Consider the following 1,153,433-nt stretch of genomic DNA (forward strand, 5'->3'; position numbering starts at 1 on the left):
TGTACAGATACATTTAAAATTGATAAAAGGTTCATGAAAGGGAATAAAAAGGACGACGAACCCAGAGAAATGTAAGCAAGCAAGTGCATATCAATTAATAGGGTGCCAATTCATAAAAGTGGTACAGTTGTACAATGTAACAAACTAGCCAGTACTTAATTCAACGAGCTTAGTTCGTATTCGCCACGCTATCCCCAAGTATTTAGCAACCCCACAAATTGCCGACAGGGATGTAGTATCCGTTGTTAGGATACGTAGGGCCACTAAGTATTGCCTAGTTCCCAGATTTCTACATGCTGGGCTTAGCCATCTTTTCCTTGGCCCCTTGTATGCCTTACAGGCAAACAGGAAGTGGCCCAGTGATTCGGATGGATTAGAACACCCCGGGCAAGCTGTTTGGTGGGATTTAAAATGTTTCCAGCTGTTTGTAAAATCATTCAGGGGTAGCGTGCTTAACCTCAATTTAAGGAACAATGTTCTGTCTCTTGGAGTAGAGATAAAATCAAGAAACGGTTCCAGCTTCGGTACTGGCTTATGACTCAAAAATATGTCAGTTAAAGTACCCAGCTTTGGATTTCTCAAATCCATTGCTTCTATACTTGCCCAATATAATTTCTTGATGGTATCTTTTGGCGGGGGCTGTTGTAATAACCATTCTTCTTTTAACCCCAGATTAATTACCAGGTCCCTTAGATTTTTCAACCACGAAATCACCCCAAAACCATTCAAAGCAATGAGTTCATCAAGGACTGCAGCATAATTGCTAAGTTCCGGGGTCCTTCTAAGGCGAACCCAGAAAAGTAAAGGGCGGAGCCCAACAATATCTTTAATTGAGCGACGTCCCAAATCATAGAGTAGTGGTTTAATGGGGGTAGAGACAGGGAGACCCACTAGCTCTCTCATAAATTTGTGTTCCGCTATGACTAAATCAGTAACTCTTTCTGATCCCCATAATTCAGAGCCATAGGTTGCGGCAGACAGTGCCTTGCCCTCATAAACTATCAAAGCAGGGCTGATAGGCTTGCTAGAGGTCAGACGATAATCTCTAACAATTGCTCCTGTCACTCTCTTAAAGTTTAGTAACATTTTAGCGATATGAAAATCCCATTTCATTTTAGAGTTTATCCTGACCCCTAGATAGTCAAATGCATCCACTTCCTCTAATAAAGTGCCATTTAGTGTAATATTAATTTTCTTGAATTTTTTATTTCTGGACAATACCATCAGTTTGGTCTTAGTAGTATTGACAGTAAGGCCACGATTATTGCAAAAGTCGCTGAACCTATCTAGCAGTTTCTGGAGACCAGAAGGTGTTTTAGACATAAGGAGAGTGTCATCTGCAAAAAGGAGCGTCGGTATTTTTCCCCCCGCCAGGGCGGGGGCATCCGCTGAGTCCTCCCTCAAATGGTCTGCCACCCCATTTATAAAGAGGGAGAACAGAGTCGGAGCCATCACACATCCCTGGCGGACCCCCCTCTGTACAGGTATTCTATCAGTCAGTTGGCCTTCACTCCCCCATCTGATTCTTGCATACGTGCCATCGTGCAATCTTTTGATAAGTTCCAAAAGATATCGTGGCAGTCCCATATCGTGTAGTACCTGCCACAATTTGACCCGGGGAACAAGGTCAAAAGCAGTTATAAGGTCGATGAAGGCCAAGTACAAAGATCCCTTGCCAATCAGAACAGTCTTCCAATAAGTAGCTGTGAATCTGAATACTTGGTCCATAGTACCTACTTTCTTTCTAAAACCTGCTTGTAAATGTGTTAGAAGGTTTCCCTCCTCTAGCCAGGACCCCATTCGTGAAGTGAGTACCCTAGCAACCACCTTTTAGATGACATCAATTAGACTTATCGGTCTGTAATTGGCAGGGTCCTCTCTCACCTCCTTCTTATAAACTGTGACTACCTCTGCACCCTTCCAGGAATCTGGAACTGCATGGCCCCGTAACAATAAATTCATCAGATTAAAAATAAGGTTTGCCCATACTATGGGGTCATGAAGAATCAAATCACCTGGCAGCCCATCCGGACCTGCCGCCTTCCCGGGTGCGATGCTTTGAATAGCTGTCTGTACCTCCACAAGTGTAAAAAAATCTATTGGTTCTGGCTGAGGTGGCACTGGCTCAGGGTCGGGATTGACAGTCAAGGAAGGATCAAACTCTACCTCGCTGGTGTAAAGGTTTGAAAAGTGCAAAAACCACTGTTGCTCAGATATGTTGTTGGGAATGGGGTCGGAGCCTCTTTTAGTTAATTGGGTTATTAAAGCCCAAAAAGTGCAAGAATCTTTTAGAAAAGCTGCCTTCTTTAGTTCTTGCCAGTGATCCTCCTCCCAAGCCCGTTTGGCAGCTTCTATAGATTTTTGTAATCTTGTCTGGCCAACCTTACAGCTACGGGGTCTCTTTTCTGTAGGGCTAGTGAAATGGCCTTTCTCCGGGCTCTACATTCAGTAGTAAACCATGGATTACCTTGCTTAACTGCGGGATTTGTCCCACCCTTTGACCCCCTTATTTTAAAATGAGAGCCTATGCCTTCTATGAATACTTTATAAGAGTTGCTAAGCTCTGAACAATTCATCTCCGCCAACGTAGAATTAAGGAGGGCAAATTCCGCTGCCTTCGAGGCCACTTGTAGAGCTATGGCAGATAAGATATTCCCATGATAGGCCACTTTTTTCCATTTGAGTCTTCTATTGCAATTGGTAGGGATTACTGCTTTTAAGGCTAAATTCGTATTTGCAGTACTTTCCCTAACATGCCATTTGACCGCTGCACAGAGACGGTTGTGATCACTATCTGGCATCTGTTCTACCTTCATGTCGACCACATACCCCCAAGATTTAGTATCTAGAATAATGTAATCAATACGAGATGGTCCATTTAGTCTATTAAAGGTCATAGCCCCATGAGAGTCGGAGGGGGTTCTTCCATTTAGTGGTAAATATTTCATTACCGGTACTATTTTTATGCGGTAAAGTCTATTAAGAATAACTCAGTAAATATAAGAGGCAGAATCCGTGGTATTAGAGGTTTTAAAAGGCTTTATTCCTATACAAAGGAATACAATTCGAATTGTAGGCTTTCTATTCCATCACCACGAAAGTTCAGGAAGGAAGGGCATACATTATTGACAGATAATTGGTTTTATAGAAAATGCATTACAGTGGAACAGATGCAAGAGGCGTAACAGCTGATAATACAGATAAACTGTGCATACGTAACTAATAAAGGCGGTCATATGGGCGTAATTTAATAAACGTCATTATACATGATGTCACAAGTGGGTGGATCCATAAAAGAATCCTGCAATGTCAGCAGAAATATTTGGCAGAGATGCGCGCGCAGCCGTATGACGTGTGATTGACGTGCAACTAGAGGGTGAAGGGGACTTGACATTTAGCTCTACATGTGGAGACAAAAGTCTGGGGGTTATGTCAACCTAATCCCAAATCATATCTAATATCCTATGTTTAAAGAACTGTGTTATCCAAAAGGAAAGGTCTCTAGGATAGAATCTATTCTATACTGACTGTTAGTGCGTGTACAAGCGTCTAAGTGTCTACATGAGATGCGAGGGGGTAGGAATATTCCATGGTAACGGGGCCTATGAATTACTTGCATGAGGACAGTGAGGCCTGGCCCTTTGCACGGTAGCTGGAGGAATGTTTACCTAAACTGCTAGACAGGAATGCATCGGATGAGGAGCGGAGTAGATAATCTTGAAGGTGAAATACAGTTTTTGGCAGGCAATATGCTGGATCAGGCACCGTTAGCCGCGCAGGGAGTAGGACAAAGTTCATGGATACAGATGCAGGCTCAGACTGGAGCTTTCAGAGGCAGAAGGCAGGAAAAGGCTTGATGACAGAATTCAGGGCCTACTCGCCTGAATCTGTAAAATGTGGAAAGTGAACCACATAAAGTCGCTGGCCTTTCATACTTAGGAATGGAATATCTGACCCATTCATGGCGGATCTGAAAGAGGACATGTTGACGGTGGACGCACATATATTTGCGTCTTCAAAACTGGAGCAGGAGGGAACATACATGTACTTATAGCATGCACATGGAGCCGTTGGGGTCTACGATAGGGGACATAACTGGTCACAAAATTCATATTTCCTCATTCCCTCCTTGTCCCCTACGGACCCTCAGGAGATATCGATCTTCATCAATCCATCGATCTGTTCATATAGCATCATTTGTTCTTCTTTTTTCTTCCGAGATCTTGAACGAAAACTTGGATGTGGGATACACGATGTGGCACACAGACCACAAATCGCTGGCCCACATTGTAGACATAAGCAGCAACTGAATAGTATGAGAAAACCAATACCTAGGAAGGATAGGATTCTCCATCCCCAGGCTGACAACACGCCCCAGAACCAACCGGACCAAGTCCAGGTGCCTGGACTCTGGTGTATCTGGCTTATAATCTTATGAAGGCGGGTTATGGCTTTATATACTGACGGCGAATTTTCTGGTATGAAAATGCAGCAACTTGATCCGATGACCCTACAAGCTCCGCCCCTATCGGCCAGGATGACGTCAAGGACAAGACGATTTTGAAGCACAACAATCCGCATAGCAGACTGCTCTTCTGTTAAATTGCCTAAGGCGGAAATAGTTTCGTTCACTACTGCTTCAAGGGTTCTGGTTAATCTACGTATCAGCTTACTATTAGTAACTGTACCTATATAGGGAAAGAAACCTTTATTGAAATCTGTGTATTTTTCCCATGCTGTTTCAGTGTAATCGACAATTGGGAGATCTCTCTGCTGTCTATTGTGTACTAAATGGGTATTTCGATGATAATCAGGAGGAGCTAGGAAAACAGGTGGCAGAAGGAATGCTAGGTAACAGGTACCATCCCAATCTAAAGGTAGACATATATATGCGGTCTGGCCACATATGAAGTAGGAATGATGGAAAGCTCTAAATGTAGACTTGCCTTGATCACTGAATTTTATTACAGTGGTGCATTTACTATGGCCCATGTGTATGGAACCATTCTTTCTTATACATAATTCCCCTTTTACTGGGAATACTGACATGGCGGGCAAGATTGGTGTAGCTTCAGATTCAACGTTCAGGATCATGAGGTTAAGTGTAAAATTACCTAATCCATATACTTCATTTTCTAGATCAGTTCCTGTTCTTTTGGGAAGTCCCTCCTTGTTAGGGTAGCAGACTTTAAGCAAAACTAGGTTCAGGTTTCCCCATACCCAGTTGTCTTGATAAACTGCGGAATTTGAATCTAGGGAATTAATCAAACTAAACCATGCTCCACAGGAGCCATTGTGTGTGAACGGATAGGGAAAGAGGGGCAAAACTCCCTTATAGTTCTGATAGGGAGGGAGTCGGCCACATATCCAACAATTTGTGGCATTGCTGGTCTGATGGGAATGATGTAACATACTGATAAATGTGTTGTTGCGCAGCGCAAATCTATAGGACAACTCATGCGGAGGTAATTCGCTAAAAGAATGTTCTGCAGTTATATTGTAAGCACGCTTAGGAATAGGGTAATACATGTGCAGTAGTATGCTGGAAAAGATAATCAGAAGACTTAGAAAAAACAAAATTAATAATGTTACTGTGCAGTGACTACGAAGTGATTTACAATACGCATGCTTCTTAAGCTGCATCTGTTGATTTCTTTCTCTATTCCGGTCTAGAGGATACATGTCAGAGACAAATTCAACCGATTCACCTTGGAGAGGACTTAAACAATCAAATTGTCTGACTTGCTAGACCTCAATTTTAGTTTGTACAGTTCTGGTTTTGACTGCTCAACCAAGGGGAGCTTTGAGTCTGTCTGTGAGGGAATACAGGGTTGAGTATTCACACTGGATGGTAGTCCATAAAATTTCTTGATATGACTCGAGTGCAACCACCCTTTCCGTCCCTCGATCTTCACGGCTGTCCTTGTAGTTAGTAGAACTAGCTTCGGTGACTTCCACCTAGGCTCCAGTTGGGTCTTCCGGTCGAAATTCCTGACCAAAACCAGGTCACCAGGAACCACGTCATGGGGCTTCACCTCAGTATTATCGGGAAAAGCTGCGGCTACCTGTGAACGACAAGATTGTAGTGCAGACATCAAGGAAGCCAGGTAATCTGTCAGCATATTACAGTCAACATCAGTGATTTTGCGAGGTATAGGCGTCCCCCACATATTTGGTGGTCTACCGAAGATCACCTCGTACGGGGATAGCCCTGTTCGAGAATGTGTTACCATTCTCATGTAAAAGAGCGCAACTGGTAAGGCTACTATCCAATCGACACCTTTTTCCCTACATATTTTGGACAATCTAATTTTCAGAGTTTGATTATGGCGTTCCACGAGACCTGCTGCCTCGGGATGCCGGACACAGTGGAATTTCCATTGGTAGCCTAACAAAAGGGAAACGTGTTTCATTAGTTCGGATGAGAACGGCTGGCCGTTATCTGAGTAGACAACACGTGGTAAACCGTACCGTGGGAAGAATTCTCGAACTAACTGTTTGGCAGTAGTCGGGGCAGTGTAATCTGAAACCGGGTAGGCTTCTGTCCAACGGGAAAGAGTACAGACAACTACGAGAACATATTTGAATCCTCGACATCGTTCCATCTGGATATAATCCATCTGGAGGACTTCAAAAGCGTGATCGGGAGGTTGAAATCCACCCTGCTCTACGGGGATGCTTTTACCTGGATTAAACTGACAACATATCATACAGGTACGAACTTTTTGTTTAGCTGCTGCTCGCAAGTGTTTGTTGAACCAAATGTGTTGAATGCTGTCTAGCATAGCTTTTTCTCCTAGGTGCGCTGGACTATGTATTGTGTTAATGATAACTTGAACCATGGAGTCGGGAAGAAACCATATAGATTTTTCCTTCGTCATCCATCCTTGATCCGTTTGGATCCCTCCTAATTCAGTCCATTTCTTTATTTCTTCTGGTGTAGCATGTGTCTGTATGTCAATTACATCAAGGGCGGGATCCTTAACTGTCATGCAATGTGTTGGTGTCGGAACTATTGTCTTTGTCATGTCAGTTGTGTGAGTCTGATTCTGAGCAGTCTGTTTAGCTATTCTGTCAGCTAGGTCATTACCCTGAGAAATGATGTCGGTAACTTTTGTGTGGGCCTTGCATTTCATAATTGATATTGCAGTAGGTAGATGAATCGCGTCTAATAGGGCTCGAATGAGGGGTCCGTGTTGGATGTGGGCACCGTGAGAAGGTAAATAACCTCTCTCTCGCCACAGTACGCCGAAGTCATGGACGACTCCGAATGCATAACGTGAATCCGTGTATATGTTGACTTTCTTATTTTTGGCTTGAATACAGGCTTGTGTCAGAGCGATGAGCTCTGCTGCTTGAGCTGACAAAGTGTTAATGCAATTTGTTTCAATGACTTCAGTGTCTGTTGTGACTGCGTAAGCGGCCACTAACTCTCCTGTACTTGTTCTCATACATGACCCATCTACATACAATGTCAAGTCTGGATCTGACAAAGGGATATCTGTCAAGTCTTGTCTGGGTTTAGTCGTGATAGTAATGACTTCGACACAATCATGTGCCAATGGATCTGGTCCGCCCACTGGTAACAGTGTGGCAGGATTTAACGTATTACAACGTCTGATTTCTATGTGTGGCTGAAACAATGTCAATTCGTAACCGGTGAGTCTCGCTATAGTCAAGTGTTGTGTTTGTGTGCGGTTCAAAAGAACCTCTACTGCGTGTGGTACTTGTACTGTCAATTGATGTCCTAACACTATGGCATCGCTTTGTCTGATTGCTAAAGCTGTTGCTGCCACCGATTTCAGGCACGCAGGAAGAGCCTGAGCTACTGGATCTAATGTACTAGAGAAATAAGCACATGGTTTGTGTGATCCTGCTTGTTCCTGAGTGAGTACTGACAAGGCAGTACCTTCGCGTTCTGTAACAAAGAGTGTAAACTGTTTATTGTAACATGGTGTTGCTAAAACAGGTGCTTGGCATAAAGCTTTCTTTAAGCTTTCAAAGGCGTGTGTATGTTCTTGAGTCCAAGGGAGGACAGTCGATGTGGCTGCCTCCTGTGTTGTCAACTGGATGAGTGGTTTTGCTAGAAATGCATATTGAGGGATCCACTGCCTACAGTATGAAGTGAGGCCTATAAAAGCCCGCACCTCCTTTTGTGTTTTGGGTGCTGACATGTTAGCAATTAACTGGATGCGGTCGGGTGTAAGCTGCCTTCCCTCCTTGGACAGCGAGTGCCCAAGGTAAACAACTCGCTGGACACAGAATTGCAGCTTAGAAGGGGACACCTTGTGCCCCTTGTCGGCCAGAAATTTCAAAACCGTCAGTGACGCTGTCTCACATTCAGGTTCGCTTCGGGCGGTGATCAGCAGATCATCGACATATTGAAGCAAGGCAGTGTTAACTGGCATGCGGATACTGTCAAGTTCTCGTTTCAGTGCTTGGCTATAGATGCTGGGGCTTTCTGTAAACCCTTGAGGTGCGCGTGTGAATTTAAAACTTCGTCCATTTAAAGTGAATCCGAACAGATATTGACTTTCCGGATCGATTGGGACACTAAAGAAAGCATTCTTGAGATCAATTACAGTGAAGAACGTTGCTTCTGAGTCAATAGCTGTGAGTAATGAAGAGATATCTGGGACCACAGGGTATTGTGTTACAATACATTTGTTTAATTCGCGCAGATCAATAACTAATCGATATACTGGTGGTGCTTTTGGATCCGTTCTTTTAAGAATCGGAATTATCGGGGAATTACATACATTGGAGTCGGTTTCGACAACCACTCCTTGTGCAATGAGCTCGTCAATAATTTGCAGTAAAGCCACTACAGCATCTGGTGGTAACTTGTATTGTCGCATTCGTGGTAGTACTATTCCTGTTTTCAGTGTAACTCGATATGGTGTAATGTTCATGCAACCAACATCAGTGGGGCCTTGTGCCCATAAATGTGTAGGTAAATTCTGCAGTCGGTGATCCATGTCTCTGGACACGTAGTGACCTTTAAAGTCACGTAAAAATAATCGTACTCCTTCCGGAGAACAACATATTATAGCTCCTAGAGCTTTCAATGTTTTTATACCTAACAAGTTTTCTGGACATGATTTAGTAAGCAATAAATCTGTAGTACGTGTCAATGGACCAATCGTGAGTGGAAGAGGTTGTGTTACGTCATTAATTATGGGTTTTCCTGAGAATCCAAGGGAAATATTCTGTGAGCCTGAGAGGGGTGCCCCTGGAACTTCACTGCGTCTTATAGTTGTTCTGCTTGCCCCTGTATCAAGTAAAAACTTTCTGTCTTCCCCTAATAGTTCACTATGCACATAAGGTCCCTCTTGATCGACAGGAACCTCGATAAGGGGTAAGCCAACTTCCCTCTCTAGGCTATTTCATGTATATCGCTGATAATCGGGATAATCTGCTTGTGCATACTGATACATCTGTTGCGTTGTTGCTTGTGTTGCAGCAATAGGCTGCGCCTGTGGCGGTGCTACGGTCTGTTGTGGAGCTGCCTGTTGCGGAGTTAGTTGTTGCGGAGCTAACCTAGGTTGTGCATGCTGAGGGATTTGTTGTTGATTCTGATCCTGTCTAGGTGGACGTGGTCTCTCCTGGGTTCTACCTGTAGCAATATTATGTTTCAGGACTGGACAATCGTGTATATAATGACCTTGTTGTTTACAATAGTTGCATGTCCCTTTCGTAGGACCTGCGGAATCACCCTTTTGATGACCATCAGCTGGAACTGACTGTGCAACAAGCATTTTCATTTTTGTATCTTTCATACGTCTTTGTTCGTGTTCTTGTTCTTCTCTAATTCTATTGTGGTGATATTGTAACATCTGTAACATCTGTGATGGGGTATTACCTTGCCAGGTACTTTCGAATTTCAATACTCTATTCTTGACTTGCAGCAGAGAATTTTCAACTAATTTTGTCACAAACAGATGTGGATATGACTCACTACTTGCTTTTATGCCACTATTTATACCAAAACATTTTTCAAATCGGGAATAGAAATCACTAGTGTCTTCATCTGGCTTTTGTTTACAGGCTGATATTGCACCCCAGTCTTCCTTTTTCGTAGTTAATAAACGTGGCAGTACCTGCACTAGTAGTCCTGCTAGTGCTGTAGTCTTTTCCCCAAGTCCTGCTCCTGCAGCTCGGGCCCTTTCTTCGTTTTCTAATGCTGTCCAATCTATCTTTTGGTCTCCCACCTCCCATTCCTTTTCTTTGAGTTTCTCATAAACACCGGCGGATAATAGGACTTTTAATATTTTCATAATGTCGGGGTAGGTATACTCTCCCATGAGTAACATGTCCTTTATTTCACGGTGGAAACCTGCTGGGTCCTTGTCATGGCTGGGTACTACTTTCTTCATTTCTAATAATTCCAGTTTAGTTATAGGCGTGTACACAAACACGCGTGTAAAGTTATTACCGTCACCTCTGATTGGGTGTACTTCGCGTAACGGGTTCTGTCTGTCTATGTGATACATTTTTCTTCCCATGATGGGGACTGGAACGTGTTCTGGGCATACGAAATTTAAATATTGGTTTCGGGATTCTAGAATTTCCCTAATCAAATCAGTACCTGACCCTCTCCATATGTTCGTGAGTAGTTCTGTCAATATGTCAGGTAAGGGTCCTGGATCGGAGTGTTGGCTTTTATATAATATAAGGAGGTGTTGAATCATGTATATACTAGCTAAACGCTGTTCGTATGGGTCAAGATTCAGAAACGTGTGTGCAAGTACATCATCATTGTATTCGCTGGGACTATCAGCCCATTGTACTGCGGACCTGGCTAATTCTTGTTCGTCCATGGAATCGAGCATATGGTACCCCCTTCGATCTCGGAGTAATTTATCAGCGGCTTGGAATAGGTGTTCAGGGGATCTTGTATTTAACATAGGGTTTGGAAAATGTCTATTATGTTCTGGACGTATCGGGCGTATCGGGTCATTAAAGCCTCTAGTATTATTATGGGGTCTTCCTCTACCTACATAAGCTATCGTTTCTAATTGTTCTGATTCTTGCTCCTCCTCTTCTTCTGATTCTACTCTGTCTGTTTCTCGTCTTTCTTTATGTATTCGTTCTACTTCCTTGCGGATCTTTCGACACATGGCGATTATACACGCCTGTCTATCATGTTTCTCTTCTGATATGTTCTGACCCCATTTGACAAGTCTTTGCATGGTATCGTGATCTGCCCCAGGCCTGTCTTGATTCCTAATTACACAATTTATGAAAAAACGTAGTAGTTGTCTTTGGACATCCACTTTCTGGTATTCCATAGCTTCGTTAATACTTTCTGGACCTCGCCCTGTTTGGACAAAGCGATATATTTCGTCCAGGTGTTCACCCATTCCTGGTATCGTCATTAAATATAATGTAGCTCGTCTTATATGTAGTGATGATATGAGCAATTTATCCTGTCTACCTGGTACTGGGTCGTATCTACAATCCACAAGCTGTTCTTTAAACATGTCGGATGTCGCTAGTTGGGGTGTACGTTGGAGTGCTAAATCTCTAAGGGTCTGTTTATTTCGCGGCGGGGTGGCAACATGTCTGTCGTACCTCCTGTAGCACCGTCTGAGGTGCTAGGCACGAAAGGATTCGTTGGGCGTAGGATAGAAATCGTAGATGCGGGAAAAACTGTAGAAACGGACGGACCTGTTGGGACTTGCGTAGGAGTTTGTGGTTGCGGGGGTACAGACGGATGCTCTTGGTGTTGAACACCATCGGCAAGCGGTATGTGTGGTATGGCATTAGCATACTCGGGAGCTACGTCATCTAAATAGGAGGAAAGGAAAACGTCCTTTGCTGTTTTGGGATGTGTTTTTATCGGGAGCAATGGAGGAGTTAAGTCTTTTGGTATTTCCGGGATAGCCTTAGGTAACCCTTCGGCCAAAAGAGGATACATACCATTCATAAGAGTGTTTCTTTGTCTATCTATTTGTTCTGAGTTTACTCGGTTACCTTCCTCAAGTAATAGATTTTCTCGGGTTTTATTTGAATTCTCTCTACCTTTCTCTTCCTGTCTGAGTGCTTTTTCTGTACGTCTATATGATTCTTTACGCCATAATTCAATGGCATCTTTCTGTGACTGTCTGGCTTTCTTTTTCCATAATTCTTCTTCTACTCTCATGATGCAATCTGCATCCCAGGTCCCCGCTGCGGGCCATCTCTGACTCTCTGGTAATTCTTTGGTGTAGTCCACCCATAAATCAAGAAATAATACGGCATCTAGGCCATGCTTATGATACATAAAGTATCCTGGAGTGTCCCTAGGTGGAATGGGAACAGCTTCTTCGAGTACCCCTTTTCTGGTTTTGATCTGTCTTAGTTTCGAAAAGAGCGGCATTTTTAGACCTTATTACTAGAACACACTTTATACAATGAACACAATAATGAACAGACATTCACACCACAATATATAGAACGTATTAAAATATTTAACACTTAACAGTTTTTCGAACAATGATAACTAATAGAAAACTAGTTACTGACATAATACTGACACTAGATAGTACTTATTTATATGCAAGACATACTATATATACTGCTAAACAGTACAGATACACTGCTAAAACAGTGCAGACCGGACTTGTGTACCCAAACCCGTCTTGACCGGCACAGACTATGTGCACGTTAAATGCCTCCCCGGTAATGGTACTCACCGGGTAGCTCGGAACGGAAGGCCTCGGAACGGAACTGAAACTGAACCGGACTGGACTGGACTCGACTGGACTCGGAACTTCGGAACCTGGTGGGCCTCTGTATACCTCGGATCTTGCTCTCTCAGCTAGGCTCTGGTCGGGATACTTCGCACTTCTCACCGCCTCGTCTGGGTGTTGATCGCAGCCTCAGTCGTCCCCGCTTGGCCGGAGGGAGATACAGGAAATCCTGCGGTACGCGTTTTTGTCCGTTCAGCTGTGGCAGGAGACCGGGCCTGCAATGCACCGCCGGCGCGTGAGATGAGAAAGTGTCCCTATTCGGGCGCCAATTTATGTGGTAAATATTTCATTACCGGTACTATTTTTATGCGGTAAAGTCTATTAAGAATAACTCAGTAAATATAAGAGGCAGAATCCGTGGTATTAGAGGTTTTAAAAGGCTTTATTCCTATACAAAGGAATACAATTCGAATTGTAGGCTTTCTATTCCATCACCACGAAAGTTCAGGAAGGAAGGGCATACATTATTGACAGATAATTGGTTTTATAGAAAATGCATTACAGTGGAACAGATGCAAGAGGCGTAACAGCTGATAATACAGATAAACTGTGCATACGTAACTAATAAAGGCGGTCATATGGGCGTAATTTAATAAACGTCATTATACATGATGTCACAAGTGGGTGGATCCATAAAAGAATCCTGCAATGTCAGCAGAAATATTTGGCAGAGATGCGCGCGCAGCCGTATGACGTGTGATTGACGTGCAACTAGAGGGTGAAGGGGACTTGACATTTAGCTCTACATGTGGAGACAAAAGTCTGGGGGTTATGTCAACCTAATCCCAAATCATATCTAATATCCTATGTTTAAAGAACTGTGTTATCCAAAAGGAAAGGTCTCTAGGATAGAATCTATTCTATACTGACTGTTAGTGCGTGTACAAGCGTCTAAGTGTCTACATGAGATGCGAGGGGGTAGGAATATTCCATGGTAACGGGGCCTATGAATTACTTGCATGAGGACAGTGAGGCCTGGCCCTTTGCACGGTAGCTGGAGGAATGTTTACCTAAACTGCTAGACAGGAATGCATCGGATGAGGAGCGGAGTAGATAATCTTGAAGGTGAAATACAGTTTTTGGCAGGCAATATGCTGGATCAGGCACCGTTAGCCGTGCAGGGAGTAGGACAAAGTTCATGGATACAGATGCAGGCTCAGACTGGAGCTTTCAGAGGCAGAAGGCAGGAAAAGGCTTGATGACAGAATTCAGGGCCTACTCGCCTGAATCTGTAAAATGTGGAAAGTGAACCACATAAAGTCGGTGGCCTTTCATACTTAGGAATGGAATATCTGACCCATTCATGGTGGATCTGAAAGAGGACATGTTGACGGTGGACGCACATATATTTGCGTCTTCAAAACTGGAGCAGGAGGGAACATACATGTACTTATAGCATGCACATGGAGCCGTTGGGGTCTACGATAGGGGACATAACTGGTCACAAAATTCATATTTCCTCAGAAGGTTAAATTCCATGGTAAGACCAGTGATCTGTAATGCCCTCGCTGTCCATCTCTTAATGGGACTCAGGTTTAAAGACGGGATGACATTTTTAGTATCATCCTCACTGGTCCCTAGGAGATCTTTATCAGTTAGCGGTTCATATGTACAGTTTAAATCACCTCCTAAAATGATATTGGAAAGTGGAGGGATTCCTGCTAAAACATTTTCCAGGGAAGAAATAGTGACAGAATTTTGATTAGGGGGGCCACCTCTTGCGTACACATTAATGAGGTCAACTCTGGTACCCTTCCATGGCCCTTTAAAAGATAAATGAAGAATGTCTAATGATTTATCATTATGGACTTTGATGTCCAGGTTCAGTGCTACCTTGATCCAGATGTGAAGACCCCCCGAAGGGCGGCCCGCACCCTGTGTCACAGCCGGTATATGAAAGGTAGAATAGCCGGACATATAGAGGGGATCCAGACTCCAAGTCTCCTGGAAAAAGCAGACCTCATATTTATTAACGAAGTCATGCCAATCCGGATTTAACAGATGTTTCTTGAGGCCTGCAATGTTCCAGGAGAGTATATGGATTAATCCCGAATTCCCCCCCCCAACATCTGTTTCAGCGTTATTCGGTAGAAGAGAACAGTGATCACTAATTTCTTGTACCTTCGTTGGGCCACCAGAAGGGCGTCTAGTATGGATTCCTGGTGAAAGTCAGTCGACTTCCTCTAATCCTCTTAATGGGGAGAAACGGTTAAAAGTGGATAAATTAAAATTATAATTGAGAGGCCCTACTTGGGACCGTGAATACATGTTGGGCTGTGTTAAATTCCTGATTAGTGTCTGTGGATAAAAATAAGTTAGGTCAAAGGTTCCAATGGTACTATGATGTTGACCTTGGAACCAATTAATTATGTGTCTAGTTGCCCTATGGTCTCTAAAGTTAACAATAATTACATCACCTTCAATGTCCTTTCGCCGTGAACCCACCCAACCAAGCCTGCGGACATTCAAAATTTCGCCATTTATATTAAGAGGTAGGGGCCTGTTCTTCCCTAACCAGTGCATTACCTTATTTTTTAGGTCATAATAGCCCTCTTTTTTTCCTGCCTCTAGTACTGGGACTCCTGTCATGATTACAGCATAAGGGGCTGCCTCCGGGGGCAGATCTATGTGATGATAATTAGCTCCGTGTGTTTCACTTGAAAAAATGACAGCAGATGTTTTACGTATAGGTAGATCAGATCCACCAGAACTAGAAATGGCGGTTGTCTGGCCATGGTTTGGCTCTGTATTATTCTTTCGATTCAGTGACAAATTGCCTAGATTTAGTGAAGATGGTAAAGTTTTAGTTTTGGTAACCTCAGAACTAATTTGCCTGCTATCTAGGTCTAAAGATGGGTTAGGGTAAGAGGTACTATTTGATGGTACCGCAACATTAGGCGATAGCTCTTTTACATGATCAATATTTTTTGAGATCAACTTCTCCATTAGCCCAAGTTGTTTTGACATGCCCTTTATTCTTTCTATCAATGGGAGAAGGAGTGATTTAACAAGTGTCTCCAATCGACCCACAATTTCATTTGTTAATAGGTCATAATTGTGAGAATCCGACACTATTCCTGGGCCTAATGATTGTTTAACAACTGAAGGAGGACAGATCACAGTATTTACCACTTGGTTACACTTGTCGTTACCAGGTTGAGTCGTTTTATTATATTTCTTTCCTCCCTTCTTTCTTTTTTTCAAAGGAGGAGGACCTACATTATTACTTATCCTTTCCTTCTTATGTGGACTAGCAATGTTAGCAATAGGAGTAACCCTAGGGACTTGCGAGTTCGATGATATACAATCAGAAGAATAATTAACATGAGGATTCGAAGCGGACGGTATTACATGTATATTAGGTTGAGCCACTATATTACAAACACGAGTGGGCGAAGAGGATCTAGAAACAGTCTGAGAAGTATTTATTAAACAAGAAGTGGATGGAACCGACACCGGCACCGGTGAAACGACCGTCTGAATATGGCAGAGCGATGAGCGTTTAGTTTGTAGATGTTCGGCCGATAGACGTCGCTCCACCATGGCAATCTCCTTCTCGAGAACTGAGGCTGCCCTTGTGATAAAATTGTCCAGCGTGCCTCTGACTGAGCCTCCCGGCAAGGAAGTTCTACGTATAGGTGTACGTGTTGACATAATGTTAGATAGATGAGGCAACTGTACAGGGTGATCGAATTAACAATGACACAGAGCAAATTATGCAGAGCACACAATCAGGACCAAAAGTCAATACAGTTGTGTCAATTGGAATACACAGTAATACCGACTGTACCTTTGGTGGTCTTATGCAGATTTCAGGGAGTAGGCCCAGCCCTGCCGCCTCCTGCCCCGGACGGCCACAGACGGCCCGCCCTTTGCCCGGGCTTAGCCCGGCGCCCGCCCGCAGCCGTCCCACGAAGCGGGAGGCGCGAGGAGTTTTTTACTGTGCCCCGGTGTCAGGGGGCGTGTCCTCAAGTGCCGTCGTGACCCGCTGCCTCCTGGGTCAGGTAGTGTGTGCCTTCAGCCTGCGCACGTCCCCGTTGCAAAAACGAAGCGTCTCCCGCGAAGCGGGAGGCGCGAGGAGTTTTTTGCTGTGCCCCGGTGTCAGGGGGCGTGTCCTCAGGTGCCGTCGTGACCCGCTGCCTCCTGGGTCAGGTAGTGTGTGCCTTCAGCCTGCGCACGGTCCCCGCTGCAAAAACGAAGCGTCTCCCGCGAAGCGGGAGGCGCGAGGAGTTTTTTACTGTGCCCCGGTGTCAGGGGGCGTGTCCTCAAGTGCCGTCGTGACCCACTGCCTCCTGGGTCAGGTAGTGTGTGCCTTCAGCCTGCGCACGGTCCCCGCTGAAAAAACGAAGCGTCTCCCCATTTACTCTTTCTTGAAGACCTCTACCAATACTTTACTGTCACCAGCAAGGTCCAGATGAGAAACAGAGTGTGAACGCACGTTCACAGACAAAGAGTGGACAGACATTCTGCACCGGGCACGAACATCGGCATGCAGCACAGGGTGGAAAGAGACACTTCTCAATCTAGTGCTCTATTGGTACTACACGCCCGCCTATCCAAATGGAAACGGATGCAGCGATAAATGCTGGCACCACTGTGGCGACTCAGGTACATTAGCACATCGATTTTGGCACTGGCCTAAACTGCATCGTTACTGGGAAGAAATATTGGTAGATATTATGCAAATATTTGGAACCAAATTACCACGCGTCCTTAGCTACATCCTCTTTGGGCTCCCCAATGCTTTGAAGTACCCACTTCAATCCCCTAGGGGAAGGGCCATTACTCTGGCATTGTGCCAGCGAAACAGGTTTTATTAGCTAGATGGGGACCTGGCTCCATAGCCACACACCTGGCTGCACAAACTTTGGGATCTACTGAGCATGGAGAAGCTGACAGCAGTCATAGGCCAAACACTCCCGTAGTTTGAGAAAACATTTGGCCCCTGCCTAAAATACCTATCTAGCAACTTCCGAGAACTCACTTGCCTGTTATATCTACGAATACTGCTCATTACCGTTGACACACAACCTGACACATGAGTCACTTTGTGGTGGAACACGGACATTAAGACAGAACACGTGGGCATAGTTTCAACATTTATTATTGATTATAAAGGTAATTCATTTGTTATTATGCTAATTTTTCTACCTTTCTTCGCTGGCCTTGAGTTGTAGGCGAATGATCTGTATCTTCCCTTTCAAAAACAATAAAAATTGATACAATCCTAAACAACAATTACTTTCTGTTTGACAACCAACTGTATCGGCAGACACAGGACACCACAATGGGCACCTGCTTCACCCCCAGGTCCGTGAGCTTGTTCATGGGCTAGTGGGAGGAGCAGGTGATGCTATGGATCAGGTTTATAGATGAGGAGTTTGTCAATAGGAGAGGGGATGAAAGTTGTTTCAAAGATTCTTTTACTGTCTCAAACAATAACAATCTCAACTTGCATTTCACTGGACAAACAAGTTAAGCAAAGATTGGGTTTCTTGATGTTGAAGTAGCTGTACAGTATGGAAAACTACATACCAGACTCTTTTGCAGACAAACTGCAGGCAACAGACTTTTATTTACTAGCAATGAACTGCATGCTAGTTTAATTTACAACATCTCTTATGGGGACTTTTACGAGCCAAAAGGAACTGTAGTACGCCTAAAGTTTTTGAAACAGAAAGGGAGATCATGAAGCACAGTTTCAGGAAAAGGGGTTACTGTAGTAAGGTTATCTAACAGGCTAATGAAAGAGTAAACCAAGTACCCAGAATGAATCTGCTACACCCCAGTGTCAGGCAAAATGAAGATCAGACTGAGAATGAAATATTTATCACAACATTTTCAAATCAAGCTGACAACATCAGACAAATATTCAATAGGCAGTGGCATGTACTAGAGATGGATGAAATAATAAACAAATACATACATACAACACAGCTGACTTTCAGGAATAGTCGCTCTTTAAGAGACAATCTTAGCCACACTTTGGTTACAGAACACACTCCCAAGAGCAACCCAAGATAGGGGGGTGGTTTCTTTTTCTATATGAAGTGTAAGGCCTGTAGTAGTAGTTAAAATTGCCCCAGACCCATGACCCCTAGTACTTCCAGTGAATACAAAATCAGAAAAGATCTAACATGTAATACAGAGTACCGTGTATATTGTTTAGTATGTCCTTGTGGCAAAATGTATATTGGAATTACCATACACAAGGCTGAAAAATGGGTCTTGGAGCACTTGAGAGCTATACGCCACAATGACAAGCCATACCCTGGCGAGGCACTTCACTGAAATGTATTTTCAGAATGACAAACTACTGCATATTGTAGTAGAAGATGCTATTAAGCCTGATATTCGAGGGGCAGTAGGGAGAAGAAATAGCACATTCTTGAACCAAAATTCATCCTTGATTTTGACACTTTGCACCTACTGGCCTAAACTTGGGGGAAAGAAATGTCAGTACATTTGAGACAAGATGTATTCATGATATGTATTAACGTTTTTTCTGACTTCTTGAAGGTAGTATATTTTAACTTGGTTTTAATGAATATTTATCTTTTCTTTTCACTCAAGGATCCACACTTTGCAGAATTGAGAGTAGACAAATGTGAGAAGTTGGCCTGGTATATGATGTCCACTAGTTAAAGTGGGCACCTTGCACCAGTCCAAACAACCCTTATGGTGATTTAAGAGGTCAAAGATAACCTTAGAAAGTGGTAACTGTGGAGAGCAGCCTTCAGGCTTAGTCTTGAAGGAATGTTAAGCAGGTTGCTTTACCAGAATGCAATCTTATTGTGTTGGTTAAATGAAAGGAGAACCACAAAGTAGTTTTAAGAATATAGATTTTGTATTATAAAACACCTTAAATACCTCACAAGATCTGCTACACGCAGATAAACACAAAGCACACAATACTGTAGCACAGAAACAATCGTAAGTAGCACTAATACACAGTGGGCTGCCGGGGGAGACCAAACCATATACTAAAATAGTGGTATAAGAACCACGACTCGAGTCAAGAAAGTGTCTAGAGGATGTAGAATTGCTGAGACCCCCAAGGAACCACCCACGGTGAGTAAGTAGGGACCCCACGGGTGCAGTGTGAGAACACAACCGCATGCTATGTACAATTCAATGGGAGAGTCGCGGTTGCAGTTTTACAGTTTGAGGACCCTTCCCAGTGGATTGCGAGGAAACCCTTTGGAACATAGAAGGTTAGAGAGCCAACCCACCCGTGGATACTGAAGCACCAGAGTTACCTATCCCGGGGAAGCAGGGGGCATAGGGCTGAAGTGGTGTCGGAAACCACTGTTATTTTCAATGGGAGTCTTCAAAGAAATGCCACTGATGGAAAGAAGAAAAGTGTCCGGTGGAACCCACAGGTGGATTCTTGGTGGAAGGAACCTGAAAGCAGAGGGGACAGAGTCTGGGTCACTCAGGAGTGACCAGAGGCTCAGCAGATGAATGCCCACCGATGTCGGGTGCTTCAGGTGTGAAGAAGGAGACCTTGACTCTACAACTGCAGGGACCAGGAGATATCGAGAACAACCAGGAGCTGCATATGAGCTGTCCCACGAAAGATGTCCAGTGCTGTGGGGTCGGTGTCCGGCGGGAACACCAGCAACCCACAAAGAAGATCAAGGAAGGTTACGGTCTGGCCCAGCAAAGACCAGTGGACTCACCACAGAAAGGGAAGTCAGGGCAGGCCTTCAGGGACCAGGGGAGCCCAACAAAAGCAGTGTTGTCCCTCAAATAGACCCACAGGCCAAAGGCACAGGAGTCGCGAGGGGACCTCTAGCAGTTTCACAAAGTCACAGCTTGCAGGGCACAGAGTGTGAGGAGGCTGGAGTCCCTTGTACGAAATGTGCGCAGAGGTTGGGACTATCGCTAGCCCAATGCACTTAGATGGGGCACACCAACAAGCATATGCACTTGTAAAAGTACGCGGTGCACAGGGGTTTGGGTTATGCGGTCCCCACAAGGGATACTGGCCTCAAACTCAGTGAGACGACAGGTCAACCTCAAGGAACGTTGAAAACTACCTCCTGTGTTGCTTGAGCATTCAGAGTCTGCAGGAGCTCAGGATCAGCAGACTGGTCAGTTGCGCTACGGTGCCTGCAAATGCAGGGGAGTGACTCCTTCACTCCAAGGGAGATACTTCAGCTGTCCTTGATGCTCCACAGGTCCTACATAGAGCCTTTATGGTGCACGGGCACAGACAATGCTTTGGACAGAGATGGAGACGAAGTCGGGCCGAGTCGAAGTCCAGCAAAGTCCATGGTGGTCAGACGGTCGAAGGTCAGTGGTTTCTTGTTCAGAATCTTGCCCACATCGATTCTAGGGTCCTACAGCCGGGTAAGCCCTTTTCACCCCACGGGATATGTTTGGACAGATTCAGGGGACCCTCCCAGGGGAGGGTCAGGACAGTTACTTCCATGTCCTTTGTCAGTTTCGTCCCAGAGCAGGAGCCAAAGGCTCTCAGAACTGGTTTGAATTGGAATATGCACAGGGATACCAATTATGCCCCCTGTGCAGACTATCAGGCACTTTGGAAGTGCACCCACCCAGCCCCAATACACTAAATCATGTCTGGGAGGTGGTCACACCTCCCTGTGACAAGATGCCTATTGTGCTGCCGTCCTCTGCTAGCTTGCTTCTTAGGGGGGGAATCATACCTCCCACACTGGTTACCAGTCTGGAGGTATGATTTCAAGGTGTTTGATACCAAACATGACATGGTTTGTTGCCGCCGTTTTCGAGATAGCATTTTACAGGACCACATAATGCACCTCTACCTATATGTCAAGCTGTGTCACCGACAACCTGAGAGAATGGTCTCCGAAGGCTGTAGGGGTGGCCTGCTCATGCAGTGGCACCCTCTCACGTAAAACCCAGCACCCTGCCTTCAGGATTATCAAGGCCTGCTATAGGGGTGACTTATAGGTTTTAAGTGAAGTGATCTATAGATATAGTAAACCTAAATCTAAAGTAAGTGGTGCATGCACCATCTTACACAGGTTGCAATGGCAGGCCTGTAGTTCAATTTTGCAATGGCCTCTCATGGGTGGCATAATACATGCTTCAGCCCATTGGAGGCCTCTGGGGTACCTATGCCCTGGCTACATCTGTACCATATACTAGGGACTTAAAAGGGTACCCCGGTATCCAAACTGGAGTGTACCTAAGTACATGACATAACAGTTTAGGGAGAAAGCAGATATACAGGGGTCCTGATTAGAAGAATCCCAGTCAGACTAGTCAAAAACAGTGTAACAGCAAGTAAAAAGTAGAGGTAACCATAAGAAGCAGATCCTACTTTCCTACAACAACTGTGCATGTTTTTCAACCTTTCTTCAAGAGTAATTCATCAATATGTCTTGGAATGAACTGTAAGAGATTCGCCACACTTGGGCATAATTGGTGGACTTTTATTGAATATGAGGAACTCATCTGGGCATGTACATCTGGTGAACTGTGTGGCTCCAAGTTGGGGGGGTGTTTGTTTATTTTTTATTATTATTTCTTATAATTAGTACTCATTGAGATTTTCCTTAGTTATGGTAATATGCATTTTGGATGTATTCAGAACATGCCATACACACTCTAGGTAGAACTACGCAGTCACCACAAAGCGCTTCCACAGTGTCAGTGGTGAGCGTGGCCTTGTGATGCACGGATGCCTTGCCAACATACATATTTATGTTTAGCATACTGTTCTGTTAATGCTGCAACTAGCATTGTGAATTGCCATGATATACCATGCCCAATAGTGAAACATATGATGGGAAGTACCATTGTTGATTTATTAAGACTGTCAACCTGGGCAGATTTTTTGTATTTTGTGATATTATTTTTTTGCATTTGCATGATTATGATATGAACCATTATGCATTAATTTCAATCTATGCCATAGGAATAGGAATGTACACTGCGGCACAATATGGATAGGTACGTTACCGTAATATGTACAAGCAATTGTGAAGTGAATATCGTACGATTAATAGTTTCATTATTTTCACATTGTGTGCATATGAGATCGATAGAAGTTGTGAGCAGTAACTCTAGAATGCATTTACAATGCCATATTGAATGTTTATGCTGACTCCAAAATGGCGCTTCTTCTAACTCTAGTATTTGGATCTCTGAAGTGAATAGTCCCTTTTCACTGGATAACCATTTCCATGCACTATTCATAATTTATGAGTGTGCTTCACACTTGACCATGACGTAGGCTAGGGCCGAAACACATCGGGGAAAGCTGTTTTCATCAAACAGTTTTCCCAGCAAAGTGTCTGGGTGTTCCTTGTTTTATGAGTGTTACCTTTATGTCCAAGGCCACAGAGGGCCGACTCGGACCACTGCAATTCAGGAATTCCAGGCCCTTTTGGACTAGTAGGCGATTATATATATACATGTATATTTTTTTTAAAGTGCAAAGGAGCATCGTGGGATGTTATTGGCGCGGTAGCTGCATACTGTGCACCACCTGCGGTTAGGCGCTGATCGGCAGACCGCAATTCAAGGAGAAGGTGAAGTAGCACACCGATTAGCCCTCGTACCCTGCACAGTTGACTTACCTAAAAGAAATGATTCAAGGGTGCTCGCCACGGCAGTGTGAGGACGTCTACTCACCAGCGACATGTGCAGGCACCTTTTACTGGAACCAAGTTCCTGGAAGAAAACGGAGAACCATCAGTGCTGTTGATGAACTTTATTAAAGCAAGCGCGTTAGTGTCTGCACTACTAGAGCATTTCACATCCCTCACCTGGCTGGCTGAGAAGTCATCGTCTACTAGGACGACAGTTTGTCCCTAATACTTACGGAGAGTGCGGTTTTCATTTTGACACAAATGAAAGATGGACTGGGTTATTTTTAACTAATGTGCTTTTAAACCAGATTGAAAAAGGCAAAAGGCTGAAACGCGTCTCTGGGCTAACAACAGCAGTTAATAAAAGTTTTTCAGCCCCACCCTCTCTTGAGAGACAGGACTCTTTTTTTAAAAGTGCAATGGAGCATCGAGGGATGTTATTGGCGCGTCAGCGGTAGCGTCATACTGTGCACCACCTGCGGTTAGACGCTGATCGGCAGACCCTAATTCAAGGAGAAGGCGAAGTAGCACACCGATTAGCCCCCGTACATTGCACAGCTGGCTTGCCTAAAAGAAATGATTAAAAGGTGCTCGCCACGGCAGTGTGAGGACGTCTATGTGGAGGTCTGCTACGGCCTTGATTATCTTAGCCTGCGTGTCTTGGGGGAAATGAGTACACACACACTCATGGGCTGTGGTATGGGCCGGAAGTCCCGTGCGACCTCCGCCCATTTATTTTAAGCTCTCTGGCCACGCCTGGCATACAATGTATGGATGCCCTTCTGGGCGATGGAGGCAGTCTTTGAGAATAACAACTAGACTGCTACATCCCATCCCAAATCAGTGTTCTACGGAGATGTCAACGACGAATCAACATGCAAAGTCTGCCAGTCTCTGGCTCGGCCTAGGGTTCGGCCTTAAGCTGTACCGGCATTGCGCATCTCGTTGACTTCTCATTGTGCTGGCGGCTGGCGGTGTTTCCATGACATTGGATTGTCCACCATCCGTGGCTGGAGTTACAGCTTCAGGAACTGGGCCTTGAGTGCTGTTGGATTGTGGTGGCAGACTGCCGCTTGGAGGGTCTTCATCCTCTAGTCTGCCTGGGTGTTCAAAATCGGTATCGTCCGGTTGTACTTGTTTAAACCAGGAGATGTTCTGGGTGATGATCTCTCCTCCTTTTTTAGCAGTGAGGGCTGTTCCATTGAGGTTTAGTACTGTCAACAATCCAGGCTCATATGCTGTGCAGAACTTCCCTCTGCTGCGATGGTGACGCACTAGGACGGTGCACCTGGGCACTAAGACTCTCGGCCGTGCTCTTCTCCGGCTGCTTGCTTTGTTGTTAGTGGCTCTTCGTCGAATTTGTGTCTCGACAGGATTGTATGGCTCCGGTGTCCAGTTATCGGCCACTGGAATGGTATCTCCCCGGGGACTGGCTAGCATTAGTGCCCACGGCGACTGTCGTGTAGTGCAGTGTGGGGTACTGCGATATTCTCTCAAAAATCTGTGAAGCGCCATTTCAGGGTCAGATTGTTCGGCTACCGATATACAAAGGATTTTATTTAGTGTTCGCATTAAGCGTTCTGCTTCACCATTGGCTTGAGGCCATTGCGCAGTGATGCAGTGATGTTTGATTCCTAGTTGCGTTAACAGCTCTTTAAACTCTCCTCCTCGGAACGGAGGTCCATTGTCAGTTTTTACGACTTGAGGCAGTCCGAAGAGAGCAAACGCTTTCTCGAGCACTGGCTGCAGATGGTTGAATGTTGTGGACTGTATAACCTCTACAATACGATACTTTGTGTAACTGTCGACTAGGACAGCAGTGACTCTTCTGTCTGGGAAGCTCCCGAAGTCTAGGCTCACCCACGACCACGGGGATGGAGCTGGATCCTCTGTTATTACCGGTGCTGGTATTTCTGGGTTGCTGGTGAGCTGGCAGGCCCGGCAATTCCTCACAACAGTGTCCACAGCTGCTTCTAGGCCAGGGAACCACACCTTCTCTCGCATTCGTGACTTCATTCTCACTGTACCTTGGTGGCCTTTGTGCGCTAGAACTGCTGCTCGTTCCTGGAAACCTACCGGGATGACGATCCGTGACCCTCATAATACAACACCACTGTCGGAAGTGCTCAGTTCATCGTGGACTCGCCACATCTTCCCCAGACAGATTCGGTCTGGTTCGTTCCATCCGGTGATACCTTGGAGGAAACCTTCCCATGACCCACTGTGTATGGTTTCTAGCACTTTTTGAAGTACAGCGTCATTGTCTGTTTCCATCTTTATCTCTTCTACTGTGAGGGCTCGTGGACAGGCCCATTGAGACAGCATGCATACATATTCTTCGGTATGTAGTTCTTGTCGGGTACTTCCTGGGAGTACGTCTAACGGGTGCCTAGACAGGAAGTCAGCAGGGTTTTTGGCTCCGGGTCTGTACTCTATGTCCATTTAATAATGTTGTAGCTGTATTGCCCACCTTTCGATCCTGGGTGGTGGATGCGGAGCGGTGCCTCTGAAAGTGGTTACAAGCCCACTTAATGGCTAGCGCCTCTTGTTCAATTTGGGAGTAATGAGCTTCGGTTGGTGTGAGCGCTTTACTTGCGAAGGCTAAGGGAACCCACTTCCCTGGCTCTACTTCTTGGGCGAGGAGTGCTCCTAATCCCACGGGGCTGGCCTCCTCTACTACTTCCGTACGTCGTGTCGTGTCAAAGTAGGCCATGGTGGTTTTGCTCAGCAGGGTCGACTTGACCTTTTGGAATGCTTCTTCCTCTTCTTTTCCCCATTGCCACGCTGCATCCTTCTTAGTGAGGGCTCTTAAAGGTTCCGCCACCGTAGCCAGGTTCGGTATGAACCGTCCACAGTATGTGGCCATGCCCAAAAAGCTCCAAACTTCTGATGCTGAGCTGGGTGCTGGTGCTTGCTGAATAGCTTGCGACTTCCTGGGGTCCTCTTGCACTCCATCTTGGCTGAATACGTAACCAAAGAACTCAATGGACTTTTGGAAGAATTGACATTTGTCCCAGTGGAGTGTTACGCCATGGTCAACTAAGCGTTGCAAAGTGGCTCTGAGATGACGATGGTGCTCTTCGAGAGTTGCTGAGTGAATTAGTACATCATCACTGACGTTGAGGACGCCCTGGAGCCCAGATAGCATTTCCCGGACTGCATTTTGAAAGATTTCTGCTGCCGAAGATAGGCCGAAATGTAGCCTTTTATAGCGGCGTAACCCCAGGTGAGTTGAGAAGGTCGTGATATACCTGCTTTCCTCCACCAGCTTCAGCTGGTGGTACCCCGCGTTGAGGTCGAGCTTGGAAAACCATCGAGAACCATTGAGATCTGCCAGTATGTCGTTGACCGTTGGGGTAAGGTGTCTCCCCCTGCTTTATTGCTTGATTTAGGCATGCGCATGTCGATGCAGAGACGTATCTTCCCTGGCTGTTTCGGTTTCTTGGCTATGACCATGGGTGACACCCAGGGCGTCGGCCCCATGACCTTTTCGATCACTCCCTGCTGCTCTAGGTTCTGTAGCTCTTGCTCGAAGAGTGGTCTGAGATGAAAAGGTATGCAACGGTGTTGTAGGGCAACTGGTTTTACAGCCTTGTCAATGTGTAGCTTCACAGGGTTTCTTTTCATGCATCCAAGGCCTTTGAAGGAACAGCTCGAGTATATCGTCGGCCTGTAGGGTCTTGACTGCGTTGGCAAATGTCACCAGTCCTAGATCTTCTACCGTGTGGCTGCTCACTAGGATGTCTGATTCTCGGTCTATGACGTGGAACATCGTGGTGACCTCGTGAGTGTCCGACTTAACTTGCACCATCATCTTCCCTTTGACGGGTAGTGGTTTCTGGCTTCCGTACGTCAGGATCTTTACGTTCTACGGGGTTAATGCAGGACTCGGCTTTAGCCATAACTGGTGTTCCTGCAATTTCGATGGCGCACGTCGGTTGTGGTCTCCGTCTTCTTTTTAGATCACTAGCAAAGGATACCATGTACGCTTCAGCCTCGTCATTTGTGGATGAGTCTTCTAGGTACTGCCTCCGGTTGGCTGGAGATTTCATCCCTTTAGATTTGTCCGCTTCATCAAGCGACAACTGTCGTACTGTCTTGTACGGCGGTCGTCTTTCTCTAGCTCCTCTGCTTTGGGCCCCTCCTCTGCAGACGCTGGCATAATGATTGGGGATTGGGGATGCCATATTTAGAGCACGTCCGGCCTTGTGCAGGGCATTCCTCGGGTGGATGTTCTTCATTCCCGCAGACAGTAGCCACAGCATGACCCTCGCGGGCTTCTGGTCGGCCATCGTCCTCTGGCGCCTCTGGATGGGGTTCGTATGGCATCCGCACGTTCAGTCTTTATTGTTAGTGGCTTTTCCGCTTGCTGGGCAAGCGCGGCGTCCATGACTGTAGCTCAGGCATCAGAAAGTTTGTGCGACCTTTCTAGGATAAGAATGTCTTCCAGGGTGATTCCTGGTTGTTGCAGTATGAGGGTCCAAAGGTGTTTGTTGCGGCACCCTTGAATTGCTTGGGCTCTTACTTCTTTATTCTGGTCGTCGTCCGTGCAGGTACTGGCCAATTCTCGCAGCTGAGCGTGGAAAGCGTCCATGGTCTCACCCTCTCTCTGACGCACTTGACGAAGTTTGAAACGCTCGTAATCTGGGTTAAGTTGTGGGTCAAAATGGGCATTTAGTGCCCTGACTGCTGCGTCATAATCGGTAGGAGCACCGGTGTCTGGGAGGTGTGCAAACAATTTATATATTTCTTCCCCTCCAAAATGAAGCAACAGCGACCTTTTTACTGCGCCGTCCATCTCACGAGTGGTGGTAAATGGTTTTAGTGAGCCTGCCAATCCAAACTGTCCACCTCGGTGATGCTGTCGCAGGATCAATGGCAGTGCTGTAATCTGCGCATGTTGCAATGTGGGCTGTGCCACTTGCTGTGCAGGAGGCGCGTTTTGTTGGGCCGCAGGCATGGCTGCTGCTGCGGGGCCAGACATGGTAATGCCTCAGTGTTGTTACTGCAGCAGAACTTTCTGCAGGGACCGATGACTTCCTCTCTAGTCAAAAGGCGTTGTACGTTGGGCTTCGCAAGCTTCCTCAGAGGCCCCTACTCTGTTCAGATTTGGATGACGTCAGGGTGCTGCAGCAAATCAGGATATTTCCCCCCTCACAGGCTTGGAAAAGAGTCAGGGTGATAATCTGTGCCTTGACTAACCCAGGAGACTCTGCCTTCACTGACACCAGGGAGTGTTAGGCAGAGATGAGTGGACAAGGAAAACTCAATTTGGACACGGGCACATGTAATCCTTGCCCCACGTTACAGCAAAAGTTCTCAGCGTGTTAGTAGCATGCAGTACCTTACTGCCGCCAGCAGGTGGCGAGGCGTCGTTCCCTGGAGAAGAACGGGAGGGCCAGAGTAATGCGCAGGACGATGCGCGAGTGTGCGCGATAGCAATGTAGCGCTGTGCACGAGCATGAACACGCTCTGGCAACACGCGCGGGTGATTCTTTACCAGGCAGCTGGGCGATACCGTAGGCGGAGTTGCAGATGCTAGATGCGGCCAGCACTCTTCGCCGCTCGCACGCGGCTCCAAATGCGCTGCGGGATGCAGGGGGACCATGGCAACCTCCAGCTTGGAGACTCTGCACCTTGATGATATCGCCGGTCGGCTGCTCACAGAAGTAGGCGGGCAGCATGCGACGGACAGGGGCACCCACCCTCGTCGCCAGTGTGGAGGTCTGCTACGGCCTTGATTATCTTAGCCTGCGTGTCTTGGGGGAAATGAGTACACACACACTCATGGGCTGTGGTATGGGCCGGAAGTCCTGTGCGGCCTCCGCCCGTTTATTTTAAGCTCTCTGGCCACGCCTGGCCAGAGAGTGTTACAATGTATGGATGCCCTTCCGGGCGATGGAGGCAGTCTTTGAGAATAACAACTAGACTGCTACAGTCTACTCGCCAGCGAGATGTGCAGGCACCTTTTAGTGGAACCAGGTTTCTGATCGGGCCCGCGAGTGTGAGGACTTCGGAGAAAGGCACTGTTTGGATACAGTGAAGAAAAGGGTGATTGGCGAGCCAAAGTTGGAAGAAAACAGAGAACCGTCAGTGCTGTTGATGAACTTTATTAAAGCAAGCGCGTTAGTGTCTGCACTACTAGAATATTTCACATCACTCACCTGGCTGGCTGAGAAGTCATTGTTTACTAGGACTCCAGTTTTTCCCTAATACAGCGTACTCTTGTACCTTTTTGCTACTAGTTCAAAAAACTTTGTGACCTGACAGTTTAGTTTAGTTTTAGTTGGATTAAAACACAGTTTAACTGATGCCTGAATGTTCGAACACCGTGAAGTTTGAAGGATGGATGTAGTAAGTTGTACCTCAAGTCCTTTAGCTTAAGGCAGATGCAAATAACATGAACAATGTCTTCCTTGCCAGCTCTGCACAAGCGGCACTCCTGCGGACAGTTTTTTCTTCCCCAAGGCAGTAAGTGAGGGGCAACTGGAATTACTCCAAGACGTAATTTTAAAAACGTTTCTTTCGTCTTTAGTTTCATTCCAATATTAAGGTATGCTTGAGGTTGCAATGTTCTGTAATCACTAAGCGTGATCCAGCCATGCGTTCTTTTGGTTAATGCCTCCTTATCCTCAATGGACGAAATGATTTGTGCTGACTTTTTCGCAATTTTTTTAAAAGACGAGAGGTCAGTGGAGGTGCCCCAACGGTCTGACAGTCCCAAGGTTTGGAGCAAATGAAATAAATAATCACTGGCTGAGGATTTTCGATGCCGGAGCAACTCTTCCTATAAATTGGAGTTTAAAGAACCAACCTCGGAGCTGCGAATCTTTTCCAGCTGGTAACATACGCGCTCAGTCTTTCCAGTGTTTGTTTTAAAAGGCCAAATTCTAACCGAATTTGCACTGGAGAAACGAATCTTGGCAGGTTAAAGATTGCACTATACGAATTAGCTATCACTATGTCCAATAGTGCAGCATCCTAACCTTGAAGGGGTTCACTCCCGTATATGAGAGTCGGCTGTAGCTTTGCACGCAGAACCTGAATCCAGGGGTTGAGCGTTAGGTCGGGAAGTGTGACCTTTAAAGATTTTATCGTCAGATAAGTCACAGTTCCCTTCCCTCACAAGGACTCCAATTGGGGTTTAAACAAGTTCTTATGGTCCATAATTACTCCCAGATAATCGTAGGTGGTTCCAACAGACTGTTCTGGAGTAGTTCCTTGGTTTCGATTTGGGAAAAAGGGGGTGGTGATGGACAGAGTTTCTGAATGATGCAGAATACTCTTACCAAGTCAAGAGATCATGGTTTTAATCCATCACCGTTTTTTAGCTCACTGCACCATCCCAGCTCAGAACCTGGCTACATGCAAATTAGTCTGTACCTGTCCCAGTGCATGATGGGAACAGGGCAAACCAAACTACCAAGCCAATTCTTATACTGGGAAGGAAACAAGCTTCCGGGGACCGGTTTCTGGCATCACAGCCTTCGTCGGCCCGGCTTGCCTGAATCCTGATGGTGCAATGAGCAAGGGACTCACGTCTGAGCATACCCTCCCACACTGAGTGTGGATAAAATCGATTTGAGAAAAAGGGGGTGGTGATGGACAGAGTTTCTGAATGATGCAGAATACTCTTACCAAGTCAAGAGATCATGGTTTTAATCCATCACCGTTTTTTAGCTCACTGCACCATCCCAGCTCAGAACCTGGCTACATGCAAATTAGTCTGTACCTGTCCCAGTGCATGATGGGAACAGGGCAAACCAAACTACCAAGCCAATTCTTATACTGGGAAGGAAACAAGCTTCCGGGGACCGGTTTCTGGCATCACAGCCTTCGTCGGCCCAGCTTGCCTGAATCCTGATGGTGCAATGAGCAAGGGACTCACGTCTGAGCATACCCTCCCACACTGAGTGTGGATAAAATCGATTTGGGAAAAAGGGGGTGGTGATGGACAGAGTTTCTGAATGATGCAGAATACTCTTACCAAGTCAAGAGATCATGGTTTTAATCCATCACCGTTTTTTAGCTCACTGCACCATCCTAGCTCAGAACCTGGCTACATGCAAATTAGTCTGTACCTGTCCCAGTGCATGATGGGAACAGGGCAAACCAAACTACCAAGCCAATTCTTATACTGGGAAGGAACCAAGCTTCTGGGGACCGGTTTCTGGCATCACAGCCTTCGTCGGCCCGGCTTGCCTGAATCCTGATGGTGCAATGAGCAAGGGACTCACGTCTGAGCATACCCTCCCACACTGAGTGTGGATAAAATCGATTTGGGAAAAAGGGGGTGGTGATGGACAGAGTTTCTGAATGATGCAGAATACTCTTACCAAGTCAAGAGATCATGGTTTTAATCCATCACCGTTTTTTAGCTCACTGCACCATCCCAGCTCAGAACCTGGTTACATGCAAATTAGTCTGTACCTGTCCCAGTGCATGATGGGAACAGGGCAAACCAAACTACCAAGCCAATTCTTATACTGGGAAGGAAACAAGCTTCCGAGGACCGGTTTCTGGCATCACAGCCTTCGTCGGCCCGGCTTGCCTGAATCCTGATGGTGCAATGAGCAAGGGACTCACATCTGAGCATACCCTCCCACACTGAGTGTGGATAAAATCGATTTGGGAAAAAGGGGGTGGTGATGGACAGAGTTTCTGAATGATGCAGAATACTCTTACCAAGTCAAGAGATCATGGTTTTAATCCATCACCGTTTTTTTAGCTCACTGCACCATCCCAGCTCAGAACCTGGCTACATGCAAATTAGTCTGTACCTGTCCCAGTGCATGATGGGAACAGGGCAAACCAAACTACCAAGCCAATTCTTATACTGGGAAGGAAACAAGCTTCCGGGGACCGGTTTCTGGCATCACAGCCTTCGTCGGCCCGGCTTGCCTGAATCCTGATGGTGCAATGAGCAAGGGACTCACGTCTGAGCATACCCTCCCACACTGAGTGTGGATAAAATCGATTTGGGAAAAAGGGGGTGGTGATGGACAGAGTTTCTGAATGATGCAGAATACTCTTACCAAGTCAAGAGATCATGGTTTTAATCCATCAACTACCAAGCCGAATTGGCTTGGTAGTTTGGTTTGCCCTGTTCCCATCATGCACTGGGACAGGTACAGACTAATTTGCATGTAGCCAGGTTCTGAGCTGGGATGGTGCAGTGAGCTAAAAAACGGTGATGGATTAAAACCATGATCTCTTGACTTGGTAAGAGTATTCTGCATCATTCAGAAACTCTGTCCATCACCACCCCCTTTTTCCCAAATCGATTTTATCCACACTCAGTGTGGGAGGGTATGCTCAGACGTGAGTCCCTTGCTCATTGCACCATCAGGATTCAGGCAAGCCGGGCCGACGAAGGCTGTGATGCCAGAAACCGGTCCCCGGAAGCTTGTTTCCTTCCCAGTATAAGAATTGGCTTGGTAGTTTGGTTTGCCCTGTTCCCATCATGCACTGGGACAGGTACAGACTAATTTGCATGTAGCCAGGTTCTGAGCTGGGATGGTGCAGTGAGCTAAAAAACGGTGATGGATTAAAACCATGATCTCTTGACTTGGTAAGAGTATTCTGCATCATTCAGAAACTCTGTCCATCACCACCCCCTTTTTCCCAAATCGATTTTATCCACACTCAGTGTGGGAGGGTATGCTCAGACGTGAGTCCCTTGCTCATTGCACCATCAGGATTCAGGCAAGCCGGGCCGACGAAGGCTGTGATGCCAGAAACCGGTCCCCGGAAGCTTGTTTCCTTCCCAGTATAAGAATTGGCTTGTAGTTGGTAGTTTGGTTTGCCCTGTTCCCATCATGCACTGGGACAGGTACAGACTAATTTGCATGTAGCCAGGTTCTGAGCTGGGATGGTGCAGTGAGCTAAAAAACGGTGATGGATTAAAACCATGATCTCTTGACTTGGTAAGAGTATTCTGCATCATTCAGAAACTCTGTCCATCACCACCCCCTTTTTCCCAAATCGTAGTTCCTTGGTTTCTGCAGGAAAAAGAGGAACAATGTAAACAGCATTAAATAAATGCTTGCGTGGATCCCCCAACGTTTCCTTACCCAGAATCCCCTGCAAACCTCAATTTTAGCTGAAAAAAGCACTTTTTGTGTGGAAAAGTTGTGGCATCACCGGCTCACTCAAAATTCCCACCACCCAGCGTTCCCCCAGGTCTCCCGGTAAAAATGGTGCCTCACTTGTGTGGGAGGCCCAAGTACCCGCGACAGGCAAGGGCCCCAAGAATTTTTTGGATAGGCAATGTTGATGTCGCATCACTATGTTTTGGGCCCTTGCCTGTCGCGGGTACTTGGGCCTCCCACACAAGTGAGGCACCATTTTTACCGGGAGACCTGGGGGAACGCTGGGTGGTGGGAAATTTGAGTGAGCCCGGTGATGCCACAACTTTCCCACGCAAAAATGAGTGAAAAATGTGATTTTTTCAGCTAAAAGTGAGGTTTGCAGGGGATTCTGGGTAAGGAAACGTTGGGGGATCCATGCAAGCCATACCTCCCTGGAAGCCCCCACGTGTCTAGTTTTTAGAACTGTATGGGTTTGGTAGGTTTCCCTTGATGGCCGCCGAGCACCGGGCCAAAAACCCAAGTGACCCCCCTTGCAAAACCAGGTGGTTTTGAGATGGGCAATTTTGATGTCGCCTCACTACGTTTTGGGCCCTTGCCTGTCGCGGGTACTTGGGCCTCCCACACAAATGAGGCACCATTTTTACCGGGAGACCCAGGGGAATGCTTGGAGGTGGGAAATTTGAGTGAGCCCGTGATGCCACAACTTTCCCACACAAAAATGAGTGAAAAATGTGATTTTTTCAGCTAAAATTGAGGTTTGCAGGGGATTCTGGGTAAGGAAACGTTGGGGGATCCACGCAAGCCATACCTCCCTGGAAGCCCCCGGGTGTCTACTTTTCAGAACTGTATGGGTTTGGTAGGTTTCCCCATATGGCCGCCGAGCAGCGGGCCAAAAACCCAAGTGAACCCCCTTGCAAAACCAGGTGGTTTTGAGATGGGCAATTTTGATGTCGCCTCACTATGTTTTGGGCCCTTGCCTGTCGTGGGTACTTGGGCCTCCCACACAAGTGAGGCACCATTTTTACCGGGAGACCCGGGGGAACGCTGGGTGGTGGGAAATTTGAGTGAGCCCGGTGATGCCACAACTTTCCCACACAAAAATGAGTGAAAAATGTGATTTTTTCAGCTAAAAGTGAGGTTTGCAGGGGATTCTGGGTAAGGAAACGTTGGGGGATCCATGCAAGCCATACCTCCCTGGAAGCCCCCGGGTGTCTAGTTTTCAGAACTGTATGGGTTTGGTAGGTTACCCTTGATGGCCGCCGAGCACCGGGCCAAAAACCCAAGTGACCCCCCTTGCAAAACCAGGTGGTTTTGAGATGGGCAATTTTGATGTCGCCTCACTACGTTTTGGGCCCTTGCCTGTCGCGGGTACTTGGGCCTCCCACACAAATGAGGCACCATTTTTACCGGGAGACCCAGGGGAATGCTTGGAGGTGGGAAATTTGAGTGAGCCCGTGATGCCACAACTTTCCCACACAAAAATGAGTGAAAAATGTGATTTTTTCAGCTAAAATTGAGGTTTGCAGGGGATTCTGGGTAAGGAAACGTTGGGGGATCCACGCAAGCCATACCTCCCTGGAAGCCCCCGGGTGTCTACTTTTCAGAACTGTATGGGTTTGGTAGGTTTCCCCATATGGCCGCCGAGCAGCGGGCCAAAAACCCAAGTGAACCCCCTTGCAAAACCAGGTGGTTTTGAGATGGGCAATTTTGATGCCGCCTCACTATGTTTTGGGCCCTTGCCTGTCGTGGGTACTTGGGCCTCCCACACAAGTGAGGCACCATTTTTACCGGGAGACCCGGGGGAACGCTGGGTGGTGGGAAATTTGAGTGAGCCCGGTGATGCCACAACTTTCCCACACAAAAATGAGTGAAAAATGTGATTTTTTCAGCTAAAATTGAGGTTTGCAGGAGATTCTGGGTAAGGAAACGTTGGGGGATCCACGCAAGCCATACCTCCCTGGAAGCCCCCGGGTGTCTACTTTTCAGAACTGTATGAGTTTTGTAGGTTTCCCTAGATGGCCACCGAACACCGGGCCAAAAACCCAAGTGACCCACCTTGCAAAACCAGGTGGTTTTGAGATGGGCAATTTTGATGTCGCCTAACTACGTTTTGGGCCCTTGCCTGTCGCGGGTACTTGGGCCTCCCACACAAGTGAGGCACCATTTTTACCGGGAGACCCGGGGGAACGATGGGTGGTGGGAAATTTGAGTGAGCCCGGTGATGCCACAACTTTCCCACACAAAAATGAGTGAAAAATTAGATTTTTTCAGCTAAAATTGAGGTTTGCAGGGGATTCTGGGTAAGGAAACTTTGGGGGATCCACGCAAGCCATACCTCCCTGGAAGCCCCCGGGTGTCTAGTTTTCAGAAATGTATGGGTTTGGTAGGTTTCCCTTGAAGGCCGCCGAGCACCGGGCCAAAAACCCAAGTGACCCCCCTTGCAAAACCAGGTGGTTTTGAGATAGGCAATTTTGATGTTACCTCACTACGTTTTGCGCCGTTTCCTGTCGCGGGCACTAGGTCAACCCACACAAGTGAGGTACCATTTTTCTTGTAAGACTTTGGGGAACGCGGGGTGGGTGGAAATTTGTGGATCCACGCAGACTCCGGAACTTTCCACCACAGAAATGTGGGGAAAATGTGTTTTTTTTGACAATTTTTTAGGTTTGCAAGGGATTCTGGGTAACAGTCATAGGCATTTGTATCAATCATAGGCATTTGTATAGCGCACTGCTCACCCGGAGGGTCTCAAGTTGCTGGGGGGGGGGAACGCTACTGCTCGAACAGCCAGGTCTTGAGTTGCTTCCTGAAGGCGAGATGGTCTTGCGTTGTCCGGAGGTGGATGGGGAGGGAGTTCCATGTCTTGGCTGCCAGGTAGGAGAAGGATCTTCCTCCGGCGGTGGCTCTGCGGATGCGGGGGACGGTGGGGAGAGCGAGGCTGGCTGAGCGGAGCTGGCGGGTGGGCTTGTGGAGGGTCAGGCGGCTGTTGAGGAACTTGGGGCCCAGGTCGTGGAGGGCCTTGTGTGCGTGGGTGAGGAGTCGGAACGTGATTCTTTTGTTGACGGGGAGCCAGTGCAGGTCTCTCAGGTGTCCAGAGATGTGGCTGTGTCGGGGGATGTCCAGGATGAGTCATGCTGAGGCGTTCTGGATCCGTTGGAGTTTCCTCTGGAGTTTGGCGGCGGTGCCGGCGTAGAGGGCGTTCCCGTAGTCCAGCCGACTGGTGACGAGGGCCTGGGTGACCGTCTTCCTGGTCTCGGTGGGGATCCACCGGAAGATCTTTCGAAGCATGCGCAGGGTGTTGAAGCATGAAGACGAGACGGCGTTGACTTGTCTGGTCATCGAGAGGGAGGAGTCCAGGATGAAGCCTAGGTTGCGTGCGTGGTCCGTTGGCTTGGGGGTGGCTCCCAGGGCGGGGGGCCACCAGGAGTCGTCCCAGGCCGAGGGTGATGATCCCAGGATGAGGACCTACGTCTTGTCTGAGTTCAGTTTCAGGCGGCTGTTCTTCATCCATTCGGCGACGTCTTTCATCCCTTTGTGTAGGCTGGCTCTGGCGGCGTCCGGGTCGCTGGTGAGGGAGAGGATCAGCTGGGTGTCGTCGGCGTAGGTGATGATCTTGAGGTTGTGTTGACGTGCGATGGTTGCGAGGGGGCTCATGTAGACGTTGAAGAGGGTGGGGCTGAGCGATGACCCTTGTGGAACGCCGCAGATGACTTCGGTGGCCGCTGACCGGAACGGGGGGAGGCGGACTCTCTGGGTTCTTCCGGCGAGGAATGAGGTGATCCACTCCAGGGCCTTCTCCTGGATGCCGGTGTTGTTCAGGCGCTGTACCAGGGTGCGGTGGCAGACAGTGTCGAACGCTGCGGAGAGGTCCAGGAGGATGAGGGCCGCAGTTTCCCCGTTGTCCATTAGGGATCTGATGTCGTCTGTGGCTGCGATGAGGGCAGTCTCCGTGCTGTGGTTGGCTCGGAAGCCGGATTGCGAGTGGTCGAGGGATCCGTTGGTCTCGAGGAAGGCGGCTAGCTGTCTGTTGACGCTCTTCTCGATGACTTTGGCAGGAAACGGGAGGAGCGAGATGGGGCGGTAGTTCTTGAGGTCGGAGGGGTCTGCAGTTGGTTTCTTCAGCAGGGCACTGATCTCGGCGTGTTTCCAGCACTCCGGGAAGGTGGCGGTGTTGAAGGAGGCGTTGATGATGTCGCGGAGGTGGGGTGCGATGATGTGGTCGGCCGTGTTGAAGATGTGGTGTGGGCAGGGGTCCGTAGGGGATCCGGAGTGGATGGTGTTCATTGTACGTGTTGTGTCTTCGGTGCTGGCTGGGGTCCAGGTGCGGAGGGTGGCGGTGGGGGGCATCGGTTCGGTGGTGGGGTTCGTGGTTGGTGGGCCGAAGCTGTTGTGAATGTTGGCGATCTTGTTGTGGAAGAAGGCTGCGAGGGAGTCGCAGAGATCTTGCGAGGGAGTGATGTCATTGTTTCCGGCGTCGGGGTTGGAGAGCCTTTTGACGATGTTGAAGAGTTCCTTGCTGTTGTGGGTGTTGTTGTCCAGTTGTTCCTTGAAGGCTGTCTTCTTTGTGGCGTGGATCAGTTGGTGGTGTTTGCGGGTGGCGTGTTTGAGGGCCGTCATGTTGTCTGTGGTCTGGTTGGTGCGCCAGGTGTTCTCCAGGGAGTGGCAGTTCTTCTTGGAGGTGATGAGCTCGTCGGTGAACCAGGAGGCTTTCTTGCTGCCGCGTCTGCTGAGGGGGTTCTTCTTCAGTGGTGCGAGGGCGTCTGCGCAGTTGGTGATCCACTGTGTGAGGTTGTTGGCGGCTTTGTTGGGGTCCGTTGAGCTGGTGGGGGGGTTCTGGCTGAGGAAGGTGGTGAGCTGGTCGCCGGTGATCTTGTTCCAGCTCCTGCGGGGGGCTTGTTGAGGGTGGTGGTGGGTCGTCGTTTTACTGAAGCTGAAGTGGACGCAGCTGTGGTCAGTCCACTGGAGATTGGTGGAGTGGCTGAAGGTGACGTATTTGCTGGATGAGAAGACTGGGTCAAGCGTGTGGCCGGCGTAGTGGGTGGGGGTGGTTACCAGTTGCTTGAGTCCGAGGTTGGCCAGGTTGTCCAGCAGAGCAGTGGTGTTGCGGTCCTTGTTGTCCTCCAGGTGGAAGTTGAGGTCCCCCAGGAGGAAGTAGTCGGTGGAATTGATGGCGTGCGGGCTGACGAAGTCTGTGATGTCTTCGCTGAACTGTGTGCGTGGTCCCGGTGGTCTGTAGACGAGGGTGCCTCTGAGCGTGGTCTTGGGGTCGGTGTGTATCTGGAAGTGGAGGTGTTCGGCGGAGGTGAAGGTGTCATCGGAGTTGGTCGTGATGCGGATGGTGTTCTTGTGGATGATGGCGATGCCTCCTCCTGTCTGGTTGACGCGGTCCTTCCTGGTGATTTTGTAGCCTTCCGAGACGGCGATTGCGACGTCGGGCGCTGAGGAGGCGTTCATCCAGGTTTCCGTCAGGAAGGCGATGTCTGGTGCTGTCGAGTCGAGGAGGTTCTAGAGTTCGACGGCATGCCTGTGAACGGAGCGGGTGTTGAGCAGGATGCACATCAGGTGTTTGTTGCTGGGGCTCGGTTTAGCAGGTGCGGTGTTGGGTCGGAGGCCGGTGAAGTGGCAGGTCAGGCAGGTGAAGGGTCCGTGGGTGCATCTCTGGGTGGCTCGGTAGCAGGCGGTGTTTCGGCCGGCGTTGAGTGCGTGGAGGGTTTTGGCGTCGTAGATGTGCAGGGTGTGCTGGCGAGGGCGAGGACCAGGGGGTCTGGTGCTGGGCGCGGTCCAGGCGCGGACGGGCGCAGACGGGCTTACCTTTGGCGCACCTTCGGCGCTCAATCGGCGCTCCCGCTGCGCGCGTCCGCTGCGCGGTCGCTCTGGGGGCATCATAAGTAAGGAGCCGGGAGGGAGGAGCAGCTGGGTGGCGGGAGCGGGGCGGCGAATGGAATCACAGTGGGGCGGGGCCGCAGGGAGGTAGCGGCGGGAAATTCCAAGAAGGAGCGGGCAGCGGGAAATTCCCAGGAGCAGCGGGAAATTCCCAGGAGCAGCGGGCAGCGAGCGAAGGAATCTGCAGGCAGGAGGCGGCAAAGGCAGGCAGGAGCGGCAGCAGTGAGTGGGGCGACCAAGCCCTGTGGAGGGCTGAGCGGTCACACTCTGTGGTCCCCTACGGTCCCCTTAAGTAAGGAGCCGGGAGGGAGGAGCAGCTGGGTGGCGGGAGCGGGGCGGCAAATGGAATCACAGGGGGGCGGGGCCGCAGGGAGGCAGCAGCGGGAAATTCCAAGAAGCAGCGGGCAGCGGGAAATTCCCAGGAGCAGCGGGAAATTCCCAGGAGCAGCGGGCAGCGAGCGAAGGAATCTGCAGGCAGGAGGCGGCAAAGGCAGGCAGGAGCGGCAGCAGTGAGTGGGGCGACCAAGCCCTGTGGAGGGCTGAGCGGTCACACTCTGTGGTCCCCTACGGTCCCCTTAAGTAAGGAGCCGGGAGGGAGGAGCAGCTGGGTGGCGGGAGCGGGGCGGCAAATGGAATCACAGGGGGGCGGGGCCGCAGGGAGGCAGCAGCGGGAAATTCCAAGAAGCAGCGGGCAGCGGGAAATTCCCAGGAGCAGCGGGAAATTCCCAGGAGCAGCGGGAAATTCCCAGGAGCAGCGGGCAGCGAGCGAAGGAATCTGCAGGCAGGAGGCGGCAAAGGCAGGCAGGAGCGGCAGCAGTGGGTGGGGCGACCAAGCCCTGTGGAGGGCTGAGCGGTCACACTCTGTGGTCCCCCACGGTCCCCTTAAGTAAGGAGCCGGGAGGGAGGAGCAGCTGGGTGGCGGGAGCGGGGCGGCAAATGGAATCACAGGGGGGCGGGGCCGCAGGGAGGCAGCAGCGGGAAATTCCAAGAAGCAGCGGGCAGCGGGAAATTCCCAGGAGCAGCGGGCAGCGAGCGAAGGAATCTGCAGGCAGGAGGCGGCAAAGGCAGGCAGGAGCAGCAGCAGTGAGTGGGGCGACCAAGCCCTGTGGAGGGCTGAGCGGTCACACTCTGTGGTCCCCTACGGTCCCCTTAAGTAAGGAGCCGGGAGGGAGGAGCAGCTGGGTGGCGGGAGCGGGGCAGCAAATGGAATCACAGGGGGGCGGGGCCGCAGGGAGGCAGCAGCGGGAAATTCCAAGAAGCAGCGGGCAGCGGGAAATTCCCAGGAGCAGCGGGAAATTCCCAGGAGCAGCGGGAAATTTCCAGGAGCAGCGGGCAGCCAGCGAAGGAATCTGCAGGCAGGAGGCGGCAAAGGCAGGCAGGAGCGGCAGCAGTGAGTGGGGCGACCAAGCCCTGGTGAGAGGCAGTCAAGTCACCCCATCCTGGATTCCCCTGGGTGTCTAGTTTTCAAAAATGTATAGGTTTGCTAAGTTTCCCAAAGGTGCCTGCAGAGCTAGGGTTCAAAAACTACAGCTACACATTTTGCCAAAAAAGGCTCATTTTTCACTGCGAAATTGAGGTGTGACCACGTTGCGTTTTGCGCCGTTTCCTGTCGCGGGCACTAGGCCGACCCACACAAGTGAGGTACCGTTTTTCTCATAAGACTTTGGGGAACGCTGGGTGGGTGGAAATTTGTGGATCCACACAGATTCCGGAACTTACCACCACAGAAATGTGGGGAAAATGTCTTTTTTTTGACAATTCTTTAGGTTTGCAAGGGATTCTGGGTAACAGACCCTGGTAGGTGGCAGTCAAGTCACCCCATACTGGATTCCCCTGGGTGTCTAGTTTTCAAAAATGTATAGGTTTGCTAGGTTTCCCAAGGTGCCCGCCGAGCTAGGGTTCAAAAACTACAGCTAGACATTTTGCCAAAAAAGGGTCATTATTCACTGCGAAATTGAGGTGTGACCACGTTGTGTTTTGCGCCGTTTCCTGTCGCGGGCACTAGGCCGACCCACACAAGTGAGGTACCGTTTTTCTCGTAAGACTTTGTAGAACGCGGGGTGGGTGGAAATTTGTAGATCCAGGCAGATTCCGGAACTTTCCACGACAGAAATGTGGGGAAAATGTGGTTTTTTGGACAATTTTTTAGGTTTGCAAGGGATTCTGGGTAACAGACCCTGGTGGGAGGCAGTCAAGTCACCCCATCCTGGATTCCCCTGGGTGTCTAGTTTTCAGAAATGTATAGGTTTGCTAGGTTTCCCAAGGTGCCCGCAGAGCTAGGGTTCAAAAACTACAGCTAGACATTTTGCCAAAAAAGGGTCATTTTTCACTGCGAAATTGAGGTGTGACCACGTTGCGTTTTGCGCCGTTTCCTGTCGTGGGCACTAGGCCGATCCACACAAGTGAGGTACCGTTTTTCTCGTAAGACTTTGGGGAACGCGGAGTGGGTGGAAATTTGTGGATTCAGGCAGATTCCGGAACTTTCTGCGACAGAAATGTGTTTTTGTTTTACAATTATTTAGGTTTGCAAGGGATTCTGGGTAACAGACCCTGGTGGGAGGCAGTCAAGTCACCCCATCCTGGATTCCCCTGGGTATCTAGTTTTCAAAAATGTATAAGTTTGCTAGGTTTCCCAAGGTGCCCGCAGAGCTAGGGTTCAAAAACTAGAGCTAGGCACTTTGCCAAAAAAGGGTAATTTTTCACAGCGATATTGAGTTGTGACCACGTTGCGTTTTGCGCCGTTTCCTGTCGCGGGCACTATGCCTACCCACACAAGTGAGGTACCATTTTTATCGGGAGACTTAGGGTAATTCAGATTTGTAAAGGAACTGTTATTATCTATTGACTTTCGATGCATTTCTGCCTTCCAAATGAAAGATATTGTGTAAAAAATAAGTCATTCTAAAAAATGACTGATAATTCTCATGCTAGTATGAGAATTCCCAATTTCAGAAATGTGCAAATATCTACTGTTTCTAAACTCTATATTTTGTTCCCATTTCAGAAATACATATGTGTCTTTCATACCGATTTTTCCATGTACACATTTTTACAGAATAATTACTATATACCCGGTACATAATAAAAAACCATTGCAAGTTGCTGCTCAGTTTTTGGCTCTGGGTTCGTCGAGTTCTTGGTGAACCTACAAGTCCTATATATCCCCAAAACCAGTAATGTCCAGCAGAAATAATAGTATATTGCTTTCAAAGAGCTGTCATAATTAGAAGAAGTTACAGGTGAAAACGTTGACACAAAAGGCTGTTTTTTTCAACAAATTTTCAATTTATCCTATATTTAACTGTTAGTTTCTATAAAGAAACCTTGATGGATCTACACAAATGACCCCTTGCTGAATTCAGAATTTTGTCTACGTCTCTAAAATGTATAGCTTTCCAGGATCCATTATTGCTTTTGTACCCATTTCTACCATTAACTGGAAGGAGGTCAAAAGCACAAAAAATAGCAAAAATAGGCTATGTCCCAGAAAAATGCCAAAACTGTGTAAAAAATGTTGGGTTTCTGACAAAAGTCTGGTATCCCCGAAAAGCTGGGGAAATGGTGATTTCAACCCCACAAACCCTTTTTTGATAACATTTGCAGGGAAAAACCCAGATGCTCACATTTGCAGCCCGTTTTTCCGAAAAAAAAAGAAAATTTGCTGTATTTTGGCTCATTTCTGTGACCCCTCCAGGGGAATCCACAAACCCTGAGTACCTTTAAAATCCCCATGATGTTGGAAGAAAAGGACGCAAATTTGGCGTGGATACCTAATGTGGTCAAAAAGTTACAGGGGCCTAAGCGAGCACTACCCCAAATAGCCAAAAAAAGGCTTGGCACAGGAGGGGGAAAAGGCCAGGCAGCGAAGGGGTTAATGAGCATCAAAGAGCGGCCAGTAGCCCTGGCAGGGATCAGCAACTGCCACCGTTCCAAAGCAAACATTCGAATACCACTTTTCTAATTCATAAACGTTCTAACATTCTATTCCTCTGGCATTAAGAACCCAGCACCTTGGATGGTAGGGCACGAGAAGCGGCAGCCGGAAGGTGTTGGAGCAGCTGGCAGATCAGTGAATGGTCTGATCAGAGGAGTGGCTTCCCTCCCCTGCCCTGGACCTGGGCTGCTGATCCTTTCCTTGCCTCTCAGGAGCCAGGCAGGGTCAGATTGGGATCACAATTTGGCCCGGGCACTGTCAAAACAAGCATTTGCAATGCAATAGGTCTCACATTTACGCAGGTCTAAGCTATTGGCATTGTAAATGACAATGCCTTTTATTTATGTTTTGAAAACCAAAACATAAATAAAGGGCATTCTCATTTACAATAGCTCAAACTGCATAAATGCGAGACCTATTGCATTGCAAATGCTTGTTGGTGTCTTTAGTGGATAATATAAGACTCCCATGTACTTACTCTTTAGTGCATCTCAATAGCAGCTTTAGTTCACCTGCCTCATTCTAGCGTGTGACAATAGCTGAAGGCCCCGGGTCATTTTAGTGAATTCTATAATAATAACGCATGAGGTCCCGTGTCAACACAGAAGTTCTCACCAATGATGGATGGAGTGCCTCTTTCTTCTCCACAGCTGAAAAGCGCATTTTCTTCTCTTTGTTTTCATTAGTTCAGGGCGAAATCAGTTTCAGTGTCGGACAGTAGCATGAGGGCGCTCTTCTGTAATCCATGACAGCATCCCTTGGGGAGTTCCGTTCCCTTCTTGAGTTGAGGGAAGTCATTTGTTTATTTCCTTAATAATATCAATGACCTGCTCTCTGGTATGGTCAGGCCCATTGGACTCTTGTAGTGATGGAGGAAGAAATTATGTGTAATTGTTGACTAAATGATGGGGTCAGAAGAAAACAAGAATCTGAAGCATGTAATTCATCACAGTCCGCGGCACTATGACTTCACCATCTGCCATTTTAACCTGCAGAACTGTCTGGGCTCAAGCACCCCATTAACAGCAGCTTACCCATAATTATGCAGGAAGCACAGTGGCTGCAAACCCGCATCATTTCAGTAGCCCTGGGTATGGTGGATGCATTGCATTCTGGCTCCCTGTTTCCCCATATGGACGTCGAAAGTTCTTTAACCTCGTTGCAGGATTAGGGCAGAGAGAATGTAACTGAGCGATCGCAGGGCAGAATTTCCTGAACTGCCTGCACAAAAACACAACAAGCGTTCTGGTTCTAAGTCGCACGTCTTCACGAGCCGCCTCTGTGAGCTAATGTAGCAACCTCGTGCCCCAGTGGCATGCTTAACACTCACAGATTTGACTTTTTATCCAACAATTTGCTCTTTCTCAAAATTATGCATTTTGCGTAACTTTTTGAAACAGCTGTGCACCTTGCATGAAACATCTCGAGGGATGCTTGGGGAGACTTTTTCGCAGAAAACTGTTGCAAAGAAAACATTTCTGTTCAAACCCGCTCTTGTGTTGTAATCTTGTGTGAATTTTTCATGCAAATTACACGCCCAGTCAAAAATACAAGAGATACACAAGAAACCCAACCCACATTTCGATCTGAAAGTTTAATTTCACAACATTTTAATGAAACTATGTTACAGTTCGCCAAAAAATGCAGTCTTGTATTGGAGAAAAAGCCGAGGTTGGCTATAGGTGTCACGCATGGCAGGGCGCTCCTTACCACGTATACAAAGACATTTTCCTACCACTAAACCTCAGGCATATCTTCTTGTGCGAGATTTGATCTTTTTTGATGAAAATTTGCTTTATTGAATTTTATTTCCCAGGTATGAAGTATTATGACAGCATTTGATTGCGGTGAGACTGGCCTCCAAGGTGTGAGGCTCACCTGATCAGCCAGACTGTGCTCACACTGAGTCTGAGTGTGCTCACACTTAACTACACAAAACTTACTGAGTATTTGGCAATGCCAATGATCTTGTTGTAATAGTAGGAAAAGAGACAAGAGTGATTGTCATGATTCTCATGGAAGCAAATTTGATTTAATACTCGTTTATTAATGTGCCTTATACTGACATTATCACAAACAGCGCTTTAATCGTCACTGACCTTCTTTGATTTCTTTCTTGAATGAACAATTCTTGAGTGTTGTATGGATTATAGTTGACGAATAACCCCAGGTAGCACTTTCCAGGCTGGGAAATGTAATTCACAGTGTTGCAGCGTTGTAGCAATTTAAATGTAAAGACCAGGTGTTACAAGCTCTGTGGTACTCATTCATTTGTATGTCAGCAGGAGTATCTTAAACTTCAGATGACGTAGAGAGAACAGAACCATGTTTCCAGATTGCAGTTGAATCCAAATTACAAAAGCCACATTGTGATGGTCAAGCCTTGGTAACGCTGCTTAAATGGTAATAGGTTTAATCCCATCTTTGCCCATTATAGGTGGTTCCACTCCCTGTGTCACAATCCTGGACAGTAAGGAGTACTTGATTCTCAAATGATGAAATTTGGGGGTGATATCAGACAGAGAAAGAACAACACTTGCTTTAGAAGTGGTGGCTGGTGACATTTCAAAGTGGTAGGGAGTAAAAGGCGAAGATGAGTTTTACATAGCGAGCAAGGAAAGCGAGTGAACCTGACTGACATAAGGAGGGTTGGGGGGAGTTTGCCACCGCCTGGAGAACAGTTATTTTTTAAAAAGAGTGTAAAAATGTGCATTTTAAAGCAAATTTGAATACAAAGTTAAGTGAGAAAGCAAGAAGATTTGTGAAGCAAACAAAATGGTTCTGCTCCACTCATTCAAAATCTTAGTGCCCCGCCCCCTCAAAAGCAGCCGTCTACTTAGGCCCCTGTAGAGGACCCCTTTCTCATCTCGCACTCATAATATGCAGTGTGGCTGAACATCACCCCAGAGCTGTCACCTGCATGTGCCACCAAAGGCATTCTGTCACTTTAGCTTTCAGACATGAAAACTCCTACATTTCAGCTTGGCACTTGTAACAAAAGCAAACTTCTGCCAAACTCAACCATCCACATGGCCAGTCATCTCACACCATGCATGCCACCTGCCAGGGCCTGCCCTAGCTGGCCATTAGACCACCCTCCTGATGTTAGGGTGTACCTGTCAGTTTGTTACCCCAACTCTACAAGGCCATATGCACCAGTTTATTCTCACTCTCTTCATAACAACAAATACACCAGTGACCTAGTCAATACATTCAATCACCCAGATCTTAAAATCATATACACGTGTGCACTGCAGCAGCAATGGGAATGTCCAATTATTTACGCTACTTATTTTGGCTAAATTAAAAAAAATATCTTTCTTTTTTAAATGTTCCTTCTAAGCTGAGGGAAATACCATTTCTTTAGTTTGGGAGAGTAACATCAGGGCAGTCGTTTACAGATGTGAGAAAAATTATCTTAATTATAAACATCATCATCCAGTCATAGCTTGAGTACACATGGCTCTGCTTCCTTCAAGCTGCATTTCTGTAATGCAAACACCATATTTATATATATATGAACATGCATAGACTGTAGCCTTAAGTGCTGCTTGCTCTGATCGCATGCTCTAAACTGAATGCAAACAGCTGATCCCTTAGAAGTCAATATTTATGTTTTGTTTTTTAAAGTAATGGTAACACACTGAATAAAACAATGGGCATGTAGTGCTTTCAAACAGACGGTAAAGGCCTGAATCCACAAATAACACAGATCATTACTTCATCAGGCTTTCACCATCTTACTACACTGTGTAACGTCTGTAGGGCTGGGCCTCATAGAGCTAACTGAATGCAACACAACAATGTTCTGATAATATAGGATAATAGAATTTTTTTTAGGTCTTGTGCCTAGCGTTATAGTGCGCAACCCTGCTCGCGCAGCGCGAGACCTCTTGTACGGGGTTCTGAAAGCTGACCACACGCTCGTGAGTGTGATCAGGCTTTCCCCGGTGCCATTGGGTTTCGCGTGTTTTTTTAACAAAAATAAGGCACGCAATTGGGCAAAGGCGGGCGCATGTCCCGCCTTTGCTCTGCCCATTCCCGTCCGTGTCTAGCAAGCGCAGCAGCGCGCGTTCGCCTCGCTGCCATTGCCGCGCTCCCTCGCCCCCCGCTCTTCTGTGGTGCACGCACACCACTGGTTTCGATTCCTGGCCCTGCTCCTCTGTGGTGCGCATGCACCACTAGTTCTTTTACCAATTACACTGACAGTCTGACACCATCAGCCGGACCGGGCTTTTTAGGCATGAGCACTTTCCATTCGGGGAAGTCGAACATTATTGATGTCATTTCTAAACATTAAAATGCCAAAAGGGGGCATTTTGTACAATTATCTAATTACCATAACTACTTAATTTTTTCTTGCAACAAACTGTCACTCAATGCCTTAAATGTGACGCATAAGAAAATGTCAGACAAAAGTAAGATGAAATCTTGGCAGTTATGAACAGATCTGCCAGGAACTTCAACGATCTTGGTGGTATCAATGTTCAACTTCAACCCCTGGGCATAAGAAAATAATCTGAGTGACGAGGCTTGAATTATGGACTGCTGGGTTGTCAAGTGAGGCACAGGCCACGCGGTGCTAGAAACAACTCTGATGCTCCGCTCCAGCTATGTACTATCGGGAGTGAGGGCACGTGCGCCCGGCTCCCTTTCATTGGAAGGAGCATCTGACTGGGAACGTCGACACGGGCGAAGGATGAGTCAGGGGTGGGCAAACTGCAGCATGCAGCCATCTGTGGGATGGGCTCTACTGTGACATGTTTTCATGGACGCTACAATCACGGTACAAAGGTTATATATCTTGTAAATTTAGCGCAGTCGTAGCTGTCATTCTACATTTCATGGATCGAAAAACAGTAAGACCATGACTGCTCATCAAAAAAGACTATTAATATAACACACGTTTTGTTCAATAATGCAGAACCGTTTTTCATTACAAAGTACGCAAAATAAAATAAGTTCAGTGGTGCAACACTGCCGCCAAGTGATGAATATATAAATCTTCCAAATGTTCAATTTCTTAAGACAATTCCATGTTTTTAATGTGCATGTTTGCTATTTCTATATCCTATACGTAACACCTTGAGCGACAGTTTATTGCAAATCTTGAAGACGGATATGGCACTAAATAATATACGAGTCAACCAAGGAAACATTTGAATGTAATAAATGACGAATCACAGCTTTCTCGACTGTTGAGCATAATTGCCTGAGAGAACACATAGAAACACACATTGCTAGATTTGTTTGTTTATTACTCTCAGTACTGTCAAATTTGTATTGTTTTCTTATCATGCTAACCTTGGTTCACGAGTGTCTGTGATTAAAGCCAGAGTTTTATAAAAGTATTTTTTAATAGCAAGGGTATTGCAGAGGTTTTTCTTTAAGTACGTAACTAAAAGATTGCTATTTAAGGACGCTTTAACAGCCAGAACCTACCTCCACTATAAATATCTTTGACGAAAACAGCATGTCAAAATGATGGAAGATGCCAGTAACAAACCAGGATGGCCGGAATTCTTGAAGCTGACAGGCGGCCTGTTAGCAGTGGTCCCAGTCGCCCCACTGCCAGGAGCAGCAATGAAAGGACAAACATTTACAATGCAATAGGTCTCGCATTTACGCAAGTGTAAGTTATTGGCATTGTAAATAACAATGCCTTTTATTTATTTTTTAAACAACGGAAACAAAAATAAAAGGCATTGTCATTTGCAATGTCAATAGCTCAAACTCACATAAATGCGAGACCTATTGCATTGCAAATGCTTGTTCTTTTCTTCTGTCCGGAAGGATAAGAAGTCTGGTACTTGCTGTCATGCTTGAAGGGGGCCATGATTTGTACGGATCCAGTAAAGCTGTACATTCAGGAAGGCGGTTGCAGGCAGTGTGGAGGGGGGGGGGGGGGGGGGGTTCTCTTTAAATGCCCCAAATGCAATTGCTATTTCGTGTAACCCACTACTTCAGCTCTTCCTGGTTTGAACTGTAATTCCACTTCTAAATTAAAGACCGGTGTACTACTAGTGGAATATGTTGTGATTCTATAAGGGGGTAATGTAGTTATTCTAGCTAGTATCACTATAAGTGCTTGCAATAAATACATGTAAAAGTGCAGATGCCCACTATATCATAGTACCTGTTTGCTAATGAGACATGCCACACTCTCCGAGTGTAAGAGCTATATTCCTGCTGTGAAGCACGGGTATTCTCCCTTTCAAATTAAAAAAAAGTGCAGGTACTCAGTAGTTGACAGTACCTGCCCATTTAAAGCACTTCTCACAATCTTTTATACAAATCAGCTAGTTGTCAACGACTGCATTGGGTCTTCATTTAGCTTTACTATGAACTTTACTATTGAATTAAGGCTAGACCTGGTATGTATCTTGCAGCTGAAACCTCCCACAGTTGCTGTTGGTATTAGCTTGGTATGTTGGTATCTCAGTTGAACGCACATTATTAGTCTGTAAAGAACAGTCAGAAGAAGTTTGTTATCCAACTACCACAAGCACAGTTTGTAAAGGAGCATACTGAGGGGCGGGGAGGAGTCAGTAATTCAAAGATGTAGAATGTTGTTTGCTACTGGAGTGTGCAAGAACACGTTTGGTAGAAGACTAGGAAGCCGTTTTCTGGATGGTTTAGATATTCCATACATTAAATGCTATAATATTGAATCTTGGTGCACCATGACATTGACTGTATGAGTGGTGAGCCAGGTGTCTATAACAAAAACTACATTAAAGCAGCATTGAGATTCTTTTTGGGGGGGGGTCGGGGGGATTCTTTTTATTTTGAGCACAAGGCAAAAATAGTGCATGAAACAATAGATACGTGTGTTGATGCTATGCTTCTTATTCATGGGTAAGATACAGATAGCGACTACGGTGGGGGTTTGATATACGCAATCAAGAATACAAAAGCCTCAGACTTCTGAACACTTTTTGCAGTATCTGTCAAAACATTCCTATGATCCACTTTAATTCCTACGCCTGCCCTCCCACAGGCATTCGCCCCGATATACACACTTTGTCCCATTTGTTAGTGCAGCCTCTGCTTTGGTAGACTAGCCGTTCCGCCCTTTGGCATCAGTAAAGATCCATTTTCCATGCCGCCAGTTAAGGAGAAACCCCGACACCTAGCCGCACGCTATGTTGCGCTTAGCCACTATCTCCGCGGTTGCCAACCAGATCCTCTGGTACCTGGACCTCACCTCTTCCCCAGAGACATTCACAAGGATGAACTTAGCGTACGCGCGGATCTCCTGTCCCAGAACCTCAGTCATAGTTTGATGAAGTTGAAAAGTTAGGGTCCAACACAGAGTTTCTATTGCAACATCAAATTAATGTAGAGTTAATTTAAAAAGCAAATTTAAATAATTCGATTTTTCAGATTCTTCCTGAAAAACTTGTTATTGTGATCAGATCCCAGGGTAGGGCTGGAGGTATTACATAGTATGGCGTTTTCTACTCTTAAAGTTCTGCAGCTGTGTTTCATCCCCTCGAATGACCTTTAATGGATCATGTGTACAGATGATGAACAAAGGTGTATGGCTTGCTTGTAATGTGGGACCAGATTATGAGGGTCATTTGGCCCTTTCCATCAAGGCTTTATGTACGATGCAGACCTGCAGTAGGAAACTTGGTTATGGAACATAGAACTCTAAGCCAATGGAATATCAATAATAATGAACTTTAGTTTATTAAACCCCTCCCCCCCCCCCCCAAAAAAAAAGATTTACTTTACACTAGCTACCCCAAGACCACTGTAAATTTGGTTCTTGCTTTTACAGGAATCCAGTGGAGTATGTTCAGTGTTCAAGATGGGTTTCTGTTTGCGGAGATTTAGGCCCAGTCTGCCTAGCTGATTGCAGTGCCTTGGGAGCCCGGTACTCAGCTTCTTAGCAAAGTGGGTGCACTTGGTATTACACTTGTCCAAGTGTGACTTGACATGGGCTCTTTTGAATTCCATCCTGTGGTTGTATTAAAACTGCATGGAAAGCGGGAAACGGTTACCCTTAGCTACTACTTGGTTAGCAAATGAGGGTTTAGCATCAAAGTCTATTCGGAGGTGGCCAGCCGTTATGGTGGTTGATTTAGTGACTCAAAACCTAGGGGCAAACTCTCATTCATCCACTAGAGCCCATTTCCCAAGCAAAAGGTAACATCAATAGAATGATCAGGGCTGATGTCTGGCCGGACATTGATATGTATATCATTGGCATACATTGGGCCACTAGTGTATCTGTGCCAGGGGGCATATATAGATAAAAACAACAAACAAAAGAAGGATGAACAATGGAAGATACTGCAGAACACCTGGGTGTAGATGATTTAGCTGAAGTAACCCTGATTATTTGGCACTGAGAAATGATCGGGTGCCAAATGTACGACCAGTGTAAATTGCGACTCGGAATTTGCTCTCAATTGTGAGTCAAAAATTGCGACTCGCAATTTACCAATATACAACAGTGTCAGAGATACTGATTACGATTCCCAATGGGGTTGCAAAATGCGAGGCTCATCAATATTAATGAGGCACTCGCAATTTGCGAGCCCATTGGGAATGGCTGGCCCTCCCAGGTATGTTGGCCTGCTGAGCTCAGCAGACCTCCATGTTTGGGACTGCTTGTCAATAAAGCAGTTTTTTTTTAATTCAGCCCATTTTCCTTAAAGAAAAACAGGATGCATTTAAAAAACTAATAAATAAAGCTATTTTGTTTATTTTTTTAAGGGCAGGCAGTGTTCCCTTGGACCACTGCCTGCCCTTAAAAAATATTTCAGAGCCAGTCACAAAGGGTAAGTGGTCCCCTGGGGGTCCCTTCCCTTTTGCGACTGCATTACCACCCTCTTGAAGCTGGTGGGAATTTCCGAGTGTTTTCTGACTGCAACTGCGGTCGCAAAACATTGCGGTCGCTATTAGGAAGGGAACGCCCCTTCCTAATAGCAAGTCGCTAAACACTATTTTGCGAGTCGCAATTTATTTACGACTCCCAAAATAGTGTTTGTACATTAGCCACAGGTTTTCAGCATGCGCAAATGGGTCGCAAACCCGTTTGCGCATGCTATATACCGTCGTACATCTGGCCCCGGATCTTTGGTACAGCAAGATCAGATATTCCTGCCTATTTTTACAATCTTTCCAGAAACAGTGTGTGGTCGACAATGTCATAATAAAACATATATATATTGAGGAGTATAAGGAATATTTTATTTCAGTCATTCATAGAAAGCAGAGGTTTTTCCCAAATGTTAACTAAGGCTGCTTCTGTGCCTCTCAAAGCTCTACATTCAGACTGTTCATTGTGGAGAAGGTTTTTCAGTGTTATGTTCTCTCGAAGTTGTCTTATCACCTCCCTTTCATTGATCTTTCTGGAGAATAGAAGGATGGACATCAACCAATAGTTTCCTAGGATCTCTGGATTGTTGGTATGTTTCTCAAAAGGGAAATGATGATGGACCGCTTTAAAGTATTGGGACCAGCTCTACATTGTAGTTTATTGTGCTTGTGGTATCTTTTGCCATAGAGGAGAGGACTTATTTAAAGCAGCAATGGAGCAAGGGAGTGAGCATGGGTCCAAAGGAGAGATGAACACTTTAATTTGGTGGTCAGGTTTAGCATCTCAGCAGTCTCCAAAGTTTTAAATGAAGTGAGGTAATGGTGGCGACAAAGTAGGTCAGTTGAGTCATTGACTTGGTGTGTTCAAAATAGATTTGAGGTTTTTGGCAATTATGGATTTGGATAACTGAAGTCGGTCTTCAAAGTGTTTTTTAGAGCGTGAGGATAAGACAGTTTTTGGACAATGTTCAAGATTTGCTTCACTGATTTGGATGCCTCATTGATCCTAAATTGGATGGTTTTGGCTCTCTTGTTGGCTCTGTAGGTTTCATATGATCTTGCAGCCAGTTTTGTCCCCTTAAGTGTTAAACGTGTTATATTGCTATTCTAGGTTATGATTAGCATGTTCCCGTTCAGGTAGTTCTCTTTTGATTCACCATTTGTTGGTTGCTTTGATGATGTATTTAGATTTTGAGGACCTGGTTTAAGGTGGGATATCTAGGGTGGATGATCCGTCCAGGTGGAAGAAGGCTAGCACGGTTACTGGATCTGAAAGGTTTCGAAAAATTATTTTTACAGCACTATATATTGATTCAAAATGCTAACTGAAAATTTGTATTATGTTCCTGTAACAGTTTGGAAGGGTGTTGTTTTTTGTGGAATTAACAGGTGTGTATATTAGAATGGCCAATAGAGAACAGGCAGAACTCTAGCTCTAGTCACCAGAGGAGGATTATTCAAAGAATTGGAAGGACTAGACCAGTCAAGAGCGGGTGGAGTTTGGCTCCCAGCGTTCAATACTGGGGTGCGACTGGCCATCATCTGGGTCTTGTAAGTGACAATAAAGGGTGGATGGATGATAAAGGCATTACCAGTTTGTGTGGTTCTTCAATCAGAGAAACTCCAACTCCCTTTATAAGTCTTTGTACAGTCTCAAAAAGCTTAGCAGGAGCCAGTGAAAACCTTACAAAGAACCAACTTGTGTGGATTAGCCCTGTTGTCAATAGGCACTAACGACTATTGATGGACACACAGTCACCCTGCAAGTTGTGGACAGTCAAAATGGCAAGGGAGTGCAGGGTAAGAGGGTGGTGTGATGTGGAGGACATTGAAGGACTTCTGCAGAAAATACTCCATGTGAGGTGACCACCAGGGTTAGACTGAGGGCAAATCCAGTGTTCTACAACTAACTACGGAGAAGGTAGCAGCACCAGGGATTTTGGAAGGCATGAAGAAATTTTCACATGAATTTCTGGGAGGTTAGGAGACCCCAGAAGACTGCCTGCTGGATGGTACCTGCTACCAGGGGACAAAAATACAACAAACTACATCAAAATTCATGCAGCGATAGACTGCGCTTTGCCGATATTACTCCAACAATGACCAGCCTCTTACACTAGAAACTCATGACCATCTCCTTAGGGAGGCTTGGTTAAAGATTCTATTCTTTAAAGTACTGCATTATTGGTACTTGACTCACAACAGACTAGAGTGGGACTGCTCCTCCATTTGGACTGCTCACACTATACCCAGGCGTAATTTGACCTGATGCTTCTTTTGCGGCATTGACCGAAGCTGGATCATTACTGTCAAAGTATTTGGGCCACAATAGCATCAGAAAAATAGGCACCCAAGCCTCATTCAGCACAACTTGGCATCCCAAATGAAATGTCAGACCTGATATCTAAATGGCTGGCAACTTCATAAACTATGTATCCTTCACAACTCGAGGAAACATACCGCCCTGACAATACAATATTATTATTATTAATATTTGTACAGCTCATGGCTACCCATCCAATGGTTTCCCAGTGCTACACCACAGAAGAGTTATCCAGTGACAGCACAGGGGCGGCTCACGATCTCAAAGTTTAAAACAACCAGGTTTTTAGCTTCCTGCGGATGACTGAAAGCAAGCCGCCCGCTCTTAAGTCAAGGGGAAGAGTGTACCACAGCGATGGACCTAAAAAGAAAAAGGCTCGGCCTCCTTTTCTGGATCTCCAAACTCTAGGAACTACAGCGAGATCCAAATTACTTGAGCGCACAGACCGGCTAGGTGTGTATGACAACACCAACGATAAGTTAGGAGGGGCCGAAGTTTGAAAGGCATATGTGAATATAGCACAGTGCCTTGAATTGAATGCGACGTCCAACTGGGAGTGGGCTGGAACTTGAGGGGATGCAGAAGGAGTCTTGCAGCTGCATTCTGCACTATCTGGAGCTGCCTGAAAAGGTGCTTCATGATCCCTAGATAAAGAAGGTTTCCGTAGTCAAGCCTCGAGATCTCCCAAGCATGGATGACTGTTCGCTGGGCCGAGGACAGGAGACATCCTAGAATCCTAGACACATATGAATGTCAGAACTGCTGCACTTTGGGTGCTGTGAGCAAGTGATCTATAAAATGAATGACCACCGAGTCATTTTTTATCAAATCTTGTGTTCTTTCGAGAGGGTCATGAATGAGCCTGCTGACCCTCCCCTTAGGCCCACACACACAATATCATTTTGATTCATCTTACTCTAATGCTATTGGGGTATTTTAATCTAACATGGATCTAAAACACCGCCCGTCACTCTGTACCCTGCTCTTCTGCCCAGCTGGTCTATCATGAGCTAATATTGGACATGATGCATGCATTATCTACTCTCTAGAGGTGAGGGTGAATTTTCCCTCTTCTTTCCTCCCTTTATATACTATGTGGGGCGTTTGTATGTATTGTTGATACTTGTCCTTCTAAGAGCCCCAAGATCCTATTGTTACTATTTCATCTGTCATATAGTCTATGTGCTATTGATTAAAAAAAACAGCTAAGAATTATTGCAAAAAGAAACCCACCGAATGAGGCTTGAGATGTCATAAAGAGCATGATAAGTTGCATTCTGCTAGAGAAGCGCTAGAGCCAGAGGCTGCCATATCACAAGGACAGCCCAAGCACAGAGGCTCTAGAGTGTCTGGAGCGGCTATGAGGAGGTGGGATCAATGTATAGTTCTCTTAGAAACATAAGGATTAGAGGTCAGTGTGAGACATATTAGCCCGGGAATGGCCACGTGGAACATGTCTCACCTCGTGGAGATGACCACGGGTAATCCTACCAGAACTCTATTAGTTGTCAATCTTTGCTGGCCGGAAGGCGACAACAACCCCAAAGAGTTAGTCTCGCAGCAAGCTGAAGGCAGAGTCCCACAGCACTGAATGGCAGGAGAAGGGACAGGGGATGAACACTGATCACAACAGAGCTGTCACCTGCTGGCTCTCCTGGGAGGCTGTTATCCTCACACTGTTGGACATCCTCATCTCAAGCGTGTGGCGTTAAGCAGCATCTCCGGGCAGTAATCCCTCAGTGAAGCCGCAGAGCCGAATTGATTAGAGCTGCAGTTTCGCTGAACTGCAGCGGCGCTGGGGTCGGCAGCACAGACCCCCCTATGCCCCAGAGGGAGGGGAAGGCCTATCTCCTGTTGCTCTGTCGTCAATGAGCCTCCATCTTATCATTAGCTCGAAGCAAGGCTGGCTTGGCAGTTCTTCAGCAGGTATGCTGAGTGGAATAGTGCTTAGTATAAGGGTGGAGAGTGTGACCGAACCGAAATGTTGTTTGAGGCGGAAAACTTGCACGTAATTGGTCATTACAGCTGCACACTGACTGCATCATCTATGCGACGCGCTTGGAGTTGTAATTGAGAGAATTACGTGTTTCTTCGTCAGAGCTAATTACTATCAAGTGAGCTTGTCAGAGACGCTGTAAAAGTGTTTTTGCCGGAAGAGTATAAAAACAAGCATTGGCAAAACGAAGTCTTACCTTTATAACACGTTTGCTAACCTATTGGCTTTGCACCATTAGTAAAAGTAAAATATGGAGTAAAGAATGTAAAAATACTGGAGAAAAGCAAGGACATATCTTAAGGTATCTCAGCACTGTACAGTGAATTCAAAGTGTTAAATGCTGATAAATGGCATTGTTCATTGTATTAATTGATCTATGCGTATATGTTTCAAACTGTAACTTGCTGATTTTCTATACTTAAGTAGCTGTAGCAAGATTGAGTCTTTGAATGTGTGTGAATAAAGATGTGTGCACCCATTAATGTTTGATAGTTAACAGTATGTATGTAGTATGTGTGTTGTAAAATGTACGTGTTAAAAAGATTAAATATAGAGTTATGATTGCTTTATTTATTTTGTATGGGAATATGTGGGAATGGTAAGTTTGCGCGCAGTGGAAAGAAAGGGAAATATAAAATGATAATGACTTTAAGTTATTATCATTTTATCTTTCCTTTACGGCCGGGTCTGTGGGCGGGGCTGCTCTGCTCACGGAGCAGGGCAGGGTGGAGTGGTTTGCCCACTCCTAAGTGCACTCCTCTCGGGCCGCGCAAACCAGTCATGCGCACTTTCCACGTTCTCCATGTGGGCTGCATTACAGCCTGCCTTGAGAACAAGCCCAGGCCCCCATTCCATGGTTGAGCGTCGAACCAGAACGCTCAAAACCAATCACAACGCTGCTTTGCAGTGTTGTGATTGGTGAGGGGAGTTTGGGTGCCTACCAATCACAACACTGCAATGCAGCATTGTGATTGGTCAGTGGGGCTTGGCTGTGCTTCCATCTAAGACCGAGAAGAGCAGGAGCCAAGACACGAGATTTTTTTAAATATGGCGATGCCCGCTCGCGCCCCCCTGCGCAACCTGCCACCCACCTGCCCCGCCACCCGTGAGCCATACCGGCCGCCACTGTTTGCATGACAGCGAGATGGAAATGCTTCTAATTATGTGAAGCAGGGATTAGAGGCCAAAAAAATTATGGTGGACTACTGCTGCGTCTGTGGCTTTTCGGAGGCCTGAATACCTGAGAACTGCAATATTTTGTGGGGGCCAGCAGACCCCAGGGCACAGCAGACGGCTTGAAGAGTCTTTCACCTGGGTCTATTTCCTCTCGTGCTTCTGGATGCTGCTCCTTCTCTCTACAATTCCAAAATGACAGTCACCTGCCTGAGGGTTTTCAGCTGCCTTTTAAAAGTGCCTCCTAAGTTAGTCCACTGTAGGTTTTGTTGTCTTTTCTTACACCTTTCCCTCTTCGCTCTTCCTTTTTTGTTTTTTTCATGACTTCCCCAATACATTATGTGTTCTGTCATCTGGTGTTTGATGTCATTTCCTTTTCCTGTTCTTTCATTATCTAAAGGTCTCAGTCTGGTTGGAGGATGCATGTAAACAAAACTGTGCTCATTTGCTTATTTCTTTGCAACCTCCTCTTGCTGATCCTAACGTTTTTGCTGCTGGGACTTCCTCACCTGGATTTCTGACTCATGGCTTTCTCCAACCCTGTGAAGACTTCGTCAGCAATGAGGTTTTTTTACGCCTTTGGCTTTTTCCTCCTGAAAAGGTGGCAGCTTTTCGTAGGAACTTGACTACCATCAATTCCAAAGTGCAGTGACATTGTGGCCTCTGATAGAGCGAATTTACTCATTTTGCAAATTAAACACATCTAACTGAAAAGTGCAAATTTCAATTCTGAATAACACACAAATAGTAGTTAATCATATATATTTAGGCACTAAAAGCACACACATGAAATAACATAATGTATTGACTGAAGTTAGCCTAACTACTGATGCCATATTATATGTTGACTCTACGCATTTCAGGATAGGAGGCCTGTTATTCTGTTTTAACAATTTTTTTGCGCAAGATCTGTTTTCTAGTAAATAGGCATTTGTTTTGTATTAGTCAACTTATAGTGAGGTTCTAACCGGTAGGAGAGGAAATGGCAGGAAACGTGAGATATGGGAAGAATTGTCTGAACCATAAGATAGGTTCAAAGTAACAAACCAAGGACCTGATTCCATACTTCATTGTGAAGGCTGAGAAACTGCAGAGTACACCTGCTCCCAGAGTTTGCTAGAGATTGATTGGTTCACGGGAGTGGGGAATGTGAAATCTGTTGCCATTAATGTTTTTAGTAGAATGATATTAGTGTGTGTTCCTTAGATTCGATAGCCTCCTTCTTTCGAGAGCTCCCCTTTCACTCACTGAGGCTAGAGCTAGCTGCAGACTATAAGAGGCAGACCTTAGAGATGCCTACTAACTTAAAGCTAAGAATATTTTTCAGCTTCTGCCAATTTCCACTCTTTGAGCGTTAAGGCTTCATTGCCTACGCTTTTTAATTTTTTTTATTATTCTCTCATCAAAGCCCTTCATTTGGTTTCTGAAACTGACACCTTACCTTGCTTGCTGAAATTAAATGTCCTTTATATCCAATTTTTAATAATTTAGATTAGGGATTTTCCTTTATGAAACACACTTGCTGCATTTTCACTATATTATTTGTAATTCTTCCTAATGTTGCAATTGATCTCATCTTGAAATATCGACTTATGGATTATTTAAATCTTTAACAATGATGACTACATTTAATACTTACTAAATGAATAATTCCTTTTAATTAATTTATTAATAAAACTCTTTAGGTTCACACCAAATCTCTTTGTCAACTCCTGTGCAGACCCAATTAGACTTTACTGTTCATGGTAATTGTTGTAAATAATAGCTCCTTATCATCTGTCCTTGTCGACTCAAAAAGGCCCATACGACCAGCGGCAGGGGTTATTTGATGATTTTACTTGATGATTAAGATACAAGACTCCCCGCTCTGGCACCTCAGACAGCAGCAGAATGGATTGCAGCAAAGCATTCAGCCCTGAACAATTGCATTGCAAAGAACACAAAAGTGCCAAAGGGAAGCAATGTAATCAATATTACCAGAGGCACAGGCCCTGGGCAAACAAGATAAACAGAAGCAACAGAGACAGACAATACAATTTAACATAAGAACCCTGAAAAAAGATTTTTAATTGATGTATTCAAACAAAGCTGTTTTCATGAAATGTTGCAATGCTCGGTATGAAAGGTCTGACTTGAAATAAACGTAAACATTTGGGCACAGTCATGGACTTCAGCAGGAAATGCATGACTTCTGTGGGATGTGTGGAGGTTACGGGGGGATTGTACAAAACAAAGAGCCAAACCATAACTTTGCAGACTCAATGCTGCCCAACAGCATGGAGAACAAGCATTTGCAATGCAATAGGTCTCGCATTTATAAGAGTTTGAGCTATTGGCATTGTAAAATTACAATGCCTTTTATTTATGTTTTGGTTTTAAAACAAATAAAAGGCATTGTCATTTACAATGTCAGTAGCATAAACTCGCATAAAAGCAGTGTGTGGAGTGCAGCAGTGTGCGGTGTGCAGCAGTGTGTGACGTGCAGCAGTGTGTGGCGTGCAGCAGTGTGCGGCGTGCAGCAGTGTGTGGCGTGCAGCAGTGTTTCGTGTAGCAGTGTGAGGCATGCAGCACTGTGTGGCGTGCAGCGGCGTGCAGCAGTGTGCGGCGTGCAGCAGTGTGCGGCGTGCAGCTGTGTGTGGCGTGCAGCAGTGTGCTGCGTTCAGCAGTGTGCTGCGTGCAGCAGTGTCGTGCAGCATGCAGCAGTGAGTAGTGCAGCAGTGTGTGGCGTGCAGCAGTGTGCGGAGTGCAGCAGTGTGTGCCGTGCAGCAGTGTGTAGCGTGCAGCAGTGTTTTGTGTAGCATTGTGCGGCGTGCAGCAGTGTGTGGCATGCAGCAGTGTGTGGCGTGCAGCAGTGTTTCGTGTAGCAGTGTGCGGCGTGCAGCAGTGTGCTGCGTGCAGCAGTGTGTGGCGTGCAGCAGTGTGTGGCGTGCAGCGGCATGCAGCAGTGTGTGGCGTGCAGCAGTGTGGTGGAGTTCGTGCTATATAAATATGCATTAAAAAAAAGCTATGTGCTAAACTCATGAAGCAGATCCAAGAAATCTGACTGAAAAGGTTGCAGAAAAGTGTTCTGGCTGCTGCTCGTCATAAAAGAAAGGAGCCAGTTACACACATCACTGCCAATCCCAGGGGTTCGACAGGCAGTCCCATAGTATGGCATGAGACTGCCAGATACCGCAGACAGGTCTAAAAGAATGAGTGGCAGAAGAATTAGGGGCATATTATCAAGAAACGGCGTTAAAATTATCACCGCTTTAGCGGCAGAAAACTGCCGCTAAAGCGGCGATAATGGGCTTGATAATATGCGGCAGAGAATTCCAATAGAAGCCCATGTTCCGGTGTCAACATGGGCTTCCATTGGAATTCTCTGCGGCATATTATCAAGCCCATTATCGCCGCTTTAGCGGTAGTTTTCTGCCTCTAAAGCGGCGATAATTTTAACGCCTGGCTTGATAATATGCCCCAAAGTGTTCAAAACGGAGTGAATGGCTGTGTGGCCCAGAGAAGAGTTTTTTCATACTAAAGTTCTGGCAGACTGAGTGTCATTTTGCAAAACATCAATTTACAGCTAGCTAAAAAGTTGCCGGGATTTTAGTGGGCAAAAGGAACAGCGAGATGGGTCTATAGTTAGATAATGTATAACGCTGTTGAGCGTTTCTTCAAAAGCTGACTGACATAAGCGGTTTTCCAAATCCGTGGGACACAGGACGTGCTGACAGACAGATTAAGAAGTTGTCTTAGCGATGGGCCGATGGGGGCAAGCCCCTTAGCAAAAATGAAGCAGGCCACAGATCCATGGGGGGGGGCAGCTTTACAATTTCTGAGCCCATTCCTGATGCTCTCCTCAGATATGGGCATAAAGTTAGGCAGAGAGGCACTACCCGCCCCTTCGTTATGGGAGCTAAGTGTCACAAATGAATGAGGATGGGGTGGGGGAAGAAAATCCTTGTAGAGAGAGGAAATTTTAATTTGGAACAAACTAACCAGATTGTCACAAAGGTCTTGAGAAGGTATGATCTTCTGACTACGAGTTGGGAGAGATAAAAACAGAAATAACCACTGCAAAAAATCTCTCTTAAAGCATTGCATGCAGAGAAAATGATCTTGACAAAGTTGAAACTCGTTTTTCGTACCTGCTTACATTTACTTTTCGGGCACACTCATAGATTGCTTTAGTGCTGGCTCTTAATGCCAAGTGTTTACAGTTGCTTTTTTCTTTCTCTAAGCTTTCATTGAACCAAGGAGAAGCAGGAGAAGACTGTTTCAGTTTGCGATTTATAAGCTGGGATATATGCATCTATGGACTCTACACCTGGCTCTGGAAAGCCTGGATGGAACCTTTGGAGGAGGGTTAGCAGAGGCAGGCTGAAACTGAAAGGGGATGGATGCATGGTTTGTCTACAGGAGGGGTAGCTTGGGAAGAGTGAACTGGTGGGGTTTATGCTGTGAATTGCTGAATGGGTGCGTTGAGTAATAGATGAGTTGAGATTTGATATCCCAACGGCATCATCACGGCGTAGAGAGATTGGGATGGGCTGAGGCTTTGTGCATCAAAAAGCCTCTTTTGGAAGAAAACACCAACTTAGCACAAAAACTCCAGATGGTGCATAATAATCTGGAGCAAGAAACCGTGATACAGGAGGAACAGAGTCAGGAGTAGGACATGAATCAAGATGGAACTACAGCACTGGAACCAGGGCTCAGAAAGTAGCTAGGAAGTGAAGAACTCTCAACAGGACTGACAAAGCATTGCAATGCGAGGGCAAGGACGTTCTGACCTCTATATATATAGAAAAAGAGAAAGTCATGATAGATTGGGAAAATACAATTGAGTGACTATGGTCAGCCGCCATATTTGATTGGTAAGTATATATCCCTCACTAGGAATTCTGGGAGGAAGATACACTGCGAAAATGGAGGTACACAAGGTATCTTCTAGCAGTAAGTCCTCTAAAGTCGGAGGGAAGGCGCCAAAGACAACACCGTTGGACTGGTCGCTGTGAGTTAGGTGCTGAGCCTCCATCAATGTCTTTGCTGGAGATGCACCACTTGCCCTTCCCATCTGTGCCCGTATCAAGAACCTGGGATGGGCGTGGTGCCACCACAAGTACCCAGGTCTACTTCCCATCCCTTTGACCCAGGTTTTTGGCATGTGTGTGCTGATGGTTATTATTTTGTACAGCACGAAGATCAAGTATTTTTCATGTTCTTCTCCCCTTGCCCATGTCTGAAACCCTGGAAGTTCTCATATTGCCCCTAACTTTGAGAGAGCTTCCATGCCTTTTATTTGCATTCTATTCAGCTCAGCTTGTATTCTGATGTGGATTCAACAAGTCTGGAGTATGTTAGTTGATCCTAGAGATAAACCCTCGCACCGAGAACCTCCAGTCCACATTAACAAAAACCCCCATATAAAATACATCATCAATCAACTATCATAGGGAATACAAGATGTGCTAGAAGTGGTAAAGCACAAGGTTCTCTATGAAAGATCGCCTAAGCGAGATGGCCCTAGCCAACAGGTTAGACCATTGTGGCAATATGTCCCCTGCATGTGCAGGAAATTGTATTTCTAATTTCTCAGCATGCTTACTGCACACGGAACACGCCACCAGGCCATGCCCTGTTTCCACAGCCTCCACTACCCCAACCCTCAGCGAATTCTTCTCACAGTAACAGGTCTCTGTTAGTAGTGGCCACACGTAACCTAGCACAGTGCTGTAAATGAAGCTGAATCCCAACTCTCTACAGGACCTCGGGTGTCTGCCTTGTCGTCATAAGCATGGTGTTTGTGTTGGAGCCGTCCTGCCACTTTGGCTCATTCAATCTCACTTGCTGATGGAATGATGTATCTCCTTTTCCCCTTTACCTGTGTTCAGCACTGCATCTGTTGTCCAGGCTGACCTCAGCCCTCGACCTTCGGTTGTTCAACTCAAAGATGAGATGAAAGGGGTGACCCCCATTTATAGGTGAGGTAGAGATGTAGTAGCCGGTCAGTAATGAGCTGGAAATTCCTCTTTCGCTTAAGATTTTAAGGCTCCTGGTATTGGAATAGTTGCAAGTTATGTCTTTTAAAAGTGATGAGTAGCAATGCAGGTAAATGCCATAATTTCTTCTTTTTCTCATAATAATATCCACCAGTGCGTTGAGGTCCCCATCACCACAATCCCGTGAATTCTGTCTAAGCTTATCAATGGGGCATCTAATTTGCATCTACTTTGGTGAAGGAGGCATGTACATAGGTGTCGCGTCGCTTCGCTGCAAGGATCACCACACAGCCAGGTCAGTTTCTATTACTTTATTATATATATCGTTTGCAGCCAGCATGCTGCACGTCTTGTCTCGGTCCCTGCTTCCTGTGTTCTGCCCCTCGCCCTCTCTGACCGGAACTGGTGTCCGGTGACCTCTCCTGCCCTCTGCCCTCGTCTGGGTCCTAGTGCCCTATCTCTCAGGACACTACATCTCCCCCCTTTGTCACAAAAGCATTACGACAGTAGCATGAGTTAGTAATCAAAATGGGACAGTTTCTTTTTTATAGTCTGTTGCAAGATGTGAAAGTGTCGATGGATGTGACCCGTGAGATGCTGCCAAGAGCGGCATCTCACATTTCTTCTATTAGTCTCTTTTGTCTCACAATGTCTCTTCTTGGCCTCTCCACAGGTCCTTGGCCCTCCTTTGGCCTGGTGGCTTCTGCTGCACCTGCTCCGTTGCACTCGCTTGTTGTTGTTGTCCCTTCGATGCCTGTCACGTGCTCTTCATCCTTTTCTTCTTTCAAGCCTTTGAAATGTGAGCTGTGTTTCGCCTGCTGTCGGATTCTGCTGTTATCATTGTTCCTTTCACTTGTGTTATCTTCAACGGGTCTTGGGCGAATAGACTGTCCGACTTCCGTTGTTGTCTCTGTCGTACTATTACAGTATCTCCTTCATGGAGGTGTGATTTGATGGCATTGAAGAACCAGAACCTTTTGGACCTGGCGGCGCAGGGTACGCCCTAAGTCTCCGGAGTTCACCTGCTTCGCTACACAGAGACACGGGACACTCTGTCGGCGTTAGAAGATCAGATTTATTTAGCTGCAGCTAGTACAGTTATCCTAGAAGTACACAAAGTAGGTTCTCAGGAGACTGCCACTTCACTCTGTGGCGCATCAGATTAAATACTATACAATACACAATAATTAACGAGACACACTCCCAAAGCATATAAGAAAGAGCCAATAAGGAAAGTTAGAAAACAGAGCGGAACCAATAGGAAAGGTTCGAAAACAGAAATATCAGATGACTCGAAGAGACCTCTCCTCCAATGGTGTTTGTCACCCCACCCTCAAGCTGATAGATTAACAGATTCGTAACTAACTTACAGGTGGAGAGATACGTTTGTGTGTATTGGAGGACAGTCGTGAAACAAGTGAATGCTAGCAGGAGACAGTGAAGGCCAGTCGATAAGATAAAGTCAGGAAAGAATAGTGTGAGCCAACAGATAGTTGAAACAGGGATTAGAAAAGCCAGACAGGGATTAGTGTACTCGGCTAGTTCTAACACCAGCTTTGCAAATAGAGGCCGAGGACGTATTTTGACACCAGACTACAGAAAAAGCAGAATAGACTTTGTTCGCCGTGCTGCCTGAGTGATGGCAACACAAAATGGCGGCGGGTCACAAAATGGCGGGTCGATTCGATCGTGATAAAAAATCGAAGTTCCTCAGACCCTCCTTTTGCCAGAACTCAGGCAAGATAGACTCATGTTAATCTGAGTCCACATCAATAGCCATGAGGTCATCGAGCTGTTGCTGTAACATCATTCTTATATTTTCTGTTACTTGCGGCTTAGGTTTTGGGATGCACATGGTGGCACAAAGATCACAGATAGCGGGACCACAGTGCATGCAAAGGCAACAGGAAAATATAATGGTCAGAATTATACCAAGGAACGTCAATGCTTTCCAACCCCATTTGGACAGTAGTCCCCAAAACCATTCCGTTGAAGACCAATCTCCCTCGTTTTGATGAATAGACTCGGAGATTATGTGCAACTTGGAGATAGCTAGGTAAACTGTCATTAGGAATAAAAATACAGCAACTTGACCCGATCAATTTGCATACTCCACCACGATCGGCGAGAACAAAGTCTAAGGCAACTCGATTTTGCAAGGTCATAAGACGATCAGCCTGTAGTTCTGCCGTGATATTACTTAAGGCTCCTACAGTGATGTCTATTGTAGTCTCTACGACACGGACCAATTGCCTTATATTTCTGCTGTTAGCCATTGGACCCCAGAAGGGAAGAAAACCTTTAAGGAAATCTCCTCCTTCTTGTCCTGCTGTGTCCTTTGAATCAATAATCCCTCTGTTGTATCGGGTTTGGTGATGGTTTGCGGAAGCTGTGTAAGTAGGGGGAAGAAGAAAAGCTATATAACAAGTGCAAGAGAAACCCGTTGGTAACCAAGTATAAGCTCTGTTGTAGCAGATGAAATAGGTGCCTTGAGAGGGCACTAAAGGAGGCGAGTTCTGAGAGGAATAAACGTACGTGTAAGAGCAGTTATTCTTTGGTGTAGTGTCAGAAGTGCGATCGTTTATCTGTAAGCAGAAGTTACCCTGATGTGGTATAGTCCAGATTGGTGAAGACTGTCTCTTTCCTACCTTAGTACTGAGACTAGACATGTATTGTGTGATGTTCCAATTAGTGTATGCCTTTCTTGCGTCGATGGAGATTTTGCTGTTCTCCATGATTTTAGCCATAACTACCATACCCTTAAACAAAGAACTATGACTAAAATCTGGATAACTAATTTGTGTACTAATTGGTCGTCTGAATTTGCTTTGATAAGCGTTAGAGAAGATAACAAAGTAAGCCCAAGCAGAACCTTCGTAAGAGAAAGGAAGAACTAAGTAGGGCATTCCTTTCTCTGTGGTATGTGGCATAAGACCACACACCCAACAATCAGTTGTGTTGACCACTAATTGATGCTGATGTAATAGCTGGACAAAGGAATTGTTGTAATACTCAATTCTTCTGATGAGTTCATGTGAAGGAAGAGTATAGAAGAGGTGTGGAGAGGTAGTAGAAGAAGACAAAGAAGAAGAAGAAGAAGAAAAAGGGGAGGTATTTTTTGGCTGCACAGCATAAATTATCCAACATATAATCGCCAAAACAATACATAATGATATAGAAACACATAAAGTTATGCTAAAACGACTGTACATTATTTTACAAGATGCTTTCTTCATTTCATCTCTTCTTTCTTTATTACTCAGTGTAGTTTCCATCTCACTAGTGGATGCTCACGGCAATCTTCCTCAATCACTAAAATCACGATGCTCTACCGTCCTATGTAAACTGAAGATCCTGCAGACCTATTGTCACAACTCAGGTCGTGACCTAGACTCCTACCGTGACCCTGCAACCGAAACAGAATACTACACAAAAGAGGAGAAAGTCTTAGGTGTTCTTGGGTCTGGGCCTGAGATTGTATTGTCTTTTCCCCGGAACACTCTGGTCTTGAAACAATGTTTGTGGTTCAGTCGTATCCAAGCGACGATGCAATGGAATTGCTTCCTGTAAAATGTCGTCGTCCTCTTTCTCAGACAATGTCCCATTCAGGTGTGCATCGCTAAAAGGCACGAATCATGGAGTCTTTTCGATTTCACAGTCGCCAACACCTCTGCGAACCCACTGATCAAAGGGCAAAGGCAAAGGCACTTTCTTACAATGCACACCGTGAATCCAATTTTTCTTTCCTTCGATTTTGACTGCTGTTCTTGTGGTTAATAACACCATACGAGGCTCCTGCCACCTGGGCTGTAGATTACTGGACCTCTGAAAATTCTTCACGCAGACCCAGTCGCCTGGTCGGATGGAATGACCTGGGTCTGCGGAGGCCTCTGGCAGAGCACTCTGAACCTGTTGATGAAGAACACGCAATTTAGTCATAAGGTCATGCAAATAATCAATCAACATTGGATATGGCAAGTCTGAGAATTTCTTAGGACGAGGTATTCCCCATACGTTGGCCGGACGGCCAAATACCACTTCATAAGGGCTAAGTCCCAAACGAGAGTGTACTGCAGTTCTGGTGGATAGCAGAGCTAACGGCAAAGCATCAGGCCAATTGAGTCCTGTACTTGCTTGAACCTTCGCTAATTTCAACTTCAGGGTCCCATTGTAACACTCTACTAAACCCGCTGACTGTGGGTGATTTGCCGCGTGGAACTTTTGCTTGATGCCAAGACCTGCACAAACTTTCTGCATAACTTGGCCAACAAATTTGCTCCCATTGTCACTCCAGACAATGCGCGGTAAACCAAACCTAGGGAAGAACTCTTTCAGAAGAATTTTAGCCGTGGATAAAGCAGTGTTGTCTTTTAGAGGATATGCTTCTATCCATCTCGAAAAGGCGCATACTACCACCAGAACATATTTGAGGTTGTTGCATCGCTCCATATGAATATAATCAATTTGCAACACCTCAAATGGATATGTCGGAGGAGCAAAGTGACCTGCTGGAGTTGGGGTTCCCTTTCCCGGGTTGTACATTAAACAAACAATACAGTGCTTTACTACATTTTCTGCACATTTTGGGATGTTCCCATTTTGCCACACTGGAGCTAGAAGTTTACAGATGCCTTTTGCACTTAAATGGGCTGGACCATGAGCCATAGTAACCACTGGGAGAACATAGGCATCTGGTAACAGCCAACGTTGATGTTCAGATAATTCCACCCAACAACCCATCTCATCTAACATTCCCGTACTTTCTTTCCACTTTCTCGTCTCGCTCTCTGAAGCCTCTTTCTGAATAGCTTTTACGCTTTCCACTGTTTTCTCACACATTCCTCTCTCTCTGACCCAATTCGCAGGACCTGCCACAAACATTCGACTCGTTGAATCTCTTGCTGTCTTCTTTGCTATTTCGTCTGCAAATGCATTTCCTCGTCCAACATCATCTGTAATCTTCTTGTGTGCACTGTATTTCACTATCGCTATTTGGGTGGGTAAGACAAGTGACTCAAGAAGATCAGTCACTAGCTGACCATGTTGTATTTTGGTGCCATGGGAAGTGAGGAAACCCCTCTCCCTCCAGAGACGCCCAAAATTGAACGCCACACCAAAGGCGTATTGACTGTCAGTGTATACATTCACTCTTTTACCTCTTGATAATACACAAGCTCTCGTCAGTGCTATCAATTCTGCTGCTTGCGCTGAATTGTGTCTAATGCGTGCAGTTTCAACAATCGTATGTAAGGTAGTTACAGCATAGGCTGAAACCGTATCCATTAAGCATCTTAAAACAAGAACCGTCTACCCATAGAGTCCCATCCGGATTCTCTAGCGGTGTATCTCTCAGGTCAATTCTCCCTTTTGTCTCTTCCTCAGTACGGAAGAAACAATCATGCTGATCTTCAACACTCTCCTCATTTGGAAGGGGCAACAAAGTAGCTGGATTCAGAGTATTACATCGTTTGATGTGTATATGACTAGCTAGGAGGGTCAGCTCGTAACCAGTTAAACGAGCACTCGTAAGATGCTGCGTTTTTGTTCTATTTAGAAAAGTATCCACTGCATGTGGCACCATGACAATGAGAGTGTTATCCAACACTATTCCAGCAGACTGTCGGATAGAAATTGCTGCTGCCGCTGTCGCTTTGAGACAGCTGGGCAATGCTTTAGCTACAGGATCCAGCGTAGCCGAAAAATAAGCACATGGCCGCTGTTTGTCTCCAAATTTCTGCGCCAAAACTGACAATGCGCAACCTTCTCTCTCATGAACATAGAGCGTAAAAGACTTAGTGTAATCTGGAGTGCCTAGTACAGGAGCAGAACAGAAAGCAGTACGTAAGTCAGTAAAACTCTTTTGGCACTTATCAGTCCATGGAAGGGGCTGAGGCGTATCTTTTAAAGTGAGTGCCAACAAAGGTTTGGCTATTAGAGAGAAGTTAGGGATCCACTGTCTACAATAAGAAGTGATACCCAGAAAGGCACGTATTTCCCTTAGTGTGGACGGTACAGACATTCGTGCAATCGCCTGAATTCGTTCTGGTGTCAATCGTCGTCCCTCCTTTGATAGGAGATGACCCAAGTAGGTAACCTCTCGACAAACATACTGTAGTTTGAAAGGTGAAACCTTGTGATTCAGTTTAAACAAATGATGTAACAATGCAACAGTGACATCTTTACAGATATCTTCTGAATCAGCGGCGACTAACAAGTCGTCCATGTATTGGATAAGGGCAGCACCAGACGGCAAGTGAAAAGTATCAAGATGACATTTTAAAGCTTGGCTGTAAATGGAGGGACTTTCACAATAGCCTTGGGGTGCGCGCTTAAACCGGAAGCTTCGGCCTCCAAGAGAGAAACCAAAAATGTCCCTACTCTCTTCTGCAATGAGAATACTGAAGAAGGCATTCTTCAGATCAAAAACAGAAAACCAAGTCGCTGTGGAAGGTATCATTGTCAACAAAGCAGTGATATCTGGAACAACAGGAAATTGTGGGACAACAATTTTGTTTACTTCCCGCAGGTCAATTACGAAACGATATACAGGAGGCTGAGAAGGATCAGTGCGTTTAAGAACAGGAAGAATAGGACTATTGCATGTGTTACCTCTTGTTTCTTCAACCACACCCTTCCGAATCAGATCATGAATGAATTCCAAAAGCGCTTTCTCACCTTCAGTAGAAATTCTATACTGTGGGATGCGCGGTAATTCAACATTAGGCTTGAGAGTGACAACATAAGGTGGAATCTCAAGACAACCCACGTCGTTCGGACCCGTGGCCCAAAGTGCTGTCGAAAGAGAAAGCAATTCAGGAGGAAACTGATCTTTGAAAAACTATATTGGGGAGACTAATTTCTGTTTTAGAGTAAGATGTACGCCAGAAGGAGAACAATATATTGTAGCATGCATTCTTTTCAATAGGTCTAGACCCAACAGATTCTCACCGCATCCATTCGGTAACAGAAGTGGAGCTTCCAAATCATAAGGACCAACCGAAATAGGCAAAGGACAAGAAACCGGATTACGAACAGGGGTGCCAGAAAATCCTACAGAATCATTCGTTAAGCCAGACAAAGGTGCCCCAGGGAGTTTAGAATGAATGATAGAACTTCTCATTGCTCCAGTATCCAGAAGAAATGGCTCTGAAACACCCATTGTAGTGACGTTAACATAAGGACCATTTTGATCTACTGGGATTGGCACAACTCCCTTACTTTGTTCATGGCTGTCCTAGTTAGCATGAAGACTCTCATTCTTGCCTTCAACATAATGATCTTCATTATAATACTGAGTAGACCTCACAGTTTGCTGATCAAAGTAGTTCATGGAATTGGGAGAAGGTAGGGCACGCTGTTCTTGAGTCAACATACCCCGACCTCTACCTCTGTTTGCTGACTGAAGGCCAGCACGACCTCGTGGAGCAGATAATGCTCCATTGCGCTGCAATAAAACCGGACAACTATTCTTAAAATGACCTTCCTCTCTACAATAGGCACATTGATTAGGACCTAAAAAAGGTCGCGGAATGTATGGCTCAGGCTTTTGATACAACCTCTGAAACTGCGGAGGCTGCTGAATTTGAGGCTGAACATAACGAGCTGGATAGGCTTGTTGCAAGAGAACCTTCGTTTTTAAATCTTTCGTCTTTTTCTCTTGCTTTTCTTTTTCTTCTTTATCCCTATTCTCATAATATTGTGCAGTAGCCAATATCTGGGCAGAAGAAGAAACAGCCCATGAACTTTCTGAATCTTTTAATTTATGTGACAGCTCGGGAAGCAAATTGAATACAAATTTGTCCACAAATAATCGCTGTCCACCCTCGGTAGCCATGTCCTGACCACTGTGGTCGATAAATGTCTCCTCGAAACGAGTAAAGAAATCAGAGACACTTTCATCTTTCTTTTGCTTACATGCTGCTAATTTATTCCAGTTAACTCTCACTGCAGGCATCATAGTTTTCATTAACGTGATGATTCTACCAGGAAGTTCCGAGATCAGAGCGTCTGGCTTTGTGCCACCCACTTGGTCTCTATCTGTATTAGTTATAACATCCCAAGTAGCACCTAATTCTTGTGCATGATCCTCTCTACGAATCTTAGCCCATATTGTCTGTGGGACTACATTACCCATTAGCATATCAATATCTGCTAGATTCATAATACAAGCATCAATTGTCTGCGATAATTCTTTGTAACAGCCTGCAGGTTTCTTACGTGGATCTGGTAGAGTCTGTTTAAGGGCCAAAACTTCAGATCTCTTCCAAGGAACATGTACCCATATACGTTGAAAATGAGCAGGAATAGGCGCATTACCGCCTATAGCCGCAACTGCCTCCTTCCATACTGGAGGAACCTCTCTCATAGGGTAATTTTTCGACGTCAGTTTAACCGACGGATCGGAATCAAGAAAAATCTGAGAAAACAATAAGGTTCTATAAGAGATAAGCGTCCTTACAGCTTCCTCAACTTTGGAACCTACAATAAGTCCTTTCTCAAAGTCTGCTTGAGTATTTAATAGATCTTGTGAGACCGGACTCGAACTCACATCCTCCCATTCTTTAATGAGAATGTTGCACATTACATTGAAAACATATCTTTGCGTAGGCGCATTCCATTGCAAAAAGGTAGGCATAATGTCAAGCACACTATATTGTGGACCCTTCTTGATCCATCTTCGTGCAAGAGAGTCTAGCTTCTCTCGTTCCTCAAAATCTGGAAACTGACTGCGAGATTGTCTTCGAGCAAAAGCCGGAGACATATTCAAAGCTTCAAAGAAAGGAGTTAGAATACCAGTGACAGAGTCTGTGAGACGCTTACGCACAGACGGTGAATTAGACATTATCACTGGAGACAGAGTATTAGGGGAACTAACAGGAGAAGAACTGGAAATTGCAGGAGGAGCAGAAGGCAAAGGAGAGCTAAGATCAGGGGATGAAGGCAAAGAAGTTGAGACTAACGGTAAAATCGGCAAGGGCGGTAATACTGGAGGAGGCAAATGCTGAAGAGCCGGAACTGGCGGAGGTACCACTGGCAGCTGAACAGGCTGTAACAGCTGAGGTACATTGGCATTTTGCGCATAAGGCGGAGGCAACCTCAATAAATGGGACATTAGGGGATCTTCTTCTATATCTTTCTTATTATCAGAAGGAGAAACAGGCAACACCGGATAGCATTTATCTATCGCCATACGATGTTGTCTTTCTGAAATTTCAGTCGCGTTATCAATTTCATCATTTTTGAACTGTTGGGCAGCCTGTATAATTGTCATACCCTGTGCTTTCCTATCTCGTTTTGCTTGTTTAATTTCTTTCTGTTTGGCTGTTTGGCTTCCTTAGGAAAGAGTCAAACATTGCCGGCCAGGCTTTTCTTTTGAACAAAACTGTTTCCAAATTATCTAGCACATCTGGATCAAAACTACTGTTTTCTGGCCATTTGAGAACACCATCTTTCTTCGTGTATCGAGTCCATGTCTTATTAAAGGCAAGGGGGCCGATACCATGTTTCGAATAGAGCTCATATGTGGGAGTTCCAACCGAAAGAATCGGACAAGAGTCCTCAAGTCGGGAGTCCCTATTACAACCAAGACAACAAATTCTTCCAAACTTAGTCAGACCAGGCATCTCTAGATATTTCCTGTCTGTTAACAAACTTCAAGGGAGTAAAACTCAGTTTACGCAGCACAAATGCACTTACCCTCGGCTTTGTCTTTTGCAAAAAACAAATCTAAGGTACCTAAGGACATAAAACAAAGAACCAAATTGTGGGCGCAACCCACGAAGATACTTAACTAAGGACGTCTTCTTCCACCAACAGAGGCCCGTCTATCGTCTCGCCTTACCATACATCATCAAAGAATGGGCCAAAGCAGGGCGGCAGTCAGGGCAGCGGTCGTCAGTAGCCGTCAGGAAGGAGTAACCGCGCTGCAAAAGACATTCGGACCACTTTCGACATACAGGGGTCGCTTAGTGTGGCTCGCGAACCCTCCGGAATTTTCTGAACCCGCCCGACGTTGGGCGCCAGTTGAAGAACCAGAACCTTTTGGACCTGGCGGCGCAGGGTACGCCCTAAATCTCCGGAGTTCACCTGCTTCGCTACACAGAGACACGGGACACTCTGTCGGCATTAGAAGATCAGATTTATTTAGCTGCAGCTAGTACAGTTATCCTAGAAGTACACAAAGTAGGTTCTCAGGAGACTGCCACTTCACTCTGTGGCGCATCAGATTAAATACTATACAATACACAATAATTAACGAGACACACTCCCAAAGCATATAAGAAAGAGCCAATAAGGAAAGTTACAAAACTGAGCGAAACCAATAGGAAAGGTTCGAAAACAGAAATATCAGATGACTCGAAGAGACCTCTCCTCCAATGGTGTTTGTCACCCCACCCTCAAGCTGATAGATTAACAGATTTGTAACTAATTTACAGGTGGAGAGATACGTTTGTGTGTATTGGAGGACAGTCGTGAAACAAGAGAATGCTAGCAGAAGACAGTGAAGGCCAGTCGATAAGATAAAGTCAGGAAAGAATAGTGTGAGCCAACAGATAGTTGAAACAGGGATTAGAAAAGCCAGACAGGGATTAGTGTACTCGGCTAGTTCTAACACCAGCTTTGCAAATAGAGGCCGAGGACGTATTTTGACACCAGACTACAGAAAAAGCAGAAAAGACTTTGTTCGCCGTGCTGCCTGAGTGATGGCAACACAAAATGGCGGCGGGTCACAAAATAGCGGGTCGATTCGATCGTGATCGAAAATCGAAGTTCCTCAGCATGTCGTCTTCCGTCAGCATATTCTTTAATTTTTTTCTTGGCCGCCTCATCTTTGGCTGCCACGCTCTTGTGCCCTGGCGCGGCCAGTCCTTCTACCTGCGGCAGCCTCGTTCTGCTTGTCCTCCCTAGTACTAGCTCCGCCAGGCATTTCCCTGTAGACCCATGAGGCGTGTTTCTGTAGTCCCTCAGTATTTGGCACAGTGCTTGGCCTAGGGAAATCTGTGACAGTTTCGCCCTCTGAACTGCCTTCTTGATGTTTCCCATGAACCTTTCGACCATACCGTTTGCTTGTGGCCATAGTGGTGTTACCTTTCTGTGCTGTATTCCGAGGTAGGCCATGAACCTTCGGAATTCCTCTCCTGAGAACGGAGGACCATTATCAGTTTTCAATGTCTCTGGCGAGCCCCAGGCTGCAAATATGTCGTCCAGAACAGGTAACGTTGCGGCTGCTGATGTTGAGGAGACTGATCTCACAATGGGGAATCTAGAGTATTCATCTATTATGACCAGTAGGTAAGTTCCCGTGTCTAGAGGTCCAAAGAAGTCGGCAGCCATTGTTGTCCATTGGCAGTTCCGACATTTGTAGTGGTTCTTGTCTTGCAGGCGGACCTGTCGTTTGACAGAGGTGACAGGCCGCAATCGTATCTTCGACTAGACGATCTAACCCCGGGAACCAGACCTTTTATCTCAGCAGCTTTTTTGTCGCCACAATGCCCCTGTGTGACTCGTGTGCAATGCTGACCACTTGGCGTCGTAGTGAGCTTGGAATGACTATCCTGGTGCCCCTCATTACAATTCCACTATTTGTCTCAGAGAGCTCCCGCTTATTTTCTGTAGAGCCAGCATCTCCTCCTTGTTTACTCCTCCCTTCCATGTGCAGTTGTTGTTTACATGTCTCCATCTTTGCTGTCTCGTCGTTTCTCTGGCTGCTCGGAGAGTGTCATCTTTTTCCGTTTCTCTCTCTATTTCTGTTAGAGTTACTGGTGCAGGCGTGCTTTGCTTTAACACGAAGTTTAAGTATTTTTCTGCCATTGAGGCCTTTTTTTCTGCATGCGGTAGCGGATGCCGTGACATGTAGTTGTCACGTTTTTCTCTTGTTCCGCTGAGTCGAGTGAAGCACAAGGGGTCCACCTCCCGACGTCCCCGGCTCTGAATAGGGAACAGAGTACCAGGGCAATCAGGCGAGGGAAAGGGAATTAGGATGGGAACAGCAGGGATAGGGATACCTGTAACATAACATAAATCTTAACACACGTTACGGTACACATAAGGCAACCTACTCTCATTCGGTCTCACTAAGTATGCCTACACAGTGTGTCTCTCCAAAACATACTCAGGCCACCATAACCATGCCTTTAAACCAATGTGACTTAACAGAAGATCGCTCCCCAGGACCGTGCTACTTGACAGTCCCCCCACCTATGTTCCCTTCAAAGAAAAAGGTGAAAACACAGGGACTTCTCTCGCCAACCGAACCTGAATCTACTCTGTTCTCAGGTCCTCGAGAGTAGGCCCCAACTGATAATGAAGAGCGCGGGGAGTAAGGATACAGTCACGCTCTCCCCTTGAACCCTACACTCGTGGTGTCTTCCAACCACTGACTATTGTCCCGCAAAGTGCAGCCCCTCCTTTCTGCTGAGCTACCTGAACGTTGCGGCGGCAGTGTCTCCGGTGATCTCTCCTCACCGGTCTGTAATCCGAATGGGGAGCGTCCGCTCCTACTTCGTCTTTGGTCCAGGATTTTAACAACGCGGCCACGCTCGTCCAGCGTTCCGCGAGTATGGATAAGTTCACACCCAGAACCTTTAAACGCGGTGACGCTTACGTCAGCGTCCCGCAAATCAAGTTGTGTGGAAACCGAAACTCGGCCTCTCGTACCTCCCCGACGAATTCTCAGTCAAGCGGGGCACTCGGCTGTTTCTCTCGTGTTCGTGCGAGCTCCGGCGTTTCCTTCCTCGCCGCTTCCAGCCTTCACCATAACAAATCCAACCAGGCAGTATTACGCGCACCGATTGGTCCTCGGTGCCCGTACTTAACAGTTGTGACCACGCCTTCCTCCCGCCGAGATGTCTGGGAAATGTAGTCCAACTGTACTTCGGTAGGCGCCTTGCTCAGCGCCTGACAGTATGCCCCCCGCCCAAGCGCCTCCTAGGACCAGGCTTGGCCGGGAAGCGGGCGTGAAATACTCTCACGGCAGCAGGAGCATGCAGATCCGAGGACGGAACCCAAGAATCCTCCTCCGCCGTGTACCCCTTCCAAGCAATGAGGTACCACAAACGACCCCTCCGAAACTGCGAATCCACCACCTTCCGGACTTCGTATTCCTCCTGGCCCTCCCTGATCACCGGAGGAGCGGCCACCCTCCGAGCCCCCCGCGCCGGCTTCAGGAGGCTGCAGTGGAACACCGGATGAATCCGCAGCGAGGCCGGCAAGGCCAACCTGTACGCCACTGCTCCCACTCGTCTCACCACGGGATACGGACCAATGAAACGAGGATGGAAGACGCTGCGCAACTTAAAACGGAGATTCTTCGTGGACAACCATACTCGGTCGCCCGGTTGATACACGGGCCCGTCCTGACGATGGCGGTCCGCCCAGGTCTTGTACAAGATTTTGGCCCTCCTCAGGTTTGCTTTCAGACGTTGGTGTATGTCCCCCAAGGCTTGCAACTGAGCTGCAAGAGCAGGCTGGTTGCGTGTCTCGACTGGGAATGATAAAGGGAGCGTTTTGGCATGATAACCGTAGTTAGCCCGAAAAGGGGTTTCTTTGATGGAGCTGTGCCACGCGTTGTTGTAGGAGAGTTCGGCCAACCACAGGAGGGACACCCACGACGTACCGGCTTCTTTTGCGTAGCAACGGAGATACGTCTTGAGAGTTTGATTAAGACGTTCGGTCTGGCCATCCGTCTGGGGGTGGAAGCTGGTGGACGTGGCTACCACCACCTGCAAGGCTTTACACCAAGTCCTCCAAAACCGAACAATAAACTGAGGACCCCTGTCAGATACTATCACTCCTGGCAACCCATGCTGTCGCACCACGTGAGATAACAACAACTGGGCGGTTTGACTGGCCGAGGGTAAGTTCTTGCACGGAACGAAATGACCCATTTTGGTGAGGCCATCTACCACTACCATGATGGCATCATATCCCTGGTCCAGCGGTAGACCCACCACAAAGTCCATGCTTATGTTGTGCCAGGGCCCTGCGGGAGTCGGTAACGGGACTAACTTGCCTTTAGCCTTGGAATGGTCTCCTTTTGCCCTAGCGCAGACATCGCACTGCTGGATCCATCGCCGCACATCCTTGTCCATAGAAGCCCACCAAAAGTGTCGTCTCATAAGGTGCAGTGTCTTGGTCCGTCCTGGATGTCCGGCTACCAGTGATTCATGGCACCAAACGAAGACCTGGCGCTGCAGCTCCTCCAAAGGCACGAACAGACGATCTCGATAAAAGGGTAACCCCTCTTTTATGTGCCTGTCCGTCTCCTGCTCCTCCCATTGAAGCCATTGCACCAATGTGCGGTGCCCTCTTATAGAGTTCAGAAATGTGTCAGCCCGAACCACACATACCACTTTCTCCGGGGGAATGAGGGCCTTGATCACCTCTGACCGATGTACGTGTCCCCCCTCTTGTCGCGATAGTGAATCCGCTTTCTGATTCTCTGACCCAGGTCGAAACGTAATGACAAAGTCAAAGCCTGCAAAAAACAGCATCCAACGCATTTGCCGTTGCGTGAGATGCCTAGCCGTTTTCAAGTACTGCAAGTTTCTGTGATCGGTATAAACCGTTATGGTGTGCTTAGCCCCCCACAGGTAGTGTCTCCATTCCTGGAACGCCTTGTGAACAGCCAGTAGTTCTTTTTCGGCAATCGTGTAGTTTGCTTCGGCTGCTGTTAACTTCCGGGACAGGAAGGCTACTGGATGTAATTGCCCGGTCAGAGCCTCTCTCTGCGATAGCACGGCTCCCACTGCGATGTCAGAAGCGTCCGCCTCTACCACGAAAGGTACTTCGGAATGCGGATGTTGCAGAATGGGAGCGGTGGTAAAAGCCTGTTGTAACTCGCGGAATGCCTGCATGGCCTCCGGAGTCCAGGAAAACGGATGACCCTTGCGTAGCAAACGAGTGAGAGGTGAGACAAGCTGGGAAAAATGCGAGATGAACCTCCTATAATAATTTGAAAAGCCCAGAAAACACTGCACATCTCTCACAGTTTTAGGTATGGGCCACTCCTGTACTGCTGCCACCTTTCGTTCAGCCATACTCAACCCTGAAGGACTCAGGACCACCCCCAGGAATTCTACCCTTTCTACGTGGAATTCGCATTTGCTCAACTTGCAAAACAAATTGTTCGCTCCTAACTTGTGTAACACTTGTGAGACGTGCGTGACGTGTTCCCTGGGATCTGTGGAATATATCAGGATGTCATCGATATACACCACTACTGTTCTATCAATAAGCTCTTTGAGGACGTCATCGAGAAAATACTGGAACGCTGCCGGGGCGTTACACAGCCCAAAGGGCATTACCCTATACTCAAACAGCCCGTACCGCGTCTTAAAGGCCGTCTTCCACTCATCCCCCTCCCTTATCCGGACCAGGTGATATGCCCCTCTCAGATCCAACCGAGAGTATACGGTCGCCTCCTTCACCTGATCCAGCAAGACAGGGATGAGAGGAAGAGGGTAGCGGTTGCGGACGGTGTTTTTATTTAATGCCCTATAATCGATGCACGTTCGCAAGTCGCCATTGGCTTTCTTGATGAAGAAAAGGGGCGAAGCAGCAGGCGAACGGGAAGGCCGGATAAACCCTATCTCAGCGTAGTGCTCTAGGTATTTTCGCAGATGTTCGGTTTCTGGCTCAGACAAAGCATAGACTCGACAAGACGGCAGGATTGCCCCTGGGATTAAGTCTATTTGGCAGTCGTAACTGCGATGCGGTGGCAGGAGTTCAGCCTTACTTTCGCTGAACACCTCTCGGTAAGCGTCGTAGGCGGCTGGGAGGACCGTCTCTTTCTCTGCTGCGGTACTGAGGTGATACCCTTGAGTGAGGGCCAGAAGGTGAGTCCGATGCGCGTTGACACACGCCTCTTTACAGTACTCCGCGTCAAACTCCACCGTTTTTTGCTTCCAGTTAATGGAGGGGTTATGAGTCGCCAACCAAGGCATGCCGAGGATCACTTCATATTGTGGAGCCTCAATAATGTTTAAAGCTACCTGTTCTACATGATCCCACAAGGGCCCTGGTTTGGTCAGGGTTAGGGATTCCGTAACCTCGGTGATGGGTCCTGATTTAAGAGGCTTTCCATCCACCGCCCAGACTACCTCGGGGGTTGATCTCGGGATGCGCCTTAACCCAAGGCGCTGTACTAACCCACTATCAACGAAATTTCCGGTGGCACCGGAGTCTATCATCACTCCTATCTCGTGCTCTCTAGTTCCCACCGTTACTCGCATGTGTAACACCACGTGTGATTCGGATGCAACCGACTCTACAACGGCTAAAGAAGGCAATTGCAAGACCCTAGAAGCGTGTGTTTCATCCGGAGTGGCTGAGGCCCGTTCTTCCGAAGGTGATGCCTGTACAGTGGCTACTGCCACTTTCTTCGTACCTGCGTATCCCCCTCTTTTGGGTTTGACGGGACAGTCACGAACATAATGGCCTTTCTTGCCACAATACATACAGAGACCGGCTAGTCTGCGGTTCTCTCTCTCGACCCGTGATAACGGGGCTCTGATTGCACCCACCTCCATAGGTTCTGCATGAGAGTCCGAGGATGCCCCTGCGGGTCCGGGTCCTCTCTCGGCTTTCTCGACGTGGGTATAAACCCTCTCTCCCTTCCGCTCTGCCAGTCTATGGTCTAACCTAAGCGTAAGGTTCATCAAGCTGGTGTACGTGGTGGGCTGCGGATCAATTTGCGCCAGTACATCCTTCATGTCCTCCCTCAGGCCCTGGTAATAGAGAGACATACGTTTTTCCTCAGGCCACTCTGTTTCCGCTACGAGACGATTGAACTGGGTCAAATACGTTACCAGATCATGTTTGCCCTGTCGGAGTGCTAACAATTCTCTATCTGCTGATAAGGTGGTGGCCCTCCTGTCAAACACCCGCTCAAACTCGCTTCTAAAGGAGTTCCAATCTGACAGCAGAGGATCGTCGTATTTGACCAAGGGGACTGCCCAATTGGCCGCGTCCCCCGTCATATACGATATAGCAAACGCCACTCGTGAATGGTTATTCGGAAACAAAGCGGGTTTGCAGGAAAAATGCAATGCTATTTGTGTGAGGAAGGTTTGGATTTTGAGGTGGTCACCCGAGAACCTCTCTGGGCTTGCCAGGGGTATGGGTGGTGAAACGTTTACATGTATAGGATTCGATGACTGTGAGGCGTCAAATGGGTTGCGCCCTTGCCTTTCTACCCTGTCTTTTAGGGCTGCGGTTTCTAACTTAGATGCGGCCAATTCCTGTTGTACCAACATGAGGGCTTGTAACACCTCATCTAGAGAGGCCATACTTGTGCTTGACTCGACCCACACAGAACTATTTCTTGGGCGCGTAATTCTGTCACGTTTTTCTCTTGTTCCGCTGAGTCGAGTGAAGCACAAGGGGTCCACCTCCCGACGTCCCCGGCTCTGAATAGGGAACAGAGTACCAGGGCAATCAGGCGAGGGAAAGGGAATTAGGATGGGAACAGCAGGGATAGGGATACCTGTAACATAACATAAATCTTAACACACGTTACGGTACACATAAGGCAACCTACTCTCATTCGGTCTCACTAAGTATGCCTACACAGTGTGTCTCTCCAAAACATACTCAGGCCACCATAACCATGCCTTTAAACCAATGTGACTTAACAGAAGATCGCTCCCCAGGACCGTGCTACTTGACAGTCCCCCCACCTATGTTCCCTTCAAAGAAAAAGGTGAAAACACAGGGACTTCTCTCGCCAACCGAACCTGAATCTACTCTGTTCTCAGGTCCTCGAGAGTAGGCCCCAACTGATAATGAAGAGCGCGGGGAGTAAGGATACAGTCACGCTCTCCCCTTGAACCCTACACTCGTGGTGTCTTCCAACCACTGACTATTGTCCCGCAAAGTGCAGCCCCTCCTTTCTGCTGAGCTACCTGAACGTTGCGGCGGCAGTGTCTCCGGTGATCTCACCTCACCGGTCTGTAATCCGAATGGGGAGCGTCCGCTCCTACTTCGTCTTTGGTCCAGGATTTTAACAACGCGGCCACGCTCGTCCAGCGTTCCGCGAGTATGGATAAGTTCACACCCAGAACCTTTAAACGCGGTGACGCTTACGTCAGCGTCCCGCAAATCAAGTTGTGTGGAAACCGAAACTCGGCCTCTCGTACCTCCCCGACGAATTCTCAGTCAAGCGGGGCACTCGGCTGTTTCTCTCGTGTTCGTGCGAGCTCCGGCGTTTCCTTCCTCACCGCTTCCAGCCTTCACCATAACAAATCCAACCAGGCAGTATTACGCGCACCGATTGGTCCTCGGTGCCCGTACTTAACAGTTGTGACCACGCCTTCCTCCCGCCGAGATGTCTGGGAAATGTAGTCCAATTGTACTTCGGTAGGCGCCTTGCTCAGCGCCTGACAGTAGTCTGCTGGATTATGCTCTTTCCCAGGTTTGTGGACAATTTTGAAGTCGTAATCCGTTAGTCTGATGCCCCAGAGCTCGATGCGGGGCGGCATCTTTGCTGCTGGGTTGCCGTAAATTGTTACTAGTGCTTGGTGATCTGTGATGATGGTGAACGGCTTCCCGTACACAAACATGTGGTAATGCTCGCATGCCCATACCACCGCCAAGCTTTCTTTCTCCGTCTGGGAGTACGCCTTCTCAATGTCTGTCAGGCTTTTGCTGGCGTATGAGACAATCTTCCTTGGTGACTCCTTTCCCGGCAGGTGTTGTGCTAATATTGCACCTAACCCCACTGGGCTGGCATCGACTGTCAGCTCGGTGCAGAGCAGAGGGTCGAAGTATGCGAGGTGCTCCACAGTCATCACGGCCTTCCTGATCTCTTCGAACGATTCATTGCATTGTTGAGACCAGACAAATTTCTGGCCTTGTTTCGTTAGTTCTCTCAGTGGCGTGCTCACCGTGGCAAAGTCTTGTATGTATCTGGCACAGTAGCTTGCCAGGCCTAGGAATGATCTTATTTCTGCCACATCTGACGGTGGCTTTGTATTCTTCAGCGTCTCCACTTTGCTGGGATCAGGCCTCATCCCTTTTTCCGAGAATATGTGCCCGAAGTAGATCAGTTCTCTTCTCCCTAGCTCGCACTTTTCTCCATTTAGTGTTAGTCCAGCCTGCTTTAGTTGTTTGCACACTTGCCTTAGGGCGCTATCATGTTCTCCGTCCGAATTCCCAAACACTAGGATGTCGTCACTGTAATTGAAACTGTTGTGCATTGGTCTTATTGTCTCCTGAAATATTTCGGCCGCTGACGAGATACCAAAACTGAGCCGTTTGTATCAGAATAGTCCTAGGTGCGTGGAGAATGTCGTTATGTACCTTGACTGTGGGTCCAGCTCTAGTTGGTGATACCCTTTGCACAGATCTAGCTTTGAGAATCGGCACGCCCCTGTCAGCTGGCTGATCATGTCGTTCAGATGAGGTCCTGGATGACGTTCCCTCGATATTGCAGTGTTCGGTATTCTCATGTCCACACAGATCCGTATTTTGGACGTATTTTTCTTCGGGACTGCCACAATCGGTGATACCCACGGCCCGTCTGCGGGCTCAATTATGTCTTGCTGCAGTAGGTTGTTTATTTCTTCTTCCACTTGCGGTTGTAGGTGAATCGGCACTCTCCTGTGATGCTGTGCCACTGGTCTCGCCGCTTCGTTTATGTGTAGGGTAACCTGTTTGTCTTTTAGCTTCCCCAGTCCCTGCAGTATTTCTTGATATTCTTGCAGTATGTTCTCTTTTTCTGTCATGTGATATGTCATAGCCAACAGCCCCATGACTTGTGCCATGACGTTGCTCAGCAGGCAGGGTGCTGGGATGTCCCCTTTCAGCATGTGTATCTCTTCTTGACATGTCATGTCCTGATATGTTAAAGTTTCAGTGAACTTGCCCATGTTTTCGACGGGTGTCTTTGATCCCCACGTGAACACATCTACTTTTGATGGCGATAACGTTGGCTTTATTCTCATCTTCATGTACTCTGACATGCACATTATGTTGCATGTGGCACCACTGTCTAACACAAATTTTGTTCTGTGGCGCCCGACGTCGATGTCTACTGTGGCCGTCTTTTTTATTTGCTGTTTCTCCACCAGCTGGATGTGTTCCTGCTGTCTTCCTTCTTTTGGTGTGTCGGACATGAGGTATAGCCGTGCTTCTCTCCCAGCCGTCGTCTGTTCGTCCGACTCTTCCGACGAGCCTCTCTCTGCTGTCTCCATGTGTCTGGCGTGTCTGGTGCCTGTTGTCCTTGGTCTGGCTGTTCGTCCCCTCTCGTTCCTGAATTGCCGGCTCATGCAGGTGCTTGCGAAGTGGTTGTCCCTGTTGCATTTTCTGCATTTCTGGCCCATTGCTGGGCAGGTGCCAACGTGTGGGAAATCAAGGCCACATCTGTAGCATGTGACCGCTTGTTTCCTGGGATGTTGTTGCTCCCTGTTGTCGTTCCTTTTGAAATTTTCCGTCATCCGATGTGCCATCGCTGTTCCTTTTTCTTTCCCTATTTGTATTTGTTTGGCATGTTCCGTGGCCCGTGCTTCTGTGCGGGCCATCGTCAGTATTTTCTCAAGTGTTGTTGGTTCTTTGAGGATGCGTGCTCTGAACTCTACTGACAAACACCCTACGATGAGGCGCGTTCGTATTGCTTCTTCATTGTCAAATTTATCGAATTCGCAGTATGTCACCAACTTCCGCAACCTTGTCGCGAAGTCATCCATGCTCTCTTCTAGTTGCTGGCATGCTGTGTGGAACGTGTATCTTTCGAAATCAATGTTGCGTTGGGGGTCGAATTTCTCCGTGAGGCACGCTTTCGCGCCTTTGTAATCTGCCATTTTTTCACTCGGTAGTGTCATCATTAAGTCTTCTATTTCGTCTCCCGCAAGGTTGACCAGCAGATCTAGTTGTTTGCTCTCTACGACGTCCGTTGCGCGCATGTATCGTTCAAATTGTCGTAGCCATCTCTCCCATCTGATGCCTGCTTGCGGTTCCGATATGTTAAATGGCAGTGGCCTGCGGAACACAGCTTGTGTGCTCCTTGTCTCTTCGTCACCCATATGCTTCCTTTCTTTTACTTTATTTATTTATTTATTTGTTTCTTTCCTCTTCCTTCTTGTTCCTCTGGTGCTATTTTCTTTCTTTGGCACCTTTTCCTTGTCGTTTTCCTTTTATTTAGACCTTTTTTGGTCTATTTTCCTTTTTGCCTGACTTTAAAATGGCTTCCTGGCCTTCCTGTGCTGCTATTGGCCCAATTTGCCTGACTCCAAGATGGCCGCCGCACTCTCGCGCAATTTCACGCTGTTCGGGACTTTGCCTGACCCTTTAAAATGGCCGCTGTCTATCTTGGATGCCGATTGGCTCAATTCGCCCGACTTTAAAATGGCCGCCTCCTCTCGCGAGAGTTCGTTGAAACTCACGCGCGGGAGGGATTTTAATCATTCCTTCGGTTGCCTCATCAGTTTCAGTATCGCGCTGCTCTTACTTCTGTTAGCAGCGCCGTGGTGGGCTCCCGCAACGATGTACTTTTTCCTGCTGGGCACTTCGGACCAGGGTTGGCTCCTGGCTCCGATTTTCTTTCCGCGACCGGGTGGGCTCCGACCGTCGCCGCGACGCGTGGATTTCGATCCCGCCTCGCGCCAGTTGTCGCGTCGCTTCGCTGCAAGGATCACCACACAGCCAGGTCAGTTTCTATTACTTTATTATATATATCGTTTGCAGCCAGCATGCTGCACGTTTTGTCTCGGTCCCTGCTTCCTGTGTTCTGCCCCTCGCCCTCTCTGACCAGAACTGGTGTCCGGTGACCTCTCCTGCCCTCTGCCCTCGTCTGGGTCCTAGTGCCCTATCTCTCAGGACACTACAATAGGCCTGAATGTTCTGTCCTATGGCGCTCTCCAGATCCTGATGTTGATGCATCTTAACCTGTTTTCTAAGTCCTCTTTTTAAGCACGAGATGTGATATCATTCCTCTAGGGTCAAAATCTTTTTGGACAGGAAGTGTTGTGCTTCAAAGTGATTATCCAATGCCCTTTGCAGGCTGTCTATTCTCACTACCAGTTCCGTTATTCTTGTGTGATAACAGCAGGGGCAGTTTTCTCTGGCGACATCATGGGCCAGTATGGTGGAGAGTCCAGATGTTCATTGTTTTTCTCAGCTCTTGCACTTCTTATGGTCAACATATATTTAATGGAGGTGTCCATGTGCCCTCTGTTCGCCGCAATGGTGTAGGGTGCGGTACAAGCCTCAATGAGAGAGGACACTGTTGAAGTGGAGTCTTAGGGCCTGATTACGAGGCGCCATGCTCACGTTGGAGGTGCAGTGGCGGTCGGGGTCGGCTGCACCTGTGGTCCGAATTTCCGAATTATGAGTTCAGCAGTCGGACCACCATGGGACCACTGCAGGAATCCCTGGTGGTTGCGGAGCGGTCAGAGGAAGCAATATGCTTGGAGGTGCCTCTGTGGCATTGGCAAGCATATTACGACTGTCCCCATCACCAGCCTTTTCATGGTGGGGAGCCTGCCATGAAAAGTGCGGCAGTGGAGAAAGAAAGGGCCCTACAGAGCCCCTGTTGCCCCTGTGCATTGGCATACATGCAGGGGGAAACATGTGTGCTCCCCTGATTTCATGCACCCCTCACTACCTGCACGACATTAACTGCACAGTCCATACCGTGTAGGTACGAGCTGTGGTACACCCATTGCGGTGCCTTTTGAAAGGTACTGCCGTGCTGACCATCCGTCAGACTACAAAACAACTTGTAATCTGGCGGGCAGAGGGCGATCAACTTTGGCGGTCTGGGAGCGGGGCACTGGCATGGTGGCTTACCCCCAAACTGCCAAAGTTGTAATCAGGCCCTAAGTACTTTTGCTCATTGCTTGGAGAGTTGGTGTGAGTAGTTGCTGATCGTCATGCCCCAAACATATCAGTCATATGTGGCTTCTTAGATTGCTTGCAGTTTCAGTGGGCAAGTGCTATCCGAATTTGCTCTGGGGGAGCTGGAGCTCCAGGTGGGTGGCCTTTTTAACTCCCCAGCTCAAGCCGATAGTTGGTGTGGTGCCCATCCTCATTTTTGGGCCCTGTCACACCTCGTATGTGCCCAAGATTGATTTTTGCCAGTTACTTATGATATCAAGAAAGGATTTGCCTCCAGTCTTCACTGGGCAGACTGCCTTCCATGTCGCAGTTTTCTAGGGCAGCACTTGTAGCAGCCTTGCCTGTTCTATCACTAGGCTGTGCTATCTTGATACTGGGTCGCGATCCCCAGGCTGCCCACCCCACAAATTGGAAATCAGCACCATTCAACCCAAGCCCATCAAGTTAGTGCTGTCCAGGCATACCCTCTTCTGTGTTGTGCACCTGGGTTGTATTTTCAAAATGGAAGTCTTCACTCTACAGTGATCAGCGCCACAGGGCAAGCCCCTGATTCCTCACTGCCACACAGCACTCCAATTGTGTATACTTACCTCTGGGCTTTCCTGATCTTCATCCCCAGTGAGCTTGTGAGTGGCGGTTGACTCGAGAGTGCTAGGGAAGGCTATTGTCAAAAAGACAGTAGTAGAGCTCTGAATTCTCACATCTTCGTGTTTCTGGCAGGCCAAGCCCTTACATTTGCTATTTTTACAATGTTTGATTCTGTCTAACTTATGAAACCTTTTACTATTTTGTGAAGAAGTTGTATGACAGAATATCAAGAACAATATTGTGACACAAGAATAGTGTCACATATCTTAAGTTTTACTTATTTTGTAATTAAACTACCAAAATATTCCGTCAAATTTACTGTGGGACAGAATATCATCAAAAAACAGGTAAGAATATTGAGAAATTAGTGTATAGCATTTCAACTAATTTATTTAAAATATAAACTAAAACATAATAATATATTTTAAAATAAATAGTTTCAATAATTAATATAAATCATATACAATATTGTATTCTTAAAATATATGAATTATTGAAAAAAATAAAAGATATGTTTATATAAATATTGTTTCATATTATAATATCGAATTATATTATATGTGAAAGCATATATTTAAAAATATGATAACAATATTTAATCAATATGAAACAAATTCTATTATAAATATTAACAATAACTTACATTTTTTATGCAAAAATATATTAAGAAAACATAGTTCACACTTAAAAAATTAAATTAATGAAGAAACAATATTAATAATAAAAAAATACTTAAAAAAAATAACATAAACATCAAATAGAAAAGTACAAGTAATTTAAAAAATATGCAAACAATAGCAAAAGTATGGGGCTTCAAAGGAGTCACATTAACTAACGTAATTCCAACTTAAGCAAAAGTAGAAGGGGGCGCTAGGTGGCGCTAAACCAAGATGGCCGCACTATAGTGAGGCTCCTGCCCGACCGGGCATCATCATCATCCTTAATGCAATCCTGACCAGATTATTCCACCTGTAACCCTCACCGCTGACTGTCTGAAAGCCTGCCGCGTCCAACGGGACAAAAATCGGAGCGCTCGCACCCTGGCGAGCCGAGATAGCTGTGAGGGTATCTGGGAGCGGAGGAGGGCCCTCGCGAGGGGCAGGCCATGATCGGCAGCGGCCCGCTGGGAGACCCCGGGGATTCAGGGCCTGCTGCGAGCCGCGGAGACGGAGCCCCGCTTGGGACGCTGCGGCGCTACAGTGGATGACCTGGGCTACCTGCGGCGCTGACGCCCGACTGCTGCCCGCTCGAGGGAGGCTGTGGAGCGGAAGACGCTGTGGGTCTTTTACCGGCCGCGAACTGCCGCACTGGACCGTTGGTGGGGGTCCCCCCTCCCCGGAGGTACTTTCTTGGGACACAGGACACCGCTGACCGCTACCCGGCCTACAGTCACTCCGAGTGGGCTCACCTGCTGCCGGACATCCTGCGGGCTGGCGGGGGGAGCCCTGGGCCGTTTGCTGCCTGACGCTGGCTGGTTGGAGCGGATGAAAGGCGCGCTAGACGCTGGTGCTACGTTCGCGCCCCCTCCGCCATTTTAAATACAGGGCTCCTCCGCCGCGGCGCCCTGCCGCTCCCTGACATCGCCCTCCGGGCTGGCTGGGGCTTCGCTGCCTTCACCTCGCTGCACGCCTTGCGGCCTCCGCTGCTCCCCCCCCCCCAGGACGTGGAAGGTGCACCCTCCTTTGCTGACGGCTGGCGGAGCGTGGCCCAGGCCTGGAAGGAGACCCCTACGGGGCGTCCACATCGCAGGGGTTGCTGTGGCTGCTGCATGGCAACCCTTTTGGGCTCAAATCCCCCCTGGCCTACATTGCTGACGAGGGTGCCCCCCTGCCTGCGGTACGGCGGGAGTGGAGGGGACGTGGCTGCCTGCCCCTGGACCATCTGAACTCTCTACCTGGTTGGTGCCCTGGCGGTGCTGTGGACTCCTGGCTGGACCAGTGACGACTCACGTAGTCCTATCCCGCTGCCCTCACCCACGTGGCTGTCTTGGAACTGGGCTTGATCGACGGTAGGACTGCTGCGGACGGTGGCCTTCCCCCCCCCCCTCCAGTCTCCGAACAACCCTCCCCCCCGGTGGGGTAACAGTCTAGCGGAGGGGTCGGAGCATTGTCGCGCCATGGGCCGCAGTGAGGCGCGCCAGTCCAAACTGCCCTATGAGGCCAAGAGAAACCCACCTCCGCCGGAGGGGGCGGAAAAGGGGCCCCCACTCACCGAGACCCCGGACGAAGACTGGAAGTCCCTCTTGCTAGGCAGGAAACAAAGCCTATCCTCCATCGATTCCAAAATCGACACTATACAAGCCCGTCTGGATGGGGTCGTGGCTAAACTGGATCAGCATGATGCCCGCATCCAGGAGACTGAGGAGCGCATCTCTTCCCTGGAGGACGGCGCTGCTTCCTCGGGCAAACAGCTGACACAGATGGACAGGCTCCTCAAAGTTATTGCGGACAAGAACGAGGATCTGGAGGCCCGCTCCAGACGCAACAACGTTCGCATTTTGGGCCTGGCGGAGTCCACCAATACGGGGAAGGTTGAAACCTTCGTGGAAAACCTGGTGATCGAGCTCTTTGGCAGGGACTCCTTTTCCCCGCACCTCATCGTGGAGAGGGCACACAGGTCCCTGGCGGCCCGCCCGCCACCTGGCTCCTCTCCGAGGCCCGTCATTGCCCGCTTCCTTAACTACAGGGACAGAGATGCCGTGCTCCGCAGGGCGCGAGAAATGGGCGCCGTGCGCTACGGTAATGAAACTTTATCCTTCTTCCCTGATTTTACCGCCACTGTCCAAGAGTCGCGATGCAAATTTGCTGCAGTCAAGAAGAAATTGCAAGCGCAGGGGATACCATACGCCATGCTGTATCCGGCGAAATTGAAAATAACGCATAATGGCAAACAACTCTTCTTCCAGCAACCCCAGCAGGTGGAAGACTTCCTTAAACGCCACAAGACAGACAATGCTCGAGACAGAGATGGCCAACAACACGATAGAACACCCTCTCCGATGGCGCAGCAGGATTAACTCATATTGCTGTAGAGACACGGACACTCTTATGTGCCGCTGCTGCATATATCTGCTCGAGATTCTGCACCCACCGGTGAGGTAACCCTCTCCTGTTATGACTGTTTGATCTGGTCACTACTGATGCCTTTGCCTGGTTACCCGTCTCCGTCCCACATTGAGAGACTGGACTAGCCGTCTGGTCCTCGTGGGTGCAAGTAGGGAGATGGGAGGCTGGTTGGGCGCCCCCTGGGCATCATCCCCCCGATGGGCGATCCCCACTGCACCCCCCCCCATACGGGGGAGGTGTTGCTGCTCTACAGCTTTTTCTAGTTGGGGTAGGGTTGGTTGAGATAGGGTGGGTGGGGTGGGGTCTTTATTCCCGGCCAGTTGGGGTTGCCGGAGTGGGTGGGCATGTGTTCCGTTTGCGATTTTCTGCCACTGACTCCCTTGTTACGAAGGGGTGGGGTTGGGTATTTGAGGATGCCCTTAGTACTGTCTTCTCATATTGTTACCACGTATGTTATGATTTATCTCATACTGTGTCTACCGGTCATGTGTTACTAGGCCTGGATCCATGGGGAGCGTAGAGAACATAGCGCCAGTACAGCAGGTTCAGATTGTCTCCTGGAACGTGCGCGGGCTGGGCGACCCGAGAAAGCGCCGCCAGGTCCTGGGGTACCTAGATAGGCATAACGTATCTGTTGCCATGATTCAGGAGACGCACTTGCGGCCGGGAGGGAACCCTCCCTTTGCATCACGGTGGGCTGCATGCAGGGTCTTTTCCTCTTATTCGACCTACGCGAGGGGTGTAACCATATTGGTTGGGCGTGGGGTGGGCTTTATTCCAGCGGGTACCGAGCTGGGGTCCTGTGGTAGATATTGCATGATATGGGGACCACTACACTCACACACAATTCTGTTTGCATGTTATTACGGCCCCAACGTAGACGACCCGACAACACTTCTGAACACGTGGGGTAAGATACACACGTTAGGTATCTCCCATGTCATTCTAGGGGGAGACTTCAACACCGCACTCAGACCCGTAATGGACAGATCGCACCCGCAACCGTCCCACTACTCGCGCACCCAGCGCCATTTGCTACACTTAACTGATGAACATCAGCTGGTTGATGCTTGGCGACACCTTCATCCGACACTCCGACAAGGCACACATCACTCTGCTGTTCACTCGACATGGGCCCGACTTGACTATCTTTTTCTCTCCGCAGGCATTGCCCCGTGGCTGATCGGGGCGCGTCACCTAGCCCGGACTTTCTCCGATCACTCCCCTGTCTTGCTGTCGCTCCGCGTTCCGCTGGATACCTCCCCATACCTGAGCTGGCGTCTCAACCCCGCGCACCTCACGGACTCTGCCTTTATGGCGGAACTGGAGGATGACATAACAGACTTCTTTGACCGCAATGCTGCCTCAGTCTCCCAGTTCACCACGGTGTGGGAGGCTTTCAAAGTTACCGTGCGGGGATGGTGTCTGGCGAGGGGCGGGGGGGTTCTTAAGGTTCTCCGTGGTGATGTGCGCAAACGCGAGTCTGAACTGCTTCATTTGGAACGGGAGGTGGCACAGTCCCCACACGATCGCACACTCGCGGCGAGCCTCAGGGACAAGGTGACTGAATACACTGACGCGGCAGCCAAAGAATGTAAGTTTCTGGGGAAACCATACTTGGCGCGGATACATGGGGAGGGAGACAGACCCGGCAGGGCTTTAGCCGTCGCGGTACGCCCCCCCCAGATACCGTAATTATGTATCCACCCTACTCGATGGCCAGGGTGTCCCACAGAGAGACCTTTCGGCCCAACTTCAAGTCCTTACAGACCATTATGTAGGTCTCTACACCTCTCGCAGAACTACTCCAATAGTCCTGCAGGAATACCTTGAGGACACCGCGATAGCGTGGCTAGGCCCCTCCCAGCAGAAATTCCTACACCACGAACTAGAACTTGATGAGATAAAGGAGGCGATAATGTCTATGAAGTCTGGCAAGGCACCCGGATCGGACGGCCTGCCGATAGAATTCTATAAGGCCTTCCTCCATGTTCTCGCCCCTATACTGAAGAGAGTGTACTACTCCGCCCTAGAAGAGGGCAGCCTACCGGGAACGATGCGCGAAGCCCTCATAACATCCCTGCTGAAACCGGGCAAGCCCCCGGAACATTGCGACTCTTATCGACCCCTCTCCCTTTTGAACACGGACAGCAAGATCCTAGCGAAGGTGCTCGCTACGCGCCTAAATCTTCTGATGGAGCGCCTGGTCCTCCCCGACCAGGCCGGGTTCGTCCCCAACCGAGCGACATCCCACAATCTTCGCACCCTGCAAGCGGTGATGCAGGATATTGATCCCAGATGCGAAGCTGCGGCGGTTTTCCTAGACGCCACCAAGGCGTTCGACACCCTGGAGTGGGATTATCTCCTAGCCTTGTTGGAGCGGATGGGAGTGCCCTTCAATTTCCTAGACTGGATCCGGCTGTTATACCGACATCCTCAGGCCACGGTTCTACTGAATGGGTCTCGCTCTGCTCCCTTCCCTATCCACAGAGGCACCCGGCAGGGATGCCCCCTCTCCCCCGTCTTGTTCGCCATTGCTATAGAGCCGCTGGCGGCCAAACTCCGACAACACCACAAACACCGATCTCTGATTTACCCGGAGCGCCAACTCCTTATCGCGTTATACGCGGACGACATGACCCTGTTTGTCCACAAACCGCGAGACAACCTTAACCCATTATTGCGTGAGGTGACTAAGTTCGGAGCCATAGCGGGCATACAAATTAATTGGGCAAAGTCTGCTCTGTTTCCCCTGACAGATAGTACTACGCGGTTCCCGTTGGATTATCCCTTGGTGTGGGAAGCGGACGAGCTCACTTATCTGGGAGTGCGGGTAAATCGGAACAGGGAGGCCATGATCAGAGCTAACTACGGAACTGTCCTGGACAAACTCACTGAGCAAATCACACAATGGATCCACCTCCCGCTGTCCATGGCGGGGCGTATCTCCCTGATCAAGATGGTGGTGCTTCCCAAACTGTTATACCTCTTTACTAACATCCCCTATAGCCCGGGGGCATTTTTTTTCAAGACCCTGAACTCCCAGATCTCTCGGCTAATCTGGGGTGGGAAGCAGGCCCGGATCGGACTGCGGACACTCATGTTCCCCTATCATCAGGGAGGGCTCGATGTCCCAAACTTTCAGAAATATTATGACTGCGCCCAAGGTCACTTCGCGGTCTACTGGCTCCATCCCCACCCCTTCATGGCCCACCTTGCGGTCGAGGATGGGTTCATGAGGCCTGCACAACCATCGGGGTACCTGTACACGGAGGTTCCACCGGGGGCTCGCGACCCCACCACGGTCGATTGCACAGTGAGAGCCTGGAAGCGTTTGGCGAACTACATGGATGTCAAATTCCTATACTCTCCCCGAATGGTCCTGGCGCACGATCCCAGACTGAGTGTTACTTGCGAAGATCTTGGACGCCGGATGCTTACGCGGCTGGCGATACATACGTGGGGAGATCTATACCACCAGGGGAGCTTTCGAACGGCGACACACTTTTTTGGGGACGTTACCCCATCTACAATGGATACATTTTTCTACGTTCACCTTCGGCAAAATATCAGGGCTGTTACGCCACACTTCCCGGATGAGCCGGAGACTGTGGCACCGTTGCACGCTCTGCTCCAGACGCCCGCCCCGGCGCACGTAGTCTCGCTGTTATATACACATGTGCGGGAAGCTCCCACCCCCCCCTCGCTCAGGGCGCGGAGAGACTGGGACAATGACCTGGGGGATCCCATGTCGGATGACCAATGGGAGGAAAGTTGCTCCCACCTTACTGCAGTGACTGGTAATGCACGACTACGCTTGGTGCATTATAAATTTTTGCATCGCCTTTATTTCACCCCAGCCAAATTGTACCGCTTTGGCCTCCGGGATGGCGATCGCTGTCGGCGGTGCCGGGAGCCGGGTGCAGATTTTATGCACCTGGCTTGGTCCTGCCGTGCAGTGGCTATGTATTGGACTGAGGTGTTTGCTGCCCTCTCCGTTATGGTCGGGCTGGACATAGCGCCCTGCCCTGCTATTGCTCTCCTGGGTCGCTCCTGTCCTGCGCTTAAGACACATCGTAGGTTACTCGCGCTGGGGCTTTTGCTGGCTAAGCGCCTTGTGGCGTGCAGATGGGGACGAGGGCGAGCGCCCAAATTCAAGACTTGGCTGGCGACAATGTCGACCTGGCAGGAACAACTTCACAATTACGCAGACCTGTTGCCACGCAAGTCCCGTCCCAAAGACTTATGGGGGCCCCTCAGGGCCTATCTCCTACGCCCTCAGGACGCGACTGAGACGGGAGGGAGCCCGCGCGGAACGTCGGGGGGGGATTGCCCGCCCATTGCGAACTGACTTACGCCTAGCCCCGGATAACGCCCCCCCTCCCCCCTGCTGCTGCATCACCTCACCCTGCTTGCCCCCCGCCCCTCCTGGTGCGCGACTCATGCGGCGCTTCTTGCGGCGCTCGGATCAGCTACGGGCTCTCCAGGGTACTTACATATCACATGTCGAGGCCCGGGTGGGATGAGAAGGCACTCTGCGGATCCCCTGGCTCCGAGGTCCTGGAACCCTGGTTCCCTACTGTGGTAGATGGCATAGCATCCTAGATGGTAACACCACTTTCCAAGATTCCTGATCGGTCTATACCGACCCCCCCCTCCCAGAGCAACGGTTCTGCGAGCCGGGGCTGCGCTGCGCCACGTCAAGCTCCTACTTATGTCTGTGGTGCACTGCTAGGTGCCGCAGCCCCGCGCTGTACGATACAGTACTCCACATACTATGTATGGTGGACACACCCTGGGAGGAGGCTAATGTTGTGTTTTATTTTTGAGTTTGTTAATACAAATAACCGAAACCTTGACTACAGCCTGTTTGACCTCTTATGGCATCACGACTATGCATTCGCTTTTCACATTCGTAGCCTTTTGCACTTATCCTGCTGCCGGCCCTTAAGGGTTGTAGGCGTATAAGCTGTGTTAACTGGCTGGTATTTATTCTGTGTTGCATATCATTCTTGATACCGAGTTATCGCTACCGGCCTGCATTAATGCAGGATGTAGGTGCAAAGCTGTGTAAAATTTGACTTTGACAATAAAGGTTTTCAAAAAAAAAAAAAAAAAGTAGAAAAAGTGTTGGACTTTGGAGGGATTACATTTACTATTCCCACTCCAAGGTTGCAAAAGCTGGGAAAATATTGGATTATGGAGGTGTTAGGTTTACTATTCCCACTCCAACATAAGCAAAAGCAGAGAAAGTGTTGGACTCCGGAGTGGTTAGATTTACTAATCCCCCTGGAATGTAAGCAAAAACAGTGCAAGTGTTGAACTTTGGAGGTGTTAGATTTACTATTCTCACTGTAATCTAATCAAAAGCAGAGACAATTTTGGACAATGAAAACAGATTTTATTGTGTTAATAGTTGTTCAAAAATGGGTAAGACAAGGCTTCAGCATAGGAGTGACATTGTACAGTGTGACATGTAGGATATAAGCATTGATTTGATCCCATCTTTACAAAAACAAACATATCAACTTTAAACTGTTGTGCAATGTTAACATTAGTGTCACCTATGAGGTCATCCCCTGGCATTTTACTGGATCTTTTGCGACAATATATCTTGGAAAAGTCTCCCACCGCCCTTCCACCCCTATAGCTTGGCATCCTGTATTGAAGGAGGAAGGGGCTCCAAATACAGTAGGTTTTGGACTTTGGAAGAGATAGATTTACTGTTACCACTCCAACGTCAACAAAAGTAGAGAAAATGTTGGACTTTAGAGGGGTTAGATTTAGTATTCCCACTCCAATCTAAGCAACTGTAGGGAACGTGCTGGACTTTGTAAGGGGTAAGATTTACTCTCCCATTCCAATCTAAGTACAGCAGGGAAGTGTTCTAATTTGGGGGAGTTCGATTTTTTATGTTATGTGAATTTATAAAGTGCACTATCACCAGCGAGGGTATCCCGATGCTGAGGAGGTGTGTGTCCCTGGCCTTTTTGGTAGGTTGGTTAATTGAAAAGCCAGATCTTCAGCTTCTTGCAGAATTCCTGAAGAGAGGAGGAGGCTCTGATGTGGCGAGGGAGGTCGTATCACGCTATAGGAGTGATGCAATAGAATGCTCATCCTCCTGATCTGGCTCTGTGTATGTGTGGGATGTTGGCGCGTAGGAGTCCTGCGGAGCGGAGGTATCTGGATGGTTAGTGGAAGGAGAGGTGTCTGTTCAGGTAGGTGTGCCTGAGTTGTGGAGTGCCTTGAATGTTTGTGAGGATTTTGAACTGACAAAATCTACCCAGTGATGTTTTAAGGATTTTTGGTGCCCCGGGTAAAACATATTATGGGGGCCCCTTATTCATGTGAGTTTCTGCCAAGTGAAACTCACATGATGCCAAACCCACTTTAAAAACTGGGGTTCATGGATAAACAGTTGAAATATGTCTTTCCAGGACCCCAAAACCCTCAATTTGCACTGGGCAAAGTGACAGAGACTTACAAGTAAAGTTTGGCAGAAAGGAGAGAGGCCGACATATAGAAATAGACTGAGACAAACTAGATAAATAGAAAGTTTACTTTCCCAAGGGGAGCCTTGGAAGATGGGTGCCCTGAGCAATTGCCCACTTTGCCCAAGCTAAAAAACGTCTCTGAATCTAACCCTTCTGAAGTTCAGTATGTTCCTTGATTTTGCTTACATTAGAGGGGGAACAGCAAATACATATATTTGAGTCCCGTAATCCAATATTACAACAAAGAGATTGCTGATGCCCAATCTCAAAGAGGCTCCAATGTGTGTGCAGCAATCTGAATTTTAAGATTGGGGCAGCCAAACTGAAAACACATTTTAAAAAGCGCTTTGAACTATGCTACATGGCTGTACTAATGAGGGCACTTGAGGTATAGGTGTTTTATTTGACGGTGGTCTCCCAAGTGGTTTTGGACATTGTCCATTTGGAAAGCACATGTTATTGAGGCTAAAAATGTAATTAGTAACCTCATATTGATTTGTGAGAGCAGTGCAGGTGCATCAAACATAGTATAGGATGGACGATAAGTGGCTTCAATTTAATTTAGAAATCTCGAACCTTTCTATTAAAATGTTGATTCTTAAACAAATTTATATGGCTTTGCAAAATAAATAAAATGGGTCATCATTTGTGTATTTTTTTGATGAATGCTTTTTCCTGCATTTTGGTGTATTCTTTTGCTGTTCAAATCATCGACAATGCTTATGCCGGGGTCCCTGGCTTCCAGCAATGACTCGGTGGGGATCCCCTGATTCCAATAATGATTCAGAGGGGGTCCCCAGGTTCCAGTAATAATTAAGTGGGGGTCCCCAGAAGTCAAAATGTTGAGAACCACCGGTCTATAGTATTAAAGCTGTATGAATATTTAAATTAGGTTACATATATGATTTGGTTATATCTATGTTTGCAAATTTTTACTTTTGAGTATTTATAAATATAGAATTTCCATTTCTTCTTAGAAATATTTATTTTTAATAATATTATTATTTTGTAATTCAATATTTAAAAAAATTACTTATAATGCTACATATATTAATATTCCGATATACACTTACATTTCTTCTCAATACTGTGTTCCACCATCTTTTGGAAAACATATTTTGGTAGTTTACATTGAAAGAATGTAAACTCGAAATTTTTGTAGATTATATTTTTGACACAATATTCCTGTATGTTTTCTCGATATTCTGTGGGACAACCCCCTACGAATGTGCTGTACTAAGATACTGTGTCAATGACATACTTCATATCTAATCTCCACTAGATGGCACAATGCAATGGCCATTGCACAGTAACAACCACCTTTCTCTGGAATTGTTCATTCTTCCTGGTGCTTCTCTGATTGAGTTTACAGTGCTGTAATATGTTGTAGGAATTGATTTTATAAATGTAGCATCTCAAACATACCTTTACTAATAGGTTATCGTACTTTTCCCGCAAGAGTACGCTCCTTCTTGGTCGTAGCAGCTCTCTAAAGCCTCCCTAAAGCCTTTATGGATAGATAGATTAAGTGGAGATGTATTGTAATTGATTTCCTCTTTTTCTTTCGTTTTATAAGCATGGTCTTGTGTCTTTTTAGTGTGCTCTCTTGCCTCTGTCTGGTGCTCTTTCTTTGTCTGTGCTCTGTTTTGTTCTCATGTTGTTAATCCCATTATCCTTGTTCTGTCAGAATTTTTCTTTTTGTGCTTCCCTTTCCTGGGGGTTCTATGTTTGGGGAACCATTGTAAGTGGAGCTGGCACCAATTGTACTGCTCTGGGGCTCGTTATAAAGAAACTACTAGTTGTACCTACTATCTCTTCCGCTTCTTTCTCCATTTTGGTGATGATTCTGCTGATCTGGAACTTTGTGAGCGCCCAGCACCTTTGTTCTCCTCTGAGTATGGTGCTTGTTTTGTTGTGCTGTCAATGATCCCTTCTTCCTCTGGATGCAGGTTTCCAACGCTGGCCTTGACGGTATCCACAAATACTCCATTGCAATCCCACCTTCGGTAGATGAGGGTGCGCTGCCTGACCCAGCCTCCGTAGGCCACACCAACAGAACAGCCGAGTCACGGCTGATGCTTTAGGGCACTGCTTATGCTGCACCAGCAAGCTCTCCTTCTCATTCCTCTGAGAGCATTTTGGACTTCCAAATATCCCATAGGCAATCATTACTAAGGTGTATTTAAGTGTGGGAATGGGGGGGGGGGTGGCTAAACAGCATGAGCCTCCAAGCTCCCCAGCCAGCCTGCCCATACATCCTGCTAAATCCTGTCAATAAGATCCTCCTCCGTACATGGAATATTCCCGGAGTGACCCAGTGGCGACTGGATCCCACAATACTGTTTTGTTTGCTCGGCGTGGGTGAAGGAGGAAGAGACCTGTCTGTTGCTTCAGGGGCCGGGCCATGGCCCAGATGGAAGGCCGCAGCTGCGGGGCTCATCTCGCTAGACCTGGATGTTGTGTCTGCTCTTTTGGACCCGCATCAACAGCAACCATGGTTAGCTTTCGTGGCTCAAAGAAGGCCAGTGTGGTCTTGTCGGATAGCACCTCCTTGATGTCTTGGAAGGCTTTCTTGTGGTCTTGACTCCATGTCCAGGGGACCGATCCATTCATGAGTTCTCGAAGCGGCTGGGTTAGGGTGGTGAGGTCTCGGATGAACCGGCCACAATAGTTAACCATGCGGAGAAAACTTCGGACTTCAGTAACTTTGGTGGGGGTAGGTGCTGTCTTGATGTCCCGCACCTTATCTGGATCTGGGTGTACGCCTGAGGCTTAAAAGACATAGCCAAAGAATTGGAGTAGCATTTTGAGGAATTCGCACTTGTCTCGGTGCAAAGTTAGGCCGGACTCCTGGATCTTCTGAAGTACTCGGGTTAGCCTGGCATTGTGTTTGGCGATGGTTTTGGCGTATATTAAAATATCATCGCTTACATTCACTACTCCAGGAATGTCCATCAGAAGTATGTGAATCACATTATGGAACACCTCTTCTGCACTAGACGTCCCAAAGGTCAGGCGGGTGTACCTCCTCAGGCCCACATGCGTAGAGAAAGTTGTGACATATCGTGATTCTTCATCTAGTACCAGTTGATGATAACCGTAGCGAATGTCCAGTTTCGAGAACCAGCACGCTCCAGCCAGTTCCCCAATGAGATCATCAATCGTGGGTGTGAGGTGTCTTTCTATTTTTATGGCAGCATTGGGCAGTTTCAAATCAACACCTATCCTCACCTCGCCGGGTTGCTTTGGTTTCAGCGTGACAACAATGGGGGACACCCACAGAGTGGGCCCCGTCACCGTCTCAATTATTCCGGCGGCTTCCAACTTGGCTAACTCTCTTCCAACCAGTGGCCTCAGGTGAAATGCTATGCACTTGTGGTGTAGCACTACTGGCTGTACAGTAGGGTCTATGTGCAGGTGTACTTCTTTTCCTTTTAGTTTCCCGATTCCATCAAAGACAGACGGAAATCCCGCTAAGATGTGTTGAATGGACTCCTGGTGAATCCCAAAAGCGAAGGTTACAACTTCCAGATCTTCCGCCGCTCGACATCCTAGCTGCATGCCTTGGCCATCCTCTGCCACATATATTTGTGAGGTTATGGAGTTGGATCCATATGAGATATTCGTCTTAAACTTTTCTTGCATCACAAGAGGCTGGTCTTGTCCAGAGGCGAAGTCCTTCATGGCCGTGGCGCCCAGAGGTGGAGTTGGCTTCAATTCTCCTTAGAGTTCGGCTGACATGATAGTGATGGTTGCCCCCATATCTATGACCGTGGTGACATCCTGCTGGCCCACTCGCACCAGGCACTGCAGAAGCAGGCATGAGTTCTGAGTGAGCCCCTATCATGTATGCTGTGTGGATCATTTGTTCTTCTCCGTCGTCATCGTCCATTTCGCTATTTTCACCTCGCACTTCCGGGATCAGGTTGACTGCTGGTTTGGGTCTCCGGTTTCATCGCGAGCGGCATACTCTTTCGGAATGGTTCATCTTTCCACACCCAGCACATCGTTTGCCTCGCACTGGACAGTCTGCTGCGCCATGTGGGGTTCCCCCGCAGTAACCGCAGCTCCGGGCACTTTCTGGTTCCTTCCGGCTGAATTTGGTCGACGGTCGGGTCACTACCGCTTTAACCGGCTCTACCTTGATGGGTGTCTGTAGGGCTACCTCCATGTGGGCCACCCATGCTCGTGACAATTCTTTGGTCTGCCCTAGAGTTAGGATGTCGGCCAGGGGCTTCCCTGATTCTTCCAGGATCCTATCTCTGAACTTGGCAGACGCACAACCTTGTATAATTGGAGCCCTGATCTCTTCCATCTCATCCTGGAAGCCACAGGTGCTCTCCAAATCCTGAAGGCGGGCGTGGAATGTGTCAATAGATTCGTCTACGTGTTGGAGTGCCTGGCAGAATACAAAGCGTTCATAGTCTTGATTCACCATTGGTTCGAAATGCCCTGTGAGTGTGTTGATTAACTTGAGATGTGTTTTCGGGGTCGCTTCCTGTATTGACTTGGCGCTCTTATAGATGTCTTTTCCCCCTAAGTGGAGGAGCATTGCCTGCTTCTGGTCATTGTGCACCTTTCTGGCCTCAAAGGACAGCAGTAGCCGCTCAACCCATTCTTTCCATTTGGGTGCCTGGGCCGATGATGGCCCCTCCACTAGGAACGGCTCGATGGGGGAATTATGGCCATGGCGTGGAGTGGCTGTTTGTGACTTGCTGATGCTTGGACCGACCAGTGTGTGGCCCCTTCTTGTGCTTTGGTTTCCCCTTCGGCACCCTAATAGCTCCTAGTAGGGTGCCACCACCCTCCTGTGCTGTGTTGGTGAACTTGGGCGTGCTACTGGTGGTCACAGGGGCTGTATCTTTTCGTGTGCAGACTGTTACCCCTCATGTGTTCCAGCTCACCTCCAGCCAGGAGTTTTCTTTTGCCGCTTTCCTCCAGAGGATGGCACTGCCAGGGGGGCGCACCGCCGCTGCAATGCCGGTCTCAGTCATCGGAGGGGTCCATGACTCGTAGCCGTGTAGTCCGTGGCACGAGCACCACGCGTTGATTCACACGTCACGCCTGCCCTCGTCGCCATTGTTGTGTCTGCTAGCACTATGTGCAGGGTGGGGCGATAGTGCGTTAAGCAGCTCTTGTGGCCTGACGCCCTCGTGCGCAGATAGCAGAAAATGCTGAGCCGTGATTATTGGAAACGGGGCTCCAGCGTCCATGCGCCTCTGGCGTCATGCCGTCTTTATTTACCCAGGTCACATGACCCAGGGACATCACCATTGAGCTTTCAGGCCCAAGGGTCTCACTCAATACTCTCCGTGCCTACGCATCACAATAGGACCACCTTGGTTGCGCTCATTGCATCATAGGCGCAACACAACACTGGACTGGTTGTGACCCAGGGGCCCGGTGGAAGGAACTGTGGGCCCGGGGATGCTGGACTGACGAGACAGAAATGACTATGCCAGCAGCGAGGGACTGGCGCATGGCAGTGGTCTCGAAGCTGGAAGATACCTGGGTGGGACTGGTCCGCGGCCTGTGTTCCCACGCCGCAGACCCTGCTGGAGCGAGTGGCATCCTTGCTCCGGTGGCGGATCGACGGTGGGCCTGGATGTTCCATGCAGGCCCTGGCCAAACCATAGAGAGCTGCCATCTGTGAGCGGCCGTGGGGAGCCCCCCTGCCAGGCCAGAGATGAAGGCAGTTACATGAATGGCCCTGCCTCAGTGGGATTATGCCCATGATCAACGATCTTGATATCAGCCTGCTGTTGAAGACCGGTGAGAGGCTCCCCGCCTGATCGGAAACGCGCACTGTGAGGTGGGAGTCCTTGACGCAGCGGGACCGGACTCACGCTCTGTGGCCTTGGGTGGCGGACAGTGTGTGTTACCAAAGAACGCCACAGCCGCAGGAGACAAGGTATTGTACCCCCCCTCCTCGGTGCACTGATCTGACTAGGCGCTTGGGCGGAGACCCGGCCCATGGTGGACTACCTGACTGTATCCTGGTTGGATCTTTGGCGATCTGTGGAAGGACCTTGCTGGCGGGTGCTCGAGCAGGTGGCCACTGCCTCCCTGGAGCGGGTGCGGTGCCAGTCACGGCATTCTATGTGTGACTCATCCACATCCCAATACACTGGCCAAGGTACCTAAGATAGTGGTGGTGCCCACTCTGGAGACAGTGAAGATCGTCTGGGGACACAGGAACAGCGAATCATAATGGGGAACGGGGATCTGCTTCCACAGCAGTTCAAGTGATCCCCTGCCCTTGGGCAGTCAGAACTAGAGGCACAGCGGGGGTCTGAACGGTGGTGAGCTCCGTGGGAGAGATAGATGAAGAAGAGCCTGTTGATACAGCATAAGGGGAGATCCCTTCAACTGGTGTGGTGAGAAAACTGGGGGTGTGCAAAGAGGGAGGACCCCTGGGGACCAGTGAAATGGGCAAGGATAAGGCAGCACAGTCGACAGGCCACACCGACAGCCAACACCATAATGCAGTACACCATGCCGCAGCACTCTCCCCCAGCGAATGATAAGGCACACTGGTGGTGGAGAAGGGGGAATAGAGGACGACGAGGGTGATCCCTCCCGTGCTGAATTATTGGCATCTAACCTGGGGTCTAGGAAGGCCCTTGAAAATCGAATTGAAACAGTCTCCATAGATGTTGATCTCTTGAGAGCAGACCTACGGCAGGTGACGGAGAAAGTGACAGCAGCTGATGGGGATATAGTGGACCTCAAACGGGAGGTAGCGACCCTCAAGAAGCACGTAGCCCAGATGTCTACGACTAATGAAGCTCTGAAGTGTCAAGCTGAGGACACAGAAGGGCGTTCTCGTTGCAGCAACATCCGAGTTTTGGGGTTCCGTGCGCGTGGAGACAGGGTCCACGGAACACTTTCTGGAACAATAGATACACACCCAATTGTCTGAACTTTTTGCAATAGAAAGGGCACACAAAGCCATGGTCCCGCACCCTACCCTGGGAGCACCAAAGTACTGAATTACCTCGACTGGGACTGTATCCTGAGAGCCACTAGAGAACATCAGAATGTCACTTTTGAGAACAATAACATTTCCATTTACCTGGATTACACGAAACAGGTGCAAGACCAAAGAAAAACCTTCCTGGGGGTTAAATGCAAGCTACGGGACTTACAAATTCAGTATATGCTCTTATACCCGGTGAAACTAAAAGTACTGATGCAAGGCAAAGCTCACTTTTTTTCAAATCCCCGGACAAGGCGTGGGAGTAGTTTGAGGTGCGGAGGGATGCACTCCCCCCACAGGAGCAGGGCAACTGCAAGCGAACATGGGATACCTGCCCTGGAAAGGGGCAACAGTGAAGAGAAAGAGAGACAGAGCTCATCGGGACGAATACTCAAACGGAACATAAAATCACTGTGGGCGAAGATGGCAACATGCAGATGGGGGCACTGAACGGGTGGACCCTGATGTCACCAGATGTACCACCGACCACGACATCGAATGAACAATCAAAAACTTTGGGCCCGGCAGAGGAGGTTGTTCCAGGAACGCTCATGGAAGCTTCAGCGTCAGTGGAAGGAAATTGAGAAACGTTCCGGATAGACTCAGTCAGAGATATCTGGAGCCATTGATTAAGCATACTGAGCTTTGTGGAATACCTGTGATGCACATGAGAGCTGAGCAGGAGTGACTGTGGGTGTTTAAAGTTCACTAAGGATTCTGCGGGCTCGGTTGATGCGATTGAGGGTGTGGAAGGACAACAGGACCTAGAGGAGGGTGCGGGAATTTCTAGGATGACTCCAACAATGAGAAATAGGCTTTACTGGGAACACAACCATTAGATTCTCCTTAGGATTTAGCGTGGTCGAGATACTGGGCGGGGTGGTTCATTACTAGGGGATTGTTTTTGGCCCCAGTTGGGCAATAGGGATCCAGAGTACGTCCTGGCACTAACTTGGGCTGGGCTCTGTGCAGTGCGCGGTTGCACCTTCATTTCCGGGGGGTGGGTGTTAGAGAGTTGAAATGCTATGTTGTGTTGCTGTTTCTGTTGAAAGTGTGCAGTGCTTAGCGGCTTTGAGGTATAGACAGTGTAGAGCAAGATGTATAATGGTTCAGCTGTGTTATAATGGCATCAGATGTAAGATTATTGAGAATCCACTCCATTCTGAAGAGGCACCACATATTTATTACCTTCTTCCAAGAGATTTACCTGGGCGACATGGGGACCGACGGTATACCAAAGAAGTGGTGAGGCCGTTTACCCTTGCATACTTGAAAGCCGATGTATCCCTAGATGATTGGGATATCTTCGTATTGAATATATATGCCCCAAACATGGATGACCCTCTGTTCTTTCAAGTTATACAAGACTTAATCACTACTGAATTAGACATGCCCCTGCTGTGGACGGGGGACTTCAATTGTGTACTGAACCCAGACCTACGTACGCACCCCCCCAAACAGGGAACTAAACTACAGATGACTCGGACGCTCAGAGAGATTATGAGGAAACTGGACATAAGAGATGTCTGGCGAGAAAGGTATCCGGCCCAGAAAATATTTAGTTGCTTCTCTCCTACTCACAACACACATAGCATGTTGGATAGGGTATTGATGTCATCAGCACCCGCCTTCCCGGAAGCGGAAGTGACACACTTGGCCACATGCCCTGGTGAGGTGGAATACCCCCACACAGGGTCCCAGATGATGGAGATTTACTTCATGGCCAGGTGGGAAGGGAGACCTTTTCTGGGGCACTGATAGACTACATGGCAGTCAACTGGGGTAGGCCGAATAGCAGAGCTACAGAATGGGAAGCTTTAAAGGCGGTGGTCCGCGGAGTGGAAATCGGCTTGACATATGGGGCCCGCAGCCAGCTGCTGATGGAGTTGACGGAAGAGGAGATCGCCCTGTCAGATGTACAAGCAGGGAACCCAGCATGCCCAGACATCGGAGAGCGATTGTTAAGTACACGAATAAAAGACATGTGGGACAAGTTAGACAAATATATGCTGCGCCAATACCGCCAACGACTAAATGCTGAGGGAGATAAATCTGGGCGGGTAGTGGCTTGGATAGTAAGGAAGGAGCAGTCAATACCCACAATGACGTGCCTAATAGACACGTGGGGGGGCATGGCACGCACCAGGGAGGAAATAGTGGGAGTCTCAAAATAGCACATGCAGACAGTGTACACCGCAGATTTGACAGTCCATTTGGACAAATATGTGCCATTTTTACCGAGATTGGAATTGAAGCGGCTCTCACCTACGGGACTGAAAGAACTCTACGCCCAGGTGATGGTCGAAGAAATCTGTGAGGCATTGGGGGTGCTGCCCAGAACCAAGGCGGTGGAAATGGATGGATTTCCGAATTTTACCAGTCATATTCGGGAAAACTGGTGCAGCCTCTGCTCCAGGTATTTGAAGAGGTGTACAAGCGGGGTCTATTGCCCCTAACCATGCAGGAGGGTGAAATAGGTATGAATTTGAAGCCGGGGGAGACAGCTGAGACCCGGCAGCCTATCATCTGATAACTATAATCAACTCTGATATCAAGATACTCTGTAAAGTTTTGGCGAAACCTTTAGCCCCTCATATGCCAACCTTGATTAACGAGGATCAATGTAGGTTTATACCTGATCATAACACTGTTATGAACATATGACGCTTAACTCATGTTCTGCATGACATACGACATAGAGACGAGGAGCAGGCCCTGGTATCCATTGATCTCGAGAAAACTTTTGATACGATCGATTGGGGGTATCTTCTGGAGGTATTTAGAGTGACAGGGTTTGGCCTGCGATTTAGCCGGTGGGTAAAACTCCTATCTACAGCGCCAAGCGTAAGGGACCAAGTGGGCCAGAATCGCTCTGAGGAGTGGACGCTGCAGGGTGATACAAGACAGGGCTGCCAGCTCTCACCACTATTATTCGCGCTGGCCATTGAACCTCTGGAACTATAGGCGCGCACGGATCTAGAACAGTGGGGTATTCAGATTGGAGAATTGATCCAAGTGATCTCTCTTTATGCGGATGGTGCCCTTTTTTATGTCGCCTCGCCTCGTGAAGCGATGCCGAGGTTATTACAGATTATGGAAGACTTTGGAGTGTACTCGGGCTGCACCTTAATAAACTGAAATCTTTGAGTTTCCTGTTGGCCCGCGGTTGCGATGGGAGGTGGAGCATTTCCGTTATCTGGGATATTTGGCTGTTCAGGTGGCCCATGTAGATTCACAGATATTGAGCCTTAATATGTATGGGATGGTCAATGGACTAAAAAAGTCTGTAGTCTTTTGGAATAAACTACCGCTCACTTTAATGGGTAGACTGGCAGTGGCTAAGATGTTTGCATGACTGCGCTGCCTGTATATCCTCCAAAACATGCTTTGTCCCGTCCCCATGTCGCTATTTGGGCAGGTGAACTCTATATTGGTGTCTCTTTACTGGGCCAGCCATCGTAGTAGGGTGGCCCTGGCCACTCTGAACCCACAGTTTTTTGGAGGGGGGCCTTAGGCCCTTAGAATGGCACTTTATTACTATCTGACCCACTTAAAATATGCGGCCCGGTGGCAGGATGAAGGAGATAACTGGGAGAAGAAACTACAGAACAGACGCATTACGCCAGACAATCACCCAGCGGCACTGATGAAAGGGGCGGTGATTACAGAGGACATGCCACATATAATCAAACAAACCGCAAATATTTTGCAGAAATTTGTGGAGCGTGTCTTACCACATGCTCTATTCCATCAAGAGCTCCCAGTATGGATACTTGCCCCAGTGCGCAGCATGATGGAGAATATGTCCTTTCATGTGTGGAGGGAGGGAGGCTGAGAACAGGTGGCAGACCTATACCCAGCCGAGAAATGTATCTCCTACAAAGAGGCATGTGAGGTCTTTGGGTTGGGCCAAGGTCATTACCTCCACTACGCTGAACTGTCTGATTTATTCAAAGTAACTTGGACCATATATCCCGCCATCCCCCGAACGACCCTGACACTTAATATAATGTTCACATGTGGAACAGGAAGTAAACTTGTCGCGCCACAGGGCGCGTTTGCACACTTGTCACAACAGGCCACACCCCCTCCCTGCACCACTGTGCAAACGCGCCCCCTGGAGCGTTCTAAATTGGGGGATTAAATCCCCCTGAGTCCTGAGGATCCGTAGGGGCCAACTAGCCCACCAGCTACCTCCAGTAAGAGCCACAGAGCTGCATTGCAGAGAGGTGTAACAAGGGGCGTGGCCTCTCAACTCCTCTCTGCAACGCAGCTCCCTGGCGCATACTGGAAGTACCTGGTGGGCTAGTTCGCCCCCAGGGACCCTCAGGATTGAAGGGGACTTAATCCCCCAATTTACAATGTGCCGGGGGGGTGTTTGCACACTTGGTATGTCAGGCCCCGCCCCCTCCCTTCACCACTGTGCAAATGTGCCTCCGGGCGCATTTTAAGTTGGGGGATTAATTCCCCTTGAGTCCTGATGGTCCCTGGGGGCCAACTAGCCCACCAGGTACCTCCAGTAAGCGCCACAGGGCTGTGTTGCAGAGAGGTGTAAAAAGGGGAGTGGCACCTCTCTGCAACGCAGCACCCTGGCACATACTGGAGGTACCTGGTGGGCTACTTGGTCCCCAGGGACCCTCAGGATTCAAGGGGACTTAATCCCCCAACTTTAAACACAAAACAGGGCGTGTTTGCACACTTGTCACATCAGGACAAGCCCCCTCCAAGCAACCACTGTGCAAACGCACCCCCTGGTGCATTGTAAATTGGAGGATTAAGTCCCCTTGAGTCCTGAGGGTCCCTAGGGGCCAACTAGCCCACCAGCTACCTCCAGTAAGCGCCACAGAGCTGTGTTGCAGAGTGGTGTAAAAAGGGGGCATGGCTTTGGACCACCTCTCTGCAACGCAGCTCCCTGGCACTTACTGGAGGTACCTGGTGGGCTAGTTGGCCCCCAGGGACCCTCAGGATTCAAGAGGACTTAATCCCCCAACTTAAAACACGCCACAGGGCGCGTTTGCACTCTTGTCACATCAGGCCACGCCCCCTCCCTGCACCACTGTGAAAACGCGCCCCCAGAAGCGTTGTAAATTGGGGGATTACATCCCCTTGAGTCCTGAGGGTCCCTGGGGCCAACTAGCCCACGAGCTACCTCCAGTAAGCGCCACAGAGCTGCGTTGCAGAGAGGTGTAAAAAGGGGCGTGGCCTCTCAACACCTCTCTGCAGCGGCTCCCGGGCGCATACTGGAGGTACCTGATGGGCTAGTTCACCCCCAGGGACTCTCATGATTGAAGGGGACTTAATCCCCCAATTTACAATGTAATGGGGGTGGGTCTGCACACTTGCTATGTCAGGCCCTGCCCCCTCCCTTCACCATTGTGCAAACGCATCCCCTGGTGCGTTGTAAATTGGGGTATTCAGTCCCCTTGAGTCCTGATGGTCCCTGGGGGTCAACTAGCCCACTAGGTACCTCCAGTAAGCCCCACAGAGCTGCATTGCAGAGTGGTGTAAAAAGGGGGCGTGGCTTTGGACCACCTCTCTGCAACGCAGCTCCCTGGTGCTTACTGGAGGTACCTGGTGGTCTAGTTGGCCCCCAGGGACCCTCAGGATTCAAGGGGACTTAATCCCCCAACTTAAAACGCGCCACAGGGCACGTTTGCACACTTGTCACATCATGCCATGCCCCCCCTGGAGCATTGTAAATTGGGGGATTGCATCCGCTTGAGTCCTAAGGGTCCTTGGGGGCCAACTAGCCCACCAGCTACCTCCAGTAAGCGCCACAGAGCTGCGTTGAAGAGAGGTGTAAAAAGGGGCATGGCCTCTCAACACCTCTCTGCAAAACAGCTCCCTGGCACATACTGGAGGTAACTGGTGGGCTAGTTCGCCCCCAGGGAGCCTCAGGATTGAAGGGGACTTAATCCCACAATTTACAATGTGCTTTGGGGTGCGTTTGCACACTTGCTATGTTAGGCCCGCCCCCTCCCTGCATTACTGTGCCCCCTGACCCCCTGGCCTAGGGGGTCAGGGGGTTTCTACCTTGCCCCCTTCTCTTGTTTTATACCTCTGTTTCTCTGTTTTCTGGTGACTCGCTTCTACCGAGCCACAAGTTGGCTGCCAACACTTCCTGGTTTGGAGTGTTGACAGCCAATCCCAGTGAAGCTCGTACACGGGATTTAGGCTCCGCCCAGATATCAAAACTTTTATTTTTCTAATTTCTCAGCAACTACTGAACGGATTTACACCATTTAAAAAAAGGTTGCTTTCTGATCCAAGCACTACCTTTTTGCTAAATTTGGGGTTATTCCGTTCAGTAGTTTCGGCTGTTGCCTTGCACAACATTTCCTATGGGAAATTGATTTTTTGACTCTTATTTTTTTAATTTCTCAAAAACTACTGAACGGATTTACATCATTTAAAAAAAAAAGGTCGCTTTCTGATCCAAGCTCTACCTTTCTGCCAAATGTGGGGTAATTCCGTTCAACAGTTCGGGCTGTAGCTCGTCGCAAAATTTCCTATGGAAATGAACATGGGGAAAACGCGCTTTGGGATCCCCCTTTTTTCTCAGCCCCCGCTTGACGAATCACCCCAAAACTTTCTAGATAGGAGCTGACCTATAAAAAAGGGCAACTTTTTGGAACATTTCATAAAGATTCGTTAAACGATGCCAAAGTTATAAGCAAATCAAAAAATGCTTTTCCTATGGAAACTAGGTTGTAACTATAACTACCTACTGATGACCTCCAGTAGGTAATATATGCAAGCAATAAGAACACACTTATAAGTAGGCAAATGCAATTGTTGAATGCATGGAATAATAATATGAAATTTAAGCAGATAATACTTGGATATTAAAGGCAAGCAGATAATACTGGACATCTGTTCCAAAAAATCAGAAAGATATATACACTAAATACATCAGAAGATTACAACCACCGAAGACTTGAATGTGCTCACAGACACTCACACATCACAATGAAAACACCTCAGATGATTATAACCACTGGAGACTTGGATGTACACACAAACTCACTCACACATCACAAAGTCAATACTCAAAAACAAAACACCTCACCGGCTGGAAACACTGCATCTTCGCCCACTCCAGACTGGGGGATTCACAGCTGGGGTTATGAGCCTCAGCATACTGGGTTCTGCTGCACTGAAGTAGATGCGTCCGTTCCCATTCAGACCCCAAAACAAATCCCAGTTTCTAAGTCAACAAACCCCAGCTTTATAATCTCAAAACACACTAGAAGGTTCCCGAGAGGCCCTCCGCTGCTCCCATGGAAACTTATTGGAATTGGCCACTTTCCATGCAAGCATTCCAAAGGGAAAAGAGTTCTCACTTTCCTTCTGCACTCTCACGTGTTCCAGCCTTTATCTTAATGAAGCTTATGAAAGTCTCCACCATAACAGAAAACAAAACAACCTTGAACGTGAATAGCCTAAACAACTTGAGTAATCTGGGGGCCTGCCTGTGTGCACAAATGCTCAAGCTAGCTGACAGAGTCAGAATTCAAGATGGCATGAGGGCATGTCAAAGCCAATTGTAAGAACTTCATAATACTTTCCAATGTACAAAACAGTGCACATTTGTGCACCACTGCCTATAGCATAACATACTTCATCTCCCAATTTACAACACAATGCACATTTGAGCACCACTGCTTATAACACTGCACTTCAAGACCAAGAAGTATATTCCACACCTCTCTCTCTCTCTCTCTCTCTCTCTCTCCCTCTCTCTCTCTCTCTCTCTCTCTCTCTCATGAATTCAAATGCACATCCCACACATTCTGTTCCTGGCAAGGCTATTCTACTATGTGAAATCTCTCCCACTTTAAAGCTACAAAGAGACACAAAAGAAATCTTCAAAGAAACGTGCACATGCAGGACATTCAAGCTAGGATAAAATAAAACACCAAATGTCAATTAAGACGATGGTAGTCAAAGGTCATCATATGGTTTCAAAACATGGGAGTGCCTACATTGCACAACATTGTTATAATAAAAAATACAGACAAGTTTAGAATCCTACTCTAAATGAGACAATTGTTATGTAAAGAGTGTTATAAATATATTTGTGTTTTGTCTTACGAACGTCAAAATGCAGGAAAACCTCAGAAGACATTTTGTCAGACAAAAACATTTTCCTGAAAAAAATTGATAAAAAGAGAAAAGACATCTATAAACATTGTGTGTCTACAAACTTACTGTGAAAATGGTACAGGTGTGGTTCATACTGACATGCAGAGAATTCAACAGACTGTCCAGCTGAATGTAAAGAATGCTTAAAATGCAAGAAAATTGGGCCTTTTGCAACAGCTTGTAACAGTTCCTTAAAATAAATTCATGTAATTCAGGACATAGAAAAATTATTTACTAGATTCAAGGTTAACATGATCCTCCAGATTGTTGAAAAGAATGGATCTGTTCAAGTTGAAGAAGAACAAGACATTCAAGAGCTATGTAAGGGAATCTCCACAATTAAATGTGATCACAATGTTTTAAAGTACATTGAGACAGAATCCCTTGTACTTTCGCTCTGTGATTTTGTTATTGAAGGCATTCATACTAGAGACCTAGCTGATTCTGGATCAACATGCACTATCATTTCTGAAGAATTTTATTAATAAAATATGGAAGATAAAATAGACCTTGTTTGAATCAGATGTAAAGATCTTTTTACTGTGGCAACTTTATTGATATAATGGGGTCAGGTCAAGAATACTTTATTCGACAACTTAATGCCATAAAAGTGATCATATCAAGCAGCAATACAATTCATTGACACCATAGTCTTTAAACACATGTGAGATCTCATAAACAATAAAACCATACATAAAAGGATCACATAAACAGATAAAACCACCTGATTCCTTAGAACTAATTTAGCTTAATACTTTGTTAAAAGGGGACCAGTGACTACCTTCTTCCTTGGTAGCATCCATATTTTCAATATTAAATACGCGGTTAAATAATTAAAATAACCTTAAAAGTTATTAGTCGGCGGTATCTTTGATACTCTCATTAAAAGGGATTCATTTTCCACATCCTTTCTCTTTAGCAGCGGTTGATTAAAACCGATGAGTCTATAACTGTTATTTAAGCTTTGTTGCTTATATACTTGGAATAAGGGTTTTTAAGCATAAATAAAATTTCTACCCTTGCTTAAGTTTATCCTATACAAAACGCTGTATACCTTTCATGTAACTTCCTAGTGCAATAGCAATGTCAAGACTTGTCATTTCTGTCAGTAACACAATGGCTTGGGCTCGTGACCTTATTCCATATTTTAAAAATACTGGGCGTAAAAACAATTTTCTCAATTCTAAAACTGTGAGGCAATCCAGCAATATATGCAGGATTCCAGATTTGGCCCCAAGGCCGCATTTGCATGTTCCATCTGAGTGTAACATCTCTGACTTTATTCTTCCCTCCATTGACCATGGGTTAATGCCAATTCGTATCCTTAGGATTTCGCGCCTAAGCCCATGGTTTGGCAGATTTTCTAGGTATGGATACCATGCAGCATTTACCCAGGAGTTTATTATACATTGGACCGATTTTTTCTTCCTCAGGTACTCTAAGTCATTATTCCTTGACTGCTCCATGCCTTGGTACTTGAGAGACGTCTTTGTAAATTCTACGTCCAGGGAGTGTTGTATAGTGCTCACATTTAAACTCCCTATTATTACGTGAATTTTCCTTCTCGCTTCCTTTGCCCAATTTAAATTACTATGCTGGATCTCTTTGCTACACCAGTGTGAGATTTTCTGCACTCCCCCTGGTTTCTGGCGTTTCCAGAATCTTACCAAAGACATTTGGACCTGGCTGTTCCATGCTATTGTTCCTAACTCCATCCTAATTGCCTGGACCATTGCAGAGCTTGGTAGGGACAATAGCATTTTTAGGGCCTTACCCTCCTCCCGATCCCACCCTCCTTTACCACTTAAAAGGAGGACTTCTGCCCCATACAGTACTTGGGGTGGGATCATAGCTTCAAAAGCTTTTAACATAGGTTTGTGCGACATATCCCCATAGTCCTTATTAAATTTTTTCAACCCGCAGATGGATGAAAAAGCTTTTATTTTTTGGGCTTCTAGGTGAGTACACCATTTTAGGGAGCTGTTGAACCAAAGGCCCAGGTATTTATATTCTTTCCCTATTTCCAGTTTTGCTTGTCCTAAATACCAACTAAATTTTTTCTCTCTCTTGCCAAAACATAAAATCTTCGTTTTATCCATATTTACAACTAAAAACTTTGCCTCACAGTATTCTTTAAAAGCATTTAATTTCCGTTGAAGCCCAAGTTCCGTTTGATCAATGATTACAAGATCATCGGCATATAAAAGACTTGCTACTTTCCTTCCGTTCATTCTGGGGCTTGCACTTCTTTCTACTTCCAGCGCTGCAGGTAGGTCGGCTAGGAATATTGCAAAAAGCAGGGGGGCCAGGACACAACCCTGTCTTAGCCCATTTCCTATGGCTATTTTCTTTGTTAGTGACCCTTGAGTGTCCTTTATTACTGGGGTAATTGCAGCACAAATCCAGCTTAAAAAGAGTATTCGATTGGCGTGTGCGTAGGGTCATCATTTGTAGACACTGGGGCAGATTGGAAATGGCCCTTAAAAAAGGTATGAAAATTCTGAATTTTTGTTTATCTAAAGATTTTTGCTTTAAGTAATTTTTAAAACAATGCAAGCAAGTAATTCATGATGTCCTAGAAGAGGCTAAAAGATATTTTCTTGTGATTAAGCATGTTGACAAATCAATGAAACATACATTGAATAATTGCAAAGATCTTTCCGTGCTCTTAGAGAAGATGTGCAGGGAATGTCTAAGACATAATGGGCTTGATAATATGCTCTATGGAATTCCAATTGAAGCCCATGTTAGATGTGAAGGACATCTAACCTGAGCTTCAATTGGAATTCCATAGAGCATATTATCAAGCCCATTATCGTCGTTTTAGCGGCAGTGTTCTGCCGCTAAAGCGGCGATAATTTTATCGCCTGTCTTGATAATATGCCCATTAGAGAGCACAACAATCTATCGCCTCTAGGAGCACGCTTGATGAAGTAACACCGGGTGTGAAAGAGGCGCATCTTCATGTGTAGTGGCACCGATTTGAAAGTGGCCGCCTCCTCACAGCACTCAAGACTGTCAACTGCTTAAAAGGAGAGAAGAACTGCGTGAAAAAAAGCCTTAAGTCATTCGATGTTTGGGGCGAGTCTAGCGAACTGTGTTAAGTTGCCCACACAATGCCCGGTCTGTGGAAAAAAACTTTTAACAAACCGATTCTCACAGAATTTGCTGCATTTCTGATGGTTAACAACGATTTTTAGAAGGACGACCTCAACTTTCAGCATCTGCTAGTGACGTGATAAGTCCACTTGTGTGGAATGTGTTGCGCTTTATCAGACTTTATTCAAAGGTTTTGGGAGTTAATTGCAAGAAGATGGATGAGTTCTTCGAGCTGTGCGTCACCTAAGTATATGATCATGCAGTTGGCTCGCGCAGAATCACTTGATTGTACCTTCTAGTGGGCCTATCTTTTCTGTGTGCAGAGAAGTTACGAAGCAAGCATTATGGAACCCGTGCCCCGGTCCTGCTCTGGCTTCTGCAAGGTCTTACGGTTTGATTTGTAACAGGGTGAATGTAGAATGGACTGAAAGCCTCTCAACTGGTGCAACAAGTTGCTTTTTTTCCAGATTTACACCTGTCATTTCCACCTGGAGCGTGGCACAGGGGAGCAGCCTAGAATACATGGGTATGTGTTTTAATTCACTAGATTATAGAACCTTTTGTTGGGTATTATTCTTGTCACCCAAATGAGCAATGATTGACGAACAACAAGTCTTTTTTCGTCCAATCCCATACCTAGTATCGGCCAGGGATGTAATGTCTCATTTTGTATGAAGCATCTTCTCTACAAGGATTAGCAGGACTCCTCAGTCCTAGTTGCCTCACACACAAACTATGGGATTGTGTTTCTATCCCCCAGTAGATCTATCACTCTCTGTACTTGGAAGATAAGATACTACTTGGGCTCAACTGTACCCTTCTCTATTGAGCCTTCTGTTATACTTTTGTACATCTTGGGCTTTCCAAATTCAGTAGCGTATTTGGCTCTGTTTCTGCTGAAAGAGTGTCCCATACTAGGGCAACCCTATCTGGGAACAAAAGTTAGTGGTTTGTCAATGCGCCAAAAACGAAAGGAGCAGAAGTAGGATAGAAGAAATGTATAGTAGTGACATCACTGTGGCTCCAGCCTGTTACTAGCTATAGGTGAGGGACCTCTGAGGTATGTTGGAGAGACCGAAGAACATATTACCCCATTGAGCACCCCATCCAGTGAAGAACTTGCAAGACTCACTAATGTTGGATATGAGAATCAAATTCTAAGGTAAGATTTATTTACAAACAAGATTAAAACAGTCATTGAATTCTAAGGTTCTAAACATTTTATACATCAGTTAGTGAAAGAAAAGCTAGAAATGTGATCTTGTAAATCGCAGATTCCCCAAAGCTGACCACCTAGGTTGCCCTTCGAATATCAACCTTTTGGCTTAAGGCCCTTTTCGCCACTACTCGGACCCCTGTTGGATTTCTCACAGGACCAACTCACCTGCCTCCTAGTACAGCGGGAGCCCAGGTCAACTTATAAGCAGAGTCCCGATATAGAATTATGCCAAACTCCCTCCTAAGGAGGTATTTTCCCTCTCATCCTTCGGAAGATGGTGCTTGTGGTAGGGGAATAAATAATGGTCCAGTTGCCCATGCCCAACTTCCCCCACTTGCTGCGGGTAGCACCATAGAGTACACATCAAAGGTTGGGGACAGTCACTGTAGCGCCCACCCTCAACCACTACTGTGCACTGCAGTACCTTGCTCGCTGTAAAATGTAAGTAAGATTTCGCCTAACTTTTTAATATCTGATGCCAAGGTGTCTGCCTTCTTTGTGGCCAACTATAAGCCTACCCTACCACAGGCGCATGGTTTACTGACCATCGTCTCCCTCCCTCTCCATCCCGAGGTTTCCCTTTCAAGATGGAGAAACGTTTGCCAAGGGTATGGGTTCAGCTGCTGGTCATCGGGCAGAGAAAAGAGGGCAATGTCCAGCCCTTACAGTTTAAATGTTGACCACCTGCTTCCCAGCAGTCACCCCCCACCAACCACTGAAAAAAAACACCATTCAGTCATGTTGGGAGCCAGGCTGCCCGAGTCACACAAAAATTGAAAAATTGCCACAGACAATTGCCACTGAGCGTCCTCCACCCAGTTGGTCCTCTCCTGTTTGTCAGGGGCTACCATTTTGGGTGCCCCATTTTCCGATATCTGTAATCAGTGCTTTAAATGGGAAAAAATAAGTGCAGGTACTCATTAATATGAGCTAGAGGCTTGGTGAGTGGGCGGGGCTAGGGGCGGGGCTTAGGGCAAAATATGACGATACATAATGACTTCTATATCAGTTGCAGCAACTATGAAAAACAAATGAGAAATGTGTTTATGTAACCAAAACAGGTTAACTCATTACACAAAATGAAACCCAAAAAGGATGATATGTTAACAGTTTATCGTTCTGTAATATTTGCTGCTTCTTAATGCCATGCTGTTATGTGGCACAATACTATATGCTCTCAAGCGTGCACACACACGCACACGCTCTATCTCTCCACATTCCCTCTAAAATCTACTGTGTCCTGATTCTCTCCCTTTTATCTCCACTTGCCTCTAATCTTCACCCACCCTATAAACTTCTCACTAGTTCTGCTCCTCTTTTGCTTACTCCCCACAAGTCTTACATTTTCTCCCTGGTTTTTCCGTACTTGTCTCCTGTTCACCCCTCCATGCTCCCCCTAAATTTGCCGTCTGGAAAATTAAAGTTAAGAAATGCACCAGATTTGACTTTACAGAAATGTGTGTTAAAATACAATTTCTGAGAGGATTCATGATTTCAAAACTCAACCACCTCACGTCTTTACATTCATCCCTACTCCTTCCGTCCACAAAGAGAGGCAGCTCCTGTCCTGAACAAAAAGATGAAAAGAAAACCGGCTTTGGCGAAGGCAGAGGATTTTGTTGGGCTGTCACTGCTTTAGAATGGCCAGTGCAATCAATATCCTGACTGACTGCCCGTCCTAACCCATTTACACACCTGATGGAGAGGGGCGGGGTGAGGCTAAAGCACTTTCAGCAGAATAGTCCTCGGGCACATGATCGACAGTGAAGGGTCTGTCTAGACACTGCACTGTTAGTCACAGCGTGACGCACGGTAAGCCCTCTGCCCCCTGCAGGCTCAGGCCATTCACATGGGCGCTGCTGGAATCTCCAGCAGGGACTCAGCATGAGGCTTGGCGTTCTTACAAGCTCCTGAGAAGCAGAGCGGCATCTGCCCTGTGCTAGAGGAGATAAATAACCGGAGCCTGCAGTGCCATCTACTAGGGTACCGGTACTCTCCCTGGCGAATGAGAAGTGCCGGTACTGAGGGCCAGAAAATTCAGAAGTGCCGGTACTCAGTACCTGTGAGTACCGGCCCATTTAAAGCACTGTCTGTAATAGAGTTTTATTGGCATGTAAGCTGGTTTCTTATTGGCATGGGCCCTGTTCGGCTATATTGGTCTGCAGTGGCACCACTAGCGGGATCTGCTGCAAAACCCAGGTTGTGTGTGCATCTTTTTTCGTTCTGGCATTGCATCGCTTCTAAAGTATTATATAATTCTGAGCAGTCCTCTTCCTTGTTTGAGGGCAGTTACAAAGTCATTGTTGCCTGACTCGGCACATGCTTTTGGAGATGAGCACAATTACGTTTTATTTTACCATTAAATAGTTTTCAGGCTGTGGTTCATCCTCTGCCTCCAGCTCCTAATATCTTATATGTAAGTAGGTAGCCGGATATGGGCCACATCCCATGATAATGATATTCAGGCAACAGGCCATAGCCCATTTATAGTCGGCACTTTTGGATCTGACAGCCAAGCGCATGGCTGTATGTTGTTTTATTATTACTTTTCAACATGATGCACATTAGCCACAATGCTCTACAACATAGCTTAATGACATTGGCAAAGCCAATAGCTCTGGCTAAACACTTATAAGGTCTCAACAGCGAGACCTACTGGCTATGCCAAGGCTTGTTTTTCATGTTTACCGTGACAGCCAGTTGCTGAAAACTAGTCAGCCTGTAGTAGCTTTGACCTGTTGTGGGATCAGACTCTTCACACCCCGTAGTACACCACTAATGGGAAGAAAAAAGTATTGCATGATATAACCCTTCATTTTACTCAGAAAGGAAATGTTGAGGATATGTTTTATCAGCAGTGCACTCCGGAACCATCTTCATGAGCTACATCTAATCAGAGCTTGAACCCAGAGCATTCTTCACTGCCCCAGTAGCAGCACTGGTACAAAAGGTAAAACTAACCTCGTCTAACCTGAAGTTTGCAGGGCCATGAAGCTTCTATTCAGTCACATAGGGGCAGATTTATGTTCCCTGGCGCATCCCTGCAAATCAGCATGGATGCGCCAGGGAAGATGCGTCACGCAAGTTTGCCCTTGCACCACCGCAGGTGCGCCGCATTTATAATGCGGTGCATCGTGGCGCAAGGACAAGCAGATACGTGACGCATCTGCCGGCGTAAGGTTGGCGCAGTGCTGAAGTTGCGTCACAAGCTCGACACAACTCCAGCACTGTTCCAACCTACCCTATCCCTAACATGGTGCGTCAAGCGTCACGCCTGCTTCAAGCAGACGCAGGGTTTTGACGCATCAGCGTTGGGAAAGTGAATCCGTGAAATCTTATAGATTTCACTGAGTCACTTTTCAGGGGTGTTCCTGCGATGGAACGCCCCCCCTGAGTAGAAACGCCCACATGAAACCTGACGCAGGTTTCATGTGGCGCAGGGCTTTACACCGTAACGCATCTCCATAGATGCGTCACGATGTAAATGGGGCGCAACATGGCGCAGGGTTTACGCCGCCGCTGCGTCACAAAAGTGACGCAACGGCGGCGTAAAAGTGGCGCAAGTCTGGTATAAATCTGCCCCATAGTGCTTATAGTACAAGATGCAATGTTATTTGGGCAGCATGATTTATTATCGAGACTTCATTTTCTTTAAATGTAATCATTTTGACTTTTGTTTGTGTTCTATTTTTACATACTGTGGGGCATATTTACAATAACTGGCGCATCCCTGCATATCAGCAGGGATGCGCCAGTTATTGTGCGCCACAGCTCCGCCACCATGGATGCGCCGCATTTACAATGCGGCGCACAATGGGGCAAAAACGGCACAGATGCGTGACGCATCTGTGCCGTAAAAGTGGCGCATTGCTGGAGTTGCGTCGCAAGCGCGACGCAGCTCCAGCAATGCTCTGGGGGGCCCAATCTTGCTAATGCTGTGTCAATCCTTACGCCTGCTTCAGGCAAGCGCAGGGTTTTGACGCAGCATGGGTCTAAAAGTGACTGAGTGAAATCTTGTAGATTTCAGTCAGCCACTTTTAGGAGGCGTTCCTGCGCTGGAACGCCCCCCCCTGCGCAGGAACGCCTACATGTGGCACAGGGCTTTACAACGTGATGCATCTCCCAGATGCGTGACGTTGTAAGTACCCCGCACCATGGCGCAGGATTTGCGCCGCCGCTGCATCACAAAAGTGACGCAACGGCGGCGTAAATGAGGCGCAAGGGGCTTGTAAATCTGCCCCTGTATGTTTAAATCCTCACCTCTCCACTCAGATATTTGCTTGGAGATCCCTACTCTTTCCAAAGCTCCGGTCCTACTCTCCACAGAGATCCTGCACCATGCCTGCTGCTCCCAAAGGTTTCAAAGGCTCCAGAGCCAAGCATTCGCAATGCGTCTGAGCCTGTAGTCACGCAGTCACATAAAACCAGCCTTGAAAGCATTTTGCTGGTGCCCAGAAGATGTAAGAATAAGATTCCCTGTCATTGCTTACAGAAGAATGGGGTTTTGTGGAGTGGGCTGAATGACCTGTCCCCCCAAACCTGGAATTTTCGGGCGGGTGGTAGGGTCGAGGGCAGGGTTTTCTCAAGGGTCAAAGGACATGTGAGTTAGATCCAGGGTGCCATTTTAGTTGTGGAGGTACGCTCTGCGTGACAGCAAAGAGACGGTCGGCGGCAGGCGCGCAACACCCATTGGGCTCACGGGCTTCAGCCCCCCCACCCCTGTCATGTGTGTCAGCCCGGGCTGAGACAGCTTTGCGAGCTGGCAACCCTCCAATTGCAGCCGCACCCAAGTACTTCACAGGTCTTTAAAAGACCATTTACGTGTTAATGAGGCTTTTGATGTGCTTTCAACCCTTCTTAGAGCCACTCTGTCTATGGCTGGAAGAATTTGCCCCACCCAAATCTTTTTCAGCCCCCCCCCCCCGAAATTTGGCTCTAGTTGCCTGCCTGGTCGGTGGGCAGAGTGGTAGCGGCTGCGATAGCATGCGCCTCCCCTCCTCGTAAGCACACCAAGGAAGGGGTGAGTGGTCTAAGCTCTCAGACAGCATGGCGGGCTGGACGTTGCAGGTCGAGCTGCCACGTTGAGCTGTGTGGCAGGCTAGTGAACAGTGGGCACCCCATGATGTACGTGGGGTGTCTTGAGGAAAGGAAGGAGGGGGGAGCGGCACGGGCCAGGAGAGGAGGGTTTAGCCTGGGAGCGAGGGCCGATACTGCTACAACCGCTATCCCTCCACCAGGGCAGAGACGGCATGTGTTGCCTAGAGGCGCGCACCCAACACTGCGGCCCTTTCTGTTATGGGCCTGAGAGCTGGGGGAAGACAGGGGTTTCCCCGATGCGGCCCTTTCTGTTATGGGCCTGAGTGCTGGGGGAAGACAGGGGTTTCCCCGATGCGGCCCTTTCTGTTATGAGCCTGAGTGCTGGGGGAAGACGGGGTATAATCCCAGATGCGTACGCCGACAAGCTCCATGGTGTCACAGCTACAGGGGACGGACCAAGAGTGCGGTGACACCTCCCAGCCGCAGGGGTGTGCTTCATGAAGAGGCAGTGGGAGGGGCCAGTGAAGTGCAGGGCCTGGCCCTTGATCTGTATCGCCCGCGTAGGCAGGCCCTGTCTGCAGTTCAGGAAGGGGTGGTGGTGCTGGAGTATGTGCCTACAGAACATGTTGTTTCCGAGCAATTGGTGCCAGTGGAGTCAGATTTGAGGTAGGAGGCAGCAGAAAGGGGGGCAAGTGCCAAGGATGCCATTGAAGTGGGGCACAATGCTACGATGCTACGATGTAGGGGGGACCTGGGATAGACAGTTTGTGGTGTGTGAAACACAGGTTACTCAGGTGACAACCTCCCAAGTGTCAGTTGGGCCTAAATAGACTGTTCCCATGGGAAACAGGGTCAAGGCTGATTTGCAAATGGCTGGGTCTAAACTGGAATGGCGTGGCGTGCAAAAAACGATGGATTTAACCCAGATCTGTGACTGGGGGTGAATGTTTGATTAATTCAGCATTCCTTCCATTATCTGTTCTTTTTGCATTAGTCACTGGGCTGGGGCAGGAGAGTGAGGGAGGGTCAGCGGCGGACTGAATCCTATGGGAAAAAAGGCATACGTCAGTTAAGGTGCACAGGAGGAGGTAGTGGCTTCATTTGTTGGGCTCTGAGCAGAAGATGGCTTTGTTGTTGCCTGGATTTCTGTTGGAGTTTTATCTGTGCTATGGTGGTCCCAGTGTGTGGCAATGGGCGGACAATTTAAATCAGTGAAAGGGCATGAGGACCTTGTATGGAGCAAATTGATGAAGGATGTGCAAGAAGGAAGGATGGATGGCCCCTTTTCTCATTGGTCTCTGGAGCTATTGCGGGTGTCTCCGGTTGGTGTTGTCTCCCAGAAGTACCCCAGTGAGTTTTACTTGATACAATGGCAGGAACAGAGGCTCAGATTATGCTTCTCCATTTCTTTCCTACTCAAACAGCAGCCAATGAGAAAAAAGTAAACATTATAATAAACTACATAACCCATGAGGCTTTGAACCACACCTCCTTCATCAACCAATAGTAACATAGGTTAGCATACAAAATAACAAGGCAACATCTTGACTACCTCTTTATTTGCAAAAAGCAGTTCTTTAAGTGTCCGAAAAACAAAACAATGGTCCTGGCTCTCAACGGAGATAAACAACAGCAGATCAGGCTCCCAATAGAGAGCAACTCTCAAAAGGTTTTGGACGAGACAGCCATATGCCCTTAACAACGTCTAGAAAATAAAATATATAGTGGCAGAGGGTAAGACACTATTTCCTTGAGGTTTCTTTTGGATCAAAGGGAACCTCTACGGAACAAAACTAGTATATGATATGTAAGCAAATACCCTTCAGCTATCCATCCACCTCTGATGGAGTACCTATGAACGCGACCTGCTGGAAAGCACTTTGGGACTTCGGTAAAAAGTAGGAAAGTGCTATTGAGATGTTACAATAAATACAAGAAAAGTGCCACAGAAACGCTATCATACAATGCAATAAGGTAGACATTTGGTATCAACAGTATTGGTAAAGGCACTGTATATCTTTCCAGTGTATATAGTTTCCAGTCTGTCATGAGCAGCTAGAGAATGAAACTGACTGTTCGACTCTAGCTGCCCTGATCTGTTCTCATTCCAGCTACCTTGGTTCTGAGGTGTTCTCTGTTGTTAGTTCTATTTCAGGAATTGCATTTGTTTGTTTTTATTACTTCTAAACACATCACTTTGAGATGTTGGTGTATGCCCCTGAAATTACTTAAGTGCAAACTCACTAGAAAAAGCAGCACCTCTATCTGTTTTACTTTGAATAGATGGACTAAAAACAACTAACAGATATCAGCACACCTTAAATTAAACATAATTCCAATGTGACCCTCAACAAATATAACCATAGGTGTTAACCATCTGCCCCACACTCATGACCTTCTAACCTTAACCATAACCTTATAACACACCCTCAAGACCCTTAACCATTTATATTTAACAAATCTACAACAAACCGCAAAATCTTTGAACATATCGCCTTAAATCTATACCCAAAATCTAAACCCCAGTCCCTAACTCCATACTCTTAACGTCTATACCCTTTGCCCTATACCCTTAACCACATACTGCTGACCTTTAGTCATATACAGGCTAACATTTAAACCATAACACCTATACCCTGTACCCCAAACACCCAACCCGATAGACACATACCCTAACCCATGTTCCTTTACCCTAGTCCTTTAACTTTATATCCCTATCCCCATACCCTTATCCCTTATATCCTTGACGCTAACCTTTAACTCTGTGCCCCAAACCCTATACCCCAAAGAGTTAATTAACAGTTAAGTCCTAACAATGTACATAAAACTCATAACACTATACTCTATATTGCCATACCTGTAACCCTAAACGTCTATACCCTATGCACTCAACCCTAATCCTTATCCTCAACCATATTGCGCAAGCCCTTAGCCCTATACCTTTATTCCTATATCCCTAACACCATACCTTTAACCCATAAACCCTTATTCCATAACCCGTAACCTCTTCCCCATTTCGCACTGTCCTTACTTAAATATGTCCTGTGCACAAACACTTTGATCAGTGTGCCGTTTTGGAAGTATTTATTTGTAAAAACTGATAATTGGGAAGTGTTCTTTTTGGAAGGTGTATTTTCAAAGTTTTGCGGCAATAAAAGGAGGGAAAAGTCTCTTGACCCTGCCTGGCTGCAGACGTCCATGGCGTCCTTCAGCATTGGCTGCAGCTTAGTTTTAATTGATGCCTTTGAAGATTGTTGCAAATGTGCTGCTGACCGCCTCTGTGTTTTTTCCTGATAGATTTCGCCAGCACAGCCGTCCATATTTCACTCTTCGAGTGATGCAGCCCGCTACAGGGGCAGCCAGCAGTTATTTGTGTTTATAGGTCAGAGCCTGACAAATTTATCCTGGACCAATGGTCCGGAAAGTTAATCGTTAATTCACTGATGTTGCCTGCGAAGTGCATTATCGATGACACCAGGCATATTTATATCTCTTTAAATCGCATGCAACCGAAGGTCAGCAACAAGGCATTCTAGCAATGTCAGCCATTTAATGCATAGTTAAGGGCCAAAAGTCTCACTGAAGACTCCAGTTCTTAATTTATTAAAAAGAAGTTGAGAGGTGTCAGAATTCTTCGTAGGAGTCCACCCTTAGAACTGCCAAATGCAAAAACTGCTTTTGTCTTGAATCCAACTCCTGTCTCTTTTTTTCATAACCCTACTCGACCTGTCTCTTTTTCTCATTCTTACAGGTTCCTTTTCATCTCTGCCTTTTCCCTTCCTCACTATTTTCCAACTTTTCTCTTCCTCCTTCTTTCTCCTTTTTCTGCCTTTCTCGCTCTTGTTCTTAGTTAAATGTCTAAAAATTCAAAATAAGTCCCATTCCCCAAAAATGAGTGCCGATGCACACCACCTGCAGCCACAAGCACAAATTAAACACTGGAAAAAACCACTGGTAGGAGAAGCTCCCACTGGCTTGCTCTTGGTACCTTCGACACTGGTAATTTCCTGGAGGTGTGGAAGAGGAACAAAAAGTAAGCAGAGATCCAAGTATTTTCCGCCACTTCCTCTTCACAGGCAATAGGATGCTGATGAGTGGCACTGAGGGGGGCATCTGCTGATGCCATCCAGGTCAAATAGTGTAGGGTGTCACTTCCGCCACCCATCCTATTTTGATGAATCAATGCCCATGGCTAGAGTTGCATATACACTTTCTCTTGTGCTGAAGTCTAGCGGGTGTCCCATTTGTGAGACAAAGGGTCTTTGTACCTAAAACTATGGAGCATACCTCTGTCACTGATAACACGGCAGTCATGAGCAGCATGTCGGGAAAAGTAGACCAGTATTAAAAGATGTGTTTGGAAGATACAATAAAGCCCATGGTAACCTATCCAGACACTTTTTAAGGTATGGGCAAAGTGGACAATTGCCCAGGGCCTCCATCTTCCAAGGGTCTCCCTGAGAAAGCGATTTTTCTTTTAATATCACCTTTATATTTAACTCTAAACCCTTTCTACTCTTTTTGTATGACCCGTTTTAGATAATTGAACATTTAATTCAATGTTGTTTTGAATATGGCAGACTTAAATTAGCAGAAAACAGAAAATGAAATTCAAAGTTGCTCTGAACAGGGGATTTAGGATTAAAATGAAGCTATTACTGCCATAGGTGAGTCCATAGTACCCACTTTAGTAGCGACTTACTTTCCACTAAGGGGCCGATTATGATGTCGGTCGAAAAGACTCCGGAAGGGATTCGGATTCTCCAAATCCAATTTGGAACCTATGTTTCCAACCAAATCAGATACATTTCAGAATGACCGATTGCAGTGCAAGTAAACCGTTCCAGCTGTCCGATTGGGTTCCAATCGGCATCGGACAGCCTGAGTCATTCAGAGCCGAATCGTACAGCTCTATGGACACGGTTTCTGACCAAGCGATTATGATGTCCGATTCTGACAGTTGTTCCGAATCGGTCTGCCCGAAACGAAACGGCTGTCGGAATCTGACTTTGGGGGCCCCTTAGCAGGCCCCCTATAGGAGAGTAGGATCTGCTTCTTATGGTTACCCTCACTATTGCTGATGTGATGCTGTTTTTGACTAGTCTGACTGGGATCCTGCTCATCAGGACCTCAGTCTATCTGCTTTTTCCCTAAACTGTTGTGTTAAGTGCCTATGTACATCTCAGATTGGATAATGTGGTATCCTTGTCAGTCCCTAGTATATGGTACCCATAAACCCAGGGCATGGGTACCCCAGAGGTCTCCCATGGGCTGAAGCATGCATTATGCCACCCATGAGAGACCATACAAAATGGCACTACAGGACTGCCATTGCAGCCTGTGTATGCTGGTGCAGGCACCACTTACTAAAGATATAGGTTTACGATATCTAAGGGTCATTGCACTTAAAACCTATAATTCACCCCTCTAGCAGGCCTTTACAATCCTGAGGGCAGGGTGCTTGGTTTTAAGTGAGAGGGTGCCCCTGCATGAGCAGGAGACCCCTTTAGCCTACGGAGTCCATTCTGCCGGATTGTCAGTGAAGCAGCCATATACTATATAGCAGTGCATCGCGTGACCGCACGATGACCATCTTGAAAACGACTGCAACTAATCCTATCATGTATGGTATCAAACATGTCTGAATCATACCCCCACAGTGTAAACGATGTGGGAGGTATGATTCCCAGCACCAGGAGAGCCCTCCGTTAGGCTCTCAGTATTACCGGTACCAGCCTACTAGTCCCAGACAGCACAAAATGATTGCTGCCGACCAGAGACACATTTCTGCCCTCCTGCTGCTGAGCCAAGCTCAAGCAGGGGAAGGTATAACAATAGGCATCCTGTCACAGGGAGGTGTGACCATCTCCCAGACAGGATTTAGTGTATTAGGGCTGGGTGGGTGCATTTGCCAGCGCCTGAAAGTCTGCATGAGGGGCACATTTGGTGTCCCTGTGCATAGCCCAGTTCAAACCAGTCCTGGGAGCCATTGTTTCCCACTCTGGTGCGAAACTGAACAAAGGACATGGAAGTAACCTCCCCCTGTCCAGACCCTCCCCTGGGAGGGTTCCCTGAATCTTCCTAACCCTTTCCCTAGGTGTAGGTCCCTAGATTCGTCGTGGACAAGATTCATAATCGAAACCACTGCACTTCTACCATCTGGGCACGCTGGACTTTGTTTGGGCCTGACTTCATCTCCCTTTCAGTCGGCTGCATCGTCTGTACCTGTGCACCATACAGGATCGGAGCAGGACCTGTGGAGCATCCAAGACACTTGAAGATAATCTCCATTGAAGTGAAGGAGTCACCTCCCTGCATTTGCAGGCACCTCAACACTGCTGACCAGTCTGCTGATCCCAAGCTCCTGTGGACTCCGAATGGTTCAACAGCACAAGTGGTGGTTATCTATATCTCTACAGGCCCAAGCTGTCCTCTCCCTGACTTTGAGATCAGATTCCCTCGGCGGGGCTGCATTAACCAAACCCCTATGCACCTTGTGCTTTTGCAAGTGCATATGCTTGTTGGCAACTTTGTGACAAGTGCATTGGGCTCCAAGTAGCCCTAACATCCGGCAACTTCTTCCATCAAGATCTTCAGCCACACCGCTTCGTGGGCACCGTGGCCTGCTCCTATTCGTGAGCTGCTGGAGGTCTTCGCACGACTCCTGCACCTCCAGCCTGTGGGTCCATTTGAGGGTCACCTTTGTTTTCCTTGGGCTCCCCTGATTGCTCGGGCCTGCCCTGACTTCCCTGCTTGTGGTGAGTCTCTTGGACCTTGCTGGTCCCAACTGTGCACCTTATTGACTTCCTGCATGGGTTGCATTTGTCAAGGCTTGTTGGTGCTCCCGCCGGACACCAACCCCTTAGCACTCAACATCCTGCGTTGGACAGCTTGTCTCCAGGTCCTGGTCCTCCTCAGCATCACCTGGTCCTCGCAGCTGCAGAGTCAAGGTCACTGTCATCTTTCCTGAAGCATCCACCATCGGAGGGCATCCGGCTTCCAAGTCTCTTGGACATTCCCGAGTGACATAGACACTGTCCCTTCTGCTTTCAGGGACTCCTCTTCAAGAATCCACATTTGGATTCCTCCGGACACTATCTCCTCTTCCAGCAGCGGCACCTTCCTGAAGTCCTCCAGTGGGTTCGATGGCTGTTTCCGACACCACTTCGCACCTATGCACCTGGCTTCCCTGGGATAAGTAACTTGGGTACCACGGTATCGACGGGTGGGGTAGCTCTCCAACCTTTTGTCTTCCACAGGGTTTCTTCAGGGTCCATTGGGAAGGGTCCCTAATCTTTAAAATTCCAACCGCGACTTGCACATAGACTTGTACGGAGCACGAGGTCATGTTCCCACACTGCACACATTCTCCGTGGGGTCCCTATCTACTTACCTTGGGTGGTTCTGTGGGTCCACACCAATTCTACGTCCTCTCAACATTGTCCTGACTCAAGTCGTGGTTCTTATACAACTTTCTTAGTATATGGTTTGGTCCCCCATCAGTCCTACCGTGTATTAGTGCTATTTACTGTGATTTCTTTGCTATAGTATTGTGTGCTTTGTGTCTATCTCCATGTAGGAGATACTGTAACATACTAGAGAGTGTTATATAATAAATACATATATTTATACATACTTTGTGTGGTTCCTTTTCATTTAATCTATTCTTTAAGATTGTATTCTGGTAAAACAAGCTGCTTTACACTCCTTTAAGACTAAGCCTGAAGGCTGCTCTCCACAGCTACCACTTGGATAGCATTCTAAATTTGTCTGAGACCTCTTAAATCACCATAAGGGTTGTCTGGACTGGTGCAAGGTGCCCACTTACATTAGTGGACATCATATGCCAGGCCAGCTTCTCACATTGGTGTGCAGTGTTTGGAATTCAAGCCTGCATTGTTTTATCAGATAACTCTTTGTATTGATTAACTGAAAAAACACAAATACTAGGTACATATAAATACAAGCTTAGAATAGTAAGTTGTACTGAACTTGGAGTTGGGTAAGTTAAGGGTCTAGCACATCCTCTCTCCAACCTAAGAGAGTTTTGCTCCCACTAGGTTAGTATGTCACTAAGTGAGTATGACATACCACACCTCACTTAGTATGTCTACTAAAGGTGATGCCTGTGGCTCTCTGCCTAATTGATACAGTGAACTTTCGTTCCAAGCACTGAAAGCACTGTGTGCATCTAGAAAGCGGAAGACAGGAACAAGTGCCAACACCCAACGCCTTGTAGAGGTGTTACTGTTGGATGACCTGAGGAAAAAAAGCCTCTGGGCCAGATGAACAGGACAGAGTGGGTGGGCCAGGGAATGAAGATAGGGCTGGAGGGGAACCCTTCTTTGATCTGGAATCAAACTCTGACCAAGTGGAGCCTGATGGCTCCCACCCGGGCAATTCAGAACTCCCAGAGGAGTCACACCAACATTCCGTCACCATCTGTCACTCTGGCTGAGCAGCTAGGAGGACCTAGGCTGATTACAATTCAATGTAATACTCAGGATATAACAAGATCCTTAACATTTGCCAAAATCAGCTATTGCATCAGTACCTGGTAGACTTAGATCTGACTTCTCCCCAAGAATTGGGAAAGAAGGCAGATAAATAGGTCAGAAACAGGGTGAAGCAGAAAATCCAGAACCATGGTGGTGACCGGAAGAAGCAAGATTCTTCAAAAGCTCAAGATAAGGGTGGGAACAAGGGTAAAGACAAAGAGTCTTCATCAGGGCCCCAAAAATCTGCATCTGGGGGAGTCACAATCCAACAAGGGAAAAGGTAAAAAGAAACCTTGATGCTATCTTTGTAGCAGAAGACCCATTGACAAGAGATGCTGATTGTCTAAAGGCCAAGAAACCTACTCCTACCAGCACTGCCCCTAAGGCAACTGCTCTCCCTAGTACAAGTACAAGTGGTGGCACAGGGAACAGGGGATTAATGGGGTTAACCTTGGGATCTGAGGTGGGCTCTAGCTTAGTCAGAACTCCAGCTCAGGCTGTTCTAGTCTGTGATCGTGGCATGGATATTGCCACCTTACTTGTCAGTCCCAGTACCTGGGCAAGTACAGACAACAGCCTTTGATAAATGGAACAGAGGAAATGGCCTACAGGGACAGAAGGGCGAGTTTCACCATGGTGACAGAAAAACGTGTATCTCCTGGACAAATCATACTTGGTGAAATGAACCAATTGACCAATGCAAACAATGTCAGGACTGGCAATTCCTTGGCAGTTGTTAATTTCAACTGGGGAGGGGTAACTGGCCCTAGGAAGGTTGTTGTAAGTTCAGACCTACCAGTGGATGGTTTGTTGGGCAATGATTTGGAAACTTCAGCCTGGGCTGAAGTTGAATTTAGGACACATGAAACAATGTTGGGCATCTCTGCAGATGTGTTTTCTGTGACTAGGTCACGAGCCAAACTGACATCCAATGAACAGGCCCTGGATCCTTGAACAATGGCCCAGGTGCCTTCCAAAGGAAGGAGCAGGAGGGGTAAGGTTGTGTCTTCCCCCCAGACTCAGAGTGAGGATCAGTCTCTTGAGGGAGATAATCTCAGTCCCTGTGAAGGAACTGTCCCAGATGATCTTGAGCCTGATCAGGTTGAGTTCTTGGGGACAGGGGGCTCTTCCAGGGCAGACTTGAGTTTGGAACAGCAAACCTGTCCCTCTCTTGAACCACTCAGCCAGCAAGCTGCAGCTGAGGCTGCTGGGAATGTCAGTGGGCCCCACAGGATCTACTGGGATGAGGTACTCCTTTATTCAGAGGTTAGAGACCCCAAGCCTGGTGCTACCAGGAGGTTGGTTAGGGGCTTCCTACTCATCCTCGCACATGACATTCCCCTGGCAGGACACCTAGGCCAAAGTAAGACTTGGGACAGGCTTGTCCCTCACTTTCACTGGCCTCATATGTCTGAAGACACCAAGGAGTTTTGTCGCTCCCTTGCCACTTACCAAGCCAGTGGTAAGGCAGGTGGTACCACAAAGGCCCCCCTGATGCCACTTCCAGTAGTGGGGGTTCCCTTTGAGACAGTTGGGATTGCCATAAATAGTCCCATGAACCCTCCTACAGCCTCTGGGCCCAGTTACATTCTAGCGGTGGTGGACTATGCTACTAGGTACTCAGAAGCCATTCCCCTTAGAACCATTACAGCTCCAGTGGTGGCAAGGGCCCTCTTGAGAATTTTTTCCAGGGTGGGCTTCCCTAAGGAGGTTATAACTGACAGAGGTACAAACTTCATGTCAACTTATATTACTGCCATGTGGAAAGAGTGTGATGTGAATTACACATTCACCACACCCTATCATCCTCAATGCAATGGGATGGTTGAAAGGTTCGACAAAACCATCAAGGGCATGATCATGGGCCTCCCAGAAAACCTTCGGTGAAAATAGGATGTCCTTCTGCCCTGCCTTCCCTTTGCCTACAGATAGGTCCCTCAGAAGGGAGTTGGCTACAGCCCTTTTGAACTTCTGTTCCGGCATCCAGTTAGGGATCCCTTGTGTTTGGTGAAGGAGGGATGGGAGTTACCTCTCAAATCTCCCAAACAAGACATAGTGAACTATGTACTTGGCCTCCGCTCCAGGATTGCTGAGTACATGAAGAAGGCAAGCAAAAACCTGGAGGCCAGTCAAGAATTGCAAAAAGCTTGGCATAACCAAAAGGCTGTCCTGACTGCTTACCAGCCAGGCCAGAACATGTGGATGTTGGAACCTATGCCTCCAGCAGCTCTCCAAAATAAATGGAGTGGACCCCACACTATCATTGAGCAAAAAGGTGAGGTCACCTATATGGTGGATCTTGGCACTCCCAGGAGCCCCCACAGGGTGCTCCATGTGAACAGGCTCAAAACCTTTTGTAGACAGGGCTGACGTGGGCTTGCTCATGGCAACTGATGAGGGACAGGAGGAAAAGAGTGACCTTCTCCCTGATCTCCTCTCACAAAACCCTGATGATGGGTCAGTTGATGGTGTAGCCTTGGCAGGCAGCCTAACTGACCAACAGCAGGTTGATTGAAGGAGGGTCCTCAATCTGTACAGGCATATCTTTTCTTTGACACCCAGTCAAACCACCTGGTGTACCCATGAAGTGGACACAGGTGAGAGTGTACCTTCTCACACCCCCCTACACCCGTAGGCTTCCGGGTGAGGCCCGTGGGGGTACTCAAGGGATCCCTCTTTCCAACCATGCACAGTGTGGCAGGCACCATGAGGTGCCCACCACAGGGTGCAAGGTTTTCCCCAACCACCAATTTTTGGTGCCTGTGTGCTTGTTCGAAACACAGGCTCCCTTTGAAGTCAATGCGGGTCCGACCGAACGATGTTCAGAAGCATCGTAATCGGTCGGTTGGACTCACAGAACTCGATTCGGTCAGAAACGATTACGAAACTGATTCATATTTCTCCACAAGCTGGCTCTCAAAATCAATGTTCCTTTCTCTGTTTTTCTCTCAAGTTAACTTTAAAACTCTTCAGGGTTTGAGCCTGGATGAATTACGGCAAACTGTTTTTGACTCAAACCAATTTAAAGGTGCTAGACTTCCAATTTTAACATGTAAAATGCATGCAGAAAACTTTGCAGTCAAGGGGTAGCAATCAAAGTATACTGGAGAAATACAGGAAAGTCACACGAAAAACAAGCATTGACAAAAGAAATGCTTTTGGACAATGCCGCACAGCACAAAAAACGAAATGAAAAAAAACAACACAAATACATGTCTGTGAGTATGCAAGCATGTATGTCATGATAGTGCTCCAGGTGATGACATATGGAAGGGCACCACACATGCACATACATTATGCATGAGAGGCTGGCATTTTATTTTCCTTTTCCAAGGTGGTGGTCTTTTCTATAAAGGACTGTGATGGGGGAACACGGCTGGGTGAGCAACGAGGAGTGGCCGGTGAAGCAATGCAGGAGATGGAAATGAAAAATATTGAAAGCCATGTTGGGGTAAGCAAAGGATGAGCTGGGATGGGGAGGAGGAAGCAACATGGACTGCATGGGCGAGCAGAGAGGGTATTTGCCACGCCGGCTTTAGTGCTGGTAGTGCCCAGTGAAACAATCTTTTTGGGTGACACCCTAATTACCTCCTTCTCCACGAATTCCATCACTACCACCCTTCAGCAGTGCCGCTCATTTCCCCATAGCCCCTCTCTCACACGCATTTTATTTGCTTTGTAGCGCTTGCACCCTTGCTTCTAGTAGGGGGGGAAAGGGATACACACTTTAGATAAACTCTGCTCACCCCCTGGGTAGCTTGGCACGAGCAGACAGGCCTATCCCTAAGGCAATGTGTAAAGTATTTGTACTTGAAAAAAACAGCAATACAGTGATAACACCACAAATGGACACCACACCAATTTAGAAAAATAAAGTATCTTTATCTTAACTCAACAAGACCAAAACAACAAAAATCCAACATGCAAGTATTACTAAAATGACTTTAAAAAGGTTTTAAGCAACTGGGTTCATAGAAAACTATGGATGCATGATTTCCCTGAAAGTACTTGTTGTGATAAAATTCACAAGGCCAAACAATCGCAGCGATGGGAGGTGTCGAAAAGCAAAGAGATGCGTTGTTTCCTGAGACCTTGAGGATGCGATGCAATGGTTTTACTGCACGCAGGAGAGCGGGTCTGGTCTGTAAGGGAAAAGGGATGCGTCGATTCGGAGGCGACTCTGATCCACAGGTGATGCTTCAGTAAAACTTGCCGCACAGGTACGATACTTGGAAATCCGGGATGCGGTGGCGATCGATGCGGAGGCGATTGATGCAGCAGCGTCGTGCGCACTGCGTCAGTTTCTTCAGCCGAGACACCAGGATGCGTTGGTCCTTGCACCAGCGACAGGCGCTGTGTTGGTTTCTGCTGCTTTTCCAGCTCCCAACAGTAGAAACAACTTCCAGGGGCCCAAGACAGTCACAGGCCCCTCCTGGCAGGTCAGAGCTCCCAGCAAGGAAGTTCAGGGGAACTGGGGGTGAAGTCTTTGTTTCCCTGAGATTTCACAACAGGAAGCAAGCTCTACTCAAGCTCTTTGAGGTCTTCTACAAGTAGGGGACACAGCACACAGCAAAGTCCTTCTCCTTTCCTTGGCAGAAACATCTACTGCAGGCCAGCCCCAGACACACAGCAAAGGGGCAGTGCTCCTCATCAGTTTCTCTAGCTCTTCTCCTTTGTAAAGGTTCCTTTTGTTTCCAAAAGTAGTCTATAGTTCAGGGGTTTTAGGTGTAATACATATACCCCAAGTGTCTTTTTCTTCTTTGTGCAAGGGTCTCTGAACCCCGTCCAAACCAGTTCTGTCCTCACTGGTGCAGTATGACCACAGGGGGTGGAGACAGCAATGTGCAAGGGAAACACGCCCTATTCAGGTGCAAGGAAATCTCCTCCCACTACTCTAAATTCAGGCAGGGTCTATTCAACCCAACTCTGAATCATCCAGGAGAAGCCAGGCACACCTCCACCCCCCAGTGGCAGTCTACAGTGAATGCACAGCCCCTGTCACTCCAAAACAAGGCGGTCAATACACAAACAGGCAAAGGTACACAGAAAAAGTGGCATTTTTAAACACACAATTTAAAAACCATCTTTACTAAAAGATGTGTTATTTAATTCTGAGTTCAGAGAACCTAAACTTTTTTCTCTATCTTGTTCCAATGGGAAGTTATATTTAAAGGCTGTTATAAATAAACTCAGAATCGTATGTGCATATTATGAATCATGCACTCATACAATACCTAATTGGTAAATCCCTAAATTAATAACTTAATATTTTTGGAGCCACGGCTAGGCATTGCTTGGGTGAGGGAGCAGCTTTGACGACTGTTTGACTACAAGCGTACCTCCCCTCCTGTGAAAAAGCTCTTGTGGCTATAGTTGGGCTAAGATAAGATAAGATAAGATTCGAACATTGATCAGGCAGACCACATTGATTTCTTGTAGACTGGTGTAGGGATCAACCGCTTTGGTCCTGAAGAGAAGCCAAGGGGAAGGCTTTGAAACATGTAGACCAGGGAGGTAACAGCTCATTATAGAATATAGTCTCATCTCCCCCTTTTTACTAATACCAGCTACAGGGAATATTAAAATTTAGTTTTCACACAGCCAGGTATTTTTTACTTCACTACATTTTTTCAGACCCTTCCACTCTCACACCAACACATAGCATCACCCCACTAATAAGTGCTCCCATGTCTTCGTCAGGTCGTAGCACGCCCCGTCACGCAGCGGGGCTGGAAGAACCCGATGATAAAGCATGCCACCAAGGGACCTTTTGGTATGTGAGTGTTATTTTAACAAAACATTCTGTTTTCCTATACATCCTTAGGAAAATCTACAGTATTCTAAATACTCACTTTAGAACCAATCTTAGAAAGTTAACAACTGTGTACAGGCACTGCAGTGGCAGGCCTGAGTTACCTTTTCAGAGTTACTCATGTGGGTGGCACAATCAGTGCTGCAGGCCGACTAGTAACACTTGATTTAAAGGCCCTGTCACACTTCAGTGCACTTTACTAGGGACTTATACGTAAATCAAATATGCCAATCAGGGACAACCAATTGTAACAACAATTTACACAGGGAGCACTTGCACTTTCACACTGATCAGCAGTGGCAGAGTGCCCAAAGCATCTAAGCTAGCAAAAAAGAAATGCAGCTCTGCATCAAAAATACAGGAGGTAGAGGTAAAAGCTGAGGGGAAACCATGCCAAAGATGCCAAGTCTAACACACATTATCCAGAGACAATGAATCAAGCGTCTGTAAATCAGTTTATAGGAAATGTTACATAAGACAATGAGAATTACAAGGTGTAGGAATCACATGCCATTCACACTAGTAGACAGTATTTTTTAAGAGTGTTTGTTCTGCAAAAGCATAAACTCAGGATTGGGGTTGACTTTACTAATAAGAATGTCTTTATACCCAAGAAAACCCTTTTTAGCAACATTCGGATAATGGAAAACTGAGGGAAAAAAACATAACATTCTAACCTATGCCTTGCAGTTTGTGTGCAGCTCTTTATGACGATTCATAGGTCACTCTGCTACATTAGGATTGTAACTTATGATATGCAAGTAACAAACGGATCTCTGTGACAAAAGCAGGAACCCACTAAGCTATCCACATAAAATACAGTTCTGTGATCTGCTTGGTGCACTTTCTTTGTAGCAGGCATACTAAAGCTCAGTGCTACTTTATCATGAGTGAAAACTGCCACTAGACAAAACTCTGATCTCTCTCCAGCAAGAGCATTAATCATCTAAGTTATTTAGACATTTGTATTCTTGTCTGAAAACTGCTAGACTCACAAGGAACTCTGCAGCAGGTGCTTTTAAACCAACTCCCCTGCCCTCAGCGCCATGTGTGGCTGCACTGGTCACAATGCACTAAGTCGGTCCTGGGCATTTGTGTGGTGAAGCAGCACATGCGGGAGAGAGCAAGAAAACATGTACTCTTTGTGTGCTGAATGGAGAAGGAAAATGATTTTCCTCCATGTGCGCAGTGGAAGGATACAAGTTATCCAATCAAAAGAATGGTTTGAAGCTGTGTTTCAGGGGAGAGACTAACAGAAGAGGACGCTGAGCAATCAAGTAAGATGGCTAAAAGCTGTATATAGACCAGACCTAAAGATGCATAACTTTACACCCCCTGCTTCCAGCACAGCTGGAAATCTTGACTGCCCATGAAAAAGAACTGTTGCCATATCAACAGAATAAACCTCTAATGCACTCAAATACAATTGACGCAAAACCTAAATATAGAATATGGTTCTTTAATGTAATGTAACACATTCAATACAGTGAATCAACCTGACGAATCTTTTGTGCTTCAGCAGTTTGCATAGAAAATAATGCCCATAACAACTATGGAGCAGGCTTGCAAAACAAATCCAGAACCTCACAAACACACAATGTAGCACTAAAGCCTTAAAGGTGGCAAAGAAAATGCAACCACTCTTCTTACAATCTGAATTTGCAGAATAAAAAACACACTAAAGAGACATTCACTCAATAGACTATACAACACTAACATCATGTTAATGATAAAGTGATACTGCCCAGCAGGACAACACTTTGTTCGTATGTACCAATTCTCAAACGTACAGAAGCACACAGCAGACGTCCAACTCAGTCCCACCATGAACACATCACAACCCCAAGCCAGATAGTCAACAACAGGATACCGTCCAAAATAACACAAAGTCATCACACATAAATGCTCAGATACGAAAGAAAGCTTTAGAAACTCCACATCCAAAAAGCACACAACATGTGACAGCGAGGAAATAGTGGGCTTCGGGATGCTCCTTACTGTACAATAAATGTCTTTGGCATTTCAGCACTCAGGTACAACAGAATGAACTAGACAGTCCTCGCAAACTCTTGAGCACACATCACAGCACCAACGGCTGACACAATATACCCCCTAACAAGACACAAAGGCATATTTACAGGGAATTAACACCACCAGAACGTCAGTTTATGCATCGTTCTGGTCGCGTTATCTACTTTGCCTTATTTACAAGGTGGCTTTAAGCCACTTAGTGAGGCTTAACAATGCCTTGTGAATAATGCCCCCATTCATACAGCACGTACCGTGAAAGGGGTAGGTAATGGGTGTTGCAGTGGGCATTTTACTGCAACACCCATTGATTTTTGATGCTGCCCCATATTTACAAGGTATGGGGTAGTGCCAAACATAAGACCAGAAAATACCTGGTCTTAAACAGGCGATACGAGGATAAATGTTTTATTTCTCCTCGTATACTGCTCTTTTCACATGTGCTGCATTCTGCAACACACATGGATAGAGCAAATTGCCTGTTAAGATTGTTTGTGTGCAGTAGGGCGTCCCTGCACATAAACAATCCCCCCTGAAGTGCAGTCACCCTAGCAAAATGGCGCTAAGGTGTCTGCACTGGCGCTAGACAGCTTCTTTAGCGCCAGTGCTAGGGGAAACGCAGGGGTGGGCCGTATTTTTGTAAATACGGCACATCCTTGCATTTTGAAACTAACAGAGCGCGGCGTTACCAATTTTGGGGTAACACCGTGCTCTGCCGGTTTCTAGTACATATGCCCCACAGTTTCCACAAGACAGTGAAAAACCAGCCTCTCTAGTTGAACGGCAGTGTTCTGTTACTCATATACCACATTAAAAAGCACAAATGGTAAGTCTAGGTGCAAACTAGGACCACGCCATAACCCTCCATTAAATCAGAACCATAGTTAAGTACTACCTGAATACACCTATTGTTACACAGACAAGCTGGGGTGCAGCCCAGTCAATAATGTTAGAGGTGGGAGTTTGAGATTTGCCAACAAGCAGCATGGTTTTCTCTACTGAAAAGGATAGGGTTGGCTGGGACCGCTGGACAGGGAAATAGACAAGCCTGGGAACATTGGTTTGCAGTTATTTGGAAAAGTATGAGCAGTTACTCCATGGCCTCAGTGAGCTACCCTGGACTATATTGTCCACTCCAGTTCACGTCCTCTACACAGCAGTGTATGGCAGGAACGCCAAGTAGAGCAGGCCTAGCACCATCCCAGACCTTGTATCAGCAAAGCAGGCTCAAAGAGGGCGGTAATCGAGAGGAATCAGGGAGAAGAGGCTGAGTGGAGGCTGTGAAATATAAGGAATTGCTGTGGAAAGACACGTTGAATGAAATAAGACAGCCAAATCCCACGCATCCAGAACACCTCCGCACGCCTGATCCTCGACATCCCTCGCCGCAGCCACATCACACCCCACCTGGGAGACCTGCACTGGCTCCCCGTCAACAAGAGGATAACCTTCAAACTTCTCACCCACACACACGAGGCACTCCACAACACTGGACCAGCGTACCTCAACAGCCGACTCAGCTTCTACACCCCCACCCGCCAGCTCCACTCTGCAGACCGCGCCCTCGCCACCGTCCCCCGCATCCGAAGAGTGACCGCCAGTGGCAGATCATTCTCCCACCTCGCCGCCAAGACATGGAACACCCTCCCCATCCGCCTATGGCAGACCGAAGGCCTTCTGACCTTCAGAAGACTTCTCAAGACCTGGCTCTTCGAACAGTAGCAGCTTCCCCTCCCTAGCGCCTTGAGACCCTCACGGGTATATAGTGCGCTTTACAAATGCTATGATTGATTGATTAAAATCCCAGGAAAGGAAAGTGTGAAGCAACATAGATCATAAACTCATTGTTCACTGCAGAGAGGTAAACAACGAGACAGTCCAGTGGTGCCTCTTAATTTCTCCCTTTCAAACAGGGCCTGACTGGGCACCACAAGCAGCCAGTACAAACGTTGTGTTACTATCCCATATCCACGTAGTGAGTGAGCGAAGCAGGCCACTTCAAGAAGGGTTATGAAGAGTACCCCAAGAACGTTTTTAAAAACAATGAAACAATTGTGCTTTTTGCAGTACTTTGTTCACAATATAATCAAATGCATTAACTTTTAAAGTGTAATAAATAATGCGCTATGCACAACCAAGACCAATGGACTTTCCCAACTAATCCAAGGCCAATGATCTTCACCAGCTAGTGCACGGCAGGCATGGCCCTGAAGCTTAAGCCGTCAGTCATTCACAGAGAAAAGGAGACTTCCCAGACAGGGTGCACTAATGTGGATCTCTTTTAGAAGTTCATGGTGCATTGAAAAACCCTTAAATGTAGGGCAAGTAGAGAGCAGTGGAAAATTTCCTTGTGCACTATTTATCGATGAATGTATGAGGTTTTTCCACATGCATTTACAACATATGCCTTTACAATGCGGTCAATAGAATGACCGCGTTGTTACCACGTGTTACATTACAACGCAAGTCATTAAAAACAACTTGCTTTAGGGAAGCGCTGGAGTTTGGAATAGTACATTTTACTATTCTAACTCCAGTCTGTGCAACAGTAGGGAGGGTGTTGGATTTAAAATCCAACACCTAAAGTTCCCTAAAGCAAGTCGTTGTAATGACTTGCATTGTAATGGAACGTGTGGTAACAATGCTGTCATTGTACTGACTGTGTTGCAATGGCACCACGTTGTTCTGACAGCGTTATAAACGCTGTTTCCCTTTATCGACTGCACCGTCGATGGGATGACGAATAACTGAATGACCATTGAATGAACAAATGGAACAATGGGTGAATGCAGCCATGAAGGCTTGAAAAAATCAATAAAAAAATGGATTGGCAAACAGATAACTAGATGGGTGAATGTGATGGTTTAATGGTCACATGTATGGAGACATTAAAGCAGGAATGGATAAAAGAATGGATGAATAGATGGGCAGCTGAATGGATGTAACCATGAATGCGTTCATCAATCAATGAATGGATGGATGGAGATTGGAAGACATGCTTACATTACTGAACAAATGAATAGTTGGATGGGCAAGGAGTGAGTAGCTCAATTAATTCAAGAATGTATGACAATAAATACATGCATTTAGCTGCTCGGAGCAAACAGTCTCAATGCTCTAGTGACCAGTAATGGTTGCTCTGGTTTTCATTTTTGCTTCCTTATTAAAACACTACTTTTCCAAACACTACCACCTCCAATCCTTGTAAAATATGCCTATCCCAGATGCAACCTTCTGAGGTGCATGTTTACTCCCTCACACACTGCAGACAGTGAAGAAGTTAGGGCAAGAGCACCTAGACTGCCCACAAGCATTAGGGGCCACACCAGTGGCTGACACGCATTATGCGCATACCAGGTAGGTACATTTACATTGCGCGTTTTGTCGTTTGCCGTGCTGAGCATAGCTTCTCCTTTTCTCACCTCCTGCATATTTTTCCTCTCTTGCACCTGTCCAGTTCTGCAAGTTTCTGAAGGAACATTGGCGAGACTAGAACCTGGTTCCCCAGCTCCAAAGTCGGCAGCTCTGTCCGTTACCCCACAACCTCTCCTACAGTTTGACTGGGCTCACTTTAAAATCCTTTGTTTTAAAATTCTTTTGGTTTAAAGCTCCAAAGGGCAAAAGGACAGGATGCACTGGTCACTGTCTATTGCACCACAGCCACAGGTCTTCCAGCAGAACTTCCAGGCACCACTGTAGTTGGTGAGAAAATGAAGGCCTGGGTCAGAACAGTGCCCGGCCCCTTACAGCAAAATGGGCACCTACCTAACCACCCTCTTGGATAAATGGCCGATGCCCAAGAGTGTCAATCCAGGTTTGCTTTTTTTTAAAAATTAGAAATTGTATCACAAATTCAAAGATAGGAAGGTATGTGCTTCAAATTGTGTCAGAGGACATTGCAGTTTGTTTTGTTCTCCTGGGGGTGTACAGTTGTCGTTGCTCAGGTTCTAGGGTTGTTATGTTTTAAGCCGCAAATTTTATTTCTGAGGCTATGATGCCATTCTATGTGTTTGTGGTTGTGGAAGGTTTAATTTAACCTTTTCATCATGATATGTAGATTAATGATACAATATCATGTGTCAGTATAACTTGAAAAGACTTACTACTGAGGGAGCAGCAAACGATTAGCCAAAAGTATGGCTTTGATCCTTACTTTGCATATGTTGGTGGCAGGGTTTGTGTCGAATGTGTACTGTTATACGGTGACCTGAAGGTGCTGTTATTGTAGCAAACCTTTAACCAACTGCATGACTTAGAGCTGTTTGTATACATGATGGTGTTAAAAGTTGTGCCTGATGTGTACTACTGATGTTGTTGGGTGCACTGTTAGCATGGCTAATCTGCTTGTGTTATTGAGCAAGCACTGAGCCGGATGGATGGCTTGTATCTTGATGTCCCTGATAGGCCTGTGAGTTGTGTCTCCTCATACTCTAGCGAAGGAGCGGGTGTGTGACAAAAAAACCCCAATAATACAATCATAAGAGCATGACTTGAAGGGAGCTAGCGATAGAAAGGGTAGATGGAACCGGGCTGAGGCAGGAAGAAGATAGGAGACATTGAGTCAACATCTCTCACTACAACCACCCCATGTGCAGCAAATGACAAGGGGCCCTTAGGAAGATGCAAAAGAAAAAGGAATGTGGAGGCAAAGGTTGCGTAAGGGTATCTGTAACAAACGCATCAACCCACTGACCTATTTTACTTTAAATTCAAATGTGAGATTAAGCATTACCAGGCACATGCATCAAGCATTTTACCGGTCGCAAACGGGCCGATTCTGCGAATTGGCCCGTTTGCGGCTGGTAAAATGCCATTTCCGATGCATCAAACCCAAAACCCATTCGCAATATAGGGAATCACGAATTTTGCGATGACCTAAATTGCGAATGCTTTTAGGAAATTGCAAATTGTGATTCCCTATTTGGGATGCATCAAAGCCTTTCCTAAATGTGACTTCGCATTTAGGAAACGCTGATTACCATCAACTGCAAGTTGATGGTAATTTGCTAAAACCTTGAAAAATGCACAAAAGTGCATTTTTCAAAGTGCCATATGGGCCCATAGGAATGAAGGGGAAGCCATTCCTTATTTGCGACTGGCAATTTGTGAGTTACAAATAAGGAATATGTAGGAATTGCTATTTTTATAGCGATTCCTACATGCATAGGATTTTGCGAGTCCTTAATTGCGATTCCTTAATAATTGCAATTAAGGACTTGCAAAATCCGACCTTGATGCATGTGCCTATACATACCTTACAATCTTCAAATATGCTAATATGCTAATGGCCTCTCTGCCCAGATATCGCCTGAAAAGGAGAGGTGGCAGGTCTTTGGCATATCTGGCAGCAGTGGCTTGGAATGCTCTTCTGTATGTTTTACGGAGCTTGCAGAATCCCATTGAGTTTAGGAAAAAGCTTAAAACTTTTCTTTTTAACTGAATTTTTCTCTGTCTCTTTCCATTTTTACTTGGGCTTGCGCCGGGACACTCTTTGAGTAGCTGTGCGTGTTATAAAACTTGCTAACATAACATAGCATATTTCATAAGGATTGACACTGTGACCAGTTATTGGTCTGGTTATTTTCCTGCCAATTCAGGTGAATAAAATCAGGAAAATTTATCACAGTCAGGTATGCTTACCAATTAGGGGAATCCAACGTAAATTACCAACTACAAGATCAAAATACATGAAAGGAATTTAGCACTATCTAGACTATTCTCAAGTGATTATAATTAAAACAGATGAAGAATTGTTATGTTAAAAAAGACTACACAGGATCCTCACCAACTGTTATAGAAATACCATCTCACTGTCCTTCTGTAACTGCAAAGTTACAATGTCCAGCGCTGTTATCTGAGAAAAGCGACAACCCTTCCTGCAGGTCTTCAAAGAAGACAAGGAGAGCCTTTGCATCACAGAAGATAAGGAGAGCCCCTGCGTCACAGAAGACAAGGAGAGCCCCTGCATGCTTGCAATCAAGGTTAGATGCTATGGCGAGGTGTACTCCCAGGGCACAAAAGGACAGGTACACCAGAGTGTGTGTGATTAATGCTTCTGAGATCTGAGAGGGGCAGTTTCAGAGCAAGTTTCCTAGGTACAGCGCACAGTTAGCAGTGGAAACCTCACACGCAGAACAAGCTCAGGTCGGCATTAGCAGTTGGCATTAGCAGTGCAAGTTTTCATCCCTCACAGAACAATGCTACATGTGTATCTTTTGTTCAAGCTCCCCATTTTTCTGCAGCAGGGTCTTGGGGTCTTAGTTGTGAGTGGCCCACCACTGACCTACCTGAGCTCCTTTCTCACAGACAGGCTCCGATCTGTGTGGGTGGCTCCATTCACCTTCGAACCAAAGCCACTGAGCTTTGGGGTACCTCAAGGATCAGCCTTTAGTCCTACACTCTTTAGTGTTTATATGGCTCCTTTGATGTTCCTTGTTGAAACGTTCTGCATACGAATAGTTTCCTATGCCACTGATGCTCAATTGCTCCTCACACTTGATTAAAAAAAAAGCATTGAGCAGTTTTAAGACTTTCATAGTGGCTGGGTTTTACTGGATGTACAATAGCAACTTACAGTGCAATGTCAGCAAGACCAAAGTACTGCTTTTTGGGATCCCTTCACCGTGATGGGATAATAACATCTGGCTCAATGAGGTTCCGCCTCCACCCGCCCCTGCCTTGGTGGGACGTAACCTGGGAGTGAAGTTTGACAGTGCAGCCACCTTTGCCCCCCAGATAGCGAGTGCTGTTGGCTTCTGTTTCGAAATTTTAAAGAACCTGAGGTAGTTCCTCCATCCTTTTCCCATCTCGCGGCAGAACACAGTGATTTAAGCACTGTTAACTTCTAGGCTGAATTATACTAATTCTCCTTATTTAGGGTTACCGGTCTATCTTCTGAGAAGAGTGCAGCTGGTGCAGAATGCTGCCGCTTGTCTTCTGTTAAAGCTGCCCAGAAGGATGCACACCCAACTGCACTTGAGAGAACTGAATTGGCTCCCTATCAAAGTGAAGGTGAGGTCCCCCATACGTAGCTAAGAGGACGATTGCCTATCTTCAGCCCAGATCCCTCCGCTCTTCTAATTCTCTTCTGGTGATCATCTCCAACGTCAGAAAGAAACAAAGGGGTGGTAGCTCCTATTCTCACCTTGCTGCCAAAGACTGGAACACTGGGCATGGTTGGTGTGTGCCTGTTGTCCTAGCTACTTGGGAGGCTGAGGCTGGTGGATTGCTTGAGTCCAGGGGTTCTGCGCTGCACTCAGCTGTGTTGATCAGGTGTCCATTCTAGGTTGGGCATCAATATGGTTTTCTGGAGGGAGCTCTAGAATTTCAGGTTGTGTGGTGAGAGTTGCACCGACCCAGGCCTGAAACAGAGCAGACTGGAACACTTTCCCACAGCAGTCATGGCCTGAGAAGGATATTAATCACAGCTTGGATATTCAGTACTGCGTTTTTACTCAGCAACTTCAAGGATCTGTGCCTACTATAGTGCCATTTGTGTGATCTGCACAAGTTTGGTAGTGTGCGGTTACATTTAAGAATATCCAAGCAGTGGTTGGGGTATTGCTTACTCACTCTATCTACTGCTGAAATCAGTGTAACTTAAATTTTTATGGTCTACGCCTACTTATTGGCCTCTGTAGGTGTAATTGTTTTTTTTTTTAGTCGTCATTATTTATTCCTCTTTATTAAGAAGAAAAAACAGACCATTCTTCCTCTTTGTACATCCTCTGTAGGTGTATTGTGCACTTGTTGTGCTCTCTGTAATTGGCTTGTATTTCTAATTGTTTTTTTTTTGCAACATTTCGTCCTGATGATGACCCTGGTCCATTCTATCGCTGGGCCGAAACAACGACTTCTATCTAAATTATATTGACTGCCTTATGCTGTGTTTGATTTCAGGATCTAAAAAATGTTGTATTGTGTTCTTCTTTTGGTCTATTTGTCAATATGTATGGAATGATATATTTATATGTGTATATATATATGTGTGTATATATATATATATATATATACACACACATATATATATATATATATATATATATATATATATATATATATATATATATTATCTACTGGCGGTCGCCAGTAGATAGTTATAGTTAGGACCGTGTTTCCATAGGAAATCCGCAACATTCTATTTGGAATAACTTTGGCGCCGGTTGACGAATCCTCACGAAATTTTCAAAATAGGTGGGGCGCTCTGCTCCGCTCCTACCCTGAAAGTCTCGGGGGGATTCGTCAAGCGGGGGCTGAGAAAAAAGGGGGGTCCCAAAATGCGTTTTCCCCATGCATTTTCCCATAGGACCTTTAGTCCGAGCTACAGCCCGAACGGCTGAACAGAATTACTTGAAATTTGGCAGAGAGGTAGTCCTCAGGTCAGAGATGTGCCTTTTGCAGGTCTGGTGTAAATCTGTTCAGTAGGTCCTGAGAAAATAGCATTTAAATCAATATATATATCTGTAAGCGCGCTCCGTGCAGGGTGTGCGCACGGTGAAAAACCAGAAAAAAAAATAAAAAATAAATACATAACTTAGCATTTAAAAAACCGTACAAATTCACTGAAAAAACCATAGGTTTCACACACGTTATAGTTAGGAATTAGCATTTAAAAAACCTTGCAAATTCACTTAAAAAACCATAGGTTTCACACATGTTATAGTTAGCTGTACATTTCGCTCGTAAAAAACCAATGAAATTCCACGTTATAGTTAGATCAGGTAACTATAACTTGCGCGACCGCAATCCACAATGTGTCATTTCAGATGTCATCATTGATGTGAAGAGTGATGTCACTGACCATGTCATGAGTGATGTAATATGTGACGTCATCAGCAGTTTATTGTGGGCGCGCAAGTTATAGTTACCTGATCTAACTATAACGTGGAATTTCATTAGTTTTTTACGAGTGAAATGTACAGCTAACTATAACATGTGTGAAACCTATGGTTTTTTAAGTGAATATATATATATATATATATATATATATATATATATATATATATACATATATATATATATATATATATATATATATATGCACAAATGGCAGCCTATTACACTGTATAGGTTCTGTCAGCTCTTTTGTGTTGCTTAAATAATATCTGTTTCTATAATGAAAAGATTGATGTTTTGATCTACAAAAACTGTTGGTAATTGAAAATTTCAATTCTACAATTAGTTGGTTTGCTTTAGGGTTTATATATTTTATGTTTATTCTAATTACCTTTCCTTGTTAAGAATCATTCTTCCCATTACGATTAAGGTAAACGGAAATGGCGTTGCAAGTATATTGTGATCTGATACGTCTTAAAGAACACAGCACATCAATGTATAGTACCAAATTGTTAGGATGTACATGATAAAGTTATATGATGTAACGTGAAACAGCGCTATCCACAAAAAACTGTTTACAAATATTACAAATCATTTGCTTGCAGACATCTAAATTGGGAAAAAATAAATGGTTTGATAAGAATCATTCTTCCCTTATTTGGTGTTCCATTTCTGTGCTAACATTTGTTGTTTATAGTTTAAATCTAAGTTAGTTGAAACTATCCCAAGCGAACCTAGCTGTTGCGTCTATAAACCCCCTAAATATTAACATAAAGAACAAGTACACCACAACAGCTTCAGTGCAAGCTTCTCTCTCTCACAGAACAGATACAGCACGGCAGCAACAGTGTAAGCCTCTACTTCTCACTATAGGTACTGCACAGTACCACCAGTGCAAGCTTCTCTCTCACACAACAAGTAAAGTACTCCAACTGAGCTGTAAGCAACCCTCAGAGAACAAGTACAGATGGGCATCAGCAGTGCAGGTCCCATTTCTCATGGAACAGGCACAGTGTTGGCGGCAGTGCAAGCTTCCCTGACTCCTAGAACAGGTACAGCATGATACAGAAGATCTATATTATTACAACAGAGGTACAAACACATGTGCCTAATTGATGTATACATTTCACTATGATGGTGTTGTTTGGTAAGCGTATAGTTAAGTATGAATGGTTGAGTGGAGAGGTGAATGGCTGTACTAATAGGTACATGAGTGGATGGAGAGTGGATGGGAGGATGGTGGTGTGAGTTGGAGGACATTTGGGTGAGTCGGAGGCTGAATGGCTCTTGAATTTATGTTTTGAAGAATGTTGAATTTTTATGAAGGGACAGATGCATGAGTAGATGAATTAAGAATGTTTGCGGAGAGAGAATTCATGTAAAAGGATAATGTCTGGCATTGATGGGTATTTGTGCAAGGATGAAAGATGATCAGTTTGAGAGTGTATGGGTGACTTAATGGGATTTTGTATATGTGCTATACGTGTATGTCTGTGGTATGTTGATGTGTGTATATGTGTGTGGATGGATCATGTTTGTGTGTGTGTTCACAGGTGGATGTATATTTGAATGGACACTTTTATGCTTGGAGTTGCTGTCTTTCAGCACATGCTGAGCTGAGAAAAGGAGCTGATGACTTGCAAGACATGTACCTCTACCTGCTGGACAAGAGGTGCTGTAAATCACTGTGATGGGGAAGCAACGTCACTGAATCCCATTGAAAATACTGATATTGCACAATGACTGGGGTTTGGCTTCTGAGCATGTAAGTGTCATTCCCTACTAATAGAAAACTCTAAACCAATTAACTTAATCTCTTTGATATGACACTGTGACTTAAGAAAATAGCAGTGATCCGTCTTAGAATACAATATAACATTTCAGTTTAATTTGAAAGTAGTTTAGTATTCCAGTTCCTATTCTATAAATACAGTTATAATAGTGAATTTTTGTTGGCTTTGTTTATGTGTTTTTTCTGTAAGTTAGCTACTCAGGCTGTTTGCAGTTTTTTAATGCTTCTTCTCTTTTTTTGTTTATCCTCATTATAAGTCTAGCTCTATCTGTATCTATGTCTCTGTGTTTCTGTTCCATATTTTTTTTGTTAGGTGCAGCAATGTCATCAGTGACGTCAATAGTGATATCATAAATGATGTCATAAATGATATAATGTGTGATGTCACACGTAGCACAAGGGAGTAGTGTGAGCTATGGTTTGTGCCACAAACCATAACTGGTGAACTTTAGTGGTTTGACGCATTTGACCCAGAACCATAACTCTGTTTCCAACTGTTTTTTTCAGTGAATTTCATGGATTTTTTTATAATGCAATAATGTCCTAACTCCATGTCATGCTTACATCCCTAGTGGGAGGTTGCCCACACAGTCTACAGTCACCAGCTGTAAATGGCCAACCCTGCTGTGAACTGCCTTTTGCAGTGTACTACAGGGTTTGACTGCCAGCAGACCATTAGGTGTATCACTGCGGTTGGCCAACTCCCACTGCACATGGCCTTTGGCCCTGCATTGCAAGAGTTGGATAGTATAGGGGTAAAAATTACTATTCTTACTCCAGGGGGTGCAACAGTAGGGTAAGTGTTGGATAGTATAGGGGTAAAAATTACTATTCTAACTCCAGGGGGTGCAACATTAGGGTAAGTGTTGGATAGTGTAGTGTAATATTATGCTAGTGTAGTGTAATATTATGCGTTGTAATGGTATGCGTTGTAAAGGTAGTATGCGATGTAATGGAATGCGTTGTAAAGGTAGTTTTTAAAAATGCGTTGTAGTGTCATGCGATGTAATGGAATGCGTTGTGGTGGATGTTGCGTTGTAAAAATTGCGTTGTAAGTGTAGTGCGTTGTAATAGTTGCGTTGTAAAGGTTGTTCCCCTTGGCCGATTGTTCTGCTCTTCTTGACAAATATATATACAACCTCGTTCTCTTCTTTTTCCTGTGCACAATGTGGTGGTTGACTGCTGCAGTTGGCACTCTGTCCATTTTGGCTGCTAAGTGGCTTAAAAATATTTATATGACTGTTTCCATTTTGTTTGTTTGTTTGTTTTGACTCTTTTAGAAATCTAACTTGAACAATGGGAAAAAACTGGGGTAAAAAAGTCCCCCCAAAATCTTTTTGCAGATGTTCTAATGGAGAAACACTTGGTTTTTTCATGCTCTTCCTCTTTGCTCTTTGCAATGAGGATTGTGCCAAACAAGAAGTAATGCGCTCCCACTATTGCAAAACATGGATCAGTTTTGTCTTGCAACTCCTGTGGGATATCTTCAGGCAAAGTCTCTCCAGGAGGGAAGCCATGTTGCAGCAATGAAGAAGATGTACTCACCTCCTGTATGTCTCGCTTCCTCCTCTCAACATTTAGCTTCTGTTCAAGCCAAGCGTTATAATGCTTGTACATGACTGAGATTTCATTGCTGTTATTTCCCCAAGTTGCTAAAAAAGTGAGCGGGAGAGTGCGTGAAAGTGAGGAAATAAGTGAAAGGGAATAAGTGGGTGTGAAGGTGAGAGAGAGAGAGAGAGAGAGAGAGAGAGAGAGAGAGACTGTTGGGGAGGGACTGAAGGTGAAGAAAGGTGTGAAGGAGAAGGAGTGAGTGAAACACTGGGTGAGTGAGAAAGGGAGAGACTGAGTTAGAGGGAGTGTACAGCAGCCATTGGGCAGTGCGGTCTACCTGCAACATTGCAGCCCTCCTCTAGCAGCCAATACCTACTTTGCTTATTTTTAAATTTGCAGGTTTTCTTGAATCTGTTCCCAAAATCCCCTGTGAATAAAATGGCCAAGATGTACAAAAGTGTTAACCTTTTAAAGCCCACTCTGAACTTTTAAAAATATTAATATCTCAAAAACTGCTGAGAAGATTTACACTAAATCATCAAATGCATGCTTTCTGAGTAAAGTTCTACTTTCATACCAAGAAATCTGTTCAGGGTTCTTTTTCCTAGCTGGTAACTTATACAACTTTGAGTCTACTGATTTCCTTTTGAGCCTAGTAGCAGATATTGTCATTGGTGTTGATTCAGAGCTATCTTATCATAATCCTGTGATGATACAGCGTGGCCAGGTCCTGAGAATAGATAGATAGGTGGTGGTTTCTCTGGAGATTGTCCAGAAACCATGATGCATTTGGCTTCTCTGGTCAACAATCTCCCTTTGTAAAATTGCAATCTGTAAATGGTGTTCCTGAAATTGCTTTGTGGTTTTTTTCCTGAAACCTCTGAATTTGTTTTTTGAGTAGTTTGGCAAGAGTGGCCAATTTGATGGCTGTTATCTTTATTTGTATGCCCTATTGGTACCACATCTGCACTTGAATGTGTATGCATCGTATACACTGTCTGCTTTTTTTTCTGAGAATATTCTCACTTTTTGGGAAGTTAATCAAATAAGGTTAGAACTTTCTGGAACATGGCTTCTGCTGGAAACCAGGGACAACCTGAGCAACCTCAGGATAAGGTACATAAGCAGAGGACCTCTCCCAAGGCAATTGTATTGGAGTTTTTCTCCATACTCTCCATACCATCTGGATAAAAAAAGGTGTCTGCCAAATAGGTCACCTGTATCCTGTGCCATAAGGAGTTTAGCTGTAGCATAGGTAAAAAGTACCCTTTCAGCATTTCCAGAATGCATAAGCATTCAATGAGTTGCATAAACGCCAATTTAATGCTAGGAAATACAGAAGACAAGAAGAGCATGGAACATCAACTTCTTCTGAAGTCGTCCAGCAGGAGCAACCCGGAGATACACATTTTTTATTTATTTATTATTTTTTAGAGTTTTATATAGCACGGACCAGACCCGAAGATATCGGTTATCAGAGCGCTTTACATAGCACCAGTTTCGTTACACAAGGACACATTCCCTAGATATCCCTGCTGCCCACCAACACGACTTTGACTCTTGGTATTTCCTAATTAGGTTTCATTGCCTTGACTTTGGTAAGGTAATTTCTGTGGGAATACTGATTGTCACAGTTTACAAAAACCAGATAAGAGCCCATTAAGCAACCTGCAAAACATATTTTTTGCACCAAAGTTCTTACACCGTATTTTGTTGTTATTTTTAGTTCAGTATATAAAAAAGAAAAATTCCAGACAAATTATATATAAATTGTTGAAAAATAGAGAAAAAAGGTTCTTGTTAGAATCACCTCTAATGTTTTAAAAATAAGAACAATATGTGTTGTTTGCCATATTTTTACATTACTATCAAAGTACGTCACTATGGACCTTGTTCCATGAGACTTGCAAAAAGGATCGCAAAATGAGCACATTTTTTTGCAACTCCAATGAAACTTTGCTAGTTCACCCATGTACTAACAGATTTTTTCACATAATACTGGATTATAATGGGTCTCAATTTTACCTACCTCATCAATATTAAAATATTCATGAGACAGGTGGCAAATTGAAATCTGCTACAAATGGCTGCCATCACACATATGGTGACATGCAGGGGTCAGCAGACCACTATGTATTTGATCACTTTGCCATGGACAAGCCCTCCACCCAACCCCTGAGGGGTAGCATTGCATAGCAGGTGTTGGCTGTAAAGCCTTGCCTGCCCACAGGGCCAACCCCCAGACCATGCCCCCAACCACTTGGAGGGCAGGATTTAGCATAGTGGGGGGTTGGCCAAAAGGAATGGCTTGAGTGTAGCACTATGTTCAATCCACTGCATAGCTGGTTACCCCCACCGCAACTGCATGGCAGTTACGCCCCCTTTGTGCAGAACCTTCAGCCGAGCACAGCTGGGGTTAGCTGTAGAACCTGACCATTGCCTAACCCTCTGCCAATGGCCAACCCTGCTGTGCACTTCCTTCAGTCACGATGGTTAGCCACAAGGCCTGGCCTGTAGCCAGGCTCAGCTTCCACACCTTACACCCACTGGGGCACAGCCAGTCCCCTCTTACACATGGCCTTTGTCCCTGTGCACAACACATAACGGGATGCCCAAACCACTTTTTTAAATTATTTTGGGTACATCACCATACAAAGGCAGTACCTAGGTAGTATCACCTACTGGTGACAAAACAATATATATATTTATTTTATTTAAAACACTGGGAAGGAGTCCCATTGTGATGTGTGCTCCCCTTCCCATGAAAATTATGCTGGGCCTCGAGGGATGGGATTCCTGAGGCCGAAATCGGCCTGGGGAGGAGGGCTGCTTGCCCCCCCCTTTCAAAAGAACACTGGGTCGCCGGGATGGGGTCACTGAGGCCAAAATCAGTCCAAGGAAGAAGGCTGCATGCCCCTTCACCTTGCAAACTATACCGGGCATAGGGTCTCTGAAGACAAAATGGCCCAGGGAGGAGGGACCACGTGCACCACCCATCTGTGCTTTGGGATGGGGTCCCCAGAGCCTAAAGAGGCGACAGGAGGGGTCCAAGTGGCCCCCTCCCCTTTGTTGTTAGAAATGGTCATGGGGATGGGGGTCCCAGGGCCAGGCCCTATGCCCAATCCCCCAAAGTGTGGGGTTGGCTGTATGGAGGTGGGATTGACTGCAGGACCTACAGCCAACCATCAGCTGTGTGGGGGTCGCATTACATATGGTAATTAAGTATTACTTTACTTTTTTTAAAACCCTAGAAATTCACTGAAAAAACAAAGGTTAAAGTAATGTTATAGTTAGTTGAATTTGTCAGTGACAACATTAATGTTTTGAAGTAAAATATCCACAGAAATTCACCAGTTATAACTTGCGCCCCTGCCATGACTGTTTATGACCTCACATATGACATCAGTCGTACCATGTTCTATGGCATCATTTATGACATCACCGATGACATCACAATGCTGACATTCACTCGGAGTTTGCTACTTGTACTATTAAACTGGATGGTAGTGCTAACATCTGTTTTTACAGCACTGTGCAACAACAAAGCAGGTGTAATAAGCACCATCTAAATTTTTTTTGTCATTATTGTTTAATTTTAAATCGAATAAAATGTTGAAGAATGGAGGAACATATCCGAGCACCTAACATTTATCGTGAGATGCTGAAATGTTAGGTCTGCGTTGGAGAGTTTTGCCGAGCTATGACCTCAGATTTAGGGTAATCTTAAACATTCTGAAAATATTTTTACACTCTTATAATTGTCCATGGACGGCTGTGGTGACCATTTCAGGTAGATACTGAGCCTAAGAGATTGATTGGTAACAGGTCAGGAATGATCCTCAAAATTCAGAAAAATTCAAGTTGCTTTTACAGGAACTGGGTGGGGCATGCGATACTGAGTACATTATTTGCTCAGAATAGATGAGGGTTACCTCCTAATACTCAACGGTGAGGGAATAGGGGCGTAGGCAGTGGCCTCAGGCATACAATATACCCCTACAGCCAGTGCCGGCTTTAGCTCTGTTCGCGCCGGGTGCGACAATCATCTTTGGCACCCCCCTGGACCTCCTTCTTGGATTCCCTCATGACAAACGTGCAAAAGTGTCCCTCATCTCTTCTTAGACACTCTCTCACATACATTTAATTTGTTTTAAAGCACTGGTAAAGGATGACTTTACTAATAAGAATGTATAACTACCAAACAAATTCTTTTCAGTAACATTAGGAATAGATAATAAAAGACTGGGGGAAAAACGTAATGTAGTAGCCTATTCTATGCAGTTTGCATGCAGCTCTTTGATTACAGTCCGTAACAGTGACTGTTCTATATTAGGGTTGTATCTTATGAACTGTGGCGACAAAAGCATCTCTGTGACAAAAGCAGTAATCCACTCAGCTATCCACATAAACTACAGATCTGTGATTTGCATGCTAAGAGTTCTTTGCAGCAGGCATACTAATCCTCTGCGCTACTTTATGGCAAGTGAAAACGGCCACTTGACAAAACTCTGATCTCTCTCTCTAGCAGGAACATTATCACAAGAGTTATCTTGACATTTTTAATGCTGCCTGAAAACTGGATGTACAAGTCTGCAGCAGCTGTTTTTAAATCATTAGTTATTGCTAAACAGCGCTCCCCTCCCCAGGTCAGCTCCCATTGCGGCCGCACCAGTCGCACTGCCCTAAAGCCGGACCTGTCGACCTGTCTGCAGTCCCCGCACACCAGATCCCGGCCCTTAAAGGAGATCTACTTAGCTGTACCTCCCTAGGGCTAGAAAGTCTGCTGCTGCCAGAAACACAGCTGTCACTAAAATTGAATGACGGTGTGAATTAAACTCAGGGATTTTTATTATGGCCTAGGAGGTGTGAGCAAGCTAGTAGAGGCACTGTTATAACAAGATGGCAGGAATTTCAGGAGCATCGCAACAATTTTGCATTGAGGAGCCATCGTTTTGCTGACGCCACTGACTAGCTTAGTCGGGAAATGGTATTCACAACATGCCAGTGTCTTTGAGAGGTCAGTTGGACGGGGGCAGAGGCAATCATCCTAGTGAAAATGCCAATCGACCAGTTACAAATGGTTTATACTCATTACATTTGGTAGGAGAGTGGTTTTGGATATAGAAATTAATTGCAATAAGGAACATTTCAATTGACTCTTCTGCTGGCCCTGGCCGCCTGTGCGCTGGGTGAATTCAAATACAGAATTACACCATGATAACCTTTCCATTTTCATGTTTGAAAGCTTTTTTAAAAACCTGCAGAATATTTGTACAGCAATTAGTAAACATTGGTCTGTCCCGGCCGAGCTGTGTCCCGGGGAGTATTGCATCGGTTTGTGTTACTTTCCTAATGCAAAACCGAAGCAAAGTGTTAACGTAGAATGTAAATTTTCCTAGTAATTAGGAAGGAAAGTCTTAGATTTATTAAAGACACGGAGGCGAGCATTATGCTTTGTAAACTTGCTTTAATTTAAATAGCAACAGTCAAGCACAATAAGATAGATGGAGATCATTAGCGTCGGGACACTCGGGTCCTACAAGTCCCATCAGAGCTAATAGAAGCAAAGCAGTAGTATCTAACATTAGGCAATCAGGTCCACAGAACCCCTGCAATACCAATCTTGACTATGAACAGTTCTCTTTCCTTGAGCGAGAAGCCTTGAAGGAATATGTAAAGCAGGCAAAATCACAAAAACAATAGCAATAGCTAAAATAAATGATTTCTTGGTAAATGTTCAAAATTCTGGATACTGAGTCATACAGAGGAATATTTGAATTGAGAGCAATGGTGAAAGTAGAAGTGGAGGCAGCTGAGATGTTGATTTTAAGAAAATGTGCAGGATTGTTATGTAGAAAATGATGTCGCCGGAGTAGATACTGTAAGGGTGGGAAAACACATGTTCAATATAAATGTTGTGGTGGGATAATACTCGCCTCTGTGTTTTTTAATAAAATTAAGACTTTCCTTCATACTTACTTGGCTAGACCAGAGGCCTATGTTATGCTTGTTCAAAGCATACTTATTACGACAGAAGAAGCATTATGAACAGGTTTGCAATAGAAAGTACGGAAAGTGGTATAATTTGACCAGTCAGCCGATCTTAGTAAGGCCGATAGAAGTGAACCCAACCAAAAGACTTTAGAAGCCATGGGCTACCCTAGAGGAATGAGCCCAAAATATGGAGGTTTCTATACTGGCAAAGGCCATAACCCATCTGATCCAATAGGCAATGTTACGGAAAGATACTGACTTGTGAGGTTTTACGATGGAAATAAGAAGTTGCGTATCTGAGGACATTCTGAGACGGTTGTTTTTTTGTTTGCATGTTTTCAAAAATGTACATATACACAATTTCAGTTGATTTTGAAAATAAGGGTAAAAAATTGTAGTAAGATTTGTTTTTGTATGTTTCCTAATATGAAAGAACACACCTGAAGGTGAGGCAATATCTAGAGCTTTTACATCAGACAACCGCTTAATTGAAATTAAATATAATAACATTGTCAACTTAGCTGAAAGCATTTTGAGAGAGAGAGAAAATCAGGCCAGGAAATAAACATTTGTAATACTAAATTAACATCCCACAAATAATGTACTTGGGAAGAGGAGGATTTTAAAATCTTACTCCCTATAAAAGACAACAAACCAAAGGGTACTCTCTGACTGGTTTTCTGTTAACAACAGGATAATTGGCTCAGATAGCAGAATGGTACAGGCTAACTGTGCAATAAGTCTTACCTTCACTAGCTCGAGAAGCTAAAAGAATTACTTGAAGAATTACATCTGATGAAAAGGGATCAAGAGGTTTTCCCACACACCAGACTGACCGAAGAGACCAGGCTGATTTGCAGGCCTTGGTAGCAACAGGAGCCCAGGATTTGTTGAATTATCGTGCAGCTTCCGACAAAATGCTTGTATTAGGTTGGACTGACGTGCCACCTTCCAATCGGAAAGAGTGAGAAAATTGTCTTGTACGAGATTATGTCTGTGTCCCTGCGGAGCCAAAAGGAGATTGGGAAATAGAGGAAATAGAATTTGATAATCCACAACGAGTTCCAGAAGAGGAATATACCATACCTGTGGTTGACAAAATTGGATCACTATGACCACAAATGCTTTCCATCCTGACTTGGGCTAACACTCTGTTGATCATAAGGAAAGGAGGGAAAGTGTAGTTGATTTCTGGAGTCCAATCTTGAAGGAAATCATCTGTTGCAAGAGCTAAGAGTCTATTTGGAAAGGGCTCCATATGTTCCACAAATTGTTTAAGATACAAGGATGGAGTCTCCAGTCGCTTGAAACGTGAAGATAACGAGAATGCCAACATGCAACTTAATTGAGAACCCCTGGAAGATATTCAGCACAGACTGAGATATTGTGATCAAGACATAATTCCCAAAAACGTTTTGCCAGTTCCACAACAGGCTTGGATCTCGTCCCCCCTAGGTGATTGATGTACCTTACTACTGTGAGGGTGTCCATCCAAAGAAGAACAGAATACTTTACCTTGTGTTTTGTAAAACTCTGGATTGCAAAGGAGCCTGCAAGCATCTCTAAACAGTTTATGTGCAATTTTATCTCCGGTAAAGACCATGTGTCTCCAGTAGAGCTCTTACCACACCGAGCGCTCCAGCCTGTCAGGCTTGCATCTGATTCTAATACAAAATCTGGGGCTGAAGCGAAAACTGTTCTGCTGTGCCAGGTATCTAAATGGTCTATCCACCATTGAAGCTCTAGATGAGACTTGTGATCTAAGTTTATGAGATTGGAGTAAGCTAAGCCTTACGAAGATGGCGAATTGTGAGTCGTTGCAGAGCCCGATAGTGAAGAGGTCTTGGAAAGATGGCCTGTATGGAATAGGAACGGAAGACCACAATCCTTGTCAGAGACCTGAGAGAGGTGGAAGACTTCTGAAGGGTTTGGGTAATTTCTGATTTGATTGATTTTACTTTGGAAAAGGGAAGATGTAGAGTGACACTCTACACATTGATAAAGAACCCCAGGAATTCCATTTGTTTTGGTGGAAGAAGAATAGATTTCTCCTTATCAATGAGCAAATCTAGATCTTAAAGAAGAGAACAAGTAATCTGAATTTGAGACTGAAGAGACTGGAAATTTTGACCCATTGAAAGGATTTCATCTAGATAAATGATTTATTTGATACCTTGAGATTAGAGATGTGCCACTACCGGTTTCATAATTTTCTGCAAGCACCAAGGTGCTGAGAATAGGCCGAAAGGTAGGGAGGAAGGCTGAGATGTTTTTTCCTCCCACTGGAATTGGAGACTTTTTCTGAAGTGGTGGTGAATGGAGATTGTTAAATACGCATCCTGTATCAATCAATCAATCAATCAATCAATCAATCAATGCATTTATAAAGCGCACTACTCACCCATGCGGATCTCAAGGTGCTGGGGGGTAGGGTGCTGTACATCTAATTGCACCATCCAATTATTTTGTAATAGCGAGTCTCTGAGATGGATAATAGTTTCCATCTTGAATTGATGATAAACAACAAACTGGTTGAAATCCCTTAGGTTTATGGCAGGTCTCATCTTTTTATTTTTCTGTTGAACTAAGAACAACAAGCTAAGGAAGCCTGAAGGGTGAAGAAGAGTTTCTTGATTTGCTTGTTTGTGTAGGAGCAAGGAAATCTCATGGGAGACCAAAGAATACATTTTGCTTGCAAATCTTAATGGAGCTGGAAGATGAACCTGAAAGAAAGTGCATAAAGTTCTAGAAAATAACCTTGAACTGCGTTTAATACACAAAGGTCTGTTGTTATGGTATGCCATTTGTTGAGGAAAAATATTACACTTCCCCCTACAAAAATTGTCCAAAAGTGAAACTTACCTGCTGGGTTTTCACCTCTGAACTACTTGGTCTGCAACCATGGAAACCTCTGCCTCTTTGGGGGTAGAATTGTGGCCTGACGTTTTGGTAATTGTAGTAGTTGGAGCCTCTGAAAGATACATTTTTGAAGGGAGGGTCAGCAAAGCAAATACCCTGTTGAGAAAAGACCTTCTTTAAAGGCAGTTGGGCCTTGTCCAGAGAAGCGAAAGTTGTGACATATTTACTTAATTCTTCAATAAAAGAGTCTCCAAACAGTAAACCTTCTGCCTTGACCCCAGGATCTATAGTTGCCAAATTTGCCAATTTTGAGACTAGGTTTAAGAGAAGTCCCCTCCTTCTCTCATGAATAATGGTTGAATTGGCATTACTCAATAAACAGAAGGCTCTTTATGGCCACATGGACATTTCATCTGCATCAATTGACGAAGTATTTAATCTGGCTGACTCCACTAGGTCTAGTATACAGGGTAGAGGACCAACAGTATCCAGCATTTTGTCCTGGCAGGCGGACCAAGCTTTATCTCCACCCTTTCTTGGATCTCTGCCAAATTTCGAGAAGAAAATAAACATATTAGGATTGATAGAGTGGGTCAAAGTTATATTGGAAGGTAACAATGGTCTGGGGCATTCTGATTTTAATTCAGCTCTTGTCTGTTTATCCAGTGGTTAGCATGACCTACTGGAAATGTTTTACCCAACATGGTCAGAAGGAAGTCATTCCATAGAATTAGGGAGATGTATTAATTTAGGATCAAATCTGGGCTGACCTTCTGGGTCAAAAATTGTTTTTGAATTAAAAGGATCACTTTGAGAAGAGGATGCTTTTCTTTCCTTCTCCTTTGGACCCAGCCAAAAATCCAAATCCACCACATCATCATCTTCAGACTCTGGATAAAAAGAATCCTCATCACGATCCAGAATATCTGAAGTAATAATCTTTTTATTTTTAGTTGTGTTACACAGTAACCCCTCCATAGTTGGAGGCCTTGGAGGAACGCTGTCCTCAATCACCTATGAGGAAAGCTCACCAACGAATAGTGCATCTTAAAAATGTTTAATAGGCTTCTCTTCCTCTTTCAAAGCTAAATAGTCTTTTGTAACCAAAGATGTCTTTATTGTGGCAGCTTTGCGCTTTCTGCCTTCTCCCACAGACTGGGACATATTCTTGACATAATATCAACCACAGTATTTTCTATATAATAATATATGATAATATTTATTGTCATCTTGGAAATAGAAGAGGAAACAGCCTGTTCCCCAGACAGCTGGATAAACCTGTTTAAGTTACTGTAAAACTCCTCACCATCATCATCATTTTCGGAAAATATGGTCGTGTTACCTAATTCCATTACAGAAAGAATCATCTGCGGTCAAATATGCTGGTAATAATCTGGGCACCTGAGGGTTAATCTGTGAAAGACATAGTAAAAATGCTTCTCCTATTCAGATCAAAAGATGTCCCCTATATGGAAAAAGTGGGAGGGAAGGCGAGGAGATTCTGAGTCAAGCCACAACCCAAGCATCACCCAAATGCCAACCGGAGCTGAGCGATAAAGAAAAAGAAGGATGCTGGGGAGACTACGAAGCTGAAAAGTGCTCGGGCAAGGAGCTCTTTACCGCCTGAATAATTTTGAAACTTCTCAGCAATTCGCTCAACCGTTGCCGCCTTCAACGTTGAGGACAACAAGTAAGTAAACACCGTCAACAGTCAAACGCAGCAGGGAAACTCCTCACACACATGCTGCGCTTAATGTAAGCAATAAGGGAATAAAACAGAATAATAACAAAGGGCCAATACAAAAGTGTCACCAAAAGTTGAATAACCAATGTGGTATATCCTCACTGTTTTATTTAATACTGCCAAACCTAGCTGTCTCCTGCTGCTCATCCAGAGTGAGAGATGGTAGCGGAATGTTGGTGTGACTGTGATGCGTGGAATGCCTGGGTGCCTGTGTGGATGAGTGGTGACAGTTGGAGATGGGCTGAGCAGCAAGAGAGCCGGCCAAACTGACACACATACTTTGGAGGGTCCATCTCGATCCTCCAGTCCTCTATGCTGCCACTCGGCAGCAGAGGAGGGAACGCCTCCATTAATCCAGGCTGAAGGCTGCTGCTTGCTAAACGTGAAAAATAAAATGGCAATTAAATCCTTTCATTGCCATTTCCGTTTTCATGTTTAGCGCTGTGGCAGTGGGCTGTGGGTGATGCCCCCGCGCCCTCACAAATAGCAACTGCTCCTGGGTTTTGACGCAAAGCTCTATCTACTAAGAATTGTAGTCAGGGATCTTACCTCTCCTTGAGGCAGACACAACAGTGAGACATATTTTCATTTCTCTTCCTTTTTAGGTCTCGGGACCATCCGGTCGGCAGACCGGAAGTCCGGAGATTTAATGACTTGGGAGAAGAGGGGCTTGAACCCGCCCCTCTTCTGCCCTGTTCTCCATTGGCTGGCCTCGTAAATGCTGGCCAGCCATTGGAGAAGAGGTCCCGTCACTCCAATCATGCCCCGTCCTTTTCGGATCGGGGGGCGTGTTTTTTGCGAAAAGTCTCAAGGAGGAGACAACAGCAAAACACGCCCCCGAATCCGAAAAGGACCCTGCGTTTCTCCGAGGCATTTCTGTTTTGCCTGCCTCGGAGAAAGGCGGTGGTGTGCCTTTTGCTCTGCCTTGTTTCAGATATTATTTTGTGAGCTCGCGCTTCTGTTCCTGGCAAGGAGCGGAGGCAGTCTTGCCCGATGCGTGTGTGGAATGAAGAACTGATGGAACGCAGCTCTCCCCCGCCCTGTCCGGCTCCTTCGACGGGGCGTTTCCGTGCTGAATTGCTGCTCGGAGTGGATCTAAGGAGGCTGGTGCTGGTTCTTGCCTGTGCCCCACACAGGCACTCGTCCTGTAGTCCAGCGTCCACCATTCCCCGCCGCTGCTTTTGTTAAGGGACTGGCAGGCTCTCGACAATAAATAAATCTTGCATCTTGTTACTGAAACTCCTTGCAAGCGATGTGTTTTTTTACTAGAGACTTTTTTAAAGCTCTCCCCCGCCCTGTCCGGCTCCTTCGACGGGGCGTTTCCGTGCTGAATTGCTGCTCGGAGCGGATCTAAGGAGGCTGGTGCTGGTTCTTGCTTGTGCCCCACACAGGCACTCGTCCTGTAGTCCAGCGTCCACCATTCCCCGCCGCTGCTTTTGTTAAGGGACTGGTTTTTCAGGGACTGGATGACCAGTACGTGTTTAGATTTCAGAGCCCTGCAATGCCCCACGCTGTGCAGGCTGCTGTCATACCTACTTGACAAGGTTAGTGTGTGCAGGCGCACAGGGCCAAAGTGCGGTCCCTGTTAAGAATGCACGATATTCATTCTGTATGCGGCGTGGCCGCTGACTGGCAGTTATGCTGTACTCTGGTGGAGGATGGTGCCCGTGGGTCGCGACGATCCTTAATTGTTTGTGTGGCATGATCAGTTTTTAGTCAGGATGAAGTACGGACCTGTTGTCCTGAGGCGATGAGCGGCGGATTATGGATTGAAATGTTCATGCATTTGGAGTGTACTAAACACGGTTCTTTAATTGGTTGCGGGGTGTGCTGCACTTGTAGCATGGGCCAGTGCTTTAAATGGTGCGGTACTGTCCGGTACGGAGTACCGGCATTTTTTTATTTTGAGGGAGAGTAATGGCACTTCTCAGAAACAAGCAGGTACTCTGATACCGAGTACCTGCACTTCTATTTTCCCATTCAAGCACTGAGCATGGCGTCAGGTTGGTGGAATAGAAATACTTTACAGTTGATGTGGTTAAGGTTTGTGCGACACACACCTCATACTGTCGCTGTAGTTTGTGAGGCTGGGATACAAACGTGTTGTCCTTAAACCATGAGTTGGAGGAGCTGTACATGACTTGAGTTTAGGACTTCACACCTATTTGTGAGGTTGACTTAAAGGCATTCGTGCTTTTTGGTGTGGTTTGTGGGTTTGGGATGCGGTTGTTATACAATCTTATGCATCAGTTCTTCTGCCCGGGCGTGTCACAGCGTTCGAGGAGGCCAAAGACCCGATTCTGTGGGACTGGACGTGCTCTGACAGGCCTATGGATCCTATGGAATGTGGGACTGGGTACTGCTGCATCCCTTTACGTGGGTCTCGGTGCTGCAACGTGTTTTTGCATTATTTGGTATTCGGCTCTTCCTGTCTCTTGTGCCTTCAGGCCACAGTTTTAGATACTTCCACACTCGAGCTGATAATCCAGATCTGCTCACCAAAGAGCTTGTCCTGGAGAGGGGTTAATTCCTGCGATGGGCAGCTGGTGAGGGCCCGGCTGCCGTGAGGCTCCTACACTGCAGTCTTCGCTCTGCCTTTCTTGGCTGGGGAAGCTGGTCTCCTCTGCGTCCCTCCATGCTGCTGTCAGCAGAGCCAGTGGCAGGTAAGACCTCGCTGTGCTGGATTCCCTGCTGTAATGGGTTCCCTGCTAATCAGACCAAAGACAGGTGGTGCAGGGCATCATCTTTCTTCTAGTCCTAGCACATGTAATGGCAGGGTCCCTACCGTGTTCGTGTCCCTGGGCAGATAAAATAGCAGAGGGCAGGCATTGCAGACCCCCTGCTTTGTGGCTCATGGCTGAATACTGCATAATATGCTGTGCTTCTGTCTATAGGCAGTCTTTCGTCCTGCCCCCTGGTCCACACGCGGTATTATACAGTGTTCGCGGTACTCTGTCCAGTGGCAGGCATCATGCGGCTTCCCTTGTCCTCCGTTTCATTGACAGGAATCGCATAGCCCCTAACATGCTTCGGTCCATGGGCTGTTATTAAAGGGTCTGATCTCACCGATCCACATGCATGCCTCTTACTGTCCCCTGCTTACCAATACATAGGTGGGTGTTAATGAGCCTTGATGTGCTTCAATCATGGGAAAAACACTGGCGAGGCCCAGCTTTGCTACAGCTGACCTGTGGTTGCTTGTGTTTCCATTCAGAGGGGTTGTGGTCCGGCAGTTGTTGCTGGACAGCTCAGATTGGAGCAGAACGAAGGCTGGTTTGCTTAGACCTAATCCCTATCAACAGTGGCACAATAAGCAAAAACCGTGGTCTGGAATGCGTCGGAGAGTAAGGTATAGTGAATACCATTAAATTGAGCATTTCAGCCATCATATATTTTCACTTTATATAGCTTGCCAGTTTGGGAGATACAAGCCTGGTAGTGTGTTCCACGATCAGACTGCCTTCTTGCTGTATTTTTGTCAGTTTCCTCTTCAGGATCCTGATATTTTCTGTGAGGCAAATTTAAACAAACCTTGGCAAAGCCAATAGCGATTGCTTTTTGTTAGGCAAAGTGTTTGCTAATGGTCAAACTGGTTTTGTCTGTTGCCCCCACCAGGCCTATAGAGAGAATCCCATTCGGGAGGGCCACAGGCAACCAGGGGTTACTGGGTGTCAGTTGTGGAGGCTGGGATAATTTGCCTCGGATGACTTGGGGTCTATCCACCATGAGTCTGAAGAACTAGGCCTAGTACAATCGCTTCAGCGCTTGACTATCCATTCTGAGATGGGTATTGTGGTGGGATGCAAGCTCAGAACTCAACAATTGCCCAGCTGCACAATAACTGATTGTCCAATCTGGTGTTTTACTTTAGTAAAAGAAAATTACTACACATTTAAAATCTAATACTCTCATAACAATTTAGTGGATACAAATAACACACCAGTACCAGATCTACTGTGCCATAGATTCTGCCCCACCTCACCCCTTTTCCTGGGTGCCCCCTCCCTCTCAGCCTTCCTTCCTCCCTCTCTCCTTTGGTAATTCCAGCCTTGTCTCCTCGAGGGGTTTCGAATTTGAATTGGGCATGTGTCAAGGCTACCGTGCAGGTTACCTTTTAAATCCGTATGTCGATCTGTTATTCAAAAGTCCCCTTTCAGCAGTGTCACCACAGCACGAACATCGGAGTTCTTTCCTGGCAATACACAACTCTTCGTTCCTGCTTTTTGGAGAAGACGTGCAGACTAAAGTTAAAGCCTGTGATCCAGTGGAGGGAAGTATTAGAACAAGAACAGGGGCCAGTCTCTGACAGACAGGCATGGACACTAGATGATGCATCCGTCTCCAGCGAGCAGTGAACTCTCTTCTGAGTCTCAGGTGAGGTGCAGCAGATGGGCTGCCAAGAGTCAGGGATCACAGCAGTATGAGCACAGTTGTGGCAGGGTCTTTGTTTCCTGCTGCAGGGTTCACCTGGGGCCTAGTCCTTGCTCACAGTGCACAATCCACCTTGGACACAGTTCTTGATGGTGGCAGTACAGTCCGTCTTGGACATAGTTTCTGGGTGGTGGCACGGTCTGCCTCTAGCACAAATCTTGGGTTCGGTGGCAGTCTGCCTTGGGCAAGGCTCTTGTCTACAGACTCAATTACTGCTGTTCGTGATTCCCATATGAAACTGCTACAATGAAGAGACAGTGCCCACAATTCTCAGAACATGTAGATGGATCACTCTCCACAATTTTCCTTCTTGTGGCAGACTCATACTCCACCCAGGGCAACCTACTTCTGCTACTCCCTGTACAGTCAAACCTCCTGCAGGATTGGCAGGCTCCTTCCCCGTAGCACTAGGATCTGGGTTCGCACACAGAAGCAGAAAGTGAAATGAATGGGGCAGTAGACACTCACTCCAGTGACATGGATAAACAAGCATTTACAATGCAACGGTCTCGGCATTGTTAAAGTTAGAGCTATTGGAATTGCTCATGACATTATTTTTGTTTATGTTTTTAAAACATGTAAAGAAACTGCATTGTTATTTACAATGTCAATAGCTTAATCTGTGTGTGGGTGCAAATGCACTAGGTTTCGCATTGGAGCGTGATTAAGCTATTGACATTGTAAATAACAATGCCGTTTCTTGAAATGTTTTAAAAACAAAAACATAAACAAAAATAATGTCATGAGCAATGCCAATAGCTCTAACTTTACCAATGCCGAGACCATTGCATTGTAAATGCCTGTTCCTAGTTTGCAGTTGCTGCACCGTACAGCTCACATAGAACATGGGAACCGCTTTAAACCATAGGGACACTTTCCAGCACAAGCCTATGTTTTAGAAAACGCAGACACTCTTGCACTACGGCGCGAGGATGTCTGCGTTGCAGCATCGCTGCCAAAAGCATGCCCGCGCAGGGAGAGAGAACACTTTAGTGGAGATAGCGCTGTTCTGCTCTACACCTTTCACCCAATGCAGCGCTGCAACCCATTGGTGTTGACGGGGTGCTTTACTGTCCTTGTAATCTAATGCTTCATTGATACTTTTAATCCCAATGTAATGTTACTCCATCTGTATGGTGTTAACTATGCTGCATTCCTCAGCCCGTGCGGCTCGGTCTGCCCTGTTTACATGCGGGTAACAATAAATAAAAGCAACATTATTCCAGTCACATCTTGGACCTGGAGGTTTGTATTGCTCGTTTTCAGTGGGTGATATTTTAAACGCGTTCTTCTTTCCTATTTATCTGCCAGGAAGGCATGGTCTAATGCCTAGAACTCATATGCTGCAATTAGTTCTGGTAGAACCCATTTGGAACTGGTCATCCGGAATTAAGGGCAAAGGTATATACAACCTTAGAGGCCTCGTAGTGATGCTGGCGTCCCAGGACGTCTCCCACTTCTCTGTGGGCCATCAGAGGTGAAGGAGGTGGCGGCTGCTGGCCTGGCTGTGACAGAGGAATCCACCGAGGCTCGTGTTTATCTGAGCGCGAGCTCAGCTGCCTGCCGTCTGCAACCGCACAAAGAACACTGTTATTAGCAAACCATAGCTGTATGCCATCCGCGCGTCGCATGTGTGTGAAAACACATGTACATCAGCCTGCCGCGCGCACAACCCTCTATTGTCTGCTGCTTGATTATACCGTATTAAAGGTTAGCCTTTTATCTAAGCAAGAAAGGAATCCAAACAAACAAGCCCTGAGTAAACTGCCTGCTCAGGAGGGGGAATTACTGCTCTCGAAATATCCCCACGTTTTACTTCTCAGTCCTAAAATATTCGCAGCTCCAGTGGAAGTCGCCTTCAAACTACAATTATATCTCATCAGGATATGACATCTCTGTCATGATTTTCTTAAATACTTTAAGGTATCATGGATTCGAATATTTTCTCGTGCTGTGGTTTTCTGATGCCAAACATGCACTGCGTTGACCCCAGCCCACTCTCCTGTCTTTTTACCAGCAGCCGAGGGAGGGGCACATCCAATCATGGGTATTGTTATCCTATGCACAAGTGGGACGGAGTCAATGAAGGTGAGGCCCAGGTCAAAACATGGCCATAAAGAACAAACCATTATTTGGTTGTTGCCAGGCGGATGCTGCTGGCCTCAGCTGTGCGGGTTGAAGTGTTTGCTGCTGGTGTCCTGGAGGCTGTCCTACGATGGCTATGCAAAAGGGGCCAAGAGCAACCTTTTCTTCTGGACTCCATTCTCAGGGTAGTGAGGGTGAGCGGTCATAGGCGTCTGGGATGTGTGGGGGTGCTCGAGCTCAGCACTCAACAATCAATCAACAGACAATATCCCCAGTGCCTGTCTGTACAAGAAAGAAGGGGCTTTCAGCACACAGTTGCACTAAATGCCACACAATACTCAGTGATCTTGCAAGTCAGTGTGCCTGGATGCAATTTCCTGGAAACGCTTTCACTGACCTGCTACCATTCCCTCCCCCAAGGTCTGGGTCCACCCACGCCTTCTGGTCAAATCGGAAATAGCATAACTTAAGCTACGGTGCAGTTTTCTATGTCTACAGTTAAATGTGGTTACTTTGTTGTGGTCTTACACTCTCTACGGAATGGGTGATACGTCTTCAGATCTTGTTTTGTGGCCTTGTATCTGTGGCATCCCTCCCCCATACCCAACAGGGATCCCAGTAAGCCTGTAAATCCACTGGAGTGTGTCAAATGTCAAGCTTGGGTCATATTTTGATGCACACATCGCCCAGCTTCAGTCGCAGTACTGAGGCCTGTGCAGATGCAGGCTCTGCCGCGGCAGTCTTCTTCTAGTGTGGTGAATAGGCCTTGCCTGGCCCTAAGTAGATGCACCCGGGGGATAGGCTGAGCTCCTGATGGCAGTTACCATCATGACTGTATCAAATGTAAATGTCTGGAATGACGGTGTCGCAAATCTAAATACATGATTGATAAAATTAACTTCAGGACCAGACTTAACAGCTATCTTATAATGATTTGTCTGGCTTGTAGATCTTACTTTGCCATAAAGATTGAAGAAAATAAGAATTCTTCCTGTACAAATTTCAAACTAGTGAAGGGTCTAGCCCATCCCTTTGCATGTGAGCAACCTAGTCCTGATTCTTCCATCTGATGCTCTTATGTAGCAGCCTACTTTAAAGACAAAATGGAAAATATTTACACCACCTTTGTCTTTCAATCAAGTATTGAATATTTTTGGGGGGCGTGGCGCGTGGCGAGATGGCTACGCGATAGTGCAGCTCCGCCAGCTGACTTGCGAAAATCCTGCAGTATCCTGCTCTACAGCCGCCATCCTCGATAAAAATCAGGTGGCACTCTACGCTACAACTGCGGAGCACTCAGCTGCGGCATCACTGAGGGTGATCGATGCCCTTAAGCTACTCCAATCCTGCTGGCTGTATGGCGTGGCCGAAAGAACATGGCGGCTACAGAGGAGACCTGACGCCCGGAGATTGACTGTGTAGGCGTCTCTGATTCACTGCCCACAGCTGCTGATGTTAGCGGTGCTCACAGAGGACCACGTCCCCATGCTGCGGCTCCCGTGAGATGATCGGAGCCATCAAGAAGTTGGCAGCGAGGCTCCCAGCTGAAATTTGCAGCCCGACCTTCATGTGTGTTAAGCGATGCGGAGCCCCCGCCTGTGGACCTGCTGAGGTGCCGTGAATGCTGTGTGCGACTTGATTAATGAGCGCAAACAGGGGGCTGCATGTGTGACCTTTGTAACCTGCCCTAGGACAATCGTGGCCCCTGGATGCCGGCGTGTGCACAGCCGACCAGTGATCTAATATGGCGGCCTAACAGCGGTCGAACTGACACTACCTTGGTGGTGGGACGACGGGCGACAGGTGTAGCTGCTCTGCTCAACGTCTGGGGATTGAAGTGCCTCCCGTGTTCTCCGCTGACTCCTGTGACCTGTTGCGACCCGCTCCTGTGTGAGGCGAGGTGGACGGAGCCCAATGGCTGAGTGAGGCCTAGCTGATCCGCTGCGGACCCCGCGGGCCCCCTCTACAATTTCTACATGCAATTGAGGTGGTGGCCTCATGTTCCACCGTATCCCTTCCTGAGGCCTGGAGGAGTGCTGCACATCCGTGGCGGGAGCACCTGAAGCCAAGAGCTGGGCGGTGTGTGGCTGCACGGTGTGTGTTGCAACCGCAGCCTACTGGGCCCTCGAGAGACTGCACTCATTTAACAATGCGGCCTTGCGCCCGCATTGCTGAGCTGTGGTATTGTTAGCGGTTACCTGGTGCCAGGTCTCCCTCCCCATCCCCCCATCTTCTTCTGACTGTCTCATTCTTTAGGATTGTATGTCTCGTCGCTCAAGCTGCACCGCAGTGTTTTCCTTGTTGGGTGGTCGTGCTATCTCTGGCCGCTGGCGCTGGCTTCAACCTGCCCAGCTAGAGTCCACAGTATTCCACGTGGGGTGTGAGGTAGGCAAGAACTAGCCACGCTGACACATTTTGTTTTACCATCTCATCACTGGCCGCCTGGAGTGGGTGTCACCTATGCGGTGGGGGCACTTGGTTAATCGACCGCTGCTGCGTTTGCGGCCTGTGCTACTTTCATTTCGACTGAACCACCACTGAACTTCTAAGATGGGGAAAACTGATAAAACTCAACCACGCCTCACATTTGAGCAATGGAAACCTAACAGGCCGGCACGTGGGGCCACATCGGACTCAAAATTAGACACTCCTGCCTCAACCTCACTGGAAATGACACTATCGGCGATCCAAGCCAGTCTTCAGTCTATAGATGGGAAGATTGAAGCCCTGAGAGTTCGCATGGACCACATACCAGCCAAATTAGATAAGCAAACCATAAGAATCGGTGAAGCCGATCAGCGTATATTGGATACGGAGGACGGCTTCCAACAGGTGGCCTCCAAAGCACTTGATATGGAAAAGGTTCTGGCCATCATCCAGGCCAAAAATGAAGATCTTGAAGCTAGATCCCGCCGTAACAATCTACGCATAACGGGCCTGCCGGAATCAACAAATGTGGGCTGACTGGAGAAGTATGTCGAAAACATGCTTCGAGATGTTTGCAGGGTCGAGAATCTCTCCCAACTACTTATTGTAGAAAGGACGCATCGCTCCCTGTCGGTCCGACCCCCCCCAAGGGCTCCACCTAGGCCGATAATTGCGAGGTTGCTGAATTTCAGAGACCGTGACTTAGACTACGTATCTCCCGCCAGAAAGGCACCATCACATATCAAGGTAACATGCTGGCATTCTATCCTGATTTTATGGCTGCAGTTCAGGCGGCTAGAAAGGAATATCAATTGGTGAAAAAGATCTTGATTTAAGAAAACATACCATACGCTATGTTATACCCAGCGCGGCTGCGCTTCGGTACGGACGACAAAGCTAAGATCTTCACAAACTCGAAACAGGCACTGGACTATGCCAAATCTCTCAGCCATAAGAAAAGGACTGCATCTGATGTGTCGGATGATGAAAGCTAAGGTCTACCAAAGGAGGCATTATGCCTCCCCTACCTGTCTTTCCAGCTGTAATTGTTGATCTCTGCAGTATTGCTTGAAGTGTTTTTGTTTTTGTAACGAATACGGGTGGCTCCCAAAATTCGGTGCTCACTTTGCTGTATTCTTTATATAATGTGCATATGATGTTTTTTCACGACAATGCGGATGATACGCTGCAAATATATTATTGTTTAACGATGGCTGGCTATGGAAGCACATGTCGTAGTAGTCGGCCACCTCCCTTGTCCTCTAGGGAGTAGGAAGCACCACAGCGTTCCCAAATCGGTGTTCCCCATATCACTCTTTTCATTGGGGTATGTGTTAGTTTAAGAGATGGCTTTGAAAAGTTGGGTATGCTAAAGTGGGTTGGGGTGGGGGTTTCTATTGATACACGAGGTGGTTTGTAAAATAAAATAAATAAATAAATAAATAAAAAAGTATTGAATATTTTTTGGCAGAGCGGGCAGTGCCTCAGCCCTTCATGAATTCCATTTTGATTTTGATTTGTAGAGCGCAACAGTTACCCAAAGTCATCAATGCACTATAGCCTGCCATCCAGAGCTGAAACCTAACTGGAAACCCACCTGAAAACAACTGTCTATAAAGCATAAAGCCAGGTTTTAAGTGCTTTCCTGAAAGGGGACAACTGTGGAATAACCCTTAGTTTTTGCGGAAACCTTTACTGCCCTAGTGACTTTCATGATAGAAGGAGCTATAGCCAAGGTCAAGACATGATCTCCAGAAAATCTTTGCCCACACCATGTCGCTGTATCAAATGCCAGTCTGTTCAGACCCTGGATTACGGATCTATTTGACAGCTCCCTTGACGCTACCCAGTTCCCTGATGACTGGAAACATGCTCTGGTTCTTCCACTATTAAAGAAACCCGAGGTAAATCCACTAGATTTGACTGATTATCGCCCAATTCCCATACTCCCCTATTTGGCCAAAGTTTTTGAGAAGCTTAATAACACCAGGCTCGCACAATATCTAGAAGGCAACAATTTACTTTGATATTTTACAAGCTGGGATTAGAGTGAACCACATCATGGAAAACCACCTTACTAGCAGTAACGGATAGCATCAGGTTTGGACTGGATGAGGGAAAAATCAGCTGTCCTCATCCTTCTTGACCTCTCTGCAGCGTTTGGCAGTGTATTACATACAATTCTAATCAAATTGCTGCACGACATTGGTTTCTATTATTCTTAAGTGGTTTCAATCCTTCCTATCTGGCCAAAAATAATCTATCCACATAGAATTGACCTCGCTCCTGTAAACTGTGGTGTCCTGCAGGCCTCATCTTTGAGCCTGGGGCTTTTCAGGACCTATATGACAGCACTGGCAGCTATTGTAAGAGTCAAAGGCTTCGATATTGTCACTTAGGCTGATGACACTCAGCTAATTGTGTCGATAGCAGAAAATGTCAAACCCAATAGATGTGATCTAGTTGAATGTCTGTCTGAGGTGGTCGCCTGGATGTGTGATCCCTGTCTGAAACTGAACTGTGAGCAGACCAAGGCGATTCTGTTTGGAAAAGCTGATTCTATCTGTTTGGACATGTGTTTGCCTACCTCACTCGGTCTGGCCCCCACTCATAAGAACTCAGCTAGAAACTTAGGAAGCATTGCACATAACAAGAATTCTCCACAAAAAAGACCAGGTCTGTGGAATTTGTTATTCCATCCTAAGCCTTATGTGCAGGATCTAAAGCTAGTTGCTAATGCACTATTGCTGCACCATTGTCCAAGCATTCATCATGAGTCACCTGGGCTATAGGAATGCTTTGTATGTAGGAATGGCTGACTTTTTCTCATCTACAAACCATTGAACATTTTATCTCCAATCTTCCCAACAGATCACCTTCAACCACTGCAGTAAAATATTTGCATTGGTTACCAGTGCTTAAGATGGCCATCTTCAACCTGCTATGGCATGTTCATCGAGCCCTCTACACCACTGGCCCTGTTTATTTGCAAAATAAAATTCAACTATATCAACCCTTGAGATCTATAGGATCAACACTTTTTTACTCATCTTGCGGCCGTTTGATTGGATTGCTCTACCATTGCACCTTAAACTGATTACTAATCTTCTGCCATTCAGGAAGTCCATCAAAACTTGACTTTTCCAGGACTAACTACTTTTTTTGCCACCTTTTGTGTCTGTTATGACTTCTCGTCCGCTCTGTATTGGACTGCGAAAGGATATCCTATGTAAAAAAAACATTTACACTTTGTAACATTTTATTGTTTAGTTAATTAAACCCATAACAATCATTCAACTGTCAGATACTCCAAGAAGTACATTGTGGATTTAAAATCAACTGTTGACCATAAATACACTCTAAAAATCACGGACACAATGCCTGTACTCTACTTTTTTCTCCATAGAATACAAAAATGAACAGACATTTAACAGCTGATAAAGGTTAGACTCTTCGGTACCAGCAGTAAGTCATTATGATTAAGAGTAGTAGTCTCTGCGTCCAAGTAGTCCAGACCACCTGCTCCCTCCTTGTGATATCGTCCTCAGGAAAGATGTTCAAAAGGATCAGTTATTGCAGACGTTAGGCCTTCTGTGAGTGAACCCTCTCGTTACTGTAGTGACTTTGTTGCCTTGAAATGTATGCGCAGGAACTTAACCAATTTACAGTTCATCTGAGGGTCAGATGAATCAAGCCCTTTAATTATAGCCGCCCGGCATGATCGTATTCCTCTGTCCAAAAAAGCTTTTCTTAGTAAGGTAACTTATGCTGGGTGAAGTTTCTTACAAATGCATATTAAGTGGATAAGATCTTCTGTAGGACTTCCACACAGGCGACACCTTTTTACTTACATATTTTTCCACTTTGGGGCATCTGCCAATGAAGGATATTTACCAAAACGCAAAGCCATTAACTGTGTTTTTTAGGTGGACCGGAAATGTTAGATCTAAGTAAGCTGCTGGTTTGAGAACCTTGTAGCTGATGAGGACAGTCCAGGCGTGGGATCTCTGCCTCAAAATACTTTTGTCCAGCAAAAGCGAATGCAGTTTTGCAGCTTTATTAAATGTGGACTTAAATGTTACATAAGACAGATTTTTGTTCCAAAGATCCAAGGTGCAAGTTAGGTAGGTAGGTATAGCTTTATTCGATAAAAATATCATAAAAGCACAACATACAATAAAAGTTAAAAAGGATCAACTATTATGATTATGGCTAAAATACACTACATCACATGATATAATAACATACTATATACAATAAAAACAGTAAATTCATTATAAGAAGATTGGTAGAAGAAGGATAAAAAGGGTTGTGCAGCCGAGCCTCGACAACATTTCAGTGCACAAGTGTGGCGAGTTTGTTTTCCCCTCAACAGCCAAGCACATCCCAGGTACTTTGCCAGTCCACATACCACAAAAAGAGATGATGTATCTGTTTTTAAAATACGTAACACAGTTGCATAATCTCTAGAGCCCAGGATTCTACAAATTGGTCTCAGCCACTTGGATCTCGCTCTTCCATAGGTATGACAGGCAAAGAGAAAGTGAGGAATGGACTCCTTCGGGGATGCACAACTTGGACAACCAGTTAATGTGTGTATGTGACCCTTCCAACCAGCCGTAACGGAGTTAAGTGGTAAGGTTCCTAGTCTGAATCTTATATACAATGACCTATCTAGTGGAATCTGGATAAAATCAAGGTATGGTTCCAATTTACAAAGTTTCTTGTGCTCAAAATAAGACTCAGTCAGCTTCCCCACTTAGGATTCCTTAACTCTCTCTCTTTGACCCATCTCCAATAGACCTTCTTAAGATCCAATTTTGGGGGAGGTAACTGGGATTCCCAACAGTCTGCATATCCTATTTCTCTCAACAATTGTCTTACATTAGTGATCCATTTTATCTTGTTCCCAGTATCAGCTAATGTAAGTTCACTTAGGGCAGCATACTTAGCGAGCTCCGGTGTCCTTCGTAGTCTTGCCCAGAATAGTAAAGGGCGAAGTCGTACGATGTCTTGGATAGAATGTCTACCCAAATCATAGAACAATGGTTTTAATGGGGTTGATGTGGGAAGAGAGATAAGGTCCCTCATAAACTTATTCTCAGACTTAACTAGCTCAGGGATGTTTTCATAGCCCCAAATTTCAGCTCCATACATTGAGCAAGATAGTGCTTTTGCCTCATATACCACAAGGGCCGGGGCCACTGGTCTACTCGTAGAGAGATGTTGTTCTCTAATGATGGCACCAGAAGCCCTCTTGTGGCATAAGAGCATCTTAGTTAAGTGAGAGCTCCATTTCATCCCCTTCGCAATCCGGACACCCAAATAATCAAAGGAGTCCACAATATCTAGCGGGTTGCCATCCAAATTAAAAATATTTCTAAAACGTCTTGTAGGGTTAATTACCATTAATTTGCTTTTCTCAGTATTTATAATCAAGCCATAAGACCTACAAAAAGTGCTAAACCTATTTAAGATCTTTTGCAGGCCACCTGGGGATTTTGAGATCAGAAGAGTGTCATCGGCGAACAGGAGGGTAGGGATTTTTTCACCAGCCAGGGCTGGAGCATCAGCTGGGTCCTCTCTAAGAAGATCCACCACCCCATTGATGTATAAAGAAAACAGGGTGGGGGCTAATACACAGCCCTGGCGGACCTCCCTGTTCACCGTGACACTTTCTGTGAGCTGTCCCTGAACACCCCATCTAATCTTGGCGTGATTATCCTCATGTAAAAGCATTAAAAAAGCGAGAATCTCTGGGGGAACACCTAATTCAGATAAAACCTGCCATAGCCTTTGGCGCGGGATCAGGTCAAACGCAGACTTAAGATCTAAAAAAGCCAAATATAAAGTGCCTTTTCCTAAAACTACCACTTTCCAATAAATCATATAAAATCTAAAAACTTGATCCATTGTGCCTACCTTTTGTCTAAAACCTGCTTGAAGATGGGATAAAATATTCATGTTCTCAATCCACAGCTTCAATCTCATGAGAAGGACCCTGCCAACCACCTTCTGGATCACATCTATTAGAATAATAGGTCTGTAGTTGGCAGGGTCCTCTTTGTTGCCCTTTTTATATATTGGAATCACTACTGCGGCTTTCCAGGACTCTGGTACTGTGGAACCCCTAACTATAGCATTAATTGTGGCGGAAATAAATGATGCCCAGGGTGATGGATCATGCAAAAGCAAATCTCCTGGAAGGCCGTCTGGGCCCGCCGCTTTGCTCGGTGCAATACTTTTTATTGCAAAAGTCACTTCCTGGATCTCAAAAGTAACATCAGGTGGAAAGATTACGGCAGGAGTCAAATTATGCTCTTGCTCAGAGGCTGGGGAGGCATCCTCTCCCGCGTATATAACAGAGAAATGGTCTTGCCATTGCCGCTCTGTTATATGATTGGGGATGGTTTCCGTTTTCCCCCTCTTTGCTCTATTTAAGAGGTCCCAGAATAAAGTGGAATCTCTTTTCAGTGATGCCTCTTTAAGCTCCTGCCAATATATTTCCTCCCATTCCCGTTTAGCGACTAGCAAGGATCTAGTGTATTCCTGTCTTGCTCTTTTAATCATACTACTATCTTGTTTCTTTAAAGCTTTTGATAATACCACTCGTTTTTCTCTACAGGCTTTGGAATACCATAGATTCGATCCTTTCATTGGGGCCCCTTTGCAGGGTAGTTTCCCTTCTAGAGTAAAGAATTTTCCTATCTTTCTTATAGTATCTCGGTAGAGTGAGGATACAAATTGAAGGTCTCACACTTTGTTTTGAACCTCAGCAAGCTCCTCATTTTTCCCCACCAGTATTTCCTTAATACTTTCCAGCTTGCTCTCATGTTGTGAAACCCCATGCCATTTAAGGCGTCTATTACAACCTGCCAGCATTACCACTTTAGTTGACATCAGGGGTGGTTAGTTGATCTCACACTCCGGGGTCGACCAGACATCATTAATTTGCAAACAGAGTGGATTATGGTCGCTGTCCATAGTATTTTTCGAGATCATATCCACAACGTTCCCCCAGAAGTGAATATCAATAAGAATATAATCAATACGGGACGGGGTAGTTAACCTATTATATGTGTATGCTCCACCCATATCAGATGTAGACCTGCCATTCACTGCTCTCAAATTGAATTCCTGAGTAAGAGCATTCATTTGAATTGCCCTTTGCGACCATTTCTTAATGGGAGGCAACTCGAGAGGCGGAATGCCCCATCTAAGATCTTCCTCAGTGGTTCCCATTAGATCTTCAGAACATAGGGGTTCGAATGTGCAGTTAAGATCCCCGCATACAATGATGTTAGAATGGGGGTCAATATGGGATATTTCACATTCCAGGTCAGATACTGTCTGGGATGTCTGTCCACCCACAGTCCCTCTGGTATAGATGTTAAATAGCTCTAGGGTTGGTCCCCCTGATGGACCTTTAATAGTTAGATGTAAAAGATCAGGGGAGCCACCAGTGTGGGCTTTCACTGTCCAATTGTGTGTTGTATTAACCCACACTAGTAGCCCCCCTGATGGTCGGCCCTTCCCTATTCTTATAGCTGGTCTGTAATAGGTGGCGTAGCCTGTTTTGTAAAGGGGGTTAAGCTCCATGTTTCCTGGAATAGGCAGACATCAAAAGTACCAATAAATTCCTGCCATTCTGGAATTAAAAGTTTTTTGGGAGCCCTGCGATATTCCAAGAGACAATATTTAAAGTTGCTGGGGAAGGAGGGGAATTTGTGCTCGCCTGATACCCAAGGTCTTCCAAGGAATTAGGGCAGTTAGTTGGAGATATCTCTCGAGGAACTAAAGACTCTAGAGGGGATAAAGACTCAGGAGGGGTTGATATAGGCGCTTTGATAGGGTCAGAATGGGTTAAGCCTATATCTCTAGTGCGTCCCTGTGGCAATTCTTGATCCAGTTCTTGATCCACCCTGTTTAGGTTTGACTCTTCTCTCTGGGTCCCTACTCTGCCCTGAGGCTCCCGCCCTGGGAAAGGCCAGAGCGGTGAGCGCCTGATCTGTATGGAAGAATAATCTGGTGAGGATGTACGGAATTCCAAAACCAACAGATTCTCAGCTAATTTTGTGTTAGTGAATAGGAGCTCAATACAATCAAATTGGCTGGTATGGAACGAGAGTCTTCTTGCTCTAATAATATCTTCTCGTATTATTGACCTACATCCTCTGACGTGCCTTATCCAGTGTATGGCTTTATTCTTTAAGGATTCTCCATTTTCATGGCCTTGGGTTTTGGAAAGTTTAGGGACTTTAACCATGTAAACTGTTTCCGCATTATACAGTGGGCGGCCAGGGGTTGTATTGGATGCAGTATTGGCTTGGGAATAAGCATGGACCTCCTGATAACTTAATCTCGGAGGACCAGCAGAATTTAAAGTGTTGAGAATATTAGGGTGATCTTTTGAGATTTTTGAGCTTTTGACAATGTCCGTGTATAGACCTCTACTACCACTGGCAGAAGCCAGTAACTTTTGTGTTGGCTCATTCCTATTACAAACTGAATGGGTCCCCCCATATGGTGTTAACAATAAATTATGCTGGACTGCTATCAAGGGGGCTAGTGGTGTTGCGTTTGCAGGATGACATAACGGGTCAATGGGCATAGATGTTAATGGAACCCTCTTGTTTAGTTCCACCACTATTTTTTTCAAGGATTCTACCTCTTTTAATAATTGGTCAATTTTCCGTTCAAGAATCTCTCCCTGCATATTGTATGTCTGTACTGCTTTGTTATCAACCAAACCATTTTTTCCACATTCCAAGGATGCAGGTGATAATGCCTCCTCGTCTAGACCCTCCAGAATCGCGAATCTATTTGAACATAGAAGTTCGGGGGTAACTGAACCTATAGACGAATGGATTTCAATGGCGGGTAATGTTTTCGAGGGATTCAGATTTACTTCCGTACAGAGCTCAGACTGCCCAATTGGATTAGTACGGGAAATGGCTTTGGAAGTTACTTGTTTAACACTTCTAAACATTGTTGGGATCTTATGATTTTGGCTGCTACCTATGGGTTCACCCGCTAATGCTAATGCTGCATCTGGTCGTACCCTGGATTCCTCCAGCATCTCTTGGCAATCATTTACTATTGTTTCAATCCTTTCCAATACACAATTGCTAGCTGCATGATTAACTTTCTTAATCTTTTTCCCCTTTTTATTTGGACTGCCCACGCCACCCTCCATAGACTTTCTTTTAGACATTAAATTATAATGCAAGAGGGTAGCAAAATAGACTGCTAAATATACTTTCGGCACTTTTGCTAATAAGTTCTTTGTCCTGTTGTAATTTAGAGCAGTCACTACTTGTTCGCCGCTGGAGCCACAACGATACTTTCTATATTGTAGTAGTGGGGTCACAGTACCTTCATGATGTGGGTGAAATGTTGGGGGGGATGCCCGGCCTGGCCTCTACCAGCCCCCTGACGGCCACACGACGGCCCGCCCTTTTCCCGGGCTTAGCCCGGCGCGTCCCGCGCACGTCCTCGTGGGACGAGGGACCGGACGGGGCTTTATGCGCCTCCTGGCGCGCTCTGTAGCATCACCTGGGCCAAGGGGATCCTGGGTAACGTAGTCTAGGACCGGCGGAGCCAAGCCCGGCCGGACAGTCAGCTGGCTGGTAGTCCACCGAAGCAGTGCGGAGCGAAGCCCAACAAAGACCGGCAGTCCCACAGGGCGTCACCCGGCAGTCAGGAGGTAAGGGACACACTGGACTCGGCCCCGGACGGGGCTTTATGCGCCTCCTGGCGCTCTCTGTAGAAGTCACCTGGGCCAAGGGGATCCTGGGTAACGTAGTCTAGGACCGGCGGAGCCAAGCCCGGCCGGTCAGTCAGCTGGCTGGTAGTCCACCGAAGCAGTGCGGAGCGAAGCCCAACAAAGACCGGCAGTCCCACAGGACGTCACCCGGCAGTCAGGAGGTAAGGGACACACTGGACTCGGCCCCGGACGGGGCTTTATGCGCCTCCTGGCGCGCTCTGTAGCAGTCACCTGGGCCAAGGGGATCCTGGGTAATGTAGTCTAGGACCGGCGGAGCCAAGCCCGGCCGGTCAGTCAGCTGGTTGGTAGTCCACCGAAGCAGTGCGGAGCGAAGCCCAACAAAGACCGGCTGTCCCACAGGGCGTCACCCGGCAGTCAGGAGGTAAGGGACACACTGGACTCGGCCCCGGACGGGGCTTTATGCGCCTCCTGGCGCGCTCTGTAGCAGTCACCTGGGCCAAGGGGATCCTGGGTAACGTAGTCTAGGACCGGCGGAGCCAAGCCCGGCCGGACAGTCAGCTGGCTGGTAGTCCACCGAAGCAGTGCGGAGCGAAGCCCAACAAAGACCGGCAGTCCCACAGGGCGTCACCCGGCAGTCAGGAGGTAAGGGACACACTGGACTCGGCCCCGGACGGGGCTTTATGCGCCTCCTGGCGCTCTCTGTAGAAGTCACCTGGGCCAAGGGGATCCTGGGTAACGTAGTCTAGGACCGGCGGAGCCAAGCCCGGCCGGTCAGTCAGCTGGCTGGTAGTCCACCGAAGCAGTGCGGAGCGAAGCCCAACAAAGACCGGCAGTCCCACAGGACGTCACCCGGCAGTCAGGAGGTAAGGGACACACTGGACTCGGCCCCGGACGGGGATTTATGCGCCTCCTGGCGCGCTCTGTAGCAGTCACCTGGGCCAAGGGGATCCTGGGTAATGTAGTCTAGGACCGGCGGAGCCAAGCCCGGCCGGTCAGTCAGCTGGTTGGTAGTCCACCGAAGCAGTGCGGAGCGAAGCCCAACAAAGACCGGCTGTCCCACAGGGCGTCACCCGGCAGTCAGGATGTAAGGGACACACTGGACTCGGCCCCGGACGGGGCTTTATGCGCCTCCTGGCGCGCTCTGTAGCAGTCACCTGGGCCAAGGGGATCCTGGGTAACGTAGTCTAGGACCGGCGGAGCCAAGCCCGGCCGGTCAGTCAGCTGGCTGGTAGTCCACCGAAGCAGTGCGGAGCGAAGCCCAACAAAGACCGGCAGTCCCAAAGGGCGTCACTGCCTATTTACCAGATTATCCTGAGATTACCTTAAAACACTGTCGTCCTCGCCCTGTGGACCTGTTTGATCTTCGTCCCGAGGACAAACACCCGATGGACAATTATAGTCTAAGGATACCATCCCTTCCGGAAGTCCTTGTTACTGCCCTGAGGGGCCACTAACTTCCTTTGGCCATCCGTAAAGAACTCTACCATCAGGTCTTTCTGTTCCACACTACTGGTGCATCCTCGCCCTGATGAAGGTGTAGCCCCGGCTGGGGAAGTACACCGAAACGCGTGTCGGCGCTATCTAAGGCTACTGTGGTAGCTGGAACCCCACTACCCTTACACTTTGGATGCTAACTGCCTTTTTGTTACCCTAATTAATATGTGGCAGATTCATCATATTGAGGCCTTTTTTACTTTTTGAATATAATTGTGTGTCTTGACATATCAGATTATGTTGTTGTGGAGTGTATGAAAGTATGATTGTTGTTTCCTGGATGAGAGTTTTGGGACAGAAATTTGATATCTTTTTGAACTGTGGATTGATGCATTGTAAGATATATCTGTACATATAACAAAATGGTATTTAAAAATATAGAAAAATAAATGTAATTGATTTGCTTTATCAAAATCTAACGTGGTTGCAATTGTGTTCTTTTTCTCCTGACTTCTGTGTTCATCTGCCACGAGGGCTTGTCATTATCATTAGGACCCTTATTAGGGCCTTTCTTGAATTAATTCTGGCAGGTACCACATTTTCTGGTTGTTCTTCATTTCCCCTGATATACCTGCCTATATCCCTCACCAGGGGTCCCCCTTCTCAGAAGATCCTCAAGTTAACCTACGAGGCGTCTGCCTGCATTCCTATATCTCATACCACCAATCTTTCATCGCAACAGCTGCGTTGCAAGAAAACCTAATAAGATAAAAACAACATTACAGTGACCTCAAGCTCCTCTAAACCTTCCGTCCAACCAGTCGGGGTTCCCCCTCACTCAAATGGTTTGTGAACTGGGCTACGTGTAGCAGGTGCTTGACCCGCACTGCAACAAACCAAGCGGGATAACATAATCTACAGGAGTCGCAGAGGGTTTCCTAATCACTTTATGGGCCATGACTGCGGTCCCGGCGGTGCTCGGTTCGAGTCTCGTTCATCGTCAAAAGTTCCCTCTCTCTGACTAGATGCACAGGGCAACTACACACGCTCAAGGCGTCACGTGACAGCGTGCGGTCATGCCTCTAACGAAAATTAGGTGGTATAGTAAACAAAGCGACGTCTCAGGAGGAGGGACGGGAGATCTCGTATAGGGGACTAGGCAAGGTGTGTGATACGGGAGAAAAGCCAGGGATTCTGCTTTATGAGAGCGAAACACAGGGGGATACGGTACCACAGAGACCCACTGGATCTGAAATAATTGATGGCCTCAGAGACCTGGTAATGAGTTAAACCTGGATCTCCGATCTGGTGTAAGACATCTGGTAAGATACTGCTGAATTCCTGAGAAGCTGATGCATGAGAGGCAGCAGATTGTCAGCTACAGGAGACCCACCACGTTTTCTGGGAATACCATGGCTATTGTACAGGAAAGTCCAGGTGATTCAGGGGACTCTACATAGGAGTGGTGTGAACATCTGGACTAGGAGTGATATAGGAAAGTACTGCTCAAGAGACATGATTAAATACAGACAATCTCTTCAGAGTAAACAGAGCGCCATATGAGGCTAGAAAATGTTGTAAAGCAGTGAAATGTTATATCTGAGAATATATCTGGTGGACACTGAAGATGCCATGAATGAGGAATAAAGACCCTTTGAAGAGGGTGACAGAACTTGGTTAACTCTAGTTATCAGCCAGGCAGAAGAAGCTAGATCAGAAATCTTGTTGAGTTACACCAGGAACCTATTGAGAGTAAAGCCCTCCGTATCTAGTTAAGAGCCTGTAGGATGGATCTGGTTGGGAAGGTAATCATGAGTAATGTTAACCATTGGTGATTTGGTTGAGCATGTGGTATTGTGATGTAGACAGGCTGAGATATGTAACATGGAAAAGACCATCTGGGAACGGATGTAGAATAGAGATAGGGTTGTGTAAAAGGTCCACATTTGAAGGGTGTAAATGGCGATGACAAAGCTGCTGAAGAAAGAAACATGATCTTGTGTAAGAGTGATCTGCTAAAGAATAGAGCACAATGGGATTCTGGTTGAGAAGAGCATTCTTGAGGCTATTGGTAAACGAGCAAGGTTTAGATTATTGGCTCATGATACATCAATGGATAGATTTATGCAAAATAAAACTCATCATTTTGCCTCAGTGAATGGTGTATGCTATTAATTGCGGCTGCTGTCTATGATAGTACAGTTTCGTGCCAATGGAATGGCACTTATCTTGCTTGCCCTATCCCTTTCACTGTTAAATCACTGCCTCGTAGTGCTTAAGTATGGATAGGCTTTATATAAAACCTGACCTTTTTTGGGTTAGTCTGCAGTATAGTCTTATGTACTAATTGCATTAAGTTGGCTAAGGTGATACAGATCAAATACTGAAGATCCCCTGATGATCTTTTCTGCCCCCACTCGCTTTGGGTGTATACACCAAGGACACTGATTTGTTCAGTGTCTGAGTTGCATGAGTTAGCTTTTTGTGGCATAGTGGATATATGTTTTCTCTATTTTCTTGAGCGTTCTCCATTTGATACTGTCTTTAGTGTAAATCAGTTCATGCAGATCCGTTTAGACTTTGCATGTGGTGACAATTGTATAGAGCTAACCTAGCTGAGAAGCAACAAAGCACTGCCCACATGATGCCCGTGAGGATATGCTATTTATTTAACAAGTGCGCCTAAGTTGTTTATGATTCCATCTTCCATTGTCCATCTAACTCCAGAATCTGGGACCTCTGTTGGGGCACACAATGTCTTTCCATAATTTGCTTCTTTGATGTGTGCTCAAACAATCTGTGTCCACAGAAGTTAACAAAACTAAAATGTTCTGCAAGTGTGGCAACCAAGCTGTCCGCTCAGATAGTGCACCAAGCTGTCGGGTCAGATAGTGCACCAAGCTGTCCGGTCAGATTGTCCGCTCAGATAGTGCATCAAGCTGTCCACTCAGATAGTGCACCAAGCTATCTGGTCAGATAGTGCATCAAGCTGTCCGCTCAGATAGTGCATCAAGCTGTCCGCTCAGATAGTGCACCAAGCTGTCCGCTCAGATAGTGCATCAAGCTATTCTGTTTCACCATTGTTGTCCCAGATTGACATACCAAAGTTCACACTCAACCCCATCTTCAGAAATTGTCCAATTCATTAACTAATCACCTACATAAATAAGAAATATTAACAGTATTTTTCTCCATCGATAATGCTGTTCAGAATGTCGAAAAAGATTATAAGCTTTGCGGACAGACAAAATAAATCAACTAACATCGTCTCCAAAAGGGCAGTCGTTTTATCAGCTCACACATCATAAATCAAGCTATTCTTTGTCATTATTATTGAAACTCTTGACACCCTAGAGCACACTCAAAGCTATGTTTTTTAAAGGTCCAATTCTTATCAGTTATGTATATATTTTTTAAGACTGGCACAAAGGGGTCGTATATGACTCGTCTGATTGATATCCCCGTTATACAATGCCCTATCCTGTTATTTGTGATTTTCTCAATGACGGAATGTCGTCTTGGTCCTTGGATTTAATATCTGTATCCAATAAGGTCGGTTCGCTCAAAGTTTATTATTTACTAGTTTTGTTAAGATTAGCTTGCTTATCCTCTCGTGTGGTAGTATTTCAGGTGATGCCATTTCTCACTAGAAATCCTTGCTGTTCATCACTTATTTCAGCCTGTGGTCTGTGCTGGAGCTGTCTCTGTTCATCCTTCTGTCACTAAAAAGCAATTAATAAACTGTACTGAAGTATAAGTGCCAACCCACTAACAGTCGTTTACAAAATGTCACATCTTTTTGCTGCTATACCACAATTCGGTAATGGCGGTACAACATCCAGTAGCTATGACTTAATAGCAGCTTTAGATATACATGTGTAAGCCTTGAGGAGTCTGTCCAAGCGTGCAGTAATACAGTGGCGGACAAGCTCCTTGGGGCCAATCAGGAGGCACTACATTTGGGAATCCTGCTGCGCTCCATGAGAGAAGCTTCAATATTAAATTTGCTGGAACCAGGAAAGGACGCAGCTGATTTCAGGACGTTCTGCTCACCGTCTATGCTCAATGTGGACAATTTAATACTGAGCATGCAATCATGAATCCAGAACAATGCAGGTTTACCCCTGGAAGGCGCACAGCACCCACTAACAGGGAAGGTAAAAGGTAGACAGGAACCGCTGGCAGTCGTGTTGTTGGACGCAGAAAAAGCTTTTGACACGCTGTCCTGGAATAGTCTGTGGTGGGGGCCATTCATTTTGTCCCCGAATTTATACATATGGCCTTACTCCTACTCAAAACCCTCGGCTAGAGTGAAAATGAATAAAATGATTTCCGAAGAATGGGAACTAGCAAGGGGTATGAGACAATTTTTGTTTGCTTTAGTCGTTAAACTATTGGCATGCCAACTTAGATCTGACCTTTCATGCTGGGCTATAGAAACAAATGGCGTAAATCATATGGTCCCACTATATGCTGATGATCTACTTTTATATATTAAAAAAACCCAACTGAAGCTATGACATATTGTAGGGGTTTAAGCTTGCCATCTGGCCTGCATGTGAATAATCAAAAATCACTTGTTTCCACTGGGGAGCTTGGCAGGCTTGCATTTGCAAACACTTCAAAAACTAGAGATACCGTGAGAAATACTCTCGTTCCAGTATCGGGGAATCACGATGACTCGCATGAGGCAGAAATGGCATGAACTGAGTGTAAAGAAGTAAGATGAACTTATAAAGGTAAGTCTAAGAGAGACTTTATTCCGCAACCCTTTCCATCGTCGAACTGGGTCAACTGACAAATCCAGAACTCTACAAAGTCCTGGTTCCACACTAGAACATGGAACGTGGAACCAGGCCATATCACACTTCTTCCCTCTTACATTTGAAACCCATTTTTTACAAGAAGATATCAGCAAGAAACTAAACTTTCCCCTAAAATACACACACACAAAACAAGCATTGAAAATGTAAAATGTTTCGCCTTTGATTAAGTTAAAGCCATTTGCTTTGCTAATGGTATTGTATAGCAAAGCAAATGGCTTTAACTTAATGAAAGGCGAGACCTATTGCATTTTTAATGCTTGTTTGGTAAGTCCTGTTGGTTCCGGGTACGTTCCCCCGGTCTGTTTGCTTAAATCCGTTTGAGAGAAGAGCAGAGTGGCGGGTGATGGGGAAGAAGTTCACTTTTCTGTACGTTTTGTTTCTTGTAGCATGTAGAAGATCGGGTATAATTTGGTTATATTGTCCGTCTTGAACTCCCTAGTTTTATTTCTTGCTTTTCTTTCTCTCTTATTTTGTCTTCTGGATTAAAATGATGATTTGTGTTGACTCAAAACTGCCTTTGGGTACAAGATTTGATCTGCTTCTGTATTCTCAACCTTTTCTGTAGTGGATGACTAACTGGATATGTTAATTTTTGACCCGTTGATTAGTGCTGTTGTTAAAAGCTGTTTTTTTTTGTAATTGATCCGGGTTGGTTTTTGTGCGTGGGTGAGCTAATCAAGCATTTATTGAGGCAGAGAATCTGTTCCAGCAAGTTTTGTAAAAGGCTTAGTTTATCTAATATGGGGTCGCATGCACTTGCAGATACGCCTGGAGTATATGTGGATTGAGCTCCTGTTATTAAATTGGTTAAATTATACATTTCTGAGTTTATACCGGCGATGTAGGAGGCCATGACATTCATTAGGTTAAATTAAATGTTCACTTTGTCTGACTGCAGAATCAGTGTATTTGTTGATGCTTGAATCCCAGTCAGCATTGGGGCATAAAGTTCCATCGGGGTCAATGTACTTTCGCTAGCCCCATTAACTGTTGGACCGAGCAGCCTTGACTTTTCCTTAATTTTGGGCAAGGTCGTTTCACTGGCCCCGTTCCCTCTTGGACTAGTGGTTCTGTCCTTTTCCTGTACCTCAAGCCTGTTTGCTGACAAACCAGTAGACCTGTAATTTTCCTTATTTTTAGGGGAGGGATTTGCTTCAGGGGCCGATATTTCAGTGGTCCCTGGGTGAGGGTAGAACTGATGGTTACTTTTTTGGTGCGGCGTTGTTTTTGTGCTTTGCCGTTTATTTCTATTTTGATAACGGTGCAGGTCATCCTTGATATCCCTTATAGACACCTCATTTGACTCCTTTTCCTAGTTTGTTTTAGAGTTACTGGTGATTCGATGTTCTTTTTCTGTTTGTGATTGCCATAGGTTTAGCCATGAGAAGTCAGAGTCTTCATCACTCCGGGGTGGCATTGGTGTGTTGGATATGTATCCTTGGCCGGAGCTTAGTCCAGGGGTCGATAGGGGTTTGTCAGGAGTCTTGTCTTTAGGCTCGCTCTCTTGGTTTGGTGGGAGATGTGTGGCGCCGCGGCCAGGGCGACTGACACTGGACGCTGAGGATCACGGCAGGCCCAGCACCATGCGACTCTGGGCAATAGCTCGCTTAATCTTCCCAACAGACCCCAGCGCCGATATACCCCTTCGGTGGTGATTCGTGTGCTATACAAGTACTGGATTTACATTTACATTTTACCTAGGGTGGCAGTTGAACCAGCAAAATGGGTTTTGTCCATCCGGGAGCACCCACAAGGAAGGCAAGAAGAGGTGTGAAGTTTCTGCACATGCCTGTCGTCAGCCCGACTGAAGAAGTGATCAGGGGCAGACAGAAGGGCAGGCATGCCTAGAAACTTCCTCACTTCTCACAATAGAGCCTGCAGACCCCCCCTCACCCCTACCATCCATAAAATAACAGTGGTCAGAAAGACTACTAAACAGCTCCTTACTGATCAAAAGGCCTCATTGAATTTATAAAAGTAGCCCTGTATCCATCTTCCATGCTACAGGAATGCAGTCAATACACTTCCACTGTCATCTGGAGCACAATCATCACCTTCTATCTTGTGAAAGGCCGGGCGAGCGGTGTCCAAAATAGGTCTCACTGACATCCATTAGTCTGGTTTACTCATACACCATACAAGTGTCATGCTCACTACACACACATTCACATGCATACATACACACAGACATGTACACATGATGTCAGTGCAAGGGTCTGGACATACATTACACATATAATTTTAATCAGGCTGTATAGAAGCCCAGTATTGGTAAAACTCTTACAGCATCTCTCAGCAAATTACTCTTTGTCACCGTGAAGAATCAAACGCCGACTTCAATTAAAGCATACACTCACTGCCAACCAGCCTTCAGATATGCTGATTAACCAATTTCACAAATTTGCATTTCTTTCAGATAGCCGGAACCCAAGAGAGAAGGTGGTAATTTAAGAGATTTTGTAGACGACTCTGATGCGAAGAGAAGAGGACGCAGTGGTAAAGGTTGAAGTGGAGTTTATTCAGGGAGTAAAAAGAGCCGTCCCAGCTGGCACAGCCAAGGCACACAGACAGCAACTGCCACTGAAGGAACACTCAGAGCAGAATGCTTACCAACACTCTAGGTGACATCATGGAATGCTCATGAGGCTCTGCCAGCAACACATCACCACACCTCTCCCCTTTATAACTGAGCAACTAAGCAACACAAGATTAACCAGGGAAGGATACAGAAATGAAGAGGGAGCAAAAGAACAAACAGTAAAAATGTACATGGTTTCATGAACTTTGTGAAAAAACACGGACTAAACATAGTCTCGTAGACATCGTGGTCTGGCATGAACTCTGGTGCTCTTCCTGACGCCATCCCCTCCCAAAACTTTGTTGTTAATCTTAACAGTTTCAGATGGAATACACGGATCTTTGGCGACACGAGAAGTGCTCCACCAGTTTCCATTTGATAATTTGACAGCATTTTTACAACTATCTACAATTTGCTGTGAATCCTAAAATTTAGAGAGACTTTTTCTTACAGAAACAGGATTTTTGATTCTAACCCAGTCTCCAATACTGTGGGATACTTTCCTGGTGGGTGTCTCACAATTTTTAGAACATGCCTCAGTAGATTTTTTGTTGGCAGACTCCCACATGCACCTCATATCACAATTTTGATGGAACGATTTCACCATACAGAAAGGGTAAACTTGTGATGAAGCTTTTCTCCCTCTCATAAATTCGAAGGGACTGAAATTAGTAGTGACATAAGGTGAAGTGCGGTATGACCAAATTAAATCCTTAACAGCTTGAAAAACACAAGATTTTGTTCTGAAAGCTGCTTGCACACACTCCACCACAACTCTATTAAATCTTTCTGCCTTGCCATTACTTTGTGGATGATAAAGTGGAGTTCTAGTGTGCTTAATACCACAGGAGCGTAGAAAATAATTAATTTCCTCGGAAACAAACTGTACCCCGTTGTCAGTAAGAATTTCCTCAGGATAACCTTCCCTGAGAAAAATTGTATTCAGACAGTTGATAACACTCTTAGAGTTAGGTGTATTAATGGGCTCAACCTCAAGCCATCTGGACAGATGATGTATGAGAACAAGAACATATTTTGAGTTGGAAGGAAGAACATGGAAGGGTCCCAAAAAATCCATCCCCAACCTTTGCCAGGCCCTCTCAGGAGGGCGAACAGAAGACTCAGTAACACCTTCAAGGACTAGAACTTTGTCAGTGGCATTGCAGCGTGAACATTGTCTTACTAAGTCATCAATTTGAGTATCCATTCTGTGCCACCAGAAATCTGTTCTAACTTTCCTCTTGGTGATGATGGCACCAAGATGACCTGAGTGTGCAGCTAAGACAATTTCTTCTCAATAACATATAGGAGGAACGAGTTTGTTGCCTCCAACCACCTTTCCACCCTCACTGACCTACCAGAACATCTGCAGATCAGGTGAAAGACATTTTTCTTTGGGCCAGCCTTTCTTGATTAAAGAAACAACTTCTTTGAGTACTAAATCTTTATCAACCTCTGTTACCCAGTCATCTTCTGCAAAAGATAAACAGTCTTGACTGATATGTGCCACAAAACACTCCTCCACTTCAGTCTCCTATTCTAGCTCCTCAGTGTCAGGGATAGGGAGTCTAGATAAACAGTCCGCTCTCGTGTTCTTCCCACCGGGAATATACTCTACGCTGAATGTATATTCTAAACGTTTGGTAGACAACCTTGCTAAACGAGCAGTGGTACTTTGGCATTTTTTCCAGACAAGATGTCAACCAAAGGGCGATGGTCAGTCTTAAGAATAAATGATCTGCCCCACAAGTATGGCTTGAAATTCTCAACACTCCAGACACAGGCTAAAAGCTCTTTTTCAATGACAGAATATTTTCGCTTAACAGGACGAAGCGTCCTGGAAGCGAAACCTACTGTGTGCTCTCTTCCTTCAGAATATTGTGACAAGACAGTACCTAGTCCATACTCACAGGCATCAACTGTGACAACAGTTTGCCTTCCCTCGATAAAACTTGCAGGGCAGGAGCTTTGACAATGTGGTCCTTGATAGACTGAAATCCTTTCTCACACTCCTCAGACCATGAGTAAGTAGCTCCTTTCTTCAGCAGAGCTCTGAAACACTCTGTGGTTTTAGCGAAGTCCTTCATGAATTTCGCATAAAACTCACAAAGCCCGAGGAAAGACATAAGCTGTTCTTTGTTTTGAGGAGCAGGCGCCTCTATGATACTTTTGATTAGACCTGGTCTGGGTTTAATGCCCTCTTTGGAGATGACGTGACCTAGATATTCCATCTCTTTTAATTTAAAGGTGCACTTGCTCTTCTGTAAAGTAACTCCTCTGCTCTCTAGAATACTAAAAATGTGATCAATAGCAGAGTCATGATCAACTTCAGTCTTGGTAAAGATGAGTATATCATCCTGAAAAACTACCACGTGAGGGTTGTGATGAAATATTTCTGTCATGTGTTTCTGAAATACAGAGGCCAGACCAAAGGGAAGCCGGCAGAACTGAAAAATACCATCTGGGGTGACAAAAGCAATGAGATGTCGGGACTGAGGGGGAAGCTCGACCTGATGGTAGGCGGCCTAAAGATCCAGTTTGGTAAACCATGAAGAGGACCCTACTTTTGCAATAATATCTTCAATACGAGGGAGAGGAAAACCATCAACCCAGATGGCTTCATTAAGACTCCTCAAGTCCGCACACATCCTTAAGTCCCCAGACCTCTTCTTGGCCAAAACAATGGGTGAAAGCCAGAGAGTGGACTCGACCTTTTCAATAATACCTTGGTCACATAATGTTTTTAAGTGTTTGGAAAGATCACTTCTAATGCTTAATGGGACATTACGTAATCTGTGTTTGACAGGACTAGCATTTTCTTTAACTTTAATGAAATGTTGGAAATTTGTGATCTTGCCAAGACGGTCCTCAAATATTTTGCCAAACTTGTGTTCCCAAACATTGGTCATATGAGTACTAGACAGTGAATTGATGTCCTTCATGGGAGTGATAGAGCTCTGACGACTTGCTTCTTTGTCAATTAAAACAGGATTAGCTAGACCAGGTGTTGTATTTACATTTGCAATGCTTGTTTAGTTTAACCCATGTAATGTATCTGCACCATGGCATCATATGAATAACATTCCTGTTCCATATAGAACCTTGGAGACACTGTTAGGTACTGAGGGCAGTTGCACTGTTCCTGTCGTACTGACCAGTTGTGTCTTGGTTGCTGTGCTGCTTTCCAATAAATTACTTATTAATTTTTACTGGATTTTTATCATCCTTTGCAACAATGGCGACGACCTATGGAGAAGAACACCTTACCAACCATATTTCAGCAGCACAGGTGTTGTGTGTTCTGTGACCCTAATTCTTAAGACGGATCCATCTACAGCCTTCTTGAAGTGAGCCATTCACAGATTGTGCCATCCCGTGAAAATCGGATTTTTGAAGACATTTTGTGACGTGAGTTATTGAATTTTACATACTTTATACTATTGTCCCTTGGGAACACATACAGCGCAAGAGACTTTTAAAAATAAATACATTTACTGACGCGCTGGCGCGTGATCCTGCTGTGGAGACCAACTGTCGAAGTTTTCCATTCTCTTTGGAAGAGTGTATGCTGAATTCCTTCCTGGAATCTTCGATCGCAGCTTATGCGCGTCACCCCGCTACACCGTAATGCGCAACGTCAAAGCAACGTACTACATTACGGACGGTTCTTTTCCTTGTTTACTCGTAGCAACTGTTCAGTTCCCAGTAGTAACGGCCCGCAACAAGGAGACTCTCTGGCCGATGAAAGCTATTCAGTTTTTCCTGAGAGCAGATTCCTAGAGCACTTTGTTATTAATAAAGTAAGTGCATTTTCACTCGTTTTTTTTTTCTCATCGATATTTTTTTGTTTACAAAGACTGTATTTGACTGCACACACGCTAAGGGTGACACTACAAGTGGATTGTGATACTAAAAGTGGATTATACCCAAATATTTTGAACTCTGCAACAATAAAGTTCATAAGCTCTAGTCACCCCAACTATTCACATCTATTATACTTCTATTATCTGTACCTGGAGGATTTTTTTTTGTTTGACAGGAATTTAACTACTTTCCAACTTTCTTATCACACAACTGTGAAAATATTACAACCTCAACGTTCAGATACATATATTTATTTATTTTTTTGTAAAAAAAAATATTAATATATATATATATATCTACAGCTAATTGTGTGACACGTACTTTGCAACTCTGCGTGCTTTACTTATTCAAACAAACAATATGCAATTTGACCCAATTGACAAGTTTGTTCAGAACAAAGGTGATCCACCAATACATTGGACACGTTGGAAAGAAGAATTTCTAAATTATATGAAAGCTATTGATGGAGAACGTATGGGAGCAGAAAGAAAAAAAACGTATTTTTTTGCATTGTCTGGGATCAGAAGGTCAAATGGTGTTCAGAGCTTTACATCAAGTCCCTCCCTTGGAGGGAGAAGGAGAAGGATTTAATGTGTATAGGGAAGCCTTACAACGAATAAAACAGAGATTTAAACCTGTCACAAACATTGCGCTAAACAGGTACAAATTTTACACCAGGATACAACATGAAAATGAATCATTTGACGATTTCCTAACTGCCTTTATTTATTTATTTATTTATTTATTTTTACAATTTATTAAGCGCAACGTTTGCCCTTAGGCGTCTTGGTGCTAAGACTTCAGAAAAATCAAGGGGATGAGTAAGACTTCAGCAGTAGTCAAAAGGATGAAATATAGCAAAGACAGTGGGCATCGTTATTGGTTAAATAGCCAAGTTTTCAATAATTTCCTGAACTGAAGAAGAGTTTGACTTAGTTTGATGTGTAGTGGTAACATATTCCACAGTCTAGCTGCTGATACCACAAAACGTCTGTCTCCCCAAGATACAGTTTTTGTGCACGGGACACTGATTTGTAAACTCATCATCGATCTCAGGGATCTGGTGGGTTGATATAAGGTTAATTGATTTTGAAGAACTTGTGGACCTTGCTTGTTTAGGGCTTTAAAGGTAAGACATAAGGTCTTAAATGTGATCCTATTCCTGATTGTAAGCCAGTGAAAATCCCTAATGGTTTGACTGATAGAATCAAATTTAGGGGTTTTAGAATGCAGTCTTGCCGCCGCATTCTGGATTGACTGCATTTTCGCTATCACCCGAATTTGAGCATTTGCGAAAAGGCCATTGCAGTAGTCTAAAGATGAGAGAACTAATGTGCTCACTACTGTTTTAGCCGCGTTGTCAGATAAGAACGGAATGACTTTTTTAACAATCCTTAATTTCTGAAATGCAGTTGAGGCCGTCTGATTTGCATGAGAGGCGAAATTAAGTTTATCATCGAAGATGATAGTTAGGTTCCTAACTTTAGATACCGGAGTCGGCAGCGTTCCCATAGATGGAGGCCACCAGACGGATGACCACCCTGGGGAAAGTTTTCCAAAGATGATCACCTCAGTCTTCTCAGAGTTTAATTTCAGGCAATTTGCTGCCATCCAGTCTCTGATTGCCAGCATACCATCCTGGAACCTTACCGCTACCTCCTCCCCATCGTTCTTAATGGCAAGCACAAGCTGGGTATCATCCGCATAAGAGGTCAGGCTCATCCGGTGTTGTTTAATAACCCTAGCTAAGTCCGACACATAGATATTGAATAGTGTCGGGCTTAGGGATGAGCCCTGCGGAACCCCACAAGGCAACACCAGGCTAGCAGATTTAAAAGGGCCTAGCGTTACCGCCTGTGTTCTGCCTGACAAGAAGGAGGCAAGCAGGTCCCTGGCTTTTGCTTGAATGCCTAGATTTCCGACACTGTCAATCAAGATGGAATGATTGACCGCGTCGAAAGCCGCCGAGAGGTCGAGCAGTATTAATACTGCTGTCCCCCCTTGGTCTTTGATGACTCTGATGTCATCTGCGGCTTTAATCAAGGCCGTCTCCGTGCCATGCAGCTTCCGGAAGCCGAATTGTGTATCATCGAGCAATTTATGTTGTTCTATATATTCTGCCAGTTGGAAATTCATAGCCTTCTCAAGCACTTTTGCCAAGAATGGTAGTCCTGCAATAGAGCTTTAAGTCTTCACTGTAATTTTGGCGCAATGTGTGACGAGATGATTAGAGACCAAATCATCGTACATGTCAAGAATAAAAAAACTCAAGAACGTTAATGTGAAATTGGTGACCCTAAATTAGCAAAAGCGATTTCTACAGCAAAAGCGTTAGGACAATCTGAAAAATGGATGCTAGCCATAAAAAACACCACTATCAAAACAGAAGTATCCGATGAAATATGTGTAGTCAAGCGCCCAGAAACACAACAAAGTGAGCATTCCCTTCCCAGAACAAAACAAAGTGAGCACTCTCTTCCAGGACTAAATTCATCTTGCACTCCTAATTATGCCAGCCAAAAGAAATTTGAAAGAAATGATAGAACAGGAACTTGCTACAGGTGTGGTAGTAGATTACACTTAGCCAATTATGGAGGTTGCCCAGCAATTAACAAAGAGTGTAGGAAATGTGGGAGAATAGGTCATTCTGCTTCCGCGTGTAGGGATATAAGGAGGAACAATATCTCTGTACAAGGTAAAGTATCTTCTATGTCTGAAGCAAATGACACTCTGCATAAATGTGGTTCTTGTGGATGTACAGAACAAAACAAAGGTTTTGTTGTCTTGATATAAGAAGGTGTCTCTATCATAAGTAATTCTGATGCCAAACGATGTAAGAGACCCCCTATGTGTGTTGTTGAGATTTCTGGCGTATTGGATCTCATGGCTGATTCCGGATCTCCGTGGACTATTATTTCAAATGACTATTTCCTTGAAAAACTTAGTAATGTACTGCTGCCTTCTAATTTGTTACCATCTGACATTATTGCACACAGTTATGATGGATCCAGAATAGATATGCTTGGATACTTTAAAGTGAATCTCTCTTTTAAAACTAGGAAAACATGCATTAAATTATATATTGCTTTCAAAGGAATTAATGTTTTAGGATGGAGGGACCAATGGAAGTTGGGTATCATCCTGAATCCTCGCTCTATCGAACCTGTATTACTTGATGAGGAGGTGCATTTGAATAACATTTGTACAGTTTCTCCGCAAGAGAAGGAAATTACGATTAAAAAAAACTTCAGTGATGTGTTTTCAGATACTCTGGGTAAATTAAAAGATTTTCTCATAAAATAAAACTTTAAAAAGATGTCACACCTGTGAAACAAAAATTAAGAGGTGTACCTATAAATGTCAGAGAAGAGCTTAAAAATATGTTAGACGACTTAGTGTCAGAAAGTATTATTGAACCCATAGATTCAGCTGAATGGGTTTCTCCCATTGTTTTGGTAAGAAAACCAGACAAAAAATTGAGGGTATGTGTTGACCTTAGGGCACTTAACGCTGGAATTGTCATTGATTGTCATCCTCTTCCTAACATAAATGAGGTTGTCTCCATGTTGGAGGGTGCTAAAGTTTTTTCCACCTTAGATCTCAGGTCTGCCTACCATCAAATTGCCCTCACTGAAGATTCCAATCCTCTTACAGCCTTTATCACTCCCCAAGGTTTGTATCAGTTCACCAGAATGCCGTTTGGGTTGGCCTCAGCAGCATCTGTATTTCAAAAAGTCATGTTTAACATTTTGGATGTTGACAAATTTGTAAAATGTTTCCAGGATAACATTTTGATTTTTTCAATAAATGAGGAAGAACATTTCAGACATCTAACCGAAGTTTGTGAAAGGTTAAGAAGTAGTGGATTAACCCTTAAGGCTAATAAATGTAAAATGTTTAAAGCTTCGGTCGAATTCTTAGGCCACACTCTATCTAGTGATGGGGTGGTACCCAAGAAGTCAAATGTAGAAGGTATTGTTAATGCTCCTCCTCCCACGAACAAAGAACAGTTACTATCTTTCACTGGAATGTGTGAATACTATAGCAAGTTTGTTGACAATTTTGCATCCAAAATGGAACCACTAAGGAAATTATTAAGACTTAAGGCTGTGTTTGAATGGAGGTTTGAGCAGCAACAAACTTTTGAACTCATCAAGGCTGAAATTCTTAAAGCTCCCACACTTAAACCTTATTGCATGAATAAAGAATGCATTATTACAGTTGATGCAATCTTGTGTGGGATTGGAGGAATTTTATCCCAAAGATGTGGGAAGGATGAATGGAATGTTTGTTTTGCCTCCCGCACCTTAAATGATACTAAACGTAAATATGCAGTGATAGAAAAAGAATTGTTAGCTTGTGTTTGGGCTATTGAGCATTACCGAAATTACATATGGGGAAGCAAGTTTGTTTTAAGAACTGATCACAAGCTGCTAGTTAACATACTTTCTCCTGGTGGTGGCTGGAATTCCACAGCTCGCATTGCTAGACTTACTTCAAGGTTGCAGGAATATTGTTTCAAACTAGAGTTCGTTCCTAGAAAAAAAAATGTCATGGCAGATTTTATGTCCAGACTTCCTTGTCAGGTTTCTGGTAGTAGTAAGGGCGATGATTCTGAAGTAATCACCACCATTCAGGATGTCGTGGCTGGCACATTTGAGGATATTTCTGAAAAGAGTTTGAAGTGTTGCGAGAAGGAAGATCTCACCTGGCAAACTGTCAAAGAGTACATTTTGAAAGGGTGGCCGGATAAAAAAGAGTTGGCAGAAGAATTTATGCCAATGTATAGAGTTTCTGACGTCTTAGAACTAGAAGGTGAACTCATGTTTAAAAGTGGTAAATGTGTACCCCCGTTTGGTATCCAAAACATTATTCTGGAGTTGGCGCACAAATCTCATCCTGGCATGTCAGCAATGAAACGTTTGGTCAGAAATTACTTTTGGTGGCCTGAGTTAGACTGCATGGTGGATCGCATTGTCAGAGAGTGTGAAGTGTGTATGGGAAGTGAGAAAATGATGAAAGTGAACATTCCTCCATTAAAGAGTACTGAATGGCCTACTGAGCCATGGAAGAAAATTGCTTTTGACATCTCTGGTCCTTTCATGTGCTTACCACATGATTCTCGTTATGCGTTTGTTTTGGTGGACTATCACTCCAAATGGCCTGAAGTGAAGTTTTCATCAAGTGCTTCTACCAGTTTAGTTATTGAGTTTTTTAAAGAAGTTTTTTACAGAGAAGGGTGTCCTGCCGAACTTGTAACCGATAATGGAGTACAACTCACTTCAAATGAAATGGAGAGTTTTTTAAAACTTCACAACATCAAACATTATACTGTCTCTGTTTATGAACCACATGAGAATGGTCTGGTGGAACGTTTTAATAGAGCGTTAAAGGGTTATGTTTCAGATGGTGTTAAAATGGGTGGAAATTGGAGAAATTTTGTGAGAGAAAAATTATGGTTGTACCGCATTACGCCCCACACTACTACAGAAGTCAGCCCTTTCCGTCTTTTTAAAAGGCAGGGATCCTGCATCTGAGATATGTCCATGGTGGTTTAAATAAAAGTGCAGATACAAGTCATTTTCTGACTCCATGGTAATTGGAGTTAAAGAAAGGGTTGGATCCAAACAAATTAAGACAAAAATCTAGATATGATAGCAAGTGGAAAACTAAGTCTCATAATTTCAATATGGGTGATTGGGTCAGAGTTAAAAAGCTTGGTTTCACCATGAAGTGTTCTGATAGTTTTGGTAAGCTCATGAAAATTGTAAGAGTTTTTGACAACAGTGTCATAACCCAAGATGGTAGGTTATGGAATGTCAAACGTGTTGCAAAATGTTCTAACATACCCAGACAAGCAAATAATCTTCCGCCGGTACATTTTAATGATACGGTGGCTTCAAGAGTCAAAGTATTTGATCGTGTTAGATTTCCCCCCAAAAGATTTTATGATGAATAACTTATTGTTTCTCATCTTATGTTTAATTGTATCTCGCTCTTTTCGTTTGACAAAAGGGAGATATGTTGTATTTACATTTGCAATGCTTGTTTAGTTTAACCCATGTAATGTATCTGCACCATGGCATCATATGAATAACATTCCTGTTCCATATAGAACCTTGGAGACACTGTTAGGTACTGAGGGCAGTTGCACTGTTCCTGCCGTACTGACCAGTTGTGTCTTGGTTGCTGTGCTGTTTTCCAATAAATTACTTATTAATTTTTACTGGACTTTTATCATCCTTTGCATCACCAGGTTTGATGGTCAAGCCAAACTCGGCCTGATGAAGAAGACCGAGAACATTAATACTACTTTTGGCCACATATACTTTACCTTTGATAGCTACTCCAAGAACAGAGATGCTAGCCCAGAAATAACCTAACAATTCAATTCTGCTGCCCTCAAAGGCTACAGTAAGTACATCAGGTGGTAATAAGCTCTTTTCATCCCAAAACTTGAGATACTTTTCTTGGGAAACCATAGTGATGCGTGCCCCTGTATCGACAAGAAGTTGAATGTGATTAGTTTCGATAAGAACATCAACTTCAGGGTCAGGGACATGCATCCTATTCTGCTCATCAGTACAATGCTTGACCACTACCACATATTCTTGACTCGTGACATCGTCATCATAGGATTCATCAGTTTCATTGAGGACACACCTCACACGTTTTCTTCTATCTCTCATACAATTTTTTGCAAAATGCCCCATTTTGCCACATTGACCACACTGCTGGTTAATAGCTGGACAGTTTTTGAAAGAAGAAACATGTAGGAATGAACCCATCTATAGCAAAAGATTATAGATTTGTGTTGTCTGTTTCGCATAAAGTTTCTTCCACCTCTAGGCATGCATGGTCTTCTGATATATTCACGAGTGGCATTGTCGCATGTGAGAGTGGGGGGCTTGGAGGTAGGGCCTGGATGCTTGGAGGAGACAGCACCTGAAATGGTGGAGTTAGATAGGGCAGTTTCAAGCTGTTTAGCATCATCCATTGAACTTTCGATACTTTTAGCAATGTCAACTGCTTTATCTAGAGTAGGATCCTTGCAGGTGAGTAGTCTTTCTTGTATCTTTTTACAGTAGCATCGTGCAACAAGTTGATCTCTCACCAGTTGAAAGGTAAAATTGTCAAACTCACATTTTGAAGCTAAAACTTTTAAAGCTGTGAAAAAAGTGTCTATGCTTTCATCAGGTTTTTGCATTCTTGTAAAAAAATGCTGGCACAGCCAAGGCACACAGACAGCAACTGCCACTGAAGGAACACTCAGAGCAGGATGCTTACCAACACTCTATGTGACATCATAGAATACTCATGAGGTTCTGCCAGCAACACATCACCACAGACGCTTAATATTCCTTATGTTACCATCATTTGTGTAGCTTACTGTCTGACAGCTGTATGGTTTTCCAGCACTTAGATAGTCTAGCTATAATATTTCAAATGATTCCAAGGTTTCCACCACAGCCAGGAGTCTGACTCATGATGTGTTTTGGCCTCTCGATCTAGTGGTCATGTCTTAGTCATTGAGCGATGAGTGTATGTTGTTCTAACTTGACACAAATGCTCATTTTCCAATAGATGGCAGTAATCTGAACTTGTTTTTACTGGGTATGTAACATGTCTGGGGTAAGCTACATTTTTGATTCTATGTAAATTATATATTTTGAAAATACGTTTCAGTGAAGTTGTCTGTCTAATGTGCTGTGCTGTATTTTTGCTTGTGCCTTTCTTTGTGGCAGGAACTGTCAGACCCATTGCCAGCAGACTAAATTTATTTATGCATTTTTATATAGCACATACTTTACCCGAAGGTGTCAGAGCACTTTACAAGAGAACCAGTTACATTACATAAGGACATCAGAGTACATGGATTACATATGAGATGTGAAACAGATAAATGCGTCTAAACACAATATATGTGGATAGAATCTGCCAATATTGGCGCGGAGTGAGCACGAGAAGTATTGGCTGGGAGTGAGCGCAAAGAATATAGAAATGGCATAATGATATTATATAGCATAGCATTATGATATACAGCGGTAACAGTACATACAGAGAGTAGACAAAGGGCAGTATATGAAACGATATACGATGGAAGTCTACGATGATCCATTTTGAATACAGATGGTGGAACTATATACATGACTGTTCTTTTGTCTGCAGCCATCAGGTACTATGCCTCGCACACTCAAGATTATTCAGGGTGAGTCAAACACACATTACAATAGACCCTCAAGTAGAACTTCAGCAGTTTTTGTGCCCTTATTGGAAGGGAGAGCCTACAAAATGGCTGTATGTTGCAGGATAGATGGTGCGTAGTCTTACCCCAGTTTCTCCCAGTTGGGGTATGTCCAGGCTGGAGGGGGCAGGGAGGGGGAAAGATGGTGTGAACAAACATTGTCGACACCATCCAGTGTTGCAGTCCACTTTCGCTTTCAGTGATGGCAAATTCTCTGGTAAACAGTGTAGGGGGCTGAGACCCCCGTCCCCTGTGGTGCAGGAGTGGCAAAGGCGCCTTTGTGCAGGGGCACCCCGAACTGACCCCTAGATCCATCAGCAAAGAGGCAGGGGTGTCCGGTGTCACCGAGCTCCCTAGCAGCCACAGGACCGACTGGGGGCTGTGGATGTCGGAGCAGTTGGGACCAGCATGCTATTGCCGTCTGGAGCAACCTCGAGGCAGGGGGATTTGCTGGATTAGCCCTAAATCACAGTATGGTGGGGAGCAGCTCCAGATCAAGAGGAGCCCAGCATGGCAACACCACTGTGGTTTCCTCCATCCAGGAACCCCTCTCGCAGTAGCACTGCAGAGTTCCTGGATGCGCTTGTGGCAATAAAGCAGGATGCGGGCCTCCCCTGAAGGTTGGTCAGCTCTATGGAGCGAGGGTAGAGATCTGTGGCGTCGCCTGGCAGGGGAGGGAGGTGGCGGACTAGATGTAATGTTGGTGCCACCTCACAGTCACATTGGACTCAGAAAGATCTCAATTCCCCCTTAGCCACCGCGATCCCCACGAGGACCTTAGTTGACCCCAGCTGCTGCAGTCGTTGTTGAGACGGGCCCCAGATTGCCACAGGTTACAAGGCTCGGCTGCAAATACCGATCCCATGGAGGGCACACTCTGGAAACAAACACCCTTCATCCGGTACCCCCCTCACAAGCTTGGGCAGAGGCATGGTGGCAGGGCATCACAGGGACACATGCCAGAAGTGATCCCCTGCCCTGGGAGCGCCCCTTGCCCCAGGAGCGCCTTTTGCCCCAGAAGTGCCACGAAGCTTTGCAAGTCTGGTCTGCAATGAATGTATGTTTGTTGTTCTGTTGGATGTTCTTTTTTTGTTGTTAAATGTTTTTTACTGAATGTGTAAAAAACATAGACAAGCAATAACATTGTATAATAAAATATATAATAGTACTTACTATACAAAATATATGAAAAGAAAAGAGGAGAGAGATAGAGAGAGAGAGAAAAGTATGGTAAAGAAGAACAAAAGAGGAAAGGAGAGAAAACAAAAGAAAACAAAAAAGATAAGAAGAAAGGAAATAAAATCAAAAGAAAAGAAAATTCATATATAGTTAAGATACAGGTCAGTGAGAAGAGAGATAAGTGTGAAAAGTAACCAGTATAAATCCGATTTAATTTTCTGAAAAAACGGTAATGAAAAGACAGTGGCTATTCTATGCTCATCACAAATAAAGTTCCACCATATTGATATAGACAAGTTAGAAGCATCTTTCCAACATGAAAGTATCACCTTAAAAGCAAGAGCCATTAAAAGGTCAAATAACCTAGATTCAGGTGAAAGGTGATCGAAGTCAGGAGCCATAGTCCCAAAGAAAATATTTTGAATTGATAACTGAATATTACATTGAAAAACCTTTAAACATTTCAACTATATTTCCTACCAAAATACAAACCTCATAAGAACAATAATAGAGTGAATGAATTAAAATACCTGCAGATACAGAAACATACCAACATAATGGAGAAAGGTTAAAGCAAAGTTAGAAATACATTCATGGGTAATAACTGCGCTATTGTAAACAAAAAGTAGAGATTGTGTAATACGTGCAGCTTAAGATATTGTAAATATTTTCAGTCAAATTTTATCCAAAATGTGGGTAGGAAATGACATCGAGAGGTCAGTTTACCATAGTGATTCAACAGAATGTTTGGGTCTTCTAGTAATAGGGGATAAGAGCACATTGTATATACAAGTAGCTATGGGTATGGAATCATGGGAAATATCATGTTATAGTGTCAAGGGTGTAAGTGATAAAGTGTCAAAAGGAAATTTTGGGTTGATAGAAAAGCTTGAAGAGTAGACGATATTAGATTGTATTCTTGTAAAAAGAAACTTGGTAAATTATATTATGTTTGCAAATGAGGAAAAGGAATAACAGAATTATGTTTTACAAATTGGTGAACAAACATAATACCCTTCTTCCTCCAGTGCTTAAAATAGAATGACTTGTGTCGAAATTTTATTAATTTGTTATACCAAATAGAGGTTGCAAGGAACCATTAATTTAAATAAAAACCTGTAGAATATGTGGTATGTAACAGATATTTGGAGTGTGTCAAAATAGGATTGGTAGAAATAAAAGTGCAATTAATCATATAAATTACATCAGTAAATGAGAAATCCTTCAATAAAGAACATTCAAAAACAATCTTCATGACAAGTAGACATCCTGAAAATCATAAGTTAAAACATAAAATTGTCGAATTAGAAATGCAGAATGATACAATTTAAAATCAGGAAAATGAACACCACCTTCATTCCTCAGATGTTTACATTTTGCTAAGGCAATACGTGAATGCTTGTTATTCCAAAGACATTTAGTGAAAATAGAAATAATGTGAGAAAAATATGAAGCAAGTATTTTAAAAGGTAGCATGGACAAAATTTAAAGAACACTTAGTACAATCATCATCTTAATGGTATCTAACCTACCCCACCAAGATAGGTGTAAAGGAGACTGATGAAATTAATTTCTGGATTTTAACTTTTAGAGTATTAAATGTAAAACAAATTGTTTTTGGAATAGTAGAAGAAAACCATATAACAAGATACTTTATTTTAGAAGGGCACCAGGTAAAATTAGTTTCAGCAAACATGTACTGGTAACAGGAGAAGTTTAATGGTAGAATTTCAGTTTTAGAAAAATTTAGTTTTAACCAGGGACATTAGAATATTATTTGATTTCCTGTAAAAAAGGATTTAAAGAGGAGAGAGGGTTAGTCATATTTATTAGAGTATCATCGGCATATGCTGATAACTTAGTTTTAAATGAAGTATGTTTATAACCTGATATGTTACAGAAAATACGTTCAAGAAAAGATTCTAGACAGAGAATAAAAAGCAAAGGAAAGAGGGGGCAACCTTGTCTAGTAGCTCTATGCAAATGAAAGTAATAGGAAAAATGTCCATTAATAAAAATACTAGCATGAGGATCATAGTATAATAATTCTATAAATGAAATAATATTAGGGCCGAAACCAAACCAATGTAAAGTGGTAAACATAAATTGCCAATTAGTGCGGTCGGAAGCCTTTTCGGCATCTAGAGACAATGCCGCGAGGAGAGAATGATGTGTCTTACCAAAAAATATTCAAAAACATCCTAGTATTATCTGCAGCAAGTTCACCTTTAACAAAACCTGATTGGGCAGATTGGACAAGTAAGGGAACAATATTCTCAAGGCAGGACACCAAAACTTTAGCAAACATTTTGCAATCGCAATTAATTGGTGAGATAGGATGATAGTTTTTACAAAGGTTTTGGTCTTTGCTGGGTTTAGGAATATTAACAATTACTGCTTCTAGAAAAGAGCCAGTGCCCTTCGAGTTCAAAAGAAAAGAGTTACAAAGTTCAAATAATATAGGTGCGTAAATAGAAGAAAAAGAAGAAAGCAGCTCAATAGAAAAACCATCTTGGCCAGAGGCTTTAGCTTTCTTAAGGGAATGAATGGCGTCAATAATTTCCTGAAGAGTTATATCAGCCTCTATAATTCAAAGCTGTCAGGTAGGGAGGGTGGCTTAGGGAGACCATTAAAAAAGATTATGTGTGAGAAGCCGGGTCAGTATATGGTTCTCACTTATGTAAGTGTAGCACCTTGCACTAACCCAGGTGACCCTTATGGTGATTCTAGGAGTTTAGATAACCGTAGAAAGCTCTCTAAGTGGTAGCTGTGGAGAGCAGCCCTCAGGCTTAATCTAGGTGGAGTGCAAAGCAGCTCGGTTTACCAGTATCTAATCTATTAGTGTAGGTTAAATGAAAAAGAACCACACAGTGTACCTATAAAAATAGATATTTATTATAATCACTCATTAACACATTACAATATCTCCTACCTGGAGATATAATCACAATGCACACAATACATTGGACCCAGAATAGCAAGTAGCACCAATACACAGTGGTCCTCGGGGAAGAGACCAGACCATATTTCAATGGCAAACGCCCCCACCCCGGCCTAATACACTAAGTCCTATTTGGGAGGTGGTCTCATCTCCCTGTGACATGAAACCTATTGTCTTACCTTCCCCTGCTCAGGCTTGGCCCAGCAAACGGAGGGCAGAATCGTGTGCGTGTTCTGCAGCAGCCCTAGGTTACTGTCAGGCTCTGTAAGATCGGTCCCGGAGCATAGAGGGCTCCCCCGAGGGGTCTACCATGGATAAAATCATACCTCCAACACCAGATACGGTGTTGGTGTATGATTCCATCATGTTTGATACCAAACATGCCCAGGTTCATTCCAGACACTTTAGAGATGGTCATTGCGTAATGACGCATGGCCCTTCTGTATCGTAACGGCTGATTCACTTACAAAGCCTGGAGAATGGACTTGTAAGTCTTGGTTTGTAGGGGTGGTCTGCTCATGCAGAGCCACCCTCACACTCGGAACCGAGCACCCTGCCTTCAGGACTGAAGGCCTGCTAGAGGAGTGACTTATAGGTTTCAAGTGTAGTGGTATTAGATATAAGGAGACATATCTTTTGTGAGAAGTGCGTACACCAACTCAGACAGGCTGATATGGCCTGTAGTCATAGTTTGGAGGGTCCCTTAAGGGTGGAATAACACATGCTGCAGCCTATGGGGGACCCCTGGTGTACCTAGGCCCTAGGTACCTTAGTGGCATATACTAGGGACTTAATGGGGTACACCAGCAGCCAACTGGGGATGTACCAATGAACTGGGGATGTACCAATGTACTTACCATAGCCAATTTAGGGAGAAAGCACAGTGACTGGGGTCCTGATAGGCAGGATCCCAGTCAGACTAGTCAGAAAAACAGTATAACACCAGCAAAAAGTGGGGATAACCATGCAGAAGGATCCCATCTTTCTACAGTATGCATATCATGTTCCAAATGATTACTGTCACCTGAATATAATGATTTGTTATACTCTTGGAACATTTTAGAAATATCAGCATCTAAGGATACAAGTTTGTTATGGAGTTAATAACGAATGGGTCTAATATTTTTATGTTCAGATTTAATTTTTAAATAATTAGCCCACATCTTGCCTGCTTTATTTTCACCTCCATGATATTTTGATTTGAATTTCAGAAGGATATTGCAAGCTTCAATAGTGGCAAACTTAGCTTTAATAAATTTGTGTAAAACAGAAGATTTGGAGGAAAAATAGGTATGTTCTAATGTTTTAATTTGCAGCAATAATATAGTATATTTGGCATTAGTAACTTCTTTCTTTTTAGCTGATTAATGATGAAAGCACAGAAAGTGGCTTTAACAGCAACCCAATTGTTAGGAATCGATGTTTCGAGGGGTTGGTTAAATGTAAAGAACTCATTGATGAAAGCAGTAGCTTCTGTAACGAAATTATTGTTCAATAAAAGAAAATTGTTGAATTTCCAAAAAACAATTTTGGAATGATGTAAAAACAAATAAAAAGAAGATAAAACAGGGGCATGGTCCGAAATAAAAATGGAGCCAAATTCAGAGGATTGGGTGGAGGGAAATAGAGGTTTAGTAACCAAAATATAATCTATTCTAGACATGGTTTGATGAACATTTGAAAAAAATGTAAATTCACAGGTATCAGGATTACAAGTTTTACAGACATCAAATAATGGACGTGTGGTGGTGGCAGATTGAAATGCTTTATGGGCTTTATCAGGATTGAATTTTCATTTGAATTTCCTGTCAGTAAACTGATCTAACCACTAATTAATCCTGCTACAATAATGTTAGGATTATTAATGGACGCCAATATTTTTCTAATGCTTTTTTTTTCATTATAACTAACATTCATAATTCTGTCGTAATAACCCTGTAATGTCACTGGTTCTAAGCCTTACATGCAATACCACCCCCTCCGCTGACCCAATATGGCTGCCACACTTCCCTTCACCTTCTCGGCGGTTGCACCAATTGAACGCACCTAATGTGCATGATCATGTGACCTTTTTGGCAAAATTGTCTCTGCAACCCGGAGTTGCCGTAATTCGAAATTATTGCATATTGTGCCTTCCAAAATTCCTTGATATGCTGCTCCAAATGTTTTTCTTTTTAACTAACATTCGTATTTCTGTCGTATACAACTCTGTAATGTCACTGGTTCTAAGCCTTACACTATGCGATATCTACCCCTCCACTGACCTAACATGGCCGCCACACTTTCCATCACTCTGTTGGCGGTTGCACTAATTGAACGCACCGAACGTGCATAATCACGTGTCCAAACACCGCCTCCTTAACTTGAGCACTCGCGGGCTTTCTACACCAGTGACCGAGCTCGTCACCTATACGAAGGTAAGAATATGCCTTGCTCCGTTAGGGAGCTCTCCTCATAGGAAATTAACACCATTCCTGACCTCTCCTCTCCCATTCTAGGCTACCCTTGTGATCGGCAAGCAGCCTTAATTCAACGCGGACGCCTAGATCCTTATGCACCGGCGCCGTTAATCCCTAATCACTTCTACTCAACAGAATTGCAGTTGGGCTTTCACCTTGTTTGCTCTGACTGGTGAGTATTTTTACCTTGCGTTCCGGGCCTCTGTCCTCATGTCCTCATCCCGCCCTCTAACCCGAATCCTTCCTTCCCTAGAAGCCCTCAACTCCGGCAATCCCTCCGTCTTCCTTCCGCGGCTAATTGGTCCCGGTGAGTTTCTCCCAACGCATGTACAGATTCAGCTGCGCACTCGTTTACGGGGAATTCCTGCGTCGATTCAATCAGCACCCACTCCGGCACTTCCTTATTGGCACAAACACCTTTCCACCCCTTCACCAAGCGTCCAATATCTCTTAACATCCTCTGGCATCTATCTCGCGCCACGTTGTTTTTCCTACCGTCTCTCACTCTGGCTCACTTAATTCTCGTATGAGAATGCACCATGTCACTTTAACAGGATTGAAATAAATTGTAAACCCTCTATTCCATTCTGGTCTTTACATTGTCATGTTGATTGAACTAAGGAGACACTGCCTGACACCTACTTTTTGCATAGATTCGAACTGAAAGATCTTTCTGATATAACTTGTATAAACTGACTTTGGTCCTCTGAGTACAAATTGTGCTACATTGTTCCCCTATCTCTGCTGAGATTTTAATGTTCTCCTTCCTTCCTCCCTCCCCGTTCTTTCCATTTCCTTACAGGCATTACGCTCTCAGGCTTTTCATTTAATTAGTCCTGATGATGATCTATATATCTTGTAATAGATCGAAACGTCGTCGACTTGCTGAACAGCATGCATGTTAAACACATAAGTTAAAAGTTGTGCATGACTGTTTACCTTCTAAATAGCTTGCCCCTTTATTTTCTATCGGCGTTAAGCTTGGTTGTTTAGCCTGAAAAAAGTCTCCAAAAACTGTGACTGTCTTTTGAATGTTTTAAATGTTTTGTCTGTTGAAGGACACAGGACTGTGTCCAACTCTATTCTGTTTTTTTATACCCAATTTATTACGTTGAATATTAAATCTATATGTCCGGCTGGACATTTCTAATCAATATAGTACTGATTCTGGTTTATATTTATTGTTCTTACACCAAAGTGATTTTGAAGGACCAATTGTTTTTCGAAATAGTAAGCACCCTAGGTCCTTCTCATCTGACGGGTTTCCCCTTGTTTATAATTAACACGTTCCAAAAATCAGGATCAGGTTTAACACGACCATAAATATTAAATAAAGGTATCTGTCTATCATGAATTTCAACCGTAACTAATATCCACCGTCCATTAGTATCACACTGAGTCGATATAATCTGTGCATGTAATGCTTTATAGAAAAAGATGGCGATGCCACGTTTACGATTAATATGTTACAATTACAAAGTAGCCCCTGACAGGAGAGATTCACACAGAAAACAATGAATATAGGCCTGAAATCAGTGCTATATTAAAGCTGTCCAGCCGGACAGAAATATTTAATAATGTATCAAATCAAATAGAGCACAAGAATAAAGTGTGACACAATCCTGCGTCCAATGCAACATATATAACAAATTACACCAATGAACAGAAATTCACAAATTCAGAAAAAGGCTCAGTCAGGGCAAGAAATGCTTGTAAATTGTGTAAAGAATTGCAACAAGCAAACAATATGTAGTGACACCCTTACACATCAGTAATTAATTCAATTGCGTTATGGTGCATATAAGGTTGACGACGTTTCGATCCCGTAGAAACAATATTGGGATCATCATCAGGACGTAAAAATTACATGCCTGTGGGTATTTTGGCCTGAAAGACAATAGTGAGAGGTTGAAGGGGACAAAAGAAAAGTAAGTAGATAAAAAGGACTTTAGAAAAAATGGTCTATAACATAATGCTAGGGAGAGACAACGATGGTACAACTCATCCATCCAGACGTCGTGTACTAAGTGTTGATAGGATACACATGCTGGGTGAAAATTGATAAGAAACAACAATCTCAAAGTGCTACAATAGAGCAAGACCTTAAATTGTTATGGCATGAATGCTACGGGTGAAATGGCAGCCTTGCATACAAGTGCTATAGCGGCGTAGGTTTGCGCAGCTTACCAAGCATAATAGCAGGGGGCACGCAATAAGGCAGTTGCAATAATGCCAAGAAAGGATTACTGCAGATGCACGGAGGCACGTTAGATCAATATAGCGTCTGGTTGCTGGTGAAAAGAGACGTAAATCAGGAATAGCCACCAATTGTATGGTCTAAAACCATTACGAGCATGCGTTTAGCTCTTACCAAAGTAGAGGTGGTATTGGAGCAATTCCAATTAAAGGTAGTTGTGTGGAGAAGCGCCGTAACCTTGTAAGAAAAGAGATGGCGCACAGACAGTGAGAGTGCTGCGGGGGGGGCACGTGAAGGATAAAAGCGCTAGCCGCTGAGGGGGATGTATGACGTTACAACGCACACTATTACAACGCATGCACTTACAACGCATTTTTTACAACGCATAATCCATTACAACGCATGACATTACAACGCATGACACTACAACGCATTTTTAAAAAATACCTTTACAACGCACTACCATTACAACGCATACTACCTTTACAACGCATACCATTACAACGCATAATATTAAATTACATTTAAGGTAAGTATTAGATAGTATAGGGGTAAAAATTACTATTCTAACTCCAGGGGGTGCAACAGTAGGGTAAGTGTTGGATAGTGTAGGGGTAAAAATTACTATTCTAACTCCAGGGGGTGCAACAGTAGGGTAAGTGTTGGATAGTGTAGGGGTAAAAATTACTATTCTAACTCCAGGGGGTGCAACAGTAGGGTAAGTGTTGGATAGTGTAGGGGTAAAAATTACTATTCTAACTCCAGGGGGTGCAACAGTAGGGAAAGTGTTGGATAGTATAGGGGTAAAAATTACTATTCTAACTCCAGGGGGTGCATCAGTAGGGTAAGTGTTGGATAGTATAGGGGTAAAAATTACTATTCTAACTCCAGGGGGTGCATCAGTAGGGTAAGTGTTGGATAGTATAGGGGTAAAAATTACTATTCTAACTCCAGGGGGTGCATCAGTAGGGTAAGTGTTGGATAGTATAGGGGTAAAAATTACTATTCTAACTCCAGGGGGTGCATCAGTAGGGTAAGTGTTGGATAGTATAGGGGTAAAAATTACTATTCTAACTCCAGGGGGTGCATCAGTAGGGTAAGTGTTGGATAGTATAGGGGTAAAAATTACTATTCTAACTCCAGGGGGTGCATCAGTAGGGTAAGTGTTGGATAGTATAGGGGTAAAAATTACTATTCTAACTCCAGGGGGTGCATCAGTAGGGTAAGTGTTGGATAGTATAGTGTAATATTATGCGTTGTAATGGTATGCGTTGTAATGGTAGTATGCGTTGTAATGGAATGCGTTGTAATGGTAGTTTTTAAAAATGCGTTGTAGTGTCATGCGTTGTAATATCATGCGTTGTAATGGATTATGCGTTGTAAAAAATGCGTTGTAATGGTAGTGCGTTGTAAAAGTTGCGTTGTAAAGGTTGTTCCCCGCTGAGGGGCTTACCTAATTACACGAATAGCGGCAACCAATCTACTTTGGAAATATACGAAAAGTGCTGTGAGTTACGCAACAATGATTCGAGTACTCCTGAACCGGTACAATGGCCTGTGCAAGGAGATAACAATGTGTCAAGAGCGTGAGAAAGGATATCTATGCAAGTAGGGTCTTGCCGGTGACGGGGCTTACCTGTATGTCCTTCGATATTCCTGTGTGCTCTGGGAATGAGCGGGCCTGGAGGAGGATAATTAAGGAAGTGCAGGGATTAATGGCAGGAGAATAAATAACCTGGGTTACCCACAGGCGATTAAACTTAAGTGGTTCAACATCAGTACAATGAGTTTCCTGCAAAAAAGCAACATGCAAATTAACTTTAGACAGGTGAGAGAGTACCTTTGGTGTTTTGACAGGGTGTCCCAGACCACGGACGTTCCACAAGACAATGTTACACATATTGGGGATTAGTAGAAGGGAGATAGGAACATGAATTACAAGCTGCAGAAATGTAAATGGAGATAAAAAGACACCATATTAACAATTACATAACTGGTAGGCAATACAAATATAATAACAGTCAAAGAGAAAAAAGCACTCACCAAAAAACAAGGAAGAGAGTGAAATAATAGAGGGAGGAAATGGGAAAAGAATATTGAGATCGAGAAACAGATCAAGGAAATAAATCCAGATCTGAAACAAAGAACATGAGATGTGAGCATGGGACGTGACAGCACCAAGAACAAGATAGAAGAGCAGCAGGGAGATATAAAATAGAATATAGAAAAGAGAGCCATACAGTTTCAGGAGAACAATAGAGAAGAAGAAAAGAAACATATAAGTAGACAGAATTTTCAAGAGTTTTGAAGAGTAGCATCCATAGAGTGAGATGAAATACATTGGATAAATAATTTCAGTTTGACAGGATCTTCAAAAGATTGTGTGATGCCTGTGTAAGTAATTTTACATAGGCACGGATGTAAAATGCCAAAACGAATGTTCAACTGTTGCGTTTGAGGCCGCGGAGCAAGAACATCTTTCCTCTTAGCGTTAGTAGGATTGTAGAGTTCTTGAGATATATAGATATTGTGGCCAAACGAGGCGACAGTTTTCTTTTACTGCCCTCACAACAGTCATCAGGTCTGTGAATTCTAAAAATAACATTATAATGCCTCTAAGACTTGTAGAGTGAGGTTCAAGTCGACCAAGGCAGTGTCACCGTTGGAGGTTCCAAGGCCGAACTTGTGGCAGGTCTAAGATTTCGGGCAGGAATTTCTTCAAGAAGGCAAGAAGGTCGGAACCTTTTAAATTCTCTGGCAGACCATATAAAGAAAGGTTATTGCGACTGTGGCTGTTTTCGAGGTCCTCTGTATATCATTTCAGTTTGTGGATCTCCTGCTCCAACAGAGGAATCTTAGTAGCAGCGTCCTGGAGATAACTTATGCATTGTTCCATATCAACCAGCTTAGTTTCCAAAGTAAAGTGCCCAAAACAGGGCTATGAGTTGACATAATGGGTGATGTAGGATCATATTTTGCCCTTTTTAATTTCGTGCCAGAAGAAATGGGTTTAGAGGTTGCAAGAGGATCAATGTCCATCTTAGCGTAAGGTATAGGGCAATGTGTGATCTTTTGGAGTGAACTAAGTTTGCCCATACACTATACCAAAGTATACAGGTGAGTAAAGTGAAAAACAATAGTCTACAAAGCGACAACAGCCAATGAAGCTATCAGATCCACAATATATTTTGAACAACAGGAGCAGAAAAAAAAGTCACTGAACCAATTAATCCAGCATGTGGAAGTGATAGGAATGCTGGAAAAACATAGAATTTTTTTTTTTTAAAGAGCAACATTTATAATGAAATGTTGTGATGAGCAAAGTAGACACCATTACTAAGAGAGATGAAGAAGATGCAAAAAAGAAAAAGAAAAGTGAAAAGCAGCCCACATAGTGTATTAACAAAAGGGCTGCTATAACGTTATTCAGCATTTTTTCAATGTTGTAAGCAGATGTATTAATGGTGAACACATCCATGCACACCAGCAGTAAGACTAACAATGCGAGCGGCACGCTAACGAAATGGTGGCTGCCTGAGTCTGAGGAAGACTCCCCACAGCAGCCGGCGATGCCAAAACGCACAAACAGAGCTGTAAAAAACAACTAAAAACACTCCAAGGATGTTGCGAGGCATTTTGAAAAGCCTTGGAAGAGTTGAACATGTGGAGGAAGGCAGGAATAATAATAAAAAGCACAGTGCCGAAACGGAGCTCAACAGGTTGCTGCCATCTTGACTGGCTTGCAAACTGCAAACTGCACCCCCCTCCACTCCTGTTGGATGTTATTTACATAGACGTCATTTAGGGGTTGCCATGTGTTGCAACTACGACCCCTGGCTTGCCCTTTGTGAACTCTGGCACTGTCTTTGCAACCCCTGTCATCAGAGGTGGCAAAATCAGTGCAGAAACACAGTGGTCGCTTGTCCTTATGGACATCTGTTGGGACTCCACTCTCTTTGTTTGCTCTCAGTTTTTTCATTACACTAATAGTGAGTAATCTTTCATTATTCACTATTAGTGTAATAGCAAATGGAGTAAAATTAGCTGGAAGATGACCTTCCCTGGCAGCTGAGGTAAGTAGAAAAATGCTTTTAAATGTATGCTGTGTGGGTTCTGGCAGGTTAGTGTGTGTTTATGTGAGAGAAAGAGTGTGTGCAATCGTGAATGTGTGAGTATGTGTAAGCATATGTGTGCGACTGAAATATAAGGTCGAAGGGCTTGTGATGTCAATTCAGCTACCCCTGGCATTTCGATGAATTGACGTTCTTTTGTGATATATAATGGTTAGAAGAACTGCTGTGAGCACAGTAATAGCAAAGTATATGTCATATCACTGTTGCATACTGGCAGGCTGGTCTGGCTAGTGCTGGGGTTGCAATTTGGCCTGCCCTGGGGTCATTGCCGGAACCCTATGTGCAGATACCTAACTGCAGTGGTGAGGCAGCTTTGGATTGCCTGCACACAAGAGTGGGTACGGCCCCAGGGACTGGCAAGCCATCTCCTCTCGAGTCGCCATGGGTAGCGGTTACAGGGGCCTCTAGGGGTATTTATGGACTGGTGGACGTGCCTGTTACTCCTGTTACTCATGGAGCCAAGGGGGTGGAGGGTTTGTGGGCTGGGATCTGCGCTGCTTTGATTAAATCCTCTACTGCAGATTTCCACTAATACCTGCACGTTGTGACGGGGGTGCTGGACACACGAGATTGTGATCTTGCAACGTAATACTTGTTGGCCTCCCTTGGTGTGCTCCTTTGCCGAGAGCTGTGCGCCTCCCGGGCTGCAGGTCTAGGACATTGTGTTGGCACCCCCTGATTGTCAGATGAGGGAAGTGGGCTGACCAATGGACTGGGGCAGACTGGACCCAATATTCAGCTGTCGCTCCTGGTGATGGGGCCTCCCGACTGGGGTGGAGTGGTCCTCCTTGAGAGCCGGTGCTGCAGCGTGGGGCCCTGGGGCAGACAGGGTCTGCAGTGCTACACGGACTGGTCTGGGCCCTGTGATTTAGGTCTGGGGAAATTTTTGGTGGTCTGCTGTGCCCACTCGCCCTATAATTGAGTCAAAACCCTGAGACCCCCGGACTCACTTGGCTGGAGGGCAGTGGAAGGAGTCTAACCGGGAGCCTCTGGTAAGCAACGAGCCACCACTGATATAGGGCCTACCGGTAGGACACTACTGGTTCATCTGAGCTGGTGGGACTGTATGTGAGTGCCTGCACATATCATCTACGGGGTGCTGGTGAGGACCATGTCCCTGCACGAGGCATCCCTGCCTGGGGTGGCTCTTGTCGATCTTCTCATGAGGAAGGGGAGACCACCTGCGCCCTCTCAGGGGAACAAAATAGAACAATATGCCACCCTCATGCCTGCTACCCAGCGACAAAGGTGTCATGGAAGATCTTGCAGTGACAGAGGGGATCACCTCAGAGGATCCCTCCCAGGCTGATCTCATGGCAGGTATCCTGGGCTCCCGGGTGGCCTTGGAGGAGAAAATCGAGGCAGTCTCCATTGATGTAAACCTCCTGCGCACTGACCTGCGAGAGGTGTCTGATAAGGTTAATGCTGCGGAGGGATCCATTGTTGATCAGCAGGCTGAGGTAGCAGCTCTCAAGAAACAGGTGGCCACTCTTACATTAAAAACAGGAACTCTGGAGGCAAGGGCTGTCCCATAGAAAAATCCGCCTCCTGGGTTTTCCCAAGCGTGCAGAGGGGGTAAAATGGGTAGGTTCATAGAAACGTGGATCCAGGATGTTCTGAAGTGCACAGGATTGTTCCTGCAATGTGCAATTGAAAGATCTCACCGTGCTCATACGGTCCCCATAGGCCGGGGGCCCCACCACCCGCTATCATAGTGAGCATTCTAAATTATGGGGACAGGGACTGCCTCCTTCGGGTAGCCCGGGATGCCAACGATCTCCTGTTTGAGAACCTCAAAATCTCCATCTACCCTGATTATACACAAAAAAAGTGAAAGGTCAATGCATTTCTTTTCTGGAGGCAAGGAGGCAACTGAGGGTCATGGGTCTTCGATATATGCTCTTATATCCCACCCGCTTGAGAGTCATTTCGGGGTGCAAGTCACACTTCTTTAACAAGGCAGAAGATGTTTTGAGATGGCAGGAGAAATGGAACAAAGTGACAGTGGAACAGTGTGGATCCTGAATGGCAAAGACGCGAAGTGACTCCCCAACGATCGGATTGGAAGACCAGGGACGATTCTGGGGTCATTGTTGCTGACAGAGGCTTGTTTCTAGCCCCAAGTTCCTATGGGGGTTTGTTTGTTGATTCTAGTGCATGTACAGTTACAACTTTGGCGTAACCCTGCAATGGGTACCCAATCTTCTATTTGGGAGACTGCTGGGCGGTACTGGGGGGGAGACACCTACACCCAATGGATGACAGCACTAATATCGTTACCTGGAATGTCAGAGGTCTGAGAAGTTACACAAAATGATACAGAGTTCATTCATTACTTCAGTGCCTCTGGGTCCAGATAGTCTGGTTACAGAAGATAAATTTAATGGGAGATGAGGTCCACAAATGAAAGAAAAAATGGAGGGGTCAACGCTTCACAGCAATGTACTCATTTTATGCAAGGAGGGTGGGGTTCTGGTTGGCTCCTGGGGTCCCTTTCAGACATGTATACAGTGAGGCAGTAGTGGGGGGACACTATCTGCTCCTTCATTGTACACTACATGGCAAGGACATCACCATTCAAAACACTTATGGCCCAAACATTGATGATGGGCATATTTATGGAGCCATGCAAACACTGCTGGAGGGCATCGCTGGGGCCCCCATAATCTGGCAAGAGATTTTAATTGCATACTAGACGGAGACAGAGGTTGGCACCCGCCGCGACTGGATGACGGACTCCCTCTGCCCGATCATAGATATCTTTGACCTAAAAGATAGCCGAAATACACTATACCCACGATCGGCAGACTTCACATGACAGTCACTAACACACATCACATAATGTTGTGTGTCAATAGCCTGTTAATTTCATTGGTGTGGGCCGGGAGGTGCAGCGAGTTTCTCTGCCGGTACTCAAGAGGGACATGGAGGAGGGGGAATTGGCATTGCCGGATATGCAACTCTAGTATTTTGCAGCACACCTCCAACATGCGGCTCGATGGCTGACAGACACAGATAATTGGGAAAAGCGGCTGTTGCGGGGTATGTTTGGCGAGGACACCTTGCTATGATTATTAATGAGAGGTGGACGCATCAGCGATCAATTACCCTGTTTGGTGCAGCATACAGCTCGGGTGTGGGAGATGGATGTGAAAAAGGTATTATACAGGGCCCCCTTTGACAGAGAGCTACAGATTTGGGACCTTGAACCCTTTCAGTCCATAGATCATAATATTTCAATGGAACAATGGAGGGATGGGGAATGCCTTTCAGCGGGGCATCTCTTACCAGGGGAGACTTTCCTTACATTTCAGGATGCACAAGACACCTTTGACGTGGAACAGGGTTGCTATCTCCACTACGCCAAGCTACAGAACTCAGCTAGGGAGATATGGCGCACCCACCCAGCGGCTTCACCACCTTCTCATACCCTGGGAGGTTAGATCAGATGGGGCGAGGGCAGACACCTTTAAAGTTTTCTTTATATCTTTCAAGGAGGATACTGTAATAATCTCTTACTGAAGTAGGACGGCTTGGAAGGTAGCCCTGGGCACCCCGATTGACGACCCGTATTGGGATCTTGCATGTGGCCTGGTGCGACAGGTCTTGTAATCACAGATTCAAACTGCTGCACTTCAATTTTTTACACCGTACGTATATGACGCCTGCGGGGCTTCACAGAATAGACAATACCAGGGCAGCAAAATGTGCTTGCTGCGGGGAGGAAAGACAACACCTTTTTAGGTCTCGCCTAGCGTTGCAACGCAAATGCGCTGCATGGCTTTGCGAGGCATGCAGTATACACTATAGTGTGGAAGGTTTGTGGAAGCTCCGCCCACTCTCCGGCCCATCTTCTTCAGTGGCTTAGGTTACAAATGCTGCCTTCTGATTCACTTTAAGCTTGTTAGTCCCTCCCAATGACAGCCATGTCAGTCATTTGTATCCTCCATGGCTACTGGCACCTTCACTGCACAGACTACGTTCTTCCCATCCCTCCCTAACACTTCTTCCCATCCCTCCCTAACATTCCTACCGCAGTCTTATGCCTTTTCGCCGCCCCCTCGTGCCTCATCACCCCCATGCATTGCCATTTGTCAATTCAATAGGTCTCGAGTAAATGCGAGTCCTATACGCATGACCATGGACCTAGGAACTACACTTCCCATGGTCCTTTGAGCCACGCCACGATAGGCGGGCTTACCGCGTCATTTTGAGCGCCCTCCTCTTGATCCGCAGCGTCCCGGGGTCGGCAGTGCTTTACCTTCTGCCTGGACCTCCACATCCTGCGGGACACAGGCTGCTGCGCAGGTCAGCTGAACAGCAGTCTTAGCGCTCCGCTTGCATGACCATACGACTAGATCTGTGAGGATCGTTGTTTTTGAGAGTGCTGAAGAACTACAGTTAAGGTTTACTTTTTCAATTAAAGGGTTACATTGTATGAGTGCTTGAGGTTTATTGTTTTGGGGAGTGGTTTAAGCTCCTGCGTTTCCAGAGTAGTTGAAGCCTGTGGTTTTTTTTGGGTTGAAGACTGACATTCCGAGTTCTACGAGAGCGGCTGAGATTCAGTGTTTGCGAACGAAGGTACATGCGAAAATTAGGTGGTGCTTGTTTAGAGGACTGGCAATGACTCACTGAGTTCAATAGAAGGCGGCATCGGATTATTCCTATTGTGATAAGTATATGCAACACCTTGAGATTTCAACGGATATAGCGAGATCATGGTACAGGAAAAGGAGTCCAAAACTCCTAACTAGATAGAGTTTTGCTTTTCATTCATGATGGCAATCACCAATACCTGCAAACATATTTCGATCCATTATTCTGTAGATTGCCGCCACAGACAATAATATATATTTTGTGAGAAAAAGGGAACTCCTATGCATCAATCTCTGGAGTCCAACCGTACGAGATTTGGTAAAATATTCAATGGACTTGGACCATAGTTATCCTACTCTTAGATCAGACAAAATGAGGATATTACAGAATAAAAATGAACGGGGGAGGGGTGTTATTACAGAATTAATATGGACCAGTGTTTTGGAAAGGTGATGCTGTACAGTGGCAGCTCAAAAGAAAGTGCAGGCACATTCTGAATGTTGTTCTTATTTCACATTTGATGCACCTGGGCAACAAAGGGGCTGTTGGTTAACAAGCTGTCAGGCTACAGTGGCTAACTTGAATTCTCCTGAGATAGGTAAGGAGATATTGATCCAAAGCATGAAGGAATGAACATTGTTATAAAATATCATTTGAATACAATCACTGTGCATGGGAAACCGCAGAAGAACTCCATATGCATATCTGCCGCACTGATGAGAGGGCTCCAGAAGCAATAGAGGCCCCGAGGCAGCTGTTAGATGAGTTCAATACATATGAAGCTCGCACTCAGACTCTGGCCAGGGTCAACAGATTGGTTATTTTTGTAAATCGGTACATTGATGCCCTCTGATTAGGTCACCTAGTGTGAGCGTATACAATGCATACATTAATTTGGCTTTGACACGTGGTGTACACAAGGATGTTGTATGTACTGCGTCAAGGGTACAGGGAGGCGGTGGTTGAAAGCACTGACCGCGCAGTTGATGTGCACTGAATGTCATGTTTACTGTTTTGTGAACAACGAAAATGAAAATAAACGGGTTTTTTTTAAATGCAGATTATGCAGCAGATGATGGGTGATGTGGCAAGCACAACAAATCAATAACTATGCCCAAAAAAATCTGCGGCAGTGGAATTGCATAATTCCAGTGGCCATGCCGTTTACCCAGAGTGAGACCATTTTGCTTTCCAGTCTCGGGAGTGAACGTTGTTGAGTGAGTGGCCAGGCTGTGGCTTTGGGAGTGTTTCAGCGGCATTCCTTATAGACATGGAGGGCGTGAGGGCGGAGAGAGGAACTATCACCCTAAAATTCCAGCACTAACACCTGCAACCTAAATCAGGGCTGCACAAACACAGAGGCACTCTGCAGCATTTACTTTGGAAGTGTCACCTACCTCTCCAGACGGAGATTTGGTGCTATTATTCCCGGGCGTTTTGTAGGGAACGCACCGTGGGGTGATCCTACGCCGCAGACTTTATTGGCACCTTCAATTGGAAAACGTTGCTAAGGCCCATGCATCAAAACACTTTGATACAAATTAAAATATGTTATTATAACACATACATACATTGGGCCTGACTTTGATTTGTGTGGAGCGGAATTTACTTGTGGAATCTGCTCCGCACATTTATACGTTTCCCTTTGTTCCCTCTCCAAAATGTCATGGTTGGGGAAAAATCAGGCCTGATTTTACTCGCCAGAAATCCGACCGGTAGATTCACAATGGGAAAGGGCTGCATAGTAGCCCACACACATTCACTCCCCAACCCTCAACCCCCTGCAAAGGAGCAAACTCTCATTCTTCCTTCCCCCTCTCCCCCCTGATGCAGGAGTCCGTGCCGACATCAACCATCTTCTGAGAGCAGGTGATAAACACCTGACTGCTGAGAGTACGTGGTAAATGTCTGTGTTTACCAACCCCACCCCAAAATCGTTAAAACCGTGCAGAATTCCACCTGGAAAATCCAGGCCGCGCAGTTATTGGCTTGCAGAGGATCACCCGTGAGTCTTAACTGCACCAAATTTCGGGACATGTCTACAAGGACGGCAATAAATAGACGCAAAGCGCGCTTAGCACTTTTCTATTTATCGCCGTCTATCACTTGATTATATCGCCCTGTTAGCGTGTTATTTACAACGCGTTTCCTCAGGGCGATATAATTACCAGCGATAGCAGGGAGATTGCCGTTTTGCAGGGAACATCGCTGGTTTTCCAGCGATGTTCCCTGGAAAACAGCGATAACCTTGGTCGTATCAGCACAATCCACCCCCATAATAGGCATGCCTAAGTCTGCATTTTAGCAGACGTTAGGTTCCGGCGAAAACAGCGGTTTTCGCCCACAACTAATGTCTGCTAAAATGCATTGGCAGCCTTGTAAATATCGCGATGTGCACATCATCACATATTTACAAGGTTGTCCTGCTCAGTTACGCCCACTTTGCATCTCATTAGAGATGCAAAGGGAGGCTTTGGGTACCAGGGTGCATGTTAGCACCCTCTTGTTAATAGGGCGATATTTTTATCTCCGTTTTTTTGGCTTTAAAAGCCAAAAAAGCGGAGATAAAAGCCCTTGTAAATATGCCCCTTCATGCGGAGATTCTGGCCGGTATCAAAATTTCAGCTGCAAGGCACCTCCTCTTGGAATTACTCCCAACAAATAACCGCCCAAATTGTGACAATTTACCCAAATATGAACTGTTATTAAGAAGGGGTATTATTACGTACCTGAGTGTAAGTCATTGAATCAGTTGCTACTAGGGTTCAAACTCGTACCTAGGATGCAAATAGATGAATGCATTAGGGACATGAACCCACCGAACTAGCGAGAAAGGCAGAGTTAAATAAGGGAAACGCCGGGTTGGAAAGATAATAGTATGTGATTGAAGTAAAACTACTTACGAGGAAAAGGAAATAAAGCCAACATGAAACAAACAACAATTGAACGGAAAAAACCCGCGGCGCAGCTGTTGCATACATCTGCATATGTTTTGTTCCCAGAGACAATAATGTACTTGCTGTGAGCCAAAATTATAGGAAACTGGATTGTGAACAATCCCATCTGGATGTCAGTCACTCTGAACATCAGAACAGTAAACAGTGGCATAAAGGACACTATTTAAGAAGGGGGACACCAGCATAACTTGCAGAAGGGGCTTTATTTAAGATAGGAGCAGCAAACCCCCAGCAGCCGGTCTCCTCTTCTGTCTCCTAGATTGCACAGCCTGGATTCTACTAGTACAAGCTTGCTGTTGCCATGAGCCGGTTGCCAGGTAGCATGGAACATAACATATGATACATAGAACATAACCTATATCCTATTGCATTAAAATAAACAACAAGCAAATAGTGCACATTAATAAAATGCGTACCAGTTAATTACAGATATAATCTTGAACCTTTTTGGGTTGCACCCTTGAACGAGTGCTGAAATCTCTTCAAGAATATTTACACAAATCCTCTTTTACAACAGGTTTAGATTTTACCACTCTCGAACTTCCATGTCGCTGCACATGAAAGCGCGTTTGGTATTCCACCATCTTCCATCAGAAAGTTTAAGTAAGTTACCCTTGACCACCAGAATATTCTTGAGATCAGACAACTTGGAATAACCATTGCCAGGGGCAGTTCCTATATGCACCCTCACAAACATCCCTTCCTTAAACACTCTTGATTTCCAGACCAACTTGTCATTATGTCTCTGCTCATAGGATAGTTGATAGTTTTCCACTTTATTTCAAGTCAAGTCAGAGAATCTTGTATAGCGCACATATCACCGGTAGGTCTGGTCGCGCTTGCGGAGATTCCAAAGACTGAAGGTCATGTCCAATTGCGTTATTTCTGGTCAAACAGCCACATTTTCAATTCTTTGAGGAAACACAGGTTGTCCGCAATAGAGAGAAGATGAAACGGCCGCTTGTTCCATAGATGATGGGCAAGAAAAGAAAAGGATCGTCACCCATTGCGTACAGTGCGGACTCGCAGTGGGGTAAGAAGAGATTTTGAACTGGACCTTGATGTTCTTTCTGGCTGGCATCTTTTACGTTTTTTCGCTAATTAACCAGGCCCAGTGCCATAGATGCTTTTATGGGCTGGGCACAGGATTTTAAAGTGACCTCTTTTCCTAACTGGGAGCCAGTGGAGTGACCTCAGACTTGGGACTGAAGGGGAACTTGTGGGTAGACTTAATATCAGTCTGGCCGCATTATTCTGCAGAATTTGCAGTTTAGACAAGAGGTCTTTCGACAAGAGGTCTTCATTTAGGGAGGCTAACAGAGCATTCCCATAATCCATACGGCTTACAATTAAGCCCTAGACCAAAGGCTTCCTGGCTTATATAGGTAGCCATTTAAAGATCTTGCGCAGCTTCCGCAGGATCCCGTAACAGGTACCCAGCACAAGATTGACATGATTTTTCATGGATAACTTGTTGTCAATCATTATTCCAAGGTTGCGGACTACTTGTTTTGGGGAGGGGATGGGCCCAATGCTTGGGGCCACCAGCTGCTAGACCAGTACTCTTCGGCCCTGCCGAACAGAATGATCTCGATTTTACAGCAGTTAAGCTGTAATTTGTTGTTGCCCATCCAGTTGTTGATGTGGGTCAGACAGTTTTTAAACCAGATCATTGTGTCTGTAGGGTCAGAACCAAATGAGATCAACAGCTGAGTGTCATCAGCATATGACACAACCTCAAACCCATAAGACCTGATTATCGGGGGACCCGAGGGGCATTGTAGCGCCGGCCCAACGAGGAGCAAAACGTCCGATGATGAAGCATGACATCCCTCGGGTGTGTGAGGGCATCAAGAGACAAGACTTGCTCTTCCCTCTCACTAGTGGGTCTTTATAAAACCTAGGTCTAATTTCCTCTCCCTTTCTCTTGTTTTCCTTACCCCCTTTTCTTTGCATTGAGTGGGCGACGACTTGCACCCTCAAACTGGAACAGTGCCTCATGTAGAAGTTCCATCAGCCTATGTCTCATACTGGCTGGGACTACCAATTTGTCACTCCTTCTCAAAATGCCCTTTACACCGATAGTTCACTCCAAACTTCCTTGTATTGCAACATGTCGTCGTGTATTTTCCACCCACTAATTTTTGGCAAATTTTCCACAACTGTTTTTAGTTTTTCATCATCCAAAATAGCTTCTTTCCACTCAGACTCCTCTATGGCTTGTCACACGTCAACTAAATCTGCAACCCACTCATCATCATCAGTTTTGAGCTCATTGCTATCCAATTTATCATCAGGCAGACGGGACAAACAGTCAGCATTTATATTTCTCACACCAGGTACATACTTTAGAGTAATGTTGAATTCTTGTAGTTGATATAGCCACTTAGCTATGCGCGGTGTGGCTCTACCTGCACCTGCTGTAGAAAATATATCAATGGGGGGTTTGTGGTCTGTGTGCAGTTCAAAATTGTTGCCCCACACAAAAGTACAAAAATGTTGTACTCCCCACCAGCATGCTAATGCTTCCTTTTTGATCGCGGAGTATGTGCCTTCAGCACCCTTGAGTGTGCGTGATGCAAAAGCCACCACTCTTTCTCTCCCTTCATGTAATTGCATCAAAACCGCCCTGTGAGGAAGACACACCCCGGACTGAGGCAAATTGGACACCTTACCGTTTCGACGATGATAACCCATCCCTCCAGGAATTAAAAACAGGCTTCTTCCTTCCGCAGGACGCGTACCGTGACCCGGAAGAGGAAACCCTGGGAGGGGGCGGACCAGAGGTGACGAGCGACCAATCCACAACGAAGGATCGAGGTCACGAACGGCAGAAAAGCGGGATCCTGACCAGCGAAGGTGTGTCAGCCCGGAAGAGGAATCCAGAAGCAGGAGACTCGGAGTACGGGAAGGACGCCAAGACTCCACGAGACGCCGCCGAGAACACAGAGGACGGGACCGCTGAAGAGGAATACCACGAGGCTCCTGAAACCTGGTCGGAAGACTGGTGGATCCCGGAGGACGCACAAGCCGCCACAACTCAGGAGAGTTGTGGCCTGTAGCGGTACGTGGCGGAACAAAGGTGGGAGGGTGGATCAAGTATAGAGGGAGAAGGAAACCGTAGCAGAAACGTTCTGTGTTTGATTGTTTCTCCACTTCAGTTTTGACTCTTTTGTCTCTAGGCCCTGGGACTTACTCCCTCTCTTAGTCCTGAAAGTGCCCTCCCAAACGTCAGGGTAGATAGTGCATGTTCTGTGCCGTGAACAGAAACCTGATAGAGAGAAACAGTGACCAGTTAATAGTTATTATTTTTTTTTTGTTAAAGAAAGACCACCAATTGTGTGTAGCCCCACGTATACACTGGGTGTGGTGACGGTAGATTAAAGTGTCACAACAAGACATTGACCGCCTCTCATTTGTTTTCTTTTTCGAGAGTACCCCGGGACAACCTCCTCCGCCAGGGCCCAACATCTGAACCATAATGAAGAACCACCTCAAAGGACGTTCAGGAAGTTCCCTGTACCAGAAGAACCCCTATTTGAACTGTTTCAAGACCATCCTCGGCTCAACCATTTCTTGCTCAACCCTTTCTTCCTTTCGCAACCCGAACAATAAAAAAAAACAATATTCACCCTATTCGGCCTCCTCGCTTCTGTTTCCGACCGTCCCTCCGACACGCCCCCAAACCATATCCACTGGCATCTGTTACAATTATGCTCTTATTTTTGGGATTAAAAGGTTTTAAGGCTGTAGCTTTTGCGACTTCTTTCTTTACTTCCTCGAAAGTGCGCTGACCGTCATCTGTCCACACAAAATATACATTCCTTTTAAATTAATTTGTGCAAGGGGAACACGTGGTCAGAAAAATCAAGACTAAACCTAGAGTAATACTCGGCTAGTCCCAGGAATGACCTTAACTGGTCTTTATCTTGCGGAATAGGGGTTTTCTCTAAATCTTCCACCAGTTTAAGTTTGGGCCTGATTCCGTCTTGAGACAAGGTGTGACCCAAATAATCCACCTCATTTTTTTTTTGTTTAATAATATTTATTACGTTTTCTGCGAAAGAACACAAAAGAGAAAACATTATCAAGCAAATGAACACATTGCAAATATGATACAACGGGTAATGTATAAGAAGAGAACATGGACAAATAATTTAACAAGAGAGAAAAAAGAAGAAAAAAAGAAAAGAAAGAAAAAGAAAAAGAAGAAGAAAAAAGTATAACATATAAAATGAGTATATAAAAGGGGGAAGAAACATTTTTTTAAGAAAAGATAACAATTAGGATGCAGGTGCAGATATAGAAAGATAAGAAGTAAAGGGCAACCACAATAGATCAGATTTGATTTTCTGTGATAAGGAAAGAGAAGAGACATTAGCAATTCTGTGTTCATCACAAATATAGTTCCACCAAGTTAACAATGCTAATTTAGAATTATCTTTCCAACAGGACAAAATCACTTTCAATGCAAGAGCAATATAAAGATCAAACAACAAAGAAATAGGAGAAGTAACATCAAAAGCAGGTGAGGCGGAACCCAAAATACATTTTGCATTGATAATGGAATATTACATTGAAATATTTTCATACATTTATACCAAATAGATTGCCAGAACTTCAATACAATAGAACATTCATATAATTGATGAGTTAAAGTCCCAGTGGACGCAGAACATGACCAACAAAGTGAAGAGGCGGAAGGGGAAAACTTGGATATATATGCAGGAGTAATAAGAGCTCTATTATAAATAAAGTATAAGGATTGAGTAATGCATGCGGCACCAGAAGTTTTAAATAACTTGAGCCAGAATTTATCCCATGAAGGAATAGGAAGCGACGAAGATAAGTCCGCTTCCCAAAGCAACTCGGTATGAGATTTAGAACGCTCAATAACAGGCAATAACAACATCTTATATATAGAAGCGGGGAACAACCTTTACAACGCAACTTTTACAACGCACTACCATTACAACGCATTTTTTACAACGCATAATCCATTACAACGCATGACATTACAACGCATGACACTACAACGCATTTTTAAAAAATACCTTTACAACGCACTACCATTACAACGCATACTACCTTTACAACGCATACCATTACAACGCATAATATTACATTATACTTTCCAACACTTACACTACTGATGCACCCCCTGGAGTTAGAATAGTAATTTTTACCCCTATACTATCCAACACTTACACTACTGATGCACCCCCTGGAGTTAGAATAGTAATTTTTACCCCTATACTATCCAACACTTACACTACTGATGCACCCCCTGGAGTTAGAATAGTAATTTTTACCCCTATACTATCCAACACTTACCCTACTGATGCACCCCCTGGAGTTAGAATAGTAATTTTTACCCCTATACTATCCAACACTTACCCTACTGATGCACCCCCTGGAGTTAGAATAGTAATTTTTACCCCTATACTATCCAACACTTACCCTAATGATGCACCCCCTGGAGTTAGAATAGTAATTTTTACCCCTATACTATCCAACACTTACCCTACTGATGCACCCCCTGGAGTTAGAATAGTAATTTTTACCCCTATACTATCCAACACTTACCCTACTGATGCACCCCCTGGAGTTAGAATAGTAATTTTTACCCCTATACTATCCAACACTTACCCTACTGATGCACCCCCTGGAGTTAGAATAGTAATTTTTACCCCTATACTATCCAACACTTTTCCTACTGTTGCACCCCCTGGAGTTAGAATAGTAATTTTTACCCCTACACTATCCAACACTTACCCTACTGTTGCACCCCCTGGAGTTAGAATAGTAATTTTTACCCCTACACTATCCAACACTTACCCTACTGTTGCACCCCCTGGAGTTAGAATAGTAATTTTTACCCCTACACTATCCAACACTTACCCTACTGTTGCACCCCCTGGAGTTAGAATAGTAATTTTTACCCCTACACTATCCAACACTTACCCTACTGTTGCACCCCCTGGAGTTAGAATAGTAATTTTTACCCCTATACTATCTAATACTTACCTTAAATGTAATTTAATATTATGCGTTGTAATGGTATGCGTTGTAAAGGTAGTATGCGTTGTAATGGTAGTGCGTTGTAAAGGTATTTTTAAAAAATGCGTTGTAGTGTCATGCGTTGTAATGTCATGCGTTGTAATGGATTATGCGTTGTAAAAAATGCGTTGTAAGTGCATGCGTTGTAATAGTGTGCGTTGTAACGTCATACATCCATAGAAGCAGCCTTAGGCCTAAGGTCATGAGAAATACCGTATATCTGTGTGGCAGGAATAAGTGAGGGAGAAGCCAAAGGAAAATTATTAGCTGTTAAATATGATTGTAAAGCAGCTGATATTAAGAGGTACTCATGAAGAAATGAATTAGGCAGATTATACTGTGACTGCAACTTGGAGAAGGGAATAACAGAATTACGAAGGACCAACTGATGAATAAATATAATTCCCTTCTCTATCCAGTGTTTGTAATAAAATGATTTATGTCTAAATTTATTATACCAAATAGTAGAGGACAAAAAAGATTGATATGGATCAAGACCATCTAATAAAATATTATATAATAATTGTTGGGAATATTTTAAAATAGGATTACTTGTTATGAAAGTACAGTTAGACATATATATTTGGAAGGAAAAATCCTTCAATAGAGAGCGTTCAAATACAATCCAACGAGGAATAGGGTTATCAGCAAAGTCCTAAGATAAAGCAAAAAACGGACAAATTAAAAATGCAGAATGATATAATTTAAAATCAGGAAAACGCACACGACCTTCAGTTTTGGGACGCTTAAGTTTCGCAAGACCAATACGGGGATGTTTATTATTCCATAAAAATTTGATAAAAATTGAGTTAATTTGGGAAAAATATGAAACGGGAATCCGAAAAGGTAACATGGATAATGTATAAAGGACATGAGGAACAATCATCATTCTAAAAGTATCCAGTCTACCTCACCATGACAAATGAAGAGGCGACCAAGAAAGAAGTAGTGTTTATAACTTGGCAATTAGTGTATTAAATGTGTAACTGATTGTGCTAGATAGAGTAGAAGAAAACCAAATACCAAGATATTTTATTTTTGTAGGACACAAGGTAGAGTTATTGTTAGTAAACATATATTGATAGCAAAGGGAGTTCAAGGGTGATACCTCTGTTTTGGAGAAGTTCAGCTTATATCCAGGAATACTAGAATACAGCTGAACTTCATGCAAAAAGGGAGGAAGAGAGGCAATAGGATTAGACATGTAAACCAGAATGACATAGGCGTACGCTGATATTTTGGTTTCTGTGGAGTTATGTACAAATCCTGAAATAAGACTATTAACACGGATGCGCTCAAGGAAGGGTTCTAAACACAAAAAAATAACAAGGGTGAAAGTGGACATCCCTGACGGGTACCTCTATACAAAGGAAATATTTTAAAAAAAATGGTTATTCACAAAAATACTGGCACGAGGGGCAGAATATAACAGTTTAACATAAGAGACAAACTTCGGTCCAAAACCATACCATTGAAAAGTATTAAACTTGAATTGCAAGTTAATACGATCAAAAGCCTTTTCGGCATCTAAGGACAATGCTGCAAGAGGAGACTTGTATTTTTTCCCAAAGGAGATGACATTAGAAAACATACGAGCATAGTCCGCAGCCAATCTGCCCTTAATAAAACCAGATTGATCAGTTTTGACCAATAGTGGGATAATATTCTCAAGAGGAGAGGCAAGGATTTTAGCAAATATCTTGAAGTCATGATTAATTAATGAGATAGGGCGATAATTTTTACAAAGGGAGTGTTCTTTATCAGGTTTAGGAATAAGGACACTCAAAGCCTCCATAAAGGAACCCGAAGCAATAGAATCTTCGAGGAAGGAGTTAAAAAGAGCAAGACGTTTAGGAGCAAAAATGGAAGAAAAAAATTCAGCAGAGAGACCATCAGGACCAGGTGCTTTAGATTTTTTTAAAGAATTGATGGCATCTGTTATTTCTTGGAGAGTGACCTCTGCTTCTAATACATCGAATTCATTAGACAGGGATGGGGGTTTAGGAAAACCCGTAAGAAAGGTATGTACATTTTGACTAGAGGGGTTTGTATCATCAGAATACCATAACTGGTAGTAATCATGAAAAGTAGTGGAAATATCTTCATCGGAAGACACCAATTTCTTAGTGAATTCATTCAGGATAGGACCAATATTTTTACGTTCAGATTTAATTTTTAAAATATTGGCCAACATTTTGCCAGCTTTATTTTGGCCCCCATGGTATTTGGATTTAATTTTAAGAAGGACATTGCAAGCATCGACTGTGGCAAATTTGTTAAGAGCAGACTTGGCTTTAATTAATTAATGGAGAGTCAAGGGGGATCTAGAAGTAAAATAAGTATGTTCCAGCGATTTGAGCTGTTGTAGTAAAGTTATATACTTGGCCTTAGTGGTTTTCTTCTTTCTTGCTGAATATGCAATAGTAAAGACACGAAAAGAGGCCTTAAATGCATCCCAAGTATTAGGTTATTATTATTTAAAAACTCATTGATAATGGCAGTAGCTTTAGAGATGAAAACAGTATCTGACAACAAAAATTTTTTACATTTCCAACAACCAAATTTTGGAATACTCAGGGAGAGGTCAAATACGGAGAGGACAGGAGCATGATCAGAAATAAAAATAGATCTAATCTCGGAAGATTGAATAGATGGGAGTAAGGGTTTACTAACCAAAACATAATCAATTCTAGAACGAGTGTGATGAACATTAGACAAAAAAAATAATTCAAAGGAATCAGGGTTACAAGTTTTCCAAACATCAAATAATGGACGCGAGGTAATGGCAGATTGAATTGATCAATGGGATTTATCAGGATTAAATTAGCATTTGGACTGTCTATCAGAAAATGGATCTAACCATTAGTTAAAATCACCAGCAACAATAATGTTTGGATTATCAATGGAGGAGAGTAAGATCTTAATATTATTCCAAAAGTCAAGATCTCGTTTAACTGGCCCATAAATATTCAATAAAACAGGTGCTTTATTGTGAATAACAACCGTAGCCATCACCCAACATCCATCAGTATCACATTGTGTAGATAAAATTTGTACATGTAATGAAATATAATGGCAACACCACCCTTACGATTAGAGGCTGGAGAATAAACAACTTAGCCCACCCACTGTCTCTTTAATTTAAGCGATTCTGCATCATTACAATGAGTTTCTTGTATGAATGAGAATTCAGTTTAGACAAATGAGAAAGTACCTTTTGTCTTTTAATGGGGTGTCCAAGACCACAAACGTTCCACGTGACAACATTACACATATTGGAAGGAGGGGTAGGTTATACATGAATGGAGATGATACACTTCAGGAGAACAGCTGGAAACAGAAAAACACCACTTATTAAATAAATACGGAAAACAACCTGCACAACTACAAATGACGACAAAAAGCACATGCATCATACAGAATATTGTCCAAAAATGGACAAAGAATGAAGAATAGATAAAGGAAAGAAAAGAAGAAGAAAAAAAAGTAGATCAAGGAAAGAGATACAGATCTAAGAGAAAGAGTGATCAAAGTGAGCATGGGGCGCAACAACACTGAAAACAGACGGAACAGCAGAGGAAGAAATATTAAGAAATAGGAAAATGAACAGCCATACAAAATCAATTAGAAAGACAGAAAAGAAAAGAGTTAGAGACGTTGGATAGAACTATCCACAGAAATCGGTGAGATACTTTGGAGGAAAGACCCCAATTTAACAGGATCATCAAATGAGCTTAAAGAATCGTTATGAGTAATTTTACACAGGCAATCTTATCTGATATCGAAGGTCCAGAAATTCCTTACTTCTGGCATTAGTAGCGTTGGAGAGATCATGAGAAAGATAAACTGTTTGACCAGACCATACAAGGCAACGCTTTACTTTTGCTGCTTGAAGCACACGCATAAGATCCGTAAACTCCAGAAATAACATTATAATTCCTCTAGGTCTAATAGAGTTTGGTTGAATATGTCCAAGGCGATGAGCACGTTGGATATTTAGTGAAGGCTCAGTTGGAAGATCAAGGAGCTCAGGCAGGAACCTCTTAAGAAAAAGGAGGAGGTCTGGACCCTCCAAATTTTCTGATAAGCCATATAGATGAAGATAATTACGTCTATTGCGGTTTGGAAGATCCTCAGTGTGAAGCTTAAGACGCTGAATTTCCTGTTCCCGTATAGGAATTTTTGTAGACACGTCATGTAAATCACTGATGCGCTGTTCCATGTCAAATGCCTTCGCTTCCATAGTAATCCACCTATCTTCAATTTGTTTAGTAGTGGACATAAAAGAGTTCAAACCCCTCACCTCACCAAAAATAGTATCAAGGACAGGGCTAATTAATGACAAAATGGGTGAAGGGGGGCATTTTTAACTCTCTTAGGTCTTGTACCAGAAGATGAAGCTCTGACAGGAGGAGAAATATCAGCTGGGTACTTCTCAACAACCGCTCAGTCCACAAGCATGCAGTCGAACTCGTGGACCTGCTCGACTCCTCCGCCCCGGACGTCGCCTTCCTGACAGAGACCTGGATGAACACCTCCTCGGCGCCCGACATAGCCATCCCGGACTGCTACATGATCACCCGCAGGGATCGAAACAACAACAGACCAGGAGGAGGAATAGCCATCGTCCACAGGAACACCATCAGGATCACAACCAACACCAAAGACTCCCTCAGCACGGCCGAACGCCTACACTTCCAGATCGATGTCGATCACAACACCACCCTCAGAGGAACACTCGTCTACAGACCTCCGGGACCCCGACCACAGTTCAGCGAATCCATCACCGACCTCATCAGCACACATTCCCTCGCCTCCACAGACTACACCCTCCTCGGAGACCTGAACTTCCACCTTGAAAACACCAACGACAGCAACTCCACAACGTTGATCGACAAACTCGTCAGCCTTGGACTCAAACAACTCGTCACAACACCGACCCACGCCGCCGGTCACACGCTCAACCCTATCTTCTATACCAGCGACCACGTCACCTTCAGCCACACCACCAAACTCCACTGGACTAACCACCTATGCATCCATTTCTCCTTCGAGAAGCACAGCGCACACAACCAACTGCAAAGTATCCCACACCGCAGCTGGAAAAAAGTCACCGAAGACCAGCTCACCACTACACTCGCCCAAGCTCCTCCACCCAAGCCCTCCGATCCCAACGCAGCAGCCAACAACTTCAGACAATGGATCGACGACTGCGCCAACACCCTCGCCCCAATAAGGAAACCCTCCAACAGGCGCACCGACACAAGAGCCATCTGGTTCAACGCCGACCTCCAAAACTCCAAGCACACCTGTAGAAGACTCGAGAAACATTGGCGCAGTTACCAGACACCAGACAACCACGCAGCCCTCCTGAACGCCAGATGCAAACACCACCAACACATCCGTTCCACCAAAAGAATATCCTTCAAAGAACGCACCGACAAAGCACACAACAGCAAAGAGCTCTTCAACATCGTGAAAGAACTCGCAACCCCCAGCTCCTGCTCCCATGACATCCCGCCATCACAAGAACTCTGCGGCTCCCTGGCCACCTTCTTCCACTGCAAGATCGCAGACATCCACAACAGCTTCGACACCCAGATACCGACGACAGGTGCCATCGCCCCCACCTCTACACCCACAAAGCACATCAACCCTCTACTCTCCTGGCACAACGTCAACGACGAAGACACCATCGAAATCATCAACACCATCCACTCCAGCTCACCTTCCGACCCCTGCTCCAACCACATCTTCAACAAGGCAAGCCCCATCATCGCACCCCAACTCAGGAAGATCATCAAAAGCTCCTTCGAGACCGCCACCTTCCCAGAAAGCTGGAAACACGCCGAGATCAATGCCCTTCTCACGAAACCCACGGCGGACCCAAAGGACCTCAAGAACTTCTGACCTATCTCCTTGCTCCCGTTCTCGGCGAAAGTCATTGGGAAGACTGCCAACAGACAACTGACCCACTTCCTGGAGGAGAACAACATCCTGGACTCCTCCCAATCCGGCTTCAGCAGCAACCACAGCACCAAAACCGCCCTCTTCGCCGCCACTGACGACATCAGGACCATACTGGACAACGGCAAAACTGCGGCCCTCATCCTCCTGGACCTCTCATCCGCCTTCGACACCGTCTACCACCACACCCTGCGCACATGCCTCCATGACGCAGGGATCCGAGACAAAGCCCTGGACTGGATCACCTCCTTCCTAACCGGCAGAATGCAGAAAGTCCGCCTCCTCCCCTTCAGGTCCGAAGCCACCACAATCACTTGCGGCGTACCCCAAGGATCATCCCTCAGCCTGACCTTTTTTAACATCTACATGGCACCGCTCGCCAACATTGTCTGAGCACACCACCTCAACATCGTCTTATACGCTGACGACACCTTGCTGATCCTCTCCCTCACCAAAGACCCAGTCACCGCCAAATCCAACCTCCATGAGGGAATCAAGGCCGTTGCAGAGTGGATGAAGACTAGCCAGCTGAAACTGAACTCAGACAAGACGGAGGTCCTTATCCTGGGCTCCACCCCCTCCGGTTGGGACGACTCCTGGTGGCCGGCCACGCTGGGTGCTGTCCCGACTCCCACCAACCACGCACGCAACCTGGTATTCATTCTGGACTCAACGCTCTCTATGACCCAGCAAGTCAACATGGTTTCCTCCTCCTGCTTCAACACCTTCCTCATGCTCCGCAAGATCTACAGATGGATCCCCACCAAAACCAGAAGAACGGTCACCCAAGCACTCGTCAGCAGCAGGCTGGACTATGGCAACGCCCTCTATGCAGGAACAGCAGCCACACTCCAGAAGAGCCGCAAGCCTCATCCTTGGACCCCCTTGCCACAGCCACATCACCACCCACCTGAGTTGATCTGCACTGGCTCCCGGTCAACAAGAGGATCACCTTCAAGCTCCTCACCCACGCTCACAAAGCGCTCCACAACACCGGACCAGCATACCTCAACGAATGACTGTCTTTCTACACCCCGAACCGCCAGCTTCGCTCCGCCGACCTCGCACTCGCCACCATCCCACGCATCCGCCGAACGACCGCTGGCGGAAGATCTTTCTCCCACCTCACAACCAAGTCATGGAACACCCTCCCCATCCACCTGCATCAGACCCAGGACCTGCTGACCCTCAGGAGACGTCTCAAGACCTGGCTGTTCGACCTGTAGCTACTCCCCCGTCCCCTCAGTGCCTTGAGACCCTCATGGGTGAGTAGCGCGCTCTACAAAGGTTTGGTTGATTGATTGATTGATTGATTGATTGATTATCACTGCTATTCTTGTTTTCTTCAATACGCCCACCTTTTTGTTGCTACTAACATCACAAACTTTCGGTGTATTTAAATCGACAGTAGCCTCTACCCTTGCCAATTCTTTCACATACTGTGAGGTATTCTCAATGCGCTTGGCAACCTCTATGGATTTACCTAAAGCGGGATCCTTTAAATCTAATAGCTTTTCTTGAACCTTCGTGTTGTTTGTCGCATTTATCAATTGGTCCCTGATGATCTCATCTCTAAGATCCCTGAATCTGCATGTAATGGCTAACCTCCTTAAAGCTGCTACATATTGTTCAATCTTTTCCCCTTGTAATTATTTGCGGGGAAAAAACTTGTGTCGCTCCACAACAATGCTTAACTTCTTTCCATAGTTCTCTTCCAACATAGCCATGGCAATCTCGTATACATCTTCTTCGTCATCATCAGATTCAACGTCCGCATTCCGTTAGTTGGTTAAAGGTTTGTGTAGTGTGCTCAATACTCTTCTGCCCTCCACAACTAAATGAAGTTTTATGATAGCCAATTTTCTTTTTGCAATGTACACATCACCACCAATAGCATCGAGATAGGTGGTGAAAGACTCTTTCCAGTCCTCCCAGTCCATGCAAGTAGGACCAGGCTCCTGTAAGAACATAGGAGGCGGAGAAACTGATTGTGTTGTCATTGTCACTGTGGTGTGTTGTACTAGGAGGTTGCAGACAGACAAAAGAATAGTTACTTTTCAAACCAATTATGAACGTAGTTCTCACAGAGGAAATAAATATCCAGTAGCAAATAATCTTACCTCTTTGTGACAGGCGGTGAGCCTATCACCGATGCTTTCCGATGCCGGTCTTCTTTGAAAGACAGAGCTCTTGATGATTAGTGGTGTACTTGTCACCACAGTCTTGTCACCGAAGTCTGCGGTTTTATTGCTTCACAAGCTGATCGACTGTGTGCGATAGCCAAATCCTCCATGGGAAAGTGTCAGAATTGTACTACGGTGGCTTCAAAGTCAGGAAGTGTGGCCGGTTTATCAATCTTTAAATGATGCAACCAAGATGGCGGCACGCACAACGTGACCCCGTTAAGTGTAAGGTCACGCCACGTCTGGACGCATCAGAACAACCGGAGCAGAGAAACGTTCCACATCAATACGCAGGACATTAGTACGCCTCGTGTCGAACAAAGGATGAAGAAGAACTCACTGGCACCTTCACGGTGATCACCACCCAGCTGTGATGATTCGATTAACAGCAGGAGCACCGCACTCGCACGCATGAAACTGTTGCGTAGGTTCACATGCAAGTTACTTACTTACATAACTTTAAAGGCCAGCAAAATCGTCGCAGTTTCAGTAATCCACCAGCGCTGACACATAGACTGCTAGGGTTTTGTTTTCTTTGACGTACCATGATTATAGTTAAATCCAGATGAGATCAGCAACAACCGTACATCATAGACGCATCAGGAAACTGTCCTCCACTTCTTCTTCATGAGGGACATCCCATCCTCGTCGCCATTTTTAAGAAGGGGGACACCAGCATAACTAGCAGATGAGGCTTTATTTAAGATAGGTACAAAAGGGGGTAGTGTTGACTGGGGGTGAGTGTTTGATTTGCTCAACCGCTCCGTCCATCATCCCCTTTGGTATCGCTTTGTTCACCCTAAGTTGGCTGGGAATGCTCAGACATGGGTCCCTTGCTCACTTTACCACTGGATTCAAGATAGCCTGGCTGACGAGGGTTATGAACCCGAAACCGGTCCCAGGATGCTTGCTTCCGGTCCAGGGAAGATATGGCTTGGCAGTTCGGGCTGGACTGTTCCCATGAGGCACAGGGTCAGACAGATTTGCATATGGCCATGTCTGAACTGGGGTGGTGGAGTGAGCTAAAGAATGATGATGGATTAAACCCAGATCAGTTGACTGGGGGTGAGTGTTTGATTTGCTCAACCGCTCCGTCCATCATCCCCTTTGGTATCGCTTTGTTCGCCCTAAATTGGCAGGGTATGCCCAGACGTGGGTCCCTTGCTCACTTTACCACTGGATTCAAGATAGCCTGGCTGACGAGGGTTATGAACCCGAAACCGGTCCCAGGATGCTTGTTTCCGGTCCAGGGAAGACATGGCTTGGCAGTTCGGGCTGGACTGTTCCCATGAGGCACAGGGTCAGACTGATTTGCATATGGCCATGTCTGAACTGGGGTGGTGGAGTGAGCTATAGAATGATGATGGATTAAACCCAGATCAGTTGACTGGGGGTGAGTGTTTGATTTGCTCAACCGCTCCGTCCATCATCCCCTTTGGTATCGCTTTGTTCGCCCTAAGTTGGCAGGGTATGCCCAGACGTGGGTCCCTTGCTCACTTTACCACTGGATTCAAGATAGCCTGGCTGACGAGGGTTATGAACCCGAAACCGGTCCCAGGATGCTTGTTTCCGGTCCAGGGAAGACATGGCTTGGCAGTTCGGGCTGGACTGTTCCCATGAGGCACAGGGTCAGACTGATTTGCATATGGTCATGTCTGAACTGGGGTGGTGGAGTGAGCTAAAGAATGATGATGGATTAAACCCAGATCAGTTGACTGGGGGTGAGTGTTTGATTTGCTCAACCGCTCCGTCCATCATCCCCTGTGGTATCGCTTTGTTCGCTCTAAGTTGGCAGGGAATGCCCAGACATGGGTCCCTTGCTCACTTTACCACTGGATTCAAGATAGCCTGGCTGACGAGGGTTATGAACCCGAAACCGGTCCCAGGATGCTTGTTTCCGGTCCAGGGAAGACATGGCTTGGCAGTTCGGGCTGGACTGTTCCCATGAGGCACAGGGTCAGATTGATTTGCATATGGCCATGTCTGAACTGGGGTGGTGGTTTGAGCTAAAGAATTATGATGGATTAAACCCAGATCAGTTGACTGGGGGTGAGTGTTTGATTTGCTCAACCGCTCCGTCCATCATCCCCTTTGGTATTGCTTTGTTCGCCCTAAGTTGGCAGGGTATGCCCAGACATGGGTCCCTTGCTCATTTTACCACTGGATTCAAGATAGCCTGGCTGACGAGGGTTATGAAACCGAAACCGGTCCCAGGATGCTTGTTTCCGGTCCATGGAAGACATGGCTTGGCAGTTCGGGCTGGACTGTTCCCATGAGGCACAGGGTCAGATTGATTTGCATATGGCCATGTCTGAACTGGGGTGGTGGAGTGAGCTAAAGAATGATGATGGATTAAACCCAGATCAGTTGACTGGGGGTGAGTGTTTGATTTGCTCAACCGCTCCGTCCATCATCCCCTTTGGTATCGCTTTGTTCGCCCAAAATTGGCAGGGTATGCCCAGACGTGGGTCTCTTGCTCACTTTACCACTGGATTCAAGATAGCCTGGCTGACGAGGGTTATGAACCCGAAACCGGTCCCAGGATGCTTGTTTCCGGTCCAGGGAAGACATGGCTTGGCAGTTTGGGCTGGACTGTTCCCATGAGGCACAGGGTCAGACTGATTTGCATATGGCCATGTCTGAACTGGGGTGGTGGAGTGAGCTATAGAATGATGATGGATTAAACCCAGATCAGTTGACTGGGGGTGAGTGTTTGATTTGCTCAACCGCTCCGTCCATCATCCCCTTTGGTATCGCTTTGTTCGCCCTAAGTTGGCAGGGTATGCCCAGACGTGGGTCCCTTGCTCACTTTACCACTGGATTCAAGATAGCCTGGCTGACGAGGGTTATGAACCCGAAACCGGTCCCAGGATGCTTGTTTCCGGTCCAGGGAAGACATGGCTTGGCAGTTCGGGCTGGACTGTTCCCATGAGGCACAGGGTCAGACTGATTTGCATATGGTCATGTCTGAACTGGGGTGGTGGAGTGAGCTAAAGAATGATGATGGATTAAACCCAGATCAGTTGACTGGAGGTGAGTGTTTGATTTGCTCAACCGCTCCGTCCATCATCCCCTGTGGTAACGCTTTGTTCGCTCTAAGTTGGCAGGGAATGCCCAGACAATTGTCCCTTGCTCACTTTACCACTGGATTCAAGATAGCCTGGCTGACGAGGGTTATGAACCCGAAACCGGTCCCAGGATGCTTGTTTCCGGTCCAGGGAAGACATGGCTTGGCAGTTCGGGCTGGACTGTTCCCATGAGGCACAGGGTCAGATTGATTTGCATATGGCCATGTCTGAACTGGGGTGGTGGTTTGAGCTAAAGAATGATGATGGATTAAACCCAGATCAGTTGACTGGGGGTGAGTGTTTGATTTGCTCAACCGCTCCGTCCATCATCCCCTTTGGTATTGCTTTGTTCGCTCTAAGTTGGCAGGGTATGCCCAGACGTGGGTCCCTTGCTCATTTTACCACTGGATTCAAGATAGCCTGGCTGACGAGGGTTATGAAACCGAAACCGGTCCCAGGATGCTTGTTTCCGGTCCAGGGAAGACATGGCTTGGCAGTTCGGGCTGGACTGTTCCCATGAGGCACAGGGTCAGATTGATTTGCATATGGCCATGTCTGAACTGGGGTGGTGGAGTGAGCTAAAGAATGATGATGGATTAAACCCAGATCAGTTGAATGGGGGCGAGTGTTTGATTTGCTCAACCGCTCCGTCCATCATCCCCTTTGGTATCGCTTTGTTCGCCCTAAGTTGGCAGGGTATGCCCAGACGTGGGTCCCTTGCTCACTTTTCCACTGGATTCAAGATAGCCTGGCTGACGAGGGTTATGAACCCGAAACCGGTCCCAGGATGCTTGTTTGCGGTCCAGGGAAGACATAGCTTGGCAGTTCGGGCTGGACTGTTCCCATGAGGCACAGGGTCAGACTGATTTGCATATGGCCATGTCTGAACTGGGGTCGTGGAGTGAGCTAAAGAATGATGATGGATTAAACCCAGATCAGTTGACTGGGGGTGAGTGTTTGATTTGCTCAACCGCTCCGTCCATCATCTCCTTTGGTATCGCTTTGTTCACCCTAAGTTGGCAGGGTATGCCCAGACGTGGGTCCCTTGCTCACATTACCACTGGATTTAAGATAGCATGGCTGACGAGGGTTATGAACCCGAAACCAGTCCCAGGATGCTTGTTTCCGGTCCAGGGAAGACATGGCTTGGCAGTTCGGGTTGGACTGTTCCCATGAGGCACAGGGTCAGACTGATTTGCATATGGCCATGTCTGAACTGGGGTGGTGGAGTGAGCTAAAGAATGATGATGGATTAAACCCAGATCAGTTGACTGGGGGTGAGTGTTTGATTTGCTCAACCGCTCTGCCCATTAGCCCCTTTGGTATCGCTTTGTTCGCCGTAAGTTGGCAGGGTATGCCCAGACGTGGGTCCCTTGCTCACTTTACCACTGGATTCAAGATAGCCTGGCTGACGAGGGTTATGAACCCGAAACCGGTCCCAGGATGCTTTTTTCCGGTCCAGGATAGACATGGCTTGGCAGTTCGGGCTGGACTGTTCCCATGAGGCACAGGGTCAGACTGATTTGCATATGGCCATGTCTGAACTGGGGTCGTGGAGTGAGCTAAAGAATGATGATGGATTAAACCCAGATCAGTTGACTGGGGGTGAGTGTTTGATTTGCTCAACCGCTCCGTCCATCATCCCCTTTGGTATCGCTTTATTTAAGATAGGAGCAGCAACCCACAGAAGCTGGTCCTCCTGCAGCAACGTCCACTTCTGTCTCCTAGATTCCACAGCCTGGATTCTAGTAGTAGAAGCTTGCTGTTGCCATGAGCCGGTTGGAAGGTAGCATGGAACATCACATTTGATACTTAGAACATAACAACACTGAAGCCATCATTGTGGTTCAATCTAATGGTAATGACCTACCAGAGGTCAGGGTTTTACACATGGGTGACAGTTCTTGATCTTATGAATGCATCCAACATAGGATTCCTCGTATCAGATTTGCAGTACTATAGCTGCTCATTAGTAAAAGAAGAGAAGTGATAGATATTGTCTGTCCTTTCATTCATTATGTTGTCACTGTTAATTTAGGAAAGTTCTTGTTTATGTTTACGCACTCTGTGGCCTATAAGGGATGTGTAGGGTTAAACAACAAATTAGAGAGCTGTGGACACTGCATTGTGTAATATATGGGCTTAAGTACACCCTGCTGTACACTACAAGGATATTGCCAGTGACAGAGGCGTTCTGTGAACATTCAGAGGAAAGAGGACAAAGGCGATTTCGTTTATAAGGTCATAGAACTCCGAGGTGACTTGCAATATCCTTTCATAAAGCAGAATGAGTATTCTTGTTTTTAATACATGATCATACCATCACCTTTCCCACAAACAGCGTAAATCTGTAGTGTCATATGAAAGACATAGTATGTTCACAGTTATGAAGAATAAAAGTATTATCTGTAATATGAAATTATACACACCAAAAAGCAAGTACTAATTTATTGCAGAAAGATATTAGAATCAGTGTAATGTAAATCCGATTAGAAAGTGCTGTACTTCAGAATACGTAGAAACATGGGCAGAGATTCCACATTTCCCTTTAATTACTTATTGCGTGCAAAAAAATAAACATGGTGCCATAGATATCTCCTTTCTGCTATTCGCAATTGATTTTAGAAGAACCAGATCAGAAGGAGAAAATACTCGTTCTTGCTTTCATTGTTTAAAGTGTAGCTGCACAAATGCTCAATGACCTGCCTTTGGCCTTGGCTCCTGACTCTGGTAGCAGGCATTATGACATCATAACTCAACTGAAATAACGTATTACAGTTCAACAGCTATATCATTTTGGTATTACAGGTGACTGTTTATTATTACAGTTGGGCAGCCACGTCACAGAGTTGTCACAAACCCAATTAGAGACAGGCTTTTCTATAGAGAATACAGACTTCGATGCATTTTAAGTGAGTTCAATCTAAATTGACGTGAATGGAATTTAGCCATTTATAATATAAATGTAGATCTACTCCTTCCTTTTCTATAGAATTACATACGGGGACCAGGCTCATCTCATTTATTTAACGTGGACCAGTATTTATCGCAACTTTAATGTTTTCATTCTTCAGATTGTCAGAACTGCTACTGTGTTGCATTGTTACAGAAATTAAGGAAATGTAATCCGAGTCTATAATTTACGACTACTATCATACCTCGAAAGAGGCATGAATGCATTTCTAAATATTGTCTCTGAATGAAAATATAAGTAAATTTGTGTAGATTCAATATCACGACTGGTTCAAATGTATATTGCAAAAAGATTTAAGATTGCAATCCTTCATTAAAGTATGACATGTTTGAAAATTGGGCCAAAAATGATGAAAGTGAAGAAATGTTCTCAACCTGTTAAATATATGGAACTAAAATCCTCTAGAACAGAGTAACAAACACAAATGACGTCCTAAGTTTATATGGAAGTGTCAATTACTAACAGGTAATCTTCTTTGCCCCTCAGCCCTTTCTCGTCCTAGTCCATAGTACATGAGGCAATACCACAGCAGTAATTCATTTCTATGATCACCCAACCAGCACATAACACCACTAAAGTGCAAAGTAATATGCCCCACAAGGAAGGGGCACATCAGCCTAGAAGGAATTGAGCTGGACAGAAGGCAACAGGAATATGGAAGCAACAGGCTTAGACCACCCCCTCCCCCCCATCCAAACACAACACGGGCGAAGGACCCACAAATTAGCAAATAAGTGCTGGGACAAAGAATTGAGGAGATAATTCTCTTACCTTTTTCAGATCAGGCTTGGCAGCTAACATAGCTCCTCGCAGAAGAAAGTCAAAAAAATATAAGTGATTGAGTCCATCCTGGCCCTTGCTTCTTTGAGGAATTGAATAAACAAGAGATATTAATTACAACATCGGGATGAGGGACAACCTAAAAACAATAGGAGGATCACAAGTTGCTGCTACAACCATATCAAAACATAAAAACACACATCCATGCACCACATTATCCATTGAGCATCTTTGTGTCTTTTGAACACCAGGCACGACCAGCACAGGTAAGAGCTGTGGTGCTGTAGAGTGGGATAAGGGCGGGGCGGAGTGTGGGGGGGGCAAGTTGGCAGGTGACAGGATAAATAAAATTAAATAAAAAATAAATAAAACATCTTAACTTGCGCTCAACGCATCGCTGAATCAGCGATACAGCGAGCACAAGGTAAGTGGCTTTATATATTTTTTAATTTAATTTTACCTATCTCGTTGTCTGTCGACTTGTCCACCCCACCCCGCCTCACCGATCTTACCTCTGCCGGCCACGCCTGTTGAACACTAGTTTTATAATCACCCCTCTGAGACCCGTTATAATAATACCTTAAAATATCAGATTTGACCTTCCAATGCCAAACCGGTCACCCAAATTATAAGTGTCATATAGCTACCAAAATATCTCTAATTTACGTTCTTTGTGTTACTTATTTGGCATAAGATGTCTTGTTCATTGGATCATGCCATCTTCTTTGTTCCTCCATCCCTCAATTTGCTGCTAAATTAAAAATGTTTGCAGCACTAGGCTTTGACTTTAGAAGCTAATACCTTTTGAGAAATTGCATGACATTTGCTTTGAAATCATCGTAATAGTTGACATTATATATATTGATTTACTGCCATTTTGTTTTACAGGGTGGTGTTCATGGTATATACCCTCTGCGCTGCTCTCTGACTACTGACGCAAGAAGCCTCATTCTCACGCCTGACACTACTAAGCGAGGATTCACAAATGACCAGTTCAGCATCTGGAAGTCTGCACTTCTTGTAGGGCTTTACAAGGGTATTTCGCACTCATCTCATGGGAAGGATGGGCACCTGCTATCTGAATTTCAGTTTCTGTCAAGTGTGCTCTCTTTCGAAGCAATGTATGAAGAAAACGTATAAACATCTTGTAGATTGGGAAGAGGGTTAACTTTAGGTTCTCTCTGACATAGAGGGGCTACTGCTTTGCTTAGTAATATTGCACTTTGATTGTTTCGCTAAATAAACTTGTGCAGAGTTCAAACAGCTTAAGAGCCTTTTCTCTTATGTCTGACCCAAGGCTGGACTGAGAACGCAGACCAGCCCTGGCAATTAAGTCGGACCGGTCCCGGGAGTTGGGGATTATGCTGGTGGGAAACACTGATGCTCCTTTTGTTACAGGGGTCCGATATTGCAGCACTGCTGGAAAACCGGCCAACAGTAACAAAAACGGCCCCCACTGATTCAAAACTGGCCCCCTCCTTTCAGGCCCACTAGGAAAACACCCAGTGCCCGCTACAGCCAGTCCGGCCCTGCTCCGACCCTTTGGATAGTTGTAGTTTCTGTTCATTTCAATATATGTTGCCTAGCGCTAACCTATCACCTTGTGGTCACTTCAGAGCACTAGAAAACCAGGGCAGGGACGTTGTCAGCAGGGTCCTCCAAGGGGTTACTGGCCGATGGCCAAAGGGCCATACGAGGTATGGGGATGTCTGTGTGCCGAGCCTGTCTCTCATCTGCCCTAGCTCTAAAAGCCACAAGAGTTTAGAAGCAGGAGTAACTGCCACATTAGGCGCTAGAAAGAAATGGAGCATGTTTACTTTGGACATGACCTGATCTCAGGTCTCTTACTCCTATGTGGAGCACTAGGTGGTTTTACAGCCTGAGAAGTATAAGTTATTTGGCCCAAGCCTTTCCACAAGCTTAAAATATGCTCTCAGGGGAGATCTGGAATGCCTAGAAACAGGCAATTGGCACTTGGAGTTCCTGACACCCAAAGCACCACTGGACTTGGAACACCCACTGGCAAATTTACTACGTGTTCACACAACACAGTGCAGTAACAAAAGTTGTGCACTTCGTTGCTTGAAAGGAGAAAAGCAGAAGTAAGCTATGGTGCTTTTTCTTACTCCCCCCTTACACTGGCACAGTTTAGGCTGACTTGTGCCAAAGCACACACCCTTTCCCATAGTTAAAGGTTTTTGCAGCACACATGCAAACTCGAAAAACGTTTTGAGAAAAACAAAACTTACTCAAACTTTACACATTGATAGGAAATCTTGGGAGTCCCCAGACCACGGGGTCAGATTTTTAACCTTCTGATGCAAGAACTCAGATAAATTCACGAACATTGAATTCGAAAGCCAGATGCACTCCAGCCCTAACAAAAGCCCTTGAAGTGGCCGTGCGCAGGCAGTGCCTTCTATTTCCCATCAGTCCCAGTAGATGAGTTCAGGGAGACAGTGGCAATCCAAACAGTCTTTTGTTTATGAATAACACTCTCAAACATAGCACTAAGAAAGGATGACGTAAATTGAAATGTATATTGTATAATTCTCAGTCTCGTGCATAAAGCATGTACAGTAACCACACAGAATGCAAAAACAAATTAGAGTCTATGCTTGAAATAGTTAAAGTAAAAGAGTGGAATCTAGCTTTGCACCCTGGAATTAATATTTTTAAGAAAAAGCAACAGCTGGCTGGAGTGTGAAGATGATTTTGGCATATGTTTCTTTTCTACGTGGCTTCAAAATTAATCTTTCTCTCGCTTTACCCAGTGGTCACAATGTTGCCAGTGCGCCTAGATGGCACACATGCCGCGTAGTTCACGTTCAGCCAGTGCATGTGTTGTAGCCCGCACCATTAGTTTCAGTCAGTGCACACACTGAAGGCCACGCCATCTCTTTCAGTCAGCACATTCGTAGTAGGCCATATCAGTTTGCACAATGGGATAGACTTCAAGACCCAACTTTAAGGTAGAGAATAGCTGAGTCTTTAAGGATTTTCTGAACTTGACAAAGTAATTCTCAAGTCTCAGGTGAAGTGGCAGGGAGTTCCGTGGGGAGGAGCCCTGAGCGCCAAACGTTTTGCTTTTCAAACCTTGTACCTTGTAAGGCAGGCAGTCAAAAGACATCTGTTCCCAGACCTAAGTACGATAGGCATGGTACAGTTTTGTGAAACTATTCAGGAATTGAACTTGAAGTGTGTTTTACGCACTAGACGAGCCGGTGGAGGGATTTTAGGGTGATGTTAAGCCTACCACGAGCCAGTGGAAGGATGTCAGGGCGATGTTAAGCATACCACAAGCCTGTGGAAGGATTTTAGGGTGATGTTAAGAATACCACGAGCCAGTGGAGGGATTTCAGGGCGATGTTAAGCATACCACGAGCCTGTGGAAGGATTTCCGGGGGATGTTAAGCATACCACGAGCCTGTGGAAGGATTTTAGGGTGATGTTAAGCATACCACGAGCCTGTGTAAGGATTTCAGGGAGATGTTAAGCATACCACGAGCCGGTGGAGGGATTTCAGGGTGATATTAAGCATACCACGAGCCTGTGGAGGGATTTCAGGGCGATGTTAAGCATACCACGAGCCTGTGGAGGGATTTCAGGGCGATGTTAAGCATACCACGAGCCGATGGAGGGATTTCAGGGCGATGTTAAGCATACCATGAGCCTGTGGAGGGATTTCAGGGCAACGTTAAGAATACCACGAGCCAGTGGAGGGATTTCAGGGCGATGTTAAGCATACCACGAGCCTGTGGAAGGATTTCCGGGGGATGTTAAGCATACCACGAGCCTGTGGAAGGATTTTAGGGTGATGTTAAGCATACCACGAGCCTGTGTAAGGATTTCAGGGGGATGTTAAGCATACCACGAGCCGGTGGAGGGATTTCAGGGTGATGTTAAGCATACCACGAGCCTGTGGAGGGATTTCAGGGCGATGTTAAGCATACCACGAGCCTGTGGAGGGATTTCAGGGCGATGTTAAGCATACCACGAGCCGATGGAGGGATTTCAGGGCGATGTTAAGCATACCACAAGCTTGTGGAGGGATTTCAGGGCAACGTTAAGCATACCACGAGCCGATGGAGGGATTTCAGGGCGATGTTAAGCATACCATGAGCCTGTGGAGGGATTTCAGGGCAACGTTAAGCATACCACGAGCCTGTGGAGGGATTTCAGGGCGATGTTAAGCATACCACGAGCCGGTGGAGGGATTTCAGGATGATGTTAAGCATACCATGAGCCGGTGGCAGGATTTTAGGGTGATGTTATATAGTCATGGCATTTCAATCCAAACAACAAGGTGGCCACGCCATTTTTAACTGTCTGAAGTTTTAATAGAAAAGCATTAAAAAAGCCAGTGTATAAACGGTTCCAATAATCCAGGTGGGACATGACGACAGCGAGAATCTGAGAGCAGTTGAGAAAAGGCAGAATCTCTTTTAACAGGTGTGAATTGAATGCAGTTTTAGAGAACACATTTTATTGGGGTCAAGGGGGTAGTGATAAATCACTTTTAAAGAGTACATCCATGTTTGGAACTTTGTCCATGGCTTTGTACTTCGAATCTAGCAGTCCTATTACTTCAAAAAAAAATTCATTGTCTGTTTTTGGTTAATCTGCGAGTATCAACATATAATGCAGTTTCAATATTTTGTTTACACACAGTAGTACAAGAGATTTACTTACAACGTCACTGCTGTGTTTAATACATTGAAGCGCAGTGGGCACTTGCATAGTTAGGGCCAGATTTATCAATATTTCACACATCACAGCATGACAACTTGCTGTGCTGTGTGACAGGGAGGAGACTTGAATGTGCCAAATTTACCAATATATGGTGCTTTCCTGCCCTCTGCCTGCGCTGGTGCTCATTCTGCTGCCTAGCGCCAATGCAGTCGCCCTTGAAGATATTGTGACAAAGGGAAACTTGTTACCTAACATTAAGAAATGTGGAAAATAGGTAAATTCACCGACTGCGTTTTCATGCTGTTTTTTCATCGTTTTTGTAATAACTTGAAAAACATTAATATACAGTCTCGTCATCATGTTCACCAATTTCTCATGTTTCTAACACCAATTTTTTACTGATGAAATTGGAAAGATTTCTGGAGATTATCAATTTTTTTGTAGATCTGCTCTATCTCTACCCATGACAAGCAGCCAGTGGAAGGCACAGTACATAACTTACAGGCACGGGTTGGAATCCTCTGGGTCTGATGTATGCCGTTACACGTTACAATTTGTTTTTGGGGGGGGGGGATGAGCAATGCATTTTACAGCATAATTTACCAAATCTACTTGGCTGTAAAGCAGAACACACTGGGCCCGATTCACAGAACTAACTTAAGACAAAATCCTAAACTTACTACCATTTTGGTATTCATAGAAGGCACTTACTCATTTTGGTATTCACAGAAGGCACTTACTCATTGCGGTATTCACAGAAGTTAGGAGTCCTAACTTTAGGACTCCTAAATGCCTTCTGTGAACACTGAAAGTCTTAAAATTAGGATTTTTCTCAGTTTAGTAGTAGTATAGTTAGGACTCCTAACTTTAGGACTCCTAAATGCCTTCTGTGAATACCGAAAGTCTTAAAATTAGGATTTTTCTCAATTTAGTAGTCCTAATAAATTTAGGACTACTAAACTGAGAAAAATCCTAATTTTAAGACTTTCGGTATTCACAGAAGGCATTTAGGAGTCCTAAAGTTAGGACTCCTAACTTCTGTGAATACCGCAATGAGTAAGTGCCTTCTGTGAATACCAAAATGGTAGTAAGTTTAGGATTTTGTCTTAAGTTAGTTCTGTGAATCGGGCCCTACATAAGTAGCTCTGAAGCTCAACTAATGAAATACTCCAATACTCCTGTTTGTACTATATCCAGGCAAAATCAACATCACTCCAGCACTTTAAGTGCCATGGACCGTTTTTCATGTTGCCCCAGTTCGTAAAACATTATTGTCAGAGCATTTTATATAATGTTCCAATAAGCAAAGCACAATAATTACACTAGTATGCCCAAGAATCTTTAGATATAAAGCACCATAGACAGCTTCTACGAAGCATAGTGTGTGCAGCACCACAGTTTCCACATTGCCCCGTACGTAAAATACTAAAGTCAGGTGTGTTTTTCCAACTCCCAGCATCTACAGCACAGAAACAAAGACAGCATTTCCCCAGTATGTAAAGCACCATATCAGTGCACCTATAGGTAAAGTATCATTGCAAGGTCAGTGTCTACAATGTGTCGGTTTGTAAAGATACATTAGCAAAGCCAATATTGGTACATCATGCAACACACTGCATCCAGGCCATTAGCCACGGTTCCTTCACCTTCTAACGGGCACTACTCATAATTCACCAGTGTGCAAACTACCTTCCTTGGCCAGTGTCCACAATGCCTGTTATTTAAACTCCTTCCGAGATAATTGAGGAAGCATGAGTGAAAGCTCAGATTTTATTAGCTGCCTGATATATTTTACTCCGAAGGCCCCATTTTGAGTTCAAGGTGGTTACTGAAGACTTGGAGCCTTATTATGAGTTTGGGGGTGCGGGACGGCCCGCTCCCGCACTGCCAAACCTATGGAGAAACCGCCCACCAGATCAGGAGTTTTCTCCGGTCTCGTGGCCCGTTCTTTGTCGTTCTCAGGGCAGTGCCACCACAATGGGAACGTCAAGGGCAGTACCTGCATGGCATGGACTGCTGTACTCCATGCTGTGCCGGTACTGGTGTGCATGGACACAGGGGGCTCATGTTGTGCCCCCCTGTGGGCTTCATGTGGTGTGGAGCACTCCTTTGTTTCCTCTCCTCCACACTTTTCATGGCGGTCCCACCACCATGAAAAGTGCGACAGTGAGGAAACCGCAGCACCACACCAAGCATATTGCAGCCTCTGTACCGCCACGCAACCGCAGGCGGTTTCGGTGGTCCCAGGGCAGCAAGACCGCCCAAGTCGTAAAAGGGTGGCCGGGAGACAGCCATCGTAAGTCTGGCGGTCCGTGGACCGCCTTAGTCATAAGAAGGCCCTTAGCCATCCACTTCCAGTGTTGGATGCTGCCATGAGAACATCCTCTATTTAAATCTGCAAAGGAGAGAGAGGACAGAAACCCGCCTGGATAGACCTTATTACAGTCATCCTTCTAGGAGGCTGTTTTCAGTCTTAATGCAATAATTGCAATCAATTAGGGCATCCAGTTTTAAATATGGCAAGGGATGCAGTAATGGCCTCCAGTGATGGACCATGTTAAAGTCTGCGAAGAATGCAGCCATATGTGGCAGACTTCTTCATGCATTGGCTGTATGTCCTCTTGGGATAGCGTGGCATTGCTTTATGTGTTGGTGGTGGTTGCCTGTCAGTAACAGTGGGTCATAGGTGCAATCAACACTGCTCTAGTTTGTCCACAAGCACCTGTTTATTGGCGTACACAGCCCTGGAAACACAAATAAACTGGTGCATGTAGACAATCTGAGGGGTGTTGATTGCACACATGGTTCTTTCTTGAAACAATGCCTATATGAGAGCCACAAGCAACATAAACGCGATCTTGGATTGACAGTATGAAGAAATTATACTTTCTCTGTGACTATATACATATGTGACATTACAGTAACCCTAAAGAAGTTCCTCCAGAACGAGAACGAAACTCGTTGCATGAAGCTGATGAAATAAAGATCAAGAAGCTTGGAAATGATTAAATATTGATGTTCCTGTTTTTTGCGACTCCATTTTCAAGTGCATTCTGGTATCTAAAATCTCTGCCTGTGGCGCTGCAGTCTTTTTTGCTGCTGAGAATTGATTGGGTTGCTCCAAACTATAGACAATTGGACTGACAGCGATTGTGATGTCATTCTTACCACTGTTGCTTTTGTAAATAGTTCAGTTAAAAAAATGTGTTTCCTGTACTGAGAGTGCTGTTCATCCAATAAACTTTTAATACTAGGAAGATGCTAGTCTTTACAGTAGCATCATCTGCTGAGAGTATCCTTGAGAGTTTGCTTATAAGACTGTGGGCCTTTCCTTTGAGTAGCTCTGTGGCTGATGCAAAGTATCTAGGAGTTACCTAGCCAGTGGCAGCAAGAAAAGTGCATGATCATTTTAGATTCGTTGTTGTTTTCATAGTAAGACGCAGGGAATGCCTAATTACATCCAATTTGCATAATCTACATGTGATATTACGGGGGTGAGAATGCTATGTAGTTCCTGACAGCAACCTAGCTGAAGAAAGATGCATTTTAGTGTCTGCATTGGAATAAAAGATAGGTTTGAGACCATGATCACTCAGTGGTTTCTTTTCCTCTATTCGTGTGGCTGGTGGTGTCTCTAATTCTGTGTGGCATAATGTTGTAGGTTGGTAGTTGTTCCATTTTTGAAAGGTTATGATCTCATGTTTGGCACAAGTGAGTTTAAGATGGGTTGTTCATGCTCTACTAATCTACTAATTGCTGGGAAGTACTCATCAAGTCTACATGGTTTTGTCTCAGGTTTTCCAGTTTTCTGTATGTCTTTACAAGTTGTAACATTTGAGGTTAAAAGATTCGATCAGTTCCAGTAATGGGGGGGGGAGGGGGGTGGAGGTTGAACAGAAGCTGAAGTGAAAAGTGGCATTGTTACTAGGCTTTCTCTGTCTCTGAGATATGAAGAAAACCATTTTAGGATATTTCCTAATATAGCAAGCCTTTCTAGTCTGAGTAGTAGCATCTATAGATGGACAGGTCAAAGGCTGCTGATTGGTCCAAAAGCAGCAGTGTTTCAACTTTGTTTTTGTCTACTGTTAATTTCAGGTTATCCCAGATGGATATCAATAATTTATCTGTGTCCATGCCTGAGTGGAACCCTGATTGCTGGAATACGAGTAAATCATTCTCCTAAGCAAAGCTGAAGATTTGTCAGTAAATCACTCTTTCAATCAACTTTCTCATGAATGCACCATTGGATATTGGTCTGTAGTTGACAGGATTGAATGGGTTGAGGTTTGGTTAATGATAAACTTGTGTCCAGTTGAGTTCTGTTGCAAGGCTGAGACCAAAATGCAGTCTGCAGTCCCCCAAAAGCAAAAACAAGAGTGCAAGAGGAGAACCATAATGACCAATAGGATTTCCCCAATACCTAAGTACTCACTGCACACACATGACTCTCTGCTATGATTTACTGCACCAACCACTCTTCCGTCAGCACAAATTGCATGCAAATTGCGCATGTGATACTCCTTTGGTCTCCCCTATAATTTACTGATGATATTGAGTTGAACTCAGAACACTTACCTTGCAATGTACATCAGCTAAACTATAACCCTGAAGAGCTCAATGGCGATAATACATAATGGCTAGATTGCTTGCAGTTATGATGGAAGCAGGTTAAAGAAGAGATTGACCTTAACACAACCTGACTATATCACAGTACTTGTGTTACTGGGTGCTCAGAGGAGGATTTTCTGTGTTTGGACTTTATCTATTTCAGGATTGATTGGGTAGCCACTTTTCCCCTGAGGAATATAAGAACATCCAACTTGCGGACAGTGTGAAAGTGTGCACCTGCCAATATCTAGCCATCACTTATATAAGTTCTACTTGCCATTGTAACCATGGGCGGGTATCTAACTTGTATGGGTGATGGGTTTTGTGTCAGGGCTGAAGGGAGAACCCAAACCTTAAGATCCAGAGAGCCACAAGCATCATGATTCCACCACAGCCTCCTCAATTGGTGCTGGTGCTAGCTCTTGCTGCTTATTGCACCAGGTGGCATTGTCATTTACCGCATACAAGTTGTCAGAGCCAGTGTGAGATTATTGTTCCTTGTGCTCTTTGTTTAGCTGATCTCCCCTGCCTGAGAACTCAAGCACTGCCTTCACATTCAACAAAATGACAAACAACAGAAAGATACTGTGTAAATGTCACGGTCCCCTTGGGTTCTCTCCTCAGGATGACGTCGATGCTATGTGTGGGTCCCCCGCCCATCCGTCCCCGGTCCGGTGTACGTGTAATACCCTCGGACGCGAAGATAGGTGGATGAGGGAAGGAAAGGAAGGAACAGCGGGGAGAGAGACCTGCAAAACAGAAGGAGAAGGATTTAGCCACGGCTCTCCCCTTTTCCCTAGAGCCCAACCTCGACTCGCCGTCCCCCTTCCCCCTACCTGGTACTCCTTCCTTCCCAGGTTGGGGGTGTCCTCTATGGTCCTCGAAAGCGTATGTGGAGCCTGGGTATTCTCCACTAGTTCAAGCCCTGTTCAGGCACGGGGAGAAGACCCGGGTGTTTGGGCGCCCTCTTCCGCGTCTTCCTCGTTGCTCCACGGGAAGCGACAGCGGAGAGGGAGCTCTGATACCCCAGCGGAGCTGGTGGTCACTGATGCAGGCGTGCCGGGGACACAGCAGGGACCGGAGGCGCTGCTACTCAACGCCAGTACTCTCAGGGCGGAGGAGCGCTGACGATACTGCAGGGACTGGAAGCGCTGCTACTCAACGCCGGTATTCTCAGGGCGGAAGAGCGCTGACGATATTGCAGGGACTGGAGGCGCTGCTACTCAACGCCGGTACTCTCAGGGCGGAGGAGCGCTGACGATATTGCAGGGACTGGAGGCGCTGCTACTCACGCCAGAAACTCCCAGGGCGGAGGAGCGCGGATGAGACTGACGGGCGCAGCTACTCACGCCGGATCTCCAGGGGCGGAGGAGCGCCCGTCAAGCCGTTAAGCTTACTGGTCGTCTGGATGGGGCTGGAACTGGCGGTATGCACCGCCGCGTGAAGCGCGGACAATGCAAGGGGTAGCAACGGGGGTCTGCAGGCGTGCCGGGTTCTCCCGGGGCGGAGGTTCGCTCACCTTCTCTCCTCGTTGGTTCTTCGGTGGGTCCGCACTGGCGGGAAACAAGAATGCGGCAAAAAGGTTCAAGGGTCTGTTCTCGGGGGCCGTTGAATCGGGACTGATCGCTGGAATCATTGGCCCCGCCTTCCGGGTCTACGCGCCCTTTATGCGCGTCCCGAGTTACGTAAGTCTTCTCCTGGTGGGAATTGCCGGGGGGGCTTCTGGGATTTGGAGTCCGCCGCCCTCGGAGCAGCGACGCCGCCCCCGAATCATGACAGCACACCCCTCTTCACCCCGAGCACCGGGCCGCCGGAGCCCCCGGGTTTGGAAGGCGAGCGACGGTGGAAGTCCGCCACCAGGCGGGCAGCGTGTACCGCCGAGGCTGGTTCCCATGAGTCCTCCTCAGGTCCGTACCCCTTCCAGGCCAGAAGGTACCACAGCTTGCCCCTCACCAGCTTGGAATCCAAGACCCGGCGGAAGACGTACTCCCGGTCTTGGAGTACCCAAACCGGGGATGGGGCCTTCTTCACTGGGCACAAAGAGGGTTTGAGCAGTGACACGTGAAACACCGGATGGATACGCAGCCGCGGGGGCAAGCGCAGCTGCACCGCCACGGGGTTTACATGCCGCACAACAGGGTAGGGTCCGATGAACTTAGGGTGGAAGATGCTGGGTTTACGGAACCTGATGTGTTTCGTGGACAGCCACACCTTCTCCCCAGTCCGGTAGACCGGTGCGGGTCTCCGTCTCTTGTCCGCCTGTGCCTTGTAACGCACCTTCGCAGCCAGGAGGCAGGCCCTGGCTCGTGTAAGTGCGGAGCGTATGGAGCGGAGTCGCGTCTGTATGTCTGGGAGAGACACGGTCTCACGTGGGAGAAGAAAGGGAACAAAGCGCGGGTGGAACCCAGAGGCCAGAAAGAAGGGAGTGTGGTGTGTGGAGGAGTGTTGTGAGTTGGTGTAGGCTATCTCAGCTATCCAGAGCAAGTCAACCCAAGAGTTCGCGGCCCTGTCAGCGTAACAACGCAGATATTGTTTCAGGGTCTGGTTGAGTCGCTCTGTCTGCCCATCCGTCTGAGGATGGAAGCTCGTGGAGAGAGAGGAGCGAATGCCAAGCTGATCACACCACACCTTCCAGAAACGTGCGGTGAATTGCGACCCTCTGTCCGACACGATCCCCCTTGGGAGGCCATGAAGACGCACCACGTGTCGTAACAGAAGCGCCGCCAAGACCCCCGCCGTGGGGACCTGTTTGCAGGCTATAAAGTGGCCCATTTTGGTGAGGTAGTCAACGACTACGATGATGGCCGTGCATCCCTGGTCCTTCGGCAGCCCCACCACGAAGTCGATTGAAATCATTTCCCAAGGATTCATCGGGGTGGGAAGCGGCATCAACAGTCCTTGTTGTCGTTGATGGTCCGGCTTCATCTGAGCGCACACTGCGCATTTTTTCACCCACAGTAGGACGTCCGGTCGAACGGAAGGCCACCAGAACTGCCTCAGCACTGCTTCCAATGTTTTGGTCCCTCCCATATGACCCGCACAGGGTAGATCATGACACCACGAGAAGACAAGTTTCCGGAGCCGCAGCGTGGGGACTAAAACCCGAGAGCCACACAGAGGTAGACCGTGGTGTAGTCGCCACTCTTTGTGGTGTCGGAGCCAGGATGCCCAGGTGAACGTTCGGATCCCCTTCTTCACCCCCTGTAGAAAGGAGTCGGTTTGTAGCCCGCCGATGACTTGGTCTGGACTAATGATGGGCTGCTTGGGAGACACCTCAGGGAGACATGAGGGACTTTGGCGTGACAGGGCGTCTGCTTTTCGGTTCTGTGTTCCGGGGCGAAACGTCACCAGGAAATGGTACTCCGCAAAAAAGAGCATCCACCTCTTTTGTCTGGGTGACAAGTGGCGAGCTGACCGTAGGAATTGGAGATTCCGGTGGTCCGTGAACACGGTCACTTGATGACGAGCCCCCATCAGCCAATGCCGCCATTCCAGGAACGCCTCTCGTATGGCCAGCAGCTCCTTCTCGGATATTGTATAGTTGAGTTCGGCCGGGCTCAGCTTTTTCGACATGTAAGCCACCGGATGGAGCAGCCCGGTGTCCGGGTGGCGCTGGGAGAGTATGGCCCCCACCGCCTCGTCGGAAGCGTCGGCTTCTACGATGAATGGTAGTTCGGGCTGGGCATGTCGCAGTACCGGAGCAGACGTGAAGGCGCTTTTGAGTTGGTCGAAGGCGGTCTGGGCTTCCGGAGACCATAAGAAGGGGACCCCCTTGCGTGTTAACTTGGTAAGTGGCATGACCATCTGGGAGAAATGGTGAATGAACCTTCTATAAAAGTTCGAAAAGCCCAGGAAGCTCTGTATTTCCTTCACCGATGTTGGTTTGGGCCATTTGGCTACGGCTTGCACCTTCCTGTCGGTCATGATCTGTCCTTCGGGGGTGAGTAGGACGCCAAGGAACTCCACGGTGGTAACGTGGAACTCACATTTCGTGAGCTTGCAGAACAGGTGGTTTCGTTCAAGGGCCCTCAACACCAATCGAACGTGTCCGATATGTTCCTGGGGATTGGACGAAAAGATCAATATGTCGTCAATATATACCACGACGTATTTATCCAGGTAGTCCCTCAGTACTTCGTTGAGGAAGTATTGGAATGCCGCCGGGGCGTTGCAGAGCCCGAACGGCATTACCAAGTACTCGTACAAGCCGAATCGTGTCTTGAATGCTGTTTTCCACTCATCCCCCTCGCGAATGCGAACCAAATGGTACGCCCCTCGGAGGTCCAGTTTTGTGTAAATCCGGGCTTCTCGGACTTGCTCCAATAAGACAGGAATGAGCGGCAAGGGATATTGATTCTTGACGGTCATGGCGTTTAGGGCGCGGTAGTCAATACAGCAGCGCAGCTCCCCGTTGGTCTTTGGTATAAAAAAGAGGGGGGATGCCGCTGGAGAGCTGGAGGGTCGAATAAACCCCAAGCGTAGGTATTTCTCGAGGTATTCTTTCAGGTGGCTGGTTTCGGGACCCGTGAGGGCATACACCCGGCTGCACGGGACAGTGGCTCCTGGGATCAGATCGATGCGGCAGTCAAACTCGCGATGAGGCGGCAGTTCTTCGGCCTGTCGCTTATCAAAGACGCCCTGGAACGGGGTGTACCAGTTGGGAAGGACCACATCCTTCTCAGCGGCGGTAGCCACATGGTGCGACATCACGTCTTCCTTTTTTGGGGGGGTCACGCTGTGGAAACAATGAGTCTGGCAGAAGGAAGAGTTAAACGTGACCGTGCACATTGACCACTGTATGTAGGGCTCATGTCGCCGTAGCCACGGCAACCCAAGGATGAGCTTGCATCGAGGGGCTTGTATTATGTTCAGGGTGAGCCATTCTCCGTGTTATTTGCCGATGGTAACCCATAGAGGTGGAGTGACCTGCCGAATAGGACCGGATTCCAACTCCTTGCCGTCAACAGCATATACCTGTTCGGGTATTTCTTTGCGATGGAGGGGGATCTGCAACCTCTCCGCCTCTTCGCGGTCCATAAAGCAACCCGTGGCTCCTGAGTCAATCATGGCTCTGACGTCACGGGGGCCGTTGTCAAGCAGCACCTGCGCGGTGACAAACAGATGATCGGGTTCTTTGGTGACGTTGGCCTCCAGAGAAGGGATGAAATGACAGCTTGAAGGATTCCCTTCCCGTTCCTTCAAGCGCGAGGGTTTTCCGTCAATCCCTCGCCGAGGCTGGCCGCTGTCTGACCCGACCGGGGTCGATTGGTCTTCGGGCGTACCGGGCATTCGCGTAGGTAGTGGCCCTTCTTCCCGCAATATAAACAGAGGCCCTGTTTTCGTCGGTGGTCCCGTTCTGTAAGGGTCAAGGACGCCCTCACCGCCCCTATCTCCATGGGGACCGTCCGGGGGGGCGTTGGTTCCGACAAGCGGGGAAGCTCGTATGGTGACGATGTTTTGTCTTTCCGTTTATGATCGCCTTTGCGTTCCCTGAGACGATATTCGAGCCTGGAGGCCAGTTCTATCATGGCCGTGCAAGTGGGAGGCTGCGGGTCTATTTGGGCTATGACGTCTTTCAGCTCGTCTGTCAGCCCCTGATAAAAGATCGCAGCTTGCTTCGTCTCGGGCCAATCTGTTTCGGCCACCAACCTCCGAAAACTGTTGACATATCCCAGAAAATCGGCGGGGTTGTGGCGAAAATCCAGCGGATCTCGATCAGCTGAGAAGGTATCCGCACGGCGGTCGAACGTTTTCTCAAACTCCCGGCGGAATGAATCCCAGTCGTATAGGAGGGCATCGTCTCTTCTCACTATGGGGACGGCCCATTGAGTGGCTTCGCCAGTCAAGTAGGAAATCAAAAACGCCACTCTAGCTTGATTCATGAGGAAGAGTTTTGATTTGCAATGAAAGTGCAGTTGCACTTGCGTTAGGAACACTTGCACTTTCTGGATGTCCCCGTGAAACCTCTCGGGGGGGGGGGAAGGGGATATGGGCCGGCATTTCGACCACCACCTGTGGTGTGGGCGGCGAGGGAGAAATCCCGGCGTCAAAGGGATTACGTTGCAGCCAGTACAGGCGAGAGTGCAGGGCGGCGGAGTCCGCTCTGGACGCCGCCAATTCTAACTGAACTTGGGCCAATACAGCCATTACATCGTCCAAGGAAGCCATGTTTTTGCGTCGACGTGATCAGGAGGAGGTATATTCGTGGGCCAATGATTCTGTCACGGTCCCCTTGGGTTCTCTCCTCAGGATGACGTCGATGCTATGTGTGGGTCCCCCGCCCATCCGTCCCCGGTCCGGTGTACGTGTAATACCCTCGGACGCGAAGATAGGTGGATGAGGGAAGGAAAGGAAGGAACAGCGGGGAGAGAGACCTGCAAAACAGAAGGAGTAGGATTTAGCCACGGCTCTCCCCTTTTCCCTAGAGCCCAACCTCGACTCGCCGTCCCCCTTCCCCCTACCTGGTACTCCTTCCTTCCCAGGTTGGGGGTGTCCTCTATGGTCCTCGAAAGCGTGCGTAGAGCCTGGGTATTCTCCACTAGTTCAAGCCCTGTTCAGGCACGGGGAGAAGACCCGGGTGTTTGGGCGCCCTCTTCCGCGTCTTCCTCGTTGCTCCACGGGAAGCGACAGCGGAGAGGGAGCTCTAATACCCCAGCGGAGCTGGTGGTCACTGATGCAGGCGTGCCGGGGACACAGCAGGGACCGGAGGCGCTGCTACTCAACGCCAGTACTCTCAGGGCGGAGGAGCGCTGACGATACTGCAGGGACTGGAAGCGCTGCTACTCAACGCCGGTATTCTCAGGGCGGAGGAGCGCTGACGATATTGCAGGGACTGGAGGCGCTGCTACTCAACGCCGGTACTCTCAGGGCGGAGGAGCGCTGACGATATTGCAGGGACTGGAGGCGCTGCTACTCACGCCAGAAACTCCCAGGGCGGAGGAGCGCGGATGAGACTGACGGGCGCTGCTACTCACGCCGGAACTCCAGGGGCGGAGGAGCGCCCGTCAAGCCGTTAAGCTTACTGGTCGTCTGGATGGGGCTGGAACTGGCGGTATGCACCGCCGCGTGAAGCGTGGACAATGCAAGGGGAAGCAACGGGGGTCTGCAGGCGTGCCGGGTTCTCCCAGGGCGGAGGTTCGCTCACCTTCTCTCCTCGTTGGTTCTTCGGTGGGTCCGCACCGGCGGGAAACAAGAATGCGGCAAAAAGGTTCAAGGGTCTGTTCTCGGGGGCCGTTGAATCGGGACTGATCGCTGGAATCATTGGCCCCGCCTTCCGGGTCGACGCGCCCTTTATGCGCGTCCCGAGTTGCGTAAGTCTTCTCCTGGCGGGAATTGCCGGGGGGGCTTCTGGGATTTGGAGTCCGCCGCCCTCGGAGCAGCGACGCCGCCCCCGAATCATGACAGTAAACCGGGATGAACCCACGGGGGGAGGGGAATTTGCTAATGGAAATGGAACATCATGAAGGACTAGCCCAATACCAGGTCAGAGACTTCCTGATTATCCACCTCACTCCATGTCATCACCCACATTGTGTAGATTCATGAGCTTTTCTCCTACAAATCATTGCTTTCAGGTGTGTCAGTCTAAGTATATCATTGAAAGTAAACCAAGATTATTACTTCCCAGAATGTATTAGGTTGTCACATGAAAACTTGTGACTGAAAACAGTGTCTGTGATAGTGTAACACACCACTCGCACAAATACACAAAAACCAGCCACCTGTTCATGTTCACACAGACCAAACACTACCCACACAACACGTCACACTCATGTGCATGCTCCACAACATCGTCTCACCCACAAAACACACCATGGAGATATGGGCCCAAGTGCACGACAATGCTCCGGACCTGTTCTTCCTCACAGAAACATGCTAAACCCAACCTCTGTACAGGACATCACTTCAGCCATCTCTGCTAGCTACAAGATCACCAAGCAAGACCATCAGCACAAGCCCGGAGGTGGAGTTGCCATCAGCTGCATCACCTACACAGACACCCCCACCAGCTACATGGAACACCTCATATTCAAGATATGCATCAAGCCAACTTCTCATGGGCAGAACACTCATATATAGACCACCAGGACCATGCACCAATTTCACCAGCAACATCACAAACCCCTTGTCATCAACACCAGCACCTTCATCCTCCTAGGAGAACTTAACTTTCAGCTAGAAGACCACATTGACCCATACTCTATGACCCTGCTAGTAAACCTCAGAAACCTTGGTCTCACCCAGGACATTACCGAACCCTTCCACACTGCTAGACACCTATTGGGATTGTTTTTCCCCTCAATCAGCAACATCACAGTCGACAAGCCAACAACTATGATCTGGACAGACCACACCCTCATCAGTTTCAGCATACCCATCCTACACCACCACAGACCTACCACAGAACTGCCGCCACAACTGGAAAAGCATCACAGAAGAAGAGTGGGATTCTACTCTCCCTGCGCACCGGCCTGAGCACACTAGCAAGTTGCTGAAAGTCATCAAGAACCTGAACAGCTGGATCACCACATGGGCCCACACCCTGGCTCCCCTTAAGCGCAACCCAACAGCAAGGGCCCAGTCACAGGCCAGCTGGTACACAGAGGAACTCAGCCTGACGAAACACTACTGCAAGCTACTGGAGTGCAAATGGAGAACAAGTCAAGATATCTTCAAGTAATGCCACAGACGCTACCACCAGCAGATACGGAACACCAAGTGCTCTGCTCTTGCAGTAGGCATCAATGCAGGCACTAACAGCAGCAAGGGAACCTTTGCCATCACCAAAGATTTCACATGCCTCCTGCAGCAACATCACCTCCTCACAAGACCTTTGCAACAATCTCTATAGATTCTTCTGTAACACAATCACCTCCATATATGGCATTTTTGACCCTCAACTGGACCCTTTTGCAACTAAACTTCCCATCACATCTGAAAAACAAACCCTGACCTCGTGGACCGCTGTCACCACCATTGAAATTGCTTCTACAATGAAGAGCATTCACTCAGACGCCTCATCTGACACTTGCACCCGCCACTCCTTCACCAAAGGACTCCTACCGATCGGTGAAGCACTAACATCCATGCTCAACACCTTCAACACCTTAGCTGCATTTCTGGACTCCTGGAAACATTCCACAATCCTGCATAAGAAACCATTTGCTGACCCAGTCACGCTTTCCAACTACAAAACCATCTCCCTTCTACCCTCCCCTGCAAAGTTCTTAGAGAATCTAAACAAATGATGCCTCACTGACCACCTCAGCAACCACCAGCTCCTCAACGCCACACAGTCCGGATTCAGACCCAACCACAGTACAGAAACAACACTCAAATTGTCACAGATGACATTAGCATGTTCCTTGACAGATGAGACAAAGCATCCTTCATTCTCCTAGATCTCTCTGCAGCATTTGACAGAGTCTCACTCCACATCCTTATTAGGCAGCTGCACGGGATTGGCATCCAAGGACCTCTTCACCAATGGATCTGCTCCTTCTTATTGGATATAACATAAGCAGACAGCCTGGCACCTTCCTGCTCGGAAACCCACAAACTCATCTGTAGAGTGCCTCAAAGTTCATCGCTCAGCCCCACCCTCTTGAATGCTTACATGATCCCTCTGGCCAACGTCATCCATGCAGACAACATCATATCTTTTCTTATGCAGACGACACCCAACTCATACTCTCCTTCTCGGCTGCGAACCCCCAACACAAAACGCAAATTCATGACCAAAGTCACTTATTGAATGAAAGCGACTGTCTCAAGCTCAACACCGACAAGACAGAAGTAGTGATCTTCAGCAAGAATACATTAACATGGGAGTCTAACTGATGGCCAGAAAACTCAGAACCACACCCAGAACACATGCCTGGAACCTCAGAATAATAATCAACAGCAAACTGGACATTACCACACAAATCGACACCTTCACTGCACCCTGTTTTCACACCCTGCAGATGCTGAAAAACATCTTGAAATTACTCCCAAGCAACACTAGAAAAACTATAATTCATGCCCTAGCAGTCAGTGATTTGGGCTATGGGAACACCCTCTACATCAGGATTGCCAAGCAACTCACTAGAAGACTGCAAACCATCAAGAACTCAGCAGTCAGACTCATCCTCAACCTCCCACACAGACCTCACACCACACCACACCCTGTGGATCCTGTTTCACAAACGCACACATTTCAAACTCCTCACACACATGTTCAAGGCACTACATACCTTAGGCCCCACTTGTCTGAACAGTAGCATCTTCTTCCACCAACCAACCAGAAACCTCCGTTCCACAGGACTCCTACTTGCGCACATCCCACACATACACAAAACGAGATCCGGAGGATAAGCGTTCTTTTACATCGATCCTAAAGCGTGGAACAGGCTCTCACTCCCAACATCAGAGCCCCCTCTCTTCTTGAATTCCGCATGAATCTGAAGAGGTCTTCAATTAACCAGCCTACCATATGCAGGGCTAGGAACGCACATGTCTGCTCAGAGCCAGCCCAGGATACCCTGACATATAATAGCGTGCTTTACAAATACACATAACATAACATGGATTGAAGAAGCCACCCTAACAGGAGGCCCCCAACACCTGATTATATTAACTATTGCAAAAGAAATACCCAGGTTGTTCTCCCAGCAAATGGTGAAATGTATCGTTATCCCTAGGATAATTTGTACTGTGTTATGTGTGTTGTGAGAAAAGTGCTTCTTCTGTTAAAGACTAAGCACTGGCTGGATATTGAGTTATTGACTTTCATTAGCTGATTTATTAGGTTACCCTGTCTGCCCCTGGACTCCTGAAAAAGCACCTACAACGAGAGCTTCAGGAACGCACTGCTGAGAATATTTGTAGGTAAAGCATTCACTCAAACCACAGATCAAAGGAGATCACTTATGTCAACAATGTTCTGTAGAAAAAATACTTTAAAAAAACAAATGTTTTTCGCATTTTAAAAATAACTTTAAGGCTGTCACCCGCCTCAACCCTTATTCTGTTTATTTCATTCAAATGCATCATGTTTGGCAGATCGAAGCTGAAGTATGTACTACTGTCTAATGATGTTAATACTGTGCTGTGAACTCACTCTCTTCCAATGATCGATTCTTTTTATTTTTCTCTGTACATATTGAATTTTAACGTGTATGACTGTGAGGCGCTCTGGCGCCCTCTGGACAAATATTACTGCTTATATAAACATTTCCAAATAAATAAAATAAAATGTATTAACACTGAATGATTACTACGGCCGTGCTACAGAAAGACACATTACTTTGAGCACACTGGAGAAATGTCTAGTATCCAGCTGCATTATCCCACCTCATTCAGACCCAGGGGCACAACCCTTCCCAGCCTCTCCCACCCCTTGCAGCGAGTGGGACCCCCCAAAACAGGGTACATATCACCTGTCTCAGTGAAAGACCTGAACAACAAGGCCCTAATTTTGACATCAGTAGGGTAATAAATCGTGCTAAGTGTACAATGGCTGCATCTCTCCACATGTAACTTGATTTTGCAGTGGAAAGTATAATGGTATTATAGCATTAAATAGTGGAAATACCATATTATTAGACTACCTGTTACCAGCAAAATACTGGTAGTACCAGCACAGCTTCGAATGCAGAAAAATATAAGGAGTTTCTGTTTCTGCATCTTATTCCCTATTTAATATTAAAATGGTGGTAATATCACAGTTGCATGGGGTATTGAAGTTCCCAATCTTTGGTTATTGCTAAGAAAAATCTGATTAATTCCAGATTAATAGAACACAGTATTATATCCTTCAACCAGTCAATATGCACTTTAGTATCAAGTCTTTTTATACCTGGTTTCATTGTACATGCACCGCGCCTACATCCATCAGCCTACGAGGAGGGATCGGGGTGCAGCAACCCTACATGTCACATTCAAGTATGAACCACTTTAACAATCCATACAACATCCAGATGCGCAGCCCTTCAAGAGATCACCCTTACCAGCCCATTGTGAAAAGAAGGTAACAAACTCAAGTGGCCCATGTTTAGTAGGACTTGCGGATGGCCTAAATATCTCTCTGGCTTCACTTCTTACAGTGGGTAGGACCACTGTAATAGCTGAGCAGTTTCAGCTCTGGTTCACATCCTCCTTAGCAGCCTTTCTGTACTCCAGACTGACTACATTGCTCACTGCGTAGGAAAGCTGAATGAGTGACACTTGCATTAAAATCTCTAAAACAAGTAAAGAACTTTGGAAAGACTCTGGCAGAAAATGTACAACCATAATAACAAACTGTCGCTCCAGCGCCATTCCTGAATCCTTAAGGCCAAGGCCGAAAAGGCTGAAAGGCATCATCGAACGTTGGCGCGTCTGCACCCTGTCGATCAAAGGAACATCACAATATGAATACTGTAGCCTGGAATGCTCTTTCTCCACTGGGATATGACATTATTGAATTGTTATTCATTTGCAAAGCACAAAACTAACAACGCCTGTTGCTCTCAAATCACTACTTTCTTCAATTGAGGATCTAACTCTTTCACGTCCCCTGATTTTTAGTTATTAACAATTACATGTTTCTTCCTGTGATTCTCCAATGTATTTATCTTCCAGTCCAGCCCCACATATCTTAGTGAGAAGTCCATTATAGAGCCGCATAATTATAGCTCTCATGAGGCTCTCAGCTGATGATCCTCCTACCAATTTCAGTCAAAAGTGATCAGTTTCTTGATATGACTCTAAAATGATCTAATACAAAACTGGGCATCAATGTCAGGAGAAGATGATCCCAAGTACAACATTGACAGCGTTGGGACAGCAGGGAATTGGCCAGTCTTTAAGACCTACTCTAGTTTTTGGAGCAGGCATACATCTGAAGCGAGCAGTGAGAAGACTTTACCTATTCTTTACAAACCCATTATTCCCCCAATGATATGTTGGAAAACACCAAGTAACAAATGGTCACAACATCCTCTATTAGGGGTTTAGATAAGAAAACGCCTCCCTGGTTCTGATACCTTCCAGGTGGACTTACCTTGCAGAATGGTTATGACTCATGCTCAAAGTATACTGATTCTGTTTTGCTAAAAAGTTAAATGGGGCTTAAGAGCCTTGTCTCAGATTAAGAAATTCTTTTGAGACTTATTCTAACTTATTGAAACCCGGATTATCGACCTTTTAGTTATATAATGGCAAAAAAGGGCAAAACATGTGCCCCCGTCCCTTAATTTCATAGTAGAGTCACATTTTGTTAATGATACTGTATTTGCATAAGCTTTCCTAAATGTTGTTTGTATATGAAGAAATATTATCCTGAACATAGCCAATAGTTCTGAAAAACAAGAGAAATGACTGGTTTGTCCACTCAATATTAGTGCAGCCCTCTCTGATAAGTGGCCTGAATATTAAAAGAAACACCAGCTTCCATATATTTCCATAGCATTCAGGACTGGTAGTGTTATTCTGTAATGTAGAGGTGGCGTACGATTGCATTGTGGTCGTCATGAGCCGATTGACAGGTCTATGGCATGCAGACCACCTTATGATTGATTTGGATGTTTGTGCTGCACTGTATAGAATACGCACACACATGCATACATGTGTTGCTATTTAAGGAACATTGGGAGTATTTATGAATAATCCTTTCATATCTAGGTATTTTCAAACACCATTATAGATAAAAGATTTTCAAATGGATATAAGAGACCTTACTTATAATGCAACGCGTATCAATGTCGGGTTAATCATATAATACATTTTCTGTAAAAGGTTTGTTCTTATCTTCAAAGCAAAATGATGTAATCTTACTACTTTCAGATCCAAAACACCTGATTATGTGTCCCAGTAAATTAAGATGCCTGGGCAAATGACCTTATGCCCAGGTATCACGATTATAAGTGGTAATTACTGAGTGGGACAAAGTCCACACCCCTGCTTAGACATTGGCTGGGCAATCCTACCAATTCGAAAGAATGAAAATGATCTAGAAATACCAGGATGTGCAAATTTATGGTGAGGTAAATCTGCCTGTAATGGCCCATTTTCATGTCAAAACTATGGATGGGTGCTTATCGTCCAACACAAAAAGTTCTGATTAGCTGTGTGTTGGATTTTTCCAGATACGTCAATTATCCCATTCAACCCAAGGGCACTCATAAACAGGCCCTTAGAAATACCTTTGCTTCTTGAATCACTTCATTCATACAAAATAAGTATTAAAACTGGTATATATTTTGGTACTTTATTCAATCAACAATGTAAAAGAGAAAAAATAGGTCCAAGCCTAGATGAAGCCTAAAAAACGTTTATTATGCAAATAAATTGCAAAAATAAGCACAAATAGTAATTTTGCTGCCTAGTGAGACAGAACTTCACCTCAGCAAGCAGTTGAGCATCCGATCGGGGAGGCGGGACTTTGCCCACGATCCACCTCAAATGACTAAGGGGCACACGAGCGCACTGAGAGACTCATAGGATATTGCCGGTGTGTCCGCGTGTGATGTGTGTCTGAGCGCTGCTTTTTAAAAGTTTTAAACTCATTCTTGTACTGTAATATTTGTGCACTGACCTGCTATTTGTACAGTTCACCATTTTACCCGCCCCGGTCCATCCCGGCTGAGTACCGTTGCGTGGAGGGCGTGGCTAGGCTGCACAGGCTGTCACTTCCGGTCGGGAAGGCGGGACTTCGCCCACGATCCACCTCATAAGACAGATGGGCACGTGACCGCGCCAGCGGCGCGCCAAAGGCGTGCCAAAGGCAAGCCCGTCTGTGCCCGAAAGGGCCCAGGGGCCAGAAGCCCTGGCTCTGTAGAACCACTAGGGATCATTAGATACTCAGCAGAGGAAATACGAAGACTATCGAAGCCGATCGACATACTATGCAAACATACTATACATGTAGATAGAAATGAAATGAAATGCAATCACTTTAACATGAGCATAACTTTTAAAATAAATCATAGCGGGGAGAGGAAACTACACCTAGCAGCATTAAATTGTAGGTCACTAGCTAAACATAAATACGAGATCCACGACCTCCTCAGGGAGCAAGCACTGGATTCTCTTTTCCTGACCGAGACCTGGCTCAATGAGTGTTCCACCCCAGATGTATAAGTCTACACTGAATTGTAAGATAATAGGAATGGATTTAGTAGACTGCGAGGCCTTTTTATTTACACTAGCAGATACGGAAGATAACACCATAGCAGGCCTTCTAATTTACCGCCCTCCAGGTCCATCAGCTAAGTTTATTACAAGCCTAAAAGAAATGATAGTACACCCAGCTCTCCGATATAAAAACTTTCTGATACTAGGTGACCTGAACATACATTTTGAAGATAAACAGAACAAAGGTGCTAATACTATATGTAAGGATCTTCTGACTTTTAACTTAGAACAAAAAGTGAAGATACCTACGCACCAAGGGGGGCACACTCTGGATCCCATTTTCTCCAATATCATGGAGATAGAGGTTGATATACCCTGGCCAATTCCATGGTCCGACCACTAACTTGTCCAGTTTACAATACCCTCCCACAGAAGGAGGCAGAAACAGCAGAACTAGGAGATCACTACTAGAAAATGGAATAATTTTAATACTACATCCTTCACCCAGGCGTTGTTGGGAGAAAAACCTATGCTAGATACAGACATCAATCAAGCCAACACTAATATGGAAACTTGGATCACAGAGGCACTTGATAGGACAGCACCATGGAGCACTAGAACCCCTAAGAGACAAAAGGAAATGGCACCTTGGTTCAATGATGAACTGAAAATGGCAAAAAAAAGGAGTATTGCAGTAGGGCGAAAGAAGATTACAAAAAGGAACTAAAACAATATCACGCACTTATTAAAAAATCCAGAAGTACTTTCTATACTGAAAGAATTGAAGGCGCCAGTAACTCCTCCAAAGAAATGTTTACCATACTTAAGTCCCTCAGAACACACATAGCTAGAGACAACTCGATCGCCTCTACTGAGAGCTGTAACAAGGTAGCCGAGTTCTTTGCGAGCAAAGTGACAAAAATATACGATACATTCCCGGTAGAAGCACGACAGGGTATAGGCCTGACACACGGAAGCCAGGAAATTTTTGCAGGGGTGACGCTGGACACCTTTGATATTCTGGAAATAGATGAACTTACAGCCTTAGCCAAAGGTATAAAATCCGGTTCCCCGCTTGATCCAGCCCAACCTAAAATAATATGGAGGGAGCCAGTGTAATTATGCCGTACATATCGGACCTTATCCAGCGCTCCTTCCAAACCGGCATTGTCCCTACAAAATGGAAGCAGGCCATTGTCAAGCCACTAAAGAAGAAGCCTTTATTAGATCTAAACATATTGGATAATCTCCGCCCTATCTCACTATTGCCATTCGTGGCTAAAATTGCAGAGAAGGTAGCAAACAAACATCTGGTAGAGTACATGAATAGGAATGACCTATTGCACCCCTCACAATCAGTCTTCAGGAGAGCTCATTCCACCGAGTCTGCGCTACTCATGGCCTCTGAAACTCTGAGAAAATATGCAGATGAAGGGCCAACGGCCGCACTGATCCTGCTAGATCTCAGCGCGGCGTTTGACACTGTCTCCCACAAACTGCTCCTACATAGGCTAGAGACGTGTGGTATCAGGCACAGTGCGCTGAACTGGCTAGCATCGTTCCTCTCGTCAAGGAGCTTTCAGGTTACACAACAATCACATCGCTCCAAGAGCATTCCCCTGTTGCAGGGTGTACCACAAGGCTCAATTTTGAGCCCCACTCTTTTCAATGTTTACGTGGGACCACTAGCTGAGAAAGTGGAGAAGTACGAGGTAGCAATTGTCTCTTACGCAGATGATACGCAGCTTATTGTTCTGCTTTCTCAAAACAAGGACCAGGCAGCTGTACGTTTCTCTGAATGTTTAAAAGAAGTAGCACACTGGATAGAAAATTAGTGCCTCAAATTAAATGGCAGCAAGACGGAGGTACTGATCGTAGGTAAGATGCCATCCATATGGTCAAGCGCATGGTGGCCTGACTCTCTAGGCCAAATACCGACCCCAAAGGCTGAAGTAAAAAACCTTGGAGTGTGGTTCGACTCAGAATTGGCATTCGAGAGCCAAATCAGGAAGGTAGCGGGAAAATGTTATGGCGCGATGAAAACTCTGCAGAAAATTCTGGATTTCTTACCTTCTAATGCCAGGAAGACCATTGTTCATTCAGTGGTGACTTCCCAACTGGACTATGGAAATGTATTATATCTTGGAGCCACTAAGAGGGATCTGGCCAGACTACAGAGGGTACAGAATGCGGCAGCTCGTTTGGTACTGGGGCTGCCAAGAATAGCCAACGCTAAAAAATCCCTGACAGCTCTCCACTGGCTGCCAGTGGAGAAGCGAGTAGTGTTTAAGGCAATGTGCCACTGCCATCGAATTCTTCTAAAGAAAGGACCAAGGTACCTGCAACCTTTAATCACTAAATACATACCAGGGCGCTGTTTAAGATCACTGGATAAGGACTTGGTGACCGTACCAAGAACTTTTAGAGCCAGAATGGGCGAACGCTCTTTCAGGTACAGAGCCACAAAACTATGGAATAGCCTACCTGCTAACTTAAGAAGACAGCCATGCAAAATAAAATTTTGTAGGCAACTAAAAACCTGGCTATTTGTACATCCACTTCAAGGATAATCCTCATCTCCTTTAACTCTCTCGAAGCGCGGGGACACACCGGTGGTGTAACCAGGCGCTCTATAAATGAATAAATAAATAAATAAACCTCTTAGTGCATCAGATGCTAACCTTTGCCAAAATTTCCCAACTTTAATACTTTTTCTACACATAGGCAACAGTAGGAAGGTTCACGTGACACAAACCATAACTTTTAAATAATGCTAGTAACAGGTGCAGGGCATTCTCATTAGAAGAGTGCAAAAAGACCGTGAAAATAAGATGCACGCAGGGAACTTTCTTCCTGAGCTAACCAGATTCTCAGTAAACGCTTTTGAGTGCCAAGTAGGCAGACGAGGCTGGTGCACATCAGAAGCGAGAAGGCGTGAACAGTCAGGCAGGTAAAACACAGGCTTTAAAGGCCCTGGGGGTAACCAACATGGCAGCTGCGATTGCACTGTTAAATCATTATAAAACAGGAAAAAAACGTAACAGCAAAATGATTTCACAACAAGCAGTGTGAACTCTGCTTGTCTTAATTATACTGGACTGACTCGTTAATAACATCAATAACAACCCAAGAATGAATCCTGCCTTTTATACCTTGCTAATCACAACCACATATGTCTCAGCACAAATATAAAGGAAATTCGCTAATCATTTGTGGCCTGGTTGTATAAACTAAAATAAAGACAGAGTGATTTTTATGATTCTTTAAATTCTTGTAAATAAAGGGTCACTTAGTGAAAATGCAAACAATTTATGGTAAATGTGTCGAAATGCTGTATAAATGCTCATTAAAAATAATACTTTAATATTGTGCTCTATCTAACACTTTAATTGTAATTTGGGAGCTGAATTTTGATTAAGTGACCAGTTATCAGTGAGCGGACCTGAGAGTGAATGAGGCTAATTGTTTTGTTAATGCAGGCAGTGAGATGCTTTGTGACAAACATATATGCAAGTAAAGGTAAAATAAGTAAAAATAATTTAAGTGCAGATGATGACATGAAGTTCAGTGTAGGAGAAGGGATGATAGATTATGGAGGGCCCCACATACGTTCTATTCTATTACGGTAAACGTCTCAGTGACTTGCTTGAGGCACTCTTCTGTATCTTCATCTTCAGGTGGCCGTACAGGGACGAGAGGGGTTCCAATAATCCAATTACAATTTGGTATCTCAACCTGGCTACCATGCTACTGCGTTACAAATCGCTCAGTGGCTCTTTTTCTCGTCTGGTCTCTCCTTGAGCCTCGCCACATAATTATTAGATCTTTTTGTGTACTCACCAGTGTGTGTGTGTGTGTGTGTGTATGTGTGTGTTTCTTTTTTTAGAATATATATAAGGTTTTTACAGGTAGCCTTCACCTCAATCGGTGTCTTATTGTGTGTTGGACCTGGCCCCTTTTGCAGAGCTATCCCAAACGTTTTGCATTCTTCCTCCGATCTGACCTTTTTTTGTTTTGTTTTTAGGATGCTATACAGTGCTAAAGTGCATGGTATGATTGTTTACACCTGTTTGACATACTTAATTACTTGTACGTTCTGTGTAAAGTGGTATACCATATACCCAGGGCCTCTAAATTAAATACTACTAGAGGGCCTGCAGCACTGCTTGTGCCACCCACTGACGCAGCCTTTCAAACCTGTCTCAGGCCTGACACTGCAGTGCCTGTGTGCCCAGTTTACTGCCACATTGACTTGGCCTCTAAAACTACTTGCCAAGTCTAAAACACCCCTTTTACTACATATAGGTCACCCCTAAGGTAGGCCCTGGGTAGCCCTATGTGCAGGGTGCTGTGTAAGTAAAAGGTAGGACATGTGCCTTTATTGTGTGGCATATCCTGGTAGTGGCAACCAGCCTATTTTGTTTCTCACTACTGTGAGGCCTACTCCTCTCATAGGCTAGCATTGAGAAATTCCCTTATATGTGTTCAAATGGTAATTCCCGATCTGAAAGGAGTAGCTTTGTTACGTTTGGTATGTTTGGAATAGTGGTAATAAATCCTGCTTACAGGTGTAGTTGGATTTTTTAATTACTATTTTAGAAATGCCACATTTAGAAAGCGCGAAAAGACAAATGAAGGACAAAATGTAGAACAATGTCATACATTCACCCCAGTACAGAGATCTGGGCCTAAATCCATCATTTGTTTGCTCCTCATGCACTTTGAACCCAGCCATATGCAAATCCGTCTTGACCCTGCGCCCAATGGGAACAGTCCAGCCCGAACTGCCCGGCCAGGTCCTCCCTGGACTGGAAACAAGCATCCTAGGACCGGTTTCAAGGTTTCACCCCTCATCAGCCAGGATAGCATGAGGCCAGTGTCATGGAGAGCACGGGACCCACGTCTGGGCATACCCTTCCCACTCGGGGTGACATATGCAAAAAGACAAATGATGGACAGAATGCAGAACAATGTCATACATTCACCCCAGTACAGAGATCTGGGCCTAAATCCACCGTTTTTGTTGCTCCCCATGCAATTCCAGTTTGAACCCAGCCATATGCAAATCAGTCTTGATCCTGCGCCCAAGGGGAACATGTTGTCCAGCTTGAACTGCCAGGTCAGGTCCTCCCTGGACTGGAAACAAGCATCCTAGGACCTGGCTTGGCAGTTCAGGCAGGACTGTTTTTAAAATACATTAAGAATAATGTTAAACTTTTAAAAAACAAGGTTTAAGTAAATTAAATAACTTACCTGAACTGTGGCGTCCCGGGGCTCCCTCTTCCTCCTCTCGCCGATGACTTCCTCACAAATGCGCATGTGCGGCCGCCCGCGCATACACATTTGTCGCAACAAATGCACATTTGTGAGGAAGTCGTCGGCGAGAGAAGGAAGAGGGAGCCCCGGGACGCTGCAGCTCAGGTAAGATATTTAGTTTACTTAAACCTTGTTTTTTAAAAGTTTAACATTATTCTTAATGTATTTTAAAAGCGGGCGGCAGGGAGGCGGGTGGCGGGTAACTCGCTCCGCCGTGGGTGTGCGTAGCTTGCATGCCCTACGCCTACTTCGCGGATCGCGAAGTAGGCAAAGCTACGTACACTCCACGGCCGGAGCGTAGCACTGCGCCCAGGGTTAGTCAAGACTGATTTGCATATGGCTGGGCCTAAACTGGGGTGGTGAGGTGAGCAAAAGAATGATGGATTAAACCCAGATCCTTGTGACTGGGGTTGAATGTTTGTATTGTTCAGCAGTCCGTCCATCAATTGTTTCTTTTGCATATGTCGCCTTAATTGGGAAGGGTATGCCCAGACGTGGGTCCCGTGCTCACTACACCACTGGATTCAAGCTAGCCTGACTGATAAAGGGTATTGCCCTGAAACCGGTCCCAGGATGCTTGTTTGCGGTCCAGGGAGGACCTGGCTTGGCAGTTCAGGCTGGACTGTTCCCATAAGGAACAGGTTCCAGACTTATTTGCATATGGCTAGGTCCAAACTGGGGTGGTGTGGTGAGAAAAAGAATGATGGATGAAACCCAGATCCTTGTGACTGGGAGTGAATTTTTACATTGTCCAGCATTCCGTCCATAAATTATTTATTTTGCATATGTCGACACTGGGTCTTGTGATTACTACACCACTGGATTCAAGCTAGCCTGGCTGATGAAGGGTGATGCCCTGAAACCGGTCCCTGGATGCTTGTTTCTGGTCCAGGGAGGACCTGGCTTGGCAGTTCGGACTAGACTTTTCCCATAAGGAACATGGTCAAGACTGATTTGCATATGGCTGGGTCCAAACTGGGGTGGTGTGGTGACCAAAAGGATGATGGATTAAACCCGGATCCTTGTGACTGGGAGTGAATTTTTACATTGTCCAGCATTCTGTCCATAAATTATTTATTTTGCATATGTCGCCCTAAGTTTGGAAGGGTATGCCCAGACGTGGGTCCCGTACTCACTACACCACTGGATTCAAGCTAGCCTGGCTGATGAAGGGTGGTGCCCTGAAACCGGTCCCCGGATGCTTGTTTCCGGTCGAGGGAGGACCTGGCTGGGGAGTTCTGGCTGGACTGTTCCCATAAGGAACAGGGTCAAGACTTATTTGCATATGGCTGGGTCCAAACTGGGGTGGTGTGGTGATCAAAAGAATGATGGATTAAACCCAGATCCTTGTGACTGGGGGTGAATGTTTGCATTGTCCAGCATTCCGTCCATCAATTTTTTCTTTTGCACATTTAGAAAGTGGGCATTTATCTGGGCTTATTTGGGCTTTGCCACCTTACTCCAATCCTCGTGTGGGCCTGGTTTACAGCTACACTTTGTGTATTTTTTCCAGACATCTACCACACAGAAAGGGTTGGGTGTAACAGGGTTACCTCCGCATTCATCTGAATACTGATGGTCTTCCTGGGCTAGGAGAGAGGGAGGTGGGGCAAACTTACATTTGTATAAGATGTGTCCTGACCTGTGCTGATTTACCCCCTGCTTATGTCTGGAGACAGGGCTGGGGTTGAGAGGGAGTGTTGTGCACTTCTAAGTTTCCTTTTAAAGTGCCCCCTTAAAAACATTTTGGAGTACAAGTACAGGGGCTCAGACCACATGTTTTAGTTCACTTTGGGGTCCTGAGGATACTCTGCAATTAAGAGGAGCTATGCTGCCAGGAGGGACTGCCACTTTGCCGCTGCTACAAGCTGATTGCTGTGTTGCCAGGAGGGATTGCCACTTTGCAATGTGCTCTGCTGTGTTGACCTGCTGCCTCTGCAGTGAGGTCAGATCGCTACAGTGGGTACCCCCCACTTCATGGTTGGACATACCTGTGGGCATTGGATCTTGTTGTTGGGGACTTTGGATCAGTGTGTAGGATGGGGTGAAACCTCGACGGAGGCCCCCGCTTCTTGGTATAAGGAATTCCCTGGAATTACAGAAATTCATGGAGTAGGTGTGCAGGCACTCCTGTAACCTATGAGTTGGTGCTAATTACCGTATGATGTTTAGTAGGAGCACAGGAAGGCTGTGCCCTATACTTTCATAATGATTGATGTGCTTTATGCATGACCCGTTGCATTATGTGCACAGTATTGAAGATTCCTGTGATTTATCCTACTAAGTCTGCATTACCTCCAAGGTGCTTTTGATCTTCTGGTAATTTATGTACTTTGTCTCCAAATAAGGTTATGATACTTACACTAATATGGTGATTTATGCACCTATTTCTACTCTGCTGCATTTCATGCTCTCGTGTTTCCTAAGGTATGTTGTTTTGATTCTTGCACTGTCAGGATAACAAGTATTAATTCAGGATTTGCATAACAAGCACAAAATGTATGATTCATGTAATTTACGACTATGTTTTATGTACAATATATAATATATTTTTATATAATACTGCGTGGAGTCCTTTTTGTGGTGTATTCATTGTGTTTCTGGTGTGAGTGTGTTGCAGAAATGCCTTACACATTGCCTCTAATTATAAGCCTTCCTGCTCTGCGCCAAGCTACTAGAGGGTGAGCACAGGCTATCTTTGGTGTGTAACTGACTTGCCCTGACTAGAGTGGCGGGTTCTTCCTGGCTTAGGTGCCTACCCTAGCCAACCAGAAACCCCATTTCTAACACTGTGATTGACTTCAAAAGGGAAATCATATTGTACTGAGATTTGTACATCCTTTAAAGACAAATTAGGAGTTTGAATTACCTTGCTATGATGATGAATGTTATAGTTTGAGCCACATTTCAAAATGTGTGGCATCTCCTCATATGAATACTAAGATTGGTTCTTTTATAAGAGCCCGGCCAAAATTGGGTGAATATGCACTTATGAGTTTGGATGCTCGTAGTTCCTTTCCACGCATTTAACATTCGGGACATTTTCATTGGAAGTGGATCCACTCGTACCATACAAGCAAAACTCTCCAATCAAGCTCTCTGTCCTTTTATGGAATCTTCATATTTGCCTGCAGCTTTAGGGTACAGCACGTTTTAAAACAATATTCTGCTATTTGTAAGCTGTAAGCCATGAAGACATTTAACAGGAAAAGGGCTCAATTTCAGGTCTCCAGCCAGGTGAAGCAGCTCGTTATTACCTTGCCTTCTATCTTTTAGGGTACAGCTTTTCCATCTATCAGATGGTACCCCCTTGTGCTACTCCCTATCACATGCAAGAGCATCTGGCACTCCCTGTGTTTTCCTGAACAGCGCCTCACGACTGTTGCAAGGCCCTTACCAGAATGCTCTACATCACTTGAGGGATAACCTGTCAGTTATTGTGAGTGAAATGCTATTTATCTGACTCACTCCTGCTGCTGCAAAAGGGCAGTCAAATTTGCTCTGAATTACTTTCTACATTTAGAATTCTGTTTTTTGAAGTTCTTCACATTTGATAAGAATCCATTATTGGGCGTCTATATATATGTTTATGTTTGCTCTGCATGTTTAACACAGTAGGGAATGTGTACGCTACATATAAGATCAGGGTGAGGTAACTCTACATCTCTGCAACTTGCAGTCATGCTTGAGTATGAAATGCACAAACAACAAGGCAATGGATGGAATGCTTGAATTAATCTCAGCCACTGGCAATCGCTCCGGCCGCATCCCAGGCCATCACAGTGGTGTAGCAAGGGGAGTTTTGGGGGCGGCGTCCTCCCCGCTCTTATCTGCGGCCGCCGTGGGAATCAGCATCAACCCCCCGGCCCTACCTGCGGTCATCGCAGGACTCGCCAGCACCCCCCCACTCTTACATGCCGCACATGGACTAGTCACGGGTGGCTCACAGTCTAGCTACGCCACGGAGTCATCATTTTTCACCCACCATGCCACCTCAGTTTGGACCCATCCATATACAAATCAGTCTTGACCCTGTTCCTTATGGGAGCCGATCAGCCCGAATTGCCAGGCCAGGTTCTCCCTGAACAAGAGCACAAGCAACTCAGAACAGGTTTCACCCTTGTGACAAACTGAGGTGACACGGAGTGCAAAATAACAATGGATTGGGATTCGGCCCCGTGCACACTGCGTCACTGGAACCAAGCTGTAACCGGCTGATGAGCCCATAACTAGGGCGAAACCTATCCTGGGTTGCTTGTTTCTGGCTCAGGGAGGACTTGGCTTGGGAGTTCAGGCTTAACTGTTACGAATGGAACAAGGTCAAGACTGATTTGCATATAGCTGGGTCCAAACGGAGGTGATATGATATGCAAAAGAACAATGGATTGTGATGCGGCTCTGAGTGGTCCCCAGTGGCTGAGATCAACTCAAGCATTCCATCCACGACTTGTTCCTGTACTTTAGAGTTTGAAATGTACCAGGACCATGGATGTAGTGGACCCTGTGTAGTGTGGCAAGATTTGAGTATTGCACTTTTTGAAACAACTCACTTGCACATCTCAAAGGGCCTGTTTGGGTATGTCTTTTAGGTTTCTGGTTGTCTGTGATTAAACGAAAGTCTTAGGCAGGTGTGGAAACACACAAACACACTTGTTCATTCAGCGGTATGTCTCGCATCCATAGAACCCACTATAACACAGGTCTCCAAAGTGTGGGGAAGGGGGCATGAATTGATATCAGAGAGAAAGTGCCAGGCTCTGGCCACGAGGAACATTTAGAATGCCCCTGGAGTACCCAACAATATGTTGGTAACAGTGACGTGTTTGTAGTGGCAGGGACCTGCTCTTTGATGAGCCACCAGTAATGTTGTTTATCACTCATGTCCTGCATGTGTCATAGTGTGGCTCGGGGTGACGGGGGATCAAATAACCCTGAAACTCCTGCACACCCCTGACACTTTTGCACTTTCAGGGAGACCAGGTTGCTAATACCATGTCGGCAATCATATATTTGGGTGCATTTGTAAAATAGATAACTGAAATATCTGCAATGTTTGAATTGGTATGTATGCTCAGAGCCGCAAGTATTATAGATTTATTGTGAGAAAATATATTTGTTAATCTGGGTCGCTTTTCTGTTTTTTTACACCGGGTTGGGGGTGGCATTATAAGGTTTGCACTAGATTGTCAGAGCAGCAAGACTATGTAGTAGGCTGGCTCCCAGCACCAGCATGAAGCCTCTGGAGGCGGTGGGCACCCCAGACATGAAGCACAACGCCAAGATGTAGAGAGGCGTGGCCGGACCATCACCGACAAGACCGTGGAGCATCGCAGCACCCTGTGAAGTCCCCACCCAGGACCTATGCATGTGGCTATGGAATCATTAGGGGCTACCGAGCTGGCCCCCCCTGGGGCCAGAGGGATTGTGTAGCATTACTGATGAAATGTCACTATCGTCCATAAACAGCATCGTTTTTTAAGAGTAACTTAGAAATATTCATCAATATGCGCTGGATGCTGGATCTAAGTATAGGGTATGATTAACATTTGTACGAATAATGAATCACAGCATTCTACCCGTTGTAAGGTCATCTCAACAGAGTTCCCGTCCGAATGTGGAAACGTTTATGGACAAATACAGAAAAGTCGTTTTTACATCATAAACGCTAAATCTTGATACATTCCACAAAGCTCCACAAATGGCCAAGGCTTCGAACACAGTAAGATAAGTCGCTGGTGTATTCATGCTTGTCCAGTGTGTGAAGCAGGTATCATAATATTGACTGTCCAACCCCTTTATTACAGTATAAATTGAAATGTTTGTTTTAGTGCCTGTGTGTATATATATTCATATGTATGTTTGTATGTTGGTGTGTGTGTGTGTGTGTGTGTGTGTACATCTTTGTGTGCACACGGGTCTGTGCATATGTTCTTGCACGCCTCGGGTTCCACGACATCCCGACTTGCGTCCCTAATTCCTCAAACTGACCACATACCGCGGGCTGCTGGTGAACCAACGTGGACGGGTAGGAATGCCCTAACAAGTATCTCATTGGGTAGATATGACACAAACTAGGTTTCTGGACAACATCCCTACCATAGGATTCATTGTGTGTGACAAAGATGTGATAACACAAAAGAATATACTTCTAATGTTGTCAGTTTCTACATTATAGCTGTATATTAAACAATTAATGAATATAGGCAAAATGACAGAATAGTAATTGCCAGAAAGCCTGCACCTAAAATGAGGACTAGCACCAAGCAGTAGGCAAAGACTACTCCTAACATTATCTATCTCATCCAAACTCTATGACACTTTAACACAATTGTCAAATAAACATTCAGTCACAAGAGTAGAAATCATTTGTCAAACCCAACTTACCTGTATGTCTTTCCCTTGCTAGCGGAAACATTCGATGTCTTGATCAGGAACTCAGCATAGCGTGTTCAGCACTTCTCTTGGCTCCCTGCCCCCTAGCTCCCAAAACACTGTGGGGCAGATTTATGTTTCCTGGCGCATCCCTGCAAATCAGCAGGGATGCGCCAGGAAAGATGCGTCACGCAAGTTTACCCTTGCGCCACCACCGATGCGCCGCATTTACAATGCAGCGCATCATGGCGCAAGGAGAAACAGATGCGTGACGCATCTGATGGCATAAGGGCGGCGCATTGCTGGAGTCGTGTCACAAGCACGGCGCAACTCCAGCAATGCTCAGGGGCTGCCCATACCGAACATGCTGCATCATGCCTTCAAGCAGGCGCAGGGTTTTGACGCAGCAGCAAATCTTGTAGATTTCACTGCGTCACTTTTCCGAGGCTTTTTCCGACGGAACGCCCATCCTGCATAAATAAAACCTGACGCAGGTTTAATGTAGCGCAGGGCTTTACAACGTGACGCATCTCCCTAGATGCGTCACGTTGTAAATAAGGCGCAACATGGCGCATAGTTTACGCCGCCGCTGCGTCACAGAAGTGACGCAACGGCGGCGTAAATGTCTAGCAAGGGGCTTGTAAATCTGCCCCTGTGTTCCCACAGGTATGGAAGCGGTGCATTAAAGGGCACTAACTCAAAGTTGTATTCATATATTTTTGAGACCTCGTTAGTTGCAACTGTGAAACAGATGTAGCAAATCAGATTTGCAAGAAAGAAAACTCACATTTCATTGGTTACCACTTAGAAATAAATATTGAGTAAGAAATAGAAAATAAATTGTATTTCATTGGTTGCAAGAGATACATATGTGTATCCAATCAGGACTATAGTTGGGCCACGGAAATAGTATTGGCTTGAAGGGAGGTAATGATGTACTCCAAAGAGACTAGTAATGAAGCAACTAAAATAATATTGGTTACAATCGTACCTGGATGAATCCAATTAGTACTGAGGGTGAAACTGAAATAGTATTAGCTGGATAACATACATAGAGGTATCCAATAAGAACTGTAGAGGAAAGCTGAAAAAGTATTTGATGTAATGCATAGATTGATGTATCCAGTCAGAATTGCAGAGGAACCTAAAATAGTGTTGGCTGTCTTAAGTACATAGATTCATCCAATAGAAATTGTACTAAATGTTATTGTATGGTAGCACTTATAGAGCTCTTCCTTAATTGAGGACCCAAAGTACTTTCTGGAACACAGAGAAAAAATTATTATTTTGAATTAATAGGCAGTGATCTTTGCATGTGTGTGAGCGCATTCCTCTGTAGAAGTATTAGTGTGCTTGTGTCAAATATGTGTACATTTGTACATCTGTGCATTAGTTCAGCCATACATATGTTTCAATGTGCATTTATGCATATGTGTGTTTTGTGTGTACATGTGAGCTTCCGTAAATGTCCGGCTTTGGGTATGTATGTGTACTTGTGTAGCTATGTGTTTGCATGCATGCCTGTGTGTGTGAGCGTAGACTTTACATGTGTGTATCAGTATTTGTGAGGGTTTGTATGATTATTGGCATGTTTGCGTTGACGTGTCAGTGTGTAAATATGTATTTGTGTGTCTACAAGTGTGTATGTTATTGCGAGCTATGTATTTGAGTGTATGTTTGTGTTTTTTGTATGTATATGTCTATCTGTGTAGACATGCTTTTCAGTGCCGGTGTGTATGCGTGTATAGTTTATCACTGGCCCAAAAAAGGTAAACTACGTAACAAAATATGTACTTTGTGTAAGATTGTTATCATTCTCTGATGCTCTTATAATGAGCACATTCATAACAGGTTAGAAAGAAATAAGTTAATGCAGAGCTACAAAAATGTTCAGACATAGTGTCAAATTATGTGGGTGTCCCTGAGAATATAGCTGGCATTGCTTCAATCGTCCTTAAAAAATACTCAGAGGAACTGGGCATTGTAAAGAAAAAGAAGAGCATATTTGAAAATGTAATCTATATAGGCGATCAAAGATGTTCGATCTGTAGTATAGATAATGTGATCGAGTGTAGCATGACATTCCAGCAACTAATAAAACATGCATAGTTTATTATGAAAAGGGTAAATATTTAATATTGTTCGAAACAACGATAAAATAATGTTTACTTGACATAATAGGCAGTGCCAAAGTACTCCTTTTTAGGTCTCGCCTGACCCAGCGCATGTGCTGGTCTGGCGACACTTTTAGTAAGGGCTTCAAAAAATGCTACCACGGCCGGCCGACAGCTTGCGTGCATGTGTGCAGGCGCACGCTTACGAGCAGAGGCGCCATATGACTTTCCTCGTCATGCTCATAAAGCACGTCGCTTGCCGCACTTGATCGCATCACTTTTACTTTCGCGGCCGCGAGGCCGCTTTGCTGCTCTCAGTGAGCCAGTATTTTCACGGCAGCGTTACTTTTACGGCCAATGCTTGTTGAAGTCTTCGTCCGCTTCCTTCATTCCTGGAGCTACTAAACTAGGTCTTTTGGCGAGTGCATGTTTATTTTGCAGCTGTGCTCATCCACTGTTTTTACCCCGCCCCCCCTTACTCCCCCTGGGTATCTGTTGTTTCAACCACCGCCCCCTCCTCCCGCTCAGCGTTTTTTCATGCACCCCCCATTTCAACCACTTTCCCCGCTGTTGTTTTGAACCCACCCCCTCATGCTCTTTGTTGTTTTTAAACCTACTCACCCTCCATTGTCCTTAAAATCAACTCCCGCTCTCCTCCTGCCTGCGCTGTGCCATTGACACTCCCCCATCGTTCAGAATGAGGAGGACACTGGAAGCCCGACTGCTTTTGTGTGAAGTTTGAGGTTTACTTTGACAAATACTGTTTGCTTGTGCACTTTTTATGACCATTGTTTCAAGAATGCTGCAGTAAAACTTTATATTTCTTTGTCAAGCTGCATCTGTGTGATATGCATACACCACTGCACCATGGGATGCGCTCTTACTGCGGAGACCGGATATAGGTAGTTTTGCGCCTTTTCCTGGCCGAGATTCCTTTCTTTCAATAGCAGTGCAGTGTGTGTCACAATACCAATTAACCTATGTCAGCACAGACCAAGTTAGGGTAATACACTCAGTACAGTCTAAGCATGTCACACGAATGCGGCTTTACAAAGAAATATAAAGATTCACCGCAGTCCCCCTCTCCCCCCCTTCACCCCACTCATGTTTCCCCTACCACCTCACTGCCCTCCACTGTTTTTATCCAACCACTGCTGTTGTTTATTCTCCCACTCTCTGATGTGTTTAGGCACCTCTTGCTGCTCTCCGATGTGTTTATCGTGTTGCTTGACCCCCGCAGGCCCCCTTCTCTGTTAAATGTTGCACAGCAGCGTGGCCATGACTTAATGGGGGGAAAAGCGCTATGATGCAGCCAGCATTGACCTCATCATAGTGCTTTTTAAAACATTTTTTTACTTTAAGCCATGTTACTGCAAAATAACATTGACAGAGCCAGTAGATGTTGCATAGGCAAAACCTATTGGCTTTGCCAATGTTTGTTAGACTTGTTGTTAGACTTGGGGTCTCTAGTTGGCACAGGTATGCACTTATGACAAATAGGGACCCTCGCCTCTAGTCAGGGTAAGGGGGTACACTCCTAAAATAACCCCTGCTCACCCCCTTGGTAGCTTGGCACGAGCAGACAGGCTTATCTCAGAGGCAGTGTGTAAAGCATTTGTGAACACATACAGTAATCAAGTGACAACACTACAAATGGACACCACACAGGTTTTATATCAAAAAGAAGTATTCTTTATATAGATTTACCACAAGACCATTAAACGACAAAAATACACAATACTGTTACTTTAGATGGTAGAATTTTGCTTAGTCCTCTTAAGTTCTTAGATGCGACACTTTAAGTCAATGTACCTTTTAGATACGACACGCAGGGCAGCGAAATTTTTGCAACGATGTTGATGCGATGAAGTTTTTGGTGCAAAGAAATAAAGACGTGAAGATCTTCCAGATGTGGTACGCTTCTCCGATGTTGCGAGAAGACTCGACTCGATGCTTCAGCTGCAGCGACGACACCCTTTACACGAAGCGACGACTGCGGCCTTGGCAGCGGCACTCTTCTCCGACATTTGCGAGACGCTTCCGATCGATGCGATGTTGCAGCGGCGACACCCCTTTACGCGATGCGACGACAGCAGCTCTGACGGCGGCACGCTTCTCCGTGGATGCGAGGCGCTTTTCTTGATGCGGTGCAATGCGACAACTATGATGGCTGCGATGGCGACACGCTTCTTCCTCGATGTGAGAGTCTTCTCTTGATGCGGTGCAATGCGTCAGCTACGATGGCTGCAATGGCGACACGCTTCTTCGGCGTTGCGAGACACTTCCTGGATGATGCGAGACGCTTCCGCTCGATGCGATGCTGCAGCGGCGACACACTTTACGAGATGCGACGACAACAGCTCCGACGGCAGCACGCTTCTCCTTCTTGAGTCGCGCTTCTAGCTCCTTGCGACACGCAGTCCCTCAGAAGGCCCAACACAGCAGCAGGCACTGCCAAAGAACTCTGGGGAACTGGGGGGTGAAGTCTGTTGTTCCTGACACTTCAGCAGGAGGCAAGCTCTATTCCAAGCCCTTGGAGATCCTTCACAAGTTGAGCAAAAGTACACACAAAGTTCCTTTCACCTCTCTTTGGCAGTAAGGCAACCACTGCAGGCCAATCACCCAGGTTCAGGGAGAGTTTCCTCCTCAGCTTCTTCTGGTTCCTCCCTCAGCAGAGGTTCTTCTTGTTTTCCCAAAGTGATCTAAATTCTTGGGATCAGGGTCCCAATACTTATACCCCAAAATCCTTTGTCCTCTGAGGGCAGAGGGGCCTTTGCCCAGTCCAAACCAGTTCCTGAGCACTCTGTTTACCAGACTTCTCCTTTCCTTTTACAGTGTAGGGCAGAAACATTAGATGCCCCACAGGAGGTGGAGCCAGCATTGTGGAAGGCAAGTACAGCCCTGGAGCACTTTGTTGACAGGATTCCTTCTCTTCATTCACTGTGCAGGGCAGAGACATCAGCCGCTCCCCAGGAGATGGAGCCAGCATTGTGGAAGGCAGGCACAGCCCTATTCAGGTCCCAGGTGCAACTCCTCCCACTCATCTAGATGCAGATCTCTCTATTCACCACTGGGACACCTCACCCTGTCTCCTGGAATTCCCCAGCCCTGTCACTCAAAGAAACCAGACAAAGGAATACACAGCCTACCAGAGGCAGGTTTGAATGGTTAGACAAGAAAATGCCTACTTTCTAAAAGTGGCATTTTCAAACACAGAATGTTAAAATCAACTTCACTAAAAGATGTATTTTATCATTCTGAGTTCAGGCATACAAAATTTGAATTTCTACCATGTTCCCTGAGTCAGTTAAGATTATAAGATGTAATAACCAAACTGCCCATTCTGGCCTATGGAGAACAGGTAGCCTTGCAATAGTGAAAAACGAAATGGCTGTAATTCACTATTAGAACATGCCACACACACCCACCAGGGCATGTCCTACCTTATACTTACAATGCACCCTGCCCTTGGGCCTACCATAGGGGTTTCTGATATGAAGAAAAGGGAAGGTTTAGGGACTGGCAAGTGGGTGCACTTGCCCAGTCAGCATGATAGTACCAGACTGCACGCAGGCTCTGCAATGGCAGACCTTAGACACATATTTACAGGCTGCTTCTGTGGGTGGCACAACCAGTGCTGCAAGCCCACCAGCAGTATTTGGATTTACAAGCCCTGGGCACTCCTGGTGCACTGTACTAGGGTCTGACAGGTAAACCAAACCAACCAATCATGGAATCACAAATCATACATTAATTTACAATAGGGAGCACTTGCATTGTGGCACTGGACAGCAGTGGCACAGTGCCCTGAGCAACTAACACCAGCAAAAACATATGAGGCAACAGCAAAAAATGGAAGGGAGACCCACGCCAAGGTGCCAGGTCTAACACTTGTCATAAACATTATTTGACTTATTATATTTTTGTTACATTGTGTTACCTGGTTACAGTATGGAAAGTGTGTTCGTCAACCTCCTTGGGATATTGTTCTCTGATAGAGATTGATTAATAGCTGTGAAATATTAAATGTAGGCCTCCCATTGGGTAAACAAGACTCCTTTATAGTTGGAAAACGTTAGTGCTTTAGTATAATTAAGAAATGACACACAGTTGATGTGGGCAACATTGCCCTCTTTGCAGTTGGGTAATACTAATGCTCGTCAGTTGGGAAACACTTTTAGCAATTTCTAACTTGGAAATCTTGCCTGGTCACAGTTGGGCATTATAATTGCCCCTTTAGATTTGGAAACTGCTACCTGTTTACAGTTGGAAAACCTTGAAAAGTTGATAAACATTAACAACGGTTTACAGTTTTGATACATTGCTTAGGTACACTTGTGAGAATAGTGATACCTGTGCACAGCTTGGGTGGCTGAACTGCCAGGAAGTCTATTCACAAGGCTAAGGTAGAATCTGTCAGGGCTATGTGTTTAATGTTCTTTGAAAAACCCTCTTTTAAGATGAGAACTGCACCATTTCAAGTATTCAATAGCATATTTGTCTATGTAACTCGTGTAAGGGGTCATGAATGTATTTATATGCAGCTTCACCTCTTGAGAAAATCAGGGAGAATCCTCAATTGATTCTTCAGTAAGCATGTGGGTAAGGACTAGATAAACAATAAATAAGGTTGGAATAATAAAAGGAAGAATGAATGGACCCTGGAAAGTGGGAGAAAAATCATTAGCTGTCTTCTGTGAAGCAGTTGCATCAATTGCACTCAAAATTTGACCCTTCTATTGTACATTCTACTGTAAACAAGCATTTGCAGTGCAATAGGTCTCGCAGTTGTGAGAGTCTGAGCTATTGGCATTGTAAATGGCAATGCCTTTTATTTGTGTGTTGGTTTTCAAAACATAAATAAAAGGCATTGTCATTTACAATGCCAATAGATTAAACTCTCGCAAATGCGAGACCTATTGCATTGCAAATGCTTTTTTTTCTTTTGATTGGCACGAGAGATTAAGTGATTTGCCCAGAATCACAGGATGTTCAGCTTCATTGCCGAGACTCGAACACAATTACACAGATTCAAGGTCGACCGCCCTAGCCGTTAGGCCAACTCCTCTCCACCTGGGGTGGTAGTGGAAGGAATCTCAATTTCTAAGCCTGGTATTTTTTCAGAACAGAGTGTAAATCAAGACTTCTTCAGGAGTGTTGGAATGATGCCTTCCCTAAATGAGCTCATTACGATTTCTATTACAAAAGTGGACAGCTGCTTCAGCATTGTTCGACAACCCTAAGTATTACAAGTAGCGTTTCATCAAAATAAAAGCCTCTATAGAGGAAAGTAGTTAAGTGTTGTCCCCTACGTCCTGGACTCACTAATGCCTCTTGCTTCAGTTCTGTGGCTGGAATCCCACTTTTGATTTGTTTGGTTCCATCCTTGAAGTGTCCTTGGATGGTATAACACCAGTTAGGAGTACATTTTGTGGGCTTACTCTTTGCTGTGGGGCTCACTTTTTCTTCAGAGACTGAAATAGAGCTTTTGTAGAGGTAGCTGCTCACCTAAACTTCTCAGCAAAACATTTTTTAGGACCTTGTATTGACAATTCAGCAGGTTTTTGTTGTGTGTTAAATTTACTGTTAGTCTTGATAAACATCTGAGGCAATATTATACATGTGCTTCAGGGGTTTAACAGGCGTGTGTCTGCTTTTTGTGCATATGGGACACTTTGGTATTAAAGAAGGGACTACAAATGCTTTTGCTGCCCCTTCTGTAGCACAGATTGTGCCAACCCACATGTAGCCAAGCATGATCTGAAGGAGGTGTGGCTCCATGCAAATGAGTGCAAAAACAATGGATGGACAGAAGGCTGAACAATGTCATATATTCACCCCTGTACAGAGATCTGGGCTAAATCCATCGTTTATTTGCTCACCATGCCATTCCAGTTTAGACCGAGCCGTATACAAATCAGTCTTGACCCTGTTCCCCATGGGAGTAGTCCAGCCCAAACTGCCAGGCCAGGTCCTCACTGCACTGGAAACAAGCATCCTAGGACCGGTTTCAGGGTATAATCCCTCATCAGCTAGACTACCTTGACTCCAGTGGCATGGAGAGCGCGGGACCCAAGTCTGGGCATACCCGTCCCACTCTGGGTGACAAATGCGAAACAAGCATTGGCATAGCCAATAGGTCTCGCCTTTGGGACCTTATAAGTGTTTAGCTATGCAACAGTTTATGTTGTTGCACCAAGGATATTGTGCTGCATAACTAAATACTTATAAGGTCCCAAAAGCGAGACCTATTGGCTATGCCAATGCTTGTTAGGTTTGGCTAGACAGTCCAGCCCTCTTTACGACCAATGGTTACTAATAGTTTAAAATAAGCATACAAAGGGCGTTTTGTCCACCTGGAGAAATATTATTCTCTTACCATATACTATTGGTGTATCATTCTGCTTCCTGTGGAGTACATCCATTCAATGCATTAGGGACTATTTTACCTCTCAGTAGTAGAATTAATCATCAAATTAAATCTTTATCTTATTGATGAATTTTATACAGAATGCAAACATTTCTGTTTTCAATGCAGCAGTTATAAAAAAAATAGTTTAGCTAGGACTCAAAATGGAAGGAACTTTGCCGAGGCTTATTGTTGTCAGTAGCGTAGCTAGGGGGGGGGGGGAGGTCCACCCCAGGCGGCACTATTTTTGGAGCGGACAAAGGCATTCAGATAGGGCTCGGCTTGCTTTTGGGGACGGGCAGAGAAGGAATAGGGCTCGGGCAATGTCCTCTTCTTTTTTGTGCTGGCAGCTGTCCCCCCCCCATCTTCCTATTATTCCCTCTCTTTCTGTCCTGCTCCTCACTTACTGAAAACCGTAACTTGAAGAAACGGTTCACAACCTCTCTTTCCTTCTTTCATTTAGTTGCTTTCCTGTCAAATGGATCCTAAAAAGAAAAACACTCTTGCGGGAAATGCCCTTTTTCTGACATTTTTCTAATCCAAAGTGCAGCGGGATGGAGAGAAATAGAAGGTTTTAAATATGAAAAATAAATACATAAATAAAGCAAGACAGAGTGGATGCAAAGTGGCCAGATTGGTTTTATTCACATCCAAATACATCAGCCTCACTTTACAGAGTTTGCCAGTGAAGCACTACTTTTTTTTTCTAGTCTTTCTTTGAACAGCATTGTTGTCCCCAGGTGGGAAAGTGTACCATTCCTGGAGGGACTGCAATACCTGGTTGATGGGTGGATTGGAAAACAAAATGTGTACCATGGCTCTGTGTTTATGGATGTGGTCTTTTTAAACCATACTGCTTACGTTTTGTAAGGATATAAGCAATGGACATTGAAACGGTTCCCTTCAGGGCCCTGTAGTCATGTCCTTAACTTTTCAGGTAAAACGACTCCCTGATTTCTGAATAGTGAGTAAGAGATCGTTAAGGTAACCATGTTGTTTCTTCTTACATTTCACATGCTTTACTTCATCTTGCATTCCCTATGAGTGTTTGCTTTTACTTTTTTTTTTTAGGCACCATATTACTCTTATCAAGTGCATAATTTGAATTGAGCCACATCCAAGTGTTTGCAGCGGGCACAATTAGGTTGTAGCTGAAGGCAGTGCGTGTTTCTCTCAGTGGGGGAGAGGATGTGGCACTATGTCCAGATCTGTCGAATTTGGAACAGGGGAACTGGGTTCAGCCTTCATGACCAGTCCTCCAGACCACTCTACTGAGGGAGCATATTCCCATGCTAGACCTTACAAGGCCCCACTAGACCTTAGAAGGCTTGATGTCTTAGCACAAGCAGGTGTACCCTAGTGGTGTCAATTGTGAGTTAACCTTGAAGGCCTGTCCACCACAATCCATACTGAAGTTCCTCTCCAGTCTTGCGGGCAGGCCTACGAAGCAGCACACCCTAGAGCAACAGTGATCCAGTCACTGTGACTCTGTCACTGAGGTCACATGAACCTTGAGCAGGTTAGGGCGGCGCGAACGGTGTGACTGCACTGGGTACCTATTTCGGGTGGGTGCGTAGAGTTTGCAAGTATATTATGGTTTAAAAAAAACTTGCTGCCTCCTTCCTGGCCTCCAGCAATTTTCAGAAACAATAATATATGTCATGATAACTTCGGTGATTAATGTTCTTCCTAGAGAGAGATACGAGTTTTGTCTAGTGGAAGGGTTGACTCCTGGAAAGGTAGCACAGAGGGCTAATGTGCCTGCTGCAAAGAACATGTACCATGCAGATCAAACAGTGCACTGCTTTAATGGGGGGACCATGATGAATGGTCATTTAATGTCAGCTGTACATGATGGATCCCTGAACAGTGTCATGTATGTGCATGTTTGCATTGTGCTGAGGGGATTACCAGGTAATTGTTCACGCAGCTCTCTGATGGATGTCATGCGGTTTTTCTGAGTCCCCAGATAGATCATGCAGTCTGTGTGTTCTCTTTTGTACTGCCAGTCACTGGTGTATTGAACTGTGTATCCTTGGACCGTGTCATGTATGTGCATGTAACTTGCATGATTGAGGTAACTATTAGCGGCGATACTACGTGTCTCTCGGTCCTCTTTCAAGTGTGTGCCGTCCTTTTTCCCCAGCAACCCCCCACCCCCCCAGGGGCGGCAACCTGGGGGATAGCCCCAGGCGCCACAAGCTCTTGCTGCGCCTCTGATTGTTATACGTGCAAAATATAAACGTTTTTGTAGCAACCTGCTTACGTTCTATTCATTTCTGAAATGTCATGTTACATTGACGATGCAGATAAAAATCCCAATAAATAAGGTTGAAACAATGAGAGTCCGTACACGCTGATGCATAAGATCAGAAGCTGGTTTCGGGCTCGTCCCACTTGCAACTGCTACTTGTTTGACGTTGTTTACCCATTCGGCATCGTTTCTGGGCAGGGATTGTGTCAGGTTTATTTTCACGGGCGCTCGCTCTTATTCTGCAACAGGCGCTGCAGTCTCTGGCAGCTCTCCTGCTTAGATTTTAGCTCACGGAGCGGCGCCGCGCTGGTGGCTGTGCATGGCTGGCTCAGGGGGGAGTGATGTCTGTCTGGTGTATGTACCGCGCGGAGAGCGCGGAGGCCACTATTCCACGGTACTGGAGCACCATCGGGATCCGATGAGGGGGCAGCACGGAGACCTCGAACCCCAACCCCGAGTGAGTGACCTCTGACCCCGCCAGGGAAGCTACCAATGCCTGTTGCAAGGAAACGGCTTCTTGCGGCAGATGTGAGGGGTCTGTGCAAACGATAGGGTTCCATGCTAAGGATATAACACTGTGGCAAAAGGTGGTGTGTTCCAGAGATAATAGTTCTCTGCTTAGGGGCTCCTGTGCCAGGGAAAGGGTATGGACGAAATATAGGGTTCAAAGGTGCCCAATGTACCGCCATATGGCAAGGACAAGGGCTAGTGACAGGACCTAGGTTAGGTGTCTCACCTGAGTGCGTGCTCGTGGTGCAGCCATAGATGGACGTCATGGAGCCCCATGACACCTGATGATGGGTCTCTGTCGCTGGAGGTGGTGATCCAGATGTGGGAATCTTTGAAAACGACGTTGGTATTTTCCAGAACTCTGTACCAATGTATAGGCCTTGGCTGTGACAGAATAGAATAGCGTGGTGAGCCCTGAGCCAAGGTTATGGTATGTGCATTTATTTTATGTCACTTACTTACCGAAAGAATTCTTGGCGCTAGATGCAATAGCGCTTGACTGCACCTGGGATAGCATCCTCCATTATCTTTGGTTCTGTAGTACTGTGATGTGTTATCCACCTAAGGGTCCGTGTATTGGACCGTCCTCTGTCGCTGATCTGGCTCTGTGCCATGGTAGGGGTCAAAGGATATGTTTAGGTTGCTAACTGTAATTAATATGTGCTCAAGATATTGTGCTGTGCCAGGGATAACATTCTCTGCCTGAGATGGAGATTGCAATAACATTGTTAGGTTTGTCTTAATCGATACCACTTACAGATTTCTGATATATTTTCATAGCTAGAGGATGATATACATATAAGGGACTTGGGTTTGTTTGTGAAGTTGTAAGCTTTGATTGCAGCAGCAAGTGCGGTAGTCGGATGTGCATGATGAGCGGTGTTTAGTATTTACATCCTGCTAAAGTGTCATGTACGGTTTCCATCGGAGTCACTGTTAAAAAAGACATTTCGTCTTCTCAGAGACCACTTGGGATACTGGCATTTGCTGTGTTCATGTGAGTTTACATGTGTACCAGATTAATCGTAGTCACCATTGTCCTGGGCTTTCACTTAACAAAGTTGTGCATGGTAGGGGTTGTGGTCTTGGTTTACTTCTGTTAGAATATTATAATAATACCATCTCTTGAAACTGGTTTCTTATAGAAAGCTCAGGTCTGAAAAAGTTGTGTTCCTGTGAGATGGAAACTTCTAGTCACAATATTTGTGTGTTTTTCATTGTATTGACTCGCTGATACTAAGTGCTTTGGAGGCTCTTTATAAAGCAGGAAAACAAAAATAAGTGAAATCATCAACATGTTAAACCTAAATGTTGTATTGTGAATAAAAAATTAAATATTGTACTTGAAGACGGCTGGGTTAATGTATGTGCCTGTCGAGATAGGAGTGTGTACAAGTGTCGGCTGAAAGATCATGGTTGCCTGCAGGCGCACGAGTACTTGTAAGATCGCTCTGTCTTTAAGGGTGTCTCCGTCACTTGGCACTTAGAAGTGACTTCATTGAGGAAAGGCCAAAGATATAATTAATACTGACACGCAACTTCTTCCTTTCCCCCGTTTCCTTTGCAGGTAGTCTAAATAATAGGTCGACCTCTTCCCCAGTGCCAGTTATGCATTGCCTCATATTGAATCTGTCCCTTCTTACTATTTCTGATTGCCACTCTCACTCTTCCTGTGTGTCTCTGTGTACTTGCACGTGTGCCTCTCTATGTACTTTTTGCTGTGGTTGTTGTCTGTATACCTGTATATCTGTTGGTACTGTGTCAACTGTATAGCTGGTTGTCTGTGTATAAGGGCATTTGTATCTTGTGGCTGGAGTGAATAAACACTTGTATATCTCAGTACATTGGTGCCTATTTTATCTTTTGGCTTCTAGTCTTGTTTGGCTGTAAATCTTTTGGTCTATGGTATTGCTGCTTGCATGTATGTTTCCAGTACTTGTAGGTGCCTGTGTTTGGTATTTGTATGTAGGTAGCAGTAGGTTTTTTATTCTATCGTAATGGATCCCTGAATGTATGCTTGTGTTACTGCCGACATGCACTATACAAATTGCAAACGTATTCGTTTTGTCAGTTCTTGCTATTTTAGTGGACGCATAGCAAACATGAGGTGACAGGCATTACTTTGTTTTTGGTTGCAACTGATTGGTGAAACCAAGATGGGATGTTAGAGAAACATGCAGCCTACGTTCTACGGTTGGGTTACGCATATTTGCATTACGTATTTTTACTATACGAGGAATATAGAGTTGAAGCAGTATGCTTGCTATGGTACAGTTTGTGCTCAGATGCATGACCTGTGATTGAGACATGCATGTTCAGAATCCAAGTCCAGCAACATTTCCACTAGACCACACCCGCTATCTCTCCACCCGCTCCTCCTCACTGGGAGGATATACTGCTGTGCTTATTGGCAAAGGATTGAGCCATGAGCCTTTGATGTTCCATGGAGTTCCTTGCTGTGTTTTTTTGTCAGATTTGATGCTGTTCTGTTATGTTGATGACCGTGAGTTTTCTAAGTGTTAACAACGGAAAGTCCTAATTTTATTAAGACATGAAGGCTAGTGTTTGGTGTTACTCATAGCTACTATGAGAGTAAAGTAAGAACGTAATGCATAATGAGAGCCGTCAGTCTTGACATAAAATTGTCCCAGGTCACCTCAAACTCTTCGGAGTGGCGAGATTGATGATATAGAAGACGAGCATTGGCAATAGGTCTGGCTTTAAAAGAATTGTGCATGGTGATCTGAAGCATTACAAGCAAATAGCATGAGAATCGATGTGTATGTGTGTGGAAGTGAAGAACTGTAGAATATTATTGGTGTTAGGTTAAGGTCAGGTGACCATTGCACTCTCAAGCAGACCTAAATTCCCATGTAGGTTAATGCATCCATCCTGCCACCTGTGCTGCTCCCAGAGAAAACCACCATAAATTATCTGGTTATCTAAGACACTTTCATAGCATTACAATGTCATGTGTGTGCCCCTGAAAGCTCAGGCAACTGGATAAATAAAATGATCACAACTGTGTGGTAGGCAATCACACTTTTTTGTGGAAGCACACACCTTTTACAAATACTCCTTTTACACACCTCGAGTTACAAATACTCCGGCCTCCCAACATGTGGGTGGAGCCAAAGCCCTCTCTACTGATGCTCACATTATTGTCTGGTGACCTCCGCGCTGTCAAGTCACTCGATAAAAAGGGGAGCCAGGAAAGAAGGGTCCAGAATTAAGGGAAAGTAAAAGGAGCATTGTGAATGTAGCTGCTGTCTTTCCCAAAACGCCAGCCAGACCCTGGACTGATCCATTTTGAAATGTGTGTAGGTGGCCTTGTAAAAGTGACTGGCAGGTTGGGAGGGTGAAACCAGGAGGTGGGAGACCAGTTACGTCACAAATGGGGTGCAGTGGGGACAGAAAGGGTAATCTGTGCAGTACAGAGAGAGTGGAGTCCTGACACACTACTTCAGACATGCTAGGCCCGGCCAGCGTGCCCTTGGGAGGAAAGAGTGTTGTGTTTTGCTGATTACGTACATTGTGACGAGGTATTGAATGTATTTAGTCATCACTAGTTGGAATGCTGCACGTCATGTAGATTGTTAACTGTAAATAAGTTGGCGAGTGCTTGGCATCCGATGCAGCCCTGTTGGCCTCCTAATCTTGTATCAATTAAATAAGACGCGAAGTGCTACCTGCGTGCTGGAGAATCTATTGCAACAAGTTTGGCGACGAGCTGGCTTTTCCAGCACCCTTTCCCGATAGAGAAGTGTATTATGTGCCCACAGATAGATAGTTTTTTTGGGGAGGGAGGGTAGTAGTTTTATATAGCGTGAACTAGACCCGGAGGTATCAAAGCGCTTTACATGAGCACTAGTTGTGTTGCAGATGGACACATTCATCGTTGTTAGGGACGGAGATTAAGTGATTTGCCCAGAATGACAGGATGTTGAGGGTCCCTGCCGGGACTCGAACCCGGTTCCCTGCTTCGAGGTCGGCCGCCCTAGCCGGCCTTTCCCTCAGTAGTTGTGCCTCTGGATACTCTAGTTATCTAAAGTCCATCGTGACTTGGAGTGGGCTGCCTTCGCTGTTCTGCTCCAGCGAGGCCTTGGTGTTTTTAGCCTGCCATGTTTTGGACTTGCTATTTTTCCTGAAATGCTGTTACTTGCGTATACTGTTTATCTCTGCATTTCTTGCGGGAATGTGTAAAGTTTTCTTTATATATGGGGCGTCTTTTTCTTCTCACAGTTTGAATTCTTTGGGAATCTGTTAATGTTTTTTGTGGGGTTGTTCTTTCCCTTTTATATTTTTTCACTCTCTGTAGGAATGTTCTAATGACGGCCCTTAGGCGCGCCTCCTCTCCCCAGCGCGCTCTCGCGCTCGGTTTGGTCTTTCTTTCTCTCTATCTATCGCCGAGAGGTAATGTGCCCTCTGTGAGCTTTTGTTCCCGGTATGTCTCTCTCACCCCCCCCCTTCTCTTCAGTACCGGTGCAGGCCGCTTCTTCTGCGCAGTCCTGGCCTTCTCTATCCATGGATGCATACAGCTTCTTTCAGTGGTGAATGGGAGTCTGGTTTGAAATGGTTTCCTTACATACTTTGAGTTTTCGTGCTTGTCACTACAATTTTCCCTGCCTGCCCTTCAACCAACGCTCGTTTTTTCCTGCTCCTCAGGAATGTACAGATATCTTCTGTTCTTTTTATAATCAGCTGACCGCACGCTGTCTGAGCTGTCTCTGCTCTGGGACAATGACCTGTTTGAATTTAAAACAAAGATTTATTCCTACAGATGAATTTTACAGCCAGTGATCCACACGCAGTCGCCTGCTAGACTTATTTGTGTGCAGTCCCTAGCTAGAGTGAGCTGTGTCCTGGTCGCTGCTGCAGGGGTGTGCATGCAGACCCTGGCTAGACTGGTTTACATGCGATCCCGAGTTAAAGTGATGTATGTGCAGCCCCAGCTTGAGTGATCTGGGTGTCGTCCTTAGCTAGAGTGGTTTCAATGCAGTTTGCTAGGTAGAGTTATCTGTGACTAGTGCATGGGCACTGCGGAAGTGGTATGTATGCAGACCCTGGCTAGACTGGTTTACATGCGATCCCGAGTTAAAGTGATGTATGTGCAGCCCCAGCTTGAGTGATCTGGGTGTCGTCCTTAGCTAGAGTGGTTTCAATGCAGTTTGCTAGGTAGAGTTATCTGTGACTAGTGCATGGGCACTGCGGAAGTGGTATGTATGCAGACCCTGGCTAGACTGGTTTACATGCGATCCCGAGTTAAAGTGATGTATGTGCAGCCCCAGCTTGAGTGAGCTGGGTGCCGTCCTTAGCTAGAGTGGTTTCAATGCAGTACAAAGCTAAAGTGATGTGGGTGCCATCCTTAGCTAGTGTGATTTCAGTGCAGTCCACAGCTAGAGTGATCTGGGTGCCGTACTTAGCTAGCATGGTTTCTATGCAGTTTCCTAGGTAGAGCAATCTGTGTACTAGCTCCTGGTCGCGGCGGCAGCATTGTGCATGCAGATCCTGGCTAGACTGGTTTACATGCGATCTCGAGTTGTAGTGATGTATCTGCAATCCCCAGCTAGAGTGAGCTGGGTGCCGTCCTTAGCTAGAGTGGTTGCAGTGCCTAGCTAGAGCTATCTCTAGCTAGTAATTTACATGCACCAATATCTAGCTTGATTTTGATACAACCTATAGCTAGAGCACTTTACATGCAATAAAACTAGGCTGATTTACATGCTGTCCCCTCAAGAGTGACTCAGCTTCATTTGCAATATGGAGTGATTTACATGTAGACCCTCACTAGAGTGATTACTAGCAATATCTAGTTTACAATCTACATGCAACTCCTTCTACAGGGATATGTATGATAAACCTACGAAGAGCGATATATGTGGATACGTCATACTACCGAGTGACACCTGCATGCTCACCCCAGGTAACATGATTTGCATGCAGTCTCAAACTTGTAGCCCCTGCAATCCTAAACTGATTCACATGCCGTCCAGAGAGGTGTTCAATTTTTTATCCACCACTAATGGCTTGCAAGCGCTTCATAGCTCCATAAACCAAGACCCCCCTCCCCCCCCCCTCCACTCGCCCTTTTAAAATGACCAACAAGCATTTCCCAGCTAGAGTGATCTGCACACACTCCTTTCTCAAGAGATTTCCATGGAATCCCCAGCTAGAGTGGTTTCCACAGAGCTGAATGATCTGCATGCAGTTGCTAAGCTAGGGAGATCCACACGCACACCCTGTGTAGAATGCTCTGACGCAAGTCATAGCTAAATGGATCTTTATACCAGTCTTAGGGTGATGGGCATGCCAACCCTTATTAGACTGATAATTCTGACAAACTTTGTTGTTACACCAGGCATGCCACCCCTAGCTAGAGAAATGATCGTGCTGTCCCTGGAAGAAGTGATGTGCATTCTAATCGTGTCTAGAGTACTGGCTGTGCTAACACTAGACAGAGCGATGTAGGTGTCAATGCTAGATATAGGGAGCTACATGGCAAGCCTAGGTAGAGATATATACCTGCAGACCCCACTGGCTTATCAATGCACATTTGTTATTGGTTGTTCCTGGCAGATGATTTCTGACATCAGTGCCCTATAATTGCTAAACCTTGATCTTTATATTGACACAGGCCACAGGTGATGGAGCATAAAGGGCCATCAAGGGGATCCAGCTCAGGTCCTAGGTTTATATTCAATATAATTCAGTGGAAGCACTCGCTGATTCACAAGCTCTCATCACGTGTGCATACAGAGTTCTGCCACACCTATTGATCCAACTGGCCCATCTTCTAGGCCTCACCTTCAAGGTTCCAGGCCAGGCAGCTGGGTTATACATGCTACAAAACAAATAAGCATTGGTAAAGCTAATAGCTCTCATCTTCACCACCCGCCTACTGGCTTTGGTAATGGTTATTTTATTTTGTCAATAATTTTGCAAAACTTTTATTGTTGGCGTACCTATCAGGCCCTAATCTATGTTTAAAAAAAAAAAAGCCAATAGCAGTCACTCGTGAAGTCAGCCAGTAGCTGAAGTGGGCTGAACAGTGGACTAAAGCTGCGTGCTGTAGTGGGCAGAAGGAAAATGTGAATGACATAACAGCAGACCAATAGTCCAAGAGGAACGGCTAAAAACCATTGTAAGTAAGTATGTTATACATATAATTTTAGTGAAATCAAAAGCTCTATGCTAAAGCTAGACATAAAAATGTCATACTGCGATAAAATGCTTTTGTGCAAAATCACGTCTTGTTCAAGAATTAAAATCTAAACACCGCCCTGAAATCAGAGTAGCGGGGTGTTTCACACTCCAGCTTCACCTTTCACAAAGTCCATGTCTTTTTCGTGAATAAAACTCAAGCTGCCTCATTTAAAAAAAAAAAAAAAAAAAAAACTATCCTTAGCAGGATCAGCGTAAGCCATATTGTCGAATCCAAACCGTTTGCTGTACACATTTTGCTTTCACCAATTATATACCCTGTGAAGGCTGTTGTCTTAGCCTTCCCTCTGTACAGAGTTTCGGTGTCTCCCAGGTTGAGCCCAATCTCTATAACCTATATAGGGAAATAAAACTGTTGTCAAGTTGTTTACAAAGTTATGATGGAAACAAGAAAGCTAAAAAGTGAGTTCCTTTGTGAAACTGCCTTATCCAGTGCCTTCTGATTGTCATTTTATTTGGGGGTGAAACCAGGGATCAATTGCTTCAGGTGGAAGAGAAAAGCTGCAAGGCAGGCGGTGGTGATTGATGGTTGTGCAGAATTTAAATACCACTGGTTAAGTTGTGTTAAGTTTGAAAATTAGTGATGGCATAATGATTTTAGACTTTACACAGTTTGGTGGCAGTACAGATTTCTGCGAAACAAGTTTTTATCAGGAGTTTTTCCTGCATTTATTTTTTTTATGTAGAAGAATTATTTTAAGAATATTTTAGTTTTCCCCAAACTAGCAATGTTGATAAAGATTCTACATATTTTTTAACCTTCACAAAGTAGGCGATTTGAGAGTTGTCTTACTTTGCACAGCCCATTTTTGTGATCCTGGCATTTACACTCATCCCGAAAAAAAGCAGGCTACTTCTCTTGCAGTGGGGAGACCGTTTTATGGCAGGATATATTTTAAAACTGGAAAGAGTGAATAATAGACAACCCTTTCCTTTTCAATCTAGAGGTGAAGTTCTACTTCAAGAGAAAGCGATCTGATAATGCTCCTTGCAGTCTACAGGTTTTCTGAGTGAGCATCTCCAGTTTCGTGTGGGCGGGCTCCCTAATAACCTTGTAATTTGCAGGCAGGTGGGCCGACCTGTGTATTATCCGTCTTCCTGTGACAGCATCTGGCAGGCTGCTCCCAGAACGGCTTGTTTTGTGTGCAAATATTTGTGTTTTTCTATGAATAAATATTTAAGTAAGAATCATGTTTACTATTATATGTTTTTTTTGTTTAAATAAGCAGAGCATGTGTCTGCTAGGGAATGTAATAGGTACGATTTGTGTTCTGCAGTATCTGCAGATAGACCTGTTCTAGAAGGTGAGAATTGTTTAGCACCTCATCAAAATCTTGAGTGGATTAGAATTATTGGGGTGCCCGTAGTTTCGCCCCTTTCCTCACTTTAGAACCTGGGATAGTTTTCCTCTGCAAAGGAACAGTATTAAGACTTCTAGTTGGTCCTGAAAGTCGGTGATTGTTTTCTCTTTGAACGAAGATGGATGATGGCGTTTTTTGTTTGAACAAGACAAGAAGTCCAGGTTTTTTTTTTTTTATTTTTTTTTTTATAAACCTTTATTTGTGCATAGTAAAAGAACAAATACGGGCCTACAACCATCAGGCCGGCCACAATACGGTTGAGCACAGAGACAAACAGTACATCCCCTGTGCGTCAAGGTCAAGATTAGCAATGATTCAGGATTCATACACTGGAGGGATCCTTGACACCAGGGGGAGGAGAAGTGAAGGTTAATTTTAAGGTTTTCAAAAAAATTTTTTTATCGAGAAAGAAATCAGTAAAGGATAGAAACAAGGAGATTCGAGTCCGCGAGTCGGCTTCATACACTGGAGAGCAGCAGCATCATTAAAGCAGCCATAGAAAATCTCATACAGTAAGGCGATGCAGTTAGATAACAGGATCATCACAGTAGTAAATACGCACCCCCTAAAAGCCGCCCCCGCTCAATCCACCCCACACCCGGACCCCGAATCGAAACAAGTATAGCGCAGAGACATGAAAGAAAGAGGCCCATAGAACTAAAAAGAAACGGTAAATTACCCCCCCACCCTACACCAATGCGGAGGCTATGGCCTGCCCCCCCCCAGCATAGTGCCTGTCGCCCAATGAACCCGAAATATAGACGAGAGAGAAAGTAGGAATAGAGTAAAGAAACTAAGAGAAGAAAGAAGAAAGGAGGCGGGGAGGAGCCCACGTATCCTCGGAGCGCCCGACACCACCGGCCAACCAAGCCTCCACACACTGAAACCCCACTACACCCAAAGGCGGTCGTGTGAGGATAGCATGTAACAACAAGGAAATGAAGGCAGACAGATCGCGACGAGTGCGCACAACATATGCAAACAATTCCAGTCCCAGTCCAGCCCGTCCGTGAAACTATGATGATAGAAAGTAATCTAGCCCTGGCCCGATCGCGGGCTTACGATTAGACCCGCCCCCTCGTGAATGCCCCGCATCCCGAACAGACAAAGACAATATGGCCGCTTGGAAGAAGATGGAGAAGTAGAGTCACAAAATGGCCGCCGATCATCTATTGAGGTCCCCTTGCACACCATATAAAATCCAGACCTGGCTTGTAAAGTACATGAGTTCCACATAAAAGGAGCCGTAGGCCACCGTGAACGGTTCCTCGAGGTCGTCAGGTGTAGTTCAGCTGGAAGGTCCTGCGGGCACGGTGAGGCGGGCAACAACAAAGCAGGCAGCAATGACCGGGGAAACAAAGTATCCGCCATTGAGCAGGAGAGCGATTGATCCTGAGCGCCGGGAAAGCCAAACGCAGACACCAATGGAGCACCGCTACACCCAGTCGTTACTTCCCCGCAGGAGGACCACAGCACTGGCAGACTCACGTCTTGTTGATCACAAGCGGGGCGCTCACGACCCGCAGCAGACAGTGTAGAGTCGAACCGCTCACTCAGCGTTTGCAAGCCGACACACAATTGCAGACGAAAGTCCCGCAGGGCAGCCAGAACGGAGCCGTATGTCAGCGGAAGCTGCGCCCCCACAGCGGCAGCAATCCGGGACGGCACTGGGGAGCTGGAGTCTGGTAGAGGGAGGGCGAAGCAGGCAGCGGGCGAGACCGGAGCATCACCCCCCAGCAGCGAGCAGGCAATCAGCGCCATGTTTTACCGCTGAACGGTACCGTGGCCAGGGGGGGGGATCGTGACAAGGAGGCAATTCCCAACAGGTCTGCGCCGCAACAGGTGAAAGCCAACAGTCGCTTCCCCTCCCTCGGGCTCTCTTGCAGCCGACTAGACCATAGAAGGAGGGGGTCTGCAGCCCTCCACAGCGTGGTCCACAGAGCGAGGCAGGAGACCCGTCACGCCGGGGCTTACCCTCTAGCTCCAGCCCGTCAGGTGCAGGGTGCAGGAGGTGTCCGGGCGCCTCTCCCCCGGCTCCCCCGGCGACCGTCCATGGCGTGAGGCGGGATCGGGACCTAGGGGCTCAGATTTGCACCAGCGGGTCCGGTGACTGCGACGCCTCCAGGGGGCCGGCCGAGGCCACAGTAGAGCAGGGGTCCAGTGCGGGGAACAAAGGCACCAAGAACTCCGGCATCCGGGCGGGCTAAGACTTCGGGAAAGTGGCGGCGCAGTCAGCGCGTCGTCGCACGCGTTGGACCTCGAAAATCGGCAAGGATAGGAATCAGGATGATAGTCCGAGGCCAAGGGCCGACGGAGCCGGGCGCTCAAGCGACTGCTCCGGTCGCCATCTTGGCTCCTCCCCAGAAGTCCAGGTTTTCAAGTGAAAACCCACATGCAGCGAAATGTGTGCGCCGCAGGTAGTTATCATACTGTGTACGAGAGTTATGGAGAGTTCACAAGAAAAAATCTTTCTGAGGCGTAGCTAGGTATGATATTTGACTTGATTTTATCCCTGTGTTTATTTTCGTTTCCTTTCCTTTTTGGTGCCTATTACTTTGCCCTTTGTTAGTTCTGTACTGTAATCCAGACTCGAGGAGGCCAATTCCAGATGAAAAGTAGAAAAATATTAACATGGTCTGATGGTGTTTCTACTTTCTTAAACGCACACTACAGTACAAGCCTCTGGTCCACAACAAATAGCCCGCAACATAGCCAGCATTGCTGAGAAGTCTCGCCTACAGGCAGCTTTTGTTGAGACCTAATACTTACAGGGGTCTTTGGGACACCCTGTTCCTTATCGATGGTTGAGTTTGTTTTCAATCTCAATTGTTTGCTTCTCATTCACGAGCCTCTTGCAGCTCCTCCGTTGCTTCCCGTACCCCTCTGGCTCCCACCTGTCTTTTGGTATTACTTTTATTTATTTATTTGTACTTCTTTGAAGAGTCTGGCAGCTACTGAACTGCTCCTTCCTCATCATGCATTGTCACCCACCAGTGTCAGAAGGGCCGCTACATCGTCATGACATATGCATTGTGCTGGCAATGTCACGCATACACAAATCTACATCATCCCTCTAGGCTATTTAGGTTTATCCTGCACGGCGCTTGCACCGTGCTTGAAGACTCTCTTGTAAAGAAAACAAGCATTGGCATAGCCAATAGGTCTCGCCTTTGGGACCTTATAAGTGTTTAGCCATGCAACAGTTGCGTAACTAAATACTTATAAGGTCCCAAAAGCAAGACCTATTGGCTATGCAAAGTGGCCGTGCTGCTGCGAAAGTGATCGCGATCACTATCCAACATCAAAGATGCCGTGCAGCCGAACGTGAAAGTAATCGCGGTAAAACGTGGCGCGCGCGCCCGCGCACATGCACTGTAGCTCTAGGCTGGCCTGGTAGCACTTTTTGGAGCCCTCTCAATAAGTCTCGCCAGACCAGCGCATGCGCTGGGTCAGGCGAGACCTAAAAATGTTAAACAAGGCTTAGAGCCCGCCCATTTCTTACCTTCACTTACCCATGTTTGGCTCTAACGTCACTCTTGTTTCCTTGATTTCTATTGGTCTGCACCTCCTCCCTTCGCCTCCGGCTTCCTCCTGGACTTTAAGTCTTTGTCCCTGCTATGCATCATGGAACAAGTACAGCTTTCTGTGGCCAGTGTCCTTCCACCAGGTACTGTTTTAAAATCTTTAAACATAAACTCTTAGAGAGTGCATGAATCTGCGGTCTCTCTCCTTTTACCCCTGCTCACCATGGCATCACCCTCTACCCCACCCTCCTCCCTCTCTCTGTGATGTCTAACCCCCCTCCGCCCTAACTCCATTGTATCGATTAAAGCTGTGAACATCTTAAAAAACATTAACAGAGCTAAATAGCTCATGCAGTCATATATGGCTTTGTTAATGCTTTTTAAAGATGTTGCACAGCAGCATGGCTGTTGTGCAACATAGCTTCAAATAAACAAAAAAAGCACTATGATGTGGTTAGCACTTTCCGCACCATACCGCTTTGTTTTTATTTAGTTTAAGGCACATTGCACATCAGCTCACGCTGCTGTGTAACATCTTTAAAAACATTGACAACATCAATAGATTTCACATCGGCGAAAGCTATTTGCTTTGCCAAAGCTTGTTTTTTTATGCTGAATGCATCAGCAATAACCATTTCGATACTCTACAGCATTGGGATATGACATTGACAAAGCCAGAAGTTCAGTAACAGCCTTTGAAAGGCCAGACCTTTTGCCTTTACCAGTGCTTGTTATCATTCTTGCCTGTTTAAACTGCAGGCATCTTCATTCAACCAGAGCGTGTGGTTTCGTAGTGTACTGCATCGGCTGCGGAAAGACGCACCGGCAGCCTTTTTTGGGGAGCGGGAAAGCCTCCAGTCTGCTTCGAGGTTTGAGAGGGTAAGTGGAGGGGGTGGAGGCAACAGTACAGGCCTATAAAGGTGCATTAAGCATTTTATGTCCGCAGCGTCTGCCAGCCAGAGAGTTTATTTATTATTATTTTTATTACTTCAAATAAAAGTGATTTTATTATGTACATTCATAAATGAGTATTGACCCCTGGTGCTAATGCTAGGGTTTATACATTAGTCAACACAGTGTTGCTCAGTTGGTGACTTTAGAAATATCAGCAGGCTGAAGCAACCCTCAGGAGTCAAACCTCTGATGCGGGTCTATGCAGCAGGTGCACTGACACTCCGCCATATCTATGGGTGAGACGTTTTGAATATTTAGCTTCGGGCAGGGACCTGGGCCATGCTGGCTTATTAGTGACCAGGAGGAATGGACCCCTTCCTCTTTGCCCTAGGCTCCGGCTCTTTACCTGTTGTAGTGTGGCTGGCTTGTTAAATCACTTCTAACCTTTCTCCCATATCAGGATTACTGGGTGTCCTTGAACACTATTTGTCCTTGACAATGCATTTTAAAGGCACCATTTATCCAATAATGTTAAAGTAGATTCCAAATCTCCATCTGACATCATCAAACAAGTTTCACAGAGACAAGCAGGACTGAGAGAAGAGCTTGTTTTTCTCTACACTGGATGGCCCCTTTAAGAACACTACCAAAGAAACTTTTATTGACTGTTTTGCAGCATGGCATAAACCTTAGTTTGAAGAAATGACTTCAGACTTCTAATCAAAGGGTGATAAGAGCTGGAGCCAGTAAAGAATACATCGTTCAGCACTCCTGGCTAATGAGCACAGAGGAAGAGTGGTAAATGTGTGTCCCCACTAACGCCAAAGTGAACGTTTGACTAAATGAAAATCATTCTTTCATGGTTGTGTGTTCAGGATGTTATATTATGTTGATTTGTAGAGCGCCTACTGACACTCTCAGGATCATCCTGGCGCTGGAAGCATTCACTGAACGGGAATGGAGCAAAAACAGAGTAGAAGACTTAGAAAAAACTAGGTTTTGGGCTTTTTTGAAAGGTTGGAAATGAATCGTTGACAAAGTGACCAGGGTAGAAGGTTCCAATTGAAGGCTGCCAGGTAGGAAGAGAAGCTTTCTCTGGTTCTCACATGGTGGATATTTGGGAAATATGTTTTGAATAGTAAAGCATCCAGTATAGCTTGCAGAGGGATATCCTTCTGTTCATATAAAGTAGTCTTCCGTTGTGCTTTTTGAATGGGACAGCAGTTTGAAAAGGGCATGTTTATGCACAAAAAGCTATTGTAGGGCTTTTAGTTGGTGGGATATTGTAGGAAGCTGCCTTAGGCTTTCAAGAGTTGGACAGACCTGCTGTCCCTAGAGGGTCCGCCTGGGCCTAAGAGTTCAACCTGGTAAGGGTCAAGCTCCATGGACTCAGTTCCTTCTGGGGTATCCAAGTCCTCTCCTTGAGGAGAGGGGTCCTGATCCTCTTGCTGTACAGAAGCTGGTTCCCCCGTCTTCTTACCTATTCTCTTGGAAGGTTCGGCCATACTTTCAGGCTCCAACACTTCTTTTTCACCCGGTCTCTTGCTCTGAGCTCTTGTTTTTACACACATCAATTCTGGGATATCCAGCATTGCTGCATGAGTTTTCAGTTCAATCTCAGCCCATGCCCATGCTGAGGTGTCCAGGTCATTGCCAAGCAGACATGCAGCTGATAGCTTTGGAGAGACCACTACCTGTTTCAGGCCAGTAACCTCCAACCCCCCAGTCTAATGTCACCATAGCCATTGCATGGTTAGTGGTAAGACTGTCCGCATTGGTGACTGGGTAAGTTCTCCCAATCAAGTATTGCTGAGGGGCAACTAGTGTGTCTCTCACCATAGTGACACTGGCACTGTATCCCTCAGAGCTTCTATCCTAGTTCCATTAATCCAAGGGTATTGTAAGTACTTTTTAGGTCTCGCTAAGTCAGCGCGCATGCGCTGCTCGGAGAGACTTTAGTAAGGGCTTTAAAAAATGCTACCGCCGGCTACAGCTTGCAGTGCATGTGCGCGTGCTTCAGCAGAGGCGCCATATGGCGTGATTACTGCTGCGTGCGGACCACTCGCGCACATGCACTGCAAGCCATGGCCGGCGGTAGCATTTTTAGCTTGCTAATCGTGGCACCGGTGCTTTACTTTTAACATTAACAGTAAAGCCCCGGTGCCGCGATTATAGCTAAAGTAATAGAAACAAACATCTATTTCTTTACTTTTGCTATAATCGCGGCACCCGCGCTTCACTCACTCCGGGGCACCCCGCTTGTTCCGAACACTCTCTTTTCTGGGTTCAATGCCACATGCTTTTACAGGCGGCGCTACCATCTTCATTCACACGGACCATCCCAACCTCTCTCCAACTGCATTTTTGCGAGCCCCCGCTCCACCCTGTAACATCCTGTTCTCTCACCATAAACTTCAATGCCTTCTCCTGCATCACCGAGTCCGGGTCCATGGCAGCCCTCTGCCTCCCAACGGGGATTACTGCCCCCGCGATGTCACCGATATCGGGTCCCCTAGTAGCTCAAAAGTATAGATAAACCGGAATTCGCCGGTGCGCTTCTCAGCCTCCCCAGCAAACCGAAAGCGAACGACGCCACAACACAGAGCGAGGGCGCCTGTGCCAGGTGTGCAGCTGAGCAGGGCTGATGGGAGATGTAGTTTTCACACCTGAGAGGCAGGACACGTCCATAGGGAGAGATAAAAGCTGATTGCTGCTAGGGTGGAGGGCGTCATCATCGTGCTATAGAATCAATCTACAGTTTTCGAAAGCTACTTCAAAGAAGCTGACAGAAATGCAACGCTCACAGTTTCACCCTGACAGCGTCTCCAGTCTAGTGCTAACTGAATTATATCAGCTCTTTATCTATGCGAGGCCGAAAACATCAACAATGTCTAGTTCTGCATATAAGAAGTGAAGAGCCATTCTTTCAATATCAATAATGCAACGTTTAAATGAAAATATTTAAGCCTTAAGTTATTTTTTTAGATTTTGTTGCCCATTCAGAATATTTAACAGATACATACGTAATCTTCATGTACAACCAGAGATGTACAAGTGTATAAAATTAAAGGAGACAACAGGATTGTGTTGGCATCTACCTCTTGAATGTATTATTCTCTCAAAATGCTCTTTCATAAAATATGCTCAACCGTCTAACACTAAAAGCTGCAAAGACATCACGACCAGTAAGTGCGCTCATGAAATATTAAATAAAACATCTGACCGCTACATTTGTAAAACAAAACATTTCTTGGCGTTCATTTTATCAAGCAAGGCTTGGAGAAAAAAGCAATGCATTTAGTTGAGCATTTCTGCCGATTTTAGCCTTCTTGTGTTTTGATTTACCCTTTAACATTAAAAGTAAAGCGCGGGTGCCGCGATTATAGCAAAAGTAAAGAAATAGAACTTTTGCTATAATCGCTGCACCCGCGCTTCACTTTTAATGTTAAAAGTGAAGCACGGGTACCGCGATTTATAGCAAAAGTAAAGAAGTAGATGTTTTTGCTCTATTTCTTTACTTTTGCTATAATCGCAGAACCCGCGCATTACGTGCCACGATTATAGCAACAGTAAACATACTTATAAGGTCCCAAAAGCGAGACCTATTGGCTGTGCCAATGCTTGTTTAAGTTGGGTGCCACACAGCTACAGTGGCAAACTCAACTTCCCCTTCTGAAACTAGAACTGCTTCAGTGTGCAAGCCGATTTGCTCTTGGGACACTGTTGATCCCATCTGGAGACTTGCTACCCCAGGAGTAGCTGTAGTAGGATGAGGGGCCTTCTTGTTTGGGCAAGCAACATCTCCAGTTAAGTGTCCCAACGTCTTACAGTTGTTACACCAGGCCTTTAAAGAATCAAGGTTCTTTCCCCTGTACCTATTATTAGACTGGGAAGAGTTTTGCGACCCAACCCCCTGTGCAGGTTTTTGAGCCCTTTAGAAGACTTTTTATCTTGGGGATTCTCATCACCTTTCCCGTGGGGAAGTTTCGTAACCCCTTTCTTTTGGTCACCCCAGTGGTTGTTTTTGTCACCCTTGTCTTGACCCAGTGGTCTGCCTTCTTTCCCATTTCTTGGGGAGAAATTAGACCTAGGTCTACCAAATGCTGATGTAACTTTTTATTAGTGCAATTATTTATAATGTGTTCTTTCATAAACAGATTGTAAATTTCATTGAAACCATGCACATTGTGTCCAGTTGACCAACCATCTAGTGTTTTAACTGAGTAGTCTACAAAGTCAGTCCAGGATTGGTTTTGGGTTTTGTGAGGCCCCCAGAATCTAATTCTGTATCCCTCAGTTGTGAGTCCAAATCCCTCAATCAGAGTTCTCTTCATGAGGTCATAAGACCCAGCATCTGCACCTGTAAGGGTCAGGAGGCTGTCTCTGCAGTTACTAGAGAACAGTTCCCAAAGGAGTGCCCCCTCCCCCATCTCCCAGTGTGACTTCTTCAATTTTCTCATTTCACAAGCCCTCTCAAAGGCTGTTAACCATTTTGTGATATCATCACTCTCTTCATATTTAGGGATAATCCCTTTGGGGATTTTAGGATCTGTCCTCAATGTCCTCCGTAGTGCCTGACGCGCCTGTGTGGGATCTAGGTACTGAGAGGTTGATTCTTGGAGTCAGGGGTACTTGGACCCTTTTCTCCCTAGGAAGTGGCGGGGGTTGATCTACCAGGTCATCTCCTTCCCCTCCTTCTCCATCTGACTGTCCTTCACCATTTTCAGATGGGTGGTCCTTAGCACACCAAGCCAACAACTCCTGGAGCTTTTGTTTGGTGGGATGGGGACCCATATCTATGTTTATAATTTTACATTGCGACCTTAACTCCTTGAAAGACAAGTGAAAGTAAGGGGTGAGGTCGAGCTCCTCAACCAAGTCCTCTATGTCATTGTGGTTATTTTCACTAACCGCTGGGTTCTTTTTTTATTTTTTATTTTTTTTATTTTTTATAAAAACCTTTATTTCTTCAAGAATCTGGACACAGCTATTCAGCCGACAACCCGGAGGTTCGGCAGCTTCATTAGGAGAGTATAGAGAATCGTCCACAGTACATTGAAGGAGCAGTGAGAAGGTTCCATTTTTAATAATTACAAACACACAACAAACCCCAGCAAGGCAACAACACTGAATGCCCACGGTGGTAGCCCCCCAGGGGGAGCCGGACCCCAATCATCTAACGGTCACAGTACTATGATAAGAGGAAAAAGGGGGAAAAGCAGAGGCCCAAGAGGTCAATTAACCATCACATCTACATACGGAGCTGGAAAGAAGGTCAAGAAGAAAGCTGTTCCTCGGGGGGATCCAGATCAGGGGCAAGACATATTCCCCCTCTGTATTGGTTCCACCGCCCCCAGATGGCATGCCACCTCCGAGGGCGGCCTCTGGCGCAATATACTGTCTTCTCCCTGAGCATACTCCAGTCCATATTTTCTTTCCACGCAGTTAACGTGGGGGGCCCCCCGGAACCCCACAAGCGCGCGATGTCCCTCTTAGCAACCATGTTACCCAGGGTCACCCACTGGGTCTGTGCCTCATCATGGTCAGTGGGCCCCCAGACATTCAGGAGACAACACCGCGCCTCCGGCTGCATGGCAATGCCCGTCACCTCCCCCATCACCGCATGAACTCGCCTCCAAAATTCCGTGATGACACCACATTCCCAGATGATATGTAGGAAAGTACCCACCATACCGCATCCCCTCCTACATAGGCCTTCCTCAGAGAATCCCATATGAACCAGTCGCGGCCCCGTCACATACACTCGATGCAGGATCTTAAGCTGCACCAGCCTCAGACGCGACGGGATCGCAACCTCCTTAGGAGAGGAAACAGCAGACTGCCAGTCCTCATCGTCCAACTCGAGTCCGTCCCTAGTCCACTGGTCCCGCAGCCCCAGTAGCACATCAGCCCGAACATTTATCAGTTTCTTGTAGATGAGCGAGATCGTGCTCTCCGGCATATGGCCATCAAGGATCCGGTCCTCCAAAGGAGAGGACTCCGGCACCTTCTCACCCTCCACAAGGACTGACCGCAGGGCATGACGCACCTGAACATATCGGAAAAACTCAGACGCCCCCAACTCATACTCCTTCTGCAACTCTTCAAAGGACTTCACCTTACCCTTAATCAGCATATCTCCAACCCTGGAAATGCCGATCAAATCCCATTTATCAAACCCTTTCGTATGCCAAAGCCTACCCAACCTTTCAGATTCAAACAACGGGGCAGCTAAGGTGAGCCTATCCTTCCAGCCCAGAGAGTCAGTCGCCATCTTCCATACACGCACCGCCACCCCAGTGGGCCCCGTGAGGGATGAGTCGAGGGACCGCGAGTACAACGCCCTAAGATAGTTCCCACCGCGCAACAACCATCTGTCCATGGCATAACCAGGGCTGAGGGCCGGGCCATAGAAACCGTGGTTAATCGCGGACAACTGGGTGGCCCAGTAATAGCGTCGGATGTCTGGAAGCGCGATACCCCCGTCATACCATGGAAGCGTCAATTTAGCAATCGCTATCCGCGGCCTCCCATCCCACAACAGCGTCCGTTGGAGGCTTTCGACCTCCCGAAAGTACTTGGCCGGCACCCAATCTAGAGTGTTTTGCAATGCGTAGAGGAACCGAGGAAGGGACATCATTTTGAACAAGGCAGTGCGCCCGACGAGGGAGAGCGGCAGCCTCCGCCAGCCCTCAACATCCCGCCGCAGGCGCGCCAGGGGGGGGAGCATGTTTCTCTCATACCGCAAAGCGGGGTCCATGGAGATAAAGATCCCCAGATACACGAAGCCCTGCTGAGCAATCTGGATCGAGCAAGTTCGCGGGACCGGCGGAACCTCACCACTCGGGACGTATAAATACGATTTACTCCAGTTGATGACGAGACCCGAATTCCTACCGAAGGATGTAAGAACGTCACAGACCACTATGAGTGAGTTCTTGGGCGAGGCAAGATACAACAAGATGTCATCAGCGTATAGCGAAATGCGGTCCTCGTGGTCGGGCGACCACCGAAGGCCACGTATATCCGGGTGCCAGCGTATCCACGCCGCCAGAGGTTCAAGAGCAAGGGCGAACAACAGAGGCGACAGGGGGCAGCCCTGCCGAGTCCCCCTCCCAAGCCGGAACGGAGTCGATACCCGGCTATTTACCACCACGCTCGCAAGGGGTCCCTCGTACAGCAACCTAACCCAGCTCACAAAACCAGGGCCAAAGCCGAACTTGGCTAGCACAGCCCACAAATACTCCCATTCCACCGTATCGAAGGCCATCGTGGCATCAAGAGACGCCACAATAGCCGGTTCTCGTAGCGTGCCAGCCCTGGCGATCACCCCATGAAGGCGCCGAAGGTTCAACGCGGTGTTGCGATGCGGAATAAAACCGGATTGATCCGGGTGAATCAAGTCTCCAAGTACCCTGACCAATCTGACCGCCAGGATTTTAGCCAGGAACTTCGGCTCGGCGTTGAGGAGTGATATGGGCCTATATGAGGCACACTTATCTCGGGGTTTACCATCTTTATGTATCACAACAATTGCCGCCAGCCTCTGGTCCAACGGGAGGGTCCCACTCCCCCGCGCCTCCACAAACATGGCGCGCAGGTGAGGGGCTACCCTATCCGGGAACAATTTATACAGGTCAATCGGCAAGCCATTCGGGCCCGAGGCCTTGCCCGAGTTCAGCGTGCGAATAGCTCCCGCCACCTCATCGACCGTTAAGTCTCCATCAAGATCATCTCTATCTACATCAGAAAGACAGGGCAGAGCGATATCCCGCAAGAGGTCACGCGAGTCCCCGGGCGGCCTATCCGACACTGAGGCATAAACCTTACGGAAATAGTCCGAGAAACACTGGACAATCCCCTCAGGTTCCACAATCACCTCTCCCCCCTCACCCGTCAGCTCCGGCACTACTCTATTAACCCGTTCTTTTTTATCCAGCCAAGCTAGGAGCTTCCCGGCCTTGTCACCAACATCATACAGGCGGCCCTGCTGCTCCCTACTGAGTGTCTTAGCGGCATTTGTCACAAGGTCCTTATACTCGGCTTGCTTCAAGCTCAGCTCATGCAGTGAGGCCGCTGTTACCTCCTCCTCTAGCGCTCCTTCCAAAGCCATGATCTCCTCCTCCACCTGCATAACCTCGCCATCTCTCCGCCGCTTGGCCGCCACTACAAGTGAGAGGGCCTCCCCTCGCAGAACGGTCTTAAATGCTTCCCAGAGCGACACTGCCGAGTCCACGGACCCCTGATTATCCTTGAAAAAATTATCAACTGTCTTCACCAGTGCGCTGCGCATCTTGGAATCTCGAAAGTACCAGGGGTTAATAGGAGCCACCCTTCCCCCTCCCTCTCGGCCGACATCCAACCTGACCCACACTGGCGAATGGTCCGATATGCCACGCGCCATGTGCCTGGCCTCAGAAACCAAAGGGGCGTGCACAGCCAAAGTGAGCAGATAGTCAATCCTAGAAAGGCTACCATGCGCCCCGGAGTGGAAGGTGTATTGACGCTGTGTGGGGTGTCGGAGCCTCCAGCAGTCTATCAGGCCGAGTGTGTCTAGGAAGTCTGGAAGCCACTTCTGAGCCCCCCCTGTGTCTCTGGGCGGGTGCCTATCCAGCAGCCCAGAGCCGACAGCATTGAAGTCCCCCCCTACCACTAACCCTTCCTATTAAGAGCATAGCACGTGTTACCTATAAGGTGTGTCTCCTGCAGTAGGGCAACATCTGGCATTGACCGTTTCAAGTGTTGCAAAACTATCCCGCGCTTAATGCGATCCCCCAAACCATTAATATTCCAGCTAATAACACTTAAACCTCTATCCCCCATCCCCAAACACAAAGAGGCCCCCCCCCCCCGAAGAGCCACCATGGGACAATACCGAAGATGATCACTACGCCTTGCAGAAACAGACCCCCCCCAACAACAACCCCAAAATCCCAACCATCCCCCCCACCCTGCACCCCTGCTGCAGCTTACAAAGCCCCCCCAACTTGCAGTGTGCCTGTCGCCCTACAAAACCCAACATCTACAAAAAGCACCCTAAGGGAGGAAAGAGCTTCCCTCGTCCTCCCGCAACCCTCCGCATTTACTGCACTCTAATCAAGTCATCAAATAAAGTCAAATCGAGTCAGACCGGCTCCGAGAAATCAGCCTTGCCCATCCCGGCCACTGTCCCCATCCGCGGCAGTATCCTCTCCCATCCGCCGCCGGGGCAAAGCGTCCAGCCATTCATCGGCCATAACAGGAGACTCAAAGAAGAATGTCCGATCTTCGTACACCACACGTAGTCTGGCAGGGAAGAGCATGGCATACTTCAGATCCCTCTCCCGAAGTCGCCTCTTCACCCCCAGAAAGCCCTGTCTCTGCCTCTGCACCTGCTGGGTGAAGTCCGGATAGAAATTCACCGACGCGTTCTGGAAGGGGACCGGGCCCGTCACCCTCGATGCTTGCAGGATAGCGTCCCGATCTCGAAAATGAAAGAGCCGGGCGACAATCTGCCTCGGTGGGGCTCCCACCTTGGGCCTCCCACCCGGCACTCTATGGGCCCTTTCAACCGCAAAGAACTTCCCAAGACCCTTAGGCTGCAGATGGTTAAGCACCAAGTCCTCGACGAGCAGGTCAACCGAAGCCTCATCCGAGGACTCCGGGACCCCGATAACGCGCACGTTGTTGCGCCTGGCCCGGCTCTCAAAGTCCTCCAGCCTGCGGGCGGCGAGATCACTCTCGGTCCTCAGCTTACGAACCTCGGTCTGCAGTTCCGCGACATCACCAGCGAGGCCCGTGGTCTTGAGGTCCAGGGTTTTAACCCGTTCATTCGTTTTGCCCAAGTCCGCACGGATCAGGTTGACATCCACCAAGATGGCATCCACCTTATGCGCCAGGGCATCAAACTGCCTCCCAATCGAAGTCTGCATCCCTTCAAGCGCGCCCATGACATCCTGCAGCGAGAGCTCCGGGGCCAAGGGCGAGGCCTCCTTCTGGGTATCTGGCGACTGGCTCGACCCACTCGGTGATCCCTTCTGCAGAGCATAGCGGTCCATATTATTGACCTGAGTATAGGCACCCCGCCTGGTAGATTTAGGCTTCAGCCGATCCACCTCTGCTTTGCCCGACATGGTTGGTACCATGCAGGTCGGTTCAGATAAGACGGCCCTCCCCCAGCGAGAGAAATCAGTAGTGATCAGTTCTGCAATGGGCCGCCAGAGTAGCATGTAGAGCGTCCAAAGGAGAATGAAGCCACCAAGAGCTCTCCAGGGGCAGGGCAGACAAAGGGAGAGAAAGCGAAAGTGAAAGGACGGGGACCTCCATCCGACAGTTCACACCTCGCCTGGCCGTTGTTGTTCAACTAGAAGTCGGGCGTCCTGCCAACTCTAGCCCCTGGCATTCCTCGGAGATAGGCCGCAATCTTCCGCCATGCATAACTCCAGTTCCCGGTGGGCGATCCGACCGTGGGTAGCATCAATCGCCTCCCTAACAGGTCATCTACACGATGCCATGCATACAGACAGGATTAGAGACAGGATAGTCGACGGAGGGCGCGAGGGTCTCGGGAGCTCAGAGCTCATGCGGCCATCTTGGTCAAGCGCTAGGCTCCTCCAACCGCTGGGTTCTTGTTTTGAGACATAGTTAAAAAGCTTCTAACCCCTCTAACAAAACTTTTAGTAATTTTGCAAAAAATGCCAATTTGAAAAAATCCGAATTCTAAAGATAATTTAAGAGTTCTCTTGTGAGATCAGGTGGTAACCAAGTAGTCCAACAAATGCAAAGTTGTATATCCCACCGCCGATCCACCAATGTAGGAAGCTGGCTCTGTATATACTATACAAAAGTAAGGTATGGTGTGCAAAGAGTCCAGTGGAACCCCAAATGTAGGCAGAGGTAAAGTTAGATTGAACCTTATTCTCTATTTGTGGTAGTGAGATCGAGCAGTAAGGCAGTATCTGAGGACAGTGTTAAGCATTTGTTGTACACACTCAGTCAGCAAATGAATTCACACACTCAAAGACTGAACTTCAGACCAATTGTTTTTGTATAAAAATATCATTTTCGTTATTTTTTTTTCTGGAGCCAAGCAAGCCTGGCACAGGTAAGTTGATAAATACTTTGCTGTAAATATACAGTTTGAAATGCAAATGTAAATTTTCCTGTGAAATGGTTACAGTTTGAATTACTGGTAATGCAATACTATGAAATGCTGTACATATACTTTGTATCGACTTTGCAATGAAAATTACAGGTAAGTTACTTTTACGTTACTTTTAAGAGAACTTTTTCTACTCAGTGTGATATGCCTAGATATCACACTGGGACATTTCCTAGAGAAAAGGTAGGTAAAGTCAGTTTTGCACAATTGTTTTTTTTCAGGTTTCCATACAAATCAATTCCACACTTTTAACATTTTTCAGAGAAAAACAGTCAATAGGTTCCTATGGAGAGAAATGAAGTTAATGCTTACCAGGTAAGTAATCGGTCTTTGGAGTTGAGCTTCTGGGGTTAGAACAAGGGTTCCCCCAGAGCCAAGGATGCACTCTCGTTACACCCTCAGCGGCACTAGGGCGGCCGGGTGCAGAGTGCTGAGGCCCAATGTTATGCAACGGGGGATAGGGGGCCTCCGGTTGGTGGCTGCTGGCAAGCAGGGCACTGGGTTGTGAGAGCAAAGCTCCTGGACTTTAGCTCAGGGCAAATGGGGAAACAAATTAGCACCAAAGGTGCACCCTCAGTGGTATAAGGGGGGGCGGGTGCAGGGTTCTGTTTCGACGTTGGGCACCCTATTCGTTTCAATGGGGAACCTCTGGTTTTCTATGGCACTGCAGGCTCGGGGACGAAGGTCTTCTGGGTGCGACCACCACTTCGAGAGGTATGTTGGGAAGTTAGGGGTTGGTTAGGCACCATTGGTTTGGGCACACAAGGCCGTGGGCGTCGGGTGCAGGGGTGCCTTTTGGGGGATTTTCTTACCAGCTCCTGTTCGCGGTTAGTGGGGCCTTCTGGATTTAGGCTGCAGGCGTCGGCTGATGGCTTGAGGCCTGTCATGGGTCACCGGATCTCGGGGTCAGGATCGCTGGCGTGACCTCCTCGTGGTGTTTGCCCACTCGAGGTCGGGCCGTGGACGGCGGGTGCAGAGTGGGGCGGATCCGCGGTGTCCGGCCGGAGCCAGAGGTTGCAGATGAACAAATCTGGTGTTCACTGGAGACAGAGTCTTTGTAGTTAAAGGCAAGCAGGTCCTCTGGGGTTTTCGAGGTTTCTGGCTGCAGGACACACCGGGATTTCGCAGGAGCAGATTCGAGGGGGACACAGGCTGGTAGGGCTGGGGCCAACTCAGTGGGCATCTTCCTCTTGTTAGCTGCTGTACCGCTGTTCGGTCCTTCTTCTTCTTGCAGGTTCTTGTTTGAGGAAGCAAGGTTCAGGGGGGCCCCTAAATACTAGATTTAGGGGTGATACAGGTATGTAAAAGGCAGGGACCAATGGGTCCCTTCCCTGGTGGGAGTACACCCCCTATTATGCCACCCTCCAGTGGGAGGTGGGCATGAGCCTGTCTCTGGTTGGGTGAGTCCCCCCCATCTTCAAGATGGCATGGACTGGGAGTTGCGCTTCACCTCGCCTCCCCCACCTGAGGGGTGGAGTTGGCAGAGGTGGGCACACCTCTCTTCCTCACTTGTTTTGCCCTCCGGTTCTCCCGCATAAAGTGGGAGTCCGAGCCAGTGGGCACCAGTTGCAGAGAGCAGCAAGTGGCCTTGGGAAGCTCACAAAGGCAACAAGCCTTTGAAGCTTCCCCCCTCGTGAACCCTGCTAATCCTGGTGGAGGTGGCTTGGCACCTCGTCCCAGGATGTGCATTGTTTCAGGTCCCAGAGAGCAGCAGGCTCTCGACCCAGGGGTCCAGAAACATGTCTAGTGGTGGCAGCTGAAAGCAGCCACTCAGCCTGGACACTAGTGATAGGTTGTGTGCATTTTTCATTAAATCCCACACTGGCATCAGTGTGGGTTTAAAGTGCTGAGGAGTTTGATACCAAACGTCTCAGTTTTCAGTGTAGCCATTATGATGCTGTGGAGTTCGTAATGACAAACTCCCAACCCCATATACTCCTAATGGCAGTACTGCCCTTACAATGACCAAGAATGGACTTAGACACTGTAGGGGTACAGGGCTCGTGCTCCTGTACCCTCACCACTGGTATAGTGCACCCAGCTAGAGGGGTGACTGATCTATGCCAGGGCAGTGGGTTGTAGGCATGGCACACAGGGATGTATGCCATGTCGACTCTTCATCAAGACACGCAGCCTGCGAAGGCAGTGTGTGAGTGTCAGGGTACAGGACCTCTAAGGGTGGCACAATAAGTGCTGCAGCCCTTAGAGGCCTTCTCTGTTAACAGTGCCCTGGGTACCTGTGGTACCAGTTACCAGGGGCAGACCTGTGGCCAGAGATGCCAATTGGGTTTAGGCTTCAAAGTAGTTTTAGGGAAAGAACATAGGCCCTGGGTACCTGATTAGCAGGAGCACAGGGCACACTCAGTCAAAGCACATCAGCAATTCAGCAAAAAGTGGGGGCAACCATGCAGAAAGAGGGCACTTTCTCACGTGGGTGAGGGGCACCTCGTTTCGGGTCAGAAGGTTGAGGACCAATCGGGCCACTGGGTTTTGAACGGTTTGCAGTCTCTTCATCAGTTAGTCTTGGGTGACAACGAACAAGGCATTCCCGTATTCTAAGCAGCTGGTACTCATGGCCCGTGCGACAATTTTGTTCCTGTGGGGAGGCATTTCTACACATAATGAAGCATTCTAAGGTTGCCAAGCCAGGCTGCAGATAGGGAGAGACTTGATCAGCCATGGAGAGATTTTTTTCCATGGATATTCCTAAATTTCCAAGTAGAGTCGAATTGTTGGGGTGGGGTTCCTGCCTCTTTGGGCATCCAGCTCTCAGACCAGTATGAGGTGGTTTAGCCAAAGAGGATCACCTCTGCTTTATCTCAATTTCGCTTTATGCAATTAGCCATCATCCAGATGGCAACTTGAGACATTCAGGTATGAAAGTTTGCATGGGTTTTGTGAAAAAATGTCATCAATGGAGATGGTCAACTGAGTATAATCTGCATTGGAAATTGTTAAGAAGCTGTAAGATCTGATTTTCCCTGCCCGGCGGGGATTATGTATGTAATAAAAATTGATGATCTCTCGGAGGAGCCCTGGGCGACTCTGAAAGTTCTCCTGATGCTATTTGAGTGATAACGGAGAACAGAACAGTTTGGGAACTGTTTCCGGAAGGATCTAAACCACTTTAAAGCATCAAGGCAGATGCCGAGTTCATTCATGTGCGCGACTAGAAGGGCGTGAGGGACCGTCTCAAAAGCAGCGGAGAAATCTGACATGAACCGGGCAGCTGAGATGCCCTGATGCAGGATACTGCAGATGTTTTCCGTTTCTGCCAGCAGAGCTGTCTTGGTGCAATGGGCTGCTATGAAATCAGATTGCATATGGTCAAGAAGGTTGTTGGTCTCCAAACAATTTGTGGGCTTTGAATTAACCATCTTTTCCAGCAGCTTTGCAGGGAAGGACATCAAGCATATAGGTCTTTTTTAAGCAAAGGAAGGACTTTGGCATGCCTCTGTTAACACCATGAGCACCACAAGTCACCTTGTCACAAATTATAATTCACTCTTATGTCTTGACAGCCATGCAATTTAATGTGGGTATTCATAAATGACGCAATTTATAAACATTTTGAATACCTTTTTGGTCTCTATGTGTGTTACTTATGATTAATTGTCTTTCCTGTGAATAAACCAATGACTGGTTTAATGGTTTAAGAAATAATTTATACCCGCCAGAACCAATTGTTATTTTTGTATACGACTGCCCAGGTTCTGAGGGATACTGGGTTACCCCATTGTTATCTTAATCTGTTCACATGGCAGTTTGAATGTGGCAAGAGAAATTGAATGGATTAGTTTAGACAACACTGAATGTTAATGTGAAAAAACTCTTAAGAGTTCGGTGCACAGGGTGTGCGAGGAAGGGATAGATGTAGAATGGGCTTTTGTTAGTGGGTTCCTTAATGATACTGAAGATTTCTCGTGATGTGTTGACGCTAGAGTGGACGCGGTTGACAAGGAAGATCTGACGAGTGAGACGGATATGAGGACTTCTGTATTTTCCTGACTAGGGAAGTTCGTCTTGTTTGTTCCACCCTCACCAGACAGCTGTTAGTGGTTACTAAAAACAAAACAACGCTCGCCTGATCCGCATCATAGCACATCTGAGTGTTTGGCAGTGAGTAACTCAGCCTAAGTCCAGTACGCATCAGCATTTGTGTGGCCCGGGCTTTTTTACTGAAACTGTATGTGACTTCCTCCTCGCTCAAGCCATTGACAGCTCATTGTTTTCCTCTGAGTCCCTCATCTCCCGGCCAGGGTGGGGATGTGCCCTTTTGTCCCAGCGTCAGTGACTAATTCACAGTAGTGAGTGCCTGGACTTTATGTAAATTCTGTTGCAATCCAACCTGTAGAAACATGCTATTGGATAGAAAAACAAATGCTTTTTTAGGTCTCGCCTGACCCAGCGCGTGCGCTGGTCTGGCGAGTCTTATTGAGAGGGCTCCAAAAAGTGCTACCAGGCCGGCCTAGAGCTACAGTGCATGTGCGCGGGCGCGCGCGCCGCTTTTACCGCGATTACTTTCACTTTCGCGGCCCCACGGCCGCTTGGCATAGCCAATAGGTCTCGCTTTTGGGACCTTATAAATATTTAGTTATGCAACTATTGCATGGCTAAACACTTATAAGGTCCCAAAGGCGAGACCTATTGGCTATGCCAATGCTTGTCATTAATTGCATCTTTCTCCCATGAATTTTCCCATCAAGTTATCCACGAGTTATCTATGTAAGTTGATCCAGGTGCGGGCATGTGCGTCTCAGTTCATTTTATGTGCCACTTTATAGAACTCTATTCTTTGCTCATGGATGTCTGCCTGTGGATGGGTGTATGGAAATATGTTGCTGTGTCTCTGGAGTCTACATGTAGGACCCTTCTGTGATACTTGCCTACGAGCACATGCACTCTCTTGTAGCCAAACCTATTGATTTTCCGAATCCGTGTTTTTATAGCTTTCATCTGAAATGTGCCTCTCAGCGCTAGAAACTCGTGCTGTGCACTGCTGCATAAGCAGCTACAACAGTGTCCCCGCAGAGCCCCCATCTCCGGCGGTTTATATTCCTTCATCCCTGAGTTAGTTTGAAAAAAGAAATAGGAATACTTTTGTATCCTGATTATATGATCTAGAAAAAACAAGTAATCGTGTGTCGGTGTGTTGAAGCTCTCCCAGTGTGCGCCGGTCTCCGGGGGGCCTCTGCTAAGTGGCCTTCAGATGTTCAGCCAGAGCGGACGCCCTACTCGGAGGGCCGTGCCCAGGCAGTGCCACTGGGTCCCGGTATCCGGGGTCTCTCTGCCAGGTGGCCTTCAGCTGTTCAGTCGGAGCTGGCACTCAGCGCGGAGGGCCGTGCCCAGGCAGTGCCACTGTGTTGTATTTATTGTTGTTTACTGACATAGTTTCTGTGTCCGGTCAGCGGATGCCGCCCAGAGAGGCGATTCGTTTTTCTACGCGTCGATAGTGTTGACAATTTTATGTTTCCGGCCGCTCTTGTCCCTTTCTCGGAGGAGAGAACAAGCCAGCCGCATCTGTGCTGAGCAGGCCTTTCCAGCTCCGGCTTCCTCCAGGCCTGCCGGGGCTCCGGTGATGAATGCGCGGGCACAGGGCGGCCTCCTGCACCTGCGCGGCTCCGGAAACACCTATTGTTCTGCCCAGGGTACACTGCCTGGCAGGCTCCGGGCATGCCTTCGCGGTCACGCCTGCACCGCGTCCTGTCCCACGCGCACACACCTCACCATATCAGGACTTGTCAGCTAATAGACCACCGCTCGTTTTTTATTTAAACATTTGGACCGCTAAATATTGAAAATCCGTGATATGCGGTACTCCAGGAACTTTATAAGTGCACAACACAATAGCACCCATTGTATCAACCTCTAAAGGATAAATGTCTCTGTGGACCCTGCCTCAAAATACAACTGCCACCTGCGAGGTACATTGAGATTTTTGAAGTAGGCTGCGTAGCAAAGTGTGTGATCTTCCCCATACTGGTCCAGATCTTCAAAGCAGAAAATATGTTTTAATCGACTCTACTGACTGATTATACTCCGAATTGTGTCTATTCAGACACGTTGCGAGTCGCATGTATACAGTGTATCCTGATTGTTTCTCAATTAGAACCTAAAATTTGGAAGCAGAGTGTAGTAGTTTACTCCATCGTTGCGTGTGCCAAATTGATGAATCCAGAAGGTTTTTGGTTGTTTTGCAAAAGATGACTTCAAACAGCCGGGCGAGTATGAAATAATGTAGGAATAGCAGGATGTACCAGATGCTCTATTCCACCTTTTTTGATTGTACGAAAAAATAATCCTGTAGTAGTTTGGTTTTTAGTGCGCCCCCTAACCTGAAGGACCTTCAAAGCACTAACACTAGAATTGACTTTCAGAATCTGAGGCATGAAAAGGGCCACAGAGCTGTGTAGGAATTCACATGGTGAATGGTTGGGTGCCAGTACAAATAAAGGGCCTTTCTTGTTGTCCTTGTGCTGGGGAATCCACAAACCTTCCCACCCAGACAGTTCCCCCAAGAAAGTGTGGGGTAAAGGGCTGTAATTGACCAGCCTTCTCTACCATACACTGTTTTATGGAGTTATGTTTCTCCTGCCTGGCTCAGACCTAGAATACAGTAGGAGATGTGATTCATGCCACTCTCTGTCCCTCTGTGGGGAGTGTGGGCGAAAGCATGTGAAGATGCTGTTTACTCTGGTTGACTATATTGTGGAAAACGTGTAATATTTTACTTGGCATAAGCGACGGCCATTTTAGCTGTGGTGTCCATTTAAGCTTCCTTCATAATTCTTTCGTCTTTTCACTCTTCCTGTTCTATCTATTTTAGTTGACTTCCTGACACAGCTAAAGGCAATGTACGTGCTGAGGGGTTGTAGCTGTCAGAGCACCTGGTCTCAGATGTTAACTGTCAACCATTTACTGCTGCCATAAGCACTCCTGCTCTCCCTCCAACTTTGCTGACCAAGTGGTTATTCATCTGCCCTTGTTTGCTGAAAACTATTTCTAAAACTCGTTCTCCCTATTTCTGTTCACATGCTTACACTGAAGAAAAACCTGTATAAAAGCCCTGTGTTCTGTGACTTCTGTGTACTACCTCAAGCAGCACTTGAGAGTGCTGTGTGGACGAGGTCCCACTCATGAGTGATTAATAAACTTGTTATTTATTCCTAACTCCAGTGCTGATCTCAATTTTGTTGGTCTTTCAACCCGTGGACAAAAGGGTTACCCTGCACCAGTGTACCCCTAAAAAGGTACATTTCCACAGTTGGCGCCCGACTCGTAGGGCCCCATTGGAGATGTGGCCGTCTGAACGAGTGGTCTTGGCGGAGGACTGAAATTTTGCTGAGGAAGCGCACTGCACAAGGAGACCTTTGTCTATGCAGGCCGACGTGACTTTTCCGGTTTTCCCGATTTGACCCTCCAGGTGGTGGCCGGTCTCAACTGGGGTTTTCTTTGGCGCAATTTTAGAGTGACCATTAGGTCGACCGGAGATCACTAGGTGGAAGTTGGAATCTTCTGTTTGGTAAGGTCGCTAAAGCGGCACTCTTGATTTGTTAAGCCTGGGCTTTTTGTTTAAATTTGTTATTCAACCTTTGCAAAGTTTGAAGGCAGGTAATGTGGAGATTTTTCTCCTTTCAAAATATTTGGAGTAGTAATATTTTACTAATATTTGTAGAACATGCCTGCTCTCAGCACACTCCGTAGGTGGTGTTGCTGCTCTGGAGGTACCAAAGAAAGTCTAGAACAAAGTCAGCCGGCTCCCCCAGAGGGGACGCCAAATCGAGATATGTATGTCAAATATGGTATTTCTTCCATAATGTATGATCCACTGTGGAACAAATACACAAAGAAAGATTCTGATCTACAATGGCCAGTGAATGGGTCATTTGATCTTAAAAAGGTTCAATATGTAGAGCAGTGCTTATTTAAAAGGAAAAGTAGACAGGATATGTTTGATTGTGTGCGTATGTGGGAGAAAGAAGGGCGAGAGAGAGCGAAAAGAGCAGAAGCTATAGCAGAAAAAGAACAACGAAAAACGATATATCATAAAGAGCTAGAATGAAAAAATAAAGAAAAGAAGGAAAAAATAGAAAAAGAAGATAGGGAACGTCGATTAGAGGTAAATTGCCAGTATCCTATTTGGCGCCCTATTTATCCCATACCTAATAAACCTCAGGATGACTGCTTCCTATTAGAATGCCCCCCACCTTGTATAAATTTCCAACTCCATGTGCCCCTGTTGAGGTTTCTGACGACAAGCCTTTGTCTTCAGGCGACAAAGAACAAGATAAACAAGATGGGCGACAGACTCGCTCTACTTTGACTAAAGCAGAAAAGGATACCTTAAAAACCGCTGCTAGGGAGGATGCTCGTCGGTCTCACGCGGCATCGCTCATTGTAACTATGGTTCAACAGTAGAACAGCACAGAGCAATTTTATTTTGTAGAAAAATTTGTTTGGGAGATAATATTTGAGTATAGACAAATTTCTCAGGAACTAGAGCCAGCTGATATAAATACTGACTATAAATGATTAACAGAGGGAACTTTTCCTTTTTCAAACCTATTTGATATGATTAGACGAGTGGTAAAAATACGACGCGCAACATTGCGTTTACGAAAAGAGCAAGAATTAGCTAGGAAACAGGTATAGAAGCAGTTCAATCTCAAGAACAGAATGTAGATGCTCCGGTGGAAGAGGCTGCACCCAGTAGTACTACAGTTACTGTAAAACCTATGCGTGAAGCTGCACCCGTGTATGTTCCTCCTAAGGGTGCGGAACCAATGATGATAAAACTTTGGATGATGCAAAGGGATATTTTATATATAATTGGGTTTATACTCATTAGAGTAGTGCTGATGTGATGCTCTTAAAGCTGCTTTGCCTGACCGCCGGAAAACTCCTGCAGCCTTTTATGAGGAGGTGGAAGGAGCCATTAGCTCCTGCACTGTGACTTTGCCAGATATTGATATGTTCTTCTGGCTTATTTTGCCCCCTGATATATGGAGAACGATACGTAAAATAGATGACAATGTAGAATATGGTGATACCTGGGAACATTTAGAACAAATAGATGCGGAAAGGGAGCCTGCGCAGAAACCTCAGAAGGAGATATTAGATCTTCCTAAAGCTATAGTGACTAAGTTAAAGACTCTCATACCCCTAAGAAAATAGATTGGACTACGTTAGCGTCCTGTAAACAGAAAACGGATGAGTCCGTTTCTGACTTCTTTTCAAGGTTTGAGGAAACATTCCATGATTTTAGTGGTCAGTCATTGGTCGATGATACAGGTAAGAATTTGTTTGTTGATAAATTTGTCGCTAATATGTTACCGGAAATAGCTAGTCGCTTAAAGGCCAGCGAGAGAGCTTGGACCACGTCTTCCCCAGTTTCCCTTTTGACTATGGCCCAATATTATGTGCAGCAGGAACAGGAAGCAAAAGGCAGGGAGGATAAGAAGGTTAAGGAGTTAAAGACAAAAGTTATGTTGGCTCAAATATATGGTCCACCGTTTAGGGGAGGTGGAAGAGGCGGACGTGCAGTGTATACACCTGGAGCACCCCCTCTCCCTCGAGCAAATTTGTCCCCTGATAATTGTGTGCTTATTGTAAAGGGACTGGGCATTGGCGTTCTGAGTTTCCTCTTTTGCGAGGTCAGCAGTATCAGCGGGGAAGGGGGAGTATGAGAGGACTCCCAGGGAATTCAGGAAACAGGGGAGGTATGGGAGCTCGTCCAAGGTTTGAGGCAGTTGAACAAGGAGCAAATTACTCTAATACTTTTGATAGGCGAAATCAATATCAATTGTCTGATTATTCTGCTGATGCCCTTGCGGATTCCGACTATGCATAGGGATGCCTAGGATGGGGTAAGGAATCGGTTGAGGTCGCAGTAGATCAAATGGGTCCTTATGTTGACGCAAACATCTTGGGATCTATTGATCGGTTTCTGGTTGATACAGGGGCTACTCGTAGTGTTCTGTCCAAAAAACTGGTTCCTAGGGCTCTCCTGTCCGGCACACTGATAACATCGATAGGATTCGATGGGACACCTACAACTTACCCACTTTCACAGTCACTTGAATTCGGACTTGACAAATTTACTGCAGCATGTCCGTTTTTGCTTTCCCCTAACACGCCGGACAACATTGTGGGTATCTATATGCTTAAATATTTTCGTGCCACAATACGTTGTTCTCCGGAAGGTGTGCGTTTTATTTTTAAATGACAATTATCCAATGGTTGGGAGATCTTGTCTTATCAATGAGGATGTTTCTCTGGCATCCTTAACCAGTACTTTGTGGGCTAAATCAGATACTGGTGTGGGTCAAATGGTTATTCCACCTGTACATATTCAAGTAAAGGAGGGTGTCTCATTGCTTCGACTGCCCCAATACAAAACATCTAGAGAAGGTGAAGAAGCATTAGCACATATTGTTCAAGATTTGATTAAAGTGGGGGTAGTGGAAGAGGCCCCCTATAACACTTGCAATAGCCCTATCCTTCCTATTTTGAAAAAAGACGCTGACACTAAAATCTACAGATTCATTATTGATTTGTGAGAAGTTAATAAAATTGTAGTGCCCCAATATCTAGTAGTTTCTGACATCTCTACACTTCTCACTATGGTCCCTCCTACTACCACTACATTTTCAGTGATTGATTTGAAGAATGCTTTCTTCTCGATATCCATTCACCCTGACAGTCGTTATTTGTTCGGGTTCACCCTGAAAAATAGATCAAATAGTTTCTGTAGAGCTCCACAGAGCTATACAGAGAGTCCCAGCATTTACAGTCGGGCATTAAAAAGGCAGCTTGATTCCTTTCCTGTACCCAAAGGGGTGGCTCTTATCCAATACTTCGATAACATCTTGTTAGCCGCAGATACCCATGAGCAGTGTGAAGAAGGAACACTGTTATTGTTATCATTTCTTGCCTCTCACAATCACAAAGTCTTGCGCAAGAAATTGCAATTTTGTAGACAGCAGCTTACCTATTTAGGTCACCTCCTGTCTAAGGAGGGACGTGCACTCACACCAGACCGTATTCAGACCATTTTAGACACTCCTGTACCCCGCACTTAGAAGGCTGTTCGTGCACTTATTGACCTCACATCTTTTTGTAGGCAGTTTTTCACACATTATTAAACCTTTGTTAGCCCTTTTGACTAAAGACACTTCGATGCCCCTCCCATGGACTGCTGAGTGCCAGAGCGCCTTCCAACAGTTATGCCAAGCCCTTTGTTCTGCTCCAGTATTAGGTACCCCAGACATGTTGATGAGTGACTATTTGTCTCAGTTAACTGACAGCTTGTCTTCCATTTATCAGCAGGTGCGGGAAGCTCTTCCTTCGTGAGACCTGCTGTGCTGACAGGTCATTGCGACATTTTGGTCACCGAGAGAGGACGAGCTGTGTCACCTGAAAGACCTGAGGAAGTCTTCCTGGACCACACGATCCCGGATACATCTAGATATCTGCTTCGATCCAGGAAGAAAGACATTTCAGCGCAGGAAGAGACTGTTTGAGCCACTGTCCTGGATGGTTAAAGACTGACTACAAAGGGGGTTCGCTTTTTAGAGACTACTCGTCTCAACGTTAGTGAAGAAACCAACGCCTGTCCAAGACCTTAGGGCACCCTCTGTTTTGTTGTTTGCCAAAGAAAATGAGCTTGCCTAAGAAGGAGATCGCTGCGACAACGTGCAACACCTGTACATCTGCATCCTTGGTCTGACTTTGACTACTGTCATCATTGCTACTGTAATGTGGGTAGTGGAGGAAGTAATGCCTGGAGCCTCCTTACCTAACATTATTGTTACACCACTTGCTGCAAAAGAGCACCATTATTTTGATTTTCTGCAACATGAACAAGGATACCAGCAAAATCTGAGAAACAATCCATTTCTTCAAATGTTGCATCAGACACACCAGCTAAGCAATGCTACGAACTGTTGGGTTTGTGGCAAGATTCCTCCTCATCACAGCATAAAAGGAATCCCGTTGTCACCGCTGCCATTCTCTCACAATGGCTTATGCCCAGCTTGGTTCAAACTTCTATATGCCTCTAATTTACAAAGTCTGTTACCCCAATGATGATGGGGATAAGCAAAAGGAACTGCTTTAAAAATGGAAGAATATAGTAAAGGAAGTGCAGCAACAAAATATATGTATCCAAAATCTAGGTCGGCTAAAGGAAATTGACCTCTTGTTATCTCTGTTGCCATGATCACTGGCCCTCTTTGTGTACAAACTACAGGCGATGTGCCAGTGGGCCACAGTATCTGTACTGCAGTGTTACAGATGTCTACGAGAGGCCGAAGCAGCTTCCTTGCATCATGTCACACTTCTTTTGTTTATGGAACTAAGGTATACTACTTCCTACCTCCAGGCTGGTCTGGTACCTGCTACATAGCCTTCCTTCTACCACCTGTGTTTTTAGCTCCCCCAACCTACCATCAACATTTGCAATTGTTCAATCACTATGCTAGTAGTAGGGGAAAACGTGCAATCGATGTCTCTGTAGTCGACCAGACAGAGACCACATGGGAACAATATAGACTGGAGCATGCTGTATCATCGGATCCAGCTGTTGTGTCTTCATACCGGACAATTCACCTTCTGTATATGCGGTCATCTCCAAAATACACAAAATAGCTACTGAGATACATCAAGACTCAGGAACTTGGGCTGTATGGGTCTGGAACATATTTTCTGTATGGGGCTTAAAAATGTTTTTGGCCTTATTTATAATTATTGTAATTCTATTCTCTTGTTGTTTATGTATCCAGTGTGGGCCAATGCTTTGTTCCCTCTGTATTTCCACTTGTACTACTTGTCTACCATCTAAAACAAATGTCCAAAATATAAATGCCTGTTTAGCAATAGACCGAGAAGTCAGCGATATGAGGCTGATTGATATACATGATATTTATCGTACCCCCTTTAAAGCATAAGAAAATGTCTTAGCTTATGCCAAAAGGGCTGTCTGTGGAAAACATGTAATATTTTACTTAGCATAAGCGACAGCCATTTTGGCTGTGGTGTCCATTTAAGTTGCCTTCGTAATTCTTTCGTCTTTTCACTCTGTCTGTGCTATCTATTTTAATTGACTTCCTGACTCAGCTAAAAGCAATGTACGTGCTGAGGGTTTGTAGCTGCCAGAGCACCTGGTCTCAGGTGTTAACAGTCAACCATTTACTGCTGCCATAAGCACTCCTGCTGCCCCTCCAACTTTGCTGACCAAGTGGTTATTCATCTGCCCTTGTTTGCTGAAAACTATTTCTAAAACTCGTTCTCCCTATTTCTGTTCAAATGCTTACACTGCAGAAAAACCTGTATAAAAGCCCTGTGTTCTGTGTCTTCAGTGTACTACCTCGTGCAGCACTTGACAGTGCTGTGTGGACGTGGTCCCACTCATGAGTGATTAATAAACTTATTTATTCTCAACTCCAGTGCTGATCTCTACTTTGTTTGTCTTTGAACCCGTGGACAAAAGGGTGACCCTGCACCAGTGTACCCCTAAAAAGATACATTTCCACAGTATGGACGCTAAATTGGGTGTAGGGTGGCAACTATGGGAGCTGACCCACCTAGCTTGACATTTTATACCCCCGTCACTGCCATCACTCTGGTCTTGGAGGTCATGAATGCAGTATTAGACACAGAAGGAAAACCTGACAATAAAACCATGTTTACTTTCTGTGGTCTTTGCAGCAGCAAAAAGAAGGCTATTGAGTTATGGGTGGGGAAGGGGTGGTCGACCCTTTGATGTCATGAAGTTCTAAAGTGCGTATAATATCACTTGTGCTACCCCTTGCATTTTGTCCCTGATTATCTGTTGCTTAATACTTGAGTTATGCCAGCCCCTGCACTGCAGTTGACTTTTGGCCCCACATCCTTGGGGTAGGAATATAAAGTTGAACCTTATATTCCTTCACAGAAAAATAACTTGCTTTTTAGGTCATGCCTGGGCAGCGCATGCGCTCCTCTGTGAGGCATGCTGTACTGAGGTAGGGACTTGAAGATCCTCTCACTCTCTGCCCACATTTTTCATTTGCTTGTGTCATTGTCCACTGTAAACTGTGGCTTTTCATAGGTCAAAAGGCTTAGTAGTCCCTCCTTAGTACCTCTTTGTCTCATTTTGTAACCTCTCATGGTGACACCCCGTGTTACGCCAGTTGTTTCTCAGTAGGATTGAATTACAGCCTCCAAGCGCTCTCAAATAGCTTTATCCTGCCTGCTGTTGCAGACAGGACACACTCTCCCCTAATGCTTTTTTAAACAATTTAGAACACGCATTTGCAATGCAATAGGTCTTGCATTTGTGAGAGTTTAAGCTATTGCATTGTAAATGACAATGCCTTATATTTATGTTTTAAAAACAACACATAAATAAAAGGCATTGTCATTTACACTGCCAATAGCTCAAGCTCTCATAAATGCGGGACCTATTGCATTGCACATGCTTGTTATACTTTGCACTTAATCCTACAAGTCTGCTATTTCCCATTGTTATAAATAATGTTGTTATCCTGTGAAATGGTACTCGATGTACTGTCCTTGGAAGGGTGCAATGTTGAGTTGACCTTCCCAGGATTTAAACTTATGCCACACAGATCCCATCAGATGTCAGCTGAGAGCACTAATGTCTACACTGAAGTGTACCTCCATGGACCTTAGGTTTGTGCATCCCGTGTTTTGTTAAGTGTCTGACAGACACAGGCTGAAGGTGGTTCTGAGTGTGGAATTTGGGAAACTGGAAAGCTAAAATTGATTCTCCTTGCCCCTCAGTTGACGGCTTAACCACCAGAAAACATCTCCTCAGTAAAAATAGTCTACTCTTCTCTATGGGGCAACTTAGTTAGTAGTGTGTGCTATGCAAATAGGATGTTATTGGTTTACTCAAGCCTTATATAACTATAGCGCTGCTTGACCATCAGTGATAACTGTAATGCCATCTTTGCCATTATTGGTCCAAACGAAGCTCTAGGAAAAGGCAAACGAACCCCGAATGTAAGAGCACTTGTATTTATGCAACTAAACATTGATTGAGTAAAGAACTCACAGCAAACTAACTGAAACATGAAACTCTACATTCCAAGAAATCTAGCCAGTGGCAATATCATTGCCTCATTGTCATTTCAGAGAGAGTGCCTTTTGTGACAGATGGGGGTGGGATTTGCTTTTCTTAATTTGTTGCAGAGAGTGGATCTAACCACTTACATACGGGGACTTTACAAAGTTCTTCCAATTTCCACTTAATAACTGCATTATAGAGCTCTGTGTAGGTACAAGGGTGGCCCAAAGTGGTTTTGTGTAGCGTGTAGGTACATCAATGATAAGGTACTTGATATTGGTGGTTCTGGGGAGCTGATCAACTTTGATTTGGAGAAAGTCCGGCATATTGTGGTGGCTGCTTGTGGAGTGGTTGTCGGGCATGGTTTCTGGTATAGCCGTGGGGCAGCAGTGAGGAGGTTCGTAATTTGTGGTGTTTTGCTGTGAGATGTGCTGTGTGTGTAGTTGATGAGCTGTAGTAGTCATGGCGCAGCAGAGTCACTGGGGAGGATTTATTGCCTACCGTTGCCGTCCCTAGGCATCAGTTTTGTTCTTCCTGTGTGCTAGCTGCGGAACCCAGGTCAGTGGGAAGCCGAATGTACTGATTAATTTGGCCCACATAAAGGATAGTGGATAAAATAATATTTATTCAAAAACAAAAAACACATATTTGTTCAACACACAGTTACTGATCTGTAGATTATTTTTGATCTAGATACAGAGTACACCAGATAAGTAAGTTCCTAATCATCCATCTCCTCCCCATCCGTATTTACATTTTTGAGAGCTCATGCCCTGAGAATTCCCAGGACCACCATTATCTTTCAAGCCAGTCAAGGCCTCCACCCAGTACTGCGAGAAGGCCCACCTAAATTTGGATTCCTGAAACCCCCGATAGTGGGAGCAAAGGCCCACTAAGATGCGAACCTGGTTGTCCATGCCAGAGGCAACCCCACCGGAGAATCTCCAGGAACACCCCCATACCCCAGTGGCGGGATAGGCTGGGCAACCAGGCCATTACTTGGTCCCCTTGCGTGAACTACCTCGCCCACCATCCCATAGAGCCACCGAAGTGGAGCAAACAGCGGAATGGATGGCCAATAACAACCGCTGCAGAGTCTTTCCACAACCCTTGTAAAATAAAGAGTTTTTTCTAGGGGTGCCTTAGGTCAGTGGTTCTTAACCTGTGGCCTGGGGACCCATGGGAGTTCGCAAATCCTTCTCAATGGGTTTGTGACTGCTTAGAAAAATAAATAATAGATTAATGAAGTTTATATAAATAATGCACTTATTACTAAATAAACAAAATGTAACAATACAAATTTTAAAACGTTACTTAAATGTGAAGAAATATGAAATTGGAGGCTAAAAGTGAGTATTTTCAGATTGATTAGCAAAATTAACAGAACACAGTACAGACGATGAGTCTCCTCAATTAAATTTAAAAAGCTCAAACTTTCCATTAAAATAAACATATTTTTTAAATATTTGTGAATGAAATAAAATATTTCATCATTTGTGTATTTGTTTGATGAATACTTGTTTCTGTATTTTAGTGTATTGTTTTGTGGTCCAAATCATCGAAAATGCTGCTCAGGGGTCCCCGCGTTACCATAATGACTGTGTGGGTCCGTACAGTACATTTACATAAAATCAGTCTAAATAGAATGGCTTTACCAACTGTATATAATAATTATCAATGTACTAAACAGTAGTAGTATGGTAATAGAACATTTCGTACAAAAAGAAATACATTTGGTCCACCTATTAAGACTACACTCCTTGACTTGCTTCAGTTGCACATACTAAAGATGATTTGAGTCATGCTGCACCCATTATAAGCCACATAACATACACAAAAGGTATGCATAACATACACAAAACATGATATCAGCGTATTATGTAGATACAGAAGGGTATACATATCATGTATAGTGCATATCCATTTGTGTATACCCCCCGTAGAATGCATGTACAGGTATGTCCAGGCCTTGTTCATGTATCAGCCGAGTATCATTTGAACATGAAGGTACATGCAGATGTTTTGTTACTTAGCATGGGTATAAATTGTTGTGTGCATTTTTGGACTCTAATTACCCAGCATATAGATTCGAGAAGAGACTGCTCTCCCACGCTAAGGAGATGCTGTATATTCTCACCGGGCTCATGTCCATCCGTCTGTCCGTTTATCCAGCCCCAATCTCTGTTACAACAGTCCAAGAGAAATATTTTCACCCTGTGTGCTTGGTTACTGGAGGTAGACGGTGCACAGATGTGCGGAAGAGGGACTAACCAAGCCCATATCGGGTCACGCGGGGTTAGAACAGTGTGGGGGTGGAAGGGAAGAGTGTGTGTCTCAGAGGAGGTGTTGATCATTTTGGATGGGATCTGTTCTTTATTCATTGAAAACAGAAACGCATATGGATCCGTAATCAATGGCACATGGCGATACAGTGTAGGCGTTTAGTAAGCCAACATTTTGGGTGGGATTTGCAAAAGATCTACAGTGTGGATTTCGGCTTTTCCAGTATTCCAAGAACATATGTTTACATCAGCATGCTGTCTCTCTGCTGCACATCAATAGTTGTATACATCAGTATTCATTTTTAAATTGTTAAATGTCCAATTACAGTAGATTCATAGACTCTTAAGATTCAAACCATCAAACCATCCCCGGTAAAAGCATTTTGGAAGGCAAATGATGAACTCGCCCTGTGGAGGGCTGCAACTCTAATCCACACATTCATACACACAATAAAGAGCAAAGTCACCAGGTTGTTATTCAACAGAAAAGCTTCCCCACGATAGCCTGCCATGGTGCTGTTTACTTGCTCACGCTGTCATAGGGTGCCATTTAAAGATCTTGTTTTTTATCCACACTAGTGGGAGTGGCAAGAGTGAGGCATACATGTACACATGCTGGCATTGCGGCCTGCCTTCGTCAGTCGGATCACCAAGTTTGTTATAGGATGTGCACTTCATTCATATTAGGCAATATTCATATTCAACCCCAGAAAGTCCATGCATTACAGACTCTTTTCAGTATGGCATACTGTAGCGCAAACCGAGATGCCATTTACAATAGGTAAGTGGTTTCCAATGGAGAACAACAATAATGGTAGATTTATCTGTGGGCTAAATATACACACAACGGAAATTTTAAATGGAACAGAGCCAGGCAATTAGCAGCTGATGACAATTGACATCATTTTGTGTGTGTTGCCAAAGCTCTCACTAAGTCACTATTGATTGGCACAATCGTGTTCTCTTACACAAGCGGAATACTGTGCACTGTGTCAAGTCTAAATAATAATAAGGTAACAGAGAAGAGCTTTGGGAAGTTAGCTGGAAGGGATGTGTAAAGAAGTGGATTCTGACCTTCTAACACCAACCCCAAACCCCCACAGTTTTTTTGATGTAGACATTCTAAGTTTTTAGTCTTTGCTCTAACACCCCATAATGGCGTCCCACCTACTGTAACCATCTATTAATATAGTTTGAGCTATAACCAGCAGTGCTGACCTATTAGAAGAAGGCTCGCTGCTGTGCAGTTGGGCTTATGAGGGCCTGCAGTGGGTGCTCATGAGCACGTGCGCACACGAGTGTGTGTAGGCTGGGCTGACTCAGCCTGGCATCTGTGCACAGGTAGCTTTGTCACAGATGGGACCCAGAATAAATGTGATATGGCCTGTTTAGGCATTATAATTTGTTTGGGCATCCAAATACAAATATACTCTTTCTTTTTGACTAAAGTATACATTTATAGTGCTTAATTGTATTTTCACTTTTGGTGAAAACTGCATAAAATGCAATTTTTAGATTGGCTCAACGTGCAAAAGCCATTGTAGTGACTTCTCGAATGCATATGCCATATTAATCTTTAACAACAAATAAACCGGGGGTTAGAGGGTTCCAGGGAAAGTTTAACGACCAACACAGATATGATCCCAACTAGAACTAGAAAACACAAAAATATCTATGGGTCTCTTAAATCACCTGGCGGCTAGGCGTCCTATACACAAACCTAAATAATAAAGTATGTGTCGGTTAATGTGACCTCTCACTGGAAAGCCCTATTTAAAGGACGGAATCCCATCACTCCCCAAAGGTGACATGCTTCATCATCTGGGATCTCCTCCCGCCTGTAAAACCTAGTACAGCTGAGGGTTACAACCCCCTCACTATGAGGGAGGAGCTCAGGGATGTTTTTTAAGAGTTCAACTGGATACATTAAGATCCATCAGATGAGGAGCTCCAGTATAATTCAAGGTGATGGGTGCAGTGCTTGAGTGAAAAAGTGAAGTGTATTAAAACTGGCTACCATGAGAAAGCTGCTTTAATATCTATCTCGTGGCGTCGGGGTTAAAAACAGTGCTCGTGCGGATTGAAAAAATAGCCGCAACTGTAAAGTTTATGAGGGTCGGTCTACATGTTTCTGCTTACGTGACCTACAGAGTGTCTAGCATTCCTCAGGACCTATAAGTATAAGCTACTGCAAAGAGTGAAAAAAAAATAATAAGAAGAATTGTGACAAAGTGACTACAAAATAAGTAATTACTGTTCAATGGAACAGATACAACCATACACACCAGATCTATACATTCTGGGCTGTCGTAGTTGTCAGACCTGTGTGAAAAAAAGAGGAGAGAGGTAAAAACTATCAATAAAATTCAGTACTCGTGTTTAAATTGTGATAGATAATAAGTCAATATCCTCAATAATTCAACACACATCATTTGGAGATGGGAAACTTTGTATAATTTAAGGACTTACCCATTATGTGTGGGCAAATCACCTCACCTGGCAACTGCTCAGCACGTGAGGACCCACTCTAGAAAAAAAAAATATATATATTTGACAGTGAAGATAAACTCAAAATAAATTGTGGGTTTAACTGTCAAAACTCAAAGAAAAATAAATAAAAACAGATTCGTCTGAATTCACTAACTCAAGTGAAAAGGATACAAAGGTCATTCAACTGTAGTGAAACCTACAAAATATGGCTATAGAGTCAAGCGCTTGATTGTCTACAATGTGAAATCTAGATGTTATGACCACAATGTGATGCATGTTCATAAACTGTATCTATACAATCAGGAGTGACGCAACAGTGAATGTAGTGGAGATAGCCACTACTGAAGGGGCACTCCAAACCACGATCCGCCATACCGGACATACACGCTGCCTACCAAGAAATCCACATGAACAATTCTATGGAAATCTGTGTAACAAAGATCCCCTCTGCCCAAAATAACCAAAATGCCGAGTGAAAAGTAAAAAGAAGCGGCATGCGGCACTGGGGTCTGCCGGCAGAGATGAAGAGAACATCTCTGTGCCCGCGAGTTTATAGCACGCGTAATCAGTTGCAAGTTTTTAAAAAAGAACATCATAAACCAAACGTATATAGCTCGTATCATTGTTTGTATTAATCTTTAATCTTGTGCGTTAGTTATATAGTTTTACATTTGTAATATTTCCCTGAGCTATCTCACTTTGAGAGATAGGTTTTGAACGACCCTACTGGGCCAAGTTAATTGCCCTGCAGGCTAGCTGGCAGTTCACCGCCTCTCCCTGAACAGTAGGCCTATTTTGGAGGGATTAGCCTTTTACCAGAAGATGAAGGAAAGATATGCAAAGGATAATTATCAGACACACTCTGATGTGTCCTCATAGGCGTTTCCTCTTGCCAGACTGTATATATTGGATACTTTGTGTATAGTATTCATGTACGTATGGAATAAAGTGTCTTTTCTTTCTAAAAGTGAAAGCACCGACAATTTATTTTGTTTGTTGTGTTGCTGAGTTCCGAGATTCCAGCCTAGTGATATTCATGATAAGCAGGCAGCCCTCCTGACTTTCACATGTGGCCCCCAGTAGAAGGACTATACTGGGCTGCTGTTTACTTGATTGAGCGGTAACATTCAGAAAGATTTTACATAAACTGCAAGCGTTTATTTACACCAACTGGAGTAAAAGAGAAGTAGCAAATGAGGTGTCCTGCACCACTTAACTTTAGGAAAGCATTATGTTTTGTAAGACCTTTAGCAACAAACTTGTAAAAATAAGAGAACGTCTATTTAAAATATTCAAAAGTGTATTTTTTCACCATGCAGATGAATTTCTCCTTAGTAAATCAGATTATATCCGTGCATTCAGAAATATTTTTAAAACTGATAGTTTTAAATTGTAAACGCAGAAACATTCATGCCTCTGCCCACCCTGACAACAATGCCAATAGTATACTAAGAGGCAAGCCAGTTGTCACAGAACCTTCTGGGTGGTCTGGGTTGTTTTTATACATGGAGAACATTATAGTTTATTAAATCAAACACTAGAGGGAAGGTTTTATACAGCGCATATCCTGAAATCCAGAGGCAAAGTGAAATTAGACGATTGTCTAGGTTCATAAAATTTGGTTAAGTAGGGAAGCCAGGATAGATCCCAGGTTTTCTGGTTTCACATTGTGCAATTCTATTTCATTCCACTTTAATAATCAAGTTACTTCCTTTTTACAGTTGAATCTCCCAAGCTAGCGATAGTGCCCACCTTAACCCCTCTTCCCAAAAAGCCCCACTCCCACCATGCTGGCATCCGCGCAACCCTCGGGCACCCCACAGACCTCACTTTGCGGCCCCAGGGAAAATGTGTGCGCGTACCCATGTTCTAGTCCATAGCATCTCTCCTGGGGAATCCTTGAACTGCTCTGCCTTGATGCTCTGGGTCTGAAGTGCTGAAGGCGATACTTGGTTCTCAGTCTGGAGGGCCCTCCAGTAAGGGCTCTTGGGACACCAGATGTGGAAGTCTTCAGTTGTAACAGTTGGGGCCCAGTATCTTTTGACTGCCAAGGGCCCTTCTGACCCGCATTTCTCACTGCAAGTGGCTACTAAGGCTAGGGCACACAGCTTGGGGGAAAATCCTCCTTAGCATTTCAAGTTGGCTGATAGCTGTCCACCTTTGAAAACTTCTCCTGACAAATTCAGTCAGGTAAAACCTGCTGACATTTATAGTGCGGGGAATTTTTAAAACATGCAGAATTAAGTGTATTAAATATCAATTTCACATGTTCTGTCTCGTTTCCAAGTTTTTGACTTAGAAACAAAGTAAATACACCCTGTGGTAACGGTATTTTTCAGTTGTGGTAAATTACACAATCTATTCCACATAACCTAGAATCAGGGCATACGTGAGGTCTACAATCCTTTTACTTTAATATTGCTCAGTGAGCCCTAAGCTCACCACTGCTTAACATTTCAAATGTTAGGTGATAAAAAAAATTACAATCTTACTATGGGCTATATTGCATATTAATGCATCTCAGACCCAGGACTCTATACATATTTTATAAGGTACGTTTTAGTCCCATCAAAATGCAAGATTTCCTTATGGGGGAGGGTGTTTGTTAATAAACATTGCATTTACATTTCCTTCACTTCAGGGGTTTAATGCAACTACAGAAGAAACCTCGAAAAGATTAAATAGTACATGCTGTACATATTTTTGTAACCTCTCACACTCTCGTTGATGGAATTTGTGGTTAGCTGTTCCAGTGTGTGATGCTCAAATTCTCTGCTGTCACCAGGCAGTGATCTGTGTTTTCTCTTTAACAACATGTTATTTGTTGTTAGTCACTGGATTTGTGCTCTTTCGATGAAGCACTGGAATGCACTTACAGATGTGTACATAATGAAGGCCTACTGCAGAAAGTATGTTCTTCCCTGTGAAGAATTCTGTAAACCACTGTTTTCTTTTTAGCTTGATTCCAAGTTCCCAGTGTGACAGTCACAACCTCCTCTCCCAGTTCTGTGCTGGGGTTCGACCATTCCAGTGTCTCTTCTTGACAATGCCTGACCCGCACATGACCACAGTCTGAGCATCGCTGTTGACTTTTTTGATCATTTGGCCGCAGTAGACCATCTGAATTAGACTGCACTACTAGGCAGGCAACTACTACGGCTGTGAGAAGTCTGGGTCAAATGGTCTCAAGCAATCAGAAGGTACTGGGCCGCCATTGTAACAACTGGGATCTTTCACTGTCCTAAGGACCCTTACTGCTGACCCATCTTATGACCAGAATGATTCCATATAAACCTGCCATAAACTGCTGATCCTCTTGCATCATCTAAGGTGCAAATTGCTCTCTCTAGAAATAGTCCAATGTTGGCATACTCTCTGCTTCATCCTCTTCTGCCCTTCTCTGTAAACGTAGATTTCCCACCTTCTCTACATCATTAAGAGCTCCAACATTCAATTCTAAAATGCGAACAAACTCTCAAGCTATTGTTCCTAATCTGAAATCCTGGTCCCAAATTTACAGAAAATTCAGCCTTAGCAAAACATCAAAGCATCAAAACAGGATTCTCACCATGGGCACTTACTAGCTCATAAGCATGTGGCATCCAGTGTCACAGTTTAACAAAAGCCACAAGCCTCAGGATGATGTGCAATAGCACCTTTTTCTTTTTACCACAAATATTTATTTACCCATACAAATACCACCCCGCCGTCATCGTAGAGCAAATGAGCTTGGGTTATTAAGTGTTAATGTATGGCGTTTCTTTAGGCCTCACTGCTTTCCGAGGGTAGGACCACACGGCTGCAGTTTGAGATAGGATTAATGTTGAAAATGGTATTGACAGTTTCACATATGCTTCTGTGATCTATTTCTATCATGTTTTATGTATTTTTATGTGAATTATCTAGTTGTGTTGTACTGTTATGATCTCGGTGATTGAAATAAAGTTCATGGTGATGATTGACAAGTAGTGACCACCACCTACCTTGGCAATCGTGAAACAACAGGCTAGCTCATCGTTTCTCGCTGACGGTATGTCACCATTACACAGATTTTTCAATGCAGTTCTTTCCAAGGAGTGAGTAGTTGTGTACAACATTCTCCTCTAACTCATGGGATTGGGCATGCATTTTCCTTTCCATTCCCTTAGACCTGCCTACCAGTCATAGTACAAATGCATACCCTGATTGCTGGGGTAGGAGCAAAGGGCATCAAAGCAGTGCGGATGCTGCAGGTGGCATTATATCAGGGCGTTCCTGCAGCCCGACAGGTTCCAAGCTCTTCACCTGCCTCCCATTGGCGGCTACAGTGTTTGTAGGAAGGCAGCGGTTAACAGCACTTTTCCCTCTCCTCTAGGTCAGTAGCAGTAGAGAAAGTGCCAACTAGTAGCCTCTGTTGCTCCTGTCCCACAGGTATCCCTGCTCTGGGTTGGAGATGGCAGTACATAGGTCTGGGTACATAAGTCTCTACATTGGCATATGATGGCTGCACATGGCGAACGGTGCCAATACTTGTGTACGTAAATCAAGACGTGGCATAAGATGGCGGGCAAGTATCTGAAGTAGCACCTGTGAATGAGACAAGCCATAACCATGGCAGATTGTGTGCTGTACAAGTGCTAATTAAGAATAACCATAACCCTGAATTAAAAGTGTGTATTGGTACATGATGGCAATACCAAGGCATAGGAAGAGGATGCACCAGGCAAAACTGGACAGTACGTGGCATCAGCGTCTTTACCTGGAATACTGTAGCTGCACCTCATATAAATGAAGCTTAACAATTAAATATATATATATATATATACAGGGCTGGCTTTAGAGCGGGTGGTGCCCGGTGCGACAATAAATTTGGCGCCCCCAACCCATGACCGCCTCCTTAGATTCTCTCACTACCCCCGGGCAAAATCGCCCCTCATCTCTCCAATCATAAGTTATTGCTAAACACAGCGCCCAGACCTAAGGTCAGTGCCCCCTCCACAGGTCAGCGCCCAGTGCTGCCGCATCTGTCGCACTGCCCTAAAGCCGGCCCTGTATATATGTATTGAGCCATCTGATGACACAATCAACAAACAAAGTACTTATAATATGGGGCTGGCTCTATGCGCATCATAGCAGTACATGGACACGTCAAGATGGAGCTAAGCGCCTGAGTACTAAATTCTTGCTACAACCAAACATCGAAATAATATGTCATTGCACGATGGTGCACATTGCTCTGTGCTCTACTCCCCGATGTTCTTCACCTTCTTCCCCCCGCTGAACATCATTGCCTATTGATGCACATCACGCAGTACTTGCTGCACCTCACACTGTACTTGCTGCACATCACACAGTACTTACTGCACTTCACACAGTACTTGCTGCACTTCACACAGTACTTGCTGCACTTCACACAGTACTTGCTGCACTTCACACAGTACTTGCTGCACATCACACAGTACCTACTGCACTTCACACAGTACTTGCAGCATATCACACAGTACTTGCAGCACATCACACAGTACTTGCAGCACATCACACTGTACTTGCAGCACATCACACAGTACTTGAAGCACATCACACAGTACTTGAAGCACATCACACAGTACTTGAAGCACATCACACAGTACTTGAAGCACATCACACAGTACTTGAAGCACATCACACAGTACTTGAAGCACATCACACAGTACTTGCTGCACATCACACAGTACTTGCTGCACTTCACACAATACCTGCTGCACTTCACACAGTACTTGCTGCACTTCACACAGTACTTGCTGCACTTCACACAGTACTTACTGCTTGACAAGATTATGTATGATTGTGACCCCAGCTGGCCCTCTTCTGAAGCACCACTCCACGGCTACAGTGTTTGTTGGTCATTTTCTCTGCAGCCCTCAGTCTAGCCCACAGCATAGCTGGGTATCCCATTGCACCAATGCATTGTAGCCCTGGAATCCTCCTTTAAAGGGTGAATAATGCTAAAGATGACTTCAGTTTGCCATTAGCTGTTTGCCTTTTACACCGTTAGGGCGACACACCAGGGTCATTGCACATTTTATACTCCTTGATGTATAAATGGTTACTACTGTGCTGTGGTGTTCTCTCTGTAAGATTTACTGGTGAGTTCCTGCAGACCAAGCTGATCATTGTCCCCCTTCATGTATGAATACTTAGTACTGTAGTCTGAGGCCGTCTCGTTACTCAATATGGGTGAGTTCTAACCGGGCTTGTCTCTTCTAATCACGTCTCTTATTGCACTCTCTCTCCATGCGCTGTTGCCCTTCTAGTGAGTCATTCAGACATCGCATGTTATTGATCCCATTCTTGTCCCTCAGCTTTCTTGGGTTACCTTCTGTAACTCCATAGCCCCATCCTGACTAAGGTTTTCTTAATAATATTCTACATTTCTTTTTCCCCTGCTCCTGGGATTCCAGCCTTTCAGAAACTCACCTGTAACCAGGTTATTACAGCAATATCTTTCTTTTAGTCTTTCAGAATGATTTGCCCCTACTACCAAACTCTACAAGAATATGCAAAGAATTTTAAAAGCTTATTGCTCACTCATCACCCTGATACTCTTAATGCAAACAATTACCAGAGTCAAACTATGTTAACCAGTAAATCAGCAAACCAGCTTGAAAACCCATGTCCATGCTCTCTCGTCGCACTTAATTTTGTAAGACCCCAAAACCCCTATGATCGAAAGATCATTACCAGCCCTTCTTTAGATCTCGGTGCTGATTTTCCTGTTTCCCGATAGGACAATGCATGATTCAGGCAATTGGCAACAACCTGAAAATGTTTCAATCACAGTTCTCGGCTAAGAACAAGTCTACCTGTCACCACCGACTCCCTTTTCAGTGTCCCCCACTTCTCAAATACTACTGTCTTCAGATTCTACATCTGCATCACCCACAGGGTTCCCTGCTCTGCCTAACTCTCTCCCAGAAAGTTGACCACTCCATTCACGTGCACAAGCCCAACCCTCAATTTAATACCTCCCACACCAAGCTGTTCTCCTGTAGCCAGTCCCGTAGACCGACACCCATTGCTCAGTGCACAATTGCTACCCCCACTCTCCAGGCCTCACACCTACCATTCACTCCTGTGCAGAAATGCTTCCAATCAGACTTCTGCGCGGTGCCACCATGATCATGCCAGAGCACAGTGTCTAATGTCTTACAAGCCCTTCGAGCTCAAATCCTTGTCATCAGACAGCAGCAAACAATTGAATTCTGCTCTCTGTCACAGAAGCTGAACATCTTTCTCAGCGGCACGAAGCTGCTCTTCTCTGACCTTTTCTTCACAAGGTCATCCTTGGACTCCACCAATGCTCAACTGTTCTCCTGAGCACCCCAATGTTGGAGCCTCTTGCCCTGTTGAGAGGCAGGGCTCAGCGGTACAGGCCACTTGTGTTTGGAAGAACAAGCAAGTGATAAGCTTAGTGATAAGCTTAGTGACTTGCTGGCTGAGGAGAAACCAGGAGAGCTTGGCACTCTGGCCATGGAGGTTCCTGGGGCTTTGAAACTCCACAACCAAATTTTCAGGAAGGATGCAACTTTAGCACAGCTGAGGTCTGCGATTAGCTCACAGAACTGATGATCAGCAAGAGCACCAGGTGCCCAAGTACAGAGTGTATTTGTGATAGTGGTCTTCTTTACAATGAGTCCAAAGAGCAGTCTCTGATAGGCTGATAGTACCTCACACTCTAGAGCTGAAATCCTCAGATTGGAACATGGCATACCTGTAGCAGCCTATCTGGTACGGGCTTAAATCAAGATCGAAGGTCTATAGCAGTTTTATTGGGCTCCACAAGGTGGGAAGAAAAGCCAATGACATCAGTTATGGAGCGGCATATGAAGACCAACCAAAGGTCCACTGCAGCTGTCATGTGAACATGACAGGGCCATACAATACGCAAGCTGAGGAGGCCGTCTTTGAATGTGGCCAAGAAAACTTGGAAGACAAAGGCAGCCAGCCTCCCAGATAGCTGCTGGCAAGACCCTGCCTTTGACTCTGCGGAGTTCCCAGAATAATCACAAAGCCCAAGAAGAAAGGCGTTTCAGCAGGTTGTCTGTGGTGCCGCAGGGTTACAAGTTTATACCACCTGGGCAGCATGAACCCCAACACTGATGGTTTGTTTCGAATGACGATTGGTGGAGACTGGTTCCAGTCCAGGCCCTTGAGACATGGCCTCTGCCCAGCTACCTCCAGTCTGGGGGAGGTGCCATGTCAGACCTTTGTGTGGTTGAGTAGGAGCATCATTATTCTGCTGCTATTGGAGGCCGTTCTCTTTGAAATGTTTTTCTGCCTATACTTGGCTCATGCTGCTATGTCCATTTCTCTTTCTTAGTATGTGTGCATTTAAATAGGTGGAATATAAATATATCCTGGAGAGTTGTGTGTAGCAGCTGCAGAGCTCTATCTATAAATTACGGTTTGACAATGAGAGACTCAACTGTGAGATGCGTGTGTTACATATGAGTGACCGAGTGTGTGGAATTAGCAGAGGTTTTTCTGTGTTTTTAATAAACCCTCCGTTTTGGGCTACAAATCCCCTCTGCTGTCAGGAAACAACATGGAGGTCAAACGGGAGGGTGTGGGCTGACCCTATCTTTCATGCTCGGTTGTAGAGAGGTGACTCTCTAGCCAGGTGTCAACTCTATTGTGATAATGCTCAGTGGTACCCAACCAAGACGCATGTCATCCTCCCACACCCGCTATGCACTATAATCGCACTTCTTATCCCCTCCCCCCACCCTACTGGGACACCATGGCGTTATGCTGTGGGAACTCACTTAGATTGATTACCGGAAGAGTGGGTGGGCTTTCCAGGGAAATAATGTAAACTGCAAGGGGGGAGAGGCACTTTTGGTCATGGGTTCTAATCTGTCAAGGGAAGGATGTTGTCTGCGGTCCCTCTGAACACCAGACCATGGCTGTATTGGATTCCACACGTGCTCTGAGAGATTGGGCTGCCTTCATTGAGAGTGTAAACAATTCTTTGCGTTGTACTCCCATGTGTGCCTACTCGATTTAGTATTCACTGTCCTGTATCTTTTACTACTGCTGGGTCTATAGATATACAGTATATTCCTCCTGAGAGCCCGTTTTCTGTGTTGAACATTGTTGCGATGTATTCCTCCTTGCCCGGTTCAAGGGAAGCTCTCTTCGAGGTCTGGTGCCCGCCAGGGATTGTTGCGCGGTGCAGACCTCCATCGCTCCTGGAGCCTGCATCCTCGCGCTGGCTGGTAGAACAGTGGGGCTGCCTCGCCCTTCTCTTGGTTTCTACTGCGGCTCTTCCACTGTCAGTCATGTTTACTTGCCGTATGCAAGTTTTCTGTGTGAAATGAAGGGTACTCCACATCTGTATCCTTAAGCATGACATACACATTCGCAAACACTCACACACAAGCAGTTCACTTAAACCCCCCTATTTCTTACCTATGGTATTTAGCTTTGTGTTTACTTTTGATTTGCATTGTATTGATTACTATAAAATGCTCTGGTGTCCTCATGAACCCTGACTAACACTGGGGAAAAAATCAAACTTCGCATTAATACCTCTATTGGTCTGTGTGATAACTGGTTCAGTGGAAATGGCATTTATTAATGGGTTGCACTGGTGCCGATAGAGATTAATACTTTTTTCGAGGGGTCCCTTACTACTAGTCCCCAAAATTGAAAAACAAACACCTTCTGCATGTGACTCTCAAAGCAATCTACAGCTCTGCTTGTCGGGGTCTTGTTCAGGTTGTCCCATTGGGGAAGGAGGCTAGCAATTGGGGCTCCTGGTTCTGGCTCTCAAATATGTGTCACCCACACTGGTGTGTAGGTCCAAGCACTGCGCATGAGAGTCCTTATATACTGATCAGTTTCTACCCAGCATTCCTCCTTGTTTTGCAGGCGTAGGTGTGTATTCCAAGGCAGCCAAAGCAAAAGTTCAGACCTTGTGCACTGCTGCTAATAATACTCCACGGAAAAGTGGACATTTACGTAATTCAGTACATGGGATAACGGTAAAGGGTTTCTTGCAAAAAAAATGTGGAGTTGAGTTAGAAACAAGGGCATCATGCCCGTGAGTGCCTTTACTCCATTGATTCAAGGAGAGGCAAGTTTAACCTGAGTGCAACATAGGAGCAGCAAGAGAGACGCCATTGGCATAATGAAACTATAATCCCCATAATTCCCTGACACTATGTTATTTCGTGAATGGCAAGTTTAAAATGAAAAGAAAAAAACACCTTGGGATTTTAATTCGTACTATTCCCTGACACCGCATTATTATACAAGAGGCAATTTTAGATAGAATGATCCATAGATGCAGTAAAGATAATAAGAGACTTCAGTCCTCATTTTCAAAAAATGATGCGCAATGCCATGAGAGGCGGGTCTAATCTGAGAAGACACAAATAAGTAAATAGGCAAATGCGAAAGACACAATGGGACTATATTTCCCACTTTATGATGGGACATTAACCATTATCCCGTTACACTGCACAACGTCACGTGACTATACGCAAGGTAACGGCACCAGTGCATGAAACGCAGGAGGTCGGACAACACTACGGCATCCAGCCGCTGTCTGTTGTATGCCTGACGAGGCCGAAGCGAGTCTTGCAGGTGTTGACTGGTGACGCCGCACCCTTGGAGTAGTAAGTAATGCAAGATTGATTTTCAGTTCAGAGAGCAGCACTATAATGTATGGCTAACCAGAACCACTCACCATCTTAATGTAACCAAAGAGCACAGCACTGGATATACCGATTTTAGGGGAAATCACCACTCAACAAGCAGAAAATATCCGCAGTAAAGGCTGAATTGTAAAATAAATACAGGTGCATTTGTTTTTTTTAAGAACATCAAATCTAGAGAATAGAAGCGGAGGATATTGTAAATATGACATTACTAATGCAGATTGTATCACTCTCAAGAGTGTGACTAAATGAAGTGTCTGCTCCCTCTGAGTTTCTGGGGCCTACTTAGAAACCCAAATTAGGTGAGTTTGATTGAATTCCACACATATATTTTAAGCCACAGCAACGTACTGTGTTGTCATGCTGCTGTATATATGAGCAATTAGTGGCTTTTACGGCATGCAGTGTGCAGCTACTATGGAGTTGGGCCTCACTTATACACACTGAGCGTGCATAGTTTGCTGTGAGCACAGAATGAATTGGTGAGACCCCCCCGCCTGAGGGAGTCCCGAGTAGATTGACTATTTTTACGCACAAATAGTGACATTTTTATATAAATAACAAGTACCTCTTTCTTGGTATCCTGCATAAGCATTCAGGTAGGAGAGCCTTATGCCTCCTCTAATTCACTTTCCCCATTAAAATCAGAAGAGGGTAGGCAGGGAGATCAAGGTGCCCTGGCGAAGGTCAAATTACTGATTATAGAGGAAACAAAACAAAAAGTCCCTAGTAAAAGATAAGGATGGGCAAACTGACCTTGCATTATAAGGACATGCCTCAATATGGATCAAATTTTGAGCAAAAACAGAGAACAGCAAAATATTACACTCAAATAAGCATTACATTATACACTAAATATAAGAACAATCGGAAACGTTCAAAAGAACTCAATATATTTGTAGAATTTATTTTATAAAAACATGAATACAATGCATAATAATTCATCCAAAATTTTAAAAAATCTCATTAGAGGAGTTAGTCTAATTATATTTTTAAAATTCAATAAGAAACCTTAAAAACAGTCAGTTTGCCCATCCTTCTCTTTTACTAGTAACTTTTTGTTTTGTTTTCTCTATAGCTCTACCCCGTCCCTTCTCTCAGCATTAGGGTAACTCCCTTTTTTTTCCATACAAATGACTGATTTTTAAATCAGTTGAAACATGTTGGCAAAAGGAGGATGCAGGAACCATTGGATTTCCAATTGGCATCCGAGTTACAGGTTTTTAATCATGGTATGGGTCTCTACTGAATAAATAATTTTTATCCTGATCAGTATCCCTCCCCCACTCTGTAATGTCCAGAAAATTGAATATATAGGAGATCCCAGGCTTGGTTGATTCCACCCAGGTTGCATTGACCGACCAGGGCAAGAGTAAACACCAATGGTGAAGCATGCCACCATTTGGTGGGTGCAGCGTTTCCTCTTAATATTGTTAATATCTCTGTAGGATCGGGTACCATGCACAGGTATCAATAAGTTTCTGGGCTTTCAACCTTTTGTGGTGAAACCGTTTATTCCGGAGCTCCATTTGTGGACTTGCTTCATTCAGGTAGGTCCTGTCTTTTTGTTTATTAGGTCCAAACTGGTCATGCGTACAATCTTTTAATTCAAATTTGGCACAAAGATGGGGTTGGTTATTGGGTGTTTCCTAAAGAATCTTGGACTGATGCACTAATGTTAGAGAAATAGGCCTCTTGGCCCAAGTATTACACAAAACTGCCTGTAGTGACACCTCTGGAGAGAATGTAGCAGAAACGGGCCAGAAACTGTTGCGACACTTCAAAGAGGCCTCTGCCTTACTTCTTTATTTGATCCACTTCAAAGGACCTCACAAAAGCTCCTACGGTTCACACCCTCATCTGCCAGACTCTTGATCCTCTATTCACACACAGGAGATCCAAAATGGATCGCTGCGCACATGCACTAAAGCACAACAGGCACACTCCATGCTCACCCTAATCCACACATGCAACATGCATGAGGCACATGCATTCTCCATCTATGTCCCGCACAACCTACCCAGAGCCATTTATCCTAGTAGTCCATGGCCTACTGGTCTTACATTAAAAGGTGGGCACCACAAGTTCATAGCCCAATTATAACCGAGCTTACAGGGGGTGAGTCAACGTTAGAAAGGATAACACAACAATAAGACAGGTCAAAAAGTGAAAAACTGGAGGTTTTACCTGGTTGGAACCTATCTTCCTAACGGTATGTGCATGAGCGTCTGTCTATATGTCTGCTTGAGTGTGTAGATCGGTTGGTTTGTTCGTGAGCTCTATGTCCATGTACTACAAAAATCAAAACCTATTGGGTGGAGGAGAACATTGCCAGGTACTGAAATCCTGTTGCTCGTTTATCTCTAATCCTATAAAAGCAGCAGCCACCAAACAAGAGAAAGAGAACAGGTGGTCGGGATATTTTGGGGCAGGTGACAGTTCTCTAGAACTCCTTTCCCCAGAGTAGGTTCAGAGCAACCACTGGTGTGCAGCTACTTGTGAGCAAATGACAGTATTGAGCCAGTATCAAAATTGTTGCTTTTTGGTAAACAAATGATGTGAAAGGGGATACACCACACACAAAAGGCAGGTGTCCCAACAGAGGAAGGTGAATAAGTTGACTTTCATATCCTGTGGAAACCTTGACCTTCCAGTCAGGTGATTGGTTAAGGCGAAATAAAGGGTTATTTTCAGAGACGATTTGTTGTTGAGGTCTAATGTTCAGAAAATGGCTTTTGAGTTTCCTGCCCCATCCAGCTGTTCTGCCGCTCAGCAATGGTGAGTCATTTCCCCTTGCTCATGAGCCTATGCACACGCTATTCAAAGCTGTTTGTGACCAGACTGAAATAATATCCTTTTAGAATAGGACCGAAACGAGCGATCAAAGGTGAAGAAAGGGGGTGGGGGGGCCTTGCGGCTCCACTCATTCCCACGGACTCGCACTTAATTGCCTTACTTTTTGATGAGCAACTTCTAAGCCTCAGTGGAGGCCACTCACTTCAATCTAGGTTGGGAAGTATAAACTTCCTTTTATTTGACAGCAGTGGCAAACAGTCCAGCACGATCGACCACCAGCAACAAGTTTCAATGAGGCTAATGGCTAACATCACACAAGGTCGGACTTTTGAAATCAGTAATAGCGTACCAAGTATAAATCGCACTTGTTAAGCACGTACAATACTGGCACCGCAACGACCCAAAGAATACCTCTGCAGTGACTGTACGAAATTCAAACTACTTCTGCAGCACAAATGCAAATTAACCCATCTGCCTAGCTTTATTATCTCCCCTACACCAAAAAGACCACCATCTGCCCCATTGGGGAGCAGGCAGCATCCGGAGAACAAATGGCTTAGGTTTGGTGGCACAGAAGGTATCACAGTTCAGGCCACCAAACTTGGCAAGGTTAGGACCAACATAATCGCCAGGACTCCCGTCTCAAAGATGACCTGTCGAGCGATCCCGGTCTGATGAACAATTGCGCCATTCGGAAGGAATCCGAGGTTGAAGAAAATAGAATTTCAACTTCTCATGGGATAAAAAGACCAAAAGCTAAGCTTCTGTGCAATTTAGTGACCTTAAACTGCATCTATTTTGTATTGTTGGACCGAGTCGCTTGGGATTTTTCAACATCCCACAGCCCACCTGGATAGATTCATCACTTAAAGGCCAAGAATCAGAGGAGATCTGAAAGCCTCAGAAAAACTTGCCATGACATTATCATTTTTGATTTTGCACCACCTGATCTCCCGGGCACCTAGAACTGTCCCTATGTAGCCTGGGATAGGGATGGGCGAGCCAGCAAATTAACAGGGAGAGCCGAGCCAAGGGTCTAGCTGGCCTCTTATGAGCCCATGCGGGAGGCAAGCCCTGAAAAGCATTTAGCATGTAGCGCATACAGTAAACGTCTTGTAAAAATATGATTACGTTTCTTCAGAATTCAAAAAAGTATATTTCTTTCACATGCGGAAGCGTTACACCATAGCACCCTGATTATATTACTGTACTGAGAGGCATTTAATAAAATTGATAGTTTTTAAACAGTCCTGTCCCATCCCTCATGAAAATAATGCCATTGGTGAACTAAGGGGCCAGTAACTTGTCGTGTGTACACCACAGTATGTACCCGAGATTATTAAATCAAGCATGAGAGGTTTTCGAACAATACGCTTCCTAAACCTGCATAGCTGAAGGTGTTCTCATATATGATTATTAAAAAAGGGGCTCGGTAAAATAAAATATTTGTCAAGGATCGCACAGTTTTATGAAATAGGGAAGTCAGAATTGAGCCTTCCTAGTTCCAAAGTGTGCTGGTCAGGCACTAAAAAAGTATCTCTTTCTCTTGCCCTTTTCACATCAAAGGTTACTGCTTTGCCTATAAATCTTGGCACCGGAGGGTAAAGCATAGGTGGCAGACAGAAGGCACATGAAAGCTGGGCTCTCTTTTGGCTCGAGGGTCCAAGAGGACCTTGAGCTGAGCCAGAGCCTGGCATTTGGCTCGACCTGTCAGTGTCTCGCCAACTCCTCGCCTGAGAGGAACACAGATTTTGCTCCTGGCCACAGACCTTGCATTGGTGCAGCAAAGCTGGCCACGCTGAATCGGAAACCTTTGAGGCCAACTCTCCAGCTGTTAAGGTACTAGAGAGGATAACGTTTGGGGGTGCACTTGGATCCAGATCCTAAATCACAGTGCCCCGTTAGGTCTGATCAAGCCTGCCGATCCAGTGGGCGCCGCCTGGTGGAAAAAGAAAACACACTTGGTGAATGGAAGATTACGCAAAACGTGAAATGTTCAAAGAAACTTTATTATCCTAACAGTTTTTACATTCATTGTTCAGAAATCAATATTTTTTTTCTGTAAAGCTAAGGACTTGAATATAGGGCCCTAAAATGACCAGTTTCAAAGTCAGAATTTAATTACAGCTGGATCCGAGACCCAGAGGGACCTGCCCTACTTAAAGCCCGGAACTTAGCTAATGCAACTCTAGAAGGACACCTTTGCTAAGGTTTTTGGAGGATGAGGTATTCTTAGACCTGTCCCTGCCATTCTTCCCAAAGACAACTGTTCGCTTCATGTCTCACAAGAGATTATTCCCCCAGTCTTCTTTCCTTCTTCAAATGAACAAAGGTTGTTGCACAGTTTGGACATTAAAAGACCTTTGCAAATTTATCTTGACAGATGCAGCTCATTCAGAAAATCAGCCCGCCTTTTGTGACATTTAGTACTGCCAGAAGAGGCAAGGAGACAACTAAATTAACTATAGCAAGAAGGAATAAAGAGACTATTTTGCTTGCTTCTGTGAAGCAAGAAATGCCAACAGCAGAGAGTGTTCAAGGGAGATGAACAAGAGAAGTCTGTTCCTCTAGGGCTAATGTTCAGAGAATTCTTCATGAGATCTGCAGAGCTGGAATATGGTCTTCAGAGCACACATTCACAAAGCATTACCGATCATTACCACTATTTATATAGTGTAAAAAACTTTGGTTCAAGGGTTTTGCATTCCACAACAGTTTAATCTAGTTTGCTTGTTTAGTATTGTGTGAAATATGATTGAATTTTTTTTAATTTGTTTTTCAGTGTGATGCATTAAATTCAGGGGTGTTGCACTATAATAATGAAAAGGAGTCTTTCGATTTAAAGGCCTGTATTGCTCTGGTATCCCTTCATTTTTTCCCATTATTTCTTTATTTGTTTTTTAACATTTTATGTATTAAGGGTGGCAGCTCAATATTATCAGACACGCCTTTGTACAACAAACAAGTACAACTGCTGCATATGCAGTGCCTGGCAAATACCACTGGCCCCAGCTTTGCTGATCACATGGGAATATTGCATTCTGTCAATAAATGTTCAACGTTAATAACCATAAACATCCGCGTCAGTCTGATGCCTGTTGATGTATCCTTTGCCGATGAGCCACAGCTGTCAGGTATCACCTAGCGTCTTGTCTGTTTTGATCCCTTCTGTGCGTCAGCAGTCTCCCCTCCTGCGACCCGTTAAGCAAGGGATAGTGAGTGCTCCCATTCAACCCGAAGACGGAATCACACCTCTGCCAGGTATTCTAAGTAAAAATAGCCATAGGAGTCGCTCAAGGCGGTCACTTATTAGATTTCGCTTCACATTTTTCCAGTTATTATCCCATTACTTATATCGTGTGGGTCCCCGTACCCCTTTTAATGCACCACCGCCCCTTTTTTCGCCAACACCAGGGCCTGCTTTGGTATACCTCATATAATACATGGGATTCTGCAACCCCTTTCCCTAATTTCTTTATAAGCAGTGACTTGGGACAAACCCAGCCACCGAGTAAAAAGAAAAGACATCAGAACTCAACTGTAAGTCACAAACCCTTCTGCTGGAGCCAACAGCGGAGGTGAAAGGCAGCTCTGGCCACTTAGCAGCTGTTTAAAGTTAAGAAAACAAAATGTTGTTTTTCTTTCTTCAGCTCTATTTTTCTAGCTTACAATGACTAGCAGAAAGAACATGATTATTTTTTTTACATTTCTTAGCATAGAAAAGTTAGAATCTTTCTGCATGTTTCTACACATTCTGCGCTACTGCAGTTTTTTTTGTTTAATTGACTTGTATTAAACTGTTTCTAATATTATTTTTGCAACAAATATTGAACAGGTTTTTGATGTATTTAAATTTGCACAAATATTGAACAGGTTTTTGATGTATTTAAATTTGCACTAGAGGTTCTATTTTTATTCTTCATATGTACAAGCATGCATTCTCTTTCGTATAAAATAACTATGCACCAAAGTTTTTAAGTGGTTTGTGATAAAAGTGATGGTGTGACCATGTATTATGTGGGATAAACTACCCCCTGCCGTCCACAATAGGGATATTGCAAGCCACCTCGGAGTTCCATAACCTTATGAAGGAAATCGGCCTTCTGCCTCGTTCTTCTATATGGTTATGGAACTCCTCAGTGACTTGCAGTATCCTTATAATGTACGGCAAGGGGTACTTTATCCCTTATGTATCAATCACTTGAACGAGGAGTGAGAAGGGACAGCCCAGTTTATTTCTGAATAGGTTCATTACTCCTAGTCCTGTTCGCCCTTCACCCAGTCATTATGCTCCACCCACCCACCCTAATTTCCAGACATTTAACTTGGCTTGGAAATACAGGAAGAGGCTGGGAATGCCAACCCCTATTATAGTGCCCAGCTGAGGGTGGGAGGGGTGTGTTCTCAAGCCCCCCTGCTTTGTTTCCTGTCCGTGGCGATGGGGATCACCTAATGGAGTAATGACTGGGAAGAACTAAATGTAATACAATTTATCAGCTAGTAACCAGACCGATCCAAAGCTGGGTCCTTTATTTAAAGACAAAATGGCAATGCAAAATATGTCTGTGATCGCTACACAACTTTGAGACATATCCCCCCTTGCTCTACAGTGGCATGATTAAACCAACACGTCCTTTTTAGAATGACACCTCCGTATGAATTTAACTTGGAATCACTAGCGACCAGACATGAATGCTCCATCACCATTGACAACTGTCATCTATCAACTAACTACCTTCAACCCCTTGATTCTAGGATCAGGCGCCTTGACGGAGGGGCAACAAGGCGCCTGGGTGGCGAGGAGATGCTTAAAGGTGAATGCGTCTTCGCTGTCAAATGGAAACAAACGGCCGTGCAGTCAGAGGAGCGGCTCTTATCGGCGTGATAACACCTGGAAAGGGCACCGCGGTGACCCTGGATAAACAGACATTTTGACAAAAGGCACAGCGTGCTCCCAGTGGCAACGAGGATGGCATCAAAGGAGTTTGCACTTCACAAAGCCGTTTATCACTCCCCTGTACACACCCTGCTCCGAATGACTGGCGGCGGTCGTTGTATTTGCCCAGTGGCCTCAGCAGACGCTCCCATGAGGGCTATGAGAAAACAGGAAGTGGAACTCAAAGCCTGCAAGGTGTTAACAGACTGACGACAGCGCGGCTCTAGTGCTACTTACACCAGACAAACACAGGCGCTACACTGAATGTATTCTTTTGAAGAAGTTGTCTCGCAGTGAGCATGGAATCTTCATAGTTCACTGATAAGAACGTTCCACCACAATGTAAAACATTAAAATGGAATACTTCACCTTTAGAGTTCAATAGTAAGACAATTCTGTGAGGACAGCTCGTTGGGTTGTGCGCAAACTTCAGAGATCTAAGTAACACCTGCAGATTAATGCAAATCCTGCCTAGAACGACCCCTTGTCTGCACATTTCAGGAATATTAATGAGCACTCCTGAATCGAGCTATAAAAAGACCTGTTAAAATTTGTGGGAAAAATCGGTTTGTGGTCGATGAAGAATAGTCAAGATTAGCTTCATCGAGAAGAAATACGGCCCAGTGACTGACTCGGTAACCTACAGACTATGAAACAAAGAGGCCAGAGTTATAATCCCATTTTCCCCTCTAAAAACACGGTGCCTTGTCATCTTCGACAAATCGCTATTTCTGTGTCCGACAGTTCCCTGGGCAACAACCCAAGCCCTGAATAATAAACCAGAAAATGCTAAGCAAAAAAAAAGTATTCAGTTCTTTTCCACCCCCAATATTGGCTGTTTTGAGGCCACAGTGACTGGTGGGCGTCCTCCAGTAACCTTGGCGCACATAGGTCGGATGTAGGTCTCTGGGTGTTTAGAGGAATGTAGCCCCTCCTCCTCCCCCCTCTTGGCCTCCTACGCAGCAACAGATGGAATGAACGGAGCTGAAGTGAACCAAGATTACAGCTGTGGCCCTCAGGAGAGCCCCCACTCCCCCATTCCCCATTGCAAACACTGCGCACACGCGAACCGTCTCTGTTGGAAGCCTGCGGGAGGCATGACAGAGGCGGGGAGACGTGACATGCGGCTGGGGGTAATTACGTCCCACACAAACACGCCAAGAGGTGTTGCTCACATCATAACAAACAGCTGGGAGTCGCAACAGCAAGGATAAAGGAATGCGTGGCCTGCTGGTTCCGGGTCGCCTTTAGCACTGTTTTCCAAAGGTGCGAGTCGTTAACTTGTGAAACTACAAGTGGGCCTTCCCCTAAACAGGCATTCCTGGCATACCTCCAGGACCGAGAACGGGCACGCTGTACCTCACGCGGCTGCGCGCGCGTCACTGCTCGTGACTGACCTCAAGGTGGGCGCGCTATACCTCACACTGCTGCGCGCGCGTCACTGCTCGAGACAGAACTGAAGGGGCGATGAAAGGATGTGGGCCAGGACCAGAACTGCCAGCCTTGCAATAGGGGAACCAGGTTCGAGTCCCGGCGTCGTCTCTACATCCAGTGATTCTGAGCAAATCACTTAACCTCCCGGTGCCTAAAAAACGAATGGGACCTTATGTAATATAACTGGTGCTCATGTAAAGCACTTAGGGTCGAGTTCGCGCTACATAAGACGGCTCCCCCCCCCCCCCCCAAATAAAAAAGTTACACGCTCTAATGGAATCTATAGCCCTGGGCTTATTTAATGGGTAGTAATTACTACACGGTTTGTAAACACAACTCCGCCGCGCTAGGTTATAGAAACAGCTAGGCAGAAAGCGTTACTGCAGCTAGTTGGATATCATTAGAGCCAGTGGAATTATACGGCAAAAAACGATTAAATTAAGCGGCAAAAGGGCATCTGCGGTGCATTCTGTGGCGGTACTATTTGGCTATTTTGGCAAGCATTGGTTACATGATCCTTAGTGTGGCTAGCCAACTGAGTTACACACGGCAGGCGTTGTGGAGGATCTATAGCTCTCACGGTGAAAAACGAGTCGAGCTAGAGTTTTGTTTCGCAATAAACGGGCCTACTGTTAAAGGTAACGAGCTTTTACTTCCGCTTTAACACCATTTGGTCAAAGGTACACCTTTAGCAGCACTATTAAAACCAGAATACAGCAAGCAGCAACTTCCAAGTGGCCACCTAACTTCTGCGAGGGGATCTGCAGAGGATCTGAAACGCAGTGTGTGGTGCTTTAATTTGAATAACTTTTGATCTGTTTCAGCTGCATACAAATCTTTTTGTTGAAATCTCCAAATTGTGCAACAGATGATACGTTATATGCAATATTAGATAATTCAATAATTATGAGGAAAACGCTGCAGTACCAAATAATTCCAGTGGCCCTAGTCATTGTCCTTCTGCCCTCTGGACTAGTAGTGCAATTGGCACTGTGTGCAGAGCTACAAACTGAGCAAGTTAAAACGACTCAGCATCAGCAGGTGAGTTTCCAGCAAACAAAGTCTGAAACTCCCTTTAGTTTTAACCCCCACTATTACAATAGAGGCTGAGGCTACAAAAGTCCTAAAGAAATAATCAGGACGTCAAGGCCAGTTCTTGAAAGTACCAGTAACAATTTAACAGGGCCACTGAGGGTCCTGTGGTCAGTGTTCGGAAACACACTGTTAGTTCTCAGACCAGTTACAGACTGAAGTTAAGCTGAAGTGCAACATGACACAAGAGACATCCCCATGGGTACCAACTTTAGGGCCCTGTCTCTCAAAATAAGTGAGTTACGGTCAAGATTATCAATCCTAGTGGCACTCATATGACCGGGGGCGCAATAACATAAACGTATACAGGGAAGCTCCAAAATACTATCTGGGTGGCACTTATTGGAAAGTACAGGATTTTAATTTCAATGTTTTTAGCCACGCCCTTCTTTGCATAACCCATGTCTCTAGGAAACGTGGCTTATGCAAAGAAGGGTGTGGTCTTTGGTCATGCCCATTTAAGAGACCCCCCCCACTTTTTTGCATCCTACTTAAGCCCTTGCTAGGTTTAGAGGAAGTATTTCTTTTGCAACTTTAACCTCTAAACCTTCGTACCGACAGACATAACTTGAGAGGAAGCGGCAGGTCGGACAGGGTCCACAGAGAAGGAACTAGAGGAAGGATCCATGGAGTTAATACTGCGAGATATTTATGAAATGTGAACTATGCCCTGTATGGCCAGTAGGGAACCACCACTATCACCTTTGCTCTGTCCTCCGGGATCTTCAAAAGCGTCTTTGGTTTCAGAGGAGATGGCGGGAAAGCAAAATAATAGTTTCCTCAGCCATTTTTCCCCCCATGCTCCGTCTTCTGGACTGTGGGAGCAGTAACTGAGAGGTAGGCATTTGTTCTTGAAAGCAAACAAATCTAGTTAATGGCTGCCAAAAATCCTGACCGCCTTCTGAAAAACTGTGCTAGACATCAACTGTTCCTGAGACACTGCACAGACTCTGTCGAAGTGATCCACTCTTGCACTGTCGGGACCCTTGATGTGAATTGCTGTGATTGACAGAATATGACTCTCCCCCTTAACCCTAGAGCCTTTCCACTTTATTCAGGGATCTTGAGTGGGTACTGCCTTGTAAATGTATGTATGCTACAGTTACAGTGTTGTCCATCTTACTAACATCATGCACTGCTGAACTTTGTGTTGAAAGTGACGGAAAGCTTGATACACTGCCACGAACGCCTTCCAATTCAAAGAGCTGTGTGTCTCTGTCAGGGATTATCTGGCTTGAATCGACGGAGCCCAGAGTTGTCCCCCCAACCTACAGAACTAGCATCCACTGTGAACCACGATGAGTATCCAGATGTATTCTCCTTTGGGTAATTCTCTGGATTCAGCCACCACTGGAGTTGAGACTTGATCTTTTTTGTTACCAGGGCCCAACAATCTATTGATTGAGTCACCTGATACCTGTGCTTTTGAAGATGTAAGGCTAGAGGTCAAAGGTATTGCCACATCCACCAAACTCTAAAGACACATGTCGTATGCCTCTTCACCTCCAACCATTTGTAATTTAGGGTTTCCTGTCCGTTTAACAGAGTAGCCAGACGGCCCTGAAGGTGACCAGCTCTTTCTTCTGCAAGAGACACCTTATCCAGATCTGTTATGAATCTTGCCCCAATAAATATAGTTTCCTTAGAAGGACTGGCAGGTTCAACAGAACATGTGACGATCCAAGGTCAACTTCATAATCCCTATTAACTGAAGGAGTTCCTCTGGCATTGACATGTGGGTGCGCCTGCTGATATGGAGCAGATGTTACTCCCTGTAGATGGAGATAAGCAACAAGAGGGGCGACCACGTTTGTAAAGACACTCGGTACCAACCCGAGACCGATTAGGAGAACTCTGAACTGCCAATGGCAACTGTGAATGCAGAATCTTTGGACCTTCTGGTGATCTGCTGTTATAGGTAAGCATCCCTTGGTTACATTGTGCACATGAAACGATTTATTGGAAGTACGGGAATTATCCTCTGTAGTGTCTCAATATTGATAGGAATGTTTTTGAATTGCTTGTTCAACTTCTTTCGATCAATCACAATCCAATAGCCTCCTTAAACCTTGGGGACAAGAAACACAACTGAATAAACACCTTGTCCTTTCTCCTTCTTAGGGACAGAAATGAATGCTGCCTTGGATACCAGTGCTTTTACTTCCTGTTCTAGGGCTTCTTTCCTGATGGGGCATTTTCTTGATATGGCATACGCATGGTCCCAAATTCTTGAGGCCAAGACATGAAGTCTATTTTGTAACCTTTGCAAACGGTGTCCAACATCTAGAAGTCTGAAGCAGACTTTTCCCTTTCCAACAGGAAGTGATGGATTCTCCCTCCCACGTGCAACTCTTGGCCGTCGACTTCCTGGAGCCCGGCATAGTTAGGAACGAGGGTCTTTAGTTCAGATATCTTGCTTCTGTTTCCTCTGGAATTTGCCTGAAAAATATCTCTTGTTTGATGTTTCCTGACAGACTTAGTAAACAAATGCTTACTTTTCAAAAACATTCATGTGCATCTTTTCCCCAAACTCCGCCCTAAAGAGAGGAAATCCTTGCAACAAAGATGGATTTTGAGGCAAGCAGTAACTTCAGCACTCGTGCATTCTGGTCCTGAGAGACGGGAAACAAAACTGGAGGAGGCTAGAAATGCTAATCCCTGTTATAGGACCCGGCTGACGGTGGCTGGGATAGTTCAAATGCATTTCTAATTTTCCCTGTACCTGGAGGTGGGATACATCTCAGGAGGATGAGGGACATAGTCGGAATGTTTAGTTACGCGCTATCCCTTCACTGTGACACAGGCCCCTCAATTTTCCAGGCTTCATCAGCTCTGTGTTTGGGTTGATTAGTGCATTGATTTCCTGATTAAAAGTAGCCCTTCCCTTTCTGAACAGCAGCTTACCCTAGGTTAATTCCTGTGTGATGTTAAAGAAAATCTTCGGCATACCAAATAAGGAGGCCATTTGATTGAAACTAGGTGGAAAAAGAGGTTCTGTTGGGCTGAAACTTGCGGGAGTCTTAGGGGATGAAGTACGCTAAAGGTCCTGTGTGCAGGAACTTGCAGTGCCTTGTGTACAGAGGATTTGCAGTGCGCTAGTCAACAGGAACTGTACCTTTAGCACAATACAACATCGCTGCAAAGTTCCCCTCGACCTCTTTACGAATATTCAGACGCCTGTCGCTGGTAATCTAATACGAGCACCATATTTACTAGGTCACGAGCCCATTGGGTTGAAGCTTGCTAGAGTCTGGTGGAAAAGTGAGTAGACGTTTGCTGGTAACAGTGTGACCTGAAACTTACCAGGGTCCAATGGGAAGTAGACTGCTGGTGCTTGTTAGCATCCTGTGGAAGCTTCCAGCAGTCGATGGAAGCTTTCTTATGTCTGGTGGGGTAAGAAGATTGTTACATTTGTCAGGTATCAATTTTAAAAAGGCAAAGATCATCCTTAAATATGAAGACAGCGCATAAGAAAGAATTATGCAGAATACTGAGCTCTGCACGAATTCGGGCTCTTTTCATGTACTGTATAGAGAAACGGATTACAATAATATTCCCAAACCTTTGCAGGCTCAGTGCCCAAAAGAGGATATTCAGCATGTTTATTTTTTTTTTACTTTACCCCTCATTTTGACATAATGACACTGAAGTGTTTGCAAGTGGGACTGAGGAGGCCACTTTAAGTACATTTTCTTTCAGCCTGTAATTTTCTTTGCTTCTCCAGTCATGACATTCCTTGAATTCCTGTGTATCAGTTGTTCTCAGTTCCTCTTAATCTATCTTGTACACTTATATTTTATTTACGGGGATATATTAATCTTTTTACTTTACTTTGATTCGCTTACGTTTTCTATAGCGGAATTATAAATTCATATGATTTCATTCGCTAAACCATAACCTCCTTCCAATATCTTATTGCCTAGTACTGACCCCTTATTTTTAATGTTACCTTTGATGAGCTAAACTCATCTCTATGTGCTGCGGCACATATCAATGGTTTTTCCTTGTATCACTTTTATATTTGTTATTTGCAATCTTTTCAAGAATGCCACAATCTTGGTTACTTCGCCATCTTGTCCAGTCTTGTCCAACTTTGCATTAGACGGAATAAGAGTGATGGTAAGCAAAACCACATGTCAAATATTCTATTTATTTAGTCTCTTTATTTCTGGGACCGTATCCTGATTCCTCAATCTCTCTTACCTCTATTGAGAAATGCTGTGTTTGGTCAATGAGATTACCGTATCACTAATCCTCTCCTTCCTCCCACTTCTCCAGACCGACCCTGGTGGGTTCATTAATTGCTTAAGCCTTCCAATCTTAGTAAACTCTAGAATAGAGATCAACCATGCTTTTGTTTTAGAACTTCCTCTCACCCTCTGGCTCGTCTCTTTTATGTGTATCTTATATAATGGCGTTTTTCTTCCATTTCTCACCCTGCCAGAGTCTGGACTTTCACAGTTGATTACCTGTCTGTGTTTCCTCTTGGAATTCTACGTCTGTGGTCCTGATCAGTTCTATTCACTACTAACTATCCTCTTTTGTCACACTGTTGTTTAACCCTTCTCTGTATTCTGGCACCTTCACTCATCAGGCTGCAATTCTTACAGCTCAGAACCCTCTCTTTCATTCTGTATCTTTACCTGTCTTTCTAAATTCCCTGAACAAAGTGTACAATCCAAGCCTTCTTTTAAATTCCACAGATATTCTTTCTGGCCTCAAGACTACTGCTCTTACTACACCAAAACTTCACTCCTTTCTGTCTCTCATCATGTGCATCGTGCTTTGCATGCGCTCTCTATCACTACATCTTTGACTTGTCTGTGGCTCTTGAAAATGTTGATCTCTTTGTGCATCTCCATTGTTACTCCTCATTTGGAGCAATTAAAACTGTTTTTGACCCGGTTGTTTCATCCCGCGCATTCACTCATTCCCCATGTTTTGGAAGGACTCCTTGTGCAGGTCAGCCTAACGATTCGACTGATTTTTCAAGTACCTGTCAAGTCTACTTCTTTGCTATCTAAACACTATTGAGCTTGAATTGGTGATCACGTCCTCTGGTTTGTGTTGTAGTTCTCCGATGATGGCACTCAATCTCTCTGTACTCCTTTCCTTTAGCTTTAAGAGTCTCTACTCTGTGTCTTTCAGTGGAGGGTCTTCATGCATAGCCACTGTTTTCAGCCTAACCCCATTAACCGGAATGCATCTTTTCCCAGCATCTTTGCCAGCTTCTGCTGAGCCTTCACTGATCTTCTTTGCACCTTCTAACACCTGCCTTACGTAATCTACTCCTGGTTTAGGTATTCAGTTTGCTCATTTCTGCACTTTTCTAGATCTGATATCATTTGTCACGTACCACTTATAATTATTTGACGTATGACATTTTTGTCCCTTTCTGGTAATTCTCACTTTTGACCACATTGGTATTTTTCTCCATGTCAATTATTCTGCTTTTTTAAATTAACTCTTCATCCATCTGTTTTCACTTTCCTTACTCCTCGTCCTGTGCTGGAAATCCCTGAAGTGAATGCCGTACCTTCATAGAGTGGCTTCAGAGAATGATGAAGGCAGGCTCCCACAGGGCTTATTATGATAGCCGTCTATCAAGCTCTGTCTTTCAGTCTCACTAATCGTGTTTTTAATACTATAAACATAATTAGTTTACATATATTACCAGTGATATCCTTTGCCTCGCAATAGGTAGCCCTGCTGTTAAGTGGAATGTGCTTTATACCTGTGTTATGCGGTATATCACAGCTGTATGGACTGCTGTTGGCATGGTTAGGCAGCATCAGCAGTACGTGCGGCTCCACCAATCAAGAGGGAGATAACATGCCCCCACCCATTTCAGAGCAACGCACAGCGGATTGGTGGAAGTTAAGGTTTTAACACAATAACACATTTTTAGGCGATATGGCTGTCTTCTACGCCCAAATATTTGGTACAACCTTCAACTGTGAATATTTATTCGCATTTTAGCACAGGGCCACTTGCGAATATATGCTGATGCAATTTGTGAAAGTTCACAAAAGCATTCTCTTTGAGCCCCAAAACATACAGCTTAATTTCCCAGCCTAGCTTGCTGAAATGTTTCCCTTCTTATGTCCTTTCGTTTTCACTGCTCAAGGGAGTATAAAATATGCTCCGTTCCGGAACTCTGAAAGAAGCGTGCAACAAATGACATATCAAATATGTCCCCACCTGTTGTCATTTCCGTGAACCGCTTTGTAGAAACATGCATAATTTATAAAGTAAATGCAAACGCTGCTGTTACAGAGCCCCCCTCATTCTGGTAGTAGCGGCTCCCAGTCTAAAGGACAGTCCTGGAGGTTGCCAGTGTGTGAATGTAAGTGCACGTTTACACGCCCAGCAGCCCACCTCCTCATTACACTCCTGTTACCTGTAATCACAGGGATCTACCCTGACGCCAGTCTGTCACCACCAGGCCCTGAAGGGACAGCTGCAGAAGAGTCTGTCTCCCAGCTCGGCTGTTCTGTCAGGGCTGGACATATAAGCGTCTCGGGTGAGGCTGGAAGGAGTGCGCTGACTGGAGCTCACCTTTAAAACGGCACCTGCCTCTGAGCTCCCAGGACGGTGGGCCTGTAGTTAGGGTAATCACTTTACCCAGTAGGCTTTGGGCTTGTTCCTCCAAACACTAAACGTTTTCTTTCAGAATGGCTTTTCTGGTTCAAAAGAACAGTCTGAAACCAAAAAAGCCATTTCCTTTTTAATTGAAAAGTGCATACGCGTATCGGACGTCTTCTTTCCTCTCTTATAAAGTGAAATGTTTTCACCCATTGAAGGAGGGCTCCAATAGTAGTCCTTTCTGTCTTTGGCACGAATTCCCTTCACTCGGGCCACCCATGAACTTTCAGTAAAAAAATGTTCCAGACTTTTTGTGGGAGGAGATGCTTACTTTAAAGTTCCCCTTTCATCCATACCATGAGAAGGATGTGTGGTGGTTTAGGTGAAATGGGGCGTGGCATGGGCACCGAAGTGAGTTTTTTCCAATTCCAGGTCATAATGTTTGATCTGTGGATTGACTGACACGTTGATTGCAGGAGGTTCAACCCCCAGCAACATTCAAGTTCCTCCCCCACCTTCGATGTACCATATGTTCTCAGTGGTGCCAGCGTATGTCCTCGCAGCCCGGTGCTAAAGGCAATCTTTATTTTCCACCAGCTGTTTGCGGCAACCGTCCCACACGGAGCCATTATACCCATGCGTCTTGCGCAGCCTGCGGCCCTCCCTATTCTGACACTGGCTCAACTACTTAAAACAAATACCCCCGCGTCCATCCAGCTGGAAAATGAAAGCCATCCAAGCGCACCACCCCACCGACTGGTCCTCCCACGTACACATATCATCTGATGTTTGTAAGTGCTCACTCCATACAGAAAAATGCCTTTGCCACTGGTGAACTCCTTTCTCACTGTGATCTGGGTTCCCTCTTCCTCACTGAGACGTGGCTTATCTCCCCATCCAGCCCCATCATCCATCATCCTAGCTGTTGTATAGAGAAACATTCCCAGCATCAATCTTGTTCCCTACTTTTTGCCTCAACCTATTTAAATGCCTGTCATACCCCTGCATCTACTATTGCCTTGTTTAATCACTCTAGCTATCCACACTCCGCTGTGATAAACCTTTATAAAGTCTTCCCTGTCCTTAATTCTTTAGTATCCGTCCCAACGCTGACTAGTATCTTCCCTTGCGGCTTCAGCTTTCCCTACGTGCACCATGTCACATCCATGAACGGATTACCGACTGGAACCCTGATCCTCATGTACTCTCATTTTGCATGCACCACCACAGCCTCTGCTGCTCCTACTCTTGCTTATTTATAACTTCTGCCCCCTAGGCTTGAACAGCAACTCGCCTGACACGTTGCAATGTCATCACCTAAACTCCCAGACGCAACCTTGGAGAAGCATTGCTTCAAAAACATGCCGCCTACATCATCGCCAAATCCGGGGTACCCAAAAGAACAACATTTGACTAATCCTCATTGACTTTAACTTTATCCTTGAATGCCTTCAATCATTTTCTCAGAGCAACTCTCCTCAGAAGATCAGACCAAAACTCAGTGCTTCCTCCTATGCATATGGCCTTACTGCCAGCAAAGTGCCTGATACGGAAACTTGAAGCCCTAATCAGTTATAGTTTCAACAAAAACCTCTTGCTCTCAAAGCGGAACACTCTTCAGTCTACCAGATCTCCATCCTCGTAGCAAAACCAGACTACTACATCAATACCATTACTCACGCTGCTAATAAAATCAACACATCGTTTATTTCAGCCGCATACTGCATAATTCCTATAGTCTGGCGCCCTGCAATATACCTAACAAATCCACCACCAACCACTGTTATTTCAACTAGTCCCCTACAGTGCACAATCTCTAAAACTCCCTCAGCAACATCACCTTAGTCAGCCTGTGCTGTATCCCCACACAGCATGGAAGACCTTGTCAGCATTGTGAATTCCCTCCATCTGGCCTCCAATGGTGATGACTTACTCCTTACCTCCCTTACCAAATGTTGCCCTTGAAGACATCTGATATCCGGATAGAGAGTGACTGCTTTCATTCCATACCGGGATATCATAAATACTTACCTCTACACTGTCACCTTTGCAGCTTCTCTAAAATCCTCCCCTTACTATAAAATACACACTTGGACCCTGGCACCCTCACCATCTGTCACTGTGTCACCCACACTGTCTTCCTTACTAGGTCATAAAAGGAGCCATTAGCTTCTACCTCCAACTCTTAAGACCATATCGAACTTAGGCGTTCGGCCTGCCAATCTGAGTCGTTGCCTGCCACGGAACAAAAAAATGCCAAAATGCATGCTCTAAATGATACACTCAAGCCCCTCCAGCCTCTGGTCTTCTTTAATTTCTCAATGACCATCGACATGAGTTGGATACTTTGTCGGCAGCTGATAGGTGCCGGCTGCTCCGCTGCAAAGAGGCAGGAAGCAGCATGCTGTGCAAAACTCCAGAACGACCTAGAAACCAGTGGGGATCTTTACTGTGGCGAATATTCGAATATTCGACATTTTGATAGCAGGGAAGAGCCCCCCTTCCTCACCTTCATGTCATCCATTTCAGATATTCAGGCAAGTCTTGGACTGAGTTGAATATTAGCCTTTGGATAGGAGGATCTTGACTACAGGATGATTGTAGGTGGGGGTAGATGTCGCAGGTACGGCTGCTTCCTTTGAGCGGCGGGGTTCCACCCCCCCACTTTACGTGCTATCCTCATCGGTAATTAAATAATCACATTACATGCTGTGTATTATGATAATATAATCATCAGTGTGGATTGCAGATAAAACAGCAAAATAAGCCTGGCAGACACCCGACACCGCAATGCTAGTGCCTGTCCTCAGTGTCAGTGTTATACTCTGACCCTCGCATTATGCCAGGGTCAGGCATCCAGGCAGGCAGCTTCAGTGACACATGCTCTAGTACATATGAGCAGTCATTATGGTGGCCAAGGACTTAATTCACTTCAGCCTTAGCCTGCCTTTAATTTGGTTCTTTAAGGACCACCCCAAGATCATGCACTGCGGCGTCTCTGTTTGCAGCAGCTCTGGGCAGCATGAGGATCAGCCCGGTGCCAATACCTTCCTCAGGTCAACTGACGTCATAGGGTGGGGTCAGTTATCATCACGGACTCCACCCACCCTATGACAAGCTGGTAAAGGAAGAACATAGCTAATAGGGTTTTCCTTGCCAGGAAAGACACCATCCTGTGCGAGCAGTAGAGCTGCCGCCCCTCAGAGAAGCAGAAAAAAGCCTGCAGGAAACACCTGCTGAGCCACCTGCCTCAGGAGAGCCACTACCGGTCAGACGGCAAGAGAAGAGCAGGCCAGAGCAAGGTGGGCCAACAGAGAAGAAAACCACAAGCAGGCCTCCAGGGCCAGCTGCTCCCAATGAGCGGGGCTGCCTCTCAAGGCACAAGTCACAAGTATATGAGAACAGCCCTCTGTGCTCACTATGAACCTCGGCTACTGTGGGTGGGTGTCAGATATTCCGGGCCCTGCTGTGTGTGTGAGGTCCTCTGGAGGGAGAGGACAGCTGAACATTCTTAGTACCTCTGCAGAATCCTGGGCCTTTCTTTTCTGGGTCTCTCAGTGCTTTACTTTAGAGAAGCCATTAGCACTATATTTACTTAAAATGTGCATTCTAGTGTATGTTTCCGCTTTGTATTTACGAGACATTCCACACAGCATATCTCCTAATCAGTGCCATTCTATCATAGACTCCTCTCCAGAGCAAGATGTCTACCCGACTTCTCTTCTCATGGTCTGTCTTTTACTTGCCTGCAGGCAGGGTTAAGCGCTGTGGTCGTTTCACTGCACAGGTTTCCCCACTGGTTCTCAGGTTTTGTCAGTTAGAGGTTACCAGTAGCACATTTTGTGGTTTCAATGTGTATCGAGAATAAGGCCCCGTCTCTCGTTTCCACTAGTAATTTCTCCAGAGATGGTTCCTTTTTCCACATGTTGCCACACCTTACTCAGCAGCTGTCCGTTGCTAGAGGCCTAGTATGCACCAACACTCTGCCTCCATATCACACTCTTCCATGGATACTGCTCTGAAGCTCCCTTTTCCAATCCACCACACATCTCTCCTCCAGAAACCCTTCCACACGCACACACCTCGACCGACCTCTTACCTTAGCCTCATCTGGCGAGTTACACCACTTGGGCTCATGCACAACATAACACGCATCCTCAAATTTTACAAACACACCCTCCCCATGTATTTCAAATGCCACAAGCCCCCACTGGTTATAAGGTTCAACAGGTCGTGGATTATTAAATGGGTGAAAGGAGTAGTAAGGGGGTTCTATCGTTGTATCTATCCAGCACCCCTTCGTTCTGTGCAAGGAAGCGCCATTTTACCTTGGTCATTGAGCCGTCTGTGTCGTCCTCGAACCATCATTGGTTGAAATCAGGGCTTGATGTGTTGCCGGTGCGCAGCACCAAAACGGGCCCCTCTTGGGCTCTCCCATTTTGCCCTTACCATAAAAAAAAAAAAATCTTAGCTCTGCAGGAGTTCCACCCTTCACTGCCTCTGATGTAACTTCTACGAGACTTGTTATAGTTCTTTCACATTCCACCATTTCAGAACTGAAGCATGTTCGACATGCTCTACTAGGAAGACATGGTTGTTGCTTATTTAGCTTATGCAACTAACAACCATTGACACAGCCAATAGTAATGGCTTGTTTTAAGTGTAATGTGACTTGCTGTATTATATATCTGGATTTAACGACAGAAGCAGCAAAATACCGGTGGGAGGCGCACTATGCTAAGCATAGATTTTGTGTTTACATGCCTTTAAGCCACGCCCTTAATTACACCGGCCACGCACCTTTGAGAGACCCTCCAGTTTTTTAATCCCACTTAAAGCCCTGGCTGAAACGATGTCACTGGGTGCACTGCCTCTCAGCCAGCAGTCTACACGTGGAGCTCGCGCACCTTGGCCAGCCGCCTCCGATAGGTGCCGCCCCCGTCGCAGGTCCCCTTTCATCGTTAATCAGCGCTCACTTCCCCCGAGAGACGTGCAATCAGCGCCGAGGCCTCATTATGCGGCCCTCTCGGCAGCACTAATGGCGCGTCAAGGGGGTGACGCTCCGATCTCCAGCCAAGTCTCCCCGCTTGTAATGCACTCATAAATGATTCGCGCTCATTTCATGTCCGCTCTCTGCATGTTAAGCGAGCAGGCTAATATTAGCTGAGAAACCCAATGCCTTGGTTTTCGGGATTAGTCAAGGTGCGGAGCGCACCGAATGTCCCAGCCCTGCCTGTTTTTTGAGCGCCGTTTAGTGGCATTCCAGTCCCCAGGCTGGGCGCTGCAGTGAGATACTTCAATTATTGGCATTCAAGCACCCGTCCAGACAGGACTTGAAAGGTTTCGCTGGTTTATTTATTTATGGATATTTTTCTCTCTGATTTCTGGTACCATTGGGTCCTAGGGACATTGTGCACGGTTTGTGGTCGGACAGCTGGCTTGAATTGGCCCCTCTGATATAAGGACCATGTCAGACCAGCGGGTGAGAAAGTCCAGTGTGTGCTGGTTTCATAGGCCAGCCTGGGCTGGGTCTGTGACTGTAGCGTTTTAAACGCTCTATATTGCATCGCTGCGCATTTGCGCTAATAGAGACACGGAGCCGGTACTCTGTAGTTCAACACGCGGCTCCGACTGCTTCATCGAGGCCACGCACCTTTATTTAAATCCGCTAGCGTCTGACGTCACGCGTCAGCGCTAGCGCACCCCGGCAGCGCGGAAGGCTAGAACGCCTCGCGCGCGCCGGACACTACACTCCTTCCAACCTTTATAAACATTAAGCAAAACATAGAACCAGAAAAATCAACGATGAGTCTGTTACCAGTCCGCCAGTCCTTACAGGTCACACCATATAGTCCGCCAGATGGGATGACGGTGCCGGGTTCTTTCTCAGGTTGTAGCGGGATGGGCCGCCTCTGGAAAGGGCCACATCGGGGGTCCTGCGCCTTGGGGTGTTAGGCTCTGTCCGGGCTGGGGAGCCGCCAGGCAGGTTACCCCCCGGGGTGGCCGGGATGGACTGGGAACCACCATCCTCACTCCGACCGTCCTCCCCCTCCTGATCTCTGCTCGGCTGGCCGGGGTTCGACCCCTCTGGCTCGGCCCCGAAGCGTGAAGGTGTTCCTGGGTGGACTTTTTTGAAGAACGACACATCTCGCGTGACTGTTTCAGCTCCTCTTTGAGCGGTCACCATCGTGCCTGTCCGGCGGGTGACAACCCATGGTTGTGGTTCAAAAGGAAGTCTGAACTTGCTGCCTGGGTAGCGGTCTTTCACGTACACTCGATCCTGCCGTTGTATCGTGGACTCCTTAGCTCCCCTTCGCTGGCTGGCGTGGTCATTCGAGCGCTTCCGATTGGCTAGGGTCTTTTCATTTGAAGCTTTTGCCGGAACCCAAGTGGGGTGGTGTGGGATCGTGTCACTTGAGATTCTTCCCATGGTGGCTGTTCCTGGCGCTGCCTCGGTTGTGACATGGGGGGTCATCCGGTATTCCCGCAGGAAACTATATATCGCTCTCTCCAGTGGAGATCCATCAGCCATGACGATGCAAATGGTTTTGTTGAGTGTCCTCATGAACCTCTCCACCTCTCCATTGGCTTGGGGCCACCTGGTGTTACTTTGCGGTGATGGATCCCCCAGCTCTTGAGGTACTCAGCAAACTCTTGCCCCTGGAACGGCGGTCCATTGTCGGTCTTGACCACGCCGAATAGGCCATGAGAGGCGATGTTTTTCTCGAATTTCGCCATTACTTCAGTGGCTGTCTGGCTCCCTACAATTTCGACCTCCGGGTATTTGGTGAAATCATCGATGATGACCAACGCATACCGTCCATCGGGGAGGTGTCCGAAGTCGGCACTCACACACTCCCACGGTCTCACAGGGTTATCTTCGGTCGCCACCGGGTGAGGGCGTTCCGGCTGTCCTGCAGCTTGGCACCACGTGCAGGTTCTCACCGTCTGCTCCACCATCGCATCCATGCCTGGGAACCATACTTTGGCTCGGAGCCTGCCCTTTGTCTTTACCATTCCTTGATGTCCCCTGTGGGCGAGGTCCACCGCCTGTTGAGCGAGGCTGGCCGGCATGACTAGCCTCGGGCTCTGCAGAAGACATCCTTGGGCGTCAACAGACAGCTCACTTTTCACTTTCAAGAATGATTCCAGTGTCAGCTTGGCCTGGGGCGTCCTTCTGTTGAGCGAGGCTTGGATTGTCCTCCAATCTCCTGACCTGACAGCCTCCACCACTGCTCTCACGCATTCATCACCTTCTGAGGCTTCTATGATCGCGGCCAGGCTCATTGGGAGGGGTCGTGACCGCTCCGTCACATACCGGACGTACTCCTCTGTATCCTCGGCCTCCTCCTTCTCTTCTGTCGTGGCCTTCCGCGGGTGCCGTGACAGATAGTCCGCCGGGTTCGTGGCCCCTGGTTTGTACTCCACCCGGTAGTCGTACCCTTGTAGTTGGAGTATCCACTTTTCAATCCGGGGTGGCGGCTTCGAGGACGACCCTTGGAATAGAGGAATGAGTGGCTTGTGATCGGTTGTTACCGTGAAATGATGTCCATACACATACACGTGAAAATGCCGGCATGCCCAGTGGATGGCGATGGCTTCTCGCTCGATTTGCGAGTAGCGCTGCTCTGTTTCGGTCAGGGACCGGCTGGCGTAGGCAATGGGGGCCCACTCCTCGTTGTTCTGGAGTTGTGTCAGGACCGCTCCCAACCCAAACGGGCTCGCGTCGACTGCCACGTTGGTGGGCTTTGCCGGGTCGAAGTACGAGAGGGTAGTGTCCGCAGACAGGGCCGCCTTCGTCGCTTGGAACGTCTGCTCCTGTTCTGGGCCCCACTGCCACGTGGTGGACGACTTGGTCAGCTCCCTGAGGAGTTTGGTGAGGTTGGAGAGGTCCGGAATGAAGCGGCCGCAGAAGTTGACCATGCCCAGGAAACTCCGGGCCTCCGAGATGTTCGTCGGAGCTGGGGCATCTTGGACATCCTTCACCTTGTCCGGGTCTGGGGCCACCCCTTGGTCCGAGAAGGTGTATCCGAAGAAACTGATCTTGTTCTGCAGGAACTGACACTTCTCCCGGTGCAGGGTCAAGCCTGACTCCTGAATCCTTTTGAGGACCCCTCTCAACCGCTGGTGATGTTCCTCTTTGGTTGACGCGTATATGAGCAGGTCGTCGCTCACATTGAGCACGCCGGGGAGTCCACTGAGCACTTCTCTGATGGTATTTTGGAATACCTCGGCGGCACTCGAGATGCCGAAGTTCAGGCGCCGATACCGTCTGAGGCCCACATGTGTGGAAAATGTGGTGATGTACCTCGAGTCCGGATGAAGTGGTAGCTGGTGGTAGCCTGACCGTAGGTCCATCTTCGAAAACCACCTGGCCCCGTTCAGCTCTCCCAGGATGTCATCAATGGTGGGCGTCAGGTGTCGCTCTCTCTTGACCGCGGCGTTAGGGAGGCGCATGTCCACACAGATGCGGACCAGTCCTGGCTGCTTCGGCTTCCTGGCGATGACGATCGGGGATACCCACGGGGTTGGCCCACTGACCTTTTCGATGATGCCTTGTCTCTCCAGGGCCCCCAGCTCCTCCTCGACCTTTTGCCTCAGGTGGAAAGCGATTCGCCGGTGCCTCAGCGCCACTGGTTGGACCGACGGGTCAATGTGTAAGGATACTTCCTTTCCTTTCAGGCACCCGATGCCGTTAAAAACTTCTCCAAATTCTTCCATAATGGTATCCAGTTCTTCCTCCAGGACTGCCATGACAAACGAGATCAGTCTCAATTCTTCGGCTGACTGCCCGCTCAGCAACATCCCGCTGCCCTCTTCCGTGACATAGACGGTGGTGTTGATGCTCCTCTCACCATGTTGTAGTTCTGTTTTGAAACACCCGATGAGGGTAATGGGCGTCTTCTGGCCGTATGCGAACACTCGAATCTTCGCCTCTCGTAGCGGGGGTTTGACCCGCAGTTGGTGGTAGACATTGGCGGCCATCAGCTCGATGGAGGCCCCAGTGTCAATTGTCGCCTTTACCTCTTGTTGTTGGACTAGGATGCGACATTTCGGAAGTCTGCGCTTCCTCTTCTGTGGCTGGTGGATCGCAAACACATAATGGACCGGGTACTCTGCGGTGTCGTCGTCCATGTCTTCACTGTCTGCCTCTTCCCGTACCGCATGGGCCGCCTCCTTCTTGACTCTGGTGGACCGGCACACCGCCGCGAAGTGGTTCATCCACCCACAGGCGCCGCACTTTTTCCCTCTGGCCGGGCAGTCTTGCATGCGGTGAGGCTGGCCGCCACAGTACCCACAGTCCTTCTTCTTTGCCTCCGGTTGCCGTTTCCCTCCGGTTTGCCTTCCTTTGGGCCGCACTACGTTTACCGCTTCCGCCACTTGCACTTGCTCCGTCTTCACAGGGCGATGTAGGGCTGCTTCCATATGCGAGGCCCTCGCTTGCGATAGCTCCTTCGACCGTCCGAGAGTAAGGATGTCCGCCAGGGGCTTTCCGTCTTCCTGGAGGACAGTGACACGAAGCTTGGACGAGTAACACCCCTGTATGATCTGCCCTCGGATCTCTTCCTGTTCATCACGGAACCCACACGTGCTGGCTAACTCCTTCAGCCTGCCATGGAACGCATCCAGGGACTCGTCCGCCTCTTGTTTGGCTTGACGGAAGATGAACCTTTCATAGCCTCTGTTCGCCATGGGCTCGAAGTGGGCGTTGAGCGCGTTCAGCAGGGTGTGGTACGTCTTCGGCGTGGCTTCCACAAGAGTTTTGTATATACGGTGGATGTCTTTGCCTCCTAGGTGGAGCAGCAGCGCTCTGCGCCTTTCCCTCGCGATGCCAGCCCCTTCGAAGTAGATTTGTAGACGGTCTGTCCAATCCCTCCAGCGCGGGGCAAGGGACGACGGGGCACCGTCATTGGCAAACGGCTCAATGGCGGGAATCGACGCCATCTTGGCACGTGCGCAGCACGCGGTGGAAGCTGGCTCCCTCTCCTCTGCGTCAACGCCAACAGGCGTGCACCCCCTCTGGGCGTTGCGCGTTGACTTCCCTCGCGCTTCTACACCAACCGGTGGGCGCGCCTACCTCCAGACGTCATCCGCGGGACTCCTCCGGCGCTCCTGGGCTTAGGCGATCTCACCTGGCGTAGGCCCGATCCGGTGGAGGGCGCAGTCGTCGTCAGGCACCTTGTGGAGCAGGCGCGGCACCGCCTGGGCGAGACATACCCCTTCCAGGCTATAGAATGGGGCACCAGGGCGCACACAGAGTCACTGCCGAAGGCTGGATGGGCCTCCAGGGCACTTGCAGTATCCCCTACCAGGCCTAGCAGCAGGCACAGCCGGGTCACCATGAGGAGGGGCTGCACACTCCGGCTCAGGACACATGGGAGGCCAAGAAAAGAGGCTGTGGGGCTCAAAAACAGCACATCCGGGCTCTAGACACCCCTCGTCGCCAGTGTAGGGTTTTAAACGCTCTATATTGCATCGCTGCGCATTTGCGCTAATAGAGACACGGAGCCGGTACTCTGTAGTTCAACACGTGGCTCCGACTGCTTCGTCGAGGCCACGCCCCTTTATTTAAATCCGCTAGCGTCTGACGTCACGCGTCAGCGCTAGCGCACCCCGGCAGCGCGGAAGGCTAGAACGCCTCGCGCGCGCCGGACACTACAGTGACCAAGGCATGATGATTCTTTTGTGCTATGCTGTATTGAAAGAGATCAGCGGAATGGCTGCCGGGCCTCTATTGTCAGGGCCATATTTATGTGGCATATGTCCCAGACACAAACACACGTGCAAAAGTGTTCCGCTTAGGTCCTACCACAAGAGTGTGTTTTTACAAACTCTCAGATCATAATTTGGGAATGTATCAATTTTTCAGTTTGTAACCTGGGGCAATTTTTTTATCCCTTATATACCGTGCGTGACATGGGATTATTTTGGGAATACCGGTGTAGGCTTTGCTAGGCTTCCAGACAAACACATCATTGTGCCTGTGTCACATTTGAAAGTGCCCCGCTGCCTCCTGGTTAAATTCACGCTCAAGTTAAAAGCAGTCCCACTGTGCATGAAGCATAGTCACTTAGATCTAACTGGCACGACACTGGGCCGCAAGAAGGAACCTATAATCCTCATTGGCTCACTTGATCTAACAGAGTTCCGTAGAGACTAGAGGATGGTGAAAGATCTTTGGGGTGCAGTGCCCACAAACTTTGGAACCGCCCTTGTCCTCACCTCGTCTCCGAACGGAGCTTGCTATCTTAAGTTCATAAACAATCCGAGCGCCCAAGTACCCAACCAGGCTTTTGCTTACGTTAAATATTTTCGGAAGAGCAATCGAAGAACGCCGGAACTTCGCTCAGGATTGACTAGTTTCTAACTCTCGTGGTATCAGAACTTTCACCATGAGTGATACTCCTGCTGCTTAGCGCTCTGAAGTGGGTACTGCAATGTATAGTGCTGTAAAACCCTTAAATAAATCAACAATCTACCTAGGTTTCTAGTGTTGGCCACGTCATGTTTGAAGTAGCTCAGTACGTCCTGTTATATTTGACCGTTCATTTTCAAATAGAACAAACCGGTCAAGAGGAGTTTCTTGCATCTGGCAGTGGATAACGTAAGTACCTACACTTAGCTAAGACTGGATGAGGACATGACATGATTCACATTATTTTCATTGAGTGTAACTATTCAATGAATGTTTAGCTGCATTCAGTCGGGTGGAGTTCTTGAGGGTGGCGCATGAGGGTGTATTAGCTGTTCATAATGTGCTGGAGATGGACATTGGAAGCCGTGGGCTTCCTTCGTGGTGATGATGATGAGGTGAGTGACTGCTTGGAGCTTATGCATAAAAGAGGACCGGAGCTATTCAATAAACTGGTTTTGAATTGTTTCCCAATATACCCTTGAAATTGCTTCATGTTTTTCTGCATCACCATATTCTAAGCTTGGTTTTCCAGTGTAGACAATGGTCTGAGCGTTCCCCTACCCTTATTGTGTATGATAGCTGTTAAGCAATGTGGCTTCATTTTTAAAACCAACACACAGAGATGTTGCTGTTCCCTTTTTAGGTCGAGCCAGGGCAGCGCATGCGCTGCTCTAAAAGGTATGCTGTATTGAGGTAGGTACTTGAAGCTTCAGCCACATTTTTCATTGGCTTGTGTCATTGTCCACTGTAAACTGTGGCTGTTCATTGGTCAAAAGGCTTAGTAGTCCCTCCTTAGTACCGCCTTGCCTCATTTTGTAATCCCCCATGGTGGCACCCCCTGTTACTTCTGTCGTTACTCGTTAGGCTTTAATTACAGCCTCCTGTCACTATTTTCTCAAATAGCTTTGTCCTGCCTCCCAAACTCTCTCGTGACGCTTATTTTTATTTTTAAAACATGCATTTTCAATGCAATAAGTCTGAAACAACACATAATTAAAAGGCATTGTCATTTACAATGCCAGTAGTTCAAACTCTCACAAATGAGAGCCCTATTGCATTGCAAATGCTTGTTTTTTATTTTTACAATTAAACATGTGTCGCTGTGGTTATATAAGCTCAGCCTCCAGTCATTGTACGACAATGCTGAGTTGACTGGCAGACTCAGAACAGTCCTCCACACAGTGACGGTCTCAAATTGTAAATAAATGGGTGCTGATGAACCAACAGATGCTGTGGTCAGGAACTTGTCCTCTGGTGGAAGTGCTGAAATTTACAGCACTGAAAACATTTCCAAAGGTTATCCTGCCCTCTCACGCAGGCAAAGTAATCTTTGTATACCCCTGCTTTGAACCTGTGTCTGTATTAAAGGCACTAGAAGCATGCCCAGGGCCACTGGAATTATGAGATTGTGCAGTGATGTCCACATAATTATGGATTAGCCATTTGCTACATAATCCATCATCTGCTACATAATCCATCATCTGCTGCAGGTTGTAAGCAAAATAAATGTGTTTCTAGGTCAAGCGGTAAAAAGGTTATTTAAAAGACAGCAACACGTGTTGACGCGCAGAGGAAGCCGATTGTAGAGGTTCACTGGTTGCTTATTGCTATATGTGGATGCAACCAATGTCCAGACACTGCTGACCGGGGTAAAAATGACAAAATGAGGAAGTAATACTATCATAAAATGTTCCTCATTACGCCGTTTCATTTGTCTTTACTTGCTGCATAATTTACTCAACCCTGCTGCATTATTTGGCCTTCCCATGCCGCACAATTCCAGTGACCCTGGACCTACCCAGTTCTCTAGCAGCCTGTAGCATAATCTGCTGTTCTACGACGGTAACAAGTTAAGAAAAATGATTTCTTCCTTTGCATTTTCATTTCTCGACAACTTTGTCAATGGGCAGGAAGCTATCCCAAAATGTTCACCTTTATCTTGGCCCATTATCTACTGCACCTGTACTTTCCAGATGCTTTAAAGTTCTTCCACAAATGAGTGAACTGCTGCTATTTATTTAGCTATCACAATACCAGGTGGGGTGTCAAGGTGCTTTACAGTGTTTTATCATAATTTTAGTGGAAATTATTTTAACAGATACAGAAGAGTAGGATTTTTTTTGCCACTGTTTAATTATTGAAGAAAATTCCACGTAAGATGCCAGTGGTCTTGGTCGGGAGTCTTTATGCAGTGATGGTTCCTTAACCTTCCACACAGAGACCTGGTCATTAGCTTTTAATCGGGTGGCTCGGATTTGAAGGAAAATGTGGGATTTTAGTAGTTTCCTAAGTGTTGGTATGGTGGTAGTTTTTTATGTGTGTGGGAATAGTGTGAGAGGCAAGTGAAGGGGACAGGGATCTTTTGCCCAAAGGGTTGCTCTAGTCAGTGAAAGACGGGGGTAAATGCTGCCTATTGTAGTTTGTTGGTTTAAGTCTTGTCGCTTGAACCTGGATTCTAAAGAGAATGTAAAGAAACTTCCGTCCGGTAGTCGACCTCATTCTTGCTCTTCCACTGGTGTGCTTCTTTTTCATTTGTAGGATCAACAACATCACAAACAAGCTAATAGGTTTTGTCTATGCCTATTGTCTATGTCCATGTTTTTAGACGTTTGCACAGCAGCGATCGCCGTGCTGTGCAACATGGCTGAAAGCGTAGAAAAATCTTAGCGTTATGACACCTTCAACACTGGCCGTGATACAGCGCTGTTATTGTCTTTGTGTCCAAGTGAATTACCCAGGTTCACATCACGTTCAGCTGACGCAGAGACTCAAACCGAAACACAATACAGTGTGTTCTTGTGTTGTATTTTGTCTCCTTGGATCCACAGAGGAAGTTTAAAAAAATGTAATATCGACTGTATGCAACAGAATGAATTAAGGCGGATTTACTCAACATAACATTGGTGTGCGTGCTCGCGGCATTGGACTGTCATAACATTCTGCCATCTCTGTCTGTGGGGAAGCTATTGTAGCTCAGTGGGTGCTGTGGGAGTACAGCTTTACAAAGCTCCCAAATACACAGAGTAATTAAATAAATAAATAATGTGAGTCACACCCCCCCAGTGCGTCCCCCAACCACCCCCAGAAAGATTCCATGTCAGGTGGTTGGTAAGTTGCGGTTGTAGTGGTTGGAGAGTTCAGGGAGTGCAGTATGGATCATCTGCTACGACAGGTATTCAAGGAGCTGCATGGACGTGGGAGTGGTGGGAACTGTGCAACGCAAGCAAGACGATGGGTAGACAGGGCATAAAGTACATTAGAAATGAAATTTAAAGAAATAGTGAGTGGGGGAGGGTTCTAGGCAGCGATGTGGGAAGAGCACAGGAAGGAGAGAGATACCTGCAGATGCACTCGTAGCAAATAATAATTAAAAAAAAAAGAGTACCTTCTGAGGTGGGTAGCCAGTGGAAGGACACTGGCCAGTGACCAGAAGCTCTACTTGGTCCATGCTCCACGGCATGGACAGGCAAAGCAGGAAGATGTTCAAAGTGAATGCAGACAGCGTGTTGACCAATCATAAGCATGGAAATTAGAGTGACAATGATGCAGCGAATGGTGAGTAAATGTAAGTAATGGGCGGGTTCTAAGCCCCTTTTAAGATTTTCTTTTTCTATAACAAGAGAATTTGCAAATGCTGTGCAGGCAACACCTAAAAAGCTGCATAGGCCATATAAATGCCATACTCCTTACTTGTGTCTGTTGTCAAACCTTTCAGTTCATTCAGGCCTACCAGGTTCTATACATATCGGCGATCTGTCAGAATTATGCTAATTATTCTGATTATCTCAGGAGTAATAACATAAAACAATATAAATATTAGAAAAACTCAAAACATTTTACATCACACACCCCACTTCCACAAATGGATTAGACTAATCTCTAACTAATATCTCTCTATATATGCTATCAGCTTCATGTGTATTGTTTAGGCTGAGCAGTTAGTAATCTCCCTAGCTAATTTTAGCCAAGACATTTATTTATCCTCGCATACCTGAGAAAGCTGTCCGGCCAGCAGTTGCATAGGCGTCTGCCCTCCATAAATTCCAAGATCTCCTAATACCCTTCTTTCCAGTGATTTTTTGTGGAGAGGGAAGGGGAAGCTTCTGTGCAGCCTCTTGTGCCCATGTGACCAATGCCTCTGTCAGACACATACTTGAAAGACGAGCCTGAAACCAAATTTGGTTCCACATTTGTTTCGCTGCATGGCCGGATGGCCTTGCTGTGCTAAACACTTCAGCCAGTCCTGTGTGCTTGAAAGGTTACTTTTGGCCGTATTTGTGTCATTGTTTTTTTTTATTAGCTAAACTACCACTCAAATTACTTTCATATTTCACTATACTAATTTTCAACACTAATCTTTTATGGGTTCCGGAGTAGCGTGCTACTCGCCAAAAAAGCACTTCAACACCGCATCAGGGGTAACAAGCGCTATATAAATGCAAACCTTTTTCCGTCTTCTGTCCCTCCGCTATCCTTCAAACCCCAAATAACTGTCTCACTCCAAATAACTGACTAATATCCACCACTCAAATTACTTTCATATTTCACTATACTAATCCTATATGGGTTTCCGGAGAAGTATGATACTCGCCAAAAAAGTGCTTCAACCCCCCATCAGGGGTAACAAACGCTATATAAATATAAACCCTTTTTTCCCTCTTCTAACCTTCCGCTATCCTTCTGAATACAAATAACTGACTAACCTATCCACAAGTCAAATTACTTTCATATTTCACTATACTAATTCAATACTAATCCTTTATGGGTTCCGGAGTAGCATGCTAGTCGCCGAAAAGCAATCCGATGTATCATCATGTGTAGTAAGTGCTATATAAATGCAATTACAATACAATAAAATTACAATACAAGTTTTTGAATTTCAGTCTCCATCTAAGGAGACAATATAGTGCCCCACTAAAATCGCTTCATGAGATTATAGGAAGTTTTTTTCCTCTTTCCTTTTGGGGGAGAGTCTTATGGTTTCTGTGGTCTGCCTTTCACGACCATGCATGGGTCTGGACTAATTGTGTTTTTAAACTACAATGTAAGGGTTTTATCTTTGGAGCTTCATACAAGTTTCTCTTTTATTTGCCTATGGGAGTTCGTAAAAATGTTTGTGAAACTCCAGACCCTTAAGCCCATGGAGATTTTAGCACATGAAATAATGGAGAAGGGTTTTCAGTTTAGATTTCTTTGCTATTAAAGGAAATAAGTGCAAATCCTTTAGTTAAAGGTGGCCTGTATTTTTTATTAGTTCGAAACCTACCTGTGCTGTCTGGTTGCGAAAATACTTCTTGTGGGCATTCTGAAAGCTTCCCTGGGAATGCATTCCACCCATTGCTTACCATTGAATTTGTGGTTTGTAACTCAAGTTTTCTGGCTTCCTATTTGCTGGCTTTAATTTTTTAGGTTGTCTGGCATGTCTTCATCCCTCCCACGGAGCAGTGCTCCTTGTACTCTTGCACCAGTTCTGCTTTCTGTAAGCAGGCCTTTAAATTTTGTTCTTGTCACATTTGCTGTTTGTTCAAAGAGAGAGCTCAAATGTCAGGCTCTATCTTCCAAGGGAGCTTGGTGTTTACTTTTCTTTCTCTGACTTCAGAGTGAGAGGATTTTTGTGACAATCTTGCTGAATACTGGGAAATGAAAGGGTTTTTTTAAGCACACAACAAAATTTACATGTATGTAATGAACTGTGCAAATATTTCAGAATATATCAGAATTTGGAAAGTACAGAGCACATTTGTTCAGTATTTTGGAAGTGTGGTTGAAACAAATATTTTAATACAATCAAAACAAATCCGTACACTAGGTAATGCAATTTCCACACATTATTGTTTGTACGCTGTATGGTTTTATCAGTAAAACTGTATGTGCAAATGTAATGGTCATTTTAATTGAGAATGTATTGTCTGTAATGGCAGCGTGCTAACACACCATGCATACTCCTCTCTACATTATGCCGCTTTACTCCATTCTAAGACACTCTACTCTACTGTACGCTACTCTCCTACACTCCAATCTATGACTCTTTATTCTACCCTACGCTCCTCCACTCTTCGATACTAAAGTCTGTGACACTCCAGGACACTCCACTCTGCGACACTCAGCTCTGCTCCACTCTGTGTCAATATACTCCACTCTTACCCACTCCACTCAATGACATTCCATTCCAAGCCCCTCTTCTCTACGCCGCTAACTATTGGCCACGCTGAACAGCAGCCACGCTGGTGTAGAATATGGCTAAAACACATTGGCAAAGCCAATAGCTCTTGCATAAGCATAGCTCTTGCATAAGCAAGACACGTTGGCTATGCCAATGCTTCCACCCCGCGCCCCCCCTGATTCACCCTGCATGGTTGAAGAGAAGTTTTGGTTGAGCTTATTCAAGGCTGCTTTGGCAATTTAGTTTTTGTGTATTTGTCCCCAGTGCGACTCAGCATAATCTGTTACCTGAAGTGGTAGATCACATCAAGTCCATTTAATTATCCACGTTGCGCCCATTGAAAACCCACTGACTCCAGGTACATCAAAACTGCTATTTTTTGTTATTTAGATTTGTAATCACCATACATTTAAACAATTTTGTACCGTTTCACAATGATTACCAAACTTAAGAATAGATCAGCTTTTAGCAGTTGCTCCTGCTTGACTGCCCAGATATCTGGATACAGAGTCAAGCCTGCACTCCCTTACTGCAATTATTCAGTACCAGACCTTAAATTGTGGGTGTGATTGCGCTTTGGCGTGGCAGCTTCAGCATTTGTATTTTTGTGGTGTTGGTCCCCAATGAGATCTCATTGTATTGTTTGACATCACAAAGCATTTTTTTTCAGATACTAAGACCATGCATGCTCTTATATCAGAATGTGATCAACCAATTCCATTACTTGCTGGTAAAATAATGCACTTTTCTCTTGTCCACCAGTCTGGCACTTTCAGTCTTCTCCCCCAGGTTCATACACCAACCGGAGACAGCATCTCACCAACATTTATGTTCGAATATTAAGAGATTTAATCATCTCCTTAGAATATGGTTTAGTCTTTTGAAGAGCACAGTAGAAATTCTGTTTCCAAAGAATTGATCAGTAGATGTTTCATGCAAGGCATTGCTGTCGGCTATGATATTGCTAAGCAGGCCGTCCCTGGAGCGGGTTAGTCTCCTACATCCAAGCCGGCCTTCACAGCTTTGATCATAAATTCCATTAGTGGAATCGTGGAAGGCAGCAGCTGGGCTTCTGTGTACATCTTCACAAAGCATTATTGATTGTACAGCTAGTGCCCTTTTAAAGTCTAGCAGGACATTCATGCAGTGACTCTCTGTAATGTTTCTAATGAATCTCAGAACATGTTATGATGGAATGGTAATCATTTGGAAAATATTCTAGATGGTGAGGGCCTGGAGATAGGACATCATTTTATTTAGCAATTGAGATTTGTGTTGATTTAACAGGTTAGTCTAGCATCTCATCCCTTTTTGCTTTGGATAATAATGTTTTTGTTTTCAAACTTCAGCTAATGGACACTGATATAGACGGGGCAGGTGCACAGGGGTTTGTGCGTAGGTAAGTGTATCCGGCTCTTTTACTCCTTTTGCAAGCCGGTATTAGGAGGAAGATCTTCATGCCTTTATGCTATTTCCTGAAATTGACTTTGAGGCAAAGTGAGGCCATTAGTAAGGATGATGCTGTGAGTGGGCCTTTCGGAGGTATAGTGTGATGTGATAGGTTATAAGGAAATGGAGAATTACACTTAATGTGAGGAAGATGCGGAATAAGTGATAGCTCAAGACTAAAGGTTGTTGCAAGATTGCAGACCCGAAAAGTTAGCGCTGGAGATTGGAACAGAGGGACAACTATAAAGGGAGGCTTTCAAATAGACGGGCAATCCTTAAATTGACCAACATGACGTCGGTTATATATCTGTTTTTACCATTGTCAGCCACCTCATTATAGTGTTTTCATTGACCATATCTATAAATCGGAGTATCATTAGCATACATATTGACTACTGATATTGTGACAGATTCAGGCTGCTGCAAATGGAGCAATGTAGGCTTTAAATAAGGTATGAAACAACCTTGGCCCTTGTTGCATGCCTCAGGCGAGGCTAGTGATCAGGAAGTAGCATCCAAGTTGCACCAGATGTGAGCAATATGCACAGAATGATCTGACCCACTGGAGTGTGTTGCTCTAGTTTCCTAGTATAATACTAGTTGGAGGTTTACGCAAGCATGGCCCTAATCCTTGGAAACTTGAGCTATTCCTTCATATTCTTTTCATGTCATGTTCTAAATATGCATCTAGCTCTAGCACATTTTTGGTCTGCATGTAGACAGAAATCATTTATTTCATGCTTAATAAATAAGTATGAAATGTATCCTCCTAAGGAATTTAATATTTTCATTTTATTTTTGTTTGTTTTCCTTAGTAATTTCCAGAGACAGCGTATTAATATCCCTTACTTATGACATCAATACTGTATATTTTGAGTACCGTTTCTGTTCCTCTTATGAAAATGTTCCATGTAGGGAGACCACTTTTCACACCTTTGAATTTGGGGCTCAATGAACTAACCTCAACTGTGGCCCAGATGCAATTTTTGTGTAACATCCGCTATGCAATCTAAAATTGATTTTGTGATACAAAGCATGTGGTAAACCACCGCGGAGCAAAAATTGCATTAGGTAGGATTTTCTTAATCCTTGTCCATTAGTAGTCCAGAGACAGGTATTCGGTGTGTTTATCACTTTGAATGTTGGTGAATGCAGGGATGGAGACTTGGGAGGCAGGCTTGGAATGGCATTGAATGCCATCATGGCAGACTCTGCCGCTTGAAAGGATAGGAACTGCCATGTTCAAAGTTAAATATCCCATCGGCTGCTCTCTGCTGCTGCTCAATCCTACCAGCTGTGATTCATAGAGTTCATGCTGTCCTGCCATGGGCAGCTTCCATTTTCAGATGACCCTCTTCCTAGTTTGACAGGTTGGTAACCTGTTTATGGTTTGTGACAGCAATTCAACCAGAAAGCCCATTGCAATTTGCAAGGAAAGAGTTGTGCTTCTTTCATGCTCTAATTTTCTTGTGAAGTGGAAGGAGCTGCAGTGTACACATTGCAAGCCAGAAAGCCGTGTCCGACTCACGGTGAAGATTTCGTTTTGGCAGTAGGCGACTACAAAACGTTGTGTAGCTCAGGCCTCGAGTTCCCAAAGGGTTGCTGGAAATGGTGTGCTGAAGGTACATATTCTGCTATTGGCTAAGAGCAGAGCAGGCAATACAGTTTGTATTTTTTCTTATTACATCTAGTTCCTCATCTCAAATTTGCTGACAATACAAATATATCCTTCTAAGCTTGAGCAACATCCTGAACTCTAAATAACACCGCTGCTAGGTTTGTAGTGTTAGAAAACACTGTGGAGCTCAAGAAACCACAAAATGCAGAAGCACCCTGAAATAACTCAGAGCAGTCCAGACCCATTCTAAGAAACCTTAGTAAAGTTGCATGCTGTAACAAAATGCTGAGTTGCTCTTTATTGTGTTGTTGAATTGTGAGCAAGTATCTGATGTTGCAGTATGGTAGGGTGAGTTCACCACAGGGTGCAGGACCACGTTAATCTGGTGACAAACAAGCCAGTTTTTTCATTTATCCACAGCAGTAGCCTGGACACCTAATTTGCATTCACGGGTCTGAAAGATTGACTTATAGGACTCCCACATCTCCAATTAATACAACCACCTATGTATTGGATCAGTAAAAATGGCCCAAACGATCTCGTCCCCCTCCCCTATCTATCAACGTGTCCACCCAGGGCTTGGTTGATTCAGTTTTAAGAGTACAGAGGTTCATGGTGGATAAAATCATTAGTCTAACCCATGCCCTGCCGTATCCTTACACAGTGACCTCACATGGATGAAAAATGTGTAAAAACCGTACGTATATGTTGTTGGTGTGCCGATACAGTTATGGTGAAGTCAGGTGTTCAAATCAACAAAGAATATCACTTGCTGGTCGGCAAAAGGGTTCATAGTAGAGTAACGCAAATGTGTGATGATCTTCTGTTGTAGAAGAAAGTTCTGGATAGATTCATCAATATTACGAAGTTTCAGAACCAGTTGTATGCAATTGGAAATATAAAGCTAATGCGATACCTTGATCTACTGGAAACAAACTGAAGCTCTGACCACATGGACAATTCTTTAGACAGAAGTATGAAAAGGTCACATATTTTTCAGGGAAGGCAACAGAGACATGCGGAAGGTAACTCGATTTCCCCAGTAACTAAAAATTTGGGTAAGTCCAGAACTTTAGCCTCCTGGGGACCATCATCAACTTGAGCACTAAGACAGCACTCAACATGCCCCATATCCTGAATGCTGGGACTCCTTAAATTAGAGGACCACTTCATGTTCTCTTACCAAAGCAGATACACTTAAGGAACAAGTTATTAGACTTTCTGCTTAGTGCCTGTTCAAAACAACTTGATTTTTACTGAACTAATATTTTTTAATTTCATTAAATTTCTGCCAAGAACTATGAATGTTATTGCTTTTGGAGAATTACTTTAGTATATACTGCGGATTTGTTTTGGCTGCCAGGGGAACAAGAAGAAAATACCTCTCAGTGCAAAACACGTGAAGGTCTGTTTAGGGAGGGTTTGGTGGCCACCACATTGCTTTTCTTTAGCAACTTTATAAAAATTTGCATCATGTGCCAGGATTTTGAAATTTTAAAGTGTCCAATTTTGCATAGAAATTTATCTAGCAACAACAACAAGGTGATGGATGGTCTGTTCCGAACTGCCAGGCAAAGTCCCCTCCGGACAGTACCTTGCCCAGCAGTTCGGAGACAGACTAAGCCCATGAGTAGCAAGGTCGGTACTGATTTGCATGAGGTGGGCCTTTATCTAGAGCGGAATGGTGGGTAAAAAATGATGGACTGGAGTCCAGAGCCATTGCCAGTGGCTGAGATTAATTCAAGCATTCCATCCATCACCTTGTTGTTGTTGCTGCAAATTTATATAAGCATCCCCGGAATTCATAGCAGATGAGATGTCTACCAAACACAAAGTGTTCCTATTTTTCCTAGATCAGATTCCTCAGACCCTGAATAGTGAAAAGCCTTTCTCTAAATGAGCCATCCATGCTGTAGTCTGCAATGCGATTAACTCGGTGAAGAGATATGAGGTCGCACAAGTGACGGTGGTGCTCTATGGACATGTTCGGTAATTATAACAATAACAATTGTGGATATTCTGAGACCTCCTCTGTGCGGAGTGGGGCTTTGGTGCGCTCCAGCTAGGTCTTTCCTTGCCCCACTCCAACGTTTAGTATGCAAACATCATTTCTTGGCATAGTGATGATTGGCCATTTCATGGTTTGGTATCTAATCTGAAAATCATGGCTCAGTATCTCTAGGGGATTGTATGGATCAGTGCATGAATCAGAATCATATGGGGATTTCATGGCACAGTGGCTGTTATGTTATTGAAACTAGTTTAGCGCTCGTCTACCCGTGGGTGTCTTGGCACTTTCAGGAACATACTATGCTGAGGTATAGCTAATTTCTGAACAGCCAGGTGTTGAGTTCCTTTCTAAGGGCAAAAAGGGTGGGTATAGTCCTAAGATGTAACGGAAGAGAGTTCCACAGCCTGGCTGTGGACATTACCTACCTAGCGCAGTATTGGGTTATTATTTCATGGCACAATATCTATTTGGAGTTCCATGCACAGCACCTTAATGACAGCAGGGTTTCTTGCAGTGTTTGAAAGGCATTTTGTGACCGAGTATCAGTAACGTTAGGACATGTAATTGATCTTCAAACTCCTGTACACTCCAACTTTTATTGCAGCTCAGTTTTAGTTACAAATACAGAATTGACTTTGAGAAAACTCTTTCACCGCGTTACAAAAAAAAGAAGACATTTTTATTTAATCTGTATCCATTTGTGTAGCAATGTCTTATCCTTGTTCACTACTTCGTTTGACCCTGTTGTGTTCTTTATAGGTTATGCTGTATATGCGCTGATAAACAGACCAGAATACAACACTCTGGACCATACTCTGACACATGCCTTTTGCCCGGGTCAAAGTCAGGTCCACCTTGGCTTTCTAGAGAATCTTTACAACTTTTCATTTCCTCAGCAAGAAGTAAACCTTTCCCTGAGGCACTTCATACCTGCTCCCTACAGACATGACCCTGGTTCCATAAAAGGGACACTAGAAAGCTTACACCACTTTCATGACATAAGATGTGGGCATTTTATGGCTTGGTATCTGATGGCCATATCGTGGCATGAATGCGATAGTTGTTTAATGGCTCTATATCTACTGGCCATGTAATGCCATAAACCAATGACAATCTGATGGATCAGTATCTGGTATCACATTTTACGGCTCAGAGGCTCTTGGCCAGGTCGTTACACAATACCTTACAGGAATTACTTAGTTCATGTTCATGTGGTTCTTCATGGATGACTCAATAATGCTTGGTCTTTTTATGGTTCCTGATTTGGCATTTTAGTACACCGTGCAGAATCGGCACTATTCAAAAATAATTGTCTTTCTGAGGGACATCATTTTACAGAAACCATGTCTGTGGCCCTCATTATTTTCCTTGCTGTGTTGGTGCAGTTATTTTCTGATGGTGATTTCCTTCTGGCACTGTATTTCCATGAATGGGAGTCTCTTGTAACCTTTTCCTAAGTCTGCTGTCTGGTTTTGGCTCCTTTTGGAGGTTGCCTGGTTTGGTTCTTCTCCTTCAGGTTCTTTTATAAGGGCTTGGAAGTTCTGTTCTTCTTCATTATTCTTTTCTGAGTACCATTAGAACTTCTTACATTTACAACATTGTTCAAGTTTGGCCTCCATCTTAATACAGTATTAGTTCTAATCAATCCCTTTCTTTAATATGCCGGCGTAATTAGTGCTTTACTACAGTTAGTGATATATGAACAGTACCAGATAGTTCTGTGTACACTAAAAAACATTATTGCCCATAGCGGTAATTCTGCTTATGTCTCATCCCAGCACACCTTAGTTGCAATATTACAGTTCCCTTTCATTCACTCGTAAGCCCCTCTCTGCTGCCAGTGACTGAGGGATGCTTAGAGAGGGAGCACTTCTTCATGGACTCTCAGCTGGCCAGTGACGCCAAGAAGAAAATAATTTGTGTAGCACAAAGAGGTCAGTAAGCTAGCACTTTTTTGTCCAGGTAGCAGAAAAATTGCAGACTGAAGTAAATGTAATTTACCGTTGTACCTCTAAGACAGAAAGAGATGTTCCCACAGTCCTAGTAAATTAACAAATCTAGCATAAATAAGGTGATAAACAGGAAAAAAAGATATAATGAATGATGCAAGCCTTGGCGAACACTCCATTTCTGTAAAAAAGCAAACATTGAATAATGAATGTAATTACTGTCAGCAATGAATAAACAATGAGTATAATTGTGACATTTTTAACTCTGGGTTGACTCCTGATCATTTCCTGTAATAACTTGGTTAAGAAACTGATGAGTAATAGCTCAATAAAAGGGTCTAAGACACCAAGCATCGTGTTCAGTTTCAAAAATATCTCTTGATGCCTTCAGCGATGCCTGGGACATCAGCTCTGTTGTTTCTCAGTATCAGCGCCAGCATGTGATTCGCTCACAAATGAAGCATTCAGCGATGGTCAGCTGCTCCTGCAATTGGAATGGTTCTCCTTGTTCCAATGTTTTCTTATTTATGGCACAGTCTGGAAGTGCTTTGATGATGTTAGAAGCACTTGCATGGACAGCAGTCTTTGGGTTTGCTACATTAATATAGTTGCGAATGTGTTCTGCTTTTAGCTTGTAACAACTGAATGCGCTTTAAAAGAATATGGTTAGCACAACATAAGTAAACAGGAAGACAGTCTTCTTCTCTGGGTTCTGCAGTAAAGAAGACTACAATATGAATTTTCACATTCCCTGCAGTTTTTAGGTCGAGCCTGGGCAGCGCATGCGTTGCTCAACGAGGCATGCTGTATTGGAGTATGGACTTGAAGCCCCGCCCACTCCCCCTCCCCCCCTCCATATTTGTCATTGGCTTGTGTCATTGTCCTTCGTAAATGCTGGCTGCTGATTCGTTAATAGGCTTGTTAGTCCCTCTTTAGTACCGCCTTGTCTTGATTTGTAACCTCCCATGAGGACTGGCCATTTTACTTCTGTTGTTACATGGTACTCTTATTTAGTTTGTAAACACTATTTTCTCTAATGAGTTTCTCCTACGGCAGGCACAACATACTTTCCTGCAACATTCAATGCGTCATGCGTGCTTTCACAGGGCACTTTTACCAAAAAAAACATTTGTTTGTCAACTTGACGAACACATGCTTTTTTTTTGTAAAGCGTACCATACTGCGCTTTCACTTTAATAGCGGCTGTGGACCTTTCTTTACACATGGCTCACTTAATGAAAGGGGCGTGACCTCTGCTAACGTGAAAGCACAGCATGGGGCGCTTGTAAACAACAAGCATTTCCAGTGCAATAGGTCTTGCATTTTAGAAACTTTGACCTATTGGTATTGTAAGGGACAGTGCCTTTTATTATTGCAGGTTTTTAAAACATAAAAGGCATTGTGATTTACAATGCCAATAGCTCAAAATCTCGCAATTGCGAGACCTAGTTCATTGCAAATGCTTGTTGCAGGTTTGTCTCAATCCAGGCTGTCGGCTTGTTCATCACATCACCTCTTGCAGAAATACCTTCATCCAACCACAGTTGTGTTGTGAGAGCGTTATCTCTTTTAGGGTAACTAAGAGATGGTCTTCAAGCCCAGGAGCATCTCTGCCCCTCTCTGCCTCCTCCGTTTGCATTCTGCTCCGTTTACAACGGGATAAATCTTTCAGCATCCCATGTCCACGTTGTTGTGGCTTCTGTGGACTTCACGGCTAAACCCCCACTAGGATCTGGAGTAAATTTTTCCGAGGATTGATCAAGCGCATCTGCCTGTGTCTGGGAAGAGCTGCTCCGCTGCATGATTCTCTTCATAGACTGAGATGATAGGTTTACTTGATAGCCTGTTTCATTGAAAATTCATGACCTCACATGAACCACTCCTAAAAAGAAATGTGCCGCAGAGCCCTGGAGGGTGTTTCTACTCTTAAACTATTTCTAGTGCAATAGCAAAACATCACTAATCCACAGACCTATGAAAACCATATGTAAATCTCGTGTTGGAAATACAAACATCTCGGCATAGACTGTCTTGTGACACATAATACCCATATATATATATATATATAATTACCATATAATGTTCAGCTACGCGAGCAGATTGTTTAAGGATCATTTCATTAAATATTGTGGGAAATCTTATGTTACTACATACAACATATTTGCAGCCTCTTCACATATGTGTAGTACCACGCACACACCTATTGCTCTACTGGCTGTCTCCATAAACAGACCTGCGTATGTTAGACAGGCAAATACGTACATTAAGATTCAACTTATGAAATGTTTTGGGCTGCAGATTGAGTGCTATTTGATTCTAATTGCACATGTTAAAACTGTGCACGATGCACCCTCCAGTGAGCAGAAGGCTTCCTGGGTGAGCGTGACAAGATAACATTATCCAGGATATTGACATGTGAAACTGGGAGCAACTGAACTGCACAATGAGCTCAGTGGGGTTCAGGAAGGACATTGGTGCCGCTTTGCAACATGTGTTGGACAGGAAGGCCTGGATGGCGCTGTACGCTGGTGGCCGGGGCACGTGAAAGAGTAGTAGCTGGTGCTACTTGATGGTTCTCCGGCTGGACATCTGTGTGACATATCTGGACATCTGTGTGACATATCAAAGATGATACTAGACAGAGGCGGAAAGGTACAGCTCGGGGCTAACAGTATATAGATTACAAGATTTGTGCTTTTAGTCCCACCCCACACGTTCGAGACGAGGATAGGGAGACAAGGAAGCCGAAAGACGGGCCTTCGTTTTTAGCCTTTGCTCTGCTAGGTGTGATGTAGCAATAAGTGAGGGTGTGGAGATTTTTGTGGGATGGTTTCTCTTCCGCTCCATCTCTGGCACCTTACCTTCTCTACCTTTAGGTGAGTACCTGGGATTCGCTGGCTGAGAAGAGTGCGCACAATGTTGGCAAGAAAGAGAGCGGGCAGTAGCAATAGCAGCATCAGTCATCGCGTCAATTTGCGCTCGTGACCCTACCCCAGACCATCCTTCAAACCTGTAGAAAGCATATCTGTGCCTAGGAGCAGGGACCGATATCCTGTACGCAGCGGCATAACAAGAGCCACCATAGCCCCACGGTGGGGGAGGCCCCCAACCTCGGGGGTGGGGGGGCCCTCTGGCACCGACAGGCCACTGGGTGGCCAGCATGGGGGCACCTCCTGCATGTGCTTTGCATGGGGGGGCCCTCAAGTTTCGTTACGCCATTGCCTGCGTGGGGTAGGCATCGAGTTGAATCAGTCTGTCCTATTCCCAGGCCCGAGCCAGTGTTGAAGTTCAAGTGCAAACAATGATTTGGTCCTGGGCAGGAACTAGCCCAAAAACCTGACCCTCCATATCCGAAAATATCCCCACATCTGTATGCCACACACATGTTTCCACAGCCTTTTGGGAACATGTAACCTAATTCTGAGCCCAATTAAGACTCAGCAGCTGTCAGCCACGACAAAGCATGACTGCACCTAAATAAACAGAGAGCTTAGAGACACCACTATGGCTGTGGAAGAAACCAGAGGCACCGTACACACCAGGTCCATTTTGTAACAATAGACTGATTGCCTCTCTCATTAATCTTTAAGACTCTACATGGGATTAGCTGTGTTTCTCACACGTGCTATCTCAGAGGGTACACCCATTCTGTTCAAGTAGTTCCTACGTTTAGCCTCGCCTCCTGCCAAACACAAACTGCGACAGTCTGCGTGCTTGGGACAGATTCATCCACATCCCTTCACCTTGTGTTACAATGTACATGCGGCTGAGTCCAACTGCTACATAATATATCAGTTTGTTTTATTGGAAGTTGTATTTGTAGTTGGGAATGTGTCCTCCTGGCTGCTGCCAGGTGTGTTGTTTGCTGATTCTTTTCCATTCATGACAGTTTGCTGTATGAGGCCTCTGGAGAGGAGAGTGCATTAATCATGCAGATCTGCCCCTGAAATCAACAAGCTCAGCTTCAATCTTTTCTCATCTATGCTTCACCCTCGCCTCAGTCTCACCCCTCAGCACCTCAGTCTAAACCCAACTTTAACCAGCCCCCTGACCCTCAAGTTAGTCTCCTTTCCTCAACCCTGGCCTCCCCCTCAACTTCACCTACGCTTCACCACCTGCTCACCTCAGCTTCAAAATCGCTCTGCTGTCAAACTCACACTAGTCTGTCCAGACCACCTCAAGACTGTGTGCCCCTCTGTCCAGACCACCTCAAGACCGAGTGTCCCTCTGTCCAGACCACCTCAAGACCGAGTGCCCCTCTGTCCAGACCACCTCAAGACCGAGTGCCCCTCTGTCCAGACCACCTCAAGACCGAGTGCCCCGCTGTCCAGACCACCTCAAGACCGTGTGCCCCTCTGTCCAGACCACCTCAAGACCGAGTGCCCCTCTGTCCAGACCACCTCAAGACCGAGTGCCCCTCTGTCCAGACCACCTCAAGACCGAGTGCCCCTCTGTCCAGACCACCTCAAGACCGAGTGCCCCTCTGTCCAGACCACCTCAAGACCGAGTGCCCCTCTGTCCAGACCACCTCAAGACCGAGTGCCCCGCTGTCCAGACCACCTCAAGACCGAGTGCCCCGCTGTCCAGACCACCTCAAGACCGTGTGCCCCTCTGTCCAGACCACCTCAAGACCGTGTGCCCCTCTGTCCAGACCACCTCAAGACTGTGTGCCCCTCTGTCCAGACCACCTCAAGACCGAGTGCCCCGCTGTCCAGACCACCTCAAGACCGTGTGCCCCTCTGTCCAGACCACCTCAAGACCGAGTGCCCCTCTGTCCAGACCACCTCAAGACCGAGTGCCCCTCTGTCCAGACCACCTCAAGACCGAGTGCCCCTCTGTCCAGACCACCTCAAGACCGAGTGCCCCGCTGTCCAGACCACCTCAAGACCGAGTGCCCCGCTGTCCAGACCACCTCAAGACCGTGTGCCCCTCTGTCCAGACCACCTCAAGACCGTGTGCCCCTCTGTCCAGACCACCTCAAGACCGTGTGCCCCTCTGTCCAGACCACCTCAAGACTGTGTGCCCCTCTGTCCAGACCACCTCAAGACCGAGTGCCCCTCTGTCCAGACCCCCTCAAGACCGTGTGCCCCTCTGTCCAGACCACCTCAAGACCGTGTGCCCCTCTGTCCAGACCACCTCAAGACTGTGTGCCCCTCTGTCCAGACCACCTCAAGACCGAGTGCCCCTCTGTCCAGACCACCTCAAGACCGTGTGCCCCTCTGTCCAGACCCCCTCAAGACCGAGTGCTGCCTAAACCTCAATTCAATTTCGCCTAGACTAAATCTACCCTCGATCTCATCTTAACCTTGCCTCAGATCCACCCCTCCTCTTTCACTCACTCAGCAATCGGCCTCATGTACTCATTCTCATCGCCTCAAAATCCCCTTAGCCCCATTTTATAATTAACCTCATTTCAGTGTTGCACATTCCTCCTGATCTATTCTCAGTTCTTCCCTCACTGCCTCTTGCTTTCACCTCTTCTCCTTCTCATCTAATGGAGTCCTCTTCTCCTCTTCCCTCTCCTGCCCTCACTTTAGCCGCTGTTACAGTTCATAGGTCAAGGCTGCTCCTGATCTGGCCTCCTAAGACTTGGCTTCTCTGTCTCTACTCCAAGTTTTTTTAAATCTGAAAAGGTTCTGGATAGGTTGTCTGGCTCGATACCTTCCTCTTCTGACATTTTAAAATGTTGTTGGTATGCTTAGACAGGAGCATGGAGCAATATTCATAACTCTTTTAAACCATGATTTCAGATTTGAATCATCGTAGACTGTGCATGAAGATTCACCATGAGTGTCGGTCCTTCTCACAAGCATGAAGGTTGTGGCAGCTGGTAAAGCGGGGTTGGTGTGCTGCTGAGCACAGATGGCACAAGGAACCCAAACATAAGCATATTTGTGCTTTCGATGTATGGCTGCATCACATATGTAGATGTCATATTTCGTGTGTTTGGAACACAAGCTCTTTCCAGCCCAACATGCATGCATTATTTACTTATACATATCACTGCTGCTGCTACTGTGCCTCCAAACTGTATGTAACATGCCCTATGAGCCCTCCAAAACTCGACACAGCACTGCATGGGTGTAATGCTGATCCCAATTCAATACTCCAGAGATAACCTTTGCATTGAGGCACAATATATCAGAGGCGACATTTAAAAGTAATACATTGGGTGAGACATTGAGAACTTGAAATGGTGCTCTACTTGGGACATCGAGCACTTGACATGTTACTCAAGATTTGCCATTGCGAAATGTATCCTCCATATCTCAACACAAGAGGTGTCCTTGAAACCTTGCTACAGTGCAGCAAAATAGCCCCACTGCTCTGGTCTTTATATGCTGTATTTGGCATCTGAAAGTTGTAGGTGAGGCATTGAGAACTTGACACAACGAGCTGCAAAGGCAGTTTAGAGCTGTGCTTTCCACCTCGGATGGGGCCTTGAACATTGTACAACTGTAATATAAACTCCTTTCTCGACTGAATTTACTTTCTCCTATTGCAACACAGCCCTCCTTTGGCTCTCACCGAGTCCTTTTCATCTTTTTTACCCACTTTGAGGCCGTCCACTTTAAGAACTCAAAGATGATCACGTGCAGGTGAAACCTACCCGACAACTGTCTCTGTTTTAACAGTTCTATGTATGTGAGGGAAGCTTGCACATGCCTCTACATATGCTGTACCCTTCTGAATGTATGAGTGTGCAACGTTGATTCTTTGTGTTGCATCTATTCTATGCTGTATGTGTCAGTGAAGGGCGTAAAAAATATTTTCTGTATCACAATTTCAAAATGATTGGCTTTGCCTAGGCTTGTTCAAGAGTATGATCAGGATGCTGAATAGCTCCGTTGTACAGAGTTCTGCTGCATTCAATTTGAAGGCTGAATGCGAACTCAGGTGTAATAAAAGATTGGTTGTTACCCTTCTATTCCATATTTTCATCATGGGTTCAATTTAAAAGGTTAGATTGCCCGATTATAGTGAATTTCTTAATTTTCTCCTGAATTCCATTAGTCTTTTGGGTAGCAGTGTTCTGTTGCATCCTTTGTATCACAGTGTTCATTAGAGGGTTAGACATCTCGGTTCCACTGTATTTGCCAACCTTGGGTGCCACTAACAGACTAAAAAACCCAGTTCCACCGCGTTTTTGTTGCATGGGTTCCATTGGAAGTACAAGTAGCTAAGTTCTACTCGATGTTTATGCCATTGGTTGTATGAGGAGGGGCGCTGCACCTTTCTGCTCTGCTTGGAGTGTTGGGACCATAGCATGCCCCATTTTGTCTAACCTGGGCTCAAGGAGGAAGCTGGAATGCTCACATCCCAGGACTTGTGGATGTAGCACAGTCAAAAGTGCTATGAATCTAGTTAGACATTTCCCGCAATCATCAAAGTCCAGTATGCCCATCATGCGATGTGAAGTTCTTTGCTTTCTGGAACCGTTCAATCAGGTTTACCTTGTTATGTCTCAAAGTAAACACTTCTGTGTTTCCCGCTCCTTATGAAGAGCTCATAACGTATCCGCTCAGCATGATGGAGTCCGATGCTTGCTGTTGACAAGGAGGCTTCAATACTGCTAATTTAATTCGCTATAATACGCCTAGTAATGTTCAACAAAGTCATCTCCTGAGCTCAACCTCAAATAAATAATCCAAGAGAGGAAGATGAAGGCATGTGAGCATGCCGGGCTGTGTGAAATGAGGCAGTGCACGCAGGTGAGCATGCCTCGCTTTCTCTAGCGCGTCAAAGAGGGCCTTCACCCTTTCACAGAGTACTTACAGATGCAGTGATTGGGTGTCTGACCCGCTTGCTCCTTCTCTGTTAAAGCGCTCTGCTTGAACGTTTCTCTTGTATCTCTTTGATTTCCAGGCCGCTGCTCTTGATTGAGGCTCGTGTTAGATTGCTGAGCTCTTCCTTCTGTGGCTGTGCAGCTCTCGGTGAACACCAGGTAAGCGATAGTGATGTGTTGCTTGCATGACGATGGGCTAAAGAAAGCTGGGAGTGACACGTGGGTAAAATAGTGCATTTAATATGGCTATAGTGTGAAAAGACTGATATTAGTGCACCCAGTCCACTGTCTGACCACTCATACCACGGACCACCTCTCTTGGTAGCGCTATAAACCCTTTTAATTCTGTGTACGGAGAGTTCGCGATGGATCTCCTCTCTGGAGCTCTGTCTGAGGGCCCCATCCATTTTGCTGCTCCAAGAAAAGCCAGAGTGCGGTCCAACTCAAGGAGGCGGCCCTAGCGCAGCACGAGTGGCAAATAACGAACCCTTTATCAGAGAGACCTGCTGCTGTTAGTCCTTCCCTTGCCCATCCACCCGCCTAACAGCTCCACTTTCTAGTGACTGGTAGCTCGACTCCTGCTGGGTGATACTGTACATGGGTGTACTGTACCATACTTGACTTTCTACTGTGTGAAGAGAAATGGCTATAGGGCCACAAAAACTAAATAACACATTTGTATGTTTTTGTAATTGTTTTGTCCTTAATCTTCACTGCTTCTTGACTTGATTCTGTCCATGTGCTAATTTTTAGGACTAGCCTACCAGACAGTGCAAGCTTACCAAGAAGTTAAAGGGCTTTAACCCCACCCACCCATTCACTAGCATTAGTTAACGTTACTGTCCGTCTCATTTGATTGCCTTTAATTAGATGGCTTGCCTGATCCATCTTGTTTGCCCCTCCCTGGAGCATAAACTACTTACTTGTGTCCGTCCACTGCTCAAGTTTAGGTCACGACCTTTTTAAGTCGAGCCTTAGTGCAGCGCGCATGCGCTGCTCTAGGGAGAGGGTCTCTTGGAGCTGACCAGCACTTTTCACAAGCTCGTGCTTGTGGCTGTTTTTCCTGCAATATTTCGATTGGTGTTTGCGTGCGTCTTCCTTAAAAGACAGCACACAATTGGGTAAAGGCGGGTGCATGTCCCGCCGTTCCCAGCAAATGTAACCAGCCACCGCCTAGGGCTTGCGGTTACGCACAGAGCGGCATCTATTTCCAATTATCGTAATTGGAAACAGATAGCCTGCTGCTCGCTCTCGCGCGCACCACTCTTTCTGTTTCTACTTTTCCTCGGCCCAGTGGCCATGGCACGCGCTGCTGCTCAGTGCGCGCAGCGGTCGCGCGCTTCCTGCTTGGGCTGTTTCCCCATTCACAGTTGCCCACGCCCACTGGGGCACACGAGGTTTTGGCTGTGCTTGTAATGGCGGTGTTTACCGTGTTTCGAAAATCTCAATGCTTTTCACACATGCGTCGGGCTGTTTCCTCGCTTAATAGGTACCTTAGCACTGATCTGAAATGTTGCGGCTGAGCCTTGCTCAAATCACTTTTTTAAAATGCAGCATGCGCTCAAATGAGATTTTTAACAAAAGGCTGTTTTTCCACCCGTTTTGTCCAAGGGTGTATACTATTGTACAAAGTGGCACATTGATGTGAGTAAGGGCTTTGAAACCGTGCAGCACTCATATTAATAGTATTTAGTACGAGACTGACCTTGAGAAATATATGCCTGCAGCTGTCCGGCTTGGATTCCTGTTTCTTTTTGCCACCTCTTCCCCCGCCCGTACTCGTAATTCAATTAGGTACTTGATGGGTTTCCTCTAGAACGACATATGCTAATCAAGTGACATCAGCAGTACATGCGCAGAGATTGGCTGCTGATTGGATTACACCTCGGCAGTAAGGGCGGGGAAGTATGCGGAGGGAGATCTGAGGAGAGGGCACAACTCCACGGTAGGCACGCCTCTCAGCAGCATGCTCTAGAAGCTTTTAGTATGTATGTACATGTTATTAATTTATTTTTGTATTGCTGCACAGCTGACTGGACTGTGAAGAGCTGCTGCAGCATTGATTGATTTGCACAAAGATCGCTTCCTGGTGTAATACCATTACCAGACAGCCGACATAAAGCAGAGTGAGGCGCTATGAAACTAAGTGGTTTATAGCACGCTGTCTTCAATTTTTCACGTTTTAGCATTTGTGTAGAATCTAATCCAGTGAGCCCCGGGAGAGCACCTTGGCAGCTCAGCACACTTCACATGTATTGCATTACTGCACAATTGATTTCTGTCAGAGATTACGCAGTTAAATAATTTTGGCACACCCCTTCGGCCAGGTTGTGTTTAACAGTCGGACCTCATTAGTAGCCCCGCGTCAGAGTCAGGACTTTTTGAGAATTCTTGCGTTTCTAGTGAAGGTGAATATACAACCTGCAATAGTTATGATTAGTTTATTCAGGCACAGGGCTTCCCTGGCCTTTTCCATTTCTACCATGTGTGCATGCTTTTATAGACTTTTGAGAAATCAATTTGGATGAAGTAATCCCCTTTAAGGGGCCATAAAGAACACCAGCCTGGCAGCAGGCATGCAACTGATTCTGGTGTCTCTTCATTACCAAGGCTTTATTACCACACTAGGATTATCCAGGTGGTCTGATGGATGATACAAAAAGGTAACCAACGCTATCTTACCTATTTGAGTGCCTCATTCCAGCAACATTTTTTTCTAGAACACCTATACCTGACATTTGCTATTCTTTAAACTACTCCAGTCTCTGTTACCCAATTTAACAGTACCTTCACTGACCTGGGAAAGATGAAACGTTGGGTTCGTTTTGCTCTTGCACTGTGACATAGTTGACCATAGCAGATGTTAGCAGCGGGCATTTAACTCACTGAGCTTTTTTCCTACTTAGGACCATTTTAAATGTGCTTAATTGTCTTTTTGTGATGCTCTCCCAGTTCAGCCAGGAAAATCTATCTAGCAGCCGGACTGTTCTGCAATGTAACTTCAAAACACTGGCAAAGCCAATAGCTCTGGCTAAACCCTTATAAGGTCCCAAAGGCGAGACCTATTGGCTATGCCAATACTTGTTTCTTTTTGCGTAAGCACTCCACAAGAATGCATGGGCTTTCCAGTTGTCTTTCTCATGTGGTTCTTTCCCCCCACCTGCTCCGTTTTGCTTGTTCTCCTCTGGGTGCTTTTTTCCCCCCACCTCACCGCTGCGCCGCTCTCTCTTGCACAAGCACTCCACGGGTGCATGGGTTTTCCAGCAGTCTATCCTCCTCTGCTCAGTGTTGCTCTTTCACTTGTCCTTGTGTTTCTCTCCCCCCTCAACATTCTGTGTCGCTCTTTCTTGCTCGTATGATTCTGTATGTGTATCTTCCTTTTGTATTGTATTGTAATTGCATTTATATAGCGCTTACTACCCCTGACAAGGTATCCAAGCTCTTTTTCGGCGAGTAGCACACTACTCCGGAAACCCATAAAGGATTAGTGATGAATTAGTATAGTGAAATATGAAAGTAATTTGAATGGTGGCTATGTTACTCAGTTATTTGGATTGGGAAGGGTAGGGGAGGGATAGAAGAGGGAAAAAGGTTTGCATTTATATAGTGCTTGCTACCCCTGATGTGCTTCAATGTGTGCTTCTCCCCTTCTACTCTCCCACCTGCGCTTCCATTTCACCCCACTCCCCCACCACCTGTTTTCCTATTTTTTTATTAGGTTTTTAAAATGGCTGTTTCGAGCTAAAAAAAATCTTACTTTATTTATTTACCCATCCAAGTGACATCTGCCTTCTTGAATCAGTGAGTAAAAAATTAAACCAAATTGCCTGCGTCATTCCGCTGAGTGCCGGTGCCCTGATACATGCACGCGTCAGTGGAATGATGCACCCTCATGCACGTGCCAGCGGAATGATGAGACCGCCAACATGCCTATTTTTGTTTTTTATTTTTGATGATACTGTATAGCACCGCCAAAAAAAAAAGCAAAGCCAGTAGATCTTACAGGGACACCTGGTGGCTTTGCCAATACTTGTTTGATACTGACATTTAGGCAGTTCTCTGACTTCCCCTCCCTGGGTGCTTATGGTGCACTGTTCTTTATTTGTATGTGCTTTTCACTTTTTAAATACTGCTACGTTTATGTTTGAAGCAAATCTGCTTAAAATGTTGGATAACATTGTGACCCCCAAATCCCTTTTTTTCTCCACATTTGTACATAAGTAAAATGCTGCGTTGTGAGCATTTCCATGTGTAAACACAGACTGCAAAATATACCAACCATTAAAATAGCTCTTGCCAAAATGTCCACTTCTTTTAAATACCTGAGCAGCCTAACTCACTTCCCCCCTACAGTAGGGCTGGGTTCATTTGCAGTGTAGCTCCAGTCCTAGGCTCGAGCCTAATTCTTGCTAGAGGGGTTGGGAACATGTCACAATGTACGTAGAGGACATGTTTGTATGTATTTGTTTTGGCAGTTTGTGTATGCAGCCTTCCTTAACACTTGGATGAACACAGGTCTTGCAGTTCTATTTTCTGCAAAGCTTCAGGGCCTGGATGCCGGAGCTGTTGTGTTCTTTTGTGAGAACGACAAAGTCTATGGTTAATCATTTGCTCCTCTGTTATTTCTGCGCTACCTCCTCTGGAGCGTGATATCCCATGGAACCAATATGAAAGAAAAAAAACATGTTGCTCCGCCATTTTGGAATTCATAGCTACATACAAACAAAATTCATCCCGCAGCGACAGGTCAACTAAAGCTCGATACATTATGTAGTATAGACCAACTAGTACATTTTGAGGTCTCAAAGATGAACGAATTATGTACTGAATCTGCTGTTTTGTTCTGAGAAGTGGGGTCTTGTAGTGGAGCTTAGCCTCCTTATGTCAGTCTCATGCAGCCTCCAGATTTAGTAAAGTGTTTGTGCTGTGCAATGTATCAGATAAACTGGCCAGCTTATTTTTAACCAGGAATTAAAGACCTTTGGAGAGCAGGTTAGTGTGACTAGGAGCATTAGTTTTATTGTATATGCTGTTGGCTTTTATGTTTTTAGTTGTTACAAGGTGGTCTTTCGTTGCAGTTTTTTTCCTCCTTATAATCTACGAATCTTAGCTTTTCTGCAATACCTTTGCTAACAGTTGTTTGTCTTCTGCCTTCACTGTCCTTAGTCGATAGAAATAAAGTTGAATTTAACCCTGATTTTGCGAATAGTAGTATTCTATGGCTCTCTTTTGAGTATGAATAATGTTCTTTGGACGTCAACAATATTAATGTTAATCCTGTCATTTTAGAAAACTGGCTACGTTTTAGCAGGTACAAAATCAAAGAATAAATTGACCAGAGCTGTGTGTTGTGAGTGGTGGTTTGTAGCTCATGTTTAAGAGACCAGTATGGCAGACTAAGAGTGCAAGTTAGTTTTTTATGTAATATATCATAACCATAAAATGTTGCACCTTAAATGTTGAAGTACCTTCTCTGTACCACACTTTTTGCAGTGATTTGCTCCGGCTTTTTTATTGTATGGTTTCAACCTTATTCCAAGTATCATTGTGCTCCGACCATGTCCTGATACCAGTGTCCCTATCCACAGATCCCGTGGCGTTACTTTGGGCGTACTCGTGGGCTGTGGGTTCGCGGTATACACTTCGCCCATATACTGTGCCAAGTGTCTTTCCCCCCAAAGCCCGCTGCACCTGATCCTCTGCCTATGCACTGGGATCAGAACACAAGATTTGAAGCAGGGCATCGTGTACTTGGGTGAGGCTGCCCGTGAGACACGTATGACACTTTATTGGAAGTCCTTGTACCTGTTGGACAGAACACAGCCCTAGCTGGAGCTCTGCACTTAACAATGGCGGTTTGCAGTTCTGATATCTAAATGCAGTGGTAGTATATGGCCACATTTATTGTTTCATTGCCGAGAAGTAATTCTCTGATGTAAAAGAACATTTTCTCTGAGCCATCTGGACTGAAATAAGGCAATCACATTACATCACACATCTGATCAGCTGGTGAGGTATTTTACCCTGGGGTTCCCCAATGTTGCGGCATAAAACGTTTAGAGCACGCTCTCAGCTAAGGTTTTGTGGACCTTGCCATTAAATGCCATAGCTGTTCTCGACTCTACACTCTAGTTGCTCTTTAAGGAAACCCCAAACCTCTCTGTCTCGGTTACTGTTCACAGATAGTCCTTTATTATCAATGGACTCCGAAGCCTACAGGATCACTCGGTGAAACTCCTGGGAGAACATCTCGAAGTTTATTTCTTCTTAGGGACTCTAATTGCCTTCCCCAACTGGAAAGTTTAGAAGTCCAGCAACAGTAGTAAGTAGCAGGAAGAGAAGAGTAATTTCGATGAATGACTATGGTCAGCACAGTAAATCCATTGTGATCATAAGAAGAGTTTACACTCTTTAGGCACAAGGGTTGAGACAGAAAGACGATGAATTTAAGTTAGGTCAGAGTGATTTTGGGGCAGGATAGTTAAAGAAAGCTGAAACCTAATACGAGGCTAGATTAATGGGAGGGAAAGCTATACATAATTTATAAATTCTCGCTGTTATATAAAGAAATTGAGTCTTTCTCACAAACGTGGGAGTTCTCAGAAGACCCATTTACTGGTAACTGTGCACACTCTCACTTAGAACATCCACTAAAGAGTGCATGAAACGTGCTACTGTGGATCTAAGACCAGTTGTACTAAAACATCTAGATCTTTAAACTAGGTGTTCGCCAAGATAGAAAGTAGCAAATACAGCCTCTTGTGAATAGCAGGGCTATAGAAATGATATCAAATTAGAGTAATCTGCAATTAACCTGAATTTGGAGGAGGCATTATTTTAGAGAAGCATTCATCACCCACAGGCATGTCTGATATCTTTGCCAAAGCTATTACCTAGTCTGTAATTAGATCTTTGTCCAGAAGAAACTGTGGGTGTTTAGTATGGAAGCAGTGATGCGCAATACATAGACCTATTCTCTTAGGGAAGATAGTGCACTTATTACAGAGCTGTGTAATGTGATTACTAAATTGATGGTTCGTTAGCATGTGTGTAGTGTGTAGAATAATGGGTAGGCTGTGATCCCCAACCTTCCAAGGATTATAGCCAACATAGAAGGAGGACTCTTGTACTCCTGTTCAGGTGAAGTGATCCTTGGTAATTGCATGGCTAACTATGATGACAGATTTTAAAACATTCGGAGACAACACCACCTCTATTCCCCTCTTGCCTTACATCATCCAGAGCCATCACCATAACTGATGTTCTACCTCCCACCAGCGTGAAGTTTGCTTTTACCCGGAGAAGTTTGTTGTTTGGTCGCTTTGTCACAGGAGTTGTCAGGAGTTGGCTCTTATGGGGATAAATTCCGGGATATTTGAGATTGTCCTGGAGCTATCAAGTCATCCTGGTCATCTGAGTCCTCCGGGTCCAGTTAAGGATCTATAGTAATTAGGTAATGGAGGCTGCTTTAAGGTCAACAGGCAGGCAGAGTAGCAGAAAATAAATGAATAGATTGGGAGAATAGAAACCATAAATGACAAGTCAAGTAAAGGAATCAAGCTAACACAATTTAGAAACAGATATTGAAGCGAAGTAGAGAAAGAAATGACTCTAAGCTTGGATGCAGAAGTTCATACCAGGTGTCAAAATCAGGTACTGATTGGGATATAGGACACTACCAGAGATGAATACTGGACTCTGGACATGGTTGTCTTTGAGTGGAGATTCACAGCTAGGACAAGTCTGCTGGGTTTGTATTGACTGCTTCTTCCCTGGCACAGTGACTAAATCATTGACCAATGAATTCTGTTACAAGGTCTGGAATCGAACAACTGAGCCCGGAGCAGAGGCTGACCTTGGTCAAATTAACCCAGGTGCTTTCTTTCAGTAGACATTTGCCTTTACTTTTCCAGAATACCCCAGACAGCATGCCTAATATGCTCAATTACATAGCAAATGATTATATGATGCCTGTCCCAAGACAAATTCTTGTGAGTGAATAACATTTATAATGAGGAATCTTTCTTTTTAACTCCTATACAGTTGACTGCAACTTCTCTACATAGTAGTGCACCTTGTGTTTAGAACTTTATTTTTGAAAAGCAGTTGTTTGGTATATATCAAATCCCAGATCCCTAGACCTGTTTCATCTCTCAGTGTGTATATGTGTGTGTGTGTGTATTTATTTAGAGAGTTTTATGTAGTGCTGGCTGGACCCGAGGGCATATATATGCATATGTTTGTGTGTGTGTGTATATGTGTGTGTGTGTGTGTATATGTGTGTGTATATGTATGTGTGTGTGTGTGTATATATATATATGTGTGTGTGTATATGTATGTGTGTGTGTGTGTATATGTGTGTGTATATATATATATGTGTGTATATATCTATGTGTGTGTGTATATATGTATATGCCTGTGTATATGTGTATATGTGGGTGTGCATATATATGTGTGTGCGTATATATATATATATATATATATATATATATATATATATATATATTCCAAACCCCCACGGATGCACTTGCACACTCTTTCCGCCTTACAGTCCGCAGATATCGCTTATGTCTTGCTCGCATGCGCTAATATTTGCACGGAGACCGGACACATGCCCATTTCATGACGAGGCATCAGCTAGTGCGACTTTTAGTATTAGTCACACACAGGATATTGATCATTGAACTTTCATGCTGTAACGGAACCATTACTTTTTGTCCGTTGACTAGGAAACAGCCGGCGGCATACAACTTTATTGAGACACATGCAGTTGACAGTAGTAACTTGTGCTTACAGCAGTTACCTTCAGCGCGCACCTTGGCAGATTTACGTTCTTTTCTCACATTCCATTTCAATAAGGATTTATATTGTTGCCATTATGCAAGATTAATTGTGGCAGACAGCAGTAACAACATGTTTGATATTTTATTATAATTTTGTTACAACACTGCTCTCTGCAATATAGACTCTACAGTACTTTCAAGTTTTGGGTTTTAACCTTTATTCACATATTGTGTTGCCTATGTTCAAGATATTTCTGTTGTAATTTACTGCATTACAATATGTCTGCCTATTAATGTGCGCAAGTCCTATATTTATGTTCATGATGATTTGCCTTCATATGTCTCCCACAATGGTTGTTACATTCACGTGATCAAGCTCCTTTGGAAGTGAAACGCGTTGTGAATAAACGGAGGTGAACACAGAGTCTTACGTTTCCTGAGAGCGCACATAATTTTGCCTTTGCCAGTTCAGCCGGTTTGCTTTGCCGGGGTGCATGCCACGGGGATAGATATATATATATATATATATATATATATATATATATATATATATATATATATATATATATATATATATATATATATATATATAATTAAATATTGAATGTGTTACAGTTCCTCTTACATTGTCTAAGTCTACCACTGAGGTTAGATCTTAAGCTGGCTTTCTTCAGTAGGTTTTTCGTCGTTCATAAAAATGTTTGCATTTTAGTTGTATGGGGGAACAAGATTGGTGAAGCTTGAATGTGCTTCTGTAATGTGTGCAAAAAGTCAATTATAATATATAAAATATGAAGACAATTGCATTGTTTGCTGTTATTGGGTCTTATTCGATGTCACTGTACTTATTACTAGTTCTTCTTGTTGGTATGAGTTAATGTGAGTGCTGGCATTACTACAGTATTGTGAAAGAGAGACCACACGTGTCTGAGTTTAAAAAGGCCTTCCTCAGGAGATGTTAGCCACAGTCAGCCTGATCTGATTGTGTCAACTGGTGTTCATACTTGCAACGCTCTTGCAAATTGCTAACCCCTTTCGAAGCTCCTATCTTTCTTTTATAAACTCCCTGCCCAAGGTTAATGAAACCATTTCTCCTCAAGGTAATTGGGGGCTCTCATTTAAATTATTAACATGATCTGCAACCTTTTTTTGTCTGTGGCGAGGAGCATTATTCAGCTGCCTTTGTCTCTGACTGCATCTCAGATGAAGTAGGAGACAAGGACAGCGATGAATGTTGGATGAAAAGAGGCAGCAGTGCAGGTTAATTATTTAAATGACTTCTATGATGGGCCTCTTTCTGTAAAAGCGCTGCTACGTTTGCATGTGTTCAATATGCCGCTCACAGCAGCTTCCTATTCGTCTTCAACACTCCACTCCTCCAGTATGGAGGTGGCCATTGCAAGTACATTTCATGCATTGGGATGATGCTCCAGTATGTCATTGATTTTGACTTTGTTTTAAAGGAAGAGAGATGCGCTCCAGTGATAAACCCTGGATCTCCAGTAAATATTTGAGGGATGACTTCGGAAAATTGAGGCAAACACACAAGCTTTCGGATTGCTTTTATAAGCTAAAAGGTTTGCTATGTAAGGTAATGCAATGCAAGGTGGATTTGTAGAGCACTGCTTGTCACCCTTGAAGGTTTCCAGGGGCTTGAACTTTCACTTTGTAGCTTCAATTATTCAAAAAAGTTTCTTTTACTTTTTGTGTAAGACGCCACTGTGTAAGAGGACATCACCATACAGTTAATTTACAAATACAAAAGCGTGGGGAACATGTCATCGAAGATGTATGAGCCAAATGTAAAAAAGGGTTTCTGCATTGGCACCTGATGTAGACTGTGAACCTCCTAAAATTTGATAATAGGGAGTTCAATAGCACTGTCCTCTATCGATGCCAACCCTCCAAGTGTCGAGTGTAATACCTTTGGGCAGATAAGCACTGCAATACAATATGAAAAGTAAACTGTGCCCCACACAAATACCAAGAACAAAATGTAAAACTTGAAGTATGCCTTCTGCGGATCTAGATAGCAAACTTTCTCCCGAGGTTGCAAACACAAAGGCACTTATTGGTACCCTTTGAAAGGTATCCTCTCTATATTAGGCACTGGTGGTGGCTGGTTCATTGAGGGTGGTTGGGCTCCGCTCCACTGATGTCACCTTTACTGGTGTGGCTTGCAGTTAGCCCCTGCTAACCTAACAGTACCCCTTTTGGAGCGACAACGCCTCCATAGAGGACAGTGCGGGATCCGCTGGAGTGAGGATCTCGGGACATGTCAATACACTGGCCAGAACCAGTGAATATTGTGCATTGCTGGAGCAGCACCGAAGGGATCCTTACTACCTGCACTCCTTTCGCTGGCACAGCCCTCCTTTCGCTGGCACAGCCCTGGCTAGGTGGCAGAGCAGAGCACTGGGTAGCTTTGGCAACTGGAACTGGAAGCGAAGGACAGTGTTGGTGAATAAAAGAGGGAGAGAAATGTGTGGGCACGCCATTCTGTCTGTGTACCTGTACACCTGTGTGTTATCCTTTGTGTGTGGGCATGTCTAAAGTTGTGATTACTTGTTTGACTCAGTGCATATGCATGAGAAGCACTCCCTAGAACTACAAGGGACACTATCTGTCGGATGTAGGTAGTCCTCAGTCATGTGATGACATTACAGCACATATGTAGTACTAGTGCATATGATGGGGTATCTGGGCATACCAGGGTATGTCTGGGTTATGTGGTGTCGTTTCCTGGACACATGATGGCAGTAACTGGCATGTAGATGGAGCTACATATGTCTGACCATAACATGTACATGGCTGCATATGAAGAGGAACCTATTTTTCATATAATATCAATACATGTCAAAGGAGTACTGGAATATATGGCAATGACTAGTGCCATGGGGTACTGGTGGGTGTCTGATGGCACACTGGCTTAAAAGGGACTATGTAACAGAACTCATGATAGCAATAACTGGCATTTAATGATTAACTCTGGTCTTAGGAAACTGGAATACTGCCTATTGACATATGTTGTAGTACATGGACATATAATGAGGTGCAGAAAGAATGTACCAGGGTGCACATGGCTTTTTTGGCATATAAATCTATTCTTGCGATGTGGAATATCTGGGAATTAAGAGGGCAGGTGGAGTTGTACCTGCAAATGTTAAGTTGCGTTTGAACATATTTTGAGACATAATTAGTGTAACAACTTAAAAAAATAATAAACGAGAAGCAGGTATCGAATAGAAAATGATGGTATTTAATGAGAATGAATGACAAGCTTATTTATGGGGACAAACTACGAATAGTTGAAATAGATAGTTTGGAATGTGGTGACATTTGTAGATTTAATTTACATTTCAAGACATTAAGGACACATAGTGTAATTACTGAAAATAGAAAACGTGTTTTAGGCCAAATTAAATGCATCTATTAAACCCACCTGCTGTTACTATTATTTAATGGTGCGTTGGGCACGTAGTGCTGATAATTTAGCACATGTGCATGGTACTTGCTGCTATGGTACTTATTTCACAACTCATGTGGGAGTTTCTTGTGACACTATTATGACCGTATTCAGCTCTGTCATTGGGTTTTAAAATTGTGCTTGAAAAATTCTCCCTTTGACCCAATACATTTTAGGATGTGTGAAACTCAGAAATTTATTGGGGGGAATCTTTCGTGTTCTTTTTTTTTTAATTATTATTTTTCTATACTGTATACATTCACAAATACTGTTGCAGGGTTAGCCACACCTGGCATTGACCGCTCGTACAATGCTGTGTATGTGGTTACCCTCTTGCTGGTTAGATTTTGATAGAGAAGGAGATGTAAGGAGGAAAGGACAGAAAAGTTAGAGATGAAAGAAAAAGGGGGATAGGACAGGCATATAGTGGTGGTTATTTACACAGTCGTTTTTTGAGAGTTCACTTGCAGTCACTACTGATGAATTCTTTTTACGCAATTAATATTACATGTGTGAAAGAGTGCCCGCCAGACTGCCAATATACTGTCTTTTACTGTAATTTTAACATTCTGATGGATACTTCTACCCGCAAATTCCTCACCTCGTGAATATCCCCAGGCACCAGACCGGATCAGGAAGCCGGTTCAAAAGCTCCTGTGCTCTGACAGGTGACATAATTGATGTCTGTTGGGACTCACGCCTGTGAGCATGACGCCAAGGAGCCGCATATAGGCACCATGCCTGTGCACTGACATCAGTCTAATCAGTTCATATTTTTTCATGCCCAAAGACGCAGATCCCAAAACCAATTTGTAGCTTTCCCCGAATTCTCAAGTTATTAACTTTGACAGTGCTCAGCGATGCCGCCTATGTAAGAGGTTTGAGCTTTGCCATCTCTAATATGATATCCCAGGACTAAGTATGAAGACCACCAGGGAAAGAAAGGCTAAGCTCTTTGCCTTCGACCTAATTGACGAGTATGACCGTGACTAAAACAGACCTTGCTTGCAGTGTGTGGTGTACAGGTATTACACTCTGCCTGTAGCCTAGAAACCTGGTGCAAGCCTGGTCATGGAACTCCCCTATGTCATCATAAGTGGAGTGCTCAGGTGAGGGAAAAAGAATGTTGTGGTTCAAAGAAGAGGCAGTTATTCCTTGGAGTCTCTATGTGGTTGTTGGATGGGATCTTCTCTCCTGAATAAAGAATTACATCATTTCCTGATTCATCATTGCGACCTTCTAACTTGCATTGCCACATAGTGTTCCAAGGCAAAGTGGAAAAACCAGTCCAAGGATAAGATGAGGCAGCGGCACAAGCAGTGCAACCAAAGCTACTCGGCGTGCAGACACTACTGCTCTCGGGGGGAGTCATGCAGTCAGTGGTTGCGGCCCACAGCTCTGTGTTGTGTGTTCTACTTAAATCCAATGATGAACTTTGAACCTATGGGTCCCTGTGTTCCCTGGGCCATCGCCGACTCTGCAGCAGGTTGCAGCCTTTAAGGATGCAAAGCTGCATATTTGTAAGTTCTGGGCACAATTACCCTGAAGGACTGTGTGGATCCACAACAAGTACAGGACATTCAGTCTGTGACCCCCGATGTTTTAGCCATGAACGTTGGTTCTGACCTGAGCTTTTGGCATCCTGCTGGTCCTACGTGCCGTTCTGCATATGGAGGCCTTCAAAGGAATCGGCACCTGCAGCGGGTCCAGCATTAGAGATACCCTTAGGACACAATTTGCATCTCAAACAAGTGGGTCAGGACCTTTGGTGGTGGATGATGGATGCCAATTTTACATGCAGCAAGCCATTTACTATGCCCCTTGAAGAGCTCACAGTTGTGACTGATATTCCATCGCTGGGCTGGAGAGGTGAAGATGTGAGGTCTTTGGTCTTAGATGGAGCAACACCACTACATAAATCAACTGGAGTCTTCCAACTACTCCTTGCATGCTACAGCAGTCAACAAACCACTTAATTTTGCTCAAAGCAGTTTTAAGTGAGGGGCAGAACCCAGCACTCTCTTCCAGGTTGGCTATCCATCATATCCAACGGACGCATCTTGCAAGTTAGTCTAAACTGTTTTGCTCTACCTTTCTTTCCTCTCACTCCAGAATTAATTTTGAAACAGAATCTGCCAACCTACTACAGCATGTATGCCTCTTGCTCTCCAAAGGTGGGAATGTACCAGACTGCGAGAAAGGCAGGGGTGTGTTACTCTTCTCTATTTCCTTGTCCTGAAAAAGGATGGGAGCCTCCGTTCGATGGTAGATCTTCCTCCCCTACACGCCTTCCTATGGTTGAACAGATTTAAAATGCTCACATTGGTCTAGATCTTATCTGCTATGGTTCTGGGTGACTGGATGGTGTAATTGGACTTGCAGGAAGCGTATTTTTATATACCGGTCCTTCAGTCCTACAGGTGTTACCTGCGCTTCAAAGTGGGCTATGAGCATTTTCAGTTTGCCATGCATCCCTTCTACCTCACCAGCACTCCTCTGTTGTTCACGAAAGTGATTGTGGTGGTCGCTGCCCATCTCCGGAGGTCTGGAGTTGCAGTATTCCTGTATATGTGGACAACTGTCTTCTGAAGGCAGGTACGCCTCAGTAAGTCCTAGATGACCTCCCGACGTTGATAAAACTTTTAACATGATTGCATTTGACCATCTATGAGCCCAAGTTGGACGTGTTCCCTCTCAGAGGCTTCCCTTCATTGAGACAATCCTGGATACATTGGAGTTCCATGCTTTCCATCCACAGCAACACATACAAGAAATTCGGGCTATAACCTCTAAATCCAGGTGATTGTGGCTCTGAGGATTCATGGCCCCTTAGCTGCATGCACCTTCTGGCACACAAGCTGGCACATGCGAGCCCTACAATGAAAGTGCATAAAAAAAGAGCAATGGATGTGCCAGTGGGTCAGCACCAAGACCACGTTTTTGACACCATCCAGGTTTCAGAGTTTACAGCTTAAGATCTGCACAGGTGGTTGACCTGCTGCGGTTTGTCCTATGGCAGGCTGCTCTTTCTTCCCCACCTGGAGCTCTGACAGTGGTAACAAACCCATTACTGCTTGCTGGGGTTGGTCATCAGGGGGAGGTGGAAATCGGAGGACTCTAATCTTCAGTGAGGGCCAGCTGCACATCAGTCTTTAAAGCTGCGGGCCAGTTGTCTGGCTCTGAAGGATTTCCTGCTTTCCCTCAAAGGGAGGCTGGTGTAGGTTCTCAAGGACAACACCACTACAATGTGGTACTTCAACAAACAGGGCGCAATGTGATCTCGGGTTCTGTGCCGAGAAGCCTTGCGCCTCAGGAGGTGGCTTGAGTTTCAGGGCATCTTTCTGGTCACCAAACAACTTATTATTGAGACGGCCCAAGAATTAATTGAAATAGAAAAGAAACAAATAGAGGATTTGGAGATCCTACTTAGACAAAATTCAGCTTTGGAGGAGGCAAAGAAAAAGATGGAAGAATTAGAGAGTGAAGCAAACAGCTACAGAGACTACTTAACAAATAAAAAAATGAAAAAATTAAGAAAGGACATAGACAAATATAATGAAGAAATAGTATATCCTTATTTGGGAAAAGAATACTATAAAAATAGGCAAGATCAAAGGTGGGAAAAACCCCAATATACTAGACCCGTATACTCAAGAAGGGGGAACAAACGGGAAACCTTTTCTGAAACATCAGGCTCCAGCAGCGAGGAAGAACAAGAGGTTGAACATAGTAGCAGAATCGCACCAGCATTTGACAGGGAGCCTTTTTTAGGCAGGCGCCAAAATCGGGGAAAGAGGGGCTACAGAAATTACAATCAGCAAGAACCCCCGAGGAACCATCAACCTCAAAATGCTGGGCAGGAATACTTGACGACCAGGAGCAGACAATATTGAAGATAGACGAATTACCCATTATAAATCTTTCAAAAAAGGTACTAACCAAAGATGAAAAAGAGATCTTAAAAAAGGGTTTCAGTTTTGCGCCTATAGCCCCCCACAATATATATGAGCTTGAAAGTGATTTAAAGATGTTTTTTAGGAAAATAAGGCTAAACAGGTTTTTTGAAGACAAACAATATGTACAACCACTAAAGGTTTCGGGTTTTAGACCTAAATCCACGTTTACCCCGAATCTGGGACAAGTTGATAAAAATGTGGAGATATTTGAAAGGGTTGTGGAAATGGAGATCAAAAACATGAGTAATACCATGCCAAAACACAACCATCATCATTTATCGGTAGACCAGAAAAAAGCACTTAAATCACTACAGGAATGCGATGACATTATCATCAAACCCGCCGATAAAGGCGGGGGAGTTGTTATTTTTGACTCCATGGACTATGAAATAAGAATGAGGAATCTTCTTGATGTGAGGGAACATTATCGACCCATCCGCCTAACAGCCATAGAAGAACTTAAGAAAAAAGTGGCCTCCCTTTTAAAACAGGGACGAGATGAGGGGTGGATTTGTGAAAACGAATATAAATATCTGTTGAATATGCACTCAATAACACCGGCTATTTATGGCCTACCGAAAATTCATACGAATACAAATAATCCTCCAATGAGGCCTATTGTCAGTAGTATAGGCTCAATATTAGAGCCCTTGAGCAGATACGCCGACCATTTTTTTAAACCTATAGTACAGAAACAAAGATCCTACATTAAAGACACAGCCCATGCCATTTCTATATTTGAAGGACAGAGCTTCAATGAGGTGACCCAAATTCTGGTCACCCTTGACATTGAAGCATTATATACAAATATTCCCCAAAATTACACCATTAGGGTAGTCTCAGACACCCTTGAGGACGAAAATCTGGCGGGGGCAAATACAAATTTTATCGTGTCATGCATTGAAATGGTTCTTAAAAACAACATCTTTTTATTTAGGGAGGATGCTTACATCCAGGTCAAAGAGACCAGCATGGGGGCTACCTGTGCTCCCAGCCTGGCATGCCTCTATGTTGGGAACTTTGAGCAGAAACACATCTTCAATGAAATGGCTCCATATTTTGAAAATATTCAGGGGTGGCACCGCTTTATAGATGATATTATCTTCATCTGGAACGGGGATAGCCAGGAGTTAGAATCTTTTCTGGAATGGATCAACTTGGGTGATCCAAATCTCAAATTCAAAGCGCATTACAGTAATTCCTCTGTGGAATTTCTGGATATTAAAATTAAAAATGTGGCAAATGTATTACAGATGGAGCTTTTTACAAAACCCAACTGATAAAAACACCTTACTTACGTATTACTGTAACCACCCGCGATCTCAGAAAGACAATATTCCCTTTGGGGAATTTTTGAGACTGCGACGCAATTGCACCACACTGGACGACTTCCGTCGTCATGCGGAAGTTCTTAGCAACAAATTAAAAGCTAGAGGATATCCAAGAAAGCTGATAAAACACTCATTAAAAAGGGCTAGGTTCTACAACCGCGAGTGTCTATTAGAGACCAACAAAAAAGAAATATCGAGTGGTAGAATTGTTTTTGTCTCACAATTCTCAAATGTGAGCAATAAAATAAAGAACATAGTGAATAGAAATTGCAAACTCCTAAACTATGAAGGCAATAACAAATTGGAAAAACCGTTGTTTTCATTTAGGCGGAATAAAACCATCCGCAATTCTTTAGTGAAGACATATAAACAGACATACGATACCCAAACTACACTATCAGGAGAGAGAGCAAAGGGTAACCACAAATGTGGTACTTGTTCGATCTGCGCACAGTGTATTGTAACAAAAAGCATCACATACAATAATAAGAAGATGTGGGCCAAATCTCTAAATAATTGCCGCAGCAAAAATGTTATCTATCTCCTAATCTGTCCCTGCGGATTAGGATATGTAGGGGAGACAGGCAGGGAACTCCGTATTCGCCTGTTAGAACATAAGTCTGCAATCAGGAATAAGAAAGAAAAGGCGCCACTAACAGACCACTATGGACAATTGAAACATGATTGTAATCAATTTCAATGGTTCATACTGGAGAAAATTACAATTAACAGGAGAGGAGGTGACTTGAACACAAGAAGAAAACAACATGAACAGTGGTTCATGTGTTATCTGAATACAGTAGACAGGGGCTTAAATTCCAAGGAAGATTGGATGAGTATCATTACTACATAATATACATGAGGTATTACCATGGACCAAATTCAGGTACAGACAGGCATGTAAAAAATAGTATTGGGTATGCTAAGGGATGGGATGTAGAAATCCTTTTTGAACCTCTCCAGCTTTGGGGTATGCGACACCAATGGGGCCGCATATCCTAGTTGGTGATGTATTCGAATTGCAACATGGTCTGGGATAATCACCTTCATAACCAAACATGACGGGACCGGGAAACTGTGCGTTTATGGGCATGAGATAAGATGTGGCCCTCAATACACCTGGATCTGGGGGTGCTTTCCACTCGCAGGTCCTTATTAAAATTAGGTAGTTTGGTGTTTTTCGGACATGGAAATGGGGGTCTTTTTGATTAACAAATAGGATGATGATACAGTTTTTTCAATCTTAAAACGATGAGAAATATAGTAGCTCCACATGGGAAATGACCAGGATAACGACCTCCAATTATGAACTGAAATCGTTTTAATAGGATTAGATAAAAAGGGACCATAGTGTTGGAAAAGTTAGCGGGGTAACAACAAAGATCCACATGTTTTGACCACAAAAAAATATTACAGTTAATAGAGGCTATGACGAGAAGGAACAAAAAAAGAGGGATCGGTAGTATGTATTTTACTTACTATATATCATAGAAGATGGGTCCGCGTAGTAAGGTGATAAAGAAATATATAAATAAAAATCTTTTCAAATAGGATACTGTATCAATATATAAATCTCGGAATCAATGCGTAAAGTTACGCATTGAAAAACGTATTAAAAAAAACGCGTAATCAAAAGACGGTAGAAGGCCATGCGCATAACAGAACCAATAGGAGCAGGGTCAGTGAGGCTAACGAACAGGATTGGGTAATAGTAGTACAGTTAAAATGAATCACCTCTGCATCAGCGTATCAGCTGTCAGGTGACACGAAAAGAAAATGAACTCCAGAGAAAAAAAAGCAGTATCATTGGTTCAAAGGGGGTCACATGTAAACGTGGACCAATAGGGGAGGATTTTAATTAGGACAAATAGGAGATAGCATTAATGAGTAGCGTAAGCAGAACCGAAGAACTATTCACGCATCGACGAAATAGCCTGCACGCTACAGGTAAGAGCAATGAGAGGCAGAAAATGGGTCGGAAAAATATTCTTTCTCGCCTAGACTCACTAAGGGAACCGCGGGCTATACTATGATTTAGCCAGTGGTTGACATGAATAACTCAAAACAAATTTTTTTCAATCCTTCTATTTTAGGACAAGGGGGTCCAACTAACAGGGAGGACGTTTTATCCACTACGGTCATCTTAAACTTTTTCCCTGGTGTCCGGCGCCCAAAATTTTTTTTTAAAACCAAAGGAGAAAATGCTGGCAAAATAACAGCACTAACCGAAAGGTAGGAAAGAATCCAATGTTTCCCGGGGGGGGGCGGAGGGGTGGTAATGAATGTAGTGTAGTTGAGATGGTGCAATATAGAGTGGACGTGACCAAATATACATCCCTTACAGATTACGAAATAGCGATCAGATGAGTCCGGACGACTCACCATAGCTAAAAGAAGCAGTGCCTATTTATCTACAGCAGGCCGAATTAAGGAAAAGAACAAGGAAAAGTATATAAAGGTGAGAGTATTTAGATTATACGAGCTACCCAGACTAAAACGAGAACTTTGTGGGTAAAAAGGAGTGACATACAAACATCGAATTGGACTCTTAGAGCAATCGGTGTGAAGTCCATAGAATAACTCATGGGCACCTAGAGATGTAAGATAGTAATAAAGAGTCAAGATAGGAACAAAGATAAGAGAGAAGTAATAGGGTCCATACTGGATAACTGACTCACATATTTTTCTTGAGACAGGAGTGAATCATTGAACATGGAGTGAGAGAAAACCCCCATCAATGGTCTTGATAAAGATAGCGGCATATAAGAAAGCCCATCGAAACGTGTCGACGCATAGGACAAACACAATCTAATGGAACAGATATCCACCTGTAGAGACAAATGGCTTAACACCTCACAAGTGGTTTAACTTTAGCTGTGTTCAATTGGATGTGTAACATATGACAAAGTATAGTGTCTTTTTATGTTGTGTTTTCTCTGTTATGCGCTTTCATAACGGGGCAGTTTTATTTTATCGTATTTTTGATTGTTTTATTATTGTGTAAAATTGAAATCCTGTCTCATGGTTTTTTCTGTATATTCCCAATTCGCTATATTCTTTTTATTGAGGTGATAAAATTCATTGTGTAGATTAGCGCGAAGTAGGGACTATTACAGATCTTGTTTTTAAATATGATGTAACATATATTCCACACATAATAAATGTCATTTGCTTTTTAATTGGAGTGTTTGAATATTATAATATTGGGTCACTGAAGATTGTATCAATGTATATGTATTCAAAGGATTGTTAGCTGACACTTGGAAGAGTACCCTATTCCCTTGAGTTTTACAAGGGGTCTCTCTCTATTTTTCTACACCAAACAACTGCCAGGGTCCCTGAATTCCAGAGCGGATGAACTGAACATGCATCATCTGGTGGACCAGGAGTGACGCTTACATCCCCTGTTGGACTTCTTCTACCAGTTGGGGGGGGGGGGGAAGTGGGGGGAAGGACCCTGACTAGATCTGTTTGCCACTGTTGAAAACGAGCACTGTCAATAATATTTTGCATTGGAGTTTCCAGAAAAACACTCGTCATGAGATGATGACCAGACAGAATGGCACAGGTGCTCCTGTGAGTCTTCCCTCCACTTCCCATCTTACTTTGTATATTGATTGGACTGGGAGTAACAGGTGGCTGATAAGATGATTGTTGCTTTGTTGGTGAGAACAAAGGAAGTGAGGTCCAGAAATGGACCTTGTTGCAATGGATGATCCTCTGCGTCAGACTGCTATGCCCTGGCCAGAAGCGATCTCCAGAGCGTCTGCTGGCTCCTTCCATGAGAGCCAACTCTTTAGCTTAATGCACTCCGGTTTTGAGTTTCTGCCAGGCAGCCAAGTGGGCATCTGTCCATAGTTTCACCAGGCACTACTAAACTGATTCACAAGTCTGCCAACAGGTTCATTTTGCATGCTCGAGCATGCAGGACTTCAGTCCATTCCCCAGACTCACCTCCTTAGAGGGATGATTTCTATGGTATCGACTCATAAGATTAGGAATCTACAGTTAGAAATATCCATTAAAGAATAAGGTAATTGCATTATGTAACTCTCTTTTTTTGGTGGCTAATCTAGCAAACCCCAGATTATCTCACTTGCCTCCCTATTTTGTGGGATAGAGTTTCAAGGATTAAAAAGATCCTAGCCAGTGAAAATCAATTCTGTCAGCTGTGCTCTGAATGCAGGGCCGTTTCTAGGAGTTTGGCCACCCTAGGCGAGAACTGAAAAATGCCGCCACCCTCCATATTACTACTAATTATGCAGTAATATAACCCCTACCTACCCTCACACACCAACCCCGGAAGCCACTGAAGGCCTAAACAACTATGCAAGCAAACGAACACAAGTGTGTGTCACACGCCTGCAGATGGCTGCCTACTGCACCTATAGTCATTTTAGATGAACATGGATTCCCATGGCACCCCTCGGTTTGCCTGACAGCAGACATGTCTTACACGAGCTTTGAACAGGACAGTATTGCTTATATTGCAAACAGAGTTAAAAAAAAAAAGCGCCCACGCTCCTGCGAGGCCTGCACAGATGCAGAATGGTTGCTCCCTATGGTGTAAGGTCTGATGACCCTCGCTCCTCCAACGGACCCCAGAGCACGGGAGAAGGGGCGAGGCCATGTCTCAAGTACCCTTGCAAGCAGAGTCCCGCTGTGTGTGTGTTTTTAACTTCCTGGGCCATCGCCCAGGCAGACAGCCCCCGCCCCACAGAAAGGGGCAGTTAGGAGGGCTGATGGACGGGAGCTGGGTCCATGGTGGTCTGAAGGTGCCGCCGCTGGGAACCATTCAGGGACACCCAAATGACTGGGGCCGTTGGCATTGCAAGTTAGTCCTTAAACTCTAGACAGTCGGAGCGAGAGTGGGCGAGGAGACGATGCCCCCTCCCGGTTTCCTTTCAACTCCCTCAGTCACAGGACCTATCTTCTCGCATTTAGATCAGAATGCAGATGCGATTTTGGCGGCCCCTGCCCGCCTACTCAAGACATGCTACAGCTTTTAGGCCAGGAGTGTGGGAGGGGGGGGGAGGGGTACAGGGGGAGGAAGAAACGTGAAATGAAACAACTAATCAGCTTACCTTTTCACCCTTATCCAGTTGCTGTAAAGACAGGGCCGGCACCTCAGACCACAAGGGCGGCATTTCACGGTTTGTTTTTAGAAATTAAACCCCAATTGCTGTAAAGATAGGGAGCAAGAAGAGAGTGGCTGTAGGCTTTACACGTCTCACTGCAGATTCCATGTCTAGACAGCGTGCCAAGAAATGCCTCGCTTGTTCATATTTACAACGCATGCACCTCCCTCACACACACAGTGAGGAGCAGCGAGAGAGAAACTGAGGTAAGAAGAGGAAGAGGAACAGAGACGGGCAATTGACCGTGTCAGAGAAGTAAAAGTGGTAATGATTTCGACCACTAAATTAATCCTACCGTGTCCGTAATACACCTGCTGGCACCTAAAGACTCCCACGCCACGTGCAACAGAAGCAGGCTACAGTGTCGGCCAACCAGTCCTTGCCTTGACGCTCCTGACTCCTCCTTTCAGCTCCGAGTCCGCCGCGCGCCAAGAGGCAAATCGAATGATGACAGTGCTGCCCCTCCTAATTTCATTGGTCCATTCTCTCTGAGAGCAGGTCTGCAACAAGGAGCAGGGCTGTCACGAGTAGCGCGTTCGCGCTATGAATGATTGATGGCCCAGATTATTATAGATTAAATGAAAAATTATTTTCCCCTTTTGCCGCCCTAGCCTTTTTGCCGCCCTAGGCGGCCGCCTAGTCTTGCCTAATGGTAGAAACGGCCCTGTCTGAATGCCTGCTGATTAAACTGACTTCTGACTGACCGTGGCACCTTTACGCGGCTCTGTGTTGATATGTCTGTAGACAGGACGAAGGTGTAATAAGGATCTGTGGCACCACCTGTCAACCCTCGAGAAGGGATTGCAAGAGTTTCCAGATCCAGTATGGCACCAGGAGGGATCCGCAAGGTGAGGAATATGTGGTAAATAGACTATCCACTGTAAAGATTGTTACGGAAGGTGAGTTACTTATTCTTTATAGATGTTGAACAAAGCATGGCATCAAAGCAATAGCAAACATCATATTCTTGGGATGTGTTTTGGTTTTGACTGTGGTACATGATACAGTGAATAATAAAATACAGAAGCTAAAAGTGACTTGTTGCATCTGACAATACTCAGCGAGCAGATCCAACCTTGATTGTCTAGAGAGCTTGCATATCCGTTTGCAAGTGTAACTTCACAGGAGGTGCTTGCACAGCACTGGCAGCCCTCGTGGATCATCACCTGCAGCATTTGCTGTGCCATTTCAAGGCAGAGTCCAAGGCATGTGCTCGTAAAGATGGATGTTAGAACATTATTTTCTTTTGATATTGTCTCTGTTGCTTGCATTGTCCTCGAAAACAGTGTCTTTTTAGCGTGCACTTTTGATAATGCGTGTTAATGGTAGCCCATTAGCACTCAATTGTTCCAATTTGCATTTGAAAGGTCCTGTCTGCCCTCTCGCCCACTAGGCTGTTTAACCCCGAAGAAAAAAGACAGAACGTCAGGAACAAAATTACATTTAGCATTTCACTAGTCCATTAAGTGCACTGTGACATATCAGCCATTCTTTGCTTTTCATAGCAAACACAACAAGATGATAGATGGAGTTCTGAAACTTTTTAACCACTCATCCCCAGTCAAGAGATCCGGATTTAATCCATCGTTCTTTCGCTCACTATGCCACCCCAGTTTCAATCAATCAATCAAGAGTTTATAAAGCGCAGCTACTCACCCGAAAGGGTCTCAAGGCACTGAAGGGGGGAGGGTGGTTGTTGAGCAGCTCCTGGTTGTTCATGGTGATTCGAAGAGCCAGGTCTTGCGGTCCTTCAAGAACTTGGAGAGTGTTGGTGTCTGTCTGAGGTGGAGAGGGAGGGAGTTCCATGCCTTGGCCGCCAGGAGAGAGTAGAAGCATCCGCCTGTTCTGGTCTTTGAACCCAGCCATAGTCAAATCAGTCTTGACTATGCTCCTCATGGGAACAGATCCGCCCGAACTGCCAGGCCAGGTTCTCGCTGGACCAGAAACAAGCGTCCTGGGATAGGTTTCCGGGTATCACCCCTCATCAGCCAAACTACCTTGAATCCAGTGGTACAGCGAGCAAGGGACCCACGTCTGGGCTTACCATTGGCCAATAATAGCGTACATTGCAAACAAAACAAGTTGATGACGGAGTGCTGAGACTTTTCAATCACTCACCCCCAGTCAAGAGATCTGGGTTTAATTCATCGTTCTTTTGCTCATTGTGCCACCCCAGTTTGGATCCAGCCATAATAAAATCAGTCTTGACCCTGCTCCTCATGGGAACAGTCCAGCACGTACTGCCAGGCCAGGTCCTCCCTGGATAAGAAACAAGCATCCTGGCACCGGTTTCCGGGTATCACCCCTCATCAGCCAGGCTAGCTTGAATGCAGTGGCACAGCGAGCAAGGGACCCACGTCCGGGGCTTGTATTTTTGTTTTAACATTTCCATTTATTGGTTTGAAGTCCCCGAATGCAAAGTAATGTTGGCTAAAACGCCAGAAATAGGGGGCGTGGCCTGGTGCACAAGATGGCGGACGCGTCTTGAGTGAGTTTCCGGCTGCTTGATTTCGTTCCCCAGGCCTATTTGGCAGGTGGCGCTGCGGCTCTGGTCATGGCCCTGTTGGGTCTGCTGGTGACATCCTGAGGACTCCCCGATTGTGAAAGATGGTGAGTGAAGGTCCAGACCCAGGCCGTGGCCGGGGGGGACATGACGCAGGTCGCTGTGGGGGCTGTGTGATCCAATCGGGCCCCGTGACTTCACTGCACTGGCGGCCTGTGGTGTGGCCCACACACCAGGGAGAAGACGCGTGACGCCCCTTAGACTACCTGATACCCGGAAACCTGTCCCAGGACGCTTGTTTCTGGTCCAGCGAGAACCTGGCCTGGCAGTTGGGGCTGATCTGTTCCCATGAGGAGCATAGTCAAGACTGATTTGACTATGGCTGGGTTCAAAGACCAGAACAGGCGGATGCTTCTACTCTCTCCTGGCGGCCAAGGCATGGAACTCCCTCCCTCTCGACCTCAGACAGACACCCACACTCTCCAAGTTCTTGAAGGACCGCAAGACCTGGCTCTTCGAATCACCATGAACATCCAGGAGCTGCGCAACACACAGCCACTTGCCACGTATGTTTAAAATTGTTACAAAGTCTGTCCATTTCTAAATTCTGTTTGTTAAACATACAAGTGTAAACTCTGCTTACATATTTTGTGAGGGTTCACTCTTCTTCGTGTCATGCTTTCAAATGTGAATTGGAAACATAAATAGTTTTTCTTTTGTGTAGTAGAAAGTTTTATGCCGAACTTCATATCACAACCGAGGTACAACATGAACAATAGAAGTGCGGCTTTCACTAAAACATAGAATAAGTAAAGCACCAGGGGCGTAGCAGGAGGAATGTCACACTCTTCTCTCACTCACGCAGGGCAGGTACAATACAAGTAGCTAACACACTGAAGAGGCAATGAGAGGAGTTAAAAGCTACTGCCCAGTCTCTTTAAACACACATAAACATATAAGAAACCCAACACTCCTGGAAGAAAGAGCCAAACCTCCAATAGATTTACAATACATTCATGTACTCATATAGGATGATGAAGACCACCTACCTAGAGTGGTATGGTCCATCGCTGGGTTCCTCAGCTAGCTCTGGAAGCATCCAAGAGTATTACTGTTCACCAGTTGTACAGTTTCCTAGTTATGAGTTCCCTAGTTTTGGTCAAGTTGTATCCCTTATGTCAACATTTACGTTCTTCTATGATAAACTCTTAGACATAAATTAAAATTGTGTGTGGGTGAGCTCAAAATGTTTTCACTGGTGACTCCCTACCACAAGATTAAAAAGAGAAGGTATAGAACGGGCTCTTTTCCGTGAACATGTTTGAGCTCTTCTTCAAAGAACAGGTCCACCTTGAGCAGAAATACTGCGAGCTTTCATTGTTATTTGTAGCAAACCATGCATGCACTGCATGTTAAGTACCTAAGCTTTGCACAGGCACACAGGTGGCAACCTCTTGTCAAAGGTTTTGAATGCACAGACACTAGGTGCAGTGCAAACCCATCCCTTGGTGCTGCACCTGTTCAAACTGTTGAGGGCCGCCAGTGTTGCATAGCCTAACATTTCTGTCTCCTATTCTTAATAAATGTATTTTAAGGCTGCTCACTATGCTGCTTCCACAAACACGCCAAGATTGAGACACATTGTGCTTTTTGATAACTACTAGATGAATCTTTGATCTACTGTGTAATTGTGTGATGCTAAGCTAAGTCCCTTCATAACACCACCTGCAGTGTGAAAGAATGGTGGGCTGATCCTTTCTTACATCTATTCTCTAGCTGTGCGAAAATGTCCAAAAAAAGCTGTGAACCAATGCTTGTGTGTTTCAGTACACTATGCTTTTAGATTTAATACACAGAAATTCCATCAGCGAGTGAGGGACCTCTTTTGCACTTAATTCCAGAAGCCACAGCACAAGCGAATGTGTAGGTTTATGGAAGACCCAAATGTACACCCAGGTCACAGGTGCTGCGAAGCTTAATCGGATGTTACAGCATGCACATGGGCAACTAAAGTCTGTGTATTTTTATTTTTGTTGGTATTTTTATTTTAAGCATTTTAGGCCTGGCATAAAGACGGCTACAGCTATTATCTACCTTGTGTTTTCTAAAAAGCATTCATTATTTATATATATAATATATATTTAACAGTGGCAGTCATCACTGCGTAGTTATAGATAGGTCAGAGTTTCCACAGTATTTTTTTGCTCATAATTTTGGCTTTGTTAGACGAATCATCACTTTTTTTTTTAAAACACCATGCTCCTTCCTGAAAAGTTTTACGAGCCAAGAAAAAGGAGGTCTCAAATCGTGTTTTTCCAATGCAGCTTCCGGTAGGAAATTCTAGACAGCGCTAAAGGAAAAACAACTGAACAGAAGTTCACCACATTTGGTAGAAAGATAGATCTTTATTCTGAAAGCATGCTTTTTGTGATTTGGTATAAATCTGTTCAGAGGTTTTTGAGAAATTAAAGTTAGAAAATAGAGATATCTGAGCTGTTTGTCCTGTGGGAGGCCAGCAGGAGCGCAAAATAAAAAATAGAGTATTTTGATTAGCTGAGAGGGTTCTTTTCCCCATTGGTTGTCTCGTCCTCTAGTACAGCGTGATCTGATTGGCTGGTTGCATATTAAGAGAAATGTTGTGCCAGTCATTGCAGAACACGGGGGTCTTGGTCCTGTGTCCTTAAAACAAAGTTAAAGGTAAGATATAAGGGTTGGGGAAAGTGGTACGCTTGTCCCCTGGTCTCTGTGCGGTGGTCCCAAAGGCCCCGTTGCCCCTCAGTTTCAGCGCTTTGGCGAACATCTCCTTGTGTTTGCCCCGTTACCCTCTGGGGTCAAAAGAAAAAGAAAATACATTTGGCCAGTTAGTCCCGCGGTACTTTCGTGGGACCCTTCGGCGAGGTCCTGCAGGACTCAGCGAGACTCCTGTGCACTTCTGTGAGCACAAGAGAGAAAAATTCACACTTCCTGTGACTATTGACCATGGTTGTTCTTCATTTTCTTCAATACACTTTCACTTGACATCGCAAATTCGTGCAATCACCTTTCTTGACATCACAAGCCAAGATGTGTTTCCTTGAGGCCCAGATGTTTCATATACGTCTTCGGGGTTAAAGTAACATATAAGAGCAAAGTGCCAGACCATCCAGCCTCAAGGTTCTAACCTTCACCAACAAACCCAAGGTGAAAAATCAAAAGCAATAATAATCCAAATTCAAAATATTCCAAGAAAACTCTTCATAGTAATAAAGATATGTTAATAAAAACACCTCGGTGATTTGTGAAACGCAACCTGTATAAACTAGAGGTTCCCAGTAATCAAAACTTAGGACAACCAGGTCATATTCAAGTGATAGGATTTCCCTAACCAGAAACATCAACTTATTGCACCCTCACTCTTGTGCTGGATATAGACACCTGAGCAGAGTAAAAAAAAAAAAAAGGCAAACAAATCAGTCATAACCAATCTGTCTCAAAAATGCTAAATTATCCAAAGCTATAAGACAAAAGTTAATATGAGTAAATAATATGTCCATATCCCACCGAGCCATTTCCCAAGGCACACAGTCTCCTCGCCGGGCATGACATTACATGAAAAGTTGGTACTAAAATTTTACTTGCATAGTAAATCAATCATACGGCTAATTTCCAAAACACCTACTAGCAAATGATTTGCATTGGACAGAAAAATTAGAAACGCTTTTTAATACAATGGAGTGTTCTGCACATTCATAGCAACAAAGGTTTAGCGCATTAACCTTCAGACTGTTTCAAATAAATCCCCTCCTCTGAGGAAGCTAGAGAAATGATACTTTTGCACTTACAGAGACAGAATTTTGTCTAGCTGAATGTTGATGTTTTTCTGAAAAGGAAGTAAAACCAGATGCATGTGCACAACATTTAAACAAGCAGTCTCAGTAATGCAGCCTGGTTATGCTTTCTGAGCCAAACCTATATTAAACCTACCACTCACTGACCTTTATCCCAACTACCATTAAACAAAGGGAGTCAAACCTTCTGTAGTGCCAGTGAGAAAAACTCTAGGGCTTGTTCCAAGTAACTAACTATCCAGCAGATGTAGTGCTATTTCACTAATGTTTAATTGCCCGTTAGTATTAGAAGTATTCACAGCAGCGTTTATTTGATTCCTGATTAGGGATTATATTCCGCTGAATTTTCTTTCTTTATCTGTCAGTGTGACAGATGTAAGTGTATGATTCTGTGCAGTTTTCCAGTGCCAGCTGGAGCATAAAAGCCTGTGCTGTCATCAGTGACATGTTGGAGAGGATGCTAGGGTGGATGAGAAATTCTGTTGGACTTAGTTTACCAGAGAAGGGGTGGAGGAAAGGAGACATGGTTTGTGCACGCAGCACTAACTGAATCATTTAAAAAGGTAGCTCATATTTTAGGAGTCATACCACACATCTTTAAGGCTTCTACTGAGTGATGCCCCTAGTTCCTAGACCACAAATGGATTTCGGTGAGCCAACCTACCTTAACCACAAAGATCACGCCGGGTACTAGCCTTAAGTTAATTTAACAGCAAGCATTGTATTTCCATTGCCAAAACATGATGGACAGCTAATTCCATTTTAAATAAATTGTTTAAGACTATGCTCTCCAATGCCACTGGAATCAAGCTATCCTGGCTGTAGAGGGGTGAAAACCCGAAACCGGTCCCAGGATGCTTGTTTCCAGTCCAGGGAGGACCTGGCCATGCAGTTCGGGCTGGACTGTTCCCATTGGACGCAGGGTCAAGACGGATTTGCATATGGCTGGGTTCAAACTGGAATGGCATGGTGAGCAAAAAAACGATGGATTTAGGCCCAGATCTCTGTACTGGGGTGAATGTAAGACATTGTTCTGCATTCTGTCCATCAACTGTTGTTTTTGCATATGCTCTAAACAAGGTCAGAGGGCTGTAAATTGATATGCACATATATAGCATGTGTGGTTTCCATGAAGAGCGTGCTTTCTTTGGCTAGTGTGTGCAGCCAGAATTTCCAGGCCATAAACTCGTGTGACCTAGGTTCTACTCTGAGCCATAACAAAGCACAAGTACTTCCATTTGCAAGAATTACATACAGTTGTTATCCTCATTCAGACGTTTTATGTACCCCATCCAGCTTGAGGTCCACCAAGGCTTCAGCAGACAAAGGTTGAGCAGAGGGTCAAATCATCCGCACACTCACTGCGACACAGCCTACTGAATAGCCCTAAAACCCTGGGTTTGACAACTAGGTCTCAATACCCCACCCAAGCAAAGCTCAACTACAAAGAAAATCACCACACCACCACTCTTGCTATATTGGGCGTTGTCCACTCCCGCTGTGAGCAGTTTCACATCCGCAGGCACATATGTATACAAGAAAAAACTCTATTGGGCCAACTAATTGCTAGATGTGTTCTGTGTAGGACATGTGACATAACATATCATGTCTTTAAGATAATGCCTGAGTATGTCTTCTAGGTGATGCCCATTTTTGAGATTCCTCCACACATTCTCTAAATGAAATTAATCACCCACAACCAATTATTTATAAATAAAGTCCTTGAATCCTTTTACTTGCATGTGATATGCCTGCACGTTATGAACAATGTGAATGCTAGCAGACGTTTAATAGGTCCAAGCTCTTCAAGATCCACTCAGACTCCTAGAAAAACCAGTGATGGTTGTATGATAGACAAGCGTTCCAGTATATTACCTTATTTAGAGCTTTCTCCTTCGGATTCACAAATACCCAATCAGGCTCACATGTTGTGGAGGCGATCTCTGTCCTCTTCGCTTTATGAGCTGGATTTTTCCAGCCTAGCATTTGTAGCTCTTGTCTATAAACACCTTTTAGATATCTACAGTCGAAGACCTGTTGTGGACACTGCAAGTATTTACAGTGGACTTTAGGTCACCCCATTGCTTACAATTTGTTGGCTTTCTGGTCAGTCTCATTTGCTTGCTTATTATTCCATTGCTTTCCTTCTGCTTCTCATGTTTGTCCCTTTCCTGAACCTTAGCTATTTTTCTTCCTTTTGAAAGTATGGCTTGTATAATCCCACTTCTTACATTTAGGGAACTACTTTCTTTTTCTTTCAGCACTCTATGCGACTGCATGAGTTGTGCCATGTCCCTCATATTCTGCTTCCCCTCTGAATTTCCCCCTCACCCTCCGTGTACCCCCCCAGCTCCTCTGTTTCTACTCTCTTCTGTCATCTCCCTCTGCCCTTCCCACCTCATCTGCTGCCGCCCCATGCTCGTCCCCTCGGAATCCTTGCCTTTTTTTTAAAATTCACCTTTTAATTCCCTCCACCCAGGTTTACCATTGCCTCCATCACTGATCCCGCCGCCCTGTCTTGCCTCCCACCTACTCCACTGGTGCTCCACCGCCTTCTAATGTAAAAACACAACTCAATAAATACCAATGATAACTAGTATCTGGAGGCCCCAGCAGCTGTAATTTAAAGCTGGACCGCTCCTTTCCATGGAAAATATGTACTTTTATGAGTTTTTAATTTACTGCTCTAATATGAGCGCCCAACATCTTGGAATGGTAAATAAAAAACGAAATGCTGCTGTATCATTATGCATGCACACATACCTAGTGACGCATATATGTGCATGTGTGGGCACTTAGACCTGCAATAGTATAATGACATGTACCTCCGCATGCTTCATCACACAGTTTTTTTAAAATGAATTTATTTGTGGCTGGGAATGTGCATGAATGACTCTCCGGCTCCGTGCTGGCTCTCCGGCTCCGTGCTGGCTCTCCGGCTCCGTGCTGACTCTCCGGCTCCATGCTGACTCTCCGGCTCCATGCTGACTCTCCGGCTCCATGCTGACTCTCCGGCTCCATGCTGACTCTCCGGCTCCATGCTGACTCTCCGGCTCCATGCTGACTCTCCGGCTCCATGCTGACTCTCCGGCTCCGTGCTGACTCTCCGGCTCCATGCTGGCTCTCCGGCTCCGTGCTGGCTCTCCGGCTCCGTGCTGGCTCTCCGGCTCCGTGCTGACTCTCCGGCTCCGTGCTGACTCTCCGGCTCCGTGCTGACTCTCCGGCTCCGTGCTGACTCTCCGGCTCCGTGCTGACTCTCCGGCTCCGTGCTGACTCTCCGGCTCCGTGCTGACTCTCCGGCTCCGTGCTGACTCTCCGGCTCCGTGCTGACTCTCCGGCTCCGTGCTGACTCTCCGGCTCCGTGCTGACTCTCCGGCTCCATGCTGACTCTCCGGCTCCATGCTGACTCTCCGGCTCCATGCTGGCTCTCCGGCTCCATGCTGGCTCTCCGGCTCCATGCTGGCTCTCCGGCTCCATGCTGGCTCTCCGGCTCCATGCTGGCTCTCCGGCTCCATGCTGGCTCTCCGGCTCCATGCTGGCTCTCCGGCGCCATGCTGGCTCTCCGGTTCCATGCTGGCTCTCCAGCTAAATGCTGGCTCTCTAGCCTCATGCTGACTCTCAAGACCATGCTTATTCTCCAGAACCATGCTGACTCTCCGGCTCCATGCTGACTCTCCTGCTCCATGCTGACTCTCCGGCTCCATGCTGACTCTCCGGCTCCATGCTGACTCTCCGGCTCCATGCTGACTCTCCGGCTCCATGCTGACTCTCCGGCTCCATGCTGACTCTCCGGCTCCATGCTGGCTCTCCGGCTCCATGCTGGCTCTCCGGCTCCATGCTGGCTCTCCGGCTCCATGCTGGCTCTCCGGCTCCATGCTGGCTCTCCGGCGCCATGCTGGCTCTCCGGTTCCATGCTGGCTCTCCAGCTAAATGCTGGCTCTCTAGCCTCATGCTGACTCTCAAGACCATGCTTATTCTCCAGAACCATGCTGACTCTCCGGCTCCATGCTGACTCTCCGGCTCCATGCTGACTCTCCGGCTCCATGCTGACTCTCCGGCTCCGTGCTGGCTCTCCGGCTCCGTGCTGGCTCTCCGGCTCCGTGCTGGCTCTCTGGCTCCGTGCTGGCTCTCTGGCTCCGTGCTGGCTCTCCGGTTCCGTGCTGGCTCTCCGGCGCCGTGCTGGCTCTCCGGCGCCGTGCTGGCTCTCCGGCTCCGTGCTGGCTCTCCGGCTCCGTGCTGGTTCTCCGGCTCCGTGCTGGCTCTCCGGCTCCGTGCTGGCTCTCCAGGGTGGTGAGGGCTTTAGAGGAGGTTTTGTGGGTTCAGGGGTGGTTAAGGGTACGAGGAAGTAAAACTTTCAAAGGGGTTTTTAAGATTCAGGGATGGGTAAAAGAGTAAGGGGTAGTAAGGAGGTTTAGGGTTCAGGGAACGGTATGGGGTAGTAGGGTTTAAACTTATGTTATGGTTCATGGGGGTATATACATAAATGGTAGAAAAGGTGTAAATGTAAAAGGGTGGAGGAGAGAGGGAAAAAAATGTATATATACAACAACATTGGGACATTTTAAAGGACTGTGTGCTGTGCCTGATATCATAATGCTTCATTGCACTGAGGAAGGCATTACGCCGAAACAAGTTTGCATTAATAAATCATTTTAATAACCCAGAGAGGCCTCCCGATTTCCTTTCAGTTGTTGTGTAACATTGACAAAATCACCCTCTGTCTACAGAAGCACCCGCCGAGTGTTCGGCTGCACGGGTGAAATTGTGGAAACAAGTTTATTTTGGCAAACCAGAACCACTGCTGTCGGAGACTGTTGACCATGGAGGTCGTGGACTGTACAAGTCTGAGGTGCCCAGCCATACGACGGACACCTACAGGAACTCCATAGGTAAAAACCAGCGGCAGGCGAGGGAGATGTGCACAGCGGTTCAGCCTGGAGAGAACTGAAGGAAGTGGCTGCATGTTTGAAGGGGCACGGTGAGATTGGCAATGAGATGCAGCCATAATTCCGATATATGAACTTTGATAAAGCATTGAATAATCCATGCAAGGAAGATGCATTACGGGATATTGAGGCCCATTCATTAACTACTTACATCTTCAATGCCTACGATATGATTCACGCTTGGGGCCATGGAAATCAATCATTACTTTTGCTGTCCACCCATTGTTTGCAGCCAATAGGAAGGTATTACTCCGAAACGTGTCTGCATTAATAAATCATTTTAATAACCTGAGAGTGCTAAGGATTTCCATTGACATAACGGTGGCGTATTCACCTGTAACAGAGGCGTACTCACTCTCCGTCTACGGAAGCACCCACCTAGTGTTCGACTGCCCAGGTGAAATTGTGGAAACTAATATATAAATATATATATGTACATACATGTCCATCTTACTGGCGGTCACCAGTAGGTAGTTATAGTTAGGACCTAGTTTCCATAGGAAAAGCATTTTTTGTCTTGGCTATAACTTTGGCAACATTTGACCAATCTGAATGAAATTTTCCAAAAAAAGTGTCAAGGTGGGTACTATTGTTATGGAAAGTTTGGGGTTGATCCGTGCCGCGGGGACCGAGAATTTGGGAAAAGCAACATCAGTGCTGCAAAAGTTTGTATCATTAGGATTTCCAGCCCTACCCCAGTCATTGTGCCTAGGTCATTGCCACCACAGTGCACAATCATGAGGTGAGAAGCTTGGGAATCCACACTGGATTTAACCAAAGCCAGCAACTGATTGAACTTTAACCTTCTCTGGCCAAACCAAGTAATCTGCAAATTTGGCAAACCCAAGTCCCTCTCAATACCTCTCTTCTTTCAGCCTCTTTAGCCCAATAAATATATTTCATAGGTGACTGTCAGCATGAAAGTGAATAAAATTAGGTAGTGTGTTGGGTGCCTTAGCAAGGAGTCTTATTATTGGCTGTTGTTTAAGAAAAGAAATTAAATACAGACATGGATATGCTTTTGAATCTGTGGAGTAGAGCTCACCTGTTGTATCGTATTTGGAAACAGCATGTTCCTTCTAGAATGTGCTGTGAACTTGTGACTTACTGGTTCCACTGGGTTGCTCGGTACACTGAGCTAAGACTCTATTGGGGCAAAAGGTGTTAAAGAGACAGAACATTTTTTTAAAGTTGAGAAGTGATGACACAATGTAAGTAATGTCAAGTTTTAATTTCCAACTCAGGACTATGTAATAAACTATTGTGTAGTATTTAAATTTCTGAAAAATGAAGCTGAATATAAGTTTGAACTCCTGATTTTTTTCGCGATTATTTATTTATTTTATTTGAAAAGTTTTATATAGCGCTGGCTAGACCCGGAGGTATCAGAGCGCTTTACATGAGGACGAGCATTGTTTCATAGCATAGTTACAAGTTACATAGTTACAAGTTACACAGTTTCAGAGCATAGTTACAAGTTGCTGGAGCATAGTTACATGCGTTAAAAACATATACATATGGGAAAAAGCAGGCAAGGGGAGAGATTCAGGGGAGAGGGGATAGGAGCAGGGGAGGTAGACAAAGAATGAAAGAGGGAAAGAGGTGGGGGAGGGTGAAAGAAACACAACCTGGAGATGAGGAAAAACAATGTCCAACGTCGGTGTGCGGTGATCCCATTGGAAATGGTGACATTTGCCACTCCTCTGCTGTGTGTGGCTCCCTTTACGCTGTGGACTCTCTCAGAGGGGTCTCTGAGACTCCAGGGCATACATACTGGATCCCTCCACAACAAGGGGAGAGGGAGTGCATTGGCAAGGGGCGCCATTCCCACACCTCCGCTGTGTGTGGCTCCCTTGACGCTGTGGACTCTCTCAGAGGGGTCACTGAGACTCCAGGGTATAAATGCTGGATCCCTCCACAACAAGGGGAGAAGGAGTGCTTTGGTAAAGGGCACATGGTTACAATAGTTGGAGTTACAAAAGTCCAAAACGGCAGAAACAAGTCCCCAGGAGAGGAAAGAGGGGGAAAAAAGGGGGGGGGGGCGAGGGGCTGGGAAAATGGGTCAAATCTGGCAGATCAGCTGTGGGAGTGCTGACTCTCCGGCTCCGTGCTGACTCTCCGGCTCCATGCTGACTCTCCGGCTCCATGCTGACTCTCCGGCTCCATGCTGGCTCTCCGGCTCCATGCTGGCTCTCCGGCTCCATGCTGGCTCTCCGGCTCCATGCTGGCTCTCCGGCTCCATGCTGGCTCTCCGGCGCCATGCTGGCTCTCCGGTTCCATGCTGGCTCTCCAGCTAAATGCTGGCTCTCTAGCCTCATGCTGACTCTCAAGACCATGCTTATTCTCCAGAACCATGCTGACTCTCCGGCTCCATGCTGACTCTCCGGCTCCATGCTGACTCTCCGGCTCCATGCTGACTCTCCGGCTCCATGCTGACTCTCCGGCTCCATGCTGACTCTCCGGCTCCGTGCTGGCTCTCCGGCTCCGTGCTGGCTCTCTGGCTCCGTGCTGGCTCTCCGGCTCCGTGCTGGCTCTCCGGTTCCGTGCTGGCTCTCCGGCGCCGTGCTGGCTCTCCGGCTCCGTGCTGGCTCTCCGGCTCCGTGCTGGCTCTCCGGCTCCGTGCTGGTTCTCCGGCTCCGTGCTGGCTCTCCGGCTCCGTGCTGGCTCTCCGGCTCCGTGCTGGCTCTCCGGCTCCGTGCTGACTCTCCGGCTCCCTGCTGACTCTCCGGCTCCCTGCTGACTCTCCGGCTCCCTGCTGACTCTCCGGCTCCCTGCTGACTCTCCGGCTCCCTGCTGACTCTCCGGCTCCCTGCTGACTCTCCGGCTCCCTGCTGACTCTCCGGCTCCCTGCTGACTCTCCGGCTCCATGCTGACTCTCCGGCTCCATGCTGACTCTCCGGCTCCATGCTGACTCTCCGGCTCCATGCTGACTCTCCGGCTCCATGCTGACTCTCCGGCTCTGTGCCGGCTCTCCGGTTCCGTGCCGGCTCTCCGGCTCCGTGCTGGCTCTCCGGCTCCATGCTGACTCTCCGGCTCCATGCTGACTCTCCGGCTCCATGCTGACTCTCCGGCTCCATGCTGACTCTCCGGCTCCATGCTGACTCTCCGGCTCCATGCTGACTCTCCGGCTCCATGCTGACTCTCCGGCTCCATGCTGACTCTCCGGCTCCATGCTGACTCTCCGGCTCCATGCTGACTCTCCGGCTCCATGCTGACTCTCCGGCTCCGTGCTGGCTCTCCGGCTCCGTGCTGGCTCTCCGGCTCCGTGCTGACTCTCCGGCTTCGTGCTGACTCTCCGGCTTCGTGCTGACTCTCCGGCTCCGTGCTGACTCTCCGGCTCCGTGCTGACTCTCCGGCTCCGTGCTGGCTCTCCGGCTCCGTGCTGGCTCTCCGGCTCCGTGCTGGCTCTCCAGCTCCGTGCTGACTCTCCGGCTTCGTGCTGACTCTCCGGCTTCGTGCTGACTCTCCGGCTTCGTGCTGACTCTCCGGCTTCGTGCTGACTCTCCGGCTTCGTGCTGACTCTCCGGCTTCGTGCTGACTCTCCGGCTCCGTGCTGACTCTCCGGCTCCGTGCTGACTCTCCGGCTCCGTGCTGACTCTCCGGCTCCGTGCTGACTCTCCGGCTCCGTGCTGGCTCTCCGGCTCCGTGCTGGCTCTCCGGCTCCATGCTGGCTCTCCGGCTCCATGCTGGCTCTCCGGCTCCATGCTGGCTCTCCGGCTCCATGCTGGCTCTCCGGCTCCATGCTGGCTCTCCGGCTCCATGCTGGCTCTCCGGCTCCATGCTGGCTCTCCGGCTAAATGCTGGCTCTCTAGCCTCATGCTGACTCTCAAGACCATGCTTATTCTCCAGAACCATGCTGACTCTCCGGCTCCATGCTGACTCTCCGGCTCCATGCTGACTCTCCGGCTCCATGCTGACTCTCCGGCTCCATGCTGGCTCTCCGGCTCCATGCTGGCTCTCCGGCTCCATGCTGGCTCTCCGGCTCCATGCTGGCTCTCCGGCTCCATGCTGGCTCTCCGGCTCCATGCTGGCTCTCCGGCTCCATGCTGGCTCTCCGGCTCCATGCTGGCTCTCCGGCTCCATGCTGGCTCTCTGGCTCCATGCTGGCTCTCTAGCCTCAAGCTGACTCTCCAAAACCATGCTGACTCTCCGGACCCATGATGGCTTTCCAGCTCCATGCTGGCTCTCCGGCTCCATGCTTTGCCTAACTGGCATCATGTGGAGAAGAATCATAATAGCAATGTTGCAGATAATGCCAAACTAGGTTCATGCCTCATCATACACACACATGAAAAAAGCCAATAGGCCTGGGTCGTGTTCCTAGCTTTTGGTTTGGTATGTTGAGGCTAAAAGTACCCTAAGGGATAGCTCAGGTCTCTTGTGCATTATTGACAGCCATGTGACGAGCTATATCTTGCCTGTCTGCGCTTATATAGAGACGCTAAGATATATCTTTATTGGCATTTTAGGAATAGACACATTTTACCTGTACTGACATACATGCGGCATCCACTATCTGGTGGCCTTGTAGAACTCAGTGAGACCTTAGTGGTAGCTCCATGCTGTTTCAGGCGTTAGTGAGGGCTGTGTAACCTGGGGTATGGCCCCAGAATACCGAATGGGCCTGAGATGCAAGACTAATGGGGTAATGAGTGATTTACATGGCCCCCATACCCTCTTGTCTCATGCTCCACCATGCACATTTATTCCATCTTGGCTTGTGCATGAATGGAATCATTATCTTTCTATCTCTCTTCCAAAGTTTTGATATTTGGACCGGCCTCTTGTTTCTGATTCGCCTGTGTGTGCTTGGAGCTTTTCACTTCACCCCTTCAGTTTCTGCTTTCGATTAGGCTTGGGAGGAGTTTGACGCACTACATAGAGTTTTGCAAGTGGTGGAGTGCGTTAGGTCAATGCAACTGCGTTGATTTTTAGCACCGAGTGTTTGTCCCGCGCTGGAAAATGAGAGCAAAATGTACCATGCGTAGCGTAAGAGGGCGCTGTTCTCTCCGGCCCTCCAGTAGATGTTCTAATCGAGCGACCGCTTCCTCAACGCGAACGGAAGGTTTCTCAACGCTAGTGGTAGCGGCCATCTGTGACCGCCCACGTTGAGAAGTTTCGCCGAGAGGTGGTCTGAAGTAAGATTTTCCTCGCTCGTCCACTTAACATTGGCGAGCGTGAGCGAGGAAAAAACTCCCCTCCACGAAGTGGAGTGTTTTGGAGCACCACATTCTATGCGGAGTGGGAAAAACTCTGCAAACTGCCAGTTGTGCGGAATTTCAAGTACAGGCCTACTTTCAATGCTGCCACAGTGGCCAAATGTGTCCCCACAACACTGAGGCAAAGCAAAGAGTTGTACTATAAAGTTAAGTTTTAAACTGGTAAATCTATAAAAGCTCTCCTCTTTGTATCTTGAAAATGTGAATAATTTAATAGGTGGTTTCAGATTTTCTGAGCAATTGTCACTTTGAGATAATTTGCCTGCCATTCGCATTGTTCATTTCATGCTTTCCTGGTGCAATTAGACCAAAATAGTCTCTTCGTCCTCGCCTTGCAGAGCTGCAGGGGCAGTCCAACTGATGGACTTTTCAGAGATGTAGAGCCCATTAAAATCAATGCTTCTGCTTTGAGTGATCTAATTGCATGTAAAGACTTCGTGAAGAGCTCCTTGCAGCCTCACTCGAGGTGAGCCAGAGGCAGGCTCTGTCCTGGTGGCAGAAATAGGCCGACACAAATGAGTTTGGCAGAGAAAAGGGGTGTGGCTGTTTTGGTTTTGATGAGCTCTTAGTAGAGCTCCTCGAATCACCAAAGTTTTTGCCCTCTGCCTTTAACAGCTACTCGGGACCATGAAGGGTATCTGTACAGTGAAGGCTACACTCTCTGTCTCTAATCAACAACTGTGTCACTGCTTCAGTAGGTATACTGCCTTAACCCTGCAGGACATTACCACGTGTGTCTTTACCAAGCAGGGAGATACCATGCAGACCTTTAATTGGTACTTTACCACACTGTACTTTACCACAAGGGTAAGTCTTAAAAGAAATATTACAACATTATTATGCCATTTAGAAAAGGGATATTTAAGGGTAATGAGATGGGAAATGGTTTAGGGTGGTGAGGGCTTTAGAGGAGGTTTTGTGGGTTCAGGGGTGGTTAAGGGTACGAGGAAGTAAAACTTTCAAAGGGGTTTTTAAGATTCAGGGATGGGTAAAAGAGTAAGGGGTAGTAAGGAGGTTTAGGGTTCAGGGAACGGTATGGGGTAGTAGGGTTTAAACTTATGTTATGGTTCATGGGGGTATATACATAAATGGTAGAAAAGGTGTAAATGTAAAAGGGTGGAGGAGAGAGGGAAAAAAATGTATATATACAACAACATTGGGACATTTTAAAGGACTGTGTGCTGTGCCTGATATCATAATGCTTCATTGCACTGAGGAAGGCATTACGCCGAAACAAGTTTGCATTAATAAATCATTTTAATAACCCAGAGAGGCCTCCCGATTTCCTTTCAGTTGTTGTGTAACATTGACAAAATCACCCTCTGTCTACAGAAGCACCCGCCGAGTGTTCGGCTGCACGGGTGAAATTGTGGAAACAAGTTTATTTTGGCAAACCAGAACCACTGCTGTCGGAGACTGTTGACCATGGAGGTCGTGGACTGTACAAGTCTGAGGTGCCCAGCCATACGACGGACACCTACAGGAACTCCATAGGTAAAAACCAGCGGCAGGCGAGGGAGATGTGCACAGCGGTTCAGCCTGGAGAGAACTGAAGGAAGTGGCTGCATGTTTGAAGGGGCACGGTGAGATTGGCAATGAGATGCAGCCATAATTCCGATATATGAACTTTGATAAAGCATTGAATAATCCATGCAAGGAAGATGCATTACGGGATATTGAGGCCCATTCATTAACTACTTACATCTTCAATGCCTACGATATGATTCACGCTTGGGGCCATGGAAATCAATCATTACTTTTGCTGTCCACCCATTGTTTGCAGCCAATAGGAAGGTATTACTCCGAAACGTGTCTGCATTAATAAATCATTTTAATAACCTGAGAGTGCTAAGGATTTCCATTGACATAACGGTGGCGTATTCACCTGTAACAGAGGCGTACTCACTCTCCGTCTACGGAAGCACCCACCTAGTGTTCGACTGCCCAGGTGAAATTGTGGAAACTAATATATAAATATATATATGTACATACATGTCCATCTTACTGGCGGTCACCAGTAGGTAGTTATAGTTAGGACCTAGTTTCCATAGGAAAAGCATTTTTTGTCTTGGCTATAACTTTGGCAACATTTGACCAATCTGAATGAAATTTTCCAAAAAAAGTGTCAAGGTGGGTACTATTGTTATGGAAAGTTTGGGGGTTGATCCGTGCCGCGGGGACCGAGAATTTGGGAAAAGCAACATCAGTGCTGCAAAAGTTTGTATCATTAGGATTTCCAGCCCTACCCCAGTCATTGTGCCTAGGTCATTGCCACCACAGTGCACAATCATGAGGTGAGAAGCTTGGGAATCCACACTGGATTTAACCAAAGCCAGCAACTGATTGAACTTTAACCTTCTCTGGCCAAACCAAGTAATCTGCAAATTTGGCAAACCCAAGTCCCTCTCAATACCTCTCTTCTTTCAGCCTCTTTAGCCCAATAAATATATTTCATAGGTGACTGTCAGCATGAAAGTGAATAAAATTAGGTAGTGTGTTGGGTGCCTTAGCAAGGAGTCTTATTATTGGCTGTTGTTTAAGAAAAGAAATTAAATACAGACATGGATATGCTTTTGAATCTGTGGAGTAGAGCTCACCTGTTGTATCGTATTTGGAAACAGCATGTTCCTTCTAGAATGTGCTGTGAACTTGTGACTTACTGGTTCCACTGGGTTGCTCGGTACACTGAGCTAAGACTCTATTGGGGCAAAAGGTGTTAAAGAGACAGAACATTTTTTTAAAGTTGAGAAGTGATGACACAATGTAAGTAATGTCAAGTTTTAATTTCCAACTCAGGACTATGTAATAAACTATTGTGTAGTATTTAAATTTCTGAAAAATGAAGCTGAATATAAGTTTGAACTCCTGATTTTTTTCGCGATTATTTATTTATTTTATTTGAAAAGTTTTATATAGCGCTGGCTAGACCCGGAGGTATCAGAGCGCTTTACATGAGGACGAGCATTGTTTCATAGCATAGTTACAAGTTACATAGTTACAAGTTACACAGTTTCAGAGCATAGTTACAAGTTGCTGGAGCATAGTTACATGCGTTAAAAACATATACATATGGGAAAAAGCAGGCAAGGGGAGAGATTCAGGGGAGAGGGGATAGGAGCAGGGGAGGTAGACAAAGAATGAAAGAGGGAAAGAGGTGGGGGAGGGTGAAAGAAACACAACCTGGAGATGAGGAAAAACAATGTCCAACGTCGGTGTGCGGTGATCCCATTGGAAATGGTGACATTTGCCACTCCTCTGCTGTGTGTGGCTCCCTTTACGCTGTGGACTCTCTCAGAGGGGTCTCTGAGACTCCAGGGCATACATACTGGATCCCTCCACAACAAGGGGAGAGGGAGTGCATTGGCAAGGGGCGCCATTCCCACACCTCCGCTGTGTGTGGCTCCCTTGACGCTGTGGACTCTCTCAGAGGGGTCACTGAGACTCCAGGGTATAAATGCTGGATCCCTCCACAACAAGGGGAGAAGGAGTGCTTTGGTAAAGGGCACATGGTTACAATAGTTGGAGTTACAAAAGTCCAAAACGGCAGAAACAAGTCCCCAGGAGAGGAAAGAGGGGGAAAAAAGGGGGGGGGGGCGAGGGGCTGGGAAAATGGGTCAAATCTGGCAGATCAGCTGTGGGAGTGAAAAACCTCGTGGGGGCCCAAGAAGGTAGAGTAAACGGGCCCAACGCTTAGATGGGGTCTCATAGTCATAAATTGAAGTCTGGGCGCCATTCAAGAGTCAGGCAATTCCCAGGTAAGGACTTTTTCCGCGATGATCACAAGAATGCACCAACAGGACCCTCATTTTGATAGAGAGGGAAGGGTTAACAGATGCAAACCATTCACAAGTGGAGATGCAGTAGTCCAAAATGAAAGACAGGATTTCGTTTGCTGCCTTTCTCATGATGATAGAGTGGAAAGTTGATGAGGTTGCCATTTTAGAGTTGCTTTGTATGAAGGCGGTGTACCATTCTTTTGCTTCGTTTTTACAAATATTAACAGTGTCAAAGTTAGCCAGAAAAAGCTAAAACAACAATGTAATCTACAAACTCAATTCACTGGAATGTATATCACTTTGTAATTATTTTAAATATGTACATTGGAAATGAAGATGTATATGGGTGGTTTGATTAAAAGGAGTATCACATAGATGTGAAAAAATATATGAGATGAACTGTATCTATTAGAGGATATGTGTTTAAGAGGTTAGTGAATATTGTTTTGGGAAGTGACAGAAAAATGAATTAGTGATTCTTTATTACATTGTGTATTTTACTGAAAAATAACACTATAGTCTTGTGGGAAGTTGAAATGAGGAACTAAGAATGTTTTAAATGTCTAAACATCATATGCCGAATAGATACATCTGTTATTTGCATTCTGTGAGTTGTAGTTCTTTATTAAACAGTAATAGTGTAGTGAGAAATAAAAGATGAGAACATTGTGTCCGCCTGTATATCAATTAGAAAGAAGTAATACTTGTTAGGCATGTATTTGGATGTGTTTATCAGTGTGGTTTTTAACTTGTATGTGCTTAGATGGTGAGATACGATTTTTGTGTTTTGCTATAGCTAAATATATGGTGGGACTTTTTAGTTTACTTCAAGATGCAGAGAGGTATATATTTTTGAAAATATGCCTTGAAGGTGTACATCTATTAAGAAATCGCATATATGTTTACATGGTGATCTGTGTTCAGTAAGTCTGATGAAAGATGTATGTATATGGTGAGGGTAGTGTTTTTCTTTAAACATGGTTTGTTTAACATTGAGAAGGATTAATAGTGTAGAATGCTCAAGAGTTCTTGTGCTAGCTACATTTCGATTGTAACTTTTGTTTGAGATGTTTTGAATATATGTTTTAAAAGCAGAAGAAGTATTTGAGAAATGATGTCGGAATGCCATTCACAAAAGATTTTGTGCTTTGAAAAATTTCAAAATATTTTCCGTTTTAGAAACTGACTTATGCATGCTCAGTAACAAAGCAATGTATGTTTCAAGAGAGCCATGTATGCAATTATATATCAAGTGTGAAACCTAGATTCCACTCACACATAGCTCACAAGAAAAGCATATATTCAGTAAAACAGGTAGTTAGATACTGACAGAAGGAGATAACCAATGATTCATAGATATAGTGACAACTGTTATGTATCTAACAGAAAAGAAGGTACTTTCACAGTCAGTCAGGCACTCATGCAATTATCCAGCCACTACTCAGGTAGTCATCAAATCAGTGAGTCACTATCCAGGGAGTTATTCAATTACCAGACACCACACTTGCACTCTTGCAACCAAGCAGGCAGAAATTATGTAGCCATTGAACTATGCACTACCCATACATTCAACTAATCACCTAGATACTAACTATTGACTTATGCAATTAACAAGGCTTTAACTATGCAATCATCATAACCTTTGTGCAATACCTATGCAGCCAGCTAAGCACCCACTTACAACCCAGGCAGTCATTGAAATACTGATGCACACACGTGCACTGATGAAACACTCAGGCTTTACGTATGTACTCATCTAATTATGATTGACTGTGTAGGGCTGTGGATTGGCCTCTGTATCCAGGGACTTTGAATTCCTTTCTTGAGTGGGACTGGAGAGGTCTCCGTTGTCCAGCCTAACCGCGTGGGAAAACCCATTACAGCTTATAAGGCGGTTGCTGGTGCTACCACCAGCTGTCTAATGGGCAGGCGAACCTCTGCGTTAGCAGAGTAACTGCTCTTTAAGTGAGTGCATTGGGTATAGTATAAGGCATGTGCTATGGCCGACATCCATACTTGCTTCTGCAGACTCGCATGCAAGTTCACCTGCTGGAGGAGACATGTCTTCTGGGTGGAACCCTTTTCTCTTTTGAGTTGAGTCACATCATACCCTATCTCCATGGTATCCATGCTGCACAATTTACCTTTTCTAAACCCTGTGTTTTTTCTTATTTGGCGGAGTATTAATGCTAGTACTGCAAACATCTCTTTTACTGATCTGATGGCTGAATCAGGTGGGAGTGCAGCGCAGTAGAACATCATTGATCCTTTGCACAGTTGGAAGGCGTCGGGCCTTGGAGCGCTGGTCCTTGCTCCCTCCATCACACCCCGTCTCATAGAATAATTGGAACCACCGAGCCGCCTGAAGCGATCTATTCTGTTTGCATTGCCGGTAATGGAGCGCACGTTGCAGAAGGGAGGCGGCAACAGTTTAGTTGCAGTTGGATAAATTGCTGGTGGATGCACTGCGTGCAAGATGGAGAACGGTCGTTACGATGCATGCTGAATTACCGCTTCCGGTCCCTGCCCCTTCATGGAGTCCAGCAGCGCATAAAGTCATTAGCGTAATCCTTGATTATCCTCCTGTGCACTGCACTATGCAGAATACTTTCTCACACGCCAACAATAATTTGCTGGTCCGCAGGCATGGCCGCTAAAGTCAGAAAAGAGTCGCTTGTGCACATTCAATGATAACATTAATAACAGTAGATTGTTATAGATATCATAATGATCTTTACTTATACTATAACTAGAATTAAAATTATAATAGTCTTCGTCATTACTATACATTTTTGTAACTATCATTATAAATATACTCATTCTAAATATAATTTTTATATTAATTTGGTATTGGTAATTTTACTCACAATTATGATAGAAGACGTACAGTTAACATAGCATTAGCAGTGTTAATAATCCACCTGTATGTGGAAGCTCACTTCATCAGGCTCCGTGTTTTTCTGCTTCCTCTGAATGAAAGAGGGGGCCTCACAGCCTTTTTTGTGAAAACACCCCGTCTTTTGCATTGTCTGGGGCGTCCAGTTGATGTCAAGTGCTTGTGGCCGAGGCTGAGAGGAAATTCTTTCAAGCGTCACTTTACCAATGGATAAGATGTGGAAGACGATATTGGAAAAAATGTTCAAACCGATCATGTAACAGCACAGTCTCAAAAACAAGATACATATTGTGGTTGTTCAGAGTCTGTTGGAGTACCCAGGAGCAGAAGCAAATAATGTATGTGCATGTATGTATGTGCACATACATAGTGAATGCTCACCAGGCACATATTTGTGGTTCTGGAGACGATGTGGCGGTTTCATAGTGTTTCCCACTGGAAAAGTTCTCATCGAGGACTAAGACAAGTTTCAAATACAGCGCCAGGACGGTCCTGTCCTCATCAATTCCATCCCTTGCCTCCCCTTTGGGGCTGGTTCTATCTTCTACAGCATGAATGGTCCTTCTTTACTCCATTACAGTAGAAACAAGGACTGCTTGTACCTGCAGCAAGAAAGATGCTCCTGAGCCGTTGCCTCGTTTCCCTCTTTGATGAAGAGCTTCACATTCTCTTTCCAAGGAAGGGTGTGGTGTTTGCGATGACAATTGTGTACAAGGACTGAATTCCCTGGTTCTGTCATTGGGAGGAGTGACAAGGGCCCTTTCTTTATGGGAAGTGATCCTGGCCCTCTACTATTAACAACAGATTTGTGTTATAGGAAAGGAAGATTTATATTAAAGACAGAGGTCCAATGTCAGGCTTTGTCTTCTGAGGGAGCTTGTGTGACTTTAAAGTGAGATGATTGATGTGACAATCATGCCAGGTACTGGAGGTAATTCTGAAGTGTGGTGGAAACAAATATTTTAATACGGTCAAAACAATTTAATACACTAGTTGATAACATTTGCACACATTATAGTTTGTGCTCTGTATACTTTTATCAGTAAAACTGAATGTCTATGCACATGTAATGGTCATTTCAATTGAAGATGTGTTGTCTGTAATGGCAGTGTGCTACCACACCATGCATACTCCACTTTACTCCACTCTACTAGGCATCACTGCACTCTACTCTGCATCACTGCACTCTACTATGCATCACTCCACACTACACCACTTCACTCTACACCACTTCACTCTAAGCCTCTCTCTACTCTGCATCACTTTACTCTCTGCCAATGCACCCTACCCAACTTTCCTCTACTTTGCACTTCAGCACTCTTTACCACTGCATTCTATTCTGTAGCACTTCACTCTACACCAGTGTACTCTATGCCACATACTCTCCATGACTCCACTCTGTGTCACTCTACTCTGCACTGTACCCCACTGCACTCTATACCACTGCACGCTACCTTGCACCACTCCACTCTATCGTACACCGTTCTACTGTGCGCCACTTCACTCTACTCTGAAACAATCTACACAGTGCCACTCTGTTCTAGTCTATGACGCTACACTCTATGCCAATGCATTCTACACCACTTTAATCGAAATAATGCACTCCATGCCAATCTACTCTTCACCACTGCACTCTACGCCAGTATACTCTCCTCTGCAACTCTCTACACCACTGCACTCTCCACCATTGTACTCCACTTCGCTAAACTCTACGCCACTCTGTTCTATTGTGCTCCACTGTATTCTATGCCACTGCTCTCTATGCCACTCTACTCTGCACAACTGTAGTCTACTGCTCTCTACGCCAATGCAGTCTACATCACCCTACTATAAACCACTGCACTCTACAACAGTCTAATCTGCAACACTGCACTCTCTGCAACTGCACTCTACTTTGCACCACTCTACGCCACTTTATGCCAATGCACTCTAAGCCACTACACTCTGCACCATGCCACTCTATTCGGCAACACTGCAGTCTCCACCACTGAACTTTACACCACTCTACTCTGCACCACTGCACTCTACTCTGCACCACTCTACTCCAATTTCCTGTATAACACTACACTCTACGCCACATTACTCTGCAACACTCCACTCTACGCCCCTTCATGCTACACTAATCCACTCTAAGCCACTCTGCTCAACTGCACTCTATAACACTGCTCTCTACGTCACTCTACACCGCTTCACTCTACTCTGAAACAGTCTACTCTCTGCCGCTGCACTCTACACCACTATATTCCACTCTGCACTATTCCACTCTACGCCACTGCATTCTACACCATGGTACTCTACACCATGGTACTCTACGCCATTGCACTCTACGCCATTGCACTCATACCACTTTACTCAAAACTAATACACTCTATGCCATTGCATTGTATACCACTATACTCTACTATGCAACACTCTACTCTACACCACTGCTCTCTATGCCACTTTACTCTGCACCACTCTACGCCAATGCACTCTGCGCCACTGAATTTTGCACCACTCTACTCTGCAGCACTGCACTTTGTGCCACTACACCATTCTACTATATGCCACTGCACTCTATGCAACTATAATCTACTGTGCACCACTGCACTGTACGCCACTTCACTCTATACTTCTCTACTCTGCACCACTCTGCTCTACACTAATGCATTCTACTTTGCTATGAGCCACTGCACTCTTCGCCGCTGCACTCTACACCACTCCAGTCCACTCCACCATACACTGTAGCACTGCAACACTCCACTCTACGCCACTACTCAATGCCACTCCACTACGCGCCACTCCACTGTAAGCCATTTCAATTTACTTTGAAACAATCTACTCTATGCCACTGCACTCTATGCCACTCGACTTAATGCTGCACTTCTCAGCACCACTCTACTCTACAGCACTCTACCCTACACCACTCTACTGTTACCACTGCACTCTACCCAATTTATTCTACACCACTTTACTCAAAACCAATGCAGTCTTCGCCACTGCACTCTACGCCAACTACTCTGCCCTCTGCAACACTTAACTCTATGCCGCTGCAAGCTATGCCACTCTACACCATTGAGCTCTATGTCCCTGCACTTTACGCCACTCTGTTCTACTCTACACTACTATACTGTACGCCACTGCTCTCTACAGCACTCTACTCTTCAGCACTCTGCAACACACTACTCTATGCCAGTGCACTCTACGCAACTGCACTCTAAGGCACTCTACTCTGCAAGACTGAACTTTCCCCTACTGATCTCTATGCTACTATGTACCACTGTACTCTATGCCACTGCACTCTACTCTTCATCATTCAACTCTACGCCAATTTACTCCACACCACTACACTCTACGCCACTCTTATCTATTCTGCACCTCTGCACTCCACACCACTGCACTCCACGCTACTGCACTCTACACCTCTGCACTCTACCATGCACAATTCCACTTTACCCTACACCACTTCATTCTACTCTGAAACAATCTACTCTGTACTCTCACTGCACTCTATGCCACTTCACTCTACTCCAATCTACTCCACCATGCACCCCACTATTCTGTGTCACCGCACTGTACGCCAATGCACTGTACACCACTTTAATCCAAACCAATGCACTCTAAGTCACTGCACTCTATGCCAATCTATTCAACACCTCTGTACTTTAGGCCTTTTCACTCTAGGCCAAACTACCCCGCTTTACATCACCCCACTCTATGGCGCTATACTCCATTAAACTCTACTCCACTCTGGCACTCTACTCCACTCTATACCACTCCACTCTACTCTACTCTATGCCACTCTACGACACTTCCCCACGAACCTTTAAGCAAGTCCCTCTACGCCACTCCATGCCACTTTACTCCACTCGATTCTACGACAAACTACTCTTCTTTACTCTATGCCATTCCACTCTACTAAATTAATCTACTCTATGCCACTCAACTCTATGACAATCTACTACTCAGCTCAACGCAACTCTATTCAACAACATTACAGAACACCCTCTACGCCACTCCACCACTGCACAACATTCTATGCCACTCCACTGCACTCTAATCAATTCTGACACTCTATTCCACTTTACACCACTCAAATCTAGTCCACTCTGCGCCCTTCCACTCTACAACACTTCACAAAACTCCATGCCACGCCACTCCACGACACTCCACTGTACTTAACTCTACTCTATGCTACTCCATAACACTCCACAACTCTCCATGCCACTCTTCTTTACGCCACTAACTGTTAGCCATGCTGAAAAGCAGCCAAGCTGGTGTCCAACATGACTAAACATATTTAGGCAAAGCCAATAGCTCTTGCATAGGCGAAACCTACTTGTTTATCAAAACTATTACATTTTACTCTCCAGTGAGATGCCACACACACACACACACACAAACACACACACACACTCACTCACTCACCCCCCCCCTGGAAGAGCCAGGCCAGAGCCGAGCCAAGACTCTGGCTGCGTGCCGCGTGCCTCTGAGAGCCTTTGCATGGGCTGGGCCCTGGTTCGCCACGTTAATCATGCAAAAACATCACATGAAATATGATAACGTCTCCTCAAAATTAAAAACAGCACACTTATTTAGCATGTGCAGGTTTAACATTAAGTCACAATATAGGTTCATTGAGAGGTAGAGACGAAATAGGGGGATTGGTGAAAATAAAATATTGCAAAAGATTATGCAGTTTGGTTAAGTGGGGAAGCTGGGATTAAGCAGAAGTTTTCTGTTTTCACTTAGTACAAAGTAGCCACAAAATAGGTATCCATTTATCTGTTCTTTTTTGCCTCAAATGTTATTGCTTTGTTTTTGGGCCGGAGAGTAGAGCGAGAGTGGAGGCGGAAGCATCATGAAAGCTCGGCTCGTTTTGGGCTCGAGGTTCCAAAGAGAACCTCGAGCAGAGCCCGGCACCTAGATCGAGCAGTGTTCAAGCTTGAAGTGGTTAAGTGGTTCGCCCACCTCTCCGGGACACAACGCAGCAAACATTCCCTCTCGGAGTATGGTTAATGCTGGGGAAGTGTAGGGGCCCTTGTACGCTGTCTGGGTGTGACGTCTTTATACCCCCGTCCCCCCCGATGAGTCTTATAAGGTGTTCATTCAGAATGTATGCAGCCGGGGCTAGATTGCTTCTATAATGTTCGTTCAATAATCACTCGAGGCACGCTGTTGGGTTACCGCTATATTTATTAGGCGTTCTTATGTGAATGTACCGAGGAGCGCCGGCCGGCACTCTCTCCCTCTGGCTGCTCGGCGCGCTAATGATGCGCGCGCACCCCGGCGCCAACATGGCCGCCTGCGTCACGTCAACGTGACGTGACAACAACTAGACCGCTACATATCTCCCCCTTTTACCAAATCAAAGATCAGTCACTTACAGTTCGCAGGTTAGTTCAAAGTCTTGGAACCTGGAAGGCCTTACAACTTGTCTTCCGCTCCTGGTCACCTTACCAATGTTCCCTCGAGCTCCTTGGCTCTGCGTTTCCTCGATTCCTGTTCCTCCACTCATCGCTCCTTCGCTGTTCATAATTCCTCTCGGCCTGTCCATCTCTACCACTGGGGTCTCACCCCTTACCACGCCTTCTTGCTCCTCTCCTGCACCTGCTTCTTCCATTTGTTCACTTCCGCCCATCTTGTTCTCTTCATCCACGTCTTCCTTGTCTTCACCTTCCGGACCCCACTGTTCCCATCTCAATATCTTGTTGCACCGGGCCATGCGGTCCTGCGACCACACGTTCCCATCACTGAGCAGGGCCGCTCGATCATAAACTTCCTTAACCTGCATCGGCTTGCTGTACTTGCTGTCTCCCTTTCTTTGTAGGGTCGCCAGCTTTACTCTCACCCATTCTCCTCTCTCTAAATGAGTGTCCTTCACATTCCTCCTCTTGTTGTAGTTGTTGGTGTAGATGGCTTGTGCTCTCTCCAGATTTGCTCTTACTACCGCCGGAGACCATTCGCTGGTCACCACCTTCTCCTTCCAGATTCTGTTGTCGTGCGTGAAGGGTTCACGTCCTCTCAATATTTGAAACGGGCTGTACCCCGTGCTTGTGGGCGTTATTCTGTAGGCCCATACCATGTTCTCCAGCGCTTTCTTCCAGTCTTTATTACAGGTGATGGCCGCTTGTATGGCCCCCATCACCACTCTGTTAAATCGTTCCACCAGACCGTTGCCTGCCGGATGGTATATGGCCGTGTGCTTTACAGAGATGCCATTTCTTCCCATGAATTGTTTCCATCTTTCCGACGTGAACTGTGGTCCATTGTCACTTAAGATGGACTTGGGAATTCCTTCTCGGGTGAAGGTTTCCGATAGAAACTCCAGGATGTTCTCCGTGTCCATGGATTCGCTCACCTTTATTTCTGGCCATTTGGAATAACGGTCGATGAGGACACACACGTATTTCTGTATGCTCTGGTCATCCAGCACCGGTCCTAGAATGTCTATTGACAACTCTTCCCACGGGTTTGAGGGAGTGTCGAATTTTCCGAGGGCTGGACGTAGTGGTCTCAATGTTTTGTCGGCCCCTTGACATTGGGGACACTCTCTGACATTCCTCTCTGCTCTTACGTCCATACCTGGCCACCAGTAGTTCTGTTTCGATCTGGCCTTGAGTTTCCCTATGCCAAGGTGGCCTTCGTGTAATAAGTCCAGCAGCTTGTTGATGAGATTCGTGGGGGGAATTACTCTGTCTCCCCGGTAGATGAATATGCCCTTGTCTCCTACTGTCAGTTCTTCTTTCACGTCATAGAATGGTTTGAGGTTGGTTTTCACCTTTTTCTTATCAGGCCACCCTTGTGTGATGTGCGCTTTTACTTCCATAAGGTCAGAATCTTCTTCATAGGCTTCGGTCCACTCTTGTATGCTGATTATCTTCTCTTGGTCCTCTATGAGAGCTACCATCTCTCCTCTGTCCGCTGGGTCTTCTTCTCCCGGCTCCATGGCCGCCGCTCGACTCAAGTAGTCCGCCACTCGGTTCTTGTTTCCAGGGATGTACTCCACATCATATCTGAATTCCAACAGTTTTAAGGACATCTTCGATATCCGGGGTGTGGCGCTGGCGTGCCCGCACGATGTTAATACCACGAACTTGCTATAGTACTCCGCCATCCCCAGGAACGATCTGACTTCCTCCTTGTTCTTGGGGGGCGGTGCTTCAACGATGGCTTTCACGTTCTCCGTCTTGGGTGTGATCCCCTGTCGCCCTATTTCATGGCCTAAATAGGTTACCGATTGCAGTCCCAACCGACATTTCGACCATTCTGCCGTGAGACCTTTGGCTTCCAGTGTTTGTAGTACTTTTTCTAGTTTCCGGTCATGATCTCTCCTATCTCTCCCCATCACTAGGATATCGTCCTGGAAGTACTGTACACCTTTGCAGTCTCTGAACAATTGGTGCATCATCTTCTGAAATACGGCTGCCGCCGAGGCTAGCCCGAACGGCATGCGACAAAATCTGTAGCACCCAAACGGGGTGATGAACGATGTCAGGCTTCTGCTGTCCGGGTGTAGAGCTACCTGGTGGTAAGCTGATGTAAGGTCAATGGTGGAGTACCACTGAACTCCTCTGGTTTTTGCCAACATCTCCTCTATCTTGGGAAGGGGAAATTTCTCCACCACTATGTTTTTATTGAGTTCTCTCAGGTCCACACAGAGCCTGACCTTCCCGTTGGGTTTCATCACGACCACCAAGGGCGCCAGCCATTCGGCGCAGGTAAGGGGTTCTATGATGCCCTTCTTCTCCAAATCTTGGAGTTCTGTCTGGACGGCTTCCCTTACTGCAATGGGCACATTCCTCACTTTATGTGCTACTGGTGTGGCTCCTTCCTTAAGCACTATTTTATGTTGAAATTTCTCCATTTTCCCTACAGTGCCCCCAAACACTTTTGGGTAGTTCTTCTTCCATCTGTTCATGTCCGGCCATTCCTCCTGTTCTGTGAGCAGAATTTGTTCCTTCCCTCCTGGGTCGAGTTTTATGCCTAGGTCGCCCTGGTCTAACCATCCTAGGACGGAGGGTCCTTTCTCGGCCACATACAGTTTGCACCACGCTGATCGGCCTCTGAACTCGAACAGTAGACGTCGGAAGCCTAGCATGGGAATGCGATCCCCATTATAGGTAACTGGTCGTATGTCTAGTTTCTCCAGATCAGGGCCCAACTTGGTTTGGAAATGTTCTTCCCACACTGCTCTCTGTATAATGGTAAATGGGGATCCGGTGTCTGCCACTACTGAAATGGTGATGCCGCCCATGGACATCTCTAGGACTGGTTTGGTTGATCTCTTGTCGTCTACGCTCAATACCTGATCGTATATACATAAGACGGTGACCACTTCTTCCTCTGTGGCTTCTTCCAGGTCTTCTGCGCTTTGGTCAACATATTTCACCACTCCTTTCTGTTGTTTCTTCCGACACACCTTCTCGTAGTGTCCCATGATACCGCAGTGCAGGCATTTGGCTCGGAATGCCGGGCAACGTCTGTCTTGGGCTTCGTGGGACCAACTTCCACACCTGTAGCACGTTTTCTTGTTCTCACTGTCCGCTTGTTTCCCTTGCCATCTGCTAGTCCCTTTGGCTATGGGTTGTTTGTTTTTCTGGTCCCTGCGGTGATCTCCCTCCTGTATCCTGTTCACCATGGTTGGGGTGACCGCCTCTTTTTTGGTAGCATCGGCGCACCTCTTCGAGAGTTCTGCCCTCTTCACTATGACCATTACTTCTTTGAGTGTGGTGTCCCCACTCGCCCACAGCTTGTCTTGCACGTTTGCACTAGTGGTGTGCATGATCACCTGGTCTTTTATGAATTCATCTTCCCACAGTGCGTACTTACACGGGGCTGCTAGCTTTCTTAACGCTGCTACATACTCTTCGATGGATTCCCCCACCTTTTGTTTCCTTTGCTGGAAGTTATATCTATCCACTGAAACGCAGATGGTGGGGCGGTATCGCTCATCTAGGTCCTCCACTGCATGCGCATACACATCGTCGTCTGTGTCTTCTCTCTTCGTTGGTACTAGACTCTTGTATATTCTCAGTCCTTCTGGGCCCAGATTTAGTAGCAGGATGCGTTTTTTCCTCTGAGGGGTGAATTGCTCTTCATTTTCGTCCTCCAGGACCCCTATGAAATTGTCTATATATTCCTTCCAGTCCTCCCATTTCATCAGTGGGTCTCCGGGTTTCGTTAGGAATTGCACGGGTGCAATCGCATACCCTGCCGGGGTACTCATCTTCGCTTCCTTGGCGCTCGTTCCGTCGGTGGCTTTGCTCGGGGGGCTGCCTGGGGTGTTGTTGTTGTTCCCTGTGTGCTTGATTCTCTGGGGGCTCTTGTTACTAGACCCCACTTCCTCCTCTTTGGTAGCCAGCGCAGCGCTCCCTGTACGTGGATATGTGTGAAGGTGGCGCGTGTGCTCTTGGCCGTTCGTGGATAGCGTCGTCCCTGTGGCCTATATGCAGCTCGTGTGCTGTCCTGTGGCACTGCCACGCTCCTCGGTTGCTCCGTACCTCAGATCGTCCAACGTGGTTGACTAGGACGTTTTCCGTGACTCCACCACTCCAGGTAGGCCTGTCTGGTGTTCCGTTTTGGGCCTGGTGACCTGCTTGCGTGTCTTCCTTCGCCTCGTGGGGGCCACGTGGAGTGTTGCCCTCTCCTGTGCTCCCGCGTCGGTCAGGTCTCTGTCCCGACCTCGTCGCCACTATAATGTTCGTTCAATAATCACTCGAGGCACGCTGTTGGGTTACCGCTATATTTATTAGGCGTTCTTATGTGAATGTACCGAGGAGCGCCGGCCGGCACTCTCTCCCTCTGGCTGCTCGGCGCGCTAATGATGCGCGCGCACCCCGGCGCCAACATGGCCGCCTGCGTCACGTCAACGTGACGTGACAACAACTAGACCGCTACAGCTTCCTCCTAGCCCCAGGATGAGTGGTTTCTTCCCAGTGATACATCAGCGTGGTTTCCCTTCAGATCACATTCAGTCTGTAATCAGATTCAAATGCATTCCATTCCCGTGAGGACTGCTGAAAAAGCACTTTCACGAGCGCCTTGTTATCAGGCACCCTCGTGTGAAGATGGTAGCCGCTTCTGTACATGTGTAGTGCAGTGTGATCGAGCTGGTGCTGCTAACTCCAGGGCTGAGGGAAGCGAAACCAGTAAAAGAGTCCATCTGCCGCCTTCATCGCCCTCGCCCGGGTCGCCGAGGTTGGCTCCTCGGGGTTAGTTTTGGTAGTCGAGGCACTAGTTCCTTCCCCTGGGCCGCTATTCTCCCCTGATAATTCAGAAGTGCCTGAAAAAGTGGCAGTCTTATTTGTTGAATCTGCCCCCTAGGGCGAGTTTGGTTGGTGTTTGAATAATTTCTGTTAATATAAAAACAAATCTTCGTTCAGAATGCTACCGATATACTTTGTGCTTTGACATGGCTTTATTCTTTTTTTCGTCGTTTCTTTTCTTGCTCATCTCCATTAAATTCACTTAATGTTTTTTCAAGAATGCTTTTTTAGAAAGCTCTTAAAGGAGTTTCTTTGAATGCTTAGGGGCAGTGTCTATGCTGAGGGCGCCACAGTTTTAACGGGTTGGAACACCGTCAACGACATGCAGATCCATTTCCTATTCATTTATTGTACAGTTTATGGGCTGTATTGTTGCTAATGTTATTTTGATACAAATATTGCCCTTTCAAGTCACATACGGGCAGGCGTCGGACGGGGTAGGTGCTTGTGAGCCGACACCCTAGCAAACTTCCCGGTAAGGTGCGGGCATCTGATGCCATTAGCCCTTGGAGCATTTCTCCTTTTCGATATTAGGTCACATCAGGAGCGTTCCAACTATTTAGTTGCAGCCAATCTGTAGGGTTCACAGGTTTGGCCCGCCCTGATTTCATAGAGGATTCTTTAGCCCTTTCACTTATTATTCACGTGCACTATTCACATTACACTCGATCTATGACCGCATGGGCGCGAAACATGTCGACCCCTTAGTTACCCAGGCACATTACGCCGATTGGGGTAACTGTTCATCTTTGGGTTTTTTATTCTGACAAGGGTACCGTCATATTAAACACAGTTTTTTGGTAACCCATAGCCAGATTTAATCTTGCACACACTGACTCACCCTCCATATAGGACTCACCCCTCACGTATCATGTAGCATTTTGCAAAAGATCGCTGCAAAAGTGACCCTTCAGGTGACCCGTAGGGCATTGCAGCGCCGGCCTGATGAGGAGCAAAAGCCTGATGCTGAAGCATGACATCCTTCGGGGTGTGTGAGGGCAACAAGAGGCAAGGCTTGCTCTTCCCTCTCACAAGTGGGTTCTAGGCCTAGGACACTACCTTTCGAACTCTCTTCACACTCTCTAGTACTTCTTGGCGTGAGTGGGTGACACGCTGCACCCCTCACCTGGAATAATGTCTCCCATGTTCTGGAGTAACTATTGTAGGTACCCACATGCTCATTTTCCTATACTAACTTACAAGTCAATTTCCATATGATGTTTATAATAACTTTTCTATACTATATGCATATCGCATTGACAACTCCATATTGATATACAGATCTACTACCCCATGGTTAAATTAGTGACTATTTGAATGAATAAGGGCAGACGGTTAATATGTTGCTATTGGCTTGGCCACCAGAAATCTAGTTTTTGAAATAATTTGATATTTTTTCACTGTTTGTACGCACAAACAAGTGTGGCAGACTTCGCTTCTATCTTTTCTTCTTTTTTTCAAATTTATATCAACCAATGTGAACCTTGAACCTTGGAGAGTGCTCATGTGTTACTTGAAAAATCTGGCATGTCATGATTAACCAGATATGTGCTTGTCACAGGATTCAGTGGCACACTGTCCTCCAGCAATTCTTTCTCTTTGGGGACCAATAATAGTCCAGCTTCGTAAGAATGGTGCAGTCTGTTTTAGCCAGAGCTTATAGTTGTGGAGCAGAGTTTCCCTTAGTTTTGATTTATGTTTCCCTTAGTTAGTGAGAGTAGTTGTCATGTAGTGGGTTGTCGATTTTGGAGTCCCTTGGGTTGTGTAATCCCTTCTGTCGAGCCCCAAATGATCAAATTGTGTGATTCCTAACATCGTGAAAGCGACTTACTTCTGTGTATCTTAATATAAATTGAACACATAGACTTGGGTTTAATGTTAATCTAGCTTTGCAATATTTATATCGTTTCTCCATCGCCCTTCCAGTGACCTTGACGCGCATCCCGGACTGGGCTGAAATAGCTTGATCCAAATCCAACAGAGAAGACCTGTGTGTCCGCAGGACATTGGCGCCGCAGGAATGCATGTCGAAGCCAGGATACAAGCGCAGCTATAAAAGCAAACTTCATAAGGCATGTAGTGAAGAATCTTTTAGAATATAATTAAGGACTGGTACAGCAGGCAATGCAAAGGGTTTCGCATCGCCTGCTATATGCCATACTGCAGTGTAGGCAGACTGTCGCGAGCACATAGACCTATTGCTTGCTATTTGATTAATTGCATGCAATAATTCAACCTCTAATGTATGTAATGCAGATGCATCCGGCATGAACCAAAGGAGCGCCCGTATAAATTAATGTCTAACTTGATGCGCTGATTCAGCTTCCGAGCTGGTCGCAGGTCCACGCATCAACAGCCTTACAGGCGTGTCGCAGGGACCTGGGGACTGTAGCACTGCAAAGAAGGGAAACCAAGAGCACACCTTTCTTGGAGGGCTTAAGGAAACAATAGGAAGGCTCATTGTGCAGCTTGTGAGGTGTTCCAGTCCTTTGTACCTTGTGAATCCTGGACACATGTCAAGTTTCATTAGCCAACATTAACTTCAGAAATGAGGGAAGACCGAGAAGCGGTTATCGCAAACAAACGTCACGCGACTCATTGAGGCTGCCTGCATCGCAGGATTTAGGACCTAGCCCTGCGCATTAATGTTGGCAGAGCAATAGAAAGTTTATATTTAGTCATCAATTATAAAAAGTGTTAATTTCTTTGATGCTGCTCTATCGCTCGCGTGCAGGAACTGGCAGGGCGGCAGACAGTGTGGGACTTGAGTGGCAATTGCTTTCGGCAGCTTGAGAAGCCTTCCTGGTAACCTCCCGACTAGAGTAATTACAAGCAATTAGTCTGCCAGGCTAATTTGTTTACTAAGATGACAGACCAGATTACTTTAAGATGGCATTGTGAAGTCTAGTCTAGGATTGCGTTCTTTGTTGTGCGGTAGGCAGGCAGAAGCTGCCGATGGGAAGTCGGTGCTCTTGATGAATGCAGGATGGACCAGTGTTTGCGCAGGATCTCCCACCAGTCAGAAGCAGAAACCAAACCAAACCTCAAGACGACTCGTGTACCCGGCCCACTGTATTAGAGAGAGGTCTTCTCGAGGGTATCTTGTACTCATCACCGCCCACCACAGGATCCATGGGAAGATCTCTTCCAAACAGTTGTGGACGTGGTCCGTCTGCTGTGCTCTCTGGTTCTCTTTCTCATCAGATCGGGTCTGGGTTTCATCAGCCGGACCTCTTGATGTGCCGGCCACTTGGGCCCAGGAGGTACAATTACGTGGAACAACAGGGATAACCGAGAAGTGCCTTGAGAGGCACCAGACGCCCTGGATTCCTACCCTCGCTTTCAGCGTTTTAGGTAAGACATGGTGGGCTGTGATGTAGGTATTGGCGGATCCACATGTAGCAGCACCACACGGTATCCTTCTGAGATCACCGTCTCTAATGTTTACGGACGCCATTTCGATCCCTAATTGAACACAACAGCGATTCCATTTCAAAAGCACCATTCATGAATGTTACAGCCTTGGGAATAAATTCACTCCATTAACTTGTTAATGTTATTGATTATAAAGTACTTTTAAAGTACTTTTAACAGATTGATTTGTAAAGAGTGGAGTTCCAAGGCTGCCACTGATGCTCAGTCCAAAGGGTCACTGACTCACCAGCCTTGCAAATCACCCCAAGAGCACATTTCTGTTTCTGCTGTACTAAACCCAGCTAAATGTTGTAAATATTACTTTTCACGCATAAACTTACACTCCAGATTGCAAAATGTCACCATTTTAGGTACATACGTTACCCAATTTAGTCAACTTTCAGTCTATTGATCGACCCACATGGCGAATAAAGCATGAACGCGCTGGGAGAGGATTCTCTTGATAAGATGGCTACCAGCATCTTTTAATGAAAAAAGGTAGAATCTTAATAAAGCTCAGGGCCTTTCCACTTTATGTGATTAAATTCTAGTTTATAATAATGCACTTGAGATGAAAGGGCAAGTATGAAAAGGAAAGAATCTGATCTACCACTACTGACTGCGAAAGAATTAATTCAAATAATGAATACTAATAATGGTTTTGATCATTGGTAATAACTGAGTATTAGGTTATTCTGCATTAGCTTTTATGGATTGTACCAAAGGTACATTATATTTCATGGGAACTAAAATTAAGCAGTAAAACAAACTAGTTGAAATGTTTTTTTTAATTAATCACATCGCCAAATAACTGTTTCATTGATGTGAAAGGCCAGCTGTCTGTGATTATTTTATGGATAATCAATCTTTCGTTGTTGATGGGGAATATCCGATTTCGTTAATTTGCTTTCATCCCTCAGTAAGAAAGGCAGAGTGTGCCACACATTACACAATTTAATGTTGTGTGGAAGACTCTGGTAATAACAAGACATACTGAGCAAATTCACCTAGTTTACAAAATGAAATTCATAAAGATGGTGACACTGGGGTGTAACGCAGGCCCCGATAGCGCAGAGGTTCCTCAACCCTTCAGCGGCCCGACGCTTTCAAAGAGCCCCCATTGAGCCGAGGCTAATACAAATCTGTGAGATAATGGAGACTCAGGGGCACTCTTCACAATCTGCTGGGGCCCAATCATTTTGCCTTGGGTCACTGTGGTGAACACCCTTCCACTTTATCCCACTTGTTTCAACTCTGAGAAATACACAAAAAATATCTTCTTAGGGAGGATAGTAAGAAAGAACAATGTCTGGAATCTAATCTTCGGATGTGTGTAGTAGAAGCTGGGCACAGGGTCTAGACCGCTTTGAGGATTAATTGGATCAATTTAATATCCCACATATATCCTCCTCTATATATATATATTTTTTAACATTGAACAAGACTTCCCTCATTAAAATGTATGTCTAGCTGACTGGAATTCTTGAGCCAATTTTAAAACTGCACTTTTCACTAATTAACTCACCTCACTGTTCTCCCCTCAAAAAACCAGCTCCGCTGTAATCCGGCATTGCAGCACACCCGGGAAGCACATGGCGACCAGTGTGGTCACCCAATGATGAAGCATGCCACCTACTAGGTAGGTGAGTGAGGGTTCTTTCAAACACCCAATGGGTTCCAAGGCAGTGCACCTAAAAAACCATGAATAAGTACTTACAGGTACAGTAGCAAACAAAATAGGAGATTTGTTCTCATTTTGTTAATATATTATTATTTGGGAAGAGGAATTTTGCTTCTCGCTCTCTGATTGATGTTTAGAAATACAACAGAGGTTGGGCATAAGGTGTGCACGCAACCTGCAGTGGGTACTGTGCACTGTACGGTGTGCACTGCTGTGGACGTCGCACTCTACCTCCCGCCTTTCAAGCAAAGCCAGACACTCATTTTACTGCTTGGCTTGTCATTTTGTTTTTAACACTCCCTGAAATGTGTGAGTAAGAAGCGTTTCAGGATTCAGAATTGACTGTTGATGAACTTGTTCATTGGCTCTGCCTTACGCGCCACTTTAGGTGCTTTTTTCTAGGGATTAGTTTTATTTTTCTGTGCATCTGGATACCTTTAAAATCTTTATTCCATTCCGAAGAATCATCAAAGTATCACAAACTGATCTTTATACACATTGCAATATTGACCCATCTAGCACAGACATTTAAAAACCAATTTTTCCATAGCCAAAAACTTCAGAGCAAGACGTATGTACAATTTGAGTTTTCTACTTTTGGTCTTGACACTAATAACATGATTTCATTAAAAATTGTTGCCAATACAGTACAAAGATAATTATTCCATTAGCCCGTGCAGTACCAACTAGAGCTCCAGTGCCGCTAAATTAATTTCTTTTAGAACTCTTAAAATTTTAGCCTGTCTTATTTCTTATGTGACCAGCAGCCAACCTGGATACCTGGAATAAAATGACCGATTGGGGTGGGGATCCTTCTTGGCTAATCAAATCACTCTATAATCTTTAAAATTAAAGTACCGTGAGACTCTACCCTCTACCCCCACCAACCGTACAGATATCACTATAATTTGCACCCCTTTATGACCACCACGAGCAACACTTTAAAAGCAAATTTCTCAAACAGCTTAACAAATGCGCACCAAATTATTAAAAGCATGCGTTCTGAGTGAAGTTCTAACTTTCTGCAACTTTGGAGCAATTCTGTTCAGCCGTTTTGTCTGTATCGTTTCCGAAACTTTCATTTAGGAATATGCTTTTGAAAATGACTTTTAGCCCTCCATTTTTCTCCGCCCCCGTTTGATGGGTCACCCCAAATTTTTCCAGGAGGAGCTGCGGTGGATGATCTTTCTTTTTGGAAAGTTAGGTGAAGATTCGTCAAACAGCGTCAAAGCTGTTACCAAAGCAAAAACACGCTTCCAGTGGAACTCTGACGTAACTATAATTACAAAGTGGCGACCACAACTATGTAAAAAATATTACTCCTGTTTTTTTTTTTCAATATTTCTTTTCCTTTTTTAAATTATTTAAGTAATTACACTTCTTTATTTTTTTCATATCCCCTACTTTTTAATCTCCTTAACCTAGTCCCTGTTTATCTGTATTTTTGTCTACATAAAAATAAGAACATAAAAATATATTCAACATTAATGCTTATCTTTGATGTAATGTCTCCTGCAATATAGTGTTTCACAATATAATTGTCATAAAAATGTACTTGCGATGTAGTGACGCCCGATACTGTGCCCACAAGGTAATGGGAATACACTGTAAAGAGCCAGCCCTGACTATGGCACCTTAATTTACACTACCGAGTATTTCTTTGTATCAGGTTGATCCACCAGTATATCTCCAGTACCAACAGAACATCACATCTCTACAGTGCCATGTGAGTGCAGGTGAACAGCATTCCCCAGTTTTGTATTTAGCACACAGGTAGCCTACAAGACCCATTGGTCAACAGTCCCTTACAAGGTTCTTTGTCACCGTTCACATATCAGGTAACCGCCTTAGTTTGGCTAGTTTCAGACCGTTCTACTTCAAAGTGATGAAGTTATGTGTTGTTATTGCTTTGTAGATGCATTACAAGATACTGGCAGATGGATAGTACATTTATTCTCAGTGAGACAGCAAAGACCATATGTCCCGGAAAGCCCTGTTGAAGGCAGATGGATTGTTCTTAAAAGAGATGTGTCTTCAGTTCTTTTCGGAGCTAAAGGAGCGAAGGTGCTACTTCCTCTGGATTTTCTGTTTTTGCATTTTTCACTTTTGGTCTTATGACATCCTGGTTTCTTGTGATGTTTTGGGCCATTGAGATGTTTTTTGTCCAAGAATGGGAGTGTGCTGTTCATTAGGGCTGTGCGTGTGGTACAGCTTCACCTTAGACTCATGTGGGCTTGAAAGTTCAACCCATATCCTCTGCCAGGATGGGGGGATATGCCAGAATGTATTCAGCGCTTTAATAGGACCTATTGCAACATTGAAGTTGCTCTTCTGTGGAGTCAGTATTGAGTCAGAAACATTAGTAAGAAAGACACTCCTAAATGGAAGGAGTTTTGGGACCATGGCCTGGTCATGTTTCTGATATCTGGTGTGGGGAGGTGCTCCACCCAGGCAGTCTGTGCTTTCTTGATGATGTGGATTGTAAAAGAGAAGTCGAAGTTGATATTAACAAGAAGGGATTTTGCATTCATATTGAGTTAAATGGTGTGAATTCTGTCCTTTTTTAGCGATGTGGCTTGCCTTGGTGGTAAGAATACTTTTGTTTGGTTGTTTTTGTTTTAGTAAGGTGCTTGATATCTATCTAGGGTGATCAGTGTTTTTACTTTGGAATCTTTGAGGTAGAGTTGCAAGCCATCTGTATTTTGTTAAATTATAAATCCATGGTTGACTAGCAGAACCCTGACTGTTCCATAGACGATGGAACATCATTGAAGAGAGGATGGGTCTTCTTGGAATGCTACACCTCTTTGAAAACATTTAAGTTCTTGAGGGACACATCAGGTCAAGCTAGAAGCAACACGACCCAATGAAATGTGGCTTCGATGAAAGTTATAAGCTGATAGAGGGTAATGAGTTTACTAGTAGTCAGGTATAGCTCTGCTTTCCTGTAAGGGAATGTGCCTCCACAGCTCGGATGATAGCCGTCCTGTGCTGCACTGCCGTTTTGCTAATGTATAGATGTCGTCTTTGATTCTGAAGACATTATTGACATGGTGAATGTGTATGTTTAAGCTGGCTGTGAGTTGAATGGTGGAGGAGAGGGTTTGGAAACCATGCTTGAGTGGACCAATGAGGAAGCCTTTGAAGGAACAGCCCTTGTATCCGGACTCTGGGGGGGCAGGTTAGATAGTTTGTGGTTGAAGAGGTTGGGTGAGGCACTTGTAGGATGCCATTGCAGTGATGAGACTGAAGGTGCTCTCTAGTATGTGTATGGGTTTGGTGACATGTTCCTTGATACATATGTTTGGAGAGGCCAGAGGGTGTGGGTTGCATGTTTTTGCTGGTAGGGCCTCTTGGAGTCTTTTGGCATGTTAAGATCCCAGTTGTAGACCTAATTGCCATGTTTGATTAGTGATGTGAAATCCCTGTAACCTGACACTCGAGAAATATTGTTTGGGTTCAAGGACACGTTTTCGTGTGATTTTTTGTCCTTTGGATAAGAAGAGCCAACCCTGCTGCAGCACAACCCCTCTTCAGAGCCACAATATGGAGCTGGGAAAGAGGATTGTCAACCACTGAGGCTAGGATTGTATCCATATGTATTCCAGGCGGTTTATAATGCTTCCTGGGTATATGAAAATACATGCATGAGCAGGAAAGCAAGACTGGCGATTGTTTGCTTTCAAATTAAAATGTACTCAGGAGATTGACACTGGTACAAAATCTGTTTGCTAAACTATTGTGTAACTTTAAATACCATTTCTCAGAGGCAACATTTAGTAAAACGTGCTTGCTGCATGCCACTATTTTTAAAGTATTTAAAAATGGACAGTCATTATATACCATGATGGTAAAATAAATAAATCGTGTGTCTGATTCTCAAGGAAAGCAACAATAATGCACCCCCAGGTTAGGATTGCCACCTTACCAGTATTTTACCAGTCTGGCTGGTATTTGCATGCCAAGACAATTTAAAAAACTTAAGGAAGATCACAAAAAAGTGGGATTTTACCCTTTTGCTCTAAGAAAAGAATACAAGATGAAAACATGTCAAAAATAGCTTAGAACTGTCTAAATATTGCTAAATGAATTTAAAGGAAATTGTGACAAGATTGCGGGTTCAAAAATGAATGCAGCAGACTTGACCCACACTAGAATTAGAGTTTCTGCTTTTGGCCGTTAAAGATCCTCAAAACAAGTCAAATGGCTGATTTTATTTTGGGAAAGGTGGCATCTTCCGTATGTATTTGTCCTTGCATTAGTGGAGATTTTCCACTTCCGGGATTTCACACGAGTTTACAGAAGTAAGACTGGAAACCGTGCTCCGAGCAAACGTTTGTGAATCCATTTTCGCTTGAGCAAATATTGAAGGTTCATGCCAAAATCTGAGGTGTGATTAGCATTTGACGTTCCCTACACTGCCTTTTGCCCGCACCATGTATGAAGTTTTACTCTTGTACTTGTCAGGAGTAAGCTTGCAACCTCTTCCAGTGTGGGAGGAGATTGGAGAGGAGCTCGTCAAACAACTCGATTGTGAGTGTGCGTAGAGTCACGGTGCATCCCAACCCTGAAACTACTATCATACCATACTAACATACGTAGACTTGTGAAAAGGTGTCTACATCAGAGCCCTGCTGGAACTCAAACGCTGATATAATGTAAGCCCAACATAATCAGAGCGGCTGTATCCGAGCTCTGATATAATGAGAATGCTGCTATAATTTCTTACCTTATTGCAGGCACAAAAGGTTCCAAATTGATTTTTTTTTCAGGACAAGATAGTTTCTGAAGCTTCCTGTCCTTTGGACAATTCAGATATTTTAGAGAAGGAAAGGGTCAAGTTATGGCACCTGCATCTGGGCTCAGTGGCGCTAGATTAGCGAAGCTGGTGGTGCTGGCTTTATATTTTATAAGGCTTCTTGTGACGGGGATCTTACTTCATATTATAGTGATTGGTAAGGAGCGAAAATCTGGTTCTGTTCTGCTCTGGTGAGCGTGGGAACGTCCATCTACGTCCTGATTGGCTAACAAAGCACAACGTGGGTGGGCATTGCTCCCTTTGTCCTGATTGGCCGAAGAGGGGGGGCGACCTTTAATTGAGTGAGATGTATCAGGTAACATGGCTGGCCTTTAACCAGTACAGCTCTGTATACGTTTTTAAAACGTCTCACGCGGGCCTGGGAAATCTTCATCTGACTCCTTCTGCAGTAAATGCAACGAGAGAGTAATCCCGAGCAGTGAATCATCCCAGAAAATATAAAGGGCAATTAACCAAACTGACACCTGCACAAATTATTATAGTGCTTGACATGTTGATTCAGCAGTGAGAGCTTGAATCATCAAACGCATTATCGGTGTGACACAAGGTTTGAAATGTATAGTGATGTGCAGAAGGCACATGAACAGTGCCCCATTTTAGAAAGCTTAATTATACCGTAATAGCAATCATTAGGCAGATCATGTTTTGACTGTCAGTGAAGAAGGTGTCACATTTGTAAGCGTAGTGTGAATCTTGCCGCAGTGTTTTCGAATATGACGCGGCAAAGGGAATCCCACACACAATAGATGAACTTGTACATGCGGTTCCTTGGTAAAGCAAGGAAGACAGATCTCATTTCACAGGGTGGCTCAGCCTTGCACAGTGCTGCAGGCACAGCAACAAAGACTTGACCTGGCCTTGGTTGAAATAATCAGTAATTGCTGCCTGTTTGTCCAGGTCTGCAGCACTTCTGGCTGCCGAGCTGTTTCTTCACAAGCTGCCAGGGTTGGGGTCCTCCTTCAAAAACCCACTGAGCAATCTACAGCTGGTGCAAGGTGCCTGGCAGGTGTGTCGTGAGCTCCATGAGACCTCACCCATTGCTGAAATGAAATTTAAATTTGTAACGCGCACTAATGCCCAAGGGTGTCTAGGTGCAGCGGATTGTGAAAAAGAAGCTGCCCAGAGGTGGGTCGGCTGGTGGGTGAACTCAAGCTAATTATTAAACAGCCAAGTTTTTAGAAGTTAGTGAAAAGCAAGAAGATTGCTCTCTTTTTTAAGTGGCAGAGGTAAAGAATTCCACATGCTGACTGTGCCTGCCACGAAACTCCCCCCCCCCCCCCCTCCCCCCTCCCAGTAAGCAGTTTTTGCCCTTGGGATTACAGGAGTAAAAGATGTGGCCGACCGAAGCTGCCTTTCTGGGACATACCACCTGAATCTGTGTGTCAGATAATCGGGACCAAGCCATGTAGAGTTTTAAAGGCGATACAAAGGGACCTAAATTCAATTCCCCTTTTAACTGGCAACCAATGCAGTATTGGTAATGCATGGGCCGTTGATCGATGTTTCGGGATGGCGAGCAGCAGGCGTGCTGCTGCATTTTGGAGAACCGGCATTTGTTTTAGGAATCTTGATTGGATATTGAGAAAGAGACCACTGCAATAGTCAATCTTTGACAAGATAAGTTATATTTACTGCCCTCTGCTTCAAACACTATTGCACATCATGAGGTGGGTCTCCAGTTTTTAGAAGATGTCTTATTGGTCAGACCACTGCTATTGTGGGACTCAATTTGGGAAAGGGAAGAAACTGCTTTTACTAAATCGATTATTTTAGATTGTCTTAATTTGCATGATGGACTTAAAATTCCGTGGCTACAATATATTAATTCCTCTTTAGAAATTTTGTATAAAATATCAGTATGGTCAGAGATATCAAAAATATTGTCCCATACAAAGAAGGAGATCAGAGACTCCTATTTTCAATATAGGCTGGATCTGAGATCAAAGGCTGAGCGGAATAAATCTACTGTTGCCTTGTACAAATCGTATAGCTTAGAGGAGGTTGCTAATAATTATTTGTCATATGTGACCTATGCCCAGCACCGTTTTGTGCTACTAAGAATGAGATGTGGCATTGTTCATCACCTTGTAGCATTTCCAAAAATAAGGACCCATTTATCTGATGAGGCACCATGTCCGTGCGATAACAAAAGTAAACAGAGCACATTGCACTTTATGTTGTTTTGTAATTTTTATCAAAATTTTAGGTTTTCATCTCAAACCATTGTTTGTCACCCATAACATTAGGTAACATAAAGTAGAAATGACATTTCTGGTGACACTAGGTGACCCCCTGATATGTTACAACATTGCCCTGTTCATTTTGAAATCAATTAATGCGAGGAAAATTATCCAACTATAGTATAAAATAATTGAATTGATTTTATTAATTATGCAGTTGATTTTCCGTTATGTCATGTCTATTTTTGAAGCCTATTAACGTGAGAATGTCTCTCAATTTAATGTAAGAAATGAAATGATTTTAATAATTGTGATTGTATGTGCCTTTTTTAAACCTGTTTTTTAAATCTAATATGATTGTACTTTTATGGCTACCTCTTTTAAAAGTCGAATAAAGATTTAAACTGAACTGAAACTGACAAGATAAGTGCCGAAACCATAGCTTTTTGAAGCGCCAAAGGAATAAATGGTATGACTTTCCTGAGAGTTTTAATCATAAAAAAGCAGGAAGAGGTGATAGAATTAATTTGCCCTTCGAAAGACAGTTTGGTGTCGAAATAGGCTCCTACATTTTTTACCTTGGTGACCGGATTGGGAAGTTCTCCCAGTTCCTGCGGCCGCCAACTGGGTGTCCAGAAGGAGATATCGCGTCTAAACAGTAGCACCAAATTTTTTCCTGTATTCAACTTCAGACGGTTTTTGGACATCCATTTCCCAACTTCCCGCAAACAGCTATGAAATCTAGAAGTGGTGTCTTTTGGGTCACCAGCAAAGGAGGCCACGATTTGTGTGTCATCGGCGTAGGACACCATCGTAAATCCAAATGAATTAATAAGTGAGCATAGGGGGGCGATGTGTACAGGTAGGGTGCAGATCGGAGGGTGGTCCTCAAGTGCAGAACAGACTGGCATGGCTGTGGCTACATAACCTTCAACTAGGATGGCTTGCATACGAGACCAAGATCTTGAACGTCTTATGCAGGGCCACAGCATTTTATGTAATTCTGCAGCTGCAGCAATTTTTGCACAATTATAGATTTGCAGCGTTTACCACATAATCTATCAACTGCTGCTTAATTTGCAGATTTAAAAAAAAAAAATATTTCTAGCTCAAACGGTTCAAAAGTTACTAAAAATGAAGCGACATTTAGTGCCGCGCACTGAAAGGCCCTTTGCACTGCTGGACTGGACACCTTTTTATTGCTATATTTGGGTATTAAAATGGTACTAATGAAGTGCAGCCAATGTTACCAAGTACAAAAATAACGATATAATGAAGTAATACTACCACAAAATATGACACATTATTGCTGCATAATTTGCCTTTTTTGCCGCATAATTTACTTGACCCTGCCACATACTTTGGCCCTCTCCTGCCGCATAAGTCCAGTGGCGCTTGTCTTATGTATTTCTCGTAGTGTTACAGGGTGAGGCCCGACTTAGGAAGGCCGCAAAGTCTTCTTCTAGACACATACGCCTGCATCATGAATGAGGGGTAACCTCCTTTATGGGGATATTTTCCACTCTGGCTGTTGGAGACACTGCCTGTGCATGGGGAGTCAGTCTTTTCTCATTCAAGAAGGACTGAACGCACCAGTATCCAGCATCAATTGCAGATTTCTTGCGCACTATCGTTTTTATAGTAAAACTGCAAACTGTGGACGGTGCTATCTGCCCTCGCTGCATCAGTTGTCAGAAGGGATGATCCATTCAGCTTTAGAATCTTGTTTGCCCCCTCCTATGCCCCCATGTCCTCTTTTGCCCCCTGTCACCTTAACCCCAACCAGTATGCAGACCTCTTTTTGTGGTTTCCTAACTGTCTCATTAGATAATTTATACTTTCATTTGTTCTTTTGCATCATTCTATTCTTCCTGTTGTCCTATTTCAGAGTTTAGATTGAGCATTGTTTGAAGACTGCCCTCAGCAGTACTGCTGTCGACTAAATACATTCACAGGTTGTGTTGCCAGAAGAATATGTGCCATTGGCATATGACATTTCGGCAGCATGTCGTACTTTAGGTATGTTATGGTATTGGTGCTTTCCTTTCCCAAAGGAGGGACTCGCAAGTGGAGGAAGTGGTTGTAAACAGTGTACTATTTTAAAAAATATTTCATTTTTTTGATTTAACATGTTAGTGCTTGGGCAAATACATGCAGCTCACTTTACCACTCTGCAAAAAGACCAATCTGCTGTGTAAAATCCTGAAGAGCAGAGCACTGTTTGTTTATTAGGTCGAGCCTGGGCAGCGCATGAGCTGCTCTGCGAGGCATGCTGTATTGAGGTACCGCATAGAAGCTCCGCCCATTTCCCACCCATCTTTTGAACTAGCTCCTGTTACTGTCCTCGCGAAATCGTTGCTTTTCATTTGTGAATAGGCTAAGTAGTCCCTCCTTAGTACCACCATGTCTGCATTTGTAACCTCCCATACTACTGGACTTTTTACTTGGGTTATTACCCGGTCTTCTTTATCAGTAAGCACAAATTTCTTCAATGATCTTCCCCTATTCCACCCACAACATTGCAGCAGGCTGCCTGCTTTTATATTATTTGTTTTTAAATTATAGCGCGGTCAGCTTTAACTATTTATTTAATTTACAGAGCGGGACGCTTTCACTTTAACGGATGCACTACTGAACCTTTTAATTAAAAAATGTTTTCATTGGGTGAAAGAGCACCGTACGCGCTTTCACTTTAATGTTGGCCACGCCCCTTTCTTTAGACGCTGCTCAGTGTAACCTGTATATGACGAGCAGCGTCTAAAGAAAGGGGCGTGGCCACTATTACAGTGGTCTCTCATTTCCCAGAATTTGAGCTATTGTCGTTAAAAATGATAATGTCTTTTATATATGTGTTGCTTTAAAAAACACATAAATAAAAGACAGTGTCATTGACAATGCCGATAGCTTAAACGCTCGCAAATGCGAGACCTATTGCATTGAAAATGCTTGTTCTTTGCACAGATACATTTTTCAATCAAAACTGTACACCTACTGGTATTGCACAACTGGCTTGTGGTCGCTGATTTTGACAAGTATGCCGCTGCAGCAAAGCATTCGCTATGCATTATGAAGGTCCCCTGCATATCCTGTGGCACTTAAACACGTGTGTGTAGTGATGCCTAGCTACGAATGAGACCATCAGTGGCTGAGCACATCACAGAATGCACTTGTGCACTTAACTGGAGGGGGCTGGAAAAGGGCCTTTCTTCTCTTTGGCGCATCCAGTTGCTTTGGGATCTCCCCTGCTAGAGGCGAGCCACTATGGCTGTAGTCTTCATACCTAGTGATTTTCAGCCAGGGTCAGTAAAGAAGCACATTCATTCATTCAGTGGTAACTGTTTCATTGTTTTATTCCTCATTTAGCTTCTGTCTTGTTTTTGTAGTCACACAATTAGTGTCCCACGCTGCAGTGCTTAGTCATTCGCTCTTATCCAGTGTATCACTCGGTACTGTCCAATGTTTCTCTCACTACCCTATTTCTCATCCTATACCTATCTCCATATATCCTCTTCCTCCACTCTCTGACTTGTCGCAAAGCCCCATTCTATTACTAAGGTCCCCAAAATAACCCTTTCTAGACTCTTCCCTCCTCTAACCCTCCTTGCATCATCTCAAACCTCTTTTACTGTTCAGATTTCCCAAGAAATCCTTTCTAAACCCTTCCGTCATATATTCCTTCTAGAATTATTTTTCCCTAATCCACTTCTAGAGACTCTTTCCCCTCCATCTTTCCTTTATTCATCCCAAACCTCTTCCTACTGCTATGATCTCCAAATAAACACTTTCCAGACCCTTCCCTCTTCTTTCCCTTCACTCTTCTTTCCCTTCACTATCCTTTTCAATCTAGCTAACAGACTCCCATATCCACAGTGCTTTAAATCGGCCGGTACTGCCCGGTACGGACTGGCACTTTTTTATTTTGAGAAAGGAGAGTACCGGCACTTCTCGATAGCTATGTAATACTTTTAATTGGAGAGTACCGGCACTTCTCAGAAACAAGCAGGTACTCTGCTACAGAGTACCTGCACTTCTATTTTTCCATTTCAAGCACTGCATATCCACCACTCAAATTAATTTCATATTTCCCTATACTAATTAATCACTAATCCTTTTTAGGTTCCGAATTAGCGTGCTACTCGCCGAAAAGTGATTTGGCGACTCGTCAGGGGTAGTTAGCACTATATAAATGCAGTTACAAATACAATTACTTCTCATTCTTTACATACGTGTGGAGGCGCGCATAATCTGGAAATGCTTCTACCAGCATTTAGTAGCGGTAGACAGCAAGCCCCGCATGCAGTAGGCATGTGTGACAGTGATGGTGGATTTGTAGGGTTCATAGAGCCTGTCTTGTGTTCTTGGATCCGAGAAGAAAGCGCATGTGCCTGATTGAGTATTCGGCAGCATGCGGCAGTGCTCGCAGCCCACAGCGGGGATGCCCTTGACTTCAGTTAATTCTGAACAGACTGAACCAATTCAGGGAAGGCTTCATTCCAAAAAATGTTACATCCTCCCACTCGCTCCACATGCCACTGACAGATCGGTTTTTCAGAAGCGTCAACCTTTTACGTGGTCGTTGGAGGGAAGAGCTACCCTTGTTTTTAGCAGTTTGTGGGAAATGTGTGCGGTCGGTGTCCTAGAATGAGTTGACCATGTGGGGCAGTGACCTTAATCAACTGCTCGGGCAAGGAGAGGGCAGGGAAATTGAACTAAAAGGGTAAAAGGATTCAGTGGCTTGTGATTTGCAAAGACATTAGACTACCTGCACCAACTTTTGTGGCAGAAGATTAAAGCAGGTCTTTAACCGCCCTCAGTTCATGTTATTCGTTACTATGTCAGCCTCCAAGGTCTACAGATCATGTTGGTGTCATGAATTGCTAAATTGGGGTTTCGGCATTCCGATAGGACATAGGTCACAGTGTTCTGAGTAGTGCTTTTCTGTCTGACTCTTGGTGAGTGGAAGGATTGTATTTGCAGGTTTTCATTCGCACACTGAGCATTGTGTTTGCAGAATTTGTTGGGTATTTAAGTTGTTCAAGCTGGTCGAGCTCGCCCTCTTTCCGTCGCAATGTTAAGCAAACATTCAAAATCTAGTAGAATACTTTTATTTCTTATGGTGAAATTTTTTTGTGTTTTTCCCCGATTTCAAATAATGAGATGTATTGCAAAGTTTCCAAATTGGTATTGAGAACCAACCTCATGCCTTCCTATTTCTCTGATAATTTTTATTTGGGATTGAGAATCATTTCTTACTTGCTCTGTTCCTCCCCATTTGCCATGATTACTACCATTTGGTATTTAGCGTTATTTCTTTGCAGTCTTGTGCCTCTCTCTCTCCATTCCCCTCCATCATTTTTATTTATTATTGAGTATCCTTCTCACCAGCCACATGCTTCCTTATTGTCCCCCATTTCTCCCCATCTCTCATTCAATTGTGCCAAGACTATGCCAACGTGTGTTATCTGGCGCTTCCCCAAAAGATCACTAAAAGGCTTTAACTCATTCAAAATGGTGGAACCAGAAATATTGTATTCTCCTCTTAAAGACCGCATCTCAATTACTCTCTCCTCACTCTGCTGGCTGTTAGTCCAGTTTCGTATTATCCTCAAGCCATGGTTTCATGCATAAAATCATTCATGCTCAATCTCCGCTTTCTTGGCCAACAAATTCTGTCTTTATACCCCCTCTTGTTCCCTGCATTCCAGCGGCATCTTTCAGGTTGTGGCTCCCAAGTTGAGAACTTCTATCTGGGATCAGAAGATTTTTTCAGCCAAGGCTAAAAAATGGAACTGTTTACCCACTACTCAGGTCTTTACAGTCCATCATTTGTGAGATTCAGGGAACAACTAAAACATTACTGCTCAGAGAAGCTTTTCCTCACCCTTAGTTCCTTAGTTACCTTCAGCCTGCAGCATCCTTGGGACCATTTGCACTTAGCAGCATACAACTTCGGGACTTGTGCACTTTACCTTTCTCACTGCCTCGTGCCTTGACTATTGCTGTTTGGTACTGAGAATCTTTTCCCACCGGACTCGTTCCTCCCCATTTCCTGTGATAATTTCCTTTTGGTACCGAGAATCCTTTCCCACCAGACTGAAGCTTCTCCGTTTTCTTGGTAGTTGCCATTTGGTGTTGTGAATCCTTTCTCACCAGCCTTGTGCCTTATTTTCCTTCATAATTGCCATTTTGTTTTGAGAATCCTTTTCCACCAACCACATCCCTCTCAATTAAGCAGTCATTCTCTCGAAAAAATGAGAACTATTTACCTATTCAGAGGTGTTTTTGTTCAGCTCAGCTTCATCCTCTGGACTCGGATGCGGGTCCAGATACAGTCAGTGATGACAGAGCTATTTTGATCCTTTTGACCTAGAGTTTCCTCAACTTTGAAAGTTCTCTCCTATCCATGGAGCGTGCCAAGCCCTACTAAGAACTGTCATATGCAGATATTGTATGGTAAAGGCTCTAGGCTTTGCGTCTTACAAAGTCTGGTGGAGAGCGGTATTTGGCGCACCTACACTCTAGGGGGAAAAAGACCAGCTTTTTGCTTGTCTATACCTCCTGACCTGCTCTGTGAGTTTAACTCTGCATACATCCCCCATGCTTTCAGCATTCCACTCTAAGAAAGTAGCTGCACCAACGAGCACTTTTTATCTTTATATTCTGATAGAAAAGAGACATCTGTTGACCTTTTACTGTAATGTTTTTCAAAGGGTTGCTTTGCAATTCTCCAATTTAAGCTCTGCATTTTACAAAAACATGAAACACCAGGTTCTCTCTGCCTCGTGAAATTGTCAGACGATGTACATTATTTTCTTCTGACAAGACTGGACACATTGGGTCTAGTACTCAACAAATTCAAAATCAGAAAGTTTACGAGATGCCTCTTAAATTGTTGTAATAATTTGAAGTAAAAGAAGCTTTACGTCTGTTCTGTCGACCACAAGATTGGTTATCGACAAAAATTATGAGTTGTATTCTAATTTCCAGTTTAAAATATATCTACTGTTCAGTTAAAACACAGCAAAGAAAACATTACTTCTCCTAACCTAGCTAAACTTTCTACAATTCATAATTCGTTATAGCAATAAGTTATACAATCTGACACATTTTACACCCTATCTATAAATATGCCTGTACAAGTGCCGAGAATACTGTAGCCCCAAAACTTAACTTATGCGAGTTATCCCATATTAGTTGAGTGAGTTACCATTCTTAAGTTTTATTTTGGCTAAGCATCTTGTGCTGCCACCAACAGTGAGAAAATAACAAAGCATGCGGAAAAGTTCCTTCTTTTTATCTTCTGCAGGGACAAAAGTAAATTTCTGTAGATAAACTGGTAGTTTGGGACACTCTAATAGGCTTGAAAAAAATCCATCCGTATTCCTGAGCATAGGCAGTTGATCAGATATCCCTGAATGTCATTTGTGCAGTGTGCGTTTCACTTAAATGGACATCTTTCTTCTGCACAATGCCCTTAACCCCTCTTTTCCAGTTTCTTGAAATGTCTCCCATAAAAGAAGTATTCTTATTTGGCTCTGTGACTCAAAGCATAACTCTACATTCATTTTTTTTTTTTTTTTTTAACAAACAAGATCTTTATTAGTATCGTAGGCCATACAACTCCTCCACTGCCTACATCCCGTCGGGCCAGCAGGGCTAAAGTACCAGTGCTAGGTGGGATGTGGGGGGAGGTAGAATACACAGCAAGCCGCCTACAACCCCATGCGGGGCCGGCCACGCCAGGGGGGGCAGCGGTGACAACACAAGGTGACTTAGATCTCGTTTTTTTGTTATTGTTTTTTTTCCTTTTAAAACCATTATATAACTGAGAAAGAACTATGGAAGGGAAACCACTATCATGGAAGTGTGTGCTAGGGGATGTGCGTCACGACAGACCGTGTTAGAATACACAGCAGGGGTGGGGGCTGGGGGGTGAAACGGGGACGTCGTTGCTCATGTGTTCACGTTGCGTCTACTATGGTGGGACTAGACTCCGCCCCTGTGCTAGGGGGCGCACCTGGTCAGTGCGAAGGATAAGTGCAATCTATTAGGATAACTCTACATTCATAACACAAATGTAATGTTATTTCTTTTTCTTGTATACAGGGATATAAAGAGTTAATTTGCTCGGAAACCTCACAAAGGCCTGAATCACTATCTTCGAAGTGGACATTGGCACCTGCTCGACTATTAGGGCATTCAGCGAAGCCTTCTTAGGCATTTTCAAAATGTTCTCCTTGCTCTGATGACAGATACCTGACCAGAGCGTCACCTGTGAGGATACTTTATGCAGAGTGCTGTTTCTGAGAGGGGAGTTAGATGCTTCTGCATACTTTGTGTACAGCCTTCTCGGTACCGTAAAGTTGCCTGTACACTGGTATATATGTCTTCTGCTCATACTTACCAACCCCTTTATGATTTTTTTTTCCAAAGTCATTTAACCATGGGCTCACCCCCAAAAAATCTCTTTTCATTTGTTTATTTATTTGACCGATAACACCCAACAGGGGCAGCCCTATTACCCAGGACCCAAGGCCATTAAATAATCTGAAAAACACAATGGTTCAGGGAAGAAAGATATTTCAAAAATAACAATTATAGACAAAAAGAGGAAAAGAAAACAAGGTACCCATAAAATACATTTTCACAAAGCTTATTATTGAAAAAGTTTTGTTGTACAAAGATTACACCACAATACAATGTATTGACAAACAACTTGTGCTCAAGATGTTACACTAGACAAACATATACTGACAATATACAGTGTAAACGAAACAAGCATTGGCATAGCCAATAGGTCTCGCCTTTGGGACCTTATAAGTGTTTAGCCATGCAACAGTTGCATAACTAAATACTTATAAGGTCCCAAAAGCGAGACTTATTGGCTATGCCAAGTGGCCGTGCGGCCGTGAAAGTAATAGCGGTAAAGCGCGGCCCGCGCGCCCGCACACATGCACTATAGCTCTAGGCTGGCCTGGTAGCACTTTTTTGAGCCCTCTCAATAAGTCTCGCCAGACCAGCGCATGTGCTGGGTCAGGCGAGACCTAAAAACGGTTACAATGGCAAAGGATTATTAAATCCGAGTTAGTCTGTACTGTCTGTGTTTACGCACCGCTTGCAGGTTTTGTAAACACATAGATGAAAGACATTGTCATTTACAATGCCAATAGCTCAAACTCTCGCAAACACAAGACCTATTGCATTTCAAATACTTGTTTAGTAGTAGTAGAAATTATAATAATAATGTTTATTTAGGTGTTTACCTTACAAACTATTACAATTTGTATATATAAAATTCATATTTAGTGTAATTCATCAAAAACTCAGGTCTTTTCACTTATTTAAAGACCATTTAAAATACCCTAAATGTAATCTCTGTTGAAACAAATTGCACACCTCAGTCACAAAATCGCGGCCCCTACGACGCAATTCATTCTGAGTATCACGACGCGTAGAACGAAGCTGGTTCCAGGCTTAAGAGACCGAAATGGAATATTGGAGAACCGCCTCTCCTAGGGCGTTTGGATCGAGGAACCACTGTCGGAAGAGCATCGGTGGAGTCAAGTGCTCTCGCCGGACTGTAAAGCCTAATCTTCTCCGTTAAGTACTGGGGACCTGACTCATAAAAAGCCTGATAAACCAACACCAGAGATTTAAATAAAATTATTTTCTTAATTGGCAGCCAGTGTAGCTCTGTCAAAAGGTGGAAATGGAGGCACGCAAGGCAGATTGAATAAAACGCTGGACTACTTGCAGGCACTTGATAAGAAAGTCCAGTATGCCCACGTAGAGAACATTAGCGTAGTTCAGCCTCCATGTAATTAATGCATGGACTACCAATCTCGGGACTCAAATGGTAACAAATAAAGGAATTTCTTAAACGTCCACATGATAGAAACACATGATCCGACTACCGCCGACATTTGAGGTTGTAAAGAAGGTCAGTGGTCAACTCAACTCCCAGATCGCTGATAGCTGCAGGAGGAGGAGGGGTTGGAGGCAGCATGAATGGCCAAGAGCTATCTCACTGACCGGTGGGAGCTGGACCAAACAGAAGGACTTTGTTTTCATCCGAGTTCTACTGCAAGTTATTGACCCGCATCCAATTCATTACTGCACCCACCCATGTTTTATAGGAATCTTACACAGCCAAGGATCAGTTCTCGCATACAAAACATGGGTATCATCTGCATAAGAAATGATCCTACTACCAGAAGACTCAATGAATTCGGCTAATGGAGACATATAGATGTTAAACAAAGATGGGCTCACATATGAGCCCTGAGGTTCTCCCAAGAGCAGAGACTTGGTACAGATGAGTAAGGGCCCAGATTGCTTGTTGACTGTGGTCAAGAAAAGAGCGGATCCAGTCCCATGCCAACCCTCTCACTCCAGCGTTTATGAGATGTTGTAAGACTATGTGGCATCATAGGGCATATTAAATGCAGCGGAAATATCTAATAGAATCAAGGTGGCATTATTGCCTTTATCTAGTGCCAATTTGATAGAATCAGAGATTTTCAAATGGGAAATTGATTTAAGTTCGGCAGCTGGAAGTTGTCAGCCGAAGACTTTTTTTAAAGTGGGTTCACTTTTGCCTGCTGCCACATGCAAGGAATCTGCACTGCTAGAAGGAAATATTAAAAAGCTGGTTGTCAACTGGATTGATGATATGTAAGGCCTGGGCTAGTATGGATGGAGGACATGGCTCTAATGGAGAGCCTGACCTACAGCTCAGGACAGCCTTTTTAGGCTCCTCAAGAGTGACTAACTTAAACTGAGACAGAGCATAGACAGAAGGCATAACACAGCTTTTAGTTTCATCTTCTGCCATAGCCACCGCTGGCAAAGCTTGAAGAGTGAGCTGAATTTTTGTAATGTTCTCCTCATTTTATTTAATCCTGTCTCATATATTCTGCCAGGATTAATTCCATGTGTAAGTCCTGAGGTGTATATCATTTAGCTGATCAGTATAGGAAAACATGATGCTAGTGTCCACATTACGCATTATAAAATTCACTCGGGCAGATCATGTCTTGCTTCATACTTGCTATCTTGAGATGAACTTTGGCTGGAGCCAGCAAGCTTAGTAAACTGTATAGTCAGCGTTTTGTCATGACTGGGAGAGCTGTGCAGGAGATTTCCGCTGGCCTCTGCATAGTGAAGCTCTGGTCTTCCCTCTAGAGTGAGGCGTAAAAGCATCCTGCGTCATTTTAATGAAAAACGGAGTGGGCTTGGGTTGAAAGGAATTACTGAATAGAGCCCACTTGGAACAGGGAAGTATGAGAGCACTGTCTCTCTGTTCATTGCTCATGTCCACCCTACCTCTGGTAGAAGATATGGAGGGGGTCCTCTGTGCATGTCCACCCTACCTGTGGTAGAAGATGTGGAGGGGGCCTTCTGTGCATGTCCACCCTACCTGTGGTAGAAGATGTGGAGGGGGCCTTCTGTGCATGTCCACCCTACCTGTGGTAGAAGATATGGAGGGGGCCTTCTGTGCATGTCCACCCTACCTCTGGTAGAAGATGTGAAGGGGGCCCTCTGTGCATGTCCACCCTACCTGTGGTAGAAGATATGGAGGGGGCCTTCTGTGCATGTCCACCCTGGCAGAAGATGTGGAGGGGGCTCTCTGTGCATGTCCACCCTACCTGTGGTAGAAGATGTGGAGGGGGCCCTCTGTGCATGTCCACCCTACCTGTGGTAGTAGATATGGAGGGGGCCTTCTGTGCATGTCCACCCTACCTCTGATAGAAGATATGGAGGGGGTCCTCTGTGCATGTCCACCCTACCTGTGGTAGAAGATGTGGAGGGGGCCCTCTGTGCATGTCCACCCTACCTCTGGTAGAAGATGTGGAGGGGGCCCTCTGTGCATGTCCACCCTACCTGTGGTAGAAGATGTGGTGGGGGCCTTCTGTGCATGTCCACCCTACCTGTGGTAGAAGGTGTGGAGGGGGCCCTCTGTGCATGTCCACCCTACCTGTGGTAGAAGATGTGGAGGGGGCCCTCTGTGCATGTCCACCCTACCTGTGGTAGAAGATGTGGAGGGGGCCCTCTGTGCATGTCCACCCTACCTGTGGTAGAAGATGTGGAGGGGGCCCTCTGTGCATGTCCACCCTACCTGTGGTAGAAGAGGTGACAGGAGCCCTGTGTTCATTGCATGTACACCCTGCCTCTTTTAATGCAGGTGGGGGGAGAGAGCCCTCTGTGCATGTCCACACGGTTTCTGGTCAAATGAACAAAGGGAGCGAGCCCTCTCTACATGTCCACCCTGCTTCTTGTAGAACCAACAAAGGGAGCGAGCCCCCTCTATGCCCATCTTGTCTCTGGTAGAATCAAGAAAGGGAGCTCTCTCTCTCTCTCTCTCTCTCTCTCTCTCTCTCTCTCTATTTCCACCTTGTTTCTTGTAGAATCAACAAATGGAGCAAGCCCTCTCTATGTCCACCCTGCTTCTGGTAGAATCACCAAAGGGAGCGAGCACTCTCTATGTCCACCCTGCTTCTTGTACTAATAAACAATGGGAGCGAGCCTCCCTATGTTCACCCTGCTTCTTGTAGAATCAACAAATGGAGCGAGCCCTCTCTGTCCACCCTGCTTCTGGTAGAGTGTACAAATGGAGCGAGCCCTCTCTGTCCACCCTGCTTCTGGTAGAATGTACAAAGGGAGCGAGCCCTCACTATGTCCACCCTGCTTCTGGTAGAGTGTACAAAGGGAGCGAGCCCTCTCTATGTCCACCCTGCTTCTGGTAGAATGTACAAAGGGAGCGAGCCCTCACTATGTCTACCCTGCTTCTGGTAGAGTGTACAAAGTGAGCGATCCCTCACTATGTCCACCCTGCTTCTGGTAGAATGTACAAAGGGAGCGAGCCCTCTCTATGTCCACCCTGCTTCTGGTAGAATGTACAAAGGGAGCGAGCCCTCTCTATCTCCACCCTGCTTCTGGTAGAATGTACAAAGGGAGCGAGCCCTTTCTATCCACCCTGCTTCTGGTAGAGTGTACAAAGGGAGCGAGCGATCTCTATGTCCACCCTGCTTCTGGTAGAGTGTACAAAGGGAGCGTGCCCTCTCTGTCCACCCTGCTTCTGGTAGAGTGTACAAAGGGAGCGAGCCCTTTCTATCCACCCTGCTTCTGGTAGAGTGTACAAAGGGAGCGAGCGCTCTCTATGTCCATCTTGTCTCTGGTAGAATCAAGAAAGGGAGCTCTCTCTCTCTCTCTCTCTCTCTCTTTCTCTCTCTCTCTATTTCCACCTTGTTTCTTGTAGAATCAACAAATGGAGCAAGCCCTCTCTATGTCCACCCTGCTTCTGGTAGAATCACCAAAGGGAGCGAGCACTCTCTATGTCCACCCTGCTTCTGGTACTAATAAACAATGGGAGCGAGCCTCCCTATGTCCACCCTGCTTCTGGTAGAGTGTACAAATGGAGCGAGCCCTCTCTGTCCACCCTGCTTCTGGTAGAATGTACAAAGGGAGCGAGCCCTCTCTATGTCCACCCTGCTTCTGGTAGAATGTACAAAGGGAGCGAGCCCTCTCTATGTCCACCCTGCTTCTGGTAGAGTGTACAAAGGGAGCGAGCCCTCTCTATGTCCACCCTGCTTCTGGTACTAATAAACAAAGGGAGCGAGCCCTCTCTACATGTCCATCCTGGCTGTCATAGAAGAGGTGGTGGGAGCCATTTCTGCATGTGCACCAGGTCTCTGCTAAAATCAGTGGCGCGAGGGAGCCCTCTGTGAATGTCTACCCTGCCTCTGGTAGACCTTGCAGAGGGAGGGAGCTCTGAGTGCATTCCCACCCATCCTTTGGTTGCCTTATCAGAGAGAGAGAGCCCTGTGCATGTCCACCCTGCCTCTGGGAGATTTAGTGGCGTGAGAGAGCCTTGTGTGCGTTTCCACCCATTCTCTGGTAGAATCTGTGGAAAGAGGGAGCCCTGTGTGCATGTCCCCCTGCCTCTTAAATAGTCTGTGGAGAGAGGGAGGCTTGTAGGCATGTCCACACTACCTCTGGTCGACTCAGAAGAGAAAGGGAGCCCTGTATCATATCCGCGCCCCGCTTGTGGTAGAATCAGTGGACAGAAGGAGGCTCGTGTGCATGTCCACCCTACCTCAGGTAGAATCAGTGGAGAGAGCGAGCCCTGTGTGCATGCTCATCCTGCCTCTGGTAGAATCATTGGAGAGAGGGAGGCGTGTGCGCATGGCCCCCCTGCCTTTGGTAGAATCAGTTGGGGGAGGGGGGGGGTATGTCTATGTCCACCCTACCTCTGGTAGAATCCCCCCTACCTCAGGTAGAATTCCCCCCTGCCTCAGGTAGAGTCCGTGGAGAGAGATCCTTGTGTGAATGTCCACCCTGCCTCGTGTAGAAGCAGGGGTGGAAGGGAGCTCTCTAGCAGAGCCCAGCAGGATGCTCAGACTCCTTCACTGTCCATGCCACAGTCAATGAAGGGGGACGCCGCTCCGATGCTGCGGCACCGGACACTCACGAGGGAAGAGCCCTCCCTGCCTTTGAATCCTGCTGCCTGGCCTGTGCCTTGCTTCCGTTCTGTATCGTAGCACACGGCGGCACCTCCCTGTATCTCGTGGAAAGCGTGAAACAAACTGTTACTCCTTCCATCGAAGATCTTTTTTTGCCTCTCGGGGCTCAGTCGGATGATGCCTGCTTCCATGTGTGGGATGGAGAGGCGTCTGCACACACTGGCGTCTGCAGCGCCGCCCGGGAGGTGAGGATGTGGGAATCCTCTTCCTGGCTCAGGATGTGCGCGTGGGCCCCGAACAGCTTTCTGTAGTATGACATCTGTGCGTCCATATGCTGGCCCGTGGTGCCTAGGCAAGCGCGCGCTGTCAAGATGCGCCTCCCTTCTTCTCAAACGAGGATGCATGCGCACGTGCTCTCCAGCACGGCTCTCGGGTGATGCTCGCTCAGCACGAGGGCCTGCACTGCACACATTGCCCCCAGCAGAGCATTCCCTGTCAGGGACTGGACCCCACTGTATACCTGCACAGCTGGTCTGGACATGAGCTGTTTGTGTCAGGATGTGTAGGTCAGACTTGGTCTCAGGGGACCTGCAAACTCTCCTCACGTGTCCCGTATACCTCATTTGGGCCTGAGTATATCTGCACCGCTTGCTCTGTTATGTTACGATCTGCTGCAAAACTTTTCTACCACTGAATGACCTCACAATGCTGCTCGACTCCCTGTTTTCTCCCGCCTTGACTAAGCCAGGGCGATTCTCACTGGATTACGGTACAAGCATTGTCAAAGCTGATAGGTTTGGTACTGACTACTGGATTTTTTGGTTTTTTCTCAGTTTTTGTTTTGCTTGTTAATGGTTTGAAGGCACGTGTTGCATGAGCTGCATGGTAGCAGTTTTAGCGGAGCTGCAGATCCATCGTCCAAGTAAAACAAGCATTGTCTGAAATCACAATCTAAATACTATATATTTAATGAAAAAATACACGTTGCACCTGTAGTCCATAGACCACTTATGTGGACGCATTGTATAAGAGCAGAATGTCATGACGTACTGTCAGGTAAGCCAATGGCTGAAGTGGGCGGACCCAGTGCTCCATGCTGTTACTGTTCTGGGTAGAAACAAAAATGTTAATGACAGTACAGCAGACCAATGGATGACATGGGCTGACTGAGAGTCCTGTAAGTATTTATAGTATATATTTTTTATTAAAAACACATGCTTTGGCTAGAGTCAGCCCTAGTAACACTCCTGCTCCATTAAAGGCAGTCCTATGTGCTGCTGCCAGGCTTGTCTCAAGCTCACACACACATATATGACCATATCAGTGTTCCTCGCCTCCTTAAAATTGCTCCGCATTGACTCAAGATACACTTACAAAACTGTTTATCACACAGGGCGCTATACTTAAATACCCTGAAATATGTCTTCCAGAATCTGGTGTCTTACAGAGCAAACTCTTTAAGAAAAAGCCCGGTTCTCCACTGCACTATCCTTACCTGGCCATGCCCTCAAGATACGGAACTGCCTTCCAGTGTTGCCTAGACTGCGTCACTTTACACCTTTTTAAAGCACTCCCCGAAATTACATATTCTCGAGAAATATTTGCATACTTAATATTTTATCTTTAGTTACTTTTGAAATATCTGTCGTCCCTCGTAATGTATCCTTTTCTAAATAATTCCCTTTCAAACCCAGGGAGATGTTTCTCTTCTGGTCGATGCAAATCAACCTGACCGCATTGCTGACTTTTATGGTTATGTTATATAATCAAATTTATTGTACTTGAAGACAAAACTTGCCTTACACTGTATACCACATACCGATTTCTGTACAATTAGTGTTTTTACTATGTATAGATTATTTGGTATATAAATTGTAATTCTAAATTTATAATGCGAGGCACTGATGTCCTTCGGGACATTGATCGTGCTTATAAAAGCTCCAATAAATAAATAATAAAAGATGTGCTCTCACATTTCTCACTCTCTCCTCGGCTGAGTATACCGGGATGGTCTCTGCGCTGTTTGCTTCCACAAACGCTAATTTGCCCTACCATTTTTGGTGGAAATTTAGTTAAAGTTTGCTGTAATGTTAAATTACGCATTCTTCGTGCTGTGTGGGCACACAAATCAAATTACTGAATAGAGCTGTGTCTCACCTCCAGGTCACGAGTTAGTCCAGTCAAGGCTAATTCAGCCTTTCATCTTTTCCTTACTCGATAAATTGATCTGAACTTGGACGAGGCACTTGGACAGCAGCACACAAATGCCCTCTGGATCCCCTAGCCTGGCCTCTAACGCCATTCCGCTAGTGGCCGCACAGTGGCGCCATCTCACACATAAACGCATCTCAAGGATTCGGGCCGGCAGTGAGCGCCTAAGTGAATAACTTTTACTTGCCCCGTCAGGCCCCGCTCTAACGTCATGGTTTGTACTAAATAGCTTCAAAGTAGCCCCCACGGAGAGGCCAAACATTTGAAAGTGCCCGAGGACAGCGGATTGGACGCGCCTGTCGGTTGAACATTCCCCGTTTTAAGTCTCGGTACATTGGTGTAAAGAGCGGCGGTTCTTGCACCCCGTAGGCCGCCCGGTTTCTCCTGCTCCATAAACAAGTTTAATTCCCCGCCCTTTCCACCTGCGCCGCCTTGAAATGTAATTCAAAGCAGCGTGGGGACCTGGCACCTGCGCACTCCTCCCCTCCGGGCACATTTTAACACGCATTTTCATGTTTACGTTGGATGCTAGTCCGCGGTCTTCAAAGGAGGGCCTGTTTATTGTGTTACTGTTGGCATGGAAGCAGTACTTTGAGGAACAGGTTGTATTGTTTTTTCCGGCTTGAATCTCTAAAGGCTGTAACAGCCTGCTCTCCGTGTGCTCTTGTTCGCATTTGGTGTAAAGGTGCAAACATCTTTTGATGCTTGTGTGCGCTTAGATGTAATGGATTTCTAGTGGGGGAGGAATTGGGAAGAGTTCCTGTGCCCGGTACCATGCCCCTGCAGACGTCATACGCGTGTTACTAAACACATACACAGCACACAATGAGCTGGTGCCTCTGTGCACCGGCAGAATCATCACCCTGGTCAGCCCCAGCCACACCGGCCTTTTGATGGAAATGATCCTATTACTCAATGGCTCCTTGGGCTTTGACAGTGGAAGTCATTCCACTAATCTAAACTTCCCGGCCGACCTGTACCTGTACCTTAGGCCATAAATTGTACCTCCCCTAAAACATGTAAACCCCCCGAGATTCATCCACGCTATCGCCTATAACCAAGACCCCATTGGTTATATTGGCACATAAGCTATTATCTTGCAAAACATCTTATGCAGACTAGTGATAGCACAGTGACTAATAATCAGGGTGTAGGTCCTAAAAAGAAGTGGGGGACTAACCAAGTTAAGCAGGATGCAAGTAACAGCGCGTGACGTCGCACGTGGCATCCGAGGAAGTGGCATCACAAGCAACCCATGCCTTTACAGGAAGTGACCTCGCAAGACGTGACAACAGATCTTAAAACCTCACACACATGTTTAGCAGGCCTATCGTGAGTACATTTGAGCGCATTACAAATATGTATGCGAGCCCTCCTGATTTAGGCAGAAGACTCACGCTTTTGTTAGCTCCACCTAAAACAATGTTGCCTTTCGTCAGCGTAAAGCTTCCTATACCCAAGGATTGAACAAACTGACTAAACTGCCAGCCTACCCACCAGGCATGATATTCCATATGCAGCACATTTCCATGTAGATGTAATTGCTTTAGCTGCCTGCGCTCTCCAGAGGTGAGACCGCTCTCCTATGCGCAGTATGCTTACTCAGCCCTACCCACCACTTAATGTGTCTGTAGTGGGCACCCGCCATCGCTTTAGGAGATTGGGGCTTATTTTTCACTAACAGGCCATGACCTAAAACAAAATAGAAATAAAGGGAAGAAAGGATGAAGTGATAGGAGAACAATGATGAAGGCAGAAAAGGGGTTGAAAAAAGCAAGCACAGGTTATTGCAAGCTTGGTGTCAGCGTTAGGAACATAAAAGAGAGGGGCTCTGCATTGATGTTTTACAAATTGCACACTGCCTCACAACATTTCACCTCCACATTTAGCAGAAAACAGCTCACATTCTTATTGTTGACATAACTCTATCTAAGCCAGCCTCATATATTTACCTGTGCAACCTGAGAGCTCACCCCGAAATCAGTACAACCAGAATCCCCACACTAAGAATGCACCAAAACTTTCACAGTAAGATGGATCCTCTCCACACCAAAATAAGTGCAAGTCACCCACAATCCAAGGATGAGATGGTAATGGCGATAAAGGTAACTCACAAGAAAACAGCTCATGCAATGCCAGGCCTAACTCGCACTTTCAAAGAAACATTTGGCTTCAGAAGGAAATATTGCTAGTTTGCTTAGAAAAACTCCCCAAGTAGGCAGATGTAGGAACAGCGAGAGAAACCATAGACTACGGCCACTAATCGGGATCTACACTCGCTAATAAGAACGTTGCCTATTCTAGACATGTGACACGGCCTACATGATGCAATGGAGACTGTTTACCTGGCATACTTCTTTACAGTGTCACTGACCTGGGGGCTCACCTATTTACTGCAACCTCATCCGAAGGAGCCAGCCCAAAGTAAGCACGCATGATCTTTCATTTCATACTTAGCAAACTCTGAATTACATCAGTCTTCCAGACCTAAGAGCATCAGATCAACAATGCTACCCTGTGTTATTGTGTTATAATACAGTACAATGGAAAATGTGCAGTATAGCTGCAGAAGGTGGGTGTGAGAAGGGCTAAAACAGGACCACCCACACCCCGGCAGTGTAACAACTTGGCAAAATGTAACACATCCATACCCAGCGCTCTCGAATTTCCAGAGCTACAAACAGCAACTTGTCTTCCTTTCGAGGAAAACATCTCATCAACATTTAGTAATTGGAACTGGTAAATAAAGCACATAATTTCATTATTGTGTTGTGACAGATTTAGAGATTTCTGCACAAAACTGAAATATTTGGGTCATGGAGAATCAAGCAGGATTATACAAGGCAGTGCTTATTTGAAAGTGAAAAATGCACAGTTGCGGCATCTGCCTGCCACCCACGCTCCAACCTCCTGTGCCGTGAAATAAACACAAAGCATTAACCTTTGATGTAAAACAGTAGAAATAGGAGAAATAAAGAGATGTCAGTCTAATGCCTGAAATGAACAATGTGGAAGCAGAAAACCTGGGATCAGTCCTAGCTTGACCAAATTGTGTGATCCTAGGCAAATATCTCTCTTGTGTTTGATAGGCTGTAACGTTGCACCATGTATAATACGAATCTACGCCATATAGAGGATGAACTTGACTTTCATGTGGCTCCTATCTGTCAGCCACACTCTAACCTCATTCACCAAGAATTAAAGACAAAACATTAACTTTTGATGTGAAATAGGAGAAATAAAGAGATGTCCATTTAGTGGCTGAATTGCACAAAGTGAATGCAGAAAACCTGTGTGCTGCCCATAACCTACGTGGCCAGATGGGGGCCGCCGTGGTGCATTGCTCCATCAAGAATAGGGTTGTTGCCCTGTGCAATGCAGTGACCTGAAGGGGCAGTTTCCCTGTATGCGCTGTTACGAACCCCGGATGCCAGGAGGGGCCGAGGTGAAGTGAGAGGGCCATCACCATGGAGTGTACAGCTATGAAGGAGAAGCAACCTGTGGAGGAAGAGCAACGATTCAACTACTAACAATCCAGGAGGGCCCAAAAACTGTTGCCAGATTTGGGTAGGCTTACTACAGAGGCAGAGGAGATTGTGGAAGCCTGCCGCCACCTTTTATTCTCACTGACTGAAGCAGCTATCGAAGATTCAAAGCACCGTGTGCGACAGGTGAACTGTATTCTACTTCACTTAAATGGTGTTCTACCCACGAAGACAAGTGCTTCGGCACTCCTCATAGGGGTAGTAAGCCCTATATAAATGTTGTAATACCATATGTTTACATTTTGATGATTCCTAGCCCGGGGACTGCATTTTTTGCTATATCCAAGTTAAAAAATTAATGACTGTAGGCTAAACAAATCTATGAACACAAGGCTTCAAGGCATATTTTATTAAGTATGTAGGTAAACTATTAGAGACGTTAAGTGCTTAGAGCCACTTGGTGCAGATCCAAGACTTCAATTTACGATTCAGCGCCTTGCCGTGGGATGGTGGGGTTCTAAAAGGGGCTTAGATGAATCGAACCGAGAAAGCTGTCATTCCTTCCTTTACACATTCACTTACATAGGACGGGGAAACAAGAACAAATGCAGGTTCCTGGATGGAGCAATGGATTCTCCTGATGACTGGATGAAGCACAGATGCTAGTTTCTGATGCCGCGTTGAGCTTGCCAAGTCTGCCATCCCACTGACGAAGAAAGTCATGCGGTGGATAATGGCTTGGCGTAATCTTTCCTTTTAGAAGTGGATGTAAAACAACATGGAATTTTCTGTAAGCCGAAGATGAGTCGCTGTAAATTATTGAGGAGCTCCGTACTCTTGTTGGTTGTAGCCGTCCGGCGCGCGAGCGATGTACGCTAAGAGCTGCTCATTAGAAGGTAAGCTGATAGCCTGGTGGATCCATTATTGATGGCATATGGAGAGCTTCCTTTTCATAGGAGATTCTGGCGACTTAATAGAAATGAATTACCGGAGAAGGGAAGCTTCTGCTAAAGGCTGTGCTCCGTTGTCCTCCGAGGCCCTCAATTAGTGGCTCTTTGGAGCTCAGCATATTCAAATCCGGGAGTAGTGTGCGGTGCAAGAGAATAGGCATCCATTTGTGGGAACCGACAAGGTACAGGACAAAAGAGCCTTTCAGACTGAGATTTCCCATGATTTTTGAGACCTCTGCCTAATGTATGTTTATCTGAGTCGTCATGGATGGTTCACGTCTTATCCCCCCGTGATCCAGATCCCAGGGGGAGGTTGTTGCTCTTGGTGGCGCCATCTGATGTCATGGATAGGATGATCGTGCATCCACGTAGATGCATGGTGAATGATCCCGCATCTCTACAGGGAACGAAGTTATGTCCAAACCCTTTATAACTATTTTCTCAGTGGGTGTTTGCAACTCTAGAAACAGTGGGTGGGGCTGTCATTATACAGGGAATAACAGGTTTTAGCTTCACCCAGAGTTGGTTATTGGGACTTTAGCTCAGTCCACGGGTGATTATCAAGGAGGGGAAACTCTGCACCCGGAGCGATTTTGGAAGAACAGCCGTGTGCAAGATTCTTGTGTTATGTCCGGTCCTGTAAAATATTATAATTGATACTTAGTACCGGATGACATCACAGGAGATCTGTGGGCGACACCATAAAAGAAAGTGTTAGTACGTCAATGATAGCCTAAAGAAGGCTGCTACAGTGGGAATACCATAAAAAACATGCAATTTTGATGGGTGACTGTATAACAGAGCATTCCATTGTATGTGCCAATCCATAGAAGACAATGCATCTAACATACCTCAGACCTTTATTGTGAAGATGCCGTTAGGTGGATGACACCAAAGTAGGACCTGGTGCTGCATGGGTACGATTATTTCAGTGAATAATGTGCATTTTTGTTCTCCTGGTGTCGTATATTTGGTATTGTACTTTGATGAATCTACAGTTTGCTGTCATTTACTTGCGAAAAACTGACGAAATGGCATGTATGTTTTGAAAGGTTGGCCAAAATCACAAGTGTGCCTATTTAAAACATAGTGTCACAAAGAGGATGTGTAAATGTTGCACATGAGGGGTGGGGCATGGCCGGTTTCACAGTATCCCGACTCACTAGTATTCTCAGTGGAACACAGAAGATTCCCAGCTCCACACAAGTCTCTTTTCTTGACTCCGAGGGCCAGTGTGTGACCCTAGGACCCACAACCAGATTTTCGGCTCACCTCTTACTTCCCTCCTTTGGGTAGAAACGACATGCACAATCGCTGCGCACACATTCCAGCTTACATGTAGCTTTATCAAAATGCAAGCACATATGTATATTTTGTCATCAGGATAGAATTTGTCCTTAACATTTTTGTTGAAAAAATACTTTTTATTGAAATTTCTAACCAAAAAAATAAGTGAGGTTTATAAAACTACAGAGTAATTTAATCATACAGATACATTTGTAAAACGTTGCTTTTCAGCTGAAGCACATGGTCCAACGTGCCACATATGTCATAGGATATCTCCAGTCGGTAGCATGTCACTCACACCGGCGTGTTTCTAGTGCCACCCGAAGTACACGTATTTTAAAGACGTGCTTTTCCAATGTAGCATTCCTCTGTCTGCCAATATCCGAGCTTCTCCGTGTGCGCTCTCTTAACAGAACTACGGTCTCTCTAAACTGCAGTGGTATATATGCTCTCATTGAACAGAACTTGTAGTCTGTCTTTAATGCACCGTTGTCCCGCTTCAAAATACATACATTGTCATCTGTGCCTCCGGTTCCCGTTCTGACAGGAGTTTGGGACGCCATCTTGTTAAGGAATGGGGAACTGAGGAACCAGGTCCGAGTCTCGGCGTCAGCTCAACATCCTGTGATACTGGACAAATCACCTATTTTCCTCATGCTTCAAAAATGAGTTTGACCTCGTGTAATGTAACAGGTGGGCCATTTAGAGAGCTCCCATGTACTCAGGCCAAGTTCGCGCTATATAAAGTTCTGCTAAAAAAGCACGTACTGATTGTGCAGGGCGCATCCGGGGTTTGGCACACGTTCGCCGTGCACACGTCACCCGGCCCAAGCCAGGCCTAATCATTAACATCTAGGTACAACAACATTCCTGCGACGGACTGTAGCAAAGGCAACGCGTAGCCCAGAGTCCTTGAATATTTTCAAAAAGTGCTAAAATGGGAAGCTGCTTAAAGTAGGAGTTTAAGCGCTAGACAGCAAAAAACGCAAACTGTTGAATTGTGTTAGACGGTCTTGATACGTGTTCTTTCGCAGATGGCTGAGCGGTTCTACCCGCGGTCTCTTGCCGCCCCCTGCCCCCGCCTGCAGCGGCGCAGGCCGCCTGCCGTCCTCTCTGGGGCCCGTGCGTCTGCTGGCGCTGCTTCTAATTGCCGAGCCACGTGTTTAATTCATTTGGACAAGTGGCTTCAGTGCGCTGCCCGCTCGGGCAGAAACAAACTGCGGCGTGTAGGGAACCGCGTGTGCAGGAATGACACAGGTGCCTGTGTACGGAACGGAGATTGAACCTGCCCAGTCAGGGGCTCTGATTGGGGGCGGCGGCAGGCAGGGGGTGTTAGTGGTGTTACACCCCCTGATAAATGAATTTTCTGATAAATAGTTGGGCACAGACGCTTTCAGTGGGTACTGTGAGATGTCTGTCGGATTTCACCAAGGATGTTACATAAACACAGACAATGCAAACCCACTCTCTGTTTTGAAAGTGCTCAAAATATTGGTTATTTGATCAAATATTGTGTTTTCTCTTTTAGAACTCCTACCAATCCGCATTCCTCTCCCTTTCCATAGCCCCTTAGGCCCCTGCTTGTTGTATAATGCATTGAAACATTATATGCAAGACTGTTGGAAATGTGAAGCCCTTCCCCGGCCCCCCCAAACATACACACATCTTACCGACTAACCTATAGGCCTGGCCTATGCAGTAGTGCAGATGGCCACTGGGCGCTCAGATGTACGCAGTGATTCGAGAGACGCAGCTTGGCACCAGAGAAATGAAGTTCTATGCAGTTTCTGTCAGTTGTAACCCAAGCTGAACAGCTTCACCCCATTGTCAGCCTTGATGTGGCTCACCATGGGACTGATAGCACCTGCAGCCTCTGGGGGTTCCCTCTGAACACACACCGCCTCCTCCATTTCAGTGCGGATATCCCGTGTCAGTCCGGGCAGGTGCCAGCTTGTGCAGCAGAGACGCTGTGCGGTCGCTGTAAGTGTACGGGCTCGGAGCATGAAAGAGGGTAGAGTGAAAGAGAAACAATCCCAACACAACACGGCGGCCCCTGCTGACGGGAGTTTTCAGTAGACACTGTGTTGAGTGCACCCTTATCTCCGCTTCAGGCAGTGCCTTGATTCAGGGGTGAAACCAGGCAAGGAACCTTCCCAGAAGGGCTAGTTGAGGTTGTTTAAGAGGAAACCTTTTAGACCAGGGGTTCCCCACCTTTTCCATGCTCCGCACCCCATGGAAATGTTTGTTTGATGTTCGCACTCCCTACAAAAGTCTCGCCGGATTCCTATTGTGCATACAGTACGTACTTTCCCTCTTCGTTGCACCCCCTGAAATTCCGTCCTGCACCCCATGGGGGTGCGGGCAGCACGGGTTGGGAACCCCTGTTTTACACAATGGATTGCTGTGTTTCTTTTGCCATCTCATTGAGTCTTTTAGGAGACTTGGAAGTTTAGACAGTCACCCTAAATTCAGATCTTTAGGTTCGATGAAAAAGTTGTCAGTCTCTAAAAGGACGGAAGAAGCGTAAGTATGAATCCTTTCCAGGAGGTATGCCCTTTGTAATTAAGGGCGTGGGATAAAAATTATAAACTAAACTCCCGTGCTTCACATAGGGTGCCAACTGACTAATATGTAAGTACCTCCCTGTGAGCTTCCTTTAATTTCTTCCACCCCACAAAAATGTACAGGCTCCTTAAAAAAGACAGGCATATTGGCCTTGCCAATGCTTGCTTGAAGTATCATCTAAACGAATAACAATTCTATTGTGATGTATGTCATACACGCTCTGTCCTATACCCTCGGCCTGCCCCCAACCGACCATTGAACCCCACCCAGCTTCTGGAGTCATCACAGCCATCGGGCTCAAATGCTGTGAAGCCGCGCACTGCCCCAGAATGTTGCCCACTTCTGGACTACCATCCAATTTATTCTCAGTTCTGGTCAGATACACAAAGGTAAAATACAAAGGCGGTAATAGTGTCTGACGGATCGCACGTCAGAAAAAAAATATATAATCAGACTGGGCAATGGTAAATATATTCAACTTCCCTTGTCACTCTCAGCAATGGAACAATTGATTTTGGTGCCTCTAAGGGTAAAGGATGTACCCTACTACCATGGGTACCTAAATACACAGGTACTGCCAACAGTTACTGTGTAATAAATACGGTATAGCATGATAATATCCCGGCACTCTAAACGTAATATCCCTTCTTATGTATAACCTTTATATGTTGACTTCACAAAATTGTCTCACCTATATGTCACAGGCAAACAACAGAGATAAGTTTATGCAAAAGACGTTTCTTTTAATTTAAACAAATAACTTGAAACATCACAATTTCAGTCAAGACTGTGAAAACCCCTATTACAAAGAACATATAGATGGGGAAACTTTTATACAGCGGATTCAAAGCTACACAGTCTCGATCAAGATGCGCGACAGCCGACACGTGTTTCGTCACATCCAGTGACTTCCTCAAGGCTTTCTAAAAAAGATTTATTTTCCGTGACAGCGGCCGATCCTGTTTCTTCATATGTTTTTAGCGGGACGCGACTACGATATGACACTTGGCAGTGTTTTTCTTTTTTGTCCCAAAAGAGACTTCGCCCTGTGTCACAGGATAGAGTTCCGGATATCAACCTATTAAGTAGTCCCAAAAGCTTGTATCGTAGATCCTAGAAGTATCTGTATGTCGAATGGCACATCTATGATATATTTTCAAAGCGGATTATTTCATTAAAAGCCCAAAGATAATTTTCAAAGTATACTTGTCCCTGTGCGCTTGTCGTGGTTCCTGTATCTGGGTGGCCTTAGAAATCTATTCGTAGAACCGCATCCATATGCAAATTCCGGCTCGGGCTATAATAGGCCCCGCATAGTAAATTCAGCAATCCGGCAGCGCGGGCTTCCAACTTCGCATCTAGGTATTGTCAACAAATGTCACGCGATGTGCTTCTAATCAGCTTTAACTTGCTATATGCTGCATACAGTGATGCATAAAATATGCATCCGACATAGTGTTGCAAAATGTCATGTCTATGTGCCACCCCTTTACTGTGGAGAGTGGCCCCTTCGACCACTGCACGGCTATTTTTTGCTTCGCTAGTAGGATACTTATCCCAACCAACCACCTGTGGGCCTTCGGAATCTTTGTCGTAGCCTAATAATGGCAAGAGTGGATTCTGCTCAGTCTGCTCTCCTGTTATCTCGCTCACCTCTCTCAATATAGTGTCCCAGTGGCGCCTAACTCCGAGACAGAGCCATGCCACATGGGCGAACTCCGCCTCCCCAGCAGTGCATCTTGGACTGTCTTCCAAGCCGTTACGGAACAGGCGGGCAGGAGTGTAGGATACCTTATTGACATATTTAGAGTGTATCAACCGATGCCTACTGTTCAGGGATACCATCCTAATGACCGAACAGCAGTAAGTCCATCGTTTGGCATTGATGGCCATACTTAGTTCACCCTGCCAGTCTAGACTCACCTCGTGTGCCGCGCGTTCTACGAGTACGCGTAGAGCTTCGTGATGAGGTGCTGTGGGGTACATTTTGTAGCAGCTAGGTCCGGGCTCTCAACGTGAATTCTTAAGCACAGCCACTGTGGTTGAGGTCCAGATGAGAGTTGATTTTAGGGTAGACGGTGGTTAGGGTAATGTAGTGCAATCTTCAATCGGTCCTGATTCTCGCACTTAAAATGCCGATGCACTATTTATGGATATTGTCTTAACTCTGTATTGCTGCCTGCAACAACCTGTGTTGTTTCCACGGAGACCAGTATAAATTGTTTGAGAAGAAAGATGCTGCACTGTGTCAGGACCCAGGCCAGTTTAGCAAGTGCCACACCCTCATCGGACTCCTGTTAGAAGTGTGAAACCGGTAGTCTTTGAAGATGGTGACTGTCTGTATTTAAGCATGCCCCCTTGTCCCTAAGTGGCCGTATTCTTAAGGATGACCTGTGAGCTTCCAAGCGCCACCCCCTGTCCTTGTTTCACCCTTTCACGAGCTCACCTGTCATACGAAGCCCTTTATACAACTGCTCCGCCGTGAACGTGCTCTGTGCCGCGCAGGAGATAGTAAAGCACTAAACAACACCAGCGGAGCACTGACCGAGGCACCGCAGTGCGTAAAGTACAGAAGCCTTCCTGGGCCCAGCAGGCGACAACACCCCTTGTGACTAAACAAGATATTGGTATGTTGTGCACGTCTGCCTTCAGAACAGGGGCTGCTTTAATCCGCACAAGGACACACGTCTGTGCACCTGCCAGCCTCCCCAGTCAGCCCGGAGACGAGGGCACGATTCATTCTGAAGCCGCATTGAACACTGTTATCGACGTGCACTGTGCTGGACTCGCAGGGACTTTGAGCGCACCTGCATTGGGAAGCTATGGCAGCCATGTTGCCATCTATTGAAACATGGATGCAGTGGACTTGCCATCCACACCTGCACATTATGCAAGGCCTTTCAGGTAAACCATTGCTCGTGCCACCGATGGACCATGTTCTTCCTACACGCACAACTCAATTTTTCAGGTAAAATGAAAAGTCCTTGGAAAAACCTTTCTTTAGCCATTTTTAAAATGCTTTTCTGAACTCAGATGTGCTTTTTCCCTCTGAGCAGTGACCTACCCTTTGTAGGAGTCGCGGGTTGCAAGCAGCAGTGATGCAGCCTGGCACACGCGAGTATACCTCTTAGGTTCCCTTTTTGTGTACCCCGGTCGCAGAGCGCTGCATCCTTTGGCGATGTGATCTCATTCTTTTTCTTCACATACAAATCAGTTGTACACATTTGTTTTCTTCCTTCTTAGTCTTCCAGCATCATGTCCTATGCAGCTTCCTGGTCATTCATCAATGGCGGGTCCAGAACTGCCAGATGCTGAGCTTTTCTAATGTAGGGGTCTCCTTTTCGCCCTCTTCATCTTCACCGTGCCATCCCCATGACTCTGATTATTTTCCCTTGGCACTATACTCTCCTGTCATTCGCCACAGTCTACTGTTACAGTCTACTTTTAGCCGCCTTCTTCAGATAAGCACCAAACTCCACCACCTTCTGAACATCATCCAAATCCCTCCTCACGCCACAATCTACTAAAGTATACATTACGCTATAGGACTCTAATACTGCTCCTTTGTCACCTTCGACAAAATAGCGACTCAACTTTAACACCATTCCGTCCAGATCGTAGTAAGGAGCAGTGCCGGATACAAAATCCCCTGTCCTTGTTAGATTTTGCCTAGGCAGCGCTTCGAGACATGCTGTAGTCAGGATAGGACATAAAGCTCCGCCCACTTCGCCTATCTTTTTAATTGGCTCTTGTCCCGGTCCTTTGTAAATAGTGGCTTTTCATTGGTCAATAGGTTTAGTAGTCCCTCCTTAGTACTGCCTTTTCTCTTCTTGTAACCTTCCGCGAGGACTCCACTTGTTACATGTGTTTAGTCCGTAGGTTTTAATTTTAGCCTCGGAGCACTATTTTTCTTAAAGGGGTCTGTCCTGCCTGCATTTGCAGGCAGGACATGCTCTCTCGCAATGCATTTATTTATTCAACAGCGCGGCACGCCTCAGCACTAATAATGGCGCCCACGCTTTTCTTTTGTTACTTGTCGGCTGCATGCCCTTTTTTCTATTTATTTACTCATTTTTATACAATGGCGGCACCCGCGCTATAGCTTTAATTATCTTACGCTAAAACGCGGGTCCGCGATTTCTTCAAAAGTAAAGAGAACTGTGCATTTTTTTCTACGTCTTTTCTTTTGAAGCAATCGCGGCACCCACGCTTTTGTTTAAGATGTTTACAGCTAAATCGCGGGTGCGACATTGTAACAAAAGTAAATACATTTAAAAAAAAGGTCTTCTATTTATTTACTTTTGTTACAGTGGCGCATCTGCGCTTTAGCTTTAAACTTCTTAAACAAAAGCGTGGTTGCCACGATTACTTAAAAAATAAAGAAATAGAGATAACAATTATATTTATTTACTTTTGAAGCAATTGCGGCACCTGTGCTTTAGCTTAAGATGTTTACAGTAAAAGCTTGAGTGCCGCGATTGATGTTTGTCTTCCTGTAGGCTAGCTTTCCTCTGTTGCCACTGTAGTAACAAGCATTTGCAATGCAATAGGTCTCGCATTTAAGAGAGTTTGTGCTATTGCCATTGTAAATGACAATCAATAAAAAGCATTGTCATTTTCAATGCCAATAATTCAAACTCTCTATTTGAGAGCAAATGCTTGTTTTTTCAGTCTGTGTCTGACATGCTCCTGCCTTCCCTTACCTACCCTAATGCATCCAGCCAGTCATTCCCCTTCTTTCTTCTTCATCGTACCCCCTCGTCACTCTTAATATTTTTCCTTACATCCCTCCCCGGAAAGTTCTACAGCTGCAACTCAGGACTATTCTGTGCCTGTCTTCGCTCAAAGTCATACTGGAGGGACCTATCGCTCAATGAAGCCCCCAAGCTCTGAATCCAAGTCTGTAACAGGATGAGGAAGCCGCCGATTACCCTTGGGTTACAAAATACTTTTAACCTGTTAAGCCACTTCCACCGTGGCCCCCCCAACTACGATCTGTGGTTCCATCATCTACAAGTTACCGTTGACTTCATTTCAAGGCAATTGACCATATATCAGATGTTGTTATGGATGGTCCTTCGCGAACGAAATGCAGACGATAAAGAGCGATTCATGCTGTGCCCGAAGCCAGCAGAGGACCTATATAGGAGGCCTCCTCCTGTAAGATTAGCAGATGACTCCATATGATCAGTGGCACCATGTTCCAGTCCTGGAATGACCCTTTCCAGGTCATTGTTTTCAGATTTGTCCAGAATGCAGTGGTTCAAATAGAAGCCCCTAATCCAAAACAGTGCCCCTGGTAACTTGGGGTCATCTCGTGACCTTACCCTCAGGGTTCTCATTTTCTATGCAATCTGAGCTGGTGTGTTGTGCGGTCAAGTGCCGCCTCTAGTTTGCTGTTTCCGAGTCACCCATCCGCAGCCAGCAGTGACTCGAACCCTTTCTTTATTTCCAAGCATGGTTTCTCACGGTAAGAGGCAGCATTCGCATGCCCTTAACAAAAGAGGAGTGTTTCATTCATTGTTTCTCAGGATACCAAACATCTGCATGTACTCACTCAACTTGCACATCAGGCCTGACACCGACAGTATTACAGCCTCAAGTGAGGTGTCTCTACCAGGATCTGGGGGTTCACCCATGACTCTCAGACTTGGGGCAAGAGATCTTGCGCTAAGGTTGTTGAACTCACTGCTGCCCCACCACATCTTCCCACCGAATCTGGAACTTCAATGTCTGACTTGGTCCGTTCAGCTTTTCCTTTCTCAATTATTTACTGCTTTTCTCCTTCAACATCAAGTTGTCAATCACTTTGAGCATACCTTGCCTAGGCGTTTTTTGTCTTATTTAAAATATAAAACGTATGGAAAAATGTTTCAGCCAGATAGATTTGTACTTCCGAAGCAGACGTGTTTTGGCTTGTAGAGGGCTCGTTGGTCGAGTATTGGGTTTTGGTCGTGATTAATGGAAGCTTGATGACCTTAACAGTAACAGATTTCAGTGTGTGCCAGCCAGACATTGATTTTTCCTTATCGCCTCTCCTCAGCGGTGCACTGTCACCCTAAACATGGAGGGAGGCGTGTGCTAATGGAGCCGTCGTGGTGGTGGTCTTCACTCGGAGCGTGCGGTGACTATAGGGGGTCTAGATGATGGGCGGTGTTCACAGTGCAGGCTGGTTCAAGCGAGGGCGTGCCGTGTTCTGCTGGGATGCAGTGACACATCACCTTAATCTAGCTGACGCTTGATATTCAGGTGACATTCAAGGGGTAGGGCTGGCTACAGTCATTGACTGACGCTGTGATGGACTGTTGCAGGTGATGCCTTCGAGAAGCCCTACAAGGCTGCCTGTTTAATGAACTCTATCAGTGTTATCGTTTAATTGTCAAAGACCCACATGGTTGCATATGGAATGTCACTGCGAGGAATGTCTGGAATGTACATGATCCATTGATCTTGATTGGTTGTGTGTGTCTGTTCTGTTGTCAAGTGATTGTTCTTGCTGCTTGAAGAGCATCACCAGAGCGCTGTACCAGATATTTCCCCTATCTCCCCGGTTGCAGTGCAAGCCTGTTGCCTAGCCGCTGGATATCTGTGTGCAGTCATGGGCTGTAGTAAGCGTTGTTGGGGGTAGTCATATGCAGTTACTGGCACTGATGAACTTTGTTGAATGTATGTTAGTTTTAACTTAATATGTTCTGTTGTAGGGTGGTGTATGGTGTAGCTTGAGATGTGAGCACGGTGACATCCAACTTATAGCATGCGTGTGCTTTTTATGTGGATATGTTCACTTGTATGTTCCCAGTTGTTATTGCTTGTGCAGCTGTGAGAGGTCACCTAAGGGCACACCAGGGCAGGGATATTATGTGGAATGTTTCGTATAATACCTTGTGTTGAATGCTGGCGAATTTAGCGGTAGCAGTGATGGAACTAGGAAATTACAATGGCTTACTTGGTCCAAACGAACGATGACTATTCAATGCCAACGGCGAAGAACTTCAGGAGCAGGATCACTAGGGAGGGCATTTTGATGATGCATTACAGAATGCATTTGTTTACTTTGTTTTACTTGTGTAGCAATTCATTGCATGCAGTTAATTTTACTTGGCTATTTCATTGTTCTTGTAAAAAAAGATCCGGGGATTTGTTATCGGCTAAATCCCAAGTTTCGACGATGCGCCTCATTGAGCAAAAAGGTGTTACTGGTGCAGTGTTTGTTGGGTATGTATATGCGCTTCCTTCTTTAAAATACAAGCCTAGGTCCTCCTAGTGCATTCAATTTACCCCCTTAAACTGGTGGAATTTTAGTTTTGTCTAAGGTTGCCTCAGGGGGTCAAAGTGCCGGAGAGGGCGGTGGATGGAGATCGCAAACTTATGAGTTTGAACAGTATCACAGGTTCTCGCAAGGACCGTTAGCTTGAAATAGATTCTGTACCCCTCTAGACTCAATATAAACGAGGAGAATTGCGAGCGTAATTGCAGTTTCGCAGGGGAGCACAATTTCTGTCCTAGACTGGAATCTGTGCATAATGATAAATGTCAGGTAGGGTTTTGAGGGTCTTCTTTGCGTGCTGTGTGAGGGCATGTGGTGGACGGTGGTGGGTAGTTGTCGCATGAGGGATTGACTGATTGATCACGTATCTCTTACATTGGTAATTTGCCTATTGCCTGGTGGATGGAGTAGATCTGCGCTTTATGTTTATTTATTTATGTATTTATTAATCTTATAAGGCGCATAGCTACCAAAAAGGTTTCCCAGCTCCACTATACAGGAAAAGTACAAGTAGCCAAGCTATCCACAATCTATTGATTAAATAACCATGCTTTTAAATGTCTACGAAAATTGCTGAAAACAGTTTCCTTCCTAAACAAGCATTGGCATAGCCAATAGGTCTCGCCTTTGGGACCTTATAAGTGTTTAGCCATACAATAGTTGCCTAACTAAATACTTATAAGGTCCCAAAAGCGAGACCTATTGGCTATGCCAAGAGGCCGTGCAGCCGCGAAAGTAATCGCGATCAAGCGCGGTACACGCGCCCGCACACATGCACTGTAGCTCTAGGCTGGCCTGGTAGCACTTTTTGGAGCCCTCTCAATAAGTCTCGCCAGACCAGCGCATGCGCTGGGTCAGGCGAGACCTAAAAATAGGGGAAGGGAATTCCAGAAAAGAGGGCCTAGATAAGCAAAGGACCGACCACCCAAACGAGACCGTTTGATCCTTGGCACTAAAAACTTAGCCTGAGTAGAAGAACGGAGAGAACGCGGAGGTAGATAAGAAAGAACGATGGCCCATAGATATTGAGGGGCACTGCCAGACTTCACTTTAAACATATAGCTCAGGGTCTTGAACTTTACACGGCACTCAACCCTGAGCCAGTGAAGCTCACGAAGAGAGCTTGAAACTGAGGTTATTCTCGGGACCTGGCAAAGCATCCTAGCCGCCGCATTCTGCACCACTTTCAGTCTGCGTATCACATCCTTATTGGCTCCCAAATATAGGATGTTGCCGTAGTCCAGTCTAGATGTGATAAGTGCTTGGACTACCGATTTTTGAGTAGAACTAGGCAACATCCAAAGGATCTTCCTGAGCCATTTTAGGATTGTTAAGCAGGTAGAAGCCACTTTTACTGCTTGCTGCTTCATTGAAAGTTGATTGTCAATGATCATACCCAGATTGCGAACTTGAGTGGTGGGTATAGGGAAAATTCCCATTTCAGGCGGCCAGTGCTGAGGGCCCCAGAGGTCTCTATTCTTTCCTAAAATAAGGACCAACGTTTTATCCCCATTAGGTTTCAGTGAATTGGCTTCCATCCATCCAGCAATTTTCCTAAGACCTGTCTGGAGAGAAGATGATTTAGAAAACCTATTTGCCGACAAGGAAAAGATTATTTGAGTATCATCGGCATAGGAGAAGATAGACAATCCTGCTTCTTGGGCAATATTTGCCAACGGCTTGACATAAATGTTAAATAATAAAGGGCTCAAAATGGAGCCTTGAGGAACACCGTAAGGAGACAAATGAATTTTCGATGCTGCCTCAGAAGAAAAGACCTGAAATGTTCGATTGGTTAGAAAGTCACTGAGCCAATTAAGGGCTGGGCTAACAACCCCCAGTGAGCGCAGAGCTGTCAGTAACACCAAATGAGACACGGTGTCAAAGGCAGCGCTTAAATCAAGCAGGATAAGCGCCGCTGTCTCCCCAGCATCCAAGTGACTACGTAACTTCTCTGTGACCCCCAAAAGCGCAGTCTCAGTCGAGAAACCTTTCCGGAAGCCTGACTGCGAAGGATGTAAAACATTTTGGGTGGCAACAAATTTAGTTAGTTGAATGTTGATATGTTTTTCCAACATTTTGGAATACACTGGAAGCAGAGAAATAGGGCGAAAGTTGGACAACTGCTCTGGATCAGGATTAGCTTTTTTTAAAAGCGGGAGAACCATGGCATTCTTCCACTCTGCAGGTATAGTAGATTCAGGAATGGAAGCATCAGTAACTCCAGAAGCACTTTCAACGCTGATGAATCCAATTTCTGCATAGCTATAACAGGAAGTTGATCTCTTGGTGAACCCGATTTAAGGCTATCTAAAATTTGCTTAAAAGTGATAGCATCAAGAAGTGCCCAATTTTCAAGTAAAGAACTAGATTCCACATGTTTATCATTCAGCTGTTCCGCTATATTAGATGCAAAAAACGTATGGTTAGTCGACAGTGGGGTATTATCTTGTTTCACCTTCAGAGCAGCATAAATGTTTTCTATTTTATCAAGGAAGAATCCAGCCAGAGCCTCACATTGTATTTCGGTAGGAATAGGAGGGCTGGGAAGGTTATCAGTGCCAGACAAATTTCTAACTACTTTGAACAAAGTCTTGGGATTATTCTGTGCATTTGTTATGGTGATATTCACATATTCAGCTTTAGCAGTATTGCACAAGGAGTGATAAGCTCGTATTGCCGTTTTATAGGCAATTTTAGAGTTGATTGAATAATCCTTCCTCCAGCGTCTTTCGAGCGCTTTACATTTAATTTTTTCTTGCTTTAGCTTCTCCGAATTCCCTGGGAGGAGAGGGGCGATGATTATTTAATTGCTTCGTAGAGAGGGGAAGACATATATCAATAGATTTTCAAGCCAGCAGTGAACGTTTTCAATGTCAGCTAAAGAGATCTGATTAGTATCAGGAGCATTTTTTGCTAAAGTCTGGTTAAAAAGTTCGATATTCAACTTCCCCCAATTCCTACATTTAACTTTACCGCACAGAGCAAACGTAGGTGGATTAAACAAAGTTTGCTTAAAACTAAAGCCAGTTAAATAGTGGTCTGACCACGTCACAGGGAGAGCTGGGGAACAATCAATGTTTAAAAGATTAGAGAACATGGGATCAAGTAAATGCCCAGCCAAGTGGATGGCACCAGAATTGTGAAGTAAAATGTTCATAGCCGCTAAATCTGAAAATCATAGTAGTACTGATCCCACAGGTAGAGTCATCCAGATGCAAATTTAAATCACCCAAGATGGTAAAATTGGCAGTGTGTAAAAGATAGGGGGCAATTAAATCAGGGAGGGCAGCAGCCCATGGCCCAGCGGGCCCAGGGGGGACGATAAATCAAGAACCCCGAAAAGGTGTATTGGGGATTTAGGGTCAGTCTGAATAAAGCAGCTTCACAACCTGAAAAGAATAAATCTTCAAATTTACAAGTGTAAATGTTTTTATAAAACATCGCAATGTCACCACCTGATTTTTCTTTCCTATCCTTCCTCATTATTATGTAATTGGCAGGCAAAGTCAGGGCCGGACTGACCATAGCGGCACCGGGCCTTTCCCCGGTAGGCCGCTAGAGTGGGGGCCGGTTTTGGCCCCCTGGGAGCCATTTTAGTTACCGTGGGTCGGCAATATCTGCCCCCAGTAACAACATCGGCCGAAACCGGCCCTCGCAAACTGCTCGGCTGCACTCCCCCTCACCCCAGGGGGGGCCAGCTGAGCAGTTTGCCAGGGCCGGTTTCTGTTCCCAGTCCGGCCCTGGGCAAAGTGGTAGCTACATCAGGTCCAGGGCTATCCTTTAGCCAAGTTTCTGTAAGGAACATGGCATCCAGCTGCTCATTAAGCAATAGATCAAAAGTATCCTCTTTGTGCTTAGACAGCGAACGGCAATTAATATTTGAAAAAGAGAACGTAGAAATCCCTACTTTATTAACTATGCTGGAATACATAGTATGTGTCTTAAAAACAGGTGAAGTAGGGGGGGCAATCTTAGTGTTTTCTATTCGCATGTTTAAAACATACTGACAATTAACAGAGCTAAGCCCAGTAAGTCCTGGATGAATTACCATGCATTCGCTCGATTGAGTAGGGCGTGACGCTAATAATTACTCACGTGAATATTGAGTGATAGATTTGCTAATTTGAGCAGGAGTCCTCGCCCCTAGGCCCGAACAGGCGCGGACGGGCGCAGATGGGCTTGCCTTAGGCGCTGCGGCCCAGCGGAACGCCCGCTGCGCGTCCGAGCTAAGGCCATTAAGTAGTTAAGCGGGCGGATGGCGTGCTGAGACTAGAGCGCTGACTACAACCAGCGCGTGGCCCAGGCAAAATGGCCACCTGGCACCGAACAGGTAATGATAAAAACGTAGCAGCACAAAAGTAAAAACATGTAGCACTTCCCCCAAGATTTCCCCCCAATTTCAGTAAAAACAATTCGCCCAATCGATTCAGGAAAGCTTTGAACTTAAAAAGAGACCTGTAACAGCCTGTGCTGAATTTGTGTGTAGTAATCTCGCCAGTGTGGTCCTTGTGTTTAATGTTTATGACTCCATAGTGGTTAGTGCTTTTTGTGTTTCCATGATGAGTGGTAATTGGGGGAGGAAAGAGTGAGGGGGTGGTGTGTGTGTGTGAAATGTTCTGTTTGATGTGTTTTCATGAGTTTAGTTGGTTTCTCACATTAGCTGGTGCAGTAAGAAGAGATGTGATAACGTGTTACATGGTCGAGGCTTTGCTCATGGTACTTATTCAACACTTGTCATGTGTCATTATTTCCTGAACATTTTAGTAGACAACAAGAATTATGTTTGTTGTGGTAGAAGATTCCTTTGATTTTGTTGACTTGGTATCCTTGCAGTAACAGTGCCCTTATGCTGGTGGATTCTGTGCTTGATGTTACATTATTTATATATGTATTTATATATATGTGACCATATCCTTAATATCTCAGTAGATGTCTCTATGGATGTAAAGTTGTTTGATTTGTGTTGATTTACGGACTAGTTCATTGACACTTGCGGTCCCGTTGCTTCCAGTGTACGAGCAGTCACCTTGCTTTTGCCGTAAATTGATGGACTCTCGACTTGGCGTCACAAGACATGATGCTACCCTGATTGTTTAGTGGGTACCACTATAGGCGCTGCCTAGTCTGCCTGAATCTTCTTGCTTGCAAGCAGTTCTCTCACATGTGCTTTGAGTTGATGAACTCTACACTCTTTTTTTACAGTGTAAGTTTGAATTCCAAACTGACTCTAAATACGCTTCTCAAGTGGTAGAATTAGGTTCTAGATTTAGGTTCCTAGGCTTTGCCATCTCTATTATTTAACAGCAGCTTCCTTGGCTTTGCTCTCAGTTGATGGGTTCTGCACTTGATGTATTTATTGTGCATGAAATGCCATTCCATGATGAATTTATTATGGCTTGCTGCAAGGGATGTGTCAGCTGATGTGCAGTGTCATTTCACGTTGGCGGTGAGTTAAAGGGCCCTGCTGGAGAAGTCTCTTAGGGGAGCAGATGTCACCCCGCACAAGAGAGTGTGGGAGAAGCTATGAAGGATGGCATTTATAGCTGTTGGCTTGCACTTTGTATGTTACTGTGGTAGGGGTGGTGAGTGAATGATGCCTCTAATGACATTTATGACCGCTGATGGGCCCCTGTTAAGTTAGTATCCTGCACACTCCTCCTCATCTGTATGTGTGATCTTATGGCGCCTCTAGCCAGAGGTCTAATGCAGTGAGTGGGTTCCCTGCAAATATCATCACACTGGTTAGAGAGAGGAATCCAGCTGGTGGATGTGGGATGCACATGTGCCGACATTTTTTGGGAGAGTAAACAGTTTCTTAAACAAAGGAGAGCAGAGAAACAATTGCAACCAGTGCTTCCGCTGCATGATTCATCGCGCGGATCCCCCCTCTCCGCTCTTCTGGCGGGAGCCGCTGTTGAGTCCTTGATTATTCGCGTCAATCCTCCGGATTAGAGCGGAGAATTGATGCCATTTCCAGCAGGAGCCTGAACTCGCCGTGTGTCGCCTTTTTAATCAGACCCTCGGTCCTGAAACCGCAGAATCATCAAAACACCGCCTCCTGCATCACGGAAACATATTCTGAGTTTTCATAGGCATTGTCTGCAGCCAGGCAGTTTCCAGGCAGCATGGAATTGGATGTGCCCGCTACCCCTCCCTCCACTGGCAAGTAAAAATGCATTCCTCCGCTCCTCTGCCCGCCACGCTTGTGGTTGCCATGAAAGTATTAGCATAGGGAGCGTGGGCAAGCTCTGTTCGCTCCAAAAGGTTTTCGTTTGAGGGATTGAGGTTTAGATTCTGGTCTACACCATTGACCGGGATACACCAAAAAAGTCATTTTTCAATGGCATTTTTAAATCATGTGTCCCATACCACATGGATGCTTCCATTATTGACGAATATTGGTTTATGAAGGATGTCACCGCTTGTAAAAAAAATACCTGGTCCATTTCAGCAAACTGGGGATTACTTTCTTGAATGACGGCATTCGTTTATCTTACCATCTTTTGCATCAACCATTCCCCACCACCCTTTGGTAAAGAATCTTAGAGGAGTGAGGATCTGAGAAGGTGAATTCCCTCATACATCTGCAGACGCCTGAGGAGGCAGCGGCCGGTTGCTTGGTAAGTGTCCTTGATTGAGGAGTTCCTGCGGTGTAACCCTGCCTCCGAGTAAGGATAATGATTCAGAACAAGTAGAGTACCACTGCTGTGCCTTCCTCACCAGCCCCCCTCATAGATGGGAGAGTATGTCTCGACAAGCGGAAAGCTGTTAGAGCCCAAACTACCGTATAAAAATGTTTAGGTTTCATTTAAGCAAAGGAGAAGTGAACTCCGATCTAACCCTCAGTGAGGAGAGTTAAATTCTGGACAATTTGATGAATGCTGGGGTCAACCTTAGATCTCCGTGTGGAGAGACTGTGCGAGAGGAAGACGTGAACCTGCTGAGCTTATCTCCAACAGAGAAAAGTTGTAATCTGGAAAAGTGTAGAAATGTTGTTTCCATCACACTTACTCTAGACAATTGGAAGGCCTACTGGTGGCAAGATTACCTCACAGTGAGGACTAGTTCATTCTGGGCAACTAGAGGTCCTGCTGGTCTTGAGCCCACCTAACAATCTTGATGAGTATGGACCTGCCGGTCTGGAGTTTACCTATGAATCTTGACAAGTATGGCCTTGTTGGTGTTGAGCCTACCTTCAAATCTTGACAAATACAGATGGACAGGAGTCTATCCTACTTGTGAATCTTGACAAGTACAGACCTGCTGGAGTGGAGTTTACCCACGAATCATGACTGATACAGGCCTGCTGATGTTGAGTCTATCTTAATGTACTTAACTTGAAACTTACTGGTGACGGGACTTATAAAATCAGAAGTGCTCGAATGCTGATTGCAGGAATGTGTTGTTTTCGGGGCTTGAAGTTCTAAATGGTCTTGCCGAGGTGTTCTGAGCGTACATGGCTCCTAACCAGAGGGGCATCCAGTGAGGAAAGACTCCCCGTCATGCGGAGCCATCTTGTGGCATTCTGGAAATGCAGGTAGGACAGAAGGTATTCACTTTAAATCGTGCTTAGTTCTTAGACCTAGCTTATGATGTGTCCTGCTGGAGTTCTCTGGAGAAATCTGACCGTGCTGGACGGCATTTGTCTATTCACTGCATCAGATGGCTATAGAGCTCCTACTCCTAAGAGAGGTGAGTGAGTGGAGAATGTACTGTGAGTAAAGGATTTGGTGTGGTGCTGCAGAGTGAGCTGAAGATGTCAAGGCAGGTTTGTCACTGCATGAAAGCGCTCTATTGTGACAAATGACATGGGGAGGTGGGCGGGTCCTTGGGAATATATGAGTGGTGAGTGATGTCTGTGGGGGGTTGACCTATGCGTGGAAACTTGTTTTGCACAGTTGTTCTTAGTAGGATGGGAAATATAAGCCCTGTGGAGCAAATGAATGAAAGAATAAATGTATCGTGGGTAGAGGAGATAAGTAGAGGGGGGTATAGAAACGACAGGGGAGTCATAACGGAAGTAGATTTAGCATCTGATCCATAGCAAAGAAGAACCTGAGACCAGGTGACCTGTGAATGGAAGAGAAAATGGCAGTGACATAGGGGCTGTGTGGGAGGGGTAATGCTACAGAGTGGCATCTCTAGCACATTACAGAGGTGCACCAAGAGGTGGGTACAGATCTGTGGGGGTCGGTACTAAGGTGTGTGTATAGTTACAAAAGTAAGAGGACAACAGGGACTGCTCTAGACTGGTCCTGAATGCAGATGGGTAGTCTGAATCAGCATCCACTGTGACATGAAATGCACGCCACTGACATTAATCTAGGTGTGCAAGGACTCGATGCTGGAAGTCACTCTTTGCTTAATGCTGCTTTATTGTCTAACCACTCATTGACTTGAGGCTAGTCCTTAACAAATAGGGTGCCCAGCATGTGTCGGGGAAGGCTCGGGAATGGTACATCCACCTGACTTACCATTGTGGTTGGTTCTGTCCTGTGAACCACAACATGTGTGTGTTTTGTGATTGAAACCTGCAGCACAGTTGTAAATGTTGGATACATTCCTGCTTTTATAGCACGCTCTGATGAAACACTGGGATACTCCTGGATTTCATTCAGTTAGACTCTAATTTGAGTCGTGTTTGGTTCTCCACCCTCTGAGGGGGATGAAATAAGTGCTATTAAGAAAGGTAACAGTGACTCGTATTGCTTGGGTGCTAAGGGAGAAGCCATGCACCAACCTGCTCTTCGTAAATATTCAGTATTATTCATATTTCTGGAGGGCTTTGTTTATTTTGGTCGGTAGCGTACACTCAAAGACGCTTCCTTGTTGTGAGTAGCCTCTCTCTGATCCGAAGTCCTTCTGTGTATGTTCATTTACGCTTGCGTCATGGACTCTGGTGACCCATACCATCCCCTCTGTATCTGTTTAATACACCACCGACTGCAACAATTACCCAGATAGCCCTCTGTTTTATAAATGAGGGGCATAACATTTAAGGTAAGTGTCACCCACTTAATAAAATGCCAAGTTACCTGAGATCTACCTTATGCTCTCACCCTTCAACCTTTGGTCTTGTACCTAATAGTAGAAGAGAAATGTGATTAATTGAAGAAAGTGCATGTTGTTTCGAAGCTGGGCAAGAATAGATGCAAAAACACATTTGTTTAAGGCCAAGTTATTTAAAAAGTGTGTATACCTTGTTAAATGGTAGCGGCAGTTTCAGTCGATAATCTTTCAAGTATTTGCCCGGCGGTAATCGCCTCTCATACCACTCGATAATTTACCAATAAAAGAGGCAGGCGCCGGAGACTGGAAGGCAGGAAACAAAGTTTTATTCCGTCGGAGCAGAACACATCAGATCAGACAGCAAGGTATCGTCACGAGGTGCTCTAACTGCATCTCTGAGACCTGGTCTCTTATACACTGGTTTATTGCTTTATTACACATAGTACATTCTTGAGATTCCCTTGATGCCTGAAAGAACATCCCCTGAAGCCCCGGCTCAGATCCGATCCCACACATAGATACAGTAGAAGTTCCCACCCTACCCGCAGTGGGAGATGGCTATCGCGCAGCAGGGAATTCCGCTAATTCCCGGGGGTGTGTGCAACTGGCCGGGTCTCAGGGGGTAGGGGCTTTGATCTACTGTAATCCCTTTGATGTGGGGTGTTTCCCTTACAGTAGGGGCAGTAAACTGCATCCGCAGGGCTAGGTGATGGCCTGGGACCAGTTCAGACAATGGGGCGCAGAGGAAGGGGGTTATCAAAGGAGAGGCATGACCATGTATGGGTTGTCGGTTGGAAGTGGTTCCGTAGCAGGGTCGCGCAGAGGGAGAGGGTTTATGGCCTGTATGAGAGAGCGGGGGTGGCCGGCGCGCGGGGGATGCTTGCAGCGCCAGGGGAAAGCGCTGGCGGTCGAGAGTGAGCGGGGAGAGAGTGGGGTGCCTAAAATGGCAGCCGTGCATTCGCTGTGCGTGGCGCTGGGGAGAGGCAAGATGGCGCAGATAATGTTCAGTTTGCACGCTAAATTTCCACAGTCCTCCCTTTTAACATGTCTCGCCAGCTTGCCTAGTTTGGATCTATCCCCATAATACCCCGTACCTCCACCTCGTTCAGAGCTTTCATCCGCTCAGTTTCAAAGTCCAAAGTCTTAGGGCAGATGCAGTTCATAAAAAGCGAACATAAAGGTGGCAGACACTGAATCCCCAAGCAACATCCACATAGTATCATGATTGGTATGAGGATGAATGAAAACAGCCTCCATCCCCAACCTTTAATAGCGTCCCAAAACCAACTCCCCAGTGACCATTCCTCTTGTTCTTGATGGACCTCTATGGACAGTCTGTGGAGGTGTTCAATTGCTTTGTAGACTGAGGGTGAGTTATCCGGTACGTAGGTACAACAGCTGGACCCAATGATGCGGCATGCTCCTCCGCGGTCAGCCAGAACCACATCTAGAACAAGGCGGTTCTGGAGAGCCACCAGGCGGACGGCCTGAAGCTCAGCGGTGTTGTTGGCGAGGGCGCCAGCTGTAATGTTCATTGCCGTTTCGACTGCCTGGGTTAAGTGGCGGATGGCACGGCTGTTTGCCATCGGACCCCAGAGCGGAACAAGACCCTTTACTGCGTCCATGAACTGTGCTCCAGTGGAGTCGGCTTGCACAATGTCTTTGGCCCGTTTCTGTCGGTGATGGTTTGCTGGAGCCACATACGTTGGAGGAAGGACAAAGGCGATGTAGCAGGTGCCTCCCCAACCTTTTGGAAGCCAGGTGTAGGCCTTAGTACCACAGACGAAGTACATATTCGGGGAGGCAACAAAGGAGGGTGGGTCAACCGAATCCAATGTTCGGGTGATGAGGCAGGAGCTGTGGCCCACCAGCTGTGCCCCCAGGCCTTCGAGGCATACAGATCCAGTGATGTTGATGACGGACAGGGCCACTGTTAGGGTGGCGGCCGTCCGTTTTCGGAGGTAAGAGAAGGTGGGTCTGGCTGGATTGTTGAACACTTGCATTTCAACTCGTTCTTTGGCAGGGATGTCCATGTGAAAGGAAGTGTTCGATCTCAGAGGGCAGAAGAGGGCGGAAGTTCTACCAGTTTTGTTCAGCCAGAACCCATGGTAGAAGTGTGACATGGTTCTGCCGGAAGTGGCGTTGTCCTTGTAGCTCTCCTGCAGGAGGATCAGCCAGGCGAGGCAGGAACCATGGACAGAAAAAGGTGAAGGGATGAAAGGGATTGAGTGCCCAGTGGCATGTGGTAGCAATCCACAGATCCAGCAGTTAGTGGCGTTAGTGGCAAGATTGTGTTGGTGGAGTAACTGCACAAAAGAGTTATTCCAGAATTCCTTACGCCTTTCTCGGAGTTGGGGTGAAAGTGAGATCAGATGGTGTTCTTTCGTGGTGGTAGGTTGAACGGTAGTCAGCAATGTCTTATGAGCGGGTGTGCTCTCCTCCATGATCCAGAAGGTGACCATGAGGAGAAGGCAAAAGAGAAGGGTAATAAAAAGTGTTATAGTCTTAAAGCTGTGCATTCGGTCAGTCTTTGGGTTTTTGTAGGGGATCTTCGGACGTCCGGTTGCTTCCATCACCTTCATGTCGGGCGCTTCCATCACCTTCATGTCGGGCGCTTCCATCACCTTCGAGAGACTCGGTAGCGGGCAGAACCACAGACTTTGCTTAGTTTCTCTCCTGGTGGCCTTTTAGGTGACTAGGCTACCGCTCTGAGATTTCCACTTAGCCTGTGGTCTGCTTAGCCGAAGTCCTCTCCTTTCGTCGCAAGTTATACCCTTCTTTGGATGGCACAGTGGGATCGGGATATTCAATCAATTCAAGTGTCTCTGTATCCGGGCAGCGGCTCAGGGATGGTCGGTCTTTGTCCAGAAGATCCTCTTGGGCGGTGATGTTGTCCGTGGTTGTCAGGGTCGGTGATACCTTCTTGCAGTGGTGTGCGTGCAGCCAATTGCGCTTCCCCTCCACTCGAAGAGCTGTTCGGGTGGTGATCAGGACTTGCAGGGGGCCCGTCCACCGGGGCTCCAGACTCTTGGTGCGCTGGAAGTTACGCACTAAGACGAAGTCACCGGGTTGGATGTCGTGTCCCGGGCCCCTGGAAACATCGGGAATGGCGTGCAGCACCTGCTGATGGATAACAGACAACGTCTTAGTTAGGTTATACAAATAGTCAGACATGAGGACGTCCGGGACGTCGTGGATGGATGATGGTTTTGGTGCAGTCCAAAGGTTCATGGGCCGCCCAAAGACGACCTCGTAGGGGGTTAAGTGGTGTTTGGTGGGGGTAGAACGCATTGATAGCAATGCTAGTGGGAGGGCGTCTGGCCATTTCAGTCCTGTGGTGGCAACTATTTTTGCTATCTTAAGCTTCAATGTGGCATTGTGTCGCTCAACCAGGCCTGCAGATTGGGGATGGAAGACCGCATGGAACTTCTGTTTTACACCCAACCCTTTTAAGATGAGTTGGATAACTTCGGCTACGAAGTGGGGGCCATTGTCGCTCCACAAAATTCGACAAAGGCCGTATCGGGGGAAGAATTCCTTCAGTAGTACTTTTGCAGTAGTCATAGCGGTGTTGTCGTGGGTCGGGTAGGCTTCCACCCACTTGCTGAAGGCACACACAACGACAAGCACATACTTTAAACCTTGGCACCTTTCTAGCTGGACGTAGTCCATTTGTAGGACTTCAAAGGGGTGATTGGGGACCCCAAACCCTCCCCGGGGTACAGCAGTTCCTTTCCCAGGGTTGTGTTGGAGGCATACTAGGCATTGTTGGACCAGACGTTTGGCTGAGTCTGGTATTCTGTCGTTGTGCCAGACTTTGGAGGTGAGTTCGATCATGGGGGCAGACCCTATGTGTGCGGGGGAGTGTGCCATGGTCAGCATGGGGATCAAGTATGAGTCGGGTAGCAACCATTTGTTCGAGTCTTTTGTTCGCCAACAACTGTCATCGTCCTTCAATCCTACCCGGGCCCATTCAGTTAATTCGTGTGGTGTGCTGGCTAGTTGGATATCCCTAATCGTTTCCCTAGCATCCTTCCATTTCTCAGTTTGTGACCTGGTCACGTACATGCGGGTCGTGGACCTATTCTCGGCTGTGGTTCGGGCAGTAATGTCAGCTAGTGCATTTCCCTGACCTATAATGTCTGTCACCTTCTTGTGTGCCTGGCATTTGATCACGGCTAGCCGTGTGGGGAGGAGGACTGCTTCGGTCAGGGCAGAGACTAGATCTCCATGCAGGATGGGTGTGCCATGAGAAGTCAAGAATCCCCTCTCTTTCCATAAGAGCCCAAAGTGGTGAACTACCCCAAAGGCATACTGACTGTCTGTGTAAATGTTTGCGGTTATCCCTGCTGCCAGGATGCAGGCTCGTGTGAGGGCAATTAGTTCCGCCGCCTGTGCGGATCGCTGTGTGATGCGGGCTGTCTCAACAACTGTTCAAGCTGTGGTGACTGCATAGGCAGCTGAGGTGGTGCCATCGGGGAGCTTGATGCATGAGCCGTCCACCCACAGTTCTCCGTCAGGGTCCGGGAAGGCAGTATCCCGGAGGTCAACCCTACTCTTGGTTTGTTCGTCGGTGAGGGTCACGCAGTCATGTATAGGGGATGCATTGGGGTCAGCGTCAGGGAGAGGTAGTAGTGTAGCTGGATTCAGAGTGGTGCATCGTTTCAATGTGATATGGGGTGCAAGCAGAGTCAGTTCATACCCAGTCAGTCGTGCGCTAGTCAGGTGTTGAGTCTTGGTTTGGTTCAGGAGGGTATCAACAGCATGGGGTACCAATACTGTGAGGGGGTTCGAGAGCACGATCCCCTCACTTTGTCGGATAGAGACAGCAGCGGCGGCTACTGCTCGAAGGCAGGCGGGCAAGGCTCTGGCTACGGGGTCGAGAGTGGCAGAGAAGTAGGCACAAGGGCGTTGCTTAGGGCCTATGGACTGGGTTAGGACAGACAACGCACATCCCTCCCTTTCGTGGGTGTAGAGGGAGAAAGGTTTAGTGTAGTCTGGGGTTCCTAGGACTGGGGCCGAGCAGAGGGCGTCTCGTAATTCTTTGAAGGAGGATTGGCATTCGGGTGTCCAGGGGAGGGGGAAGGGGACATCCTTAGCCAGCAGGGAAAGCAGAGGCTTTATGGTGAGACTGAAGTTTGGCAACCACTGTCGACAAAAGGAGGTGAGGCCCACTAGGGATCGTACTTGCTTCTGAGTTTTGGGAGCAGGGGTTTCTAGGATGGTTTGAATTCGGTCAGGGGTAAGTTTCCTCCCGTCTTTGGATAGTAGGTGGCCTAGATAAGTTACCAGGGGCTGGCAGAATTGCAATTTCTTTCTGGAGACCTTGTGACCGTTCTCCGCAAGGAAGCGGAGGAGGTGAATGGTGGCTGTGACGGCAAGAGGAGTGGTGTCGGCCGCCAAAAGAATGTCATCGACGTACTGTATCAATACCACTCCATCGGGTAGTTGGACTGCATCCAGTTGCCTCTTGAGGGCTTGGCTGTAAATACTGGGACTCTCAGTGTAGCCTTGGGGTGCCCTGCAGAATCTGTACGAACGGGCTTTTAAAGTGAAGCCGAACAGGTAGCGGCTGTCTGGGTGGATGGGGATGGAAAAGAATGCGTTCTTGAGGTCTATAACAGTAAAGATGGTGGCAGTGGATGGGATCAGGGTGAGGATGGTGGTGATGTCTGAGACTACGGGGTACTGGGGTATGACTACTTTGTTAACCTCTCGCAAGTCAACAATGAAACGGTAGGCTTTCTCATCCCCCTCGCCTTGCTTCTTTACAATGGGTAGGATAGGGCTGTTGCAAACATTACTCACTACTTCTTCTACCACTCCTGCCTCGACCAGGGACTCGATGATTTCCACCAATGCCTTCTCGCCCTCGGGTGATATCCGATACTGTGGAAGCTTTGGGAGCACTGCGTCCGGTCGGACGGTTATGTGTACCGGGTCGATCACCATGCGCCCTACATCTGAGTCGGTTTTAGCCCATAGATGTGAAGGTAATGTGTCGAGTAGGGACATATCAGCATCGGTTATAGAGAGCATACGCCGTGTGTGACAGGGTCTGGACAGATCTGGGTTATCGTGTAGGATGACTCGAACTCCGTCTGGGGAGCATCTGATAGTGGCTCGAAAATGTTTTAGCAAATCAAGTCCCATAATAGCATCGGGGGTGTTGGAGGAGAGCAGAAAGGTCGTGTCAGTGGTGTTATCTTCTAAGTCAAAGGAGATTGGTGCTGATAAGGGGTTAGTGGAGGGCGTTCCGTCAAAGCCTATTGAGGTTACGTGTGAGCCAGACAAGGGTGCCCTAGGAATCAGTCGTTTAGATAACGCACTACGTGTCGCCCCAGTATCTACCAGGAATGGAGATTTTGTGCCCAAGACCTTAGCGGTGACGTAAGGACCTTGTTGGTCAACACGGAGTTCGACTGGATCCCTCCCTTGCCCCTGGCGGTCCTATGCGAAGTCATGAGTGCTCTCATAGTCGGACTGCTGACACTGGTTTTGGCGGGGGCGATCAAAGGTGTTTGGTCTGCCTGGCCTGTCGTTGATGGTGTTGTTCGTGTGCCCTCGTCCCTGTCCTCTATTTCTGGGGTCATATGCTGCGTCTCTGGGGTCCCTATTCTTGTTTATTTCCAGCAGGACCGGGCACTGGGATTTCCAGTGTCCGAACCCTCTACAGAACGCACATTGGTTTCCATCTAAGTCTCTCCGTCCGTTGTAGGGTGTAGGTGTATGGTCTCTAGGGGGTAGCTTTCTAGGGGCGGTTGGTTGGTAATTCTCTTTTGGGGGTTCCCTTCCTATGGTCACCCCTTGCAACTGTGCTATCATCACCCTCTCCTTTAATTCCTTTTTCTTCTTCTCTGACGCCCTATCGTTCTCGTTCTTCTGGTTTTCGTAGTATTGGGCCATCTGGAGAATTGCTGCGGGTTTGGAGGCTGCCCAACTGCTCTCGCTGGTCTGTAGCTTCTGGGAAACTTCTTGAGACAGACCCTTTACATAATTCTGGACAAAGAGGTGGTGTCCGGTTGCGGTGGTCATGTCTTGGCCACTGTAATCGGAAAACACAGTCTCGAATCGGGAGAAGTATTCAGACACATCTTCCTGGGGTTTCTGGCGGCAAGCCGTCACTATCGACCAGTCTACCTTTCTTTCTGGGATTAGAGTCTTCAGCTTTTGTACAATCTTGTCTGGGAGCTCTAAGATGGCTTTCGGGGGTTTCTGTCCTGGTTCTCGCTGTTTATCTATGGTATCGAGTTGTACCCAGGTATATCCGAACGGCTCAGCGTGGTCAACTTTCCGGATTTGTTTCCACACATCAGCCGGCAGGCATAGCCCAAAGAACAAGTCGATATCTGCTAACGTCATTATCGTTGAGCCTAAGGCCGTACCCAATTCAGTGTAGAAGGCAGTCGGGTTCTTTCTCAAGTCGGGTAGAGTCTTTCTAAAAGTCAAAATATCTTGCCGGTCCCACGGCTGGTAGACCCAGTTATATACAACCCTTCCCTTCGCATCTTGGTGGTTGATGTCGTCGTGTGTTCCCTGACCCCGTGGGGGGACCCAATAGGGGGCAGCTTCTTTAATGGGCATCATGGCATCGGCCCTTCCTCCCTGGGGCTTAGTTGCTATGGGGGTTTCTGTTTTGGTGGTCTGTCCATGTTCTTTAAGGTGTCGGTAGACCTCGAGTGTACGAGTGAAGAGGTTCGTTATATCGCCCTCTCCTTCTTCCCCAATGTCTACCTTCCTATATAGAGCCGTTAAGCCTTCGGGACCTTTATCGTGGTATCTGTCCTCATATGCATTCAGGGTGTGATAACAGAGCCGTACGACGAAGTGTCGTCTGCGGCTGTCGGCATACGAGCTATACACGTCTGTTATATACTCCTCACTTTCCTTTCGCTCCACCAGCGTCCCTACTATCCTATCGATTCCTGCTCGCTCATCCTTAGTTAATCGATTCATTCTGGTGGACTCTTTCTTTCCCATCTCATGGTCGTCTAGCGTTGTAGTCGACATTGGGTTCAGTACAAGAGGCTCAGCCGGCGCTGAGGCCGTGAGGGCCGAGGCCCCTGTACTGCTTTCGCTCGTGTTCGGGGGTTGTGGGTGTTGCACTACTGATTGGGAGGGTGCATACGGAGGGGGCATGTAAATGATCGGGGGACCTAACAGTAATTCGTCATTCGTTCGCTGCTTGGAGGACAACTCAGGGTAGAGCAAAGAAGGGGTCCTAACAGCGTACTGGCCTGAGGTTTCGGGCTCCTGTCTTAGTTTAGTTTCCCTTCTCTCCTTTATGTCTTCTTCTAACTTTTTAGCGGCAAGGTGAGCTGCCTTTCGTAATTCCTTTTCTGCTTTTACTTCTTCCCTCTTTTTCCGTTGCGTCGCTTCTTTGCGCCACATGCCAATACTGTCAAGCATAGTAGGCGTCGTCTTATTGCTACGCAGAGCTACTTCTAGCGCTTCTATCTTGCGGTCGTCGAAGGATCCCATCAGTGGCCACTGACTTTCGGGGTCCTTCTTGGTATATTTATGCCACAGCTTGCTATAAGCTACGGCGACTAGTCCATATTTAGTGAACATGTCCTTATTAGGGGTGCCTTCCAGTGGAGCCGGGTGGTTCACCTCTAATAAGCGGTCCGGGCAGAACCAACTACCAATCAGTGGGGAGAAGATAGGCATGACGGGTTTCAACGGGGACAAAAGTCAGCACTACCTATCTTTTCACTGCTTGCAAAGACTAGACAGAATATCTCTATTCCTCGTTATTTGTAAGCAGAGAATACCTCCAAAGAACCAATATCGAACAACTAGTGTTCGGACAATCAATCAATCAATCAATGGGGAGATAAAGATAGGCACGACGGGTTTCAACGGGGACAAAAGTCTGCGTTACCTACCCTTCACTATTTGCAAAGACTAGACAGAATATTCCTATTCTACGTTATTTGCAAACAGAGAATATCTCAAAAAGCACTATTCTTCAAAACAATCAATGTTCGGACAATCAATCAATGGGGAGATAAAGATAGGCACGACGGGTTTCAACGGGGACAAAAGTCTGCGTTACCTACCCTTCACTATCTGCAAAGGGAGAGAGAGAGAGTATTTCTACTCCTCCCCGTTTGTAGACAGCGAATATCTCAAAGAGAACAATCAATGAGCAATACTAGTATTCAAACAATCGATCAATTATTTCGCACTTTTGTCGTATTTCACGACCTTACCCGGACCGCGTGGACAGTTTCTCGTCTTCCGCCTCCAGCGCCCGATCGTCCTCTATTCTCCGTATTTGCCGCGGCACTCCTGATGGTTCCCAGTCAGGACCGTAGATCACTCGAGAGAGGTCTGCTCGGAACCAGTGAAGTTCGGATGATCGGCTGCCAGACGAGGGTCTATTGGGCAGGAGCTCTCCCGATCGTTGCAGTCGTTCACTCTGTCGTCGGGACCTCTCCCACTGGATCCACGTGTCGCTGACTGGCCCCACGTTTGGGACGCCAATTGTTAAATGGTAGCGGCAGTTTCAGTCGATAATCTTTCAAGTATTTGCCCGGCGGTAATCGCCTCTCATACCACTCGATAATTTACCAATAAAAGAGGCAGGCGCCGGAGACTGGAAGGCAGGAAACAAAGTTTTATTCCGTCGGAGCAGAACACATCAGATCAGACAGCAAGGTATCGTCACGAGGTGCTCTAACTGCATCTCTGAGACCTGGTCTCTTATACACTGGTTTATTGCTTTATTACACATAGTACATTCTTGAGATTCCCTTGATGCCTGAAAGAACATCCCCTGAAGCCCCGGCTCAGATCCGATCCCACACATAGATACAGTAGAAGTTCCCACCCTACCCGCAGTGGGAGATGGCTATCGCGCAGCAGGGAATTCCGCTAATTCCCGGGGGTGTGTGCAACTGGCCGGGTCTCAGGGGGTAGGGGCTTTGATCTACTGTAATCCCTTTGATGTGGGGTGTTTCCCTTACAGTAGGGGCAGTAAACTGCATCCGCAGGGCTAGGTGATGGCCTGGGACCAGTTCAGACAATGGGGCGCAGAGGAAGGGGGTTATCAAAGGAGAGGCATGACCATGTATGGGTTGTCGGTTGGAAGTGGTTCCGTAGCAGGGTCGCGCAGAGGGAGAGGGTTTATGGCCTGTATGAGAGAGCGGGGGTGGCCGGCGCGCGGGGGATGCTTGCAGCGCCAGGGGAAAGCGCTGGCGGTCGAGAGTGAGCGGGGAGAGAGTGGGGTGCCTAAAATGGCGGCCGTGCATTCGCTGTGCGTGGCGCTGGGGAGAGGCAAGATGGCGCAGATAATGTTCAGTTTGCACGCTAAATTTCCACAACCTGTCTCCCTGTGCAAAAAAAAAAATACATGGAAAAGAATACTGTAAGACCCTGGAGTATTGGTGGTATATCCCGCCTCCGCATTGCTCATCATATTTGCGAAGTCCGCTTGGGGTATGCTCTGCCTGAGTCAGGTTGCGTCCACAAATAAGGGACTTGTTATTTCAAATTTCAGCCAGCCCTTCGGTTGGAAGATTTTGGATGTTGCCTGCGCATATGGCGTGAGTGAGTGGTTGCGTTGTTTTTCAAGATCAAGACCCAATTAGAGAATGGAAGACACGTTGGTGATGCCAGTTTGGGACTGAATAAAGCCAGGGTTATAATTTGTAATGCATGTCTCTCTGCACCCACAGATTTCAGCCGTGGGACAGGCCCAGAAAATTGAGAGCTCCAGTTGAAAGGTGAGTACTGTCCTGTGTTTGATTGTACGATTTGGGCTGTGTTTCCAGCATCCCCCTAACTGGTCGGCACATTTGTGGGGTGTGTGCTTTTAGGGTGGCCTCCGTTGGCTTGACATCGAAAGTCGAAATGGGGAGTGGACAGTTTGTTGCCTTGCTTTGTAACTGTTGGTTTCTGGGATCTGTTCTGTTTAAAAGCAAGAGTCGTTATCTTTCAGTACACAAAGGACTGCTCAAGGACTCTATCTAATTTCACCTCTGCTGACTTTTAAAACTGCCTTAAAAAATACATATCTGTTGCAAGTGTTGGCCGCCATCTTGTATGTGGAAAAACCTGCTGACTCACCACACGTGTTTACCGGCTACTGTGATACCGCCGGGCTCGATCAGGAGGGTTTCCCTGTCAGTAGGCAGCTCTCTGCTAACTCCACCGGTTGAGTATGTCAGAGCCGTATTGGCTGAAACTAATTCAGTCTTGAATATTCCCAAAGAATGTTGCTTCAGTCTTCTTGTATCATGATGGTGTTGGTCCAGTACATTTAAAAACTCAGGACCCTTAAAACCTCACAAACCAGCCATCCTCACGGCTCTGATCTCATTGCTTGGCCCCTGGTCGTAGCAAAGGCGAGAGAGGCTGTGGAATTATTTTGAGGTTGTGCTCTCTACGCTCCTGTCGCTTTTATTGTTCGAATCGTGTAATTGCTCACTTGTCACCCATCCATAGTAAATCCTTACCAATGTTTCCTCGATTGCAGCTAAAATCAAAGTAACAAAAGGATGAGGGGTTGAAATCAGTAACCCCGTAGAATGTTGTCAAATAAGATGAAGGAGAAAAGGCTCAAAGTGGGACGTGTCAAAATTCATTCCTCCTCATCCTCGGATGCCTCTCACGAGGGTTTGCAATCCTTCCACAACTTGACTCGCCATCATGGGATGTTGAGGTGTGGATGCCCTGATCCCCCCTCATCAGTCCACACCTTGCATGATGTGTGCTGTGAAGTACCCTCATCTGGTACTTGTGAGACATGCTGAGGTTATATAGGAAGTGCCAGCTGAGGAGGGCGCCGCCCAGAAAGTGGTACTGAGCTTTTTGAAATGAGCCCTAATAGCAAAAAAGCAATACTTGTAGGCTTCTTGCAGGATGGAGCGTATGTCCCGGGCAGAGGCTGCCTACCAAAGGGAGACTTTTACCAGAGGCAGAGTAAGAACATGGTGGAGGCCTCCGACTGCTTCCAGAGTGCGGCAGCCATGTGATAGGAACTGGTGGATAAAGAAAGAAAAGGCGGTGAGCACACAGCTTTATTCAGCGAGGACCTGGGGGGCATCCTAAGTCATTGTCTCCATAGGCAGCCAATGAGGGGTTCTTCGGTTTCATTTGTGCATAGTCTACAGCTGGCAGCCTGTGCAGGTATCCGTGGCTGTGAGCTTTTGCCGGGGGGTGGCTTGTGCTGGTATTCACTGATGTGCCAACAATGCCCATTCAAACCCTTGGGTAGCCGGAGCCAGTTACCCTCAGAGCAACCCTTGCAGGTGCTCCCAGGGCTGGCAGAAGAGCGTCACTAAAGCAGATCTCTGCCACAGTCTCCACAGCAGACCTTAGCTGCTCTCCCTTGAGAAGGTGGCTATGTCTCTCCTTCTAGTGCCCCCAAGTTAGGGTCGGAGAGGGGTGCTGCTTCTCTTTTGCTACTTTCACTGTCCTCTATTAATCCGAGTCTCCTTGAACCTCAGTCCAACTGCCTGGACAGACAGCACCTCTCCTGAGACAACAACCTAATCCTTTGCATGTCCTGATCTTTACACCTCCGGCTGACCATGCCTGACAAGGATTTACGTTCAGATTAAGCACCACATTATTATATAGAGAAAAATATGTCTTCCCCATTAAATATTTAACTTGCTCCGCAGAGGACTACTTCACCCTAGGGGGCTCCCTACCTTACTCACCAGAACACAACCTCTCTAGGAGCCTACTGACCTCACGCACCAGAGAACTACCTCTCTCGAGCCCTAGCTACCACACTCACTCACCAGATAACTATCTGTGGAAAGGAATAAACACTACGCTTACCAGAGAACTACCTCTCGAGAGGTGCCTCTACTTGACCTACTCACTAGAGAACTATCTCTCTAGAGGTCTGCCTTCAACACTCACTGGAGAACTATCTGTGGGAGAAATACCCACTGTATTCACAAGAGAACTATCTCTCTAGAGGTCTGCCTTCAACACTCACTTGAAAACTATCTGTGGGAGAAATACCCACTGTATTCACAAGAGAACTATCTCTCTAGAGGTCTACCTTTGACACTCACCAGTGGACTGTCTGTGGAAGAAATACCCACTGTATTCACAAGAGAACTATCTCTCTAGAGGTCTACCTTTGACATTCACCAGTAAACTATCTGTGGGAGAAATACCCACTGTATTCACAAGAGAACTATCTCTCTAGAGGTCTACCTTTGACACTCACCAGTGGACTGTCTGTGGAAGAAATACCCACTGTATTCCCAAGAGAACTATCTCTCTAGAGGTCTACCTTTGACACTCACTGGAGAACTATCGGTGGGAGAAATACCCACTGTATTCACAAGAGAACTATCTATCTAGAGGTCTGCCTTCAACACTCACTGGAGAACTATCGGTGGGAGAAATACCCACTGTATTCACAAGAGAACTATCTCTCTAGAGGTCTACCTTTGACACTCACCAGTGGACTGTCTGTGGAAGAAATACCCACTGTATTCACAAGAGAACTATCTCTCTAGAGGTCTACCTTTGACATTCACCAGTAAACTATCTGTGGGAGAAATACCCACTGTATTCACAAGAGAACTATCTCTCTAGAGGTCTACCTTTGACACTCACCAGTGGACTGTCTGTGGAAGAAATACCCACTGTATTCACAAGAGAACTATCTCTCTAGAGGTCTGCCTTCAACACTCACTGGAGAACTATCGGTGGGAGAAATACCCACTGTATTCACAAGAGAACCATCTCTCTAGAGGTCTGCCTTCAACACTCACTGGAGAACTATCTGTGGGAGAAATACCCACTGTATTCACAAGAGAACTATCTCTCTAGAGGTCTGCCTTCAACACTCACTGGAGAACTATCGGTGGGAGAAATACCCACTGTATTCACAAGAGAACTATCTCTCTAGAGGTCTGCCTTCAACACTCACTGGAGAACTATCGGTGGGAGAAATACCCACTGTATTCACAAGAGAACTATCTCTCTAGAGGTCTGCCTTCAACACTCACTGGAGAACTATCGGTGGGAGAAATACCCACTGTATTCACAAGAGAACTATCTCTCTAGAGGTCTACCTTCAACACTCACTGGAGAACTGTCTGTGGGGAGAAAAACCCGCCACACTCATCAGAGAACTAGATATCCAGAAGTATATCTACTGGACTTATTCAATGGAGAATAATCTCTCTGGTGAGGGAGTTCCCACTCATAGAGCTATTTGTGGGGAGAATTACTCACTGCATTAAATGGGGAGTTGATGTTGCCTGAAGGCTAGAGCGGTCAACCTCGAAGCTGGGGAACCGGGTTCGAGACTCAGCAACGACGCTCAACATCCTGTGATTCTGGGCAAATCACTTAATCTCCCCGTGCCTAACAAAAAAATGAATGTGTCTGCCTGTAACGAAACTGGTGCTCATGTAAATCGCTCTGATACCCGATGTCTCGGGTCTAGTTTGTGCTATATAAAACTTTTAAAAAATTAAATTAAAAAAATGTGTGCCCTCTTGATTTGCTTGCTGAAGAGCTACCCCTCGAAAGGAATGCGTACTTCATTTAATCCTAGAGACCTCACTCAGTCATTAATTAGTGAATTACCCATGTCATTCATTATAAACCACCTGACTCGCTCACTAGACCATCACCTGACTTATTCTGCAGGCATTCACCTGGGTTGAGGAAGACTAAAGATTGGTTAAGCTTCAGGCAGCAGTTAAAGACTTTGTTGTTTATTTAACTCTGTGGGGTTTGGTATGATTTTGTCGTTGTTTATTTAACTCTGTGGGGATTGGTATGATTTGTTAGCGCTGAAAGGCCTTTCGGATAGCCATGCGTTTTAGAAATGCCAAGAATAGAATAGAATTTGCTCACTAAACCTACTTTTCTCATTCAGTAACCTCACTCGTTCACTAGACAGCGATCTCACCTGAATACTAAACCCACTTCCCTCATTTGGTAACCTCTCTCATTAACTAGGTAACCACTTGAATCATTCGCTAGACAACCACTTGCATCGTTCACAAGATACACACCTAACTTGTTTACTAGACAACCACCAGACTCGTTCACTTATCAACTACTTCCCAGGTTCGGTAACTTCACTGCATAGCTATCTCACTCCTTTACTTGACACCCACCACACACCTTTACTAGTAAATAATGCCACACATTCAGTAGACTCACTTGTCTCACTAGTTCACTGACAACCACCTCACTCGCCTCATTTGTTCACTGCACAACCCCTTCACTCCTTCCTTCAGTTCTTTACTAGATAACCATGCCCCTCCTTCCCTAGACACTCCTTGAAGACCCCCATTTGCTCAGTAAATGCCCAATTTCCTCAAACAACCACTCTACCCCCATTCATTAACTACATTTGCACCAGAAAGTCATCTCTCTACTACAAGAATCTGATTTGCTTTGTGTCTAACTCACTATAGCAGCCTCGCTGACTTGGAGAGCCCCACGCCTCCTTATGTAAGCATGATGTGCATGCAGCCGGGAGCCGCTCTTGTTGAAGCGAGTGGGAGAGAATGCCTTTCCTTTTTAAGATGGAAGATGCTTTAATACTGGGAATAAAGATGTGCACATGGACTCACCTTGTGCCATGCTTTCGAGGGCCCGTCCCTTACCTCCCTCCTCGGTGCTTGCCAGAGGTGGTCCAGCCACTGAAAGCTCGAGTCAGGTTCGAGCCTGAAGACTGGCTCTGGCTCAGCTCGAGGTCCTGTTGGAACCTCGAGCCCATAGCGAGCCGAGCTTTCATGTGGCTTCTGCTTGCCACCCTCGCTCTACCAATGATGTGATATGCCAGGGCGGCCAACATTGGAACTGGGGAATCAGGTTCGAGTCTCGGTGTTGGCTCAACATCCTATGATTCTAAGCAAATCTCTTAATCGCCCCGTACCTTGTGTAATGTGACTGGTGCTTATGTAAGGTGCACCAATACCAATGGGTTGAGATCGTGCTTCATAAAACTGAAGGAAAAAGCACAAAGAGGTAAAAGTAAAGTATTAACATAAAAAAGAGAGACAAATAAAAGGGGATAGGATGTAGCCTAACGGCTAGAGCGGTGGACCTCGGAGCTGGGGAACTGGATTTGAGTATCGTCAGGGACGCTCAACATCCCATGATTCTCAAATCACTTAATCTCCCATACCTATCAAAAATATGAATGTATTAGTCTGTAATGCAACTGGTGCTCATGTAAAGTGATCTGATACCGTCAGGTCTACTTCGCGCTATATAAAACTCCCAAAAAACAAATATCCCACAAAAATAACCATTTAGTGGCTGCTTCCTACAAAGTGAAACCAGAAAACCTAATTAAATCATGGCTTCCCTGCTTAAATTGTGTGATCATAGGCAAATAATTTTTCACCAAAACTCCCTTGTCTTCATAATCGCTTATAAAAGCAATTTCAAATATGCAAGTTTCATATACCAGCTGTAAAGAAAATTATTTTTTCGTTTACTAGACTATAATGTTGCTCTATATTAATCTGACCCACATAAAGGGTTCACATGACAACTGACGTACCTCTTGGGTCAATAATGACACTGTCACCAGCGTGGAGACGGGGGCAGGGATGGTTCTAAGTTTATGTTTAAAAATTCATGTATGAAAACTTTTACTTTTAATAACCACTTCTTATTACAGTGCTATAAAGTGACGCATTAATGTCAAAGCTTCCACATGTTAAATATACTATTTTGAATTTTTAAGAGACTAGGAGGCATATGTACAGAATAGTTTTGCGGTCCTGTTTGCGACAGCGAAAAAGCAATTTCTATTGTACCTTTACCAAATTGCGATTTGGTAACTTGTTACCAAATCGCAATTTGGTTTATTGATCCGGTATTTGTACGTGGCGTATCAAGAGCGTTCCTTCCAAATGACCAAATCACAGTGGTATGTATGAATGTTTTGCGACTGATTTTTGGTCAGAAAACATTCATTTTTAACTGACACCTCGAAGAAGGTGGTATCTCATTTCCAAATGGGAAGGGGTCTCCAAGGGACCTCTTCCCCTTTAGGAACGTAAAAAATAATAATTTTTAAGAGCAGGCGGGTGTCCCAGGAGCACTGCCTTCTGTTTAAAAATTAATCTTCAAAGTTTCATTTTGTCTCTTCATATGCATCCTGTTTTCCTTTAAGGTAAAAGGGCTGCATTTTAAAAATATTTAAATGTTTGCTCCATTGAAAAGCTATCACAATCATGGAAGGCCTGATGGCTGTGAGTCCTAATGTGTCCCGAATTGGGACCTACTTCATTAATTTTCAAGAGGTAGTTAGATTTGCTACCCACTATTTAAAAAATGAAAGATTTCTAACATCAGGAATTGCAATTTCCTGATTGCAGTTCGGTTAGAATAGCAATTAGGAAACCACAATTCTTCATTTTTGTACATTTAGCCCTATGAAATGTAGGTGATATTTGTTGTGTAATTTACATAGCGGACATTTCCAGGCTCGCCTCTCACACGGGCTCCAGGAGCCGAGCCCCACCCTTGGCTCGGTTCCCCCTGTTGATTCGTTGGCTCGCGCACGTCCAGCGCTGCCTGCTCTGGGCGCCTGTCACCAGCGCAGCCATGCTCGGCGGAGCTTTGCCTCCCAAGGCCATGTTTGGTGCTGCGCCGTCAGCCGCGGCCGGCTCCGGGCCCGGCTTTGTTTAAATCTTGATAATGCCTGCGCCTCGGTCTGCCCGGAGACTGCTGCGCCGACAGGACTCTCTGAGAGAATTTACATCAGGGGCGGGAGGGGACCTGGGCGGATGGAGCGCTTGTGTTCTGCTGGGCGGGAGCCAGGCGCTATCGCTCCTGCGGTCGAACTCACTGGAGCCGGAGTGAATACACAGAGCGCTTGGCGGAGCTACGGCGACGGGGTCTTGTTTCTGGGTGCCTGGCGCAGCCTACTGGCCGTGCCACGAGGTACTTAGGTGGAGCATTGTGCGCTGCTGTCAGCTAGGAGTGAGATACATCGGCAGAGCTAACCATGACTGTCCTCACATTAGAGAGGAGCTCTGTGTGTCGTCTGCAGCAGTGAGATGCATTTGTGTGTTTCCGCAGAGCTCAGTGCTGTGTTAGGAGGAGTGAAGTGGGGGACCTGGGAGCCCTGCGGATTAATCCATCCACTCCAGTAATCTGTGATCGTCCTCGTGGTCACGGGCTCAAATCACGGTGGTTTCACTCAGCCTTTCATCGTTCCGAGGTCGATGAAATGAGTACCATTGACGATAAGGATCTGTTTGATCTGTGTGTCATGAATGAGGTTCCTCGTCAGAGCCGTGTGTAGATCAGGAGTGAGGTGCCCTGGCAGAGTTGTAGTAAGAGTGGCCGCTCTGGAGCAGCGCTTTGCCAGAACTCTCTGTTGTCCCAGTTTTTGAATATAAAAGCCTGTTGCGGTTTGAACGAGGTGTATTGGCTGAGCTGTTTGGGCCGAAGTTATGAAACAGCAGTGGTTGTAAGTGGGGACTGGGGTGTACTGACCCAGCTACGGGTGGGGTCTGATACTGAATTAGTGGAAATCCCTGGGCAGGACTGTAAGTGGTCCACAATACTGGAACAAAAGGTGATGCAGAAAATCCGGCCTGAGGGACATTGGTAGAGCTTTGTGGCAACTGAAGTACTGGGATAGCAGGCGGCAGGGTAGGAGCCGGGGCATGGGTGCACAGATGTAGCAGGACGATGCATGTGAGCTGTACGTTGCATTGACTGAGCTGTATGCGTCTCCCAGGATTACTCTAGGAGGAAGGTGCTGCAGACTGCACTGGGGTACCTTGGCAGGGCTCCATTATTAGTATAGGAGGGCGGGGATGCAGGCCTGGATTGAAGTACTTTGACAGAGCCTTGTATCACCTCCTGTATTCGAAAAGTCGACAGGATTGCAGCCCTGCATTGGAGTACATTGGCAGAGCTGTGTCTTGGTTCTTGTGTTAGGATTGGTTGGTTTGGGTTACACCCTTTGGAACAGCTCTCTCTGGAGTCCAAGTATTTGATTAGAAGCGGTGGCTGCAGGCCTGGATTGGGGTGCATCGACAGAGCTGTCTGTTCTCCAGTATTTGATTAGTGGCGGTGGCTGCAGGCCTGGATTGGGGTGCATCGACAGAGCCGTGTGTTCTTTATTATTTGATTAGTGGCGGTGGCTGCAGGCCTGGATTGGGGTGCATCGCCAGAGCCGTTTGTTCTCTAGTATTTGATTAGGAGGGCGGGCTGCAGGCCTGGATTGGGGTGCATTGACAGAGCTGTGTGTTCTCTAGTATTTGTTTAGGAGGGCGGGCTGCAGGCCTGGATTGGGGTGCATTGACAGAGCTGTGTGTTCTCTAGTATTTCATTAGAAGGGCGGGCTGCAGGCCTGGATTGGGGTGCATTGACAGCCGTGTGTTCTCTAGTATTTGATTAGTGGCGGTGGCTGCATGCCTGGATTGGGGTGCATTGACAGAGCCGTCTGTTCTCTAGTATTTGATTAGTAGCGGTGGCTGCAGGCCTGGATTGGGGTGCATTGACAGAGCCGTCTGTTCTCTAGTATTTGATTAGTGGCGGTGGCTGCAGGCCTGGATTGGGGTCCATTGACAGAGCCGTCTGTTCTCTAGTATTTGATTATTAGCGATGGCTGCAGGCTTGAATTGGGGTGCATTGACAGAGCTGTGTCTTCTATAGTATTTGATTATTAGCGGTGGCTGCAGGCTTGGATTGGGGTGCATTGACAGAGCTGTGTGTTCTCTAGTATTTGATTAGTAGCGGTGGCTGCAGGCTTGGATTGGGGTGCATTGAAAGAGCTGTGTGTTCTCTAGTATTTGATTAGTGGCGGTGGCTGCAGGCCTGAATTGGGGTGCATTGACAGAGCTGTGTGTTCTCTAGTATTTGATTAGGAGGGCGGGCTGCATGCCTGGATTGGGGTGCATCGACAGAGCCGTGTGTTCTCTAGTATGTGATTAGTGGCGGTGGCTGCTGGCCTGGATCGGGGTGCATCGATAGAGCCGTGTGTTCTCTAGTATTTGATTAGTGGGGTGGCTGCGGGCCTGGCTTGGAGTGCATTGACAGAGCTGTGTGTTCTCCAGTATTTGATTATTAGCGGTTGCTGCAGGCTTGGATTGGGGTGCATTGACAGAGCCGTGTGTTCTCTAGTATTTGATTAGTGGTGGTGGCTGCAGGCCTGGATTGGGGTGCATCGACAGAGCCGTGTTTTCTCTAGTATTTGATTAGTGGCGGTGGCTGCAGGCCTGGATTGGGGTGCATCGACAGAGCCGTGTGTTCTCTAGTATTTGATTAGTGGCGGTGGCTGCAGGCCTGGATTGGGGTGCATCGACAGAGCCGTCTGTTCTCTAGTATTTGATTAGTAGCGGTGGCTGCAGGCCTGGATTGGGGTGCATTGACAGAGCTGTGTGTACTCTAGTATTTGATTAGTGGCGGTGGCTGCAGGCCTGGATTGGGGTGCATTGACAGAGCTGTGTGTTCTCTAGTATTTGATTCGTAGCGGTGGCTGCAGGCCTGGATTGGGGTGCATTGACAGAGCTGTGTGTACTCTAGTATTTGATTAGTGGCGGTGGCTGCGGGCCTGGCTTGGGGTGCATCGACAGAGCCGTGTGTTCTCTAGTATTTGATTAGTGGCGGTGGCTGCAGGCCTGGATTGGGGTGCATCGACAGAGCCGTCTGTTCTCTAGTATTTGATTAGTAGCGGTGGCTGCAGGCCTGGATTGGGGTGCATTGACAGAGCTGTGTGTACTCTAGTATTTGATGAGTGGCGGTGGCTGCAGGCCTGGATTGGGGTGCATTGACAGAGCTGTGTGTTCTATAGTATTTGATTAGTGGCGGTGGCTGCAGGCCTGGATTGGGGTGCATTGACAGAGCTGTGTGTTCTATAGTATTTGATTAGTGGCGGTGGCTGCAGGCCTGGATTGGGGTGCATTGACAGAGCTGGGTGTACTCTAGTATTTGATTAGTGGCGGTGGCTGCGGGCCTGGATTGGGGTGCATCGACAGAGCCGTCTGTTCTCTAGTATTTGATTAGTGGCGGTGGCTGCTGGCCTGGATTGGGGTGCATTGACAGAGCCGTCTGTTCTCTAGTATTTGATTAGTAGCGGTGGCTGCAGGCCTGGATTGGGGTGCATTGACAGAGCTGTGTGTACTCTAGTATTTGATGAGTGGCGGTGGCTGCAGGCCTGGATTGGGGTGTATCGACAGAGCCGTGTGTTCTCTAGTATTTGATTAGGAGGGCGGGCTGCAGGCCTCGATTGGGGTGCTTTGAAAGAGCTGTGTGTTCGCTCCAGCATTAGCACAGTAAGTATGGGCGACAGGTCGGGTTTGGTCGTTGGGAGTGATCTGTGGGTGTTCCGGTGTTAGAAGAATAGACAGGCGCTGCAGAGCCATTTGTTGGTTCCAGTAGTACATTTCTAGGCAGAGAGACAGTAGGGCAGGGTTGGGTTGTTTGCAGAGCTGTGTGTTGGCTCCTGTGTTAGAACAGTATGGATGGACTACAGGCCTGTATTGCGGGACGTTGACAGCGCTGTGTTGTCTCTGGTACTTGGTTAGTAGCGGTGGCTGCAGGCATGGATTGGCGTGCATTGATAGAGCTGGCTTTAGGTCAAGTTTGGGGGTACATCCTACGCACAGCTCTCTCTGGGGCTGCTAATCAAATACTAGAGAACAGACGGCTCTGTCAATGCACCCCAATCCAGGGTGAACCACACCCCTTGGCAATGCTCCATGTGGGGTCCGTGGTGAGTCAGCAGGGCCCGTTTCTCACAGCCCCGGACCCCTCCCTATTTTTGGCAGACGGTGAGAGCGGGGGCCCGCGCGTCTCTTGTAATTAATTGTGAGTCTCTTCCCGTCGGACAGCGCGGGCTGTGGGAAGAAGCGGCCGGCTCCCCGAGAGGCATTAGTCACTGCAGTAAGTCGCTCAATGTGTCTTTTTGGCATTGCGGGAATTCCTGGAGCCCTTTCACTCTTTTTTTCAGCTCAGCAAGAATCTGGTGTCAATTAAAGCCTGTGAACGCGCTGCCGGGGCCCTCTTACGCATTCTGATCAGGAGGAGAAGGGCAGACGCTCCTGGTCCCTGGCAGGCGGGGGCTGAACTCGCAGCGACCTCCACCGTGCATGGGAAACATGGGCTTTCTGTCGGATATCCCTGGCCTGCATAAGCCGGATCAGTAGGGCCGCGCTGCTCTCGCGGAGCCCTACTAGCTGCAGCCTTGCCAGAAGCGCGGCCTTGCCTAGTTTCCGGGGAAGCTCGTCGTTTGTGCCCAGAGCAGGGGCATTTGAAAATAGTTTTATTAAGAGCATGCTGCAAGGATCTGGCCACATTTTCATGCTGTAGTCTCCAGCCTCGTACCGTGCTGCGGACACCTCACCTAGCCCCCACTACCCCACCCCACTTCTCTGTTTCAAGATTCAAATTCTTGTCCTCATCCAGCTCCAAGGAAGAGATTTAATAGTTTGCCATCAGCGCACCCAGTCAGCCCGTTGGCCTTAACAGTTGGCTATTTCGGTAAGGGAGGACAAAATTATGCGGCAGAGTTAAATAAATTATGCAGCAATACAACGCAGAGTATGTGGCATGGTGCAGCACATACTATAAAATCACAAAACAAAATGGTGGACAAGCTTTTCAAACGCTCTCCTGCAGTCACAGATCTGGGTTTAATCGATCGTTATTTTGCTCACCATGTCACCCCACTTTGGCCTCAGCCATATCAAGTCTGTCTTGACCCTGCTGCTATGGGAACAGTTCAAACCGAACTGCCAAGCCAGGTCCCCCCTGGACGGGAAACAAGCATCCTGGGACCGGTTTCAGGGTAACTAACACCCGTTATCAGCCAGGCTAGCTTAAATCCAGTGGCACAGCGAGCAAGGTACCCATGCCTGGGCATGCCCATAGCCTCTTAGGGCTCAAATAGCAATATCACAAAACTGTAGCAGCTCTATGTCAATGGACTGCCATTCATTTTAGCACCCTCAACATTGTTTCACCTTATCAGTACGTGTTTACAGTAATCTATAATTGAAAGGTGCCCAATAAATATCTGCACATGGCCTGGCATTGATTTGTAACTTGTTAACAGTTTGAGCTGGACACTAATATTTTTTGTTAAAATATGCACCAAAAAAATAAGCACCAAGAGACCCACCACAACGGAAACCAACCAGCTCAGATGCATCCTGATCAACACTCGTTCCGCACACAAACACGCCGTCGAACTCTGTGACCTACTCGACACTACATCCCCAGACGTCGCCTTCCTGACCGAAACCTGGATGAACGAAACCTCGGCGCCTGACATCGCCATAGCCATCCCAGACGGGTACAAGATCACCCGCAGAGACCGCGTAAACAGAGCCGGAGGAGGCATCGCCATCATCCACAAAAACACCATCAAGATTTCTACAAACACCAACGACAACCTCAGCACCGCCGAACACATGCACTTCCAGATCCACACGGACCCCAAAACCACCCTTAGAGGCACCCTCGTCTACAGACCACCAGGACCCCGGGCTCAATTCTGCGACTCCATCGCCGACTTCATCAGCCCACACGCACTGACCTCCACCAACTACATCCTCCTCGGAGACCTGAACTATCACCTGGTGAACAACAACGACAGCAACTCCTCCACCCTGATCGACAATCTCGCCAACCTCGGACTCAAACAGCTCGTCACTACGCCGACCCACACCGCCGGCACACACTTGACGCAATTTTCTCCTCAAGCCCCCACATCACCTTCAGCCACGTCTCCAAACTCACCTGGACTGACCACCACTGCAGCCCTTTCTCCCTCTGAAACCCGCTCACACCCCACCGCACCCTACAGACCCCCCGCCGCCGCTGGGGCAAAATCACTGAAGAACAACTCCAGACAAGCCTCGCACTCAACCCTCCGACGAACCCCACCAACCCGGATGATGGGGCACTCTCCCTCGAACGTTGGATGAGCGACTGCGCCAACACCATCGCACCGCTGACAAGCCCCACCAACAGAGGCACCAGCAGAAGAGTCAGCTGGTTCTCCCCGGAACTCCTCGACTCCAAACGCACCTCCCGGAAACTGGAAAACACACGGAACAGGGACAAGACGCCTGACAGCCACACCGCCTACAAGACGCCATCCGCAACCACCACCACCTCATCAGGACCGCCAAAAAGACCTCCTTCACAGACCGCCTTGACAACAACACGCACAACAGCAAGGAGCTCTTCACCATCGTGAAGGAACTCTCCAACCCCAGCTCCAACGCCAACGACGTCCCACCATCACAGGCCCTGTGCGCCTCGCTTGCCACCTCCTTTCACCGGAAAATCACCGACATCCACGACAGCTTCAGACCCCGGACGACCCCGGCCGACCACGCCGCACCTAACCCACCGCACCCCACCACCCACGAGGCCCTGACCACCTGGGCTAACGTGAGCATCGAGGACACAATCAAGACCATGGGATCTATCCACTCCGGCTCCCCTTCAGAAGCCCTCCTACACCACATCTTCAACAAAGCCAGCAACTCCATAGCACCCCACCTGCACAAAATCATCAACCTCTCCTTCGAGACCGCCACCTTCCCTGACAACTGGAAGCACGCAGAGATCAACGCCCTACTGAAGAAACCCAAAGCAGACCCGAGCGACCTCAAAAACTACCGACTCATCTACCTGCTCCCGTTCCCAGCTAAGGTCATCGAGAAGATAGTTAACACCCAGCTCACGCGATACCTCGAAGACAACAACATCCTGGACCCATCACAATCAGGATTCCGCAGCAATCACAGCACCGAGACCGCCCTCATCGCCGCCACAGACGATATCAGGATACTCCTAGACAACGGCGAGACAGCAGCCCTCATCCTCCTAGACCTCTCCGCCGCCTTCGACACCATCTGCCACCACACACTTCGCACGCGCCTCCACGACGCAGGGATCCGAAACAAAGCCCTGGATCACCTCCTCCCTCTCCGGCAGAACTCAGAGAGTCAGCCTCCCCCCGTTCCGCTCCGAGGCCTTCAAGATCATCTGCGGGATCCCACAAGGATCCTCCCTCATCCAGACGCTGTTCAACGTCTACATGGCACCACTAGCACGCATCGCCCGACATCACGACCTCAACATAATCTCCTACGCCGACGACACGCAACTGATCCTCTCCCTCACCAAGGACCCCCTCACCGCCAAATCCAACCTCCATCAGGGAATGAAGGCTGTCGCTGACTGGATGGAGGACAGCTGCCTCAAACTGAACACAGACAAGACAGAAATCCTCATCCTCGGGTCCAACCGCTCCGCATGGGACGACTCTTGGTGGCCCACATCACTGGGGTCCATCCCGGCCCCCACCAACCACGCACGCAACCTGGGAGTCATCCTCGACTCAAAACTCTCCATGACCAAACAAGTCAACGCAGTCTCCTCCACCTGTTTCAACACCCTCCGCATGCTCCACAAGATCTTCAGATGGATCCCGACAAACACGAGGAAAACGGTCACCCAAGCCCTGGTCAGCAGCAGACTCGACTACGGAAACGCCCTCTACGCCCGAACCTCGGCCAAACTCATTAGCAGACTACAGAGAATCCAGAATACCTCTGCACGCCTGATCCTCGACGTCCCGCGCCGCGACCACATCACCCCCCACCTACGGAACCTGCACTGGCTCCCCGTCGACAAGAGAATCTCCTTCAAGCTCCTGATCCACGCACACAAAGCACTCCATAAAACCGGTCCAGCATACCTCAACAGCCGACTCTCCTTCTACGTACCCAACAGGAAACTCCGCTTCCCTGATCACGCCCTGGCCACGGTCCCACGCATTCAGAGAACTACTTCCGGAGGCAGATCCTTCTCCCATCACGCCGCCAAGACCTGGAACACCCTCCCCATCCACCTACGTCAAACCGAAGACCTGCTGACCTTCAGGAGACAACTCAAGACCTGGCTCTTCGTCCGGTAACTTCCTTCCCCTCCCCCCCCCCCCCTGCCCCCCCCCAGCACCTTGAAACCCACCGGGTGTGTAGTGCGCTTTACAAATGACATGATTGATTGATTGATTGAAAGAAAAAAAGTAGCTCTGAAAGTACAAGCAGTTGAAGGAATACTGGGCAAGGAAACAGTACTTGGGTCACGCTCCAGGGGAGGGACAAACACAAAACGAGGAAGTGATGCTGGCATGCACTGATCAAGGAGAAACAAGGAAGTGATCGTGATGTTGAAGCCAGCCAATAGAAAGCAGTGGGTAGGCTGTAAGCCTCCTGTAAGTAAACAAAAAGCGCAGTCTCAGACGAGATCTAAAAGTGTCTTCTTTTTCTGAAAGGTGAATATTGAGTGTTAGATTTGAAACTCCCTTGACCTCATTGTTGGGTACATGCCACCCAGAAGTCATTATCCAGATCATTTGATTTTCAACCTGCTCCTAGTCATCATTAGTGTTTTCACCCAAACACGTTCCCAGCAAAACTATTACTCACTTTTGATCCCCATCTGTTATGTGGATTTTTGCCTCATGTATAATAATATAATGGCATTTTAACCCTCACATAATCGATTTTGTAACTTTATTCCTGCTCGTGGGTGCTATTGGTATTTTAGTCCTACCCCACAGTCGAATATAGTGAGTTTAGCCCTATTTCCAGGTGGTTATTGACCCTCACAGCAGCTTATAAGAAAATGAACCATTTCTATAAATGATGATTGGTATTTTATGACTCCTGCCATTGCGGATCTTCAGGGCCAATAAACAATCTGATTGCATGACCACAGTTGCCACATATTCTCCATCTGCTACCCAGCTTGCGGATTTTAACTAAAAAAGTTCCTTCTAGCTCACAATGACCAAGTATTGTTAAAACTTGTATACGAGGAGCAACACCATGCCAACCGCTTGTGTTAGTTAGATGGTCACTTTGCAGCTGTCCCAGGCTCTAACCAGGCATTTATAGAGGTGGCTCTCTTGCCCTAAAATACAAAAGGTGATGGGAGGCTGCTTGTAATAAGTCTAACCACTAGCTATAGCTCGGGGTGGCACTCCAACCCATTGTTCTTTTGCTCACCATGCCACCTCAGTTTAGAACTGGCCATATGCAAATCAGACTTGACCCTGTTCCTCATGGGAACAGTCCAGCCCGAACTGCCAAGCCAGGTCCTCCCTAAACCAGAACACAAGCAATCCAGGAGTGGCTTCTCCCTAGTTAAGGGCTCATCACCCGGGTACAGCTTGGTTCCAGTGACGCAGTGAGCATGGAACCCCTGTCTGGGCATACCTGTGCCACTTTGAGCGGTACATTAACCACACAAAAGGTGATGAGAGGCTGCTTGCAATAAGTCTAACGGCTGGAAATAGCTGTTGCCCTAATAGATTAAAATGTTCAGGTAGTGGACTGGGGGATTGCCTTTTGTCTGAAGCAGGTTAAAAGCTGTAAATATGTAAGTATAATTGAAACAGGTTTCTGTTGTGTTTTGAGCAGGGACCATACAGCAAGCTTCAGAGAGTTACAGACCACAGGAGCCTGGTGAGTATCCTTTGTTTATGCTTCATCAGCTAAGTTTCAGAATCCCTCTCTAGTAGTTGTTCCTCTATGAACAGGTGAGCTATTATTCACCAATTCAACCGTATCTCTGATCAACCCCCTAATTTACCCCTTAATTTTTTAGATTAATTCCTGTCTTTTTTCTTCAAAGGAAGTGGTCCCTGTCCACTGTGATAGAATGACCCTTTGCAGGGTGTAGCTCCTGCTATATAGTTGACAAGAATACATGCACTGTCTATTGCATGACATATAGTTAGCTTAAGTTGGCTTAGAGTCTGCCCATTGCTTACCATTGGTTAGCTTCTTTGTCACTTTCTTTTGTTTGCTTTTTATTCCTTTTTATTTGTTAGCTTGTAGGGACGTTCATTCCTCTTGTTTTTGTCCATCCCCTACAGCATGGATACATTGTGCCCATCCACTGATCATTTTCCTGAAACTACTTTAAGTGCATGCGCTGTTGCTTGCTAGGCATTTTGTTTATTTACAGGAGGCTTAGAGGTTGCCCTTTGCTTCCCATTGGTTGGATTCATCGTCCCTCTCATCACCTTACTTCTCTTTGGTCAGCGTGAGCTTGCTCTTTTTCATCTTCTTATGTTTGCCACTTCCCTGGAGCATGTCCCAAGTACTGCTTCCTTGCCCAGTGGCCTTCCCCTGCTCGCACTTTCAGAGCTACTTTTTTCTTATAGTTGCAGCGCTCTATAAATGTTGCATTCGATGTTATTCCGTACACCCTCTCCTTCCCTTATTGTTGCATGACCATTTACTTTCCTCCCGCGCCACATTGGTCTATCCTTGTAAGTTTGCTCCCCTATCCGCACCCCTTTGTTGATTTCCCCCGCTCTCCTTTTGCTTCTCCCAACCCCATCCTCCATGATTCCTATCCGTATTGCTTCGAACACCTCCTTCTCCATGTCGCTGACTCACACCCTTGTCTATCTCTTTACACTTAACTGCCAGAGAAGCTCAGGATCTTAGCATCTACTACTCCATGAAGCAAATTACCTGCACAACTTTTTGATGAATTTTGCAGGTGAACAAATACTGCAGCTCCACTTTTAAAGGAGTGTAGTGGCACCAAGAGCCCCATGACCTACAATCACTGCCTGGAGTGTCCCTGTGGAGCAGGTTAGGCCTCGGCTGCCTTTCACTGAGGTACACGACTCTCTGGCTGACACATTAACACCAGCTGCGCTCCTGCCCTTCCCAGAGACGCTGCAGAGTGAGTGCTGCAGGGGAACAAAATGGGCTCTCATCCTTTCTGCTCCACAAGTTTTAGACTTGACTCTAAGGACTCCACAGTTTGTAACATCACAATTTCGAGGTCTGGCGTACGAGAAAGCTTTGAGCTTTCTGTAGGCAAAAGGCTATTGTGGATCACACTAATTTAAGGGTTCGAGTCTCGGCAACGACGCTCAACATCCTGTGATTCTGGGCAAATCACTTAAACTCCCCGTGCCTAACAAAAATGAATGTGTCCTCATGTTACGAAACTGGTGCTCACGTAAAGCGCTCTGATACCTGATGTCTCGGGTCTAGTTCGCGCTATATAAAACTCTTAAAACATTTTTTTTTAAAAGGGTGGAATGAAAAAGTTGTGATGGGGTCTCTGAACGGGCATGATCTAACTAATTAAGGGTATGGCTTTAAACAAGAACTACAAGCCTGTGCTTTACACAGCATGCTGCCTGACGAGCATTTACTTGCCTCTTTATGAGTTTTCTGTTGTTGCCTCCTGGCATTTCAGACAACAACTAGCATTTGCCTAAACCAAGCCGGCAGTATTGGCTTTGAGGGTCCTTGTTAGCAGTTTGATATAAATGAGTAACAGCAATGATTTTTTTGTAAATAATTAGGTTACAAATGTTACTTATGCGACAATCCCTATGTGCGCATTGTAGAGAGGCCAAGGATTGGATGAGCATCTAATCTGAACACTGTTATGGCCCACTGACTCTCTCTACCTTCAGCCTCAGCTCCCAAGCACTTAATCGTGCCCCAATAGGCGCACACTCGCACAGTCCGAACTCTGCCGGATAACTAAATGCGATCCAGCTCACATGTACCATGAACGGAATGAAAAACCCAATAGCCCAGCCTCTTCGAGACGAAACATCTTGGCTTTGCTAATTCATTGTAAAGTTGATTCCAATTATAATATAAAATTGCACTAAAGGAAAACGAGTTTACAAAGGTTAACAGATTCCAAGTCTTCAGATACATGAACTATGTAGTGTATATACACAGTGACATATTGGGAACAACAGGGGCAAAACCAATAGGCACCAAGGGTGAAAACTATTGGCTTTGCTAATGCTTGTTCCATTTTGTCATGAACATGTTTTGTTTCCTTATTATGTTCACGTCACCGACCCTGTTGTCATAGTCCGGCATAGTATTCCAAACATGCTGCATATGTTTTTTAGGGCCCATTGCCTGTAATCCGAAAGAAGCTTCTAGTGCAGTGTGCGCGCATTAAGCGTGAAATGTGCTATGCCGGTCCGCAGACCTGTTAATGGGAAGAGGCTCGCCCAGCGGCCCCATAGTGTGAACACAGTGAAAATGAACCCGTAGACAAGGGTTAGAACACTACTGACACGAGCTAAATGAATTACCGCTTGCGTGTATAGATAGGCCTGATCAAACAGCCTATACCCAATGGGCATATTTGTTTCTTAGGAAATCTAAGCATTCCTATTTCTCTGGAATCCTTTTTGTATAAATACGTTAAAGCGTAACTAGAACTAGGCATTAATGCCACTGAATGTGCTGCATAATTTGCCATTATTCACATAAGATGCAACATAAGTTTAACCCAGCAGTGCCACATAATATAGCTTGCTGTGGTTCTAGTGAAATCTGCCTGGTCAGCAGTCTATAGCCTTCTCACATGGCTCTAGTGAGTTTAGCCCTCCCCGCAAGCAGTTATTGATATGTTACTAGCAGCTGCAGACTTAACAGGGGTTACCACAGACTGCAGTCTGTCAGAGAAGTCTGCAGATATCTCATATTTATTCCAAGCTGTTTCTGCAGGGATATCGGGCTTTCACCAAGTGACAAGGTCCAAGAAGTGATGGATTTTTAGTTTTCCGAGCAGGTGCTCGGAGGAATCTGTTAAACAAAGGTTGGTCGCACACTGCTCGTCACACCAGCAAGTTGCCCCAAAGGACTGTGGTAGATGTAGTGGCGACGGCGGGTACGCCTATGCCACGATGTATAAAGAACAGTATGTGTTGCGTTAGCCATCCCTGGACACGTGTTTCGAGGTAGTTGCCTCTCGTCAGCAGGGAGCAGGTCAGTGTAAAGGGGTGCCGCGTGGACTGCCAAAATGTAATTAAAACAGGTCAAGTACCTCTCATGGCGCGCAGGTGCAGATCCAAGGCTCGTCAGCCCGTTGGCTCAAGGGAGCCGTAATAAATTAAGCAAAGGTTGGTCGCACACTGCTCGTCACACCAGCAAGTTGCCCCAAAGGACTGTGGTAGATGTAGTGGCGACGGCGGGTACGCCTATGCCACGATGTATAAAGAACAGTATGTGTTGCGTTAGCCATCCCTGGACACGTGTTTCGAGGTAGTTGCCTCTCGTCAGCAGGGAGCAGGTCAGTGTAAAGGGGTGCCGCGTGGACTGCCAAAATGTAATTAAAACAGGTCAAGTACCTCTCATGGCGCGCAGGTGCAGATCCAAGGCTCGTCAGCCCGTTGGCTCAAGGGAGCCGTAATAAATTAAGCAAAGGTTGGTCGCACACTGCTCGTCACACCAGCAAGTTGCCCCAAAGGACTGTGGTAGATGTAGTGGCGACGGCGGGTACGCCTATGCCACGATGTATAAAGAACAGTATGTGTTGCGTTAGCCATCCCTGGACACGTGTTTCGAGGTAGTTGCCTCTCGTCAGCAGGGAGCAGGTCAGTGTAAAGGGGTGCCGCGTGGACTGCCAAAATGTAATTAAAACAGGTCAAGTACCTCTCATGGCGCGCAGGTGCAGATCCAAGGCTCGTCAGCCCGTTGGCTCAAGGGAGCCGTAATAAATTAAGCAAAGGTTGGTCGCACACTGCTCGTCACACCAGCAAGTTGCCCCAAAGGACTGTGGTAGATGTAGTGGCGACGGCGGGTACGCCTATGCCACGATGTATAAAGAACAGTATGTGTTGCGTTAGCCATCCCTGGACACGTGTTTCGAGGTAGTTGCCTCTCGTCAGCAGGGAGCAGGTCAGTGTAAAGGGGTGCCGCGTGGACTGCCAAAATGTAATTAAAACAGGTCAAGTACCTCTCATGGCGCGCAGGTGCAGATCCAAGGCTCGTCAGCCCGTTGGCTCAAGGGAGCCGTAATAAATTAAGCAAAGGTTGGTCGCACACTGCTCGTCACACCAGCAAGTTGCCCCAAAGGACTGTGGTAGATGTAGTGGCGACGGCGGGTACGCCTATGCCACGATGTATAAAGAACAGTATGTGTTGCGTTAGCCATCCCTGGACACGTGTTTCGAGGTAGTTGCCTCTCGTCAGCAGGGAGCAGGTCAGTGTAAAGGGGTGCCGCGTGGACTGCCAAAATGTAATTAAAACAGGTCAAGTACCTCGCATGGCGCGCAGGTGCAGATCCAAGGCTCGTCAGCCCGTTGGCTCAAGGGAGCCGTAATAAATTAAGCAAAGGTTGGTCGCACACTGCTCGTCACACCAGCAAGTTGCCCCAAAGGACTGTGGTAGATGTAGTGGCGACGGCGGGTACGCCTATGCCACGATGTATAAAGAACAGTATGTGTTGCGTTAGCCATCCCTGGACACGTGTTTCGAGGTAGTTGCCTCTCGTCAGCAGGGAGCAGGTCAGTGTAAAGGGGTGCCGCGTGGACTGCCAAAATGTAATTAAAACAGGTCAAGTACCTCTCATGGCGCGCAGGTGCAGATCCAAGGCTCGTCAGCCCGTTGGCTCAAGGGAGCCGTAATAAATTAAGCAAAGGTTGGTCGCACACTGCTCGTCACACCAGCAAGTTGCCCCAAAGGACTGTGGTAGATGTAGTGGCGACGGCGGGTACGCCTATGCCACGATGTATAAAGAACAGTATGTGTTGCGTTAGCCATCCCTGGACACGTGTTTCGAGGTAGTTGCCTCTCGTCAGCAGGGAGCAGGTCAGTGTAAAGGGGTGCCGCGTGGACTGCCAAAATGTAATTAAAACAGGTCAAGTACCTCTCATGGCGCGCAGGTGCAGATCCAAGGCTCGTCAGCCCGTTGGCTCAAGGGAGCCGTAATAAATTAAGCAAAGGTTGGTCGCACACTGCTCGTCACACCAGCAAGTTGCCCCAAAGGACTGTGGTAGATGTAGTGGCGACGGCGGGTACGCCTATGCCACGATGTATAAAGAACAGTATGTGTTGCGTTAGCCATCCCTGGACACGTGTTTCGAGGTAGTTGCCTCTCGTCAGCAGGGAGCAGGTCAGTGTAAAGGGGTGCCGCGTGGACTGCCAAAATGTAATTAAAACAGGTCAAGTACCTCTCATGGCGCGCAGGTGCAGATCCAAGGCTCGTCAGCCCGTTGGCTCAAGGGAGCCGTAATAAATTAAGCAAAGGTTGGTCGCACACTGCTCGTCACACCAGCAAGTTGCCCCAAAGGACTGTGGTAGATGTAGTGGCGACGGCGGGTACGCCTATGCCACGATGTATAAAGAACAGTATGTGTTGCGTTAGCCATCCCTGGACACGTGTTTCGAGGTAGTTGCCTCTCATCAGCAGGGAGCAGGTCAGTGTAAAGGGGTGCCGCGTGGACTGCCAAAATGTAATTAAAACAGGTCAAGTACCTCTCATGGCGCGCAGGTGCAGATCCAAGGCTCGTCAGCCCGTTGGCTCAAGGGAGCCGTAATAAATTAAGCAAAGGTTGGTCGCACACTGCTCGTCACACCAGCAAGTTGCCCCAAAGGACTGTGGTAGATGTAGTGGCGACGGCGGGTACGCCTATGCCACGATGTATAAAGAACAGTATGTGTTGCGTTAGCCATCCCTGGACACGTGTTTCGAGGTAGTTGCCTCTCGTCAGCAGGGAGCAGGTCAGTGTAAAGGGGTGCCGCGTGGACTGCCAAAATGTAATTAAAACAGGTCAAGTACCTCTCATGGCGCGCAGGTGCAGATCCAAGGCTCGTCAGCCCGTTGGCTCAAGGGAGCCGTAATAAATTAAGCAAAGGTTGGTCGCACACTGCTCGTCACACCAGCAAGTTGCCCCAAAGGACTGTGGTAGATGTAGTGGCGACGGCGGGTACGCCTATGCCACGATGTATAAAGAACAGTATGTGTTGCGTTAGCCATCCCTGGACACGTGTTTCGAGGTAGTTGCCTCTCGTCAGCAGGGAGCAGGTCAGTGTAAAGGGGTGCCGCGTGGACTGCCAAAATGTAATTAAAACAGGTCAAGTACCTCTCATGGCGCGCAGGTGCAGATCCAAGGCTCGTCAGCCCGTTGGCTCAAGGGAGCCGTAATAAATTAAGCAAAGGTTGGTCGCACACTGCTCGTCACACCAGCAAGTTGCCCCAAAGGACTGTGGTAGATGTAGTGGCGACGGCGGGTACGCCTATGCCACGATGTATAAAGAACAGTATGTGTTGCGTTAGCCATCCCTGGACACGTGTTTCGAGGTAGTTGCCTCTCGTCAGCAGGGAGCAGGTCAGTGTAAAGGGGTGCCGCGTGGACTGCCAAAATGTAATTAAAACAGGTCAAGTACCTCTCATGGCGCGCAGGTGCAGATCCAAGGCTCGTCAGCCCGTTGGCTCAAGGGAGCCGTAATAAATTAAGCAAAGGTTGGTCGCACACTGCTCGTCACACCAGCAAGTTGCCCCAAAGGACTGTGGTAGATGTAGTGGCGACGGCGGGTATGCCTATGCCACGATGTATAAAGAACAGTATGTGTTGCGTTAGCCATCCCTGGACATCTGTGGATGAATTTGCACCTCGCCTGGCACCTTCAAGCGCACAAGAGAGCACTAAAACCAGGTGCGGCCCATGCAGGTAAGAGTGTTGGAGGGGCATTCGACAGACGAACACGAGGGAACATTAAATAAATAATTAATTTTCCCTCGCCGTTATCTGTCCAAATCCCTTACCCCCACCTTGCCTCACTGCCCCATGATCTTACCTGCACGGGCTGCTGCTGACCAAAACCATAAAGTCACAACAACGTTACCTCTTCATCTTCAGATGCGTATACTCTCAGTGGTCTACATATCAACCATTCAGATAGGCTAAGTTAAAAAAAAAAAAAAAAGACACACCCACTTATGTTCAACATGTTGTCAGAGCCACATAAACGGCAGTGGTACCTCTAAGGTGAATGGGCAGCCAAAGCCGATCAATTCACAGAATACATTTACACAAATATATAGCAAAAGCCTATGCCCATTGCCACGTGAAATGTGTGATTTTGTGGCTTAGGCATTTTCTGCATAATTATGACCAGGGCCAATGGCGTTATGTTGCAGGGGAGAGCCAAATTATGCTGCAGGGTTGAGTAAATAATGCGGCAAGAAAATGAAAATTATGCGGCGTAATGTGGTATCTTTTGTGACAGTATTACTTCTTTATTTTGTCATTTTTATACTGTCCGGGCATTGGTTGCACCTCATTAGTTTAACCACCCAAATACAGCACTAAGCAACAGAAAGGTGGCCAGTCAACCTTTGCAGAGGGCCTTCCATTGCATGGCAACACATTGCTGCCTCATTTTTAGTAACTTGAACCGTATGAGCTACAAACAATGTTTTTGTTAAACTTGGCATATTATGCAGCAGATGATAAATTGTGTGGCAAATACCACTTATGTAGCGAAAAATGGAGCACCCACTCAATCGCATAATTCCAGTGGTCTTGATTATGGGTTTGCCGCAGTTGCCACTTAATCCATCATCTGCTGCATAATCTGCAGATTTTAACAATAAAATGCCTATCTCAAACGCATCAAAAATGTATAAAAACGTGCTTGTGTTGCTGCTCAGTCGAAGGCCCTTCGCGAAGGATGAATGGTCATCTGTCTGTTGCTTGTTGCTGTATTTGGGTATCAGACTGGTACTAATGAGTTAATCCCTTTGTTAAGACAGTGTTAATATTTATAAGAATGACAAAATAATGAGGTCGTTCTATTACAAAATATGCCCCATTAAGCTGCATAATTTTTCTTTTTTCGCTGCATAATTTAGTAAACCCTGCCACATAATTTGGTTCTCCTCTGCTGCACATTTCCAGTGGCTTTGCCTGCGGCACAGGCATACATACCCATGATGCTCAACACAGAGCAATACAAGAATCTTGCTAGGAATTCCCCCTTGTTTTCTTTACTATACAATAGACTGGTCTAATCTCATCATGGTTTCCATTAACCAATATGATTCCTTTCTAAGCAATAATGAATACATCGAATGCAACGTAAACATGCCACTTTGATACCGGTTAATGAGAATAATAAACGATGCTATGGTTCCAAAAAGCGCCACCGGACCCTACAGATGGCAGAAATATACTATGCACCTATACGTAACATGTCATAGTCCACATAGGACATTAAGCCGCTTTCATTGTTTTAGAATAGGGATTACGAAGTGCTACCGTGAGAGCCTGCTTTCAGGGACTTTACCCTAATCCGGATTGCACTTCTAAACCCTCAGCAGTGAAAGTTTATTCCCGATGCTTTTATCAGCGCTGGCACGCGCAGAGGGAAGGGTGCCGTGCCGGCACCTGGCTTGTGCTGCCCACGCCGGCCCCTCTCCTGTGCTGCCCATGCCGGCCCCTCTCCTGTGCTGCCCATGCCGGCCCCTGGCTTGTGCTGCCCATTCCGGCCATTGGCTTGTGCTGGCCACGCCGGCCCCTGGCCTGTGCTGCCCATGCCGGCCCCTGGCCTGTGCTGCCCATGCCGGCCCCTGGCCTGTGCTGCCCATGCCGGCCCCTGGCCTGTGCTGCCCACGCCGGCCTCTGGCTTGTGCTGCCCATGCCGGCCCCTGGCCTGTGCTGCCCACGCCGGCCCCTGGCCTGTGCTGCCCACGCCGGCCCCTGGCTTGTGCTGCCCATGCCGGCCCCTGGCTTGTGCTGCCCATGCCGGCCCCTGGCTTGTGCTGCCCATTCCGGCCCCTGGCTTGTGCTGCCCATGCCGGCCATTGGCTTGTGCTGGCCACGCCGGCCCCTGGCCTGTGCTGCCCACCCGGCCCCTGGCTGTCAGTCGCATGTTTCTGGGCCGGCTGATGTTGGAAGTTTACAAAGCCCCTCCCCTGTTTGCTGCCCACGGATGTGCCTCAGGACGTCTGGACGAGCCCAGCCCCCAGTGGGCGACAAACTCTTGTATGGGCGTGCGAAAATTCATGTCTCCTTCCCAGAAAGGAAGGCTTGATTTTGAAGAACAAAACCCAGTTTTGCTGTCACGGTTTCAAGATGTGGTGGCCAGCTATAAACTGGGTAGAAAACCTTTGTCTCCATCAGATCCAGGGATCTGTTCCCTTTGAGGTGAGCTACACTCACAGCTGAGAAAGTCCTTTGAGAAGCCTCAAACCTAGAATATAGAGATCTTGCCCCCTTTCTAGAGCTTGGGGTATTCCAAACATACTAGTCGGTTTGCACTTGTTCATATTTCTTCACCTGGCTACTCACAATTTTAGTTCTAGCATTACACTATCCATTCTTCAAAGACTTACAGTAAGAAGTACCGAGAAAGAAAGTAACCTTTGGATCAGTCACAGGCTTCCATGTATTTTTGTTGGTTTGCAGGTGCATGACAAGACCCCGTCATTTTGAGGATGGTTTCATTTTCCAGGTTTTGGTGATGGGGGTCTCCTCAGGTAGTCCTTTTGTTCGACTTTAGTTGCAACATGTTGTTTAAGACCCCGTGTATGTTCTTTTTATATACCTTGCTGACTCGATTACGTTTTAATTGCCGATTGATGACTTTTTTGTTTGAGAAGTGCTTGCTGCTTGGATGCCTTAGCCTATCATTAAGGCACAGTGCTATTCACCTTTGTGTGTTCATTTGTTTCAAGAACTTCCAAATGTTTTACTGTAAAATTTCTAATAAAAATATTTTGAACAAAAAAGTTAGAGGTGTACCACAATAGTAAGCTGTATTTTCTCCTCTACATTCCCAGCCTGAATGCCTTCTCAGTTCTAGGGTCTGGCAGGAAGGGCTGGTCTCTTCTTTGCACTGGCTGCCATGCTGCATCTACTCCCGGCCCCATCCCCGTCGGTCTGCCTTTGCTGCAGGGGGAGGGGGTGTCTGCGGGCGTATCATCTCGGTTGTCACTGGCCCGTCCATTTTTATAAGGTCTTGAGGTTGTGTATTCTGTCACAGTCAGTGAGCAGATTACAGCATGACACCAGAGAAACATAGTAATTTGTTCAGTTTAGATGGCTCTTGACTGGGCTTTTTAGGCCTGGCACAGAAACAGCGTTAGTGCTCTCTCCAACCTCACGAAACACAAAACTATCTTTCTGTGTCTCTCTCTCTCTCTCTCGCTCTTTCTCTCTCTCTCCTCCTCTCTCGCTCTTTCTCTCTCTCTCCTCCTCTCTCGCTCTTTCTCTCGCTCTCCTCCTCTCTCTCTCTTTCTCTCTTCAGGCACTCCTTTTTTCCACAGTGTGGATCCCAACTGTTGGCGCCAGGATTACTATGAATTCTGCCATTTTGCTCCTGCATATTCACCTTAAAATTGTATAATTCACTTGAGTGTCAGACCAAGTAGGCCACTGGCTGTTTTCTTTTTTTATTTCTTTTTACTTTTTTCCAATATTTCCTTTTGTAACTTATTTTACCAAACATATACACAGCAGCTTTAGACGGCAGGATGTTTACTTTCTATTACATTTGCCCTTTTAATGGCTGGTAGAGTAACAAAATACCAAACAACATCAGGGATTACTGGATTAGATCGCTTGCTCTGGTTCGGGTTCACACTACATGTGAACAAGCATTTTGAGAGCCACAGTGGTGGAAACATGTTGTTGCCTTGGTCAGTCGGTGCAAATGCCGCTTCCTGTTGCAAATGCAACGGGGTTGCACCAGAGCTCGCTCAGTACTCCGGCCGCAGGCGCGAGCGGTCTGCTCACGTGACCTCTCTCTTACGGGTATGTTTGGTTTTCATGGCCGGCTGTTTCCTTTAGCTTCACATTGTTTCGGGTGATGACCAGCTCGGACCCTTCCGACGGGGGCGGGGGCGCGCGAGCGATGCACTGGCAATGAGTCATTAACAGTTTCCAGCGGCCCTTCTGCGGTCTCGTTGGTGCACACACCTTAAATGCGTGTTCACGACAGGAAATCCGTTGCTTTACAGCCTGCCGTGAAATATCAGGTGAAATAAAAGCTCGATTTGTTTCCAAGGGCCTCATTTCTAATTAAGAGTCTAACAGTAAACCCGCGTTTACCCAGAGTGCCTCTGCTTGTGGCCTGACTCGGGGGTCTCTTGTGAGTTAAATGGACTGTCTGGGTGTATATAGAGGCCTTCCACCTCTTCACGTCATCCCTTACAGAGGGGCCTCATATTGAATGGTCCACCTTTTAAAAGTGTATCCCTTCAGGGAGAGGCCAGTCATAGAATGGTTGCGGTTGTAAGCACTGTTCTCATTTTATCCCTAAATATATTTGCTGCAAAGACAGTGGTTGGTTGCAAGGAACTAAAGCACACTCTATCCATCAAGGTGACCTACCTAGAGAGAAGCCATAGATTGAATGGGCATAGAGGCTGGACTGAATCTATACCCTCTATACCTCCTGAAAGTTATTCCTGAGCTAAAATAACAAGAATGTAATTGGCTTCGAGATTTAGGAAGCCCACCCTAGGGGCTATGCCTCTCCTTGCGGGGCGATGATTGAACTGGTATAGAGAAATGACCTGCAGCCCCTCCACTGGAGTTATGGTCCATCTAGAGGCCAAGGATTGAATGGGCATGTAGCAGAACCATCTATTTTGGTGGAACATCCCAGGCAGAGGCCAAGAAGTGAACATGCATGGAGACTGACTTCTCCTCATTACTGTTACCCGGGTCTGGTGGCTTAGGGGACTAACGTGTCCACTGTAGGGGCCTGTGTCCACCTCATGGCCAAAGGTTCAAATCCTGGCGGGTCCACTGAGCCTTTCATCCTTCTGAGGCCATTAAAATGAGTACCAATGAGTTGGGTAGCAAGAAACATCTGTTATTCAGCGCCAAGATACCCTTCTGGGTGAGACAAATACATATGTTACGTTATACACATGTTACTCCAGATGAAGTGTTGCCAAAGAGCAAAAAAAAATAAAAACCCTCCAGGAGGTCAGTGGTATTTAAATAATCTGATCCAAACCTGGGCAGAGGCTGTGTTTGCACTTATGTTTCACTGGAGACTTTGCACTTGGCGCAAGTAATACTCGCTGATCCAGACACCAGTAGAAAGGGACTTTCGAGACCTTCTTACCCCGGTCATTGCTTCAGAAAGACCTCTGTGTTGGCACTGGTAGGGATTCCATTGAGTGAGAGGAGTCCATGGACAGCCGGCACTGTGAGGCTACACCCTATCTCGGTTCTCTTATTTAGCTTCCGGAAGGAGGGAGATAGATACTCGTTGGTATTAGAATGGCCTTGAGATGCTGCCTGTAAGCGGGAGATCTCTTTTGGGAGGAGTTTCACATCTTGGGACCCACCTTTGTGCAGTGGCTTACTCATCTGCAGCTGTAGTAATATTTTAGGATTCCCTGCTTTCATGGGTTGGTTCACTTCAGAGCCTTCTAGGGGGCTGTGATTGTAGGTGGCTTCCCTTCTGCACATTTATGGAGGAGACATATCCCTTCAAACCTAATGTGAGCTTTTACAGGTGCCAGGGGAAGAGAACTCCAAGCCCTACATCAGTGGTCCCTTCTCTTCAGACTGCGGATGAAGTTTACTTCGCCCTTCTGGAACCTCTGTCACAAAGGCGTTGATGTGGCAGGTAGACCCGCGTGTCGGAAACTGTCTTAGCTATCATACCAATGATTGTTGCACCCACCACTGGAGCTGTGCTGAGTCTGGAAGCGAACCACAGGGTCCGATGAAACTCTCTTAGATGCGCAGACCTATTTCTTGCTTGTAGCACGTAGTGGGGCCCTTGCAGTTTTAGTTGGCGAACCGAAGAGGCGGTGGCTCCATCCAACTAGACCAATGGTAGCGCACCTAACTCTCTGTACTACACTTGAATGTAAAACTTGCTTCCACCCAACTTGAGATGCAGGCCGTTCACTCTGCTCTTTAGACCTGGGTGTTCGTCCTGGTTTTCCTCTTGTGAATGTTTTTAATGTTCCCTTTTTTGCAACCAGTATGTTCTTTAAAGTGCAAATAGGCCCCCTTTCTTAGGGGCTTGATTTTTTTTTTTTAAATAAATGAGTACAGCGCTTGAAGCTGCCCAGCTTTGACCAGGATTTAAGCACTCTGTGAGATTGGTCTATTGATCATGGAGACCAGCAGGATGAAAATAAATTGAGATGAAAATTGAATATCACTGCACAGCGCTTCAGCCCCTCGCGAGTTAATGCCGGCGGACATGGAAATAGTCGTTTGCCTGCTGAGAAGATTGCTCTCCACAAGCACTGGAGTGTTTCAGACCTGGCTCCTGTATCTGGGTCAGAGCAGACTGCATTTCCTGAGTCGAGGACATTGAGTGGAAATGTGTTTTTCACATCATCTGTGCTAGATTAAATTGATAGTATAAGCGCCTTCAGAGGCGTTCAAGTGTGCAGTCTACACTAGATCTCGATGATGAGAGAGATGTCCTGGAGACCTTTCTTGCGATGATTCCATGTTATACGTTAAGCATGTGTTTGTGTCGTGGCAGGGGGTGGCTCGGCCATCTTGAAATTTTGAATCATGAGCCGGCCTCAGGCCTACTTGAGCTGCTACACCAAGGCTGTGTCTGGAAGTGGAACCTGCTGATCTGTAGCAGATTCATTACCTCTTCACCCATCTTCCCCGATCCAGTCTCACCTGTGAGATGACATCATCTCGCGGAAATTGTTCCCTAGCCAACTGGAAACGCTTCCCCAACATGGCCGCTATTACCAAGATGCCACCTCAAAGAGGAAGCAGTCATACAACAATTCCTGTCATTTTTGTCTGCCGACGTTGCCCCAGCTGATTCAGTTAAGTGTGGAGGACTTCTTTTTATGTTTAATTTATTTGTCGAAAGTACTGCCATAGTGTCCTTCATTTATTCCTAGTTACTGTTGTTATCCCAAATACCTCGCTCCAACAGGTGGGGATCGGTGTATGCACCCGCTCTCAGATTTGCTTTTGCAGTCTTGGTGGAGGCCCTGAAACTGTAAGAGTTTACTTGTTGGGGGTTTATTTAAATCCCACAATACGCCCGCGTAGTAGCGAATGATAGAACTACGCAGCGCTGAGCGCCAATGTCAGTAGTTTGTTTTATTTCCGATTTCGGAATACAAGCCCATTGAAAAATGGTGCACGCTTCCAAAATCTCACGGCAGCCCCTGCAAAAGTTTGGATTGCTTAGAAAACGACTAACGAGCACGAAGTAAGGGGGAGCCTTGGAGCCGGTTACATCTGTACACATTAGTCTACCACCTTTTAAGCCACTGGAATACCCTCTCCCAAGATTTCGAAACATTGGTCCCGGGCTCGCCACAGACCAAGAGTGAACTTCAGTGGAGATTAGTGCCAGGAAACTAGCAGATGGGTTTCCAATTGAAAAAGCCCATTCCTCTAGTTATTTCAACAGATACCTACACAAAAGGATGGACTGCACTGTTTGGGAAGGCCAAAGTTCATGGAAGCTGGTCTTTTCAAGAATCCCAAAATTCATCCAATTGAAGGGAATTGGCTGCAGTGAGAGCCCCTGGTCTTTGGTTCCTGCCTTTTACACGGGGTCAAGCGGTCTGCATCCAGAAGGACAATCAGATTATGAGCGCATGTATCAACAAGCTGGGAGGGATGGTCCCTACACTTTATCTGGTGGCTAAGCAGAGGCAGAGGTCAGTCTTCTCTCTCTCCGGACAGTTTATCTTCTGGGGATGGAGAATGGGCCTGCCGATTGGTTGAGCAGGACCTTCCCCTCCTCAGTCTCCCTGTGTCTTGCTACACTGACCTTTCAGGAGGTGGCTAAGAGGTTCGGCCGGTCTTGGTTGGATCTATTTGCCATGTTGGAGAATTTTATCCTATCCCACTTTCGCTCTCTAGTCCATCCCAAGGAGACATGGGCAATAGATGTGTTGTCAGCGAGGTGGCCTCAGGCCTTCTGTATCACTTCCTGCCTTTCCCCTTAATACCCATATAATTGCAGAAGATTTGGGAGGATCAGGCCATGGTCATTCTGGTAGTCTGGGGATGGGTAAAGAGGCCTTGGTTTCCATCTCTACTGCAGATGTCGATCGCTCCTCATTTCCTGGACCTTTCCCCTTCAGACATCCCCACTGAGACAGCAGAGTCTGTCTAGGAAGTCACTCATCCGGTTGAATCTGGGGCTTTGCTGTTGGAAGCTTGAGGTCCTTGGCCCAGGGTTGTTCCTTAGAGGTGGTGGATTGCATCCAACAGTCCGGCCGGCCTGCCACTAGTAAATCATACAATAGGCATTGGGGAAACTTTGAGAAATGGTGTCCGTCTAGACAGTTGCAGCCCAGTCTTTGTGACCCTGTCCAGATCCAAGATTTTCTAAGAGATGGGTTTGGTCTTAGCTTAGCAGTCTCCACCAGAGAGCTCAGTGGGCGGTAAGTCAGGCCTTCAGGGGTGGCAGGGTGTTGGCTTCTTTAGTTTCTCAGCTATTGAAGAGTTTTTTTCTTCGATGCCCTGTTGTCTGTTTTCTGGTTCCTCCTTGGGACTTGCCGCTGGTCCGTCAGGTTTTAACAAAGGCTCCCTTTGAACCTCTTGACTCTGTGATGCTTAAGTATCTAACACAGAAAGTGATCGTTTTGGTGCCAATTTGTTCAGGATGGAGGTAGGTGAATTTGGTGCTTTGCTGTCCGTATCCCCTTTTTTTAGTTTTTCCCTGACAAAGTGGTCTCTCGTCCGAGTTCGGCTTTTTTTGCCCAAGATTCTATCCTTCCCATTTTTCTCCCAGATTTGTCCTCCGCTGAGGAGTCTCGTTTACATATGAGATGTACTCAGGGCTCGATCCATCTGTTTGCAGAGAACTTAATCATTTCATAAAGCAGGTTCCCTGTTTGTTACTTTTGTGATTAAGAATAAAGAATCACGTCCTTCTACGTCTATTCTTTCCCGATGGATTAAATCTACCATCTTGCTGGCTTATAACACATAGATCTGTCCCCCCCAAGGTTTTGTGTAGGTCTACCAGGGCAAAAACAGCCTCTTGGAAGCATCACTTGAGAGCGATTTGCTCTGCAGCCACATGGACCTGCCCTCACACTTTTCTTTCACATTATAGAATTCAGTTAGAGGAGGGCTTTTCTACTTCATTTGGGGACCACGTGTCATCAGCAGTATCTTGAGTGTAATGTTTGTTTACTTCATTCTTGGAATTGTCCCACTGTTTTTCGTAATAAATAAATCTGCATTGATATGGCAATGTGGTGTTTATGTGTTGGCACGCGTAATCAGTCTGTGTTGCTTGTATCTTTCTCAGAGGTAAGGAGGACTGGATCGGGGAAGATGGACAAGGAGTTAATGCACTGGTTACTTACCGGTAATCTTCATTTCTCCAAGTCCTAGTCTTCCCCGATACAGTCCTGTGCTATAAGTTAAGGGATTCATTTTAGTGCTTCATATATTTTTGGCTTTGATATAGCAGGAAGTGTTGTGTGACTGCTTCCCCTTTGTAGTGGCACCTGGGTAATGGCGGCCATGTTGGGAAAGCGTTTTGAGTTGGCTAGGGAATAATGTCTGCGAGAGGAGACGCTATCTCACAGGTAAGGACTATAGTGGGGAAGACTTAGAGTAATGAAGATTACCGGTAAGTGCATGTGTATTTACTGTACAAGGGCACAACAAAGAGGGAGGAGACTATAGCACTTGTTTTACTTCTCTTGGCTCATAAGCACTTGCTGTGTCTGGTCGAAGGCGGTCATTGCATGCACTGTTCCATGAACCATCCTTATTCTTGGGGTCGAGCATTACAATAAAATTCCTGTTGGCATTCTAGTACCTTCATCGTGCTTAAGTTAACATCTGAGAACCCTTTCTGTCCATCACCATGGTCATGCCAGGGGCACTGGACGCTGTAGGCTCGATCCCTGGGTTTTAGCCACATCCGACGGGCATGCATTCTCTCCTGGCACCCTGCGTAGTAGTTTGGGCAGCGATGCAGCTAAAAAGCCATGGCCTGCAAACATATCCCACGATTGCAGTATGCTCTACCATTGGGGACTTGGAAAGCCAAGCGTGTAACTGCTGGCTTAGAGACATTGTCCTGGTGTATTTTTGTTTTCTCTGTTGTTATATCTTCGATGGGTCCTGCTGGAATGATAGCCCCCATGATTGCACTTTGCTTTGCTTGTACCAGGTAGCAGTGCTGCCTGCTAGATTGTGCCACTGTGGAGTGGGGACAAACCCGCTCGATTCTGAATTAGCTTGGTCTGCTTAAAGAGGGCCCAGCTGGCTCTGCTGTACAGTAATCAGCTGCCTGGGGGGTGCAACTGGTCCCATGGATGGCACCTTCCCAGTGGCGGCTCCCCCATTAGGGCGTTGGGGCGTTGCCCCACTGCTTTCTCGCAGTGCGAGAAAGCAGAAACATAAATGGTAAAAAACGACCATTTATGTTTCTGCCTTCTCGCATTGCGAGAAAGCAGAAGTGCCTCTGTGCTTGCCTGGTTGGGGGCGGGAGGGTGGGCGGTCGTGCTCGAGGGCAGGGGGGGAGTGGCTTACCCACTGTTGTAGATACTGACTGTTTGGCCGTCGGCCCTGAGCCGACCAAACAGTCAGTACCCACAACAGTGTGGGTAAGCCACTCCCCCCTGCCCTCGCGTAGGACCACCCACACACACTATTTCTCTATGCAGAGAAAATGTCCCGGCTGGGGCGCTCTCCTGCTGCGCCTGCGCCTGCGCAGCGATTGACTTGCGATGAGGAGGAAGCTGCCTGCTGGCTACTTCCTGTTCCTGCAGCAGGAACACGTGGACCCAACCGCCGCTGCACCAGTACAGCGTGACCGGCCAGGAGCTGAGGCGGTGAGGTACCCAACACTCAGGTACGTATGTTTTATTTTTAATTGTTTTAATCCCCACCCGCGGCCCCCACCCCCTCCCTCGAGCATGCCGGCCGCCTCTGGCAGTTTTCCAACCTGGCACTCGTATTCGCTGAATAACATCACGTTTTTATGTTTTTTAAAGCTTACCCGTTCGCTTAAAAGGAGAGAGGCTGCCTTCAAAAATAAAAGTTGGCCTTCCAAGACTCATCAGCGGAGCCATGCAGTGGTACCCGAGCACTATTTTCTCCCACTTAGGCCTAACGCACACATTCACAAGGCGGGAGCTATCCCATGGAGATAGATTTCATTTTGCAGATGTAATACCACCTCCTTTAGATAGTCAATGGTTTACCATCGCAGCAGTAACAAATCACTAATACAATCCACCACTGTAAGTCAGTAGAAGGCTACACTCATTTCATGCCCCTCCTACTAATGAACTGAAATCAGTCGCAAATGGATTTTTTTATGTTTGGCAGTGATTTTCAAGTAGCAATTTATATTTGTACATTTTAAATAATTACCCTTTTACAAAGCCTGTGAAATGGCAAATCCCAGGCTTTGCAAATATTATAAGTGATTAGCAAAACTGCCACGCAGTGGAAATATGACTATGTTGTCAGGGGCACCATTTTACAGTGCTACGCCTTTACTTTTTACAAGTTAATGCATTATGGATATTTACGAGCATATTGCACAATACCTCGGTCGTTCTTACTGCTGAATCCGGATATTGCCTGAAACAACAATGCTAGATTCGTTTCCATAGAGTCGCGACTCGCACCCCTTACACGGAGACGTACACACACGCAGACACACACACTCCTCCCCACCCGCCTTATTTATTCTGATTATGTGCTTTCAGTGTCATCGTTTTATTTAAAGGGACGCTCTGTACAACATACTACTTAATTTAATAGATGCCTATTGGCGGGGCAGTTCAGTCACGCTGAAATACAGCACTGTATGCGGCAGAGTGAGTCTTTGTTACGCTGAAATACAGCACTGTATGCAGCAGGGTAAGTCTTTGTTACGCTGAAATACAGCACTGTATGCAGCGGGGTAAGTCTTTGTTACGCTGAAATACAGCACTGTATGCAGCGGGGTAAGTCTTTGTTGCAAGAAAGCTTAACTATTCTATGGCACTTGTAATAAGGCGGGGTTTCTAAGCTCTAAATAAGACCCTCAGACATGTTCTTTGGCTAAAGCAATAATATCTTGTAACATACAGATGCAAAAAAAAAGTATGCGCTCAGGTTCTCAATTTTTATGCATAAGAGTGAGGAAGATGTCATGTTGTTAAAGCTTAGTACGTCCTAAATACATAAATAGATTGCATTAGATATATGCGTATAGACTTCAGCCTGAAGTTGTGTTACATTACATGCGTGTCTGGCGAGATCATTCCTCGTAGTATTACAGAATGCCTCAGACTGCGCAGGTAAAATGTCTCCTTGTATTAGTCTGCACAGATTTTTCATGGGTTTGAATGTTCTCTCTTTAATTTGTTTTTATTAGTGACTTGTTCTCAGTCTTTCTTCCGACTTGACTCTCACGCTTCTAAAATGTGGTGTTTCGTTCCCTGTTTTGATTCATAATTGTCAGTTGTATTGCTTCAGATTTCCCTGTTATCTTATGTGAGCAGTTGCTTTTAATCGGCACTTCGCAGTCCCTTTAAGTGGTGACGGAAAGACACTTACAGAGAAAAGGGAAGTTGTTCTGAAAACCATTCCCAGGGGGTAGTGGTGACCCCGCTTCAGCACTTATCCCTGTAGTGTCAAAGCACCGGTAGGAAGTGGGTGAGAGCGTCTGGGCTTTGATTGACATTTCATCGTCACTGCCAAAGAACACATTTCCACCTGCTAACATAGCTAGGACAAACTTTTGTGAAATGAGATTTTGAATTGGCAGTTGCTAGTGAGGAGCCGGAAGGGCTGGGGCAGTGTTAAGATTGTGTCCTATAAAGCTATTGGGTTTTATGTCAGAACACCAGGAAATAAATCAATTTATCAGCCTTCTGGCTTCCTGGCATGCACAGCACAGGGTGAGGCCCTGTGTTTTGGAAGTGGTCTGAAATTTGTCCTGGCATACAGGGATAGTGTTGGTATCATATAACTGGTAACATCACCCAAGCCCACCTGTCCCTGGCATTGATTTACTTGTTGCAACCGGAGCAGCCTGTAGAGAACTGCAAAGAATATTCTGTGAAATTAGTCTTGTTTACGGGGGATGTATAGGTGATCATGCCATTTTGGGCATGCTGTCGCAAATATATTACTAAAGGATTGTGTGCAAATATATTACTAAAGGATTGTGTGCAAATATATTACTAAAGGATGGTGTGCAAATATATTACTAAAGGATGGTGTGCAAATACATTACTAAAGGATGGTGCAGTAGCACACTGCCATTCACATAATGCACATTTTCACTGTAATGGACATTACATTTTAACAACCATGCACTTCTACTAATAATTTTATAAAGCAATGATTTGCCCTAAAACTCTCCAGAACCTCCCTTATGATAGTCAGGCTACCTCGCTTAGTTAGCTGGCAACATAACACTCAGCCACGACTTTTACGCCCTACCACTTTCAAATGTCACCAGCCGCCACTGCACCTTCCTTAATCTGCCACACCGATGCACCAGTTTCGTGGAGTGACCCTCATATTGCCTCTGTTGGATGGAAGTCGCAACCCATGGGTCATTCCTTAGTTTGTTTCTGCCCAGTGGTTGCTTTGGCTTCTCCGGTCGTTACTTGGTGTGTTGCGGCTGCTCGCGGGTCCGGTTTAGGCATGTGCATCAGTATTATTCTTCCGGGTTGAAGCCCCAGACCACCTTGATCGTTCTTTGCCTGCTACTGCCAGATGCAGTCCCTGACCCCTGGTTTGTGTTTTACTCTGCTTCCACAGAATGGGCAGTAAGTTCCTGGAATGCCCCTCCACCCACAGCTACCAGATGTACATGCTTCCGGTCTGTTACTGCCGTGGTGGAGGCCCTGCTTCCCTTAGTACTGTTCTAGTTTGTTTCTGTTATGAAAGATGCTTATTATTTCTACCCCAGCTTGAGGCTGATGCTTATAACTCGCAATACATGTGATCCGCAGCTACCATGATGGATCGTCCTCATCCTCAGATGTCCTAGAAGAATGCTTCATCCCACATTTTCATAGTAGGTCTTAAAATATGCATAGTGCTCTCTGGGTAAATTTAGTAGCGCTTTTGGTAGTCAGTTTCTACCCCTTTGTGTATTTTTACATGTATTTCTCGTGCAAATGTTTTATTCGTATTCTTGAGTTTTTATTTGGTTGTCATCACTCGGCACCTTTATTTTAAAGCAACTTTGTCGCCTTAACGTCTTGTTTTCCTTAGATTTATTCTTTCGATAGTGAAATTAGCTGACATACTTTTCTGATGGGAGGGCTGAATAAAGAAGATGGTTTTAAGATATCAGTTGTTATCATTATTACCCTCCTAAATGTTGCATTTTTGTTACCCGCTACCAGTTACTCATAAATTGTTATTGATCTGCCAATTGCCTTTCTTCTAGCTCCTATATTGGCCCTGCCAATAGCCTGGATCATAAACACTCGTTTACAGCTGTTAGGAGGTATTAACTTTAGTATTTTATATCAAGAGACGCAGAAGAATAAACAAATTGTCCGAACTTAAAGGCAAACGTCATAATCTTAAAGTATCTGATTGTTTTTTCTGTTTTTTTCTGGCACCTTATGCCTTGGCCGTCTACTGCCAATTCACTTCCCAGACCTAGGAGCTTCACCTTGCCTGCCAGATTCAATGGCCTGGCCAAATGAGTTCTACCTTATCTGGCTAATGCCAGGTTCAGTGACCAGCCCTAATTGGTTCCACGTTCCTGGGTACTGCCTATTCCAGTGGCCAGGCCTATTGGGTGATCCCTTACATGGCTACCGTCTGATTCAGTGGCCAGGCCTAATGCTCTCTACATCACCTGGATATTGCCAGATTCAACGTCCAGACCTAATGGGTTCTACCGTGCCTGGCTGCTGCCAGATTCAGTGACCAGGACTAATGGTTTTACCTTACCTGGCGACTTTCAGAGTCGGTGCCTAGGCCATGTGAGTCCTAAATTGGCCCCAGCCAGGCTCGTTGTCCTGACTCAGAAGTTCTATATTACTTTGCAGCTGCCAGATGCTGTCTAGACCACATGGATTCTATCACATTGTCCTGAACTCAACAGCACCAGAAAATGGTAGCCATTTGGAGAGTATTGTATGACTACAAAGGCAGCCGGGGCCCCAACTTGTCAAAAGAGTAATTTTTTATTAAACAAGATCTCTAACATGGCAAAGGCAAAAGTGGTACTACCAAGGAGCTTCAGTATGACAATAACAAAATATGGTATTACCAAATGACTCCGACTGGGCAAGAAGAGGAAGGGATATTACCGAAGATCTTCAACTTGACAAAAACAGGATGCTGTACTCACAACACGGAGGGAGAGAGGCATGGTGAACGCAGAGGACTTACATTTGCAAGAGGAGGCTTCAGTGTATTATTAAATTCTATAGTTTGGTATTGCCATGGGAAACCGCCCTGCTAGTACTGTTTTCTGCTGTCACCACAGTTGATCTGCTTGGCAATATTGCTGTATGCTTTTTCTATTTTAGAGGCTTGGGTTAAGAGTATCTTATAGTTGGACCAGCTCCCGGATACCATATTGTTCTTTCTGTGTGTTGAAGTTCCTAGCTATGGGTGGTACCATAACTTGCAATTTACAGGCTGAATGTTCAGTCCTTCTAGTTTGTCCAATATCCTTCTCCCTCCAAACTCTCTCTTCAGTTGGTAAATGCTGTAGGCCCCCCCTTGTAATTTTATTTTTTATGTGGATGATGCAAGTCAGTTTCTCTTGTTTGCAAGCTAAACAACTTTGTCTAGCAAGCTCCTTCAGGCTGTGGCAGAGTTTTGAATAGATTGTCTAATGTCAAACTTGAACTGTTGACTGCTGAAATAAGCAATACACATTTCGTTCCGAGGGACGAAGAAAGTGGGACCTTTGCAATCAGAAGGTTACTTCTATGTTCTAAGCAAATTTGTGACAGAACTACTTCTACGCTGAAACATGTATGTCATTGGAAAAGTAGCGGGCGTATACTTGGGGCCTAATTTGAATGCCGGTCGGACAACCAACGACAGCCTGTCGGTGGTAGTCTAACGGGCTGACAGCCTTTGACAGATTATGATACTTGCGGTCGGACCATTTGCTTTCGGGGGGAAGACGCCACCTTTGACAGGATCTAAGATCCCGTCGGCGCGGTGGTCGGAATTCTATCCATACAGTGGAGGCGGTGCCTGTGCAGGCAACGCCGTAGGGATTAGGATGTTCCTTTCTGACTGCCTTTTCATGGCGGTCCGATCGCACTAGAAAACAGCACTTCCTGACTGATACCAGTGCAGGGATTGAGCAGCCGACTCCTTGCCGTATGGTTTCCTGCCCCATACGATGGCGGTCCGACTGAGGACCATCTTAATGAAACCAAAATAATTAAAACATATAAAGTATTGTATGTCTGAATATTTTTGACACTATAGGCAAAGGAAGTCTGTCTTGGAATGAGCTACTTTTCCCCGTAGCCCTGATGAAGTTGATGGTGGATTTACCATATTGACTAAATACGTGTTGGCTACAAAGGTTATCAAGATTGCTGGATGCATGTGGAGAATACAAAATAAAGCAACACTGATTTCACTGGACTATTTGGCTTTGAATTTTGGTGCTATGGGGATTTTATAGTTTGTTTTTGGAAGCCTTGGCTCCCCGTTGGAGTGTATGGTGGTCACTTCTCCTTCTAGCACTTTTATGAACTGATTTCTCGGCTATTAGGTTCACATATTCTTGCGCAACGTAATGACCTTTCCACCAATATATTTAACATTGTATATCCTTAGCACGTTGCATTGAGGACACCTCTCGGTATGTGAAGGATTTAAGATAGTAAGGATAAAATAAACTAGATGAAGAAAATGTGAATACAGTACAGAAAAGTGGGTTCAAAGGGAACGGGCATAAGGGTGATAACAAAGCTAACAAAGAACGACAAGGGGAAGGGCCTAGGAAGCACATTTTAGATGTGGTAGTACACGTCTCTTGACCAAGTCTAATGTATGTCCAGCTGTTAATGCTCGCTGTTATAAATGTAAGAAAACAGGCAATTTTTCCAGGGTGTGCAGAATGGAAAACAAGAGCTCGAGCAAGGACCAGGATGATAAGAGAGTGCCTTAGTGAAAATTCACAAAAAGAGGAGAATGATGATGACAGTGATGACATAGAGGTATTGGTGGTATATGGTGTCGAGGTGTGTGATTGCATTAAGGAAGAGGTGAACCGCCCTCCCAAGTGCGTGGTAGGAGTGAATGAATTAGAAATATCCATGAGGGAGGATTCGTAGTCTCCGTATACTCTAGTAGATAAATCCATTTGGAAGAACATGAAGGAATCTTCTGAATAAACAACCTAGTGATATTGAGCCACAAGGATATTGTGATGTCAAGTTAAAAGTTCTGGGTTACTTTGAAGCGAAATTAGTGTATAAGGGAAGTGCACGGGGAAAGGTATATGTGGTTGAAGAAGGAAAAACCTTGCTAGGGTGGAGAGAGGAGTGAAGACCGGGAATAGTGCTGGACCTGAACCATCCTGAACAGGTACTGATGACTACCCAACCAGTAGTAGAAAGGTGGGAAAATGAGCACCCTAGGTTGTTTTCTCAAAGGTTGTGGTGTTTAAAAAAATGTGCACAACACATTGTCCTGAAAGATGGGGCTGTGCCAAAAGTACATACGTTGAGAAATGTTTCCCTTGCTCAACGTGAGCCATTATCTGAGGAATTAAATCGATCAATTGCAGCCGATCATACTTCATTTATCATTCCAAAAGGAGCATATCAACTCAAACGTATGCCTTTCAGGTTTGCGTCGGCTTCTGCCGTATTTCAAAGGGCAATGCAGAATATACAAGTGGATTATCCATGGTTTTTGTGTTCCAAGATGATATCTGTGACAAAGAAGACACCATTTTGTTTGGTTAATGCGTACAGAGGCATGTACTATGAGTGTTCCAGCATGGATGAATAGGATGGACACGACCAGTCTGCACAGGTGTGCTTTGAGGATTAGGGCGGAGCAATACAAAACCAATTACACCAATAGACATAATGAAGGTTTGAAGTGCAATTAATTTAAGAAGGGAGAATGGGTCAAGGTGCATGTTGAAGGAGTCGGGGAGCGTGATTCAAAATTGCTGAAAGCCAAGAAGGTGTTGGATGCATGAGGCAACGTGGTTTGCGTGGATGGGGGTAAATGGTGGAACATGCGGAAAGTAACCAGTTGCCATTAAGTTGAAACTGAAATGTGGCATAAGAGGAAAATATGTCATGAGGGGGAAAAACATTCAGGACAAGAGTGAAGGTAATCTAAAACGTAGTGTGCGTCCTTAGCGGGCACCAAGGAAATATGATAATTGGGTATGTGAGTGACTGCAACAAGATGATGTTCTCTTTTTTTGTACATGTTCTATGCCAATGTATTCTATGTTCATGTTATTTTTGATATTTTTTCAGAAATTATATTAGTTTATTGTAGTTTAATTGCTGTATAATATCCTCTGGAGTTTGCATTTCTCCTGGTCGGACCAGCAATTGCCCCCACTGCCACCTGCCTGATTAACGCTTCATTTGCGATGGGCATGGTCCTTCCTGAGTGGAAAAGGGCAATGGTAAAAGTGCTGTTAAAAAAAACCAACCTGGATCTAACCGACTTGGGCAACTATAGCCCTATTTCGCTCCTTCCTGGAATCAGCAAGATAGCGGAGAAACATGCTAGCCGTATTCTCTCCGAGTTTCTCAAAACCAATCATGTTCTCCACCCCTCTCAAACGGGCTTCCGCCCCTGTCAAGGGACAGAAACCGCCATACTATCAGTGGTGGAAGAAACTAGAAAAATTCTTGATGCAGGCGGGGCAGCAGCCATAATCCTCCTCGACCTGAGTGCGGCCTTCGACGCGGTGAACCACCGTGTCTTGGTTCACCGTCTCAGGAGCGTAGGAGTGACTGGAGCAGCTCTATTATGGCTACAATCCTTACTAGAAGGAAGATTTTTCCAGGACTTTGAAGGCGGCGCCAACTCACAGCCCATCCCCCTACAGTGCGGAGTCCCGCAGGGCTCTTCGTTGAGCACCACTCTTTTTAATGTTTACATGGCCCCGCTGGCGGATGTTATATCCCCATTTGGGATTCATATGGTGACATATGCCGACGACACACAGCTGGTCGTAGCTCTGAGCCATCCCAACCAGCAGACTAATGACCTCCTTTCCTGCCTTGAGGAAGTCGCCATGTGGATGAGTCTCTCCCACTTGAAACTTAATGGTGAAAAGACCGAGCTTATGATCCTCTGCAATTCTCGAAGCTTGCTACCAAGCACCATGAGGCCTTCCTCTATGGGTCCGGTGCCGGTTCCCAAGACAGAGATTAAAATCTGGGAATCTGGCTAGACCAAGACCGTATATTCATAGTACAGGCTAGGAAGACTGCTGCTTCATGCTATGGCCTGCTGAGAATGATCTGCAAAATCCTCCCTTTCCTACCTTTCCAAGCAAAAAAATTACTGATCCAGGCTCTAATTTTGTCGAGGATAGATTACGGAAATGCCCTTTACTTAGGTGCCCCGAATTCAGTGATCGCGAAATTGAAGGTCGTACAAAATTGTTCAGCGAGGCTACTTACTGAGACACCTAATCGCTGCTCAGCAAGGCCTGCACTACGCTCGCTCCACTGGCTCCCGGTGCAAGAGAGAATCAACTTTTAGGCCCTTTGCCTAGCCCATAAGTCGCTGGATGGGCATCGACCCCCCCATCAACAAAGCCATGATTCGCCCCTACAGGGCAAACAGAAAACTTCGCTCAGATGAACTTCACCTAGCTGTGGTCCCTAGGATTAAGAAAGCCAAAAGTGGCGGACGGCTTTTCTCATTCAGTGCCGCCAGACTCTGGAATGCCCTTTCGCTGAACCTCCGTAGAGAACCAAATCACCTGATGTTCCGAAAACAACTAAAGACCTGGCTTTTCCCCTAGGGCATCTGTCCTCTAGTTACGGCTTCAGCGCTGGGATGCTCCCGGGTAGCCATGCACTATACAAATGCCAATTCAATTCAATTCCTTTCAATTCCAAATTTTAGGATTTGTTCTTTCTTTTCCATTTTTTTGGGGGGGGGGGGGGGAAATGTGTTCTCTGATACCTGCGACTAGGCTTTCTTAATGTTCCAAACTATGTAATAGCATTCTTAATGTTACTGTGGAAACGTAAAATTCCAGGACTGGTCAGTTTGTCTCTGTCTGCCTGGGGTCGGTTGAATGGACTTTGTCTGATCAATAAACACGTTAACCACATGCCTGTGTGGTCTTAAAAGAACACTCTCAATCCCGTCTGTTTCTCCATTTTGAACAACTTCTCATAATGTCTCCAGGTTGAATCACCCACAACCCACCTCAAAGAGGAAGTTTTCTCACACATATTGGTGTCATTTTATGTGAGTAAAATCATTTCAGTGCAGTCTGCGAATAGCAAAGTTTAATTTTCACTCATAAATGCTGTTGATTGCAATCATTCAATGAATAAGCATTTGAAGAGCGCTGCACTGTCACCCCTGGGGGGTATCTGGGCCCTAGAACGCGAGGTCTCAGTTAAAAACCCATGTCTTGAGGAAATGGCAGAAAGAAGGAAAAAGCGAGCAGAAATAGGCAAAACAGAGGGCAGAAAAGCAAGTGAGCTGGAAAGAAAAACCAGAGGGCAGAAAAACAAGCAGAAAAGGCAAAACAGGGGCCAGAAAATGAGCAAAAAAGGCCAGAGGGCAGAATAACAAGCAGAAAAAGGCAAAACCGAGGGCAGAAAAACAAGCAGAAAAGGCAAAACAGGGGCCAGAAAATGAGCAGAAAAGGCCAGAGGGCAGAATAACAAGCAGAAAAAGGCAAAACCGAGGGCAGAAGAACAAGCAGAAAAGGCAAAACAGAGCAGAAGCAGGCACAAAAATGTGCAGAAAAGGCAAAACAGAGGGCAGGAAAACGTGCAGAAAATCAAGCAGAAAAGGCAAAACAGAGCAACAAACGAGCAGAGGAGGCTCTAACAGAGGTCAGCAGGGAGGCAGGCAGCAGAGGGTAGCATACTGTGGGCTAGCTAGACAGGAGAACTGTCAAAGAGGGAGCTGGCACGAGGATTGCACATTGAGGTGCGGCCACACGTAGTGTTGTGAGTCAGGCCCTACATTACTTTGATGAGCTGGCTGTGTGGTGGGGATATCAGTATAAAAGGTCAGTATTTTTTAACCTTTTGAAGTTGGCTTTCTTTTTTGTTCCTATCTGGCGATGGAAAACTGTCCCAGGTGTTCAAAATGTTCTTCTGCGCCCACGCCCTTCCTGGTCCTGCACCACCCCTTCTAGCGATGATTCTGGCTGGCAGTCGAGGACAATCCTGCTGCCACGAAGGTCAGTGCTGCTCTTTGCCGACCCAACTTTTGGCTCCTGACGATGTGCATGAGCCACACACGTCTGGTGGAGGCCAGCAAAGTTTCTCTACATGCTCCTGCAATCAATCCTAGAGCTATGCTAAATGACCTACTCTGGAATGTCCCTCTCTTACTTAAGTGAATGCACCAGAGCCCTACTTTGAATATGACCTATAGATGGACACACATAGGCCGGTTCAGGTGGGTCCTGCATGCATTTCAGGCGCCATCCGTGACCTGGAAATGTCAGTACAGAATGCTACTTTCCAAGCCTCCCTCACTGAAGCTGTGCAAGAGAGTCATGTGTGCCACAAGGGCTCTCTTCTGTGCTCACTGGAGTGGTAAGGTCATCATGGCTCTGTGTCCCTGCTTCTATGACCGCAAGCCATATCCGCTTCTTTCCATCGCTATTGATCATGCTGCAATCAGACGCGTGCCCCAGATCCTATGAACATACTGGCTTTATAAGCGCTGCCATCTATGAAAGCGACCCGGGGGCGTGAAGAGCAGAGCGCGTGAGTAGGCCTGTATTTTGAGTGGAGCGTGAAGGCTGTGCTGTCACCACCCCCTCCACACGTGGAAAGGAGCCGCTTTGAACCTGATGTTGCACCGCCGAGGCTGAGACCTATAAATATGGAGGAGTCGCAAGGCGAAGGGAAGGATGGAGAAGCCAATCACCTAAGTCAATGAAGTAAGGCCAGCAAAGCGTCAAGGAGCATTAACAATTCATGTTGGAGATACTATGAAATTCTTTGTAATCTTCCTCTGGGTGCTGGCATTTTATCAAAATTCATTTTAATGCTTCACTGACCCCATTACTGTCGCTACTTTGTCAACTTATCTTGAGGTTGGTAGGGGTTGACGGGGTAGTTTGTTGATCTTTGCAGCATTGCATCCACTCTCCATCTACTCACAGGATGCCACCATTTGAAAGTGTTATTCAACCAACACATTTGACATATTTTTTGTATTTTTTTTAGAGGCCTTCCTCTCACCCCTCTTCAGCACCTACACACCCATGTTCCCTAAAATCACAGCAGCCCTCACTTGCCCTTCTCTCTTCAGTTGCCACTTGGGGAGCACTGTCATTTCCATCTATTTTGTTTTATTGAGCAGTTTCATAAAGTAATTACATATAGGAAAAGACATAACATAGAAATGGAATATAAATAGCTGTTCATATTATCCACAGAAAATATAAAAATTGGTGATCGATCATAATTTCAAGTATTGCACATTCATTGAGAAACAAAGCATATATAGCACATTATATTCAACAGCAAAGTGTCTTCATGCCAGCCCTACCCGTTTCGCATACGCCTCTTCAAACTTTTTCGTTCAAAGCATTTGATAGAAGCATGAACTGCTTCTGTTTAATACCTCAGTTAGTAATCTCCTTCCTTGTGTTCAGCTGCAGGCCCGCTCTCAAAGCCCGATCCGCTCCCTAGAGATCTATGTAATGATTGGCTATTCCCAGCTATATCAAATAACCTATGTGGTCATGATGAAAATGAAGGAATTGTTGGATAGATGGACACTCCTTCACCTTATTCTAGTAGGTAGGGTAGCCCATATTAAAATGTCTTTTGTTATATCTTTTTTCAAATGCCCCTATAAACGTTAGCAAACTATTTTGAGGAACTTGCGGTACTTTTCCAGCGCTTCAAGTAGAATAAGAAGGCTCCCAGGGTTAAACTCTATCTACTCCAATTAGACATCAGCTAGGATGGGATGGCATTACCACATGTGCAGCCCTATTATGAAGCATCTCTTCTAGGTGATTTCTATCCGTTGATGTGAACTTTGATCTGCTCTCAGTGGCATTGGAGATGAGGAGCCTGTTCACGCATAGACCACCAGGGGGTCCTTGTGACACCCAAGACTTAAGGTAACTTTTGTGGAGCACAAATTACACAGAAAATGTATTTGTTGAGTGAAATTCCTTTTGGATTCTACCTAGTTCCATGTCTGAGACCAAAAAGGAAGGTCGAACAACCAGTTAGATTTGTAAGAGTTCAGTTTGGGGCCATGTCTTGGTAGCTGGACATTTAGGGGTTAAAAACTGATCATGAGCGCTGTAGGATCCTAGGATTCCACAGCTGTGGTTCATATTTAAAGCATAATGCAATATATGGCAGTATTATTTGGAGCTTTTTCTTGCCTTGAAAATGTCAGAAAGGTCTTAACTGAAGCCTTGGCCTATATCTTGCATCCCCTCTTCTGTACCTGTCACACCTTTACTAATGATTTTTCAGCTTTTGTGTCATTAAACCAGGTGCATTTGCTGAGCCAGGTAATTAAATAAACACAAGATTAGGGTCCGGGGTGAGATTGTTCTTTGGAGGTTGCTGTAACTCCTGTTGCTTGAATATACTGAAGTATGGAAAGACATAAATTGCGATTGCCGCAGCTGCATACTTCATTCTAGGCATTTAGAAATCCCATCCTTTATTGTTGTCCCCGGGGCTACACATGGGTTCCTATTACTGTAGCACATTCTTTTAGATTCCTGCACAGTGGTTCACTGTGCCACACGTCTTGAAGAAAGTATTCTAACCATGAGTACCTAAACCTCAAAAACGCAACTTTTCTAACCAGTGGCGGCCACCACATAGAAAAGTAGTGGGATGGGGGGGGGGGGAGTTGTTGTGCGGGGGGAGGAGCCTGGGGGAAGGGAGTTTAAGAATAATAAAAGGTTTTAAAAAGTTAAAGTGACCTGCTGCCGGCCTCCTCCCGCATCGCGCCTCTGTGTTGGTTCTTCCTTGTCCCAGAAGACACTGGGACTACGTCAAAGACTCACGATCCAATCCCCGCGCTGCTCTCAGGCTTTGCGAGCAGTGCAGGATTGGCCTGAGCGGGCTGAAAAGACGCTCGGGTCAGATAGTCTGTGGTGTTTCTCCAACACGGCTGTTCAATACAGCCGGGTTAGAGAAACCCGAGTGCGAGTTTGGCCGGTCTGCGACGGCCAGCTAGACACACACGGTCACTTAGAGAGTGCACTAGCACTCCTCCTCCCTCCTCAAAGGCCTCAGCCCCGCCCCTCCCTGCACCCGCTGGCCGAGCCAGCTGCCTAAAAATAAAACAATAATGAAGTATTGTTTTAATTTTTAGCTGCTGGCTCTGAGGCAGTGGGGCGACGCTCCACCGCCTTTGCGGAAGAGCCGCCCCTGTTTCTAACCTTACCTTTATTGTATTCCTATATACAAACGTTGACAAGCGAGGTGTGTGTTTCTTTACTGTCTCAAAGTGCTTCCCACTCTTCCTTAATCTAGACCCCTCTCTTGGAGTCTTCAGTAAAAAAGAGACAGTGCTGCCTAGGTAAGTCCTCTCTGTAATTTAGACGACTTTGTTGTATATATTAAGGTAGTCCAGTATGGCAGCCAGAAGCCCAAGAACAATGTGCACTATCCAGCACATATTACACCTGAACAGGCAAAGGCGAGAACAGTCATTGAGAGATGCAGAGAGTAACTTTTCCTTCTAGTTTCTTATTCCCATGCAGAGGTGGCACCAGTTGCTTCCAGAAAGCCACATAATTGCCTTTTCGTGTCCCAGAAGCACCTCAGGCGGCAAATACATATTGTGCCCGAAGCTCTGAAAAACCCTGTACTGTTTCTGAGGAGTTGCAGTGCATGGCAGGGAGAGCAACCCTTCTACTGTGTTGAGTGCTTCTGTTCATGGCAGCCCACCCCCCTCTTCTACCTTTTCCTACCGCCTCCATCTTTTAATGAGGGGACAATCCTGGTTCTGGATATGTACCTCCACTTTTCCATGTGTTTGCTTCGCTCTCTCCATCATTTCACAGCAGAGATCGATATAACAGGGCTTTTGCCTCACTTTTCCGTGAACATTATCAGGTCACCTCCATATTGTACTTGACCATGATGGGCTTCCACCCAGCTCACTAATCAAAGGATCCCGAGTGTTCTTTGGCTATCCTTGTCCAGAGTATGCACAAGGTGTATTTTTATATAGTGCTTCACAACACGTCTGCCATTATAAGCACTGTAAATAGGTGATGTCTATATTACCCAAACTACTGACGTAATTTGCTGATCTCTGAAAGACGTAATGCTGAGTTAGCCACGTCAGGATACACACTTGTGATTCACAAACCTCTAGTCACCAGCAGCGAGTGTATAACTCTAATTTATTGTTGTACATATTTTGTATTTAGAAGCCCAGGTCTGCCCTCCTTTCCACTTCCGGGTTGCTAAGTCTGCAATAGGGATCATTGGTGGCTGTCTTTGGAGTGCCGCCTGCAGTGTGCTGGTACAGTAGAGCAGCTAGCCGTATGGAAACTGCCCTCCTCAGATTGGCCCATTCACAGGTCAAGCATCTGTAACTAGAGCTGCTGCTCTGTAAACTCTGAACTCTAAAAGAACAAGCCATTAGGTCTGACAATGGCTGCCAAACTTTCTGATTTGTCAATGCTTTTTTTGGGTTGTCGTGGCTTTAACAAAGCTCTGCCATTTAGGGAACTGCCATACTTTCACCACGTCACAGCGCTTTTATTTTGTTGTGGCAGATGGGGGGGAATGCAACATTTCCCAGGGACTTTTATTTTTTTTAAATAGGGGGGCACGTGGCCTCCCTCCCCAAGGTAATTATGGCCCTGACGCCAACCATGCACTAGTTGGTGGCTTCGGGGCGAGCTCCATTGCCCCCGCAGTCCCAGCCGGCTCCTCGCATGCTGTGGTAGTCAGCATTGCACCCACCTGCAGGGAGCAGCTATTTATGCTGCTCCCTGCGGGCGGGAGCAATGTTTTCATCTGTTTCCCTGCCCACGTCAGTGCAGGCAAGGAAATAGATCAAAAGTCTGCTCCTAGATGGCTACAGGCAGACTTTGTGTTTGCTCCAGTTTGGCGGGAGCTACAAAAATGCTCCTGACAATTGGGAGAAAACGCAAGTTTCCCTGCCCATGCTGGTGCAGGCAGGGAAACTTCTGTGTCCATTGGGTGGGCGCCCCAGGGATGCAGCGTGTGCCCTCCCTGGAGCCATAGAATACTCAGAGAGGGGGCCACATGGCTGACTCCCGGGCCATGGGGGAGGGGGTTCCCATGGCTCAAATACAGCCTGGGCGACGGGAGTTGTGCTCCTCTCTCCCCTAGTTAATTAAATTGGGGCCTGGGGTATGGGGTCCGTGGGCCGAAAAACGCTCAGGGAGGAGTGCTGTGTACCACTAAAAATACGTCATGCTCTGGGGGATGGGGCAAGGCCGGTCTGGAAACAGAAACCGGCTCTGGCAAACTGCTTGGCTGGCCCCCCTGGAAGGGGAGGGTGGGTGCGGCTGAGCTGTTTGCTAGGGCCGGTTTCAGACGATTTTGTTAAAGGGGGCCGATATTGCTGACCCCCGGTAACAAAAACGGCCCTCCAGGGGCTGAAAACCAGCCCCCACACTGGCGGCCCTCTGGGGAAACGCCCGGTGCCCGCTACGGCCAGTCTGGCCGTGGGCTGGTGTCCCGGGGACCAAAAACAGCCTGGGGAACTGCTATCTACTGATACGATTATATATGAATGCCAATCACTGATCCAAAGAAGTGATATAGCACAACAGAGTTGTGTATATGAATGGACACTCAGTTGTCACTTATGTTTGAAACAACCTGTGGCCCTCAGCTCAAGAGACTGAGGACGCCCAACTGACTCTCCAATCAATGCATGCATGGGAAATCCACAAACCAAATAAGCAGCCAGATAGAATACTTTGATTAAGAATGCCCTTTGGTCTTACCCAGCCGTAGGCATCTAAAAATCCTTGAATGTGCTATATCTCAAAGGCAGGTGCATCTGCAGTCTGAAGGTCACACAACTAGGACTATCTGCACAAGATTAAACTTCTCTTATCAGCAAAAATCGAACACAACCTCTTTATAAACTCTCACGTGTGTGCACGCCTTCACACAGGATAGACATGTCACTTGATCCTTCTTTCATCAAACTAAAACTGCAGCAATACACCCAAAGGACCCTCTGACCTCCTCCCACCAGTCATCTCGCCCTTCAGAAAAATGTGTGTGCGTGTTACTTCCTTCTCTGTGCGGACAGCGAAGCTCTGGAACACTTTACTGGTGAGGACCAGGCTCACCCATGACCATTCTGAATTCCAGATGGCCTTAAAGTTTCCGTCTCTTCCGTAAAGCATGACTCATGACTGCTCAGGTCACAGAAGATGGAGATGGTTTTTCACTTTTGCCCTACAGTTTACATTCCCAGGGCCGGACCGGGACCTCAAAGCAGCCCTAGCAATTTTGTAGGACCCCCTCCCCCCACCCACCCCTCCGGGTGGGGGTGTGGGTGTGAAGCACTGCTGCTTTTGTTACTGCACCGCTGCAAAACCGGCCCTAGTAACAAAACCTTTCCCCGCCACTGGAAACCCTTCCTCCACCCTTCCATCCTCCCAGGGAAGCACCAGATACCTGCTACGGCCAGTCCGGCCCTGTCCATTCCACATCCCTTTACCTCGCTCAAGGCATAGACTATCTATAACTCATATCTCTATGCTTCCCTGCAAGTTTAAGAACTGTAGCAGGTTTGGAACACCCTCCAGATCTCATGCATGACAATCAAACTCTTTGCATCTAGGCCTTTCTATAAACCCACAGCTGTGCACAATGAACAAAGTAGCCTTCAATTCCAAGATTGGAAGTGTGGAATGATGTGACTATAACTCTCTTACACCTCTTCACCACACTCCTTTGTTAGGCATGGTGTCAAGAATGCTGGATCACATTTAGGGCACCCCGCTGAACTGCACGCATGGCACTAAAACTCTTCCCACATAGGTAGTGGATCATTTGTGCCTGTTGGCTCCACTAGTACTTATTTTTTGGAACTAAGGGCCAGATGTACGACCATTGGCTTTTGCGAGTCGCAAATTGCAAAAAATTGCGACTCGCAATTTGCAAGTCGCAAAAGCCAATGTACAACAGTATCAGAGACACTGTTAGCGATTCCCAATGGGGTCGCAAAATGCGGGGCTCATGAATATTAATGAGCCACTTGCAATTTGCGACCCCATTGGGAATGGCTGGCCCTCCCAGGGATGGTTGCCGGCTGGGCTCAGCAGACCTCCATGTCTGGGACTGCTTTTCAATAAAGCTGTTTTTTTCCAAATGCAGCCCGTTTTCCTTAAAGGAAAACAGGCTGCATTTAAAAAAAAAAAAAAAGAAACTTTTTTTGTTTCATGTTTTAAGGGCAGGTAGTGGTCCCTGGGACCACTGCCTGCCCATAAAAAATATTTTTAGAGCCAGTCACAAAGGGAAGGGTCTTGGGACCCCTTCCCATTTGCGACTCCATTACCACCCTCATGAAGAGGGGGGTAAATTGCGAGTGGTTTGCGACCGCAATTGCGGTCGCAGACCAATCATACTTGGCTTGTGAGTCGCCATTAGGAAGGGAACACCCCTTCCTAATAGCGAGTCCAAAAACACTGTTTTCCGAGTCGCAAAATAGTGTTAGTGCATTGGCCATGCAGGTTTTTGCATGCGCAATGGGTTGCAAACCCGTACATATGGCCCTAAGATTCTTTTGTATCTCTCCTGTGGGCAGTGGTCTCATTGCCTCACAACTAAGTTTATTGAAATTAGTTAAAATTTCTTAGGCCTATTGGCTGTCTTTACAGTTTTCCAGGCCCAGGCATTTAATTGCTTAGCACATGGGAAAGAGTCATCAATAATGTTACGTCATGCTCACCCGTGTGGTGCAGTCTTACCACAAAATGCAATCCACAAACCTATGAGTTTAAATCTCCACTTCCTCCTTTCCTATCTTTTCTATGGGGATATCCTCACACATGTAAGTTAACTAGTTAGTAGTAAATGTCAGAGGAACTAGGGTAGTGTCTGAAAAGGGACATACTTACTACTAAAATGAAAGGGTTTTGAGAGGACTGAAGGGTTTAGAGAGGTACATGTTCCCACCCACAAAATACTACACATATTCCTATTCACAAACTGCACTTCTAAAGTTACTACAGCCAAAAAGGGCCCAAAACAGTACTATATATACACCAGCAAAGAGCTGGAGTAAGTTCTGTACCGAGCATGGCCAACCACTGGTACAGCAACACCCTCCCATAGAAAATAAGGTAGGGACTTAAAATGAACCTCCGTGGGAAATAATTGTTAATTAAATTATTTGAACTTGTTAAAAATATAAATACATTTAAATTCATCTTAAAACATTTGTATGAAACTAAAATGTGTATTATTTTATATTAAAAGATTTGAATAACACAACATTTTTTTAATTTAAAAATCAATGTAACATTATTTTTTATTAAAATATAAAAAACGTTTTTTAATTCTATACATCACTTGTAATAATTGTGAATACATAGTAAAAAATCTTTTTTTAATGTAGTTAAGATTTTTTTAATGTGGACGTCAGAAAATTGTACTTTAACATATTCAAAATAATTCAGATTTAAATTGTTACTATTGTAGCATTTTTATTTTGTTCTATATTTAAAATATAAAAATATATAATTAATTTATATACATATTCAACATAAGAATAGATTTTTGTGTGTTTTTTTAACAGTTCTTTTTATTTTCATTTGTTATCTCAATACATTTATGCATAATACACAACACAGCTAGAAAGTGGCCACCCCCACACACATAAGCTCCAGCACTTGGAGGCAACCCTTGCTTTTATTCCCCACTTGTTTCGTTTCCAAGTCTATTAACAATTTGTCCTGCAATTACGCGCCCAAACATAAGAATAGTTTTATTCTTTTTTTTTTAATAGATTAATCATTTGTTTTAGATTTTTCTGTATAATATATCATACGTCTATCTCAGTCACCAAGGTCAAGATCTCACTATGGTGAAGTATAGTGAAAAGTAAAACGTATATTAAACTGTCAAACAAAATTGTAAAAATATATTTGTAAAATATTATTGTAAATTAGTTATATAAGAAAAATGGTACAGCACTATTAACATTTTGAATTAAATAACTTATTTATGGAACATTTGAAACGTATATTAAATTTGCAAACCAATTAATAAAAAAAAGTTTTTACATTTTATAGTAAATTCATTTATATATTTATTTTAAATGTAGAAAAAAATAGAAAAATGCTGTAGCTCTATTACTCTATTACTAACCCATTTGATGCGTTCGTCGGCCAGCGGCCGTCGCGAGCACTACGTCCGTAGTGCTGCGCACGTCCGTTGGGCGACACAGCCCCGCCCGCGTATGGAAACGTCCGCACCACGGCGGATATTACGCTGCGGTTAAAGGGTTAATTGTTATTTATTAAGAATCACAAAATGTTGGGCAGAGTTAATTTTTTTTTCTAATTACATTTATTTTTAAGTTTAAAAAGGTTATTAAAATATTTTCTAATAAAATAATATTGTTGAACTTTATTTACTATTTAACATTTGATGACATTTTTTATATTAAGTCCCTGCCTCCATTATTTTGTATGGGAGGGTATGGCAGTATTAGTGATTGGCCATGTGTGGTGCTGGACTTAATACAGCTCATTTTTGTCAGTAGTAACTTTACATTAGTAAATTTTGCTCCGCACCCTGTTTCACTCGATGTCTCGGGGTAGAGACATGTTTGTCTACACTTTTGAGTAACTTTACTCTTGGATTTTGTGAATAGTCCAAAGCATTACGCTTATAGAGTTACCTTTGTGAATAAGCCCATCTCCCTGTGCTCTTTCTCCCTCTTTCTTTCTCTCGCTCTCCTCAGTTTCTTTCTCTGTCTCCACCTCACTGTCTGTACCTCATCCTCTCTCTACATATCCCTAACTTGCCCCTCTGCTTTCCACCTACATCTCTTTCTGTACCGCACTCATCTCTTGTGGTTATCATCTCCCTCCCTACATTGTTCACACTCTTTATACCTTTCTACTTCTCTTTCTACTGCCCTGCCCTTACTCCCCTGCCTCGCTCTCTACCCCTGCATGCTCGTTCTACATCGCCCTCCTCTACTCCTTCTCTCTATACCTGTCTTTTTGTAGCTCATCTCTTCCTACCTCACGAATCCGGAAGCCCATCCTTTCTCTCTACCTGGCCCCTCTGTCTTTACCGCAGCTCCCTCAAACTTACCACTGATGAGGGCTTGAGTGAGCTGAAAATGAGTAATAAATGTGATGTTTTCCAAACAAGGGGCCCTTGAATATAGTCTTGTCCAAGGCTCCAAACTCCTTAAGATGACCCTGGCTGAAGGGCATCCGGCACTTCCTGGTCCTGTGCCGGGCCGTAGAGCGGGCAAAGACCGTGGAGATCTGATGAGTCACAGGTATGGAGTCCTGGTGGTGGAGGTTGGTGCTTTTGGGGAAGCAGCGGCGCTGCTCTTTGCCTACCACCTGCGGCAGCCCTGCTCTCTACCCACCACCTGCAGCGGTCCTGCTCTCTACCCACCACCTGCAGTGGCCCTGCTCTCTGCCCACCACCTGCAGCGGCCCTGCTCTCTGCCCACCCCCTGCAGGTGCCCCATTTTCTGCCCACCCCCTGCAGCAGCCCTACTCTCTGCCCACCACCTGCAGCGGCTCTGCTCTCTGCCCACCACCTACAGTAGGACCTGCTCTCTGCCCACCACCTACAGTAGGACCTGCTCTCTGCCCTGCTCTCTGCAGCTGCCCTGCTCTCTGCCCACCACCTGCAGCCGCCCTGCTCTCTACCCACCACCTGCAGCTGCCCTGCTCTCTGCCCACCACCTGCAGCAGGACCTACCCACCACCTGCAGCAGCCATGCTCTCTTGCAACCACCTGCAGCAGCCTCCTCTCTGCCCACCACCTGCAGCGGGCCTGCTCTCTGCCCACCACCAGCAGCGGGCCTGCTCTCTGCCCACCACCTGCAGTAGGACCTGCTCTCTGCCCACCACATACAGTAGGACCTGCTCTCTGCCCACCACCTGCAGCGGCCCTGCTCTCTGCCCACCACCTGCAGTAGAACTTGCTCTCTGCCCACCACCTGCAGGGATCCTGCTCTCTGCCCACCACCTGCAGCTGCCATGCTCTCTACCCACCACCTGCAGCGGCCCTGCTCTCTGCCCACCACCTGCTTCAGGACCTGCTCTCTGCCCACCACCTGCAGGGATCCTGCTCTTTGCCCACCACCTGCAGCTGGCATGCTCTCTACCCACCACCTGCAGCGGCCCTGCTCTCTGCCCACCACCTGCAGCAGGACCTGCTCTCTGCCCACCTTCAGCGGCTCTGCTCTCTGCCCACCACCTGCAGCGGCTCTGCTCTCTGCCCACTACCTGCAGCATGCCCTGCACTCTGCCCGACACCTGCAGCGGCCCTGCTCTCTGCCAACCACCTGCAGCGGCTCTACTCTCTGGCCGCCACCTGCAGCGGCCCTGCTCTCTGCCCACCACCGAGCCTTCTTTCTGTCCTCTTTGAGCCCTCTGATCTCGACCAACCACCTGCAGAGGACCTGCTGTCTGCCCATCACTTGCAGCAGGACCTGCTCTCTGCCCACCACCTGCAGCGGGCCTGCTCTCTGCCCACCACCAGCAGCGGCCCTGCTCTCTGCCCATCACTTGCAGCAGGACCTGCTCTCTGCCCACCACCTGCAGCGGGCCTGCTCTCTGCCCACCACCTGCAGCGGGCCTGCTCTCTGCCCACCACCTGCAGCGGGCCTGCTCTCTGCCCACCACCAGCAGTGGGCCTGCTCTCTGCCCACCACCTGCAGTAGGACCTGCTCTCTACCCACCACCTGCAGCCACCCTGCTCTCTACCCACCACCTGCAGAGGCCTGCTCTCTGCCCACCACCTGCAGCGGCCCTGCTCTCTGCCCACCACCTGCAGCGGCCCTGCTCTCTGCCCACCACCTGCAGCGGCCCTGCTCTCTGCCCACCACCTGCAGCGGCCCTGCTCTCTGCCCACCACCTGCAGCGGCCCTGCTCTCTACCCACCACCTGCAGTGGCCCTGCTCTCTGCCCACCACCTGCAGCGGCCCTGTTCTCTGCCCACCACCTGCAGCGGCCCTGCTCTCTGCCCACCACCTGCAGCGGCCCTGCTCTCTGCCCACCACCTGGCGCAGGCCCTGCTCTCTGCCCACCACCTGGCGCAGGCCCTGCTCTCTGCCCACCACCTGGCGCAGGCCCTGCTCTCTGCCCACCACCTGGCGCAGGCCCTGCTCTCTGCCCAACACCTGGCGCAGGCCCTGCTCTCTGCCCAACACCTGCAGCAGGCCCTGCTCTCTGCCCAACACCTGCAGCAGCCTGTTATCTGCCGACCACCACCAGCAGCGGCCCTGCTCTCTGCCCACCACCTGCAGCGGCCCTGCTCTCTGCCCACCACCAGCAGCGGGCCAGCTCTCTGCCCACTACCTGCAGTAGGACCTGCTCTCTACCCACCACGTGCAGCAGCCCTGCTCTCTGCCCACCACCAGCAGCGGCCCTGCTCTCTGCCCACCACCAGCAGCGGCCCTGCTCTCTGCCCACCACCAGCAGCGGCCCTGCTCTCTGCCCACCACCTGCAGCGGGCCCTGCTCTCTGCCCACCACCTGCAGCGGGCCCTGCTCTCTGCCCACCACCTGCAGCGGGCCCTGCTCTCTGCCCACCACCTGCAGCGGGCCCTGCTCTCTGCCCACCACCAGCAGCGGGCCTGCTCTCTGCCCACCACCTGCAGCGTCCTGCTCTCTGCCCACCACCTGCAGTGGCCCTGCTCTCTTCCCACCACCTGCAGCGGCTCTGTTCTCTGCCCACCACCTGCAGTGGCCCTGCTCTCTTCCCACCACCTGCAGCGTCCTGCTCTCTGCCCACCACCTGCAGCGGGCCCTGCTCTCTGCCCACCACCTGTAGTGGTCCTGCTCTCTACCCACCAAGTGCTTTATATATTCGTGGGGGTTGTGTGTATAGGTAACTACCAACATTAACATGTTTGCCTGTAAAGATGTGTTAAGAGTAGGCGGGTTAAAGTTAGCCTCTCTGCTCAGATGCCCCTTGTGTCGTGTACGTCTCCAGAGGTGCGATGCAGATTCTGCAGGAAAAAATAATCCAAGGAGGGTACGTCAGAGTGGTCGGGTCACCTAGTCTTACCACACAGCATTGGTATAAATAACAGTTCATCACTAGCATGGTATTTTTGGAAAGTGAGGTCTGTGTAAATAGTGAGTGATGTACACACTGTCTCTTTAAATGAACCTTCGGTGCGACCTTCTGATGTGGGCGGTGGGGAGACAGACGTATTGGTTCCTCAGCAGTCTTGGGGTCTGGAGTGAGGTAAGAACGAGGTGATCCAGTTACAAGGGAATTCTCAGACCTTTTCATCATTTGAAACTTTAAAAATTCCTAAGACGGGGGCTCATGGAAAGAGTTCACCGACGACGTCATGCAGTCCATAGTGCTGAACGGCAGAGGGCTGATTCACCCCATCTGCAGAAGGGTTTATCGTATCCACTGACTGCCGCATTCATCCCCTTCATTCAGGAGTGCCCCAAAGCCGTGCAGGCTTGGCGCTTTCAGAAGCACGCGGACACTGAGCTCTGGAAGCAACACACCTGCTGGGGTAAGAGGAAGTGCTAGTCGGCTTGAATGTCAACCCATAATACCATGAAAGGGTTCTTGTGACAGCATAAACTCTATAACCAAGGTCATGGCTTGTGCATTCACACTACCCCAATGTGGCTCTATAGATTTCAGTATACAAGAACCTGTAATTTATTTATGTATATATTTTTTTTGGTTTTGTTTCCACTGAAAAAGAAGTGGTTTTTAATGAAATATTTTTTACACATTTTTACATAGAAATCTAGAATTAAATTAAATTCACATATCTTAAGGGAGCGCCGTCACCCGTCACAAAAGCAACTTACCCATGGCCGGCCATATTGCAAGGACCTTGAGTCGTGTCCATTGGCGCTCGCCCGTTGCTCGTCTGCCCATTGCTTCCTCGTTAGATTTGCCCTGGGTAAGTGCACCCAGGTACATACATTGTGTATGTGTGTTGTGTGTAGTATTTGTGTAGTCGAACGGTAGCCGGGTGCTGTACAGGGTCCAAGGGAAGGATGCTGCTGCTGAGTGACTGGAGTGGTACCTGGGTTCTGAGAGTGGAGGTGGACGGTCTCTGGATCATGATTGGTGTCCTTCAAAGAGCTGCATCTTCACCTCTTTCCTAAATTGCCGCGCGGTTGGGCACTGCTGATGCTTAGAGACATGTGGTGTCAGATCCAGGGCCCGTAGGTGGAGAATGCCTGTGGTCTTGTTTTGATTTCTGTTTTTTGCACCTCTTCAGCTCTACTTCTGTAGTGTCCTGGTTGCGGGTGTGTCAAGAACCCCCAGAAGTTGGGAGCTTCTCATTCAAACAGGCAAAGTGCCGGCCAAACTGGTTTTGTAAATAATACAACTGGTTTTGAAGAGCGTGTGCTCCAGTGGAGACCCATCAGGGTGGACGTGATATGGTGATATTTGTTCAGGCCCATGACGAGGCCTTGTCTGTATGAAAATGAATACAAAGTGTGGTCTTTTCTGGGCCATCGCTCTCCTGTCTAAACACTTTGTTCCAGTCAATACTGAGTGGAATCAATTGGACCGAGGGCCTGTGCCCCGTGGAACTCTGAGAGCATCCGGTGGTGTTCACTTTGTGAGCCGCCCAGGGCGCTTAAAAGCCCACTGCATCTCTCATCGATTCGGTACATCGGTGATACTCAGAATCCTCTCTGTAGAGCTCATTAGGCTTTCAAAGCATGCTATGAGCGCATGCCGTCGAGCGCAGGCACCCTCGCCTGTCATAGCGGGTCTTTAGGCTTAATGCAGCAAAGATGAATGTGCTTCTGCTAATGTCACTTGTATCTAATGCCGTGGCACGGTGCATTTGCTCCAAATAGCCGCTGAGCATCTAATACATTAGGATAGGATAATATTTATAAAGCGCACTAATACCCGAGGGTGTCAAGGCGCTGAGCGGACGTGGGAGGATGGAGAAGTGTCAACATCCAGCTAAGAAGCAAATAGCCTGGTTTTCAAAAGTTTCCTAAAGACTGGAAGAGAGTCCGCCTTAGAGATGGAAGAGGGCGAGGAATTCCAGAGATTGGTGGCTGCCACCGAAAAGGTGCTCAAAGTCCTCCCCGGAGTGTACCACTGACACATGGTTTTCAAATGTGATGAGCCTTTGCTATGCATAGCCTTATATACCATATTCAGGACCTAGAAGCAAATGTGCTTCCTGACAGGGAGCTAGTGCAAGTCTCGAACCCCTTCCCTGGCTGACTGATACTTTAGGATGTTAAGAATCAGCCTTGCTGCTGCGTTCTGTACCACCTGAAGCGTGTTCGGGGATACTGCGTTGATGTTAAGGTACAGAGCATTGCAGTCGTCCAGCCGGGAGGAATATATGGCAGCACCTTCCTCAGGGTTTTTAAGATGTAGAAACAGGTGCTGACTGTACGGCTGACCTGGGCATCAAAGGTCAGACCCTCGTCAAAAGTGACCCCAAGATTTTTTGTTGTTCTGACCGGGACAGGAAAGGGACTGCAGACTGCAGGCCACAACACATAAGACCAGATAGAATTCTGAGGGCCAAAAACTAGCACCAAATACATTCACTATTAAAAGCTTAATTCTTAGCTCTGCGGTGAAGTTTGATACCGGTTTACCCAGCGAAACAACATTTTTGCACGGTATATGGTTAATTTTTATACCAGATTTGGAGTTTTCACAATGCAGTCAGATAAGTGCACACATGGTTTTTGTAGCCTAATTTATGTCTGGTTTGTTACTACAGCTGCCTACAAGACCCGATGTCACCAGTTCTTTAAACTATGGACAGAGTAGGGTTTGACTCCTACTACAGCAGTATTTCTCTCACCTCATGCTATTGGCTGGCAGATCACTCAACCTCATATTGTAGTGCAGGAGAGAATATTTTACAACTTCAAAGAACGCTGAATCATTATGCTTTACATTCTTTTTTTATCTCAGATATACTGAATTCAAGGAGAAATAGTTTTTTGTTTTCTCTTTTCACTGCAGCAGGATTCTTTAAGCGGGTCTCCCAATTCAAGGCAGACCTAGCTTTGCCAGTGCTTGTTCACATATTATTCTTCTTAATCTCACTGGTTTTCTTACATAATTTTCTCTGGGTAGCACTTGATTTGGGTTTGGTGTAAAACTGGGTCAAACACCGTTTGTGCCCAATCTTGCATTTAGCGCGCAGCTGGGAACGCGGCCCTATTGGTGCAGCATTATATCTGCATTGGTTGCAATGGAAGCGTTTTCCCCTTTCTCTCCATTCCTCTTTGTGTTTGCATTCTGCCAGCAGTCCTTCCAAGCATCTCATAAAGAAGTCTGCCTTCATCCTGAACAGCTGTTGGGTAAATATCTCACAAAAGGATAAGATTTGTACCTTGGGATAGCCATGGGTGGTGCCACAAGTAACAGCAAACTATCATCCCTCACTCAACAATTCATTGTGTACATATTACAGCTTGTATATGACAACAAGTAAGCTCACAGATTGTTTACATTTAAAAGCTGTAGTATCACCTTAACAACAGAAGAGGGCGCCAGTGGCAGTATTGCACCTGTGTCAGGCGGGGGCTGTTACAGCCCATTCTCACACGGACTCATTACATATCAAGTATTCTGCATTAGCGTCGGGTAGTGCAGTATTGTCAGAAAATGGTGATTTGGGGCCTGTGTGTCATGCTTTCTTGTACCCCATCGGAAGCCATGATAAAAGAAAAAGGACAGCCTCGCGTCCTATCTGAGCTCTGATTGGCCATAAGGTTGTGAGCCTTGTTCTGGTGCCCTGTTTGTTGGATCTGAAAGTTGTGAATTGTGGTGGCCAGTAGAAATGCAGAGTAAAGTGCATGTCCCCATATAGTCCAGGTACATTTCCACCTTGTCTGTATGAGTGAGAGAATGTTTGTGCCTCTCTGTCTGTCTGCGATAGGGAGAGAGAGAGACGAAGTGGGAGAGAGGGAGAGAGACTGACCGACTGGTGGGACCTCATGGTCACAGGTTCAAATCCCAGCTGGTCCACCCAGCCTTCCAATAAAATGACTACCATGGAGTTTGGTAACAATCAACATCTGTTATTCGGTGCCAAATGCCAACAAATAAACAGGGGGAGACGATGCGAGCCTTAAACTTATTTGCCATGTAAATCAAGAAACATTCATTTTAGAGAAAAACAATAAAGTGAATTTCTTTAATACGCAGAAGCATTTGCCCTTAGCATGTCAGATTATATATATATCACAGACTGAAAGGCATTTATTAGAAGGGAGAGGTTTTAATAGATGAACAGAAAAGCCTTCATGACCCCGCCCTAATGGTAATGGCACTTAGTGAACTAAGAGACAAGGTGGGGTGTCATGCATACCCTATATTTGGGCTAGAAGCTCATGTATGGAGCACGTTTATAGTCTAATAAGTCAAACAAAATCCTCGTCTTTGTACAACGCACACCGAGAACTCATGTATTTGAAGGTGCTCTGATGTATGATTATGAAGAAAAAGGGTGCTTGGTGAAATGAAGTATTTGCCGAATATCACACAATGTGATCAAGCAGGGAGACCGAGATGATCCAAGATTTTCCAGTTTCACACTACACAACATAGTTATTAGATGGGTATCTCTTTCTGACATCAAATGTTAATGTTTTTGTTTCAATTCTCGGAGAATGATATTACAGCATTAGTGACCAGCAGAATTCACATTTTATTTCTGCCAGGTTTACATAGAGCAAACCTTGACAAAGGACACCACAAAAAACACAGATTATGTTAAATTGTTCTGCACCAGGGAGACTTGCTAGGATTCAAAACTGCTTCCCAGTGTTTCTTGGTTGGCAGCTGTAGCCACCAGGCCACCTCGCCTTTTGTGTTTTTAAACATGAACTTAGAAATATACTCCACCACCCCCTGATGACAATGCCATTAATGAACTAAAAGGGTAGTCTGAGCAACCTATGTGTGGCCTAGATTCTTATTTTATATCAAGCAACATAATAGTATGAAAAGTCAAACGAGAGAGATTTTTGCACAGCAGATCCAGAACTCGTGTATTTGAAGGTGCGCTCGTATGCGGTAGTGGAAGAAACGGAGGCACGCTAAAATAAAATACTTTCCCAGGATCACATCATTCGGTTAAGCGGGGAAGCCAAGATTGATTCTAGGTTTTCTAGTTTCACTTTTTGCAATTCAGCCACTAGATGTGCATCTCTTACTCCTGTTTTATGTTGTAAGTTACTGCTTTGTCTTACATTCTTCGTGCATAAAATGAGAGTGTGGATGACGGGCAGAAGCCACATGAAAGCTCACTTTGTTTTGGGCTGGAGGTTGAAAGAAGACCTCGAGCTGAGCCAGGCATCTGCTTCAAGCCTGCAGTGGCTCGCCCACCATCTAGATTTTTAGGTCAGTGTATGAGATAACTGTGGTGTGAAACGCTCCATTTGGCTCAGTTTTTATTCCAAACTTTTTTGGGCAGAAAATCCTTAATACTCCGAACCCACCTGAAGAAGTTTAACCTATTCTTTTCGCTCTCTCAGACAGAAACAAAGACTTTTTTTTTTTTACGCCCCACCTCTTTCTAAACTCACCAGCAGCTACTGCCCAGGGGTGTCTACCCCAGAATAAAAGGACCCAGTCTCTGACACTTCCACGTGCTTTCGAGACTGAGCTTTAGTCAGCAAATAGCAATTGTGCATGTTTCAGAGCGAGGGAAGGCTGCGAGGGGGTCATGTCCAAGGTCTGGGTAACAAATAACGTATTGTGTGTGCTAGGCAAGGCTTCTGAGCTCTGTGCATTCTTATAATTCTGGACTGCAGATCTGCGACAGGCTGAAATTACCACGTGCACACATGAGTCTTTGTTCATCTGCCAGCTGGACCAAAATAACCACGTGCACCCAGACATTTATAGCCCTATCCGTGGGTGATTCATAACGATGAAAGACAAATTAAGCAACAGGGTCACATGCCTGAGCTCACGTCACAGGTTTATGCGATGATACAGCGGCTTGTCAGTGGTGTGCGGCTTTGGACGCTGGTGACACATTGAACCAGATGTTGGCCTGTCCAGCCGAACTAGCCTGTGATATTATGGCATCCCTTTCGAGTCTATAGTTGTCAGTATTAGCATCATATGATGCACTTCGCAGCCTTAAAGTGGGGTTGCATTGAGCATGTTACGGAAGCGTACGATTGGGGTACACGTGATAGACACGGTATGATATGCCTACTAGAGCGTCTTTCTCAATAGATCTTCTTTCGGACCAGCTTCCTTCTTGTCCGACTGCCTGGTCCAAAATTAACAGCGGGCAAGCAATAGGATAGTGGGTAGGGGAGGATAAATGAGGCAGAGAAGCACACGAGCAAGGAAGCAACACGGGCGCCGGTGAGGCAGGGAGTTTGGCGTGCGGGAAGCACGTGAGAGAAAGCTTGCAACATGAGGGAGACGGCAACACAAAGGGAAGGTATGTGGTAGGGAAGAGGTGCACGAGGGAGCGAGCTCACTCACACACATGCCCCGCATCGCAAAAGCACAACAGAAGGTCACTCGTTCTCCTACATCGCACCCAAAACATGGGACGACCTCCCTCAAAACATCAGATCCTCCTCCTCACTTCTCGAGTTCCTCAAGAAACTGAAGATCTTCCTCTTCTTAAAAGCACCTGGGGTACCACAGACCCACACACCTGCCCAACTCCCTGGATAACCACCCAGGATTAGTGTGCTATACAAATCAATATAACATAACATAGAGCTGAAAAATACGTGCACTCTCATGACGTGCTTAAGTGAAAAGAAAAAAGTAGTTCTGTAAAAGCGAGGACAGAAGCGAGCCAGTCAGAGATGGTAAAGAGGGTATACGCTTCATGGGGTAGACAAATGCGGGAGGAACAAGCTTGCGACAAGGACAGCTGGTGAATAACAAGTAAGCTAGCAATTGAGTGACAATACAGCAAACCAGTGGTGAGCAATGGGTAGTTCTTGGTAAGCTAACAATAAGTCTTTTGCAACTGTACAGCTTGTACTGTCTGGTAGAATCGACACAATTATAAGGAAGTTAAAAAAGAAACATCAGATATTGAGGGGGCGGTGGACCCTACACATCCCTGGGCAGAGGTATCCCCAAAGATGGTGCACTGATAGTTATGCTTCTTCCCCCTGTACTCATACCTCCCTCTGTCCCTGAATCACTTCCTGAATATCTCGAGACCCTCCTTCTCTTCCTTTTTCATCCATCCCCCTAACTTTCTCTACACACTCGCCCCTCACTCCCTGGCCCCTTCTCCAGTCTCCACTGATGGCTGCATTCCCCGCGACCCCCTCCCTCCGTTTTTCCAGCATCCTCCTTGTCCTTTTCGTACTGTCCCATATCTGTTCACTTTTGACTACACTTATATAGGTCTAAAGTAGAAAGAAACCGAGGAAACCAGGGTGAGGACAGAGTAAAGATATACTAATATCTTTTCTCTGCCCTCGTCTGGCTTCCTCTGCATCTTACTACTTTCCTCCTTTCACTCTCCTCCTTTCACACCTTTATCCCCCCACGTTCCATTCCCCTCACTCCATACTCCACTTATTTTTCCGTTCTTCTCTGAATTTAACCCTTCACCTCTCTTCTCTTACATCACTCTAGTCAATTTTAAATCTCTTACCTTCTTTAGCTTTCCCTCATTCGCCCCTGTATCTCTGCATCCATCTGAGTTTAGCTACGTTGCTGCTTTCACTCTCTCTTTTATCTCTAGATTCTTTTTTCCCTGTTCTAATTCTTCACTAATCCCTAAATTTTTACAAGCCTATCTCTACTCTCCCCCTGTACCTCACTACTTTCTATCTTTCACCCCAATTCCACTCTCCCTGTTTCCCACAGCTCTTCTCCCCCGTTTAGCATTCTCCTCTCTAGCTTTCTATTCTGTGGTTTTACTCCGTTCTCTTCCCTTTTCTGTTTCTTCTATATTTCGTCACTCCACCGTCATATTCTGTTTCCTCTTTATCTCTCCCCTGTAGCTTTCCTTTCTCCTTTGCATCTCTAAACCCCCCTCTTTTCCTTACTACATGTATCTCTACTCTCTCTCATAACTCTCTTTTAACCCGTCTTTTTATCCTCCTTTCCTCCCCTCTTACAGTAAACACTGAGTTAGGCCCAAATTAGGTAATCTGTGGTAGCAGAGTGTTAAGTAAACTGCAGCTGATGCATGGCAGCCTGTCCCCTCCCACCCTTTCTATGTCCCCTCCCCCGGGCTCCCTGCCCCCAAGGCTCCGTGCTGCTGCCCAGGGAGGGCCTGTGCAGGCCCCTGCTGAGAGGGGTGCTTTATTCCATGCCAGGGCTGGTTCAAAGAGGGAACTGGATGTGGGAAGGGGAGATAAAAGTCACACAAAATAGAAAAGGGAAGAAGGAAAACGGTAGAGGGAGGAAGGTGACTGTTATGTAATGTTGACTGTAACACTCTTATTGCGTAGTCTCTGGGCCGCACTTGGAAGACACCCTTAGACAAGAGGTTGCGTTTGGAAGAGACGTGGGAGATGGCAGCGAGTCAGAAATCTGAGGCAATCTGAGACTCGAGGGCATGGCGGTGATCGCCCAGAGAAGCAGGAAACTGTCTCTTTGCCCCAGACTTTTCTGGTTTCCTTCCTGCTATCGACTCCCTTTTCTGCGGAGGTCCATATAGTATAGCGCGTAGATGCGCTGGGCTACTAGTACAGAAGCAACAGGGTGCAACAAAGAGCCCTCGCAAGTGTGCAGGATACTGGGACATGGCACTCTTCCGACCCACGGAAGGCTGGCATGGGTTTGTGTGCCAGGATGTCATTACAAAAATATGGACAGAAATATCGGAATCGATTCACAAAGGGTCTCCTCACTCGTGCCGGGGGGCCCTGCACTCGTGGCTGGAGGGGGGGGCCTACACTCGTGGCAGAGGCCCTGCACTCGTGGCGGGGGGCGGGCCTGCACTCGTGGCAGGGGGGCCCTGCACTTGTGGCGGGGGAGGCGGCCTGCACTTGTGGCAGAGGCTCTGCACGCCTGGCAGGGGGGCTCTGCACTCGTGGCGGAGGCCCTGCACTCGTGGCAGAGGCCCTGCACTTGTGGCGGGGGGCCCTACACTCGTGCAGGGCCTGCACTCGTGGCAGAGGCCCATGTGTGGCAGGGGGGCCCTGCACTTGTGGCGGAGGCCCTGCACGCATCGCAGGGGGGGGGCGCACTTGTGGCTGGTCCTTGCTCAATAACTGCAATGCGTATGGCCCGTCATGAGTGTGGGCCTCCCGCCATGACTGCGAGGCCTCTGCCATGAGTGTGGAGGCCCCTCGAGCCTCGGGTGAATTGTCCTAAATATCATTTGCAAAAATATTGCTTCACTGGGTGTAAATTTTGTATTATTAACTCCAATTGGGCAATATTTTTGATAAGCTATATTCACAACACAATATTTCTTTGGGATGATAGTTTGGTTGCCATATTGTGGTACTATAGTCAGATTATACATTAAAACCTTTTGACTTGAAACAAGACTCTGCGTGGATTCTACCATTCAACCTCGTGTTCCTTTTCCTTCAAGGGCTTTAGTCTGCGTGTACGAAAGCTCAGTGCGTTCATACATTAATTGCAGAGATTTGCGAATAACCTGAAGGTTGCAGGTTCAAATCCTGACGGGTCCACTCATCCTTCTGAAGTCAATAAAATGAGTGTCCTGGGAGTTGGTAGTAATTACCACCTTCAGACCAGGCACATTGTGCAGTGCACCAACTTTGGTAGCTATATGCTCACCATCGTTGGCTTGATATGCCCCCTAGGAGAGACGATACACATGTATTGCCAATGGTTGGCGCAGTGATTACTTGCCATCAATGAATTGGCACTGGCTAAGCGTCGGCTCTTCATGGGAGTGGTATGTGATGGCTCATGTTGGGATAGTAAGTGCAGGCTCCCTGGAGGAATAGTATTTGCCACTTCTATTTGGGAATGGCTACTGTCCGTTGTTGATGTTTTCGTCAGCTATTGTATATACCAACCTTAATTGGTGGTGACATGTTTCGGTCTTCGAGTAAAAACAAATTATCCCTTGGTTGCTATACACTAGATAGAGAGCAAGGCTCTACTCCCGATTAAAACACAGTTACGTATAAAGACCTTGCTGCAGCCCATGTGATAGACTCCAATGATGTATGCCGCAAAGCAGAAATAATCATAATATTTTTAAATTAAAAATTAATTATTGTATTACAAATATTTAAAATAATCCAACACATGCTGTGCTTCGCAAGTTCATTAAAAGTTAAAACAATTTCCTCAAAACTCTAATACAATTTATACGCTAAAGACAACAGATACAAAACATTAAGAGAGAGAGAAAGGACAGACCGTGTACTTTGTCATTCAAATCAACATATTCGTTAGAACCGTTTTCTAACTGGCACCTGATACATCGTGTTATTCATGTATCTAAAGATCCAGTCACTTCCACGAATTATGTAAAATCGTGCGTCGACGCGTTTCGAAGGTTTTACTGATAATCTTTATCAAGACAAGTAATATAAGTCTCTGTTCCACTCTATGATTGCCCCCGACCTAAATTCTTATTAAAAGCTGTAGGCGCATATAGTATCTGCAGCCGCCACACGTAAACCCAATTTCACCAAGACTCCTAATCATGCGAATATCCTATCATGAAATCTGGTTAATTCTTGTTAAAAGCCTCGTTCCTGGAACGTTCTGACCAGAGATTAGTGGATCAAGAATCACCTTGACCCCTCTATATGGTATTTATTTTCCCCTTTTTATTAATGTTTTAATCTCGTCATATATATTGAGGCTCACCATTTCAAGACTTGACCATCGTCATATATACAGAAATGGTAGCTGCAACTTTTAACGAGCACTTGTGCTTTCTCTGTCTTTGAAACTCTAAAAGACGATGCAGCGGACCCAAAACTGGTTCTCCTCTTTCCGGCGGGCGGGCATTCGGTCGTCACCAGGGATGATATCCGTTGACTGGATGCAGGTAGCTAGATGGGTGACTTGGAAGGAATGAACATCCCTCATTAAGCAGTTCATTGGAGTGGACCATTCTCCCTTTGTCAGAATCTCTGAACCTATAAATATATGAGACCATTGCATTCAAGGCTGGTCACCATATGGGCCTTCCCACCAAGCGGAACTCTATCCTTACACAAATAACAAATACTGACATTCACTTAAAATACAGAGAGCACTAAAAACCCTGGCAATTCCATCTCTATCTGTACAAGATGCAGAAGATGAACTGTATGTGCAGAGGTGTTTCTTCTCACAGCCTCCACAACACCTCATGCTTATGCACAGTGATGTACACTGTGCCATGTTTGAAGCACGCCTTTGACCCTCGCCCAAGCCACTCATTCGCTCCCACCTGTGTAGTATACCCAAGATACTACATCCAACACTCTTCCAACCAATGCATTCTCTAGGGAAATATAGCGCATTCAACATTGGGAAATGTACAGATGGTCTTCCAAATGGGAAATGTAATGCTGAACACACCATTAGAAATTACAAATATGTACTGTGTACAAATCAGAAAAAACACTTCAAGTCAACGAGAATGACAATCGTTACTGCTAGAAAACCAGCCACGTCGCTCAAAATAGATCAACTGACCAGTATAGCTTAGCACTGAAAGATGATGTATGAACTCTTTTTTTTTTTTTTTTTTTTTTTAAACCTTTTTTTAAATCGCACAATTTTAAAAGTCTGGCGTCCTGTGGCGTTCTTTTTGCCTCTTCTGACCACTGATGCATCTTCCTCTGCTGTTTTTCGCCCCTATCGTGGAGACTGTCGATGTGCATTTATATTCTGACCGTGGCCATCGAGTCGATGTCTCTCTCCTAGCTGTGTATCTGCCAGACACACAGAGAGAGGTTTGTTCAGATTTAGAGCTTTGTGTATCAGGCAAGACATTTTAACTGGCAACGATATTGCCTTGGCAGCCAGTGAAGTTCTTTTATTAGTGCAGCAACGTAATCCAATTTCTTCACTTTAAATAACCTCCAAGCTGCCTTATTGTGAATTTCTTGGAGTAAGTTAAATTGATTTTCACGAGAAAAGACAGATTGTGCATTACAATAATTTAATTAAAAAAAATTAAAACATGGCAATTTAATACAAAACAATTAACACGTGCCTCATCTTTAATCTGTTATTCAGAAATGCATTTTTCTAATTTTATGAATCATTCATCTTTACCGGCCGTGTTAATTGGGCTACTAATGTATACATGTTTTTTTTTTACCTTTAGCATAATAGCACCTTTGAAAGAGAGAAAATATTCAATTAGAATTACAGAAGAGGTCCCTGGCGCTGGAGGTTAAAAGAAGCTTCATGTGTGCTTCCTGCTCACAAGAAGGGCTTTCTTCCCCTGCCCTCCATAGTGTTGGCGTGCATATGTGGCATACTGATCCGCCATCCCACTCGTTCTTTCGTTCTTGTACTGGGGGACCTTGACCAAATAGGCAGTAACTTATCTCAGGTTGTGAACCAGGTAGTAGTGTTAAAATGTTGATTTCAAATACGAAGGGCCAGCCATGCGGATAGCCAGGGAAAAGAAGCATAAGCCTTTGAACTGGCACCTTTTGGTGCGACAGGGAACTCATGCAGATCTTTCAGATGAGCAGATGCAGAGAGGCATGTGTGGGGAGATTGAGAATGAGTCTAGCAGAGACATTTTGTACCCTTCATCGACAGTGCACCAAATAACACGAAGGCAAAGATATAAATTGCTGCCACCGTCCAGGCGGGAGGTGATAAGGGCGTGGGCTATGGTCTCCCAATTGCTCAGAGGAAGTAGAAAGGTTTTTTTTAAGCATGCAAAGCAGATTGAAACAGGTGCCAGCAACCTGAGTAAGCTGTTTAGAGGAGGAAAGATTCTGTTAGAAAATAACTCCCAGATTTCTGGCATAAGAGGGAGGAGAAGGACGGGTGCCCAACTCATTTGGCCGAACAAGAAGAGCGCTGGTTTGTTACTGTTTAGCTTGAGGAAGCTGTTGCTCCTAATCCATTGAGCAACAGCACTCCGGCAAGCACAGAGCTTGAGCCCAGTTACATCCTTGCTGCCAGAGATGGATAATATGATGTGGGGCTGAGGGAAGAACCGTGCGGGACCCCACGCTGAAGGTTAGCATTTGATAGAAGAGGGTCAAGGTGGATCTATTACTTAAAAAAGCCTCAGTGTACCTGAGGACGTTGTTAAAGACTCCAGTCAAAGGCAATCTTTGTATCAACATGGAGTGAGAAACCTTTTTGAATGCTGTTGACATGTTCTGCAGAGTGATCAGAAGCTACCAGCATTTGAAGTTGGTCCATGACGGTGATTAGGGCCGTTTCTGTACTACGGAGAACGCAGAAACCAGATTGAGATCTGTCCAGAAGATTGCTTGTGTCTACAAAAGAGCAAAGAGACTTTAAAATAAAAGAATAAAAGGTAGGATAGCACCATATGGGAGGGAACATGCCACATAGTAAACTGGTCAACTTCCCTGACAAATACCAGTGGTTTATCATGATATGGACAACACATTGTACTGGGAAAATCTTCTTTCGAAGAACAATACTGAGTACATAACGAGGCTTCTAAAATTCTTTGATACTCAAGATTTTCAAGAAATAAAGGAATAAAATGCAAGTGAATGAACATTTCTGGATATTTGTACATGACTTATTTTCCCCACTAGCAGCACATTTCCAAACCTATGCCAGTTAGCTCACCATCAGTCTGGCCACATGCAAGCCTAACTCACTCAACAAATAAAAATTGCCTCTCTGGCTATGTTTTCTTAACAACAGAAGCGGCTTCCTTTTCCTGCTTGATATGGAGAGCATTATGCATACAATACTGCAGGTCTTCATTATACTCCTTACTGCACGTCCAGCCATGATGGACACTTGCATTCTCGTAGATAAATGTTCATCGAAAGGTTGGTGATTAGCTTTTGTTTGGGCAAGCTATCTGTGTTCCTGGTAGTCAATTGACGCTAGCAGGTAAGACCAGGTATATAAAATCTATTTGAAGGGTTTTTAGTGACTCAGTAAGAAAAAAGGCGCTCTGCAATGTCTACGGTTATGTAAAGTGGTTGTCAGTGTACGGTGCCACCAGGCAAGGGGATAATTCCCTGAAACTCCTAAGTGTGTGTAAGGAAACCCTACACAAAGTCAATAGCAAGTAAGTCCCGGGCACACGCGAACGAGGTGTAAATCAAATGATAATTATAAGAAGTTCCAAAAAAGTCTCAAAGTTCAATCTTCAGTATATTCTTGTTATTTATTCAAAGTAACACACGAAAACCAGCCGACACGTGTTTTGTCGCCAGTGGGAGTTATCCAGCAACTTCCTTAGGGCTTAGAGAAAGTGGTGATAGTCTGATATAAATGCTCTGCCGGTGATAATTCCAACCCGACTGGAGTATGATGTTTCCGAAATGTAAAGGATCTAAAACTGAGATCTTGAAAAGAACTTGCAGGAAGTGCCGTCCTCGTAAAGACTAACTGTAGGTGTAAAATAATTTGCAATCAATCACTGTAGCTGTAGAGATAAAACACACGATGAGCACTTCAGTGTATACGCTGAGGCTCTGTATTGAAAATTTCAGGAAGTGTGCCTGAACTGTCGGAATCGTACTAACAGCTTTCTGAGGCACGGAGGGTCATCCGTGGTTCTACAAGCGGGTATGCTGTAGCGTGGAAATGTCAGTATCCGTGAAGCAGTATCCAGGTAAATTATTTTACACCTACAGTTCGTCTTTACGAGGACAGCACTTCGTGCAAGTTCTTTTCAAGATCTCCGTTTTAGATCCTTTACATTACGGAAACATACTCCAGCCGGGTTGGAATTATCACCGGCAGAGCATTTATACCAGACTATCACCACTTTCTCTAAGACCTGAGGATGTCGCAGGATAACTCCCATTGGCGACGAAACACGTGTCGGCTGGTTTTTGTGTGTTGCTTTGAATAAATAACAAGAATATACTGAGGATTGAACTTTGAGACTTTTTTGGAACTTCTTATAATTATCATTTGATTTACACCTCATTCGCGTGTGCCCGGGACCTACTTGCTATAGACCCAGGTATATAAACAACAGCTCTGAAAACACCCTAACAGTTCAATTTGTGTTCCTCCAACTTTACTAGACCTACCATATACGCTTTTTTTCACTTTGGTTCAAATGTATTGCTGTCAATTTCCTTCTCATGAATCTTTCAGTATCTGGGCAGAGGACAGAACATTGGCAGCCCAGCTTGGACAGTGATATTCTTGAATTTGGCCAGCCTGGATGAGTGGACAATATTCCCTCTGTACCCTGTCCACTGAATTGTTGTGCAGCTTGCATTTAGACGTGTTGCTCTTCTTGTTCTACCATAATCCACTTTTAGTCCCATGATTTAATATTTGCTTATCTATACATTGTATGTACATTCATATCTGCTTCTGAGCTGGTAAGTGTGGGATTATTTCTCTTTGTCTTAGGGTAGTCATTGGTTACTAGGTAGTGTCCTTTGTGGGTACTGTTCAAGGTATCTCTTTCCGTTACTAGAAATTCTTCTGAAAGTCATCAGTGATGGTCTTTTATAGTCCTGTATACTTGTCCTCTGGTAACCCAAGTCAGTCTGTTGGACAGATCAGTGTCATGGCCCTCAGTGTGTTGTTGTAATGTGCATCTCTTTCTTTGTTAAACAAGAGATATGTTTCACTTTCCTGCAGCTCTGGTTTCAACTGGGGTAGCTCCTTAAGAATGGGCAGGGCTTCATCATTCAGGCCTAATGGCCCACCATCCAAATGTAAACTTGATCAAAATGCTTAAGCTCAGAGAGGTTGATGGTTGGCGCAAAAGTAAATTGGACAACGTGTCACGTTCTTGATGTTTAGATAACAAAGGCCTAAGAGCTCTGGTGGTCGGTGAAGGAAAAGCAACGGGCATAGAGACCAGTGTACAGCCAAACTGGTCCAGTATCAACTTTTAGAGAGCCACAGGTGTGAGAACATAGAGTGGCACTAATAGCGGGCGCCCAAATGTTACTAAACTTTAGGGCTCTGTATCTTATTAATGACTCATAGCAGTAAAAAAGAAAATCTGCTGATAGAAGCACCTGTGAGATGTGGGCGTATGCTGGATGCTCTGGTTCCCACCAGTCACTGGGAGAATTACTGCTTTTAGGCTATTTTATTTTATTTCCTGAACTATAGGTCGTAGGTGGAGTGTTGAAATTATTCCAGAACTATAGCGACCCACCTCAGCAAACTAGCACTACCACCGAGATCTCACCGACATGTCCAGTAGTTATGTTGGTTCCGCACACCCCTGACCGTACATTGACACAATTGTCATTGGGTTTGGGCCTATGCAGCTGGGCTGAAGATCCTAACCATCCCTCAGATGACTCCGTTCTTCCAGGCTGATCTCAGTCGGCAGGGTCTTGTGCTTGTTCACCTGGTCAGGGAAATTCATTGCAGGTCAGTCAATGATCAGGCCTGCCCAGGTGTCTTAGACTTGACCCCAGAATCAGGTGTAACAGCAGCTTCCCAGTCAAGTACTGCTCCTTGTCGGACATATCTCCCAGCTTGTATTGTACAGACTAACAGTATTTTACCTCCGAAGGGCTCTGTTTATGGCAGACTTCGGACACTTATGCAAAGTCACAGCTAGGTGTGCCATGTTCCACATCTAAATTTTGAACCAGTCAGTACACTAAGCATATTATGGATATTTCATACATGGATGGGACATGGATTCAGCGCCTTGAGACCCTCACGGGTGAGTAGTGCGTCCTATAAATTCCTGATTGATTGATTGGACAGCAGCCTATCGGGAGCAGGATGTGCATTACAAAGGGAAAGTTGTAATCGGGGCCACTGGAATTATGCTGCTCTGCGGCTGAGGCATTTGCCCGCAATTAGAGACCTACTGTCTTTGTCACATAATCCACAATCTGCTGTATAATTTTCAGATTTCAACAAAACAGTTTGTTTCTACCTCAAATAGATTAAAAGTTACTAAAACAAAAAAAATTATCCACAGGGTGGCCCGCAGTGGAAAACCACTTGCAAAAGTTTCACTGGTTACCTTCCAGTCAAGGACTGCTGTATTCAAGCAATACTTTGATACAAATGAGGATAAACTTTTGATGAAACTGTATTAATGTGTGTTGAAATGAAAACATAGTGGAATAATACAGCCATAGAATGTGCGGAATTATGCTCACAATTTACCTTTTTTTGTCACATAGGGTAGTGGACCCAGCCCTATCATTTTGTCCTTCATTGTATGATATTTCTAGGAGCTGTGTGTGTAGATGGAATAGGGATGTTTTTGCCAACAGGCATTCCTGCCGCATTTGTGGGCAAGGTTACCTAAGCAGCCGTCCCTGTGCTGCTCTGTCTTTTATTTCAGGGTAACGTCCCACACCCAGTAGGACATGGGTGGGTATACTCCTAACTCACAGTCAGGTTCTCATGTCTGCAGAGAGACCTGTAGTTAGAACCTCCAACTTGTGCTACTGTCCTTGGATCACAAGCATGTAACACAGACACACGGCATGCATGATTGTTGAGTGACATAACCCCACATACATCAGGTAAGTGGAGACCCCACAAAGGGTCAGTAGACCCCTTTTTATAGGGTCAGGTAAAAAGACTGACACCTGCCGCTAACCACGGCCTGATGAGGGCTCAGAAGTCAGTCTCCACTGGAAGGTGGCTTGTATACTCTTGGATGAAGCTGCTCCTCGAGGGTACATAATAAGCAGGTGAAACAAGCGAAAAAGAGCAAACAACCCCTCTAGTACTGATTAGATGTTCACCCTTACACTAAGGGAACCGAGTCTTGAAGCATAAAAGAGCCACTCTGCAGAGCCACTCTGCAAGGAGGGCAAGTGATGGCACAGAATTACAATATATTTGTATGTGGGAGGCAGAATTAGAACCCAGGCAATCTGAAACAGTCACCAGATTAGCTACTTGGCCACATCTCCTTTCAAGTTGAGACTTAGTGGTATATAGGAAAACAGGAGATTACAACGCTGGTGGGTACATCTCTAGGGCTACAAGGGCTGGGTCACAGCCAGTCATATATGCTTGCTTAACATGGGATTCAGGATGCTGCCCCCTTCTCCCCTCTGTTGGCACCTAGACATAATCTAGTCAGCCTCTGCCTAAAATGTACCACAGTGGAACACTTCTGAGCTTATTACTTGGGTGCTCAGGGAAAGTCCACACGACTGTACAGGAAGTCTGGTTGCAAAAGACCTATTGTGGGTTTACCAAACACTTACAAGGGCTTACAGCCTGCCCATTGCTTCCCATTGGTTTACTTGAATGTCACTCTCATTTGCTTACTTCTTACTTGAGGGCTTTTCTTGCCCATCTTGTTTTTTGTTCCTACCCTGGAGCATAGCCTATTTACCATCTCTTTGACTGGCTGGCTTCTATCCCTCCACTGTTCTCTTGTAGGGAACTTCTTTTTGTGGTCTGGCTTGATAGCGCAGCTGTCGCCATACAATTATGTAAGCATCACTAGAGAGGGGCTTTGGCTTCGCACATGAGTTGGGAGCCAGTGGTACATGTTTTGATTGGCCAGAAGGTGTGTGCTGTCACAAAAAGTGCTTGCCCTCCACGCCGCTGTGATCATTTCGTTTGTTTATGTAGCTGCCTATGCTTGAACTTTCAAGGGCACAGGCATAACATTGTAATGCTATTAAAGCATCTCAGATAACTAGATAATGTATGTTGTTTATCTCTGGCAGCAGCTCAGATGGAAGGAGGGCAGTTGTTAACCTAAATGGATTTTTAGGTCTGGCTTGACAATACAACTATCATCTGGCCTGCTAAACTACACCATGATTATGCTACAGTTGTTTTGTTCCATACAAGTACATATCTGTTCCCATGCTGTTTCCTTGTAATGCTTTACATTACCACACGACATTCCTTTAAAGTCTGACTTATTGCACTGCCAGTGCTTGTTTTTCTTTTTGCTTAAGCACTCCAGGAGAGTGCATTTGTTTACTAGCTCTCTCTCTCTCTCTCTCTCTCTCTCTCTCGTTCTGCTCCTGACAGCTCTAAGTATTGCTCTTGCCCTTGTATTTCAAGCTCCATGTGGTGTGTTTCTCCCTCGCAGCCAAACTCTTTGTCTTACTGGTATCCCATGTTGCTTTCTCACTTGTTTGCTTTTCCTCCTGTGTTGCTGTTCCTCGTGTGCTGCTTTTCGCTTCCCACTCCCCATCTCCCTGATCCATTCTTCCATTGCCCTACATCCCCACAGTTTTTGTTCCCGGTTTTTTGGGGGTGGCACAAGGCAGAAAATTGCAGCTGACTCCACACCTTTAAAAGAAAGCAACGTTGCGCTCCTATTTCATTTTCTTTTTATTTAACGATCCATCTCTGATTGGTAAATATATAAAATGGCGTTCACATCATTTTGTTTGCCCATATGCAAAAGGTATTGACAAAGGCAGTGGGCCCGAATGGCGAGACATACTGGCTTTGCCAATGCTTGTTATGTATGCACCTACACGTTATATAGTGCCATCATTACACAACATAAGCTTTCATTTGAATGTGGACCTGCCAGCAAAAAATAATGTTCATTGAGTTAAGCACTTTCTTCTGGGGGCTGTGTGTAATCCACACGTCACTGGTTTGCATCTCCAAATGACCAACTCAGGCCACCGTCCCCTGAGGGTCATCAAATGAACACCATGGATTTGCCAGTGGTGGCCGCAGAACCAGCAACCTGTAAAGCTTCAGTAGCCAGCGCTGTAAAAACACAGGATGTTATTATACATATTAAAGCACCCATGCCCACTGCAGTGGCGCACGAGGGGTGTCAGGGGTCTGTGCCAGGGCAGCTGTAGGTCTCCTAAGTAGTAAGAATAAGGCGTCTACTCCTTGCTCATGTAGCAAATCTTATCGAAGCGCCTGCTGCTAATACACTGTAATCCCTACGGAGAACACAGGCTGCCTGCGCCGCCCTCCTCTTCCGGGATGCAGGCTGCGGCTACAGGACCTCACGTTCCCTCCCCTGTCTGCTGCCCCAGGGGTTGGGGGCCCTTGAGTGCCTCCCTCCCCGGTGTGACCTGTCCAGTGACCCAGCATCAGGCCATGTTTCCCATTGCTCCCCATGGGCACGTTGTCTCTCTCATCCTGGCCCTCTCTCCGTCTGTGTCTGATGGGAGTTGCGTGGTCAGTGTGGCTCTGCAGGAAGGTCTCTGAAGTGCTCCCTGGCCCCTTTATTTTACCTTTCCAACCTCCCCCATCTTTCCCTGCCCCCCCTCAACCCCCCTTTCAGTCTTCCTGTCCTGCAATGGCCACAGCACTCCAGAGGGCAGCTTTTGTCACGTGACTGCCAGCGAGGGCCGGACGGCCATAGTGGGCATCGGGCGTTTGCCTGGGAGGCTGGAAGTGTTGGGGCCGGTTATGGATGATGGGGGCCGGTTTTGGAGCGGTGGGGGCCAGTTTTGTTATTAGGGTCTGTTTTTGCAGCGATGCTGCAATATCGACCGCCAGTAACAAAAGCAGCAGTGCTGAGGTCCGGTTTTGTTAATTAGCAGTGCTTAGCGCTTGCCCCGCCTCCCCAAAGGGGGTGTGCGCCGGTCCACAAAATTGCCAGGCTTCTCTGAGTTCCCACTCCGCCCTTGTTGTCTCATGGCCACCAGTGGCTCCTGGTTCTCGTGGGCGGGCGCCTGTCACGTCCCCAGCGTCCACGGCTTGCAGGTCCAGCACGTTCTGGACAGCACAGTGCAGACAGCCCGCGGCTTCACAATCACGAGCGTCTGAAAGGATGAAGAAAACGCACAAAAGAAAACACAGCAAGAAGAACACCTTTGCTGGAAAATTCTTGCACGAAAACGTTTTTTTTTCTTTTATATTTTCTGTCCGTGGGCAGGTATTGTAAAGTTGGCAACATTCGAAATGCTATCACACTTTAGCCATTTTGTGAATATTTGCTTGTGAAATGTTAATTTCTCCCACCCTAATATAGGGCTCGGTGTGTTCCCGGATTCCTTCTTTATACTACAGGCCAGAGACCAAATGGCTCCAGATCACCCTCTCAGACTCATCCCGAGCGAGCCTGTGAGAGCGAGGCCTTGGGGGCTTGCTCTGTTGACCGTGTGTTCTTCTCTCTGGAAGAGTACCTTTGAGGGGATTACTTGGTGTGATTTGTGGTCCTTGTTCGTGTTGCGTAAGATTCTCCAGTTTGGAGTTAATTTCCATCTCATATTCGCACCAAATCAGTGCCGATCACATCCAGTCTGTGAATATTCTGCAGCTGTTGTTCTTAGGAGGCAACATTTGCATTTGAATAATTTTCTTTTATTTCATATAATTGTATTAGGTATTTTCATAAGAAAAACAAAATAAAACATATTTCGCAAAGTATACCAAGATGATCCTTTGGGTCAATGCGACAACTGGGTGGAAACAAAAAACTTGAATCATTTTCAACATCTCATTTGAGCTGGTGTCTGATTACTTATACCGGGCAGTGCAAGATCCTCATTTTGTTTTCCTGTAAGGGAAGTACAAGTCTTGTGTTGACTAAATTGGTAGCTGTAGGACAATAGAGGGGAACTGAGTTCTTACATCCACTTTCCCCACTGACCACATTGTGTGATCTTGGGCAAGCTGGTTAATCTCATTATGCCCAAGCTCTTTTTCATGCAAGCCGTGGCAGCTCTTAGAGACAGGTTAAGCTCTAGTACTAAGGGCTGTATGAAAACTCTGTATACATCTGCATCACGGAGCAGATGTTTAAAAGTTTTATGTAACCATGGATATCTTTATTTGATGTTTCCTGCTTCTGTCCTCACACAGTGTTTCATGTTTAATAGAACCTAGGCCTGCTGTATACACAACGGTATTTAAGTCTGAACACTGCTTCTTTTTTTGGTGGGGCAGCAGAGTCCTTGATGATATCAGTTGGAGTGAGACATACTTGCCTTTTCACTTGGAATTTGATACATTCAACTCAAATGCCAAGTGTGAGAGAGGTTATTTTCACAGCTATGAGTTGTGAGCAGGTTGTGTGTTTCTTGTGGGTACATTTTACTTTTGATAGTTACTGTGTTGCAAAATGAGCCATCCGTTGAACGTATCTAGTGTGTGAGATGTCAAAATTCCTACTTTGGGGAATGCTGGCAGGCGCTCACTGTATCCCAGTAATAATTGGCTTCAGTATTCAGATTGAGTTGAAAACTAATTATAAATTCAAAGAATGGTACAACTTGAGAACCTGGAAAGAGGAAGGCCAAGAAACAACTGGTGCCGAGGCCTTGAGGCTGACCGCATGAAGATGGGCTTCACCTGGAGTCAGATTGAAAGAAAAGCCCAAGACAGAGATGGCTGGAGATTCCTGGTTGACGGCTTATACCTCCGTAGAGGTATGAGGCGTAATTAAGTAAGTCCATTTGAGATGAGGTGAGATACTTTATGCACATAGCATGAAATATCTTTGAAAGTGGATGTTTCTGGGGTGAATTGCCATACCAAAATCCTTTATACTGGGGTGAAGGTCTTTTATAATTGACTGGATTACCGTATGGACTCTATCTCTGCTAGAGAACGCATGTTGTGTTTGAAAGAGTAGCCACAGAAGTGTCAATACCCATGGACACAATGCCTGGAGAGAAGAGTTGCCCGTTATTTGCTGGGTACTCATTTTTGGATGCACATCATGCAGCGCTCCCAAAATACATCTCGCCATGAGTCTGATCTACAGCCAGGCTCGGCTTTTTTAACCTAGGCCATTAAAATAGGGAGAAGTGAAATTGCAAATCCCAGAATGCCAAAGGGTGTCAGCCATTTTTAGCACTTCTCATGGCACTGTTCAGAAAATAAACGTTCCATTAGGAGAAATACACATTAACCACTGAAGGTCTACACGAGATGGCCTCCCTATTGCAACTTAGTTCCAACACATTGAAGGGAAGGATAGAAAAAATGAAAATGTGAGCAGCATGCATAATATCCAGTAGCCTGTTGACAATCGGGCGACTGTTTCTGCAGAGATGTTCTTTCATAAATAGAACCCTGCAAGTGAAATAGCCTATTAAATGACAAATATAAAACAGGCAAAGTGCAAACTTGGTGCCGTCAGGCACAAACCATGAGTGTAGCTATCAATGATGCAGCAGGTGCAGTGGCACCATTGTCTAATGGACTTAGGGGGCACTGCACCCTGTTTACTACCATACCAGTGGTGAAGGGTGCAGTTCCCTTGCTTATACTGGAGCCTATGTCACCATTGCTACCCCACTGGTGCAATCTGTTTTTATGACATGTACACCTCCTTTTACACCTATATAAAGATACATTAATCCATGGTAGAGGCCATCGGGGCTACAGCAACGGTATTGCAATGAGTAAGTGATGGCCGTAAATGACAATCGATTACAACTATTACTTAATTTTTAAAAGACGACGTGTGACCTGTAGATGAAGGGCAATTGGTGTTACATTATATAATCTGTAGTATCGGTAATTTACAGCTTGTCACGTTAAGTTATGTTATGTTAAACAGCACTTCTATCACGCACAGCTACTCCAAAGAGTGTCCGGCGCATGCCCTGCAGGTGATTAGACGAGAAACCGAGAACTATTTGAAAAGCAGGGTCTTCAGTCTCTTTCTGAACGCCTTAGGGTCACTCAGAGCCGCAACTCCGCTGGGAGTTGGTTCCAGGCTGTGGCCCCCATCCCTGAGAGGGAGCTGCCACCGGTCCTCTGCTTGCGAAACCTGGGGACGCATACCAAGAGCTTGGTAGAGGAACGTAGCTGCCTAGCCGAAGCATAGAAGCTGAATGTTGCTCTCAGATAGGCCGGACCATGACCATAGAGGGCGCAGTTAACAACTACCAGAGAGTTAAACTTTACCCTCTCTTTTACTGGCAACCAGTAGAGGCCACGAAGGTGCTGCCTAATGCTCACCCTCTTAGGGAGGTTCAATCGTAGTCTGGCCGCTGAATTCTGAATAAACTGAAGTTTATTTAAAAGGTGACCAGGAAGACCAACATACAACGCGTTGCCATAATCAATGCGGGATGTGATCAAGGGTTGGCTGACAGTTTTCCTTGCAGCAATGGGGAGTCGTGGTAAGATTTTTTCAGTGCCTTCAGGATACCAAAACATATTCCCGATAATTTTTGTATCTAGCGGCCAAAGTACAATTTTTCATCGAACCAGATCCCCAAGTTCTTAGTAGCACCCCATGGGGGTGAAGGCCGAGGAGACGCATCAGGCCAAAAGAAGCGCCAAAACTGCAGGGGGAAGTTACCAAAAAGGGGGATCTCTGTCTTTTCCTAATTGCATTTCATTTGGGCTAGCACTAGCCACTAAAAGACTGCGGTCAGGGAAGTTTATGCAAGATGCAGCTGGTCTCGCGTTCATTCCAGGAGAAAAGGAGCTGAGAATCATCAGCATAAGAGAGGACTTTGGCTTCAAGTTTATCCGCTGGCTGAATGAGGGGAAATACAGAGATGTTAAACAGCAGGGGGCTCAACGCAGAGCTCTGAGGAACCCCCATATTCAGATTATGGGGGGCAGCCGCAAAGGGCGGGATCCAGATTTGCTGTGTTCTATCCTCCAGATAGGATTCAAGCCAGTTCCAGGCTGACCCTACCACGCCTATTTCCCAAAGGCAAGCCAAGAGCAGGGCATGCGGGACAGTATCGAATGCAGCCGATAGGTCCAAAAGGATCGAGGCTGCCCTAACCCCTGAATGTAAGGTTTCTCGTATAGCCTCAGATATTTCAACCAGTGCTGATTATTGGATGTGTGAGGACCTGAAACCTGATTGGGCTGGCTGAAGTAGGTGATACCGTTCCACAAAGCCAGATAGTTGATTGTTGGCCTGTTTTTCCAGGACCTTGGCCACTGCTGGAAGAATGGAAATGGGGCGATAGTTTGAAGGAAGAGCAGGATCCAGTGATTGTTTCTTCAGCAGGGGAACAATCATTGCCTGTTTCCAGGCAGAAGCTACCCTGGCTGAGGATAGGGATAGATTGAGCAAAGTATTAACCACAGGGTTATAAACCTCTGTTGCACCTCTTAATAGTTTAGCCGGACAGGCATCAATAGGCGAGCCAGATTTAACAGTTTTTAAGGCTGCCAGAGAGTCACTCGGGGATATGGCTTGAAATACCTCTAGTTTAGCCTGTGGGGTAGGAATCCTCACAATAGGAGAGTCCATCACCAATAGCTGGCTATCGCAAGCACCAAAATTTGCTTGGATGGCACGAACCTTGTTGATAAAGAAACTTGAAGTTCATCACACCATTTCTGCGACGGCGCATGGACTCAGAGTTCAGCTTTGGGCGAGAGAAAGCCTTAAACAATTGCAAAAATTTCTTTGGCATTATTGCCAGAATGGGCAATACGCTCTGTAAAATAGAGGCTTTTAGCTTTGAAAATGAAAGCATAGTACTTCTTTTGAGCCCTTTTAAAGGTCTCTCTATCCACTGGACTATACTTCTGCCTCCATTTGCGTTCTAACTTCTTCATCTGTTGTCTCTCCAATTTTAGGGGGCCGGAAATCCAAAGCTTTGTGGGGGAGTTTTTATTTCGCTTAAGCTGGACCGAGGGGGTGAGTTGGTCAACCACTTTGTTAATCCAGCTACTATAGCTCCCAAATGCTTCCTCGATCTCGATTTCTCCTGACGACAAGGGAATGGACTCGGCTAACGCTAATCTAAATCCCCCAAGGCCGAACTTATTAACAGCTTCCCCCTGCTGCCTGTTGGCCTTACTAGCCTGGGTGTATGGTGCCAATCTGCACTCTGTGATTTAACATGTTGTTTAATTCAGCGTGGCCGAGTGTTATACAACATGTCTTGTGCTGCTGTGACCAGAAATAAATACTTCATCTGGAAAAGACACCAGCATGTTCCCTGCCTGAAGGATGGTTCCTGTGTTACTCCTCAAGCTCTCAGTCAAGCATCCAATTAGGAGGCAAGCATTGCATGTCCAGAGGGCCGTTTCTGTGGGTAACCTGTGGATGTCTACCCTTCTCCAAGAAGAGTAAGCCTGGCGCGTTGGGCGGATTGAGCACTCGAGGGGTTTTTATTTTACGGATTTATTTTGTAGCATGTTTTGATATGGTTCGAATTGTACCAGAGAGGTGGGAACTATTTTCATTACTTTGGCAACAGTAAAGACACATTAGAATAAAAATAGAGAATATGTGATAGTATAGAGCAGGTGTGTCATATTAATGCTAGCAAGGATGAACGTAATTCAGAAATGAGTAATGATATAGCGCATGAAAAGAATTCTGGGTAAATGCAGAATTGACAATGCCTGAATGTCTGCTGCGAGGGTGAGTTGCGGATTCTTTACATTCGTTTTGAGTAGAGTGACGGAGCAAGCTTAAGGTTAAATGAGAGAGGGTTCTAGATTCCAGAAGCATTACCAGATTTTGAGAATGAATGCTTTAGAGTGTCGTACTTTCTGAACCAAGGGGTTTAGATATGTAATAGAGATTTACTCCTTGTTTACTCATGCTACCTATGTGTGAGGTTCAGCCTCCATGGCTCCTTCAGCCAATGGCGTCTATTCTTCGTTTACTTTGGAACCTTCACCCATTGAGTTCTGACGTTGTCTATCACATCTTTGATCATTGCAGAGGAACGTTTTAGTGTCGCCGTTTTTCATTGGCTGTTTAGATGTGTCCGTGCACTGCCGTTGATATGCAACAGGGACTATCTTGATGTCTGCTAACAGCCCCTTAGCACCGGGGAGCAGACTGCATCTGAAAATGAAAGCTATAGAAAAGAAAGCAAACTTTTTCTATAACATACATTTTTCAGATTCTTTTGTTCGCGTTTATTCCTCAGTAGTCAAACCAGCATTGCAAAGTCAACAGCACACCTTTGAAAAGTCCTGCCACTTGTGTTTTTTTTTCCAGTGCTTGTAAGCGTTTGTGTTGCATAGCTGAGATCTGTCGTGTGGAGAATGTTATATGTGATACAGGCTGCTCTATCTCTCCAAAGTCAAATCAAACGGCTTCCTTTTGCCATTACTGGGAAAATCAATGCTAGTTGTAGCGTGCTGTATTGTACAGAGTGTAGTTACTGTGATGAGGTGGTAGGTGCGCACGAGAAGCTGCACTCACAGTACAGAGGAGTGTGGTGCTGTAACATTTTTTTAGGTGCGCCTGAGAAGCTGTACTCACTACTGAGGAGGGTGGCGCGGTCACGAGGCATCAATGGTGCTTGAAATGCTGCAATGTACAGAGGAGGGTGATGCTGTAGTGCAGCGGTAGGTGTGCTTTAAATGCTGCACTGCGCAGAGTGGGTGTGCTTGAAATGCTGCACTGTGCAGAGGAGGGTGGTGCTGTCACCAGGCAGTGGGGGTGCTTGAAATGCTGCACTATGCATAGGAGGGTGGTGCTGTCACCAGGCGGTAGGTGTGCTTGAAATGCTGCACCGTGCAGAGGAGGGTGGTGCTGTCACCAGGCAGTGGGTGTGCTTGAAATGCTACACTGTGCAGAGGAGGGTGGTGCTGTAGCGCAGCGGTAGGTGTGCTTGAAATGCTGCCCTTGCAGAGGAGGGTGGTGCTGTCACCAGGCAGTGGGTGTGCTTGAAATGCTGCACTGTGCAGAGGAGGGTGGTGCTGTCATCAGGCAGTGGGTGTGCTTGAAATGCTGCACTGTGCATAGGAGGGTGGTGCTGTCACCAGGCAGTGGGGGTGCTTGAAATGCTGCACTATGCAGAGGAGGGTGGTGCTGTCACCAGGCGGTAGGTGTGCTTGAAATGCTGCACTGTGCAGAGGAGGGTGGTGCTGTCACCAGGCAGTGGGTGTGCTTGAAATGCTGCACTGTGCAGAGGAGGGTGGTGCTGTCACCAGGCAGTGGGGGTGCTTGAAATGCTGCACTATGCATAGAAGGGTGGTGCTGTCACCAGGCGGTAGGTGTGCTTGAAATGCTGCACTGTGCAGAGTGGGTGTGCTTGAAATGCTGCACTGTGCATAGGAGGGTGGTGCTGTCACCAGGCGGTAGGTGTGCTTGAAATGCTGCACTGTGCAGAGGAGGGTGGTGCTGTCACCAGGTGGTAGATGTGATTGAAATGCTGCACTGTGCAGAGGAGGGTGGTGCTGTCACCAGGCAGTGGGTGTGCTTGAAATGCTGCAGTGTGTAGAGTGGGTGTGCTTGAAATGCTGCACTGTGCAGAGGAGGGTGGTGCTGTTACCAGGCGGTAGGTGTGCTTGAAATGCTGCACTGTGCAGTGGAGGGTGGTGCTGTTACCAGGCGGTAGGTGTGCTTGAAATGCTGCACTGTGCAGAGGAGGATGGTGCTGTCACCAGGCGGTAGGTGTGCTTGAAATGCTGCACTGTGCAGAGGAGGGTGGTGCTGTCACGAGGCGGCAGGTGTGCTTGAAATGCTGCACTGTGCAGAGGAGGGTGGTGCTGTCACCAGGCAGTGGGTGTGCTTGAAATGCTGCACTGTGTAGAGTGGGTGTGCTTGAAATGCTGCACTGTGCAGAGGAGGGTGGTGCTGTTACCAGGCGGTAGGTGTGCTTGAAATGCTGCACTGTGCAGAGGAGGGTGGTGCTGTCACCAGGCAGTGGGTGTGCTTGAAATGCTGCACTGTGTAGAGTGGGTGTGCTTGAAATGCTGCACTGTGCAGAGGAGGGTGGTGCTGTTACCAGGCGGTAGGTGTGCTTGAAATGCTGCACTGTGCAGAGGAGGGTGGTGCTGTCACCAGGCGGTAGGTGTGCTTGAAATGCTGCACTGTGCAGAGTGCGTGTGCTTGAAATGCTGCACTGTGCAGAGGAGGGTGGTGCTGTCTGTCACCAGGCAGTGGGTGTGCTTGAAATGCTGCACTGTGCAGAGGAGGGTGGTGCTGTCACCAGGCGGTAGGTGTGCTTGAAATGCTGCACTGTGCAGAGTGCGTGTGCTTGAAATGCTGCACTGTGCAGAGGAGGGTGGTGCTGTCACGAGGCGGCAGGTGTGCTTGAAATGCTGCACTGCGCAGAGGAGGGTGGTGCTGTCACGAGGCGGCAGGTGTGCTGTAGAGCAGAGGCCCACAACACCTCGCATCAAGCCTGCCCTCCCACCGTCACTGTCCGCTGGTCTCCCCCAGAAGGTCTGATGTCTAAACTGCATACATCGATTAGCCCGATACCTCCTGCAGCGCGAGGCGGGACCCTGGCTGCAGTGCAGTTTCGTTCCTGTTGTCCTGGGCTCGTGTGATTGATGGAGACTGTTTGCACGGGTGCAGCACTGGGGATTTGCCAAGAGTGCCCTCCTTATTACAGAGACAACCGTGGCTGCTATTAAAGGGGCTAATTAGCTAAAAGCGTGTGGCGGAAGCGGCAGTGCGCGTGCTCTAAATGAGCCTTTGGCTGCAGTCTCGGGGGCCCCGGGCTTGCACTGCTGTAGCATTAAGACACCCGCCCCCTCGGGGGCAGCGCTGCCTGCGAGGGAGAGGAGCCTGGCTGAAGGACCTCGGCCTTGCCTGGTGTACGTGCTCTCCATTTGAGCCAGTGTGGACATGTATGCGTGTTTTCACTGCTGTCTCCATATGTGCAGCCTGCACGTGGTGAGCACCCTGGCAGTCCTGAGATGAAACGCCTATGAACCTGAAGGGTAAACAATACTGCCTCGTTGGATATATTTGGGCTTCCGTGTATTTGCTCAGAGCGGTGATTTGACAGTCCTTCTGTAGAGCACATTACCACAGATAAGGATGAGCCTGATCCGGGGCTCCCTCCGACCCACAATGCATTCCTTGCTCTGGAATCCCGCACGAGGTGCCCATATGACCCAGGATTGAGGTTTGTTTATCTTAGGTTTTTCTGTGAGTGCTTTGCAGCACACGTGCTACTATCTGGATTGTTTCTCTGATCTCATGTCTGTTCCTTCATTGCTTGATCGTAGTTTACTGTAAGTTACTACAGCTGCAGTATGGAGGATAGCTGGATCTTAAAGACCTTCCTCAAGGTGCCGAAGAGAGTGGGGGCACGGGATCCGCCGGGGAGTGGGACACTGTCCTAGACTTGGGAAGCTGAGATGGAGAAGTATCTCTACCGGTGCAGCGAGACATTGTCCCAGAGATTGAGAGCTGAGGAGAAGCATCTCTTCCGGTGCAGCGAGACATTGTCCCAGAGATTGAGAGCTGAGGAGGAGAAGCATCTCTACCGGTGCAGCGAGACATTGTCCCAGAGATTGAGAGCTGAGGAGGAGAAGCATCTCTACCGGTGCAGCGAGACATTGTCCTAGAGATTGAGAGCAGAGGAGGAGAAGCATCTCTACCGGTGCAGCGAGACATTGTCCCAGAAATTGAGAGCTGAGGAGGAGAAGCATCTCTACCGGTGCAGCGAGACATTGTCCCAGAAATTGAGAGCTGAGGAGGAGAAGCATCTCTACCGGTGCAGCGAGACATTGTCCCACAGTTTGAGAGCTGAGGAGGAGAAGCATCTCTACCGGTGCAGCAAGACATTGTCCCAGAGTTTGAGAGCTGAGGAGGAGAAGCATCTCTACCGGTGCAGAAAGACATCGTCCCAGAGATAGAGAGCGGAGGAGGAGCAGCATCTCTACCGGTGCAGCGAGACATCGTCCCAGAGATAGAGAGCTGAGGAGGAGAAGCATCTCTACCGGTGCAGCGAGACATTGTCCCAGAGATTGAGAGCTGAGGAGGAGAAGCATCTCTGCCGGTGCAGCGAGACATTGTCCCACAGTTTGAGAGCTGAGGAGGAGAAGCATCTCTACCGGTGCAGCGAGACAGTGTCCCAGAGATTGAGAGCGGAGGAGGAGAAGGATCTCTACCGGTGAAGTGGGAGATAGCTATGGAGGAGAAACATCTGTACTGATGCAGCAGGAGATTGTCCCAGACTTTGAGAGCTGAGGAGGAGAACCGAGATGTAGAAGCATCTGTACTGGTACAGTGGGAGTTTGTCCCTGAGTTTGAGAGCTGAGGTAGAGAAGCATTGGTACAGGTGTAGTGGGATATTGTCCCTGAGTTCAAGGGCTGAGGAGGAGAAGCATCTCTAGTGGTGGAGCCAGGCATTGTCCTTGTGATTGAGAGCGGAGGAGGAGAAGCATCTCTACATTGTGCCAGGGTTTGAGAGCGTAGCAGGAGAAGCATCTCTACCGGTGCAGCAAGATATTGTCCCGGAGTTTGAGAACTGAGGAGGAGAAGCATCTCTACCGGTGCAGAGAGACTGTCCCAGAGTTTAAGTGTTGAGGAGGAGAAGCATCTCTAACGGTGCAGCGAGACTTTGTTCCAGAGTTTAAGAGCTGAGGAGGAGAAGCATCTCTACCGGTGCAGAGAGACATCGTCCCAGAGTTTGAGAACTGAGGACGAGAAGCATCTCAACCGGTGCAGCGAGATATTGCCCCAGAGTTTGAGAACTGAGGAGGAGAAGCATCTCTATAGGTTCTGCGAGATATTGTCCCGGAGTTTGGGAGCTTAGGAGGAGAAGCATCTCTATAGATGCTGCGAGATATTGTCCCGGAGTTTGAGAGCTTAGGAGGAGAAGCATCCCTACCGGTGCAGAGAGACATTGTCCCAGAGTTTGGAGAAGCGCATGAGTTAACGAGGCGTGCCATTAGGGCCCGGCCCCCAGGATCCCCGTCACGCCCATTGGTAGGTAGAAATGCTTCCGGGGCACAGCCATATGACGTAGTTCCGCCCTGGGGCTCGGCGCGGGAAATGGGGAGGAGCCATGGCCTATTTAGGCCTCTGTATCACAAGGATAGCCAGCTCTCCGCGGGGAGAATGGGGACACCGGCTGGGGAGGCCAGGGCGCCAGGTCACGATTTGGGGCAGAGGGCAGCGGCCCCTGATTATCCCCTTCAAGCCTCTTAGCAGCCTGGTGGTAGAGGGGTGGGCCCCAAGTAATGGCGGAAAAGGTCCAGAGGGCTGGGACCTACCTCTCAAGGACGCAGGTGGGTCGCGCCTTGCGTGGTTTCTGTATCTGGGAGAGCCGAACCGGAGGGCCCCTCGGTACTGGGAGCAAGTAATATGAAAATGTCTGATGATATGACTATGATTTGATTGTTGATATTAAAATTGCCAATATTGAATTTGAAAAAGCATGTGATATTAATATGCATCATTAATTGTCATGTTTATGAGTGTTATGAAAAATTAAACATGGCCGTTTATACTCACACTTGGAAAGTATTAAGTAGTGTTTGTGGGTAACTTGGGAGCGGGGCGGAGATCAATCTAGGGGCTCCGGGTCCTATAAGAGCTGAGGAGGAGAAGCATCTCTATTGGTGCAGCGAGACTTTGTTCCAGAGTTTAAGAGTTGAGGAGGAGAAGCATCTCTACCGGTGCAGAGAGACATCGTCCCAGAGATTGAGAGCTGAGGAGGAGAAGCATCTCTACCGGTGCAGTGAGACATTGACCCTGTGTTTGAGAGCTGAGGAGGAGAAGCATCTCTACATTGTGCCAGGTTTTGAGAGCGGAGCAGGAGAAGCATCTCTACTGGTACAGCGAGACATTGTCCCAGAGTTTGAAAAATGAGGAGGAGAAGCTTCTCTTCCGGTTCAGTGAGACATCGCCCCAGAGTTTAAGAGCTGAGGAGGAGAAGCATCTCTACTAGTGCTGCGAGTTATTGTCTCGGAGTTTGAGAGCTGAGGAGGAGAAACATCTCTACCGGTGCAGAGAGACATCGTCCCAGAGATTGAGAGCTGAGGAGGAGAAGCATCTCTACCGGTGCAGTGAGACATTGACCCTGTGTTTGAGAGCTGAGGAGGAGAAGCATCTCTACATTGTGCCAGGGTTTGAGAGCGGAGCAGGAGAAGCATCTCTACTGGTACAGCGAGACATTGTTCCAGAGTTTGAAAAATGAGGAGGAGAAGCATCTCTTCCGGTGCAGCGAGACATCGCCCCAGAGTTTAAGAGCTGAGGAGGAGAAGCATCTCTACTAGTGCTGCGAGATATTGTCCCGGAGTTTGAGAGCTGAGGAGGAGAAGTATCTCTGCTAGTGCAGCGAGACATTGTCCCACAGTTTGAGAGCTGAGGAGGAGCAGCATCTGCACCAGTGAAGCGGGAGATTAACCCTGATTTCGAGAGCTGAGGAGGAGATGCATCTCTACTGGTGAAGCAAGATATTGTCCCGGAGTTTGAGAGCTGAGGAGGAGAAGCAACTCTACTAGTGCAGCGAGACATTGTCCCACAGTTTGAGAGCTGAGGCTGAGAACCATCGCAACCTGTGCCATGAGACATCGTCCCAGAGTTTAAGAGCTGAGGAGGAGAAGCATCTGTAGTGGTGCAGCGAGACATTGCCCCTGAGTTCAAGCTGATCAGGAGAAGCATTGACACCGGTGCAATGGAAGTTTGTCCATGACTGGCCTGTTGTGGACACTATCAATATTTAGATTGGGCTTCGGAGCAGCCACTCTTACCATTGGTTTGTTCTTCTGGAATGCCATGTTTCCAGTTTTTAGGTTTTTTCAAAGTGTTGTAATCTGGTACTTGAGGTCGTTTACTTTAAATTGATATTAACTAAAACGACAACAGACAGAAGGCAATATTTTTATGAACTAAAACTCCCACGCCGGAAGCACTATTTCGTGTCAAAGGTGAAGCCTGATTCCAGCTTGGCCATAGTTCGGAAGCACTCATTGGACACCGTTCGGGCATGCGCACTAGATTCCCATTCCATGCAGGCCTGCTAATGATGGCACTGTCCTCGTGTCCTGTCGCTATCCTGGGCATGCATGGGGTTCACCTGAATGAGGTTGGACATCACCTTCAATGAAATGGGAATGGCGCGTGGGAACAGTCCAGGATGGCGCACTTTCAGAGGGGCGGCCTGGAGGGGGAGGGGAGTGGAGAACTCTTGACAACTCTCGCCATTAGGAACTCGATATGCTGCCCTGGGACCCAGGCTTTCTCCTTCGCTTCGGATTTTTTCTTCCCGTTAATGTTGTCAGAATATTGTAATTGGTGCTTTTAGTGTCTGGTGAATAATTGATCAGGTGAAAAGATAGTAAGTGACCCAGATGGTCCTGGGGAAAAGAGATGAGGTGATGGTTTAAATGTTTATATTTATTCTGTGTTTTTAATTTCAGATGATGAGTTATTGCTTTTTGAGTAAAAAAAACACAAAGCAGAACAGACATCAGCACTGAAAGCAGTATGCTTTGATCGCTTGGACTTTAAGTACAAAATATAAATTCTCCATTGAATTCCACACAGTGCCCAGCCCCCCGTCACCCGCCCCCCCCCCCCACACCCCCCCCCCCCCCCCCGCAGTTATGATGCCCTGCAAAACACGTGGAAGCGGCAGGACTGCAGACCTTTCATATACTACTAGCAGCCCCGGCTAGTAATACTGTCTCATACCCCGGTGAACTGGAGAAAAATAGATGATGGGTTTCACTTTTCACAAGTAGAATTGAATTCCCGAACACAAAGGTGAGGTCCGTGCGTACAGCTGCGGCGCATTAATCAGATTATGTTGCATGGAGGCCCCCGGGGTGGGGGTGGGGGGGTCAGACCCACCCTCCCCTGGTCTCCAGTATCGGTTACCTAGCTCGCAGCCTCGTCCTGTGACCAGACAAAGACGCTGCAATGATTTTCCATCAGAGGCGGAAGTGAGCCGCGATTGTCCGGGAGGATTTGGGTTTACGAAAGCGAGGCTCGGACTTCGGCTCTTAAGACTAAGAAGCCCACTGGCGCGGCTCTCCCTGTGAATGTGGCGGCCTGCCCACCACTAATCATTACCCCAATACTGCTGCTGCACAGCCTTGAGGGGTTCTGCAAGAAGATACCCCTTCGCACTGTTAGGAGTGCTGCATCCGTTAGTTGGGGTTTCTATAGAACTGGTTTAGTATCCTACTATATCAGTAGTACATACCGACTTGTCCATGGAGAGCGTGGTCCATGGGTATTAGACTATGATGTAGCTGACATTGGTAATCAAGTTTTTCGTACAGGTACAATGCGTGGGGGTCCAACTGACAAGATCATTTCTATGGGGAATATTGTCTGGTACAAGGGGCTTTAAGTTTATAGCGAGTTTTATGGTATGCTGCGTATATAGCATCACCGGGGCTTTACAAGATCAAGCCATCGGATTTTTATGCAATATTTTATGTCAAACGCTATTAAAAAATAAGACTAAGTGGCAGCCCTGTAAGAACAAGGAGGTGAATTTCCGCTGGTAAAGGACACAGGTGCAGAATTCAGTAAAATAGAGTTTTACTTTTCCATCATTCTCCACATTTGTTACCTCCTGCCCCCACCCCCAACTGGCCTTCATTGGTCCTATTATTTTGATGTCCATGGGTGGATAACGTGGCCTTTAGGTTTGGCATTGAGTGCCTGCTGGCACTGCCATTTTCTTACGCTTCTCTATGATGATGTGTCTGACCTACAGATCACCCTTTTCTGTTGTTGAGGGAACTTCGCTGTAAACAGGAGAACGGGCACGTTCTCCATAAACATCCGTCGCCCCAGGAATTTCTCCCCAAAATCAAGGTAGAGACCAGAACTGAATTTAAGAGGATGCTCAAATGCAGATAATGTAGGGATTGGAGTGGAACGGGGTATGGGAATATTGGAGACATGTTGGGCAGTCATAAGAGAGGAATGCGAGATGTACATTTGTTGTACCGATTTGGGGCCAGACGTATCAAAGGGTTTTACCCATTCTGTGTCTGTGGGAAAATGTGTTTGTGCATATGGTCCTTGGTGCTCAATTAATGAGAGGTGGAAATGAGATGCTCATGTCCCAGAGATTGTGCGTCCCCATAGTTCATGTAGGGACCATTACAGTAGTCGAAGAAAAAGTGGTTGGGTCCTACCTGAGAAGGAGGAATACCAGTGGTGGTGAGCAGTCTGCAAGAGATGATGAGTGTCACGAGGGCAATTGCATCAGTGGGTTTCGTGCATAGTGAATCACTTTTCCAGACGTGGGTAGCATGTTACTATTGCTTAACAAAGTATTCAGGTTTATGTTTTCATAATGAAGACGTTCTTGATAAAGTTTTACACCTGAAGGTTAATGACTTCTCCGAAACGCATTGAGGATGTATTTAACTTGAAAAATGAGTGCAAGGGAAAGCATTGACCAAGTGAGATGATGAAAAGACATAACCTATTGAAAGAGATATTGAAGAGTCAATGTCACAATTTTATAAAGAAGAAATAAAAAAAATGTGAACTGCAAATGTGTACATTTGCTGTGCATGGGTTAGCACAGTACATATGAATGCACTGTGTATTATGCTGGTCTTATTTCTCAGTGGTTGGCCAATGAGTTTGTACCCGTAGGACGTGTAAGAGAACAAAGCAATAAAACAGACCAAGAGACAATGAAGATGCCACACCAGGGCATGGTGGGGCGCTCCCATACATGACTCTCAGGGACGCCGCACCAGGGTGTGCATGTGCTGTATGTTCTCTCTGCTTCAAGTCTGAAATTGGTAGGTGAGGCTGTAGTTTCCTTCACCGTCCAATGATGGCTGTGGGCGAACAGTCAGAGCCTGAAGAGCTGTGGAAGGTGGTACCGAATTCATTCCAACTCCTGCTCTCCAAATTCAGTAAAGGCCGGTGTCCAGCCTACGGTGATACTTTACAAAACCACATTGTCCTGACACACAGTTCAAAGGAACAGGTAACATCATAACCTCTTGTGGTAAGAATGTGAATTTCAATACATTTTATTGTAATCAATTATTTTTATGGAGGTCTCTATACCACACTTCTCTCATTTCAAGTACTGTAAATGGCAGTTGCTGTTTTCGCCCAATTTAGTGGTGCTCTACCTTCTGCAGTTACAAAGATGAAAGGTAAGTCGGTCTTTCCAAGATCCAAACTCACTACCTTCCTATTCCAACTGGTGTCATCTCACTGAGATGTATTGCAAACAATTTTTACGGAGCATAACACAGTATAGCACAACAATGTGACTGTGTCAATTAAATGATTGAAGACTGTGTTACTGTGTGGCGGGGCTCTGTGAAGCCTGGCGCTCTGCAGTGCTCAGTGTGCCACTATTACCGTTAGTAGCCACTCGAAGAGCCAGTTCTACAAAGCAGAGATACTCCGAGGCCGGCCTCGGCAGTGGCAGAGTGTCTTTGAGGCAGTGGGCGAAGTGGGCGGGATCAGCAGGGCACGACGTACCCCTACCTCTTTAATTTAATAGAATCTGTTACCCTACTTTTTTAATCTTAAAAATGCGTCCCAGGACGGCAGAAATAGCCAAGGTTTATAGATAAGGCCCGGCATTCGTGGCCGTTCGGGACAGGCGGGGTGGACAGAGAAGAACAAGCATTGGCATAGCCAATAGGTCTCACTTTTGGGACCTTTAAGTATTTAGTTATGCAGCACAATATCCTTTGTGCAACAACATCAACTGTTGCATGGCTAAACACTTATATGGTCCCAAAAGCGAGACCTATTGCCTATGCCAATGCTTGTTGCATTTGGTACCAGTTGCCCCACTTCTGCAGCGTGCTTATGTGCGATGTTAAGTTTGTAGAGTTCCACAAGAGAGGGAGAGGGAGAGGGGAAAATATATAGAGAGAAAGAAAGAAAGAGCGAGAGAAAGTGTGTGTGTGTGTTTTTATTTTTCCAAGTTTGAGTCAAACTTTCATCTTCAATTATGTACGGAGGCAAATTTACCAAGGTCCGAAAATGACAAATGTATTTGAAAGAAGGGTGTAATAAGTTGGCAGACACAAGGATTTCCTGCTTACGAACTTTAGCACAACTTCCCTTGTGTTAGAGAACTTCATATTTACTCCACAACAAGAAAGGATATGACCAGGAGGTATAAGCCACCCGCAGCCATCCATGTACAGCAGAAGTAACCCATCCACTGAACGGTGCGCAGCAAGAAGAGCCCATCCACTGTGCAATACAGAACAGGGTCGACCACTCAATTGTCGAATGAGCAGCAGGAATAACACAGCTTCTGTGCCGAGGATAGAAGGACGAGCCTAGCTACTGCAGAGTGAGCGGCAGCAGGAATCCAGCCCCTGTGCGGAGTACAAGAAGAACTCTCTCAATGTGCAGCGTGCACAACAAAGGACCTGTGAACTATCAAAGAACCGATTGAGTGAGCAGCAGAATAAACTATCATTGCAGAAGGTTCAACCCACCCACTGTGCGGCATGCAGTAAAAAATGATCAAATGCAGTGTACAGCTGCAAAAACCTCTTCACTGTGCAATACAGACCAGGAACCAGCTATCAATCGTGCAATGTATGCAGAAAGAACCCATCTACTGTACAATGTGAAACACAAAGAACCCAGCCTCTATGAAACAAACATCAACAAGCGCGCGCGAACCCATCTACTGGACAATGTAAAGCACGAAGAACCCAGCCTCTGTGAAACAAACACCAACAAGTGCGCGAAAAATGCATGCATGCGGAGAGCGTGAGAGAACAAGGAAGTTAACGAAAAATGCTACTGCCGGCCACAGCTTGCAGTGCTTGTGCGAGTGGTGCTCGCGCAGCAGTAATCACACCATATGGCGCCTCTGCTCAAGCGCGCGCCCGCGCATATGCACTGCAAGCTGTAGCCTGCGGTAGCATTTTTTGAAGCCCTCACTTAAAGTCTCGGCCAGACCAGCGCAAGCGCTGGGTCAGGCGAGACCTAAAAAGGACTCTGTCTTTTCCTTCTTGCCCAGAGAAGACAAGGACAGTGTCCACGTCTCCTGCTCTGCCGCTGTCAGCTGCCCCCACCCTTTGTTCCTCTTATTCCCTCTCTTTCCCTCCACCTCACCTGCTGAAAACCGTGACTTCAAGAAATGGTTCTTACCCTCTCTTTTCTCTCCATTTGTATATTCGTTCCCTTGTATAATGGATCCAGAAACAAAACAAAAAATTTTTTTTGCTGGAAATGTCTTCTTCTGACATTTTTGCTATTCTAATGTGCAGCCTCAGGATGACGAGAAATAAAAGGTTAAAAAATATGAAAAATTAATAACGAAATAAAGCAAGACAGAGTGGTCGCAAAGTGGCCAGATGGATTTTGTGCACACCAAAACACACCAGCGCCACTTTACAGAATTTGCCAGTGAAGCTCTACTGTTGTTTTCTCGTCTTTCTTTGAACATTATTTTCCCAGGGTGGGAAAGTGCACCATTCCTCGAGGTACTGCAATACCTGGTTGATGGGTGGATTGGAAAACAAAATGTGTACCGCTCCTCTGTGTTCATAGATGTGGTCTTTTTAAACCATTCTGCCTATGTTTTGTAAGGATATAAGCAATGGAGATTGAAACGGGTCCCTTCTGGGTTCTGTAGCCATGTCCTTAACTATTCAGGCACAAGCACTCACTGATTCCTGAATAATGAGTGTAAAAGTGTTAAGGTAACCATGTAGTTTATTGTTCCTGCTTACATTTCACATCCTTTACTTAATCTTGCATTCCCTATAAGTGTTTTATTTTTCCAGGATGTTGTTACTTTTTTTTTCAGGCAGCATATTACTCTGTCTAGTGCATATTTTAAATTGAGTCGCATCCAGGTGTTTATAGCGGGGCACAATTGGGTTGTAGCTGAGCTGAAGGCAGTTCGAGTTTCTCTCAGTAGGGCAGTAATGTGTTAAGTGGGGGAGAGGATGTGGCACTATGGCCAGAGCTGCTGCATTTGGATCTGGGTAACCAGGTTCACCCTTCATGAGCAGTCCACCCGACCACTCTCCTGAGGGAGTTCATTCCCAAGCTAGACCTTAGAAGATCCCGCTAGACCTTAGAAGCCCTGGTGTCTAAGCACCAGCCGGTGGACCCTATCTGTGGCAAGTGTGGATTAACCTTGAAGGCCTTTCCACCATGCTCCATACTGAAGTTCACCTCCAGTCTTGCGGGCAGGCCCATGAAATGGCACACCCTAGAGCAACATTGAGTCTGTCACTGAAATTACAGGACCCTTGAGGCCAATCCGCTGCACCCATTGGTACCTCCATTGGCCTTGTTTCAGCAGTAGTAGCTGCAACTCACCAGGGATCAGCAATGCAGCATTTTCATGCCCATCAAACTAAATTTGCAAACTTCACAGTCTCTCTGCTTCATGCGCGAGCACTTTTAACACGTGCAGACTGCTTTGGGGCCACTGGAATTATGCAGCAATGGAAGACAAAATTATGCTGCAGTGTTGACTAAATTATGCAGCAAAAAATATGGCTGCAGCGTAATGCAGTATATTTTCTGATACTTTATTATTTTTACATTTTTACACATACTAACAGTCTCTGCGAAGAATTTGCCTTATTAGTACCATTGTAAATTAGAAATGCAGCAGTGAGAAAGGTGACCAGTCAATCTTTGCAAAGGGCCTTACACTTTGCAGCAACACAAGTAAAAAAATGTTGAAACGTTTGATCCGTTTGAGCTACAGTTTATTAGTTAAAGTGGTCAGATTATGCAGCAGATGATGTATTATGTGGTAAATATGGCACAGCCATAATTATGTGGAAAACCTTTGCAAACTAGGATACTTTGCCATTCATGTTTGAACTGCTCTTGTGGAAAAAGGGAGAAGTGCTGATGACAGAAAGTCCATGGGTGGGAGACAAATGGCCTGTGATTCCACTTTTAATCGTATGTGGGACATTCTGTGATTGGAAACTTATCCCACTTTGTGTATGTATTTTAATGACAATAACTCATATTAAACCTTAAACATGTGTATCCATTGGTTGAAATAAATAATGCAATAAGCTGTAACTGGTCAGTGAAATGTCAAACAAATACTAAAAATTGGGATGTTTTGCTCTTTCTGACCACACCACTGACCCAATCCTCTGGTTATTCGCGCCCTCCAATTCTCCGCCCACAGTTCCTCTACTTTGTTTCCCCAATTTCGACCACTGCTTTGAGGAGTCTAGTGATACCAGAGATAGCAGAGGGGGTTCTGCGGCTTCAGCTGCCATTTGTTTGTAGATATTATATTGGGGTGGAGTGGGGGCCCAAGACAATCAGCAGAAAATGTAATGGTTATAAATGAATATAAAGCACTTGGCCCCCCAGAAACAGGGTGTGGGGGCGCTGAGAAAAGAAGGACTGATAGCAGCGTTGAGTGTAAAGGATGTTCAAATAGAAGAGAATCGGTGAGTTTTTTTGAGTTTCTGTCAAGAATTGAAATTTTGCTGGACCTTAGCAAGAAGGGAACCCCGTTCCAAGCCTTAGCAGTGCACAAGCATATTCATTCCTGGACATCGGCCATCAATTCTTGTAGTTGTAAAGCACCGTGCTGGTGCTATGGGAGAAATCTTCGACCGTCCCAGAACATATGGGTTGATTGTTATGGAAAGGTTGTTAATACCACCTTTTTATAACAAACATTCAACACAAAGTGCCCAAGGTCATAACAAGATGCAGTGATGGAGTCGAAACTTGGCATGGGGGCTTTGTGTTACTGGCACATCAGTAAGATAGTTCGTTAAGTTAATGCACCTGCTGCAGATAACGGCATGTCAGGTACGATAACACTGCTATAATGGCCTAGATATGTTGTTGAGGTAGCGTAATAAAAAATATATTTATAAAAGATCTGCCCTGCCTTGACTATTACTTTATCTGTTGGCCGTGCCTGTGAGATCCCGTCCTGCCATTGGTGGTCAGGATGAGGAGTGGGCAGTGAGGGAATCTTTTCAGGACGTCTTCCGAACTCCTGGCACAGGACCGGATGTGACGTGTCACTGCTCCTGTCACGCCCGCTTGTTTCAGGTGCCAGGGATGCCAGCCAGCATTTGTCACCTCGGTGTCATGTTCTGCGTCAGGGCCCAGGTTGCCAGTAAGTACCCGCCTGTGCCCAGCGCTTTCATTTGGGTTTGTCTGAGCTCAGGGTGACCCTGGCACCGCGACAGGCCTGTCTTTTGTCAGATAAGTGAGTCCGCGAAGAGCAAAGCCAAGCCTTTCTCAGCAGTTTTTCTGATCCACACGACTTTGATATTAGTCACAGCTCGAGCGGGATGTCTCACTGAAGTTCCACTCATCCCAGTGGTGAATCTTACGGTCGAGAAATATCTAGTTTGTTTGTTAAAATGACAATTAAAGTAGCCCTGTCTTTAGAATGAACTCATTCTGAGATTTTCATAGAAATCACCGGGGCTTCCAAGCAAGGGTGCTCCAGCTTGGGGTAGTCAGTCAAGCAGGTTCACACCTCTTTTTGAGAGGTCGGGAGGGCTGTAGCAGAGTTACTCCCATCAGCCTTGTTTGTGACTTTGGAAAGCTAGTTGGATTGGGGGAGAGTCACATGTCGAACAATGCCTATGAAAATGTAGTGGACAGTGCATAACATGTCAGGCTTAGACCCCCCCCCCCCAAAGACCGTAAGGGCTGGGGCAGAGATGTCAGTTGTCAGCCTTTGGAGAGCCGGTAGGGCTAGGGAAGGCCAGAGTTATTCTAGGTTCCCACTTCCCACCACATAAAGGCTGTCAGGGGTGTGGTAAAGTAGGCCGCCTGTCAGGCTTTCATTTTAGAAGGGCATTGTCAATCACGTGTCAGTTTAATGACAGATTACGTGACTGACACTGTCCCATCCAGTGGTTTAATTGAGAAAGGAACAGTGCAGGTACTCACCCAATTGAGGGGCTGTGGTGCTAGGGGCAGAGTTTGCAGTGGCGGGGCTTGGGTGGGGCTAGCAGCAGGGCAAGGATGGTGGCATTGAATGGGATCAGATTTTCACAGAGTGCATCAATGGCGACTGGGCATCCTTGAGGGTGGTAGGTCATAGCATGTGGGTTTCCTCATACACACAGTCAGTGACTCAGGAGCTGGACAACCAGGGTAGAAAGTGGACCCAGCTCACATTTACCCCCAGAGTGAAAGGCTCAACCAGGCACATATATGTGGTTAGTCAGCTATCACAGGGTAGCGAATGGCTCTTCTCCGGTAACACAGAGTCAGTGGCAGGCGCGCAGGGTTCTGGGTGAGCTCTGGCCTCGCACCTTGCTGGCGTGGTTCTGCTGTTGACGAGTCAAGTGTCAGAAAGGGCGTTGGACCTTAGACTGCAAACTTCGAGGATTTGGAGTGGCTCTTCTGCTTCTCCTCCCAATCCTTTATGCACTCCCAGGCTCTCTACATCTACCTTCTGGGTCTTTTAAGAACCAGGACACCTGGCAGTTTCACATTGGTCCTGAAGACTGGCTTTCAGTTGCAAGATTCTGCAGATGGCGGCCATACGCTGCCAACCGATCTGGTGTGTGTGCTCCCTGGATCGGTGTGCTTCTATTATTAAAGGCAGGCCTGAACATCTGGGCCTTTGTCATCTTTTTTATCAGGGGAGGAAAGTAGACAAAAACCACAATCAGACACTTTCTCGCTCACTGGCACTCACACACTGGCAAATAAACTCACACATGCACGTAGAATTCTGCACACGGAACACACAGTCTCCGTTTATTAACATGACGTATGAAATAAGCTGTCTCTCGAATGTAGTTGAAGACCGCACACCCCACATCATACATAGTGTGTAATTATCAGCGTAGGGTTTGATTGATCATTGTGCTGTTAGTGTGATGCACAACCTGCAATGCCCTAATCAGTGAGCCACCCTGTCACTATGAAAACGAGCTTCTGGTGCACATTTCAGCTGTTGCTCAGTAGGGGCCTAGTACAGGGATTCAGGTGTCCGAGAGAAGCACACACAGGCATTGCTCTGAGAGCCCATTCATTATAACTGCCTCCCACAATCCCAGTGGCGCCTGGTGACATTTGAAAGTGGTGAGGCGTAAAACAATTGTTGTACAGCACTGTAGCGAGTGAGCGCAGCGAGCGAGCCCGAACCATCTACGGGGGATTTGGGGGGAGTCCTCCCCACCAAGAAAATTTTGAAAAAAGATTGGGCAAATGGTGCATTTTCAAGCAAGTTTGAGAAAGCAGTTAGGTTACTAAAGCAATTGTGAATCTGTTCTAACAAAGGCAGTGAATGACAAAACTGCCTATTGCTTGTTCTGCTGACATCCTAATTACATCACCCACGCCCCTTTGGGAGACCCTCCAGTTTTTTCATCCCACCTAAAGCCCTGGACACAGGTTCCCAGTTTATGAAAGTTTCAGAGGCATAGTTTTTATTACTGCAGTGGTGCCGGGGCCCAAAGCTGTGAGGGTCCACCGCACTTCAAATATAGAACTTATGCACTACCGAACAGCTGACCGTGGTTCCATTTTCTATGTTTGGATTCGAGCGGATGTCACTGGTGCAACACCACGGAGAAGGGGCATTCCAGCAAAACCTTTGCTTTCTGTGGAGTTCCACACAAATGCCTAGTCCTTGTAATCCTACTCCTATGGTTTTTCCTCCTTAAAGGAAATTCGCAGTTATGCATTAGCACATCTATGAAAAGAGGAATCTACACATGTTGTGGCAACTAGTGTTTAAAAATGTCCTTCATAATAATTTTTCCAAGTGAAGAAAACCATAACCTCACAACTTCTCAAAAATGCAGGTGCTCCGGGCACTTTCCTAGCAAGGGCCGAATGACGATGTTTCCAAGGTTGCAAGTGAAGTTGGGTGCCAAATTCAATGTAAAATGTTTTTAAAAATAAAAGAAAAAAATATTTAAAGGTACTAATTGCATGGTTTGCCTGTGAGGCCGGTTGCTGACAGCAGCCCCATTTCATGGCTTAGCACACGACTAACACCGATTTATTTTAGGTGCACATTTATCAGTGCAAATAGTGTGGTAAATTAATTGTGCATCTTTTTCAATATCCTCGTGGGGTGTCCAACGCATTTGTTGTGCTCACTCTCAAACGTCATACATCCTGGAAAATCGCAACACTCTTTTAAATAAAACAGAGTCTCCTATAGTGTCTAGAATTCCGTCTGGGTCGAGTGTCGCTAGATACAGCCACTGTGCTCGAGAAGGGAAGAACAGACAGAAGGAAGGTGGGACAGAGACTTGTGATCTATGCCGATATCAAATGAAGAGCGCTCCTAAGAATGGGAAGCACCCACTTTGCACTGCACCACAAACAAGACAACCAGCAGTCTGATCTTCAAGAGTTCAACACTTGCGTGCTAGAAGAAATATGGATATAAAGATATACAGTTTGTTAAGGTCTTTGCAGTCTGATTATTCTTAGTATTACACAGAGACCACATCTAAAGAGCAACTCGCCTCGAAGACGGCCACTATGGCATCCTATTTGCAAACCTTAATCACCGTTCAAAAATGTTATGTTCTACACTCATTTTAATGCGGTCACCCTCTTATACATCTGAATGCAATATAATTTGCGAACTAACAGCTTGACAGGTATGTAACTCAGAGAGCAATCAACTGTGTTTCTATAGTACTTCGTATGCACGTCTATAGCGCTATATAACGTACTGATAGCATTAATCTGCGCAGGAGGTTCTGCGTTCTTCTGCTGGTGTTCTGCCTGTTGTTAATTCACTTACCCGCCTGCTCGTTCTTGGTTGTTGCACTCCTCAAGATGCCACCCGGCTGTCAGCATAACACAGTACGAAGACCAGTTATGACTTGCGTGCATCAAATCAATAATTCTAATAATCAACACTAGTGCGAGTGTGTGTCTCACTATATCTGAGTGAGCCCCTTTCAAACGTTACTCAGTTTGTGAGGCATTTGCAAGACACGTGCAAAACTGGCCGCGCACCACGATAGTCCCTCTGAGACCACAGCACGAAGCATACAGGGACGCTTAGTTTTCACTTTTTCGTTTATAACTAAGTTTGGGTCTCAGTCCCACAAGAAGTGACTGAAAATGACTATTGCGGCATTTGACCAGTTGACAAAACACTCGCGTGCCAGTAGTGGTCACAGTTGCAGGATGTCGTTCCCTAGGGAAAAAATGTCAAGAATGCACAAATTCCTGAAGTTTCCAAAAACGTGCAGGTAGTGACAGGACTGTAACTGTGCACGTCACGTGCACAACACCTTCAGGCATCAATGAGCAAATATTCCGGAAATACTGACATCCTCTCCTGCGCTAGCTAATCCTGTGATTCGTTGTTGGCATTTGTAGAGCGCCCATTCTGCCACTGGTATGGCCTCATAGCACTATTCTCAACCAGGTGGCCTTTCACATGGATTCTGATATTACCATTCCAAACAGCAGACGGGTTAGTTTTGGGTCGGTGTTCTAAGAGTGTTCTAGTCCTGTGCCCATTTTGATGGCTATGTGGCATTCACTCAGCTATGGGTATATGTTCTTAGTACACAATGAAACTAACAAAATGAAAGGAAAATGTTGACCAATGCACTTCACTTAATCCATACACAGACCGCAGCATCGGTCTTGCCCCAGATCGCATTACTGAATGCTAAAGTTATTCTAATGGCTATGCAATAGCACGGTAGTATGCAACCCACGTGCTCTGCTCTTAAGGCTGAGCTTAGAAAGGCAGCATTTCTTCTTCCGTGGGAAGCGACGCAGCCACATTCTATTCTAGTGGGGTGCCGTTAACACACCCTTGTCTGTGGAGGGGTTCAGTGCTCGCAGCAGGTCCGGAGAGCGGAGATGGCCTCTACTTACCTCAGCATGCTGGAACAGCACCCGTCCCTGCGCAGGGCGTCCCGTGGAAGTCCTCAGAGCCTCGCCGTCGGCTCCCACGAGGCAGTCACAGCCCCCGGCCTCGGCGGTCAGCGGCCTCGCAGGACATGTTTACCACCACAGACCTTTGCCCACTATCCTCGCAAATGTCCAGCAGCAAAGAGTCCCTGAAACTCAGACAGGAGCCTCCGAGAGACAGAAGCCCCTCGCTAGCCATGCGCTCAGCCCAGTCACTGGCAACCCCTCTCAGCCAATCCTGACGCTGCTCCAGCAGCGCCAGGATTAGCTTAGCAGGGATACTCGCCGCCAGCCCGCCCATTAGGAGACAGAGGGTTGCGGCGTTGATCAACCCTCGCTCTCCTAATGTGCAGCCGCCAGCCAGACTCAACACTAGTGCGCATGACTGGGCTGATCGGAAAAATTCTCCAAGCTAAACCCAGCATGCGCACTTGTGCTGCTGCCTGCTGTGTGCTCCGCGACACCCCCTGGTCTGACAATGCATGTCAGTCAGCATGACGCCGGACCGCCCACCCCCCTCAGACTCTGAAGGGGGTGGGTGGTCCGGCGTCATGTTGACTGACATGCATTGTCAGTTCAGAGCCACCGAGGGAGCTGCGGGCGTGGGGGCTTGTGGGTCAATGCCCCAGCTTCCTAATGGACGCACCACCACTGCACAATCCGTGTACCTGATGCCGGTCCAGCTTCATGGGTACCGGTACTCTCCTTTTGCAATAAAAGTGCAGATAACGAAAGGGAGGAAACTGAGAAGTGCTGGTACTTAGTACCTGCGGGTACCAGACACTTTTAAGCACTGGTCTTATCCCTACTGGCTTTTTAGAAGCACTAGTACCGTGGGAAGCCTCACCTCCACCCTTTAGCCGTCTGCTACTAGTGTCCAGCTTGCTTTGCTATGCTAATGAGAATTTTTTAGCCCTCTTAGCATTTTCCTGTGTTCCTTGGTCCCTCACCTCTCCTGCCCGCCCTCACAATATCACATGTCCCCCTTCTCGGAGAGGAAAGCGGTCTTCCAGCATCAGTGCTCTCTCCGGATCCCTAGAGTGGTTTTTGGTTTCTGCCCCCAACCCAGAGGTCCAAAGCCTTTTATCCCTTCAAATTACCATGGACTGACATTTAACCATTTCCTCAACGTAGGCAGCGGCTTAGTTCCTTTGCACAGCTACAAAACACAATCCAGCCTTTTTGTGGACCAAAGAGCTTTGATCACCTACGGTTGGAGTTCCCAGCTGCTGTGCATGCTTTCCAGAAGTCCGGGCTGTTTGGTTCACCTGCAAACAGCAGAGCTGGAACAAGGAACTAAGGGGTGTTGCAGCACCCTAAACACAACAGTGCTTGAATGTTGTGAATACAGGCCTATTTAGTGGCTTGAAGCCACCACTGCACTGAAATTTGATTGACAAACCACTTGCATAGCTTACTTTACTCCCTAGCATTGGATGGCCCCCAAGTTTCTCACCTCACGCCACCAGGCTCCTTCAGCACGGGCCATGCCTATGAGAGGCTGCCCCAGCCACAATCTCACAGCCATGTTGTATATTGACTCTTGGTTACTCTATTTGATCAGATTAATATGCCTTCCTTGATTTCCAGACACAGAAGGTCATCGGAATACTGGTTGGTGTTCATCCACCAGCTGGAACATACAATTGTGAATGATCTGTAAGAAGCTGAGATCCCTTTCTTTGGCAGCTGGCTCCTGGCACCGCCATTGGTTACCGGGTATTAGCCGTGTGGCTACTGCCCCTTACAGCTTGTGTTCCAGGGCCCTGGCTACTGTTGCACTTTAATTGAATAACTAAGCTGATCCCATGGCACACCGGACTATTAATAGATAGGTTGGTCAGTTGGGGATTTCTGCTGAAGATGCTAGTAGTCAGTTTTAGTATAAATCAGTAATCACACAAAGTAGACTTATTGTCCAGTCAGAACTACTGCTTTCAAAATGAATAGGTTTATACATATGATTGGTTTGCATATAGCATATCTGGGGTCTTCAAAATGATGACCAGTGTAAGAAGTCTGATGGTTCTGGCTCCTTCTGGAGATGAAATACAACCTCCTGTAGTACTTCTGTGATCAGACACTGAAACCCAAATAACATTGGGGCTTCCAGCCATTTTCATCTAGAGGAGCATTGGGAGTTCTTGGCTGTCTTCAGAAACCTTCAGCCCTCTCTTGGTTTGCTGTTGCAGATTTTCTCTGTGAGCAAATGTGTCAGTCAGAGTGCTACAAATAGGTCTGCTATGATACGCCTGATCATTTGTACTAGTTTCTCAGTGACCCTGGGTAGAAGGAGAGATGGCACTGTGAATCTTAGCCCAGGTGACCTAACAGCTGCAGACATTTTCAAAAATCTCCAAAGAAATGTTTTAAATAAACAAATTCTCACCACTAAAAGGTAAAATGGGTTCACCAGCTCACAAAGGATGTTTTAGGGTGTTATCGAGCCTGTTCCAAAACCCCAGCGGTCAGTTAAAAGGGCCACTGAGAATCCTTTGACCAGTAGCAGGAGTGCTGGACACACTTATGGGAAGAACGGTGATGGATCTAAGGCCCCTGGAGCGGTCTCGCATCAATCCCCAGTCTTCCCAGCAGAGCGGAACAAAGAGGTTCTTCTGAGGGCCTAATCCCAGCTTCACTGACCCGTGCGGCTCTACCTACTCCCAGGTCTAAAGGCTCTCTCTCGCATGTCTGTATGCTTTTCTCCACTGCCCCTCGTGCTACACATTACTCACACCTGTTTGCTGCCCCCACCACCCCCCTTGTTACTTCCAGACCCCATGTTGCTTCAGACGCCACTAGCTTCTGTGTATTTTCCATGCACCCAGCGACAGATCCTCCGCTAATGCGGAGGAGCGTCGCCCCACTGATTTGAAGCAGTGCAATGGAAAAAGTAAAATGATAATAACGCAGGTTATAACCATTTAGTTTTTTGCATTCCCGTTGCCGCCAGGTCAGGGTGGGGCAGGGCTGGGCACCTTGACCCAGAGGGAGGAGGAGTGGCAATTGCTGCACCTAAAGTGCACATGACTGTCTGTCCGGCCGGCCAAACAGTCATGCGCACTTTGCATGTTCTCCACCCAGGCTGCTTTACAGCCTGGATAGAGAATATGCCAAGGCCCCCAGCAGGGCCGGACTGAGAACCGAAACCGACCCTGGCAAACTGCTCGGCCGGCTTCCCTTGGGGGTTGGGGGGGTGCGGCCAAGCTGTTTGCAAGGGCCCGTTTCGGCCGATTTTGTTACCGGGGACTGATATTGCTGGCCCCCAGTAACAAACACGGCCCCCCAGGGGTTTAAAAACCAGCCCCCAACCTAGCGGCCCACCGGGGAAACACCCGGTGTCCGCTACGGCCAGTCGGCCCTGGCCCCCAGCCCCTGTCCAAGAGCCCAACCTCGGCACTCAGACCAATCACGATGCTGCTATCAGCAGCTTCGTGATTGGCTGAGGGCGTCTGGAAGTCTGGGTGATTTCTGTTCCTGGCAGAGAGGCGACGGCTGACGACGGTGGCAGCGATTCTCAGGTAAGTTTTATTTATTGTTTTATTTCCTAACCCTTCTCTTTCCCCGCCCCGCCACTGGCCCCTACCAGACGCCACTGCCCCCTACCAGGCGCCATTGCATGCCCCCACCTGTGTTATTTCCCCTCACTCCCTTTACCCCCTGTGTTGCTGCCTCAAGTCCCCACCCGTGTTGCTTCACCTCCCGCTTTCCAAAAAAAAAAAAAAGCATCTCTGGTCATTTTGTAGGCGCACACATGTGGCCTTCTTTTTTTTATTTTTTTTATTGAGCCATGCTGCACAGCATCGGGGATGTAGTGCAGCATAGCTAAAAACTATTGACAAAGCCAGTAGGCCCCAAAAGTGAGTCCCCTCGGCTTTCCCTTCGCTTGTTAGATGTTTGTGGCTGATCATGAGCACTTTTTCTGCTCTTTACCATTGCATAACCGACAAATTCACTATACTGGCATTGTGTTTTTCTGCTAGTGTATCTTCTTCAGAAGCAGATGACAGCTCTGTTGCGCATTAATCCGCAGCAGGGGAATGTCCGCCTTCTCCACCGAGTTGAGATCCATTTCCGATCTCGTGGTTTGAAGACGAAAATTAAAGCGCGTTTTCTCTGAGTCAGCTTTTGGCGCTCGCTAATTCAGCCGGGCCCTCTTTCCTTCCTGTTTTATTATTTATCCGTATGCCTGGTTTAATTGTCATATGTTTTTGTTACTATTATTATCCGAGCCTTCCCTCTGCTTTGTCTTTATCCTGGCTGCGGTGTCTACATTAATTTGCAGAACTGACACCTTATCTTATAGATGTGTCTACTGGGCTTTGTTGTGTGCCATCAGCAAGCTTCACGCGAGCCTAGCAACATGGACTCGTGCGTCAGGTGTGCGCTTCTTTGACACTGCGAGACCAGCAGAATCTATCCGAACCTAGGAGAATTCTGAGCCTAGTGTGTGTTGGCTTTATGTGAAGGGGGTAAAAGAAATAAAACTCACAAGCGTTATAACAGATACCCTAACCCATGTGACCCTATACAAACCTAGAGGGATCCTGAGCCTGGTGTGTGCTGCTTGAAACCCTGAGACCTGCAGACCCTATCTAAACCTAGTTCATGGCCCCCATGAGCCTGGCGTGTGCTTACTTTGTACCGTGAGACCAGCAGACCCTCTCTAAACCTAGTCCATTTTGGCGTGTGCTTCCTTGATAACCGTGAGGCCAGCGGACACTATCTAAACCTAGTACATGAACCCCTGAGCCTGGCGTGTGCTTCCTTGATACCGGGAGGCCAGCAGACCCTAGCTACAACTAGTTCATGGCCCCCATGAGCCTGGCGTGTGCGTCCTTGATACCGTGAGACCAGCAGACCCTCTCTAAACCTAGTACATGGACCCCTGAGCCTGGCGTGTGCTTCCTTGATACCATGAGACCAGCAGACCCTCTCTAAACCTAGTACGTGGACCCCTGAGCCTGGCGTGTGCTTACTTTGTACCGTGAGACCAGCAGACCCTCTTTAAACCTAGTCCATTCTGGCGTGTGCTTCCTTGATACCCGTGAGGCCAGCAGTCCCTATCTAAACCTACAACATGGACCCCTGAGCCTGGCGTGTGCTTCCTTGATACCGTGAGGCCAGCAGACCCTAGCTACAACTAGTTCATGGCCCCCATGAGCCTGGCGTGTGCGTCCTTGATACCGTGAGGCCAGCAGCCCCTATCTAAACCTAGTTCATGGGCTCCTGAGCCTGGCGTGTTCTTGCTTGAAACTGTGAGACCAGCAGATCCCACCGGATCCTGAATTATGGACTCCGGAGCCCAGTGTGTACTCGGCTTGAAGCAGAGATATCACCAGGCTCCAACCTAACCCTTGGACTAATGAGCTGACATCATCTTCTGGACCCCATACCGACAACCGTCTATAACCAAAGCATACACTCTCTCCTATCAGCCATCTACACACTATGCCCGACCTAAACACAACACCTGCACTGTACACTACCAGCTACACGCTGCCCATGTCCTACACTGTCCCTTGAATCTCTACGGGGCCATACCAGTTGCAGAGATGCACTAACATAGCTCATTAACCCTCATAGACTGGCCTTGGTGCTGTGGCATCAGTGGCGCCTCATCGAGGCACAAAACACACATATGCAGCCCAACCCAACAGCTGTAAAATTTGGGGAATGAGACAACTGGCAGCAGCCCAGAAACGATAGTCCATAAAATCCATACAAGTATTCTCAGTTTACGAGAAAGGTAGCATGGAACAACTGACCCTATACCCAGCATGGGGTTCACGAGAAGCTGCTTTGCATTGTGAACAGAGCCCAGGAGAGCCTGGTGTGGTCAGTGTCGTAGATCTGGTAGATTCTGCTGTGTTATGCAGAACTGATCCGACACAGCCTGCAGTATACTGTGAACAGAGTCTCCTGAAGACCTGCTGTGGTCTTTGAAACAGACCGGAAGCGCCTCCTTTAGGCCGTGAAAAGAGCCCAGTAGAGCCTGCCATGGTCTTTGGAAAGGATCCGGTGGAGCATCCTGTATACTGGAAACAGAGCCCAATCGAGCCTGCAGTATCCTGTGAACAGAGCCCAATCGAGCCTGCAGTATCCTGTGAACAGAGCCCGATCGAGCCTGCTGTATTCTGTGAACAGAACCCGATTGTGAGAAGTTGGCCTGGCATATGCTGGTCACTAGTTATAGTGGCCACCTTGCACCAGTCCAATTTGACTCTTATGGTAGATAGGTTTAAGACAACCTCTTAAAGAAAGCTATCCTAGTGGAAGCTGTGGAGAGCAGCCTTCAGGCTAAGTCTCTGAGGAATGTAAAGCAGCTTGTTTTACCTTATAATCTCTTAAATTACCAAATGAAAAGGACACCGCACAGGTATATATATCAAATATATATGTATTTATTTCTAGACACACTCTACTAATCTCTTTGAGATTAGAACCCAGATACACATTCAAATGTCAACAGTTCTCAATAAATTAAGCACAAATATGGCTGGAGCCCTAGGGGCGTACCAGACCATATACTAAAAAAAATGGGTTAACAAAGTCGACTTGCAAAATGACAAAGCCTAGAGCCTTGGGAATCGCTGGGGCTTCACTACTGCAGTGTTAGCAGGTAAGTAACAAACCCACGGGAGACGCGTGCAGTGTCTAAACACAGCCGCGGGTTTCCTATAGGTTACAATGGAGCAAGTCGCGGTTTGTATTTTAAAGTTTTAGGGCACTTCGAAGAAGTCAACAAGCAAGCCACTTACAAGGTAAGTATTTCGAGGGCCAACACACACTTGGGCACCGGAGTGCACGAGTTACCTCACCCAGGGAAGCCGGGTGCATAGGTGTCTTTTGGTGTTGGGTCGCGATGCTGTTTTCAAGGGAGACCAATGAAGACTTGCTGCTTGGGACGACTGGAGAGGTGTCCGCTGGAATCCGAAGGTGGATTGAAGAGGAAGAGGACCTGAAAATTGAAGGGACAGTGTTCAAAGTCACTTCCCAGTGACCGGTGGCCAGCAAGATGGATGACCACGGATGTTGCGCCGCTTCAGGTCATCGATAGTGTTTTGTCTCTTCGCTCACGAGGTCCAGGAGGGATCGACGATGACCAGCAGCTGGATTCGGAGTGTCCCACGACGTCTGCAGCTGATGACGGTGTCGGCAACCGGATTGGAGCCAACAAGCCTTGGCAACTGCAAGTCTCATGTGGACTGAAGATAGTCGGTGATGTAGACCAGCAAGGTCTGATGGACTTACCCAGCGAGGGTAAGTGAGGGCAGGCCCGGAGCAACCAGGAGAGCCCTTTGAATCGGTGAGCAAGTCTTCGGGGGACCCACTAGCCAACGGGAAAGTGATCGCGAAGACGCCGCCACAGAAAAAGTTTCACAGGAGCCCACGGTCACTCGGGACGGGGTAAGCCGCTGATTTTTGGAACAAGACCAGCTGGGGACTTGGGCCACAAATGGTCCAAAGCACAAGTTCGTAGAACGTTGTTTAGGGTTTGCACTCGAAATCAGTGCACGGTTCCTAGGTATTGCAGTTCCTCGTCACTCGTGGGGTCCAAATGCCACAGCTTCGCTGGGGACTCAAAATGGCCGTCGAGAGGTCAGGAAATCCACTTCTGGGGCCGCAGGGACTTCGGACTCCGGTGGGAGCGGTGAAGTTTGCAACCGTTGATTGAGGTTATTGGTGCCTGCCAAGCAGGGGAGTCACTCCTTGACTCCAAGGGAGATTCTTCAGTCTTCCAAAGATAGTGGAACATCGGAGGGCCAGGATTCTTCTTTGTAGAGCGTCGTCCAGGGTAATCTGAATTGCATTGGCAATGCTTGCTATCTTATAGTGAAGATAGGGGAGGGACTAGCTCTATGACCACTCCTCTAGGAGGGGCAGGGTAGTGGGTGGTTACACCCACTTCCCTTTGTCCAGTTTCATGCCAGAGCAGGGGCAGGTAGCCCCTGAACCGGTTTGAGCTGGCATATGCACAGAGGAGCCTACTGCTCCCCCAGTGCAGGACTTCAAAGCACTCTAGGAGTGCACCCACCCAGCTCCAATACACTAAATCCTGTCTGGGAGGTGGTGACACCTCCCTGTGACAGGATGCCTTTTGTTGGGCTTCCTCCACTGCGAGTTTCGGTCAGGAGCAGGAGGGCAGCCCACTGTCTGTGCTGGTGGCATCCATTTTGTGATGTCAGGGCTCTTGGAGATTTCTACCGTTTAGTACAGTGGGTACATGTCATCCCCTCTAGAAGGGTGGGATCATACTCCCACACCAGTTACTGGTGTGGGGGTATGATTCCAAGTTGTTTGATGCCAAACACAACATGTTTTGATGCAGTCATTCCAAAGTTAGCATTTACCGCAAGGTTATAATGCACTTGAGAATATATGGTTTAACCGCATCCACAAACTGCAGCAGAGAATAGACTCTGCCAGCTGCAGAGGGGTCCTGCTCATGCAGAAGCACCCCCTCACATAGTAAACCAAGCACCCTGCCCTCAGGATTGATAGGGCCTGCAATAGGGGTGGCTGATAGGTTTATATGTGTGTGTATGATGAGACGTAGGAACCAATACCTCAGTGAGGAGTGCTAACACTACCTCACACAGGCTGCAGTAGCAGGCCTGTGGTGTCAGATTGAGAATGCTTCCCAGTGGTGGCATAATACATGCTGCAGCCCCTGGTAGGCCTGTGAAGTACCAATGCCCTAGGTACCTAAGGTACCATAAACTAGGGGCTCATAAGGTACCACAGTATCCAATCACTAGTGCATCTAATATGCACACCAAGTTGTTTAGAGAGATCAGTGGGACTGGGGCCCTGATTAGCAGGGACCCAGCCAGACTATAGCCTGAAACCAGTGTATACATCAGAAAACAGTGGGGGCAACATAAGTGCAGATCCTACTCTCCTACACCGATCGAGCCTGCTGTATTCTGTGAACAAAGCCTAATCGAGCCTGCAGTATCCTGTGAACAGAGCCCGATCGAGCCTGCTGTATCCTGTGAACAGAGCCCAATCGAGCCTGCTGTATCCTGTGAACAGAGCCCGATCGAGCCTGCTGTATTCTGTGAACAGAGCCCAATCGAGCCTGCAGTATCCTGTGAACAGAGCCCGATCGAGCCTGCTGTATTCTGCGAACAGAGCCCAATCGAGCCTGCAGTATCCTGTGAGCAGAGCCCGATCGAGCCTGCTGTATCCTGTGAACAGAGCCCAATCGAGCCTGCTGTATCCTGTGAACAGAGCCCAATCGAGCCTGCTGTATCCTGTGAACAGAGCCCAATCGAGCCTGCAGTATCCTGTGAACAGAGCCCAATCGAGCCTGCTGCATCCTATGAACAGAGCCCAATCGAGCCTGCTGTATACTGTGAACGGAGCCCAATCGAGCCTGCAGTATCCTGTGAACAGAGCCCGATCGAGCCTGCTGTATCCTGTGAACGGAGCCCGATCGAGCCTGCTGTATTCTGTGAACAGAGCCCGATCGAGCCTGCAGTATCCTGTGAACAGAGCCCGATCGAGCATGCAGTATCCTGTGAACAGAGCCTGATCGAGCCTGCAGTGTCCCGTGAGCAGAGCCCGATCGAGCCTGCAGTATCTTGTGAACAGAGCCCAATCGAGAATGCTGCATACTGTGAACGGAGCCCTATAAAACCTGCTGTGGGGTGTGGGAAGGGTCCCACACAGCTTGTGTGTATTATGCCCAGGTTCTGATACAGCATGTTGTGTGCTTAGAACATATTCCTGTTGCACACTATACGCAAGGTGCAACCGTGCTTGCTGCAGGCTGTGAACGTGCACAGCAGAGCTTGCTGTGTTCTGTGGAATGGGTCCAGATCCTGGTGAGGCCACCTCTGACCAGGGGGCTCAATGCACTGCCACAGGGACAGAGGGCTGGGGATCGGCGCCAGGCAGACTCTTGCATGACACAGACAGTGTGTCTCTCCCTTTAGAGGGGCTAGTGGCCGTCCCACTGGAGTAGCTCCTGCTGCATACCGAGATCATGCATAGCAGAGCTTGCTGTGTTCTGTGGAAGGGTCCAGTAGAGCCAGCTGCATACTGAGAACACGCCCTATTAGAACAGGCCGGGGTCTATAGAATGGGCCTGGTAGAGCTGGCTGCACACTGTGCACGGAGTCTAGTAGAGCGTGCTGTATATAAGAGAACACCTTGCTATATACCGTGCACAGAGTGTAACATAAGATGCTGTATAGTGTGAACAGAGCCCAGTACAGCTTGCTATATACTGTGATCAGAGCCCAGTGCAGTCTACTGTACATATTCCTTGTCTAGACCCCAGTCGAACCTGCTGTGGACTGTGAACAGAGCCCAGTACAGGTTGAGAGACTGCTGCTTTATGTACCCAATAGAGATTGAGCCTACTGTATACTGTGATCAGAGCCCGTGCAGTCTACTGTACATATAATATGGGCGGAGCAAAGTTGAGCCTACTGTATACTATGACCAGAGCCCATTACAACCTACTGCCCATACAATATTAAAAGAGCCCAGTTGAACCTACTGTATACTGTGATCGGAGCCCAGTGCAGCCTACTGTATATCTACCATGAACGTAGCCCTGTACAGCTTGCTATTCACCGTGAACAGGGACCAGTGCAGCTTGCTGTATACTGTGAACAGAGCCCAGTACAGCTTGATGCTGTATACCGTGAACGGAGCCCAGTACAGCTTGATGCTATATACCGTGAACACTTGCTGTATATCGTGAACGGAGCCCAGTACAGCTTGCTACAGCTTGCTACATACAGTGAACGGAGCCCAGTACAGCTTGCTACATACAGTGAACAGAGCCCACGGAGCCCAGTACAGCTTGCTACATACAGTGAACAGAGCCCAGTACAGCTTGCTGTATACCGTGAACAGAGTCCAGTACAGCTTGATGTATACCGTGAACGGAGCCCAGTACAGCTTGCTATATACTGTGAACAGAGTCCAGTACAGCTTGCTATATACTGTGAACAGAGTCCAGTATAGCTTGCTATATACAGTGAACAGAGCCCAGTACAGCTTGATGTATACCGTGAACGGAGCCCAGTACAGCTTGCTACATACCGTGAACGAAGCCCAGTACAGTTTGCTGTATACCGTGAACGGAGCCCAGTACAGCTTGCTACATACCGTGAATGGAGCCCAGTACACCTTGCTGTATACCGTGAACGGAGTTCAGTACATCTTACTGTATATATTAGGGGTGGGCGGAATTTGCGTAGTCGCGTTACGCAAAGTTCCGCAAAACGGTAAGAAATCTCTGCGAGCCACACAGAATTCCACGAGCGTGCGGAATTGCTTGTTCCGCCCATTCGCGATGTGTTTTTCCTGTTCGGGGACGCTGTTTGCGTGCTCGGGGGGGGAAATATCTCGGGAACTTGCCCATATGGTCGCCAATTGGCGCGGCCATATTGTTTCACTTGTCCTGCCCGCTCGCGATGCGTGTTTCCTGTTTGCGAACGCGGATGTCCGATGACGTGTCCGACTGGCGCGATCGCACACTGTCGCTGGATCGCGCGGCCGGCTACCAACGGATAGGGAAACTCGGCGGCGAACACAGGGATCCCGGTAAGTCGCCCCCGCTCGCGCAAGCATGCATTTTGAAAGCGCGAAAAAGGAATAAATTCAGCTACGCCACGGATCGTGGAATTTCCAGCAATTCCGCGTTCTCCGCGAAATGCGGAATTGCCAAAATTCCGCAAATTCCGAAGGGGAGCAGAATTTACCGCCCAGGCCTACAGTATATATACCGTGAATGGAGCCCAGTACAGCTTGCTGTATACCGTGAACAGAGCCCAGTGCAGCCTACTGTATATATACCATGATCAGAGCCCAGTACAGCTTGCTGTATACTGTGAACAGAGCCCAGTACAGCTTGCTGTATCCAGTGAACGGAGCCCAGTACAGCTTGCTGTATCCAGTGAACGGAGATCAGTACAGCTTGCTACATACCATGAACAGAGCCCAGTGCAGCTTGCTGTGTACCGTGAATGGTACCCAGTACAGCTTGCTGTATACAGTGAGGGGAGCCCAGTACAGCTTGCTGTATATATACAGTGAACAGAGCTCAGTGCAGCCTATTGTATATATACTGTGAACATAGCCCAGTACAGCTTGCTACCTACCGCGACCGGAGCCCAGTACAGCTTGCTATATACCGTGAACAGGGCCCAGTACAGCTTGCTACATACCGTGAACAGGGCCCGGTACAGCTTGCTTTATACCGAGACCGGAGCCCAGTACAGCTTGCTAAATACCGTGACCGGTGCACGATACAGCTTGCTACGTACCGTGAACGGAGCCAGGTATAGCTAGCTGTATACCGTGAACGGAGCCCGGTGCAGCTTGCTACATACTGTGAACGGAGCCCGTTACAGCTTACTGTATACCGTGAACGGGGCCCGGTACTGCTTGCTGTGTACCGTGATCGGAGCCCAGTACAGCTTGCTGTATACCGTGAACAGATCCCAAAATAGAGACTGCTGCTTTATTAACTGTGTAGAGAGCCTGGTAAAATCTGACATATACTGTGCACTAGCGGTCCTTTGTATTCGTGTGTGTACCGTGCTGTGACTGACTTCGAGGGTGTGCACAGCATAGGGCCTAAAAGCGCCCGATGTGTTTCTAGTACACATGGCCTCGTGCCACAGACCCACCGGTATACTGCGCGCCGGGCTGTCGTCGCTTTAAGTGACAGCGGCAGGTCACCTGCGCACCCCCGCTTAGGAATCCATTAGAGGCGCCGCCGTTATTTAACTTCGGTGATGGACTATTACATTTTACTTGCTGATTTGTGGGCCCGGTGGTGGGGAACGGTTTCTGCGCGGCTCATTAATCTTCCGGCCTAGTCCCAAGTTCCTTTTATGACCAGGCGGAATGGCTAATAGTGCAGCATTAAAGTGCTGAGAGACATAAGAACTCATTCTGTAGGCCCGCTCGCTACTGCCCTCTCTTTAAACGCTCCTTAGGTCTACAGCCGCTTGTTGCTTGACAGGGTCGGGCTTGCACCCTACGACCTAACTAGTGTGTGGTTCTAACGCGCATTACTCACAGATGACAGCAGTAGTGTCCGTTTCAGGAAAAAGACCACCAATGTGGGTGTTGTACTCTGTAACTAAGTTGCATAATGTCTCAAATGTCCTTTTGTGCAATTCACAGCAGTAGCGGAAGTGACATCATAGAAAAGGACTTCACGTCTCTTGACTCTTAAGTATAAAATTACATTTTTTAAGTAAAAACACAAACAATGACTTGAAATCTCTCAGAAAACAGTAAAAGCGTTGAATTAGAGCTGCAAGTTGTTGTAGATGTACAGCCCCTTGGGTGACCCTTTATTAACCCCTTCCCCGCTCATGACGGAACCGCTCCGTCATGAGCCACGGTTGCCGTGAGCTCATGACGGAACGGTTCCGTCATGACACGACCGTTGGCGGCCGCTCCGCCCACGCGGCGCTGTTTCCCCGCCTGTGCGAGGGGACAACGCAACTGGGCGGAGTCATGACGGAACCGTTCCGTCATGAGCACAGCTCAACTGTGGCTCATGACGGAGCGGCTCCGTCATGAGCACCGGGCCACCGCGCTGCCCCCCCGCACTCCCCAGCGCCACGGCGGAATTCCCGCCGCGGCGAAGGGGTTAAGGTGACTGGGAGACTACCTTTACGAGTGAGATCATGCCGACCGTCTTGCGAGGCAGAGAGCAGGAAAAGAGACCCGCTTGCTGCCTTGCGGCGTCTTTTATGGGCGGGCCGCTTCACTGCTGCCCTGACCCCAGAAGCTCGCGTCCCCGCCAGCCAATCCCACAGCTCCTTCACCAAGGGCTGAGGCAGCTCTGTCCGCACCCCATGCCACGGCTAGCCGCAATATGTTCGGCTCCTGTGAGTTGGAGGACCCTCCGCAGAATGTACGTCGTTACAACGAATTCCGTTGCAACGCATGCCTTTACCACGCATGCCTTACAACGGATTGTTATTTCTACGCATAACCTTTACAACAAATATTCCTTTACCACGCATACTTGCATGGTAATGGAATACTCTTTGTAAAGGTTATACCCCTCCCCTGTACCCTTACGTGATTCCCCTTCCCCCAATATTTTTTATAATTACCCCTGCCTGTTACCCTCAATCTATATTTATATATTTTAAATTTATATTCTCCTTACCTCTTCACGTCGTCTCTTCTTTTTTCCTTGTTGACGTTGTACGTCTTAAAGTGGAAGCGTCATTCCCTTTCACCTAAAACGACGTTGATTTCCTCCACTTTCCCACGTTATTTCAGGTTCTTTTTTTGGGGGGGGGGGGGGCGGGCACTTTCTTTTCTCACTTTTTATTTTTTATTTTTGGGGGGAGACCCCCCCCCAAACCCCTTTTTAAAAAAATGTTTGCCTTTAACTCACGTCTTCGCCGACACTAAAAAAGGACTTAATGTGACGAGGAAGAAGACGTCCCAGTCCAGCTTGCGTGCTATAGATGTTCATGGAAGGAATACGCGTTGTATAGACGTTTACGTGGTAAGTGTACCGTTGTAAACGTAACGCGTGGAAATGCCTTCGTGGTAAAGGATGTTTCCCCCCTCCGCAGTATGGCCAGGCAGTCGCCGATGTCCCTTGGGGAGACCACCCTCTAACCACTTTACAATACACAACACCCTCTACGACATTGACAAAACCATCAAAACAAGTTAAGTTGGGTTAGGGGTCGAAAGAACCCCGGCCGTATTTATTTACTCTTGTATACAAACACATTTTAAAGTTGCGTTATCCACAGTAACCCACAGTTTTACATCCTTGTTTACAGAGATTAAGTCCAACTCTTAACAGAGACACAGCACACGGAAGGTTCCTATCCATAGCTAAAATTGTTCCTGTGCATCCTTCAAAATCATACCTTTACGAGTGAGATCATGACTGCTGGCAGAGTCCCATCGCCCTAGAACCCTTTATCCAGTAAACCTGGAGATGAATGGGCCTCGTCTTATGGGCGGACCCCACCCACTGACCTTCCATACTGGGATGCCATTGGTTTTCTTCCTTGTGATTGATGCCATTTTGGTCTTACACATGCGCACATCTACCTAGAGAGCAGTACACTTCAGTTTAATAACAGGTAGGCCAATCTCTGACTTTATTTCTGTTTTCATTTCATGTTTTTGTATTTACTTTTGCAATTGATAATTTTAATCTTACCTAAGAAACACATGTATACCACTATTAATCAGGGTATTTTTACTTTTAATTGTTGTTACATGCGTGGTATGAGTTTAAAAAAAACAAAGGCCAGTCCTATTAGCTTTGTCAGCACTTTTTCCTTATGGTTCATGGACAGGGTGGCGAATAAATGCACCACCATTCCACTGTAATATAGGGGTTGGAGACTTTGGAAAGGGCTCATGAAAGCTCTGTAGCTCTTCGATAACTGAGGAAATGCCTGGGTTATATTCATGTGTAAAGAATATTTCTACCATTGCTATAGTCCGGATAGCTTTAGGAATCTGGGTACCATTTAAAATTGAGGGTTTTGTGTTTACTGCAGGCAAATAGTCACTGGAGAGTGTATTTGGTGGTGGCGTGGGTGCTTCACATTGTGTAAATGGTAGGGTTAAAGAATATGTATATATAAGAAAAACTGTGAGTCAAAAAAAGTTTTGTGACCTTAACGCTACCACTCAGTGAATACTGATATAAATCTAACTGCTGTCAAAAATGTCCAAAGCATCCCAATGGGTATGTGTATGCATGAGAAAGATTCCCATCACCCACGACAAGTTATTAAACACAGTTATTAAACAAATAACCGTGTTGGAAAAAAACACAGTTATTTGTTTAAACTGTCATAGCACTGTTTTATTTTATTTTGGTATCAAGGTAGCACTCTAATAAAAACATATTTGTGCCTTGATAACCAATTTTAATCATCACTTTCCTTATCACGTGCACTGCATACATCACCCCTTATCATCTTTACCGTGGTCTCCCTCGATTCAGACAATAATCGACAGATACATTTGGGACACACATTGAACCAGTATCTACGTTCATCTGGTAGAGGATGGCTCTCTGGTGAAGTTCCCAGGTTCCCAAATGATGAAGCGAGCCACTTGTCGTGGGTGATGGGAATCTTTTTCATGCATACACATACCCATTGGGACGCTTTGGACATTTTTGACAGCAGTTAGATTTATATCAGTATTCACTGAGTGGTAGCGTTAAGGTCAAAAAACTTTTTTTGACTCACAGTTTTTCTTATATATACATGTTGAATTGGGGATTACAAACTGTTTGAGTCGTTAAACCATATCCCTTAGACCCCCCACTCTTTTTGAGATATTCTATTAGGGTTAAAGAATAGCCACATATTATGTAATGGATTATATTGTATATTGACCACCTAGATCCTACTCCAGATCTGTGTAGAGCATTGTGTGCATTAATGTGTATGTGCTGAAGTATGCCCGTGCATTTAATGTGTCTGGAGTGCATGGCCACCTGTTGCACAGGTTGGGTTGGGCTCCATATGTTAGAGCTCTTTCTGACTGTTATGTGGTTTTGACACGATGTTGTGCACATGTGGGTGTAGTATATTTTGATTTAGCCTGTGAGATGTTGATGCCTGAATTGATGACCGGTTAGGGAAGTGCTGGAGGGGTGGCAGTCACTTCAGCTATAGGACTTGGAGCCGTGTTGTGCACATGATGGTTCCAGGAGTAGTGTTTCATCTGCACTTGGCATCAGGCGATATGTAGCTCTCCCTCTCTGGGTCATGTGGCCTGTTGTCATTCTATTTGGTTGGCCAGACCAGTTAGTTTTGTCGGGTGTTTCTGTGGGGGTTAAGATTACAAAGGAAACAGTGATGTCTTCACATTGATAGATGGGCATGTCCCATTGCAGTCATTTAGTCAAGTATAGACATGCAACCGATATTGGCTACATACGGTTACCAACCTTTTCATGGGAGGAAAAGGCAGAGGGGTGGAGGCTCTGGGTGCCGAATGAAAGTGCAATCTTCATTCATGGACAGCATCACAGAAGCTCTCCTGGTGTGATCATGCAGGGCCTTGTGACAAGCCATGCAACTATGGGCCGCAAAGGAGCGGGGGATGAGCCCTGGCGTCCATGTTGGTTCTGATGAGGTCATCAATGATCTAATGTGCGACGCCATCCACTATTCAAGTGGGTGCTGCGAGTTATGGTTAGCACCACGAACCATAGCTGGTGAATTTCAGTGGCTTTATGCATTTTTAGCCAGAACTACATCATTCCGTTTTTAACTGTGTGTGTGTTTTTCCAATCAACATACAGTCTGCAAGACACTTGTAGGGAGCCCTGGGCCGGACTCACTCTTTCAGTTAAGACTGTTCCTTTGTATGGAGCACAGTCACAACACCACTAACACTCTATATCTGCCGCCTACCTTAAATGCCTGTTCTAGCAGAATTTTTAGTGTAGGATAAGCGCTATGGTGACCACTTGCCAAGCTAGAAAAGAGACTGAGAGTTTTGCCATTTTTAGTACAATCTTTAAGCAATTAGCAAGTGCCATCTATGCCGAGGTAAAAAATGGCAAAACCAATTTACCATTCCAGGTTTAGTATCACACCCTTGGATTGATAAAATATCATTCAAACCAACCAGGAATTGGCGAAAGTAGCGCATGACCCATGTGTTTTGCTCTTGTTAACCCCTTGAGTGCCCCGCCCTTTCCACGCCCTGTGCCGGGCGTTTCATTAGCGGGCGGGACTCATGACGAGATAGTCTCGTCATGGGCACAGCGCAACCGCGGCCCATGACGAGACCATCTCGTCATGGGCATTCAAGAGGTTAAAGTGTGTTAGAAAATAGTAGCTTTGTCTAGACACAAGAGTAACCCAGTATAGGTCCACACCATGCACTTAGAGTTGCTGCATAAATCATACAAACACAAGTAGAGAACTCTAGTTAGTTCCCAGTCTTTAGGTAGAGATGCTCTTTCGTAGGGAGTGCACACACAACACCCCTGACACCCTGAATCTGTTCACCTCAAATGCCTGTTGTTCTAGCAGAATTTTTAAGTGTAGGTTATGCTGAATGCCATCCATTCTGAGCTCGAAAAGCAAAAACCTGGGAAATGCTCCACACCAAATGACCAGGAAGTACGCAAGGCTTTCTTTTTGTGTTTGCATTATTTATATGGTACTCTAAGCCTGCAAGAGCATAGTTTGGGCATATACTGGGTGCTCCCTTGTGCCTAGACAAAACTATGCTTTTCTGGCAAGATCTAACAAGTGCAAAACATGATTCAGATGCTGCTTTTACTTATTACAGGTTGGCTTGGGTGGTAGTTTACCAATCCAAAGCTGTAATATTGTGCATGGAATAATAAAATACCTTTCTCATTTTTTAGTTCAGCATGGACAGCACCTTCTAATCCTATGATTAAAGACTATGCTGAACAAGCATTGGTAACGGGTAGACCGCAGTGGTGGGCTACCTGTGAACTAATTTAAAAGTGCGCATGTCACTTTGGCCAGCCGTCTTGCGACGGCGAGTCTGACATGCTCACTTTTAACCTCTCAACCCGGCTGTCTCAGGACAGCTGGATTGAAAGAAAGTATAGCGCTCCGGTGTCCTTCCTCCAATCCTGGCACTGCTGTCATACTGCTTAACAGGATGAGAGCAGCGGCAGGATTGGTTGCGTGAGTTATCTGGGGACGTGGACGTTACGTGAGAAGGAGAAGATGAGGACCGGAGTTGAAACAAGTTAAGTAATATTTCTTTTACTTTTTAAAAAAAACTTTTTTTACTGCACCCACCCACTAACCATTTGCCCGCTCCTCCATTCGCTATAGGGGCCAGACTGTGGTTATCCCAGAGTAGGTTTTTTGCAGTAGGTAGTTCTTGGTTATCCCACAGTAGGTATTTTGCACCCAGGCACTTTGCACTGTCTGTAGGCTTCACCTAAAAATTCTGCTAGAAAAGCAGTATGGCCAGGTACGGCCGAGTCCTCCTCTTCCCTTGATTCCCAGCCTTGGGTGATGGTCCCCCTTTCCCGGTGCCCAAGTTGCTCACCACCCATCTTCCCCAAAGGCAAACAACTCCATTAACACAAGGATTTGGATTAGGGGTCGTCAACCCTGGCCGTATTTATTATAAATCAATATTCTTTACTATATTTACATTATATACACAATACTCAGAAAGTCCAGTCCGTTACATTAAGAGGTACATTATGTCTTATTGGCTAACCTTAACATGTTTCTACTACATAGACATTCCTATCCTAAGCTAAGCTTTCAACAACAAATAACATTATCTTTCTGCGTATCTCTGTTTGAGCCTACGGCAAGGTCAATGACTGGCCCCAGATCCTGATCAAGCTATGCCCGCACTCCTACCGGAGTGCCCATGCACAAGGGGCCCCGTTCACGGGGAGGGTACAACCCACCCCTCCAAAGCCGAGCACCCCCTACGCCCAGAAGATTATCTCCATAAGGGGCCCATTGCCTACTGGTTATTTTGATGTCTATTTTTATTTAAATTGCTCAAGTTGTGCTGAAAAAGTAAGAAGAATTGAAAGAACCGGGCAATACATTGCTTTGATGTTTTTATTGGTTTTGTAAAGCTTGTTTATTAGCTATTTGAAATAATACTAATTTATGTTATTGTGTACATCTTTAAATTCTATATGTTAATTAAAAAAACGAGTAGGCATTTTGCTGCTTGAGGTGGAATTTTTCTATTACGTTTTTTGATTTTCAGTTGAAACATGCTGTGCAGTGCGTCGAAAATGTTAATATGTGAACTTTTGTGCTACAAAAACACCCCTCTGTCCTCACCCCTGTCCGCTGACAGCAGGAAGGAGTTGAAAGCCAGCCCTGACTCGATAAACTTGCAGGGGAAGCTGAGCCTGACCTTGGAGAGCCAGGGAACAGGAAGATGAGTGGCTTAAAAGACGGGATGGGGCGGGAATTTGGGGTTAGGAATAGGGAAGAGTTGCAATCCCCTGGCTGGTTCAACGTGCAGGAAAACTGCATACCATTAGAGGGTCAAGGGCCATTGAACAGGCAGCTGAATAGCTTGGACTCTGAGATGAAGCAGGAAGCTTGGCATCGAACGGAAGGGTGCAACCTTAAACTTGTTGGAACGGAGGAGGGCAGTGTGAAGGTTCTTTGATGGACAGTGTGAGGGTTCATGAATATAAGAATGCTTTTGGCAATTTAGAAAATGGATCCCAGAAATGTAGACATTTCCTGGCACTTAAAGCCCAGTCCCACTCGTGCTCACTTTGCAGATCTTGGATAAAAGGCTGAGTCAGGTCTCCTGGTTACATCCAGAGGTAGTTGCAGGTTTTAACCAATCAAACTACCTTAGTGGCGTTAAGGTGTGGTGGATATAGCTGTAGCCCCAGTGGTGGTGGTGGAAGAGCCCCAGGAGGGGCCCCCAAGTACTCTTTCCTCTCACATGCTCCTTCTGGCTGTGGGATAACACTTAACCATAGTACAACACCATCTTCTCTTATAGGACAAGTCTGTCACTGAAATTATTTTCCGACTTAGCCCACTCTCGCACACAGTATATACATGTGTGGGCATTACAATATCTAGCGGTAACAGAACAGAGGGCTGTTGCATACCTTCCATCCTGGAGAACTCTGCCCCGATCCTGCCTTCACCACTTAGCTAAAATTCATGTGATTCTGGGCAAAGAACTTTATCTCACTGTGCTTCGAATTGTGAATGTACATCTGTACTGTCTAGTAATGGCCAAACATCATCACCTCACCCATCTCTCTCTCTCACCACACATACACGCACATATTTTCAAATGCTCTCTTGTGTTTATGAGGGTCTCCAAAAAACGTATTCCCTGTAAATTGCTCTGTGGAGCACAGCAAAATGTGCATCGCTGTATCAGATATTGTTACAAATGGGGTCTCTAGTTGGCAGTGGTTTGCACCTGTCCAAGTAGGGACTCTCACTCTAGTCAAGGTAAGTAAATTACACACCTAAGATAACCCCTGCTCTCCCCCTTGGTAGCTTGGCACAGAGCAGTCAGGTTTAGCCCAAAGGCAATGTGTAAATATGTACATATGTGTATATCTATCTATCTATCTATCTATCTATCTATCTATCTATCTATCTATCTACACACACACACACACACTCCACACTCCACACCAGTTTAGAAACATAGCTAATATTTATCTCAATAAAACAAGACCAAATAACAAAAATGCAACACAAACAAGCCAAAATATGATTTTCATCGATTTAAATAAAGTTCAGTTCTTAAAAAAACCAATGGTTGTGCTTGATCAGAACAAAGTGCCTTAGATGTGTCAAATAATCAAAGATGATGTGAGATGTAGGGAAGCTGATTTGCCTAAAAAGCAGCCAATGCGGCAGTTCCTTACTGCTACAGGAGAAGTGAGGCGTAGGTTCCTTACTGCTAAGCAAGAGAGGTGATGCGTCGGTTTCTTACTGTCGCAGGGGAGGTGATGCACCGTTTTCGGACACGTGGCTTCGGCTCTATACTGCTGTGCGGTATCGATGAAGAAAATGGCACCCAAGGACGATGCGTTGATGATGCGTCGAAAGTCAAGTCGCGCTGCATCGATACCACAGCATTGAAGCGGGCGCTGCGTCATGGACTTTAGGTGATGGAGTGCTCGTGACTCACGCAGTGGCAGTTCTTTGGAGGTGCTGTGATGAAAAGCTGGGGCTTTCGTTGTAAGCCGCGGTTGTTGCGTTCAGTGGGAACCAGACTCCGATGCAGGCAGTGGGGACGGGTCGTGTTTTAACGGTGCTTTGCCGATCCTGAACGATGCTTGCAGTTGATGCGTAGATTTTCTCCTCGAAGTCATCAGAATTCACTTCCAAGGGTCCATGAATTGGATTTGCTTAGTGCCCTTGAGGGCGAGAATACTATCGGTGCCCCGCTGCTGTTCGCGCTGGTCGCGCGCCATTCTTATTCAGCCTAGTTTTTAAAATACCCCGTTTTGTGGACTTTTGTTTATTTTACTTTTGCCTTCTCCCCTGCTTTTAAAACGCGCTCCTGGCCCCTACCTTGCACCATAATCTGGAATCACCACCGCTGTTTGGCGGGTCCGGGTTACCGGGAGGTTGTGGGTTTCACTGGGTTCAGCGCCATCTTGCATTGGGGAGGAAGCGCGAGCGCCATCTTTGAGCGTCCAGGTCACCTGGGACGCCGAGACGACGCTATTTAGGGCGAGCTGAGCGGAAGGTGAGTCTGCTTAGTGCCCTTGAGGGCGAGAATACTATCGATGCCCCGCTGCTGTTCGCGCTGGTCGCGCGCCATTCTTATTCAGCCTAGTTTTTAAAATACCCCGTTTTGTGGACTTTTGTTTATTTTACTTTTGCCTTCTCCCCTGCTTTTAAAACGCGCTCCTGGCCCCTACCTTGCACCATAATCTGGAATCACCACCGCTGTTTGGCGGGTCCGGGTTACCGGGAGGTTGTGGGTTTCACTGGGTTCAGCGCCATCTTGCATTGGGGAGGAAGCGCGAGCGCCATCTTTGAGCGTCCAGGTCACCTGGGACGCCGAGACGACGCTATTTAGGGCGAGCTGAGCGGAAGGTGAGTCTGCTTAGTGCCCTTGAGGGCGAGAATACTATCGGTGCCCCACTGCTGTTCGCGCTGGTCGCGCGCCATTCTTATTCAGCCTAGTTTTTAAAATACCCCGTTTTGTGGACTTTTGTTTATTTTACTTTTGCCTTCTCCCCTGCTTTTAAAACGCGCTCCTGGCCCCTACCTTGCACCATAATCTGGAATCACCACCGCTGTTTGGCGGGTCCGGGTTACCGGGAGGTTGTGGGTTTCACTGGGTTCAGCGCCATCTTGCATTGGGGAGGAAGCGCGAGCGCCATCTTTGAGCGTCCAGGTCACCTGGGACGCCGAGACGATGCTATTTAATGCTCGCTGGTCTCACGCAGCGGTAACGCGCAGCGGAGCGCCTTCCCTGCGCCTGAGTCGTGCCAGAGTCCTGCCCGTCTGCGCTCGTCAGCGTCTCGGAGGCGGACGAGGTCGGACTCTGGCTTACGGCTCCTGCTGTCTGCTGGTTCAGAGGTGACTACCTGCAGCTACGGGATGATTACGTACAGCGCTGCTTCCTTGTGTGCTTTGCGCCCCACTCGCTCGGCTTGTTTGTCTCTTTTCCCCGGCGGTCGCCGTTTGGGTAAAGGCTGCCCCGTGTGTAATTGGCTCCCCACATTATCATCTACCCATAGTCCATCTACCCCTCCTCAATACTGTCATTGCGCGTTGCTTAACACTAGGTCCCTGCCTCGTCATACTTCGGATATATGGGATCTTCTCGCGCACTCCAAGATCTCTTGTTTATTTTTAACTGAGACTTGGCTGGGAGTGGGTTCTGAACCCGACATCGCCTGTGCTGTCCCGCCTAACTATTCCATCTTACGGAGGGATAGAACTGAGGGAAGAGGCGGTGGGGTGGCTCTGATAGTGGACAAGGTCTTTGACTGTTCCTCCTTTGTGGTGGACAACATTTCCGGATGTGAAGCATTAGGTTTCACACTCCATCTATCGGCGTCCCAGACCTGTACTGGAATTCTCCTCTATAGACCCCCTGGACCCATTGGGTCCTTTTTTGAGGACTTACAGTCGGCCCTATCAGTACCCTGTATGCGTTCGGCGCACTGCTTGTTATTAGGCGATTTAAATTTGCACATGGACTGCCTTACCGATGTTGAGGCTACCAAACTCCGTGAGATTACAGAGATGTTAGGGCTAGCCCCTTTTATCCATAGCCCCACTCACGAGAAAAGCCACACATTAGATGTGATCTTTTCCTCCAAGCCTATTGAGGTGTCCCCTCCACTCCCGGTCCTTTGGTCAGATCATTATCTGATAAACTTTGTCTTAGTGCTTGAATATAAGCTTAGTCAAAGGGCTCGGGAGGAAGGCCCCCGGCAATTTAGAGCCTACCACCTAGTGACAGCAGATATGCTTTCCGAGGCTCTCTGCCAATATCCGTGTCTATTGACAGGGGTTCTGGAAACCGACCTCATCCTGGTCCAGAACTGGATGCAGGCAAGATTCGAGGAGCTGGCCCCTTTGAAGCCTGCTAGAACAGCACCTCATCTCAATTCTGCTCCCTGGTTCTCTTCCACTTTACGTACAATGCGACAAGACTGCAAAAAGTTGGAAAGGCGGTGGCGGCGCAAGTACGATCTTGTGGAGCGAATGAACTACCGAGACGCGATAAAATCTTATTATAAGCAGATTGCCGCAGCCAAAAAGAATTATCTGGAGCAGAGAATTGATAAAGCCGATAATACGAGCCGGGAACTCTTTAGGATTGTCAAGGAGTTTGTCAACCCGGTAGCAGGGACCCCGGCCCATTCTCATTCGGAAGAATGGATCAAACAGTTCGCCGACTTTTTTGTGACTAAAATCTCAAAGATTCAGGCCACTTTTCCAACGGTGGATTCCCAAATGGCTGACGTTGTGTTAGGGGACAAGTTGACCTATTTAGCTCCCTTTCAGGCTGAATCGGGGCCATCACTATCTGTTTTTCCCCAGTTGTCCTGTGAGTCTTCGCTTGAGCTGTTATCCAGGCTGCAATCTGGTTCGCCTTTGGATGTTTGTCCGGCGAAATGCTTGGGCAAGGTGGCCTCGGCGTTGAACAGTTTGCTGAACCCCCTGCTTAATCTTTCATTGAGTTCAGGGGTGGTTCCACGCCAATGGAAACACGCACTCATTCTGCCGCTGATTAAGAAGCCTCTGCTCGACCCCCTGCAATGCGCTAACTATAGACCAATCTCCCTCCTCCCTGCTCTGGCGAAGGTGTTGGAGAAACATGTTCAGCATACTCTGACCACCTTTATTGAGAACAACAAACTGCTGCATGATTCCCAGTCCGGCTTTCGTGCGAATTACAGCACGGAGACAGCTCTGGTAGAGGTTACCGACGCCATCAGGGAGACGCTCGACCATGGGGGAAAGGCTATGCTAGTTATGTTGGACCTATCGGCGGCATTCGACACCGTCCCACACGCAGGTCTTCTCTCAAGACTTAGGGAGATCGGTCTGCGAGGGACGGTGCTGGATTGGTTTCAATCCTTTCTTGCCGACAGGTGATCTGGGCTCCGCCGTTCTCGGCCGAAATGCTTTCGCTGGAGGTGGGGGTGCCTCAGGGTTCTATCCTGAGCCCCACCATTTTTAACATATATATGGCCCCTCTTGCGGAGGTAGCAGAGGCGTTTGGGGCCCGGGTCATCTCATACGCTGATGACACCCAGCTTTTGTTCACCTGCAGGAAGGGAGAGGCCTTTAGCGGCGGCAGAATCAAGGACTGTCTGAGTGCAGTCTTTGCGTGGTTTCAGCGGCACAGCCTGAAATGCAACTCAGACAAATCTGAGCTGCTCTTTTTCGGCTGTGCCCCTGATCCGGGCTGGAAGACATGGTGGCCCCAGGACATGTCCCCCCCAGAGAAGCCATCTTCTCAGGTAAAAAATCTCGGAGTGGTGTTTGACGATGATCTATCTTTCCGTCCACACATTCTGGGATTAGCAGGGAAATGTTTCAGCATCCTCAAGATGCTCAGGAAATTTCTTCCTCTACTCTCACTGCAGTATCGTAGGAAGGTAGTCCAGGCGCTTGTGGGCTCCCGCCTGGACTATGCGAATGCTCTTTTTGCAGGCCTACCTAAGTATCTGCTATCTAGACTGCAGATTGTTCAGAATTCGGCGGCCAGAGCTATCTATGGGCTGCCCAGGAGAGCTAGTGCCTCTGCGCTTTTGGCTAGGCTGCACTGGCTCCCAATTTCGGGGAGAATTAGATTTAAGCTCCTCACTCTGGCATTTAAAGCCCTTCATGCAATTGGCCCTAACTATTTGAGGAAGCGTATTGTTTTCTATGTGCCGCGGAGGCTGCTGAGGTCGGCGGACCGGGCTAAAATGGAGGTGCCTGTGGTCAAACGTGTTCGGATGGGAGGCCGCTCCTTCCAATACGTGACAGCCTGCTTGTGGAACGAGCTCCCATTCTCCCTCCGGAAAGCGAACAACCTCCTGGCTTTCAGGAAGGAGTTGAAAACTCTGTTTTTTACTAAGTAACCCGCTGTGACGGTAGTAGGTTTTTGCCTTTGGTTTCTTGCTTCTCTGGGCCTCTTTGCCAAAGCGCCGGGACACCCTTCTGGGGTAGCCGTGCGCTCAAAAAGTGCGGCTTAACATAACATAACATTTGACACCACTTGGCAAGTCAGGACCCTTAGCAGACGAGCCCAAGTACTGGCAGGTGAAGTATTTGATGGCCCGGAGACATCTTAAGAGGAGGCAAGCACACTCAAGTCCTTGGAGAACCTTGGAAACAGGATGTAGAAAGCAAAGTCCAGTACTTTCACTCCCACGAAAGAAGCAGCAGCAACAGGCCAGCACACCAAAGCAAACAGGAAAGTGCCAGTCTCACCTGACAGCAATCCAGTTATTTTTCCTGGCAGAATTTTCTCAACCCAGAATTGTTTTTAGTATATGGGGTAACCAGTCCAGTACTTATACCCATTTTAGCCTTTGAAGTAGGCAAACTTCAAAGGATAGTCTTTGTAGTGCAAAATACCCTGTCCTTCCTTCCCTGGTTCCCGACACACTACAGGAGGGTAGGCAGCTCTTTCTGAGGGAACAGGCACTGACTCATTCAGGTCTCAGGGTCAATCCTCCCACCACTCTTGCTCGGGAAGACCCTTCAGCCTAGTGATGGGTCATCAGCATGTGCAGGACACAATTCGGCTCCCTTTGTGTGATTGTCTAGAGTGAATGCTCAAACAGCCCAACTGTCATCCTAACCCAGAAGCATTTTCAGAGGAAGGCAGAGGCACAGAATGGCTAAAGTAAGAAAATGCCAACTTTCTAAAAGTGCCATTTTCAGACCTGCAATTAAAAAACAACTTCACTGAAAGATGTATTTTTAAATTGTGGGTCCAGATGCCACCAAACTCCAATTTTCTATCAGCTCCCAATTGGAAGAGACACTTGTAAGATGTTACCAGGCAGCTCCAATACTAATCTATGGGAGAGCTTGGCCTTGTTGTAGTGAAAAACGAATTTAGCAATATTTCACTACCAGGACATGTAAAACACAACAATACATGTCCTACTTTTTAAATACACTGCATTCTGCCCATGGGGCTACTCTGGGCCTACCGTAGGGGTGCCTTCATGTAATAAAAGAGTAGGTTTGGTCCTGGCAAGTGGGTGCCATCGCCAGGTCGACATGGCAGTTTAAACTGAGCTCACAGACACTGTAGTGGGAGGCCAGAGACATGTTTGAAGGGCTACTCATGTGGGTAGCACAATCAGTACTGCAGGCCCACTAGTAGCATTTGACTTACAGGCCCTGTGCACACAACATGGTGCACTGTACTAGGGACTTACCAGTAAATCAAATAGAACAATCATGGAGAAATCAAATTGTCATCACTTTGTAGAGAGAGAGCATATGCACTTTTGCACTTATCAGCAGTGCCCAGAGACCTAAAGCCAACAAAAGGATGGTCAGAAAAGCAGGAGGAAGAAGGCAAAACGTTTAGAGATAACCCTGCAAAAAAGGCCAGGTCCAACTGATATCTAAAAATGAAAATTAAATTGCTCAGTAGATGCCACGTCTGGTGTTAGGATTTACACGAAAGCTGCGGGTAACAGGTCCGCCAGCTATGGATTGTAGTTCATCCTTCCTGTGTCGGTGAAATGATCTCTTTAGCAATTCTGTTCTTGTAAAGCTCATAGACGACAAGAAAGAGGTATCGCGGGGGCTCTTATTTGTGACAGTATATTCAGTCCTTTCCATTACCGAGTACACATTTTTACCACTGTGGTCGGCAGTACTATGACATGTAAAGAGAAAAATTTTACTTTCTGTGTTAGAGTGAAAACTATTACATGATTGACCATAAATACATTCTCAATACTACTGCGTTTTACTATACTCTGAAACACTACTTATGTTTTTCTGACATTTTGAAATCTAATTCCACATTATAAATATCTCATCTTAAAATGTATTGTGTTCATGAGAAACTGAAATAAGTCACTTATGCCATTTACAGTTTTATGTTGTCTTTTATGTATTTCTACTCTTTGTTGCTGTTATCTGGTGTTCAACTCTGTTCTGGGGTCAGCAGAGCACAGGACATGGGTTCAGTTGCAATGAAGGGTGTTAAATTAAAGTGCGACTGTGAGAATCGAATTTGTGAAGCTGAGGTTATTTTAAGGTGGTGTAAATAAACTTTATACATAAGACTGTGTTTACGGTTCGCACAAGGGCGTAGCTGTTGATAGTGCAGCAGGTGCAGTGACACCGGGGCTCAGGGCTGTGAGGGACCCTCAGGCACCCCACCTATAGCTGTATTTCCCTACCTAGAGAATGCGTAGAGGCCCCTGGCTCCCCCGCTACGTCACGGAATTCTGCATGTCTGAAGACAACGGTTAAACGATTAGCTTTTATGTCTCTGAACATTTAGATATGTTTAAAGTGATATCAACATCCCTCCCTATGAAGACCGGTGGGTGGACTGCATTTGTTGTTCTTCATGTGCATTGTAGTACCTTAGCAGATAGTGCGGTGCGCGTGACGTAAGCGCGCACACCTTGGCAGGTGTGGGCCTACGTGGACGTTCCGTCTATCCACCGCTCCTCGCACGTCGCTTCGGAGCGGTTCATTATTCTCTGGAGCGTCTCATCCATTCCCCTTGCGCGGCGTCCTTGCTCAGCTCTAGATTAGCACCGGCTCGATGCAGTAATGCACGTTATTAGCCTCATACGGTGGCGTCGCTCTGTCGTTTTGGGGATGAGGAATGGCAAGAGCGCTTGTCAGTCTTGAGCAGACCATTTGCGCGCCTGGCGTGACGGGCCTGTTTATTTTCGTCACGCGGTGCCAGGTAGAAGGTGCTCTCTTTCAGGGGGAGCCACTGCCACCAAGTGGTCGACCGCTCTGGGATACGCACCCCGGAGTCGGACCTCGAAAGCATTGGTTATGTTCCCCTCTCAATGTAGGGGTGTGCGAAATGTGTCATTTGCTTTTGCATAACAGAGAAATTCAGGAAAATTACACAAGGTGCAAAATCTGCATGTGGGGCTATATTTAAGTGCAAAATGTATCTCACATCTGTTGTGGGCATAAATTAGTTTTACACTGAAAGAAGTGCAAAAAATGCGCGCCATACAGCAATTGCACGTGTTATAATCATTTGCATCGCTTCCGTGAGCTTATGCTATTTTTTTAGTGAATGGGACATAATTACATCACATGAATGAATAGGGTAATTTTGATTGCATCCTAGGTCTGTGTTTTGGCGCCCTGGATTAATGCACGTACTCCAAAATCACAGGTTCTAATCCCGGCAGGTCCTCTTAGCCTTTCATCCTTATGTGGTCAGTAAAATGAGACATATGAATTGATTTACAATAAACATCTTTTATTAAGTACCAAGAGGGTGAGCATTCACTTTATAAATGCACATCTGTTTACACTGTTAGAGTTGGGTAGGTGTACTGCCGGAGTATAGGGAATGCGCTGCCAGCTAGAAGGCTGCGGTGGTATTGGTGGTGGGAGATAGTACCCACATTCTACTCCTCGATAGCTTGTAGTCCCAAAGAAAAATAGTGTGGAATAATGACAAAGACGCATTGTATGGTGGGACTAGTGATGGCTAAAACGACTTAGAAGGGGATGTAAATTATCTTCAGGAAAAAAGTGTTCCTATTTGGGGTCTGCACTGGCCGTTGGCAAACAGCCTTCTCACTCGCAGGCTTTTCATGCTCATCAGGTATGGCGGGGCCCAATGTGAGGCATCATGTATCCTGGTTTGACCTGCTGAGTGAAAGTTGTCATCTCTAAGTCATTTAGTTTTCTACCTTTTCGAGTTTATCAAATTGCTCTGCTCTAGACTTTCTGTTGCAAGGCCCAGCAGTAACCCTTCGACTTTTCCAAGCTGATGTTTACTGGGATGCTCTGCTCATGGCAAAATGCTCCTTCCATGCATTGTCAACTATTTGGTCTCTGGCAAACTTCCAGTACTTCAGCCAACATCAAATTCCAGACCAATTCTGGGATAGTCTAGTGAATGCATGAGCAGTGTCTTCCAGAACTTCTTTTCCTGAAGTCCAGTTTTAGACACACGTTTTTCTAGGCCCCTCAGTTTGACCCATATGCTATTTGACTTTCCACTTTTATCTGGACTGCTCGTTGACAAGCTGAGAGATTCGCTTGCCATGTGAGCTACATGCCCGAGGATTGCTTTCAATGATGTTTGATTTTTTTTTTTCTAGCCCGTTATGCGCTTCCACGTTCAGCGTGCTAATCAGTGGTATTAGGAATTATCTCTGTCGGCTGGATGTTTATTTTCAAGCCCTTTATTTCGCAGTTTTTGAGCAGCGCTGTTAGTTGCCCTTGTAGCCCTTTTGGAGTGGGAACAGTGGGGATGAACTAGTCTGCATACAGTATTGTTGGCATCTGCAAGGCCTCGGTGGTGGCTATGTCTTTTCAGGCTTGCAAAATTTCTTTGTAGATATTGTTCGCTTGGAGTGGAAGCAGGAGTTTAGTGAGCAAGCTTACTTGTTTTATTCTGCCAGAGGTTGAAACCTGTCTTCTTAGCATTCCATTTTAATGTATTCTTACTTGGGACACCCTTTATTCTGTTCTTGACATAGTCAAACGTGCGCAAACAAGGGGTGGGCTCCTAACCACACAATGTGCACATTTTTTTTTTTTAAATAAATCATAGAAATTATCTAAAAAAAGTCACAAGTTAAGGCAATGCTATATTTGGGAATTGTAATAATATCTTACTTTACGTTGAACAAGACTTAAAAATCCACTGACAAAAACAAAGGTTAAAGGGAGTTATAGTTTGCATTGCAGAGACGCGAGTTATCGTTACTTTAAGGCACGAGTTACAGTTACTTGAAAACTTTAGTTGGGGAATTTCAATGGTTTTGTTTGTTTAAAATGGTGTGTTTTAATTGACTCTTCTTACTAACTTCTAACTCAGTGAATAGCGCTAACGCCAAAATGAATGAGCAGAATTACACCAAATTTGGCAGAAAGCGAATTCTTTTTTCCTGTGGAGCACCTTGCTCCCGCAAATCTTGCTGGAGCTAGCGCTCCCCAACATGAAGGTAACTGTTGCGACTGCTGTTAAGATGAAATTTGTATTTTTTTAAGGTACAAGGGAGCATAGTATCGGTACCCTGACCCATAGACCTTTTGTGGGGGGCTTAGAGGGACTGTATCTGGAGCCAAATTGTGTTGCTATCCCACAGCAGCCAGGATACGTCCTGCAGGAGCACAGGGGTCCCACGCTGACTTCGGTGCTAGTCAGGTGAGCTTAACAAACCGTTTAAAAAAAGGGGGTCGCATGAGTGTCTGTGGTGGCTTAGCTGCATATGGAAGGCTGGCCCTGCATCTAAACTAGGGGTGGGCGGAATTTGCGAAATTCACTTTCGCAAATTATCGTGAAAATGTTAAAAATCTCCGCAAACTCGCGGAAATATCGCGAAGATGCGGAAGTTTTTTTCCCGCCCGTTCGCGGTATTTTCTGCGTGGTCGCGGCTCGCCAACTTACCCATGCGGTTGCTCGTGGTGCGGCCATCTTGTTTTCACTTGTCTCGCGGTGCATGATCACGAGAAGACAGACGTGATCGCGCGACGCATGACGTTACTGCGGGCGCGAACTGTCGCGAGACAGCGCAAATGGCTACCAACAATCCAACATCTCGTGGAGAACGCGACCGGATCGGGAAAACTTATCGGCGAACGCGGGGATTCAGGTAAGGCTATCGCGCGCACGCGAGAATGTATTATTTTACAGCGCGAGCAAGAAACAAATTATCGCTAAGCTGCGGAATGCGGAAATTTTGACATTTTTGCGCTTTCCGCGGAACGCGAAAATGCCAAATTATCGCATTTTCCGCGAACGGAATTTTGGCCCAGGCCTAATCTAAACCCACACTGCTCATGGTGAAAGTCTGTAAGAAGCGGGGGTTGGGTGCAGAGTCTAGTTGCAGGCCCACACAGTAGGGGATGGCAAGCCATGGGAGGTTGGGCAGGCACTGTGGGCGCACACTTCCTGCTCAAGGCCGAAGGACGTGTGCATTGGGGCAGGAATCTGCGGTGGTTGACCTCACGTATTCCTTCACTCATGACGTTCTATGACCTCATGAATAACATCGTTGATTATATCTGAAATTACATTATTGATGACAACACTGTGCATGGCAGGAGCGCAAGATCTACTTTCTTCACTTACCTATAATTGGTGAAGTTCAGGGTTTTATGTGGGTGAAAATCTGACATTTTCACCTAACTATAACAACATGTGTTTGTGTACATTACAGTCAGCAGAGACATCACTACAGACATGCTTTCTGTGCAACATTGTTCGGATTTCCCCTTAGGTCCATTGATGTCCAGAATGTTATTCTCAGCTGTTGTCTAACAAAAGCACACCTGGCGCAGTAGCTCTTTAAATTCCACTCGAAAGTAATTTAAGATTTCTGGATTAGTCCAATCCAGATGCGAATTAACAAACTTCCATTCGAAACGTGCACTTCATTCAGATTATGCTGGCGAGATTATGATTATTCTTGCAAGATCCATTTTAAACTGTATTTTTCATGAACTACGACCCAAATAATTGTGCATAATTCGGTTTCTGACGATCTAAGTTTGGATCGATAGATAGATAGATAGATAGATAGATAGATAGATAGATAGATAGATAGATAGATAGATAGATTGATTACAGGCGTGAGGAGGTTCGGAAATCCAGAAATCATTTCTAGACTACCACTTGTGTAAGGGCGAAGAGACATATTCCAAACATGGACCCAACTATGCATCTGGTTATTATATATAAATACATGCAACCACGGTTTTCCCTCAATGTAATATTCCCGGCTGAATTATATTAAGAAATTTTAGGTCATATTTTCGAATTTATGTACAGTGTATTCTGTAGGTTTTACCTAAGATGTATGTGCAATGTAATGTGCGGGAAACCCAATTAACAATATGAATTTTAAGGGTATTCGTATGGTTGGTTAATTGTATTGCTGAATGGAATAGGCTGAGCCCAGCCCCATAAGATCACATGCTTGTCTGTTGTTGGAAGTGCTGTATGTTTCTGCGTATCATTCTTGTGGAGATTTGCAGCGCAGAGTCGGTGAACAACCTTGACCCTAATTACCAAAGCGGTAGACTGTTGTGCAACCTTCGGTTCCCCTCCTGCACCTGCCTCTTCTGTTAGGACCTTGGGTATTAAGGTTAGCCAGGACCTATCCATGCACGCCCAAGTCAGCTCTGTTGTATCCTCTTGCTTTCTTTCTGTTCGGCTTATCCGGAAAATCTCTAGTTTTTTTTCTTTTGAAGCTCTCAAAATCATCATTTCGGCCCTAATCACCTCCCGCCTTGATTACGGGAACAGCCTGTATGTGGGCATACCAGCTTATGAAATACGTCGCCTACAAGCAATCCAGAACCAGGCTGCCCGTCTCATTCTTCACTTGCCTAAAACCCATCACATTACCTCTGTACTCAAGTCTCTTCACTGGCTTCCCGTTCATCAGAGATCCCTTTTTAAACTTGGCTGATTAGTTTTTCGGGCTCTTGCCCGCTCTGCCCCGCTCTTTATTAGTTCTCTTATTTCCTCTCACATTCCAATCCGCACCCTTCGTTCTTCCTCTTTGGCTCTCCTCAACGTTCCCCGGTTCCATAAGTCCAGAACGGGAGGTACCAGATTTTCTGTTCTGGCCCCCGGTTTCTGGAATAGTCTTCCCTTATCTTTGCGCTCTAACCCTATCTATCCTCATTTCCGCAAAGCCCTGAAAACCCTCCTGTTTTCTCAGGCGTTCTCCTGTTAACTGCCCTGGGTTTCCCCTGTGACTGTTGGCCAGAGCTCTCAGCGCCAGGAAGCCGCTTGGCCACAGTGCGCTTTATCAAATACTTTTTTTCATTCATTCATTTCATTCATTCAACCTGTAAGCTCTTACTGGGAGCTTTGGCAGAAGGACTATTGTCTGTGAGTGGACTGTTGAGTCCTAAGATACACATAAAATGCTCTTGTTCACATTGGAGTGATCATTTAGCAGCCAGAATGTCAAATAGAATCTCACTTACAATGTGTGCATTGTGTCCCAGGCAGGCACATTATGACCCAGAAACAGTGGACATGTAGTCCGATCTTCATGGACCTAAGTCCATGCCACAATGCCCTTGGACCATACGTGAATGTAATCATCATTTGATCCAAGACGTAAAAGGCTTCACTAATGCAAGAGTCCAAGCCGGACAGGGATCGGCTTGATTTAAACCAGACTGCTTCAAGTTTTCTACTTTTTAGGTCTCGGCTCTAGACGGTGCGCATGCGCTGTCCCGAAGAGAATCATGCTTTATTTAGTGTTGTGGCCTTCAGCCCACTCATAGGCTTACCATTTGTTTGGCTCTCGCGACGCTTCACTATTCCTTCTCCCGATTGGTCCATGGCATTTATGTATCATGGCTTTTCCCCAAATTTAGCCCTCCCCGAGTGCAGCGACCAAGTACTGCGTAACATGCCCAGCGGCCATTTTATTGCATTGTTTTGTGACTACTTTTTTATTTCTGAGGAACTCCCTAGCTCAGTCCCGTCACATGACTTTGTTTCTTTCGCCACTTCTTCTCGTCCTTTGTTTTGTGGCTTGTTCATTAGCAAAGTCATATGGCCCGTCATCCGCCGTCACCACGTCCAACCCACACCTTTCCTCCCTTTCCCCCAAACTCTGCCCTCCACCTTTGCCCGACTTTCGCCTGTCCGTCGCTTTATTTTTTTCTCACATTTACAATGTTGCACCTTTTCTTTAATTTTTCTCTTGTTTATTCCAACATCCTGTCGCTCATTAACAGCCCACTGACTTACAGCAACCCGAATCATAGCACACCCTCAACTCTAAATTAGTTACATCAAGCTAGGAAATAATCTTCTGCACAGGACCCCACCTTGAGTCCTTGCTAGCCCCGTGGGAGAGATCCCTCCTTGTAGGCCACCCGGTACCCTATGAATTGATCTCTTACTCCGCCACAAAGCATTCACTTGCCTAGGGATAGACCACTCCAGGACTCTGGTCCCTCTCCGAAACTACTCGAACAGCTGAGTAGGCAGGCTGCATGTGGTAGAGGTGTCATCTCTAGGTTGTTACAGCGCCACCCACAAAGCGGGAGGAGAAACTGCAAGGTGGGGAGAAACAAGCGGTCACTGAAGAACTCTCACAGCTCCTCAAACAAGCATTTCCATAAAGGACTTCAGACACCACATAACTTCCTGCCAGGCATTATTCACCTACTTTAGCTGAAGAACCAACGCATGATGCATATTATTTTATTTTGTTAGCATTGTGTAGTGTAAACAGTACAGACGCACCTGCATCCTGGTTCTCCTTCAATAGCATGGCTTATTTACAAATATGACCAACGGCCACCGCTGCCAGGGGACGAGCCAAACCCTCCATATCCAGACCCTGGATTCCTCTGTTTCCTACTAGTTAGTCAAGGTACATTTTGCTCATTGACTGACCATGTGAGTGCGCAGGTGCAAGACAGGAACCTTCTTTGGAGCCACACCTAGGAAACTATCGCACAGGTCAGCCTGGCATGGAGCGAGCGCTGCCTACTACTCACACCCTTGCTAGCACCCGTGCTTTAAATGTCCACCTACTGTGAAAAGTCAAGTGCCTGTCTTGTCCCACACCTCTCTGTCCCTTGGTACTTGGTATACTTGCACCTTGCTATAGGTCGCTTTCACCTCTCCTCCCCGCCAGCTGCGGGTTTCCTGTCTGTTCTGTAGTTGTCTAACATGTCCCACTAGGGGCGGCTCCTCCACTAGGGCGGAGGAGCGTTGCCTCACTGATTTCTCGCAGTTCAAGAAGCAGAAACATAAAATGGTAATAACTACCGTTTTATGTTTCTGCTTCTCGCACAGCGAGAAAGCAGAAGGGTTTGGTTGCGGGCGTGTGGTTGGGGTTGCTCTGCAAGCAGGGCTGGGCAGGGGAGGAGTGGTGTGCCCACTCCTGAGGGTGCAATGACTATTTGGTCAGCCGTCTGGGGCCGCCCAAACTAGCCATGCCCACTCCGCCCTTTCTCCATGCAGGCTGCAATGCATGGAGAAAATGGCCTCCCTGTATGGCCCTAGCTGTGTGGCGTCCTCACCAATCACAAAGCTGCCATTGCAGCGTTGTGAGTGGCTATGGGGAGGGGAGGGAGGCTGCCTGCTTCCTGGTCCTGCCAGAGGCAGGAGAGCAGGAGCCGAGAAAACGTGGGACCCAGCCGGTGGACAGGTACGTTGTTTGTTATTAATTCCCCTCCCCGCGCTATCCTCCCACCCGCGATTAATGCCGGCCGTGACTGTGTTCCACCTGTGCCAAGGATCACCCTTCTACTCTCAGGGGAGGTTCTGCCGTATCTGTTTCCTGCCCCTTACTAGCGGTGGCATTTTTGCCCCACCTTCTCGCCACCCAAAAGGTTTTGCGTCCCTCTGCCCTCGCAGATGTGATCTTCCTGCCTCTACAGTAGGTAGCTTTAATGTCTCAGGTTTGTCGCCCATGCCACACGCTCGATTTTACTTTACTTTATACTCCCTGGCAGGTGTGGGCATTTTGCCTTTTGATATAGGGTAATTTTTCACTGCATGACAGGAATAGGTACAGTGCTTTCCCACATACTCTTTACCAGATGTAGCCCTACGATCTAAACCAGGTTCTCTGTGTTTATAATCTGCCATGGGCTGCTGCCTTGCACTTCACCGCTCTCACTGGCCACCCATGGGCAGTGTAGCCCTTCCACTTTCCAATGTTAGCTCGTCTGCACCCCCTTTCTCCTTCTGGCCCACCAGAGTGGTAGTCCAGCGACACTGCCAAGGAAGGCGCTCCAAACTTGGTTTTGCTATTGGGAATTGTAAAGTGCAAAGTGTAACTTTTTATTGTGCTATTGGGGAAGTGCTCATTACCTAGGGGGGAAGGTAATTTTAAAATCAAACGCTGGTATTTTTTTTATCTAATTGGAGCCGCCTCAACGCCGGTCTCTAAACCAAATCGCTGGCTCCATTATTTCATGTTCCTTGGTGGTGTGTGCAACTCCGCTTTTTCATAGGGCTTAGCGGCCATTTTTCTTGTGCCATTCGCAATTTGTGAGTAGCGTTCTAGCTCTCGCACGCTGCACGCGCCCACTCTAACCCTACTTAATGGGCGAGGCTCGGACGCGCAGTGCCTGGCAAGGTTTTTCTCTCACTTGCCACGTTTTAGATAGTTTACAAATAGTTTTATTTTATGCTGGGGGGGCCTGGTTTTGCTGTTGGGAATTGTAAAGTGCAAAGTGTAACTTTTTATTGTGCTATTGGGGAAGTGCTCATTACTTAGGGGGGAAGGTAATTTTAAAATCAAACGCTGGTATTTATTTTATCTAATTGGAGCCGCCTCAACGCCGGTCTCTAAACCAAATCGCTGGCTCCATTATTTCATGTTCCTTGGTGGTGTGTGCAACTCCGCTTTTTCATAGGGCTTAGCGGCCATTTTTCTTGTGCCATTCGCCATTTGCGAGTAGCGTTCTAGCTCTTGCACGCTTCACGTGCCCACTCTAACCCTACTTAATGGGTGAGGCTCGGACGCACAGCGGATGCGCGCAGCGGGCACGCCGCTGGCGCGCCAAAGGCGCGCCTGAGGTAAGCCCGTCTGCGCCTGTCCGCGCCAAGTTAGCGGCAGAGGCCAGTCGTGCTGCCCAATTTGTACTTACTATCGGAGCCAACCTCCAGCTGACAAGTGAGTTCCTTAAATCATTTCGAACGCCCCCCTGCCCTTGTCTTGGGGACAGGCCCCCACCCTTTAGAGACGATTTCTTGTGTGCTGACTGTGGCTTTGCCTTCAATCCTGAGCTCCTCTCGGCTCTCACTAACGCTCCGAAAAGGCAGCGTATGAAAGCCGCTTTGATCAATGCCAGATCAGTGAGGAAACATCACTCTGAGGTCTCCGAATTACTGATGGACAATGCCCTTGACTTATCGTTTATTACAGAGACCTGGCTGGACGCTGGTTCCAACCCCATCATTGCATTGGCCACCCCTGTTGGTTTTAAATTCTGTAGGGCTGACCGCCCTGCTGGCAGAGGAGGTGGTGTAGCGATCCTCTATAGAGAGAATTTAATATTGAATAGCGAGGTTTCCACCCTATGGGATGGCTGTGAGGTCTTGAATTTTAGCATCCATCTTTCGGATCACTTTACATTAGGCGGTTCTCTTATCTATCGCCCCCCTGGCTTATCCAGTGCGTTTTTGAAATGATGTGGGGATGCACTAGCTGAACGCTCACTACGCTTTTCCCACTATGTAGTTCTAGGGGATGTTAATCTACACCTTGACCAACAAGATACTAAAGAGTCGGTTGCTTTCCTTGACTTTCTTCAACTTGCTCACGTTACCCAGTGGGTTTCTTCACCCAAGCATCAGGGTGGCCACATTCTCGACCCTATCTGCTCTAATTTCCCATTGGTAGTGGACGATCCTGTGCCGGTCCCTTGGTCGGACCATTTCTTCATCGGTTTTTCCTGGGACACTAGTTGGCCAGTTCAGTCTTTCCGCTCTCTCCGTCGTTTGCTAAAATTGATCCTTCGCAATTTAAGATCTCCTTGGCTGCTTCTAGGCCCCCTCGCCAACAAGATCTTATAGGGTGTGTGGTTGAGTTCACGAGGTGGATTGCGGATGCAGTGTCCTCTCTTTCGTCGCCCTGCCCATCCAGGCTTACCAGGGAATCGCCCTCTAAACCGTGGTTCCTGCCGGAGCTGAAAGTCCGGAAACATGAATGCAAGGTGTTGGAGAGGGCCTGGCGCTCTAGTGGCTATTGCCCCTTGGCAAAGCTTAGGTTCAGATCTAAACAAAAGAGCTATTATGCAGCGATTGTGGTGGCTAAAAGTCAATACTTTACAACGCGGATTGACCAGGCGAATAATAACTCCAAAGAAATCTTCTCAATAGTAAAAAGCTTTATGTCTCCGATAGCCCTGGTGCGTCCCACTCCTGTTACAGAGGATTGGTGTAATATACTGACCAGGATCTTTCAGGACAAAATTCTGGATATTCAATCTACCTTTCCCAGTAACACTCATACATCTGCCCGAGGTATTTCTGTCTCTCGGTCACCGGAATCGTCTCACAATTTCTCCTCTTTTTCGGTGGTGGATTTTTCAACTTCTCTTAAAATTTTGATGGCCTTAAAATCTGGCTCGCCCACAGATCCCTGTGCGGCCAGACTTTTGGCTTCGTTGCGGACTGTGTTAATCCGGAGGTCAATCAGATTATCAATATGTCATTGCAGGAGGCTTGCGTTCCATCTTCTTGGAAGCAAGCTAAAATTCTTTCCCTTCTCAAGAAACCATCTTTGAACCCTCTCTCCCCAGGAAATTATCGTCCCATTTCTTTGCTTCCTAGCCTGGCCAAGGTTTGCGAAAAGGTGGTCACCAATCAGCTCACGGATTATGTGGAGGCCTCTGGCCTCCTCCATCCGGCGCAATCAGGGTTTCGGGCGGCTTTCAGTACGAGTCTGCCTTACTGGAGGTGTTGGAGGCAATTAGAGAGTGTCTTGATGCCGGGGGGAGGGCAGCGTTGGTTATGCTGGACCTCTCGACGGCCTTTGATACGGTGCCCCATGCCCTGCTTCTCGATCACCTCCACGAGATTGGAATCTCTGGGTCGTTGTGGGGTTGGGTTAGTTCCTTTTTAGAGGGCCGCTCTCAGAAGGGATGGCTCCCCCAGTGCGCCTCGGCATCACAGATTGTGGCTACTGGCGTTCCTCAGGGGTCATCCCTTAGTCCCCTCCTTTTTAACATCTATGTTACTCCGCTTATTTATTTGGCCGAAACCTTGGGGGCTAAGGTGACGGCCTACGCGGACGATACTCAACTGCTGTTTTCCTGGGGTCGAGACGAGGTCTCTGTCCTCCCTGCTCAACAGTGTCTTTCTTCTGTTTTTCGCTGGCTCGCCCAAGCTCAGCTTAAATGTAACGAGGAGAAATCGGAGATCCTCTTGTATGGCTCCTTCCCGGACGACTTTAGAAGGACACTATGGCCTCCTGGGTTTCCACTCCCTTGTTCTAAGGGTGACTCTGTCAAGAACCTTGGGATCTGGCTTAGCGAGAACCTGATTTTTTCCTCGCAGGTAAAGAAGCTAACAGGCTCCTGTTTTAGCATCCTCAGGTCTTTGAGGAAGTTTCTTCCTCTTTTGCCCAGAGCTGCAAAGGAAACTGTAGTTTGTGCGCTAATCCTCTCGCGCCTTGACTATGCCAATGCATTGTATGCTGGCATTCCGGGTTACCTGTTGGATAAATTGCAGGTGATCCAAAATGTGTCTGCCCTTCTTCTGCTGGGCCTTTCGAGCAGATGTAGTGTGCGTTCACACTTGCGATTGTTGCATTGGCTTCCTGTCAAGGCCCACATAAAATTCAAAATCTTATCCATCGTGCATAAAGCCTTGTATGATTTGGGCCCTTCCTACTTACAGAATAGGCTGGCCTTTTATGCCCCGGTACGACAGCTGCGTTCGTCTTCTCAACTTTTGGCAGAGACTCCTCGTTTTAAGCGCGTAAGACTGGACGGCTGCTCTTTCTCACGGCTGGCGGCTCAGGCTTTAAATGCTCTGCCATTGACTCTGAGAGGTATTAAAGATCCTGCAATTTTAAAAAAACATTCGAAAACCCTCCTGTTTTAGTCCTCTTATCTTTGGCTGTGTTATCCTTGTCTGGTTCGCGCCGGGACACTCCTTTAAGTATCTGTGTGCGTTACAAGTGTATATAACATAACATTATACTACATTCAGGGGTACCTCCCATGGAACCCTGTCTTCTGAGTCCCCATCTTTACCTGACGTGGTAGACCTACACTCCCATGCAGAGATGACTCCTCGTCACAGCCACCTCTTCAAGTGGTACCTCCCAATCACATGCCGCTGGGTGGCTCTTATTTACTCCCCACACCCCAAGCCCCACCATCAGTGGCACCCTACACTGCCTCGCCCCTCAGAAGTACGTTTTCTGTATCACCCCTACCTCCAGTTTTCTTTGGCTGCTATGTGTTGAGTCCAGGGGTGCACTGCCATGCCCCTCTGCTGTTGTGAGTATGTTTTCCTAAAGTTATAATGGCTGGACATGGTTCACGGGAGCAAGAGTTTGACACATACATGGCCAGGCAAGTGACAGCATCACCGACAGGCGCACGCAGTGCGCTCACAGCTTGAAGTCTTTGTTTTTCTTCATTAGATCTTTAATGCTGTTAATGCTAATTTCGATATTGGATACCAGATGACAACAAACCACCAATTGTAATGTGAAAATGCATGCTTGGTTTTAATGGGCGATACTGAAACAGATACATTTAATTGATATTCCATGAGAATGATATAGACCATCAATTTTTAGGCTTTTCCCCATTTTGTGTACTTTATCAAAATTAAGAAGTGTTTTCTTGTTTATGCTAGTAGGCCGACTGGGGAATTCACATAAGGCACTGGATTTTTAGGAGTGCAGTGGTATTTTACTTGCTTAGCGAATGTTGTGTGTCAATGTATTGAGCACGCCAATTGCTCTCACAAACATGCACATTTAACACACAGCCACAGACACCCACCCACTCAAAAGTAATAACACACAAATGTGAACACAGGCATACACATGCAACCTCACAAACATGCGGGTAAAAAACATTTGCATTGACACTGCCAAAAACTCGGGGCTTGCCATTGCCGAGACCTATTGACTTTACCAGTGCTTGTTTACAATGGGTTTACCTCTCATGGGGAGCCTCTCATTGTTAGTAAGTAACGTGTTTTTTAAACAGGTTCTTCCAACCCTTTCATAGGAAACATGATATCTACATTTCTTGAAATCCCATTATTGCCTGAGGCCATAGTATTGGTTTTGTGTTTAGCCGCCCCTGAGATGGCTCTTCCTTCGGCACAAGAACAGCTGTATAATTATACCTTGGCCTTAACTGCAGCATTAGAAGACATTCTTTTGTCTGAAAAACGATGAAATCTACTACTTATTTCCTAAAGTATGTCATATTCTTTTAATTAGAAATTGATTATGGGTTGCCTCCCGTGTCCGCTGGCTTCCAACCTAAATGCTTGCCATGTGATATGAAAAGCCAGTATGAAGTCTAATCGCTGCTCCGCTTGAAAGGAATCCATTCTCAGTGCTATCTGCCCTGTTGCTCAGTCAGGGACATTTAGATGTGAAAAAAAGGAGGAATATTGCAGATCCGTCTCAGAGGTCATACATAACATGGATTACATATTAGGTCTGAGTTTTGACAACACAGCTGTCAATCAGGCCTATTGTTAACAATATACATAGTGTGGGCTTTGAGTCTGCCCCTTAAAGATTGGATTACTTTAGCCAGCCTTTTTCCACCTTAAATTCGAACCTTTATCAATCTCTGCTCAGCCCTGTGGAGTATTCATCTCTCACCTAATTGGTTGGCTGTTTGAATGTATCCTTCCACCTCCACTTGAGTGCCTGCATTGAGCTTGCAATAGCCATGTCTGCCCTCTCTGCTGGCTACCTCCTGTGTGTCTTGTGGTAATATGCTAATGCTGCATGTGTTTCATATTAAGCCCAGACCTTTGGTTTGAAATTGGATTTGCCACTGCTTGTTTAAAGGTGGCACATATTGCATGACGTGGAGGGATAGGCAACAAGTGTGGCAGTGATGTTCCTCTGGTCATCGCAGTCTCTCTCTCTCTCTCTCTCTCTCTCTCTTTCTCTCTTTCTCTCTCTCTCTCTCTCTCTCTCTCTCTTTCTCTCTCTCTCTCTCTCTCTCTCTTTCTCTCTCTCTCTTTCTCTCTCTCTTTCTCTTTCTCTCTTTCTCTTTCTCTCCCTCTATGCGTACAAGACTCCTCTGCTGATAATTATAGTTGATCAGTTACAAATAATTCTTACTGGATCAAAACGTATTCTATAGGTTTTCGACCTTGAACTATAAATGGGCAACAGAATTGTGAAGTTCAGTTGGTTAAAAAAACACTACTTCTGGAGTCCATTACCCAGTTTCTGTGTTCAGCTGAGGGACAAGTATATTGTATTCCAATTCCGTTTGGAATAAACCCCAAAACGCATATTGTCCTTTCTGGATTCTGTGATAATCTTTTATAAATGGGTAAGTGGAATTGCCGCTTCCAACTGTTAGTCCAGTCATTACCTGTATCTCTCTTGTGGTATGCTACGTCACAGGCTCCCTGGTCTGCTTGTGGACTCTTGCGTTACAGGCCCTTGATTCCTCACGAGGGCTTTTAGCTCGAAACCGGTCCCAGGATACTTGTTTCCGGTCCAGTGAAGACATGGCTTGGTAGTTTGGGCTGGACTGTTCCCATGAGGCACAGGGTCAAGACTGATTTGCATATAGCTGTATCCGAACTGGGGTGGTGAAGTGAGCTAAAGAACGAAGATGGATTCAACCCAGATCTGTGACTGGGGGTGAGTGTCTGAAAAGTTTCAGCGCTCCGTCCATCATCTCTTTGTGTTTACTTTGTTCGCCCTAATTTGGCAGGGTATGCCCAGACATGGGACCCTTGCTCACTTTGTCACTGGATTCAAGCTTGCCTGGCTGATGAGGGCTGTTCGCCCAAAACTGGTCCCAGGATGCTTGTTTCTGGTCCAGGGAAGACATGGCTTGGCAGTTTGGGCTGGACTGTTCCCATGAGGCACAGGGTCAAGACTGATTTGCATATAGCTGTGTCAGACTTGGGTGGCGAAGTGAGCTAAAGAACGATGATGGACTCAACCCAGATCTGTGACTGGGGGTGAGCGCTGAAAAGTTTCAGCGCTCCGTCCATCATCTTGTGTTTGTTCCCATTCATCAGAGTCTGACCCTCTGCTCTTCACAGCCTCTCTCTTTTCACCCAGTCTATTCTCCGACCCTCTACTCTACACAGCGTTTCTCTTTCTGCCGCCATCTGCCTTTATGCATCGGACTCTGGCCCTCTCTTTTGCATAGACTTTCTTGCTCTCTGCTCTTTACAGATTCTCTCTTCTCTCCTCATGTGCTCCGATTTAGCAAGACTCTTGCCCACTGATCTTCAGTCTATCCTTCCAGTCATCAAACATATGCCTTCTGCTCTTCACAGAGACCCTCTTCCTGCCCCCTCCCCAGTTCTTCCATTCATTAAAGTCTGAACCCCTGTTTGTCCTGGTTTCTTCTTTTCCTACCCCTCTGTCCTTCCATTCGTTAGATGTTGCCCCCTTTTCTTCACAACTTCTTCCTTCACCTTACCCTGCCATTCCATTCTTCACGCTCTGGCTTTCTGTTCTTCACAGACTATCTTCTCTCCCCATCCTTCCATTCATCAGTCTTTAGCATTCTGCTGTTCACTGCTTCTCTCTCTCTCTCTGCTTTTATTCATCAGATTATGGCCTTTGGTTGTTCACTGTTTCTGTCTTCCTCTTACCCCAGCCTTCCATCACCAAACTTACACCCTCTGTTTTTCGCAGCTTCTTTCTTTTTCTCACCACGTCCTCCTATTCATCAGACTTTGTTTCTGCTCTTTCTCCCAACCTTTCTTTCACTTTGTCAGATTTTGTCCCCGGCCGCCTGTTCTTCCCTTCTTCTCTCTTCCGGTCACCATGTCCATCCATTCATCAGATTCTGGGCCTTTCTTCTTCACATCCCCTTTTCTTTCCGCCCGCTCCTTCCATTAATCAGACTCTGTGCTTTTCAGAGTTTCTCTATTGTATTCACCCTGTCCTTCCAGTCATCAAAGATACCATCTGTCTCTTCATCAGAGTTCACACCCCTGCTTCTTCTCTGTGCCCACCCAAAAGTCAAAGTTCCTGTCTCTCTTCCCACCTACAAGATCAAGCATAACAATCTGTAATCTATCCTCAGCCATCCAAAGGACAGACTTGGTCTCCCCTCCATGACTCTTCATTCATCACTGCATCTTTCATCTGCACCTCCATCTAACACTGGCCATACCTTCCTCATAGCTCCAACCCTACCCCGCTATCCATTGCAAGATGTGGCCCTGTTTCAGACTTTCACACTTCTTCCTTCACGGAGTCAAAGCTTATGGCTCTGACACTCCTTGCTTCCCACCACGACCTTTCATTTTGCCAGATTGTCTTCCTGTTCCGCCTTCTCATCCTATATTCTCTCAGACTCAAAGATTGTGCCTGTTCCTCCTTCTTGTCACTCATTTTTAAGTTGAGCCTACCATACAGCACAAACTGTCTGATTTTGAAAGACCTATAGTGAATTTACTGTGGGCCCTGAGCCCGCCTTTTGTTTACTATTGGTTGGCTTTATTGCCACTTGGCTTGCCATGCTCTTCCATGTTTATCCCTCCCCTGGAGCATAGCCTCTTTGCTTGTGTCCTTTCACTGCTTATTTTCGGCAACTTCATTTTTCTTTTTTGTAAAACACTCCATGAGAATGCATGTGTTTTCCAGCTGTTTCCCTTATGTATTTCTCTTCCTCTTCTCTGCTGTGCTGCGTGTTGGTCTCTCTCACCCATGTGCTTCGCTCCTGCCCCCTCCATGTTGCACTCGCCCTGTGTTTCTCCCCAGTATTGCTTTCTCACTTGTGTGCTTCTCCATCAAGTGCTGCTTTTCCACGCCTCCACTGCTCCCCGTTGCTGCACCAATCACCCTTTCTCTCCCCTTTAATATCCCTTCCCGCCCTCCACCCTTTGCTGGCCCTTCCCACTGTCCCATTGCTTCTTCTTCCCACCCTCCCTCTCCCATTTGCTGCTGTCACCCGACCACTCCCCATTGCTGCCCCCTTCCAAGATTCTGATCCCCATTGCTTCCTGCTTCCGGCCTCCTCCTCCCCCACTGCTGCCCCCTCCAGCGGTCTTTCTTTAATTAATCTAGTTTTTTATTTATTTATTCATTTGCGAAGGCCAGGCAGCCAATTGTCGTCCACTTTAAAAACATTTTTGTGCTACTCCGATGTATTTTTTTACATTTTCTATTCTATATAAAAATGGCACCTACATAATTTTGTAGGCCTGTCCTCCTTCTCGCCTTTCGTTCTTCATAAGCTGAATGGGTCTGTCTGTCTTTCCTTTTCAACCTTCTCTCTTCATGGCCTTAGACACTGCCGGTCCCATATTCTTACTATTAATTCTTCACAGGCAGAAAAGTTCTAAGTGCTAACACCCTCCACTCCTCACCCCATCATCCTGATTCTCGTAAATGACTGCTGTCTGCCTCTCATAATTGTGTGCCTTTTTAGGTCAAGCCTGGGCAGCGCATGCGCTGCTCTGAAAGCCATGCAATATTGACATATGTACTTGAAGCCCCGCCCACTCTCCGCCCATATTTGTCATTTGCTTGTGTCGTTGTCCTTCGTAAATGCAGGCGTCTGATTCGTTATTAGGCCTGTTAGTCCCTCCTTAGTATCGTCTTGTCTTCATTTGTAACCTCCCATGAGGACTGGCCCTTTTACTACGGTTGTTACAGGTACGTCTTCTTTAGTCTGTAAGCACTATTTTCTTTTAATGAATTTCTCTTACTGCAGGAGGGTCTATCGTGTGCAGTTGTGACCACCGGCTTAGTTTATTTAACTCGCAAACAGGGAGCTCTTCAGGGGCCATGGGTGACAGAAGGGGACAACTCAGCAATGCCTTCACGCATTTGGAATGTAATAGGTCTCACATTTGCAAGAGTTTAAGCTATTGGCATTGTAAATGACAATGCCTTTTATTTATGTATTAAAAACCAAAACTTAAATATAAGGTATTGTCATTTACAATGCAAATAGCTCAAACTTGCGTAAATGAGAGACATATTGCATTGCTGATGCTTGTTTTAGATCTGACTTTACAGAGCAGTTGTCATGTACAAATATGGTATCAACAGAAAACAGTTTTCAGAGGTAGTACAAAGAGGGGGGCTTAGGCTCTGCCCACGTCTTGGTTAACTTAAGTACTGCATATGATTGGGCAGAAGGTATCTGCTTCTAGTGAAAAAGAGTTCTTCTATTGCACTTTTTAACTTGTGGGGAAGCTTATACTCAATACAGATGGACTGGGTTGGTTACAAAGGCAAGCCAGTTATCACAGCTGTCGGCTTGATCTGTTCATTATAGAAATCACCAATTATGAAGAGCATATATGAAAGTCAAAAGGCATTTAAGGGTGGATTGTTTTTATTCTGTATTAAAACTGTCAGAGAGGTATTTTGTTGTAAGGAATATCACAGACTACTATAATAGGTAATGGTGGGTTTGGTTGCCCCCTCTTACAAACTGTGAGACTAGGAGATTTGCACTGTCATATTGCTTGTTAGGCTATTGTAGGAAAGATAGTATTTTGCTTAACCGGCTATCATTTTGTGTACACTTGTAGCTTTATGACCATGTGAGCCTGATTGTTGCCTTGTGGGAAATCAATACAGTGGGCCGTGAATGGTTATGGCGACGCCATTAATAAAGGCTACTGGTCTGATCGGGTCACTCTGTAAGGGTATATCTGATGCTATAGGTCTAATCTGGTTATTGCGAAACGGTAGGGCAAAGATAATAGGCCTAGCTTATTTATTGTGAAAGAATTTGATAAAGCCAGCATGTAGACAGGTACTATATTCCATTAATTCTTAAACATTACCACAATAAGAAAGCATTTTGGTCTTCAGCTCTTCCAACAAAACCTGGGAGGCGAAGATTTTAAATGTGACAATCCTTGATAGGCTCTTTTGAGAGATGTATATCGTTTTGACAACTGTAAATGTGTACATATTTATAATGTTATATGCATGATGATTGCCACTTTATGAGCACTTCAGTAGGCCAGTGTTGGTTTGTGTTGTCAAGCCAGCAGTAACGACTATATGCCTTATTGTTTCATTGGGAAAAGGTATGTCAGATTCTATAGGTTTGATCTGTTTATTAAGCAATGGAATGACAGAAAGTAGCCATGACTTACTTATTGTTGAAAGCATGTGTTAAAAGCAATAGCCATTTAAGGGTGGGTTGATATTACACTTTGCTAAAGCTGGTGTTTTGGTACTCGGAACTTCACAGATTACCATAGTAGGCAAGGGTTTTGGTGTTAGTGACCCACTTAAACAAACTGGGGATGGATGATTTTGAACTATGATAATCTTTATCGGGCCCTTTTAGATGGGACTTTATATTATATAACATCAATTTTTGTGCATATTTGGAATTTTATTACAGTATACCAGATGGATGCCTTATGGGCAAGCAGATGCTCAAAAACAGTCTGTGTTGGGAATGGTGGCTCGCTTATGTTAAAATCTATAAACCTGATTGGTTCATTGTGAAATGTTATTTCATATGCCATAGATCTGATCTGTTTGTGATCAAAAGTTCAGACAAAGGCAGAAGGCCTCATTATTTATTACGGATCAATTGTTATTGCACAGTATTAAAGCCTGTAGACATATATTTGGTAAGATTAAATCTCATATTACCTTTGAGGCAAGTATGTTGTTGCTGATCATCCCCTTTGACAAACCTAGCTTTACCATATTTGTACTTTGTCATTTCCACACATGCTAACACTGTCTAGGCAATGGTTTCACCTCATTAACACCAGTTTACCACCCAAATACAGCAAAAAGTAACTGAAAGGTGACGAGTCAACCTTCACTGCAACGAAACACATTTTGCTGCATTCCTAGTAACTTTTGACACATTTGAGCTTAAACAAATTTTTGCTAAAATCTTACAAATTATGAAACATCTGGATTATGTGGCAAATCCATAATTATGCAGAAAATTCTGCAGCTGAGGAATCATATGAATTTGAGCCCCCTAATTATATTTATATATTCATGTATATTAAATGACATTTTTGGATTACAAGATCCTTGCAGACAACTGAGCTTGTCAGGGCTTCATAAGAGATTCTAGCAACAATTATTACAATAGTTAGTACTATAACAAAACATGCTGCATGCCGTATAATTTACCATCTCGTGGTGCACAATTTAGTCAAACGTGTTGCATAATTTGGTCCTCCGTTGCCACATAGAGGAATTTTGCGTGGGCCCTCTTCTGCCATTGATCTGCATGAGTGTAATTTAGACTCCGCTTCCATTCAGGACAGCATTTACCTTGGGGTATTGGGTCAGCTCACTGTAGCCATGGGCTCTCTCTTGCCCTGCGATGACATCATTTGTCTGATTGCATGTGGACATCTGCCTGAAAATGAGTATAGTTCTGTGCCAGGGCTAGTGAACCATCATCATCATCAAGGTAACTTTATTCGGTTTCAGAGAAAAAAAAAACCCATAAAGTACATAAAATCAACTATACATTTTGTAGTTACCATAGCCCAATTACATACACATGATAATCACTTCAGTCATTTCAATTATTATTAAAAGGAATACAATTTAAGAATGCAAAGACAACAGTTGATGGACAGAATGCCGAACAATGTCATACATTCACCCCAGTACAGAGATCTGGGCCTAAATCCATCGTTTTTTTTTTGCTCACCATGCCGTTCCAGTTTGAACCCAGCCATATGCAAATCAGTGTTGACCCTGTGCCTCATGGGAACAGTCCAGCCCGAACTGCCAAGCCAGGTCCTCCCTGGACTGGAAACCAGCATCCTAGGACCAGTTTCGGAGTTTCCCCCTCTTCAGCCAGGATAGCTTGATTCCAGTGGCATGGAGACCTTGATTCCAGTGGCATGGAGAGCACGGGACCCACGTCTGGGCATACCCTTCCCACTCGGGTGACAAATGCAAAGACAACAGTTGATGGACAGAATGCAGAACAATGTCATACATTCACCCCAGTACAGAGATCTGGGCCTAAATCCATCGTTTTTTTGCTCACCATGCCGTTCCAGTTTGAACCCAGCCATATGCAAATCAGTCTTGACCCTGTGCCTCATGGGAACAGTCCAGCCCGAACTGCCAAGCCAGGTCCTCCCTGGACTGGAAACAAGCATCCTAGGACCGGTTTCGGGGTTTCACCCCTCTTCAGCCAGGATAGCTTGATTCCAGTGGCATGGAGAGCACGGGACGCCACTGGTGTCAAGCTATCCTGGCTGATGAGGGCTGAAAGCACGAAACCGGTCCTAGGATGCTTGATTCCTGTCCAGGGAAGACATGGTCTGGCAGTTCGGTCTGGACTGTTCCCATGAGGCACAGGGTCAAGACTGATTTGCATATGGCTGTGTCTGAACTGGGGTGGCGTGGTGAGCAAAATAACAATGGATTAAACCCAGATCTGTGACTGGCGGTGAATGTTTGACAATGTTCAACATTCCGTCCATCATCTTTTTGTGTTGCATTTTCACCCTAAAAGGGAAGGGTATGCCCAGACGTGGGTCCCGTGCTCACTACGCCACTGGAGTCAAGCTATCCTGGCTGATGAGGGCTGAAAGCCCAAAACCGGTCCTAGGTTGCTAGATTCCTGTCCAGGGTAGACATGGCCTGGCAGTTTTGTCTGGACTGTTCCCATGAGGCACAGGGTCAAGACTGATTTGCATATGGCTGTGTCTGAACTGGGGTGGCGTGGTGAGCAAAATAACGATGGATTAAACCCAGATCTGTGACTGGGGGTGAATGTTAGACAATGTTCAACATTACGTCCATCATCTTTTTGTGTTGCATACAATTTAAGAATACCATCCCTAAAATCAGTCTAAAACAACACTAAAAAGAAATTCATTATTAATTCAAAATAATGTGAATCAATTCCAGATATCAATATCGTTTTCTAATAGCAATTACCACCTTAATAAAATTGGAAACCCCAATGCATATATCTGATGTGGCCAAAGAATACAAAAGATTAAAACCATCAGTAAAGGAGCTTGGCCTGTAGCTTTTTAAAATCGGGACTAAACATCTGCGCCTAGGCTCCTTATATAGGGTACAAAAAAACACCAGGTGCAATGTGCTTTGGACTGCCCAATTGTCACAGGGGCAGGGCCCTAGGTTGTCTGTGTTGGGAAAGCTACTAAAAAATGCAGGGTCAATAGCCGTAATCTTGTTAGGTAAAAGCGAGTCTGAATATTTGTGGTAAACGTTAAATAAAATTGCTGTTGGGCCGGAAATAAACAAGAGAGGACCTACTACCGCTGGTTGAGAACGGCGGGCATTTGCCCTGCCATAATATGCCTCTGGTGAACCAATCTTTTAGCTTACCTCTGTTTTCTTTTATACGTTCCCTTTCATTTGTTTCTTTCTACTCTTTTTATTTTCATTTTGTAGGGCATACTACTCTCCAGGCAGCACTAATGGTCGCTTGCTTGCCACTCCTTTTGTTTACAGTGCACCGCATCCCTCATGGTCACTCCTCCGTCCATCCTGGAATGGTATTATCTGTGATGTATCCCTTATTTACCATTCCGAGATTACCAAAACATTGCCCTAGCCGCAACAACCATGATGAAACTTTAGAACCGTGACGCGCTCGGTGCCCTGACATTGCGAGACCGCCACCTGCGGCTTTATTGAATTGAATTTGTTATTGCAAGCATATGCTCCGTAAAATTAGGCAGCAGCATTTTTTATGTTTAGTCTTTTAATCTATCTTGAGTATTGTTGACGCGTTTGTGTGTGTACTTAACTGTGGTTATATAAATAGGTGAATGCAAGAAAGAGGTAAGGAATGGATGCACGGATGAGTGGCAGTGCATGTATCATAGATTATTGAGTGCCTGAGAGGTACTTTCATTTATAAGCCGCACCTGTTGGCATTGCCAGGGCATGTTTCTGCACGTGCTGAAAAGACGCCCGGTTGCCGTGTCCACGTGGCCACCAGGCGCCGGAGGTGTGTCACGGCAGTGAATGGGACAGCCGGTGCAGTCGCACCAGTGAGTGGGCGGGCACCGTGGGATGAGGTGTTTGTACACATGGCCAGCCAGTGCGCGCTCGGTGCGCGGGCCCGCCCTCAGGGCGCGGGGTGGAAGTTAGAACAACTGCACAGGCGCTATTTCTGTGCACAGTGGTCACCGGATACCGCTCTATCTATAGACCTAGAGGTATGCGGCCCCTTGCATAGTCCAGCCGCCCTCGCGCGGGGTCAGTGTGCCCTCAGCCCCCTCACATTCGTCTTTACTCATCTGTCGTTTATTCCCTTCTATTTCCTTTCCTTACCACCAGCCTCCTCTCTCTACTGTGTCTACCACGCCTCATCCGTTCCCCTCCTCCTCTCCAGTTTGCTTTTGTTTCCATTGTTTCTCCCTCTCTTGTCCCTCTTCACCTGCCATGTATTGTTTTGTCTCTAACGTAAATTATCATTAGCTTCCCTTTGTTTCCCTTCGTCATCTCACGTCTCTCCTGTCCTCTCATATCCTCTCTAGTTTTCTTTCCAATCATCAATAGCCTCTTCGTTTTCACTCTCCAGCGCCTCCTTCCTTTCTCTCCCTGCCTCCTTCTTCTCTCTCTTCACTTCTTTTCTCCATTCTCCTCTTGTTTCATTGTTTCACTTCTATTTACTCATCCGCTTTACTCTTTTATCCCCAGCTTTCTGGACGCTCTTTGGTTGTTTCGATTTCCTCCCCCGCGCTCTTCCTCTGTTTCTCTTTCCTCTGTCCCCTATTTTCCTTTTCCCGTCCTCGGCTCTCAGTTTATCCCACTCTTTTCTCTCGCCCCTCCGGTCACTTCCTCTCCCCACCCGCCGTGCCCTCTTTCCCATTCTTCTCTCTCCTCGGCTCTCTCTCTGCCTGTGGGCTGCCCTCCGCTGGGAGGCTGGTTCGGGGGCGGAGCTCCGGGGGCGACGGGGCGGCCCCTCTCGTGTTAAACTTGTGCTCTGCCTGCAGAGTTCACATTCCTCTGCTTTTTTTTTCACCCTTCTTGTCACAGACAACGCTGCCGCCCGGAGAAGGACGCCTCTTCCTGGCCCATTTGGAGTTTGTGGAGCCTAACTGAAAAGGGATTTACGGGACGCTCGAGACCCCCTCGTCTGCCGAACAGACAGTCCTGTCCGCGGCCGCCCCCCGCCCGTGAGATGAAGGAACGGCTGTTGCGGACGTGAACGGTAAGTGTGTGATCCCCATCGCGCGAGTCCCGTTCAGCCCCCCACCAGAGTAAACAAATGTGCCTGTTGGGGGGACGCGCTGTGTTCATTGGGCAAGCTGCGGGGGAGGGGTGCGACCACTTTCCAGACACTGCACCCGGGATGTCCCAGACAATGCTGGCGCTCTCGGACAAGGTTTGCCCGGGGTGATGACTTCCCTTGTAAACTGCTCGTGAGGGGGGAGTTGGGCTCGCAAGACAGTTTTACCACTGTCTGAAAATGCTGCGTATTTGGCTTGGAGAGCACGGGTGTGTTTATTATTTCACTTGGAGGGCAGGGGTGTGTTTATTTCCCACGGTGTCGTCGCATCTAGGCGCTGCGGCTGTTCATTCTGCAGGGCTGTAGGGGGCGCTGTATAGCGTGCCTTCACTGTTCGCTGTCCCGCCTTCTCGAGGAGTATCTCTTTCCATCCTTACATATGTCCTCCCGACCATCACCCCTTCCGTTGTCAGGCGCTGATTGTTCCCAAGTCTACTGGTCCCAATTTGCACCTTTGCCTTCTCATGTACTGACTAATTTGTGCCCCCCCCTCTCGCTCCTGAAGGGAGTCCTGCCCCCTCCCCCTGCAGTGGACACCTCTCGCCAGTGACCCGGCCACGCCCACTTCCTAATGTGCCACAAGGCTTTCTCCCACTGAAGCGTGTGCTCTTCCTTTGACACCCCACCCCCACTCTCATATGTTCCGATTCTTCACCCCGCCCCCAAAACAGCTCCAGGACTGCCATTCACAGAGTCTCAAAAATGAGGACAGTGGTCGACACCTTGTCCCCTCCAGGGTGACCCGGTGGGGTCTCCGCCCCCAGTCTTATAAAGGGCTCGGGGTCTCCTGTCAGTGTAGGGACCCCAAGAGGGTAGCGGAGGATGCCGGGACACCCCGAGATTGTAACCAGAGATGCTCCCTACCAAGGGAATGTAACCTTAGACGTCTGTCCTCACGGGGGACAGTGCCGAGACGCTTGTATGTGAAGGGAATGTAACTGTAGCGCCTGCCTACAAAGGGAATGTAAGCCTAGATGGCATTGTACTGTAGACGCCTGGATGCACTGAAAGTACCACCCCAGATGTCTTAATACAAGGGAATGTCTGTGGAATGTAACCATAGATGTGTACACACTGGAATTACTAGATGATGTAACCTCCACAGCCAGGAAATGTAGGTGTGTAAATGTCCCTGTAGTATGCAGCTGTATTTACCCGGATGCAGCGTGACTGCCGACGTCAAGGATGCAAGGAAGCCTAGCCGCATCATTCCACATTATTTGGGAGTGTGGGAATGTCATTAAATACGGTTAGACACCCAGGGAATGTCATTGCAGATGCCGCGTCGGCAGCTATCGTACACATCTGGCGACCCATGGGGTGCTAGCGCAGCTGTTTGGGAATGTGCAATGCTGCGGTGTTATTCAGTAGATGTGCACGTGTTGGTGTTTAGTGGCCACTATGTCATTGACCCGTCTGCCAGCCTGTTATCCTCGTCGTATTGCCTACCGCTTCTTTTTTTCCCCTCAGCCTACCTGCCACCATCACCCTGTTTTATGTGCTCCTTAAGGAGCTGTTGCGGACTATTCTATGCGTTTAACAAAAGCACAAGGGTTGGCCTGCAGGAATTTGAAATATTCTCCTTGCCCAGCCAGGCCTACTGCAATATATAGAATAGCTTATTCTTGAAGCACTTTTTAAAGGGTGCTACATGACAAGGCTGTATCAGTCCACTTCTGCCCTCCAAGCCCGCCACCTCTCCATCTCCAATCACTCCTTGACTAGACCTTTGGATTTGACACTGTACAGCGCTCTGCCGCCTTTTGGTGAGACTCACACTCTACAAATGCCACATAAATGGTGTTTCCTCACATTCGATATTTCAAGGATGAACTAGAGTCAACGGGTTAAAAGACGGACAGTATTCCTCGGTCTACACAGTACTATTTTCTTTCAAGGGTTTTCCCTGAAAGTTGTTTAACGCACCTTTAGGGAGTCGTCTTTGTATCTGTGGTCCTTGGAGTGAGCTATATGACCTTATAGTGAGTTTGAAACACATCCTCAAGTTGGATAGGAGGCAAAGGGCATGTACACCCCAGACACGGCCACGTAAATGTGAGACACAGCATGCACCACGGTCCAGATTTTAAGGGTTATGCGCCTACAGGGAGGCACCAACGTCTATCATGACAGTTTCAGTACTGTGGTGGAAAGTTTGAAGGGTTAGAAATTGTAGTTCCCGTGCAAGAACACAGCCCGTTATCAAATGCACTATAGCATCATATAGGCGGGCAGCAGCTTTAAAGATGGTGAGGCTCACACAGACACAAACCGATGCAGGAAGCTCAGAACCTAAAAGACGGCTCTCACACAAGGATACACACCTTTGCCAGGTTTCTAACAGCATCATACAGGAAGTTCTGCTGTTTAAAACTGTCCCTACTCATGCAAGGTTATACACCAATTTGAGGTCGGTTACAGAGTCATGCAGGAATGTTTGGGGCTTAACAATGGCTGTTGTCATACAATATTATACACCTGTCAGGTGTGTATGTAGAAACTTCCCTGGTTTAAGGATGGCCGCTTACATACAGGGTCACAAACTTTATCAGATCTAGGATAGCATCATGTAGAACCCATGGGAATTAAAGATGGCTACCCAAGGACCAAAAGAGGTGTTGGGTGCATTACATAATAGTTAATTCTCTGTTGCAGGGGCTCGCAGCGGGAAATTTAAAGGTTAATTTGTTGTCTAACTCTCAGCACTGGAAGTATGTACTCTTTAAACAAGTTTGAAAATCAACGTAAAATTCTCATGTCTTTGACAGAACTATTGTAAGAACAAAATACAACGTAAGATCAAGTCTAGTAGAGTAGTGAGAGCACTGAGGCATGCTCAGTTCAATGTTTAGTATTTGAAGTTGATGTGTCCAACGTGTTGTACCGCAGTAAAGCAGATATGTGTTCTGCCTTTCAACTGCATTTTTGCGAGTTGCACACATGTGCAAGCGTAGTGGAGTGGCTGGTAATTCGTACATACTGGCACTTCTGGTGGACTCCAAATAGCGGTGCTTTTTGGGGCTGGACTTCCAAGATCCAGCCCTGAGACCGCCAGAGGCCCTATTCTTGCCGCGTTCCCTTACCGATGTCCACACCCTACAGAGTGCTCAATTTGCTCTACAGACGTAAACTTGCACCCATTACAGGTCGCTAGTTTTCAGGACTGTAACGGCTGGAAAATGGTCCTAGTTAATCGTCATCAGTGATACATATGTTTGCCTTCTTTTCATAATTTTTTTTGTATCTGTCACACAGTTTATTTTACGATCATATGTATTTCTTACTTATTTATGCCTACTACCCCTCCTGGGGTATAGTTCATCAGTCCGTATTCTCCAGCCATCTCGGTCCTGGGCTTTTCTTTCAATCTCACGCCAGGTGTAACCCATCTCCGTGCAGTCAGCCTTCAGGCTTGGTACCAGGTGTTTCTTGGCCTTCATCTTTTCCATTGAGGGTTCAAAGTCGGGGTCAGAGCATGCCCTTTGGAAAATGTCTCTTTTAACGGTGACTTTGGGAGAAATCCTTTTTCCAAAGACCTTGGGGTTTCTGTCTCTCAGGTTTGTGCTACCAATAGTGTGAGGCTATCCATGATGACGTAGAGGTTTGCCAGGTATTGTTACAACGTCCTATTTATATTTTATGTTAGCTGTAGGTTAGAGTGAGGACCTGGCCCTAATCAGCGGTAGAGTGCTTTACATTTAACATTTTTGTTGTAGTAGGAGCACCTCTAAAAGTAACTGCTGTAGATCGAACAGTATGGTATGTGATAGCCATCTGAGATGTGATCGGACTGTCACATTTAATTGGGATAGTCGTAGGCAGCACGTTTTACAATTGATACATTGGTTTAACACTCGCAGCTGAAACATGCCATGCAGAGGGTGCGACCTATCCAGCTCCAGAATCTTTTCACAATTTCTTCATGAGCAGAGAGTTAGAAAGTCTGCTGCCATAGGCCGTTGTAGCTGATGGTGGTTGGCCTGCAGATTTTGAGAATTTTCCTCAGACGGGTGTTGATGAAGGTGTGGAGTTTGTTAGCGGTGGTCACTCTTATTGTCTAAGCTTCAGCTCCATACAGAAGGACCGATTTTACATTGGTGTTAACAAGCCTGATCTTGGGTTGCAGCATTGGGTCCTTGGAACTCCAGATCTTCTTTAGCCGAATGAAGGCAGCCCTTGCTTTGTCGATTCTTGCTTTGACGTCAGTGTCTGTGCCGCCCTGCTTGTCTATGACACTGCCCAGGTAGGTGACTGCAGTTGTGCTGGCCATGTTAGCCTTTAGGATCTGGGTTTTCTCTGTGGATGTTGAGGCCAAGTTGTGCTGACTTGCCTTCCACATTGTTGGTCTTCTCTTGCATCTGCAGATGGGTATGTGAGAATAAGCCAGGAAATCAGCAAAGTTTAGGTCGTCAAGCTGCGTCCAAGATGTCCACAGAATCCCATTTCTTCTCCTTGCTGTGGTCTATGGCTACCAGGAAGAGAAAAGTCAAGAGCAAACAACCCTCATGGGCTCCAGTCCAGGGCCGGACTGGCCGTAGCGGCACCAGGCGTTTCCCCGGTGGGCTGCTAGGGTGGGGGCCGGTTTTGAGCCCCTGGGGGCTGTGTTTGTTACCGGGGGTCGACAATATCAGCCGCCTGTAACAAAATCCTCGGAAACCAGCCCTTGCAAACTGCTCAACTGCACCCCCTCCTCCCCATGGGGGGCCGGCCGAGCAGTTTGCCAGGGCTGGTTTCGGTTCCCAGTCCGGCCCTGCTCCAGTCCTCACTTGGAAGGCTTCCGTGAGTTGTCCTCCAAGGACTACCTTGTAGGTCATTCCTTTGTAGGAGTTCCTGATGATTCTTACACGTTTATCTGGTGAACCTTAGTGGTGGAGAAGATGCCAAAGGATCTCTCTGTCCACGCTGTTGAATGCCATCCCATAGTCGATGAAATTGACTTAGAGAGGGGAGTTTGATTCCATCGACTAGTCAATGATGATGCGTAGTGTTACAATCTGGTCTGTGCTGGAACTATCTTTGCGGAAGTCAGCTTGCTGGTCTCACAACAAAAGTCGCCTTGTTCCTTCATTCTGTTCTGGATGGCTCTGTTAAACACTTTGCCTGGGTTGGATCGAAGAGTTATCCCTCTGTAGTATGTGCAGTTACTCAGGTCACCTTTCTTTAGGATCTTGATGAGATCCCTCCTTCTAGTCTGATGGCACCTTTTCCTCTTCCCAGATCCTTCCAAACATCAGGTAGCACATGCCTACTTAAGTTTCAATGTCTGCCTTCAGTGCCTCTACAGGAATATTGTCAGGTTCTGCTGCCTTCCCATTTCTTAGATGTTTGATGGCTTGCTGCATTTCTTCCTTGGTTGGTCTGCTGCAGTCGATTGGCATGTCTTTGTCAGCTGGCTGTACGTCTGGTGGAGACTGAAGCAGCAGTTCTTCAAAGTGCTCCACGTATCTTTGTTGTTGGCCTTCGTTACCCATGATAGTCTTCTCAGCAGTGTCTTAAACAGGTCTTTTTGGCTTCCTGTATCTGCCGGAGAGTTTCCTTGTTATATCGTGGAGTTCTTTCAAGTTTCCCTGGCTTGCTGCTTCCTAGGCTTCTGTGGCAAGACCATTGATGAATATTTGCTTGTCTGCTCTTTAGCTTCTCTTTGCTTCCTTGTTGGTTCTGGTGTATTCGGCTTGAGCTTTTTCTTGTTCTGCTCTTGGTTGGCTGGTGTTGAATGCAGCTTTCTTTTCCTTTCTCTCTTGGATTTTGCGGAGAGTCTTGGTGGAGGTCCAGTCTTTATGTTGGTGTTTCTTGGGACTCATTACTCTCTGGGAGGTTGATGTCACGGTTTCTTTGATCTTCTCCCACTGACGTCCTACTGGGTCTCTATCGTCCTCTAGTTCTTGCAGGACATGAAACTTGTTACTGAGGGTGACTGAGTATTCACTTTGTTTCTGTGCATCTTTGAGGATGGTGATGTTATATCACTGGCATTGGTTTGTTGGTTCCATCCATCCTTCCTTCAGCTTTAGTCTCGCCATGACAATGTGGTGGTCTGGTGCCACGGATGCACTTCTTATCACTCTCACATCCTGCAAGGACCTTCTTGGCAATGCAGGTGTGGTCGATCGGATTCTCCTTTGAGTGGTCTGGTGACACCCAGGTTGCCTTGTGTACTCTAGTGTGTGGGAATTCATTACCGCATATCACCAGACTGCTCAGGGCACAGAGATCTGCAAGCCTTTCACCATTCTAGTACATGTCGCCAAGGCCATGGTTGCTCATGACTTCTTCGTACCCCTTGTTATCGCTTCCATTCTTGGCATTGGGGGACACCAGCAGTATGGCAATGTCTCTCTCTCTGCATTTCTCCAGGATGGACTGGAGTTTGTTGTAAAACTTTTCTTTTTCCTCTACTTTGCTTTTATTTGTAGGTGCATAGCACTGGATGACATTCCTGCTGATCCTCTTTCTCTTTGTGCGGAAGGTTGCTGTGATAATTCTGGGACTGTAGGCTTCCCATCCAGTCAGAGCGCTGTTGACTGCAGGCGTTAGCATCGGTGCTACTCCCTGAGTATGTGGGTGTTCTCTTCCTCGTGTCCTGAATACAGAAGTATTCCTCCTTGAGCTAGTGTTCATTTGTCCGGACTGTCTCAATCTGGTTTCACTGATGCCAAGCAGGGGAAAGTTGTATCTTTTCATCTCCCCTGCCCTGGGGCTGTCTTACCTGTCTCATACATGGTCCTCATGTCCCAATGCTGATGGTCGTGTTGAAAGCAGGTGGATCAGCTTTGTGGAGGCCAGGGATCTCTCGCTTTCACCACAAGGTGTCATAACTCTCCCTGAAGGAGGCTCCTCTCACCTCGAAGGCCAGAATGTCTCTTGGTCTTTTGTTTCACATTTTTTAGCTAGAATTTATTTTTTTTACTTGGTGGGGTAGCTAGCCCATCGCTTAACCCTCCTCCTTTTGCAGCTGGGCTTGGGACCGGCCATGGCGCAGTTTATTTTTCTGCTTTGGTGCAAATATGCTGCTGGGAACTGCTGCAGAGCTGAACTGTTGCAATATTTCATTAGTCCTCCTGCAGAGCTGCTTGCAGTTTAGATGGCTTTTTATCTAATATATTTAATAAAGCACACTGTAATGTGCATCAGTTAGACCCATTTTTCCCAAAACCTTCTTTGATGAAAGATCTTTGTCTTCAGATCCACGGGAGAGAGTCAGGCTTGCTTGCGATACTCACATGGTTTGAACGGGGGGGGGAGGGGGGGGTTGACATTTTTTTGCATGGGCTGGTTTTAGTTCTCAGTCTGGCTCTGCGTGGTACTTATGCACTTTCTTAGCTGATATGGGTACAAGACCTCAGGATAGCACCTTCAAGCTTATGCGTTCCATCACACTAAATGAAGCACACCTTCTTGATTCCTGTGTTATTTCACTGACCATGGTGTTTGGATAGTGTGTCATTTTAAGAGTAACTTGGTGGGGAGTAATCCTTTCCTCGCAGACCTCGGGGGGGGGGGGGGGGAGGTTTCTGGCTCTCAGATGAGAGTATGCGCTACCAAAGGTGTGAGGCTCGTTGTGATGCCGTAGAGGTTGGCCAGGTATTGTTACAACCTCTATTTGTATTTTATTTTAGCTGTTGGTTAGAGAGAGGGTCTTGCCCCAATCAGCGGTAGAGTGCTTTACATTTAACATTTTTGTTGTAACAGGAGCTCCTCTAAAAGTAGATGCTGTAGATCTTGGGTCCTCACTAACACTTCACCGGACGGCAAAGTTTGATCTTTGGTGTGACCGAGGGCCGCACTGATGGCAGCAGGGGTGGGGGGTGTAAAGTGGGTGCAGGGGAAGCAATGCATGTATATCTACTGGCTGAACTCAACTGTGCAATGTGAAACCAAAAAACCTATAATGAATCCCGGCTACTCCACTTGACCAAATTGTTTGATCCTGGGCAATTGTTTTATTTCAATTTCCCTCCCTTTTCTTCATTATCACATAAAAGAGAACCTTGCAAAACATGACTTAAGGATGTGTGCTGTACAAACCATCTCCTGTGTTTGGATGTAATCAGTAATGGCATTATTGTCAGGGTGAGGGGGCATGAATGTTTTTAAATTCATGTCTGAAAACCATCACTTAAAAAAAAATACTTCTGAATGAATTGCTATAATTTGATTTACTAAGGTGAAATGGTTCTATAGGTCAATGAAATACACTTTTTGAATTTTGAAAAGACTGTAGTATTTTTACATGTTTGCTGTCTTTCAAAATGAATGTGTTCTTAAAGTTAAGGGCCTAGTTACTTCCTTTTGTTTAACTACAATTAACCTTTAAATACGTGCTTGCTGCATATTTCACATTCTTTTAATGTTCGTGCTGAGAGGACTGAACAGCAGCCCAGTGCTGCTGTCGCCCAGGGGGCCGCATGCAATGGTCAGGAGGGCCGCATGCGGCCCCAGGGCTGTACTTTGAGTATCACTGCTGTAGATGGAACAGTATGGTATGTGGTAGCCATCTGAGATGTAATGGGACAGTCACATTTAATTGGGACAGTAGAAGGCAGCACGAATTACAATTGATACATTGGTTTAACACTCGCTGCTGAAACATGCAGTGATCACCAGATCTTGAATGCAAACCCATGAACGTCGACACAGCCCTGATTCCTTAGGAGGTGTGTGAATGAAGTTACAACTAAACTGAATAGTAGTAACGCCTGCCCTTTTACAGCTTTTTTGCGTGTCTACCCCATACGGAGAAAGATTACATTCTTTTGCATGTAACCAATCGATTGAAATGATAAAAACTGGACAGGAACCGAGGTCGCGAGATTCCTAAGTTAGCTTCTTAACCACTTGTACACAACTACTTCATTTTCAAAGTGTGGGAATCCAAGCAGCTGAGTGAGACCCGACAACCCTGAGAGGGGAGCTAGGGCCATTGCATTCACAAAGAGGGGGACTTGTGGACTGCCTCAGAGAGCCGCTTCTTGGAGGGGGGGGCAGCGGATTTCTAGCGTGCAGGTCTTCTGTCAGTGCACTATAGACCCGTTCTAGATCTTTCGACAGGCCTGGGCAAAGCTAGTCGCATGCTGGAGTTGCGCAGCATGTGACTGACTCTACCCCGGCCCTTCCGGTCTTTCAGAGGCACCATCCGCTTTCTCCTAAAGAAAACTCTGCTTCTTTCAGGATTGTGCAAAATGGAGGGTACCTCTGCACATGAGTGGAATAGAATACCGTGAAACGGGGTGCATCGGGCCAGGAAGGAAAGAAGTAGAATGGACGGGAAGTCGCATGGATGGCATCTTCCTGTTGAAGGCGAAAAGCCACCTCTACAAACAACGACTGCGTCTCTCGGATTGGGTGCAAGACCCCTTGCCGGGCACTTCTGCAGCCACTCACACAATAGACACAGGAGCCCTTCCCTCCAAAGACTGCCGAGTTTGTCCCACAAAAGCCAATTGTTCCAATCTGCAGGATGCAGGGTGATGCAGAACGGTTTGTGCCCGGGCATGTTGCGCCCCTCGTCGCCAACGTCCAGCTGGCACGCCAGAGAGCGGAAACGCTCTTTGACCCCCTCAGAGAGGTGCCGCGGTTTCGGACCTGGTTTCACCTGGCCTGCTGCCACGCTTTCTCTCCGCTTCCGCTCTGCGGCCTGGGCGCGAGAAAGGAGGAAGGAAGGAATAAAAGCCTGCCGCTGTCACCCGTCCAGGCCCGAGAGCTGAGACAAGAGTGGGGCACACCCAGGTGGCGGGACCGGGATCTCCCTACCTCCGTCCCGGGCGCCTTCCACACACAATTTGAGTATGGAGTTAAAGGCACAACTCTGCATTTTCACGCGTTCCCGTGACCGTCTGTATGCAAGTAGTGCTCCTGTAAAGCGCTCTGAAAGCTTAGGGTCGAGTTCGCGCTATATAAAATTGAAAAAAAGTAAACAAGAAAGGTGGTCATGGGTAAACAAGGCAGTGGCGCAGGCTGCACGGAGAGCACGGTCCTTAGACTGTCGCATGTATGATGCGTTTGACCCGTCTCAAAATAAACACCTGCAGTTGTTTGAAATGATAGCGAACAGCGATCGATGATGCGACGTAGAGGGTAAGTACCGCCTCCAGTGGACGAAACCCGCTGAGCTAGATTGTTCGTTATTACACATATTGTGTAGTCAGTCAGCAGGGCCACGAATACCCGAGCAACCGAGGCTGTTATATTTAGAACCGCTTCTATATTCACGACGAGGGCGGCTTTTAATATATATGTATTTGACTTGGCTCAGCCGGGACCCATCTGCCAGGACCTGGTTTATTGGGGGCTCGTGGAGTGCAGCAGTGACGTCTGAGAATCTCGGAAGTGACGAATCGAATCTCTGCCTCCCCCGCTTCTGGCCGTGCTGCAGAAGAGCACGGCTGTTGCTTTTATTGTAGTGAGTCACACTATGGCATGGTGTAATGATTACTGCAATGCCAAAGTTGCCCCTCTATGCTGGAAACAGAAGCCCTGTCGTTGGCACCACAAGCGTAAGGATGGCGGAGCGCCTCGGCGGTTGAGGGAGTCGTGAGTCCGAGGAGCTTTGTCTGAGGGTCTTGGATCAGAGCATGAGGGTCCCACAATTCCCTGTCCCCCTCATTGCTCTTCATGGGTGCGCATGCAGGTCGCCATGGTACTGAATGGCATTTACCCTCAACGTTGGCAGATATGCCGCGCTTCATGACAAAACGCGGGATATATGCTACAAGTTTATCACCCATCATTTATTGGACTTTGCTTGTTCTGTTGATGAGGGAAGATGGCATTGGTCCTTCCCAAGTGTTGCTTTATGTCATGTGAAGGAACAATGTACTGATGTTACCTAGGCTGAGCGCGTGATGCAGTCTGTGCTGTACCTGTTGTGTGTGTCTGTTGGTGACTTAGTGTGCTGATGGCCTTGTTGCACATGTTCTCTGTAGTTAGTAGTACTACCTGTGAGGACCTTTTCAATATACACACACTCCTAAGTGATTTGCGTTGCTAGTGCTTGTTTTTTGTGTGCCTTGCTTTCTTCTGTTCTAGGTATTTGTTTAGCACACATTCACCAAGCCTCAGGTCTTTCCTATTGTAAGTGTTACACTTATATGAGTGAGAGCGAACGGGGACCTACCTCAAATGAAGGAACACATTTTCATCACTTGATACAACAGGGAGTGATCACCAGTTTTGGGGATGGGTGTCGGTATTGTGTTTTGCGTCATTCCAACTTGAGCAGAAGATGCTTGCCCTCTGCATCTACTGCATTGGGATGGCACATTTGCGTCCATGCATGGGGTTACAATTCTAGAGGTTGGCGTGGGCACACATTTTTTAAGTTTTTGAATTTGTAAGTACAAGCTTCTTCTTTACTTTTATCTGTCAATTACCTCAGTTCTCATTGTATAAATATACCAGTATTTCTTCTTTTAATACAATTTGTACTAACAAACAAAGCTCTATTTTCATCATCATGTTCTTTTAATACAACTCCTGCACTAATACCCAAACCACTACTCCTCTTAGGTATTTTTTTCCTTTGCGTGGGTACCCACATTTATACTTGTATTTCAACGTAGCCGTTGCTTCTTCTTCAAAAGCATGCTTATTCTTTCTGGCTATAATGCAGTAGCGCTACACATGTTCTTATTATCATTGGATTGGTGTTTCACCTTTATTAATCATGCTAATCTATTTACCATTTTTTCTGTAATTTTTTTTTAACTGGGTGTCCTCATTGTTTAGTTTGAATATATATATGGTTTTTGTTATGTTTTTTATTAGACGAGTAAAGTGCACCAGCTCCCCTGATGAAGAACCGATCGCGGTCCGAAACGTATTGGGGCTTCCTAAATGCTGACTGTAGAAATACCTAATTTTTGATGTGACATAGACATGAATATTATCATAAGAATTCACAAATGCCGGGGCACTTATTTTCAACTGTTTATTTATGCAATTGACCATATAAAACACATTTTTTCCACAAAGTAAAATTTTAGGAAGGTTGATGTGAAAACAACTATTATTCATAATAAAATAGTTTAATGATCTAGGCAATTCATACCACCAGTCGGCTGTGCACAGAGGATCTAACTCTTGTGGCTAAGGGCTACTTTGTACAGTTTCACAGAGTATCTGAGGATACGCCTTAGCGGCACACTTCTAATATCATAATATGAGAGAACATATGGTCACAAAGTTTTTATTAACAGGTGTGCAACAATCTTGTCCCTCAGTGCTTATCTCACAAATACTTTGCAACATTATCTTCGATCTCCAGCAAACCCTGCTCTCATTCCAAATATTCTCCAAGACGCTCTCACTCTGTGCTCTGTTCACTTGATTCATTCTTCCCTCTTTGTTCTCGTGTGCTGGTCTGTTCTTTCCTCCAATGTGCTCTTTCCAACCCCCCTCTGCTCTTGTCGCTTAGCTGTTCCTCCTCCTGTGTACCTGTAGTCTGTTCCTTCCTTGTCTTTGCCGTGTAGTTTCCTGTTTTGTGCTCCTCATTTGATATGCGTTCCACCCCCTCTGTCTTCTTCCCTTGATGACCCTTGATCGTTCCTTCCTCCCTCTTTGCACTCTCCTTGCCCTGTCTTTCCCTCTTTGCTCTCATCCCTTGGTCTGTTTCTCCCCATCTGTGCGTTTACATCTGTCATTTCTTACTCGTTCTTTCCTTGATCCATCCTTTCTGCTCCTGCTTTCTTATTATGGTCTATCCTTTTCCCCTCTGCATTCCACCCTTGGTCTGCCTGTTCCCCCTCTCTGCTCTTCATTTGGTGTCTCCTTTCTTCTTCCATTGGCATGTCCTTTGACTCTCTGTGCTCTTGCTTTGTCATTTGGCTTCTTCCTTGTTCCTCCGTTTCTACTACATTTATGCTGTTCTCTTTAAGTCCCTTAGTTGATTTCTCCTCTGTTTTTAACTCGATTTTCACATAGTTTCTTGTTCCTCTGCAATCTTTGCTCGACATAAGCAGTATCTTTTTGTCACCCCCACTGCAGTAGTTTTTAGGTCTCGGCTAGCGAGATTTAATGACTTGGAGAAGAGGGGCTTGAACCCGCCCCTCTTCTCTCCTCTTCTCCATTGGCTGGCCTCTTAAATGCTGGCCAGCCATTGGAGAAAAGGTTTGTCTCGCAAAACCGGCCCCGTCCTTTTTGGATTCGGGGGCGTTTTTTTCGATACTTTTCGCTGGGCGTGTTTTTCTCTCCTCCAGCCAATGGCAAGAGGAGAGAAAAAGAAAAACACGCCCCCGAATCCGAAAACACGCCCCCGAATCCGAAAATGCCGCTGCCTTTCTCCGAGGCATTTCTGCTTCACCTCGGAGAAAGGCAGTGGTGTGCTTGTTTCTTGCCATTTGTGACACAGGGTAGGACGCAGCATGACCTTTCACAGGGGTACCCTATTTTCCTTAATATGGCACCACTGTCTCGTGTCACTTTTCATTGAGCTCCGGACGCGTCGCACTAATTTGAATAGTGACCTGAACACCTTTTCTATTTGTACCCAATTCGCGAAAGCTGACCGCAAACCAGACTACCTACTTTGTGAGCTGAATTGCTAATTTTTCCGCGGGAGTGGATTTAGGTTGGGCCCCGACCCCAGTGGTGGGCGCAGAAGGGGTGTTGTCCTACGATTTGAATAACCGCATGGCCCCTCCCCGGCAGTCTTTGACGCTTTTGGGTTTATTTTTGCGACGGGGACAGCGTGTACATGTTTTTCTAACAACCCGTATCCCGCCGTGCTCCGAACGCGTATGCTATTCGCTGTTCTCTCCCCTGCGTGCTTGCCACGTCATAGTTGGATTAAATGCGGGTTCATAGAAGCCGCGCACTAAGGCTGCAGCAAACCGTGTTGACAGCAGCCAGCTGTGAATTTTGCCGCATTGAGCAGCTTGTGGATACGTCACGGTGTGTACTTTTGGAAATTGTAGCATGTTTTTTCATGGCGCCCCGTTTCTCAGCGCTCCCAGTAACGGGCGTTAGAGCTGCCATGGGCCAAAACGTAATCGAGGAAAAATGGTCCCGTTCCTGGGTTTGGTAGTAGACGGCTATATTTGTGGTGCAGTAGTACCCCCCTTCCCCCCGCCCCAGCCCCTGTGAGCCCCGGTGCCACTGCACGCTATGCACTAGTGATGGGTATACCCCTTGTTAATGGCCCTCATTTTTATTACACTTTGCCTTAGGTGACTAGAGAGGACTACTCATTGCACAATACGCAGCACACTGCAACAATGGGGATGTGTAGGGGGTGTGGTCCGTCGGCTAGACTGTCGACTTTGGTGCTGGAAACCAGGGTTCGAGCCTCGGGGTCGCGTCCACATCCTGTGATTCTGGGCAAATCACTTAATCTCCCCATCCCTGAATGTGTAATGTAAATACGGTTCTCGTGTAAAGCGCTCCAATACCTTCGGGTCGAGTTCGCGCTATATAAAGATGCAAAAATTTAAAAAAAAAAAAAAAACACAAACGGTCTTAGGGCTGCAGGCACACATTGTCTCCTTATCGCTGCCTTTCAGGGCAAGCAGGTATGTGCGGCGGTGCAGCAGGTGCAGTGGCGCTGGGGCCCAGAGGCCCAATTAACCCAGATTATTGTTGCCTTCCATGGCACCCTGGCTAGGCTGCTATGCGGAGCCCCGCATGAGTGGCCTGCTCGATGCCCAGCCACGCCCGGCGTTACACATTAGCGCGGCACGAGTGCTCTGAACGGGCTGAACGCCGGGCCCGTCGCGGATTAAGAACTTCTCAATGGCTCACTTATTCACGCAATTACCTGCCGCATGCGAGTGGGGGCAGAGGCCAGAATGCGGCCGTCCACTTCCACGGGTCACCTTTAACAGGCGCGTGCCGTCCTCCGGTCACCTTTTACAGGCGCGTGCTGTAGGGAAAGCGAGTCCATGGCGCATTTGGGAGGATGTTTTGATGTGCTGTAAAGCTGGCTGCATGGCATGAAGCGCACCTGCTGGCAAACACGGGGCTTGAGTTTACAAAGGCTGCTGACTGCCTTCCAGTTGCATGTGTCTGTTTATTTCGACGAAGTTTGCACGTGGGCAGAAGCGTAAGCCAGCAGCATTACATTTTCCCCCAATTCATTTCTGTGTTTACTGCGATGTGTCCCCTCCCCCCTCTTTCATCTCTCCCCCCTCCCCGGCCTGCCCCTCGCCGCTCCTGTCTTCCTGTTTCCTCCCATCCTGTCTTCTCCCCTGCTCTCCATCCCCCCACCTCTCCCGGCCCCTCCGGAAGTCTCTCCCCTTCTTCTCTCCATCATGGCCGCTAAGTCGGACGGCGGCGGTGGCTCGGTGGGGGCCTGGGTCCCGCGGGAGTACCGGCTGCGGGACTGCCTGTGGGTGCTGCTGGTCTTCTTCTCGGACGGGGCCTCGGACCTGTGGCTGGCGGCGCACTAACTGCTGCGGGGGCACCGCTGGTGGTTCGGGCTCACGCCGCTCTTCGTGCTGCTGCCCTCCCTGGTGGTGCAGATGCTCAGCTTCAGGTGGTTCGTCTACGACCACTCGAGGCCGGGCCCGGCCAGCGCCGCCGTGCGGGGCCCCATCCTGAAGGAGGGCGGCACCAAGGACAGCGCCCAGCCCGCTACCATCTCGGCGGTGCCTCAGGGCTCGGCCGGCGCCAGCTGCTGCCGCCTCTGCGGCTGCATCCTGCAGGGCATCATCCACCTGCTGCAGCTGGGCCAGGTGAGAGGGGCCGGGGTAGGGCGAGGGGTGCGCCGGACACCCGTGGGGCAGGGAGGTCTGAGGGTGATGAGTGGGCCATGCACTGGGGCTGTGGGGACTCCCAATGGGTAGGAAAGTCACAGGGTCTGGTGGGGGACATTCAAGGGGCAGGGAGGTCACAGGGTTTGGGGTGATGGAAGAACCATGCACTGAGGGTGTGGTGGACACCCGTGGGGCAGGAAAGTCTGAGGGTGATGAGTGGACCCTGCACTGGGGAATGGGGACCCTGTGCCCTCCCTGCCCAAAGGGGCAGGGAGGGCACAGGGTCCGGGGTGGTGGGTGGACCATGCACTGGGAGTGTGGGTCACACCCAAGGGGCAGGGAGGGGTCTGGGGTGATGGAAGAACCATGCACTGAGGGTGTGGTGGATACCCAGGAGGCCTGGAGGTCACAGGGTCTGGTGGGGTACACCCAGGGGGCAGGTAGGCCACAGGGTCTGGGGTGATGAGTGGACCATGCACTGGGGGTGTGGTGGACACCCAAGAGACATGAGGTCCCAGGGCCTGGTGAGGGACACCCAAGGGGCAGGGAGGTGTGTTAGTAATGAGGGACCATGCACTGGGGGAAGGGTGTTGGGGACTCCCAAGGCGCAGGGTGACCACATGGTCTGGGGGTAATGGGTGCACCATGCACCGGTGAATGGGGCACAGGGATGCCACCTGGTGTAGGATACTGGTTGACCACTTAGCGCCCTGGCTGCCGGCTGTGAGTGGCAGCTATGAGTCGTCTCACCATATAGTAGTGCAGACACCAAAGAACGTGCGCCTTCACATTACAACATCGCAAACTGTATGTGGCTCTGTGTGTGGGGGCGCAAATGCAATATGTCTCGCATTTGAGAGTGATTAAGCTATTGACATTGTAAATAACAATGCAGTTTCTTTAAATGTTTTAAAAACAAAAACAATGTCCGGAGCAATGCCAATAGCTCTAACTTTAACAATGCCGAGACCATTGCATTGTAAATGCTTGTTGTAATGACTCTTCGTCTGCTCCTTCCCTCTGCGCGTTTCCTCTCCTGCTCTCAACCCCTTTCTTCTTCCCCCTCCCGCTCCCCTCTGTTCTCCTCTCAAAGAGCCTTGATTTGAGTTGATGCTGGCAATCTTTTGCCACGAGCCATGAATGAGTTTACCTCCCCCCATGGGCAGATGACGAGTGATGCCGGATGCTATATTTAGCCTTGGCACCCGGTGCGCCCTGACTCACATTACTTTATTAATTCATATCCCTCTTGCAACTCCAAACCCTTGAATGTGAAAACACTCACTGATTTAATATGAATTTAAGGAAGAACGAAACACGTCCACATGGCAGGAAGCAAGGAGTCCCAGGCCTTCAGCCCAGCTGTCAACCTAAAGGCCGGTTGGTGTCTGAGATGTGAACGCCAACCGGACCTCTCCTCTGCAAACATTCAGCGAAAAGGATGGCGCAGCGGGCAGTGCATGATGCCTGTGGAACAAGAAGCGCCCTGCGTAGATAGGCCATCGGATAAAAGCCTGTGGGTGATTTATATAGCAAACGTGCCCCCCTAAAGCCACTTCAGAACAGTCTCTGACCTGGCAAACCGAGGTACTAAAGCAGTATTCAAACATTCATAGTTGTCATGGTGAGCGCTGTGTCTCAAAGGCATGGTTGTAGAAGTTTGTAAAATGTCTACTTGCCCAAGAGGGCGGCATGCTTTAGAAATATATGTGTCCGGTAACGAGTCCACTTGCCCCTCTTGCTGCCATGCAGTTAGGGGGCACACTGTGGTAGTGCTCTCAATGGCTCGGTGCTGTGATTGTAGCAGCTCGGGTAATGCTGGGAATCCTATCAGGGTTTGCTTTGTAGCTAGGCTTGTGACCACGGATTTCCATTGAGGGGTTGGAAGCAGGTGGGAAGAAGTTGTTCCAGGGTTGGAATCCCCTGCGAGTCTGCTCACACCCACACACTGACATGTTTAAGGATATTCACCAACTCCCCTCCAGTTTCTTCCCACCCTGGAAAAGGTTAGAGTACTATTGACAAGGGCAGGAGGAAAACCTTTTCGAGGGTGGAGAGTAAAGGCAGAGGCTTCGGGAAAGTGAATTTGCCATTGCCAAGCAGATATTCCCATGAGCAAATAAACGCATCTATATTTGCTCATGAGAAAGTGGAATTCACAAAAGTATGTAAGGAGCTCGGTTTCCAGGTTTGCTTCCGTAAAATCTCGTGAATTTTTAAAAGTTGTAAATCTGCACCAATGCAAGGTCATGTACGTGTGGGCGGACTTTTGTGATTTTTGAAAAAAAAATCATGTCCCAAATTTATTTTTAGGTTGTGCATAATGTTGCATAATAAGGTTTTCAATTAATTCACCATGATTCCTCTTTTTATTTTATATATTGGCATGCATCAAAGAGGCTTTACTGAATGATGCGTGTGGGAATGTGTATTTAAAGTTGTACAATAGTTTAGCTAAATGTTTTTTTGCAAGATGCATTTTTTAGTACATTATATTTTGAAAGCAAACGATCACTAATCTTGCTTTCATACTCATGTATGTATTTTCATTTGACCAATGAGCATTGTAGGATCGTTATAAGTATCTACAATGTGTTACACTTTGCTAACATATATGTTTCATGCTGGAACCTCTGTCAGTAATGCAAGCTGAAATCACAGCTTTCTACATGTTCCTATAGGTTTTGCGGTAATAGTAAGGGCTTTATTGTTTATTTCCAAGTTTGAGCAACCTATACACATGAATTAAGATCTTGCCTTTAGTAGCAGACAATCCCCTGATCGGTTCTGTCCTACTGCAAACTGATAGATAAAGGCTTTGGGTTGCATCGAGGTTGGGCCTGCTTGTTCACTGGATGAAAATGAACATGCAAGCTTGGTCAGGACCCCAATCAATATGCTCTGGGCATGGGGCAACAGGAGTTCACGCCCTGTCAAAGAGTATATGGTGCAAAGTTTTATGGGGAAAGCATCAGAGGACATGCTGCGGCCTCCGTCAAACACCTATTCACGCCCCTTGGTATTCTCTCTGGAATGGGACTAGGGATGCGCAGATCAGGTCTGACCTCAGCCTTAGACCTGGTAGTCTGGCACCGCTCGGGCCCTGTTAGCTACATTTTTTGGGACGGCTGTAAAATTGTGGATACTATCTACCATATAGGCAGGTAGCCCTGTGTATGTGCGTTGGGGTGCGTTCTGTCGCTGTCAGTGTGAAGGGGCGCCGTTTGAGTAGTGCGAGATTTACGGGTGCATTTATTATTGCCTTCCATGGATGTGTGGATGCTTTGACTAAGTAAAGTTTTCAACAGGCTTTACCATCTGACGAGGGGCTGCAGATGTGTGGAGCACTTTTATCATGAGGACGAAAGGAGGAAGCTCAGGAGGGTGTCTCAGAAGTGTTCTGGCGCAGACTCCCTCCACTTGCCTCTCACTGATAGAGCTGCTGGAAAGCCGAAGTGCTGTAGACTACCTGCGAGGCAGCTGAGATAGTCCTATCCTCTGAGCTCGTCACCTTGACAACTGTGTTGCCGCTGCACGCGGTCCCTGTGAGTTACTGATCTCCTCAATATAATGCTGCAGGAGATACTGTGCTGTAAATACTGCTGAGCAGCAAAGATGCTGCAATAAAGTGAATCTGGACAGGCTGCACAGGATTGGAAACGGCTGGCGGCGATGGATGGATGGATGGATGAATGACTGCAGAGGGACCATTGCTTTGGATGTGAGAGGCGAACACTTCACGGCCACTGACGGCAAAGGAGCACAGTCATAATAAGCGAATGCTTACAAAAGAGCTGCTGTGTATCCTATGGGAATGAAGGCATCTGCATGATCAACTTGATGGTCCCAGAGTTGTATGGTAATGCATAAGGTTATGTCGAATGGGTGTTTGACGGGGATGACCCACTGTAGATATCTTCGTCCAAGCTCTCAGATTACTGGTACATCTCAGTCCAAGCCTTTAGTGTAGTTCGTATATATCTCCATGTGCGTAGTTTCTGTACTGTGATCACACATCGTAAGGTGTCTTAGTTTGTGTAATATTTACAGAGCGTTGACCAAGGGCCCTTATTTCATTGTCAGGTGCATTGTCTCTCTGCGATTCTGTATACACTATAGTGCCAGTGAGCGACAGGTCACCAAGTGGACGGGTATTCTGTCCACAAAGAATCTCACAAAAGTTGGCAGTAGTCTCTTTTGGGGAAAAAAACTGACCTGGGTATAGGGGACTTTCCTCTGATTGATAAGCTGTCCTTCCTGCACCCGAAACAGGGAGGTATTTTGCTGGGTAACCCCCCCGCTCCAAATCATTACCCCCAGGTCCCTCCGGTCCTCGTCCCATTCCTTACAAAGTGGAGATTACTATCTCTGCGACAGAAAAAAAGAACAGGAGCATGCTGGGATACCTAACCCACTCCCTCCCGCTGGGAGTACATAAGCGGTACCAGCCCAGCATGCAGCCTGTTCTTTTTTTCTGTCTTCCGACAGAATGGGACGTGCTGTTACTTACCTATGTGTTTCTTCCTTGGATGTCTCGTGGGCTGCTGGGCTGTCCTCGACGTCCTGTTTCCGCGTCTCCAGGCCTGCCGGGCTTGCTGGGAGTCGCGTTGATTGGCGCCAGGCCCTTTGCGGCTGGGGCGCCTGATCTCCGGATTCTTCCGGGTTACAGCGCGCGTCTTCCTACGGCTTGGCCTGGCTGGAAGACGCGCTGATGTGGCTGTTCTGGGGGTCCAGGGGCTGCGCCGGGCGGTGCTCCTGGTCCCCCTGCCTGGTTTGATGGGGTGCTGCTCGCCTTCCTTCCTCCCGGTAGCCCCTGCTGATGTTGGTGCATGGGCGGACCTTGATGGGGGTTCGGTCTCTGGCCGGTTGCTGCAGTCCTATTCATCGCCCAGCGCTGGTGTCTTGGAGGGCGCCTGGGCTGGTTCTTGGGGGCAGGGCGCTTGTTGGGGTGCTTTCCCTGCCCCTGGGGTGAGTATCGCATAGCGGCTCCGCTTTTTTTCCTTGTTCCTCTGGCTATGTGGTCTGTGCTTGCTTGGCTGGTTCTGACTGTGCGCGGTGGGCTGCTTCGGCAGTCTTGGCTGGGGGACCTGCGCGGCTGCTTCGGTGATATTCTCGCCTTGCTTGCTGGCGCTTCTGGTGCTCTGGGACCCGGAATCCTCTGGTCTCTCCGTCTGCTGGTTGGTTCCGGTTGGGGTCTTTCCATGCTGGCTTGTGGCGCTCCCTGTTCCTGCTTGCTGGGTTGGGGGCATTGCGTGACTTTCTGCACTCTGTCTCTGCCTTGCTTCCTGATGCTGCGGGGGGGGGGGGGGGTCCTCCTCCGGTTGTGGGTTCCCTGGCCTCCTTGTTTTCCACTTGCTCGGCGCTTGTTGCTGGATGGCGTCTGGTCGTTGGAGTTGGGGGTCAGTCTCTGTTTGATGGTGTTGGCCTTTCCCCCTGGTGGGTGTGTGTAGCGGGTTTCTTTTTCCCCGTGCTGTGCTCTTCTGCTATGCTGGCTTGCGGCCTTGGCTCCTGTTTTCCACTGCTGGGGGTGTGCCGGGGCTGGCGGGTCTGTGTCCGTCCGCCCGTTCCCCTGTGCGCACGTCTGCTTCCGGGGGCTTCGTCATGTTTGGGTGAGGTTCGGCCTCGGTTCGTTCCTCTGGCCTGTGGGCTTCCGGCCTTCCTGCCCTGCGTGCTTTTGTTCCCCCTGGTTGGTGCCTGGTTGGATATCCACCTTGGTTGCTTGTTGCCCGGCTTCTTCCTCCTGTCCGCCCTGATGGTTCATGCCTGTTCTTGTGGATTCGGGCCTGGTGCGTGCTTGTCTGGGTGCCTGCCTGCGACTCCTGGTGCTGGGTGCTTCTTGCATTCTTCCGGGGGTTTTGGCGTGGCCCGGGCTTGGGGTGCCTTGTTTCTTCTGCCCCCCTGTGCCTGGCCGGTGCTCTGGGCTTAACGGTGTGGGGTTTCCTGGCCTGTGGCCTTTTCTCTCTGCTGGAGCCTGGTCATTCTGGGTGTTGCGGCTGGGCGCGCCGGTGCCCTTGCGTTCGTTCCTGTCCTGCCCTCCGGCATGCCCTCCTGCCCGGCCTGGTGGGCTCCTTCCCCGGCGGGTTCCCTGTGGGTGGGGTTCGTGCTAGTTGTGGGTCGGGGTGGTGGCTCTGCCGCCCCCCCCGATGTTCCCCCGTCTGCGACTCCTCTGCTCCTGCGCTTGGACCCTGCTTGGGTTTGGCTGGGTCGCTACTTGCGTCCTGAGTCGGGGTCCTTGGTGCTTCCGGACTCCCTGTTTTTTGGGTTCCCGGGGGTGGGGGGGGGAGCAGGGGGATGTTGTGACCCCCCTCTGTCCTGTTTGGCCTTGTCCTTGGTTGACGGTTGGCTCCGGGGCTGTCCTGGTGGGGCCCCTGATGGGCTTTCTGGCTGGTGTTGCAGATTGCCTCTTGCCTGGTGCTGTGTTGTGTTGCGCTGGGTTGGCTGGTGGGGTTTAGTTTCCTGTTGTGGTTTCCTTTTCCCCTCTTGTGTCTCTTTTTTGTGGCTTGGGGTCCTTTGCCTCTCGATGCCGCTCATTTTGCCTCCTGTGGTGGCTGGGTGTTGTGGGTCTTCCTTGGCTTCTGCCTGGGTGACTCCTTGGTTTCTTGGGTGCGCTGCTTCTGTGCCCTCCCTGTCTGTGGGTTCGGGCTGCCCTGTGCCCTTCTTTCCTGCTTGGGGGTGCCATTCCCGGTGTCCTCCTCGACGTGCCTTCTCTTAGGCTTGGCCGGTGGCTTTGTTGGTGGGGCTGCCGGTTGTGGTCTGGTGTCGGCCTCCCCTGTTGTGTGGGACGCGTTGCTGCGTCCCCGCTCCCTTTCGGCCTTGTGCTGGTGGTTGGCTTTGCCTGGGCCCTGGGGCTGTGGTTTTCCCCTTGTGGGCCTGTCCTTGGGCTTCTGCGTTTCCCGCTCTTGTGGGTCTTCTTTCGGCCTGTGTTGTCTCTGGCCGTTGCTCTTACTGGCTCTGCGTGGTTTCTTCTGACCTTTTGGGTCTGTTCCCTCTCCCTCCGGGGGTTATGCGCCTTTGGTTTCTCCGGGCTCCTCTCCTTTGGTTTGGGGGTGCCTGGGGTGTTCCGGGGTGCGGCTGGGGGCTCGGCTCTGCCTCTGTGGCGTTTGCTCTCTTACGGTCCTTGTTTTTGCCTCCCTTTGCAGGCTCGCTGCCTGGGTCCCTGCCTGGGTTCTTCCCTGGCCGCTCGTTCTCTGGTGCTTTTAGACCTCTTTTTGGCCTCTTGATGGCCGGTGGTTCTGGCCCTGCTGGTCTGGATGCCGGGTTGGTCCTGTGTCCTTTCCTGTGCTGCTCTTTTGCGCCTGGCTGGTGCGCTGTGGCCTTTGTGTTGGTTGACGGTTGTGGCTCTCTTGGTGGCTTGGCTTGCTTTGGTGCCGTTCCCTGGGCCCCTTCTTGGTTGAGGTTTTTGGGGTTGGGTCGGTTGGCCCTTTGCCTATCCTTTCGGGTTCTGCTGCTCCGTATTGGGGTCTTCCGGGCTGGCTGGCTTGTTGGTTGTCCGGTTGGCTTCTGGGGTCTTTCTGGACAGCCTGCGTTGTTGGGCTGTTGGCCTCCTTGTTCGTCCTTCCTGTTTTGCCCTTCTTGGGGTTCGCCTTGGGTGGTTCCTTGGTGTCCTCCTGTCCTGTGGGTCGGCTCTTGGATGGTGGGGGTTCCTCCTTCCCGTTTCTGGGGTTTGTTTCCCCGGTTCTGTGTTATGCCCTTGGATGTTCTCTCTGGGCTGTGCACTGACCGTGTGTGGAGTCTGCTTGGGTTGCGCTTGTTGCTCTCCCTGGCCTTGCTTGGGTGGGTTCCTGGGTTCGTGTCCCTGTGTCTCCTGCTTTTGGTTGCCTCGGTCCTGGCCTCTGGCTGGTTCCTGTGCCCGTGGTTTTCTTCTCCGGGTGTGGCGGCCTTGGCTGCTGCCGTCTGGTGTCTCTGCTGGGGTTGGCGGCCTGTCTTTCCTGCCTTTTGACCTGGGCCTTCTGTGGGTTTTCTGTGCCTCCGGTTCCTTTTTACTGCGGTTGTCGGCTGTTGGTCGGTTGGGGGGGGGGGGCCTTGTCTGGGTTCCTTGGCCCCTTTCTTCCTGTTGTTGTTCTGGGTCGGTGCCTGTTTTCTTGTCTGGTTCCTCCCTCTTCGGTTTTTGCGACTTTGCTGGTGGCTTCCCCTGGTGTGTTGGGGTTGGTCCTGTGGTTGGTCGCGTTCGTTGTTTCTCTGGGTTAGGGGTGCCTCTTCGTTCTCCTCTTCCTTCCCCTCGCCTCTTGGTATGGTCTTTTGTGGGTTGGTCCGGCTATGGGTCGCCTTCTTCCCTGCTCTGGGGGGTTCGCTTCTGTCTGGCCCTGCTGTGTTCCTTCCTGGCCCTTTGGCCTGTCTGCCTGTTCTGCCTGCTGTCGTGCGCCCTTTGGCGTTGGGCCTGTTTGTCCTGTTTTGTCCCTGTTGGGGCGGCTGATTGGTGGTGCCTGGTGCTGTGGGCTTCTCCCTTGGTGGTTTTTCTCACTGGTTCTTTGCCCTTCCTGGCTGGGTTGCTCCGTTGGGGCGCTTCGGCTTCTCCGGGGCTCCCTTTCCCTGGTGGTTCAGGGGGTTGTTTGTCTTTCTGCCCTTCTGGGGGTTCCCATGAGGCTTGCCTCTGAGTGCGGGGATTCCTTAGGGCTTGCCTGGGTGGTCTTGTGCTCGTTTGCGGTACTTCTTGGTCCTCCCCTGCTTGTTTTGGGGTCTCGGCTCTGTCAGCTTGGTTGGGGGCGTGGCTGGTTGTGTGCTCCTGCCTGCGTTTTCTTGTGGGCTCCCTTCTGTTTCGGTTGGGTGCCGTTTTTTCTCGGTCGGGTGCCCCTGGCTTTGGTGGGTTTCCGGAAGGCCGGGTTCTCTGCTTTGGTATTCTCCACTTTGTAAGGAATGGGACGAGGACCGGAGAGACCTGGGGGTAATGTCCTATTACTTACCGGTAATCTGCATTACTCCTGGTACCGTAGGTCCTCGTCCCATTCCTTACTTCCCTCCCTCCCTCCCTGGCGGCCGGCCTTCCGGTTGTTGGCTTGGTATTTTCAGGCTGCATGCTGGGCTGGTACCGCTTATGTACTCCCAGCGGGAGGGAGTGGGTTAGGTATCCCAGCATGCTCCTGTTCTTTTTTTCTGTCGCGGAGATAGTAATCTCCACTTTGTAAGGAATGGGACGAGGACCTACGGGACCAGGAGTAATGAAGATTACCGATAAGTAATAGGACATTACAGACACTGTCGCCAGTCCTGAACTTTTAGCTCCATAGAAACAAAAGAGGACTACAACACCCAGAATGTGTTAGAAGAACACAGAAAAGCTCAGGACTGTAAACAGTGTCCATAATAAACTGGAAGGAGGTGGTTACCCTAACCTCACAGCAAAGAGCAGCAACAAGTGTGGCTTTACTATTTAGACTACATAAACCGTGGGGACTCTCCCTTTTCCTACAGACTATCGTAGGTGCAAAGATTCCTCACAGAAAGAAAGAAAAGGGGTTCACCTTCGCATCCCTACGTTTAGAAAATAAGGCTGTCAATACGTAAACCAACGTAAAATCTTCCCTAATATTGATCTTCATGAAGGCTTTTAACACTAAGTCCTCAGATTTGGAGATCGAATGGCCTTGGGACCTCAAAGTTATTCTCTCTAGTTGAACCTAAACACATTACTGTCTGATTTTGTGAGAGGGGTCTCAAGTGAAAATTACTTTACAAATACATACAGCAAGTATAATTTCTAGATATAAATTAAACAAGGGTATGGAGGAAAAGGTACCTGGTACCTATCTGGCGAGCTGATGCTGGTGAGCTATCAGAGCATATCTTGTGCCACAGAATCCAAACTACCTCGCTGACAATCCTAACAAGGCAGAAACCGGTCTGGAGTTGCTTGTTTTCCCTTATGTAGATTTAAAGACAATGTGGATTCCAGAGTCCAGAGTGAATACTGTTCGCCACAGCCCTTTTTAGGTCTCGCCTGAGCCAGCGCATGCGCTGCTCTGTGAGACATTTAGTAAGCGGGTTTTTAAAGTGCTACCAAAGGCTTTTGCCGGCCACCAGCGTGCAGTTACGCGTGCACGCGCGCAGCCGCTATCTGGCAGTCCTCTCGCTCTCCCATGCCTCAACGCATGCCCCTCCCCCACCATAGAGCGCATCTCAAACGCGCTTTTAACCCCTCTCACTCTCTATTAGGTACGCTAAAAGCTATCCCTTGGTTGTGAAATTGTCACATGATACCATTTAGCCTGTAGGTGAAGCTGTGGGTGGAGATTACACTTGTCTCTGGCTGTACATACAGTCTGCGGTGGGTGAGCGTTCCACCCCTGGCCATATCCATTGGTCGTCGGACTTTAAAAGCCAGCCCTCTAGGTTCGCAAAACAAAAGTCTCCGATGTCCACCTCGTATGTACTTACGAATTGTTATGTACACACTGCGCTGAAGACAGCAACCCAGATCTCAACGACCTTCCACATCACAGTGTGAGTGCAATACACCAAGTCGTCGGAATTTATATAAATGCACCCCTTCAGGTTCTCAAAAAAAGTCGCAGTTGAACTCCACCCCTTGCGTGTATTTGCCCTCATCACTGTGCGTTTAAATACACCTCCCCAGAACGTAGTTTGACCATGCGCACTTCAGTGGCCATAATTACGTTTTGCTATTTAATTGCTGTACCGTTAATATGTCTAAGCAGAAAAAAAAGAGCACAAAAGCGTTTCGAAGCATGCAGTCGTTTACATTGTAATTGAAGGCACCACATCCTAATGCGCTGCCCATAACAAGTTTTAAATGTCGAAATATTTTAAATGGAGGCACACTGAAAACTCCATAAACCACGCAAAAAAGTACATTAGCATGTGTTTTTTTACCAAAATACCCATAAAGCATTTTATTTCATGAGCATTCTTTACATCAAATACGGAAATTGAGCACTTTAAAATGGCTGCAAGCGTATCGTGCAGCGGATGCGCCCCAGCAGGGCCAGCTACTGCCACCAATTTACATGGCTTACAGCATGTTCTGTTTCCACGTTTCAGCTGGAGAGGTGCTGGTTAGCAGGCACTAAGCAGAGAACCCTTTCCGTTTCTGCCAGTCACTTGGACAAGCTTGCAGATATAAGGCTGTTGGTGGTTCGGCGAGGAGTGGCGAGTCCATGTGCCCACAACAAGCAGCGTTTCTTATCGCTCTGCAAGGATACTAGAGGCAGCAGCAGGGCGACCTGGGTCCCCTACCAGGGACCAACTGAGAGATAGCACCTAAAAGTTCAGCAGTCTCATTTGTATTAACTCAATTACTCACTATCTATCACTAACTAAAAAAGTAACTCTTCCAATCACTCTCAATAACTAAATCACCCACTCTCGCTCACTTATTACCTAACTCTCACACTCTCTCTCACTAACAAACTCTCACCCTATCTTTCACAAACTAACACACTCACTCACACTAAATAACTAACTCTAACTTACTATCACATACACACTCACATGAACAAACTCTCAGTTACAAAAACACCATATATCTCTCAAACAATAGCTAACAAACACACTCCAAGAAAAAAATCATTCTCACTAACATACTCTCACTAATAAACTTTCTCACTCTCTCACTAACTAACTATAACATTCTCACAATAACTACATTAAAAAACCACTCACAAAATAAACAAGCATTGGCATAGCCAATAGGTCTCACCTTTGGGACCTTATAAGTGTGTAGCAATGCAACACTTGCATAACAAAATACTTATAAGGTCCCAAAAGCGAGACCTATTGGTTATGCCAAGCGGCCTTGCGGCCGTGAAAGTGATCGCGATTGCGATCAAACATCAAAGCGGAAAGTAATCGCGGTAAAGCGCGGCACGCGCGCCCGCGCACATGCACTGTAGCTCTAGGCTGGCCTGGTAGCACTTTTTGGAGCCCTCTCAATAAGTCTCGCCAGACCAGCGCATGCGCTGGGTCAGGCGAGACCTAAAAAAAGTCATATCCAATAGGTCTAGGCTTACACACATTATAACTGTTTAGCTATTCAAAAGGTAATATTGTTGCACCAATAGTATTAAACTGCATAACGAAATACTTAAAAGGTCGAAGAAACCATACCTATTGGCTATCCATTCGCATATCCAATAGGTCTCGCTTTTGGGACATTATAAGTATTGAGTTATGCAGCACAATATCCATGCTGGAACAACAGCAACCGTTGCATAAATAAACACTTATAAGGTCCCAAAAGCGAGACCTATTGGCTATGCCAATGCTTGTTTCTTATTATAATTTGCAGAGTTGGCTTTGCTGCTATGTCTCCGATGGAATCAAATTCTAAGGCTCTGCATATGGCCAAACTTTTTTTGAACTCCTTTCATGTGTAATTTTTATTCAAATGTACAGCATTCTCGCTAAGTTATATTTGGAAAGCAAAGATTTTGATATTCTTTTACTATCTTTTTCCAGATGAAAGTCTGGTGGGAGCTAAAAATTTATTTACAACGAAATTCACCTATTTGACATTTTCAGCTAATCAAACCATTCGCTTCAAACGCGGTATTGAAAGGGAATTGGATGCTTCAGATCAAAACCCTAGAGCGGAAGAAATGATCAGGGTGAGGTATATGTTGGTATTAAACTGCCCCGGGGGAAATATGGCGCATATGCAACAGTCTAGGAGTGCCGACAAGCTTGGCCGGGAAACTCAATCCTTCAGAACATCTAAAACTTTGACAAGCTTTTTTATGGAACTCAATTCCTTCTAGTATCGGCAGACACTTCCGATGATGTCTTCACAAAAACCACATACATTTCGACTTTCTCAGTGCCGCTTCCACTCGTGAACTCTGAACAAAAAAAATACACAGACAATTAGACCTTTTGCAACCTAAAATCCAGTTTTAGGAACCTGGGTACCATTTGCAATTCTGGGTTTTCTGTTTACTGCGATCAAATAGTCACTGAATTTTAGTACCATTTAGAATAGCCACATATTTTGTCAACCATCACTGAAATGTAACACCCATCACTCTCTCCTGCTTTCTGCCTCGTTCTACTGCTTCCTCCTGCCTCTTCCCCCTATTTTTCTGAGAGCATTCTCCTTCTTTTGCCTTGTTTTTAGGTTTCGCCTGCACAGCGCTTGTGCTGTGCTTGTGAAATCTATTGTATTTAATACCTTAGCTTTACTTTTTTCAACCTTGTATATGGTCTGTAAATGTATTTTACTATTCTTCTATAATGTCTGTAAAGTTTGCTATGCACATTCTGTAAAGTGCTCTGTGACCCCGGGTCACGTTTGCGCTACATAAAACTATAAAAATAAATAAACTGATCGGTGGTCAGATGCTGATAGCTGTATTCCTTTGCCCTGATTCTTTTGTATAAGTTTAAAAAATCCTAAGACTAATTTTTTATAAACTCTATAACCCTTGTTTAAAAAAAGTGATACCTTGTAGAATTACTTCCTATGTAAGTTGCTGTGTTCCCAAATTGGGTCAGATTGGTGCTACGTAAAAACAAACACTAAGTAAATATATAAGTAAATAAACAGGGCTCCACCGCTTGAACGAAGCCTGTCTATTGTTGTACAATTTCAAATATTTGAATTTCAAATATTTGTTTCTAAAAATAGAAGGTTGCTCATTACTTTTGGTTCGATTTGCACCTGAAGGGTAATTCCAGGTCCGAATTGCAATGTTTCTGGGGAACTGATGCAGACAGTGACCGGAGTTGCCGTGCTGTACTTTTGTGAAAAGAGATCATTGGTGAGGGGAAAACTAGAGTATTTGACACCACTTCATTGAACAACTCAATTGGTTAAATTTATAAATAAGTCTGTCTAAGCTTGTAATGTGTAGATCATCAAAAGTATGAGTAACGCATTGAGGTTCTTTACCATTAGTAGTAGTATTATGTAAGGAAAGTCTCAGTGGTGCCATTTATGCATGACTCTGGCCCTTGTGATGGTCATATCTTCAGCCCTGCTTCTACCTTGCCGTTCTATGTTTTGGTCTTGGTCCTTCTTTCACTTGCATGCTATCCCAAAAGCATCCTCTGTATTCATAGAATCTGGCATGAAAAAATCATCTTTACAGATTTTCATCTCTCCTTTTTCCTTTCAATTAGTCCGCTTCTTTCTTTCCAATCTTCTGTGTACCTTTCTTTCTCTGGGCACAACCTTCTCTAAGTCACTTGCATGTTTCTTTAATCTCTGTTTAGTTTGGCCATTTGCACACAACTAATCGCAAAGACCGCAAGCTTTCTTTTTTTTCCAAAGAGATATCCCTGCAATCGTACAATACCTTACCTCCTCTACCTCATCTATTAATCCCACCAAATATGTGCCTAAATTTGAAGAAAAACAAAGCCTCTCCCCAACTCCCACTAATGATAACATCCTGTAATAATTTCATCTACCACAAAGAAACGGGGGTGAATGCTTGGAATGGTTTGCTTGGGGGCGCAAGATGAATCCCAATAGGTAATAACACTTTGCCTGGGTTCTGGAGCAGCACGCTGCCCGATGCAAAGCGCTTCAGAGCCTTGCCAGGAGTAGTAAGCGCTATATAAATGCAATTCCTATTGTTTTTTTCCTGCATCTTCTTGCCCCCTCTTGCATCTCCGTCTCTTGCACCCCTCTCCTGCTCCTTCCTCCAGGTACCATCTTTATCGTTTCATGGTGGAGCCTGACATGGGAACATGGTGGGACAGGCACCCAGAAGAAGAGAAAAAAGAAATAAATAAAAGTATCCTCAGGAATTGTCAAAGAACACAGGGACGTGGGGCGTGCCCACCCTTCGCCACATGTGTGGTCTGCTCCGTTGCCATAGCAGGGGCAGAGGACCGGCGCCCAGCGCGGAGTTGGTGCCGTCTGCTGACACCGCATCTAAATCAATGGCAGCCTGGCTGCCCCCCCTCTACTTCTAAGCACACTTGGAATGTTCCGATCAGAGGCCCAGCCTTGTTGAGGGAGCTGCGATCGGGGCCAAAGGTAATTGTTCCTTTTTTACAAAAATCTGTTCTTCTGGCTGGCCAAACAAACTGGGAAGATATGCGAAAGGCTCCCAAAAACAATTCAAGGAATGAACCCTCGTTGCCAAACCCTCCAACAGACGCCGAATTCTACTTTCTGAAGGGATTAGGGTAACATGGAATCCTAAAAATACATCGAATAAACAAGTTGTTCACCTCTGGGGTTAAGTCACCCAGTGCGATTTTTCAGACCCTCCTGCCTTTCTCTGATGCCCTGTCAAGCCCCGTGACTTATGTGTTGGCCTTGTATACTGCTGCATACCACCGTCTGGCAAGTTCATGGCACAAGGTCCAGTGGAACACTGACGCCTGGGTGCAGACAGGGGGGTCTGAGCATCCTGTGTCTTAGCTAGGGTGGGGGCACAGTGGGCAGACAAGGGTGTCTCTGTGCATGCAACCCTGGCCTTCGAATTCTGCTATTGATTTGTGATTTTTCTTACCCCGCGTCGTTCAGACCCTGTCAATGCGCATTTTATGGGGTCCTTTGACCATCCAGGTTCCCTCTGAGTTGGTCTTTTTTCGCTTGGCTCTGCAGGGAATCATCATATCACAGGTTTGTTTCCGGCTGTAGTGTGAAAGTAGATATTAGAGTCAGGCTGCGGGCTTTCCCACAATAACCCTTCCTGTCTGTGGGCATTTGATGTTTACCTTGAATCTCCATAAATTGAAGCAAGGTAGAGAATCGTAGTTGTCACACCTGTTTGTGGTAGAGCACAGGTTTGTAGCCCGATTCGCTGCTTGTTGCCGTTTCTATGGTTGTTTGAAACCCGTGAGCAGATTTCTTGTTTCAAGTCTTGTCTGTACTGCTGTTCTTTCATACGCTTTCTCTGAAGTAGCCTCCTGTCTTGGTCCCGTGATGCAGAGGGGTAGGCGAGGTTTTCTAGAGAAACGTTGTTGACTGGCTGGGACTTACTGTTGCTCAGTGGTGGGTGAATGTGCCTCTCTGGGTAATGCGTCTTCCTACACAAGGCGTGCAATACTTGTGCAAACATAGGGTGGGTAATGCTGGCGGCAAATTCGCTAAGTCAACCCTGAAGGAATTGCCTTCCTCAAATACGGTATAATTTGTGGACATTAGTGCAGTAACACTGCTTTCTACTGTTATTCCCCATTCCAGAGGTGATATAGGAAGCTACTTGTAATCCCTCCCATATCACTGTGGAACATGCAGGGGGAGGGTGCGTCACTGCATAACTGATAGTTGGACATGTCCCATGGATCTACAGTCATGTTTTTTTAGCAACCTATGAAAATATGATATGCAAGATCTGTGTGCATACATTAAGCAAACCATGATAACTGACCTACCTGAACAGCCACATCATGAACATTTTATTACATGAAAATAGACTGACCAGTGATAAAGACAGCTCAGAGGGTTGAACATTTTCCGCCAAGACCCGCCTGTAATGTTCGGTTGTCATGTCCAGGCTAAGGTAGCAATGGAAGGACATCCGCTCAAGGCCAATTAAAATGAGTATCATCTACTTCGGTGACACAAAATTGCATTACAAGAACAAAAAGCCCATTCCGTTTGTCGTCAATCTGTATTAAGATGCGTACTTTACCCTACTGATGCCACTTCATTATCCTACACACTTCTCACCTCTCTATTGGAGGGAAGAAGGTGAACCATTTTGAAGCAAGTCTGTGGCGCAGACCTGGTCCTGCCTTCAGAAGCGATTGAATAGTATTTGCAGACAGAGTAAGGAAGAATAGGCAATGAATACACGTCGATAATATATCCAATGTAAAGGTCTGTCGGGCCACAGTGGTAGAATCTGCACCGTCCACGATAATAAACTTTGGTACTTCATAAGCAAATACTAGCTAGCCTCCGGCCGTTTCCTGATGCATTGCTTTGCAAATACCTTTGCGGTGGTCCTAAAAAGACCGCTAATAGTGCATATTTAGACTTAGTACCCAGTGTGTAAAAATAGGTAAACTTAATGCATCAGCAATACTCTGTCTGGAAAAAAACGTAATGGTTAAGTTGAAATAAGACCATTTTACGAGAAAATGTGTTTGTTATGAGTAATTTGTCTTGAACTTCAATTGTGTTGGTTCTGTTCACCAAAGTAGAACATAGGAGAGGGGTCAGAGGTGACACAGGCATGCATGAAAACAATAGAAGTCCTGCGACATGAAGATAAATTCATATCTTAGAGTTTTCATATCTTAGAGTTTAGGGTTATTGTTGCCTTGGGGAGAAGATAATAAATATCTAATGAAAACAGAAAGTAACAGAAATAAGATTGCAGCCTGGGTCTACATTGCACAGGAGGGATGTTTGAGTTTTTGTTTTTAATAATTTCATCCCGCTACCTGTACAGAAAAGGGCCCTGTATTACTAAGTGCCAGTAGCCTTGAGTGAGAGTTCAGGAACGAACTGACTCTCCAGACACAGCAGTTGGAGGATCCTAGGCTGATTAAAACTGCAGCAGTGTACCATGAGACATTAAAAGGAATGTTTTCCAAAAGCAACTTAAAGAGGGCATCTGTTAGTGTGTGAAAAGATGCACGGAGGGGCATGGGTTGGCTTTACTACAGCTGAGTGACAGAAACCGCTGTTCCTGCGGGGCAATGAAAATTATCTTGATAATAATATGCACAATCGCAATGATAAAGGGTTACGGTGACGTCAGAAAGAGAGGCTAGCAAGGACACAGATGGCTGTATAACCAATAATGCTTTTATATGTCAAACAATGTATCAATTTACACATAAAGGAAAAGACATAATAGTGCCAGGTGTCCCCAGTGAAATTGGAACCAAAAGTAAAGCAAAAAAACTTATAAATTGGTGACAGATGTGACTTGGTTTCCATAAATAGTGATTAGTAGCATCCAGGTAGGATACCTGTTTCTCAGGACTTAGGGCTGATCTTGTGATCCTCAAATAATGATGGAGCGTGATGATAGAAAACGTCTCAATCAGTGTCTTTAGTCATTCTTCCTCGAGGCCGATTGTAAAATTAGCAATATTGTGTTTAAGCACAACTCTAGCAGTTCACTATACTCTAGTCTTACCAAAAAGTTTTGTGAATTAATGACCAATGATAAAAATTGAACAACCGTTAACATTAGAAGGTTCTGATAAAAATACTTACGCGTATCATCTTTTGAAACAACTTATTTCTTTCAACTTGTTAATTTCCCAGTTGAGCATTCTGTCATTATCAATGATATAATAACGGCTTAATGTTATTCTAAGGAAAATTAACTTGAGCTCTACTACTAGGAACTGCAAGATGCAGAGAGCGGAATACCTTTCCTGTAACCTTAAGTCATACCTAAACTTAATGGAAATTCTAGTATATTTTCCAGAAAGAATGTCCTTATTTTAAAGAAACCCTGCCTTTTGTTGATTCTCTCTTCAGATAGAAGAGAGACAAAAAGTGCCTTGAAGCGATCCAGTTCATAAAACTTATCTGTACCACCCCATTTATTAGTAACTGGTATTGATTAGATTTGCTGTAAGCCTCTAAAGTGTAAGTTTTGAAAAGATAGTATGAACCCGTGCAGGGACTACGTCTGCCATAGTAGTCCCATTATGACATATTGTGGCCATGTGTTTGAAAGCCACCTATGACAGTGGTAGACACAGTGAGCCTGATTCACAACGAGCCTCCGCACTCGTAGCGGAGGCCCCGCAGTCACAGGGAGCCTCTGCACTCGGGCGGTATTTCCTCAATGAGAACTGTCATTGAGGAGATTCCGCCACCAGTGTGTAGGCCCTTTGTGAATCAGGCCCAGTAAATTTAAAGTAGTACCATTCTCTAAGATATTACCTAATTCTAAAAATCACTTGGACTTTAAAATATGATTAGTTAGCCCAGTGAGGTCAGTTAAATGGGGAATTTTATATAAAAAATAAAACTCCTTGAGGGCCTGTTTACAACTACCAAGAACAAAACACCTTTGTGTGTTCGACGCCATAAGATAGTTTATTTCTCATAATCCACAGTGTAGCCCTAAATTGATCCATTTGCCATGGAACAGAGCGAGCTCATATCCAGCCTTCCCCTCCCAGGTAGCATGACATCCCACCAGGCTGTAACCAACACACTTCACCCTGGTTTCATTTTACCATCTTCAGAAGAGAACTTAAAGTCTTGAGATTTTTTTTTTCTCATTATTTTGCGCCATCTTTTGAGTTTGTGGTCAACCACTTTTTCTCATGCTCGTTTAAGGCTGTTGTTTGTCTATTACGCCTTTGACTTAACATCTGTGCTTTTTGGAGAATATCTTAGCAAGTGCTGGCTATTTCTGGCACTTTTCCTGGAGTCTCCACTTAGCTCTTTGGATTCTGCTCTTGTTCATATTCTTTTGATGTCACCATTTCCCGTCCCATATAGGAGACATCATTTTCCATGTTCTTCCCAGCATTTTTGGAACTTCCTTTTGATGGTGACTTTTTCTGGTAGCATCTCTAGTCTTACTTTCTTTTACCCTGAGCCTTAGTAGTTTGCTAGGATCTTGGTGTGTATTTAGTTATGTATGTAGTATTTATATAGCACAAACCGTGGTGAGAGACAGTGGAGCACTGTACAAGGTCCATCGCAGACACCCATTATTTTTGCGATTGAAGGGGTGGCTGGTTTGTAAGAACGAAAGTGGACAGTTTCTGCATCGTGATGGAGTGTCCTTTAAAGAGGTGTTTCTTCAGCTCTTTCCTAAAGTATTGCATGGTTTGGGAAGACTTGCTTGATACATATATGATGTGCCCGGTCTTGATCACATAGATGGAAATGGCCTTCTGCTTGTTTTTTTCCCTTTTTTGTACTTATTTGTCTCCAGTGTGGTGGCATCCTTTATGTAGGTGCACCTAGAGCCTCTGGAGATGCAGGTATGCCAGGTGGTGCAGATGGTTTTGCAGATGGGGTGGCTGGTAAGCGCAGGCAATGCTGGTCTGTCATGATGAGAGGATGTGGTCTTATTTCTTCAGGCTATAAGGCATGTTGCGGCCTGTGGGGTGCACTAAAGATTGACAAGTGTGAATGGAGTTTAGCAGGCCATGGAGCACGCCATTACCACCATTCAGACGAGAGAGTATAAAAGCTTGAACAGCAGTTTTGAAGACACTATCTGGTAAGAAAGGTTTCACTTTCCTTAGCACAGGGAACTAGTAACAGGCCGTCTTAATTTTCTTGTGATGTGTTCTTTGAGGGTGAGATCAGTGTCCGGTGGGAATCCAAGAGACTTGGCAGTGGGCGAAAGTTGGGGTTGGAATCTGTCCAAGTTGATATGTCGTTGAGTTAGGTTTGAAATAGTTGTTGGTTGTTCTTGGCAAACATAAGGAATTCTACTTTTGTGCTGTCAAGCTTCAGGTTGGTGCTGGACATCAAGGTCTGGATGAGGTGCAAGCCGTCTTTGAGGCATTGGGTGTCTAGTATCAGCACATCGGGTCCTTTAGACCAGAAGAGATTTTGCTTATTGTGCTCAGCATTCTTAAGGACAGTTCTTGATGCTGCCCTGTCTGGCACCAGGTTTAGTTTTTTCTTTTTTTTTTTTTTTCTTTTTTACAGAGTTTTATATAGCGCGAACTTGCCCTGAATCTGGTATCAGAGCACTTTACATAGCACCATTTGCATTACACGAGAACACATTCATTTTTGTTAGGCACGGGGAGATTAAGTGATTTGTCCAGAATCACAGGATGTTCAGCGTCCTTGCCGAGACTCGAACCCAGTTCCCCAGATTCGAGGTCGACCGCCCTGGTATCTTGAGATGCTGTTCTGAGCTCCGTTTCAGATATCCTGCAGTATAATGTATTGTTTTTATCATCCCAGAACTTTCTTAGGGCTCCCTGTTGGCTTCCTCATGCCAAGGAACTCTTGTAATGGAATTTGCTCTAAAAAATATGGGCTGAAATATGTTGCGTGTCCTGCGAGGAGGCGATTCCCATTCCTGCCCCCTTTTCTCAGAGTTGCTGTGTGAACATCAGAGCCCCCCTCCTGCTCCCCTCTCGCTGAATTGCTCTGTTTTTTCTGTGTTCCTCCAGGAGTCGTGCGAGGGATCTGCATTGCTGACGTGCTTAGTGCTTGAGCCCATTTCCCATCCGTGCTGGCTGACAGGCAACTAAGAACAGATGTCTGGTCGCTGGATGCTCGGCCCTTCTCTGATACTTGCTGTTATGAGGCCCTTGCTCAATTCTCTGTTCTCCCACATCACCTTTTTCCTAGAGGGAATCTATTCCTTTCCCTTGTAAAGTGCTGTCCAGTCTCCTTTAATACTTTTTTCTGCACCCATACTGTTAGTCATTTAACATCTTGTAGTGATCATTTCTCCATCTTTAACTGTTCTTGGTGTGTGTGTGTGTGTGTAATTCGATTTTTGGAATACTGTGCCTTATGCGGCTAACAGGTCATGTGGTACCGAGGCGCAGTTCTGGCCAGATGAAGGATTACCAGGTCACATGGAAAAGGGAAGTCTTTCGGGAGATCCTTTTAGCTCACTCATTTCTTCACGAGTTGGATAATGTATTCTCACGATAGACCTCTCGGGGGTAGGACAGCTGGATTTCTTGAATCCTTGAATCTACCAAGCTTGTATTCGTGAACATAATATGTTGGGTCTCTCTATGCAGTATATTCTAGCTGTGTTCATTTTTCTATGTACTAAGCCTGCGTATTTTTGGTTGCTTGTTGCAAGGCCGGCTTTGCTCTTTTTAAAATCTACTAGACCAGCTTTTATAGTGACCGTAGCCAAAAATAAGGGTTCAATGCCGAGAATGATGGATTTGGGCTACTGGTAAGGTGTACCAGGCTTATCATTGTTCTCATATATTAAACTTTCTTTCTCTGAGCTCATGACATCTCTATTTCCCCAATGCCTTAAGTTAATAGTCATTGTTTGTATCCATTGCATTTTCTGAGGATAGTTTGTGCTTCCGCCGCTTTGCTATGAGCATAGTACTCTGTGCTGCTCCAGAGTGGCCGCCTTTCCCTCGACTACCTTTGTTATTTATTTAGAGATTCTTTTAATGTCTACCAGTTTTCTTTTTATTAGCATTATAAGCAACATTTATATTATTACCAAACCTAAGGCTACCCCTTTAATGAACCTCAGAAGGATAAAGCAGCACTGCCTGAATTTGGTACATGCATGTGGAACACAGATGCAAGTAATGAGCATACATATCTTTCATCAGGAGACATCGAAAGCTTTATGAAAGAAAGCATTAGGGAACTAAAAGTGAGTAGGAATTGAGACATGATCAAGGGACACAATATCGCTCAGTTCAAGTTTAGTAGTATGCAAAAAAGGTGATGGATGGAATGCTTGAATTAATCTCAGTCACCGGTAAATACACAGTGATGCTCTATTAGAGAACAGCCAACACTGATTTGCATATGATTGGGTCTAATCTGGCATGGTGGCCAAAAGAACGATGGGTTGGAATGCTGCATCTTGCCATTGCCGGTGGTTAGACTTATTGCAAGCATCCTGCCATCGCCTTTTGTTTGTTAAGTTAAAATTTAGTGAAATAGTTAGATCTCTGGGTGTCCAACCAGCAAAGGCCTCTTGGGAAAATGGTTGAGTGTGGCTTTTGTGACGTTTGTAAACTGGAGCTGTACAAAAGAGGACCTATTAAAAGGATGTTATGCTTACATGTACTGTAGATCCTGCAGGAAACCAGCAGTGGTTGTTGTGGTTTTCATAGATGGATTGAGACCCAGTGTTTATGGCTTTGTTATCATGTATTTTAGCAACAAAAGTCAATCTTGAAACACTCCACACTTCCTATTGAGATTGAAGATTTGATTTTTGCATATGTTTGTTTGTGAAGTCAATCAAATCTTTTGAGTTGTGTATTTGATGTATGGAAGTTAAAAGGTTAATAACTCCTACACCAGTGCATAAGTCTTTTTTTCTATATTTACACATACTTCTAAGCAACCTTTGGACCCCATAACAAAGAACCTCTAGTTTTAACAAATATATACAAAAAGTTGTAACCTTTTAAATCCCACCAGCGCCTTTTTGAAATGCGCATAGTTAAAAAACTACTGAATAGGTTTACACCAAATTTTTAAAAAGCATGCTTTTTGACTAAAGTTTTACTTTTATGCCAGGTTCGCTGTTGATCTATTCAGCAGCTTTTGCTCTAAATTTCATGAAAATGTCCTATTGGATTTAAAATGGGAAATGATGCATAGTTTAACCCTCTGCTCTTTTTCCACATGGACGGATCTTCATGAAGCTCTGCATGCTGAAACTCAACTGACTGAACGAAAAGATTGCCAAGTTACATGCGAATCTGTCCACAGGGTAAAAAAATACCTTTTCGATAGAAAGCGGGGCTGTGTATGGTGTGTGTGTGTGTGTGTTTAATATCTTTATTTATATATGATGTAATAGTGCTCCACCACACCAGCCCAGCAGGCTCAACCACACTTGGAAACCGCCCGCTGTAGCAACCATTTCAAGTTGTTCCATTAGGAGAAAGTATTTTTTGCAGGTTGTTCTTTGTTTCGTTACATTCTCCTAAATGTTGTTCTGCAACTATAATAGGAAAAGCAAAAAACGCAAACACCAGAAGTTACTCATTGCTGAGATGCGGCATCTCGAGTTCCCTGTGGTGTCTCCTGGTCTGCTAAAACCTTTATTGTATCCTTGGTTTCCGGAGTCTGAAAGTTGCCTCTTCAGTGTGGGAAAGTCCCCAGTACTTGCTTGCAAACTTGCCATAGCCTGCTGCCAATTAACTTTACAAGAAGAGAAGCTAGTGAACTCTGAATGATTTAAGCATACACAGCCAATAATGTGTGATTTAATCAACTGAAGGAAGTGCAAAAAAATGTCCCGTCCTCTTGGGAGTCTACCACACTCCTAATATTTCTGGCACTTCCGCCTGGGGCTGTAAATTTATTTGTGGACTCTACAGTAGTGTCATCCCTTATAGTGGGAATGTATCATCTTTCAGCCACTTCTGAGCTGTACTTTCAGTGTACTTAGCAGTGCGGATGCTGTGGTAATGTACCATCTGATAGAGACTTCTACCACAGATTCCGTACTTACCAATATTCCCCAGGTATCAGACTAGATCTGGAAAATCTTGAGCAGTACCTCTGCACCGGTATGTGGTGTTTATCAGCTATGCCTCTGCGTTGTAATCGCCAGATGTGATGTGCGCAGTGCCTATTTAGGGGCCACCCCAGTGCGCTGACTTCAGTTCTTTTCTTTCCAAGCCCTCAGCGCAGATCTAGAGAGAACTAACTCAGTCCATTTCTTTTTTTACTATTTGATGTTTTGTCCACTTTTTTTTAGCCTTTTGCTCCCAGTCTGCATAGGGAAGTCCCTAAAAAACCTGTAGGGTTTAAACACTGTGGTTTCTGTCACTGACAGAAGTCTGTGAAAGACACTCACTTGCTTTGCCTCTGGTGTATGGATCCGGGCCATGACTTCAAGACCTCTGCCAGCTTTTGCACCATGAATCCAAAGGCCGTTCAGGAGCATTCCCTGAAGCTTCTGCTTCCATGGCACAAGTCGACTCTATGATGATCCAGGTCCCGGTCCCATGCATTCCACCAGAGCCAAGGCTGTGACGTCTGCGTTAGCTTGCAGAGTCCATGTCCTAGACCTCTGCCAGGCTGCGATGTGGGCATCTCTGTACAAGTTTACCAAGCACTACTGTATCGATAATAAAGCTCATCATGACGGGCACTTGGCTCATTTGGTGCTCTAGAGCTTCCTGGTCTGAATCTGTTTGCGGACCCAACTCCAGGAAGGTATTGTTTGGGTATCTATTCTAAGGTAAGGATAATGCAGCTCGAAATCTCTATCACATGAACAGGTTAGTTGCCTTCAGTAACGCATAATCTGGTAGAGACTCTATCTAACCGCAGGTTCCTTACTGACCCACCCTCCCCACCTATGCAATCAGATTTTTTAAACCAGTGTGGCCCCTGTAGGCCCTTAGTGTATGCACACTGGTCCACCAGCATTCTCTCATGTCATTGTGCTTCTGGCACGGAAGTGTCACAAAAAGAAACTGATATCAGCTCGCTGCGGTGGCGCCTGTATAGGCACTGCACGTGTCATATCAGGCGCCTACAAAAAGCCGATCAACTCCACCTACAGGCGTTCAAAGGTACTTCTCAAGATTTTCCATATGCAGTGTGACGCCTGGGGCATATTCTAAGGTAAGGGATCTTCAGCTAGATAAGAGTCTTTACCAGATAAGACATTAACAAAGTTATGTAACTTGTTCATCACAGGTGTATGGTCTGTGGATCTATCAAACACTGGACGCCCTATTTGTTTGCAGCCACCGGTGAATGTGGGTGTACCACACAGTCTGAATGCTATTTGTATGTGTAATACATGTGACTCCTATGCTTGTGCCTCTTTTAGTCTGGCTGCTGTGTTGATGCTCCATCCCAAGAGGATGTTCTGTGGATCTACCATTTTGGCAGGATGCTTTGGAGATGTACCATCCCTGGAGGATGTTCTGGGGATGTCAAATACCCTAAGGATGCTTTGATAATGTACCATCCCAGAAGAATGTTGTGGATGTACCATACTGCCAAGATTCTATGGTGATGCATCATCCCAGTAGGATGTTTTATGGATGTGCAATAATGTCCGGATACTTTGGTGTGATGTACCATCCCAGAAAGATGTTCTGCAAAATTACTATACTATCAAGATGCTGTGGTGATGTACTACCCTAGGGGAGGGTTATGTATATGTGCCGTATTGTCAGGATGCTTTGGTGTGATGTACCATCCCAGATGCTCTGTCGATGTACCATACTCTCAGGATGCTGTGTTGATGAACCATCCCAGGAAGATGTTTGTGTATGTAGCATACTGCCAGGATTCTGTGTTGATAGACCATCACAGTTGGATGGTCTGTGGAAGTGTCATACACTCAGGATGTTGTGGTGATGAACCAACAAAGGAAGATGTTCTGTGGATGTACCATATACTACTGTCAAGGCACAGTGGTGAGGGACCATTCCAGGCAGACGTTTGTGAGTATATCGTACAATGTTGATGCTCTAGTGATATTCAATTCCAAGTGAGTGTTTTGATGGGTTATCTCCAGTTCTTGATACAGAAGGGAATACTATGCAGTGTGAATACTCTGTCTTCCGCTTTGGAAGAAGGCTGCCTACAAAATACTTGAATTTTGAGAGTACACCAGCTTTGGCAAGACAGAAGGTCTCCTGATGAATAAGTTGCATGGAAGCTGCTACAATGGTGCGACACGCAACTTTCAGACAGTGGTAGAAACCAAGATCCCAAACAAGGCCCAGCGGCTGATAAATACTGTGTTGTACACAAAGTACCTAACATAACATTAATTCTGGATGCTGTTTGGCCATGCCATCTGGCAGGATGCTGTGTTTTTGTACCATACAATCACAATGTTCTTCCATACAGTGAGGATGTTGTGTTATTGTACCATTCATTGTGGTTGCTGTGTTTGTGAACTATACAATGCCGATCTTGTGTGGCTGCATAATACTGTGTGACTTTCATATTTGGACACCTCACTGACTGGTTGCTTTGTGTGTGCACTACAGAATCTGATGTGTGGCAGTCAGGATTCTGTGTGTATAGACCATAGAGTGTGGCTGCTGTGTGTGTAATATGCATCTCTAATGCTTTGTGGCTGCGCATTGAAGCATTGGTGCCATGGAGCCGAACCATACAGCCTGGAGGTGGACCATGCACTCTCGAGACAGACCCTGGACTCTGTATAGCTTTGAAGTGTATTAGTTAGCACGGCTACTTTGCAACATAGTAGAGCAAGTGATGTGCTTGTGTACCATACAGTACCATTTCTGTGTTGGGTGTATCACCCATTCCGACTGCTGTATTTGTCCCATACAGTCTGGTTGGACTGTGGCCGTGCCATATAGTCACTCATTTTTGTGGCTCAACTATACTATCAGATTTTTTCTTTTTTGGTACCAGCCGTCTGGATGTCCTGCGGAAGAACTGTTTGTGTTTCATGCAGTTTTGATGCTGTGTTTCTGTACCATGATGTCTAAATACTATGTTGCTATACCATAAAAGCCTGGGTTCTGCATCTCTGTACCATATGGTCTGAATGTTGGGTGGCTACACTCTACAGTATGGATACTGTGTTTGTGTTACCCACAACAAGAAACCCCTGGGTCTATAACAAACAGAACAGCAAAGATGTAGTAATGGTGGAGTGCCCCTTTTAAAAGACAATGGTCTCCCTCATCCGCCACAGGTGGCATGCTTCATCATAGGGTAACCTCCTCGCACCGTGATGCTTGGTCACGATGCAGGCTCCAACCTCCTCTCTGAGAGGGAGGCGCTCGGGGAGGTTTTGAGAAGAGGTATACTAAATACCTTCGATGAGCTAGGTGTGATGGGAGCAGCATAGAAATTCAATTAGAGAATGTGATAGTTAAAATTAGCTACAAAGTGCACAAATATTTTCATTGGTACATTCTTGGGCCAGGATTAAAAACGAATCGCGTCAATCACCCCAGAAGAGGTATATCTGCGCTCATATACAAAAACAATTAAGAAAACTAGGGTTTATACAAAATCAGTGGTCTTGAGTCAGTCCACATAATGGAGGATCCACTGGCGGTTTACCTGAAAAAGAGCATGTGTAACTTATTCATTAAAACCACCAATTCTGCAAACAAAACAATACTAAGCCAAATATTTGTGTGCTCATTTCTAATCATATCAGTGATATATTCAGATACCTAGATAGGCCTCTCATTCCTGGCAATAGCCCCTTGGCAAACGTAACGTGCCCACCACATTTAAGTAAGGCACCGTCATAGTAATCTATAACCATCAAAAACATCACATCATTGTACTTGGAAAAGGGATCGGCTTACCTGCTAACATCGGGCATCATACAACTCTACCCTGGTGTGGTGCTTAAGGTATTCTCTATCCTATGTAGTGGTGAGTGAACAGAGGCAAAAGATGAGAGATTGATTGGCACAAGAACCGAAGAAGGAAACTGGTGGTAGTTTATACAGTTTTGACAGCATCGGTGACCCATACATACAGTCGCATAGTAATGCCCCAGGGAACTTAGTAAATGAAGTTCACCGCTGTTGGAACAGACAGGGAGTAGGTAACTCCTAACTAAACTGGGTAACCTGTATTAATGGGAGTGACAACATAAGTATGCAAGGGTAGTGACCCCTCGGTGTTTGTGAACCATAATGTTTGGATGCTTTGTTTCTGGACAATACAGTTGAGGATATTGTGTTTGGGTACTATACAATCTGGGTGTTGTGTTGGGGAACTGTGCAATCTGGGCGTTGTGTTTGGGTGGAATATGATCTAGTTATTGTGTTCCTGTAGCGTACAGGTCAGATGCTGTTTCTAGACCATGCAGTGAGGAGGTTGTCTTTGGGTATCATGGAATTTGGATGATTTGTTTCTGGAGCAGTCTGGATGCTCTGTTCTGGTTACATACAGTCTGTATACTTTGTATCAGGACGACACCATCTCGATGCTGTTTGGGTACCATCGAGTCTTGCTGCTGTGGGATGTCCCATACAGTCTGGGTGCACAGAGGACAGACCACACAATCAGGATGCAGTGTTAGGTACCGCACAGCCCGGGTGTAGTGTTGGGTACCGCACAGTCTGGAAGCCGTGCAAGGGCATCATCCAGCCTTCCCAGCGGCAGGGACGGGCCATACAGTCCGGAAACCTTCGTAGGTACCATCAGGCTAGCGTTAGAGTAATGATGAGGGCCTCCCAAGAGAGCCCTGCATCCGGCTGGTGCCCATCAGGGTGGTGCTGTTTCTTGCTTTTTACGCAGTTTGTTGTGCGTTCGGCCTCTGCGTTCCCAGAGCATGAAAGCGCGGGCGCAGCATCACGCAGTCACGCAGCTCTCGCGTGAGAGCAGACAAGAGCGCGAGGCCAGAACGGGTCAGCGCTGCTCAGCAGGAAGCGAAGGGAACATGGTGTCAAACGGGCACACCACTAGGGTGACCAACCGTCCGTAAATTTCACGGACCGTCCGTAATTTGGACCTCACGTCCGTTGTCCGTGAGGATCCCTTTTACGGACGCCTTTTGTCCGTAATTTTGGGCCTTTCAGGGAACAGAGCTGTTCCCCTGCGAAACGCGTCAGCTCCCTGATGGGGCCGCCTCACACTCCTCTGAGCACAAGAGCAGCCCCACCCCGCCCATTGTCATTCTGTATGGGGCTGATTGCCACATACAGAATGACAATGGGTCAGTCTGGGATGGCACAGCATGTAGTGGCCTCCTCCAGCCTCCGTCTAGGGCAGGGATTTCTGTCACCTAGAAGTGCTAAAACGCCCATGCTGCTGCTACATGAGAATCGAGTTAATCGAAGGGAGGCGGTGAAAGAAGTTCAAAGGAAAGGATTATAGTTCTTTCAGAGTCTCATCATTTTAGAACTGACGCATTTTCAATATTATATTCAAGGAAGCCATGGTTGCTGCTTTTTTATTTTATGCAACTGACAACCATTGACAAAGCCAATAGTTCTGGCTTTTTGTAGCTGTAACGTTACATGTTCTAGGTGTAATGTTACTTCTTGTATTATATATCTGGATGCAATGACAGAAGCAACAAAAATACCAGTCGGGCGGCACATTATACTAAGCACAGATTTTTAGCGTAAGTGTTTTTATCCACGCCCTTAATTACATAAAACACCCTTTTGGAGAGACCCACCTAGCTTTATCATCCCACTTAAGCTCTGGAAACAGAACCATGTCATAGTCACCCCACGTCCAGGCACTGTGCATCATGCAAGACTCATGCCTTCCACTTTTTCAGATTGCGTATGTGCAGGGGCATAGTGAACCCTGCCCCACCCCACCCCTTACTTTAGGAACTATAGCGAGGGTGGAGTTCTTAATGGGTCTCTTCTGTCTGCAACTCTTCAGACAAAGGCTCAGCTCACAATTAATGTGAAAAGGTGAGTGAGTAAGTAAGTGAAGGGATGGATGACTGGATGGATGAGTAAAAGGATGGATGGAGGAGTGAGAGGGTGGATGATGGGCGAGTGAATGGCTGGATGAGTGAAATGATGGATGGATTGATGAATTGATAAGTGAAAGGGTGGATTGATGAATTGATAAGTGAAAGGGTGACTAGATGGACGGATGAGTGAAAGGGTGGATGTAAGGCTGGATGAGTGAGTGAAGAGGCGGGTAGATGGACAAAAGGATGGATAGATGAGTGAAGGAGTGAAAGGGTGGATGGATGAGAGAAAGGGTGGATGGATGAGCGAAAGGATGGATGGATGAGTGAAAGAACGGATGAGTGCTAGGTTCAATTGATGGATTCCTGAGTGGATGAGTAGATGGATGGCTAAGTGAAAGGGGAATAGAGAGAGAAAGGGAGGATGGGTGAATGGATGACCGAACGGGTAAATGGGTGGAAGGGTGAGTGACTGGGTGGATCAATGAGTAAGTGAAAGGATGGCCGGGTAGGTAAATGGCTGGATGGATGAGTGTACGGATGGATAGGGTGAAAGGGTGGATGGATGGATAATGGATGGAGGAGTAAAAGGGTGGATGGAGGGATGGATGAATGAAATGATGGATGGAAGGATACGTGAGGGATAGGTTTGTAAATGGTTGAATATGGACATGGAAGGGCAGAATGAACGGTGAAAGACTGAATGATGGATGAAAGTATGATTACACCTTGTAAGCCCCATTATCTTAAGCAGCATTTCCTATACATTGACTTTCACATTTATATGAGTCACTGACTCTATATAATATGTGTGTGTTGTAACGCACTCCGACACCATGCCCTACATACTTGGGATGAGTAGCACTATAAAAGAAATTAAACACACATGAGACAGGGTCTATGTGAAAATGTGGGGCACCATTGGAGGGTGGTAGCAAGGCCAGACTGGCAGGACCGGGCATTGGGCGTTTCCCTGGGAGCTGGATAGGTGGGGTGGGGACGGTCTTGTTTCCACTAAAAGACCTGCAGATTTGCTTAAAGCTGCGCGCATACCAAAAAATCGCTAAGTACACAATTGTCTCAACCTAATATGAACTTATTTTCACTTCTACTTAAGTGGTTGTCTATTTACTTACTTATATACTATTGCGCAACCTCCTCTGATGTGTCTGTAAAATTTACATTTTGTCCTGAATTTTGACCTCCTGTCCTGAATTTCTGTCCTGAATTTTGACCCTTTGTCCTGAATTTTTACACTCACTGTCCTGAATGTGCACCCATGCCAGTTGGTCACCCTACACACCACGCAGACTGCTGGGCTTTCCTCCTCGGGGTAACCGTCTGTGCAATTACTGGAGCGGACGGAGGAAGATCACATTCTCAGCAGCCCGTTCCCTTCTGTAAGAGACGCTCATTAGTGCGTCCCTTTTCCTGCCCACAGACCACGTGCATACCTTATGCGTGACCCCCTTTTCTGCTTCTCACATTCTCATCATGTACTATGTACTACTTGTTGCTGCCTGTTTGCAGTAGTTCTTTTAGTGCCATCGTATGGGGTGCACTGGAATTTGTAACCGAAAGTTATTCCCTGCCGTGTACAGATTCACCGCCCCTCCCCCCTCCACAACCATCCCTCCTGTCTAGGGCTTTGCAGTAAGAAATTCAGAATCTGCTCAATTCAGCTTCAGTAGATGAGGCCTAACTCCCTCAGCTCAGCAAAAGACATCTCTTCTGGTAGAGCAAGAGACCTGCTTTTGTCAGGTGTGTCCCTTACTCACTCGGGAAGAATAAACATTTGAACAGGTTAAACTGACTGTGGTTTTGACATTCCCTAACCGGGAGAATGGACTCCCTCCTTGGATCTGAAATAAATTCCGCTTAGGTCCAAATGGGCCCCTCAGGGCATCATGTTGATGTTTTCAGTCCCTGTGTGAAGGGTGGATGTTCATCCTTCTTAGAATGACCTGTTGTTCATTTGAAAAAGTAGCGGAAGAGGATAGAGAAAGTTTCTGTGATACACAGGAATGTTCATCTGAGACCTTTCTGGTGTGAAGAGAAGTTCTTCTGCAGTAGTAGGCTGGGTAGTGTTGCCTTACATTGAGGCTGGCCTTGGTAATCCCACATAAACACATCTACCTACAGATGATCTGTAGTAATCTGCACCTCCTGAGAGATTCATCTCCAATCAAATCGAGCAAAACTCTCTTCAGTGATTGCAACCAACATCTTTTCTGAGATGTTTAAGGGAGGCATATAGGGTGGGGTTGCCTTATATTCCACTGGGCATTTGACCCGGTGGGCTGGAGACATTGGATGCTAGTTTTAAAAGCCCAGGATCAGCGTTGGCGCCTCTGCTCCCCCGAAAATAACAATATAAGGTACAGGGGGCTTCAAAAAAGGGAGAGCGAGGGAGTTGAAAAGAAAGAGAAGAGGAAAATAGAGAATGGATGGATTGAAAGAGAGAGAATAGAGGGAGCACAGAAAGGGGCCGGAGTTAGATCTAGGAATTTTTGCCACGCTGCTTTTGGCTCCCCATTCGGTCACTGCAGCAAAAGCACAGATGCCGAGTTTGGCTAGGTACTGTTATTCTGTTCTGAGAGAACATTTTGCTTCTTGCTTGGCCTCTGATGTTACTTGCGTTCTATTTTATCTCCGTGGTGTGTCTGAACGCTTTTAGCCTCTTCCCACGTACTTGGCAAATTATTATTTTAAAACGGAAAACGATATGATTGGATTCTTGGAAAAATTAATTTGCTTGTTGCATGAAAGTCAAAGATAGCAATGAACATGGGTTTTTTGCAAAAACTTCTTGTACTACATTTTTCGTCATCGGCTTCTAACTCCATCACGTTTTGGCCCCTTTGCTTACAAAACATTGTCTTTCAATATGCTAGGATGCACTGTTGATTAACAAAAAGTAGCCCAGAAGTTCGTTTTTGAGCTATTCTCTTCTGTTGTTGCCCCCCTGCCAAATGCTTCCATACTTGAAATTAATTTATTTGTTTAAGTTTAAAGTGTAGCGTCCTCCCAAATGCACCAGGGGACTTGCAGATGTCAGAAAGGTTTTGAAAATGTTCAACACTGAGGGTAATTTTGGCTAAACCTCAGGGCAAATGATGGTCATTCCAAACTTAAGAGCCAAGGTTAAAATACAGCCTCACATCCTACCCGTGCCTTGCAGAGATTAAGGGAATCCACCTCTCAAGGACCTGCAGTAGTCTGGTCTCAGAGCCTACTCTTGAGGTAGCCCTTGTCAAGAGGCTCTGGGTTCAAACCATTGTCCCCATAAGCAGTGGTGGCTCCTGTGGTGGAGGAGCGTCGCCCCACTGCTTTTAAGCAGTGCAAAGTACGAAATAAAACTTAGAGTTATCATTTTATGGTACAGGCTGCTTTGGTGGGGCGGGGGGGGGGGGCGGGTGGGTGCGGCTGCTCCGCTCTCGGAGCAGTGCAGGGGAGGAGTGGTTTGCCCACTCCTAATTGCGCAATGACTGTTTGGTCGGCCCTCTCAGGCCTCCAAACCATTCATGCGCCCTTTCCTTGTTCTCCATGCAGGCTGCATTACAGCCTGCATAGAGAATACGCCCACCCCTCCAGCCGCTGGCTGAGCGCCGTGTCATGGCACTCAGACCAATCACAATGCTGCATTGCAGCATTGTCATTGGTCAGGGGAGCCTGGGTGCTTACCATTCACAACGCTGCATTGCAGTGTTGTGATTGGTTAGTGGGGCCAGGCTTTGCTTCCTGTTCCAAGACGAGAGCAGGAGCAGAGGCCTGGGAGCTGGCGGCAAGGTTTTAATTTTTTTTTAAATTCGCACCCCAACACACCCCGCACTCCTTAAACACAACCTAAAAAGAAAGGAAAATGTAACACTTGTCAGAAACATTATATTTCAGCTGAACCTGATAAATACAAAAATTGTTTCAGACCCAGGTATATAAGCATGAGTTTAGCTTCATTTAAATTCCACGCGAATGCACGAAGTACATATTTACCAAGACCCTCAGTTAGCATCGCCGATTTTATAGTGCCTCTTCAGGACTAAAATCCATCCTAGGATTTGTCACCAAATGCCTGGCCCGATGGCTGCTCAGGTTCATAGGATGTGTTGCCACCTCCAGTTGTATCCGCTTGAGTAGCCTATAAAGATAGCAGGCTGGGATGCAACTTCTGACTGCAGTTGATCTGTGAGCTTCCTTGTGGAGCACGTCCTATCTGGTAGCAGCTTCCAAATGAAATGATCGGAGAGCTTGCCTAAACACAAGGTGCCTCCTTCAGAAGAGAGTGCCGGGCAGACTCTAATTCCTGCACAATTTGTAGTGGAATCACTGTGAATGCGATACTAAAATGCAAGCCCCTTGAGTGGTGATGTGTTTTGCCTACGTTAGTATCCCTGCAGAATACGAATAAGACCAATAAAGGATATTTTGGACAGGCAGAGGAGGCTGGTAACATACAACATAGGGGCTGATTATGAAGGTAAATTGCAAAAGCTGTTTCTCTTACACACAGGCTTGCTGAACAATGATGAAAAGCGTCATTAATGGTAGCTCAATCCAAGAGCTAGATTTTGTGGGACAGTATGCATGAGCGCATTATTCCCCTGTTAGAGATTTTTTGATGGGATGTTGGTCACTTGGTGGTGGGAAACCTTCAGGAAACTAAAGCTGGAAATTTACTGGAACTCAGAGAGGTCTTGCACATTTGTGCTTGATCTGATTCCACACCTACTTTCCCACGATGACCATTCTAGCAAATTTCCTTACTTCCTGCATCTGAAGGAATCAGGCCTCAAATGTTCATCTTTTGAAGGACTGCAAGTGATCTTCCAATACAGAAGATGACTAAGAAAGCCAACTTTGAATCTCAGAGTGTTAGAGGTCGCCACCAAAGTGACAATTGATCTGAGTGTTGGACCGAGACCTTTCTGCAGGGTCACTCTAGATTTTTGCTTTCCTTTACAGAATTTGTTTTTGTTGGCTCTTAGGACTCCTGCTAACCAGTGGTAAAGTGCTTGCGCTCTCTCCCTTAACCGTGGTAAAATTGGCATACAACTGATTTGTACTATTAATTTACTTGTAAGTCCCTTGCATATGGTACTACATGTACACAGGGCCTGTAAGGTAAATGCTACTTGTGGCCTACAGCACTCATTGTGCCATCAAATAAAGTAGCACTGTAAAACTATAAAGTGGACTCTCACTGCAACTTTAAACTGACATTTTCATCTGGCAAAATAAACATATTGCCGGGCCTAAATCCTCCTTTTAATACATAGAAGCAGGGCCACTGGAATTATGCGATTATGTAGCTGTGTCGTTTTTCCGTATAATTATAGATTTGCGGCATTTGATAAATAACCCCTCATCTGCTGCATATTCTGCAGATTTTACCCAAAAACGTTTGTCACCTTTCTGCTACTTATTGCTATATTTAGGGGTACCCATACCAAAGATGTGCAACTAATGCACAGACTGTTAACAAGTACAAAAAATGACAAAATAATGAAGTAATACTATCTCAAAATGAGCAGCATTATGCCAAATATTTTGCCTTTTCTTGTCACATAATTTACTCAACATTGCCCCCCTCCTCTGCATAATTCCAGTAGTCCTGCTTATAAGTCACTCTCAATATTGGCCCTAAGCACCCCCACAAGAGGGTGCATGGTATCTAAAAAGTAGGACATGTGTATTTCAATTGTATGTGTACTGACAGCGAAAAACTTCTAAAGTTGCTTTTCACTGTTTTAAGGCTATCTCTTCCATAGATTAACACTGGGTTACCTTGTTACAATTAATACGTGATAACTTCCGTTTGGGAAAAGATAGAGGACTGCTTCTTCCAATCAAATTAATTGTAACTGAAAATCCTCTTAAATGAGAAAGTAGAATTTTAAGTTACTGATCTGAAAGTGCCCCTTTTAGAAAGTTCAGAACACAAAACAATGAACCCGGCTCCGTACTACCGTACACTCCTACTACTCATGGAGTAACGAACAGTCAGCTCTTTTATCTGTCCGAATGGAATTTTTATTAGACCATTCCTGTTTCTTATTAATTTAAAAATTGATCAAAACAATTTGTTGGACTGAAAAAGAAACAGACGTATCAAATTCACACATGAACTTACACGTATATACAATTCACATTAACATACACTTAAAGACAAAAATGGACTTAGACACTGTGAAAAAATTATTGGCAACAGCTTGCAACATGACAAAAGCAGCAAATTAATTCATACATTAATCTGATGCAAAACACATTTTTAGGAAAATTAACATATACAAAATTTAGTAATACACATGAAAATATCCATTGTTATCAACCACATGTGTTATTCCAACTCCAGCGTCAAAAGAGTGTCTGAATAGTATATCAATCCTTTATCCAATAATTTTCTTCAACTCTCGCCGCATTCAGAATTAACTAAATGCCTCCCAAAATGCCATCGATATTGGGACTCAATCTTTGGGAAGTGCAGTACCTTTTCTGGGCCCAACCTTTTTCTTACTAATTCATCAACTGTGTTTATTTACAATGTCTACAATTGAAGTGGATTTCTGCTTCTGGGTGGCAGTGTCTTGGAGAGACAACCTTTTCTCAAGTGTTGAGGTTATTAAAGCCTGCATGTTCAGTTCTATTTATGACTTTTTAGGTCTCGCCTGACCCAGCGCATGCGCTGGTCTGGCGAGACTTATTGAGAGGGCTCCAAAAAGTGCTACCAGGCCAGCCTAGAGCTACAGTGCATGTGCGCGGGCGCGCGACGCGCTGTACCGCGATTACTTTCACTTTCGCGGCCGCTTTGATGTTTGATCGCAATCACTTTCGCACCGCTTGGCATAACCAATAGGTCTCGCTTTTGGGACCTTATATGTATTTAGTTATGCAACTGTTGCATGGCTAAACACATAAGGTCCCAAAGGCGAGACCTATTGGCTATGCCAATGCTTGTTAAGGATTAATGTGTTACTCTTCCCTAAATGATCATTTGGGTCTCTGTCATCCCCACCCCACACTTTATTAAGTGACCTTGTTTCCAATCCTGTTCATACACTAAGGGGGTGTTCTTTGAGAGACATTGCCTCCTCACTGGTACCCATGGTTGAGGATATTCTGGTTGTGACTTTCGGGACCTTGTTTGTGCTCACTATTACCTTGAATATAGCAAGTGAAAGATATTAACATATATGTTCTTGAGGTTTCTCTTACGTCTGAGCACAAGGGGGATTGAAGTTAACATGTTCTTTCAGAAAGATTGTTTTGGCTACATACAAATTGTGTATGTTTTCGGTGCACAGTTCATCATTAGTCTTTGAGCGGAGGTGTTCAATGCATGTCCAGCATGATGCTACACCTAAAGTAATGGACCCAACCTGTTGGGATATTCTTCAACACCACAACAGATGTTGCATGGACCTTAAAATCAAGGACGCCGGGGTAAAGCACCACACTGTTAACTTTAAATCTAGCAACGCAAAACATCAGATAACATGTAAATAAGATAACATAACATCTCTGTTGACACCAGGGTGGTTTATCTATGAACAGCTCCAATGTTTTGGTGGTCCACCAGGCTGGCATTTATCCGAAAAAAATTACGTGCTTGCAGCATGATGAATTATGTAAAATAAAAGTGAAAGTGTGTGTGTGGCTGGAGCAGAATGCTGTGCTTTCTGGATAAATACTATGTAAGCAATTCTTAGGTTTGTTGTATGATTTTCATCTTATGGTTATTCTGAAAATCTGTCATGGATCTTTGTAAAGCATGTTGGATACTACATAGCTAGCACGTGACTCTTCAGTGGAGTAGATTACAAGGCATGTGGGTGAACAATTTACCATTAATCTTCAGAAGCCAACATTACCCCAGAAATTCTAAGCTACAGTCCCTTATTAGGCTGAAGTCAGCCAGCTATAGACTTGATGTAATTTCCCACACCAGTAAGAGGCGCAACTTTGGAATAAATGTACTCCACTTCAGACTGATGAAGCGCCTAGTTCAACTTCAAAGTGCAAACACCATGTGTGCATGCGTCTGTTAGCACATCAGGGGGGTCAGAACTTTGTGGTTTTTCCATTGCTTGATTTAGGAGAAGCTTGCCCCTTCTTTCAAACCTTACTGCAAGGTTTGAGGGCACTTATTGTGAATCTCATTTGCTTTCATGTATCAAATTATTGCCCGTGGACACAGGATGCTATACTCCCTCCAAGGCCAGGAGAGCTAGTTGAAGGATTAAGAATCATACCCAGGGGTTGAAACACGCGACCCTTGACCCACAACCCATAGTGTAGGGGAAATCCAATACCAGGCACAACCACCCAAGATATTATGGAGAGTCCATGCTGTCTACAACATTCAGCCAAATCTTTCTGTGGAGTGGATGGCCATACCAGGAAGGACCCCCATTCTCTTGCGGATTTGCCAAACTCTCAAAAGTTCCAAAACCGATTGTAATGAAAACAGGCTACCTGATAAATAACTATATACCTTTTTGTTCCTGATAAATTGACATAAGACAACATGCCCTTGAACTAAACTGCGAGTCAGTATCCTATCCCAGACCACTGCAAATAATCACTGAATGGCAGCCAGGCAGGTAGCCTGTGATAATACATCCATGCCATAAAGAGATCTGCTCAGCAGTGCTGGTCACCGGAGGACACTCGCATAGTCTGACACTGCATGTCTCCGCTAGCTGTCTAGTAGAAAGGTGTACCACAGTCCATCCAGACAGACCTCTGACATCCTCTTTCTTCCATGTTCTCCGCCGAGCCCCATTAAAATGGCTGAGTGGTCCACTCTGATACAGCACCCAATTCATAAAATTATCTGGAATCTTGTATAATAATTACAACCACTACAAAGGGGCCTGCAGAGCAAATGTTTTCTGCCCACATACTTCAAAGCGTATGCTGTGAGTCTGTCTCCCACACTTACTCACTCACCACACTGCGTCCGAAAACACTGTCTTAGTACCTCGGTGGTCTTCGCTCGCGACATGGAAACCTTCTTTCTCACATAGTTTCATAACCACACTTTTCCAGGCACACATACCACATGGTGTAGCATGTTATCCTTGTGTGCAAGTGGTAAAGCACCAACCACACTGGGGGCCAGAGCGAGGTTGGTAAGCACTATATAAAAGTAGTGTTACATATGACATTATTACCAATATTCCATTATTGACTTTTTTCGGTACTATTTTTTTGTACGTTTACTGTACTGTGTCTTACAACAAAATCTCAATAAAATATTTTGAGCAGTAAGCTTTATATAAATGCTACAATGCAATACAGTGCAAGGGCCTTGCTGGTAGACGCCAGAGCATCAGCGGCATGCGCATTCCCTCCAGTCGTGAGCATGCTGCTGAAACAGAGGCCTAATGAAAAGCGTTTTGCCACCATGCACACATTTATCTTTATGAAATGAGTTTTGTCATTTCATTTAGACTCCCAGTAATACCCAAGCGCTTCCTTGTGGAGCTTAGTGATTTATCTGGGGCCTATTTCCCTCACCCAGAGCCCAAAGATCCCTTTACCAGACGCTTTTATTTCTTATTTTTGTGGCAGCGCTCGCCTCTCTTACAACTGGTGTCAGACCATATTCATTAAGTGCGGTGGTTTCATTTCTGTTAGACCCACTGCAAGGATCACGTGTAGTGTCGCACCAATGGCTGCCACTGTTTACAGGTGGGTGGCGTGTAGTTCTTAAATTGCATTGTGTCGGGAAAGTAGAGTAAAATAAATACAGCAGCCATTTTTCCATCACACTTTCTGCTGGGGTTTGTCCCTCGAAGGTGAGAGTGCTGTTGCATACATGAGATGACGAGGATTCACCTCATTCTTAGATTAGGCGTGCTGGGTTCATGTATTGCACTAATAATAACAAAAAATAACTTTGATTTTGTCAGTAGCTGATTTTTATTTTTCATTTTGCGGAGTTTTATATAGCGCAAACTTGACCCAAAGGTATCGGGTATCAAAGCACTTTACATAGCACCAGTTGTGTTACATGAGGACACATTCATTTTTGGTAGGCACTGGGTAGATTAAGTGATTTGCCCAGAATCACAGGATGTTCAACGTCATTGCCGAGACTCGAACCCAGTTCCCCAGATTCGAGGTTGACCACCCCAGCCGATAGGCCAACTCCTTTAGAGTTCATATTATGTTTCCTTTTCCTGCAAAATGCAGGGGCAAAGATCCAGGGGTGGGAGGCCGTGTTTGCGGGGTGACCCTCCCCATACAAATGTTTTCTTAGCTTGGTAGTCGGGTCTGTGTGCCCTATGTTCGGTCTGTTTTGTCTTGGTTTTTGACGTCCTCATTTCACTAAGAGGCAGTTTTAACTTGTTCATTTTTGGATCCAGAGCTTAAAAATATATAGTGACTGAAGTGAAGCATTCCTATGAATAGGTGCAGTTTTACTTTTTTTCAATTCACGAACATTGCCAGTAGTAGTCTTGGAAAGCCCAGCCGGCCTCAGGTTTACAGGTGTTCTACTGGCAATGTCGTTTAACATATTGGTTGTGATACATTTTGGATTTTACTATTCCCAAAACACAGCTTGTACAAACAGAAACATTTTCTGATTTGGAAAAGTCACTTTGCAGTAGTACTTTTCTTTTCTCTACAGGGATATATTTTATGCATGGAGAAACCCCTTCCCCAGCACCCACATTATTTTAGGGGGCTACATTCACCCCCTGGGATTTACTCTAGTACTTTGCTGGAGGAAACCTCTGATAGTTTCCAAGGTGGGAAAGGGTCAGTCAGGAGTGTGTGAGCCCCACACGTTGGGGCCATTCTCAGACTCCCAGGGCAGATCTTGATTGGTCCGTCCACTGGTCACTCCTTTCGCGGGAACTGTTCATACAATTATGCAGCAGTAAATGCTAGGGATCCTCCTGGTGGCTACTTGGCATACATGTTTGGTCACATATTTGACTCTGTGAATTGGGCACACAGTGTCAGTATATTATGGGGCTGAGAATGACAATGTAAATATTAATGGCTCTCCTTTGTGTTTTTTTTAGGGCAGGGGTTGCAATGGGCCTGCACAGGTATAAGACCAACAGCCACAACAGCTGATATGTTTATGTTTAATATTGCAGAGCTAGACCTTTAGCTTAAAGCACACTTGGAAATGTTTTAAAACAAATCCCTTATTGCGCAAACCAGGCACTACCCAGCAAGACAGTCTGGCCCTCTCTGAGAAGTGTGTGGGATCCCACCAACAAAACCCTAAGCAAATTCTGTGACTAAGCTCTAGCCCTTCCAGCATGCCTAGGTGCACTGGGACATTAGGTGTTCATGTCCATGTTGCACCTCATGCAATAGACTCTGTCTCTGTCGCGTCACTCCACATAGCACTGATCTCCTTTTGCATAATCTCATGCAGCAACAGGGTAATTAATCACTGGCGCACGCTTACCACGATTAAGGTTATTCTTCAGTCACTACGTCAGGTTCTTTTTTATCGCTGAGAATATTTTTTATTCTGCATGTTTTTTTTTCTGCTGCTAGTGCTTCTTTGCAGCGCCTGTGGTTGAAGAGGTGTTCCTCACTGGTGCACTTCAGCAGCATTCCTTTGGAGCTCTTGTGTGAGCAGCAGCTGTGGCCTGGCTGATCTAGAGTTTCAGTAGTGTAATGGCGTGTGGGAGGGACGGGTGTGGGGCAGGTGGTGGATGCCTTTTAAAGGTCATTGTTTCTAAAGTGATTTTCCCACCCTTTCATTTCATACTTATGTTGTCGTGTGGGACTTGCTACAGACTTCTTCGGGCTTCTCTAGGGGAATGGGACGCATTTTAAAGTATTTAAGTGCACGCATTTTACTTCCAAAGTAAACATGGAGTTTATATACGAATGCGTGTATCAAAATATTGTACAATTTCACTGTGCTTTCTGTGTCTTGTCTCTTGTGCTGAAATGCAAAGTTGTTATCCTTCTCTGTAACCCTAGGCAGACAACTACGCTACGCTCGAGAAGTTTGCATAGTTTTTGCTACTTCACGCTACGTGAATTGCACGTAGCACAGTGCAAAATCGCGTAGCGTAGTTGGCATTTTTTTGCTCGCTCGCGGTCCTCAACGTCAAGTTGGCGACCGGGAGCGAGCAAAATGACATACCGGTGAGACTTTTTCCTGGTTCGTGATCAGCAACATCAAGTTGGCGATCGCGAGTGTGGAAAATAAACCTCCCTGCGAGATTCTCAACGCGGCGAGGTCAGGTTTCTCATTGCGAGTGGTCGCGTATTCTCGCGACCGCTCGCGATTAGAAACTACCAGTCCGCGTTGAGAAAGCTGCCGCTCGAGTAAAAATTTACACGAGCGGCAGAAAACGACAGCTCGCACTGTGCAAGGTGCCGTTTTCAATGATTGCACAGTGTGGACAAGCATCCGGCACTGTGCAATCATCGCGAACAGCACACTATGCAGTTTGTGTAGTGCTACGTGTATCTCGCGAAGTGCACTTCGCGTAGCTACGCGTAGCGCTCCTACGCGAACGACGTACAGGGTTACTTCTCTGGTGTTTTCCCAATGAATGGTGAAAAGTTAGGGCTTATTTCGTTTTTCTGACGTAGTTTAGTTTTTACATACAATTTATAGAGGTGTGTTTTTGTTGAAGCTGTGGTTATTGGTTTTGTTGTGCAGCTCCAGTAGTATGTTTTTTTTCTGTAGGCATTGATTCGTTTTTATTGTGTGGGTTAATAGACTGCTTGCTAGGATGTTTCTTTTGGTCTTGATCATTAGTACACTGGGTTGTCAAGGGCGGGGAGGTGGGGATAGGTTATTGGATTCATTTTATTGGCTGTAATGGGAAAATAAGGTTGATTTTAATTTTGAAGGAGTTATCTGTAGGGAGGTATTATTTCAAATACAGCAGTGTTTAGATGTTTGTGCTGTTTACTCTAATGGGTAGTGTTGTTTGTGGTGGTATGAGTGAGGTGTTGTCTTACCTGCTTCAGTGACTTAGTTTGATTGTGCTATGTGGAGAGTTGTGGCGACAAGTTGTATGTTGAGGTTGTTGATTTGGGTGTACAGTGAGATTAACTGTTGGTGCCATGATGTGCTGGAATGATGCTTTAGGGGTGTGCTCCGGTGCATGCAGCATCGCTTGGTGCAGGAAGCTCGGTTGTGCAGGTTTTAGCTGAGCAGTGAGCTGCATATTTTGGTGTGGGGAGAGTGTAGGACCCAGTGTGAAGAATTGTTGGTGTGTTGGCGATCGGAGGACAGTATACAGTACATTTTAGTGTGTTTGGGTGTGCACAAGCCGATCAACAAATTCAGCACCCCATGGACTGACCCAACACATGCACATTCTCACCAGATCCCACCGTCTCCTAGTGCACCCCACAAAACTCCAAACCAACGTTTGTTCTTTTGGTAACCATGCACCTGACCCTACCAGCCCCTTCCGCCTCCCCCTATCTACTGGGCCTTCCTAGGCCAACTCTAAGTACCCAGTCCCACACATGCCAAGATGTGAAGATCTAAGGCTCCTGTGGGAGCCATGCCCTCATGCACCCTCCATAAGAGGATCTGACTCCCACCCCCCCCCTTTTACATCCCTAATGCACTGTCCAACAGCCCCGGACGCAGCCATGTGCAGAGCGACTCAGAGCTAAAGGGGGATCGCAACATGATTATTACTTATATTATTATTACTATTGTTGTTATTTTATCAGCATTATTTTTGTATTCTTAGTGTTATTGTCATTATTATTGTCAGTATTATTGTTAACCCCTTCACCGTGGCAGGAATTCCGCCGCGGCGCTGGGGGGGGGGATTGGGGGCAGCGCGGTGGCGCTGTGCTTGTGACGGAACCGCTCCGTCACGAGCCACAGTTGAGCTGTGCTCATGACGGAGTGGTTCAGTCACGTCTCCGCCCACTGCGCTAATCGCCCGCACAGGCGGGGAATTAGCGCCGCGTGGGCGGAGCGGCGGCCAACGGCCGCAGCATGACGGAACCACTCCGTCATGAGCACAGCGCAACCGTGGCTCATGACGGAGTGGTTCCGTCATGAGCAGGGAAGGGGTTAATATTATTGCTAATATTATTGTCATTAGTAGTATTATCATTATCAGTATTAATGTTATTAATATTAGTAGTCATATTAATGTTATTATTATTACTCCCAATATTAATATTAAAGCCTTTGTGTTTTCTTTCAAGGCAGGAATGATTCAAATTAGGAAGAATAACTCCAAGAATACAAAAAATAAAACTTTTACTGGCTGCTGTTCTAGTGAGCTTTAGACTAAGCCTAGGCGGAGTTCGCAGAGTTCCGCTATGTGGAACTCTGGGTAGTGACCAGAAAACTCTGCCGCACTACGTGGAGTTCTGCAAACGGCGAAGTGCGCTTGGTCATGGCTGTTCGTGTTGATTTTCAGCACCGGGTGTTGGACCTGCGCTGGAAAATCAACGTGAATGGCACCCATGCGCAGCGCAAGAGGGCGCTGCTTCTTTTCTGCCGCTGGAGAAGATTTTCTACTCGAGCAGCAACTTTCTCAAAATGAACAGAAGGTTTCCAAATGTGAGCGGTCGCAACCACCCGTGACCACCCACATTGAGAAATCCGACCAGGGAGTGTGTTTTCTCGCTCGCCAATTTGACGTTTGGGAGCGCGAGCAGGGAAAATCTTGCCATGGGTGGATTTTCCTCGCTCGCACTCTCCAACTTGACAGGGTGTGCAAGCGAGGAAAAACTTCCGCGCAGCAGAGTTTTTCAGAACTCCGCGTGCTCCACGGAGTGCGACAAACTCCACGAACAGAGCAGAGTTCACCTCGAAGGCTTACTTTAGACCTGAGTGTGACAATCTTTAAAATCCAAATATAGGAATTTGCTCCGAGAGTCTATATTTTGATTTAATTGGCCGCTGAGTTTGTGTTTTTTTTATTCTAAAGCCTGTGTGCTTTGGTCCTCAGATCTCTCCCTTGTTGTTATTCCTCTCCCTTGTTTTTATTCCTCTCCCTTGTTTTCATTTCTCTCACTTGTTTTCATTTCTCTCCCTTGTTTTTATCTCTCTCCCTTGTTTTTATCTGTCCCTTATGTCCAGGCGGTGCAAGTCTGCCGGTGACAGATCAGCTGCTTGTCAAGAGGCCCAGCTGCCTTGCGGGCACTTGTTAATGCGCCTCTGGTGACTGCTGGGCGGGATGTACAGGCCATCGGGGTAGTGTGAGATGTTCTGAGACGCCGGGACTAATCATGTTCACCTTCAGAATATTCCATCCGAGGTGTGAGGGGCAGACCACGTGACCCGTTGATTCGCCAACAGCCCTTCCCTTTAGGGCATAGCTGTGGCCACAGAGGGCGAGTGTGTCACCTTGGGGTCAGAGGGGTGTTTAACGTTCACACATGGCCACCCCAGGGGGTGGATGTAAGTTGAGGCCCAGGAGAGTCTCTGGGCATCGTGGCTGTGTCCTGTGGGATGTGACAGCCACATCCCGATCAAAGACCAGTGGTGCATGGGTACACTTGTGCTAAGTGAATATTCACGAGCACACCGCACCCCCTCAGTGCTCCTCATTTCCCTACCAGGACATAGGGAGATACAGCATCATCCATTTTTATTTTACACATGGAAGGACTCAGCTAACACCCTGGGGGGCAGAGCTTTTCTCCTGCACGAAGACAGATTGACTTATTGAAGCCTTGCAACTGGGTGTCCAATATTGCTACACGAGGGTCGTATCCGTGCCATATTGTCAAGATAAATTCACGAGATACACTTGCAAGCAATGAATGTGAACTGGATTACAGCATTCAATGTTGGGTGCACCAGTGAAGACAGAGGGGTGGCTCATACACTTTCTGCTCCAACGTTCCAATATTTGTCTTTCTGTTTCTAACTTTTAAAAAACTATTTTTTAAAGCGCGTGGATACCACACTGTGGCTTCACAGCGCTAAAATGAAAAAATGGACCATAGGAATGGAAAATTAGAAGTTTTCAAATGCTCTCTAAACGTTTTAAATGGACAAATTTTCGAAGCCTCGGAGGGAGAGAGTTCCACAATTTGAGACCCGGCAAGGAAAGGGGGCGCTCTTCTTGCCGGTTTCACTTGGGGGGCTGCAGCAAGATTCTCATTACTTGAGCATAAAGCACAGTTCGAGATACATGGATGGACCAGCAAACTTGAATAGGGAGCCCCCAGGACAGGCCATGGCTTTGTGTACATAGCACAAGGAAGCTTTGAGCTGGATGCATTTATCCATAGGAGGCCAATGAAGACTGCATACATGAGAAGAAACCATAACTTATTTCACAATATAACGTGGAAGACGAGCTGCGGCAGTCTAAATAAGCTGCAGCCTTTTCAGAGGATTTGGTTGCCCCGAAGTGCATTGCCATAATCAACTCTGGAAGTGTTCAAGGATGCACAGTCATTCTTTGGTTAGAGGGAGGTAAAAGCCATAATATTTTCCTCAAACATCTGAGTAGGCCAGATCAGCTGGCGACCACCTTATTTATTTGCTGGTCTATGGTGAGCTTATCATCCAGCCTGAAGGCCAGAACTGTAACCACCTGGACGGGTTCATCCGGCCACCAATGAGGGCCACAGAATTGAGGCGGATTACCAACCAGTAAATCTTTCTTTTTTAATTCAGAACATTACACTCTCAGTGGATGAAATGTTCTCTTAAAGCCCTTCTGCCTCAGGCTATACCAGTTGTTAAAGGCCCTCTCCCTCGTTATAGACCCTTGTCTGCAACTCCGACCTATAATTCGAGTTCAGTGCCTTTAACAACCAGTACAGCCCTCAGCAAGAGGCTACGAGGCTAAAGCCATTGATGCACTGCATGGGTATTGATAACACTTTAGCACTGGTCACAGCTCACATGGGCCGATGTTGGAAACCTTAAGCCCTGTTTGCTGCATGATTAGAAGTGGTGAGTGCGGGCACTAACGACGGTTTTATGTGAGCCTTCAATTTATCAAGGGCGGATTTAAGAGCCTCTGTGAGATTACCATTGTATCTGCCCCGTTCCACGTCTCCAACAGTCACAGTCCTGCCTTCACAAACAACACCTCCAAACTTGGGAACCTTTCTCATGAAAGGCCAAATGTGCATATATTGCACATTCAAATTATCGTACATTGGAACCATCTGGAGAAACGAATCTGTTTTAAATGGCAAGCCCAGTGCACTGCCTAATAATTCAGTGTGTGCCATTCACATGGCATGTCGTGGCTCTTTCAATACAACAAGTGACTTGCAGTATTGGGTAGATATCTTAATTTACCATGGCTGACGTGCTTGCACAGCAATACACTTGTTAGATTGTTAAGAGGCGGCAGCAAACCAGTAGGCTCGGATTATAGCCCCTCCACAAATAAAGCACGCTTAGAATGAAGAGTTAATTGGTGGACATTGAAGAGCTGGTTGGTTGAAGGCTGTAGCAGTGCATGCACTTCCATGTGTCATGGATGGGACTAACCTGGACTCAGTAGATAAAACTAGTATTATCCCTTTTGCTGCCTTCTGTGCCTCACTTGCGGCCTGTACACTTGAATAGTCTAATGGCCAGTCCCTGCTACTAATGACCTACCCTAAATTAAGTGATGCAACTTTATTGTAATTGGATGTCGGAGAACGATACTAGTAAAATGTGTTTATTCCCATAAGGGGTCTGTGATAGTGTGGTTGAAGAGGGGATCCCGCCTGTCTCAGTGCAGAACACATTGTATTTTACTAATTCCTGTTGGAATGAACGCTAGAGCCCGGACCCCCCCAAGTAGTCCCCCGCCCCAACCCCTGAAATCCCACCATCAAATTTGACAGACCTGTGTGTGGGTTGAAGAATGGCCATGTTTAATAACCAATAGATAATCACTTATTCATAAACATGACAAAATATTCTTTAAAATTAATTTCATAAATTCAAACTTTACATTTTAATATTTACAGGTGTTACCGTTGATCATAACCACCAGTTATGAATTATCTACTTACTCCAGCACCCAGGGGCACTCTGGCTTGCCCCTCTTACTGAGAACCACGCAAGGCGCAACCCACCTGCGTCCTTGAGCGGTGAGCCCCTAGCCCTCGATCCTTGTCCGTCCTTTCCGGGGCCCACCCCTCTACCACCAGGCTGCGAAGGAGGCGTTCGTGACCTGGCGCCCTTGCCTCCCCAGCCAGTGTCCCCATTCTCTTTGCGAGGAGCTTACCGCCTCTCCCCTCAGTGCTGGCCTCGGGAGTATGTAAGTAGGCCTCCCGTTACCCTGGAAATCAATGTTGTGTGGTCTCTTTTCCGCCACTAGGGTGACCAGGGCCCACAGGTCCTTCACCCTCACCACCTGCAAACAAACTCGACAAAAGACCAAATCCCTTTGATCCATGTGTTTGTGCCAAAATCCAACAAATGTACGCCGTCCGGATGAAACATTATGTCCCCTGCAATCAGTCTATGTGGAATGTGACACAAACGGCCCGATCCTGGGCACAGCCTGGCCAACTCCCCATTGAGACGCCTCACCGACACGTTCAGGGCACGGAATCGGACTCCGGTGGCCCATGTCCGGCGAGGCATCATGCAGGACCATGCAATCCGTGTGTGAGGGAATGTCCTGCCTATCCATGCAAACTCAAGTCAGTAAGGTTTCCTTGACCGCCAAGCATCCCAAATCCACCATGTCATTGCCGCCCAGATGAAGGATTACCAAGTCCGGGGACTGATGTCCCTCGCGTGCCCATGTCTCCTCGATCAACTGCCGCAGCTGCCGGATTCGTAGGCCACCGACGCCCCGCCATAGGAACGCCGCACGAACGAGTGTCCCAACACCCATATGACCTTCGCAGACATACTAACAGGAAAGAAATAGAAAAGTCAGCATGGACATGTCGAGCGCCTCATAACAACTCGGGCCGCACATAGCGTTTGAAACACGCTGAAGAGCAACGCCCCACTTTCTTGACTGCCTCAGTTGGTAATCCGGCACCTGCTGCCAGTGTCGCCGCCCCAATCCTAAATGAATGTGAAGAATAACCCTTGGAATTCAGCCCCAGACATCCCAGTGCCCACCCAAATACGGCCTTGAATTGAAAACGCGACACACAGTCCCCTTGTTCATGTATGAACAGGGCCTGCCCCACCCCTGCTGGACGAATCCCCAAGTATGCCCTCATCCCAGCCACCGGGCAGATATCTTCTCCAGGCGCCCGGCACAACCGAATCGTGACCCCCTTGCCCAAGGGGTCCGTTTTGGATTTTCTCAGAACCACTACCATGCACTTTGGCAACAACTCTGTGTCCTGCCACTGTAATCCCCCAGAATGGTCAGTTTGGGAAGATCCTACCAATTCCCCCACCCGAAAAGCCCCATAAAAAGCAAGGGAAAAGACTGCCCCCAATAGGATACTCTCATAATGGGAAGAACATACCGATTGTAGAACCCCTAGATTATCCCCCAGGATTTTGACATCTAACGGTCTTCTACTATCTTTCCTGACCCCTTCCAGCCTAGCCCAACCCGTCAATGCTTTCCTTACTACAAAGGCTGCGCCAGTATCTCGCTTGCCCGCTAATTTAGCGAAAAAACCAATCACCGCCACATACGCCCTAGCATAAGAAGCTGGCCTCCCTTGATTCTTCAAAACTAATAGAAATTCACAAAGCGCCCCTGTGGAAAACAGGCCCGCGGGCTTAGCAAATATCCTGTAAGCCTTGAACTGTTGCTGGTACATCCCTCTAGTACGCTCACTCAAAGAGGTTCCCACCAGCCCTACTAGGGCGGGGCTCCAATCCTCCACAGAGATGTTGGGAACCTAGTTATCTGCTCCTCCGCCCGAGGCTGATACTTCCGGAAATCCTGCAACTTGGAGCGAGACAAAGCATCAGCAGCCTGATTCTCCACCCCCGAGATATGAGCTGCTCTGAAGAGCAGATTGAGTTTCAAGCAAGCTAACACCAGGTGTTTCAATAGTCTCAACACATGTTTACAAGTAGCTCCCTGCCTATTGATTGCCTCGACCACTGCCATGTTGTCTGACCAAAAGATTACAGATTTGTTCCTAAAGAACCCCGCCCTGATGTTCACTGCCACTATTATGGGAAATAATTCCAAAAAGGCTATATTCCTGGTCAGGCCGCTCTCATGCCACGAAGATGGCCAGTCGCCCCTGCACCAGTGCAGCCCCAAAACCAACACTACCGGCTGAATCAGTGAGCAAACCCAAGTCAACGCTGGATATAGCGGGTTCTGGCCACATTACCTTCCCATTGAAATCGGCCAGGAAACTGCGCCAGACCCTCAGGTCCTCTTTTACGTCAGCCTGTAATCGCACGTGGTGGTGTCGCTAGGTTAACCCCACCATAGCCCTGGCAATCGACCTTGAGAAAGGGCATCCCATCGGGATAATCCTTAGGGCAAAATTCAATTGACCCACCAAGACTTGAAGCTGATACAGCGTTACCTTAGGCCCGGCCAAGGCAGATTCTATGGCTTTTCGAAAAGGCTTGCACTTTGTCCTCGGGCAACCTGCACTCACCCAAAACAGAATCTGTCTCAATGCCCAAAAAGGACATGCAAGTGGCCGGGCCCACTGTCTTCCCAGGAGCCAGTGGCACGCCTAGCTCCGCCATAATACCTACTAGCTTAGTCAATGCCTGGCCACAGGCTCCTGACGCTGGGGAGCCCATGATCATAAAGTCATCTAAGTAGTGTACTACTTCCCTATTCCCTGTTCTGAAGACAAACAACCACTCCAGCATAGAACTAAACATCTCAAAGTACTTGCATGATACTGCACAACCCATGGGCATACATTTGTCATAGTAAAACTGGTGATTCCACTGGAAACCCAGCAAGTGAAAATCCTTGGGGTGAACTGGCAATAACCGAAAAGCAGACTCAATGTCCGCTTTAGCCATAATGGCGCAGGGCCCCAGGCCACGTAGCTTTAGCAGGGCCGCATCAAAGGAAGCATATGTCACAGAGCAAAGGGACGGGTCTATGGCATCGTTCACTGATGCCCCCCTCGGCTCTGACAAGTTGTGAATCATCCGGAACTGGTCTGGCTCCTTCTTAGGAACCACGCCCAGCGGTGAACACACATACCCAGGCAACAGAGGAGCAGCAAACGGGCCAGCCACCCGCCCCAGCGCCCTCTCTTTATCGACATTCTGACTAACCACTGCAGGGTGTGTGCATGCGGACAGTTGATTATTGCAGTACCCCACCGGGGGCACACCTTGCGCCGGGATGCGGAAGCCCATGGAGAAACCTTCATACAATATCTTGGCTGCTTCCCTATTCGGGTACTGATTCAGCCAGAAAATCAGCCTCCCTAGATCAACTGGCGTGGGCAGCTCACTGTTGCGGGGGTTTAGGCTCTCTTCCCTTCTCTTTGGACTTCTTGATGCATTTAAACTCTGGGTGAGAAGGGTGGCCGCAGTAGGCACAAGCGTGTTTGAACGTATATGTACCGGGTGCCCATGTACATGTTTTCCTATTAAAAGCCCAACATGTTCCCTTTTTCTCCCCCGTGTCCCCCTGGGAAGTCCGAAAGGGCTGTTTCATGGGCGCCTTGTTATTGACGCTCTCTAACCACACATTTACCTCAGTTTGATCCCAACTCATGTCTGGGTCATCTACCTTGGCCCATCTGAAGTCCCTATCATAATCCAGCCAAGCCATACCACCATACATTGCTTGAGCCTTTAGAATTTTATTGGAATAACAAATCAGGGGAATAGCCAACTCTGGTTTCTTTTCTAACATTACTATGGAAAAAACATTAAAGCCAAACAACCAGTTAGTGATTGACTCCTCAACCTTCGGTTTCCTCTCTCTGAAGGAACTGTCTTTCCCATCCTTCTCCTTAGACTCTACCTCCCTCCTCTTTGGTCTAATCAAGGAGACTATGTCAATAAAATCCCCTTTCCAGATCTTTTCCCTTGTGTCCTGCGCAACGTGCGATGCCAATTTCCCCCGTTTAGATAACACCACATCATGACTTCCACTCGGTTTTGAACCACTGTCTACCTCCTTGGTTGTACACTCTCCTGCCTTACCTGCAGCTACCCCCGTTGTCACGCATACAGCGGGGGCCGTTTGACCCACCGCCTGAGGGGGCGTGTTTGCATCCTTATCCTGGGCTTTCCCCAGAAGGGCCACCTGTTTGTTCATTTCGCCAATTAGGTCTGGCGTACCCATTGCTGGAGCCCATGGTGCTACCGTCGCGCCGCTGCTACTCGGGTTCCCCACTGTGGGTGCACCCAGTTGTGCTAAAAGTGTCTCCACCGTTGCCAGTATGGCTGCTGTATTTGTTTGCCCTCCCTCTGCTGTTAACCCCGTGTGACCTGAGGTGGGGGGCGCTATCGGACCAGACACTCCCACTGGGCTTGAGTCCACCACTGGTGCAACCTCTGGCACTGCGAGAATTGGGGGAGTAGGCGTTGGTACCAAGGCCTTCAAAGCCCCTCTAATCTCTGCTAAAATTGTACTTACATCGTCCCGTGCTTCTAGCGGAGGGTCACTTCCTACGAGTGGGGGTACCCCTTGACTAATTGGTGGGGGCACACTGGGTATTGTAGGTACCCCGGGTACTGGGGTAGCAAGCACGGGGGTAGTAAGCCTCGGTGCGGGAGGCTCCACAGGCATAGGAAGCGCAGGTTCTGGTGGGTTGGGGACTGGCGTAGGAGGCCCCACCGGCTGCTGAGGCATTACTGGAAGGTCGTGTATCTCTTCTGATCCCCTGCCCCCTTTCCCTTTTTTGGTCACCTTAGGTTTCTTCACCAATGGTGGAAATGCTGCCTTGGGCGGGACTAAGGTTCTCCGGGGGCGGGCCCTTTCAATCGGCTCCGTGACCTCCTCACTATCGGACACTGGCGCCTCCCCCCGTTCCTCCTCACTCTCCTCATCATCCCTGCCCAACTTCTCCAATACCAACTTCAAAAGTTTTGCAATCTCTGACTCGCCCCCTTTCCTCTTTGGATTTCTTTTAGGTGGCATAATTCCCCTTCTGCAACTACTCAAATAATCCCCTCTACTGAGATGCTCTACGCAGGACAGCTGGAACAATGTAACCTATAAACAATCCCAACTACTCCCCACCGAATGCCCTACACCTGAATGCCCTGTACACCGAAAATACAACTACTCACAAGTCCACTTGCTGCCACAATGCCCCTTCAATCCCACAAGAGCGCGTGGCTCGCAATCATCAATTTACTGGTAGGTAATCAGTGTTACACAATGCTTGTATCAATGAGCCCTATTGTACATTTGTCATGCCTTGCTTAAACATTGCTTTTTCTAGCCTACACGCTCCTATTCTAGTAAAGAAGCGCGTATATAATAACGGGACGTTTGAATTTCCCGCCCAAAAGCACCCGCTCCCCGCCCCGTAGTGCCTGCTCCGTAATATCGGCGATCTCAAACCCGCAGAAAGCGCGCCAAGCTCTGATGTGATTGCGCGTACTTCAAGGCCCCCCCCAAGTGGAAGGTAGCGCCAACCAGGCAGCTCGTGAGGAATTATCAAAATAAAAGCTAACACGGGGCTCGAAACCTTAACTAACGCATTCCCAGCGCAAAGTTCTAACCCCCGAGCTAGCAGAGTCCACACAAAAACAGGGAGCTAGGTGATGCCGAAACTTGAGCCAAAACAAATTACAGCGCTATGTGGACTATTGGGCCACAATTCTACCGTCGCGCACTACCGTGTCCGGATCCCCCGAGGGAGGCGTCACACCCTGTCATGCGGAGAAAACGCAAGCAACTGCCGGCACCCGGCACGGGAAAAGGCAATCAGATTCACACGCTCCCCTCGTGCCAACCACCGGCAGCCACAACGCGCTCCCCCAGACACCTCACCTCGGGATCCGGACACTGCCGACACGATCGTGCTACCACCGCCTGATCCTCGCTCACGCCGCCTGCTCCAGAACTCCCAGCCGAAGAAAACGACGCGGTAAAGCCACGACGACAACGCTGCCAATTAACCCGAACGATAAGAAGATAAAATAGGTCGTTCGATGTCCCAGGAGGGTACTGGAGCGAAGAGAGGGCGTACAGGTGAGACCTGGGGCTAAATAGCCCCCACCACGGCTCCGCCCCTTCCGGGCCATGCCCCGACCGGACATACGTCACGACCTGACCCAGAAGCACTTTGTCCGGCCAGCAGCCCACCGGGCTACTGGCCTGGACCCGAAAAGAGAAAGTGGGTGTGTGGCTTGGGTCCTGGCCCTAACGTCGCGCTCACTGAGGCTCGCGCTTTTCCTTGTTGAGCGTGCATCATCCATGCCTAAAAGAGCTTCACATGTAAATAAAAATACTTGGTCCCCTCATGTTTGCCCGGGGGATGGTTGAGTGAGATGAACGTTCATCGCTGACAAATAAAGGAGTTTTGGGGTTCAAGAGTCCTAATACCAACATGGCAGGCTATGCTTTCATCCTTCAGAGGCGGAAAATTGACAATCATAGATTGGGTAATAGACCACCCTTTATTTACAGTGCTAGAAACAACAGAATTGCAGTTTAGCTCTATATAAAAGAATTATTATTAATAAGGCATTCGCCCTTACAAGCGCGAATGTATTACATTGATGTAGTGGTCCTTCCTGTGTGAGCTCTTGCGGGGTTAGCGTTTTTACGTCGGTACAGAGACCTGTGCGTGACGTGATGGGAAGGGAGCGTGGCATTTTGTGTGGGTATGATAGGGTACTAATGCGGGTGGAGGAAAAAGCGCTTACCGACTCTAAACTCTTTAAGTTTTGATATTTTTGAGGTGAGGGTGTGGACTTTGGTAAAGAGAGGCCTAGAAGAGTCATTCAGAGAGCTTGACACTGGCCATCTTTGCAGCCCTGCCAGGTTTCTCAGGTCCATGCCTAATATGTTGCACCAGTACAGGTTTTTTGTTTGAAGTCTGGGACTTGTGGTCCTGTTTGTCATTATATAACAGGACTACAAGTCCCAGAATTCAAAAGGGAACGTCTGAACTGGAGCAGTACATCACGAATAAACCTGGGTTACTTGGCACTCTTAAAAATCGACTGAGCAGCGATTGAAGCAATAGCCTTTGTTCTGGGGTTCTGGGGAGGGGCGATTGGAGGCGGACAAATGACCTCGAGCTATTCGTGAATAAGATTTCATGGAGAAATGTCCTTTCGTCCTACAAGGGAGGCAGGAGAAGTCTCCCTTGGAGGGTGTTCTTGCATTAGATGAGTAAAGCCCACGGAGGGCGCTCGAGAACATTCGGTGTGACGAGAGGAGAGTGTGCCTACGTCGTCTGCGGCTGCCAGTATCAGGCGCTACTTCCCTAGACATGCTTACCAGTAGGCCATCGACCCCCATTCTTCGCCCGGAAGGGAATCCTCTCAGCCAGCTCTCCGGCAGCGAAGATGGGTTTCCGGTGATTATCCGGGCTTCTCTCAGTTGCTCTCAGATTAGCGTGTTTATACACTGAACGGGTCCCATTAACTAGGATTTGTCGCCGCCTTCTCCCTGGCGACCTCTCATGATACTAAGTCTGGTACTTTGCCGATTCAAGTGCTAGTAATTGGATTTCCTGTGTGCTCGAGGCTGGGGCCTTTGTTTTCGGGGATTTGAGCGCTAGTGTGTAAACTGCGCCTGCTTATCGGTTTCTAGTAGATGCAATCAGTGTTCTGCGCAGGGGTGAGACTGAAGACTCGGATTGGATAATAATGTTGATCTCGTGCTAGACGTCAAACTTCCCTGCCTGTAGCTGTGCCAAGAACGCAGCAAAGCAAGTCCCCACGAGTTTCAAGTATTCATTGCATCGACCTTTCATTTTCCACTATAGGGTTTAGATTTGTCAAGTGTCTTCTTGTTATCCCATTTTTTTGTGTGGTTCTGATACCTTATTATCCACATAGAGCATTCTGGGAATTGTAGTCTTCTCTCACTTCTATTGAACCCATTAGTCTAAAGAACCAGATAGTAAGAAAACCGAGGACCGGAAACGTTGTGTGCTGTTCAACCAGAAGCTAGCTGTCAACCATACATCAGGTTTTGTTATTGACATTTTTACATTGACATTGGAATGACCTTGTTACCTTTCTACAGTCAGGGGTAACTTTTTACCTGTTTCAGTCACAGACTGCAGTTTCTGCTGACGTTTGTCAAGTATTGCACTGTTGACCTTTAGAGCCAATATACCTCACCTCCCACCCCATGCAACATCTCTCCCTCTTCGCCGGCTCCTTCATCTTCATCATGTTCCAACTTATCACTATCTAAAGCCTTCATCTCTGCCTACTGATATCCAGACTCAATCAATCAACCAAACAGCATTTACAAAGTGTGGCTTGTCGCCCGCAAGGGTATCCAGGCGCTTGCTGTAGATGTAGGTCTTGAGCCTCTTCCTGAAGTTGGTCCGCGAGGGCGAGGTGCGGAGGTGAAGGGTGTTCCAAGATTTGGCAGCGAAATGGGAGAACAAGTGTCCTCTGGCGTGGCAGCAGCGTATCCGTGGGGTCTTTGTGAGGGCGAGGTTTACAGGGCGCACGTTCCGGGGGTCGGTGCAAGTGCAGATGGTGGTTAATGTAGGCGGGTCCTTGGTCGTGGAGGGCTTTGTAGGCGTTTGTCAGTAGCTTAAACTGGCATCTCTTCTGGAAAGGGAGCCAGTGGATGTCGTTCAGGTGTTGGTTGATGTGGGTTCTCTTAGGAAGGTTGGGAATTAGTTTGGCGGCTTCGTTCTGGATCATCTGGAGTCTTTGCATGAGTTTGGTGGTTGTGCCTGCATAGAGTGCAGACTCAAAGGACTTTGCGACTGTTCTTGATATACAGCACCACAAACCATCTCACTCAGTGGCCAGAATCACTCTCAACCTCTTGCCGTTCTCACATCACCCCGCATCTGAAGAAGCTCCAATGGCTCCCCATTCACAAAAAAGCACAATTCAGACTCCTCACCCACACTTTTAAGGCACTCAATAAGACTGGCCTAGCAATTCTTAACAATTGCATCTATTTTCATAAACCTTCCAGACGCCTTCACTCATCCGATTTCCTACTTGCACAAATCCCCCGCACACAGAACACCCGATTTGGAGGTCAAGCCTTCTCCCGCATCGCTATTAAAGCATGGACGACCTGCCACTGCACATAAGAGCTGTCTTCTTGAGTTCCATAAGAAAGCTTAAGACCTAGCTTTTCAAGTACTACCACTAGGCCCGATGTTCAGACACTCGCATCTGCTCTGTGCCAGGATACCCTCCGGGGTGATAGTGCACTGTACAAATCCGCATAACATAAACAATGCTATCACATGCCTGCTTAGTTAGTATAACTCGACTATGTCACCAGCTGCAGCGGGTTCTTTCCACCTTCCTATTAAATCATGTTAAATTACCGAGAGAGGAGTGGGGAAGTTGAACTGCAGGAGTGTGTGTACACATCCCACCAGCTGGTGCCGCCCCCTTTCCCCTGCAGCACCCTGAAGATAACACCTCCCTTCCTACTGTGTTATCGCTAGAGTTACACTATACTTATGTTCTCCACAGGTTCTAGATGAACTCCGTTGGGTTTGTGCTCGCCGACACATTTCTGACATATTTCAGAAGTTCATCAACAGCTTTTATGAAGACAAAAGAGGGCCATAGAACAACAATATGTTCTACATTTGTTTTAAAGAATTTGTATCTATCCTTTATATTCCATTTGTTTCTACCGAGCGAACATGGATTGACTGGCATCAGAGCTCTTTAGGAAGTATTGGAACCATTCTGCAATGCACAGGGGCGATTGCCCAGGCACAGGAGTAGACTGATACATTACATGCATGCACCGAGCAGTCAGTGGTTGCAGGTAGTGCCTGCAGCGGCGGAAGGGTTGGGGTAGATGAACCCAGATCCTTGGTTAGTGTTTGCTCCCCTTGGACATCAGTAAGGCTCTGGAGTATTTTTTAGGCGTAACCTACAGAGGAAAGGGTTAGACACAGAAGAAGGGGTTGCTCAGAAAAGAGTGTAGGAGGGGAAAGCAGAAGCAGGAGGGCAGGGCCTTTTTCATCATTCCAGGGGCAGTGGCGGACGGTGGCATGAGCATGGTGGGGGCAGAAACGAAACTGCTGCCTTTGGTACCAAGGCCCTAAGAGCAGTTTATCTTCCTGTAGTGCTGCGATTCACAATTACCACCAGGCAGCGCTCCAGAACCAGCAGCTGTCTACTGATGACTAGTAAAAGGCCATTGAAGGTAGTTTTCTAATGGCACGGTAATCAAGGCGATGAGATGAAAAGTGTGTGTGTATGTGTGTGATTGTGGTGGATCCCTAAAAGGGAGTGGCTTAAGAAGCTATCAAGGAATCGTTTCCAAGAGGTGTGGCCTATGTAATTAAGGGTGTGGCCTTAAAGCATTTAAACTAAAATCCTGTTCATTCCATAGCTTACCATCAAACCCGTATTTTGGTGCCACTGTTTTTTTGGTTATTGCATCCCGATTATCACACAGTAACAGACACAAACATGCACCTAAAAGTCACAATCACACCTGTTTAGGGTGACCAACCGTCCGTAAATTTCACAGACCGTCCGTAATTTGGATCTCACGTCTGTTGTCCGTGATGATCCCTTTTACAGACTCCTTTTGTCCATAATTTGGGGCATTGCAGGGAACAGCACTGTTCCCCTGCATGAAGCCTCAACTCCCTGACGGGGCCGCCTTCCACTCACCCTCTGAGCACAAGAGCAACCCCGTCCGCCCATTGTCGTTCTGTATGCGGCTGACTTCCACATATTGGGCCAGTCTGGGCTGTTACAGCATGTGGTGGCCTCCTCCTGCAGGGCACTCTGTCAGATAGAAGAAAAGTGCAAAAAAGTGAGAATCCAGTTCATGACAAGAAGCTGGTGAAAGAAGTTAAAAAGAAGGGGTTAGAGTTCTTTCACAGTTTCACCATTTTAGAACTGATGCATTTTCAATATTTAACGAAGCCATGGTTGCTGTTTTTTTATTTTATGCAACTAACAACTATTGACAGAGCCAATAGTTCTGACTTGTTTTAGGTGTAACGATACTTGTGTTATATATTGGGATACAATGGCAGAAGAGGCATGTTTTAAGCCACACCCTAATTACATCGAACACCCCCTTTGGAGAGCCCCCCCCCCAGTTTATTCATCCCACTTAAAGCCCTGGAAACAACACCATGTCACAGTCACCTCACGTCCTGGTACTGTGCATGACTCATGACTTCCACTTTTCCAGATTGCCGATGTGCAGGGGCATAGTGAACCCTATCCCCACCCCACCCCTTGTTTTAGGAACTACAGCAAGGGTGAAATTCTTGATGGGCCTCTTATATCTGCAACTCTGCAGAAAAGGGCTCAGCTCATAATTAATATGGAAAGGTGGGCGAGAGAGTAAGTGAAGGGAGGGATGGATGGGTAGATGGCTAGCTGGATTAATCAAAGGGTGAATGGATGGATGGATGAATGACAGGGTGGATGGATGAGAGAAAGGATGGATTGATGGATTAGTGGAAGGATGGATGAGAGAAAAGGTAAATATATGGATGTATGGGTAAAGGGTAGATGAATGGGGGAAAGGGTGAATGGATTAGTGAAAAGATGGCTGAGTGAAAGAGTGGATGATGGGCGAGTGAATGGATGGACGGATGAGTGAAAGGGTGGATGTAAGGATGGATGAGTGGGTGAAAGTGAGAGTAGATCAGAAAAGGATGGATAGATGAGTGAAAGGATGGATGAGTGATGGGGTCAATGGATGGATTCATGAGTGGATGAGTAGATGGGTGGATGGATGGAAGGAAGGATGGCTAAGTGAAAGATCGATCCCACATGGCATCTCTATGAGACACGCCCTTTTCTCCCCACAACTTTCTGAAATCCTCCCTCCACATTCTACACACCTCATCTCGTTCCTTTTGTGCGCCCTCTTTTCACACACTTGAATACACTTCCTTGCAGCTCCTTGACTGCCCCTTCCTGCCCCTCTACACACACACTCACCTGTAAACACTGCATTTTCATTTGCTTTCACAGTGTAAATATTTTGACAGCCGTGTACCTTCTCCACACCCTTTTTTCTAGAACCACAGTTGGCATCCGTGACCCTTACTCTATGCCATCTGCAGAGAGGCCACGTACTGGAGGGGCATATATGCTGAACAACTTTATAGCTAGCCGACAGGCACTGTGACAACCCCGCGAGACCTTTAGCCTCAACTCCAGAGCGGTCAGATGTGCTTCGCTATAAACACTCGTCCAGAACCTGACTCCCATTGACACATACAAGCGACTTAGTTCACAGTACGAGCTATTAATGAGTAATATGGTACCTGAAAAGAAAACCACAGACAAACCGCATCCTTGAAAAAGCAAACACTCTTGAGAATGTAAATTAAGGAAAGCGTGAACTCTGAGCAGGGCTCCTCGAGGTCGTGGTTTGTACTCCCGGTTTGACCAGCCATTGTTCTTCTCTGATTCTCCTGTAACGCTAAGGGCAGGATATAGCGCCAGAGGGGCCCGTTTCAATGCCCGCTTTTATCTATAGCCGGGTCTCTGACCTGGAGAGACCCGCACCACTTAAAGCCCCGACGGCGATCCCATTGGATTCTAGGGATGTGAACAATAGTTTGAATTGTTATAAGATTTCATGGGCGTGTGACCCCATTGAGGTCTGCGGAAATCACCCGGCTTGTTGGAAGGGTAAGGATTTTTCCAAGGTGGGGTGACACCCTCAAAAGAGGATGAGTTGGGAGGCACACTAAAAGGAGTGTCAAATGAGCAAGAGATGGCCACAGAGATGCTGAGGCTTGTTTTTGGTGCAACGGAATAGTGGATGATTTACAAAGTTACCAGACTCGGAGGCGCATAGCTCTACCATTAGTGCAGCAGGTGCAGTGGCACCGGCACCTGAGTCCCGAAGGGCCCTTGGAACACTTATGTTGTATTTTACTACTCCAACAACTGTCATGCTTGCAACAAGGCCCATGGCATCATTGCTTTATAAATACTTTTTTTTTTTTTTTTTTTACCTGACATATATTAGTCCTGGTTTAGTCAAATGAATTTCTGATACGGTTCACATCCTGTTTTTAATTCCACTATCTGGTGGCTCTGCTCTAAATGGTCATGTCACCGGTGGTGGGCCTGATGCTAAAAACGTGAGATTTGTACTAAGGAGCACAACCAGATTTGCCTTTATATGCTCGTGTAGAGAGGTGCGATAACAGTCAGTGTAATGGTCCTTGTGGCATGGAGCTCAGCAGGATGAAGGTCTGAGTTTGTCTCGCATGGATTCTAACCTGTGAACATCATGCCTCTGGTTGGACGTTCAGCCCCCCATGTACTGAACGGCTGCCTCCGGTTGGACGTTCAGCCCACTATGTACTGACCTGCATGCCTCTGGTTGGTCGTTTCTGTACTGAACGCCTCTCATCGCCGTCCAATGAAATCTAGATAAGCCGCAGGGCGGTGAGCGGAAGCATGTCTGACCTGCGAGGCCCAGGTCCTGTGGCAGCCGGAAACGATAGCCTGGCCTCAGTGCCTCTTTTTCACAAAGTCACTTTCAGTGGTGGTGGTGGTGAGACATTGTAAAGTAATTACCAGCCACTTAATTCAATTGTGGCATTTGTCACACTCGGGCATAATGTCGTTCCGCCTCATTTGGATCATAGCAGCGTGGGCCCGAGGTGATCCATCTTGGGGGATGGCAGCCCTTCTGCCCAGGTAGTGATTAGTCAATGTGGATGTGTGAGCAATGCGCGTAAGCACGTCCTGCGGACAGCCTTAGCTGCAAGGTTCTAGCGCCACCTGCTGCATTTTTAGGGTATTGTGCAAACTAGTGTGTGGAACAGTCGCATGAATTGAAAATTGCTGGCAGATTAAGGGTGGCTTTAACGGCGTCAAGGATGGGATTACGCGCAGTTCTGTTATGTACAAAGCCACACTAGCCCAGCTGTGCGGACTATATTTAGTTTTAAGCATGAATCTGCCGTTTTCCTTGTATTACGAATTCACCTGTAAGGGGCCTTTTCAAATTGTTCCGTGTAGGTTGTTAGCACGGTTTTACTTCTGAAAATCCCTTTGGTCTCTCACTTCACTCTTGCATTGCCCTGTTACGTCTTTGATAATGGCGCTTGTTTCTTAAAAACTTCAATCTGTTTGCACAGGAACGCGGGTGAATCCTGGCTTCACCTCTTTATCAGATGTGTGATCTTTGTAAACCCTATCATTTGCAGATCTTCAAATCTTTAAAAGTACGATATAGCTGACTCCATATAACACGCATTATGCCTATGTAAAATACTTCATCTCCACCTTTCCCTGATATGCTAAGGCCAGGAGCACTTCAAACCAGAACAGACCCCATGTATCTGGCCATTGTTTCAAAGATCATCTTGAATGTTCATCGCAACAATTAATGTACTTCTGTTCTTTTCTAGGTCCTATATAAGACATTGAGGTAGATGTAAAGAAAGCTTTTACATTCAACCATGAGTATTATTGTATAGAGCTCTCAAAAATACCCTAAATATGGATTTGTAATATGGTTTTGGCGAGGTAGAAGAATCCTTTGCATCCCATCGGACTGCTATATTCTCTCACTCCCTGCCCTTAAATACCTGAACAGGGACAGGTCCTGCTCTGCTGTGGTGTCTTACATAAGTAGGGACATAGTAATGGTAATGTTAATTCAATACAAATAACAATATAAATATATATGTGTGTGTATATATATATATATATATGTGTGTGTGTGTGTATCTATATAAATGTGTGTGTGTATATATATATACACACACACACACATAATATATATATATATATATATATTATGTTAGCTTTTTTGCATTCTCAAGATTAGACTGAATTTGCTGCTAAAGTACTCAGATCTTAAAACAGGTAATCACAGATGTGCAATATTTTTTTATCACTGATTACCAAAGATTAAGAAAACCACCAGAATAAAGATTGTAGAAACCTCTATTCTACATATTTGAAAAATGTGCTTCGTGGGCAGAAACTAAGAGCATGCATGAAATCTGTCAGCGTTGCTCAGAGGCGGATATCTAGATTGCTGTAGCATGCCGTTCATGCTTTGCTGTCACAACACCTCTGAAACAAACCTGGCATAATGCTTGTGTCGGAGGACTCTGTGCCCTTGCTTGCTTCTTTCTTGGAGGGATTAAAGATAGACGCTCATCTAAATACTCACTCTGAGCATGTCAGATTCTTCAATACTGCCCTAGCGGGTAAATGCTTCTGGATTGGCAGGATAACATCTATTAAATCACATTATAATTGAAGTAAGAGGACTTCAAACATGTTCATGGGTTGAGATGGCACAAGGGGAGAAGTAGCTCCTCCGGTACCCCTACTCCCTATGCACAGTCAGGAAAACCATTTCCTTAGCATCGCCTCCAATTTAAGTTCGGCTGCTAGTCACTGTATCTGATGTCCCTGAACTTCATAGGGACTGCTTGCCTTGCTGGAACCTTAACACATTGGTCTGCTGCTGTGTGGGCATTGTGTACTGGCATGATGCTGTCTTGGCCGCATGAGTGCAGCAGCGGCAACATCAAGCAGCAGTGTATTGGCTCCAGCATAGCTTGTGAGACAAACTGTGAGCTCGAAGGATTAAAATGTTCCCGTTTGAAACGTAACCATGCAGCGGTTTATAACGGGACCCAATTTCCACTTGATACTTTGTGTCATATTTTTTTTTTAGGAACTGTTGGCCATTGATGAGAGTTCTTCAGCTTTTGTTGCTGCTGCTAGTCCTAGTTATGGACAGTCATTTAAACAGTATTGTCCTGAAGGGTCGCGGTGAACTCTGCCTGGCTCTATCTGGATTTTTATTTTTATCCTGTTCCCAAAAGTGAAGTCCTTTCATTCTTTGGCCACCTCTGCTCTTATTGTCCAGCTGGCACTCTTCCGGCAGCATTTGCGATTGAATGTGGAGCGTATCTATCATTGCGGCTCACCGCTCTCTTAAATAGACTCTTCAATCAGGAGTGGTTCAAACTGTGCTTTGTGGGCCATCACTAATGGAATTTTCAAAAAGTCACTAATTAAGCTGGGCTTTTTTACAAATTGTGTTCCATCGCTCCGATGGCCTTGTTGTCGAAGATCCTTGAAGGTCATGGCCGTTGCTCATCAGCTGTAGAATTAGTATCAGGCTCTGTGATATGATCAGCAGTGCACCCACCATTGGATACCAAGCGTATTGCTGTTAAGTGGGATGGTATTCGATCCATGGCTGACCCGGTAATCTAGGCTTTGGAGGGCTCCTGGGCCCTTTGTTGGCCTACCAGGCACGGGAAGAATGTGATTGAGTATGTGTCTTTAGAACCACTTTTATTATTGAGCTCTGTCTCTCCATTCCCAGTGGGGTAAAGTCATTTGTTTTGGAAGCTGCAACGTTGTATAATTGTGTTAATTTAGGAAACAGACTACGTGCATCAGAATTTGCAAAAGCTCATGGATTAAGCAAATTCCCCTTAGCAGCCTTCCACTTAATCCGTTGCAAGAGTCCAGGACAGAGGCATTCTTGTCATCTATGAGCTGCTGATCAGGGATCAAATGCCACTGGTTCTCTACCAGTTGTACTGGCTCATATTTGAGGTATTCATATAGTTCATGGTGTTGACAATGTCCCCTGGAGCTGTCTGGTGGAAACGTCCACACTATATCAAAAGGATGCAGGCCAGACACCAAACATCCCACAGCCTTTGTTGAAGTGTGGCTCCATCTACCTAACCTCTGAAATTCATAAAGGTTAGGCCAGCAGGACAAATTCTGGCCTTTTGGAGTACTAGATTTTGGAATTGACTTCTGGTGGGAGCCCCGGAACGGAAGTATAGTGCAGAACCTGGGAGTGATGCTACATTTTTGCTGTTCTGTTCTTTGGCTTAATATCTGTGTGGTAGGTCTTTCATTGAAAGGATTCTGGTCACTGCTGTCCACAGATCATCGGGTCACTGGACCTACACACTCTGAAGTGGCTTTTGAGACCCATGATAGAGTAGACCATGAACTATCTTTTCACTCGAAATAATATTCTGTAGTAATCTCATTCTTTGTCTGTCCTGATTTTTTATTCTAACATTTACACCTCTTATTCTTTTCTTTGGTAGAAAGGAAATGACTTGCCCCTTTTTGGGGGTGTACTTTATTTTCCATTGTACAGTAATCTTTAATGGTGTTATTGGGTGCGAGGTCTACTTGTTGGAATCGAAAGTGGTGGTTCCTGCCTTCATAGTGTGTGTGCGACTGTAAATCGGAATGTCGTCTTTAAAAAAAAAAATAATAATAATAGTAAGTACAGTCTTTATTCTTAAGACATTTTGGCCTCCTCCGGATCCTTAATCTTTCTACTGCCCTTCCGGTAGTTAAAAGTCTAGTATGAGAGATGTAATTGGTGTGCCTCGTCCCAGATTCTCCTTTTCCCTTGTGGAGACAATACAGTGGAAGAACAAAACACCACAGGCTGCTACAAAAGAGATTTAACTTGAGGTAAAGGTAAGTTGATTCCACAGGGCGATGATTCAGTTGCAGTCACAGGAAGGTCTGCATTCCCGAAGAAAAAAAAAACCCATGCACCCTTTCACTTTTTTCACCATCCATCTTTACTGACCACCCACCCACCTGTCCGTTTATACCACTCACCTACCTGCATACCCATCCTTTCCTCCAACCACCTTTACCACATTTTAACTACCCACCCAGTCATCCACGTAAACCAAAACCAGAAATCTTTAAAATGGCTAATTTAATACTGTCTATCTCTCCCACCCACCTACCCAACTGTCCTTCTTTGCCATGCAGTACACAATTCTTTCAACCCTCTTAACCGTCCATCTTTCAAACCTGCCACCTATCTGTCTTATAACCATCTAACCCAACCCAAGTACTTCCTTCCTGAAAGAGTTCACCCATCAAGTCAATTTAGGCCCATTCTTTACAGCTGCTATCCAATGCAAAAGGCCCCAGAGCTCTTTCTTGCCCCCTATGGCGTTTAACATTGTCATGGACAACTTAATCATCTACAGTTTTGGATGTAGCATGTTCACAGATGACATATAGTTCCACCTTCAACTTGAAGGTGAGCCTGGCAAACTTCTGAGCTTGTCTCGCTGTCTTTCAGTGGTACATCTGTGGAGCAGAACAAAAAGCTGGAATTCTGTTGGAGTTCTGTCAACTATCCAGCCTCCTTACTGCTTCCTTGGCTACAGAAAGTGGGCAACACCATAATGTCATAGGGATGAAAGTCTTAACTAAGGTACACTCTGTTCTAGTGACCAATCGTTTATCCCCATATAAAAGTGGCTATTAAAATACGCTTTTGAGAATCGCCATCTGACCCCGCTGGCAGTTTAAAAAAAATTCCTTATCCTGGTCATACTCACATCACTTCTGGATTACGGCAGTAGCCTATATATGATCTTCACAGCATATCCGTGTCAAGACTCCTGACAATTCAGCACTATGTAGTTAGCCTATCATTGAACTCAAAGCAACATAGAGATATAATTTCAGCACCGAAAGTCCTGCGCTGTCTCCTGGTAAAATAAAAGCTGACCTTTGAAGCTCGTTACTTGTATACAGGGGGGGCCATAGCCAGTCACTGGTCTATCTTGCAAAACTGTTTGTCCCTTACCAACTGACCTTAAAGCCTCAGGTTCACAGACCAGTGCACACTGTCCGTCCTATTGTTCAGGCAAAGAAGTTGAGGCATTTGTTATCTTCATGTCCATGGTTCCCCCCCTACCTCTTCGTATGAGATTGGAAAGCAACCACCTTGAATTCAGAAGAACCTTACAAAGTTACCTCTATGGTTTGTAGAATTCCATTTTCACAAAGGTAGCTCTCTACAGATTGATCCTAAATCCTGACAAATTAGAAGCCTAAGACCTGCATTGACTCTTCACACAGGTTCTCACGATGCTTGCTCTTTCAAGGCTTTTTTGAGTCTTGTGGAATGCATATTTGATGGTGGGGTATCTGCTGCTGTCCATCGCTGGTGGACTTTATATTCAACTTGCCTCTCATTCATATTGTACTGTGCTAAAAATTGCTCTGAGACCACCTCAGGGTATATTTCACGCTTGAAAAAGCAAAATAAAATAACCTGTCTATTTTTCAGGACCATTCTCCCAACGATCCATCTCTCTAGCCGACCCAGCCATACTTCTATATCCTCAAACACAAGGCTTCCCAAACCATCGATTTTTTTCTATTAACTAACCTATCCAACCTTCTTTTCCCACCCTCCTGACCAGATTATCTTACCCCAAACCAACCATTTGACACTCATCCATCCTTCTTTGCTATTCACCCACACAGCATACCATCTATAAAATCTGAGCATTTTTTACAATCAACCTTCCATCTTTTTCCCCCACTAGCTCAACTGTCCATCTTTTTCCCCCACTAGCTCAACTGTCCATCTTTTTCCCCCACTAGCTCAAGTGTCCATCTTTTTCCCCCACTAGCTCAGCCGTCCATCTGTGAAGTGATCCACCGGACTATCAATCTTTTCAGCTGTCAATAGTCCACCTTGATCACATGCTCAACTGTCCATTTTTGAATCAACCATCTTAAATACTGTTTGACTCCTAGCCATCCATCTAAATAACCATCCATGTTCCCAATCCCTCCACCGTCCTTCTTTCTTACATCCATCCCACAAAACTTCGATCTACAGCACCCACCAGGAGTTTGTAATCCGTCCACCTTTCTCAAGATTTGTTGATCTTCACCAGTCACCCACCCAACCGTTTATTTCAAGCTCTCCAACTATCTTTAACCCAACCGCTCAGTTTTAACCCAGCTGTCTATATTTAAAACTTTCCATCTTTCCCACATTAACGACCATCTTTAAAACAGACTATCTTAAACCTACCCTAACCAACCATCTTTCCTACCCAGCTGCACATTTTTAACCATCAACCAATGCAACCTTTATCTTTCCCACCATCCAAACTGCCCATCTCTCATTCCTGCTGAACCCCTAATCTTTACCAGAACTGCCCACCTTAAAAAAACACCCTACCACCCATCTTTAATAACCAATCTTTAAAAATCTACCCACCCTTCCATCATATGGCTCACCCAACCGCTCATCTTTGCTAACCACCCAGCCGCTGATATTTCCCAGAACTGCCCACCTTAACCATCTGTCCGACCACCCCATTATTGATTAACCATCTTTCCGATACAACCATCCGTCTTTCTCACTTAGTCAACAATCTTTTCCAGTGGTAGGATATTTTTCCCCATTAACCACCCATAAAAACATTCTTCTTAAACACCCCCCTCAACGATCAATCTTTTAACACCCACATCACCCAGCCATCCATCTTTCTAAAAAACCTTCCACCTTTTCTATCCACTTTCCATCTTGGTTGACATCCATTGAACCAGCAATCCATTGTAGCCATCTTGGCTAACCAACCTTCTGTTCACCCGTTCTTTTTATACATCCATGTCACCCATCCATACACCCACTCAGGGTATTCAATCATCTATTCCTTCTACTCTTCCGTCCATCCAATCAGGGTATATTTTCATCTCTCAGCTTTGCCATCAAGCTCCACATTCAGCGCGTCCACTCATCTCTTTCTTTTACCCTGCCGTCCACCTTGCCCACTCATCCCTTGAGCACCTGTGGGATCCTGACGAGGAGCAGGCTTTTGAAGCATCCTTTCCGACCGGGGGCTCCGCGGAGAGCTCTCATCGCCGGCTACTAATTGCGCTCTTCAGTACCGAGTGACTTTCAATATTATGAAAAAAGCTTTTTAACACATCAAACTCTTTTTCCATTTTCACTCTAGAATAAGCTTAATCACGAGAGATGTCCCTTAAGTGGATAACAAGCTTTACGTGTTCAGTCATAAGTTGTGCTGTCAGGAGAGGGTAAGCTGCAGGCACTGCGTGACCCACTTCACAGGATCGCATTTCAAAGGCCGGCCTGGCGAGGAACCCAAGAGAACATAGTTTTATTTCCAGTTTGGCAAGGAGCCTGTTGTAATCAAGACAGGGTCCTGAGCCCTGCCTGCCTTTAGAGTGCAATCAGAGCAAATGATAAAAATATACATTTATATTTGTGTATGTGTAAATGTGTGTGTATAGATGTATGTATGTGTGTATACATAGATATATGTGTGTATGTATGTAAGTGTATACGTATGTATCTGTATATTTATATATATGTGTGTATATATAAAGAGGTATGTGTGAATCTATATATATGTATGTTTGTATATATATGTATGTGTATGTGTATATATGATTATATATATATGATAAAGTAGCTCTGCCATACATTATAAGGATGTTGCAAGTCACTGAGGAGTTCCATGACCATATAGAAGAACAAGGCTGAGTTTCTTTATAAGGTCATGGAATTTTAACATGACTTCCAATATCCTTGTATATCTAAGGCAGATGGTATTTTATTCCTGTGTAATGTATGATCACACCCTCACCGTTCCCACAATGCTCTCCAATGCTTGTTCCCATTTTCCTTGGGAATTCGGTAAACCCCAGCAGTAATCCTGTTCCATGACCTCCCTTTCATGCATAATGTCCATATTTCATAAGCATAAGAAACTATTCTCCATATTTCACTGTCCCTGTAAAATACGGGTTTTTATTTTTATACCACTGCATGTATGTCTGTGTGTGTGTGTGTGTGTGTGTGTGTGTGTGTGTGTATATATATATATATATACACACGTGTGTGTGTGTGTGTGTGCGTATAGATATGTATGTTTTTTAATATTGTGATAGTGTATATATATATATATATATATATATATATTACCTACTGGCGGTCGCCAGTAGGTAGTTATAGTTAGGACCACGTTTCCATAGGAAAACCTCAACATTCTATTTTGAATAACTTTGGCGCCGGTCGACGAATCCTCGTGAATTTCTCAAAATAGGTGGGGCGCTACGCTCCGCTCCTACCCTGAAAGTCTCGGGGGGATCCGTCAAGCGGGGGCTGAGATAAAAGGGGGGTCCCAAAACGCGTTTTTCCCATGCATTTTTCCATAGGACCTTTAGAACGAGCTACAGCCCGAACGGCTGAACAGAATTACTCAAAATTTGGCAGAGAGGTAGTCCCTAGGTCAAGGAAGTGCCTTTTGTAGGTTTGGTGTAAATCTGTTCAGTAGATTCTGAGAAAATAGCCTTTAAATCAATATATATATCTGAGCCCGCTTACGGTACGCTTACCGTACGCTTACGGTAAGCGTACGGTGGCGTGCGCGAGCGCGATTCTGATTGGCTCTTAGATCTTAGTAAACATTCGAATCGGCCGAAACCAGGAAGCGGCGGCCGCCATTTTGTGTATTTCACTCTGAAAAAAAAGAGTGAAAACAAGGAAAGGGGGCAATGAGGAGAGTTACAGACCCCCTTACATTTGTGAGGGGGTCAAAGAAGGACTGTAAAGTACAAAGAAAACATTTATTGATTTTAAAAAAAATCACGGGGTACGCGTACGGTAAGCTTACGGTAAGCGTACGGTAGAAAAAAAAAAAAAAAAATGAAAATCAGATTTAAGTGTTTAGATATTAGGGGGCTCTAAAAAGAGCCGTTGTGTTTATGAAATGATTTTTTAGTGGTACCTACAAGTAAGTACCGATGCAGAGTCTAAGGTTCAAGAGGAAGACTCTGTTCCCTTCATCATTGAAGTGCACACCATCTCCTCTATAAATGTCTTGCATGTCATAACGCAAGTTGTTGTGGTAAATGGCACCCATACCATAGTCACGGAGGAAAGCAGAAACAGATTTTTTGACGTGCTTTCTTGCTTTGTCATCGCACCGCGTGCCCACCGTGCGTGCACGGCACTAACTGCGTAAAGTGGGCGCGCGGTGCGCGAAGCGCACCGCGTGCTCACTGTGCGGGCACGGTGCGCGAAGCGCACCGTGCGCGCACGGAACAAACTGCGTTAAGTGGGTGCGCACGCCACGAATGGCGTAAAGTAACTTAGCATTTAAAAAAACGTACAAATTCACTGAAAAAACCATAGGTTTCACACACGTTATAGTTAGGAATTAGCATTTAAAAAACCTTGCAAATTCACTGAAAAAACCATAGGTTTCACACATGTTATAGTTAGCGGAAATTTTACTGATAAAAAACCAATGAAATTCCCCCGTTATAGTTAGTGCAGGCAACTATAACTCACGCGACCGCAATCTTCTGCTGATGACATATGTGTCTTTATGAAAAAAAAATATTTGTAATATATGTATAGCTAAAAATGTATGGAAGAAGACATGGGCAAATAAGTGTCTAAATACAGTATTAGCATCAGCAGAGGATTGCGGTCGCGTGAGTTATAGTTGCCTGCACTAACTATAACGGGGGAATTTCATTGGTTTTTTATCAGTAAAATTTCCGCTAACTATAACATGTGTGAAACCTATGGTTTTTTCAGTGAATATATATATATATATATATTATATATATAAACAGCAAGAAACCTCTGAGCCCAGAGGTCAGGAGAACACGCACTCAAACGGAATCCACTTGTTTAGTTGCAGTTCGTTTTAATTGAAAATCAAATTCATCAGCAAAACAACACTGGCCCAACGCGTTTCGGTTCTTACTCGAACCTTGATCACGGGTTACCTACAGAATGACCAGGCATCATTTATTTCTATTGTTGCCTTTACTTCCTGTTGCAATAATGGCAAAGCATGCTGGTCATTGTAGTGCATTTGAATTGCACATTATGCTAGTGAATTACGAAAATTCAAAATTTATAAAATAACATATGGAGAAAAGAGAAAAAGGGATGAGTTTGTCATTAATGAAATTCTTAACAATCCACTTTCACAAATAGCAATGCCCAATTATTGTGATGATTTGGGAACTCAGTTTTTGAACTCTAAATACCATTAAATCTGCAGTTCAAGATTTTTAAATACCCTCTAGTGGGTATGTCAACGGCATGGCATTAAGACAGTATTTTAAGGCTACAATGACCCTCAAGTCCAGAATAAAACACAGGGTTCTATAAATAAACATGGAATCACATCCCTCTAGTGGGTGTTGAAACATTGTGCATTTAGATATGCCGAGATTGGCTGGTTGGACCCATGTGTACAAAATTGATATAATAACTAAATTCTATTAAGCCTTATACTGCTACACCATGCATGGATTACAACTACAAAAAAAAACTGCAAAAAAACTTTTGTATTACGGTAATTCTTGAGAATGGTCTATAACCACCAAATAGGAGTTCACAAATGTACAAAAAGTTCCTCATCCTGATTTAAGCCATAAGGAGTCAGAGTTCTGAATGAAACAATGTGCTTGGACTCCTTTTGACGGAGAAGTTTTTCTCGGTTGCCTCCGCGTTCCAAATGTGGCACTTGTTCAATGGCGTAGTACCGAAGCAATTCCCATTTGCTTTCATGCATGCTTTCCATGTGCTTGGCGATTGCATTAGAGCGATCTAAGTTGACAGTGGCTGTAATGTGTTCCAGGATTCTTTTTTTGATTTACAGATTGTACTGCCTATGTACTTCAAATTACATGGACTTTCCACCACATATACCACATATTTGCTTTTACAGGAGATGTGTTGTTGAATTTTCAATTTTTCACCTTTTCTGCCCGCAACCTCTTGTTTCGGGATGCCAATTTTGCAGGCTTTGCAATTTTTACATGGCCAAAAACCCTCGATGTTAGTCCATGGTTTATGTGGTTTGGATTTGAAATGACTGCGAGTTAGTTTGTCACCTAGATTAGGTGCTCTCCTGTATGTGACGTTGGGATGATCCCCTATGAGGTCTGCAATGGTGGTATCTAGTTTTAGGATGCCCCAATGTTTTATCAAGATGTGAACCAGATCACTGGTTTCAGTGGAATAAGTTGTTATAAGGCGTATTTTTGTGAAGTCTTCCTGGTTTGCCTTTTGTTTATTTTTGAGTATCTCTGACCGATTTCTTTGTTTGGCCTTCTTTAGACTTGTTTGAATTATCCTGCCAGGGTATTTTCTTTTTTCAAATCTAACTTTCATTGCTCTGCTGTGGTTTTCAAATTCATTGTCTGCGGAACAGTTCCTGCGTAGTCTTAAAAATTCCCCATAAGGTATGTTCCATTTTTGATTTATGGGATGGAAACTGTCCGCATGAAGGACTGAGTTTGTGGCTGTTTGTTTTCTAAAAAGGGTGGTTTGTATTGTGTTGTTTTGCACATATATTTCAATGTCAAGAAATGAGATTTTATTCGAACTTATCTCATAAGTGAATTGTAAGTTAGTCTCCTTATTGTTCAGGATTTGGAAATATGTTGCAAATTCTTCATTAGTACCATCCCATATTATGAACAAATCGTCGATGAAGCGCCACCATGCAATAATTTTTTGCACATGTTTGTCGTTTTCACAGTTCCATGCGATTTTCTGTTCAAACCACCCCATAACAAGATTTGCAAAATTTGGAGAAAAGGAAAAGCCCATGGCTGTACCCTTCATTTGTTGATAATGTTTTTTGTTCAAGGTAAAGATGTTATTTTGCAAACACAGAGTAATCATTTGTAGCAACATGGTGTTGTGTTGTTTGTATTGGATATTTCTTTTGCCTAAAAAGAAGCTGCATGCTTTTAGGCCTATTTCATGTTCTATACTAGTGTATAGAGAGACTACGTCCATTGACACAAGTTGGTATTGATGGTTCCAAGGTATTCCTTCAAGTTTCTGAAGGAGATCAGTTGTGTCTCTGAGGTAGCTGGTGAGATCTTTTACAATGGGAGCTAAGAAATGATCAATATAGTTAGAGATGGGTTCCATGATTGAACCATTGGCAGACATGATGGGTCTGCCGGGTGGTCTGATTAAGCGTTTCTGCACTTTAGGTAAGAAGTAGATTGTAGCTTCAATAGGATTTGACACTGTTAGATATTTTCTCTCCTCTTCGTCTATCAGACCCTCGTTGAACCAATCATTAAGATATTTATTGATAGTTTTTTCAATTTCTTTAGTTGGATTGGTACTGAGTTCCTTATAACATGATTCATTTTGCAACTGATGGTTAGCTTCCCATATGTAATCTACTTTGTTTTGGATTACAACGTTTCCGCCTTTATCCGCGGGTTTGATTTCAATTGTTGAATCCTGTTGTAAATCTTTTAACGCTTGTCTTTCTGAAGGCAAGGGATTGTCCTTTACTTTGCGTTGATTAAGATGATATAGATCATGTATGATTGTTTCATGGAACAAATCAATCTTATTGCCAGGTGGTAAGGTAGGATAGAAATAGGATTTTGGTTTCTTGCCGCTTATTCCGGCTCCTAAAGGTGGAAGTATTTCTCCCAGATTTTCACTCGGGTCTACTGGTTCTTCTTCACCCATGGTTATGAGGGTGACCAGAGCTTGTTCATCTTCAACTAGTAGCTCGCTGTTGTAAGGCGTGGCATTTTTCTCCTTGGTAGGTCTGGTTTTTTCCGCAAATATTTTGACCAGTTTAATTTTGCGGATGTATTTATAGAGATCGATGCGTGTTTGGGCAATATCAATGTGTATTTTAGGACAGAAATTGAGACCTTTCTTTAGAAGTTCTTCCTCTGAATTCGTTAAATGGCGGGTTGAAAGGTTGATGACATTCAATTCCTGAGAATCACTGCTGTGATCTATTTCTTCTTGTTGTGTAGATGTTACTAGGTCCGTTTTGTCCTGCCCCGGGTTTCCCCCGGGTGTACGCCTTATAACAACTTATTCCACTGAAACCAGTGATCTGGTTCACATCTTAAAAAAACATTGGGGCATCCTAAAACTAGATACCACCATTGCAGACCTCATAGGGGATCATCCCAACGTCACATACAGGAGAGCACCTAATCTAGGTGACAAACTAACTCGCAGTCATTTCAAATCCAAACCACATAAACCATGGACTAACATCGAGGGTTTTTGGCCATGTAAAAATTGCAAAGCCTGCAAAATTGGCATCCCGAAAAAAGAGGTTGCGGGCAGAAAAGGCGAAAAATGGAAAATTCAACAACACATCTCCTGTAAAAGCAAATATGTGGTGTATGTGGTGGAATGTCCATGTAATTTGAAGTACATAGGCAGTACAATCTGTGAAATCAAAAAAAGAATCCTGGAACACATTAGAGCCACTGTCAACTTAGATCGCTCTAATGCAATCGCCAAGCACATGGAAAGCATGCATGAAAGCAAATGGGAATTGCTTCGGTACTACGCCATTGAACAAGTGCCACATTTGGAACGCGGAGGCAACCGAGAAAAACTTCTCTGTCAAAAGGAGTCCAAGCACATTGTTTCATTCAGAACTCTGACTCCTTATGGCTTAAATCAGGATGAGGAACTTTTTGTACATTTGTGAACTCCTATTTGGTGGTTATAGACCATTCTCAAGAATTACCGTAATACAAAAGTTTTTTTGCAGTTTTTTTTTGTAGTTGTAATCCATGCATGGTGTAGCAGTATAAGGCTTAATAGAATTTAGTTATTATATCAATTTTGTACACATGGGTCCAACCAGCCAATCTCGGCATATCTAAATGCACAATGTTTCAACACCCACTAGAGGGATGTGATTCCATGTTTATTTATAGAACCCTGTGTTTTATTCTGGACTTGAGGGTCATTGTAGCCTTAAAATACTGTCTTAATGCCATGCCGTTGACATACCCACTAGAGGGTATTTAAAAATCTTGAACTGCAGATTTAATGGTATTTAGAGTTCAAAAACTGAGTTCCCAAATCATCACAATAATTGGGCATTGCTATTTGTGAAAGTGGGTTGTTAAGAATTTCATTAATGACAAACTCATCCCTTTTTCTCTTTTCTCCATATGTTATTTTATAAATTTTGAATTTTCGTAATTCACTAGCATAATGTGCAATTCAAATGCACTACAATGACCAGCATGCTTTGCCATTATTGCAACAGGAAGTAAAGGCAACAATAGAAATAAATGATGCCTGGTCATTCTGTAGGTAACCCGTGATCAAGGTTCGAGTAAGAACCGAAACGCGTTGGGCCAGTGTTGTTTTGCTTGTTTTGCTGATGAATTTGATTTTCAATTAAAACGAACTGCAACTAAACAAGTGGATTCCGTTTGAGTGCGTGTTCTCCTGACCTCTGGGCTCAGAGGTTTCTTGCTGTTCATTTGTACCGGTTGCCCTACCGGGCATACTATGCCCCGCCCCGAACAAAGAGCGCCGACCCTCGACAAAGGGCATCACAGGATTTATATATATATATATATATATATATATGCCCTATCACAATCAAAAGTGAGATACTTCGAAATTCTAGGTATAGACCCTTTGTTTGAGTGTATTTTAATCGGTTGATAATTAATAAGATCATTCATACTTCAAAGATTTCTCCAACGAATGAGGCCATAAGACTTTTTTAATGTATTAGTTTTTGACTTGAGTTTGTTCTTTCTATCAGAAGAGTCACTACTAAATGATTTATCTCTGAGCCTTGCAAAAACACATCAGCTTATAGGGCTGTGCGAAAAAAATCATACACACAGCTTCAGTTTTTCTCGGATACACTTGAAGTTGGTTGAATTTTCCATTACACTTCACTGTGCAAAAAGGAACCCATTCAAGTGAAAAAAAACTAACCAATAAAAAATCTTATAGCCTCTTTGGATGGTTAATTCCTTCTGATAGCTTCAAAATAGACGTCATCTAATTATCAATTGAAATATAATATTTATATTTAGTTATAGTTGGGGTATAATCATGCTCTGCTTCACTTAAGAAGACCCCGAGGATACCTTGTAAACATTTAAATGTTAGCTTGGGAGAGACATGTAGGTTTGTAATAAAAACACAATGAAACTGCATATAAACACCAAGCAGTAAAAGGCAGACTTGAGGAGAATGCATTCCAGGGTGCAGTCGGGAAATCTTGCCTTTCAGAGTTCAGACCTGGCCCCCGGTAGATCTACCTTCATGGACTTGGTGTTTACAGCTCCCTTAGGCACTGATGACCTGCCTGCTGCAAAGCCGCGAGGTCATCGCGGCCAACTCTTCCCCATACACAGAAGACCACTGTAAACCACCTCAAGCCAGACCCTCACACAGCATCCTGGACACTGGACTCTGCACTCCTTGGGGCTCCCAAGGCAGGCATAAGGGAAGCTTTCAATTATAGAGTTTTCCAGAATCCACTTTCATACAAGGGTGTAAACTAATGTCTCTAGGTCTGGTTTGGAGTAAACACACACATGCACTCATCCCATTACAGTAGTAGTCACTTTAGCACCTGGGTTGAAAGGGGATCCATACCGGGGCGTATTTTACATTATGTTTTCCTAGTTTTATTATTGTGTAAAAAAAAAAAAGGCGGATTTTTGTGGATGTGTCAGAATAGGTTCCACTCCTTGCCTACGCTATCCAGGTACATCACTGGGTCTTTGTTTACGGTGCAAAGTCCAATGCTCTAGTAATTTATAAACGTCCCTACATGGTTTGAAATTCTACAAAATGTGCTGCTTTTTAAAAAAACAAAAAAATCTATTCAGGCTTTTTAACATTCGATTTAAAACACATTCTAATGCCCATTTTTTTCTTGTTTTAAGGTGTATTTCGGGGGCAGCGAAGCAATGAGGACGTCATGGGGAACAGAAATGGATGAAACCAGCACTTTGTTGTAATTGATAACCACACCTTCTGATGCACATCACTGGGAAAGATGTCCGCTTGTAGCACCTTCACTGAACACGTCTGGAAACCCGGCGAATGTAAGAACTGCTTCAAGCCGAAGAGCCTTCACCAGCTTCCTCCGGCCTCCGAGAAGGCTCCCCTCTCTCGCAGCAACCTAAAAACCAATGTCAACCATAGCAACAACCATCGCACAAGGAGCACAGGCAATTTCCGACCACCGGTGGCCAAGAAACCCACCATAGCTGTGAAGCCGACCATGATGGTGATGGATGGGCCAGGCGTGTGTGCTGAGACCGGTACATCGGAGCACAGCGAGAATAAGCAAACAGTAGGATGGAACCGGAACAAGGCCATCATGAACAAGAAGCAGCTGAACAATAACAATGATGGTGAGATTGAAGGGTATAGCCATGTTCATAGAGCGTATGAGACCAATGACCGTGTCAACAAGATACCCAGCAACAATAACAATGGACTCACTGAAGTGTTAAAGGAAATTGCAGGGTTGGATACAACACCTCCGCTATCGGGTAAGGAAAAGAACTCTAGAGAGTGTTTCTTGGGAAGGATCAACCACTGCTACAAGCGGTCTTTGGAACGGAAGATCCCACCAAGCTGTATGGTCGGTGAAATGAAGGAATCTCAAGGCAAGCATGTGATGTTAAGTGGAAGCGAGGAAGTGATCAGTAATGAGGGTGGACGCTTTTGCTATCCAGAGTTCTCCAGTGGCGACGAAAGTGAAGACGATGCTTTCTTTGGCAGTATCCAAGGGGAGCATGAGAGCTGGGATGAAAGTGACGAGGAATTGCTGGCAATGGAGATTCGCATGCGAGGGCAGCCTCGTTTTGCCAACTTCAGGGCCAACACATTGTCGCCAGTCAGGTTCTCTGTGGACAAAAAATGGAATACTGTGCCTCTAAGGAACAAGTCTCTTCAGAGGATATGTGCTGTGGACTATGATGATAGCTATGATGAAATCCTCAATGGTTATGGTGATGACGGGGTTATTCTGTATGGCCAAGAAAGCATGCAGAGCATTGTCTCTTCTGATTCCACGTCTCCAGATTCTTCTTTGACCGAGTCCTCTCGCTCAGGAACAATCAGCAACTCCTCCCAGAAACTCTGCAATGGAGGGTTGTCTCCCAGCACCCCGAAAGACATCAAGTCGAGCGAGCCTGGATATGAGAATCTTCGTGGTGATTTGCTTGGCAAAGATCTTGCAAAAGTCGACAGAAACATCTCCAAGGTTCAGGAGACTCACAAGGCGGTGCTTGCTCTGAGACTGGAGGAAAAGGATGGAAAGATTGCTGTCCAAACAGAAAAACAAGATGGCAGCAAAGGGCCCATTGAGGTCACGGGGCAGGCACTGACAATAAGTATAGTTCCCACCGAAGAGCAGGCTCAGCCTTACCGGGTGGTGAATTTAGAACAACCATTGTGCAAGCCATACACAATTGTAGATGTGTCTGCAGCCATGTCCAGCGAACAGCCAGATGCGATGTTAGACCACCAAAAACAAAAAAGCAATCCAACAACCCCAAGTACTCCAAGCACACCTTTGTCACCCCCCTTGCTAACTTCTGGACAGGTAAATGCTAATCTGAAAAAGTCCAGTGCCATCCGATACCAAGAAGTTTGGACCTCAAGCACCAGTCCACGACAGAAAATACCCAAGGTGGAGATAGTAACTGGCTGCTCCGGGCCAGTTGTTCCTCCAAGGAGGAGCAGCCATAAATCTGCACCTACATCCCCAACTGCCACCCACATTTCTTCGAAAACTATCCCAGTTAAGTCACCAAACTTGTCAGAGATTAAGTTTAACAGCTATAACAACGCTGGCATGCCACCTTTCCCCATTATAATTCACGATGAACCAGCATATCCCCGGGGTGGTAAAAATGCCATTAAAGTGCCCATCGTGATTAATCCAAATGCATATGATAACCTAGCCATTTACAAGAGCTTTCGAGGCACCAATGGAGAGATGACCTTCAAGGAGAAAACTGCAAGTATCATAAGCAGCACATATGAAGAAATCGAGACTGGTGGCAAGGGGCCAGACATTGCAGTTGCTAAACCCATGGACGTTACTCAAGCCAAAGTGGAGACCTTGAACACAGAACAAAAAATGGGGTCAGTGGCCAAGAAGGTTAAAGAACTAAATAACACTCTCAACAAAGGTCCAACCTCTCCTTCAAGAGGTATGACTTCGGGCCCCAGCTCACCGGTGAAAAGCCGGATAACCACTTCTGAAGAACCCATTAAGACAGAACCGGCCCAGGCTCTGGCGCTGTCGCCATCTGCCACTAGCAATAGGGAAAATGCAAATACTGTACTCTCTCAGATTGTGGCCTCCATCCAGCCACCACAGTCTCCGCCAGGTTCCCCACAGACTAGTGCCAAAGCATGCAGCGTGGAGGAACTTTACTCACTCCCGCCCGATGCAGGTACCACTGACACTACCCTTGTGCGTCCCAAGTCCCTTTTCACACCGCAGACGATTGGTGTCACTGAGTCTTCCAGATCTGTAGAGGGCACATGCGTGAAAACCCAAAAAGAAACTGTATCCTCCAAGCCAACCACTATTAACTTTGCTAAACCTGTGATGGGTGGACCGCACACTGCAACGACCCCAAAATCTGACCAAGGGCCCCCATTCCCTCCTCCCCGTTCCACTTCATCACCATACCATGCAAGCAATCTATTGCAGCGGCACTTCAGCAACTGGTCCAAGCCTTCGAGTCCCACAAAAGCCACGGAGGCGGAGTCTGTCTTGCGTTCAGACACACGCCGGGTGGTTGATGCTAAGCCCAAGCGTTGGATTTCCTTCAAAAGCTTCTTCCGTCGAAGGAAAACCGATGAGGAGGAAGAGAGGGAGCGAGAACGAGAGAAGGGAAAGCTGGTGGGCCTGGATGGGACGGTTATTCACATGTTGCCTCCGCCTCCAGTCCAACGTCATCATTGGTTCAGTGAGACCAAAACAGAGGCCAGCGAGAAGCCATCCATCGTGTTCATGTACAGGTGCGAGTCTGGAACAGGAGAGCCCAGCGCTGACTTGAGTATGCCCCAGGATGGTGTTCTTGATTTGAGTACAGCAAGCGAAGGGGGGGCAGCGCATATTTCGTCTGAAGATGCTGAGTTGCTGCATGGTGGCCTCCCACCACCACCTCCACCACCTCCAGAGGAGACCATAAGGTAGCTCTTTGTTAGAATGTGTAGAGCCCTAGGCTGCTGAAATGTGCAAATTTATGTTACATTCAAAAGAGCCTGCATTGCTTGTTATGCACGTTCACACTGTGGTTCATGGAAGCAATACAGAACAGTAATCCTCTATCGTAGCCAGCAAAACTGTTGATGGGAAATTAACATGCACGCTGGGAGTAACTATTTGTACGTTGTGAGCAAATTGATAATATGGCAATTGTTTGGTGTTACCGGCCATGAGGTTTCTTGAATCAAAAGTGAACATGAGTTGAACAAGGTAGGAGGGAAAGGTACCTTGCTGTGTTGACATCAGTATTGGCACCCAATGGAGTTGGTGGTTCATGACAGCTGTAGAATTCTGTGTTTTATTTTCATTTTATTTTTTTGGTATGTTTGAAAATAATTGGAAATAAGGTAAGTTTCAATCCATGGGTCTTGCATACCTAGTGTTATATTTGCTCTTATTTCCTTCTTTACATTTAGCTTTTAACCATAAGAAGCATTGGCAAGCACAATAGGTCTTGCCTATGTGAGAGCTATTGACTTTGGTGGAGTGGCGTGATGTGGAGTGGCATTGTGTGGAGTGGCAGTCCCTGCGGCATGGAGTAGCATTGTGTGGAGTAGAGTGGCATTGTATGGCATGGAGTGGTGTTGTGAGGCATGGAGTGACTTGTTGGGTGGAGTAGAGAGATATTGTTTGACATGGAGTAGAATGACATTTTGTGGCATGGAGTGTGATTGTGTGGCACTGTGTGGAGTAGTGTGTAATGGAGTGGCGGTGTGTGACGAGAAGTGGAGTGGCATTTAGTGGAGTGGCATGGCATGCTGCAAAGCACTTCAGCATCTCCTAAGGGCGCTGGTCTCAGTTTACTTCAACAAGGATGCTGAAGAAAATCTTCAAGTCGCTACCAGACATCACCAGGAAAATGATCACCTAAGCCCTGATCACCGGCAGAATAGACTATTGAAACACCCTATAGACAGGGATTACCAACTAGCAAACAAGAAGACTTCAGACAGTCCAAAACACAGCAGCCAGTCTAGTCCTCAACCTCCCACGCCGAGCCCACATTGCACCACACCGAGCCCACATTGCACCACATCTTAGGGAACCTCAAATGGTTCCTGATACACTTTTACCTTGTCACCCACACCTACAGAGCTCGCCACAACACTGGCCCTGCCTACCTGAACAGCTGCATTTACTTTCACCAACCTTCCAGACACCTCTGCTCTGCTAGCCTTTCACTAGCACACACTCCACACATACACAAAAGCAGGTGCAGGGCGCCGTACCTTCTCGTACTTGGCCCCTGAAGCCTGGAACGACCTCCCACAACTCATCAGAGCCCCCTTATCTCTTCCTGACTTTTGCAAGAAGCTGAAGGACCTGGCTTTTCGTGTAAGCCCTCAGGGTTGGCCTCATATACCTGCTACAGAGTGCCTGGATACCCTCATGGGCGATTAGTGTGCTATAAAAGCACTGATTTAATAACACTACCTAGTGGCATGAACTCAAATTATTTGTTAAATGTAAATGTCAAATTGTGGACAGGCACGTGCCTTATCCGGCATTGCATGCTTCATCCTGCTGTGATTTGCTGCTCAACTGTGAACAGTATGCTCTGAATGACGTGCTCCCCCCCGTGATTTAGTCTCTCCTGAATCTTCTCTGGTCTGGTCTCGGGGAATCCTCACTTAGCTACGGCACCAACATTGAGAAAGAGAGAATTTTCCACTTGCCCTGTTTCTTATTGCTGAGTACTTTAAAAATATTTCTTTTCCACACAGCGTACGGTTTTTCGGGGTTGCGATTACCTGTGGATCCACTTTTGAGCTGACTATTTTGCACAATTCAGAGGATAGAGTTGGGGAACTAGTGTTTGCTTTCTTCCTGTTATTGCTTGTGGATGTTAAGCTACTGTGGAATCGCTGCATCTCATTTTCCCCATTGACCCCACAGAGAAGGGAGTTTGTTCCCGCTGACAGACTGTTTTTGATCACTGTTAAGTCAGTTGGAGTGGGGACAGTGCCTGCTGTGCCGTTTGTGTCCAGATCAGTGCTTAATTTGAGCCAGTGGTTTCCTGTGCTCTGCACCAGCACTTAATTGCCAACACTGGCACTTATGACAGCTGCCACATGGTGGCGCTGTTTGTGTAGTTTAAAGATAAGAACAACAGTTGGTTTTTATTCAATATACATAAAAAACAACTAATTCCTGCCACCCAAGCCATGCTTCTAGCTTTGGGGGCCTCGAACAGTCTGAATTGTCACACTTGTAGGAGTGTGATGGGTAGTAGTTGTGCAGGTACTGTCTTTTGCAGTGCTGGCACTGACATTGTGTGGTGCAAGCTGCTTGGCCTCCTCACAAATTAAGCGCTGGTCCTGAAGTACCTCCTTTTAGGGCTTCATTGCAGAAATCGGTCGGGATAGCTTTTGCTGCAGAGTGCAAGTTAATGAGGCGAGTTGGTCCGCCCCCGATACTGGTGTCAGTGTGGTAAATCCTGCAAAATCTGAAGGGTTGACAGAAAAGGTGCATTGATGTTAAGCCATCTGCATTTTTAATTTTACTGCATGGGTAAAAAAAAATGAAGGCTCCCTTACTAGACGACAGCTCTGCTGGCTCCCTCATTTGGCTGTACTCTTGGTAGCTTTTCATGGTGTGGTTGTTGGTAATGAACACCCAGGACACAAGTTGGGGGTACACACTGGAAGACGGCGTCCACACACTATTTTTACAGGGTGAACGCTGTCCATCTGGCCTAGAAGTTGTACCCCACTGAAATATGCTGGACTCGTCCCGGTGTAATGTTTAGACACCGAAACACATTCTGCATCGCCTGAGCGTTGATTGCTTTCCTTCCGAGCAGCACCGTGCCTGCGGCGAGGGGGCTTTTCTATTTTAATTTCGAGCAGGCCTTAAACAAGGTTCGAAGTTATCGGGCCATCAGTCCTCCTTGGGTTGATCCTGGCTGGGAGCTATCTGGAGCCTCACACCTAGATGCAAATGCAATGGAGGGGAAACAAAGGCACACAGCTTGTTGTCTCCCCATAGGTACTTAGGTGAAGCATGAGTTTGACTCTGGTCAGTCCCTGGGTATAAGAGATATGCATGCTCAGGAAGAATGCCAGATGTGCTGGTCCGGTCCAGTATGTTCACAAATAACAATTCAAATATCACTATTTTGTTTTGTTTCTTTTTAGCACTACTTACCCCAATGCAGGGTGTCAGAGCGCTTTACATCACACATGCACATTATACAGTGGCAATAAATCATATGTGTGTACATTTATTTACAGGATGTGTTACATTAGATAGTTGGGGTTACAAAGTGTAGCGGTCATATACCCTTCATAGCTCACTGTGCAATATTAGAAGGAAAACAATTTATGAACTGGAAGTACCAAAAGCGTCTCCTGTTAAAAGCGGTATCCCATGTACCTATCTTCAAACAATAAAAGACTGTCATCTGAATGTTACATGATGTGCTGGCAGGAGTCACATTAACCCTCCATGCTACTTTGATTTAAGACGGGGACTGGCCTAGAGACAGATCTCTCCACCAAATGTGTTAACCACCAGAGTTCTCTTGCCATTATTTATATTCCCTTAGATTTACAGGGCACACAAAGCTCTCTACAGCAGGTGCCTTAACCCCATAAGATATGTTAAAATGCAACTTTGCAACCAATTAAGCAGAAAATATGTATTGCCACGTTTCTCCTTGTGTCCTTTGTGGCAGAGATTTAAAAAACATGAATGTAGAAATTGAGGCCCAGATTTCACTTTGGGGTTGTCACTTTTTTGGTACAACCCTGACGCAAAATCGAATTTGTTAAATCTAGTAATCCACTCAAATGAACTCCTTATAGACCTGCTAAACATGTGTGTGAGGTCTTAAGATCTGCTGTCACTTCTTGTGATGTCACTTCATGACAGGTTATGGGGTGTAATGCCACTTCCTGTGATGTCACTTCCTGTGATTCCACTTGCGATGGCACTCACCGTGATGTCACATTCTGTTATGTCACCCACCATTATGTCACTTGCTTACTGTCTAACTTAGTTAGTTCCCAACTTCTGTTTTTTAGGATTTGTGCCCTGTGAGGAGTTCCAGTCAGGGTTGCCTGAATTTCAGTGCAATCTTTTCTTCAATGGCCTCGGAGGTGAGCCCTGATTGCAAGGCCGCCCCCCTGCATGGCAGTCTCACCCTTAACCCCTTCATGAGTAGGTGGACCAACATCTAGGCATGCCTGGATGAAAGAAGTTCCCCTCCGACAACAAGTCAAACCTGCTCTCAGGTACAGACCTGCAGAAGGATGTGCTGCATGCAACAGCTGAAGCTGCCAATCAGAGGTCATTATCCATCCTTGGATGCGGCAGTCCATGGCTAGCTTTTGTCTAGGTTCAGCTATTGGTGGCTTGTTTTGCAAGAGGAGGCAAACATAACAAAACGGCCTCTGTGCTCTTTTGCTAAAGCTGCAACCTGGGCTGATGCATTTGTTTGTGTTCCTGTGATGGAGTTCCAGCCTGCAGTGGTGCCTGTATGCGATTCTAGTCATGTGATAAATCTGCAGCCTGTCGCGGTGCCTGTGTGTGTTTATGTGCTCTTGTGATAGAGCTGCAGCCTGTCGCGGTGCCTGCATATCCTTGTGCTCCTGTGATTAACCTGTAAGGATGTCTGTTTGCGATTGTACTCCTGTGATAAAATTGGAGCACGCCCTGGTGCTTGTGTACTTCTCTGATGAGTTTGGGGTTCTGTGATAAAGCTGTGTACCCTTTGTGGTGCCTCTGTGTGTTTGTATACCTCAGATAAAGCTACAGTCTGTATGTGTGCGTGTGTGTGCGTTCGTTCCTGTTTCGAAGCTGCACTTTTTTTGGTACTGTATGCTTGTATTCTTCAGATAAAGCTGCAGTCTATACTGGTGCCTGTGTGTGTGTGTGTGTTCCTGTGACGAAGCTGTACCCTTTGCGGTGCCTCTGTATGCTTGTTTTGTTCAGATAAAGCTGCAGTCTGCACTGGTGCGTGCGTATTTTTCCTGTGATGACTATGTAGCCTGTAGTGGTGTTTGTGTGTGTGTGTATTTCCTGTGATGAAGCCGCAACCTGCACTCTTGCCGGTATCTTTGTGCTCCCCCGAGAAAACTGCTGCCCTGATGCTGATGTGTGTTTTTAGGTCTCGCCTGGCGAAAGCAGCGCATGCGCTGCCCTCGTCAGAGAAGACCTTTTAGAATCGATTCTCCGACGTGGGCTCATGCACGCGCCTGCATGGACAAAGATGGCTGCTCTCGCCATCTGTCCAAAGCAGACAGCATGCGCGTGTCCGTGGGACAGTGGACAGTCCCACGCCATTTTGTTATCATACCTCGGTTCTTCCTGTCGCACACGCGCGCGCATGGCGGCGTGCTTCACTTGCCACGCTTGTTTCTTCATGGTGCTGTGCCTCTCATGGCTCCGCCCCTTTCTGCAGTCGCTCCCAGTTCTTCCCCAGCACTGACAGAAGTGAACTCACCATTTCCTTGCTGCGGGCCTTTAAACGAGGGTAAATCGGCGATGATGGCCCTGCACAGGCTGACGATCCCTTCACTCAAACCTCCAAACACACGTGAGACAAGAAAGACAAGAAAACTTCTCGAAACGGCCCATATGGCATAGGATGAAATCAAACCCACCTGTGGAAAGAGCGGGAGGCATCTGTTTATTAACAGTGAACACCATAACACTTTTTTTACATTTGCAGATGTTCTCAAGGTCCGATTCTGAATAACGCCTCTGCTTCAATGAATGTAAAGAAAAAAGCGGATTTTTACACTATGCAATTAGCAATGTTGACGTTTTTTACGACGCTCCGCATTCCGCAAAAAAATTTACGTCTCACCAGACCCTGCCGATATGTTCTGTGACCCTGTCTCGCGTGCCTGTTTTCGTAAAAGTAGCACAGCTCCGTGCGCATGCGCTATACACAGCACAGTAAGGCCTAATGCAGCAGCTACCTGCCCCCACTATGCAGACTGGAGCCCAACAAAATGCCAGTCAGGGCCCCGCTGTAAAGCAGCAGAGGTGTGACTGTATGACTGGAGAAATAAATTAATGCGTGAGCCTGGAGCTTTACTAAGAAAAACTAATTTAAGAACTGCAGTCATCACTATTTAGGACGAAATCTACCAGTCAGGGAAGCAGCCTGGTTACTTAAGACTTCTGGGGACATTCTAAAAGCTGACCTAAGAATGCATTCCATCCATAGTTATCATTGACTTTGTGGTTTGTAACACACATTTGCTTGCTTTCAATTTGTTGGCTTTATTTGTTTTAGAGTGTCCAGCATGTTTTTTTGGTCCCTCCTCCGGGGCAAAGTATGTTTACTGTATTCTTCCATGACAGCTTTCTTTCTGTAAACAGGCCTTTACATTTTGTTCTTATCTTGTCACATTTGCTGTGCATTCAAAGACATGGAAACTGCTGTGTTCTGGGGGTTACAGCAATTGAGCTGGCCCTGGGGGATGGTGTTCCCGGGTCATTAAATACTTAAGGGGGGGGGGGGGGAGGCATGTACCCCCCTTTAAAAAACGTAAGTCTTGCCTTTCATTAGGTTAAAACCATTTGTTTTGCTACACAATACCATTAGCAAAGCAAATGGCTTTAACTTTATCAATGGCGATATCTATTGCATTTTCAATGCTTGTTCTTCCTGTAATGAACCTGCAACTTATTTTGCTTGTACTCCTGTGACAGGATTGCAGCCTGTAGTCGTGTCTTTGTGTTGTGCGTATGCAATGAAGTAGCAGCCTGTGGCGGGTGGTGTGTTTCTGCTTTTGTGGTAAAGTTGCAGCATGTTCTGGGTTTTGTGTGTTAGTTCCTCTGCACTCACAGATGTTTAAAAAAAATGATATTTCTGTGGGAGAGTTACAGCACAGATCCCTTATGGAGGAGGGGTGGGGGGGGGGGGGGTGGCGTGCGCATTCCTCTCTGAAAACTATGCGCTGTTACCAGTAAATAACTGAGCGGAAATTCTCGTTCCTCTGGGTTTCTTTCCCAGGGCCTGTCCGACAGGGAGGTTATCTTTAACGCATTCAGCTGGGATGTGCTTGTCCCAACCACATGACCCCACCCAGCTTGTTATCTTATCCGCTGAGTCTTGCTGCCACAGAGGCCATCACAAATCTGTGTATATAGGAAACCCCCTTCCTTCTGGACTGGTACACTGCACCCTAACTGTGTGTTTCTTACCCCTGTTCATCTTTCAAGTAGCACATTCTTTACAAGCCCGTGTGTGTGCACCCCTTGCCTTCAGTTCGATGCTGAATGCAAACTTTGGGTTCTTGGGTAAAGTTTAACACTGTTTTTTAGTCTCCTCTTCCACCTGCACCGTCTGAGTAAAAGTTAAGTGTTGTTTATGACGTTTATATTATTAAAATGCAAAATCATATATTCCGACTAGTGTACAAATCTAAAACCACTGCAATATCACGTAAAACAAGCATTTGCAATGCAATAGGTCTCGCATTTGCCAGAGTTTAAATTATTGGCATTGTAAATGACAATGCCTTTTATCTGTTTTGCTAATTAAGAAATAAAAAGGCATAGTCATTTACAATGCCAGTAGCTCAAACTTGTAAATGCGAGACCTATCCAAAGAAGCGGCATTGCAGGAAAGCAGGTCATCCTTGCAGTAGGTGAAACTTAAAGAAAACAGTGCTTAAGGAACAAAAAAACGTACTGTGTAACAACCGAAGTAAAAGTGTCAGTCCTCATGGGAGGTTACAAATTAAGACAAGGCGGTACTAAGGAGGGAATAACAAGCCTATTAACGTATCAGAAGGCAGCATTTACGAAGGGCAATGACAAGCCAATGACAAATGTGGGCGGGGCTTCTATCCCATACTCCAAACCAGCATGCCGTAGAGCAGCGCATGCGCTGCCCAGGCTGAACCTAAAAAGACCCTCATTTACTGGTCACATACATACTCACATGGATGACAGACAGATGCTTGATTTGCATGGGTTTGTGAAAAAGGGTTTGAAGATTTTTATCTGGGGCAGGGGCCCGCTACAGTCTAATCCAGAAAAATCCATATATTTCCTTGTACAACAGGCACAATAGATTGATATATATGCTTGAGTGGTTTATTGCTGCAACAATGCACCGACCCTTCATTTTGGGATGATAAAGAAGAAACAGTATTCAGCCGAAACATTTTAGCATGCGCGGTCTTCCAAAACATGCATTACAGTCAATTAAGTATTGGTACAATGACATACACCTCTACGTTCCCACCCAAACGCACTGCACAGATTGAGAAATTAGCAATACTTAAAAGTCTGTAAGTGTTCCACTTAAGCAGCATCCAACACTGAGACCCATTTTTGCACATCTGGAAGCGTGCTATGTCACACAGTGATCTCCTATTTCGGCCATACATTAGTTTATTAGACTCCACTGTTTCCTTCGAGACAGCACGCGGCTGGAGCTTTCTATGCAGAAGGAGCAGTATGATCAGTATTGGCCATGCACGGCCTGGGCACAAGAGCTGTACGCGGATACTCAACAGCTGTCTGCAACAGTCATAAGCAGAGGACCAGATTGCTGACATTTAAAACTGGGCGTTCTCTTAGCAAGACACGTTTTGTTAGGGATTGAAATCTAGGGGCCCTTGAGTACTTTATAGATGCTGCTAAATTACTGTAACCCCGATAGTTGGTGCATTGACTTAAAAAACTTAAAACACCTACAGCAAAGCTCAAACGAACATATAACATCTTAGTGTTGAAGTCCTGCTCTCCTCTCCCCACGCCCACGTATGAACTGGTTGGTGTGTGTTAGCCACTAACTGCTCCCCCTGCTAGCAACATAAATGCATTTAAAATGAACAAAAAAAATACAGACCATTAATAGTCAGCACTGTAAGTGCGCCTTTTTTCACATGTATACATCAATGCTCTATTTCCTCAAAATGAATAATGTTTTGAAAATAAGGTGTACTTCTAAAAAGACTAAACAATGAGAAAAAGGCGCAAACTCACCACAGTTCCAAAACATCTTACACACACGAGCCATGCTTCTACAATGCAGTTGCTTGTCTTAAGTGGGCGGGGCTTCTATTCCATACTCCAATAGAGTAAGGCTCGCCCATGCTCGACCTAAAAATGCTAACACTAAAGGCTGCAAATTGTTGCAGGAAAGTAACATTTTCCTTCTACCAATAAGTAAATTAACTTTAGTAATTGGAAACTGATATTTCCAATTGTCCCCCAAACTGGATGATAACATCATATTACTATATGCTACACGTCTTACTGCTCCGATCAGAGCGGACAACTTTCTCTCCTTTTTACAGGTTTGCATGCCGTCTCAAAAAGCTCCACAAATTCCTAAAAACCCTGCATGAAAACAGTTTGACTTGACTCCCAAGTCACATTTCTTTCAAATGACTTCTTGCTTTTGATCCCGTGCATGCCTTCGCTCTGAGTGCAGCTCCTCTGACTTACATGTATGTGTGCCCTAACCCTCATTATAGCTATGCAAATTCCACACAACTTATTTCGAATACCACAGCCTCTCCTTTAAAAGTCCTACTCCTCAACATCTGAACTTCTGTAGCTCTATAAATACCACTAATCCATGCATAAATTCACGCGCTGCCCTAAAGATCACACCTAATTCCAACAAATGGAATCTGATCGCACAAAATACTTGGGTAAAGGCATGGAGTGGTTCCCGTAGAGTGCAAGACTAATGCCAATGACCAACAAGAACTGACTTAAAAACCAAACAACCCAGAGACCCGGAGCAGTGTTCTGCCTAGCATTAAGCACAACAATGCCTCGTCAGGCAAAGCATGTACTATGTAACGCAAATACACTATAACTCGCACTGAAAGTATAGCACTCGACAGTCAGTCGATTGTAGTTCATAAAGACTGCGTAGTAATTCCCTTTTACTGCATGACACTTGCATGACAAACATGCTATGGGCCATATCCAGGACCCAGTACTATGCCAGACCACAGTAATAAAAACACCCACTGCCAACTGAACAGGCACAAAATTAACTGAAGAGATCTGCCAAATACCACTATCCAAAGCAGTACTCAACTTCAACCAACACTGAAGGTCCCGACTAGTAACATACTACAGCAACTTCTTGGCATCTTATGACAATCAGACTTGGGATGATTGTGACAAAGTCCACCCCAGCACAAATCTCCACCACTTCTCCTTAACATATGCCTGCTCAAGGCTATATCTCAGAATCGACAACCCAGTACAGTAACCAGCTAAGTGGACAAACATAATACAAACAAGACCTATACAAAGAAGCGGCTGCATTTTGTTGGCTGCTGGGGTGTCCATCTCGAATTCTGTTCTGTTACTTCAGTCTTCAGCAGGCATCACAGAGAACATGTAGGGGAAGGGAAAGAACTAGAGTTTGGCTTTAATGTTTTACCAGTAGTGCCATGCAGGGAGGGCAGTGGAACCGCCGATAAAGAAACCTCTATTTGGATGTTCGCAGGAACCGACCCTCATCCTCGGCCTGGGACAGCGTGCGTCCGGGTGGTATAAGAGGGGAGGGGGTATTTGTGACGTAAACAAGTAAGGAGCGCTCCCGGAGGAGGCGGCGGCAAAGCAGTCCATCAGTTGGCCTTACAATCTAAGAAATACTTTTAGTCTTTCACTTCAGCTTCCACAGGAAACTACTGTGAAGAGATTTCTCCAGTTTTGGTGAGCAAAAAAATCATTTAGCGGCTTTTTGTTTTAGGTTTCACTATGTTTTCTGTTTGAGACCGTTCCATGATTTCTTTCCGTAGAACAAGCAAAACCTCACGTTAAAAAAGATGCTTCTTAAATTTCTAGACCGTAATCAATTTTTTTTTACATCCAATTAAGAGGTACAGGACGTAGAAAAAAAGAAAATACGGTCCACAGCAGAAAGGGAAATTCCTTTTTCTTAAAAAAAGACCTTTATATTTGTTAATTTGTGAATTATACCGCCGTCCAGAAGCAACACAAAACCAGAGCTAAACAGTCTAGAGAGTTAGTGAACAGTAGCAAAAAACTGAAACGTTTTAAAACCGCTTGCCTTTAAATAGGTTTTTAATCCGGTATAGTGGAGTCGGAAGAGACGTGCACACTTATAAAGTTTTAAAAGTGCACAAAATTATAGAAAGAACCCCCCCAAGCAATTAGTTGCACGTTTTTTCTTTTCTCTACTAATGTTTTGGAATGTGCAGTCCTGATTTTTCCTTCAACGTTCCGGTGTCCTCGTACAAAACATAGAACATAAGAGACAAAAAAATAAACCTCTGTATGCCGCGGGACTCCTTCCAAGTTGTGATCTCCTCTTTCCTGTCCGTAACTTTTCGCAAGCTTGTCCAACCTTTCCTCCTGCCCCAAGGAGAAAAAGCTATGGCCGCGCGGCTGTGAAAGTGACACGGCAGGGCGGCGCGAAAGTGAAAGGAAACCAGTGGTGCACGCGCACCACAGAGGAGCGGAGGCGAGGGAGCGCGGCAGCGAGGCAAACGCGCGCTGCTGCGTGTGCTAGACACAGATGGGAATGGGCGGAGCAAAGGCCGGACATGCGCCCGCCTTTGCCCAATTGCGTGCCTTTTAAAAAAAAAAACGCGTGAATCCCAATGGCTGGAGGCAAAAGCAAAACCACACCCACAAGCGTGTGGTCAGCTTCCAGAACCCCCTTACAAGACGTCTCATGCTGCGCGAGCAGTGTTTCGCACTGCAACGCGAGGCGCGAGACCTAAAAAGGCACGACATCGAAGAAAAGAATCCAAAACCAGCAAGCAATGGCAAAGCCTATGCGTGAGCTATTGCCTTTGGCAATGTATTAGCCATTATGTACAACAGCGTGGCTGCTGTTCAGCATGGCTAAACTTCAGTGGCGTGGATTAGGGTGAGGTAGAGTGGAATGGCATAGATGGGGGGGGGTAAATTGCTGTAGAGTGGGGTCGAATGGACTGGGGTGAATTGGGGTACATTGGAGTGGGGTGGAGTGGGGTAATCGCGGTTGATTGGAGTCGGGAGCTGGGCACTTTAGCATGGTGGATTGGGGTGGAGAGGGATGGAGTGGAGTAGATTGGAGTGGAGTAGATTGGAGTGGAGTAGATTGGAGTGGGGTTGTTTGGAGTAGGGCCGATTGGAGTGGGGTAGTAGGGTAGATTGGAGTAGGTTTGATTGGGGCAGAGTGGAGTGGGATGTATTGGAGAGGAGTGGGGTAGAGTGGAGTGGGATGGATTGGGGTAGAGTAGAGTAGAGTGGGGTATACTGGAGCGCAGTCGGGTAGATTGGAGTGGAGTGCTGTAGATTGGGTGGATTATAGTCAGAATGGAATGAAGTGGGGGTAGATTGGGGTAGATTCGGTGGAATGGTGTGGGGTAGATTGGAATGGGGTGGGACAGATTGGAGTGGGGTGGATTGGAGTAGATTGAGGAAGAGTGGAGTGGGATAGACTGAATTGGTGCAGATTGGAGTGGAGTGGGTTAGATTGGAGTAGAGTGGAATAGATTGGAGTGGGTAGATTAGAATGGGTTAGAGTGAAGTGGGATTATGGTAGGGTAAATTGGAGTGAAGTGGAGTAGATTGGAGTGGAGTGGGATAGGGAGGTGTGGGGTAGATTTAGATGGGGTTGGGTAGATTGGAGCAGTTCACAGTGGAGCCGATTGGCTGGAAAAGATTAGTGTGAGCACTTTGGGGGGTAGTGGGGAGGGGTAGATTGGAGTGTATTGGGGTAAAGTGGAGTTAGATAGAGTGGAGTGGAGATCAGATTGGAGTGAGATAGCTTGGGAAGTGTGGAGTGGAGCTGGATAGATCGGAGTGGAATATAGTGGGGTAGATTAGGGTGAAATTGAGTAGATTGGGTGGATTAGAGATGGGTAGGTTGGAATGGAGTGGGGTAAACTGAAGAGGAAAGATTGGAGTGGGGTGGGCTAGATAGCAGTGGGGTGGGTGGATTAGGGGAGATTAGGATAGACTGAAGTGGGGTAGATTAGAGTGGAGTAGACTGGGTATAGTGGGGGTGGGTAGATCTGGAAGGGGTAGATTGGAGCTGGTTAGATTGTAGTGGAGTGGGGTGGAGTAGAGTGTAGTAATTTGAGTGGAGTGGGGTAGAATGGAGCGAAGTGGAGTGGGGTAGATTTGGGTAGAGTGGAGTGTGCTAGAGTGGAGCGGGGTAGATTGGGTGGGTTGGAGTGTGGTGGATTGGAGTGGAATGGGGTAGGTTGTGTTAGTTTGGAGGGGGTAGATTGTGGTAGATTGGAGTGGGGTAGGTTATCGTGGTGTGGGGTAGATTAGAGTGGAGAGGAATTGGATAGATTACTGTCTAGTTTGGAGTGGGATAGATTGTGGTTGAGTGGATTGAATTGGGGTACATTGGAGTGGAGTGGAGTGGAGTGGGGTAGACTGGATCGTAGTGGGGTAGAGTGGAGTGGACAAATTGGGGTGGGACAGGGTGGAGTGCGGTAAATTGGAGAGGAATAGATTGGGGTTCATTGTAGCAAGTGAAGTTGGTTGGGGTACATTGGAGGGGAATGGGATAGATTGGACTGAGGAGGAGTGGGGTAAGTGGTGTGGAGTGGAGGGGCATGTTTTGTCATGTAGTGAGTGGCATAGATTGAAGTGGCGTGGAGTCACATGGCTTAGGAGTGTCTTAGAGTGGAGAGGCGTGGAGTAGCATGTAGAGTGGTGTGGCATAGAGTGGAGTGGCATGGCATTGATTGGCATGGATTGGTATAGTGTGGAGTATGCATGGTGTGGTAGCACACTGTCATTATAGACAACACGTTTTCAATTGATATGACCATTACATTTGCACCAAAATACAGTTTTACTTTACACAAACGTTATATTTGCAAATGTCATCACCTGGTGTAATAATGTGTTTTGATCATATTCAAATATTGCTTTCCAACACACTTCAGAATTTTCAAAAAATGTGCTTTATTTGTACTAATTCTGATATATTCTGAAACATCAGCTAGAAAAAAAAAATCATATGGCCTCTCCTCTTTCACGGATACTCATCAGGATTGTCACATAAATTCTCTCACTTTGAAGTCAGAGAAAGAAAAGTAAACACCAAGCTCCTGTGAAGAGAGATCTTGATAATTGACCTCTGTCTTTGAATGCACAGCAGATATGACAAGATAAAACAAGATGTAAAGGCCTGATTACAGAAAGTGAGTTCATGGGAGAATACAGCAAACCAGGTTTTGGCAGAAGGGGGGACCAACTCAAGATGGACAGCCTAAAGCATATAAAGCCAGCAAATAGAAAGCCAGCAAAATTGAGTTACAAACTACAAAACCAATATTAAGCAACGAGCGGAATGCATTCCTAGTTCAGCTTTTTGAATGTCACCAAGATGTCTTTAGTCTAATTAATTAATCAATCAATCAATCAATCATAGGTTTGTTAAACACAACTACTCACACGTAAGGGTCTCAAGGCACTGGAGAGGGGAGAGGGAGCGCCGATCCTGGAATTTTATGGCGTTCCATCGAAGAGCCAGGTCTTGAAGTCCTATGTGAACTTTGAGAGTGTTGGTGTCTGTCTGAGGTGGAGTGGGAGGGTGTTCCATGCATTGGTCGCGAGAAAGGTGGAGCAGCCTCCTGTTCTGGTCTTCTTGATGCGTGGTACCGTAGCGAGGGAGAGCTGGGCTGATCGGAGGGATCTTTGGGGTGCGTGAAATGAGATGCAGTGGTTCAAGTAGGCAGGTCCGGCGTTCTGGAGGTCTTTGTGGGCGTGGTTGAGTAGTTTGAAGGTGATTCTCTTCTCGATGGGGAGCCAATTAAGTGTCCACATGTGTTCGGTGATGTGCCAGTGATGTGGTAGGTTGAGAACTTGCCTGGCGGAGGCGTTCTGTAGTTTACAGGTGAGGTTCTTGTTGATTCCGGCATAGAGAGCATTTCTGTAGTCGATTCTGCTGATGATGAGGGCGGGGGTGATGGCTTTCTTGTGTTCAAGGGTGATCCAGTTGAAGGCCTTGCTTAGAAGTTGGAGGGTGTGGAAATGGGAAAATGAGACCATGTTGATTTGGTGGTCTATTTGGAATTCGGAGTCTAGGATGGTTCCGAGTTTGCATGCGTGGTCCATGGGGGAGTCTAAGATGTAGGCTGTGGCCAAAAAACATCCCTTGATGGCTCCTTCATACAATATTTTGCACATGCCTTTCAGAGTCATATTGCCGGCACTTAAGCAATGTATACATCTATTCCAAGAGCATAAGAGGCTGAGTCAAAGTTTGTATTGGTATTTCTAATTGAACAATGACTACAAACAGTTTCTTGTCTTTCTAGTCGAAGCTCCCTATCACAATTGCTTTTTCTTAAAGCTACCACAAAGGCTGCATATTACTTACCTTCAGAAATTTGATTTTCACTTCTTGAGCTAGTTATAAGATTGTGTGTCCCTCCCATTATCCAATTAAAGTTTCACCTTTGCCTACCATAGGTTCTTCAACTCACTACCTGAGGTGTTGACATTTTCTATCAGTACATTCAGAGATAGTTATCTTTCCAGGATCAAATCAAACAAATGCGTATCACATGGATGCGTTGGTAGAGATGTTTGTGCGGTAGCTGATTTGGCAGGGAGGAAATTATCATGGTGGTAGGGAACATGCAAATAAAACAAGCATTGGCATAGCCAATAGGTCTCGCCTTTGGGACCTTATAAGTGTTTAGCCATGCAACAGTTGCATAACTAAACACTTATAAGGTCCCAAAAGCGAGACCTATTGGCTATGCCAAGCGGCCGTGTGGCCGCAAAAGTGAAAGCGATCGCGGTAAAAGTGGCGCGCGCGCCCGCACACGTGCACTGTAGCTCTAGGCTGGCCTGGTAGCACTTTTTGGAGCCCTCTCAATAAGTCTCGCCAGACCAGCGCATGCGCTGGGTCAGGCGAGACCTAAAACGGGGGTATCCAAGAGTGGACTGCAAAAAGAGAGAAAACCAGAGGACTAACTTGCTTCATCTAAGCTCGCAGGTTCTGGACCAACATCCCCATCAACATCAGAACTGTTCCAATCCTCCTGCAGCACAGAAAGGATTTGAAGATCTACACCTTCAGAGAATATAGGGGCTGCTACCCACGAACATCCTGCTTGACTGTAAACAATCCTGAATCTTAACTCAGGACTCCCACCCTTACTCAACACTTTGTTGCAATGTAGCTGGCTTTGCGCTTTATTTATACCAATGCATAGATACATGCATATGCATGCAAAACCAGAGAAAAGATAAGAATTATGAATTTCCAACTAAAAGGTATTTACCTTCATTCTATGCACTGGCAAGTGGCATGGGCAATGATAATTGTAGTCCTGTTTTAATTAACAGTGATGTAGACAATGTTGCCATCACCCACAAGTAAGTGACCCGCTCCTTACAATCCCAAAAGATATTTAGGATTTCTTATGGTTGGTTCCTAATTGGGTGTGTCCATGAAGCCTTTGAAAATCCAACACACTTCGGATTTGACATGTCGGGTTAGTGAGGCACAGGAGGAAAGTGGATTCTTCAAATTTGTACAGTTTTGCTCAATCAATCAGTCAGCAATTGTAAAGCGCAGCTCTGTTTCCACTATGGGTCTCCGTCGGAGAGCCAGGTTTTGAGTCTCTTTCTGAAGTCTGCCAGTGAGGGGGCTGCACGGACCTGGAGGGGGAGGCCATTCCAGTTCTTGGCTCTACAGCAACGCCATAAAGCATAAGCAAAGCCAATAGCTTTATTGTATGCACATGGTATACTCAAGGAAAGAGGTCCTGGGCCAGCCCAACAGCGCCATGTTGCTTCTCGACATATTTTAGCATTGATTTACTCGAGTTGGAAATGCAGAGCAGCATTAGCATAACAAGTATCTCTCTGTCTGGATATTAAAGGTCGCTCAGGAAATCATTGTTTCACTATCCGGTTATAGTTACACCTTATCTGTGAAAGTACTTTCTTTTGGTGACGAAAAGGACAGTGACAGCATTCGGCGTTTGGTAAATTCGAGGCAATCATGCGCATGTCTGTATTATCATCTAAAGATATTGCTACCTCTGTGATAGGGCACAGCTGATTGAGTCTTTTATCTACAGGCTGGCAGCGTCTCTCAGCATGAAAAGATCTCTCCTATATCTAAATCATTGTTCTTGGAGCGCCCTACTTTGATTTGGACACCTTACATACTGCGCTGGATGCCGCAGACGTGTTTTTAATTGTGACACTGCAGGTTGGCGCGTCACTTTGTATATCATCAATGGCTTCCCTTTGTCTGTGCTCTGTTGCCACCACAGACAGTTAAAGGTCTCTTCCCAAAAAGTTATTTTTAGAGCAAATATTTATCTGGCACTGTACCGATGAGAACTTTTATACCTTCAATTCGTTTGGAAAACAGCTTTTCGTGAGAATGTAAACCGTTTAATGATGTAAATATAGCCTAGAATTCAAGTCAGTGTCCAAGAATAACATTCAAGCTCATATCTGGTTTACTTGTTGGATCGGGTCTTGGGAAATCATTACAAAGCTGACCAGAATGTGTGACCTCCGGCCTCTTCTGACCTTGTTCTCTTTGAGAATGTCTGGTTCGGGTTCTCTGCCATATTAAGCTCGGGATTGGTTGTTTTGAGGTTTGTTGGCTGTCTGTAAGCCTCTTCTTTCAGCTGAGTATAGACTTGGTGTTTGCTAAGCCCCAGAGAGCCATGGGGCTTTTAAAAACTGCATTCAGGCATTGCGTAGGATAACTGAAGATTTAACCTGCATTTAAGTCCCTGAACTACTTAAGCAGCAAGTATAATAACATGATTTTTTTTTTTTGTACTTGTTGTTTCATGAAATTAATGTTTTGGAGCTGAAGAGAGAGTTTCTGCAGCATCAAGTCACCAGTGCGTGGCAGCAGAACCCCACATAAAAAGGCTGCTACTTCCTCATGTTGCTTTAGCTAAGCCAATAGGTCCAAAATGTGATACCTATTGGCTTTGGCAATGCTTGTTATGCCTTTCTGGTCTATGCACCCCCGATTCTCCTTAAACCCTCAACCTCCTCTACAATCCCCTCTTTTAAAAAAATCCGAGGTTATGCCTTTGGCTACTCTTTTCTTTAGTCCTCTCTTTGTTTCCATGGCACTGGCCAGCAGATTTCGTGAGTCATCTCAACTCCCTTTCAGCCTTCTGTTACTGCACAGGATGGAATCCCTCGTCCCTGCAGCAGTCCGTGGTCTTGCGTATCAAGGCGCTAGGCCGGGGGCTGCCTCTTGTCCTCCGGGCCCCACTCATAATTGATCACTTACAGTTAGAGGTCAGCATCTCACCTAACGCGCCAATACTGTCTCAGATAACACTAACCTCTCTCGAGGTGTGGCGAGCTGTGCGCTCTGATCAGCATTGTGTGCCTGGTCTCGCGGGTCAGCCTTTCTGACTTTAATTTGAAGACCCCGGCCCTTCTGGCTGCTCCTCCACACAGGTGCGGCGAGTCCTGCAGCCTTCTGGGTAGGAGTCTCTTCCTCACGTTATGATTGCCAGCATCGGCCTGGGCACCACTGATGATGCTGCGGAGGAGGAAATACCCAATGTCGATGACTATATACAAGTTGTTTTCCGCCTGTTTTGGGTACAGTGACATCATAGTTCTGAGTTTTAAGGTCTGGCTTGTCTGCATAATTGTTTAACCTATTGTTACCAAGTCTTTAAAATACGTTGCAGGCTTTGGCTACACTCAGAACAGCAACTCGGACCCTTTTATTGCCATCAATATTTTGGTAGACAGGACAGAGGTAGTTCAGTTGTGTCTTGCAGCACTATAGGTTTAGCTAAAAGTTAATTTCTTTGTAGAAACAGGTAGACCGTGAAATTCAGTGGGGCGCATTGAAGCTGGCCAAGAGCCAGACAGTGCTCGGAGGTGCACGCAGTGGGAGACTGGAAGTGTCTGGCGCGGCCCTCTCCACTTCAGCCCGTCCGCCTGTGGCTGCTGCATCAGGGGACCATGCCAAGAAGACATTGGTACCCATCTAAACATACAACCTTCCATTTTCCCACATAAATTTGTAATGTGGTGAGGAGTATAGACATTTCATACGTGCACTTAATGGAACAGCACACTGAACCTGCTGCCCGGATGCCCTATAACTCTTCAGATGGCATTGCGTGTGAAAGCTAGAGCTAGGCTTGGTGCCCTGCAGTCAGCTGCTCGCTTGCCCATCTACCGCTCTCCCCACCACGCCGTCAGCTGTACAAACGTGATCTGCCGTTGTGGCACATGGTTGTGGGTCTGTCAGGTGTGAAGGTGGGAGGTGGCAAAACTCTCAGACTTCTTAATTGCTGATAAAAAAGAAAAATGGGGGTGCACGTATCTAGTAGTCCAAAGAACCAAAGTATAACTTTCAAATGTCCTCTTTATTTCAAAAAGATTCTTTTTTGGGAGTGATAAGAAATGATCAGCCAACGCGTTTCATTCCCTCAAGGGGAACTTCATCAGGGCTTAACTTAATGATTCCACTCTTCACAACATTTGCCAAATAACATGAAGAGTTCACGAGATGCAGCCTATTTAGCATGCGCCTCCAATTCTGCCATCAAGTTGCCTCCTGAGCTCTGACAAACACGACTAGCTGCTGTAATGCGTGGCCCTGAATAGCAGGGTCCCAGCCAGACTAAAGTCTAAAAACAGTGAAACACCAGCAAAAAGTGGGGGTAAACATGTGAAGCAGATCCTACTCTCCTACAATCTCTTACTGCAAGCGCTGTTTTTCATTTTAAAGATGCACGCAGTCACTTTTGTGGCTGATGATGCTGGGAGTTCTCGTTGGATAAAAAGTGTAACAGCTATTTGTGAACATTTAGAAAAAGACTTCTAGATGCAGGAATTCTGAATGAGTAAAATCTTTAAAAAACGAGTAATACACCCTTAATATCTCTGTAGAACATGGACTGTTGTTGTTGAAGGCACAATATTCTAGAAATGTGTTTGACACACGATAGGTCTACTGCCTAATATCAGGGCTTGTAGGAGACGTGAACTGAGATCCTCTTGTAGTGCCAAGTTCCTGAGCTGCACTTCTAGGTGCTGCTGTTGAAGGATTTGCTAAAGAAGCTGGACTCCACTGCTTCAATAAGGAGAAACTTGAAACGGAGTCTGATCTCTGAAAGATCTCCTTTCCTGGGATACAAAGATCTCAAAGGGACTACGGTATTCTTCCCATTGACGAGGTCCTTCAGTGCATGGGACCTCGTCTCTAAATGCACTAAAATGACACGGTCCTTTAGTGCATGGCCACTGAAGCTTACCACTCCATGTTTCTCGCGTTCTGGGATAGCCTCTCAAGTGAAGCGTTTTGTATCGAGGCCATGAGATGCACATAAAACACCCTGCATTGGGATGCGTTTCAAAGGGGTGTAGACTATGTAGTAAGCAGTAGACGACGTAGACCTCTCCTGGCACCAAGCCATCTCTCCGTTGATGATAAAGGTGATGAGATGTCCTCTCGCTCTTTGACGTGTCCCACACAAATGAAAAAGTTTTTACCATCTGAAGTCTTGATTAAGGAAAGCGTCCTCTGCTTTGGAGATGGTCAGCGTTGGAAAGATGCGAGCTAAGAGCATTTGTGAGAACAGAATGTGTGGATATAAAGCATGCAGAGACTTGATGAGAACATCTAAGGTCTATGGAAAACTGAGAGTGTGAGCACTTGGGAGAGAAACGAGTGATTGAGTTACGAACTAGTAAATGAGGTAGAAACAAGAACAAGGGAGGGAAGAAGAGAGAAAGATCAAGGAGCAGGATGTATGTGCATTAAACTAACAAGCCCTCTAAATATGTTGAGGACAGTAGGCAGGGCCATTGGAATTATGCGACAGGGGAGGACAAAATATTGGTCAGGTTTATCTAAATTATGCTGCAGGAAAAAGGCAAATTATGGAACATAATTGGGCGCATTTTGCGCTAGTATTACCTCTTTGTTTTGGCAATTTTGCTCGTTAACACTTTCTGGGCAAAGGTTTCACCTCATTAGTACCACTTTGACTCCCAAATATAGAAAAAGCACCAGAACGGTGACCAGTCAACCTTTGCGAAGGGCCTTCCACTGTGCGCCAACGCATCTTGTTTAGTAACGTGTCGTGCTTTTGAGATTATGCAGCAGTTGATAGACGTATAGGGCAGATGCATAATTATACAGAAAACGCTGCACCCGCAAAATCACATAATTCCAATGGCCCTGATAATGGGGGGGGGGGGAAGTGGCGAGGAAAACGCATGGCGGAGAACATAAACAAAGAGCTGAACAGTGGGACAAGAACAACCCGAGAACAAGGAAAGGAGAAACTTGGGTAGACAAGAGAACAACTACCTGAGAATAGAAGGACAAGAAGATGAGAGTTGAGTCAACAGGGTGACCTGTGAACATAGGGGAGGAGGATGGGGGCTCAAGGGTGTTCAGAGCGAAGTGGGCAGTGATGAGATAAGGGCGTGGCCGTAGAAAAGAGGAGAGTGTACTTCAAAGAGGCGAAGATGGACAACAGTGGAGAAACCATGAGAAGGAGAGCTCGCTCGCGCTTGGGGACTGTCTTCCAAACATACCTTTCATATTTATTTAAATACTTTTCTGTTGAGTGTTTTTGAGACATTCTAAAGTACCCCCATGGAGAGAGGCAATTAAACGATTATCTAAAGACATTTGAAAGACAATTGAAAAGTCATCCAAAGCTATTTATATTGTTGACGAAACATGTAAAACAGGAAATACAAGTGGAAATCACTTAGGGTGCTTCAGAGCGCCTTAAACCACGCCCGCATCTGTGGTTGCCAATCGTATCCAGAATTTCTGTGGTCGTTGTTGGCACTTGGGAGTGGGCGATGTGAAACCGTCACTGTGGAGGATGCTGAGGGCAAGGTGGTGGCGAGGGTGGGTGAGCCGGGAGGGGCTTGGAATGTCGGGGGGGGGGGGGGCGTCAGAGATCTGAATCGAGTTTACAGACCCATTAACACGTGTTTTGCTTAGGATTATTTTAAATCATGTGACGGCATTAACCAAGTTGAACTTATGGAGAAGCAGTTGGAGTTGGGACTTCGAGGCGCACCAACAATGGATGAGCGCGCCTGCGACGGTACACCGGGGTGTGCCTTGTAGCGAAGGGGAAGTAAACAAGAACCCTGGCGCTGAAGGAGTTAAACGGGCTGGGCTGCCTGCCTGCTCCACTTCCCCCTGGGCCACCTGGCACACCCCCAGCCCCATCCCCGAAGGTAAACACTTTGGCGCAGGTGAGCTCAGAGAGCAGAGTTCAGGCCCGCTCTTCGCCGCCCTCCAAGGGTCTGCTGCCGCCGGATCCATGGCGCCGAGGACCCCCACATCATGATTGTCCGGCTCAAGAGGGCCCTGCGAGAATTCGCGCTCATGGGGAGCTGCGTGAGCGACCATCAGCGGTGAGTTCGTGTGTAGCGCCTCTGGCGGTAGATTGCAGCGCTTGGGTGTGAAGTTTGGAGGGCCGTGCCTCGGACTCGCAGCTGCCCCCGATAGTCCTTTGACCTCTGCCCGGCCACCCAATGCAGGGAGACCGACTGATCAAGGTTGTGTGGAGGGTCATTTCTTAGTAGAATGACGGCCAAACCTGTTTCCAGCGCAGTTCGTTTGATAAAAATGCATGGCGGAGTCGAGAGCCAGCCCCTCTAGCCGAGGGTCTGAAACACCTGCCACTTCTTCATGTGTAAGGCTGACCGGCATGTTTGGACATATTTCGATTTCTGCAGAAGCCGCTCCCTCTGAAACCTCCGTGTAGCTGTGTTAGAGTCTCTTCAAGTCCAGAGCGAGTGGCATTCGACTGACTGAACCTCAGCCCTTCTCGCCTTTCAGGAGCTCTGGCCTGTCTGAAAATCTTTTTGATTGACTTTTTGGCCAATCTACCTCAGCCCAGACATCTGTTTGGGCCCAGGAAGGCTGCGCACCTGGCCGGTCATAGCTGAAGTGATCTGTGCACGAACGAGACTGTGTATGGAAGCGCGCGAGGCCCCGCTTATGGATAGTAAACGCTATGTAAATGCTTCGATACAGCATGCGTGTGTGTATGTGCGGCCCTGCAGGAACCTGAGCAGTGAACCCCACTCCAGCCATCCAGCTACGTCAGTGAAAGGAGCGTGTGCGGCTGGTGGTATTTCTGATCTCCACGCTCAAACTTTCTGCCGGTTGGACTCGTGAAAGAAAGGCTCACACGCAGCAGGTATTTTTATGGGCCCCGAGGGTGGCCAGTGCCTGTCTCTGCCTGGTGCCCTTGCAGCACCGTCGCACTCTAGTTATATATTAATAGCTTTTATAAGGTTCAACAATAGACTCAACTTAGTTTGGATCTTGACAAACAGTTGTGAGTACCAAGCCCATTCACACTCTTATCTGCCCTGGAAGGATGAAAGGTGCGGCCAGAGTGGCCCTGGATTAGAATCGCACAGATTTCATGGATGGAGGGAGTTGCAGCCAGAGAGACGATCCCTGTTTTAGACCAGCGCGAACACAAGTCTCTCTTTTTACCTTAACATAGTTTAAAGAAGGGGCCAATTCTTGCAGCCGAACCCGCTCCTCACCCAGCAGCGGTGCATTTCCCCTGGAGCCTTTCACACGCTGAAGCTTGCACGCCTGTTCTTCGGGGTATGTGGAGGTGCGCTAAAGTGCACGTTTGCTTCGGTTCCTCTAACAGTTTCCGACCAGGGTGTGTCTGCTGCTGCAGGAGAAAGTGCAAGCCGATCCCTGAGCCTGCTCGCCGCAGCGGTGGGGGGGCTCCTCCGAGGCGGCGGCTCACTTTCCTCCGGGTTTGCTTTAATCCTCGAGAGGGTGGGGCGTTTAAATCCACTTTAAGGTGTGCGGCGAGAACATTAACACCCTACCGGTCCATTAAAACTGGGGCTCAAATGTATCTATAGAGTCTAGTGCGGAAAACAAATCTGAAACTATGATTAGTAGGGTTGTTGTCAAATAATCCCTATGTTGTTACTGTAAAGTCGATTTATTTTCAATAGCTAGAACAGCGAATAACATAGCAGCGTAGTGTGTATTAGTTACGCACCCTAGGTGTCTTGGTGTTGATATGACAAGTGTTTATTGCTCACCAACATAGTGGTATTGATTTTATCGACCTCGAAAGGATGGAAGGCTGAGTGGATCCGACTTCATTCGAACCTGTGACCATGAGATGAAACAGGGGGGGGGGGATATTAGCAACAACTTGCAATAAATATCGCAAAACGCACTTAGCACGTTTGTTTTTATCGCCGCCGATCGCTGGATATTTTTGCGGAGATAACACACTATTAGCAACGTTTATTTCCACTGTGATAAAATATCCAGCGATAGCGGCAAAATGCCAGCGATATTCACGCATTAACACCATGGTGGACTTGGCCTGACCATCCACCTCCCATTGAAGAAACAGGTAAGTCATGTTTCTAGCAGGTGTTAAATACTAGCGATGAACACACTTAGCACAACTTTTTGTATCGCTTCGCCTGCATTGCTAATAGGGGGTAGTTGTGTTAGCGACTCTTTTTAGTTGCTTTTAGTTGGGAACACCTACCTTGCATGTCATTAGCGATAATTATCGCTGGCATGCAAGGCGATAGGAAAACCGGCCACTATCGCCAGAAAGCTGTCGCTAACGCCTGTTAGCAACAGCTTGCTGATAGGGCGATAAAAAAAAATAGCCGCTTTAGTGGCAAAATGTGCCGCTAAAGCGGCGATAAAGCCCTTTCTAATATGCCCCATGGTTTCCTAGAGTGAGTGCATTAGTCCGCTGGGCCCCCAGAACATGCCGAAGTTGGAATGTTAGATTTTTATGATTTCTGTATCCTTTTTCTAACTCTGAATATGTTCTTATGCTATTCACATTTGATGTGTGCCCACTGCCCACTGCCATTGTTAGTGGCATCGCAACGCTGTCTGCCTGGGCTTCTGTCCTTGCAGGCCCTGGAAGGCCGTTAGTCCAACTGGAGGACACAGCTTGATAGTGTCTTTGCTGGTGGTGTTCGTTTTTGTGTGGTTAGTAAAGTTTATGCAGTCAGTGTTCGGTTTCGAAATGTCTTGTGTGAGTTAGTGTCAAATCAACTGTAGAAATATATTTGTGGTGTTTTATGTAAATGAGATGGTGTGCCAAAGAATATTTTTCTTTTTTTTTATTTCGAAAGTTGTTGGGGAAGCAGTTGTCCACAGCTTGGCTAGAGTTCAGTGCTTTATATACGTGCAGGACAATGTGGATTGTGTTTACGATGCAGTATCAGTGTGTGTGCATACCAGGGTGTTGCGTGTTAATGGGAGTTTTTTCATCTATGTTCATAGAGAGCATGCATGTCAGTGCAATGTGTAACAGTGCTCTTGATTTAGCAGCCCTTTGCCAACCACATGGATGGTGCTGTGTTGTGCAGTCCATGATGGTTAGGCGTTTCTGTCCAGTGTGTGTGTGCGCCCTCTGAGTATGACCATATGCAAGTCAGATTGGAAGGACAGGGTGGTTTTTATTGTTAGGCTATTGCATGTGAGGTGAAACAATTATTTGTGTTTGGAGATGTGTTGGTTGCATGTAGTAGCGGTGCCCGTAACACATTGATTGTGGGTTGTGAGTTCGTTTTGATGTGGACGGTAAGAGTCATCCGTGACATATGAATTGCTCAGGGCGGTTTGAAGTTGCTGTTAGACACGTGTGACACTGGCCTGTGTGCTTGTTAAGAGTGAGTAGCCGTCCTCAGTTGTCTGTAGCATACAAGCAGAGGCAGCGCAATAACCGGAGTCACAGATCCACAAATCCTGCAGCAGTCATATGGCTAGTCTCAAAGCATTAGTCAAGATTGACCAGGTGAACCTCATAGCCCTGTCAACTGGTAGTATTGTGCTCAGGCGCTTCCTTAATCTTCGCACCTTCTCGTATGTTTGGCATGTTGGTAAAACAGAGAGCAAGATTAGGCGAGATAAATGGAATCTGTGTGTGTGTGTGTGCACATGCAAGTGAAGGTAAGAAGTTGGGCTTGTGCTGGGATTGCTGTTATGGTCAGTCTGGTAGGGGGATCCTGGGCCCAGGTGACTCCATGGAGCATACTCAAAGCGTAGCAGGGCTCAGACGGCTTTCTAGAAGAGGAGGGTTGAATCGATGTTGAATACTCGAATCTAAGTCATTCTGCTGTTGTACTTTCATTGCCGGTGTTTTAAGACTTCGTTTGATTAAATAATTTGATGGCGGAAAAAGGAAAATTTGACGCATGACTAAAAGATGAATATTTTTTTTTAAAGATTCACATACAACATTCCCCACCTCTTGTGAAGGAGCAGTGGGCTGGGGGAGGGAGCGCAGTGATGTTAAAAAGGTTTGTGTCTGATGTTCATCTCTGACCTCTTTGCAGCCAGCTACCCGACGAGGCGAGGGCAGATGATGCCGCCCCCTGGGTGCAACATGGGGGTCCGATCAAGCAGGACAGTGCCGGCAGTAGTAGTTCCACCTCGGTCACGCCAGCTTCACCTCCCAGCGGTGCCAGACACGATGAAAGAGATGCATCCTCTGACCTGTCCGATGGTAGCCCCGGCAGTGCCACGTACAGCAACCTGGGTAAGCGACCAGACCCATCAGGGTAATTTGTATGTGTGCTATATGGAGTGTTATGTAATGGTGTTACCCCAAACAGGTCCCAGGATGCTGGTTTCCGGTCCGAGGAAGACCTGGCTTCACAGTTCGGTTGGACTGTTCCCATGAGGCACAGGGTCAAGACTGATTTGCATATGGCTGGGTCTGAACTGAGGTGGGGAAGTGAGCTAAAGAACGATGATGGATTCAACCCAGATCTGTGACTGGGGGTGAGTGTCTGAAAAGTTTTAGCGCTCCTTCCATCATCTCCTTTGGTTCATTTTACGGAGTGCTGCATGCGCCTCACGACCACCAGTTCATCATTGTGAATGGAGGAACTATAAAAGTCCACATCTCCATCAAGTAGCTGTGGCCAGTTTATGGCCGTAGTACAAGCTCCCATTGAGAAATGGGAGTATGCGACTGTGGTGCAGTTGCATTGATGGTGAGGTCCCATTGTAATTGCGATGTCTCGAGACCGCCACAGAGTCAGTCAGAGGCAATTCTAACAGACATCGTAATAAGGCCCTAAGTGTGAATCCGCAATTTCTCTGGACCAGCAGCTCACCTTCTGAGCCACTGACGAAGACAATGTTTCCTTTACTTCTTTTTGATCTTGTTTCTTTACGTTTTCTATAATGTAGCAAGCAGAGGATAGAACACTTGGTTTGATGTGAAACTCAAGATAGCTGCCAACAAGCAGATGGCTAGTTCTTATTGTGGGAAGAATATGAGAAGACATTGGAACAGAGATTTCTTGGGGTACGGTACAAAGCTGACTTTACTATAGCAGCAGTTTTTGGCTTGTTTATGTCACCCTCAAAGCAAGGCTACGCTTCCTCGAGCACTCTGTAGAACATTGCAATACATTTTCAATGTGTGTTAACACACACTAATGCAGACGCCTTGCTAGTACTTTCAGCAGGCATACACATGATTTTGCATTGCCCAATGCATTTATTGAGGGGTATCTCAACAATGAGTGGCAAAGGGTTCTCTAATTGGTGACGGGGTAGTTACGATCTGTTTGACTTGTATGTGCTGTGCTTTATTTTCTCTAGCCTGAAGAAATAATTACTTTAAAAATGTGGACTAATGTACTTTTGACCAGCAGAAACCAGAAATGATTGACCTTTTCTACCCTTGATGTTTTCCTTCGTTGAAGATTTCAGCCCATGCTTCCGTACAAGTCACATCAGTTTTGCCTTACGTTGGCATGAGCTTCACACCGCTTGCGACTGATAATAAGGTGGTGAAATAGGCCTTCATGCAAAGCTATACCAGGATAGTCTGTGCCGCTTCTTATATTTCAGTGAGAGGGATTTAAGGTGCTTTACTTCCATGTTTGTCGTTTTCCATGGGACTTTCAACTCCCCTCTTCCTCCCTTTTGTCTCCCCCAGTCCTTGTGCACAGGTGAATCCAGATAGCCTGTTTAGCCTAAACTCATGGTATTACAGTATAGGCAGTTCGAAGTTCGCTAATTGCATGAACAGGTTCGAGTAGGGTGTTGCTTCTCTTACTGTCTGCAAAAAGAGGCAGATGGTAACTGGGTCTTCTCAAGGCTGTGGTTTCAACACAAACTGTTTTATGTTTCTAGTTTAGGGAGCTTCATTCTGAGTGCCCCTGGTAATGCTTTTAAGGCCATTCACGTTAGTTTTCTGGCTCCCCTAAGTTTCCCAGATGTCACCTGGGCCTTCCGGCTGGTGAAAGTGGCTGAACCCTGTGGATAAAAGTCCTGGTAAAAACTTCTGGAATGTGACACAGAAACACATATTCCCCACAAACATGTTGGGTGTATTTCTTGCCTCCTCAATACTCCCCCCACTCGTAAAGAGTTATTCATGCCCCCATGTCCTTAACTCGGTAGAGGGCTGAGTAATAGAGACAGTTTTGAAATCCACCCAAATGGTATTCATACCTTAAGTCTTCTAAGGATATGTATGTTATATCTTCCAGCTGACCAAACAGAAGAGGGTGCAGAACTATCAACTTTCATGGAAGCTCTCAACCCAGAGTGTAACATCTGGAGAAAAGAGCAGCCATTTTTCACAACTAAGTATTCCAGCTAATTTACCCCTATTCGCCTGAACCCTTTGCCTCCTGGTCCGTTTTGGGTCTCGCCTACAGACTGTCGTGGACCTAGGGCCTATGACACACAGAGGGCCTTGGGTCCGCACCGTGCCCCTGAATGGATAGCTGATATGTCTCCTGTTCAGTGCGCCTCTTTAGTTGACTGTCCTCCCTATTCTTGGTCTTCTGCAGCCCTGGGTCATAGCTTCTTTTCCATTGTTTTGAAGAGATGAGTTGTAACCTTCCACTGTCAACATCCAGGAACATTTTTTTTCATTTGTCTTTTAGCATTCCATGGGAGCCTGACCTCTTTCTCTGTCTCTCTCCCTTGCTGTCGTTCACGAACTGGTGTCCCCCTTGCTTGTCCAGCTGCCCAGCTCCTACTTCATTCTTTCTTTTATTATAATTTTTTGAACGTTTTTTCAGTAATTGATGTCATGTTGGCCCAGAGCTTAGCACTGCTGCTGGGCTGCTTTTCTGTCTCCCCCGTTCATTGCTTCCCGTCCCTCCACTTTCTGACTGTGCTTTATTTCTAAATTAAAAAACAATCTTCTGGGCCTTGAACCTGCACGTTGCTTCCACGTTCCTTGCTTCTTTTTTCTTTGTGCACCATGGTACTCGTGCTATGTTTTTTAAATCTATCATTTTTAAAATGCCTACCTCCAAATGGTAAATTATACTTTAAAAAAAATATATTCCAAGATGTCTGTTGGTGCATCAAGGTGAACGCGCGCGCATTGGCAATCTTGGATTCCTTTCTTTCATAAAGGATAAACATTTCAAGGTAGCTGTCTATGCGTGTGCATACGTGCACATGCATCCTGTTGCACCAGCAGCCATTTTGGATTTGTTTTAATTTTTGCCAATGGCAGCGTTTCCGTTTCCTCAGACACTTCTAACAGAAAGCCATTCCCTTACTGCAGGAAAAGCAGTGTTGGCAAATTGGAAATCTGGCATCCAACTAACAGACTCACATGTCCACCCCTCAAATTAATTTCATATTTCCCTATAGTAATTTGCCACTAATCCTTTTTGTGTTGCAGAGTTGCGTGCTACTCACCGAAAAGCGCTTCAATGCCTCCTCACGAGTAGTAAGCGCTATATAAATAGAATTACAATTGTAATGGGTCTCCAAGGACACCAATAAACAGCATGACCCTCGCCCTGTCGCCATCTCAGTGCCGCTCTGCTTCACCGCAAAGTGCTGTGTATATGTACTAGCGGGAAAGGCCCAGCTCCCAATTACTACCGCTGACTCGAGAAAACATCTCTTTTCTGCTGAAACGATGTGGAGAGGCCGCAAAAAACACCATCGTTCTTTTGCAGTGAAAAGCCCTAGAGGGGGGAGGTCACTGATTTGTATTTTCTAGCTCCGTACATCACAAAAACCCTGTGAATTATTCAAGTCGAAACTCAGCAGTGCTGGTACTCGTAAACTAATGAAAGAAAAAGCAATAAAAACACGATCCGAGGTAGTTTTAATGTCCGGAACCGAAATTCCTTCACAAAATAGTCACTCTATCTGTATTGGATCCACAAGGCCGGGGCAGGACCGGCGTCTGTCTCCTACAGAGCCTCGCCGCAGGGACGTGCACGTCGTCAAATCGGCGCGAGGAAGGGGAGATATACTTTTGATTTATTTTGCATTCGATTTTAGCATGCAGAGTGTCAGACGGACATATCGCGTAGAGCATGGAAGGAGGTCGTCGGGTCTCAGCACACGGCCGATGTCAACAGGTTGCTTGGGTGCGCTGTAATGGCTTTTCGACAAAGGTCGCCTATCAGGCGTTCATCACGCAGGTCAATCTGTAAATTAATAAAATGTCACAGAGGCATCTCTGTTCCTGGCCTGGCGAGATTCAAATGCGTGCTTTTTGTTCCTGCTCTAACAGTGGCCTTAGCGGAGACGTGCAAATTGCCTGTCAGATGCGCAAGTGCGTTGTCATTCCGAGATGCACTTTGCCGTTTGGGCTGGGCGGGAGGGAGGGAGGGCTGGGCTCGCCCGCAGCAGCAGAGCTGACCGCCGAGCACACAACTGCGGCTGGGGCTACAAGTGAGGCGCGCCCGCGTCACGGCCAGAGCTGCTCTGCGTCTTCCTCGAGACGCTTAGAGTGTTGAACGCAGACACGTGGTTCTGGTGATGTGTTGCATTGCTGAGCCTGGGTGCACACATCTTACACCAGTAAACTCCGAGACGTGCACATTTATTTGTAAATAATCGATTTCAATAAATAATAAACTTTTATATGTTTAGTTTGTTTGCTTTGATCATATATTGCGTGCTACAGGTCATTGTGGTGTGTTATTATATACACACCTAGACAGATTTTCATTGCAGTGTTGAACTCGAAATGAAAGACAGAAAAGATTTACGCTTGTAATGACTTGTTTTGATTTTGAGCAGAGCAATAACTAACATAAATTTCATGTACTGCAATACTGTCCGTCTATCCAGCTTTGTGGATGCAGCGCTTGCCACACATGTCCCTGGGTTGTCGAGTACCATCTTACGTGAAATAACAAACACCTCTTTAATAACAACGTCCCGCCTTCAAGGGCTTTCCAACCATCACCCCCATCTCCAGCCTCCTATATTTGAGCGTGATATGAAATATGAGATCACGGGGCTATTATTGCACAGTTTTGCAAACTTGATCAAAGCGAAAATGGAAAGTGCAGGAACGTTTCCCATTGTGAGATATTTACACAAAAAAACAAAGGACAGTTGGGTTTAGAACGCTGAAGCAGCACCAATATGGAAAATAATACCAACAATATTTTAACACAAATATCTAAAATGTGTGCAGATTCCGAAAACACCCTCTGTCCAAAGGTGCTACCTTGAATAGGAAACAAACAGTTTTTTACTAAATCAGAACCGCACCACCCTTCCTTGTAACATCTCTTAAATGTCCATAATATTCTCATCAAAAAGTAGCTGATGCAAGAGAGGCCACTTAATCCAATTGGTGATTGACAATTTTCTTTTATTTTCCAAAAAATCCTCCAGCCAGTGCGTTTCGTCCTACACTGCTAGGACTTCTTCGGGGCAAACAAATGATCTGTGCAACGGGTATCAGCAATAATAATGCCAATCCAATACGACGTAATCAGAAATCTCCAAACAAATGGTAATTCTCGGCTGCTCCACTTGTCACCATGTTGAGAATAGTCAATGATGACAATATCAATTATACATTGGTGGTTTCCTTCCAATCCCAAAAAATGAAGAAGTAGTACTCCCGAAAAACAATTACAGTCTGTAATTGTTTTTCGGGAGTACTAGTCGAGGGAAAGAGGAGTTCCTACAATAGGATTCTCTCGTTGTGGGGTGGGGAATACCCACTAACATGTCCACCAAAAGACCAGAGTAATATGGTATTTTGATCCATTTCATCGTTTGTCTGGCTATCATACTGGATGACCTCTTCATTTTTTGCGATTGGAAGGATACCACCCACGTATAATTGATATTGTCATCATTGACTATTCTCAACATGGTGACAAGTGGAGCAGCCGAGAATTACCATTTGTTTGGAGATTTCTGATTACGTCGTATTGGATTGGCATTATTATTGCTGATACCCGTTGCACAGATCATTTGTTTGCCCTGAAGAAGTCCTAGCAGTGTAGGACGAAACACGTTGGATGGAGGATTCTTTGGAAAATAAAATAAAATTGTCAATCACCAATTGGATTAAGTGGCCTCTCTTTCATCAGTTACTTTTTGATGAGAATATTATGGACATTTAAGAGATGTTACAAGGTTTCCCATTGTATTCATTTGAGTCGTATTTGCATATTGTTTCTATTGTTCTTGAACAATGTCTCTTAATCCCTTGCATCATGTGGAAGTGCGCTGCAGTTGACCTGTCTGCCGTTGTATATAGAAACAAACATTTTCTAATCTATGTTCTTTATTTAATTTTTTTATTTGCTCATGTAGGACACTCCCGGGCTAACATGATACCCCACAAGCAGCCACGGCAAATGAAGGGCGGGGTGTCCGATGATGCCATTGCCTTTGGAGAGATGACTGATCACGAAACGACAGGCGAGTCCCAGCCGACTCCTCCTCCGTTGCCAAAGAAAACCATTACTAGAGCCAACACCGAACCGGCAGCCAAAGACCTACAGAAGGGATCGAAAGAGAACAGCCTAGGCGTGGGCAATCCCACCTATGACCTGGACCCGAACTGGGACACTGGCAGCGTTTGCTCCTCTCTCAGCTCAGATATGAAAGTGCTGGACAATGAGTCTGGGGACTCCCTGGACAGACCCACCATGAAAGAGCGGGCAAGTGCCTCCGTAGGCAACAGTGTCTCCAGCCTTTCGGCCCTCACGGTTAAGGAAAGGGGCTCCAATAGCATGGATTCGCTCACTACGAAACACCTCGCTCCCGGCAAGCATGGGCGCAGCATCCAGAAGCCCCAGCGGCAAGCGCTATACCGTGGAATAGAGAATCGGGAGGAAGTGGTGGCTAAGATCCGAAGCCTTCATACAGACTCACTGAAGAAACTAGCCATCCGGTGTGAAGACCTCTTCATGGCCGGGCAGAAGGACCAGCTGCGGTTTGGAGTAGACAGCTGGTCAGACTTCCGTCTGGCCAGCGACCAGCCATGCTGCGAAGCGGGCGACGCCATTTACTATACAGCCACCTACGCAAAAGATCCACTCAACAATTATGCTGTGAAGGTAAGCAAGGAATGTTGGAGTTGAAATTTTTACTTTTTAATGTGGTGTATAGAGCAAACTAGGCCAGCTTATTCATAAATCGACTGCAACCTTCAGGATGCCGTTGTATTCGTGACTATCTAAGCTTTAGAATAATCAGCCACATAGAAGATGCTTACATATATTCAGCATTATGTACATGGTACAAAAAGCATACACTGGAGCGATCAGGAGGTATCGGGCACATTTTCAGAATCTGGTCTTCCCTCTCTGCAGTTCTGTAGAAGAAGGAATCCATATAAACTGGTATTTATCCTGCAGCTTGGTCTTCCCACCCACTCTTGCTCAATGTACTGTGTCAACAAGTAGTGAGAGATCGCTGCTAATATTAAGCTCAGGGAAGCAACCCTGGACACAATCGCCACATCTGGCAGCCAGTGGGAGAGAGGTAATCTGATCACAGTTGCATCACCCAGCAGACTAATGTAGCTGTAGTGTTTTGACATCCTCACTGGCACACCAACCAGGAACTGGTGGATGCTTGCCAAGATTTATTTCCAATCTATAAGTGAAGTGGGCACAGTGTCTTCCAGAATAATGAGGTATAGAAGTCTTGAACCGAGCTTCAAAGTGGGAGGACCCATAATATTTAGTCCATCCACAAACAGCAGCCGAAAGAAAGATGAGAGATTTATTTCTACGTATAATCTTTGTGTTTTTTCACCATTTTCAGACATAGCTGGAAGCCAGGTCTCCAGATCCTTAAAAGCACTTTTGTTTTCTATCAAGTCATGTTTGTCACCCTCCCCACAGCAAGCATGCCCAGTAGTAACTCAAGCACTCTCGCTGTATCGATGGCCTGACATTTAATGTGAAAATTATGTTAGGGGACAAACTATACTCTTAATTATAAGAACAGTGGTTCAGACCAATCATGGAACGGTTGAACAGGTAGGTCCTTTGTTAGGTTATAATACTCTGTGTGATTGACTGTTACCTGTGGAATAGTGTTAAAGATGGTTCTGTAAGTGTCTGAGTCAAACATGAGCAGGTCAGGCAATCTGCTGGTGGTGGAGCTCTTTGGAAAGTCCTAGTAGGAAGGAGGACTCCTGTGTTTACCACTTACATTCAAAAGGCCCTAGCAAGGTAGTCATACCTGGCTCATCCCAGAGAGAGGCTGGGCAGACTCTGCAGGAAGGTTTCAATAAACCTCCAATGGAACCCACCTTCCTGTGCTTGGATACTGAGTTGGGATCTGTGAAAAGAATGGCGAACTATTGGTGAAAAGAGGCCAGGAGTCACTCGTCTAGTTAGAGCTCGATTCATCTCTCTCTCTCCCCCTCCCCTCTCTCTCTTCCACCCCTTCCCCTCTCTATCCCCCCTCTCTCTCTCTCCCTCTCTCTCCCTTTATCCTCCCTTTCTCCCAGGCAGCCCCGGGGGAGTAGTCCTAATCTTCCTGTGTTTTGAGAATCAAGCCTTGGCAAGGATCAGTGTTGCAGCTTCTTATTGTCTAATCGCATTGCTAGAGTAGCAGTGGGTGTGTACAGATTTGCATCGCTATGGCAGATTGGCGAAGGTGATTGGGGGGCTCCAAGGCAGGCGTAAAGCTTGATTGTACCTCACTGAGGTAGCGTAGAGAAAAGGAAAGGGGTGAGTCCGAGTTCTATACTCATTGAAGATGTTACAGGTCACAAACGCATCGGCATCTCTTTCTGTAAGATCCAGTCTCGTCCGTACACGCTAAAGGAAGAAAACTACAATTTAGGCCAAAGTCAAACCAATGCCACACGATAAAATCACATTCATGGTGGTAATCGCCTCGATCCAGGAATCATGTTCACAAATCTTGGGAAGTTGTGTACCTGCAACAGTCCAAACTAATCTTGGGAAGTTTTCTACCTGCAACAGTACAAACTAATCTTGGGAAGTTGTACAAACTAATCTTGGGAAGTTGCGTACCTGTAACAGTACAAACTAATCTTGGGAAGTTGCGTACCTGCAACAGTACAAACTAATCTTGGGAAGTTGTGTACCTGCAACAGTACAAACTAATCTTGGGAAGTTGTGTACCTGTAACAGTACAAACTAATCTTGGGAAGTTGTGTGCATTTAACAGTACAAACTAATCTTGGGAAGTTGTGTACATGCAACAGTGCAAACTAATCTTGGGAAGTTGTGTACCTGCAACAGTACAAACTAATCTTGGGAAGTTGTGTACATGCAACTGTGCAAACTAATCTTGGGAAGTTGTGTACCTGCAACAGTACAAACTCAGCAGGTTTGCTCACACACGGGAATGCATGAACCTGGACAGTATTTTGGCTCGCTGCTAATTTATAGCGTGCAGGGTTCTTCTGCACGTGTTTCCAGCCAGTCATGAGAATACAGCCGTACATGGCATCAGGTCTGCACAACTTTCAAGGTGCAGTCATTCATGTCCTCCAAATTAAATACCGGAACAGCAGCTCCATGGCGTGGTACCCCTGTCCACTCTCTCTACTCCTTTTCAGTACCGGTTTGCTTTGTGCATTTCCACTGAGAGGAATAGATTGGGAACATATTTAGTTACAGGGCCTGGATTGCATAAAAGCTGTGCATGTTTGTGTAGTTCTTTAAGGTAGGGGAAGAGACTTGTGTAGTGCAATATAAAAATTACAAAATACACTTAGCAAACTGACCGACCTTCAGGCCAGTCTAAGCTGAAGAAAATGGTCCAATTGTTTTGTAGTGCAGAATGCATTCTCTTTCTGTGTGACTCCAGTTCAGTCAGGGGTGAGAACGAGAGCATGGACTGATGGTGATCTGCCGAAGATCACCTAACATTGGTCGCAGGGTAAAGCCGGGATTAGACAGCAGTTCTCTTAGTCTCAACATCAGCAGCTTCATGTCAGCGACATACAAATCAGTCTATTTGTAAGAGATTGACCACGTGTATAGTTCACTTCTGCCATTTTACGAGCCCATAGTGTTAACTGTTTTAGGTTTCCTCACTGACCCGAGTCTTGCAGTGTCATTTCGAACCCAGTGAAAATTGCAGCCACAAAATCTTCTCGGCACAAATAACATTTGCACCATATATTAAGTGTGTTTTTGCACCCGCTTTTACTCTTGTGCTAAAAGCTCAGTGGTAAATGGTTGGGAAACATTGGAGTAAATTGAATTTGCTGTCCGCTCCTTTCCAGAGTTAGTGCTTATACAGGGGCCAATTTTGTTTGCTCCTAATTTAGAACTATGACGTGGGTCTTAAAGAGCCCACTGATGAGTAGGTTTTGCGATGTGTCTGGTCTGTGCTACAGTGGGTCTGGTTTGCATAGCGTTTAGCATTGATTGATATCAATTTAATGGAAGGTCCTGGTGTGATGTGTCTTTGCATGCTTAGACCTTTGCTGTGTGTTTCTAGGTGAGTTAGCCACACATGGTTTTTTTCAAATCTGGTTTCACAAGTGTGACTGGTTGTCCATTGTGGAGCCGTAAATATGGCGGTGACATTGTGTTTGTGTAAGTATGCAAGAAGGAGTGATTAACATTATCTCTTGTCACGGTTAGCGATGGGTTTTGGGAGGAGTGGGTCCTACTGATTAGAAGCATCATTTACCAAACAGTAAGCTTTGGTGCCTTTTGTGCTTTAGGGTGCACTTGGACTGCCTGATTCCTAGGTTGAGGTTGTTGGGATGTCTGGGTAGTGACTTGTGCTTTTGAGGAGCGTGTCTTTGTCAGTTAAAACACTTTAGAGCAGCGCTGTGTTTTGTGAGGAAAAGTTGGGTCTTCTTCCTAATCTGCTCTTTCAGTTGTGGATTGTGTTATTTGGAGGTGTCACTTTACCAACTATATGGTTCTGTTGATGTGTTCTTACGTTTTCTGTTGGGGCTATGAGCCTTATTTAAGTATCTGTGTTGCAGGAGGCCATGAGTGTTTGTTAGAGGGATCAAATCTATCACATTTGTTTGTTGCACCATACTGTACTACACTAAGTTCAACTAATACATTACATTATATTACAGTGTGTGTGTGTGTGAACCAAAGGAATAGCTGTTCGATAAGTTGCCATCCTTTTCAGAAGAGGAGAAGGCAGATGGATGGATCTGGGGACCAAACAAACCCTTAAAGCAGGTCTGCTGTGATCTGAACTCTGTTTTTAGGGCTCTTGGCGGCGGCCTCTAAAACCGGACCGAAAACGGGAAGTGAGGTCGCCAACACTGGACAAGGTATTCCCTAAGTAAAATCATCAAGTATAAAATGAAAGTCTCCAAGGAACTGGGAACCAAAAAACTAGACGAGTCTCCAGTACCAATTACAATTGACCAGGTTGTGGGCTAGTGTGCCAAGGATTCTCTTTGGCATTTTATAGTGAGAGCGAGGAGGGTAGCACAGGGCTGGACACAGGCTTTTTGATGACCCTACAATTGCAGGTGAGTAAAGGGCACAGGTAAGAATAGGTACATAAGGAGACCTGTCCAGGCACGCCGTCCCTCCACTTCTTGGATCCCTCCGTGTCATCGTCATTGCGCCGTGCGCTGTGAGCTCTTTTGTAAAGTGCTTCTCATTACAGCGCAGACTGATCATCAGTCCCTGTAATGGGTACCGCAAACCCCTTCCGCTACATGGCTTTATCTGGACAGATAGTTTCATATGCTGGAAGAGTAAGAAGCCTTTGGTGGCAATAATAGCAATCTCGTCCTTTGTCTCCTACCTTCCAGATGCATTAATCTCTGTTCCTTCATTACTAGAGGATAAAGACGCACATCTGTTCCTTGGCTGGATTTATTGCGGCTAATCAGCTTAGAATGGTTTCCGAAATGTATCGCATTGTGAATTAATCTCTTTGCTTTTTCTGGCTGCTTTGTAACGGAATAGCGCTGAACACTGTCAGATGTGTAAATGCTGGCGGTGTTACACCAAATCTCTTGCACCAGACCTGTCACTTCCTCCTTATCTCCTGTCTGCATCCCCACTGCCTCTGTGAACGTGCGCCAGGCAGGCCAGGCGCCGGGGACTTGAGGCAGCCCTTAAGCGGATCACTTTCTGTAATCATTTACAGTGTTAGTTGACCCAAAATGCTTGTGATTTTGTAGCTCATCGCAGTCCTTTTCTGAATTTTGGGCCTTGTCCTAGGGGCTCAGAGTAGTGTGTGAGGGCCAAGGTCACAATCGAGTTTGCAGTGATGGAAACGCCTCAGGTAGACTTTAGTATCCTGATTCTACAGCGCACAGCACTAAATTTTATTATCAAGATCTAGTGCAAATATTGTTGAATGGTGGTGGAAATGTTGCTGCTTTGAGAAGCAGGACGGTGCTGCTGAGTGGGCTTTGACTCGAAGGACTTGACACCACTTCAAGAGAGAACGCGATCATAAAAGTTTGGCTTCAAAACGGGTGCAGAGTGGATTCCTAGATCTTTTTTGAGCTAGTCTGGGCAGGATTGCCTCCATTCAGTTTCTCACGCTTACGCTTTGCTGCGTTGTAGTTTGGCTTGTGTGGTGCGCCACCAGCATTCTCTCGACTTTGGGAATGGCGTGAGCGCTGTACGCTTTTTTCATAAGCATGCCTTGAAGTTTCATCAGTTTTTGTCAGTCGGACAGTGAATCTTTTCCATCAGATTCTTTGAAGTCTGTTTTTTATATGAATATATGATGCTACTTAGCATGCCATTAGTACGCATGTTTTAAGTGCGATGTTTTTACATCACAACTACCATTACTTCGCATATTTTTACTGCGCTTACCAGTAGTTCGCAAATGCATTTAGAAGATAAGGATCTGTTTTTTCTGTGCTGATCATTACTTCGCATACCTCTACTTCGCATACATGGACCATATTTAATATTTTTAAATAAAGTAACCTAAACCCTGGGACGGGATGCCGGGGAAATAGGGGTTTTGGGTGGGGGAGTAATTTAAAAATCAGCAAAAAATGAATGCTCGGGTATTACATTTAATACTCGAGTATTTATTTAAAAAATATATATATATATATATATATATATATATTGTGCCACAAATTTAGAAAGAACATATTAAAAAAATACTTCAAAATAGTTAATTTACATTTAATTGATTACAAAAATGTTCTCTCCTGTTCCGTGTGCTATCATGCTACTTCACCTCTTACATTCGATTCTCCGTATGGCGTTTAAACGCATTTGCGTCACGGATTTCTTCTATGGGTAAAATAAAAAATCAATAGTAAACCTTGGGAATTCAATGCAAGTCAATACATAAGTTACATTTATATTTATTATTATTTTATTTGTAATATAGTTATTTTTGTTGTTGTTGACAATTCATACATATTAACACATTTTTTTTAAATACATTTAATTTCCAAATAATAGTAAGGCACTATTTTAAACTAAAATTATGTAATTGAATGATGACATTTGCAAAGTAAACTAATGCGTACTAAAAGCATTTGCGAAGTAAGAGCATGCTATGTAGCAGCATGCGTAGTAATGGTAAACGCGCACTAAAAAATGCATAGAGAAAGCACATCGTAGTAATGCCCGCGTAGTAACGGTGTGTTACCATTTTATATAGGTTGCACAGGGAGACCTCCATAAATCCTTATTGCTTTGTGTGCCTTGCCTCTTATTTTTCTCTAATCAAGTTGGTCAGGCGTTTCTTTAAAATGTACACTTTAACTAATGCAACGGGGGTCACGCTGTTTTCTTTCAAAAATGTTTTATTTTACATTGTTTTCTTTACAAGATTGACTTTTAACACCATAGGCTATTTTAGCGACACTAACACAGTATATCTCAGTGATTCTATCACGAAAAAGTAAGCCTGTATTAAAAACCAACTCAAACACAACGTTAAAATTGCGGTTTGCTTGGAGATTGTTGCTTTGAGGCTTGGCTAGAAAATGAATACTCTTTTTGCCTGAAAGGACACGTGTGACCTCATTCTAGCGGGAAGTGACCAGGGGTTTGCTTTGTTATGTGAAGTGACTAATCCGGTGCTATCGACTCTCTGGCAGGAAGTGTCGGCGAATGAATGGTCTGTGCATTGCTGTGTGTCACAAAATGACTGTGCCCGCTTGCCTTATGCTAAACCTCGGTAAGTCCTGTGGGTATGGGGCAGGTTACCATGTTCCAGACACTTTAGCTGCTCCGAGATAGTCCAGCAGCCGTTTCACAATATTAAGCATCCTTTGATCCTGTGACCATAAAAGAACGGCATCTTGGTGACTTTGACGGCCCCTTGACGCGCCGTGTGACCTGAGGTTACTCTGATGAACATCGACCCATCGACACTACACATTCCTTGGCATTGTAACACTCCTGTCTGCACTCGGGATCTTCCATCTCACAAATGTCATCTCTGTTTAAGTAGCCCAAGGACTCCAGTAGGGCATTCCCGTCTAACCTGCAAGGCTTTAGTGCAATCTCGCAATAAAAACTTGTTTTCTATTTGCCCCGCTTCTTGTGGTTTTTTGTCTTGTTCTCTCTTTCTCTCTATGGCTTTGTCTGTGGCTCTGCCTCTGCCTCTTTCCCTACCCCCTCTCTCGCTGCACCCACTCCCAGTCGATCTCTCTCCCCGCAGGTTACTCTTACCTTTCCTTTCTTTGCCCTTAACTAATCCCTTTAGCTTTTCTCTCGTTTTGCCTCTTGTATTTGTGGAAATCTATCCGATGTTTCCTTCGCTGCTTCCTTTTGCTTCCTCTGTTTCTCACTTCTTCACTTTTTTTTTATCCCCGCCCCCTTTCTCATCCTTATTTAGTGACTAAACTCAGATATTTCCTTTTTCTAGAACATTTTCCTAATCTTGTGCCTCTCCTACCTTCCTCCTGCACTTTCATTTTTCTTTCCCCCACTTTTTTTTTTACCATTATTTATTTATTATGAAAAGCTCCCCTAACCTGCCTCTGGTTCTGGAGGCGTGCATGTGCTGGAAGCTGCATCCCAGAATCCGCATCCATGGATAGGTTTTGTGTGGGAAGACTATTTCCGTTGTGAATAAATTCCTGAAGTCTGTCGTAAGGGCCTTGGGACCTTGCATTTCTGCCTTCTTGGAAAATTGTAAGTGCTTCTCCTTGGAGCTTGGGCCACACAGAATGGGCAGAAAAACACAGGACGGAGTTAGTTTGTATATTTTGAACACCAGTTGTAGAAGTTTTACAATAATTTAAAATGTGTATTAAAAAAGAAAATTATTTTTGTTAGAGAAAGTCATTTTTCACATCTTGACTCCTCCAAACTCATTGGACCTTTTACTAACAACTTTGGTAGGGAATCAATTTCCAGAAAAGACACATTTAAACGTTTAAAATTGTCAGCAGTAGAAAGATGAGCTTGAGCAGTGAACTGTGCAAGCAAGCGTAGACATCCAGTAAACTGGCCAGCTCTTGAGCTGGCCAGTTTACTTGGTTCGTAACTGAAGCGTGTGAGGCGATGGTTTACAATTGATCATACATGATTCTTAGAGGGTCTGAAGAACCCTCAAGATAGGTATCCTCGCAGACGGCAGTGTTAGGCCTCGATTCACACGAGAGCCATAGCAATAACTATTGAGATGGCATACAAGTTTGGAGCCATTCTGTAGTGGCTCCCACTTTGATGCCAAGGTAATCTCTAGAGTCTGGGGGTACACATTTAGATCTCCACCTATCACTGGGTTCCACAGACTCAACGTGGTTTATGCCCGACTACCACCATATAGGAACGTTTTAAAGGTCTCAGAGCAATGTTCAAGGATAGATGCATATACTATAATAGTTCGTAAAATGCGGGAAATCTAGCTAATTCAACATATAGAAACTTAATTTTTGATTCGCATGACTAAGTGTAAGGCAATAACAAGAATGACACATTGTGAATTACCATCTGATGTATCTTATGTTGCTTGATTCTTTTTTATATTTACCTTTGTCTATTTCTTTATTTTTTCAGATTTGTAAAAGTAAGGCTAAAGAGTCCCAGAGGCAGTATTGCCACAGCTTGGCCGTGCGTCAAAGTCTGTCTGTGAATTTCAACATACAGCAAGACTGCGGGCATTTCCTGGCTGACGTGCCTGTTCGTCTGCTCCCATGGGAAGATCCTAATTCCCCAGATGAGGAGGAAGAAGAAGATGAGGCGGGAAAGGAAGAAATGGGGAAAGAAAATGCAGGCAAGAAGAAACCAGATTCCACTCCTAGCACTGCAAAGTCCCAAAAAGGCAACATTTGCAACCAAGGGACCATAAGCAAGCAACGCAGTCGAGTTGTAGTCATCACCCGAGAAGTCCCGTATCAAACTGTGGCTGAGTTTGTAGAGGAGGCCAGGACCAGGCACACCAAGAACCCTGACTTATACGAGCGGCAGGTGTGCCTTCTGCTCTTGCAACTGTGCTCAGGACTCGAGCACTTGAAACCGTACCATGTAACACACTGCGACCTTCGTTTGGAGAACCTATTGCTGGTGCACTTCCGGCCAGGTGGTGGGCTCCTCAACTTCGAACCTGTAGAGGTCAACCCCAACTCCACTTGCCCAGCCCGACTACTGGTTAGCAACTTTTCACAGGCCAAGCAGAAGAGCCGTATAATGGACTCTGAAGTGCTTCGGGACCAGTCTCGCCTGGCACCTGAGATCATCACAGGAACTCAGTACAAAAAGTGTGATGAGTTCCAAACAGGTATACTGATCTATGAAATGCTTCACCTGCCCAACCCTTTCGAGGAGAACCCAGAACTGAAAGAGAAGGAGTACACCCGTGCTGATCTTCCGCCCATTCCCCACCGTTCCCTTTACTCTCGCGGACTCCAGCAGCTCGCCAGCTGTTTGCTGAACCCTAACCCATCAGAACGCATTCTCATTTCAGATGCCAAGGACATGCTTCGTTGCTTACTTTGGGGCCCACGCGAGGAAGTTCTTCTGGCACTTAGCGCAGTCTCTGGCTCCACACAACGGGATGCCGTGCTCCAGAACTGGTTGGACATCAAACGGACGCTACTGATGATCAAGTTTGCAGAAAAGTCCTTGGACAAGGAGAGCGGGGTGGGCCTGGAGGACTGGTTATGCTCTCAGTATTTGGCCTTTGCCACTATTGAGTCCCTCAGACGCATAGTGAGACTCATGCACCAACATTAGACCTTGTTACCAGTGAATAATGCTTAAAACCCTTGCCCCCCAAAATGCACCCTCACGTTCCTTCATCAGCTTCCTATAGTTCCTACCAAACTCAGGGGCTTGAAGAGTGAATGAGTGAATGTTTGCGTGTGAATGAGATTTGTCTGCTCCTGAGGCCATCGTCCATGAGTGAAAAATGTCCAGGTTTAAATCTTGAAACTTCCTGAAGTGCCATCTCAAGTGGCATGTGCACATTGATATGAGCTGCTTTCATTTCACCCACCTAAATCTTCCTAGCCCAATCGAACAAATATCCTTTGTTGCTAGCTTCTGTGTTTTCCCAGCCCGTTCTCTCCGCAGTAGTGATTTTTAAATCTGAGAGGACACCTCAAGTACAGGGGTTGTCATTTGAGATTTTGGTTGGGGACAGGTACATGTGTGTCCTCAGGAATGTCCAAAGATAGGACACAAGTTATATTGACAATCCTATCTGGGCGGCTCTTGGGACACCGAGGAGAGTCCAGTGTTGTAAGATGCTAGTAGCTGGTTGACGTGGTTTTAGATGTGCTACTGGCAGAATGTCCCACAACCTGTAGGAGGGAAGGAAGATGCAAAGAAGACACGAGGCCCCAACAGACCCGAGATGTGGTTAGTAAATGGGTGCTGGATACGCAGGCAACCCAAGGCAAAGTACAAATGGTGTGTGCCAGTATACATTGGTAATGCTATGGCTGTGTATAAAATGCTTTTAGTTACATGAGCATACGAGAGATAAAGGGAAATAGAACCAGCCCTTGGGCAGAGGTAAATCGATTGGTACTGCAAAATGCAGAAGGTGCTTGAAAAAGAGAAGAACATGCAGGTATGGCAAGACATCAGTCATCTCCAGTAGGGTATTGAGAGACTAGGAGTTGGTCCTCTGGGTCCCCAACAGCAGTGTTATGTAAGAAGCAGGATAGGGCCTGTAAGGAAGCCATTTCATGGTGAAGGGTAACAAAAGGCTACTATGTGATTGGCTGACTGTAGGGGGAAGTTGAGGGACTGATGCTGGGAGGCTGTGGTTTTAGGCATGAGTGGTGAGACACACATTGCAAGCTTACGCTTCACCCCTATGGATATATGTGCAATTGTTGTATTCCTTTATGATTTTTATTAAGATTCTGTATATTACAGTGTTTAAAGTTACATTATTGAATTTTACACAATGCTAACTTTGCAATACCGCCTCCCCAACCTCTTAATGGCGCATAAATACCCACACATCTGTTGCCTCGCTCTGTGCAGAAGTGTTTTATCTGTGTTTAGAAGCGGAAGCTGGTATTTTCACTGAAACAGTTTCTCGACTGCCAGCTCCTTGGGAGAACCAGGGCTGCCAGAACAGAAGCTGAGGCCTCAAAGGTAAAGATTCCTCTTTAAGCCTATAACAGCAGAGCCCATCATGGCTGGTGTGTGGCCTTGGGCCCTTCTTTTGTCTCGGGCCACATGTCTGTGATGATGCCGCAGTGTTCTGCAGTCTAAACTGGCTATAGCAGTATTATGTAAGAATGACAAGGTGCGTGGCTGGTAGTGCTTAGTTGTGAATGATGTAATTCTCTTCCGAATGTATGGCGTTCAACGTCAATCCTGATTGTGAGACGGGCACGATTCGCTGGCAGTGAAGGCGCCGGGCATCTCCTGAAGAAGGTTCGCTTCACAATGCTCCACCTTCACTCTGATACGTGTTCTGTTCATGCCACTGCCGCCTATTTATTTTTTACAAATAAAGTTAAAAATGAGTATTTCTGGGAAGCTTGACTTGATGAAATATCTCCAGACACTTTGAAAATTCAACTCGACCAAGGTGGTTATGGCATGCTGCTACTGCCAGGCAAACGTCTTATGTTAAAACATTTTTAATTGTGGTTTGTTAATGTGACCTGGCAAAATATGAATAAAGTGCACTTATAAATTTTATATATGGTCACCAGATCCAGTCACCATTGGAGAAGTCCAGTGAAAAGCTCACGTCAGACTGACCCATACAACACCACAAATACATGGCTAGCTGTCACGTTAAGTCCAATCACTTTACAAGCCCAAGTACTTAAAGTTGCAAAGGGGATACACAAATGTAGACAGCAAAATCCATTCCAGGTATGAGTTCTTATAATGATTTAAATCACCCCAGTATCATTTTAAAGCCTGGATGTAGCAGCTACAGCTATGAAAATGATTGCTGAATTACAGTGCTGATAACAGGCCTCCCCACGAGATAGCTCCAGCCCTTTAAGTACCAAGCATGGTCTTGAGAATAAAGGCTGGTGAATGCACAGGAATGGACTGTTTGAGGCATGTGAGCTGTAGATCACATACTTTGCATACTCCTGGCACCAAGTGTTGGGTCCGGATGTTTGCAAGTTGTTTTTCTTCGAAGAAGTCTTTGACATTTATGAGGTAGGTTACTCCTCCTTTCGGTGATAGTGCGCATCGGCATTGACTCTATTGTTAGATTGTTTTTTTCTGCCATCTGGTTCTGACGTGAATTACTGTGTTCTGGTTGGGCACAGTTCCTCGGGTTCCTCTCGGTGCGCAATCCACTTCCTGTCGACAGTGTTGTTTTCGATCGCGTATTCCCTTTCTCTGCGTATCATATTTAATACATAAAACTCTTTTCGATCGGGAAACTCGTGTAAGACCGTCCGGCCTACCCGTGTCAGTCTGCCTCGCAGTTGATGGAACTGACTCCATTCAAATTCTGCCCTCGGTGCCATGCGAAGTTCCCGCACACCGACTCTCATTTAGTGTGCAACCTGTGCTCATCTCCAGAGCACAACCAACAAGACTGCGACACGTGTAAATCTTTTCACTCCAAGAAAACGCTCTGCGACCTTGGAGCTCGACGTCGCTACATGCATAGTCAGAACACCGGCTCCATTCCAGACCTCTTCGGAGAAGATTCCAAACAAGAAACCATATATGCCATAAGGGCCGAGGAAGAATAAAAGGACCCTGTCTCTGTCTCCGAGCCTGGCTCCGATGTGGACAAAGATATACCGCAAGGTCAGCCTATCGTGAGTACTGATCCTCCCTTGCCCCAAAGTCCAACTCAACCGAAGAAAAAGGCTCCGGTTCCACCTCTGCCTTCGGGCCATGGTCAGCGCCGAGTAAATGTTTGCAACGCTTCACCTTCAGGCTTGGCACCAAAACATACGTCAAAGCCTTCCGGCTCGGGGATGAGTCGTCCACACTCAGGCACCGAGCTGAAACCTGTCTCGGGCCCACCTCCTTCTATGCCAAAATCTTCTTCGGAACCAAAATCCTCAGTCCCCAAGACACCGGCACCGAAATCTTTGGCGCCGAAACATACACATGCTCTGATACCAACGAAGGTTCCCATTTCGAAGTCCTGCCTCTAAAACCAGACCCAAAACAAAAAGAACTGTACATCAATCCAAAAACTGGGCATATTGTGACCAATTGCCACGCAAATCTGACTCAGAGGAAGCCTATCACATTCCTGTAAAGAAAAAACATGTGGGTACAAATTATTTTCCTCCTCCTCCATCACTTCCTTCCCCAGAAACACAATGCTTGTTAATTACCCCTACTAATTCACCACCACCATACACACCTGTTGATCAGGATGACGGGGAAGGGGACAATGATCCTGCACCTGCAGATCCCTGGAAAGATTACAACACATATTCTCCCACAGGTAACAATCCTGATCTTTACCCTACTAAACCTTCTTCACCAGATGACAACTTAGGCTATATAGAACTATTCAGCAGAGCTGCTGATTATCACGGGGTGCAAATAAACAAAGAATCTCTAGAAGAGGATTTCCTTTTTGAAACACTTAGCAGTTCCCAAAGATCCACTCACACACTCCCCATGCTTAAAGGTATGCTAAGACATGTGGATGACATATTTAAGGATCCTGTGCAGGCACGTATTCTTACCCCCAGGATAGACAAAAGTACAAATCTGCACCATCATGGCCCTGTCAACCTTGGTTCACGACCCTGCAGGAACTATCAGTTGTTCCACATCAAAAGCTGCATCTCACATCCAAGCTCCTCGCACAGAGCCATTGAGAAATCAAACAGCCAGATCACCAAGAACTGAACCCAGCGATCTGGCTCCTGAAGTCATAGAGTTTGGTTGTCTGAATCTTCCACCAGACTGTGTGAACATTATTAGAGAGGCCAGAAGACCTACTACAAGAGCTTGTTACGCCGCTAAATGGAAGCGTTTTGTTTATTGTGATAATAACATCATCAATTCCCTTGATGCTTCCATACAAAATATCATGTTTTGCAGCGTGAATCTTTCTGGATTCACTATGCTGTGCATTATTCCGCGATCTTGTGGTTGGGTCCGGATTCGTAGTCTTTTCTTTTTTTTTTTTATTTTTTTTTTGTAGCCCAGGTGGGCGTTGACGACCACCATTTGGTGCACCTCCCGTGACGTCGTCGTGCTTCCTGCGGAAGTCCCACCTTTGGGGCGCCATCTTCAGATTCTTTTTTCCGCCGTTGGGTCTGGATCGTCATCGGAAAGCTCCAGAATTACACTCGAAGGAAGAAGAAAGAAAAGCGAGTTTCGTCGATAAATACTAGAGGATATCACAGGAAAGGAAGATATTTCATCAGGAGCGCGAAGAAAGGAGGTTCAGCGCCCTTTTTCTTCCACGACCTTGGAGAATGCGCACTCAGAGGCCCTGAGCGCAATGGACAAGACGCCATTCAAGTTCTGCCCAAACTGCCACCACAAGTTCGCGCAGAAGGACCAGCATCCGGTCTGCAACCTCTGCCTACCGGTCGAACACCAGAGTAAGGACTGCAACGCCTGCTCAGCCTTCGCGCCGAAGACGCTCAGGGTGAGAGATCGGCAGAGAAGAGCCAACGCCAGCATGGATGGCAAGGGTAAGGCCCCGTCGCTCTACGATCTGGGCCTCTCCACGGACGACGAGGACAACGTCGCCGAGACAGCCGAAAACTTCACGGTCGTAGAGACCGACAAGAAAAAAGAAGACGAGGTAAGAGAATCATCGAGCGCAAAACAAAAAGTACCTCGAAAACACGAGGGTGACTCGAGAAAATCAGAGTCTAAGTCCACGAAGGGAGCCCCGGCGCCAAAAACTTTGACGACCAAAGGGGGAACCATGGACAAGAGGCCGAGCGGATCCTTAGAAAAGGACTCCCTGGTGCCGAAAGACGCCGAAAAGCAAGGGTCGTCGAAGACAACCCAGGAAACGGGCCGATCGACGCAGAAAGAACGGTCGACGTCGACGCAAGTTTCATCGAAAAGACCCGCGGTCGACGCCGAAAGCATCTCCGAGATGGAGAAAAAGAAGAGGCGGCTCGAGGCCGAAATGGAGAACATCCTTCAAAGGAAGAAGGAGTTCGACGCCAAGATGAAGGAATTCAAGATTCCAACGGTTTCATCGGCGGACGTCGTCGAAGTCGAGGACGAATTCGACACCGAAGGACTAACAAGGGATCTCGAAGAGGAAGAAGAGCCCTATTATGATGGTGAAGCCGAGGAAGAAGACCAACAGTCGTTCTACGACTCGGCGCCATCTACCAGCCACGACATCGAATGGCAGGATCTCGACACCGAAAACCCGGAGGAGCCCGTGGACACGTACCCTTCGAGGCCTTCGCCACCCGACGACATCGGGGTGTACAATATGGTGGTCAGGAGCGCAGCAACAGCCTTCGGCGTCAAACTCGACGAGGAGAAGCCGAAAGCCGATTTTCTCCTCGAGACCCTGCTCCCCATCCAGACAAGGAGCCAGTTCCTCCCCATGCTACAAAGTGTGATGAATCAGGGGAGAGAAGCCTTCAAGGAACCAGCGACCTTCGATCACGCCCAGGACAGAGAAGAAATATAAGCACTCCTCCCTGGACCCCCCTTACATCAAGGGTAGCGTGACCGCCGACTCCATCATAGCTTCCACGGCCAGGAGAAGGGCCAACGTACCAGCAACTTCGGGCCCACCACCTGATAAGGAGAGCAGGAGGATAGACCTCACAGGAAGAAAGGTCGAGAGGAACGCCGCAATGCACTGGCGCATGGCGAATTCCAATGCACTCCTCAATAGACACCAGTACCAGCACTGGGACGAGATGGGGGAGCTAGTAAAGCACCTCCCCGAAGAATACCGCCAGAGAGCCTCACACCTGATAGACGAAGGCAAGAACATCGCCAACTCGTGTATAAAGACGGCGTTGGACGGGGCAGAGACTTCAGCAAGACTCATGGCCATAGGGGTCACCGAGAGAAGGCATGCATGGCTAAGAATCTCGGGATTCAAACCGGAGGTGCAGAACAACATCCTTGGCACCCCCTTCAACGGAGAGACACTGTTCGGAGCAACAGTGGACGAGAAGCTCACCCAGCTGAAAAAGGAAAACGAAACGGCGAGGTCCATGGGGGCCCTACAGCTGAGGGGAATGAGGCGAGGCAATCCCTCGAGGAGACCCTACGGTAGGGGAGGAAGCCAGCAGGGGCCGTCGCACCAGACGTTCCAGCAGGGTCAGCAGGGTGAAAGTCACGGACAAGGTCAGCAGAAGCAAAACTGGCAGTACCAACCTCGGGGCCAGTCCTTTCGCGGGAGAGGGAACGGACGTGGCCAAAGGAGGAGAGGGGGCGAACAGCCCTCATCAAAGTGACTCAGCACGCAAGAGGACGCCTACCCTCGTCATGCCCCCAAGGGTGAGGCGCAAAAAAGTAACATCAGGGGGAAAAGAATATTCAAAAGCCTACGAGCATACAACACCAGTAGGCGGAAGACTGAGGTTCTACCTTCAGGAGTGGCGGCGTATAACCACAGACAAGTGGATACGGAACATCATGCAGTACGGATACTGCGTAGAGTTGGAGAAAAGACCTCCAAACAGGAAACCAAAGGGAAGACAGAGATCGGCCCAAGAACTGGCACTACTCAGAGAAGAAACACGGAAACTTCTAGAAAAGAGAGCCATAGAGGCAGTGCCGTTCAGAGAACGCAACAAAGGGGTCTACTCAAACTACTTCGTGGTCCCGAAAGTAGACGGAAACCTCAGACCCATCCTGGACCTGCGTTACCTAAACAAGTTCATCAGAACGCAGAAGTTCAAAATGACTTCGCTGCAGGAGGTACTGCCCCAAATAAGAGACGGAGACTTCATGGTCACCGTGGACCTCAAGGATGCCTACCTTCACATCCCAATAAACAGAAGACACAAGGGCCTTCTAAGATCCAACATCGAACAGGAACACTACCAGTTCACAACCCTGGCCTTCGGATTAAAATCGGCACCAAGGGTTTTTACAAAATGCCTGTCGGCGGTCGCGGTCGCGGCCCACCTACGAAGACAGGGAATCCATGTCTACCCCTACTTAGACGACTGGCTGGTCAAGGCAAACTCACGCGAGAAGTGCGAGAGGCACGCAAAACGCGTAACAGACACCCTCACGAATCTGGGGTTCTCGATCCACTGGGGCAAGTCATCGCTGGAACCGGAACAGGTGAAGATTTTCCTGGGGGCGAAAATCAACTCCCTCAACAGTACAGTAGTGCCCAGCGACAGGAGGACAGATGCACTACTGAGGGAGACGCGGCTCTACCAGAAGGGGCGAGCTCTGACAGTGAGGGCTGTGAGCAAGATGATGGGGATGATGGCGTCGTGTATCCAGCTGGTGCCGAATGTACGCCTGCACATGAGACCATTCCAGGAATGGCTACAACAGCAATGGTCACAAGCAAACGGAAGTTGGGAGGATCTAGTGGTTGTTACGCACGCAGTACAGGAGGAGATAACTTGGTGGAACAGAAACAACATGACAGCAGGGAGAAGCCTGACACCACCAATCCCAACAGTGACCATTACCACGGACGCATCGCAAAAGGGGTGGGGAGTGCACATGGACAACCTCAGAGTGAGGGGTTTGTGGACTCCATTAGATGCGGTTCGCCATATCAACTACCTCGAGTTGAAAACAATACTGCTAGCCCTGAAGGCATTCCAGAGGCACCAGTACAACCAGAGGGTGTTGGTTCAAACAGACAACACCACGGCAATGTTCTACATCAACAAACAAGGGGGGGACACAGTCGTTCCCTCTCTCCTCTCTAGAGATTTGGAGATGGGCCATACCTCTCAGGATAGATCTACTGGCAATTCACCTACCGGGGAAGGACAATGTGGAGGCAGACTGGCTAAGCAGGCAGACCTCGGCATCGCACGAGTGGGAGCTCAATGGCCAGGAAACGGAAAAACTCTTCCGGAGATGGGGAACTCCCACAATAGACCTATTTGCAACACGCCACAATGCAAAATGCCAAAGCTTCGCGTCCAGACAACCAGATCAGCAATCCCAGGGAAATGCCCTATGGATAAGCTGGTCGAGGACATTTGCCTACGCCTTTCCACCGATACCCCTGTTGCACAGAGTGCTCGACAAGTGCAGAACCAGCAACATGACTCTGATCCTAGTGGCTCCGCAGTGGGCGAGGCAGACATGGTTCTCACTAATTCAAGAAATGGCACAAGGCAATCCATACAGGTTCGAGAGGAGGAAGGACCTGCTCTCAATGCAAAACGGAGAGGTCCTGCACCCAGAGCCAGAGACCCTCAACCTGGCGGCATGGCTCCTGAAGACCTAGAGTTCGCACACCTAAGATTGCCTCCGAGCACTATGCGAGTGCTACGGGAGGCAAGGAAACAAACTACACGAAAATGCTACAGCGCAAAATGGAAGAGATTCACTGTGTGGTGCAGGAAAAAGGGCCTGCAAAACAAAATGACAAGAGACTCAACAGTACTGAGGTACCTCACACACCTTCTAAAGAGTAACCTCTGCTCGAGCTCCCTAAGGGTACACCTAGCGGCAATCGTGGCCTACACCAGAGGTGAAAAGGGTGGAAGTTTCTTCACCTCGCAGGTGGTGAAGAGATTCATGGAAGGAGCCAAAAGGATGGCCCCCCCGAAAAGGTTGACGCCGCCGGCATGGAACCTGAACGTGGTGCTGACGGAGCTCATGAAGGCACCGTTTGAACCCATTCACAAGGCCACACTGCAGATGTTGACGATGAAAACGGCCTTTCTGGTGGCCATAACCTCACTACGCAGGGTGAGCGAGCTTCAAGCACTAACACTACAGGAACCCTACATTCAGATTCACAAGGACAGAATAGTCCTGAGAACAGACCCACACTTCATGCCCAAGGTGGTGTCGGCGTTCCACATGAATCAGAGTATTCAGATACTAAGTTTCTTCCAAAACCCGACTTCAAACACAGAAAAGGCCCTGCACACCCTCGACGCAAGAAGAGCGGTGATGCACTACATTGAGAGAACCAAGGAACTCAGGAAGTCGAAGCAGCTGTTTGTGTCCTTTGCTACTAGCTTCATGGGTAGGCCAGTAACTAAGGGCACCATCGCTAGGTGGATTGCCCTCACTATTCAATTCTGCCACAAACAGGCTGGACAGGAGCTAGCGGAGGGGCCTCAGGCTCACTCCACAAGGAAGAAAGGGGCCACCGTGGCCTTCCTGGCGAACACGCCCATCCAGGACATATGCCTCGCGGCAACTTGGGCATCTGTGCACACGTTCACGAAACACTACTGCGTGGACATTCAGATGAACAAGGAAGCACAGGTTGGACAGAAGGTGCTTCAACACATTTTCAACGACCAACGCTCCTCTACCACCCAGCCGCCACAAAATTAGGAAAACCGCTACAAAGTCTATGCACAGCATAGTGAATCCAGAAAGATTCACGCTGCAAAACGAATAGTTTCTTACCTGTCGGTGTAGTTTTGCAGCTTGAAGATCTTTCTGGATTCACTAGCGAACCCACCCACCTCCGCCAGGAAGATGAGGCTGGAGGAAGAGGGGGTGAAATGGAAAAGATCAGAAGGAATGAAAAATTACAGAAAATGGACAAGAAGAATTAATCAATCGCCTAGGGTTAAAAAAAAAAGAAAAGAAAAAAAGGGAAAAAAGAACCCGAAGATGGCGCCCCAAAGGTGGGACTTCCGCAGGAAGCACGACGACGTCACGGGAGGTGCACCAAATGGTGGTCGTCGACGCCCACCTGGGCTACAAAAAAAAAAAAAAAGAAAGACTACGAATCCGGACCCAACCACAAGATCGCGGAATAATGCACAGCATAGTGAATCCAGAAAGATCTTCAAGCTGCAAAACTACACCGACAGGTAAGAAACTATTTGTTATTTGTTACACTTGCAGCGGTCAGAATTAACTTACACTTCTATCCGTTTACATCTCGCAGCGATAGCTGCGTATCTGCAAAACAGGCAACACTTATCTCTCTTTAGAGTACCGGTTATCAAAGCTTTTATGGAAGGACTAAAAAGAGTTATACCACCAAGACTTCCACCTGCCCAAGTGTGGAATCTTAACTTAGTCCACCCACGACTAATGGGCCCACCTTTTGAACCCATGCATAAATGTGAACTGCAATTTCTGTCATAGAAAATGGCTTTCCTCATTACAATCACTTCACTGAGGAGAGTGAGTGAGCTACAGGCAGTGACCATAGCAGAACCTTTTTTCCAGCTTCACAAAAACAAAGTGGTTCTTCGTACCAACCCTAAATTTCTACCTAAAGTAGTTTCCGCCTCTCACATCAATCGGTTGAGTTCCAGGTGTTCTTTCCTCAACCAGATTCAGTGGCAGAATGAGCTCTGCACACTTTAGATGTCAGAAGAACCCTCTTATACTACATAGAAAGAACAAAGTCATTCCGTAAGACTAAACTTTTTGTTGCTTTTGCTCCACCTCACAAGGGCAATCCTATTTCTAAATCAGATATTGCCAGGTGGATTGTTAAATGTATTCATACTTGTTAGGCAAAAGCAAAAATAACTTAAACACTACCCCCTAGAGTGCATTCCACTCTCAAAATAGGGGCTACTATGGCTTTCTTAGGAAACATTCCCATAGTTGACATTTGTAAGCCTGCAACATGGTCTACACCACACATATTCACCAAGCACTATTGTGTTGATGTTGGCAAGACAACAAGCTAATGTAGGCCAGGCAGTACTCAGAACACTCTTTCAAACAACTGCAACAGCTACAGGTTAGCCACCACTTTGAGAGAATACTGCTGTATAGTCTACGCAAAGCATTTGATCTACAACTCACATGCCTCGAACGGATAATGTTACTTATACAGTAAGCATCTGTTCTTGGCATGTAGAGCTGTAGCTCACATGCGCCCACCCGCCTCCCCGGGTACCTTTACCTGTTGCAGTTCTTTCTTAAGTTATATACATATGCATGGACATCTCTCTTCTACCCTTACTAACTCCATTCTCACCCTCTGCGGTAAAACAATCCAACAATGGAGACGATGTCCAAGCGCGCTATCACCAAAAGGAGCAGTCACCTACCTAGTGACCGGAAAGATTTCTTCGAAGAAAAACAACTTGTAAAAATCCGGACCCAACACTAGAAGGCAGAAGTATGCAATGCATATGAATGTACAGCTCTACACGCCAAGAACAGAGGCTTACTGGGTAAGTAATGTTATCCTGACTGTCATATACTCAAAAATAAGGCAAGCTCTGACAGGGGTGGACTAAATAAAGTGTAAGCCACCCGAGCAGTTACCAAAACTTCCTTCTGGCCTTCTGGTCCTTGCTTTAATAAATCTGATAAGACTTGCCCATTAGGCAAACCAGATCAGAATTCACAGGCCGTGGTTGTTACTAATGGATATTTCCCTCTCTTCATTGAAAAATGAACAAATACTGCGGAAAGTGCATTACCGTAATGTTGTTACCACTGCCGGGCATTAGCACATTATTTGCTCACAAAATATACAATAGGGCTCATATCGGGAATTCTCATGCTACCAGTATCTCTGGTCAGTTTAGACTTCAGAAGGGAGATTTTTGGGAATAAGACTGGTGCAAAAAATAAAAAATAAATATATATTTATTTTTTTTATTGTGAAAAGGGAGGTGAACGAATGTGTTTGATTTGATGATTACACGAATCGCCCTGTTTGGCTCTAACTGATCATAGTCATTTGTCATGCTACTTCTTGTACCTTCTTGAAAGTTAAATTTGTGCTAATTAAGGAGCCACACCTGTTTACTGTACTTGACAGGATCCTGCCGTTGAGCGCAAAGAAAGATGACCACATTATATACCACTTCTCCATGGCTTTTCAAAGGGGCAAAGAAATCTGAAAAGTAATACGAGTGTTCTGGCCTGAAGGAATCCTCTGAAGAGACGATCACGGTACTGTTCCGCTCCAAAACTGGGTCCTGGAAACCAAGGCCTCAGATCCCGAAACTGCAATAGACCATTCCCAAAATGAAGATGATCCTATCCTAAACATTGTTGCTACGTTCTCAAGGTAGCGAACATAAATGGTCATTCCTCTAGGGTGTAAATTCTCTGACCCACTGGACAAGTCCAAAGGAATGCAGCAAAGAAAACTAAAGGAGCTGGCCAAAGCCATGTAGAGCTTTATAAGATAATAAAATGTTAAACATCTAAGCCTCTTTCTAGTAAGGTGCTGAACCAGCTCTAATGTGCATCATAGACTCGAGGAGTAAAGAATTTTTCTCAATTTTATCATTAAAAGAAAGGGTTTAACGCCAAGGCAGCAGATCACTTCTCTCCACCATGAAAGGGTCTAAAGCAGGCGGGTCATGGGGGTTTCTTTAAGACTACTGGGCATGTACCTGTATTTACCCTTGCCTAATATGCCTTAGGGTATCATGTGTATTTGAATACTGAAATCAAATACACCTGACTTTAATTAAATATGGATAGGTTTGGACAAATCATGGTAATTTAACCTCTAGTAAGTAGGCTCTTTTGTTAAGTGAAGTTCATTTTCTCAATGTTATGGTACCCAGAATTTTAGCACATGGATGCAGTGAAGGTGTTGGTCACGTGTCCACTGAGCTATGTGGAAGGGATTAATCGTGCACATTACGATTGCATTATAATTAGTGGCTAGCGTAAACTTGGTAAGATAGTTGTGTGCGAAAGGGGTGGTGGTTTTTGATCTGTGCAACCAGTTCGAATTGTTGAATCTTGATGTAATGGCAGATAGGTAGTTTTAGTTTATTAGAATTTCTGCAGGCATGAATAGAATTTATGGTTGAAAAGCGGTTGCTTGTTGTTAAATCGCATGGTATCTCCTCAGAGGAAAGTGAAACCAGCCAATAAATGGCTGTTGTATTCAGCCATGCATGTGCCCCTAAAGGGAATCTGAGGAAATTTGAAGGAGACCAGAGGAGGGTGTGGGAAATGTGAGATATTTTTTAATATTGTGGAATGCAAGACTGAAGGAACTGTAAGTGTTAAAGTAACGGATAAACACCCAGTGGAAGCTGTGATCACCCTTATTTATTGAACTTATGATTTATTTATGATTTCTAGCAGATCCAGGGATCTGGCTAGTTCAGCGGCAGTTATTAACGTGGCAGTGTCAAACATTTAATTGACAGCCGCTGCTCTGTCGATTTATTTTGTTGGATGGAGAGGCATGAGGGGGATTCTTCCTGTGGGGGTAGGGCTGCAAACTGAGAAAGAGAGTGTTTATTCGATATCGAGTCTTTTCTTTTAGATAATGTATTTCTTCAGGGGGGTGGGGGGGCACCTTTCTTACTGAATCTTGAAAAAGGAAGCTTTATTGTGATCTGCTGGTTATGTATTTATTATATTTAAATGCAGTTCGTTAATCTGGACCAGGCCAAAAGCGCCGATTATACAAAAGCAAAATAAATACATAAATGATGAAAAAACTGTTGAGAAGAAGTCGAACGATTCTACAGCAAAAATGACAATAACGAGAAGACAAACGCCAATCGAGAAAAGAAGAAAAACTCACTTTTGGCTCGTCCCATAGCTCAAGTAATGAGTAGTTGTGAGCAGGGCTAGCGACAGAATATTTAAAAAAGAGCTTGGCACACCAGATGTTTGACCTGAGCTGAAATGCCGGCACTCGCAGCCGAAGAATAAACAGACTGGCAGAGGCTCCCAGGCCCCCGGATTTTCAATGTCACTGTCCACCATTGAGGGTGATTTGCATGAATTGTTATGTGGGCCGGTTTTCTCGAGTATAATCCTGATCTCTGCTGGCAGAGTGAATTAAGAAAAAGATGAGAGGTGTGATCTAATGTTCTTGTGCCCAGACGGGCTAAAGAAACTTTAAAAGTCCCCGGCTGCTTTCTAAATTGTAGAGGCAATGTGATTAGCTTTAGGCTTTATCACTGTGAAGAAATATCGGTGATATTTTCTTAGCTAATCTTGGAAAGTTGGGGCGTTTTGTGCTGCAGATTTTGTGGCAATTATAAGAGTTGAAATGTGATTTATTGCACTGGTATTTATATAATGCTTTAAAGTATATCATTTGAATAAAATGCCAAATTCCTTAGTCCAGTGGGCACCAAATATCTTTATATCTTCACGAATAACTAAATGAGGCCTTCTTTTCCATCATCAGTGCTCATCCGGTCCTCATCTGTTCTTGCCTGCTGAGTCTGACGCCTTTAGGTTCTAGAGGTCCTGGCAACAGATGTCACTTCAGAGAGCGTGCTTTCTTTTACCTTAACTCCATGGTCTTCCAAACCTGAAAAGATTCTGGGTTTGCTGAGACCTGTTGTTTCTTGCATAATCTCCGAAAGTGATGTAAACATATTTTGCAAGATTTCTCCATTCAGAATTCAGTCACAGACATGATGCACCAAGATGTCCTCTGCCGTGACCCCCAGAATAGTTTGATTGAATTCCAAATCCAAATGTAGCCACGTTGTGTACAAAACTCTGTGATATAATAAGACCTGGATGTAATAAGCCTGAGCATGCTAGTAAGTGAACTGTATCATAGAGCTGTGCTTTTCTCTCCTTGGCCCATAATTTACTGCCATTTTGTGAAGGAAGTCAGACCACCCTTCTCCACTAGATCCCCTAATGTGAGGAACCCTAACTGTTAGTTGCCTTCTCCCACAAAGCCTCAAATATTGTTAGACTATTTTTGAACATCATATAGCCAAACCTTTGGTAAACCTACATTCTTGCAATGTGAATATTCTTCCTTTTGCAGCATGAAATGTCTTCTAGATTCTCATGCTCAGTACAATGCCGCCATCTAGCGGTTTGGTCCAGAAGTGTTTTTGCGATCCTTAAAACCTAGCTTGTGGGCGGGTGGGAGTTTAGATAAGCAGATCCCCCTATGTGAAATCGACTACAATCCAACAATGCCCGTGTGTGCCTACCATCTTGGATTCTTTTTTCCGCCTTTCGGTACGGAGGTGCATTGTAGAGCTCCTAACGTTTTTTCGATGGAAGTTGTCGAGAACTTCTCGAAGAGCTAAAAAAGCAGTCCAGGGAACTGAGATCGGCGCTTGACACTGATAGAGGTTTTTCGGGGGGTTATCGGTAGAGACTGATAGTTGGAGAATGCGTCTTGGTCGAAGATGGATCCTTGGGGTCCCTCTCTGCCATTTTAGAGTATGAGCAAACTCTTCAAGTTTTTGCACGCGCTACCACCGAAAGTTCGCCCCCAAAGGCGTCTATCCCAGTCTGTATGTTCTGTTTGCCTCAAGAAGTCGGAAGATTGTGTCCTGTGCGTGAAGAAGGAAGGAGGGACGGGCGCCATTGAATGGAAAGGTTTACTGGGAACTTGAAACTTCCAACATCGGTGACGGCGCGAGAAAGAAGAGGACATTGGATATCAAGATAGAGAACTAAATGAAGAAGCCATGACTCCCTGGAAGGAAGCAAGGTCTGTAGGGATTAGGAGACCCACACAGGGAATTGTAGCAACAGAGCAGGAATGAACATCCGAAGAAAGACAGAACACAGATATGGGGGAAGAGGTAAAATGAATTTTCAGCGTTGACCTCAGACTTGAGGATAGATTAACCATAGGAGAAGATGCTGTGGGAAGTCGTCGAGGTGGACTTACCTCAAGAGGAGATAAGATACTATCCCTCAAGTCCTTCCCCTCCAGACGACATTTTCACATACCACAGAACTGTGAAGAAGGCGATGGAGGCCTTCAGAGTGGAAATGGAGTTTGAAAAGGAGGAGACATGCTTCCACCTCGAAACACTAACTTCAGCCTACCAGAGGAACCAGTATCTTCTTATGGCCTCCAGCTTTATTCAGTAAGGTAGAGAGATTTCCTTTAAGCCACTCATGGCAAATGTAGTCACACTATAAAGAAATACAGAGCCTCAACACAAGACCCAAAGTATATTCAAGGGCATGTGGACCCAGACTACCTAATTGCCTCCATGGCACAGAAGAGAGCCTTGTCTCCAGCATCCTCTGCTGAATAAAGAAAATAAAAGGATGGAGTCCGTAGGAAGAAAAATGGAGAGGGCTGCAGTCGCATAGTGGCAAATTGCTAATTCCAACACCCTATTAACCTCTTCAGTGCCCATGACGAGATGGTCTCGTCATGGGCCGCGGTTGCGCTGTGCCCATGACGAGACCATCTCGTCATGAACCCCGCCCGCTAATGCAACGGCCGGCACAGGGCGGGGAAAGGGCGTGGCACTGAAGGGGTTAAATCGACAAGCTCGCCATGAGTGGGAGGAAATGGAGGACCTCCCCTCACACCACCTGGAATAGTACCATAGGAGGGCAAAAAGTATTATTCAGAGAGGAAAAAACATTGCCTCCTCATGCCTCAATTTAGCCTTCAATGCTGCTGACTGCAAGTAGGCAGCTGGCTACGGTGACGGTAATGAGAAGACATGCGTGGCTCTGCATCTCCAGTTTTCAGCCTAAGGTACAACCCAGTATCATCGATGGGCCTCTCACAGGAAACCACCTCCTTGGCACTTGAGTGACCAAGCATTGGAAGAGAAGAAGAGAGCAAATAAAACCAAAAAGCCCTTCAGGCTTTTATTTTAAATAGGATGCTATCAAGAAAAGAGAGGACAGGGGAGGGAAATGTGCAGAAGCAGCCAGGGGCCAGCCAGTTTCCAGGCCACGAGCTGTGGCAGCAGCAACAATCCAGGCCCCATTTTCGAGGCAGAGGCGGAAACTCTAGAGGATCTGCTTTGACTCGAACTTCCCTCCCTCACTGGCAATACTCATGTAGGGCATTTGGAGGTGGTGAATAAAGGACTTCCTTAAACCCTGAAAGATATCTCAATAGACAAGTGGGTTGTAAATATCGTTTGTCACGGTTACTGTATAGACTACAGTAAAAAAACACCAACAAAGCCACCAAAACATCAGTATTACAGGGAGAACCAAAGAATGCTATAAAGGAGGTGCTGCGAGAGGAAAGAAACACAGGTGTATACTCAGTTTACTTTCTTTGTATGAAAATAAGTACTGATTATGCGGCCCATCTTATACCTGCACTTTGTAAACAGGTACATATAGGTAGAAAAAGTTCAAATGATGATAATACAGGTTGTAATACCTTTGATAGGCGAAGGGGACTGCCTAGCAACAGTAGAATCCAAAGACACTATATTCCATATACGCATTCATGCAGCACACAAGAAGTACCTAAGATTTATAATGGAGGGGGGAGCATTCCCAATTGAAAGTCGTACCTTTCGTAATAAAGTCTGTGCCAAGGGTCTTCACCAAGACGCTGGCAGTAGAAGACGCATACCTCAGAAGGCATGGCGTACATGTCTACCCATACTTAGAATATGGGCTACTCAAGGTAAATACCTCAGGGCTTTGCCTAAAAACATGATGAGTGGTTTCTCTTCTACATATGTTTGAATTCATGGTAATTCAAATTAGGCCTTACTGGCGCAAATGTGCCTCTACCAGATGTCACAGTTTTTGACAGTGAGGATGACAAGGAAACTCTTGGGGTTGATGGCTTCCTGTATGCATCTCATTCCCAACATGAGACTGGTAGAGGAATGGTTACACAGTCATTGGGCACAGGGGTCGGACACTTGCGAGGATCTAGTGGTTGTAACAAAGACGGTCAGCAAGGGACTGAGGTGGTAGCTGTAGGAAGTATGCTCAAGGGAAGACCCTTAAAGACAACCGTACCACTATCCGTCCTCACCACAGATGCTTCAATGGTAGGTTGGGAATCACACATAGCCACTATGGTCAGAACAGGACTCCACCAAGCACATCAATTTTCTAGCGCTAAAGACGATCTTCCAGGCACTGAAGGTTTTCCAGAGCCAAGTCAGGGGAAAGACTGACAAATAGGCAAATATTGACAGCCAACACAGCAGCAATGTTCTACATCAACAAATATGAGGAAATAGTCTCATACACACTGTCACAGTTGGTCCAGAAAATTTGGACGTGGGCCATAGCAGAAAAAATATAATTGCTGGCAAGCCATGTCCCAGAGATGGAGTACTTATAAGTAGACTGTCTAAGTAGACAAACAAACGGCATGCACAACTGGGAGGTTAATCAATCTATAGTGCACCCACTTTTCAATTGAAGGGGAACAGATATAGATCTCTTCTCAGTACCATAAAACACAAAATGCTGCTGCTTCACGTCCATGCACTATCTTCCTCCCTCACTGGGGAATGCTTAGTTGATTGTTGGTACTGGATCTTTGCATACACTTTTCCACTGATTCCATTGATCTCTAGAAAAGTTGAGAAGTTCAGGATCTCCAACATGACAATGATTCTCATTGCTTCAAGGTGGCCTCGATTGCTATGGTTCTCACACCTACTACAACAGTATGTCACATTTCAACTCCACAGAGACACCCTAACTAACTATGCAGCAAGGGTATGTATTACATCCAGAGCTGGGGGAAATGCAGTTGACAGAATGATTCATGAGATAGCTGAATTTGGGCACCTACATCTGTCAAATATTACGTATCATCAGGGAGGCACAGAGTCGGCACCAGAAGAACATATTCCATTAAGTGGAAGTCCAAGAAAATGTAACACATTCTACATCAGGACACTGTAATAGTCTGATAGTGGCATCTCACGGAGTGTAAACTCTCATGTATCCCACTAAGGATACATTTATCAGCCATTGTGACCTACTTGAAAGGACTACTCACACAGAAAGAGTTCTCGCTCCAACTGATCAAAAGTTTCATGGAAGGAGCAAAAAGGCCATTCCCTGGGAGGGAAGTAGCTCCTCCACAGTGGAGTTTGAACCTAGTGTTCGTAGGATTAATGAAAACACCATTTGTAACAATGCACTAGATCACACTCAAGTATCTTAGCAAGACCACTGACTCACTGTCAGCAAGACTGCTCTCCCACCCTCGCAGCCCCACCACTATGTGAGGGCCTCTGTGAGGCCCTGCATTCCCGTAGTGCTGGTGTTCGAGGCCCTCTTCCACCTGCAGGTTACACCTGTGCCTCATCCCTGGTGGTCCAGTGGACCCCTAACTCCTCTCACTCTGCTTTCTGCCCCCTTCTTTCTCTCCTTTCTGCTTCATTTCACCCTTTAGCCTCGTGACCCTTCACTGTTTTCTCCTTTTCTCGGCCTTCTGCTCCGTCTCACCCTTTGTTCTTTTCTCACTTTTTCTCTGTATTTCACCTTTTCTCACTTTTTCATGCTCTTTTGGTCTCCTTTTCCCCTGATTTCCCACCGCTGCTGCCCCTTTGGCCCCTTACCCCCAGCGCGACCAGCCCGTTCCAGTTCCCCTCCCTGCTCGCGCCTCTCAGCTGTCCAGCCCTCCCCGACCCCTACTTAATGGCGGCCACTGCCCTACCACCACCCTCCGAGGAACCCTCATCTACTGACCCCCTGGACCCTGCGGACCTTTCGCCAACTCCACCACGAACGTTATCTCCCTGCAGGCCATTGCATCCACCAACTACGCCCTCCTGGGAGAACTCCAACCAACTGTACCCCAACACCACATCCCTCCTGGACAACCTCCACAACGGAGGATGCTGAGTGCGTGGGCTCCTCATGACGGAGCCCACGCACTCAGCAGGACACACCCTCGACCCCCTCTTCACTACAGGAAACTCCATCACCTTCAGCCACACCACCGAACTCCCATGGACTGACCATTGATGCATCCACTTCACCTTCAGAATACCCACCATCCACAAACACCAGCACCTGCTCCCACGAAGAAACTGGACCAAAATCACCGACTACCAGCTCACCTTCTCACTCAGCAACTCCTCCCCAACCGTCGCAGAAAACAACAACCCCAACACCACAGCCCGAACCCTGCACAGATGGATCTCCGACAGCGCCAACACTATAGACCCCCTCAATAAAAACAACACCACCCACGCCAAGAAAGCCAGATGGTTTACCCCCGAACTTCGGGAGTCCGGACGCATTTGCCGCTGCCTCAAAAAGGCCTGGAGGAACACCAAATCCAAAGAAGCCCAAAACAACTTCAGAGCCACCACCAGCGCCCACCACCAACTCATCAGAGAAACGAGGAAAAAAGCGATTGAAGACATAATCTCCACACACGCACACAACAGCAAAGAACTCTTCAATATCATCAAGGAGTATCCCCAACCCACCAGCGAATGTACTGCCATCCCTCCCTCACAAGACCTCTGTGACAAACTCAGCACCTTTTTCCACCACAAAATCAAGAGCATCTATGACAACTTCGACGAAGACAACCAACGCACTGAACCCTCACCAACCACCCCAACACCCTGAAGCCAGCGCTTCACAACTGGACAGCCCTCACCACCGAAGACACACTGAAGACAATGATGTCAATCCACTCCGGGGCCCCCACGGTCCCCTGCCCCTACCACATCTTAAACAGAGCCGCCGACACGATCGCACCCATGCTCTGCCACACCATCAACCGCTCCCTGGCGACCGCCTCGTTCCCCGATGACTGGAAACACGCCAAGGTAAACCTCCTCCTGAAGAAACCCTCAGCGGACCCCACCGACCTCAAAAACTACAGGCCCATCTCCCTGCTCCCGTTCCCAGCGAAAGTCATCGAGAAAGCCATCAACAGCCAACTCGCCACATTCATCGAAGAGCACAACATCCTCGACTCCTCCCAATCCGGATTCAGGAAAAACCACAGTACGGAAACTGCCCTCCTCGCCGCAACAGACATCCGCACCCTACTGGACAAAGGAGAAACAGTAGCCCTCACCCTCCTTGACCTCTCAGCTGCATTCAACACAGTCTCTCACCGCACCCTAATACGCAGACTCCACGACTCAAGGATCCGGGACAAGGTCCTCGACTGGATCCGCTCCTTCCTCTCTGGCAGAACACAGCAGGTCAGCCTCCCCCCCCCCCCCTCTCCCCCCCTTTACACTCGGACCCTACATCTAGCACCTGCAGAGTACCCCAGGCTTCCTCCCTCAGCCCAACGTTCTTCAACGTCTACATGGCTCCGCCCCATAGTCAGAACCTATGGACTCAACATTGTGTCATACGCAGACGACACCCAACTCATCCTCTCCCTATCCAACGAACCCAACACCGCCAGACACAACTTTCGAGAACACATAGAAGCCATTGTCAAATGGATGAAAAACAGCTGCCTACAACTAAACACCAACAAAACAGAAGTACTCATCATGGGCCCAAACCCCGACACCTGGTGGCTCCCAGGCCTCGGAAGCCCACCCACCCCCATGGACCACGCACGCAACCTAGGAATCATCCTGGACTGCGAGCTCAAAATGGACTGCCAGATCAACTCCATCTTTTCCTCCTGCTTCCACACCCTCCACCTCCCCGTAAGACCTTCAAATGGATCCCCCTCGAACACAGAAAGACCATCACGCACACCCTGGTCACCAGCAGACTCGACTACGGCAACGCACTCCATGCCGGAATAAACAAAAAAACTCACCCGCAAGCTACAGAACATCCAGAACGCCGCCGCAAGACTGGTCCTCAACCTGCCAAGACACTGCCACATCTCCCAGCACCTGCGCACACTTCACTGGCTCCCCATCGAGGCTAGATTCACCTTCAAAATGCTCACCCACGCACACAAGGCCCTCCACGACACCAGACTTGCATACCTGAAAAGCGGACTCAAATTCCATGCACCCCAAAGGACCCTACGATCAGCCCAGCTCTCCTACGCCATAGTTCCCCGCACCAAAAAGACCAGCTCGGGAGGCTGCTCCTTCTCCTTCCTTGCGGCCAGAGCCTGGAACGCCCCCCTGCTCTACCTCCGACAGACCACATCGCTCCCCATCTTCGCACAAAACCTCAAAACCTGGCTCTTCGACAGACCCCCTCCTTGATGGACTGGAACCTGCACCCCTCCCACCCCCACTGCCTTGAGACCCTTACAGATGAGTAGTCACGCTTAACAAACACCTGATTGATTGATTTATCTTACATTAAAAGCAGTGTTCCCAGTAGTTATCACATCACTGATGAGAGTTCGTGAGAGACCAGCACTAGTGGTACACGAACCATACATCTTCATACACAAGGATAAGGTAACAGTGAAGACACATCAAAACTTTCCAATAAAGCTAATCTAACCTTTTTACATAAACCTGACTATCACCATACTGGCTGTCTTAAAAAAAAAACTGCAAAATGCAGCAGAAAGGGCCCTACATACATTCTGTACTACAGACAAGCGACACACAGCGTAATGGGAAACAGTATTTTTGTGGGGCGTTTAGCTCAAAACTCTGGGGACAGCTGTATCCAAGAACACTATTTCTAGATGGATTGTACAGACTATCCAGCTGTGTTACGGTCATGCACTCACCTGGTCCCAACTGCGGAGACAACACTGGAGCCAATGCTCGACCTTCTACCCAGGCCAAGGACAATACAGGCCAAAAACTGAAACCTTTGATCCCACACTGTCCTCTGGGGTGGAGGGATTGGGATACAATTAGAAAAGAGAGACTTGAGTTACTGGATCTGCTTAGCGGCTGTGTGAAATTGTCACTTCTGAGACCTATGTTTGCGATGACACAATGCACTGGAAATAACAGGAGGAGGCAGTTAACATGAGTACACTAACAGGTCTCTACATAACAATAAACATGCATTAACTTCATTGACATAAACTTTCAAGTTTCATCAGCAGCTCGGCACGAGAGCAGAATAACCAAAATCACAGATTGGAATGTGGTACTCCTAGGAATAAACCTGAAATACAGATTGGACTAATTAGCACTCCCAGGGATGAACTCAAAATATAGATTGGAGTTACTTGCACTTCGAGGAATACTCTCAGAGCAAAGGTTGGAATTATTTGCGCTCCCAAGGATACAGTCTGAACACAGGGTGGGGTACAAGGTAGGTGCATGTATCAGAGACTCTGAAGTGCATTCTCTTAGCACTATTGTTCATCAGAGAAAACAGAACTAAAGTCTTTAATCTTTGTGCGGTGACAGTACTAGCATCAAAGATTGCAGTAAGGGTCTGGAGGATAAACACACAAGAAATGCTGGAGTAGATCAAAGAAAGGACATGGAGGAAAAGTGTATGGTGTTTAAAAACAGGGATACTTGGTCCTGTTTACTACTATAGGAGGTTTACTGCACACTAACCTGATATCAAGTACTTAGCCTAGTTCTTCCACTTGACTGAAGTTCGAATAAGATGCTGAGGGTGTCCGGCTTAACTGTGCAGGAGGAAGTGAGGAGGAAGACGTCAAGAAAGCTGGTGCCACAGGAACCACTGGTTCAGATGGACTTGAAGGAGAACGAGCGCTTCTTGGTTCTGGCACAATGGACTTTATGGCTAATGTCACCATTCAGGAAATATGCAAGGCAGCCATATAGGCATTTCAGCATGCTTTAACAAAACGTTACTGTGTGGATTTACATTCACTGAAAAAGGTGGAAGTGGGTCAGGCTGTACTAAAGAATATTTTAGCATCCACTTCCTCAACTGCCCACCACCATAAGGCAGGTAATAACACTACATATTCTGTGCACAGCATGTGAATCTATAAGATATTTCATGCTGTGAAAGAAACCAGTAACTTATCTGCAATTGGGAATTAGCAGCTTGAAAATCTTCTAGATTCACATGTGATCCTCCCGCCTCGCCACTGCAGGAGGTTCATGGAACTGGAGAAAATAATCTAAGATGGTGGACACGCTCAATGGCATTGTGATACTAACCCCTTGCATGCTCATGACGAGCTGGACTCGTCATGGCACACAGTGCTCGTGTGCTCATGACGAGTCCAGCTCGCCATGAAACATGCAATGGCAATCCCTCTGGTGCGGGCACCAGAGGGATTGCCTTTCTTGCTGAAAGAGCCTCGGGAGCTGGGGAAGAGCTTCCCCAGCTCCCGAGGCCCCCCCTCCCCCCCCCCCCCCGGTTTCCCTGTAATGATGATCAGCGCGCACGTCGCGCCGACGTCATTACAGTGAAACTGAAACTGAAATGAGCCAAAAGGCTCATTTCAGTTTCACTTTCTACGTGCTCAGTGGGCTATCTCAGCCCCCTGAGCACGTAGAAAGACGGGAGGGGTATCGTTGGAAAGGGGAGAATCTCTCGCGGGTACTTGTGCCTCCCACACGTGAGAGGCACCGGTTTTATCGGGAGACCGGGGGAACGCTGGGTGATAGGAAATTTGTGTCAGCCCAGGGATGCCACAACTTTCACACCCAAAAATGTGTGAAAAAAGTGCATTTTTCAGCTAAAATTGAGGTTTGCAGGGGATTCTGGGTAAGGAAACGTTGGGGGATCCACACAAGCCATACCTCCCTAGAATCCCCTGGGTATCTATTTTTCATAAATGTGTGGGTTTGGTAGGTTTCCGAAGGTGCCGGCAGAGCTAGGGTACAAAAACTACAGGTACGCACTTTGCCAAAAAAGGGTAATTTTTCACTGTGAAATTGAGCTGTGTCCACGTTGTGTTTTGTGCCGTTTCCTGTCGCAGGCACTAGGCCGACCTACACAAGTGAGGTACCATTTTTCTCTGAAGACTTTGGGGAATGCGGGGTGGGTGGAAATTTGTGGATCCACGCAGATTCCAGAACTTTCCACCACAGAAATGTGGGGGAAATGTGGTTTTTTTGGATAATGTTTTAGGTTTGCAAGGGATTATGGGTAACAGAACCTGGTGAGAGGCAGTCAAGTCACCCCATCCTTGATTCCCCTGGGTGTCTAGTTTTCAAAAATGTATAGGTTTGCTAGGTTTCCCTAGGTGCCAGCAGAGCTATGGTTCAAAAACTACAGCTAGGCACTTTGCCAAAAAAGGGTAATTTTTCACTGCGATACTGAGGTGTGTCCACGTTGTGTTTTGCGCCGTTTCCTGTCGCGAGCACTAGGCCGACCCACACAAGTGAGGTACCATTTTTCTCGGATGACTTTGGGGAACATGGGGTGGGTGGAAATGTGTGGATCCACGTGTATTCCAGAACTTTCCACCACAGAAATGTGGGGAAAATGTGTTTTTTTTTGCCAATTTTTTAGGTTTGCAAGGGATTCTGGTTGAGAGAACCAGGTGGAAGGCAGTCAAGTCACCCCATTCTGGATTCCCCTGGGTGTCTAGTTTTCATCAAAAATGTATAGGTTTGCTAGGTTTCCTAGGTGTCAGCAGAGCTAGGGTTCAAAAACTACAGCTAGGCACTTTGCCAAAAAAGGGTCATTTTTCACTGCGCAATTGAGGTGTGACCACGTTACGTTTTGCGCCATTTCCTGTTGCGGGCACTAGGCAGACCCACACAAGTGAGGTACCATTTTTCTAGGAAGACTTTGGGGGACGCGGGGTGGGTGGAAATTGTGGATCCACGCAGATTCCAGAACATTCCACCACAGAAATGTGGGGGAAATGTGTTTTTTTTGTCAATTTGTCAGGTTTGCTAGGGATTCTGGGTAACAGAACCTGGTGGGAGGCAGTCAAGTCACCCCATTCTGGATTACCCTGGGTGTCTAGTTTAAAAAAATGTATAGGTTTGCTAGGTTTCCCTAGGTGCCGGCAGAGCTATGGTTAAAAAACTACAGCTAGGCACTTTGCCAAAAAAGGGGCACATTTCACTGCGAAATTAGAGGTGTGACCACGTTGCGTTTTGCGCCGTTTCCTGCCGTGGGCACTAGGCCGACTCACACAAGTGTGGTACCATTTTTATCGGGAGACTTAGGGTAATTCAAATTTGTAAAGCAACTGTTATTACCTATTGACTTTCGATGCATTTCTGTCTTCCAAATGAAAGATTTTGAAAAATGACCGATAATTCTCATGCTAGTATGAGTATTCCCAATATCGAAAATGTGCAAATATCTACTATTTCTAAACTCTATAATTTGTTCCCATTTAAGAAATACATAGGTGTCTTTCTTACCGATTGTTCCATGTATACATTTTCCCACAATTATTGATATATACCCGGTACATAATAAAAAGCCATTGCAAATTGCTGCTCAGTTTTTGACTCTGGGTTCATCGGGTTCTTGGTGAACCTACAAGTCCTATATATCCCCACAACCAGAAAGGTCCAGCGGATGTAACGGTATATTGCTTTCAAAGAGCTGTCATAATTAGAAGAAGTTACAAGTGAAAACGTTGACACAAAAGGCTGTTTTTTTCAACTAATTTTCAATTTTTCCTATATTTAACTGTTAGTTTCTATAAAGAAACCTTGATGGACCTACACAAATGACCCCTTGCTTAATTCAGAATTTTGGCTACTTTTCTAAAATGTATAGCTTTCCAGGATCCATTATTGCTTTCATACCCATTTCTCCCATTAACCGGAAGGAGGTTGAAAGCACAAAAAATAGCAAAAATAGGCTATGTCCCAGAAAAATGCCAAAACTGTGTAAAAAATGTTGGTTTTCTGACAAAAGTCTGTCATTCCCTAAAAGCTGGGAAAATGGTGATTTCAGCCCCACAAACCCTTTTTTGATACCATTTGCAGGGAACAACCGAGACGCTTTCATTTGCAGCCCTTTTTTCCAAATTTTCCCCCCCAAAAACAAATTTTAGCTGCATTTTGGTCAATTTATGGCACCCCTCCAGGGGAATCCACAAACCCTGGGTACCATTACAATCCCCATGATGTTGGAAGAAAAGGACGCAAATTTGGCGTGGATACCTTTTGTGGTCAAAAAGTTACAGGGGCCTAAGCGCGCACTACCCCAAATAGCCAAAAAAAGGCTTAGCACAGGGGGGGGAAAAGCCCTAGCAGCGAAGGGGTTAAGGTCGACATCATATGGGGGGGCTCCACCTCTGTCAACACCACTCCCCACCACTAACACATTTTTGAGGAAACTGACACTTCCGGACCCATCCACTAGATGGCAGGATTGTGCAAAGTGTGTGAATCTAGAAGAGTTACTAGCTTCAAGTCCATAATTACAGGTAAGCAACTGGTTTCCGATTTATAAGCACACCTCTGGGTGCTCCTTATCTGCAGTCAGTGTAGATAATAGATACTTATATGAATGAATGAATGAATGAATCTGAGTTTTATATAGCGCATAGTTACCCTAGGGCATCCCAGCGCTTGTCCAGGGCGACAACCATAAAGAGCAGACAAGATCAGCAGCGTCAGGCAGGGAAAAGATAGGTTTTAAGAAGTTTACGGAACTGCAAAATACAAGTCTCTCAGCGCAAACTCAGAGGAAGTCCGTTCCACAAAATGGCTATGTTAACCGAGAATCTTCGCCCACCAGCCCGAGCCCTTTTCACCCTGGGGACTTGAAGCAGAAGTTTCTGGTCAGAACGCAAGGCCCTATTAGCCTTATAAGGCACAGCTAAATTCCCCAGGATAGGAGGTCCCTTCCCCTGAAGAATTTTATGCGCAATGCAAAGAGCCTTGAATTTGACCCTTTCCCGCACCGGAAGCCAGTGCAGGGCCTTCAATGCAGGTTTAACTGACTGCATCCTTGGTGTATTCATAAGCAGCCTTGCAGCAGCATTTTGAACCCGCTGGAGTTTATTAAACGTAGCTTCAGGGGAACCTAAAAAAATAGTATTACTGTAATCTAATCTAGATACAATAAGCCCCTGAATAAGTAGCTTCCTAGATGTCCAAGGGAGCAGGGGGAGAACTTTACGAGCTGAACGGAGAAGACCGAAACATACTCCAGTCGTTTTTTTCGCCTGGGTCCTGAAAGAACGATCTTGTTCCAGCCAGATCCCCAGACTTTTGATCTCCCTTTTAGGACTCGGAAAAGCTCCCAAACAGCTAGGCCAGATAGTCGAAGGGAGAGAGGGAATTTTGTGTCCTAACAATATTAATTCGGTCTTTGAACCATTCAACTTTAAAGCTGATTCGCACATCCAAGTGTGGACTTTGGACATACAGGAGTGCAGCGAATCTGGGTTATCAACAAGTTGGGATAAGGTGACCACCAGCTGAGTATCGTCAGCATAGCTGACGATTTTAATGCCAAATGGGGCTACCACATCCTCCAGGGGGGCCATATACACATTAAACAATGTGGGGCTAAGGGAAGAGCCCTGTGGCACACGACACTGGAGGGGGATAGACACCGACCGTTCACTGCCTTCCCAAACCTGGTACGTCCGTTCACAGAGAAATGACATAAGCCATTTCAGAGCCACACCTGCAACCCCTATATCTGACAGCCGTCGGATCAACACTTGATGGTTCACCGTGTCGAAGGCCGCACTAAGGTCCAGGAGGATCACAGCCACTGACCCTCCTGAATCCAAAATGCTCCTGGCTTCCTCAACGACTGCCAGAAGAGCGGTATCGGTGCCCTGACCTGGCCGGAATCCAGTTTGAGAGTCTCGCTATAGGCCATTGTACTCCAAAAAGTGTGACAGCTGACGGGTCACCAACCTTTCAGCGATCTTACCGAGTCCAGGAAGCAAGGAGATAGGCCTGAAGTTTGCCAAATCAAATGGATCTAGATTTGTCTTTTTCAGGAGAGCCTTTACCACTGCTCTCTTCCAGCTCAGTGGCACCAAGCCCTGGACAAAGGATGCATTAATGAGGTCCGTAACCGGAGCCGCAATAGTGGTTGCTACCTGTTTCAGGAATCTCATAGGGACAGGATCCCTGGGGGAACCACTTTTCAAAGAGCCCAATTCCTTAAGGACTTCATCCACTGAGACTAGCTCAAAGGTGTCCAAATGGACAAGAACTCCCCGCGACTGACTGCCCGTGTCTATTCTCTGGACATCCTGAGGCAAGGTATTTAGAATGTTCTCTATTTTCATATTGAAATAGTTCGCCAGCTCCTTGCATTTCTCACCTGGGCTGTCATGAGTTACCAGGGGCTCGGGAACTTTTAGAAGTTCCTTTACCACTCTAAAAGTCTCTCTAGAGGAGTTAGAGGAGCTTTTTATTCTCTCCTCAAAAAATTGAGCCTTAGCACGACGAAGAGCAGATTTATACACCCTGATTGCCGAGCGATACTCCTCTCGCCTAGCTTCCACCCCTTCCTTTCTCCAAGCCCTCTCCAGCTTCTTACATCCCTTCCTAAGGGATCTCAACTCAGGAGTGTACCATGGGGCAGAACCCATCCTCTTCTCCCTTTTTAGCACTCTCTTTTTAGGGAGAATGACATCAAGAGAGCTGGTCAACCACTGATTAAGGTTCGAGTCTGCGATTACCGGGTCCGAAACTGGAGAAGGACACGTACCTTCAAGAGTAGTAATCCAGTTGTCCACCGATAGCCTAGACCAGGCTCTTTCCAAAGTATGAACCTTAGGGAGGGGGGTGGCCATTAGTTCCACTTGCCAGGTAAAAGGAACCAGGAAATGATCTGACCACGGGAGAGGATAAGGGGGCAAAGACCTAAGATGGGGCATGTTAGAAAAAATGGGGTCCAGCAAATGGCCCCTATTGTGCGTAGCTTCCGCGTTAATTAGACACAGCTCATAGACTTTAAGATCACACTGCAGGTCTACCTGAGCTACAATTGAAAACTAAAAACTTGATGATCAAACCCTGTAAAGTCTCTAGTGCTTCACATAGGCTTGCCACAGACAGGCTCTATTTTTAATACAAACAGTAAAGGTGAGATAGGACACCCTTGAATAGTGCCTGTAGTTATCTCAAGTTCTTTTATTAGAAAATTGATAGCTACCAGTGGGCAAGGCATATATTGATATTACCATATTTATAAACTTATTTGAAATTTCGAATGTTAACAGGACCCTCCTGCTGACCTTGTCAAATGCATTCTTTGCATCGATTCTAGAAACAAACAAGGGTAGTGTGTTTGGGCAATATCATAGTTTTCTATATATGTGTCTGTTCGCATAGGGGGCTCCTTGCTACAAAACCTTGCTGGGTTGCACCAACTCTTTCATGGGTTGTTCCTGATCGTCAAGAATTGGTAGGTGTTTGATAAATACTACATTCTAGACCAGGAGGTCCTCTGCCATCAGTGGGTGGATATTGCTCTGGCAAAGTACTTGACACAGCACTTGAATCACTATGATTTTTCAGCCTCAATTAATTAAAATAACTGTGAAGTCTGCTTAGATTCCTGAAGTGAGTTCTTGGAGTTGATAGACCAAAACGTGTTCCTTGTCTTATAATACACATTCTATCATGTTTTCTTGACATTTTCTCTCCATCTTGAAGTGTTCTGGCTAACTTTAAATGTTCTCACTCTCTTCCAGAAGTGTATTTATTAGCATTATTGGGTTTATTCCATTTTTTATACAAACCATAAACTGACCCAAGCAATTCAATGAATGTAAAAAATGTATACAAAATATAGCATCAATACTTTTAGCCTGGTAATGCCACCTGTCTTAACACAAAATTGTCGTCCTCTCCATCTACACGCAGCTGCCAGTTTGTGGATCCCCATTGCAAGCACTGTTGGGGCAGTGGGAAGCCTTGTGTCCTACCTCTACCCAGCAGTTAGGTGGCTGACAGCTGTCCAGCGTTTTGTGTGCGTTATAGGGTTTGTAGACAAATTCTAACCCTTGGGTACTAATTCATTAGTTTGCTGAAGACTTAGGGCCATATGTAGATGGGCTAATACCGGTCGGTAACTGCCGAAAATCGGTAAATTTCCCGTTACCGACCGGTATTTAGCCCTTTGCGATGTAGGAGGCTGGATTTAAGGATTCGGTAATTTACCGATTCGTTATTTTAAGGAATCTGTAAAATACCGAATCCTTAAATCCTATGTAGGGAGCACTCAAGTGAGTGCATTTTTGGTTTAAGGATTTGTTATTTACCACCAACTACAGGTTGGTGGTAAATACCGAATACCTTTTAGAAAGCAATTTTGTGCTGTTTTAAAAGTGCCATGTGGCAGACATACATGCCCTTAGGGCATGTATGTGCGCCACATGTGCACACATGCACGATTCAGGGGTGCAACAGGGTGTCAATGTGACACCCTGCCACCCTTGAATATGCTCCCCCTATTACCGATTCGGTATTTACCGAATCGGTAATAGTGAATGGCTTCCCATTCATTCCTATGGGCCTCCAGGCCCATATATTACCGATTCGGTAAATACCGAATCGGTAATGAGGAATATTACCGAATCGGTAAAATTTACCGTTTTTTTTTTTTTTTACCTACATTCTATTTACCGATTCTTAAATACCGAATCGGTAAAATTCGGTATTTAGGAATCGGTGAATAGAAATTTCCTACATATGGCCCTTAGAGCCTTATTTAGAGTTTGGCAGATAGAATTCTCCATCAAACATTTCAGCTGTACCGTCCATTGTTTTACAATTGTCATAGGCTATAATGCACGATTTTAATACCAGACAAAACATCTGCCGAGATTGTAATGAGTATCCCATCCACTGAACTCAAAATGAGACCCCTAGCGAACTGTTACTAACTTACCGATTAGGTATTTACCGATTCGGTAAATACCGGTTCGGAATTTACCGATTCGGTAATTCAAATGAACAGCAATTGAGGAATCAGCCAATCCTGTGCAAACCCGACCCCACCCAACCAGGAAGTGGCCACACCCAGGCAGGTGCACACAATCAGCAGACTCTGGAGAGGCTGGGAGTGCAGAGGAGAGCAACAGAGCCAGTGCCGGAACTTGCACAAGAAATCTGACACAATGGCCAGCCAGGACACAGAGAGAGATGGAGGGGAAAGGAAGAGGAAACTCAAATTCAGTCCAAAGGAACTGCAGGTACTTGTGGAGGAGGTGGTGAAGCAGCACAATAAGCTTTTTGGAAAGCAGTCCCTGCAAGTGGCAGAATCAGAGAAAAGAAGGATCTGGCTTGGAATCCAGGCGCAGGTAAATGCCATAGGAGTGACCCCCCGGGACATTGATGTGCTGAAGAAGCGGTGGTACGACATCTGTATCATCACAAAGAGGAAGATGGCTGATCTGCAGAAACTGGCCAGGCGGACAGGAGGAGGAAGGAACAGGGCACCTGCCCTGACTGAACTTGAGGAGCTCGTGGAGTCCACGATTGAGCCCGAAAGTGTTGTTGGGATTGGGGATGCAGACAGCTCTGCCAGAGCTACCATTGTGCCCCCCCCTTCCCCTATCCCAAATCCCCAATTGGGGAATGTGAATCCCACTCCAGTACAGGTGTTTGTGCATACCAGCAATGCATTATGGGAGATGTAGTCTGTGAAACCCCTATCATGACAAGAATCGCACAGAACAACAAGGCATGTGACACACATCAGCGATAAGCAGGCAGAGGACAATGAGATAGTGTTGCAGAAATTTATTATGATGTTAGCAATGCAGGGCTGCAGGTACACTGAGCTGATGTTGAATTTCTGTCCACAGGCGATACTTCGCGCAGGACTGCTCAGGAGAAGGGAGAGAGGGCACCCCGGAAGGACAGCACAGAGAAGGCCACCACGAGTGCTGGGCAGACAACAGCACCACAGCCAGCCTCACCACCACAGCCAGCCACGCCACCACAGCCAGCCTCGCCACTACATCCAGCCTCGCCACTCCTGCTGGCCTCACCCGCATCAACACCACCTGCATTGGTCAGGTCTAGGAGGCGTGCAGTTGCCAGATTGCATGTGTCAGAGTCCTCATCAGAAGACTCGAGGGGGGAGGAAACATCCACTGTGCCGCTGGATGGTAGCAATGCCGGTTTGCCCTCCGCCTCTGAGGGAGCACACACAGGTACCAGACGCCGCCGCAGGGCTCGGGTGCGCAGTCCACCTCCACAGGGTGAGAGCCATGGTGTATTCTTAGGGCTGGAGGCCACCATGGTGAAGGTGCAGCGCCTACAAGGCAAGGCAATCCAGTCAGTACAGCGCCAGATGAAGGGCCTCAATGACACAATGGGCAACATTGACAGGGGCATAAGCTCAATGGCTGAGGGCATGAGGGAGATGGCTGCGGGCATACGGGACATGTCCCAGTCCGTCATGCTGCTGTGCACAAAAATGGATGAGGACCGAGCAACACGGCGAAGGGAGAGGCAGAAAATTGATCACCACACAAGGGCAGTGAACCGCCTAGAAACTGCCACTTCTCTGCTCTGCAGGTGCTCCGTGGCAATGCAGGAGGGGCTTGCGCACTGCAGCATTGATGTTTCAAGGGGGCTGGTGAAGGTGACCAGTGCACTTGAGGTGCTGCTTACAAGCCAGTCTGCCACCTCTGGTGCTGTGGATGCTGGGGACAGCGAGGACACCACCAGTAGGAGCAGCATTACCCCCCCTGTCACAGACACACGGAGGAGCATCAGACGGCATGGGGCTGCCACTGTTCCCACAGCCAGTGAGGACACTCAATCACTGGCATCCCGCACTGTGGTGCGTGGGCGCAGACGCTGATGCAGCACACAATTACAGGACACAGTTGGGTGAAGGAACCCTTGACTTCCAACTATTGATGTCACCAATTTGATAGGCCAGTTTTGCTGTTGTGTTGTGGCGTAGTGCCGGCTAATTAAAACTACGTCATAGCATCCAACTACTGGCTGTGTCCCCTTACTTACTTAGAAATAGTTGCATGTGATCTCTGCCCGTCTCACTCTCCCATCTGTTGCTGCTGCCACTCCTGCTGCGTTGGGCTCTGGCTGTGCAAACTCATCATCATTGTCCTCAAAATCTGTTATTTCCACCTCTGTACCTGTCTTTGTGGCAAGGTTGTGCAGCATTGCACAAGTGGCAATGATCTTGCAGCAGATGATGGGTGTGTACTGGCGTGCGCCTCCGCTTTTGTGGAGGCAGCGGAACCTGCTTTTCAATAGTCCAAACGTGCACTCCACCACGTTGCGTGTTGATTTGTGTGCCACATTATATCGTCTCTCACTCAGGGTTGATGGGTGTAGGTAGGGAGTGAGGATGAATGACCGCACGGCATATGCACTATCGCCTAGGTGAGTAATAGAGTACCATTAGTCACATACCTCAATACACATTCATATGCGGTAAGTATTAGGGAGTGTCACAGTAATTTACCTAGCAGGTATCCTTCTCCAAATTCTCCGGCAACCAGGCGTGTGTAGATCCCACTGTTCTGGAAGATGTAGGAGTTGTGGGTGCTCCCAGGAAACTTAGCTACGATATCAGTGATTATGTTGCCTGCATCGCAGATTACCTGCACATTTATGGAGTGGGTAGACTTTCTGTTCCTGTAGATGTGCTCAGTGGCTGCTGGTAGGCAGATTGGAATGTGTGTGCCATCAATACAGCCTATGACATGCGGGAACTGTGCCATCTGGTAAAAGTCAGTCTTTGTTTTCAGCAGTTCAGCCTGTGTGTTTGGGAAGCTAATGTAGTGTTGCATTCTCTGCATCATGGCATCCAGGAACTTCCTGAAGAAACGGGACAGGCAACTCTGGGATACCCCGCCTACCGCAGCTATCACCCCCTGGTAACTGCCAGATGCGAGTAGATGTAGGCTACAGAACACCTGCACATGTGGTGGTATGGCATGCGCCCTTGTTGTTGGATGGTCCAGGAGTGGGTGCAGGTCCCTTATCAGGTCCATGATGGTTTGGGGGTGTAGCCTGTACCTTTCATGTATCTCAGCCTCAGTCTGTTGAAAGAGTGTGATGCGCTGTCTGTAAATGCGTTCCTCCCGTCTCCAAATCCTCAGACCTGCTGCCTGTAGACGTAGGCGCCTTGCAATCACATCCATCACATGGTGTTCACGCTGTTGCATTTTGGGATTGCTTATATGCACTGTGGCTGTTTACCACCTGCTTTCACTCAGTGTTAATTACCGACTCTTAAATACCGAATTTCATGGAATTCGGTAATACCGAATTTACCTACATCTCTTTTCTCGTTTTACCATTTCATATTTACCGAATCGGTAAATATGAATTCGGTAAATATGAATCGGAAATTTAGAATTCGGTAAAGATGAATCGGTATTTACCGATTCATAATTACCGAATCCTTCTTTTTGGACTCCTACATCTCAATTGGCTAAATACCGGTCGGTAACGGGATATTTACCGAATTTCGGCCGTTACCGACTGGTATTTAGCTACCTACATATGGCCTTTAATGAGGAAAAAATACCATTATTTTTTTTAAACTACTTATGCAAACTGTTTTAGTTTGAATTAAGCATTTTCTGTGTTTTTATACTACTTGCTTATCTGTAAGACATCTGGGATGAGTGCTTAACCACTCAACCGTTCTCAGTTAGTCTTTCATTGTGGAACTGCCATCTTGGAAGGAATATTTGCATCATTTCCAGCGGTCTACACTTTTCTGGTTCCTATTTAGAGATGTCCGCTTGACCCCGCATTCAGAACTTCAGTTTTCCTTTAGGAGTTAGTTGTCTCTCCCTCATATATCACTGTCTTTTGGAACTTTCTTAGGGTCGAAGATCCCTGCCCATCACCCTAACTTGGACATGTAGTAGCTGTGTTTATTTTAATAGCTTCATACGTTGTGTTGTAGTATGAATGTAAACGTTGGTGTGTTTTTACGGTACTTGCGTTGTTTGAGCTGCCTGGGGCGAGTGCTTAGCTCTCGCCGTTTCCCAGTCATCCTTTGTTTTCTGCTGTGACCGCTATCCTGGAAGGAGTATTTGCTCAGTTTTCAGCAGACTAGACTCTTTTCTGGGGCACGCCAGGTTGCTGGTGCCTATCTAGAGGCAGTCGCTTAACCTCACATTCAGTACTGTAGCTATACACGTTAGCTTTGAGACTCCTCTTCCTAAGTTGCCTTTGAGTTTCATCCCTACTTTCTTAGGCACAATCATTCCTCCTGCTAACTTGGACGAATACATTCGTATTTTAGATGATAGTCATATACAACATTTTATTTTGAACTAAAAACGTGCTCTGGTTTTTAAAGTACTTGGTGGTGGTGAGGTGGCTGTGTTGGTCCGACGTCTTATGTTGGAGTCATCATACTGGAAGCAGTAATACTTCGTTGTCTTCTTCTGCTGGAATCACCATCTTGGAAGAAGTATGCTCTCCATTTCCAGGGGTGTAAAGGAGGCTGCGCCACCCTACATTGAGGCTCGCTGCTTTCCATAGGTGTTGGCTGAATGGTTTGTCTTACTCGACTCTGGCTACTTTTTCCCTCCTTAATTGCGTCCTCTGAGGCAGCACCGACTTGGAGAAGGCCACTGCTCGGCCACATAGCGGACATGCTTAGCGGTCGTGTCTCTTTGGTTGGAATTGCTCAAACAGGCATTGCTGGCAAGGTGGCTAGCCTCGCCTCCTAGGCCTCTTTACGCTCTCCCCTTTCAATCCACTTGTATAAAACTGCACTAGTTAATGTCCATTCACTGCCCAAGCACTGTCGGGAATTCATTTGATCAGAGTGGGACTGCGTTTCATTTCAGAATGTGGTTCCAAGCTGACTTAACTGGAAAACACTTTGTGCTCTCAAAGTTGTTCTTTATCTTGAGATGTTATAGTAGGTCGAGAAGAAAGATCATGTTGCTGGGCACTTAAGTTTTTTTTTCTTTTTATCCTGCCCAGTGTATTGAAAGTCAGCAGTGCAACTCAGGTGGTATAAACCGATCAATTCTTAATCAAGTTTGACTTTTTTTCTGTCTGGTAAGCTCCTTGACCAAATCCCTCCCAGCCAGGTTTAACTAAGGACCATCCTTAGTATAGGCTAGATACTGAAAGCACCACACCGGTCTATGAGCATTTGTGGTCTACTGGTGCTGTGCCATATTATCCAAAAACTAGATTTCAGGTGTTTACTGAATTCCTTAAATCCACCCTTGATCATGTTCTCCCAAAATCAGGGCACCCCAAGAGGCCTCTAGCAATGGTGATCCTCTGGTTAACTCCTGCTATAATGGGTGAAAGCAAGCTCACTGACACAGAGAAAGGAAATTATATTTAGATTATTAAAAATGAGAAGGAAAAGCTGCACGTGCAGCTAAGAGACCAAAAATAGTGCCTTCTGTAAATAACAAGTAATTCCTCAAACTAAGCTCCCATAGCTCACATGGCCCATCTGTGCTCTCTATGCCATTCCCTCCTCTCAAGTGCACATTGATACCCCAAATATTGCTACTCAGTCACAAGTCGAAACCGTTAAATGTATCTTCCCTTCTAGATTTGTTGAAAATTGAGCTACAGAGTTTTATTCATCTCTCCTCAAGTCTGCTTTTACATCATCTCCTTTTTAATGAATACTTTTTATTCAACAACAACTGAAACCCTATTGTACATCGACTTTTATGTGGAAGACCAGTTAGGCATGCAAGCTTCAGTTCATATGATTTCAAGGTCAAAATAATCCAAGTGTCTTTCTTTGCCAGGAGACACCGCATCCCCAAAAGAGCACGGGAATATTGAGACCCATCATATTGTTATCCAGTATCCAGGCGCCGGAGTAGATGAGTTGGCAGAACGGGATCTTAGTTGAATAGCCAGGTCTTCGGTTTCTTGCAGAACTCAAGTAGGGATGGGGAAGTCCTTATGTGGTGTGGAACGTTGTTCCAGGATTTGGCGGCGGTGTAGGAGAAGGAGCGTCCTGATTTGCTTTTTTGGATGCGAAGTATTTGCGAGAGGTAGAGTGCGGCTGACGCAGTTGCCAGGTGGTTTGGTGGAAGTTGAGGCAGGCAGATATGATGTTGTGGAGGGGTTTATATCTGTGGGTGAGGAGTTTGAATTGGAATTGCTTCTGGATCAGTAGCCAGTGTAGCTCTCTGATGTGGGGCGGGATGTGTGCATTGTGAGGGATGTTGAGAGGCTTGAGTCTCAGCATGTGCCTGCGACCCCTGTGTCAGGCAGTCTGGAGGCGGCATTCGGGGTGATCTGGAGTCTTTGTAGGAGTTGATACGTAATGCTGTTGTAGAGTGCGTTGCTGCAGTCTAGTCTGCTGGCAATGAGGGCCTGGGTGACCATGAGTCTGGTGTCCTGGGGAGCCATTGGAATATTTTGCAGAGCATACGTAGGATGACGAAGCAGAAGGAGGTGACAGCGTTAGCTTGTTTGGCCTTCGTGAGCCCGTCAATCAGGATGATGCAGAGGTTTTTGGCATGGTCATGGGTGGGCGTGGGTACCAGGACTGTATTCTCTTATAACACAAGGCAGGCACAGCTGTGGTGCCTGCTGGACAGTTTTACATCAATTCTTGCTTTTCTCTCCCCTTTCCGATATAATCCCCCTGTCCCCTGAATGAAGGGTGTTTACTGAACGGTGTATTATGTATCAAAATAAATAATAAGAATATAGGCAGACCATTAAATCTGCAAATAGGGGGCGTGGCTTGGCGCCGGCGAGGATGGCCACCTAAACGTCAGCTCCGCCGTAACGGAGCCCTAATTCCCCTGCAATCCTTCTGAAATCCTGGCAGACGGCACACCGGACGGGGAGTGTGAGGCCCTGAGGAGGCGGCGGCGCCGCCGAAACGCGAAGAGCAGCGGTGCGGGGACGCCTCTGATCCACGGCGGTGCCTGGGGCCAGTGGCGGCGGCTGTGGAGCCAGGTCAGCGAGAGGTGGGATTCCCACCGGGGGATTACGTGACTCCCCGGCGCCTGGGCCTGCGGGAGTCGATCTATCGCGGGGGCGGCGGAGCTCCTGCGAGCCCGGGACTCCCCCCCTCCCCCCTTCTCTCAATCTGCCTCCCCCCCCTGCCGGCTCCCGCTGTTGTGCCGCGGGCTGCGGCGAAGGACTGGAGATCGCCCTGCACGTGAGTGCGGCCGCGCCTCACGACCGGAGAGCATTGGACTGTTGTTAGACACCCCAGGGGCCATATTCCTGGGACGGCAGAGCGGGGGCCCGGGTGGGGGTGCCTGCCCTCGCGGGGGGCTTGGACATGGCGCCCCACCTTCCCTCCCCCCCTTCCTCTAGCCCACCGCGACCACGGACGGCGGGGGCAACAGGTGGCGCTGTGTCGTGCAATCCGGCTCCTGCAAGGGGTACAGCCGGCAGTGAAGCCTCAGGCGCATTTGGTTCTGGCTGCAGGAGTTGCGGAGTGGGACTGCTGACCTCCAGTACTTGTCGTGGGGAACGGGGGCCCCTGGGAATCTGAATCTTCGCTGCGACACGGCCTGAGAGGGATCTGATTGTTCCCGGTGCTGCTGGGCCTGGGGGGCGGCAGTGAGACACAGCTTGTGACTTTTGGAGGTGCCGGGGGGCCCTGGTGAACCTGTGGGGGTCGTCGCTGGTGGATCGGTTCCCCGCGCGGAGAGATCAGGCCCGAATTGGGTGCATTCGTCGTCCCCGGTGGCTGGTCGCATAGCGGTCCAGCGGGTGGCGTGGTGCTACCGTTCAAGTTGGCTGGAGACGACCACTCTTAACCAAGGGTGTAGACCTTGCGGTTGGAGCACGTGGCGGCCTTGCTGCTTGGTGGCCGACAACGTGGGGGAGAGTGCGGTGGTCCCATCGTGGGCCAGCGGAGCGGCCGCGGCTCTAAACCGGCGCCTGCGCTGAGACGTGTTGGGAAGCCCTGCGGACGGCGCACTACCCTGCTGTGACGGCAAGATGAGGCCGAAGGGTGCGGCAGCTGCCCAGGCGAACAAACTTGATAAATATGCGGTTCCGAGGTCGGCCCAGCAGGGCGAAAGGGAAGCTGGGGGCACGCAGGCGCCGGCGGAGCCCTCCTTGGCCTCTATAATGGCGGCCATACAAACGCTAGGAACCACCCTTGAGACCAAGATCGACAAGATGTCCATTGAAATGACTCTCATACGTGCGGATCTCAACAACACGTCAGAGAAGGTCAAGAGCCATGACGCAGATATCAAAGAGCTCCAGGCCTCCTCTAAGCAGCTTGAACAAAGAGTGAATGACTTGGTGTACCAGCACCGTCAAGTGGCCCTGAAGCTCGAGGATCAGGAAGGGAGGGCCCGACGGAACAACATTCGCTTGGTCGGGGTCCCGGAGGGCGCGGAGGGGCCTAGTATGGACCTATTCGTGGAGGACTTGATCCTCACCCGCCTCAAGCCGAGGCGCCTCTCCAACCTCTTTACGGTGGAGAGGGCGCATCGGGCGCCGGTCCCTCGGCCCAAACCTGGAGCCCCCCCGAGGACCATCATCGCCAGAATCCTCAACTATAGGGATCGGGACGCAATCCTACAGGCCGCCAGACAGCAGGGAGACCTACAGTACGAAAACGCAACGGTCAGGTTTTTCCCTGACTTTACACTCAAGGTGCAGCGGGAGCGGAGATCCTTCGATGGGGTAAAAGCAGTACTCCGTAAAAAAGGCATACAATACATGATGTTCTTCCCTGCCAAACTTAAAATAATTGCTGGGGGTAAGTCCCTCTTCTTCAACAGGCCTTCGGAGGTGCAGGACTGGCTGGACGGAGGTGCATCGCGGACGCCGGAGCAGGCCGAGGAGGGCGAGAGGAGAGGCACACGGGCCAGCTCACCTGGCTCCCTGGAGGGCAGGTCGGACACTGAAAGGCTGAGCCAGCGTTCATGGCGCTCAAGATCTCGCAGCCCAGACTTGGGCGCAGCTTGAGAACATTAGAGGGGACATGTCGATTGAAGGAACTGTGTGGACCCCTGCACGAAGGGCCGTAATGTATACACTCTTTTTCTGTTAATGGGTGCTGGAACCATAAGAGGGCGGTCATTCGGGGGAAGAGAGCTGTATGCACCCTTTAATATGGCCCCAGGACATTTGTACATGTATGTATCGGGTGACCGGCTGTGCCTCGGGGTGGGGTTGGAATTGATGCATAATGTGTGTGCCTATGCCTCGAATTTTTGTGGTAAGGGATGGGGCGCGTCGCGGAGGGAGTTGGCGCCGGCACATATCCCCGCCTAACAGTTTCCCCGAGGGAGGGGGAGGGGGGGCAGGTTATTCACTCCTTCCTTTTAGGGCGAAAGGCGCTCTGCTAGTTGGGGATGTGGGTAGTTGTAAACCTGCAGGGCAGGGTTGCAGGGTGGGGGGGTAAGGGGTATTCGTGTTTTGTTGTTGATGCTTGGTCACAGTTTAGGGGGGGGGGTTCGCGTTGGTCTGGTGAGATGCGCACTGGTGTTAATTTGTGGCGTTGCAGGAGTTCAGGACTACACACTCACAAGATCTCTAGGGATGGCTACAGGGAGGGATAAGAGTCTTAAAATCCTTAGCTGGTACGTCAACGGGCTGGGGGACAAGCTTAAGAGGAGTATAGTGCTTCAATTTATTAAGAGGCATCGCCCGGATGTTGTCCTCTTACAAGAGACCCACCTCATTGGAAATACTTGTCACACACTCAATAGACTGGGCTATACACTGGCGATACACGCGGGCTTCACATCAGGGTCCCGCGGGGTGGGTATCAGTGGCGGCTGGTGGAATTTTAAACTGGTGGGCGTATTTCAAAAGGCATGAACGTACGGGAGCGAGCGAGCGTAGCAAGCGAGCCCGACGGCAATAAGGGGGATTCGGGGGGGTTCTCCCCCCCGTGAAGAAATTTTTTACAAATTGGCATTTTTTGGTGCAATTTTCAGCACTATTTATGTGATAAATGGACTGAAAAATCAGTTCTTCTAGGCATTCATAAAAGAAAACTCATACATTATTTCAGAGAATTTCTGTGTTGCCAAGCAAGTCTGACTACTGAAGAGGGCTAGGGGTACTAAGCAAAACCGCTTTGTCTCTACCCATTCCAATAGAAAACACCTAACATAGGTGCATAAACATCCGCAAAGAAACACACTTGTAATTTTGTTCCTACCCGAAATGAAGGCTGGCCACTTCCTTTTCTGCATCAGCTATTCAATGTTGATTGCCCAGTAATCTTCATGACATTAAATAGCTACAAGTATAAGAAATATCCATTCGAAACAAACATTTAATTTTTAGGAAGTCATCAAAAGCTTTGCATTTTTGAGCGAGGCAATTTTGCAAAATGAAGTAAATATTGTACTTAAAATAGTTCATATAGCGCTCTGAGGCCCTTGGGTCCATCAGTATTTTAGAAAACCACTAAATAAAAATGAGTTATGAAATGAGTGTAATATGCATTGCTTAAAATATAAGAAATATCCATCAACAATCTTTAATTTATTTTAGAAAGAAACAACACAAACTTTATATGTATAAGCAGGCTAGGTAAAAACGTTTTACTTTATTTTTAAATACTTTGCATGCCACTCTCAGTCCCTTTGTGCCTGTCAGTACAGTAGAAAATGGCTACATAAAAATAAAATATGAAAATAAATAAATGTATATTTTAAGAAATATCCCTTCAAAACCAATATGATATTTGTAAACACAAACACAATTATTTTAAATAATACTATATAAATTCTTTGCATGCCATACTCAGGTCCTTGTGCTCTTCAGCCAGCACAGCAGAAAAAATTGAATTAAAAGAAATTATGAAAATAAATAAATGTACATTTTAAGAACTTTCAAAACCAATATGATATTTTTAAACAATTAAAAAAATAATAATAATATTTAAATACTTTGCATGTCAATCACAGGTAGAAGGGTTCTTGTCCCTGTTAGTACAGTAGAAAACAGTTAAATAAAAATAAATTACGAAAATAACTAAATGTTGTACATATAAAGACCTATACCCTCAAAACCAACATATTTTTAAACACTAACAACAAAAATATTTTAAAAAATAATAAAATATGAAAACAAATATCTATAAATTCACAGATACATAAACACACATATATAAATACATATCAACTGTACAGGAGTTTTATGAATATTAAATGGAATGAGTACATTTAATGTTATCAAACAAAACAAACCGAGCTATAAACACCTGAAACTATGATTACACATCAGATTAATATTTTCTATTTATATAGAAAGTTTGCTCGTCGATCTTTAATATGAACAAACTTTTCAATTGTTCTTTTGTTGAATTCTGGTATTTCCTTTATTAGCTCCTTTTCCATTGACAGCATAGCCAATGCATTAAGTCTAGCTTGAGTCATAGTGTTTCGCAAAAACGTTTTTACCCTCTTTAGTGTGGAAAAACATCTCTCAGACTCTGCTGTTGTCATGGGTGTAGTAAAGACAACTCTTAAAAGCTTTATGGTCTCAGAAAAAGATTTCTCTAAGTTGTTTTCACACAAAAAGCTAAATAAAGCCATGGCACCACCAGTAGTTTGACGAAAGTCACGTCTTCCATACAGGACCGAAAGTTCTGTACGCAATCTAGCCTTGTCTAACATAGGATAGGCTTCTATCGTTTCTGCGAGTGCCTCAGCTGGGAAAGATTTGTCATGTCTTTCAAAAAGGTAACTTCGCAATAGTGTTGCACATACAAGATGCTTTGTGAATGCAAAGCGCTCTCTGGCATGGACCACAATAATGTCACAGACTTCTTTTGCTTCTTGGGTCAAAGTATTTATTTGCAGTCTTCGGTTTACAAATGTACATTCTTGTGGCAGTGTAGAATCCAAACTGTCAATGGATTCCCGTACTTTGGTGATGCTTGTCACAAAGTCTGTAGTAGCTTTCTGGACATATACAGTGTCAATGTCTCGCTTTTGCAATTGATTATATAAAATGTCTACCTGGGGCATTATACGGTGAAAAAGAAACAGAAATAATATAAACTCTCTATCATCTAATGTTCTACTAAATCCCTTAGCTTCACATATAGTATTTGACTCAAAATCACCACTGTTTGCAATGGTTGACATGCATTCAAGAAGATCGTCTCTGTATTCATAAATTATCAATATTGCTCGAATATTGAAGTTCCAGCGAGTTGCAGACCCTCTTGGAAGTCTTCTTGAAACTATTTGTTCAAGAATATCAGTCATTTTCGGGGAACGTGCAAAAAATGCTGTTATACCTCCAAACTCTGAAAAGAAAATTTTAACTCTAGATATTTTGGAGGAAGCCTGTTCCATAATTAGGTTAAGTTGGTGGGCATAGCAATGAATATAATGTGCATTTGGGTAAACATCCCTGATTTTCTTTTGCACCCCACCTGTTGCACCACGCATGACGCTGGCCCCATCGTAGCTTTGAGCAATTAGTTTTCCTTTAGCACATTGGTCAGGGAAAACAATGTTTAATTCATTAAGAATGGCTGAGGCAATTGTTTCTGCAGATGAGTCTTTTAGATGTGTGAAACAATAAAATCGTTCAGCTACCTTGCAATTTCCATCAATGTAGCGGAAGACTAGAACTGACTGTGTCTTAGTAGAGACATCAGTTGTATTGTCAGCTTGGATAGCTACATAATCAGTGCTTCTCAACTGCTGTGTAATATATTCTCTTATCACTTCCAGCATACAGTCCAGCAATTCATTCTGAATAGTTTTAGACGTGCCTTTAAACACTGTGGCTGTTCTTAAATGTGTTTCCATAGCACTGTCAATGCTGGAGACAAAATCAACAAGGCCCCTGAACACGCCAGGATTTAGAGACTCTTCAGTTTCATCATGGCCCCGTAATGCCAATTCAAAGGCACCACAAAAACGAATACAGTCAATCAATTTTGATAAAATGTATCGGTTTTTATCCACTTCTGCATTATGTTTTCTTAATCCCACACGGTATGCTTCGTTCAATTGCTGTACAATGTCCGATTTTCCGAAAAGAGATAATTTCAACATATTTGTCAAATGAGATTTACAGGAATCATGTTTTTTTATTTTTTCAGCCAGATGCTTTAGGTCAGTAACTCCTGTTTTTGTCCAGGCAACTTCACCTCCAAAAAGTAAGCAAGGGAAACAGAATAAAGCATTTTTAGAAGCGCTACCAGTAAGCCACTCTATCCTATCATACCATGTTCTGGTAAACCGACGTGTATAACCCTGTCCCCTATCTTTTGCAGACTGCTCAATTTTAATTTCAGGTTTATCAGCTCCTAATGTTTTCACTTGCAGTTTATCAGCATGTGTCAAGCCCAAAAAGGGGTTTACGAGTAAACTGTCAACTGTGTTCATTGTATCTAGCAATAGATCAGACTGGAAATAGAAAACCTAACCTGTTTTTAAATATTCCCTAGGTTGAAGACACAAAAACTATATCACGCAAAATAATGAATACACTAATATGAATTGTCATGCACACAATAGTAACAGCAATTAGTCATCCATCCTCATTCTGACAGGAATGCAACTGCAGCAGCACGTACAGCTGTCCCCCAAGCGGTATAGCCTTGTAACTAGTTCAGAATTCCTCCTGGGATCCTGTTAATAATTAAAATATGATGTAAGCTTTGAGGCTAGGTGCCATTGCATGCACAACACCAGTGGCGATTGAAAAGCTTAAGCATGTCAATTCAGTGATCTGCCTAGAATTTAAAGGGTATATTCCAATTATGGGGTCCTTGAATTACTATTAGAAGGATAAAATCAGTATATGTTAGGAGTAAACCTAAAACAAAGTACTTATACACTTGGACTTGACTTTAGATGGCAAATAATACAAAACATGTTGAAATTTTCTGTAAAAAGCATACGACTTGCATTGAGCAATACCCTTTAAAAGAGTTCTAGGCAGATCTCTGATATATCCAGCAGCCGTCTGTACCAAGCACAGCAAAATAAATGTATATTTTTCCAATTAAGAGTTTACCATTGCAGTTAGACTATTTCCAAATTCAAAAAATATATGGATGGAGGTATGCTACACACAAGACAGACTATAATTACATCCTTTAGACAGTGCTAGTCATATCAGTGATCCTATTACTAAATGGACAGGAGTCACACTGTCACAACACATTAGATAGATTTTATATATCCTACTCACTGTACATACTCTGGGGCAGATTTACAAGCCCTCTGCGCTGCCGTTGCATCACATTTGTGACGCAGCGGCGGCGCAAAGCTAGCGCCATGCTCCGACAGATTTGCAACGTGACGCATCTAGGGAGATGCGTCACGTTGTAAAGCCCTGCGCCACATTATACCCGAGTCAGGTTTAATGTATGCAGGGTGGGCGTTACGTCGACAAAACCCTCGGAAAAGTGACGCAGTGAAATCTACGAGATTTCACGCAGTCACTTTTCCGACGCTGGTGCGTCAAATCCTTATGCCTGCTTCAAGCAGGCGTAAGACATGACGCACCATGTTAGGGATAGGGCAGGTTGGAACAGTGCTGGAGTTGCGTCACGCTTGCGACACAACTTCAGCACTGCGCCAACCTTACGCCAGCAGATGCGTCACGCATCTGCTTGTCTTTGCGCCATGATGCACCACATTGCAAATGCGGCGCATCTGCAATGGCGCATGGGCAAACTTGCGTGACGCATCTTCCCTGGCGCATCCCTGCTGATTTGCAGGGATGCGCCAGGAAACGTAAATCTGCCCCATGGTACGGAAAAAGTAGACTGAAAAACATTGGTGTGAAAAACATTGTTGACTGAAAAAATAGAATGAAAATAAGTAGTGGCTTTCATGCATTATACAAGAAACATAAGTGTACTCGTAGCAGGGCTAAGGGCCATCCTCCCAAAGTAGACAGGAGCATCTAAAATAAGGGTCAGGAGACTAGCAATGAATTGTAATGATTCAGGTCAAGTTAGCGGTAATGGATAATTACTGGATTTTAGGGTAGCACTAAGGAGTAGTTCAGGGCTATTATGAATCAGGGTAGCATTAAAGAGTAGTCCATTTATTATGCATCAAGAAACGACAGAATGTATGGGCAGTTTGGGGTTTAATATCTTTAGGGACGGTAAGCATTAAGGGATAGTAAGGGATTATTAGGCTAGTTAGATAAATGAAAGAGAGCATACAATAATAAAAGATTTAAAAATCAACATTTTTGAACTTCTCATAGTTAATCATGAAAAAACACAAAATTATCCCCTTAAAATTCAACCTCATACTCTCTGCACTGTTTTGCTAGGATAAACCAACAGGCCTCCACACCTAAAGACCACACACTTGGCACCCATACATAGCTGAATGTGGACCTTTGCGGGAAATACAAAAGCATGTCCTACCTTCTGGCCTGAGATCTAGGACCAGGAAGCTGAGTTTCGATAAAGGTTCTGTCGCCGCAGGGCCGGAGCCACCACGTGTCTTCTTTCGATATCTCGCAGTACCGATCTTGAATGTGATTATATTACGATCAGTCTTAACTCCAATTTCTCATGTGCTAAAAGAATTAAAACAAGAATTATTACCAACAATTACTGCACTGTATTCATGTAATGTTTTACACAAAACAAATAAACACAAACATTTAAGATAATAAATTCAGGTGGTTTTAATAGAATGTGCATGAGTGCAAGTGAGATCCTGGGTCTCTGCAAGCATTGTGATTTGTGTAATTTTGTGTAAAGTTGCTGGTTTCTGCAAAGAAGTGCATACACGTTTAAACGAATATATGTGAACCAATGTGTGTGTATGTTTTAGTATGTGTGCATTGCAGTGAGTGCCTGTGGTGCTGTGCATGAACTCTAGAATCCTGTTGGTTTAGTGAGCAGAGTCATGGGAACACCTCATGTGACTCTACTGTGGCTGAACCCTAGCCCTGCCTGCCTCTGTGCCTCTTACCAACATTGGCTCCATGTGTGAGGCCTTCCAACACAGCAGTATGGGGCCATAGACCTGACTGTGCTCCTTCGGCCATGCTGGTACCCAACTCAACTTCCCGCCCCGTGGACTCCGTGTGCGAGACCGCAGACAGCCAGAGCAGCGACTCCAAGCCCCAGGTACTCTCTCGAGGGCCCACGGCCTGACTTCAACCCCCATTGCATTGAAGACCTTTCCGAGGCAGAGGTGACCAGTGGACTCATTTGAGGATACTATGTTACTATGACTCCCTCAAAGGGAGCACCTGCATCTTTGCTTTGTGATGGCCCTGGAGAATGAGCAATTAACTTTACTACTGGCATAATTCTTAATACACTTATTAGACTGTTGTCCTTTAGGCTTAGCTTTAATTAGATAAAGATGGCCTCTTTTTCTACAACTGGTGTGAAGTTTTTTTGTGGTGTCTATTACTGTGTTACTTTACTATGTGTTGCACTAATACTTTACACATTGCCTCTTTGATAAGCCTGCCTGCTCTTCGCCAAGCTACCAGACGATGACCAGAGGTAATCTTACATGTGTATCTGAATTAATCTGACTATAATGGTGGGTTATTGCTGGATTAGGTGTATACCCTAGCCAACCAAAATCCCCATTTGTAAGAGGTACACATTCAGCAGCGTCTCCAGGTTGTCTGCTTTCATTCCAAGCAGCAACGTGCAAAGGGGGTGGGGGGGCTTATCAGATTCTATCAGGCCAAATTTAAAGGGCCATTGGCATTCTTTTGTTCCAGGGAGCTATCTAGAGCTTCACACCTAGATGCAAATGCCTCGACCGAGGCGAAGCAGCTGCCCTTATCCTCCTGGACCTCTCAGCCTCCTTCAACACCGTTTCCCACCAAACCCTCTGAGCAAGACTCCACGTCGCTGGCATCCGCGATAAAGCCCTGGATGGATCAACTCCTTCACCGGCCGAACATAGAGAGTCAGACTTCCACCATTCAACTCAAAACCCACTGAGATCAGCTGCAAAGGGCCTCCGGGATCCTCCCTGAGCCTCACCCTCTTCAGCATCTACAGGGCTCCACTTGCAGCCATCATCAGAAACCACAGTCTCAACATTGTCTCCTATATCGACAATACTTAGCTGATTCTCTCCCTCACAGAAGAACCCACAGCCACCAAGAGCAACTTCCACAAGGAGATAAAGCAGTCTCCACCTGGATGAAGGACAGCTGCCTCAAGCTTAGCTCAAACAAGACCTAAGGGGCTCATTATGATGGTTTTGACCACCCGCCAGACGTGCGGCAGTCCCACCAGTGCAATTAGGATGTGTCAGCCATACTGCGGGTGCATCCTGGCCTTTTAACATTGCGGACGGTGCTGCTGGCTGCTGGCTGCAGCACCGTCTGCAATGTCAAAAGAGCATGCCCAGCATTTCCCTGCACCACGTGGCAGGCACCGTGCAGTGCCTGCCATTTGGTGCATGGAACTCATGGTACCCCCCAGTGCACCTCCCTATACACACAGAGGGGGCCCACAATGACCACTACACACTGACCACGCGCAAAACCCTGGCATCTTCCTGGACTCCTCGCTCTCAATAAACCCCCAAATCAACGCCGTTTCATCCTCCTATTTCCGCACGCTCCATCTACTTCATAAGATCTTGCAGTGCATCCCCACCATGACTTAGAGATCCGGGACAAGACCCTCGACTGGATCCACTCTTTCCTCTCCGGCAGAACACAGCGGGTCAGACTCCTACCTTTCGTCTCGGACCCTACACCAACCACCTGCGGAGTCCCCCAGGGGTCCTCCCTCAGCCCAAGGCTCTTCAACGTTTAGATAGCTCCGCTCGCCCCATCGTCAGAACCCATGGACTTAACATTGTTTCATACACAGACGACACCCAACTCATTCTATCCCTATCCAGCGAACCCAATGCAGCCAAACACAACTTTCAAGAAGGCATGAAAGCTGTTGCAAAATGGATGAAAAGCAGCTGCCTACAACTCAACACTGACAAATCAGAAGTGTCCTCATCATGGGCCCACACCCCGACGCCTGGAACGACACCTAGTGGCTCCCGCCCTCGGAAGCCCACCCACCCATGGACCACGCACGCAACCTTGGGATCATCCTGGACTCCGAGCTCAAAATGGACCGCCAGGTCAACTCCGTTGCATTCTCCTTTCACACCCTCTGCCTCCTATCTAAGACCTTCAAATGGATCCCCCTCAAGCACAGAAATACCGTCACTCACGCCCTCATCACCAGCAGATTCTACTACGGCAACGCACTCTACGCCGGAATAAACAAAAACCTTTCCTGCAAGCTATAAAACATCTAGAATGCCGCCGCAAGATTGGTCCTCAACCTGCCAAGACACTGCCATATCTCCCAGCACCTGCTCACACTCCACTGTCTCCCCATCGAGGCTAGAATCACCTTCAAGATTCTCACCTACGCACATAAAGCCCGCCACAACACCGGACCAGCATACCTAAACAGCCGACTCAAATTCCACTCACCCAAAAGTGCCCTACGATCAGCCCAGCTCTCCTACGCCATTGTCCCCCGTGCCAGAAAAACCAGATCGGGAAGCCGCTCCTTCTTCTTCCTCGCGGCCAGAGCCTGGAATGCCTTACCGCTCCACCTTAGACACTATCACTCCCAGCTTCACGCGAAACCGAAAAATCTTGGCTTTTCGACAGACCCCCTCCTTGATGGACTGGAACCTGCACATCCCCTCCTCCTTGAGACCCTTACTGGTGAGTAGTCGCGTTTAACAAACACATGATGGATTGATACCTCAACAACCACTTCTCCTTCTACACATACACCAGACATCTCCACTCCATCCAACTGGGCCAGGCCACCATACCACGTATCAGCAAGACCACTGCTGGAGAAAGATCCTTCTCCTAACTCCTGGAACTCCCTGCCTGTCCACTTCCGGCAATCACCATTACGTCCGCAATTCAGGAAGGACCAATTCAGGAAGGACCTCAAGACCTGGCTCTTCGACTGAACCGCAGCTCCCCTCACCCGCTCCCCTCACCCCCAAACTGCTTGAAACACTTATGGGTAAGGAGTTGCGCTTTATGAAAATGAGTGTGTAAATGAATGTACAGGTTGTGTTACATAAGTGAGTGAGGGACACAAGGTGTAAGAGTTGCATGTTGTTTATAGCTCACTGTGCTATATTAGAAGGATTACGATTTATGAACTGTCGATAACAACTATCTCTGTGTTAAAAGCAGTGACCCACTTATCTGGCAACATAAAGTAAAAATATTGTCACCTGCATATTACATGATCCGCTTTGCATCAGACATAGGGGCAGATTTATGTTCCCTGGCGCATCCCTGCAAATCAGCATGGATGCGCCAGGGAAGATGCGTCACACAAGTTTGCCCATGCGCCACCGCAGATGCGCCGCATTTACAATCCGGTGCATCGTGGCGCAAGGGCAAGCAGATACGCGACGCATCTGCCAGCGTAAGGTTGGCGCAGTGATGAAGTTGCGTCGCAAGCGCGACGCAACTCCAGCACTGTTCCAACCTACCCTATCCCTAACATGGTGCGTCAAGCCTTACGCCTGCTTCAAGCAGGTGCAGGGTTTTGACGCATCAGCGTTGGGAAAGTGACTCAGTGAAATCTTATAGATTTCGCTGATTCACTTTTCAGGGGCGTTCCTGCGACGGAACGCCCCCCCCCCTGAGTCGAAACGCCCACGTGAAACCTGACGCAGGTTTCACGTGGCGCAGGGCTTTACACCGTGATGCATCTCCATAGATGCGTCACGATGTAAATGTGGCGCAACGTGGCGCAGGGTTTACGCCGCCGCTGCTTCACAAATGTGACGCAACAGCGGCGTAAAAGGGGCGCAAGTCCCTCATAAATCTGCCCCATAGAGTGCATTTAAAAAACTTGCAAGGGTTAATATCAAATTTAACCCTTGCTATTTTTTTTTTTTTAATGCACTCATGAGGCATTATACTAGACCTGGTCAACCAACTGGGCAATATGCTAAAATAATTATATAAAGCAGCATATTTAAACAATGCAAACATTGCACAAAAAATTAAAAGTACAAATTATTATTTCACACTTACCTTATCAGGCAGCTGCTTCTGTCTTAGTCAGCTAGTTGATGGCCTCGATGCTGGTTGCTGTGTGCTTTGTGCGTCTCTGGACCTGCTCCTGCCACCTTCAAATCAGAGCTGCTGCTGGTTCGGTGGAACTGAAAGTGAAAGCAGCATGTATCATGTGACTCCACCTCACAGGGTCATGAGTTAAGTCTCATGACTCTGTGACACAAGGAAATGTGTGTGAGTTTATTATTTTTTTAATCACTTTATATTAAGTTATTACAATAATGCTGGAAATCATTATTGTAATAACGAAAAATAAAAAAAACCCTACCTTTCCCAACTCGTCATAGAGATGGGTGGGATCAGTTATGCTTGACCCCACCCCATCCAGTGACGACTGGTGAAAGGGAGGGGTGAGGCAGGGCAACGTGGTGACTAATGCAGCCTCGGGCTTATACAGTACCCGCCCGAGGCTGCTCTGGAATTGACACCTTACTGGCATCATAAGTGGGAGGGGCCGCGGGCCCTAACTGGGCTGTCAATATAACTACCGGGCTGACATTATGTCCGCCCGGTAGATCGAAAGTTTCTTTTTGTGACACATGCGCAGAGCGCATGTGTCACAAACTTGCCCCACACACTGCATGAATTCAGTGCCTGCCCTGCTGCCTGGCCTGCGTGATGCAATGACGCTGGAGTCTGACTCCGAGCGTCGCAAGCAGGCAGCAGCAGGACTTCGCTGTAATGACTGTGCTGGCACTGGCAGGTAGGCTGGGCGCGTGCGCACCGTTCCGCTTTTGAGTAATTTTAAATCGAAATGCAGCGCAGCTGCCGAGCGAGGCGACGGGCGGGCGGCGATCACGAAAGGGAGTGCGCCGCCCGCCCGCCCGTTACAGAAAACCGCCGCTGGTGGGTATACTGTTGCACCGAACCCTCCCATTTGTCGCCGAACGTTCGGAGACTGACCCACTGGGGCGCTACGCGGTGCTCTCGGGGAGGTGGGAGGGGCGCACACTTACCTTGGTGACGGTTTATATACCACCAGGTCTCCAAACACAGTCATACACTGATCTGGGTAGGCTGCTCATTTCTCTCCCTGAGGGTCAGCTTTTGGTGGGTGGAGACTTCAATGCAGTAGTGTCGGGAGGACTAGACAGACATCCACCCCAAGACATCACGACTGGACAAATGTGGCTCTCCAACCTCCTGGAGACGTTCGGCCTGGTTGACCTTTGGCGTATGCGCCACCCTCACCTACAGCAGTACACTTTTTTCTCGGGGCCACACCGCACCTTCTCTAGGATAGATTATATCCTTGCATGGATGCAACCCGACACTACAGTTCGGGAGATTCATCACCTGGCGAGGGGTATTAGTGACCACTCCCCCATATGGGCACACCTTACCATAGGCAAACAGAGGGCAGGCTGTGTGGCGCCCATCAACCCCTGGCATTTTCAAAACCCTGAAACTAAAAAGAAGGTTGGCCTTTCGATTGACCAATACTTCCAGGAGAATGCCGGTTCGGTGGACTCCCCGGCGGTCCTTTGGGAAGCATTTAAGACGGTGTTGAGGGGAGAGGCCCTCTCCATAATCGCTGGCCAGCGCAAAGAAAAGGAGAGCCAAATGCTTGACATCGAACGGGATCTCCTTGTGCTGGGGGGGGAGGCGCAAATTGACAGGCAGGCGGAAGTGTTGCACAAGATGCAGCTCAAGGCGGCCGAGTACAAAGCGCTAGCCACCGACGCCGCAAAAAACCTAGCAAGACACAGGGACGGCCGGCTTTATGATCAAGGTGACAAAGCGGGCAAATTGATAGCATGGCTGGACAAAAAGCAGAAAGCGCAGCGGGTGGTGGCGGAGATCCGGACTGACGGAGGCTCTATCCTCACCGAGCCGTAAGACATCATTAGTGAATTCACATCACATTTTCAAACTGTATACCGCAAGGGATCTATGCACACGGAGGAGGCCTCCTCCGAGTTTCTTAGAGATATTGGGCTGCCCACTCTCTCGGAGCAAGACCGGGAGACTCTGGACGGTGCCCTTACCCTTGAAGAACTCTCCACAGCAATCAAGGACCTCCGACCCGGGAAAGACTTAGGACCTAATGGCCTCCCTATTGAGCTTTACAAGCTCAAACCCGACTGCCTGGGCACGCATCTGAGGAACATGTTTGAGGACAGTAAGGCGCGGGGGAGGCTTCCGAGGGACCAGCGTATTGCCACACTGGTGGCCATCCCTAAGGAAGGGAGACCTAGGGAGTTATGCACCTCCTATTGGCCTATATCGCTTCTCAATGCTGAACCTAAAATCCTGGCGAAGCTCCTGGCGAACAGGATCAAACCGATCATCGCAAAGCTGATCCACCCCGATCAGTCGGGCTTCATGCCGCACAGTAATACGGCGCTCAACCTGCGACGCCTCCATGGAGTAATGGGCCGCTGCCATACGATTCAGGAAGATGCTGTGGTCGTATCCCTAGATGCCGCTATGGCATTTGACACTCTCGAGTGGGCCTATATGATGGCGGTCCTCAAGAGGATGGGCTTTGGCCCTAACTTCATCGGATGGGTACGCCTCCTCTACACTGAGCCGCTAGCCCAGCTGGTGGTAAACAACAAGATCTCAGAAGTTTTTTCTCTGGAGAGGGGGACGCGCCAGGGGTGTCCCCTCTCGCCCTTGCTCTTTGCCCTTTCCCTTTAGCCTCTTGCGGCCTGGGTGCGACAAGACCTTTCACTCCGGGGGCTCCGATGGGCAAAGGGGTGGGAGGACCGGATTTCGCTTTATGCGGACGATATTCTCCTATATCTTGCCTCCCCCACAAAATCCCTACGAGTCGCATTAGACATATTCGCAAGCTTCTGGAGGAATTCGGGCTACAGAATTAACTGGGGTAAATCACTCTTTTATGTCCTGCATGGGGCCCCCCCCACAATACCCCGTGACTGTCCGATTAAAAGAGCCGAGGAGGGGTTCACGTACCTGGGCATCTATATTTCCTCTAACGTGTAGACTCGATACGATCGAAACCTCCGGCCGCCGCTGGAGAGGTTCAAGAGGGATGCTGCTAACTGGAAGGGGCTCCCACTGTCCCTGCTGGGTCGGGCAGCCCTGTTCAAAATGATGTCCCTGCCGTGCTTCATATACGCTTTACAAAACTACCCAGACCTGGTTCCGCAAAAGTATTTTGCGGACATAGAGGCCACTCAGAGAGACCTACTATGGGCTGGAACGCCGCGCATATCGCTTCAGAAACTGACACTGGGGTGGTACGATGGGGGTATAGCACTTCCAGATATCCGGAAATACTATTGGGCGGCACATCTCGCAGCCATAAACCAAGGAACTTATAGTGGCGGAGACGATCCTGGTTATAGTATGGACAGATGGCTCCTCCCGGGGGGGAACTTTGAAGCGGCGCTCTATTCTAAGCCTAATAAGTATCCACTCACGGGCCCCACCAAACATTCGGTCCAGCTCTGGCATAGTGTGAACCGTAACCTGGGATGGGCTAACAAACTTACTTTGGACACCCCACTCTGGGTCTCCGAAAAACTGGGGGCGCTGGGGCATACAAAAGGGTTCCGTGAATGGGATCTGATAGGGATCTTCCGCATAGAGGATCTGTGGGGGCCCACGGGGGTGGTGACTTTTGCCAAGCTACAGCAGACCTACGAACTAGCGCAAACTGAGTACTATAGATATGTGCAGATCAGGCATTCACTCCTTTCCAACATCCCGCCCGGCACGACGCTTCCTGAGTCCTCCCCCCTTGAAGACCGGCTGCTCGATGGTCATCTGCCCGAAAAAGCTATCTCCCTCACATATAAAAAACTCATCAACCACACTCCAGACCCTTTGCTGGCACTTAGGAGGAAATGGGAGGCCGACGGTTTGGAGATTGAAGATGACGAGTGGAGGGAGGCCTTAGCATCCTCCAAAGAAGTAGCGATATCAGCTAAGCTGCGACTGATACAACTAAAAGTACTCCATAGAGTCTATATCTCTTGTACAAGATTGGTGTTGATGGGTAGGAGTGCAGATGGGCTATGTAGGAGGCAGTGTGGGGAGATGGGGACGTATCTTCACATCATTTGGGAATGCCCGGCGATACAGGCATACTGGCAGCAGGTGCACGCATGTATGCGTACGGTGTGGAAGGTTGACCTGCGGCCCGAGGTTAAGAGATGCCTCCTGAACATCTGGGAGCCCACGGACCTATCGGCAATGGGCAAACTATGGGCTACGCTCGGACAGGTGATCGCGAAATGTAACATAGCACGCAGGTGGGGAGCGGATACACCGCCGACGCTCAGTGAATGGAAAAGAGACATGGACTGGTGTATGCTGCAGAAGAAAACAGTCTATGTGGCCCGGGGGTGTCCCCGGAAATGGGTGGCGGTTTGGTCAAACTGGAATGAATACCGTGGGCGCTTGTGTGAACCCCCTGCAGTTCCCTCACTTGACGAACCTTTAACGCAGTGATGACCCTTGTACCATCAGTAAGTGATACGCTATATTATCTTACATGCAATGTGTGTATAGTGAGCTGCAATTGCTGCAATATACGTGAATGTGATTATGTATCGTAATGACCAACAAGTTGTGAATAAAAAGAATTTAAAAAAAAAAAAAAAAAAATCTGCAAATAAATTCCACTTTAACCACATTCTATATTTTCCTAACATTGCAAAAGAATTATTCTACCCGGTGTCACCAACCCTTTCCGTTTACACTCCCGTCTCATTCCTTCCAAAAATTGTGATATGACTTCTCTCTTTTTTTGCGGAAAAGGTAGCCTCCTTCTGCATTGTCAGTGGATGTGAAAACCTTCCTTGTGCACAGGAGCTTCCTTCTTGTCTGCTCCCTCGGGTGAGTACTCGCCCCTCAAATCTTTCACTCCTGCTTCTTTTCAAGAAATTATTGTACTGCTTAATACTTCATGCTCCCTGGAGTTCACCAGCTGATCCTGGTCCAGCCCTAATCGTGAAAAAGTGGGCGCAATCATTGCAGGCCATCTTTGCTTCCTGGTTAACAGTTGTGCCACTAGTGCCAGAGAAAATGCCATTGTCTTCCTCCTTTTGAAAAAGCATCAACTTCATCCTTCTGTTGTAACTAATGTTGGGCTCATCTCCTTTCTTCCTTATTTAGGAAAATTGTTAGGAACAGAAGGAACCTTCCAACTCCAGACTTCTGTAGAAACCAGCAATATTCTTGACCGTTCTTGAAGCGCCCAAGCTGCTTTCAGGCCAGGTTATAGTATTGAGCTTACTCCTTCCTACCATAGATGACCTTGGGAGTGGTGTCGAGGGCCGCTCATGGTGCTTGATTTATCTGCCATTTTCAACACCATTGACCATCAGCTCCTCCTGCCCAGGATTCGACTGTCAGGATAGTGTTTTTGTTCCGGTCCATCTCACCTCCCTCTGTGGCGGTAAAATGGTGGATGTCTTTAATCTAAATCTAAACCCTTCAAAGACCAGGCTTCTAGTAAGTGATGTTTCTTACTTATGCTGGAACACCATTTAATGGCCTGCACCCAGGGAGAGGTGTGATGCATCGGCCAGAGCGGCCGAACCAGAGAGCAGGGCTCGCGGCTTGATCCCTGGCGCTGGCGGCAGCTCAGCTCAGCATCATGTGACTCTGGGCAATAGTTCAGTTCATCTTCCCGACTGCCCCAGTGCCTTGATGCCCTGAATTGGTGATATGCTCACGCTTTACAAATAGAAATTATTATTATTATTTTTCAAGGAATACAAAATCACACCTGGCAAAAACAGTTTCCTGCATTATCATGGATGAAAAGCATACCCTAGTACCGCAGATTTCTACAGTTACAAGCTCCTGTTTCTACCAGTCAATCAATCAATCAATCATGGCATTTGTAAAGTGCACTACATTCCCGCGAGGGTCTCAAGGTGCTTGGGGGGGGGAGGGGGGGGGAGTTGCTTCTCTTGGAAGAACCAGTTGAACATTCTCCATTCTACCTTTTCTTGACTCGGTTTCACATCCAAATGATTCATGCCTTTGTTCAGTCTAAACCAGACTTCAGGAAAAGCATCCGGTTTGGATCTTCGGTAAGATCTCTTACCTGCCCGCAGCTTATTCCAAATGCTGCCACCAGGCTGCTCAGAGGTTGTGTTAAAAAACACGAGAGCACATACACAATCTGTGCATTGACTTCCTGTTTGTGAACGTATTAAAATTCAATCTTTAACGATTGGTAATATAGTGGCCAACACTTCTTCTTCGTCATTCCTGCCTTCTAAATCCTGCTGGCGTGCACCCTCTTGCTCTTAAGATCTACACATCAATCACTTCTTCAGATTCCGACTTCCCATAAAGCAAGCTCTGGTGACAAAACCTGTTCCCTGGCAGCTGTCAGGCCCTGGAAGTCTCTCCCACTGCACCTTCGGTCCCATCTTTCGCTTGCAGCTTTCAGATAGTTGCTGAAAGCGTAAAGTTATTGCATTCTGCTCTCTATTTCACGTTGTGCGGATCTTGGCACCAGCATCAGTGCAGTCTACAAACCCACCATGACAGATGCCACAGTTTGGCGAACTAGTTTGTTGAAAATAGTTTATTTATGACTCGCATTCAGGCAGATGCGTCTTCGGGAAAATCTGTGCCAGCTGTCCCACAGTACTTCAGTTCGCGCTTCGATGCCTCATCAGGGGTAGCAAGCGCTATATAGATGCCATCCCTCCCTCTTCTATCCCCACTATCCTTCTCAATCCAAATAACAGACTCAAATGTCCACCACTCAAGTTAATTAAATATTTCTCTATACTATTGCACCACTAATCTTTTTTGGGTCCGGAGTAGCGTGCTACTCAGTGAAAAGCGCTTTAACGCCTCGTCAAGGGTAGTAAGCGCTACATAAATGAAATTACAATATTATACACAGTGTAAATCGAAGGTGTCTTCTAGTCCGGACTGCAAAGCTCTCTTCTTACTGTCACTGAATGATGGCTCTGCACATGATATTCACTCTTTTATTTATTTGTATACGGTTAATTAAAACCATTACAATTATTCGATTAACATACAAACCGTATAAAATCTTGAATCAGGGGATAGCACTTTCTCCAGGATACACACACAAATTTGAAACGACGATCATCTTGTTGTGCAAGTTACAGAAATGACTTTTAAATTAACTGCAGTAAAGTGCTTGTGCAAAGGGGATTATAGCAGCAAAAAAATAATGTTTCAAAGAAGCTATCACAAATTAAAAGCACGCGTTATATTCAACAGTTCACAAATGATAAAATCGCACTTAGTGCAGGAGATACTCACAGGTAAATACATTGCAGTGTGCGGGGCTGACATCACGACATTGCAAGGTGTCGACTCAGGGACCCAATTTATCTAAGATGAAACAAAAAAGCTTATAGTTCCTTAATGTTCATTCATGGGGTTAGATCACCCATGTTTGCCTACACTGAGGCCGCTGACACATTTTAAGAGACAGTCAAAGGTTCTAGAGACTCTCTGTGGTTTTAATCTCAAATTGAATGCAAAATTGCAAAGATGGCTGAACTAAGATTGGGATATGATAAGGTATTCACGCAGGTGATTAAGAGTAGGCCACTGTACTATGACCCTATTTATCAGGTATAAAGAAAGTGCATGTGCAGTTAGTTAAAAGCAGCAGATAATTCACTAAAGGGAACCACCTACTCTAGTTGCCTGATACAGGTGTCGCCAGTACATGTTGAGGGACACTTTAAAATAAAAATTCAGGTCTCACAGTGTGACAGGTATCCGAACAAATGCGGAAAGTATTCACAGGAGTGCTTGCGCAAAAGAAGCTAGTGCGATTGCAGGTGATAGGAGAGTGAGGAAATCGTCAGTGCTGACTTTTCGCTGTCTTGGGGGAGGATCAACAATCATATGTTCAATGTCCTAAGACCTGCTGGTGGGTCCCTGAACTTCCTGAGTCTATTATAAGCTGAAAAAACTAATTTTGTCAGCAAGATGTTTAGACATGTGTTGGGGTTGGCCAAGGCAATGATGGCCTGCCTACGAGTGCATACTCCCAAAGTGTTTCATTCGCGTTTTTGGATGATTTTTCATTTGGCCACCAATGAGGGACAGAGGCACACAACACAATTAATTCCAAGAGCTTTCGGGGGATTCTCCAGGTTTTTAGGTCTCGCCTACGCAGCGCACATGTGTTGCATAGGGAAAATACCTTTTGGAATTGATTCGCTTTTCGCCCCAAAAACGTGAACGCGTTGCATTGCTTTCAATGGCAACGCGTGCACGTTTGGCGATTCCCTTGTGGGAGCGAGCTTTGACACCATATATTTGTAATTAACTTGCAAACATATGGTGCCCCTGCTCACTCTCGCAAGGGAAACGCTCTTCGAGTCTTTTTTTTAAACTTGTTTTTTTTTTTAAACTTTGAAACAGAGCGTGGCGCCGCTTCACGGACACCGTGCTCGGTTTATTGATATATTTCTTAACTTTAGGACTGAGCGCAGCGCCCACTTAAAGGACACCGTGCTCAGTGTTGAAGTTAAGAAATATATAAAGAAACCGAGCGCGGTGTCCGTGAAGTGGCGCCGCACTCAGTTTTAAAATTAAGCATTTGCAATGCAATCGGACTGATTACATTGCAAATACTTGTTAATTTAGGCCAGAGTCCCCCCCGCTCCGGGTACGCGATCAAACACTGCTTTAAAATCAACAAACCAGCAGTGCAACAGAGAAATTGAGGAGCTTACATTCTCTAGCATCATTTTAACCAGTAAGAGGTTGGTGAGCATTCCTGATTTTGAGGGGAACCCAGTTTGTTTTTTGGAATGAGGTTCTTCGACTCAACCCATACCCGCAGATCCTCCAGTAGCAAACTAGCAAGGAAATCTGGCTTTATTGTCAAGAAGAACTATTAATCTGTAGCTGCTAGGATCAGATCTGTAGTCTTCTGTTTGAATAGGATGAATTATGCCCCCATTCCATGAGTCAGGGATTGTCGAGTTCCTCAGGCAATGGTCAAGAAGCGGGTAAAGCCTTTCAGCCCAGAATGGAATAATTTGTTTAAAAAGACCTTGGTAGAGGCCGTTTGAACCAGGTGCCCCATCTGATCAGGCCTTCGTTATTACATTGTCCAACCGCTTTGTGAGAAGGGCCAGCTGATATTAGCCCCATCCTTGCCATGAAGGTGACTGCCTCGACATGTATGCCTGCTTTGACCTTGGGTCTAAATGTATACTTCTCCTGGGGGTGGTACTGCAGGAGGGAAGGAAGACAATGTCAAAAGTCTTCTAAAAAAAAAGCATTCCTGTAGCTAAGGATTTCATTATCACCATCGGTGGCTAAGATTACTGAATAATATCTAGCAAGATGGCTCTTGAATCACTTCGAGTCAATGTAGATCTTGGCGCATTCGTCGGTGGAGTTTCAGCCAGGGCTCAAAATGAAACACAGACAGCTTGGGTATCCATTATGGATGGCGTTAGACTGAGGCTTGATGCTGGCTACCCCACCACTCTCTCATTCCTGGATCTCTCCACAGCTTTTGATACCGTAGACCAGTTCATCCCAATAGGAGTTATTCTCTGACATTGCTGTAATTTCTTAATTGGTGTCCTGCAGAGACCATCTCTCTTGCCAATCATTCTGTGCATGTATATGATTTTACTAACGACCATTATAAGATCTGCGTCTCTTATGCAGATGGCACCCAGCTGATCCTGCACTGCGGTCATTCTCAGTCTGAGCTGGAGTGGACCCTACTGTACTTTCTTTATGCAACCATGTTTTGGATTAATAGTTCTCTGCTAGGGCTCAGTACTGACGAGTAATGGGGTTTCCGCCTTCCCATGAAGCTAAGAATGATGAATACTGTCTTCCCATTTGTTAAAGAGCTGTTGGATTTGACCCTTTTTGCAGGGTCATCCCTGAACTTTTTGCCTTCCTCCTGTATTTGTTCTGACCTGTTGTTGGTTGTTTTATAACGCTGCACACTTTTTCACTGCTGATCAGTGCTAAAGTGCATATGCTCTCTATTGTAAATTGTTGTAATGGATTAGTGACTCCATGATTGACTTATTTGATTTACTTGTCAGACCCTAGTACAGTGCACCATGTGTGCCCAGGGCCTGTAAATCAAATGCTGCTGGTGGGCTTGCAGCACTGTTGTGCCCCCCACAGAGGCAACTTGTAAAATATGTCTCAGGCCTGCCATTGCAGAGCCTGTGTGCAGTCTGGGACTGCCATGTCGACTTGGCAAGTGCACACACTTGCCAGTCCCTAAACCTTCCCTTTTCTACATGTTAGTCACCCCTAAGGTAGGCCCAAGGTACCCTCATGGGCAGGGTGCATTGTATGTAAAAGGTAGGACATGCCCTGATGTGTATGGTATGTCCTGATAGTGAATTACAGCCAATTTCGTTTTTCACTATTGCAAGGCTACCTGTTCCCATAAGCCAGAATGGGCAGTTTGATTATAACATCTTATAATCCTAACTGACCCAGGGAACTAGGTAGAAATTCGAATCTAGTATGCCTGAACTTTGAATGTTAAAATACATCTTTTAGTAAAGGTGGTTTTTAGCATGTGCTGCTTTCGCTATGGAGAGGACCTTTTGGAATCGATTCAACCAAAGCTGAATGCACGCGCGTCCAGATGGACAAAGATGGCTGCTCTCGCCATCCGCAAAGTTAAACATGCACGCGTAGGGACATTAAGATGCACGCACGTGTGGACAGCCCGATGCCATCTTTGTCACACGCGCGCATTTTTTTGTCTGTATGCGTGCTTTCGCTTTTCCTCCCTCCCCCCGTCAGCACCTAGGTACCGGCACTCGCACGTAATGCTTTTTTTCTCGTCGAAGTTTGATGTTAAGTATTTCGCCGCACGAAGTGTGCGGTCGAGATTTTATGCAGTGTTCGTCCTTACTAGTTTAACTCGGGGTAGCCCTGGGAGCAGACGCAGGAAGGGCACGTGATGTGGACGATGGGAAAGGTATGTGTCACTCACAGCTCTGTCAGCGGCAGCCGCAGCCTGGAGAGCACTCAGCACCTGCAGGGGCCCGGGTTAATTTGGAACGAGGTAATGGGGCTGTCCTATGACTCCGCCGCACAGGAATGTCACGTCTTTCATCATTTTCAGAGTGGAACAATCGCGGTGGCTTTTTACGGGGCACCAGGCACTCTCTTTTCAAGACTCAAGGACTCTCTGTCTTGTTTTTTACTGGTGGAAAGCTGCTCTTTGTCCCGCCTTTGGGTGTAGTTTCAATTTTGAGGCGACTGCCCCTGTTACACGTGCCATGATGCTTGAATTCTTTTAACGTTTGTTCGGGCACTCTTTGATTTGCATGGGATGGGCCCCGCTGCCTCTGGCTGGCCCGTGGCCGCTCTCGTTTCCCTTTAAGCATATCTGCGATATGCTCCTATTTGCCAGCGTCGCCCGATGTCGTGATACCATTGCTCCCACCCCCTCCCATTATCATGTTCAGCACCTCCCTGGTAAGTGTATTTTCGGAGCGCTTGGGTTGTGTTACAGCACTCCATTCGCAGCCATAATACTGTTTGTCCCATGGTTGGACCAGACACAGCCATCTTGCAATAGTGGCGGGCAAATTAAACTTTCGTTTCCATGTTTCACCACCCGCCGCCGCTAGTGTGTGAGGCTGGGATCCTTAGGTCCACGTGGAGCATAATTGGCAATGCACTGCGAATGTAAACATTCGACTGGTTCAGGTGTAACGGGAAAGGCTACATTCAGCCTGGGTTTATTTCTCGTGTAACTGTGCAAAAAAAGATTTACACACCAAACCCATCTCAATTTGCAAAAGCTAGCTTCAGCAACAGACTCCTTGTTGGCAATAAAATAAAAAGTATTAGCAGACAAATAGCTATAAATCTTGCACCAGCTTCATAGAGTGTGAGGATTTGCAAAATGCTCGTCGAGCTGGCCTTGATCTGCATTGCGGGGGGCACTCTTGGTTTGGGAAGGGCTGGGGACGAGGAGTCGTGTGGCAGGCTGCAGTCAGCCAGCTGTGTCGTCCTGGCTCTGTTTTGGGATTCCAGTCCCGGGATATGCGCGCCGCCCGTTGCTCAGTGTGTTTAAATGTGGAGACCGGTTGTGGAGGTAGATGTTGTGTCCACATTATGCTCTGGCTCTGCAGCGTCTGTAGCAACCTGTAAACACTCACTCGAAGGCTGAAGGTAAGGAAGGTTCGGGGCTGGGTGGGGTGGTCACCGGGTGTGGTGCTTGACGGACACGGTGCTGGATGCTATCAGTGACTGGGAGAAAGGAGCTGCGCATCTTGCTTAAGAGAGAACGGCTTTGTGCAGCGTGTTCCTGTAGTGTTATACAGAAATTGTTGTGGGGACTGCTTCTTAATAAAAGAGCGCCTTTCCCCCTCTAGTTACTCACACTGCACTGAATTGAATGATCACTGTTTTCGTTTTTCTTTGCCTTGTGTATTGTTATGGATGGAGGCGAGTATGTATCTTTGAGTTTGCTAAGAACTTCCCTCCATGTTTATAAATGTAGTCCCGTTTTCCCAGTCACTGACAGCATCCAGCACCGTGTCCGTCAAGCACCAGACCCGGTGACCACCTCACTCAGCCGCTCAAACTACCCCTCAGTGCAGGAAGTCAGTTAACATGCGCACGAAGTTCTGAGCCATTTTAATGCCAACTCGCCCGGTGGAGCTTTCACCTATGCTTTATTTATTTCTACAGATGAATTCTCACAGACACCTGTCTGGTGCTGAAGATATATTCAAATATTGAGCTGGTCATGTGCTGCGGTGTTCATAACTCCTAAGCAAGCAGCAGAGAGAAGCATGCTTTCTGCCTGCACCTTTGCCAGCCCCTCTCCCTCCCTCCTTGGATTCTCGGACAGCCCTTTGTGTCTCTGGCTCTCGTCATTTGACCTCTCTCCTCACAACCAGACAGCAGCCCTCCCCCAGAAAAGTACAAACATTGTTGTTGCATTTGTGCAGTTTTCTCAGCTGAAGAGAATGCTGCCCAATCCAGATGATCTTGGGAACTTTTCTCAACTGAATCCATCTCACTGCCGATCATATTCTCACCCCCTGAACAAAATCTCATCTCTTCACAACTCACTGCTGCTCACCCTATCCTCAACAACTCACATCTGGTCACGTTTTGCTCTACTGTCCACATCAGAACAATCACCTTCTAATTTCCACATTTTATGCAATTTCTTACTCCCATTGTCACTCCATTTGCATCAAACCAGGTTCCCCGGGCCGGCTCCCCAGTCGGCAGCTCTGGTTGCTACGCCACATCCTCACCCATGCCATGTTCCACTGCCAATTGCCCTGCTTGTCAGTCGGGCTCAAGATGTCACTTCTTTTTCGTATGTTCTTCTTGCTTGCCATCTCAGTACCTTACTTCGGCTCCGAATGGTTTGGGTGGAACTGGGCAGGTGAGCACAAGCCGGAGTACATAAACTTCATGAAACAATGCTGTGCCCCAGGGGCAACTTTTGCTAACTTTTCACCCGGCTTCACGGCAGAGTTATTCAACCCAGACATGTGGGCCAAGCTCTTTGAGACTGTGGGGGCCAAGTGACTGTGGGAAAGTAGTGAGGATGGCGGGACAGGAAGAATATAATAAACCAAAGCACTCTGGTTACTCTGCTCGTACCCCCAGCATCCACATACTTTTACAGTTTACATGCATGCAAATGTGAAAGGGAGGATTTCTCGCCACATTAAGAAGCACATAGAAGAGGCAAGCATTATGTCATAAATCAGACTGCATAACCCAATTTATAGTAATTGTACAGCTATTCAATACCTAGCAACACAATACATAGGATAATGTGCTGAATACCTAAACGCTTATAAGGTCCCAAAGGTGAGACCTATTGGCTATGCCAATGCTTGTTACATTCTGTGTTTGAAAATACCACTTTTAGAAAGTAGGTATTTTCTTACCTAACCATCCAGCCTGCCTCTGCTAGGTTGTGTATAGCATGTCTGGTTTGTGAGTGTCCTGGGCTGGGGTGGCTCCAGGAGACAGGGTGAGTCAGCACGAGGCTGAATAGATTAGGAGTGGTGGGAGGAGTAGCATCTGGGCCTGATTAGGGCTGTGCATGCCTTCCACAATGCTGGCTCCACCTCCTGTGGTGCGTCTGATGACCCTGGCCCACACTGACAAAGGAAGAAGTTGTGCACTGGCAGAGTGCACCCAGAACTGGTTTGGACTAGGTACAGACCCCAGAACTCTAAATCACTTCTGGGAATCAAGATGACCCTTTGCCAAGGAGAAGAACCAAGGAAGCTGAAGGAGGAGACTGCCCCTGTGCTGTTGGAGTTGGCCTGCAGTGGTTACTCTATTGCCAAGGAAAGGAGAAAAAGAACTTGGTGTGTACTTTTGCAATCTTGAAGAAGAATCTCCAAGGGCTTGACTTGTGCTTACCTCCTGCCTGAAGTCTCAGGGATACAAGACTCTACCACCAGCTCCCCCTGAATTTCCTTGCTGGGAATTGTACTTGCAGGGAGGTGCCTACTGTTGTTCGGTCCCTCTGATAAGACTGCGTGTTGCTGGGAGCTAGAAGCGCGACGCAACAAGGAGAAGCGCGTTGCCACCACAGCAGTTGCCGTCGCATCACCGAAGAAGCGTGCCGCCCTGCAGCTGCTCGCTGTCGCATCATCGATGAATCGCGTTGCATCACTGTAGAGGCATGTCGGCATGCAGAGGTCACTGTCGCATCACCGGAGAAGCGTGTCGCATGGCCTTTCGAGGCTCAGAAGTTACCGAGTTCGCCGCACGGCGGTCGGGCGTGCACGCATCGCATTAAACGTTGTTGCATTGCATCAAGACGCCATTTTCTCGCATGGCACCGGATCGTCCCGTCGCATCGAGGCGCCATCTTGTCGCATCATCACCTGGCCGCAGTAAGAAACGATGCATCAACTCCCCACACAGTAAGGAAGCGACGCATCACCTCCCCTGCGCAGCAGTAAGGAACCAACTCATCCACTCCCCTGAGTGTAAGGAATGGCGCATCAACTTTCCTGTGACCCTTTTATTTGTTTTGCGTGGCTCATCTAAGGTACTTTGAGAGTAAAGTGTCGCATTTACCATCTACATTGAACTAAGCTATTTCCACCATTTTAAAGTCTATTTTTGATTACAATATTGTGGATTTTTGTCATTTGGTCTTGTGTTAAGTCTAGTAAAGATTACTTATTTTTCTAAACTGGTGTTGTGTCCATTTGTAGTGTTTTCACTGTATTACTGTATGTGTTCACAAATGCTTTAAACACTGCCTCTGAGATACGTCTGTCTGCTTGTGCCAAGCTACCAAGGGGGTGAGCAGGGGTTATTTGAGAAGTTTAGCCCCTTTTTGGTCAAATGTACCTACCTCTGCCAACTAGAGACCCCCAGTTCTAACAGGAGCTGTCAATGAGAGACCAGGTCAATGCATTGGTTTTGCCATCCTTTTACTTTCTTCTGGGAAAAAAGTCTTCAGTTTCCGCCCACTAGCACTTGCGACCTCTTGGTTAGTTCTGAAATTCTTTCTATGTTTGATTATGCCAGAACTTCATTCTTGGGGTTGCAAAAAATGGGGGAGTGATTCAGTTCAGGGGTTTACCAAGGCTGGATTCAATATAACAGTATCTAAACAAGCAAATACCTCTGAAACCATAGATGAAACAGTACTTATGCCACAATAGTCCTTTTTATTAACTCTGAGCTTTAGTCATCTTGAACTCTTTTTTTCAATTTTTTAAGTGAAGGTTCCTCTCACATAGTCCATTAAAACATACACCTCAGTGTTTTTTCACACACACATATATATATATATATATATATATTACCTACTGGCGGTCACCAGTAGGTAGTTATAGTTAGGACCCTGTTTCCATAGGAAAACCGCAACATTCTATTTTGAATAACTTTGGCGCCGGTCGACGAATCCTCGCGAAATTTTCAAAATAGGTGGGGCGCTACGCTCCGCTCCTACCCTGAAAGTCTCGGGGGATTCGTCAAGCGGGGGATGAGATAAAAGGGGGGTCCCAAAACGCGTTTTTCCCATGCATTTTTCCATAGGACCTTTAGACACAGCTACAGCCCGAACGGCTGAACAGAGTTCCTTGAAATTTGGCAGAGAGGTAGTCTACAGGTCAAGGAAGTGTCTTTTGTAGGTTTGGTGTAAATCTGTTCAGTAGATTCTGAGAAAATAGCCTTTAAATCAATATATATATCTGAGCCAGCTTACGGTGCGCTTACCGTGCTCTTACCGTACGCGTACGGTGACGTGCGCGAGCGCGATTCTGATTGGCTGTTAGATCTTAGTAAACATTCGAATCGGTCGAATCCAGGAAGCGGCGGCCGCCATTTTCTCTCTCGCACTCTGAGGGGTGGAGGATTAACAAAGGGAAAAAACATGTAAAGGGGCTGTTTAGACAGCTCCTAATCACATAGCATTGATGGTGGTGTCCCCAATGAACCCCCAAGGCCAAAAAATCAATTTTAATTTTTTTCGAAAAATCGGCGATTACGCTTAAAAATCAACCACACTCTCCTCACCCCGTGTGCAAATGGTGTCCGCAGGGCACCATTTGAGCATGGCATATCTCTAAATGTAAAAAGAAAAAGATTTCCTTTCGCAACGAAGCGCATAATATGCGTGCACGGCACTAACTGTGTTAAGTAGGCGCGCACGCCACGAATGGCGTAAAGTAACTTAGCATTTAAAAAAACGTACAAATTCACTGAAAAAACCATAGGTTTCACACACGTTATAGTTAGGAAATAGCATTTAAAAAACCTTGCAAATTCACTGAAAAAACCATAGGTTTCACACATGTTATAGTTAGCTGGACATTTTACTGATAAAAAACCAATGAAATTCCCCCGTTATAGTTAGTGCAGGCAACTATAACTCACGCGACCGCAATCCTCTGCTGATGACATATGTGTCTTTATGAAAAAAAAATATTTGTAATATATGTATAGCTAAAATTTAATGTAAGAAGACATGGGCAAATAAGTGTCTAAATACAGTATTAGCATCAGCAGAGGATTGCGGTCGCGTGAGTTATAGTTGCCTGCACTAACTATAACGGGGGAATTTCATTGGTTTTTTATCAGTAAAATGTCCAGCTAACTATAACATGTGTGAAACCTATGGTTTTTTCAGTGAATTTGCAAGGTTTTTTAAATGCTATTTCCTAACTATAACGTGTGTGAAACCTATGGTTTTTTCAGTGAATATATATATATATATATATATATATATATATATATATATATATATATAAAGACATCTTCAAAACAATTAGCAAAAAACTATATTTACATCACATACATATTTTATCACTAACAGCAGATAATTTTTTTTCACACATAGAGACAACATCAAACAGAATTATAGTGATGCTTTCAATATTTCAAAGAAATACGCTTCTCATCAGAACTTTATAGTCCTACTGATTTTCGTTTAGTGTTGGGACCTTTTCTGTTTCTGTCCTCAATATAGTCTATTTCATGGGTCCTAAAGAAGTCAGAGACTTATTTTCACACTATAGTCTCGAGCTTATTAATTCCAGCTCAAGACGCCTGGTGCTAGGCGTGATTTTTTTTCTCGGTTGCTCTAGGCCTCTTGATGATAAAAGCCAACGCGTTTCGACCTTCATTGGGGGGGACCAGGATGGTATATTTATGAGAAGGTCTTCATCGGGGCAGGACTGTGTTCGGGTAGAACGTGTATTACCTGTGTGAATGAAATATAGTGATACTGATGAATCTTTTACTTCTGCTATTCAGACTAAAATGTTGCTTATGATTGGCTCCTTACATACCGGGTCCGGTTCTAGTGGTGCGCCCAAGTGCAGTTATTTATAGCCTCTTAGGCTAGTCAGTTCGGGATGTTTTTTCCTTCTGTGTTTTAGTGTTCTGGGTTTGACAAAGAGAAATAAATGCCTTTAGTTACTGGACTTGGGGTTTATATATGGTCAAAGGCATTCACTGTCACCTAATCGCGTGCTGTTGTACTGGTGATTTTGTGGAACTATATGAGCGTACTTCGCATGCTGAAGCTGTGTTGGGCGTTAGTGATTGCTCATTTCGTAATGATAAGCTTCCCAAAGTGCGGGTGATTCGCAAAACTTGTGCGTGTATGATGCTACCCCCTTAGTTGGTCGGTGCTTGGCATTGCAAATAGTGCCGACCGGCATTTAAAACAAGCATTGGCATAGCCAATAGGTCTCGCCTTTGGGACCTTATAAGTGTTTAGCTATGCAACAGTTGCATAACTAAATTATTATAAGGTCCCAAAAGAGAGACCTATTGGCTATGCAAAGTGGCCGTGCGGCCACGAAAGTGAAAGTGATCGCGATCAAACATCAAAGCGGTAAAGCGGGCGCGCGCTCCCACGCACATGCACTGTAGCTCTAGGCTGGCCTGGTAGCACTTTTTGGAGCCCTCTCAATAAGTCTCGCCAGACCAGCGCATGCGCTGGGTCAGGCGAGACCTAAACAGCCCGGTTCTTCTTCCTTCCGGTTACGTGCGTTTGAGCTTGATTGCGAACGTGACGTATGGAGCGCAACTTTCCTGGCTGCTTGACTTCCTGTGAGGCGTTGTCATGGCGATTAGTGTTGCACTGATGGCAATACGTCATGTTAATCAACCTTGGATGGTTTTTCTCGTATTGTGCCAAAGTGATGCCCATGAGTTTTGGCATTTGTTCTATGCTTCCCCATGTCAAGATTTTCAATAAAGAACAACATGACTGACTTATCTGTGCATCCTCGATGTATGACCTCCTGGCGCTTTTGGGTTAACATAGTCAAGTCCTCAGCCTAGGGTAATGACAGTTGTTTATAGCTGTTATGCCTGACCTCTACCTTAAACCGAATGGTATCATTTTGTTGTTTGTTCGTGTTCTTGCTATCCACAGTGTGTTATCCCGTTCATTTCATTTAGACCATTCGCTATCGTGCCCAGTTACATTATAGTTTTTGCTTTGAATCTGGATAATAAATTGTCGATATTATTTCCAGTTACGTGTTTTAGTATTGTCCATTTTATATCATTCGGACCATGACCTTTGTCGATGCCGTGTGTTACCATCGGTGCACTTATGGTCTTGCATCTTATTTGTGACCGATGTTGAGTTAGCCGCTTTTTTATGGGCTGGGTGGTCTTACCGATATAGGCCTTTGGGCAAGGGCATATTGCACAGTAGATGACATTATGTGTGTTACAATTCGTGAACTATTTGTGCTTCACATACTTGTTGCCATATGTGAATTGAGTACCCTCAATCGTACTGTCGCATGAAATGCAGTTACCACATCTCCTGTGTCCTTTAATTGGAGGTAAAGATAACAGTGTGCGGAGGGACTGAACAGTCTTCTTTTCTGCAGTGTTTGCACGTACTATCTTGTCTTTAATGCTCCTGTTTTTCTTCAAGGCAAAGATGGGTATGTGTTGAAACAGTTCCAGGCCCTTTACCGTATACCATTTTTTTCGTACAATTTTTTTCACTTGATTAGTGAGACCAGAGAACATGGTGACACAGACCAGTGGCATGTTGTTCAGCTTTACTTTTGGTGTTAGGAGGATATGTCTAGAAGTATACCATGCCCTTTTCTTGCACGCTTCAGTAGTTTTCTTGGATAGTTTATCTCTGCCAGTTTGTTCAGGAGAAGTCTGGCATTGTTGAAATAATCCTCCCTCTTGGTGCAGTTGCGCCTTACTCTTAAAAACTGGCTGTTTGGAAGATTCTCGCGCAAGTTTCGTTGATGGAAACTTGAGAAATGTAGGAGTGTATTCCTGTCTGTTTCCTTTATGTATAGGGTTGTATATAGGGTACCCTTTTCATGTTTCACCAATAGGTCAAGAAAGATCATCTCTGTTTTACTGAAACTCAGGGTGAACTAAATGTCCAGATTCCTGTTATTCAGCCAGATTAGGAATTCTTTTAGATGTTCTGCTGTTCCTCTCCTCAACATGAACACATCATCTATGTTACAACGCCAAATTTGTATGTGTCCATCGTAGGGGTTATTCCTGTATATCCATTTGTCCTCAAAGATGGCCATGAGCATCACGGCCATTTCTGGGGCAAAGGGGCACCCCACCGCGGTCCCCTTGACTTGTAGAAATTGATTTTCATTAAAAGTGAAAAAGTTGTATTTAAGGCATATCTCAGCCATATGTAATAGAAAGAATGTAGGCACATTATGAGGCCGTGCACGTATGTCCAGAAAGAACACCAGAGCTTCCAGTCCTGCTTCTTGTGGAATGTTAGTGTATAAACGAACTATATCCAGTGTTACCAGTAACTCTCCTCCTCAAAGGGTTGACCTTCCAGCAGTGTAATAGCTTGCATGGTGTCTCTTATAAAGCTGGCGGTTTCGCCCACTAAAGGTTTAAGGAATGTGTCGACTTATTTTGCCGGTCTTTCAAGAATGGAATTGACGCTGGAAATTATCGGTCTTCTCAGAGGATTTTCTGTGTCTTTGTGGATCTTCGGGAGGACGTACAATATCAGCGTCCTGGGGTTGTCGTTTAATAGATATTGGGCTTCTTTTTTTGCTAACCATCCTTCTTCTTCTCCAGTGGATATCAGGTTGATCAGTTTTGATTTGATCGTTTTAGTCCAGTCCTAATCAGTTCTTCGATAATGGCACTCGTTGGAAAGTTGACGTAAAATTTCTGCCTCATACTTTTCGCGTTGCAGGATCAGAATTGCACTGCCTTTATCCGCAGGCTTTATTATGATTTCTTGATTGTTCATCAATCGGTCCAGTGCCTGTTTTTCATTTTTTGTTAGATTCCACTTTGTAAAGGTCTTCTTATTGTCAAGTCGGTCTAGGTCCCTCATTACATTTTTTTCAAACGTCTGCAATTCTATGGGCATATTAGTTGAGGTTGGAAAAAAAGTTGCTGGATTTTTTTAGCCCTGAATAATTTCTTGGCATTGGATCTGAATTTTCTAAGAACACTTTTAACCTCATTTTGCGAAAGAGTTGTGTCATTTCAAGTACAACAGCACGCGTACATCAGCAGTACAACAGCATGCGAGAACCGGACCTGGTATGTAAGGAGCCAATCATAAGCAACATTTTAGTCTAAATAGCAGAAGTAAAAGATTCATCAGTATCACTATATTTCATTTACAGAGGTAATACACGTCCTACCCGAACACAGTCCTGCCCCGATGAAGAGCTTCTCATAAATATACCATCCTGGTCCCCTCCCAATGTAGGTCGAAACGCGTTGGCTTTTATCATCAAGAGGCCTAGAGCAACAGAGAAAAAAATCACGCCTAGCAACAGGCGTCTTGAGCTGGATTTAATGAGCTCGAGACTAGAGTGTGAAAATAAGTCTCTGACCTCTTTAGGACCCATGAAATAGACTATATTGAGGACAGAAACAGAAAAGGTCCCAGTTCTAAACGAAAATCAGTAGGACTATAAAGTTCTGATGGGAACCTTATTCCTTTGAAATATTGAAAGCATCACTATAATTCTGTTTGATGTTGTCTCTATGTGTGAAAAAAAAATTATCTGCTGTTAGTGATAAAATATTTATGTGATGTAAACATTGTTTTTTTATAATTGTTTTGGAAATGTCTTTGTATATATATGAAAAAACACTGAGGTGTATGTTTTAATGGACTATGTAGGAGGAACCTTCACTTAAAAAAATTGAAAATAGAGTTCAAAATGACTGAAGCCCAGAGTTAATAAATAGGACTACTGTGGCATAAGTACTGTTTCATCTATGGTTTCAGAGATATTTGCTTGTTTAGATACAGAACTTTATTCTTGGGGCATCGAGTTAGAACTTTTCAGCAGCTCAGGAGAGCTCTGAATATAGGGGTCCTACTTGTCTTTCGACTTTGCAAATGTTACCATATTTCTGAGGCCTCGTCGCTCTCTACACAGGCTATCTGCCATGCAGCAAACTCTCTTCAGGGTTACATACATTCCATATTGAGTCATCCATGGAGCTAAATCTCAAGGCCTTCTTTCGTTGAACATGTACAGACCTGTTCTCTCACAGGTTCTTCGCTTTGGCACGCTTTCCTCTATGTCCTTGCTTCAGACGTTCTTGTTTAGAGGGTTGGACTTCTTGGCCCTTGCACCGAGCTCTGGAAAGAGTTCCCTTAAATTGTTGAAAACTAGGTATCCATCCCGGCTTATGGAAGGCCCTGAAGTGTGATTTGTTTTGTTAACCATTTTCTTCTGTGACATATGCCCGCTCAGCAAAATTCCCCCCTCAAGAGACTTGTTGATTTTAACTTCCATAGAGAGGCACATGCCACTCCTGTTCAGTTTGACGGTTTCCAAAATGTGCAAGAAACCACTGGTAGGCATAACGTTAGTTTTGAAGCATAGGCATCTGTATTCCGTTATGTGTAGAAAACCACGGTCTTCTAGCTCAGTATGTAGTCTTGGCCAGGAACGACTTTGAAGTGCCCAACCCTTCACTTATATGTTGAGCTAAGAGAGTGGTAGTCAGAACATTGCTAGAGCAGTACTGTATGTCTGATATTCTGTAACTGGTGCTCCTGGGTATTTGTACTATATCTATTTTATGAGTGGTACTCATAACCGAGAAAAACATTGAGTACACCCGGTACTGGGATCAGAACTCCTGCACGCATCTACCAGTCCAGTTTTACATTACAGCTTAAAGTGCTATTGTTGGTTTGGTGGAGTGGGCCTGTGGATGTTGATCTATCCAAAACACAGATAGAGTCCTATTAATAAAGATGCAAACTACTCTAGTGGAGAAAGTGTTGTGTGCCTTAAAATCTAAACCAGAACCCTCCACACACCCCACCCCCTCAGCTATCCCAAACTATGTTCCCCTCTAATTAAGTATGTCACATGGAAATATGCGATTTAAACCTTCTCTCACCTCAGAAACTAGAATATGATTTGACTTTTGACTGGCATATTGATGACCTACATTCAGGGCCAAAATTTGATTACATCTGGCATCAAGTCTCTGCAGGCATTAGCAAACTAGGGATAGGTGACCGAAGACCTTCAAAAATAGGGCTAACTAAAAATGTCTAGTTAAGGCCCAACTCTTTGTGAAATCGCATCACCTTTGTTTCTAATGCTTATTCAGTGACTCCACCCTAATCCCCTTCAAATAACCTATTTTTCTATATGGACAGAAACTTTGTGCTGCACCCACTAAAGGGACAGCCACAGGGTTGTGCACTATGGATGTGTCTATCAGCCAAGACCAACAAGAAGAACAGAATAGGAAAACACAAGTAACACCCAGTTGCCGGGTTAAATAATGTCCATGGCTCCATCCTTTCACTCATAGTAGCATGCCAGTGGTGTAGTTCTGTAGATCCAGGACCCGTGCACAACTAGATTAATAGCATCAAGTTAGCCCACCTTTTCAGTGCACAGCAAGTGGTCCGGTGGATGATTATTGAGATCTATGTGGCTAATTTTAAAGTCCACACGCAAAACTATCTGGCTAACGGTGATATATTTTACCTCAAAGTTTCATAGTTTCAGGTCAAGAGTCTGAATAAAATGACAATCTGTCACCCTCATGACTGAGTTATTCATGTTTCCTTGGTGCCAAAGATTTTGTCCTAGAAATGAAAGGACCACATCATCATTGGTTGGGAACTGGACTCCAGTGAGGAATGTTGACCAAGTGATAAGTGGGCAATGTCAAAAATTAGGTATTTAATTTCCGCCACCTCTTCAATATCAGCACTTTGATTTCAGGTTCTTTATGTTTGTGATTGCTCACTCCCAACAAACCTAGAAGGTTCTTGTTGCGTCCAACCTGTTTTCCATAGTTTGTTCTATTGCCAGTCTAAAATGGCTGCTATTTAATCCAGCCGCTAATTGCTCTCTGTGGCATCACATAAGTATGTGAATCCGCATTGACCCGAAATTATTCGGATCACTCAATTGCATGTATTTACCCGTGTTTGTAAGTGATTTGTTGCTAACTTGTCAGCTTGTAGTGACCACAGGATGTCTGTGTGTTCCTGTGTCCAATTCTTGTTTTTGAAATCAGGTTTGATTAATTCGTAGAGAGGTTTAACTCTTTCTGCGTAATTTAGAATGCAAGTTCTTCCAAAATTTAGGAAGCCTAGAATCGAATGTAAATTTTTCAGCGTTTTTGGAGGTTGGAGCAGTGCACGCTTTTATAAAAGGTTAGCTGCCAGGCTTTTGCCTTCACTTGAAAGCTCATATCCTAGGAGAAGGGCATTGAGATGGGCAATTCTTGATTTTTTTAAATTGAATTTCTAGCCCTCAGAGGCAAAGCCCAGTATAATGGTATTTACCCTGTTCAAGTGCCTATTCAGGTCATCGTCTGTCAGATAGATGTCATCGACATATGACAATGCCTCGTCATCGTAAATTTGTAGTAACTCCATTACTCTTGCTGAGAATAACCCCGGGCTGTTCTTTAACCCTTGTGAGAGTCGACAGAAGTGACGCTGGGTCCCCATTATTGAGAAAGCTGTCAAGTACCTACTTTCAGGTGCTATGTTTTGACAAAAGAAACCATTTGTAGCTAATGTGGTTTTATATTTTTTACGCACAATGTTATTCATTAATGCTGTACTATGTGCATTTTTCACAGCAAATGTCTTAGAACAAGTGTTCAGGTGTCTGTCTGTAATCTAAAACTAGACAATGTGTGTTGTCTGGTTTGGAAACAGGAAACAAAGGATTGTTCATCGATGAGGGGCATGTTTCAATCACCCCTTGATATTCAAGTTGATCTAATATCTCCCTGACCTGTTTTTTAGCTTCTTGCTTAATTGGGTACTGCATTTGTGCAGTAGGTTGACATTTCAATTGGATTTTATGGTGAGGTGAGTCCTCATCCCATCCTACATGATTTTTGTATAATGCTAGGGTCTGGGCTACTACCCATTTCCTAGCATATATTTTAAATTTATAGGAACATCGTTGGAGAAGGCTGACATAACGATGTCTTCGCCATGTGGGCACTCCCTGACAAATTTTGGTGGCCAGTCCCATTCTGCTTGAAGTATGTCATAATCCCCTTGAAAGGTTTTCCCAAAAGAGTGCTTTCACTTTTCTTGGTATGTCTCCCTCCATCCAGAGTGTTATTTCATATAACTTTTGTGGAGAACTAACCCTAGTGTCTACAGTCTCAACTGTGATGTACTCATTCAAGTCCACTATCTCCAGAAGTTCCTTCAGGTTCTGGTGAGCTATTGTTACTTCTGCTGTACTGTCCAGCATTGTCTGAGCCCATTCTCCGTTCTTAAGTTGTGTTCTCAGAATTTTCGACATGTCTGATCTTCAGACCTGCTACCTTTTTCTAAGTGAATTGAGGTTTTGGTTTGTTTTTCTGAACGTGTTGATCGTCTTTGGACTTCACGCATTCTTCTTTGTGATTTGACCGTCCTCTTCTTTTGGATGTCTGTGAAGATGTCTGAAAGGTACGAGAGGAACGTGTATCAGTATCTTGATACCTGTCAGGTTTTTTCAAATTATCCCTATTCCTGAGGTTATACCTCCTCGGGATTGAGAACGTTTCTCTTTTGAATATTGTTTGTTATTTTCCCACTTCTTCTTAGAAGATGTAGGATTGTGTTTAATTGAGCCCTTCTCAGGACCTTCAGACAGTTGTGGTTTAACTGTGTAATTCTATTAATTTTTTTATTTGATTAAGTAATTCCTTGTCTGACATTGCTTTAATGTCAGGATGAGGTGTGTAGCCGGTTAAAATCGGTCATGTTGTCCCTGGTCTACCTAGTGGACCGAGCCTGGTAATGTGATTGTAATGTTTTAGGGCACCTTTAAACCAGAGCTGATGCTCCTGGTATGTGAGTGGAATTTCAACATCCTCGAAGGGAATGTATTCCTCAGGTGTTTCATCTTCTTTGAAGAAGTGAAACACATGTGTTACTGGATTTGAGTCTGGGAATGTAATCCATGAATAGAATACCTCTGTCTGAAAATATTCATGTGCCTCTATCACAAAAACTGCTTTACCACCTCTTGGTGTTAGGCCTTGTTTTATAAGTTATTGAGTGATGGCTTTCCTTAAGTTTGGAGGGATGTTTATAACACCCTCATCGGTTTCATTTAAACCTGTAGTATTAAAAGCTGCTACGACTGGATCAGCCGTAGCCTCTGTTTCCCCGTTAAGGGACATTTGTTTAATGAAAAATGAAGAACAAGTTACAAGTGAACAAAGATACAGTGCACAATATTTTGGGACACTGTATCCTTCAAAGTTGAACAAACCAAACAGCTAATACATAGGATTCTCGTCCTACTCAGCTATGGCGGATATTAACACTACCCACTCCAGACGTCTTATGGAGAATTATGAGTAGGGGTCTCTGAGAAAAACATGACTGAGTTACTTCAGTATCTAGCATTAAATTAGTGCCTTGCCAAACGTTGGGCGCCATGTAGTGTAGTTCCTATTTCCCTTATAGGCTCTGCACATTGGAATAATATACACTATAGTTTTTGCATAGGACTAAGGTCAGTATGCCTCTATCGAGTACATTAAACTTAATTACTTGTATACCAGCTAACTCAGAGGTCACTAGAAACTTCTCGAATAAACAAGAAGGGAGTAGTTTCTGACAACCGCATAAACATGACAACTTTGTTTCCCTTAGAATCGGAACGTGTCTCAGAATCGTGGAAACAATAGATAACAGTTTCACTCAGTCAATCGTGCATGCTTAGTTTCTTCAGAGTTACACAGAAATAGATAGACAGGAGTTTCAATAAAAGGATTTATTGAACAGTCTTGTTTCTCGTGTAAGAGATATGACTGTTACAATCATTAGACAGTAAGCAAGATATAATACGCACAGCGTAAGCAGTACGAAGAAATAGTACTGCAATAGCATTGTCTTTTAGCTATGACAGATATTCATATATACATACATAAATAACACAGGCTAAAAAGTGAATACTCGTCTGATGCTTCTAAATAGTTCTACCCCAGTGAACTTAACCTAAGTGTAGTACAAAGTAAGAAGTAGGTGCTGTTTTCTATAGTATGGTATAAACTAAGTTTATATGCCAAGAGTCCCTCTAGGTTCTAGACAGCTCCATACCTTAGAAAGAGAGAGGTGGGAATCTCTTTCCGAATCTCAAACTCCAACACCCCGCAAAGGGAGTCAGGACACTGGAAGCTGGATTCTCTGCGAGCAGGGATGACAGAGTCTGGTTAGTGCATCAGGTGAGAACTCTAATTCCTTCCGAACTTGCCGTGGTGAGCCATATCGAGCTGTATCATGCCGTGCTTGCCATGGTAAGGGAAGGTATATTTATACCTGGAAGGTGCTTAGGAATGCTAGCATTGACGTGAAGTCAGGCAGAGGAAGACGTCATGAATGAACCCCTAAGGAATAGTAGTTCATGCATAATAGATGAGTTCTTGGAGAAATCCATAATCCTAGCTAGGGAAAGTCCCGATGGCTTAAGGGTCTGGTTTCAGAGAACTCGTTGTGATGTGGGATGGACGGATGTAGGTGACCATGCCTGTATTTGGATAGCATGGGTAATGCCTAAATAAGGACTGGGATTCTATGCCTAAATAAGGGCAATGCGAATTGTGCCTCTATAAGGACATGATTCAGGGAAACCTATGTACGGGCATCTAAAACGAAACACAACACTTCCAGACTTGTAACGCTCGTGCCCAACCAGAGGACTTTTTCTGTGGGCTTTAGATAATATTTCACAGACAATATTAAAGTTAAGATTGTTAACCTATCCATCTTGTCCCCCAATGACCTGTTGCCTTACTATATTAGTGGTTGTATGCCCATCAGTGGCTCACTAGCTGGCTATGTCTGCTGATGACAAAAGAGGTGATTGTTTTGCACCCGCTCAACTTATCAACGCATTTTGGTATTGCTTGCTGTGATCTCGCTATGGGGACCTGTCTAACATTAAAGGTGATGCCTGTGAGAGGTGGGGGGGGTCTTTCTCCCTTCAGTTCTCTTTGAGTATTCAGCCATAGCCAATAGGCAGAAATGCAGACTCAGTGTGGATGATCAGAGCCTGGCATACAAAAGGAAGGGGGGTATGGTTGGATTTCTATTTATGCTGAGACATTGAGGCACACCTTATCAAGGAGCCCTCAACCATCAAGTGACATACTCTAAGGGCAGCAGCTCTAGCTCAAGGGAGGGAACCTCAGACCTCTACTGAGATGAGGCCAAGATCAGCCTACTCTGGCAACCTATGCTTAGGGAGGGCCCAAAATCTGTATGACACGTGTGGTAAGACATAGCAGCTGTGTGGGGTCGGTAAGGACAATGAGAGGTGACAAACTCATGCCTATCCAAGGACCTAATCATTTCATCTTTCAAGTCATTGTTAAGTGAAAGCAGAACTAAACTCCTGAGTTCATTGTAATGATGAATTAGGGCATGAAAGCATGTAGAAAATGGTAGTGGTTATTCAAAAGTTCCAAAGCAAATGCCAGCTACAGTTTGGGCCACGCTCAATTGATCGAGTCTTACACTTGACCACTCTTCCCTTCTGCCACTAAAACCATCCCAAACCTGAACGATACCTCTGCTCACCCTAATAATCTGGATCACTTGGAGAATTTTGACTTGTGGTTTGCCAACCCCAAAAGGTTTGTGAATTCAAACCTTATGACAAGCAACTTTGGCATGGTGAGTTCTATTGACATTCTTCCTCTGAGCGAGTCCCACTTTTATTTGTACCACTTCCATGTCCACCTCAACTGCTTGCTAATCCAATCTTGTCAGCCTATAGACAAGCTTAACATGCACCAATAAACAATTCTACAATACATGGAAGGCCATCAATGATTAATATTCACACAATATTTTTTGGGGAGTATCCCTTGTTGCTCCTTATGAGACAAAGTAATTAATCTCACATGCAATAAAACAGGAGGAACTATCTTCCCCCCTCAAACCTTGTAAGCAAAGTTACTCAAATAACCCTGAATGTTTGCAAATCTCTCCTGATCCCCCGTAAAACAATGTTTTGTAGGCCACCCATTCACAACAAAATTCTTTACTTGAAACAACTCATTTTTTTGTGAGGATTCTAACCACTTTTTCACTGGAATTGCACCATTAGCTGCCAATACACCATCAGTCATACCGACCACCCACTCCACATCTTCCTGTGTTTATCTATACAAAGAAGTGCAGACAGAAAAATAGCTCTAAAGTATGGTCATTGCCTCAAAATTAAATTCCTGTAATGTAGATAATGACTGAATAAGCCGTGGTGATGCTCTCTCCAATCTTTTCTCACCCAGCAGGGTTTGTGGTCCAATCATAAAACAAATCTCCTGCTCCAAATATACATGTCAAGTTGTTCTGTAGCTCAAACGCAAACTAGTGCCTTGTGTTCAATAGTGCTGTAGTGCAGCTCAGCCCTGGGAAGATGTCTTGAAGCAAAAGCCACAGTATAATCCCTTGAGCCAATTCTTTGGCTTAAAACTCTCCCTATCCAAGCACTGCTGGCATCTACTATGATTGTGCATATTTGACCTTTATTAGAGCTTTTTTTACCCAGGTTTTATAGCTGGAGCCTCAACAATCTGACATTGTTATTTTCCAAATGTACAAGTCTGTTCCTCTTCCCAGACAAATGATATTTCTCTTTGCATATTGTTTTTAAGAGTTCAGTGAGAATAGCAAATCCCTCTACGAACTGTGATTAATATTCACATAAACTGAGGAAAGCTCTAACTTGATTAACGGTTGTGGGAACATGTACGTCTGGGATAGCCTTGAATAAATCTTTAGATTTGATTCCTTCAGTAGTTAAATAGTAACCCAAGTACTCGTTCTGTTCTGTAAATAATCTACATTTCTCCAATTTCAGTTATGCCATGGTCACACAAGTTACTCAAAATCCTGACCCACATCCCTGCTGAGTTCTACCTTCGTGCAGACATGAATTAGTATGTCAACTTGGAATGCATGAACACAGTGTATACCCTGCAGGAACTTAAACATAAATTTTATTTAAAACAGATGCTGCTGAGGTGAGTTCAAATGCCATTCTAAGATACAGTTATACCCCAAATGGTGTGACAAAAGTGGTTACAAACTTGGAATCCTCTGTCCACTAAATCTGAGGGTATGGTGATCTTTTGTATATATATATATATATATATATATATATATATATATATATATATATATATATATATATATATATATATATATATAATGGCTGCCTTCAACTTCTGTATGTCGCTGCCTGTGTATTTTCACTGATGTCTGGTCCGATCGCAGAGTTTCCGCCCCGAGCGCAGGACCTGCATCCGGAACGGAATCTACGCATACAGGGTGTAGACTCTGAGATCGGCTCAGAAATCAAAAACAATAATGCAGAAAGTGACATGCAGGAAATTACATACATGATGCATTGATTCACCATTTACATCTCAAACAGTGCCATTCACTCCTTGTGAATTATCTATCATGCTTCCTGGAAGTATCCATGAGACCCACAAATCAAAACAACCTACTTTTTGGTTGGGTGCACAAAGGAGTCCCTTTCTGAGCATAGATAATACAGGTCATTACACAGGTATTCTTCCGCCATGTTGCATGTAGAAAAGAAGCATAGCTGCACTGGCACTTGAGTAGCAGTCCACACAAATACAATATATATTTCCCTACCTGTATGTATATGTGTTTAATGTTTTGAACCATAAACAGAACTCCACACAGATACTTACTATTCTGCATTAAGTACTGTCTGAGTACATCACATATGAAACATGGAGACGGAATGAGTGTATAGTTTATTACTAACTGTTCCCATGAGGCACAGGGTCAGACTGATTTGCATATGGCCATGTCTGAACTGGGGTGGTGGAGTGAGCTAAAGAGTGATGATGGATTAAACCCATATCAGTTGACTGGGGGTGAGTGTTTGATTTGCTCAAACGCTCCGTCCATCATCCCCTTTGGTATCGCTTTGTTCGCCCTAAGTTGGCAGGGTATGCCCAGACGTGGGTCCCTTGCTCACTTTGCCAATGGATTCAAGATAGCCTGGCTGATGAGGGTTATGAACCCGAAACCGGTCCCAGGATGCTTGTTTCCGATCCAGGGAAGACATGGCTTGGCAGTTCGGGCTGGACTGTTCCCATGAGGCACAGGGTCAGACTGATTTGCATATGGCCATGTCTGAACTGGGGTGGTGGAGTGAGCTAAAGAATGATGATGGATTAAACCCATATCAGTTGACTGGGGGTGAGTGTTTGATTTGCTCAAACGCTCCATCCATCATCCCCTTTGGTATCGCTTTGTTCGCCCTAAGTTGGCAGGATATTCCCAGACGTGGGTCCCTTGCTCACTTTGCCACTGGATTCAAGATAGCCTGGCTGATGAGGGTTATGAACCCGAAACCGGTCCCAGGATGCTTGTTTCCGGTCCAGGGAAGACATGGCTTGGCAGTTCGGGCTGGACTGTTCCCATGAGGCACAGGGTCAGACTGATTTGCATATGGCCATGTCTGAACTGGGGTGGTGGAGTGAGCTAAAGAATGATGATGGATTAAACCCAGATCAGTTGACTGGGGGTGAGTGTTTGATTTGCTCAGACGCTCCGTCCATCATCGCCTTTGGTATGGCTTAGTTTATTACTAAAGCATCATGGTATCCATCATGATACAATGTTGGTAAGCAGTACATCAGCCCTATTAAATCTTTAAAAATTCCTAGCCATACTAGGTCAGCACCACCACTACTGTGTCTCCAACACTGACATTAAATTCAAAATGTAATCAACAGTATGTAGTTTATTACATATTGATTATTAGTTGTCACTAAAATTTACAGTGAGTGGACCAATATGTTTTCATCACTACCTGCCAACCCCATGTACAATTTTTGACTAAGAGCCTTTGTCCAAAGTACAGCGTGTCACACAGCAAGCCACATATAAACCAAGAGTAAGGTATGATTGTTTGTAGTATGTGTAACCCAAAACTCAAAAGATGACACCGATGTTTAATCTTATCTGTTTCACATATACCTGTAGGTTTTCAACTTGTACACAATGCCGATCCTCACCTACTCTATGCACAGACATGACTCATTGTGACCCTTGGTGCAGACATATATTCATATGTCGACTTTCTAAGGACATTTCACACATGCAGTCAGTGACATGTACTCCCCTAAGACAATGGAGTACTTTGAGACTTTGCACACACTAATTACTATCATGTGCAAGAAATGTGTTGCCTGGCCTATCTTTTGACTCTTGACAACAGCAGTTGTTTACATACATTATGTATGGCTTACAGAGTAGTCTCAGGGTGGAATTTATGGACATAGTGTTAAATGTCCACCAATCATCGTTGACAACAGACTGTGAAACCACATAAAGGCTGTAACACAACTGGTGGCTCAAGAGAAAAAAAGTGTCAAACAGCTCGTCATTCACCCGCATACCCTGCTGTTTGTTTGGGACAATGCTTTTGTTCCCTGGATTCAGACCTTGGTGAATTTTCAGATGTATGTGTAAGCTTTGACGTACTGCAGTGTTATGCAAGACACAACAGGCTACTATTATCTTGCGCACACCTTCGGGGGAGAACAACAGCACCTCCAGTACAGTCAAGATATTTGAATCATGACTTTAAGAGTGCTCTTTATGATGGCTCGTGTACGAATGTGTTCCCTATTTAACTACGCAGAAGTTCAATGATTGCATGTCTGAATGGTTTGAGGAGATGAGGGGAGAGTGCATATGTAGCATCACCTGAAGAGGAAAATTAGGAAATATTTGTACATGTCCCTCTTGGATCTGCAGAGTTCATATTGTATGAAATGGTACATGCTGTGTCTGTTGGGGTCATGTATGTGTCATGAGAAGTATTAATTTGTAATGGTTGTGTATATTCAAATAATATTTATTCATATCAGACTTGTGTGGTGCTTGACTACTTACCCAAAATGTTGCCAAATTCTCCCGCTGACAGACGTGGGGCAAGAGGGAACCTATGTAATATGTAGCTGTCATGTGTCCTCCCAAGGAACACTGCATACACAGCAGTTAAGCAACTACTGGCATCACACACACCTGGCACTTTAATGGAGTGCCAGAGGTGTCTGTTGCAGAAGATGTGCGCATTATGGTGAGGTGGCTGAAGTTCCACATAAGTGCAAGCAATTGCATCTCACACACGTGGGAAGTGGCGAAAGAGGTAGGAATCCCTAGATACCCTTTACCTTCCTTCAGGTTATGTGGTATACTTCTAGAGATGCACTCTCCTATTTATGCATCTCAGAACCTGAGTCAAACATTGGGACTGGCTTGCCTGAGAAATGCCCACAATGTCACTGGGCACCCTCTGGAATGATCTAGTAGCAAAGAAATGTGGAGCTGTTAGATTCTTAACGTAGACTGGAATGGCGTAGGAGCAGCATGTCTCAGAGTCAAGATCCTGCTCCTACTCACAAACCATGTCTAAGATGACATCGGGTGGAAAACTGAATCTGGAGGTAACATCATGGCTGGACATCCCAAGAAGTATGATCCTTTCTCTGAAGATCCGCTCTGCTTTCTTTCTCAAACCATTCTGTCTCATTACAAGGGGCAAACCAACAAACACATTCAGCGACATGTTGTAAGGTCTGAAAGGGTTTGTTTGTGGCTGCTCATATTTTATGTATGCAGCCATGCTGTTGGGCTAACGACATTCTGCTGGAGCTGGCTGGGGTGGTAAACACAGGCCCAGGTGTATGTGTAGTGTTTGGGAAAAACTTGGCAATCTGAGGTTTGTTTCGAGGTTTTGACTTGTGTATAACATTCACATTTGAAAATTTTGTGAAAGACATGTCACATTGCTAAATGTGCAACTGTAAAAGAGATGTTGTAACAAATATACTTCTGATGTTCTTGTTGCCACTTGAAGGGTCGATTGAATAGGTTTATGATATTCGATCTTACTTGATTTATCTACACTGTTATAAAGGTGTGTGTTTTTGTCAACACAATTACCCCTCCAATATACTCATGTTATAGCTAACTAGTCCTACTCCCATCACATTTGTTTAACAGCTTTCACCTCCAAGTAAAAAGTGTCCCTCATTCATTATGTAATCTATTGTTTAGTAACATATTGTCATACTCTACTGCTACCATCATGTACATGTCCTACACATATGGAACAACCCAATGCCTAAATACAGCTGTTTTTAATTTTAAGGGAGCCATTTTGTACTATGTTCGCAGCACAACTATATGTCGCATATCTCATGATGTGTGAATCTAAGCATAATATTGCAACAAACATCAGTGTCTGCCCTGTTATTTCACTGTAATGTGGTCTGCCCAAGTGTGGAGAATCCGCCCGAGTGCGGAGATTCCCCCCGAGTGCGGCAGAACCTCTGCCGGGGACTTTTGGTCTGTCTTTATCTTCGTGAATTAGGCCCATCATATTGTAAATGTGAGAGTGGATAATCGTTTGTTCTCTGGAATAATAGCTACCTCTTAGGTGCTTTCTTTAATTATTTCTGCATTTTTATAAAATGCTACTCTACAAATAGGTTTTAGAGCACTGTACACTTGACAATTGAGTCACAGGGTATCATTTACAATGAACAGTGCAATAGTTTTCAACAAGTTACAAAGAACTTTAACCCATCATTTTAAATACAGTTAAACTTTGCTATAACTATAGAAAGAAGAGGATGACGTTTGATAACTTAAAGGGAGGGGGTTGTCTGGGTGGGAGTGGAGAGCCTTAGTGGAAAAAAAGATGGCTGATAGGGTAGAAGGAGTGAGAGGAGAGTGGAGGTAGAAAATGAAATATAGCAGTGACAGTATCTAAGAAAGTAGGTTCAATCCATGTAGAATTTGAAACTGTGTTTTCAGATTTCTTATAAATAACATAACGCCTCTGCATATCTTCGTTCTACCGAAAGGAAGTTCTCTAAGATAGATGCTGCACCTGAGAAGGCTTGACTTGCTGCTTTATGAAAGGTGAACATTTTAGTTGCCCAACTCATGTTAGAAAGGGCTCCTCAGTTTTTAGGTCTCGGCTCGAAGGCTGCGCTTGCGCAGTCTCGCTCCGAGATTTAATGTTTTGGAGAAGAGGGGCTTGAACCCGCCCCTCTTCTCTCCTCTTCTCCATTGGCTGGCCTCTTAAATGCTGGCCAGCCATTGGAGAAGAGGTTTGTCTCTCCGAACAGGCCCCGTCCTTTTCGGATTCGGGGCGTGTTTTTTGCTACTTTTCTCATTTTCTCCTCCAGCCAATGGCAAGACGAGAGAAAAGAAAAACACGCCCCTGAATCCGAAACCACCGCTGCCTTTCTCCGAGGCATTTCTGCTTCGCCTCGGAGAAAGGCGGTGGGGTCCCGGCGTCCGGACGCATTTGTTAATTTCCAATACTTGTTTTTCAAGTGCTGGCGTTTCTGGTAGAAGTCTTAATTGGTGAGTGAAAACTTTTCTTTCGCAGTCCGATCCGGGTTTCTTTCATTCGTCTGACTTGTAGTATCTGTGGCCGGCTCCTCGGAATTCAAATACTGTGTCACTCGGCGTGTGTGATGCTGATGAGAAGTGATTCGCAACTTTATCTTCTGCTTTCCACAAATGTAAACACTTGCTGCCATGTTTGACGAGCGTAGCTTGAAGGTGCACTTCCGTTAAAAGCGTGTCCATTTCATTCTTGTGATCCGAGGCAGCAAACTTTCTGAAATTTAAATTATACTACGGGGATCTAAAGTTATTGAAAGATGGCGGTATAATTATTCAGTATTTTTGCTAAACTACCTTACATAGTGCGCATTAAGACGCACATCGGTACGCAAAGCCACGCACCTGAAAATGCAATAATAGGCTGTTAAGGCAACCAGCAGTATGCTTACTACATGCGTGTTTTTACCGGGAAAAGAGCCCCTGTGCAACCGATGGAATGCGTAAGCACTTTGGCACAGCTGTCATTGGCCAGAAAAACCGAATTTATTAAAACTAACACCGACTACTTCCTTCCACAAAACTGAGTAGGGCTCCGCAGCGGCGTAACAAAACTCGAGGGGGGCGCTGTAAAAGTTCACGGAGGGGAACTCCACGCCCTGGCTCCAATCCAGCATTTTTGCTAAGGGGGGGGGCTTATGTTATGCCACTGGGCCCCCCGGTCTGCGTTGGAGACGTTTACCCCACTACCAGAAGGCCCACGCTGATGTATCCTGCGAATTAATGGTAGATTAAACTCCACAAACGTGCTAACGAAGAACAAATGTTCCACAATCAACAAATATTTCTTAGTGCCTCAGAGGGGCAGTAGAATACGGGAGATAGTGGAGGAGAGAGCAGTGTAGGGATATGTAGGAGGTGCGGGTAAGAGTATATTTTGGTTCACTGCGATACCGTTATGTATTTCTCTATTGGTGTCAGTTACACATTGTTTTGAAAAGCACTTGATTTGAGTTCCCTTTGCCAACTTTCAATAAAACGTTATTTGTAGAGCGCAACTTAATACCCGGGAGGTATCTAGGCGCTGTGCTGCAGGCATCATTCAAAGACCTAGGTGTTGGTGTGTGTGTTATGTTTTTTGTTTTAGCACTCGCTCTTCATCTCCTTGGTGTCTGGGACCAGCATCTCTCCTCAACCAGTCACGTGCAAGTGAAAATTTGACACTGTTGTAACTGGGTTACATAGCCATTCAGGTGTTTTTACGAGTCTGAGTGTTTCTCCATTTGTAGAGCAATTTCATAAGGCTTGGGGTGGGTGCGTACTTGTGGTGGGTGAATGAGAAGGGTATTTTTACCCAAACACTGATTTACTGTTGTTGTGTAGGGGGTGAAATTGAGTTGGTAGGCAATGTTACTGTGGTCCTAAGTGGGTATGGAGTCTTCTCCGTTTCAGTGCTTAATTTGTAAAAAAAAAAAAAAAATTAACCAGAAGTCACAGGGCAGTCTGCATGGCCTAGGTGAGGCGCCCCTAGGGGACCCTCTACAGTCCCTATGCCCTAGGTACTCAGGAACCATTTACTAGGGCTTATTATATGTAATATTGAAAAAGCTTCCACTTTAAGCCCTGGTGACAACATGACGATGTTGCTGCTCCTGAGTTTCAAGAGAAGGGAAATCTTTAAAGGTTACAACGGTAAAGCTAACTTCTCCACTAGAGAGAAGTGAGCACGCACGTCAATGTGCCTGCTGTGACACAAAACGGACAAAAAACGGACCGCTGGTGCCAGGACACAAAACAGAGCTCGATAGAGACCAGTTTCGAGGCCCTATTTAATAAAAAAACTGCCGATGCTCTTCACTGGTGAGACCCGGCCCTCTTAAAGCCCTGGCTGTAGCGTATATGTGTGTGGGAGGCTCTGTGTGTGTGTGGGAGGCTGTGTGTGTGGGAGGCTGTGTGTGTGTGTGTGTGGGAGGCTCTGTATGTGTATGTGGGAGGCTCTGTGTCTGTGTGTGTGGGAGGCTCTGTGTGTGTGGGAGTCTCTATGTGGGGGTAACTGTGTGTAGAATGCTCTATGTGAGTGGTGGGGGTAACTCTGTGTGTAGGTTGCTCTATGTGAGTGGCTCTGTGTGTGTAGGTGGCTCTGTTTGTGTGGGTGGCTCTGTGTGTGTGGGTGGCTCTATGTGTGTGGCTCTGTATGTGTGGGTGGCTCTGTGTGTGTGGCTCTGTATGTGTGGGTGCAAATGCAATAGGTCTCGCATTGGAGAGTGATCAAGCTATCGACATTGTAAATAACAATGCTGTTTCTTTAAATGTTTTAAAAACAAAAACATACAAGAATGTCATGAGCAATGCCAACAGCTCTAACTTTAACAATGCCGAGACCATTGCATTGTAAATGCTTGTTGTAGGTAGCCGTGGACTATAGTGAAGAACAGAGGTTTTGAGGTTTCTATAGTCATATTACGTTAAAAATAACGCTGGTCAGTTTCTACTGTATTCTGGCTTCAAAGAGGGTCCAAATGAAATCTCTTCAAATACAGGCAATTTAGTCATATTTTCTCGTGTCAGGAATACGTTTTGCCGCTGAATAGAGAATATGGAGATGTCTTAATTAGATTTAAACAGAATATTGGAGTGCCAACTAACTTTAAGGCTTGTCCAAGGTGACCGGTGCAGTAATATGGCTGAAGAAGGCTGGGGTGTGAAGCATAGCTCTGGTTATAGTTGCCACATGCTCTGTCTGTGCAGACATGGGCAAGCAAGTGTTAAATCACATGCGCAAGCGTTTTACTTTTTATTGCTAAGAGAAGCGGGAAGCCACCGCAGCGCAACTCTTCAAAGCAGTCTTTTAATTTAGAATTTTGGGGGCATGTTTACTAACATTTGATGCAACGCAACGCAACGCAGCAGGACAACTTCCTGTGCTGCATTAAACGTAGAGGGACGGAATGTGCCAGATCTACTCTCTCTACTCTGGTGCACTAGGGGCTACCAAGTACCAACACAGACACCCTTGCACCATGGGCAAGGGTCCCTGCATTGTAGGCAGGATTGTGTTTGTGCAGTTAAAGACACTGTGCGTAAAAACGGTCCTCTGAGGTTTTGTCTTCTTTCGACGTGTGCTTCAGGATGAGAGATGGGGGAACAGAATGCAGCACACATAGAAAGAAGAACAAACGAGGAACAATAATCATATTTCGCCTTGTTACACCTCCCCAGGGAAGTTGTAGCATTTTGATACATTCCCAGGTTTACAAGTGAATGTGCCAAAAACCAGGGGTAGATGAATGGGAACACCCATGCTCCACCCATGGAACCTCTTCCCAGGGCAATGTAACGCAAGGCAGCAACTTGCCCTGCCTTACATTACTTCTGATTCACTTTGCCAAATAGAGCCATGCAATATGGCACTGCGTGGCATAGTAAATCTCACTTAAGTGCTTGCGCTGCCCTTGCGTCATTTATGTGACGCAGGGGCAACACAAGCCCTTGCGTGACGCAAGTGCAATGCAAGTGTTTAACACATCTAAGCAGATCGTTCTTTTGATTGAGCTTGAGTAGATCCAAAGACAACCAGTTCTGTAATTTCTAAAGGCGAAATTATGTCCTACATTTAGATGATCTCCAAGCAGAACTGCATGTTGTCTGCATACTGGAGGATGGCCATTCCGCCCACTTGCATCTGGACCCTAAGTGACTTTATATACAGATTGAACAAGATAGCGCTGACCCTAGCATAACCCCATACTGATTCAACCCTTTCAAAATCCATGTTGGCATGAGTCTGATAAAATGTTTTGTTGAATATAGGTACCAAGTAGGACGGCCACACTGTTCCCAAGCATTTTTTCATGCCAGGGCAGATTTGTCATTGGACAGTAGTTGGCCAATGTATAGGTTAATCCTGCTGCATCTTTTACCAGGGCATGATGTGATCGGTTTTGGGAGACTGAGAAAATGACTTCTTTTAAGGAGTTATTGATACATTTACACCATGAATAAAATAGTTTGAGGTTCATCTTGATCAGAGACTGCTACGATATCCCTATGATAAACAGTAGGTATTAACTCTTTAGTAATCCTGTCAAGGTTAGCCTCACAAAGTAGTGTGAGTTTGGGTCATACACTAGTTTTAGCTTGCCAGTTGATAAACAATATTTCACAACAGCAGTTGACTGTTACCAAGGCACTAACATGTAAACCTCTGCCTTGGTCTTATGCTTGTATCAGACTTAGGAGCGTATCAAGAATTTGTCAAAAAAGGTACTCTTCCACCTGGTGGAGTGGAGTAACCTGTCTGCCAAAATCGTGGCTCCTTCACTGCATTTAGAGTTGAGGAAACAACCATACACCTAGTGGTGGAACCTAATTTCTCTACCGGCAGAAACCAACAACCCGACTGACATTGGGCTGTCGGTCAACGGACGATAGACCGTCCACCCTATTAAGGGCGGACATTACCATGCTACCAAAATAAATGACCCCCGTGCACCGGGGGAAATGCATGTTAGTACAATTCCTTGTTTGCTATTTTCACTAACAACCTCCCACTCTGAGAATTTGTTTATGGATAGCAAAATATTTGCTGTACAATGGCAGTGAACATGGCGCCTGCACGGCAAAGCTCCAGCGCCTTCAACGGAGTCACCGTGGCAGCAACTCTGCTGACGGCACAGAAATCTCTAAATACGCTATACTTCACCAGGGTAGCAAAGTACATCCCTCTGCTAACCTGGCAGATCAGAGTTCAGCCGACCACACCACAAGTAAGCCCACTTACTGTGGGAAACATAGACAAAGAAAGAGGACAGGATCAGAGAGCAATAGCAAGACCACAACGGGAATGAAGGGGGAAGAGAGAGAAGGAGGGGCCAGCAGCAGTAAAAAGGATCTCCAGTTTTGGGAAGGGGGAATGAAAGTAGGAGAACGAGAGAAAGATGGGTGAAATAGCGAGGAGGTACAGCCCTGCCAAGTACCACGCACCAGACTAACGCATATCAGTCTGGTGGTCTGCATCACCACTGTGAAGTGCAAAGTCACACATTTATAGCACGTCCTCTGCGTCAAGCTGGAGCGCCATAATTAGCACCATTGTGTGACCGACCAAGCTAGTGGCTACGCTGCTTGCGTTAGACGTCATCCGACATTACGGCATCCAGCACTGACGTCCCGAGAGTCAGTCTGAATTTGCCCAATGGCTAATGCCGAGACAATGAGAACAGATATTCGTGTCACACAGACACACCTATAGGTGGGTTGCCCGAGTGGAGCACTGCAGTGCACAGTTTAGGTTTCAAATAGCGCAGCCAGCCAGCTCCCACTGCTGCTCAGACTGCATTGTGCCATGCTGCATAATTGAGTAATTTCGAACCCACCTGTGACCCGGCCTCCGTGGTCGGTCTGTGCCTCAGCGGTCGGTCTGTGCCTCAGCTGTGCCTTCTTTCAGTCACTCTGTTTTTGAGGCGGGGCTTGCCCGATGCTGCAGTGACTGACCAGCGGCGCCCCAGAGTCAGTCCATAATTGTAGGAGGCTTGTTTAGTATATGGTGCTCGTTTATGGAAGTGTAGCACCCTTCACTAATCCTGATAACCCTCATGGTGATTTTAGTCTTAGACAACCGTAGGAAGCTCTCTAAGTGGTAGCTGTGGAAAGCAGCCTTCAGGCTTAGTCCAGAGTGTAAAGCCGCTTGTTTTACCAGTACTCAATCTTATAGTGTAGGTTAAGTGAAAAGAAACCACACAGTGTGGTTACAAAAATATATATTTATTTTAAACACTCACTAACGCATTGCAATATCTCCTACCAGGAGATATAACTACAATACACACAATGCTTTGATGATGGAATACGTAAGTAGCACAAATACACAGTGGTCTCCATGAGGAGAATACACCATATACTAAAATAGTGGAATGCAAACCATGACCTAAGTTGATAATGGACCCAGAAGACGTAGAAGAGTCAGGGACCCAAGGAACCACCCAAGGTAAGTATCTAGGAACCCCACAGAGGTCGCGCGCAGAGTGAGAGCACGACCGCACGCTCAATACAAGTCAATAGGTACGTTGCGGATGTAGTTTTATAGAAAAAGGACCCTTCACAGTGGTCCCTAGAGACACCCCACGAAAGATAGAAGGTTGGAGAGTCACCCACCCGTGGATACCCCAGGAACCAGGATACCTACACCAGGGAAGTCGGGTGCATAGGTGCGAAGTGACGTTGTAAACCACTGTAGACCACAATGGAGAACTTAAGAAAAAATGCCACTGGTGAAGAAGATGAAAGATTCCGGTGGAACCCAAAGGTAGACTCAAGATGAGAGGAACCTGCAAGCAGAGAGGACATAGTCTATGCCACTCAGAAATGACCAAGAGACACGGAAGTCAAATACCCACAGCTTTCAGACCTGCAGGTGAATTGAAGATGCCCTTGAAGTTGCAGCTGTCCAGGCGATGCTGTGGAAGACAAGGAGCCGTTCAGGAGCTATCCCACGTCGGCTGTCAAGAGCCCGGAGGTCAGTGTCCAGCAGGGGCATCAACAAGCCTTGGCAACGGCAACCAGCGTTGAAAAAGGTGCAGTGTCGCGACCAGCAAGGTTTAAGTGAGTCACCACAAGCAGGTAAGTCAGAGCGGGCCCCGAGTAAGCAGGGAAGCCCACTGGAGCCAAAGGAGACCCTCAAGAGGACCCACGGACCAAAGACACAATGGTCGCCAGAGGACTTCAAGCAGCTCACCAAAGGATGCAGGCCCATGGTGCAAAGGATGCTGTGCAGGTCAATATCTTGGCTGCAGGAGATGCTTGAGGCTGGAGCTTCTTGGAACCCAAAGATCTCTGATTAAGAGAGTCAACAAACCTTGGTAACGGCAAGTCGAGGCGCTGCACAGCGGTGCTGCTCTCACGGTTCAGACGAGGAATACTGGCTTCAAACTTGCTAAGAAGGCAATGCAGGCCTCGAAGGAGTTGCAGAACCGCAACCTGTGTTGCTGAACCTTTCAGAGTCCATAGAAACAGCGGTCAGCTTAATTGCGGTGCCTGCAGATGCAGGGAAGTGACTCCTTCCTTTCAAGGGAGATTTCTTCTGGTGTCTTGGATGTCCGCAGGCCTGTAGAAGAACCTGTATAGAGCACAGGTACAGACGATGCCGAAGACTATCAGGAAGATGAGACCAGGAGCAGCAGGAGTCTTCCCAGCTGCAGTCTCCTTTCCCAAAGTGAAGTCAAACGAAGTCCAAAGTGCCCAGATGGTTGAAGATGAAGTGGTTTTGGATCTGAATCTTGTCCCACAACTAATCTAAGGACCCACCCACAGGTAAGCCCTTAAATACCCTAAGGAAAGGGTTGGGACGATACAGGGGTCCCTGCCAGAGGAGGGGCTGGGCAGTGGGGAAGATACTCCCATGTCCTTTGTCCAGTTTCACACCAGAGTGGGAGCAAATGGCTCCCTGAACTGGTTTCAAGTGGAGTACGCAAGGAGGATACAAAATGTGTCCTTCAGGGGCGTGGACACGCAAGATGGCCGAACAGACGTGATCCGTATCAGCTCCGTCACCGTGAGACTGTCGAGGGCATTCCTAAAGCCCCAATGTAGCCTTGAACCACGTCATTTAATGCAGTAAGCAGCGGAACCAAGTGTGGGCATAGCGTAATTTGCAAGTGAACATCCGCGGCGAGGGAAAGCCCAGAGCGCAGAGACGAAGGTTGCTGCCCAAGATGGCGGTGAGTGGCCGCACGGAATGACTCTGAGCTTCCCGCCGCGGCTGGGAACTCCAGCGATGGGAGCAAGGTAACTGGCTTTCCCAGCAGAGAGCAATATGACAAGACTGCAAGCCTAAAGACAAAAGGCTCCGCCACGGGAGAAGCAGCAGTGAGCACCAGAGTGGACCGGCAGGCATAGGGAGCAACCGAAGGCTCTGAAGGTAAGCGGGGGATCCCCGCTTTATTTATGTTTTTCATACCCCCACGACATGCAAAAGGAGGCTCTGAGGGTCTCATGCGGTACCAGTAAAGCAGGGGGGAGCTCGAACCTCACCGTGCCTGACTTCAACATGACGTAGGGGAGCCCAAAATGACGATTTCCCCCAGAGAACCTTAAGGAACTCGCCTGAATTTAATATAGTAACCAGCAAGGAAACAAACAAGCAAAGGTGCAAGGGATTAGTGAAGAGAGCTCACTATCCAGAAATCCTGGGTCAGAGCCCTTTGTGGATGCCTGACCCTAAGATGGCCGCCAGGGATTGGTATTCCACATAAGTAATCCTGCTCACCATATGGGCGAGGAGAGCATCAATAACTTGTAGAACCACAGGGGCCTTCCAGAGAGTAAACACAGCAACAAGGAGGGAGTGCGCAGAAGGAGCAAAGGACACTGTGGAATCTCTGGACCACAACGGAGACCGCATCTATGCCACCAAAGAAATCGACCTCTAAGGTATCCAGTTATTTTGCGCCTGCAGAGAAGAAACAAGTTCAGGAGAAGGAGAGCCCTGACCTCGCCATGGCCCTGACCAAGGAAGACTTACTAATGTCCCTGAAAGACTTCAAATTGGAACTGTGCTCGGAGCTAAAAGGAGACCTCCAGGCATCCATGGATCAACTGAAGGCGGACCTATCATCCTCTTTACCACAAGATGTGGACACCATTGGAGCGAGACTGTTGGAAATGGAGGCCCACACCCAAGAGCTCGACAAAAGAACAATGGGAACTAGCAAAACGGTACGACTTTTACACTCACAACTCAAGTGGCTCTACTGAAGAACGAAGAACTTGAAAACAGGTCTAGACGAGATAATATTCGCATCAGGGACCTGGCGGAGGGGGCAGAAGGCCCCGACCTGGAAGCATTTGTAGAGGGCCTCTTTGCGGAGATACTTGGGCCTAAACAATTGAAAATCTAAATTGAGAGAGCCCACATGGTAGGTCCTGCCCTGCCAGGTGAGTGACGCCGCACTCGAGATATCCTTGTTAAGCTTCACTCATATAAGGTCAAGGAAGCCATCTTACAGGAATCCAGAAAGATTGATGCCATCTCGTTGCAGGGATTTTGTTGTGCGCTATTCCAGGATCTGGTGCAGGCAACACTGCAACGAAGACAAACCTTGCGTCCTCTTACAGAGAAGCTTTGAGAGGAGCGAATACGATACCGATGGACTTATCCCTTCAGTCTAGCATTCGACTTTAAAAACAGACAACGACATGTTACGGAACTCAAGGAGGGCATGGAGATTCTAGGGCTCCCAATACCAGAGGATGGGTCTTCCAGCTCGCAGTTAGACGGAAGGGACCCTCCTAGGTCAAGCTTATCACAATGGAAAACGACCACTAAAGGACGCCTATCCAAGGAATACTTTCAGATAAATGACCCGAGGAACACCTCCCCCCAGAACAACTGGGACGCTTTCAAGGCAGTAATTAGGGGGGAATGTATAGGGATGGTCTTGGCATTAAATAAGGAAAGGGCAAAGGAAAGGGAGGAACTTGAGGCAGCCCTTTCCCAGGTAGAAAAGGAATATAAAATGAATCCAACACATAGCTTTAAACCGAGTTAGGAACGCTGAAAGGGAAATTTGGGGCAATTTACACTAATAGAGCTGAATTCACAATGCTGTGACTTCGACGTAGTGCATATATACAGGGAAATAAAGTAGGTACACACCTGGCGAGACCGCTTAGAGAAAAAAGGGCAAAGGAATACATTGGAGGAATAAGCAAAGACGGGGGGAAATAGAGCTGGATGACCGGGGTAAAGCAAACTTGTTTGGGGCTTTCTATCAGGAGCTCTATAAAGTGGCTCCCCTAAATGCTAAGACCCAGAAGGAGTATTTAGATTCACTTTCAGTCCCCAAAATCCCAGGCGATTGGAGGGTGCAACTGGAAGCTTCAATCTCTGAAGATGAGGTAAGACAAGTGATCGGGGCTCTCAGGCCACATAAGGCTCCGAGGACGGTCTAACTGCCCTCTTTTATAAGACCAACGCACCCGAATTATTACCCCACCTAACAACCCTCTTTAACGTCATTGTAGCAGGACAGGCAGTAAACCCCTGTATGGCAGAGGCGCTCATCACAGTAATTCCGAAGCCGGGGAAGAACCCACAACAATGCGCCTCATATAGACCGATTGCGCTATTAAATCTCGATGCCAAGTTCTACTCGGCTATCCCAGCGTTTCATTTAGAAAACTTAATGCCCAACATTATCCATCTGGATAGGTCCGGTTTTATAAAAGGGAGACAGACACACGATAATATCCGCAGGACCCTGCACCTTATAGAAAAAGCGAATAAGTTCAACATACCAGCGATAGTACTGGGTTTGGATACGGAGAAAGCCTTCGACAGGGTGATTTGGCATTTCTTGTTTCTGACACTGGAGAGATTTGGTTTTGGGGACAGGTTTATACAAATGACTAAAGCTAACTATACAGGCCCGCGCTCCAAGGTACAGGTCAACGCGGTTAGCTCAGAGCTCTTTGAGGCACAAGACCGGGATGCCCATTGTCCCTGCTGCTATTTGCTCTGAGCATTGAGCTGCTGGCGGCTCGACTCAGGGAGAAGTCAGACATGTAGGGGATTAGATTTGTGGGGGATGAACATAAGGTGTAGCTATTTGCAGACAACATTCTATTGACTCTCACGGCTCCTAGATCATCTCTGCAAGCATTACAGTCGGAATTGAATGCGTTTGAGGGAATAGCGGGCTTCCGAGTTAATTTCTTTAAATCATCGATACTAAACCTAACACTGTCCGAGGCAGAGAAACTACGAATATAGGGGGAATCTTTATTCACATGGGCAAACACAGCTTAACATATTTGGGGATTCAGTTCACCCCTCGCATTGAAGGCTTATTCCGGGAAAACTTCTCACTACTACTCTGACAGCTAAAACAAGAACTACAATGCTGAAAACCTCTGTTTGTATCATGGCTTGGTCAGATACACGTGGTCAAAATGACCCTTCTCCCGAAGTTGCTATACTTGTTCCACTCACTCCCTATAGAGCTGGATAACAACTTTCTAAAAGGGGTTTGCTCCATGATGTTACGCTACATTTAGAAGGATGGTAGAGCGAGGTTACCCTTTCATGTACTAAGGAGACCTAGATCAGAGGGGGTGGGGCTCTTCCAGACATCGGGCTCTATTACAAGGCTGCCCAATTACGGGTAATCACTGAATGGTCCATGCGGGAGTCAGACAAACACTGGCTCCACATGGACCGAGCCATCGTGCGTAGGACAATTTGGGACGTGCATTGGAAACCAAAAAAGAATAGACCCACTAACGCATACTTCAGCACCCCCACCAGGACTACCCTTAAGACATGGGGTGAGGTGAATAGGACTCTGGGATAGACCTCCTTTCTATCCCCTTATACACCCATACTGTCACAGCGCGTAGGTAGAACAGACGTAGAGAGGAATGAAGGAGACACTACATCTCCCAGAATGCCTGCCACTGACTGCATGAATGTCCTACCTCTCTTTCCTTGGTCCTCCCTATGTAACCTCCTTCTTCCAGGAACACGGGGCTCGTCACCTGATAGCCTCGCTGAAGTCCCGACTAGCCCGTGGTGTTTTCAACGGTTCCTGAAGCAATCAAGGCAATCTCAGTCTCCTGCTCTCTCCAGTGCACCGAATCCTGACTTTGCCTCCGCTGACGGGGTTTCCCGCGTCCGCGCTACATAGCGCTTCCCAGTCACCCAGGGGGGAGTACCACTGGTCTGCGGGTGAGCTGCCATATGCACGGCGGATTCTGGACACTGTATCCCGAGACGGAGCTCCCGTACCAACACCTCTAACCTCTTCCCAGACCCGCCGAGGGAACGCGCTAGACGCGCATGCTCAGTCCACCCTGGGACGACCGTTACATTGCCTCTGCCTGGTACTAGACGCGGAAACGCGGAAACAAGATTCCAAGTGCAGAAGCACTTCCTCGTTGTTTGGGCGCATTACTGAAGGCGCTCATGGATACATGCCCAAGCGCTCGCTGTTGTCCTGCATAACCTTTCCCGAGTGAGCTGTCTTGGGGCTCACATTATCACGCGCAGGAGCGCTTTCTGCTTTTGTTATGAACTATTCCTGGGTGAGCTGTCTTGGGCTCACATTATCACGCGCAGGAGCGCTTTCTGCTTTTGTTATGAACTATTCCTGGGTGAGCTGTCTTGGGCTCACATTGTCACGCGCAGGAGCGCTTTCTGCCTATGTTATGAACTATTGCAGAGCGAGCTGTTGAGGGCTCACTATCACACGCACAGGAGCGTGTTGTATTTACTTTAGGAGAACTCACTGGAGGAGAACTCTGGCTTACTCCCCTACTCCTCAAACAAATACCGTTACGTGGCGGTTGGCGACACACGTGCGCCCCGAGGCGCAACACAGATTAGTGAAGAGAGCTACTGCTAGGCTAAGACTATAATCGCTGGAAACACCCCCATTGGGTGGAAGCCTAACTCCCCGGAACACTGGTCATTTTCCTAGGTAGCTTTCCGTTTCCTTTCCATCCTGAATGAGTGAGGGAGAATTCGCAAGGTACGTGTATTACTTACAGAAGTATATGCAGTAGAGGGGGAGGGATTGGGTCACACTCATGTTCTGTTGTGTGTCTTCTCTGCAGGAAAAACAGATGATAGAGAGTGAAAGATACAACTCCCTGAAGTCTTCCCAAGAGTCCTGCGACCCCTACGTTCTTGTTTGTTTATCCCTTTTTTCCCCTTCCCCCTTCCCTGTGGTTTCCCCAGACGAGGTATGTCTCTTTTCTCTCTGGGGGGAACACACAGATAGGGGAAGGAGTTACTCGCGTCCATCATCGCTCCTGCTGCAGCCGGCTTAAGGTTAGTGCTTACCTTCACCCGTGACACATACACTTTAACTCAAACTTCACGCCGGCGGTGAAGGAAGGCACGTTTGACGCATGACGAGAGGGAGGTTCTCGAGTACTCTCAGATTTATTTAATAACTATGACATTCTCACTTTTGAAAATTGCCAGCATGACTTTGGGGTACCTACTACTGAACGCTTTCACTATCTGCAGCTTAAGCATTGGGCACTACATCCACAAGTAAGGGAGGCAGCAACTAGGGACCTGACCCCCAATAGAAACACTTGTGCAAAAGGTTAGTACCTCAAAGGGCACTATCTCTTTTCTATACAAGCTGTTGGTCTCTACTATGAATGCACCGCAACCTAGATACAGAAGTACATTGAAACAGACTATAGGGAGGGAGACAACAGAAGGGGAATGGAAACACCTGTGGTCCGACATCACTACATTTAATCACTCACTTGACCTGAGGGAGGCACACTACAAAATATTATTCGACTGGTATTTAGTACCTGCCAAGCTCAGGAAGATCTTTACCCTCACCTCGGACCTGTGCTTGAGAGGTTGTGGTATCCTCTGAGCATTCCACCATTTTTGTTGGGACTGCCCGACGATTAAGCCATTCTGAGAAGAAATTCTTGCCCAAATGAAAGACATGTTGGGGTACCCCATACCAAGTTCCATAGACGCAACCTTACTGCGTCTCAGGGACACCTCACTAGCGCACCAAACGAAGGTAGACAAAGTAATTATGTGGGCTTGCCTAGGAGCAGCTAAGAAGGTGATTGCGGCTAAATGGAAGAAAAAAGAAGCGCCAGTGCTGGTGCAATGGCACTCACGGTTATGGAAAATACTTCAGATGGAGCGTATGTCTAAAATCTTTAGAGACGAATATAAGAATTTTGAGTATAAGTGGGGTCCACTGGTGTCGTGTCCCACTGGCAGTATGTCCACCCACACTTCGAAGGCCACACCTGTTTCAGTTTTAAGTCTCACCATAGAGATATTACGGAGGACAACTAGCAAATTAGGGAAAGACACGAACCGGAAACCACACATGAAGACTTCACTCCACCAGCCGGAGTAGGGTAGCAGCAAGGGAAAGACGGGTATGGCTTCTCCACCAGAAGGGGGGGTGGGAGATGGGAGTTGGGGTTCTTCATTATTTGTACTTTAGAAACTCCAATGCATCAAAGGCTAGTGAAAAGCATCAACAGGGGATCGTTCCAGCATTATGAGGCACTGTGATAAAAATAAGCAGAAGGTGGCACGTTGGAATGTTGTTATGGTTACTAGCCGTGATTGTTCGATTTGTTTGTTGTTATGTTTTTTGGTTAATAAACAGAAATGTGAAGAAAATGTGTCCTTCAAAGCAGTCTAGTGTTGCTGACAAGCACCCCCACCTGTCCCAATACACCAAATCCTGTCTGGGAGGTGGTCACACCTTGTGACAGAAAACCTATTGTCTTGCTTTCCCCTGCTCGAGCTTGACCCAGCAGCAGAACAGAATTGTGTCTCTGGTCTGCAGCAGCCATAGTTTGCTCTCTGGGTCTAAAAGACTGATACTGGGAGCACTGAGGGCCTCCTGGAAGAGCTTTACTGTGCAAGGAATCATACCCCAACACCGTATACGGTGTTGGGGTATGAGTCTAACGTGTCCTTAGTACCATACCCTAGGGACTTCAAAGGGTACATCAGTAGCCAATCTGGGGGTACCTAAGTACTCACCATTTCCAATTTAGGAAAGAAGCATAGAGACTGGGGTCCTGATTAGCAGGAGCCCAGTCAGACTGGTCAGTGAAACATGACACCAGCAAAAAGTGGGGGTGAGCATGAATGTAGATCCTACTTTCCTACAGTAATACATTTTTTATTTAATTAACCTTTTGTGAATGTGCAGCCTCTCAGTCTTCTGAGGCTTGTCTGGGTCTGCAGCAGCTACCTTAGTCCGTGAGACCGAGTCAGTCTGTCAGCCCGTAGTGACTAGTAATTATCATACTTTATTAGCAGCTGAGATCAGAATGCTGGGGCCTCTCTCATATCCGGTTTTCGTTTGGTTAGTGCCCTTCCATTTCTGGTGCTTTGCAGCAGTTTTAATGTCTTCTTAGATTGCCTCATTGCTGAATGGCTGTAATTTCTGATATTTATAATGTTTTCCTCATCTTCATTGCTTGATTTTTGCTCAAGAGAAATTATTGCTCATAGTTGCTGAATGTCACTCATAATTACACCGCAATGCCACATATAAGCACTCTATGGAGGTACAGCTGAAAGAGTAGGGGACTCCTAAACTTGGACACCTTCCAGAGACCGGGGGTCTACAGATGAATGGGGAGGAGAAGGAGGAGTCCGTTATCTGGCACCAGAGGCCCACGCCGAGTGGGATGCTGACTCTACCGAGGAGGAAGAGGCTTCTGACGAGGATGCCTGGACCGAACAGTGGTGGGTTCTGACAGTTGTCACATTTATGCTCACCACAGTACAGGAGGACTGTGACTAACCAGGTTAGTCTCTAAAGAGGAGGGCAGGGAAAGAAGGAGGAGTCTATAAGTACACTGTGTATTTTTCTGTTTATTTGTGTCTTTGGGTTCATTGCACCCGAGGGTATCTGAAAGACTAACAGCCCCTAAGAAGCGTTTATAAATTTGTGATTTTTCATTTACTCTGATACTGGGCAGAGAGAATGGTTTTGGGAGCCATCTTCTCTGCATAGTGTGGGAGGGGCAAACATAAAAGTCCTGGGACTGAAAAAAGTATTCAAAAGTATTCAGAAAACTGGGATGGGCCCCAATGATAATCCTAAACCTAGTGCACTCCCTTTTGTGCAAAGTTTCCCCAATGACTCGAGATCATTTTCTCTGATCGCCCACACCAGTGCCTTGAAAGAAGGACCAAAGATGGATAAATAAATAGGAAACAGCAGAAAGTTGGTTTATAGTTTTTAATGTGCTTTTATTATTTCATCTGAAACTATCAGCCAGACCACCAATCTACCCACCTGGAAGAAAAGACAAACATTGCCAATGTCAATAGGTCTGCCTTTAAATGAATTTCTGTATGGTAATGTGAAGCATTACAAGTAAATAGGTTGAGAATAGATATGTATTTGAGTGGAAACAAAGAACTGTCGAATAATGTTGCTGTAGGTTAAAAGTTTAGGCGACAGTTGCACTGTCAAGCCAAACCTAAAAATCCATGCAGGTTAATGACTGCCCTCCTTCTATCTGTGCTGCTGACAGAGAAAAAGAACATATGTTATCTAGGACTCTTTAATAGCATTCCAATGCCATGTGTGTGCCCCCAAAAGTTTAAGGACATGCAGATTGATAAACATAATGACCACATCTGCGTGGAGGGCAAGTACTTTTTAGGTGGAGCATTCGAGACCTCTTGTATATACTTTAGTATATACTTATATGTGAATGTCCTTTGTGGGCTCTGGAGATCAGCCCTAGGACTTGTCTGGTTCCGCTTAGGGACTTTTTTTTCTTTTCAACTGCCTCTATTTAACTGTCTTGATAGAAAACGACCAGCAGAGGTCAGTAAAATACCTGAATCACTTTAGGATTCTCTAGATTCCAGTCCATAGAAATTGTCTTCCACGAGCACCTGTAGACAATAATATCTTTTTCAAATCTTATTTTCAGTGATATGACCACCGAAGGCCCTGATTTTATAGTAAAACAGGGCTTTGGACTTTACCATTTCCCGCTGTAAGGCAATATTTCTCTCCATCTGTTCCCATACCTGGCGTGTCATGCAGTTTGGTGCTTACTTTCCCTCAATGTTAAAGAACAGTAGATGTTTCAGCACCCAGGCTAATGTGCTACATAGCTGAATAAATAGAAGGTCCCAAAGGCGAGACAGATTGCAAATGCTTGTTTGATGAAGCACACATCTTCTGCCCAATCAAAGCATGTACTCCTGGCTCCCAACGTGTGGGCGGAGCCAACTCCCCTCCCTAGTGATGCTCACAATTATCCGGCGACAGCTGTGCTGTCAAGCCAGAGCATAAAAAAAGCATATAGTTAACGCTTGAGGTTGGGAGGCGGGGGGGGGGGGGGGGCTTTACAGTATTTGATCCTAGAGCTGGGACTCTGAGCTAAAACACGGGTTGTTTTCTTTTGGTTGTGCACTAAAACATCACAATTATGAAACGAATCAACCTGAGCTTCCTAAACCTGATTCTCGCCCACTCCTCCACAAAGAGCATTTGAGTGGGCGCAAGAGTCGGTTTGCTGTTGGATTGATGTATTTCATTTGGAATTTAGTACTAGTTATTTTCTGCTCTAAACATTTAATGTGCACATTTGCTATTTTCAACCTGTGTCTTGTTTGTTGTGCAGGATATTCTAGCTGAGTGCATTAGTAACTATTACATTTGTTCGCTCCTGCTTCCGTGACATCATGATTGGTCTGCAATTATTCTCTCTTTCCCCAAGCCCTCTTACTTAATGTACATTTCCATCCTTTTCGGCTGCAGCCCCCCTCCTTCTGATTGCGCAGGGGCCGTGGATTTATCCGTTCCTTTAACACCTTTTAAGTGTCTGCATCACCCACGGATTCCAGATCTCTGCCCACAACCAAACAAAGAACTATTTTCATTACAGAAAAGAATCATAATAGACAATGTACACAATAAAATAGTTAACTCGTAAATATGAGGCCTTTCAGCTACTTCCTGCAAAACTCTAACAGTGTAGGCAGTTTAGATCGTATTCGTTTTTTAAAATATTTTGGTGCCTACAAAAGCTGGTAGAAGTTACTTGAGTCTTAACCTTCTAGAGATTTTTACTTTTCCTGTATGTTAGCAGGTTGTTTAGAAACATATACTGTGCCTTCAAAGAAAGCCAGCCACACTCTATAATAATTGGGTTAATGCGGCCAATCCTACTTATCAATTTGGCTGCACATGTCACATTGGTACAAAAAAGTATATAAGCTGTCCTGCACCTACTGCATTTCTGAATTCCAGCTTGGAGAAAACTAAGGTCTTGGCCAATGTGCTATTATTGGATTTGATTTTGCTCAAAGTGGTAGGCTGGCTTAGTATATAGTGCACACTTATTTAAGTGAAGCACCCTGCACTAACCCAGACAAGCCTTATGGGGCTTTTAGTGGTCTTAGACAACCATAGAAAGCTCTACAAGTGGTAGCTGTGGAGAGCAGCCATCGGGCTTAGTCCAGAAGGAGTGTTAAGCAGCTTATTTTACCAGATCTAATCATATAGTGTTTGTTAAACGAAAAAGAACCACACAGAGTCGTTATAAAAATAGTTATATTTATTATACACACTCACTAACACATCCTACCTGGAGATATCAGCACAATACCCCCACAATACCTAAAATGTAAACAGTTAACTAAGTACAATTACATAGTGGTGGAGAGCAAACCATATACTAAAGAAGTGGAATGAGAGCTGCGACCGAAGTCAGGACTTGGACCAGAAGACTTAGAAGAGCTGGAGACGCAAGGAACCTCCTGAAGTAAGTACCCAGGAACCACATGAAGTGTGCAGAGTGGAAACACAGCCGCAAACTCAATACAAGTCAATGGGAAACTCGCGGTTGCAGTTTTTAAGAAGGATCCTTCCCAGTGAACCCCAAATAAACCCAGTGGAAGACAATAGGTTAGAGAGTTACCCCACCTGTGGATACCGCAGGAACCAGCATACCTACACAGGGAAGCTGGGTGCATAGGTGCAAAGTGACGTCGGAAACGGCCATAGACAACAATGGAGGACTTCAGGAAAGATGCAGCTGGTGAAGAAGGTGAAAGATTCTGGTGGAATCCAAGATGGATTCTTGAAGAGGAGAACCTGCAAGCAGAGGGGACAGAGCCTATGCCACTCGGTAGTGACCAGGAAGCATAGAATACCAATGACTACCGATGTCGGGAGATGGGATCCTGAGTTCTACTTTAGCCCAGGCTGAAGTCTCTAGATCATTGCTCAGCAGGCAATCTAAAGGCAGGTTGGGGAATACTGCAACCTTTTTGGGACCAGTGGCCCCTTCCCAGCTGAGATAGACTATAGCCATGGGTTGATCTGTTCTAACGCCATGGTTGGTCACCTAGTACATGTATCCAGGTAGAAGCTGAAGGGGGGACACATGTTTTCTTGTCACCATGGTGACACTAGCCCCAGTGTCACTACAGGCTACAGCTTTCTGACCATTGATCAGAGGCTCCTGCATGTACTTGCCTAAAGTATTGGGACTTACAGTAAAAGTGGCAAAGCCCATGCCACATTCACATGCTTAGGTCGACTGTGTGGGGGATCTGGCTCAGCATCCCAGGAGAACCCAACTAAATTTTTGGGTGCACTACTACAACTGGGAGTGCTACTACTTACATGGGGCACTAGGGGGTGTAGTCATAGTTGTAGTAGTGGTATCCTTGTTGCTGGCCTTGGGGCAATTGGAATCCCTCGACTTATAGCCTTTCTCTATTCAGAGATAGCAATAGGGTTTCTTACCAGAGGAAGTGGATTGGGACCCACCCCCAGAGGACTTCTCTTAAAGTTTTTCCCTACCTATAATTTGGGCCTTGGAAGAATCTTTCTTCTGGTCACCACCACCTTCAGACTTAGTCTTAACCCTGGTATGAACCCATTTGTCTGCCTTCTTTCGAAATTCTTGGGGCTAGGTCAGATCAGATTCTGCCAGGTACTGATTTGTTGATTTTGACAATTATTAAGGATGTGCTTCCTTGCTAGTAGATTGTAAAGTCCTGTGTAATCATACACATTACTTCCATGAAGCCGGCCTTCCAGAGCTTTAATAGCACAGCCTACAAAATCTACCCAGTCTTGGATGTGTGCCTTCTGTGTGTCCCGAAACTTAACCCTGTACTGTTCAGTGGTTAAACCAAAACCATCTATTAGGATACTCTTCAAGACTGGGTAATTGTCTGCATCCTCCTCCCTAACAGTAAGAAGCTTGTCTCTACCTTTGTTAGCAAAGGAGAGCCACAGGATAGCTGCCCACTGCCCCTGAGGGAACTTCTGTACTTTACAGGCCCTCTCCAAAGCAGGGATATCATCCCCCTTCTGATAAGGAGGGACTATCCTGCTCAGGTTCCTAGTATCGAAGGAAGGTTCCCTTACTCTAGGTACACTAGTGCTGCCACCATGGGACTCTAGTCCCAAATTCTTCCTCCTAGCCCTCTGGACTTCCAGGGTCTCTTTATCAAGGACCAACTGTTCTTTCTTGAGCTTGAACTTAGTTTTTTCAAGTTTGAACAGGTGGTATTCCCTCTCCAAGCACTACTCCCTCTTACTTCTTGTAGCCTGAAGATCTCTGGAGGGCAGAGTCTACAAGCCTTGGCAACGGCAAGTCGACACTGTGCATTGGCCTCAAACTTGCTGAGAGGACAGAGCAGGCCTCAAGGGAGTTGCAGAACCACCACCTGTGTTGTTGAGCCTTTTGGAGACTGTAGGATGTCAGGAGCAGCAGACCGGTCAGCTTGGTTGCGGAGCCTGCAGATGCAGGGGAGTGTCTCCTTCACTCCAAGGAAGATTCCTTCAGGTGCCCACAGGCCTGGAGAGGAACCTGGATGAAGCACAGGCACAGACATCGAAGAAGTCTTTGTAGAACAGCGAGACCAGCAGCAGCAGGAGTCTTCCTTGATGCAGTCTCAGTTCCTGGCGAAGTCCAGTGAAGTCCAAGGTGCCTAGACAGTCGAAGTTGAAGAAGTTTTGAGTTTGAATCTTGTCCCACGACGAATCTGAAGAGCCACCCACAAGTAAGCCCTTAAGTACCCAAAGGAAAGGGTTGGAACGATTCAAGGGTCCCTCCCAGAGGAGGAGTGTGAAGAGGGGAGGATACTCCCCTTTGTCCAGTTCATGCCAGAGAGGGAACCAATGGCTCCCTGAACTGGCTCAAACTGAAGTATGCAAGGAGGGCACCAAATGTGCCCTACAAAGCAGTCTAGTGGCACTGGTAAGCGCCCCACCCCAGCCCAATACACTAAGTCCAGTCTGGGAAGTAGTCACACCTCCCTGTGACAGGAAACCTATTGTTCTACCTTCCCCTGCTTGAGCTTAGCTTAGCAGCAGAAAGGCAGAATCGTGTCTGGGGTCGGCAGCAGCACTAGCTTGGTGGCAGACCCAGGAAGGCTGTTACCAGAGCACTGGGGGCTTCCCGGCAGAGCCCCCCTGGTGCATGGAATTATACCTCCAACACCATTACGGTGTTGGGATATGATTCCAACATGTTTGATACCAAACATGCCCAGATTCGGTACAGCCAATATATAGTTAGCCATTGCGTAATGACGCATGGCCACTATATGTATCAAAATGGCTGCATGCACTTACAAAGCCTGGGGAATCGACTCCAGGGTTTGTAGTGGGTGTTCTGCTCATGCAGGGCACCCTCACACATATAACGTACCACCCTGCCTTCAGGATTTAAATGCCTGCCTTAGAGGTGACTTATTGGTTTTAAGTGCAGTGACCCCAGATATAAGTAAACTCATATTTGTTGTAAGTGGTGCTAACACCAGCTTACACAGGTGGCCAGGCAGGCCTGTAGTCACAGTTTGAGTTATCTCTCATGGGTGGCATAATACATGCTGCAGCCTATGGGAGAACCCTGGTGTACCTATGCCCTGGGCACCTTAGTACCATATACTAGGCACTTACAAGGGTACACCAGTAGCCAATTGTGGAGGGATCATAGTACTTACCATAGCACATTTAGGGAGGATGCATAGTGGCTGGGGTCCTGATTAGCAGGATCCCAGCCAGACTAGTCAAAACACACTGCCACTAGGCAAAAAGTGTGTGTAACCATGCTAGAAGGCTCCTACCATCCTACACTCAATTAATGGAACTGATAATTGACACACTTTATAATGGAGTGTATGTGTTTGGACATCCACAGACTTAAATCCAGGACAAAATGAAGATAATTTGGAGCCATTTGAAGGGAGACTGTGATGCCATCCAGGCAAACCCCCACATAACAATAAACCAATGGGAGACTATAGGCTGCTCCATAAGGAACAGGATCTTGGTCATGGATGAACTCATCCCCAGGAGTTGACTGTACGGCCAATCACTGGTGCCCCCAGGTTGTAATTTAGAAGACGATTCACTCGTATGTGAAGGGCTCCCAGTCAGAATGGCGTTCTGATTAGTTCAAATGGTTCATGAAGCTCAATTTAGATTTAAGATGTACGTGAATGGCACCCAGTACAATACACTATTCCAATAAATCAAAATTGAGCTCTATGTACAAGTTGAACTTAAGAGGTATGGGGAGGGCACCCAGTACAAGATGCCATTTCGATAAATCCAATTGAGCTTGTTAGAAATTGGGTTTTGGTTGCCAGAGGTATGCATCCTGTCTAAGCAGGAACCACAATCATAGTCAGGGTAAGTCAGATATACACCATAAATTAACCTATGATCACCCTCGGATAGATTGGCCCAAAGCAGGAAGGCTTATCTTAAGAGGCAATGTGTAACACAGTGAAAACACCACAAAAAGCCTCTACACCAGTTTAGAAAATTAGATTATTATGTTATAAACCAAACAAGACCAAAACATTACAAATCCTATGAGTAGAAGTTGAGATATGATTTTTTAAAGAATAAAAGGGTAAATAGTGCTTAGAAGCAATAAGCGCCATTGGGGGTTATCTATTCGCACTTGACCACGGCAAAGTCATGAGTTCAGGCCGACCGTGATGGAGCATGGGCCGGGTACAGGAGCAACACAAGGCCAGCTGAACAAAGTACCTTGAAACAGGTCCCAACAGCTAGATGCACGGTGCAGTCAAGCAATGCGTCGGTGTTGATCCTGCAGTTGAGGTGATGCATCAATGTTCTCCACACAACAATGGCAATGCACTGGTTCCAGAGATGAAGCGCTGGAGCCGAGAGGCGTTTGTTCCGAAGCCGATCGACGGATTTTCCCCACGCAGTCTATGGATGTGTCGATCGTCTCTCACTGCAGCGGCTGCAATGCTGCGGTTCCGATGTATTGGTTCTGGAGGCAATGCGCCAGTTCTGAGAGTGATGTGCCGGTCCTGTTCCCTCAAAAGTGTTGATTTATTGATTCGGCTTCACGCAGCAGAGTACTCATCAGGTCCACTGGAGCAAGCGCCTAGATCCACTTCCAATGGCCCAGACGGAGGTGCAGAAGGTGAAACTTTGATATCCCTGAGTCTCAAAATAGGAGGCAAGCCACAATGCCCTTGGAGATCACTCTGTGTTCAAGCAAGAATGAAGTCCTTCCTGAGAAGGGCAGAGGGCTGCAGGCAGAAAAGTAGTTCTTTCAAAACAGCAGTCCAGCAGAGTGGCAGGCCTTGTAGCCGCACAGCAGTCCTTCTTCCTGGCGGAGTTTCTTTACAGGTCCAGAAGTGTCTGATTTGGTGGGGTCAGAGACCCAGTACTAATACCCAGTTGTGCCTTCGAAATGGTGGTGATTTCAAAGAGGGACTTTTAAGTTCACAGAGGTCCTCCCTTGCCAGCCCTGGCTCCTGACTCACTACAGATGGGATAGGACACTGCCCAATCAGGTATAAGTTTCAGCTCCTCCCTCCCATCCTGCCCAGGATGGCCCATCAGGATGCAGATGGACACTCACCTAACCTTCCTTTGTGTGTGTGACTGTCCAGAGGGAATGCATACATTCCAGCTGTCTCCCACCCCAGATATGTATAGGAGACAGGTTGCAGGCACACAAAGATTAAGAACAGAGAAATTCCATCTTTCTAAAATTGGCATTTCTAAAATAGTAATATTAAATCTAACTTTGCCAGCAAAGAGGATTTACCATTCAAATGATATTAAACATGACAGAACTACTCCTTCTCAATCAGCAATTACACCTTGTAGGTATAAAAGGAATTCCCAATGTTAACCCCTTCAGTGCCACGCCCTTTCCCCGCCCTGTGCCGGGCGTTGCATTAGCGGGCGGGGTTCATGACGAGATAGTCTCGTAATGGGCACAGCGCAACCGCGCTCCATGACGAGACCATCTCGTCATGGGCATTGAAGCGGTTAACCTATGAGAGAGGTAAGCCTCATAGTAGTGAAAAACGAATGTGGGTGTTTTTCACTACCAGGACATGCAGAACTTAAAAGTACATGTCCTACCTTTTGCTTACACAGCACCCTCCCCAAGGGCTATCTAGCTAGGGGTGACGTATATGTAATGAAAGGGGAGTTTAAGGCTTGGCAGTGGCAGGCCTGAGACATGTTTAAAGGGCTATTTGTGTAGGTGGCACAGTCGGTGCTGCTGGCCCGCTAGTAGTATTTAATTTACAGGCCCTGGGGACAGGTTGTACACTCTACTAGTGACGTATAGGTAAATTAAGTATACCAATTGTGAATAAGTTAATCAAACTATTTTTAGGGGAGAAGCACATGCACTTTTGCACTGGTCAGCAGTGGTAAAGTGCTCAGAGTCCTAAGGCCAACAAAAAGAATACAGCAAAATTGGAGTTAGGCAGGCATAAAGTTTGGGGAACACCACACTAAGGCTGTCAGGTCTAACAGAGCTCCATGAGCAATTTGAACTAAAGCGGTAACACAATTCAGTCCAGGGGATCCCCAAATGAAATGGAGACTTTTGGATTTGATCTTCCTAATCGAACCTGCTGTAATTGGTTGGCAAGGTCGAAGGAGTCCAGGAAGAACCAGTCATAGAGCTCATCATGTCACTCAAGATGGAGTAGAAAACCCTGTGGTCAATAGAATCAATGATTTTTCAAAGCACGTAAAAGCAAACGAGCACCGCCATTCACCTCTGAGACTGACATTATCACCGGCTGGCTTCCAGCACCACTACAGTGGTAGTCTGACTGGAACCTTGATTTATAGTTTCCATAAGAATCTGTTTGGCCATGACCTGGAGTTATTGGTCCATGCTCCATCACTTTCTCTTCACAAAGGAACACAATGACTAGACAGTACATGCACAGCAAGTCAGAATCTAGAGTTTAAGGGGCTTTTGAAGGCTCTACGCTTTCAGGTTGTACCGCCATGCTTCACCGTTCAACAAAGCTGAGGAACTGCCTTGCGGCACACCGGCGTGCACGACACAGCAAGCCACCATGAACCCCATTGTACTTATTCACATTTATGCGTTCTTTCATTAGCAATGTACCACAGGCAGCTTAATATTTCATTTAAAATTATTTAGTGACATTCCTATTAATGGTATCAAAGATTTAAAATGAGCTATCACGGCGCCAAGACGACTTCAGGGCATGTACATTCCCTTTATCAAAGAATTCAATCAGGCTTCGACCAGTACTTAATTTATCTTGTAATTACTTCTTTGAGCATTGCAGCAAAGAAATGCCATACTGCTCTAATCTTTTAGGTCTCAGTGGCTGACCTTCATTCGAAGATACCTCCATTTGAATTTCGAACTATCACGGTAAATATGACCTTGGTTTTTTATGTAAAAGCGTAAAGGATTCCACAACCTTAAAGATATCTCAATGTAAAAAAATGAAAAAAAAGACTAGCTGGACCATGCAGAAATAATATATAAACAACTGTGACAATGTTTGCCTGTTTTGAATTGTATAATTTCTTTTCTGCCTAGCCCTGATGGTCGAGTGAGTTAGCTCATGAAGGAGGCGCGTGCGGGTTGACAGGTGCAGAGATTACAAGGGTGTGCCAGGAGGGACAGTGCATATATCTGTATGTTTTGTAAGACTAATGTTGTTCGTGTGACTAGTGTCTGGCTGTCCACAAAAGGGCAGGGAGTTCTTGAGTTGCCATGAAACCCATTTTGTTGTAAAACTGGACCTGCTGGTGGAGCCAGATATTGAAATTTAGTGCACGGGGATGGATACTCCATATAGCGTGGAAAGAAGTGCTTAGAAGCTACAGTGGTGCCCAAGTCCAGTGGCTGAGTGTGTGACTGACTGGTTAGGCTTGCATGCTGGTCCAGCTGAGGGGTCGCTCCATTGAACGGTTTGTGTCAAAATTGCTTGATTTTAGGATGTGCGAGTTCAAGCTGAATGGGAGATTTATGAATGCGCATAGGTCACTCCAGTCAATAGGATGCTCGTTACACATGTACCCAAGCAGACTGATGTGTGAGATGAGGACTAAATGCTTCTATTGAGGCTTCTGAAATTAAAAGCATGCATTCGGTATGGTCGTGTGTGTCTGCGTGTGTGAATACAATCTATATGACCAGTTCAAGTCCTCAGATGGTAGGGGATAAAGGAGTGAGCGAGTATGTGAAGCGAATGTGATGTGATCGGAAAGTGCAGGGCTGGCACTCAAGGTTGCAAGAGAGAGAGTAGCCTTAGGATGCACCAGTAGGTGGCGCCAAATAATAATAATAAAAGGTCCTAAAAGATGACTGTTCGTAAGTGCACATGGAAACTCCACAGGCAAGATACATTTCTGCTGGAACAACAGCATTGCTTGCATTGTTCTTACGAGAATGCTTGTAGCAAGTTCACTGTTCCACAGATGTCTCACTTGAAGGTTCCCTTCCCTACCTCTCCATCTTCTTTACAACCGCCTTGGAGTAATTGTAGGGTACTTCTCAGGTATTGCTCGCCAGGAAGAGAGGAGGTGTCCAGCTCGTGGTTATAAGAGAAGAGCTTGGAAAGTTGTATGGATGAGAGCAACAACGACTAGTTTGTGAGTTACCAAGAGTTTATGATTTTTTTCCATTACAGTACTGTACAATTCAAAGTTCTTCACTGTCATGATTAGTTAGACAAATGGTACCAGAGTAATAATGAAAAATATGTTTTATATTACAGTTTTTCTGGTAGTGGTCGTTTTGCTTTCAAGGCTGTTTCGAAGTCCATGTTTTATTCAATGTGCCTTTTTGGTGGCTTATAAATAGGGCTCCCGGTTTTATGGTATTAATTTCTTTAACATTTCCGACTGTATTTAACCATATTTATTTTTGGGCCATTTTATCTGAATTCATCCATATTTTATTTTGTGTTTTGCGTATAAATGAAGGTGTAAAACTACATTTTCATATTTATTTAACTGATAGACGCGCACTCATACTTTGATGTCTGTTCTGTTTTAGCTATTTAAGCTGCCAAATAATACATAACAATATATCCACTGGTAAATACTAGCATTATACCACAAATGTATATTGACACATGGCTGTTATTTAAAGAAATTTAATCCGGTTTTTAGGTCTCGCCTGGCGAACGCAGTGCGAAGCGCTGCTATCGCCAGCGAGATCTATTGTTGCTGACTTGCCTCGGAAGTGGGACAGGAGATGTGCACGCGCAGGCTTTTGGCGGATTTGAGTTGGTGTACGCGCTTACCGCCACGCGGCGTGCACATCTCCTGTCCCCCTTCCCTCACAAGCCAGCATGAAGTTTCACTTTCGATTGCCATTAACCCCATGGTCCCCTCCACAGTCCCGTGATTCCCGCTTCCTCTTTAACACAAGAACGTCTGGATACCTGCCCCCACAAACCAGCCCTCCCGCAGACGGAGCTCAGGCAAGAGCGCAACTTCTGCCCCCACCCCCATTCCTCGCCGCCTCACCTCTGGGGGCAGACTGGTCGCGGTGCTCTGCCGGTTGTTATTGGTACTCCGGCCCCGGCCCTTGGGTACCTTCTTACCCTTGGGCTTCAGAGCGGCGCTGCTCTCCAGGCCCGAGCAGAAGAGCTCGGCCATGCGGACCTCCATGGCGCGGCTCCGACCCCCGGACTCCCCGCCCCCCACCCGGCAGCAGCGGCTCAGTTCCGCAGGCCCTCTGACACCAGGCCGGAGCCGGGCCTGCGAGATACACAAGGGGGCGGGGCCACAGTGAGCGCACTGGAGCATTTAAAGCACTGCTTCGACTGGCACTGATTGCGATGATTGCTGCAGGATCACATCAGACTTGCACAAGATCTCTCCCAGGATTCCTGCCAGGTTCCGAGCGCACACAGGTGAGTGGCTGAGCGCTCTGCCGTAAGAACGGGCTTGCGCACTGATAAGAAGACGCAGCGCGGCCTTTCATCGCCATCTACCGGTCGCTGCAGGAATTAGGTAGTATACCGCGTCTCTCAACCAGGCGCTTCAATGAGTAATTAGTAAGTAATTTTTTTTGGGCATATTTCTATAGCGCGAACTCCACCCGAGGGTATTGGAGCACTTTACATAGCACCGTATTTACATTACACATTCGGGCTCGGGGAGATGAAATGATTTGCCCAGAATCATAGGATGTGGACGCGACCTCGAGGCTCAAACCCTGGTTTCCTGCACCAGATGCGGCAGCGCAGCCGACGGACCACATCCTCTCCCCAAAACCTTCAAGATCCGAAGCGTGTGCCAAGCCCAAGGGCCACTGACCCTTTTCCGATAGGTAGCTACAATGGTTTTCACTGTCCATATTTAGGCTGCGTTTACTGCTAGTTCATTTGTACCATTACAAGCTGCAATGTTGCTGTCTGTCATCGCGCGCACAGATAGCTTACCGTTACATACTTGAAATGTATGTCCGCAACAGACAATGAAGAAGTATTGTATTGTAGTTGCATTTATATAGCGCCCACTACCCCCAGCGAGGCATCGAAGTAGGTGCTTTTTTAATGTAAAAGGTATACACTTGAGATATTTGTTGTATTTTTCCCACGTTGCAATAGATAGTATACAACATACTCTACTGATCTACAAATGACTCCACCACCTTCCCTAGAATGACATACGCTGTTGTTCACAAGCCATTTTAGACCTGCACGTTACCTTAGTACCTGTTCATTATCTTGTTTTCCTTGCTGACAACTCCTTCATCCAACACAGAAAGAAGTAGCACGGTAACCGTTTTACCGTGCCTAGGACGTCTTTTTTCCTGTTCTGTTTTTTCGGTGCTATGGCCATTGCTGTTAGGGACTGTCCTGTATGTTACGCAATCGAAATAACTCATGTAAACGTAAAATAGCTTTGTTTAATATTCATTACGTACGTTATGTGAGTGTGCACCTGTGGTTTCAATTCGTTAACGAGGATGACTCGGTAGTGAGTCAGCGACGTAAAACAGAACTCCCCTTTTATTGCTTTCCCATCATAATTTTACCTTGTTTGGAACTTTGATTTTTTTCCTGTGAAAGATACGTGTTTTATTAGTAGCACACATATTATGTCATATGGTTGTAACCTTGACCTCTCTGAAGCCAGCTGTTTTTCTGAGTGTAACTTCTGTTGAACATTATAACTGAAAAAGGATAACCTCAAAATGTTAATGTCAGTGTGCTGTATGAAATTCAACTGACTAAATGAGGCATTTTAAGGTTTTTGCAACATAAACTTCTACAACAGTTATCCAGGTGCTTTTACAATAGGGTGCCAACAAGTCGACACCTATTGCTTCAATTGTAGGGAAATATTCAAGATTGTGTTATCTTATCTATTGACCAAATATAAATCAAAATAAATACAAAGAAGGTGGTTATCTGAGGGAAAAGGACCAAAACAATGTGCACAAAATGTTTCATACACTAACGTGCACATATAAATGTAACATATGAATTCAGTGCATTTAACATCTTCACTCGTGGGAAAGGCAAATATCATAAACAAAATTAGGTTATGTAATAAAATCAGATTATATGTATGATGGTTTTGTAGTTCTACACTTCTTAGCATACAGCTGAAAGTCCCAATATGAGGAAGTGCACAGAACATCTATATAAAAGCATTTGCAGTGCAATAGATCTCGCATTTACACAGGTTTGAGCTATTGACATTGTAAATGACAATGCCTTTTATTTTTGTTTTCATTTATAAAACATACATAAAAGGCATTGTCATCTACAAAGCCAATAACTCAAACTCTCGCAAATGCGAGACCTATTGCATTGCAAATGCTTGTTTAATTTCCCATGCTGTCCATCTGCTCAGCTGTTGGGCTATAATTCATGAAAAACATAACAGAGAGTCACCTAAAAGCAGCACAAGTTTCTGCATTTATCCACTTTTAAAAATAAATGCAGGAGAAAACACATGTTCTTCTGTCTGTATTTATCTGTAAAAATGGAAAACAGGGAGCCTTACTTGTAAAGTAGGTGTGTTTTTGCCCTCTTCACTGTTTCTGGCAGTTTTTCTTTATCACTTTATTAGTGAAGACCTGTTTTTCCTTGTAGAATGTGGGACAGCAGATGTCCTGCACATTTCTAGAAGTGAGGGCAGTGCAGAAGAGAGTGTTTACTTCTATGCATCTTCCAAGTCACACTATTCATCACAAATGTTATAGCAGGCTTCTTCAACGAGTAGCTCGCGACATACTGGTAAGTCTCCAGATACCTGTAAGTAGCTCTCTTGAGTGCAGTACAATCTACTAAATTAGAAGCTTTTGCTTGGCTTAATTAATATATGTCTACCACAAAATTATAAATGTGTATTTGAGTCAAAAATATGCATATTATTCGTACTCGTAAGCTGATTTTTGGAGAACAATGGTTGAATTTCTAAAATATTTTGAAGCTGGTAGTTGAGTGATAAAACATGTAGCATTGGGAACACTTGTTACTAATATTATTACCTTGGCGGCATGGACATTCAAACTATGACTTAAATGTATCGCCCATGGGAAGGCATTCCAAATTGACAAAGCCTTTTTAGGTCGAGCCTAGTGGCAGCGCATGCGCTGCTCGCTCAACGAGGCATGCTGTATTAGAGTATGCACTAGCAGCTCCGCCCACTCTCCGCCCACATTTGTCATTGGCTTTGTGTCATTGTCCTTCTTAAATGGTGCATTAGTTCTTAAATAAATTTAGATAAATAAATAGACTTGTTAGTCCCGCCTTGGTACCGCCTCGTCTGCATTTGTTCCGGCCCATAACGACTGGACCTTTTGCCTGGCTTGTTACACGGTCGGCTTTGTCTTAGGACTCTGATGGGGACAATGGCTGGTGCTTTTTTTTGTTTTTGTATTTGCCTGCTGAGCGTGGCGCCCGCTTTAGGGACACTGTGCTCTGTTTATTTATTTATTTTTTATTTAATACCGAGCACGGTGCCCGCTTCAGGCACTGGTCTGGCTTTATAAGACTGTTTCATAATATTTTTACGGCCTGCGCTGCCACTAATGCTGCGTGCTGTTAGCGGACGTGCCTGTCCTCCTGATCCCGCTGGGTGTCCTTTCTTTTCATCCTTGATGCTCCATCACGGGGATGATGGGTGCAAACGCCTCTCATCGTAGTGTACGAGTTTACCAGCTGTTACAGTCCCAGTCTCATGACCTCAACCAAGAGACCTCAGTTGGACCTCTGCTGACCACATGTTAGACCCCCCTCCAGCACAGAAGTGGTCACTCGAACCCCCTTTCCGCCTCTTCTCCTGGAAGGGGATTAGTATCCAAGTTACCTTCTTTTCATGTTTTTTTTAAGAAGAGAAAAAAAAAACATTTGATACCATAATTTATATGCAGCTGTGCAAAGTGCAATATTTCATTCATTACCAATGTTGAGTGTAGGTAGGGCCCATAACGCACAATAGGGAAAGCCGCTAGTGTAGTGGGTCATGACCTCTTTCCCCCCCAACAATGGAAATAAATAACATTTAATTCTACGCATCTGCATATTTGCGTTATGCCATGGCATTTTTTCGGTTGTATTTGTTATATATAGGCGTTTAACCAAACCAAGAAGTTAAGGGATTGCACCCATGCAGTGTGTTAAAATCGGGGAACAACCTTTACAACGCAACTTTTACAACGCACTACCTTTACAACGCATTTTTTACAACGCATAATCCATTACAACGCATGACATTACAACGCATGACATTACAACGCATGACACTACAACGAATTTTTAAAAACTACCTTTACAACGCATTCCATTACAATGCATACTACCATTACAACGCATACCATTACAACGCATAATATTACACTACACTATCCAACACTTACCCTACTGTTGCACCCCCTGGAGTTAGAATAGTAATTTTTACCCCTATACTATCCAACACTTACCCTACTGATGCACCCCCTGGAGTTAGAATAGTAATTTTTACCCCTATACTATCCAACACTTACCCTACTGTTGCACCCCCTGGAGTTAGAATAGTAATTTTTACCCCTATACTATCCAACACTTACACTACTGTTGCACCCCCTGGAGTTAGAATAGTAATTTTTACCCCTATACTATCCAACACTTACCCTACTGTTGCACCCCCTGGAGTTAGAATAGTAATTTTTACCCCTATACTATCCAACACTTACCCTACTGTTGCACCCCCTGGAGTTAGAATAGTAATTTTTACCCCTATTCTATCCAACACTTACCCTACTGTTGCACCCCCTGGAGTTAGAATAGTAATTTTTACCCCTATACTATCCAACACTTACCCTACTGTTGCACCCCCTGGAGTTAGAATAGTAATTTTTACCCCTATACTATCCAACACTTACCCTACTGTTGCACCCCCTGGAGTTAGAATAGTAATTTTTACCCCTATACTATCCAACACTTACCCCACTGTTGCACCCCCTGGAGTTAGAATAGTAATTTTTACCCCTATACTATCCAACACTTACCCTACTGTTGCACCCCCTGGAGTTAGAAAAGTAACTTTTACCCCTATACTATCTAATACTTACCTTAAATGTAATTTAATATTATGCGTTGTAATGGTATGCGTTGTAAAGGTAGTATGCGTTGTAATGGAAATGCGTTGTAAAGGTATTTTTTAAAAATGCGTTGTAGTGTCATGCTTTGTAATGTCATGCGTTGTAATGGATTATGCGTTGTAAAAAATGCGTTGTAAGTGCATGCGTTGTAAAAGTGTGCGTTGTAACGTCATACATCCGTTAAAATCATATTGAAGAGTCTGCCACATTATAAGCGGTTTAGCTGTACAAAGTCAATGCAACAGGCATTGTGAGGCACTAAAATGTTTTTATTTTCTTATTTTTGTTTCGCTTTACTGTGGATGTCAAATGAAATTTGAGCTTTGCACTGTAGTAATAAATGGGTAGATATTCTTTTCTTAGTCTATTGCTCCTTATAACATGTATTTTTACTGGCATGACACAAATTCGTCAAACACAAACGTGAGGGGACGAATACTTGCGAATAGTCTAAACCACTGATAATCGCTCTGGAACGCATTCCAAACTATAACCTTTTGCCCACTGTGCCACCCTAGACAGAGGCCCACCATTTGCTCACTGTGCCACCCTCGACAGAGGCACACTAGAAGCAAATTATCCACCCTGCTCCTCATGGGAACAGTCCCCTGAACTACGGGTGAAGCCCCCTCTTGAAGGGACCACAAGCAACCTCAGGCCAGTTTCAGCCTTGTTGGGCCTAGTCAGTGAGATATAGCTTCCATCCTGTGCCAGAGGCAAAAACACTAAAGCATCGGAAAATGCAGAAAGTGCTCGTACTTCATGGCATCTTACAGTGGCAAAAATGTCACTATTAAATCAGTCATCACTCATCCTGTCAACAGACGATTGCTCCTGTCTTTGCCAGCCTTGTCTTGAAGGGCACACCAGCCGTGCTGTCCACATTCAGCACCATAGTTTTTTGTTTTGTTTTATATAGTGCAAACTAGACCCGGAGGTATCAGAGCGCTTTACATGAGCACCAGTTACGTCACAAACGAACACATTAATTTTTGTTAGGCACAGGGAGATTACGTGATTTGCCCAGAATCCCAGAACATTGAGCGTCCCTGCCTTGACTCAAACCGAGTTCCCCAGCTCCGAAGTCGACCGCCCGAGCCATTAGGCCACATTCTTTCCCCATATGACCGTCCTACAGTTTATCCTTCTACTACCACCACCATACCTTCTTTCTTCATCCTGTCCTGCACTCTTCTCTTAACCCTCCACACTCCACCATACCTTGCGCTGCCACATCTTTCAACATTTTATGAACTCCTCTTCCTTTCCCTATCAAGGTAACATACTTTGGTTACTTGTCCTTGTCCAATCTCACCCAGGGTACTCCATCTGCCTTTACAACTTATTTTTTCCACCTTCTCCAAAAAAAGAAACTTCTCTTCATTAACTCTTTAACCTAATGTAGCCCATGCTTACAATCAAAGCAAATCACCTGCCGGCATCAATGCAATCCATCCTTAGATGAACAATCCATACAACCTCTCTACCACACACCTTTTTTCACCTAACATGCCAACACATCTTAGTACACCATTAACCCTTTGGTAAATGCACTCACTCTGCTCCGCTCACTCTTACCCATATACCTAATCTTCCCATCTTGAATTGCCCTCATTCTTCACTTCAGTCTCCCTCTATGAATCTCAGAAACCTCTGACTTACTCCTATCACACCACCAATCCCCCCCGACTGACTCTTTTTACTACAACGTCCGCATTAATACACAGACAGATCAGGCTCACATATCCTTGCTCTATCCCAACACTGTTCATGAACTGTCCAAATAAAAGGAGAAGCAGACGGCCAGTGGTGGTTCTCAGAAACACTGTACCAGCTTTCAGAATTAAAAAGTACCAAGGTTTGGAATGGGAATAGTTGTTTGTTCAAACTCCAGCTTTCTCAATCTCCTTCCATCTTGTTTATCAACAGTTGGGCCTTGCGTATTTACGCGGCTGGAAACGGCAGCGACATTCTGGCCCCCCTCCCTCAGATCATTACATAGGGTTTCCAATTTACTCATGATTTTGTCACCTCGAACAACATCTAAGCTAATAGTTCCTTTCCTTTTAATTTCCTCTTTTTTAACAAGGTTTTCGATTTTGTCCAGTCTCTTAAAAACAGTATTAAATTGTTTGACTATTTGAATTTCAACTTGTTTAAAAATGGTGTCGACAATTGTTTCTATCAAGTTGCCATTAAATTTAAATAAAGAGTTTTGATCAGTGGACTCAGTCTGGGTACTGACTGTATTAACGCTACTCTCCTTGGATAACATAGAGACCCCACAAATACTTTTGTCCGCAATTGGGGACTCTAGTCTTCGTTTGAGAGTGGTAGGTCTCTCAGATCCTTCATCCGATGGAGATGGGGAAAGTAGTAAGTCCTCAGTGGCACTTGATATAACTATTTCACAATCTTTAGCTTTATCTTTGTTCCACATACTCTGTGGCGTTGGTTGATTTCTGCATCGGCCTGGTTGTTTCCTTTTGTTTACTATGCATTTCACTGGGCCTCTCTTGCGTTTCTCCCTTGCAAGTTTGTTGGAGCATGACGTTTTATCTGGTACTGGCTCCGCTAGACAGTCTGTTACAGCAATAGTCTGCAGACTTGATTTTCCAGCGGTCAAACTTAAGGTGTCGACATTGCTAATTGGTTTGATAACTGTTACTATAGGGGAGAGGGGGAGGTCCGGGTTAGATGAGGCCTTAGGAGATTGTGAACATAGCACAGTGGTAGTAGTGGTGGGGAATCCAAAAGACATTCTGCGTTCGGTGTCAGCGATCTCATTGGCGACCATAGTAAGAGCATTGGCCAACAGTGAGTCTATTGATGTGGTCGCATCAGCAGGAGCAGCAGTGACAGCGCAAGTAGTTTTCGTTGTGCGTTTACCCATGCTTACAATGATTACCTGTTTGGTATGTAGAAACAAGGGGGGTGGCCCAGCCCGGCCTCTTCCGTCCCCTGACGGCCACAGACGGCCCGCCCTCTGCCCGGGCTCAGCCCGGCGCCGCCCGCGCGCGGTCCCGCGACGCGGGGGATGACGTCGCTTTTATGCGCCTCGGGGCGCGAGATTGTGAGCAACTGGTTCAGAGGCTGCCGCTAGTTGTAGTCTCCCCCTCCTCACGGCGGCCGCAGGGTGTTCTACTGCAGCGGCGGGAGGGAGAGCAGGACGGCTGTAGAGGGACAGGAAAAGCAGAAGGGCAGGTAAGGGTCCTTCAAAGCCCCCAGCAGCAGCAAGCGTACAGGAAAGCCCCCGCTCCACCGAGGATGACGCCGCTTTTATGCGCCTCGGGGCGCGAGATTGTGAGCAGCTGGTTCAGAGGCTGCCGGTAGTTGTAGTCTCCCCCTCCTCACGGCGGCCGCAGGGTGTTCTACTGCAGCGGCGGGAGGGAGAGCAGGACGGCTGTAGAGGGACAGGAAAAGCAGAAGGGCAGGTAAGGGTCCTTCAAAGCCCCCAGCAGCAGCAAGCGTACAGGAACGCCCACCTCTCCCATCCACACAGAGTAACTTATGCTGAACATCTCCTGGATTCAATATCCAACAGTCCCATTGACTACCCAAACCTCAGTTTCTTATAATATCTCCGCATTTGGTTTGGCCAATTGGCACTACACCAGACTTCATGTATCCTGGCTGATCTTGAAGTTTGTCACTTCTTTTAGCTGGTTGACGAGCCCATTTCCCCAGCAGGCCTCATTCTTGATGCTGCTTTTGCCTCAAAAGAACTAATCTCAGTCATTTGAATCAAACCTGTTATCAAGAGGGATCACCACTTCATCAAGTTTAACCTCAATGTTCACATGACAACACTGCCACCAATAGGTCTTACCAAAGTATGCAAAACAGACTTTACAAAATAAACTCTTTGGAGGAAAACTCTGTGCCAACCACACATTGAACCCTCAGTGCCCATAAAGTAGGTTCATTCATGTATCATAAAGGCTGCTTGACCTCTTCTAAATGCAGGCCTCAAAACAGGCATAGAAAATTGGTAAATTGGAAAACAATGAAGGAAACGTGCAACAGAATGATAAAATCCGCCTCAAAAGACCATGCAAAATATACAGAACTTTCTTCAAGAAAGAGACCAACATGCTCATGGCATTCCAGAGAACTACAGGAACCACTAAAAGCTCTTAAACCTACTCTAATTCTGTAACCTATAGAGTACCTCAGCTGGTGTAGAACACATTCTGGAGCTTTGCAACTCCTGGGCAGATCACTTGTTCTAAAAAGCAGAACATCTTCAAGCCCACTTTCTTGTAGAGACAGCAGTGACAGCCTTCAGCTGCAAATTTATTCCAATCATGGTGCCTCCAAAGCATTTCCTTTACTGTGTTCCTCCAGCTAACGAACAATGAAGGAAATCATTAAATGTAGCAGAAATGCCAGCAGGCCCGCTTGCTCTCCAAGTATATAAAAACACATTATCAAAAAAATCTCTGCTGCAATACTGACAAAACTTATCATCAATTTCTTTCTCTTCACTGGGAATTCAATAGCGGCCTAAAAGCGTATTAAATTAAACCCATACTAAAGAATCTGGGGACTTGATCTTACAGACTGCAAATTACCCACCAATATCCAACAGACTATCTGTATAAAATGATTTAAAGGGCAGCCTTAGATCTGTAGCTTCATTGAACAAATCAGACCCTTTAAGACAGTATTCAAGCCGGGCAGCAGCATCAAATTAGTATTATCTGCATCGTAAATGACTTTGTGGACACTATACATTTTCGTGGAGTCTCAGCACTATTTCAGCTTGACCCGTTAGCATTTGACAATCCAGACCACCATTTACTCATGTTAAAGATTAACACATCAGTCAAGAACATGGTGCTCAACTGGGTAAAATTGTACCAAAGTAATTGAGCCCACATTGTCCCAGTTTCTCCTTTATGCTCTCTGCCATTGACCTTTCTAGGTGCTCTTCCACCTCCCCACCACTCCCATGCTGCCCACTGAATAAACAATCACCACCCTCCTCTTAAATGCTTATCTGTCCCCACTTTCTGAACCCAACTGTTTTAACCTTACCTGCTACAGTCATGACTAGGATACCTGGATCATATTAAAACTCAAAAAAAGTCAGGCCTCTGACCTTGGCGAACACCTCTGGGCAATAGATGATCAGTGATTAAGCAAATCTTAAAATTATCTTCTTTGAAGTGGAAATATTTATCTCTGTAACTTAGCAAAATTGTGATCCCATAACAGTTTGGCCTTCTTGAGTTGGAACTGTAACGAACCACATTGAATGGGATGATGAACCTTTGAGACCATACCCTCTCACTCCAAACACCTGTTAACAAAGTGACCAGAGATGTTTCCTGTACAATTACAACGTTGCAGCGGGTCTTCCTGCGCATTGGGCTATCCCACAGTATTTAGGCATAAGTAGCCCTAATCTTGCCCACATTGATAAAGTGAATGTCCGTGTACATCGGACTTCCTAAACACTTAATTGGAAAAATACAGCCGATCCAAAACACAACATGACCAAATCCTGAGCAGTTATGACTAAATCTCCATGGCCCCAAAAGTTCTACACTGGTTGTCAGTCTTGTGAAGAATCTCAATTGAAGCCTTGCATCGTATATATGTGGTTGATTGGACAGGACCCTCCTTCATACAGTCAAAACTCAAACTGTACAATCAAAGGAAAGACCTCCGTAATTACTTTCTTTTGGTGATATCTAATGTAATAAAAGAATCCCTTCTCAGAGGTAATAGCAGCAGTAGACATTCGAACGGATGGTTTGACTCTAGATGCACCTTGGCATACTCCCTTTTAAAAAAAGAGTTACACAAAACCCCTAGAAATCTCGCAGATGTGAGAAGGCCTCAATAACAAACGATAGTTCGGCATTTTGGAAGATAGTCAAAGCACCCTTTCTGTCAAGTGAGATTGGTCCATCCATTGAAATTGCAATTTCTGAGGACGAATGGATTAAACACTTTTTTAGAGTATACAGCGGCGAGGGAAACCCCGTCGTGACGGGTATTAACGCTCAAGAGGTTTGTAATTTGAAGTCTCCTCCTCATTATTCTGATTTGCTATTCACTCTGGACGAGGTGGAGCGGGCCTTGTCTTTAAGCCAGGGTGGTAAGGCCCCTGGACCAGATGGGGTCCCCATAGATCTGTTTAAATCAAACATTGCTCTGTGGGGGCCCATCTTGGTTCAGGTAATTACTGCTAGTTGTAGTAGTACTTTTCCACCGTCATGGGTAGATCTACAATTGTGCCCATCTTTAAAAAGGGGGACAGACAGGACCCTGGCTGTTACAGGCCTATCTCCTTACTGGACGCAGTAACTAAAGTCATAGGCAGGATAATTTTAGAACGCCATCAGGATTGGGCAGAGGAGAACTCTGTTCTATATGACCTGCAATACGGATTCCGCACAGGACTGGGAACGGTGGAACAGGGCTTAAATCTGTCTATCCTGGTGGGGAAAATATATTGAGGGCAAAAAGGGGGAACCTATTTTTAGCATTTGCGGACCTCACAGCCACTTTCGACTGTGTCGTCCACAGTAAACTCTGGTCAATTTTAAAAGTTATGGGGGTTAATGTTCAGATTATTGATTTTCTTATGCATTTATATAGTGACGCCAAGGCTTGTGTCCACTGTGGACTGAATGTTCGGCTGCGTTCCTGATTAGGAGCGAGGATGTGTCCTGGCTCCGTTCTTTTTTAATCTATATATTAACGGTTTGGGGGAGGCCCTTCTTGAAGATAACAATGATTTTCCTCAAGTGGCCGGACGTCCAATACCAGCCCTCTTATACGCAGATGATGTGGTGCAAGTAGGTCTTCAGAGGGTGTTAGACAGTTTCTCCCATTTTATGAATGATCTTGGTTTAAGAGCAAACTCCTCTAAAACCTTCATCATGCGATGCGGCTTTGGTGTCAAGGAACCCAAAGATATGTTTGTGGCTCGACAGAAGATTGGGGTAACCAAAAGGTTCTCGTATCTGGGAATTCTTTTGCGCATAACGATACCTGGGCACAAACTGTTGCAGCGAAAAAAATGGTACTCTTAAGAACAACATCTGCCCTTACTAACTTTGCCAAGAAATTGGGAAAAAGACCACCTGAGGAGCTCATTAAAATTTATACGGCAAAGTGTGTCTCTTCAGTATCGTAGGGTGCAGGGGTTTGGGGGTTTACTGATTTGCTGCCTATTCAACGTATAGAAAATTCTTTTTTAAGATATATTTTATCCGTTCCAAATAGTATATCATCATGTATATGTCATGCGGGGTTGGGGCATCCCTTCATTTCTGACTTAATAAAGCTCGAGCCTGTGCTCTTATGGCACAGGCTCTGGACAAAAGATGAGGCAAAATTAAACAGAGATATTTTATCCGATACTTTGAAACTGGAAGGGGCCTTAAAGATCCCATGGATAAGATACGTCCGCAACTTTTTAAAAGATCTTGGTCGCATAGACTGTTTTAATAATCCTAGAACTATTGAGACAATAACAAGAAAATAATTAAGAAAAGAGGGCATTTTGTTGTTGGACACTATCAGAATGTCTTCCAAGATACTGAAACCCACAGTCCTACATAATCAGCTGATTTTAACCACTTTTAACCCCTTCAGTGCCCATGACGAGCTGGACTCGTCATGGGCTGCGGTGGCGCTGTGCCCATGACGAGTCTAGCTCGTCATGAACTCCGCCCGCTAATGCAAAGCGCGGCACTGGGCGGGGAAAGGGGCGGGCATGCAAGGGGTTAACCTACAACCCTATTTAATTTTTGTACCAGGATTTTCCGATAGGTTCCTATTAACTAGATTTAGGTTGGGGATATTCCATAGACTAGTCACCTTACCTATAATGAATGACTGGTCACAAAACCTTCAACTTTGTCCCTGTGATAATAGCTCACATCAATCTATGATTCATGTGGCTTTCTTTTGTAGATTTTATAGCCATGCAAGGAAAATGTATTTATTACCAGTTTTAAAATTGTTTGGGCTCCGTCAATGTCGACCTGCTCTCCTTGCACTACAACATTTAGATAACGAACACAGTGTTTTTAGAATTGTAACGTTCCTGAAGTAAGTTCTGAGTCAAAAGAAAAGTATGCTTATTTAATTGATTCTAATCAGACGAATGTGTCAATTTACTACTGTTTTAGCTTTGTAATGTATTATAGATTATGTGTATATTTGTAGGATATTATTAACTTATGAACTGTTTGATATGTTCTATTTCATGCTTTTATGTGCTTTTATGATTGTCTGATATAGCAATCGAATAAAGCTTTCTTTTACTTTGACTACTTCACTCAACCTTGCCCTTTCTAAATAAACTCCTTTTAAAAACAAGCATTTGCAATGCAATAGGTCTCGCATTTATGCGAGTTTAAGCTATTGGCATTGTAAATGACAATGCGTTTTATTTATGTTTCAAAAACCAAAACATAAATAAAAGGCATTGTCATTTACAATGCCAATATCTCAAACCTGTGTAAATGCAAGACCTGTTGCATTGCAAATGCTTGTTTATATTACTGCTGGCAAACATACCTGATGCACTGAAATGATCTCTGCTGGTAATCTTGCAGAGAGAGGTCACTATTACAACCTAATAATATTAGTAGCTCATGGTGACTGTGATTGATAATAAGTAGCTCTTATTACAGAAAAGGTTGTAGACCTGTGCATTTGAGGAACAGGGTGTCAGAATTATCTTCCATTCACTCACCTGCATATTGCTAAACACACACCCCTACCTACTTGCCACTCACACCTGATCACAATAAAAAATATCCATGGCACACTGACATGAAATGGCACACAATAGAGTTGAAATTGTTTGAACAAAGTCTTTTAGATATGAGGGGGCTTTCAACCATTCACATCTCTCCCAACTTTAACTTCTTCAAACTTCTCACTTAACTGAACGCCTGTGGAACCTCAAGCACACTTTGATAGATGCTTTAAGATATACACTGTACCATATGATGTTTGGTCACTAGTCTTATGGTACAGTTTAATAATTGGAGCAACACAGATTCTCCTCTCTTCACCCATTTTGTGGCAGTTTTATATAAGCCCATCTCCACCTGGACGTCTTCATCCCTTTATAGATATCATAAATGGGCTTGACCTTCCCCTGAACCCACTCACACACTCACTTATGGATGAATTATCCAGCTACACCTTTCTGGCTCCTACAACCGACTAGACACACACTAGTCTTCCACGTATGCGCTTGCAATACTAACAATTTTTTCGAGCACCTAAAACTGCCCATTTTTCTAGGAACAATAGGAAGATGGGCTCTTTTTCCACCCTGCACTAGATAACATTCTTTCTTTTTGGACATTGCTGCATATGATTATCTCTAATTAACAGCCATTCGAGGGACGATGCCGAGGGAAAATGAATTGTTTATTTCTTTTTTCCTCGGCATCGTGCCTCGAAATCCCCCCTTACACGGCCCCACCACCCTACTGCGGTTACCTGCATGGACCACGGCTGTTAATTAACACTATTTGGTATTTCTACCTTCCTGTGAAACACCTTATTAAATAATTTGCCCAGCCAGCTGGTTGAGTTTTGCTCTATTGACATCTAACCACAAGTTATGAACACACAGAGCTAAATACATTACTGTGACGACCCACCATGCGTAGATGATCAAAAAAGCTAAAGTTTACCCATTCCCATAGCAACATTGACAACTACTGTCCGATTGGTGGTGTTGCTGCGCAACACTTTCTCACTTTGTATGCACTCCACATAGTTCCTAATCATCTCCATACGGCCTTGTCAATATCAGGTCACCAATTGGGAGCATGTGCTCTCTGCTCAGAGCAGGTCATGTAGATGTGCTCTTCATGTCACCCTCAATACCAAGCCTGTGCGTTACAGGTCAGAAATATAGAGATTGTTGCCTAACCCAATGGGTCCCTCGCCATTCCCCGCTGCAGAATTTAATGACTTAACGAATATGGACCACTGTGACCTTTTGCCACTCTTCTTTGGCAACGACACTGTGTTTTCCTTTCAAACGCTCCTCTGTTAGATTCCTGCTACCTGCCACTTATTTCATGCAGTAACAGATGTGAACTCTCACTGTCCTGGAGATTTGCAAGGAGGAGGAAATTTAAATCTTTCATGGTAACTACTTCCTTAACCGGGTTGCAATGCCTTCATACAGTGAATTAACATCACCACAAGTGAAACATTTCAATATGTCTCCCACACGTATTGAAGCCTCATTCTCGACCAGTGACTAGCATATTTCAACTAAGTAGCCAGAATAGAAGAAATGGAGGCAAACTATATGTATACTCCTTGGGATTCTCTAGTGCCTGGCGTGTGTGATCAAGAGTTGTTTCAGGCAAGTGTAGTGACAAATTAATATCTAGGCACATTAGGCGAGTAATTACTTTGCCAGGGTGCAGGGATACACCCCCAAAAATATGTTCAGTATTTTAGTAGCAAACGGATCATTTTGAGTAACTTTGGCCAGAATATTAGTAGAACCTAGGAAGGATTTAAAGGTTACTTCATAGGCATGCAACAATTACTGGTGTTTCTGATGACATTTCCAACACGTCACTGCTTGCCAGTATCCTGCTCCAAGACCCTGGACTAGGTTTCTCGGATGCTCTGACCTGAATATTTTCCAATCAACTGGAAGCAATACGCCTTTAAAGAGCAGCTTGTAGGTGAGCCCTGCAGCATTGTCCACAGATAGAACTGAGAATGTCTTGACCTCTTGATAGGGGAAGGGAGGCACTCTACCTACAACCCTGGCACAATCAAGTGGGATTTTTGATCATGTCACATTTCTTACAGCAAAAAAACACTTCACATTTCTGAAACTACATCTGTTTGCTAAGTGCTTAATCTGCGAAAATATCCAAAACCTGGTATATTACTCAACAATGCCCGAAAAAACAGACAACCTGTTGCTGGTTTGCAGGATGCTGAGAAGGTAAAATGCACTGATAATATTCCTCTCGGTTCTCACCCTCTTGTTATCTTCTCATCTAAATATTAAGTACTTTTTATATTGAACTTGCATTTCCCCTTGCCATAGTGAGTCTTTTATTCTTAAAACTTGCATCACTTTCTCAACTACATACTTTTTCATGCTCTTACCAAAAATCGAGTTGTTACCTTGAAAGAACTGAGCTCTTGAACAAACTTCTCCTCACACACTGAAAAACTAACCACCAAAAGAAGGCAAAAGGTTTCCTTTGGGATTGAAACACAGTGAATAAATGTGGTAAGAAGTGATAGTATGCTTTTGGGTAAGTTTGGAGTGAAAATCCCACACAAATGCGGGAAATATGGCGACAAATTCCCCACATTTCTGTTGCGCGCAATCAAATCCATACACAATGTTTCGTTCATCGTAGATTTGTAAGCAATCATAATGGTTTCAAGGTCCCATAATTATTCCATTTACCCAAGTCATAAGACAAAGTAGCACCCCACTTACATGTGTGTCCATTCCTAGAGCCATAGTTCCATATTCTAATAATAACCTTGGCACCCCAAATCACTGTTACCTTAGTGGTTTCGTCCTTAAAACTCACTGGAAATGTGCACCCCGAGTAAATTAGCTTGTTAATAGAACACCAATACCATCTTTCGGTATTTCCCAAAAATGTTTTAAAAAAAAATAATAATAATACACTGTGTTTTTTATAGTGTTTTTAGGAGCAGAACCTACCCCAATAAACCATTTGGACCAAAGTGGGGTGTACACATACTTGCACATACTCAGAAAGGTACTGTTTACTAATTTAGGACAAAATCTTTTCACATTTTTAGTACTTTCTAGGGCTGTGTTAATGATATTTTTAAAAACATCATATTATCCTGACTACAAAGAGAACAATATATATTTATTGATACTCTAGGGAGCATTGTTACACTTTGAGATCAAGTAGATGTCTTTTAATATACAAAATACTGGACATTGTTTATCAAACACATAGTCTACATCAGAACCTTGTGTTGAGCATGGCCTTTTTATACAAATTGATTAAATAACCTGTGATTTATTATTCATACCTAGAAACAGCAAGTACTGTATTAAAAAGTAAGCTCTGTTCATGCAACTTAATTTTCACTTACCCTTTAACTGAGTTTTAAAACATTTTACCATAATTGTGGAGCATATTTTTATCCACATCCTCATGTAAAACTTAATGTTTTTGTCTCAACCAGACATATAGAGTCTCATTTAAAGTTGAGTGGTAACTGGAAATCCTCAATTTTGTGGAGGCAATATGAGTCTGGAAGATAATATACCATCTGCATTTCATCCATCAGATTATCCCTACGACAGGAGATTCTACTCTAGATTTAGCATTTCCTCAAGAAAGTCGGAGATGCGGCGAGCGCAAGGTAAGTCGTTTTATTTTTTTAAATTTAAGTTTACTTCTCCAGTCGTATGTCGACTTACCCGACAACCCACCTCGCCCGCCCCACCAACCCACCGCTCTTACCTGTACCGGCCGCTACTGAATAAATATCCTACTTCTCATTGGTGAAATAGCTTAGTAGTCCCTTGATTCAAATTTTGTAACCTCCCACATGGACTGTCCCTGTTCCATTGACTCTTACACTGCATGTTATTTATTACACTTGTAAGCAATATTTGTTTAGCTGTCCTCGAGCAGCGCTCACACTCAGCTGATGGATGTCTTTCATTTCCAGTTTATATCGCCTGGGCTCATTGTTCAGACCCCTCCCAACACACCATGGCCGCACGCCTTTATTTATGTAATAACAGAACTGGTTTCACTTTGGCCTCATCTGCTTGGAGTGTTTTTTGTAGGATTTCCTCCAAAGCATACCCCTCCCACCTCCCAACACCTTTATTTATTTAATAATAGCGCTGCTTTCAGACCACTCCCACCTCCCAACACAGCATGGCCATGCGCCTTTATTTATTTATTTATTTATTAACAGTGCCTGTGTGTTTCAAAAATTTTTCTTGGCTTGCCTCCAAAGCAGACCCCTCCGATCTCTGACACAGCATGTCCGCGCTCCTTTATTTATTTAATAACCGTGGCGATTTCACTTTGGGCCCGTCTGCTTGGAGTGTTATTTGTGGGATTTCCTCCAAAGCAGACCCCTCCCACCTCCCGACACAGCATGGCTGCACGCCTTTATATATTTAATAACAGCTCCTGTGTGCTTTGAAATTGTTTCTTGCCTTTCCTCCGAAGCAGACCTTCCCACCACTGACACAGCATCGCTACACCCATTTATTTATTTATTATCAGAGCTGCATTCAGACCTCTCACACCTCCGACACAGCATGGGCGTGCACCTTTATTTATTAGCTGCGCCCATATGCTTTGAAATTGTTTCTTGCTTTTCCTCCAAAGCAGACCCCTCACACCTCCGACACAGCATGCCTGTGCTCCTTGATTTATTTAGTGACAATGCCACTTTCAAACCCCTCCCACCTCTGACACAGAATGCCGGTACGCCTTTATTTATTTATTTAATAATAGTGCTGCTTTCACTTTGGGCTCATCTGCTTGGTGTGTTGATTGTGGGATTTCCTCTAAAGCACACCCCTCCCACCTCCCGACACAGCATGGCCTTGCACCTTTATTTATTGATCAACAACACTGCTTTTAATTTACATTTAAGGGCAAGAGCTGAGAGCTGTGCTTCAAAACTCTTAGCTTTATTTCTCCGCAACGATATGCCAGTGGCGTAACGAAACTTTAGGGGGCCCCCCTGCAAAGTACATGGAGGGGCCAGCCACGCTCCGGGACCATTCAGGGGCTCTCAAGCCTGGTGCATTGGACAGTGACAGAGAAGGCCCCTGGGACTCAGGGCCACCTGCACCGCGGGACTGTGGGGGCCATTGTTATGCTACTGCTTGACCACACTGTCACAGGTTCGCACCCAAGTGGCTCCACTCAGCCGTTCATCCTTTTGAGGTTGATAAAATTAGTACCATTGAGACTTCGGAAGCAGTACACATCTGCTTCACTGCCATAAGAAACGCCAGGAGAACATGTGCTTTAAAATACACATTAGGTTATATTTTAAGAGCAACAAGCCTTAGATTTCAGGGGGCATTCCTCTCAAAGTTCCAAAAATGAGGTATGTATGAAAAAACAACCGAAATAGCATGCAGTTCCTGTGCCAGTCTGTTTATAAGAGCCAACGCAAGGATTTGGCCCACTCTAGAAGGATGAAGATATATTCTAGTTCCTTCCAAAAGTGTAGGCAGGTCTGCTCTTGTGGCCACAATGGCACTCCATGATGTTGGCACTAGGGGTGGGCGGAATTTGCGAAAGCGACTTTCGCAAATTATCGCGAAGATGTTTAAAATCTCCGCAAACATGCGGAAATATCGCGAAGATGCGGAAGTTTTTTTCCCGCCCGTTCGCGGTATTTTCTGCGTGTTCGCGGCTCGCCAACTTACCCATGCGGTTGCTTGCGGGCGCGGCCATCTTGTTTTCACTCTTCTCGCGGTGCATGATCGCGAGAAGAAAGACGTGATCGCGCGACGCATGACGTTACTGCGGGCGCGAACTGTCGCGAGACAGCGCAAATGGCTACCAACAATCCAACATCTCGTGGAGAACGCGACCGGATCGGGAAAACTTGTCGGCTAACGCGGGGATTCAGGTAAGGCGATCGCGCGCACGCGAGAATGTATTATTTTACAGCGTGAGCAAGAAACAAATTATCGCTAAGCTGCGGAATGCGGAAATTTTGACATTTTTTCGTGCTTTCCGCGGAACGCGAAAATGCCAAATTATCGCAATTTCCACGAGCGGAACGGAATTTTGGCCTAGGCCTAGTGAACATGAACATAACTTTGAAGTCTCATATTTTTTTTATTTTTATTGGGTTGGCACTTTACGGTCATAGCTGATTAAAACTGTAGCGTATTAAACAATGATGGACGAACCCAATCTATGTGTGTTACTATCACTGGTAGGCAGTGTTTGGGACTCACTGGGTTTGTTAAAAGACCCCTCACACACCCACCAGGTTGGTGTCATGCTTCATCATTGGAGTCCCAACCGGGGGCCGAATGCCCCCCGGTTGTGCTACGACGCCTGATTACAGCAGAGCTGGTGTGGTGCAGAAATGTGATGTGGTGTGAATTTAAAAATATCGCTGAGAATCCTTACCTCTTCGTATTTATTATTGGCGGCTCAGGATATGGTTAAAAAGTCTGTGTGATGCAACTAAAAAATAATTAATTATCTTGTAGTTGGCTATGTGATGGGTCTACATGTTTCAGCCCACAGGGGTATGTAGGAGGGGCTTTCTTCAGGACCATGAAAATAAGTGAGTGGCAAAAGATGCGGTGCCACGTGAAAAGTGAAAACAGTAAAATTAGTAGCTACAAATGCGCTAAGGTGTGTGGACTGCGTGTCGCCGTACTTATGGACACGTATGAAAAAATTACACTATGGTTGAGTGTGGGTGGTCGATTCGGGGCTCGGGAGGAGTTTGCTCCTCTGAAAACCTTTTGTATCAGAGCGGACCCCCATGGAACCTGGTGTTGTCTCCCGTCATCCCGGAAGAACTGTAGCGTTCCATTTATTATGTCAAAAAAGAGGCACTCGATTGGATACTAACTTGTCATATTTTATATTCATTCCGCTACACATTCAGTTTTTTCAGAAGTTACTAAAGAAATGGGTTCAGAAGAGGTATCCTTTCAAATTAGACAAAAAGTAAATGATCTGTTCTAAAGTTTTCAGTCACCCTGCCCAGCCAAATTCCAGCTGTGAAACAGATGCGGCCGGAGAGAGAGCACTGACCACACATGCAGGGCAGCATCATTAATCATTGTACGCAAACCCCCAAACGATAGCCAGGCAATATGAATGGTGCGCGGTTTTGGGGATGTTCATCTTCTAATTCAATATAATACCGTGCGGTAAAATCGTAGTGTTCAATTTTTCCCTGGTGAGACACGACTTCCCCATCCATAGTTCTGCCTGTCGAACCGTGGAACAAGACGGTAACCAGCGATTTCTCTCGTTCAAAGCCCGCAGATCTGGCGTCTTACACTTTTTTTGTGCACACATTTCACGGCATTTCACCTGAAGAAATTTGTCCCCAGAGGTGTGTGCAGAATTTGTACACAAATAATAATCCTGTTTGTGCAAACACGTTTACTTTACACCCGAGCCTGGATTACCGGTCCAAGTGTAACAGGGGCCTTGGACTTTAATGTCAGTTATTCCCCAACTCTCCAATGAAGTCATCTAGGGCATAATGGGGCGTGACCCCCACGTCAAGCCCCCGTCACTCGTATAAACACGAACAAAACACACATTTGTTTCCCCTGAAAATCGCAAGCATTGCTAAAATGCTCTTTTCCTGAAAGGCAACGACAAGTGACATCACATCCGGTAAGGCTACACCACACCAGTCTTGCCTGAAGAGACGTCTCCCATCTTTAATACAACAAATTGCACGGTGTGAGGAAGTGACATCGCTCGCCCTTTGGCCTCCATGACATCAGAGTTGAACCCTTATCCCGCTCTTAGCTTTTCCATATTGACGTTCCTGCCTCCATGAATTCTGTCAGGGGTAAACAAGCATTGGCAAAGCTAACACACGGGCATTAACGGGTGAATGATAGATGAAGTAGAATCAGGGTTTTAAGTGGGATGAAAAAACTGGGGGGTCTCTCAAAGGGGCCTGGCCAATGTAATTAAGGGCATGGCTTAAAAACATGTAAGCTAAAAATCTGTGCTTAACATAGTGTGCCACCCAACTTGTATTTTGCTGTTTCTGTCATTGCATCTAGATATATCATACAACAAGTAACATCATACGTCCAACAAGTTAGGACTATTGTTTTTGTCAATGGTTGTTAGTTGCATACGATAAATAAGCACCAACTATGGCTTGTATACGATATTGAAAAAGCTTTGACTTAAAGCCCTGGTGACACCACGACAATGTTGCTGCTCTACTGTAGAATACAATGGTGAAGGTAACTTTTCTAAAAAGGATCGCATTTGGCTCTATGGGTTGGATTAAACATATGGCTGAAAGGGAGGATATTTTGAATTCCTGCTAGTTCAATGTAGAAGGACTTTCAGCAGCGAAACACAGCTCTCCAGCTTGCCCTGCCTGGCCCGAGTCCTTCCCCATCCTTTTTCCGGACCTGGCTCTGACTGAAGGAAACAATGTAACTTGTTACTTTGTTTCTCTTCAGTCCTGAGTCAGCGCAGAGGAGCTCAGAGCAGGCTGCACACTGCAGTTGCTTTAGAGCAAAACTCTCACAGCTCTCTACCGAAGAGCTGAGGGGGCCCCCTTCACCTACTGAAGACTGGCGCCACCCCCCGCACTGCAGGGGCTGCGGGGGTGCTTGTTACGCCCCTGCACTATGCAACTCTTCTCCTGTTGTTGGTTGGTTCCCATGCAGCTCTCACTTCAGAGGGGCTGTGGTTGCGGACTTCCATCCACTCCTTAATTGTTGATACGTTGTTAAGATTCAGAGGGTGACATCACCCTAGCCAGCATCCCGTGCAAACAAGCTGCAGCCTGGAGCTCTGCCTGCTGCTCTGCGCCTGGCACAAGGGGACCGGAGCTGGGCTGCTGTTTCCTTCCACAGCTACCAGTAAGTGCAGGACATCTTAACTTCCATGCACCCCGCAGCCCCAGTCTGCCGCCCCCACCTCTGTGTGCATAAAGTGCGCATCCCGGCAGTGCGGTGTGCTGCCTCACACCGTTCACCCCATCAACCCCTGTGTGGTGCGCCCAGTATTAACACAGGCAGCTTGCACATCCAACACTATAAAATATTCCCAATAGCTCTAACTCTCATTTCATTTCAGATAGACCCCCAGCCGTGCTGCTTCACATAGAACATGTACACTCAAGGCGGCAATCTGCCTATGCCACCTGCTGCCTGGTTTTAAACCCTGTTTCCTCTACGTTTTTGTTAAATTTACAAACTCATTTAACTTTGTGTGCATACACCATAGCTTTCGTCCCCGGGGCTCAGTCATTATCACACCAGTCTCGTTTTACACAGCTTTTAATCCCCCGGAGGCTGCTTATCTCACTGCCATGTAAATACTTAAGCTTTACCAGAGGAAAACTCAATGTTTATAAGCTCAAAAACACTGTGTTAAAAAGATCTCAACTGCAGAGCCAAGGCATGCTCTCAGTGAGGCTTTCAATTCAATTGCAAAGTCAGCTGTTTTACCTGTTCAGTTACTGCACTGCAAGCAAAAAACATAAGTTAAAAACAGTATCATTTACAGTGACAATAGCTCGAACTTTCACAAATGCAGGATCTATTGCATCGCAAATGCTTGTTTGCTTTCCCAATGTGTGATGGAAACAAAGATTTTAATAGGATCAAAACAAATCAAGACACTTTACTTGGTGATGGACAAATGATAAATATTCACTGAAACCTGATTTCCACATGTTATCAATTGTGTGCAATATAGTTTTATCAGTAAACTGTATTTCTGTGCATATTTAGTGGCCATTTCAGGGGAAAATATGCTCTCTGTAAATGACAGTGCGCAATCACACAATTTAGTTACATTGAAAAATTACCCACCTCTTGACCATTAAAGCTAGGTGGGTCATGAAAGTTTATTGTTTAAATAGTGGGTCGTGGATCAAAACATTTGGGCAGCACTGATCTAGGGTCTACAAGAGACATAAAATGAACACTCTCGAGTATCTCTGGACCTACGTGGATTTCAGTGATAGAAGGCTCAAAACATATCACAGCTTTTGTGCTACCGGAGTGAATGTTCAAATTTAAATACTCATAGTTCGGCCTTCCCAGTGCCGCATTGCTATTTCAGCAGATGATACAGACTTTGGATTTCAGAGATCAGTCTGTATCAGCTCCCTCAGAATCTGAAGGAAGTATTACAAGCCTTGTCGAATAAAGGGCTAAGTGTGAGACCTGACCAATGCAAGTTCAGTTGTGAGACAGTAGACTATTTGGTCAGTGCACCTAAGATAGAATCAAGCAAACAAAATTACATCAAGGTGATGCTAGACCCTCATCTAACTTCCCTGGAACAACTAAAGTTCTTCTTACGGCTCACAGAATTGTACGTCAACTTTGTTTACCACTACTGTACCAAAACATTCCACTGAGATAACTGTAAACAAATGGTGCAAAATGGCTATGGGTTGCAAAAGAGAAACCATCCTTTGAGTTACTTAAAAACAAAACTGCACACCCGTGATTGAAATATTTTGTAGTGAGCAAGCAGTGCATCATAAGAGTTCATGCAAGCAATAGTGGTTGTGGAGCGGTCTTGGTGCAGATCAATGGTCGGGATGAGTGGATAGTCATGTTGTGTATGGTTCAAGGGTATTACATGAGAAATCAACTCAGTCATAGAAAAAGAGTTCCATGTTTGAGCTTCTAGACAATTCCACATATTTCTTTGGAGAACTAAAATCATTCTTAAGATCACAATCCCTCTAGGAATATTTTTCCCCAGAGGGGGCAGAGTTCTCAGCACAAGATTAGTAAAGAAGCATACAACTCTGAGATTGTGTATGCTTCAGGATGCATAATCAACAAGCACGTTGTATGTCATGTCCGGCTGTGTCTACTCTGGATTCCCCAGAGTGGAGAGAGGATAGAGAACTGTTTTCTAAAAGCTGTTTTGTGGCAAGCAGGAAATTGGAGAGGAAATATCTTTATGAGGTGGAGCCATGGAATCATTTGCAAAACTCTATGGGGCATATTCACAAGAAACTATTGCCAAATTAACGGCACTTTATCGCAGCCAAAGTTGTGATAAATTTCCCTCCCCATTCACAAGCTGGTGCTAACAGCCCACAGCACCAGTTTACCCGTGATAGCAGCCGCAAAAAACATCGCCACAGATAACACCCGCAACTATCGCTAATGAGATGCAGAGTGGTCGTTCCCGTGCCAAAAGCGACGACCACACCACTCCTCAACATTCTCAACGACCAGACAGATCACAAAAACACAAAACAGGGGATAAGGCGCGTTAGCACCAGGAAATCTACACCTGCTCTGACCTGGTGTTAAGTTAGATGGCAGCTAGCACCACAAAAGGGAGCACAGCCCAGGGCCACATCGGAAGTGCAACAGATGCCAAGGAGCTACTCATCATGCGGCCTGGGCACCCTAGAGGGCCACAACACCCACCAACACCACCCCAGGACCCCACACCACACCCAGAACCCACCCCCCCTGGACAACCACAGAGGCAGCGCAGACAAAGACAGCAGACCCCCAGGAAACGCACCAGCCTCACAGACCCAACATCTGATAATGTCACCGTCCACTACAGGCTGAAAGGGACAACCATCCTACGCATCCTGACCATCATCACCTAACAGGCCTATGGCATCAACACAGCGGACAACCAACATCCCACCCCACACCAAGCTGCTGGATTGGCTGAACCTGTTGGCCCCTGGCACCCCCCCCCCCCCCCAACAACACCCGCCAGAGTCGGAGGAGTCTCACAGCAAGCCACATCCAAGTTCCCCACACCTGTCCTGGACATCACCATCACCCTGGTACCCCAGTCCCCATACGTCCAACACAATGCGCAGGATCCGCTGGAGACCAAGCAAGGACCATACGCCATAGAAGGATGCACGCACATGTTGGGGGCAATCCACAGCACACATTTCCCGCCTGTGCCCCCTGGTGACACAGCACACAATCACCGCAACAGAAAGCACACATCTCACATCAATGTGCAGGCAACAACAGAACACCGTGGAACCCCCAACAATGTTGCCTCCAAATACCCTGCCACTGTGCACGATTCCTTCACCCTCCGACAGTCCATCAGCAACCAGCCTACACAGGACGGCAACAATGGAAATGCACAGCCCCATGGCAAGTTTCAAATGGACACCCTACTCACCTCAACTCCACAACCATGCAACTCACAACTCTGGCAAAGCACACCTCACTAAATCACTACCAACATGCACACCACGACCACACACCAGACACGAAAGAACAACTCACAATGGTTACCTGGCCAAGCCGTGAACATGATACATCAACGGCATGGCACCTCAGCCACACAACAGCCGAATGTGGGGAGAGGTGGCAAACAGGCATGTGTGAAGGAGGCTGTAGTACCATGATTGGGAAAGTACACAATGCCAAGAGTGGCGGAGATGTGCCAGACAGACCGCAGTATGCAGCACACACCCATATCCATGGAGTGTAGTAGACAGTGGACACAACCATATCACCGCAGCCAGTGGGGGACCTCATGGAAATCTTGCCTGTTACGCCCCCCCTAAGCGTGACCGGAGTGGGATGGCCCGGCGTACGCCACACCAGCGTAGGGGTATGAATAATTAGCACGTAGCCCTGGGCGTGGTCCTCTTCCAGAAAGCCCAACGTCTCTGCCAGGGCAGCGCCTCACACCCCGCCACAAGGCGGACGCCATCCTCTAGAGCGGAGTTTCCTGTGACGCTGTGTGCCTGCGGACCACAAACCCGTCAGGCCCGCCCCTGCGCAGCCAGGCCTCACTGATCACCTGCCGACACCGGCGTGTGTCAAGGAGGGCCCACCACGTTACGGTTCAAGCTCCAGGCCCGAGTCCCGCGACCTTGGCAGCCTCCACAGACAATCATGGCCTCCACGACACGGGCCCGCTTGAGTCCTTTTTCGTTGACGTACTCTACTGCCGTCTCAGGCTTACTCCTCGGCCCAGTAGGTCCCATGTGTGAAACTGTGTCCTGAGTCATGAATGGCAGTGACCCCAAATCCGGGCCACTGGCAACAGCACCAGACTCCCTTCGATCAGTGAGGCATAGTTCCATATGGGCTACTTGCGACACATGGTGCCACTAACCCTGTTCAACGCCAGCCAGCGACACGAGGGCCACTAACCATGTTCAACGCCAGCCGGCGACACGTGGTGCCACTAATCCTGTTCAACGCCAGTCGGCGACACGTGGTGCCACTAACCCTGTTCAACACCAGCTTGCAACACGTGGTGCCACTAACCCTGTTCAACGCCAGCCGGCGACACGTGGTGCCACTGAACCTGAACTACGCAGGCCGGTGTGGCCATCCAACCTATGCCGGCGACACTCGGTGAATGGGCCGTGCTGACCGCTGCCTCAGGCCTACAACACGGTCAGGTAGGTCACACATTTGGAACGGAACATCGGTCATTCAAAAGGCAGAATACATGACATCGCACGCACGGTGAGGCGTAAGAGGATGACGCGTTGCAGTCCGGAGGGAACAAGATCATCGTTACGGAGGTGATCGGACACTACCGACAACTGCCCTAGTGTCACTAACTCTGTGCCTCGCCAGACAACGACACGTGGCTGTGGGCCACTGCTGACGGCTGCCTCCGGCCTACACTGCGGTCCAGTAGGTCACAGAGTCTTCAATTTTCAATGGCTGAGTTCATATCAGCGTACCGGCATCATCACAGACAGCATCCCCTCTCAGCCCCGGTGCCACTAAGTCTGTTCCCCGACAATCATGGACACTCTCTGGTCGAACTTTGGTGGCGTCTGAGCCTATGGACTAGGGGGCAGTTTTCATCCTCATGTAGCTGATACCTAATTGGTGGTGGCAACGAGGCTGTCGCATTCCACTCCTCCATTTGCTGCTTCCGGATAAAATTAAACCTTTCGGCGTCGTGCCCTGGAGGACACCTTCCACTGTCCCCCGATACCCTCCGCAACATACACCTCGGACATTGATGGTGGCCCACTCAGGTCGCATGGCCCATCTGACTGCACAGCAAGTCACCGTCCCGTGGCTGGGTGCCAGTGCCGGACGCTTTGCATCCGGGGCCACTAACTCTGTGCTGGTCAGTTCCGGGACCCCTTCTTCTGAGATATTGGATGGCCCCTGAAGCGTTGGCCTGAGGGTCATTAACGCCATTTCTCTGTGGCCCTGCCCTGTACGCAGCCTCCGGGCCCAACAGCGTCCCACCATGGCTCACACACCAAATCGAGGCACATGCCACCACCGCAAGGACCACCTCCAGCAGCCATTAGCCAGAGTCGAAACTGTGGTCCTGACAGACTTACGGAGTTGCCCAGACCTGTCGTGGATGCCATCATCGTCCTGATACCCTGCTCAGCACTCCAGGTGCCAGTGACTCAGTGCAGTGCACCGCAAGCCATTGTCCGTTATTGATTGAGTTATGAGCTGTGGAGAGGTTGCGCAGCTATGCCACCCCAGACAGTCTGGTGGCCCTGAGACATTGATGGGGAATATGATGCAGGTATGACTCACCACACTGCATCTGCATCAGGTATCTGTTGGAGGGACACGATCCTAGACTTTTGCTTCACATAGGCGCACTCGGCACTGGGCCCGACACCATTACATTGTGCTGTGTACATCGGATGCAGACATGTCACTGCAGGCAGCGGGTTGAAGCTTTGACATGTAGCTTTGTCATCACCCACTCAATTCGTAAGGGGAGTGGCCAGGGCCATCGTACGCAGTGCAAACATGGGTGTGTGACTGGAATTTGAGGGCCCCTGCCCGTGGTTCTGTGCTGTGAATGTGCAATTGTATGTGTCTCTATGGCAGTGTGGGTCTCCTTGGGGGGGTGTTGGTGGCCCCTGAGGGGTGATGGACACCTACGTATGTGTCCTGGTTCGCATTCCATGGGTTCGGCCCCCACCCACATCTGTTTGGCCACCTCCTTTTGGCATGCAGAAACATGGCATTGGGGTGCGATGTGTGGGTGGGTGAAGTGTCGTGGGCCAGCTGTGCTTGTGGGTGCTTCCTGCTGTGTGGTCTGTTTCAGGCTGGGTGTTCTCGTCTGAGTAGCTTGGCTGTCCAAGTCCTGGTGGGGGGTTGCGTAGTATATCCATGTGCTGTTGTAGGGTGTCGGTGTCGACGGTGTGGTGGTCCTCTCCGGCATCACTGATGTGTTGTATTCTGTGCTCTGCTGAAGGTGTTGTTTGCCCCTCTGTGATGTGAAGGGGAGGTGCTTATTGACTTTGCATTAACATATATGTTGGTGCATTGTGCAGGTTTGCATGCAGACTGTATGGCAATGTACATTGTGATTGTTTGTGGTGTGCTGGATTCTTCTGCGGAACAGTGTAGATTTGGTCTACATGACAGATGTGATGTCGTACGCGTACATTTTCATTTCACAGTTTCCGGCTCCGTCAGATGTAGTAGGCATGTTTCTGTGCATGTGCGGAGCCAGTTGCGTCCTCTGTTCTGCAGTGTGCTACACCTCATTGTGCATGTGTGCCATTGTGCCCACTCCCCCCGTCCCCCCAGTCCCTGTTGATGTTGTGTCAGGTCCTCTCGAGCTGCAGCCGTACTTCCTACTCCTTGCACCGTCTCCACACTGATGACTGTGGCCTGGGTTTCCTTCAGCTCCTCCGCTGGTGCTGGACTGCCACCTCCTGTCACCGTTGCTGCCTTCCTATTGGCAGTGGGTTTGTGCCTGGTTTAGGTAGTCACATAATGCCGGCGCCTATTGGCCTCCTGGATTGGCCTCCTCGGCACTCCGCCTGCAATCCAGGTGGTGTGCTTGTGGGTCAGTTGCGGGTGGTGTTCTGTCACCTCCGTGACGCTGGTCATGTTTTCCTGTGGTCTGCACACACTCCCTCTTCTCCTGGTAGTCTGTCGGGGTTGAGGGGTTCGGGTTGGCCCCTGCGCTGTGTCAGGGTGCATCCATGTTGCTACGCACTTTGGATTATTTTTGGTGAATTTTTTCGGTGGTTTTTATGGTGCATTGTTCCGCCAGACGCGTGGGATTTGCCGGCCTGTGGCTGGTTTTCGCTACTTTTTGTACCGCGGTTGGCCTCATTGCATGTTTTTTTGGACATTCGCGTATCGCATTTATGTGGCGTGTCGTTAATTTGGACGCGGACATTTGGTGCGTTATCTGGTGACTATCGCATGCTACAGCCTTGTTGTTAATCCCACGTTGTCACTGGGTTCTTTTCCCGCAATGGGCTGCGATATTGAAAGTTGCGTTACGCTGCTCTTGCAGTAGTTATCACACGTTCTTGTGAATATACCCCTAAGGGTACTAAGTAATGAGGTGGCAGAAGAATGGAACTTGGTAGGAGAATTAAAGTCATTCAGGAAGGGGCAACGTGAATTCTCTTGTGCAAAGGGAGCTCTCATAAGGTTATTCCACCATTTCATTTTAGAGGCACAATCGCGTTTCTTGGTCCAGAAGGGGATGTAAGAATGTCTTACACATAGAGGAGAATTCAGGATTACTTTTGGTGGCCAGGGATGAACACTGAAGTGGGTAGGTATGTTAGGTAGTGTAGATTGTGTAGCAGATGTGACATGTTGGCCAGAGCTTGCAGAGCAGTGCCTATTCCAGTTTATCTTCCTGGCGGACCTTGACAGAAATATGGTGTTGATATTGTGAGCCCTTTCTGTTCCCATAATTAAAAAAAAGAGGTACAAGTAATCGTTGTTAACAAGATACATAAAACCACTTGGGCAAAACATATACAAAGACAGGAGTAAGGAAGGCAGTCACTGGGGCCGCGAAATACTAACACTGGGAATGAAGACACTTTAACTACTACAACAAGTAATCCGAATAAGAACAGGATGACTTCAAACCCCAACCCTCACTGAATACCCAGTCACTTGGAATATTCCTGGACATAAACCTCTCCCTCAAGGAACACTGCTAAAAAAGCAAAGGTAGCCTGGTACTAGCTCTCTCTTCTAAAGAAAGTCAAACCGTTTCTTCCAGAGAGTGTCTTTAGATCTGCTGTTCAAGCCTTCGTACTTTCCTATCTGGATGGTGGTATTGGCTTACGCCATGGCTTCCCAGACTACACATTGATGCCCTTTAGGATCATCCTACACATCGCAGCACGTATCATCCAAGACCTGAAGAAATATGATCACATCGTCACCAACTTTATGGAACTTCACTAGCTCCCCTTTCCAGACAGCACCATCTACAACTAGCTGCCATCCCAACCAGCACTCCTGCATATTGTGCAAACAAGATAGTTCTCTGCACCAGATTGCAGACTAAGACTAAGGTGTGTTAAAAAAAAAACAAGACAGCAGGCCTTTTCCGTCTATGCACCCAGGATCTGGAACACCATCGCTGTGCGCATGAAGGGGCCGCCCCAACACTGCTCCAATCTAGGAAAGAGATGAAGACTCACCTATTTAAAGAACACTTCCTGACAAGAAAGGCTCCCAGTTTTCTCTTTTTGCAGATTTCTATGGATAAATACAGACAAAAAACAATGTGTTTTCTGTCTGCATTTATTTTCAAAAGTGGATAAATACAGAAAATTGTGCTTCTTTTAAGTGACGCTGTGCTGTCTTTCATGAATTATGGGTCAACAGCTGAGCAGACGGACAGCATGGGAAATTAAAAACAGGATGCAATTTCTTTAAATATTGGCATATGTCGACATACATTTGTGGTATAATGCTAATATTTACCATTGGATGTATTGTTATGTAATATTTGGCATCTTAAATAGCTAAAATACGACAGACATCAAAGTATGAGTGCATGTCCATCAGTTAAATAAAAATGGAAATTACAGTTTTACAACTTCTTTTATCCGCATAACTTTGGAACCTCCTGAGGCACAGCCGGGAGTAGTCTCGATAGCGCGTGTTCTCTTCACCTTTTAAACTTGCTAGAATTGGTTTTAAAATCACTCACCAGCTCGCAGGCACCCGACGTCTTTGGTACAGGCATCCCCACACAGCTGAAATCGCGCTGCAGAGGGAGAATCCCTGACCAACTTCAGCCGCCAGCACACACGCCCAGCCTCGTGACACGCCCACTTGAGGCCACGCCCATTCCGAGATCCACAAATAGCGCGCTGATCACTAGCGACGCACATAACTTTGGAACCTCCTGAGGCACAGCCGGGAGTAGTCTCGATAGCGCGTGTTCTCTTCACCTTTTAAACTTGCTAGAATTGGTTTTAAAATCACTCACCAGCTCGCAGGCACCCGACGTCTTTGGTACAGGCATCCCCACACAGCTGAAATCGCGCTGCAGAGGGAGAATCCCTGACCAACTTCAGCCGCCAGCACACACGCCCAGCCTCGTGACACGCCCACTTGAGGCCACGCCCATTCCGAGATCCACAAATAGCGCGCTGATCACTAGCGACGCACATAACTTTGGAACCTCCTGAGGCACAGCCGGGAGTAGTCTCGATAGCGCGTGTTCTCTTCACCTTTTAAACTTGCTAGAATTGGTTTTAAAATCACTCACCAGCTCGCAGGCACCCGACGTCTTTGGTACAGGCATCCCCACACAGCTGAAATCGCGCTGCAGAGGGAGAATCCCTGACCAACTTCAGCCGCCAGCACACACGCCCAGCCTCGTGACACGCCCACTTGAGGCCACGCCCATTCCGAGATCCACAAATAGCGCGCTGATCACTAGCGACGCACATAACTTTGGAACCTCCTGAGGCACAGCCGGGAGTAGTCTCGATAGCGCGTGTTCTCTTCACCTTTTAAACTTGCTAGAATTGGTTTTAAAATCACTCCCCAGCTCGCAGGCACCCGACGTCTTTGGTACAGGCATCCCCACACAGCTGAAATCGCGCTGCAGAGGGAGAATCCCTGACCAACTTCAGCCGCCAGCACACACGCCCAGCCTCGTGACACGCCCACTTGAGGCCACGCCCATCCTACACTCCCTCTGCTCCTATAAACATGTGTATATACCGGAAGCGCAGCGGACGAGCGCAGCGGGCGCGCCGATTGCGCGCCGAAGGCGCGCTTAAGGCAAGCTCGTCTGCGCTCGTCCGCGCCCGGCCGGGTCCAGGGGCCACGTCCTCTGGTTTCCCCAGAGGCGACAGACTGGTATACAGCCGAGACCTTTTATGCCAGCTGCGGCCACCTATCTCTCCTAAATGCGCTATCCCATTACACCCTTTGGAGATTCCTCGACGCTGTAAGTACTGTAATTTACACCTATGCACTCCAACCAACAAACCATCAGGCGAGCTAAAGACCTACTCCATGCTTCTTCTAAACTGTAGGTCCCTTGTAAAACATTGTCTAGAGATCTCCCTATTACTAGAGGAATACTCCCCAGATGCTATGTTCCTGACTGAGACTTGGCTGAACCAAGACTCTCAGCCAGACCTGGCACAAGCTATCATCCCAGGGTACCAGATAGCACGCGCAGACCGACCTAAGGGCAGAGGTGGCGGCCTTGCAATTATATACAAAGAAAGCTTCATCTGTCGTCACTTATCGGAAGATATTGAGGACTGCGAAAACCTCTCTTTTGCCATCGAATTCTCTCCCAATGCCTGCTTCACCGGCATTCTCATTTACCGCCCTCCCGGTCCTATAGGACAATTTAATACTTCCTTGCTCTCTGTGACCTCTCAGTCGGTTGTCTCCCCGTCCAACTTCTCCCTACTTGGAGATTTTAATATTCACTTTGACAACTCACTAGACCTGTCGGCACAAGAGACCAAGTCAAGCCTGGCTGCATATCAACTCGAGCAACGAGTTCCATCTGCCACACATGAAAAAGGACATCTGCTGGATCCTATTTTCAGCAACTGTGACCAGCTTGAAGTGGGAAATATAACCAGACTCCCCTGGTCAGACCACTTCTTAATAGCCTTCAACTGGACCACAAGCAAACCACCCTCCTCCTCATTTACTATTAGGAAAACCCGTAACTGGTCCAAACTCCCCATTGACAACTGGGTACAAGCTCTAGGCACCTTGAAACCCTCCCTTTCCCAAGACCCAACTGTTAATAACAAAAAATATGAAGAATGGATAACCACCTCGCTGGACCAGGTCCTCCCAGAGTACGCACCCAAATCTAAGAGACATAGTAAAACAGCTCCCTGGTACACAGAAGAACTCAGGAACCACAAACGTCTCTGCAAAAAACAGGAGAGAAAGTGGCGCATCTCATACAACCCTGAAGTAAAGGCCACATACAGGGAAATGATCAGGAACTATAAACTGGCTATTAAATCTTCACAAGCTGCCTTCTACAACCTTAAAATAACCACGGCAAAATCTAAATCCAAAGAAATCTACTGCATAGTTAACTCCCTGATCAAACCCCCGCCCCCAGTCACAGATAACAACAACTCACCAACCAAATGCAATGATCTGGCGGAATTCTTCTTCCAAAAAATTAATAAAATCTATCTTTCCTTCCCCAATCCCCCCTCTGACTCCCCTGGCCAGAACGTGCACCTGACTTCTAATTCTTCCAAGTGCCTAGAGTCTTTTCCCTTGATAACTTTGGAAACCGCACAGACACTGGCACAAAAAATAAAATCCGGCTCCCCATGCGACCCTGCCCCCCCAGGCTCACTGAATCTTGCCAGTACGGCTATTCTCCCCACGCTCCTGGAGCTCACGAACTCCTCCATAATCAGTGGGATAGTCCCTCCAACATGGAAACATGCTATTGTGCGGGCCCTGCTGAAAAAGCCTTCTTTAGACCCAGCTAATCCTAGCAATTATCGTCCGATCTCGTTACTCTCCTGGGCATCGAAAATTCTGGAGAAACATGTCAATACCACTCTGACAATGTTTTTTGAAGAAAACCATCTCCTCGACTCCTCCCAAACAGGTTTCCGTACCAAACATGGGACTGAGACGGCGTTACTGGCTGTGACTGAGGAGGTAAGACGGCTCCTGGATCGAGGAGGATCAGTGGCAGTGATCCTCCTCGATCTAAGTGCCGCATTTGACACGGTGCATCACAAGATCTTGCTAACTCGTCTTGCCAACTTAGGAGTGACCGGAGATGCCCTGACATGGTTCAATTCTTTTTTGTCCAACAGAACCTTTCAGGTCTTCGATGGCACATCTCGCTCATCCATTCGTCCCTTGGGATGTGGAGTCCCCCAGGGCTCCTCCTTAAGCCCTACGCTCTTCAACGCTTACATGAGGCCACTGGCTGAGGTTGTCCGTCCGCACGGTGTAAAGATCATTTCCTATGCGGACGACACCCAGCTGGTGGTCTCCCTGGCAGAGAAGAGCGGCCTCCAGGCACCACCAGACCTAGCGGCTTGTCTGGAGGACGTAAAGAAGTGGATGATGAGCTCCTGCCTAAAGTTGAACGACGACAAAACTGAGCTGATGATCCTGGGCACAGCCTCCCCCGTCTCCATAGAGCCGAGCTGGCCATCAAGCATGGGAGTGGCTCCACCCTCCAGAGATAACATCAAAAGCTTAGGGGTCTGGCTCGACAAGTCTCTGAGCTTTAACACACAGGCCACTAAGATCTCAGCCACCTGCTTTGGCCTCCTCAGAGTGATCAAGAAAGTCCTTCCCCTCCTCTGCTTCGAGGCCAAACAGATAATTATACAGGGCCTTATCCAATCCCGCTTGGATTTCAATAACGCCCTATACCTGGGAGCCCCGGATTACACCCTACAGAAGCTCCAACGCACCCAAAACTGTGCTGCCAGAGCACTGTTGGGCATCCCCCGGAGGACCTCAGTGAGAACCAGCTTGAGGACCTTGCACTGGCTACCTATCAGGGACAGAGTAAGATTCAAATCGCTCTGCATTGCCCACCAGACTTTCTGGGAAACGGGCCCAGACATCAATCGACCCCTGATTTCTCCCTATAGGCCGAATAAATCCCTCCGCTCTTCTACAGCATTCCTGGCCGAGATCCCCAGAACTCGCAGAGTTAGAGCAGGAGGACGCTCCTTCTCGTATAACGTTTCCAAACTCTGGAACTCACTCCCTTTGCAGCTAAGAAACAACCCCAACCCGACCACTTTTCGTAAACAGCTAAAAACCCTGCTGTTTAATGCCTAGCTAGTAACCTCAAGAGGGCCCCATCTGTTCCAGCGCCTGGACGCCTCAGGGCAACTGTAGCGCTTTATAAGTCAAATTTTCATTTCATTTCATTCATTTCAAAACACAAAATAAATATGGATAAATACAGATAAAGAGGACAAAAATTAAATATGGATAAATACAGACAGAAATGTTAAAATAATAAATACTGTAAAACCGGGAGCCCTAATCACAATGCATTACCCGTCCACAACCCAGCTTCCTCGCCTATTACTTGTTGACTTAAAGCTTGTCTTTGACCACATATATTGGTCTCCTGGTTTGTGCTATATAGATACCACATACATACACACGTACATGGCACCATTATGGGATAAGGGTAATGACCCAAAAATGGGACAGTGACTAAAACTATCAAGGTAAAAAAGGCAGACACTGGAAGAGGAATAATCAGATGGGGAGATGAGCAATATGAAACAAGATCAGGCACAGCACTCACACTGGGATAGAAACTCTTTGACCCAGAGAACACACAACCTTGAAAACACAGATATGCATGCTCTGTGAAATGGAACACTCGCATTGGCAGAGGAAGCTCCCTGGTATACAGACAGTCATTTCTGCTTATGTCATCCTGGACTTTTGAAGAATCAGAATTGGCAGGCAGGGTACACTGAATCCAGAGCAGACAAGACACTGGGACAGTCAGGCACTGACATTACAGTCCTGGGAAAGTGGGCCCCACTGACCAATGGGTCTGGGATTCACTGAGCCAGAAAACACACCACAGAGGGGTTACTGACTCTGCGGCCAAGAATAGAGTGACACAACAAAGAATATAACAGAGAACACTACAAAGAACACTACACAGGGTGGTTGGAAGCATCCTACTGCGCATAGTGAGATACAGGGACAATGGGCCTTGGAAGCTCATTTTCATAAATAGAGGAGCAGTCTGAGTCTCTGGGTCATAGAAAGAATCACAAGGGGTCAGTAGAGAATTAAATCCCTGGGCTTACAAGTTCATGCCTTTATCCTGGAATACAACCGGTGTCCTCTGCACCAACTCATACAGTCAGAAGCTCTGATAGACACACACACTCTGTCCTACAGATCTGCCCAGCCTGGGCATGGGCTCCCATCAGCCCTATTCATTGTACCCCCTGCGCACATGAAACAAAGTGTCGCAGCAGGACTTCTGCTTCGACATAACATCACGTGCCAACCAAAGGGTAATCCCAAGAGTCATGAAGCATTGGTCCATGCAAAACTGAGCACTTGGCAGTTCATGAAAGAAAGTCTCCATTATTCGTTGAAGACAAGGTTTGGGCACAGCCTATATTGAGAATTAGAGCCTCGACCTCAACATAATATCCTCCTCTGCCTCCAATAAACCAAATGCGTGGGCTAAGCAGCATGGGAGGGGGGTCGGCAGAGTGGACGTTCAGGCTGTGGGAGTAAGGGCGGCCTTGCACAGGCAGTGTATCATGCACAATGCAGCTCTGCTTCTACCTTACTTCCTTCACTGAGGAAGAAGTCACTGCTTCCATGCACTTGTAATATATTACGTGTTCATTGATAAAACACAGACACCTGACAAACTACATGCGGGGGTAAAACTCAATGCTGCATAGCTTGCTCTGGGTCATGCACATGGTCAAGTGTATTTTAATTCCTTTTAAATGGTGAGCCGTCTCTGAGTCACTGCAAATATGCGAAAAACAGCGGTCGGTGTTCATTGTTCGGGCAGAGATAAGGGTTTATTACATTCGATATGATATTAATGTTATGTCGATTCCAAAACAACTATGAATAGTTTAAAATGCTTGTGCTGCCATACAAAACAATTTGGGGCTTATTTACAAGCCCCTAGCGCCGCCTCTGTGTCACTTTTTTTGACACTGCGGCAGCACAATCAGTGCGCCACACTGCTCCATATCTACAAACTGACACATTGGGTTGAATGTTTCTGTTTGCAGAGGCTGTGTCCCATTATGCCTGCGCCAGGGTAGGCGTTACCATGCAAATAACTGATGCAGTGATATTCACAACATTTCATATGATTCACTCCATGACTTGTCTGCGTCAAAAACCCTAAGCCTGCTCAGACCAGGCATAAGTATTGATGCACAGCTTTTATAATGGGGCTCGCCTATCTGTTCTGACTCATAGCTGGAGTTGCGTCAATTTTACTACCAACTCCAGCAATACATCACTTTTGTTGCAACAGATGTGTCAGAATTTCGGATGTATCTGTTAAATCCTTGAGCCATGAAGCCCTGTATTGTAAATACAGCGCATCCATGATGTCGCAAGGATATTTTGCGCAGGCACAAGTAAACTGACGCATCAATGCCGCTGTGTCAGTTTCTTGTAAATGAGGCCCAAGTTATTTATAGCAGTTTCAGCACCGCAGCATGCTGTCCCTTCCCACAACCATTCTGCTGACGACCAGTCATCGACAAGGCCATGCCTCCTCTCCCTCCAACCCACACCGTACTGCAGTGGTGCGAACCAGCAGTGGGCGGCTCCAGGGGGTATCCTAAGAAAGGTTTTAGACCCTGGCACTTGCCTTCTTACAAATTAAGCATTGTCTATTCATAAGCAAAGTCTTGAAAGGAGAAGTAGCCGACCAACTTCAACTCTTGGTGGAAGCTAACAACATGCATGCTATACAACAGAGACTCGAGCTTCAGACTAACACCACAACAACTTGAACGCATGACCTCCCCCTGGGATGATGGCCATTCTGAAACTCGGACCACACACAGCACAGTAAAATACAAAACTCTACTGGGCCGCTCGACAGACTGAACATGGATTGTGAACACAAAGCTATGCGCACCTGTGGTACACCAACACCAGAGCTGGGAAGTCACTGACATGAGGCAAGAAGAAAACAAAGGCACGTTTAAGCGAGAGCATAATTTTGCACACACATCTTCGGTACAAAGAGGGAATTTCAGATAGCCTAGACTAGAAGGATACTGATGCTGGGATGTGAGCCCTCTACACAGTCTCTTTGAACACAAGGCCACTGTGCCTAGGGATCAACTGACGTGGAACATACTGACACTTGCACTAGAAGACACAAACAGACGGCAGAGGGGTGAGAATTACAGAGAAACACGTGGACACAAAAGGCATATGTAAGGGGAATCAATTGTGAACAAAGGAACCCTGGGATATTGAGACACACTAAGAGATAGACTGACACTGATACTGAAGCACAAAACCCACTGATCCCTTTCACATGGCCCTGGTGGAAGGTCACAACATGCATCACCCTCTCGGCGTCCCTCGGCCCCGTGAGCAAAGTACATGCAATAGAACACATATGCTCACTGAAAACTGGAAAAGACTGATTCACACACTACAATCGTAAGCAACAACCACTAGATTAATACTAACATGAGTTCCAGAGCTTCACGCTGCGTGCTTTCTTGCATGAAGTGCTACAAAGCTTCATTAGGATTAGTAAGCGCTGTATAAATGCAATTAATATTTCAGTGCTTTTAATGAGCCGGTACTGTCCAGTACGGAGTACCGGCACTTTTTTATTTTGAGAGGGAGAGTACTGGCACTTCACAAGGCTACGTGATACTTTTAATTGGAGAGTGCCGGGACTTCTCAGAAACAAGCAGGTACTCTGCTACAGAGTACCTGCACTTCTATTTTTCCATTTCAAGCACTGATTACAATACAATACTATGCACACTATCCCCTGTTAAATATTAATATAAAAAAACTTACCTGAACCAACGTTCTCCGTTCTCCACTCCAGAACTTTTCTCAGGAACTGGATGTAGTGCAGGCACCAATCCTGGCGCTGCTCTCATGCTGTGAGAGCAGCGCACTGATTGGAGGGTGCGGCCTCACTTGCCGCCCCGAAGACATGGAGCCCTGCACTTACTCTAACCCAGCTGTCTGGGTTAGAGGTTTCAAAGTGTGCATGTGAGGCTGGCCGTCGCAAGACGGCTGGACAAAAGGACATGCACACTTGCAAAAGTGCACAATCAGCCCACCCTCCTCCCTGCTGCTGTCATTCAGCAGCGGCCCCGGCCCCATCCTTGCACTCTGTTCAGGACAGGAGGATGAAAAATACAATGGTAATGGATTACCATTTTATTTTTCATCTTTGGGGGTCATTCAAATAGGGCGAACCTCCTCCGCTCCAACGGAGGAGACGCCCCTGAACCTGCGACTGCAAAGGAACTGTCACACCCATTAGGTGGAAATTTGCAAGACACAACTGTGATCTCCCATGGGTCCGTCCCTGAGAGATCCTGCACACCCTAAAAAAAATATTTGTATAACCTTCCAGTACACAATCCTGTACCTAGACAAATTCTTAAACATTCAACCCTTTATATGAGCACAAATGCAAAGTGGGGAATGTTTGGAGAATCAAAAATATTTCTTCTTGTTAGCGCCTGCTTTAAAGAGGCTTTATGTATTTGATGCGAAGCCCGGCCTGGCTATCTTAGATTGGACTTTGCATTAAAATCTAAGGGTGCCTGGGCGGGCTTACTCAAATTACACCCATGTAACATTCTCTTGACACTAAGTCCAACAATGAAGCACTAAGTGTTATTTGCGCTGAGAAACGGGCACCTACCTTCCCAGCACAAAGTAAATACTCTTGCAAGAGTTTGCTCTAATGTGCTTCACTTTACTTTGACTCAGTTCCCCCCCTCTCCCCCCCCCCCCCGAACACACACACAGCCAGGCAACCCCTGAGTAATTCTGATTCAGGGTTTCCAAAACCACTAGATGGTTAAACGCATACACAAACTCCACCAGGCAAGAACAGTCAAACACAATTGCAGCCACACTCTTAACTGCAATAAACTGGACCACAATCAATTACATTCAACACGTGTAAATAATTGATAGGATTATCCCAGGTGAGCGCAGTACCGACTCGAGTACAAGGATGGTTTTGCAGAGCACTGAGTTCGGGTACATTTTACATTTTCAGCCAGGAGTATTTTGCGGGCGCTCAATATCAAATCAGTCTAATGCCATTTCAAGTCCCTTTCCCCACTCATGCCTAAAAGTATGCTGTTTACGGGCTGTTTCCGGGCAACGTGAAGAGCTCCGACACAGGTGCAACGCTCTTGTTGTCACAGGTGCAGGCCTATTGACATCTTCAGGTCTTGTTTGAATAGCTCTGCCGTTTTGAAAGCAAAAAATTGATGGATCCTAATGGAGGTACTTCAGTATATATTTTAGACTGTGTTGGAGGGCCCTCTGGCGGTCGAATACAAATACGGACGCGCAGCCACTGCACTCTCTTAGCTGATGTTTCTGCAGAGCTGACCCTGAGTAAGGGCACGGATGGTGAGCACATCTGAAGCGGCCATGGTGAACTCTGGCTGGTAGATGCTGCCAAGCTCACCGTGCATACTCTTGCTTGCCTTGCCCTGTAGCATACGGATGGGTGGCGGACGCGCTTTCGGAAGCAGATGGGGGAGATGCGTTTCCCTCTTATCGTTCTGTTGTCGTTGCCTGGTATTGAAGAATTGGATTTGACGTTTATCTGCTCGTCGCAGATGCGGGCGCTCATTACGCTCGGCTGTACACCGGGGCGGCGTCCTAGAATGTTTCCGAATACAGAACGACCCACCTGGGCAGAACTGGATTTGCCTTCGATCACCAGCCTCCCCCCTCTTCACCCCCCACCCCCATTAGTAAGATTCACATTGGTGCATGGGTTGCCATGGAGATCCCTGGGGCATATCATCATGAAACGGAGTTAAAATTATCGCCGCTTTAGCGGCAGAAAACCCCTATGCCTAACATGCTGCGTCAATCCTTACGCCTGCTTCAAGCAGGCGCAGGGTTTTGACGCATCATGGCCGTAAAAGTGACTAAGTGAAATCTTGTAGATTCACTCAGCCACTTTTAGGAGGCGTTCCTGCGCCGGAACGCCCCCCGCCCCTGTGCCAGAATGCCCACATGTGGCGCAGGGCTTTACAACGTGACGCATCTCCCTAGATGCGTCACGTTGTAAATACCCCGCAGCATGGCGCTGGCTTTGCGCCGGCGCTGCGTCACAAAAGTGATGCAACGGCGGCGCAAATGTGGCGTACGGGGCTTGTAAATCTGCCCCGTTGTGTTTAGGTATCCTAGAAGGTGTCGAGCTAAGAGCTCAGATTGCTGGCCACCTTTCAACCAAAAACCAAAAGAATGCCATTTTGGAAGTGGTGCTCAGATTTTTTCTAGGACATTTTCAGCCATGGGAAATTTTGTACCAGGAATTCAGGGTACAATACAAGGAAGTTAATTACGCACAACTACCAGGAAAGGGGAACAAGCTAAAGGGTGGGCAGGCAAACAGCAGAGAGAGGATACTTTAATTTAATGGGGTTAATGCAGAGATGGAGAATAATTCAATATTATAATGTCTTTAGTGGCCCATGTTTTACCTCTCATCCGTAGCAGAGGACAAGGTACACGGAAGGGCCACCCTCCGCGGTCATAACACACTGAGGACCAGAACTGACCTCCATGGCTGACTCGGCCGCCGTAGAATGCTGCGCTTTAGACATGCCACGAAAACTGCCACAGAGACGTAGGGGCATATCAACAAGGCGGCAATAAAAAATTATCGCCGCTTTTGCGGCTGTTTTCAGCTGAAAAGCGGCGATATTTTTATCGCTATATCAGCAAGGTCACGCTATCGCGTGAATCCTTGCCTTAGCGTTCTTTTCCGTAATGCCCACCTTTGCATCGCTAATGAGATGCAAAGTGGGCGTTCCGTCCCAAAATAAACTGGAGAAATGTCGCTAACTGGCATTTCTCCAATTATCAATGGGCACGCTAACAAGCATAGCGATAAGAAAAGTAGCGCTAACCTTGGTTATCGCTACTTTCCTTACGCCTGCTTTTAGTTTGACTTAGCCATGATATCCAATGGAAGGTGGATATCATGGCTGAGTCTGCCCTGCCCTATCAGCAAGTTATCGCCAAACGTCGTGCGATTATCGCTGTTTTTCCAGCGATAACCGCACAATTGGCAGCTTGCGCCTGGAATTTTATCGCTTTTGAGATAAGCGTTGCTAATAGCATGCTATCTCAGCGATAAAATTCGGCCATAGCCGGCGATAATTTTCCAAGCGCTAAGTGCGCTTAGCGATAATTATCGCTGGTTGTTGCTGATATGCCCCGTAGTGATGGCCAGGTGAAAATGGCTATTTCTCCTGCACGACTTCCACTGTCTACGTCGGCGTGCAGTGATTGGATGAGGTGGGCTAAGGCTGCAGACCACAGTCAGAACACTGTGGACCTGCTACGTCCTTAAACAAATCGTTGACAAAGCAGGGCCCCATCTATTACCTGACATGCCCATGTGGTTGAATGATGTACCTCGGATAATCACACCTGGGGGCACATGGGTCAACTCTGTGTACCTGCATCTTGAAACTATAGGGTCTTCCATGGCACACCCCAATTCATCATAGGTGCTGGAAGTAAGGGTTCGGTGGTGCTCAAGCACCCCCTCTCCCCCCCCCCCAAACAAAATACTCATGATGGAGTGTAGAGATGACTGAGCAGTAAAGAAGCCTTCAGATATTTTGTTTTCGTCTCGCCACATATGCAGGGAGGTCAAATGTCGGGTTATGTGTTCGGTCAAATTGATGCTTAGTCTCTTAACATGGGTATTGGTGTTTTCCTTCTCTGACTGCACAGTGCGAGCATTCTGTAGAGTGAACTTTGTGACAGTCGTGTGTGTGGTACAGGGAGTGTGAGAGGGAAGGATCCAGGATGTAAATTCTTTTAGCTCACAACAAAATATAAATACCTGTAAATGAACTGAACACATTGTTGGTAATATATCAGCTTAGCAGTTAGGAAAGCACAAATGAAGCCCTTTTTCTCAAGGCACATTTTTTGGTGATACACAAAGTATAAATATTAGTGAAACCCACTTTCCACACATTATCATTTGTGTGAAATATAATTTAATCAGTGAAGCTTCATGTCTATGCAGATTTAGTGCCCCTTTTAATGGAAAACGTGCAGCCTGTGAATGACTGTGTGCTACCACCCCGTGATGTGTTAATGGATGTGTGGCAGTGTGCTCCAAAGTGTACCCCCAGCTATATACCACACCCGTACCACCCTCCTGAAGCAGTGCGTCTCATTTCCTACACTTGCTCTTAGTGTGACACTTGAATTTTCCACAAAGCCTATGAGTTTATTGACGTAACATTGATGGCGTGTTATAAACAACAAGGACACCCAGGTATGCAGTTGGACAGGGACCTTGGGAACTAGTTTATTTTAGAAGACAGTGGTCCCCGATTAAGTCAGGAAAAAACGAGGAAAATCTATATAGCCCCAATCAGCACAATATTTAGCCGCTATCCAGCCGGACAATGACAGTTTAATATGCAAATGAAAGAGATAAACAGGACATGTGAATTTATATACAGTGGGATACAAGCCTGTATCCATGAACTCACATCACAAGGAAACAAGCATTGGCATAGCCAATAGGACTCGCCTTTGGGACCTTATAAGTGTTTAGCCATGCAACAGTTGCATAACTAAATACTTATAAGGTCCCAAAAGCGAGACCTATTGGCTATGCCAAGCGGCCATGTGGCCGCGAAAGTGATCGCGATCAAACATCAAAGCGGCCGCAAAAGTGAAAGTGCTCGCGGTCAAGCGTGGTACGCGCGCCCACGCACATGCACTGTAGCTCTAGGCTGGCCTGGTAGCACGTTTTGGAGCCCTCTCAAAAAGTCTCGACAGACCAGCGCATGCGCTGGGTCAGGCGAGACCTAAAGAGAAAAAGGCTCAGGCAGCATGTGATTTGTCTGTATCAGTTAATGATAGTAAAACAGACACAATTTGAAAACAAAGTCGCCTTTGGACATATAAATTATTGTGTATAGGGCGGACTATATGTCAAAACACATATAGTCTGCCCTATACACAACATTTTATATGTATTTCATGGATACAGGCTTGTATCCCACTGTATATAAATTCACAAGTCCTGTTTATCCCTTTCGTTTGCATATTGAACTGCCATTGTCCGGCTGGATAACGGCTAAATATAGCGCTGATTGGGGCTATATTGATTTCCGCGTTTATTCCTGACTTAATCAGGTAACATTGATGGCAGCACACCCACTCTGAGAACACTTCCAGCACCACTGGAATTGGTGCATGTTTTAGATATCCCTGAGCGGTAAATGTCCCGGCAACAAAAATAGATTAAATTATAAGAATACTCAGGTTGATGTTCTATGGAAGAGTTGAATGCGGGCTGGATTTGCCAGTAGGCACATCAGAAAGATGCTCAGGGAAGAATCATCGAGGAGGACGCTCCCTAGGTGCTGCAGCAGCTCCCTTGTTGGGACACGGCTGGGCGTGGTGCTCCACCAAAAGGCAATCTCTTAGCAAGGCTGGAACTGTGCTGCACTAACACCTGCACATTGCTAAAGGTGTGGGGGCCAAGGGCCTCACCTGACAACAGAGCTAAACAAAAATCTGTGTCTCCCATCATATTTGTTTCATTCACTTTATTACGGTATCATGTGGACCTCACCGCATGGGTGGTGGAGTGCTTCATACAAGCTCAGCTCAAGCTCCTTTGGGACCGGGAGCACTTATGGCCCTATGAGAGCAGCACTGTGGCCACAATTGTCCAACAAGTATCTTTGCTCTGTGCTAAATAGCCCAGCCGTTCACGCTGAAGCACGTGACTGACAGGCTGGGCCCCTTTCACATATTGAGTGTGGCTGGAAGCGCAAAGTCTGTAAACATGGTCAATCGACATGCGACTAACCAACCACATAGTCATTGGTCATAATTTGCAGGTTCCTGAGCTGGCAGTCACAGCCTGCATGTGAGTGTGGGGCTGTCCTCGGCTGAAAGGAGTAGCAGAGACACAGACATGGCTGTTATGTGTGGGTCAGTGGAGACATACTTTAGGGTACCCAGAAGAAAGGTCGGTGTGCCTATCTTATGTACGGCCTGAAAGATTTCAGGATGTTAAGTTATGTTATGTTAAAGGATACCTGATATAGCGCAATGATTTGCCCCCAGGGGGGCATCTCGGCGCTGAGGCAACAGATAGGTCAGGAAGCAGCCATTAGAACGGCCAGATTTTAAGATGTTTTTTAAAACCTGAAATTACGTTACATACCCTAATATAAAGGGGAGCAAGATACGAGAAGGCCCGTCCACCATACTTAGATGTTCGAATTTGCCAGGGACAAAGAAGGAGTTGACTCCTTGATTCAAAGTTTCCCTCTGGAAGATAGGGAAGCAGTTTGTCCTGTAGATATTTAGGTCCTTTGCCTGAACGGGCTTTATAAGTCAGGCAGAGGAGTTTAAAAATAGCTCTTTTGAAGATGGCGGCGAGATGAGACGCATCTCTCTGTCTCTCCCTCGCACGCCCGTGAACAGCGCCGAAACGGGACCGATTCCTTCCCCCGTTTTCGGCACATAGCACCGCCAGCGACGCCCGAGAGCGAGTCGCGCCTGCCGATACCCCGCAAGCACTCCCGTGAGCGGTGGTGATCTTCTGGCGGCGGAGGACGTCGACGGCTGGTCGCGGCCTAGGGACGAGCGTCGCAGCCCCGGCCTCAAGTGCAGAGGAGTCGGCGAGGGTGAGCGGCCCCCGTGGCAGTTTTGGCGGCTGCCGTGAAGATCCGGGGCCGCACCACAGCGGGCACAGCGACAGGGCGTCCGCGACAGACGCACGGCCTCGAAGGACACGGGGGCGGCTGGCACTCAGGAAGGCCCGTGGCCTAGCGGGGCACGGCGCGGTGCTGGCCTGGACTGGCGAGGAGACTGCTGAGGCGCCCACGGACGGGGGCAGCGGCCGCGCACCCACACTGGAGCGGGGGGCCTGTCTGGCTGGTGGAAGCCCGCACACGGCAGCGGCGTGCGGCCTGGTGGTGGAAGAACCGGCGACGAAGAGCCCACAGTCGAGAGCGGCGGTGCCGGGGTGACTCCAGGCCCCCAGAGGTGAGAAGGCCTACTGCCCGCAATTCCCAGAGGTGGCGAGGGCGGCCCATGACAGTCGAGCCCCGGGCGCGAGGAAGGACCGGGAGGCGCCCGACGGGCGGGAGACGGAGCGGACAGGCCCCTCGGACACGGCTGCGTGATTGGGGCGGGCGGGGGCTGCTGCCACGTTGCCCCACAATCGGTGGGGGAGGCCCTCAGGAAGCGGAGAGCGGTAGCGGACGATACCTGTCCCCCAACGGCGGCTGCACAGGTGGGAGGCACAGAGGCCCACGGAGCCGCGGAGAACAGACCCCGGGGACCTGCCTGGCCGGTATACGGCCCGCTTCCTGGTGCCCTGTTTAGAGAGCGCTGCGGCGGTGAGCCCACCCAAACGATGGCGACACTGAGGGGTAAAGGCATGGACAAGGCCCAGGGCAAGTCGCTGCAGGAGCTGTTTGCCAAGACCCAAGGGGGGGCGACGGCGGCGGCTCCCGAAACTCGGACGACCGCGTCTGACGCGATGCAGTCGAAGGGGACCGGGGACGACGGAGCGGAACCAATCACCAAGGCATTCCTACTGTCGCTGTTCGCGGAGCAGAGGGAGGAACTCAAAGGCATGAGGCAGGAACTTGCGGCGGAGCTACGGGAGGTATGGAGGGACCTGGATGGTCTGGGAGAGAGAGTGCAAGCGGTAGAGGACAGGGCGGATGCACAAGACACGGAGCTCTCTCTGGTACACCAGGATCTTCTACGGCTCCACGACCAACAGGTGGACATTCAAACCCACTTGGAAGACCTGGAGAACAGGTCGAGGCGGCACAACATTTGCATCCGGGGGGTGAAACGAGACGCCGAAGCGGGGGACCTCTTCTCCTTCACACAAGAGCTTTTCAACCAGATCCTGGGGAGGCCGGCTGACACTGCGCTCGTTCTGGACAGGGCCCATCCGGTGTGCCCCCCGCGCCCGGACAATTTTGGTCTGTGTCCAGGACTACACCACTAAGGAGGAGATCCTCCGTAAGGCCAGAACACAACACCCCATCACCTTTCGGGATCACCTCCCGGTGCTCTATCAAGATCTGTCCGCCCTGACCCTGCAAAAACGCAGAACCTTTCGCCCTGTCACGGATGCCCTCCGTCAACGGGACATTAAATACTCCTGGGGCCACCCGTTTCGTCTTATCTTCCGGCACAAGGACCGGCTGTATCAGCTTCGATCCCTGACGGAGGCGTGCAAGTTGTTGGACATTGACTGCCCGAAGGAGGAGGAGGACGGACAAGCAACGAGTTCTCAGAGAGTCAGCGGCCCGGGCACAGGCTGGAGCCAACTGAAGCAGCGCCACAGGGGTGCTAGACGACGGAGGCCGCCCCCCGAGGAGATCGCCCAGGGACGTCAGGATGCCATTTCCTCGGTGGCAGAATCGCTGGCTCAGAAGGGCGAAGTCCCTTGAGGGTGACTACCTGAGGGAAGTGATAATGTCGTTCCTTTTTCATCTATCATGCCTCTCAGCTCATCGGGGCTGTGCTGGCGGGCACGAGGGCGGACGGGCGGGGGAGGGGGGACACTTTGGTACGCCACGTTACCCCCTTTGACTTTGGACATCCTGATCTTCCTTGGAAGATGGACTTTTGGTGCGCTTAACGTTGTTGGGGAGGGGGAGGGGGGACTTACGGGGTTAGTTGGGGTTTCATGCTTTTCCATTTCCTTCCTTTCTTTCTCTTCTCTTTCCTGTGTCGGGTTCGAAGGGCGGTGGTTGGAACACTGGGGCGCACTTTGGCCGTCACGGGGATGCACATCACAAGCTAGCGCTCGCTGATCGGTGGGAATGCCTCCAATAACACTTAAGATCCTCACGCTCAATGTCCGGGGCCTGAACAATCCAATTAAACGTCGATCCATAATCTCCCTTCTTGCACAGTCAGGGGCGGAGCTATGCCTGCTCCAAGAAACGCATTTACTTATGAGAGACACGCACCGGCTGCAGTACAGGTCGTTCCCCATACAGTTCTTTTCCTGTGACTCCACAAAACGGGTGGGGGTGGCGATACTTCTCGCACTGAGGTTCAAGGGGCTTTCGATGTGTAAAGTGGCAGAGATTAAGGGCAGGCTGCTGGTTTACGAATTCCATATGGGAGATTACACATTCACAGCAGGCACGATATACGCACCCAATGACAGACCAGAACACTTCCTTCATACGGCACTGACGGAATTGTCGGCCTCCCCGGACCGGAGGTTATTACTCGGGGGTGACCTAAACCTGGTCTTCGACAACGTGATGGACTGGTCGGCCCACCGCACGGGGCAGGTAGGCGCTCTATCCCAGACAGGTCGCACGGCGCTGCAGGACTTGGATATGGTGGATCTCTGGTGGTTATACAACCCTGCGGCCCGGGAGTATACGCACACTTCGGGTGCGCATGGTACTTATGCGCGCCTGGACTATTTTCTGGCCACCCGAGCGCTCGTTCGGGAGACCTCGGAGGTGGAGATCTTGGCGGCATCCCTCTCTGATCATGCGGCGGTGGTTATGACGCTGATGCTTCCACCCATGGGCAGGAGGAGGCGCCAATGATGGTTGCGGGATGCACTCCTGCTTCGTGCCGTGGTGGTCAAAAAGCTACAAAGGGTCATTGAAGAATACCTTCGATTCAATGACAATGGAGCCACAGCCCTACCCACGTGTTGGCTTGCTCTGAAGGCGGTGGTCCGGGGTGCCATTATAGCCCTCTCCGCGGCGGAAAACAAAGAAAGGCAGGTGAAACGCATGGAGCTATCGCAGAAAGTCAGGGACCTAGAACGTATGCATAGCCGTACGGGGGCTCCGAGGGTCTGGCGGCTGTTAAAAACGCAGAGAGCGCTGCTGGAAGCGCTAGACCCCGACAGGGCAGAGTATGCAGCACTACGCCTCCGGCATAGCTACTATGTGGGAGGTGATAAATGTGGTAGCCTTTTGGCCCGCTGCCTGAGGGAGCGCAGACAGAGAGAGGGCGTCAAGGCGATAGAGGACTCCCACGGGGTCCTGCATACAGATGACGGGGAGATTGCCGCGACGTTTCGGGATTTCTACGCCCGGCTTTATGACGAGCAGCCCCTCGACGGTGGCGGGCTAGACGCGTATTTGGAACAAGCGCGGGTGGAAAGCCTTTCACCACCCCAGGCTGAGCTGCTGGAATCGCCGATTCGGCCGCTCGGAGTGATGCCCCCTTCTTTGCTGGATGCTGCAATAGTGGTGATCCCCAAACCCGGGAAAGATAGCAAACAGTGCGGTTCCTACCGACCGATTTCCCTCCTCAACGTGGACCTCAAGCTGTACACGGGGATCTTGGCGGCCCGCATTGCGCCCCACCTGCCGAACCTCATAGACCCGGATCCGGCTGGCTTTATCCCAGGCCGCCAAACGAGCGACCACACCAAGCGGGTCCTGCATCTTATTGAGAAAGCCTCCCGCTTCCCGGCTGACTACGCCCTCTTGGCGGTGGATGCCGAGAAGGCCTTTGACCGGGTGCACTGGCCCTATCTCGAAGCGGTCCTGCACCGGTTCGGTCTACAGGACAAAATGAGGGCACGAATACTCAACTGCTACCGTGATCCCCATGCCTCGGTCCGCGTTAATGGCCACACATCTGCGCCATTTCGGATCTCCCGGGGCACTAGGCAGGGTTGCCCCCTTTCCCCGTTGCTCTTCGCAATGTACATGGAACCCCTAGCACAGCACAAACAACAAAACGGGCGGATCACCGGTATTCGGTTCGGGGGGGGACACCCACACGATTTGCCTTTATGCCGATGATGTCCTATTGACCTTCAGAGAGCCCTTAACGTCCCTGGGAGCGATCCTGGAGGAACACGCCGTGTTCGGGGACGTATCGGGCTTCAAAGTTAACATTGCTAAATCAGTGGCGCTCTTCCTCTCTCTCACACCGGGTGCGGTGGCGGACCTACGCGCAAAAGAGGAGAAGTGTAGCTCACTGGTTAGAGGAGGCATACCCTGAAGCAGAGATCAGACCCGGGACCTGGGTTCGATTCCCGACGCGGCAGGGTCCAGAGCCCAATTGTCCACGGACTCGATAATTCTCGCTTCGGTGCCCACTCTAAGCATGAGTTCACACTATGCAGCTCTGGGCAACAAGCCTGGTTAATCTCCACAACGGCCCCCCGCGGCGGGATGCCTGGCTTTCACCTTGGGGATGCCCAGTACGGGTTATCTTACAGGGAAAAACCAGGACGGGTTCCCAATGCAAGCGCCAAGATGCCCGTAGGGTGATAGCTGCGCTCTATAAGTACATCAATCAATCAATCAATCAATCAATCAAAATATCCGGTCCCCTGGACAACGGGACCAGTCTCCTACCTCGGGGTGCAGCTGACTCCCACGATCCCGGGCATTCGGACCCTGAACTACGACCGTCTTTCCTCCGCCATTAAAACGGATCTCCATCGCTGGCGACGTCTGCCGATCTCGTGGCTTGGGCGGGTGGCGGCCATCAAAATGACGATACTGCCTAAGATTCTGTACATGTTCCACACGCTCCCCATATACCCACCGAAGGGCTGGATCAAAAGGGTCCAATCCGAACAAGCACAATTCATTTGGCAAGGCAGGAAGCCGCGCCTCAAACGCCAGATTAGTTCGCTCCCGCCGGATTACGGTGGCATTGGCGTCCCCGACCTAATGCTCTACTTCCAAGCTACGATGAGGCCCGCATCCGAAAAACATTGGCTGTTCCAGGACCAAGCGGTGGCCGGGACGCCCCTGGCCGCGATCCCGTTTCTTCGACGGGACCAGCGGCCTAACCTATATGCCTCGTGGGTGACCCAGGCAACAGTACGGATCCGGGACCAGACCGGTGCGAGACAGGATCTGACGTCCTTCCCCTCGCCTCTAACCCCTCTGTTCGGCAATCCCGACTTCCCGCCGGGGCTCCCGGAGTCCACTTTCCCGGGTTGGCGATACTCCGCTGCAGAGCACTGGGAGTCCTGTATAATGAAGGCAGGTTTATCCCCTTAGCACAGTTGGCAGCTGACTATGGAATTCCGGCCAAGGACCTGATCGGATACTTGCAGGTTAAACACTGGGCCACACAGCCATGGGAGAAACGCGCAGCACAACGCCGGCTCACACCGTTCGAACGTTGGCTGATCACCCGCCACACAGACAAGAAACTGACATCGGATCTTTACAAGATGCTCCTTTCGACACACTATCACTCATATCACGCGGGGAGGGCACGATGGGAGAGGGACCTGGGAAGGGACCTACTAGCGAAGGAATGGGAGGGCTGTTGCTATAGGGCTCGCCACACGGCTACACACACAGGGCTCACCGAGACGTTCACTAAACTGGTGACTTACTGGTACTACACGCCGGAACGCCTACACTGCATGGATAGCTCACACAACGCGGACTGCTGGAGGGGATGCGGTCAACTAGGCACTTTAGCGCACATTCTTTGGGATTGCCCCTTGTTATCCTCGTATTGGCGACAAATTCTGGATGAGGTGGACAGATATTTTGACACAGAGCTACCCAGACTCCCTGCTTACATCATCCTGGGGGTCCCCAATGCCATTACCTACCCCTTGAAGTCCCACCGGGGGAAACAGATAGCCCTGGCGCTCGGGGCGGCCACACAGTGCCTTCTAGCTTGTTGGAAAACACCCCGCATACCCACACATCTAGAATGGCTGCACCGCCTCTGGCATATCTTGGGGATGGAACGCATCTCTTTGACATTGGCGGAAAAAGGTGCCTCCTTTCCGGATCTGTGGCAGCCGTTCAGGTCCCTCCTATCCCAGGACTTCAGGGAGCTGACGTGTCCCCGATACCTACGCCTCCGACGGCTTAGTACAGATCCGGAGGATGGGGAATCCGCATAGCCACCCTGCTTAGACACTTGGCCCAGAGGCGGCTCTGTACACTCTCCTTTCAGGTCCCTTTGATCCCGAGACAGGGTCTCCATTCCTTTTTTTCTTCTTCTTTCTTTCTCTCCTCTGACTATCTTGTTAACGGGAAGGGGGGGGTGGGGAGTGAAGGCGGGAGGGGGGTCTCTGGGGGGTTTGGGTTAAGGGTGGGGGGTGTAAATGACAGCGACTGTTGGGACTAGCAAGCACCTCTTCGGCTTCCCACCCAACCGTTGGTGGTGGAGGCGAGCTCAGCTGATTCTGCCCCCGCTGAGGCCGGGAATGTGTAATTGCTTGATGCCATTTTTTCCTTTGTTGACAACCTTTAATAAAAGATTTAAACCTAAAAATAGCTCTTTTCTCTATGGGGATCCATTGAAGGGTTCTTCTGAGCAGGGGGGCTGAAGCTTTGCCCGGTGGCTATTTGTTAACCAGTCGGGCAGCAGTATTTTGTACCACCTGCATTTTAGAATGGAGGGATTCATTTGATGCTGCAAACAGTGCATTTCCATATTCCTGACGGCTGATTATTGGGGCCTGGATGTGGGTCTTCCGAGAGGCCATCGGAAGCCTTGAAAGATCCTCCTAAGGAGGCACATTGCTCCGAAGCTCCGTAGATGTCACCTGGTCTTTCATAGATAATTTGTCATCCAACAGAATACACAAGTTTCTTACTGTGAATCTGGGAGAAGGAGATGGCCCTATTACGTTGGGCCACCAGTCTGCTGTTCAGTGGAGCTGCACTTTCCCCAACAGTACAGTCTTCATCCTGTCCCCATTTAACCGAAGACACTTCAGGGACATCCACTAAGCCATTTTTCTAATGCAGGCGGTGACGTGATGTTTAACATTCTCCTTATCTTGCACAAAAGAAATTACCAACTTGGTATCATCTGCATACGATAGTATTTCAAAGCCACAGGACTTAACTAGCTGAGCAAGGGAAGAGATATAGTTGTTAAAAAGTATAGGGCTCAGGGCTGAGCCCTGAGGAACTCTCATGCTCAGGGACAGAGCCTTAGATTGAAAAGGACCAAGTGTTATTCTTTGAGACCTGTCTTTGAGAAAGTCTGTAAGCCAGCTTAAGGTAGTGCCGTGGATTCCTATTTCATAGGGACATTGAATCAAGATGGAATGAGACATGGTATTGAATGCCGCCGACAAATAAAGAGAAGCCAGCATAGCTGGCGCATCCAAAGAGGCTGAGGGAGTCAACTACTGCTACAACGGTCGTTTCTGTGCTGTGGGAGACACGACAGCCCGAATGGGAAGAGCCAAGCAAGTGATGAGTCTCATGGGAGGTGGAGAGTTGTTTATTAACATGGGATTCAAGCACCTTGCCTATCGAGGGAAGAAGAGAGATAGAACAATAGTTTGGCGGATCTGTGGGATCCGCATGCGTTTAAAAATAAATAAGAGTGACATGGGTGCCTTTTCAGTCCTGCGGCACGGTGGCTGAGGAGAGGGATAGGTTACATTGAGGTGCCACTGATGGCGTGAGAGAGGTAGATATCATAGCTGTGATGTGAGGGGGACAAAAGTCAGCCGGGGAGCCCGATTTAGTTCTGGCTAGAAGCTCTAGTAGCTGAGTTTGTGTAATAGGTTCAAACCTCTCCAGTATTGCCCAGGTGTTGTTACTTTGTTACTTGAGGAGTTATCAGACAATTACATATCGTGATGGATAATGTCCATTTTAGATTCGAAGTGGGTAGCTAAGGTGTCACAGAGTGTCTGGGGGGCTACAATGGCTGAGGTGCAGGCGTGAGGGTAAATGTGCCCCTTTAGGACCCTAAATAGCTCCTTAGTGGAGTTACCAGCTTGGTCACATCTTTTTATATTGGAGAGTCTTCGTGCTGTTTCAGTTCTCACGTCATATGCACCTAGCGCTATTTTGTATTGATGTTTGTCAAGGGCGTCTTAAGAGGACCTCCATGTACGCTCTAGTCTCTTACAGTTTGATTCTATTGGTTCTCAATTCTGCAGTGTACCAGGGGGCATTGGGTGGGGCCGCTTTACTGGTATGTGTTCTTTGAGGACGACTGTATCAAGTGCACGGGAACAGGACTCTAGGAGCCCAGCCCAAGCCAAGTTAATGTCCAGTGTAAGATCTAGATCGGGGTGCCTGAATATGTTCGGAAATCTTTGGGAAGATCAGAGCAGTGAACATGTTTAGTCAGGTGCGGAAGAGGATATGTTGTGTTTTCTATGTGTGGGTGGTCCCATGCGTGTCTCCGAATGTGTGTAAGCATGGCAGTCTATGGATGAAGGCTGTTCGTGTGGGGGAAAGGTCCTGGCATCTTGGGTGTCCCTGTTATATAACCAGCCATTACCCTCATTCCATATGATGTGCATTTTAGTCATCATGAAGGCCATTTCTAGCATAACAGAGCCTTCCTAAGGTTCTCATCCTTGGGATATGGCGGGCAGCCAAGCTGCTTGTTGGCCATTCCTGATAGATTAGTCACTCTGACCAAAGGTGCCTGTCCTTGGGATTATAATAGCCATCCAGGCCTCATAGTACTCCTTGCATTGTGGTGGCTACCTCTGTCACAAGCTGGCCACCCAGACTCCTGATGGGCATTCCTGACAGAATAAGCATCCTTGACATAATGTGCATTTGACATATGGCGGCTAGGGGATGCATGTGATGGGTGTCACTGGGGATGCATGTGATGGGTGTCACAGGGGATGCATGTGATGGGTGTCACAGGGGATGCATGTGATGGGTGTCACAGGGGATGCATGTGATGGGTGTCACAGGATGTGATGGGTGTCACAGGGGATGCATATGATGGGTGTCACAGGGGATGCATGTGATGGGTGTCACAGGGGATGCATATGATGGGTGTCACAGGGGATGCATGTGATGGGTGTCACAGGGGATGCATGTGATGGGTGTCACAGGGGATGCATGTGATGGGTGTCACAGGGGATGCATGTGATGGGTGTCACAGGGGATGCATGTGATGGGTGTCACAGGGGATGCATGTGATGGGTGTCACAGGGGATGCATGTGATGGGTGTCACAGGGGATGCATGTGATGGGTGTCACAGGGGATGCATATGATGGGTGTCACAGGGGATGCATGTGATGGGTGTCACTGGATATTGTGTTACATGGACATGTGCAGATTCGGTTCATAGGTGGCAGTAGTGCAAGCATATACTTGATGAAAATCTGATATTTTGCATACAAAAAAAGTTGTTTTCAAGAAAATGGCAAGCTAATTTATAGAATTGATTTTATTTATTCAACGTGTGAAGCTGGTATTTGAAAGTAACATTTAGGTATTTCCAGGAAATGTCAAGCTGATATTTGTTGATATAGTTCGAGTGATATTTCTCTTCTAATTAGCAATGCGTTGGTAAAACGTATTGCATGTTTAATTTCCTAGGTGACAAGTGGCCCTTGCCGCTATGGCTGTTATTTAATGACTCCTGTGAAAGCATTCGATGTTCTGTAATGATAAAGCATTCTATAAAGTTACCAGTACTTATGCTTAAAGCAGGGACTGTAAACTGGTTGTCGTAATTCTGTAGATGATAGAACATGAAATGTGACTTTTGTTCCATTATTAGATTTCTTGTAGAGGCATGAGCTTTTGCGGTACTCCAGTCTGTGCTTACTTTGTACACGATTAAGTGCAAGGGTCAAATGTATTATACATGGGTTCACTGCAGCTGCCACAACCCACATGTCACTTTAAACTGCAGGTTTAAATCCAAGTATTATAATATTGTTCAAGATATATTGAAAAGGGAAGTCCTCCACTGATGAACCTAGTTTTAAAATAAAACACAAAGTGCTACCATCTAGTGATTCTCATAAATATGTGCTGGTATTTACAAATAAGCTCCTGTGCCACGCACTGGCAAACACTGGCACAAATTAAGCACTGATTCTAGTGTTGGTGTAACAGTAAAACTCACCCTGTTCACAGCTTTGTTTAGACTCACCATATTTTAATGAGCTTGCAAAACATGGTTTAATATATGCTGTCTTGTTAAACATTAATAAAAGATACACAGGCACTTGTCAAGGTTCATGAGCAGTTTACAGGTGATCATGGGAACATAGGCTATGCAGCATCATATCCAATTTGAGGGACTTTTATTAGGTTTTTTATAAACAAAAACCACAAAGGCGTGTTTGATACATATTCAACCATGAAACAGAAAATGGTGATTTCTTCATTATTATGGACAAACACATGGTGTGGGGCTGAACAGAAGATGCAAGAATGACACAAGCACTAAGCATATGACCAGTCAGCGCACAATTACATCTCGTGATACAAGCGTGATACAATATGGTGGCTGGTGTGATTTCCACATGCCAACTGCCTGTGCATTAGCAGACAGTATTTGCCATGTCCGCAGACAGTATCTGCCATGTCCGCAGACAGTATCTGCCATGTCCGCAGACAGTATCTGCCATGTCCGCAGACAGTATCTGCCACATCCGCATACAGTATTTGCCACATCCGCAGACAGTATCTGCCATGTCCGCAGACAGTATCTGCCATGTCCGCAGTCAGTATCTGCCATGTCCGCAGACAGTATTTGCCATGTCCGAGGACAGTATTTGCCATGTGCGCAGACAGTATTTGCCACATCCGCAGATAGTATTTGCCATGTCCGCAGACAGTATTTGCCATGTCCGCAGACAGTATTTGCCATGTCCGCAGACAGTATTTGCCATGTCCACAGACAGTATTTACCATGTCTGCAGACAGTATCTGCCATGTCCACAGACAGTATTTGCCATGTCCGCAGACAGTATCTGCCATGTCCGCAGACAGTATTTGCCATGTCCGCAGACAGTATTTGCCATGTCCACAGACAGTATTTGCCATGTCCGCAGACAGTATTTGCCATGTCCGCAGACAGTATTTGCCATGTCCACAGACAGTATTTACCATGTCTGCAGACAGTATCTGCCATGTCCACAGACAGTATTTGCCATGTTGCCATGTCCGCAGACAGTATTTGCCATGTCCGCAGACAGTATTTGCCACATCCGCAGACAGTATTTGCCATGTACGCAGACAGTATTTGCCATGTCCGCAGACAGTATTTGCCATGTCCACATACAGTATTTGCCATGTCCGCAGACAGTATTTGCCATGTCTGCAGACAGTATCTGCCATGTCCGCAGACAGTATTTGCCATGTCCGCAGACAGTATTTGCCACATCCGCAGACAGTATTTGCCATGTCCGAGGACAGTATATGCCATGTCCGCAGACAGTATTTGCCACGTCCGCAGACAGTATTTGCCATGTCCGCAGACAGTATTTGCCACATCCGCAGACAGTATTTGCTATGTCCGCAGACAGTATTTGCCATGTCCGCAGACAGTATTTGCCATGTCCGAGGACAGTATTTGCCATGTCCGCAGACAGTATTTGCCACATCCGCAGACAGTATTTGCCACATCCGCAGACAGTATTTGCCATGTCCGCAGACAGTATCTGCCATGTCCGCAGACAGTATTTGCCATGTCCGCAGACAGTATTTGCCATGTCCGCAGACAGTATTTGCACAATACCTGTCCAATCAAATACCTTAGCTATACGTGGCCATCGATATGGGTGGCTGTTGCTGGGCGAGCGGGGAAAAGCGTGTCACATGAAGTGTCCTGGTGTAAGCCTTGTGTTACAAGATATTCAGCAAGGTGCATTAATTTATCCAAGGTTAATAGACTTCTGCACACATTTTGCAGGCCCTGTCATCATTGAGTATCACAGGATAAGACAAATAAAATGGACTCGAGACAAGACCAAAACGGATTTGTCATAGTGAAAGAAGCAGAGGACCAGCAAGTGAACTATTCGGGTTTGATTTATTGAGTTACAGTCAACCGACAGCGCTCAGCTGCTGGGGATCATTAATACATTCAATCTCCTTCGGACTCCACGTAGCCCTTCACTGCAATCTAGGTCTTCTCAAGTTGGTGGTTTCTTCCTCCCCACTCTTCCGGCGGCCGGCTGATCGCAGGATACCCTCAAACAAGGAACCCAAACCAAGGACCTGGTTACCAGAGCCGAAAGACTGAAAGTTCACGTGCCCCCACCCCCACCAAAAGTGTGTCCTTTTCCCTTGATGTGAGCTGCACCTGATTCTAGTGTCCCCGCTCCCAGTAGGGCTTGCCAAATCGCCTTTCCCCTTCCATTGGTTTAGGTGTGGCCCCCACCAAAACAAACGTGCTGCCCAACAGCCAGGTGCTCCAGTTTCTGAACCAGCATGATAGATATGCCCATGTGTCCCCTCCCTGAATATTGTGTACCTGTTTATCTACCTCCATTTTGTTACCTATTGCCCCCCCTGATGTTATTGCCTTTGACCGGGTTGTAAGAAGAGCACTTATCATGTATGACCTGACAGACTACACCTTCCATTACCAGGATGATGTCCAAGGCAATGCGATTTTGAATAACAACCACCCTCAATGCAGTCAGTTCCTCAGTCATATTCCCAAGTGCAGATGCAGTGGAGTCTGCCTTATTCTCAATCATTCTTGCTAACTCATTTATCCGGTGGCTGTTGTGGGCCGCCCCTAAGGGTGGCATCATTATGCCAAATCCTGTTATCATGTTATCGGCCCATTTAACTAATGTTTTCCTCCTGGTATTTTCCTGGCCCAATTGGGTCATCTGTGAATGGTGTGGGACATGAGACATCCGCGGTAGTACAAAAGAGAGATAGCAACCCCCTTACCATTGGATGGGCAAGTAAATATAGGCTGGCTTGCCACACACAAAGAACAGGTCCTTGTACCCCACCCCTGACCCTCAGCAAGTTGACATAATGTGTGCAGTTGCTATCGCCCACATAAATGTTTGGTCTCTTCAGTAGGGTAGGTGTTTGTAGTTTTATGCGGGTCTGGCAGCGCTGCCTCCCAATTCTTCCCATTTTTAGTTCTCACAGTGTGCATTGGACTAAGGATTCATCACAAGTGTTTCTGATGCAATAGGGGACCAGTGCCTGGTGCTTCCTATGTTGTCTGCAGCCGTGTCTCCAGGATAGGGCCATGCTTCTGGATCATGGTGTCCACCCATTTCTTGTCTCTGGCTTTTGTCGAAATGTGTTCGTAACGATAATTCCCTCTCAGTGGGTTGCATAGCCATACATGACATTGTGTCGCGAGCATCAGAGATAGGTCTCCTGAACTAGGTGTGTCTACCTGAGGCTGGTGTGCTGTTCTAATAGATCTCTTATGTTGACTCGGAAAAATATCTCACCATAGAACATCCTACATATTTTGGTACTACTACTCCATTATACGTCATTCTATCCTCAGCATCTGTTGGCAGGTGTGTGCAGACATTACATCCTGATATGTTCATTATGGTCACATATATTTTCAGCATATCTGTTCCCATCGTACTCTTCCCATACCATTTTCTGCTTTCCCCTTCTATTATCATCATCAACCTCTGGCACATTTTTCATCTTTGTTGCAGTTTCTATCTGGTGTGAATGGTACACGGTCTCAGTCATATTCATAGTTGTTACTTGTCCTTCAATAAATGGAATTGTAATCCTATTGAAATAAATACAAACTCTGTTAGCACATATGGTGAAAAAGAACATTTATTAAGTGTAACATGGAGACAGACAGCTAGCGGCCGAGTGTCCAACAAGGGGGAGTCTCACGCCAGCTTTTATTGTTCTAAACCACAGAGAAAGGGCGTTTATGATTTATGCAATACATGTTCCGTAAAAGTACAAGATTACGACAGCTTCTGAGAAATAAAACACAAAGGCATCGCCTGCACATCACTGTCCTAGGCATGTTACACACGTATAGAACACCAGGCCAACCAGAAGAGGCCAACATTGCATGATACCTGCATGTTCAAGCTGCACCACCCACATGTCCCTTGATGGGGACACTTGGGGAGTTTCTGGACCAATGCAATGTACAAACTACTGCTGTTACCTTTCCCATCAGAAACACGCAAGTCTTGCTACTAACAGAAATGGTATGTGCCAATGCATGTTGCTAAACTAGACTCATGAGCCATATTGATGGTGTCTTCAAGCAAGCCTTACTTTGCAATATCAGCTGCTTACATTAAATAATGGTTGCCCATCCAGGGTCACGTCTCCTCTGCACACGTTCCACAGGCTTTTGGTGGTCATTTAGTATCATTAGGCTGGGCAGCTCATCCATGTTAAAGAACAATTATAGAATGGCTCCCACACTATTACTAGTGTGGTTATTATCATCACAGGGACAGGAGTACAGGCTGCACCCAGCACCCATGGCCATTTCTGCACATGTGTTGAGGAGGAGTCGGACATTGTTACCTGTGTGAATTTCCAAGGAAGTCTTTGAAAAAGAATGCTTCGTTTCCCGTGCCTTCTGTGTTGTGTCAGGGATAACTAGCACTTGTGTGGAGGTTGTAACAGTGTTTTTCAGGCGAAACTGCAGGTGATGAAGGTGTTCTTGCAAGTCCTTGTTGTTGCTCCAGTGGTGGAGGTGCCTTCTTGGTGTGCCGCCGTGGGTCCAGGAGGTTAGCCTCTCACGCTTGACAGCTGTGGCAGTTGTTAGGTTGACCTGAAATGGTTCTCTGTAGCCTGGGCTGGAGGCAGTTCGTCTGGTGTCGGCCTTGACCCAGACCCAGTCTCTCGGTTGGAGACCATGCCCGCTGGGGTTGCTGAGTCAGGAAGGGCCTACAGCACCTGCGGATGAAGACAACGCAATGAATCTGTTAGTTTCTGGCAGTATTATAAAAGCAAATCATCATATGCTGCCAGGGAGAAATGGACATGTAGCCTGGGATGTTCATTGGCCGCCAAAAAGTAATTCCTGCAGACTCAGTTCTGTTACTGTATCAGGGGTGCTTCTCATTGCCAACAAGGCAAGTGGCAATGTGTCAATCCAGGGCAGTAAGCATCTGACCAGTCAGAGCAGAATAATGATACGAGCATGAAACAATATGGCGGCAGGTGTGATTTCCACATGCCAACTGCCTGTGTATCAGCAGACAGTATTTGTACAATACACGTCCAATCAAATGCATTAGCCATACGTGGCCATCAATATCTGTAGCTGTTGCTGGGCGAGCGTGGAAATGCATGTCACATGAGATGTCCTGGAGCAAGCCTTATGTAACAAGCTATTCAGCAGGGTACATTACTTCTGCACATATTTTGCAGGCCCTGTCATCATTGAGTATCACAGGACAAGACAAATTAAATGGACTCCAGACAAGACCAAAATTAATTTGTCATAGTGAAAGAAGCAGAGGACCAGCAAGTGAACTATTCGGGTTTGATTTATTATGCTCCAGTCAACCGACAGCGCTCAGCTGCTGGGGAACATGAATACATTCAAGGTCCTTCGGATTCTACGGAGCCCTTCATTGCAATCTAGGTCTTCTTGATTTGGTGGTTTCTTCCTCCCCACCCTACCGGCAGCCAGCTGGTGACAGGATACAGGACAGGTCAGGTTATGCTTTGTTTTCCCTATGCTCGTGCCGGGACACTCCTAGGAGTAGCCGCGCGCTTTAGAAATTCAAATAACATAACATAACATAACAGGATACCCTCAAATGAAAAACCCAAACAAAGAACTTAGGGGCATAATATCAAGAAACGGGGTTAAAAATTATCGCCGCTTTAGCGGCAGAAAACTGCTGCTAAAGCGGCGATAATGGGCTTGATAATATGCCCTTGTGAATTCCCATAGAACCCCAGGTTCTGGTGTCAACCTGGACTTCTATTGGAATTCTCACGGGCATATTATCAAGCCCATTATCGCCGCTGCCCTCAGCACTTGCCTCAGGGCACAACCCGTCTCCTGGTTTGTGACATTGGAACCCAAGCCAACTGAGCTGCCTCCGTCCGCCAGGCATGCTAGTGTGGTCTCGTGTCTCTTGACCTCCACTTGCCGCCTATTCTCTCAGGCCCTCGGGACTCCCACCGACCGCTTCTCCTAATGTTTTGTGTCCTACGACACCTCCCTCATGCTCTACGAGGTTGATCGCCTTGCTTCCTCTCTGATGCACAGCTTTCTCTGCAACGTCTCTTTCTCCCTTGAAGACAACGGCCACCGCGCTGCTCTCCATCGCTTTCTCCGGGCCACGTCCCTCCTCTGGGCTTAGATCTCCTGGAGACAAACAGTCTCCCCTCTCTCGTCGGTTTCTCCTCCCCTCCCCTACTTCGTGGCCCTTGTTTTCAATTGGCAAGGGGTGTGTCATCTCCCCAGACTCCACCTGCTAAGCTACTGGCACGCGGATGGTTGTTTAAGGCTGTCATATTACCTTTGCCATCATGTCGTGTGTTTTGCTACTGTATACGTCCTCACAGGATTCCACAGTCTGAACCTGCAACTCGGCTCCCAATAGCCTAATGTATGTAACTTTTAAAGCCCCCCACATGGGCGTCCATAGACATTTTTCCGGGGGGGGGGCAAAATGTTAACGTCATCACCATCCTCCGACATGAAGTGTGCCAGGTGGGGCACAAGAAACACTGTGGCACAGGAGGAGCCATGGGGGACAGGAAGCAGGCTGCATATGATCTCATACACCATAGGGTTGTTGTGCCACAGCCATCTCTTTCTTTAATAAAGTAAGATTTCTCTGGTGGTTAATGCAAAGATCTGTGTTTTGTCTACACCCAGTTAAGAATCATGAAGTTTAACATGCAAATTTAAAATTTGTATTTTATGTATCAAGGTAAGCAGGTTACTGCTTTTGACATCCTCTTGTTACTTGCTGTTCATAACTTGCAATAATTCTAATGTATCACAGAGAGCTATGGATTGGTATCAAGGAGCTACATGCAAGTGTCAAGGCATGGGTTTAGAACCTTATTGTTATTTTCAAAATCTGTCTGTTAGCAAGATTGCCAAAAGAGATCATTCAGACGTAAGAAAGTCTAACAGGGTTTTAAATCATGACTTTGTGTTTCTCCGGACCAGGCACTCTTGACAATTTGTAATCCTCATTGTCTTATGTAACATACTGTAGATTGATTTGAACACTTATGATTTATTGTCTTTTTTTAACGTGTTCGTGTGATGTAACATACTCTGACACCCTACACTGGGATGAGAAATGCTCTGAAACAATTAAATAAAAATATGAGAACATTTTAAAAATCATAATTTGTGTAATTACCCAGATCTGACATACTTACGGTGTGTGCTCATCTCTTATACACAGAGGTTGAACAACGTCAAAAACCTGCCTCCAAATCAAATTTTCCTTGTACAGATCACAAGCTGTGTGTCTTAGTTTCCCTGGATTGCATTAGCGTTTAGGTGTTAGGCTCCAGGTAGTTCCCACCATGGTGATACTCAAACAAAAGAAGTGCTGATGGCCCTTTAAATTAGGCCCTTGTTTTGGGGTTCCACCAGGTGATACTCGAACAAAAGGAGGGCTGATGACCATATAAAGTAGTCCATTGTTTTGGGTCCACCTGGAAGAGAAAATAAAAAAGCCCCTTCACCGCCTGCAGGTTGATGCTGTAGGAGAGTAGGATCTGCTTCTTATGGTTACCCCCACTTTTTGCTGATGTTTCACTGTTTTTCGACTTTAGTCTAGCTTGGGCCCTGCTATTCAGGACCCCAGCCTAGCTGCTTCCTATCTAAAATGGATTCCAGGTACCTTAGGTACCCTACAGATTGGATTCTGGAGTGCCCTTTTAAGTCCCTAGTATATGGTATACTATGTACCCAGGGCATAGGTACCCTAGAGGCCTACCAGGGGCTGAAGCATGTATTATGCCACCCCTGGGAAGCCCTCCAAAATGACACCACTGGACTGCTACTGCAGCCTGAGTAAGGTGGTGCATTCACCCCTTACTGTGATATAGGTTACCTGTATCACTACCCATACACACACATATACTCCTATGGCAGGCCTAATCAATCCTGAAGGCAGAGTGCTTGGTTTTCATGTGAGAGGGTGCCCCTGCATGAGCAGAGCCCCTCTGCAGCGTTCGGAGTCTATTCTCTGATGCTGTTTGTGGGGCAGCCTTACCATATACTCTTAAGTGCATTATAACCTCGCGGTAAATGCTAACTTTGCGATGGCTGCACTGAAACATGTCATGTTTGGTGTCAAACACCTTGGAATCCTACCCCCACACCAGTAACTGGTGTGGGAGTAGGATCCCACCATTCTAGAGGGAGAGACATGACAGCACCGGTATACCCGGTACCAACTTAACAGAGCCCTGGCATCACAAAATGGATGCTGCAGCCACAGACACAAGTCTGGCCTCCTGCTGCTGACAGAAACTCCGGCAGGGGAGGCCTGGACAAGAGGTTTCCTGTCACAGGGAGGTGTAACCACCTCCCAGACAGGATGATGTGTATTGGGGCTGGGCGGGAGCACTCCCAGAGTGCTTTGAAGTCCTGCACTGGGGGCACATTTGGTGTCCCTGTGCATAGTCCAGCTCAAACCGGTTGCAGGGGCTACCAGCCCCTGCTCCGGCGTGAAACCGGACAAAGGAAATGGGTGTAGCCACCTCTCTTTCCAAACCCTCCCATAGGTGGGTCCCCTGAGTTAGTCCAACCCCTTCCTTAGGTATAAGTAAGGAACCTCTGTAACCAGAACTTTAGATATCCCTGGACGAAACTCTGAAACTGAATCCTGGAACTTCGACTTTCTACTCAAGACTAGAAGACTGAAGAATCTCCCTTGGAGTCAAGGAGTGACTCCCCTGCTTGGCAGGCACCAACGACGCATCTGTCCGGTCTGCATTTCCGAAGCTCCTGCCGGACGACAAAGACTTTGCAACACCAGAGGTGGATTTCCAGACTTCCCCGAGGCTGACCTGAGTCCCCAGCAAAGCTGAGACCTGTTGCTGTCGTGGGTAACGTGGAACCGGAACCCCTGGACTCCGTGCACATTTGCAAGTGCATCACCTTCCGGACGACTCTCGAAGCTGTGCTTTGGGTTACTTGTAGCCCAGACCCCAATCAGAAAATCCACCGAAGATTGCTGGTCTACCCACTCCGAGTGACCCGTGGGCCGCCATTTTGTGATTCAGCTCGAGGTACCTTCGCAATCTCTTGTCTGTCGACTTGTGGGTCCCCGAGAAGGCAACTCTGATTTTCCTTGGGCTTTCCTGGTTTCTCCAGACGTGCCCCCACTCGCCCTCGCTGGGTGAGTTCCTCGGACCTTGCTAGTCCTCACCGAAGCCATTGTTCTCTTTCAGCGTGGGTTGCTGTTGCCAAGCCTTGGTGTGTCCAATCCGGACCCTGACACTGCAGCACTCGACATCCTTCGTGGGACAGCTCGAATCCAGCTCCTGGTTGTCCTCGATGCCTCCTGGTCCTCGTGGCTGAAGAGTTAAGCTTCCTGTCAACTCACCTGAAGCACCCGACATCGGTGGGCATTCGACTATCGTGCCCCTGGTCACTGGCAAGTGACCCAGACTCTGTCCCCTCTGCTTTCAGGTTCTTCTCATCTTCGATCCAGGCATGGATCTCTTCGGACACTTCGCATCTTCCCGGCAGCAGCACTTCTTCGCCAGCTTCCATTGAAAACGACGACCTATGCACCCGGCCCCCCTGGGTTCGGTAACTCGAGTACTCTGGTGCTCCCGTGGGTGTTTGCCCTAGACACCTCTAAATCCAAAAAGGTTTGCTCCTTGTCATCTCCTAAGTGTCCTTAAACTTTAAAATTCCAACCGCGACTTTCCCCATAGAAGCTAACGGCGCTCGTGGCTGTTTTCCCACACTGCACACGTCCCCTGTGTCACTACCTTGGGTGGTTCTAAAGGGGCCCAGCGATTCTACAGGTGCTAGACCTTGTGTCTAGTCAAGTCATGGTTTTATACCACTATTTTAGAATATGGTTTGGTACGCCCCTAGGGCTAAGTGTATATTGTGCACTTAGCCCTACTGCTGATATTTGCCTTGTAACTTGTGTACTTCGACTTCTAGCGTCATAAAGAGACTAGAGGGGTGTGTTTTAGAATAAATACATATATTTTATATATACCTAGTGTGCTTCTCCTTTCATTTGGTCATTCAGGAGGTTATAATCTGGTAAAACAAGCTGCTTTACATTCCTTCAAGACTAAGCCTGAAGGTTGCTCTCCACAGCTACCACTAGGATAGCTTTCAATAAAGGTTGTCTTTAACCTATTATCCATAAGGGGTTGTTTGGACTGGTACAGGGTGCCCACTATAACTAGTGGACAGCATATACCAGGCCAACTTCTCACAGATGTTCAGAATAAAGAGCTGTCAGTGGCGGGTGCTGCTGAATGTGTCATGGTGTTGGCAAATTACGCCAGGCCAAAATCAGCATTACATCATGGAGGACACCCTGGATCCTGGACCATGCTTAATAACAGCCCCGGGATCTGGCAGGGTCACCCTCATGTTCTGCACTGTACTGAGCACATTCATTACCCCACATGAGGTCATTCTCAATATACTGTAAAGGTGTGTGGTAAATCACCCGTTTTAAAGTGCACCAATCTCTGAAGGGCGTGGGTTTACCTCAAATAAATAACGCTCACAAGCAAGTGGTAAATGCTTTCTACCATCTATTAACAATGTGTGCCAGGACAGGTTGCCCAACAAATACACAATTACACAAACAGTTACATTAGTTTGGTCTGGTTCTTACGCCGAGGGTTTAAGAGGAAACAGCAGCTTACAGGCCTAATTCTGAGGTGGATGGAGAGAACAAAGGCAAATGGTTATATTTTTTGTTCTTACTCCTGTTATGAGCTGATCATACATGCCGTTTACTCTTGTGTGTGCTCAAGCAATTGTCAAAGGGTCCTACCTGGAGGATATTTGATGTACAAATCTGTACGCTAGGAGTAATAACATTCAAAACTTGCCACAGGAAACGTTTACTCATGTTATTATTTCAGGGCACATGTAATTGGGTGCAAATACATACCCCATTGTCAGCACCCAAATATTTGTGCCTGAATTGTTATCACCAGCAAAGCTGCCATCGGAGACTAAACTAGCAACAAACACATTCACAGATTTTAGCACCAAGAGTGTTTAAAGTCAGGTGTGCAACGCCCCTTTGCGCTCAAAGTGCTTCAGCAGCCACCCCCGTCCCCCGCCCCCCTCGTGTGTGTCAGCCTGGCTGAGACAGCTTCCCGGGCACACACACAGCCGCACCCGAGTACTTCACACAGGTCTTTAAAAGACCATTTACTTGTTAATGAGGCTTCGTTGTGTTTTCACCCCTTCTTAGAGCCCCTGCATCTCCACTCTGCATATGGCTGGATGAATTAGCCACCCCCCACCCCCTCTGAAATTTGACTCTAGTTGCGCCTCTGTTTAAAGTCGAGGCAGGAGAGGTTTAAAAGAGGGGTGAACGAGGGATTGAAGCCGCCGCGTGGTGATGGTCTTGGGCGCCTGCAGGGAGGGCAAGGAGGGGCGCACCGGGGGGGGGAGGGGGGGCAGGTGCCCCTCTTTGCCCCCCCCTGCGGACGCCCATGGCCCCCTACCACTGCTGCAGTCACTAAATATATTCACATTTATCATTATGTGTGGGTAAGAATGGACTTGGAAGGACACGGTTAAGAAAATTAAATTAAGAGGAAGGCAGAAATCAAGAAAGATACAATATGCATTTATAAACATGATAGGATATAGGCAGGGCGACAGCGAAGCGCCAAACTATGTGGCGGTGTTGACTAAACTATGCGTTAAGAGAATTTAAATTATGTGGTAAAATGTGGCACTTTTATATACTATTACTTCATTCTTTTGTTATTTTTACACATGGTAATACTGTCTGGCCAAAGATTTCTCCTCATTAGTACTGGTTTAAGAACCATATACAGAAAAAGCAACCTAAAGATGACCAGTTGTTATGTTAGGTTATGTTATAGGATTGGTAGACTTATCACCCGAGAGGAATCCAAGCTCTGGAGGAGATGTGAAAATCATCTACTGGCAGTTATTTGAAGAGCCAGGTCTTCAGCTTCTTGTGGAATTTCAGAACTGAGGAGGAGGCCCATATGTGTAGAGGGAAACCGTTCTAAGTTTTGGGTGTGAATTACAAGAAGGCAAGGCTTCCTGTTCTGCTTTTGCGAATGCGGGGTGTGTGTGCAAGCGAGACTGCGGCAGAGCAAAGGTGTCTGGTGGGGTGGTGGAAGTGGAGGCGGCAGTTGAGGTAGGTTGGTCCTATGTTGTGCAGTGCCTTGTATGCATGTGTGAGGAGTTTGAATCGGCAGCGTTTGTATATCGGCAGTCAGTGGAGATCTCTGAGTTGAGGTGTGATGTGGGTGAGCCACGGGTGGCCCAGGATTACAAGTCTAGCAGTGGCGTTTTTGGATGGTCTGGAGACAGTGGAGAATCTGTTTGGGGATTCTCACATACAGTGCATTGCCGTAGTCAAGTCTGCTGGTGGCTAGGGTTTGAGTGACGGTACATCTGGTGCTCTTGGGATTTCTTTGAGGATGTGTAGCATGTGGAAGCAGGAGGAGCTAACTGCATCACCTGTGCAGCCATGTTGAGTTTGTACTTTAATATGATACCCAGGTTGCATGCGTGTATAGAGGGTAATGGTGTTGGGCCAAGCTCTGATGGCCCCAGGTGGAGTCCCAGAGGGAGTTCTTGTTCCCAAACATCAGCACTTCTGACTTGTTCATGTTGAGCGCCACCCAGTTGGTTCTCATCCATTCTGCTACGTGGTTGATACATTTGGTGAAGTTGGATCCGGTCTTGGGGGACTTCTCTGACATAGAAAGGATTAGTTGGGTGTCATCAGTTTAGGAGATGATGGAGATGCCCTAAGATTTTATGATGTAAGCAAGTGGTGTCATGTAGTGAACAGGGTTGAACTGAGGGATGATCCTTGAAGGACTCCAAAGATCAGGTTCTTGGGCTCCAATGTGAAAGGGAAGAGTCTGATTCGCTGTGTTCTCCTGGTGAGGAAGGAGCAGATCCATTTGAGGGCTGGACCTTGGATGCCTGTAGAATGCAATCTTTAGATCAGGCTGGTGTGTGACACGGTATCAAAAGCTGCCGAGATGTCCAGCAGTATGAGGGCAGCATTTTCTCCTTGGTCTTGAAGGGCGTGGATCTCATCTATGCTGCAATAAGTGCTATCTTCGTACTGTGATTGCTACGAAAGCCAGATTGGAGTTGTCAAGAAGATTGTGGAGTTCCAGGTGGTTGGTGAGTTTCTGGTTGATTGCTTTCTCTATTACTTTTGCTGGGTATAGTAGTAGGGACATAGGTCGGAAGTTGCTCAGTTTGTTGGGGTCAGCTGATGATTTATTAAGGAGGACTGTGATATATATATAGCGAAGTGAAGAATCATTACATTGAACCCTCATTAAACCAAAAGATAAATTTAATCATGGCTGAAAGAAGCAAAAATACAGCTCAAAGAGCGAATGAATTATTAGATGATAACATAGCAATTAGTGAAAGCTCCAATCCCAAGAACACCCAAACGGAAGGGAAAAGAAGAACAATTCATACTGTTGTCAGAGAACTACAGCAAACCAGAATCGTCAAGGTCAAAAAATGGTGGGATAAAACGACCTTGGTATACTCCACGCCAATAGTGGACACCCAAGACATCTGAAGTGGAGTATACCTTACGGAGAGATGCTCCTTGCCAAGAGAAATTGTTCAGAAACATCAGATATTGAACAAAATCTTGATGAGATGAGTACACGATTCCTGGAGAGGGGCTACCCATTAGAAGTAATAAAAAATGCCAGAGCCAAAGTAAAAGTTCAGAATTACTAGAAACAAAGGAAGATCAAGAAGAGAATGACGTAACACGCCTGATCATGGACTTCAATGTCGAAAACAAGATCTTCAAAAATGTCATAAAGAAAAACTGGAGCATTTTAATGCTTGATGAAACATTGAAGCGGAAGTTACCATCTAGTCCTAACATCACATATAGGAAAACAGCTTCTTTAGGCGACCTTCTAACACATAGCCACCTGGAGATTAAAGAACCAGAGATAACAACATGGCTAAGCACACCTGGATTTTGGAAGTGTTCGAAATGCAGGGCCTGAGAACGTTGTCGAAACACCTGCTCATAGCAACTTCAAAATGGGAAAACAGAGAAAATCATCGATCACATTACATGTGAATCTAGATATGTGAATCGGTGTGTAGCAAAGCATGCTCAATGGCTTCAATCCCAGATGCTGTGGGATGGAGGTGTATACATTTTTGACATCAATAGTACAGAGTAAGATACTTTCTTCTGGTGTAATTGTAGTCTGCTGTAGTTTCATTAAGAAGTCCGTAGTGTCTCTAACATATGTTTTCATCTTTAGCACACTGGGTTGCAAGTATCGATCTAAGAATTGTCCAATCGGTTCATGCATACTGCTCTGAGTGGTAACTATTGGTCGGAAAGGTGGATGACATAGATCTTTATGTATTTTGGTACCATGTAAATTGTAGGAATTCTTGGGTTGGTTTGTAATAAAAACTTTCTTTTCCTTTCATTAATCACTCCTGTTTCCCATGCTTTGTTCACTATGTTTTTCGGCATGTTGGTGAACTCCTCAGTGGGATTTTTTTCCAACCTTATGTAGATAGTTTCATCTGAGATATGTTTTTCAACTTCAGACTCAAAGGGCCACATTAGTATAGCAGGCGGACTTTGTCCGCCCGCCATACCCTCGGGAAACGGGACTGCCCGCTGAGGGTGCGGCGGTTCCGCACGCCCGATTTGTATGCGCCCGCCACACTGGCAGGCGCATGGCGCATCTTCAACGTTACGGTGGGCGGTGCAGTGAGCACCGCCCGCCGCAATGCCACAAAGGAAGGTTGTACATTTCAATGCACAACGTGACAGGCACCGCACGGTGCCTGCCATGTTGTACATTAAAATGCAGGGGGTACCATAGGTACCCCCATGTGCACCCCCCACCCACCCAGAATCCCTGGGGGCCCGCTACAGGCCCCCAATGTCAAAATCCACCTGCCTTTCCGTGGCGGCGAAAGGCAGGTCCCCGCATGCATTGTGATATGGATGGCGGTGTCTACCAAACACCGCCACCATATGAAATGCTTTTACACCTGATAGGCAATTGGGTGGATTGCCTACTGGCGGAAAACCGGCAGACGGTCTTCCCGCCATGGTAATGTGGTGGGGGGGAATTTGTCAGCGGGTGTTGATTTTTAGCGGGCGGATCGCCACCGCTATACTAATGACCCCCATAGTGTGTAGTGTTTAGTATTACTAAAGCTCCACCTTTATCAGCCTTCTGACAGGTGATCTTTGGGTTATTGGCTATTTGTTTTAAAGTGCCAAATTCCTTTTGGGTCAAATTCCTTTTCTGCTTTCTTTTTGTGTAGTTAAATTTGGAGAGGTCTTGTTTAACCAAATTTTCAAACAAATCTATATTTTTATGGCTGGCAGGTGCTATGAACATACTTCTGGGTGTTAATCCTCGTAATTGGTCTTCTTCTTTGTCTGATTGTTCTTGTAGAAGATTTTCCCAAAAATGTCTAAGTCGTAATTTTCGCATAAGTTTAAATAAACTTATTTCTAATTCCAAATTGCTGGTGTAAATGATGTACATTTTTGTAATGTCTTGAGTTCAAATTAATTCAAAACTTCATCAGAGATGTTGATAACTAAGTTTCTCTCATCGTTGTTTTCTTCCCCTTGCCTTTCTTTGTACACGCTGTGGTGCTTCTGGTGTGTGGTGTTTCTTTTTCTTTTGCCCCTCCTGGGTCTTCTTTTTCTGAATGACCTACTTCTAAAAAAGACGCTCCTGATGTTTGTGGTAGCTCGCTTGACTGTGTTGTTTGGGGCTTTTGCAACTGTATTTGTGTTTGTATTCTGTTTGATGTTTCACCTTCTGACGATGATGTGTCAGTATGTTGTGTGTAAGGGTAGTTCTGTCTTCGTTGTGCGTATATTTCGGCTCAGGTGTACACCTCCCCTAGTTTGTAGTCCATAGTATCTTGGCGGAATTTACGTATTTTCCTTTCATTGATTTCTTGAGAATGTTTTGTCAATTCAATGTTAATATCTTCAAGTACTTTTGATCAATCATCAGTTGACATGGAGTTAGTGAGTTCTGTTGTAACAGTGACTATTTCTTTTGGTCAAAGATCTTCCAATATGCTTGATAATTCCTCTATGATTAAAAGGATCAAGTCCAAAGAACATTTGTTTAGAATCGCATACCAGCGGTCTTTAAATTGTTTGAGCATTTTTACATAACAATAGTTTTAGTGATAATCGCAGGCCCCTATGATATACGCTGCGCCCTATGATATTTGATGAGGGTACTTGCTTGCAATCGTTGGTTAATTTCACTTTTGGATAAATACAGATGCTGTTTTATGTTCTGTTTCTTGGTGCGGTTTGTAGTGGATTGTGTAGTCTCCTCATGTATGAGTGCGTAAATATGTGTTGCTTCATAATTGGCGAAGGCAAACGTTTCTGCGCGTAGATCTGTTAAATTCGATATTTCATCATAAGCCATAATGGTTGTGATGTGGTGTGCTGCGTACACTTGGAAAGGGAATAGAGGATATCAATAATTTATTGTGCGCGCACAACCTAATGTTTTACTTTGTTTTTTCAAAAGTTCCCTAGTTTTTATGTGCTCCTGGGGTGACGTGCTCCGTGTCAGGACGTCTGATTTGGAAATAGCTAGTTGCGCTTCCTTTCAATTGGAAGCGTGCTCCTGGGCTCAACTTTGCCCACAATCGGGTTAACATATAGTTCAACATGTGATAGTTAGGTTCCAAATGATGAGATCAGGGTAAAATTCTTAGAATTCTTGCTGTTTTATTCTGTTTTTTTCTTCAAATGTGCATTTTCTTTGTGTTTGATTCACATCAAAGTATATCTCAAAGATATTCCATATATTTCACATAAAAGGTCCAATGCATTTCGGGCCATTAGCCCTTCATCAGGGATCCATGCTGTAATACAATATAACAAGAGTTGTGTTTTTGAGGAGACTACCCTGTCTCAATTCCTCTCTATCTTAACTGAATGGTGACGATGCATTTGCATACTTCAATAGTCTAAGGAAATAAAGGTTGTGCTGCTAAGGTGTTCAAGTGATATGTTAGTCTATCGGTGATTCTTATACGAAAAAGTTGCAATAGCGTGACATTTTTAACTTAAAACATGATGGATAAACTTTAACAGTGATCCGATGTATGACAGTAGGTAAGGCAAGTGTGTAAAGTGTGTTCGTAATTCAAATGCGTGCCAGATATGACTGTGACATTAGATCTGAATAACCGTGCGTGCTCGCGGGTGACAAACGACGAGTGAAGAAAATGGGTGCTGAATTTCAAAAACCTGGTATTAGGCGTTTTGCACTAATGCATTAAACGTGCATTTGTTTGTCTAATCGTAAATAAAAGAACCGGCTTGGGTACTTACTCAAAAAAGTATCGAAACACTCCAGAACTGCCGTGAACGCGCCGTTTACGTGATGATGATTTCGCGTGTGACTGCACCGACAGTGTTGCTGGTTATACAGCAGAATAACCAAAGAGAAATAATTTAAATGATTAAAAATAAATTAAATTAAAATACCGTGGGGCAGATTTATTATAACTGGCACATCCCTGTATATCAGCAGGGATGCGCCAGTTATTGTGCGCCACAGCTCTGCCACCATGGATGCGCCGCATTTACAATGCGGCGCACCATGGGGCAAAAACGGCACAGATGCGTGACGCATCTGTGCCGTAAAAGTGGCGCATTGCTGGAGTTGCGTCGCAAGCGCGACGCAGCTCCAGCAATGCTTTGGGGGGACCTATCTTCACAATGCTGCGTCAATCCTTACGCCTGCTTCAAGCACGCGCAGGGTTTTGACGCAGCATGGGCTCAAAAGTGACTGAGTGAAAACTTGTAGATTTCACTCAGCCACTTTTAGGAGACGTTCCTGCTACGGAACGCCCCCCCCCCTGCACAGGTACACCTACTGCTGGCGCAGGGCTTTACAACGTGACGCATCTCCCAGATGCGTCACGTTGTAAATACCCCACAGCACGGCGCAGGATTTGCGCCACCGCTGCGTCACAAAAGTGATGCAATGGCGGCATAAATGAGGCGCAAGGGCCTCATAAATCTGCCCCCATGTATCCCACTCGGGAGAGTGACCAAATCATACTGTAATATGATGTCTTAGAGATTGTGAGAGTAACATTCAGCTTACAGAACAGGTGGATCAGGTGTTGGTGAGCCAGTGTAAATAACGGTGCATGGTCTAAAAGAAACATGTCAACTAGCATGTAAACTGTGGGATCCAAATTTGACTGAGCCTCATCAGATGATAATAATACAATAGTACATTCCTATTGGATACAGCGAGTCAGTGATATAGAGAATACTAACAAAAAGTATTAATAACAAAGAACAGAATCATAATTGGTTAAAGATAACATTGAAATTCCATTCGATCATCCATTCTATGTGGTTTAAGAGCTTCCAATTGCTTAATCCAAAAGTTCTCCCTTTGTAATAGGTACTTGTTATTGTCTCTGCCCTCAATTTTTTTTACGTCTTTCAATATTAGAAACTTGAGTTGACTAATGTTGTGTTTTTTTTTTTTTTTTGAAACCGTTTATTACAGAATCCAAAAAATATACAAAGATGGGCCTACAACCTTCAGGCCGGCCGCTAGCAAACAGAAGGAGCATGTAATACAGACAAAAGAACGCACGCTGCGGCAAAAGGGAATTCACAGGAGTTGAAAGAGGCGTTGGCAGCCACACCTTCCGGACCCCACATGACGGTTTCATTTTTATATAAATAACAACAAAAAAAGCAAGTCCACAAGGCAACCCACAGTCGGAAACAACAGCATGTGCTCCCCTAGGGGGGGGGACCCCACTGATTCATAGGAATATCGAGGGGGGGAATAGGTCAGGACGGGGACTAAGTAAACTCATTGCCCAGAACCGGGAAGACAAACAGGCTAAGGAGACGGGGCCGGTGACGGATCAGGCAGTAGCAGCGGGGTACAGATTCCCCCACGGTAAGTGTTCCAGGGGCCCCATACTTTCACCCACGTCCCAGGCTTACCTCTCGCAACATACACCACCTTTTCCCGAAACATACACCAATCCATGTTGTCCTTCCACGCCGAGACAGTCGGCGACCTCTGGGAACCTCACAGTTGCGCAATGTCACGTTTGGCCACCATATATCCCAGAGTCGCCCACCACGTCTGCGGCACTGAGTAGTCGGTTGGCTCCCATACATTCAAAAGACATCTCCTCACCTCAGGCAACAGCGGCAAATGCGTAACTACCTGCAAAACCTCATGCACACCACGCCAGAATCGCACCACCTCCGGGCATTACCACAGAATATGGAGAAAGGTCCCCAAAGAACCACACCCACGCTTACACAACCCGTCCACAGCATAGCCCATACGCATCAGCCTCGGCCCCGTAACATAGACCCTATGGAGTATCTTGAGCTGGACGAAGCGAAGGCGGGCCGGTATGGCCACCTGTTTCGGGGAGGCCACCGCAGACACCCAGTCCTCGTCATCCAGCTCCAATCCATCAGCCCCCCATGCCTCACGAAGGCCGGTCAGCAGTCCCGAACGGTCATTGATGAGCTTTTTGTAAATTAATGAAATCGTGCCGTCCGGGACATGCCCATCTAGCACTTTATCCTCCAGAGGGGAGTACTCCGGGATGGAGGCAACGTCCGGAAATACGGAGCACAACGCATGACGGATCTGCATATAACGAAAGTACTCCCTGTCCTGCAGCTGGAATTCTGTCTGCAGCACATCGAACGTTTTGAATCCCCCCCTCGTCCAGAGATCGCCCACCCTGCTGATGCCTATCATGTCCCACTTCTCAAAGCCCTTCGAGGTCCACAGGGAGCCCAGCCGCTCAGATGCGTATAGTGGCGTCGCCCGGGTCAAACGATCCTTCCACCCCATCGCCACGTTAGCCGTGTGCCACACCCGTACCATGACCCCCGTGGGGCCCATCAGCCGCGCGTCATGCGAGCTAGAATAAAGCGCCCGATTATAGTCACCGCCCGGCAGTAACATTTTATCCATCTCAAAGGCCGGGTTTAGGGCGGGCCCGTAAAGGCCGTGATTGATCGCAGCCAGCTGGGAGGCCCAGTAATATCGCTTGATATCTGGGAGGGCAACCCCCCCGTCGTACCACGGGAGCGTCAGCTTCGCCAGGGCGATACGCGGCCGACCCTCCCAGAACAGTCGGCGCTGCAAACTCTCCACCTCGCGAAAGTAGCGCGCCGGGACAACGTCCATTGTATTCTGCAAAGCATACAGGAAACGTGGCAGCGACATCATCTTAAACAATGCCGCCCGGCCGAGCGGCGAGAGCGGCAAGCGCTTCCAACGCGCGACGTCCTCCTTCAGGCGCTGGAGGGGGGGAAGCAAGTTCTGGCTATATCGGGCCTCCGCGTCCAGGGTAATGAAGACACCCAGGTACCTAAATCCCCGCGGGGCGATCTGGATAGGACAACCCCGCGGAAGGATAGGATCCTCCCCAGAGAGGACATACACACACGATTTAGCCCAGTTGATGACCAGGCCGGAGTTGAGGCCAAATGAGTGCAATACATCAACCAGTACTATAAGTGATTTACGTGGGGAAGCCAGGTACAGAAGAATATCATCAGCGTAAAGAGATACGCGGTCCTCATACTCGGGGGTCCATCGGAGACCACGAATAGAAGGTTCCCACCGCAGCCACTCCGCCAGGGGCTCCAGGGCAAGCGCGAAGAGGAGCGGTGATAATGGGCAGCCCTGCCGCGTGCCCCTGCCCAGCTCAAACGGAGCCGACACTCTACCGTTCACAACCACCTGCGCTAGCGGTCCCGAGTACAACAATTTCACCCAACCGATGAATCCCGGGCCAAACCCAAACTTCGCCAGTGTCGCCCAAATATATGGCCATTCAAGTGTGTCGAACGCCATAGTGGCGTCCAGGGATGCCAAAATGGCCGGTTCCCGTATAAACGGGACACGCGCGAGCACCCCATGCAAGCGCCGCAGGTTAAGCGCAGTGTTGCGATGGGGGATAAAGCCGGACTGATCCTGGTGAATCAAATCGCACACCACGCCAACCAGCCGATTGGCCAACACCTTGGCGAGAATTTTGGGCTCCGCATTCAGCAGCGAAATAGGCCGGTAGGACGTGACCCGGTCCCGCGGCCTCCCCTCCTTGTGAATGACCACGATAGTAGCCAGACGCTGGTCTAGCGGGAGGGAACCCGCCGAACGGGCCGCGAGGAACATCGCACGGAGATGCGGCGCCAGCGTATCCGGTCGCAGCTTGTACAATTCGATGGGAAGACCATTAGGACCCATGGCCTTGCCGGAAGCGACCGAGCGTATGGCGAGAGCAATTTCTTCAGAGGTTGGGGCGGCGTCCAACGACACTCTGTCCTCCTCCGAAAGGGAAGGCAGCGCTATATCCCTAAGCAGGGCATGGGAATCCTCTTCCGAGCGGGAGGACACCGGGGAATAGACCCCACGGAGATATTCTACAAAGCAATCGACTATTTCTTCCGGTTCCGTGACACACACACCATCCAGTTTCTCAATCAACGGGACAACTCGACTCGCCCTCTCCTTTTTATCCAGCCACGCAATCAATTTCCCAGCCTTATCACCCACATCATACAGTCTCCCCTGTTGCTCTCTACTGAGGCCCTTGGCCGCCTCCGTGACGAGGGCCTTATAGGCCGCCTGCTTGAGTCGGAGGACATGTAATTTGTCATCCGTCACCCCACATTCGAGGTCGCCCTCAGTTATTTCAGTTTCAACACGGATCACCTCCTCCCGCTCGCGCCTCCGGGAATGGGAAATAAGGGACAGGGCATCCCCCCGAATCACCGTCTTAAATGCCTCCCATAGCGAGACCGCAGATGACACCGACCCCACATTATCATCAAAATATCGCTTAAGGGACTTAACCAACTCTGCGCGAATGGTGGGGTCACGCAGGTACCAGGGATTAATCGGGGCCACCCTACCCTCTCCCCTCGGGAGAATATCGAAGTGCAATAAGAGCGGGGAGTGGTCTGAAATACCCCGCGCCAAATGGCGCACCTCCCCGATCCTCCCCGCATGCGCCGCCGGCACCAGGACATAGTCTAGTCTTGATAGACTTGAAGTACTGGGTATTTTAGACCCAGCGGTGCAGGGGCACACACCCTATGACTTCTGGGTTCACCCTGTTCCAGACCTACAGAAACACAGAGTCTTCTGGATGAAGTCAAAGATCGTTTATTGGCTGCAGACCAATTACAGGTATCCTAGAAGTACAACAGCGTGTATGTTCTCAGGAGACTGCTGAAAATCATAGAAACGGACTTCATCTTAAATACAGATTTCCCTGCCTCAAGCATACATTCCTAGGTTTTATGATACGGCAATATACAAGTGTACATTACAAAGAAAAGGCAGAGTCATGATGACCATCCCACATTCCAGTTTGGCCAGCCCACAATGATTTACACAGTAAGGTTCAGATCCCACATTTGATATCAATAGGCCCCAATAAAACACGGGCAGCTCCTGTTTTGGGAAACAGGTCATAAAGCAGGAACAGTCAGGTGTGAAAGAGATTAGCCGGAGGCTCGTGTAGAATGAAAGGGTTTTATGATGGGTCAAACCCTGATGCTAATCACAGGTGGACGGAGGAAGGGGAGCTCGTGAGACCAGTTTGACCTGGGGCAGCAGAGCCAGCTGCCCAGGTCACAGAGAAGTCACGGGAAAGCACATGTACTGTAAGGCCCGTTTCTGCTCCATTATAGCCTATGTGAGGGCAATGACAAGATGGCCACCGCTCTCAAAATGGAACCCGCGTAGTGAAGCAGAATAATGTGTACACAGTGCATTCATAGCTAGAACGATATATAAAGCACTCGTACATGCCGCATTAATCATTTGCGGTTCGCCAATACCAGGATAGACAGGGGTAGGGCCCTGTCCCCTACGCGGTCACAGAGATTAAAGTACGACAGACCCTCCTTTTGCCCTTACATAGGCAAACACTATACTCATCTTAATCCGAGTCCAGGTCAATGTTCGCAAAGTCATGGAGATGTTGCTGTAGCATCATCCTATTACTTAGCTCGTCCCTCGATACAGGTTTCCTTACACATAAGGTAGCACAGAGGCCACATATCGCAGGAGCACACTGTATGCACAGAGAGAACAGGAAAAGAATGGCTAAGATCATTCCAACGACCATCAGAACTTTCCAACCCCAGGCAGATATCAATTCCCAGAACCACCCCACCAGTGACCAGTCTCCCTTATCCACGTGTATGGATTCAGATATTTTATGGAGTTTGGAGATGGCTTGATAGACTGTTGGAGCGTTATCTGGTATGAAAATGCAGCAACTAGATTGGATAACCTTACATACCCCACCGCGGTCTGCAAGAATAACGTCTAGAACCATGCGGTTCTGCAAAGTCATAAGGCGATCCGCTTGGAGCTCAGCGGTCAGATTACCAAGGGCACCAGCCGTTACATTTACAGTGGATTCAACCACACGTGTCAGTTGTCTCAGGTTCCTACTATTCACCATAGGTCCCCAAAACGGCAGGAAACCCAAGAAGAAGTCTCCTGCTTCCTGACCGGCAGTATCCTCCTTACTAATCACACCTCTCACAACTCTGGTCTTGTGATAATCAGAGGCAGCAGTAAATGTAGGCGGTAGCAAGTTCGCAATATAACATGTGCCCGAGAAATCAGGGGGCAACCATGTATATGCTCGGTCATTGCAGATGAAATATGTGCCCTTGGCAGCCAAAAATGCAGGGGAAAACTGTGACGGGAAGGTGTACGTTTCAGTACAGTCACTTCTTCCCAGTTGAGCTCTAGGATTCTGACCATTACCCTGTAAGCAGAACCGACCTATGTGGGGTACGACCCAGATAGGAGATGAGATTTTTCGCTGTCTTTCACCCAAACTAATACTATACCCCGTCGCGTTCCATCCTACATAAGGTCTCAATTCTTCTTTGGGAATGGATGAGTATGCATCAATATCTCTACTCATATCGGCAACTCCTTTCATCAAAGCCTTATTATTGGTGATAGGTCTGATGGAACGCGGTTGGCGAGGGGAGTACGTATCTAGAGCATAGAGAAACATGGTCTGGAATGCCCATGACGATCCATTGTAACTAAAGGGCAGCACCAAATAGGGGATACCCTTGTTAATGGTATGTGGCATTAACCCACACACCCAGCAATTGGTTGTGTTCATTACTAGTTGGTGCTGGTGCAAAAGCTGGATAAACGAGTTATTTACAAATTCGGATCGTCTGGTCTGTTCGTGCTCAGGCAGAGGGTGAAAAGAGTGAGAGGAGGCAGTAGAAAGAGGTATAGGCTGTACAGTGGGCGCAATGGTCTTTTGAGAAGAGAAAAACACAAATCCTACGATGAACATTACTATACTACACAGCGTAAATAGGCACAGAAATACAAAACATTTACTTTTTACAATTCTACACATCTTTGCTTTAGAGTTTATGTCCTCAACGGGTCTCTCCATCTTAAAAAACTCCATCCTCTAAACGGGCCGCTCGCGGCGGATGAGTTTCTTCTGCTAAGGAATACGCCTGTCAGTCCAGGGAAACGCCCTAGACCAACCAGAACCGTTGACCTAACGTCTTCGGCCTGTACCCCAAAGTCTTGACACCGCGACCCTGCGGCTGAACCCGGATGGTGGTTCGAAAAACAAAAATCAAGAAAGTCCTTCAGATGGGAGAGCAAAAAATGTCAAAAAGGGAATAGTAAAGAAATCTTTATTTGTCCATGGGCCTTGGTCTCAAATTATAGCGGAGACGGCCAGGTGCTGTTTGGTCTTGGAACAAAAGTTCAGGCTCAGTGGTGTCCAGTCGATTTAATGGTGGCACAGCTTCTTGCAGAATATTGTCACTCTCTTGGTCTGAAACTGTGCCTCTTATGCGTGCGTTACTGAATGGTACAAAACGAGGTACAATGTCTGCCTCAGAGTCGGCGATACCCTCCTGGACCCACCGGTCATATGGCAAAGGCAAGGGGACTACTTTGCAGTGCGTGCCATGGATCCAGTGCTTCTTCCCTTTTACTCGCACCGCTGATCTCGTTGATAAAAGCACAAGGTGAGGGCCGATCCAGCGAGGCTCGTCGTTGCTCTTGCGCTGGAAATTTCGGACCAGGACCCACGAGCCAGGGTTGATAGGGTGTCCAGGAGGTTCAGAAGCTTGGGGAAGAGTATCCTGTACCTGTTGGTGCAAAACACGCAGTTTAACAGTCAAATCATGCAGGTAATCGAGTAGTACTGGATGCTCAATCTCACTAAATTTCGTAGGCCTCGGTACACCCCATACGTTAGCCGGGCGGCCAAAAACCACTTCGTAAGGACTAAGTCGCACTCGTGAGTGTATGGTCATTCTGGTGGACAGGAGTGCTAAAGGCAGAGCATCGGGCCATTTAAGACCGGTGCTCGCCTGAATTTTGGCCAATTTAAGTTTTAGAGCGCCGTTGTAGCGTTCTACTAGTCCAGCTGATTGGGGGTGATTTGCAGCGTGGAAATTTTGCTTTATGCCTAAACCTTCACATACATTCTTCATCACTTTACCCACGAACTCACTTCCATTATCACACCACACCATACTTGGCATTCCAAACCTGGGGAAAAATTCTTTCACAAGGGCTTTGGCTGTGGATAGGGCAGTGTTATCTTTCAGAGGATACGCCTCTATCCATTTTGAGAAAGCACAAACAACCACCAGTACATATTTCAGGTTGTTGCATCTTTCCATGTGAATAAAGTCCAGCTGCAAAACTTCGAATGGACATGATGGGGGTGCAAAGTGACCAGCTGGAGTTGGGGTTCCCCTACCAGGGTTGTATTTCAAGCATACCATGCAATTCTTGACCACATTCTCTGCACACTTGGGAATTCCAGCATTCTGCCATACTGGGGCCAACAACTTACAAATTCCTTTCGTACTGATATGTGCCATTCCATGTGCCATAGTAACCACTGGGAGCACATATGCGTCAGGTAACAACCATCGCCTATGTTCTGTCAGATCAATCCAACAACCATTCTCATCCAACTTACCCATACTTTCTCTCCACTTGCTTAGCTCTTTCTCTGTGGCCTCAGCTTGAAGCGACTTCACACTGTCTATTGTGTTCTCACACATTCCAACATCATCAACCCATCTTGCGGGGCCTGCAACATACATTCTAGTCTTCACATTCTGTGCTGTTTCTTTCGCGGTCTCATCAGCAAACGCATTCCCACGTCCAACATCATCTGTGATTTTCCTGTGCGCACTGCATTTCATGATCGCAACTTGCAACGGTAGGGTCAGTGACTCAAGAAGATCATTCACCAACTTGCCATTCTGAATTTTAGCTCCATGCGACGTCAGAAACCCACGCTCTTTCCACAGTCGCCCAAAATTATGAGCCACGCCAAAGGCGTACTGGCTATCTGTGTAAATATTCACTCTCATTCCTTCAGACAATACGCATGCTCTTGTGAGGGCGATTAATTCTGCTGCTTGGGCCGAATTATGTGGCACTCGTGCAGTTTCCACGACCGTGTGTAAAGTCGTGATAGCATATGCAGCAGTCGTGTCACCATTAGGGAGCTTGAAACACGAACCATCCACCCATAAAGTGCCATCACACTCAGTCAGGGGAGTATCTTTTAGATCTACTCTCCCTTTCGTCTCTTCTTCTGTTCTGAACAGACAATCATGTTGCTCAATCTCATCTGAGTCTGTTGGAATTGGCAATAACGTAGCTGGATTCAGCGTACTGCATCTCTTTATGTGTATGTGATTTGCTAACAGTGTAAGCTCATAGCCTGATAATCGCGCACTAGTCAAGTGTTGTGTCTTGGTCCTATTTAATAATGTGTCTACAGCATGTGGAACCATAACGATCAATGTGTTGTCCATTACCAAACCAGCAGATTGTCGGATAGACATCGCTGCAGCAGCTGTCGCTCTCAGACAGCTTGGCAATGCCCTCGCTACAGGGTCCAAGGTGGATGAAAAATATGCGCATGGGCGCGGTCTGTCGCCAAAGGGCTGTGTTAACACTGACAACGCACATCCATCTTTCTCGTGAACATACAACGTAAAAGGTTTGCTGTAGTCAGGAGTACCCAACACAGGAGCTGAGCACAATGCATTGCGCAATTCCACAAAACTTTTCTGGCACTCTTCAGACCATGGGATAGGATTCGGTGTGTCTTTGCATGTTAAGGCTAACAAAGGTTTTGCCAACAAGGAAAAATTAGGAATCCAATGCCTACAGTATGAGGTAATGCCCAAGAAAGCACGTACTTCTCTCTGTGTTCTTGGCACACTCAACTGTGCAATGGCTTGAATTCTTTCTGGGGTCAGTTTCCTTCCCTCCTTCGATAAGAGATGACCTAAGTAGGTCACTTCTTGTCGACAATATTGCAGCTTAGAGAGAGAAACTTTGTGATGGAAAGCAGATAAATGGCGCAACAATGACAATGTGGCTTCTTTACAGATCTGTTCAGTATCCGCGGCGATTAGTAAATCGTCCACGTACTGAATCAGAATAGCGCCACTAGGTAAAACAAGTGCATCGAGCTGCGCTTTCAAAGCTTGACTGTATATGGATGGACTCTCACAGTAGCCCTGGGGAGCGCGTTTGAAGCGGAAGCTTCGGCCTCCCAGACTAAAACCAAAAATATCTCTGCTCTCCTTTGCAATTGGGATGCTAAAGAAAGCATTCTTTAAATCGATCACTGAAAACCATGCAGCAGAGGCTGGAATCATCGTTAACAAGGCAGTTATATCAGGGACAACCGGAAACTGTGGCACAACAATCTTATTAACCTCTCTAAGATCAATCACAAATCTGTAAACAGGTGGCTGTGAAGGGTCCGTTCGTTTTAAGACAGGTAAAATCGGGCTATTGCAAACGTTGCCTCTTGTTTCTTCAATCACACCCTTATTAATCAAGTCGCTGACAATGTCTAACAATGCTTTCTGGCCTTCATTAGAGATCTTGTACTGGGGAATACGTGGCAGTCTGACATTAGCCTTTAAAGTCACCACGTATGGCGGTATCTCCAAGAGGCCCACATCATTGGGACCAGTAGCCCAAAGGGCATCCGGAAGGGATGACAATTCAGGTGGCATTGTATTTTTAGACAAGTACATTGGGGAAATCACTTTCTTGCCTAATGTAAGTTGTACTCCTGAAGGAGAACAATACAGTGTAGCGTGCAATCTTTTCAACAAATCTAATTCTAGCAAGTTCTCACCACAACCTGTCGTCAGAATCAGGGGTGCTTTCAGCTCGCAAGGCCCAATAGAAAGTGACATGGGACTAGAAATCGGGTTCCTAACCGGGGCGCCAGAAAAACCTACTGAAACATTTATATCGCCAGACAAAGTTGCGCCAGGGAGTTTTGAATGCATGATTGAACTCTTTGCAGCACCAGTGTCTAGCAGAAAGGGCTCCGTTACATTTGCTGTAGTTACCTTAACATACGGTCCACTCTGATCCACTGGCACTGAAACAACTCCCTCTCTCCGTCTACGGCTGTCCTAGTAGTCATTACTTTCTGCATCACCGTCCTCTGCATAATAATCATTATTATAATACTGAGCCGTATTACTAGTCGCGTTAGCTTGCTGGTCAAAACTATTGATGGTATTTTGAGGCGGCAGAGGACACGCGTTCTGGGGAGCATTTCCACGCCCTCTGCCTCTAGGAGCTTGCTGACCACCCCTACCTCTTACGCCATACGCATTACCGTTCCGCTGCATTAATTTAGGGCAACTATATTTAAAATGACCTTCCTCTTTGCAGTATGAACATTGGTTGGGACCTACAGGGACACGTGGTTGATAATACCCATTCATTTGCTGATTGTTCTGAAATTGTTGGGGTTGGTGATAGACACCTTGGGGTTGCCTATAATTATTCTGACCTCCACGTGGCGGATAGGCCTGCTGCAAAAGGACCTTTGTCTTTAGTTCCTTCGTTTTCTTTTCTGTTCTATCCTTTTCATCTTTATCTCTGTTTTCATAATACTGTGCAGTAGCCAGTATTTGCGCTGAAGAGGAAACAGCCCAAGAACTTTCTGAATCTTTTAACTTTTTACACAGGTCAGGAAGTAGATTCTGCACAAACTTATCCACAAATAACCGTTGGCCACCCTCAGTACTCATATCTTGCCCACTGTGGTCAACAAACGTTTCTTCAAACCTAGTAAAGAAGTCTGACACTGTCTCATCTTTCTTCTGCTTGCATGCAGATAACTTGTCCCAATTTACGCGCATCGCGGGCATTATTGTCTTCATATACGTGATGATTCTACCAGTCAGTTCTGCTACTAAAGGCTCAGGTTTCGCACCTCCAGTTTGTCTAGCATCAGCAGCGATGATGTTATCCCATGTGTCTCCTAGTTCTGCAGCATGATCCGTATTACGTATGGATCCCCACAAAGGCTGTGGAACCACATTCCCAAACAGCATATCTACATCAGCCAGATTCATTACACAAGATTCTGCAGTCTGTGACAACTCCTTATAATAACCAGTAGGGTTTTTACGGGGATCAGGCAATGACTGCTTAAGTGCTAACACCTCAGATCTTTTCCATGGAACATGTACCCAAATACGCTGGAAATGTGCTACGACAGGTGGATTGGCATTTGCATCAGCGGGTCTCCAAACTGGGGGAACCTCACGCATCGGATATTGGCGTGCTTTTACCCTCTTTCCCACAGAGACATCAGGTTCAAACAACGACTGTTGACAATCATCATTCCTGAAGGACAATACAACCGCAACTGCTTTATCTACCTCGCGATCCACAATTATACCAGTTCCAAAGTCAAACCTCACTCTACACAACTCCTGCGGGCTCGGGTCTTTACCACTATCCTCCAATTCTTCACAGAGAATTTCGCACATTTTCTCAAACACATATCTCTGTTTTGGGGCATCCCATTGATGAAAAACGTTGACAACTGATTCCACATCATACAGTGAAGGGAAAACAATCCATCTACGCGCCATGCTATCTATTACCTTTTTCTCATCAGGGTTAGGCAATTGACTACGCAGTTGCTTACGCTGTAAACCAGGAGTCGCACCAGATGACTCAAAGAGAGGCGACATTAATGTAGTAACCACATTAGCTAAGCGCTGTCGCGCTGAAGGAGAAGCTGAGGCGAAGACAGGGGGATAAACAGAGGGAAGAAAAGAGGATGCAGAAACAGGTACTGGAGTGGTGGAAGGAAGAGTGTCAGTGGAGGCAGCTGCTGAATTAGGCAAAGTCGCAGGAAGCGCGGGGGCAGTCGGGAACAGAACTGGCGGCCCTTGAGAGGGCTGCGCTATATGGACAAGAGCCGGCTGCGCAGCAGCTGGCGGTAGCGGCAAGGCTTGCTGTATATTAACTGGAGGTGGCATATTCACAAGCTGGGGAGGTGCCGTGGCATTTTGAGCATACGGGGGTGGTGAACTCAACAAATGTGACATCAGGGGATCTTTCTCCTTTTCTTCTAACTCATTCTGCTTAGAGTGTGGTAAGGCTGGGTAACATTTGTCGATCCCTAACTTACGCTGCCTGTGCAATTGCTCATTCATCTGCTCCTCCTCATTATCTTTAAATTGTACAGCTGCTTGCATTACTGTCATACCTCTCTCCCTTTTATTCTTTTTCGCTAGCTTAATTTCCTTCTGTTTGGCTTCCTTTCGCCATAAGCGGAAAGAGTCAAACATCGCCGGCCGGGCTTTCTTTTTGAACAATTTAATTTCTAAATTATCTAAAATATCGGTATCGAAACTACCATTTTGGGGCCATTTTAAAACACCGTCTTTCCTGGTGTAGTGGATCCATACTTCGTTATATGCAATGGGGCCTACGCCATGCTTTACATAGAGCTCATAAGTTGGAGTTCCAACCGGAGGGACCGGACATGATTCCTCCAGCTGGAAATCTTTTCCACAACCCAAACAGAATAATCTACCAAATATTCTAGAACCAGGCATCTTTGCTCACTAGTCTTGATCCAAACGTCAAAGGATTATCAATTACGATAGTCTCGTGAATACACGAGTCCTCTGGCTTTGGCGTTTGCAAACTCCAAATTACCAAATCAAACGATCCCGAGGGATACCAAAACAAATGGGAGACGCTCCACTTATACTTAACTGAATATTGCTGATCGATGGCGTCACCAGAAGACTCTCTCGATTGTTTCGCTCTCTCAAAACTCGTCAAGGGTCCAAAACAGGTCGATTAATCAGGGCAGCAGTCCTTCGTAGCCGTCGGGACGCGGAGAACCTCGCAGAAAAGACTTTCGGACCACGTCGACATGCAGGGGTCGATGAAGTGGCGGCCTTCCTCCGGAATTTCCACACGAAGCTCCTCACGTACCTCTGGCTTGGACTGGTACCGCTGAAATCGCCCCACGTTGGGCGCCAAACTGAAGTACTGGGTATTTTAGACCCAGCGGTGCAGGGGCACACACCCTATGACTTCTGGGTTCACCCTGTTCCAGACCTACAGAAACACAGAGTCTTCTGGATGAAGTCAAAGATCGTTTATTGGCTGCAGACCAATTACAGGTATCCTAGAAGTACAACAGCGTGTATGTTCTCAGGAGACTGCTGAAAATCATAGAAACGGACTTCATCTTAAATACAGTTTTCCCTGCCTCAAGCATACATTCCTAGGTTTTATGATACGGCAATATACAAGTGTACATTACAAAGAAAAGGCAGAGTCATGATGACCATCCCACATTCCAGTTCGGCCAGCCCACAATGATTTACACAGTAAGGTTCAGATCCCACATTTGATATCAATAGGCCCCAATAAAACACGGGCAGCTCCTGTTTTGGGAAACAGGTCATAAAGCAGGAACAGTCAGGTGTGAAAGAGATTAGCCGGAGGCTCGTGTAGAATGAAAGGGTTTTATGATGGGTCAAACCCTGATGCTATTCACAGGTGGACGGAGGAAGGGGAGCTCGTGAGACCAGTTTGACCTGGGGCAGCAGAGCCAGCTGCCCAGGTCACAGAGAAGTCACGGGAAAGCACATGTACTGTAAGGCCCGTTTCTGCTCCATTATAGCCTATGTGAGGGCAATGACAAGATGGCCACCGCTCTCAAAATGGAACCCGCGTAGTGAAGCAGAATAATGTGTACACAGTGCATTCATAGCTAGAACGATATATAAAGCACTCGTACATGCCGCATTAATCATTTGCGGTTCGCCAATACCAGGATAGACAGGGGTAGGGCCCTGTCCCCTACGCGGTCACAGAGATTAAAGTACGACAGACTGCCATGGGCCCCGGAATGAAAAGTGTACTGTTTCTGCGTAGGATGTTTCAAACGCCAACAATCCACCAGCCCCAAGGCATCCAATAGGCCAGACAACCACGCTTGGGCACGGGGGAGATCCCTAGGGGGGTGACGGTCCTCAATTCCGGAAACCACAGCGTTAAAATCCCCCCCAACTACCAGGATCCCCTCCGGAAGGCCAAGGAGGAGGCGCCCCAGATCCGCAAAGGTGGTCGTCTGCAACCCTGGCGGGACATAGACAGAAACAAAAATAATCACTCTGCCCTCCATTCTACCCACCAGAACCGTGTAACGTCCCCTGTCATCATGGAGTACCTCATCAACTTCCAACGGGAGCGAGGTCTTGGCCATGATGCCCACACCCCTTGAACCCGACGTGAAGCCCGAATGGGCCAGAAGGCGGTAGCCCCGCTGGTTCATAGCACGAAAGGAGTTGCCAATGAGGTGCGTCTCCTGCAGAAAAACTACGTCAGGTGAAATTCGTTTCAGGAACTGCAGGACCACACCTCGTTTTATCCTGTCCCCCAGTCCATTAACGTTCCAGGACAAAAGACTCAGTCCCCTACCCCCCATCATAAACGAAAGCAATCACTCGTACCCCCGAGAGCACTTTGGGAATAGCACAACAATACTTTTGCCTTGTGGTACAAATGAACAACACCCCACCCCAACCCAACCGCCCCAACAAAACTCCCTTCTCCCTGCACCCCTGCATGAGCCCAAACAGCCCCCCCAACTTGCAGTGTGCCTGTCGCCCCTATATAGTTGAAACTAGGTAAACCCCCTAGAGGAGGAAAGAGTACCCCTTCGAGACCCCGCACCACCTACAAAGGAGGGAGAACGAGTACAAAAAACGAGAGGCCCTAAGCTTGGACGAAAGCGGCAGCATCTTCGCCCAGAGTGAGTCCCAGTATCAGCACCTCAGTCCCGGTCCAGTGGGCCTTCTCCTCCCGCAGCCCCCCCCCGCCATCCCGATCCCGACCCCCAGACAAAGTGTCCAGCCAGTCCCCGGCCGCTTCAGGACGGTCAAAAAAGTGAGTGCGACCATCCACCTCCACCCGCAGCCTGGCCGGGAAGAGCATGGCGTATTTTAAGTTCATGTCCCGAAGCCGCCGCTTGACGCCCAAGAAGCTCAGTCTCTGCTTCTGGACCGCTTGGGTGAAGTCAGGATAAAAGTTCACCTCCATGTTCTCCAACTTAATCGGCCCTTGCAGTCTGGAGGCTTGCAGAATTGCATCCCTGTCCCGAAAATTAAAGATACGGGCAATAAGTGGCCGCGGAGGGGCTCCGACCTTCGGCCTTCCCCCGGGAACTCTATGAGCCCTCTCCACCGCAAAAAATGTACTCAGTCCCCGAGGCTGGAGATGGGTAGTGATCAGGTCCTCCACAAAAAGATCCGCCGCCGACTCCTCCCGTCCCTCAGGTACTCCGATGATGCGGATATTATTCCTCCGGGCCCGGCTTTCGGAATCCTCCAGGCGCCGATCCATGAGCGCACTCGCCTGACGAAGCCGGTGTACCTCCGTCTGAAGGGCCGCCACCTCAGTCGTGAGGCCCGACGCGGTGTGGGCCAAAGAATCGACCCGGTCGTTGGTCTTCGAGAGATCAGCTCTCACCAGGTTGACATCAACGAGGACCGCGTCGATTTTATACGCTAACGTGTCAAACCGCTGGCCCACCGAGGCCTTCATCTCAGCAATGGCGCCCATGACGTCTTGCAGAGTCAGATCTGTGGGCAAGTCCGGGGCATCCGGGGGGCACTCAGAGGACTTGTGCGGTCCACCGGGAGATCCCTTCGGGAGGGTGTAGCGGTCCATGATGTTGGCCTGATGTGCGGCGCCACGCCGGGTCGACTTGGCCTTCAACCGATCTCCATCTTGTTTAGTGGCCATCGTCGCGGGTCTCACACCCTCACCAGCCACGCAGTAAAAAGCGAGCAATCAAGGCCACGAGCTCCGGGGGGCCACCCCAGGACGGCGGAGCGGGCCACAGCAGGCAGGCAGGCAGGGTCTCCCAGCGAGGCCACCCCAACACCAAAAGCGCCGCGATCCCACTTGCGAAGACAGCAAGGGGGCGCGAAAGTGAAAGTGAAAGTGCGGGGTACGCGACTCGCCAGGCCCAGCCCGCCGTTGTTGTTCACTTTGCCACCGGGTCGCCCCCAAACGCGAATCCGGGGTCAGGAGAGAAGTAGGCCGCAAACTTCAATCGGTGCTCACTCCGGCACCCGAGGTCCGATTCGAAAACGGGAAACGGGTACCACCTCGGCTCAGGCTCACCGACACAGTTCCCTCAACCGATGCAGGATGAAGTCAGGATAAACGTAGGAGGTTGCGGAGGTCCTCGGGAGCCTCGCACCTACGCGGCCCTCTTGGTTGCGCGCTAGGCTCCTCCTCCAACTAATGTTGTGTTAATGTTCCAAAAAATTACTCGTGACCACGGATTTCATATTCTTGGTACGAATATTCGATTTGTGTTCATTAATCCTTGTTTAATTTTTTGTTCGGTTTTTCCGATATATATTTGTCCACATGGGCATTAAAGTAAATAAACTACATTCATGGTGTTGCACGTGGCTCTGACTTTCAATTTTATTTTGTGGCCTTTCGAGTGTGTGTAATGTATGATCCCTGAATAATGTAATTGCTGTTGTTGCAATTGTGACATGGTATGGTCCCTTTGTATGTCAATTTTTCTGTATCTGTAGGTTGCCTTAATATTTCTCCAAGATTCCTACTTCTTTTGTAGGCAAATATTGGTTGATCTGAAAATATTCAGTTGAAATCATGTTCAAGTGTTAAGATGGGCCAATGCTTTTTAATAATGCGTTTGTACGCATTGCTTAGTGTCGAGAATTTAGAAACAATGACCATACAGCTTTTATCCACTTTGGTAGTGTTTATGGAGAAGGTTGTTTCGGTTTCTTTGTTGTGTTGTAAGCTTTGCTTGATGAAGGGTAGTTTGTGGGTATCCACGTTGTGTGAATTTTTGTGCCATTTCTTCGATGAGCGTAGTGGCCATTTGAGTTTGGGATTCTATTCTTTTCACCCTTAACATTTGTGATAGCAGTAAATGGCGTTTCAGTGATGGTTGATGAAAACTGCTATAATGCAATGTGGTATTGCTATCTGTTTTCTTTCTATATATATCTGTTTGAAAGCCTTGGTTGGTTTTGGTGATCTCAACGTCAAGAAAAGTAATTTGATGTTCTTGAATCTCTGATGTGAATTGTATTCGTTCATTGATACTATTGAGTTGTTTGAGTGCTTCAATCAATTCTGTATAAGTACCCGTCCATAGCACGAAAATATAGTCTATGTATCGTAAGAATAGTTTGCTGTGGGTGGTCTAGGGTAGTTGTGTTAAATTGTGATCTTCTTCAAATTTCTTCATGAAAAGATTGGCATATGCCGGCGCGGCGCAATTGCCCATGGATGTACCTGTTAGTTGGAGAAACCATTGTTCTTTCAATTTAAAGTAGCTTTGGTAGAGTGTGAATTGTAGAAGCTCCATCAAAAATACTTGCATGTCTTGTTCCAAATCGGTGTGTAGCAAAGCATGCTCTATGGCTTCAATCCCCAGATGGTGTGGGATGGTGGTGTATAAAGGTTTGACATCAATAGTGCAGAGTAAGACACTTTCTTCTGGTGTAATTGTAGTTTGCTGTAGTTTCATTAAGAAGTCCGTAGTGTCTCTAACGTATGTTTTTATCTTTAGCACACTGGGTTGCAAGTATCGATCTAAGAATTGTCCAATCGGTTCATGTATACTGCCCTGAGTGGTAACTATTGGTCGGAAAGGTGGATGATATAGATCTTTATGTATTTTGGTACCATGTACATTTCAGGACTTCTTGGGTTGGTTTGTAATAAAAACTTTTTGTCCTTTCATTAATCACTCCTTTTTCCCATGCTTTGTTCACCATGGTTTTCAGCATATGGGTGAACTCCTCAGTGGGATTTGTTTCCAATCTCATGTAGGTAGTTTCATCTGAGATATGCTTTTCAACTTCAGACTCATAGGGCCATATGTAGGTAAGTTCTATTTACCGATTCCTAAGTACCGAATTTTACCGATTCGGTATTTAAGAATCGGTAAATAGAATGTAGGTAAACAATCGGTAAATTTTACTGGTTGAATATTCGGTAATATTCGTAATATATGTTATTACCGATTCAGTATTTACCGAATCGGTAATAAGGAATACCTTCCCATTCATTCCTACCTCCATCCCACACCATCTGGGGATTGAAGCCATAGAGCATGCTTTGCTACACACCGATTTGGAACAAGACATGCAAGAATTTTTGATGGAGCTTCTACAATTCACACTCTACCAAAGCTACTTTAAATTGAAAGAACAATGGTTTCTCCAACTAACAGGTACATCCATGGGCTATTGCGCCGCGCCGGCGGATGCCAATCTTTTCATGAAGAAATGTGAAGATCACATTTTAACACAACCACCCTGGACCACCCACAGCAAACTATTCTTACGATACATAGACAATATTTTTGTGCTATAGAAGGGTACTTATACAGAATTGATTGAAGCACTCAAACAACTCAATAGTATCAATGAACGAATCCAATTCACATCAGAGATTCAAGAACATCGAATTACTTTTCTTGACGTTGAGATCACAAAAACTAACCAGGGCTTTCAAACAGATATAGACAGAAAGAAAACAGATCGCAATAACACACTACATTATAGCAGTTTTCATTAGCCATCACTGAAACGCCATTTACCACTATCACAAATGTTAAGGGTGAAAAGAATAGTATCCCAAACTCAAATGGCCAGTACGCGCATCGAAGAAATGGCACAAAGATTCACACAATGTGGATACCCACAAACTACCCTTCAAGCAAAGCTTACAACACAACAAAGAAACTGAAACGACCTACTCCAAAAAGCTGGCAAAGTGGATAAAAGCTATATTGTTTCTAAATTCTCGACGCTAACCAACGCATACAAACACATTATTAACATTATTAAAAAGCATTGGTCCATCTTAACATTTGAATCTGATTTCAACTTAAAATTTTCAGACCAACCAATATTTGCCTACAAAAGAAGCAGGAATCTTGGAGAAATATTAAGACATCCTACAGATACAAAAGAATTTACATACTAAGGAACCATACCATGTTACAATTGGAACAACTGCAATAACATTATTCAGGGATCATACATTACACACCCACAAAAAGGCCACAAAATCAAATTGAAAGTCACAGCCACTTGTGACACCATGAATGTAGTTTATTTACTTAAATGCCCATGTTGACAAATATTTATTGGAAAAACCAAACAAAAAATCAAAACAAGGATTAACGAACACAAATCGAATATTCGTACCAAGAATATGAAATCCGTGGTTACAAGTCCTTTTTTGGAACATCAACACAACATTAGTCAACTCAAGTTTCTAATATTGGAAGACGTCAAACAAATTGAGGGCAGAGACAATAACAAGTACCTATTACAAAGGGAGAACTTTTGGTTTAAGCAATTGGAAGCTCTTAAACCGCATGGAATGGATGATCGAATGGAATTTCAATGTTATCTTTAACCAATTATGATTCTGTTCTTTGCTATTAATACTTTTTGTTAGTATTCTCTATATCACTGACTCGCTATACCCAATATGAATGTACTATTTTATTATTATCATCTTATGAGGCTTAGTCAAATTTGGATCCCCCAGTTTACATGCTAGTTAGCACGTTTCTTTTAGATCATGCAGCGTTATTTACAATGGCTCACCAACACCTGATCCACCTATTCTGTAAGCTGAATATTACTCTCACAATCTCTAAGACATCATATTACAGTATGGGATACATGTTATTTTATTTTAATTTATTTTTTTATTTTTTTATCATTTAATTATTTCTCTTGAGATTTGCCACTAGAACAGTTATTCGGTTTTGAAAACACACAATATAGTGCTCATTTCCAGTTCATTAGGCTCATTACAACATGGCTGCCTTTTCTGATTGAGAAACGCAGTCCTACCTTGATTTTGGCTATTCTGCTGTATAACCAACAACACTGTCGGCGCAGTCACACGCGAAATCATCGTCACGTAAACACCGCATTCGAGGCAGTTCGGGAGTATTTTGATACTTTTTTCAGCAAGTACCCAAGCCCGATCTTTTATTTACGATTAGACACACAAATGCACTTTTAATGCATCAGTGCAAAACGCCTAATACCAGGTTTTTGAAATTCAGCACCCATTTTCTTGACTCGCCTTTTTTCACCTGCGAGCACGCACGGTTATTTAGATCTAATGGTAGAGTCATATCTGGCACGCATTTGAATTACGAACACACTTTACACACTTGCCTTACCTACTGTCATACATGGGATCATCGTTAAAGTTTATCCATCGCGTTTTAAGTTAAAAATGTCACGCTATAGAAACTTTTTCGTATAACAATCACTGATCGACTAACATATCACTCGAACACCTTGGCAGCACAACCTTTTTTTCCTTAGACTATCGAAGTTTGTGCATGCATCGTCACCATTCAGTTAAGATAGAGAGGTATTGAGACAGGGTAGTCGCCTCAAAAACACAACTCTTGTTATATTGTATTACAGCATGGATCCCTGATGAAGGGCTAATGGCCCGAAATGCATTGGACTTTTTATGTGAAATATATGGAATATAATTGAGATATACTTTGATGTGAATCAAACAGAAAGAAAAGGCACGTTTGAAGAACAAAACAGAATAAAACAACAAGAATTCTAAGAATTTTTCTGTGATCTCATCATTTGGAACCTAACTACCATGTGTTGAACTATATGTTAACCCGATTGCGGGCAAATTTGAGTCCAGGGGGACGCTTCCAATTAAAAGGAAGCGCAACTAGCTAATTCCAAATCAGACGTCCTGACACGGAGCACGTCACCCCAGGAGCACACAAAAACGAGGAAACTGTTGAAAAAACAAAGTAAAACATTAGGTTGTGCGCGCACAATAAATTATTGAACCACAAGAATGAGGCAGATCTCCCTCAAACACACCTGTCTGCCACTACAGCTGCACGACAAGATTGTACAAAGAAATGAGAGGGGTATACTGCGATTATCAGATTTATTGTATTGTACAGAACTCAAATTGCCAACATGATTTTCCCAATAACTATCACTTCATCAGGGCTGAAGGTACAGATCCGAAATGTCACAGCATGCTTATTACATTGTAAGCTTCCCTATCTGCAGTATAAAAATCTTCTCCAACTGATAAATCGTTTCATAACATAACATTACCGCAGCCATTTTCTAGTCACTTTAAGAAATCTTAGAGCATGACATAAACCTCACTGTCGCGAGAACGATGATCTTTGATGGATGTGGACATCTGTATGGCTAATTCATATACTGGTGCTGCCCGCTTACCTTCAGAATAATTCAGCAAGCCATAGCATTTCATGCAATTGTACCATTTTACAGTGTTTCGCAAATCAATATCAGAGCAGTTTTCTACCTCTTTCAATTGTATAGCAGTTTTCGGAATCCTGGGAGACATATTGATACCTCTTTTCACAGCTGTAATGTTTGCTCAGAGGCAGATAATGAAAGTATACAGAGAAGTGAGAAGCTGGGCTTTATTTGGAAGCACTGCATACAGAGCAATGAGCAAAACTGTTAGGAGCAGCAGGGGCCTGGAGTGGTAGGAATAAGTGTTCCATTACCACGGATGAGGATCAAAATCATACACACTATCTTACAACTCAGGGGGCATATTTACAATGAAATGGTGCAGCGTGGCGCTGCAAGCAATTTTGCATTGCCGAGCTGCGTCATTTCAAAAACACAGGGATGTGCCGTATTTATAAGAATACGGCGCATCCCTGTGCTCTCCCCTGCGCTGGCGCACAACAGCAGCCGTGCACCAACCCAAGTACCCTTGCACCACGGTGCAAGGCTGCCTGTGTTGCAGGAATGATTATGTTTGTGCAGAAAGGCAGGCCTTCCAGCACAAAAACATTCATTGTCATTGTTCAGCGTTTTGCTCCTTCTATGTGTACTGCATTCTAGCACACAAAATCGCAAAAAAAAGGAGAAATAAAAGTATTTTGCCTAGTTGAACCACTTTAACGCCTCCCGTGGAAAGGCGTCAGTTTTGCGTGCTGCCTCATATTTACAAATCCTTGTAAATCTGAGGCAGTGCCAAAAAGCCATGGGTGTTGCGTGGGAACATCCACAGCAACATCCATGACACACCCCTTTGACGCAGAGTACTCCGTGAAGGAGGGTCATATTTACAAGGCCATGTAAAGCAACGCAAAGTGGCTTTGTGTGGCCTTGTAAATATGGGCCAGCACACAGTGCACCGGAGCATCAAAAAAAGTGATGCTCCGGTGGTGCTAGGGGCTGGTAAATATGTCCCAGGTCTCTTACTCAGTAGAGTGCATGCTTCATCAAACTCTTTTACTAAAGCAATAATTAGTATTTTAAAGCACTCTGATTGGTACTTTTCTAGTTCTCATAAACTGAGGGGCACATTTATCAGACTTTCACGCAGCAAGCCACCTTGCTGCGCTGCGTGAAAGGGCAGGAATGCGCCATATTTAACATTATACGGCACATTCCTGTCCTTTCCTTGCGCTGATGCCAATGTGCTGCCTAGTCTAAATGCAGGCACGCTGTCACCATGGTGTAAGGGTGCCTATGTTGCAAGCGGGATTGTGTTTCTGCAGGAAGGGACACAATCCTGCACAAAACAATCATCTGAGGCATTTTCCTCTTTCTATGTGCGCTGCAGAGTGCAGCACACATAGAAAGAGGAAAACAACAAGGAGAAAAAAAGATATTTCTCCTTGTTACGTCTCACCTGGGGAGGTGTAGCATTTTGAGGCATTCCCAGGTCTATCACCAATGGTGAACCTGGTTTTTCACCAAAATCCATGGGTCGATGCATGGGAACACCCACACTCCACTATGAAATGCCTTTCTGGTGCAGAGTAACGCAATGCAGCGATTTGCTTTGCATTAATACTCTAGATATATCAAGCATGGAGGGCCCCGCAAGATAGTCTTGTGTGGCGTGTTAAATCTGATTGTTGTTGCCTTGCCATGGCACCCCCTTGTGTGGCGCAAGGTCAGCGCAACACATTGAAAAATATGTCCCAGTACGTGTTTCATCTAGGCAAAGATATCTTGAGAAGACACAATGCTGTTTTATAACAGTATTGTCCTTGTTTCATCACTTCTGTTAAATACTGCCTTGTGCACAATTACCACTATGACGTTTGTGAAACTTCTTTCGAAACTTCAAAACTTGCACAAAGCATTCAAAGCTTTTTTCAATTGCTAGAATTAAATCCTGTGGACATTGTTTTTAATTGTTTTCACTTATTTACATTAGGACCATTTCCTAGCGCTATATATAATATAGAGGTTGACACTGCTTCACATGGTGCATTACAGGTATTAAACTATGGTGCAGGTAGACGTATCATAATGACAGAATTGGGGTCGATGCAGCTTCAGCCGGACACATTGAAATGATCATAGATAAATTCCCACTTTAAACCTACCTATAATTAAAACAGGCTTGAAGCTGTGATTCTCCAATCTACAAAGAAGCCTACTTTGTGGGACTGTGCTTATTTGTCTGATTGACCTTATTCACATGATGCACATGTATAGCTAGCCCCACAACATAGCTACACTATGATTAACTATACGTATGCTAGGTAAATGCTAGAGGTACATTTTCTGAAACTTTTCCACACTAATGTCCAAGCTTTGGGCTCTCTAGAGTCTCTAGCAGCAGATGCCTATGCAGCATACTAACATGTGACAGAGAATCCGGTGGACCGTAACCAGCAAACCACCTGCTCATTACATGAGGAGGATTGTGTGTTCTGGGCAACAATCAGTACTGTGAGGCTCACAGGAGTACTTGTTCATAAGTCCAAAACCACCTACATGAACTCAAGAATATACACTGAGAATAAACTTGAATGACTTCTATTAAAATCAAAATCCTATTCCAGTGTGTATAATGTGCATATTTGTGACAGTAAAAGCAAACAGAATAGTGGTAACAATAGCAGCTAATATACAGTATATGACAGAATGGCGACATTGACATTTTAGAGTATCCTGCATTTGTACTCTAACTACTACCTTCTTGCCTCTAAACTATATTAGAACCAAAAGAATCCTGTGTAAGTTACTTAGGTGGTCTTGTTTTTCACCCACAAACATCAATGGAACAATGCCCATTTTCTTCCATATGAAGGGAGCTCATGTCCCAGCAAGCCGATAAGGCCTGTTTGTCTGCCTCGAGGCCACAGTTCATGGACGTCTAAAAGGCGTTTACAGCTACTATCTGCACAAGCCCAACCTCTCAGCTACCAGGAAATGTAAAGGTTTCCTTCTCACTTACACTTATTTGTATTTAGTTTAGATACTCTTTTCAGATTGTTTTGAAAATAATGTGTGTCTTATTGAATGTTAACAAGATAAAAATTAACATAGTTTACAAAATGCTATCAGGAATAATAAATCAAAATACATGTTCGCCTATTTCTAGTTCTATGACATATTATTGACTGTTTGAATTACATATATAAATAATTTCTAGAACAAGCATTAAATATTATTAAACACAACTGACCTTATGATTTACATATGTGTACAATTGTTAATTATCAAATCATACTGATACAAACATTAACCAATACGTGCATGCTAACACCAATACATACAATATGCAATTATAATTTAAAAATATATACTCAAATAAACAAATACATAAAATGCAATTGGGGACAAGCAGGAAAATTCCAAAGATTAAATCACTGGTAAGCTACTTGCACACAGGCACCACCCTAAATTACTCATGTTTTAAAGCAGGTTAGACAGTGGCTGAGATTTAGTATTTATTGTAGAAGCCATTGGATTGACATATGTATTTTATATAAGTATAGATTAGCTAGCCTTTGAAAAAACGTATACTTCACTTCCAATTCGTTAATGATATAAAAGCAAACTGTGCTATACATTGTTCATTGTGTGGAAACATGTTAATGCCTGAAAGAGCCCTCTGAAAGAAAAGAGTGGAAGTCTAGCCTTAACCATTTTCTATGCAAAGTAGTATACAAAGGAAAAACTAACTGCATTAAATAATTTGGAGAAACATTTCATTTGGAGTGTCCCAGAAAAGCTTGACCTATTGTGGTTCCCCTCTAATTTGAAACCTGAGCATATTTTCTCATTAGTATTTATATTGTTTTGTGTACTTTAAATCAAATACAATTTCAACATAAATGAATCCTTATTATATTATCTGACTAGTAATAACATGGCAACCCAAATTTATAGCACTTATGAGCAGTTTTTTTACTATGTTGTCACGGAAAGCAGTAGTGAAAGTTGTTGTGCGGCGCTGCATGAAAGAGAGAGGGCAGAATAGCTCAATATCTACAATGGCACTGTTGCTGTCTACCTTAGAGTTGGTGCACAACGGTTTTATGTGCGCCAAAGCACATACCTTTGAACCACAGTACAAGGGTGTGTGCATGATGTCAAGCATAGGTTTTGTACTGGAAGGATACCCTTCCATTGTAGAACACTGAGTTTAGTTAAAAAGCACATAGGTAAACTTAAAAATGTTTTAAGAAAGAAAACCTTTCTTGCACGGTAAGCCTGCCTCGAGGACGTATAATATTGGTACAAATCCCAGTCTACCTTTTTTTTTTATAGGGAGGGATTTGCCTAAAAACCCATAGGTGGTTGAACACCTATCCCCAACCATGCCACATCCACTTAACGCAAATTAGCGTAAAATAGGTAATTGAGCTAGTTTGCATTATTTTAAGGCTACTTTCCAGTGTTAAACAACTGTTGAGCTGGAAAGTAAACATCAAAACAACACATTGCATTGATTTGCGTCACTTTTGTGATGCAATCCTGCGGCAAGGTGTTAGTAAATCTGGGTCTTAGATATAAAACGCAGCCGATTTCGGCTCAGAATAAAATCGGGCGCATCGTGCCTTCATTGAACACAGCACACACACAACCATGTAGTATGGTATATTGTCAATGTAGTGTGTATATTTTCCATCATAAGTTGTCACCAAGTTTATGGCGCTCATGTATACAATGCTATTTGATTTTGGTATTTCTGAAGCAGATGATAGTGAAGAATATGTGAAGCTTGTTCTCGGATGAGTTTAGCAAACATGTTTTTCTGTACTGCAATGCATTTTGAGCACATTTCTCTGTTGAGTTACATTATATGTCATTAAGTATTATTTGTCTGTTTGCCTGCTTGTTAACAGAATCAAGAAACATACACAATAGTCTCCTGAGAAAGGATTCCACTGAAATGCAATGGGAAGGAGGGATTACATTTGTGTCCCACCTATCTGAATAAATAGAATGATGTATTACCCGTAAATAGAATAAGACTCTTTGGGGCAGATTTACAAGCCCTTTGCAAAACGTTTGCGCCGCCGTTGCGTCACTTTTTTGTGACGCAGCAGTGGCTTAAACAATGCGCCATGTTGTGGCCTATTTACAATGTGACGCATCTAGGGAGATGTGTCACGTTGTAAAGCCCTGCGTCAAATTATACCTGCATCAGGTAGTATGTATGCAGGGTGGGCGTTCCCACGTAAAAAAGCCATGTAGAACTACCCGTGTCAAAATCCCTACGCGTGCTCAGACCAGGCGTAGGGAATGACGCAAGGCTTTTTGAATGGGAGTCGCCTATCTGTAGTGGTGCATTGCTGCAGTTGCATCAATTTCATGACCAACACCAGCAATGCTTCACTTTTGGACCAACAGATGCGTCAGAATTTCTGACGCATCTGGTAATCCTTGCGCCATGGAGCACTGTATTGTAAATACTGCGCATCCATGGAGCGCGAGGACATTTGACGCTGGTGCAAGGAAACTGACGTATCTATGCAGATGCGTCCGTGCCTTGTAAATCTGCTCCTTTGATAACATGTTGTGGATTGAACTCCGTATTGAAGGAATGAATGTAGCCATAAGGCACACACCCAGTTGTGCATCAGGAGACAAAGGTCACTATTGACTTGTACTTAGAGCCATTACCTTACACAGAGAACCTAACTACTCATTGTTTGTAGGCGTCTTTTGTGAGGCGGATTGTCCTCACGTAAAGCCGGCTTGATTTATACTTGAGCCAACAAGCAGCTTTGTATTTTAAGCTTTTCCAGTCTTTGTGGGAATCCCTGGCCAAAGGGGAGACACCTGGTATAATTATAACATTGGGTTAGGATTCCGGTGGTAGTTGAGGATGAGCCAGGTGAACCCATTATTTTCAGAGTTCTGCCTTTTGTTTGCAGGTGGCTGATGTTGATCCAGGCCAACTAGCATTAGGACAGTAACTGTGTTTTGTTGTGTACTAAGGTCCTTTGTAGAGCTAGGCATACAACTCGTTGACACCCTTTGCATAGTCGCTGACTTAGTAGCAAGGGTTCCTGGTGGAGGGCAGGTTCTTTGTTGTATTGGCTGCGAGTGGGCAGAGTCAGACTGTGACCAGAAAAGATTACTCTGATTGTCTAAAAGAGTTTGAATTTTGTCATCGAAGAGTTTTGATTGCGTCACTACGGTTTCCTGAAAGTGCTTGATTAGAACCTCCATATTGCCAGAGAAGGGTTAAGGGATTTCCATTAAAGCAGTGCTTAAATCAGCGACCCCAGGGACAGCGGTAGAAGTAACTATATTTTGGGATGGAGCAAGAAGTTTAGGTTTGTTTGCCTTCGTTTCCCCATTTTGAGTCTTGCATTATTCCACTTTCGTTTTTGAGGAGGAGGTTTTAATGCCTCGGTGGAGGAACAGCTTACATCAACAATGGTGATATCTTCTTGAAAATCATGCTAAATGCACGGATTGGTGGCTTGGGCAGGGGCAAGGGTGGTTCATTGCAGGCCTTTTGAAACTTTACACGATTGAATGTTAGTTCACTCAGTTGACAGTACTTTATCAGGACTCTAAGAGGTTTCCAAATTAATTAAAGGGTCCTTAATCAACTTTTGGACTGTATCTATGCGATTTTCCACTACTTCGATTTCTGTGGATGTAATCAAAGGTGATGAAGAGATCCCCTTAACACCTTGTTTGGATTGGAGGGTAAGTTTTTTCTTCCCCATGTTGTAGCAAACAAGTTAATCAGTCAAGAATGGTGACAGTAGAGTCCACCCTTAGACCAAGGAGGTTCCTACCAAAAAACCCGGGGGCTGGGAGTGGGGGTGTTATATACAATGCCAACATAGATGTGCATCCCAAAATCAATTTCTGTCAGAGATGTGCATGTAAGATATATATCAGCATAATAGGCACAGGCTATAAGCGGATTTGTCAAGATCCCGCAGAGGGTTCAAGGGAGCACACAATAACCCAGGAAGAGCCATCAGCCGGCTGTACAGAAGGCCTCTTCAGGCTGGACATGATCCATTGGAAAGCTGAACAGGAGACTTTAGTGGACTAGAAAGGAAACCTCAGTGGATCTACAGGCACCCTCAGCAGACTTGAAGTGAACCCTAAGCTGGACTGAACCAAGTATTCTCAGTCTAGAGAGAAGCCCTTATCAGTAGGGTGACCAGATCTTGAGAACCAAAAACCGGGACATTTTGGAAAAATAGAAGAAGGACTAAAATCTCTCATCTACGGAACGGTGCAGAATGGCAGCTCTCATCAACATAGGCTCACAGAAGATGCAATAGGAAGATAAATAAAATGTAATTTCTACAACCAACATGATACCTATTAATTAAATTGCTTACTTATAACAGCTGCTAATTAGCACTGCTTTAGAACACTCAAAAAAGTGCATCTCACTGTTTTCAGTCAACCCTTTCGAAAAACCGGGACATGAGCCAAAATTGCCTAAATCTGCCTGGTCAGCTGGTGAAAAACCCGGGACTGTCTGGGCAAATCAGGGACGTCGGTCACCCTACTTATCAGTGCATGCTGAGCATGAGCCCTGAGCACTGCAGACTGAACGGAAGCGATCAGCACTGCAGGATGGAGGGTACCTAGCCGTATCACAGGATGGATACCATGAATTAGCACTGCAGGTTCATTCTGAGTCATTTCCATAATGATCCAGGGCCACCAGCAATTAAGGCTGAAGAAATATTCTTCAGCACTGCGGTTTGGATAGACTCAGAGGCGTAACACAGGCCCCCGCATCCCCTGCGGTGCGGGGGGGGTGTCCCCTGCTTCAGGAGGCCCACTCAGCACAGAGTGGCCCCCTGTACGCACTTCATCCGGCTACCTCACAGGCACGCGCGTATTCGTGCCTAGTTTCTGTGGTGTCAGGTTCTCCGCCTTTTGAGAGCATGGGTACGTAAGAACGTTCCCTGTACGTCTCTCGCGCTTCTGTGTCCCGCTCTCTTGTTTGTCTCTTGGGGAGGTCATGCGGAGAAGGGGCATTAGCTCATGTGCTCCTTAAAGAAACCACAGAATGTTCAAGTCATCTTGGCCTCCGTAGCTTCGAGTGGTCACTCCCTATGGTGTTATGCTCGCTTTGAGCCTAGCAAGGCCGCACCTCAGGACAGCGAGATGCCAGGTTCCAGCGCCAACGCAGCCTCTTGGAAGGTGAGGGATTCCAGTGCTAGAGGATATAAGGCAATAACAACTTGGTTTGCTTTTTCTTTAAATTCAGCATCTTGTGCGTTTTAAAAGATGGCATAAATGCAGAACCTTTTTGAGGTTTTGTGTAGAACGCTTCAGACGCCGAGCCCCAGTGACATCTAGAGCTTGACCCTCGGTGAGGAGAGTGACTGGGAGTGGTTAATTTGTAAAAGAAAAAGTGCTTAGGGCTCTATGTCTTGTCTTGCACAGAAACCCGTTGCCAACCCTATCTAAACAATTGGGGGTTCGCGTGAATACAGGGGTTGCTTAGCCATGGTTTTGCCTCTTTTATACAACCGCAGATGCCCATGGACAGTTTATCTCACTCGAGAAGGCTCTTTTTCATCCCTGCTTTCCTCCTCCGTTATTTTTTTCCATCGTTGTCTTCTTCATTCGGTCCCATTTTATGTGGTTTTCTTTCCCTTGCTCTGGATCAAAATTTATTGAGTAAAAATAATAAGCGCATTTCTCATAAAATGAGTTCAGGTGGGCCCCTCCTTCAACCGCCGGCTGAGTAACCCCCTTGGACAGGGGCCATCTCAACCTGAGGTGTATCTCTACACATATTTGAGTTTAATGTCGACCCAGCTTCAGCAAACCTAGGGGCCTGACGCATGTGTTGACTGTCATATCTGGTACAAGGATTTATTTGCAACTAGGCTGGCCATGGCCGGACTGGGACCCAAAGCAGCCCTGGCAAATTTTGTCAGACCAGCCCCTACACGGTGCATAGTGAGTGCAGCTAGCGAGCCTGACCACTACAAAGAGGTTTTTATCCAAATAAAACCTTTTTAGGAACATTAGGATAAGACTCCGAAAAAAACATAACTTTCTAACCTGTACCATGTAGTTTGCATGCAGCTCTTTAATGACACTTAATAGCTCAGTGTACTGGATCATGATTGTAACTTATGAACTGTACTGTAACAAATGGGTCTCTGTGACAAAAGCAGTAACCCACCTAACAATGCACTTAAAATACTATTCTGTGATCTGCATGGTACTCTTCCTTTGCAGGGGGCACATTAACCTTCCACCCTACATTAGGTGAGTCAAAACGTCCACTAGACGAAGCTCAGATCTCTCTCCAGCAGGTACATTAATTATCAAGTTATCAGAGTTATCTTGACACTTTTATTGCTGCCTGTAAACTACTTGATATACAAGAAACTCTGCAGCAGATGTTTTAAAAACTTCTGCACTGCTATAAAAGCGGCTCCCCCTCCCTTCCAGCCTCCCGGTGAAACGCCAGACACCTGGTCTGGCCTTGAGGCGGGCCAATTTCAACTTAACAATAGCATCATTGACAAGCAGAGCAGGGCAAGGCTACAGAAGATAACAGCACCAAGTTGAAAGCCCTAGTGTCAGCGCCTGTAAGAGAGTGACCGTCGACTTTGTTGCTTTGTAGTTGGAGGGAGCGGCAAGGCCGGGGAGTGTGACCCAGTCCTTCACCAGGGCTTCAGACCCCAGTACTTCCTGAAGACTGCCTAGAGTCTGACGTGTCGACATACATCCTCCTACTCTGAGCATATCATAGGCATCGAGGGGCTTATTTACAAGTGCCTTGCACCACTTTTGCGTCATTTTTAACGTGGGAAAACTGACGTACGGGTGGCGCAAGGGGCTTGTAAATAAGCCACTCAGGGCCTCATGTAGGTGGCATACACTTTACCGATTCTAAAATACCGAATCATACCGATTCGGTATTTAAGAATCGGTAAAGTGTATGTAGGTAAAAATTCGGTAAATGTTACCGAATCGGAGTGAGTCGGTAATTACCGAATCGGTATTTACCGATTTGGTAATGAGGCATCCCTTCCCATTGATGGGAAGGTATGCCTCATTACCGAATCGGTAAATACCGATTCGGTAATGGGGGAGCACATGCAAGGGTGGCAGGGTGTCACATTGACACCCTGTGGCACCCCTGATTCGGCCATGTGTGCACATGTGGCACACATACATGCCCTAAGGGCATGTATGTCTGCCACATTGCACACTTCTAAGCGCTATAAAATGCTTTTACACATCCATACTTTATTTACCACCAACTATTAGTTGGTGGTAAATACCGACTCCAAACAACACCCACACACTCCCCCTACATCTAATTTCTGTATTCGGAATTTACCGAATCGGTAAAATTACCGATTCGGTAATTTTACCGATTCGGTAAATTACCGAATACAGAAATGAGCCCCCTACATGTCACAAGCCTAAATACCGGTCGGTAACGGTATAATTACCGAAAATCGGCCGTTACCGACCGGTATTCGGCTACGTACATGAGGCCCTCAGTGTCTACCGGTGCTACAGCGTCTGACAGATGAAAATGATCTTGCAGACCAGAGATTGATCCAGCTAATCGTAGGCTATATGTGAATATATTCCCGGTTAGATAACGTCAAAACAGTCTTGTTAGTAAATTCTTAAAATATCTTCAATAACTTCACTAGTATTTCTGGTACTTTGTGATGCCAGTAAGATGGCTGTTGTGCTTAGTAGTTCTCTAGTTCGAATCACCTAGCTTTGACTAGAGCACAGTTACTTATAAGGCAGCCGAGCTGCTTCAAATTAACCATCTATAGTTTCAGATGTAACAGTAACATCCTTCAGTGCACGTGAAACTAAAGAATTTACACAGTCTCTGCCCTACCTCTGTCAACTGCTGCAGCAGCAGAGGTACTGTGTGTCTGAAGCAATCTCTGGGTGATTTGATAGACCATGCCTTGAATGGATGCGACACAGGTTGCAGGAGTGGCACCATGAGAGTTAGCAATAATTTACAGATTTAAGAGATCGCAAAGTATGAAACTTTATATAAAAATAAATGTTGCGATGGAAATATCCCTTGTATGGTGACAGATGTGCACCGCTCCCCTCAGTGTCCGAGCTGCAATGATGGCTGCATTCCTGGTCCAATTTTTTATTGTTATCGGCAAACTGGGATCATTGTCATGCACCATGACATAGGCCTTCTCAGGGACTGCAGTATTATTGGACCAGGAGGGGAGCTGAAAGTATTACCCTGAAAGTAGTGAAAGGCTACGACCTTTGCCAGGACTTGAGTATCACAAGCGTGGTGGCGGCAGCATACCGTATAGTGATCAGAAGAAGTGAATAGGCCTTTTTACCTGTGTCACTGGGGTGAGGCCTATAGACTTGCATGTGGCAAGTTATGTTGCTGTGTTTGTAACTCACCCTTGGCATATATTAAATTAGTATGTAGTGCTGTGCAGTGTGTGTGTGTGTTGTATGCATGCGGTGTGTATATGTGTGCCTGTGAATGATACAATACTTGGGAGATTCTGGGTTCAATTTTGAGAGACCTAGGGCTGACTGGAGGATCATGAGGAGAAAGAGGAATCCCTCCCACCACCCCAGACATGTGATGTGACGTGGATGGGCACACTGGAGGTAGAGAAGAGGCCCTACAGTACACTTCAAAAGGTGGTCTTTGATTCAGAGAGGCTACTGGAAAGGGGGCCTGTGCAGATCTCAGGAAAGAGATGGAGCTGATAAGAAAATCATGAAGAGTAGGACTTGGGGCCCTGTGGTAACCTTTTGATGCACATTTCACTGTGACTGGCATGGAGGTGTGATCCTCTAGTAACTCCTGTGGCCTGTGTTGTGGCGCTGTCAGATTTGGAGTCGCTCCTGCTGTGTCAGGCTGATTTCTGGAGGCAGGGCTGAGGAGTGGGTACTTCAAAAGGAAGCAGACTCCCTGCAAAGACTCAGATCCTAAATAACATTTGGTTTCTTGAAATGGGCTATAAAAAGCGGAATTGGCCCCAAAAAGCCTTGGGCTGCTCAATCCGTGCTACCACTGAGAGTCAGTGGTGTAACACAGACCCCGGCAACTCCTGCGGTGAACGGGGTCCCGAGCTGCAGGGGGCCCCCTCAGCACAGTTCTCTGGCCCGAGAGCTCCTGATTAAACTCGGGGTGGGGCCTCTTCATGTACCTAGCAGGTGGGTCCCCTCAAGTTTTGTTACGCCACTGGATAGACTCACATCACACTGCAGGCTTGACAGGAGCACAGAGCAAAGCAAACTGGAGGAGACCTAATAATGGCATGGATGTTCGTCCTCAGCCAGCTGGGCACAAGCCATTTAGACAGAACGGCAGATGGTAGACTAGAAATAAACTCTCAGATGGGTGAATGGGGTCTTCAGCATGCCTGAGGAGTCCTCATGCACTGTATGGTCCAATGGCAAAATACTGAGGTCAATAATATCGACCTACACAGATATATTATCTACAAAAACATCAACAGGTTAGGCATACATAGGGAAGTATAGAGCTACTCTTTTTATTTCCACAGCTACATCATAATCTATTTGACTCATCTTTTGCACTCTTGCACCTGCCAAGTGCAAAACTCCAAACTCGCTAGTGCCATGCTCATTCCAGGCGGGGAACAACCTTTACAACGCAACTTTTACAACGCACTACCATTACAACGCATTTTTTACAACGCATAATCCATTACAACGCATGATATTACAACGCAGGACACTACAACGCATTTTTAAAAACTACCTTTACAACGCATTCCATTACAACGCATACTACCATTACAACGCATACCATTACAACGCATAATATTACACTATACTATCCAACACTTACCCTACTGATGCACCCCCTGGAGTTAGAATAGTAATTTTTACCCCTACACTATCCAACACTTACACTACTGATGCACCCCCTGGAGTTAGAATAGTAATTTTTACCCCTATACTATCCAACACTTACCCTACTGATGCACCCCCTGGAGTTAGAATAGTAATTTTTACCCCTATACTATCCAACACTTACCCTACTGATGCACCCCCTGGAGTTAGAATAGTAATTTTTACCCCTACACTATCCAACACTTACCCTACTGATGCACCCCCTGGAGTTAGAATAGTAATTTTTACCCCTATACTATCCAACACTTTCCCTACTGTTGCACCCCCTGGAGTTAGAATAGTAATTTTTACCCCTACACTATCCAACACTTACCCTACTGTTGCACCCCCTGGAGTTAGAATAGTAATTTTTACCCCTACACTATCCAACACTTACCCTACTGTTGCACCCCCTGGAGTTAGAATAGTAATTTTTACCCCTACACTATCCAACACTTACCCTACTGTTGCACCCCCTGGAGTTAGAATAGTAATTTTTACCCCTATACTATCTAATACTTACCTTAAATGTAATTTAATATTATGCGTTGTAATGGTATGCGTTGTAAAGGTAGTATGCGTTGTAATGGTAGTGCGTTGTAAAGGTATTTTTTAAAAATGCGTTGTAGTGTCATGCGTTGTAATGTCATGCGTTGTAATGGATTATGCGTTGTAAAAAATGCGTTGTAAGTGCATGCGTTGTAATAGTGTGCGTTGTAACGTCATACATCCATTCCAGGCACTTAAAGATTGGAAGGGGACTCAGAAGGGTGGCTTTGCTTGGTGGAAGACTTCGCATCTCTGGAGAAAGACACTAAGCATAGGCACCTGTACTAAGTTCACAAACTAGATTTCCTTTGATGCCACAGAACACTCCTGATGTTTGAATATGGTCAGTGGTTATTTTGCAGACATATGGCCTGATTCACAAAGGTATACCTACAACTTTGTGTAAGCTCACAGTTTTTTTGGTATTCACAAACTAGAAGTTAATAGTAAGTTTACAACTGCGGATACTCCGAAGTAGGGGTGGAGACCGCTCATAAAAAGAAAGCCTGTTCTATCTTTTTATGCAGGGAGCTCTCCACACCGATGGCGGACTCCCCGCAGTCGTAAAGTTACCATTCACTCTTAGTTTGTGAATACCAAAAAAACATAATCCTACACAAAAGTGTAAGTTGCCCTTCGTGAATAGAGTATTAATATCCTCTGGTCCAGAGCATCATTGCTAGGCAATCATCAATCTCCGACGCAATAAAAAGGAACACCAGTAGTTAGTGTCCGCACTCCTGTGTGTGCACGCAATCTCACCTACCCTGGCTGCCCGGTTCTGGCGGCGAGGGTAGGTGAGATTGCGTGGACACACAGGAGTGCGGACACTAACTACTGGTGTTCCTTTTTATCGTGCCGGAGATTGATGAGGCTTAACTAAGTAGGCCATTAGGTTCCGTGACAACGGTGGGACATTGCCCACTTTACCACAATGTGGGAGGTAGGTTTCCCCTCTCACTGTGTGTAGATAGCAATTTCTTATATTTGGTCCTGAAGAATTGCCACTGATCTTCCTGACTTTAAAGGCAAGAAACTTGTCGACCTACTGAGAGTAGGACGTAGATATCTAGGCACATTACTCCTATTTTTACACCACTCCACATATTTTAATCAGGCAGACTACCTACCAGAATGAAAACAGTTCCAGGATTGACCGACCTGTTTTAATTCACTCACATCACATCTACACTACTAGGCCCCTCACCCCCACTGCACCAACCGGCAGGAACAAAAGATCTCTGATAAAGAGCCCCATTTATGGGAGCCCGTTGGGCATTGCAGCGCCGGCCCGACGAGGAGCAAGCTCAAATGATGAAGCATGACACCTAGCTTGCTGGGTGTGTGAGGGATCTAGTTCCGAAGAGGGTCTTCCCCCTCTTGCCTTAATCATAGGACATTCATATGTGCTCCTGCACTTTGAACCCAGAACCCCCTTACCTTGTATATCCACATGCCCTTAGGAACTGCATACTCTTCCTTAAACATATTCCATTAATGGCCCTGAACTTTCCGCTTGGTGTTAACTCCATTCTTGACATTATTGCGTTAAGCCGCTTATAATATCGGGTTTGACTGTTAGGAACCCTCAGGTAGAGGGTTATAGTAAAGCCATAAGATTGCATCCATAGTTTTTCTGTAGTTTTTTTATGTAGCACTAACGTGACCCAAAGGTATTAGGTATCAGAGCGCTTTACATGAGCACCAGTTGCTACACAAGGACACATTCCTTCTTTGTAGGCACGGGGAGATTGAGTGATTTGCTCAGAACCACAGAATATTGAGCGTCATTGACGAGACTCGAACCCGGTTCCCCAGATTTGAAATCGACCGCCCTAGCCATTAGGCTACATCCTCTAACCATCATCCATTCTGGGAGCTACCAAAATTGTGGTTTCGTCACGTCAAGAACAATTTGAGGGCATTAGAACTTGAGCATCTGTGGAGGAACCTCACATCTACAAAATTAACACATCTGGAATGGTAAAGGAGAGGCGCATTAAATATGTGAAACTTCTCGAGGCGCTTACGAATTCATGTGCCTTCTAGATTTGCACACTATCATTTCCATACTCAGTGGATCTAATTTTAATCCAGATTATGCATGCAGTCAGGATGTGACTCTATAGCCAGAAATCAGTCATCTGTTTAAAAGCACATGCCTACCATGACCTCTGTCTGCTGATGCACAGCTGAGTCACATGTAATGTATGCATCATTCCGTTTATTTAAGTGATAACTCATTCCAGCTGAGAAGACGAAAGTACAAGGGAGACAGAGTCGAAGAATTAAAAGATGCAAAGAAAAGTCGCCTGATGACGGAGTCACTCCAAACTGCGTTATTCTAAGCACATTTCAACCACTTGAATAAACGGAATTAATTTCGGCAAAAACGGCAGAAATTAAACATGAAACAATATCTTGTGATTACATTTCGAAGAATGATTGCATGATGAAAAGTGAAATCATATGTAAAGAAATGTAGTGAGAAAACGCTCACCCAGCTGTGCATCAGAAGACACAGGTCAACATAGACATGTGCTTTTAAACAAACTTCTCCAAGTGATCAAGTATGGTTCTCTGACTTCAGATATTGTAGCTACAGGCCTAATCTAGGGTGCAATCCTTATTTAAACATGTTCCATCCTGAAGCTAGACATACCTTTCATCTTAGATTCTTACTTGGTACTACACTAGATTATACATCCGGGTGGAATAAAGTGGAGTATTTTGATGGGTATTGCAATTGTAATTTTGGGAATTATTTCACACATTTTCCCAATTACGATGTCGGGCAGACCGCAACCAACAGGCTGTCGGTTGCGGTCCACCCGTCATCTGACATTGCGGTACGCCTGCTGCATTATGATGCGGGGGGCAGAGGCATCGGGCGGAGGGACCATCCCCTCCTGCTTCTGATAGGCTCAACGAGCCCGTTGGTGTGACGGAACATACGATAATCCCTTAATGACAGTGGAGCCAGGCTCGAGATTATGATGACAGTTTCCGACAGCCCTTTCATGTTGGCTTTTCCAAAATGGAAAGACTGTCGGAACGTGTTTTGAGGGCCCCTAGCAAGGCCCTCTTCCCACCTGGCCCTCCAAAATGGGATCTGGGGGGCAAACATCCCTGCACTGTGTGGTAGGTACCGCATGGTGCCTGCCACATGGTGCAGGGATGTTTAAAAACATTCATTCTACAATGGAAGCTTGCTGAGGGCCTAATCTGCCCACCACACAAGCTTCCATTGTAGAATGGATGTTTCAGACCGCACTATGGACGGTCGCATCCTAATCAGGTGGCCGGAACTGCCGACCAATGGTCAGGCGGTTCCATCATAATCAGGGCCTACGTTGCTGACACCCTTGCACTTTGCTGTATGACGGATGTGACACTAATATTTTATGCTGTGGTATCTGTGGTATATTTTATGCTAGTACTTTATATATGGATGTTATTTGCACACATGTTGTTTAATTGATTTATCCATATATCCCATTTGAGGGATGCAGAACATAGCTGGTAGGCCAATTTCTAATGCAATGCAATTATTTAAAATTATTTAAAAGTTTTTAGCTTGTCACAACCCTGGTCAGAGGCCACTGAGCAAGCAGGAATTACTTGGCCCTACCATGGTGGTGGAAGTCTTTTATTCCTGATGTCCTGAGGCCCAGCCCACGATGGGAAGCCCGGAACTGGGTCAAGTACCCATTCAGCACTTGACTTTCAGTGGTAACGCACTAGTAGGCATTCAAGTCTCAGAATGGGGCCTCTTTAGCAACATCCCCGAGGCCCCTCGCTGGAGCACATTAATTCACAGTAAGTTCCCATGGCCCGGCGGCATGTTTGTCAGTCCTAACCGCTCTCGGGGAGTGGAGTTTCAGAGTCCCTGGATGCCCTTTGGCAGCCTGGGTTTGTCCAGAGGGCGGGAAGCTGCGGTATCTAATGCTCCTGGATGGGGTAGTCGAAGTTGTTGCTCTGACTCTCAATGGGTCACAGCATGTGATATGTTCTCAGCTGCATGTGAGTTCAGTGCGACAGAACTCTTCCTCCTTCTCTGCCCCTTCCTCCTGGCATGCCGGTATGGTCGCAGCAGCACGTATTGGGCGATGGCTCTCTCTTCACCAGCAGTGGCATAGCAAAGGGGTGTGTGGGGGGCACAAGTTTTGAGGGCAGCAGCCTCCCTCCCTCTTACCTGCCATTCGCAGGGCGGCCATCTCCCTGCTACTCTTCAATCGCCCCCAAGGGGCGGCAAATGTAAAATAATCCCGCCATCACACCCCCGCTCTTTGATTTGGCCGCAGCAGGGCGGCAAACATGGAGAGCGCCACAGGCGGCCAAAGTGCCTGCCACTGTTCACCAGGGCCCCCACCTAGCTTATGGGGGTCGCAGGCTGCACAAAAAGTTGACGACCTTCTTTGGGTCTTACCTTCCGTATTCTATGCAGCAACTGTATGCCCTTCATTCCTGTTAACTATGGGGACACAACTATGAATGAAAATCAATATGTAACTAATGGATCGGGAACAATTGACTTACCAACAATTTGTGAGTAATGGAGTTTTTTGCTTTTAATTTAGATCATGCACACACATCCGAGACAATGGGCCACATGTACAAAGCTCTTTTCAAGTCGCAAACGGCCTGTTTCGCAGCATTTTGTAATGTACAAAGCCCTAGTTTGCGATTCAGTAACCTATTACAGAATTCCAAAATAGGTTTGCGATTCGGTATTAAGAAGGGGTGTTTTTAGGGAGTCCCTTCCTAATACTGAAACGCAGTGGTAAGTGTGTGAATGTTTGTGACCAAAAAGCGATTGTAAAACATTTGCATTATACCCCCTACTTCAAGTAGGTGGTAACCCATACACAAATGGGAAGATGTCCCAAGGACTCCTTCCCATTTGTGAATGTTTGTAAAAGCATTTCTTTAAGAGCAGGCAGTGGTCCACAGACTACTGCCTACTCTTGATAAATGAAAAGAAAACTTTTGATGTTACTTTTTGAAACGCATCCCGTTTTCCTTTAAAGAAAACAGGCAGCATGTAAAAACAAAAGTTGCTTTATTTAAAAGCAATCACACACATGGTGCACTTCCTTAAAGTGTTAGCTATTTCCAAGATGTATTTTTATATTTTTTTCGTGCAACATATTACTCTTTTATAGTGCATACTTTGAACTGAGTCACCTCCATGTGTTTATAACAGCCACGATTGAGAGCTCTGGAGTTGAGGTTGAAAGTAGTGCGAGTTCCTCGCAGTGCCTGTCAGTGGGTCAAAAAGGTCTTCAACGTACACGGGCATCCAATCCTTGGCTTCGATGCACCCATTGATAAACCCTAGTCCAGATGGGTTTTCAGGTGTATGTTAGTTGTGTTCTTATATCTATATGCAAGTGAAGAAATCTCAGAGAAATACCAGAATGACTGTCAGGTGGTACACTATGAGAATAACAGAAATTTAGTTCGGGTGTTTAAGTCACTTCTATACCTATACAGGCCACGCCCCTTTTAACGACCCGATTCCCTTGTATTTTCAGCCCACTTGAAGCCCCAACTGTCTGCCCCATTATCTTACTCGTGCAGGTTCCTGCCTTCTTCCTTGCGTGTTTCACTTCCTCCTTTATTTCCCTTTGTTTGTTGTCTTTTCTCTTTCATTGTCTCTGTAAATGCCTCATGAGGAAAAATAATAAGTGCTGTCCTGAGAAATGAGTGCCAGTGGCCGACACCGGCTCAAATTAAGCATGGCATAGGCATTTTCCCATCCAAGCATCCTGTGGTTCAATGCTGGCAGCTCTCGGAAGCTGTGTGTCTGTGCCATGTGGGGAGAGTCTTCTTCGCTTTTTCAGGCAGGCACTGGTCTTGGCAGCGTTGGACTGGCCTGTTGGGCACTCTGGTACTGCCCTATGGGCCAGCTTGAAAGGGCCAGACTATGGGCCTGAGAACCACAAAAACAAATGCCCCACCCACTGGCCCTTTCAAGCTGGTGCATCCAGCAGTGCAAGAGTGCCCGGCAGACCACTCCTACACTGGACCAGGGTACAGAAGGCTTGGTCCCTGACCCACCACTACCTGCCCTGCAGTGACTGTCCTCTCTTAAGCTAGTCAGTGCTGGAACAAGCAGGTGGGCATTCCCTGTCTCCAGTATATTAACTCAATGATACCGGGAGCGGCGTGAGAAAGGCTGCCAGTATTTATCTAATACTAGGCACAAACAGACACAAACATGTGAGTAAGAGAGGGATTCTTGGACGCACAGCACTGGAACTTTTAGGGTCGAACCCACTGTGAGGTGGGAACAGGGCAGAAACCAGTAAGGAAATGGTGCGAGTCAACGACAAGAGTATCAGTCACTGCTATTTTAATTCACCTGCACATTGTCATTCTCAGCTGCATTCCTCAGGCTCCCCTGCAGGTCATGTTTACTGGATATTCAATTTGCATATGTATGAGTTTATTTTGTATACAAGGAAAGCGGATTTCCATGCTAAAGAGTCTATTTGCATAAGCCTTGCCTTGATCTAGGAATAGACCGCTCCAGGTGTCTTCTGCTCAGGACACGGGGTGCCACACAGAAACATCAAACACTCTCCAGGAAGCAGAAATGGAAAGCAATGAATGCACCTATAATACAACCAGTTTGTTTTATGATTCAGATCTATTTGATTGTTATTGAAATGAAAAATAAATCCAAAATACTGTACGTAGCCAACTCCATTGCCTGGGGTGCTGTGCGGGAGATAGAGTAACAGGACAAACAAAACATTACCCCAACCACTCCCCTCTTGCCCCCCTGTTATGACTCCAACAATGTGCAGTTAGGTGTCATTCAACCCTACTGTGCCCTACCCCTTATCGTCTTCCCGCCCCAGTTGCGCCCTGGCATCTAGTGCTGTCAATCACAGCAAGCGTGGGCATCTAAAGGTCATAACATTCGGCAGAGAGCAGTGATATGTATGGTTGCCACAGTTCTCAACAGGCATCTAGCTGATGAGTCAGTGCAAAAGTCAGACATTCCATACTCAGTATACGCCATACCCTGTGGAGCCAGGCTGAGTGCGTCTGGAGTGTAACCCAATGCGAGAGAATGACTTATTGTGCTGATCCAGTGCCAAACCAATGTGACACCCCCTCCTAGATTTAAGAGGACAAGTCAGGGGGTTGGGGAGCCCTAGGATGATGTATGCTGGAAAGCATGGCATCTGTGTGTCAAAATATGTGTCAATGTCAGTCAAGACTACGTCCCAGTGGAATCCGGCAAAAGGATCCTGAAGAGGTGCCATTCGTGCTAAAAATACACGGGACTGGTGAGGCACCGAGGAGAGGCACCTGGGAAGTCTAACGGAGTGCTCATTCATCGGACGCGGTCGCGGCCTCGGCTCGGGGAGGTAGCACGCGGCGAGGGGCTGAGGCCGGCGCTCGCAACTACACCCTCAGATATAGACACTGGGTGCGACTGCTAGTGCCAGGGAGAACGCCCGGATCAGCGAAAGCCCCGGCGAGGTGGACACCTCCGAGGCCTGCGGACAGAAAGCAGATCCCCAAGGCCTGCTGACAGAAAACGGAGATCCCCCGGGGGCAGTCGCGAGTAGCTAGCGCTGCCTGGAGGCGGTGGTGGCAGCAGGCCGAGAGGAGATGCCGATCTGATCCGACGAGCGCCATCTTGTGAAGCTGAGGTGAGGAGTGTGGCCAGCGCGAGGCATGGACTTGTGGCAGCAGAGCAAAGCGAGAGGCGGCAGCCTAGGCCTGAGCTTTAACCTGTAACTGACAGGGTGTCCTGTCACCAGAAAGGAGTAGCGGGTTCCTGACGGGATCCTATCGCAAGGAGCGAGTCTGTATAGTGCGCGAAAGAAATGCTCTTAGGGGCAATTTACAGTAATCACCACCCGCAGTGGATGATGCTAGGGTGACGCGACCCCTTGGGAGACCGCAAAGCAGCACGGATCAGCGGCCGTGAACGGAGGTAGGTGGCCGCTGAACAGCACGAGCGGACTGCAGCAAAGCTGGGGTGAGAACCGGATCCAGGCAGGAACTGCTGAGGTCTCCTGTTGCAGCGGGGGCCACCCGACTCACCTGGCAGATTGGGAAAGTAAATCACTAGCCCAGGCCTGCAATCCAAGGGGGAGGCGGATAACCACTGGGCAGCTGACCGCTATTTAGTTGCGGCCCAGAACATTGGGAACTCCTGCCAAAGCGACACTGAGCTGTCACGGGAGCCCTGGGACTGACAGGGCAGCAGCAGACGGGCCGGACGAGCTCTATCTTGAAGGCCGCGATCGCTGCTGCGACTGCGATGCGGTGAGTGGCCAGAGCACAGGGCAGAACCTCAGGGACACCTCTGGGACACCCCCGGTGTAGAAGCGGGTCAGCAGCGGCTACCCATGCCGAAGCAGTGGAGCAGACAGAATACAGCAACCCACTGGAGACGCCCCCACCGGCCGCCACATGTAGGGTGCAAGCATTCGCCCGCTGCGGTGCACCCAGAGACGCAAAGCCTACCTGCCGCGAGGCCTGCTCCTGCATCAAGACATTACCCACAGGGAAGAACGCCCACAGAATACAAACCTCGTCACGTAACACGAGTGGTTCATGATTGAGGGTGAGCCAAGAGCCCCTTTGATCAAGATCAGTGGCCCGCCGACAGTCAAGACCAACCGCACTAAGGGCTGCTCACGAATGCCAACGGCACAGCAACTTGTAATGGGCCGGCTACGAGACAAGACGCAGCAAGGACCACCACGCACGGGCAGCCTAGACCCCCCACATGTGAGGCACGGCAGAGAGATGGAATCGCAGGCGGCGACTCTAATGGCCAAAATGGATTCGGTGCTTGCAGCGGTGGAATAGATTGGTGCCACCCTAGAACAGACCAGGATGTCCCTGGAATCACGGATCGATAAAGTCACCTCAGACCACACTCCTGCACGCAGACCACCGCAAACTGACAGAGACGGTTACGGCCCATGGCCAAACCCTCCAAGAACTTCAGCCTGTCACCCGGAGCCATGCTGCTGCGCTACAAGACATGATGGACCGTGTGCATGCGCTCGAAGACAGAGTAGAAGATGCAGAAGGGCGCTCCCGGCGCAACAACATTTGCGTGGTGGGCCTTCCTGAGGGGAAGGAAGGTAGAAGCCCGGAGCAATATGTTGAGTGCTGGCTACGAGACCTGCTGCCTCAGGGGGCACTGTCTCCGCAATTTGTAGTGGAGAGGGCACACTGGGTGCCGGCGCAGAGGCCTCGACCGGGGCCAGGCCCCGCCCTTTCCTCTTTAAACTCCGTAATTACAGGGACAGAGATGTGGTGCTGCGCGAAACCCGGAAGCTAGGTGACCTTAAAGTGGGCGGCTCAAGTAATGTTCTTTCCAGACTACACCGCACTCGTGCAGCGGCGTAGAAGCAATTGCACGGCAGTGAAGCATCAGCTTTGGGAACTGGAGCTGCCCTACTCCCTGCTAATCCCCGCCAGGCTGAGAGTGGTAACAAAAGAGGGGACCTGCTTCTTCGATTTCCCCGAGGAGGCATGGGACTGGCTGGAGGAGTCGGGGCTGTGGACAGGAACACGCCCTCCGGGCCCGGACACTGGCAACTTGACAGAGCGGAGAACTCGACGGCGGAGAAAATGTGGGGCATCCCAGACTGCAGCGCCAAGTCCAGAGAAAATCAGGATGGAGTGACAGGATGTCTTAGAGGCAGTAGCGACTCTTGGAACTGCGCACAGTAGTGAACGCAGGTAAGCCTACATGTAAGACACATCAGGGACTAGCGGCCCGTCATCCCTGTCAACTGCAATATCTGAAGACATGAACCTGCCAGTGGTAACCCCACAGACTGCTGATGGCATCATATGATATCATAATCTTGCGCTGGACTCAATCATGGTCAACTTACGCAAGTAGAGCTTTGTTTGCTTGTTTTCTTTACACATGTTATTAGAGCGCACCGCACCACAGGGGTGCTACTAAGGCGCAAACGGGCGCACACTATACCTCACGAGACAGTTCGGTGACTGCTGTGCACAAGTCCGACTGTACCACGTATCACACTGAGATAACTAGGAGATGTGGCACTCCACTTCAACCCACGCCAGTCCTGCGTGCCGCCCTAGACACTTAGCATGATGATGCATCTCCTAAGCACACTGGGGACAATAGGGGGGGAGAGTAAATACAAGACACCTCTAGCGCTCGTGCCCACCAGGTACCACAGTAGACTAGTTCAGAATCAATACCTGTTACAGACGTTTGGACGGACATCCCCTGTGGGATACGCCCCAACTGTTATGATGTTTGCAGTTGTTATGTTGTTCCCATTGCAGCAAACCAACATACCCCCCCCGACCATGGCACCCACTCACCAGTGCGATCCTCACACCCAACACTGCAGTTGACTCACCAGCTTAGCGATGACGCAGACTAACATAATAACATGGAATATACGCGGCATGCACACACCCACGAGGCGCTATTCTAAATTTTCCTACCTCCAGAGACATTTGGTGGGTATCGCCCTCTTACAGGAGACACACATGATACAGGCAGAGCTTAACAGACTACGCAGGCGCTGGAGAGGGCACCACATTTTCAGCACATGCATGAGGCACATTGATCTGGGTACGGGCGAGCACCCCATTCCCATTCATCTGTGAAGATGTGGTAACAGACCGAGAGGGCAGGTACACCTTCGTGCGTGGGAAGTTAAATGGCCAGACAATACTGCTGGGGTCGGTATACGCCGCCAATGTAGACCAACCGTCATTCCTAGCACAACTATCACAAGTCCTGATCCCCTACACTAGGCGCCCCTGGCTGCTGGGCGGGGATTTTAACATGGTGCTTGATGTTCACCTAGATAGATCTTTTCCCCCTCTCCGCATGACAACGGCGGTGTCCAACGCGCAAGCACTTGGGGATTGGCTTTCTAATTGGGCATTACAAGACATGTGGCACATCCTCAACCCAACCGAGCGAATCTACTCCTATTACTCTGCAGTGCATGAGCTCCATGTACAGCTAGACAGGTTGGTGGGTTCCCAATCCTTGCTCCCGCTGGTTGCGAAATCAGAATATCTATGGCGGACACAATCTGATCATAACCCTCTGTGGTTCTAGTTCAGTTGGGAAGCAGACCGCCCCCCGTGCCCACATGGCGACTCCAACCGAGTGCGCCAGATGACCCGGAGTTTCGCTCATCGCTGGGGACAACAATCCTCATGTACTTTGACATTAATGAGGGGACGGCAAGCAATGCCCTAGTAGAGTGAGATGCCCACAGAGTGGTGACCAGCGACACTGTCTGGGGGCCATGTGGAACATATGTAAGAAACTTTCAACCTCGCTTACACAATTGGAATCCAAGCTGTTATAATACGAATGTGAAGGGGAGGGGAGTGGCACACACTCGAGCCGACTGGTGGAGCTACGCGCCCAACATGCGAAGCTCCTGGAGCACCTGAGGTGTCATAATTACAGGGCCCATATGGCCCGCACGCATGCGGGCCATATGGGCCGATTGCTTGCTTGGCTGCTGCAACAGGAGGGCAGTCATGCCCCGATAGGAGCAAAACGCACGGCAGAGGGGTCCTTGGTGTACACGCAACGCGAGATACATAAAGCAATGACTGAACACTACGCCCAACTCTACAGATCTAGAGGAAGTGGCCCTAGACAAGTCTTGGACTCTGTCCAATTGCCCGCGGCCTTGGAGGAGCATCAGAAGGCGCTTAACAAGCCCCTCTCCTTAGAATAGATTGAGGAGGCGATCAAATCCATGGCATCTGGGAAAACGCCCGGGCTGGACGGACTGCCAGCCGAATACTATAAAGCGTACCGTGAATTTCTGGTGCCACATCTCCACGCGCTATACACCACGGCACTGGAGGAATGCACACTACCCCCCTCGATGCAGGAAGCATACTTGGTCTCCCTGCTAAAGCCAGACAGAGACCGCACAGCCCTGGGGTCATACCGACCCTCGGCGTTACTCAACGCAGACTATAAGATCCCAGCTAAAGTATTAGCGGAAAGATTAGCGCTTGTGGTCCCCCAGTTAGTTCACACTGACAAAAATGGTTTTGTGTGCGCACGGTGCACGTCGCTGAACCTGCGGAGGTACTTCAGGGTGGCGACCGATCCCTACGGGAGTGGCCCAGAGCGGAATGTCTCATCCTAGACCTTGAAAAAGCATTTGATTGCTTAGAATGGGGCTACCTGTTGGCGGTGCTGCTGAGATACGGACTGGGCATGGGGTTCCTCCAGATGGTCGATCTACTGTACAAAAACCCCACAGTCCGAGTACGGTTGGGTCCATATATCTCTGATGCCATACCAGTGCGCCGGGGCATCAGACAGGGGTGCCCCTTGTCCCCTCTGTTGTTCGCGCTGGCGATAGAGCCTCTAGCAGTGGCGATACGTGCAACACTAGGGGATGGAATACCACTGGGGGATGCGGTGCATCAAGTGTCGCTATATGTGGACGATCTGCTGGTCTATGTGAAGGACATAGAGAACATACCCGACCAGCTGGCACACCTGCTGCAGAACTTCGCCGCCATTTCGGGACTCCGAGTGAACGCTGGAAAATCCTGCATCTATGCATTTGGAGAGGGAAACCTTGACCCAGGGGTACACTCTTGGTGGTACGCGAGTACAGTGGAAGGAGTGCACCTTCCGCTACCTGGGGATACAGATATACCGCCAGCCGAAAGACTTATTCGACGGAAACCTGGGGAGGGCTGTAACGGCGATCAAATTGCAGGTGCGTTTCTGGAGCACACTACCGCTTACGATCACTGGCAGGGTAGCGCTTGCTAAAATGGTCATGCTTCCCCGACGCCTGTATTATTTCACTAATTTACCCCTGTTTATTCCCGCGGCCTTCTTTGCCACACTCACTAAACTGCTAAGAGACTTTATCTGGGGCAACGCTCGGCATAGACTGGCATTAGCAAAATGATATCTGCCAACTGATCAGGGAGGCCTAGCTGCGCCCTGTTTCGAACACTATTACGTTGCCGCCCAACTGCAATGGATAGCCCGCTGGCTCACAGACTGGGGTCAGGAGGACATGGCAACTGTGCTGCCACCCTACTCGCTGGAGCAAATAACCAGACTCTCACCCTGCTGCCAACGTCATGCCGCCGGCGCCGCTTCTATTAGCAGTGGCATACAAATGCTACTGCAGGGCCCTATATCTCACCGGAGCTATTGTTCCCTTTGTGCCAGCAATACCACTGGAGGGATCCCCCAGTGGGGCTGGGGTGCTCCCATCTCTTACACTTGCAGAATGGCGGGAAGCTGATATACAAACCCTCGGGGATCTATATCGAGATGGCACGCTCATACCATATGAGTCCTTGGTGGCGGAGGAGGGGTTTCCACCTGGGCAGTTCCTAGCACACCGCTCACTAGTTGCGAAACTGACCACCAAATGGGAGGATATGACCACGTAGCTCACCCAACACCTAACCATACAGTATCTGCACGTTATGGGGAAAGGTAGGCACCTTGTTCGCTGGTTTGCGGCGTCACTCTGAACCCACACAGCAATAAGCCTAGACCCACTCTGCCACAAATGGGAACTGGACTTGGGGCGGCAACTAGCAGATAAGGAATGGGAGAGGATACTTAAAAGTCCAGTGCATATTCCCAGAAACATGAGATTCCGCCAAATACAGATATTTATTGTCCATAGGGCATATCTCACACCTGCGCTGATCAACAGGTATTTTCTCCGCAACGATGCGACGTGCCCCAGGTATAGTGAACAAGGGGCAGAGTTGTTACATATGTTATGGCCTAGGCTAGGTACATATTGGCACACAATCAACAGGCTGTTGCAGGTCTGTACAGGCCTCACTGTGTCCCTGGAATGGCCTGTGCATCTGTTGCACCAATTCAGGAGGACTCCCGCTGAAAAGGTGATGTCCCGGTTCCTAGATCTGGGACTAGTGGTTGCGAAGTGTCTCTTAACAAAGCGGTGAAAAGCGCAAGACCCACCGCACGCGCGGGCGTGGAGCTATTTGCTTTTGGCATGGGCTAAGGTGGAGGGAATCGCCATCCTGATGGAAGAAACACTGGGGCTGCGGAAAGAACCCATAGCAACCCATTGGGAAAGAATACTCCGTGCGCTGCAACAGGCGGAGGGGGAGGGATCAGGGGGGCGCCCCGAGAGAACGGATAGTGAGCACACAAGCGGGGACACGCCATCCACCAACGCACTGCCGTGGTATTCCAGAAAGGTTCTACCCATTGGTTGAGACCCAACACAGAAGTAGTCATCTCTGGTGCACAGACACAATCACTAAGTGGATAGTGAACACTGGAGGTGGGGTGCGGGGAGGGGGTGAGGGAGATAAATGTTCATATACCAGTCATTGCTGTTGTTGTTATGGTTTTCTTTGTTCTTACGTATGCCATCTGTTTAAAAGCCCAAGCTGAATGAACAGGAAAGGACTTTGCACAATGTCATGTTGATAACATACTGCTACTGAGCTGTAATATCTGTAATAAGCATCGCATGCCAAAGTTAACCTCGCTCATGCGCGAGCGATGCGCTTAACATTTAAAATATACCCAGTATGCATGCAAACCCAAAAGACAGTATACATCCCACTATTGGTGGATAATCTCATGCATAGCTGTACATCTGCATAGTTGTTGCCTGTCATAACTGGGAAAAATTTAAATCAATAAAAACAGATTTTAACCCAAAAAAAAAGACTACGTCCCAGTACTGTGTGAGTTTTGGACAGGCCGAGATAAGGTGAAGCAATGTTAGGAGCTCACAGCCCTTCCAGCAATCTGCACTGCAATTGGGGTTTCCGCTGTGAAGTATAATAAGCATTAGATACCAATAATTTGGGGCGTGGCCAAGATGGCAGCCGCGGTGGGCGTGCTCTAAGAGATCTGCTGATGGCCCGAGCACAATCCATCATAAATCCTACCTATCCAGCTATCAGTCACCCGAAAACATTCTCCACCCTGCTTGCTTCACGTGCAGGGAATGTGTTTGGTCCTGGAATTCGGATGCTGCCATTCTGACAGCCCTCTGGACTCGGAGTGGTGATTGGGGCTGGGGCCTGCAGCCGATTCGAACCAACATGGTCCCGCACATAGGAAGGGCCTGGAACAGGAATAAAGCCTTCAGGAGCATGGTCATCTTCCATCTCCCAAGCGATGAAGGACGGTAGTGTTTCCAATGAGCGAAGTCTGTATGGACCTGCCAAAGCAAAGCTCAGTAATTGATGGCAACGTTATCCCCCACAGTGGTAGCTATAGAAATAGCGAGAAACCCATTCATGTTACCCGATATTGGGTAACTAGCTGTTCCCGTGTACAGGTAGTGTGACTGAGAGGTTGCGGGCCCGAAATTTCTGAAGGTTTGTGCGGAAGCCGAGACCTTTTCAATTGGCCCCAGCTCTTCTAGGAAGCACTGGCAGTGCCCGCAATGTGTCCTCAACCGCCACTATAACACCATCTGCATAGAAGCCAATGGTATGCTCCTCCCTACCAACCTCACACCAGTAATACATGGGTAATCCCACACTGTCTGCACCATCGGCTCCATATAAAGAGCAAAGAACAGGGGAGACAACAGACAGCCCTGTCTCGTTCCCCTACCAATGGGAAAGGGGGTTGATTCCACTCCATTGACGTGCACTGCTGCTCTAGGCTCACCGTAGTTGTTAAGGATCCAGGCAAGAAACCTGTCCCTGATGCCAAAATGGGTCAGCGTCACTTTTAGATATGGCCAATGCACATGATTGAATGCCTTTATAGCGTCGATGGCAAGAAGCATTATTTCCCTCCTCGAGCAATAAGATTTATCCAACAAGTGGAGGACTCCCCTAATTTTATCTCCACACTGGTGATAGGAATAAAGCCGGACTGATTGGGATCCAACAGGCCCAGCATATGGGGCACTAACTGCATTGCCAGATTGCTGGTGTACAGTTTGGCAGGCATGTTTATAGAGGTGACATGGGCCGATACGAACCACACTACCGTGCCTTTTCCAGGTTTGGGTATAACGGTGAGAGAAGCATTGAGCATGAAGGGTTGTAGAGTGCCTGCATCCGCTAGTGAGTTAAAGAGTCTAGTGCGGATAGGGGCAAGTGACTGGCAGACCTATTTATAATAAAGGGCAGAGAAGCCATCTTGGCCCGGGAATTTTAGAAGTTTCTTGCGCACAATGGCTGCAATGACTTCATCGATGCGAATTGGCTGATCAAGGGAGTCAACCTGTTGGGGTGTGCACGTTCCCTGTAGGTAGGCCCGGGAATCAGCAGGCTGTAAGTTCTGTGTCTCGTATAGTGACATATAGAAATCCCTAAAGGCAGATGCTATAGCTACATCCCTTGTAACTTCACAACCATCTGGCTGAAGGATGGCTTCCACCCTCTCAGCCTGCCGTTTAGCTCATCACTTGTTGTCCAAAAGCCTGCCGCATTTATTCCCCCCTACATAGAAGGAGTGCTGCAAGCGGAGCTTATTCCCCCCTATCAAAATCTAAACTACTGAGCTGCATCCTTGCAGTCTCCAGCTGTCACCAGATCCGAGGAGCCCCCATCCTTTTATGGATAGTTACCTGTCGGTGCACAGACATAGGGGCCGATTCCAATCCTGGAAAAAGGCTGTACGAATCGTTGTATGGAGCGTTTTCTCCGTACGACTCGTACCCGGTAAACTTTCAGTACAACCTAGGAAGTACGATTCGTACAGAAAGCCTATTTCCGTACGTTTCGTACAAAAGACCGTATGGGTAAAAAAACAACGATTCTGATCCGGAACAGCTTGTACGCGACGTCCGGACGTATTCAAGCAGCGGTTTCCAGCCCAGCAAGTACGATTCGTCCCTTCGTCACTCCGTACGGCTCTTTTCTTACGGGAGCCAAACACAGCCGGAAAAGCAGAGTCCTACGTGAACCGCTACGCAACGGAGCCCCGGTACGCGACGTACATGCCATGAACCCCATCGTACGTGTCATCCCGGTCCTCCTAGCCTACGACCTGGTGCACCGGACCCGACGCACACGCCGCAGAAGGTGAGAACTACACCCAGGGGCCAGGGTGGGGGTGAGGGGCAGGAAACATACCCCATACCCAAATCCAAACCTATAATATGGAGCCCATACATTACCACCAGGGTCTGGTAACTTGGGGGGGCGTGTCCAGCAACCCCTGCGTACCGCAACTACGGAAGTGGAAGTGTACGGTGCGTTGCACACGTACCCCTACGGCACCAGTAGAATAGTGAACGGTGGGTTTCACACGTACCCCTACGGCACCAGTAGAACAGTGATACGGACCGCACACACGCAATGAATGCGTGGGTACGGTGCATTTCAAACGTACCCCTACGGCACCAGTAGAACAGTGATATGGACCGGACACACGCAATGAATGCGTGGGTACGGTGCGTTTCAAAAGTACCCCTACGGCACCAGTAGAATAGTGATACGAACCGTACACACGCAATGAATGCGTGGGTACGGTGCGTTTCACACGTACCCCTACGGCACCAGTAGAATAGTGATACGGACCGTACACACGCAATGAAGGCGGGGGTACGGTGCGTTTCACACATACCCGTACGGCAACAGTAGAATAGTGATACGGACCGTACACACGCAATGAATGCGTGGGTACAGTGCGTTTCACATGTACCCCTATGGCACCAGTACAATAGTGATACGGACCGTACACACGCAATGAATGCGTGGGTACGGTGCGTTTCACATGTACCCCAATGGCACCAGTAGAATAGTGACACGATGCGTACACACGCAATGAGTGCGTGGGTACAGTGCGTTTCACACGTACCCGTACGGCACCAGTAGAATAGTGATACGGACCGTACACACGCAATGAATGCGTGGGTACGGTGCGTTTCACACGTACCCCTACGGCACCAGTACAATAGTGATACGGACCGTACACACACAATGAATGCGGGGGTACGGTGCATTTCACACGTACCCCAACGGCACCAGTAGAATATTGATATGGACCGTACACACGCAATGAATGCGTGGGTACGGTGCATTTCACACGTACCTCTACCGCACCAGTAGAATAGTGATACGGACCGTACACACGCAATGAATGCGTGGGTACGGTGCATTTCACACGTACCTCTACGGTACCAGTAGAATAGTGATACGGACCGTACACACGCAATGAATGCGTGGGTACGGTGCGTTTCAAATGTACCCCTACGGCACCAGTAGAATAGTGATACGGACCGTACACACGCAATGAATGCGTGGGTACGGTGCGTTTCACACGTACCCTTACGGCACCAGTAGAATAGTGATACGGACCGTACACACGTAATGAATGCGTGGGTACGGTGCATTTCACACGTACCCCAACGGCACCAGTAGAAGAGTGATACGGACCGTAAACACGCAATGAATTTGTGGGTAGGGTGCGTTTCACACATACCCCAACGGCACCAGTAGAACAGTGATACGGACCGTACACATGCAATAAATGCGTGGGTACGGTGCGTTTCACACGTACCCCAACGGCATCAGTAGAATAGTGATACGGGCCGTACACACGCAATGAATGCGTGGGTACGGTGCGTTTCACACGTACCCCTACGGCACCAGTAGAATAGTGATACGGACCGTACACACGCAATGAATGCGTGGGTACGGTGTATTTCAAACGTACTCCTACGGCACCAGTAGAATAGTTATACAGACCTTACACACGCAATGAATGCGTGGGTACGGTGCGTTTCACACGTACCCCTACGGCACCAGTAGAATAGTGATACGGACCGTACACACGCAATGAATGCGGGGGTACGGTGCGTTTCACACATACCCATACGGCACCAGTAAAATTTTGATACGGACCGTACACACGCAATGAATGCGTGGGTACGGTGCATTTCACACGTACCCCTACGGCACCAGTACAATAGTGATACGGACCGTACACACGCAATGAATGCGGGGGTACAGTGCGTTTCACATGTACCCCAATGGCACCAGTAGAATAGTGATAAGATGCGTACACACGCAATGAGTGCGTGGGTACAGTGCGTTTCACACGTACCCGTACAGCACCAGTAGAATAGTGATAAGGACCGTACACACGCAATGAATGCGTGGGTATGGTGCGTTTCACACGTACCCCTATGGCACCAGTACAATAGTGATACGGACCGTACACACACAATGAATGCGGGGGTACGGTGCATTTCACACGTACCCCAACTTCACCAGTAGAATATTGATACGGACTGTACACACGCAATGAATGCGTGGATACGGTGCGTTTCACACGTACCCGTATGGCACCAGTAGAATAGTGATACGGACCGTACACACTCAATGAATGTGTGGGTATGGTGCGTTTCACATGTACCTCTACGGCACCAGTAGAATAGTAATACGGACCGTACACACGCAATGAGTGCATGGGTACGGTGCATTTCAAACGTACCCCTACGGCACCAGTAGAATAGTGATACGGACCGTACACACGCAATGAATGCGTGGGTACGGTGCGTTTCATACGTACCTCTACGGCACCAGTAGAATAGTGATACGGACCGTACACACGCAATGAATGCGTGGGTACAGTGCGTTTCATACGTACCCATACGGTACCAGTAGAACAGTGATACGGACCGTACACATGCAATGAATGCGTGGGTACGGTGCCTTTCACACGTACCCCTACGGCACCATTAGAACAGTGATACAGACCGTACACACGCACTGAATGCGGGGGTACGGTGCGTTTCACATGTACCCCTACGGCACCAATAGAATAGTGATACGGACCGTACACACGCAATGAATGCTGGGGTACGGTGCGCTTCACACGTACCCCTACGGCACCAGTAGAATAGTGATACGGACCGTACACACACCAGGAATGGAGGGCTACGAGTCGCACAAGGATGTCCATCAAGTACTTGTCATTGCATACTTTCATGTGCAGGCCCTAGGTGTGCCAGTTCATTGGGATTTACAACATCCGTGTTGTGAAGGGGGGGTCCAGCGTATGTCCCACATGTTCTGTCAACTGACCTGTGAGTCTGTTCGTATGGATGCATTTCCCTTTGTGTGAGTTTGTGCAATAAAGGTGTTCAGCACAATCTAAAGTGCCTCATCTCTGTCACTGCAGATCTCTTGACAGTTTGCATGCGTCATCTATGGCATAATTGTCAAAGATTGAGCATATGAGTGTATGTGTACTTCGGCAACATGCATGCAGTTCTTCATGGCTAATAATCTCTATTGTGCATGAAGTACCTGGTTGTGTATGTATTTGTGCAGGTTGCTCCCCACAACGGGATGTCAATGACTGCTGACGGTGTGTCTCCTGTGGGCAGCTCCGCATTTTGTTGCCTGATACTGTGGCCGTCATTTTTGTTGATTCTTCATACATTTTCTCGGAGTGACCCATGAGTAACCTGACACTCCTTCCTTTACATACACCTGTTGCACTGTGCCTTTCTGACCTCCTTGTCTTTGTGTGCTACTTTTTGCCTAGTTTCTCACCCCTTCTGCCTGCTGCCGCCTCACCTGCGGCACCGCCCCACCGAGTGCCCTGATTCTGCAACCCACACGCCTCCAAAATGCTCCTCCCTTCCCCCCTCCACCCATTCTTAATGCAGCCAGCAGCTTGTCTGTGCCACTGTTGCGCCAACGCCGTGCCAAAGGCAGGACCGTCTGCGTCTGCAACATGCACAGTGCACGACGTTCTGGTCCTTGCATGACCCACGTCACACAACAGGCTCATGCTGCAGCCACCCTCCAAGCAATGTCCACCAGACAAGCAACCGCTTTCTATCAGGCAACCCCTAAGCGCACACACGACACCTTTGCATGCTGAGTGTGCAACTCCAACTGCCTACACAGCGCTGCCCCGCCTACCAGACCCTGTCAGAACAACCAGGTCATGTGTCTCCTACTCCACACCCGCTCCATCCACCAGCATACCATTGCACTCTGTTACCTCCTCAACACAACAGCCCCACACATCACCTTCATGACAGTAACCTGGATAAAAGCATCCTCAGCACACAACTTCTTCATTGCCATCTTTGACGGATACAAGATCACCCACAGGGACGGCACCAACAATCCCGGAGGATGAATTGCAATTTATTCACAAGTACACCCTCAGAGTCACAAATCCGGTTTTGCACCAACCCCCTGGCAACCCTCAGAGTAACACTCATCTACAGATCTCCAGGCCTACATCCACAATTCCGCAAAGCCATCAACACGTACATCTGCACGCATGCCCTCACCTCCACAGGCTACATGTGGCTGGGGGCCAGTAACTTCTTGCTGGAGGAGAACCACACCACCATCCATCATTGGTCTATCAACATTTGCATCCACGTCTCCGACAAGCAACACACTGCCCCACACCCCGCTACCGATCCCCCAAAGATGCTTGATGTAAGTCACCACAGACAAGCTGTGTGGGACACTCGAACCAACACCTCCGCCACACCCTGCAACCTCACATATGTACGCACCCCACAGCAACATCATCGCGTATGTACACACCGAACAACAACATCATCGCGTATGTACAGTGCGTACCCCAACATCGCATATGTACGCACCTCACAACAACATCGCGTATGTACGCACTGTACATAGGCAATGTAAAACAGCACAAGGAGGGTCTATTCAACTCGCACAACACCACAATACACGTCGACAGTGCACAAAACATGGAAATGACTGACCTGGCCACATCCAAACAGGCAAACAGAGGGGCAAACTCACAACCACCCCTTATAACACACCCACCAAAAATTCTAACTGAGGCCCACCCACAAATGGACCAATAAAAAGTGCCCACACACACAAACCATGAGCCTTTGCAACAGACTCACTGCAGCTAGAGAGCACACACCAACAGCTGCACCCATCCACCTTAACATATACACCTTCACACAACCTCCTTCACACATACCCCCTCTTCACATTCAGACCCACACCTTCACATTCAGACCCACACACCCACAACCATCCACACCCTCACCCCACACCATGCCCACAGACAAGAATCCAAAGTTCACAAGGGAGGAGCTGGAGATCCTTGTCAATGAAGTCATCAGAGTCGAGCCACAGCTGTTTGGAACATTGGTCAGACAGACCAGCATAGCCGAAAAATCACGCCAGTGGGAGAGGATCGTCGATAGGGTGAATGCTGTTGCACCCATCAGAAGGACCAGGACTGAATGTCAAGCCAGGTGGTACGATCTGCGGAGGGCGGTCAAGCGAAAAATGAATGATGACTACGCCCACAGCAACATCACTGGAGGGGGTGGGCCCCGCAGACCAGTACATTTCCATCCCTGGGAGGAGAAGGTGATGGCCCTGCTTCCGCCGGTGGGAATACATGGACTACAAGGACTTCCAGAGCCTGGTGAGTACACAAACAACTTACGTAACATGGGGGTATTGGCATCCACACCCCAACTACACAAAATGCACGCAACTACCCCCAAGCCCTCACCGGCCAGAACCACAGTCAAAAACAACTCTAATGCCAATAACGTGCCCCATTGAGAAAGCAAGGCCATGCTATGTCCCATGCTACACGAAGCACCAACCCAATAATGGATGTCCGGTATGCTGGGAGGGTGGGTGTCTCAAAACGCATTTTTGAACTCCAAATCAGACACAATTGCCCTCATCACATATGGCCCAGGTACATACCCATGCACCATGCACAATGCACAGGGATTGGGAAAGTACTGACAAGATAGCTGACACTTGGCCCGGATGTAGGCAGCACAAGGCCCTCCTGTGACCAGTGCAAACACAAACACCAAGACAACAAGGTCAGATATCTAGGACAGGAACTCACACTCACTGTCATGGCAGCATGCTCCATGGGGGGACAGCTACATCACCTGGGAGCCCCAGTGCCAAATCACACTACACCCACCAGCAGGCCCTGTCACACACACCCCTTACACAAGCAGACACCCCCGGGACATGCAATGGATTTACCCACTGTCACAATGGACACGTAACACAACAACACCAATACATAGCCGAAGGAGCATCCAAGCCAAAAATCTACATGTCAAAGACTCAGGAGAACATATCAATCTGTCCCTCGCAACATACCCATCCACAAGTGAACATTGAGGAGAATGCTAGGCACATACAACTACCTGGAGGAACAGTGCCAACTTGAATGTGTATGAAACATGGATGTTGCATGAAACAGTATTAACATTGTCTGTCTCTCACACACAGGGCAACGTGATGATTCTCCCCCCAACAATGGGGGTGAAGAATCACAGTCCCAGGCTCGGGAGGAACCTGATCCCACCGGCAGCGACGCCTCGAAACACCCCGCGGACGACCCCGACCGACCTGGACCCTCTGGTGTCCAAGCCCCTGCAGCACCTGCTTCAGGAACATCTGTGCCAAACACCACCCCCATTCCTGCCACATCCCAGGAGACACCGAGGAGCCCTGCCCGCAGTGAACACCTGAGCCAGTCTGACCAGGAGGGACAAGGTGCGCTGGGCACCCAGGAGGAGGCAGACAACACTGCCACTGCCATCCCTCAGGGGTCCCGTATACCCGATGTGCCCACAACGGCAGGCCAGGCTCGTGTGGGCAGGGGTGGTGGGAGTGGAGGCAGGCGGAGGCGAGAACCTGACCAGCCAGCTGAAGGGACCAGTATGTCACACATAGACAACATCATGGACGCATACCGGCATGACACCAGGGAGTTCAACCAGGTAGTGGTGACCCTCACAGAGATGAAGAACCAGCAGGCCGAGCAACACGCCAGTCAACAAGAACACAAAGGATGGATGGAGGCAAGACTTGCTGAGCTCCTGGCGGTGCAAAGGGACATAAGCCATTCACTCAGTCGGATCGCCGACAACATGGGCAACCCTCCCTGTACCACCAGGTGAAGACCAACACCAGCCACAGGGAGGGAGGAGTAGGAGGATTCGTCCGACGGAGCGTCCCAAGCATCGTCAAGGCCTGCAACTGAGGGTCCCCGGCGGAAGGTGGGTCATCCACGGAAAAGACCGTGAGAGGCAGCGGACCATCCACATCTCCCAGGTCACCTGGCGTGGCACCTGGCCTCCATGTGCGACAGCATCACCTCATTGACTGACATCATCTGCCACATGGACTTGCTGGTCACAGTCTGACCAATGATGCCAAACACTGTGGCCTGGACTCTGATGACTTCAAATGCCAAGGACCCCATCTCCCCCTGTGAACTGGATTCTATGGTCCCTGTATTGCACCTTTTTCTGTGCACAAATCACGCCCCAGGCCTATATTAAAAAAAATTATAATTGTAATTTGATGTTGCAGTCATTTAGCATGAGTCCACAACATACGTGTGGGGATATGTCAAAGTATGCCTGAGTGTGGAACTAACTCCAGCCATCCATACACTTGGATCTGAGTCCGGTCGAGGACACACATGGGTCACAATGTATCACCAAATACAGACATGGAGCCCAATCCTCACCCGTGATGGCCTCAAGCTGCTGAGGAGGGGCTTGCAATACTGCTCAGACAGACCAATTTGGCAGAGTATTATGAAGGTGTAGAGGTCATGGGTCATGTTGAGGTGCCCGGGGAGGGAGTCCCAGGTCTGTTTGGTGAGGTTGGAGAACTATCTCCTGCATGCAGTTGTTCTGTGGATGTGATGAATGGTGGCCAGGGCAAGGTGGGCTGCACGGAGTTTGGCCAACGGGGTGTTGGATGACAGACGTCCAAGGTCAGTTTTGGGTCTGGGGTTGTGGACTGCCTCCTGAGTGTGGTTGAGGAGTCTGAAGGTGATCCTGCAGCAGACAGTGAGCCATTGTAGCTATCTCAGGTGGACGGTGATGTGGCTGGGGGGGGGGATGTCAAAGATGAGGTGAGCGGATGCACCCTGGATGTGGACAACTTCTCCTGCAGTTTTGCTGTTGTTCCTCCGTAGAGGGCATTGCTGTAGTTGACCCGGCTGGTGCCGTGGACCTGGGGGACGGTCTGTCTTGCCTTGGAGTGGATCTATCTGTGGATCATTTGCAGCATGCGGAGGGTGTTGCAGCATGAGGTACAGATGGTGTTGAGTTGCATGGTAATTGTGAGCGATGAGTCCATGATGAACACCAGCTTGCGTGTGTGGCCACTGGGTGCTGGTGCGGTGCCCAGGCCAGTGGGACACAAGGAGTTGACCCAGCCGTAAGGGGACAATCCTCAGATGATGACCTCAGTCCTGTCCAAGTCCAGCCTCAGGTGGTTGATGGTCAGCCATTCATCCACGGATCGCATGCCTTCTTGAAGGTTGGATCTGGCAATGGCTGGGTCTTTGGTGAGGTTGAGGAGCAGCTGGGTGTCAATGGCATACGAGATGATGATGAGGTCGTGTGCGCATGTGATGGTGCAGAGGGGGTCATGGAGACATTGAAGATCGTCACGCTGAGAGATTAGCCCTGGGGCATGGGCCACATGACCCCAGTGTACTATATGCTGCAGGGTGGAGGACGACTCCCTGGGCCATGCTGGTGAGCTACTTGTTGATTTAATCCTGGGCCCTCCTCTGGATACCAGTGTTGGAGATGTGTGAGCTGACAGTGTGGTAGCACATGGTGTAGAATGCCGTTGAGAGTTCAAGGGGGGTGGTCTCACCATTGTTGAGCAGGGCTAAGTTGTCGTTGGTGGTGGCAATGATGACGGTTGCAGAGGTGTGATTACTGTGGAAGATGTTCTGGTGCCAGTTGCCTGGAGCTGTTTGCGCGGAAGAAGTTTGTCAGTAGCTCGGTGAGTGTCTTCCTGATGACATTTGCTGGGTAGGGAAGCAGGGTGATGTTCCAGGATATCCTGCAGTACTGCCGTCCGTTGTTGAAGAAGGGCCTGGGTCTCTGCATGCCTCCAGCTCCCATGGAATGTGGCAAACTCAAATGAGACATTCAGGACGCCCTGGACGTGGGCTTCAAGGATGGGGAATGATGTGGTTGAGATGTTGTGTGGGAAGGGGCCTGATATAGAGCCAGAGTGGATGGTGCACATGAGCCAGGTGGTGTATTTGTTGCTGACGGGAGTCCAGAACCTGAGGGGATTTGTCCTGCGGATAATAGTGCTGTCTGCCTCTGTGTGCCAAGGCTGTCGTGTATGGCCATGAGCTTGCAGTGGTAGAAAGTTGCAAGGGATGTGATCTGCCTTGCAAGGGTGGGGTGTCTTTTGGATGGAGATCTGCTGTCAGTTCACTCACAATGCTGATGAGCTCCTTGATGTCGTGTGTTTTGGTGCCTCAGCCCTATCTGAAGGATCTCCACTTGTTCGTGCAGATGATATGGTGATGGCTGTGTGTGGCGTTTTCCAGGGCTGTAAGGTAAATGAAGGTACTTTGTGTTGCAAGGTTTGCACTAGAGTCCGGCTAGATCTGTATGAGTCCAGTAGGTCTGCATTGTCCCAGGTGGCTTAACTGTTGTTGTGCTTCACAGGAAAGTCCGTCAATGTGGCAAGATTGTTGGATCAGTAGCTGATCCAGTGTGTGAGGTTGCAGGGTGTGGCGGTGGTGTTGGTTCAAGTGTCCCACACAGCTTGTCTGTGGTGACTTACATCAAGCATCTTTGGGGGATCGGTAGCGGGGTGTGGGGCAGTGTGTTACTTGTCGGAGACGTGGATGCAAATGTTGATGGACCAATGTTGGATGGTGGTGTGGTTCTCCTCCAGCAAGAAGTTACTGGCCCCCAGCCACATGTAGCCTGTGGAGGTGAGGGAGTGCGTGCAGATGTACGTGTTGATGGCTTTGTGGAATTGTGGATGTAGGCCTGGAGATCTGTAGATGAGTGTTACTCTGAGGGTTGCCAGGGAGTTGGAGCAAAACCGGATTTGTGACTCTGAGGGTGTACTTGGGAATAAATTGCAATTCATCCTCCGGGATTGTTGTTGCCGCCCCTGCGGGTGATCTTGTATCTGTCTGAGATGGCAATGAAGAACTTGTGTGCTGAGGATGCTTTTGACCGGGTTACTGTCATGAAGGTGATGTGTGGGGCTGTTGTGTTGAGGAGGTAACAAAGTCCAATGGCGTGCTTGTGGACGGAGCGGGTGTGGAGTAGGAGGCACATGACCTGGTTGTTCTGACAGGGTCTGGTAGGCGGGGCAGCGCTTTGTAGGCAGTTGGAGTTGCACACTCAGCATGCAAAGGTGTCGTGTGTGTGCTTAGGGGTTGCCTGATAGCAGGTGGTTGATTGTCTGGAGGACATTGCTTGGAGAGTGGCTGCAGCATGAGCCTGTTGTGTGACGTGGGTCATGCAAGGACCAGAGGGTCGTGCACTGTGCACGTTGCAGGCGCAGACGGTCCTGCCTTTGGCACGGCGTTGGTGCAACAGTGGCACAGACAAGCTGCTGGCTGCATTTAGAATGGGTGGAGAGGGAATGGAGGAGCATTTTGTAGGCGTGTGGGTTGCCGATTCAGGGCACTCAGTGGCGCGGTGCCACAGATGAGGCAGCAGCAGGCGGAAGGGGTGAGAAACTAGGCAAAAAGTAGCACACAAAGACAAGGAGGTCAGAAAGGCACAGTGCAACAGGTGTATGTAAAGGAAGGAGTGTCAGGTTACTCATGGGTCACTCCGAGAAAATGTATGAAGAATAAACAAAAATGACGGCCACAGGATCAGGCAACAAAATGCGGAGCTGCACACAGGAGACACACCGTCAGCAGACGTTGACGTCCCGCTGTGGGGAGCAACCTGCACAAATACATACACAACCAGGTACTTCATGCACAATAGAGATTATTAGCCATGAAGAAATGCATGCATGTTGCCGAAGTACACATACACTCATATGCTCAATCTTTGACAATTATGCCATAGATGACGCATGCAAACTGGCAAGAGATCTGCAGTGACAGAGATGAGGCACTTTGGATTGTGCAGAACACCTTTATTGCACAAACTCACACAAAGGGAAATGCATCCATATGAACAGACTCACAGGTCACTTGACAGAAAATGTGGGACATAGGCTGGACCCCCCCTTCACAACATGGATGTTGTAAATCCCAATGAACTGGCACACAAGTCAAGGGAATGAGCCAAACACATCCTGCTGCACACAGAGATGCTGCAAATCACCATAGAGCCAGTTGTTGTGATGTCCCACACTATGTCCACCCATAGCATCAGCAATGTTTCAGAGGCAAGGTTTACGCACATTGATGCCTTCATCAGACTCCACACTCCACTACAGATGACTGTCAAGAAGGGTGACTATCATGTCATGGGAGTGATGCTACATGTTATATGCTCCATGGTGAGAAGACATGTATGCATGGTACCACAACATGCACAGAAGCAGTCCCCACATATTCCCAACCCGTACCACCACCAAAAAGCCTTGCTGCAATCCTTACCCAAACTGACAGTTCCACATGTCCATGCATGGAACGCTAATTCAGCACATGTTGCAATCCTCATGAGGAATAGCAGGAGGACAAAGATGACACGAGCAGACAACAGGCACAAAAACCTGGGAATGACAGACACACAAGAAGTCACCTAAAACAAATCTCGCCGCACACATGGTCAGTTACGAAACCTGAACAATGTTGGACACATGCACATTTCTAAGAAAGTCTCTCCGCAAAACTGTGTGGCATGACATCATCAGTCGAGTGACACATCAGTACACACATCAAAGTCACTTTGCATTCAGTCAGCTGGACACACACATTGCAACACATGCCACTCAATGCTACAAGCTTGCATACCCAGTTACTCACCATTATGCGAAGAAGTTGCGTATGAGCTGACTCCTCATCACTTGCCTCGTGACCAAGCCCTGGATCCTCCACGGGTGGGTGTTGCTGCTCATCAGGATCAAGGATGAGTAGCACTGCCTTCTCAACTGCCATGTTGTGCAGCATGCAGCACACAATGAAGATTTTGCACACCTTCTCCGGTGCATATGGGAGGGACCCGCCTGTCTTGTCAAGGCACCGGAATCGGCTCTTCAGGAGGCCAATCGTCCTCTCAATCTCTCGCCTGGTCTGCCCGTGTGCATTGTTGTACCTGTGATCTGCAGCTGTTCTTGGGTTGCGGAGAGGTGTCATTAGCCATGGCATGTTGGGATTTCCAGAGTCCCCTACATGGAAACATCATGTAAATAAGTGGGTCAGGAGATGCCGTAAGAGCCAAAGATACCGCAACACACAGGACCAACAGAGTATACCCACCAACAAGACATGCTCGTTCATTGTGCAGCCGCAGCATCATTTGTGGCACCCTGCTACGCCTCATGATGTAGGCATCGTGTGCTGATCCTGGAAAACGTGCACAGACATGGGAAATCTGCATGTTAGCAAGACACACCACAAGGGCATTTATTGAGTGGTAATGTTTACGGTTGCGATAGGCTTGCTCCTGTGCCTGTGGTGGTACCAAAGCCACATGTGTCCCATCAATGGACCCAATGATAAGGGGCATTCCTCCCAGGGCATAGAAATCACCCTTGACATCTGTCAACTCCTCAGGAGTAGGAAATTTGATGAATTCATCAAGGTGCTCCAAAATGGCTGCCAAAACATCACGCAGGACAAGGCTGAACATTGTCTGTGACATCCCACCAACATCAGCTATGGTCAATTGAAACGTACCTGTGGCAAAAAAATGTAGGGCTGCCATCACCTTCCTCTTTGGGGTCAGCGCAGTAGGATACCTGTGTCGCGGTTGGAGGTGTGGTGCCAGCCTGTCGGTCAAGTCCTCAATCAACTGTTGAGTGAATCTGTAACGTCGGATGCAGGCACGTTCCCTCATGGCAGCCAAGTCTGGCATTGTTCTTGGGACAGGCGGTGCCCTGCAAGACATTGTTAGGAATCATGAAGATTGAGAGTCTGCCAACATCAATGTCAATGAACATAGCACATGCTAAACTGCTACTACACATCAGGTAACTATGGAGTCTGGTGTGTGCAATACATCCAGGACACATATGCCAGCTTGCTGGCACTCCTACGAAAAGCCAGATACACCTGTTGATTGTCAAGTCTAAATGACATGCCCTGAAATGAGCTGGGGGCAAGTCTGAGTGAACAGCCAGAGATATCACCGGAGTGACACACATCCACATAGCTGCATTGGAAGGATTTCATCTCATCCAGACAGTTGACTGCAAGGCACATGCACAAGTCACATGGAATGTCAAATGTACATATGACACACATTGCGATGAAGGGGTACACGTGACAACAATTAAACACAGCCATTCAGACGACGCAGACATGTATGCCTGGGAAAATATGATGTCCGATGCACAGAGACCCTACAGCCGTGGGAATGCACGTGTGGCATGGTGTGCGTAGATGTGTGCCATGCCCATCTCCACACAGACCCATGTTGGATGCACCAACAGCAGATGCAGTTGACGGAACACTAACAGCAAGCTCATGGGAACACATGACACACACCTGACATAGTCACATAGGGGCACACTGATCATGACATATCAGTTGAGAGAGTGTCCCTGTCCCTGGCATCAGGAGACAGGTGCCGGTGGTGATGACTGTGCCATCCCACTGCTGCTGTGCATGACACAGTTGGACCACAGACACACATGTGGCAAGTAGCAAGGTGATGTGTGCCACATAGTGCCCCATCACACATGACATGTGTACACAGGTCATCACACATCAATTGTGCAACTAGATGAGATAACATGTGAAATATCACTGGCTGACAAACCTAGGGCCTGCACATGACAGTATGCAATGACAAGTACTTGATGGACATCCTTGTGCGACTCGTAGCCCTCCATTTCTGGCATGTGTACGCCTGTATTACCATTGTAAGCATGTGAAATGCACCGTACACCCGTAATCATCGTGTGTGTACGCTTCGTTTCACCATTGTACTTGTGCCGTAGGGGTACGTGTGAAACACACTGTACACCCGCAATCATCGCGTGTGTACGCTTCGTTTCACCATTGTACTTGTGCCATAGGGGTACGTGTGAAACGCACCATACACCCGCAATCATCGCGTGTGTACGCTTCGTTTCACCATTGTACTTGTGCCGTAGGGGTATGTGTGAAATGCACCGTACACCCGCAATCATCGCGTGTGTACGCTTCGTTTCACCATTGTACTTGTGTCGTAGGGTTACGTGTGAAACGCACCGTACACCCACAATCATCGCGTGTGTACGCTTCGTTTGACTATTGTACTTGTGCCGTAGGGGTACGTGTGAAACGCACCGTACTTGTGTGTGGATTTCAAAATTACATAGGGGACACATAAGGGACAAGTATTAGGCCCTAAATGCATGCTTGTTGTCATGGAAACTGAGTTTTCAGTTGAAATGTGTCCATCAGGTGTCCTGGAACAGTCAGTTGGCCACAAAATACAATGTTGCAAAGTGGTTGTTGACTTGACATGATGCTCAAAATTTGAACGATGCGAATGCGTGTCATAGGTGTATGTTTAAAGGGATTGGAGTAAACGTACGATGCAAATGTGTCTGACCAATCACTATGTACTCCTCAAAATGAATGCCCCTCAGCAAGACAGATATAAGGCAGCCAGAACCCATGAGAGGGCACTTGCCTGCACAACTTTCGAGTCGACCACACTGCTGCTGTCTCTGCTTCCTCTGGACCATGTCACGTACTGTGGAGAGGGCCCAGCCATTCACCCTGGTGGAGAATGAGGTGTTGCTGGCCTGCCTCCTCCCACAGTACACCAAGCTGTATGAGAGACCAGGGGAGCAGGTGAGTGCGGACTCCACTACCTTTGCCTATGCACCTGTTGTGTGACTGTCAATATTGTGTCCAGGTGGGACAGACATGCAATGTTGTTTAGAGTGGGTCCCGGGGGGGGGACATGCTGATGTCTCTCATGCAGAGCATGATGTAGTTCCTGTGTGCACTCCTCACTTGCATTGTGCTTACTGTGACTTTCAGTGCATGACACATTCAGCCTGGCAAATCCTTGTTGGCTTTTTATCCTATTGTCCTGAGGTGATTCAGTGGTCCCCCCGGTGTGACAGGTGACTGTACCCACAGATGTGTATGAGTTGAGTGGACCTGTGGTGAGAGTGTCCAAATGATGTGTACGACCTCATGGACATTGATGTATGTGAATATTCCTTGTCATGTGGGTGAGTGTCTATGTGAAGTGTTGCACCACAGCTGCATGGAGGAGGCAACAGATCTACCCATCTGATGTGACAAGTAAGCCCTGCTGTGTGTCTGACTTGCAGAGCTAGCACGACACCTGTGACACCCCACTGGCAAGTTGCACATGTGCAGAGTGAGGGTTGTATCCGCTGTTGTCAATGACAGGCGAGTGATCTGTGCCTGGGTGTGTCTGTCCAGTCTGCTGAGGATGCATCAGTGGAGTGGGACATGTGACGGCTTGACACGTGCTGGCCATCAGCCTGCTGTTGCATGTGCTGCACAGTGTGTGCCATGATCAGTGAGTGTGTCGCACCCCTCATGCCACCTGTTGACTTTCAATGCCATGTAGTGCATTGGGGCTTGCACACAGGCCAATTTTTTATTGTGAATGATGCAATTCCTGTCAGCATCCTATGCCCTGTTCAACATTTAAAAGATGTTCAAATGTGTGTCTCTGGGACATGGAGCAGGTGTATTGTTGTGTCACTTTGTCATCCTGACAGGTAACTGCCTATGAGAAGGGGGAGATCTGGAGGGACATCGTCAGGGCAGTGAGATCTGCGGGGGAGCGTAGTCGGAGCCTGCCACAGGTCCGCAAAAGGTGGCAGGACATGCGGTGCTGGACCCGGCGGATCGCCCGGGTCCAGCTGGGGATCGACGCTCCTCACCCCCACGGCGGGTGCCGACGCCTGACCCCCCCACATGAGCCGTGTCCTGGCGGTGGTATTTCCTGACCTCGATAGGCAGTTACAGGTGAGACTGCAGCAAGGAGGGGGTAGGTACATGGCTTTTTGTTGTGTTATGTGTCACCAGCTTTTGGAAGTGCTCTGTAGCCTGGATACACTCCCAGAGTTTATATGTGCAGTGCATTATCTGTTCCCCAATGTCACCTGGTGCTCTTTTTCATCCCTCCCCCTCCTTGACATATGTCCCCTGGTCTGTGTGTAACCACATTTGCACATGGTCATCTAAGGTTCCAGTAACTCTAAGTGCACATTGCTTTCCGCATCATGTGGGAGGGTGGTCTGTGACTTGTGTTGGTACCTTGCCTGTGCCATGACCTGTTCACTATGTTGGGGGTCCATATTTGTTGGCACTGATGATGATTCTCAACATAGGAGTGTGAGGTTTCAACTGAACACCCTTGCAGCATGCATGACCAATGTTGTGGCCTCAGACATGATGTGCATGAGTGTGAGATATGCATAGTGCCATGACAGTTGCTCATGGTACAGTCAGCTCATTCCAGGAACACAGAGCAGTGTGCCCACTACAGTCCCCTGAGACACCCTGGCCTCCTAATCATGTGTGTCATCCAACACTGTGCACATTCTCTGTGGGTTCAGCATAGGTCTGCCTCTGTGGCATTGGTCCCTGGCCTATTTTTCTAATGTGTGCTACATGTGTTCACTGGACAGGGATACACTATTTTGCTTGTGCATACTCACACTGGGCAGTGCCTGTGTGGCTATTCACAAAAATCTGTTGCTGGCTGTTTGTCACAAATATGTGTTGCCAGCCCCAGGAGGTGATGTTGTGTAAATCTAGCAATTTTTGCTGCACAGTTTTTGTTACCCTGAATAAGAGGTGTCACTTCTTGATCTGTATCAATCACATTGACTCAGGTATGGGTGGTTGTGCGGGTGAGACCTACATGGGCACCCCTGATTTTTCCTTGCCAGATCTGACCTGTGTGTGAGAATTGGCTGTACACAGAATCACCGTGCAGTGCCCCTGTGATGCTGGCCAGTGCTTAATGCTCGTGCTTTGCAGCCTGTGTCATTTTTTCAATAACATGGTTCCTGCTCATACATTTGTGGCACCTGTGTGTGTTTCAGATGCAACGCAGTTTGGACTTTGTGTGCTGACATCTGTGTGGACATTCTGGCTTGCCATGAGGGTGTCTCCACAGTACAGCTATGCTTTTTAACAACCCAATTGCAGGCCCAGTAGCTTATGCATTGTCCTGGGTGTGGACATTGGTGCCACTCCAGATGACAGGCAGTAGGTCATATGTGTAGCCAACTGTGTAATCAGGTGATGGATGGCCATGTGACAACTGACATAATTCAAGTTGATACTCTAACATCAGGGGGGATCCTAAAGATGCTTAAAAACAGCCCCATAAAACTAATCAGCCCATTGGTAGAGATATACAAAAGTCAGGCAAGGGGGATGGTAGCCTACGGTGCGGAATTATGGGGCCATAACCCATCCTTGATTTTAACTAAGTCAGAAAACAAATTTTTAAGACAGCTATTTGCACTCCCGGTGAGCACCCCAATACAGCCACTTAGGATGGACCTGGGTATCCAACAATTGCGGACATGGTCGCCTCCAGACCAGTGATGTACTGGCAACGACTATGGAGCACTCCTGAACTTGCCATATTTCAGGAAGAATTGAAATCCATCCTATTGCTACCAAGGGCAGGTGCTATCCCCTGGCTAGCTCATGTTAGGAAAACATTAAAAGACATAGGGAGAGAAGACCTTTGGCATACACCTGAGGACACCTGCCCTTCCTTGCCAAAAAGAACATTGGGAAAAACACTGCAGGAATTTAATCTAATACAGACCATTCGATCAGTTAATACTCCGAATTTGACCTCGGTTTTCCTAGAGGCCAAAATTAGTTATAGTTTTGAGCCTGCAATCGACTTGATCCAACCTGTATTGGCTAAAAAATTATACTTACAATTCAGGCATGGGTCTCTCCCCTTGTTTTCCAGAACAAATAAATGGGCTGGCCTACCAAGGCAATCTTGTCCAGGGTGTGGTACTACTGATGAAACTGAGGTTCATGTCGTAATTTTCTGTTTGGCATATAAAACACCTCGTAGGAAATGGATAATCCAACTTGCCAAGAATATAGGGGTTACGAACCATAGAGATCTCTTCAGGCTGCTGAAATATGATCCTTCTCCCCTCTACGTTACTGTGATTGCTAAATTTCTCTTTTCTATGTGGCTAACCAGAAGACAACTACTCAATCACATTGGCACCAATCCCTGCTATTAATTTGTTTTAAATCGTGAATTGTAATACTGTGTTGGTTTTATCAATCATGTCTTAAACTTGTAAATATTATACCATGATATTTTATCACTTTTATGGCTTGTAGCCGAAATAAAGTTTTTCTGACTGACTGACTGACTGATACTCTAACAAAATTGAACCTTGGCACTCACAGCACTTGTCAACAGTTCTTCATGTTTTAAATGTGGTCATTTGATGATTTGTGTTGAGAACACTGATGTGCCTGCATGAAAGATGTCTCCCAAGGAAGTGCACACCAAACGACATTTCCACGTTCATGGAACACGCTGGCACCTTTGCAAAGAAGCCACTGTTAGAATTAAATGGTGTTGCAGATTCTTCATATACATGTTCCCACAGTGGTCTTGATTTTGTGAGACTCCTTTGTTGTTGGTGATACAAACTAACAAGTCTCAAGACATCAAGACCTCCGTGGGCCCATGTATATGTACTTTCTGCAACACCATTCAGTCCTACCAGTGGCTTCTTAGAAAAGGTGCCAGCTTCTTCAATGACAGTGTAAATGTAGTTTTGTGTGCACTGGCTTGTGAGACATATTTCATGCAGGCACATGAGTGTTCTTTTCACGAAATGGCGAATTAACACATTCAAAACATGTCGATTGTGTAAAGTATTGTGAGTCCCAAGGTCACAACATTTTTTCGCTTTGTGTTCCAAAGTACTTACAGGTCTCTGAGTGTGGTGACACCTTGAGTATTGAGGTGTGTCACTTTACGTTGGGTCCACCACTACTGTTTCTTTCAGGGTAAACAAGAGGTGGCATGACTTCATTGTATTGCTGTGCTCACCGGTTCACAGACACTAGCTTCTCAGTGTATTTCTCATTCAAGTAGTGGCCTGGTGTGTTCTGTTTTTTCCTTGTGTCCAAGTGGCATAGTGGGTCTACCAACTGGGCAGTACAGGGCTTACATATGTGCGGAGTAATCTGGCTTTTACTCATGATGCATTGCCTGATATGCACTGTGACCAATTGTTTTTGTGCTCATGTGTCAGATGTACACAGGTGACTGATGCATTTCGGTTACTTCTCCTTGCCTACAGCATCATCATCCGCAACGGAGGGAGACACGGACCTGGAGGAGGGACCCAGCGACAGTGCCACCAGTGCTGTAGAGTCAGGAGGAGCCAGTGGCACGGAGGGCGAGGGGAGTCAGTCAGAGGACCTGTCTGGACACCATACCAGCTACGACGCCGACGGGTCCGACGCTGGCCTCCTGGAGGAGGCGGAGGCTGCAACACCACCTGGCAGCATCCCCACATCTGTCCCAACCTCCTCCGTTACCATCTCCGCCCTCCCAGTTGCTCCCGTCCCTTCTGTCTGTGCAGAGGCCCAACATGTCTCCTTCGGCCCAGGCACCGCACCCCCTGCCCCTGTCACCCCTGCTGCCCTCAGTGAAGAGTCTGTGGACATACTGCGGCAGTTGCAGGTTGGGCAGGAATCGGTGCTGAATGTCTTCCATGGACACACTAAACTGCTCACACAGATGGTGTCCTTCATGGAGGGCATGTCAGCAACGATGTCTGACCAACGCAGGATTCTGCGGTCCATGGACTCTTCCCTGACGGCAGCAGTTAGACTCCTGCAGTGCTCCGTCCCCCCCTACCCCAGACCCATCCACACTTCCCTCTCCCATGCCTGTCCAACGCACACACAGACAGTCAGGGGCACGCACCCCACCAGACACAGCCAGCACACCCCCAAGTAAGGCAAAGCGCACACCTCCTGGCATGCACACTCAGGGGGATGTAGGCACACCCACAGGGTCTGGGGACAGACGACATACACACAGACACAGTCGCAGTCCGCAGTCCTCACAACCCTGTTCCTCCAAAACCACTCCCCTTGGCTCCCCTGCCAAACTCTCACCCAAGAATATCTTTATGGGTGAGCTGGACCTCGCCCCCACTGAGCGACCACCCCACAAGCGGGTGAGGAAGTCCCCGGGCACAGGAGTTGAGTCCCCCACCATGTCGACCCCCTCCCCCAAGAGCGCTGCACCCCATCCCTCACCCACCACACCCTCTGTAGACCCTGGGGAATCCTCAGGTGCAGGGGTTAGGCTGGAGGTACTGGAAGCGGTGTGCAGCGCCGAGCTCACCTCCACCTTCGGCGCTGCCCCACCCCATGTGGTGGAGACATCCCCCCTGCACCCGCAACACCTACCCTTCCCCCTCCTGTCCCTGCGGTGCCTGGTACTGCCACAGATGATGCCCCCCCCACCGGTCGACAAACCTTGAGGTTCCTTTCTGCAGGCAAGCTAGGGGTAGACGCGGTCCCCTACGCCCCCCCTTGGACTTGAAATATGGACTGGCCATTAGCCTCTGTACATAGTCTATTTTTCGTTGTTTTTTTTTGTGCTGAATAAAGCCTTTATTTTTACTTTCAACACTATTGCATTTCAGGTACTTGATGTTGGTGCTGAGGCTCCTGGAGTTGGTGTTCTGGTAATGTGTTAGGGTTCTGAGAAATGTTTTTGTATGATGGTCATGAGGTGGACCATGGTATCTGTGTGCCATCACAATGTCTCTGCAAAGAATCATTGGTAGTGTGTGTTCATTTTGTTTAGAGACATTGTCCCAAGGAGTGTTCCTTCCTCTGTGGCACCTGACATCTTCTCTGCAAACAGTTGCACAATTGTTGTGCTGACCTGTGTCAACATTTCCTTTGTTGGTGGCAGATACCTTCAACAATGGCCATGCCTGCTCACCGATGTCTCCTGCTGAATCGTCTGTGCCATCCTTGCTAGTCACTGTACTTGTGTTTTGAGTATGTCGAAATGCCTTCATGGACAAATTCCCCCTTTTCAGCACTATGCATGTGTGTAATCACGGCCTACCACACAAATGGTACTTGTTATGCAGGGTATTTGGGCACCTGACTGACAATTGTGGGCATTGTATCTAGGGGAATTCCACCCTATTCCTTCCATGAGAGACAACATCTTGGTGGATGGACCAGCACCTGGACATTCCTATCAGTCCTGGGATGTGCGTGACAGTGTGTGTTCCCTTTGGCTATCTTAATTTTGTAGGCAGTTACATGACTATACAGTCTTGTGGCATGATATCAGGGTGTGTATTGTGCTGCATCCGCCATGGGTGGGTATGCATGTGTTATATGTCCTCACACCCACATGTGGTGTGTCATGCAGTGTGTGAAATACATCCATCCTCCTGGGAGTGGGACACTGCTGTCAGTGATATGTTGTTATAGCACTATCATCATAGTCCAAAGTTAGGGATGAGTCCATACCACCATGTAGGTGTGGTCATCTGATAATGATGTACACCCCCATATCTCTGTCAACTGCTGGGAGTCCTCTGCACCCACCCCCATGTCTCTTTCCACTGCTGGGAGTCCTCTGCACCCACCCCCATATGTCTGGGCACTGCTGGTATTCATCTGCACACACACCTCATATTGCAGGCCACTGCTGGGAGTCCTCTGCACCCACCCCCATGTCTCTGTTCACTGCTGGGGGTCGTCTGCACCCACCCCCATATGTCTGGACACTGCTGGTATTCATCTGCACACACCCCTCATATTGCAGGGCCCTGCTGGAAGTCCTCTGCACCCACCCCCATGTCTCTGTCCACTGCTGGGCGTCCTCTGCACCCACCCCCATGTCTCTGTCCACTGCTGGGAGTCCTCTGCACCCACCCCCATATGTCTGGACACTGCTGGTATTCATCTGCACACACACCTCATATTGCAGGCCACTGCTGGGAGTCCTCTGCACCCACCCCCATGTCTCTGTCCACTGCTGGGAGTCATCTGCACCCACCCCTATATGTCTGGACACTGCTGGTATTCATCTTCACACTCCCCTCATATTGCAGGCCACTGCTGGGAGTCCTCTGCACCCACCCCATGTCTCTGTCCACTGCTGGGAGTCCTCTGCACCCACCCCTATGTCTCTGTCCACTGCTGGGAGTCCTCTGCACCCACCCCCATATGTCTGGACACTGCTGGTATTCATCTGCACACACACCTCATATTGCAAGCCACTGCTGGGAGTCCTCTGCACCCACCCCCATGTCTCTGTCCACTGCTGGGAGTCGTCTGCACCCACCCCCATATGTCTGGACACTGCTGGTATTCATCTGCACACACCCCTCATATTGCAGGCCACTGCTGGGAGTCTTCTGCACCCACCCCCATGTCTCTGTCCACTGCTGGGAGTCCTCTGGACCCACCCCCATGTCTCAGTCCACTGCTGGGAGTCCTATGCACCCACCCCCATGTCTCTGTCCACTGCTAGTATTAATCTGTACCCACCCCTATATGTGTGGCCACTGCTGGTATTGATCTGCAGCCACCCCATATGGCTGACCACTGCTGGGAATCCTCTGCACCCACCCACCAACCCCCTTTGAGCAGTACACTGCTGGCCTGGACCCACACACACACCAATATGAAGGTAACATGCAGGGCCAGTCCGTAAGCCTACATTCCTGGCATGTTTACGCCTCGTATCCCAAATGTACTGGTGCCGTAGGGGTACGTGTGAAATGCACCGCACCCACGCATTCATTGCGTGTGTACGGTCCGTATCACTGTTCTACTCGTGCCATAGGAGTACGTGTGCAACGCACCATACCAACGCATTCATTGTGTGTGTACGGTCCGTATCACTGTTCTACTGGTGCCGTAGGGGTACGTGTGCCACGCACCGTACCCACGCATTCATTGTGTGTGTACGGTCCGTATCACTATTGTACTGGTGCCGTAGGAGTACGTGTGCAATGCACCGTACCCACGCATTCATTGCGTGTGTACGGTCCGTATCACTGTTCTACTGGTGCCGTAGGGGTACGTGTGCAACGCACCGTACACGTCCACTTCCGTTGTGGTACGCAGGGGTTGCTGGCCATGCCCCCCCAAGTGACCCAGACCCTGGTGGTAATGTATGGGCTCCATATTATAGGTTTTGCTTTGGGTATGGGGTATGTTTCCTGCCCCTCACCCCCCTGGCCCCTGGGTGTTGTTCTCACCTTCTGCGGCGTGTGCGTCGGGTCCGGTGCACCAGGTCGTAGGCTAGGAGAACCGGGATGATACGTACAATGGGGTTCATGGCGTGTACGTCGCGTACCGTAAAAAAAGAGCCGTACGGAGTGACGTAGGGACGAATCGTACTTGCTGGGCCGGAAACCGCTGCTTGAATGCGTCCGGATGTCGCGTACAAGCTGTTCCGGATCAGAATCGTTTTTTTGACCCGTATGGTCTTTTGTACGAAACGTACGGAAATAGGCTTTCTGTACGAATCGTACTTCCTAGGTTGTACGGAAAGTTTACCGGGTACGAGTCGTACGGAGAAAACACTCCGTACAACGATTCGCACAGCCTTTTCCCAGGATTGGAATCAGCCCCTATATGTATTGGTTATTAATTTTAAACCTGTTTTAATATTTGTAACTATGTTTCTTTTAATTAAATGTATTATTTACTTTATTTTACATTATTTTTTTAACATTTAAAAAAAACTATATTTTTACAACGATAATTTTGACATCAATATATTTTTTTCGATATTTTTGTACTTACCACGATGTAGATAGAATCTCGATATTCTTGACTTCGATATTGTTGCATCGATATTTTGGTACCTCGATATTCTGTCCGTCGATATTTTTTCAGTGATCCTCACCAGTTCCCTCACCCTCCTCTGCAGTTCCATCCTTTTCTCCTTGCGTAGTTTTCTTTGGCTGTGAAGATGGTGATGATGTCTCCCCGGACGACGCCTTTAGTATCTCCCATAGGGTGGCTATGGAAGTGCTATCCATAACATCAACTGCAAGGAAGTCAGTAATCGTCTGCATAATGTGACGTACCGTGTCCGAGCAGTGAAGCAATCGTTTCCTTTGCTGCAATGGTTGATAGGCCGGACACAAAGGGTTCACCTTAGGTATAAGGGTCAAGGGGATATTATCGCATAGATTCCTAGGTACAATCTCAACTTCTGTAATCTGGGTTTGGACGCTTCGTGTGCCCAGAAAATAATCAATATGAGCATAAGTTTAATGTGCATGGGAGTAAAAGGAGTAGTCTCTAGTATGGAAATGTGCGATCTGTCACAAATCGCTCTCAGACCCACCTCTTGGAGCCAGCTCGCTGCTTCACATGAAAGTGCTCCAGATTGGCCATAGCGCTGACCTGACTTGTCGATATCCTTACTCATCACTAGGTTGAGGTCACTCTGATCAAAACCGTCCGTTCTGGGGATGCCATAACATAGGCCATGGCCCCCTTTAGAAATTGCTCCTGGTTTTTATTAGGGGCATATATGGAAGCCAGGATGAGGGCCAAGTCTCCTATTTGTTCCTGAAATGCCAACAGTCGCTCTCGAAGCTCTGCAATTTTGTACCCTACCCTGCCTTTGAAGGAGGAAGAGAAAAAATGGCAACTACACCTGTCTTTTTAGGATTAGAGGAGAAGCACTGTTGTGGGAAGTGGCCTTTCAATCTGTGCCAGTCACCTGGTGTCAGATGTGCCTCCTGCAATAGGCAGATATCCCCCCGGCATGATCTAGGTGAGACAGAATCATCTTGCTTTTGACCGGGCTGTTAAGCCCTTTCAAATTAAGGGTGATAATGTGGATAGGGCTTAAACTCTGCTGCAGTTCCAAAGGTGGTAGTGCTTGCTATGCTGTGCATAGGCACTACATGAGGCTAGCATTCTGATTGTGTGATGGGTCACCAAGTGTGCAGCAGTGTGACTAAAATGGGGTGAGTACCATAAAGAAAAAACAACCATGAAATGAATGAAACCATAAGCAAGAAGTTTACATGCATCCGATGGTAGCCGGGAAATGCCAGAGGGTGCTCCCCAGTAGGGCCAGCAAAGTCCACCTCTGATTGTATCAGGCAAGATCGTCCTTCCCCTTCCGCCCCTGTCCCAAGAGCCAGATAAGAACCCTCCAGCTTGGCAGGGAGGCCATGCTAGTCACAGGTCCTGAAGGGTCTTAGTTCAATTCTTGTCTCTTCGGGTCACCAGCAAGGCAGTCGATTACCAAATGCCTTTCCAAGGCTTTAGTTTGCAGGTTCTGGGCAAAGGCACTTGGGTGATGCCAGCACTCTTTCCCATAGATTCGGCTGCCTCTCCTTGTGCCTACAGGGTCCACGCTGCAATATCCCCTCCTCCTTCAGGAGCCGACAGGCTTATGCCAGCGTTTTAAGTTAGTTAAGCTTTTCCTCCAAGTGGAAAATGAGGCTGAACAGATGGCCCCATTTGTAAGAAATTCATTTGCTCTTCAGAAAGGTACTAATGGGTCGGAAGGCCCTGCGTTTCTGGATATTTAAAGCAAACAAGTCCTTGTACAATGCCAACTTGAGGCCTCAACACTGTACGGGTTCTGCATCCCTTGCCTTACACAGGATGGCATCTTTTAATTGAAAGTCATTAATACAGGTAAGGATATCAAGGACTGCCCTCCTCTGCCTTCAAGAGACCTACTCTATGAACCCTGTCCAGCTGCACCTCAAATTCCGCTTGTGAGTCCAGTATCTGGAGGAAGAGGGCCTTCACATAGGCCGCAATGTCCGTTCCCATAGCCCAATCCGGTGCCACGCAATTGTATATGTTGTTCCTGGGGGGACGGTGTTCAAGATTTTCAAGATCTTCGGCATGGGCCTGTAGCGCAACTTGCCGTTCACGCAGTTATAAGACTTCTTGCTGAAAATGATCGATCTCTTCATCTCATCCGGTCTCATTGTCCTCAATCCTACCTCTGCCAGGTCTCGTCTGACCTCCTATTCTGCATGTCTCTCTTTGTTGCAACGCCCACCGGGGGAACTCGTGCAGTCAATCAAGTGTCTCAGGGCAGCTGCCCCACTCTCACTCACCCCCATGAGCTGCAGCGGACCTCTGTGGGGGGTGTGCCTCTGTTGCTGTCCGTTACCGCCTTCTAGTCTCACCTTGAAGTCATCAGTAGACCGCAGGGGGCCTTGTCCTCCGAAGGCGTTTGCTGCGCTGCGCATCGAGCGGTACTAGAGCACCGAATCACCATGCGGCTCCCCGCGCCATCCATCAGCAGCCTCGGCTCCGCAGTGCCGTCTCTCCGGGCCTCTTTCAGGCGGCAGGTCCTCACTGCTAGGTCGCACTGCTCTCCCCAGGTGTGTGCCCCTGCAGCGCTCTCAGTGGGGGCCACCGCCACTTCTGGACAAGTCCGACATGGTCAGGGGCACTTCTTTTCCCAGGTGCTGCTGCCTGTTGTCGCAGACGGCCCGTGCTTCCTCACTGCACGGCCGACACCATCTTGGGAGTGCGGTTAGAGGTCTCAGCCACCGAGGGGCTCGTGCAAAGCCGGCTGGACCACATACCGATCACCACGACACCAGCAGTATTTTTGGCAGGACCCAGTCTCTGTGGCCTCCACTCTTGGTCCTCTGCACGGAAGTAGAGGCCTCTTGCGGCGGTGGGCCAGCGGGGGAGCAGAGTAACACAACTTACGTGTACGCCATCTTGGCCACGCCCCAACCAGTTTATTCTAGAAGGCTATAGCAGCCTCTTCAAATGCACCGCCTCACAGACATGCTCATCCTGAGTAATGAACATGACCTCGGATCCTGGGTACTCAACTAGACCATAATGTATGATCTTGGTAAAATCTCTTCCTCTCCTATAGCTTTTCAGAACCACTGCACTGCTTCCCTACTAAGCTCAGCAAGATGTCATGTACATGGTTACAAGGGAGGCTCTGCAAGTTGTACTTTATTGAGGGAAGATTGCCTTGCAACAGTGGGCTCATAGAAGCATCCTTGCTATATTGAACCATACCTGTGTAATGGCATCCCTCAACCCCAAAGCTGGGTAAAGAAAACACGTATAAATAATTAGGCCCCCCTATATAGGCCACACAGTAAACTGCAGAAACTGATGCTACTGTTCAAATAGCACGTAGGAAGAAACATTGGTGAAGCCAATAGGTCTTGCCTTTGCGAAGTTTAGACTTTTTCAATGTTTTTTTAGCAATGTTGGACTGCATAGTGGCTGCTGTGCACCATAGCTGAAATATTTTTTTTAAAGCACTAGGACGCTGCCAATGCTGGCCACATCATAGTGTTTTTTTTATTGATGGCAGGAGGGAGGGCATGGGGAGGGGATTTACAGAGGAAGGGCATCACAGAGGGCACAGAGGGTGGGGAAAAAAGCACCATGACACAACCAGCATTGTCCCTTTCGTAGCACATTTTTTTATTATGGTGTGTTGGGGGGCCAGCACTGGCAACGGAGGGAGAGAGTTGTCAGGACAATACGAGCAACAGGAGGAGGAAAGCCGAGGTAAGTCAACATGGACAATGAATGAGGGGAAGGAAGAAGGGTGAAGCAAGGCAAGACGGACAATGAACGGGGGAAGTAGGGTGGGGGCAAGCCAACACAGACATCGAACAGAGGGACAGAGGATGGAGGCAAGCCAATACTGATATTGAAGGAAGGGAAGGGGCAAGCCAATGTGGGCATGGGAGGGAGGAAAGAAGAGTGGGGGGAAGTCAACACAGACCAGGGAGGGCGGGGGCAAGTCATCATGGACAATGAGCAAAGAAAGGGAGGATGGGGCAAGCCCAAAAGGACAAGGGAGGGAGACAGGGCACAAACATGGACAACAAATAAAGGGAGGGAGGATGGGGGCAAGCCAGCAAGAAAAATTAACAAAGGGAGGAAGGTAGGGTGGGGGCAAGTCCACAAGGAACACAAAAGGAGAGAGAGGGGGTGGGCAAACCAGCACAGACAAGGGAGGGTGGGGGCAGGCCAACATAGACAATGAACAGAGGGAGGGAGTGTGGGAGCAACATGGACAACAGAAGAAGGGAGGGCGTGTAGGGGGAAGCAGATGGACAGGGGAGCCAGCTTAAGTAGACACACTTTGGTACAGCACTTAAATCTAATGAAAAAAGTAGCACCTAAAAATATGAGCAGGCAGCAACGCAAGAAATGCATCCATGCTGCACGCTAGGGACAAACACACAAAGAGGAAGGAAGCCTACAGCAGCAGACCAATAAGAAGCAAGCAAATGAGAGTGTTATTAAACACAATAATGGTAAACAATGGGCAGACCCTAGAAACACTGATAGAACACAAACGTTTTTGAAGAGACAGTGCATGTGCTGTCTAGGCAAAACCTAAAAATCAGCTGTAGCAGGGCAAGTAAGTGCAAAATAAGGAAGGGAAATAAAACCTACTTGGGCATGCTAAAATAGCATTGGTTTTATAGGCAGTGTCAAGCTACTCGTTTCCAAACACACAACTCCTCACAATGGAGAGAGTGCATCCCTATTCCTCCTAGGTATAGACTTTGCACTGGAATAAGATGCAGCGCACACAGATCTACCTGGCTCATGAAAATGTGGAGTAGCTTAGGATGGTTTAACGAATATTACTTCAGTGCCATTAAGGGCCCATCAGGGCAGTGTGCCTAAAATAAAACAGGATATGGTCTAACACACTGATTTTCTTGGCTCGACCTGCCTACCAGCAATTTCCTTCCTTATTGTGATTCCAGGAAGCGGGAACAGGACAGTTGGAAACAGCACAAGTCAGCCCTCAGATGCTACCATTAGCATATCAGAGCCACTGACACACTGCGCTTACAGAGCAGCACCAACAGTGCCAAGAAAATCTTTGCCATAGTGAAAGACTTCACGTCTCTGGCAGCAAGCTCCGCCAGCGTAACCCCCTCTCAGAACCTCTGAACCAGCTGTCTCTACTCTTCAGCAACAAGACCACTTGCATCTACAACAACTATGAAACCCAACCAAACCCTTTCACCCACATAGCCCTCCTGCCCATCTCAACCAGCATCCAGAGGACCATCATGACACCAGGATGCCAACATCACCACTCAAGAAACCGCAACAACCATGCAGTCCATTCAATCTGGTGCCCCCTTGCACTCCTGCCCTCACTTCATCAAGGGATTGGATCCCATTGGTGCAGCCCTCACCCCAATCCAGAATGACTAAATCATCACAGCCACTGACTGTAAACATGCCACAGTACTCCTCCTCCTCCTTCTCAAGAAATTCTCAGCAGACCCGAAGATGCTAGCCAAATACTGGCCTAATTCCCTGCTACCCTACCCAGCAAAAGTCATGGAAAAGATGATAAACAAATGTCTATCCACCCACCTCTATGATCATCACCTCCTCAACACCACTCAATCCAGATTTAGGCCAAACCACAATACAGAGTCCATCTCATTGCCACCACGGAGGACACCTGGATGATTATGACAGAGGTGACATCACTGCCCATCTAAATGTACCTTTCAGCAGCCTTCAGCATCATCTCTTACCTCATCCTTATCCAACAACTTCATGAAGCGGGTATCATATTACCCCCACTTTGCTGGATTTTCTCCTTCCTGACATGCTGCACCCGGTGGGTGAGCCTTGCCCCTTTCTGCCTCGGGCGCGGTCAACCTAATCTGCAGAGCTCCACAATGATCCTCACTCAGCCCCTCCCAGTTCAAAACCTACATGAGCCCATTCACTAGCATCATCTATGCCCACGGAATCATCATCATATTCTATGCTGATGACACCCAGCTTTTACTGTCCCTCTCTGACAAAACGCCAAACACTCAGACCAGTTTTTCTGCCTGCATGACCCAAGTTGACAGATAGATGAAAACTAACTGCATCAAGCTTACTGCAGACAAGATGCAAGTAATACTCTTCGGCAAAGACACTTCACTCTGGGACTCCACCTGGTGGCCTGCTGAACTCAGGCCCACAACCCTCCAGGTAAACCACGCAAAGAACCTTGGAACAGTAATAAACAACCAACTCACAATGACCGGCCAAGCGAGCGCAGTTTCACCCTCCTGCTTCACACAGTCAAGATGCTCAAGAAGATCTTCAAAGTGCTCCCCACCAACAACTGCAGAACCATAACCCAAGCCCTCATCACCACAAGATGGACTAAAGAAATGCACACTATGCCTAAATCAATGCTCAACTGACCAGAAGACTCCAAACTGTATAAAACTCAGCGGCCAGACTTACTCTCAGCTGGTGAGAGTCAACCACCCACCCCATACTCGCATCACCACGTACATCAAAGAGATCCACTGGCTCCCAATCCCCAAACAAGCACTCTTCAAACTCCTCACACACACATACAAAAGACATACACAGCAATAGCCCCATGTTCCCCAACACCCACATAAATGTCAACAAACCTACCAGACACCTCCGCTCAGCTAGCCTCCAACTCGCACAAATGTGCTTTTCTCCTTTGTAGTGTGATAATAGTGAGTTTATCCATTATTTTGTGTAGTAATAACACAGTCAGGATGCTGCTTTTGAGCTCAGCAGCTTTTCTCAATGGAGCTGTTTATGTTTCCTTGGGATAGCCCAACCAAACATTTTGAGAACCTAGCTCTGATGTCAATACACCAATTGAAAGAACCTGACTAGAAAGAGTCTCATGTTCATGGTTAAGTTAAAGCTTGTCCATTAGGATAAGCATGATTCTTGGGCAAAATAAAAATATTCTATTTAATATTGATCTGTAAACAGTCCGAACAAGAACACATTTTAGGGAAGAGAAACATGAAAACCAGCTTGTCCAGCTACAGTGTCAGCCAAGACTAGGAGACAGGCAAAATAGGATGTGAGCCCTTTTAAACCATCCTGTATGGAGGGATCTCTTAAGGTTGGTGGCTGACACAGTTTCTCTTTGAAATGTACATCAGACTTCCATAAAAGGGCATTCATAACAGGACAAACAGATCTTTGTTGTTCTGGAGACATCCCGGTTCCAGTTGGTGAAATAAAAGGCCCTCCTCTTCAAAGTCATTTAATGTATGAAAGCGAGTCAGCACCAACTCAGTAGTAAAAAATGAAAATCATGATCTTAGACTCCTCGAGACTGATGCGTGAATGGTATATAGACCACATTTGTTGGACCAAGATATCAAACATTAAGCAAAATAGGCAAAATGGCCGACGGCATAGATGTTCTGTAGGAAGTTCTGCAACCTAAGATACTACAATCTACATTCATTCATTCTGATTGCCCCTACAAATTTCCAAGATACATTTCATCTACAATTGTCTACTATGGAGATATACTCTGTAACCTTTGAGTTTTTCGGCTCTTACCTCTTTGCGGAGCTATGGAATTTCCTACATGCATGCCGTGTGTGCAATCTGGTCATAATCTGTCACCCAAGGTGGTCGAAAGGCCTTTGAATATGAATGAGGCCAACCAGTTGCTCCCCGAGACTCGATAGCTGGCAAAGTGAATTGATGGCTTGTGTACTGACTAGGCTCAGATCAACATGGGTGAGCATACGGTGTGTCCCAGGCTTCAGCTACGCAGGATCCCAATGGTGGTGCACCAGTATGGTGATAGTCTTGTAAGGTCTGATGGACCTCAACTGGTGAGAGTCAACCACACATGTAATATCTTTGTCAGTGGCTGCTGCCCTGGTGGGCTGCTGTTCTCCTATCTGCACCTGACCAGGAGTTACTGATTCGCCCGGGCCAACCTGCTCTCCATCCTGCCTGTCCCTCAGTGAGAGTAAGTCCAATTGCCACACCCACTCAGCCGCTGTGGTGTTGGTGGGCTGCTGCACTCTCCGCTGCTTGTCCCAACCATGAGCTTCTCTCTCCTCGCGCAGGCTGACCAGGAGCTACTCTGTTTTTCAAGGCCAATCTACCGTGTCTGCAGCTACAGCTGTGTGAGCTGCTGTTTTCCCCAATAGCTATCCCTCTTTTCCTTTGGACAAACCCCCCACTGCATGAATTGCATGCTGCTTATATTAGGAACTCTGCCGATTGTAGGCTTGCCAAGTGCCCCTTCCTCACAAACAGAGCACTTTTTTACTACTTACAGTGTCCGCCAGGTAGCACGCCCAAAGTTCTTCACAGGGAGAAGTGGTGAACCTGAGGCTGGGTAACCCTGGACTGCAGGACAATTGCTGAGTATTTGTTGAATCTTGAAAGTTTCCAAAAACTGATACTCAATGTGGATGACTCCATAGTACGAAACTCTGGACTACAGAACAGCAAATTTACTCTAGAAAATTACTGCACCCTTCACACATCGCAGAAAAGTAAAAGAGCCTTATTTGATAAGTTATGTGAACATACAGGTATTTAGACCGCTTAACCATGAAAATCTCTACCTTGAAATTAAATTAAATGAAAGGTGTTGCTTATATAGCGCATCTGTCACTCCTAACGGAGTCTCCTGGCGCTGCAAATGACAAAGATCAGCTGTGTAAATTGAGACCTAAATTAGGGCCAGACAGCAGGTATCAGATGTTCCAAAGATCCATGTCTTTAAAGCCTTAATGAACTGCTCCTCCTGTTCAATTGCTCTGAGTTCCTTTGGCATGCAATTCCAAGCTTTTCCCCCCAGTACCGTGGCCGATTTCCCTCCTCTGGTTGTTAATTTGAAGCCAGGCACTTTAAGCAAGTTTGCAGCACTAGATCTAAGTGTTCTTGCTGTAGCGTATGGTTTGAATCTTGTTGAAAGGTATACTGGACCCAGGCAGCGGTATGCTCTGAAAGCCGTCAACAATAGTTTAAACAAGATACTTTTATGAACTGGGAGCCAGTGAGCACTTGAGCACCCTTGTGGATGATACTCCAAATTCACTATGGAATAGAACCTCTTCCACAATCGAACAAATGGAGAACTTCATATCCGTCACTCAGGCCTAACTAACTACCACCCTGATGCAGGATCGTCCGTCCTCTTCTTCCACATAAAATCAACACCTTATTAGATTTCTATGACTCTGAATCGACCCAAACAAATCCCCTGGGTCTCAGACCATCTCTGGATTCACAACATCCCACTCTTGGAGCCCTCCCCCCCCCCCACTTTGGTCCTCTACACAAAAGAGCACTGTATAAGAATCTCATCTCAGATCCCACTTGTCAGACCCCTCCAGGACAGACAGTCGCTACTGGGCCCCAAAGAAGGTAATTGAGGTCACTTACCACTGGTGTCCTATCATTGCTCTGCAAACTAGGCCAGGAAAAATCTTCTCTGCATATGGCTCTCAGATAGCAAGCAGTCACAGGCTTCTTGGGGAAGTAGTGGGAGGGGAAAGAACTCAGAACTCAACAATGAGCCAACAGACACAATAAGGTAATGTCCAGCCCAGTGCTTATCTTTTATGGAAAAAGACAGTACTTTAATCACAGAGCAAAACGAAATACTATTGAACCTGAAATACAGGGTTGTAATCAGTGAAGCACTCCACTCCCTCTTCTCCCTAGAACCCCTCTTCTTCCTGCTATGGGTCCGCCCTTGCAGTTCTTTACACTATAAGGACTAGTATGGATTAGGCATGGAAGCAGATAACTCAAAGCAGTCTCACTCATTAGCAGAGCAAATCGGTTCAATGTCTTTTCAACTCTTGGTTACAAAATGTTATTCTGTGGTGCAGTCTTGCCAGCACACATCAGTCTTTGTTTCCGTATTCAGGGTGAGCCCCATGGTTGTGCTGAAGGTCAGTCTGCACTGCAAGCATGGCACATGCTCCCAAACTTATGGTGCTGGTCCTTTTGTCTCATGGGCTTCAGTGGCAGCCTTGTTCAGCAGCCTACTTCAGGAGTGACCCTTATGGCTGACTGCAGACCGATAATCAGACATAGCAGTTGCAGCCTCCTGCCCAAGTTACTTCACGATCACGTCTGTGTAGTATTTGTGGCACCACACTGATCATTACCTCCTGCTTTGGTGGCTGCACGATTTTTACTTTCTCTGCTAGCAGTAGTAGTACCAACAACTCAAACCTGTGGTGAACTGCTGTGTAAGGCAGGAGGGCTCTTTGCTCTGGTGCTGTTGTGATACAGTTTACTTGAGAATTGCACAGATAGACCATGATGATTCCTTTGCAGCACAGACCACTCCTGACTCACTCTCTTTGTTTATTAGCTTCTTCTTCATGGGTGGCTCCACTTGCCTGGACCACGCTGGATCTTTCCTTGTGCACAGTTTCATCTTCAGCAGGGCCAAGCACACTCTTTCCATACCTCACCATGCAGACATACTTCTAGGATCTTTAGGCAGATCCCCATTCTTTCAGCAGAAACGCCTTGGCCCCTATGCATTTGCTACACCAGCAGTACACCAGGTCTAAAACCAGGATACCAGATCCACATGCAATTGGGCAGTAGAGGCAGGGGTACATGCCCGTTTAGAATGAAGGGGACATTCCCGTCCTGACACTGCTAGAATCTACTCCCCCCAAATCCACTTCTACCTCCATGATAGGTTGTCTGCTACAGAAATGTATGTCCACAAGCTGGAACAGGATTGACAATGAGATCGTGTACTCAATTCTAGGTTCAGAAATGTACCTCATGGTTCTGACAGAAACTGAGTGCAACGAAAGCACCCAACCTAGCATTGGCTATTTCAATCTTCAGCAGGCGCACCCTAATATTTAACACCAGACATTATCTTTCTTTCTGCTGGACAATAACTTGAAACAGTACTCACTGAAACCCACTCACATCAAAGTTTCTACTCTAGATCTTATCAATGCAGAAACCCACACTGAAGATCACTTTCCAGATCATTACTAAATTCTCTTCAATCTTGCCTCCTCCAAAACCACAATCTGTTGTCATATAAAAGGACCAATAATACTGCTCAGGGACATTGCTAACACACTGAACTTGCCATGTGCGTTGCACAGTGTCTCCCATACCCATATCACACATCCAGACATAAAAGTAGCAACCAGCCATTTTTTATAATATCTTGACTGAATAATGAAATGCCTTGCCCCAGTAAAAGCAAGAAGGACCAAGATCAAACAACTCTCCTCCTGATACACTAAAGAACATAACATTTAGTCTGTTGGAGGTGTTACATAATTAAAAGAATCACCTCCAACTGACTAAATTCCTGTCATTACACTTGCATAAAGAAGAGCATGGCATGTGTCTGAAAGACAAGAAGTTCATACAAAAACCATATCTTCAAAGGCAAATCCTGTTTGATCAAATCGTATATTGGCTAAGCAAAAAAAGGGTTTAAAAAAACTAAAAATGATGAACGCTGTCAGACTATACTAAGTAAACCAGACAATAGAAGGAGGAGTTTTGCCTGCTTTTGCCACCTGCATCAGAAAGGTCGAACTGTGCCTTCCAGCCCAACCCTAACCAGAAAATAGCTAGTTGGAATTCAAAGAAATATTGCAAGCCAAAGTTCTCACCATCATTTCCAAGCTCAACCCCTATAATCACTTTTGTGATCCCATACCTACCACTTTGGCCAGCAAACGGAACATGCCTTAGTACCATTCTTGTTCAGCCTTGTCAATCTCTCATTTCCTAAAATTCAGACACGTTTTTCCTCCCCTATAAAAACCTATAGCAGACGCTGAGGATCTAAACAGCTACTTCCCATTAGCACATCTTCCCTTCCTTTCAAAAATCCTGGATAGTTATGTTAATACTCAAGAAGCTATCAAGGAAAATAATCTATTTGACAACTTCCGTTCTGGAATAAGAGCTGGTTGTAGTAAGAAATAGCTATTGTGGAAATCATTGAGAACATGATTTCTCAGTGGTATGTGACTCTTTTGAACATGATCTCTTTATCTGCAAATTGAAAGATCGCATAGGTGTTCAAGGAAAAGTCCTTGAATGATTCAAATCCTAGCTTGATAACCACTCACAAATTATTAAACTGGAACTCTCCATGTCCAAACAAACTGTTACACCAACACTCTTTACTATTCCCTGCCCTCTCCACCCTATGGGGGTCATTATGATGGTGGGCGGATCACCACCACCCGGCGGCGGTGGCGATCCGCCCACCATCACATCACAATTTACCCCCCGCCATATTACTATGGCGGGTGATACTGCAGCAGACGTAAAGTCCGTCCGCTGCTTTTCCCCCGGTCGGCAATCTTCACGATTGCTGGCCGGGCGGAAAAGGCCCACAATATGGTGGCGGTGCCTTGCAGGCACCGCCATCCATATTATGATGTATGCGGTGTGTATGCCTTTCCATGGCAGAGACTCCACAATGGAAAGGCATACAGTAAATGGCTTTGGGGGCCTGTTGCAGGCCCCCGGGGGGTGGGGGCTGGGTGGCTGCACTTGGGGGGTACCCACGGTACCCCCCTTCATTGGCATGCACAAGGTGGCAGGCACCGCGTGGTGTCTGTCATGTTGTGCATGGCAATGCACAACATGCAACTTTTACATTGCGGCAGTACTTCAAATAAATAGTCTCATACCCCCAGGTTTGTAGGGTGCTAGAATCTACGGCTTCATCCAAAACCCTTTCACTAGATTTCTATGGGAGACAGAAGATTCTTCAATCTAGGGATTCAGTTTTGGAATTGCCTATTAGGGAGATAACGGCTGGAGCCACCTCAATCCAAATTCAAAAAGTCATTCAAGTCTGAACTACTCTCCTAGTCTTTCTTCTTTCCAGTTCAGTTATGGTTTAGATTATTAAACCTACTACTAAGGAGTAAAAGTGGAGTGGCCATAGAGAGTGACTCAAAAATGGGAACTATCAACTAAAAAAAAAAGAGAGGTGGATGGATGAACAATAAGGAAAGGGCACATGGAGGGTCATGCAAATGCAACAACCCTCATAAATGTCAGACATGCTCAATCCACAAGCTCACATCTACTCAAATCCAGCCTTGATGTGAGCCAAGTACCACACCACTCTGCAATGGGATCACACAAATTTCAACAGAGGCAGGAAAGAACGCCACCAAGACAAGGAAAAAAAAACAAAGGGAAACATAACAGTCTAAACACACCCACAGTAAGCACAATCACAACAAGTACACACGAAAAAGGCAATAGGAACAGAAAATAGGAAATCTAGCAAATGCAACACACTGATACAGTCAGTGGTTTCTTGCACTTTTTTGGCGGTGGCCCTTCCTTACCTAATTTCAATTTCACCTCATCTTAATATTAACGAGTCCATCGGCAAGTACAACATCTGCATGTAAGCCCTTATCAATAAATGTGCACCTCTCAGGTGCAAATTATCCATACCAAAACCCTTTAGTCCTTGCTCTCAAAAGAAAGATTATTAGAAAATGTGAGAAAAGAGAAAGAATGGACACAAGCTCCCTCTCACCTGACTATGATTAAGCTTCGCAAAGCAAGAAAATAGTGCAAAGAAAGAATTCTCAGAGCCAATTCATCCTATATCAGAGCCTTCGTGAATTCTGCAAAGAACCGACCAAAGCGCCTGGTCGATTTGAGGATATTACACGAACTACAAACCCCTCCACCACTTCAGCTCCTAAGTCAACCATGGCCTGCTGCAATAACTTTGTGGAGTTCTTTGATAAAAAAAGTTAGAGACATCCATATCTCGCTACCCACCGGTGACTCCCTAGAAACGGTTGAGATTCTACCTTGCAAGGCGCTGCAATCATGGTCATCTTTCTCCCCAATTTCCGAACGGGACTACAGCAAACAATCTCCAAAGTAAAACCCTTGTACCACCTTCAGGATACCATTCCAGGTTCTATTAGCAAATCTCTTGTCACACACCTTCTCCCCATTTGGACCACCATGGTTAACCCCTCTCTCAAACGGGGCCTATTTCCAGAACCACTGAATGTGGGTCAAGTCTTACCTCTCTTGAAAAAACAACCTCTCAATCCAGAGAACATGAACATCTACCAACCAGTCTCCACACTCCCATTTGTACCCTAAGTCAGTCATTGAGCGTTGCGTAGTGTCCCAACTCGCCTCACGCATTTGAACAAATACCCTTCTAGACACTCTCCAATCAGGTTTCCGCCAGAGCCACAGTATAGAAACTACCATCCTCAAAATAGTCGACGACTCTCTTAAAATCCTCAACTCTGGTAACTCCTGCATCCTGGTCCTCCTGGATCAATCCACTGCATTTGACACTTGCAACCATTTGGACCTCCTTCGCACTATAGTATGGGATGCAGAGGCACAGTCCTCAACGGATTCCCCTCATATCCAACCAACTGTTCCCAAATTGTGAAAATACGTAACTCGTCCTCTAGACCAGTCAGCATACATCAAGGGGTCCCTCAAGACTCGATCCTCTCCCCAACTCTCTTTAATCTCTACCTAGAACCACTATGTGTGATTCTCAGAAACTCTGGGATTCTCTTCCACCTCTATACCAACAACACTCACATATACAAAAAAGTCTAATTCCCAGAAGTAGTTGCTCTGTTTTGAAACATGCTCCTAAAGATACAAAACTGGATGTCATACCACTATTTAAAACTCAGCCCAAATAAAATTACATTTCTCTTGATTTCCTCTCTGAAAGCAAAAAATCCAGTACAAAAATGTATGGCTAACCTTCCTGCCCTGGATGGCTGCCACACCATTGTCCAGAGTGCCAGATCACTTGGTGTCATCCTTGACAAATCATCTCAGTCTTAACAGCCACATCGCAGCCATGTCCAAAAGTGCACACCATCAACTTAGGCAGCTTTGGGGCATCAGATAATTGATCCTGGAACAAGACCTCAAAACAGTGGTGCTTTCCATCTGGTCCTCTCCAGACTAGATGACGGAATTCCCCTTCTCTCAGGCATTCTCAAAGTCCACATAGTCCCACTGAGAGCAACACTACATGCAGCAGCGTGCTTCATTTTAGGTCTCAAGAAATGTGCCCACATATCTCCTGCCCTGCTAACCCTCCAATTGCTTGCCATTGAAGCTCAGGCTCAATTCTAAACCGCCTGCATTGCCCACAGGGCGCTGCAGTCCTCTTCACCCTCCTATCCAAATGAGAAACTGAAAATCTCTGGCGCAAATAGGTGTTCCAGAAATGCCCAATCCCTGCTTCTGGAACCCCTACCTTGAGGTGAGAATGATACATGAGCAAGTCATTCTCTGGTAGTGCCCCAAGAATCTGGAACTCTCTGCCTCCTTCCCTCCACCTATTCACCTGCCTAGTCACCTTCAAAAAGACCCTCAAGCTCCTCCTATTTGACAGACACTTTGGCTAATCACCCTCAACCACACTTAAGTACTCTCTCCACCAGGATCTGAACTACCTTCATTATGTGAACCCCACCATCTAAATAGATGTCTTAAAGGTGTGCAACCTTGACCTACTGCTGTAATTGTTCCATGTGGTAACTACTGCACGCTTCTTCCAGTGTAAACGTGTGAGTTTAATTACTGAAACTAGATCTTGCTGTAACTCATATGTCCTGCTACTGTTGTAAAGTGCTCTGATGCCTTTGGGCCATGTCCACGCTATATATAATTGCAAAAATAAGTGAATATATAAAATAAACAGTAGACATGCCACGGATAGCATGAATCAGAAAGAAACTTGCACAACTGCTTACATCACTGCACCACCTTGGCACACTACTAAATCAATTAACAGGAACATGTATATTGGGCTTATTAAGAAAGGGAAAATGATTTGAGTCATACACGCCTGGCAAAACAAGAGGGTATAGACAACACCTGGCCCTCACCCATCACTAGCTGAGCCTCATCAGCTCAACAACCAATCATAGATAGCCTGGCAACATAAATAAATAAGCCACAAGCATATCACATTCCCACAATTTTGGTGAATGTGTTTGTTATAAAGGACCTCTTTCTAAGAAACAGCTACTCGTGAAGAATATATAAAGGCTATAATGGCAGTGGATAAATAAAGAGAATATAAAGGCAGTGGATCACTCTCTTTGGCAGTCCTGAGGAAGAGGTAGTAGAAAGATACCTCTTTCTTCTTGGTGTGATCTTGGACATGTCTGCACGGGCTCAATATACCAGCAGCCCGCTCCCATGCCATTCCTGCCATTGTCAAAGTGGCTTGACTCCACTTACTGCTCACTGGCCATTCTAGATGTCAACAGGAACATGACTTTATTAATTTATAGGGGAACTTTTTATTTCTTTATATTATTCAATCCATCTGCCAGCGTTAGGAATACGTGTATTTTAGAGTTAACTGTTTCTTCGTGTAGGGCCTGCTCTCTCTCCAGGAAAACACTTTGGGCCTCATTTACAAGCTCATTGTTTTGCCTGAGCATTTGTTTTTTGAGACACCGTCACCGCAATGGACTTGCCCATATTTACAAGGCCACGTAAAGTCACCCCGCGTGACTTTTCTTGGCCTTGTAAATATGGGCCCCTTTCACACAATACTCTGCGTGAAAGGGGCGTTCCATGGGCGTTGCTGTAGGTGTTCCCAAGCAACATCTACATTCCCAGATTTACAACATTTTGTAATGCTGGGAATGAGTCCGAATCCTAGCCAATATTTTTTTCTCTGTATCTTCTGACTGAAATTGTATGTTTACCAAACATTTTAGCTTGAGCTTAATCCCTCTTTCAATGTTAGGAATAACTGTCTTTTAGGTGGAAACTGTTTATTAATGCAGGGCCTGCTCCCTCTGTGGGAAAATGCTTTTTTCAGGAGGCGATGTAAGTGTTTTAAAACTTTGCTAGATAGTGTGAGAGACACCATGTCGGTGTCTTAGATCATATATATTCCCTGTAACTGATTTTTAGGCTTGGCTAATTAACTGCAGCCATCTTAGACGGTGCTCTTTGCTAGTTAGGTCAGCGGTCTTGCTCAGGAGCTACTGCTCTGAGCATGCGCATCATCCACATCCATTATTGAATTAACAGAACCGTACGTCCTTGCAGTGGGCACACCAATGGTGAGCTGAATGCACGCCAGCGGCAAGCCCATCTGCAGCCCTCTCTGCTCTCACGGGACCAATGGCCAGCCACTGTGAGGGTTTCTAACTCACTCACTGCCGGATTTAAGATCCATGCAGATGCCTGGTGTCTCTTTCTCATTACATACTTAGCTCACCATACATAACAAGCATTTACAATGCAATAGGTCTTGCAACTGCGAAGTTTGGAGCTATTGGCATAGTAAATGGCAATGCCTTTTAAAAAATGAAAAGCCATTGTTATTTACAATACCAAAAGCAACACCTATTGCATTGCATAGCGCGTGTCCGTTACTGACCATATCTTGTAAGTAGGCGAGACCTAAAAATGAATGTGTCCTTATGTAACTGTAACTCGTGCTCATGTAAAGGCTCCAGTAACTTCGGGTTAGAGTTTGCGCTATATAAATCCCGCAAAAAAAAAGAAAAAACAGTGTAAACTGTATCAACTGTTGCACTGGGGACGGCTGCCTGCCCCACCCGCCGTGGCGCCCAGTAACGGTTTTGCTTTATTTCACCCACCCCGGTTCCCAGTAACGTGCCGCACTGCTGATATTGACCCAGGTCAGGTAGTTTTTGTGGGCCACCCCATTGAAACTCAATGCACTTCTGAGGGGGCCTCGCTTCGACATGAAGACTCCCTGTGCAACCAAAGTGCCCGGAAATAGAAAGCTGGGCGTTCATTAAGATAGCGGAAAGGGCAGATGTCACAGAAGCGGCACAGACTTCAGGGGCAGCGCATAGGGCTCTGTCTAACCAGACAGATGTTTCTAGGAGGCTGGGTGAGGGGTTGCAGGGCTTAGTTTGCTATTAGAGCATTGGGGGCGAGGGGTATGGGTGTGGGGGGTTACGACCGGTGGCGTAGATGAAAGCCTGCCTCATGCCTTGGGGCCAGTGCTGGGAATGAGACGTTGGCAGCAGGTGGCAGGAATACCCATCAATATGTAACACTGCAGGAGCCAGGGTCTGTGATGAAGGGGAGCAGAGATGGCCTGCGGCTAGAGCTGGGCAACCAGGCGGACATCTCAGACTTGGCTCAACGCCCATTGATTCTGGATAAATCACGTGATTGCCCCATTCCTAAATATGTGTAACTGGCCTGGTTCTCTCGCAAGGTGCCCTAATGCATTGGGGTGAAGTTCACGCCGTATAAAACTGCAAAAAAAAAACATGATTGCAGGGTTTGCATAATATAATTTCCTGTGAGTGCTCCTCGGACAGGCAACGTAGGTACACGAGAGACGAGAGCAGTCAGGTACAGCACAGCTCTTACAGAGCTGCACGTGTTCATGGCTTGGGGTCTTGCTTCCACTGAGTGTATCCTGAGAGCAGTGCAGAGAGGCAGGACATGGGCATGACACTTATTGTGTGACACGTCACAGCAATGCACTGATCGGTGGAAGTTTACATACTATGCTGAAGCAATGACGGGCGCCAGTATCAGGAGGGTTGGGCGTGGGGGTTACCTGTTGTGAAAAGCATTAGATTGGAGGAGTGCAGATGTCCCAAGGAGGGAATTCCACTCTCACAGAAGCGCCTGTCTCCTGTGCCTGACTGACACTGACTGTTCGCTTGGTTCATCGGTGTGAGCAGAGGGTTGGCAATGTTAGAGGTAATGGATTTAATTCAAGTAGATCACGAGGGAGACAGTCTTCTTTTTTAGGGAGGCGCTTCACAAGACGCAACAATTGGAGACCTCAGTATCAACCATGTTTCCTCACTCCACAATTCCAACCTCGCTTCCAGGGCAATCCAGTGATGGATTACAACCAATATCTGGTTACCCGAACGCACAATATTGGAGGGAGTAGATGTACTACCGGTATTTAATCTTAGCAACACGTCTTTATCTGAATCGACTATTGCTTTATTATCAAAGGGATTGACGTTTGTCCCGCATTCAGGTCTTAATAAATTTTAGCTATTTAGGGACCTAGTAGCTCTCTTCAGAAAAATAAGATTGAAGGTCTTCTTTTCAGGCACGGACTAACATGAGGGTATTGTAAATTTATCGGGTCTGGCACCACAATCTATATTTACACCTACATTAGATCAGCTCCCGCCAGAAGTGGTGGTATTTGAAAAAGTGGTTTACAATAAAATTCTGAACATCTCAAAGCATGTGCCCGCTACCCCGTTTAATCTGAATAAAGAAGAATACACAGCAATGCAAACCCTTAAACAGACACCAAGCGTGACGATAAAAGCATGTGACAAGGAAGGAGGCATTGTTGTGTATGATACTCCCACATACATTTTAAAAATGAATCAAATGTTGGGAGATAAACGATATTATTGTGCCATCTCTAGAGACCCTACATCTCAAATCATCAACCAAATACGTAAAATAACAAATAGGGCCCTGAAAAATGGAGACATATGCATTAAGGAGTGGACATTCCTTAATAAAGAAAAACCTAGAATGGCTAGCATCTACGGCTTACCAAAAATACATAAGAATGCTGAGGATCCGCCGCTGAGACCGATAGTAACCACGATCAGATCAGCGACGGAGCCATTAGCTAAATATGTTGATGCCATACTATGCAAATATATATCCAGGACTCCAGCTTTCGTACAGGATACCAGACATGTCATTAATCTATTGGAAAACACACCTTTCTGTATTGAGACTCAGTATATGGTCACTATGGACATAGAGGCCTTATACAGTAACATCCCTATTGGAAGAGCCCTATCAGCTGTGCATTGGTTTATTAATGCCTATAATATCACATGCCCATCAGTTTTTGTATTGGAATGCTTAAAGATTGTGCTGGAGGACAATGTGTTTGAATTTAATCAACAACTGTACAAACAGAATCAAGGCGTCAGTATGGGGGCGTCTTGTGCCCCCACTGTAGCGAACATCTATATGAACTTATTTGAAAAGAAATACATCTACAATGAAATAGCACCATTTTATGAATCTGTGACCAAATGATCGCGGTTCATTGATGATGTCTTTTTCATTTGGTCGGACACCTATGAGAAATTGCTTGAATTCATTGAGTGGATTAATTTATGCGAAGATAACATTAACTTCACTCATAACATCAGTTCGGAGCAAGTAGAATATCTCAACATCCTTATTAAACATCATATGGGAGCTTTAGCAGTCGTGTTGTTCACTAAATCCACCGCAAGGAACACACTTCTGCATTATGATAGTTTTCACCCCAAGAACTAAAAGGACAATATACCGTTTGGCGAGTTTTTACGCCTCAGGCGAAATTGTACCAATATCAGTGACTTTGATGAAAAATCTGTCATTATGAAGAAAAAATTTCAAGCGAGAGGTTACCCCAACAAAATTGTACGGGATGCATATAAAAGGGCACGCTACTATGACAGGCAACATTTATTAACAAACACAAAGACGAAAACAAATCCATCATTAGTTTTTGTAACACGGCATTCTATGTTGAATGCCAGGATTCGCCAAGCGGTCTGCTCCAGTTGGCATATACTAAATGTGGACAAATCTAAGGAAAAGGACATCATGTCTAAGCCACTATTTGCGTATAGGCGCAATAAAAGTTTGAAAGATCACATAGTACATTCAAGGATGAAAAATGAGATCACCTTCCTTCAAACCAATCTGGAGGGTTCCAAAAAGGTGGTGGGCAACTTCAGATGCACTTCGTGCAAATCCTGCTCAATGGCCATTGAGGCATTGACATTTACATTTAATGGGGTCGATATCTCTCCCAACACACTTAACAACTGTAAATCGACAAATGTCATATATCTGATAATATGTCCATGCCGCATGGGTTATGTAGGAGAAACAGGGCGAGCCTTTAATGTCAGGCTTACAGAGCACAGATCTGCGATCAGAACGCAGAAAACATCGGCGCCCATGGTTCAGCACTTCGTGAACCTAGGACATACGCCAGAAGACATCCAGTGGTATATTTTAGAAAAGATTTTGCCTCGTGAAAGCTTGCCGATGGACAAAATCAGAAAAATGAGAGAAGTCTACTGGATGTTTATCCTCAATACAGCAACATCTGGGTTGAACCAAGAGATCCCCTGGGATCAAGCCATCAAAAATAACTGATAGACCGTATTTGTATCTGAAGATGCGACAGATAATTCTAACCTGTATCTAGTGTTGCCAGGTAAAAGGGTTATGAAACCAATTGTTTCAGTCTCAAGCTGACCTTGGACTTTCATTTAAGTAAAATGATCGACAAGGTATCGGTTATTTTTATGACATAAGCAGGCAGGCTGAGTGTAGATATCGGTTACAGGGAAGTAATTGGACTAGTAAAGGAATGAGATAAAATCACCATTCCAATATGGCGCGAGATCATTAAGCGTCCTCCTGCAAGATACAAGTCCTATGTCTATGATAGTGATCAAGTACGTCTGACAAACGTACGTCCTTCCGACATATGTAAATAGTCTCACATGGCAAAGGAATTGGGTAGCCGCCGAAATACACGGAGACGCGAAATACACGGGAGAGGAGGTACGTTTCAGTTAGGTCCTTACCGAATTAACCTCTGAGGAATATACATAGTGATGTAGAATATGGAAAGATTTAAACATATATAAGATTACATCTTTGTCTTAGGGAGAAATTGAAGGTTATTGTTAGGTTGGAAAAGGAGTCGTTACATCAGACTTTGATAGTTTTTCTGAATTAGAGTGATATCAGCCTCTACAAAGATTGTATTTCGACAAGTTCAAAGCGAGAGCAGGTTTCCATTTGAATGCTCGCATAACTGATTTGAAGGGAGCGCTCACTATCGGTTGTTTAGATGGTGTTGATGTTTGAATTACGGGGGAGATAAACGGTTAGATAGATGTAATACATACTTGATCAGCTTGAATGAATTAAAAAGAACAATCTAGCAGATTAGCATGTTCTTTAGAGTCGAACTTCATAAGCATTCAATGTAGAAGAAAATACGACACGGGATTCATAAATTGATGCATTTATATTCATGTCATTAACTATACGGACGAATAAGGCCATAAAACACGGAAGAAATCCTACTGCCAGATAAGATGATAAAATACGAAAAAGTCAAATCAAGAATAGAACGATAATATAAGACTGATTGAGGTATGTACATTTAAATATACTGGCTAGCTATGGTAACAATGGGACATAACTGAAGAACGAGTAAGTTGCAAAGGCATGATATAGAGTAGGTAACTGAAGCAATTGTAATAATTTAATTAACACAAGTGGTAAGACATTATAATAATTGAAGAAATACAAAGTGAGCTTGATAATCTTCGGCATTAATCTATAAAATACTACATGACTTTCAGTGGATTTTCTCTGTGTCAAATAATTTAAGGCTAGAGTTTACACTATATCCATGTATATATCTGAACCCCTAGATCCGATTCCTCTGTTGAAGAAAGGATAGAAGTTGTAATCTTCTGCCATTTTATAGTGGATACCATATGGATGTCCAGAATATTACTTTTCAAAAAGTGAGTACTGGTAACTACGTATGGGTGAATGGCTATTATTTACAACTCAGACGCATGAAATTAGCAATAGATGTGGATCATATATCGATTAGTTGCTCCATTATGATATATGTTTGCATCCCCCCCTTTTTTGTCTTGCAATTAGCAACACCGTAGAATATCAACTTCAAGAAGAATACATTTGGGGTTGCACTGAGTAATTGAAGTAAAGAATTTGAACTGCAACACGAATGAGGGTTGGTATTAAATTGCTTGTGAACAGATTAATGGATACAATTGGTATCCTGTGAGAGTTTTGAAGATGTATATATACCCTCATTAGGTAGAGATAATTAACATCCAGATATATACTGGTTAGCAGTAGATCACTTAATTGTCTTACCAATAAAAGAGGCATGTAATCATCCTTGTGGTTATAGCCTATATACATCAACCTAAGGGCTCTTAGGTGAACAGATTAACTACAGTAAAAATGTCCTTTAAGCATTTTGAAGTCATTCGTGCTTATTTTCCAGCATAAGGGTGTTTCCCTCAGTCAAATTTTGAGACCTTGGATCAGATCTGATCACTTTTTGAATATATTTTATATATTAAAAAAAACTTTGCTTAAATTGAATAATGATTGCTTTATTGACTCCCAATTTTAAGATTGATTTTTAATTGGTATATGTTTTATGTTGTTATCATTTTTTATATGTAGTGTAAATATCAGAGCGGGTTCCTGACGAAGGCCTAGCCGAAACGCGTTGTGTCAACCTACCGCCTATGTGTCCATCTATCGTCTAGAGAGTAACAATCTGAAAAAGAAACTTTTGCACTGCTTTTTGAATATTGTTATTGATTAAGAGATAACTGAAGAGCAAAACAAGTGAGAAACAATTGTTCTATAACAAGTATGCACTGCAGATTTATTATGATTGGCTAATCATGGTCATATGTATTACATAGGAAATAATCTGTATATATACAAGCATTTATGATGAGATATTGTTATCCACAAATGTATATGTTTACATAGAAGAATTAATTCATTGAAAAATCAGAAAACTAAATTAAATCAATATTTATATTTTGTATTAATTAAAGAGACATAATATCAATATATTAGTCTGTTTGGTTCATTATATGTAGTCACATGTTTGTCAGGCATGCATGTTAAGTATTAGTCTACTTTGAGGTAATCTCATCAAACTGGGAGTCAATTTGCAACCTTTTTGTTAACCACACCGTGCCCGGTGTTCATTTTTTCCTTATCAACCAGGCGGACATCTCAGACTTGGCTCAACGCCCATTGATTCTGGATAAATCACTTGATTGCCCCATTCCTAAAAATGTGTAACTGGCCTGGTTCTCTCGCAAGGTGCCCTAATGCATTGGGGTGAAGTTCACGCCGTATAAAACTGCAAAAAAAAACCATGATTGCAGGGTTTGCATAATATAATTTCCTGTGAGTGCTCCTCGGACAGGCAACGTAGGTACACGAGAGACGAGAGCAGTCAGGTACAGCACAGCTCTTACAGATCTGCACGCGTTCATGGCTTGGGGTCTTGCTTCCACTGAGTGTATCCTGAGAGCAGTGCAGAGAGGCAGGACATGGGCATGACACTTATTGTGTGACACGTCACAGCAATGCACTGATCAGTGGAAGTTTACATACTATGCTGAAGCAATGACGGGCGCCAGTATCAGGAGGGTTGGGCGTGGGGGTTACCTGTTGTGAAAAGCATTAGATTGGAGGAGTGCAGATGTCCCAAGGAGGAAATTCCACTCTCACAGAAGCGCCTGTCTCCTGTGCCTGACTGACACTGACTGTTCGCTTGGTTCATCGGTGTGAGCAGAGGGTTGGCAATGTTGCCCCAGTGCCTAAAAGTGAGGGTCCTTCTTGTGGGCGAGACGTAGAATCATGAATGACATTCTGCAGTGCAACGGTCAGTCAGTCCCAATTAGAGGATGCTTTCTAACTGCAAAATGATGCAGACTTCCATATTTTTAGACTTATGGAGCCTTTGTATTGAGTATGGAGAGGGCATTACATGTTCTGTGGGGTAAGGGGTAATAGGTCCTGATCCCTTACTGGCCGTTAATTATTGAGCAAATTCTTGTTGCTGCACTTGCCCTAGACAGGGGGAAACCCCTAACTCCCTAATACATAAACGAGTTCCAAGGCGGTTGTCAGGGCAAGTCTGGTTTATCGTACTATTTCAGGAAAAAATTCCAATAAAACAAGGATTCATGGTGATAGTTATTTATATAGGTGTTGTCACTCGATCCGTGAGAGTGAGCGAAGAAGTGACTGACAGCCAACACGTGTTTCACCCCTTTACATGGCCATCCGGCCTGGGGCTTCCTCAGGGCTGTACACTATATTGATCCTTCCCAGAATAAGATCAGGGAGGCACCTTCTTTAATTTTAACCTGAGGAGTCTCCATTGTTGGCACATTATTGCGACCTGACTCTGTCTTCTCCTGACTAACGAGCCCTGTCTCATCTTCATCTTTTTGTACTCTTTGGATCCGGTTGGACCTGGAAACACAAACTCCCCATGATTCATGTAATTATATCGCTTCCTGCCCTTTTTTGTCGTTTACTATCTCAGACAAAAACCATATGTGCCTTGTCCCCCTCCTTCTTCTATGTTATTCTAGCTTTCTATTTCACCTTTCTGTATTAATTACGTGTAATCGTAAATGACTTGATCTGATTACTGTCACACTTCTGTGACTTCAATTCGCATACTGTTATCATCAACGTCTCTACCTTTCATCCATCCGCCTTTCCTGTTTTCTTTACCCTTTATGTTATTTACCATTAGGATAATCTATCTCATGCACACGGGTCGTCATTCCTGCTCACTTCTTATTCTGATATCTAAACCCCTCCCATCTTCCCTACCGTTACTTCTCTTCTCCACCTATATCACCATGTATCTGCCACGTACTCATCTATGCTCAACTGTTTCGCAATTTCAATCCAAATACTCACCTTTTTGTCCCTTGGCTCTAACCTTCCCCAATACCAAACTTGTTGTACATGTATAACGGTGTATATTATAATCCCATGACTCGCTAACAATATTTGAGCCGTACTGTTGCATACGAATACGGTATAATGTCTTATACTAATTGCTCTGTATGCTTCTTGCCTCCTCATTCTTTTCTCTCATGCTACTCCCACATTTCTGCGAGCCATTTAGTAAGGGTTTTCTGAAATCTCCTCTCTCAAAATATGTCTCGCCGAGTAAGCAATGCATGCGCTGCAACGCTAGGCGAGATCTAAAAATGACCTGAACACCAACATGCTACTCAGCGTCTAATGACTAAAATCACGCATACATTATAAAGAATGTATGCACGCTTTTATGTTTACCTACTTAAACATGCATGCCTAGTCCACAAACGTGCTTGAAATTAATAATTTGACAGTCGAACATAACCCAGATATTTTATTACTGACAGAAACCTGGCTGACAGAGGCCTCTCTCTGCTCCAGACATAAATAACGCAGTTCTGCATTTTTCAATAAACAGACAACTGGTTGATATACACGCGCCTGTCATTTTCGAAGCAATTATTAATTATAGAAAAGTGGCATTGTGGTACTCACAGGAACTAAGGGAATGCAAAGCAAAATTGTGGAAATTAGAACAGAAATAGAGGAAGATGGGGGCGCTAGAGGGCGCACAAGCAGTATGGCCGCACTCATGTGAGGCTCCTGCAGCCTGGACACGATATCCTGCATTTATCCTATCTATCGGACTGCCTTCCGGACCAAGACCGGGTGCGGATGTAGCTGTTCTCCCCCCGCGGCTCCGCCTGAAGTTTGGGACCTGGGCGATCGACGGGGACGGAGTAAGAGGCGCCGCAAGTCGAACCGAGCCCTGGGCTGCTGCATGGTGGAGTGAGCGGCCGGGCTCTGGAGCTACGCGACGCCGGTGCGCACCACGAGGCAGGTGGGCCCCGGAGGGTCCGTTGCTGCAGCGGGGCCCTCTAGAGCGCGGATCGCGGTGTCTGCTCGCCGACGGAGGGCAGAAGGTAACGCAGGGGCGCGGGACTCGGCCTGTGCCTGGGTTGCCCCCCCGGTGGGCATACGAACTGAGACGGATTGTGGAGCGAGGCGGCCGGGGGCCGGGGGTTCGCCGATACCTTGCCGGGTTGTGCTGGCGGCCAGAGGGGGGTATCGGAGTTGCACGGGGGGTGAGACGCCGCTCCCCCCCCCCCTCGGACGGATCGTGCCGGTTGGGGTGCTGGTGGATGGCCGCCCCCCTCTTCCCCCCCCCCGACGGTGCTGCATGTGCCTGCTGGGCCGATGCCTGATGTCGCGCTGTGGCCGGTCCGAGCCTACAGCTTCCTTGGATTTCGGGCCCTGTGTGCAGAGGGGCCCACCTGCTGTGATCGCTGAGGAGGTGCATGGAAGACGATCGTAGGTGTAATTGCGCCGCCATTGCTTTGTGGCTGTTGGCCTTTGAGTGCTGGAGGCCGGAGACGAGGTGCGAAGATGCAGCCCTGATTGCGGCGCCTGCGGAGGCTACCCTGGGCGAGGCCTGGCCGCTGCTGGGGGCCCCTGTGGCTATCTCCGGCCACCCCCCCATCCATCCACTCTTGTCGGGGGGTTGAGGTCGCTGGCCCGGGGGCCCCCGGTGGGACGGCCGGCTGTCGCTCCTTGCGTGGGGTGGACTTACCACGCGGCCATATCTTTCCACCGAGAGGGATGCGATTGCTCGATGGGGTGTGCTGGCTGGCGCTGCCCCGGTGACGACGGGGGTTGACGACGCGCTCCCTTCCTGGCTTTCTATCAGGGTGCTGGACTGGGCCACATCTGTGCGACCGCCGGCGGTGGCTGAGCTGCTCCTGGGGTCCTCTGCTTCTGTCCTGCCTGTGGCGGGGGCGACCTTCGTTCCCTTGGGGTGAGCGGCGGCTCCCCTCGTTGAGCCCACAATGGGTTAACATGACAATAAACAATCGAAACTGTCATTTGCTGCCCCAGTGGCTAAGACGGGGCTGCGGAGTGCGCAAGATGAGGGGGGCACACAGGGCCCTCCGGCGACTGACGTGGACATGGCCTCTCCGCCTTTGGACCTTCAACAGATGATGCGGGAGATGAGGCAGGGTTTCGCCACCATAGTGGACAAGGTGGACCGCCTTTCTTCGTGCATGGATGCGTTTGCACAGAAAGTTGATGTCCACGAGGAACGTATAACTGAGGTTGAGAGGCGGATCTCTGATAACGATGACACAACTGCTTCCCATTCTACGCAGCTTACGAAAATGGACAATGTTCTGAGGGTCATCGCTGCTAAGAATGAGGAGTTGGAGGCCCGCAGCCGGCGCAATAACATTCGCGTGGTGGGTGTGCCAGAGTCCACCAACACTGGGCGCATGGAAGAATACGTGGAGAAGATACTCCTGGCCTCCATCGGCTCGGAGACATTCTCTAAACAGTTCATCTTGGGCCACGACCTCGACCTGGTGCTCCACCTAGGCCCATCATCGCGTGGCTCTTAAACTATCGAGATCGTGATGCTGCGCTGCGGGCCGCACGTATGAACCAAAACCTTTCATGCGAGGGTGTCAGCTTCACCGTTTACCCAGATTTCACGCCTATCGTTCAGGACCAGCGGCGCAAATTCGTTGATGTCAAGAAAAAGCTCCGTGCCCTCCAAATTGATTACGCGTTGCTTTATCCGGCTAAGCTGCGAGTCACCCATCAAGCGAAGCAACATTTCTTTACGAATCCGCAACAAGTGGATGACTTCCTGAAGTCCCTGCGGAGGGTGAAGGATGCGCGGCTGGCAGAGGAAGATGCTGCTCAAGGGAATGAACAATAATTGTTGCCTGCGGGTCTCTGGGGCCAGTCCTCTGCACTAGTAGGCGGCTCTGCTGCCTTTTCCTGGTGACCCGCCACGCAGGCCCTTTTGCAGGGCGGCGTCAAGACTGATCAAGACTGCCCTGGTCGTGTGCTGGTCGGTGGTTGGTAATGTATTCCAGGCACCACCCTATCCCCCCTTCCTGTGTTTGTGATGGGGAGCGGGCCGTGGAGGGTGGATATGTGTGCCCTCTGGATGACCCCCGTAGGGTGTACCCCATTGACTAAACTGACTATGTTGCTCCTGTTGAGCTATTTGGTGGCAATGACGGGTGGGAGGTGGGTAGTTTTTTCTGGCAAGTTGGGGCTGCTTCAGTGGGTGGGGGGTGGGGTAGAGGGTTTCGGGTCCTTTCTGGTATCTTCGTTTCCCCTTCCAAGAGCTGATGTGTTAGTGCTCACAAGGAGCGCGGCGATCTCCCTGGGGACTATGCTGTGTACACTTATGGCTGGACTACGTCAAAGATGTTGGGAGTCCATTTGGCTTGCTGCTAGGCCCTGGGGCACAGTGCAGTTTGGGACAGTCTTATTGAGCTTAGTTGCCCTTCGGGAGGAGGATCGCAGTGCTACCCCAGGGTTGGATGCAAGGTCCCGAGTTACTATGGCCGATTCTGCCGGCCGTGGCAGAGGGGCGTATGGCTGTAAGGGTGGTGGTGTATTGACCTCACATGGTGCAGGGCTGAGTAATATGTGCGCTGAGCAGGCTGCTTCCCCCAGGATTCAGGCTCTGCTCACCGGAATGGGGAGGCTGCACTTCGGTGCTAGATCATGGGTGGTGGGGAGAGTTCCTGTTTCAGTACTGTATGGGATTGGTTGTCACACGTCTTCAGATAGATTTGAAATTGCAATTGGCGCAAGGTACATGTTGGTGAAATCAGCGGGGAGGGGTGGGGGGTCCGGGGTGTTTATTAATGTTGTTCAATTGTTGGGCGCAGCTACGTTCAGGGCATTACCACCCATAGAGTTGACAAGAGTTTTTGCTGTGAGTTTGCGAAGAGGTCCCCTTGTGGGGCATGTAGTGCACACAATTATTGGAGGTGGATACTGTCTTGGCCTGACTGCTGGTGTGGGTTGCGGTACGGTGTTGCCTCCTCGCAAGAGGAGTAAGGCAGATGGCATGCGAGACTGGTGGGGGTGGTGTGGGTGGGGGCCCTATACCAGTGCACGATATTCCTTTTCTGTATCGACCCGTCTATGGGAGACACTGACCTGAACATACTTACATGGAACGTCAGAGGCCTGGGAGACCCTAGGAAACGGAGGCAAATCCTGTCTTATTTAGATCGCCATGCAATACACATTGCGCTTCTTCAAGAGACCCACTTCAGGGCGCAGTCTGCTCCAACCTTTGCCGGTAGGTGGGCGAAATACACTGCCTTTTCTTCCTACTCTTCATACTCTCGAGGTGTTGCAATATTGGTTAAAAAGGGGACCCCCTTCATTCTGTCAGGTACAAAAAGTGATGCCCAGGGCAGGTACTGCCTGATGTGGGGTAGACTAGGACATAGGGCGGTTACCCTGGCCTGCTGCTATGGTCCCAATGTGGACGACCCACACTTCTTCGCGGACCTCGGTGCGGTCATAGTGGGTGTAGGAACACAACACCTCATATGGGGGGGAGATTTTAATACCATGCTCAATCCGCCGTTGGACAGGTCCCACCCGGCCCCACATCATTATACCGATTCCAGGGGGGCGCTTTTAGAGATCTTAGAAGAGCACAGACTAATTGACACATGGAGACACCTACACGCGGTTGACCGTGAGGGTACTCACTTCACGGCGCAAGCGCGCTCCTGGGCACGGCTTGACTATGTCTTCCTGGCCCCACAGTTTCACGTGGCGTTGGTTGGGGCGCGACACCTCCCGAGAACCTTTTCGGATCACGCTCCGGTACGCGTTACCTTGAGGGCTGCGGACCTTGGCCCCCCACTGGCGGCCTGGCGTCTGCAACCCATGATGCTCCTAGATGCCTCTTTCCAGGAGGAGCTGCGGGAGGACTGCTTGGATTTCTTTAAGCGCAACAAGGACTCTGTGAAGGATGTTGAAACTATTTGGGATGCGTTCAAGGTGACCTTGCGTGGTCTGTGCATTGCCAAGGGGTCGGGTGTACTGAAGAGTATTATGGCGCGCCTTCGCGCCTTGGAAACTGACCTTCAGACGCTGGAGACATCATTGGCTGTAAATCCTGATGATGCCACGCTAGCAGGTATTCGTGACAAAATCACAGAGTACACTGTTGAAGCCGCTAGGGAAACAAAATTTAGAGGCAAACATTGGGTCTCCCGGCGTTATGGTGAGGGCGAGAGGCCGGGGAAAGCCCTGGCAGCGACAATGAGGCTAGTACGGCCGTCTAATACTATCATGGAGATTGTAGGTGCGGACGGCACAGAGATACCGCGCAAATTCTCAACGCGTTTGTTGCACACTATCGCGGGCTGTACGCGTCGACTAGGGCTGGGGAGCTACAATTGCACGACTACCTGGAGAATGTGTCCCTGGGGTGGCTTAGTGATGCGCAAAGAGAGTTTCTGAGTTCCCCCTTTGAACTGGACAAGGTGCGGGAAGCTATCATGCACATGAGGTCGGGCAAGGCTGCCGGCCTGGATGGGATACCAATCGAATTCTACAAGACCTACATTGACTTTATGGCACCAGTCTTGAGAGAGGTGTATGAAGATGCGTTAGAGGTGGGCCACCTGCCCCCTTCGATGCGCATGGCCCTCATCACGTCGCTCCTTAAGCCAGGGAAGGCGGCGAATGACTGTGACTCCTACCGGCCTCTCTCCCTGCTTAATTGCGATGTGAAAATCCTAGCCAAGCTCATAGCCACTCGCATTAATCTGCTACTCCCTAACCTGATATTACCCGATCAGTCCGGGTTCGTGCCCGGAAGGGCAACGTCCCATAACCTGCGCACGTTCTTCTCGATCCTCAATTCTGTGCATGATGACCAGCCTATGGCCGCCGTGTTCCTTGATGCCACGAAGGCATTTGACTCCCTTGAGTGGGACTACTTGTTCCAGGTGTTGGTGCGCATGGGATTCCCGAGCATATTTATCTCGTGGATCAAATTATTATACACCGCTCCCACTGCCAAGGTACTGGTGAACGGCCAGCTTTCCTCTGCGTTCCCTATTACCAGAGGCACCAGACAGGGGTGCCCTCTATCACCTCTGCTGTTTGCTTTGGCCATGGAGCCCTTGGCGGCCAAGTTGCGGCAACACCATAGGGAAAAGGCGCTGAGATGTTTCCAGAGGCAGATCTTAATATCCATGTACGCTGATGATATCACACTCTACGTGCGCGACCCTAGGGATAATCTCTACCCGATCCTCAGGGAATTTATTCGGTTTGGCATGACTTCTGGTGTCCAGATCAATTGGAGCAAGTCTTGTTTGTTCCCCCTGACGGCCTCCACTGTGCGGTTTGGGCTGGACTTCCCCCTCGCCTGGTGTGAGGGGGACTTTAAATACTTGGGCATACATATAGAAAAAAACAGGGAGGAGCTCCTGAGGGCTAACTATGGCACGGCGATGTCCCGCATTACGGATTGCATTACTCGTTGGATCGCTCTGCCCCTCTCCATGGCTGGCAGGTCTTCATTGATTAAAATGGTGATATTGCCGCAGTTGTTGTACCTCTTTCTGAGTATTCCCTTTTATCCGGGTGCCTTTTTCTTTCGGCAACTCCGCACAGAACTCATCAGACTAGTGTGGGGCGGTAAGTCGCCCCGGCTCAAGTGGGAGATCCTCGTTAAGCCTTACGATCAAGGTGGATTTGGCATCCCCAACTTTGAGCTGTATTATCAGGCAGCCCACTTCTGGATACGGCAGCCTCGATATATGCCGCAGCTTGCAGCCGAACACTGGCTGGCACACCCGATCCCTATAGAGGGCGCGTTGTACATCCCAGTGCAGGGGAAAGACAAGACGCCCACGACGTTGATTAGCACGGTGACTGCATGGAATCAGCTGGCTGGCCACTCTGGGGCTTGACCTGATATACGTGCCGCTTTTGCCCCTTGCTTACCACCCAAGTATGCCCCTGTTGCAGGAGGCGGGTTTCCGGAAACTACTTCACACTATACATGTGGTGACGTGGGGGGACTTGTACCACAATGGCACGTTCCGGTCCATGGAACACTTGTATGACAGCATACAGCCTTCTGCCCTCGATGTTTTTCTAAACCTCCGCCTCCGACGGGAGTTGAGGGCACTCACGCCCAGCTTCCCACAGGAACCCCCGCATCTGGCTCCGCTGCAACGCATACTGAGTGATGAAACTCCGGCCAAGCTCGTTTCCAAAATATACCGATCGGTACATACCTCAACACCGGCGCCGCAGTTGGCAACCAGGGAGAAGTGGGACCGAGAGTTGCAGGCTCCGCTGACGGATAAGCAGTGGCAATTCTGCTTAATGCAGACGGACCGCGTTTCCTCCAGTAGCCGCCTCAGAATTATACATTACAAATACATTCACAGACTATACTACACACCTGCCAGACTTCACAGCTTTCAGCTCCGCGACGATGATAGATGCGAAAGATGCCGGGCTCCTGGTGCGGACTTTCTTCACCTAGCGTGGTCGTGTGAAGCAGTGCACCGCTATTGGTGCCAGGTGTTTGAAGCGCTCTCAAAGATGATCAACACAGTGTTGGAGCCCTCCCCTCTCCTGGCCCTGCTGGGCTATGTAGAGCCCATACAGGCGACGCACCGCAAACTCATCACGCTTGCTTGTTTGCTTGCTAAGAGAAGGGTGGCGTGTCGTTGGTGCAGAGGCAGGGCCCCGAAATTCAAGGAATGGATGCGGGATCTTACATACTGTCAAGAACAGATCTGTACGTATTCTGAGCTTATGCCACCGACGTCAAGGCCCACAGACATTTGGGCTCCGCTGCGATGCTATCTCCTGGCTGGGGAGACTGCCGCGGACGACGTGCTGTCAGCTGGGTGATCTCTGGCTGTTGACCTCAGGTGCTCGGGGGGGTGGCTGCCCGGGGCTGTTGCCATGATGGTGTAGTACGGTGGGCACTGAAGCTGTGAGTCTCCACTCCGGTGGGCTTGGTGTGATTTTATTGTGTGGTGTGTTGAATGAAGGGCCCCTCGAGCTGTGTACGCATTGCGGAGTCTTCTGTGGGTATTTACCTGGGTGTTGTTTTGCACTGGTTGTATAACGCTGACCGCACCAGCACTGCCCAAAATGTATTGCCTGTTTCTCCTCCATGCTTTCTATGTATCACCTATGATGGCTTGTGTACTCATTGTCGCTCTTTGGAATACAGCTGTATTAAATATTAAATAAATAAAATTAAAAAAAAAAAAAAAAAAAGAAATAGAGGAAGATGTAGAACGTGGAAGCAAAATTAGACTTTAACTCATAAATGGCTAATTATTAGCATATGATTTTTAAAACGAAATAATCTTAATATTCAGGCAAAATTACTGGTGCAAAATGATGCAAACAAAGCTGTATTGCAGATTATTAACAAACTGTCTGATACGTTCTACATCTCCCATGAGGTGTACTCTTTTCTAGCTCTTTGTAATCAATTCAATAATTATTTCATTGAGAATATATCCATCCAAAGAGATGAGATTGCCTGAAGCCAAAACTCATTACCAGTGACCGCTCCCCCATTGGGGCTTGGGAGCGTCACCGAATGTATGATGATACAACGCGTACTATCTCACGCGGGATGTTACATCGCGGTCTTGACAACGTAAGTCGTTGCATCGACTTGCGTTGGAGGGCGCTGGATTTAGGAATAGTGTGAATTACTATTCCAACTCCAGTCTACGTACAGTAGGGAAGGTGTTGGAATAGTAATTCACACTATCCCTTAGTCTAGAGCGCCCTCCAGTGCAAGTCGACGTAAGGACTTGCGTTGTGAAAACCACAATGTAACCATACCGCGTTGAAATGGTTGCGTGGTAAAGGATGTTTCCCGCGTCACCAAACTGTTTTCTCACAGTGCGAGAAGGCAGAAACATAAATGGTAAAAACTACCATTTATTTCTGAGAGAAGCCTGAGCCAGCGCGCATGCGCTGATCTGCGAGACATTTAGTAAAGGCTTTGGAACTCTGAACACACGCTCGTGCATGTGTTTTTTTTTTACGAACCCGCAATTGGCCTGTGCATGCGTCTTTCTTAAAAAGACAGCACGCAATTGGTTCAAGGTGGGTGATTGTCCCGCCTTCTTTGTTCCCTGGCCTAGGGTGCTCGGGAGCGAGCAGCGGCACGCTGCATTACTCATGTTGATCAGGTTACTGCGGCTTTCACTTTCCTAGGTGGGCACGATGCCAGCTGCATTCATTACAGCGCGCGCACCACTCTCTAATTATGTTTATTTACAGAATGCGCTCACAGCGCGCTTCACACTCAAATTCTGCCGACTTCAGCTTCTTGGTGCTTTCAGAGCCTCGATGCGGCAGAGCACAAGTATCCCCCGAGATCACAATTCTTTGTCGGCTCCCAGACATCCCCCTCCCTCCCTCCCTCCAGATCGCTAGTCGTTTTCAATTACGCACCACTCGCGGTCTTGTTTACAGATTTCAGCCGCACAACTCCCCCAGCATTGCTCCTTGCCCCATTCCTCTTCCAGTGTCGCTGCTTATTTTTGCTAGCAGGGTCCACTCCTGTGACTGCATTCAAATTCTGGCGACTTCAGCTTCTTGGTGCTTTCTGAGCCTCGAAGCGGCAGATCACAAGTATCCCTGAGATCACAATTTTTTGTCAGTTCCCAGACACCTCCCTCCCTACAGATCACTAGTCGATTTCAATTGCGCACCTCTCGTGGGCTTGTTTTCAGATTTCGGTCTCACAACTCCCCCAGCATTGCTCCTTGCCCCATTCCTCTCCCAGTGACGCTGCTAATTTTTGCTAGCAGGGTCCACTCCTGTGACTGCTTTCAAATTCTGCCGACTTCAGCTTCTTGGTGCTTTCAGAGCCTCGAAGCAGCAGAGCACAAGTATTCCCCGAGATCACAATTCTCTGTCGGCTCCCAGACACCCCCTCCCTCCCTCCAGATCGCTAGTCGATTTCAATTAATCTCCCCTAAAAGCATATTTTAATGTGAGCGTGTTCACCTTTGGTGCTCGGCTGTGCCGTCCCCACCCATCACTGCCTGTGTTACCGCTGCAAAGTAGTAAGTGCCTGCAGCGTGTGTTCCTAAGGTTGTGGTCCGTCGGCTAGATTGCTGACTTTGGTGTTGGAAATCAGGGTTCGAGCCCTGGGGTCACGTCCACATCCTGTGATTCTGGGCAAATCCCTTAATCTCCCCGTGCCTGAATGTGTTCTTGTGTAACATAACCGGTGCTCATGTAAAGCACTCCAATACCTCTGGGTCGAATTCGCGCTATATAAATTTGCATTAAAAAAATGCTTATGAAGCTTTAGGTTTGATAAAAATATCGAGAAATGCAGGATAGCGACCTAACTGTCTCTAAAGCACGTTGTTTCTGAGTTGTTTGACCGATGGCTGGGGTGGGGGAGTTCTATGGCCCGCTCTCAGACTCACCCTGTTCAGTGGTAGGGAGAAGCAATTCAGCAACTGAAACGCTGTGTTATCACATACATTGCACTTTAATTATAGGCATGTTTCACAGCAGTTTAACGCGCGCCTGCTGGTTTGCAGATAATGCAGTAAATCAAGAGCGCAGATTGTTGTTTCTTGTGGCCATATTGTAGCAGCACAGCGTGTTTTTTGGGACCTTATGTGATGCCTTTGGAGCAGGTAGAGGGAAGATGCAGCCGTCGCTGCCGTGACTCTCACAGGCCCTGCAGCATGCAGCAGCCTACATAGAGAAAATGGCCCGGCTGGGGCGTTCTCCGCTGCGCCTCACCAATCACAACGCTGCCATTGCAGCTAATCCAGCGCGAAGGGCAAAATTTACATATTTTTCTTATGTCACAGATTCTTATTCACAAAGATTCATTCATACATTCATTGGTGGGGCCCATAACACCAACACACTCCACATTCATACAATCTCACTTGAATCTGTACACAGGAGAATGGGGCTACTGGACATGTGGGTAACTTATTACCTATCAGGATTAATTTTCTTATTACTTTATATACACATCCTATCTACAACTTTCAGAATCCTGGCTTTATCATCAAGGCACTCCACTGTTTGGTCGAGGAACTAACTAGTTGGACTGGTTGATGTTGAATTAGAACCAGCTAAAACACAATTAAAGTCTAGGAAACTTTTAATACTAAGAATCACAAACTTGTTTCTTGTTATTTCAATTTTGTTTATCTAAACATCAATAAATCCTTTAAATTTTGCATTTATTAACTACAGCTCACAATATGAGTTTTAGTTTTATTAAAGAGAAATTAAACATTTAGAAATTTCATTTAGACATAAATTTAAGAAAAATGCAGTGAATCATTTACCAATAGATTGATGACGATAGCTTCAGATCGAATAGGGAGTTATCTGCATTCTCAGGTGAAGACTCCCACAAACAGGTAGTCTGATCCTCACCAAAGGATCAAAACCGTCATGTAAAAATACAGGATGCGGCGTAATAAATCTTCATAAATTCAGCAAAGTCCATACATCAATCCACAGCATGGATCAATTCCACACTCAGACTGACAGCATAGAATTAATGAAGAATAAAAGTAGAAATTTTGGAAAAAGGAACAACCACCCGACACGGACTCCCTCTCTATGAATCCCATAGACAGACAAAACCGCAAAATTATTCCCCTTAATGCAACGCACTCCGATCCGCGAACTCCTAACACCAACCAACAACAACTCTCCCGTAATGACTGATGAGGGGTTATTATACCTTTACTCGTCTTACTTCATACAAAATAGGGCAACTTTAGGGGCAGAGAAAATGTTCTGATTGGACAGTTTGGGGTTATCAATAGTTCATTGCACTTTTTCCCAGTGCAAACTGGTTCTTCGTGGTGACTTGGCATAAGAGGTCACAAATTGACAATGTTCTTCCAACTCTCAGGCAGGAGCAGCAAATGTATCTTTTCAAGGGAAAAGGGTCCTATTGACAGGTTCATTCTTTGTCTTTTCTGTTGTTCCCATACGATCATCTATTGGCTTGCGGTTAAGTCCCCAACACATTGGCCTTGGCAGGGAACACGATGTCAGAAGTTCATGTCACCTCGTGATCTCCAGAGCCATCTGGGCATGCGCAGAAATCATTGCGCGCACATGGTGACATTTGCTTCAGTAAATGCCATTGTGGGTACTGCGGCCTAGTAGGCCCGAATGTCAACTTGAGCAAAAATATACATAACAGCAATTAAAATATAGAAATGAAGATTCTAATGTTTAAACCCATACTAATCCTAATGTATATTAGTATTTTCCTAGCTGTAGTAACATTTAAAGCGATAATACTTACTGTATGATAACTTGAAGCCACAATACAATCACAAAGCAATATAAACCATGCAATTTTACTATTTCAAAACAATCTAAGGTTAATTTGCGTACCATTGTTAATTAGCTAATTGTTCTGCCATGCAATTAGCAATTTAGTCCCACGTGTATTTTATGTTTATCAAGGTGCAAATATTGATTAGTATCACTTCCACTTCAAACATGATATGTAAATTAATTTTACACTGATTACGTAATTAATTACATGCATTAAAGAGAAATTAAACATTTAGAAATTTCATTTAGACATAAATTTAAGAAAAATGCAGTGAATCATTTACCAATAGATTGATGACGATAGCTTCAGATCGAATAGGGAGTTATCTGCATTCTCAGGTGAAGACTCCCACAAACAGGTAGTCTGATCCTCACCAAAGGATCAAAACCGTCATGTAAAAATACAGGATGCGGCGTAATAAATCTTCATAAATTCAGCAAAGTCCATACATCAATCCACAGCATGGATCAATTCCACACTCAGACTGACAGCATAGAATTAATGAAGAATAAAAGTAGAAATTTTGGAAAAAGGAACAACCACCCGACACGGACTCCCTCTCTATGAATCCCATAGACAGACAAAACCGCAAAATTATTCCCCTTAATGCAACGCACTCCGATCCGCGAACTCCTAACACCAACCAACAACAACTCTCCCGTAATGACTGATGAGGGGTTATTATACCTTTACTCGTCTTACTTCATACAAAATAGGGCAACTTTAGGGGCAGAGAAAATGTTCTGATTGGACAGTTTGGGGTTATCAATAGTTCATTGCACTTTTTCCCAGTGCAAACTGGTTCTTCGTGGTGACTTGGCATAAGAGGTCACAAATTGACAATGTTCTTCCAACTCTCAGGCAGGAGCAGCAAATGTATCTTTTCAAGGGAAAAGGGTCCTATTGACAGGTTCATTCTTTGTCTTTTCTGTTGTTCCCATACGATCATCTATTGGCTTGCGGTTAAGTCCCCAACACATTGGCCTTGGCAGGGAACACGATGTCAGAAGTTCATGTCACCTCGTGATCTCCAGAGCCATCTGGGCATGCGCAGAAATCATTGCGCGCACATGGTGACATTTGCTTCAGTAAATGCCATTGTGGGTACTGCGGCCTAGTAGGCCCGAATGTCAACTTGAGCAAAAATATACATAACAGCAATTAAAATATAGAAATGAAGATTCTAATGTTTAAACCCATACTAATCCTAATGTATATTAGTATTTTCCTAGCTGTAGTAACATTTAAAGCGATAATACTTACTGTATGATAACTTGAAGCCACAATACAATCACAAAGCAATATAAACCATGCAATTTTACTATTTCAAAACAATCTAAGGTTAATTTGCGTACCATTGTTAATTAGCTAATTGTTCTGCCATGCAATTAGCAATTTAGTCCCACGTGTATTTTATGTTTATCAAGGTGCAAATATTGATTAGTATCACTTCCACTTCAAACATGATATGTAAATTAATTTTACACTGATTACGTAATTAATTACATGCAAATTAGAGGAGGTATACAAAATTTTGTTTTACCTGCTCCATCAATCCGGCTTTGGTGATTTTTAAAACATCACCACTACTCACTAATTTCACTAAATTTATCTACGGAAATGGTTTTATTCAGATCCACTTGCATTTGTCAGTTTAAACAATAGTGTTCTCCACACTGTTTTCTTTTGTTTTCTTGTACATATTTTCTTTCAATTCTTCTAATTCTATTTCTTCTATGTCTCTTTCTCTTTATTTTTCTTGTTTTCTCTATTTATCTTATTTTGTTGTTTTCTTCGTTTTATGCACAGACATCCTAATCTCAATATTAACACTAGAATAATCACAAAAGTCACAGGTATTAGTATTTTGCCCCCAAATGAGCTACCTAATTTTGTTAATAAATTCTTGATAGAGGAAAAACTTTTACCAAGTTTCTCCCATACACCTTCAACCTCCATTGGAACAATTTCTTCATGCAATTCAGTTATGTTCTTAATATATTTCTTTATATTCTGACTTTTATCAGGAATGTAAGTACAGCAATGTTGTACTTTTTGCATTCCACAGACTCCTCCCTCTTTTGCCAATATAATGTCAAGGGCAAGTCGATTTTGCATAACCATAGCTCTCATGGCAACCATTTCAGTATTTACCAATAAGAACCCTCCAGCTATGTTTGATAAACGATCCACAACTGTAGACAATTTTCAAATTTTGTGTGCATTCAGAGATATTCCAACTGCTGGTATCAGTGCTCCAAAAATATCACCAATAATTTCTAATAAACTCTCCCTTCTTCTATGTGTTAGCTGTCTACCTATTTCTTGCAATCCATTTTCTCCCCTTTCACATGAAATATTTTTGGAAAGACCAGGCCTAAGTAGCAGGCTCCGTGCCAATGGTCCAGCAACCTATAATAGGCTCTGTTCCCACAAATGTAATATATTCCAGGGAATAACGGATCTTTTCCTCCTTTAAATCCCCATCCTCCCAAGATTTTGTATGAGTCCTGGCACTACAAAATAATTATCATATACAGTATTATCTCTACGTATGCATAATTTCCCTTTCTGGGGACAATCTAAAGCCATTGCCGGGTTTGTTTCTCCCTTTAAATGGTGTTCCTTCCCAACATCCCAAAATGTTGTTTCCATCTTTTCCCCAGTCACTTTCTTTTGCATTTTGATTCTCCTCTCTTCCACCATATTCAGGAAAGTTTTCTCTTCTTTTCTTAAACTACAAGTAAGGTAATTTTTAAGCACTTCTTCTAAGGTTAGTTTTCTTTTTTCTAGGAAAAACTCACCAAGAGTTTTACCAGGTTTTACCTTGTTTAGTTCAGGAACTATAGGAATTTGCGAGAATATATTATCTATGTCAGTGTAATAATATTCTAATTTGCCTGTTTTATAAAACTGGCTAGAACACAACAAGTTATCCCATATGTCAAAGGAAGGTGATGATAAGTGACACCTTCAGACACAGATGCAGGCAGCTGCATACATACATAACAATCCCTAACATCCATTGTTTCTACGTACTCATATAATAACTTTATGAAAACATTCTTAGAAAAATCATTTATGGACTTATCTTTGTGAAGTTCTGTTCTATCTACCAGTTTTGTGATATGACTGTCAGAGTTTTGGCTAATAGTTCCATTTATTGAGTGTCTGTCTACATTTTCAAACGTTATTCTAAATGAAATAGTTATTGCCAATATAATCCAAACAAGCAGTAATAATCCTGTACAACAAAAACACATTCTACACCATTCTCGAAAAATCCACATGTTGGATTTCTATTCTCAGTGTTTGCCATATTGTCAATGATCAGTGTCTTTTGACTTAACCTCTTTCCAAAAAAATGTCTTTGTCTAAACCTAAGGTTTTAGTTGCCTACTTGGTTTTCTCTGGTCATTTGTCTTATCCGGGCTTTCAATTCCTTTTCGTTTTTGTCTCTTAATTCATGTGTGAATTATTCTTATCCATAGGTTCACAGCCTTCATTCAGAATTTCCTGATCATCCGTTTCTTCTCTAGTGTCAGACAAGATTACTCTCAGGATTTCCGAACCTTCTTCTTCCTTGTCCACCTCCTATACAGTCACTCTCAAACTTTCTTGGCTATCAGCTTCCTCTTGTATATCAGGAAGTGCCACATATGTCCATTCCGGTGACTTGTACTTCGGATTAGGCCTCTTTATCCTCTTTGTGCGTTGCAAGTGCTTCTGATCCGTGTCCTCTAGTTTTTATTAACTAGACACTTCATTCACTTGTTCAACATTATTGTGCTTTACTCTGGTCAGTCGGTATCTCAATTTCTTGATTTTGTTGGGCCAAGTTTCTTCTTTCGAAGGCCTTTTCAATTTAGGCCCTCTCTCTTCTTGTTCGGTTTTCCAAGCCCTTTTTCTCAAATTTCTTCCACCTTTATTGTCTGCTTCACTTTCTTCCGATTCTGTCTCCATCTGGATTTCGCCTTTTAATTTTATCCTCAATATTTCAGGTACATTGTCTGAATCTATCCCTCCTCATGTTTCTTCCACACAATCTTCCTGCTGACTATCTGACCCTTTTTCTACCTGTTTGTGTTGTGTCCCTAAACCTCCTCGGGGCTCTTCTGCAATCACTTCACCCTCACTCTCTGTATCTAATTCCTCTCCGTCTATCTCTATAACCTCTGGAGGAATTTCTCTTGTGCTTGTACTCGGAATTTCTTTGTCAAAGATTACTTGTTCAGTTTCTCCAGTTTCATGATTTGTTCTTTCTTGTATTCCTGCTTGTTCTGTCTCAGATTCAGAGCTAGTATCAGAAATTTCAAGGCGTCGTCTTAGTGGTACATTTTCTTGACCAATAATTTGACTTGGACCTTGTTCACCTGCTTCTGGTTCTTGTCTTGTTCTCGTTTCTTCTGATTAGGATTCCTAACTGATATCTGATACTTCCCGATGTTCTTCTTCAGATTGATCTTCCAGATTTGGGACTCGAAGAGTGTGACTGGCATGAATCCAGTTCTTCACCCCTGCACACTTCACAGCAGTTGTCGTTGTCAGAATTACTTGACGTGGTTTTCCCCAGCGTGGAACCAGACAATTTCTTCTTCGGTGTGCTTTTGTGCAGACCCAATCTCCAAGACTCAAATCATGAGCTGACTTCTTTTCAAGAGTGGTCGCATCTGGTCCAACCTGATGAAACACAGAATGTACCATATCAGCCAATCCTTTACAATAGTCCAAGACGAAGTCCTCAGATATAGGCAGCAGTTTGTTGACAGGAATGAAAACATGTCTCATTGCTCTGCCCATGATAATTTCATGTGGGCTCAGACCAGTTTTCCTATCAGGAATTGATCTAATGCTCATTAAGACAAGAGGCAAGACATCTGGCCATTTTAGACCTGTGGCAAAAACACATTTTTCCCAATCTGTTCTTTATTGTGCCATTCATCTGTTCAACCACTCCAGAAGCCTCTAGTCTGTAGGCACAATGCAATTTTTGTTGTACTTTCAATGCTTCACAAATCAGTTTTATAATTTCATTTTGAAAATGTTTCCCTCTATCTGTTTCAATCGTTACTGGGAAAACAAACCTAGGAATGAAGTCTCTCAGTAGGAGTTTTGCTACTGTAACTCCATCATTCCTTCTGGTCGGGTAAGCCTCAACCCAACGAGAAAACAGACAAACAATCACCAGTACATATCTTAGCCTGTTGCATGAGGGCATTTCAATGAAATCAAGCTGCATACGAGTGAAAGGACATCCCTCCCGTCCTATGGTTCCCAAGCTCACCACAGTTTTCCTTCCTGGATTAAATTGCTGGTATATGAGACATCTCTGGCAGAGGCACTCAGCTATAAGCCGGAACTTTGCATTACACCAGGTTTGCTTGAAAAGTCTAATCATGGCATCCCTTCCTATATGGGCCTGCCCATGGTACATCCGTGCCATTGTAGAGAACATGCTATCAGGCATTACTGGTCTTCCGTCTCTGTAAACCCAAACTCTGTCTACCTCCCGTTGTGTACATCCTGATTTTATCCATTGTTTTTTTTCCTCTTTCTCTGCTGCTTCCTGCAATTGCCTCACCTCATCACATGTACTTACTGTGTTAGTAAAAAGCAAGGGACATAAATCAATTTCCTTTTCCCTGTTACGATTCAATGAGGTCTGGTTTCGAGCACAGTATTGATCTATGTCATTTGCAAATTCATTACCAGCTGACACATAATCTGTTCCTTTCTTGTGTGGGGTACATTTTATGACAGCTATTTGTTTAGGCAGCTGTATCGCGTCAAGTAATTTGCCAACTATTTCTGCATTTCTAATTGGAGTTCCACTCGATGTCAAGAAATCTCTTTGGGACCATATCTGCCCAAAGTCATGCACCACTCCAAATCCATATTGGCTGTCAGTAACCACAGTGACTCGCAAATTCTTTCCTAACTTGCATGCTCTAATTAGTGCAAACAATTCAGCAACTTGAGCAGATCGTACTCCTTTCAAACAAGATGCTTCCAAGACGGTTGCAATTGTGCACACAGCATAGGCAGCACTCAAAACTCCTTCTTCAATTCCCAGGCATGACCCGTCTACAAACATCACATAGTCAGACTCTTTCAAAGGCATGTCCTTTATATCAGGACGTGGTTTGGTGCAAAAATCAAGCACTTCCAGGCAATTATGATCAACATCATCCTTCACTTCTGCATTCACAGCATCAGGCAGTAATGTTGATGGGCTCACATTAGTGCATCTTACAAGACTCACACTTGAAGCACCCAAAATCACCTTTTCATATTTAGTTAGACGACTATGCATCATGAACTGTGTTTTACTTCTTGTCAAAAGAATTGCCACATCATGTGGAACAAACACTTTCACAGGATATCCCATTACAATTCCTTTGCTTTGTTCCAAGCTTTTACATGTGACAGCTACTGCTTTCAGACATCCAGGTAATGGTACAGCTACTGAGTCTAGCACAGCTGAAAAATAGGCAATCAGTCATCTCAATTTCCCATGTCTCTGTACTAACACGAAAAGAGCACATCCATCTCTTTCACTGCAAAAGCTCAAATTATTTTTCATAATCAGGCATTCCAAGAGCTGGTGCTTCACACAAGCTGTCTCTCAATTGTTTAAAAGATTTAATCTCTTCTTTATTCAGCTCAATTGGATCTCTCACATCACTCTTTGGCAGACGTACCAATGGTTTTGCAATCAACGAAAAATTACTAATCCACTGACGACAGTATCCTACCATTCCAAGAAACATTCTGACTTCTCTTTCTGTCATTGGGGATCTCATTTGTTTAATGATTTCAATCCTATCCATTGTTACTTTTCTCAGGCCTTTTTCAATCTTATGACCTAGGTATTGTACTTATTTCTGAGAAAACTGCAATTGTGATGGTGATACTTTAAGTCCTCCATCTGCCAAATGATTTAACAGTGCAACTATGTCAACAACACAGGCTTCTCGCGTCTTCGATGCCACTAATAGGTCATCGATATTTTGGAAGAGCACTGAACTTTCAGGCATCTTTAAATCTTCCAGTGATTTCTTTAAAATCTGATTAAATATTGAAGGGCTTTCTGTATACCCTTGAGGGATACGGCACCATGCTAAAATACGCACGCCGAACCGGAACGCAAAATATTGTTGGCTATCAGGGTGCAATGGAATAGAAAAGAAAGTATGACACAAATCAATGACTGTGTACCATTCTGCATCATGGGGAATCTGATATAGAATTACTGAAGGGTTTGGCACAATGGGACAGCAAGGAACAACAATTTTACTCACTTTTCTCAAATCCTGCACTATTCTAAAAGTTCCATTGGCTTTTTCAAACCCTTGGTCGGTGAATTACATGGACTGCTCATTATTTCTCCTAGAATTCTGAATCATTCTGTCTATTACAGGCGTTACTCCTGGTGTCAACTTGTACTGAGGAGTATTCGGGTAATTTACTCCTTCTTTTACCGTTATTTTCACAGGATCTACTTTTTTAATTAATCCAACATCTTCTCCTGTGAAATCCCACACTTCTGTTTTCACTGTTTCTTTTAATTCCTGAGGTATTCCCTCTGGATCAAATACAACATATACATCGGTAATTTCTGGTTCTAGGTTAGCCATTGTCATTCTATAAAGAACATCATCGTCTGGAGTTTCAAAAGCTATACCATCAGGTATACAAAAGATGGTGCAATTCATTTTACAAAGTAAGTCCCTACCTAACAGATTTACAAGACTAGTGTCACATACTACGAAGCGATGCATATCAGCAAATTTCCCTATTCTAACTATTACAGGATCAGTAAGATAGGCTTTTATCTGTTTATTAGAAACTCCAACCACTTTGATTGTTTCCCCAGAGAGAGGAAGATTTTTCACTTCAGCTGATCTAACAGTTGAACGAGTAGCACCAGTATCCACTAGGAAAGTAACATTTACTTCATTCACCTTTCCATCCACAAAAGCACTCGTCTGGTCTACTTCTAGAGTTGCGCCAAGTACGCACTCCTCTTCCTCTCCTAGACACTGTCAATAACTCTCCTCTGACTCACTTTCATCGCGTTGTAGCCAATACTGTGAAATGGCACCAGTGCGCAGTAGCTTTGTTACCTGTTCTTCGTTGTAGAATCCTGTCTCATTACTGTATCTTTGAGGATTTAGATTCTGTGGAAAAGGTGACTTTGGCACCTGACACTGTTGGGTAACAACCTGCCGCTGTTGCAGCGGTTGGTAACTCACCTCATTCTGCACCTGTGGATTTAATGATGAATTATCACCATTAGCTTTCGGTGGCAATTTACACTCGGATTTCCAATGCCCTAAATTTCCGCAACTATGACATGGCCACTTCTTTTTAGCTTCATCTATGCTAATCTGCCCTTTTCCCTTTCCAATATTAGGTTTTTGATTTACTTGCCCTATTCCACTGGCTTGTTCACTTAACTGGGCTTCTTGTCGTACCGCTACTTTAACCTGTGCCCACATTGCCTTTTCCTTTAACTTGCGTTGTTTGGCTTCAATTTCATCACTAAAATATTTTGCATGCCGTAACACTTAACTGGGCTTCTTGTCGTTCCGCTACTTTAACCTGTGCCCACATTGCCTCTTGCTTTAACTTGCGTTGTTTGGCTTCAATTTCATCACTAAAATATTTTGCATATTGTAACACTTATTTTGCCAATCTACTGTATGCTGTTTAATCATTTCACTAACTTCAAGCCTTAAACCATAAACAAATCTGTTAACAAAATGACTCAAATCTTTTTCACTTAGTTTCTCATCTCCTCTGTATTGCTTAAAAGCCAACAATAACCTCTCGCAATATGTATGCACTGATTCTTACACCTCTTGATGAGTTCTATCAATTTTTACCCAATCAGTTTCTTTCGGAGGTACTATATTTTTCAGAAACGTAATTACCTGATAATTTTTTTTCATTACTTCTGGATCTGGGGCTCCTGTCTTAGGATCCCTAGGTTACCCTTGAGTTGGCCAATCCATAGTAATCTTACGTTTTGTCCATAAATCTACAGGCACTATTATGTCAAAAAGTCCATTCAGATCTATCCATAACATCTTTGAAAGTTTGACAAACCAATCTATCTGTCTGTACCATTCAACTGATTTTTCTGTCAACCTTGGAAAATCATTTGTAAATGACAAAATATCCTGTCTAGTCCAAGGAACATGTACATATCCTCCTCCAGGAATTTCTCTCATGGGACATTCTGTTACCACTGGCTCTTTTTCTCTCATTGGGAAAGCTAGAGAGGCTTTGTCTGTAGTTTCCTCTCTTTCTAAACCATCTTCTTTTCCATCGATCCACATCACCCCATTTTCTTAATAATGCAATTAACTCTTTAATTTAGGTTAACCTTCCTGTATTATTCAAATGTTCAATGTCCTTTTCAGTAAAATCTACTCTGTATGGCTTCTGGAATTTACTTATTTTCTCAAAATCTATTCCAATTTCACTTGCTGTCTCTTCTAACTTTTCATGCAAAGTCCTTGCTCTCCAAGTAATGTTTTTACATAAAAACATTAATTCCTCATCTTTGTATGCTTTTAATTTTTTAGTTGGAATGGTTCCTACCATTAATTCTTCTAAAGTTAATTTTAATTTCGCCACATCTAAAGGTTGTGGTTCTTTATCCTTTTTCTGTAAACTCCTTAACCAATCACTTAATTCTTCAGATGTTGGTCCTACAGGGGTTGTCGCTATTCCCATTTTATCTACCATTTTCTCTGGGGTTTCTGTTGCTGATTCTGTTGCCGTAGGTGTCTTACTTGCTGGACTCTGGTTTACAGTCACATTTTTAGGTGTACTTAATCCTGATATTTCTGCAGTAACGTTCCATTCATTTTCTCATGAACTACTCTTTTCTTTCTCCTTTTGCATACCACAATTATACGGGACTGTTAAACAATGCTCATTATCTTTTTGTTTTTCAAAAACTGGTACCACTGGTCCTATAGTTACAGGCACAGTCACTGCTTCCATATTCTTTGTTAATTCTCTAATCTTTTCAGTTAATTCCTGTGTTGTTCCAGGTAATTCAGCAGACTTTTCATTTTCAGATCTTACTGTCTGTGACATTTCTAAATCATTAAATGGATTATTTTTCCCAAAATTAATCGACATTTGTTCTAAATTTTTATTTGTTATAGTCTCCTTTGGTTGTGCACTTGGCGTCACCATCGCAGAATCCTGTTGATATGGCAGTGGTTTTTTATAGAAAATGTCCTCCAACACTTCATCCTCTGATTCACTCACTCCATATCTGTAACCTTCTGACTCTGTGTTATTTCTTTTTTCCGTACATTTTCTACCACTCATATCTCCAGCATTTCCCAAGGGAAACATACTATCAGTCATGCCTGCATTACGCCATCTCCTCATTCTGTCATCATGGCTTTCTTGACCATAATGTCTACCAAATACAAAATTATACCTTCTTCCACTCCGATGCCTTTCACTTTCATACATCTCTTCTTCTCATTCAGTCAAAGCCTCAAATTGGGTAGGTCTGGGTTTCGGTACCAATCTCATCATTCTATCTCTCAAATTCCGTAGTACAGCTAGACTAAATGAACCATTTTCCAGAAACGCTAGCACTCCATCATCTTTAGTATATTTTACCTAATTTTCCGACCAAATGCATGTATGATAACCATATTTTGCCACCATAAAGGATGCAGTCATCTTCGGTGGTGGAAGTGTCTGTCCTTCTCTAGTTACAATCGGCTTATCTTTCTTAAATAGGTCTTTGATTTTTCCCAAACCATGACTTTTTCTCCTTTTCAGGTGGATCGTAATACATGTTGTTTATTTTTCAAAACTCTTAATCAAATAACCTCCGCAATTCGCCTTTTCACGGCTTCTCAGTTTTCTGACCAATCCTAGTGCAACTCACACTAACGCACCAATCCAGAGCATTTATGTCACTCTTGTGACTCTCCAATCCTAGCGCGACTCACACTAACGCCTCAATCAGTGAAAGCTTCATCTTTCTACAGCTGACCATTCCCAGCGTGGTCTTTCTGACATCAGCCTTTCCTACTACTCCTGCTCTTGCTGACCCCTCCTTTACAAAATTTATCGGCAAACTTTTCTTAAATTTTCTTTAATCAAATCTGTTAGTAACAACATAAACACATCTCCATTGCCTGTTTCGCTAAACTAAAGAGATAGCTTTGTTCATTTAAACAAGAATTCTGTCTTTCCAGTAGGCAGCGCTTACCTCTACCCTACCACAGAATTTTTCGTTTCGACGATAAAGTAGCACTTCCCTCTACCTTACCCTTCTAACAAGCAAAAGGCAAACCTGTTTCTCTGGGGATAAAACACATGTGGAGACTACAATGCTCCTGAGAATTAAGGCCAGAGTTTCACAAGAAAATCTATTGCTATTCCACTCACACGTATTCATACAGAAAATTTCCCTAGCATAACACAATTCCGTGCTATCACAAACCTTGAAACCAGACAATGTTCAATTCCATGTGACTTCTCTTGCCACATAAATCCACTCCCTACTTCCTGGAAGCTTCATATTTTTAACTACACTTAACAAAAACAATACTCAACATAAAGGTGCCGATTCCGATCCGTTAAAAAAAATTACCGTCCGACTCGCATCCGTATTTTTTAAGTCCCGTACAAACGGCGAAGTATGATTCATACGTGAAAAATACATACGAATCACTGCGGGAAAAGTCTACGAGACGTCCCCGGACAGTTTTACATACAAATCGTAAAACTGAAGTCCGAGCGCGCATTACGATCCGTACCGCCCGTCCAAAAACACAAGCGCATGGAAAAGGCCCCGTACGGAGCGAACGCCGTACCACTCGTATCCGGGTAAACTTGTGCCCGGGATTCGAGTCGTACAGCCTCCCCCTCCCCCCATATGTCTGCACCGTACCCCCCCATGTCCGCACTCTGCATCAGCCCTGTACGTGTACGCACCGTACCCCACCACCGTACTCCAGCCCCGTACTTGTATGCACCATACCCCACCACCGTACCCCAGCCCCTTACTTGTACGCACCGTACCCCACCACCGTACACAAGCCCCTTTCTTGTACGCACTGTACCCCACCACCGTACCCCAGCCCCTTACTTGTATGCACCGTACCCCACCACCGTACCCCAGGCTCGGACTTGGACGCACCGTACCCCAGCTCCCTACACCAGCGCCCTACCCCAGCCCTGTACCCCAATACCGTACCCCAGCACCGTACATGTACGCACCGTACCCCACCACCGTACCCCAGGCCCGCACATGGACGCACCGTACCCCAGCGCCGTACAACATGCCTCTACTTGGACGCACCGTACCCCAGTGCCGTACCCCAGCCCCGTACATGTACGCGCCGTACCCCAACACCGTACCCCAGGCCCGGACTTGAACGCAGCGTACCCCAGCGCCCTACCCCAACCCCGTACCCCAACACCGTACCCCAGCACCGTACTTGTACGCACCGTACCGCACCACCGTACCCCAGGCCCCTACTTGGACACACCGTACCCAAGCCCCGTACTTGGATGCACCATACCCCCCACCGTACCCCAGCATCGCGTATGTACGAACCGTACAACAACATTGCATATGTGAGCACTGTACAACAACATCGCGTATGTACGCACCTTACATACGCTAAAACTACTCGTACAGAACCAGGACACTGTAAAACAGCACAAGGAGGGTCAATTCGCCTCGCACAACACCACAAAACACGTCTACAGTACAAAAAACATCTAAAAGACTGACCTGGCACATCCAAACAGGCAAACAGAGGCTCAAACTCACAACCACCTGTTATAACACACCCACCAAAATTTCAAACCCAGCCACACCCACAAATGGACCAATAAAAAGGGCCCACACCCACAAACCATGAGCCTTTGCAACAGACCCACTGCTGACAGACACCACACACAAACAACTGCACCCATACACCTCAACTTACACACCTTCACACAACCTCCTTCACACATACCCCCTCTACACATTCACACACACACCTACACATTCACACCCACAACCATCCGCACCCACACCCCACACCATGCCCACAGACAAGAATCCAAAGTTCACAAGGGAGGAGCTGGACATCCTTGTCAACGAAGTCATCAGAGTCGAGCCACAGCTCTTTGGAACATTGGTCAGACAGACCAGCATAGCCGAAAAATCACGCCTGTGGCAGAGGATCGTCGATCGGGTGAATGCTGTTGCGCCCATCAGAAGGACCAGGAATGAATGCCAAGCCAGGTGGTACAATCTGCGGAGGGCAGTCAAGCGCAGAATGAACGAGGACTACGCCCAGAGTAACATCACTGGAGGTGGGCTGCCCCGCAGACCGGTACATTACCATCCCTGGGAGGAGAAGGTGATGGCCCTGCTTCCGCCGGTGGGAGTACACGGAGTCGAAGGAGTTGCCAAGCCTGGTGAGTACACAAACAACTTACGTAACATGGGGGCAATGGCATCCACACCCCAAATACAACAAATGCACTCACCTACCCCCAAGCCCTCACCGGACACAAGCACACTCAAAAACAACGCTCATGCCACTAACATGTGTATGACCCATTCACAAAGCAAGGCCATGCCATGTCCCAGCCTACACAAACCACAAACCCAAGACTGGATGTCCGGGATGCTGGAAGGGTGGGGATCACTAAACACATTGTACAACTCAGAAACAGACACCATTGCCCTCAGCCCATATGGCCCAGGTACATACCCATGCACCATGCACAATGCACAGGGACTGGCAAAGTACTGACAAGGTAGCTGACACTTGGCCCTGCTGTAGGCAGCACAAGGCCCTCCTGTGACAACTGCAAACTCTAACACAAACACAACAAGCCCAGATATCTAGGACAGGAACTCACACTCACTGACATGGCAGCATGCACCATGGGGGGGCAGATATATCACCTGGGAGACCCACTGCAAAATCACACTACACCCACCAGCAGGCACCGTCAATCAATCAATCAACAATCGATCAGGGTACTTGTAAGGCGCACTACTTACCTGTGAGGGTCTCAAGGTGCTGAGGGGGGGGGGGTCCACTACTGCTCGAAGAGCCAGGTCTTGAGGAGTCTTCTGAAGGCAAGTAGGTCTTGGCTCAGTCGTAGGTGGGTTGGGAGGGTGTTCCAGGTCTTGGCGGCGAGGTAGGAGAAGGATCTCCCGCAGGCGGTCGTACGTTGGATGCAGGGGATAGCTGCGAGGGCAAGGCTGCTGGAGCAAAGCTGGCGGGTGGCGGTGTAGAAGCTGAGTCTGATGTACAGGTAGGCTTGTCCGGCGTTGTGGAGTGCCTTGTGTGTGTGGGTGAGGAGCTTGAAGGTGATCCTCTTGTCGATGTGGAGCCAGTGCGCCATGTGGCTGTGGCGGGAGGCGTTGACGATCAGTCGTGCGTAGGCGTTTCGGAAGCGTTGTATCCGCCGTTGGTGTTTGGATGGGAGTCCTGCGTAGAGTGCATTGCCGTAGTCCAGTCAGCTGCTGACGAGGGCCTGTGTCACTGTTCTACATGTTTTGGTCGGGATCCACCAGTAGATATGGCAGAGCGTGCGTAGGGTGTCGTAGCAGGAGGAGGAGATGGCGTTGACCTGCTTGGACATGGAGAGGGTGGATGCGAGGATCAATCCTAGGTTGCGTGCGTGGTGGGTGGGTGTCGGTGCTGTTCCCAGAGCGATCGGCCACCAGCAGTCGTCCCAGGCTGAGGGTGTGAGTCCCGGGATGAGGACCTCCGTCTTGTCCGAGTTCTGTTTCAGATGGCCGCTCCGCATCCAGTCAGCGATGGACCTCAGCCCTTGTGGATGTTTGTTTTGGTGGTGTGAGGGTCCTTGGTGAGGGAGAGGATGAGCTGGGTGTCGTCGGCGTAGGAGATGTTTTTGAGGGTGTGGTGGCAGGCCACTTGTGTGAGGGGGGCCATGTGGATGTTGAACAGCGTCGGGCTGAGGGATGATCACTCACCCCTCACACAAGCACACACCCCCGGGGCAGCCAATGGAGTTACCCACTCTCACAATGGACATATGACACAACAAGATCAAGCCAGAGCCAAAGAAGCATCCAAGCCCAAATTCGACATGTCAAACACCCTGGAGAACATTTCAATCAGTCCCCTGCAACATACCCATCCACAAGTCAACATTGATGTGAATGCTAGGCACATACAACTACCTGGAGGAACTGTGGCAAATAGAATATGTATGAAACATGGATGTCGCATTAAACAGCATTAACATTGTCTCTCTCTCACACACAGGGCAACGTCATGGATCTCCCCCCAACAATGGGGGGGAAGAACCACAGTCCCAGGCTCGGGAGGAACCTGATCCCACCGGCAGCGACACCTCACAACACTTCGCGGATGACCCCAACCCACCTGGCCCCTCTGGTGTCCAAGCCCCTGCAGCACCTGCTTCAGGTACATCTGTGCCAACCACCCCCCCATTCCTGCTACATCCCAGGAGACACCCAGGAGCCCTGCCCACACTGAACAACTGAGCCAGTCTGACCTGGAGGTACAAGGTTCGCCGGGCACCCAGGAGGAGGCAGCCAACACCGACACTGCCATCCCTCAGGGGTCCCGTAGACCCGATGTGCCCACAACGGCAGGCCAGGCTCGTGTGGGCAGGGGTGGTGGGAGTGGAGGCAGGCGGAGGCGAGAACCTGACCAGACAGCTGAAGGGACCGGTATGTCACACGTTCGCAACATCAGGGCCAGGGCCATCAGTCAGGTAGTGGCGATCCTCACAGACATTAAGAATCAGCAGGCCGAGCAGCACGCCAGTCAACAACAACAGCAAGGACAGATGGAGGCAAGACTGGCTGAGCTCCTGGCAGTGCAAAGGGACATAAGCCATTCACTCAGTCGGATCGCCGACAACATGGGCAACCCTCCCTGTGACACCAAGCGCAGACCAGCACCAGCCACAGGGAGGGAGGAGGAGGAGGAGGATTCGTCCGACGGAGCGTCCCAAACATCATCAAGGCCTGCATCTGAGGGTCCCCGGAGGAAGGTGGGTGAGAGGCAGCGGACCATCCATATCTCCCAGGTCACCTGGCCTGGCACCTGGCCTTCATGCGCAACAGCAGCACATCATTCACTGACATTCTCTGCCACATGGACTTGCTGGTCACAGTCTGACCAATGATGACCAACACTGTGGTCTGGACTCTGATGACTTCAAATGCCAAGGATATCATCTCCCCCTGTGAACTTTGGATTCTATGCACCCGGTAGAGCACCTTATTTTATCTACCAAATCACGCACCCCACCGAGAATAAAACTATCCACAACATACGTGTGTTGAACTAACTCCAGCCATCCATACCCTGGGATCTGAGTCCGGTACAGGACACACATGGGTCACAATGTATCATCCGATACAGCCTGGGAGCACAATACTCACCCATGATGGCCTCAAGCCGCTGAAGGGGGGCTTGAAATACTGTGCGGACACACCAATCAGGAAGAGGATCATGAAGGCCTAGAAGTCATGGCTCATGTGGAGGTTCCCGGGGAGGGAGTCCCAGGTATGTTTGTCCAGGCGTGAGAACCATCTCCTTCATGCTGGAGTGTTGTGGATGTGAAGAATGGTGGCCAGGCCAAGTTCGGATGCATTGAGTTGGGCCAACGGGGTCTTGGATGACAGACGTACAAGGTTGATTTTGGGGTCTGGGGTTGTTGACTGCCTCCTGAGTGTGTGTGAGGAGTGTGAAGGTCATCCTGCAGCACACAGTGATCCCTTGCAGCTATCTCAGGTGGACGGTGATGTGGATGGGGTGCGGGATGTTGAAGCTGAGTTGTGCAGATGCACCCTGGATGTGGACAAGTTTCCCGTGAGTTTGGATGTACTTGTTCCGTAGAGGGCAGGGCAGTAGTTGACACGGCTGGTGTCGTGGACCTGGGGGATGGTCTGTCTTTCCTTGGAGTGGATCTATCTGAGGATCATGTGCATCATGCAGAGGGTGTTGCAGCATGAGGTACAGATGCTGGTGATTTGCATGGCAAATGTGAGTGACAAATCCATGATGCACACCATCTTGTGTGCGTGGCCACTGGGTGCTTGTGTAGGGCCCCTGCGGGTGGGACACAAGGAGTTGAGCCAGCTGTAAGGGGACAATCCTCAGATGCTTACCTCAGTCCTGTACAAGTCCATCCTCAGGTGGCTGATGTTCAGCCATTCATCCACGGTAGGCACTGGTAGTACACGTAATCGTACATGTACTACCAGTGCGTACACGTACGTGTAGGCACTGGCAGTACACGTATGTGTACGCACTGGTAGTACACGTACCCGTACGTGTACTACCAGTGCGTACACGTACGTGTAGGCACTGGTAGTACACATAAGTGTAGGCACTGGTAGTACACGTACCCGTACGTGTACTACCAGTGCGGACACCACCCGCACGATGAACACCATCCACTCCGGATCTCCAACCGACCCCTGCCCCCACCACGTCTTCAACAAGGCCGACTCCATCATCGCACCCCAACTCCGGGACATCATCAACACCTCCTTCCACACCGCCACCTTCCCGGAGAGCTGGAAGCACACTGAGCTCAGCGCCCTCCTGAAGAAACCAACAGCGGACCCCACCGACCTCAAGAACTTCCGCCCCATCTCGCTCCTCTCTTTTCCTGCCAAAGTCATCGAGAAGACCGTCAACAGACAGCTCGCCGCCTTCCTCGAGACGAACGGATCCCTCGACCCCTCGCAGTCTGGTTTTCGAGCAAACCACAGCACCGAGACTGCACTGATCGCAGCCACCGATGACATCAGATCCCTGCTCGACAACAGAGAAACAGCGGCCCTCATCCTCCTGGACCTCTCTGCAGCGTTCGACACTGTCTGCCACCGCACCCTAGCACAGCGCCTCAGCAACATCGGGATCCAAGAGAAGGCACTGAAGTGGATCATCTCGTTCCTCACCGGAAGAACTCAGAGAGTCTGCCTCTTCCCGTTCAGATCCGACGCCACCGAAGTCATCTGCGGTGTACCACAAGGATCATCACTCAGCCCAACCCTCTTCAACATCTACATGAGCCCCCCCGCAGCCATCGCACGCCAACACAACCTCAACATCATCTCCTACGCCGACGACACCCAGCTGATCCTCTCCCTCACCACCTACCCCGCCACCGCCAGAACCAGCCTCCAGGAAGGGATGAAATACGTCGCCGAATGGATGAAGAACAGCCACCTGAAACTGAACTCAGACAAGACGGAAGTCCTCATCCTGGGATCATCGCCCTCCGCCTGGGGCGACTCCTGGTGGCCCCCTGCCCTGGGCACCACTCCCAAGCCAACGGACCACGCACGCAACCTGGGCTTCATCCTGGACTCCTCCTTCTCGATGACCAGACAAGTCAACGCCGTCTCATCATGCTTCAACACCCTGCGCATGCTCCGTAAGATCTTCCGATGGATCCCCACCGAAACCAGGAGGACGGTCACCCAGGCACTCGTCACCACCCGACCGGACTACGGGAACACCCTTTATGCCGGAACCACAGCCAAACTTCAGAAAAGACTCCAACACATCCAGAACGCCTCCGCACAACTCGTCCTGGACATCCCCCGACACAGCCACATCTCCGGCCACCTGAGAGACCTGCACTGGCTCCCCGTCAGCAAGAGGATCACGTTCAGGCTCCTCACCCACGCACACAAGGCTCTCCACGACCTGGGCCCCATGTACCTCAACAACCGCCTGACCTTCTACACGCCCACCCGCCAGCTACGATCGACCAGCCTCGCCCTCGCCGCCGTACAACGCATCCGCAGAGCCACCGCCGGAGGAAGATCCTTCTCCTACCTGGCAGCCAAGACTTGGAACTCCCTCCCCATCCACCTTCGGCTGACCCAGGGCCATCTCTCCTTCAGGAAGCAACTCAAGACCTGGCTCTTCGAGCAGTAACGGACCCCTCTCCCCCAGCGCCTTGAGACCCTTCCGGGTGAGTAGCGCGCTATACAAATGCTATGATTGATTGATTGTAGGCACTGGTAGTACACGTACGTGTAGGCACTGGTAGTACACGTACCCGTACGTGTACTACCAGTGTGTACACGTACGTGTAGGCACTGGTAGTACATGTACGTGTAGGCACTGGTAGTACATGTACATGTAGGCACTGGTAGTACACATCCCCGTACGTGTACTACCAGTGCGTACACGTACGTGTAGGCACTGGTAGTACACGTACATGTAGGCATTGGTAGTACACGTACGTGTAGGCACTGGTAGTACATGTACGTGTAGGCACTGTAGTACACGTATGTGTAGGCACTAGTAGTACACGTATGTGTAGGCACTGGTAGTACACGTACCTGTACGTGTACTACCAGTGCCTACACGTACGTGTAGGCACTGGTAGTACACGTACGTGTAGGCACTGGTAGTACACGTACGTGTAAGCACTGGTAGTACACGTACCCGTACATGTAGGCACTGGTAGTACACGTACCCGTATGTGTACTACCAGTGCGTACACGTACGTGTCAAAGGCACTGTGCAACTGGTGCCGTAGGGGTACGTGTGAAACGCACCGTACCTGTGTGTGGATTTGAAAATTACATAGGGGACACATAAGGGACAAGTATTAGGCACTAAATGCATGCTGGTTGTCATGGATACAGAGTTTTCAGTTCAAATTTTTCCACCATGTGGCCTGGAAAAGTCAGTTGGCCACAAAATACAATGTTGCAAAGTGGTTGTTGACTTGACATGATGCTCAAAATTTGAATGATGCAAATGCTGTCACTGGTGTATGTGGAAAGGGATTGGAGTAAACGTAAGATGTGAATGAATCTGACCAATCACTATGTACTCCTCCAAATGAATGCCCCTCAGCAAGACAGATATAAGTCAGCCAGAACCCATGAGAGGGCACTTGCCTGCACAACTTCCTGTCGACAACACTGCTGCTGTCTGTGCTTCCTCTGGCACCATGTCAAGGTCTGTGGAGAGGGCCCAGCCATTCACCCAGGAGGAGAATGAGGCATTGCTGGATGTCATCCTCCCACAGTACCCCAGCTTGTATGGGAGACCAGGGGAGCAGGTGAGTGCTGACTCCACTAGCTTTGACTGTGCACCTTTTTTGTGACTGTCACTTCTGGCATTGTGTCCAGGTGTGACAGACATGCAATGTTTTTTAGAGTGGGTCCCGGGGGAAGAATGGCTTATGTCTCCCATGCAGATCATGATGTAGTTCATGTGTGCACTCCTCAATTGCATTGTGCTTAATGTGACATTCACTGCATAGTGCATGACACATTCAGCCTGGCTAATCCTTTGTGGCATTTTTTGGCTATAGTCCTGAGGTGATTTAGTGGTCTCCCCGGTGTGACAGGTGACAGTACCCACAGATGTGTGTGAGTTGAGTGGAGCTGTGGTGAGAGTGTCCAAGTGATGTGTACGCCCCCTGGACATTGATGTGTGTGAATGTTCCTTGTCATGCGGGTGAGTGTCTATGTGAAGTGTTGCACCACAGCTGCATGGAGGAGGCAACAGCTCTACCCATCTGATGTGAGAAGTAAGCCGTGCTGTGTGTCTAACTTGCTGAGGTAGACCCACACCTGTGACACCCCACAGGCAAGTGGCACATGTGCAGAATGAGGTTTGTATCCGCTGTTGGCAATGGAATGTGATTGATCTGTGCCTGTGTGTGTCTGTGTACTCTGCTGAGGTTGTGTCAGTGGCCTGTGGCATGTATCTGCTTGGAGGTGCTGTCCATCAGCTTGGTGTTGCTTGTGATGCACAGTGTGTGCCATGTTCATGGAGTGTGTCGCACCCCTCATGCCACCTGTGTACTTTATATGCCATGTAGTGCATTGGGGCTTCCACAGAGGCCAATGTCCATATGACTAAGATGCTATTCCTTGGCAGCATCCTATGCCCTGTTCAACATATCAAAGATGTTCAAATGTGTGTCTCTCTGACATGGAGCAGGTGTAGTGATGTTGTCTCACTTTGTCATCCTCACAGGTAACTGCCTACACGAAGGCGGAGATCTGGAAGCGGGCCGTCAGGGCCATGAGATCGGTGGAGGGTCGCAGTCGGCGCCTAGCCCAAGTAAGAAAACGGTGGCAGGACATCCGGTGCTGCACCCGGAGGATCGCCCGGCTCCTGCTGAGGGACTCACCTCCACGCCCCCACGGCGGGCGCCGACGCCTGACCCACCAGATGAAGCGTGTCCTGGCGGTGGTCTTCCCTGACATGGATAGGCGATTACAGGAGATACAGCAGCAAGGAGGGGGTAGGTACATGTGTGTTTGTTGTGTGTCACCAGCTTTTGGAAGTGCTCAGTCGCCTGGATACACTGCCAGGGTTTATATGTGCAGTGCATATCCTTCTCCCCCAAGTCAACCGGTGCTGATCTTCCTCCCTTCCCCTCCTTGACATGTGTTCCCTGGTCTGTGTGTAATCACTATTGCACATGGTCATCTAGGCTGCCAGTTAATCCAAGTGCACATTGCTTTCTGCATCATGTGTGGGGGTGGTCTGTGACATGTGTTGGTACCCTGCCTGTGCCCTCTCCTGTTCAGTCATTTGAGGATCCATATTTGTTGGCACTGATGCTGAGTCTCAACATAGGAGTGTGAGGTTTCAAATAAACAGACTTGCAGCATGCATGACCGATGTTGTGGCCTCAGACATGATGTGCATGAGTGGGAGATATGCATAGTGCCGGGACGGTTGCTCATGTTACAGTCAGATCATTCCAGGACCATGGAGCAGTGTGCCCACTACAGTCCCCTGAGACACCCTTGCCTCGGAATCATGTGTGTCATCCAACACTGTGCCCATTCTCTGTGTGTTCAGCATAGGTTGGCCTCTGTGGCATTGTTCCCTGGCCTCATTTGTATTTATCTAAAGTGTGCTACATGTGTCCACTGTATAGGGTGACCCCATTTGACTTGTGCATCCTCACACTGGGCAGTGCCTGTGTGTCTATGTACAACTATCTGTTGATGGTTGTTTGTCACAAATATGTGTTGGCAGCCTCACGAGGTGATGTGGAGTACATTTAGGAATTCTTGATGCACATTTTAGTAAACCCAGATTAAGAGGTGTAACATCTTGATCTGTCTCAATCACATTGTCTCAGGTATGGGGGGTTTGTGCGGGCAAGGCCTACATGTCCAAACCTTATGTCTCCTTGCCAGGTCTGACCTGTGTGTGATAATTGTCTGGACAGACACTCAACATGCAGTGACCCAGTCATGTTGTGCAGGGTTTAATGTTTGTGCTTTGCAGCATGTGTCAAAAGTTTAAATACATGATTCCTACTCATCCATTTTTGGCACCAGTGTGTGGTCCAGATGCTACGTAGTTTGGTCTTTGTGTGCTGACATCTGTGTGGACATTCTTGGTTGCCATGAGGGTGTCTCCTCAGTGCAGGTGCTCCTTATTCCGACACAATTGCAGGCCCATTAGCTTATGCATTGTCCTGTGTTTGGACATGTGTGCCACTCCACATGACAGGCAGTGTGTCAGATGTGTTGCCAACTGTGTCATCATGGTACGGATGGCCATGTGACAGGTAGCATGATTCAAGTTGTTAGTCAAGAAGTCTTGTACCTTGGCACTCACTACACTTGTCAACATGTCTTAATTTTTTCAATGCTTGTCTTTGATGTTTTGTTGTGAAGGACAATAATGTGCCTGCATGACAGATGACTCCCTATGAAGTGCACAAGAAACCACCTTTACACTTTCAGGGGACACGCTGGCACATTTTAAAGAAAGGCACACTTCGAATAACACTTTTTTTCAGATTATACATATACATGTTCCCACAGTGTGGTGGCATTTGGGTAAGTCCTTGGTTGTTGCTGATACCAACTTACGAGTGTCAAGTCATCCAGATCGCCGTGGTGCCATGTATATGTACTTACTGAAACCCCATTTCTTTCTAACAGTGGCTTATTTGAATAAGGCTAGCAGCTCATACAATGACTGTGTAAATGTAGTTTTGTGTGCACCTCCTTGTGTGACTTCTTTAATACAGGCACATGTGTGTTCTGTTCACAAAGTAGCACATTCACACATTCTAAACATGTAGATTGTGTAAAGTGGTGTGATTCCCAAGGGATCACAATGTATTTCGTTTGGGTTTCCAAAGTACTCACAGGTCTCTGAGTGTGGGGACACCTTTAGCATTGCGGTCTGTTATTTAGCCTTGGGTGCACCCATACTGTTTCGTTCACAGTAAACAAGAGGTGGCATGCCTTCATAGTATTGCTGTGCTCAACTGTTCCCAGACACTAGCTTCTCAGTATAATTCGATATCAAGTTATTTGCAGTTGTGTCCTATTTTTCCTTGTTTCCAAGTGGCATGGTGGGTCAACCAACTGGGGAGTGCAGGGCTTACATATGTGCGGAGTAATCTAGATGTTACTCATGATGCATTTCCTAATATGCACTGTGACCTATTCTGTTTGGACTCATGTGTCAGATGTATACAGGTGACTGATTATTTTCTGTATCTTCACCTTGCCCACAGCATCATCGGAGGACACCGAGGGAGACACCTGCACGGACCTGGAGGAGGGATCCAGCACCGGTGCAACCACTGCTGGCGAGTCTGCTGGAGCAAGTGGCACGGAGGGCGAGGGGAGTCAGGGGGAGGACCTGTCTGGTGGCGACACCGACTACGACGCTGACGGGTCCGAGGCTGAACTCCTCGAGGGGGCGGAGGCTGCTACAACACCTGGCAGCAGCACAACATCTGTCACCGCCTCCTCCATTCCCATCACTGCCCTCCCAGTTGCTCCGGTCACTTCTGTCCGTCCAGGGTACCACCATGTCTCCTTTGTGCCAGGCACCGCACCCCCTGCCCCTGTCACACCTGCTGCCCTCACTGCAGAGTCTGTGGACATTCAGCGGCAGTTGCAGGTTGGCCAGTCATCGATGCTGAATGTCCTCCATGGCCACACCAGACTGCTGACACAGATGGGGTCGTTTATGGAGGGCATGTCAGCAGCGATGTCTGACCAACGGATGTTGCTGAGGTCCATGGACTCTTCACTGACGGCAACAGTGAGTCTCCTGCAGCGCTTCGTCCCCCCCCCCTACCCCTGCCCCATCCACGCTTCCCACTCCCATGCCTGTCCCATGCACACCCAGACATTCCCAAGCACGCACCCCACCAGAAACAGGCAGCACACAAACACATAAGGGAAAGCACATACCTCCTGGCACGCACACTCAGGGGGATAAAGGCACAGCCACTGGGTCTGGGGCACACAGGCATACACGCAGCCACAGTCTGAGTCCGCATGCCTCACTACCCAGTCCCTCCAAAGGCACTCCCCTTGGCTCCCCTGCCACACAGTCAGACAAGGAGAGCTCCTTGGCTGTGCTGGGCCTCAGCCCCACTGGGTCACCAGCCCACAAACGGGCAAGACACTCCCCGGGTAGGGGAGTTGAGCCCCCCCCCCGTCCCCCGCTGCACCCCATCCCTCCGACCCCCCCCTCCTTTGTGCCTGTGGTTTCTTCCGGTGCAGGGGATACTCTGGAGGACCTTTGGCGCTGCCCCACCCCCTGTGGTGGAGGCATCCGTCCCTGCACCCACCACACCTACCCTTACACCTCCTGTCCCTGCGGTGCCTGGTCCTTCCCAACATGATGCCCCCCCCCAGTCGACGAACCTGAGGGTTCTAATGTGCAGGCAAGCTAGGGGAGACATGTGCCCATGTGTCCCCCCAAGTACTTCTATTCTGGACTGGCCATTGGTCTTTGTATATAGTGTTGTTGAAAAGAATATTATCTTATGCTGATTAAAGCATTTTCTTTTAACTTTGAACACTATTGCATTTCAGGTATTGATGTTGGTGCTGATGCTCCAGGAGTTGGGGTTGTGGTAATGTGTTATGTTTCGGGCAAAGGTTCGAGTCTGATGGTCATGAGGTGGCCCATGGGATCTGCGTGCCATCACAAGGTCTCTGCAAAGGATCTTTGGTCGTGTGTGTTATTTGGTTTTTGAGACATTGTACCAAGGATTGTCCCTTCCTCCGTGGCACCTGACATCTTCCCTGCAGAGAGTTGCACAACTGTTGTGCTGACCTGTGTATACATTCCCTTTGTTGGTGACGGATCCCTTCAACTATGGCCATGCCTGCTCAGCAATGTCTCCGGCTGCATCGTCTGTGCCATCCTTGCTAGTCACTGTACTTGTGTATTGAGTATGTTGCCATGCCTTCATGGAGAAATTGTCCCTTTTCCGCACTATGCATGTGTGTAATCCCAGCCTAGCACACATATGGTACTTGTTCTGCAGGGTATTTGGGCACCTGACTCACAATTGTGGGCATTGTATCTGTGGGAACTCCACCCTATTCCTTCCATGAGAGACAACATCTTGGTGGCTGTCCCAGCACCTGTACATTCCTATCAGTCCTGGGATGTGCGTGACAGTGTGTGTTCCCTTTGGCTCTCTTAGTTTAGTAGGCATTGACATGACTATACAGTCTTGTGGCATGATCTCTGTGTGTGTATTGTGCTGTATCCGCCAGGGGTGGGTATGCATGTGTCATTTGTCCTCACACCCACATGTGGTGTGTCATGCAGTGGGGGAAAGACATCCATCCTCATGGGAGTGGGACACTGCTGTCAGTGATGTGTTGTTATGGCACTATTAACATAGTCGAAAATTAGGGATGCGTGCATACACCCATGGAGTTGTGGTCATCTGATAATGATGTACACACCCCCATGTCTCTGTCCACTGCTGGGAGTGATAGGTACCCACCACCATGTCTCTGTCCACTGCTGGGAGTGATAGGCACCCACCCCTCACATGTCTCTGTCCACTGCTGGGAGTGATAGGCACCCACCCCTCACATGTCTCTGTCCACTGCTGGGAGTGATAGGCACCCACCCCCATGTCTCTGTCCACTGCTGGGAGTCCTCTGCACCCACCCCCATGTCTCTGTCCACTGCTGGGAGTCCTCTGCACCCACCCCCATGTCTCTGTCCACTGCTGGTGTTCCTCTGCACCCACCCCTCACATGTCTCTGTCCACTGCTGGGAGTGATAGGCACCCACCCCTCACATGTCTCTGTCCACTGCTGGGAGTGATAGGCACCCACCCCTCACATGTCTTCTTTGTCCACTGCTGGGAATCCTAGGCAGCCACCCACCCACCCACCCGCACCCTTGGTGCAGTACACTGCTGTCCTGGGCATACACACACCCCAATATACTGGTTATATGCTGCACCAGGCCCTAAGCCAACATTCGTGGCGTGTGTATGCCTTGTATCACAAATGTACTGGTGCCCTAGGGGTACGGGTGATGCGGTCCGTACCCCTGCATTCATAGGTTGGGTATGGTCCGTACCACACATACCCCTACGTCACCACTACAATGGTGGTATGGACCGTACCCACGCTTTGAGGGCGTGTGTACGGTCCGTACCACACGTACCCCTACATCACCACAACAATGGTGTTACGGACCGTACCCATGCTTTGAGGGCGTGGGTACGGTTCGTACCACGCGTACCCCTACATCACCACAACAATAGTGTTACGGACCGTACCCACGCTCTGAGGGCGTGGGTACGGTCCATACCACGCGTACCCCTACATCACCACAACAATGGTGTTACGGACTGTACCCACGCCCTCAGAGCGTGGGTACGGTCCTTAACACCATTGTTGTGGTGATGTAGGGCTACACGTGGTACAGACCGTACCCACGCTCTGAGGGCGTGGGTACGGTCCGTACCACCATTGTTGTGGTGATGTAGGGGTATGCGTGGTACGGACCGCACCCATGCCCTCAGAGCATGGGTACGGTCCATCCCACCATTGTAGTGGTGATGTAGGGGTACGCGTGGTACAGACCATACCCACGCTCTGAGGGCGTGGGTACGGTCTGTCCCACCATTGTTGTGGTGATGTAGGGGTATGCGTGGTACGGACCGTACCCACGCTCTGAGGGCGTGGGTCCGGTCCGTACCACACGTACCCCTACATCACCACTACAATGGTGGTACGGACCGTACCCACGCCCTCAGAGCGTGGGAATGGTCCGTACCACGCGTACCTCTACATCACCACTACAATGGTGGGACAGACCGTACCCACGCTCTGAGGGCGTGGGTACGGTCCGTACCACGCGTACCCCTACATCACCACAACAATGGTGTTATGGACCGTACCCACGCTCTGGGGGCGTGGGTATGGTCCGTACCACGCGTACCCCTACATCACCACAACAATGGTGTTACGGACCATACACACGCCCTCAGAGCGTACACGTCCACTTCCGTTGTGGAGGTACGCAGGGATTGGTGGACACGCCCCCCGAAGTGACCAGACCCTGGAGGTAATGTATGTACAGGATATATTTTTTTTAAATTGGGTAGGGGTTATGTTTCCTGCCCCTCGCCCCTCCCTTTGCCCCTGGGTGTTGTTCTGACCTTCTGCGGCGTGCGCCGCGGTTTCGGTGCACCAGGTCGTAGGCTAGGAGGGCCGGGATGACATGTAGGATGGTGTCCATGGCTGTCCGTCGCGTACCGGTGCTCCTTCTTCACGTTGTCCTCAATTTCCCGGGAGTTTTTGGCTGCCATAAAAAATGAGCCGTGCGGAGTGACGTTGGCACGAATCGTACTTGCTGGTCTGTAAAACGCTGCCTGACTCCGTGCGGACGTCGCGTACGCGCTGTCCCGGATCGGAATTGTGGGTATGTTTTCGCCGCACGTAGTTTTGTACGATTCGTACGGAAATGGTATTTCTGTACGAATCGTACTTGCTGATTTGTAAGGTGGAATTCCCGGGTACGAGTCGTACGGAGAAAACGCTCCGTACGACCATTCGTACCCAGGTTTTACAGGATCGGAATCGGCACCAAAGTGTTAAACATCAATCAATAATCACCAAACCAATACAATAGTAACCATCACCTCTGCTACCAAGAAATACTGATCCAGCGCGAAGGGCAAAATTTACATATTCTCCTTATGTCACAGATTCTTATTCACAAAGATTCATTCATACATTCATTGGTGGGGCCCATAACACCAACACACTCCACATTCACACAATCTCACTCTAATCTGTTCACAGGAGAAAGGGGCTGCTGGACATGTGGGTACCTTATTGCCTATCAGGATTAATGTTCTTATTATTTTATATACACATCCTATATACAAAGTTCAGAATCCTGACTTTATCATCAAGGCGCTCCACTGTTTGGTCGATGAACCAACTAGTTGAACTGGTTGATGGTGAATTAGAACCAGCTAAAACACAATTAAAGTCTAGGAAACTTTTAATATTAAGAATCACAAACTTGTTTCTTGTTATTTCAATTTTGTTTTTCTAAACATCAATAAATTCCTTCAATTTTTTATTTATTAGCTACAGCTCACGATATGAGTTTTAGTTTTATTAAAGAGAAATTAAACATTTAGAAATTTCATTTAGACATAAATTCAAGAAAAATGCAGTGAATCATTTACCAATAGATTGACGACGATAGCTTCAGATCGAATAGGGAGTTATCTGCATTCTCAGGTAAAGACTCCCACAAACAAGTAGTCTGATCTTCACCAAAGGATCAAAACCGCCATGCAAAAATACAGGATGCGTCGTAAAAAATCTTGATATAAAAGTTCAGAAATTCAGCAAACTCCATACATCAATCCACAGCATGGATCAATTCCACACTCAGACTGACAGCATAGAATTAATGAAGAATAAAAGTTGACATTTTGGAAAAAGGAACGACCACACAACAAGCACTCCCTCTCTATCAATCCCATAGACAGACAAACCCACAAAATGATTCCCCTTAATCCAACACACTCCGATCCGATCCGCGAACTCCTAACACCAACCAACACCAACTCTCCCGTAATGACTGATGAGGGGTTATTATAACCTTACTCGTCTTACTTCATACAAAATATGGCAACTTTAGGGGCAGAGAAAATGTTCTGATTGGACAGTTCGGGGTTATCAATAGTTCATTGCACTTTTTCCCAGTGCAAACTGGTACTTCATGGTGACTTGGCATAAGAGGTCACAAATTGACAATGTTCTTTCAACTCTCAGGCGGGAGCAGCGAATGTATCTTTTCAAGGCAAAAGGGTCCTATTGACAGGTTTATTCTTTGTCTTTTCCGTTGTTCCCATACGATCATCTATTGGCTTGCGGTCAAGTCCTCAACACATCGGCCTTGGCAGGTAACACGATGTCAGGAGTTCATGTCACCTCGTGATCTCCAGAGCCATCTGGGCATGCGCAGAAATCATCGCGCGCACATGGTGACATTTGCTTCAGTAAACGCCATCTTGGGTACTGCAGCCTAGTAGACCCGAATGTCAACTTGAGCAAAAATAGACATAACAGCAATTAAAATATAGAAATGAAGATCCTAATGTTTAAACCCAGACTAATCCCAATGCATATTAGTATTGTCCCAGCTTTAGCAACATTTAAAACGATAATACTTACCATATGATAACTTGAGGCCACAATACAATCACAAAGCAATATAAACCATGCAATTTTACTATTTCAACACAATCTAAGGTTAATTTGCGTACCATTGTTAATTAGTTAATTGTTCTGCCATGCAATTAGCAAAGTAGTCCCACGTGTATTTTATGTTCATCAAGGTGCAAATATTGATTAGTATCACTTCCACTTCAAACATGTTATGTAAATTAATTTTAGACTGATTACGTAATTAATTTCATGCAAATTAGAGGAGGTATACAAAATTTTGTTTTACCTTCTCCATCACAGCGATGTGATTGGCGGAGGGGAGGGAAGGAGGCTGCCTTTCCTTGATGACGAGAGCTGCAGGAATTGGAAAAAAATGCAGGATGGCAGGAGAGGGAGTCGGACCCATCTAGAAGCTGAGGTGGCGCAACTTGCGCGGGACGGTAAGTTTTATACTTTTCTTTAATTAAACCCCTCCTGCCTCTCCCCAATCCCCCCCATGACGACCCCATTTCCACCCCCCACCCGCCCGTCATACCGGCCGCAACTGTTGATTTGTCACTCATACATAGATTAAAAAATAAATCCAGCCTATACTCAGAAAACAGGGAAGACGTGACAGTTGAATTTTGTTTTCTCTTTGGATGGAGTCAGTTTTGTTTGTCTCGAGTTCGGATCCCGGTAGGACTGGAGCGGGCACACCTTCATTGCTCTCTGTCTACGTTTCCAGCTTCCACTTTCCCCCCTCTTCGACTACTTTATAACACAGCCTTGGACATGAATCGCTTTGGCGCACACTTATTTTCCAAAATAAAGCATGATGGCTCCTCTTCGTGGGTAATGAAATGCCAATACAGCTGGCACTATCTACTTATCGGTGTTTCACTGCCCACAGCAATCAGCTATCATGATTTTTTCAGGAAATTAGTGTGTGCATGATATGCTGCCTGATGCAAATATAAAAGTACAGGAGAAAGTGGAAGCTATAAACCAACACTGTATGCAAGCAATGCATTCTTTAGTAAAGTTAAGTCGACCTTGTGTTTCTAGTGAATGCTTACATTGTTGGGTTCCAGCTTCTATTTCACCAGTACTTTATATTTGCATTCACCATTGGGTGTTAATCTACCAGACGCACACTTATCTCCCTAAATGAATCATAACTGCTGTTCACCGGTAATGATAGTATTTTAGAACCGGCGTTTCACTGCCCACAATGAGAAACTATCATGATTTATTTCGGTAAATAAGTGTGCGCGTTAGTAGATGAAGGATGGTCCAAGGCTGCCTGGTGCAAATATAAAACACATTTGGAACAGATCGGAAGCCGTCAGGGTAAATTAATTTCCTTTGGCTTTTCCTATCCATAAAAAACCTCTGCCCTTTTGGTCCCACTAGCCTCCAAAGCTTATCCCACGAATTACGGATGTAGCATTTTGTTAGAAAAGGTAGACGGACCGGGAGGGTCGGCCGGGGTCAGGAGGAGAGGTCTCCGGGGAGAGCCGTCTCCAGCGATCGTACAGACAAGTAACTTCCCCCCCCCCCCCACAGACAGATACCACACACGGATAAGGTTCAGTGTTCTTTATAAGCACTTCTTAAGGTACGGTTGAATGGTACAAGGAGGTCTGGACTCAGGGGTCCCCTCGATTCGAGTCTCGCAAAGTAGGGAAGGGGGTAGCGGGACAGTCTGTTTACCAGTCAGGTAGTTCGGATGAAAGGATGATGAGCTCACAATCCTCGAGCTTGGTGGTTAGGTGGTACGGGCCGCGGCAGCGCCAGCAGGTCCCAGAAAGATGGTCGATGTACGGTCCGCGGCAGCGCCAGCAGGTCCCGGTGAGGATGGTCGTTACAACGGGCCGCGGCAGCGCCAGCAGGTCCCAGGAAGATGGTCGATGTACGGTCCGCGGCAGCGCCAGCAGGTCCCGGTGAGGATGGTCGTTACAACGGGCCGCGGCAGCGCCAGCAGGTCCCAGGAAGATGGTCGATGTACGGTCCGCGGCAGCGCCAGCAGGTCCCGGTGAGGATGGTCGTTACAACGGGCCGCGGCAGCGCCAGCAGGTCCCAGGAAGATGGTGGTTGCAGAAGGCCGCGGCAGCGCCAGCAGGCAGGACGATGGTTCACAAGAGCGGGCTACGGCAGCGCCAGTAGACCGTCAAGGCTGAGTTCACTCGGTGTCTCTCGACTCCAGGATACAACTGCCTTCCTGCTCCGGAGCTGCCCCAGTTATAGGGCTGGTGCCCTTTGATGTCCGTACCCTCGCACTTGGAGGTCGGAGGGTCCGGGATGAAGGTGTCCAGACACCCAGCAGGGGGTGGAGCCAGTGCCTGGGGGAGCTGGGGGCGATCGGCACCTGGCGGGGGAGAGCCCTTGACACTTCGTTCTCCCATTGACCTGCCAAGTGGTCCGCTCACCTCCTGGGTGGATGGTGGTGCCGGGATGTCGGGGCCGGCCAGGCCCGGGGTTAGGGTCGGGGTGAGGCCACGCGGCCGCGTGGTGCAGGGCCCAAGATGGCGGCTTGACCCGGCCGGGGAAGCCGGTGGGGCTGGACCCCGTGATGAGTAGAGGTCCGAGGGCAGAAGTTCCGTCGGGAGACGGGGTACAGGTGCTTGTCGCGGGGGTAGGCCTGGTGGGCCGGAGCTCGGGCCCTGTCGTGCGGGGAGGGAGCAAGCCATCTGTGTGGCCTGTCCAACATGCGTCCCCCCCAGCTGAAGGCGGGGAGAGTCACCCATCTCCTTGGGGACTCTCTTCGTCGAGGCGGAAAAAGCGGGACAGGCCATCCGCGTTGGCGTGGTCTTGGCCTGGTCGGTGCTCCACGGTGAAGTCCATTCCCTGCAGGGAAATGGACCAGCGCAAGAGTTTTGAGTTCTCCCCCCGCATCTGCATCAGCCATTGCAGGGGTCGATGGTCGGTTTGTACCCGTAAGTGGGTACCGAAGAGATAGGGTCGGAGCTTTTTGAGGGCCCACACTACTGCAAATGCCTCCCTCTCGATGGTGCTCCAACGCTGTTCTCGGGCCAGGAGACGTCGACTGATGAAGGCCACCGGCTGGTCATGACCTTCGGGGTTTAACTGAGAGAGGACGGCTCCGATGCCGTGGTCGGAGGCGTCGGTCTGCACCACAAATTCCCGACTGTAATCGGGGGCCTGGAGCACAGGGGCGGTGCACAGGGCGGCCTTCAGCTTCTCGAAGGCCGCTTGACAATCAGGAGTCCAGTTAATCCGCTTCGGCTGGTTCTTGGACGTGAGACCCGTGAGGGGCCCCACGATGCTGCCGTAGTCCTTCACGAACCGCCGGTAGTAGCCGGTGAGCCCCATGAAGGCTCGGACCTCGGTCTGGGTGACGGGGGGCTGCCAGGACTGGATGGCAGCAATCTTAAGTTGTAGCGGGGCCACCAGCCCGCTTCCCACTTGGTGCCCAAGGTAGGTCACAGACCCTTGGCCAATTTGGCACTTGCCGGCCTTAATGGTGAGGCCGGCCCGCTGGAGGGCTTGTAGGACCTCTTGGAGGTGACGGAGGTGGTCGGACCAGTGGCGGCTGTATACAGCGATATCGTCCAGGTAGGCAGCGCTGAACTCTTCGAGCCCCGCCAAGACCTGGTTCACAAGGCGTTGAAACGTGGCGGGGGCATTCTTCATGCCAAAGGGCATGACCTTGAATTGATAGTGGCCATCGGGGGTAGAGAAGGCTGACCATTCCTGAGCCCTGGGTGTGAGGCCGATCTGCCAGTAGCCCGCTGTTAGGTCGAAGATACTAAGGTAGCGGGCGGCCCCCAGCCGGTCGATCAGCTCATCTGCTCGGGGGATGGGATGAGCGTCGGTCCGGGTGACAGCGTTCAAGCCCCGGTAGTCGACGCAGAATCTCAGTTCAGGTGCGGTGCCGGGGGCAGCGGCTTTGGGAACCAATACAACCGGACTGGCCCAGGGACTGTCCGAGGGCTCGATGACCCCGATCGTGAGCATCTTGGCCACTTCCTCCTGTATGCAGGCCCGTACCCGATCTGGTACGCGGTAGGCCCGGTGTCGGCCAGGGGGACTGTCCCCGGTGTCTACGTCGTGCAAACACCAAGGGGTGACCCCGGGGGTGAGGGAGAACAGGGCAGCGAACTGCAGCAGGAGGTTCCGGCAGTCCTGGCGTTGCTCCGAAGTGAGGGCGTCAGAGAGCCGGACCCCGTCCACGGAGCCGTCATTCTCCTGAGTCTTCAGGAGATCCGGGAGGGGTTCGGAGTCTTCTTCTGCCCCACTGTCCGTAGCCATCAGGAGGCTAAGTTCTGAGCGCACAAAGTGTGGTTTGAGTCGGTTGGTGTGGAGGACCCGAAGGGGGTTCCGGGAGGACCCCATGTCGATGAGGTAAGTGACGGGGCTTTTGCGCTCGACCACTTTGAAGGGCCCCGTCCACTTATCTTGCAAGGCACATGGTTCGGTGGGGGACATCACCCATACTTGCTGACCAGGCTCGAATTCAACGGAGGAGGCGTTGTGATCATACCACCTCTTCATGTCCTCCTGGCTGGCCTCGAGGTTCGCCTTGGCCATCTCCCTGAAGCGCCGGGTCTGGTTTCGTAGGGCCAGGATGTATTTGAAGACGTCTGGAGGGGTCGTTAGGGGGGCCATCTCCCAACCTTCCTTGACTAGGCTGAGGGGCCCTCGCACAGGGTGCCCGTACAGGAGTTCGAAAGGGCTAAAACCGAGGGACTTCTGGGGAACTTCCCGGTAGGCGAAGAGGAGGCACGGGAGTAGTACATCCCACTGGCGACGGAGGGGCGCTTCCAATCCCCCAATCATCCCCTTGAGAGTGCGGTTAAAACGCTCCACTAGTCCGTTCCCTTGGGGGTGATAGGGGGTCGTGAATCTGTAGGTGACCCCGCATTGTTGCCAGAGGGACTTCATGTATTTGGATATGAAATTCGTGCCTCGGTCGCTGACGACTTCTCGGGGGAAGCCTACCCGGGAGAAGATCCCCATTAGGGCCCGGCCAACCACCGGAGCTGTCACGGTTCGTAGGGGCACTGCCTCGGGGTAGCGGGTGGCATGGTCCACCAGTACTAAGATGAACCTGTGTCCTTGTGCCGTGCGGGGGTCCAGAGGCCCCACAATGTCTATCCCCACCCTCTCGAACGGGGTGGTGACCACAGGGAAGGGTTGCAGAGGGGCTTTTAGCTTCCGACCACTCTTCCCGCTGGCTTGGCATGTGGGGCAAGATCGGCAGTGGTTCAGGACGTCATTCCTCATTTTTGGCCAGAAAAAGTGGGTCACTAGGCGACTGTACGTTTTGTCCTGGCCCAGGTGTCCAGCCAGGGGGACATCGTGGGCTAAGTTGAGCAGAAAGTCTCTGAAGCGGAGAGGTACCACCAGAACTCGACCGGCCCCCAGCTCGGCGATTCTTTGCTCGCTGTAGAGCAGGTCGTTATCCCAGTAGACCCAGTGAGTTCCGGTGGCGTCCCCTGCGTTTTGGGCGCTGGCTTGTTGGCGGAGTCCCTCGAGGGAGGGACAGGTCTTTTGTTCCTGGCGGAACTGTTCTTGGGTGGGCCCCCCTTCTTGACGCCACTGAGCCAGATCTGGAAGGTCCTGGGGTTGCGCGTCCCCTTCGGTCGTCGGGTCCGGGAGGCCGGCCTCGCCGTTGTCCTCTACTGGGGCGACCGGGGGCGGAGGTGCTGGCCATTCGGGTTCTTCTGATCGGGGGGCGGCACGGGCGGCCATGGACCGGGTGGTTATGCAGGCCCAGTCCGGGAGGCCCAGCATCCCCAGGTGCTCTCTTCTCTCGACGGTGGCCCACGGGGAACTCTCGAGGTCATTCCCCAGGAGGCAGTCCACGGGGGCATCGTCCCGGACCGTCACCTTCAGCAGGCCGGAGACCCCTCCCCATTCAAATGGGACGCAGGCCATTTTACACATACTCTCAGAGTTATCTGCCGAGCGGACGGGGCAGAGAATGTTCGGCAGGATCTGCTCGGGCTTCACCAGGTGACAGCGGACGGCCGTCACACTGGCGCCGGTGTCACGCAAGGCCTCGGCTCTCTGTCCATTAATGGTCACCCACTGACCGTATTTCCTGGTGTTGGCGGGTAGGGGAGCCCGCGGGACCATGTCTCTTCCCCCTAAGCACGCCAGGACCATGGCGGCCGGTTCCCACCCTTGCTGGGCCGGCTCATACTCTTCGGGTTCCTCCGATAATCGCTCTTCCCCTAGGGCGGCGGCAGCTACCTGGCGGGGCTTGGGTGTTTGGTTTAGCGGGCAGCTCGGGTCATTGGCGTAGTGGCCTAGTCGCTGGCACCGGTGGCACGTGACGTTGGCTCAGAACCCAGGCCGCAACGGGGGGTTGCCCCGGCCGGCCGGAGGCGGGGTGCTGGCCACGGGTGTTGCTGGCAAGGCGTCTCTCCCTCGACCCTGGCCCCCTCCTCCTCCCCGAGGACGGTGCTGGCCTTGGCTGCTTCTGTTCTGGTCGTGTGGCCCTTTCCGGCCCACTCGGGTGCTTTCCCATCGGTCAGCTTCGGCGGCGAGCTGCCGGGGGTCAGTCAGCTTACTGTCGAGGAGGTGCTGCCTGAGCTCGACGAAACAGTTGTTTGACAGGTGCTCCCATACCATAAGGTTGAAGAGTTGTTCGTAGGTGGTGACCTGACTCCCCTTGATCCAACCCTCGAAGGCACGGCTGAAATAGTTCACGTATTCTACCCAAGTTGTACCTGGGATCCGGGTGCAATCTCTGAACCTCTGGCGGTACATCTCGGGTGTGAGGCCGTAGCGGGTGAGGAGGGCAGCCTTCATGTGGTCGTAGGACGACATTTGGTGATCTGGGAGCTGCAGTAGGGCATCGCGACCCTCGTTGATAAACCTCCCCCAAAGTCCGGCTCCCCAATCACTCCGGTCGATCCGGTGGGAGGTCATGGCGATCTCATAGGCTTTAAACCACTGTTGTATGTCGTCTTCTCGGACATACTCGCGGACAACATCCTTGGGGATATGGACTTTTTTCTCAATTGGCCCCGGGGTGTGTAGTCGCTCAGGCACCCCCAGTTCCTTATTCTGTTTTCGCAGTTCTATTTCCGCTAGTCGGCGCTCGTGCTCGAGCGTTATTTTTTTCTCTTCCAGCTCTCTCTGTCTCTGCTTTTCTTCTCGTTCCTCTCGAAGCCGCATATGCTCGAGGTTGAGTTTCTGTTCAGCTAACTTGAGTTCCCCATCCATCTTGAGTCGTGCCATCTCCAACTCGTGTAATCTGATTCTGTCTCTTTCTCGGATCTCCTCCTGCGAGAGGCCCGTTCCCCGCTCCTCGGGAGCCGTGGCGTTCCCCTCTGGTGTGATGCTGTTTTGGTCTGGTGTGACGCTGCTTTGGTCGGAGGGTCCTGCGACCCCAGTTTCTGTCCATGACTCAAGGGCGCGCTTTAGATCATCCTTGGTACTCAGGCCGGTGGTAGCAATGCCAAGTTCGATGCAAAATTGTCTCAGTTCGCGGTGGTTGTATTCTTCTAATTTTTCCATCTGGAATTTCTCGGTGGGGCTGCTATCTTTGGTTGACATCGTGTTTTTGTCGTGGGGTGAGCTACTCTCTGTACGATTACGCGTTGATTCGGATCGCGCCGCTGGCCACCAATGTTAGAAAAGGTAGACGGACCGGGAGGGTCGGCCGGGGTCAGGAGGAGAGGTCTCCGGGGAGAGCCGTCTCCAGCGATCGTACAGACAAGTAACTTCCCCCCCCCCCACAGACAGATACCACACACGGATAAGGTTCAGTGTTCTTTATAAGCACTTCTTAAGGTACGGTTGAATGGTACAAGGAGGTCTGGACTCAGGGGTCCCCTCGATTCGAGTCTCGCAAAGTAGGGAAGGGGGTAGCGGGACAGTCTGTTTACCAGTCAGGTAGTTCGGATGAAAGGATGATGAGCTCACAATCCTCGAGCTTGGTGGTTAGGTGGTACGGGCCGCGGCAGCGCCAGCAGGTCCCAGAAAGATGGTCGATGTACGGTCCGCGGCAGCGCCAGCAGGTCCCGGTGAGGATGGTCGTTACAACGGGCCGCGGCAGCGCCAGCAGGTCCCAGGAAGATGGTCGATGTACGGTCCGCGGCAGCGCCAGCAGGTCCCGGTGAGGATGGTCGTTACAACGGGCCGCGGCAGCGCCAGCAGGTCCCAGGAAGATGGTCGATGTACGGTCCGCGGCAGCGCCAGCAGGTCCCGGTGAGGATGGTCGTTACAACGGGCCGCGGCAGCGCCAGCAGGTCCCAGGAAGATGGTGGTTGCAGAAGGCCGCGGCAGCGCCAGCAGGCAGGACGATGGTTCACAAGAGCGGGCTACGGCAGCGCCAGTAGACCGTCAAGGCTGAGTTCACTCGGTGTCTCTCGACTCCAGGATACAACTGCCTTCCTGCTCCGGAGCTGCCCCAGTTATAGGGCTGGTGCCCTTTGATGTCCGGACCCTCGCACTTGAAGGTCGGAGGGTCCGGGATGAAGGTGTCCAGACACCCAGCAGGGGGTGGAGCCAGTGCCTGGGGGAGCTGGGGGCGATCGGCACCTGGCGGGGGAGAGCCCTTGACACTTCGTTCTCCCATTGACCTGCCAAGTGGTCCGCTCACCTCCTGGGTGGATGGTGGTGCCGGGATGTCGGGGCCGGCCAGGCCCGGGGTTAGGGTCGGGGTGAGGCCACGCGGCCGCGTGGTGCAGGGCCCAAGATGGCGGCTTGACCCGGCCGGGGAAGCCGGTGGGGCTGGACCCCGTGATGAGTAGAGGTCCGAGGGCAGAAGTTCCGTCGGGAGACGGGGTACAGGTGCTTGTCGCGGGGGTAGGCCTGGTGGGCCGGAGCTCGGGCCCTGTCGTGCGGGGAGGGAGCAAGCCATCTGTGTGGCCTGTCCAACACATTTCTGCTTACAGAAGTGCTGTGGCACAAAAAGAGCCTCATCCTCTTTGCATCAAATCGTATTGTGACTGATGGTAACTTCAAGAAAGTAATGCCCGCTAACAGTCACAGAATTTAGGGGCATATAATCAAGCCGGCGCAATAAATTTATCAACACTTTAGCATCCGTTTTCGCGTGAAAAGCGGCGATAATTTTATCACAGTATCAGCAAGGTCACGCTATCGTGTGAATCCTTGCCTTAGCGCCCTTTTCCCAATGCCCAGCTATGCATCTCTGAAGAGATGCAAAGTGGGTGTTCCTTCCCAAAATAACTGGAGAAATGTCGCTAACCGACATTTCTCCAATTATCAATGGGCACGCTAACAAGCATAGCGATAAGAAAAGTAGCGCTAACCGTGGTTATCGCTACTTTCCCTATGCCTGCTTTTAGTTTGACTTAGCCATGATATCCAATGGAAGGTAGATATCATTGTTAAGTCTGCCCTGCCCTATCAAGAAGCTATCGCCAAATGTTGTGTGAGTGTCGCTGGATTTCCAGCGATAATTGTACATTTGGCAGCTTGCGCCTGGAACTGTATCGCTGTTGAGATAAGCGTTGCTGATAGCACGCTATCTCAGCAATAAAATTCAGCACTAGCCGGCGATAATTATCCTCGCGCTAAGCGCGCTGAGCGATAATTATCGCCGTCCCTTACTGATATGCCCCTTAGACACTGGAAGACTGCTAGTAATGCCTGCATCTCACTTTGTAGCTCCGCAAAGATACTTGCAGCAGGCATGTTTGGACCTGGGCAGAAAATAAACTGTGGGGTGGGTATTAGAATTACAGTGGACTCATTACTGAATTAATAGCTAAAAAAACTGGAGTGGGCGGCTAGGTTTTCAAATCAGGGCATTATGTTTTTTTTTACAAGGTAGGGGAGAGAACATGCATTTATGCTTGCTGTATGCAATGTTTCTCTTAATATCCGGAATATCAAATGTAAAAACTGGCCTGCCAGACCGTATGGGGCATTTTTTTATGTGTTTAAATATTTCAAGACTTCATGTTCACAATTGCTTTTCTTGCTTTCTCAAATTTGCTTTAAAATACTCCATTTGCCACTCATTTTTTCAACATTTTCCCTCAGGGAAGAGCCTCAACCCCACGCCAAATCCGCCTTAGGTCAGTCTGGCTCCCTCACAATGCAACACTCATCCTCCAACTTTTACGCCTCACCACTTTCAAATGTCACCAGCCACCACTGCTCATTACTCATCATGAACCTATTCTCTGTGATGCAATATTAATATCTTTTGCATAGCTTACAGAAAATGATCCTAATTCCATTATCCTTTTGTTAAAACTGCCGCTCCACTACATCCTTGCCCAGTTCACATTCGTATACAAATTTATTGGGCTGTCAGAAACCTTATGGCTAAACACAAGGAGATGATGGACGGAGCGCTGAAACTTTTCAGTCACACCCCCAGTCACAGATCTGGGTTGAATCTATCATCGTGCTTTAGCTCAATTCGCCACCCCAGTTCAGACACAGCTAAATGCAAATCAGTCTTGACCTTGTTCCTCATGGGAACAGTCCAGCCCAAACTGCCAAGCCAGGTTCTCTCTGGACTGGAAACAAGCCTCCTGGGACTGGTTTCGGGTAGCACCACTCATCAGCCAGGTTAGCTTGAATCCAGGGGCAAAGTGAGCAAGGGACCCACGTCTGGACATACCCTGCCAACTTAGGACAAACAAAGCAAACACAAAAAGATGATGGACCTAGCGCTGAAAACTTTTCAGATACTCACCCCAGTCACCGATCTGGTTTGAGTCCATCATCGTTCTTTAGTTCACTTCGCCACCCCAGTTCAGACCCAGCCAAAGAATGATGATGGATTTAACCCAGATCTGTGAGTTGCATCCTGCCTGGAACATGTGCTTAGCGAAATGTGGTGTGCTGTAGTGGTTCTGCAGTGCGTACAGTTGTGGGGTGT

General features: G+C 46.5%; 2 protein-coding genes and 1 non-coding gene across 7 annotated transcripts; 2 read left to right on the forward strand and 1 right to left on the reverse strand.

Moving 5' to 3' along the window:
* Nucleotides 1-144,501: 144,501 nt before the first annotated feature.
* On the forward strand, nt 144,502-144,789 carry LOC146860093 (signal recognition particle RNA). Its single transcript, XR_014979418.1, has one exon.
* A 143,566-nt stretch (nt 144,790-288,355) lies between these two features.
* On the forward strand, nt 288,356-811,996 carry PEAK1 (pseudopodium enriched atypical kinase 1). 5 transcript variants are annotated; one of them, XM_085643878.1, is made up of 9 exons: nt 288,356-288,540; nt 392,573-392,651; nt 512,596-512,643; nt 529,333-529,377; nt 670,227-670,401; nt 763,569-766,848; nt 793,205-793,407; nt 799,440-800,188; nt 809,054-811,996. In XM_085643878.1, the coding sequence occupies exons 6-9, from the start codon at nt 763,682-763,684 to the stop codon at nt 810,227-810,229; spliced, it is 5,295 nt and encodes a 1,764-aa protein (XP_085500004.1). In that variant the 5' UTR covers nt 288,356-288,540; nt 392,573-392,651; nt 512,596-512,643; nt 529,333-529,377; nt 670,227-670,401; nt 763,569-763,681; the 3' UTR covers nt 810,230-811,996. The 5 variants fall into 5 exon arrangements, with proteins under 5 accessions (XP_085500004.1, XP_085500007.1, XP_085500005.1 ...); XM_085643881.1 differs by lacking the exon at nt 670,227-670,401; XM_085643879.1 differs by lacking the exon at nt 529,333-529,377.
* Nucleotides 811,997-852,805: 40,809 nt separating this feature from the next.
* On the reverse strand, nt 852,806-854,924 carry LOC146860095 (zinc finger MYM-type protein 1-like). The gene is made up of 2 exons (XM_085646134.1): nt 853,192-854,924; nt 852,806-852,833 (listed from the first exon to the last, which is right to left on the reverse strand). Exons 1-2 carry the CDS (start codon nt 854,922-854,924, stop codon nt 852,806-852,808), a joined length of 1,761 nt encoding a protein of 586 aa, XP_085502260.1.
* Between the last annotated feature and the right edge of the window lie 298,509 nt (nt 854,925-1,153,433).

This window comes from Triturus cristatus, chromosome 3_1 (assembly GCF_964204655.1).
Source record: "Triturus cristatus chromosome 3_1, aTriCri1.1, whole genome shotgun sequence".
Classification (NCBI taxonomy): domain Eukaryota; kingdom Metazoa; phylum Chordata; class Amphibia; order Caudata; family Salamandridae; genus Triturus; species Triturus cristatus.

Bases quoted from the DNA above. Each gene is read 5' to 3' on its own strand.
- PEAK1 (XM_085643878.1), top strand. From the start codon at position 763,682: ATGTCCGCTTGTAGCACCTTCACTGAACACGTCTGGAAACCCGGCGAA. The intron at 793,408-799,439 runs GTAAGCGACCAG...TTGCTCATGTAG, and splicing joins TGCCACGTACAGCAACCTGG to GACACTCCCGGGCTAACATG. The intron at 800,189-809,053 runs GTAAGCAAGGAA...TTATTTTTTCAG, and splicing joins TCAACAATTATGCTGTGAAG to ATTTGTAAAAGTAAGGCTAA.
- LOC146860095 (XM_085646134.1), bottom strand. From the start codon at position 854,924: ATGTTGAAATTATCTCTTTTCGGAAAATCGGACATTGTACAGCAATTG. The intron at 852,834-853,191 runs GTTTGTTCATAT...CTGTACTAACAG, and splicing joins AACAAAAGAACAATTGAAAA to GGACAAGAACCCTTCTACCT.